General features: G+C 34.1%; 4 protein-coding genes across 16 annotated transcripts; 2 read left to right on the plus strand and 2 right to left on the minus strand.

Moving 5' to 3' along the window:
- Positions 1-43704: 43704 nt before the first annotated feature.
- On the plus strand, positions 43705-924897 carry Kair1d (Kainate-type ionotropic glutamate receptor subunit 1D). Of its 6 annotated transcripts, XM_076774729.1 has the most exons (20): positions 125423-125454; positions 160525-160585; positions 263112-263174; positions 364219-364396; positions 381869-382024; positions 591030-591214; positions 680753-680910; positions 804988-805129; positions 820824-820991; positions 844860-844880; positions 850203-850355; positions 860271-860492; positions 871440-871731; positions 873337-873475; positions 884712-884849; positions 894044-894242; positions 898551-898782; positions 901750-901865; positions 904392-904547; positions 919978-924897. In XM_076774729.1, the coding sequence occupies exons 4-20, from the start codon at positions 364324-364326 to the stop codon at positions 920170-920172; spliced, it is 2745 nt and encodes a 914-aa protein (XP_076630844.1). In that variant the 5' UTR covers positions 125423-125454; positions 160525-160585; positions 263112-263174; positions 364219-364323; the 3' UTR covers positions 920173-924897. The 6 variants fall into 6 exon arrangements, with proteins under 6 accessions (XP_076630843.1, XP_076630845.1, XP_076630840.1 ...); XM_076774730.1 differs by lacking the exons at positions 160525-160585; positions 263112-263174 and adding an exon at positions 363832-363927 and having other exon boundaries at positions 125012-125454; XM_076774728.1 differs by lacking the exons at positions 125423-125454; positions 160525-160585; positions 263112-263174 and adding an exon at positions 43705-43975.
- A 24408-nt stretch (positions 924898-949305) lies between these two features.
- LOC143346037 (glutathione synthetase-like) lies at positions 949306-952606 on the minus strand. Its single transcript, XM_076773765.1, has 11 exons — positions 952211-952606; positions 951947-952130; positions 951804-951879; positions 951405-951529; positions 951282-951324; positions 951137-951210; positions 950898-951062; positions 950217-950370; positions 950034-950138; positions 949587-949876; positions 949306-949513 (listed from the first exon to the last, which is right to left on the minus strand). The coding sequence occupies exons 1-11, from the start codon at positions 952308-952310 to the stop codon at positions 949387-949389; spliced, it is 1443 nt and encodes a 480-aa protein (XP_076629880.1). The 5' UTR covers positions 952311-952606; the 3' UTR covers positions 949306-949386.
- Positions 952607-953510: 904 nt separating this feature from the next.
- Positions 953511-963182, plus strand: Psi (P-element somatic inhibitor). Of its 7 annotated transcripts, none has more exons than XM_076773760.1 (14): positions 953511-953808; positions 954277-954355; positions 954564-954776; positions 955609-955738; positions 956889-957143; positions 957255-957426; positions 957549-957755; positions 957844-958027; positions 958104-958261; positions 958339-958453; positions 958550-958711; positions 958814-959019; positions 959097-959382; positions 963061-963182. In XM_076773760.1, the coding sequence occupies exons 1-13, from the start codon at positions 953725-953727 to the stop codon at positions 959355-959357; spliced, it is 2226 nt and encodes a 741-aa protein (XP_076629875.1). In that variant the 5' UTR covers positions 953511-953724; the 3' UTR covers positions 959358-959382; positions 963061-963182. The 7 variants fall into 7 exon arrangements, with proteins under 7 accessions (XP_076629875.1, XP_076629873.1, XP_076629874.1 ...); XM_076773758.1 differs by lacking the exon at positions 963061-963182 and adding an exon at positions 960467-961185; XM_076773759.1 differs by lacking the exon at positions 963061-963182 and adding an exon at positions 960471-961185.
- Positions 962696-969285, minus strand: LOC143346038 (GMP reductase 1). 2 transcript variants are annotated; one of them, XM_076773766.1, is made up of 7 exons: positions 969169-969285; positions 968645-969034; positions 968099-968218; positions 967742-967999; positions 967436-967624; positions 964183-964385; positions 962696-964081 (listed from the first exon to the last, which is right to left on the minus strand). In XM_076773766.1, the coding sequence occupies exons 2-7, from the start codon at positions 968729-968731 to the stop codon at positions 963886-963888; spliced, it is 1053 nt and encodes a 350-aa protein (XP_076629881.1). In that variant the 5' UTR covers positions 968732-969034; positions 969169-969285; the 3' UTR covers positions 962696-963885. The 2 variants fall into 2 exon arrangements, with proteins under 2 accessions (XP_076629881.1, XP_076629882.1); XM_076773767.1 differs by having other exon boundaries at positions 968645-968840; positions 969169-969192.
- Between the last annotated feature and the right edge of the window lie 3524 nt (positions 969286-972809).

The raw sequence follows: 972809 nt of genomic DNA on the forward strand, positions 1-972809 counted from the left end.
GAACCAAATATATTCTACGTATTATTAAGGTCAAATAGACGAAAAAAGTCAATATATATATATATATATTAACTAATTTTTTATTGTTCATTAAGTACTACACACTTTCCTCTTTCATAGAAGATTAGTTTTGTAACATGAAATTCCAAATTTAACATTTGGTTTCCATATTAGATGTTATGAATAAATCTATTATCTATTTTATATTTTATGAATACATCTGCAGCTTTTAGTACAACATGTTATACAATACATATGTATAATCTTAAATAAATTAGGTGTATAAGTATCATTTATATCTATTTCAATCTTATATACACAATATAGAATCTTTATTGAATAATTTTTAAATTAAACCTAGAAAATTTTATCCTACAAATCAATTTATATTTTGATTATTTATTAATTCATTTATTATTTTAATTTAATTAGCTAATTAATTGAATATCCTTATACAAATTTACGACAAATATTTTCAATATTATATTTTTCATTATTTTTTCATATAATATAATATATATATATATATATATATATATTATATTATTATATAATAATTTATATATATATATATATATATATATATAAATTACAAATTATATATTATACATATTCATATAAATAATAATACTAATGACAACAACAACAACAATAATATTATCCCAAATATAATTCTACAGTGGATTAATTACACAATATAAAAAATGTAATATTGGTCACTTCTATAACTTTCAAAGTATGCGTTGCTCAAAAAAATTTTGTATAAAAATGTTACATGATTTAAAAGGGTTCACTATGTAGAGCATTTTCCTTTTTGTATAGGTAAAGGCATTTCGGAGATTTAAAGGTTAACTTTGTCATTTTAAATGGAATACTATACTTTTTATATGTATTATAATTTTTAAAATTACATTCTGATGTATTTAAAAAGCTCATCTCGTTTAAATAAATATTGATTGATATTTTCGGGAGTTACGTTCGATGCTTCAAAGTTTATCGTTCACATCGTAGTACAAGCCGCGACTTTTTATTCTGCAGAGTTAACGTTTGCTTACAGATTATAGGTGGGTAAACAGGTGGCTTACAGGTGGGATAAAATTTTTATTGTTATGTGAAATAGCTGGTCATGTTCTGCCTCATAAAATTGCCTATGATTTATGGAAGTTATAAATGTTACACTGCCACAAATACATGGAAAGTGTATATGGTCCTATATATTCATTGGATTACCAAACTTAAAATTGTGTTCAATATTTTTAAATAAATATAGTAAGTTTAGAGAAGCATTTTCTATTTAATATTAATTTTATTCTTTGAAATTTATCTTTTTATTAGGTTATTGAGAATTTTGTTAAACACGATATATTTCTAACTCATGACTGATGTAGTGAATAGTGGTTGTAATGAAGAAATTTAAATTATAGTTTTCAATTAAAAATAGTCTAATAAAAAGCATTATAAATGATTTTCTCTCGTTTGTATTTTCATTACGCAATATTTAAAACACGAATAATTCTTGTATTCTCAAATATAAAAGAATTATTTTTCTGTATCGTCGCAATTAAAATAAATTGCATCTGTTTGTAACATTTCATATTTTTACGCACGAAAGCAGGTAAAAGGAATAACAGAAGTTTATTCTGACCATTTTGTTTAAAATGACTTTCTTTAATGTTGAACATGTTTCAGAAATAGTTGCATACTGGAATTCTTCATATGGTTGTATACTTTTTTTTAACGGTGGCAGAGGTTTCTAATTTTGTTTCAACTCTTCAATGAAACTTTCACCAAGCAAAAGATCGAAGTTATTCGGTATATCAAATTTTTCATCGTCATTACAGGTGTATAATAAATTACGTATATTGTAAAACTTGTGTTATTAACATATAAATAGCAATATGAAATTTTGTTGCATAGCTTGGTATTGTATGAAATATGTGTTTTAATTAATTTAATGACTTCATTCGCAAAGTAACAAAATTTACATACACAAAGTATACCGAACAGGTTGAAAAGGGAGGTTCTAATTTTGGATGCATAGTACACGTCAAAATAAGCTAATAGTGACCTTTGATCTAGGAATCTGCAATTTCCGCGTTGCAAGAAGAAATCTTATTTCATGACAACATGTGTTCAAAGTATCTTCTTCAGCCCATTTCAATTCGTGCCTCAACGCGTTTCCTCGTTGAGGTTCGCTCAAGGATTCCAGGTTTTTCCTGTATTTCTCGACAAGAGAAACAGAAAAGGGCACTCGAGGTAACTACCTTACAATATACGCCTGGTAACGTGAAACTATAGAATTCCAGATCAATATACTAACAGTCTTTTGCTTATTTTGGCGAATATTATACACACGGATTCTTGGTTTCATGCGAACAGAGTGACAAAATGTATTTCTAGCGAAATGGACGAAAGACAACTTCATTCTTCTTATCATTTCCCTTTTCCAGGTTTTTCCCTTACGTGAAACAAAACGAGTGATTTCTTTATTCGTCGACAAATGTTCGAAACTTCACTATTTCTATTTGTATTTTTAATTCATAGATGTGAAATTCTCAAATCCATAAAATCTTGAATTTTCTCTCGATTCTTTGGTGACTTGTTTCTGTTTAAGCTTTTCTAGATCTACCAACTCGCGGTAGTAATATTTTTTGCTGTTAAGTATTGGAACATGAAATAAACAGAGGTTACATGGAATTATATACTATGATGAAATAAAAATTTTTCTTACTACTCGGAAATTGGTAATCTGTTTAGATGCGTTCTGTATAACACTTCTTTGCTTATTCTAAAGTATTACACATGTATATAATTTGGACCATCAATTTTAGTACATTCAATACAAAATAATATGATCATAAAAAAAGAATCAATTATTTATATATATAAAAATCGAATGTTCTGACGGATTTTGTACTAATTCGTCATTAATATATTAGTAGTTTTGGTATTCATTCGTATACAAAATATTCTTATACAGGGTGTTCGGCCATCCCTGGGAAAAATTTTACTGAGAGATTCTGGAGGCCAAAATAAGACGAAAATCAAGAATACTAATTTGTTGATGGAGGCTTCGTTAAAACGTTATTAATGTTTAAAGTTCCGCCCGTTTTGAATTTTTTTTTCTAGAAAGTGGGTAGGATTTTGAGGGTATGTCTAATGACCAAAAATGATTGTAATTGACCCCTGCAACTAAAAATAATTTTTTTACAGCGATTTGAAATTTTTTAATTTCGTCGATAAATTTCAGCACCTACTCGAATTTTTTTCTCGAAAGTGCGTAGGATTTCGGTGGTACGTCTATCCACCAAAAATTATTGCAATTGCCCCCGCAACCGAAAATAATTTTTCTAGAATGATTTGAAATTTTTTAATTTAATTTTTTATTAACTTTTTAACGAGCATGAATCAAGAAATTGATATTCTTCTTGGTTTTCGTCTTATTTTAACTCCTAGAATCTCCCATTAAAATATTTTATGTGTATACGCTCCTCAACCAACCATCCCGGCGTCTAAGGCAGGGTCTGCTAGGATTGTCTTACTGACGAGCCTACAACTAGGCCCAAGACAAACTCCTTAATTCCTAGTATTTTGTTTACCCTTCTTCCGTATAGCAAGCCGCCACAATTCCATACTGTTATTATAGAGCTAATTTCTAATTGTCCTACTTTAATTATTTATATTTTAAAAAGTATTAAATATTTACACCTGATATTTTACATGCACCAAAAAAGATCAGTCTACTATCATTCTGTAAAAGCACATTAAAGTCGAAGTCAGACAGTTCGTGTTCTTTCCTCGTAAGTGTTCGATGCGTCATAGCATCTACTAATCGCGCCATCTGACGAGGAAGCAAGGTACCATGTGAAACAAAAAGGACCCCTGACTTCATTCTGCTTGCTATCTTTCCAACTTTGAATAGTACATAAATTACGTTGGCATTACAATGTTGTCAAACACACAAACCACGAACGACCGTTCATTCTCTATCAATCTAATATAATAGAATAACAAAAATATTTGATCTATGAATACTTTGCTGGCTCACCGTATGTACAATTTCTCCATCTGAACGAACTTGGAAATGAGACGTTCCATTAGTAGCAAAGAATTGGACTCGACGATTCATGATTGTACGTACGCTCCGACGGGTCGCGATGTCGACGACATGCAACGTTCGTATATTTCCTGAAACCTGGAAATTGCATCGAACGCGTACAGATCGTTACGATTCAAAGATGCACGCTTACTTCTTCGCCGCACGGCGTCGCCGTGTTTCCGCGCGCGTTTCGCCGTCGCGATCGAAATGGTAATTTTGCGCAGAAGCCCTTCTGGCAATTGTGGCCGAGACATTCGTTCGTCGGGCTCGTTACCGATAATACTCGTCGACAATATATATTCGGGGTCTGCAAATTGCGTGGAACCCATCCGTATAGTTGGCAGCTACACATTCCTCTTTCCCGTTCACCTATTTACCTCTTTATATTTTCGCAATCTCGTCGGCCGCGCGACTCGATATCGCCGTAACGACGCGGATTTACAGCTGGAGATAACTCGGCGCCGGTGCCTCGTATCCCGGAAGTTATTCGTGTCACCGGTGGAGTTCGTTAGAAATCAGCTGAACTTCGAGGCCAACGCAGTGCTCTGAGTTTACGCCACTCGAGAGCCTCGCATCGGTTCCACGCCCCTCGAAGATTTATGAAGCGTGATAACCCGGACAGCATCCAGCAGCGAAAAGAAGACTGGAACAGTGGATTCGCGCAATAAAATCCCTTTGTCGTCTCCGCTTGGGGACCACGATGCTTTCCGTCAACCGTTGAACTTGCAGCGCCGTTCTCTCGCGAGACCGTCTTCTTACGTTCGACAGCTTCGATACTTCCGCGCGTAGCAAAGGTGAACGACGAGCTCTTTTAAACGTCTAAGCTTTTCCTATTCGTTGCTTCTTGACGCGTTTTGTTGTGGTTTATGGGAATGAAATTCATTCAGGTATTACGAACACACTTTTATTGCGGTGGTTAATAACGATCTGCTAAAAGGATCTATTGGGTTGGCCAGTAAGTCATTGCGTTTTTTTTCTTCGTAAACGGAAGACAAATTTTCCATGAAAACAAAAATCTTAATCAATGAGGTATTTTCCATTTTGTTCGATTACATTGTGCCATCTTTCAGGCTGTTGAGGAGTTGAGCAAAATACTTTTAATTTGGTGAAAGAAACTTTCTGTTATGCTCAACATATATATTTGTGGGATACGGAAGGTAATACACTAATTACAATCAGTCGAATATAGTAACAACCAAGAATAACTTTAGCACCTTAAAAATTTTGTTTATCAAGTTCAGATTTTTACAGTTATAATAACATTATAAAAGAAAACTTTTATTTACTATTAAAAGTTATAATTTATACGAAAAAAATTTGCCCTTATATTTTGTTTCACCTCAGTTTTCATGCATTTTCTTAGACGAACTGGGGCCTTCCTTACATTTGTCAAAAGAATTGTCATCGCTGAAACAAGGCTAAATTATACGTCAGTTTCTTAGATACTAAATTTTATACTAGATTAAAGCACAAGATGTTATACATAGATATTATTTAACACTATACCTATCGGCACTTCATGTATACTCATTCCTACCATGACCGGTCAAATGATCAGTCTTCCTTTTTCTCTTTTACGAGGCAACGTACTTCTAATTTTTGCATTATATGCATAGAAAATTGTGTTTTGATGTTTATTCATAAAATATCCTTCTCTTCTATGTCGCATAGTTTTTGTTGTATAAGGATTAGGCATATTGTAAGAAATAGTGGATATGTGTGTGTGTGGATGTGTGGCTGGAGAGAGCGGAAACGTCCGAAGGCGGTCGAGAATAGCCGAACAGAGAAAAATGATGAGCGGGAAAAACAGAAGAAGGCGAGGAAAAAAAAGAAGAACGGGAAGAAAGAAATTGAGATCGTGCACGCGAGGAAAGAAAGATATAGTCGATAAGCATTATTAATAACGATATTAGGAAAGTGTTTGCGTTTTGTTGGTGCGCGCAACTTTATTGACCATCCTCGACAAGAATTACAATATTGAAACAACAACCATTGTAGACCAAACACAAATACATATATTACAGAAGTATACAAATGAAGGTTACAAAAATCTATCTTACATTCCACGTAACGTTCTTGGACGGACTGACGCCAAGCGTGCGACGCGTGCGCGCTCAACGCCTAACCGTCGTGCAGCCACACTTGCCAACTTATATCTGTAACAGTTTTCCGTAAAGCATTGAATTCTAAGAACCTGCACAAAAATATTCAATACTTTTACTCTAAACGTGCATTATTCCTTTAATAGTATTAGTAACTGAGTAATTTTCGTCGGATAGAACATAAAACGTTCTTGAAAACAAATTTTCTTTCAACTCGATACCGTAGTTAATTTCAGAGAAAACAATTATTTACGAAAAAATGGCATAATAATTATGCAAACACCCTGTATACAAATTTTAATTCATTATCAATTAAATAAACAATTTATGATCCAGTTTTATGGCACACCAGTCATATGATCCATAGGAAGTGCTGAAATTACTTTGGGTATGTAGCGTCAAAATAAATGTGAAAATAAACATAGAAGACAGCAAGAATTATAGTAGCTAGTAGAGTCATTGGATAGAAGATGAGATCCCCTTTAAAATGAGCGTTCGAACAAGTCGATAGCTCAATTAGTTCCGGAAATATGACGATTTTAGTTTCGCGTCGATGCGATGGCTAGTTCCGGAGATACGAGGGTCCGAAGCGTTTGTTTACATTCTTACTACGGCCTTGTCGAGGTCGTTGACCACACATGGTCGTAGTAACTAGGTCGCTCGGCTACTCGGTCACGTACGAGACAAAGAGGTACGACGCGAGGCGTTAGACGAAGACGGAGATAGTCAAATTAAGAAAAATACCAGTTTACATAAATTACGATATCTCGGAAACGGAAAATCGGATCGACAAAATCCAAAAGCCATTTTAAAAAGGAAGGGTTTCCGCTGCTAACGGTGGTTTAATTTGTAATAAAGCATTAGTAGTTTCGAAACAGTACACGTCTGAAGTTTTAGTATTTTTAATACGCGTTGCTATAGGCTTTTTTACGGCGGACCATGAGAGATAGTGAAAATTGAAAAATTATCCTTTTATATATATTGCAATATTTCCAAAACGGGAAATCGGATTGCCAAAAACTAAAAGCCATTTTAAAGGGGAAGGTTTACCGCTTCCAACGGTGGCTGAATTATGGAGAAAACTTCTGTCTAGTTTTTTACAAAAAAGTATAAATCATTCAGCCGGTCAAATGACCAATCGTAGTAGCCGAGAGAGACTACATATTTTTCTCAAAAAACGAACAATAAGAATAGAAGTTAATATTGTAAAATTCATTGTACGTATACTATAAGAAAAGTCGTGAAATTAAATGGCGCTAAAATAATATTGTGCGTTAGAAATTCTAAACGAAATTTTAAAAACGGTCATTTGACCGGTCGCGATAGATTTAATGTTAATAGAGAGACTTTGTTAAAAACTGTGCAATCTGTTAATATTCCAACGTATTAAGTATTTTTTACTTTCCATCCAAATATAAAAAACGACTAGTTGAACTGTCATGTTTGTATGATATGTACAGATTCATGTGTGTTGCTTGTCATGTTGAGATATTTTAGGTAAGGTAACAAATTGATAAAAAGTCTTTGTAATTTGTATAAATGTTTTCAGGTTATATCAAGTTGTTAGCAAAATTCCCCCGTAGCAAAACTGTAGGTATAGAAGTCATTGAAGCTTCTAAGAATTACAATCAAGTTATCATATTGCTTGAATGACTTTTATAATGTCACGTACTAATACACATGGACTGAAAAACAGTTAAAACGTAAAACTATACAACTTTAGTTTTACGCATATGTCAGAATTTAAAAAATGAAGACTTTTATTAATGTATATACGTTCAAACTGTTTATTGGTACGATACATTATGTGATTTTATTGTCAGTCTTCTAGTTCCACTATGGCATTCCACAGAATGTGTTCTTTCCAAGCGTGCAAATAAGGCAACAGCGAAAAGTTTAATATACTTATCGACTATTTCGTTCCACATACGCGGTGTAGGAGGCAGTATATCGGCCATAAATCCATCCAATGAAAAGCATTGGTAATATTTTTCAACGGTTCACAACACAAACTTCTCAATCATTGTGCACGATTGTATTCGCTGAATACAACCGTCGGAAAATATCACGAAATATATGTACATTATTATACTCTATTTTCTTAGTTCGTTTGACAAATGAAAATGTACATTAAAGTTGCAGACTGGTGTTATTAAATACCTTCCTCTACGCTTCGTAAAACTTTTCATAATTGTTTTGTTCTAACTTTAAAATATTTTTTCCAAAATTTGTAAACAAACAAAAATTACTTCGTCGTGAGATATTATAACTGTGTTTTCTAAATATCATTTATTGTAAAAGCTTAAAATCTGCAAAATAATTAAATATATGAAGAAGAACAGTTTTGAGATTCATTTTTAATGTTAACATTGTTAGTTTCGTCAGGTAAAAAAGACTGTTCTCTTTTATGTCTTTTACACGTGACTTATCACCTCGCGAAGCATTAACCTTATCGACTAACTGAATTGCACGTCGCACGCGACCTCTTTTCATCTGTTAAACGACTCGTATCGACGGAAAGTCGGGTGTCTTCAAACTGTTAAAACGTTTTGCTCTCTCGTGGCCGTCGAAGTGAAAGCGCAGATAAAGCAACCAAGTCTGAACGTTGACTGCAGGCGAGATCAACTTTGTAATAAAATAGGTTAATGGAAGGACTTCCTAAACCCTTAGCAAAATCCTACATGGCGTGACGGAATTTACGGCTTAATTCACTGACAAGGAATGACTTTTGATGAGCTACATACACTCCAGTTCCAAATAGTTTTGGAAATTGAATTAAGGGAGTATTGCTGCCTAGGCTGTCATTTCTGCGGCCTTTTTTTGTGATTTTTTTTTCAACGACAGGTAGATTGTTTTGTAGTGACATTTTGCAGATATATTTATTCGTCTTATAGGTATGTACAATATTTTTTTCATCAAAAAATATTAAAAATTGCAAGAGTTATAGCTTCTTGTTTAAAAAAAACGCATTTAAACTGGCTTACATGATATTTCAAGATCTAGCAGACCGATTGACTTCAAATTTGGAGAGAATATTCAGCAGTCACGCCTTTGTCGCTGGAACTAGAGATTTTAAAAAATATTGAGTTTTACTATTTTTTTTGATACGCTAAAGACAAAAGAACGATTAACAAATAGAAATTCGAAACTTGAAGCGTCGCCATTTCTTTATTTATCAGGATTTTGACTTCTTCCTAGTTCCTGCTATAACTACAACCTTTCTTATGAAGACACTTTAACCCCTTCTGTTTCAAATTAACGGCTCGGCTGGAATCCTGGAAGCCATTGGAGCACCTTTTCCAAAAGAGCCATTAAATAAGAAGTTATAATTCCCACGATTTTTAATATTTTTCCATGAAAAAAATATTGTACATGCTTATAACATGAATAAATATATCTACAAAGTCTCAGTACAAAACAGCCTATCTATCATTAAAACAAAATCACAAAGAGGGCCGTGAAATTGACAGTCTAGACAGCTCCTTAAACGAACTATGCCACCAAATGAATCCAACTATAATGAGACATAATCCTGTAATTTCAACTTTTATCTTAATATTGCAATTGAAATTCTGTTTGTACAGATTTTTCTTACGGATTCTCTCATTTTTGAGAGAATATTAGATAAAAGTAACATACGATGAAGTATCACGAGTAACAATATTATATACGATAATAATAAAATTTGAGCAATGATTTACAAAGTGAGTCATATAACTAGATTACCTCGAATAACTTTTAAAAAAATTATTAAAAATTACATGGTATCGGAGGGAATATATTATGATACTTACATTAATTTTAAACAACAATACATTATTTTTACAAAAAATGTAGTTGCTGAGATATCAAAATACCCCACGGTGCTAATTATGGATTAAAAGAACATTAACTACGTATGATATAAAGAGATGCTTAAAACTTTAAAGAATAATTATAATTCTACATGTCAAAATAAGTTGAAAATCATGAATAATGAAATCATCTTCCAGAGATCAAATCAAACAAAAAAATAAAAATAAAAATTTGTTATCACTTCTTCCACAGTGACTAATTGTTTTAATTATACAAATTTTTGAATATCAATGAATTCCAAATTAAGGAGAATCTTGTACTATGAATACCAATACGACTCACAATTTCTTCCAGAATCTCCTTTCTTTTCGTCCTATAATATATACATATACATATATTACGTCTTATAATAGGTGGCATTTGTGGGAGAAGCATAAATAATAGAAAGGTTTTATGTAACGATTATGTAACAAATATTTCAAATGAAGTAATAAGACAAATGTTTGTTTCCAAGTATATATACTACATAATATTTACCACTAATTGATTTCTTTATATTATAATATTAAGTTTTCTTTGTATTTATAATCTTTATATTTTCTCTATTTCTGAAACCTGTGACAGTTCCTTTTCGTTTTGAAAATTTTAGTTATTACCACTACTTAAGAATGTTTGTAAAAAATATTCTGTCAAATGGTATCAGTTATGATACAGAGTGACCCACGTAACTGTCGCTACGATTTTTCAAGTATTTTCAACGGTCTGACAAGAAAAGTGTACCAAATAAAAATTAATCAGTTTCTGATCAGCTAAAAATTGCAATATAAAAACTATCAACAAATTTTTGTATTGTAGAAAAGTAATTGAATTCGTCTAGACACCAGCTACAATAATATGAAATAAAAAATATGCCATTTAGAAAAATGATGGTGACACTGACTTTTTTGGAATAAAAATATTTTTTGATAATTTTTATATTACAGTTTGTAGCTGGCCAAAAACTGATTAATTTTTGTTTGGTATATTTTTCTGTCAGACCGTCAAAAGTGCTCGAAAAACCATAGCGACTGTTACGTAGGACACATTGTATATTTACCGTATATGAAAAATTTTCGTTTTGAACATTTTTACGACAAATACCACTTACAATGACAACGTATCATATACAAAATATTTGTATATTGTTATTTTTCCTGCAAAGATAATTCAAATAAAAAAATGTATAAAATCGAATCGATTAACAAGTTTTATTTTTTGTATAAATTCAGATTGTGAGGTAAAGAACAGTATACTCGAGGTGGATTGCACATCTGCAATTGTAACCAATATCATCTCATTTCATAGAGCAGATAAATCCACTTCAAACATCGAACGCTCACAATTCGCATTATTAAGTACGTCATAAGCTACTAAATGTTGGCGCAAACGATCGAATATGAATATTAACTTAATGACTTTAATCGAAACGATATACTCCTTGTTTGTTAAAGAATAGATTTGTTAATACAGTATATTGATTACTAGCGCACCGAATTTCAGCTTTAGTACTATTACATCAATGTAAAATGATCATTTTTAATCAAATTTATAGTTAGTAAAATATTCTAGAATTCTTATGACTCTTTGGCTGAGTGTAGCGTCGAATGAATAGGATATATGATAAAATGATAAATTTTTCCTGCTTCTAAATTCTATGATATTTTAGTTAGGCAAATTAGAAGATGAGTTATAATATTTCTTTGTCAATCTAGAACGTAGGTATTAGTGAAATGGGAGCAAAATCGTTGGCAGTTCCATCGGGAGGGAGTAAAGTGACTCGGGAAAGACAGGTGTTACGTTACGTTAATGGCTAATTTCCTCTGGTTTGTCCACGGTGTTGTGTTTGATTAGAAAATCCCCGCGGTCAATTAACCGGGTCCGTCTATTGCAGCCTCATTAATAGTTAAAGCGAAGCGGTTGGACCTCAGGTACAGACATCAAACGGAGTTTGAACTCCAGTTCCTTGTAACGGATTGGTTAAGCAGCTAGTCTGCTGACTGACAAACTACAACTCGCCTTCGAAATACGCATATTAAGTTCAACCGACCAGTGGAACTGTCCATTTCAGCCTGTGCATCCTTTATCTAGAAAGGGCGAGTGTGTACAGTAAGTGTATATCTGCCGTTAAAACCGTGAATCAATAAATGTATATCGCGACTACATCGGACGCTGTATATGTAGTGTTATTTAACACTAAACCTACCGCGACCGGTCAAATGACCGTTTTTAAAATTTCATTTAGAATTTCCAACGCACAATATTATTTTAGCGTCATTTATCTTTACGACTTTTCTTATAGTATACATACAATGAATTTTATAATATTCACTTCTATTCTCATTGTTTGTTTTCTGAGAAAAATAAGTTTTCTTGTAAAAAACTGGATAGAAGTTTTCCTCATAATTCAGCCACCGTTGGAAGCGGTAAACCTTCCCCTTTAAAATGGCTTTTGGTTTTTGGCAATCCGATTTCCCGTTTTGGAGATATCGCAATTTATATAAAAGGATAATTTTTCAATTTTCACTATCTCTCATGGTCCGCCGTACATAAGCCTATAGCAACGCGTATTAAAAATACTAAAACTTTAGACGTGTACTGTTTCGAAACTACTAGTGTATTATTACAAATTAAACCACCGTTAGCAGCGGTAAACCTTCCTTTTTGAAATGGTTTTTGAATTTTGTCGATCCGGCTTTCCGTTTTCGAGATATTGTAATTTATGTAAACTAGTATTTTTCTTAATTTGACTATCTCCGTCTTCGTCTAACGCCTCGCGTCGTACCTCTTTGTCTCGTACGTGACCGAGTAGCCGAGTGACCCAGTTACTACGAGCATGTGCGGTCAATGACCTCGACAAGGCCGTAGTAAGAATGTAAACAAACATTTCGAACCCTCGTATCTCCGGAACTAGCCATCGCATCGACGCGAAACTAAAATCGTCATATTTCCGGAACTAATTGAGCTATCGACTTGTTCGAACGCTCATTTTAAAGGGGATCTCATCCTCTATCCAATGACTCTACTAGCTACTATAATTCTTGCTGTCTTCTATGTTTATTTTCACATTTATTTTGACGCTACATACCCAAAGTAATTTCAGCACTTCCTATGGATCATACGACTGGTGTGCCATAAAACTGGATCATAAATTGTTTATTTAATTGATAATGAATTAAAATTTGTATACAGGGTGTTTGCATAATTATTATGCCATTTTTTCGTAAATAATTGTTTCCTCTGAAATTAACTACGGTATCGAGTTGAAAGAAAATTTGTTTTCAAGAGCGTTTTATGTTCTATCCGACGAAAATTACTCAGTTACTAATACTATTAAAGGAATAATGCACGTTTAGAGTAAAAGTATTGAATATTTTTGTGCAGGTTCTTAGAATTCAATGCTTTAAGAAAAACTATGCGACATAAAAGAGAAGGATATCTTACGAATAAACATCAAAACACAACTTTCTATGTATATAATGCAAAAATTAGAAGCACGTTGCTTCGTAAAAGAGAAAAAGGAAGACTGGTCATTTGACCGGTCATGGTAGGAATGGGTATACATGAAGTGCCGGTAGGTTTAATGTTAAAAGTACACTACAGAGCATAGCTATATCACCACTACAATTTTCGAAAGTTTCGGAGTATTAATGATTTCTAAATATTAATAGTATTATGTATAGTACAAAATATAACAATAACATAAATATTTTACACGTGCACAAATATAGCACCAATGCAATTATAACGTAATAACAATATTATATTACAATAAAATGATTAAGTTATAATTTTGATAAATAGAATGGAAAATTATAATAATGAGTAGGACCTTGTTTCTTCTCTATTAACTCAAAAATGCGACTGGTCATACTCGTGATTAGTTTTCTCAAAATTTCTTTATTAATTTCATTCCACGATTCAATTACAGCTTCTTTTAACTGTGAAATGATTTAAAACTGTCGATTGTGTACATAAATACATAGATTCTGTATCAGATTTTGATCTGGAAAGTCTGCTTTAATGTTAGATGTTTCAAACCACTTCATTGTTCTTTGACTTTTAAATATTACAGGATTATTTTGCTGGTACACCCAAGAAATGTGGTTCTTCTAGTGAATAAAGAGCAACAAATTGTTTTCCAGTATTTCGATATATTCTTATTCATTCTGAAGGAATTGTTAATTGCACCTTGCCACTCGAGTAAAACGCAGCACACAGCATTAGTATTTCCCCACCGAAATTGCATTTTGAAAAGTATTTTGGTTCCTTTCGTAGCTCCTTCCAGTAAGAATTAAACCGTTGAGGTTGAATTTTTTCTGGTTGGAAAATATTGCCTAATAAAAGACGTTAAACGGGAAACAATAACATAATTTATTAATTTTTAAGATTAACTTACACGATCCCAATTTTTCGTCATGTTTTCACGGATGAATTCTATTCGCGCTGTTTTGTGACGTTTAGAAAGTATGGGCGCAGAAATTAATTTCTGTGAAATCAAGTTCACATTCCTGTTCAATTTCTCTACAACTTTTTAAAGTATTGTATCTAATTTTACAATTTATTTCCCAGTACGCGGGGAAAATTTCTTTTTAAACCCTCCTTTCCTATTTTTGCCACATATCGACGAATCGAGTAAAAAGTTCAATGTAACTTTATGGGATCGATCAAGCTTCCGTGCGATTTCTCGAATTTCTACTTCGTGTTCGTTACATGCTAAAATTGCACCTTGCTCTTTTTCAGTAAGGTGTTTACCACGTGGAATTATGTAAATTAACTATAACAATCTGCGTCAAGCCAAAATTTTATGATAAACACCCTTGAAGTATAATTAAAATGAAAATGGTACTATGATTTTACACCGATTCCATAGCGTTTTTCGACTTTATCTCGATACATACACAAACCACTTTAGTCTGTTTCGACCGAAGTTCTTTATTTACAATGCTTCTTCATGTTATACAATCACTTTTTTTAAATTTTTCTTTTAAATTATAAAAATCTTAAAATTGTCAGTGATGCTATAGTTATGCTCTGCAGTGTAGAAGAATAACACTGTATCAGTCTGTCCTATTAAAAACTAAATTTCGATTACAGCGGTATCTTGCGTCGCAGTATCGCTCGTTTCATAGTAGCTCCGGGCAACTCGTTTTCTCTATTTACATCGAACTTTTAACGATATTTTCAGGAAAATGATGCGCGTTAACGAGCGTGAAACACGATATCGTGAAAGGTGTATCCTCAGAAATGCCCAAGCGAAACGGTGCTCTCACGATGCACTTTACGAAAAGTCTGACGGCGTGTATCAGTAAAGAAATGAAGATGAGGAGGAAAAAAGGAGAAAGGGAGAAAAAAAAAGAATAATTCGACGAGGAACGTTTCTCCCTTCGCTGAATCGGGAATTTCCGTGAGCGACTGGCAGGAGAATATATCGTTAGAAACGCGAAACGCCCCAGACGGGCATCTCAACCGCCATCGAGGAATCGATCCGTTCTTCATTATCAAGTAGACCGACCGCTTTCACGTATCTCGCCGACCCTCCGCAATTTCGCTGGAAACTTTTCAACGGCGGCGTCCGCGCTAAATACGCCTCGGCTTAGCTCAATCACGCTAATTGAAGACTTCTTCCAGCGTTCCTATGCACAAAACCGACCGACGATCCCTCCTTTTCCTCTGCTTTCCATTGCGTTAAATTGTCAACGCTGATTGCAAGGATGCTGGCACAAAGCTGCCGGGCGCATCGAGTTAAGTGAAAATTAAAACTCCGTCAGAGCGTCGATTAACTATCAGACAGCCCCACTGTCATTGCTGAAGCGAATAAGACACCTCTGTATTAACGCGAGGTAATTAAAGTTCCGCTCAAATAAGCATCCAGCTAAGATTGATCGTTTTAAGAGAAGATTCTATTTTGAAAATCGAAAAATTACGAAATTTTTTAGAGTTTATCCAACGCTAATCCAGGGGCTATCAATCTTTTTTTAAAATTATATTACATCTCGATGTCTCAAAGATTTTTATGGCATAAAAAGAAACGTAATTTTCTGATTGCTCTCAAAGTATTCAAAATTGCTTCTCCGTGGGAAGCATTGTTCTAATCATATTGGGATGTGATTTTGGATTACATATCGATGGTTTAAATCACACATGTTTGTGTTCAGTTTCAGCAATGTCGAGAAAAACAGGTTTAAAGGTTCAGTGGTATTTTGTAACTAGATTGCGGATCTTTATGCAAATTCATATTTTTATCGATAGAATTAATGAAATGGGAGCTTTGTAGACGATTGTCTCAACCTCTAATATAATAATTCGTATCTTATTTTAAATGTTTCTTGTATTTATGCGTATTAAGTTCATTCCGTAGTTTTTTGAGAATCAAAACATCCCATAAATGCATAAACATCCGCAGTCATTACTGAATAAATAGAGAAGGTAGGATTATGAGATAAGGTAGAAATCACAGACAAAATTTTGAGCTATATGCAATACTGATATATACAGAGTGTTCAGTCAACCCTGGAAAAAATTTTAATGGGGGATTCTAGTGGCCAAAATAAGACGAAAATGAAGAATACCAATTTGTTGATGGAGGCTTCGTTAAAAAGTTATTAACAATTAAATTCAAAAATTTCAAATCGTTCTGGAAAAATTATTTTTGGTTGCAGGGGTCAATTATAAGCATTTTTGGTGAATAGACATATCCCTGAAATCCTATCCACTTTCGAGAAAAAAAATCGGGTAGGTGTTGAAATTTTTTGGAAGAAAAAAAAATTTTTCAAATCGTTTTAAAAAAATCTTTTCCGTTTGCAAGAGACGATCGCAATCATTTTTGGTCATTACACATACCCCCGAAATCCTACGCATTTTCGAGAAAAAAATTCCTTATCGAAAATCTAATTTCAGGCCAGAAATCGTTCCTCGAAATTTCATGCGAATCTTTAAGACATCATAACTCCTGAACGGATTGGACGATTTTAATTTTCAAAAATGCAAACAACGTGTATTCAAATGAAGAATATGTAGAAATTGCAAAAATATTCGAAAAGTTGATCCTCGACCCCGTAAACTGAGAAAAACCCAATAAAAATGGTCCAATTTTCAAACAGCCATAACTCCTACAATAATGAATATATTTCAATGAAACTTTTTCCTGAAGTAGAGCTCATGAGTACCCACAAAAAAGTATTACACAACTTTTCTGTAGGGCGTTAAATAAAATTACTAAAAATCAAAAACGGATTTTTAAGAAAAATCGACGGGGGGGTAGTAGGTATCTAAATTCTTTGACGAAAAAAAAAAATTTCAAATCGTTTTAAAAAAAATATTTTTGGCTGTAGGGGCCAATTACAATCATTTTTGGCGAATAGACATACCCCCGAAATCCTACTCATTTCCTAGAAAAAAATTCGAGAAGATATTTTTCGACAAAATTAAAAAATTTCAAATCGTTCTGGAATAATTATTTTCGGTTGCAGGGATCAATTACAATAATTTTTTATGAATAGACCTACCCCCGAAATCCTACCCACTTTCTAGAAAAAAATTCAGTACGGGCGGAACTTTAAACGTTAATAACTTTTTAACGAAATCTCCATCAACAAATTAGTATTCTCGATTTTCATCTTATTTTGGCTTCTAGAATCTCCCATTAAAATTTTTCCCAGGGGTGGCCGAACACACTGTATATAACAATGAATGAAACCAAAGTATAAAAATTATAGAAACATTATACAGTACTCATTATAAAATAAATCTTTATGTAATACTAGAAGTAGAATATTTCTTTTTAAATATGCAAGAAATATTTTATGTTTAGCATGGATGAATATTTGTTCCAGAATATGATGCGAATTAAATTGTTTACTTGCAATTTACTTTGAATTCGTGTACGTCACTTAATTGACATGTATTTATATTATAAGAACATTAATGCAACAAAATTGTGTATGATAGATAATCGTGTAGCTCTTACGTCTTACGTAATATGATTGAACTGTAAGATTACAAATTTTTTTATTATTATTAATTTTTTTTTATATGTTAATAAAATAAATGAATTAACAAATAATTAAAATATCATTTTGTTAATTGGATAAAATTTATTATAATATTATAAAATAAATTTAAATTATTAGAAAATGGTGAACTTGGATCTTGAAAAGAAAATATATAGTTTCGAGAAAAACGCTTCTAAAGTTTTGTATCCCAATAACGATGACGTTGAAAATATTATCTTTTGAATCGTAGTTACATTTATCATGAATTTTAATATTTCCATCACGGTATTCGTGTCGTTTTATATCCGTACCTTGCGTCTCAGAATTTCGACTTATCTATCTCACACATTCTTACAGGTTTCAGAACTTCCAGGATCCCTGAGACCATCGAAAGTTTCAACATTTGAAGAACTTCTAAACTTTCAAGGTTTCGAAGGACACTCAACCCATTTGAAATTTCTGATCGTAAGTACGAAACGCTTACGCGGTACAAAGACAACTCTTGAAAAATTCTTGATATTTTCTACCTATAGAAATCCCTCCAAACGGTTCTTTCTTGCACCTTTATTGTCTGGTTATTCAAATCTTTTCTTAAATCAGATCAAGTATTCGTATCTCTTTCGATCTTTTCAATTTATCGTGTCGTTTGACAAACTTGGAAGATTAAAAACTCATGAAAGAAAGATTAAAGCGTCGACTTTTAGATTCCGATAACGGTGCACTTACTTTCTGCATTATCGATAAAGAAAAGGTTTGTTCCATTCAGTATCATGTGCCGCGATACTTTACTTTTCGAACTGATTCTTGAAAATCTCGCTTACGAACTTCACGGTGCGAGATTTAGGGCGAAAAACGAAAATCGTTTCTCTCGGATCTCTAAATCTACTTCGCTGATTTCTCGGAACTGAAACAAACGATCTTGCAATTACAGTTTTTGTTCGGTCCTTCGAATGCGATGTAGCGGTGGTTACTTTTTGACACTGAGCTACTCCAGAAGGCCATTTTACCACTTCTCGCGTGAAATATGTGAGATTTCAAAAACATTTATCTCCAAATTATATTATTCTTTAGAAAAGTTATTTAAATTTTAAATTCAAGTTAAATGGTTGTTGCTGCTTTAAATATCATAGGCACACTGTTATAAACGCACAAAACTTATTAGACTATCCAGAGCATAATAAACATCCACGTGCTGGTCTAATCCATAATTGATAGTCTTGGGAATAGAACGAATAAACGATTACACACACTTGCGAACAACACACTTGTACTTTATATGCACATACAGGGTGTTCGACCACTCGTGGGAAAAATTTTAATGGGGGATTTTAGAGGCCAAAATAAGACGAAAATCAAGAATATCAATTTGTTAATGAAGGCTTCGTTAAAAAGTTATTAACGTTTAAAGTTCCACCCGTTCTGAATTTTTTTCTTGAAAATGCGCAGGATTTCGGGGGTATGTCTATTCACCAAAAATGATTGTAATTGACCCCCACAGCTAACAATATTTTTTTCAGAACGATTTGAAATATTTTAATATTGTCGAAAAATTTCACACCTTCTCGAATTTTTTTCTAGAATGTGGGTAAGATTTCGAGGGTATGTGTAATGACCAAAATTGATTGTAATTGACCCCCACAGCTAACAATATTTTTTTCAGAACGATTTGAAATTACTTTTTTTTCGTCGAAAAATTTAGGCATCTAATTAGATTTTCGGTAAGGAATTTTTATCTCGAAAATGCGTACGATTTCGGGGGTATGTGTAATGATCAAACATGATTGTAATTGACCCCCGCATCCAAATATAATTTTTTTAAAACGATTTGAACAAATTTTTTTTCGTCAAAAAATTTCAGCACCTACCCGAATTTTTTTCTCAAAAATGCGTAGGAATTCGATGGTGCGTCTATTCACCAAAAATAATCGTAATTGCCCCTCGCAACCGAAAATAATTTTTCCAGAATGATTTGAAGTTTTTGAATTTAATTGTTAATAACTTTCTAACAAAGTCTCAGTCAACAAATTAGTCTTCTTGATTTTCGTCTTATACAGGATGTTCGGCCACCCCTGGGAAAAATTTTAATGGGAGATTCTATAGGCCAAAATAAGACGAAAATCAAGAAGACTAATTTGTTGATCGAGACTTCGTTAAAAAGTTATTAACGTTTAAAGTTCCGCTCGTACTGAATTTTTTTCTAGAAAGTGAGTAGGATTTCAGAGGTAGGTCTATTCACCAAAAATTATTGTAATTGACCCCCGCAATCGAAAATAATTTTTCCAGAAAGATTTGAAATTTTTTAATTTTGTCGAAAAATTTCACACATTCTCGAATTTTTTTTCGAACGTGAGTAGGATTTCGAGAGTATATCTATTCACCAAAAATGACTGTAATTAACTGCTGCAACTAAAAATAATTTTTTCAGGACGATTTGAAATTTTTTTTTGCTTAAAAATTTAGGCACCGATTATAGACATCGATTTTTCTTAAAAATTCGTTTTTGATTTTTGGTAATTTGGTTGTCGCCCTACAAAAAAGTTGTCTAATACTTTTTTCTAGGTACCCATGAGCTATACTGCAGAAAAAGTTTCATTGAAATATATTCACTATTCTAGGAGTTATGGTCGTTTGAAAATTGGATCATTATTATGGGGTTTTTCACATTTTGAGAGGTCAAGGATTCACTTTTCGTATATTTTTGCGATTCCTACATATTCTTCACATAAATACGCGTTGTTTGCTTTTTTAAACATTAAAATCATCCAATCCGTTCAGAAGTTATGACGTTTTAAAGGTTCGCATGAAAATTCGGGCAGACATTTCTGGCCAGAAATTATATTTTCGGTAAGGAATTTTTTTTCTTGAAACTGAGTAGGATTTCGAGGGTATGACTATTGATCAAACATGGTTGTAATTGGCCTTTGCATCCAAAAATAATTTTTTTAGAACGATTAGAAATTTCTTAATTTTGTCGAAAAATTTTACATCTATTCGAATTTTGTACTCAAAAATGCGCAAGATTTCGAGGGTGTACCTATTCACCAAAAATGATTCTGATTGACCCCTGCAACCAAAAATAATTTTTCCAGAACGATTTGAAATTTTTTACTTTTGTCTAAAAATTTGTTCATCTATTCGAATTTTTTTCTCGAAAATGCGTAGGATTTCGGGGGTATATGTATTCATTAAAGATGATTATAATTGATCCTAGCAATCAAAAATAATTTTTTTAGAACGATTTGAAATTTTTTAATTTTGTCGAAAAATTTCACACCTTCTCGAATTTTTTTCTAGGAAATGAGTAGGATTTCGGGGGTATGTCTATTCACCAAAAATGATTGCAATTGACCCGTGAAATCGAAAATAATTTTTCCAGAACGATTTGAAATTTTTGAATTTAATTGTTAATAACTTTTAAACGAAGCTTCCATCAACAAATTAGTATTCTTGATTTACGTCTTATTTTGGCCTCTAGAATCCCCTATTTAAATTTTTCCCAGGGGTGGCCGAGCACCCTATATAAGTTTATTAGTTTTTCCATTATATTATGCAGTTTTATTTGTTTTCTGCTGTAATTTAATGCAGCATTTCCTCTATAAGGTATTCAAATACTCCAATACCAGTTAGGAATTAATACAAATTATAAAAAAGCTTTATGTGTATAAAAATCGACGATGCTCCAAACTTTTGAGTGAACTAATATCCATGAAGAAGTTAAAACCGATAAGGTTGTGTGAGAATCAATTTTCCTGTACCTATTTCTTTCTGCTCCGACTTTGATACGGTAGAACGTGCGTGCCTGTGCATTTAGGCGGGATTTCTGGCGTGTAATCGCTTAATTAAGATTGGGTTTTGGCTAGTTAGCAGAGACACAAGGACAGATACAGGGAGGAAGTAGATGGAAGATAAGGTAACGCCTTTGGCAGAAAAGCAAAAGTTCTCTTCTAGGAGAGCCGGAGAGGAGCAGCAAGTGGTCGTATTCTCAGGGCTGGGGCAACTTCCAAAGGACCGACGAAGTTCTTCGATCCACCAAAACTCTGTAGGAGTTGCCGGAGTGTCCTCCGGGTCAGCCTGTTACCAGCTCGTGGACTTGGTCGCAACACAATTTTCCTCTGGAATTTTCGATTCGCATGATAACATCGGTGTTTACCGTGACTCCAGAAACTGCCGCCGAGTTCCAGCAATCCCCCAGCAGATACAAAAATCGTCGATTTCAGTTTCCTATTTAACTCTTGCCTGCGTTCTCATCTTTTCCGAACTCGTGATCCCGCAGTTTGACAAATTTAAGTAGGCTTTCCCCGTCCGAGTTAAAGTGTACTACACAAATAAATATCCGTAGATTCGAGCGAATCGTTATTAAATTCCTGAAACCCTGCTGTATCAGCCTGAGGACCACGTAATACGTGTAAGTACGTTTAAGGTTCCAATTAAAGTCGAGTGATCGTTAGCGATTCTGGTCGAGGGCGCATCATTAGAATCGCGTAAATCTTCAGATTAAATTGCGCAATAGAATCGCGCAATCGATGGATCGAAATTCGAATTATTATACGTTTTTCGTACGGGGATCAAGCTTCAAATATTATCGAAGATAGTACGAACGCGGTGAGAGATTATCGTCTCGAAAGGTCTCTCCGAGTTTCTAGCATATCCGATCAATTTTCGGCATTAAATAGTCGCTAGGCATCGACGTCAGATTCCCAGGGCGCCACGGTGCAATCACCCCGACATCGGAGTACTCCACGGAGAAGTGTCTAAGTGTCTCTTCCGGAATCAAATTGTCGAGAATAGGCCGAAGCTCTTGACGATCTTACGGTAGTTCTCGAGCCACGATCATCGAACTTTCCACCCTCGTGAAACTTCGACCCCTCCAATGACTCCTCCTTCCTCCCTTCCGCGTCACGCTCGTCAACCGTCGAACGTTTCCTTCTTCCTCTTTCTGGCCACGACTAGAATGTGTCCTACAACTTTCTTTCCTCGGAATCGAACTATTGCGAAATCGGTTACGTCGGAACACTGCGAAAGCGTCAAAAATGTTTGGAACCCAACGAACTTTTCATCGTTGAGAATGACCAATCAAGATTAAATTCAATTCAAAGAGTCGAATCTGTTTTCCATATGAACAAAATCTCGCGAAGAGAAAGAAAATAAAAAACTACTTTATTAATTTATTCATCACCATCGACTCACGAACGTGGAAAATAAATTTTGTTAAACTTGCTGTTAATTGCTGTTTGAATAAAATTATGAAGCGTAACAATAGTCGATATTAAATTTTAACGTTATAATGATTCCCTTTGTCTCGGAACACTGAAACGTAATAGTCTGGAGGTATAGTTTAGCAGTGGTTTAATTTTATAAATTCATTTTTGTAATTTATATTCCTGTAAGTACTAATACTCATTTAAATTTAGTCATAGAAACCAGTGAAGATTTTTTTAAATAAATATTATTTTGATCATTATATTGTGGGAATTTTGGGGATGCAAATGAGCAAAACTCGGCTTCCTTTCAGCAAAACACATTTAATTGGCACGAAGCTTCGTTACAGATAAAAGACACACGGTTACAAAAAAGTAGTAAGTCAGAATAACTCTGGGTGGCGCAGAAACAAATGGCGCTTTACGTCTAACATATATTAATCATCTTTAGATAAATATACAGGGTGTGCTGGAATTCGTAATGCAACTGAACAGTATAACATTTTTTTATTCGGGAGATCCGTTATTGAAAAAATCGACTTTGAAGTTCATTCATCTTTGAGAACGATTCGAGTAAAAGTAAATAAGAAGAATTTGTAAATATTATTTCGGACGAAGACAACCACATTAGAAGAATAGATGAGAAACTTTAAAGTCGACGTTATACCAAATTTTTTTCCCATTTTTTCACATTAAATCACACCCTGCTCGGTTGTACTACGAATTCCGTCTCACCCTGTGTAATATAAATCTATAGTAGTATCAAATAAATATTACACATTAAATAAACATAAACTGTGTTTCGTTGAGCTGAACCATTGCAGGTAAATTTACAAAGTTACCGTTTTAAGCAAAGGATTTTTGGATCTATGCACACTATACAGGGTGTTCGACCATCCCTGGAAAAAATTGTAATGGAAGATTCTAGAGGCCAAAATAAGACGAAAATCAAGAATATAAATTTCTTGACTGAGGCTTCGTTAAAAAGTTATTAAAAAATTAAATTATAAAATTTCAAATTATTCTGAAAAAATTATTTTTGATTGCGGGGCTCAATTACAATCATTTTTGGTGAATACACATACCCCTGACATCCTATCCACTATCGAGAAAAAATTCGGGTAGGTACTGAAATTTTTAGACGAAATTAAAAAATTTCAAATCATGCTACAAAAATTATATTTAGTTACAGGGGCCAATTACAAGCATTTTTGGTGAATAGGCATATCCTGGAGTACTATGCACTATCGAGAAAAAAAATTCCTTACCGAAAATCTAATGTGAGGCCAGAAATGCTACCCTAAAATGTCATCCGTATCTTTAAAACGTCATAACTTCTGAACAAACAACGCGTATTTTGGTGAAGAATATGTAGAAATTCTAACAATATTCGAAAAGTTGTTCCTTGACCCCATACAATTAGAAAAACCCCCTAAAACTGATCCAATTTTCAAACACCAATAACTACTGCAATAGTGAATATATTTAAATGAAACCTTTTTCTGAAGTATAGCTCATGGGTACCTACAAAATAGTATTAGGCAACTTTTCTGTAGAGCGTCAAACAAATCTATTACAAATGAAAAACAAATTTTTAAGAAAAATCGACAAGGGTGCCTAAATTTTTCGTCGACAGGAAAAAAAGATTTCAAATCGTTCTGGAAAATTATTTTCGGTTGCGGGGGTCAATTACAATAATTTTTGAAGAATAGAGCTACCCCCGAAATCCTACCCACTTTTTAGAAAAAAATTCAATACGGACGGAACTTTAAACGTTAATAACTTTTTAACGGAGCCTCCATCAACAAATTGGTATTCTTGATTTTGGTCTTATTTTGACCTCCAGAATCTCCCGTTAAAATTTTTCCCAAGGGTGGCCGAACACCCTGAATAGACTGGTTCACGCAACTTGTGCAGTTCTATAATTTCCAAGATACACATTGCACGAAAAAATTTTGTATACAAAAGTTGCATGGTTTAGAGGGATACATTACGTAGTGCATTTATTTTTTCTTTATAGGTGGAGGCGTTTCCGAGATTTGAGGATCAACTTCGTTTCTTTAAATAGAATACTATATTTTTTATATCAAAATATGGAAGAATATTGAATTCTGAGTAAAAAAGTATTGACCTTTATTAGCTCCAAACCTAATAGCTAACGAGTAATTTCACTTTATTTCTTGAAAATTTTCTTTACGTAATATCAAATTGGAGATTCAACCTTATCACAGATTTCTGTAGAACAGTAAAAATTATCAAGAAGTAAAGTGACATTACTCATTATTTGATATTACGTGTAGAAAATTGTTAAGAAATGAAGTGAAATTAGTCGTTAGCTATTAGGTTTAGGGTTAATAAAGGCCAATACTTTTTTTACTCAGAATTCGACATTCTTCCATATTTTGATATGAAAAGTATAGTATTCTGTTTAAAAAAACAAAATTGACCTTCAAATTTCCAAAACGCCTCCATCTATAAGAAAAGTAAATACACTACATAGTGTACCCCTTTAAACCATGCAACTTCTATATACAAAATTTTGTCGTACAACTCATATTTTGGAAGTTATAGAGCTGCACAAGTTGCGTGAGTCAGACTGTATAATCAAGACCTGAGCCATATGCATTAACCTATAAATTGTTTGGAAGTTTTTTTCTATGCTTATTTTCATTTACTGTACATTGTATGATATTGTACACCTTGACAGAGAATAAACATAGTTTCAAAAAAAGGACAGTGGAGAAGTGCATATATGTATAAGAATAAGTGATTGGTCGAGTACTTGCGAGAAAAGTACAGATTGAGCATAACCCTCTGTTGGCGTGTGCGGGAAGCGTCGCCGCACATGAGTATTTATAAATTATCCTTGTTGCAGTTTCAATAAATTCTATAGTCATCATTTCTGACCAAACTGCCTTAAAATGTTGTCGCTAACATGGATTTAACAAGAACAATAGATGACCACACTTTCACAATATACTCACATAAACAATTATCGAACTTTTATTCTTGTTTAACCCAATTTTGTATTTCCTGAATTATTACCGATGGAACCTGGCGAGGTCATACAGTGAACGAAATTTCGTAATTATTGTTTTTCTTAATAAACTCGTTAATAATAAAGTTAACGAGTTTCGTGTGTAGACAACCGCGAATGATCGGCCATAAATGGTCGAAATTCCGATTACGACGTCTCGTATTTACCAATCGACCAAGACTTGCTATTGAGCATAGGCTATAAATATACATACACAAACGAAACTCGCTTCGATTTCAGTATTTCAACCTCAATCCCAGTGAATTATGAAAATTCATTAATTAAATTCTATCAATAAAATCCAATTAATCATTTAATAACATATTTCTATATTTATAGACCCATCTGAGGGTTTATATCATTTAATAAATAATACCGAATATTTTATGAATAAATTTGTACACATTGATTGCTTGGAATGTCGTAATATTTATGTTGTTTCCCAAAAACTGATGCGAACGATCGCTCCGGCGGCAAAAATCGTCATAGGCCAAAGTTTCGACACGCTATCTTGTAGGACAAAAGCAGACGAACACAATACCGTCGTTAAAAGTATAGGTTGTCCTGCCCGTTTTCGAGAAAAAAAAAGTTTCAAAATTCGAGGTAAAGGAAAAGCGACTAGCCTACCAGGTATAGAATGTGAAAATGCACAAGTGTGTGTGAGTTATAACTGTTCGCAAATTATTCACGAGTTTCAATGTGGACACGTGGCTGTTTCTGTTGATGAACATCTCACAAACTACCTGCGAGAAGTTCGAGAGCTTCTTGCGAACTACTCACGAACTGTTGTTTCCAATGTGTATCCGGCGCAATACTTGGATGTCCGTAGTCGGAGGACTCCGAGACGAATTTGACGGTAGAGGAACGTGATTGACTAGTGGCGACGCTCCGCGTACGACTCGACGATCCCTAATAAGTTCACTGCCACAGGTAGCTCTCGTCAACTTGGACTAACCGCGCAGGAGTCGACACTGAGAGAGTTTCCCTTTGGTGGTCAATTCGTGACTGGTTTAAATTGTCCGGGGAGCCTATATTTATACCTGTCCGACGGAACGAGCCTAGCTTTTTCTACGACATATAGTTGTGCTGATTTTACTTAACATTTAACTTAAAACAACAAGGGGTGTGTTGTACTAGTAAATTTTATTTATTTATTAGTTTAAGAGTTTTGCAAGCATTTTCTATGGACAAAGACTTCCCTTTAATAATGAAAATAATTTATAAATTAATGAAAATAACAAAATTATTTTGTTTATTAATCTCAGGTGTAGAGATTCTGGTTTCAGAAATAAAGAAAATTATAATAATAAAAAGTAAAGATAAGATAAATAAAAATAATTGTTACGAGTGTTGAAGGTGACTTCTTACTGTTCTTATTTTTTATCTTTCTTTTTTAAATGTTTTGACATACGATTTCATGAAAATTTTATCGGATATAAAATGACCGATATTGTAGGAATATTTAAAAACAGCCTGTATGTACGTACGTAGTCATTCTTGGTTTTAATGCATCAATTTGGGAACAGTTGACCAAAGAAGGATTCCGAAGAATAGAATTTCAATTTTGCCTGGAAAATGTTCAATGCGCAACATATTTACCTTCTGTTGTTTGTCGCTACATACGACGTAAATAGGCACGGAACATGGGACAATTACATGCTGTCAATTTCGGCCTGATTCGGGGACAAAGGTCGAATGACCTCAATATCCTACCCTTTTTTCCGCTTTCAGCGAACGTTCACCTTCTCGACGAGCTATGTGTTTTTTCTGCACGTCACCGGACCTCTAAAAAAACCGATTGATAGTGAGGAGCCAGTTAATATAAGGGCAATAATTAGACCGTACATCCGCGTTGATTAATGATCTAATGTGACGTAAGAAAGGATATTTTGCGCGTACAAATAAAGCAAGCGAAAGACATACTCTAGCATTAAACGATCCATCAAAAATATTTTTCGTACCCAATTCCGATTCGAACGTTCCGATTACGTACACTACTGTGCATAAGTGCAAGTATTTCGACACTGGGCACGATACGATTAAAAATTTTATAACTTTATGTTATTGCTATACAGGATGTTTGGTCACCCCTGGGAAAAATTTTAATAGAAGATTCTAGAGGCCAAAATAAGTCGAAAATCAAGAATACCAATTTGTTGATGGAGGCTTCGTTAAGAAGTTATTCACGTTTAAAGTTCCGGCCGTACTGAATTGTTTACTCGAAAATGCGCAGAATTTTTGGGGTATATCTACTCACCAAAAATGCTTGTAATTGACCCCTGCAACCGAAAATATTTTTTCCTAAACGATTTGAAATTTTTTAATTTTATTGAAAAATTTCAACGCCTACACGAATTTTTTTTCTTGAAACTGAGTAGGATTTCGGGGATATGTCTATTTACCAAAAATGCTTGCAATTGTCCTCTGCAACTAAAACTAATTTTTCCAAAACGATTCGAAATTCTTTTTTTCTTTTTCTTTTTTAACCCAAAACTTTCAGCATCTACTCGAATTTTTTTCTCAAAAGTGCGTAGGATATGGGGGGGGGGGGGGTATGTCTGATGACCAAAAATATTTGTAATTAACCCCCGCAGCCGAAAATAATATTTTCAGAATGATTTAAAAATTTCTTTTTCGCATTTTTTTATGAATTCTTTCCATTTATTTTGATCAAATGTCGTTTACTACACTGTATATTACTTCTATTTGTGTAATTTTGTTGCTTGTGAATTTTTTCCATTTATTTTTACCAAATATTGTTTATTACACTGTGTTACTTTTATACGGGATGTTCAGTTACTCCTATTAAAATTTTTCCTAGGAGATTCTAGAGGCCACAATAAGACCAAAATCAAGAATACTAATTTGCTGGTGGAGGCTTGTTTAAAAAGTTATTAACGTTTAAAGTTCCGCCCGTGCTGAATTTTTTTCTAGAAAGTGGGTAGAATTTCGGGGGTAGGTCTATTCATCAAAAATTATTGTAATTGACCCTTGCAACCGAAAATAATTTTTCCAGAACGATTTGGAAATTTTTTTTCACCGAAAAATTTAGGCAGCTACTCCCTGTCGATTCTTTTTTAAAATTCGTTTGTCATGTTTAGTAATTTTGTTTGACGCCCTATAGAAAAGTTGTCTAATACTTTTTTATATGTATCCATGAACTCTACTTCAGAGAAAAGTTTCATTGAAATATATTCACTATCGTAGCAGTTATGGCTGTTTGAAAGTTGAACCATTTCTATCGCGTTTTTCTCATTTTGCGGGGTCAAGGAACAATTTTTCGAACATTCTTGGAATTTCTACATATTCTTCATTAAAATACGAGTAGTTTGATTTTTGAAACATTAAAATCCTCCAATCCGTTCAGAAATTATGATGTTTCAAACATACGCATGACATTTCAGGGCAACATTTCAAGCCACATATTATAATTTCGGAATTTTTTTTTTCGAAAATGAGTAGGATTTCGGGGACATATGTATTGACCAAAAATGATTGTAATTGACTCCTACAACTAAAACTAATTTTTCCAGAATAATTTGAAATTTTTTAATTTTGCCGAAAAATTTTCCGGTCGATATGGAACTTTAAATGTTAATAACTTTTTAACGAAACCTCAGTCAAGAAATTGATATTCTTGTTTTTCGTCTTATTTTGGCCTTTAGGATCTCTCATTAAAATTTTTACCAGGGATGGCCGAACACCCGGTATATTCATATAACATTTATGAATTGTAGTAAAATGTTGAGAATGTACGACATAGATTGAACAATTTAGTAACAAATTAATTATAATTATTAAATATTGTGTTGATCTATGTGTCCACCTCTTTGAGCAATACAGAAATGATTCTTAATTTGAATATCTAGCTGCTCTCTTTGTAAAGAATATCTAGCTGCATCGTTTGATGCATAAAAAAGTCACTCATTCCATTTAAAAAAAAACAAAGTAGACCTTCATATATCCTTGACGCGTCCACCTACGAAAAAACTAACACAAGAATATACCCAACTCGATATCATTTAAGTTCTCTACATTTTTCGCTACGTGCCACAATACCGAGGAAATCAAGATGTCAAAATCGACTGAGACACCCTGTATATTCACATAACATTTATGAATTATATTAAAGTGTTGATAGTGTGTAACGCAGATTGAAAAATTTTATACTAAATTAATGAAAATTATTAAATATTGCGTTCATCTATATGCCCGCCTCTTTGAGCAATACAATAATGATGCTTGTGTTAAACATCGCTTCGGGATTAGTGTGTTCATCTTTCGTAGAACAGAGGTGGAATTCAACACCAACAGATATTTATACAGATCGTGTCGTTTCTTTAATCTCGTCTTTCACGCTTCGCTGCCTTCAAGTAGAATCCCCTCAGTTAGGAGGGATAGAAATGTTCAATTTACGAATCATGTTTGGAGTTCATTTTTAAAATCACTTCTGTAGATGACGACATGTTAACCTATATAATACAAATGTATTCACAACTCAATACAAATACAAAATGTATCTGTGGTGTAAAGCGTGATGTAAAGAATAAACAGAAAAGAATTTAATTATATTTATTAAAATAGCTTTTTATATTTATTAACCCTTTGCACTCCATTGGTGACAAACATAATACATACCATAATTCGATTCAAGTTTCATTTATGATAACGCAAATTGAATTTAAGAAATATTTGAACACAATTTTAATTGTAGGTATTTATATATTTTTGTGAGAAAAGGAATATTCTTTTTATTTTTAGAAGTCACATAAAAAAAATTGCATTTGTTATTGCTAGTTGTTCATACTAATAAAGCCTCTCGGAATGCAAAGGGTTAAAATAGCTCGTGTAAGATAAAATCTTGAACTAAATTTGTGACAGAAGGTTGCACTAGTGTTATATTTTACATTTTTAGTGTTGGCAGTGTATATTTATAAATTTTACGGAATACGTAGAACGGAACTGCCGAGAACTCGATTTTCGAGCTTCCATGCAGGCGTTGCTAAGTTTTTTCTTTCACTTTTCTCGACACGTTCAATCGATCTTTTCCCCCGAAATACCACAAAACTGTTGAATTTCTTCGAGATCGTTGCTTACCGAAGCATTCGATCCCGTTTCAGAGGAAACAGATCCTCGGCTTTTTTCTAAATCGCTTTCCTTCGATATATCGTTTCTCCCCTTTCCGTTTTTATGACGCGCGATCTTCGAAATATTCAAACAATTGTTCTCCGACTTTGCTGCGATTTTTCCGAAGATTCAGTGGAAGCCAACCGAAAAGCTCCCCTTATTTAACAAATCGATTTTTGCATTCTTCGGCCTCCATTTTACAAAGTCTTACAAAATAATTTTTTAAATCTCTCTACTAACGCAGCATTGAAATTTATTTTCTTTATTTAGAGTTTGAGTTCAGGCTAAGTTTACATTAACCCTTAAATTTTGGAATGTAAATATTTTGTGATCAATGCAAAAGAACGAAAACAACAAATTTGAAAATTCACATAAAAATCTGTTTCTTCTTGATAATTTACAGAATTCTTTATTAAAATAAATATAAAATTGTAAACTTTCATAGACGAAGAGTTTTTTTAAAAATTCAATAACATTCATCTAATATTGTCTAATATTAAAGAAAGTGAATGGGATTTTCTTTGAGCCCAAAGATCAAGAACTATAAATAATTATTTCTATGCAATGCTTACATGCCAAGGAACTAGAATAATTATACGGAATATCATCTTATATCTTTTGCAATAAATTTTTTTCCAGACTGGGAAGCTGTTTTTACAATGTGATAATTATAAACAAATTCTTATATGGCGAATTTCATACCGAAAGCGAACTTTTAAAACTTCGGAAAAATACGACCTAGAAGCTTCCTCTATAAAATAACACATTAACTAATAAGACGACTTCAATATTAATAAGCTGTTAGTGTTTAACAGCACTACGATGCTTATTATAAAATGATCATGTTAAAATTAATCTTATTTTTCAGAGGAAACTTTAAATATGATTATATTTTTTCCAATTTTATAGACCCCTATCTTCGTCAACTTTTCAAACTAAAAATTTCTTTCCAACTTTCATAATGCATCATCGAATTTTTAATCTAAACAAAAATTTTTGTCCAAAGGCCGACTCTTCCTGATGATAGGAAAAATTTGTTTTCATGAAAACAGACATTGTAAAATTCAATGTCTTATAATGTTTAAATAAATTCAAAACCAGCTTACATAAATTGGTCCAGGATTTTTGTGCGCCATTTTACATAATTTTGGCATGAAATACATCAAAAACAATATCTCTAAGAATTAGGCAAAAATGCCATAAGAGACGTGTTATTTAAGGACTCGGAATATTTGAATTAAAAATACCATATTTATTTATGTTACCAACAAAATGTGCACATTTTGCATGAAACGTGTAATAATTGCACATTCTTATTCAACTACGCTTGATATTGGAATATTTATTGTCATAAAAGTTAATATCACTCACATAATATTTAGAAAATTGTTTCCATTCATTTTTCATGTCTCATAACATGAAATTTTGTTTCTACTTTCGATATGTAAATAAAAAAATTCTGTAACTGTAATATTAAACTCAATTTCATTACGAGTCACAGTTTCTATACAAAAGTTAATGCAAATTTCAAAATATATATGATTGATGAAATCAATTAATTTCTTTTTCATTTGATATTGTGCTAATTCTACTTTAATTTAATTAAATAGAAATTAAAAATTAAAAAAAATTTTTTAATAACAGTACTTTCACCTTTATAGAAGAATAATTTAATTCTTACATTATAGATCAATTGTTTTAACATTTTATTAATATATCGACATTTTTAAATTCGTCAACGTCACCGACAAACAATGGTATAACTTTTTTAGTGAACACAAATTACTCCTATTATGAATTCAAAAGTTATAATTATTTATTAATGAAAGACACCTAGAAGTTTAATTGGACGTAAAACTTAAAGCATGGTATACATAATCAATTACAACTCTCGCCAGATGTTTCGTTTGTTTCCTTTTCAATTTGCATTTACTTTCCGTCTTGTTGTAACGAAATATACAATTCATACAAATAACAATAATCTTAACGCGTTTAGAACGATAAAATAATTTTATTTTGTGTGACATTACTATCGATCAAATATAATTCGAAAACGTTTTATATAGATATAAAGATGTACTTTGAGAAATAGAGATTCAAATTTAAAAGAATCAAATTAAAAAAAAGTAAGAATAATACAAAGTATTTATGGTATCAAAATTAGAAAAATAGGCAAAGAAATGTATTCTAAATTGATGAAAATGGATAAGAAATGATTGCGTATTGTCAGACGCCCATTTTTACGAAAATTTTTCCAAATCTTTATCGATCCAACCTATACATTATGACTTATTTCATCGATACTACTTTCCGACTTTAATTTCTCTATAATTTACTGTGACTTCAGTTGGTGCAAAAATATTGTTTCATTATCATTATAATTTGGGAGTTGCGAACATTTCACTGCAATTAAATATTTACTAAATGAAATTTACAGGTTAAATTTTCAAAAATTTAAATTACATGTGGGGTAAAAAAGAAATCATCCCTCGTATCAGAGTCATTTATTGTATTCATCTCTATATAACTTTTAAATTATAAAATATATTGAGAATTATTTGCAACAAGTATTTTCTTTCTTTTTGAATGGAAATTAAAAATTTCTAAAAAATGTGAGGAGCAAAAATAAAATTTTCAGGAAAGAAATTCTTTCCTACTAATTTACAAATTCCTAGAAAGAGTAAAAGTTTTATTTCAAATTCTTTTCGAAATATTTTGTAATTTGAAGGTTATGTCAGTATGAATAAAATGGTTGGCTTTGATATAAAGAGTAATTTCTCCCTTGGAATTTAATTCGTACAAAGTTTCACCGAAATAAGTAACTAACAGGTTTCGGTATTGTGCATTACCAAAGCCTTTGAAAAGGTACCATTTACATTATTTAGGTTAATAACTAGAGTAATTAAACCACTAGTAAGAAACGTTCGAAACACTCGAGTAAGATACGGGTTTGTGAATTTTGGGCAGTCACATGCGAGGCACGGGATTGCACGTTATCCCCTTGACGCAGGGCTTCGTATTTCGTATGAAATCTGTATGTTACACTCGTCCCTGACGTCAGTAAGAGACATGAACCAATGAAACTGGATGCTTACGCTGTCTCTGTGTCTAAATAAACAGCCATATTGTAATACGGTTTGCATACTTCATTAATTTGAGAACATCACTACCTACGGTATACACGATGTTCTATATATTGGATTTTATTTATTTACAATAACACAGGTAGGGTGAGCTTTATTGCTTTCATTCGCATACTCATGACTTTAAGAAGCAATGATATATGTACATATGTCGTGAAAGATTTATTTCTTGGATGAGAGTTATTAGCAATTTATTTTAAATTTAATTAAACAATATTTTAAATACGTGAACAGTCGTTGAGATGATTCCGTAAAACCCATGCAATAATTTTGGCGATGTTGAGCTTAGGTAAGTATTTTTTCTGACTGTGAAAAAATTCAAAGTCTTCTCGATATTAGGGAATCTATTAACACCTACTTTACTGACAGAAAGAGATTATTTTTATATTGGATTCCTGCACATTACGGTATTTTGACCAACAAAAAAGTAGACTCCCTGACAAAAGAGGCTGCTCACTTTGCACCGTAACCATCAAAACGGACGATTCTATTTTAAAAAATGAAGGTGACCTTGATTTCTTAAAAAAAAAATGACATAAAAACAAAAATATTTTTGGCATCATGTGAACACCATTGTACCATTAAATTTTGTCCTCAAGACATTTGACGTATCTTTAAAAACAACAAAGATATTTCAGGTGCAAGTGTTAGATGACGCACCCTGTATATGAAACAGATAACGAAGTATAAAACAGATGAAACACGTGTACACGTAGTGTGGCCAGCATCACAGTTCAGTTTTCGTCGCTGGCGCGCCATCGTGAAAGGTTTAATGGCTTAATCGTTTCATGAAACCTGAAAGAACAATTGGATACTGACATCGAGTGTATCGGATAGAAGCTAAAGGTAACTTCTTCATCGAAATAACTTTTCTCCTTTCCGTTCACGCGATGATGCGTGGCACTCGAGAGAATAGAGGCGCACAAAGTGCATTGCGTTACGGGCCCGGCCACTCCTTTCGGCTTTGTGCACCGGTGCCAAAGCAATTCGCAGCCCCTGTTCATCCACGTGGATTATTTTTCTCATTTTCGCACGGGCAGTGGAATGCTTCAAATCTTTAGTCTATTTTCACTCTCTGTCGAAGCCCCGACTGTACACGTAAGAACAGATTCATTCGGTACACTCAAATTTCTGCTCGAAACCCTTTCATTCATCCGTAGAGCATCGCGCGAGCAACGTGACTCGACGATCGTGAAAAAATCTCATCCTCCAATCAGGTTACGAAGCAGTTTTCTTCTCAAAAATAATCTGCTGATATAGATGATGATAATCGTACGGCGAACGTACCGTAAAATTAGTACTGTAGGCTCCCACATGATGGATCCGAGTTATTTAGTAATAGATGAGTCCAATACCTAATTACAAATATTTCAAATTTATTAACTAATATATATATACAGGTGTTAACAATTAACGTATGTAAATGTTTCGTACATTTCTGACATCTAATCCATACTAATTATGTTCTAACTAACTGTTCAATGTTCTGATCGTAACTCTTAAGTGTTCTGTTCGTAACTTGGTTCTGTTCTGGGTGTCACTTGTAAAGATTCTTGTATAACTTGTAACTGTTAAGTGTTCGTGTTGTAACTTGAAGTGTTAGATGTTCTTGTGGAACTTGAAGTGTTCTATAAAATGTTGGAATTCCCAACAAGTACATTGTCTGTTAAAGTAGCTGTAGATTTGATGTTCCACGTTTTTTTAGAGCAACATCGATTTTTAATTCCATAGAAATAATTTTTTATTTATTTTGTATTTGTTGTGTGGGCTCATGGACCCTGTGATATAAATTACTGTATTGTTTGTGGGATTACTTAGCCAGTTGCAAAATATTAGGTCGTCTCATATGTTCGTGCCGAGTTTAGTACAACTTAAAGCAATATTTTAAATCTATAACGGAATTTTATGAAAAGCAGTAAACCTCTTCTCGTTGGACATCTCCCTCCTCTTCCTTTGGCAAAGCCATTGTATCGTTGCTACAAAATTTGTTTGATTTTTTACTAAAATGTAATTCAATGCTTTTTATTAAACCATTTACATTTTCAAATTGTTTGCCCAATAATAAACATAGAGACTGTTGTATTTTATTTCTTATAAAGTTCGATTTTCTTATATGCTAACAAAAATATTTATGCAATCAGGCTCAAGTACGATCAAGAAAATTTTGTTCCGTAAGCCAGTGTGGATTTCAAACTTCGAGCTTTGATACAATATATATTTGTTTTGAATTTGTACGATTCGTTAATGTTAATACCTTTAAAATTTTAGAAACCCCCTGAGCTGAGAAATTTTGTTTGTTTTAAATTATACATTTTATCCTTGTCAAGTTCAGAATATCGAACGGTACGAACTTATGCGACGACCTAATAGTAATTTGTATAAAATCAGTGGCATGCTTTTTAACTCTTTGACGTACGATTTAATTTTAAATAATTCGTCAAACGTATGCTATTTAATTTCGTTGAAATTTGTTCGTACAAGTAATGACTACGAAAAACAAGAGATTTGTTTTATAAATACCTCGCAAATATAAAAATGTTGTGATTTTAATATACCGGGTGTTTGGCCACCCCTGGGAAAAATTTTAATGAGAAATTCTAGAGGCCAAAATAAGCTGAAAATCAAAAATATCAATTTCATGACTGATGTTTCGTTAAAAAGTTATTAACGTTTAAAGTTTCATACCGACCGGACAATTTTTCAGCCAAATAATAAATTTCAAATTATTCTGAAAAAATTATTTTTGGTTGTAGGAGTCAATTACAATCATTTTCGGTGAATACACATGTCCCCGAAATCTAACTTATTTTCGAGAAAAAAATTCATAACCGAAATTATAATATGTGGCCTGAAATGTTGTCCTGAAAAATTTTAATGGGAGATTCTAAAGGCGACAATAAGATGAAAATCAAGAATATCAATTTCTTGAGTGAGGCTTTATTAAAAAGCTATTAAAAAATGAAATTAAAAATTTTTAAATCATTCTGAAAAAATTATGTTTAGTTGCAGGGTTCAATTACAATCATTTTTGGTGAATATAATATACCCCCGAAATTCTACGTTCTTTCGAGAAAAAAATTTGAGGTGTGTAACTTTTCGGCAAAATTAAAAAATTTCAAACCGTTCTGGAAAAATTATTTTCGGTTGCAGGGGTTAATTACAATAATTTTTTGTCAATAGACATAACCCCGAAATTCTACTCAGTTTCGAGAAAAAAATTCCTTACCGAAAATATAATTTCTGGCCAGAAATATCTGCCCAAATTTTTATGCGAATCTTTAAAACATCGTAACTTCTGAATGGATTGGAGGATTTTAATGTTTCAAACGGTAAACAACACGTATTTTGGTGAAGAATATGTAGAAATTCTAACAATATTGAAAAAGTTGTTCCTTGACCCAGTAAAATGAGAAAAACCCCATAAAACTGGTCTAATATTCAAACAGCCATAACTCCTACGATAGTGAATATATTTCCATGAAACTTTTTTCTGAAGTAGAGCCCATGGATACCTACAAAAAGATATTTAACTACTTTTCTGTGCAGCGTCAAACAAATTTATTAAGAATGAAAAACGAATTTTTAAGAAAAATCGACAGGGGGTGGCTGCTGAAATTTTTCGGCGAAAAAAAAATTTTTAAATCATTCTGAAAAAATTATTCTCGGTTGCGGGGGTCATTTATAAGCATTTTTGGTGAATAGACGCACCCTAAAAATCCTGCGCACTTTCGAGAAAAAAATTCAATGCGGGCGGAACCTTAAACGTTAATAACTTTTTAACGAAATTGATATTCTTGATCTTCGTCTTATTTTGGCCTCTAGAATCTCCCATTAAAATTTTTCCCATGGGTGGTTGAATACCCTGTATAAGACTTTGATTGTGAAATTTGACATCAAGAATTTGTAACGAGTCAGACTCGTCATTGTACGGCAAAGGGTTAAATGAGTAAATTAAGTCGCTGAAGAACTTAAGAAAATGGCTAAACAGGTTAATTTGTTTAAGAATCCAATTAACACAATTATTACATGTAAGTATTATATATAGTTCCAGCTGCAGTATTAAATAGCTGTTGATGATTTTATAGAGAATTAAGTATGTTTTTGTCATAATAATGTAAGATTGTATAATTCTGTATAAACTTATCTTTATATTCGTAATTCGAACATTGTGTGTACATTCGATAGATTATTAACGAAAACATGTTTTGTTAATGCATCATTTGTCATTGTATAAGGATATTCTAAAATGCTAAACGTACGAATACTTGAGGTCAACGTTTCCAGGGCCTCCAGTCTTGAAGATGCAATCATCCGGAAACCTTAATCTTGAGTATAAACTCAGGCCGCGAAAACCTCAAATCTCGTACGAATACTTGTTTTATCAACTATGATTAAACAATCCCATTTGGAAGGTGCGTCTAGGTGTAATGCCATTTGAACCTATGTGAATAGACCTACAGCATCACGAATATGACTGGACTGGACATATATGAATCTGCTTGAACAGACGCGAATTAGTTCCGTCGATCTCGATTAGCGCAGAAATTACATTCACCAGAAACTATTGGTCATTGACAAGCCAATCATCCCCCACAACTGAGTTTAAACCACGGTTTCTCTTGTAGGAGTTTGTTTCCAATTAACCCTCGAATGGTGAACCGTCTTAACGACCGGACTGCGGACTCCAAATCCATTTTTACCTAAATTTGAATTTTATTATTTCGCATTCCATATCATTGACACAATACAAATACGATTTAGACAAATTATTATCTTGCAACTGGTTAACTCATTCCACAAACGATACAGTGATTTATATCACAAGGCACGTGTCTGCATAATAAATACAAAAGTAAATAAAAAATTATTTCTGGAAAATCAGATCTGTAGTTTAACATCGTTTTGTGTCGGTTTGAAAAAATGTGCGAGAAAACGTCGAGATCAATCAAGAGCTATTTTAACCCTTTGCATTCCGAGAGGCTTTATTAGTATGAATAACTAGCAATACCAAATGCAATTTTTTTTATGTGACTTCTATAAATAAAAAGAATATTCCTTTTCTCACAAAAATGTATAAATACCTATAATTAAAATTGTGTTCACATATTTCTTAAATTCAATTTGTGTTATCATAAATAAAACTTGAATCGAATTCTGGTATGCATTATGTTTATCACCAATGGAGTGCAAAGGGTTAATAAATATAAAAAGCTATTTTAATAAATATAATTAAATTCTTTTCTGTTTATTCTTTACACCACACTTTACACCACAGATACATTTTGTATTTGTATTGGGTTGTGAATACATTTGTATTATATAGGTTAACGTGTCGTCATCTACAGAAGTGATTTTAAAAATGAACTCCAAACATGATTCGTAAATTGAACATTTCTATCCCTCCTAACTGAGGGGATTCTACTTGAAGGCAGCGAAGCGTGAAAGACGAGATTAAAGAAACGACACGATCTGTATAAATATCTGTTGGTGTTGAATTCCACCTCTGTTCTACGAAAGATGAACACACTAATCCCGAAGCGATGTTTAACACAAGCATCATTATTGTATTGCTCAAAGAGGCGGGCATATAGATGAACGCAATATTTAATAATTTTCATTAATTTATTATAAAATTTTTCAATCTGCGTTACACACTATCAACACTTTAATATAATTCATAAATGTTATGTGAATATACAGGGTGTCTCAGTCGATTTTGACATCTTGATTTCCTCGGTATTGTGGCACGTAGCGAAAAATGTAGAGAATTTAAATGATATCGAGTTGGGTATATTCTTGTGTTAGTTTTTTCGTAGGTGGACGCATCAAGGATATATGAAGGACAACTTTGTTTTTTTTTAAATGGAATGAGTGACTTTTTTATGCATCAAACGATGCAGCTAGATATTCTTTAAAAAAAAGTACTGACCTATTTATGTGGAAAAGCAAGTAGTTTAGGAGATATTTCAATTTAAATAATTCTAAAATTCGTACTGACATTAGCGTTAATTTACAGGTATGGTTCAATATAACAACCATTTGCATCAAGGCATTTTTTAAATCGATAAAGTAAGAACTGACCTACGTTATTTAATGTATCGGCTGATATTTTGCAACATTCATTAATAATAGATGTCAAAATCGACTGATAAACCTTGTATAATATACAGGGTGTTCGGCCACCCCTGGAAAAAATTTTAATGAGAAATTCTAGGGGCTAAAATAAGACGAAAATCAAGAATATCAATTTCTTGACTGAGACTTCATTAAAAAGTCATTAAAAACTTACATTATAAAATTTCAAATCATTCTGAAAAAATTATTTTTGGTTGCGGGGTTCAATTACAATCATTTTTGGTGAATAGACATATCCCTGAAATTCTACTCAGTTTCGAGAAAGAAATTCGAGTAGGTATTGAAATCTTTCGACAAAATTAAAAAATTTCAAATCGTTCTAAAAAAATTCTTTTTGGTTGCTGGGGTCAATTATAATTATGTTTGGTGAATAGACATACCCCCGAAATCATATCCATATTCGAGAAAAGAAATTCCTTACCGAAAATATAATTTCAGCCCAGAAATGTCACTCCAAAATTTATTACGTATCTTTAAATCGTCATAACTCCTGAGGGGATTGGAGGATTTTAATGTTTCAGAAGGCAAACAACGCGTATTTTAGTGAGGAATACGTGGAAATTCTAACAATGTTGAAAAAGTTGTTCCTTAACCCCGTAGAGTGAGAAAAACCCCATAAAAATGGTCAAATCTTCAAACGACCGTAACTCCTACAATAGTGAATGCATCTCATTGAAATTTAGTCTCGAAGCAGAGCCCATGAGTACCTACAAAAAAGTGTTATACAACTTTTCTGTAGAGCGTCAAACAAATTTATTAAAAATGAAAATCAAATTTTTCAGAAAAGTCGACAGAGGGTTGGTAGGTGGCCAAATTTTTCGGCGAAATTAAAAAGTTTCAAATCTTTCTAAAAAAATTCTTTTTGGTTGCTGGGGTCAATTATAATTATGTTTGGTGACTAGACATACCCCCGAAATCTTGCGCACTTTCGAGAAAAAATTTCAGTAGGGGCGGAACTTTAAATGTTAATAACTTTTTAACGAAGCCTCCATTAACAAATTAGTATCGTTGATTTTCGTCTTATTTTGGCCTCTAGAATCTCCCATTAAGATTTTTCCCAGGGGTGGCCGAACACCCTGTATAACAATAAAATAAAGTTATAAAATGTTTAATCGTATCTTGCCTAGTGTTGCAATACTTATGTACGGTAGTGTAATAAAAACTTTTATCTACTGGCAAACAAAACTTACTCTGTAGCAGAGTACATTTTCAAAAATCTGCTCACACGTCAAAAAGTTAAAACGATTTGGGACTCGAATTTCTTTCGACCATGTGTCTTATCACGAGTACTCGAAGGACCGCGCATTTTTCGGCTTTAAACATCGGAATATTATTTCTGGATTTTTGCATCTTTCGTGCCGCTTTTCCAAACAATCTTTCGACACCTTCCGCGACACAATATTCCGCCGGGCGATTGCGAGGAAACGACTACTTGTAAGGATTGTCGAGGATAGTTATATAAACTATACTATTTGATATTACTAAAAGATCTATTTCACATAACGAACATGAAAAAAGAACATAAAATGTAAACGTAAAAAACCATGAGTAACTACTCTCGACCAGAGATATATACATACGACATATTACATATACGTTGTATACTAAATAATATACAACGGTATTGGTTGTTACTATTGTAAGGATTGTCGAGGATGGTCAGAGGCGTATGGTCGGATTCAAACACGCGGACACTAAACGTAAACTATATAAACTATACTATTTGATATTACTAAAAGATCTATTTCACATAACGAACATGAAAAAAGAATACAAAACGTAAACGTAAAAACCATAAGTGTAAAACCATAACTGCTCTCGACCAGCGTTCAACGAAGAGTGAGTTCCTGCAGTCAAAGTCGAAACTTCCCTATTCCTATCTTCATAATAATCTAAACAAACGCATTTCAGCCTAAACCTAAACACCTCACTAGATACGTACTGGACACCATCGACGCCAACCATAACGGTCCCACGGTCCACACACATATACATACACTTCTGACATACTCGAGTTGTCGTACAATCCTCGTTCCTTCGATTAAGATTCAGACATCGATCTGGCGGGAGTAGTTTTGCGGCCAACCGGGAGAAGAAGAGAGCTAAGAACTAGCCAAAACTGGGTCTTATCTGGAATTAATGTAATCCAATCCCTCCGTGGATCTCTCTTGACAGCAATTTTTGAAAGAGCGTCGCGTTTCCGTTACGATCGCGATCTCCGGGTTCGCTTCCAGCGCGTGGAAATCCACGCTGGGTTGCGAGGGTGGTGAAATTGTTGTTCACCGTGTCGTCAAATCCCACGGGAACACCTCTCTCGTCGCATCGTTCCGACTGTGTTGGAACAAACCATCCCCGGCCGGCCACGCGCGGAACAAAACGTGCAAAGAGCAGGATCCCAGCGTCGGCGGCGAAGAGGCTGGCCGGGGGGCGGTCGAATTAAAATTCACCCTACGATCTAGACCCGGTAGCGTCTCGGTTGGTCACCGGGGAACTATACATGGCATTGAAACGGGCATCGTCCGACTCCTTTCGCCGACAAATAGTAGGAACTGTACGAGAACGATTCCGTAGCCTCGGCTCTCGGCCGAAGCAAATGGAACGCACCGGAGGGCCTTTCCCGTAGGATCGATATGGTAGTGGGGAGTCAACGATAGGCGCGACAGAGAAGGTCTGTTAGGCTGGGAAGGGAGGGAGCGAGATAGACTGGAAGGGAAAACGGGAACGGTGGCTGAAGAGGGCCAAAAGTGGGAAAGAACGATCGAGAGGAAGAGGGACGAAGCGCGGTGTGAAACGAGAGGAAAAGAGGATCGGGTCGTGAGGGAATATTGGTGCAGAATCGGAGGAGACGGGGGCGCTTCGGCCGGCGCGGCGGTTTCTACGTCGCGCCATCGTTGCTACGAGCGGCGACGGCGTCGGCGTCGGCGTCGGCGTCGTCGTGGCCGTCCTCGTTGCCGGCAAAAGCGGCATCAGACCGAACACGCAGCTGCCAAAGGCAGACTCCGCCGCTCGGTCCAGTTTGCCTTCCGCTCTCGTCTGGCACAGTACCCCGACGAGGTGTTGCGTTTCGTGCTCCTCGACGTCGCGTTTTGTCCGTTTCGTTCCGTTCCGTTCTCGCGACGCGATTCATGGATATTACGCGCGGAACGTCCGCGGTCGGGTAACGGTCTCGCGTTTGTGGATAATCGTGTGACAGAAACTTCGACTTTCGGTTCAGTGACAATTCGAATCGCTTCCGAGGGAAGTTCGAGCATCTTGCGGGATCCGTGAAATTTGTACGTCGGTGGTTCCTGGTCAACGTGGTCCAGAAAGGTAGAGGGCTTAATCATTAAACTACCTGTCTTGTCGTGGTGTGAAATCTTTTCTTCCGCTGAAACTTGCTGGCGGATCAAACTTTTCTTTGAACGCATCGAGGTCGCGAATCGGCGGAACTCGCTGACCGATTTCGCTGGCGACGAATTGTTTTTGTCCCCGCGAACAGCGTGCGTTTTATTTATTTTTGTTCAACGGAACTTCGCCGGAAGCACACCGGGAACAAATGGTTCAAGTTTTTCGTCGCAGCGTCTGCTTTTCGGATGTTCCTCGACACGTTGACTGTCGTGTGCCATGCATGTACTTTGGACCTCGAAAGCTACGAGCACACTTTGGTCTTCGAGATAAACGAACCTTCTTTCCTGCACACGCAAACTTTTCATTGAAAATATTAGTTCTGGATAGTAATTTGGTCAAGTGTAACTTCGTACGAAAGTTACAATTGGATTTGAATTTAGATATTTCATCGATGTGAATTCTTAACAAGAATTTATATAATTTTTGTATAAATTTGTATCAAAATCAAAGCAAATCGATAATTGATCGCTAGAAGGTTCAGAAAAATAATACTTTGGGTTTCTTAGAGAAAGTACTGTTTGTAAACATTTCGTATTTCAGTAGACAATATTTACGATTTTTATCTTATGTCATGTCATGACAATGTTTCTCCAACAAGTAAAATTTTTAATGGAAAAAGTACCTGTACGTAAAGAAGCTTCCCTTCTGCGAAAATCGTAGAGTGCTCCAAATTTTAGGGCACTGGTATGTACATGGCATCAATGTGTTGATTATTGTGACGTCAATTTTCAAGACATGTTATTGAAATACAAATAGTGCTGTATACAAATCCTTGGAGCGTTTCAAAGTGTGTGTTTTTATAAATTTTCAGCGAAAATCAACAAAATAATAGGTCAGATATATAAATTATGAAAGCTAAAGCATTATTCAGAAGGTTTATGAAATCATAACAATCAGCGTGTTAAAATAAGTGTAATCTTTGAGTGCATCGAATCAATTTTTTCAAAAGATAGGAATCCACAAAAATGTTGAACGATTAAATCGTTTGTTGTGAGTTTTTTGGATTACCTTACGACGTGCTTGAAAATGTAAAATGAAATTTTAGTAAAACAGAAAATCATTCTAAAGGACATAAAAATATAGTGAAATTTCGATGAATTCATAAGTTATAAACAAATATGAAGCCTTCACCAGAAAAACTTTTATGACATCAGCAGTCAGCGCGTCAAGTTATGTGTAACCTTTGAGTGCACAGGATTACTTGTTTCGAAAGACAAGAAACAACTGTGAAAAGTATATTTATTAAGGTATAAATCATTGGACCGTCCATTGTGTATTTTCTTTATATTTATTGGAGAAAGATAGGCAAACACGAGGTTTAAATTATCTCTTAACCTATTTAAAAGAATCTTACGATCATATTTATCAAAATAAAGGCTAAAAGTGCATGCTACGAAAGAATTTGAAGCATTAACTAGAAAAAGCTTTATGAAATCGTTTTGGCAATCAATGTGTTTATTAAGTGCCTGTTTGAATGTGTACTCGATACGTGAATATTTAAATAGTCATCGATTCTTTCGTTGAGTATTCTCTTTTTACTTACTGCAATGTATTAGGCAAACTTCAGATTCGAATAATCTTTCAACATGTTCGAGAGTGTAGTTCTCTTATAAAATTGGTCAAAATAAATGCATTGGATAAAAATGATAAATTATGAGAAACTCGAAGCAGTATTCGTTCAAGTATCGCTCTTTGGTGCATTCGATAAACTCCTTCAACAGACGAAGAATAACAAAAATGTGAGCGATATGAAACGGATACAAATCGTCCGGGGTTCAGGTTGTTTATTCTGTTCTGTCTCTCATCTATTTGAAAAAAAGCTAGGCAAATATTGGATTCGAATGAACTTGCAACACGCTTGGAAGCTTCCGTAGAAACTTCAGGTGGAAAAACTTGAAACGCAAACCCCGGAAAAGTTTTATATTGTTTTGATAGCAAACCAAAGTAGTGGATCATTTGTTGTACGTTTACGTGCCATCTTCAGTAAAATGTTAAGCAAACATTAGGTTCAATTCGTTCGAAAGGTTAGTCTGTTCTGAAACTGTTGATAAAATTGAACAAAATAATGGTGTTGTGAACTATGAATCATGAAAGAACTTACTCTGGTGCCCAAATAAAAATTTTAAGAAATCGGGTTAGCAGTCAACGTGTCATACGAAAAACAATAGTGCAACACTGATCTAACAACCAACTGCTCTAAGAAGAAAACTAGATATTTCTACGGATCCGAAAACCGCTTTAAATAATAAAAACATCTGAGAACAATATCTAAACAACCACTCTAGTTGCTAATAACCTAAGCTGTTGAAAAAAAAGAATGCAGTTAAGATATAAACCATCTATTCGTTTATTTTTTTTCGTTTGCTTATCTGTTATGTATTATCAAAATACGAGATTGAAACGCATTGTATAATCCATTCGAGTTCGATGTTCGGAAGAAAAATCAGAGATCGAGGTTATCGTTATACTGGGAATCGACGTCTTCCTGACGGTTCCTCGATGCGCCGCTATGAATAAATTACACGAAGTATATCCCGATGGTCGAAATCCATTAGTCTTCGCGCAAAAAGTAGCGGAAATGGAAAGAGATAGGATATATTATCCATTCTTGAGCAACGACTCCAAACTGGACGATAAAAAGCGCGGTTTAGGAGCAAAGTTCGACGTAGGTGCACAGACGTTCGGATATAGTTGTACGCGTACAGCGCTCACCGCGCAGCTGGCTCTACCGTTTTACAAGACCGTTTTGCATTCCAATGAATATTAATCGAATGCAATTATTAAACGCAAATTGGAACTCAAACAACTGCCGTTTCTGAGCCCCGCTGCTTCTCTCCTCGTACCTTTCGCGAAATTGCCAGACTGCCAGGCTTCCGGTTTCATTCGCCCACGTACATTTCCGTTCGCAAACTCGCTTCGGATATCTGTCTGCGCTTTGCGCTTTACAGGGCGATTTTCATAACCACCGTTGGAATTTTCCAAATCAAATGGCAATGTTTCCTGCGAGAAATACTGTCCTCGATGTTGTTTTTCGCTACGGAACTTTTGTATGCGCCAGTCGACCACAATTACCAATTTTTCGACGTCGAAGTGGAATCACTGACCATTGTTTCTCAACGATGGTCAATCAGAGACAGTGGAGTGGCACTTCGTCTACTTTATCGAATCGAAGAACGATCAACGTCTTTTACAATTCTCGACCAAATTGTTATTGAAAGTTAAGGGGCCTTTCTACTTTTTGGGATTTAACAAATCGAATTTTTTTTTGCGTTTTCTTTTAGTATGCAGTCTTGAAAATATATCTACCAAATATTAAATTGAAATTCCGTAAACTAACGAAGTTATAGCCTGCCGAAATGTCCACGCACAGGTATAACAACTGGGCGTGAAAGTTTAAAGCTGTTTTTTTCGAAACTACATTTTTCGGCACTGCCTAGACGATAACATGAAAACTATTCAAGATATCAACATCAAATTTATACAGTATCTTTAGAACTGGTCTCCCTATAGCATGAACTAGGATAATTGCGATATATGCAATACTTTTTCTTTTATTAACAAAAAAGCAACCGAATATATGAAAATATTCAGTATTTTTTCGTAAAATAGCTGCCATTTTGCCATTCTTCGTTTTTTTGAAAAGATCCTAGTTCATGCTATAACCAAACTTATCTATATTCTTTCTATCTTTGGTTTTTGGATTTCGGATAACTTGTTCGCAAGATATCACATACGCAGTCGGGCCCCGTTCATAAAAACTGTTGTTTGTTGATTAACAAAAACAGCGTAATTAATAGACATTATGCGTTGCAAAAATTCGTAAATATAGATAAATATATAATAAATGTATCCACGAAACTCGGAATTAATCGCTCTTTAATAGCCCGCAAAAAAAAATCACAAAGAAACATGTATTTTTCGTGCCTACAAAGTAGAATGGCCTTAATGTGGAAGATTCGAAGGATTACTGAATCCTAAATGGGAAAGCTTGAATTTATTTAGAAATTTAATTAATACTACTCTAATATGTTTATTAAATTGTAGACCTTCCAGAATTGTTGATTTATATATCATCTCAGAATATTATAGTCGTAAGCTTAAAGAACAAATCACATGTTAGAATATTGCATGTAATTAAGCGTGAGTCATGTGTAATATTCTAGAACGTGGTTTATTTTTTAAGTTTATGACTGTTTGAGTAATTTTATGTACGATACATCACAGAGAATAAGATACGTTGATAATTTTTCGTAATTAATACTAGACGAACAAATATTTAATTTAATTTCTTTGTTTTTAAATTGTAAACAATTTAATTACAAACACTACAAATTACGTAAGGCTGTAGCAGATTAATCCTGAAATACTGTTTGGACCTTTTCTGATTTATTTACAGTTTCGAAAAAGTGTATTTATGGTCTGATTATCAATAGACAGTGAAGTAAAGAACTGTTTACATTACTTAGTACACAAGTGATAATAATTTCACGTTAATAAAATAATCTTTTTCAACCATTTAAACTTTACTTTTACTTATTTTTATGGTCGATGTGTACGGTTCCTGAATAAAGACGAGATTATCTATAAACGTTATATTACACGTTTAATTAATATTAGCCTATACCATAATTATTTGTTAGATTTCAATTACAAGCTTATTATCAATAACAATTCACAAAATTCAATAATCAACACCACTTATTTCTTTCAAGGCAATCCTTGTACATTGGAAGATTAAAATGAATTAGTTAGTAAGTACTAGTAGATTATTATTCATAATAAACGTTTCGTTTTTCGGTTTTAGGTCATCGTTAGCTTTTTTTTATATTTTCTTTTTTTCGATTGAACTGCTTGTGTAAAAGTAATATTACGCTATTTTTACTTAGAGATATTTACAAGATTACAATTTTTATTAGGTAAACGGAATGAAGATACCTTTATAGAGACTGCAAGCATTTTATAATACACGAAACAACATGGTAAAGGAAATAATTTTAATACAATCTATTAACGTATAAATTGTGTATGTACGTTTCTTCTTTCGGCCAGAATAACTATATTGATTACACTAGGTATCATTTGAATCAAATTTCGAAATTTGTAACGCTAATTAGATAACCAATTGTGTTGTTGAATTCATTACGCTCAGAAAATGCATGCTTTGTCGATTTGAAATTGTTTACATTAAAATATAATAATTAATAAGATACAGGTCTATCGAGTACACTGAATGGGACAAAATTTTGTATTTTCGATAATTAAAATAATTATAGGGAAATTGGAGCTTCTTCGTTTACGAATGTCAATTATTTTCGTACTCATTACTTACAGTAAACATTTAAGTGTTTACAGTAGGATTCATATTAATTCTCTTCTTTGTAAAAAACCAGAATGTTCACGCAACAATCATTGTACTGTCATCATTGTGTATTAGGATGCAAATTTGATTTTTTGAACTATTTTGGTGGCTCGTTAAGCAGATCTTTGTCGATAATGGCAAGAATCCATATTTTTATTTTATTTAATAGCTAATATTCTGCGAAGAAATGGTTTATTAGAATAAACCTGATTTTTCTGATCCTCGTTCAATTTACGAAGTATCCATTTCTCGAGCTTCTTAATTTTGCCAATTTCTTTCAAATGACTAGAAATTGTGCACTTATGCTGAAATTTTCTGCAAGTTCCCTGATAAATTGGCGCGAATCTGTGTCAATTAAGGTCCCCGAACCTTCTTTTCCCACTTTCGTCGCAAGTCTATCCAGTTCCTCATTTTCGAGACTGGTATCATCGAAAAAAGATTTTAAAAACCTGATATTTACTATTATTGTTATAAATCATCCATATCATTTGTGTTCGGTGTTAATAGAATAATTTAGTAACTAATTCTTCAGATATGGATTATTGTATTATATTCAATACTTCAAAATTTATAAAATACGTATTTAAGTATACCTTAAAATAAAGATAAACCTGTTGTAAAGATTAATACCGAACAAATTCTAACACCTTTCTGATCAAAGACACGCTAAATAAAAAAATGAGACACACTTTCACTTTGATGTACTTCCATTCTTGATACAGTACATTTAATTTTTTCGATTCTGAATTTTTTTCATTAGGCAAAGAAAATATTTTTTGCGTGTCTCAAATTTTTTGGAATTTAATAAATGAAATTTAATTTAAAAATTAGAATATGCACGTGAATTTTAACAATCACAATGACTTTTATTGACAATGTACAATTACATTTATTGATTTATTTCTAATCCAAAAATTCATTTAACATTAACACATTTTTAGCTATAAATTAAATTTTTGTATATAAAATAAATATATCTCATATAAAACATGACATGTTTTATAATAGAAATATCATTTTTGTTTATAATATTTTTTTATTCAAAGAGCTAAGGAAAATTAATTCTAAATGTAAAACGATAAAAAATAAAAATCTGGACATGATTCGTAAATTTTGATTAGGTTACAAAAAATAAATATTATCTTATTTTTTAATTTTCAATTTTCAAACAAAACGTTGCTCTAGTAGAAAGTTTTACGAGCATGGTTTGGCAGTTAAATATTTGTGGGCGTGCGATGTCAATTACTCCGTATTAAAAAATAATCTTGATACACACGTACGCTAAATATGCCACCCTAAAATCGCGTGCACATTTTCTGGACGCTGCACGTGTATATAAAATACATACATTCAGTTTAATTAACGAATGGATTTCTTATGTTTGTTGGTACTATTGCGCGTGTGTTGATGCCTGAACAGTAATCTAATCTTAATTCAAATTGCAAAAGCATTGACTACGAAGAAAAACATAACGCATTGTGATCACACATTTATTATTTATTGCTCAGCCTGAAAACTGTGAGAAACTCTCGATTTAATATTTCATCAAATTTTAGACGAGTATTTCATGTTTGAAAAAAAAATGTCAAGAAGACTGTAACTCAATGTTCAGCATGCTTTGTTTCTTTCCAAAGCTATCATATAAAATACTTACTGGTTCATTTGAAGATGTCAAAGGTGCGTTAAAATGAAAGCAGAAAATACACAATATTTGTTGTAAGTATAAAGATAAATAATTATTAAGAAACGTTCCAGTGGTTAATGATAATATTGCACTTGCGTTTGAAGAATAAATTTGTTTGAATCCACGTTTATAAAACTTTTATACTATAGATTCTGTGAGACGATACTTAAACGTTTCTTTCTGGCGCTCCATACACGACTTACAAAGTTTATCAGATAAAGTTAGTCATAATTGCTGTAACGCATCTGTCGATAAATGGACACAGACTTTAAGGAATTACTTAAAAGTATCAGGATATATTTTCAATTTATCGAACATCAGTTTCCACTCTCGACTTTACCTAATACTTTAAGAATACCGATCAATTATCGGCACCTGTCGACTCCTATCGGAATCGACATCGGAAAGCTGGCAACTTATAATTTACATGGATTTTAACGAAGTAACCAGTAAACGCGCAATTGGATTATGCGGTTGATATTATTAGGTAAACATTATCTGTAAATCATGATTAATAACATTAAAGAACGAAATAATATAGTCAGCGATTATGTTATGTAAACAAGCCATTTTGTATGAACCTTGCTCGTTTCAAAATGTTTCAGTTCTGTTTTTCTTTACTAATATTTTACTAACAAATTTAAAACTTTTCTGTTAATGTAAAAGCACGTACCTTGTATTTGAGCATCTAGATGTTACATACAAATATAGAAAAAAATACATAAACATTTGACCGAAAAAATTAGCTAAAAACTTTAGTTTTCTAATATATTATTTAACTAAATAAATTTTTTGAAAATCCGTTTATACAGTCAAATTTCCTATCAAAGAATATAAAATTATTCCATTTACGTAATTTCGTTATCTCTAACAGTTTACGAGATATTCGATCAAACATATCTTACCACCCCTACTTTATGGGTGGTTTCACCCTTTCGTCATGGATGATAATAAAAATACGTGTACTGTACAATTGTACCAAATTTCATCGAAATCGGTGATTGACGCTGTGGACTGCTCCCCCGAGAGATGTTTCCATCATATTGGAAACAATATTAAAAATGGCACATGTGTCTTTTATACAGGGCGTTCCAGATTAAAGGTGCAAAACTTTATCAGTAGATTCTACGGGTGCAGACAAAAAAATCTTATACAAACATGGGTTGTTTAATGCTTCATTAGGAAGTTATAAACAAATATGTAAAATTCTAATATTCCATTTCGAAATGGCCACCATCGTTAATAATGCAATATTCACACGATTGGAAATAAAATTTATCAGTTTTATGTCTGTAAATGCATCCTCAATTTATTGTATTATTTCATAAATATATGAAGTATATATCTCTGTATTTTTCGTTTTTGTGAATAATCCTAGTATTTTGATTCGGAGTCTAAATACATACTAATAGTTCTAGTAGAAATTATTATCGATCAATAACTTCAAAGAGTAAATATGATTCGCGAATAGAAAACAAACATAAATATTACTGATCTATTCCAATACTGTATCGCGTCTCTTACTGTTTCCATTGAATTTCGTATTTTTGTTTACAACTTTGTAATTAAGCGTTAGACAACCCATGTTTATATAACACTTTTTTCTTGTTTACACACGTAGAATTTACTAACAAAGTATTGCACCTTAAATCTGGGATACCTTGTATATTTCATCTATCCACTGTTAAAATAGGTATCACATTACGAAACATACTGCATACAGTAATGATTCTCTTTAACTTTGTATTTTTCGTGGCACTGATTTTCTGACGTTGAGACAGAACTGGGTTTCTCAGACCCACTTTTAAGGTTGCGATCTTAGTATTTCAGCAGCTTGACAAGGACTAGGCTTGTAGGTATATCGCGCATTTTCCGAAGGTCTCGGGTCTCACAGACTCAGTTGAGTGCTCGAGGGTTAAAGCCGCGACAACCAATCGTTTTGGACGATCGCGCGAATTGAAGGGGAGCGTTCGGTCGATGTTCGAATCGAGCGGCGCTCGATTATCAATTTCGGAGCTCGTGCGAAGGGAACCGCAACAATTTCGATGGACACCGCACCCGTACGGATCAAACGCAATTCTGAATGGCCGCCAATAAATTTCGCGCGTTGCCGTCACGTTTGGTAGTTTCGGTTGATTTCGAGAAGCTCGCAGATCGGCGACTTGTCGTGCAACTTCGCGTCGGAATGGAAATTGCCGTGTTTGCGCGGACAGGGGGAAAAAAGCGGACCAGCATGTCGCTCGGTGGCAATTGAGTGGCGTGCTAGTCTCGCCCAACCCCCGGAAATTGCAGGTGCGCATCGGTGAAATTAGTATTCCATCGAGGTGTTTAATTCAGCGACCCTCGTGAGCCACCCTCGCGAATAGCGTAACCGTGTCTCTCCACGTTGACTGTTTTATTCCGCGTCGCTGGCGATAGATTACACGTACTAATAATCGACAGTGACCCAGCGATTTTAGTCAAATATTAAACTATGGAGTCACTTTCGCTATTCCAAATACGTTAGTCGCCGAAAATGCGGTATTTAGCTCGCTAGAAATTCGCCTAACCCTCTTCCACTACGGTAGACCGCTTTAGTGGTCGTCCGTGGAACTATTCCTGTGTATGACCAGCCACAAACCATAATAGTCGTCCGCTGAGATCGCCGTTACGTTCGAAGCAGTCAGTTTAATTGACATGCCTTATGCTATGAATCACGTACTGGTAAGGAGACAACAAACAACGGTATACGAACGTTTGCATTGGTGTTTTACCGCCAATCTCCTCGGTAACGTTTTTAATAGTCGGATGGTGTACAGTGGAGACAAATTGATTAGTATAAAAATTGTAAAACTCCTGATAGAAACGAGAAAAAGAGATGATGCTTTGTTCAAATTAAGTCTCTTATGTGACAAAATAAGGGGAAAATAAACAGAATGTAATCCATGAAATTTGTAACTTTGTAATTATATGCTAAACTTACATTTTTCACTTAACTGCCACTTCAGCCATATATGGATGACAGAATTTGCCATTATGAAATTAAAAAAATTAATTCTCAATTTGAGATGTTGAGGGAAATAAATTTGGACGGGATTTCTGAATTTTAGCAAGATTGTAAAAATAAATACTGAAACAAATTTTAGGTTATGTAGTTTACAATGGTCTTGCAAAAAATTATACGATTTTCATCTGGCAGTGAACGTGCTGAATTGGAATTATTTAATAAACTGTAATTTACAAATGAATTTGCAAATAAAACGTAAAGGAAAGTTAGTTTCTGAATGAATCTATAATTTTTGTTCATTATTTATGAATAAAATTTGTTCAACCCTGTCTCGAGTCTTGTGTCTGAAAGAGTCGTGCAAATAATAGAAGCTCTTCTCAGAAAAAAGACCCAAAAGAAAACGTCGTTACAATCAAATATATTTCAAGTCCAGAAGAGTCCTCGAGTACTTGATCCTCCATAGCCTAATCTATCATGATCTTACTGTACTTCTGAACATTAGAGGTCTGGTCGGGACGAGAATTTTTCTCGAGATTGAATAGGGTTCCCGACAATTTTGAACGTTTCCTCTTGGATCTTTCTTTCTGACTTAGAGTCTATTGTTTGCTCGATTTTTCCAGGAACGAGATCCTTACAATCGGCAAACAAATAATTTCTACAAAAAGTTTAGGCTTTATACGGGACTCTCTAGTGGTTTTAAAAGGTACCGCTGAAAATGCTCGACCGAAAACGCCAAAAATAACGCTCGTCTGACAGTAGCCTACGGGCCATGGAACACCGGCATTTACGTTGGCATTTTGCTACTGAGCGTGTCAGTGGTGCCTTCAAAAGACGAGGGTTCCGAACTGTGGGTGTCAAATGGAGCATCCCTATGGTTCGTTTTCCCATCGTTTACCAACGAACCGTCAAGATCTTTCTATTTGAAATGATCATTGTAAGTTGAGTCTTCGTCTGTACGAGACTCACTATCGATTTTCACGGTTGTCTGCCACGGCTCTTAGTTTTAAATGGAGGATTTTGATAGTTCACTGAAAAGTGACGCATAAAAGAAATATCTCTATCTCTATCTCTATAAAAAAACTATCGAAACTATCCTTTGTTTTGACTAAAAAAATTGTTTGTTTAACTTGTGAAGAAAGATTAATAACTTTATACACAATATACCAATTAAATAAGACAGACGTTAAACGAGCGTAAAGTATAAAAGGTCTAAGATCTTTGAGCTTTTTATTATTTTTTTAAATTAAGTTTCTTATAAGTTGAGGAATCGAGGCAACAATGGAAGAATTAGTTGTGGTTAGTCAGAGGATTGGCTATTTAGTAAAATTGTAATAAGAAATCGTAACAAAATGGAGATGTACGTAAGCCAGACCAAAGAAAGGAAAATGCAAATTGGAAGACACGTAGAAAAGGAAAAAAGTGTTTGAGAAAAAACAGGCGAAGTTTCAGGATGGTCGAGCGGAACCTCTTAATTCGTGGCTCTTTTCGCCAGTTAACTAGCGTCGAATATGAAAAATTGTGTGAAACGTAGTCATTTAATTTTTCAAAATGCATTCCCATGAGTCAAATGTGTTCATTCAACTACGGATTTGCGACGCAACATGTTCTGAGCGTCGCCAAAACACCAACGCAAACGCTCGTGTGCCACGACCCTATAATACTAAGCTCTGGCAAGTTCCAATCGACTTGGAAGACTTTTCGCCAGTTGCACCGTCGAGGGAACTCTTCCACCTCGTACTGTTTCGACCAAGCAGCTCGAATGCTTAAAGTGCGGCAGCATTCAATGAAAGCAACCACCGAGTCGCGAGAATGAATATATTCCTGAAATCTTTTCCCCTAGCTAAGTCAATTCTTTCACTTAAGGAATTGCGTGATGGAACACAGCAGGGGGCCTAAATTTTGTATACGGTAAAACGTCGACAAACGACATGGTCTACCATATAATAGCAGTAGCTTTACGTCAAGTAATATTGAATTTCTGCTCGTTTAAGCGTTGACTGCTCATAAAAGTTAACAATTTTTCTCGAGTAAAAATTTGTACAGTACTGGATTACCTTAATAGTGCATCAACTAATGTAAAGAAAATTGGAAAACAGAATTTGGGAATGTTTTATTATTAATTATGCTTAATTACCCGCCTTTCTGTTCACGACTAACGCCAATGTACACATACTTACTACTTGTACCAGTTTATGATCATTAATTATATAAACGTTTGCTACAACAAATTTTACATGTAATATAAATATTAAAAATATGAAACTTAATAATTGAAACTAATTTATATTTTTTTTAATTTTGATTGTTTCCAGAAAATTGTTTAAGACGGTTTTTTTTTGTTCTTTCAAAAAGTTTTACAAATTTTTCCCCTCACGTATTTGTTGTATCTTTGATTAGAAGCAAGCTACAATTTGAGAATCACTGTGTATATTAATAAACAATAATATTCTAAATAATGTGGAAAACATACAGAAATAACGTGGGTAATCGTTTTACCTTCAATCGGAATCTTTGCTGAAATCTCGTTCTTCTTTCAGACTAGTACGATTGCTTTGAGAATTATCTGAGTTACTCGTATCCATTGTTGGAGATAACAGCAAACTAAAATCTTTCAAACTTCGTTTTAGTAGTTTATCGAAACTGGAAATACGCGTAGCAGAGGATAACAGAAATCTGTCAAAACCACATACTTCCAGTAGTATCTTGCGCGGACACTTCCCTTATTCAATAACCTGAATTTCTGTATTTCTAAATTCAGTAAAAACCCTTTGCTTCATCTTTTCTTTGTTTTACTTTCCTTGTATATGATATAAATTATTCTACAAACCCATGCCTAATGCGGTGACTCTGTTTAGTTTATACAAAAAGCGATGTCGACATTTTAGATAAGTCACTTACGGAATATTCGTGATGCTAGACATTATCACTTTCTTTGAATGTTATTGATATTGCCATGTAATAACAATTCTGTAATATGGCTCGAAAGAAAAACACCATATCTCTATGAAGAAAGAACGGGACTCATTTCTTGATAAAATAAGGAATGACTCGTATTTTAAGAATATGTATACAGGGTGTTCAGCCACCCATGGGAAAAATTTTAATGAGAAATTCTAGAAGCCAAAATAAGACGAAAATCAAGAATACCAATTTGTTGACGGAGGCTTTGTTGAAAAGTTCTTAAAAAATTAAATTAAAAAATTTTTAAATCATTCTGAAAAAATTATTTTCGGTTGCGGGGGTTAATTACAATCATTTTTAGTGAATAGACATACCCCCGAAATCCTACGCACTTTCGAGAAAAAATTCGAGTAAGTGCTGAAATTTTTTAGCGAAATTAAAAAATTTCAAATTTTTCTAAAAAGTTATTGTTGGTTGCAAGGGTCAATTACAATCATTTTTGGTGAATAGACATACTCTCGATATCCTATGCACTTTCGAGAAAAAATTCCTTACCGAAAATATAATTTCTGCCCAGAAATGCATCCTCGAAATTTCATGCAAGTGATTAAAATACCATAACTTCTGACAAGATTGGAGGATTTTAATTTTCCAAATGCAAACAACGCGTATTTTAGTGAAGCATATGTAGAAATTCCAAGAATATTCGAAAAGTTCTTCTTTAATAACGTGAAGTGCGAAAAATCCCATAAAAATGGTACAATTTTCAAACATCCATAACTTCTAAAATAGTGAACGTATCGCAATGAAATTTAGTATGGAAGTAGAGCTCATCGATACCTACAAAAAAGTACTAGACAAAATTTCCGTAGAATGTCAGACAAAATTAAAAGTGAAAAACGAATTTTTAAGAGAAATGGACAGGAGGTATGAGGTGCAACTGTAATCACAAATTTATTATCTGCATTACCATATATTGGTTAATATAATATTGAATGAATTTCAGGAGGATTCTCAATTAATAATGCTACATTAAATCGATTTTATTCTTTATTTTAGGTAGGTGCCCAAATTTTTCAGCGAAATTGTATGTACTGTATGTACTGTAGATAGGCAAATTGGAGATTTTAAAATTGTTCTATACAAACATATGGTAACAATATCTAAGAATACAGGTAAAAAAATAAAAATGCAACTAAGACCGTCTTCATGCTTGCAAAAGCTTAGAAGATGGAAATGACAATAAGTATTCTATTAAGTGGCAAAACTGGTGTCAGTATGTTAACTAATAGGATAAAAATAGTTACTTAATATCAAGCGATAGATTTTAATTACAATAACGAGAGAAGGAAATCAAATGTAAAAATTTGTTTTGCAACACGTATATACAAACTTTACTAAGGGTCAGAAATGACCCAATGTCTACCTGTCGGGGGTTAATAATTAAATGGTATAAATAACATATATCGTTATCAATGCGCCAATAAGATATTTTTCCGGTTACAAAGCGACAATAGGGCGACGACGTCGTTGGACAGCGATGTGTTAACAAGCCATTTGCGGCCCTCCTCCATTCCATCAGTCTGCCTGGCGATTTCTGGCAAGCTGACGTTCGTGCGTCCATCGTTCGCTCGATGTCGTTGACGGAAATTGTTTTTGCACGCGAAAACGTGACGAACCGAGCGTCCCGAGCTGTCGTTGTGGCTGGATACACGGGATGTTTTTTACCCCTCGGTATCTATCGCTTCCTTGCCCGGTCGCGATCGGCCATCGATCTTTCCGATATAATTGAAAACAGTAACCGTACCTGTTGGTACCTCGTACCGCGACAAATTGCAAAATTTCATCATCGAATTTGACCGCTTTCCGGAAGTGGCGCAACGTTGCAATTTTAATGCTGGCTCGCCTCCTCGGAACCCGCATCACGTCGACGTTTATATCGACCGGTCGAACAAATGTCTTGGAGCTAAATCCTTCGATAATTAAACGTTCGGCCATAGAACGAGTGGGTTAAACGTTGGCCAATCCCATAACTCGACCAAACATATCGATTTTACGTCTTGAGGCCCTTGTTCTACCCGGGATCCACAATCCTTTCTTTCTCGTTTCTTCAAATTATCGCACGACGCGTTGTTACGTGGCTCGCAAGCAAACAGTTTCAATTACGTAAAGTTTTGCTGGTTTCCGAGGATTGCACGAAAGTATTTCGGTTCTAAGCACTCGTAATGAACGCGCGCAGGAGGAATTTACGTCAGGATTTTTGACCGTTAGCCGTCCCGATTGTTCTCGCTCAGACAAAGTACCGGTCGAAGGCTAGGAATGTCGAGTGGAAGGGTGAGCCTCTATTCGACACGAATTCTGAGAATGTGATTTTGATGCATGGATTAGTATTTTATACTTTGTTGTGAAAATGTGTATGATTTATTTATTTCGATCAAGTAGCAACATTGATCTAAATCGTCTCCAGGATATAATCACCAAAATTTTACATTCCTCTAACCAGAATTTTCGGGTTCTACTGTTTTGCGAATATACAGGGAGATAGGCCACCCCTGGGAAAAATTTTAATGAGAGATTCTAGAGGCCAAAATAAGTCGACAATCAAGAATATCAATTTCTTGATTGACGCTTCGTTAAAAAGTTATTAAAAATTAAATTCAAAAATTTCGAACAGTTCTGGAAAAATTATTTTCGTTTGTGGGGGACAATTACAATCATTTTTGGTGAATAGACATACCCCCGAAATCCTACCCTCTTTTTAGAAAAAAATTCGTGAAGGTGTCAAATTTTTCGAAAAAATAAAAAAATCTCAAATCGTTCTGGAAAAATTATTTTCAGTTTCGGGGGTCAGTTACAATCAATTTTGGTCATCAGACATGCCCACGAAATCCTGTACATTTTCAAGAAAAAAATTTAGTACTGGCGGAACTTTAAACATTAATAACTTTTTAAGAAAGCCTCCATCAACAAATTGGTATTCTTGATTTCGATTTATTTTGGGCTCTAAAATCTCTGATTCAAATTTTTTCCAGGGGTGGCTGAACACCCTGTATGGGGGAGGAGGGTGTCATTCCATGCAAAATCGAACAGCTTTTGGAGTAAGGTCTCAATTATGTCCAACTTTGGGTTAGTTGTAGTATTTAGCGATATTCAAACGCATCTCAAAGAATTTTTTAAAATTATGGAAAAAGTAAACTAAGAAACTGTAAATAAAAATATAAGTGTTCCATTTAAAAAAACAAGATTACCCTTCAAATAACCTTGAAAGCATTTAAAAAGTAAAAACTAAAACAAATAGTTGTGTTTCACCCTTGGAACCGAGTAATATCTGTATTTAACATTTTTTTTTTAAATGCGTTGTTTTCGAGATATTTGGATTTAAAGTTTTCAAATGGATATGCTGTATGTAATTAGTTTTATACATTTTAAATGTATATGTTAAATACACATTTTAGTTTATGGCCACTCAGTCTCAAGGGATAGTAAGAATTCTTTGACTTACTTGTTAGGCAGTGATTTAAATCTTAGAGTCAAGATTTTTTGAATATTTTAATGCGAATATTAATATCCAAAAATTAATAGTCGTATACTTCTATTTGATACAAGTATTCAGATAGTACGACTCAAATATTATTACGTGTTAGAATATCACTGATCGATTATGATTATTTCAATATTATTTGAGACAATACATAAGGGGTCGTTTGAAGAAATACAGGGTGTTCGGCCACCCCTAGGAAAAATTTTAATGGGGGATTCTAGAGGCCAAAATAAGACGAAAATCAAGAATACCAATTTGTTGATGGAGGCTTCGTTAAAAAGTTATTAACAATTAAATTCAAAAATTTCAAGTCGTCCTGGAAAAATTATTTTCGGATGCGGGGGTCAATTATAATCAGTTTTCGTCATGAGTCATACCATCGAAATCCTACCCACTTTCGAGAAAAAAATTCGAGTAAGTGCTGAAAGTTTTGAGTGAAAAAAAAGACTTTCGAATCGTCTTGGAAAAATTATTTTTAGTTGCAGGGGTCAATTGCAAGCATTTTTGGTCAACAGATATACCCCCGAAATCCTACTCAGTTTCGAGAAAAAAATTCCTTACCGAAAATATAATTCCTGGCCAGAAATGTTTGCCCGAATTTTCATGCGAATCTTTAAAACGTCATAACTTCTGAACGGATTGGACGATTTTAATGTTTAAAAAAGCAAACTACGTGTATTTTGATGGAGAATATGTACAAATCGCAAAAATATTTGAAAAGTTGGTCCTTGACCCCGTAAAATGAGGAAAACCCCACAAAAATGGTCCAATTTTCAAACAGCCATAACTCCTACAATAGCGAATATATTTCAGTGAAACTTTTTTCTGAAGTAGAGTTCATGAGTACCTACAAAAAAGTATTAGACAACTTTTCTGTAGGGCGTCAAACAAAATTACTAAAAATGAAAAAGGAGTTTTTAAGAAAAATCGACAGGGGGTAGCTGCTAAAATTTTTCGACGGAAAAAAAAATTTCAAATCGTTTTGAAAAAATTATTTTCGTTTGTGGGGGTCATTTACAATTATTTTTGGTGAATAGATATACCCCCGAAAACTTGCGCATTTTCGAGAAAAAAATTCAGTACGAGCGAAACTTTAAACGTTAACAACTTTTTAATGAAGCCTCCATCAACAAATTGGTATTCTTGATTTTCGTCTTATTTTGGCCTCTGGAATCCCCCATTAAAATTTTTCCCAGGGGTGACCGTGCACCCTGTATATTCTGAAATTGTTAATATTTACGGAATTGAAAAAATCATCAATATTCATTCCACACCTATTAAACACTTATATTCAATTTATTCCGAGTATTTTTCATTTATTTTATAAATCTGAACAGTATTTAATTCTTCTTTTTCTATTAATAATAATTACAAATTACTTAAAAATGAGAAGTTTCGTCATGTATATTGTTAAATTAAATTTCAGGTAATATTACTTTTTTCAAGCTATTGCAATAATACGTTTAATTCATTAAGAAATGTCTGTAGTGTCTGTACAGTGCATAGATGAGTGTTGTCTAGCATGTCTGACCAGTTATGGTATAATCTCCTTCCTATAAACCCAGGCAGGTCGATAGAAAGGAGATTATACTGTAAATAATTATACTCACTATTGTCAAATTCTATTTTTACATAGTAAATAAGTATAGATTCTATTCAATATTATTTTGTAATTAATATAAAAGTTGACATTTTTTAAAAAATTAAAACTCTTGACTAAAGTTATTGAAATCCGTGTTTGTATAAAATACAAAATAACCAAATATAGGATTTTCTAATTGAATCTTTGGACACAATTATCTACTGAACTTTAAGGTATTTTATGAAATGTTTCAAGTATTACTTACTTTATATCAATGGGACACATTTTATAATACTTACAAATTTTCTTTAGTTAAACATATTTCCGAAAGTTTGAAGGAACTTTTGTTTTCCTAAATGATATTATATGTTTTCATTGAATTAGATATTTAGTTTATTCCAAGACCAATTAAATAAGCTCAACAGTTTGGTCTTTTAAGGTCGATTATTGCTGTTCAAAATTTATTTTTGTTAATAGTCTCCAAGATTTCTTTCCCCAGAGTATTTCGTTGATCTGAACTATCTTATTTATCGTTTTTACTTATGTTTATAAACAAACAACCTCTGCCGCAAGAGGGATCCTGTAGCTGTGGAAGAACTCAGTATGATTATAATTAGCATTACGCATTTATAATTTGGGAGGTGTTTTAGATTACAATGACTTACGATACACCCAACAAAATTATTTTCGAAGTGTGGAATTATCATTTGGGAATAAAATAAATCAATACTTGATGACTAAGGCCATTTCGAATACAGAATAGAAGGAACAATATGTGTAAGTACAACAAAAGAAAATTTTAAAAAAGAATAAATGATAAATGACTTTGGAAGAAAACAGTTTTATTAAAAAAAAAAAAACAAAATCTATTTACAAATTTGTTAAACATTTCTATTTAGAGAAAATTTACGACCCATCACTTTCCGAGAAAATAAGTTGTATAAATGTACACTGGACAAAACACGATTAAAAATTGTATAACTTTATTTTATCGTTATACAATGAATATACAATGAACATTTATGAATTCTATTAAATTGTTGATAGTGTGTGACGTAGATTGAAAAATTTTATAATAGATTAATGAAAATTATTAAGTATTGTGTTCATCTATGTGTTCTTCTTTGAGCATTACAGTAATGATTCTCAACCTCTTGCGCTGGAAAGATTCTATATGCTTCTAAAGTGGAAATAACAATTAATTTCCAGCGCGAGAGGTTAAATTGAATATCGCTTCGGAGTTGGCGTGTTCATTTTTCGCACAGCAGAAACGAAATTCAACACCAGCAGATATTTATACAGCTCGTATTGTTTTCAAAATTCCGTTTATCACGCTTCACTAGCTTCAAAGGGAGTCTCCCAAGTTGGGAAGGATAGAAAAGTTCAACTTACGAATCGCGTCTGGGGCTTATTTTAAGAATCGTTACTGCAGATAGTGAGGCATTAACCTATACAATACAAATGTATGCATTATCCAATACAAATGTACATATGTTAAATATTTTCTGGTGTTTATAGGCATTATAAGATTAGAAGACTGTGTAAGATGAAATCTTGAACCTTTATGATAGAGAGTTGTACTAATATTATAATTCACATTTTTACAATAATGTGCAACCATCCAAATACTTATTACCTTTTAATTTTTAAATTAGGTTTTAAAAAGTTGAAAATTTATTTTAATATTAACAAGCAGTGGCGAAACAGTTGTAAAAATAAATAAACTTAAATTTTCGTCCCAACGTACGTCATAGCGTTTGAGAACCTGAGGCAAAAGCCTATAATCTCGTTGGTTCGAAGACCACGAACATGTTCTACCCTCCGGCGCACCAATACCAGAGGATTTTGGATTTGGAATAATTAGCTCTTTCTTCGTTATCCGAGCCATAAAAGAAGGGTAACGGGAGACCCGCCATAGTTGACGTAAGAAAGTTTTTACTGGGAACCTTTTTGTTGTCAGAATCTAATACAACTCTTCCAGAGATTGGACCTTTTATCCAGAGGGATAGAATTAATTTTATCGATTGGAAAAATGACTCGGTGCGTGCAACGCGACTTCAGTTGCCCTTTACGGCCACGAAACGCAGCGCACGCCGAAAGAGCTTAATTGAATTTCTCTTAATTAACTGCCTTCGTTGCGATAATTGCAACGCACGAACTCTCCCATTACCGTAATTGTGAATCTAATTAATGTAGTTCCGGTGTTCTACGCGAACCTAACCGTTCAACAGCCAAGCGGATTAAATTTTTGACGAAACGTTCAGGGAACGCTAGCCTTCGCTTTCGCAGAGGCCTTCAAACTTAAGTTGCCTAACTCTAAGCTCTTCCAACGATGGCTCAAACATTGCGTACGCTGAACGTCCTAGAGCAACAATTGTCAATCTTTTTTCCCTTGCTTACCATCCAATCGACATAACATCAGGTCAGATATCGCTTTATTTTTTAGAAAATTTGCGTGTAAAATACAAAAAAAAGTATTCATCCTTTTCTCTTTCGACTCCATGACCAATTCTACGATATATTTTTCTTTATTGAAAGTTTCTAGTCGCCTAAACTGCAAAGGTTATTAGCGACTGCATTAAGAATTGCAGGATGTTAGAGTTAAGTGACTGGGTGTTGTGCTGCCAAAAGAGTCTTCATAGTTTGTCTAGTAATCCGATGGTGTTGCAAAAATTTATCACTGCGTCTAGGTGTGACGACGATGCAAGTAGTTCCGTGAGATTAGCCGTGATGTTCAGTTTTCTCCTTGTTTGTGCATATTTTCTGCATTCGATGATGATGTGGTCGATAGTTAGGTGTGTGTTGCATATTTCGCAGGTACTAGGAGGACTATTGTTCAAAAGGTGTGCATGTGATAATTTGCTGTGGCCGGTTCTGATTCGCGTTAGTGCTACTTACTAATTTCTAAGCTGTGACTTTTATAGCAATAGTTCGATTCAAAATTTGTACTTAAATTACGCATGAACATGATACATCGAGTGCAATTATTGTTGGAACTATTGAATCACTATTCTTTTTTTATGTGTATTATTCTAAAATACTTTAGTTTTTCTCGACAATTTATTATTGGTCGATGTTAAATTAATGGTGACGTTCTATCATATTTTTTGCTGCATTGCGATGTAGGAGAATTATAGAATGAACCTGGTATAATAGTGTCGGTTTCTTAAATGTAGAATTAACCTTTTCGTTAAGTTTTATAATTTGATTTTTATTATAACATCTATTTACAATAAATGAAACGAATTCAATTTTCATAAGCTAAAGTTTAGAAGGTACTCTCTGTTACTTAATGTGTAGGGTGTACAAAATTGTTTTGTCTTTGGTATTATAAGTATATTCTAAATTTTCGAATCGATGGAAATCTGTAAAAAAACGTTTCTGAAAAATTGACCTCGAGCATGATTTTCAAGGACAAATTTTTCCTTTCATTGCATCGTATTCTACTTATCTTGAAAAGAAAATGTCTCAAAGAAACTACAGACAGAAAATGATACGAATAGAATGAATTAATAATGAATAAATGAGTAAAATGAACTTTTTTGTGAATAGAGCTTCGCTAGTAGATGTTATTTCATTTCATAGCACACGTTTCGGTGCAAAATTTTGTAGAATGTAGGGAACGTATATGAACAAACTGATGAAGTGTGTTATACGAAATACGAGCATAAATCTAGCAATTGTGCCTGCCTTTGAAATAACCGTGAGCACGTTGAAGTTAACACGCAATCACAAATGCTTCGAAATATCAATCAAGACGGGTTTGTTCCCTCTATTAGGAGTACAAGAAATGTGACATGAGATTTACTAACATTTCATAAGGTAGGATTATTACTAAATATGACTGATTGTATACAGGGTGTTCGGCCACCCCTAGGAAAAATTTTAATGGGAGTTTCTAGAGGCCAAAGTAAATCGAAAATCAAAAATATCAATTTCTTGACTGAGGCTTCGTTAAAAACATTTTAAATCATCCTGAAAAAATTATTTTTGACTGCGGGGGTCAATTACAATCATTTTTGGTGAATACACATACCCTCGAAATCCTACCTGCTATCGAGAAAAAAATTCGGGTAGGTGCTGAAATTTTCAAATCGTTCTAAAAAAATTATTTTCCATTGCAGGGGTCAATTACAAGCATTTTTGGTCAATACACATGCCCTCGAAATCCTACTTAGTTTCAAGAAAAAAAATTCTCACCGAAAATATAATTTCTGGTCAGAAATGTCTGCCTGAATTTTCATGCGAATCTTTAAAACATCATAACTTCTGAACGGATTGAAGGATTTTAATGTTTCAAAATACAAACAACGCGTATTTTGGTGAAGAATATCTGGAAATTCCAAAAATATTTGAAAAGTTATTCCTTGATCCCGCAAAATGAGAAATACCCAATAAAAATGGTCCAACTTTCAAACAGCCATAACTCCTACAATAGTGAATATATTTCAATGAAACTTTTTTTTGAAGTAGAGCTCATGGGTACCTACAAAAAAGTGCTAGACAACATTTCTGTAGAGTATCAAACAAAATTACTAAAAATTAAAAACGAATTTTTAAGAAAAATCGACAGGGGGTAGGTAGCTGCTAAAATTTTTCGGGGGAAAAAAAATTATTTTCTGTTGCAGGTGTCAATTACAATCGTTTTTGGTGAATAAACACACCCCCGAAAACCTGCGCAATTTCTTTAAACGTAAATAACATTTTAACGAAGCCTCCATCAACAAATTAGTCCATATTCTTGATTTTCGTCTTATTTTGGCCTCTTGAATCTTCCATTAAAATTTTTCCCAGGGTAGGCCGAACACCCTGTATATTTCTAAAACTATATCCTTTAAGAAAATGCAAAAAAAAAATCGAATTTTTTGGTGGTTTACAGTAGAAAACCCCTTAAGTAAAAATTAGAATATAAATTATAGTTTTGCAGTGAATAAATAAAAATGTACCTGGTCGATCAAATATACATATAGCTTGCTATAGATTAGGTTTGTTCGTTATCTATATTTCGAATAAACTTTGGCTGGTCTCTGGCTGAGGGTAATAGTAAACTGAGAACTTCCGAACTAACTGATTTTGAACTTCGTCTTGGTAGTTTACCGAAATTTGGAGTATGTGGAGAAGAAGATAACAGAAATCAGTTAAAACTACATATATCTTATAATGTCTTCTCACGTGCACGTTCTCCTTACTTGTTGACCCGAATTTCTGCATTTCTGACTTCAGTAAAACGCCGTCTTTTTCGTTTCTTTCATTTTACTTTTCTCTTCCGTGACATAAATTATTCAACAAAGACACGCATTATGGAATCCATACTAAATCAAGAAAAAGATATAAAAGTCCGACGATCTACTGTGCACCCATAATCTTAAGTATTAATAACCGGATTCCTTTAACTCGCCAAAAATAATTAATAACTTCTACAAAATACATGTTAAAACAAATTTTCTATTCATGGAAGGTTATATGTATTTTTAGTGTATAAATATTTGAGTATAGAATTGTTTTGGTTGTAAGAACAATATTACTTTATTATAATTATGATAATCACTGGTATAATTATTATAATAAAATTATATTGTTTTTACAACGAAGGAAAACAACTCCATAGTAAATTATTTACGTATTATTCATGAAGACTTCCAAGAAGATAAATGTATCAACATTACATTTCATATAATATCTTTTAGGGGAAAGAATACTGTACCAAGTCTAAAACAAAAACTTGCTTCTTCTGAATGTACACAACATTGGTTTTAAGAATGTACTTTCAAAATTTTATGAAAAAAGTCCCAATACTGACTTTTTATAAATAATCTCATGACGAAATTACCATTCATAAATTGTTTCTGCAGTAGTATATTGTCATGGACAGTAGGGGAAAATGGCACGAAAGTAGAGAAAACTCAAGTAGAAGAGCCAAGTAGTGGAACCACTAGGATCCGTCTAATCGATATTAATTAGAGGAAAAAGATTCAAGTACCGGTACTTCTGAGAAAAAATTGAGCAATGGTGGTGAAAGCAATGTGACAATGAATTTAAGTGTCAGGTACAGATTAATCAAGCCAATGCAAGATATCTTCCTTGAACAAACTTTAGGCGCTTCCAATCAAAACAATAATCTAAATATTGTTATTTGCAAATTTACACCACAGTTACCGATTAGTGGCATTTTCATTTTCACATCATCACTAATTGTGATTCGATGGTAATGTAAAATGTAATATATTCAGGTCTAATAAACCATACAGCGAAATTACAAAGGTAGCGAATTCGATAGTAATACACAAGCACGGGAATTCCCCGCGACCGACTGGCGAACTTTATATGGGGGTTCCTCTACGGTCGACTAGTACTCCAACGTAAAGCGCCATCGTGCGGCCGTAAGTGTGACACACTAATATTGCCACCATGATTTTCGACAATGGTCGTACGGATCTCCCGAATGACTCAGAGGTATTAGTCGTCAATATTGACGAAATATTATATCAACACTGTCAAGCAATAGATGAGTGCAACAAAGCCTGCACGAGGGTTGTTTGGGAACAAAATAATACATTTTTATGGATACTGACTGGTCCTGGAACAGTTGGCCAGGATTGAATTAAGAAATAATATTTTTATCCGACATGTAGCTAAGATCTTAACGCAAGGTTTACGAACATTAATTACATACAAATACAGGGTGTTAGGCCACCCCTGGGAAAAATTTTAATGGGGGATTCTAGAGGCCAACATAAGACGAAAATCAAGAATACCAATTTGTTGATGGTAGCTTCGTTAAGAAGTTATTAACGTTTAAAGTTTCGTCAATACTGAATTTTTTTCTCGAAAGTGGATAAGATTTCGGGAGTATGTCTATTCACCAAAAATGATTATAATTGACCCCCGCAATCGAAAATAATTTTTCCAGAACGATTTGAAACTTTTCAATTTCGCCGAAAAATTTAGGCATTCACCCTCTGTCGATTTTCCTTAAAAATTACTTTTTCGTTTTTAGTAATTTTGTTTGACATCCTACAGAAAAGTTGTCTAATACTTTTCTGTAGGTACTCATCAGCTCTACTCCAGAAAAAAGTTTCATTGAAATATATCCACAATTGTAGGAGTTATGACTGTTTGAAAATTGGACCATTTTTATGGGGTTTTTCTCATTTTGCGGGGTCAAGGACCAACTTTTCGAATATTTTTCCAATTTGTTCATATTCTCCACCAAAATACGCGTAATTTGCTTTTTTAAACATTAAAATCGTCCAATCCGTTCAGAAGTTATGACGTTTTAAAGATTCGCATGAAAATTCAGGCAGACATTTCTGGCCAGAAATTATATTTTCGGTAAGGAATTTTTTTCTCGAAACTGAGTAGGATTTCGGGGGTATGTCTGTTGACCAAAAATGCTTGCAATTGACCCCTGCAATTAAAAATAATTTTTCCAAGACGATTCGAAAGTCTTTTTTTTTCACCTAAAACTTTCAGCACTTACTTCAATTTTTTTCTCGAAAGTGGTTAGGATTTCGGAAGTATGTGTATTCACCAAAAATGATTGCAATTGACCCCCGAAACCAAAAATAATTTTTCCAGGACAATTTGAAATTTTTGAATTTAATTGTTAATAACTTTTTAACGAAGCCTCCATCAACAAATTGGTATTCTTGATTTTCGTCTTATTTTGGCCTCTAGAATTCCCTATTAAAATTTTTCCCAGGGGTGGCCGAAGACCCTGTATATGTATAAATATTAGGTTGACCCATATGTTCGTGACGAGTTTAGTACTACAACTTAAAGCAATATTTTAAATCTATAATGGAATTTTATGAAAAACGGAAAACTTCTCGTTCGACAGCTCCCTCCCCTTTCTTTGGCAAAGCCATTGCATCGTTGCTACAAAATTTGTTTGATTTTTTATTAAAATGTAGTTCAACGCTTTTCATTAAAATGTTGATATTTTCAAATTATTTACCTACTAATAAGTCTAGAGATTTAATTTTTTTTAAAGTTCAGTTTTATTATATGCTAACAAAAATATTTGTGCAATCAGGCTCAAGCACAATCAAGAAAATTTCGTTGTATAAATCAGGGTGGATTCCAAACTTCAATCTTTGCCATAATATCTATTTTAAAATTTAAAAAACTCTCTAAACTGACAAATTTGTTTGTTTTCTATCAAATTACAAATTTTATCCTCGTAAATTTCAGAATATCGAACAACACAAACTTATAGAATGACCTAACAAATACCAGTGAACCTTTAAACCCGTTTTTTTCGAAATCATTTATGTTAGTACGTATTTCTGGCGCCCCCTGCATATTAGTATAAATTAGTTTTAACAAGACCGAGAAGATCCATTCATGTGATCAATGTCAAAAATTTATAAAAACTCAAAATGTTGTTGGTTACATTACAATGTCATTTTTCTCTTAAGTAGGATACGTATTCATATCGTTACATTAAAAAAATTTAACATAAATTTTGTAGCTGTATGGAATCTGAATATTTCTTGTTTATTATCAATCTACCAAACAGATATTTATATTTATTTTGACATAAAATAAAAGACTACAATAAAGATAATTCGAGACAGTACAAATCTTTTATGAAAAATTAATTTAATACATTCCACATTGTATTATAAGATCAACAATAAAGTTTCTATTTGAGGAGATACATTTTAGAAACTCGGCCTGTATAACATAATAAAGTATTCATCCACTAATTGCTACTGCTACTAAACACTCTGTTAATTATTTACTTTTATGTACGTACGCTTCATATTATTCATATAAGTAGGCTAATTATTCACACTCTTAATTTGCTTTCAGAAATTAACAACAAGAACGAACGTGGCGTGCTGGTGCTATACAAGCATTGAAATGAATTCGTAAACCTAGTCGTTTCAAGTAACTAATTATACATATAGCGTTTTCAAATATGTTTCGACAATAAGCTAAATGTTCCTGTTCTCACTACTGTAATGTGATCTTAATTTTGCTATGAAAGAAAACTGTTTTCAAAATTTTTATTATTATAGTCTGGTGTACAGACGATAAAAGAATAAATAAATAAATTTTTGTCCAAAGTATAATATCAAAAATAATTTTACAATGAAATTAAAATCGAACGATGGTGAATGAAAATACTTAGAATCTTAATCTCGCTAATATATTTCATTGAAATCGGTGAGGTGAGCCATTTTTTGCATAATTACCAAAGATTCATGTAAAAAAGTTTTAGCCTTCCTAAAAGATATTAAACTTTATTTAACTATGAAAAATAATACTTCCCGAGTTCTTCACATTTAATTCGATCGTCCGAGTTGCCTAGGAATCCTAATTGCTAATTACTTTGAGCAACCGTGATGTCAGAAGAAGCTCGAGAGGTTGGTAAAGTAGGGAAAAAGCCAGTTAATTAATGACTGGATCTTTTATTCGGGGAAAAAGTCGGGCAAGAAGATGAAATACGTCGCGACGTGTAAACAGCTTTATCACCGACACACAGTGACTGCTATTTTGACGGCGTGAAAAAAGTTCGATCATATACATCACGGACCGAATGAAATACCAAAAGGAAGAACTGTCTAGCTGCACGCTATACTCGATATACTTTCACGAGAGAACGAATAGAGGAACCATCGTTCGACGGGAGTCTAGTACGAAATGGACGATTACACCGAGCACTGTACAGTCGACGCGGAACGAGAGATTTATGGAACCGCAGGACTCGTGTGGCACGTAACATGAGCGAAAAAAAATACGAAACTATTCTCTCCCAGTGGCTTTGGCCGTTTCTAGAAACTATGGTAGAATGGATGTATACGCCACGTTCGCTGGCTGCCAGTTAAACGTTGCTCGAAGTTTGGCGGTCGGTTGTACCGCATAACCAATTGTGCAATGTGCCAAGGAAATCGTCGTATCTGCATATTTTGAGTCGAGCGAGTGATACTCTAAACCTCGGAGTATTCTTTGAACTTTATACGATGCGATTCAAATAAAAAACCGTTTTCTCGGAAACCAATGAAAATATCAAATTCATTTTCTTTCGTAAATTAAGAGGTGTAGGAAAGAGGGTAATGAAATTACCGTAACATCTAAAATATTGAATATTTTTGTATGAACAAATTTGCGGATATTCTTCAAACGTAGATGTAAATACAGAGTGTTCGGCCACCCCTGAGATAAATTTTAATGCGAGATTCTGGAGGCTAAAATAAGACGAAAATCAAGAAGACCAATTTGTTGATTGAGGCTTCGTTAAATAGTTATTAATGTTTATAGTTGCGCATGTAGATAGGCGACCTGCGTACAGCTGCGTGAGCACGATAGTGGCTCTCACTCAACATGAGAAACTCCAGTTAGTGACGTGTCGGCAGCCTTACAGTTTTATGAGTGAGAATCACTATCACGTGTACGCAGCTGTTTGCAGATGGCCGTTCTACAGGCGGAACTTTAAACGTTAATAACTTTTTAATGAAGCCTCAATCATGAAATTGGTATTCTTGATTTTAGTCTTATTTTGGCCTCTAGAATATCCCATTAAAATTTTTCCCAGGGCTGGCCGAACACCCTGTGTATTCAAACTGGATACAAAGATATTTTACCTTTTTCCACCAAAAAGAAAAGAATATCCCTAACACTAAACCTATTACGACTGCTCAAATGACCATTTTTAAAATTTCGTTTAGAATTTCTAACATACAATGTTATTTTATCGCCATTTAACTTCACGACTTTTCTTATACTATACGTACAATGAATTTATCAATATTCACTTCTAGTCTTGTTTTTTTTGGGGGGGAAAAATATGTAGTCTGTCTTGTATACCACGACCGATTGGCCTGTTGAACGATTTTTTTGTCTTCATTTTTTTGTAAAAAAGCGGATAAAATTTAGTATTAATTTTTTGTTAGCTTCCGATGTATATAGCAAATATATAACAAAGATGAAAGGAGAGAATCTTCAGTTTCCACTGTCGTAGAACAGTCTAACAACGCGTATTGAAAATAGTTAAACTTTACACGCGTGCAGTTCTGAAACTACTAGCGTTTTCCACATGATTGAGCCACTGTTAGAAACAGCAGCGCTTCCTCTTTGAAATGGTTTTTGGTTTATATCGATCTTATTTCCCGTTTTGGAGATATCGTAATTTATGTGAAGGGATAATTTTTTTAATTTAACTATCTCTGTCTCCGTCTAATGCATCGGACCTCTCTCTTGCATGTGAGTCGTGACAGTCGTGACCGAGTGACGTAGTATTTTCAAGAATTTACCATTTCTTGTTTACTATTTACATGCTCGACCAATGACCTCGCGACCTCAACAATGAAAAGTAAACAAAAGCTTCAAACCCTTATATCTCCGGAACTAGCCACGTTATCGATTTTAAACAAAAATCGTTATATCTCCGAAACTAATTACTAGACTGCGGATCTTTATACAAATTCATATTTTTATTAATAGAAATAATGAATTGGAAGCTTTACAGGGGGTGGTCTCAACCCCTAAATACAATAATTCGTATCTTACTTGAAGTATTTCTTATATCTTTGCATATTAAGTGCATTTTGTAGTTTTTTGAGAATTAAAATTTCCTATAAATGGATAAACATCCGCAGTCTATTAATTACGCTATCGATTTGAAACAAGTTTCATTTTAAAGGGCTCTTCATTCTCTATCCGATGAACATAACTACTTTTATAATTTATGTTGTCTTCTTTATTTATTTTGATATTTAAATTTTAAAAATGAATTTAAATTTTTATAGAGGAAGTTTGCATAATTATTATCCTAGCATTTTTCCGTAGATAATTATTTTCTTTGGAATTAACTATGGTATCGAATTGAAACAAAATTCGTTTTTAAGGGCGTTTTATCCCCTATCCGATGAAAATTAAGAAATTTCGACATACATAGTTTGTAAATTTTCTGTATGAAGTTAAAGTACTAAGTGTGTATATTTTGAGTAAAAGTATTGGATATTTTTATACAGATTTTTAAAACATGCGACGTAAACGAGAAAGATATCTTACCAATAAACTTCAAAACACAACTTTCTATACATATAATGAAAAAATTAGAAGTACGTTGCCTCGTAAAAGAGAAAAGGGAAGACTGGTCATTTGACCGGTCATCGTAGGAATGGGTATACATGAAGTGCCGGTAGGTTTAGTGTTAAATAACATTTATTTGAACCCTCTTTTACCATAGAAAAGTGCATACGTGATATTTGAATGTATTTGTAAAATTGATTCTAATTTTTCGTCTTAATACTGTAACTATGCGCAATAGAAAACATGGTTCTAGTAAGTGTTATCCAGTTTGATAAAAGCTATTCAAATAACGAAAGCACAGTAACATCTTCCATTAAAAAAAATGTAGAATGTCTTCCTTTTCCCTTTTATTAGTCTCCCCAAATGAATTTGTTGCATATAAAAGGATTAACTCCTCTAGACATTTAATTAAAGACAAGGAAGAATGAAATCGATATCTTTATTGGTTTCTGAGAAAACAGCTTGCAATACTTTATTTGAACCATTTGATAGAAATGAAGCTTCATTGTACGCGAATACTTCATGTGTAATTATTTCGATAATTTATGGGTCGATTGTTTAGAACTCGAAAACTGATATAGGATTTATGCTCATTTGAGTGTGTCTATCCATTGCCTGAAGTATCGTTATGTATTTATTAATCACTTTGAATATTTTTATTATTTGTTTAGTTATAACATTTGTTATAAAACTAATTGATCAATAACATTAATTCTAAAAACTATAAATTTTATTAATAAATAATAAATGTAATTTGATAGATATTAAATCGATCGTATTCTAGACTTTCAATTTTTAAGAAATTCCATAAAAAGTTGGGAGAAGAAAATGGTGGATAAAACTAACGGTAATAAAAATAACAAGTCAATGTTATCGCTACAAATGCAATCTCTGGCAACGCCGTACAAAACATAACACAAGCGAGTTTTTTCATGGCAGTTTCATTTTTCTTAGTTGCTGTGCTTCATGTCGATGCAGATCGTTGGCCGAAGAGTATTGAAAGAGTTAAGCGAATGAGGGAATATGCTCTGATAAGGTCAACTATTCGATGCCGGGAGTCATCAACGACGCAATTGCAGCGGAACACGGATTCGACGAGGCGCGCAAAAACCGAGCTTCGGAGCTACGGATAATGTTCACTCATTGGCCGGATTCCCCTTTTCATTTACGTCAATGAAGCTAGTCGATCACCGAAACTGCCGTTAAAACGTGTCGTTGGCGATTATTCCGCGTTGCATTGGGTGTACAACGCGAGCTTACTGATGAATTGCACTCCTCGAAACCGTTCTACGCGCGCCCAACTTTTACGGTTTATTCCAAAATATAGTCGTTTTCAACTATTTCGGTCGATGGGAGCTATGGAGAGTTTCCCTTCGACATATCTCTGCGTTTGCTCCTAGTTTTCTCGCATGTTCGATTTACGATTGTTTAATTTCAAGCCGGGTTTTGATTTAGAGAGTAAAACATTTTTTTATTTTTCCCCATGTGTTTAATATTCGAGCGAATGGATTTTCTGAAATTCAACAAATTGACAACGTTATGGACCTTTAAATGGAACGCTCAGTAGAGCAAAAACGGAGTCTGCCTGACACGCAACCCAGATTCATAACCCTGCAGCCAGTACTATACAATATCTATATCTTTTTTATATTTTAGTACCATGCAGTTCGTGAATTTTTATCTGCCTGTGAGAATATAATGTACGTAGGTTTCTAGAATGTTGTACTATGGAAAATAAGCAAAATATAAAAGTTTTAATATATACTGTACATAAGTATTTGAATACGGGGTAAGATACGACCAAAAATTGTATAATTCTATTGTATTGCTATACAGGGTGTTTGGTCAGCCCTGGAAAAAGTTTTAATAAGAGATTCTAGAGGCCAAAATAAGACGTAAATCAAGAATACCAATTTGTTTATTGAGGCTTCTTTGAAAAGTTATTAACAAAATTACTGTTAAAAATTATTAATCAAATTTGACCACCTACACGAATTTTGTTCTCTCTTAGAATTTCTACATATTCTTGACTAAAATACGCGTTGTTTGCATTTCGTACATTAAAATCCTCCAATCCGTTCAGAAGTTATGATGTTTTAAACATACGCATGAAATTTAAGGGGATTAGGCATGAAATTGTATTTATGGTCAGACATTGTATTTTCGGTAAGGAATTTTTTTCTCGAAACTGAGTAGGATTTCGGGAGTATGTCTGTCGTCTAAACATGCTTGGAGTTAACCCCTGCAACTAAAAATAACTTTTTCAAAACGATTCGAAATTCTTTTTTTCGCTCAAAACCTTCAGCACTTACTCGAATTTTTTTCTCGAAAATGGTTAGGATTACAAGAGTATATCTAGTGACTAAAAATCATTATAATTGAACCCCGCAACCAAAAATAATTTTTTTAGAATGATTTGAAATTTTTTAATTTAATTTGTTAATAACTTTTTAACGAAGCCACATCCAACAAATTGATATTCTTGATTTTCGCCTTATTTTGGCCTCTAGAATCTTCCATTAAAATTTTTCCCAGGTGTAGCCGAAAACCCTGTATATCTAAAAAAATCCTCCACCTCACTGCATTCCAATTCTCACCCTCAGAAGTTAGTACCAATTGGGAAATTATTTTTCGAATCATTATAATAATTTTAGATGCATCGATAAACTAATTTCTGTTTACGTTTCGTGCGTAAATTGAAATCTTTCGATGTATTTTTATATCAACATCTTGGACTAAATCTCCTTTGCGAACGAATTTAAAATTTTAATTCATTCTTCGTGAATACAATCTGCCCAATTTCAGTCGATGCGCGTATAGAATGTATCGACGAACAAGTTGTGAGCGCGAAACGCGTACAACCAAGCGTGGGTGGCGTTGTTACAAATGAGGGGAGATAATCAACGGGTCGGCTGATCGTAAAAGCGTTGTTAAATGTGCTTCCGCGCCGCCTCGAAAATAATCAGCGGCAAACAAATGGGTTCGTTTGATTGTCTAAACCGGACAAAGACCCGTAAACTCTGTCTGACCAGTGCACGCGGTGCACCGAGCACGTTGGCTAATTAAGAGCAGAGTCCCACCAATCTACTCCCCCTCGATGCAACCAAGCCAATGGTCGGCGAACTCGTCGTTGAATTTTTGCGAACGCGAAGTAGTAGACGCGCGAAATAAATCAGGCAATCGTTTTAATTGGGTGGAGGCAAAACGATCAAACGATTAGTCGCGTCCCGACCATTTCCACCTCCCTTTTTTTTCTCGCTCGGGATTTATTTTGATTGTTCGTTTCAAACAGTTCGAGCATGGTGGATGGTCGGGTTTATTTTTTCAGCGAACCATCGACGCGATTGTGCGAGAAACGCGTTTCGAGGTGGCTCTTTTGTTCCGTGGCGCTTGATTCTACAGCGGTGTTGTTGAAATGCGATTTTTCTACTTGACAGCTACTTCGTGTTTATATTTTCGGATGTTTATATTCGGCGTACGGTGTTTCAATTAAAGGCCGGATCGTTACATGCTGGGAAACAATATTGATATTGTCGAAAAGGTGGGATTTGTCAGGTAAGGGCTCGCGAAATAACAGTAGTAGAATGGGGTTGAAACGCATTATATTTCACGGGAGAAGAAATATTTTGTATAACTCCTAGAATTGACACATTGTACTAGAAAACAACACCATTGCACTCATTTATAACTATATCGTTGGAGTTTTAATAGTACAATTCCAATCACTCTGATCTACGTTTTAATGAGGTCATTATGCCATTATGTTCCTGCCCTAATTTGTAAAATTAATTTTCTTTAATTGATTGTAGGGACAACAAATTTTGTACTTAACTCTCGGTTGGCGTTGTTGGGTCACATATGACCAACAATTATTGCAATCATTTCATTTCTGATTTCTAGGTAACTTCTTCCACATTCTCTCCATATAATTTACAATTTTTAGAATTTCCTGAACTAATTAATTTTACTTTGATCTTTGACGATAATTATCGTAACGGTGCTGTGCACTTGTTCTCGTTTCCATCATTATTACCTTCACACTTTTTACTTTGGCCCAAAATTGTTCATTCCATTGAAAAACGTTTAGTTTATCATTTTTTCTATTATTTTTATATATTATTTTACTCGTTTATTTTCAATTCTTCTTCATGATTAAGATATACTTAATTTTTTCTACTTTCTATTTGTTTTTAAAGGGAAATGTTTAGAGTAGGTTAAATAGAATATAGGTACTGTAAAATAACTATCGCTTAATTATAAACAGTGCGAAAGCTATCTTTTATATATCTGATACGATTTGCATTTTGTTATATTACCAATTTTAGTTTTTCTTCATAGAATATACAGAGTGGTTCACGCAACATGTATACCTCTATAACTTTCAAAGTATGCGTTGCTCAATAAAATTTTGTATAAACAAGTTGCATGGTTTGAAGAGGTACACAATCTAGTATATTTGTTTTCTTTATAGGTGAAGGCTTTTCGGAGATTTGAAGGTCAACTTTGTTTTTTTAAATGAATTACTATACTTTTTATACAAAAATATAGAAAAATATAAAATTCTAAATAAAGAAGTGTTGATCTGTATTAGTGCTTAGCCAATTTTCACTGTTCTGCTGAAATCTGTGATAAGGTTGAGTCTCCAATTTGATATTACGCGAAGAAAATTTTTCAAAAACTAAAGCGAAATTACTCATTAGCTATTTGGTTTAAAGCTAATACAGATTAACACATTTTTACTTGAGAATTTGATATTTTTTCATATTTTGATATAAAAAATATAGAATTCTATTTAAAAAAACAAAGTTGACCTTCAAATCTCCGAAACGCCTTCACCTATAAAGAAAACAAATATACTAGATTGTGTACCCCTTCAAACCATGCAACTTTTTTATATAAAATTTTTTTAAGTAACACATATTTTGAAACTTATAGGGGTGCCCAAGTTGCATGGACCACCCTGTATATAGGGATAAACTAAAGTGGAATGAAATTTCTTCAAATGGTGCTTCGTTCCGAAGGAATTTGCATTTGAGTCGTATGCACATGCGATTAAAGACTAATATGTCTGACCATTTCCCGATATTTCTACTTGTGATTCTGTTTGCCACAGTTAACAAAGGTATGATACTATCAGGTTTTCATTGACCATATCATGTATCATCTAAATAATATAGTTGCAACGAGATAAAACAAAGATACCATGCCATTAATGTCAGCAATCAACAATGTAAGTAGAAATAATCAATATTGGTCTGACGCTTTATTTTCATAAATAACACTGACATCTATTTCTATACCATTCTTTCTTATACGCTATACATTACTTTGTTTTCCTGCAGTCACATACGTTAGCGCATATTTGAAAAAGATTCTCTCAGAAAATTAATTTCAATGGACGATACATTCATTGAGAAATTGTGTCGAGCGCAAATGCTCAATATTTGTTATCAGTAACTTGAATTGACTTGCTGTAGGTATGATATTATCAGGTTTTCATTGATCATACCATGTATCATCTAAATAATATAGTTACAACAAGATAAAGCAAAGATACCATGTCATTCATGTCAACAATCAACAATGTAAGTAGAAATAATCAATATTGGTCTGACGCTTTATTTTCATAAATAACACTGACATCTATTTCAATACCATTCTTTTTTATACTCTATATATCACTGCTTTGTTTTCCTATAGCCACATTCGTTCAAGCATATGTGAAAAAGATTCTCTTAGAAAATTAATTTCAATGGGCGATACATTCATTGGGAAATTGTATCGAGCGCAAATGATCAATATATGTTTTCAGTAGCTTGAATTGACTTGCTCTAAAACACGGTCAATTGAAATTAACACTATTACAAACAAGAACCGATAGTAATTATACTAATGCAAGAAACTGTGCTACATTTAATACGATCAAGACGTTTACTTACTAGTGCGAGATATATTAGAAAATGTACTCTACACGCAACAAAGAATGGATATGGAATTCGTAAGCAACCCACCAAGGAAGATAAACGTTCGCATCCGAAAGTGTGCTGTTACAGGTTGCAATTTCAATTTGTCATCCACTGTCATCGACGTCTTCTTGGCGCTGCAACGACCAAATTTTTCATAAGCTAATCCGCCAAATGCATGACATTCGTTTCATACGTTTTTTAGAGACGCTGCATGTTTTCTCTAAATATTTATTCCGAACGGGCCGCATAAAAAATTGTACGAAAACGTGAAAATGTTTTTCGTACATTCTATTCTGCTTGCAAAGTATATTTCATATTCGTGCGACGTGTATTTCACGCATTGTAACCTTATTTATATATTGTTTGAAAATAAATCAATCCTCGCGTAAACAATTATCGCAATAATTCATTTTTTATTTGTTTTCGTAAAAAATGTTGTAATTGTGTATTTTTGCTATTTCATATATGACGAATTTTTCGAAGAATAATTTCTTTTGTTTAATACAACAAGGAATATTTGGTCAATAAAAGAACGATTAGGATAATTGACAGTATGTAATTCATACATTCGGATAGTAAATCAATTGCGTAAATTGGTGCACTGATATTGAATTATCGAGAAATTAGTGAAACTTGACGAAATTTTGATGCCACTCGCACGTAACGACCAACCGTTTGCGTTTTGCGATGCCAAATATTTACGGATGTTACTGCCGACCGTTATTATTGATAATTATGCCGCAGTCGCGTATTTCTGGCTCAGATTCGCGATCTAATGATGGATGAAAAACGTTCACTGCCGGTACACATATGTACATTTCACTGTCCCAATCGATGTTATCAAAGTAATGATCCGAACGCCAATGTTCTAATGAATCGGTTTAGATCGAATTGTATTTGTTCGGTCGCCCATGAATTTCATGTTACAGATTGCACGTCTGCTCGTTTAGTACAGTAAGTGTAAAAGCTATTCATACAGTGACTAATTAAAATGCTGAATGATAATGTTTATTAACACTAGATTTACGGAAGCCGTCAATTTGGCGGATGTCAGATTTCATATTTAAAATTGCAGAACGCGTAAATATTATTTTTTAACAACTTATGTTGAATTTGATTGATGCAATGGCTTGAATACATATTCTAATAAAAAGAAAAATCGTATTTTAAGGTAATCGCCAACACGAAAGGTATCAATAAATATATGTGCGATCAATGCCCGTAAATTTAGTGTCAAACAATATTTTTTAAACAAACATGTTACATACAGGGTGTTCGGCCACATCTGGGAAAAATTTTAATGGTGGATTCTAGAGGTCAAAATAAGACGAAAATCAAGAATACCAATTTGTTGATGGAGGCTTCGTTAAAAAGTTATTAACGTTTAAAGCTCCGCCCGTACTGAATTTTTTCCCCGAAAATGCGCAGGATTTCGGGGGTATGTCTGTTCACCAAAAATGATTGTAATTGACCCCCGCAACCGAAAATAATTTTTCCAGCACAATGTGAAATGTTTGAATTTAATTGTTAATAACTTTTTAACGAAGCCTCCATCAACAAATTGGTATTCTTGATTTTTGTCTTATTTTGGCTTCTAGAATCCACCATTAAAATTTTTCCCATGGGTGGCCGAACACCCTGTATATTCTCCAAAGTCTATGGAACAACAATATCAAATAAACGAAAAAAATATTTATATTGTTTATATAAATATCAAGAAAAATGAACGAATTATCAAGTGTACAAGTAATTTAAGCATTTGTAATAAAAACAAAAAATAATTGTAAAATTAGTATTTATAATTAGTATTTAGTAGGGTTTCTTCCTTTTGATTTTATTAATATAATAATTATATATTTTATTAATATAACAATTATTTATTGTTTAGATTGATTTTATTAGTAATATTATTCAATTCGTTGATTAAATCATTTTTTAAATCTGTTTTAGACGAAATTGTAGTTGCTGGCGTATTATATAAAATCCATATTTTTGTATTGCAATTCGTATGCTTAGAATCATTATCTTGCATGAACACAAAATTATTTTCCATACCCATTTTTTCAGCACTTGAATGAAAATGAGTTTTTAAAATATAAATGTACATCTGTGATCCATTATTCCGTCAATAAATTTTTCCGTTCTACAAACTTTGGAGAATACATGTAACATGTTTGTTTAAAAAATATTCTTAAATAAACATTATCATTTTTACACCCACTGTATTATTTATTCAACTCTTACCAACATTTGTAAGAAAGGAAAATATTGCCATCTTTGTTTAAATATTTCAAGTTCTACGAATTACTCAGTACATTATATCAAATAGAAGGATTTTATTTCATTGAGATATTTTGGAACGATAACATTTTATCAATTCTTCCAAGCAAAGTTTTGCTATGTTACATTTGATAGTATATTATAATCTATATTTATTGAAAAATAGGTGAAAATAAATACTGTTCAAAATAATTATAGTTTTGGAGAATGAGTCAAACTCAGGAGTGATAGAAATAGAGGAGACTGGAGTAAATTGGAAAACTTTAATTTTTTACAGTAGATTTCATGTAATTTTGTTTACTGATGTACTAATTAGATTTTGGAAATTTCGACCGTCAAAAGCACGCACATACGTTATTGTTTACTAATTTGAATACTTCCACAACTCACCTCGCAATTAAGTATAACAAAAGGAAACTTCATACTCGGATACAACACAACGAAATATATTGAAAATAAAAAAAATTAAAAATTCGTACCAGTAGTTCATTTTTTATTTTTGTTCAATTGACCCCAATCTCTTGTACTGTATACATATACAGGGTGTCCCGCATTGGTGGTACAACCGAGGTGAGGGTAATTCTATATAAAAGAAGAAATCGAAAATAAAGAATAAAATTTTTTCATTTGAGGTTTCGTTCTCGAGAAAATCGGTTTCGATTCCTTTCAGCGACATATTTTTTAAGGATACATCATCGTATTTTGTACAAAATCTGAATACTTCTTAACACTAGGTTTACGAACACTCGTTGCGCATATTTTTATTATAATTCGCTACGTTGACAGTTGCATTAAAATGCAGTTTTCCTTTTAATTAGAGGATACATCCATATCATTACATCAATTCGAATCAACATAAATTGCTAACAAATAATATTTATGAGTCCTATAACGTTAAGTTTAGAATCTGAATGCGTCAAATTGACGCGTAACGTAAACCTAGTGTTAAAAAGAAACTTCACTTCACGTCATCCAGAATGCAAATAACGCGACCATAAAAGAAGCTTCGAATGTGTATATTTAGCTACAGAGTTGTCCATAATTTCAATGTGAATTTCGTAATGCGTTATTGATTTTGCTTTGTATCCTATATATTCTCCATTGAGCTGAACATATCTGCGAATTCAAAGCGCTAGTTGTGCGAAATATATTAAATAACGCCATACTCAAACGCACAGCAATAATTATGAAGCGGAATAACTTCAATATCAATCTTAAGGTACTATTACGTTGAAATTAATTTAAACATGGTACACTTCTAAGGGATGAGTGCCAGAGACAAATTTTGCTGCAAATTTAACGAGACCATAATACAATTCGGAATGTGAATAAATTGTTACCGATGTTATTTTAAAGTGTAGAACATGGACCATTATAAACAGAATAGATTATGTTCACTATATTATCGTTTCACAATCATTTCGAAATAAAATTTCATTTACGAATTTCGATGAACACGTTTCATTGAGAAAAACGGACAAAATTCGTGGTTCTTATGGGAAATTATTAAAATCTCTTTAGTACTACGTTTCGTAAGAGGATTCGACCATATTGCTATTTGAGTGAGCATTTAAACAATACTGTGCTTCACTTTTTAGTTAAGAAACATCGATATATCCGTAAGGTAGCCAGCAGAGTTATAATACTTCAAAGAAATATATAATTAATAATTAAAGACGTCTGTTAATTATGAGGATATTGTCTTGAGTAAATTATGCGTTTCATTTTGTTTACGCTGCACTTTGAAGGAACGCGTCTCGTTTTCCTACGAATTACAATTTAATTTAGTTTCCTTTGACCGGATGGACAAGTATAGTAGGTACTTTTGTTTTAAGATTCCCAGCGCGATCAAAATTAATTATAAGCTATCCTGGTAATTTACCTTTGACGTTCGTCACGAGCCGTCGTCTCATTTATTTCTGTTATTACCCGTAAAATATGCAAACTTGATTTGAAATTCCATTTCTGTTAGGTAATCTTGATAAAGCGATACTTCTTTGGCCCGAAACGACGCTGATGCTTTAAAATGTTTATTGCGCGGATTAATTAAAAAGTGTTTTATACGTCAAATTAACTGAAACGAGACAGAACATTGTGCTTTTTATCTAGCAACTTTAATAAAGGCGATCGGCTTCTTTGAAAAGGCAGCTTTTTATTCAAATTCTCTTTTCCTTTATCAGTATCGCCCGCCGCTATTCACAAATGCCCTTCTGCCTTTTTGAGCTACCACTTTATCGTGCTTGGCTTTTCCATTTGATACGATCTATTTCTTCTTTTCACGATCGATTTCTATTCATGATTGCATACTTTTGATCCTATTTTAAACTCGAACGTTTCTGTTCTCCTTTTAATTCGGGAAGGTGTACAGAAATCATAAATACTTCGCATTTGCGGTACCTGTCTGATCCGTAGAAAAGCATGTTTCCGAACTATCTTAGATACATATTTAAGAAATGAAGATTATATTATATAATTATTTATTGAATAGCTAGATCAATTTTTGTAATGTTCGTGAATACATATCTCTAATCGTAACCTTGATAGTGGGTTTATATGTAAAAAATAACGATTCACAAATATGTGATTTTTTCCAACGTATGTCAATAATGTTTCATTTTAAAACTGTGCACAGGGTGGTCGCCACCTCTGGGAAAAATTTTAATGGGCGATTTTAGAGGCCAAAATAAGACGAAAATCAAACATATAAATTTCTTGACAGAGGCTTCATTAAAAAGTTATTAAAAAATTAAATTAAAAAATTTCAAATCATTCTGAAAAAATTATTTTTGGTGGCGGGGCCCAATTGCAATCATTTTTGGTGAATACACATATCCCTGAAATCCTACCCACTTTCTAGAAAAAAATTCATTACCGAAAATCTAATGTGAGGCCTGAAAATGGTTTCTCGAAAGTTCATGCGTATGTTTAAAACATCATAACTTCTGAAAGGATTGGAGGATTTTAAAGTTTCAAAATGCAAACAATGTGTATTCTAACGAAGAATATGTAGGAATTCAAAAAATATTCAAAAAGCTGTACCTTAACTCCGTAAAATGAGAAAGACACCATAAAAATGGTCCAATTTTCAGACAGCCATAACTCCTACAATAGTGAATATATTTCAATAAAACTTTTTTCTAAAGTAGGGCTTATGGGTAGCTACATTAAAGTATTAGACAACTTTTCTGTACAGCGCCAACCAAATTTATTAAAAATGAAAAAGAAATTTTTAAGAATTATCGACAGGGTGTAGCTGCCTAAATTTTTCGGTGAAAACAAAATTCCAAATCGTTCTGGAAAAATTATTTTCGGTTGCAAGGGTCAATTACAATAATTTTTGGTGAATAGACCTACTCCAGAAAACCTACCCGCTTTCTAGAAAAAAATTTAGTAAGGGCGGAACTTTAAATGTTAATAACTTTTTAACGAAGTCTCCGTCAATAAATTAGTATTCTTGATTTTCGTCTTATTTTAGCCTCTAGAATCTCCCATTAAAATGTTTCCTAGGAGTGGCTGAACATCCCGTATAAAAGTAACACAGTGTTATAAACAATATTTGGTAAAAATAAATGGAAAAAATTCACATGCAACAAAATTAAACAAATAGAAGTAATATACAGTGTAGTAAACGACATTTGATCAAAATAAATGGAAAGAATTCATAAAAAACAAGTTTCTTTTCATTTATAGTATATTATGACCATAGTGTACGAATAAGAGTGGGAATAAACTGTATGTCCCATTTAGTAGTCTTACAAAGATTATAACAAAATTTATTCAGGTTCGATATATATGTAGTGTATCATATGTAATAACAAAAAAAAGATATTTTTAAAAAAGGAAAAGAAATTTTAGTAGATTGATAGCATCTACGTTTAAACTTGACTGGGGCATACATATGTGTCCCAACGGTCTCAAAGGAGTTAAGTAAAAAAACTTATACCTTTTACAGAGCATAAATCTATGTAAATATTCGAGTAGTTGAATCTGCATGCTAAAATAACTGCAGTATGTCCTATAAAAAAATGTCTTACTTTTCGAGTAATGGATGAAATAAGAAAATGGTTTAGAATTGTAAGAGACAGTCTTTCTCTCAACTAGACTAAATGGGACTGTTTATATTTGTTACAATACAGTAGCATCGTTGACTCGTGAACGTATTTGAGCTTACGGAGCTAGTTCATGCTCTTGGATACACGTACGTCACGCGCGTAGGGGGTTAATGGTCATGAAATTTATGTCAGTGATAAGGAGCGACGATATTCGTTCCGAAAAATTGTAATTTGTTTTTCCAAACGTCGCCGACGGTTTCAACGTTTTCGAAACGCTTGCACTGTCGTTGCTTATTAACCGTACCTGGCTAACACATGTAACAGTTGTATCCATTTTTTCTGCTGATCATCCGCATGCGTTTTCCATCGAAACAAGCCCCTGGCGTCGATGGGCGAAAGACCAGTGGTCGTGGTCCAAGTGGAAATTCAATATATCGAGTGCTTCGCTTCTGTTCGATCCCTCGCCCCTCCCGTGCTCATCCACCCTTTTCCCCGTCCACTTCTATTGGGATGAGTGCCCTGTGTACGTTGTGTACAGTATCTACGCACCGGCATTGTGCAGAAGTCACGCTTCGCTTTATTGAAAAGCCGCCTTCTCTTTCGCGAATGGACCGCGCCACAACGGAAATTGCAGGTGAATTCTTTGTGAACAGTTACCGGGAACTACGATTCAGTATTCGGGCGAGAACTTTTTCAGAGACACGTGAAAGGATAAATGAATGGACTTCGAGGCGTGTACGTTGATTGAAACGGGCATATATCGCACTAGAAACGTTCTATACACATCTACGCTCTCGTGGACGTTACAGGAACATGAACCGACAACTAAAGAAATATCAAAGGGAATCCCGTGGCGATTCGAAATTTGGTAGTCTAATGCAATCCCGTTGACAGCCATTGTTCGTTTTAGAACAACCAAATAACTTATTTCCTAAATGTCGTTTAAATTCGACACGATCCTCAGAGAATCACAATTATCTAATAATTACTCAAAATATATCTTTTGTACGACATATATTAATATTATCAAACGATATAACTAGTGAGTCATCATACTTAATTAGAAATATGTTTTAACGTGTTATAATCGTACATAACATGTAGTGAAAATATTGAACACTCATATGATTAAAACATAATATTTCGTATTAAATTTTAACTTTTTAATGGAGAATAATTCTTGCAACTATTAGATAATTATTTGAAAATTATTATTTAATACTTTAATACTTTAATACTTGATAAGGATTACTCTGTACAGAAACCAATATTTGCATATGTAGACATGTTCATATGCATAATTAAAAATATATTTTTTTTTTAATAAAAAAACCGCACTCAGAGATTTCGAAAATATTTTTCCGTAAAATAGATTTTTTGTCATTTTTCTCCATTCAAATATTTTCTATCCTTATAGACCAAAAGGTATGTACATTTAGAACCTTTTTTTGTAATTTCAAATATATAACAGTTTATGATTTGTATCATTATTAACATAGTTTTCTGTAAATATCTTGCATTGATAATTGTATACAAGACTACAGATATAGTATATGTAGTTTTATTTCTCCTGAATTCTTTCCATTTATATTTTCACCAAATGTTGATTATTGCACTGGTATTTCTATTTATGAAGTAGTTTTATTTTTTTATATTAACAAGACAAGTAATGTCCAATTATAAAATCGTTAGAGAGTTATAATAATATACACAGTATAGAAATCAACAATATGTGTAGTGTTTTCTCAAGGGGTCACCCTCATCCTTGTACTGGATGGATCACAATCATACTAATCAGGAATCATTCTGATTTTTTCATTTCAGATAAGCAGAATGATCGGAATTGTGTTAGCCAGTAGGACACTTTTTTTTAAAGGAACCATTATAATGACATATAATTCAGTCAGTTTTTATCATTTTCGCTTGAAAAACATTCTGAGCATTCATAAAATGTAAATAAATATGTATGCAAAATATCGAAATTAGAAAACTTATATTTTTTTTGTAAATAATTTCCAAAGAAACAAAATAAATAAAACTCCAAACTGGAATACCCTCTTAAATTCGTAACAATTGTTTTGAAACACCCTCTATCAAAGCGTCCTTAAACCAATTATTAAAACTGTTTCAACAATTTGTAACAGCAAATTACCCTTTATTCAAAGATAAAGGGAAATTATTTGTTGAACGGAACGTTTCGTTTAAGAACATACATTTTACTTTCAGATATTACCTTCTAGCATCGCAAGATGACTATTTAATATTCGTACCATTATTAGGATCGCCACTTTCGTTGCTACTTATCGAAGTTCCTTCCTTTACATCTGTTCCATTAGCCTCCAGTTTCTGTTATCAAGCATAGAATCGGAAATTGAAATGAAAGGCGATAGGACTGAGAGTCTGCTAAACGCAGAAACGAATTGAAATCTCGATCAGTTACAATAGACTCAAATTTCTCTTGTTCTCCGTGCCTTCCCAATGTCCGTAAAATTTTATCGAACATTGTTTACGGATATTCTTATTTCGACGCACCGTATGGAAGCTATTCGTCAGTCCAAAGCGTGCAGGTACAATTCGGTGTTTCGCCCCTTGGTTCTTTCTCCCCCAGCACTGAGAGTTTTCTATGTCCTCTCATTAACGTAATGTATCGATACCTTCGCTAACTCGGTCAAGTTTCACTGCATATTCATTGTTCGTAACGACAACGAGCGCAAATAATTACGCGAAGACCCTCCCCCCTTCTGTCTATGCATATTACATTATTCACCGCTTTCGCGTTTGACTAACCACCGGGGAGAATCTCAAAATTTTTACAGCACGTATCTAACCGTGACCCCGGGCATTCGTGGGGGGTTAAACAACAATGCCGATCTACCTGGCCGTTGTTTCGGGCAATAAGAAAATAACGCATCCAGAGGTGTGTGACTCAACAGAAAACTCCACCGTTCTGCCAGAGTGCTTTCGTTTCTTCCTTTTTTCCCACGGCTGCTCATTATTTTATTTCAAGTGACTGGCTCGAATAAAAAGTCACCCCTCCGCGGCCATTCTTCGTGGCTGCCGTTTCTTTTCCGTCCGTTTCTCCTTTCACCGGGCGAACTTCTTACGTCTCTATTACATTTTTGACCCGAGACAACATCCAATGTCTATATTAATGCCTCGGTCATAAATTTTTATCTCGTCCCCTGTCTCCGGTCTTTTGAGACGATTCCATATTTCCGACTTCCACCTTTGAATTTCCGACCACTTCGTTCCAGCGGTATTCTTATTTCTGGACGTTATCGTGTTCACCAGGATAACACATACAGGGTGTTTGGCCACACCTGGGAAGAATTTTAATGGGAGATTCTAGAGGCAACAATAAGATGAAAATCAAGAATATAAATTTCTTGGCTGAGGCTTCATTAAAAAGTTAAAAAATTAAATTTAAAAATTTCAAATCATTCTGAAAAAATTATTTTTGGTTGCGGGGTCCAATTACAATCATTTTTGGCGAATATACATACCCCTCAAATCCTACCCACTTTCGAGAAAAAAATTCCAGTAGGTAATGAAAGTTTTAGACGAATTTAAAATATTTCAAATCATACTAAAAAAATTATATTTAGTTACAGGGGTCAATTACAAGCATTTTCTGTGAATAGACATACTCCGAATTCCTAAGCACTTTAGAGAAATAAATTCTTTACCGAAAATCCAGAGGCCAGAAATGCTTTCCTGAAATTTCATACGAATCTTTAAAATGTCATAACTCCTGAACGGATTAAAGGATTTTAATGTTTCAAACGGCAATCAACGCGTATTTTAGTGAAGAATATGCGGAAATTTAAAGAATATTCGAAAAGTTGTTCCTTAACTCCGTAAACTGAGAAAAACTTCATAAAAATGTTCCAATTTTCAAACGACCATAACTCCTACAATAGTGAATGTATTTCAATGAAACTTTTTTCTGAAGTAGGACTTGTGGGTAGCTACATTAAAGTATCACACATCTTTTCTGTATAACGTCAGACAAATTTATTAAAAATGAAAACCGAATTTTTAAGAAAAATCGACATGAGGTAGGTGCCTAAATTTTTCGGCGAAATTGAAATGTTCGAAATATTTTGGAAAAATTATTTTCGATTGCAGGGGTCAATTACAATCATTTTTTATGAATAGACATACGCCCGAAATCCTATCCACTTGCGAGAGTGTAAAATAATTAAAAAATTAAAAAATTTCAAATCATTGTAAAAATATTATTTTCGGTTTCGGGGGTCAATTACAATAATTTTTGGTAAATAGATCTATTCCAGAAATCCTACCCGCTTTCGAGAAAAAAAATTCAGAACAGACGGAACTTTAAATGTTAATAACTTTTTAACAAAGCCTCCATCAACAAATTAGTATTCTTGATTTTCGTTCTATTTTGGCTTCCAGAATCTCACATTAAAATTTTCCCTAGGGGTACCCGAACACCCTGTATATTGTCTATGTTGGTATATTTCTAACAAACAGACCGTTCATCGATCGGGATGGGTTATACGTCATTCGATTCACCTAATTCAATACATTATTAATATGCTTTTCATTATTTGTGGAAATTCGTTATTTTTGTTTAAACTTGTCGAAAAGTTGCAATAAAAAAGTAAGGTTAAGTATATTTTGACAGGTTCACAGGTAGAAATTTCTGCTATTTCTGCTAATGTTTCATTGAATAAATCATTATTTTCCTGTTAGGTACATTTACTAAATTCATAATGGCTCAGGTATCCAATGAAGTTACCCTTCTTGAAAATATAAATTATTGATAGTATTATATGTTATAAAAAAGATTAAAGAATGTGTGGCATGCCTCCAAGTGGTCTCAATTTAATTTGTCTAAGCATCAGTAATGGGATCTTCAAAATTCACGCTATGATTAATTTTCAAATGGCCTCTGTGATAGTTTCTATGACAAAATGTTGATTCATCCATCTCGACAATCTTTTCTACCCTTCCAATTGCTGTGCAGAAATTACATAGCCAATTAACCATTATTTGTCCTATAAAATAAGACCATTGCAAAGCAGTATTTTTATTTAATTTTAGTTATATTATAATGTGACATTGCTCATAATTGTATGTTAGCATATATGTTAATTTTAGGACATCTGTAGCTGAGTTAGGTTTGGGTTAGGTTATTAATATTTTGTACTCTTGCTACACATACTGTCTACTTGACCTACTCCTGCATAGTATGTGCATAAAAAAATGACTTTTATGCATACATGTTTAAAAAATTAGCATTTAACTACCTGGCATCTATAATATACACCATGAACACAGTAACGACTGTCACTCGTTTATACCTGTGAAACTGTCAAAATATACTTAACCTTACGTTTTTACTGCAACTTTACGACAAGTTTAAACAAAAATAACGAATTTTTGCAAATAAAGAAATGCATATTAATAATGTACTGAATTAGACGAATTGAATGACGTATAACTCACCCCGATCGGTAAACGGTCCGTTTGCTAGGAATGTTCCTTCATCTTAAACGCGTTTGTCTACAAAATTCGCTTCCTCGAACAATTTTGCTTATTGCGAGTTATTTCAATTTTATACGAGCGTTATAAAATGTATATTAAAGTAGTAACTTAAAATGGTTAAACGTAAGAAAGCAATATAATAAAGTCGATTCGAAAAATTGTATCTGTACCTTAATTTGCATTTTCCAAGGCGGACGAGCAAAATGCCTGGTGACTTATGAACGGTAGTGTATGTTATCCAGGGCACAGTGTATCCTATACCACATGTTAAAACTATGGATTAGGATTACAAATTAATTTTTTCAACAAGATTTATTCAGGCCAATTACTAATACACAGTTGTAAACCGAAAACTATTGAACAATATATATTAAACAAATAACAAAGTACAAAACGAATGAAACACGTGCACACACGGCGCGGCCATATTTGATTCAGCTGGAAGGATCGTTCATATTGTACACGCGCATGCGCACACTATCAGGGCTGTACTCAAAATTAGTAGGGTCCGACGATATTGATCGAATATTGATCATGCGAAATCATTATATTTCTCAGAGATTTTAATATACAGAGTGTTTGGTAACTGGTGGTACAAGCGGAAAGGGGATGATTCTACATGAAAAAATTAATTTAAAATGTAGAATAAAAATTTTTCATGTGAGGCTTTGTTTTCGAGAAGATCACCTTTGAATTTTCGCCAGGTGTGCGTGCACTTGACCATGCCTTATTATAGCGGATCTCGTTATAGATGATTGTTTCGATGAGTATTATTGCAGTTTAAGTTTAAGTTTAAGTTTATAAACAATTTCATGATACTGGAAGTGTTTATCAACATAAACTTCAATCGAGACAATGATCTATAGCGAGATATATTATAACAAGGCATGATCAAATGCACACACACCTGGTGAAAATTCAAAGCCGATTTTCTCGAAAACAAAGTCTCACATGGAAAATTTTTATTCTATATTTTAGACTTATTTTTTCATGTAAAATCATCCCCTTTTCGCTTGTACCACCAGTTACCAAACACCCTGTATATTTATTAATAGACAAATTAAATTTTACGTGTAGAAATTATCTCAATTAGCGTCTATATATTTCTGCAAATTCTTAAACAGTTGTCTGATTCTTCTCTAAAAAGAGATGGCGATTTTGCGCCAATAGAGTTAACTATGTTTTTTCCAATTTCTTCGGACGATTGAAAGAGTGAATCGAATAGGTGGCGCTGTAAGGACCGAAACAATTAATAATCCGAAGAGATAAGGTAAATAATTTGAAAATGTCAACGTTTTAAGGAACAGCGTTAAACTATATTTTTACAAAAATCAAAAATATTTTCTAGTGATGATATGACGACTTTGCCGAAGGAAGGGAAGAGACTTGTCAAACAAAATGGGTTGTTTTTCATAAAATTCTATATGATTGAAATATTGCTTTAAGCTGTAGTATAAAATTCGACATGAACATATGGAACGCCCTAATACATTAAAATTACCATAAGATAGACAAAAATGAATTTGTAGGCTTAACAAAAAATTAGAATGTATCAAACAACGCGTAACACGTGGAATCGAAGCCATTCAGCGAAACGAGAAACACTGCAAGAGATGAATCGACGAAGAGCGTGACGCGATACCAAAAAGAGCGAGTCGACGCGCCGTAGGTGGACAAATTTTATTAATACTTTTATTAATAACTTTTTAACCAAGCTTCCATCAATAATTTGGTATTCTTGATTTTCGTCCTATTTTGGCCTCTAGTATCTCGCATTACAATTTTTCCCAGGGGTGGCCGAATACCCTGTATAATGAAAATTCGGTTTAGAATAAAGTTGGCTGGTTAAAAATACAATTAACTTCTCTGTTGGTAAGAAAACGAAACTATTTTCTGGACAACCCAATATAATAAATAAAATAAAAAAATGTTAAACAAAATGCACCTTTATATTATAAAACTACAGTATATCTGATGTTAATAACATGAACCTATCATTATTTCGGCCACTGTATAGCCAAGTGATCGTAGATTCGTAAGTAGAAAAATTTAAACGCATCGAAGAAATCGTTAATTAATGTCTGTGGCTGAGATTGAATTTGTATATTCATGGCCAGCCACGCAATATTCACCTTATTCGTTCCTTCCTTCGACATTGACGCAACTTTTTCATTCGACGCGGTCATGAGGCCTGATTGTCCTCATCTACTTACAGCCTCGTGCCCTCGTTCCGTCGGATATAAGAATAATAAACGCCACATCGCGGCATCGGCGCGGATTAACCGCCCGCGACAAAAGTTCCTGCCTTTTTCGTTTCTTCTTTTCTTTCTCGAAGCCAAATCAGTGCTCTAGGAAAAGATGAAGGCTCCGACGGTGAAATAAACGGCAGGAACACCTGTACCGTAGAGAACGGGGCGACGCTCACGAAGCTCGGATGGGAAAATTGCATTTTAACTTAATCGCCAGACGGAACTTGAAACTTTCACGACAAAAACGGCGGAAAAGTCTCGACGCCCAGTAATTGAATGATCGAGCATTAAGTCAACTATTGGCTAATGGACTGGGAGTGCTCAGTAAGAAAAGGGCGCGCAATTTTCCGACGAAGTCTTGTTCCCGTTTATTGTCGGGTCTGCTTTCAGCGGAAATTACCTTGGATCAAACGGTAGCAACGAAATGAAAATATAACGCATTAGCCGTCTGAATCGCTCGCTGTCTAACAACGGAATTAATTAGGCTACATAATATCGATAAAGTGTTTTTAAATGAACCGGTAATAAATTTCCATTATTCGAATGTCCTGTTATGCCTACAGTGGATCGAATATTATTACTCGACTCGGAGAAGTTTTGTCCGATATTCGTTTACTGAAAGGAGAAGAGTAACCGTGCTTCGAGAAGAAGTTATTCTACGTTAGTAAGTCAATCTTCGTATCTGAGTTCTAATAGCCTCTGAAAGATAATCTTATTATACGTCGAGAATAGGATTATTCTTTCCGGAAAGATAGAGAAAGATCGTGAATAACGATGTTAAATCTGCGTATTTATACATGGAATATTTTGAATATCAAAATTTCAGTGATTTTTCAAATTCACCTACCTATTTATTCTCTATTTAATTTTTAATATTTGTTGGCTCTCATAAGATTGGTGGAGCCGAGTTATGTAGTAAATAGATAAATGCAACAACTATTTACAAACATCTTAAATTTATTAACAAATATATATATATATATATATATATATATTTGTTAACAATTATACATATATAAATGGTTCGTAAATTTCTTGACATCTAATCCGTACAAAGTTTGTTCTATTATATTCTTGTATACTATGTATCTGTAAATGTTCTCTGTTCTATTGGAATTTTCCAATGTTCCTGTGTAACTTTCAATGTTCTGACTGTAACTTGTGAATGTTCATGTGTAACTTGTAAATTTTGTGATTGTAACTGAGTTCTATTCTAATTATAATCTTTCAATATTCTTGTGCAACTAACGGTTCTGTAACTTAGTTCTGTTCTACCTTTCAATGTTCTGTTCTAATCTCGACCGTTTCTGTTCCGTAATTATACAGGGTTTCGGCCACCCCTGGGAAAAATTTTAATGGAAAATTCTAGATGCCAAAATAAGACGAAAATCAAGAATACCAATTTGTTAATGGAGGTTTCGTTAAGAAGTTGTTAACGTTTCAAGTTCCGTCCGTACTGAATTTTTTTCTCGAAAATGCACAAGATTTCGGGAATATGCCTATTCACCAAAAATGATTATAATTGACCCCCGCAAACAAAAATAATTTTTTCAGAACGATTTGTATTCTTTTTTCGCTGAAAAATTTAGGCACCTACCCCTTGTCAATTTTTCCTATAAATTCGTTTTTCATTTCTAGTAATTTTGTTTGACGCCCTATAGAAAAGTTGTCTAACATTTTTTTTGTAGGTACCCATGAGCTCTACTTCAGAAAAAAGTTTCATTGAAATATATTCGCTATTGTGGGAGTTGTGGCTGTTTGAAAATTGAACCATTTTTATGGGGGTTTTCTCATTTTGCAGGGTCAAGGAATAACTTTTCGAATATTTTTGGAATTTCTGCATATTCCGCACTGAAATACACGTTGTTTGCCTTTTTAAAAATTGAAATCGTCCAATTCGTTCAGAAGTTATGATGTTTTAAAGATACGCATAAAATTTCAAGGAAGCATTTCTGGCCTGAAATTATATTTTCGGTAAGGAATTTTTTTCTCAAAAATGCGTAGGAATTCAGGAGTATGTGTAATGACCAAAAAGGATTGTAATTGAATCCCGCAACTAAAAATAATTTTTTCAGAACGATTTGAAATTTTTTTATCGCCAAAAAATTTAACGAAGCCTCAATCAAGAAATTGATATCCTTGATTTTCGTCTCATTTTAGCCTCTAGAATTCCCCATTAAAATTTTTTCCAAGGGTGGCCAAACACCCTGTATACTCATTGCAAAAATAGGAGATTCTATTAACAAATCCGAAGTTTGCCCATCCCTCGTGGACCAGTCCTCCCGACACTCGAAATCTCACCCACTGAGGGTTGTAGGGGGGTGAGCGTTCGCGGTCCCAAGGGGACAAATAAATGGGCCCAAAGTACGGTGAAACTAATTAGGTGTGCTGAATGGCTTTAGAGTACGGAAATTCCTATTGTCAAAACAGATACGATTGCTAGATGACCAAATTAAGTGATTTAAATAATATGGGAAATAAATGAAGTGTCCGATATATAAAATGTTGGAATTCCCAACAATATTGTTATCCTGAGACAGATCAACGACCGAAACGTCGAATTAATAATAATTGCATAGAGACGCTAATAAGGAATACAATTCATTTGCGATCCCCTTTTTATCGTAGAAATTATAATTTTGGAATATAGTAGAAATCCACGAGAGTTCTATCGTTTTGTCTCGGCACGTTGCTTTGCCTGCGACGATATAGACAAATATTTGTAGACGGGATCCATCAATCGTGGGAACGTGAGATTTTGATTCGATTTAGAGATCCGGGCTGACATTGTACGGTTGGCATAATTTACAGCGCGAACACCTCGTGCACGCGTGACGAATAATGGGTACAGATAGGAACGTGTCCAATAACACGGTACGTTGTGCCTGTTTGTAAATCGAATGCATCGGTTGTTAGCTCGGAACCGCTGTAAGGGACGTTACAGAGAAGCACCAGCGTTGATGGCGTGCTAAGTTAGCCGACCAAGACCGTAAAAGAGAATCCCGTAACTTCTGTTTGCGTACCACCGGCGTTCTCGAAGGGATTGCCGCGGTTCTGATACTTAGCTTGCGCCGAAACTTGGCCGAATTTGAAAGGCCAATAGTATGCTGATAAAGTGCAGGCTTAAGGTAATCACCACGGAACAGTTAAGCGTGGGCAATTAAAAGACAATTAACGTGGCGTTTGTTATGGAAATAGGAAACACTGTCAGAACAAGAACAACCGTAACATTCTATGTTGTAACTTGTATTTTCTTCAAATTGAAACTTTATATTTTCACAACTGCATTGTTACGAGTCTTCGCTAATACTTATTTACCACAAGCATTATTCGCTAGAGACTTAATAGTGAACCATTAGACGTTAAAACTAAACGCAAAATTTAGAAACGAATATTGATAATATGATCGTGACTCTGAAATTATTGTTCAGAATTTTTGAAGCACTTACAATGTATTAAGTTGGGTTTGGAAAATCAAATGCAAAGATTACGAAAGTAAAATTGGTGTTTTACACGATTATTTGAATTATTACATTGTGACCCATCGTCTGAATACATTTGTCCAATATTATAATTCTTTTCTTTAATGCCACAAATACTTGTAATTTGATTCATATTTTGTTTCTGCAGCTAACATTATACAGTTTTGCTTTGATGCAGAATGTTGTTAGATGTGAAACAAAAACATTTTATAGTTAATAGAACACTTGGAAAATAAAGTGTTTCGATGACAGAGCATTTGAAAAAAGAAACCTCTACTTTACTTTAATAAAAACTTTAGCAATAAATTCAGTTAATGAAAGTATGTGTTTGTTATTAGAATTTGGAAAATATAATGATGTTACTAATTGACAATAGAAGCTTAAGGTTCTGCATCCTCCATTGACAAAAGTTATTTCTTAATTAAATTTCGGCAAATATAAGCGACATTATTATATACAGGATGTTCGGCCATCTCTGGGAAAAATTTTAATGGGAGATTCTAGAGGCCAAAATAAGACGAAAATCAAGAATATCAATTTCTTGACTGAGGCTTCGTTAAAAAGTTATTAAAAAATTAAATTAAAAAATTTCAAATCGTTCTAAAAAAATTATTTTCGGTTGCGAGGATCAATTACAATCATTTTTGGTGAATAGACATACCCCTGAAATCCTACCCATTTTCTAAAAAAAAATTCGAGAAGGTGTGATATTTTTCGACAAAATTAAAAAATTTCAAATCGTTCTAAAAAAATTATTTTCGATTGCGGGGATCAATTATAATCATTTTTGATCAACACACATACCCTCGAAATCCTATTCAGTTTCGAGAAAAAAATTCCCTACCGAAAATATAATTTCTGGCCAGAAATGTTTGTCCGAATTTTCATGCGAATCTTTAAAACGTCATAACTCCTGAACGGATTGGACGATTTTAATGTTCAAAAAGGCAAACGACGCGTATTTTAGTGTAGAATATGTATAAATTATAAAAATATTCAAAAAGTTGTTCCTTAACCCTGTAATGTTAGAGAAACCCCATAAAAATGGTCCAATTTTCAAACAGCCATAACTTCTGCAATATTGAATATATTTCAATGAAACTTTTTTCTAAAGTAGAGCTCATGGATACCTACAAAAAAGTATTAGACAACTTTTTTGTAGGGTGTCAAATAAAATTACTAGAAATCAAAAACGAATTTTTAAGAAAAATCGACAGGGGTTGTGTCTAAATTTCTTGGCGAAAAAAAAATTTTTTCAAATCGTTCTGAAAAAATTATTTTCGGTTGCGGGGGTCAATTACAATTATTTTTGGTGAATAGACATACCTCCGAAATCTTACACACTTTCGAGAAAAAAATTCCGATAGGTGTGAAATTTTCGATAAAATTAAAAAATTTAAAATCATTCTGGAAAAATTATTTTCGGTTTTGGGGATTAATTACAGTCATTTTTGGTGAATAGACATATCCCCGAAATCCTGCGCATTTTCGAGAAAAAAATTCAGTACGGGCGGAAGTTTAAATGTTAATAACTTTTTAACGAAGCTTCCATCAACAAATTTGTATTCTTGATTTTCGTTCTATTTTGATCTCCAGAGTCCCCCATTAAAATTTTTCCCAGGGGTGGCCGAACACCCTGTATATAAAATCGTATTTATTCAAATTATCGAAACCTCAAATTTTCACGCATTTTTCGTCTCCTCCTTTTGACCTCTTCCAGATCATCCACTACCAACATACAAATGTTATAAGAGCCATTACTTTCTTAGTTTTCAGATTCATTAATACATTTTCTTTAATACCGAAAACGACATTGTCAGCGTTCTCAATAATGATAGATAATATAATCATGCGACGATGGAGCACGTTCCATTTTCTGCTAAAGGTTCTGCCAAAGCAATGCCGTGAAATATCCTAGTAATCGAATTTCTAGCTGATCCAAACTATTCAGTTTGACTTTAGTTGTTCCTGCATTTGCATGTTCCCAACTGGCCGTGTATTATTGATTCATGCGACACATGCAAAGTACTATAAGGCACTTTTGCCCCAAATTTTGCGTCTTCGAATGTTCTATCGAGCGTTCGGTTACATTTAAATACACCACGTTACGGTATGGTCTTTCTACGTGAGAAAATGAATAAAAAATATGTAGGGTGTTCGGCCAACCCTGGGAAAAATTTTAATGGGGGATCCTAGAGGCCAAAATAAGACAAAAATCAAACATAACAATTTGTTGATGAAGGCTTCGTTAAACAGTTATTAACGTTTAAAGTTCCGATTCTACTGAATTTTTTTCTCGAAAATGCACAAGATTTCGGGGGTATGTCTATTGACCAAAAATGATTGTCATTGACCCCCACAACCGAAAATAATTTTTCCAGAATTAATTAAAAATTTTTTTTTTCCTCGAAAAATTTAAGCACCTACCCCCCCCCCGACGATTTTTCTTAAAAATTCGTTTTTGATGTTTAAAAATTTTCTTTGACATCCTAGAGAAAAGTTGTCTAATACTTTCTTGTAGGTACCTATGAGCTCTACTTCAGAAAAAAGTTTCATTGAAATATATTCACAATTGTAGGAGTTATAGCTGTTTGAAAATTGGACCATTTTTATGGGGTTTTTCTCATTTTGCGGGGTCAAGGACCAACTATTCGAATATTTTTCCAATTTGTTCATATTCTCCACCAAAATACGCGTAATTTGCTTTTTTAAACATTAAAATCGTCCAATCCGTTCAGAAGTTATGACATTTTAAAGATTCGCATGAAAATTCAGGCAGACATTTCTGGCCAGAAATTATATTTTCGGTAAGGAATTTTTTTCTCGAAACTGAGTAGGATTTCGGGGGTATGTCTATTCACCAAAAATACTTGCAATTGACTGCTGCAACTAAAAATAATTTTTCCAAGACGATTCGAAAGTCTTTTTTGTCACCCAAAACTGTCAGCAATTACTCCAATTTTTTTCTCGAAAGTGGGTAGAGATTTCGAAAGTATGTGTATTCACCAAAAATGATTGTAATTGACCCCGCAACCGAAAATAATTTTTCCAGAACGATTTGAAATTTTTGAATTTAATTGTTAATAACTTTTTAACGAAGCCTCCATCAACAAATTGGTATTCTTGATTTTTGTCTTATTTTGGCCTCTAGAATCTTCTATTAAAATTTTTCCCAGGGGTGGCCGAATACCCTGTATAATAAAATTTTAACATGCAAGGCCATGTTTTGAAAGAAAACTAACTTCAAATACTTATTAGATTTATGTATACATAGCTGTCTCACCTCGACAAATTTCACTGTACATTATTTATGTTTGTTTTTATATTAATTTAATTGATTTGAATAATTTATCTTATTAGCTCACTTTTCATATCATCGGCTTGAAATTCGTTGAAATTTTGTCGATTTTGCTGTATGAGAAAAAAAGAATTAAGCCAAAGCATGTTTACCATTAGTATATTTCCTCTTTTCTGGGAAGCGAGTTCTTTCTCGACTCGTATCATTGTCACTCGATTTTTGATTTTAAAAGTGATTTTTATTCTCTTTTTGATATATCCTCTTACAAATGCTATAGAACAATGTTTTTTTCTAGAATGCTCCTAACTTTAGCAGTATGTCTATTATAAATCCAACCATCTATAAATTCATTCAATTTATCATCTTCATATTGTATTATATTATTCTCTGTTAGCTCACACAGTGTTTGTATTATCGTTTTTATTTTTTACTCGAAACGTTGTCATGACATACGAATAAACAATTCATTCACTTTTAAAAATCTGCGTTTGAGTAATTTCATTTCTCTAATATTAGGTTGGGGAGATCGAAATCCATTATTTTCATGTTCAAATATGTACCGTTTTGTTTTATAATTTGTTGCCATTCGATTTCATTCCGTTTGATCAAAGCTTCGCAAATGGAAATTCGATTCATCATGTTTTTTTGCGTTAATTCGTGTGGCATCCAAACACCAAGCTTCTTTCTGAATCCAGCTTTATGCAAATGGTTTAAAACCGTTTTGTGGTCGATCTTTAGCTCCTGATCAATGCTACGACGGCTAATATGTCGGTCTACTTCGATCATTTCCATGATTTTGTCTAACATTTTCAACGACGGGCCTACCCGTGCGAGGTGCATTTTTAACATCGAAAATACTGGAACAGAATCGACGAAATCAAAATTGTGCGCAATTGGCTGTGACAGTATCGGGACCATAAACACCATTTACAATTTCAGCCGCCAGGTTTGCATTTTCGATTTTATCAAAGCAAAATTGTAAAATATACCGAATTTTCTCTTTGTTAGCTTCTATCTTTTACATCCTATAACTCACAATTGAATCGACCAACCAGAAAACTGTAAAAGAATTTTTATTACTGCGGAATGTCACTTTTCTAACAACTACAAGTCTTCTCAATTTGTTTGGTCAATACTTTACGAAATATACAGGGTGTTCGGCCACCCCTGGGAAAATTTTAATGGGAGATCCTAGAGGCCAAAATAAGACAAAAATAAAGAATATCAATTTCTTGATTAAGGCTTCGTTCAAAAGTTATTAAAAAATTAAATTAAAAATTTCTAATCATTTTGAAAAAATTATTTTCGGTTGCGAGGGTCAATTACAATAATTTTTGGTGAATAGACATACCCCCGAAATCCTATTCAGTTTCGAGAAAAAAATTCTTACAGAAAATATAATGTCTGACCATACATTGACATGTTTCCCTAGAATTTCATGCATATGTTTAAAACATCATAACTTTTGAACGCATGGGAGGATTTCAATGTTTCAAAAGGCAGACGACGCGTATTTTGGTCATGAATATGTTGAAATTTCAAACATATTCGAAAAATTGTTTCTTAACCCTGTAAAGTGAGAAACCCCCCATAAACGTGGTCGAAATTTCAAAGGACCATAACTCCTACAATAGTGAATATATTTCAATGAAATTTAGTCTAGAAATAGAGCTCATGCGCACCTACGAAAAAATATTAGACAACATTTCCGTACAAATTTTATCGAAAATATACTGTGTGGCCAAATATACTGTAGTATATCTTAGTAGAATAATGGATTATTATTCTACTTAAAAATAATGGATTTCTTTTCCCCCAATCTAATATATCGATAAAGAAAGGAAAAGAGTTGCCTCCCAAAATTATCTATTCTGATCAGTTTTATTTTAAGAGTAGTCACAATTACTTTAATTAATTAATTCCCTGCAATATCTGACCGCGCGAAACTTTCGACATCTGATTACGACTTCTTTTGTTTAACCTACGCGCAACGTAGTTCATTGCATAATTTTGCTTTGACTTACGGTGGAATCGATACTGCTGTTGGCGGTCCCAAGACCAATAAATCGGAACGGTACGCGAGTGTTGACAACGCTTTCTTTCTCAGTAATAAAACGATATCGTTATTTCTCGACGACGTCGCACCATATTCTACACAGGTTACATATTTTCCAGACAGGAACTGCAAATATGTAGTCAGTTGCAATATAGGAGTATGTTAGCTTGTCTTTTTCCCCGGATCGTTTCTCAGCGTTGTAAACGATTGTAGCTTCGAGCATCCTAATAGAAGCAGAGACGTTTCAGCGCCCCTATTTTCCCGTCTAAGAAAAGAATTCTAGTTTTCAGACAGATTTTTTTGGCGAGACATCATTTAGACGGAGTTGAAAAATAACCTTATTTGCTGAACTGTACTCTTTCATTCTGCTGGAATAATAATAATGACGTCTTTAACACGTTGCCTGCAAGACCAAACCCCTCAAATTGGTCACGAAAATGATACTTTGTTTTTATACAGTTGGAAATTATCATACTCACAATTTGTCATAGAACGAATTTTTACACCTTCATTAAGATTCGATAGCACTATCTAGATTTCTTTTTTTTAATATCTAATCTTGACAATTCATTTTTTTACCTCCGTAGTAAAAAAAATTCTTTTTTTTGTGTATTAATAAAGTTTCTAGTTGTGTGCTACGTTATATTTCTGGTGATATTATGAGTTTATTGAGAAACGCCTTGCCCCGGCGCAACATTATACAGGGTGTTCGACCACTCATGGGAAAAATTTTAATGGGAGATTCTAGAGGCCAAAATAAGATGAAAATCAAGAATATAAATTTCTTGACTGAGGCTTCGTTAAAAAGTTATTAACAATTAAATTAAAAAATTTCAAATCGTTCTGGAAAAATTATTTTCGGTTGCGGGGGTCAATTACAATCATTTTTGGTCATTACCATACACTCGAAATCCTACCCATTTTCTTGAAAAAAATTCGAGAAGGTGTAAAATTTTTCGACGGAAGAAAAAAATTTCAAATTGTTTTGAAAAAATTATTTTCGGCTGCAAGGGTCAATTACAATAATTTTTAATGAATAGACCTACCTCTGAAATCCTACTCACTTTCTAGAAAAAAATTCAGTACGAGCGGAACTTTGAACTTTAATAACTTTTTAACGAAGCCTCCATCAACAAATTGGTATTCTTGGAATCTCCCATTAAAATTTTTCCCAGGGATGGCCGAACACCCTGTATATGGGTAACATGGCAGTCAATATGTGAATACGCTACACGAAACAATGTACGTACACAGCATGGCGTAAGAAACAAACCTTAGCTGTGTATTTATTAGATTTAATGCAAAACGAAAACAGGAGAGAGAGAAACAAGGTTGAAAATTCACGAGTATATCATGCGTGAGAAAGCTAGGTTAGTAATAAGGAAAGATTATTTAGGATAAATGTTTTAGCTACCCGTTTAAAACAAAGAATTAGAGTGTGCATATATTCGTCCATGTAAAAAATTCTAATAGAATGTCAGTAGTAAAAGACATACAATAAAGCTCACTTCTTACTCTTTTTGTTTTTGTTTCTAACATAGGGTATAAACCCGTTAATTAAATAAATACGTGCAATTTGTAGTTTCATTTTAACAAAGAAGAATAGTGAAGTTGAAAATATAGGCATTTTTCAAGCATAATGCCCAAACAGTAGTTCATATTCAACAGGAAATTATTTCTTGTTCATGTCATACTATAGTTTGCAAGGATGTAATCGTCTTCTTAAAAAATGTAGATTTTTTGTACAACGGTGAAAGGCATAGAACTAAAGTTTTTCTTATATTTATAGAATTAATAAATTCTATAAAGGTTACGTTTGAATTTTTGCACTGTATAAATGTATGCAAAAGTACTTCACCATAAACTGTTTTCATCATTACAATTAATTGATGTCTTCTATTCCTTCATACTTAACTATAAGGGTTGGTGTCGGTTATAACTTGAAAAGCATGGGTTTTTTGATAACTATTTGCACAGTGTTTTGTGAATATAACAAAAATATGCCACTTTTGTTTAACTTTTTTCGAAAACTCCCATCGTTCAACAGCTTTTCGCGGTTAAAAGGCAAAAATTTTTCCCTCTTAAACCTCATTACAGCATCAACGAAAAATGATTTCACATTACAGGTGAGCTACTTTACTTGCACACTATGTTTCGAAATTTTCTGAGTTTCTGTGTTACGGTAAAATCCCTTGTAAAAAAATATATTTCTGTGATACAGGGGTGGAAAATATTTTGATACTGAAAGACCGCGTATCACATTACATTCATAAGGCTGCAGACATTATTTATAAAAAATTTGGTCCAAATTATGAAATTGTTTTTACCTAAATAATGTTTCAGATATCAATGAAATTTATAAATACATAAACGAGGATCATATAAGTACCTATGTAGTGATACAGATAACTTGAACATTGTGTAACAAAATTAAATTAAAGTGAAGATTAAAATTGTAGTTTTCGAATCTTTACAAAAATATACATGTTTATATGATTGTTATTTAAGTATTGTATTTTTTAATTTTACAGTGTAAATTTAAATCGTAATATTGATCAAATTTGTAGCTTTAATTTGAAATCAAGAGTCAATACTACTACTGTTTATGTTTCTTCAAGTCGAAGGAAACAGATCCAGGTTCGCACTTAACCTTTACCAATACAACGTTAATACTCGAAATGACTTGGAGAATATGTAAGTGTACAATGCTTACAAATTGTAAACTAAAAACACAGGTACAAGTTTAGAGCCCTATTTTGCTACGATTACAGTTTAATAAAACTTAGCTGCTATGGGATGTGAATTATAATATTTATAACGTTGTAATTTGTAATCTGAATTATAATTTCCGAGTTATACTAACACTGTTTCCTCCGCAAATATCACTAACGACAATAGTAAGGGGCATAAAAGCACCCTGTAGAATTGTAATTAAGATTTTTACATGAGAATTTACTTCCCTGTGCGACGAGATATGCATGAGAGCATGTAAAGATCATAATTAAAGGAAACCGTCTCATTAATGCTGACACAGCTACGGTCGTTCTTAAAGGTGAGATTATGACACGTTAATTGCTAATGAGCAGAAGAAGACAAATTCTAGAATATCCCGACCCAGGTTTCCTAGGTCTTCTTCATTTCATTCTCTATAACCTTTGTCATGTAAGGGTTGCGTGATGAAGTATTATAGAAGAATTACAATGTGTTCGTGTAGCATACGTGCGATAAACAGATTACCGAAAGCCATCATAACCTACCAAAGATCGCGAAGGTAAATATTTGCAATTTAGAAGTTTAACCAAGTATTAAGTGCGTATGTGTCCTTAATACTTGAGTGCTCTTTACTATCGTTTTTGCAAAGTTTCGGACGGACGAGTTTCAGAAAACAGTAGATGTTGGTGGAAGCTTTCGGATTCCTCTGGCCCGTGAATATAATGCTATATGTATAAGATATATTCATCCAATACTGTAACACTATTTCCCAAATATCTTCTGCCCCCAAATCAACTCGATAAAAGAAAACTTTTAATGGATTCCTAAGAGTAGAATTAAATTACTAACAGTTTTGCTATAATTGTTTAATTATTCAATTTAAGTGGTTTACTTTCTTCGTTAATTTAAGTTCTTGACGGACTTGAGATGATTCTTTCACCGTTTAATTAATTTACTAGGCAGTACTATAGTAGAAAGTTGTTATTACTATTGTTGAGCGTGGTTGTGCAATGTGTTGCACCGCTGAGAAGCTCTTATCGCACGTCTGCTGATATGCAAGTTGTTGAGTGTGTTGTGGACTATAGATCCGTGGAATGTGTGCCGTTGTTGATTGTTGTATGGTCGTCCCTCTCTTCCGTTCGTTGGTAGCTCGTGCGATGTGCCGTTGTCTAAAGGCTCGTTCCAGGTTTGTATTTGTATGTATATTGTATGTACAATGTCGCGTCTTATACAGGGTGTTCGGCCTCCCCTGGGAAAAATTCTAATGGAAGATTTCAGAGGTCAAAATAAGACGAAAATCAAGAATATCAATTTCTCGATTGAGGCTTCGTTAAAAAGTTATTAAAAAATTAAATTAAAAAATTTCAAATCATTCTGAAAAAATTAGTTTTAGTTGCAGGGGTCGATTACAATTCTTTTTGGTCATTACACATACTCCCAAATTTTTACGCATTTTTGAACAAAAATTCCTTACCGAAAATATATCAGGCCAGAAATGCTTCCTTCAAATTTCATGCGTATCTTTAAAACATCATAACTTCTGAACGGATTGGACGATTTCAATTTTTAAAAAGGCAAACAACGCGTATTTTAGTGCGGAATATGCAGAAATTCCAAAAATATTCGAAACATTATTCCTTGACCCCACAAAAAGAGAAATCCACCATAAAAATGGTTCAATTTTCTAACAGCCATAACGCCTACAATAGTGAATATATTTCAATGAAATTTTTTCTGATGTAGAGCTCGTGGGTACCTACAAAAAAATGTTAGACAACTTTTCTATAGGGCGTCATACAAAATTACTAGAAACGAAAAACGAATTTATAAGAAAAATCGACAGGGAGTAGCTGCTGAAATTTTTTGAAGAAAAAAAAATTTCAAATCGTTCTAGAAAAATTATTTTCGGTTGCGGGGGTTAATTGCGATTATTTTTGGTTAATAGACATACCCCCGAAATCTTACGCATTTTCGAGAAAAAAATTCCTTACCGAAAATCTAATTTGAGCCTAGAAATGCTTCCTTGAAATTCCATGCGAATCTTTGAAATGTCATAACTCCCGAATGGATTGGGGAATGTTAATGTTTCAAGAGGCGAACAACGCGTACTTTGGTGAAAAATATGTAGAAATTCTAAGAATATTGGAAAATGTATTCCTAAAAATGGCCCATTTTTCAAACGTCCATAACTTCTACAATAGTGAACGTATCTCATTAAAATTGAGTAGAGAAGTAGAGCTCATAAATACCTACAAAAAAGTATTAAACAACTTTTCTGTACAGCGTCAATCAATTGTACTAAAAATGAAAAACGAATTTTTAAGAAAAATCGACAAGGAGGGTAAATTTTTAAGGAGCCTAAATTTTTCGGCGAAAAAAAAAATTTTAAACCATTGTGAAAAAATTATTTTTGGTTTGCGGGAGTCAATTACAATCATTTTTGGTGAACAGGCATACCCCCGAAATCCTACCCATTTTCTAGATACAAATTCGAGAATGGGTGAAATTGTTCGACAAAGTTAAAAAATTTCAAATCGTTCTGGAAAAATTACAGCGTTAATGTAAACGCCGAATTGCTATTGTAAAAATGGAAGAGCATGTTTCGCGACGCAACAACTTTACTTTCAGAGAAACCTATGTTACCACAAAAAATAAACATGTTCTGTGTGTCCTCATATCCTTCGTACTATATAAGTATAAACGATGATGAATCTGTTAAAAAAATTATATAAACCTCAATTCAACGAGACGAATATTTACCAAGAAAAATGAAATTCTACCGAATGTACTATTTTTGTTCTACTACGTAATTGCTTCCTTTTTTTTTCTGAGAACGAATTACACGAATTACAGATCAAGAAACATTATAGCATTATTTCTATGACTCATTTGTGTTCGTAATAGTAAATAAATTAATTGTTGATATCAGACTCGCAGAAATTAAGGGAAAGCAAATTCATAAACCCTCAAAGATCTCGTGTTAATTGATTCTAATATCGGAAACCAATAGACCTTGTGCCTTCAGGTTGATTGTTGACCTATGATTTACAGAGGTAGTGTAAATATATGTTAACGCGATTTGTTTGAAGCTCGAACGAGTAGACGATAAAGTGGTTCGGCGATAAAGCTGGAAGTAAGGATTAGTACGATTAACCGCTCATATTATTCGACACATGGTAGAATGACGAAGAAAGGGATCAATAATCGAACTAACCCGATCTTCGCGAGTACTTTGCTCAAGAAGGCATAACGTAATGCGTATAATGATAGGCCATACAAAGTTAACAAAACCATCGATTGAATTTTCCGTCCGCGTACACGTACTCGTCGTCGGTATAACGTAAAAGGTAGTAAAGTTTCAGTCACGTTAAGTCGATTCGCGCTTAGATTCCTTCGCTCCGTACTCTTGACTCAACTTAGAATTTATTTACACTGAGCCGCGCGCTCAGGATGTCATTAAATCCCGGAAGTGTTTGAGCAGGGACTTCAATCCCCCTTTTCAAGTAATAAACCATGAGGGGTTTCCATCGCTTAAAGGGGCTTATCACGCGCGGTTAAAGTAACCGGCTTACTTTCCTTCCCAGGACCTCTCGCTGTCGAAGAATAAAACGTAATTTGTTCCGCGCAATAATATTTATCCCTCCGCGGGCCACGTCACGTAATAAAACGTTCGCATTGAAAATTAATTTAGGAGAGGGCGCAGCGGCAATAAGGCGCTTGATTAATGAAATGCTCGTTAGTCAGAAATTCCGGAAGGCGTGCTTCGGTAGCTTAGAGGGCGCAGACCCCTGAAGGCAGAGGTCCATGAACATAATGTACTCAAGCTCGCCGGTAGGCTATGCTTATAAACGGCTTAAACAGGATTATGTCCCTATTGGGAGGCGAACCGACGATCGTACGGAGAAGACAGGTATGGACAGAGAGTACCGAACAGGAAGTAGCGTGATTACGTATTGAATCGAGCAATTATTCAGTGGATTGCAAGGGTTCGAGATGTATACAGGGTGCGTCAAAATAACACTGGAAAGTTAACTAGCCCAGAAGAGGATTATTTTCTCTCGACGAACCCTCCATCGAGGGATCCTACTTACGCTGCTACTTGAATCTTACAATTAGTTTGACTACAAATGAAATTGGTAATGGTTTCGAGACTTTTCCTAATTGATAAAAAAAATAAAGTATCTGAAATTTATATAAGTAGTGAACCATCATTAAGGCTAGAGCACACGAGCGGTGCGATGTCGTTGTGTTTCTACGTTTTTCCTTTCTTGCAATTCAAAACAACTGTCTGTCTTCGTTGTTTTAATTGCAAAACAAGGAAAAATGTAGAATCGCTGCGATATAGCAACGGGAAAAGTTGTTTGTCTGTTTCAAGTCTAAAACTTTGATGTTTTTGTTTCTATATACAGGGTGTTCGGCCACCCCTGGGAAAAATTTTAATGGGAGCTTTTAGAGACCAAAATAAGACGAAAATCAAGAATACCAATTTGTTGATGGAGGCTTCGTTAAGAAGTTATTAACGTTTAAAGTTCCTTCCGTACTGAATATTTTTTTAGAAAATGCACAGGATTTCGGGGGTATGTTTATTGACCAAAAATGATTGTAATTGACCCCTGCAACTAAAAATAATTTTTCCAGCACGATTTGAAACTTTTTTTTTCGCTAAAAAATTTAGGCACATATCCGAATTTTTTGCTCGAAAGTGCGTAGAATTTCGGGATATGTCTATTCACCAAAAATGGTTATAATTGACCCCCGCAACCAAAAATAATTTTTTCAGAACGATTTGAAATTTTTTAATTTAATTTTTTAATAATTTTTGAACGAAGCCTCAATCAAGAAATTGATATTATTGATTTTCGTCTTATTTTGGCCTGGGGAACCTTAATGTAAACTCTATTGATCGATTATACAATGCACAACTAAGTTATAAATGTAATTCTCTTAATAAACAATTTTATTGTATACGTTAAAATTTAAGACATACCTTAGCTTAAATAATAAAACTTATTTTTAAAATATTGATAATTGTATTGCAGTAAGTGAGAAATCAACAAAATTGACAAATGCATACAGGGTTGGGCGATAACTGTGTCCACTTTGAATATCACCGTTATTTGTAATAACATGAAAAAATGTTACATACAAAACTTGCACGGTACAGAGGGGGACCATTATGATACAAACATTTTTCGTGTGGGTGGAGGCATAGAGGAAATTTCAAGGTCATCTTCATTTTTTTAAATGGAATGCTATATTTTTTTATTGCGATGTGATAGCGAGTGTTGAGACGACTTTATCAAGCTATCCTTGAAGGTCATGCAAGGTCAAATATGGTAGTAAAATAAACTTTCTTACATTACAGAAGATGTTCGAAATGGTGACCGTTTGCGTCAATGCAAAGTTGCAGTCTTGCAGTCTTCGTATCGCTGCATCACGTGTCTGTTTTATCATCTCTGAACTTATTTTAGCACCTGCTGCAATTATCCGTTGTTTCATATTTTCTGGTGTAGTGGGTACTTCTTGATAAACAACATTTTTCAATGCTCTCCAGAGAAAAAAATCTAATGGACTTAAGTCTGGAGAGCGAGATGGCCAAGAAACTAATTCTCCACGTCCTATCCATCGATTTGGGTAAAGTGTGTTAAGGGACGTTTCTTCTTTGTGGGATTTAAAAAATCGAATTTTTTTTTCATTTTCTTCTAGTATGTAATTTCGAAAATATATCTACCAAATATTAAATTGAAATTCGGAGAACTAACGAAATTATAGCCTGCTGAAATGTACCACGCGCAGGTATAACAACTGAACGTGAAACTTTAAAGCTGTTTTTCTCGAACCTACATTTTTCGGCACTGTGTAGACGATAACATGAAAACTATTCAAGATATCAACATCAAAATAAAGTATTTTTAGAACTGGTCTTCCTATAGCATGAACTAGGATAATTGCCGATATATGCAATACTTTTTCTTTTATTAACAAAAGAGCAACCGAATATATAAAAATATTCAGTATTTTTTCGTAAAGTAGCTGCCATTTTGCCATTTTTCGTTTTTTTGAAAATATCCTAGTACATGCTACAACCACACTCATCTGTATTAAGAATAATGTTGGTTTTTGGATTTCGGATAACTTGTTCGCAAGATATCACCTACGCAGTCGGGCGCCGTTCGTAAAAACTGTTGTTTGTTGATCAACGAAAACAACATAATCAATAGATATTATGCGTTGCACAAATTCGTAAATATAGTTAAATATATAATAAACGTATCCACAGAACCCGGAATTAATCGCTCTTTAATAGCCCGCAAAAAAAGAACATAAAGAAACATGTATTTTTCTTGCCTACAAAGTACAATGATCCCTTAAGTGAATCTCTTACTCTCCGAGCATAATGTGCTGGGCATCCGTCGTGCTGTAACCACATCAATTGGCGAATGTTTAATGGTACATTTTCTAATAAAATCCCTAATGTATTTCGTATAAAGTGTTTATATCGTTCGCCAGTAAGATATCCATTTACATAATGCGATCAACAATTTCGCACCACACATTAACTGACCACTGTCGTTGATGCTCAACTTGTAACCAGTATGGATTATCGGGATTTCAATAATGCATATTATACAAATTGAGATTTCCATGGTTAGTAAAGGTAGCTTCATCGGTGAACAGTATTAAAGAAATAAATGTTTCATTCATTTGTATTTTCTGTAGAGCCCACTGACAAAATGTGACACGATTCATAAAATCCGCACCGTATAACTGTTGATGGAGTCTAATATGGTATGGATGAAATTTATGTCGTGCAAGGATTCGTAGTACGTTCCTTCTACTGATAGCCGACTCACGTTCAATCGGTCGGGAACCAATCTGCGGGTTTCGAGCTACAGTTGCAAGAACAGAAACTTCATTTCTTTCGTCAGTTGCTCTGTTACGACGACTGCTCTTACGGGTACCCAAACTTCCGGTTCCCTTTATCTTTATTTTTATTTCCAATCTTTGAAATGTTCGGTTCGAAGGATGTGTACGATTTGGATATCGTTCAGCATACAAGGCTGCAGCTCTTATCGAATTTTGTCGCATTTCTCCATAAATGAGGATCATATCCACTTGCTCTTCGAAAGAAAACTTCATTTTGATAATCACACTGTTGCTTGAATTAACAATCCACTGAAACTGACTACCGATATTTCATGTCAATATTACGAACTGCCGTAATGTTTACATTTCTAGCTACACGCGATGTATTACCATAACATAAACAATGTTACAAGACCATTCGTTTACATGAAAGTAAGGGTTTATGAAGTACAGCATGTGCTAGAATAAGTTCAAAGACGATAAGACAGACACGTGATGCAGCGATACGAAGACTGTAACTTTGCATTGACGCAAACGGTCACCATTTCGAACATCTTCTGTAATGTATGAAAGTTTATTTTATTACCACATTTGACCTTATATGACCTTCAAGGATAGCTTGATGAAGTCGTCTCAACACCTGCTATCACATCGCAATAAAAAAAATATAGCATTCCATTTAAAAAAAATGAAGAGGACCTTGAGATCTCCTCTATGCCTCCACCCACACGAAAAATATTTATATAACAATGTGTCCCCCTCTGTACCGTACAAGTTTTATATGTAACATTTTTTCATATTATTACAAATAATGGAGATATTCAAGGTGGACATAGTTATCGCCCCACCCTATATATGCGTTTATAGTCCACAGGGATAGCTTTCGCAGAACGCATATGTGTATTCATAGCACTCAAAGGGTTAAGGAAAACAAAATTGTAAGGTCCCCTAGAAATTAATTATAACGATAATTTTTATTATCGACCTGTTTAAATTGTTTCTGCAACATTTACAAAAAATTATTATAATTAGAAAATATTAAAACGTCCTAGTAATCCTAGTACTGAAATTTGGTCTTTATCGATGATTGTACCAAAACCGACCTAATTATGGGACGCAGTAAAATTAAACAAAAAGATTCAAAGTAAACATTTTTTGCATTTCATCCAAAGAAATAAATAAAACTAAAGAGCAAATAGTATTAGAAGTTGTATAATTTTTAAAAGTTCGTTCATTTTAGTAATAAATGAGGAAATCATGAAATCAAAAAAAAAATTATATCATGCTTCTGATTATTCGAACAGCTACCTTAATTCATAAATGTGGAATTCTCGAATTTATTATAAATGCAATTTCGCGTTGAGTTTTCCCAGAGTTTTTAAAATTCATGTTTTTTTCTAAATCACCGTGTTCTAGTTCACTCGGTTTAATGTAAAGAAAGAAATGATACATCGTTCAGAATTAATAAATTAATATGTCCACTAGTGTCATCTTACCAAATGAAGGTAATGAAAGCACAGAATTATTTTCAATTAGCTAGAAGGTGACTAATAGGGTACTGACAAATTGCAATTGTTACCTCAGGCTAGAATTACGTACGGTCTCTATTTTTAAGAATTTACCAGAAGCAGCTTTGATGTTTTTTTCTTACATCACTTACAATTAATTGTGCTTTATTTTAACCAGAAAAATGTTGCAATATCCGACAGATGTAACAGTCTTTCTCATTGAAAAATCCATAAAATGTAATTCTTCATAACAGTACAACGACAGTGGAGGATGAAATATAATATGAAAAATGCACCTGACAAACCTTTGTATCCAGGAACAGTGCCTACATGACGTGCATTTTGTTCAAAAGAAATGGATCGATTTTTATCGATGAGGCACTCAATGCTGTTAATTACAACAATCTTTTAATGGGACGTTCTTTACTATAGAGAGGGAACAAAATGTTCACACAATTTGGTTAATTCAAGATAGTGCAAACATTAGGTTTCTCTGCTGTAAAAATTCTACCAAGTAAGATTAGAGTTAACAATGTGTACATGATATTAAGTACTCAACTTGTCATCCCAGACTTGAGAGCAATTTTTATCCCACTTTTTTACGAATATAAAAACATTTAATGACAATTTGACTATATAAATAAATTGAATGTTCAAACCAACCCAAATCCTATGTGTTGAGAAAAATTCATTTTAAATTCATTTTCAATAAAAAATTTATTCAAAATTAAATATTTTCAACTGAAATATTTATTCGATAATTCAATGTACAAAAGTGCCCAGTACTCAACTACAAACAAAGGTTGAAGAAAGGGACCAGACAAAGTATTTGAGTTAAATAATTATTTACAGCACTATACTTTCTCTGCTCCTCTAACATCATTGTTGACGTTATTACCGAAGCACCCTATATGTAATCGTTTAAGCAGCTAACCGTACGATTAGGGCTGAACGCGACCTACATACCTCTGTGCATCTCGGTACAGCCGTTTAAATGTCTCCAACGGGCAGTGATTCACGGCTAGCGTCACCATGAAATTAGTCTACCAGTAGTATCACGATTATTTGGCCAAATGGTCAGGAATCGCGCCTTCTCTTTGCTTGATCCGCTGCTTACGTCCCCCCCCCCCCCCAACATCTTGGTGTTTCGCGTGTATCGTTTAATCTTTTGCCGGCAGGCACGGAATTAAATTTAATACGTTCAGACACTTCACCGGCTGGATTACACCGTTCGTCGCGGAGTATATTGCTAGACGATTAATTGTGGAGCCCTGGAAGGATATTCCCCGGAGAGAGGGTAGAGGTTACGTTGTTTATAGCGATGAAAGTGGTCGGAAGGGTTTGAGGTGGGTTAAGAGCCGGGAGACTATTCGTAGAAGGAACTCGATCTACCCGATCCACGTCTTTACGTTCGAAGGCTTCCTGTGTGTGCTCAAACGGAGGTAGCTGCCGATGCTTTCGAGCCACCGAGAAATCGATGAGTCGAGCTTCTCGGCCACTACATATACCTATATATACATTTCGATTGTTCCGGTCATCTAAGTCTAGTTGCGATTTACTTAAGAGCTGACATTTATTTTCAGGAAACTTGTTCCTGGAGATTTTCTGATCTCTACAACGGAAGTCCTAGAACCGGTTCTCCAATCGTGCGTAATATTTACTAAGTAACATCAGAAATGTTTGCACAAATTTGTTGACCTTACGACATTCTTCAGCGAAAGAGCAAACATAACGTCCAACGACAAGTCAATGACGATGAAAAATATTAAGACACGTGGAAAGTGGAATGAAAATTTACCACCCATGAATAAAATTCTAAATCAAATCTGTTTATGAATAATAGAATATTGTTTATGGGCCCGAATGTTTAATTGCTACATTGATATTGCTAATATTTTAATGGAAGATTCTAGGGGCTAAAATAAGACAAAAATCAAGAATATCAATTTGTTAATCGAGGCTTCGTTAAAAAGTTATTAACGTTTAAAATGATTGTAATTGACCCCCGGAACCGAAAATAATTTTTTCAGAACGATTTGAGATTTTTTACTTTTGTCGAAAAATTTTACACCTTCATGAATTTCTTTCTAGGAAGTGGGTAGGATTTCGGGGGTATGTTTATTGATCAAAAACGATTGTAATTGACCCCCGCAACCGAAAATAATTTTTCCAGAACGACTTTAAATTTTTTAATTTAATTTTTTAATAACTTTTTTAACGAAGCATCAATCAAAAAATTGTTATTCTTGATTTTCGTCTTATTTTGGCTCCTAGAATCTTCCGTTAAAATTTTTCTCAGGGGTGGCCGAACACCCTGTATACTGTTCACTGCTGGTAAGTTGGCAGTCAGAAAGAATGCGAATCCAATTGATCGAAACAAAGTAATTCGGCCCATTCGAACGCAAACATAAAATCGCATCACACGCTTTTTCGCTATTGGCTACATGTATAAATAGGTGGTGTCTATTACTATGTCACTGTGTTCTTTAAGTATAAGCAGCTTACATCCTTGACCCCTGTATCGTCTCGACTGTCAACTTACCAGCGGTGATCACTACACGTCGCGAGGGTGGAGCAAAGATCCAGAATTTGTATTTATATTATGTCGAAGCGCTAATATCCAACACCGTACAATAACTGTCTAGTTGTAAACTTCAAGATAAAATCCCTAAAATTGTGGTGTACTAAACTGTTTCTTATATGGAAAAATGGAAACAAAAATCGTATGGTCTCGAAGAGGACGTAAAGTACAATAAATATATGCTGATTATTTTATTTTTTTCCGAGGTATGAACACTAACTTGGGATGATTGGACGTGAGAAACAAATTTCGTAGCCACATCCTTCTCCAGATTTGATTCCATTTGTTTACTGTTCTTGCAGACATCCAAACGAAGTTTATCGTGAGCCATCAACAACACTTAAACATATAAAAGATCCTATCATTAGAACGCATAATTCCAGAAACATTTAGTATTGTATTACTACTTGTATTATTCACGATGACAATAATTTACTTGTATTGAAACTGACCTCTGCAACACTACATACACTAGAAATCATTTAATGGATCACATTTCTTATTATGTTTTACTGAACGTGTCATACTGTTTCAAATTGCACTGTCAAGTACTAAATTATCTATTTGAGCTGATTTAGTTAGGTGACTATTCCTGTATATCAATCTCAAACATCGTCTCATCGATTTTAATTCCTCGTCAATGTGCGTAATAAACCAATGACATAAAAAGTGTTGTTCTTTACCAAAAATAAAACACTGATAAAAGTCGCTGAGCGATTTCCCAGCCATCGAGTGTGTTCTTACTGTGGATACAGTGGCGGGAGGCGCGGAAATAGGTCACCTAGGACTTAGATTTACGTCGGGAAATAATTTATTCAAATCCTTTCTCCTGCCAGCTCGTCCTCTCAGTCCCTCGACTCTGTGTTCGAATAGGAAGTCAGGAAAACTCGAAACCGTATCGCATCGGTCGCTCGTTCCGAGAGAGCGGTAAAGCTGCAAACAAGTGGACGAACGTGCTAGGCATAGAAAGAGGATTTTCGCAGAGGTGTTCATCGTTTTGTTGTAGCTATCTGTATCCATGGATTGGACTTCCGCTGCTCTCCGTGGACAAGGGCACAGCTGAACCGCCACTGCTTTAAATATTTATCGATTCCCACTTGTGACAGGCGCATTGAATTTCTGACGAATTAAGCTCGCGTTTCACGCCTCTTACAACTATTTGGTCGTTGATTTTGAAATACTCACTTGTTATTCCTCTGCTCACCGTTGACAATGCGTGAACTATCTTGCCACGTTCACTGTTGGAATTTGCTCAAGCCTGACAAACTTCTCCGCCACGTGCCACACGACTAACATAAAGAAAAATCAGCTGAATCCATTTTTGAGGAGTGGGGGAAAGGCAGCATAACGTGGGGACCATAACGTGGCAGAGAAGTTCATCAAGCTTGTTTTAAAGGAATAAAGTCCGATAGTAATCGTAGCAAGATAGTTCACACGTTGTCGAAAGTGGTTAGGTGACACAAATGAGTATTTAAAAGTGACCAATTCGTCAAGCCTGCTCTAATTGTAAATGAATTTGCTTTAGATCTTTCAACGTAACCACATAATTGTGAATTCCTAGCAGTAAGTTTTGTCTAGTGATTGAAACTTGCATGAATATTGATGTGCGTTTCCTGAATGACTATTTACAATAGCTTTAAACGATCAGCTAATTAGATAGATAATTAAGAGAAGGATATTTCAGGCGAAATTTAGATGAACTGATTGTTTATTGACACAATTGCAGTCTGCTAGTTAACATATTAGTTAAGAAAAAGTTTCGAGAGTAAAAACGATCTAAAAATTCATCTAAAATTATAAACTTTAGAAAACACACTAATGTACTATGAAAATTGACCCTTTCTCTGTACCTAGGAGTAGTTTAAGATTACATGCCCAACCTATTGAGTACTTAAGAAGGTTGAGGTAATATGCCATCACATAAACAGTATTCAAATAATTAAACATCTTGAACAGAGAAATACGAAAACATAAGTTGCAAAAATTATGCAGTGCAGCCAGGCTAACAAAAAGTTTGTGAAATCGAAAGTGTAGTATACCACAAAAGTTCTAGACGTCCCTGTTCAACAAAAGAAAAGAATGACATAAAATTGTGTTAAATAATAGAAAATATAAGATGTATATTAACATAGAATATTTCTGATTGTATTGCAAGAAACCGATTCAATGAAGTAGGTTTTTTTATTTTGAATACTTAAGACTAAACAACACTTTTTTAAGTGGGATTATAAGAGGAAATGCTTGCAATGATCTGGATAATGTAAAATTGAAATAAAATGATTTTTACTTACACGTATAGGAGCAGGAAACTTCCATAAAGACTTTAAAGTTTAAAAAAGATATTCTTAGTCATACATGATTTAAAGTTACACGATAAATAAAAGACCAAGAACTAGGAAGTTATGTATAATTTTAGTGAAGACTGCTTTTACGATTCTAAAGATTTCAACTTTCAATGCGATAATGTCAGATACAGCGATATCAAAACAGTGAAATTAACAATTGTTAATGGCAATCATTTTTGGTCAATAGACATACCCCCGAAATGTGCATTTTCGAGAAAAAAATTCAGTACGGGCGGAAGTTTAAACGTTAATAACTTCTTAACGAAGCCTCCATCAACAAATTGGTACTCTTGATTTTCGTCTTATTTTGGCCTTTAGAATCTCCCATTAAAATTTTTCCCAGGGATGGCCGAACACCCTGTATATATTTGTTAATAAATTTAAGGTGTTTGTAAATAGTTATTGTAATAATCTATTTGCTACATAAATCGGCACCACAAACTTTGTGGAAGTCAACAATTTCCCTCTCGAACAATCCACAACTGGAGCAAACGATAAATAGAGGTTCAGAAAACGCGGATTCTGGTGGCTCCGGACGAAGTTAGCTCCAGTTTCTGCAGAACGCAGCGAACCAGACGGCGATTAGAATTTATCGAACGGTTCTTGGAAGAGGGAGGGCATTTGTCTCGTTTTTGGCCACATTATTCACAAGTCGATTCGGCGGTAATCATGGCAAACGATTCGGGCACAACTGCGCAATTTTCCGACTGCAGGTGCGATTCGCGGCGATCAGTCGTAGGAGGCAGTCAGAGGTGCACGGGTAATCGTTAAGCGCGTTTAAGCGTTCCCACGAGGATTTGCAACCGATGCCGCGCACACAATTCCACCGATGTTCCGCGCGTAACCGAAACGGATCGGCCGATCGGTCTTTCATGTCTATAGGCGTGCAGCGCAGCGCGTGCACTTACTGCTCGGCACCTGTGCAGTGTATTCACTCGGTTTACCCAGTATCCGCGTATGTATCCGGAAGCGCATCCTTGTGTACGTTTCATCGAGTAGAGGCATAGTAGTTCTGTAACCGTTAGGCAACGTCTGTGTTGTGGATCAGGAAGGAGAGCTTGATACACAGCAACCTTGCATCGCCCGGTATATGCTGCATGTACAGCTTCCTCGTGTGATTCTCCGTGACATTGATGCACAAGGTGTGTTTGACTAATCTACGGATCCTTTGCACGAAACGAAGCATTAGACTCCGATTGAGCCCCATTTCTTAAATGTTTTCTTCGAAATAATGCTGTTTTCAAAGTTGAACGTCACTTCGCCGCTTTGATTGTTGCGGAAAGGAGTCTTATTATTCTCAAACCTCGCTGCTTGCCTCGCGTATACCTGCTCTTTCGTCAGGATTACGTCTCATTCCGTTTTCGTTTCCTGGATTGTTTTATATGTACTTTGAACGCAAGGGCGTGCAATATTTGAATCGAAACAAGAAATCTCGTGTCCTTTGTAGAAGCGACAGTCTAGCTATAAGAAATTGCAGTCGCCTTATGCCACGGAACAATAAATCTTAGAAATTGAATAGTAATAACTTTATTCGAAGATCTTTGTTTTCTTTGCTTCAACCTCTTTAAGCAAATTCAGTACATCCACGACTTGTAGGGTATTTAAGTAGAAGCAAAGTGTACACGTAAATTGCCACCTATTGTCTACGGAAAACGAATCGAATGAAAATACTGCAATATGTGGAAATTTGTCTCATATTTTGAAGTTTTCGGTAAATATTGGTTAGTGTATAACTTTATTGAAAATTCAACGGAATAGCTGACAATTTCCCAGAATTCGCAGTGTTATTCGGCAAAGTATAAGTTTTGCAGTAAAAATCCTATTCATTGCAATGGATAAATCTCCCTTCGACGAAAGAGAAACAGAAATAGTCAATGCATAATATTGCAGAAGACAATATCACCAGAATTTGAAAACGTTTATTAAATTCATGACGATTGTCTTTAGTTTATGCATTCGTGCTTTCACAATTTACAAATACTCCTGACGAAGTTAGTGAAGTTTACTATGCGAGTCTGCTTTCAGTTTCAATTTCAAAATCATTAGTAGTTAAGGAACAACGACTACTCGGTTGTATTGATTGGCAATATCACAGTGTTTCGTAGGTATATGTGGTTTCTCTATTAACATCGCGATGACGCCGTTTCATCCATGCCAATGTACACATAAATTGTGTGTACACTTGTCGAGAAATGTATATTACTCGTGGCGGATGGAGACATCGATTCCTCCAGAGACCACAACAGTCTCGCTATTAGAATTCCTTCGGCGTATTCAGCGATAACAATCGATAACCTGATTGCGAGACGATAACAAGGTGAACGAGGAAGAGCAGTAAATGTGTTCTACTGTACTGTATTTCTTATTCTGGTTTCTTTTAATCGTAGTAGTGTTGGTATCATCATATCGTGATTATTCTAGCATCTAATGCTCTTACCAGTGACATGAATAAGCTATGTAAATGCTCTGCATGGGAATGCATATCTATGGTTATGCATATGCCTGTCTTCACGCATATGATAGTGTACACGTTCCGATGTGCGCGAACGCACTTACACATATGCATATGTATGCGTATGTTCGAGGATTAAATGTATTCGTTAAAATCAATACCTTTTCGGCGACGCAAATCAAAACGTTTTACCAAAGTTTCCTTGGGTTCAAAGGAAATTTTTAAACGTTCATATATAAACTTTAATAGAGTCCCACTTTGAAAATTCGAATCGGAAGCGTTCACTTGCTATGGCAATATTTTCATCAATGGGACCGAAAGACTCAGTGTTATCTTACATCGAGTTCGGTATTAAATATTTAATTTTTCAGTAGATTGAGAATCAGATTTTAATTTGATGAGAACACCAAGAACCTTATTCGAATTAGATAATATCGTCTACATGAAAATCCGAATTATGGAAATAATTTAAATACGACTGTATATATTGATGATTATAATTTCAATTGATATAGATATGATTCCGTGGAATTAATAAACGGGATGTAATAAGAGAAGTATGTATAAAGTTACGCTTACGAGGGATATCATCTTCGATTACGTATAAAGTGATTATGAAACTTAATATAGAAGCAAGTTATTAAAAATATTAATGTAATTTTTCGACTTTGATATTTATATTCGAGGAATGGAAAGTATCAGATTGAAGTACTTAGAAGGAGCGACCAAAAGTAAAACGGTTGGTAAGCGTTTAGCAAAAGCATATCACCAACTCGACTATGAAAACTTAGCTTTTAGACCAAATTATTACATTTTTCAAATTCATTCGTGTAATTACACGCAGAATTTTACAACTCGAAAATTAAGAAAGTATGTATGTTTATCGAAATGCATTAATGGGGAGCAATAATATATATTATCTTTCTTAGTTTAATGCAAAATCAGTGAAATTTAACTTCCGACGTTTGCACCTGGTGAAGGTGACGACAAGTCACCTTCTTTAGGAAAATGAACATGAATTTGCAGAACTAGTACTGAAGTATGAAGTAAATATAAAAATATATGATTAATACAATATAAGTTGTTTGATCGATTATGCTGTTATATGAATATGTTATAGAAAGAATATTTATCCAAATCGTGAAATGTTGAACAAAATGAATAAATATTCAGATTAAAGTACTGCTATTTTTGTAATTTTTTAAATTTAATTTCGTGATGGTTCATTTAATAGATGAACTAATTTAGGTAAGTAATTCCCTTGATCTTTGTTTGTCAGATTAATAGTTTATCTGAAATCACACTCACCATTGAGACAGATTTTTATTTAGAACAAAAATTTATACTCTGTTTAATAACCCTTTTGAAACTACATATGTACGTATGTATTGTTTAAATTCTTCACTCAACAGGTAATTTAGGAACTGTATAATGTAATATGTTAGAACCTTCACCTTGTATATTTTATCAAATACCTTACACAAAGTATACATATGTATATACAGGGTGTTCGGCCGCCCCTAGGAAAAATTTGAGTGGGAGATTCCCGAGGACAAAATAAGACGAAAATCAAGAATACTAATTTGTTGATGGAGGCTCCGTTAAAAAGTTATTAACGTTTAAAGTTCCGCCAGTACTGAATCTTTTTCTTGAAAGTGGGTAAGATTTCGGCAGTATGTCTATTCACCAAAAATGATTATAATTGACCTCCACAATCGAAAATAATGTTTCCAGAACGATTTGAAATTTTTTTTTCGCCGAAAGGCACCTACTCCCCTTGTCAAATTTTCTCAAAAATTTGTTTTTCATTTTTAATAAATTTGTTCGATTCTCTACAGAAAAGTTGCCTAATACTTTTTTATATGTGCCCATGGGCTCTGCTTCAGAAAAAAGTTTCATTGGAATATATTCACTATTGCAGGAGTTAGGGCTGTTTGAAAATTGGACCATTTTTATGGGGGTTTTCTCATTTTGCGGTGTCAAGGAACAACTTTTTCAATATTGTTAGAATTTCTACATATTCTCCACTAAAATACGCATTGTTTGCATTTTGAAAAATTAAAATCCTCACATTTTAAAAATTCGCATTTCTGGCCTCACATTAGATTTTCGGTAAAGAATTTATTTCTCGAAAGTGCGTAGGATTTCGGGGTATGTCTATTAACCACAAATGCTTGTAATTGACCCCTGTAACTAAATATAATTTTTTTAGTATGATTTCAGATTTTTTAATTTAATTTTTTAATAACTTTTTAATGAAGCCTCAGTCAAGAAATTGATATTCTTAATTTTCGTCTTATTTTGGCCTCTAGAATTTCCCATTAAAATTTTTCCCCGGGATGACTGAACACCCTGTATATGACCATTAATTTAATAAAAAACATTTAATAAAATGTTGAAAAAATTGTAAATTTTTAAGAGGATCGTTTAAAACCTAAATCATCTTAATATTTTTACTCGCTTCTTAGTTTCAAAGAATCTTCGACAAAATTTAACTAAGAATTGTAAAACTAAAAGACACAAACGTTTAAAATGATCCCTTCTTTTCACGAATTTAGAATAGTCTAAATATTAACGATGTTTAATAACAATTTTATTACATTAACTTACATTACATGGACTTTAGAAGTCCACTTCGTTAACATTTTCTTTGTTTGTTGATATTAAGCGTGGGATTACTTTAATATTGTTTTTTATTTATAAAATCGTGTAATTATTATTGAAAAACCATTGAAAATAAGGAAATCAATGAGATAAGAATAAAATTATATAGAAATTCTATCGGATTTCGTGGATTAGTAATTCGCTTAGAGAAATTAAAAATAACAACTTTTCTATAGCTCAAACTCTTCTCTCAAATGCGTTCAAAAGTCTAACCTTTATTATCTCATAAATCTTTTACTAAATTTTCTATTCCTGGTTCTATACACTATACTTTCGTCATTGTTAAACAATAATGAAATATAACATGGTTTTACGTTGTTCAATATCAAATAATTACCAACTCTTGTTTTAGTTTATCTTAGGCGAGCGTTGCGGACTAGCCTTAATAAATTGTAAGAGCGCGTGAGTCGGGAGTACGAGCCGAGAAGACACAGTGTGAAGATGGGATTCGCGTGTGAATAAAGACATATTAGTTGAGTGCAACGAAGAGACCTCTTCTTACCTCTACAATACAATAGTTTACATTCAAGTAACTGTGCTGCCTTTCATTATCTTCAAATAATTCTTGTATAGTCTTATGACAAAACAATCGATGTTTCCTAACCTCATTCTGTTACTTAATCTGTTGTTACAGAAATTCATCATTTGCAAAACATTATGAACAAGTCGCTATAGTTTTATCCGGTACTGTATATGATTCAAGTAAAAAAATGTTTCCTTACCGCGTTTTCAATGTAAACATCCCACGACGCGATGCATATGCTTGTCGGTAGCGGCGAAACTATTGATAACTTTCGATGATCGACGCGAACGTCCGCCAGGTGTCGCAAACGTCGCTCGTTTCAACTCGTTGATTCCACGTTCGTACGAGTTTCCGAATTCTTGGGTCTGTGTAATCACAAGGATTCGTTTGTTGCGCATCTCGACGATTCAATCGTTTCGAAACGGGGGACGAATCGGATTCCGTCGTGCGAATCGAACGGGGTCGGTAGTTATTCACTTTCACCTTCCGTAATCACCGTCTCGGGGTGACGCCGTCAGTATGTCGTTGCGTGGCTGCTCGCGCGTTGCTAAAATTCTCTCGCACGAATCGTGGCGCGCAATGCTAGCGAATTCGTATGAGTGCCGTACTCGGGACGTGATCGTTTTCGCGTGACACCCAGCGCCGCCATTTTACACGCGTGTGTTCCGTGTTGGCTGTCGAGATGTATTGGAAACGCGACGGGGTGGCGGTATTGTCGTACGAGGTTACATTCCCGCGAATTTTCCAACGACAATCGGTAAGAGGATTGTTTTGTTTCACGTTAAAATGTTGTCGCGACTGTTTCACGATGGTCGTTAACCCTTTTAGTGTCAGACGATTTACCTATACATATACAAAAATTACTAGACGTTTTCATATCGAAATACATTACTAGATAAAAAATATGCGGTACTTAACACAGTGTACTCCTCCCCTACAATTTAACTGATAATAACATTTTGAACAAAACAAATTTTGTCATTAACCCTTAACTGGTAATGTGAGGCATTTTGACACCACAATGATTAAGTACATTTATTTTATTGACAATTAATATTGCGCTCTATTATTTTGTATAATGAACTCCACAAAATAAAAACTTGTCACTTTTTATTTTTTTACAATACTAATATTTACGTTTTAAAAATACACGATATCATTTAAATTGTCACTAAATGTTAATTTATGTTGTAATAGAGATTTCATTTTTGTTATAATTAGGTATCTTAATATTATTTCCATTTATCGGTTGTTTCCGTATTATTAAATGTTTGTTTGTACTATAGAAGATGTTTAATTTCTTTTCTGATTACATATTTTATTAAGTTAAAGCAGTAAAATAATCTCTAATCAACGATTCAAAAAAGTTACACAATTTTGATTGTTAATTTTGATCGGAAAATATGGCTAGGGAAGGGGTAGTAAACTGTACAAATACCAAATATATATCTCAGTTAATTTACAATGACTCTTTGTTAAATTTTGTGACTGTATTGGTAGTGTACTGAATTATATTTACTGCCTGTAGGAGTAAAATAAATGTTCAATTTTTTGAATGGAAAAATGAAATGTAAATGCCATATTATATTATACAAACAAACGGAACTCTGACCTCTAATTTAAAAGAATTACAATTATTCTCTTTCCTGACGAATTATTTGCAGAATTTTCATTATTCGAAAGTATGAATGTGCGAAAGAAAAAACAAATGCAATTATTTTTCATTATCAGTTATGCTATTTTATATCTAATCTCTAAAGTCCTCTCTTAGATTTGGAACACTTAATACACTTATAATACACTTAACACACATTATTATTTAATAACATTTGATAGTACCAATGGTAGCAATAATTAGTTAATAATGAAGATCGTTATAGCAAAAAGTCATATGAAGGAGGGTCATATAATAAGGTATGAGTGTATTGAATTTTTTCATCTGCCCTCCTAAAAGTTTTTTTAACTCAAGATTTTCATTTTAATTTTACCAGGCTGTTTCTTTTTCCATTAGCCATTGTTCTTCGACCACAGTTATAATAGACGACGAACGTTGTAAACAGGACAATTTTTTCTGTATTTTCTTGCTTATAAATAGTAATTGCATTTAGAAAATGTTAAACACAGCTTTCTTCCAATATTTAAGTATAAAAACCATCAATACCTCTAATTGGGCAACATTCTTATTTAGATAAAAATTTCAAATAACGAATAAAAGATAAATAAGTGCCCATCCCTTTACCCCCTCAATACAAATCAAAATTTCGATTACATAATAAAATATTTCACGATGAACAGGTATAAATTTAAATGTTCGATCGGATAAACACACCAAGTAAATTGTTATACGTTGGTTTTATTGGTAATTTATTATGTGAATAAAATTTTGCCCCTCTGCTTCCCGTGGAAACAAAGGAGGAAGCCGAGCTGAAATATGATTGTTTCCTTGAGTTTCGGCGTATTCGGGAAGTTTATTTGAATTTTCAGCATAACTTTAGCTTATCGCAAACAGCTATTACCAATTAATTCGTAAGTGTCGTTACCATTGTCATTTACTTTATCGTCGCTATTGCCGCGATTATTTTCATTTCTATGATGTTTATCATTGTTATTTCTATTTGCTTCAACACTATTCACGAATTCCATTGTATTCGTAACTACATTCATTGCTTTTACTTCTGACCATTTTAACATTTCATAATGCAAAAAAGCTTTAAACTCTCAATTTGTAAACTAAAACTGCATAGTTCATTCATACAATAAACATTAAAATGAACAAAATGTATTTTTCAATCTATTAACATAAGACACCGCGTCCATGTATGATAATTTTTTAATTATACAACGCAAATGAGTGCGTGACTACGCTATTTAACTCTGAATTTGTTAATGTATTTACATCGAATGGTTTTATATGTACAGGGAGCTCGGCCACCCCTGGGAAAAATTTTAATGGGAAATTCTAGAGGCCAAAATAAGACGAAAATCAAGAATATCAATTTCTTGACTGAGGCTTCGTTAAAAAGTTGTTAACAATTAAATTCAAAAATTTCAAATCATTCTGAAAAAATTATGTTTGGTTGCGGGGGTCAATTATAAGCATTTTTGGTGAATAGACATATCCCCGAAATCCTACGCACTTTCGAGAAAAAAATTTGGATAGCTGTCCAAATTTTACGGCGAAAAAAAAAAATTTCAAATCGTTCTGAAAAAAATATTTTTAGTTGCAGGAGTCGATTATAAGCATTTTTAGTGAATAGACATACCCCCGAAATCCAGCGCATTTTCGAAAAAAAAGTTCCTAAATAAAAATCTAATGTGAGGCCAGAAATGCTTCCCTAAAATTTCATGCAAATCTTTAAAATGTCATAACTTCTGAACGGATTGGTCGATTTTAATGTTTAAAAAGGCAAACGACGCGTATTTTAGTGTAAAATATGTAGAAATTCTAAAAATATTCGAAAAGTTGTTCCTTGACCCCGTTAGAAAACCCCCAGTTAGAAAAACCCCATAAGAATGGTCCAATTTTCAAACAGCCATAACTACTACAATAGTGAATATATTTCAATGAAACTTTTTTCTGAAGTAGTGCTCATAGGTGCTTACAAAAAAGTATTAGACAACTTTTCTATAGGGCGTCAAACAAAATTACTAGAAATGAAAAACGAATTTATAAGAAAAATCGACAGGGGGTAGCTGCTGAAATTTTTTGACGAAAAAAAAAATTTGAAATCGTTCTAGAAAAATTATTTTCGGTTGTGGGGGTAAATTACAATTATTTTTGGTGAATAGACATACCCCCGAAATCTTGCGCATTTTCGAGAAAAAAATTCAATACGGTTGGAACTTTAAACGTTAATAACTGTTTAACGAAGCCTCTATCAACAAATTGGTTTTCTTGATTTTCGTCTTATTTTGGCCTCTAAAATCTCCCATTAAAATTTTTCCCAGGGGTGGCCGAACACCCTGTACATACATATGTTACTATTGAAGTTTCGTGAGTATTAAAATGGAGGACAAAATGAAAAGTGCAGTTTTAATGAAGTTTAGAATAGTAAAATGTGATACGTATAAATTTCTATTTGAAATTTGATTTATTTCTTTTCAGTAGTGTATATACAAGAATCTTAACAATATTCAAACAACTTTTCACAATTTTCTATTATACAAGTATGTTGTAATTCATTTACTTACATCAAAACTTGAATTTAAACACTGTTTCCTCCAGTTATTGTTACCGGTTCGTGTTCCCGTTCATTTTAGAAATATCTCCGTCTATAAACCATTGATTTAGACTCACGTGATCTTGAAAATTCATCGCACATCATCCACCCAAATTAGAGAACTGAAAACTTGCATTTTTACATTTTTTCTTATGTTATTCGATTATGATATAAAAAATCAAATTAATTTGCTTATAGTGTGAAAATTTAATTCGATTCTAGAAGAAGTAATATTTAACAAACTCTAGTTAAAATCATGCTATTTATTACAAAATTATATACAATTAAATTTTCTTTATCACAATACTTGAAACGCAAAGCTCTTATCGACCAGCCACTCTTCCAGATACGTCGTTTTCCCTTTTGCCATTAATTTTTTAAAATACGATATAAATTCTGTGCAACTATAACGCGAATAATCGATAAACGTGTAAAATAACAATGACCAGCACTTAGTCCGGGATGTCGTAACGGCAAAAAAAACTCGAATCTTGAAAGCTGCTTGCAACGTAAACGGATCAAAGAAACCATTTCACTTGCGGAACTAAAGTGTAATTGTTTTAACTGGTTGCGTGACGGTTCGTTTCGTAACTGTATTCGAAAATGGCTGGCGAGTGTAGCTACGATCGACCACGGAACGGCGCCTTGCGATCCTACTCGAGCTTCGTGATAGCAGACGAAAGTCTTTTGGCTTCTCTCGTGTCGTACTGTTACGCCATGCCCCAGTAACCTGGACTGCTGTCCACCGACACTAGATTGGCAACGAGTCTCGTCATCGATTGGCTCTCCTTCGAACACCTATTCCGCTGAATGTGAACACGCGTGCAGGTCAATGCACGTATAACTATCTAACAAGGGGTGAACACCCCTGTGGAAATCGCTTTCGAAACAACACTGGCTACAAGTTGTGATGCAGATCTAGCATTAAGAAACCCTGATGGGTTTTATCACAATGGGCTTCCTTTTTCGAGATATTTTAATTTGAAGTTTCGTGTTGCGTTAACATGCTTATCGGTAAACAATCATTAGTTATTATCTATGATAAAAGTTCAATTGATAATGTTGCGTCTCAAGGCGAAAATCATGCATTTTTGTAACTCAGCAAAAAATTCCGTCGTAGTGTGACGGTTACAACGTTGGGTTCCGTGCGGGCCCAGACAAGGCCATAAACGCTGTTTTGTGCTCATATATAGGGTATTCGGCCACACCTAGGAAAAATTTTAATGGGAGATTTTAAAGGCCAAAATAAGATGAAAATCAAGAATACCAATTTGTTGATTGAGGCTTCGTTAAAAAGTTATTAACGTTTAAAGTTCCGCCCGTACTGAATTCTTTTTCTAGAAAGTAGGTAGGATTTCGGAAGTGGGTTTATTCATCAAAAATTATTGTAATTGAGCCCCGCAACCAAAAATAATTTTTTCAGAATGATTTGAAATTTTTGAATTTAATTTTTTAATAACTTTTTAACGAATCATCAGTCAAGAAATTGATATTCTTGATTTTTTTCTTATTTTGGTCTTTAGAATTTTCCATTAAAATATGTCCCAGGGATGGTTGAACACCCTGTATACAATTTATTTTTGAAATTTCTACGCCTCTAAATAAAGCTTTCGTTAGCATTTGAATTATTTTCTCATAAAATAATATAAAGTGACAAAACAATCAAACTTAGTACTATCCAGACTGACGGTTAGTGTTCGAAGAGTTGAAACGTCGTAAAGTAATCTGGAGGAATATAAAAAAAAACTATTCGTTACTAATATCCCATTCTATATGAAAATTATGAAAAAGAATCCGGTTGAATATCCTTGTGTTTTGTCATATTTTATGTTATATGTAATCCTACCATAAGATCCTGCGAGTAAAATGAAAAACGTACAAGATGTTTCTCAATTTCACTCTTTTCCCTTTACTACCACCTTCTCTTTCCCCACTCGGTGCGAAAGGAACCCAATTTCAGGTACTGTGCGGAACTGAGAAATTGATCTCTAGAAGAAATTGCATACCGTATTGGGTCAGACATTTTATTCCGTCTTCGAAGGCTTGCAACTATGCAAACGTTGTTTAGCATTTTTCGTAATTCAGATTTCGTAAAACTGTCCGTGGACAACGCGCTCGTTTTTCCATAATTTATACTTTTAACCGTAGATCTTTATATTAACAAATTTGACCAAAAGTTTGTGCAAGAATCACATTTTCCAATACTTTTTGGATTTGTACGTACTGTAATTCGTGTTCAAATGTTATGCCTTAAAAAATAACACCATGGTGATTTAAATACAAATATCAGTCATACGCATATGTTTTACCGTGGAAGTATAAAATCTGTCATTATACACAGTCACTGCTGAATGCACATAGTCGTCGAATTATCTAACCTTATCTTCAAATTATGAGTACACATCACTGGTTGCGTACAGTTAGCACGAACATGAACACGAAATGAACACAATATTTAATAATTTTCATTAATTTATTACGGAATTTTCCAATCTATGTCACACACTATCAACACTTTAATATAATTCATAAATATTCATTATATATGAATATATAGCAATAAAATAAAGTTATACAATTTTCAATCGTATCTTACCCAGTGTTCAAATACTTGTGCACAGTAGTCTATATATACATTCATCTACAGATACAGAATTTTCTACGTAGTTTTTTTTACATTTTCAGACTCAGAGTACTTTGAAACTTGAAAAAATGTAAAAAGTGGCAGTGAAAGTCTAATATCTAAATTCAAATACAATTATAATTTTCTTTTTAAATTATATTCAAGCAATACACAATTAATATACAGCAACAATATTTTTAGTAAATTGTTTGTGTATGTACCAGAAATAAGATGTTTTATTTACAATTGATTTAAAATTCAACATGCGTATCCACGGACGAACAATGAATAGAAAAAAGAATTAAAAAGAAAGAAAAATTGGCTGTATGATGTGCTACATTTTCGTGAACAGAATGGCTAGTTCTATTGCAATTGTTAAGGTTTGTAGCTTAATCAACATCTAGTTAAAAAATTCAGGCACCTAGTTGTTTTAGCTAACTATCTTGTATAACATCGGGAAAATTATATGTTTATGCATAAATGAAACTATACTATTTACAATATGTGCATAATTAACAGTTTATACCAATTATTCATAGAACGTTTAAGGTGTTGAATGCACATTTGTTCACTGTCTAATGTTCTTACAGCTGCAATGAATAATTACAGCTTCTGTGAGGCGCAATGGTACTTCTTTAAGGAATGTACATACATACTTTACAACTAGTAATGGATCTAAGACAAAAGAGTATTGCACAGTATCTTAATGGTAATGGATACTTAATACTATACTTTGGACTTACCATGAATCTTCGCCAGAATAAGGAACTAATAATAAAAACACGATATATTGTATGACTTGCAAGGGTATAAATATAATTTTGAGGTTAAGTCACACGTAACTTTTTGATGATTTATTTCTAGGTACATCGGTACTAAGTATCGGATTGTTCGTTTTTTCATATATAAGTCATTGAGGGGGATATTCAATTTCTTACCTCTTTTTGTGTGATATATGTAAATAGATTTAAATTGCTTTAAATGTATCCATTTGTGTTAAGTCTTTTGGTTTAGCTATGTCAGAGTATTCAAAACTTGGGAAAGTCACCTCTAATATCAACACTACATATTTTATTTCATAAACATAGAATAAGTATTGTCTGATTAGATGAATGTACGTGGTTATTTTATCTGTTAAGCGTCGTTGAGGTGACGGGTTGTAAAGTTATCGATGCTTGCTTAGTGGAGTCGCGTTGAAATGAAGTATTATAGACGAGGTTTAGTACTATTGGAAAAACTGTTTATTGAAATGCGAGTATGTAACGTTAAGAGAGTGGCTGAGATGTGATGTGCGTTAACTGAAGCTACTGGAATAATTGACTTATTCGGCAAGCGCAGGGGAGGAGCTTTCGTGGGGGTCGTAGAAAATTCCGTTGTAGAAAGTTCCTCGACTATGCCTATATGTATATTATATAAAATACGTGTCTATATCAATAAACAGAAAAGGTCGTATTCTCTTTCGATACAGACAAAAGATTAGATAATTGATTGTACATCACTCTTTTCTCGAAGATAAAAAATGTGAGAACTGCATCATTCAAAATCACAGAAATTACAGAAGATTGCGAAAGAAGAACTATCTATTATTGTTTGACGTGAGAGCATAGTATAACATTTTTTGCTCCATTAAGTATAATTTGATACGTGGTAGAAATCTAATAATTTATTTGAGCTTTCGAAAATAATGTAATACCTGTTCTATTTATGATGTTTTAACCTATTTTTTCAGATCCTCTTCGGGTACTCTGAATCTAAAATGTTTATATTTTACATATTGAACGATAGTAAACAACACACAAAATGAAATGCAAGCTTACTTCGTTTTCCATTCTATCAATGCTTATTCATGTCTACTTTACATTAAATTTTACACTGAATTTAAAATTGTTTTTTACCATAAAATAATCAATTCCATGACAAAATAAATTTATATATCCATAATTAATCTCTATTTAAACATTTATGACATCGATCAAAGAACATTGGAAATAGTTTTGTAGTAATGCAACATTGCTGATCATAATTGAGATGTTCCTGATAAAAAATATTTATTGTTTACATAAAATTTTAATTCATAATCTGAAAAGTGTTAAATTATATTTACAGAAACTTTTAAGTTAGATATAAATCAATATATATTGTATTTATTAAAATTCATGCCTTTGTTGTAAGTTTTAAATTCTGTGGCATTTATTGAACACTAAATAATTTGAAGTATACTAAGAGTAGATATTTACTTTATCCAAAAACAGAAATGTATAACTTAGGAGATTATGTGTTACTCGACACACTGCCAACCGTATAATTCTCGTAAACCATTCAATAGCATGACTGAACTTGAATTTCTATAACTTCTCTAACACGTAGATTAATACCATAAATTATTTTAATAATATTTATCGTGTCTTTATGAAACTATTCAAGGCCGAAGTTTCTCGAAATTTCAAAAGTATGTGTTCATTAGCACTTAACAGATTATAAATACATAAAACTGTTAAATACCGCTATTTTGTGTATAATTCTATCAATGTTACTAGAAAATATTTTCCCTGATTAAACACTTTATATATAACTATTTTCCTTGAATAAAATAAAATAAAGGGACTGAAAGAATCCATGTGAGACTAGCAACATAAGTGATTTCAAATATGTATATCCTTCAAAAATTGACTTTTACTTACTTAGTGTTTGTTATGTTATCTTTGATTTTAAGTTACATACAGTTAAGAAAAATACGCTTATTGTGCATTTTTAAAGCTCACAAAAGTAGCGTAAATTCCCAATTAGTTGACAATATGTTAATATTGTTCAATATGTAAAATGTAATAATCATTTTAGATTTATTATTGCTAACGAAGGTAAAAAACTCAAATCGAAACATCGAAAGTAAAACATTTCAAGTAATTTCAAGTAATGACAATAGAATAGCAAATAATAGAATAATAAATAATGATATAATCCAGTAAATAATAATAGTAGTGTCTTTATGCTATGAAACACGTGATTGCTCAATCAACATCTTTCAGCCATGTATTTCAGCTTCACTTTTCTCTATGTGACTTTGTTAGCATATCAGCTGATATTTCGTCTATAATCCGTGATTTCATGATCCTTTAATACTAAACCTACTGGCACTTCATGTATACCCATTCTTACCATGATCGGTCAAATGACCAGTCTTCCTTTTTCTCCTTTACGAGGCAACGTACTTCTAATTTTTGCATTATACGTATAGAAAATTGTGTTTTGATATTTATTCGTAAGATATCCTTCTCTTTTATGTCGCATAGTTTTTCTTAAAGTATTGAATTCTAAAAACCTGAACAAAAATATTCAATACTTTTACTCTAAACGTGCATTATTCTCTTAATAGTATTAGTAAATTAGTAATTTTCATCGGATAGAAGATAAAACGCTCTTGAAAACAAATTTTGTTCCAAGTCGATACCGTAGTTAATTTTAGAGAAAACAATTAGTTACAAAAAAATGGCATAGTACTTATGCAAACACCTTGTATACAAATTTAAATTCATTTTCAATTAAATAAACAATGTATGATCTAGTTTTAAGGCACGCCAGTCGTATGATCAATGGGAAGTGCTGAAACTACTTTGGGTATGTAGCGTTAAAGTAAATGTGAAAATAAATATAGAAGACAGCAAGAGTTATAGTAGCTAGGATAGTCATTGGATAGAGGATGAAATCCCCTTTAAAATGAGCGTTCGAACAAGTCGATAGCTCAATTAGTTCCGGAGATATGACGATTTTAGTTTCGCGTCGATGCGGTGGCTAATTCCGGAGATACGAGGGTCCGAAGCGTTTGTTTAGATTCTTACTACGGTCTTGTCGAGGTCGTTGACCGCACATCCTCGTAGTAACTAAGTCACTCGGCTACTCGTTCACGTACGAGACAAAGAGATACGACGCGATGCGTTAGACGAAGACGGAGATTGTCGAATTAAGAAAAATACCAGTTTACATAAATTACGATATCTCCAAAACGGGAAATAAGATCGATATAAACCAAAAACCATTTCAAAGAGGAAGCGCTGCCGTTTCTAACAGTGGCTCAATCATTTACATAAATTACGATATCTCGAAAACGGAAAATCAGATCAACAAAATTCAAAAGCCATTTTAAAAAGAAAGGTTTTCCGCTGCTAACGGTGGTTTAATTTGTAATAAAATATTAGTAGTTTCGTAACTGTATACGTCTAAAGTTTTAGCATTTTTAATACGCGTTGGTATAGGCTTTTGTACGGCGGACCATGAGAGGTAGTAAAAATTGAAAAATTACCCTTTTATATAAATTACGATATCTCCAAAACGGGAAATCAAATTGCCAAAAACCAAAAGCCATTTTAAAGGGGAAGGTTTACCGCTTCCAACGGTGGTACAATTATGGAGAAAATTTCTGTCCAGTTTTTTACAAAAAAATATAAATCATTCAACCGGTCAAATGACCGGCCGTGGTAGGCAAGAGAGACTACATATTTTTCTCAGAAAACAAACAATAAAAATAGAAGTGAATATTATAAAATATTGTGCGTTTGAAATTCTAAACGAAATTTAAAAAATGGTCATTTGACCGGTCGCGGTAGGTTTAGTGTTAAATTTCTAATGAAGTAAGATCTCACATCTGAATATTTCGTTCTATTGCTGAATTTGTTATTCCTGATGAGATTCAAACAATTTTACTTGTCCTCGTACATAATGATTTTCTTTGGGGTCCTTTCTCAAAAAACCTTTTAATAAACGACGTATCGATTAGCCTTCCTGCGTCATTTCCGCTAGAGTAATATATCCCGCTTCTGTTACTAACAGCCCAATGCTTGTTCGTTTTTTGCAACTTCGACTTACTGTTACTCCAAAAAATTGGAATACAAAATTATTACTCGATTTCCTATCGATCGTATTTTATGGCCAGTCCCGTATCTGCAAAGCCGATTAGCTTTCGTTTACTGTATGTTCAAATTTTGACAGCTCATTAAACTGGTTTAATTGAAATCGTGTTAGTGTTGTTAAATAGAGACTAATAGACTATCGAAACAAATGAAATTTCATGAAATAATTATTGTCGATAACGTCAAAAACATTTGATAGAATTGTTATGAATAAAATTATCCAAATAATTTACATATTGGTTGTAATATTTTAATAAATAGTCTACTAACGCGTATTGAAAGTACTCAAAGATTACGCGCGTTTCATTGCAAATTAATTTAAAAGTTTAAACAATGCGTTTTTGGCCATTGTTATTTCACTATGAAAATGTGGGAGTACGATAATGAAATTTTAATAAAATTTTGTCGCCATCATCTTTAGGAAGCTCTCCAAATTTTATCCAAATCGAAAGTACAGTTTCTGGAAAAATGTTTTTGTTGTTCCCAAAACTGCTTGCTTTGGTAGCAAATTGTGCTGCTCTCAGAGGCCATACAGTAAATGTTAGGGGTATTTGTAAAACTACAATATTATCGAGTACAGTTAGAATGAAAAACTTTTATTTGATGAGTTCGACATTAAACGGCTCCAATAATTGCATACGAGTTTTTTTATAAGCAAAAAAAATAACTCGGTCGAATTGTATCCCATTGATTTCGCGTTTAACGTTAAATAGCTTACATCTTTTCACACATTTTCGAAATAAAAACTTTGTTCTAGCTCAATTTTAGCCAAAAAATTTCAATAACTTACCAAAAATATTGCTACCAAACCGTACATGGAAAAAATCTGAAAAAATTAGTATGTATAGAACAAGGCTCGAAGTATCTTGAAAAAATGTTATTATTATTTACATATCGTATGATATGTGGATTATTTAAACTTTTAAAAATTGTAGAAACAGTAGCATATAAAAGAATACATGCTGTTTTCATCGGCTATTTTTTATTATATTTTACAGCGCAAAACGCATGCTTTCGCACGCGTCAGATTTTTGCATTATTGATCGTTTAATTGGAACCTGTTCTATATTATTTTTAATTGTACAGGTACAAACAGATAAAAACATAAAATATGAAATCGAAGTAGAAAGATCATTATGAAATATATTTCATAATAATTTCATGAAATACATTTCGTGAACTTGTCTACCCTGACGTTACGTCATACATCAACCCCAGCAATTCGTTCTTTATTTTTCCCGTCATCGTTTCCACCCTGAGCGGCTTTCCTTCTCAGTTTCCCTGCGGTACAACTACAAAACGGTTCTATTAAGGTACAACCCCTAGGGCGGTTTTACGTCTGCTTTGCAATTCTTGTAAAAAAAAGGTGAGGACGTCCACGAAAAATATTGACAGCAGTTTGCGGAAATTACGAATGGGACGCTCGAGGTCAATAGTTTATCGTGAATTTATCGAAATAGCTTCTTATTTTTCGCGCTTCTTGTCCTTTCGTTCGAATCTTTACATTTTTGTCTCCCCTTTCAGAGCCTCGTAAACGCGTTTCCCTACGACAGCAAAGTTCCCCCGTTTGTTTCTGAAGGGAAAATCTAGTTCTCTATGCCTACGACGACGTACTATTATGGCCGCAATAACGCGGAGACCGTCGCGTCGTTTCGAAACGGAACAGGCACGCATGAAAATGTGATTTCTAACGTGGGTTTCCCAGAGCCTGGTTGGAAAAAGGGAGAGGCGTGCGTTGTTAAATAACACGCGACGGGTGAAAACTGTGAAGAGGTTCTCGTTTGTTATGCTCTTTTGAATTGCGTATTTCAATGAAGTTGGAAGGTTAAAAGCGAAGGGAGAAAGGTCCGTTGAAAATCTCGCTGCGGAAACGGACGGTAGTTTCTCCGGCGGCTTCGTTAATATTGCTTTCGCTACGTTCGCGAACGAAATATAAACGGTCATGACGTTCGTTATTTAATGGTATATCGTGTTTTCGAGAGATGTTTGCGATGAAATAATTTCGAGAATGTTACTTTAATATTTCGCTCTTCGCAAAAATGTACGTTTTACGAATTTCAGGAATTTTATTCGCTCCGCGTCATCATAGATACGATGTTCAATATGAAGGAATTGAAATTTCCAAAACACCTTTGTAAGAAGGCTTTTTTTGTACATAATCACTCCTTTTTTTTGTACATATTACTTCACAAACGTTTCAAAATCACCAAATTCTATGAAGACTACCTAATGTTTTCCAATGTAAGATCGAAATGTAAAAGTCTTTCGATATACTGCTGGAATAAACACGTTACGCGCGCCGAATCATATATTCCCCTAAATTTAAAATCGTTTTGGAATTTTATCAATTCGTTAAAGAAATCTAAGTCACCTGCCTCTTGTTATACTTATAAGGATAATATATTGAAGGACAATTTATCGATGGCGAATGCCCTCGCTGAATTTTTTGAATCAGTATACAGGGTGTTCGGCCACTCCTGGGAAAAATTTTAATAGAGGATTCTAGAGGCCAAACTAAGACGAAAATCAAGAATACCAATTTGTTGATGGAGGCTTTGTTAAAAAGTTATTAACAATTAAATTCAAAAATTTCAAATCGTTCTGAAAAAATTATTGTCGGTTGCGGGAGTCAATTACAATCATTTTAAATCATTAGACATACCCCCGAAATCCTACTCAGTTTCGAGAAAAAAATTCCTTACCGAAAATATAATTTCTGACCAGAAATTTCGAATTTTCTGCCCGAATTTTCATGCAAATCTTTAAAACATCATAACTTCTGAACGGATTGGACGATTTTAATGTTTAAAAAAGCAAACTACGCGTATTTTGGTGGAGAATATGTACAAATCGCAAAAATTCTCGAAAAGTTGGTCCTTGTCCCCGCAAAATGAGAAAAACCCCATATAAATGGTCCAATTTTCAAACAGCCATAACTCCTACAATTGTGAATATAGTTCAATGAAACTTTTTTCTGAAGTAGAGCTCGTGGGTACCTACAAAAAAGTATTAGACAACTTTTCTGTAGGGTGTCAAACAAAATTACTAAAAATGGAAAAGTAATTTTTAAGAAAAATCGACAGGGGGTAGGTGCCTAAATTTTTCGACAAAAAAAAAATTTTTAATTAATTCTGAAAAAATTATTTTCGGTTGCAGGGGTCAATTACCATCATTTTTGGTGAATAGACATACCGCCGACATCGTGCGCATTTTCGAGAAAAAAATTCAGTAGGATCGAAACTTTAAACGTTAATAACTGTTTAACAGAGCCTTCATCAACAAATTGGTATTCTTGATTTTCGTCTTATTTTGGCCTCTAGAATCCCTCATTAAAATTTTTCCCAGGGGTGGCCGAACACTCTGTACACAGAGGATACTGTTCATAGTAATTCTATTGATTTCGAATACCCCTCTAATATAAATATTTCTAACCTTTCTCTTGATATTGGTGAAATATTTACATGTATTAACGAACTCAAAAATAATTATGGTCCAGGATATGACAAGATTCCTCCAATATTTTTTAAATCATGTGATTTTATTATGCCCAGAGTCTTATGGTTAATATTTGATAAATCTTTATCTGCCGGCATCTCCCCTAAATTATGGAAGTTATATTTAATTAAGCCGATTCCTAAATCTACTAACCTGACGTCAATTTCAAACTTTAGTCCTATTAATACTCAAAATATCATGCTTAAGATTATGGAAACCTTAATTAGTCGTAAACTATCATTTCTTTGCAAAGGCATCATCATTGATGGGCAGCATGGATTTGTTATCGGTAGATCGACTGTGAATAACCTTGTGGAGTATCATTATTATTTGACTAACAAATAATAAAAGACGAAATATGAAGACACACGTATGTTTGAATTATAATACATAGAAAAATTATATAAGAAAAAGCTGATGAGATAAAACAAGTATTGTGTAATCTGGATGTTACTAAAACTATAAAAGAGAATTAAATTAACTAAAATGTATAAAAATATTATAAGTCAAATTTGTCATGCATGATCCAAGATTACTATAAAATTGCTAACGTTGAAGGAAATCTTAATCATGAAAACATTGAATTAAAAATATGAAAGTACAGAAATGTTCTGATTGTTTCAATTTCAACATACTGAACAATGCACGTTTTAAATTGAATTCGAGTAATAATTTGTACAGAATATTTTTTTACACTTATTTCAATTTCCTTGAAGTTTAAAACTCTTTTACGATCGCAGAATTTCTAGTAGTATGAAAAATTTATATAATTGGAAAGAGTCAAGAAAAAAGGTTCGCAGATCAGTGTATTTGTTATTCTTTCTCAATAATGAAGCTTGTTAAATGGTTCTCTCTTTAGAATGGTTAGACATAGATATGAAATGAAATATCTTGTTAAGTGTTGCGTTTGCAATAGTCGTAGCTTAATACTTCTGTCTGCACCATAAAGAGAGGGATCGATTTACATGAAAAAATGCACAATTCAATTTATAAAACATATACAACTATATCATTGAACGCTCCTTTATGCATTTGTTGTATATTCGTTTAAAAAATAGCTACAGTTTGACCCAGTTGCTAGAATTGCTCTAAATACGATCTAGGTTTATATCATACTTTGTGCCTGTCCTAATACATAAATGTAGTCCTCGAAGTATTAAGATGCATTTATAAATCACTTTGTGTATATTTCTGGATTAAATACGTCGCTTGTTTCGAATTAAATTAAACAGACATTATGACAGTAAACGGATAAAACTTTGTTTACACATGCCTACTGTAATATTTGGGACAATGAGCATCCCGGAGAACGTTTCGCACTAATTTTACTACAGGATTATTTTGTGTTCGAACGCGTCGTAAAGTTATAATGACCCAGTCTCTCGTATGGCAATGAGGGGATTACCAGAGAGCACAAATCGAACTCTCTGTTTAATTTATGGACGCAACAAACCATGCAGATATCGGCTTATCGAAGGTTGTACAAAATCGCGCGGGAAACTGTTCAAGTTCGCGTGATCAAATTGCATCGTGTAACCGCAAAACCGTTATCATAGTCCTTTCAGTGCTCTCTGGTTCCTTTGAAATATTCCTTGACAACGTGGCGAATCTTAGCTTCCCGTTGGGTAATAAAATGACTGTATTTTGGAAACAAATTTTTTTTTATTGAAGTTTGAAGTCGTATTAACAACTCAGGTCATGAGCGACTTGGTACATTTACATTCTTATTCTTCTAGCATTTTTCAATCGCGTTGTACAGTGGGAATACAATGTGTTTGTGTATGAGTAGAAACTTGCTTCTTTTTTTACAGTTTGGTGCAGATTTTGATTTCTTTGAGGAAGTCAATTGTGTTATTAATATTTTCACGTGAGTTTATTATTTTATTTATATTGTTTTGGATTTTGTGTTTTCGCCTAATCTCGTTGAGTTGATGAATTTTTCCCCCCTTTTAAAGATTTTCTAAGTATATCTTTTGGATATGTTAAATTATTTCGTCAGATTTATTAGGGTCTTGTATCGACTGTAAAAAACTTTTAGAATCTGAACAGATAGCAAATTTTTTGTGGGTTGAGATTTTAATGAGTTGAAAAGTTTGTTTAATAGCAATTGCTTCACATGAGAAAATTGACAGGATTTCAGGGAGTTTTAAACTTATTTCAACATCCGATGTAATTATTGAGCAGCCATTTCCCTCTGTAGATTTAGAGCCATCTGTGTATATGTACGTGTGGTTAGGAATGGTTGAGCTTTGAAAGTCATGGGGGAAATTTCATCCTTCCTATTAAATGCTAAGTCAAAATTTACTGCTAATATGTTGGTCATCCGTGGTGGATTTGATGGGTATTTCTTTTTACCAATGATGAATGTGTTTAAATTGAGACCAGTTTCTTCAAGCAAATTGTTGATTCATATGTAAAACGGAGTAGGTAATCTGGTTTTCTTTTCATATATGTTTTTATACCTAGTGGTGAATATGTTTTGGTATACGGCGTTGTTACAGGATGCCGCGATATTTAATGCATAGTTTACTGAAAGGTACTTACGCCTCTCACTTAGAGGAGGTTCATCCGTTATAGCAAGTATACTGTTTAGGGCTAGTACGAAAGGCTCCAGCTGCCATTCTAACATAAGTGCAGAAATATGCATTGTGTCAAGAGTTTTAAGATTTGATTTTTATCCCCGAATTGTATAGAAGGTGTTCCGATCAGACGAAAATCAAGAATATCAATTTTTCGATTGAGGCTTTGTTAAAAAATTATTCAAATATTAAATTAAAAAATTTCAAATCATTCTGAAAAAATTATTTTTGTTTGGGAGATCAATTACAATCATTTTTTGTGAATAGACATACCCTCGACATCTTACGCATTTTCGAGAAAAAAATTCATTAATGAAAATATAATGTCTGATCATAACTGTCTGTTACCCTGAAAATTGAAGAGTTTTAAATCATTCTGGAAAAATTATTTTCGGTTGCGGGGGGCAATTACAATCATTTTTGGTGAATAGACATACCCCGGAAATCCTGCACATTTTCGAGAGAAAAATTCAGTACGGGCGAAACTTTAAACGTTAATAATTTTTTAACGAAGCCTCCATCAACAAATTGGTATTCTTGATTTTCGTCTTATTATAGAATCTTCCATTAAAATTTTTTCCAGGGGTGGCCGAACATCCTGTATAATGCTACCGTAATCAATTCTGGATCTAACTATAGCTTTGTAGGTCGTTATAAGAATTGTTTAATCTGGTCCCCAAACGATTAATGATAGTGATTTGATTAGATTTAGGCGTCTTTTACAGTCGTCTGTGATCTCTTTAATATGTTGTATCCATGTAACTTTTCTATCGAATATCATACCTAGGATTTTCAGTGTCTCCACTGGGTTGATATTACTGTTATCTAAATATAGTTTGGGGTTGTGTATTTGCTGCTTATGTCTTGCGAATGAAATGCACTTTGTTTGTCGAACTGAAAACTTAAATCCCGTTTTTTCTGCCCATAATTGAAGTTAGTCTAATGTCTGATGGAGTAGTCTTTCCGCGGTTTCTCTTTCTTTACCTCCACAAAAAATGTTTAAAACGTCGGCAAATAGAACACATTTTACAGGTGCTGTTAAGTTTTTAGGAGCTTCATTAATTGCAATAAGGAATAACGTTACGCTCACTTCCTTGTGGAACACCGTTTTGAATCTCTAAGCTCTCTGAAAGTATTCCATTAACTCTTACTTTTATTCGTCTGTTCTTTGAAAAATTTTATATGAGTGCTAGAGTTCTCTCTGTTATTTGATGTTTAATGAACGTATCAATAATTCTGGGACGCCATACCATATCGTACGCCTTTTCAATATCCAGTGTTACTGCAGTTAAATGGTGGTTATTTGCAAAGGAGTCACATATAGCTGGCTCAAGGTTTATAAGGTGATCGGTTGTGGATCTGAATTTTCTGAATCTATTTTGTTCTTGAGCGAAGAAGCCGATGTTTTCGAGGTGCCATCTAAGCCTTCTGTTAACTACTTTTTCTAGGAGTTTGCACATCGTGTATGTTAAGACGATAGGCCGATAGTTGCTAGCTATTGTCATGTTTTAGTTTGGTTTTAATACCGTTACAACTGTTGCTTCCCTCCATTTGTCAGAAAAGACCATGTTTATCCAAATGAAATTTAATATATCAGTAAAATATAATAGGGACTTATCCGAGAAGTGTTTTAAGAATTCGTTAGGGATTTGGTCTGGACCTGGACTGGAGTTCTTACATTTTTTAAGTACGCACTTAATTTCTGAATTGAAGGACTGTTGAATGTTTACAAAAATTATTTCTTTTCCTAATTGTTGGTAGTTCTTGATGTACTGAAGAAATTTTTCGTCATAATTGTTGTCACTGGAATTGTTGGAAAATGACCTAGCTAGTTCATTAGCAATGCCCTGTGGGTGATTAATTATTTGATTTGCGTGATTTAGGAGTGTAGGGATGGAGAAGTTTCGTGATGTTCCCCTGATTTTGTCCCAGCAGTCGCTACAAGGAGTGTTGTTGTTTATGGAATTTACATACTCCATCCAAGATTTTCTTTTGCTTTCGTTGACAGTTCTTCGGGATACGGCTCGTAGTTTTTATACTGGATTTTATTTTCTATGGACGGATGCTTTTATTGCCTTTTTATAACTTTCATTCCACCATGGGACTGTACGTTTTCTAGGTTTGTTAAATAGAGGTGTAGCTTTATTCGCAACTTCGTGGATTATGTTAGTGAAATTCTAATAATAATTTCTTTAGATTCAAAGTAGAAGAATCTGTCATTTTAATGAATTCGATCCTTCTAACGTTGATGTTTCGCAAAAATGCGTAACTGTTTTATTCGAAGAGCAACGGTGAAACGACGAGAATTCATCGTAGCGTGAAGATACATTTTCCAAGCGTTAGTTTGACAGCTTGTTTTCGAAATTACGGCTTCCGGCTCCTCTTTCCGTGTATTCCTCGTCCGTTGTATATATTTTTTTACCGCGGGAAAAGTAGCAAGAATCTAAAGCGTGAAGAAAAATCCGTGTAATCGGTGATATAAACCGGAAATATGAACGAGCGCGGAAAAATGGTACTACGGAAGTTCGTTTCTGGATTAATCTCGAGATTAACCTCAGCTAGGATACTGGCACCGTTACGTGCCAAAGAGGAGAGCGATATAGGAGATTGAACGTCCAGGCTAATCTTGTTCGAAATTAAGCAGCTTATCTTTCGTTGATGTAGTGCCCGTTTCCAACCACTTAGTGGATTCTTCGTGGGAAAAAGTTTTCGCGTCACCGACGTTGCCGAAAAATTTACACGTGCTTGTTTCACGGGAATATTTTGTTCAAAATACGGTACTTTGAGTATAACACGATGAATGGTCTCTCGCAAATAATTAGATAATGGCTATCTACGAAGATATTATTATTATTTGTCCACATTGTTTCACGTTAATCAGTATTCTTTTGCTGGCACGGAAACAATGGGAATTTACGGGACTATCCATGGTTTGGGTCGGTATTATGCACAATCGTTAACAAACAATGAGATCATATATTTTTGTAAAAATAATCATATTGGATATTCATTGTTTACGTATAATGAATTTTTTTCACAATGATAATAGAGAAAATGTAAGGCAGCAATTTGGTAGCCACAGCTAATCTTCGATAGAACTAAATCAACAGTGTTCCTTTATTTTTATGGCGATAGTCGACCATGTTTTACACTAATCTAACGCTAAATTATATATGACTTTCGCGTATTATATTTTTCTTGGTCGCTTAAATCTACTTTTTCTGAACAGGATGCTTCAAAAAATGTTTTTTTTAAATATAACTTGGTATAAAACCAGCGGTTTACAAACTTTTTCAAGGCTATTTCTTCTAAAAAATATGAAATGTCTGATTCTGAAATTTATGGACAGATTTAACTGATTTTGATAGATTGAATTTATTATTTATTATTTGAAGATTGTTGTAAACTTCAAGGAAATTGAAATAAGTGTAAATAACATTCTGTACAAATTATTACTCGAATTCAATTTAAAACGTGTATTGTTTAATATGTTGAAATTGAAACAATCAGAATATTTCTGTACTTTCATGTTTTTAATTCAATGTTTTCACGATTAAGATTTCCTTCAACGTTAGCAATTTTATAGTAATCTTGGATCGTACATGACAAATTTGACTTATAATATTTTTATACATCTTAGTTAATTTAATTCTCTTTTATAGTTTTAGTAACATCCAGATTACACAATACTTGTTTTATCTCATCAGCTTTTTTTTATATAATTTTTCCATGTATTATAATTCAAGCATACGTGTGTCTTCATATTACATCTTTTATTATTTGAGAAGGGTGAAATAAATTGAGGAGGTAGTCATTTTTCTGTCTGATAAGTAAATATTTTAGAGGAATTTATTCCAAATAAACAATACAATCGACCAGTTTGACATTTTTACCATTTATTAAGTATGTGCTTGTACAATGAAGATTTTTCTTCTGTTGTTGATGCTTGCGTATCGAATTGAGCTAATTTTAGAAATCAAAGTTCTCAAAAACCAACTGATAGCTGTTTCTAATAAGAACTAGAATAATGTAAATATTATTTCTTTGGGGAAAAATCATTCCTTGCTCAAGTATAAAAATACTGGTTTTTTAAAGACAAAAATAGAATAGTAACATATTCTGTAAACTTTAAACTATCGAATATAAAAGATTATTTAAAGAAAGCTTCTGGTAAAATTAAATACTTACTAAATACTCGAACTCACAAATAAGGTATGTTTACTCTGTATAATGTAAATAATGTGTTTTGAAACAGGAAACCACAAAAATCCAAGTAATATACTTGTGTAATATTTTTAAACTAAAATTTAGGAATATAACTTTTTATACAGTAAACATACAGTTTTTGTAAAAAATTGATTAATCTTACTATTAGAAATTCGAAAATTAGCTAATTCCATTTCCAAATAGTACTGAAGCTACTGCCACATGGAACAAGCTATAAGTTACTCTTTTTGTTGTTAAAATGTACTTTCGTTAGTTTGCCTCTAAAGATAACGAGTACATATTTAAATCCACTTTTACTTCAATCAACTAAATTTATTAACATTCTAAACAAAGAAGAATAATCTCAGTTTAGAAAAGTAGTTTTAAATTACAAAATTGTAATGTTTGAGAAGGATACATGAAAATGGTTACATAGTGAATAATAGAATAATAGTTTATATCAGAATTCTAATAAACTTGAAATAAACTAGTTTATTGCGATCATTATAACAATTATTGAAATTAATAAGAATACAATAATATTGAAAACGTAACATAGTAATATTAAAGAAATAACAATAGAAATTGCCATTATAAGATAGTCAACATTTTCGGGTTTGTCTTGTATTCTTCTGTTGTAAATCCTAAATCTTTGAATCAGTATACCGAAAGTATTTTCTACAATTCGTCATCTTAAAGATAAGCAGAAATAAAAATTTTAGTTAACTAACTGGTTTGGTTGGCTACCAAGGAAAGGTTTCAACAAATATCTTTTTAGAAGAAATTCCTCATCGATATAATTTGATAAACAATTTCATTTTTTTTAAAGTGAATGTAGTATTTTTTAAACGCCATATTAGGGTCGAACAAAATCAACGACATTAAATCGAAAGTATTTTATCGAATAACACGTTCACGAGATATCGGTTTCCAATAATTCAATTGAATTATAGAACATTTAATATCGCGATATTTTTTTGTAAGACGTGATTTCTCCTATTATGAACCTTTGTCTTCTCGAAATAACCGATGTTTTCTCAAAACGTGCCGTGCGTTTACCCATGTGTGAATTAAAGCAATAGATTTTCTCTGTGAATTCCTGTAATAATCGAAGTTCTATTTTATCGGGTACAGGAGATTCCGTTAGGGTAGGAAAAATAACGCCTCGTTAGGAAAAATTTGATCCCGTCGAGCCAAATAATAAGGGATATTTTATGCATTAAATCTTCCGTTATTTGATTACATATAATTTTATTGGGAACACCCGAAAAATACAAACTTCTTACTGCATTTATGCAACTAACATATTGTTGAGCCCCCCCCCCCCCCCCATTTATATGTATAGGAGTCCATAGAGGATTATCGGAGATTTACCCATGGATTTGATCGACCTACTTTTTAGTTACTTGATAAACCTGCGGGTAAACTTTCGGTAAACCTCTAGCGTGTCTGGACCACGCAGTAAATTAGAACATGACTGTGTCAAAAATACAGCCAGAACTATTAGAATTCACCTACTTTTGGGGGTTTGCTTGATCTTTTTATTATCAGCTTCATTATCTACTCAGAACTCTAATCTTTCAATAATATAGGGTATAACGAAAATTAAAATGAAGAACAACAAAACAATTCAAAAGTCAAGATCAATCCATCTTCTTCCAATCGATGTCGGAAAGGTCGTTTTAATTACTATGTTTGAAAGCAATGATGCTTAGCCTAAGCAATGGCTCGATCTAATGTGATATTTTTTCATAGACATCATAAAACTTCACATAAAAGTTTCTAATGAATAAATATTAATTTACCTTGCTTCAATTTTGAAAATAATATCGCTTTAAGATTTTGTATTAAATTTTGATGTTTTGAATAAAATATTAAAGGAAGCATTTGTTTTATTTCTGGATATACAATGCTTTTTTCTTTTAAAAAATCGTCACAGTTTAAGATATACTGGCACATATAAAGCAAATAATAAATATTGTGTTATCAAGCATTGTATATATTTATATAAACTTTTTTCATTGTTTTGATGTTCCCAATTTTACGTCGAAATGTTTTAACATTATTTACGTTTGAAATAAAGAATATTAAAGTGACAGAAGAGAAAATTAATATTGCACGCGTTTCATTTTCTCGAAATATTATAAAATTTCTGAAACGCGTTCGTATAAAGATAAACAGATTTTCATTAACTAATGTAATCCACCAAACAGTGTTACGCTTTTACTGGAGCTTTTATTTACAAGATTACCAATTAATTTCGCGTAGCTTTTAGCATCACATGTATATTTGAATAAGTTTTATTCCGATAATTACTTTTAATTTGACAATTTTTTATACAGACAGCGTGATTTCTGTCTCTGAATATTGTTAATATAAATAGCATGGAAAGATTTTTAATTGTCAATTCTAATAATAGGTATCATTTTACACAGTTTGGTGAAATTTTTTTTAATTCTGAGTTCTAGAAGTGCAAACACTTTTGGTTCAAAAATTGTGTGTCGTTGCTGAAGTAAGTATTAATAAATTTCTTTTATTTACTTACGAAATAAAGTAAATTTCTTTTACTTACATCGAAGTAAATAAACTAGTGTTACCAAATTGGAATACCCAAGTAATTCGAAAAATTAATATAATAAATAAATAAATATTTTAATACTAATTATAGCTGTTTCTCAGAAAAATAGCTCTTCGGTATAATTGCACTTTTCATTCACTTCGATCGAGTTTCTCAAAATCTAAAAACATAAATTTTATGATATTTTACGAGGTTTTTGAATATATCGAATTAAATCATTTTTTGAAAGATTTAATAAGTTAATTGATAATTAACTTCTTTTCTAGGAGGTTTATAAAAAAATTGTGTGTTCAATTTATGTAGCGCTATTCTTAGAGTATTCAAACAAAGTTTGTTTGAAATCCTTTCAATAGTTTGGGTCATGAATTTTGATAGTTTTCCATGTGGATAGATCTCGATTATGAACTTCCTTAAAATTATTTATGTCGATTCTCTGTGCTGCGGTAACCATTTCTCTATTTTAATTGACCTAATAAAACTTGTTTAACTATTATGAGACATTTCTAAAGTTAAATTAGGTAATGTAATATTGATAGGTCTTGGTTATAGCCCATCCATAAGTTTGTGATGAATTTCGTACTAAAACTTAAAGCTATATTTTAAACATACCATTGACTTTTATGAAGAACCATTTCTTCGGTAAAACTAACACTTCAAAACTTTTTTGTGATTTGATTGAAATGTTGTTTAATACTATTTTTCAATACGATGATATTTACAAATTGGTTTATTCTCTAAAAAGTGTTTTAATATACGAAACACGTAGTAACTATTGTAGGGTTATTTTTATTGGTTGTATGACTGGTGAGTGAATATTTTATAAAGTAGGCTTAATGTTGGCAGCACTGGCACGCGAGGGGATCTACACGTCAGTTCCATTGTCTTGCGAGCGTTGTGTACAGCAGAAAATTATGATACCTATACAGGGTGTTCGGCCACCCCCGCGAAAAATTTTAATGGGAGACTCTAGAGACCAAAATAAGACGAAAATCAAGAATACCAATTTGTCGATGAAGGCTTCGTTAAAAAGTTATTAACAATTAAATTAAAAAATTTCAAATCGTTTTAGAAAAATTATTTTCGGATGTGGGGGTCAATTACAACCATTTTTGGTGAATACACATATCCCCGAAATCCTACCCTCATTTGAGGAACAAAATTCGGATAGGTGGTGAAATTTCTCGGCGAAAAAAAAAATTTTTCAAATCGTTCTAAAAAAATTATTTCCGATTGCAAGGATCTATTATAATCATTTTTGATGAATAGATATACCCCGGAAATCCTACTCAGTTTGGAGAAAAAAATTCGAGAAGGTGTGAAATTTTTCAACAAAATTAAAAAATTTTAAATCGTTCTAAAAAAATTATTTTTGATTGCGGGGACCAATTATAATAATTTTTGGTCAATAGACGTACCTTCGAAATCCTAACCATTTTCGAGAAAAAAATTCCTTACCGAAAATATAATTTCAGGACAGAAATGCCTCCCTAAAATTCATGCGAAATTTTAAAACACCATAACTTCTGAACGGATTGGACGATTTTAATGTTCAAAAAGCCAAACGCCGCGTATTTTAGTGTAGAATATGTAACAATTATAAAAATATTGGAAAGGTTGTTCCTTGGCCCCGTAATGTTAGAAAAACCCCATAAAAATGGTCCAATTTTCAAACAGCCATAACTCCTATAATAGTGAATATATTTCAATGAAACTTTTTTCTGATGTAGAGCTCATAGGTACCTACAAAAAAGTATTAAACAACTTTTCTGTAGGACGTCAAGCGAAATTATTAAAAATCAAAAACGAATTTTTAAGGAAAATCGACAGCGGGGTAGGTGCCTAAATTTTTCGGCGAAATTGAAAAGTTTTAAATCGTTCTGAAAAAATTATTTTCAGTTGCGGGAGTCAATTATAATCATTTTCGGTGAACAGACATACTCCCGAAATCTTACCCACTTTCGAGAAAAAAATTCAGTATTGGCGGAACTTTAAACGTTAATAACTTCTTAACGAAGCCACCATCAACAAATTGGTATTCTTGATTTTCGTCTTATTTTGACCTCTAGAATCTCCTATTAAAATTTTTCCCAGGGGTGGCCAAACACCCTGTATATTAAATATATCTTTCATTACTATCCAAAACAACATTGAATTACACATAATTGGCCTCATTCCTTCCATAACTACAACGGTCAATAATTGCAAATATTTCGACCGCAAAGCAATTTGCCCTCGTGATATACTATGCGATCCATGCGTATGACACAGCTCCGTATGCTGTGTTTCATTCTGTAGTTCTCGAAGGACCACCCAAAATACTTTGGAAAAAAACCAATGATGTTGGAAGTCCGTTGCTCTTCGAATTACGCTTAAATCCTGTTTTTCTCGCGGAGACTGTGCTCGATTGTAAGTTGGTTCCAACAAACCTAATCTAAGTTTTTAATTTTACTCTTAAAGTAAGCTTGGTTGCCCCTACCAAGATGACGAAGATGAACATCGATCACCGGTGGGAGGATTGGTTAAGCCAACCTTCAAAGTCGTCATCTTGGCAGGGCGTTTCTTACTTTTTCCAACATTCCCGCCCACCCTGTTGTTCAGTGTCTAGGTAGACAATGCAAGGGTGAGCGAGAACGTTGCATTACTATTAATAATTTGGGAAAAGCCAAAAGACCCCAAGACTCCGGTGGTCCGCAGCTGTGCGCCAACGCGTGTTTACAATAAATCAATCGCTATTGAGTCAAGGAAGAGCTCCAAGGATTCCAAGTCCCGTGTGAAGTTCGGAGATTCGTAAAACGACTGTAATGTAATTGACCAACGAAATGTTTCTAAATTCTGATCCTCGAAAATAGCCGTAAGTCACGTCCAGATTGTAAACCCCATGATGTTAATGTTCGTTAAGAATCCTTAACAGCAAATTAAGTTACATATTTCCCAATCAAGTTTACATTACTTTCTTGTATCATATTTTGTTACGTGTAATCTGAAGTTGTCAAAATGAAATATCACGTTGTTTTTATTCAATATTCATGGACGTTTTGCACTAATTGATTCCTGTAACTTTTCTAATTGACGATAATATATGCCAGTCGTAGAAATTGAATTATTTGGTCATAATTCAAAATATAAAATATCTCGATAATTCCATCATACTTATAAAAGAACTTCACGAGGATATAAACTTGGCTGAGACCTCATTATGGTTCTCCTTTATCATACCAGCAACGTTTCCGTAGAGAATTGTCGTAAAAAAATTCATTTCTCATTTCCAGTTACTAAATTCCGGAGGCCAAAATAAGACGAAAATCAAGAATATCAATTTTCGATTGAGGCTTCGTTAAAAAGTTATTAAAACATTAAATTAAAAAATTTCAAATCATTCTGGAAAAATTATTTTCGGTTGCGGGGGTTAGTTATAATCATTTTTGGTCAATAGATATACCCCTGAATTCCTACGCATATTCGAGAAAAAAATTCATTACTGAAAATATAATGTCTGACCATAACTGTCTGTTACCCTGAAAACTGAAAACTTCCAAATCAATCTGGAAAAATTATTTCCGGTTGCAGGGGGCAATTACAATCATTTTTTGTGAACAGACATACCCCTGAAATCCTAACCATTTTCGAGAAAAAAATTCAGTAGGTTGACAAATTTTTGGGCGACAAAAAAAATTTCATGTCGTTCTGAAAAAAATATTCTTAGTTGCGGGGGTCGATTACAATCATTTTTGGTGAATAGACATACCCTCAAAATCCTAACCATTTTCGAGAAAAAAATTCCTTACCAAAAATATAATTTCAGGCCAGAAATGTCACTCCAAAATTTCGTGCGAATCTTTAAAACATTATAACTCCTGAACGGATAGAACGATTTTAATATTTCAAAATGCAAACAACGCGTATTTCTGTGGAGAATATGTAGAAGTTCCAAGAATATTCAAAAAGTTGTTCCTTAACCACGTAATGTGAATCAAACCCCATAAAAATAGTTCAATTTTCAAACGACCATACATCCTACAGTAATTAATATATTTTAATGAAATTTTGGGAGGAAGTAGAATTCATGGACACCTACAAAAAAGTATTAGACAACTTTTCTATAGGGCGTCAAACAAATTTTTAAAAATGAAAAACAAATTTTTAAGAAAAATCGACAGGGGGTGTCTACATTTTTCGTCGAAAAAAAAAATTTCGAATCGTTCTGAAAAAATTATTTTCGGTTGTGGGAGTCAATTATAATCATTTTTGGTAAATAGACATATCCCGAGTGCTGGAGGTCACGCGTACTACGACGGTCGACTAGGCCGTACAACTCCAAGAGAATTAAGGGGACATTCTACCTTGTAGGCACGAAAAATACATGTTTCTTTGTGATTTTTTTTATGGGCTATTAAAGAGCGATTAATTCCGGGTTTTGTACATACATTTATTATATATTTAGCTATACTTACGAATTTTTGCAACGCATAATATCTATTGATTACACTGTTTTTGTTGATCAACAAACAACAGTTTTTACGAATGGCGCCCGACTGCGTATGTGATATCTTGCGAACAAGTTATCCGAAATCCAAAAACCAACGTTATTCTTAATACCGATGAGTGTGGTTATAGCATGAATTAGGATCTTTTTAAAAAAACAAAAAATGAAAAAATGGCAGCTATTTTACGAAAAAATACTGAATATTTTCATATATTCGGTTGCTTTTTTGTTAAAAAAAGAAAAAGTATAGCATATATCGCAATTATCCTAGTTCATGCCATAGAGAGACCAGTTCTAAAGATACTATATAAATTTGATGTTGATATCTTGAATAGTTTTCATGTTATCGTCTACGCAGTGCCGAAAAATGTAGTTTCGAGAAAAACAGCTTTAAAGTTTCACGTCCAGTTGTTATACCTGCGCGTGGTACATTTCAGCAGACTATAACTTCGTTAGCTTTCTGAATTTTAATTTAATATTTGGTAGACATATTTTCAAGACTACATACTAAAGAAAAATGCAAAAAAAAATCGATTTTTTTAATCCCCCAAGGTAGAAAGACCCCTTAAAAAGATAGTTCGCGCGGATAATTTAGCCAGTACCCGACGCGACGATACATTTATTCTTGTTATCTCTTCTAGTCTACAAATATCAAGATTAAGTAATGCTCACCATCTGTCATTGTCAATCACATAACCGGACACAACGAATGGAGGGGAAGGAGTGTCTGATGATATCATTTTCGTGTCCTAGAATGGATGTGAGAATAATACTATTGGGTTTTGACGCGCCCCATATCGACTGAAGACCCGTTCTACATACGACAACGGCTCCTCCAACTTTTGTAACTGATAGGCGTCTGATCGATGACTCGAACAATGGCCATTACCCACCTTAATTCCTCGTAGTCGAAAGTTTTTATTCGAACGGGGCCGGTCGTGAACAATGGATGCCCAGCGACGATCAGATTTTCTTAGTTTTTGCATATCGATCTCTTATTAATAAGTCTAACATAATTTTATCACAACATCCACTGGAAAGTAAATGTCAGGAATGCCCTACTTTGTGGGAGTCAACAAAATTTTTGGATCAATATTTTACTTAATTATAAGATTCCATGGAATTCATGTAATTATTGGAATTATTTTTTTATTAACATGTCTATTGCGTATAATTTCTAATCATTTTTCTAAAATTCATCATTTTCATTTTGAAGCATCATCATGATATTAACATTTTGTAGATATAATTTGATTATTTGTTTATATATTTATTTATTGCTGATATTAAAAATTTGATTTATTTGAAATAATCTATATACATAGATGTACATATAATTTTTAATTCGTAACTAAATGTAATTTTTACTTTATATAAAAATGTAATGAAATAAATATTAGTTTATTTATACGTTCAAAGTTGAATTTGGTTTGGCGGTACTTTTATAATGCTTATTCGGCCATACTCTTTAAAGAAAATACAAATTTATCCTTGAAGTTTCTCTATAAAATAAGGCTGGTTCTAGGAAGGCTGTTTTATAAATGACATTATAGCGAGCTATTAGTGACTTCGATGCACCTTATTTCAAACGAAGCTATACAAACAGCGATGTTTGAAACTAGAACAGGTTGTAGTTCCTTTTTAAATGAAAATATAACAAAAATATACTGTAAATAGTTTGAATTCACTATATGGAGCCATCTGTTGACAACATAATTTTTTTATTTGATACAGTGGTGCAAGTGCAATCAGCACCCACTGATTTTTAAATTGAACTATGCATTTTTTTACATAATTGGATTCTTTTCATCACTCTGCATATAGAAGTGTCCTATTCGTATCCTCCTTCCTCGATTTATTTCTTGTATTGCTACAATGTTCGACAAATGAAAGTACAATACAAACGGAAAAACAATTTGTAGTACCATTCGAAATCGGCAAAATACAGCTATTTTTGTAATTTGAAAGGAATAGTTTTAACTCGTTTCTTAGTAAATAAAAATTCCAAATTGATTTGTTATTTATCAGACATTAAGAACGCGTAACTTAACGATTTTGACATAATAGTAGAGGAAGTGGTAGGAATATGAGATATTCTTTTTATTTTTTAACCTGAAGACTCTCAGAATAGTGAAAATTAAAAAATTGGCGACATGAGTATAAATGCTGTAGACCTGTAGATTACATAACCTTTGAGTTTTTGGGTTTTTCTGAATTAATGCAAAATCGAACATTTTGAAAATGTTGTAGTAATTTTAGACAGCATTACTGTTGTGGGAAATTATTTCTGAAACTACGTTAAAGGATTTATAGAAAAGTTTTAATAATATACAAGCCTAAAATATGTCAATGCATATAGTTCATGTAGTTCTACAATAATCGCATATATGTATTTCTGAATTTACACAATCGTCATGAGCCCACAATTGAAAGGACAAACATTGAATCCATAACTTACTCTCTGTGTCTTCAGAAAATTTAGTATTGCAAAATATGCCGACTGCATCATTTGATTGTATCGATGTACAGGTTAACTAATGTCAAATGTCTTATATTACTACCATCTCTCCATTCTACTTATTTCTCATTATATTATGATTAAATGCACAATAATTTAAAAGCTCCATTTATATTTAATAAGACTGCGATTATTATAGAATAACATACCTTCCTGCTTTTCTTTAAAATCACAAAATATTAAGTTCGTGCAATTCGATATTCTGAAATTGACAAGGACATTTGTAATTTAATAGGAAATAAACAAAAGTCAGTTCAAAGGATTTCTAAAATTTTAAATACACTAACATCAACAATTTATTTAATTTGAAACACATAGATATTGTGTTAAAGCTCGAAGTTTGAAATCTACACTGGTTCACGGAACGAAATTTTCTTCATTGCACGAATATTTTTGTTAGCATATAATAAAACCGAACCGTTTAAGAAATAAAATACAAAAATCTCCAGGTTTATTATTAGTGGATAAACAATTTGAAATTGTTAACGTTTTAATGAAAAACGTTGAACTACATTTTAATAAAAAAATGAAAGAAGTTTTGTAGCGACGATACAATGGTTTTGCCAAAGGAAAGGGGTGGAGTTGTCGAATGAGAAGTTTACTGTTTTCCATAAAATTCCATCATATCTTTACTATATTGCTTTAAATTGCAGTACAAAACTCAGTACGAAGACATAGGACGACCTAATGAATAACAGAGAATTGCACTGAAACACCTATGCGTACAAATTTTCTGTTGCATTAGAAACAAGAAGCGTCTGTTAACACCAAACCTGCCGCGACTGGTCAAATGACCGTTTTTAAAATTTCGTTTAGAGTTTCTAACACACAATATTATTTTAGCGTCATTTAATTTCACAACTTTTCTCATAGTATACGTAGAATGAATTTTACAATATTCACATCTATTCTTATTATTTGTTTTCTGAGAAAAATATGTAGTCTGTCTTGTCTACCACGACCGGTGAAATTGGACAAAATTCGGTACCAAATTCTGGTTAACTTCTGATATAAATAGGAAATATATGTATAGCAAAGACAAAAGGAGAGAATCTTCAGCTTCCATTGTCTTAAAACAGTCTAACAACGCGTATTAAAAATATTAAAACTTTAGACGCGTGCAGTTCCGAAACTATTAATGTCTTATTAATTGTTGAGTCATTGTTAGAAGCGACAAAGCCTCTCCTTTAAAATGGCTTTTGATTTTTGACGATCCGACTTTCCGTTTTCGAGATATCGCATTTTATGTAAAAGGTAATTTTTCTTAATTCGACTATCTCTGTCTTCGTCTAACGCGTCGCATCGTACCTCTTTGTATCGCACGTGACCGAGTGGTTGAGTGACCTAGTTACTACGAGCACGTGCGGTCAACGACCTTGGCAAGACCGTAGTAAGAATGTAAACAAACACTTCGAACCCTTATATCTCCGGAACTAGCCACCACATTGACTTGAAACTAAAATCGTCATATCTCCGGAACTAATTGAGCTATCGACTTGTTCGAACGCTCATTTTAAAGGTGATTTCATCCTCTATCCAATGACTCTACTAGCTATTATAATTTTTGCTGTCTTCTATGTTTATTTTCACATTTACTTTGACGCTACATACCCAAAGTAGTTCCAGCACTTTCTATTGATCATACGACTGGTGTGCCATAAAACTAGATCATAAATTGTTTATTCAATTGAAAATTAATTTTAATTTAAATAGAGGATGTTTGTATAATTACTAGCCAGCACTTTTTCTTAAATAGTTGCTTTCTCTAGAACTAACTACAGTATTGACTTGGAACAAATTTTGTTTTCAAGGACGTTTTATCTTCTATCCGATGAAAATTAAAAAATTGTTTGACATAAAATGGAAGGAAGTCTTACGAATAAACATTAAAACACAAGTTTCTATACATATAATGCAAAAATTAGAAGTACGTTGCCTCGTAAAAGAGAAAAAGAAAGTTTGGTCGTTTGACCGGTCATAGTAGGAATGGGTATACCTAAAGTGCCAGTAGGTTTAGTATTAAAGGATCATGAAATCACGGATTATATACAAAGTGTCAGCTGATATGCTAACAAAGCCACATAGAGAAAAGTGAAGCTGAAATACATGGCTGAAAGATGTTGATTGAGCAATCACGTCCATTTATTTTCGAATCGTGATATTAAAAGGTTTGCGTTGGATTAAATTTAAAAATATGGGTAACAGACGATATAGTAGAATAATGTTTTTGGGTTTATAAGGGTATCAAATTTATCATCCTAATTAGCATAATTAACATTATTTAAGAAGTATATGTTTTTGATAGCTATGATTGGACTTGCGCCACTTTCAAAATTAATGAAATGACGTTTCCAATTCTTAAAAAAGCAAAAGTCCATAGGAAAAGTAAATTTCGCTTGAAATAAAAATAAATGTATACACTTTTATGTTATAGAATCAAAAAAATATTCAACTTTTATTCTTTGTTAAATAATTTTTACATTAAAATTAATATTCTTTTATAAATTATTACTCAGGCTTCTCCAGTTTGTGTATGCGGGAGGGATTTAAAATAACTATGATGTGCAGGTGGTATATAATATAATAAATCCATTAAGTCCTTGTATTTTAGGTTTGTGAGTTATTGAAGTTTTTTCCTTTCTTCTGCATGAAAGTATTTTACACGTATACAACTCTTTGCACAGTGGCAATTTTTGTTTTGGAATACCTTAGCAGGGATAATTTTTCCATTTTGGGTATAATATTTTTTTCCTGCATTCCGTTGGACTTTTCGTAGTTTTTGAATAGTATAAGGGTTATCATTCTTGTTTCTTAGTATTTTTGTAGTTGAATCATCTGCATCATTAGATTCACTCTCTGTTGATGAATATGTTTCTACAATTTTTTTTCTTTTTTGAATATTTCCAAAATTAAAATGAGTAATTTTTAGATCATCTTCACTTTCTGATTCCAAAAATTCTGTTTTGGTAATAATTCGCATGGGTATAATTTCTGTACATAACAAAAAAAAAAAAACAAATTTCCTTCAAATTTTTAATAATAATTACTATGTGAACATGTGTAGGGCAGTTATTTTAATTACCTGCGTCACTGTCGGACGTATCTTGAAGGTGAGCATTTTCCAACATGTTGAAATTTATAATATTACTAGTAAAGCACAAATTAAGCAATCCCAATTTAAGAAAACTGTAGAAACAAGTAAAAATACTCAGCAAATGAAATAACACTGTTCATCACTCTGGTTTTCAACACAGAATGCGCTTCTTTCTGTGGACAGGCGCTGTTCTGTGTTTATAACAAATTCACTGCACATTGATAATTCAACTGCTACTTTGATAACACTATGCAACAAAATAAAAAAGCTGGGATCTCATAAAATTTTATTGCATAATATTTTCCATATCCATTTGAAACTGTCACAATGGGACTTATGCCACTTTCAAAACTCACATGTCAGTATGGCTGAAAACTTTAGTGTCTCATATTTCTACCTTATCCTATAATGCTACCTTCTTCTCTATAATGTCGAAATTACGTCCATTAGCAAGTTCGCAACTTTCGAAATCAGTGGTTTCTCGGCAGCGTCAATTCCGTAGAAGTATCCTCGAGAAAAAGACTTCCTCGCCGACGTAACAAAATAACATAAAAAGCACATCTTTAACTTCTTTCCGCCTCGAACTTGCCAACTCGAAGTGAAAGTATGTCGCGAAACCTCTCGGACGTGATGAAATTATGAAACTACAGCGTATTCTAGACGCGATGGCAGCGTCGAGTCTTTTCATCTCCACGATTCCTTGCTCTTTCATCTTTCTTAAATCAACTCTTTCTCTCCTCGCGTTGTTTCGTCTATCTGGAAAAAGTCTGGCGAAATGTCATTGTCATGCTTCACGGGCTTCCTTTCCCGTACCTCGAGCCGTGCTCTTTACACCGTCTGTTCATATACAAATGGATGGAACGTGAGAACGGGACTGGTACGTTTCGAAGCTCTTTTATTTGGATCGTCCTGCTCCACTGTTGGAAAATATTTTCTCGAGTATGGTCCTCTCTTCTTTATTTTCGTTCCTCGTACGTTTAAGCAATAAGTCGTTTCGCATGATAAATAAGTTATTAAGAAAAACGTCGCGTTCAAACGGCGTCGGTGTGTGTGTATATTTTACAAAGTTCACGTAATCGTGAAAAAGGGGCTGACCTCACGCAGCCATTATTTTTCCTGAATTGCAGAACAAACTCATACCGCTTATACGTCGTATTGTGGGACCGAAAGTTTCTTGAGTATGATGATGTAAGTAAGATGTACGTGAAATCAAGATTTAAGGGACTATGAATGTACGTGTGTTCCGGTCAGTACGCGGAAAAGCAGAATTTAGAACGAAAGTCGAGAGAATGCAGAGCAAGCTGAAAGCGAGCTTTTAAAGAGAGAGTAATGACATAGAGTATCGTACCTAAATTATTACTTTTAATACTGGTAAATGACGCCTGCACTCGGCAAAAAATGTTTCCGTGCACCATGTGTTTTTGTTCCTTGCTCTAATGGATTACAATTTTCATTCGGTTGTTCTTAAGGGGGTTATTTTCTACGCCTTTTTTGAAAATTTTTTTCTTTAAATCAGTAGATTATACAGTTTAAGGTTTTTATATACAGGGTGTTCGGTCACCTTTGGGAAAAATTTTAATGGGAGATTCTAGAGACCGAAATAAAACGAAAATTAAGAATATCAATTTATTGACTGAGACTTCGTTAGTAAGTTAGTAAGTTAATAAAAAATTAAATTAAAAAATTTCAAATCATTCTGAAAAAATTATTTTTGGTTGCGGGAGTCGATTACAATAATTTTTGGTCAATAGACATACCCCTGAAATCCTACCCAGTTTCGAGAAAAAAATTCCTCACCGAAAACATAATTTCAGGCCAGAAATGTCTGCCCGAATTTTCATGCGAATCTTTAAAACGTCATAACTTCTGAACGGATTGGACGATTTTAATGTTTAAAAAAGCAAACGACGCGTATTTTGGTCAAGAATATGTAGAAATTCTAATGATATTGAAAAAGTTGTTCCTTGACCCCGTAAAGTTAGAAAACCCCCATAAAAATGGTTCAATCTTCGAACAGCCATAACCCCTACAATAGTGAATATATTTCAATGAAACTTTTTTCTGAAGTAGACCTCATGGGTACCTACAAAAAAGTATTAGACAACTTTTTTATAGGGCGTCAAATAAAATTATCAAAAATGAAAAACTAATTTTTAAAAAAAATCGACAGGGGTGCCTACATTTTTCGGCGAAAAAAAATTTTTTCAAATCGTTTAAAAAAAATTATTTTCGGTTGCAGGAGTCGATTACAATAATTTTTGGTCATTACACATACCCGCGAAATCCTACGCATTTTCAAGAAAAAAATTCAGTACGGGCGGAACTTTAAATATTAGTAACTGTTTAACGAAGCCTCTATCAACAAATTAGTATTCTTGATTTTCGCCCTATTTTGACCTCTAGAATCTCCCATTAAAATTTTTCCCAGGGGTGGCCGAACACCCTGTATATATTTGATAATGTTTCATAAGTGCAAAGTAATTTTTTCATACGAAAGTAATGTTTATTATAGGAGCTACGTGTGCTTATGTAACATCCTTTCAAAAAAATGTAGCTTTATGGCTGCCATGATTTCGGTCATTCTGCTATCTGTTACAAGTGAATTGGAAAGAAATGGATACGTATGAATAATAGTTTTAGAGTAGTAAATCCCCTTAAGTAAACTTTCTTTTAAATGTGCTTAGAATTGTATTATTTATTATTGTACGGAAATAAATATCTTACAATTGTTATTCAACAAATAGATTGAGCACATACCAAAATTTAACAAAAATCATATGAAATAAGCCTTTGTAGATAGCCACAGAAGAACTTAAGATCAGAGCCTTAAGTAGCACCGACATTTGTTTTTAGATACCATTAATTAATTTTGCAGTCAAACTAGGTATCACTTTAACTTATAGTAGTATAACTTATTTTTCTTGTTTTACTGTTTATAGTAAATAGATGATTACATTTTCGTACAGATTTGACATATGAAACGATGTTATAGAACTGATTAATTCTAATATCGGTGATGCATTTTAAATTGTCATATCCTGACGTAGCCGTAGTGACGTTCGAGACACGTGTTTGGAAACATGAGTCTAAAACTGCAATTTTGTCTGATATGTTATTAATGTGTAATGTGTATACTTATAATTCTTTTCTTTGTGTCTTTAACACTTATCTGTGTGCAATAAAAACCTATTATTATTATTGGCTATGTTGGTGCCTTCTTCAGTGATTAGGGAGTTAAGTATCATTTGATTAAAAAAAATAGTAATATAAGTGCTTGAAGAATCAACGAATGTCTATTATGTGACATTTATTGTTTAAAATTTTTAAAAACTATGAAAATGCTCGAAGAGGGGTCAAATTTTATTCAGTTGATCTGTCTACAAAATCTCGTTAAAATCAACGCGTATTAGTCAATATTTCAGTATAAATATTTCATTTAGTCAAGAACCGTCTACGCGGCAGATACCAGAAATACCACTTACAATGTATCGTCGTTCCGTGAAACGACACTTTAGTCATTTTATCATAGTGCAAACGAAGCCACCCTTTATAAATGTCTTTTAAGACAGACGGTATAAATTCCTACACAGCGACAGTTGTTATTTTCCGGATGTGTACGACCGTGGAAAAGCTCCAATGCTGGCTAACGTTGAGTCGTATCTCGCGCGAGCGTCGACGGCGACAAATATGTCGAGGTTTTTTCAGCGAAGTATATCATCATTTTGCTAGCCATCCGCAGCTCCGTTCATACATATATATCCTTCGAAAACTATGAACAGCTTCGTTCGTCCTCGAAATATCGGTCACATTCGTTCTTGGCAAGAACCCTATGGTCGCGTTTCCAGGATGAATCATCTAATTGACCAGAATGTCTTTTCCAACAGAGTGACCTATTTCGTTTCACTTTTTATATATATATTTTATTACCTCATCTTTCAATCCCGACCAGATTGACAAATCGACACTGTACCGAAAATTGGTAATAATTGTTCAATTGGAATATGGACAGGAGTTATTCGCGAGCACACGAAGTGTCATCCGAGTGTCGTAAATCACTGTCATCGATAACATTGATCTTTGTCATCGATTCTCTGACCAGACACAATGGTATCTGCTCGCTTCGATGGAAATTTGGGCCGACCTGTCTGTTCCTGAGGTGAGACTCTCTATTTATCTGGACAGAACAAAGCGACTGAATCCATTCAAGTACATCGCGCATGCTTTCGCTATTAGCGCGACTTCGTCTATAAGCCATTTGTCAAACTCAAATTTCGCGCGTTTGTTCGCCGAATTCCAGCAAAGCGACGTCTCTATAAACAATACCTCAAAGATCTCCCGTCGCGTACTTACCGGTAATATTTACTCCTAGCAATGGAGAGCGTCGGATTCAGGTGGCTGTCTTGCGCTTATCAACGATTAAAGCGACGGCAGACATTGTCTCGGGTTTCATTTATCTTCAACTCGAATCACGGGGCTATTTCTCACCTTGGGATCATCCAATACGCGAACACAACTTAACATACAGGGTGTTCGGCCACTACTGGAAAAAATTTTAATAGGCGATTCTAGAGGCCAAACTAAGGCGAAAATCAAGTGTATCAATTTGTTGATGGAGGTTTCGTTAAAAAGTTATTAACAATTAAATTCGAAAATTTCAAATCATTCTGAAAAAATTATTTTTGGTTGCCGGGCTGAATTACAATCATTTTTGGTCAATACACATATCCCTGAAATCCTACCCACTTTCGAGAAAAAAATTCGAGTAGGTACTGAAATTTTTAGACGAAATTAAAAAATTTCAAATCATACTAAAAAAATTATATTTAGTTACAGGGGGTAATTACAATAATTTTTGGTGAATAGACATATTCCTGAAATCCTACCCACTTTCGAGAAAAAAATTGGAGTAGGTACTGAAATTTTTAGACGAAATTAAAAAATTTCAAATCATACTAAAAAAATTATATTTAGTTACAGGGGGCAATTACAATCATTTTTGGTCATTATACATACCCCCGAAATCCTAACCATTTTCGAGAAAAAAATTCCTTACCGAAAATCTAATGTGAGGTCAGAAATGCTTCCCTGATTTAAAATATCATAACTTCTGAACGGATTGGACGATTTTAATGTTTAAAAAAGCAAACTACGCGTATTTTGATGGAGAATATGTAGATATTGTAGAAATATTCGAAAAGTTGGTCCTCGAACCGGCAAAATGAGAAAAACCGCATAAAAATGGTCCAATTTTCAAACGTCCATAACTCCTACAATAGCGAATATATTTCAATGAAACTTTTTTCTGAAGTAGTGCTCATAGGTACCTAGAGAAAAGTATTAGATAACTTTTCTGTAGGGCGTCAAACAAAATTATTAAAAGTGAAAAAGGAATTTTTAAGAAAAATCGACAGGGGGTAGGGTGCTGAAATTTTTCGGCGAAAAGAAAAAATTTCAAATCGTTCTGAAAAAATTATTTTCGCTTGCGGAGGTCAATTACAATCATTTTTGGTGAATAGACATACCCCCGAAATCCTACCCAGTTTCGAGAAAAAAATTCGAGAATGTGTGAAATTTTTCGGCAAAATTAAAAAATTTCAAATCGTTCTGGAAAAATTATTTTCGGTTGCGGGAGTCAATTACAATCATTTTTGGTGAATAGACATGCCCCCGAAATCCTACTCACTTTCTAGAAAAAACTCAGTACGGACGGAACTTTAAACATTAATAACTTTTTAACAAAGCTTCCATCAACAAAGTAGTATTCTTGATTTTCGTCTTATTTTGGCCTGTAGAATCTCCCATTAAAATTTTTCCCAGGGGTGGCCGAATACCCTGTATAGTAAAGACGAAAGAAAAGAATCTTCAGTTTCCCTTGAAGAGTTTGTTACTTTGAAATTAATAGGAACGTATACAGATCGTGAAAGAATAAAAATACGTATGTGGAACATGTGTAATCGAAAAATCTATACATAATAACAAATACAGTGACAAGGAATAAAATATACATTATTTATTTCTAAACAAAAGAAACTACATTTTGTTCACTATCACTCAACCTGTATTTCTCTCACAACTACTCGAAAAATTCTACTATCTTTCTATTCGTCTTAGAACAGTCTAACAACACATATTCCAAGAGTTAAAATGTACAGGCGTGTAGTTTTGTAATTACTTATGTTTTCTCTAGAATTGAACCACTATTAGAAGTGGCAAAGCTTCCCCATTGAAATGATTTTTGTTTTATGTCGATTCGGCTTTTCATCTTAGAAATATCTTAGTTTAAATGAAGTAGTAATTTTTTAATTTTCACTCTCTCCGTCTCCATCTTACGCATCGGACCTCTCTATCGCACATGCATTGTGCTGACCTACCCCAGCATCGTGACAACCGTGACGTAGCATTTCCAAGAATTTACTATTTATTACGAGCTCGTGTGGTCAACGACCTTCAGAAGGCCGTAGTATTTCCAAGAAGTTCAACGACCCTGTGACGTCATCAGTGGAAAGTAAATAAATGCTTTGAAGTCTTATATCTCCAGAATTGACCACCCTATCGATTTGAAACAAAATTTGTTTTGGAGAGCGTTTTACCTTCTATCCGGTGAAAATTATAAAATTACGACGTAGTTTCTAAATGTTCTCTTTAAAGTTAAAGTACTAAGTACGCATATTTAGAGTGAAATTATTGAATATTTTTCTGCAGATTTTCAAAATGTACACTTTAAGAAAAGATACGTGATATAAAAGAGAAAAATATCTTACGAATAAATTTTAAACTGGTTATTTGACCGGTCATGCTTTAATGTTAATGTGGTACTTTTTGTAGTTTGCTTTGCACCAGGTGTGTGCATACTATGTGAAATCAAAATAGACTTAAATTAAAATTATAACATAATTTTACGATACAGTGGCTTTATACATGAATAAATTTGTAAGGGTATATATCTGTAATTTAGTTTTTTTCCAAATATTTCGATATTTTTTGGTTCGTTTAATAACACCAATGGCAAAAAATGTGTTTCCAGAATTTTCATTTGTGTATCTGTTTATACGAATGTTTGTTTCGTTATAAATCGAAAATTATTCAATGCATTTCAATAAAATTCTAGTTTAGTTTTTAATAAAAAAAAGTGGTGATACAATAAACATTATAAACAATATATAATAAAGAATAAGCGAAATGAAGACAGTTTAATAATTCTAAATCAAACTTACATTATTTCTACCTTTTATTAGTAACATTGATTTAACATTATTAAACTGCCTCTTATTGTGTCTGCTTTATTCACATATTAACTTATGTCATAATGTCAGTTCGTTCTCTATAGAAAAAACCAGAAAATGGCTCATACATTACTTACGAAGGACTGTCCTTTTAAAATTAAAAAATGAGTTACCTTTATGCCTACTGACAGATGTTCTAGACTATTTGAAATTAAGATTTTTGAGAGCCGTGTGAAAGTCATGTTAATTCCGATTGTTGTCTAGACTCACCATTCTAAAAACGTTTGTTCTGACTACGTTAAGACTAAAACATTTCGTGTCTACTAAACAAAAGTTATCAGAAAATACTTCAAGACGATATTCTCGAGTGTTTTCATTTTGTCCTACAATGTCACATCAAGGAGGTAGTATATAACGAATCATGCTGAAAATGATTAAAATGGGCACTCTTTCAAAATGTTCCAACTTCCGCCCACCTTGTTATGTTCGGAAGTGTTGGGTCGCGATGTAATGGGACATAGAAAAATTGATCCTGGAGGGTTGCGTATCTGTCAAGGCCACTGACAAGGACCATTCACGAAGTGTCCGCCCTCAATTTTGATAAACATTCGTAGGTTTATACACAGTAACTCAAATTCAGAGTCAAACCATTTTCTAACGTTAACTAGAAAACTATCGAAGACACGAGGAATTTTTCTATATAAATTTTTAATGTTTTTTTTTAACGGAAAATAACATGTATACATATAGTAGAAAAAAAGATTAATAATAATGTCTAAAAATTAGTATTATCTTCATTCTGTTACTACCTTCGTTTTCAATACTTTTAATAAGATGATACGTTAAATTATTTTTATTTCAAATTTACGATTATCCTATAAGTATTGTTATTTTCTTCTGATTGACACAAAACAAATCATATTGACAGTTGAAGATTTCCGGAGTCTCTATTTGATTAATTTCTGTCATAACACTAATGTTGTACAGATACTGATAATTAAAAATATAAAATGAATATTTATAGAAATTTCTATTATTAATTTATAAATATATAAAACTTTGATGACTAGGTACACTCCTTAAACTTGAGTTACCGAAACTAAAAAAATGTCTTGCTTGTAAGCACTGTAAAAATCTGCAAAGTTTTATCGAAGTCGGAGGAGAGGTAGCTTTGCAGATAAACATATTTAATAATTAACACAAAACCTAAAGGGAGTCCTTAATGGATGTAATTGATTTTCCTATCAAACATGCCCACTCACTTTAATTTTAATATATTATTAAAAGTAAAACTAGATATCTGGGAAACTTTTCCCCTCCAATATTTTTTGATAGTCGCATTGAATCTGTCGAAGACTATTGCATCGCAACTGGGCAAAGAAACCCCTGTAACCGGTACGTGCCGGTACAAGACTACGAACAATAGCGACATTTGGTCGCCAGAAACCTTTACAAGTTTAGAAATAGTTTTACAACCTAGGCCTGTCATCCCTTGCAACGACCTCGACTTTCCTTTTCCAAAACCACCCTTCGTCCCGATCGTCTTTCCACTTTCCTCCCACTTTCTTCTCCAAAATAACCATCCCACGACTTCTCCAACATCCAAATACAAAATTGTATCCTCCCACGTCTTTCCATCGCTCAAAATTTCCTACATCAACCAGAACTCCTCCGACCTGTAACATTAAGGAAAAATAATCATCCAGCTGAATTCCATTCCAACCATCGACTACCGGAGCTGCATCATATAATTTCAATGTGATTCGGTTATAGTGTGTAATCGAACAGTATATGCGTAACACACTGACTGAAATTCACTACAATTCTGGAATTAAACGCGATCGACAGAAACGGAGAAAATTCGAGACAATGACGCAATTTTAAACACCCGAATCCCCCTCTAAATTAGTCGAATGATGCCTAAATAATTTCGGTAAACAATCCTGAAAAATCACGTGCTTCGACCGTGCTCGTCGCGAACCTAACCTTCCTTGCAATTTCTAACAACCGCTTCCTCTGCTTTAATGAACGTTTGTGGCGAACAATCTAGCTCATGGTAATTTGGACATCTCAAAAGTGATTAAAAAGTCCGGTTGAACGAGAAATAGTAAAACCCACGAATCTCGACTTAGTCGGTTAACTAAGGTTCCCTCAATTATGGACAACATCAGCGGGGATTGCGGGCGAAATGAAACGCGGCTGCGTAATATAGCACCGTTAGCTTGCCTGGCCGATTTATTTTAGGATCGTGGGGAGCCGAAAATGGTTTATTTGCGTTACAGGGCTAGAATCCCGACCCAACGAAAGCTTAACTCGTAGTGTTCATATATCATCCCTTGGCCAGAGAAGCTTTCCTCCCGCTAGTCGTAACTTTCGTTCTGCTTGTTTTATAAAAAAAGGAGCTTTATGAGTCTGGATATTAGATATCCGGCTGACCCTTTTCTCCCTGGAGACGCGATTATGGTACGCCTTGTGCTTTCATAGGATACCAGCGATCAGGGGTTTTCAGTTATAATCCACGTGACTCGTGGCTTTGCTTAAGACCCAGTTATAATTTTCCTAGCGTCAAATGTTGCGAACTGTTGCCGTGTTCACATATAAGAGGAGTCCAGCTAGCAATTCTAGTGTTGCGGGTGTTGTGTAACGGAAACCTAATGCTTCCGACGTTATGCCTTCAGGTAATGAATTTCGAGACTCGGGGTATCGACGTTAACATTAATTGATTGGTATCGCTGTCTACGGCGAACAATGGACTGGAATTAAGGAATAATGATATCACGTGACATTTTACAGGTAAACTAATATTGTTTCATAATAAAATGTTATTGAAACGAGAGAGAATTATTCATAATGGTGGAGAAATGATGGCAGCCAAAACTGGCTGTGAGGGTACTTGACTGGAATTAAAGAAATCTAGTCAAATCTCCCGATTTCACGTGACATTTTATAGGTACATTAGTATTGTTTCATAATGAAATGTTATTGAAACGAGAGAGAATTATTCAAAATGGTGGAGGAATGATAGCAGCCAAAACTGACTGCGAGGGTACTTGACTGGAATTAAGGAAATCTAGTCAAACCTCCTGATTTCACGTGACATTTTATAGGTCCATTAGTATTGTTTCATAATGAAATGGTATTGAAACGAGAGAGAATTATTCATAATGGTGGAGGAATGATGGCAGCCAAAACTGGCTGTGAGGGTACTTGACTGAAATTAAAGAAATCTAGTCAAATCTCCCGATTTCACGTGACATTTTATAGGTACATTAATATTGTTTCATAATGAAATGTTATTGAAACGGAAGAGAATTATTTATAGTGATGGAGGAATGATGGCAGCCAAAACTGTCTGTTTCGGCCGCAAAGCACTATGCCCATATGCTATGTACTGCGCGGACCGTGCGTATTACAACAGCCCCTTGCTGTATTTGGGAAAATATCGATAACTGAAGCCCGTTGCTTCTGATAGAGAGCCCGCTGCTCTTCGTGTTACACAAGAGCATAAAAACGTCTTGCGGAGAGTCTAATCGAGTTCGTAAGGCTCGATCAAAAACGAATCTAATCCGAAAACTTAATGCTATCCTTAACCTAAGCTCGGCTTCCCCTACCGAGTTGATGAAAACGCGTAGCGTTAACTGATGGGTGGATTGGTCAAGCCAATCCTCAAAGTCGTCACCTTGGCAGGGCGTTTCTTACCTTTTGCAACATTCCCGCCAACCCTGCTGTCCAGTGTCCAGCTACACCATGCAAGGGTGAGCGAGAACGTTGCCCCTTTTTAAATAAACAATCTTTGGGGAAAGCGAAGACCCCCAGACCCCGATGGTCTGCAGCTGTGCGCTACCGCGGGTTTATGATACGTCAAATGCTATTGAGGCAAGGAAGAGTTCCAAGGATTCCAGTCCCGTGTGGTGTTTGGAGTTTCCTTAATGCCCGTAACGTAATTTATCCAGTAAAAATGTCTCGAAGGCCTAATTCTTAAAAATAGCGGAGAAGTCATGTCCGTATCATAAACCCCGCGATGTGGAGGTTCCTTAAAAATCCTTAACACTGGCTGTGAAAATATTTACATAATAAATAAATAAATATGTACAATAACTTTTGAATAAAATAATGGTTACTCTCTTTATTTTTTTTATAACGTCATCGATCTCCTCTATCAGCTGTCCCCCTTTCATATCATTTGTTCGTACATATCGATTACAATAACATTTTTAAACATATATATACATATCGACAGACATTACCTTGCATCAAGAAAGGGTAAAAAGACAGTAAGAAAATTACATCTAAGGATATGTAATTATAGCACTCAATCTTTAGTATAGCCCTATAAAACTTATACGGCTATGTTTGATGAAATTGCAACAGTTCATAAATTGTGAAAATCTATTTCGGTGCCCTCATACTTACGATTGGTAGTGTATACAGCTTCAAGCCTAACATATTAAAGAAATGTATTCGGAACTACTAATTAGTCTTATAGAACAAAGCTATATGGGATGAATCATGGAATTTATACAGGGTGTCCCGTGGCATGTTGGACCCACTTCAGAGATAGACGAGTACTAGGTGTTAGATTATTGAAATACGTCGTGTGTAAAAATGGGAAGTTTGTCTAGCCAACAAATGGCAGATATGAACCTTGAGTATGGGCTTATTATTATAAATAATACCTTGACAAATAGAGAGGGTAAAATAGCCAATGGTCGAACATCTTCAGGCTCATATTTACATGCAAGGTTATTTTGAACACCTATTGTGGCAACATTTTTAGATTTTGACCAGGTTTAGGTAAATAGCATATCAAAAGTGGCTTATCTGCACGTTACATAAGAATCAATCGAAAAACACTGACAGTCATTAAGTTAATATTTGAATATTTTGAAGGCATCAGAAGGTTATGCATTTACTTGGAATATTTTTTTATTCAAATACTGATATAGAAATTAGAACGTATACATGTATTTGCATTAGTTGAATAGTGCAGATATTGGCAATGTATTCAAATATTACATCATGTCATTTATCATCAAGCCTGTCACGTACATATTATGTAGGTGAACATGCGGTGAGTGAGGTCGATGACTTTCAAAAGATGAGAGATAATTCACCAGTCATTCGATCATTTTCGAAGCGAACCGACGATTATACACGGCGCGAAATCCCTAAAATATTGGAAATAAAATCAAAATGAAAATGAAACGTAACATCATATTGCCGATGTCTCTTGTGACAGGTGGCACTGTCTGTAATTACGTGAGAGACCGTTGCAGTAATTAAATTAACTGTTACATCACGTAAATATTTTATTTCGTACTTTACAATATTATAATAATTAATTTCTTTATTTTTACTTTATTACTTTAACACGCGTATATGTTGTTATTGCCAACTAGCTTTGTATAGATTTAAGAACATATGACAATCATAACATAGACGAATTTGCATGTTTCTGTTTCATTTTTATGTTTTGTATAATTATTAAATAATTATTTCTAGGTTTCTAGGAAGGTTTGCACATAGAATATATATACATATTCCTTATACAATATGTTGTTATATAATACAGAATTAACCTCAATTCGCAGACACTGTATAAAGGAATTAATTAAAAATTTTAGTAGTTCCATTATTCGTAAGATTTTGGTATATTTAATATGTATAAATTACCTCTTTGTGAACGGACATTTTGGAGTATAAAAATAACGTTATCTAATGTGTACATTGTATTGTAATTTAACGAAGTCTTACATACATATCTAAGGAATCAATTTGTTAATCGATGACAATGAGTTCATCAAAAATTTTCTAATGTACATTTAAAATGGTAAAACTATATTATCGAGTATGAAGTACGAAAACGCTGTTCATGACGTTTTAATGAATGTGCTTTAATAAAATATGATTTATACACGATAATCGTCTTTTTTTTATCGATTTACTATCTCACGTATTTGGAAAAAATTCTGGATGATTCGCGCGTCTCTCGGAGCCAGATTGTTCGATAAAAACACCTTTGGGGAAACGAGAATTTATATAGCCGATAGTTAAACGATTGAATATGATAGCAGATCCAGGACGAAGTAGAAAAGTTGACTTTCCACCGCGTTTCCCGAGTCCTATCGCGCGCCATCGACTATTCCCAATACATTCCGAAAAAATATTACACGACGAAACGAGTAACGCTGCTAAACAAAACGAACAATGCCAAAATTTTCAAGTAGCTGCAAACGTTCTCTATGACTGAACAAAATACGAGTTCCTGTATGTCAAATCGATAATGGTCGCCGAAAACTGGCGCATCCGGTGTCGGTGTCGTACGGGAGCTTCAAAAAAGAGCAGAAATTACGATACTGGGTGCAGGGTTTCGAGGAGCACGTTTATTTTGCAATAATCGTAGATAAATATTCAGGGCACGGTTTATCCTCACGGTCGGTTATAACGCACTACTGAAGCCGTATTCACGTTACACGCGAGATAATGGAGCTGAGCGTATAACCACCTATGCCGTTGGCTACGTGCAATGCGATTTATATGAATCATAAATAGGCGCGTCGTGTTCGTTGACCATAATTTCGACCTTTTGGCGCGCGGATGGAGGTGTTTTTTCTCCGACAAGGGGAAAAAGCGAACGAAAGAGGCAGAGAGCGAGAAATTCGTGTTTTATGCTGCTTTCAGCTTCGGCCCGCGCGAGACGATCATTAAGGGAGTAAGTGGGAAAAATAGCTGAGAACAAATAGAAGCATTCGTAAATCTTCTTACACTAGAGCATGGCTAACGGTCCCGAAGTAGTATTAAAATCATGTACAATGTTCTTTTCGACATATAAAGTCCACTTCAGTGACCAGTTGTATAGCGTAACTTCGGCTGAGATAGCCCACTTTCATTAAAAGTGCTGGTACGTAATAAATATAACCATTAGTCAAACTAAAACAATATATTTGTAAAGGTAAATACACGTAAAGTCAGAATGTAAAATGTTGACGCGTGTGTTGTTGGCCACTGCCAGCTGTCAATTCTCGTCCTAGAATTATTGGCTGGCTAATTCGATGGATTACTTACGCGGTCTGCGTCGCGAGATTTTAACTTTATTATTAATTTACACGAGTGCAGCTCGATACGTTGTTATCGGATACACGCTTTCCCTCGAACGTTAGGGACAGTTGTGTTCGTCTTCTCGTCGCAGAAGACGATTGAAATACAAATATTATCTCCTCGCGCGGTTAGAAAATAGATACTTTTCGTTAGTCGTTACGTTACGTTTGTTCTGTTCCCTCGAACGTTGGTGTTTCGGCTGCGAAGCACTAAGCCCATTTGCTGTACTTTGCAGACCGTGCTTATCACACAGCTTCTTGCTGTGTTCCCTTTCCGAGTGTTCGAAGGACCACCCAAACGTTTGTTTGGGAAAAATCGATATCTTGAAGCCCGTTGCTTTTTAGGAAGAGCTTGTTGCTCTTCTAGTTACACAAGAATATGAAACCTTGTGGAGAGTCGACTCGAGGTTGTAAGGCTCGATGAAACGAATCTAATTCCAAATCTCAATACTACCCTTAAACTAACCTCGGATTCCTCTACCAAGGTGAATTGGAAACCAAACCTCCAAGTCGTCACCTTGGCAGGGTGTTTCTCAACCTTTGCAACATTCCCGCCTACCCTGCTGTCCAGTGTCCAGGTACATAATGTAAGAGTGAGCGAGCACGTTGCCTTTTTTATAAACATTTTGGGAAAAGCCAAAGCCCCCAAGATCTCGGTGGTCTGCAGAAGTGCGTTCTCGCGGGTTTACGATACGTCAATCCCTATTGAGGCAAGGAAGAGCTCCAAAGATTCCAAGTCCCGTGTGGAGTTTGGAGTTTCCTTAATGCCCGTAACGTAATTTATCCAGTAAAAATGTCTCGAAGGCCCAATTCTTAAAAATAGCGGAGAAGTCATGTCCGTATCATAAACCCCGCGATGTGAAGGTTCCTTAAGAACCCTTAACACTGACTGTGAGAATATTTACATAATAAATAAATAAATATGTAACTTCTGAATAAAATAATGGTTACTCTCTTTATTTATACAACGTTATCGATCTCCTCTATCAGCTGTCCCCCTTTCATATCATTTGTTCGTACATATACCGTTACCTTGGCAAGGTGTTTCTTACCCTTTGCAACATTCTCGCCCACCCGGCTGTCTAGTATCCAGGTAGACCATGCAAGGGTGAACGAGAACGTTATCTTTTTAGCAATAATTTGGGGAAAGCCGCCGACAGCTCCCCAAGATCCCAGTGTATCGCAGCTGTGCGCTAACGTGGGTTTACGATACGCCAATCCCTATTGAGGCAAGGAAGACCTCCAAGGATTCCAAGTCCCGTGTGGAGTTTGGAGTTTCCTTAATGACCGTAACGTAATTTACCCAAAGAAGTATCTGTAAATTCTGATCCTCAAAAATAGCCGTAAGTCACATCCGCATCGTAAACCCCGCGATATTAAGGTTCCTTAAGAATCTTTAACAGTTGGGAACAAAAAGTTGACCGAAGTCCCGAACGAAGTGCTCGTCAAAAGGAAGTATCGTGACAGACTTAAGGAGGTATTGCTGTCTGGACTGTCAATTTCACGGCCCTTTTTGTGATTTTTTTTCTAATGACAGGTAGGCTGTTTTGTATGGAGACTTTGTAGATACATTTATTCATCTTCTAAGCATGTACCATATTTTTTTCATGGAAAAGTATTAAAAATCGTAGAAATTGTAACTTCTTATTTAATGGCTCTTTTGGAAAAGGTGCTCCAATGGCTTCCAGGATTCCAGATAATTTGAAACAGAGGGGGTTAAAGTATCTTCATAAGGAAGGTTGTAGTTATAGCAGGAACCAAGGAGAAGTCAAAATCCTGATAAATAAAGAAATGGCGACGCTTCAAGTTTCGAATTTCTATTTGTTAATCGTTCGTTTGTCTTTAGCGTATCGAAAAAAATAGTAAAACTCAATATTTTTTTAAATTTCTAGTTCCAACTATAAAGGCGTGTTTGCTGAACATTCTCTCCTAATTTGAAGTCGATCGGTCTGCTAGATCTTGAAATATCATGTAAACCAGTTTAAATGCGTTTTTTTAAACACGAAGCTATAACTCTCGCAATTTTTAATATTTTTTGATGAAAAAAAATACTGTACATACCTATAAGACGAATAAATATATCTGCAAAATGTCACTACAAAACAACCTACCTATCGTTAAAAAAAAATCACAAAAGAAGGCCGAAGATATGACAGCCTAGACAGCAATACTCCCTTAAAATGGCTTTCTAAAAATGGCGACACTGAATAAAACATTTTTTCGTACAGCCCTGACTATGGTCTAAGGCCCTTAGCTGCTCGTATTTCTGTCAATTCACTTGTTTCGAGTGCTGAAACGTGTAAATTTTGACACCTACTCGAGTTTACGACCTCGCTATATCGTGGCTCGGACTGTAACGGTACTTACTTTTTAATAATATTTATGTGACTGGGGTTTTCCGTGAAGCGGTTACGGGCCCAAGTCAGTGCTTGGTGCCCAGATGTCATAAAACATCTGGCACTGGTTGTCGATGTTCTTACAGGTAGCAAAGTTATAGAGCGATTGGATTTGGAGGGCCATGCGGATTTAAGTGAAGTTACTAATTAAATAACGGCCTTAGGGACACTAGGTTGTAAGCAAAAAATCTTAACTGTTTATGAATGTTTGCAGGGTACGATTCCACATCCGCTGGTTTTATAAGTTTACTGTTACGCTGCAACAAAACCTAAACCCACTGCTAAAACAAAAATGTATCATTTCGACTTCGTTGAAATTTCGGGATTACAATCCGAACATACATAATAAAATATCCACGTATTCAAACAAAAATTTGATGTTCTATGAAATCTTATAAAACTCGACATTCTAAACAAATTTTTCTTATATATACAACCTCCGATTGGTTTTAGTTTTCGAGATATTTGCAAAACTCCGTCGATACTACTGCGTTGAATTCAGCTTATACAGTGTGTTCGGTCAAACCTGGGAAAAATTTTAATGGGAGATTCTAGAGACTAAAATAAGACGAAAATCAAAAATATAAATTTCTTGACTGAGGCTTCATTAAAAAGTTATTAAAAAATTAAATTAAAAAATTTCAAATCATTCTGAAAAAGTTATTTTTGGTTGCGAGGATCAGTTACAATCATTTTTGGTCATTACACATACCCCCGAAATCCTACTCAGTTTCGAGAAAAAAATTTCTTACCGAAAATATAATTTCTGGCTAGAAATGTCTGCCTGAATTTTCATACGAATCTTTAAAACATCATAACTTCTGAACGGAATGGACGATTTTAATTTTCAAAAACGCAAACGACGCGTATTTAGATGAAGAATAAGTGGAAATTCTAAAAATATTCGGAAAGTTAATCCTTCACCTCGAAATTTGACAAAAACTTCATAAAAATGGTCCAATTTTCAAACAGCCATAACTCCTACAATTGTGAATATATTTCAATGAAACTTTTTTCTGAAGTAGAACTCATGGGTACCTACAGAAAAGTGTTAGACAACTTTTCTGTAAGGCGTCAAACAAAATTACTAAAAATCAGAAACGAATTTTTAGGAAAAATCGACAGGGGGTTGGCCTAAATTTTTCGGCGAAAAAAACAATTTCAAATCGTTCTGGAAAAATTGTTTTCGGTTGCGGGGGTCAATTACAATTATTTTTGATTATTAAACATACCATCGAAATCCTACCCACTTTCTAGAAAAAAATTCGAGAATGTGTAAAATTTTTCGACAAAATTAAAAAATTTCAAATCGTTCTAAAAAAATTATTTTTGGTTGCGGGAGCCAATTATAATCATGTTTGGTCAATAGACATACCATCGGAATCCTGCGCATTTTCAAGAAAAAAATTCAATTTCTTACTGCAAAGTGCAGGAAAAACATTTGCCATATTTTTGTCTTGATTTATTTTAATTTCAACAAAGTCGAAATGATACATTGTTGTTTTAGCAATGGGTTTAAGTCTACACTTCTCATAATTTTAGAAAATAAAGTGACGATACAACGTCGAATGAGTTATTCGCTTAGATCCATCACTAGTATCTATAGTGTATAGTACAGTGTATAGTTCAGTTTATAGTATACTGCTTTTACGGTCTGCTGACAGCTTAAGCTCATTGCTTGTATCGAAATTTGTATCGCAACAAGTATAAGCGTCAGTAGTTCGCTTTATTAGATGCCCTGAAAATTCTTTCCCCCGATTCTCTAAATAGCCAAGGCAAACGTTTTGTTGTCGAAATTTCAGGTCGTTCGACACCGTATAAGCAGAAATTAGCATTAAGAAATTTTTGAGATCATTGATCACGAATATAGAATTGAAAATACTAAGTCAAAATTGGCGGATATAATATTACGGAGAGAATATTAAAATTAATCGGACTTGCCTGAAATTTGCTATTTGAGGGGGTACCTAATCGAGTATAAGGTGTTGAAAGTAGCAGAATTGAAATCATATTTTGTGGATATTTCCGTATTTAAAAATTACAATAGCCTCGCTCTATATATCGGGGAAAGTATTTTTCAGTCAGAATATTACATTTTTTAAGGAGTATTTCAATTTCTACTATAAATAGGTTCTTAATTATAATATCACTGTGTCAATTAATTCTTCTTTCGAGATTGAAGCGTTGAGATAGTGATTTTGAAATTTATTCGTCGAGAATTGTTTCATGTCATCGTTTTTCTGGACATTGTCTGAAGGTTTGAATGTAATCTAAAAAGAATTATTTAAGAACTCGATAGGACTTAATCGTTTTTACTTCGCAAACTTCTATACGAACCCAGCAATCTGATTTCTTAGATCAAACGCTCGACCGCGTCAGTTGTTGCGTGACAGGAATGTTTTTGCCTGCCAAAAATTTCAAGATTGAATGCGACATATGGCCAGGATTCTGTCTGTGATGAAGCAGCTGTTAGTTTTCCGCTATTTTCCAGCTGGCTGTACCTCTCGAGCGGTCGAAAACTTTTTAATAAAGGGTCAAATTGACGACAACACTTCCTGAAGAAATATCTGAAGAGCAATTCCTTTTCTTTTCATCGTAGCTCTCCATTCTTTTCGTTCCTTAATTTATTTTCCCAGAAACTGGTTCGCGTTATTGAAACATTTCCTCTTAAATATTGTTTCTGTCGACTTTCAATGGAGCTTGATCTTAAGTTTGCAATTGCTTTAAACAAGACGCAGCGTGTCTATACGTTAGTATTCATATTTCACCTAACACAAACTGGTCAACCGTTCAATTGCTTTTAAATACAGGCTACCCCTGAGAAAAATTGTAATGGGAGACTATAGAGGCCAAAATAGGACGAAAGTCAAGAATACCAATTTGTTGATAGAGGCTTCGTTAAAAAGTTATTAAAGTCTAAATTTCCGCCCGTACTGAATTTTTTTCTCGAAAATGAGCAGGATTTCGGGAGTATGTCTTTTCACCACAAATGATTGGAATCGACCCCTGCAAATGAAAATAATTTTTTTAGAACAATTCGAAATGTTTTAATTTTGTCAAAAAGTTTCACACCTTCTCGAATTTTCTTCTCGAAAGTGAGTAGGATTTTGAGAGTATGTCTAATAATCAAAAATGATTGTAATTGACCCCCGCAACCGAAAATAATTTTTCCAGAACGATTTGAAATTGTTTTTTTTCGCCGAAAAATTTAAGCACAACCCACTGTCGATTTTTCTTAAAAATTCGTTTTTGATTTTTAGTAATTTTGTTTGTCGCCCTACAAAAAAGTTGTCTAATACTTTTTTCTAGGTATCCATGAACTCTACTTCCACCAAAAATTTCATTGAAATATATTCACTATTGTAGGAGTTGTGGCTCTTTAAAAATTGGATCATTTTTATGAGGTTTTTGTTAGTTTTCAGGGTGAAGGAGCAACTTTTCGAATATTTTTGGAATTTTCGCATATTCTTCTCTAAAACACGCATTGTTTGCATTTCGAAACATTAAAATCATCCAATCCGTTCAGCAGTTATGATGTTTCAAAGATTCATATGAAATTTCGGGGAACCATTTCAGGCCTCAGATTATATTTTCGGTAAGGAATTTTTTTCTTGAAAGTAGGTAGGATTTCGGGCATATATCTATTCACCAAAAATGATTGTAATTGACCTCCGCAACGAAAAATGATTTTTTCAGAATGATTTGAAATTTTTTAATTTAATTTTTTAATAATTTTTTAACTAAGCCTCAGCCAAGAAATTACTATTTTTAATTTTCGTTTTATTTTGGCCTCTAAAATTTCCCATTAAAATTTTTCCCAAGGGTAACCGAACACCCTGTATAACAATTTATTTACTTACCGTCTTCTCTAAGGGATTATAAATTTTATGTTCAGTCTTTGAAATTTGTCTGTAGGAAACTGTAAATAAGTGTATATACTATGAATAATAGTATAATGGAAGAAGAATGTGGAATTCTGAATTGTATATTCCGGATGGTCGATGTTGTTGTATAGGTAATTAAAACGTGATATACGGTTTAATAATATAACTGTATTTAGACACTTGCACAGGATATATATTAATACATGTGATCGATATGACTGCTGGCACAGAAGTGAGCGAGAAACTAAGACAATAAACCTTAAACGATATAGGTTCACTAGGACAATACGTATATGAACATGATAGATGTCGCGATTAGTACTTAAATTTCTGTGTTCCAACAATCCACTTGGAAATAGTCAACTGAATAATATTTGACGTATGCAATTTTTATGGAATAAAAAGACAAATACAATGTAAAAGATACTTTTGTACGAGATTATTTTTTCCAATGTATTTCTCTTTTGATACTAAAAAAATTGCGTACAAAATATTTTTTCTATCATCACGACTGTGAGAAATATTTAGATGACTACCTTTACATTGGTCATCCTGTATAATGCATGTAAATATATACTGGATATATATTCAGTATACGGTCTTCGACTATGGCATTGACAAACTCAACGTTATAGAGTGGCCGTGCTTCGATACAACAGTAAAAGCAACTCATGGCTCGTAAAATCCGATGCCCTTACGGTCGTGAAGGACGGAAATGAAAGTTCAGGTGATCTTCAATTTATAGAAGGAACTATAAGGCAATCTCCGACTTCTACGTTGCTTCTTGTGTAAACGTTTATTAAAACAGTTAGAATAATGATACCGAAACAATATCACGTTTCAATCTATAGATTCGAAATCCATAAACTTTAAAATTCAAAACAGGGTACGTGCTATTATAATTGCAATTGAAGTTTTATACAACGTTTTACTTGGTGTTTGAAAACACGTGGTAGTAATGTTCGATATTTTTTTTCTCGAAAAACGCGGAAATATTAGTTAAAAACAATATTCATCAACTGCTTTTGCAATCTTCACATTATAATATTTTCTATCTACAACACGTGCTTTTTTCGAAATTAAATTTCATTTTTCATGGATCGAAGGATTTACAATAAAGAAGGCTCTTATACGTCTTCTCGTGCGGTCCTTTTATCCCTGAAGGTAAATTAAAAATTTTTAATCCTTACATGAATTTCATTTTTCGATGAATTATAAAAATATATTCTAAAAAAGCTTAATTTTTTGAAATTTTGCTCGTTAAACTATTAGATTTTATTTTTAAATCCATTTACATTATAGGAAAGTACATTTCATAAGCAAATCAAAGAAATAAGATTATAAAAAAGTATTGGAAAATGATAAGACTGAAATGGACACGAGGTTGATCAAATGACGCATCTAGAGAGAAGAAATCAAATAAATTTGTGAAGTATATTAATGTAATTAGTATGCGGCGATCACAAAAATTAAAATTTATCTCAACTTTTTCTTTTAATTAGGAATGTAATTCAAAAAAAGTGTAAAAAACAATCTTTTTGATTTGAAATTTATTTCATTGATTTTTTCCAGATGTGTTGTCTTTGGAAACTACCTAGTAAAGTCATGATTGTAGCTTAATCATTACTCAATATTTTTTGATAATCTCTTTTTTAAAGTCTTTATAAACTGTACGTAACACTAATCTATTTTTTGATTAAATTAATAGCTCAACGAAAAATATTTATCTGTCAGTATGTAATAAATTATTTTTGTCTAAAATTTACTCTATAGCGATTATTAAATAATACACCGTTTACTTACGAAACATACATAATTATCTTCGTCGAGTTTTCTAAACTAATGGAACATTTTTATGTATGAAATTAAAATATGCGCTTCATAGGGAAACTAAATAAAATTGTTTGTATTGTAATGAACAAGAATTTAATAGATTTTTCGATCTTCAAACTTTAATTTTTTTGTAACTAATATGTAATAGTTGCTTTGTTCTACTTATCACTGCTTTATCTTTGACACTAAATCGGAATGAAAATTAATACGAACGGTTAAACATTACACTACTTGAGTAATTTGTCATAATATTTATACGACGAGAAGATAGCAATGAGGAGATGGGAAATATAAAAATGCAATTTATTGTTCGAGTATTTTGTGCGCACTGATTCGAGTCTCACAGTACGTTCGTTTCCACTTCGCTTTGTCTGACCATACATTTATCGACGCCACTCGTAGCTTTATTTCAAGATACTGCGGGTACCGGCATCGTTGTTCGGTCGTCCACACACGCAAGCCACAAACACGTATACAGGAAACAACATGGTTGCTGATGATAATTTATGTGGAGATGTCGGAGGAAGTTTCGGAAGATTTATCTTTCCAGAAATATCTTTTCGATGTTTCGTTTTTTTGTTTATTTTATGTTTATTTTATTCTAAATATAATTATTTGGAACATTTTCGCGACCTCCATTTTCGAATAATTCATAATTTAATGGATTAAGCAACTTTCTAGAAGTTAACTTTTATAGAAGAGACTGTGTAAAAAGACATAAATAGACGTTAACATAACAACACATGTGCCAATATACACAAGAATAATATTTCAATTTTTTTAGAAACAATAAAAATTTTTAGAAAAACTGATAATAATATTACTTCTGTGTTTGATAATAACTGTGCCACTTAAAAATCGAGATATAATGATTCTAACGCAATTTATATCGAACAAATAAAAAGGCAATTAATCATACTCTGGAAAAAGTATCAACGTTATAATAACGTTTCAAATCGTAAATTCACGAGTCCAGTTTTAAAAACTACTACCATAAAATGTTAATGCCTTAGGAATTGATGTTCAACTCTGGAAACAATTTTAATTTTAATAATGTCCATAAATATATAGGATGTTCGGTCACCTCGGGGAAACATTTTAATGGGCGATTCTAGAGATCAAAATAAGACGAAAATCAAGAATACTAATTTGTTAATTGAGGCTTCGTTAAACAGTTAATAACCTTTGAAGTTCCGCTTGTAGAACGACAAAATGCGAACAGCCTGCGTGCACACGATAGGTCGCGACAAGTCGGTTGTAGTGGTCAATAACTTTTTAACGAAGCCTCAATTAACAAATTAGTATTTTTGATTTTCGTTTTATTTTGGCCTCTAGAATCTCCCATTAAACTTTTCTGAACGGATACCGAATGCTTTATACAAAGTGTTTGGCCACCCTTGGGAAAAATTTTAATGGGGGATTCTAGAGGTCAAAACTAGACGAAAATCAAGAAAACCAATTTCTTGATTGAGGCTTCGTATAAATTGATTAAAAAATTAAATTAGAAAAATTTCAAATCGTTCTAAAAAATTATTTTCGGTTCCAGAGATCAATTACAATCATTTTTGGTCAATAGACATACCCCCAAAATCCTACGCACTTTCGAGAAAACAATTCGAGAATGTGTGAAATTTTTCGACAAAATGGGGTGGCCGAACACCCTGTATAATCAAAAAGAAAACTTCAACTGAAACGATTATTATACAGGGTGTTCGGCCACCCCTGGGAAAAATTTTAATACAGGATTCTAGAGGCCAAAATAAGACAAAAATCAAGGATACCAATTTGTTGATGGAGGCTTCGTTAAAAAGTTATTAACAATTAAATTCAAAAATTTCAAATCGTTCTGGAAAAATTATTTTCGGTTGCAAGGATCAATTACAATCATTTTTGGTGAATACACATACTTCCGAATTCCTACCCACTTTCGAGAAAAAAATTCGAGTAAGTGCTGAAAGTTTTGGGTGAAAAAAAAGACTTTCGAATTGTCTTGGAAAAATTATTTTTAGTTGCAGGGGTCAATTGAAAGCATTTTTGGTCAACAGACATACCCCCGAAATCCTACTCAGTTTCGAGAAAAAAATTCCTTACCGAAAATATAATTTCTGGCCAGAAATGTCTGCCCGAATTTTGATGCGAATTTTCAAAACGTCATAACTCCTGAACGGATTGGACGATTTTAATGTTTAAAAAAGCAAACTACGCGTATTTTGGTGCAGAATATGTACAAATCGCAAAAATATTCGAAAAGTTGGTCCCTGACCTCCCAAAATGAGAAAAACCCCATAAAAATGGTCCAATTTTCAAACAGCTATAATTCCCACAATTGTGAAAACATTTCAATGAAACTTTTTTCTGAAGTAGAGCTTATGGTTACCTACAAAAAAGTGCTAAACAACTTTTCTGTAGGGCGTCAAATGAAATTACTAAAAATCAAAAACGAATTTTGAAGAAAAATCGACAGGGGGTAGGTGTCTAAATTTTTCGACGAAAAAAAAAATTTTTAATTAATTCTGAAAAAATTATTTTCAGTTGCGGGAGTCAATTACAATCATTTTTGGCAAATAGACATACCCCCGAAATCTTGCGCATTTTCGAGAAAAAAATTCAGTACGATCGTAACTTTAAACGTTAATAACTGTTTAACGAAGCCTCCATCAATAAATTGGTATTCTTGATTTTCGTCTTATTTTGACCTTTAGAATCCCCCATTAAAATTTTTCCCAGGGGTGACCGAACACCCTGTATAATCACATTGCTGATTTTATTAAGAAAGTATAATACGTATCCAAAACAACCAATATCGATGCGTTTAATTATTATTACAATTTCATAATATTTATATGTATACTCTTTCCAACGCATGTATTTGAATTTGATTACCGTTGTACAATATATGCCATGTTTATTTCGTTGCTGTTGATACTCTGTACGTTCTTCATTGAAAAGTTAATTGAGATTCGATATTGTTTTTAAGTTAATAGAATATATTAAATAATTGCATGTAAATGTAGTTTTTCTTAGGTAAATTTTTTGCACTATCAATTTATTCAAGCGACACTTATGTTTATTGTATTTTGTATTTTATTCTTTTTTTTAAAGTTAATTAAAATGACAGAATTTTTATAACTATCGATCAAATGTTTCCATCGCGTGTATGTGAATGGTTTTGTTATAATGCACACTGGCCTTTTTCTAACTCTCTCATTATACGTTTAAAATAATTTAGGTACTCCTTTTATATTATTAAGCGTGATGAAAAAATGAAAGGATAAAACGTCTCGATAAAATATGTTTAAAATCAAAGGATTGTTCCATCAGCTAAAACTGTATTATGGGAGATGTTTATTCGAATGAATAACGATGTGTGTTTTTATTAATATACTATTGGTTTTGTATCGCAACTGAAAACCAGCAGACAATTGTAGACTGTGTCGTAAATTGAACGATAAATATAAATTCATAATTTCTCCGCAGTGATAATTTTCGTATAACTATGTGTATTTTTGTTTATAATGTTCCACGACCAGTATTTTCGCTCAACCCTCGGTTTTTCGCATAGAAATGAAGAAAATTACCGGACTGCTGTCCTCGTCGCTTACACACGCATATCCACGCGATTAATGTAAACAATGTAATCAACTCGTAATTTATATTTCTACCGCAATAGTACGAAATATGTATGTGAAATGTTTCAACGTTCCTCGTTTCTGGACCACGATTGTTTATCTGGAATGTGTATTTCTGCATAAAAACTTCCACCACGACGACATTTAATTTCTCCCTCCGCCTTCCCACCCATAACCACTTTGTATAAACGTTCAGAAATTACTTTCGTGTTTCTATTAACCAAATATCTTCACATTTGTCTCTCCTTATAAATGAAATTCGTCTCCTGTGTTATTTACACAAGAACGCCTATGCTTAATTCTAGCAATACGAATTTCAGTAATTAAAAAGAACGCTTTTCTTTTCTTTTTCTGATTTAATCTACCGAGTTAAAAGCGTAGATATAAGCCAAAGAAACTTCGTTCCGTTCTTTGTAGGAACTGTTTGTAAAGCTAATTATTAAATACTATCAATTTTGTATAGAACTTATATAACGAATGACACGCATGTTAATTTTTTCTATGATTTTTTACCATCGTTTGACTAATTTAAATATTCCTTTACTATAAAACTCCATCTTCTTATTAAAAAAATTCATGTACGTGTGTATTTATCTTTTCGATGTTCCTGAATGATTTACTATAGAAAGAATTTTGCAACATACGAAGTAAGAAAAATCACCACTAATTAAATAGTGGTAAATTCATTTCTGTTATAGTTATCCAATTATGGATTGTTTCTTTCATTATTCATAGTCTGATCACGTGGAAAGAATTTATAGTAAAATATAATGGGATGTAGCCTTTTCTTAGGTGAAGATATAAAGAAGTTCATAGGGGAGAAAGTTAAGTACTCATACTTAAGTGACATAATTTTCTTATCTGATGTAACTCGTCTTTAAGTTTGAATATGCACTTTTTCTCACATTAATTGATTCTTATCATCATTTTTCATACAAAAGTATTAAGACATAATTATTGAAAATGCATTACTTCCCGAGACATTTAATATTTTTTGTTACAATATAAACTCTTAAATTACCCGCTTGCTTATAATTTTCATTATATTCTTACAAATATGCTCATTTTTCTTGTTAAACGTTCCATTATTTGTAAAACTACATTCGTCTGTCTATAAAATTTTTGGTATTTTTTATTTATTAAAAAAAAATTGATAAAATTGGAAAAGTGTTCATAGACACAAAATACAAAATATACTGTTGTACCAGACAAAAAAATTATTATGAAAAGATGGTCCCGCATGGGAAATTCAATTGTTTCTTTTACAAATTTTTTGTATATCTAATATTCTTCGTGACAATTAGTTTATCTACGATGGCTTAATATGCACGCACATACAGTACGACTTACGAACGTTCGTTGGGTAGAGTGGGGTAAATTGTTAAAAAACGTTTTACAATTTTCCTATTTGATGGATCAGCTTAAAGTGATATATATAACATATCAACAAAAGGTTACTACATATGAGTTTTGTTTATCGAAGCGTTCCTTGGTTATCCAATTTTCTAATTTCAATAAAAAAAAGTAATTTTTATACATTTATTTTAATTTATTCTGACAAAAAATACAATAAAGATACGTAAATTAAAATTATCATACTTGAATTGACACTTCTTTAGCTATAAATCCTCAACAATTAATTCAGAATATTCTAAGCTGGCATGAATTTGCAACAATTTATAAGTTATGGTGTCAATTGGGGTTTGTTGTTACATATAAATAGAGGCAGATTGTTACGTAAAGAAAAAGATATTTTCTATCACTTAATAATTCATTAACGCAATATATTGGTTACTCTAACATAATGTTTAACATAACTTTTCGATAAGAAAAGTTAAAAGTCCTATTTATGTCTCCATTAATTGTATCGATGAGTAAAATAAACAACTCATTATATTTCTTCAATTTATGTGTGACTTGTAGCAATTACTAAATAGTTGTTTTAAAAGATAAGCTGTTAACAACTTGTCCCTTAGTGTGTAACAACTTACTTCACACCTTCTCGAATTTTCTTCTCGAAAGTGGGTAGGATTTCGAGAGTATGTCTAATAACCAAAAATGATTGCAATTGACCCCCGCAACCGAAAATAATTTTTCCAGAACGATTTGAAATTGTTTTTCTCGCCGAAAAATTTAGGCACAACCTCCTGTCGATTTTTCTTAAAAATTCGTTTTTGATTTTTCGTAATTTTGTTTGACGCTCTACAGAAAAGTTGTCTAACACTTTTTTCTAGGTATCCATGAACTCTACTTCCACCCAAAATTTCATTGAAATATATTCAATATTGTAGGAGTTGTGGCTCTTTAAAAATTGGACCATTTTTATGAGGTTTTTGTTAGTTTTCAGGGTGAAGGAGCAACTTTTCGAACATTTTCGGAATTTTCACATATTCTTCACCAAAATACGCTTTGTTTGCATTTTAAAACATTAAAATCGTCCAATCCGTTCAGGAGTTATGACATTTTAAAGATTCGCATAAAATGTCGGGGGACCATTTCAGGCCTTAGATTATATTTTCAGTAAAGAAATTTTTTCTAGAAAATGGATAGGAGTTCGGGGGTATGTCTATTGACCAAAAATGGTTGTAATTGACCCCCGCAACCAAAACTAATTTATTTAGAATGATTTGAAATTTTTTAATTTAATTTTGTTGGTTTGTCTCTTCCAAAAGAAAAAGTTCTCAATTCTTAAGAAAAACCATCGACGCGTGTGTTGTGTTTCGCGTTTCGAGATACAAGTCAAAAGGATGCTGCTGTGTCCCTTCCTTGGCTTGTTTAGACAAAGTATAGGACCGATTGGGTCTGAGGGTACGGGATAAATTTTTCATCACTGACCTTTTTATTCTGGATGTTTCTTTCAAACTGTGAAGACGTGCCTTCCAAGTGTTTCAAACAATACTAAAGCTTAGTTAAAAGTAATATCGATCAAATTGTTTTTTATTACACTACCCATTTCCAATAAATTTTTTAATAACTTTTTAACGAAGCCTCAGTCAAGAAATTGATATTTTTAATTTTCACTTTATTTCAACCTGTAGAATCTCCCATTAAAATTGTTCCCAGAGGTGGCTGAACACCCCGTATAATTATGGTCATTAATAGTAAAAAGTATATACTTCAAATGAGTGTCATTACCAATATTGATAATAGACTACAAAATAAATAAAAAATGAAAAACTACCAATTATAACAATTTACCTTACTCCGCTACGTGTTGTTTCGTTAATGAAAAGTTCGTACGTTTCGAAGCGAGGTTAGAAACACCTAGGACCAATGACGATTGCGGATGGAGGTATAAATTACTCGAGAGGTCTTGTTTTTCTCAGTAACGTTTACGTACATACACGCAGTTTGGCGCGGATAGCGTGAACGTACACAGCAGCTGCCCTATCTCGTCGAAATAAAGCACGAGCTAGATTCAGTGAGAACCTGCCAGAGGGGAAGGTAGAATGGAGATAAAGAGTAGGGTAGGACTGCGCAGAGTAGACGGACAAGCACGCGCGGCCACGAATTAACTGCTGAAGTCCGGTTATAAATAAAACGTCGCAGCTCCAACACATATCGCGCCCGTTCTTTATTCTGGCATGTCGTAATTCCCGTCATCCAAATCGCACGAATATTCGTAAATATTTCATGACAGTATTTCAGTGAGTGGAATATTCTTTCCCTGCCGATAGTGTCCCTCAATTATAAGGCCAACTTGGTAAAATGTCCATTACCAAGAATGACGGCTGTAGTATCGACGATGACATTTTCCTGAGGAGGCAAATCTCTTTCATTCCGTTTCTCAGTGATTGGACAAGCTCAATGGCACGTTCGTTGTTTCGTCTAGAATTCAATATTCCATAACTAATTATGCGTAGCTGGATCATTAAACGAGCGTGGATTTAAGAATTGTGATAATCGTTATTTTATTTGTAACAAGACTAAATTCGTACAGAGGCAACAAAGTTTATGTATTCAAATTATGTATCCGTGTTTACTCTCTTCTATAAAGGTTCGTTTTCATATAATATAAATTTACAATTTTCAGACCATTACCACTTTAACACCATGACATTGATAAATCTATAATATGTCACATTTATCATCCTAAAAACTATGATGTTACGTTTTCAATATATTTTGATGACAAATGTTGCGTTATGTTCTGTCACTATTTAATTCCAATTTTTTATTTATTCTCTCATAAACGATAGTTTTCGAAACGTTGCGAAAGGCCATAATCTCATTACTTCATGACGTTTGTTACTGACATCAGGCTTAATTTCACTTACTGATATATGTACGTACCTTATAAATATAAAATCGTCGAACGAAGGATAAGCTGGACTTATCCTACAATTTACACTCTCCTATTAAGTCCTATACATAATTATGTAATACTTTTTGGGTACGGAAACACTTAAAATTGTTTTTTTTTGTTTTGAGGCCCTAAATTTGCACTTCAAGTTTGGTCAACCTGTGTATTCAATGCATAATAAAAAGTCAAGGTATGAAACGAAATATTTATCAAACGGGTGTTGTCGTTAGAAAATCATAACACAGTAATGATTCTTAAATTGAACATCGCGCCGGGATTGGCACGTTCATCGTTCGTACAGTGAAGACAAAAATCGACACCAGAAAATATTTACAAACAACGATGTCGTTAAGCCTCAGTGCCATTTTTATCATTTACCGACGACCCTAGAAAAGTACAGCGAGTGAGAGTGAACCAGAAAAAAAGCATTGCTGTTTATAGAAACCGTCAGCGACATTCCAGCTCGTGTCGTTTTGTAAATGTCGGTTTTCACACTTTACTGATTCCAAAGGGCAGTTCTTCAGGAAGAGATAGACAGGTTCAATTTATAAACCGCATCTAGTGTTCATTTTACGAATCATTAGTGTGTTGAAGAAACAACTTCATCAACCATTGCTCTTGGGCTACTTCTATCAAGTATTCTCGGATGTCCAAGCCTTTGTCTTGTCACTCTTTTCATTTTGTTTGAAACTTTTAACTAAATAAACGATCGACTAATAACTGGAACACGCTCTCTACTAACAAGCAAGAATACTCAGCGAAAACTTGCCAAAGTTCACAAATTTTATCTAGATTTATTTGTCTCAATATCTCAACTTAGGAATTAATTCTTCTAGTTTCATAGTGGAAAATCCTGTCACTCACATATGAAAGACGTAACAGTCCAAATGGCTAACGCGTCCGACATCGATTTTAATGTGCTTTTGCAGAATGATGGTACAGAGGCCTTTTTTGATGTACGGAGAATATTAGGAATATTATAAAGAAATGAATTTTTGAAATCTTAAACCTAACCTGTCACTAACTGTAAATACCACAGTAATAGGACGTTTCGATGAATCTATACAGAGTGGTACACCGTAGAATTAACAAATGTTAAAAATTTTATTACAATCACGCTTAGACACAAGAATTGTTGATAAACGAAAGGAACGATTACAAATTAAAAAATTATAGTGATAATATGTATGCAAAATGTTAAGTGTAAATACTACTTTTTAAGATGTAAATAATTATTAAAGTGAGACAATAATAAGTTTGTATAACCCCATCGATTATTCATAGGGTGTTTCCTAAAATTTAATATTATTTCAGTTCATATGTTTTTGTGAATTTTTGTATTTGGGAGAAAATATGTATCAAGCAAGAGTTTATTATTGTTTCAATACTGTAGGAATTATGACCTATAAACGTACTGTACTGAAATCACCAGTCACTAAAAATCATACAAGTTTGTATGACTGTAATTATTCGGGGAATACCCCATGTTTTTGAAATCTAGTGTTGGTAGCCATTTGTTTACTTCATCATTCAAATGTTTTACTAAGCAAATTCCACAAATTAGTGTATACTGGGCGTAAAATAATAAAAATGAAACAAACTTCTATCGACGAACGAAACTTAATTATTCATCACTATAAAAATAAAAGAAGTTACAGTGAAATTTCTGAAATTATGAACAGAGGCAGAAGTACAATCCAATATATAATTAAGAGATACATAGAGAACACACTCTCTACTAACAACCAAGAATACGCACGTCCTTTCCGTCCGGAAACCCTTTGTGTTCTCATTTTTTCTTTTGGTACATTTCTTCTCTTTTAAACGTTCCGGCATCCAGACAACCAACTTGACTGCCTCTCAAAGGCCACATCCAAACCTCACGCCAACCAGACGCACGTTTGCGTTTTCGATGACATTCTTCGCATCGATTAGGGCCAACATAATTTTATTTATTCAACGTGAAGTAACATTAAACAGTGAACTCTGTAATGAATTACCACAATTGCATATATCGCGGCACCAAAAGTCGTGGTTTAAGACAACACGAAAACACATTAACAGCGTTTTTGTCATCATCGGTTTCCGAATAATTTAAATGCCCTATCTGTGGTCGCGTTTCATTTTCCTCCGCTTAATTCGCTAAGCTTGCTACCTCGTCTACGCTCTTCCCGTCTGGAAACATTGTGCTTCGCTATTTTCTCCAGGGTCGCGTGCATTCGTCCTGGGCGTACCCAACTATGTAAACCAGAACAAAAGACGAAAGCACGAGAGGTTCACGCAGCGTAGAAAGAACCCACTCGAATTAATCCGAAGGACAAACAGTCGGCGAAAATGGCGGAGCTTTGTCTCGGTGGACTTGGTCGACGGCTGGCTCGCAGTTACTTCCTTCCTTTCAGCGTCGCTGATTACATGCCTACCAAGAAAGCCAACAAGGTGGCGCGGCCGTCCGGCAGGATTAATCTTAGGAGACCCGTTTCGCCCAAGAGCTTCATCGGCTGGAGATTTACTTGCCCGCCGCTCTTGTTGTTCTTTTTCTTTTTTTATTTACCGACCATCCGAGCACTAACGCTCAAGATGGAGATAGATGAAGACATAGGGGCGTGTATATGTAGGCAGCTGGGCCATGAAACGCGGTTTCGGTGGGTGGAGAAAGAACAGCAACTCGAGGAGCAGCTTACTCGCGGGGTAGGTGGTTGATGCTCGAAAGAGAAGCTAAACCAGCACGGATTCCCTGCGGCGAGTGCCAAAACAACAAAGCCATTGTTCGTTAATCGCTCGGTTCGCGAGCAACGACTGCACCGATTTTGGGAGGAGTTTGTAACCATTGTGCGTTCAGGACTCTCAGCGACTTTATTTCTGAATGCTGTTTTTTTCTCCCCTTTTGTAACAGCCCGCCGCGATTCTGTCGTTCGCGCGAACAAAGCGCGTCTCCGTGCGATCGTGTGCACACCGACGCTTGGTCGCCAACATAGCGCATACGTTTAAGCCAGCGATAGAAGCACTTTTCTACTGGCGCGAGAAAATACATTTCGTGGGAAGATAGGTGTGATGTACCGCGGTCGCGTGATACAGCCGAGATTTACATTGTCCCGCCGTATTTACTCGATGGAGCGCGACGCCCGCGGGATTGTTGACCGAAACCGGCCGATCCGCGCCAATTCTGTGGCCCAAATTGACCCTGCCGATTCAAAGACACAGATGATACACGGATACTTTGGAATTTAACCAAAATTTCGACGGAGGACGCACTAAACTCGTTAGTTTCTGGCTTTCGTCCCTTGCACTGTAACGTATGGTATGTTTGGCAAACGTGAGAAGTCACCGATTATTACACTAAACAACATTGTCGTACAAATAAAATAAATACAGTGTGTTACGGTGCGAAATAACAATTAGGATTTATCCTGTGTTGCAGCGTAACAGTGAATTCATAAAGTCAGCGGATGTAGAGACACACCTTTCATACAAGCAAGTTTTTGCCTATAACCAAGTGCCACTAAGGCGGCTATTTAATTATTAAATTGATTCAAATCTGCATGACACTCCAAATCCAGTCGTTCTATGATTTTACTACCTGCAATAATATCAAAAACCGGTGCCAGATGTTTTATGGCGAGTCAGGCATCGCAGGAAACATCTGGGCACCAAGCGCTGACCTGGGATTGTAGCTGCCTTGCAGAAAACCCCAGATGGGGGAAAATTATTAAAAATAACAGATACGTGCCGTCTCCAATCTACCAACTTCGCCTCCAAACTGATTGGCCGGCATATTTGCAATTTCTAACCAATCTAAGAGCGAAGCTTCCTCCCATGGCCTTGGGTACGCCCATGGCGAGGTTAGCTTCTTGGGCAACCTTGACCCAGACAGTAAATCAAATTTGACACTTAGACACAACTCTTCAATATTGTATCCTAGACTTTGTACATTTCGGTTATCCGACGAAGAATAAATAGTTATTGGTTATTATAATATGCGACTGATTGTGATTAACGTATATTATCTTCCGTATCCAACAAATATTCACTTGTCATGGGAGTTGAGCATGTCAGAAAGTTTCTTTCACAAAATTAAAATCAGTTTGCTCAACCCCTCAACACAGTGTTACTTAAAATCGTACGCTGTGATACTTACTAGATATCTACTTGAAAAACATTGTTATTATGCATTTAGGATGAAGAAAATTATCATATAATTACATTAATGTGTCTTTATTCAATACGTAGTAATTATAACTAAAAAGCTTTATTTATTTTTAACAAATTATACATATTTGAAAATGATGAAATGAAAAAAACTGAAATCATCTGTCACTAAAAATCGTATATATGAAACAACTTATTATTACTGCTAACAAAGCGTATTAATAAAATGATATAAACTGCATTTTAATATTTCGTAGGATAACCGCTACTGATTTCAACAACTCGTAATCATTTTGGAACTGATTCAACTAAATTTTTGCAAAACTCAAGCGAAATACTGTTCCATTCCTCTTATAATGCGGCCTTAAGATCTTGCTTATTAGAAATATTACGTAATCGAATTTTCTTTTTAAATTCATACCATTAGTGTTCGATGACATTAACATCCGGCGATTGTGGCGATATTTGTATCACTTTTGGGCAGTTATACAGGGTGTTCGGCCACCCTTGGGAAAAATTTTAATGGGAGATTCTAGAGACCAAAATAAAACGAAAATCAAGAATATCAACTTCTTGACTGAGGCTTCATTAAAAAGTTTCCATGTTTCTTACTTTTCGGGCCTGCCGTTCCGAGTTAGACCCTTGCTATCGGTTTCAACAGGTAGAGTCCAACAGCGCAACAATACGACCGCCTTTATGACTTACCACTCAAGTCGAGCTGTCTCCGCTGAAAATCAGTAAATTTCTAAGCGTTATATCTTAAAAACTAATAAAAATCGGGTGAATACATTGCAGCTTAATGAATTCGTCTTGAAAAGCACTATCGCATGATCCAAAAAAAAATATATAGTTCCATTTAAAAAACGAAACTTCATCATCATATCTTTTAAATTAATAACATAAACAAAATATTCGTTTACGCCAAAATAGGGATCCCATTTTATCCTGCAATGTACATATAAACAATTTTTTCGTATCATCAATAGTTATTGAAATATCGCGACTGTCACACTTTAGCGTGGACATCCTGTATGACGTATGTTTAGGATCATTGTTCGCATAAAACTTAAAAGTGTTAAATTCCCATTTTTTCTGCACTTTCCTTCAGATTAGTTTTCAGTATATTTAAGTAGTTCCACTTGTCCATTGTTTCATCAATGAAAACTAAATTTCTAACACCTGTAGTAGACATGCATCCTCAAATCATTTGAAACTCCCCTCCGAACTTTACTATCGGCCGAAGGTTTTATATTTTCATTTCTTCATTAGGTCTTCTCCAGACCGTTATTTTCCCATCGCACGAAAATATATTGAAATTTGATTCATCTGTAAAGACGGCATCTTTCCAAAAGCCGAAATCTTCTTTTAAATATTCCCTAGCAAATTCTCTTCTCTACTTTCTGTTCTGATGACTAATGTATGGTTTGTTTCGGGCAACTCATTCGTGATATTTATTATGTCTAAGTACTCTACGAATATTAGAATCAATTACCTTTTTCCCTAAATATTTTTCGACTTCAATAGCCAACTTCGGACCACTAATTCGTGGATTATTTTTAACAATTTTAATAATCCAACGTCCATTCCGCGTACTTAATTATTTATCTGACTTTATTTTCAACTTATTTGATACACGATCGTACTCTCCCTATCTCTTAATTATATATTGGATTGTACTTCTGCCTCTGTTCATAATTTCAGAAATGGCTACCAACACTAGATTTCAAAAACATGGGGTATTCCCCGAATAATTACAGTCATACAAACTTGTATGATTTTTAGTGACTGGTGATTTCAGTACAGTACGTTTATAATTCATAATTCCTACAGTATTGAAACAATAATAAACTCTTGCTTGATACATATTTTCTCCCAAATACAAAAATTCACAAAAACATATGAACTGAAATAATATTAAATTTTAGGAAACACCCTATGAATAATCGATGGGGTTATACAAACTTATTATTGTCTCACTTTAATAATTATTTACATCTTAAAAAGTAGTATTTACACTTAACATTTTGCATACATATTATCACTATAATTTTTTAATTTGTAATCGTTCCTTTCGTTTATCAACAATTCTTGTGTCTAAGCGTGATTGTAATAAAATTTTTAACATTGGTTAATTCTACGGTGTAGCACTCTGTATAGATTCATCGAAACGTCCTATTACTGTGGTATTTACAGTTAGTGACAGGTTAGGTTTAAGATTTCAAAAATTCATTTCTTTATAATATTCCTAATATTCTCCGTACATCAAAAAAGGCCTCTGTACCATCATTCTGCAAAGCACATTAAAATCGATGTCGGACGCGTTAGCCATTTGGACTGTTACGTCTTTCATATGTGAGTGACAGGATTTTCCACTATGAAACTAGAAGAATTAATTCTTAAGTTGAGATATTGAGACAAATAAATCTGGATAAAATTTGTGAACTTTGGCAAGCTTACAAAAATAACTATTGAACAAGTTTTACGTTATGTAGTTGACGATTATTTAAAATTAACATTTTAATTTTGCAGAATATTGTACAATTTTGATCTGATAGTGAATGCGTTAAAGCTGTAATGGATAATATAAAAATAAAGAAAAGGCAGATATACTGGCTGATTATAGCAAGTAATCGAAGCTCTACGTAGAAAATAAATTATAAATTTGCGAGACAACTTTAAACCCTGTGTGGACCAACGGAATTCCTCTTTGGGAAAAGGTAGTAAAGAACCATAATATTGAAATTAGAATCATTGCAATGGAAAATACTGAGACTAATCGTTAATCTTTGTGATATCTTTGAAGATATACGCAACGACTTAAAAATCCCAAAAAGATGATAATCAGGTGACGCAATATCTGAAGGATATGTTGTCATAATAGTATTATAGTATGTAATACTTTTTCATCTATTGGACCATGCATTATGAAAATATTTTCCGATCATCGTTAATACATGACTTTAAATTTTGGTTAAAAAGACAATACTTGAGGCTTTTATCTTGACAGTATTTGGTCAGCTGACAGCATTTCGTGAAATTTTAGAAATGATAGTAATATCTTCCAAAACATACTTCTTAAATTAAAAAATAGATGTTCTGATAATTTCATTATTTTTTCTGGAATTAAAAGTATTCAAAGTAAAAACTGATTAATTAAATTTTTCGCACTATTTTGAAGAAATAATGGTAATAATTTGAAATAAGGGATACAGTATGAATTTCAATAATATAGAAAAATTTTATCCAGGATATTGTTTTAAAAAACTTTTAACTATGCATATAACCAACCGGATTTTTAAAATTTCCAAGAATAATGCCGAAAAACTATCGATTACTATTCAATTCAATTCTGTCTGTACGTGTTCGTCTGTTGCAATGTATGCGTTAGTATAGTTTTTATTCTGTTCCTTTAAACACTTCACGGAAGCTAGTAACCAGTATGCACCATAGATAAATTTAAAGATCATATGAAACCGATTCTATGATTTTGAATTTCGATTTGCACGATCAACAGTCTCACAACGGCTTATGTGTATTGATCTAACCTAATCGAACATAATCTGACATAATTGTGGATTAAGTTTGGTTAGGTCGGATTAATATCTCAGCCGCCGTGAAGCTGCTGATCACACAAATCGAAATTCAAAACCAGTATAGGGAAAAATTATTAATTATCTCCCTGAGTATTCAGACCACTATTTAAAGATACCCAATTAGAGAATTAAAGAATATTTATAAAATTATTTGGTATTTATTACTAAATTTATACATATACTATTAGAAGGTACATATTATTAAGAACTATTTTAGCTATTATGTCAAAAAATGCTGTTATATAATTATCAAAATATACATACGTAATAATTATTCATAGTACGATTACAAATTATTCATTAATGATTACTGATTCTAAATTGTTGTTCAACATAATTAGATTATTCTCTATGACGATTACTTAATCAATGATTATAATTACTTCAATTACTTTTTGTTAGAATATTCAGTTTCAATTTCACGCCTTTTTTTGTTATTAAGTGATGCCGCTATGTGGTGCTATAATAGGTTAAGTCTTTTTTTCCTTTTTTCGTTTTCTGATATGTGTGTGGGTTTTTTTCCTGATTGATGGGGTTTGCTGTTCGGCTGAGTTGAAGGTTTTGCTATCTGTAGGAAATAAAGTTTAATTATCAAACACTTTCGGTAATCGATTGCAATAGTCATCAAAATTTAATTGACTACTGTTCAACTCTTTGGTGCTGTAAGATTAATCAGCATATCTTCGGACCTGTTTCATAATTACTCATCGAACGTTGAATTCCTACGATGAATATTCAGATTTATTTCCGCAGCTGTGAAACCTTGTAATAAAGTGTTTAGATTTATTTTGTTGCACCTTGTCGCGTTGAAGGAACGATACCGCCGTGGTCGGCGCAACGAGAATGACAAATGGCCGAGCAGGGAGTATTTCAATCGACCAGAAACAAATCCAACGAATATTGCGCAGAAACTCGAAAGGCATAAAACATTTCTTCGCGGAAGTCTTTTTTCAGCGTGTCTGTTGGGACTCCCGCCTGGATGAAGTGAGTTACACAAAGTTACCCCGAGCCGATTTTCCGTGTACTCCATTCCTCTCGTTCGGTTCCGCTCGTTTGCATTCGCGACATCGTATTGGTGTTCGCGAACACCGTTCCGACATGTTCATGCCAGAATCAACGTGCAAGAATATTGTGAGAGGAACAAGAGGTGACGGAGCGTTGTTGTCCTATGCGAGTAGGTTTTACAACATCTTGTTTCGCATTGCACCCATCGGTCGAATCACGTTTTCTTTTGTTCACTTAATTAGATACTCGTAGATTACACCACGAACCGATGAAATACATCGTTAGAAAACGTCTTGTTCAATTTTTATATTGTAATGTATTTTTTTTTAATTCAGTGTTTAAAATTGCAACACGGTGTGCGTTATTAGAGAATCAGGCTCGGGTTTACAGATTGATATACGATTTAGTTAATTTTGGATATTGCAGGTACAGTCTGTTTATTAAGGGTGTGGACGCGATAAATCAGAAAAAAATATTTTTCTTCATAAAAAAATTGAGCCGTTCATAATCTCGCGGCAATAAGCACACGGCCAAGTAGCGACACCTATAATAAGGTTGAAGATCGCGCGGGGATTCCCGTGGCTTTTGTTCGAGTCGACTCGTTTATTCGACCCGCATGGTCGGCATCGCATACTGTAATTTATTTAACTATGTAATATATAAAGAATAATGAAAATGGTCGTGTCTAATATTTAAATATTGTCTATACAGGGTGTTCGGCCACCCCTGGGAAAAATTTTAATGGGAGATTCTAGAGGCCAAAATAACACGAAAATCAAGAATATCAATTTGTTGATGGTGGCTTCGTTAAAAAGTTATTAACGTTTGAAATTCCGCTAGTACTGAATTTTTTTCTCGAAAGTGGGTAGGATTTCGGGGGTATATCTACTCACCAAAAATGATTATAATTGACCCCCGCAACCGAAAATAATTTTTCCAGAACGATTTGAAACTGTTTAATTTCGCCGAAAAATTTAGGCATCTGTCGATTTTCCTTAAAAATTCGTTTTTGATTTTTAATAATTTCGCTTAACGTCCTACAGAAAAGTTGTTTAATACTTTTTTGTGGGTATCCATGAGCACTACTTCAGAAAAAAGTTGCATTAAAATATATTCGCTATAGTAGGAGTTATGGACGTTTGAAAATTGGACCATTTTTATGCGGTTTTTCTCATTTTGCCGGTTCGAGGACCAACTTTTCGAATATTTTTACAATTTCTACATATTCTCCATCAAAATACGCGTAGTTTGCTTTTTCAAACATTAAAATCGTCCAATCCGTTCAGAAGTTATGATGTTTTAAAGATTTGCATGAATTTTAGGGAAGCATTTCTGACCTGAAATTATATTTTCGGTAAGGAATTTTTTTCTCGAAAATGGTTAGGATATCGAGAGTATGTCGATTGACCAAAAATGATTATAATTGATCACTGCAAACAAAAATAATTTTTTTAGGACGATTTGAAATTTTTTAATTTTGACGAAAAATTTCACACCTCGAACTTTTTTCTCATAACTGGGTAGGATTTCGGGAGTATATTTATTCATCAAAAATGATTATAATCGACCCTTGCAATCGAAAATAATTTTTTTAGAACGACTACAAAAATTTCTTTTCCGCCGAAAAATTTCACCACTTACCCGAATTTTTTTCTCGAAGGAGGGTAGGATTTCGGAGATATGTGTATTCATAAAAAATGATTGTAATTGACCCCCGCAAACGAAAATAATTTTTCCAGAACGATTTAAAATTTTGTAATTTAATTGTTAATAACTTTTTAACGAAGCCTGAATCAACAAATTGGTATTCTTGATTTTCGTCTTATTTTGGCCTCTAGAATCTCCCATTGAAATTTTTCCCAAGTGTGGCGGAACACCCTGTATATTTTGCTGCACTTCTAGTACTCATTTTTAACTCTTTTGGATAACAGCACAAGAAGATCGCTTCAAATCGTTTAGCATATACGGCACTCATATCGAAAACGACTGTATTTCGCATTGATACGATTGAAACTTAAGGAACAGAGTGAACGCGCATCAAAAGCAGCTGCAAGTGACTATACTAACACAACCTCCCTCTCATTGGTTATCAAGTTTCGAAAATATCGCATCCACGCAGAACAGACTGCATATGGGAAAATAAAAGATAAACACTGTATTCTCATAATTTTTAAGTGTAACGCTGATTCCAACAGCTGTATCTACCATAAATAATGTGTTTAAAATATTCAGTCCGTATTCGTTCATATTATTTCAATCTTATATGAAATGTATGATTTTATAATATGAATTCTCCGAAGCGTTTTCACTTGCAAATGTCTTTATGTCTGTAGATGTATGAGATTTATTTTAAAGCTTGTCATTTGTATAACAACGTGTTCTTCCTTGTCTTCTTTCATGTTATGGAAGCATTATCCCATGTGCCTTTATTTAAAGTCCTGAGATTCCCAGCTTAATTGAAGTGTCTGAGCTTACATCCAACAGTGCAGAAGCTTTCCACATTAAAATATAAAACTTTGTCTCACTCTCCATATTTGCCAGATTTAGGAAATTTAAAACACGTTGAGAAAAATGTATAGAATCTAATGGGAATTACTTTGTTTAATAAAGTTTAGTATTAAAAAAGATATATCTTCTTAAATTTTGTTTTAAAAATCGAACGTTTTATATGTAACAACCTAACAGATAAAAAATGGTTTATAAACACATTAACTACCAAATCATTTCTTCTTTATGTTTATTTTTATACAGGGTGTTCGCCCACCCCTGGGAAAAATATTAGTGGGGAATTCTAGAGGCGAAAATAAGACGAAAATCAAAAATACCAATTTGTTAAAGAAGGCTTCGTTAAACAGTTATTAACGTTCAAAGTTCGGACCGTACTGAATTTCTTTCTCGAAAATGCGCAGGATTTCGGGAGTATGTCTTTTCACCAAAAATGATTGTAATTGACCCCTGCAATCGAAAATAATTTTTCCAGAACGATTTGAAATTCTTTTTTTTCGTCGAAAAATTTAGGCACCGACCCCCTTCGATTTTTCTTAAAAATTCCTTTTTCATTTTTGATAATTTTATTTCACGCCCTACAGAAAAGTTGTCTAATACTTTTTTGTAGGTGCCCATGAGTTCTACTTCACAAAAAAGTTTCATTGAAATATATTCACTATTGTAGGAGTTATGGCTCTTTAAAAATTGGACCATTTTTATGGGGGTTTTCTCATTTTAGGGAGTCAAGGAATAACTTTTCGAATATTTTTGGAATTTCTACATATTCTCCACCAAAATACGCATAGTTTGCGTTTTTAAACATTAAAATCGTGCAATCCGTTCAGAAGTTATGACGTTTTAAAGATTCGCATGAAATTTCGAGCAGACATTTCTAGCCAGAAATTATATTTTCGGTAAGAAATTTTTTTCTTGAAACTGAATAGGATTTCGGGGGTATGTCTGTTGACCAAAAATGCTCGCAATTGACCCCTGCAACTAAAAATAATTTTTCTAGGACGATTCGAAAGTCTTTTTTTTCACCCAAAACTTTCAGCACTTACTCGAATTTTTTTGTGGAAAGTGGGTAGAATTTCGGGGGTATATATAATGACCAAAGATAATTGTAATTGACCCCCGCAACCGAAAATACTTTTTCCAGAACGATTTGAAATTTTTGAATTTAATTGTTAATAACTTTTTAACGGAGCCTCCATCAACAAATTTGTATTCTTGATTTTCGTCTTATTGTGGCCTCCAGAATCCTCTATTAAAAGTTTTCCCAGAGGTGGCCGAACACTCTGTATATGATATTCCACGATACTGTATTAAAAAAATAAACTTTAATTAACTAACAATGTCGAGACACTCATACAATATAAGACAAACAACAATAGTATTGTAAGCTTTCAAATATGAAAAATGGTAATAATGTATGAATTTAGTATTCTTCTATTCCCAACATACAAAGTGAACCATGTAACTTGATCAGCTTAATTTTTTCTGTCACTCTTGGTCCGTTAAAAATATTTTTTGCCTAGTATAACATGGTTTAGGAGAAGCTTTAAGATGTGTATACTAAATTTTTTGCTAATTGTTTTGTTTCTATTTCTTGTTAATAACGTATGAAATTCTTACAACTAAGAATTCTTCTTAACGTTTTGTTTTTGCTTAAATAGAAAAGATATTATGATGTTTGTTGGTAAGTGTAAATAAATAGGTCCTTTTATATAAAACTATAGGGTACTTTGTAAACTTTGAAAAATAATTTAGTATACTCATCTCAAAGCTCTCTCTATACCATATTATACTAGAGAAAAAAATTTTGAACAGGCCACCAGTAATGGAATAAATTAAGCTAATAAAGATGATTACAAAAGAATTACATTGTTCAGTTTTAATCATATATCCTAAAAGTAATACTAAAGAAATACTTTTCTGAATGTTCTGTAAATAGTATACAATTGATAATTAATATAATTACGAATCGTTTATTTTAATCATGTTCCTTTAATTTTATGAAAATCTTAAACATAGGTGTGCTAATTTTTGAGAACCCCAGAAAAGAAATAAGATCATCACGTTTCATAGAGCTATTAAAGGCTCGCAACTCACATTAAAGAAACATGAAATTTTATTATTATTATAGATATTCTATCTTTTTTCTTCATGGTTCATTTTAAATTGCCTGCACAAAGCAACGATCTCGACCGTTTCGCCGATTCCACCCCACTTGCAACTTAACAGACATTTTTATTGCATCTCGGTATTCTCCGGAGTATTCCGAGAAAATAGCGGAAGCGTCTGAAAATTCTATAATAAATTTTTACGCCAATGATCGCTGTACTTAGAGTGGAGGCGTGTGGTGGTTAACGCGGATACTTGCCAGGTTCTGAGTTTGGCAGTAGATAATACCAGTACTGACACCGGCGCGGCGTGTCTGCGTTTCACCGCGCGTTTCTACTCCATTTCTAACGAGAAGACTCACAGGAATAGAGGCAGAGAGAAAAGGAGGATACGGTCGATTTCGCGCGATGCCGCAGAGCTTAATCAATTTACATATTTAGCGAAATTTAGCTTCGATACGTTAATAAATTAGTGGCATTATATCGACGTTTCGTGGATACTGAATTTGGAATTTACCCTTAAACTAAATTTTCAGCGAACACGGCCGACCCCATTAATTGCCGAAGGTGATATATTTCGTTGCTCGATAAACGCACGCTTGAGAGCAAGCTCATAAAAGGGGACTTACTCACACGAAAACGTGTACAAATCGTGCGATAAATCAGCGTCGCGCGACCGCCTGCGAATTCATAATTGGATCAATTAATGTGTTTATATAATTGCGTCATATTTATAAGTAGCAACGTTGTTAAATTAACGGCGCGCGATTAAACGAAAATATTGTCCCTTTCGCGGCGCGTTCTGCTGTACGATTATTCGGGTCACGCCTCGAGTACGAACCACGAAATAATAAATATTCCGGAAACGTTAGAAATAATTTTTTAACATTTTTCAGATACACGCACGATTATTTTAAACAACATCTTAAACATCTATTTGTATGAATGATCACAATTTAACGAATATACAAGGTGTTAAATTCTCCTCTGGGAAAAATTTTAATCAAAGATTCTATAAGCCAAAATAAAACGAAAGTCAAGAATATCAATTTCTTGAATGCGGCTTCGTTAAAAAGTTAATAAAAAATTTCAAATCATTCTGAAAAAATTACTTTCGGTTGCGGGGGTCAATTACAATCATTTTTGGTGAATATACATACCCCCGAAATCCTGCCCAATTTCGTGAAAAAAATTCGTTACCGAAAATATAAAGTCTGATCATGAATGAATGTTTCCCCAGAAATTTCAAGTGTTTCAAATCGTTCTAAAAAAATTATTTTTGGTTGCAGGGGTCAATTATAATCATTTTTGGTCAATAGACATACCCCCGAAATCCTACCAACTTTCGAGAAAAAATTCAGTACGGGCGAAATTTTAAACGTTAATAACTTTTTAACGAAGCCTCCATCAACAAATTGGTATTCTTGATTTTCGTCCTATTTTGGCTTCTAGAATTTCCCATTACAATTTTTCCCTAGGGTGGCCAAACACCCTGTATTTATATTCTATTTGTACCATTTTAATCTCTTCAAGAACCTCCACATTGTAGCCTTCTATATACGTTATAAACTAAACGCATGCGCAAAAGAAGGAAATTATGCTAACTTTATTATCCCGATACTAATATTTTATTTTATTTTTTTAATTTCTTCGTTTTTAAAGTTGACCTTTACCATCGTGTATCTACGATAGGTTTTGGAAATGCACAAACTATGAAAGCTCAAACGGAGAAAATAACAAAAATTTTATGAGATTACAATCTTCGGTCAAATTTGCAGAGTAAAAATATGTTCTTTTTTTTGCATTTTTACACTCCAAACAAAATTTTCAGATCTTTAATAAATAAAAATTCATTTGTGAAAACAGTTTTTGTAAAAATTTGTAAAGACTACAATCATTAAGGTCTTGTACTTAGCAAATAATTATGAAAATAGATAAATATAGAGTTCAGTCAAAATATAAAAAGTATATCATTGTCGTGATTTTTTCATACAATATTTTATATCTGAGTGTAAAATATTATATAAGAAAGTGTGTTATAAAATTAAATACTTGCAGGACGCTCATTAAAAAGGTTTATTATCGAGACATGATTTAAGCAAATAGTGCATGTTATTATTATATGCTGTAGGTGTTGTTTAATGTCGACAGTTCCACGTTTCTGTAGCTCGTTATTCTTGCATTGATGGTCGAATTAATTCAACAACATGATACACGTGCTAAACCTTTGTACGCGATGTTACCAAACTCTCGTGGTTACAGACTGGTAGAGAACTTCCGTAGAACGTACAAAGTGTATTACTGCTCCCTCAAAGCTATCTGTTACCGATGTTTTGTCAATATCCCGGCTCCTCAAGATGTATAATATATCCTTGTGAAGCGATGCAGATACCTAGACAGGTAGAAGAAAGTTTAATGAGATTTATAACAGTAGACAAAATTTGTACGACCTTTGAAACCTCTAAGAAGTTTCCAAGCATCTTCAGTCATCGTTAGTCTCTTGAAATATAATAAGTTATGTTTTGGGAGAGTCTGGTCTTAGTGTACTTACGATACGCTGGTACCGAAATAATTACGAACATCGTTAACAAGGTAAAAATTAATCATTTATACAGGTTCGGCCACCCCTGGTAAAAATTTTAATGGAAGATTCTAGAGGCCGAAATAGGACGAAAATCAAGAATACCAATTTATTGATGGAGGCTTCGTTAAAAAGTTATTAATGTTTAAAATTCCGCCCGTACAGAATTTTTTCCTCGAAAATACGCAGGATTTCGGGGGTATATCTATTGACCAAAAATAATTATGATTGACTCCTGCAATCAAAATTAATTTCTTTAGAACAATTAGACATTTTCTAATTTTGTCGAAAAATTTCACACATTCCAAAAATAATTTTTTTAGTACGATTTGAAAAATTTTTTTTTCGCCGAAAAATTTCAGCACCTATCTGAATTTTTTCTCGAAAATGCGTAGGAATTCAGGGTTATGTCTATTCACTAAAAATGCTTACAATTGACACCCGTTTCCAAAAATAATTTTTTCAGAATGATTTAAAATTTTTTAATTTAATTTTGTTAATAACTTTTTAACGAAGTCTCAATCAAGAAATTGATATTCTTGATTTTCGTCTGATTTTGGCCTCTAGAATCTCCCATTAAAATTTTTCGCACGGTTGGCCAAACACCCTGTATATTAGATGCCCCGTTCTGTTGGAAAATGGTACATTGTTCGCGATCTGTTCAGATTATCGTGCCAGGGTTAGGTTATTAAACGCAGTAGTGTTACAGAGGAGCATATTTTGACCAGGTGGAGCGAAGACGTTGGAAGATAACGAACTATTATGTACCTAGAACAGATCGGATCTACCTATTGTCCTTTCCAGTGTTACGTGTACAGTGTGCAAGCGTGTAGGATAACAGTTACTCGCTTCAAATATATTGGAGCTTGTGGACACAGTACCTTTGAGGCTTATGAAAAGTACACGATGGAAATAGAAACAGGAGGTATGTAAGCAGCGTACAGGATTAAGTCGGAGCGTGCAAGATATCAGGAAATACGTGACCCGACAAACGACGCGGAAAATGATAAAGCAAAAAGCTCGCTTGGAAGAGGAAAAGCATGATACCATGAAACGATAGAGAAAATACGTGAATTTTGGTAAATAAGGAATTGGGAATACAAATTTCTATCTGCCTCTTTTTCATTGATATCTTTGAGCAGTAAGTTTCTTCGAAGAACGCATAATAAAAAAATAGTCTTTTTTGGATGACGTGCCGTCTTTTTCTGTAGAAAATTTATAGATAAACTAAAAGAAAATTCAATGTAATAGCCTGGGAATATAAAATAGACGCTTCAAACAGTAATAAGTCGGACATAAAAGAACATTGTTATAGTAATTGAGGGGCTAGGGGGTGAAATAACCACTCAACCAGGCTACCTCACAATTATTATTATTTATTATCAACGCGCGAGTGATGGTGGTGTGGGGCATACGCAACCACACGTAGGTCAAGTTAATACTGACTTTGAATGTGAATCGCGACGACGTCTTTACCAGATTGTTATATTACGACGTCCTCAACGGACTGGGTCTAACCGACCGAGCATTGACAACGTCTCTGACGGACTGTGTATTCTTTCTTAGAATCTACTCCCTATAAGACAAAGGGAGAGAAAAAGAGATATGACAGAAAGATGGAAAAACGAAACTGAAAAATATCTAGTGTAGGAAAAGTTTAGCTAGTGAAAGAGAGTCATAAAAGTCAAGAGTCTCGCCGGGCCCGGATTGGGGTGGTCCGAGGCCCAGGTGAAACCTTAAAGGAAAACAGGCGCCTCGTACGGCTCTGGTCGCCAAGTGTTTAACAGGACAATCAGGCTCGCACGAGACTCTGAGAAAATGGAAAAATAGAAAGCTTAAAACTAGCCTTGCATTCCATTCCCCTTCATACTCTGGCAAGGGCGTAGTGGCTATACAATGGCCGCTACAGTAATAAATATGGCATGGATTGGAAGGGCGTAATAATTCTCCATAGAAGAGGCGAATATAATTGAAAGGTTATTTCATAAACCATTCACATTCAAATGGTATAAATCTAGCCCCTAATTTACTGTCAAATATACATACTCTCAATGAAGTTTATTTAGCATAATTAACAGATTTAAGGTAAATTTGAATCTGTTAATTGTGTCCAAATAAGCTTTGTTGAGATTTTCTGTATGCACCTGTAAATTAAGGGCCAGACTTTTATGTGTTGTAACCCTCTGCACTTCGGAAGTCTATTACTGTGAACAATTAGCAATACAAAATGTAATTTTGTAATGTGACGTTTAAAAATAAAAAAATATTCTTCTTCCATAAAAATGTATAAATACCTATAATTTAAATTTTATTCATATATTTCCTACATTAAATTTATGTTATCATAAATGAAACTTGAATCGAACTATGGTACGTATTATGTTTGTCACCAGTAGAGTGTAAAGAGTCAATACATGTTTCTAAAAAAATCCTTTAATTGTATTAACCTTCTCTAATTATTTTTTGAAGAACCTCCATTATGTTCCTGGATCCTTGTATTAAATTTTATTTCAAGTTTTTACACGTTCCTTAACTTTTCTCTATAACCTTTTACAACTTCATTTTAATCCGCTTTTTCTGTTTGTTCTTAATTTCGTATTGTAGTTCGATGTATTAGGCTCAAACGGGGGCTCAGGAATAAAGAATATATTTTTACTTACATATTCTTCATTGTGGCACGCTTATGGCCGCACGATGGCGCTTTACGTTGGAGTACTGGTAATCCCCAGTTGGTCGCGGGGAATTCCCGTGCTTGTGTATTACTATTGAAACAGTTTTATAAAACATCTCTTCTTCGCTACCTTTATAATTTCGCTATATGGTTTATTAGACCTGAATAAATTACGAATTGAATTTAAATATTTTATGGTTTTGAGCACAGGAATAGGAAAAGTTACCGATTCCTATTCGACAAATAAAATTTACGAGAGAAAATAACGTATCGATGGAATGAAATTCCCTAGACGGTAGAAAACTAAAAAGATGCGAAATTACGAAACTGGAATAAAAAAGTTGCGCTCAATATTTTGAAAAGACTTCTTTGATTGTAGCAGGCAGAATATTCCTTGGCAAATATTGATCTGCTCTACGATATCTCGCTTCAACGAATTTACTCATGGCGTTCTATCATCTTGTCGGTCGCGTTCTCATTGGCTTTCATCAACTTTGAAATCGTGTCACCGGCATCGGGGATCCTCTTTTCATTCTCCCGTCTAGCTGGGCTACCTGTCATTTACGCCGGTACTTCTAATTAATCAGGAGACACTTTACCTACTTCTTCCTGCGGATATCGTTATCCACTTTGATTCCGTTATGTTTCCGCGTGCTGGCGTGTCGTATAATCCGCACTTGAATTGCTCCAGCTACCGCATGCGAGATCCACGTAATTATTAGTTACATTTTGAAGGACGGACACTTGTTTCAGATTGAATTCCAGAATTTCCGTTTTCGCTATTCGTAAATTAATTCCGACAAATAATTAGTAACCCATCTGTTTAACTTCGCGCGAATCGCTGTACTGTGCTCGGCCCTCGAAACGATACGCTCGGTCCATGATGCGAAAATTGAATACCGAATTGTTTGGCCGTTCAACTCTGTTGGACGCTTAATTCACCGATCTTTGTTGAAGCAATTCGAAGTTGCGAGCTTTTAATTAATAGGACGCGATCGTGTTTCGTTTCGACGGAAATTAGTTTTCGTTTTATTATTTTAAACGTTTAACCTTGTCGCGCGCACTTGGGATTAATTGTCCCAATTGCGGGCATTGAAAACAAATTTTGATATTATTGAACAATACGTTGTTTCATTTCTCAATCGATTTTCTGCTATGTCATTATTAAAGATATTTTTTTATATTTAAGAGCCATTTTTTTTTTTTTTTTTGTACATTGATGGGAAATAGTTGAACCAGTAAACAGAAATGTGTGTTGGCCAATGAAAACGGTTAATAATTGTTGTAATATCAAGTAAAACTGTATTTTCAGTATACTGAATAGTATACATTATTTAATCTTTTCGATTATTTGTTTCATGAATAATTAGTTATTTTAGTTGCCTATATACAATATCATTTCGGATGAATTACTATTTCGTACGAAAAATAATATTCTATTTTGAATAATTTATTATTCGATGTATTACGACTCGAAATGGAACATGCTTCGATTATCGAACAGTTAGTTCTTTTTTAATTTGCTCAATCCTGAATTTTTTGTCTCAAGTTATGTGGAATTTAATAAATGTAATTGAAGGAAAGAATTACAATATACAGAGTGTTCGGTCACCTCCGGGAAAAATTGTAATGGGAGATTCTAGAGGCCAAAATAGGACGAAAATCAAGAATACCAATTTGTTGATGGAGGCTTCGTTAAAAAGTTATTAACGTTTAAATTTCCGCCCGTACTGAATTTTTTTCTCGAAAGTTGGTAGGATTTCGGGAGTATGTCTATTGACCAAAAATGATTATAATTGACCCCTGCAACCAAAAATAATTGTTTTAGAACGATTTGAAACACGTGAAATTTCATGGGAATCATTCATTCATGATCAGACTTTATATTTTCGGTAATGAATTTTTTTCTCGAAACTGGGTAGGATTTCGGGGGTATGTGTATTCGCCAAAAATGATTGTAATTGACCCCTGCAACCGAAAATAATTTTTTCAGAACGATTTCAAACACGTAAAATTTCAAGGGAATTATTCATTCATGATCAGACGTTATATTTTCAATAACAAATTTTTTTCTCGAAACTGGGTAGGATTTGGGGGGTTTGTGTATTCACCAAAAATGATTGTAATTGACCCCCGCGGCCAAAAATAATTTTTTCAGAATGATTTGAAATATTTTAATTTAATTTTTTTAATAACTTTTTAACGAATCCTTAGTCAAGAAATTGATATTTTTGATTTTCGTCTTATTTTGGTCTCTAGAACTTCCCATTAAAAGTTTTCCCAGGTGTGGCCGAACACCCTGTATTATACATTTAATAATTACATTTATTGGCAATGTACAGTAATTCTTACTAACTTATTTCTAGTCCAAAAATTTATCTAAATATAAATTAAGATACGTCAAGTTATGAATTAATATTTTGTGGATAGAATATAATATTTTATATGAAACGTGACATTTCTGTTACGATGAGCACTGTTGCATTATTACCAGGATAATTTGAAACTTTGTTGGCAGTTATCACTAATTGTCACAAAAAAACTTAAAGTATTTCAAAAAATGAATTATTTTTCTATTCAAAAATAATATCAATATTTATTTACAGTAAAAATTCTTTATATGCAAAATATTCCAAAGTATTCAAAAGAAAAGTATAATCTTCCTTTAGACATAGAAAATTTCTCAACTGTTAAAGCTGAAAACCTGTCAAAACTGGAAATAGCAAACGTTACACATGTCCCTGAAAAATAAACTACTTCTGTGAATATTGTAATAAATATATGAACTGCGTAGAAAACAGAAAATTGATCAGAAAAACAATTATTTTAATTAGACATTTTATTCATTCCTGATACAAGGAAGTATGAAAAATTTAAAAAATTTTAATTCTATCCAAAAATGCTTTGTTTCCTATTCGAGATAAAATCGTTGTTCGTAGTTGTGATATTTTTTTAAGTTAAATAATGAATAACAGAATCAAGTTTACCTGGTATCTACTCGATTTATACCAAATTCTGTTTTTATATCCCTGCTAATTTATACGTTATAATACATTCTATTCAATTTTCATTTTATTTTAAATTATAAACGCCTCGAATAGCAGTGTTTACTTTAGTCGCATTTTATAGACTGAAGCGTTACTTTTATTTAAAAAAAAATTAGCTGCCAAGGCGCGTCGTAGCCTGAACGATCATGCATCTCTGTTAGTTCGGATAACGAAGGTTTCACTGTATTTTGAAAATCGACGACGATCGATTTGAATTTCTATCGAATCGTTGCACGTGTTCAGCAGGGTTGCTCGACGTTGGGATCTAATTGTGGTAACCAGAACAGTACCAAAGTGGAGGCTGTTCGTGAAACGCTCGAACGGGTTGCGCGGAATTTTCGCGCGATAAGCGCAGAACGTTAACTGCTGCGGGCAGATGGTCAATTTTCCTTTTGTTATTCGACCAGATCAGTTTTTGTCTGCTTAGTGAATTACCCAACAACGCCGAAATTAACTGCCAGCGGTAAAGCATTGCGGCGATTTAGTAATTTCAATTTCAGAACACTGAAAATCGGCGTGCATAAATTCACGCTGTATTGCTTTAAATTAAAGAGAACGCGCGCACACACCGGATCGCGGCGATAAATCGAGCGCCGTTTCGCGTGGGTGAAAGTCGAATACAACAATTTTCAAATGCTATTACATCGTGCAAATACAAAGAAAAGAGTTGTTTAACACACACCAGTCGTTTAAATGGTACTTTTTCAATTTCATCGGTATTACTGAGTGTACGCACAATCTACCAATAAATATAGGAAATGATCGAGCGACGAAAAATATGATGGAATTGTGTTTGGTGCATTCTAAACAATTCTAAACAACTCATTATTATTTCAACACATTTATTTTTATTTTAACAATGAACGTACATACGTATTTCTACACGTGTTTCCGCACAACGCCATTACATACTACTGGGCACTCTACCACGGGATTCCCCCGCGTATGTCCGTTTCAACGCTACCAACCACAATCAGTAAAAATGACTACACAAAATATACACAAAATGTTAACAGATAATATTTTGTTTTTTGCGTGTTGTAAATACTTTAAATAATCAAATTAATTTATTCTACATGGTTATGTTTTTTCTAAAAAGTGCTCCATTGCAGTATAATTTGTGGTTGTTTTATGGTCATGTAATTATAATGCAGTCGATGGTAGTTTTGTACTTGGCAATATTTTTATAAAATAATGAATTCGAATGCATTAACAATTATTTTTGTATATCTTATGACTATACTAAAACAAAAATTGTTTGTATACATGTAAATAATTTTTATCCAGGAAAAAAGATAATAATAATAATTTATCCAAATATAATTTGTCCAAAACGTTTATCACGTAACATAATTATGTTTACGAATATGAAATATTCATTGCAAGATCAATACTCATATTACTTTTTGCAATTATTGTACCGGTTAAATCGATATTATTTTTGAAATTATCGTGATTCTTAAATCGTACGAGTACATTCATAAACTATTATACTTTCTCGATAAAGAATGGTTTTGCTTCCTTTGCAATGAAATACCTATAAAAAACATGAGCCAATACATAAAATGTGCATTACGAGTTCATGAAAGTTTTGAAGAAATTCTAAAGTGATGTAAAATCTATTATTGTCATAACTTTGACTTGTAAAATGAAGTGGAATATGTTATTCACTAACTATTATTATACATTGAATATTATCATTTCGATTATTGTTAGAATGTGTATTAGTAAAACAATTTCTCCTCTTAATTATAATTTTTATTATTTTGTTTCATGGGTATGATTTAGGAAATTGGTTACTTTAATTGCATCTTTCACACTATATTATAATAATGCTTAATTAATCTGTTTCTGGTTAACAGTAAATATTTTAACGATTAAGCTACAGTTTTCAATAATAGTTTGCAATAAAAATCTCAAATTGGAAATATCAGATAAAATATCTTAAGTGGTACGATTTTAGTAACTCCTAATGTTTTCATTATCGTAGTATTTAAAATTGAAAACGAATATCATTTATTTTTTTCGTTGCACGACGTATAATCAGACGATTTGTTGTTAAAAAATAATTCATTGATCAGTCAAATGACAGATAGTGTGTTAAAATTTTTAGCTATACATAGTGCTAAAGAAAAAGCATGACATTTCCACTACTTAGAAGCGTGTCTAATTTCAGACAATTAAAATATTACCTTAAATTAGGATAAACCGGCACTAGTGGAAACATTTATAAAATAAAATACATGTGTAAATTTTACATGTTAGATCACAAAAACGATAACATTCAAACATCAAGTTCACAAAACATGTGAATAATGAAATGCATCTTTAGGGGAGCGAAATATTATATATTTTATATTATATATTATACATATACAGGGTGGGGCAGTAACTATTAGCACCTCAGATATCTTCGAAACTATAAGTTTCACAGAAATGTTTGCTAAAGTAAATTGCACAGTACGAAGGGCGCTATTGGGTGGCGATAATAGTTTTTTTGCAGGTGGAGGTACTTCGGACATTTGAAGGTCACATCCATTTCTTTAAATGGATCGGTATGTTTTTGCTTCCGTATCACGATAGAGGATCTTAAAACGAGTTCAACGACCTATTACACAAGGTCATTGAAGGTCATAGAAAGTAGAGAAAGGCGATAATACTTACGGTTTTGGTAGTAAATGAAACATGTTTATAGTAGGTGTTCGAAATGATGACCATCACTGTCAATGCACCGTTGGATTCTTTTTACGATTGATTGACTTGCAAGTCTTACAGCGTCAGAACTTATTGATGCACAGGCTGCAATAATTCGCTGTTGCATATCGTGAGATGTAGTTGGTACTTCTTTGTACACTTTCTCTTTCAGTGTTCCCCACAGAAAGAAATCTAAAGGTGTTATGTCTGGTGAACGAGCTGGCCACGATATTGGACCGTCGCGTCCAATCCAACGATTTCGAAATTTTTCATCGAGTTCCCTTCGCGCAATCGATGAATAATGTGCTGGACATTCATCATGTTGATACCATATGGTTTGTCGTGTAAATAAAGGTAACTCTTCTAGCAAAAGACCCAATGTATCCTTAATAAAATTAGCATAGACGTTGCCATTCAAATTTCCATTGATAAAATAAGGTCCAATAATTTTATCACCTATGATACCGCACCATACATTCACAGACCATTGTTTTTGATGTTCAACCTGTCGCAGCCAATGTGGATTTTCCACTGCCCATAAATGCACGTTATGCAAATTAACATTCCCGTGATTTGTGAATGTTGCCTCATCAGTAAATAAGACGGTATTAAAAAAAAGCTCATTGTTTTGAATCTGACGTATAGCCCATCGACAAAACTCAACGCGATTCATGAAGTCGTTCCCATGCAATTCTTGGTGAAGACTAACGTGATACGGATGAAATTTGTGACGGTGCAAAATGCGAAGTACGCTCCTCCTACTAATGCCAGATTCGCGTTCAATTTGTCGCGAACTAATATGAGAATTTCTAGACACACTAGCGAGCACACCGATTTCCATTTCTTCGTTAATTACTCCTTTCTGGCGTTCACTTTTACGAACACTTTAACTACCGGTTTGCCTAAGTTTATCATACACATTTTTAAATGTTTGACGCGAAGGCTGAGACCGATGTGGATATCGTTCAGCATACAAGTTTTTCGCCCTTGCAGAATTTTGTTGGCATTCGCCATAAATAAGAAGCATATCAACCTGCTCTTCAAACGGATACATCGCGCCGGATTGACCGATTTATCGATACTAATCTTATGATGTTTATCTTACTCTGCAAACTATTAAAGTGTCCTTCAAGCAGTGTTTATTCTCAGTGAAGTAAACGGTAAGCATTACGCATTCCTCTACTGTTGACAATACGTATGTTTCATTTACTACCAAAACCGTAAGTATTATCGCCTTTCTCTACTTTCTATGACCTTCAATGACCTTGTGTAATAGGTCGTTGAACTCGTTTTAAGATCCTCTACCGTGATACGGGAGTAAAATCATACCGATCCATTTAAAAAAATGGATGTGACCTTCAAATGTCCGAAGTACCTCCACCTGCAAAAAAACTATTATCGCCACCCAATAGCGCCTTTCGTACTGTGCAATTTACTTTAGCAAACATTTCTGTGAAACTTATAGTTTCCAAGATATCTGAGGTGCTAATAGTTACTGCCCCACCCTGTATATACAGGGTGGAGCGATAATTATGCCCACCTTGAATATCTGCGTTATTTGTAACAACATGAAAAAATGTTACATACAAAACTTGCACGGTACAGAGGGGGACACATTGCTATAGAAATATTTTTGGTGTGGGTGGCGGCATAGAGGAGATTTCAAGGTCATCTTCATTTTTTTAAGTGGAATGCTATATTTTTTTTATTGCGATGTGATAGCGGGTGTTGAAACGACTTCATCAAGCTATCCTTGAAGGTCATGCAAGGTCAAATGTGGTAGTAAAATAAACTTTCTTACATTACAGAAGATGTTCGAAATGATGACCGTTTACGTTAATGCAAGGTTGCAGTCTTCGTATCACTGCATCACGTGTCTGTCTTATCATCTCTGAACTTATTCTAGCACATGCTGCACTTCATAAACTCTTACTTTCATGTAAACGAATGGTCTTGTAACATTGTTTATGTTGTGGCAATACATCGCGTGTAGCTAGAAATGTAAACATTATGGCAGTTCGTAGCATTGACATGAAATATCGGTAGTCAGTCTCAGTGGATTGTTAAATCAAGAAACAGTGTGATTATCAAAATGAAGTTTTCTTTCGAAGAGTAAGTGGATATGATCCTTATTTATGGAGAAATGTGACAAAATTCGATAAGAGCTGCAGCTTTGTGTGCTGAACGATATCCAAACCGTACACATCCTTCGCACCGAACATTTCAAAGATTGTGCAAAAAATTAAAGGAAAACGGAAGTTTGGGTTTCAAAATAAGATTGAATTTTGCTCGTGATTATGATTTTATTAATTTGAATACAATAAACTGATTCAGATATCATCACCACATTGTATAATTGCATATGCATGCTGACAATGCAATTGGAAGACAAAATAACTTTTAAACGATGTGAGTAGATAATCACGTATCAACTATAAATCTTATGTACTGTATGTTACTATAAGTATTAATATTCTTATATTAACTATTTATAAAGTTCTCTAAAATCCCGACGCCACACATTGATAAAAATTGATTCGGTTAATAAATATACAGAAATTCATTACATTAAATTACAATTTATCAAAGTAACTTTTAGGTACACTTTATTTTTCTGCATTTCTTTAGCATTCGTGCCTCACAAAGTCCAACCATAGAAGATTAATTATATAGGATGTTTGGCCACCCCTGGGGAAAATTTTAATGAGAGATTCTAGAGGCCAAAATAAGGCGAAAATGAAGAATACAAATTTGTTGATCGAGGCTTCGTTAAAACGTTGTTAACGTTTAGTTGCGCCTGTAGATAGGCAACCTGCATACAGCTGCATGCGCGTGATAGTGGTTCTTATTCAGCATGAGAAACTCTACTTATTGACGTATCGACAGCCTCACAGTTTTCTCAGTGAGAACCACTATCACGCGTACGCAGCTGTTCGCAGATTGCCGTTCTACAGGCGGAACTTTAAGCGTTAATAACTTTATAACGAAGCCTCGATCAACAAATTGGTATTCTTCATTTTCGTCTTATTTTGGCCTTTAGAATCTCCCATTACAATTTTTCTTTGGGGCGGCCGAACACCTTGTATAATTATTTGCATTTTTCTTGGCATTGGGACTTCCATATATTTACCGATATTCTTTGAGGCAAAAAGTTAGTGTTTTAGCCGATGTAGGTGTAAATAAATCTAATAAATGTTTTCTTTTACGTTTTCTGGGGAGGTCAGAGATTCCAATGAGTATGCTACGCAGTATTTTATCGTGTTTCACATTCGAAATTTGCAATATAGATCTCGTATTATGGTTTCTTAGGTTCCAGGATTTAATGCTGTTCTTAAGTGGGGTTTTCTTTGGAAATTATTTTCTTTAAATCGGTGGATTGTATAATTCTAGAATTTTGTATATTTGGTAATGTTTCACAAGTACGAGGCAATTTTTTCATACAAAAGTAATGACTATGAGTCTATAAAACCTGCGTACAGCTAGGTGCGCGCGATAGTGGTTCTTACTCAACATGAGAAACTCTACTTGGTGACGTATCGACAGCCTCACAGTTTTCTGAGTGAGAACCATTATCACGCGTACGCAGCTGTTTGCAAATTGCCGTTCTACAGGCGGAACTTTAAGCGTTAATAACTTTATAACGAAGCCTCGACCAACAAATTGGTATTCTTGGTTTTCGTCTTATTTTGGTCTCTAGAATCTCCCATTACAATTTTTCCCAGGGGCAGCCGAACACCCTGTATTCTGTGTACGTTACGTATACCTTTTCCATGTTAGTATACGCCACAAACGCATGAAATCCACGGTCTAATCGTAATACTTCCAGAAAATTACAGAACCAGTAATCCGAGGGGAACTGCAATTTCGCTTGGCGCTTTTGCGTAACATCAATTAAAAACAAGTTTTTCTTATTTCGATGGAAAATAATTGCTTCGCCACAGTCGCGCGCGAAATTCGAGAAATTCAAGTCCAACGAAACACGGGGGGGTGGGTTCCAAAATGGGCGCCGTGGGATTCGTAGTAATGAAAAGTTTGCGATAACAGAGCAGAATGAACTGTTCTAATTGAAGTAGCCGAAACAGCACGGAGGTCGCTTAAAAGTTTACGAATTGTGCACGGCGCGACAAAAATCCTGCCGTCGGCGTTTCCGATGGCTGTGCACTCGAGCATCGTGCAAAAGTTTGTGTAATGATTTCCATCAGTACTCGAAGATCGCGAGGGCTCAAACGATGTTCGCGTTCAACAGAAAAACTATAATCTTGTTCTAGATGCAAGTGTTCGCGCCAACGGGGACGCTCCCTCGTTCGACGTCTTTATTTCCATCACATTTTCTGCACTATGAATGGGAAAAAGGGTATCCCTGCGCTGGATGAATAAGTTCTATAATACATTTAGTGGGTCAGAGTTACGTTGCGACTTTAGAAAAAAATTCTCTGTCGGTAAATTTTGCACAAACACGTTCAAAATATATAAAAAATCTTCTTAATTTGCGGACTGAACTTTTCGTGAAATAAATTAGATGAGGTACTACGGTCTTTTAAATGTAATTGGACTTGGATTTATTTTTAAATTAACTTCACCGTTTGGAAGAGCAGGAAAATTTATTTATTCAAAATTGTAGGAAATAGAATTTGGCAATTAACGATTCCATTTCGAATTTAATAGCAACTTACTAAAACACGTGTTTTACAGATAAATATTGATATAACTTTCAGGCAAATCGAAATGTGTAGTAAAGATTATATTTTTAATCAACCAATATTTCCTTATTTAAATAAATTATGAATATTATCTTGTTAAACGTACAGCTGTGTAACTCGAAATTACTCAATTATTTTAGTTAAATATCTCTCTTCCCACTAATTTTATATTGTTGAATTTTAGTATTCAAATAGTATTTTTTAATGACATAAAAAATGTATGTTTTTTTCTTGAGTATCAGTTTTCGAATTCAACGTTTTAGATAGTAATTTTTGTTCCTGAAGTTGCAACAAAAATATTATTGTTTTTAAATTACTTGTCGACGCTTAGTGAGTATGATTTCTTTGTATCTTTTAACGAAACATAACACAGAAATTACAGTCATGGTTACAACGCGCAAAGTTTATCTATATACAAACATGTGTAGTATTACAAGAAAAATCTGAAAAAACTTGTAAATATTTAAATCTAGTTGCTGATGATTTTATCTTTAGTCTTTCAAATTATTCATTTAACAAAAAATACAATGTATATAATTATGAATGTACAAATTTTAAAAACATGTCAGTATTACAAAATAGAATTAGATTCGTAAATATTATAGCTGCATCAATGATATACATTTAGAAGCATGTAGAACAATATTTAGGGTATAGTCTGACGGATCATCTGAATACTATGTGCAAATAGATATACTTTGCAAATCTTTGGAAAGTTTATTCTTCTTCAGATACAAAGATCTAGAGATTAAATGATCATCATGATATAACCACTAAAATCGTTGAATTTGTTTTGCTATGCTCTATAAGAATATTATAGCTATTAATCTTTCAAACACGTAATGGCACTATTACTTCTTCTACCGAGAATTTTCAAGCTCTCTTGGCTAAGCCGTCTTTGGAAACTTTCAAATCTTAGTGGAAGTTCTGCCAAGTGTTGGTAAAGTTATTAAGACGCAGTTGAGATTCAACATTCACTATCGATTTCTTTGGAAAACGAAATTTGCAAATACCTGAAAATACTACAGGACTAAGGTTTCAAAACGTCATTCTGACAGAAGAGTCTATGAGCTTTATCCGACTATGAAGAGGGATCTATAGAAATAGAAGATTAAGAACCAATGATTTAGACCAAGGTTGGCGAATTTCTTTTTCATCTGGAGAACGTAGCCATCACAGTTAATACAAAAATAATCTGTCTCCCAACTTGCTTGCGCGTTTTACTTGTCAGTACGTTAAACTGGAAGGTATGAAAGAGACAGTTTTCTACTATTATTATTACCAAGTACCACGCTAATATTTATGAAACTCACGTGTACCACCGTTGGTACACCTTAAATTTCTCATCCAGGCCACTTGAACCAGTTGTGGTATACGCTGACATATTTATTTAACATATTTTATGACAAATTTGAGATTTCAAGGAATATTTCTACGAAAAGAATGAGGCATTATAAAAAATGCAGTATAGAACAAAGCACATAGGTTTATTTAATTGTTACATACAGGGTGTGCGCCCACCCCTGGAAAATATTTCAATGGGAGATTCTAGAGGCCAGAATAAAACGAAAATCAAGAATACGAATTTATTGATAGAGAATTTATTGAAATTCGTTTTTGATTTTTAGTAATTTTGTTTGACGTCCGACAGAAAAGTTGTCTAATACGTTTTTGTATGTACCCACGAGCTCTACTTCAAAAAAAGTTTCATTGAAATATATTCACTATTGAAGGAGTTATAGCTGTTTCAAAATTGGACCATTTTTATGGAGTTTTTCTAACTTGACGGAGTCAAGGAACAACTTTTTCAATATTGTTAGAATTCCTACATATTCTTCACCAAAATACACGTTGTTTGCCGTTTGAAACATCAAAATCCCCCAATCCGTTCAGAAGTTATGACATTTTAAAGATTCGCATGAAAATTCAGGCAGACAATTCTGACCAGAAATTATATTTTCGGTAAGGAATTTTTTTCTCGAAACTGAGTAGGATTTCTGGGGTATGTCTATTCACCAAAAATGATTGTAATTGACCCCCGCAACCAAAAATAATTTTTTTAGAATTAATTAAAAATTTTTTTTTTCGTCGAATTTAGGCACCTACCCCCTGTCGATTTTTCTTAAAAACTCGTTTTTGATGTTTAGTAATTTCGTTTGACGCCCTATAGAAAAGTTGTCTAATACTTTTCTGTAGGTACCCATGAGCTCTACTTCAGAAAAAAGTTTCATTGAAATATATTTACTATTGTAGGAGTATTGGCTGTTTGAAAATTGGACCATTTTTATGAGGTTTTTCTAATTTTGCGGGATCAAGGACCAACTTTTCGAATATTTTTGTGATTTGTACATATTCTCCACCAAAATACGCGTAATTTGCTTTTTTAAACATTAAAATCCTTCAATCCGTTCAGAAGTTATGACATTTTAAAGATTCGCATGAAATTTTCGGGCAACATTTCTGGCCAGAAATTATATTTTCGATAAGGAATTTTTTTCTCGAAACTGAGTAGGATTTCGTGGGTATGTCTGTTGACCAAAAATGCTTGCAATTGACCCCTGCAACTAAAAATAATTTTTCCAAGACGATTCGAAAGTTTTTTTTTTCACCCAAAACTTTCAGCACTTACTCGAATTTTTTTCTCGAAAGTGGGTAGGATTACGGGGATATGTCTATTCGCCAAAAATAATTGTAATTGACCCCCGCAACCAACAACAATTTTTTTAGAACGATTTGAAATTTTTTAATTAAATTGTTTAATAACTTTTTAACGAAGCCTCAATCAACAAATTAGTATCCTTGATTTTCGTCTTATTTTGACCTCTAGAATCTCTCATTAAAATTCTTCCCAGGGGTGGCTGAACTCCCTGTATATCAATTTTTAGTCAAAACATTATTTGACCTGAATGAAAAATCAAGCAAAAACAGCTCGACACGGATCGCATCAAATATAAGCTTTCTTACTGTTTATAGTTCGCCTTCATTGCCGTTAGCAATGGTAAACAAACATTTTTACGAAACTGTTTTCACGAATACCACGAATTAACGCAGGGCGATATCGGCCATCGGCGGAAAGTGAACTTTCAGAGAGCGTTTTTCGCGGAATTGCGGTTTGATAAAAAGAGGAAAATTTCGTTTGGAAAAGTACGAACGTCTGTGTACGATAGACGGTCAGTTTATCCTGGAAACGTCTTATACTCGTATCTCATTTCAGTTTTTCCCGCGATGGCCGCGACAGCGTTCGAGTGGCTCCGGTAAAACCAAGACGGATCGGCGGTCTTTGATCTCGCGACTTTAATGGCAAGCTCTTAGCGAGCAGCGGATACAGAAACGCGGTTTCTATTATCCGATCGCGTCGAGATCTTCGTTCCATCGTGGGCGATGTCGTTCGGAAATTGGAAAATATATCTTTCCGACAAAAAGACCGACTCTCGACGTAGCCAGTGCAGCGTTGCAGCAAGATTTTTCCAGGAAGCTGCTTACGACCGTTACGTTTGATTTATTGCAGACGTACGCTTTACCACGTCCCACTCGTCGGGCGCGCGGAATTAAGTATCCTGTAATAACTTACCTGGCTCGTATCTAACTCGCTGTGAAATATTTATCACGATATTTCTGAGAACTCGATTAATTGTTGAAATATGACGTTCCGGCGTGGTCCCGCTCCCCTCTTCCGCGCGTTGGTCCGGAATCGAAGTGTGGCAGCTCGTATACTTAAATGGATCTGCGATCGATAATTTTCAAACTTACGGTTTTATTTTGACAAGAATAAGTAATGGAAAAATAATTTACCGATACCGTTCATCTTCTTCAGCAACATCAAGTTTTGCAATGTAGGAAATTTATTTTTTGATCTTTAATTTAAATTGATAAAATCGACAAGTTTAAGACAAACAGTAATGTACGAAATAAATCTGTTAACGAGAAGTTTCAGTTCGCGAAAATTTTTTCATACTACGTTCTTTTAACTTTATTCGTGTTTTTAAACATTTTTTAAAAATAGATTTTGATCAGTGATATAACGTAATTTATTGCATCAGATCCATTGATTGAAATTCTGTATAAAAATGACCTATCGAGCAAAAAATAATATTTCAAAACGGAGTTGAAGGTAATTTTGTATTTTTGGGACACCGAAGAGATTCCAAGCTCTCCAAATAAAGATTTTTATTGCAAAATTTTATAATTTGTTACTGGTTGATGTGAAACCACGAAAGTATTATGTCTACGTAAAACTAAGTCTTATACAGGATGGGTGAAAAATAAATAAATCGCATTGCGTAGTTAATAAACTCCAAATTCGATTTTCTTGATAAAAAGCCTTGAAAGAAGAAATTGTACAGCACATTTTTTCCTTATTTTTTTACGTAGAATTACTCCCTAGTCGGTTGTACTACGATTTTCCACTCACCTTGTATGAATGTCAGTATCTAAAGTTATAGTCAAAGAAATACATAATTTCACCAAAAAGTTAGCAACATGATTAAAGAATTAGTTGCAAGCATGTCTTCACTATAGTTATTTTCTCACGTTCTAATTTTGATATATTTTATCACACGCAGCATGCAAATTTTCAAAATTTGTTGTCGAATTGCATATCTAATCATAAGTATCGCGATTATTAACTGACATTTTCGTGTCGTTCTAATTAAAATTACACAATCGACGAAAATGTTTATTTCACAGGAAATAGAGAAGATAACTTTTAAAAAGTGATATATAAAAGTGAAGTAACTTTTATAACCCTGTAAAACCCGTTCAATTATAGAAATATAAAAACTCAGGAATCGTATTTAAAGGAAAAACTTACACCTGGAGGTAGCCTATTTTCAATTTTTATTCTTCCGGTAGTTTCAGAGTTTGCTCTGCTCTGGTCCCTCCTGGTTTTCGTTTACTTTTCTAACCGGCCGCTATTTTCTATGTCGTTCCTGTTTTGTTGCTCACCCAATCCTGCTGGATAACCGCGCGCAGAAGGCTGGAAGTGTTCTCTGTTTTACAACGGGAAGGGAAACATCTTCGTACGCGAATTTTATTTAGTTTGTCATCCGAGCGAACGTAACGCTACAACAGGGGATTCGTAGTTTACGGGAAAAACCGGAAAGTGCAAAACCAAATAGCTTCCTTATTTGTCAGGGCTACGTCAGACTCCATTTAGTAGTTAAAATATTGGGAAAATGTTGTAGAGAGGTTCGTAACATGATAGGAGAATACACTTACTACACAAGTAAACGTAGAGTAGCAAATCAGTTTTTCAAAGCCACTACTTTATTTATTCTTTCAAAACTAATACAAGACCTTGTTCTAGTTCAAATCTTTGAAGGACTAAATATAATATGACCGACAAGCATCGTTTCTTTTTACGTCTCTTCGCTATTCAAGACTATCTCTAATCAGTTACTAATAGAAGAAATTAAAAATGGATAGAATCCACTTACAAGAATTCCAATATATTTTGTCCTAGATAAAAAATTCTATAAATGAATCTGTGCTTCATCTATGGACTCTTTAGCATTACAATTGTCCCTCGTTAAAGTTCGCTACTTTCTACCTCGATATAGTTCACGAAGTCATTCCCGCCAATTCCTGGAACTGCATGGACGAGATCAACGTTGCAAGCCTAGTCAGTAAATGTTTATACAGAAAACTATAGTATTCGAAAACGTAAAAAACGAAATTTAAAAATAAGGAAGAAGAAATACGTAAGAACTAGATATTGAACTCGCTAAAAAGATTCGAAGCAATTAAAAATGTGATACAAAAGAATAGATTGATGAATGACTGGTATGATAAAACCGTAACGTTATTAACAAATCAACGTTCAGTATTTTTAAGTTGAGTTCTTTGATTTTTGAACGATTTTAGAATTTTTAGAATAAGAAAACGTTAAACATTGTTCTCTATTTCACTTATTCTCAATGCCTTTCGCTTTTGCCTGCAATTTGACTAAGCCTAACGCAGATAACAACAATTCCCAGTAACCTCCCTCGATAACGTTCACGGCATGGACTCGAGCTAGTGAACATTAACGAGGGAACACTGTATACAGGGTGTCCAGCCATCCCTGGGAAAAATTTTAATGGGAGATTCTAGAGGCCAAAATAAGACGAAAATTAAGAATACTAATTTGTTGATCGAGGCTTTGTTAAAAAGTTATTAACGTTTAAATTTCCGCCTGTAGAACGGCAATCTGCGCATAGACATTACATCCAATGTATTTATTTGGCCCATTTTTCTGGAGTTCTAGAGCTCCATTAATACGCATTGTTTGAATTCTGAATCACCAAAATCCTTCAATCCGTCCAGAAGTTATGATTTTTTAAACATGCGTATGAAATTTCGGGGAAACATTTCTGGCCACACAGTATATTTTCGGTAAAGAATTTTTTTCTCGAAAGTGCGTAGGATTTCGGGGGTGTGTCTATTGACCAAAAGTGATTGTAATTGATCCCCGCAACCAAAAACAATTTTTCCAGAACTATTTGAAATTTTTTTTTTTTCGTCGAGCAGCACCTATCGATTTTTCTTAAAAATTCGTTTTTGATTTTTAGTACTTTTGTTTGACGCCCTACAGAAAAGTTGTCTAATACTTTTTTCTAGCTACTCATGAGTTCTACTTCCAGCTTAAATTTCAACGAGATACACTCACTATTGTAGGAGTTATAGTCGTTTGAATATTGGACAATTTTTATAGGGTTTTTCTTATTTTACGGAGTTAAGGAACAACTTTTGAATAGTTTTGGTATTTCTACATATATCTTCGCCAGAATACGCGTCGATTGCATTTGGAAACATTGAAATCCTCCAATCCGTTCAGGAGTTATGATGTTTTAAAGATTCGCATGAAATTTCGGGGAACCATTGCAGGCCTCAAATTATATTTCTTGATAATGAATTTTTTTTCTAAAAAACGCGTTGGAATTCGAGGGTATATCTATTCACCAAAAATTCATCACCCCTGCAACTAAAAATAATTTTTCCAGAATAATTTAAAATTTTTTAATTTAATTTTTTAATAACTTTTTAACGTAGCCTCAATCAAGAAATTGATATTCTTGATTTTCGTCTTATTTTGGTCTCTAGAATCTCCCATTAAAATTTTTCCCAGGGTTGGCTGAACACCCTGTATATTGTATATTCAACTCTAACAATTTTTCTATGTTTACAGAAAATTAAATTTCTTCTTCATAAAGAAAAAAGAATTAATCAGAAAATAGCTTTCATTTCCTGCAATACTAAAAACAATCGTGTTTCATGAATAAGTATTCTCCGCGTCCCAAAGTAAAAATATACAGGAAAATGACTTCCTCTCCGACATCAATAAATCTCCTAGAACAATGTTTTGCCCATTCATTAAGACCTAGTTTCATACTTTTCGACCGGTAGTGTATATAGCGACCTAATAATAATTCCAAGGTACCGTAGCGTGGCATGGCATTCCAAGTAGTCATCTAGAGACATTTTTCTCTCGACTCCTGACTGCTTCTCCCGTCGTGCATTATTCTCTTTCGTTTTTAGACTATTTTATTTTCCACTAGCTTATTCGTCTGTTTATCCGTTTTTCTCGCACCCCTTGATTCGTTTCTCCGTCTACACCTTTTTCGCAGGCCTCTGTCGTCTGCAGTTGCGTCAAAAGAAACGGTTTAAGATCGGACTGAATGTTATCCGCGACGTACGACTATCATCGGAAATACAACACAGTCGAGACTTCATCTTCTCAAGTATCTTCCTTGAAATTTGTTCGCGTTTAAAGCAGTCGCTGAAGATTTCGTGCAAATACCCTGCTTCCGTATCTACTGATTTACATATACTCCCGGAGGAATTATTTATTTTATAGACATCGATCATTTTCCATTTCGAACTGAAGCTCAGACTTATACATATATGGAGCATTAAACGTTGAACCAATCAATTTCTTGAACTATGTTGTTGTCTATGCGAAATTAGAAGAGGTTTAAATCATGACTTTTCTGATCTCAAATTTGTTTAAAAATGATAAACGTCAGAGGTTTCTACTTTTATTTGTTTTTGCGGAAATGAAATGTTGAATTTTTTTTTCTTTTATGTTCATTGAAAATGTCATTTTCTTGTGAGAAACAAATTCTTTGCAAATTTCGATGCTGAGGATAGCTTTCGAAAATTCTGAAGAAATAGTTCATATATTGAAGTATCTGTACAAGATTTATATTAAATCATTCAATCGGTGTGTTATATAAAGTTCACGATTCCTAATTCTTTTAGAAATTGTAATGTTCTTTTGCGCGATTCAACATCATTTGATTGTTGTTTCATAGTTTTTGGTAACATGAGTTTTTTCCTTCTTTATTCGTATGTTTGACACTTTGTCAATATGCAATCGATTATTAGGTGCAAGTTGCAGATTTCGCAATTTGAGTTTTCTTCTTTCGACATCAAATACGAATGTGTTAATTCGGAGTATCCAAGTCTGAGTTGGTTTATTATTGTTTGACATTTTTTATTGAAACTGACTACTGGGTTTTATTCATCAACTTCCGTCTTGATTGCTAAATTCACCAAACAGCAGAATTATTAACAATTTTTTGAAAATCCTTCTGCAAAAAACAGCAATCATGGTGAACCAACGAAGGAATCGACTCGGTTTATTGGCAAATTCTTTTGCCGCGGGAGATAACGCGGTTTGACCGTAGTATCGGATGCAGACTCGTTTTTTCGATGTCGCATACTTCGCGGCTAGTCGGTCCGGGAAACGGAGAGCTTTGGCGAGAATGCTATGTCGTAGAGGCGATAGGTCGGGCAATAAATTTCTTCAAATTGTGACGCCCGCCTCCTACTTTCAAGACGCCATTGTGGAAAAGAATAGATAAAAGACCGTTTCAGCAGTAGGCCGTGACACATACAACGCCTATGTATGTACTCGCGGCCGTAGGTGAGCTTTAAGGCGTGATAAAACAGTGAGCACAGCAAAGGTGAGCACCGGCAGAATTATTGTTCGAGGTCAATGAAGCGTGACTGCAAAGATATCGTGCATTTTGACAATAGAAACTTGGCCAATTAGTCTCTAAAGTGTGCGGTACTCCGAGTCGCGTTTATATCTAGCAAAAGTAGTCTTTAAGTACTGTTTTAGACGAGTTCAGCACTCAATTGTGACGGGGACATTTGTCTGTGAAGATAGCACAAGAACCTGCACGACGTAAAATTATTTCTCAAAGTGTTCGGAACATCTTTGTTTCGGGAAGTGATATTATACTTCGTTTCGTTGGATATTGGTTAGTCAGGCAAAGTTTATCGACACGAAACAACGCGATATTACAACATGATACGCAGCAGAAAATTTTGCTTATAAATAAGGAACTTTGATGGAGATCTTATTATGTATCCTTGATTGGTTATAGTGTATTTAGGGCGCTCGGCCACCTCTGAGAAAAATTTTAATGAAACATTCTAGAAGCCAAAATAAGATGCAAATCAAGGATACTAATTTGTTGATTGAAGCTTCGTTAAAAAGTTACAGAAACATTTCCGGCCACACAGTATATTTTCGGTAAAGAATTTTTTTCTTGAAAGTACGTAGGATTTCGGGGGTATGTGTATTCACCAAAAATTATTGTAATGGACCCCGCCCCCAAACAAAAATGATTTTTCCAACACGATTTGAAATTTTTTAATTTTGTCGACAAATTTAAGCACTGTCGATTTTTCTTAAAAATTTGTTTTTCATTTTTAATAAATTTGTTTGGCGCTGTACGGAAATATTGTCTAATACTTTTTTGTAGGTATCCATGAGCACTACTGCCTCCAAAAATTTCATTGGAATGTAATCAATATTGTAGGAGTTATGGTTGTTTAAAAATTGGACCATCTTTATGGTTTTTTTTTCACTTTACGGGGTTAAGAAGCAATTTTTCGAATATTTCTCTAATTTCTACACATTCTTGATTAAAATACGCGTTGTTTGCCTTTTAAAACATTAAAATCCTCCAATCCGTTCAGTAGTTATGATGTTTTAAACATACGCATGAAATTTCAGTGAAACATGTCAATGGTATGGTCAGGCATGAAATTTTCGGTAATGAATTTTTTTCTTAAGACTGTGTAGAATTTCGGGGGTATGTGTATTGACCAAAAATGGTTGTAATTGACCCCTGCAACCAAAAGTAATTTTTTTAGAACGATTTTGAAATTTTTAAATTTCGCTGACAAAATTGCAGCACTTACTCCAATTTTTTTTTCGAAAATGCGTAGGATTTCGGGAGTATGCCTATTCACCAGAAATGGTTACAATTAACCCCCGTAACCAAAAATAATTTTTTCAGAATATTTTGAAATTTTTTAATTTAATTTTTTAATAACTTTTTAATGATGCCTCAATCAAGTAATTGATATTCCTGATTTTCGTCTTATTTTGGCCTCTAGAATCTCCCATTAAAATTTTTCCCAACGATGGCCGAACACCCTGTATAGAGTAATTGTTCCAGTAATCGAACGGTTAAAGAAAAGTTAATTATTCTAACCCCCAAACATGAATTAAAACAACTGTTTTCATTAATGATTCTTTTCTATTTATTCTGCGATATAAATATTTCTATATTTAACTAATTAAAACAAACATAAATAATATCATTACATTAAAAATAATGAGTTTAGTTAGAAAATACCAAGATATTCCCAATAATCGAACACCATCAATTCACAGTGTACCACTAATTTTACGCAAATTGTAGTTACCATGATAATTGTCTATTTTTGTAGTAAGTTCAACAATAGCAACTTTTATCTAGTTTCTATTGTATAAATTTATCTAATATTATTCAATTCTGATAATTAGAACCAACAAAATCCACCTCTTGTGACTAGAAAATTTCGATTACGTTGTACGAGGATGTTTATATTTTGTATATATATTTTTCTCTGCAAACTAAAACAAATAGTGTTTAATATGTATGAAAAATTCATAATAGACATTGTGTATCGCCAGAAAAATACCAAATGTCAGAATTTTTGTGATACGAAAGATACTGTTCCATCTCGAGGCACAAATTTTAAAGAAAAAAAATTAAAATATATACAGTAGTCCCTCGTTAATGTTCGCTCTTCCCCTCGATATTGTTCGCGTTATCCCCGCCAATTCTTGATACTGCGTCGACGAGATGAACGTAACAAGCATGGCCATTAAATTTTCATACACAAGACCAACAATACCTCTTCAAATACATGAAAAACGAAGTTCAAAAGTTAGGAAGATGAAATACACAAGGATCTGATGTTGAAGCAATTAAAAAAGCAATACAAAATGTGGTATCAGGAAAACTGTAGATAGACATCGGAAATGCGAGGAACTTGCGCAGAGTAAGAACTATACCCTAAAAGAGAAAGCCCATGCAGGTCGAAAGGGACGGGAAAACCCCTGATTCAGCGGGCCCAGTGACGCGTTCGAGGTCCTCTCGAACAAGGGGGTGCGAAGTACGAGGTGAAAGTTAACATGACCATATTTGGTCATGTACGCTCCCGTAGGAAACTTGAGTGGTGGGGTGGGAGAAAGTATTAAAAAGGGATGTTTCGGGCGGAAGGTGAGATTCAGTTGACAAGACGTTGCCGTAATAAGTTGTTTTAAGTTGTATTAATTTAGCCGTAGTTATCGTAGAAATAATCTGAGTAGTTTTTAATTAGTTCTTAGCCATTATATCAATATCAAATAAAAACCTTTTTAAAGAATACCACAAAAATAACAGACTGATGTTCCCTGGTGAATGTATTATACAGGGTGTTCGGCCACCACTGGAAAAATTTTAATGGCGGATTCTAGAGGCCAAAATAAGACGAAAATCAAGAATATCAATTTGTTGATGGAGGCTTCGTTATAAAGTTATTAACAATTAAATTCAAAAATTTCAAATCGTCCTGGAAAAATTATTTTCGGTTGCGGGGGTTAATTACAATCATTTTTGGTGAATAGACATACCCCCCAAAATCCTGCGCATTTTCGAGAAAAAAATTCGAGTAAGAGCTGAAAGTTTTGGGTGAAAAAAAAGACTTTCGAATCGTCTTGGAAAAATTATTTTTAGCTGCAGGGGTTAATTGCAAGCATTTTTGGTCAATAGACATACCCCCGAAATCCTACTCAGTTTCGAGAAAAAAATTCCTTACCGAAAATATAATTTCTGGCCAGAAATGTCTGCCCGAATTTTCATGCGAATCTTTAAAACGTCATAACTTCTGAACGGATTGGACGATTTTAATGTTTAAAAAAGCAAACTACGCGTATTTTGATGGAGAATATGTACAAATCGCAAAAATATTCGAAAAGTTGGTCCTTGACCCCGCAAAATGAGAAAAACCTCATAAAAAATGGTCCAATTTTCAAACAGCCATAACTCCTACAATTGTGAATATATTTCAATGAAACTTTTTTCTGAAGTAGAGCTCATGGATACCTACAAAAAAGTATTAGACACCTTTTCTGTAGGGCATCAAATAAAATTACTAAAAATGAAAAAGGAATTTTTATGAAAAATCGACGTGCCTAAATTTTTCGACGAAAAAAAAAATTTTTAATTAATTCTGAAAAAATTATTTTCGGTTGTGAGTGCCAATTACAATCATTTTTGGTCATTACACATACCCCCGAAATCCTACGCAAAATCCTTTCGAGAAAAAAATTCGAGAAGGTGTGAAATTTTTCGACGGAAAAAAAAAATTTCAAATCGTTTTGGAAAAATTATTTTTGATTGCAGGGGTCAATTACAATTACTTTTGGTCATTACACATACCCGCGAAATCCTACGCATTTTCGAGAAAAAAAAATCGAGAAGGTGTGAAATTTTAAACGTTAATAACTTTTTAACGAAGCCTCCATCAACAAATTGGTATTCTTGATTTTCGACTTATTTTGGCCTCTAGAATCCCCCATTAAAATTTTTCCCAGTGGTATCCGAACACCATGTATAACGTTATTAATAAATCAACCTTCGCTATTTTAAAGTTGGGCTACTATACGAGAATCATGTAATTTAATTTCTAAAGGATTTTAAGATCTATGGAATGAACAAACGTTGAACGTTTCTCTCTATTTCACTCATTCTGAGTGTTTTTTTACTTTCGTCTGCGATGCATTCAAGCCTAATAGAGATAAGAGAGAACACTGTATCTAGTTAACCATTAATACAATTTTCCCAAAAATTTCTCGCTGTTCCCAATGATGGCAAAAAGGAAAAAACGTGAAATTTCATTTACGAAAATGAAGCTTAGTTTTGAATTTATGAAATCCTTCTAGACATATAAAAAATACGTAGACTATAGTTCTTGGGACACTATGAATTTCTTGTTTACGACAATTTTTCACGCAACACGAAATCCACGAATTAATTATGGCGAGTATGTTAGGTATCCTTACTTTATACATTCTGATTGCAAATTAAATCCAGTTTCAAGTGTAGTTCTCTTTGCACAATGGACTGCCGAAACGTTTCATGTAGATATTGCTTGTCGAATAAAGCGCCACTGGGTACTATTCGATCAGACGCAATTGGTGTCTATGCGAGGAATTGTTTCGAGTTTGTATCAGGCGACAATAGTCAGCTAGCACTTTGATTTTAACATGTATTTAATCGACAAACAGATTCGGAGATGTCGAATAGTGGCCAATAATCTTCGAGTTTGAGCTAGATCATAGGATTTTGTACGAATAATACAATGAGACAGTTCTTGCCTAGGTCGATTCAATTATCTAGCTGACAAAACAGAATTATATAGTCGCATAAATGGTTCGAGTAATTATTGTCGAAGAGGCAAATGCAATTTCGAAACAGGGCACAAGATAGCAAAGCTCGCGTAGTACTGCTTTTGCCTTTTGACCCACTCCCTTTTCTCTGTGCGACGTTCCTCCATCTCGTTTGATCATCTAATAAACAGTGGCCCTTCCCTCATCCTTTCGTTCGTCTCACTGCCTCAAAGTCATTTAAAAAGAATTTTACCACGGTGTCAGTTTATTTTCACGACTTTTTTCCAGCTTCATTCGTTATCGCTCTTAAACCAGTGCTTGGCTGATACTGTTAGTCGAGCGTACAGAACGAAAATTCAATACATTTAAAAAGAAACAAAGGTTGTTGTGTACACAAATCGTTAAGCAGTGTAAAGGCGATCGCACACATAGCAACATTGCTAATGCTACTGACGCTGATACTTGTTGCGGTACAAGTTTCGATACAAACAATTGTTTTAAGCTGTCGGCAAACCATGCAGGCAATGAAACTAGTGATGCATTGAAACGAATAACTTATTCGATGTTGAATCGTCACTCTATTGTTAAAACAACAATGTATCATTTCGACTTCGTCGAAATTTCGGGATCACAATCCGAACATACATAAAATATCTGCGTATTCGAATAAAAATATGCGAAATTCCATATTCCAAGGACTGGACACGGTAATTATTCGATTTCGATGATTTTCAAATATGTTATAGAGCTCGACATTCTAAACAAGTTTTCCTTATACATAGAAGCCCCACTCGGTTTTAGTTTCCGACGTAATCGCAAAACCATGTCGATACTATTACGTTAAATTATGACTGTACACGCATGTCAGCATCAGCGGCAGTGTATTCTCTTGTTTTAGAAATATATCAGTGTTTCCCAATAGTCGAAATGCTACCAAAACAGTATTAGTTTTTACGAATTAGGTTAACGTTGGACTATATTTGTTCTCATTGTGCGACATAGAATTTTACAAATATTTCCAAAATTAAATCAATTGTGAACTATTGATGTGTTTATAGAAACAGTAGATAAGCGAGTACCAGAAACTCGTACAAACTCAACGAAATAGTATTTTGTATAATCTATATTTTGAAAACTAAAGCTATGCGACGGTTAAATACATTAAAAAAATTTGTTTAAAATGTCGGGCCCTATAATATATTTGAAAATCATCGAAATAGGTGAGGTGTCTCCTAATGATCGATAATAGAAAAATTGTAATGGGAGATTCTAGAGGCCAAAATAAGACGAAAATCAAGAATATCAATTTGTTGATTGAGGCTTCGTTAAAAAGTTATAGAAACATTTCCGGCCACACAGTACATTTTCAGTAAAAAATTTTTTTCTCGAAAGTAAGTAAAATTTCAAGGATATATCTCTTGACCAAAAATGATTATAATTGACCCTTGCATCCGAAAGTAATTTTTTTAGAACGATTTGAAATTTTTTAATTTTGTCCTCAAATTTAGGCACCTACTCCAGTCGATTTTTCTTAAAAATTTGTTTTTCATTTTTAATAAATTTGTTTGACGCTTTACAGAAAAGTTGTCCAATACTTTTTTGTAGGTACCCGTGGGCTCTGCTTCAAAAAAAAATTTCAATGAGATACCTTTACTATTGTGGGTGTTATGGCTGTTTGAAAATTGGACCAGTTTTAGGGGGGTTTTCTCACTTTACGATGTCAAGGAATAACGTTTTCAATATTGTTAAAATTTCTACATATTCTTCACTAAAATTCGCGTTATTTGCATTTTGAAACATTAAAATCCTTCAATCTATTCAGAAGTTATGACGTTTTAAAGATACACATCAAATTTTGAAGTGACATTTCTGGCTCGAAATTATATTTTCGGTAAGGAATTTTTGTCTCGAAAATAGTTAGAATTTCAGGGATATGTTCATTCACAAAAAATGATTGTAAGTGATCCCCGTAACCGAAAACAAGTTTTTTAGATCAATTTGAAAAAATTTTTTTTCGACGAATAGTGTCAGTAGAATGTTCCTGGTCAGACATATTTTCGGTAATGAATTTTTTTTCGAAAATGCGTAGGAATTCGGAGGTATGTCTATTCACGAAAAATGATTGTAATTGACCCCTGCAACCGAAAATAATTTTTCCGCGAGTGATTTGAAATTTTTTAATTTAATTTAATAACTTTTTAACGAAGCTTCAATCAACCAATTGATATCCTCGATTTTCGTCTTATTTTGGTCTCTACAATCTCCCATTAAAATTTTTTCCCAGGGGTGGCCGAACACCCTTTATAGAGTGTATCCGATAACTGATTGTGAGCTAACTATAACTGTATTCTAAACGAGGTTGCAACAAAATGATGTGTATTTCTGTAATGATTTTTTCACAGATGTATCAGTGGTACATTTGCAAAGTGCATTGACACTTTCTCTTAACGAAGCTTTTTAATTTTTGTACATATACCAATTCCTTGAACTATATTGTGTATAAAAAGGTTTGTTGTATAATATTATAACATTACTTAAGACCTTGTAACTTTAGAAATTGGTTAAATTTTGAAATTTACTTTTAACTACATATTCCTTCAATTTAAAAAAAAAAATCGTGAAATGATGAAGAACTTTTTAATTTTGATTCCATGGAAACTTTTAAAAAAATTACCTTTTTTTAAATTTTAAGAATTCTAAGAAATTTTATTTTAAAGAAGTTTCCAATAGTAATTTTTATACCCAGACTGATTCAAAGACCGATGTATGCAAAGAAAGTCAATAAATGAATTAGTGAGTATTTTCCATTCTGTTTTTGTGACTCTATATGTTCAATCTGAAATATACAATTGAGAATTTAATACATTTATGTACAGTAACTTTAAGAAATGAATAATAGAAAAAGCTTATGAAAATTTAAATTGCTTTTTGTTGACCTGAGTAAAAGTTCAAATTATTCTGATCGCCTCAAAATTATCACAAATTTGGTGATTGAATAAGAATGGATTTACAAATACACTCAAAATGAAAGTCTTTTTACCTGAAAATATATTAATATATTTTTAATATTATATAACAAGGGTTTTTAAATTTATTCAAATTATTAAAAATTTTCAAATGCATATTAATATTTTGTCATGCTACCCTTATTATTTTTTCTATAATGTTCTTTTACTCCTTCATCATAATGTCATACTGATATAAATGTATCACATCCACCAGTTTTTGTTTATTGATATGATTACCAGTTTATATTTATTGATGACGTGATTTGTGCGTAAACGATTATTTAACAATACATAATACGCCAAGATTAAAATAGGAGAATACATACTAAACTAGAGAAACATATGTGAACAAAAACATGCTCGTAAATCATCAATATTAAATCACGCTGCTGCAAATGGACAACCGCAGCAGAAATTGACAGCTTGTCATAAATATACGTCATACTAACATTGGTGATATAGAACAACGTTGTCGATATATCAAAATATAATCAATTCGTCTATCTTTAAAAATCTTCTACAATATTGCGATATATTTATATGTTTTCTCGAAATTACTTTCTTATCACTTATTTTTTAAGAAACTTTCCAAATATTTTGAAAGCAAAGCTAATTTATCTTTAACATATTTCTTAATTTCTGCTTGTTATTCGCAAAATGTTGCAAAATTAACTGTTGAGAAAGCGAATACGCAGATTAAGAATAAATGGCATAAACCTGTCGTTACCCAGTTTGCACCTAATCAAACGTCGCGTCTTGAAAAGTATGACAATTTCTGACTGCAGTTTCAATTTTCCTTCCGGAACATTGATTACGGTCTGGTTCATTTTACTGGGTCCCTCGTGCGATGTCGTGTTTCTAACTTTTTTCATTCGAACAGGATTTCTAGTTCGAACGAGAAGGAGCACGGACCAATCTTTATTGGAAGGAAATTCCACGGGTTGGAACAAAGGGAAGTCGAGTCGCTCCAATATGTTGGCGATTCTAAGCCACCGTCGAGGTACAATAAGAACGACGACTCGCAAACCGTTGGTATGTTTGCGTGTGTGTGCACTATCCTTAACGTTGCACTATGACTTTTTTATTGTGTTCGACGCTAGTGCCTTGGCTATTCGTCTTCGGTGCTAAAGTTGTTTTTCGAGCGTACCGCGTTTGCATTCGAATTTTCTGTTTAAGAGTTCGGAAGGAATGCAAACTGCAATCCGACGAACAGTAATTACCATATTTCTTCCACGTTCGTGAAAATACGAGACATCCGTAATGTTTCATTTCCGTTCGGCGCTGAAAGAAAATAGTACATCTTCCAGCAGGAAGAAGAATTAACTTCTTCTCGCGGCGATAACTTCGCCGTTATTCTAAAAATTCTACGAACTCGATTTTCTTACGGGTTTGATATATTTCGTACGATGCGGTTGTTCGTTAAGGATACTTTAATTGCGTTACATAGTTGGACGCTATTAGCGAGCATTTTTTCGTTGAGTAGGAAAGGAGCACAAAGTTGGAGAAACTGATTTGTGTTCCAACGTCCAACAAACAGTGTAGGGACATCTGACAAGGGAACATCGCGAACTGATACACTTCGATTTTGATGAAACTTTGCATAAACATTTATTAGACCTATCTAAGAGGACAGGTGTAATTCGTTCGTACCCGTTTTGCACTTTGAGGGAGATATCAACCCTTTTATCCCAACCGCCCTTTCTATGTACGTGCTTATAAGTCGTAAAGAACAAAAGATATAAAAAAATAGTTGAAATAGAAGTTATACCGTTTCTTGAGGTCTATAAAGCCGTGTGTAAATTTTTTTGAAAAAATCATTTTTTTCCAAAATTGAATTCCCCCTCTCTCTATTTTTCGAAAAACTTTCGCTTTTTCTAATCGATAAAAGCGTCCATTCAGGGTAAATTCAGCGATGTATTATAATATATAATTATTTATATAGATAGAAGAGATAAGTTACTGTATATTTCGGATTTTATTCTTTCGATGTTTCGTGATGCCCTTGAAAGAGGACTCATAGTCCATGACATTGATATTCGAAAATGGACATTAGAAGCAAAAGAAAACATTGATTTGCCAACATTTGCAGCAGGAAAGTCGTGGATATTTAAATTTAAAAAACTGCATGGAATAATGTCACGTAAAATAACAAAATTTGTAACATACCGAGAACGTGAAAATTCTCAAGAAATAGATACGGTTATCGATAATTTTATTGAACTTGTGAAACCTAAAATTAATACTTATGGCGCAGAAAATGTATTTAATTCGGACGAAAGTGGTTTTAATTTTGAAGTTCATTCTGATCGAACGCCAACTGTAAAGGGATCAAAACCCATTGAAACTGTCGTACAGTCCACATCATCAACTACTCATAGTTACACCATACAACCTACTGTATTTGCAAATGGAAAATTGCTTTCACCGCTTTACATAATTTTAAAGGAATCAAGCGGACAATTCGGACTAAGAGTGAAGGAAACTATTCAATGTTCCAAATGTTCATGTTTCTGCTTCGAAATCTGGCAAATTAACTTCCGAGCACTTTAAAACTTGGTTTACTGAAATATTTTTAACAAACGTAGGACCCCAAAGCGTTCTCCTACTAGATGCATGGAGCGAACCCTGCCCAAATGTTTTGCAACACCTTATTCCTGAAGGAAAAGAAGTACTTTTTCTGACGATACCGAACAAGACGACAGGAAGATTACGACCTCTTGATATTTTTGGTTTCCGAATATGGAAAAACTTTGTGAAAACTTTTTCGGATCAGGTCATTTTATTGGATCATGATGTTATTTTGCATCAACAAAATAATATCATAAAATTCCAATCTGTTGTACATGATCAGCTGTCCTCACCTAGATTTCAAAATTTGTTTAAACATTTGTGATACAAAAGTGGATATATGGAAGAATGTCCGACACGTTTCGAATTATTCGGATTATTGTTTTTCAAAACAGATTAAAGAAATTCATCGGTGCCATATATGCGGTGAATTAGCTATAGTTCGTTACGCTTGGTGTAATAAATATTTATGTTTCAAACACTTTTTTGAAGAATTCAATTACTGTACAAGCTACGTTGAGTAATATTCAGTATTATACACAGTGTTGGGCCAACCTTGGGAAAAATTTTAATGGGAGATTCTAGAGGCCAAAATAAAACGAAAATCAGGAATATCAATTTGTTGATTGAGGCTTCGTTAAAAAGTTATTAAAAAATTAATTAAAAAATTTCAAATCATTCTGAAAAAATTATTTTTGGTTGTGGGGTTCAATTACAATCATTTTTGATGAATATACATACCCCCGAAATCTTACCTATGTTCAAGAAAAAAATTCGGTTGGGTGCCTAAATTTTTCGGCGAAAAATTTCATATCGATCTGAAAAAATTATTTTCGGTAGCAGGAGTTGACTACAATCATTTTTGGTCATTACACATACTCCCGAAATCCTACGCATTTTTGAGAAAAAAATTCCTTACCGAGAATCTAATATGAGGCCAGAAATGCTTTCCTGAAAATGCGTATCTTTAAAACATCATAACTTCTGAACAGACTGGACGATTTTAATGTTTCAAAATGCACACTACGCGTATTTTGGTGAAGTATATGTGGAGACCCAAAAATAATCGAAAAGTTGTTCCTTAATCCCGTAAAGTGAGAAACCCCCCATAAAAATGGGCCAATATTCAAACGGCCATAACTTCTACTATAGCGAATATATTTCAATGAAACTTTTTTCTGAAATAGAGCTCGTAGGTACCTATAACAAAGTATTAGACAACTTTTCTGTAGAACGTCAAACAGATTTATTAAAAATGAAATACGAATTTTTAAGAAAAATCGATAGGGGGTAGGTGCTTAAATTTTTTGGCGAAAAAAAAAATTAGAAATCTTTCTGGAAAAATTATATTCGGTTACGGGGGTCAATTGCAGTCATTTTTGGTCAATAAACATTTCCTGTGGTTTTCGAGAAAAAAATTTAGTACGGGCGTAATTTTAAACGTTAATAGCTTTTTAATGAAGCCTCCATCAACAAATTGGAATTCTTGATTTTCGTCCTATTCTGGCCTCAAGAATCTCCCATTACAATTTTTCTCAAGGGTGGCTGAACACCCTGTATGTATGTAATATTATATTACAATAACAATTTAAGTCAGAATAAGCAATGTATAGGTGTTGATTTGATGAGCACAGTATGGATGAATGAGAGTGTAACTATGTCAAAAACTATTATTCTATATTTTCAGCTTATTTTTATATGTACATTAACCGCCTTTTCAATTGTACTAGATAGGAAATACTTTATATATTGTAGAAATTCTACAAAATAAATGAACTTCATCGTATGATGACGGAATTGATCTTACAATTATATAAATGACATGTAAAACGAGCGGAGAAATGGTTCTTATCAAAGGTCGTATCAACGCCGCAAGTATTGGTCAAATCAACAGTCATTAGATAGAGATAATTAAATTGCGAATTCCAATGGAATAATTAAAATAATTATATATTATAATACAAATTTTTTCAAAAAAATTTGTGCGCAGCTTTATAGACCTCAAGAAACGGTATAACTTCTATTTCAACTATTTTTTGATATCTTTTGTTCTTTACGACTTATAAGCACGTACGTAGAAAGGGCAGTTGGGATAAAAGGGTTGATATCTTCTTCAAAGTGCAAAACGAGCACGAACGAATTACACCTGTCTTCTTAGATAGGTCTAATAAATATTTATGCCAAGTTTCATCAAAATCGAAGTGTATCAGTTCGCGATGTTCCCTTGTGAGCCCTATGAATTTGCATTTTACACTTTAAAATGCTAATGTTTATAAAATGTTCTTTGAAAAATATCGTGTACGTATTATAGTAAGTAATTAAAAGGTGCATACCCGATCTGTAGTTCGGTTGTGATATGCTTCAAATAATTCCTGAATTAATATATTATTTGTCGGTCGATCCAAAAGTCTTTTGCGACAGTAGAGTACGAATGAAAACAATAAATAAAGACTTTACAATTTTTCACGTTTTTATTCTGACGTGGAAAAATTGTTAAAACACAAATACATTTGCTCTCCGAGAGTCTTTATTAATAATAACAATAAGCAATACCAATTGCAACTTTTACAAATTAAAAGATATTCTTTTTTTATAAAAATGTATAAACACCTATTATTTAAGTTGTATTCATATATTTCCTAAATACAATTTGTGTTATCATAAATAAAACTTAGATCGAGCTATGGTACGCATTATGTTTGTCGTCATAGTGGTGCCAGTGGAGTGCAAAGTGTTGAAAAATATAAATTTATGTTCTATGTAAAGAAGTATGCCAAAAATTTTGTATTGCGAGAATTTATATCCGTATTAGTGAAGATTAAGGACACCTTCTGTACAGTTTTGCATTTTTGTAATAATATCATTCACGTATCCTTTGCAAAAAGATATTTGAAAAGCTTTCTAAAGAAAGATTCTTCCAGATTTTGTATAACAAGATTATGTAATACCAGGGCTAATGGAAAACGCGCGAATCGTTACTACAGTAGCATAGAATTATTTGTCAAATATTAGGAAGTTAAATTGGAAGAAGAAAGTTTGTCAGTATTTGATTACGTAATTGAATCCAGGAGTTCGGAATAGGTCGGACTTTAATAATTTTAACAGATTCAAACGAACGCCGAGGGAAACATAATTCCTCGTGTACTCCGTGCTGTTTGTCCATCTTGGAAACACAAAATCGCGGATAACAACCGATGAGAATTACTGGAGCAGAACTATGTTAAATGATGCATTACCCAACATCTGATCTGATTTAGTACCCTCAATCTCCACTGTTTACGTTAATTGCTCGTGCTTTGATTAGAGAACCTCGATCGAACTAACCTCCGCTGCCTAAAATTAATGTCAGTGATTCGCGTTTACGCACGATAATGTCAGGAAATGATGGCGTGGCTTGGCCAGACGCGCGAAACTAAAGCGGATCGTTTCGTAATTTCGAAATCGGTGGTCGTCGCGGGTGAGTGCTCGAGCCTTCCGTCGAAGCGTTTCTGGGATTTAACGAAGAAGAACCGACTGTAAAAATAAATCAAGCCCAGCAGACTGCTGGAAGTGATTGGTGTACGGTAAATGCATCGATTGATTACCCATGCGGATGTTAATTTGATCCCGATTAGAACTGTTTAACTTTTAATTGGAATCCGTCGCGGCGGGAGCAATCTGTATTCTCTATCGAGATTCAATGAGATTATCTGGCTGAGGGCAAACGCTCGGAATACGTCGGCCTGTAGGATTAACTTTCCCGGAAGTTTATCAGTTAACGCCGAGACGAGTTACGTGAAATCAACACGAGACAAATAGCCGTAATACGAACGGCACTCTATCGTTTTCCGGGACGATAATTGGGACCGAGGTCCGTACCGTTGTGTCCATCAAGGGCGGTTATTAATCCTTGTATGGACAGGGAACGGAGTTATTAATTACCAGAGCTTCGCGCGCCGCCATATTTTGCACTGGCCTGTCAGCAAGTAATTCTTCCATTCCACCGAGTCAACCCTTTCAACGGACCAATGAACCGCGCTAGAGCGGATATAATTAACCCTAGTAGTCTGGCAGGCACTGACAGACCCAAGTCAACAAACGAGACTCTTCATCGACCGCTAATATTAATCTAAAATTACGAAAGACGAGTTTATAATTAAAGTTAAAATTATATTTGGTTCGCGCCACATCGATCACTTTTTGCGCTTGAAGCCAGGGATTTTGATGAAATTTAAATACACAGGGTGATCGGCCTTCCCTGGGAAAAATTTTAATGGGAGATTCTAAAGACCAAAACAAGACGAAAATCAAAAATATCAATTTGTTGATTGAGGCTTCGTTAAAAAGTTATTAACAAAATTAAAATAAAAAATTTCAAGTCATTCACGGAAAAACTATTTTTGGTTGCGGGGTTCAATTACAAACATTTTTGGTAAATACACATACCCCTGAAATCCTACCCACTTTCGAGACAAAAGTTCGAGTAGGTGCTGCAATTTTGTTAGCGAAACTGAAAAATTTCAAAATCGTTCTAAAAAAATTATTTTTGATTGCAGGGATCAATTACAATCATTTTTGATGAATACACATACCCCCGAAATCCTACGCAGTTTTGAGAAAAAAATTCATTACCGAAAATTTCATGTCTGACCATACCATTGACATGTTTCACTGAAATTTCATGCGTATGTTTAAAACATCATAACTTCTGAACGGATTGGAGGATTTTAATGTTTCAAAAGGCAAACAACGCGTATTTTAAGCAAGAATATGTAGAAATTAGAAAAATATTCAAAAAGTTGCTTTTTAACCCCGTGAAGTGAAAAAACCATAAAGATGATCTAATTTTGAAACAGCCATAACTCCTACAATAGTGACTATATCCCAATGAAATTTTTGAAGGAAGTAGAGTTCATGGATACCTACAAAAAAGTATTAGACAATATTTCCGTACAGCGCTAAACAAATTTATTAAAAATGAAAAACGAATTTTTAAGAAAAATCGACATGGAGTAGGTGCCTAAATTTTACGGCAAAAAAAAAATTTCATATCGGTCTAGGAAAATTATTTTCGGTTGAGGGGGTCAATTATAATAATTTTTATACGATTTTGAAATCCAGAAATATATTAAAACATACCAGGAAACCAGTTATAAAAAATAAGTTCGATATTATTAAAATATAATTTAGATCTTTCTTTGGGAAATTGATTTATTTTGCGAATAACATTGTTGGATCATTCAATTTCCATTTTACTCTATTCTTACATATTCGCTTAGTTTTTATATACTTTCTGGTAATTACTTTGCACTTGTTAATATCAATTAGAAGGTTATTATAAGTATATAAATTGAGTGCTTGTTTCGCCAACTTTACCGTCTAAAAAGAGAAACTCGTTCTTACAAACAACTATGCACAGATATAATGTCGAATAGACCTGTATCACATTCTAGTATAAAATATGAAAAATATGAAAACTTACTAAATATGCATAAATGTATTTTTCCCGTTAAACATACGTTTGTAAAAGTTACATATCTTTTAACTATGCGATAGTCTAGTTGAAACTGGTAACATTGTTATTCTGATGAGATCTGTCAGACCAAAGTAACAATGTCATAAGTTTCAATTATACTACTGGAAAGTTGGCAGTCCTGATTGAGGAAGAATGCAGTAGGTATAAGAGATAATTTGTATAAATAATTATCGTGCGATGTTACGAAGGAATGAAAATATATCCATAATTCGTTATTTCTGCTGTAAACATACGTTTCAAAAAGTGAAATAAATGTACATATTCCCTTTGGACAAAATGATTTCTAATTAGAAGGTCGTAGTAGTCAATTGAAAATGTTTGCGTCGATCCTGGATAAAAATAGGGAAAATTGTAGGACAAGGAGAAATTATTACCGATCGACATTCATTCGAAATGAAATGGGGAAAACAAATGTTGTATAGAGATATAGATCGTATGCTTGTACGGTTCGCTGCGCATCTTGATTCGATTCCACTTGAATATTTATATGCGATTCCATGTATGTAAATCCATGATTCCCGGGAATCCAAGCCACTAACGTGGCTTTTCAAAAGGATGCAACTGTTGGTTACGTTGAATCATTAGCAAATTGTGGTTGAAATGGAAGCAATTATAGCTATGAATAAGCCGATTATAAATGTGCAAGAAATAAAGGACCTACTGTTACATTTGATTGCAAATTTAAGATCACTCCTCTCATATGTAGTTTCCAAATTGTGAAATAAATTGAAGCATCGTTTATATTCAATATATGGTATTTCAAGTGTTCTTGTGTAAAACGGAATAGTAAAATCTATTCATTTTATTGTATTTATTTCATAAACATCTTACAGAAAGAGTATATTTAATAAGAGTGTATTTCATTTTTTATTCTTGTAATTTTTTTAGCTACAATTAACACAGTTTTAAAATAGCGAGAAATTTATATTTAAAGATCAACGAGAATGAAATTGTGTTGAGTCAGATGTGATTAGAAATGAATAGCAAGAATTACTGAACTAATGCAATAGTATAAAAGTATATTGTGGTTATTGGAAATGTTAATAGTGCACTACAGAAAATCCGTAATCAGAGAAATAATGGTTTTTTTCTGAATATGAATAAAACAGTTTAATAGGAAAGTTTCAAAACATTGGTACGAATTACACAATTTCGTTAAAAACTTTTTTTAATAAAAAGAAATACGCGTTCAAATTTTATAGACATATTTATTGTCTTTTAGATGTACTTTCTTTTATCGTGCTGTAATAAAAACCTTAGGCATTTCGAGCTATGCATCGGCTGTCTAAACAAAAGTGTTTTTATCGTCGACATGATCGATGTAGTTTTATACATAGGGAACTAGTAAAACAAATAAATTATTAAACTATATGAATGTGGCTATAGCTTTTAACAACATAAAAAATAAAAAATGTAATATAAAAAAATTACGGTATTTTAGAGAAGAATTTCGATACCATTCTAATTCTTCTTTTTATATCTTGGAAAGCGTTAATAAATATCAGGATTTGAAAATATCAGCGCAAATTTGGTAGGGACTATAAACTGAATATCTATATAAAATTTTAGACACATCGATTCTGAAATTTCCTAGATATCCTGTCGACAATCCTGAGAAATAAGATTTTGAGAGAAACGTGTTGAAACTGAAATGAAATTTTGAAAATGTTTTATAACATTGCTATTCTTCCACATTTCAAAATAAAAGTTTAAGGATATGTTTTTAAATTGTTAAACTTTTTCAATTCTAATTTCAAGATCTAATAAAAAAAAGTTAATATTTTCAACGTTCTTAATGGGAATCCTTTTTTAAAGGTATTTGTTTATGATCCACTAAATTTGTTATTTTTGTTTAACCTATTAAATTTTATAGATTTGAATTGTTCTTTGACGAATTTAATCCAAATATATTTTTTAAATAATTGCATATAATATATACATATTACATCCAAAGAGTGATCCCCAAACGAGGATCATGACAACTAATCGGTTAATAAAGTTGTTGAAAAATATCAGATCCCCTTGCATAGGAACTGATTAAATAAATATATATAGACAATGTTAAAATGTTAAACACAACCACTTTAATTATTCTTTAAGTATTACATAGTTTAATGTAAGAAATTACAGTAATAACGACCATGCGACTCGAACAAAACGTCACGACTCGACACGAACAAAAGACACGGGAATCCCCGGCACGATCTTCAACCCTATAGATGCCGCCACTTTGGCCGCGTGCTTATTATCGCGAGATTATAAATGGTTCAACAAAAGTTTTAATTGTACACGAATAGTTCTAATCATGTAACAGTCAATGCAGTAGTTTTTCATTGACAAGCAGTAATATATAAAGTACCACGTTAATAATTTTAAGATTGATACGATCAGATTATTTGCTTCCTTATTTCTCCCCCTGAAGTCACGATCGACAGTGTACAATTATTGAAAAAGGATTACTCACCGGTTGGAAAGTCATCGGGGCATTGATCGAGTAAATCTTGTTTTATGAAGGAGCACAAGCCACGGGCGCCTTGGTATGTCGGCACAATATCTCGAAGCTGTCACGAACACTCGAAGTAATACTTACACTCTGTTCGTGTCTGGGCTTCTATCGGACACCAGTTAAAGAGTGTTCGCGTATGATGCACGATCCTTCTTCGTTCGTGTCACGATAATTCTTCGGCGAAGACATTTCTCAGAAATGGAAAAGAATCAGGTCGCGAGAAAGAAAGTCAAAAGAAGAATAAACCCGATATTTCTGAGTATTCGTGAAATACAGTTTTACCTAATTTGTGTGACTATTCTGGGATCATTCATGCTCAACATGCTCGCGAATGTATTCTATTTTTACTTCCTCATGCAGTGCAGCGGTTGTGTGATATCGGGGTTTGTTTAATATTATGCGGGGCTACTTATTTTGGATTACCTGGATTTTGGAAATGTGTATTTTTACTGCTGTGCACCAGATTTCGGCTCCGTATGTGATGATCAAGCGGACGCAGGTTTTGTATATGCGGAGTTTGAGAGAGGTGGAGAGTGGACTATTTCTGGAGATGATGGGGTCGTTCTTGGATGTTATGCTGCCATTTTAATTTTGTGTCAAATCAGATTCCCAGGTATTTCACCTTTTTGGACCAGGGGATGGGGTGGTTGTCTATCGTGAGTGTGTCGGGGTTGTGGAATCTTTTGGGAATGAAGATAGTTGCTTCTGTTTTGGTGGGATTTATTGTTAATTTCCACGTGGAGGTGAATCGAAGGTTGTGATCAAGGTGGTTTTAGGTGTATTTGATTGTCTGGTTGATTTGCCACGAGGAAGAGTAGATTGCGGTGTCGTCGGCGTAGAGGGTTAGTTTGGTATTGGGATTTTTGGGAATGTCATTGATGAAGATATTGAATAGGATGAATCCCAGAACTGATCCCTGTGGTACCCCAGTATGTAGGAGTCTGGGAGAAGAGTAGGAGCCGTTGTATGAGACTGTTATGTGACTGTCGGTGAGGTAGCTGTGAACTATTTTGATTAGGTGGGTGTGGAGGTTGATTTGGTGGAGTTTAAAGAGGAGGCCATTGTACCAGACGGTGTCGAAGGCCTTTTGGAGATCTAGCAGAATTAGGACTACCAAACGGTTCTTGTTCACCTCCAGAGCAATGGCCTCTTGGAGCCTTAGTGTTTGATGGATGGTGGAGTGTTTGGCTCTGGAAGCCAAATTGTTCATGTATGATGGTGTTGTTGGAGTAGAGGTGTGTGTTGACTTATGAGAGTATTATTTTTTCCAGGATTTTGCCAACTATGCTCAGTAAGCTGATGGGTCTGTAGTTATTTGGGTTCAGGTGGGATTTCTTGGGTTTGGGAAAGGGTATGGTGCCTGCTGTTTTCCAGGTAGTGAGGAAATAGGCTAGGAGATAGAAATGCATGTGGATATAGTAAAGGTGTAGGATCATTCTAAGTGGAAGGTGTTTGAGTTGGCTGGCCGTGATTTTGTCAGGACCCGGAGATTTTTTGTTTTTTAGATTTCTGATGTGACTGTGGATAAGTTGGGGAGTAATGAACGATGGGTTTGGTGTTTGTGCTGGTAAACATGCTGACAAGCTGTTCAGCATCGCGTTCTGTGGGGGAGTTGTTGTGGGGGATAAGAGAGAGGTGGAATGCGCTGGCAAGGAGTTCGGTTTTGTCAATGTTGGTGTATGCTGTGATGTTGCCATCGGTAAGTGGTGGGATGGTGTTTTTGGTTTGTTTGAGGGTTTTGTAGGTATCCCCGAGCGGCGGGTCGGCCCCGATTAGAGACTCGCTCGTCGCTGATTGGCGCCGGCAAGCTAATTTCGCCGTACGCGTTATTCAGTTTCGTAGAACTGGCGTCGATTTTAGCGTAGGCCGCGTCGTTTTAGTTATTCTAAATGTTAACTATAGTTGTCTTTAGTTTCTTCGTATACGTACCTTTGATTCTTCCTTTCCATTGTTTTCTTTCCCTACTATTTTTGGTAATTTATATGTTGTATTTCTGCACTTCGCATTAGGATGTCTTATTAACGGTATTAACAGTATTTAGTTACTATTTTTTCGTTTTCATAAAAAAATATTGGCCTTTATAACAAGTTTCTCTTTCTAGTCATTGCTGCAATATAAACTTTATAAACATACTTTGTATTAATTTATCAAATTCAAGCAGAAATGGTTTTAAAGGTTCGGAAAGTACGGGAGTATTTCGCTAAGCTTCGCCAGCAAAATAAGGTTAGTTCTAGAGAGGGCGTTTCATAATTGACACCATAATGAGTTTTTAACAAACGCGGTGCGCCCTGTTTCAGGTAACCGACCGACACGCTTGGCTGACCATACAGCTCTCAAGCTAATAATTTGAATGAAGTTTGCAAACAAAATCAGTAGGTCTCATAGCAGTTTCAATTCTACCATTTGTGCCACTAAAGAAGTTGCGCCAACCGAGTCTGTATTAATTTAACCTTTTGTGCACGAATTTTTCTCTTGAATATACTGCGGTGAAATTTACTCGAGGGCTTTTGAGGTCGCTGATTACGAATCCAGATATGACAGTGTGGTCCGATAGTAATATAAAATATAATTTATTCAGGTCTAATAAACCATACAACGAAATTACAAAGGTAACGAAGAAGAGATGTTTTATAAAACTGTTTCTATAGTAATACACAAGCACGGGAATTCCCCGCGACCAACTGGACAGCCTTACTTGGGGGTTCCCCTACCAGTACTTCAACGTAAAGCGCTATCGTGCGGCCATAAGCATGCCACAGAAAGTAATACACTCGAAACGACAAATCGAATATGAAAGGTACATTTCTAAAAATACATGTAAAATTATTTACTAAGTTTTAATAAGATGTGTCGTGAAGAAATGCTTTTACACAAATTTGCAGAGTATACATATATTTACTATACGATAAATAACACAACAAATAACGTATGCAATATATTTTTACATATGTCCTTAAACATAAATATGTAAAGTATAAACAAAAAGGAACACATTTTTATAATTTTCTAATTACATTATAAACTTCCATTTAGATTTCATTTCTTTATTTACATTTTATCGAAATATGCATTTGTACGAACATCTGCAATGTTCTTACGACTTCCCTAATTTTATGTAGGCTATATCATGTTTTAATCGTACCAAAATTTCTGATATCGAACTGAAGAAGCGATCGGTTAAACGTATAACCTTTCTCTTAGCTGTTTAATTCCTTTAATTTCAGTTTACAGATTTAGTACGTTCTGCTTTTAATTTCGCTCACTGTCTCGCCATTGCGTGTTCGCCGTAAAAACCAAATGCTCGGCCATTTCCGTCCTGAACTGTGCCATTAGACCCCGATGGTACGCTTCGAATTGTTTCACCGTAGTGTACATACATGTTTTTATGTTGGAAGAAAAATACTGCAGCGACATGGATAGTCTGACGTTTCTAGAATTTTTCCATGTTTATAAACTCCCGCGACAACGTTCTCTTTCTTAATTGCTTTATTAAATTTCCCTAATCGCAGCATACAAGGTGTTCGGCCACCCCTGGGAAAAATTTTAATGGGAGATTCTGGAGGTCAAAATAAGACGATAATCAAGAATACCAATTTGTTGATCGAGGCTTCGTTAAAAAGTTATTAACGTTTAAAATTCCGCCCGTAGAACGGCAATCTGCGAACAGCTGCGTACGTGTGACAGTGGTTCTCATTCACAAAACTGTAAGACTGTCGATACGTCAGTAAGTAGAGTTTCTCATGCTGAATAAGAATCACTGTCACGCGCACGCAGCTGTTCGCAGATTGCCGTTCTACAGGCGGAACTTGAAAGGTTAATAACTTTTTAACAAAGCCACCATCAACAAATTGGTATTCTTGATTTTCGTCTTATTTTGGCCTCTAGAATTTTCCATTAAAATTTTTCCCAGGGGTGGCCAAACACCCTGTATAATTATTTGCATTTTTCTTAGCATTGGGACTTCCATATATTTACCAATATTCTTTGAGGCAAAAAGTTAGTGTTTTAGCCGGTGTAGGTGTAAATAAATCTAATAAATGTTTCCTTTTACGTTTTCTAGGAAGGCCAGAGATTCCAATGAGTTTGCTATGCAGTATTTTATCCTGTTCCACATTCGAAATTTGCAGTATAGATCTCGTATTATTGTTTCTTAGGTTGCAGGATTTAATGCTGTTCTTAAGTGGGTTTTTCTTTGGAAATTGTCTTCTTTAAATCGGTGGATTGTATAATTCTAGAATTTTGTATATTTGGTAATGTTTCACAAGTACAAGGCAATTTTTTCATACAAAAGTAATGATTATTATAGGAACTACATGCCCTTATATAACGTCCTTCCAAAAGAATGTAACTTTATGGCTGGCATGATATCGGCGATTCTGTTTATCTGAAACGAATGAATCGGAAGGCATTTTAATTACAGTGGATTTATTTATGATCTGAATTGGGGAGAAGTAAACAAAGGAATGGCGGCACTTTAAAGTTGAATTTACGATTTTTTACCTTATTTTCGTTTTTAGTATAAAAAAAATAGTAAACATCATTGTTTTTTAAACTTTTTCTACATTTAAAGTCAATCGGATAACTAAATCTTGAGATATCAGGCAAGCCAGTTCGAAAAATAAAACTCAAACTCAACTTTTCTTAAGAAGTAATATTATTTCTGTCCTTTAAACATTTGAAAATTTTTATTAAATCTGAATTTATACGCCCTTCAATTCTTTTTACTATGTTGGTGAGTAAATTCCAGCTTATCTGAATTGTAGATTCTTTAAGTTTTTCCGGCATAAAATTCAAAGCAAGATCAGCAAAAACTAGAGTTGCATCTTTACGACTAATTGCCTCGGCTGTTTTATTGGTTTTAAAGTTATATTAAGTTCATTAAGCAATGTAAAAGTTATATTAATCAACAAATTCTCGGAATTTAACTCGCAAAGAACTTCTATGATATAAAGTTTTACTCTTAAAAAATCTTCAATCTTATTTTGCATAGAATTCAATCGTATTTTAACATGTAATGTTAATTGTAATTCGTGTCTCAAATCGGTTTTAATTTTTTCTTGCAAAATTCTATCTTTAATTGCAGATTTAAAAAAAAATTTTATAATTTTTCGTACGTTTATAATACTTTCATGAATATCATATGAGTTTAAAGATAATTCCTTTGAATCGCTTTCATTTGAACATATTATATCGTTGTCACTTTCAAAATTTTCATCATCTGAATCTGTACCATTATCACCCATTAATATTTCGCTATTAATAATGGCTGTAACAATTTGATTTTTATAAACAGTATCACAAATAACTAGATGCAGGCCATGATTAGGACACAACTGACATATAGCACGACATTCTCATCCATATTTGATCATGTTAGTAGATGAAACTACATCTATTTCCGAAATTAATACTGAAAGTATTTAGATGATTTGTTACCAATTTAACTAAAGCGGAGAAAGAACATGATCCATATATTCTAACTAAGCCAAAATTAAGAGTTTTACCTTCATTATCATGTTAGTTAATATTTAGAAATTGTTTCATACCAATACTCGTCCATTCATCTAAAGTTATGATGAATCTTTTATTTTTGTTTATTTTATCTTGAGGTTCATTTATCATTATTTGTTTTTTCTTTTCAAAATCTTTGTAAATAAGTTTTATCATATCAGACTCATTTTTCGGCAAAACAACCACATTTCACAGTTGATACACGAATAGATTCAGTTCTGATAATCATTCTTAATAGTTCTAATTGATATGCCATCGACTATTGCTAACCTAGACACAATTTCTTCTAAAATTCTCTTAGTAACGATAGCATAATATAAAATTGTTTTAGTTGTTTTCTTGCTAAGTTCATTTTCTAACATTTCAAGACGGTTTTTTTTAATATTAATTTCATGTTGCACATTTAAGTGTTTTGACATTGTTGTGGTCCATCCATCAATATTTAATAAAACTGCTTTACATTTATTGCAAATAGCTTTTCCTTTTTTGGAGTCTTATAGAGTATAATAATATTTTTGACGTTCTGATTTTCAACTATAATTTTTATTTACTTCACCAAGGATTTGAAAATTGACACAATTTAAAAAAAAATTTGATATGTTATATTTTAAAAAAACAGCGCAATTTCAAAAAACAAAATCAAAAAATTTGAAATATTTTGTTACGTAAAGTGCAACGCCTACTATGAAAAAAAAATTTTTAAATCGGCAACATTTTAATTGAAATCAGGTGTGATAAGTACAGTAAATTAAGGTAATAATTTTGTCATAACGAAAATATGTATCTAGAGATTCGAAAATTTTTATAAAAAATCAATCTCCGAACATTCAACCCGATTATTTCAACCCAAATAACGAATCGAATATTTTACCAAAGATTCGTTCCTATCCAAATCCGCACGATTCATTTCAGAAACACTAATGGCGGAAGTTTAATAGTCTGGGAAGCAGTTTGGCTTTGAATATTGTATTTTGCCATCGTGGCTTTCCACGAGAATAGACAGTACAGAATACACGACAATTTTGCAAGTCAATTTACTACCATTCCTTGTACATGACACACCTGAGTGGACATTTCAACAGGACAACGCAACTGTGCACACAAGTCGAAGAACGAAAAGATGGTTTGAAGAAAATAACATTAATGTTATGCAATGACCAGCATGCTCGCTTGATCAGAATTCAATGGAGAATATTTGGGGTCTTATTGTTAGGAAAGTTTATGCCAAAAATCGTCAATTTTAGAACATATTTGAATTAAAATGTTCAATAACTCGTTTGTTTAACCAATTCTGCAAAAAAATTTTACAAACTGATCGACAGCATGCCAAATCGCATTTTTCAATTAGTATCAAATAAAAACGAGCTTAGTGATTACTAAAAAATAAAAAAACATCTCAATTTATATCATTATTATATTTGATATCTATCGTTTGGTGTTATAGTTATACACCGCACTGTACTTTCAGGAAATGAAATTTAAAAATGTAGATTAAATTTAATTAAATTGAAGATTTTATTAATCTAACGCAGAAGACTCCTTTAAGGTAATAGATTAAAGATTTTCTATTTTATTAACAACGTGTCCCGAATTCCCTATAAGAGAGCTAGCTTCTTCCAGGGAACGAAAGAAATTCGGAATTACGTAGATACAGACGTAGGGATAAAATTCTTGGAAGTAGAAGGAACTTTTTAGTGCAAGATCGTAGAGAATGTTACTGAAAGAATATAAAGATTCCGGGAGGACGGCTGCTCCCAGAGATTGGCCTCGCTTCTTTTTTTCCCCTCTTCCTATTTCCGATCGAACCAGTGGGCTGTTTGCCATGACTTTTGGGCTCGAAGCGATCCTTCGACCTTCCCCCGTCGAAGTGGACCGACGCGGCTCGTTCCTTTGCAAGCTCCACGCAAAACCGGTGGGAAAAAGGAGACCGATGATATTAATGGGGTCGCAGCGGAGTGGAATGCAGGAAGACATTTATATGAACGGCGTAGAGTGGAACAGCAAACAATGCAGGGCAATAAACTTGGCGTAGGAAAGGTTTAGGTAAAATTGCACAGTATAAAAACTCGTCTGTTAGTGATTTGTTACCGTGTCGTGAATTAAGTACTTTCGTGTCGTCAAATTGTGGTCCGATAGTAATATAAAATATAATTTATTCAGATCTAATAAACCATACAACGAAATTACAAAGGTAGCGAAGAAGAGATGTTTTATAAAACTGTTTCGATAGTAATACACAAGCCCGGGAATTCCCCGCGACCGGCTGGCCAGCCTTACTTGGGGGTTCCCCTACGGTTGACCAGTACTCCAACGTAAGGCGCCATCGTGCGGCCATAAGCGTGCCACACAAATGGACGAAAGTCAGTGAAACTAGCGATGATGACTCAAATGCGTAGAGTTTCAATTACTGCCCTTATGTATTCGAAAAACACGGGCGCGAAGATAGAATTACTTGGTAATGTAAGTGTTCTGTCTTGAAGGGTTACATACACACCCCTCCATAAGTTATTTATTTAACGAACGTAAAATAAAAACGAATTAACACTGAAGCGATGTACATAAAATGAAACTGATACTTATGTATTCGTTATATTATAAAGGAAACGTAATTCATATTGTATGTTTTAAATTTGTCAAAATGTTAGTTAACAATTTAAAACTCTCGTTTTATGACGATCGTTTAAAATAATTGTAGAATTTTATTCAAAATTATTTTTAGAATTTGTTCCATTAATACAATTCCAATCTTTCTGTAATATTCTTTCCTCAATTTTAAACGTGTTTATCTGCAAAATTTGCTTTCTCATACAATTTTGCTTATGTTGCATATTTATTTTAATTTCATACGAATGCCATAAAATTTATACTAAATAATAATTTAAATGACTAAATGTAAGAAAGCTAGATAATAAAGTCGCTTCAAAAAATTGTAGCTGTACCTTAATTTGCATTTTTGAAGTCAGTACCCTTAAAGGGTAAAGATAGGTCGAAATTAAGAAATTTTCATTACGGTTTAAATTATGTTTTTTTTTTTAAATAGAAGTCATTGCATGTACAACATGGGTTTAACAATATTTACACAAAATTTCCGAAGAAAATGTCTGGAAATAAGTGTCTCGGCCGCAAAACACTATGCCCTTGTGCTATGGTGCGCGATCCGTGAATATGATACAGCTGTGTATGCTCTGTTCCGTACCACACTTCTTAAAGGACCATTTGTTACCAAAATACTTTGGGAAAAAACTAATGATGTTGGAAGCCCGTTGCTTGCCAGTAAGAGCCCGCTGCTCTTTGAATTACGCTTGAATCCTGGCATTCTCGCGGAGACTGTGTTGGAATTGTAAGCTCGTTCCAGCAATCTAATCTAGATTCTTAATTTTACCCTTAAAGTAAGCTCGTTTGCCCCTACCAAGGTGATGAAGATGAACATCGATCACCGGTGTGATGAAGATGAACATCGATCACCGGTGTGATGAAGATGAACATCGATCACCGGTGAGAGGATTGTTTAAGCCAATCTTCAAAGTCGTCACCTTGGCAAGGCGTTTTTTACTTTTTGCAACATTCTCGTCCACCCTGCTATCCAGTGTCTAGGTAGACCATGAAAGGGTGAGCGAGAATGTTGTCTTTTTAGCAACAATTTGGGGAAAGCCGCCGACAGCTCCCCAAGATCCCAGTGTATTGCAGCTATGCGCCAACTTGGGTTTACAATAAGCCAATCGCTATTGAGTCGAGGAAGAGTTCCAAGGATTCCAAGTCCCGTGTGAAGTTTGGAGATTTCTCAAACGACCGTAACGTAATTTGCCAAAGAAATGTCTCTAAATTCCGATCCTCAAAAATAACCGTAAGGCACGTCCGCATCGTAAACCCCATGATGTTAAAGTTCGTTAAGAATCCTTAATACTTCACTTTCTTGAATGTATATTTTAATCGTTTCAGTTCACGTTTGCAAGTGAAAATGTATATTCACTGCTTATTATTAGTTAGTGTTGTTCAATTTAAACATTCATTTACGTATATATTCAAGATTGATATTTAATTATCGCTGCATGTATGAATTAAAATAATTAATCGTCGTTAGTAATTATTTTATTGCTTTTGAAATAGAACCAAATCAACTCAAACCATTCGTACAAAAAGTAAACAAATATCCATTAGTAAAGTAGAACAAGCACCAAAGTGTGTATACAATAGTAAATATGAATGTTTTCCAAACAAGAATTTAAACCAACATACACTGATTGGATAAGCGAAGGTACACAATCACTAAAGCTTCTATACATCACAATTGCAGATAAACAGAAGTAGAATTGCTATAATTGAAATCATTTCTCACGGAAAGAAATTACAAATTGTTCACTGATATTTTTCTTCTGAAATTATCTGTCATACGACTTATCTGACTGTTCATTACAGGTTATTTTTACTCGTGTTAAATTTTCAAATAGAATTTTAAAATAATTAGGAAATAGAAAGAATCTATGAACAACAGGTGATATCATTCCACAATATATATTTAAGATCTTCAACGTAAGTAGAAATAACGTGTAATAGGCAATCACGGTTACCAAGTCATTTCTATCACAATTTATATTTTTAGAAAAATTTCTAATATACTGTATTAATGTATATCGTATATAATATATACATATAATGTATATAATGTATATTATCGATTCATTTTCTCACGTATAATTACATCAGAATTAAAACATTAACTAACTGCATGTCTAAGGTAAGATTTGCAAGAAATGTTTTTAACAAATACAATAGAAAACCTTGCTCTAAACGCGCTATTACATAATACAATAGAAATTTCAGTATGCAAAAATTAATTATTCATGTGTGCTACTATCTGAACATTCTAATATATTTATGAAACAACTGCTGATCGACAACTTGTAGGAAACAACAATCGGTTTGATTTCTAACAATTTGGGAATTGTTTTGGCAAATTAACACGTATGATCGATATTATGTATTTCCTCCCTAGTGATAGCGACATATCCATACAAAAACCGAGTTTTCTGTGTAATATTACTTATCCGGAACAAAATCTCTGTCTCTCCTGTTTACTCGTTGAATATTTTCTACAATTGTTTTTTAATTCAAACATCTCAAATCTCACTACATTGCTGTTCTGTCAGAACTTTTGTCGGATTGGTTTCTTTTTTATTCCAGGATGCGCATTTCTTTGTCCTTCCCTTCGTCAATTGGCACTGGTGATTTTCTTTGCTTTTTCTCTGATTTCACGAATAGCGTCTTTTTCCTCTCTTTGAGACTGAATGCTTTTGCGATCACCAATTGCAGGGTCACCCCATTGCCAATCTATCAAACCGATATCCGGAACTGAAGATCGATTGTTGTTTTCTACAAGCTAATAGAGGAAGAGGTAGAAATGTGAAATTAGAATTATATTTTTTTTATCTAGAGAGTCTCGGAATAGCTGAAAACAAACGGGTTTCAAGAATATTTTTAGGACAACTTGTAACAAATATACTGTAAACACAACATATAAATGTTTCCTAAATTTATGCAAAATCAAATATCTAAAAAATGGGATAGTAATATGAGACAGTACTGTTTTTGTGAGAAAGAACGTATGATACTGTTTTAATGCATCAGTAATGGTTTTAGTACCGCAAATGATCGCAATTATACATTTTTATACATTCGAAGACTGTTATTTTTATCTAATTTCCTTCGTGACATCTAAGGCATTTATTTAATTTATACATATGCATATGTATGCCTTATAAATTTTGGAAAAGTATAATAACTTAAAATAAGCAAATATAACAAGAAACATTAATAAGATTGCTTCAAAAAATCTCATATGTATTTTAATTTGCATTTACCAAATCGGACAAGAATTTGGAGGGCTGTGCAGCTCACGTGACAGAACACATTTAGATGCCACTAAGAACACGTTCAGGATACATTCAAATGAGGAATATATCATTTGCATACATTTATATCTCAACATTAGTCTTTTAAAGTTGAGAACATTCTTCCATTATCAGTATAAACAACTTTTACTATTCTTGTATATTTATCATTATGTTTATATAGTTATATTATTTATTACTCATTTTTAATACGATCTAAAGAAGTACAGGCCATTCAGAAATTCACATACATTTCGTACATAAACGTTTTCAACCAAATATTGGTTATTTCAGATGTAAAAGAACTATGATTTTATACACATAGAATTTCATGTTGAATATACACAACTTATGAAATGACGTGAATTTTGTATAACGTAGAAGTATATAACATAAGTTAAAATTATGAAGCAATTATTCTTTATTTTCTTTATTCCAGGGAAAAGTGGACAAAATTGATTTTTCCTAAATTAATCACAATTGAGTAATAATTATTAATATATAAATACAAAAAATTAGACCTGTTATTCGGATATAATGGTATTTGATACATTTTGTGTGTAATTTAAAAAAAAGTAACTTTAAGCGGTGCAAATACCTTGTTTGAAACAATTTAAATAGCTAAGGTATTTGAACAGAGAATAAAAATATGTTTGTATAATTTCCTGTAATTTAATGCTAACTGTGTAGTTTCGACTGCGTGTTGCTATGAGCCAACATAAAATTTTATAAATAATCATTACATAATTACATTATGTTGTAAAATAAGTATTTATGATTGCCGCCATATTTTAGGAAAAGACATGTGGCGCCGCCAATGATGAGAGTGGGTAATTGGGCCTAAGGTGTTACGTGTAACTTGAAAGTCCGTTCAACGTAGAATGTGCAGCGAGAAGTAATCGGATAGTTTTCTTTTATTTAATAAATTAAATTTACATGTGTCACGATAGTAATGTAATACGCGTATGAGTTCTGTGAGATTTCTCTGTTTTCCATTTAATTCAACGTGATTCCTTCCTGCCACGTTAATAGGTTATGGGTCTAGAAGGCACGTGCACAGCTGAGTGCGCAATTCCCGAAAACAACAAACATGCTTTCTTTCAGTGCATTCGGTAAATAATTACTCAATAATATAATGATTATTTTTTGAATAAATTGTTTTCATTCTCTTTACTATTCTCTTTCGTACTATCGATATTTTCCCTAACTTTTCCTAGCACGAATATTTTAAACTCTTCCTTGATGAACAATGGCATAAATCATCAGGTCATATATTTATTTGTAATGTATACATTCTTAATAGTTATGTTTTATGGTTAAAAGAATTAGAAGACTTAATTAGTCAACTCTCAAAACCTTTTATAGTATTAGGTGATCTAAATAGTCATCATTATATATGGGGCTCACATAAAATTGACCAGAGAGAACATATGATTGAAAAACTCCTAGAGGACCACAACATATCCCTTTTAAATAATAATCAACCAATTCATTTCAATAGCAGCTACAACTCTTTCAGTGCCATTGACCTTTCTATCTGCAGCTCTTCAATGGCACTTTCCTATTCTTGGAGTGCTAGTTGGGAGTTGTATGGTAGCGACCATTTTCCTATTATGATACAAAATCTTTATTCGAATCTCCCAGAACACCCCAAGTCCACACATTGGCTGCTTAAAAAAGTTGATTGGGACAAATATATGGTAAAGAAGTTATTCTGCAAAAATTAGAAAGTCTAAAAGCCCAAACTTTTTCATGGCTACTCCCTAATATAAATGACAAAGTGAATGTATTTAGAAATATTATTATAGAATCCACTAATGAATCTATCCCAAAAACTACAAATAGATTTCATAGAAAGCAAGCCCCATGGTGGAATGATAAATTATGAAAGCCTTACAAGCCTACAAACAAGCGTTTAGTCATTTCAAATGGCATCCAACACTTGACAATAAAATTCAATACAAAAAACTCAGGTCTACTGCTCGTAGAATCCTGAAAGAAAGTAAAAAGTGATCTTAGGAAAGTTTTATTAGCACTATGAATGCATCCACCCCTATTTCCTCCATATGGAATAAAGAAAGGAAAATAAATGGACTTAAAAAGCATTCTAAAATCTCGCCACTTATCACGTCAGATAATACAGTAACAACTCTTCCAAATGAGATTACTAACCATTTTGCCTCAACATTTGCCACTAATTCAAGTGATGCAAACTACACTGATACCTTCTGTATGTTTAAAGATACATCTCAAATTAAAATGAAAAATATCCTCTCTTTAAACACTACTTCAAACACAGTACTTAATTATCCTATTCAGCTTAAGGAAATTAAAGCATCCTTATGGCATTCCTGACCTGATGGCATTCTAAATACCTTCCTAAGATGCCTCCCAGATAACGCGTTCGTCTACTTAATTAATTTATACAATGAGATATGGGTATCTAAATCTTTTCCTGACAACTGGAGGGAATCCATGGTTATCCCTGTTCTTAAACCTAACAAAGATCCTAGCAAACCTGAGAACTATAGACCTATAGCTCTTACCTCCACTGTATGTAAATTCATGGAAAAAGTAATAAATAAACGACTTCTTTGGCTGTTGGATGACAAATGTTTCTTAACTCCACATCAGTATGGCTTCAGGAAATATAGAAATACAACAGATCACCTTGTAAATATGGAAGCATTAATATGTGATGCTTTTATTACTAAGCAACACTTAATAGCTATTAATTTAGACATTGAAAAGGCATATGACATGGTTTGGAAAGATAGAGTTATCAAAATCCTGGCCGACAACGGGGTGGATAGAGAAATGTTACATTTTATAGCTAATTTTCTAAGCAATAGATTAATTTAAGTTAAGGTGAATGGTGCATTATCTGAAAAAATGGAAATGCAGAATGGTATACCGTAAGGTTCTGTTTTAAGTGTAACTCTTTTTCTTATCGCGATTAATGAAGTTTCTTCAGTCATTCCACGGCCAGTTAAATTTTGCATTTTCGCCGTCGACATTTCAGTTCTATGCAGTGGTACAAATATGACCACTATTCAATATATCCCCCAAGACACACTTAACAAAATACAGAAATGGTCTAATAATGCAGATTTCAAATTTTCAGGTAGTAAATCGGAATTTATTATTCTCTCTAGGTCTAGCAAAAGCTACCCTAATACTAAGCCAAAGTTAGGCGCACAATACATCAAAAGATCAAATCAGATCAAAATACTTGGCCTTTTATTTGACCACAAGCTATTTTGGGAAGCTCATATTCAATATCTAAAAACTGAAAAAAAATATAAAGCGTAGAGCTTAGAGCTTATTATATAAATACAATATGATCTAAGTTAGACTATGGTTGTATAGTCTTCTCTTCTGCAAATAAATACACCTTGAACTCTCTAAACGCTATTCAATCTGATTGTATGAGACTAGCCTTAGGCGCTTTTCGAACAAGTCCTATTCTGAGTCTCCTAGCTGAAGTCGAAGAAAAACCCTTGGAATTTAGAAGGGAACTTAGCTTGACATATGCTATGAAGCTTTCAAGTACACCTATAAATCCTACTTATAATGTTTTCTGGACCCGATATAATAGAAATTATAATACTAAACGTTTCCATCCCAAACCCTTTTCCCAAAGACTTAAAATATGTTTAAATAATATAATTCAAGAAGTTCCACCAACAATACCTATTTCTATGTTGAGCGTTCCTTTCTGGCTAACACCCTATTCTACAGTTGATTTATCGTTATCTGACTATTGTAAAGAACAAACCATCGATGTCACTTATAAAAATTTCTTTTATGAAATTATCCGGAAATATCCGGATCACATTCAAATCTATACTGATGATTCTAAGTCCGACGAAGGGACAGGATGCGCTATGATATTTCCGAATGACTATAAATTACATAGGATGCTATAAAATCAATATCCCAAAACCTTCCTATCTCCCACAACGAGCTAATCAGGGAACTGAACATAAGAATTAAAACTGTTGGAACCATTTTTAGCGTAACTCACCACCATCCAAATTATTTAAAATAAGGAAAGATATTTATAGTAACAAATGTCCAGATATTATTGGCAGGAAGGATCAGGTTGTAGCCACGCGACTTAGAATCGGCCACACAAATATGACGTACATCTAGAAAATTACTAAGAAACCACCAACGATCTGTAACTCCTGTAACGTTAGACTATCTGTTGAACATGTTTTGCTTAACTGCCCAATGTTCCATCTTGTACGATTGGGTTATAAGTTTCCGACAAATCTCAATGACTGCCTCAGCAATCTGGAAGGTATTACTGTCACTCTTTCATTTCTGAAAAGAGTGGGTTTATATAATAAGATTTAACTATTATACATGTGTGATTAATTTGTATCTACATATGTTATATATCGTGAAATTTAACTATTATACATACACGATTAATTTGTAATTACATATGTTATATATCGTGGCCGCTAATGACCTTGCTGTTCATGCGACCATTATAAATAAATAAATAATAATAATGGCATAAGTCGAATGCTACGCGTGAGAAGTAATAACTCTCAATAATTTTCGTTGCTTTTTCAATGATACTACGGAAACGTTCTTCGACATAGGCAACGAGGAGACTCAAAAAGTTCCGTATTCAACATTTAATCTCATTGAACTTCCAAAGGAAGCTTAATAGAAGAGGCAATCCGAAGCGAAGCGGGATCAGTATAGGAAAAAGCGTGGATTTTGTACACGGTGTGCGGCTCACCATGCAGTCAAGAGATTGCACGGGTAACAAGTGACTCCTTATTCGAGCAAATTCATTAAAAGTTTGATTCCGTTCCCGCTTCGGATGTACCCAACATCGTCTCCCCCCTTTTTCTTTTTATTCCGTTTGTACGGATAACGACGTCGGGCTCATTCCGATCCTTTCGCCATTATTCGATAAACTTTTAATTGCCGTCATATACAACGCATGAATGGAGTTCCCGGAAGTAAATACAAACCGTAGGCCGCCAGCGATTATAACGGACATTTATCGACGCGCTCGTCTACTTGAGCCTCTTCACGGCAGACATGAATGCCACTCGAAATCGTATTGTCCACGTAACATTAAGTTCTATTCGAAATTATGGCTCTGTGTTTCGAGCGATTAATAGCAGCGACAGTTCGTGAACTTTCTTTCATTTACACAAAAATCGTAGAATAACATTTTCCATTGAATTGATATGAATATCGTTATTTTTTATAATTAGCAAGGCATATTGTGCTCTATATGCACATTCGCCAAACTTCACCACTTTTGCAGAATTGTTAATATATTATTTTCCATGTTTAAATAAGACAAATGCTTATTTTTTATATCACGTATTGTTAGTTTAGTAATGAGAATATATATTAACCAGTATTTAAAGAATAGAAGAATGATTTCTTTTAAACAAAATCGACGTCAAAGCACAACAAAATTTATAGAAACTTATATGTAAAATATGTACAGTTTTATGAAGAACCTGTGAAGTAATACGGAATCTTCCAATGACAAGATTTCCCACTCCTGACTTAATTAAACCTAAGATTATTATTTTTTGTTGCTAACTCAATTTTTCCTCTTTGTTTTAGGTGAGTCATGAAAACTGAACATAGACGAATACATGGCTAGTTCTAGCAGAAATTTTTTATCAGGTATTTATCGTATTTTCTCATTGTTAGTTTTCTCACGTCATTTTCTCAAGTATTCGGTTACCTCATAAGTATACAGCATTCTCGATACTTATTTAAGATGGGCGCAAACTATAATTTTTGTTAATAATTAATCAAACATATAATTTTTTTTTTTACAATGGTTTTGTACAACTTGCGTCCAATTCTGCTATTGTTTGCATTATAAGGGTTTCTCTCTTAATTTTTTTCATTTTGTTCATATAATTCATGAACAGAGTATCTGCAAATTTTTACATGCCTTGTCTGATATGTATCTTTTTTGTTTATAAATTATGCAATCTCATATAACGTATATTTTAATTAATTAAATCTAGAATTTCAGTATTTTAAAACACAATGTTAAAAAGTTAGACTCTCTTATCAATGCATCCGTTGTTGTATGTTTAGGGGTTCGCCCAGTTTTCTTATTTGATTCGTGAACAGGTGGAAAAGAAAATGAAAATAAAAAATTATTCGATAGTTTATAAATTGCCGAGATTATATTAATTCATATTTAGACAACTATGTTTTTATAATATAGGCAAGTCGGAAAATATTCGTGAAGTGTTATACTGCCTTTTAATGTTAAAATGTTCTTCACTCCTGACCTAAACAATAATATAATTGCTTTGTTTTATCACTTATGTATATTTTTTGTTGCATATTATATTAGTTTTGTTTCTATTTAAATGAATATGAATGAGACTTATATCATGACAATTGTTGCTGTTATTCTTTACTAATAACATTGTTGGCTCCCATAAAATTCGTGAAGCAGATTCTTAGAATAGGGAGAGCTCAAATGTTTATTTGAGTACCTCATCTAACGGGGGTCCGGATCACGAGGGAAAGGACGTTGGAAAAGTAATTACTGCACGTTAAATTTATTTTCGCTTCATCGATGGTTCTATGTGCGTGTCGCGTCGAAGAAAAACTCTAGGCGTAAATATTCAGTAACGTTAGTCACATTGTCCGTCTCGTTTTAATGTTCACGTGCTCCTGGTTGTGTTTGTCGCACTCAGAAGTGGAGAACTCAGCCGCCGCGTTACGCAACTGAGCTAGTGGGCTGTATGTGTGAACGTTTCCTTTTAAACCAGGAAGCGTTTGATTGCAGTTCGGGAAGGCGAGATTTCAATCTCGATACTTCCACGACTGCAAGTCTCAACTGTTGTAGGAGAGGTTAACAAATGGAGGTTGTAAGGCTCCAAATGTTGCTTAATCCTCTGCTTCTCATCGTTCTCGTTATGCGTACGGGCACGGTGTGGTACAATACTTTAACGGCGCATGCAGAGACTGACAGTTAAGGCACGTTTACCATGGCGCTATTTAAGCGGTGTTCTACGACCAGTGTCCGTGCACACTGGCGATGAGTGAACAGCGCTCTAGCTGATCGCCGGATGCTGGGAATGCAAGGATTATCCTAGCCACCGACTCGAAGACGACAAGTCCACTCAAGGAATTCGCCAATAAGGCCTTTATAGATGGGAGTTTAACCGTTCGACAGTCAAGGGAGGTTCGAGCGTCGAACTCGAAACTTCGGACACGACCTCTGATTGCAGCGATACGTGTCTATATTCAGGCTGAGGTGGATCGTAGCCACTGCTGAAATGGAAATCTCGTATAATAATCCACGAGATTTTTACAGTCTTGTTGATCTGGTCGTAGAACGAGCTGATCTGTTTAAATTGTAAACGGGTTGCGGAAGTATTCACGATAAGGGATTGTTTCACAATCCGTTCTCGTATGACTTCCTTTCCTCGTTTACGATGTCTTTGATTTAAATTGTAAACGGGTTACAGAAGTATTCACGGTAAAGGATTGTTTCACAATCCGTTCTCGTATTCCTTCTTTTCCACGTTTACGATTTCTTCGGTTTAAATTGTAAACGGGTTGCGGAAGTGTTCACGGTAAGGGATTGTTTTACAATCCGTTCTCGTATTACTGCCTTTCCACGTTTACAATTTCTTCGAAAGTTCGAATAACTGGTATAATCCGGGCCACAATATAGCGAAGTTGAAACTCGAGTGGGTGTCAAAGTTTACAAGTTTCAGCTCCCGAAACAAATGAATTGACAGAAATACGAGCAGCTAAGGGCCTTAGCCCATAGTCAGGGCCGTACGAAGAAATATTTTCCTAGTGTCGCCACTTTTAGAGGTATCGTAACAGGTAAAGGTCTTACTCAAGTCTTTAATATCTTAATTTACCTGCTTATCATACAGGGTGTTCGGCCACCCCTGGGAAAAATTTTAATAGAGGATTCTAGAGGCCAAAATAAGACGAAAATCAAGAATACCAATTTGTTGATGGAGGCTTCGTTAAAAAGTTATTAACAATTAAATTCAAAAATTTCAAATCGTTCTGGAAAAATTATTTTCGGTTGCGGGGATCAATTACAATCATTTTTGGTGAATACACATACTTCCGAAATCCTACCCACTTTCGAGAAAAAAATTCGAGTAAGTGCTGAAAGTTTTGGGCGAAAAAAAAGACTTTCGAATCGTCCTGGAAAAATTATTTTTAGTTGCAGGGGTCAATTGCGAGCATTTTTGGTCAACAGACATACTCCCGAAATCCTACTCAGTTTCGAGAAAAAAATTCCTTACCGAAAATATAATTTCTAGCCGGAAATGTCTGCCCGAATTTTCATGCGAATCTTTAAAACGTCATAACTTCTGAACGGATTGGACGATTTTAATGTTTAAAAAAGCAAACTACGCGTATTTTAGTGGAGAATATGTACAAATCGCAAAAATATTCGAAAAGTTGGTCCTTAACCCTGCAAAATGAGAAAAACCCCATAAAAATGGTCCAATTTTCAAATAGCCATAACTCCTACAATTGTGAATATATTTCAATGAAACTGTTTTTTGAAGTAGAGCTTATGGGTACCTACAAAAAAGTATTAGACAACTTTTCTGTAGGGCGTCAAACAAAATTACTAAAAATGAAAAAGGAATTTTTAAGAAAAATCGACAGGGGGTAGGTGCCTAAATTTTTCGATGAAAAAAGAAGTTTCCGTATCGTTCTAAAAAAATTATTTTCAGTTGCGGGGGTCAAATATAATAATTTTTGGTGAATACATATACCCCTGAAATCCTACCCACTTTCGAGAAAAAAATTCAGTTCTGGCGGAACTTTAAACGTTAATAACTCCTTAACGAATCCACCATCAACAAATTGGTATTCTTGATTTTCGTTTTATTTTGGCCTCTAGAATCTCCCATTAAAATTTTTCTCAGGGATGGGAACACCCTGTATATCAATTTCTATTGTCCGGCGAGATAGTAGGACAATAAAGTTGGACGTGATCGCCAGATGACCAAATTGCGTACAGGTAAATAATTTGGAGAGTTTTAAGCCCCCGTAGTATTAACATTCGAAAAATAAAGAAATGTGTATTAAATAAGACATACAATAAACCATGTTTGGAATTTCAAACAAACATAAAAGTTGACTAATATCGTTATAAAACTATATCATAGACAAAAGGTATTGTCTTTTTTCGTTTCTTGTATTTTATTATCTTTTGCACTGATCATCTATTTCTATAGCATATTTCATAGACATAATTTAAAATAAATATTCAAAGACATATATGTTTAAAAAATTTCCTGATTTGGCTGTATACTTGATAATAAAACACTACACTAGGAAACTTTTCAAACATTAAAATAAACTAAAGTAGAGTTCAAAAATTTATTATCATTTTATTAACATGAAATTATTGTGAACTAAGTAATAAATAAAGAGAAACATTATTTCAGTTTACTGTTTGTCGATAGGGCATAAATACATTATGTGGAAACTTCAAATAAATCAGCGGCAAAAATTAGTGGGGAATACAGTACTCCATTATCATATTTCAGAATTAATAGTATATCGAAACTTTTGTTTATTCCAAATAATGAAATTCTGTACTTCCATAAAATATTTGTATTTAAACATTCTCTCGTTTGGTACATTCGGTATATTTAACGAGATCGAAAGGATGTAATTCGCGATCATGTATGTATTCCGTTCGTGGAATATCACGAGGATGAAATCACCGTTCGAAGGCGCTTACCCGAAGCACACGAAATCGGCTCGACGTTTATGATAGTTTGTGCTCCATGCTGGTAAGCCGATAACCTCGAAAGCGACGTAAAGTATTCGAATAAATTTACCTAGATTTCCAAACTACAGACTTGGTTCGGTTCGAAAATCCAGCGAGGCGAATTATTCGCGGCAAATCCATGTTATTCCTTGTATTACAGATTCAAAGTTAAAACGAGTACCTGTTGGATGTGTGGAAGGAATGAGGTCAGTTGTATGTAATCCAATGTTGTTTTAGATAATAATGAAATATATATATTTAATATATTAGTAACATAATTCTCAACTCTCGCAAGACAATGGAACTGACGCGCCGATCCCCTCGCGTGCCAGTGTTGCCAACATTAAGCCTACTTCACACTACATTTACTCGTCAGACATACAACTATTAGAAATAATCCTACAGGATGAGACTGCGTTGAGATGATCAAATGTACACAACTTGAAAATAATATGGCGTTTTGATACTACACAAAAGTTGTGAAACTTTAAAATTTCCTGACTTTATTAAAATTCGTCCAAAATTGTTGCGATAGAAACTATATTACAGCCTGAATTGTCTATTTGTCATGAATTCGATGATTTGAAAACATATTTCGAAGAATAAAATTGTATGAGAACGTATTTGAACTACGATTGGTTTTATCTTTTTTGTTTAAAATTTCTATTGTTAATGTGTTGCTTGATTGGCATAGATCATTATTATACATATTTCACAAAACTTATACGCTACTGCAAAAATGTAATGCATTGTTTAAATACTTTAAAAACTAGTTGAGTTTTAAGGTTCCATATCATTAATAAAATCCTAAATAATTATGAAAGTAGTCTAAGTTATATATTTCTTGTTTCGAGATATTTAAAGGATTACATTTGAATAAATTTCAAAATATTTCTATATTATGTAACATTTTAATTTAGAATTTTATTGGTCTTAAATTGGAATTTCATACGAAAATGTTGTTATTAAAGTTCAAATTGACTGAAAATTAACTGAATGCCCTATAAGTGACTTAAATCTATAATAAAATACGAGTTTTATTAAAAATCAAAATTTTAATGAAATAATTCATTTACATTTATTAATTATTTTTAAAAAGTTATCCATTTTTATCACTTTAGACTTCTATTATTATGAGTTCTGAAATTTTTAAAATGTTCTCGAAAAACTGAAGGGTATTTAATACATCATATAGTTATGTTTTTCTTCCATTACTAGTCTATTGGTGGTGTATAATAGAAGTAAGTTAATATTTCCATATATTTTTGGTCTTCAACTTTTTCACATCCGAATAATTAACGTATTCAAATAGTAAGTATGCTGTCATTAACTTACCTGAATCGCTATCTGTTGACATAGTTTAGTTAAAGAATGTGTTGTCATCGTTATCATTATTGTCGTCGGTTGATTTGTAATAATTGATAAACTCATTGTTTTACATTTTTTACTTAGACCACTTTCATAATTAACGCTAAATCTATTCCATATAGTGTTAAAATAACAAGCACTGGTTCATTTTTGACAATATCGTAAAAATTACATTGAATTAATTTAGTTTAAAATAACGTAATATAAGATAATTGATGAACTCATTTTTTAAAAATGTTGACTTAGACTCAATATTTTATTTATTCTTTAATATAGACGTAACATTAATTGAATGTTAAAACTGAACAAATTACATGTATTCCACGGTCAGAAACAAATCGAAAAACAAAAACCAATCGTATTTATGCGATCTAGCCTTACTCTACCATATTAATTTTTTGAGTGCTATAAACGTACATGTACGTATATTAGAGATCTTTATTTCACATATGTATATTTAAATACACGTGTATTTCATATACAAGGTGTTCGGCCACCCTTGGGAAAAATTTTAATGGAAGATTCTATTCCAAAATAAGACGAAAATCAAGAATACTAATTTGTTGATGGAGGCTTCGTTAAAAAATTATTAACATTTAAAGTTCCGCCCGTACTGAATTTTTTTCTAGAAAGTGGGCAGGATTTCGAGAGTATATCTAATGACCAAAAATGCTTGTAATTGACCCTTGTAACTAAATGTAATTTTTTTAGTTTCGTCTAAAGATTTCATTACCTACTCAAATTTTTTCTCGAAAATGCATAGGATTTCAGGTATATGTGTATTCACCAAAACTGTTTGTAATTGATCTCCTCAACCAAAAATAATTTTTTTAGAATGATTTGAAATTTTTTAATTTAATTTTTTAATAACTTTTTAACGAAGCTTCAGTCAAGAAATTGATATTCTTGATTTTCGTCTCATTTTGGCCAATAGAATTTTCCATTAAAATTTTTCTCAGGGATGGCCGAACACCCTGTATAATCCATCAACAGAGTTTGCACTAACGTTCAGTGTTCTGTCTTCAACCAGCACTTCGACTAGGAATATTCAGCACCCAAGGTTTAACATGACGAATTATATTTCTTTCTTTATCATGTCGCCTATAAGACACGTAACTGCAAAGGGGTTGAAACATCAAATCGATCCAAATGTTTTTTCCGAGATTGCGTCTCAGAAACGGTTCGACGACCCCTGTATCGGGCGAATCGTTCGCAATAGTTTTGAAATATCGTTTCGTCGGTCTCCTAAAGTACTATGTCCCGTTACCCGATCGCAATATCCACGGTTTATTAATAGTCGAGGCTCGCGGTCAAAATACAGAATCGATTGCGAGAAAGTCACGTATCAAATCAACGTCCACAGAATCGAAAAAAGCCATCGCGAAATAAACTCGGGGAGTTGTGGACGATTTTTCACTGTCCGGGATAAATATCGGTCGAGAATTATGTATTTACTCGGCCGCGGCGCAATTTGTACGCGCGGCCGTATCGAATATCGATATCGGATCTCGCGGTAGGGGACGCAAAGGAGCAGGAGAAGTCTACGGGAACACTAAAAGTCAAGGGGGTTCGTTTCAACGTTCGACGCGGCACGTGTTCGAGACGTTGAAGCAGCGAAAAAGAACGTGCCGCTGCCCTATAACGTCGCAGCTTTTATTACCGCGACTTTCATGGCCCGTGACAAAATGTTATCTGCAATTGAATCGCTAATATTTCAGCCGTGAATCGCAACCGTTTCTTATTCTCTCGTGCGCGAAGAACATCCCAGATATTCCGTGACTCGTGAAATCCATTGTTTTCCAGCAATTAAAATCTCGCTTTGTCACGAACGTGTCGTACGTGTACGATGTCTCGTGCGCCTATCCGACGCCGTACCTTTTTGTTTCACATTTTTATTTTCTCTATTTTGTCGCTATATAAGTTGTTAATTAACAATCGGATGCCGGAATTGTGTGACTTCCGACTCAGGTTTACTACATGCAAGCTTGTTGGACGTGGGAGAATTAACTTTAGTAGATTTTTTCATCTTTATATTAAAATACACGTATTTCTTTGTTTACATTTGTGTAGTTCAGTTTTACTGCAGAGAATGTGTAATATATAGTGAAATACCTATACTAGTGCCTTAAGAGTTACATTGAATTATTGAATCGGTGGGTTATAATAATATAAGATTCGCGATTTCTACAGTACGTTACATAACTATAGCGCCAATCAAATTTTTTTCTGCATTGAACTTTTGAGATGAAATACAAGAAAATTAATTATATACAGGGTGTCTCAGTCGATTTTGACATCTTGATTTCCTCGGTATTGTGACACGTAGCGAAAAGTGTTTCGTAGGAAACTTAAATGGTATCAAGTTGGGTATATTCTTATGTTATTAGTTTTTTCGTAGGCGGACGCGTCAAGGACGAGTTTACAAAGGTCAACTTTGTTTATTTAAATGGTATAAGGTACTTTTTTATGTATCAAACGATGCAGCTAAACATTCTTTATAAAAATGTACTATTTATGTCGAAAAGCAAGTAGTTTAGGAGATATTTCAATTTAGAAATCAGTTTCATTACTTTTTAGACACACCACGTATAGGAACGGAAGAGTCAGTCGAGCGCTTGCGAGAGAGCAACCCCTCTGGTGGCGAATACGACTGGTGTCGCCATAGGTTTATTATTGTTTGGCCTTTTTTGTTGAAACTGATTGCTGGGGTTTCTTCATTAAATTCTCTCTTAATTGTTTGCTGTTTAAGATTGTACTTGGTTCTCCACTGACGGTTCTACTGTTGATTTACTTTCTTAATTAAGTATTTTTTGTGCTCAACGTGACGACTCGGTACTATTTGATTATTTTCCTATAGTGAACTTGTTGTTTCTGCAGCTGAATAGTAGTAGTAGCAGTATTTATTTATTGTATGAGGTGTACGCCCCTTACAGTCCTATATATAAATATTTATAAACAATGTGTCCGTATGTGCAATTCTGTTCTGTTTTTCATCGGTTTGTTTTTGTTGTAAACCTTGGTGTGTTCATTTCTTTAGTAATTTAAATATAAGAATTTTTTTAACCTCAGCCATGATTTTACACGTACGTATGTGTCTTTTATCTCTTTTCCTTCTTGGGAAAATGAAATACGTATAAGATCTCTATTTCTTTTAATGATGTTGGTCTGTATTGTTCGCATTTGGGGCGTTTTACTAGGATATGTTCTGGTGTCTCCGCTTCCTTCCTGTTATACATTTTGCAGAGTAGGTTATTGTCAATAGGATGCGTACAACTCTTGTTGTTTACTATCCATCGTAATTTTCCTGATAACGTTAATTGGGCCTGGGTTCTTTTGTATGCTAGTGGTATGTTTAAACCTCTATATTTCGTCCGCTGCCTTTTATCTATATCCTTAATGAACGTGTACAAGGTGCTATAAATAGAAACTCTTGCTCTCACTATGTCTTCCTTGAAGGAATTTTCGTGTATTTTCTCTAGAATCTCAATCTGTCTCTTTTTCAATATTTCTTGAGTAACGTTATTATGCCTCATAAAATTATAATATTTCTTTGTGAAAAGTGTACGATAGAAATAAAACTGCGCTATTTTTACGATATTTAGGCGAGATGTTTGGCAGGTTGATTGCTTGGATTTTACTATTTCTGTTATTTTTACCATTTTTAGCGAGACAACTTGTTGATATCGAAGGCTCACCGTTTATCGAATTCATAGCGTACTGGACATTTATTTCCAGTACATTCAGGTTTATTATAACGTCTATCGTTTCTTCTACGTCTGGACACTAGACACTGACTTGTTCAGGGTGTATAAAAATTTCTTGTCCTGATTATTATACACGTATTCTTAACCATCAGATCCATGGACATCTGCCATAACAAAGTTTTTAGATTTATTTTTGTATTCGAAATACCTGGTTTTTTTACTGTAATACTCACAAGAAGAACGTTAGATTTGATCCTTATCAATTTTAATAATATTTTGTTGGCTTATAGGTTCACGCGTACGATAATTGTAACTGGAGTTACAGCCACAGATGGTCAATTAGTCATGAGAAAATAAATGTAAAGTATATAAAAATTGCTTAGTTAGATATATTCTAATGATAGATCATTTAAGTTCAAAATGACTGTGGCGCAGTGGCCAGCATAAAAAACTAGTAATATTTTGTCCTATGTTCCAATTCCATCACGCGTAGAATTTTTTTTATTTTTTCTTTTATTTTCTTTTTTATTTTTTTCTAACTTATTTTTTTCAATTATTACTCAATTACAAGCACCTGCCTATAACAAAATGATTAGATTCGCATTGTATGCAGTTACTTATACAGTCTATTCGGCCACCTCTGGAAAAAATTTTAATGGGAGTTTCTAGAAGCCAAAATAAGACGAACATCAAGAATACCAATTTGTTGATTGAGGTTTTGTTAAAAAGTTATTAACATTTAAAGTTCCATACTGTCTGGAAAATTTTTCGGCGAAAAAAAAAATTTCATATCGTTCTAGAAAAAATATTTTTGGCTGTAGAAGGCAATTACAACCATTTTTGGTGAATAGACATACCCCCGAAATCCTACGCACCTTCGAGAAAAAAATTCATTACCGAAAATATACTATGTGGTCAGAAATGTCTACCCTAAATTTCATGCGCATCTTTAAAACACCATAACTCCTGAACGGATTGAAGGATTTTAATGTTTCAAAATGCAATCAACGCGTATTTTGGCGAAGAATATGTAGAAATACCAAAACTATTCGAAAAGTTGTTCCTTAAACCCGTAAAGTAAGAAAAACCCCATAAAAATAGTCCAATTTTCAAACAGCCATAACTCCTACAATAGTGAATATATTCCAATGAAATTTTTTTTTGAAGTAGAACCCATGGGTACCTATAAAAAAATATTAGACAACTTTTCTGTAGAGCGTCAAACAAATTTACTAAAAATGAATAACGAATTTTTAAGAAAAAACGATAGTGGGTGGGTGTCTAAATTTTTTTGCGAAAAAAAAATTTCAAATCATTCCAGAAAAATTATTTTCGGTTGCGGGGGTCAACTACAATCATTTTTGGTCATTACACATGCCCCCGAAATCTTAAACACTTTCGAGAAAAAAATTTAGTCAGTGCAGAAATTAAAAACTTTCAAATCATTCTGAAAAAATTATTTTTAGTTGCAGGGGTCAATTACACTCACTTTTGGTGAATAGACATACCCTCGAAATCTTAACCATTTTCGTGAAAAAAATTCCTTACCGAAATTGTAATTTCAGGCCAGAAATGTTTCTCCAAAATTTCATGCGTATCTTTAAAATGCCATAACTTCTGAACGGATTGGACGATTTTAATGTTTCAAAAGGCAAACAACGCGTATTTTAGTGGAAAATATGTAGAAATTTCAAAAATATTCGAGAACTTGTTCCTTGACTCCGTAAAGTGAGAAAATCCCCATAAGAATGGTCCAATTTTCAAACATCCGTAACTCCCACAATAGTCAATTGGATCTCAATGAAATTTAGTATGGAAGTAGAGTTCATGGACAACTATAAAAAAAGTATTAGACAATACTTCCGTACAGCGTCAAACAAATTTATTAAAAATCAAAAACGAATTTTTAAGAAAAATTGACGGAAGGTAGATGTCTAAATCTTTCGGCGAAAAAAAAAAATATTTCAGATCGTTGTGAAAAAATTATTTTTGGTTGCAAGGGTCAATTACAATCATTTTTTATCCATAGATATACCCCATACCTACTCACTTTCGAGAAAAAAATTCGTGTAGGTGGACAAATTTTATTAATAATTTTGTTAATAACTTTTTAACGAAGCTTCAATCAACAAATTGGTATTCTTGATTTTCGTCTTATTTTGGCCTCTAGAACCTATCATTAAAATTTTTCCCAAGAGTGGTCGAACACCTTGTATACATTTAAATGTTCTTATAAGCAGGTGAGTTTCACGACGTGTTTGTGGTGTTATATGGATGTATTTATGTTTTCATCGTTTGTATGATGAATTTTATCCAAATTTGTGTATAAATGAAAAATAAAATTAATTTGCTTATACCTCAAACTATGTACATTGTTTTACTTTCCCTTGTTTATTGTTAGTTCGTTATACGATTGTTGTATATGCCTCTACAAACTTGCAGAATGTTGTTAAAGTCGGTGACGATCAAATCTGATATTTTCGTCGTCAATGTAGTACATTTTACATTATTTTAACTCAGTGTCTGCTCAACCAGTCAGTCGAAAGTGTTTTTTGATCCAATCCCAACAAAAAAATAATTACAATTGTATTTTAATTGTAAAACAGTCAGATATCTAGTGCATCGTACGTATTTTGGTGTTTCTTCCTGATAACAGAAGTTTGAAAACATTTAGAAGTATATGAAAAATGAATATACAATTGTGCAAATATGGACCATATAATTATGTCTTGCTTTGGTTCTACATATTGGATACAATTAGCATTTTCAAATATAAAAAATGAAAAGTTCTTTTCTTTTCGATATAAATAGACAAAAGTATATTTATTCCATGGATTCTCAAAATTAAATATTTTCTTATTTACGTAGTGAACTTCTTTATTAAATTTATAATTTTATTTTTAACATTTAGTTTACTTTCTATATTTGTAGTTTGACTGAATAAAATAACTCGATGTTACGAATTACGTAAAGGTTGAGCAGCGATGGTACACACTATACTAAATGTACTCATTGTCAGTAAAAAAAAATTAAGAAAAGACAGTTACGGCGCAACATATTGCATACTTCGTTCAATTAATTCTCGAGTGTTCAGAATTCTACGAACAGAACAATAAGTAAATTAATGTTGAGTTGCCGTGGAATGTGCAGTAACCAAAACAAGAATTATTAGAAATTCACATGGTTGAGCGCAGGATTTGTAAACTAATTTACAAAATATAATGCATAATACATAAATGTTGTTGCTATGACAGGAGATTACTCTGGAAACATTTGTTTGGTACATCTAAGGAGTTATGACTACTCAACCGGTGGGTGTGCTCTGTGAAGTATGATAAGTTTACAGCGGAATAACCACAAGCGCGTTTATGTTGGAATGGATGATTTCGTTAGTGACGTACCGACGAGCATCAGAATTGAATCTCAGGTTTCTGGATGGAAATCTAAATACAGAGTGAATCCGAAATTTCCTCGTTGCAAGGAATCAGAAACAGTGAAGATTCTTCATCTTTTGCTCGACGTTTTCTAATTTAATACAACGCTTACAATTATTTAACATCACTACAAGTTGTCGTTAATTTACCACGATTATTGTTGAGTATTTTCAACGTTTCTTATTATTTGGGGTGAAACATAATAGGATTTTCTTAATTTGTCCGGCATTTGTTTTCTTAATTTTAGTCCGGCAATATTCTTTATAAGATGATATTCTTTGTATGATAGATTGGAGCGTCCAAAGTGTGATACGCTTATGGCTGCACGATGGCGCTTTACGTTGGAATACTGGTCGACCGTAGGGGAACCCCCAAGTAAAGCGGGCAGTCGGTCGCAGGGAATTCCTGTGCTTGTGTATTACTATCGAAACAGTTTTATAAAACATCTCTGCTTCGCTACCTTTGTAATTTCGCTGTATGGTTTACTAGACCTGAATAAATTACATTTTATATTACTATCGTACCACACAAAGAAACTTTTTGTCATAAGATTTTAGAACTTTAGACTTTAGAACAATAATTGACTAACAATAAGACGAGAAACTAATGTGCAGCCATTTTTTTTGCTTTAAAATATTGCCTTTCGTTTGTATTTTAATATTGCAAATTTTAATTCTCTATTAATGGAAACTCAATTAAAATAGACTGTTGTAAAATTTTCTGAGGAAGCTTTACAAATGTTGTGTTACCTATGCAAGAAAAATTATACGTATCGTGTATCGTTTTATCCATAAACTAACGTATGGCAATCCTTCAAGTATTCACGTTCAGTGACGTTCATTGATACTCACCAGTGATTCCAAATGGATTTTGCATCGATACTTAGGTGTTATTATCCATGATCCGCAAACAGCACGTTCCCGTACACGTTTCTGCGTGGGATATACAGCCGACCATATTTCTCCGACAACCCCGACATTTCACACTCAGTTTTATTTATAAACTGACTTGGAATCCCGGTCTCGCGTAGGTAAAGTATACACTTGACTCGCATGGTAGGACCAGAGAAAATCTAGAATGAACAGGTCCTCGAAATTCGACAACACTCGAGCCTCGAGGATCAGAGATGTGAATTATTTTCTGACGAAATAACATTGGAGACGCGACTGTATCATTAAGGGGATATTGTAGTATAAATCTTTTAAAAAATCGATTTTTTTTATATTTACTTAAAGAATATAGTTTTGAAAATGTAGGGTGTCCTAGAATCGATGGTACACGCGGGAAGGATTTTTTTTACATGAAAAAACAAATCGAAAATAAAGAATAACATTTGTTCATTTGAGTTTCATTGTCGAGAAAATCAATTGTGAATATTCTCGATCCAAATAGCATCAATACCATTAATATCAACATGATGTGCTGTGTTACCTCTGTTTATGGTTTTGGAGTTACTTTAAATGAAAATGAGGCATGTAAATCACTTATTAAATTAACTTAATTCATAAAAAAATTCCCAACTATACTCTCCGAATTAGATTTGTATAAGCGCATTCTAATGTATTTTGTATCTTTAATTCTTCAAATGATTCTCGCTTTTGATTCAGGAATGCATAATAATTATTTGTTTTAACACAACCTCACAGATAAAATTCAAGGGATGCCAAATCTTGTGACCATGGTTAGTCAAAATCAAAGATAATAACATACTAAGATAACAAATAAAATCGTATTCGTGTTCAGGAAATCATGTCAATATAAGTCTACAGAAGTGCAAAAAACATATAATAATAAAAGTCTATATTGAAATCCATTTTTCTAAGTCATAGTGAATATTCACAGTTGATTTTCTATCGTTCTACTTATATTTGATGACAGAATTTGGTGACAGAAATTATGTCGATATCTTCAATTTTTGTTAAAGAACGAAAATTACACTTTACATGACCAATTATCTACATTAAAAATTTGTTTTTATATATAATATTCCTAAAGATGACCTAAAGATTAACTTGAAAAACGAAAACACATCTTTAAAAGTTTTCAATAAGATGAGGATTATAAAAAATCCTTCGATTAAAGCTATTCAAGTATGTACTTGAAATTCAAACCAAGTCAAGTATTTGATTATTCAAGCAGCTTACATATGTGATCGATTTTGAGAAAATTCAATCTGTCCAAATGTTTAATCAATTTGATTGTTTATACAAAATGTGATTTTTCCTCTTGTTCCAAAATCATCTTAGTATAAACTCAAAGAAATTAAAAATTTTTAATCATTTTTCAACTTTTACTCATTTGTCCAACCCAAGTTATTTAAAGGAACAGATATTTTTTTTTAATTTCTAGAGTTATCATGATTATTCTTGACTATATGTAAACTTATCTAAATCTTCTTCAAGCGAACTTTATTATTGAAATATAATACTGTAATTAAATAAGAATACATAATCATGTTTGTTTTAATAATCAAATTTTATTGGATAATCAAGATTGCTTAAACAATTCAAGCTAAGTTTGACCCAACTTATATGTTCAAGTATTTGGACACCTCAACCTTTAATAAATTCCAATTTATAAATGAATTTACGAATAAAATATGACGGAATGTTAGTTTGAATCTGAACTAATAAAACAAAATTTTTATTCGTTATTCGTGAATAAAATTTGCCCAACTTTGTCATATCGGTTACTTTTGCCGTGGTTAGGATAGCTCGGTTCCTTGGGGACGATTCCACGGTTGTGATCAACTCTACTTCAGTGTTTTTCTCATCCCTGGTGGCCTATAATGTATGTGACCACTTATTCCTTTGTGTTTTGAGTCACAACGCGGTTAAATAGAAACTTCGAGTTGTTATTGGATTCGTCGCTCGATTAAACGTTGCTTGTTTTAGCTCCGTGAAAATAATTCTATTTACCTTGCATTAAATTTGATCGACCTTACAGAGAATTGTTTAGGATACTCGTCATTGTAGACTTAACGCATTGTCGATTAATAGAAGAGATTTCTCTCTTTGTGTCATACCGCTTTGTATGCTTACAAATATGTATATGGAATCAGTGAGCTTATATTAACTGTAGGCAACCTAAAATTAAATACAGGATGTTCGGCCACCCTTGGGAAAAATTTTAATGGGAGATTCTAGAGGCCAAAATAAGACGAAAATCAAGAATATCAATTTCTTGACAGAGGCTTCATTAAAAAGTTATTAAAAAATTAAATTAAAAAATTTCAAATCATTCTGAAAAAATTATGTCTGGTTGCGGGGCTCAATTACAACCATTTTTGGTGAATACACATATCCCTGAAATCCTACCCACTTTCGAGAAACAAATTCGAGTAGTTACTGAAATTAAAAATTTTAAATCATACTAAAAAAATTATATTTAGTTACAGGGGTCAATTACAAGCATTTTTGGTGAATAGACATACCCCGAAATCTTACGCACTTTCAAGAAAAAAATTCTTTACCGAAAATCTAATGAGGCCAGAAATGCTTCCCTGAAATTTCATGCGAATCTTTAAAATGTCACAACTCCTGAACGGATTGGAGAATTTTAATTTTTTGAAATGCAAACAACGCGTATTTTAGTGGAGAATATGTAGAAATCCTAACAATATTGAAAAAATCGTTCCTTGGTACCGTAAAGTGAGAAAACCCCCCCAAAACTGGTCCAATTTTCAAACTGCCATAACTCCTACAATAGTAAAGGTATCTCATTGTAATGTTTGTCTGAAACAGAACACATGGATACCTACAAAAAAGTATTAGACAACTTTTCTGTAGGACGTCAAACAAACTTATTAAAATTGAAAATTAAATTTTTAAGAAAAATCGACTGGGGTAAGTGCCTAGAATTAGATTTTCGGTAAGGAATTTCTTTCTCAAAAGTAAAAGAATTTCGGAGGTATGTGTAATGACCAAAAAGGATTGTGATTGACCCACGCAACCGAAAATAATTTTTCCAAAACGATTTGAAATTTTGTTTTTCCGAAAATTTCACACCTTTTCGAATTTTTTTTCTCGAAAGTGGGTAGGATTTCGAGAGTATGTTTAATGACCAAAAATGATTGTAATTGACCCCCGCAACCGAAAATAATTTTTCCAGGACGATTTGAAATTTTTGAATTTAATTGTTAACAACTTTTTAACGAAGCCTCAATCAAAAAATTGATATTCTTGATTTTCGTCTTGTTTTGGCCCCTAGAATCTCCCATTGAAATTTTTCCCAGGGGTGGCCGAACACCCTGTATACATTAAAAGGGTCTGATTGTAAGAGTTTATCTTCGAAGAATATTCGAGCGCCCTGTTAATTATTAAAATAATAGCTTGGGGGCGTATCGTGTCGTGTTTGAAAATTTTTGTACGAAGGTTCATTGAAAATATGCCTTTTTATGATCTAATCCATCAATTTTATTGAATTCTATAAGGAATGGCAGTCGCTACGAAAACGTTAAGAAGTGGCAAAAACCTGTACAAAAAATGTAATCTGCATTTTCTAAATTACTACCAAAAAAGTACATATAGCTGTACCTCGCCTTTATATGTATAATTTCTTTTACTCGCTTAATTTCTGTGAGGTTATGCGTGGATGATAGCACATATACTTTAATACTTCACACGTGTCGACACGAAGAGTGTCACGGCAGAACAGAAGCGATTGCACACCAGGTACACACGCATGGGTCCGTCGGAGGGCGCAGCGATCAGGTGTTAAGGCCGATTTCCATCAATTTCATTTTCTTAATGTTTACAAATTTGGTTGAATGATGTTAAGGAAAGATAGAATGTTATGTCGTCTAGAAATTAAGTAAAAGAATTGTTTTTATCATTAATCTTCTTATATTCGTTTCTGCAATACCTCAGCCGACGGAAATGATAAAATTAAAGAAAAAAATTAAATAAAATTAAAGAGTAAGCAGTATTAAAATGATCTTATAACATTCACCCATTTTAGTAATAAGTAAAAAGATCCCTCTCTGCTTAAGATAACACATTTTAAACTGAGACACTGTCATCAACGTGGAAAATGCTCATAAACAAAGGTCATGTATAGAATGAATAAATATTACATTATCCTATAAAACTCACAGATATTTATAAAATGAACCTTGTTTACTTGATATTAAAAATTATTATGTCAAATATCAATAATATAACAAATAAAACTTTCTCGGCAAACGTCACAAGAGACTGCATTTATCGGGTATTCAATCGGTTACGTTATGCAATGGAGTGTGAAAATTAGCAATTTTAACATTCAAACGAATGGAAATTTACTTAAAGCGGTAAACTGAAAGCAGATTGATTTTTCATCTTACACATAAATATTCGAATACTTGAATGCACTGAATATTCAGCAGGTATTCCCATTATTATTTGATTGATCTTGTCTCCTAGAAAATTGTACGCGCTATAATGAAAGCGTAATCGATTCATATCCGTAATTTGAATTTCAGATCATTCAATCAAAGAATATTAAACATCGTTAACACTTTTTATTGGAGTGTCAGTCTCTTGACGTTTATTACCTACACGATTGAGGCACTGCACGTTCGGAAACTGTTTTTACGCTAAAAAAAATCTACTCGCAACAGCACTTCCAGGCCATAAAATTCTAATTTCGAACCGTGTCTCTGATTCGCGTAGTTTTCTTGTTGGAAATGCGAATTTTCACGAAGGATGCAGGCCGTTTTTGTACCACGTCAACATTTTTCTTCATCGCCTCTCTTTGCCGCTGTGCGCCTGTTCACCCGACCGTCAATCAATTTATTTGACACCTATCGTCCATAGAACAAACGAGGGTCATTGCTACGACGGGAGAGCTTACCTTTAGAAATTACGCGTTTCCGCATGAACAGGTTTAATATATCGATCGAGCAGCTACATAATCGGTAATTTCAGTTTTCCAAGCTATTCCTATGTACAATTGAAATTTAAGTATCAAGTATGAGTATAGAGTGTTCCTATATTTATGGTCTCCAAAATCACCGCGTTCGCTCGCTACATTACCCCTAGCTGATCCAGCGGATCAGGGTTAGTATGCATATTGGATAGCCTTCAATATTTGATATATTTTACATATTAATTCGCGAACTTTGGGTACACGAACAAAAGGGGGGAGACATATGAATTTCTTCGAAGAAGCAAAATTTTCTTTTCTACCTGTTTGCACTATGTAGGATTATTGAATTAAATATTGTTGCCGTTTAAATTTTCAAATCTGAGAAAACGTATTAAATCCTTCTAGTTCTTTACAAGTATTATTTTAAATAGGACATATGTGACGGGGAAACTATAATATCCTTGAACTATTTTCAGTAGATTCACAAATCGAAAACGAGAGAAAAAGTTTTTGTCGTATACATAAGAAATTTCAATTGAAATTGTCATACAGAGTGTTCGGTCACCTTTGGGAAAAATTTTAATGGGGGGTTCTAGAGGCCAAAATAAGACGAAAATCAAGAATATCAATTTGTTGATGGAGGCTTTGTTAAAAAGTTATTAACGTTTAAAGTTCTGCCCGTACTGAATTTTTTTCTCGAAAATGCGCAGGATTTCGAGGGTATGTTTATCCACCAAAAATGATTGTAATTGACCCCCGCAACCGAAAATAATTTTTCCAGAACGATTTGAAATTTTTGAATTTAATTGTTAATAACTTTTTAACAAAGCCTCCATCAACAAATTGGTATTCTTGATTTTCGTCTTATTTTGGTCTCTAGAATCCCCCATTAAAATTTTTCCCAGGGGTGGCCGAACACCCTGTATATACTTGCAATAGAAAACTATGAGAAGCATTTTTAGACGTTTCCAAAATGTGAAATTATTGTATTTTTGTGAATCGTATTTCAGTAATTAAATTCAGTATTTGTTTCAAAATATCTTACCTTTAATAACATTTTGGGAATTGTATGAAAACTAACGCACGGATCTTCGGTCTTCATCAGTGTCGTCATTAATTAAAGGATTCACTTGTACACCATCGAAAATTCTACTGAATATCTCTGCGGGACTCATAATTTTTGCGAGATATCGAGCGTGCGACAGGTAATAAATTATCGCAACTGTCAGTGAATAACACCAAGCAATACGACTACTATTTGCACAGAAATAGTGGTTGACTTGAGAGTTGTCAATTAAAGATTGAAGACTTTTTGTTCTTACATTCTATAGATATAGTGTAAATATTAAATGAGTATTTTAAAGTTTGTTTATTGAACAATTAATAGCTACGGTATTTTTGCATGCACACATAACATATCATAACTGCAACACACACGGAGCTAGTTATTTCATAACTTTCGGCGTTGGTTGACTAATCAATCGATCCCGATGATGTTAATTTATACTTTTTGTTCACTAGATGAGTTAGTTAATAACTCATAACATTTTTTATACAATAACGAAGACATACCAAAGAAAGTTGAATAGAGCATCAATTTCGAAAGAAATTATTGAAATAGTGTATCGTGAAGTCTAGCCTCAAGTTTCTAGGAAAAATGTGCGTTCATATACTATAATTTATATACTGGGTGTTCGGACACACCTAGGAAAAATTTTAATGGGAGATTCTAGAGGCCAAAATAAGACGAAAATCAAGAATATCAGTTTCTTGACTGAGGCTTCGTTAAAAAGTTATTAAAAAATTAAATTACAAAATTTCAAATCGTTCTGGAAAAATTATTTTTGATTGCGGGGTTCAAGTACAATCATTTTTGGTGAATATAACATACCCTCGAAATTCTACCCATTTTCGAGAAAAAAATTGGAGTAAATGCTGAAAGTTTTGGGTGAAAAAAATTCGGATCGTCTTGGAAAAATTAGTTTTAGTTGCAGGGGCTAATTACAAGCATTTTTGGTCAATAAACATACCGCCGAAATCTTACTCAGTTTCGAGAAAAAAATTCCTTACCGAAACTATAATTTCTAGCCAGAAATATCTGCCCGAATTTTCATGCGAATCTTTAAAGCATCATAACTTCTGAATGGATTGGACGATTTTAATGTTTCGAACGGCAAACAACGCGTATTTTGGTGATGAATATGTAGCAATTCTAACAATATTGAAAACGTTGTTCCTTGACCCCGTAAAGTTAGAAAAACCACATAAAAATGGTCTAATTTTCAAACAGCCATAACTCTTACAACAGTGAATATATTTCAATGAAACTTTTATCTGAAGTGGAGCTCATAGGTACCTACAAATAAGTACTAGACAACTTTTCTGTACAGCGTGAAACAAATTTATTAAAAATGAAAAACGAATTTTTAAGAAAAATGGTAGGGGTAGATGCCTAAAGCGAAAAAAAAATTTCAAATTGTTCTGAAAAAATTATTTTTCGTTGCAAGGGTTCAATTACAATCATTGTTGGTGAATAGACATACCCCGAAATCTTACCCACTTGCGAGAAAAAAATTCGAGAAAGTATGAAATTTTCGACAAAATTAACAAATTTGAAGTCGTTTCGGAAAAATTATCTGCGGTTGCGGGGGTCAATTATAATCGTTTTTGGTCAATAAACATACCCCCGAAATCCTACCCATTTTCTAGAAAATAATTCTGTACGGGCGGAACTTTAAACGTTAATAACTTTTTAACGAAGCCTCCATCAACAAATTGATATTCTTGACTTTCGTCTTATTTTGGCCTCTAGAATCTCCCATTAAAATTTTTCCCAAGGTGGCCGAACACCCTGGATACCGAGTTCAAAAATAGGTGCTTCTATTTGCAAATCGAGAGTTTGCCCATCCCTCGTGGGCCAGTCCTTCCGAGACTCCAAATCTTACCCGCTGATTGTATGGGATAGGTGTCCGTAGTCCCAAGGTACATGGTTCCAAATTACCCCTTGTAACTAATTAAGTATGTTGAATGGCTTAATGGCTTTTGGGTATGGCAATCCCTATTGTCAAAAAAGGTACATTTGCTAGATGAGCAAATTGAGTAATTTAAGTAATATTGAAAATAAATTACGCGTCCTATAATATAAAATGTTTAGAATTCCAAACAATCACATAAACAGGTTTGTCTTATAAACTTTATTAGGGTATATTCTTTCTGAATGTGTCGAAATTAGAATCGAGTAAACTATTGTTAAGAAGTAGAGCACGCGCTTGAACGATGTCCTTAAGTTTGTAGTCACTTTACCAACCCCTTAGATGATCATAGTGTGTCCCTCAGGAGGGACGCCGATCGTCCACGTTGCAAAATGTCGCGTTACGCTCATGAACGAACGAGTAAACCTAGTGCATCATCGCGCCTCGTTCCCTATCCGTTCCGCTTACACGCTGTTTGTTCACCGCTACGTTTACTCGCATCTGGCTGGTCATCTATTATATGGTAGATACCTATCGACCACAAGTCTGGTCAAACAAACAACAACGATTCCCCGTTAGGCGCGTAGAATGTGACGTATTCGTATTAGAATCACGTATCGCGAATCAGCAAATATCTGTCGGCGAGTTTTATTATCGTTAGCGGTGGCGCCAATTATCGCCAGATCGGACTCGATTCACGCAGTTACGAGAAATTGTTTGCTGTCGCGAGAATTTGGCACGGAATCAGGGGCTATCGTTACACTTTTTTTTTTTTTTTAACACCGACCACCAAAAATTTGGCCAAAATGTCCGATCTCGTTACTTTTCGTTAATCTGTATATGGGCCGTCTAACATAAAGCAGAACATTTAATTATCTCCATTTGTTGCAATAATATTTTTGTTATTCTATAATATTGCAGGTGGAGTTGAAGGAAAGCTTTGTAATTTGAAAAATTTCTAATTACTTAAGTAGCGTTAAAATATTAAAAACAAAATAAATATTTGATGTATTAGGTTCTCGATGACCTCAGCTTACACCCTTAACACGTAAAATAATTCACAGAATTGATTTATTTAAAACAAATTAGAAAGACCACGTAGTACAGTGCAAAATATGCCAATACAATTTTTCTCTATCCCCAAGAGGTACAGAGTTATAATCCAGTTCAGTTCTTGCACTTTATTTACTATTTCTTTCTCATTGGAATATGCCTACTATGTACAGAAGGATTGACTATACGATGAACATGAAATGTATATGTTTAGTAATTAGACTTAATTTCGTACAGAATCAAAGTTATAACTCAGAATCAGTAGAACAGTAACCTTTATTAATAAGGAAAAGAAGCACACACCAAGGAAAACGGAAAGGCTTAACCTATTATAGCGCCACATTGCGGCATCACTTAATAACAGAAAGCGGGAAATTAAAACTGAATATTCTAACAGTATAAACTTATACACTATATGAATATTAGTTTATGAATTTATTATCTGCACGAGTTTAGTAGTTTTATATTTGTCGTACACTCAATTCTCTTTTACGCGATAGATACGTTTAAAAGGATGTTATGTATGTGCGAAAAAGTCTGCCCGCAAAATTGTTCTTAACCAACTTTTCCAAAGTTAAATTTTTTTATAAAATTTATAAATACTTTGCACGTTTTGAAGAAAAAACTGGATCACTAAGATCGAGCTTGTAATAGTATCCACTGAACTGGTTTTGTTTATATTGCAAAATCAGTTTAATTTGAGATTGAAAGTAGTGTAACTGTTATCATTTGAACTAACTAATTTATCATGGTCCGTCTACAATATAAGAATGTGCGTGAAATGCTTCGTGTCATTCATGAAGCAGGAAGAAATTCTGTCTTAGTTCATAAAATATACCGTATACGTGCAAGGATTTAATTTAATTTATAAATTATAAGACTTTAATATTATATTTCAAGAAAACGATCGAGTTGCGGCATATCGTTCCTTTAAGATTTTTGTTCTTTATAATTAGAAGAATACGATACAATCATACAAAAATTGGACTTTGAAAAAGTCGGCCAATACTAATTTTACGGGCAGAATTTTTGTTATACCTTCACCGAACCAGAGGAGTCAAGTCACTGTGATGATCGTGATATACAGGGTGTCCGGTCACCACTGGAAAAAATTTTAATGGGAGATTCAACAGGCCAAAATAAGACGAAAATCAAGAATATCAATTTCTTGATTGAGTTTTGCTAAAAAATTATTAAAAAATTAAATTAAAAAATTTCATTTTTGGTCAACAGACACACTCCCGAAATCCTAACCATTTTCAAGAACAAAAATTCCATACCGAAAATATAATGTCTGACCATGAATGAATGATTCTCCTGAAATTTCATGTGTTTCAAATCATTCTGAAAAAATTATTTTTGGTTGCGGGGGTCAATTACAATCATTTTTTATGGATATACATACCCCCGCAATCCTACGCATTTTCGAGAAAAATATTCGAGTAGGTGTCTAAATTTTACGGCGAAAAAAAAATTTTCAAATCGTTCTGGAAAAATTATTTTCGGTTGCGGAGGTCAATTGCAATCATTTTTGGTCAGTAGACATATCCCCGAAATCCTATCCAGTTTCGAGAAAAAAATTCATTACCGAAAATATGGTGCGACGCCAGAAATGTCTGCCCGAATTTTCATGCGAATCTTTAAAACGTCGTAACTTCTGAACGGATTGGACGATTTTAATGTTTAAAAAAGCAAACGACGCGTATTTTCGTGTAGAATATGTAGAACTTCCAAAAATATTCGAGAAGTTGTTCCTTGACCCCCTACAATGAGAAAAACCCCATAAAAACGGTCCAATTTTCAAACATCCATAACTCCTACAATAGTGAATATATTTTAATGAAACTTTTTTTTTAAGTAGACCTCATGGGTAGTTACAAAAAAGTATTAGACAAGTTTTCTGTAGGAGGTCAAACAAAATTTTTAAAAATCAAAAACGAATTTTTAAGAAAAATTGACAAGGGGGTAGGTGCCTAAATTTTTCAACGAAAACAAAATTTTTCAAATCGTTCTGAAAAAATTATTTTCGATTGCGGGGGTTAATTACAATAATTTTTGGTCATTAGACATACCCTCGAAATCCTACCCACTTTCGAGAAAAAAATTCGAGAAGGTGTGAAATTTTTCTGCAAAATTAAAAAATTTCAACTCGTTCTGGAAAAATTATTTTCGATAGCGGGGCTTAGTTACAATCATTTTTGGTGAATAGACATACCCCCGTAATCCTACGCACTTCCGAGAAAAAAATTTGAGTAAATGCTGAAATTTTTGGCGAAATTAAAATGTTTCAAATCATTCTGGAAAAATTATTTTCTGTTGCAGGGGTTAATTACAATCATTTTTGGTGCATTACACCTACTCCCGAAATCCTGTGTACTTTCGAGAAAAATATTCATTATCGGAAATATACTGTGTGGCCGGAAATGTTTCTATAACTTTTTAACGAAGCCTCAATCAACAAATTAGTATTCTTGATTTTCGTCTTATTTTGACCTCTAGAATCTCTCATTAAAATTTTTCCCAGGGGTCGCCGAACATCCTGTAAACCACCTATTCTACGAATGCTGAAGATGTAAAATCCAAAAACGCAAATATAAAGCACTTCAAAATACGGCCCTGATGTTGCAAAAACATCGAAAATACCTTTCATTGCTTGAAGGAGACTTAACTGAACTATAAAATCTGAAAACTCAACGAACAATAAGTCTATTGTTAATGACTATGCTGTTGATACTAAATCCAGAAATAATAAAAGGAAAGCGTCGTACGAATAGAAATGGTTTATAAAATGTTCGAGTTGACAGCGAGTAACGAGATATCTCGTCTACGTTCACGAAGGGATTAAAAGTGCTAATAACTGTATCGTTTGTTATACACCGTGACTTCGATTCTTATCGATAAATTCTCACTGCTTTAAATATCGGATTCCGAATTTCAAAAAAATCATTTATTGCCAGACTTATGAGATTATCGATTACCGTGTACCGTCTGTTCGCGTTTATTTCGGGCGTCGACAGACCGTCTAATGCTCTGTCGAACATGTAACTTCATAGAGTTCACCCTGTTCCGCGAAGTTTCGACGTGCGCGGAGCGTTTTCCTGGAAACTGTACTTTTAACCGGCCGTGATGGATGCGAAACGGAACAACAAGATTACAGAGGGATCCGTTCCGGCTGCCATCGCATTTACGTCACTCCATCATTCGGAAACTCGTACCTGGAAAAGGTGATGGAACAGTCTCGGTGAGTCACGCGGGTAGATTCGTTATTAATGCTGCTGGAAAATACGCGATTCGGAACTAACAATGGTTGTCTGAAAACAACGCAAGTCCGATTCAATGTTGTGTAGCATCCATAGGCCACGAAGCCTAACAACCCTTTGAGCTCCAACTGCACCCTCCGCTCGCCATCGGTTTTGTTCCATCAGCTCCAAAAACACACCCTGTTCATCGTATAGCTTCGTGACAATTGTGTCCACATAACAGTAACGACAAATTCACTTACTTTCACACAATTTTCAGTGCATCTATGACAAATTTTGTTATTTTCTTGTGTCTTTACGTTACAACTTTAACACTTTGACTGCCACATCACTCACATCAGTGAGAAACACTATCGCCCGCACGCAGTTGTATGCAGGTTGCCTATCTACAGGCGGAACTTTAAACGTTAATAACTTTTTAACGAAATCTCAATCAACAAATTGGTTTTTCGTCTTGTTTTGGCTTCTAGAATCTCCCAACAAAATTTTTCCCAGAGGTGGTCGAACACCCTGTATAGCAACCGAGGGATCGGTTGGGCGCTTGTGAGAGCGCGACCCCTCTGGTGGCGAGCATGGGAGGCGACGCCACAGTAGCACAGGGAACCATTCGGCGTGGCACGATAAAACAAGCCTATTTCATCGGCATTATAGATATCATCTGCACAAAATTTCTAAAGTAAATTGGGCAGCTTTCCAGATTTCTATTCTTGGTACACTTACAGCATCAGCATTATCTTTCTTGCCGTGTGTTTCCTTCAATTTAACCTCATGCCTACTTTTCCATCGAGACAACCAAGCATCAGTTATTACAAAATCGTCATGACCCAGCTTCTTAGCTAGCTCTTCTGACTTCTTTTTTAACAGTGGACCACTAAAATGCACTCCTCGTTCAGTTACAATGGAGAACCATTAATCGAGGACCTCATCAACGTCTGGTTCTTTACCTTCACGCTTCTGTTTTTGAAAAGTTCCCTGTTGTCCTGCCCATTTTTCTCGTAGTTTATCTTGCTTTTGTATCAAGTGTACAATTGTAGATTTTGGTACTTCTGTTATCTACGCCAGACAACAATGTCTGGCATTACCGTGGATGACCTTTGATTTGGTCCAGCAAGGCAATTTTCTCAGCTAGGCATAACCCATTGCTTATATCAAAACTTGTATCGCGACAAATATCAGTGTCAGTAGGCTTGAAGCAGACTTTGGTGCAACGTACTTACGTAATATTGTACGTTGGCGCGTTTCTGAAAAGCTCGCCGAGTTGTCCCAGATGCACAGATTGCAACAACATTCTCAAGACAGTGTCACGCGAAGTTCAATTAACGAAATTCGAAATTTCGTACTGTTGTTCATTTCGCGCCTCGCGAAACAAATGCGGTATTACGGTGACAGTTTCAATTTTGCGTTATACTACAGTTGCGTAATTAACGAATCACTTCCGTTACACGTTAATTATGATACTGCGATTACTTTGCTCTCTACGGTCGAAATAATTCGAGAATGAAAAAGTGCCGTGGGGATAGTCTTTATTCTCGTGGAAGCTGTTCGGCATATCAGTCTAGATATATTAATTAACGTTTCGTCCCTTTGTCGCGTTTCGCTTTTTGTGTGAAAGAGATATTTGTGAATCCTTTTGGATTTGACAGCTATACAGGGTGTTCGGTCACCTCTGGGAAAAATTTAAATGGGAGATTCTAGAGGCAAAAATAAGACGAAAATCAAGAATATCAATTTTTTGACAGAGGCTTCATTAAAAAGTTATTAAAAAATTAAATTAAAAAATTTCAAATCGTTCTGAAAAAATTATTTTTGGTTGCGGGGCTCAATTAAAATCATTTTTGGTGAATACACATACCTCCGAAATTCTGCCCATTTTCGAGAAAAAAATTCGGGTAGGTGCTGAAAGTTTTCAGCGAAGAAATATTTTTCAAACCATTTAAAAAAAATTATTTTCAGTTACAGGGGTCGATTACAATCCTTTTGGTGAATAGACATAACCCCGAATTCCTACGCACTTTCGAGAAAAAAATTTCTTACCGAAAATTTAATGTGAAGCCAGAGGAAATGCACCCCCGAAATTTCATGCGAATATTTAAAATGTCATAACTTCTGAACGGATTGGGGTATGTTCATATTTCAAACGGTAAATAACGCGTATTTTGGTGAAGAAGATGTAGAAATTCTAAAAATATTCGAAACGTTGTTCCTTAACCCCGTAAAGTGACAAAAAGCCCATAAAAATGGTTCAATTTTCAAATGGCCATAACTCCTACAATAGTGAATGGATTTGATTAAAATTTTTTTCTGAACTAGAGTTCGTGGATACCTACAAAAAAATATAAAACAACTTTTCTGTACAGCGCTAACCAAGTTTACTAAAAATGAATAACGAATTTTTAAGAAAAATCGACAGGGGGTAGGTGCCTAAATTTTTCGGCGAAAAAAAACAGTGTTTAATCATTCTGAAAAAATTATTTTCGGTTACGGGGGTCAATTACAATCATTTTTGGTGAATACACATACCCCCAAAATCCTACGCATTTTCGAGAAAGAAATTCGAGTAGATGTGGAATTTATCGACAAAATTAAAAAATTTCAAATCGTTTTGGAAAAATTATTTTCGATTGCGAAGGTCAATTACAATAATTTTTTGTGAATAGACCTACCCTCGAAATCCTACCGACTTTCTAGAAAAAAAATCCCTACTGGCGGAACTTTAAACGTTAATAACTTTTTAATGAAGCCTCCATCAACAAATTAGTATTCTGGATTTTCGTCTTATTTTGGCCTCTAGAATCTCCCATTAAAATTTTTTCCAAGGGAAGCCGAACACCCTGTATAGCGATGCGGCATACTTATTTATCAGTCGCCTGATTTGACTTTTCTATCTGTTGATTCCAAAGTGTGGTTAAATATATCTTTAAGAAGATTTATTAAGCATAGAATATTTTATATACTGTTCACAAATTGGTTTTGTCGCATGTTTACTATATGACGTCTTCTCGCGGTATACTCACGTACATACCCATACATATGATAAGAACATTCCATAAAAGGATGAATATGATTTACAGAAATAGTGAACGTGTGCAATCAGTGATGTCGTAAATAGTGTCGTGGATAACTTCTGACACTATCAAATTACAAATATTATTATTGTCATTGTAATAGAAATACCCCGAAAACAAAACAAAACCAAATATAAAAGAATGAACAAATAATTACTATAAAAATATGGTTAATAGATTGTTAGATTGTTACGTTAGGAATAACACAGTTGATGACAAAGGAAATTATAATAATATAGATATATTTTACTATACTATTTGCCACGTATAATTGCTACCATGCAATTGTTACTGTACGTATAGTTCATAGTTTCCGTTATTTCAAAACACAACGTTTTTGACAATATCTTCAGGATTCTTATGCAGTCGAAGAATCGCTGAATTTATTTTAACTGAGCGACGAAAATTTTATAGGTATGTGTTCATTATTTTATTTTGGATCGTGTAACTAGTTGACTTATTATACTAATCCAGACAATATTGTCCAAGATCAAGATCAAGTCTGGGTTAGCTTTTCATAGAAGTAGTGAATTAAATTTCTTTCATGCTGAAATGATGTTTCCTCTATACAAGTAATGTCTCTGAGAAAACTGATTTACAGTCAACAAACATATACGGTAAAAATATTTTACTTTCCCGAATTAATAAAAGTATCTACTTGCAAGGATTCCCACTTCTATTATTTCATTGATTGAAAGAAATTTCATTTCCATTAACCGGACAGCATCGAAAATTTCTAGACATCAAAGCGTGCACGAAGGGATATAAAGTCCAATTAAGGATAGTTTGATTAGTTCAATTTAGAGAGAGAGCTGACAACCGAATTGATGGACAATTTTTGCTTCACTATGTCTGATAATATTGGTTGGTTCTAACAGTACAAAATATCATTTTCATTAAACAATCATCGTAAACAGAATTAACGGAATTAGTCTCTCTCATAGAACAATTAATTAACAAACAAATAAATAAAGTATATTTATTGGTTTCTGAGAAAACAGCTTCTAAGCTAGTTCTAGGTAAAACTTCAATTTTCGAAGATCAAGGTCATTTCAAGGTCATGTTATTATACATATCTGAAAGTATTTTTCCGTCGGTTACACAATGCAATAAAAAAAAAATATAGTTTGTATCAAAAAATATCGATGACCTTGATAACTCCGAAAAAATTACCTTCGGTAAAAAATATTGTTTGCAATATAATGGTTCCTTCAAACTATTCAAATAGTACACAAAATATTTTTTGTACCCCCACAATTGGAGGAGATATTTAGGTGACCTTATTTAAACGGACCACCCTGTATAAGTGTCACACGAATACGACCCCTATGAATATTATGCGTCAGCCATATTCTAGTGATATGGTTGTCAATGTGATAAAAAATATACTCGCGGAAATTTTCCCCAAATTTGCTGCTCCGACTTCTAATACTGTGAATAGTAAACTTTTTTTTTCTCATATCCATAATAAAATTTGTGCATTGAACGCGCGAAGTACGAACGGCAAAAGTCGATTCTCGAGCAGTTACGTACGTTTTGATTTAATTACGGCAGTGGATTTGAATCGTTTTGAAACCAGCGTTCCGATGCTTTTCAATTTTTCGAATCGAGCTTTTCATTTAAACTTCGCGAAGCAAAGTAGAGGCGACCGAACATTCCGACGCGTAGCAGGGGACACGAATTTAATTGTTTCGGTAGTGTGACATCTACAGCGTCGTTGTTAAATTCAAATTTTTAATATTCGCTAGCGTGCAAACTGCGTTTCTTTTCGCACCGGCACGCAAATTGCATGGATTGAGAAGACACACGCCGGAACATGGACCACCGTAAATCCCACCGGGTGTGGTTAACGAATGCAAAAGTTTTCAACGTTTGAACACGCATTTGCTACGCGGGGACATTTTTATGCACGTGTACCTTACGTGTTAATTCTCGGACACGTTAGATTAGCGCGATGTAACCAACTGCGGCACAGAGGGAGATTATCCATGCAATCTTTTCCCATCGTCCTTTTTCTCGTCAGCTGAATATTACTCGGAAGGTTCTTGCTTTCGTTCAACTCTGCGCAAAGTTTTTGTAAATGACAAGTCCAGCGCTTTAAAAGCGTTCATGCGACAAGTTCGTGAAAACTTTAACGCCCCGTGATACACCTGGCTTCATTTTCCTTCAAAAATGTGAAGTTAATTATTTTGCCAGGTCTCTCATATTATTTGCATGCTTAAATTAACGATCGGGGGGAGAGAAGGGGGGATTTCAGGATTGATGGGACGTAGAAATTCCTTGATCTCGACCCAATATGTCTTCAAGAATTTTATGACTCTATCTAGTAGCACAAAATATTGTATACACATTCATATAATATTAGAAGAGATCCAATTTTTTTTTAATATTCAAATATGAATACAATATTTATTTTATATTACGTAACAAATATTTTTTTTTAAATATGCAGGAAATATCTATTTCATGTTACGAGAAAAATATGTTTTTCAAAATATTAAATGAATCTTTATGTAATATTAGAAATAGAATATTCCCTCAAGCAGTGCATAGAAAATAGTTGATATATACAGGGTGTTCGACCATCACTGGGAAAAATTTTAATGGAGGGTTATAGAGGCCAAAATAAGAGAAAAATCAAAAATACAAATTTGTTGATGGAGATTTCGTTAAAAAGTTATTAACGTTTAAAGTTCCGCCCGTACCGAATTTTTTTCTAGAATGTGGGTAGGTTTTGGGGGATAGGTCTATTCACCAAAAATTATTGTAATTGACCCCCCCAAACGAAAATAATTTTTTCAGAATTAATTAAAAATTTTTTTTTTCGTCGAAAAATTTAGACACCTACCCCCTGTCGATTTTTCTTAAACATTCGTTTTTCATTTTTGATAATTTTATTTGACGCCCTGCAGAAAAGTTCTCTAATACTTTTCTGTAGATATCCATGAGCTCTATTTCAGAAAAAGTTTCATTGAAATATATTCACTATTGTAGGAGTTATGGCTGTTTGAAAATTGAACCGTTTTTATGGGGTTTTTCTCATATTAGGAGGTCAAGGAAAAACTCTTCGAATATTTTTAGAATTTCTACATATTCTACATTAAAATACGCGTCGTTTGCTTTTTTAAACATTCAAATCGTCCAATCCGGTCAGAAGTTATGACGTTTTAAAGATTCGCATGAAAATTCGGGCAGACATTTCTGGCCAGAAATTATATTTTCGGTAAGGAACTTTTTTCTCGAAAATGCGTAGGATTTCGGGGGTATGTGTAATAACCAAAAATGATTGTAATCGACTCTTGCAACCGACAATAATTTTTCCAGAACGATTTGAAATTTTTTAATTTAATTGTTAATAACTTTTTAACGAAGCCTCCATCAACAAATTGGTATTCTTGATTATTCGCCTTATTTTGGCCTTTAGAATCCCCCATTAAAATTTTTCCCAGGGGTGGCCGAACACCCTGTATATGGAAAAATATTTATCAAGCCACATTTTTTCATATGAAAAAAATTTGGATCTGAATATTGTATACATCTGCAAAAAATATAAATTGAATGGTTAAAAAATATAAGCTAAATATTCAGAGAATATAAACGAGATATTTAAAAAATGTAAAGTAAATATTCAGGGGATATAAACTAGATATTTAAAAAATGTGAATCCAATATTTGATAAATGTAAATTCAATATTTAAATAACATTGAATAAAATCTTCAAAAAGAAGAAGTTATACAAAAAATTAATCTCTCTGTCTCTCTATATATATGTATATGTATATTAATATAAATTAATTTTTTGATTAATTTTTTAAATATCTCGTTTATATTCTCTGAATATTTAGCTTATATTTTTTAAACATTCAATTTATATTTTTTGCACATGTATACAATATTCACATCCAAACTTTTCTCATATGAAAAAATGAGGCTTAAAAAATATTTTTCCTCTATTTGAAAAAAATATTTGTCCAATATTTTTGTGCTACTAGGGTAGTTGCGTGCAAGAAGTATACAAAATCTTTTTAATATCGTCGTCTTATATAGGGTATCCCATAGCACGTGGGCCCTATTTCACCCCATTTTCAAGTTATAGTGAGTTTCTTCTATTTATCTCCACAATAGGTGGCAAAAATGACCTCCTTGCATCTAAACTTAATCCTGGAAACGTTCTATGATTGGTTGTCTTACCATCACTGTTTATCAGGATATTATTTATAATAATAATCCCATACTCAAGGTTCATATCTATTATTTCTTGACGAGACTTACTTCCCATTTTGACACGCGACATATTTCAATAATCTGACATCTAGTACTCTAATGTTCATAGAAAGTATTTACAAAATTAAAACATAAGATTGAACGTCAAATACTGAGCACTATTCATAAATAGTTGAGTGAAATTATTTCAACTGTAGCTTGAAAATAGGGTCAAATGGGACACAAGTTTATATGAACTTTTATTATTTATTTATTTTATTTTACGTTGCATGACTGCATGATTACATTTGTGTAGTTCATTTATACTGCATATAATGTGTAATATATATTAAAATATATTATTTCGTTTCGTACAATTTTTTTTTCGTGTAGTCAGTTTTGCACTGCAACTAATTTTGAGTAATCATTTCAGATTTTGGTGCATTTAATATTTCGCCTATAAATCTTTAACCTTGATAATTGCTTTAATACGTTTAGACATACTTAATACTACATTTTCGAAATACTCTGGTGTAATAGAATACCATTGTTCTTGCACTCCTTATCAGAAATTAGTTATCGGCATGGTTGACGGTTAATCATTTATATCTCTAAAACTAAAAAATATAGGATATACGGGGTGTTCGGCCATCCCTGGGGAAATTTTAATGGGAGATTCTTGGGGCCAAAATAAGACGAAAATCAAGAATATTAATTTGTTGATTGAGGTTTCGTTTAAAAGCTATTAACGTTTAAATTTGCGCCTGTAGAACGGCAATCCGCGAACAGCTGCGTGCGCGTGATGGTGGTTCTCATTCAGCATGAGAAACTCTACTTACTGACGTATCGACAGTCTTATAGTTTTGTGAATGAGAACCACTATCACGCGTACGCAGCTGTTCGCAGATTGTCGTTTTACAGGCGGAACTTTAAACGTTAATAACTTTTTAACGAAACCTCAATCAACAAATTGGTATTCTTAATTTTCGTCTTATCGAACACCCTGTATATTTGTACGTTGTTTTTAGTTCTTTTAGTGTATAGATTCAATCGTTAAAGTATACATTTATGAATTACTCCGAATACATCACGATTTTTCACGTGACCTTTAGTACCGTGATTTCCTCGGGGTTAAGAATTTCTTACCGATCGGTTCGAAAATTTTCCTCCGTGTCTTTCCAGGATTATAAGCGAATCACTCTACAAGAGTAACATAGCGAAAAATGCTTCCGAACGACGAAATGTTTTTACGACCGAGGAGTGCGGGTTTGATCGGCGCGGTGCGTGGGCGTCTATGCTTTTGCTGACCCACATCAGCAACGAGCTACACTCGTAACCAACCGGCGCGGCCGTGGCCCCTTGGCGATTTCCCCGAAATTGCATTTCCCTCTCGGTTCGTTGTGTTACTGCTGCACACACCCTCTCGCCGCCCGTAAAATCGTAAAATTGGGCTACTACGCTAAAATGGAATACAATAAGGGGATGAGACACGGTCGTTTAATACCCGTTCCCTTCGCCATTGTGGCCTGTATAGTATTCTAATTGCAGGCTTTTCAGGAATGGAATACACGCCCTTTTCCTCTATTTTCTTTTTTCATTTCTCCTTTTTGTTAAACATTACGGTTAGTTTATAGAAGGCTTCGCCGGTCTGCAATTCTCGTTGAGGTTTAGGGCACAAGCAACCGTGCGAAAAAGAATCGAAAAGTATAATTATGTCTCGTAACTTTCTCCTAGCGTACAATCGGCAATTACGTTTGTGCGCGACGCGCTTACCAGCATGAGATGCGTTCGTTCGTCGAATTGTGATCCACCAAGTTTTGTTCTACGGTACACATTTACTACAGTTTATTTAACATGTCGAATGCCATCGTGACGCATGTTGAGCATGGTTGTGTAATGTGCTGCACCGCTGTGAAGCTCTTCTCGCACGTCAGCTGATATGCGAGTTGTTGAGTGTGTTGTGAACTGTGTGTCGTTGTTGATTGTTGTATGGTCGTCCCTCTCTCTCGTTCGTTGGTAGCTCGTACGATGTGCCATGGTGTTGCTCATTCAAGATTTTGTATTTTATATATTTCTTTTTATTATTATTACTATTCTCCTGAGTTGTTGCAGTACCTTGAGCAGGGGCCCTATACCCTGCATTTAAAGTGAAACTTAGTATCTAGTAATGTTTATGTTGGTGATTAATTGTGGTTTTCCTTGTGTTAGAGCTCGAGGGAAAATTTTCAAAAACCTCGTTTACATGCATCATGCGATGAGTATGGTGTTGGGGTTGATTAATTCATGATTAATCTAGGGGTTTTAATCCGTATCCTTCACGGAATGTTGTCAAGATCGAAGTTCCCTAGAGTGGTTACCAGGGAATTTAGGTGTTGCGCGTTAGAAAGTTGAGCTGCGGCGGCAAGCTTCATGACATGCTCGCGAATGTATTCTATTTTTGTTTCTTCATGCAGTGAAGCGGTTGTGTGATATCGGGGTTTGTTTAATATTATGTCGGGGTACTTATTTTGGATTACCTGAATTTTGGAAATGTGTATTTTTGCTACTGTGCACCAGATTTCGGCTCCGTGTGTGATGATCGAGCGGATGCAGGTTTTGTGTAGACGGAGTTTGAGAGAGGTGGAGGGTGGACTGTTTCTGGAGATGAGGAGATAAAGTGTACGCAGGACACTAATTCCTTTGCTGGCTCGGTTTTGGATGTTATGCTGCCATTTTAATGCTGTGTCAAACCAGATTCCCAAGTATTTCACCTTTCTGGACCAGGGGATGGGGTGGTTTTCTATCGTGATGTTTATGGGATTAGGTTTTAGTTTGTGGGTGAAGAAGATTGCCTCAGTTTTTGTTGGGTTTATGGTTAGTTTCCAGGTCTGTGTGAATTGGAGGATGTGATTTAAGTGAGCTTGTGCATACTTGACTGCTTGGTTGTGAGCCCATGAGGAGTAGATTGCAGTATCATCGGCATAGAGGCTTAGTATTGGGATTTTTGGGAATGTCGTTGATGTAGATGTTGAAGAGTATGAGACACAGGACTGACCCCTGGGAGATCCCGATGTGAAGTGTTCTGGAAGAGGATTGTGTGCTGTTGTAGGTTACTGATGTAGTTCTGTTTGACAGGAAGCTGTGTGTTATTTTGATTAGGTATTTAGGTAGGTTGATATCATGTAGTTTGAGCAGGAGTCTGATCTGTTTTTGTTCACTTCTAGTGCAATGTCTTCCTGCAGTCTGAGGGCTTGGTGGATAGTGGAGTGATTGCCCCGAAAGCCGAATTGTTCCGAGATTAGGGTGTTGTTCTCTATAAGGTAAATTGTGATTTGGGTGAAGATGATTTTTTCCAGAATATTACCGAGGAGGCTTAGGAGACTGATAGGTCTGTAGTTGTTTGGGTTAATGCGAGCTTTTCTTGGTTTGGGGAAAGGTATGATTTTTGTGATTGTCCATGCTTTGGGGAAATAGGCCAGGTTATAGGTTTGTCTGAGGATGCAGTATAGTTGTAGGATCATTCTATTAGGTAGGTTTTTGAGTTGAATTGCGATGATTTTATCGTATCCTGGGTTAGTGGGTGATGAGCTATGGTGTTCGTTCAAGGTTTTGTATTTTATATGTACAATGTCACGACTTATATGCTACTGCAAGAAGCCAGTCACAGCCAATCAGAACCTTCACCGTTTAGGATTGGGCGTTGGTACTTCTTGCATTTCGCGATGGAGCGAGTGGACCACGCGTCCCAGGTATTAAGAAAAAACCTTGCCCTGACGGTCAAGACTAGGGATGACGTACAAAATCACTAATAGTGTTCACAAAATCACGATCACTCTCTCGTAATTAAACTCCATTCACGACCGTGATCCGAAAGATGACGTTCTAGTAGCGATTTACGTTAATTGTGATCGTTAGTGTTCCGCTAACTCCCCTCAGTCGAAATTCAAAAAATTACAAATGCGCCTTTAAATTGTATAGTAACGTAGTCTAAGCAATGAAAAAGGCTGGGTTGGGTCTGGGTTATTATTTAAAAATAACAACATATGTAATTTTGATGGTTTTAAATTAGTCCAGCTTTTGAAAATATCCTTTCGCCAATTCATGTAATATTTCCTACTTTGCATATTAAAATATATGGTAGATTTTTACTCATAATAGCTGCTCTAGATATGCTATTTGATATACTCATACGTAATCACAATGATTTTAACTAAATTTTTTTTATATTCTGTTATTCTTACGTTATTATAAATATATTTATTATATGCTTTATCAAAGCTTGCTGAACTCCTTCTATAATAAATATTAATCATAAAGTTATAACATAAATGACATGTATATAAATTTAATTTTTCACATTATTCATAGTAAGTTTTTATACATTAATATGACATTTTGTATTTATTTATATTATGAAGAAATAAGTTAGAATTAAAAATTATAAACAGGTTAGTTTTGCATATACATTACCTTGTTAAACAATTTTGTAAAAATGGAAAAGACATGTTTTGCGACACAACAACGCATATAATAATAATAGCATTACTTTATTGCACCAAAATTGTGTACAAAGAAGAAACGAATTATTTAGCGAGAAAAGTAATCACGAAAAAAATGTAAATTTTCTCAAACAAGATACTCGCGGGTTAAATAGCCAAACTTAAAATATGAATTTAACATCTTAGAATAAAAATTTCCTCTGGAAGTATGCTTGCAAATGCTCCGTTTAAAATGTATTAATTTCTGAAATTATAAGACTATATGAATTTCTATTTAGAAGTATCTTTCACTGCTCTATGTAAAATTTTGCAACTTTTCTTAGAGGTGTTGTCAGTTATTGCAATATTTTTCTAAATTTGCAATACAACCCACATATATAAGTCGCTCATACTAAACCACATACTTGTTTCGAAACAATAGAAATCAAAATATCAAAACTGTCAAAATAGAATACTTTTTCTCTAACGATGCATTTTTGACGTACAAATGTAAATATATTTATTCGACTAAAGAATATTTTTGAATGAAAGAAACTATATGTGTTTTCGAAACATGTGTGAATAAATATACAAACATGTGTTTGAATAAAAATTTAGAACGGTACGCTTACTTTTACTGTTCTAAAATAGGAGCACCCCCTAAATGACGAACTAATTGATTCGATAAGATAAATAGTTTCAAGAAAAAGGCTATCGAAGCGCTGAGAAAATAATACATTACCTATTTCAGCCGAACAGGTGTGGACGAGAGGTTTAAACGATTCCGGCATGGAGCATTTTATTAGGAAACTTTGATGCGTTTAAAATTAAATTCCTCTCATACCCGCCGCTTAACTTTCGTCTTACTTACTTTCTTAATTGCAGTTAATCACGAAACGTTACTTAGTTTCAGGCGTTCCCTGCGTTCGCGCGAGAAATTTCATGACTGCTTCGATTAATGTATTAGGTGATTTATATCTGTGTTTCGTCCTTGGAACAGCGACAAAAACTTTATACTTCCAAGGAATCTTCGCGAACGGTCCGGCTTCGATTTTGATGAAACTTCGTACACTTATAAAGCAACCAAAAATAATCGACACGTATTTTTTTTAGCTACGGTAACTCGAGTTTAAGGGGTGAAACCACCCCTTGAAGTTTTGGCTTGAAACAGCTATCTTGAAAATGGAAAGACATACGAAAAAATTGTTAATGGGTGAGGTTAATGGTTTCTTATGTACAATAACATGGTGTTAAAAAATTTAATAAAATACAATTTGTTTATAACAAAAAAAATTTATTAACTTAATTTTTCATTTTATTGAAATTTTCATAATGACAAAAAATGACGAGCATTTTACTCCAAATCCATTGGTATGTAACATTTTAAAATTGCCTCTTACAGTTTTGCAGATTTTTATGATTTACATCTTGCACGTACATCCACTATGGTAGTAGCCGTTCTAACTTTGATTTTAATGAAGCACTGTAGGCTTGCACTGAATTATACAGTAACAAGTAACAAGTTTCTTAACAGCAATGAAAAGATTAATTGTTTTTATTATCTACCTATGACATCGTGGCAAAGGTGGAGCGATTTATAAATTATAAATACATACAATATGTATAGCAATTACTCTATGTAGTTTCGATAATAGTGGTACTCGTCGAAAAAATGTTTGAAACATAAAGATTTCTTACACCATGCGCATTTAATTATTGCCACGACACCACAAATATGGCATCTTGGTTCATTTTTAACAGAATAGCAGTACTCAACAGGATTCTGGAATGCATTTGGTTATTCATCTATACAGGGTAGTCAGCCACCCCTGCGGAAAATTTTAATGGGAGATTTTAGAGGCCAAAGTAAGATGGAAATCAAGAATACTAATTTGTAGATGGAGGCTTCAATAAAAAGTTAAGAAAATTAATATTAAAAAATTTCAAATAATTCTGAAAAAATTATTTTTGATTGCGGGGCTCAATTACAATCATTTTTGGTGGGTACATATACCCCTGAAATCCTACCCACTTTGGAGATAAAAATTCGTGTAGGTTCTGAAATTTTTAGATGAAATTAAAAACTTTCAAATCATACTAAAAAATTATATGTCGTTGCAGGGGTCAATTACAAGCATTTTTGGTGAATAAACATACCCCGAAATCCTACGCACTTTCAAGAAACAAATTCTTTACCGAAAATCTATTATGAGGTTAGAAATGCTTCCCTGAAATTTCATGCATATCTTTAAAACGTCATAACTTTTGAACGGATTGAAGGATTTTAATATTTAAAAAAACAATCAACGCGTATTTTAGTAGAGAATATGTAGAAATTCTAAAAATATTGTAAAAGTTGCTCCTTGATCCCGTAAAATGTGAAAAACGCCATAAAAATGATCCAATTTTCAAACAGCCATAACTCCTACAATTTTGAATATATTTCAATGAAACTTTTTTCTGAAGTAGAAGTCATAGGTACCTTCAAAAAAGTATTAGACAACTTTTCTGTAGGGGGTCAAACAAATTTATTAAAAACTAAAAACGAATATTTAAGAAAAATCGACAGGGGGTAGGTGCCTAAATTTTTCGGCGGAAAAAAAATTTCAAATCGTTCTGAAAAAATTATTTTCGGTTGCGGGAGTCAATTATAATCATTTATGGTCATTAGACATACCCTCGAAATTCTATCCACTTTCGAGAAAAAAATTCGTGAAGGTGTGAAATTTTTCGACAAAATTAAAAAATTTCAAATCGTTCTGGAAAAATTATGTTCGGTTGCGGGGGTTAATTACAATCATTTTTGGTGAAGTGACATACTCCCGAAATCCTGCGCATTTTCGAGAAAAAAATTCAGTACGGGCGAAACTTTAAACGTTAATAACTTTTTAACGAAACCTCCATCAACAAATTGGTATTCTTAATTTTTGTCCTATTTTAACCTCTAGAATCTTCCATTAAAATTTTTCCCAGGGTTGGCCGAACATCCTGTATAGCAATCGAGGGGGGGGGGGGGGGCGGTTTGTGCACTTGTGAGACCGCAACCCCTCTGGTGGCAAGCATGGAAGGCTACGCCATAAATGTACTTAAATCTTATAAATATAAATCATACAAACAACGTTCAATAATGAAATAATAATGTATTCAATAATTTCGTTACACTTTGACTGCCATGTCACCCATATTTTCTATTGTGCAACTAGAAAAATTAATTCTCAAATTATGATGTTGAAGGAAATAAATTTGGATAAGATTTATAAATTTTAGCAAGGTTACAAAAATAAACACTGAAACAAATTTTAGGTTATGTAGTTTCCAATGGTCTAAAATCAAAATTTTTGTCATGAAAGTGGAAACGTTCGAAACAAACAAGTTCGTGGAATGGAACTCCACAAAATTCGCAAACATATCGTGTATACTCATTCCCATGGCGGCAAAGCATGCTGTATATTCTCGATGAGGATATTTTTTTTATACAGATCACGGTCGACACAAGTTCGGGTTTCCAAAGTTTTTGAAAGCTTTTCTAGCGAACTATATAAAAATAGTTGAACGTTCTTTCGTTACGTTTGAATTTTGAACATTGTCAAGCCGCACCTGAGCTTTATTGAGATCGCACGTGGACTACAAAAGTGACACGATTCACAAATGTACATTTTTTAGGAAAAGCTGAAAACTGTTAGTGAACTGATAAATACATTATTCGTTAAACTTAGATTATTAGAAGAGAGAATTGATTCTAGGGACTATTTCTGAAAAGCTATTTTCTAAAGTCATTAGTAATTTAAAATGTGCCATTTTTTTAGATGGCAATATACTCTTTGTGATTTTGAATTGCAATTCATAAAGTTTGTACGATGAGTAGAGATGTCTATATCCTGTTGCTTTTTTAGTGGCAACTCAAAAATAGATATTCTTCTAACAATAGCTCCATATCGACAGCGTCATTTGCACTTTAGAACAATTTTAGTGGTTCTGTTTATATTACTTTAAAAAGGTACATATGAGTAAAGTGATACATTCTAGATGCGACTTCGATGCTGAGTAGATGTAAAACTATACATGAAAGTGAAATGGATTCTTTTTAATTCCCAAGGAACACCCTTCCTCTACAGTTGTACAAAAAATAAAAAGAACCAACTAATCAATAAGGAAAATATGACGTCTTGTGTGAAACAAAGTTTCTGCAATGGTGAACAATAGAGATTCTATCATTTAATCACATAAAGATTTAGAAAGTAACTTGTCAATTTCATACTTAGACGGAATGCAATATTTATTACTATATTTATGTATCTAGACTTCTCACGTATAATAACATCAAATATTTGTTTCACTCACTTATTAAAAAACCGAATAAAATACAAGCAATCACAAAGTTCATAAGGAATACCAGTAATCTTAACATCATAAAAAATAAAGGAACAAAATGAATAAAAAATAATTGATATGTCTATTCTAACCTTTCGATTCACTAATTCAATCTGCAAGTTGCTTCTTATTCAAATAATCATTCTTCTGCTTTTTAAAATACGATGAAATACAACTATTCTACGAGCCTGATTCAATACAACGTGAGGGGGCTAGGGGGTAAAATAACTCACCACCAGGCTACCACCCACAATTATTACCATTTATTATAAACGCGAGCGAGTAATGTGGGGCACACGCAGCCACACGTAGGTTAAGCTAAATGACTCTGAATATGAATCGCGACTATACGTCTTTATCAGACAACGTCGCTAACGGACTGTCTATCGACGACGTCTTTACAAGACTGCGTAACGGACTGAGCATTCTTTCTTACAATCTACTCCCTATATACATGCCTTACCCTAATAGACAAAGGGAGAGAAAAAGAGATAGGATAGAAAGACGGAAAAACGAAATTGGAAAATATCTAGCGTAGGAAAAGTTTAGCTAGTGAAAGAGAGTCATAAAAGTCAAGAGTCTCGCCGGGCCCGGATTGGGGTGGTCCGAGGCCCAGGTGAAACCTTAAAGGAAAACAGGCGCCTCGTACAGCTCTGGTCGCCAAGTGTTTAACAGGACAATCAGGCTCGCACGAGACTCTGAGAAAATGGAAAAATTGAAAGCTTAAAACTAGCCTTGCATTCCATTCCCATTCATACTCTGACAAGGGCGTAGTGGCTATACAATGGCCGCTACACAACGTATTTCATATAAAATAGACATCCTTTATAATTGTTTAAGTTATAATTCTATAGATCATTGTTGCGCGTTACTAATGTTCGATGTAACAAGCAAAGTTTGTTTGTGTATTATTGAAATATTTATGGAATAGCTGGATTGTCTGAACTTTTCTTCCTGATATTTGCAATTTTTTTTTCGTTAAAATTGAAACAATGCAGAGGGAACAAGAAAAGTGCAAGATAATTAATTGGCATCAAACCGTTGAGTCTTTTGGTATGTGAACAGCGGAAAATTCGGCCGCGAAATATATAAAACTGCGGAATTTAATGCACGTCACGTGAGCGCATGAACAATAAAGTGCGCCCATCGTCGCTGCCGGAGAAATTCCGCAGATGTACGCACTACGTGCATTGTACTTGTGCTTTTCATCGTATACATTGTTTTTACTCGCGGAATATTCCTGGCGTTATAATTCGTTACTAAAACAGCGACTCATTGGGTTTCGGGATGGAAACGAGGCCAAAACACGAACCATTAGACGCGCGCGTGCATTAAAAGTTAAATAACATTTGCCGAGAAATCGATATTTCACGAAACAAAAAGTATATTAAACTTAATACAATGATAAACGTCCGTGGACAACGTGTTTTAACCCTACACAAATATATCAAACAACTGTGTGTATTTTAACGAATGGAAACAAATCGTTTCTGCTGGAAATTAATGTATACTCTTTGTAGGCTCTCATTATGTTCATGGAGCCGTTTTATTTATTAAATAGAAGGTTCGATACTATTTACAACACTTGAATTTATTTACAATATTTACATATGTGTTAACGGTTTAATTTTCAATGTTCTTGGTTGATTCTAGTTCTTGGTTCGACTCTAATTTGTAGCGGTTCTTGTGGTGTTATAACTTGTTCTCGCTTGTAAAATCTTATGCCTCGCGATTTTATACCTATTCCAAAATAGGTGGAGATTCGGTGTCGCCAATCAAACCCCTGCCCATCCTTCGTAGGCTAGTCCTCAGACATTCGAAATCCCACCCACTGAGCGTGGTGCAGGGGTAGGTGTCAGCGGTCCCAAGGGGCAGGTATGATCCCAAAGTACAGTGCCATAACGGCTTTATAGTACGGCAATTTGCATTGTACCATAAGGTACTTGCCAAATTGCTGATTAAATAATTTAAACTACTATTAAACTAAATAAGGTGTACGCTAATAACATGTTGGAATTCCCAACATTCTTTAAATAATCTCTTTATACAGGGTGTTCGGTCACCCCTGAGAAAAATTTGATTGGGAGATTTTAGACTCCAAAATAAGACGAAAATCAAGGATACTAATTTGTTGATTGAGGCTTCGTTAAAAAGTTACAGAAACATTTCCGGCCACACAGTATATCTTCGGTGAAGAATTTTTTTCTCGAAACTATGTAGGATTTCGGGAGTATGTGTATCCACCAAAAATGATTGTAATTGCCCCTCCCCCCCCTCCCCCAACCAAAAATAATTTTTCCAGAACAATTTGAAATTTTTTAATTTTGTCGAATTTGTTCACATACTCCAATTTTTTTTCGAAAGTGCGTAGGATTTCGTAGGTAGGTCTATTCACAAAAAATGATTGTAATTGACCCCTGCAACCGAAAATAATTTTTCCAGAATGATTTAAAACTTTTCAATTTCGCTGAAAATTTTCAGTATCTATCCCCCGTCGAGTTTTCTTACAAATTTGTTTTTGATTTTTAATAAATTTGTTTGACGTTGTACGAAAATGTTGTCTAATACTTTTTTGTAGATATCCATGAGCACTCCTTCAGAAAAAAATTTCAATCATATCCATTCACTATTGTGGGAATTATGGTTGTTTGAAAATTGAACCATTTTTATGGAATTTTTCCTACTTTACGGTGTTAAGGAAAACTTTTCGGAATTTTTTTAAAATTTCTACATATTTTGAAACTTTAAAATCGTCCAATACGTTCAGAAATTATGATGTTTTAAACATACACACATTTCTGGTGACAGATTATATTTTCAATAATGAATTTTTTTCTCGAAAGTGCGTTGGATTTCGGGTGTATGTCTATTCACCAAAAATGATTGTAACTAATCCTCGCAACTAAAAATAATTTTTTCAGAATGATTTGAAATTTTTGAATTTAATTTTTCAATAACTTTTTAACAAAGCCTCAATCAAGAAATTGATATTCTTGATTTTCGTCTTATTTTGGCTCCTAGAATCTTCCACTAAATTTTTTCCCAGGGGTGGCCGATCACCCTATCTAGTATTAATTGAAAAAAGATATTTAAGCTGAGTCCAAATCGTGCGTTTAATATAAATATTTGAACAATGATTTTTATTTTCGCGATACGAGTATCTCGCAAAATTTGAATTATTGTATGATAATAATAGTACATATACGAATGGTAATTTCTCTAATTCTAGCATGCCACCGTATCGGACAAAAATGTATGAAAATTTCGGGCGAAAACGGACAATGCAAGGAGTGGGAATTAAATAATTTGTGAATGTGTAATGCATTAAGACATTCTGCGTGCGTGGAATTCGTGAAATTCAGCAGGTATCTCGCGACACGGACCGGGGCGACGTTATTGCAAAACGAATTTCACAAAATTCGCGCTGCAAATGCGACGCGCCAAAAGTATTGCACTTTAGGAGCCAGGTAGAATTTTCGCTTAATGCGCGCGACACATTTCCAGAGGATGCTTGGAGCGGTACAGTAATTGGATGGTGTTATGTAACAAGGAGTCGGTCTGTAATATTGGTCAGTACCCATGATTCAATAAAATGGCTGTTTCGACGTACCAGCGAACGAAATCACTATTCAGCTTGATAATCTATCGGCGAAACGCACGTGGGACAACTTTCGTCCATTTCTGCCGCAGTTCTATTGAATTATACCAATTGTTCGATATTGTGGGTTGTTGCGTAATGCCTCGCAATTCGATGGCATTGAGTACAGAGGTAGCATGTATCTGCCATTTTACGAGTGTGGGGAAAAATATGTTACTCTGCTCGTTATGCTCTGTTATTTTCACGTAGGTATAGCTTTTTTCACATTTGTCAAATTTATTCTGCGTTCAACTATTACAAATACGCTGTTTGACACTTTGTGAAAGAGATTTTTTTTTAATGCAGTTCAGAGTCACATCGTCATCGAGATCATTAGTTTGGTTTCTTTATTTATTGGTAGGGTAGACCAATGACAGTTGTAACACTTGAACTTTAGAATAAGATTACATAAAAACTATTGCACTTACACGGCAGTGCTTGTACGAATATGTTACCTACTTATCTGGGTTTATTGAACTATAACTATTTTATTATATGTTAATGAATATCTAAGTTATTAAATAAAAATGGCAAGCGGAGAAAATGTTGCAACCGTCCTGGACCCTGAGTCAGTTGTAACACACCACTGAGACGATAGTAACACAAGCATAATTTAGAAAATGAAAATATTTATTAGAAGAAACTATAATGAAAAAAGACAAAGTTAATGTTTTGATAATGAAAATTATATTATTCTTTCTCCATTATTAGGCTAATGTGACAAACATATAAATCATTTTGGTCATGTACTCAATTTTGACAATTACAACATTGTACCCATTTTTCATTAAGTTTACTTGTGCTGTAGGATTCCTTACACACAATGCAATAATATTCTTTATCTCCTTCCTCTTCTTTTTGACATTTTGATATTTTTATAACCCGACTGTCGAGGTTACAATTGAGGCATTGGTGCAAAAACATCTTAACCCGAATTCAGTTGTTTTTGCGGCGTCCATCACAATCGTATTCTTCGATCTTCTGTGCGTAAGTATATGGTGTTCTAGAATACATACGTGTTCACGATTTGATTGTCACTTACTCAATGTTTTTTCAACAAATTTTTCATGACAACTAAATACAAAGTTTTTCTACTTTAATTTTGATTCATTTCTCTTAACTTAAATCTGTTTATGCATTCTCTGATATTTGACGATTGCGACTGTTTCAAATGATTGATTAACATTAGAAAACTTCGTTCGTCTTAATTATGTCATATAAAATCAACGAACAACCACTTTATTTGTCTTTTTTCGCTTCCGAACGTAAATTGGGTTAAGTTATTTTTGCACCCCAGTGCCTCAATTGTTCCCGAATGTATTTATAAACTTTAATTAAAAGTTTTAATTGATAGTGCACTTATGAATACTCTGTAATGATCAGTTCTTTGTGAAACACCAAATTGAAGATTAAAAAGGAGAAAGAAGGATTAAATTTGCTAAAAGAGCATTTAATTATGATTTTAAAGTAGTAAGAAAAATTAACTTCCGGGCGTCGAAAAGTTATTTCCTTCATTATACAGCTGTTTATTTGTCAAATGTCATTTTACATTATATACCTGAAACTTGTGTTAATATTTATTATACAGGGTGTTCGGTCACTCGTGGGAAAAATTTTATTGGCAGATTGTAGAGGGCAAAATAAGACGAAAATCAAGAATATCAATTTCTTGAATGAGGCTTCGTTAAAAAGTTATTAAAAAATTAAATTGATAAGTTTCAAATCATTCTGAAAAAATTATTTTTGGTTACGCAGGTCAATTACAATCATTTTTGGTGAATTCATATACTCTCGAAATCCTACTCTCTCTCAAGAAAAAAATTCGAGTAGATACTGTAATTTTTAGACGAAATTAAAAAATTTCAAATCATACTAAAAAAATTACATTTAGTTATAGGGGTCAATTACAAGCATTTTTGGTGAATAGACATATCCCGATATCCTACACACTTTCGAGAAAAAAATTCCTTACAGAAAATCTAATGTAAGGCAAAAATGCTTCCCTGAAATTTCATGCGTATCTTTAAAATGTCATAACTTCTGAACGGATTGAGGGATCTTAATGTTTCAAAATGCAAACAACGTGTATTTTGGTGAAGAATATATGGAAATTCTAAAAATAGTCGAAAAGTTGTTCCTTAACCCCGTAAAGTGAGAAAACCCTCATAAAAATGGTCCAATTTTCAAACAGCCATAACTCCTACCATAGTGAACGTATCTCAATGAAATTTAGTATGGAAGTAGAGCTCATAAATACTTGCAATAAAGTATTAAACAACTTTTCTGCACAGCGCCAACCAAATTTATTAAAAATGAAAAACGAATTTTTAAGAAAAATCGACAGGGGGTAGCTTCTGAAAATTTCCGGAGATATTGAAAAGTTTCAAATCGTCCTGGGAAAATTATTTTCGGTTACGGGTGTCAATCACAATCATTTTTGGTCAATAGACATACCCTCAAAATTCTAACTACTTTCGAGAAAAAAATTCGAGAAGATGTGAAATTTTTAACAAAATTAAAAAATTTCAAATCATTCTGGAAAAATTATTTTGGGTTGCGGGAATCAATTACAATCATTTTTTATGAATAAACATATCCCCGAAATCCCGCGCATTTTCGAGAAAAAAATTCAGTATAGGCGGAACTTTAAATGTTAATAACTTTTTAACGAAGCCTCGATCAGCAAATTGGTATTCTTGATTTTCGTTTTATTTTGGCCTCTAGAATATCCCATTAAAATTTTTCCCCGGGTGGTCGAACATCCTGTATATTTCGTGATATTTACAATGTTACAACTGTCCTCGTGTTAGAATCGTTATTGGTCTTCCCTACTTCGTTTGCCTCGTTCATTTGTCAATCTTATTATCAAAATTTTACTTGAAATTCCTTCTTCACCTAACTGTTCCTGACCACCCCTCTTATTGCAATACGATTAGCAAAAATTCATGATTTTACTCCATTCTAATAAACACGCTGCATAAATATTCTTTGGAGAATCCATTATGACCAACGTATTGATAATTGATCAATAATAACTTCAAAGTCCCGTAAATCGTTTTATCGATAACTTACGTGAAATTGCTACCGTTATCGGTACTATTCATTTTTCGGGGCAGTATAAGCAAACCACACACTCGGCGATCGTTAACGACAAATTCCTTCCTCGTTAATGTATTTTCGACCGCTGCGTTATTTCATCGGCCTCTACTAATTACAGTAAAGTGCATAACTGAATCAATAACCACAAGTTCTGTATAAATCATCACTTATTGCTAAGAATATAAGAGAATATTAAAAAATAAACATTATAGCTAGTTTTACGTCAGTTAAAGGTAACATACGAAATTTTTTCAATTAATGTCTTCTTGTTTGGCAATGGAAACAAGAATAAATTGACTCGCTTTTGCACCACGTCCAATACTTGGCAATATTTAATATTAATTTTTAATACTTTGTCTACAATGCTTTCGCTTGCAAAGCTGCACTAATTTGCTTCAGCATACTTTCTATTAATTTTTTGCAATGTGTGGAAAATGCATAGGTAGAACATTTCGCGTTTCTTTATTTTTGGCAACACCGCTGCGTCCATTAAGACGTGGCATTGTGGGGCCCTTCTCGGCCGTTGCGATGGGGAGTTGAGAGTTCATAGCGTTATATGCACGCATAAAAAGTATTCTTTTTTTTCCAATAAACGGTGGTTTTTACCCCTTTAATATCTACATATCTCCGACCCGTTCCTATTTCAAACACAATGATCCGGAGATACATATGTATTTGTTCCCACTGTTCTTGATTTCTAAAATGGCTGATTGGGAATCATACAAATCTTGCATTCATCCTTTTAGTAGATTTAATAGCTTCTCTATGTCAATCCAAAGCAGAAAATTTTTTAGCACTAAACGAATTTTTCACATTTTTAACACCGTATTTGGAAGTTCGATCATGCATGAAAATTACGTTTCCTTCTTCGAAAGGCATATTTTCAAAAACATCCAAAGAATGATTTCATAAAATATCCTTGTAGATATACTGATTAATGATACCATTAATTCGGTGCAACGATTCAACAACAAATGCTATTAAACACCCCTAAAACATTATAAATTCATTTTTATGTTTTACAGTTTGCTTTACATGTGGTAATTTGAGAATTTCATTTTTACAAATCTGAACAAATTCTGTTAATTTTGGCCTCATCCGACCAAATGACGCGTTCCCATACAGCAATTGACCAGTTTTGATATTTTTTGACAAATTCTAAACGAATATTCTTCAATGACATTGACTTCTTTGCTTTCTTAACACTTCTATAATCAGCTGTTTTTAAGGGTCTTTCGTGCTATTTACATACTTACTTATCTATATATTTGTGGTTTGAAGCTTCATTAGATGTGATAAGACATATAATTCTTCGTTCATTTTACAGTGATAATTTTGTTGGTCTTCCTCCAACTTGTAATAATGCCTACAGTTTTACAATATTAGTATCTTATTCTCTGAACTGTCGATTGATCAACGTTATATTTTTCCGGGACTCGACGCGTTGACAAACCATCATTCAAAAAAGAAATGATTTTTTTCAAACAGTTCTGAAAAATTAACTTCAAATTTATTTTTACTCTATTTCCGTAGTTTTCTGTTCGACTGATTGTGAGAAACTAAGTGCTATAACGTAGAATAGCCTGTCCTAACCGTACGAAACTGCTAGATGTAAACATATTTCTGAACTATACTACGTAAACATTGTTTTCACTGGTGCAAAACCGAGTCAATCTATTCTTTTATTTCATTACTAAACGAGAAGACATTATTTACTGACAAGATTCCTTATGTTATCTTTAACTGGGATGAAAATAACTATAATGGTCTTAGTCTGAACTTTTTTAATAGTTTCCTATATTCTTAGCAATAAATAATGATTTATTTTGCGTATGAAGGCGAGAATCAGTAATTTTTGCAACTCATCGGAATTTGGCTATTGCGATGGTTACAAGCTGGGCTCCGCGTTGGCACCCCTGGGAAAAATTTTAATGGGAGATTCTAGAGACCAAAATAAGACGAAAATCAAGAATACTAATTTGTTGATGGAGGCTGTGTTAAAAAGTTATTAACGTTTAAAGTTTCGTCCGTACTGAATTTTTTTCTAAAAAGAGGGTAGGATTTCGGGGGTAGGTCTATTCACCAAAACTTATTGTAATTGACTCCCGCAACCGAAAATAATTTTTCCAGAATGATTTGAAATTTTTTTTTCGCCGAAAAATTTAGGTACCCTACCACCTTGTCGATTTTTCTTAAAAATTTGTTTTTCAATTTTAATAAATTTGTTTCACACTCGACAGAAAAGTTGTCTAATATTTTTTTGTAGACACCCATGTGCTCTGCTTCAGAAAAAATTCAATGAGATATCTTTACTATTGTAGGAGTTACGATCGTTTGAAAATTGGGCCATTTTTATGGGGGTTTTCACATTTTGCGGAGTTAAGGAATAACTTTTTCAATATTGTTAGAATTTCTATATATTTTCCACTAAAATATGCGTCGTTTGCCGTTTGAAACACTAAAATCGTCCAATCCGTTCAGGAGTTATGACATTTTAAATATTCGCTATTTCAGGGAAGCATTTCTGGTCTCACATTAGATTTTCGGTAAAGAATTTTTTTCTCGAAAGTGGGTAGGATTTCAGGGGTATGTGTATTCACCAAAAATGATTGTAATGGATCCCTGTAACTAAATATAATTTTTTTAGTATAATTTGGAATTTTTTAATTTCGTCTAAAACTTTCAGTATCTGCTCGAATTTTTGTCTCGAATGTGCGTAGGATTTCAGGGGTATGTGTATTCATCAAAAATGATTGTAATTCAGCCCCGCAACCGAAAATAATTTTTCCAGAACGATTTGAAATTTTTGAATTTAATTGTTAATAACTTGTTAACGAAGCCTCCATCAACAAATTGGTGTTCTTGATTTTCGTCTTATTTTTACTTCTAGAATCTCCCATTAAAATTTTTCCCAGGGATGGCCGTACACCCTGTATATGAGCATAGTCGAAAGACCCATACGATAGCTCATAATCACAATTAAACCTCGTATATTAATCATCGTTTCCACGCGACTCCACAACATTTATTTGGTCGTGTAGATAGTGCATCTGCGACCAATTTCGCGGATTCGCCACGAGACTATCGTCGGCCTTACAACCCGACACGCGAACGGCGCCCAACAATTTATGCAAAACTTGTGTGACAATTTATACAAAACTCGGTAATTAACGAGAAATTTGATGCTCTTTGGCGATGGTTATAATACTTGCAAGTAAAATAAGTCGACAAACGTAATCAGATACGCGACGCTGTTGTCGCTAATTAACTCGCTGGAAATTTGTTTAATTTCCTGGCAAGGTTTTTTGCAGCGACGGATTCGAGGGTCGAGTGATCGATTCGCTGCTGTACATTGCGCATACTTAACGACTCTCGATTATTCGCTCCAGCAAGTTACCTACTTGTAACTAAAAAATTGGAAACATTCTTGGTGCCTAGATTTATAAACAATATCTGTTTTAATGAAATGATTTATTGAAAATTTTAATTTTATTTTTTATACGCCTAGTTAGAAGCTTAATCGCATGTCAGGAAAGGACATCAACAGGTGGAGGATTAATTTTCACGTTTTAATTCTTCGTGATTGGTGGCGCTACATTGACGTGTAAAATTAGTCTTTAAAATCAGTGTCGTCACTACGAGGACATAATCTATTTATCCCTTTCTAAGAATTGCTAAGAAATCTTGAAATTTAATTTTAAAAAATAATTTAATTTCAGTTTCCTATGATAGCTTTTAGATATCTTGTACATTTGTGTATATTGCAAAAACTGTGATTAAAATTGTTACAACTGTTAAGAAATAAATACACTTTATTTGCTTTATATTTGCAATATATTTATATAATGCTTCTTTGGTTTATTCAAATTTGTACTTTTCTCGATTGCACATGGTACTTATGTACAAGAACTTTTCTTTCTAATTGACACTAAAACTCGACTGGAACACATACATATGTAGCTACCAAAACGTAAGTAAAGAAAAATATGGAATAGATCTAAATCCAAATATATCTAGATGCTCTGTAATTCACAGTGACTATCACAATTATTATTGCAATCGTTATTAATGACTCAACACTTTTGACTCTCTTTTTCTGTGATCACAAAATATTTTATGCTTCCTTTTCTTTTGCAATTCTCTTAATATTGGTATTTCGTCTATAATAAGAATTACATTGTACTGGGTGTTCGGTCACCCCTGGGAAAAATTTTAATGGGAGATTCTAGAGGCCAAAATAAGACGAAAATCAAGAATACCAATTTGTTGATGGAAGCTTCGTTAAAAAGTTATTAACATTTAAGTTAAAAAATTGCAAATCGTTTTGGAAAAATTATTTTCGGTTGCGGGGATCAATTACAATCATTTTTGTTGAATACACATATCCCCGAAATCCTACCCTCCTTCGAGAAAAAAATTCGGGTAGGTGGTGAAATTTCTTGGCGAAAAAAAAATTTTTCAAATTGTTCTAAAAAAATTATTTCCGATTGCAAGGGTCGATTATAATCATTTTTGATGAATAGATATACCCCGGAAATCCTACCCAGTTTGGAGAAAAAAATTCGAGAAAGTGTGAAATTTTTCGACAAAATTAAAAAATTTTAAATCGTTCTAAAAAAATTATTTTTGATTGTAGGGACCAGTTACAATAATTTTTGGTCAATAGACATACCCTCAAAATCCTAACCATTTTCGAGAAAAAAATTCCTTACCGAAAATATAATTTCAGGCCAAAAATGCTTCCCGTAAATTTTATGTAAATCTTTAAAACACCATAACTTCTGAACGGATTGGACAATTTTAATGTTCAAAAAGCCAAACGCCGCGTATTTTAGTGTAGAATATGTAACAATTATAAAAATATTGGAAAGGTTGTTCCTTGGCCCCGTAGTGTTAGAAAAACCCCATAAAAATGGTCCAATTTTCAAACTGACATAACTCCTATAATAGTGAATATATTTCAATGAAACTTTTTTCTGAAGTAGAGCCCATAGGTACCTACAAAAAAGTATTAAACAACTTTTCTGTAGGACGTCAAGCGAAATTATTAAAAATCAAAAACGAATTTTTAAGGAAAATCGACAGGGGGTAGTGCCTAAATTTTTCGGCGAAATTGAAAAGTTTCAAATCGTTCTGGAAAAATTATTTTCGGTTGTGGGGGTCAATTGTAATCATTTTCGGTGAATAGACATACTCCCGAAATCTTACCCACTTTCGAGAAAAAAATTCAGTATTGGCGGAACTTTAAACGTTAATAACTTCTTAAGGAAGCCACCATCAACAAATTGGTATTCTTGATTTTCGTCTTATTTTGGCCTCTAGAATCTCCCATTAAAATTTTTCCCAGGAGTGGCCGAACACCCTCTATGTAAGATGTATGTATTTAATAGCTAGGTTGGGCTAAAACTCTATTCCATACAGAGTTAGTGAGAAATGGCTCTGTAAAATTTTTGCAGTATTAAATATGTTATGTCATATTACTTTCAAGTTTTTTTCACAGATGAAACTTGTTTTAAATGGGCTTATTGATTTATTTTACATGTATCGATTCTTTAATAAGATATAGTCATTAACAACTGAATAGTTCAGATTCTAAAGTTTAGAAAATATTTTATACCTAACTTTAATATTACGACGTTACCTGACCCTTTCTTACTTAAGCGCTTATAACTTGAGAAAACCAAATTTCAAAAGTTACTTTTAACAACATATTCTTTCAATTATGTCGAAAAATAACAAAAAAAATGTTCGTATGATTGTATAATTTTAGACGATATAAATAAATTGGAAATGTATATTATAAATATTAATAAAATACAATATAGTAAAAATATACAGAAAAAATTTAATTTTATTAAAAAATAGTTATTTATTTGTCTATTTTTTGCTTACAAAGCATTGTTATGATGTATGTATTAGTATTGTTATAGATGTATGTATTAGTAAGCTTTTACAAAAATAATATATAGTTCCGTATTCGTGCATATACCTATTTACTTTGGCAAACTTTTTACAAATAATTATTGTTACCGTACAAAATGGAAGTGGAAAGATTTGAAACTTTGATGTGGCACAGCTGTAAGTTAGGATTTTACTAATGATGTCTAACTTATCTATTTTAAGGCACATTTTTCGGTTAATAGCGCTGTCACATAATTTGTCTTTAATAAATATAGTGAAAAATGAAATGAAGAAAGATAGAAAAATAGAGTTGAAAAATAATAAAAAGATTAAAAGATAGAAATATAGAATGACGGAGAGATGGAAAAATAAACAGATATATTGGGGTTAATGAAAAATTGGAAAGATATATTTGTCATAAACCGCAGTAAATATTGCTTCGTCTCGAATCCATTTTCCTTCATCGTTCCAACCTTTTTGTCAACAGTCTTTTGCCCGCAAATTGTACACTCGGTGTTTAACTATTTTTCCAAAGAAATTGCGAGCAAGCCTTCGAACGCACTGTGCAAACACGTAGACGTAAAAGGGAAGCATCTAATGCAATCACGATGTAAATAGCTGCAAAAAGAGATTACCTTCTCGGCTGTATTTTCATGTTGCATTAAAATTCACTGTCAAAGACCGCTGCGGTGCACGTCACGATGATGTTATAATATTCTCGAGCGACGTGCCACCACTCCAGCAAAAAATTCACACCACAGAAGCACTTTGTCTTTAAGGTGTCCTCAATATGTAAATGAATTACACTTCAATGGAATCGAAAGTATAACGTAAACCCAAATTGCACAAGTACTGGAGTTGATACGTGTTTTTCCTATCAATGTTTATATGAATTTAATCAGTGATAGATATTGAATCAGCACGATGAAGAATATACACATTTGTCAGTTTAAAGAGTGATAACTATTAAAAAAATGGTCTCAAAAGTGATCCTTAAAAAAAATGTACTTTGTAAAGAGTTGTATAAAAATAATTTCAAGTTTTAAAATCTTGTTACATTTAAGTGAATTTAACACAAATTATATTTTATTGATATTAATATTTATTGTCTGAATTTAGAATAAAATATTGTATTTTATAGTTGCTTGAACACGCTCTTATTATTTTGAAAATGTTATTTCTCTTGCAACATATAGGTACCTTCAATATGATAAACATACAAGTAAACATTGAAATTAATCAGAATCGAGGTAAAAACCTTTTCATTTTAAAATCGAGTTAGAACTTAATTAAAAATTAATAATTTCGTACTAAATATACTTGTATGCAAAATACTATTTAATTTTGGCGGTATTCAACGCTAAAAGCAAATTTTTAAAATTTAGACATTTTGATGTTTCTTTTACTATTAAGGTTATGCTTTCGATTGTACTCTAAAAGAAATGTTTGCTCTTTCACGGCAAGCATAAACTCGCGCTCTTCAAATTAAAGATTACGTTTATTGTTTTCTTCGTAAGAACAAATAAATAAAGAATTCGAAGGTACGAGGGTCGTTCAATAAGTCCTTAGAAAAAGATGGAAAAACAAATTATTTTAGGTAGATTTTTTCCATTTTTACGGCCACGTTTAAACTCATTTACCCAATTGTAAATGGTTGCAAACACAAGAGCAGATGTGCCATGAACTTCATTCAACTCAGCTTTGATCTCTTTCGGTGTTAAGCCTTTTAAATACAAGTTAATCACCGCTCGAAACTCACTTTTTTTCATTTTTCTAAATAAGGAAAAGTTTCTTGCTTCAGTGGGCAATAAAAATTAAACTTGTGGTAGATATAACTGAGATTTTGACAGCTGTCTAGTGAGTCATGATGCTTACTGTGGTGCGCATATGGCCGCACGATGGCGCTTTCCGTTGGAGTACTGGTCGACCGTAGGGGAACCCCCAAGTAGAGCTCACCAGTCGGACGCGGGGAATTCCCGTGCGTGTGTATTACTATCGAAACAGTTTTATCAATTTCACACTTACTAAAAACAAAAATTTTCGATGTTACAAGCGTCAGCTCCTGGATTTTCTAAGGTCTTATTGAACGACCCTCGTATACTGTGTTATTGTATGAAAAATAATAAAGGACACTTTGAGCAGTTGCTCTACTTCGTAAAAATAAATATAGCTTCTGTATTTCGAGCATTGGAGAAGTAAATAGTGTATAGTAATTGTTACGTTACGGTCAGAACAAGTAGATGCCGGTTTCTTGGATAGAATATTAGGCAGATAGTTGAGAAAAATAACAGTGGGATCTGAAAAGCATATTTGGTGATGTTTCATTTTAGAATTTTGGCTGAGTTTCAGCCCGCTGGGCGGTGTAATAAAATGCTTGATATTCGCGTTTTCGGGATGAACTCTGCGAAAGAAAGATGAGACGTCTGGCGTGTGAGCATCGATGCACGGATGCCGCGACGATTAACATCAATCTGCACCGTAAATTGTACATCCCCAGCATTTATGAACCGTCGCTCGACTTTGCAAGGGTTGGCTCGCACGACTGGTGGATTCAACGCGCAAGATGCCGAGTCGCATTGGCGTAGCGGTGTTTCACGGACATAAAAATTCCTCGGTGTTCCTCGTGCATCATTCCTGGTATGTCGGAGGCAGCTTAACGCGGAACGTTCGACTAGCAGTCTGCCAAGTCAATATATTCGTCCCGCTGGCCGTGGCTCGTTTCTTTTCTACTCGTCCCCACGGTCGTTTGCCTTTCTGTTACCGCAACCCTCTCGCCAATACTTTTTCAGGAAATTTGTAACAGTTCCAGCTGTGTCTGTAATTTATTGGTGTACACTCGAACATTGAAATTTACGTATGTAGATTTTGAATACAAGTACGTGAAAAAACGGATTAAGGATCTCCATACAGCTGCATGAAACCAATTTCTGAAGAACTCGATTTACGGTAGCGTTGATACTGTTTAACAAACAATATTATAAAGCTGGGTAAAGACTAAAGAGAAAGACAAATACAACATAGCTCACAAAGTCAATTGTTTAAATTGCAATAGCCTCTTCATCCGTCAATCGAAAAGAAAGCTACATAAAGGAATACACGAGTATATTTAATAATGTAAAAATTTTATTAATACTCGAATGGCGGTTGGTGGGTCTTTTTGGACCCAGATAACACTTATTTTTCATTCATTCTCTTCCTCTATTTTCTAAAACGTTAATGTTTGTGGAATTCATTATGCACTTTGTGACTGTTTATTGTTAGGACAAATGATTGCGATAAATTAGAGTCAGGTGTCGCAAGCATGCAGGACATGCGACGAGAGCGACAGAGCGTACGAATTATAAAAACCATCATTATTATAGAGAGAACACTTGAAATTGCAGCACGTGGAGTGAATAAAATAATCGTAGAAAGTCGAGAATAAATTGAATGTGTGTAAATTGTAAAATTGTAATAGTGTCAAACTGAATAGTGATAGTGTATAATTAGTGCAAATCCCTGTAAATAAATATTTGTGTACAAAAACATTAAGTAATCCCAATTATTGCCACATTTATATTTCATTGATATTTTAAGAGCAAGGGTCTAATAAAATATGTATTTTTTTAATGAAAATCAAAAATAGAATCATTATATCGTCTAACAGGTGGGTAAGACAAATATTCTACAATACTATAGGTTGGAAGTCTAAATATACAGGGTGTCCGTCCACCCCTGGGAAAAATTTTAATGGGGGATTCTAGAGGCCAAAATAAGATGAAAAAATACTAATTTGTTGATGGAGGCTTCGTTAAAAAGTTATTAACGTTTAAAGTTCCACCCATACTGAATTTTTTTCTCGAAAATCAGTAGGATTTCAGGGTATATCTATTCACGAAAAATGCTTATAATTGATCCCTATAATTAAATATAATTCTTTTGTATGATTTGAAATTTTTTAATTTCGTCTAAAAATTTCAGTACCTATTCGAATTTTTTTCTCGAAAGTGGGTAGCATCTCAGTGTATGTGTATTCACCAAAAATGATTGTAATGGACCCCTGCAATCGAAAATAATTTTATCAGTGTGATTTGAAAGTTTTTTATTTCGCCGGAAAGGTACCCTGTCGATTTTTCTTAACAATTTGTTTTTCATTTTTAATAAATTTGTTTGGCGCTCTACAGAAAAGTTGTCTAATACTCTTTTGTAGGTACCCATGATCTCTGCTTCAGAAAAAAGTTTCATTGAAATATGTTCACTTTTGTGGGAGTTATGGCCATTTGAAAATTGGACCATTTTTATGGGAATTTTCCCACTTTACGGTATCAAGGAACAACTTTTTCAATATTGTTAGAATTTCTACATATTTTCCACTAAAATACGCGTTGTTTGCATTTTTGAAGATTAAAATCCTTCAATCCGTTCAGAAGTTGTGACATTTTAAAGATTCGAATGAAATTTCGGGGAAGCATTTCTGGTCTCACATTAGATATTCGGTAAAAATGTTTTTCTCGAAAGTGCGTAGGATTTCGGGGCATATCTATTCACCAAAAATGCTTATAATTGACTCCTATAACTAAATAGAATTTTTTTTGTATGATTTGAAATTTTTTAATTTCGTCTAAAAATTTCAGTACCTACTCGAATTTGTTTCTCGAAAGTGGGTAGAATTTCAGGGGTATGTGTATTCATCAAAAATTATTCTAATTGAGCCCCGCAACCAAAACTAATTTTTTCAGAATGATTTAAAATTTTTTAATTTAATTTTTTAATAACTTTTTAATAAAGCCTCGGTCAAGAAATTGATATTCTTGATTTTCGTCTTATTTTTGCTTCTGGAATCTCTCATTAAAATTTTTCCCAGGGGTGGCTGTGTAAGTATTGCAAAATATAAGATATGGGTCTAAAAAGATCCAACAATCGCCGTTCGGGTAACTGTTTTAACGACAGTCATGCGAGAATTCGTATATTATACATTTGGATCACGTAATATTATATGTTAAGACAAATTATAAAAAAGACTTGTTTGTATTTACAAATTTGAATAGATTCATTCAAATGCATATTTTCAAAACTTTTCCAGGATGTAAGGAAATTTCAATAAAATCTCCCAGGAGGATATCTTTAAGGTTCCAAGAAAAGAGATAATCCTTTCCCAAGATCTATTTTTCGAAAGTGTAATACTCGAGTATTCTCTGAAGACTTTCATTTCCCAAAACGCTAAGCGAAAGTGATGCTATAACTGTGCGAAATTTGATAATGGAGTTGATGCCGAAACAATCAAATTACGATAAAATTTGTGCCAGTAGAGCGTTATCGGCTTTCCCAAATGCACTTTATTGGCGAAAGTTCCCGCGAAATCCCTGGGAGAATACGTTAAAGGAGAATCGACGCAAGACGCGAATCATGAATTCGTTTTACACGACGCGCCGTTCCAAACGCTTAATAGACTTACCCAGCTGTCGTCGAGACGGGTTTACAGTTCGGTCGAGTGGTAGATTCATGGTACGCGCAAGTAATTTTTCAATTCATACATATTCAGACGGTCGTGAATTACCCGAGCTACGGTTCAATGTTTGTTTCTTTCTGCTCTTCATTGCCGTGGACGTGTGCGACTATTACGTAAATTATAGCGGCGAGGCACTTCCATTTCGTGGCTCGCTCGTGTCGTCCAAGATAATCTTATTCGATTTACGTAAGCGGTTAATCTGAATAACGGAGGGCGTAACCGAAAATCGAGCAGAATTTACTGCAGTCACAAATTCGACGTTCGCATCTATGCTTGTTGTGCGTTAGGCATGGAAATTTTTAGTCACGATGGAAATATACCAAGACGATTACGAGTAAATAACTTGCGTGTAGGCAGCGGTCATCAATTGTTTGGTGTTTCTTAAATTTTTGATAATCATACTATTGTTATAGTAATGATTCTTAAAATGAACATCACTCCGTGATTGACACCAGAAAATATTTACAAACAGCGTTATCGTTGAGTCTCGGAGTTGCCTTTATTTTTTGCCGACGTAGTCGACAAACGAAGACAAAGACAGCGAATAAGAGCGAATGAGAAAATGCACCAGCTCGTATCGTGTTTCATGTCGTCTTTTACGCTTCACTGGCTCCAAGAGTGATCCTCCCTTTGGGAGGAATGGAAATGTTCAATTTACGAATCACGTCTGGAGTTTATTTTAGGAATCATTACTGTACTCACAAAATTGAATATATGTATGTTGGTAGTGAAAATCAGCAGGAAAATGAATTAAATCATGTATATTTGAGAGTGAGAACACAGTATACATATACAGGGTGCGGTCGAATAACATGTACTAGCAGACACGAGGTGGTTCCTTATGAAAAAATAAGGACAAAATATGAAATAAAATTTTTTCATTTAAAGCTTAGTTTTCGAGAAAATCGAGTTTGAAAATCCTATTCGTACGTATGCTGTTACGGCTAAGTTACGGTTCGTCGAGCATTGTATAACGCGCATCGTGTTTATAAACAATAATCTGAGACCTATTCTAATAGTTATTTGCATAAGCAGTATACGCGTTATACGATGCTCGACGAACCGTAACTTAGCCGTATCAGCATACGTACGAATAGGATTTTCAAACTCGATTTTCTCGAAAACTGAGCTTTAAATGAAAAAATTTTATTTCAGTTTTAGTTTGTCCTTATTTTTTCATAAGGAACCACCTCGTGTCTGCTAGTACATGTTATTCGGCCGCACCCTGTATTTATTAATACACTTTAATAGACAGTTAATGAAAAAGAAATAAAGTAACGTTAAGTATTTGTTTATATTTAACTAAAAATGTCAAAGTACTGGAATCTTACCAACGCAAAATTGAGGATACACATAGCGAATTTTTAAAATTCCAAGAGTCTACATGTAGGAAGTTTCACTAAATATAAATTGTATATTTTGATATACGGTTGCTAAGGAATTGACAACAAATGACTACCTGAAGCTATTGCAGAACTTTATGTAAAAGAGGGTACAACGGGTTAGTAGCTAGGAAGAAACTTTACATCTCAAAAGGAAATAGGGAAAAGCGTTTACAATTCGCTAAAATCTTCCTCCCTAAATCAAGAAAAATCACCTCCTGCCCGCTTATACATACATGTTGTTCGGAAATACCCTATACAGGGTATTCGGCCACCCCTGAAAAAAAATTGTAATGGGAGATTCTAGAGGCCAAAATAAAACGAAAATCAAGACTATCAATTTGTTGATGGAGACTTCGAAAGAAAGAAGTTAAAAAGTTATTAACGTTTAAATTTCCGCCCGTACTGAATTTTTTTCTCAAAAGTGCATAGAATTTCGGGGGTATGTATATTGACCAAAAATGATTGTAATTGACCACCGCAACCGAAAATAATTTTTCCAGGACGATTTGAAATTGTTTTTTTTTTTGTCGATAAATTTAAGCACCTTTTTGAATTTTTCTCTCGAAAATGCGTAGGATTTCGGGTGTATGTCTATCCACCAAACATGATCGTAATCGACCCACGCAACTAAAAACAATTTTTCCAGAACGATTTAAAATATTTCAATTTTGTCGAAAAATTGTTCGATCTACTCGAATTTTTTTCTCGAAAGTGCGTAGGATTTCGGAGGTACGTGTATTCATAAAAAATGATTGTAACTGATCCTCGAAACCAAAAATAATTTTTCCAGGACGATTTGAAATTTCTTTTTTTGACGAAAAATTTAAGCACATCTAACCCAGACCTACCTCCTTGTCGATTTTTCTTAAAAATTCGTTTTTGATTTTTATTAAATTTGTTTCACGCTCTACAGAAAAGTTGTCTTATACTTTTTTGTAGATATCCATGATTTCTACTTCAGAAAAAAGTTTCAATCAAATCCATTCACTATGGTAGGAGTTATGTCTGTTTGAAAATTGGACCATTTTTAATGGGGCTTTTGTCACTTTACGGGATTAAGAAACAACTTTTCTATTATTTTTAGAATTTCTACATATTCTTTGCCAAAATATGCATTGTTTGCTGTTCGATTAAAATCCCCGAATCCGTTCAGAAGTTATGACAATTTAAACATTCGCATGAAATTTCAGGAATGCATTTCTGGCCTCAGGTTAGATTTTTGGTAAGGAATTTTTTTCTCGAAAGTGCGTAGGATTTCGAAGGTATATCTAGTGACCAAAAATGACTGTAATCGACCCCTGCAAGTAAAAATAATTTTTTTAGAACGATTTGAAACACATGAAATTTCAGGGGAATCATTCATTCATGATCAGACATTATATTTTCGGTTATGAATTTTTTTCTCGAAACTGGATAGGATTTCAGGGGTATGTGTATTCACCAAAAATGATTGTAATCGACCCCCGCAACCAAAAGTAAATTTTTCAGAATGTTTAGAAATTTTTTAATTTAATTTTTTAACTTTTTAACAAAGCTTCAGTCAAGAAATTGATATTCTTGATTTTCGTCTTATTTTTCCTTCTGGAATCTCTCATTAAAATTTTTCCCAGGGGTGGACGAACACCCTGTATACTGTATTCTCACTCCTAAATATACATGATTTAATTCATTTTCCCTGTATTCTTACCATCACGTCCTACACATATCTTCACCAGCATTATTCATACACGAGCATTATTTTAATGTAAAAAAACCATAAATATATATAAGATAGATTTTTCATAACGGTCCTGATGTTGATACTATTTTTCACATATTTTTGAAATTTTGTAAAATCATAAATTTTGTGAACAATCTTCAACGTGTAATACCTTTATAGATATGTGTATTTAAATTAATAGATTCGAGCTTTACCAATACAGGTTGACGGTTATGGATCTTTAAACTATGGAAATAATAATACTAATGTAGCTCAAGTAGATTTACAAGTAGGAAAGTATTTTTGTAGAGCGAATAGAGATGCTATATTGTCAAACACCTATTTTGGTTGAACTCGATTTGAATCCCTGGCACAACAACTTTTTCTCTCGTGTGTCTCCTTTATAAACAGATGTTTTCAAATATTTTACATTTACGTATGTCTCCCTTTCATTCATCTTTTATCCGTCGATCCATTCTTGAGTTATTGGCATGCCTGGGGTTTCCCGTCATTTTATTGTGACAGTTGTATGCCTCGTGCTGGATATTTTTTTTCTGTAAAAGCTATTCCACTCCAAATCCACCATCTTTCTACCTCTTGCGACATGGCCGCAAGAATAAAGACGAGAAAAATTAAAAAACAAAAAGTACCAAATAAAAGGTGAAGTAGTAAATGGCGAGTAAAGCGACAAAGGAGGTGAAAAAACGTAGAAAATAAAGGTGCATAGTTATTTACTCTAACTGTATAAAGCTATTTATACCTAACCCAGATTCTTTTTTTTGAGGTCGATGCAGCATACTGTTTTAGTATTTTGTCGGATTATTACGAGGTATACCATAATAAAACGGAATACTTGAAACTGTAAATAGTTTTTACTGGTGCGAAAGATTAAAATATATTTTAGAATGTTTGCTTTTGCAACAGAAAGAAAGAAGAATTTCATAAAGTACCTAATGCGTTTGTCTTAAAAGCTGAGATAAAGAAATGAAAATAGTAAATAAATAGAAATAAAAATAAATCGCATTAAGTATAATCCAAGACTCTTTTTCACAAAGAATTGTTTCCCTGGATCCTTTGGATAGTGTTTTATTGTTTCTTCCCACTATTTTGAAGCAGTACACAATACAACATATTTCTTAAAACGATAAGCAAATTGTGGTGTCAAGGATTGAATTCTATTTAAGAAAATTTTATTTGTCATCAAAAAGAAAAAGAAGAGGCGTATGTATCAAGATACACAATTATTACTTGAAATTGTGAAATCAAACGTTTGTTCGCAAAAAACGTTTGTGAAATGTGACAGAAACGTTTGATGGATCTCTTATTAAGGGAGTATTCTAATCTAGGGTTTTCATTTTTTTGTTATGTTTAAGGGTTTTTTTTAACAAAAACATATGAGTTTCTTAACTTTGACATTTTATATACACATTTATTTATGTTGTACGAATATACACAATTCTTTTTCAAGTAAAAATAGTCATAATTGACTGAATTTTATGTCATCGAACAAGGTTCCTTTAGAAGAAAGTGTTCTACTGGCTGATACGATTTCGATCATTCTGCTTATCTGAAATGAAAGAATCGAAAGTATTCTTAATTAATATGATTGTGATTATAATATGAATCAAAATGAGAAAAAATAGTGTTAATTTACAAAATGGCAGCACTTTGAATTTTGAACACCGATTTTCTTGACTTTTTCATGTTTAGTGAAATAAAAAAACAATAAGGAAAATCCCTTTTTTTATAATTTTGGTTCGCACCAAGACATAACTTTGCAAAAAATTGTGAACATTCGTAAAACATAAATAGATATGTATGTAAAATGTCAAAATTAGGAAACTTTTGTAAAGAAAGTCCCTGAAAAGACCAAAAAAATGAAGCTCTAGACTAGAATGCTACTTCAATCGATTAAAAAACAATGTTGACAAGACTAAAGCGTCGTTCGTAATGTTTCTCTCACGAGAGATGAGAAAACAAGCCACGTTCGCTTCTGCAACTCGATTTACGTTGTTGCCTTTAATAATAGACGTTCTTTCTGGCCATTAGGCTGACCAGTGGCGAGCTTACGAGTCACTCAAGGTTATTATCAGCGTGCTTTCCGCACAGACAGTAAATGCGATCCGATTCGAATGCGAGACCGCGACGTTCGCGCGCCTTTGTCCTCGTCCGTAAGCAAAGGGATGGAGTATCCGACGGGTAAGGATTACGCAAATGCGCGGCTGCGAATCCTGCAAATCCTTGCACCATTTGCGGTTGATGCGCAAACTGGAAATCTCTCGGCGGCACAAATGGCCGGCGGACTCGTTGATCCGCGTAATTGTTTCCCACGAACGGGTTAAGTGAACGAAAGCATGAAATTTGAAGGATTGTTGCGCAACGGGAAAGTGGAGACCGCCTGGACGGAACCAACCACCGCGTCGTTGCCATCTGCCGGAAAGCGAACGCGCGCCACATTCTCAGAGTATTTTTCATCCCGGACAGGAAGCTCCCGATCCCTCTTGTTCTCAGTTTAATTGCATCTGACGGTCGCGGGTTACAATTTCCCTGTTTTGAATTAGCTGGCATCTGTTTCAAAGGGTGATGAACAGTCTCTCGTATCATAAACCCAGTAAGTATTGCAACGTACACCGAGTCAACGAGTTACGCGACTGTGCTCCCATGTATGCCTTTGTATTACCATATTTTGTATGCGTTTACACAGGGTGTTCGGCCACCCCCGGTAAAAATTTTAATGGGATATTCTAAAGGCCAAAATAAAACGAAAATCAAGAATATCAATTTGTTGATTAAGGCTTCGTTAAGAAGTTATTAAAAAATTAAATTGAAAAGTTTCAAATCACTCTGGTAAAATTATTTTCGGTTGCGGGGGTCAATTACAATAATTTTTGGAGAATACACATCCACACGAAATCCTACCCACTTTCTAGAAAAAAATTCAGTACGGGCGGAATTTTAAACGTTAATAACTTTTTAACGAAAGCTCAATGAAGAAATTGATATTCTTGATTTTTGTCTTATTTTGGCCTATAGAATCTCCCATTAAAATTTTTCCCAGGAGTGGACAAACACCCTGTATAATTTAATAAATGTATATCAAAATTTATGTGTGATGCCTTTGAATTCTGCTTAAAAATCGACACAATCTTTCCGGGCAACTCAATACAATCGACAAATTTGTTGTTTCAAATTCATTTACTGTACGAAATAACAATATTAAAAGAGGGTGTGAAGTCGAAAGGATTTCGAAAATCTACCATGACTTTTCTTAATATAACTAGCGTTGGACCTAGAATTCAAGGATTCCAACCCTAGAAAAATTATAAATAAAAATTCAAAATTCATTAAAAGTTCGATCGAATAAAGAAATCGCTCAAGGTACTTTTGCTGACATTTTATCGTATGTACGTTTTTATTTCACACATCTTTAAACGTATGAGTATACAGGATGTTCGGCCAACCCTGGGAAAAATTTTAATGGTAAATTCTAGAGGCCAAAATAAGACTAAAATCAAGAATATCAATTTCTTCATTGAGGCTTCGTTACCGAGTTATTAAAAAATATTCAGAAATTATATTAAAAAATTTTAAATCGTTCTAGAAAAATTATTTTTGGTTGCAGGAGTCAATTATAATTATTTTTAGTCAATCCATATACCCTCGAAATCCTATGCAGTTTCGAGATAAAAATTCTTTACCGAAAATATAATGTGTGGCCAGAAATGCTTCTTCGAAACATGCAAATGTTTAAAATATCATAACTTCTGAACGGATTGGAGGATTTGAATGTTTCAAAAGGCAAACAACGCGTATTTTTAGTGAAGAATATGTAGAAATTCAAGAATATTCGAAAAGTTGTTCCTTAACACCGTGAAGTGAGAAAAACACCATGAAAATGGTCCAATCTTCAAACGTCCATAACTTCTACAATAGTGAACGTATCTCAATGAAATTTAGTATGAAAGTAGAACTTATGGATACCTACAAAAAAGTACTAAACAAAATTTCCGTAGGACGTCAAACAAATTTATTAAAAATGAAGAATTAATTTAAAAAAAAAAATCGATAAAGGGGTACCTAAACTTTTCGGTGAAACTGAAAAGTTTCAAATCATTTTGGAAAAATTATTTTCGGTTGGGGGGGGGGGAAATTACAATCATTTTTGGTCATTAGACATACCCTTGAAATCCTACCCACTTTTGAGAAAAAAAATTCAGGAAGGTGGACAAATTTTTAAACGAAATTAAAAAATCTCAAATCGTTCTGGAAAAATTATTTTCGGTTGCAGGGATTAATTACAATAATTTTTGGTGAATAGACCTATCCTCGAAATCCTACCCACTTTCTAGGAAAAAATTCAGTATGGGTGAGACTTTAAACGTTAATCACTTTTTAAGGAAGCCTCAATCAACAATTTGGTATTCTTGATTTTCGTCTTATTTTGGCCTCTAGAATCCCTCATTATAGTTTTTCCCAGGGGTGGCCGAACACCCTGTATATTGAAGGAAGGTCTTAAGAAAGACTCTCTATCCGTAAGAGACGTTGTAAAAGCTCAGTCTGGTAAAGACGTCGTTCAGTGTCACTCTGTTAAAGACGTGTTCTTAATTCAATACCATTGTAACATTAACCTACGTGTGGCTACATGTTACCCACACCACTCGCGAATAAAAACATTTAATAATTGTGGGGTAGCTTGTCGGGTTTGTTATTTGATCCCCCAGCCCCCTCAGTTCTATCTAGGACGAAAAATAGCTGTAGGAGTGTTGACCTCGCTTAGAAATAGAAAAGGTCGTTCTCGAAACAAGAACGCTATACTACGCAGAAATACGGGAAAACGGGCAGATCCGATTCGGTTTCTTATAACCGGCTACACTCGCGCGAATGTAACTTGGGTACAGGTGGTTCCTCGAAAGGCTTAGCCTTTTCTGCAAGGCGAAAGAAAAGCTTCCGGGGATAGAGGGTGGCGTTCGGAGGGGGTAATTCCGACGTCGAGGTCGTTCGGTGGTGCGGACTGAATTTTAATGAATTTCCTGTGCCTTTGTGTACTAAGCTCCTCGTAGATCCGATCCCGCGGCGCGCGGGAGCGTGAAATTTTTATGAAAACACGGATCATTCGTCTCTCTATTTCTTCCTCGAGCTTTCTCCCCTTCTAGCTGTAATGCTGGGCAGCCATCTGTCTCGAATCACGTCGATGTCGCTTCAACGTGTCAAGATTCGCGCATCAACGCCTTCTTCCGAAGCACCGAATTAGCAACGAAAATTTGATTACAAAGCTGTGCGAGCAATTAATCGACTTGGTCGACGGAAGTTAATATGGTTGAAAAAATTGAATTTTACCGAAGAATACTGTTTATAGTTTCGTTTTGTATTTTTGTTTATAATTTTTCTTATCGTTCTTCTTTTTCCATTTAGTTGGATGTTTTGCCGTTCGCGGGAAAGTCGATTTTACAGGTAAAGAACAAAGGTTTTTTCTCGCGTAAGTGCCTCCTCCGGGGGAAAGACATTTGTGCCCAGGTCGTAGACTTTCCACCGTGCGAAAGCGTATTGCCCTTCGTACGAGTTTCCTCGCGCTTCCTTTATCGTTCCATTACCCCTGCATCCCACTTGCTCGACAATGACGATGAAATCACTTTTTCCTTCCACGATCTTCCTTCCGTACACAATGGATTACGAGTCGGTGGAGGGGGGGACGAAGTAACGCGTAATATCTTCCCCGATAACGTCAGGATGCTGTGAGACAGTAGTTTCAAAACATTTTAAAAGACACCCCTTCAGTCAGGGATGGCAAATAATCTGCTTTCAGTCTTCCACGTTGCGTTTACTATTATAATCTTTTTGCTTCAAATAAAATTTTCGTTGTTGAAGGTAATCCACAATTGAACGATCGAAACGTAGATATCATAGACGCTTAATTAAAAGTGATTAATATTTTTTATTATATAATACAAGTGGACTAAGTATAATAATTTAACGTTCAAGTTAAATCAAGTTAAAGAGCATAAATTCATGCATAGTTGAAAGGAGAAGGTAAAAGTGCGCGATTAATTCGATATTTTGCAAGTTAGCAATTAGTTTATTAGATGTTTAAAATAATTTTTATTTGCTTCTGAATATTTACTAATTCTTGTTCAATGTCATTTTGAGCAGCAATTAATGTTTATGCAGTTACGTCATGATATGCTTTTCAAATCTTTTATTTTATAGTTTTCACCATTGTTGGAATATTAATCGTAACTTTATGTTTAATAAATTCCTAGAAGAAGAAATCTACAGGCGCAATATCTGCTGAACGCGGATGCCGCGTAATATATCCACCACATCCTATCTACCTGTTATTAAATTCACTATTCAGAAATGAACGTGTATCTCGAGCAAAATGTGGCGGTGCGCCATTTCGTAGAAACCACATTATTATTCTTTTATCAAGGTGTACGTTTTCCAATAGTTCCGGAAAAGAGTTTCCGAAAACTCTGGAATAAATTGTGTATGTTAAGACCTTTCCTTTTACACAATTTTATCGTTCAAGGCAACGAAACAAAAGTTACTCTACGTGTAAAACTTTATTAAAAAAAATTAATTTATATTGAAATTCTCAATTAAAATTATATGTACGAATAATGACATATGTATAAGATGATACAAACAACAGCTATTTCATAAATCTGTGTAAAGATTCTTTAGAAACTGAATTGATTATAGTCCAAACACAAAGTTTAATGAAAAAGTAGATGCGTGTTAAATAAGAAATAGATTAAAAGTCAGCGATAAGTACAATAAATAAGACAAAAGGTCTGAAGTAATAATATCGACATCAATCTGTGATTACACATGGGGAATGAAAGAAATAAAATAGAATAATCTCTTCTGTCTTTCTAAAGAGTAAATCATAAACGTGTGTTTCTTTTTTATTAATTTTAATTGCAACCACGTGGTTAGACGTGATTGGTTATTTCAACATAAAATTCTTATCATCTAATCCTCATGATAATTTGTTAGTTGTTAAATTATTATTAAATGGTTCTATTTGCGTAAAGAAATTTCTAAATAATAGAAAAAATTTACCTTTAATTAATCTAGTCTAGTTTGTCCTGTGAAACTTTATTTCCTATACGAATATACAGGGTGTTCGGCCACCCCTGGGAAAAATTTTAATGGGAGATTCTAGAGACCAAAATAAGACGAAAATCAAGAATACTAATTTGTTGATTGAGGCTTCGTTAAAAAGTTATCAACGTTTAAAGTTCCGCCTGCACTGAATTTTTTTCTCGAAAATGCGCAAGATTTCGGGGGTATGTCTGTTCACCAAAAATGATTGTAATTGACCCTCGCAACCGAAAATAATTTTTGTAAAACGATTTGAAATTTTTTTTCCGTCGAAAATTTCGCACCTTACCGAATTTTTTTCTCGAAAGTGAGTAGGATTTCGTTGGTATGACTTATGACCAAAAATGATTGTAATTTACCCCTGCAACCGAAAATAATTTTTCCAGAACGATTTGAAATTTTTTGTTTTCGTCGAAAAATTTAGGCATCTAATTAGATTTTCGGTAAGGAATTTTTTTTTCAAAAGTGGGGAGGATTTCTGGGTTATGTATATTCACCAGAAATGATTGTAATTGAGCCCCACAACAAAAATATTTTTTTTTAGAATTATTTGAAATTTTTTAAATTAATTTTTTAATTACTTTTTAATGAAGCATCAGTCAAGAAATTTACATTCTTAATTTTCGTCATATTTTGGTCTCTAGAATCTCCCATTAAAATTTTTCCCAGGGGTGGCCGAACACCCTGTATACATATCGATGGTGGCCATCTTATGGAGGCGTCAACGAAGGACGGACCAAAGTAATATAGAATAAAGGAATAGTATCGATATTTCGAAATTCTTTGTAAAAATGGACTACGAATTCGAACCTTTTCAATGCAGAATTGACAATAATTGATACTTGTTTCAAAAAGTCTAGCGTAGCAGTAAAGTGAAATCCAAGATCACGCACTTTATGGATACAGGATAAGATATTTGTGGTGCCTGTTAGAATAATAATTGTGAAGGCATCTATACAAATTCGCGGGAATTGAGATTTTGCAAGTTATTGTTGGTGAAGAAGATTCATAAATATATTTCACTTGTTTTTATTTGATATTTATTTATTTTTATTAATTAAAACAAAAGTTTTAATTCAGTCTGTCACAAGTTCTCAATGTATAAGCTTATATACATTTGTTGTTAATAAAATGTTTAATGTTTAATGTTTAATTAACGTTTCTATTTAATTTGGTACAAAGCCTGCCATATGTTCACGTTGAACTCGTAATGATATACTATCAAGTCGGAGATCTAAGATGACCTTATGACATGATATTTTGCAACATCCAAGCTCATAACATTTTCATTACACCAGATATTGAATCTATCGAAATCCAATTGTAAATTAGGATTATCATCAGGATGAGAAATATTTTGAGATCGTCAACGTATTTGTTTTCGTATCCTTATAACAGTGAGATAAAGACGAGTGAAAGTGAGAGAAAAGAAAAACGAAAAATTATACACTTACATCAGTGGTTATTTGATTGTCTGTATCTTTTGTGTAGTGTGGTTGTTTTTTGTTAACAAATATATTCTCGTTCATATAACTCACAAATTGGTAGCAGAGGTCTGTGGTTCCTAAAAAAATGGCGGATACATGGAACACGGTGAACATTGAACCACTCGACGATTCAAATTATTTTCTTTGGAGTGAGAAAGTGGAAGGTATTTTGAGATCGAAAAGACTCTGGAAAAGAGTAATCAGTGTCAAACCAATTGAGAAACCAGTTGAAGGGAGCAATCAATATGAAAATAAATGGAAAGAATGGGACGAATGGGATGATAATAATTATGCTGCAAGAACGATAATGATTAATACTATGAGTAAGGCACAATTACTTAAATATAGCCATGAAAAGAGTGCAGACAAATTATGGACAATGATCAAACTGGATATGGCTGCAGGAACTGAGGAACTAAAAACTAGAGTTCTTAACGAACTGACAAATTTAAAAATGGGTAAAGACGAAACCGTTGACGCGTTCATAAACGGAGCGGAGGCATTGAGGAATCAATGTAAACAGCTCGGGAAAGACATTGAAGAATACGAATTAAAGATGTATATATTAAGAGGGCTCCGTCCCGAATTTGATCCAAACGTACGAGTTTTGGAAACGCAAAGAAATTTATCCATATTCGACATAAGATTTGCTCTAAACCAAGAGATACAGAGGAGAGAAAGAAGAAAAGAAGAACGGACATCCAGAGATCACGAAACGGTGCGAAAAGTAAAAGAAGGCCCTAAGAGTGACATTTATTGTTACAATTGCGGAGTAAAAGGACATATGGCGGCAGAATGCTATAAGAAGAAACGATGCTTTAATTGCCAACGCTTCGATCATATTGCGGCGGAGTGTCGCGAACCGAGGAGGAATTTACCACCTGCGAAGAAGGAACAAGGAAAAAATTTTCAAAGAGGAACTTACGGAAGATACACAAAACACCACTCTGGAAGAAATGAAGTAGTGCTAAGAACCGGTAATGAAGCAGTGATGAGAGTGAAAGAAATTTCGAACATGGACAAACTGTGTGAGGTGAGTGAATGCACCGAGCGAGAAATGAGTGAGAATGAGAATGATTCCTGTTGTACATGGTTGTTAGACTCTGGAGCGACGAGTCACATGACTCATAATGAATGTATTTGTAAGAATTCAATTCAAGAAAAAAGACAGATTAGTTTAGCGGACAAAGATGGTAAGATATTAACATCAAAGAGTGTTGGCGACGTGATTGTACGACAAATTTCGAGTGAAAATTCTTTGCGATTTAAAAATGTATTATGTGTGCCTGAACTCAATTCTAATCTTCTTTCAGTTGCCAAAATAACCGATAGAGAATACAATGTTAATTTCAATAGACTCGGAGCGATCGTGTACAAACAGCCAAATAAAATTGAAATGACAGCGGTAAGAGTTGAAGATTCATATTATGTAAGAACTTTTTTAGAGCACGAGAGAACTGCAGCGGTAACAGAGGAAAATGATGTGTGGCACAAGAGGCTAGGTCATGCGAATAAAACAATTATCGAAGAAATGAAGAAAGAAAACTTAGTGTTGGGGATGACAAATAACTGGAAAAATGAATGTGAGCCGTGCATCGAAGGAAAGACTTCACAAAAGTCTCATCGAAGACTTGAAGGAAGAAGAACAAATCGAATAATGGAGCTATGGCATACCGATTTGATAGGTCCCATTAAACCAACTACATTTGGTAATAAAAATTACATATTGACAGTAGTAGATGATTATTCCAGGATGATTTTTATACAATTATTAAGAGAAAAAGGTGAAGTCGCAGAAGAATTAAAAAAATTGATCACCTTAAAAGAAAACCAAACTGAATTGAAATTAAAAAGGATTAGATCAGATAATGGTGGAGAGTATTTGGGTAAAAATTTAAAAAATTGGTTTGAAGCTAAAGGTATAGTACATGAGTTAAGTCCTCCTATAACCCCACAGTGTAATGGAATTGCAGAAAGAGCAAATCGAACTGTAATTGAGACAACAAGGACAATGTTAGCAGATTCTAAACTCGATTTAAAATTTTGGGGAGAAGCAGCATGTACAGCCGCCTATATAAGAAACAGGGTGAAGTCACGGGTCCATGGAAAAACTCCGTATGAAATTTGGCACAATAAACCTCCGAACATACAACATATGAGAAGATTCGGTTGTGCAGCGTACGCACTAAGGAAAGGAGGGATTAAAAAGAAATTTGAATCGAAAACAATAAGAGGAATCTTCATGGGATACAATAACGGTGGTACTTATCGTGTGTACATTATTGAAACAGGAAATATCAAAAGCGACTACGATGTAAAATTTGACGAAGAGAAGAATGGTTCGGATCTATTGCATTGTAAAGAAAAAGAAAATAATGAAGATGAAGAAAATAGGAACTTGATTGTTGTTGGATTAGAGTTGGAGGACGAAGAAGCTACAAATGAAGAGTCGAGAACAGAAGAAAGGGAAGAGAATGAAGTAGAGTTGAGAGAAGAAGAAAGAATGAGTGGCGAAGATAGTAGTGACTATGATGATGCGAGGGTGGATATTCTAAGCAATGAAAACAATGAAGACGAAATATATGATGATAATCAAGTAAATGATATATTGCTGGAAGAGCCAACGACAAGAGGAAGAGGAGGAAGAAAAAAGGGTACGACAAAAGAAGCGATTCAAGTGAGAGAATATTTACGAAGACAAGAGCAAGAAACACTAGATAAAGAAAAAGATCTGAGAAGGTCAACAAGAATAAAAGGAAAAAAGGTGATGAAATGTACGGATAGAAAAATTCCAAAATCCGTCAAGGAAGCGAAACTGTTGCCGGAATGGGCCCAATGGAAACAAGCAATGGAAGACGAAATAACATCGCTGAAACGGCATAAAGTTTGGGATATGGTTGCATGTCCGAAAAAAAGGGTGATAAAATGCAAGTGGATTTTTTCTACCAAAGAGGACTTTACTGCTGTGTCAGGAATAAGATTTAAGGCAAGGTTAGTGGCTATGGGATGCACGCAAAGGCCAGGCTTTGACTATGAGGAGACTTTTTCACCGACTATTCGGATGGAAGCCATAAGATTGCTATTCAGTATATGTGCCGAGTTTGGGAGAAAGTTAAAAATTTATGATGTGAAGACAGCTTTTTTACATGGGCAATTGACTGAGGAAATCTATATGGAACAACCTGAGGGCTTTCAAAACAACAAAGGACAAGTGTGTAAATTAAAAAAGAGTATTTACGGATTGAAACAGGCAAGTAGATGCTGGAACGAATACCTGACGAACATTCTCAAAAAAATTGGATTGAAACAATGCACCCACGATCCTTGTTTATTTTATATCAAACGGAAGAATGATTTTTTGTATTGTGGTATACATGTGGACGATATGACAGTGGTGAGCAGTACGGATTCGTTCGAAGCAAAGTATATGAATGAGTTGAATAAATATGTAGAATTAAAAAATTTGGGAGCAGCGAAACAGGTACTCGGAATGCAGATAATTCAAGAAAAAGGAAAGATATTTGTCAATCAGAGGAATTATGTCGAGAAACTATTGGATGACTATGGAATGAATGAGAGCAATGGAGTCAATTCTCCGATTGTTTCGGCCACGAAGCACTATGCCCAGTTGCTCTGTGCTGCGCGGACCGTGCGTATTACAACAGCTCCGATGCTGTGTTCCCTTAACCGTGGCGCGAAGGACCACCCAACTGATGTTGGGAAATTGCTGATACTCTTGAATCCCGTTGATTCAAGGAGAGCCCGTTGCTACTTTATTTCGCGATAACGACTTATTCGCCCAAACGACTCTCAAAACGAATCCAAACCGAATCACCAACGAATCCCAACCGAGTCTCCAACGAACCTCCAACGAATCTAAACCGAATCTTAAAGTTACCCTTAACCTAAGCTCGGTATCCCCTACCAAGGTGACGAAAACGCGTAGCGTTTACCGGTGGGAGGATTGGTTAAACCAATCCTCAAAGTCGTCACCTTGGCAGGGCGTTTCTTAACCTTTTGCAACATTCCCGCCCACCCTGCCGACCAGTGTCCTGGTACACCATGCAAGAGTGAGCGAGAACGTTGCCTTTTTTATAAATAATTTAGGGAAAACCAGAGCCCCAAGACCCCGGTGGTCTGCAGATGTGCGCTACCGCGGGTTTACGATACGTCAATCGCTATTGAGGCAAGGAAGAGCTCCAAGGATTCCAAGTCCCGTGTGGAGTTTGGAGTTTCCTTAATGACCGTAACGTACTTTATCAAGCAAAAATGTCTCGAAGGCCTAATCCTCAAAAATAGCGGAGAAGTCACGTCCGTATCATAAACCCCGCGATGTCAAGGTTCCTTAAGAATCCTTAACACCGATGGACATTAACCAAAAACTGAGTGAAGATGATGAAAGTCCACAGTGCAATGAAAGGGTATATCAGGAATTGTTGGGACGACTAATGTATCTCGGTGTTGCTACGAGACCTGATATATCATATTCATTGAGTAACCTGTCACAATTTAGCAAATGCCCAAAAATGATACATTGGAGTGCATTAAAGCGCGTTTTAAGATACTTGAAGAATACAATTAATTATAGGATAGAATATGGGAAAGTGAATTTGATAAAAGGAGTGCTATGCGAAACCGATGCGTCATGGGACAGTACAAGGGATGCAAAATCATTTAGTGGTCTACTTTTGTATAGAAACGGTGATCTTATTCATTGGAAATGCAAAAAACAAGGAACAGTCGCTCTGTCAACGACAGAAAGTGAGTTGGATTCGATGCCAGACGGAGTGAAAGAATTAATCTGGGTAAGCGAGACGTTGATTGAAATAGGTATGTGTGATAATATGAGAAAAGAATTGAGATGTGATAATTTGAATGCAGTGAAATTAGCTAATGGTGGTAGTTTTAAAACGAGAACAAAGTTGTTAAACAGGAAATGTCATTTTGTTAAAGAACATGTAAAAGATTATTCGATAAAAGTGATACACGTTCCGAAGGAAAGTATGATGGCCGATTGCATGACCAAATCCTTAAATGGACCTGCGTTGTTGAATAATATAAAGAATTTTATGTGCGTATGAATCTGTGAAATCAAGGAGGGAGATTGTGGTAATATGATTATCACAGATAAGGATGTGAATTTCGTTTGTAAGTGTGGTCGAGTGTTTGTATTTGTAAGAGAGCGCGAGCGACCGCACGTTAGGTCGAAGGAACAGTTCGAATTGAGGATTGACAGAGAGAGGATGGAAACATATGTGAGATAAAGACGAGTGAAAGTGAGAGAAAAGAAAAAGGAAAAATTATACACTTACATCAGTGGTTATTTGATTGTCTATATCTTTTGTGTAGTGTGGTTGTTTTTTGTTAACAAATATATTCTCGTTCATATAACTCACACATACAGGCACCCCTAACAGCAGGATTCAAAAAGTGTAGTAAACATAGTTCGAGGAATTTTTCACTCAAACAAAAAACGTTATTAGAAACTAATTTTGAATGTCCAATTACTGTGAGTTAGTGTTTATAAATCAGGGAAATCTCAACAGAAGTAAGTTATCGGCTACTGTTTCATTTAAAAGGATTGTGTTGTTCTTAATATGACCTGGACCTTTCCATTTAAGGTAAATTGAACACAGTCATCTAGCAGAACTGTTAAACCCCTACAACTTCTGTTTAAAACATTTTTCTCTAAAATCCTTTTTCAAGATGTTTGACTGAATATAAGTGGTTTTTCTCTTGAAGGATGGAATTGGAGCCACTGTAAAAAGATTGTTAAATAAGTCTCTCTAGCTACCTAACAAACCTGCACAGTTTAAAAAATATCGATATTTTAGAATTACCAAGTGCTCCTTGCACCATATATTGAATCTATGGAGATCCAATTGTAAGTTAGTAGTATCATCAGGATGAGAAATATTTTGCGATCGTCAGTATATTTACCTTCGTATCCTTATGACAGCATTTTTAATCAGTTTATGGTCGACACGATCGTATTTTTTATTAGCGCAGCCGTACGCAATGAATATTTAAAGCTGATTGTCACCGAAGACTGAATTAAAAAAATGTAACTTTTTATTGTTTATTTGTTTTATCGATCGAAATAAACTGAGAGTCCGATAATCTCAAATTGCCTGCATCCGGCGGATTACAACAGACAGCGAAATGTCCGTGAAACAACTTGGACGTTAATGAAAATTAAAATTTTTTATATTTTTTCATTGTATATTCATGAGAATATTACAAAAGGATTGGAGGGATTTGCGTAATGAATATGAGTTTGGACGCGGCCTATTCTATCTAGACTCTTTTCAGGGATATAACCTGACGTAGCAAGAATAGTGATGGATTGAAAGACGAGCCAATTTACGTTTTCCTACCTTGATAAATTAATATCGTCGGATCTAGTTAAACCAGGAAGATGGATATACTGACCGTGCAACATGTCTATGGGTATTTAACAATAAAATGTAACGTTAGATTGTACAGTGTCAGTGGAACAAAATACAGTAACAGATGTTTGTTGTATAATTCGTAACATTAGCAAGCAAAAGTTGCCTTTTATAATGATCTCTCTACTGTGTGGTAGCTGCCACAATTTGAATTTGATCTCATTAATCATCAATTGATCAATCTTGAGTTTTATTATTTTCTGAAATTTTTATACCAATTGAAACATTAAACAAGGAATATTTTATTAGGAACTGTTTACTTTAAACTGTTTCTTGATTTGAACATTCTACCGCTTCTTACATTAATTCTATTTTACAAGAATATATGAAAAATTATCTTTTACCTTAAAGCTATAAAAAAATTGACGAATTAAACATTTTTAATATGTATCTAAAAGAGCAAAAAATTGAAACTTAAATGTTCCTGCGCCACTTCAAAAATTATTTTGACAAAAACTAGCTTTTACAGACCTAATCTGAAAGAATAAAAGCAAGGTTTGTTCACTATTAGGAAACAATCACACAATTTTGATTTTTTCGTTTCATTCTATGTATACGTTTGTATTGTCACGAGCGCTGAATGTGCCTAAGTTTGCTTAAACATACCTCACGAGTGAAGTTCGGCAATTGATACACTCTAAAACATTTGAAATTTTTGCACAAATCAAGTACATGTGAACCTAATCACATTGCTGTTTCTCATTTTTGCCCAAATTCGGTTCTAGGGATGTTTTCACTCCTTCAAAGAAATTCTGGTTTGTCATATTTGCTAATATTTCTAAAATTACGGAAGATATTGAAAAAAAGGTAATTACAAAACGTTATAATTTGTAATGCTCTCCTTGAGCATTAAAGATTCTGAAAAAATTTTTGTTCAAAAAGTCTCCCTGATCACACACTTAATTTCGAAAAATTCTTTATTTAATAATAATCAGATAGTAAAAGCTTCTCAAACTCTTTAGAATCGTGTGTATGAATTGATCGTTATAATTTTTTCGAAGAATAAAATGAAATCTTAATATCTTAATATTCGAAAATACAGTAAAGTAAATTATAAGTTATAAATTATTACAATATCTCTTATTCTATACATGGAAGTAAAATGAAAATGAATAAAAAGAATTTATAAATACACAATGTATTGTTAAAATTTATTTGCTTTTATTTTATTGTATATATATGAAACCTAATTGATTTCTACTTACGAGTACCTCATACATCTACTTAAGTTTGCGCGAATAGTTGTTAAATAGATAAATCGTAATTACAAAGAGCATTCGACTCGATAATTGTTTCGAAGTTTGAAGTAATGTGCTCCAATCACGGTCGAAAATTGTTCTGTTCGTTAATATGAAAACCTTCATCTTCAAAGAATATTCCCTCTACTGAGAATTACTATAGTGTGGATATAAAAGTACCAGATCAGAAAATATATCTTTAAAAATAAAGGGAGCCGCTCAGAGTCAGTGTACACTTTCAAAAAAAACTCGAATCCACGCGACTTCGAGTTGATTGGCGAAAAACGAGTAACTATTCTGTCATAAATCTGTTTGAATGGACCTTAAAACTATTAAAATAATTAGTGACGCTAAGTATAATCATTTGTAATGTGTTCAAACGAAAATATCAGATTAGACTCTTTGTTTTTAACTCTTTCTCTTGCATCTTCTGCTAGCGTTTAGATTCTATAATTACTGGATTTCGGATTGTGATGGTATGTAATTATGATCGTATATAGTTAGTTATTCATTTCGTAAATGTTAGCAGTTTAGGTATTGCATATCTCTATAGAGGGAAATAGTATTCCCTTCTATTAAGGAAGTATGGTCCTGGTATTCCTGGAAATTAACCTACAAAATAACAATTAAACCGTCGCATAGACAGGATCCTAGTGCATGCGGTGTACTGTTATCCAAGAATCTCAGATTACAATGGTTCGCAGACAGTAAAACAGAAACCGAATCGCGATGGTCGTTGAGGTCCTTCATTTGCGCTGTATCATGTTACTACAATAAAATCAGGTTTGAGAATTTTCCAATTAGTATCAAAACTAATTCAAACGGAGTCGCCTTTGGACTCGTTTCTATTAGTGAAATCTCGTCAGTCCATTGATAATATTCTCACGAAAATATAAAGAAAAATATAGAAACTTAAACTGTAATTGTTAAACATGTAATAATCATGATTGACTTAGCTGCTAACAAGGGGCACTTGGTAATTCTAAAATATCGATATTTTTTTAACTGTGCAGGTTTATTAGGTAGCTAGAGAGACTTATTTAACAATCTTTTTACAGTAGCTCCAATTCCATCCTTCAAGAGAAAAACCACTTATATTCAGTCAAACATCTTGAAAAAGGATTTTAGAGAAAAATGTTTTAAACAAAAGTTGTAGGGGTTTAACAGTTCTGCTAGGTGACTGTGTTCAATTAACCTTGAATGGAAGGGTCCAGGTCATATTAAGAACAACACAATCCTTTTAAATGGAACAGAAGCTGATAACTTACTTCTGTTGAGATTTCCCTGACTTATAAACACCAACTCACAGTAATTGGACATTCAAAATTAGTTTCTAATAACGGTTTTTGTTTGAGTGAAAAATTCCTCAAACTATTTTTACTACACTTTTTTAATCCTTCCGTTAGAGGTGCCTGTACGTACAGGTACAGACTATAGTGGACATCTATGCGACGACCTGCATAATCATAAAATATACTCATTTTCATGTTTCTCATATAATACGACGAACCAGTTGTTACGTAGCTGTTAAAGAAGTGTACATACAAGAGAATCCCAACGTGGCGTTGAAAGACGTAAGTACGAACACCGATGTTCCGTTTCGAGGTTGGTTTCGTACCTCGCGTCGCGATATTGTGCACGGTGGAGCCCGTCTTCGAAATTGTAAGTTTCGAAGATACCTTCGATCGTGGTAAACGGTCCGTCGCGACGTGTTGTTTCATGGACTTAGCCCAGAAACAATGTTTCTAAATGGTTAAACAGCATGAACGTTAATGCTGACTAGTCGTACGTTAAGCCTTCGGTCTGAATGTTGACTCGAAGGGGAAAAATCGAACCGTTGAACGAATGAAAAAATAGACTCGAAGTAAAACTGTGAGTATCGAATCGCAGTTGAAATGCAAGTGTCGACTCGACGTCATCGTTAGGAACTTGGCGACGTTTACGATACGGTCGCTTGTAAATACCGCTATTTTTGAGGATAGCTAATTTCAATTCGCTTGTTAATAGTTACAACTAAACGAAGAGTCAGGGCCCTAAAGAATCATTACAAAATTGAAGCAATTAGGAACTCGTACCAGGGCCCTGCACCATCGTTCTCAATAGAGATTGACGTGTCATAAACCTTCCAACTAATCGCGCGATCGATTAACAGCCTTGGTACCTGGACACGGTTCCCGGTCAGGTATTGGGAAATTTCCATTTTCGGGGAGGTCCAGTTTGTACCCCGACTGGTGAGCGGCAACCTGGACTAGGCGGATTTCGGAAATCCAACCCCCGATCAGGGACGTCGGCCAATTGGTCAGTTTCGTTACGCCTCATCGGCAAGAGAAGAGCATCGGAAGAACTTATCAGATTAGCAACAAAATTATAGTTGGAAACGTCATTGTATCACTTGTTGAAATCAATAAACACCGAATACGAAACATTAGTTTCCTTCAGAGAAGGTGGTCCTTCGAATTGTATCTAGTCGGCACACCACGTACAAACTTACAATTTCCGAACGAGCAACACTCGTCCACGGATTGCACAGGAAGTGTGGGGAGACACGCTGATTGATGATTTCCAGAAAATTAAAAAACTCAATCAGCGTGCTCCCTTAGGCAGCGTCACCACCCTCTGTTCGCCCTTGGCGCGCCTTCTTCTAGGAAAGTGTGGGGTGATACCTGGTTGTACGCGAATGTTCCGAAGTCCGACAATGTCGCGGCCTTCCTCTGGGGTTTTCTGCTCGAGGGTCGAAGTCCCGTTTTCGACGTACCCTTCGGAAGACCGAGTTTATGACCGACTGAGCTATTGAGAACGAAACGAAAAAGTGAAATTCTAAATCTATCATACGAAAAGTTAAATGATTATTGCCAGCAATTGAAAAAATATCTCTTCTCAAAAATAGCTTTACGTCGCGGACCTATCAAAAACTGACAACGAAATATTCTCGTATTGTGTTTCTTCGGACGGAACAACCGAAGACTACCGACATTCATTGTGCACACTTTGCAGCGTAACGAAAGGGTTAAATGTCACCACTTTGTCATTGTTCTGTGCTTCTAAATTAATTTAATCCGATCTACTTATTATCTTCTATTATTTCTACTTCGATCTATAATTTCCTGCATTCAATAGTAACATGCAATCTATAATGTCTTATTAAAAATATTGTAAATAGTTCTTCTCTATTGATAAAATTTAGTTTTTAATTAAATTTCAATAACAATAATTTCAGCTACAACCTGTCTCTTACACACTTGTGTACTACTTGTATAAAATTTAAATAACAATAACAGTATATACATGATATTTATTTATATGTGAAACATTATTCGAACTGTTATAATATTTTATTAAACTTTTAAAAACCCTCTATTCAATTCAGTGTAATTCAGTACCGTAACGTAAATTCATAATTATAATCAACAGAACTAAATAAAATAAATGTAGTACGAAAAGAATATTTAATAATATTTTCAAAATTACTAATTGATTCTCAATAAGCAATGCAATATTCATACTCATAGATAGATCACTGTCCAAAATAAATAAGACTACAAAGTTGTAATTGAATGAATTATAATTATACTCATATTCTTGCATTTGGCCTCAAAACCTCATAACCTGATTAACACTGCTGTCATAAGGATACGAAAACAAATACGTTGACGATCTCAAAATATTTCTCATTCTGATGATACTACTAATTTACAATTGGATCTCGATAGATTCAATATCTGGTGCAATGAAAATGTTATGAGCTGGGATGTTGCAAATTATCATGTCATAAGGTCATCTCAGATCTTCGACTTGATAGTACATCATTACGAGGTGAACATGAATATCTTATCCTGTATCCATAAAGTGCGTGATCTTGGATTTCACTTTACTGCTACGCTAGACTTTTTGAAACAAGTATCAATTATTGTCAATTCTGCATTGAAAAGGTTCGAATTCGTAGTCCATTTCTACAAAGAATTTCGAAATATCGATACTATTCCTTTATTCTATATTACTTTGGTCCGTCCTTCGTTGACGCCTCCATGAGATGGCCCCCATCGATATGTGAATAATGACTTTAAAAAATAAAATGACTGTGCATATAAGTTACAACGTCTGTTGAGATGAGGTGATCATAATTATGCACCTTTGCTGGAGATGCTTCGTCTGGGTATGCTTAAAAACCAAACAGTAATTCTCGATATTAGATTTTTGTTTAAATTAGTAAATAATAACATAGATTGTTCATCATTATTGATATCTGCTAATTTCTGCGCACCATCTAGACAGTTAAGAAGTAGTACGATTTTCTATATTTCTACATACAAATCGAAATACTGAATATGAGTCGGGAATTCCAACATTTGATATTATCGGACACTTCATTTATTTCCCATATTACTAAAATCACTTAGTTTCGTCATCTAGCAATAGTATAGTCTGGCCCAAAATATAGCGAGGTGGTAAACTAAACTCTTGAGGGTTGGGACCGACTACTGCTGCGGCACTTAGGGCCGTACATGACATCTTGCTTGAGGGTGCCTTTCTGAATGTTTTTCTGTGTCCGTAACTGCACTACCTTTTTTCATTTTCTAGATGCATATACAGGGTGTTCGACCACCCCTGGGAAAAATTTTAATGGGGAATTCTGGAGGCTAAAATAAGATGAAAATCAAGAATACCAATTTGTTGATGGTGGATTCGTTAAGAAGTTATTAACGTTTAAAGTTCCGCCAGTACTGAATTTTCTTCTCGAAAGTGCGCAGGATTTCGAGAGTATGTGTATTCAACAAAAATGGTTGTATTTGACCCCAGAATCTAGAAATAATTTTTTTAGAACGATTTGAAATTTTTTTTTTCGTCGAGAAATATAGGCACCTACCCCCTGTCGATTTTTCTTAAAAATTCCTTTTCCATTTGTAGTAATTTTGTTTGACACCTTACAGAAAAATTGTCTAATACTTTTTTATAAGTACCCATAAGCTCAAGTTCAGAAAAAAGTTTCATTGGAATATATTCACAATTGTAGGAGTTATGGCTGTTTGAAAATTGGACCATTTTTATGGGGTTTTTCTCATTTTGCGGGGTCAAGGACAAACTTTTCGAATATTTTTGCGATTTGTACATATTCTCCACCAAAATACGCGTAGTTTGCTTTTTTAAACATTAAAATCGTCCAATCCGTTCAGAAGTTATGGTGTTTTAAAGATTCGCATGAAATTTATGGGAAGCATTTCTGGCCTAAAATTATATTTTCCGTAAGGAATTTTTTTCTCGTAAATGGTTAGGATTTCGAGGGTATGTCTATTGACCAAAAATCATCGTAATTGACCCCCGCGACCGAAAATAATTTTTCCAGAACGATTTGAAACTTTTTAATTTAATTGTTAATAACTTTTTAACAAAGCCTCTATCAACAAATTAGTATTCTTGATTTTCGTCTTATTTTAGCCTCTAGAATTCTACGTTAAAATTTTTCCCAGGTGTGGCCAAACACCCTGTATATAAGCAGGTAAATTAAGATATTAAAGACTTGAGTAAGACCTTTACCTGTTACGATACCTCTAAAAATGGCTTTCTAAAAATGGCGACACTAGATAAAATATTTCTTCGTACGGCCCTGACTATGGTCTAAGGCCCTTAGCTGCTCGTATTTCTGTCAAATCATTTGTTTCGGGAGCTGAAACGTGTAAACTTTGACACCCACTGGAGTTTACAACCTCGCTATATTGTGGCTCGGACTATACCTTTTTTGTCAATAGGAATTTCTGTATCCTAAAGCCATTCAGCACACCTAATTAGTTTCACCGTAATTTGGGCCCATTTACGTGCCCCTTGGGACTGTGGACGTCCACGCCCGTACAGCCTCAGGAGGCGGGATTTCGAGTGTCGAGAGGACTGGCCCACGAGGGAGGGGCAAATTTCGGATTTGTTACTAGAATCTCCTTCTATTTTTGAAATAAGTATATGAACGCGAAACAGAAACGGGCCAGAACTCACAGTTACACAAGAACACGTAAGAGTTACGCAAGAACATTGAAAGGTTACAGAACAGAACTCAAGTTACTATTAGAACATTGAACAGGTACAAGTTACACAAGCGTAAGTTACAAGTTACAGCCAGAACATTGAACAGTTACAAGTTACACATAGAACATTGAAAAGGTTTGCAGAAGGTACTATATTACTGTACATAACTTGAAAAAATCAGATTAAAAACACAAACTTTCGGTAAATGGCACATGTGTAAAAAAATCCACCGAAAATTGCAATTTTGGTATCGTTTTCAACAACAAATTGGTAAATTCAGTAAAAGTTATAGATAGAGTTAAAGTCTACATTTTAAATTAACATTTCGGGGTATAAGAATTTGTGAAGCATAGACTCTAGTTTTTTTATTTTTGTCCATTGCTGGACACACTGTGCATCGATTTAACGATATCGAATCGAAAATGTGTGCACGTGATAGTAACTGGCCTATGCGGCAACTCGTTGAAACGACGAAAATCAATGGGCAATGCGTGTCAGAGGGATCACAGTTGCAGGTGTCCGTCCGCTGGAGAACGATATCGCGGGATCTCGGATGTTTCGGTGTATATCGGAAATTTCACGAATGCGCACTGACGCGACCTTCGATCCGATTGCGTCCGTTACGAAGAACACGAGCTTCGCCAGGGAAATCGATAAATTCATGCGGAAAGAGATGGGTCACCAGACACGGGGGAAACTGGCTGATAATTGGGCCATTTGTTACGCGTGGATTAGTCTGGCCCCGTTTCGACTGATTCTGTCTGGGCCGCAGTAGCCGTGATTTCGTCGGGAAATCGTTCTTCCACTTAAACGACGCCACCGCGACGCTATCTTCGAAAAATTCATTTGATTCGTATTAATGGTAGGGGAAGTGCAGCATATTTCATGTACCGTTTTGTTTAAAACGAGTAAAAAGTTCTAGCAGAGAACAGGAAAATGAATGTTTATATTTCAAATTTTAGAGTTAAATAAATATTATATATATTAATCCAAATTCCATATATTACAAATCATGTGAATCATGCCAACAAGAATAATAACAGACAATCAGTAACACTTTGGTTACTAATGAAATTACTTCACTTAATACAATTACGCGGCACGGATTATAAATTCATTTCCTAACATCAAACACTCGGTGATAATGAGAAACGAAAAGCTTGATTAGTTTTGATCTAATTAAAATGGCAGTATTCCTTCACTTTATGGAATTGAAAAAACAAGTAGATAACGTTGGTGGATTTTTAAATATTAGGTCGTCCAATATGATCATGTTTTGTAATACAACCTAAAGTAATATTTTAAACATATAATGGAATTTTATGAAAAATAGTAAACCTCTTCTTATTCGATAATTTCCTTCCCTTTGTTTAGCAAAGTCATTGTATCGTCGCTACAAAACTTCTTCGATTTTTTATTAAAATGTAGCTTAACACTGTTCCTTAAAACGTTCACATTTTCAAATTGTTTTTCCATTAATTAGCCTGGAGATTGTTGTATACACTTTATTTCTTATCTCCAGTTATTAAATGGTTTAGGGAAGGTTTGATTTTATTATATATTAACAAACTAACATAAGAACAAGAAAGTTCCATTCTGTAGGCCAATGTGGACCCCGTACTTTGAGCTTTGACACAATATTTATTAGTTTCAAATTTCCATGAAATGTTTAAAATTGAACTGATAGATTTTGTTTGTTTTCAACTAAATTACTAACCACGTCAATTTGAGGATGTCGAACGGCACGAATTTATGGAACGACCTAATATGTACATACTTCGATATTCCAAATTACCAATAATATTCCAAATATTCTGCACTTCTACTAATTACTTTAATCTTTTGGCAAATGAACTTTGTTTGGTAGTGTCCACAAGTTTTTATTACATATTTATGTTCGATTGCGTTCTATGATAGTTATATCGGTAAATAATACTGTCGTGTACGTCGCGACAACGTTGAAATAGTTGGCTCACGACGAAGTAAAAAATGCTGGTTGGTTTAATAACTTATTTATTTGTGAAGCGCGATTGAAATTAGTCCACGGCGAGGACCTTTACAATAATCTCGTTCGGAGTTTTTAGAGTAAATTCTCTGTCGGATTTTTGGAATAATCTCTCGTCTCGTTGTTCGCAGTTACTTTATATATCTAATTTTAGTGGGTGGAGACGCCGAAATTGGAATGGAAAATTGGGAGTGGTTTATCAGGCATTGGCTAGTTGGGAAAAATGTAGGCTGGGACCTAGGGAAAGGAGTGGAGGTATGCATAAGGCTGTTTTGGAAAAGGAAAGTCGGTTAAGAGGACACCAGGGTGAATCTAAACATATTGGAAATACGGGTGGTCGAGCAGCGCCTCCAACCACCTAGCAGACGTCTGGTCTTAAGGGTACCACTTGCCCAGGCGACGAAAAATTCGTAATAAAGAGGCGAGCAAGTGGTTGGGCCTACTCTAACACTTGGGCCTTTCCTAAGTGTTATATTGCGTCGCGACGGGACGCTCGAGGGTCTGCGACGCAACAAATACTGTGTGTATAACAATATATTATAATATAATTATAAATAATATAATATAAAGAGATATAGATAAATATGGTAATAATTATGTTATTTATTTTGCTTCGTATCTTGGGAGTCGTTTATTAGACATTCATAAAACTTGATGTGATATCTTCTATACATGGGTCATGTGCTATTACATTTTCAAAAAATAAATAACTTGTTCGTTAGATATTTTGATATTAAAAGAGAAAAATTTAAAAAGGTCTGAACTAATACCTGACAAATTTGTTAACAACATTAATATCCTTTTAATGAATGTTCTCTTTAGACAGGATAACATAACGATAAACTTACAAAGGGGCTATATAACTTTTGTAAAAATGCCTATTGTAATGAAACATTCGCTCGACTTCCAGATTTGCTTCATTAAATGTCATTAAAATTCCTGGTAGCATAGCTGTAAGGTCTTTTTGTTTGGAAATCACGATTCCCCTAACTCATTCCGTAGGTCCTTGCATATTCTGCTGGACGAAATTTTCATTCGATGCAAATGTACACGAACTTTACTGGGTCACATTAAAACATTGACACGAATTTGTCCAAGATAGGAATACCTTTCATTTAAAAATTATCATCATTTGTATGTCACGTAATAAAAGAGAATTATTGAAAATTGTATAAAAGATTTTAATATATGACTAAACTATAGTTAAATAAACTATAAAATAGAATCACAACGTCAGACGTAACCTTTATTTTAAAAAAAACATGAAAATTGTTAAATTTCGCAACATCCACAGAGAAATAACCCGTTAAGAAATGAATTACAAATCTCACAATCGTCAGGTTATTCGATACGTTTGAAAATGTTGAGACTGGAAACAGACGAAAACAAACGACTTTTGTCGTTGCGACACTATAGCGATTCTATGTTTTTCCTTGTCTCGCAATTGGAAACAATCAAGACAGACATGAAAACGTCGATATTGTCGGTCTTCCTTCCTTCCTTGTTTTGCAAAACAATTTTTGTTAAAACGACGAAGACAGACAATAACTTTTGCCGTTGCTGAATCGCAGCGGTAACGATGCGATTTCATTGCGACATCGCTATGTAAACAAATGACATCCGTGCAATACCGCATCAGACCGGAATAATTGTTGCGTATTTAGTTCATAAATATTTGTTAACAAAGAATGATAGGAAGTACTGGGTTCATCCTTTCGTGAGTGCTCGTATTTCCAAAGGTGCATTTTCTACAATGTTGATAGAACTAAGGGAGGACGAAAATAAGTTTGTTAATTACTTTCGAGTGTCAATAAAATCATTTGATGAATTAGCAGCAAGGTTAAGTGATAAAATCCGAAAACAGGATATTTCTCCTTGAAATTATTTACAAATGTTTGGCATATATTCTGCCGTGCTCCATATTTTTTATTTTTATTCGAATATTCGTTACATGTAATGTCCCATATTTCAGAATGCCTTCTCATTTTCTCTATAAATAATTCAACGTCCAAAGTATTGAACCATGGTTGCACAATATTGACAAGACGTTTGGTTTCAATTTCGTGATATATCGTCGCGCGACAGTCGTGCGACTCGGCATTAAGCAGAATCGCACATTGCTATACATTTCTGTTCTATTTGTGAACGTACAATACCACAATTTCATAGATAGAAATATAAATTTTTCTATAAATTTTTTGCGGTAGTTTACTCTGCAACGATAAAAGTTATTGACTATCTTCGTTGTTTTAATTACAAAACAAGGAAAAACATAGAGTCGATGCAATGTCGCAACGGCAAAAATCGCTCGTCTGTTTTCAGCCTAAAAATGTAAATTTTCTTTCAACCACAATCTGATTGAAAAAGAAAAACGTTGCTATGTTATAGCCGCGAACATACTTTCTGAATATGCCTCGTCTATTAATCATATTTCAATCTAGGGAAAAGAAGCAACATTATTACTTGTTATCTGTAGATAAACTTTCGTATTCCATATCGTGTGTTTAAAAACTCTTCGAGATAAGTCTGCAGAATATTCCATAAAATTGCGGTGGGGAATTGAGCGAGTTGTAATGTTGAAATTTATGATAACGATTCATCGCATCCCTCAATGCGCGATTGGTGCGCGCACGTGCATATATCATTGACTGTTCAATGCCCGTCTGTGCATTGAAAATTTACGAGTGTGTTTCGGTGAACGAGCCACGCCATTCACGGCAACGGTGCTCCAGGAGTGGAAGAATCAGAGGGTGGAATGATAAATTATGCAGAAAGAAAATTGGCCGTCGAGATGGGAAAATTGGTCGACGATAAGGGGTTTGGAGTACTCATTGTTGAATACCTGATTCTGCACAAACGAGTCCGTGTCGATGTTCGACTTAAAATTTTCACTTCTTAATTCCGCGTGTTCGTTTCATGTTCAAAGTGTATCACACTGAACAGCGTTTCTAGTGCACGATGTTACTTTTTCATAAACGTGATATAATTTCGAAGACTCGTTGATTTCACTGCATAACAGTGTTATTATTTTTACTTGTACACTACGGTTCAAAACCACACTTTTATATTAATAAATTATTCTTAATTAAACTCAACAAGTTCAATGTTTTTTATACATATGTTTTCGGATTACCTTTATGTCAATGATCGAAGGAATAAAATAAAACGAAGCTTCGTTGATCAATCTATTCCTAATTAACGAAATAAAATTATTAGAGAGATGTAGAGAGACCAGAATGTAAATCTTGAAGTATTAAATAATTAATTGATAATATTCAATTTTTAATATTTTATACCTCCATTACACTTAATACTAAACGTACCGCGACCGGTCAAATGACCGTTTTTAAAATTTCGTTTAGAATTTCTAACACACAATATTATTTAGCGCCATTTAACTTCACGACTTTTCTTATAGTATACGTACAATGAATTTTACAATATTCACTTCTAATCTTATTGATTATTTTCTGAGAAAAATATGTAGTCTGTTTTGCCTACCATGATCGGTCATCTGACCGGTTGAACGATTTATGTTTTTTTCTAAAAGACTGGACATTTGGTACCAAATTCTGGTTAGCTTCCGATGTAAATAGGAAATGTATGTATAGCAAAGACGAAAAGAGAGAATCTACAGTTTCCACTGCCTTAGAACAATCTAACAACGCGAATTAAAACTAGTTAAACTTTAGACGCGTGCAGTTCCGAAACTACTAGTGTTTTATTAATTATTGAGACATTGTTAGAAGCGGCAAAGCCTCCACTTTAAAATGATTTTTGGATTTTGTCGATCCGACTTTCCGTTTTCGAGATATCGTAATTTATGTAAAAGGTAATTTTTAAAATTCCGATCTCAGCCTTAGAAAAGGCTATTAACGCGCATTAAAAATACTAAAAACTTTAGACGCGTGCAGTTCCAAAACTACTAGTATTTTATTAATAATTGAACCACTGTTAGAAGCGGTAAAGCCTCCCCTTCAAAATGGCTTTTGGTTTTTGTCGATCCGACTTTCCGTTTTGAAGATATCATCGTGTAAAGACAATCGTAATTTTTAAAATTCCGCTACGTCTGACTCTCCGCCTTACGAAAGCCTATTAACGCGCATTAAAAATACTAAAAACTTTAGACGCGTGCAGTTCCGAAACTACTAGTATTTTATTAATAATTGAACCACTGTTAGAAGCGGCAAAGCCTCCCCTTTAAAATGGCTTTTGGTTTTTGTCGATCCGACTTTCCGTTTTCGAGATATCGTAATTTATATAAATAGGTAATTTTTAAAAAATTCTCTTATGGCGCTTTCCGTGTTACGGCAGACTACTAACGTGCATTAAATTACTACAAACTTTAATTACCTGCAGTTTCGAAATTATTAGTATCTTTTCCATGATCGAGCCACTGTTAGCAGCAGCAATGCCTCCCCTTTAAAATGGTTTTTGGTTTTTGTCGATCCGACTTTCTGTTTCCGAGATATCGCAATTTATGTAAAAGGGTATTTTTCTTAATTTGACTATCTCTGTCTCAGTCTGTCGCGTCGCGTAGGATCTCTTTGTCGCACGTGCGTGGTGCTGACCTACCTCGCGTACGTGACTGTCGTGACCTAGTTTCAGCGTAGTATTTCCAAGAATTTACTACGCACTGTTTACTATCTACGCGCGCGCAAGATCAATGAAATCACGAGCGCACAATGAAACATAAACAAACCCTATCTCCGAAACTAGCCATCGCATCGACTTGAAATTAAAATCGCTATATCTCCGGAACTAATGAAGCTATCGACTCGTACAAACGCTCATTTGAAAGGGCTTTTCATCCTCTACCTAATGATCATATCACCTACTATAATTTTTGCTATCTTCTATGTTTATTTTAAAATTTACTTTGATGCTACATACTCAAAGAAGTTTCAGCAATTTCTACTGATCGTACGATTAGTGTACGATAAAACTGGATCATAAATTGTTTATTTAATACAGGTTGTTTGCGTAATTACTAGCCATTACTTTTTTTTAAATAGTTCTTTTCTTTAGAATTAACTACGGTATCGACTTGGAATAAAATTATCTTCTATCCGATGAAAATTAAAAAATTTTTTAACATAAAAGAAAAGAACATCTTACGAATAAACATCAAAACACATCTTCCTATGTCACATCTTCCTCGTAAAATAGAAAAAGAAAGACTGGTCATTTGACCGATCATGGTAGGTTTAGTGTTAATAACTTCAATCGTTATTTTTAATAAAGATTTATACAAGTGTTTAATACTTTTTTTACTTACATTCCCTCACACATCTAGATTACATTGTTTTAAATCATTGATGTCATCAAACTGTCTGCATCCTTGGTACACTGTTCTGGCAAAGTAGTTCTAACAATTTTCGATAATATTGAGATCGGGAGATCTTGCTGACCGATCCAAAACACATTTTTTAAGAAAAAATACTCCTTCATCGCTTTCGTCATGTGAAAAATATATTTATCTCCAGCAATTCCTAGAACATACATACAGGGTGTTCGGCCACCCCTGGGGAAAATTTTAATGGGAGATTCTAGAGGCAAAAATAAAACGAAAATGAAGAATACTAATTTGTTGATGGAGGTTTCGTTAAAAAGTTATTAACGTTTAAAGTTCCGCCCGTACTGAATTTTTTTCTAGAAAGTGGGTAAGATTTTGGGGGTAAATAATTTTTTCAAAACGATTTGAAACTTTTTAATTTCGCCGAAAAATTTCAGCAGCTGCCCACTTGTCGATTTTTTAAAAATATTCGTTGTTGATTTTTAGTAATGTTGTTTAACGCCCTACAGAAAAGTTGTTTAATACTTTTTTGTAGCTATCTATGAGCTCTACTTCAAAAAACAGATTCATTGAAATATGTTCACTATTCTAGGAGTTATGGCCATTTGAAAATTGGACCATTTTTATGGGGGTTTTCCCACTTTAGGGGGTTAAGGAACAACTTTTTCAATATTGTTAGAATTTCTACATATTCTGCATCAAAATACGCGTTGTTTGCATTTTGAAACTTTAAAATCGTCCAATCCGTTCAGAAGTAATGACATTTTAAAGATACGCATGAAATTTCGGGGAACCATTTCAGGCCTCAGATTAGATTTTCGGTAAGGAATTTTTTTCTCGAAAATGGGTAGGATTTTCGGGGTATGTCTATTGACTAAAAATGATTATAATTGAGCCCCGCAACCAAAAATAATTTTTTCAGAATAATTTGAAATTTTTTAATTTAATATTTTAATAACTTTTTAACAAAGCTTCAGTCAAGAAATTGATATTCTTAATTTTCGTCTTATTTTGACTTCCAGAATCTCCCATTAAAAATTTTCCCAGTGTATATGATATATGAAATATATTCTAATGAGAAAATTGAATACCAAATTTTTTCCTTATTCTTAAAATTACCTCTTTGTCGGTTGTACTACGTTTTTCCACGCACCCAGTATTTTTATTTATTGGAATAGGTAGGGTTGTGGGACGTATGATTGACTGGTAAATTTATTAATGCTTTTATTAAATACGCTAAGGTATATCTTAGAGTTTTGAACCGTTCTCTATGAGATCTGTTTCGAGACTGTGACTTCACCCGCAGAAGAAAGGCGAGAGTGAAGCGCAGTTCGCCCTAGCGACGAACTCTTATCTTCGTATAATAAACACCATGAGTTTGTAGAACCCATGGCCAAAACTGAAGGAAACTCCAGACATATACAATTGTCACTGGAGATGATTTTTGTAACATAACAAGACGGTTAGGAAATCCAACAATATTTAAGAAAATTGTACGTTCAATTTATAGGTATTACTATTGATTTTCATTGAGGAAGACCAGAATAAGATTGTCTTGTATCGATTAATAATATGTATTAACACACGGAAATTTATACAAACTTCTTCCAACTGGTCTTACAATTCAAGTAAGGTGAATTTACACGAGAAAAATATTGACAATGTAAAACGATATTCTTTCGTAAGAATCTTCATTTCCAGTATCTTCATTCGTGATTGCGATATCAAGATTGTACCGAACGGTAGAAACAAACGTTCGATTGCACAGTTTAAAGTCAATTTCTATACTGTCAGCATTTTCAAGCTTCGTGTAGTTTTAAAATCCTCTGAATGTTCTATTACGCAGTTGTATAAACCCCCATTTATGTAATAACGCAAGTATATTCCTTAGCAAAATTCAATAAATTGCTTATCATCGTATATTTGTAACAAATTAAAGCAGATTAACTTGAAACTTTCATTATTTCTACTATTATGTACTTAAAAAAAACCTGAAATTCTCAAAATTGAAAACTTAAATACTTCTAACCAGGCATAGCCCTTCAATATGATGGACATTTAATACATTTAATTAAGTATAATCTACATTTTCCCATCAGAATTTTAACACAGAGTCTTTTGTATTTTTCGTACAAAGTACAATTTGTAAGATTCATATTCATCCGTCTCAGCTACATACAGCTCAATTCGAATTTATAGCCGGTGCAAAAATATAAAAATTGTCGTTTTTAACGCGCCTAACTGAGATTTTCCCAAAATATCGACGTTTTAAATAAATTCCGCGGACGAGTTTAAATCTACAAAAAATGGTAGGTGCGTCACAAATATTTTCGTATTCCTTTGTTTATGAAATAGAAGCTCTTGGTGCAAAAAAAAAGTTCAATTTCGCATTTAAACTTATTTTTATTCGTTTTACAATGAGTCGTTCTGTTTCATATCATACCGCGATTTCAATCGCGCGGTGTACATCGGATATTCCGCGAATACGCATCGACCGAGATTAAACATCGCTTTTTAGGCAAACGCCAGCAAGAGATGGCTGGGAAATTGAAGCTTGTCTGCAGGTCGAATTAATGAAAATTTTTTCCTCGGCGTTCGTGGCTGTATAAAATTCCCGTGGCGTGAATTCCGGTTGTATTCATTGATTTTATTCTCTTCGGTTCCTGCGATCACCAAGTTACCAATACCCGCTACCACAGTTCTCTTTCTTGTTGTAGCCAGCAATTATACAAAATGAGACGCGTAAACAGTTATTACGTGCCGCATAAAGAAATACAAACTTTACTTTTCATTTTGCAAGAGTCGATACGCTCATATTTGTACATATCATTCAATCAGTCCCATAAGTATTCGTAACCTCGTTCCTTGTAAGAGAAATTTGTTGAAATCAAGGGATGCATTTAATGTTGTGCAATAAATTTTGTATTATAAATGAACACATGTATAAAGTTTATTTGTACCAAATTATAACAAAATTGATTAACTAATAACAAAAATATATTGATTTTACTCTGCATAGTACATAATAACAGTCCACAAAAGTATTCGTAGTGTAGATTTTGTCAAAAAATCGCATATTATGGTAACTTTTTTACTTTGTATTAATGTTCTAGTATTTCGTGGGTCTACCTTTACGCTATATTACATTGTTCTTGTGAACTGTGGAAATTATTTTCAATGTGAAATGACATTCGAAACAAAAGAAAATTGACTTTACTAACAATGGTACAAATACTTTTGTGGACTGTTATTACGTACAATATAGAATGAAATCAACATATTTTTGTTATTAGTTAATCAATTTTGTTATAATTTGGTATAAATAAATTTTATATATGTGTTCATTTACAGCAAAAAGTTTGTTACAAAATCTTACATCCATCATTTGATTTCAACAAGTTTCTCCCATAAGCAATGTGGGGATACATTTCGTTTTTTAAAAACAAATTGTTCGAATTCTGTATCATTGACGAAATACGATGAAAAGGGCATTGATAATTTTGGAAGCATTTTAGTTCTAAACGTGCTCTTTAAGTCAGTCTCAGTAAAGTATACATATGAATTTAATTTATTGCCCCAGAAACATACAGGGTGTTCGGATATCCCTGGGGAAAATTTTAATGGGAGATTCTAGGGGCCAAAATAAGTCGAAAATCAAAGATACTAATTTGTTGATTGAGGCTTCGTTAAAAAGTTATAGAAACATTTCCGGTCACACAGTATATTTTCAGTAAAGAATTTTTTTCTTGAAAGTACGTAGGATTTCGGGGGTATATCCATTCACCAAAAATGATTTTAATTGATTCCTCTAGCTAAAAATAATTTTTTCAGATGATATGAAATTTTTTTTTCGCCGAAAAATTTAGACACCTACCCCCAGTCGATTTTTCTTAAACATTCATTCTTCATTTTTAGTAATTTTGTTTGACACCCTACAGAAAAGTTGTCTAATACTTTTTTGTAGGTACCCATGAGCTCTACTTCAGAAAAAAGTTTCATTGAAATATATTCACAATTGTAGGAGTTATGGCTGTTTGAAAATTGGACCATTTCTATGGGGTTTTTCTCATTTCGCGGGGTCAAGGACCAACTTTTCGAATATTTTTGCGATTTGTACATATTCTTCACCAAAATACGCGTGATTTGCCATTTGCAGAGCCAATCCGTTCAGAAGTTATGATAATTTAAACATTCGCATGAAATATCGGGGGTGCATTTCTGGCCTCACATTATATTTTCGTTTAGGAATTTTTTTCTCGAAAGTGCGTAGGATTTCGAAGGTATATCTATTGACCAAAAATGACTGTAATCGACCCCTGCAAGTAAAAATAATTTTTTTAGAACGATTTGAAACACATGAAATTTCAGGGGAATCATTCATTCATAATCAGACATTATATTTTCGGTAACGAATTTTTTTCTCGAAACTGGATAGGATTTGGGGGGTATGTGTATTCATAAAAAATGATTATAATTGACCCTCGCAACCAAAAATAAGTTTTCTAGAATGATTTGAAATTTTTTAATTTAATTTTTTAATAACTTTTTAACGAAGCCTCAATCAACATATTGATATTCTTGATTTTCGTCTTATTTTGGCCTCTTGAATCTCCCAGTAAAATTTTTCTCAGTGTTGGCCGAACACCCTGTATATACAGGAGAACATAAAAGAATGTTGAAAAGAATGCACTTGTTCAGTTTTGGATTATTCTCCAAAAATATGTAGAATTCTCAAAAGTGAAATATTTTATTTATTATTATTCGATTACCAAGTAAAAAAATAACGTAGGAATTGCTTAGTTTCATGTGTGCCACGTCAAATTGCATTCTTGTAAACAGCAATATAAAACAATTCTGCAAGATTCCATTTGTTTTAGTTCAAAAATAATGCAAAATTAATTATTTTACTTTTACGAAATTTTACATAGTGTCGAGGGTTTAAGCCAAACGTTGACAGTCATTTATTTTTGAAATCGTGTTTACGAAACGAAATACATACGTTGAATTTATATTTGTGTAAACCTAGTAATATAATAAAACATCCATTTCTAATTGTTGTATTATTCAAATTACTGGGAATTGGCTTACCTGTAGATAATGACCTCGTTATGCCATCTGGAAAATAAGATAGCGACTATTACTTCCACAAGGAAAAAAGGTATTAAAAAAAGAATCCATGATGTTTGTACGTACATAAGTGTGACAATAAACGTTGTGAGATGCTTAACAAAATTTTGAACATTCAATAAAATGACTTCCACCTTGTAACATAGTAATTTTAATTGAAGATCTTCTTACAATTAATACTTTTCGTCATATTTCGTCGGCTATGCAGAATACAAACGAATTTTTCATATAAACACTTGTCAAAAACGCCATCTAAATCTGTCAAAATTTGAATGACATTCACTGACTTTAATCTGATTTTCATTGTAAAAATAATTATTATTATGGTCGAAATTGTATATTCATAAAATATAAAAGCAATCTACTTAAAATGCAAATATTGAAACAATCAATCTATAACTTGAAAATTAAAATTATTCTATTATAACGTTAACATTGTTTCGTTAAATTTGAAAAAAGCTGTTTAGTCATATAACGAATGGCGAATTGATTTAATAATGTAACTTTTTACTGTTTACGAAAGTTTAATTGTTATTAAATTACTAAAAGTTATTTATAATCATGTGTTCGCTATTTGTATCCCACATTCAAGTTCTAGTAACTCGAAACGTAATTTAAAATTTTGGTTTTATATCACGTTTAATGCTCTAATAAATATTCTGCTCCCCAGAAAAGTTAAATAAATGTATGCGGTTATTGATTATTTCATGAATACTGTGTTCATTTATTTCATAATATGAATAAATGTAATATTTTTAATTCTTTTTAACATTACAGGCCTTATGTAATTGTCTGTTTCGTTTTTGGTGTAATCCGTCATTGATCACCAATAGTTTTCCGAACAAGGCAGATTGTAATAGTTTGCGTGACTCATCCAGTACACGCTCCTACAATGTATCCGTGTGTTTGCAGTTTGCACGTGAAAGCGCCCTCGAGCTCCAACTCAGAAAAAACGCGCGTCCGTTGCTTTTATTCCTGCCGGTTTTATTTTGCGTTGTCTTACTTATTCCAGAGCATCGTCGCGTGTGGCTGCTGCTACGTGATAGCTTTTTCTAACCAGAGTCTATCATACAGTACGATGAAGACACGCTTTTCCGCGTTGAAACTCCCTGAAAACTTTCAACCTTCCGTCGCTATACACAGTTTAATAGTTTGAGAAGCGTGTTGAAAAGAAAATATCAGGATACATGCCGCGGACTTCATTTGATGCAATGATAACAATTTTCACAAATATTTGGAGCGCCAAATTGTCGGGTACAAGTGTCGAGAGTCGGTGGATAGGATCGTTGGAAATATTCTGTGCACTTTTTCTGTTTACGTTGTATTCTTCTTCCTTTTTACGAGTCTACGTGCAGCGAAACCATCCACAGAATTACATTTTAAATGCCTTGTTTGGACCGAAGCATTTTATTTTCGTACCGTGTAATAGTTTTATTTGAAACGAACAAACGAGAAGATGAAACCGAACGAAGAAGATGAAAGTTCATTATATAGCTTTAGAGTTAACGTTACTCGAAACCATGGTGGATTTAATTACATTTTTACTTAATTTTTGTAGGACAGTATTCATTTAGTAACAACTTTGCCTTCTTATATTTTTTGAAATTCAAAAAGGAGTTAGTTTTCGTCTATAAACATTTTCGACCAAGTATTGATCACAATTTGACAAGGGTAGGTATTTAATATCCACTATTCTATTTAAACTATATTACTTAGACATGCCTAGAAAGATCCATAGTCTAAAAAAAGACATTTTTACCAACATTCGGTGCTGCTTAGAGATGACATCATTTTTTAAGTGAATGTTAAATTTTTCGAGGGGCATAACTACGAATTAAAATTTTGTCAAAATTAATTGGACATTTGAGAAACCTCCTTTGTGGGAGTTGAAACTACACTCACAGATGAATTTTCTTTTTTCCCTTTATGTCGAGTTATGGCTTAACTGTTGGGATTGTGTTTGGTTCATTCTAAACGATTCTAAACAACTCATTATTATTTCAACACATTTAGTGTTCCCTCGCAACGCCATTACACACTACCGGGCATTCTACCACGGGATTCCCCCTCATATCTTCGTTCTAACGCTACCAACTACAATCAGTAAAAATAACTAGATTAACAAAGTGTATAGTTGTATAGAATGAAAGTAATAAAATGAAAACAGTCAAATATCTCAGAAACGACAATTATACTTTAGTACCTTTATACTCAAAATACGCCAATTTGTTGAAATTGAGCATAACAAATTGAACATTCCATTTAAGAAAACAAATTTGACTTTATACCTCTTCTACGCCTCCACTTGCAAGAATACCATTTATACCATGTTATGTACTTTCTTAAACCCTACAATTTCTGTAAGTACATAACAGTTTCTCAAGATATTTAATTGGGCAGGGTTTGTGAGACACTCTGCATTTCAGAGATTATTGATGAACAGGAAGATGGGCATGAAACAAACTGAACTGATATTATAAATATAATACTTTATTAGGGAGCACATGAACGTACATAGCGTGGTTACAACGTATCTATCTAAAACGGAAGGAAACAATCGAGAAGAACAAAAACTTGCCACGCATGCGCGCATTGACTACATATTCAAATCATATCCTTAACAATTATAATCAATAGAGTTGGTAAACAAATTTTGATTATAGTGGTCTGAATCAGCGAGAAATGGAAAAGAACGAAGCTCACGTTGAAATTGCAATATCCTCCTCAACTTTTCAAATTTAAAGAACTAAAAGTTTCATAAATATTCTTCAAAGTTCAAATTACGAATATATTAAAGAAAAACCGACTTTCCCAAATACTCGGTTCAAACATCGCGTTCCATCGGCAGAATAGCGAAATCGTCGTTCATATTTTTTTTTGCACAGTTCGTTGGCGGTAAAACTACCAGCCAATAATAGCATGCACGTCGACAAAGCAATCTCGACACAACAGCAGCAGCTTTTGACGTTAACACTCAATCAGTGAGTGACTTGAACGGATTTAAAACGAACTCTGAACGGGATAGAACAGTCCCTGAAAAATCTCCTCCCGTACCACGGGATAGTCTCACCGTTACCTCATTATCTTTTGCCCTCCTTTCCGTCCGATGACGCACCGAACCCCGTCGACTTCTAATCCGTCACAAGCCCGTAGTTACGGTGTCAACGTCAGAAACGCGAGCCCCTTGCTTTCGACGGCGGTTATATTCAGGCGAGACGCGACGGTTTACGCGGTGCATTTTAATGAACTCACCGTTTCATCTTGTTTTCCAGCGGTGTGAGTCCCTACGGCAGAAGGGTGGCACAAGCTCCCACGGGGGGCGGCAGTGGCGGCGGTGGCGAAGGGGGGAGAGACGGTGGGGCGGACCGGAACCGGAAATGGCTGCGAGGTGGCTCCTGCTGGCGCTCCTCGCCGCCCGCGCCACAGCTCTTCCTGATGTCATTAGGATAGGTGAGTATCTTTCCAGTATCTTTTCTACGGTTTAAAGGGCTTCCTTTTCGCCCTTTGAACCCGTTTCTTCTTACGCCTGCTGTGCCAGTTGGCCGCTAAATGACGCCCGTTCCAACGAAATTGTAATTGATAAGTCTTCCGACGATCGATGAATCTAGAGCAAGCGTGAAACGAGCAATAGGCTGCCCGAAATTTTTAATATTGAACCCTCTACGACCGGTTAAACGACAGTTTTTTAAATTTCATTTAGAATTTCCTTACGTACAATGCTATTTCAGCGTTATTTTTGGTTTGTTTTCTGACAAGGAGATGCTAAGGCCTACGGGTTACCGATTTTGTTGAAACTTTGCTCATTTGTACATTTAGTTATCCGGTTTAAAAATACACAGGGTGTTCAGCCACTCCAGGGAAAAATTTTAATGGAAGATTCTAGAGGCCAAAATAAGACGAAAGTCAAGAATACCAATTTGTTGATTGAGGCTTCATTAAAAAGTTATTAACGTTTAGAGTTCCGTCTGTAGAACGGCAATCTTGCGAACAGCTGCGTGCAAGCGATAATAATTTCATCACAGATGAGGTATACCAGTAGACCTTACATCCAATATATTTTCTCGGCCCATTTTTTTGGAGCTCTAGTTTGAATTTTGAATCGTTAAAATCCTCCAATCCGTTCAGAAGTTATGATGTTTTAATCATACGTATGAAATTTCAGGGAAACATATCAATGGTATGATCAGACATTATATTTTCAGTAAGGAATTTTTTTCTCAAAATTGCGCAAGATTTCGAGGGTATATTTAATAATCAAAAATGATTGTAATTGATCTCTGCAACTAAAAATAATTTTTTTAGACCGATTTGAAATGTTTTAATTTTGTTGAAAAATTTAGCCACTTCTCGAATTTTTTTCTCGAAAGTACGTAGGATTTCGGGGGTATATCCATTCACCAAAAATGATTGTAATTGATCCCTCTAGCTAAAAATAATTTTTTCAGAACGATTTGAAATTTTTTTTTCGCCGAAAAATTTCAGCAGCTACCCCCTGCCGATTTTTCTTAAAACTTCGTTTTTGATTTTTAATAATGTTCTTTGACGCCCTACAGAAAAGTTGTCTAATACTCTTTTGCGGGTACCTATGAGCTCTGCTTCAAAAAACAGTTTCATTGAAATATGTTCACTATTCTAGGAGTTATGGCCATTTGAAAATTGGACCGTTTTTATGGGGGTTTTCCCAGTTTACGGGGTAAAGGAACAACATTTTCAATATTGTTAGAATTTCTACATATTCTGCATCAAAATACGCGTTGTTTGCATTTTGAAACATTAAAATTGTCCAATCCGTTCAGTAGTTATGATTTTTCAAATATTCATATGAAATTTCGGAGAACTATTTCAGGCCTCAGATTATATTTTTGGTAAGGAATTTTTTTCTCGAAAATGGGTAGGATTTTCGGTGTATGTTGATTGACTAAAAATGATTGTAATTGGTCCCCGCAATCGAAATTAATTTTTCCAGAACGATTTGAAATTTTTTATATTCGTCTAAAAACTTCAGTACCTACTCGAATTTTTTTTTCGAAAGTGGATAGGAATTCAGGGGTATGTGTATTCACCAAAAATGATTATAATTGAACCCCGCAGCCAAAAATAATTTTTTCAGAATTTTTTGAAATTTTTTAATTTATTTTATAATAACTTTTTAACGAAGCCTCAGTCAAGAAATTGATATTCTTGATTTTGGTCTCTGGAATCTCCCATTAAAATTAAGTATATGAAAATGTACCTTTTGCAGCCTTCGTGTCTCGGTTGTTTTTATGGAATATTCAGCGGTTACTCTATACTTGAAACGTCAGACGATACCAGATAAATTCCTATATTAAATATTACACAATGTGTATTATTATACAATGTTCTACTTGACATCAACGTAGTTATTTTTGCCATCGGCTAACTGCTTCCAATCTCTCGTTATTTATTTGTTGGCCTGGATATTTCAATGCAGAGTAAGGTATAAATACAAGAATAAAACGATTTTATCTTTTCTTGTTGATTTTTCATGTAACGAATACTTTGTAATTTCACCCTCTCTTGCACCTTATACATAAATATAAAATTTCATTAATTTCAAATACAGCTAGTTAAAGAAATTAATTTTGTTTGAGAACTGGTTAAGAGCAGTTACATTCATCGTTCGAGAAATTTGTATTATCGTATTTAGTAGATTTTCCTACAACTGGTATTTTTCCAGATATTAGAGAAAATATCTTTTTCGTCCTAATGTTGAGGGTTATTTTCATATCATCAATATTGGACGTCTGCCGATAAAGAAATACACGTCAAATATTTTTGGACGAACTATTTGCAGCAACAGTTCCATTAGAATTGATGATCGATACTTCTCCACTAAAAATAATCCTGTTTGAATTATAAATAATTTTAATCAACGTTCTTACTAAATCGCTAGAACTGTAATTGCTGCCTTGTACCACTGATTATAAAGGGTGGTGGAAATTATAATGGCAATTGCGTAATCCCGCGAATACGGCATGATTTGATAAGCACTGATAATGGAATAATATGATTTAAACGGAATTAAGTCGATAGGCGGCTCATTGAATATTATTGAAACTGAGCGTGGCTTTTCATGAACTGAATAGAGTTGGTTTCTCTCTGAGTTTTGATTGTTCGCGATATCTCCGTTTCTACTACTCTGTGCTTTCAAAATCTAATAGAATTTATACGGTTCATCGTTCAACCACAAGTTCTTCTTTTACACTTAAATATGTATTATAAATCGCGAGATAATTTTGCGAGAGCAAAGCAGAATTCATTATTAATAACAATGTCGATTAACCTTTACTCGTAAGAAAACATAAGTGAATCATAATTTTCAACGATACGTGGCAAGTGTAATATCTGATAATAAAAAACTTTACTAGGTTACTTCTTGGTCGGATACACCTTATTGCAAATTTGTTGGAAAACGATGTGGAAAATAATTAAAACAAGTACGTAAGTTGGGAAAACTTTGGCTCAACCGCAATTTCTAACTTTCTTGGTTCTTCTATCGTTACTATGCAAATAAGCTAATACGATTTTATGGAAAAAGGAGTAAAACGTTCTAGATGGCCTGAAAAGATGAATTATGTTTTGTACGAGTGAAACGATGTTCCTTATGAAACAAATCTTCCAAAATGTTTTTCATAACGAAATCAATTTTTCGTTTTCGAAATTGGCAATCAGATACAATTGTATTAAAATTAAGATTAATTAATTAATTATTAAATACTTATTTAATTAAGTATTAAGTATTAAAATATTATACAGGGTGTTCGACCACCTTTGGAAAAAATTGTAATGGGAGATTCTAGAGGCCAAAATAGGACGAAAATCAAGAATACTAATTTGTTGATGGAGGCTTCGTTAAAGAAGTTATTGACGTTTAAAGTTTGGCCCGTACTGAATTTTTTTCTCAAAAGTGGGTAGGATTTCGGAAGTATGTCTATTGACCAAAAATGATTATAATTGACCCCTGTAACTAAAAATAATTTTTTTAGAACGATTCGAAATTTTTTTTTTTGCCGAAAAATTTAAACACCTACCCTATGTAGATTTTTCTTAAAAATTCGTTTTTCATGTGTACCTCATTTGTTTGACGTCATATAAAAAAGTTGTCTAATACTTTCTTGTAGGTATCCACGAGCTCTACTTCCATACTAAATTTCATTGAGATACGTTCACTATTGTAGGAGTAATCGCAGTTTGAAAATTGGACCAGTTTTATGGGGGTTTTCTCACATTACGGGGTCAAGGAACAACTTTTTTAATATTGTTAGAATTTCTACATATTCTTCACCAAAATACGCGTTGATTGCATTTTGAGACATTAAAATCGTCCAATCCGTTCAGAAGTTATGATGTTTTAAAGATTCGCATGAAATTTCCGGGTTACATTTCTGGCCATACATTATATTTTCGTTTAGGAATTTTTTTCTCGAAAGTGCGTAGGATTTCAAAGGTATATTTATTGACCAAAAGTGACTGTAGTCGACCCCTGCAACTAAGAATAATTTTTTTAGAACGATTTGAAACACATGAAATTTCAGGGGAATCATTCATTCATGATCAGACATTATATTTTCGGTAACAAATTTTTTTCTCGAAATTGAATAAGATTTTGAGGGTGTGTATTCACCAAAAATGATTGTAATTAAATCCCGTAACAAAAATAATTTTTTCAGAATGATTTAAAATTTTGTAATTTAATTTTTTAATAACTTTTTGACGAAGCTTTAGTCAAATAATTAATATTCTTGATTTTCGTCTTATTTTGGCCTTTAGAATCTCCCATTAAAATTTCTCTCAGGGGTGGCCGAACAGCCTATATACGTACATAGCTATCTATACGATGATGTTTACAAAACATGTTTTAAAGTTAATAACTGAGTGAATTGCTTTATTTCGGAATATACTGTATTTTGTATGATTTTTGACTAATATCTCTATCGTTGCGATCACATAAAATTCATAACTTGAATTTTTGAAGTCAGAATCTGTCTGCTATATTTTTTCCAAATAATCTGATATGTATAATAAGCACATATATTTGTAATTCTTAAGTAAACGAATGTTTGCAAATATATTGTCCATTAAAAAAAAAGTTCTATTTGGAATATTTCGTCTTTTATTATTTCGATAAAGAAACATTTCATAGAAAATGTACGTTTTATTCAAGGGAGCTCATTGGACGAATGTCATTTTTAAATTTCGTATGTCTTATATTTTTAGAGATAGTGAGGTCACACATTCTTTTCAGTCGAGTGCCATACTTCCGTTACCGTGTAGTAATATTTGAGGACAAGCTATACAATGTGTAAGAACATGATCTTTTAATGACCTCGTTTATGAAGAGTAATCGAGGTTATATGAAGGACACTGTTATCATACATCACTGTAAATATATCGACTTTGGCTATTACGCCATGATGACAGAAATAGTTAAAAGTATATAAATTTCAACATATTTCAAAATTAAATAATTTGACCGGGGCCGCTTTTTAATAAAAGTGTCTCTGAGTGCTTTGTTTTCATTTTAAACCACTGTTGTCGAAGAATTTTGATCTACAGCAGTTACAGATTATAATAAACGATGCACGTTTTATAGTTTTTGTTAGGCTATAATTGAAACAAAAATATATTATGTCAAAATTAATGGAATATCACGTTTGAAGCAAAAGTTCCCCGAGCCATTCTGTCCTACATGTTTAGTGGGACTTTTTTCTAGTAGATCTTCTTGTGGATAAGAGAACTTAAATTACCACACAAATGTATGATTTTTCTATAAAAAAAGAATATTGCTGCAATAATAATCAAATAGTTTCTTTAAAAATCTCTTCTAAATGTATGGAACGACTCAATTTTTAACCAAAATTAGCTGCCAAAGAGGATCTAATAAAACGAAATGGAGGCGACGAACGTTTCATAGCAATATGTCAGGCTTTAGCAGCGCTTAAAATTAGTTAAAATGTCACCGTGTAATTACGTAGTCGTCATGCAAGTAGTAACGAACGCGCGTAGTCAGACATGCTGGGTCACAAAGCAGAATGTCCGTTCTTGGAATTCCGAGTATGCAGGCGACGCAGTGTATGCTTAAATATCGCGTCAAAGCAGTGTGTCACGGTCGCCATGCTGGTAAACAATAACGTCTATTTGTAGTCCAACATCGCAAAGCAGCACATGTGTTCCCACGAACCATCATCGTACGATTTCGGATCATCGATTAGGTACCTTACAATTAGTTTCAAATCAACGGTTTAACGAAGGAAATCTTTATGTAGATTTCATTAAAGTAGATCAATGATGACGACAGCGCAGATCTGTTTTAAACTCGCAGTGGAATTGATTTCTGCATTAATACATATGTATATTAAATCTGAATTCAATGAACCGTATATATCCCGAAATACAATCGCTTTAAATTCCCGATATTTAAAATTGCATTCATAGTTACAATATTAGTCTACCGTTTATTATTTATATTGCATTGGTCTTGTTTGAAATTCTAAAAAATAATCCTCGAACAAAATTGATTTGTTTAGTCCGAAATTATTAATTATTAATAATATTCTTCTTACGTCGTAATAGTACCTTTTTCATTTCACACTTCTCATCATTTCTGGAATTTTGATTTTTTCACAATAGAGAAAGATTTTATATTTGTAATTTTTTTCGTATTTCGTGTTGTACGAAGTACCAGATCGCATACAGGGTGTTCGGCCACCCCTGGGAAAAATTTTAATGGGAGATTCTAGAGACCAAAATAAGACGAAAATCAAGAATACCAATTTGTTGGTGGAGGCTTCGTTAAAAAGTTATTAACAATTAAATTAAAAAATTTCAAATCGTTTTGAAAAAATTATTTTCGGTTGCGTGGATCAATTACAATCATTTTTGATGAATACACATAACCCCGAAATTCTACCCTCCTTCGAGAAAAAAATTCGGGTAGGTGGTGAAACTCGGCAAAAAAAAAATTTCTCAAATTGTTCTAAAAAAATTATTTTCGATTGCAAGGGTCGATTATAATCATTTTTGATGAATAGATAAACCCCGGAAATCCTACCTAGTTTGGAGAAAAAAATTCAAGAAGGTGTGAAATTTTTTAACAAAATTAAAAAATTTTAAATCGTTCTAAAAAAATTATTTTTGATTCGGGATCCAATTATAATAATTTTTGGTCAATGGACATACCCTCGAAATCCTAACCATTTTTGAGAAAAAAATTCCTTACCGAAAATATAATTTCAGGCCAAAAATGCTTCCCATAAAGGGTCTAGCCGAATAAGCATGGTAAAAGTGCCCCCAAACCAAATTGAACGGGGTTAATACCACTCGATAGGTAGTTCGAAGAAACCCCTTTTCCCAAAGTTTCAACCCGGTATCTCTACTACAGGGGTGATTACGGGGTGAAAATCATTTTTTGGTTTATCCTCAATATCTCCCGCTCTACTCAATTAAAGATTATGAAAAAAATCATGGTTATTCTATCGATTGATGTACATGTTTGAGAATTTTTTCAGAATTTTTGGATGCAAATTCGATTTTTAAAAAATTCGAAAATATTTCAACCGTCTTTTTTTTGTCGAAGTTATCAAGTGATCACATTTGTTTTTATACAGTATAAAGCTCTCAAAAGAATTAGTAATCCCTAATTTTTTCAGATTTTTCGAAGGGGTGGAACGTAGTCAAAAAAATAAAAAATGATTAAAAAATAGTGAAAAAGCTTTATATTGTCTTAATTACTTACGTGACCATGCTCATATTTGGCAGCGATGAAGATTGAAGAACAAACCGAGTTATTAATGCTGGCAATAAAAATAATAGCAGGTAAACCTTGTTTAGATCATTTATTTTAATTAAAGCAAAAATATTTAAGGAATATTTAAAAAACTTCATGTATATAATATACACACAATATATATTATATACATTATAATATTAATTTTATATATTATATACACAAGGATGCTGTACCAAAATGATCAACGCATCGCGATGCACGGCGCCGCGTCCTGCCGCGCCGCGCCGTAGTGGTTCTAATCAACAGGAGTTCAGTATCACACGTATATACGAATTTGCATCCAAAAATTCTGAAAAAATTCTCAAACATGTACATCAATCGATAGAATAACCATGATTTTTTTCATAATCTTTAATTGAGTAGAGCGGGAGATATTGAGGATAAACCAAAAAATGATTTTCACCCCGTAATCACCCCTGTAGTAGAGATACCGGGTTGAAACTTTGGGAAAAGGGGTTTCTTCGAACTACCTATCGAGTGGTATTAACCCCGTTCAATTTGGTTTGGGGGCACTTTTACCATGCTTATTCGGCTAGACCCTTTATGGGAAGCATTTTTGGCCTGAAATTATATTTTCGGTAAGGAATTTTTTTCTCAAAAATGGTTAGGATTTCGAGGGTATGTCCATTGACCAAAAATTATTATAATTGGACCCCGAATCAAAAATAATTTTTTTAGAACGATTTAAAATTTTTTAATTTTGTTGAAAAATTTCACACCTTCTTGAATTTTTTTCTCCAAACTAGGTAGGATTTCCGGGGTTTATCTATTCATCAAAAATGATTATAATCGACCCTTGCAATCGAAAATAATTTTTTTAGAACAATTTGAGAAATTTTTTTTTTGCCGAGTTTCACCACCTACCCGAATTTTTTTCTCGAAGGAGGGTAGGATTTCGGGGTTATGTGTATTCATCAAAAATGATTGTAATTGATCCACGCAACCGAAAATAATTTTTTCAAAACGATTTGAAATTTTTTAATTTAATTGTTAATAACTTTTTAACGAAGCCTCCACCAACAAATTGGTATTCTTGATTTTCGTCTTATTTTGGCCTCTAGAATCTCCCATTAAAATTTTTCCCAGGGGTGGCCGAACACTCTGTATGCGATCTGGTACTTCGTACAACACGAAATACGAAAAAAATTACAAATATAAAATCTTTCTCTATTGTGAAAAAATCAAAATTCCAATTTATCCGTATTTTATACATCGATGAGTAGTTTCTCTGTACAAATGGAGAAAGAAAGATCATTAATATCCAACGAGAAAAATAAAAAAATGTGCACTTCCTGCGTCTGCCAACTTAAAATGCGTTTAAGTTATCTAAATATTCACCATTTTACGAGGAATATAAAAGTAGAAATGACTTTGAATTCTCTGAAAACTCTTTACTTACTAAAAAATTATTATTGACTTCCTCGACACAATTTGTGTGAATAAAATTTCTTCGTATTTTTATACCATGAGCTGCAGACTCGTCTAAGTAATTGCAGCGTCACAATGTTAGGATTTCTATTTGGAAAAGGTTCAAACACTCAAAGATGTCAGGATATATTTTAAAGTTTTATTCGAGATTTGTCGCTCAATTATAAATACGTACGACTACTAGTTAGGTTATAGTACACAACTAAGAATCCAAAATGAAAATGAACCTAGAGAGCCGGGAACGGTCCGCTTTTATAATTTTCTTAGTCTAAGGAGCGTGGAGTTGTCTGGGGCATATGACTCGTTTGTTTTTGCACTCAAGGGTGTCAACAGATTCATCATGTGGCACGCTTATAGCCGCACGATGGCGCTTTACGTTGGAGTACTGGTAGACCGTAAGAGAACCCCCAAGTAGAGCTCGTCAGTTAGTCGTGAGGAATTCCCGTGCTTGTGTATTAGTATCGAAACGGTTTTAATAAAACATCTCTTCTTCGCTACCTTTGTAATTTCGCTGTATGGTTTATTAGACCTAAATAAATTACATTTTACATTTGTTGCCGCCACGTGAAGGGTTTCCGCTGCAGTCGACATTGAACAGTGCCGTTTTTGAGGAACTCACAATTTTTCACGGACCGCATGCAATTTCTAAAGGACTAGGTCTGGCCGGATGCCGGTTTCAGATTTCTCTGGAAACGGTCCCCGGTTAGACCACCCTCGACGGCAATTGATGTATCGCAAACCCTCACGTGTTGACCACCAGTACTAGGACTGTAAAAACAAGAAGGGTAATAAATAACCCAGGGATTGTGCAACGTCCTGCAGACCTTGATTTGCAGGATGAAACAAACCAGGCTGTGGGCGTTGCACAATCCAAAAACTGTCCAAAATTCGGATTGGGCAGGACAAGGCCCAATCCGAACATCGACGCCTCCAAGGAGGCATTAAGAGGGAGATACCGAGTCTTCCTCCAGGACTGGACATTGGGAAAAATCAGAATCCGCTGTATTCTCAACGAACGTGGACCTTTGAACTTGGTTTCGCACTGGACGCGAACAAGTGAACTGTACTCTTTTAAACTTGGACATTGTAAAGGATATCACCTTACAAGTGATATCACTTTTAACTTTGGATTTACTAGATCACCTTACAAGTGATCGACATAGTTATTGTTATTGTTTGAATAAATTGTTTTTGCAAATTGATTAAATATTGATTACTACATATTTAACTCCCCGAATCATCTACGGAGTTAACAACATTACTACCGGACCACACATCGTATTCTTCGAATTAGAGTCAAAACAATCTTATATCGCTATGGAGCCTATGGCATGATAGTACCTCTGAAAACAACGGAGACATTCAAGATGGCAAACGCCTATTGGACCACCACGTATGGAAAGCAATTGAACAGAAAAGGATCATGGATCTACTAATCGTGCAACGCTTTATCGAAGCCATGTGTTCGTGTTCGTTCGTAGCGTGATTCTTTTTTGAAAGTATTTCGCTCAACGAAGTCTCGAAAGTGGAGCACCGGATCTGTATCAATTGTCAATAATCTCGCAATAGTTCAGCCGGCTTCGCCGCTGAAATTAAAGCGAGGCGTCGCTCGGGCAGCCTTGTTCCGCGTTATTCAGTACAATTTCCCGGAAATTTCTCACACCAGTAATTAAAACGGCGTTTTGTGCACAACGATAGCCGGATATACGGTCGACGTATCGAAACAGTATCAATTCGCCGTTTTTGTTTAGCCGTCGAGAATCGTCGAGCGAGCTGGTCGGTACGAAATAATTCATTAACAACAATGAATATTCAAGCCCTGTTAATTCGGAAAAACGACGAAGGGATATAGAAAAAAAGTGTGGATGGGCGGGGCAGGGACGAGCGTTTGCGCCCTCGAGAGCCGATCGACCGTCGAAATAAAGTTACGGATCACAAACTATCCGTGTAAACGACGTTTTTACGCATCCGACGCGATAATATCCACGTCGATTTATAACGGGACGTAATTTCATAGTGCCGCGATTAATCGTTTTTCACGACGAAGTTTTTTTGATGATGGTTCATTGAATCTACTATCCCTGGAAACGATAATTGCAGGAGGCCATCTCGAAGTCTTACGTCGCACAGTGGGGGTATTTGCTCGGAAAAGTCGAACAAAAATCGATTATAATACCTAAATTGTAATGTTCTTATTTCTTGCATTAACTAATAAGGGAACACCACGAACTGATGCACTCCGATTTTGATGAAACTATGTATAAACATTTATTAGACCTATCTAAGAAGGCAGGTGTAATTCGTTCGTGTCCACTTTGCACTTTGAGGGAGATATCAACCCTTTTATCTTAACTGCCCTTTCTATGTACATACGTGCTTATAAGTCGTAAAGAACAAAAGATATAAAAAAATAGTTGACATAGAAGTTATACCGTTTCTTGAGATCTATAAAGCTGCGTGTAAATTTTTTTTATAAAATTGAATTCTTCTCTAAATTCAGATTTTATGTAGGATATACAGTGTTTAAACGCTACACGCTCTTTTTCCAAACACTTGCTTTGATTTAACTAATTATTTTCCAGATATTCTAGTTTTTCATTGATCTTTTTGTCCTGTTGCTCGGATGCAATGTTGTTGCACGGCTGGAAGTACTTTCCTCGCAAGTCTTCGTGATATGCGAGTGATTGAAATGGTGGATTGGATTCGTGGACTTGTGCTCCGACTTCTTGTTGTTCTTCTTTGCTTGATGTGAAGTCCCTTTATGCGTTGCTGCTGGTTGATGTGAAAATCGTCTCTCCTTCGTTCGAGTTGAAATTATATGTGTATCTCTTCTTCTTCTTCTTCACTTCGTACGAAGTGAAAATTGTTGTATGCCTGTCTCCGTACAATATCGCATCTTATACAGGGTGTTTGGCCACCCCTGGGAAAAATTTTAATGGGAGATTCTGGAGGCCAAAATAAGACCAAAATCAAGACTATCAATTTTTTAACTGAAGCTTCATTAAAGTTATTAAAAAATCAAATTAAAAAATTTCAAATCATTCTGAAAAAATTATTTTCGACGGCGGCGGTCAATTATAATAATTTTTGGTGAATACACATACCCCTGAAATCCTACCCACTTTCAAGAAACAAATTCGAATAGGTACTGAAATTTTTAGACGAAATTACAAAATTTCAAATTATACTAAAAAAATTATATTTAGTTACAGGGGTTAATTACAATCATTTTTGGTCAATAGACATACCTCCGAAATCCTACCCAACTTTCGAGAAAAAATTCGAATAGGTGTAAAATTTTTCGACAAAATTAAAAAATTTCAAATCGTCCTAAAAAAATTATTTTTATTTGCAGGGGTCGATTATAAACATTTTGTGTCATTACATATACCCACGAATTCCTACGCACTTTCAAGAGTAAAATTCCTAACCGAAAATATAATTTTTAGCCAGAAATATCACCTCGAAATTTCATGCGTATCTTTAAAACATCATAACTTGTGAACGGATTGGACGATTTTAAAGTTTCAAAATGCTAACGACGCGTATTTTAATCGAGAGTATGTAGAAATTTCAAAAATATTTGAAAAGTTGATGCTTGACCCTGCAAAATGAGGAAAACCTTCCAAAAATGGTCCCATTTTCAAACAGCTATAACTCTTAGAGTAGTGAATATATTTAAATGAAACTTTTTTCTGAGAAGGAGCTCATGATTACCTACAAAAAAGTATTAGACAAAATTTCCGTAGCACATTAAACAAATTTATTAAAAATCAGAAACGTATTTTTAAGAAAAATCGACAGGCGGTTGGTGACTACATTTTTCAACGGGAAAAAAAGTTTGAAATTATTCTGGAAAAATTATTTTCAGTTGCGGAGATCAATTACAATCATTTTTGGTGAAAAAAACCGAAATATTGTGTTACAATATAGAGATTACTCTTGTTACAAATTATTTTAATTAAAGGATAAACCATCATTAGCAGATGAACTGTTATTACGATTCAATTTAAATTCAGGAATTTGCATTTTTACGTTTCAAGTTCCATTTTACGTAATAAAAATGGTAACATTGAATTGCGATACGTGTTTAAAAATAATATTACTCTGGGGGAACGTACGTATACTAAACGATGATTCTGTTATGCGTAATAATTACTATTGTAGTTTTGGTATAATTAGCAATATTACTGGGTTTCGCCACTGCTTTGCTAGTTGAACGCATCAATAAGGCTTATCTAGCAGTCCTACATTAGACGTAGCGCTACTAATCGATTGTTGAACAATCTCCAATTACCCGACAGTTTATTAGTACGTGATTAGCTCAATAGATTGTTGTAACGATTAATAGCGTCATGCCTAAGGCTGGATTTGCTAGATAAGGTTTACTGGTGACACTAAGTAGTAGCCTCTGGACGAATTGTATTAATATTCTTCCTAGTAATAAAAATGCAAATAATATCATATCGCGAACTAGTTATGAGACACTACAAATTTCTTAACTATTCTTTTAACACTTAGAATACCACGTCACGTATATACAGGGTGCTCGGCCATCCGTGGGAAAAATTTTAATAGGCGATTCTACAGGCTAAAATAAGACGAAAATCAAATGTATCAATTTGTTGATGGAGGCTTCGTTAAAAAGTTATTAACAATTAAATTCGAAAATTTCAAATCATTCTGAAAAAATTATTTTTGGTTGCGGGGCTGAATTACAATCATTTTTGGTGAATATACATACACCTGAAATCCTACCCACTTTCGAGAAAAAAATTCGAGTAAGTACTGAAATTTTTAAACGAAATTAAAAAATTTCAAATCATACTAAAAAAATTATATTTAGTTACAGGGGGCAAATACAATCATTTTTGGTCATTATACATACCCCCAAAATCCTACTCACTTTCGAGAAAAAAATTCAGTACGGGCGGAACTTTAAACGTTAATAATTTTTTAACGAAGCCTCCATCAACTAATTGGTATTCTTGATTTTCGTCTTATTTTGGCCTCTAGAATCTCCCATTAAAATTTTTCTCGGGGGTGGCCGAACACTCTGTATAGGGAGGATACAATCTTACCATTTGGTTTTTGAATTTATGAACTGAGTTCTGCTGTCGTTATTTGAGTAATTGTATAGCTTTAGGATCTAATAATTTTTTTCTCCTTTTGTATGATTTTAATCTTATTATTGATATGTGTGAATCAGATGTTAATAGTAGTCTGTGAAACGTATTTTCATTTGTTGCTGTTCTTGAAATTACCCTGTTCTTGTAATTCCAAAACTTTTTAAAGTGTTTATGCTTTGTTTCCTGGGTTTCTTCCGACAATTGTCCAACTTTGAACATTAATAATTCAAAAAGGTGGACGAAGGTAGTTATGATTTTTATATATTATCTAAAAGAAAGCATCCTGAAAACATTGAGATCTGTTCGAACGTGGGACAATTTGGGACTCAAAAGATATTCCTTGTTAATTGCAAAAATATTGGCAACTTTCTGTAGTACATTAAATACAATAACTTCAGCTGCTAATTAATATGTTTTAATGGAAAATAATGCCGTTTATTGTAGAAGAGGAACGAAGAAAAAAAATTAAACGTAATCGTCAAAATATCGTGAAAAAGGAAGTACATTTTCCAAGCGCCAAACGTACATTTGAGAATGTTAAACTCTAACAGTTTGATATAGCTATAATTTATAATTAATTGTATCAATTCTTTCAATTTTAAGCTCATTAGATATTTTAAAGGTAATACCAATTGATTAAAAATCGATATGTGAAAGTTCGTTTTTTGGTAAAACGTCACTATAATCTTCGATCCAGCCCACTGTGCGGTGGTCTACAGCTATGTGCTACCGTGGGTTTACGATACATCAATCGCTATTGAAGGAAGAGCTCCAAGGATTCCAAGTCCCGTGCGGAGATTGGAGTTTCCATTAATACCGTAACGTAATTTACCCAAAGAAATATCTCTAAATTCTGATCCTCAAAAATAGCCGTAAGTCACGCCCGCATCGTAAACTCCGCGATGTTAAAGTTTATTAAGAATTCTTAACACAAAAGTCTAAACGAAAAAATTGTATTACTCAGTTTCGATTTGTTTTTTCACGTAGAATGACCCCCTGCTCGTTTGTAGGTATTATCCGTGACGGCACACCCTGTATAAACTGCTTGTTCCCCGTCGGGTTCGTACAAATGAAGTTCTACCGTATTTAGAACATTGATTAGCTCTTACGGCGCCAATTTATCGCGATAGCCACAGCGTAACATGAGAAAGATCGAGCAGCAACCGATAGCGAATCCGGGCCGTGACACGCCGATCGGCAAATCGGTCAAGATTTATCGTCGCTGGGATTAATCGTTCCTTCCGCGTTGTTTCGCCGCCCTCCCCTCTTACGGACACGTTTCCTTTACCCGTAACGCGGATTTGTACCGGTTGCCGCGGTCCTTTTTTAATCGTCGTTCGATGCATTACGACGTCGCGCGTCGCTTCTCAGAGTTAATCGATGTCCGACCCTTAACGAGAAACGTAAATCTATCGGCGTAAATTCTACAAATTGTGAACCGAAGCTGGGGCACAGCTGTTCGACCAGTTACTTTATGACGCGCGCGAGATTAAAATCAATTTATGGTGCCAATTCCTTCCGGCGTCGGATTCGAGAAGCGTCGAATTCTAATCGATACCTCCCCACGGACGATCGAGCATCTTCGACGTTTAAGCGGCTACTGGCGTTTCTGTTTGCTTGGATATTTAGCGCGCTGTGAATTATTCATCGGAAAATTCTTGCTCTCGGCATACGTAAATATCTAGTGTCATTAAATAACCGACGCCAACCAGCCCCTTCGTCGAGTTCTAAACCAAATCATAATTTTAAAACGACGTATCAGCGAGTTCGTAAATTCTTAACTTCCACCGCGTGGTCGTTTTATTGCGTTTACCTAGTATTACCTTGTTCGAATTTTAACTTTATCGCGATCGTTACTTTTATTCTATCTTTTGCATTCGTTGCATATTAATTACGTCGATACCATTTATGCATTGTTTCAGTAGCGAATCGAATTTACTATAGTTTTCGTGGATATATTTTTCATCGATGGAAGATGATTTTAGAGGTTCTGAAGAATCTGGAAATCTCAATACACGCGTGTTGGAAATTTATTATAATTCGTTAAACTTTCACTCGATTCTTTTATACGAGTCGAATTCTGTCATGATACGAATACAGAAAAATATCTGTTTAGCTGACTAATGGAAATTCGAAATATTAGCTGCATAAAATAGCATCTATACCGGGTGTTCGGCCACCCCAAGGAAATATTTTAATGGGAGATTCTAGGGGCCAAAATAAGACGAAAATCAAGACTACCAATTTCTTGATGCAGGCTTCGTTAAAAAGTTACTAACAATTAAATTAAAAAATTTCAAATCGTTTTGGAAAAATTATTTTCGGTTGCGGGGGTCAATTACAATCATTTTTGATGAATACCCATATCCCCGAAATCCTACTCTCCTTTGAGAAGAAAATTCGGGTAGGTGGTGAAATTTCTCGGCGAAAAAAAAAATTTTTCAAATCGTTTTAAAAAAATTATTTCCGATTGCAAGGGTCGATTATAATAATTTTTGATCCATAGATATACCCTCCAAATCCTAACCATTTTCGAGAAAAAAATTCCTTACCGAAAATATAATTTCAGGCCAAAAATACTTCCCGTAAATTTCATACGAATCTTTAAAACACTATAACTTCTGAACGGATTGGACGATTTTAATGTTCAAAAAGCCAAACGCCGCGTATTTTAGTGTAGAATATGTAACAATTATAAAAATATTGGAAAGATTGTTCCTTGGCCCCGTAATGTTAGAAAAACCCCCTAAAAATGGTCCAATCTTCAAACAGCCATAACTACTATAATAGTGAATATATTACAATGAAACTTTTTCTGAAGTAGAGCTCATGGGTACCTACAAAAAAGTATTAGACAACTTTTCTGTAGGGTGTCAAACAAAATTACTAAAAATGAAAAAGGAATTTTTAAGAAAAATCGACAGGGGGTAGGTACCTAATTTTTACGGCGAAAAAAAAATTTCAAATCATTTTGAAAAAATTAGTTTGCATAGAATAGACCTACCCCCGAAATTCTATCCACTTTCTAGAAAAAAATTCAGTACAGGCTGAACTTCAGACGTTAATAACTTTTTAACGAAGCCTCCATCAACAAATTAGTATTCTAGAATCTTTCATTAAAATTTTCCCCAGAGGTGGCCGAACACCCTGTATATGGTAAATATACACTGCAGATATCGACTTCAATTTGTTTTATTTAACACGTTGACAGCGAACGAATGAACTTTAGTATGTGTAAAATTTTGAATAACGTTACTGTCATTGGAAATGCTACGAATATCAAGTTGAAGATTGAACTTATAAATATTTCTATTCTTCATGATGCGATTTGCACAAATGTTGAGAAGGAAATAAAGTATATAATATTTAATAGGGTGTAGTCCGTGAGGTATACAGTTCAAAACTTGTTTGCTTTCCAAAAGCAGTAGAACTGGGCGTAATGTGGATAGATAAATAAGCAAGAGCTGGCAAGTGGTCGGTTCAGGGCAAATAAGAAATGTGGTACGCGTTGTACTCGTCGAAGTAGTGCTTTAATATGGGTGTGTGATTTCCCAGGTGGGCTGTTTCATCCGTCGGACGACAAGCAGGAAGTGGCCTTTCGTTATGCAGCGGAAAAGATCAACGCCAACCGGGACATCCTGCCTAAGTCGCATCTTAGCGCCCAGATTGAACAGATAAAACCGCAGGACAGCTTCCACGCTTCGAAGAGGGGTAAGTGCTCTACCATTCATGTTCGTTCATTTCGCAATTAAATTCTCCACTTTTGCACATTTAACGGGACACTTCCCATTTTGCCGTGAATATCTGCAAGGAAAAACTGTTTTCAAGTTTCGTCCGCGTAAACAACGCATAAACAACGACGACCGCCATTGCGATCATTGCGGTCACATTCTACTTGCAGTGAATGCTTTGCCAATGTTCCAGTATCGCGTTTATGCATTCCTAAGAACGTTACACGAACGATTTAATTATTAGAAGTATGTGCAAATGTCCAAATTTTATAACATTGTAATTATTATCTTTACTTTATTTCATAAAAATCAATTTAACAAGTTACAGACATATCAAACAATACGTTCACGTATCTTAAATTATTATGCCTTCCGAGGCGAGAAATAGTTTCACGGTAATATTATTTTCTATTGAAAGTTTATCGTCTGTCGTTAGATTGTCTGATCAAAACACCCACATTCTACTCAATAAAAACGTTTTACTTTTCAGTTTCACAACGTTTATGCAATTCAAAGAACATTACGCGAACGATTTAATTATTAGAAGTATGTGCAAATGTCCAAATTTTATAACATTGTAATTATTATCTTTACTTTATTTCATAAAAATCAATTTAACAAGTTACAGACATATCAAACAATACGTTCACGTATTTTAAATTATTATGCCTTCCGAGGCGAAAAATAGTTTCACGGTAATATTATTTTCTATTGAAAGTTTATCGTCTGTCGTTAGATTGTTTGACCAAGACACCCACATTCTACTCAATAAAAATGTTTTACTTTTCAGTTTCACAACGTTTATGCAATTCAAAGAACATTACGCGAACAATTTAATTATTAGAAGTATATGCAGATATTCAAATTTTATAATATTGTAATTGTATTATTTTTACTTTATTTTATAAAAATTGATTTAAAATATTAGAGATATAACGAACAATACGTTCACATATCCACGCGATACAATTCACATTCATATATCCACATGAGGTGGAAAGGAGTTGAGAGTAATATTATTTTTAACTGAAATTTAGTCGCCTGTCAGACTGTCTGACCAAACCAGTCATATTCTACTTCTTTCAAATGGTTCGCCAAAGTTTCCAGTATTATGCTCTTTAGAAAATTATAACGCACTTGTAGGAACAATTTGTTCATACATAACACATATAAATGATCAAATTCTTGTAATATAAGTATACAAATATTTCGATTATTTTTTTATATCATTTCGAAAAAGTAATGTACTAAATGTGGAACCATTTGAAAAACTTTTAGTAGTTTACAAATTTAGAGGTCTATAATCTTATGATGACTTATCGTAAAACATATAACTCTACAAATATTTGTACTTAGCTCTCAACTAACAGGATGATATGTCAATTCCGTAACTGATATCGTTGGGTCATTTGCGACCCGTTGGCGTTTTATAGAGTATAGAATAGGATACGAATAAAAGAAACAAACAATGGATTTCTTTAAAAAACAGAATATTATTGTGAATGCAATATCGTGAAACTATAATTGTACATGCGTGAGTGTCTGTAGAACGGTGGCGTTCTGCTTTCTGCATACATTTTGCTTAAATTTTTGTCACATAATTTTGTTACATAATTTTAAGACAGTCACTCAATCATTTCTTCTTCCATATTTTTCAAAAAAATAGTTTAAAAAGTATCTTATTTCCTATACGCTTGATTTAATTATCATATGCGTAAAACCTCGACGAAAAAGAGTTATAAAATCTTTTCATAAAAAGTCAAAATAATTTATAAGTTGAATTAGAAGAATAATCACACTTGTATCCAACGACGAATCGCTTGGACATTTGTTGCAATTAAGTTGTGCCGTATCTTTGCGTCGCTCGAAATTATTTATCATGGACGTTGGAAGGTTTTTTTCACTTGAAATCCCTATGCAGGTAATTCAACTTTCGCAGAATTTTCTTTCCTTCTGGTCTGTTTTAGATATTCCCAAGGCCTGCGCCTTGAACGAACTATTTTCAAAGTTTACGCGACATGGAAAATAGACATGCATTTCCGTGTTGTAGAAGTCTGTTTGCTCGTTGTCTTACTTTCGTCAATGTTGCGTGTTCGCTGCGAACAAACTTTCTTAACGTTGCCATCTCGTGCACAGTTGTTTTCAACAGTTGATGCATCCGTTGCGTTTGCAACATTTCCCTTCTACTTTCACGTTCGGGAACAAGAGACTGTCGGTAAACGAAACTTTAATCCTTCGACGACCGTGCAGAGACCATCAGGGACGCCAGTCTCAAAATTTCATTACCAACTCGTGAATTAAATTGAATTAATACCCGAAATTCTAGATAATTCTCTTCACTGACTCCTGTAAACCAACACAGTGTATACGTCAATCGAAATTACCTTGAAATTACATAATTCAAGTTTGGGATCGGTGAAAGTTTCCATATGATATTTTACGTATTTAATATACAGGGTCTTCGGTCACACCTGGAAAAAATTTGAATGGCAGATTCTAGACGCCAAAATCAGACAAAAATCAAGAATACCAATTTGTTGATGGAGACTTCATTAAGAAGTTATTAACGTTTAAAGTTCCGCCCGTACTGAATGTTTTTCTCGAAAATGTGCAGGATTTTGGGGGTATGTCTATTATCCAAAAATGATTGTAATTGATCCCTGCAATTGAAAATAATTTTTCCAGAAGGATCTGAAATTTTTTTTTTCGCCAAAAAATTTCAGCATCTACTCGATTTTTTTTTTCGAAAGTGGATAGGATTTCGGAGGTATGTGTATTCACCAATAATTATTGTAATTATCCTCCACAACTGAAAATAATTTTTCCAAAACGATTTGAAATTTTTTAATTTAATTGTTAATAACTTTTTAACGAAGTCTCCATCAACAAATTGGTATTCTTGATTTTCGTCTTATTTTGGCATCTAGAATCCCCCATTAAAATTTTTCCCAAAGGTGGCCGAACACCCTGTATGTGTTAAACATTTCATACGTAAAAAAAATAATATTGTGCGTGAATTAATGTAAATTTGAAACAGCTCACAAATTGGCATATAGAGAAATAAACTAATAGACGTATATACGGATAGACGAATAGATATTTTTCAGAAAGATTTTTAATGCGTCACTTTTTCATTAGTACTATAATCTATTTTGATAATTGCTTAAGGTAGAAAATTATCGCAGGGGTTTGGTTTTCGTTAAAATCATTTCGCAAATTGTCGATTCTTTTTAACCAACCGATGTACAGAAAACGCAGTAATGACTAATTAAAACCAAAAGATTGTTAATTTCCTTTGACGGGAGTAATTGATTTCGCGTCACTCGGCACGATGCAAAACCACTACGAAACGAAAGTAATTGCGCGATTAAATAGCTGAGGAATAATTGTTGCCAAAGTGATGCTACGTGTCCACGTCGAAACGCTAATCATCGATCGATTAATAATCGCTTGGTTAGGGCAGCGCCGCCGGACACGATAATTATTTTCGCGTGGCATAATCAGTGGTGGACTAATTAACGAATCAAGAGTGCAGTTTATCGGGCAGAATTATAGAAGCTGCATTGTTAACGAATAAAAAAATAATTCTTATGAGGTAACAGGAGTAAAACAGTTTAATTTTTGCCACTATATGTGGCACACAAAAAATTTCTTATTTGGAAAATAATTTGCAGAATAAATAGTAAACAGTCCTTGATCCGTTACTTGACGAATAAAAATTATAATTTTAATGATAAAACGAAATTATATTTCACACTCAACGAATGAAGACTTATATGAATAACTGTTTTATAGAATAAACGTTACAAATAAATTACTATATGGAGTTTTTATTGGCTATCTGTTCTTTGAATAAAATTTTATCTCTGACTGCAACGCATAAATGTCCATGTATTTTAGTTTAGTACTGTAGTCATCTCAGGAGAATGGTCTGGATGTTATGCATAAGTGACACGAGCACATTATTGTACGGATTAAGTGGCACAATACTTTTATAATTTAACAGTAATGAATGATAAAATTGTTCGTACATATTTTATCTTTTTCCAAAAATTCAACGTATTTTTTTTTCTTTCCGCAATTTAATTAGATACACATTGGTTATTCCCAATTTCTATCTCCTGTCACTACCACAGATACACTATTAATTATTATTATTTTGTTAAAAATTGCCAGGAACCTATACATATACAAGGTGTTTGGCCACCCCTGGGAAAAACTTTAATGGGAGATCAAAATAAGACGAAAATCAAGAATATTAATGTTTTGACTAAGGCCCCATTAAAAAGTTATTAAAAAATTAAATTAAAAAATTTGAAATCATTCTGAAAAAATTATTTTTGGTTGCGGGGAGAATTACAATCATTTATGGTGAATACACATACCCCCCGAAATTCTACCCACTTTCGAGAAAAAATTCAGTACGGGCGGAACTTTAAACGTTAATAACTTTTTAACGAAGTCTGCATCAACAAATTGGTATTCTTGATTTTCGTCCGATTTTGGCCTCTAGAATCTCCCATTAAAATTTTTCCCACGGGTGGCCGAACACCCTGTATAAAAAAAGAAAATATATACAATTCAAAATTAAAATAATTAAAACTGATTTACTGTGGTATATGTCGTATCTATAGGCACTATTGGTATTGCTATTATCTACAGAGTTGGCATATGTTAAAAGTAATGAATTAGAATTATTGTAAGTTTTGAGTTTTACATTTTTATTTCTTTTATATTTCGAGTTGCTCAAAGAAAAGAACATTGAATCTGTTTTTTTCAATACAAATATCATCGTTAGAAAATCACTATTTTTATTCATACCAAAAGATTTTGAACACTGCGACTATAAAGAATTCTTTATGGTTATAAGTTGTAAATATTAAGATTAATTTTGAACTAGTTTAAAATGGATTGTGAATGTAACGATTTATTATATTTGTTAATGATAATGGCTGATCATTTTTATTTTATAGACAATCATCGTGTCTAAATTACATGTATCACTCATATTGCAATGAAATATGTATAATAAATAATGAATTTAATTTTTACATGAACAAACTATTTTAAATTTGAAATATCTCGATACTATTAACAGAGTACAGTTCATACATTTTCATTGACGCGAAGTAAAAGTTAGCTGTAGAATCATTTTAGCTTTAGTTAAAATTTCACTGTATAAAATCTTTTAATCACGATAGTCACATTTTACTCGCTGCAAAAATTTAGCTGAAATTTTAATACCTCATCGTTCATGAAATTTTACAGTAAATATGTTCATGTAGAATATTTTTAAATGTCCAAATCCTTATGTGTACAAATGTAATAAAATTGTGAGAAATAGTGGAGGTAACATATTTCGTCATATTTCCCTAATAAAAGAAGCACTTAACATGTCTCCTTCCAGTTTTAATCTGCTCCTGCAGTATAGTAGACTGCAAAACCCTATTGCTGTCGAAAACATTAGGTGTTACGCTCTGATAGTTTTAGATATATGAATAATTAAAGCAATATCCATTTACTATATGAACATCAATCAATGTCGTCGAAGTGATCATGGCGAAGATGTTATTGGGGATTCACAAGTTTCAAGTTTTGCAATTTTTTATCAGTTTCCATTCACAACTACATTAGCAATATACATAATATAATTATATATTCATTGGAAATACAAAAACGTGTGGTACTACGATTAAACAATTTCTTGCTACAACCACCCCTTTCACTTTTTATTTCTTTCGGGCTAATAGTTTGATTTATTTTATGGACTATTCCCTTGATCATAATTAATTTTACTACAAACACAACAAATAAATAAGTGTCATTTAAACGGAAATATAAAATTAAGCAATAAGGTGTAATAAAATATAGAAATTGTATAGCATTTTATGATATGATCAAAGTAGAACTATTATTTTAGAAGAAATCAGTATAGAATATAAAAAATGATGTCAAAGCTATTGATATTAACAAGGAGAAGATCAACTGCCAATTACTAAGTAATTGACCCCCGCAACCGAAAATAATTTTTCCACAACGTTTCGAAATTATTTTAATTTTGCCGAAAAATTTCATACCTTCCCGAATTTTTTTCTCGAAAGTAGGTAGAATTTCCGGGGTATGTGTATCCACCAAAAATGATTGTAATTGATCCCCACATTCAAGAATAATTTTTTCAGAATGATTTCACATTTTTTAATTTAATTTTTTAATAACGTTTTAATGAAGCCTCAGTCAGGAAATTGATATTCTTGATTTTCGTCTTATTTTGGCTTCTAGAATCTCCCATTAAAATTTTTCCCAGGATTGGCTGAACACCTTATGTATTTTTCTTAAAGAACAAACAATATGAAAAGAAGTGAATATTGAAAAATGTCAAATGGCGATGAAATAACATTGTATGTTAAAAATTTAAAAAACGGTCAATTCACTGATCGTGATAGGTTTAGTGTAAAAGTCTAATAGCAACAGCAACGAAATATATTATAATTCTTGGATAAATATAATCCTTAAGCCAATGAACATTCATAGAAAGTTTTACGAATTTCGGTATTTGACAGTTTGCGATCAAAAATAGAGTTACTGGATAATGTTCTCGTTCAGCTTGCTCATAGTACCATATTCACTTTATTCGTAGTTGATGTTCTTTTTTCGTTGCAATACTGCCGTTGGCAGTGTTGGCGTTTGCACTACTAATCTCACGCATCGGTCGTCGTTCGATGGACCGAGATTTGGCGGCGTTCCACAAACACACCCGTCCGACCGATCTAGTTGAGGAATCCGCGTTAGTTGGCGATCCGAGATATTCGCGTGGCCGTAAAAACGGAATGATCGTATCTAATGCGCCTGCCCACTAAGCTGCTTTAATTTACATCGGTACTTTCTACGAGTTAATCCATTCCGCGGACAATATATGTATTGTAATGACATCACTGAGGAACAACGAATACGATCCCTTAAGAACAGAGCAACGAGGAATTTAATTTTCTTCCGCGCAAATGATCTATATTTTGGCGTCTTAATTGGATAATCGGTTCGGTGAACCTGATATTTTGACACTGTAAATACAGGATTATCGAATACTGATGTAGAATTTATGAGTAATAATGGTGTGTAATTACCCTGCAAATGACAGTATTCGACAGTAAAATACCCCCTCGGACAAAATTAAGTGTACTTTACAAGTTTTGAGATACTAAATTTAAATCACTAAAATTCCTCTCTAACACAGGTTTTTGAAAAATAAAAAGTTAAATTTAAGAAAAATTTATTTTAGAACAATATTATTGTAGACGGCAATTTGGCAAGAAATGCCATCTTTCAGCAAAATTTGATGCATTTTATAGATTTTAATGTTGAAATTAAAATCTGTCTGACGTATTTTTATAAAAAATTTCGTGTTTTCCAGATATTACTGTGTACGATAAAATAAATATTTCACTGGAGCAACATCTCTATGAATAAACTTGATATGTCAGTTATTTTGTAAAATAAAGCATTCGGAAACGAAATTCAAATAATAAGACTCTTCTCTTTTTAAATGTATAGAATTATTTATGCTTAGAAATAAACACTTTTCATATTCATAAGAAAAGAATATGTTTCGTACAGTACGGTATTATTGTACATATATTTTCATAATTGTCAGTATGTTATTGTACATCAGATAGTAAAATTTTATTATTTGAAATGTATTTTATTTTATGTAGAATAATTAGATTATTAAATGCAGAACAAATATCTCGCATTCAAGGAAAAAATTGATCAAGAATCCGTTTGCGCTTAAAAATGTATTCGTTCATGAACCGAAATCCGATTTAACTCTGCTCTGGTTTTAATGGTTGACGTTGTAAATTTTATTGGCGTTTTAAATATTGTTTCCCGGTAGCTTCATTATACTCAACTGCTTTATTATCCATTTCCATTATATATGTATGATACTTATTATTAGAAATGCAAAAACGATAAGTAGATTGAAATTCAACGTGAAATGTTTTATATAAATAGGTGATGAATTTTTATTATGTTCTTGATAAAAGCTATGCATTTATCAGACAAAATATATGGAAATTCATTACTACTCTACTAGAGAAAGAATGCAATTTACTAATTACATAAAATAATGTAGGTTCAAAGGACGTTAGTTTGAAAGATTTGTGTGAAAAAATTTGAACATAAGCATACGTTTTATATTTTTATTGGAACAAGAACAATATACAGGGCAACCCCTGGGAAAAATTTGAATGGGAGATTCTAGAGGCCAAAATAAGACGACCATCAAGAACACCAATTTTTTGATTGAGGCTTTCTTAAAAACTTATTAACGTTTAAAGTTCTATACCGACCAGAAATTTTTTCGGCGAAATTAAAAAATATCAAATAATTCTGAAAAAATTATTTCCAGTTGCGTGGGTTAATTACGATCATTTTTGGTGAATAGACATACCCCCGAAATCCTACTCAGTTTCGAGAAAAAAATTCCTTACCGAAAATATAATTTCTGGCCAGAAATGTCTGCTTGAATTTTCATGCGAATCTTTAAAACGTCATAACTTCTGAACAGATTGACGGATTTTAGTATTTCGAAAGGCAAACGACGCGTATTCTAACGGAGAATATGTAGAACTTCTAACAATACTGAAAAAGTTAATTCCTTGACCCCGTAAAATGAGAAAAACCCCATAAAAATGGTCCAATTTTCAAACAGCCATAACTCCTACAATAGTGAATATATTTCAATGAAACTTTTTCCTGAAGTAGAGCTCATGGGTACCTACAAAACAGTATTAGACAACTTTTCTGTAGAGTGTCAAACAAAATTACTAAAAATGAAAAAGGAATTTTTAAGAAAAATCAACAGGGGGTGCCTAAACTTTTCGGTGAAATTGAAAAGTTCCAAATCATTTTGGAAAAATTATTTTCAGTTGCAGGGGCCAATTACAATCATTTTTGGTCAATACACATACCCTCGAAATCCTACCCACTTCCAAGAAAAAAAATTCTGGTATGTGCCTAAATTTTTCGGCGCAAAAAAAAATTTTAAATCATTCTAAAAAAATTATTTTCGGTTGCGGGACTCAATTACAAACATTTTTCGTGAATACACATACCCCCGGAATCCTACTCAGTTTCGAGAAAAAAATTCGAGTATGTGCTGAAAGTTTTGGGTGAAAAAAAAGAATTTCGAATTGTCTTCGAAAAATTATTTTTAGTTGCTGGGGTCAATTACTAGCATTTTTGATAAATACACATACCCCCAAAATCCTACGCACTTGTGAGAAAAAAATTCTTGTAGGTGGACAAATATTAATAATTTTGTTAATAACTTTTTAACGATGCCTCAATCAACAAATTGGTATTCTTTATTTTCGTCTTATTTTGGTCCCTAGAATCGCTCATTAAAATTTTTCCTAGGGGTAGCCGAACACGCTGTATAGTTCACTAGATACTCCTAACATATACAATGACCAAAATATTGTATTGTAATTGTGCTCTATATTTTTATTGTAACGTAACATGTACTCATACAAAGCAGAACACACAAAAAGGGAATAATGTCACTTTAAAAATAACTATTTCACTTTCTTTTCAATTTTATTTTGAACTATTTAGACTTAAGAGACTTTTCAATGAATTTGTATTAAATATTGTCACGTTAATTACCGTGTATATTTTAAGTACATTTTAGAAAAACCCAGTAGTAGCTGTACTGTCAAATAGAATAACACAAGTTCAGAAGACTTGCCTTATTGCGCCTAAAGTTGCTAAAAATTATTTAATATGTTGTTTAACTGTTACGTTAAAGAAATTAATATAAAATATTATGCAATTGAAAGAAAAGATACACCTACATTGTAAGAAGGAAGCAAAGAATCATTGGCAAGAAGAAGAATCAGTGTTCAAAACTTTAGACGATAATATCTCGAAAGTGAAAACATGATTTATATCGTTTTGCTTCCAACCACACACATACTACAAAGATTGGAAAGTTGGCTAGAACAGTGAGCAACTCAATTCCCAAAACGGCGAACTTGGAATTTTGGGAATAGAATTGTTTACCACACCAAGAACTTCCTATTTTGCAAGAAATTTTCGTATACAGGAGTAAAGAAAAGATTTGACCAGACACGAATTCGTTAATGTCTAATGTTAAAAATCCGTCTAAATTTTTAAGCAGGTACGTTGTTAGTAGTGTCTGCGATTTTGAACATGTATTGGGTCCATACGTGAATTATTTAATTACACATGAATTAATACATTTTTATCTTAATTCATGTATTTTTCAGAATATCGATATTAATTTACGGATCTAGAATACGATTCTACAAATATCGAAGTTTAAGTACAAAAATGAAATAAAAAATTATTTTTATGAACAAAATTCATTGAATTAGTTCTCTATTTTCATATAAAAAAAGCTAATGTGTTAACATTTTTTATACCATTACAGTATTTATAATTAATATGTAATACAAACCATTTGCAATTTCGTGATGTGACTTTTAAAAATAAAAACATATTCTTTTCTCTGCAAAAATGTATAAATACCTATAATTTCAATTTTACTCATATATTTTTTAAAATCAATTTGTGTTATAATGAATGAAACTTGAATCGAGCTATGGTACGTATTATGTTTGCCGCTATAGTAGTGCCAGTGAAATGCAAAGGATTAATCCACGTGTAATTAAATATACGTGTATTTAAATATACATGAAATAAGAATTTCTAGTTAGAATAGAAAATTTGTTGGTACAATGAACAACGCGATCCCTAAACGCGAGAACTTGGGAATTTTGGGAATCGAGTTTATCGCTGTCCTAACAAACTTCCCGTTCTTCGAACAAATTTTACACTTGCGTAGAGATCTAGGTGGATTTTCAATGTAAAAATTAAACGAATCTACGCCTGGAAGAATCTTTTCATCGACCCGGTCGATCCAAAAAATTTCTCCACATCGCTTTTTTTAATCCAACGGTATAATTATCCTCCGAGGAACCGTAACGACCCGTTGATCTACTTTTCGGAAAGTTTGTCGCGGCGACAAAAAGTAGACGATAATCTCGTTTCGACGGGACGGCCTGGTAATTCCCACTGACGGTTAAACGTGAGTAAACTCCCCATAGATTAGCAGCGGGGGTTGGTTGGCGCGAGCGACACGACAAGAGTTCCATTTCGTCTCGGTTTCTTTTGACTATGAGCGACCTAGTCTCTTTCGTTTCGACGAGCAGAAAGCTCGGAAGGCCGTTACGATGTTTTCTCTTTACTGTATTTTTACGACACGACGAAGAAACACGAGGTATAGCGTTTGGTTGCCTTTGTTCGACTCGATACGCTCGTGGTTTCTCGTAATACAATTTTACGGTCACGGTCTCTCGTCTCATCTCTCGGAATTTCTTCGAGGTATTCATTTGTTTTTCTATTGAGAAACAGAAGCAGGGAGATCAACATATACAAAAATCTATACCGATGCATCAAAACCAGACAAAAGAACAGGTTTCGCCATTATTAAGGCATCTCCCGAAATCAACGTCAATTTTCTCACAAGGGAACATCGCGAACTGATACACTCCGATTTTGATGAAACTTTGCATAAATATTTATTAGACCTATTTAACGCTAGATTGCCTAAGGAAGTCATTTTGACTGCTTTTCAATTTCAATTAGAAAAACAATTATGTATATAATGACACAGTTTCTTAGAATTTTGTGACTTTTTATACAACATATAAATGCGTTTATTAATAATTGTAGTTGCTTCCCCTCTCCATCATTTCCGATGTATATATATATGTGTTATACCTATATTGCCCAAAAGCAGTCATTTTGACTACTTGGGAAATTTTAAATAATCAAATGACTTTTATTATTGAATTGAGTAAATTTCTTATATGATCAGATCGGCTCTAGATTGGAATAACAGTTTATATTTTTTTTTTATTACCGTCACATAACATACAAGTTCATGATAAATTGTCGTTCCCCTTCAACGCGCTGTAACGTAGTTCAGAGGGGAAGGAGGATCACTGACTGCTTGATACCACAGCCCAGCATACTGTAACTATTATACAGGGTGGGGCAGTAACTATTAGCACCTCAGATATTTTCGAAACTATAAGTTTCACAGAAATATTTGCTAAAGTAAATTGCACAGTACGAAGGACGCTATTGGGTGGCGATAATAGTTTTTTTGCAGGTGGAGGTACTTCGGACATTTCAAGGTCACATCCATTTCTTTTAATGGATCGGTATGTTTTTGCTTCCGTATCACGATAGAGGATCTTAAAACGAGTTCAACGACCTATTACACAAGGTCATTGAAGGTCATAGAAAGTAGAGAAAGGCGATAATACTTACGGTTTTGGTAGTAAATGAAACATACGTATTGTCAACAGTAGAGGAATGCGTAATGCTTACCGTTTACTTCACTGAGAATAAACACTGCTTGAAGGACACTTTAATAGTTTGCAGAGTAAGATAAACATCATAAGATTAGTATCGATAAATCGGTCAATCCGGCACGATGTATCCGTTTGAAGAGCAGGTTGATATGCTTCTTATTTATGGCGAATGCCAACAAAATTCTGTAAGGGCGAAAAACTTGTATGCTGAACGATATCCACATCGGGGTCAGCCTTCGCGTCAAACATTTAAAAATGTGTATGATAAACTTAGGCAAACCGGTAGTTTAAGTGTTCGTAAAAGTGAACGCCAGAAACGAGTAATTAACGAAGAAATGGAAATCGGTGTGCTCGCTAGTGTGTCTAGAAATTCTCATATTAGTTCGCGACAAATTGAACGCGAATCTGGCATTAGTAGGAGGAGCGTACTTCGCATTTTGCACCGTCACAAATTTCATCCGTATCACGTTAGTCTTCACCAAGAATTGCATGGGAACGACTTCATGAATCGCGTTGAGTTTTGTCGATGGGCTATACGTCAGATTCAAAACAATGAGCTTTTTTTTAATACCGTCTTATTTACTGATCAAGCAACATTCACAAATCACGGGAATGTTAATTTGCATAACGTGCATTTATGGGCAGCGGAAAATCCACATTGGCTGCGACAGGTTGAACATCAAAAACAATGGTCTGTGAATGTATGGTGCGGTATCATAGGTGATCAAATTATTGGACCTTATTTTATCAATGGAAATTTCAATGGCAACGTCTATGCTAATTTTATTAAGGATACATTGGGTCTTTTGCTAGAAGAGTTACCTTTATTTACACGACAAACCATGTGGTATCAACATGATGGATGCCCAGCACATTATTCATCGATTGCGCGAAGGGAACTCGATGAAAAATTTCGAATCCAATATCGTGGCCAGCTCGTTCACCAGACATAACACCTTTAGATTTCTTTTTGTGGGGAACAGTGAAAGAGAAAGTGTACAAAGAAGTACCAAGTACATCTCACGATATGCAACAGCGAATTATTGCAGCCTGTGCATCAATAAGTTCTGACGCTGTAAGACTTGCAAGTCAATCAATCGTAAAAAGAATTCAACGGTGCATTGACAGTGATGGTCATCATTTCGAACACCTACTATAAACATGTTTCATTTACTACCAAAACCGTAAGTATTATCGCCTTTCTCTACTTTCTATGACCTTCAATGACCTTGTGTAATAGGTCGTTGAACTCGTTTTAAGATCCTCTATCGTGATACGGAAGCAAAAACATACCGATCCATTAAAAAAAATGGATGTGACCTTGAAATGTCCGAAGTACCTCCACCTGCAAAAAAACTATTATCGCCACCCAATAGCGTCCTTCGTACTGTGCAATTTACTTTAGCAAACATTTCTGTGAAACTTATAGTTTCCAAAATATCTGAGGTGCTAATAGTTACTGTCCCACCCTGTATATCAATTGTGAAAATTGTTAAAAGTAATAAAAAAATGTTACCGGACTCTATTTAATTTTATAACAAAACAGGAGTTGATATGACGGATCAAATGGCCAGAAAATATACAGTAAAATCGAGTTCTCGTAGATGGTCCCCCCAAATATTTTTCAATATTTTAGATTTGGCTGCTATAAATGCTTGGATCCTTTACAAAGAAACGACAGGAATACAAATACAATGAAAACAGTTCTTGTTTCAATTAGTAGAACAGTTTTCTACCGATTACAGAGTTGCAAGACAGAAAAATTCATCAGAACATGAAGACCCACAAAGATCAACTGCAACATCATCAAATACAGCATATTCTAACAAACGAAAAATTTGTCAAGTATGACTTTGCTACAATAACAAAACAAATAATATATATGAAAAATGTCAAAAGTATGTTTGCGGAAGATGTACACATAAAAAGATTTCCACTTTCATTTGCTTAAAATGTACAAATAATAATGCATAAATTATTTTTTTTTCCAAATGAAGTAAATTTCTTTTATTTTTAATACTTACTAATAACTTGTTGTATGACTGTAAATAATATAAAAAATATTAAAAATTAATTTTAAACAAATTTCTTTACATATTAATTATTCTTTCACAATGCAGTCATTTTGACTGCTTTTGGGCAATATAGGTATATACTAAGTTTCAGTCTTTCTAGTGTTAAGAAGACAGGTGTAATTCGTTCGTGTCCACTTTGCACTTTAAAGGAGATATCAACCCTTTTATCTCAACCGCCCTTTCTATGTACGTGCTTATAAGTCGTTAAAAACAAAAGACATCAAAAAATAGTTGAAGTAGAAGTTATACTGTTTCTTGAGATCTATAAAGCTGCGTGTAAATTTTGTTGAAAAAATCATTTTTTTTGCAAAATTGAATTCGCCCTCCCTCTATTTTTCGAAAAACTTTCGCTTTTTCTAATCGATAAAAGTGTCCATTTATAGTGGATTCAGCGATGTATTATAATATATAATTATTTTAATTATTCCGTTGGAATTTGCAGTTTAAATATTGTTATCTTTCTGAATTGACTGTTGATTCGACCTATACTTGCGACGTTGATACGACCTTTGATAAGTACAATTTTTCTGTTCGTTTTACATGTCATTTACATAATTGTAAGATCAATTTCGTCATCTTACGATGAAGTTCATTTATTTTGTAGAATTTCTACAATGTATACAGTATTTCTGATCCAGTAGTACAATTGTAAAGGCGGTTAATGTACATAAAGAAGAAGCTGAAAATATAGAATAATACTTTTTGACATAGTTACACTCCCATTCATCCATACTGTGTTCATCAAATCAACACCTACATTGGTTATTGTAATATAATATTACATACATACAGGTTGTTCGATCACCCCTGGGAAAAATTTTAATGGGAGATTCTAGAGGCGAAAATAAGAAGAAAATCAAGAATACCAATTTGTTGATTGAGACATTGTTAAAAAGTTGTTCCGTCCCGCCAGAGCATAGTTGGTAACGAATTAGCAAAAACACACTCCAACAAACTCCAAATACCTTAATCTCCATCCAAGATCTTATAAATCGCATAAAGTACTCGATAAAAGAAGAAGGGAATACAAAATGGAAAGCAATCAGTATACACTACATCACAGAAGACATTTTCATGTCAGTAAACATCAGTCCCATTACCAACAAAGAAAAGACTATAACGTCCAGACTAAGAAGTGGCCATACAAAAATCACGCACGACTATCGTTCTTCCACGAGAAGAAGGCACAGCGTGTTTACATCCCCACTCTTGCTGTAGTCCGCTGATTGGCTGTTGTCACCGATCTTCGTCACCGTTGTCGACCAATACCTGTGAGTCAGCGGACTGCAACAGGAGTAGGGATGTAAACACGCTGTGCCTTCTTTTCGTGGAAGAACAGTACATCCTTGACAAAAGAGACCCATAAAACTGCAACTTGTATGGAAACATACCACTAACGACAACTCCCATTCTATACAAATGCGGAGAATTCGATTAGCAACAACAAACTTATTGGGAGAGATTATGATTTTCGTGGCCCCTAATGTTTAGCGGTTAAATTTGTGTTCTTGGGGTCATTTTAAGAAAAAAATGTATATGTCACAGGTATCAAATGGGCTTGGTTTAGTCACTAAACTAGATTTCCTGTTTTTTATAAATCTGCAAATACCTCGGTAACTATGCGAAATATGGCAAAATATCAAGAGACCTGTTTTGTAGAAAATTAAATTTCCAACAATTTATGTCAACTGCCAAGTTTCTTAATATATTTATATTTTGATGAAGTTGCAGAACAACTGCCTCCACGCCGAAATGGTGGTCGGGGAACATAAGGCTCCGTTTGCAACTGCTTATACGAGACTCAAGAAATGTTTATGTATTAAAACTCAATTAGCAGTGAATATTATTGACAAATTAGGTTAGATTTAGTTATATATTTATAGCGAAATAATAATATTATTTAAATAATTTGTTATTATTTCACAAAAGCGGTTGCCGGATACACGCATATGTAAGATCCCGATACAGTAGAAGTATTTAAACTATACAAGATACTAGAAATTTTGATTAAATTCCAGTGAATATTTTTCGTGAAAAACGGAATTTTAACATCATTTTAATGTTTTTTATAGGAAATTCAATTTCCTACAAAAAGGTCTATATATATTTTGCCATATCTCGCATAGTTCCGAGATATTTACAGGTTTATAAAAAACAGGGATCTACATACTTTCTCGGCTAAACTAGGCCGATTTGATACCTATAACATTTACAGTTTTTTTCTTAAAATGACCACAAGAATACAAATTTAACCTTCAAAGTAGGGGCCACAGAAATCGTAATCGTACTACTTATTGCATCAGGTCAGAACGCCCTAACGTCCAAGGACCATATTATAAGGAACACTTTAAAATTCATCAAAGATTCCAATTTATGGCACAAAATTTAACGACAATAATGTAAAGAAGTAGCACCGTTAAACGTAGCTAATGGCCCAAATGTCGATGCGACGTAAAAAGAAACCAGAACAAAAAGAAGAAGAAGCAAGGAGCGAAGACACAGACTCAACAGGGACACATGATTCGGTATTTTCCGGGTCGACTTTCGTGTGTCCGATCATGATGCATAATGCAATAACGCGAAACGTTGAGGATCCGACGGTATAATGAGTTCTCTACGAAAGAGGGCACCGTAGCTGAACTGCTTACCCAAAGCCGAGCTCCTTCGCTAAGTTTTAATCCCGTTCGTTTTCAGAAATTCATAAGAAAATTCTATCGGGTGACCCGTTTTAATCCGCAAATGGACGTACTTTTGAGAATAACTCGAATTAAGGGGTCACGCTATCTTTTCTATGCTAACGAATTGAAATTTTACTTACTAAAATTACTTACTAAATAATGATAAGATTAAAATTTTGTTCATTTTTTCATCTTTCGTGAATCTTGGAATATTAACATCCAACTCCATAATAGCAAATTGGAAATGAACTCGATAATGAAATGTCCTTTAACCTACTACTGTGAGTCGATTTCATTAATTTCATGGCAAAATAACTACTTCTATATAAATATAATTTCCGTAATTCTTTATATTATCCTGATGGAAACAATTTAAAAACTTTTCAAATATACTTTTTCTCGACAAAAGAAACTGTAAAACTATTTCTTTTACAATCGAAACGTGCATTGTATAACAATTCTTAGATAACTGCGAGTCATTTTCGATTGGATAAGTGAACGGTAGTCGTTACTGCTATTGTGGGGAGACTCTCCTTGACACACCAAATAACGTCGTAATAATCAACGTCGATTTGCTGTACTTTATTTGTAATTTATGGATATTGTGTTATATTTGGGATCTTATTTCAGTATTGCATTTATCTCTGATGTCTTATTCATAGGCAAGGCCATAACGAAATACGAATTATACTCACAAAGTAAATGATGATTTATTAGGAACTATGTACAAATATAGTGGTCTTATTGAGTCGGTTTCAGGACTGTAATGCGAAATCCTTATTGGGTGCGAACCACTAAATGGGTTTCTCTCAGCAAGGTAGCGGTCTGTTGGCCACTGGGCCACGGTTTTATTGCTTGCTGTACTCAATGCACTCAATCTACCCGTTTCGGACCGCTCACCAGAGGTGGATCTTAACAGTACCACTTTCATTCTAACGATCGTTAGAAGCATAATAAAGTACATTCTTTTAACGATATCTGTGAAATATCAGTCGTAGGTATATGACAGTCTTAAAAATATAATTAATTAAAGTTGCACACTTAGCGATGTACTTTAAATATAGCTGTCTGGCACCCGGATACTTAAGGAGTCGTTTCTCTGTAACGCCGTCAAAAAAATGGATTTTTTTCTTTTTATATTTCGAAAGTACATATATTTAAGAATGCTCTGTTAAATTTATTCTTTAAATTTCAAGTATTGTTTGAGTAATGTTTTCAAAAATTTAGCAATTAATTTTAGTATAAAACTTTAAACACGTTTTTCTCGAAACGTACTTTTTTTTACCTGACGCAGATAAAATCTTAAAAACTACATTGCCGATTGCTATGAAATTTATCCAGATTATTTTACATCTTACTAGCTCTCGTCGATGCCACAGTCGTATTTTTATGTTAACTATATTATAGTTTTTTATTAAAAAATTTTTAAAATAGATACGAAATTCTGGAATTTTCTCGTTAATAATATTAATTATTTATTTTGGCATGGACAGCAATGATAAACGTACTAATTAAGAATTTTTCAAACTTTTTCGTTTTAGACCATCCTGAGAATTCTAATTATCTACGGCAGCGAGACGTGATTTTTAAATAAATATTTATTGTGAGCGAGATAACAGTAAAAAACAATTACTTAAAACTGTATAAAAAATATAAATGTATGATTAAAATGTAGTTAAATAAACTACAAGAAAGAATTATAACGTTAGACTTGGCATTCGCATTAAAAAAAATTCATGAAAATTGCTTTCCGCAACTTCCCCACAGGACTGATCCCTTAAGGGGTGGTTCCGGTTTAAAAAGCTTAAAAAAGGTAATTTTTAAGTTTTCTTTTTATAACAAACTAACAAGATAACAATCTGTGGTTTGGGCATTTTGTTGTATATTCTTTAAACATATAAAAAGTTGTATAATTTGTTATTTTATACAAATCTTTATAGTGAAACAGCCGCGTTTCGTAGTAGTTCTCGAGAAATTGTCTTTAAACGGTGGGACTTAGCTTCTCAACTGTGAATCTAAAACAAAAAATCAGAAATGGAAATAATTTTCTTTTATTATTTTCTGACACATTAAAGTCAAAAATCGTTTTTTATCATTTTCTTCACAATTTTACATTCTGTAAAAGTAAATAAATTTGAAAAAACTCGAAATATCCCCACTGCCTGGGGAAAAGTATAATTAATAATTTAAAAAAAATTCATTCAATTTGATCAATTAGTTTTTGAGATATTTGTCTCACCAGTTTGAAAAATGATGTTTCGAAAAAAACGCGTTAAAGTTTTATGTGATGAAAAACCCAATTAGAACGTATTAGCCTCTAATTTTTTTAATATTTAAAATTTTGAAATTTCCTATCAAACATTAGTGAAGTAAAGAATGTAAAGGAACAAATAGAATTTTTGAATGTTTTAGACTTACAAAGTCACGCAACTTCGCCGTGACAGTTTCTATAACCAGACATTTATATTATTAGTATATCACTAGGTATATGACTTTAATTAATTATATCTTGTGACAACGATTAATATTTCAGATACGTCATTAGAAATATTTATTCTATCATCCTATAAAAGGACATTGAAATGAAAGTGGTGCAGTTGTGAGGTTCTCTTCAGGAGAATACCAAAAAATTTTTGAATGAAAAAAGAATTATGCAGGTTTCTTGTGACTAAAGCCTCTAGTGCAGGGTTCCCCAAACTTTTTTTCTTGTGGAACCCTTAAGAAATTTTTTACGGATCATGGAACCCTTGCCATACGTAAACTTCTAAGCAGAGATATTAGCGTTGACATCAGTGTTGACATGTGAGTGATTTTCGTGTACATAGCGTTTCCTGTTTCCAGTGTCTAGAATACTACCATAGATATTAAATAAAACAAAAATCATGATGTCATTTTATTTATTCGTATAAAACGTTGTAACTATATTAAATGTTGTAATGAATTGCAAAGAAATGTTTTTAATTAAAAAACACAAGTTCACTGCGAAGGATGTAATTGTTTTTAATAATAATAGTTCATTAATATTTGAATGCGTTTCTATGAAAATATTGTAGCTAATCTTATTTTAATGTTATATCACAACTTGTCTCGCGAAACCCCAAAATTATTTCATGAAACCCACTTTGGGAAACACTGCTCTAGTGTGTTCACATTCTGTAATTTCACCGCAATCACTATGTTCATACTGTTGAAGATGTGAACATATCGGTAGGCAGACAAAGCATAACACTTGAAACCTTCACGCCATTACTGTATCGAAATTGAAAGAAGAAGAGATGCTCCGATTTCTAAAGCGTTAGAGAACAGTTTTAAGCTCCAAAATATTACACGTATAAAAGAAATAAATATTATATGCACCATTAGGGGTTTTATATTTTTCTCCGTATTTACTATACTACTTTTGAATATAATAGGCTTTATATTCAATACTAATCTTCCTTTGTTGTTATTATAATCATGTTTGTATTATGAAAAAAAAATTTCAGTATATTTTTTAAGGAGATATTTTAGCGTGAACCTTTGAAAAAATCGATTTTTTTTTTCGTTTTCTCGAAGAATATAATTTGAGAAATATATCAGCAAAATTTTATGCCTGAACTACTAAAATTAACGAAGTTATGATCGTTTGAAGAACAACTTCGTGGTGGTCAACGTCATTGTTATAGGGATACAAAACTTTAAAAGCGTTTCTCTCGAAACTATGTTTACTAATACGATGGCCACGATATCTCAAAACCTACTTAACCAATTGGCATAAAATTTTAGGTGCACATTTAGTACATGTATGATTATAGTTCGTACTAGAATCAACCCAAAATTTTTATTTTTTATCTTTCTTTAGACTCCAAAAATTAAAAAAGAATATGAAAAATCGATAATCAAACTTTAAAATGTTGCCATTTCTTTAATTATCGACTTTTTTCTTTTTTTCTACTACCAGCTATGGACAACCTTATACTAATTAAGAATCTTTCACGTTCTTTCATTTCAAACAAACAAAATGGCCGGAATCATGGACACTGTAAAACGGCTGTTTCTTAAAGCAACTATGTTTGAGAGTATGCACTACTACAAATTTTAACTTCCTTTCGCCCAAAAAATTTTAAAATGCCACTAAAATATGTATAAATAAATCTTGTAAGTTTGACTGCAAAAGGTGTTATAGCTTATTTGCAAAAAATTCCTCAAGAAAGTTTAGAAAAACGCACTTTACACTAGAATATTTCCTTAAGGAATAATTGTAAAGTAAACAGAGAAACCAGTGCGATGTGTAGACTAAAGAATTACAGAAAAATATATTTTTTATACGTTTTTTTTTTTTTAAGGCGAGGCATATTGTCTAGTTTTATCTGATATAACGAACAACGCCGGTAAGGAGGTTCACCGAAACTCGACTAGTCGCTGGTATCTTATCCCGTGAAAAAATAGTTCGCCAGGTTGAAAACCAACGAAGGAAAGGAGTTTCGCGGAAGAGGTACCATTCTGCGAGACGCTATCGCGTCGAAGTTAGAAGACTAGCGTTATCGTCCTCGCGGGTTCTTGCGTTACGGCACGGCCGTACCTGAGAACGATGTTTTCCTTCCATTATGCTTAATTGGACGGTACACAGTTCCCGCGGAAAGTCCCAGGATCTCCTAACCGAAATCGCCGTGGGCGTCGGGAACTTCTCGACAGTCCGATACGTCGGCCCGAAGTTCGGAAACTATGCAGCGGAAGAAACCTTAAAAGTTACGGCGAAATTAGAGCCGCGGGTTCTATTTGCCAGCGCCAGCGGTCGCAGCCCGTTGTTCCCACGGACCACAGTTCCGAACTTTACGTCACTGTGTGGTTTTAGAAAATTGGCTTAGCGAAAGTGAAACGAACAGTGTCAGCGGAAGAGCCGTTTCTCTTTTTGAACGGCGGACATCGGGTTCCAACAAGTCATTCGAACCTCAACGACACTTTGCGACGCGCACTGAGTTGTTCTTTTGTATCCACGTCAAACAAATAAATTTTTGTCGAGCTATTAATAATCTCGCGGCAATAAGCACACGGCCAAGTAGCGACACATACAGGGTGTTCGGCCACCTCTGGAAAAACTGTAATGAGGGATTCTAGAGGCCAAAATAAGACGAAAATCAAGAATACCAATTTGTTGATGGAGGCTTCGTTAAAAAGTTATTAACGTTTAAAGTTCCGCCCGTTTGTGTTTGTGTTTGTGTGTTGTTTGACGCTCTACATTAAAGTTGTCTAATACTTTTTTGTAGGTATTCATAAACTCTACTTCTTCCCAAATTTTTAATGAGATACATTCATTATTATAGAAGTGATGGCTGTTTGAAAATTGCACCATTTTTTTGGAGGTTTTCTCACTTTACAGGGTTAAGGAGCAACTTTTCGAATATTTTTGGAATTTCTACATATTCTTGATTAAAATACGCGTCGTTTGCAATTTGAAACATTAAAATACCCCAATCTGTTCAGGAGTTATACAATTTAAAGATTGGCATGAAATTTCGGGGAAACATTTCTGGCCTCAAATGAGATTTTCGGTAAGGAATTTTTTTCTCGTAAATGCAGAGGACTTCAAGGGTATGTCTATTCGCTAAAAATGATTGTAATTGACCCCCGCATTCACAAATAATTTTTCCAGAACGATTTGAAATATTTTAATTTAATTTTTTAGTAACTTTTTAACAAAGCCTCAATAAACAAATTGATATTCTTGATTTTCATCTTATTTTGGCCTGTAGTATCTCCGATTGAGATTTTTCCGTGGGTTGGCCGTACATCCTGTGTGTGTAAGTGCCAGTTTTTCCTTTCGCGAGACGATTTTAGATTCATAAATTACGATAGGGGATTGATTGTAAGCTGTTGCGTTCGTACTAAAGTGCTTGTTAAATCCGCTTATTTGCGACAAACTCTATAATATACTACGTTGTCGTGTTTTCTGGAAACTGGTGCGTGACAGGAGCTTAATGATAAAAATTATACACGCGCAACCGTCGCGTTTCGACGAACGCGTGCGTATAAATCGAGCAAAAGTCTATAACGCGTTCGCGCAAACGCAATTTCGACAATCAGCTTTATCGAAACCATCGCTGAATTAACCGAGTTTCGTCGTAGTTTAATTAAAACATAACAGTGCTCGATCAAATTTCCTCTCCGCAAATCAGAGTTTAGCGCGTTGTTGATCCGTGAACGGAGCACGGCGAATTACAATTCATTTTACCTGGCTGTGAAAAAAAGAGCAACCATGAGGGAAACAATGATCAAAAAGAAAAAAAAATTCGAGGTAAAATAACTACCGTAGAAAATCGAAATCACAACGCGATTAACTTTTTCCTCCAATTTAAACGCTGTGACGCACGATGTATCGATCAGCAAACAAAAATAAAAAATTTCATGTGTACGATTTATCTTGTATTTTAATGTTACTTATGAAAGTTTGTAGTATTTCCTATTTTTTTTATCAAATATTTCAATTTGTTATCGAAATTGGGGCATGAAGTTTGCCTAAAAAATTAGTACAATTTTCCTAACACATACTATTTTTTGGATCATCTATTTATTTAATTTTTATAAATTTCATACTTAAATACATTTAAAACATGTGATAATCTTAAATTCAGTACTCAGTTTTTCGTATTTCGAAAAACAAAAACGAATTTCAAAACTGGAAAATACGCTCGCGCGTTCATGAATCTCAAAAGTAAAAAGCGATTTATCATCGTTTTTCCTATACGGTTGAAACATTTTTGGTTGGAAGTTTTCACTGTTGAAAGCTAGAAAATTGGATTACGTTCTAAACCAACAGCAGAAAACTTTTGCAACAACGTTGCCGGATTTGTTTTTTAATTGAACCGTAGTCAGTGGCTGCGATCGTAGCTTCGTAATCATGCAACCTTCTTTTCGAATTTGTACAAAAAATAAAATTTTATAGCTTATTGTGATTAATTTATTAATTAAAATTTTCTCTGAAAGAAAAATAATATTTAATTATTTCATGTACAATTTTTGTTATATAAATCCCTACTTTTGAAGTTCTTTTAGCCACCACAGACTTGATTTTGAGAGATGTCCAAAACTTTCTTGGAATCAGGGTTGTCGTCAGTCTCCAAGCTAATATTTAAAACAGACGACTTAAATTATTTATATACTTTTAACAATAGAAAGATATGCATCAGAATAGTCTTGTTTGAGAAGATCTCAACTTTGTATTTTAAATGGAATGATACGTGTTTTAAGACGCGCACAAATACCTTCATTAATATTGAAAATGATTCAAAATTGTTAAAGGTCCAGTGCAATGGAAAATAATTTATTTCATGACACCGATCGAATACTTTAATGTCGTGAAACAAACACCTAGTACAAAAAATAGGGATTAGTTTAGAAAATATGTAAAACTCTTCTACATATATCTACAGCTATAAAGCGCTATTGACATCGACAAAGAAATTACCTGGTTTTTTAAACACATGCACATAAAAAGAGTACATGTTACGTAATCTCCCATTCTCCTCCACCTCCGGCGTTAGATCTGTCCCAATCGTCAATAGAGACATTTTTACTAGAGAACAGTTTTACGATAGACATTCCAGAGACGTTCGTAGTCCATTTCACACGTCTTTGGAACGTTTATCGTACGACTTCAAACGTCAATAGAGCGCCTATCGTACGACTTCAAATGTCTCTGGAACGTCTATTATGCTACTACGAACGTCTGTGGAACGTGTATTGTACTACTTCGAACATCTCTAAGATACCTAACATACCATTTTGAACGTCTTTGGAACATGAATCTCACTACTTCGAATGTCTCTGAAGTATCTAAAGCGCTATTTCGAGTATTTTTATAGCATCCACCAAACATCTTTTCGAACGTCTATTGAACCACTCTAAACATCCATATAATGTCTACTATACCATTTTGTGGGTCTAACGTGTCATTTGTATATATTTGTGAAACGTCTGCCTTACCATTTCGAATGTCTATAGAACTTGTATCATACTCTTCGAACTTCTACGTCAATCGCCTCTAAAATATTTAACGTATCAGTTTGGAATTCCAAACATTTTATATTATAGGACACGTCATTTATTTTCAATACTACTTAATTACTTAATTTGTTCATCTGGTAAATGTACCTTTTTTGACAATAGGAATTGCCATACCCTAAAGCCATTAAGCCATTCAGCATACGTAATTAGCTTCAAGGGGTAATTTGGGCCCATTTATCTGCCCCTTGGGACCGCGGACAACTACCCCCGTACAAGCCCTCAGGAGGTGGAATTTGCAGTTTCGGGAGAATTGGGATGGACAACTTCTGATTTGTTAATAGAATCTCCTATTTTTGAACTCCGTAAACAGGGTGTTCGGCCACCTCTTAGAAAAGTTTTAATGGAAGATTCTAGAGGCCAAAATAAGACGAAAATCAAGAATACCAATTTGTTTTCTTTTTTTTTTTTTTAATAAATTTGTTTGATGCTGTACGCAAATTTTGTCTAATACCTTTTTGTAGGTGTCCATGAGCTCTTCTTCAGAAAAAAATTCTATTGAAATATATTCACTATTGTAGGAGTTATGGCCATTTGAAAATTGGACCATTTTTATGGGGGTTTTCCCTCTTTAGGAGGTTAAGGAACAACTTTTTCAATATTGTTAGAATTTCTACATACTCTGCTTCAAAATACGCGTTGTTTGCATTTTGAAACTTTAAAATCCTCCAATCCGTTCAGAAGTTACGACATTTTAAAAATACGCATGAAATTTCGGGGAACCATTTCAGGCTTCAGATTATATTTTCGGTAAGGAATTTTTTTTTCGAAAATCACAATTGTAATCGAACCCTGCAACCGAAAATAATTTTTCCAAAACGATTTGAATAATTTTGTTTTCGCTAAAAAATTTCAGCACCTGTTCGAATTTTTTTCTCGAAAGTGGGTACGATTCCGGGGGTATGTGTAATAACCAAAAATGATTGTAATCGAACCCTCGCAACCGAAAATAATTTTTCCAGGACGATTTGAAATTGTTGAATTTATTTTTTTAATAACTTTTTAACGAAGCCTGTATAATCACCACAGAACTGGACGAACACTCAGTGACAGTCGGAGCAAGTTACAAGTTACAAGTTACAAGTTACAAGAACATGAGTTACAAAATCAGAACAGTTACAGATACATAGATCACAAGAGTTACAGTTACGAAGGACTAGATTTGCCAGAACCCTTACGAACCATTGTTACAATTCCTGTTAACGCGTTATTTTTGTATATATATTTGTTAATAAATAAACGTGATTGTAAATAGTTATTGTAAGTATCTATTTGCTACATAAATCGGCTCCACGAATTTTGTGGAAGCCAATAACATCCATAGAAAGTACAGTGGGGGACTAAAGTATTCGTACACTTGGAATATATGCAGAAGTAAAAGCAACAATACTTTGTATATTACTAATTATATTCAAACATATGTTACTGTATATCATACATAACACTTATAACAACAAATGAGTAAAAAACTAAAGACAATAACATCATTTAGTAACTTGAAATGAATTGAAATTCACACGACGCGCGATGGTTAGAAATCGCTGGGACAAAAGTATTCATACATTATCATTTATGTTGATAAATACGATAGTAACGATGAAATCAGGACATTACGATTAATGTAAATATTACATTAGTAGATTTCACGTTGGTTTGAGTTAGTACTAGTCGTGACGAGTAAACGTTAATATCAGATATTTGCAATATGTGGAGAAAAGGTAGTGAAACAACGTTAGAAGAAAGAAAACTTGTTATTCGGTTATACCAAGAAGGAAAATCATATAGAAATATATCAGAAATATTGAAAAGAAGTCGATCCACCGTACAAAGTATAATAAATAAATATAAAGAAGAAGGAACATTACGGAATAAAGAAAGAACTGGAAGACCCCGAAAACTAAATACTAGAAAAGAGCATAAAATTGTTCGAATTATTAAACAAAATCCGAATACCAGTACATCGGAAATTGCATCAAACCTTCAGCAATATATGCACAAGGAAGTACATCCGAAAACAGTACGAAGAGTGCTGCATCGAGCAGGATACAACAGCAGAGTTGCGAGGAGGAAACCCCTTATTAATAAAGTAAATAAAAAAAAGAGATTAGAATTTGCAAAAGAATATATAAACGCTAGTGACGACTTCTGGAAGAATATAATATTTTCCGACGAGTCAAAATTTAATATTTTTGAGTCGGATGGTAATAAAAAAATGTGGCGGAGAACTAATACGGAATTGGATCCCAAAAATATGCAACCGACGACGAAACACGGAGGTGGAAGTGCGATGGTGTGGGGATGTATTGCTGCTTCTGGGGTCGGTAAATTAGTGGTAATAGATAAGATAATGGATAAACATTTATATTTAAACATTTTAAAAGAAAATTTACAAGAAAGTGCAGATAAATTAGGTATTGGCAGAACATTTTACTTTCAGCAAGACTGTGACCTGAAACATACAGCGTATATAGTGCGTCAGTGGTTGTTATATAATACTCTCCACATGTTAACTCCTCCACAATCGCGTGATTTAAATCCCATTGAGCACGTATGATCGAAACTTGAAATAAATGTACGCAAACGTGATATAACAAGTAAAGAACACTTAAAAAAAATATTAAAAAAGGAATGGTATAATATAGAATCAGACTTCGTAAAAAGTTTAGTGTTGTCAGTGCCTAATAGATTACAAGAAGTAATTCGCCAGAAGAACTATCCTACAAAATATTAATTTAGAAAATTAAATGTATGAATACTTTTGTTCCAGCGATTTCTGACCGTCGCGTCGTATGAATTTCAATTCATATTAAGTTACTAAATGATGTTATTGCCTTTATTTTTTTACTCATTTGTTGTTATAAGTATTATGTATGATATACAGCAACATACGTTTCAATATAATTAATAATATAGAAAATATTGTCGCTTTTATTTCTATATTCCAAGTGTATGAATACTTTTGTCCCCCACTGTATATCAAACCGCATCAAACATCTCTGGAACATCGATTGTACCACATCGCACATTTTTATTCGCGAGAGCTTCTCTCTACCAACGTCAGATTATGTCCGCCCTGAAACCGAACAAAGTTGGACCCATAAATTTGTTTACCATCGCCAAAAGTAAACAAGTTATTCATGCATTCTCTTCAGAAGCGTTTCATCAGTTATATTTGCGTGGACGTCAGTTGGATGTGGAAAATTGCGTGTTGTTGCATACGTCTGAATCCGGTCAAACAGAACCGAATCGGAATAATCGAGCGTTTCGGATCAGCTTTTCACGTCGAGCGGGTAACCGTTCGCGAAAATTAATCACGATCTTCCGTAATCAGCTGAAACGATAAATCGCGCCGTTGAAACCGGTCGTCGGGAAAGAATTATCGTTCGTCGACAAACGATAATCCCGATGTTTCGAGCGTGTCCGTCGCAACGCGCTCGCGAACAACCCGATGTAATTCCGGTTCATACGAAATATCGTTCAACATTTACTCCGCCGTTTATACTATTCTCCATTAACAGCTCGTCGATTTGTGGGCGACGATTAATCGCGGCCACGACTAATCCCGTGAGTAATTATACCCCAGCGAGGTGACAGACGTCGTACTCATTAGTAGCCGCGCAAATAGCGCGAACACTGGCCAATGAGTGCGGCTTAAACGCAACGATTTGTTTTCGTGGGTCTTTTCAATCCGTTCACTGAATACAGAAGTCGCGAACAGCGGCTAGAAAGAGGTAAGGCGGCGAGGGAGTTTCAACTTATTCGGGAGATTATATTAAAAGTTTAGTTGGAAAGGTCGTTAATAGCAAACCGGAGAAGAGATTAACTTGATTTAATCTACTTTTATCCGAATATTTCGGTCATGATGTTTGGCACTCCACAGGAAACTAAACTTACCAGTTGTTATCCCTAATCGCATTGCTGTGTGTTTTTGGATACGTGCCAAGTTTTAATAACTGTTGGATAAATTTATATGGTAATGAAATATTTTTGCACTTTATACACTTCTCGTCAAAAAGATAGTCCAGGTGTGCTACCTTCAATTTCTCAATGACGCATGTAAAGTTTTACGTTTGTGACGTATAGTAACAAAACATTGTAAGCTCAGAATATGTGGTTCGTTGAAAATAATTAAAAATATTATGAGGTTTAGTGTGTAACAAAAAAATTGTTTTATTTTAAGGTCGAAATGATAGCACATGTACAATAAGAAAATAATAATCAACATAAATTCTAACTAACAATAATTACTTATCGAACATATACAGGGTGTTCGGTCACCCCTGGGAAAAATTTTAATGGGGGATTCTAGAGGAGAAAATAAGACGAAAATCAAGAATACCAATTTGTTGATTGAGGCTTCATTAAAAAGTTATTAAAAAATTAAATTGAAAAATCCCATATCGTCCTAAAAAAATTATTTTCAGTTGCGGGGGTCAATTACAATCATTTTTGGTCACTAGACCCACTTTCAAGAAAAAACTTCGAGTAGGTACTGAAATTTTTAGACGAAATTAAAAAATTTCAAATCATGCTAAAAAAATTATATTTAATTACAGGGGTCAATTACAAGCATTTTTGGTCAATAGACATACCCTCGAAATACAAACCATTTTCGAGAAAAAAATTCCTTACCGAAAATCTAATCTGAGGCCAGAAATGCTACCCTGAAATTTCATGCGAATCTTTAAAATGTCATAACTTCTGAACGAATTGGACGATTTTAATGTTTAAAAAAGCAAACTACGTGTATTTTGATGGAGAATATGCAGGAATTGCAAAAATATTCGAAAAATTGATCCTTGACCCCGCAAAATGAGAAAAACCCCATAAAAATGGTCCAATTTTCAAACAGTCATAACTTCTACAATAGTGAATATATTTTAATGAAACTTTTTTCTGAAGTAGGGTTCCTGAGTCCTACAAAAAAGTATAATATTATTATATTAAAATTTTAAATATAATAAATATAAAATTTTAAGTTTATGAGCTTGAATTAAGCATATATTTTGAAAATATAAGATAGAATATTATAATCTATAAACTTAAATTTTAATAATAATAATATATTTATTAAAAATTATTTATATAAATTTATTAAATTATAAATTTAATTATTATTTTTTTTTTTCGATGAAAAAAAAAAATTTCAAATCGTTCTGGAAAAATTATTTTCGATAGCGGGGGTCAATTACAAGCATTTTTAGTAGACAGACATACCCCCGAAATCCTACTCAGTTTCGAGAAAAAAATTCGAGTAGTTGTTGAAATTTTTCGGTGAAATTAAAAAATTTCAAATCGTTCTGGAAAAAATATTTTCCGTTGCAGGGGTCAATTACAATCATTTTTGGTCAATACACATACCCCTGAAATCCTACTTAGTTTCAAGAAAAAAAATTCATTCCTGAAAATATAATGTCTGACCATAACTGTCTGTTACCCTGAAAATTGAAAAGCTTCAAATCATTCTGAAAAAATTATATTTAGTTACGGGGGTCAATTACAAGCATTTTTGGTGAATAGACATACCTCTGAAATTCTACGCACTTTCGAGACAAAAATTCCTTACCGAAAACCTAATATGAGGTTAAAAATACTTCCCTCATGCGAATCTTTAAAATGCAATAACTTCTAAACGGATTAGAGAATTGTAATTTTTCAAAATGCAAACTACGTTTATTTTAGTAGGAAATATGTAGAAACTCTAACAATATTAAAAAGTTGTTCCTTGATACCGTAAAATGAGAAAATCCCCCTAAATCTGGTCCAGTTTTCAAACGGTCATAACTCCTACAATAGTGAGTATATTTCATTGAAATTTGGGGGGGGGGGAAGTAGCATTCATGGATACCTACAAAAAAGTATTAAACAACTTTTTTGTACGGCACCAACCAAATTTATTAAAAATAAAAAACGAAGTTTTAAGAAAAATCGACAGGAGGTAGATGCCTAAAGCGAAATTAAAAGATTTCAAATCGTTCTGGAAAAATTATTTTCGGTTGCGGGTGTCAATTACAATAATTTTTGGTGAAGATACCTACCTCGAAATCTTACCCACTTTCTAGAAAAAAATTCAGTACGGGCGGAACTTTAAACGTTAATAACTTTTTAACGAAGTCTCCATCAACAAATTAGTATTTTTAATTTTAGTCTTATTTTGGCCTCTAGAATCTTCCATTAAAATTTTTCCCAGGGGTGGCCGAACACCCTGTATACTTATTTAATAATGGGTACATCCCCCTTTATTTTCTATTACTTCTATTATACGATTTGGTATCGATTTATATAGTTTTTTAATATAATTCTGACTTAGCTTATCCCTTTCGCGTACAATTGCATTTTTTAATTCTTATACGTGTTGATGCTGCTTTCCATTCGCGTATACGCAGCGAACAAGTTCTGCCCAGCAATTTTTAATAATATTAAGGTCCGGGGAGCGTGCAGGTCACAGCAAAACACGTATATTGTTTTCATTAAAATATAATTGGACCAATCTTGATGCGTGTACGGATGCATTATCTTGTTGAAAGATGCAATCAGGTTCAGAAATGCGTTCTGCATGATTATTTATTTGTTCTTTGATTAAATTTATGTATGGGACACTATTCATTCTCCCATTGATGAACTTGATATTTGTCTTGCCGAAATAACCTATGGCGGCCCAAGCCATCACGCTGCCTCCTCCCGTTTATCGTCGAATTGCTGACATTGTCTCTTTTCTTATGTCATTGATGTAGTATTGGAACCCATCAGGACCATCCAAGTTGAATCTTTTTTCGTCTGAAAATAGTAACCTTCTCCATTTCTTTTTCCAATGCATTCTTTCTTTTGCAAAGCGTAAACGTTCTACTTTGTGTTCCATTGTTAACGGAGATTTCTTTTTCAATTGTAGCCTCTTAATATTTTTACAGGATTGTAAAACTCGACGAACACTTGAAACACTGGCAGTAACACTAGATTTTTCCATTATTTGCTTCGTTGTTAACTGCGAGTTATAAGCTACACGCAAAATTGCTCGCTTATTACGATCTGATAACGATGACGGCCGACCTGTACTTTTCTTTTTGTCATAATCTTCAACATTTTTTAAGATATTGTGTATTACTTTACGACTCCTTCTTATTACTTTCGATATTTTTGCTACTGACAACTGTTGCTGTTTTAGTTCAAGAATTTGCTTTTTTTCAGACTCGTTCAATTTTTTTCCGCACCTCATACTTAAAAATTTGTATAATATTCTACTGTAATCTTTACTCGTTGATAGATCATGAACTACCGAGTAATTTCTAAACATATTAATAGAGTGTGCTATCATTTCGACCTTAGTATGGAACAGTTTTTCTTTGTTGTATACAAACATCTACGATATTGTGACTTATTTCCAGCAAGCCCCATATTCTGAGCTCATAATGTTTTGATATTATACGTTACAAAGTAAAAACTTTACATGCATTATTGAGAAATTAAAGATAGCAAACCTGGGTTATCTTTTTAACGAGAAGTCTATGTACAGGGTTATCCAAATTGAGTATCACATCTTTAAATTGAAATGAAACACAAACTATATGTGAGATATTTCAGGTTTCTTTATTTTAATATAAAGTCCACTTCATCAACCATCTCGGCGTTTTTTCACGAGCCCGACTCGTTTTACCCAATTTTCTATTGCACTATTACATAATTGGGGTTCTATTTCATTAATGGCAATTAAAATATTGTTTTTAATCGTTTGTGGTTTATTGATATAAAACTTACTTTTTAAAGAACCCCATAGGAAAAAGTCTAACGGAGTTAGATCGCATGATCTTGGGGGCCAGTTGATATCTCCTCCTCGAGAAATCACACAACGGAACTTGAACGTTTATAATAATTTTCAACAATTTGTACACGTTGTTGCACAGTGTAGCGTTCCATGACGATGTGATCATGTTTAGTGAATGAAACCGTTTAGCAGTCCCATCTGTTGAAAGATGTGACACTCAATTTGGATAACCTTATACAGGGTGTTCGGCCACCCCTGGTAAAAATTTTAATGGGGGATTCTAGAGGCCAAAATAAGACGAAAATCAAGAATACCAATTTGTTGATGAAGGCTTCGTTAAACAGTTATTAACGTTTAATGTTCCGACCGTACTGAATTTTTTTCTCGAAAATGCGCAAGATTTCGGGGGTATGTCTATTCACCAAAAATGATTGTAATTGACTCCCGCAACCGAAAATAATTTTTCCACAACGATATGAAATTTTTTTTTTCCGTCGAAAAATTTCACACCTTCTCGAATTTTTTTCTCGAAAATGCGTGGAATTACGAGTGTATGTGTATTGACCAAAAATGACTGTAATTGACCCCCGGAACCGAAAATAATTTTTTTAGAATTAATTAAAAATTTTTTTTTTCGTCGAAAAATTTAGGCACCTACCCCCTGTCGATTTTCCTTAAAAATTCATTTTTCATTTTTAGTAATTTTGCTTGACACCCTACAGAAAAGTTGTCTAATACTTTTTTGTAGGTAGACATGAGTTTTACTTGAGAAAAAAGTTTCATTGAAATATATTCACAATTGTAGGAGTTATGGCTGTTTAAAAATTGGACCATTTTTATGGGATTTTTCTCATTTTGCGGGGTCAAGAACCAACTTTTCGAATATTTTTGTGATTTATATATATTCTCCACCAAAATACGCGTAGTTTGCTTTTTTAAACATTAAAATCGTCCAATCCGTTCAGGAGTTATGATGTTTTAAAGATACGCATGAAATTTCAGTGAACCATATCAACGCTATGGTCAGACATGAAATTTTCGGTAATGAATTTTTCTCTCGAAACTGAGTAGGATTTCGGGGGTATGTCTATTGACCGAAAATGCTTGCAATTGACCCCTGCAACTAAAAATAATTTTTTCAAGACGATTGGAAAGTCTTTTTTTTTCACCCAAAACTTTCAGCACTTCCTCGAATTTTTTTCTCGAAAATGGGTAGGATTTCGGAAGTATGTGTATTCACCAAAAATGATTGCAATTGACCACCGTAACCGAAAATAATTTTTCCAGAACGATTTGAAATTTTTGAATTTAATTGTTAAAACCTTTTTTACGAAGCCCCCATCAACAAATTGGTATTCTCGATTTTCGTCTTATTTTGGCCTCTAAAATCCTCTATTATAATTTTTCCTAGTGGTGGCCGAACACCCTGTATATTAATCCTACATAAAATGTCATTAGCATATATGTAAGGTTGTAGACAGTTACTCAAAAACAATTGCTTGTGTTGACGATCGAATTTAATGGCATCGTAACTTTTTATTTTGAACTTTTTCAAAAAAGTTGGTAATTATGATTCCTGCTTTGTTCTGATTCAATGGATTATGAAACTTAACGTACCTCGATTATTCAACAACCATAGACTGACTACTTATTAACAGAAGGGTTAATGTAATGTATGCGTTTGTCGAATATTCAAACGTTTTTACTCCCACTAAGAAGAGATCGGATATTGGTGTGCACGCGATGGGAAAAAATGAAGAGCAGCCAGCGAAGGAGTAAGATGCGCGTAACAGGAAGTCCGTGGTTGCCGGAAATTGTCGGAGATGCTTTCAGTTGCAGGCACGCGGAATAACCAAGCTTCCGGCAGATATTCGATTTTCTCATAGAACAATGTTTTGGACTAGCTGCTTTACTATGCACGACGATCATGTCGGACGATTCCAGCCACGTTTAATAAGCGAAGTTCGAGCAGACTCTGTTCGGACACGCTGAGAACTTGCTGAACGTCGTTCCGCAAAGTTCGGCGAACGAAATATGAGTGAATGTTAAAAATTTTCACAGAAATATTACGACGAAGTGAATTGAAACAAAATGAAGAATTTTCGAGCGACGCAGTACTTGGGAACGTTACGTCGATTGCTACGTTTTTTTAAAAAATAGTCATGTTTTATTGAAGGATTGTGACAGATTGATTTTTTCCCCTTTGTGCAGTTATGAATGCGTATCTTATAAATAGATAGTTTTTATACAGGACAACAATAGTAGTATTTCTCCTTTATTGTTAAATGTCTGTTATTGTTATTGTTTGTTATTAAACAAAATTGTTATCGTAAACCAAAAATAATTAATTTGCTGCATAATCAACTCCGCGAACTAAATATGAAGTTAACATTAAGGAAACGATTTGTATTTTAAGATAGTTGTGAATTTCGTAGAATAATGTAATATTATTAATTCCATATTCGAGCTCTTTTTCCAAACTAATTATTGAAATGTTGTAAGGTGATACGACATTTAATATTATTTCTTCAATAATTTTATTTATTTCTTAACACAAATAAATGATTATAGCGATAGTTTTCGTTTAATATTACAGCGTTCGAGGACTAGGTTGACTTTGGTTCGATCATCGGTAAAAGAGTGAATTTCAGGAATTCAGATTATTGGAACGACGTGGTACTTTTTAATTAAAATAATTTGTTTAAATAGAAGGATATTCATTTTATTTATCCTAATAGAATGTAGGAAATGGATGTTGCAGAAAGTAATTTGAAAAGATCAATGCTAAAATCGATTATTTCAATTAATATCTAGGAGACGCAACATTTTATTTTTTCTTAGTTTGTATAATTGTTTTTCATTTGTCTTCTAGTAGAATAGGAAGTATACTCAGGAATATCAAATATTACTTCAAAATTTTCAATCTAGAATTGACAAAATTTGTTGAACTACTTATTATTAATCAATTACAGTGAAATGTCTTTGTCTGTAACCACAATTGAATTGTAGAATCCTTTAAATATTATATTTTATATATGTTACTAAAACTACTCGTTTCTTTTTATATCTGATCTGCAACTACGAGATTTATGATATTTGTCTCTGGAGATGCACCATAAAAATAGAGAACACCTCCATCTAATAGAAAATCATCGATAATAAGGAACTAATGTTGACATTCGAAACCATATTAGCCAGTCATTACTCATCGAACAGTTAAAACATGGCGCGTTAAAACATCACTATAAATACCGAGCGACTTTTAGTTTGGATGCATCCCGGAACTTACATCTCTAGCCTGCCATAACTCGCTTTTCATGTGATTACGTGACGTGTGAAAGCGAGTTACGGTTACGAGCCGCGGTAATTACAGTTTTAAGCTTTTCAAACAGGCTGTCGGCGCAGCTTGAGTGAAAACGTCGTGCCGCTGTGTAATTCAAGAAATAATTAAACGGCTTCTCTTCTTGTAATCCGGAAATCATTCTTCCGCTCGGCTTTTCAATTGCACAGAATTGCGAGTACGTTGGGATCCTTAATCATGAATTTGCCATAGTATATAGGGTGTTCGGCCACTCCTGGGAAAAATTTTAATGGGAGATTCTAGGGGCCAAAATAAGACGAAAATCAAGAATACAAATCTGTTGATTGAGGCTTCGTTAAAAAGTTATTAACGTTTAAAGTTGTGCTTGTGGAACGGCAATCTGCGAACAGCTGCGTGCGCATTATAGTAGTTCTCATTCAGCATGAGAAACTGTACTTACTGATGTATCGACAGTCGTACAGTTTTGTAAATGAGAACCACTATCACGCGTACGCAACTATTCGCAGATTGCCGTTTTACAGGCGGAACATTAAACGTTAATAACTTTTTGACGAAGCCTCAATCAGCAAATTGGTATTCTTGATTTTCGTCTTATTTTGGTCTCTAGAATCTCCCATTAAAATTTTCCCCGGGGGTAGCCGAACACTTTGTATATTTTCACTGATACTTCACGAGATATTTCATATTTTATGTTACGCTATAAACACTTAAATTACTCTCTTATTCATAATTTTCATTATATTCCTACAAACATGCCCATTTTCCCTACTAAACCAATTATTTGTAAAAGTACATTCGTCTATCTGTAACATTTTTGCCATTTTTTATTTGCCGAAGAAAAAATTGGCAAGATTTTCTTTATATTTCAAACGTACATAAACGTGTAAAATATGAAATATCTTATAAGTAATAACGTTTTCAATGATCACACTATAATATTTTTATATCTAAAATTATAAAAAAATATCGATTTATGTAAAAAAGTATAGAGCTCAGGTTAAGGTAACAAATGCAAATTACAATAGTGTCGTTGCACCAGAAAGAAAAAATTATCATGAAAATATGGCCCCGCATGGGAAATTCAATTTTTTCCTCTACGAATGTTTTGTATATTTGGTTAGAAATACAGCTTGCCCCAGTTTCTAGAATCGCACTGTATATTATTTGAAACACAGTGGCAGAAATTCTAATATTCTTCGTTGCAATTAGTTTATCTACAATGGCGTAAGTTGTTACAGGTGCAGGTTGTTACAAAGCATTTTAACATTGCCGTGTTTGATGGATACAGAGAAAATGATTAATATATATTAAATAAAAGCTAGTGGGTATGCATTTTTGCATTTATGCAAGTTTTGTACAGTTATTTTAACTTATTCTAACGAAAAATCCAAAAAACGTAAATTAAAGTTATCATACTCAGATTAACACTTCTATAAATATAAATAACAATTAATTGTGATTATCCTAAGCTAACATGAACTTACAACAATTTATAAGTACGGTGTCAATTGAAGTTAGTTTTTACATATAAGTAGGGACAAATTATTACATAAGAAAAAGGACGTGTTCTATTATCATTATCTCAATAATTCATTAATGCAGTATATTGGTAATTGCAACATAATGTTTTACATAAATTTTTTGCAATAAGACAAATTAAAAGTCCGTTTTATGTCTGCATTAATTGTATCAATGAGTAAAATAAACAACTTGTTATATTTCTTTAATTTATGTGTGACTTTTAGCAATTACTAAACATTTGTTTTAAAAATTAAGGTTCTAACAACTTGCCCCTTAGTGTGTAAAAATTTACCCTATTATGGAGTACATTGATATAATATGTCCCGCTTTACAAAATTAAATTTTTTTTAATCATGCTTCTTACTTACATAAATGTAATTGTAATCATTAATAGTAGAAAGTATATACTTCAAATGAGTATCATTATCGATATTTTAAATCGAAAAATTTTAATAGGTGATTCTAGGAGGCAAAATAAGACGAAAATCAAGAACACCAATGTGTTGATCGAAGGCTTCGTTAAAAAGTTATTAACGTTTAAAGTTGTGGTTGTAGAACGGCAATCTGCGAACAGCTGCGTGCGCATTATAGTAGTTCTCATTCATCATGAGAAACTGTACTTACTGACGTATCGACAGTCTTACAGTTTTGTGAATGAGAACCACTATCACGCGTACGCAGCTATTCGCAGATTGCCGTTCTACAGGCGGAACTTTAAACGTTAGTAATTTTTTAACGAAGCCTCGATCAACAAATTGGTATTCCTGATTTTCGTCTTATTTTGGTCCCTAGAATTTCCCATTAAAATTTTTCACAGGGGTGGCCGAACACCCTGTATAGAGTGGTCCAGGTTTTAGCCGTCACACTTTATCGGAACATTCTGGGATTACAAATAAGGAACAAATGATCTACGGGGTGGTTTTAAAAACTGGGTCAAGTTCTTCTCTATACGAAGATACAAAAAATTAAAAAAATTGAAAACATAAAATGTGGAACATATCGTAAAGTATTGTAATGATATATTTGAATGGGAATCTTTTTATAAATGTTTTGATCTTTTTCCGAAACATTGTTCAAAAATTCCTAGAAGAAGTTAATTCAACAACAGGATAGTGTATACGACGAAAATAATATTGTAAAATTTAAAAACAATGGTTGATAGGAGGATTATAACTCGTCAAGAATATGGTGATGTTTTCAGAATTTTTGCTCCGGAAGCCCATGTTTCTTCTTCGACAAACTTCGAAACAATTTGTTACAGGAATTGAATATCGATTCCTTCAACTATGCAATAATTTGTTTCACAATTCCAGGACCTTGTAATTGTTCAAATTTATCGGAGACACGGTTGTGTTTCCGGAATCCTATTAATCATTACTTTTAAAATTTAAGGTATTAGTTTAACTTCATAAGAATACTAATTCTATTAATACCATACAATGTCAGATAGATCGAACTTATCGAATATACATTTATACACTATTTTATTGTCAAATTACCTTTTCAGAAACATTTTTGAAGATATTCTCGATAGCAAATCGAAATGCTAATAGAAAGATTACAATTCAAATTTATTACTTATTCTAAATGAGAAATCATTAGCTTTCCTTATCTTCAATGTTAATATTTTTTATTTCTACCAAGACTTGAATTGAAAGCATATTTAAACTTTGTCCCTCGCAATTGTTATCAGAATTTAGTCGAAACCAGTGTTTCATACATTTCACCACCAGATAATCTCTCTCTAACATCTTCAGCTTGTTGCTGAGGTAATACTACTCCGAACCTAGTGTCGGTTAAGTTTAATCTCATCTAAGCCAAGTGTCCTGGAATCCAGCAAAGCCTGGATCAAACTCACTTTAAGATCTTTTTATTCGATTTTATTTGATTAAATTATGTGTTTTATGCAAGCCTTCATCTTCAACCGCTTAATTTTTAATTTATAAGACAAACTTTCTGAGGAATGATATTTATATTGCTTTACTCGATGTTGAATTTCATACTCAATCTAAAAAACAATTAATTTGATGAACTCAGTATTTTATCGAATATCGAAAAATAATTGATCATTAATCCAAATTTTTTCGCAACGAAAACAAGTTGCTTGTAATTTGCAAGTATAATCTGTTTCACTATTTCGCGATTCCAGAGTACTTTATGCTAAGTTTAGAGTTGGACAAATATTTGTCCCTACTTATATGTAACAACTAACTTCAATTGACACCATACTTATAAATTGTTGTAAGTTTATGCCAGCTTAGGGTAATCACAATTAATTGTTATTTATATTTATAGAAGTGTTAATTTGAGTGTGATAACTTTAGTTTATGTACCTTTTTTGGATTTTTCGTTGGAATAAGTTAAAATAACTGTACAAAACTTACTTTTTCTTATTGAAATCGGAAAATGATAGATAACTATGAAACACTTCGATTAATAATAAACAAAATGCATACGCACTAGCTTTTAATTAATATATATTAATCATTTTCTCTTTATACATCAAACACGGCAATGTTATACTTTGTAACAACCTGCCCAATTTTTTTTCGGCAAATAAAAAATGGCAAAAATGTTACAGATAGACGAATGTACTTTTATAAATAATTGGTTTAGTAAGGAAAATGGGCATGTTTGTAGGAATGTAATGAAAATTATGAATAAGAGAGTAAGTTAAGTGTTTATAGCGTAACATAAAATATGAAATATCTCGTGAAGTATCAGTGAAAATATACAGAGTGTTCGGCTACCCCCGGGGAAAATTTTAATGGGAGATTCATGAGGCAAAAATAAGACGAAAATGAAGAATACTAATTTGTTGATGGAGGCTTCGTTAAAAAGTTATTAACGTTTAAAGTTCCGCCTCTACTGAATTTTTTTCTCGAAAGTGGGTAGGATTTCAAGGTATGTATAATAACCAAAAATGATTGTAATTGACCCCCGCAATTGAAAATAACTTTTCTAAAACGATTTGAAATTTTTTTTTTCCGTCGAAAAATTTCACACTTTCTCGAATTTTTTTCTAGAAAGTGGGTAGGATTTCGGAGGTATGTGTATTCACCAAAAATGATTGTAATTGACCTCCGCTAACGAAAATAATTTTTTTAGAATTAATTCAAAATTTTTTTTTTCGTCGAAAAATTTAGGCACCCACCTCCTGTCGATTTTTCTTAAAAATTACTTTTTCTTTTTTAGTAATTTTGTTTGACACCCTACAGAAAAGTTGTCTAATACTTTTTTGTAGGTACCCATGAGCTCTACTTCAGAAAAAGGTTTCATTGAAATATATTCACTATTGTAGGAGTTATGGCTGTTTGAAAATTGGACCATTTTTATGGGGTTTTTCCCATTTTACAGGGACAAGGACCAACTTTTCGAATATTTTTGCGATTTGTACATATTCTCCAACAAAATACGGGTAGTTTGCTTTTTTAAACATTAAAATCGTCCAATCCGTTCAGAAGTTATGACGTTTTAAAGATTCGCATGAAAATTCGGGCAGACATTTCTGGCCAGAAGTTATATTTTCGGTAAGGAATTTTTTTCTCGGAACTGAGTAGGAATTCGGGGCTATGTCTGTTGACCAAAAATGCTTGCAATTGACCCCTGCAACTAAAAATAATTTTTCCAAGACGATTCGAAAGTCTTTTTTCACCCAAAACTTTCAGCACTTACTCGAACTTTTTTCTCGAAAGTGGGTAGGATTTCGGAAGTATGTATACTATGTATGTAGGTATATTCACCAAAAGTGATTGTAATTGACCCCCGCAACCGGAAATAATTTTTCTATGACGATTTGAAATTTTTGAATTTAATTGTTAATAACTTTTTAACGGAGCCTCCATCAACAAATTGGTATTCTTGATTTTCGTCTTATTTTGGCCTCTAGAATCCTCTATTAAAATTTTTCCCAGGGGTGGCCGAACACCTTGTATAAGAATCGAAATATAAAAAAGGAATTACATCACATAAGAAAGTTATGTACCTTTTATTACATTATTCGTTAGAATAAGTTAAAATAGCTATGCATACAAAAATTACTTTCCCTTATTCAGATCACAAAATGTTTGATAACTAAAGAACGCTTCAATTAAGGGTGGAAGCAGACAAGCGACTTTTCTCGTTGCGATATCGTATCGATTTTATGTTTTTCCTTGTTCTGCTATTAAGTCAAAGAACGTTTTTATGTCTGGCTTGGTAGTTTTCAATTACAAAACACGGAAAAACATAGAATCCCTGCGACATCGAAACGCCATCGCACCTGCTCGTCTGTTTCCAACCTAATGATAAAGAAAACGCATATGCGATAACCTTTAGTTGAAACACATTAATCATTTCTATTTCAAGCTGATACATTAAGTAGAGAAATTAAAAAATTCTTTGTAACAACGTACCTCACACTCCCCTATTCCCCTTTGATGTCCGATGTATTTTATATCGCAGAACGGGGTGCATTTTTCTGACGATCGGTAGTATGGTTGGTGCGCCACGTTGAATTGAATCGTCGACGTTTAAATATTTGCTCGATCCTGATATCCGTGATTCAGGGGATTGCACTTTCTGTCAATGCGTCGTGTATGACTCACAAAACATGTCTCATACAACGTGTTGTCGAGGATATGTAAACGTTTAGCGTGTCCCGGAAACGGTTTGGAGCTGTACACACCGATCCTTGGGTCGACGCGATTTCGCGCTAGAATAAATTCGAATTGAGTTCTTCCAGGGCCCGTGTGTACGACCACACGTGCCTGGAAAACCTGAGGGTAGAGAAGAAAAGAATGCCCCTTAAAATCCGAGCGAAAAGGACACAATTGTCTGAGCGCTGCTACCAAATGAAATGGACGCATGGCTTAGCGCTGTATCCTTTTTTCGGGAATTCATTTCCGACAAGAGGTCATGTCACTATGAAAGTAAAAAAAAAAAAAATAAAGTTACCGGTTTTCTTTTTGCCAGAAAAGTTATGAGTCGTACTTAAATCGAGACCATTCCTCGAAAAAGGGCAGAAAGTCTTGTATCACGAATTTGATAAATTCTTCGTAACGTCAAGAACAAGTACTAAAATGAAATAAAATTTTTATATGTTCTCGCTCTACAAATCCTCCGAAGAACTGCTATTGTCAGGAGTTCCTGGCGAGTCTGTATCTTGTATATTTAGTGTTACATTTTCCAGTACAGTTTCTAGTAGATTATCTGTAATTCAATAGTTTCGTACGAGATAGCAGTTTTTCTTTGTTTCTTTCACATGTGCCCAAACTAATTCTATCGGATTCAATACATAACAAATATAACCATAAAATTTTATTATTTGATTTATTTTACACGGTTTCCTTTTAGCAATTTTGTGTTGCTTTTCTAGGTGAATAAATAATTCGAAGAAAATTCGTAGTATGAATTCTCTTACAAGGGAACGACACGAATTATCCGCCTTGGATTTTAATGTGCTTTTGGAGAATGATAGTAGTGTGATCCGTTTTGATGTCTGTAAAGTATTATTGACTATTTACAGGATGTCTTGTAATATTAATTCAGTTCATAAGTTTTTTTGTATTTTTGTATTAAAAGAATAATAGTACCAAGTAGGAGTTTATTGATGCTGCAATACTGTAGCAATTAGAAGAACTGCCTTCACCAAGGTTTAATGACGTTCACATGCTACAATCACATACTGAATCGTCTGTAGGTGTCACGACCTGATGTTGATTGCGCAACACTTACAAACGATTCAATTTGTCGCAATTTAGACCGAATCGTGACACATATCGACGATTCACTGTAATATACGAGTTTCAGACCCTGGCGAAGGCAATTCTCTTAATTGCAGCAATATTGCAATATCAATAAACTCCTACTTGGTATGTATGTGAGGGTATTTACCCAGTAAATAAATAAATATGTAACTCTTGAGTAAGTGTAATGGTCACTCTTTATTTCGTTAACGTTATTACCGATCTCCCGTCTCAGCTATTTTCCTTTTACATATCATTTGTTCTACAGATCGATTACAACAACATTAGTAAACATATACAGGATGTTCGGCCACCCCTGGGAAAAATTTTAATGGGAGATTCTAGAAGCCAAAATAAGACGAAAATGAAGAATAGTAATTTGTTGATGGAGGCTTCGTTAAAAAGTTATAAACGTTTAAAGTTCCGCCTCTACTGAATTTTTTTCTCGAAAGTGGGTAGGATTTCGAGGGTATGTGTAATGACCAAAAATGATTGTAATTGATCCCCGCAACTGAAAATAACTTTTCTAAAACGATTTGAAATTTTTTTTTTCCGTCGAAAAATTTCACACTTTCTCGAATTTTTTTCTAGAAAGTGGATAGGATTTCGGAGGTATGTGTATTCACCAAAAATGATTGCAATTGACCTGCGCAAACGAAAATAATTTATTCAGAATTAATTCAAAATATTTTTTTTCGTCGAAAAATTTAGGCAGCTTACCCCCTGTTGACTTTTCTTCAAAATTCCTTTTTCATTTTTAGTAATTTTGTTTGACGCCCTACAGAAAAGTTATTTAGTACATTTTTGTAGGTACCCATGAGCTCTACTTCAGAAAAAAGTTTCATTGAAATATATTCACAATTGTAGGAGTTACGGTTGTTTGAAGATTGGTCCATTTTTATGGGGTTTTTCTCATTTTGCGGGATCAAGGACCAACATTTCGAATAGTTTTGCGATTTTTACATATTCTCCACCAAAATACGCGTAGTTTGCTTTTTTAAACATTAAAATCGTCCAATCCGTTCAGAAGTTATGACATTTTAAAGATTCGCATGAAATTCCAGGGAAGCATCTAGCCTCACATTAGATTTTCGGTAAGGAATTTTTTTCTCGAAAATGGTTAGGATTTCGAGGGTATGTCTATTGACCAAAAATGCTTGTAATTGACCTCTGTAATTAAATATAATTTTTTTAGCATGATTTGAAATTTTTCAATTTCGTTTAAAAATTTCAGTATCTACTCGAATTTTTTTCTTGAAAGTGGGTAGAAATTTGAAGGTATATCTAATGACCAAAAATGATTGTAATTGACCCCCACAACCGAAAACAATTTTTTCAGAATGATTGGAAATTTTTTAATATCTTCTTAACGAAGCCTCACTCAAGAAATTGATATTCTTGATTTTCGTCTTATTTTGGCCTCTAGAATCTGCTATTAAAATTTCCCCCAGGAGTGGTCGAACACCCTGTATATCGTGGTCTCTAATAACCTTGCTGTTCATACGACCATTCTAAATAAATAAATAAATAATTATAAAATTGCAAGGAAACACTTATTCCTTTTCATCGAGTCGATACAAATAACGCGTCGAAATATTTCTAAGCCAAAAAGCGAAGCATTGCTTTAAAAAATATCCTGCGTCAACGTGCTTCGAATCGCAACGTTTTGCAGTGTTATAAATCCAACGAGTTGGCTGAACTTTCGACAACAGTTTAGCACGGGTTTAATTAGTTTCAGGAAAGATACAACTTGTACGACGATAATTAGTTTTTGCGCCCCGATAGACCGTCCAGAGGGCGTCGGTTTCAACGAAATTTCCACGGAAAGATGACGTACCGAAAGCGTTCCTATGATACGAATAGCAATTAAGACCGAATGGGAGAACAAAAGGAGTCAATATTTTCAGAATAGCACGGCCTTTAAGTAATGGGAGGCGTTTCATTAACTACGGAATTTCGAGTCGTTTATCCGCTCCGCTTGTACCTTTCTTTCGTTGAAATCTGACGACGGCTGGTGTCTCATCCCCCACTCTAGACTCGTAGCTTCTTCTATTTTCATTCCGCACAAAGCGCGCGCTTTGGTCCCTCGTACTTCCCTAAGAAATTAAAATAAATTTACGACGTTGGAAAGTTCGCTGGGCCAGGAGGAGCTCTCGTTATTTAGTAAATCTACTTGAAATTCTTGGATGTGGCTCCTCGCAGGCGGACCCTGGACCCGGGCAAGATAGGAGTTCACCCATTTGCGGTATAAAATGACCCGGGCTGATCCTGCATTATGAAGCCGTATCGCTTTGTAATGGAAATAACAGTGTAAATGTAGTTGTAGTTCGGCAATTAACAACTTTAACGGTCGTGCAAAATGCGCACGTCGACCGACATGAATTCACTATTTATGTGGTAACCGTAGAATATGTAAACCCATGCGGATGCTATTTATTAGATTCATGGGACAGGCGAAATATAAATGTTTCATTTGCATTTTTTCCGTACACGGTCGCGAAGCTTTTGCAATTTTTGTTTATTAGCGACCTCCTGGGAGACGTTTGCAATTTTTCAAATAAATTCCTGGATTACTTTTAATTGTCCGATTCGCGCGTACCGCGACATTCGAGTTTTCGTCGTTGTCGCACTGGTTAGATTTTGTTTTCAAATAAAAATATTACAGTGTTCGTACTTCGGTTCCACTGTATTTTAATTATAATTATGGATCATATTTCGTAGAACTTAGTTTAAATGTTAGAGGTAGCGATAGAATCGTGCACAATGGTCGAAATAATGATAGATCCACCTTATTAACATCAGATTTATTGTATTTTTACAATATAAAGGTGAATTTTATTCAACAGTTTTTATTTTATTTATTATAATTATACGTTTTTGAGATAAGTAATAGTGTAATATAGTTTAGTTTAACGTATAAACTTCTATTAATATTAATACTAAACTTTGTGTTATAAATAACTGATATTTTTGTATGAAATAAACATAGATTCACTGTATATATTTTTAATAAATAATGAACAAATATTTGAGAAGGTAGCAAAAGAATAACAGTAATTTGCTATACAAGTTTAACCCAACCTAAAATTCAATAGAAAGTATTTGGAAATTATAGTTCTACATGAACTACAAAAAAAAGCTCCACAATTTACAGCATTCTTTACAAGTTTTTTAAAGAAATTGTGTTTTAACGTTCAGGCTGCTCCAAGTCAATTAAGTGGTGGAGCATTGTTAGGACATATGTTTACAGAAATATATGTCAAGTACCGTCGTATGTCTTCAGGAATGAAAATAGGAGCAGAAAATATACGGCTACGAATAGTGAATCTATGTATAATTATTTCGGTCACTGTATATTGCAAGTATTTTCGAATCTCTACGAAGTAGATTCGAACCCTCTGTAAGTATTTTTGCAGAAAAGAAACTGTACTTTGAAATATAGTCAAATCTTAATTGAATAGGATCGAAACTTTCATTAATATTATAAATAGACTTCGGATGTTTATGCAAATGCATATTTTTACAAAAATCAGATAGAATAATACAACCTTGATAGAAATATGTTTTATGACCAGAGAGTTCTAAAAATGCGTATATTTTTTATTTTGCATTCTTTGCATAATGCTTATAATTCTTTTCATAAAAGCAAGCAGAATAAATACAAAGTCTCCATACTTTTATTATTGTAATATAATTATAAAGGTAGAGGAATTTTTTGTTGAATTTCCGCTTACGAAAAATGTTTTACACATTTAATTTGAGTTAATACTATTAATAACATTTTCCGTGTCAGTGGGTTTTATGAAATTTATTTTCACCGTTATTTCACGTTGTACGTTCACTATATTTGTTAAATAAATTGCGTTCCATACTGACTACAAAATTTTAATTCGCAATTATGCTTACAAAAATTGTAAGTAATATTATAATCACAATGAGAAAGGTCTAATGTACAAATTAAAATGCGGAACGAAGCAAACAGTTTTATTCAAAATTTATTTCATATAAAGCTATTTATTAATTGTGGTGTTTCCGCAAAGGCGCTTTATGTGCTCAACAACTCGAACGAACTATTTATTGCTATTATAACTTACAATCTTACAATAACGCTTCACTCGTGGTGTCGACCCATGAGCACTTTCCTCGTGTCGCAGTCTCTGTTCTTTTGTTTAACATCGGCTACACGATGCTGAATAATTTCATGGTGCTTTGTATTGAAAAAAAACAAAGATTACAGTAGACCCACTATATTAATATTTTAATATATTGAAATGCTTTTTTCCCCCTCCTTCATTAAAAATAATATGAGAAGTTAATCAATTCGAGGTAAAACACCTGAAATTCAAATAATAAATAAAATATCAATATCATTACATCTAAATAATTATATCATGCATTGCAACCTAGTATTTTAACTACACATTCATTTCTGGAAAAGTACAATATCACAACCTGTAATCAAAAATAAAAGTATTAAATGTTTTAATTTTGTATTCCATTTCATCGAATTGATAGTGTGGCGTCGCCTCCCATGCTCGCCACCAGAGGGGTCGTGCTCTCACAAGCGCTCGATCGACCCCTTGGTTGCTATATGCACTCCAAACCAAAAATAATTTTTTCAGAATAATTTGAAATTTTTTAATTTAATTTTTTAATAACTTCTTAATGAAGCCTCAGTCAAGAAATTGATATTCTTGATTTTCGTCTTATTTTGGCCTCTGGAATCTCCCATTAAGATTTTTCCCAATAGTGGCCGAACACCCTGTATGTACGGATCAGATGTAAAGAGAAGTCTGTGAAACAGATCTTCGTTTGTTACTAATTTTGAAAATTTTCTTGTATTTTTATCTCTAAATTTCTTAAAATCGTAAAACTTAACAGCAATTTTTAATGTAATATATGCATTTTCTTGTATTTTTATCTCTAAATTTCTTAAAATCTTAAAACTTAACAGTAATTTTTAATGTAATATATGCATTTAAAAGTCGTTCTTTGAATATTTCACTGATACAGCTCGAATGGTTCTATTTCAACTGACTGCAGTAAGAAGATCAAAGTTGTTGATCAAATTTGTGTACTGAAAATATTCCAAAAATTACATCTTGTCAATTGTAAAACATTTTGAAAATTTTCTTTATTCCATTGAACATTACTTTTCAAATATATTATGTACAGAAATTATAAATTGAAGGCATGATTTCTTATCTTGAAAGAATGTTCTTTATTACACAAAAAAAATTAAAGCAAAATATCAAACGGTGTCCTTAGGACATCTCGAAAAAAGAAAAGAGTTTTACGAATTAAAAATGCTACCTTTAAAATGTCCAACCTTAAGTGTTTATATAACTTAAAGGTATTATATTTTAATCATTTTTTCACTTCCGAGATCCATGGATATTCAGAGAGCAATAAACATTAACTAGATATTGATATGACAAAATTGATTTTTTGCCAAAATGTCACAGAATTCTTCAATTCCACATAAATCACGACGTGACACTTTGTCGATTTTGTTTAAAACATTTAGAAACCCCCAATGGCTGCACTTTCCTCCACCGCGTCAACCAAGAGAGTGTGACGGAACTTGACGCGTCACTTGGAAAAAATACGAACTCGCGAAACTTAAGGTAATGTTGCGTACAACTGTTAGCTCTGTCGTGACATATGTCGTAGCTGAAGATAAGGAACGAACAGAGTGATGTTACGCGAGTCTTGACTTTCGAAATACAGAAGTGTTCTTTATTTTTGCGAAGGGTTTATAAAGGTCGGTATTGCTGTAGAGTGGGAAGGGCTTGGTTTGAAGCCTGATGTCTGGCTCAGATGTTGTTGCTGCTAGGTGGTGATGTAGATGGTGATTCAAATGTTTTGGTGAAGAATGCTGACTCGGTTGTTTGTAGTGCCGATGGTATCACAAGAGCAAGGACATCTTCTTGGAAAAAATTCTGCGACGAGAAGGCAAACACGTCTTTCCCTAACGTTCAAGGGAAAACGTGTATTCGATAACAACGTATCGAGCTGCACTCATGTAAAATAACAGTGAAGTTAAAATCTCGCGACACAGTCCGCGCAGGAATCCGTGAATTAGCCAGCCAATAATTCTACGACGAGAATTAGCTGACATTTGCCATCAACACACGCGTCAACATTGGGAGTTAATAATTACGTTCAAAGACATAAAAGCCATGCAAGCCTGAATAGTTAATGCATAGTATACATTTATCTACTATATTTTTGTTGTATTTACAAGTTATTATTTTTTTCTTCTTTTTGAAAATAAGTTTAAAGTGTTCTGTTTTAGTTTTAAGAATTAAAAATTCTCTCATTTAAAGACATGGGTAAGTTTTCTTTCATTTTTGGATCAAAATTAGTTCGTTTTATGTACTTTGAATTGGTATAAATTTCATCTGCTCCTAAGTTCCTGGAAACAATAACGAATAATAATAAAGTTATCGCTATAAGTTATTTGAACAATAAATTTTATTCGTTCGTAATTGTTTTATCTGTTATTTGTTTATATTTAAAAGTATTTGAAAATATATATGGTTTGTTTCGTCTTTATTATACGCACAGAAAAATATTTGTTTTAATTAATTATGTTAAAAATTAAATTTGCAATGTATAACATTGACGAACGTATCAATGATATGTAAGTAAGACTATTTTAATGGAAAATTGATTCTTCTTCTGTATATACTCATTACACTGTGACGTTCGAGGCAAAGTGACGATTCAGAAAGTTTTTAATTAGAGCGGTAATGGTTCTCTGGCCGATCAGAATTATCCTAACCATCCTTCTCTCGATGAATTCAGCCCGGTAAGCGTTTAACGGACGAAAAATTGATCACTGTACCGCGTTTATCCGCCGAAGTTTCTCTTCAAGTTTCGCCAGAGTTGTAACAAAGCCGCTTCCGAGAATTCGCCTAAGACGAAACACAGACTTGTTGTGATCTACGGATAGTTGCCTGGCTACCTACTGGGTGCACTTTACACGATCGCGTCGCATTATATCGTACTTAAGCGCCCATTTAACGCTTCGCGTCATGCGATCGTTCGTGACGACGACGATGCGCTGCTGAAACGCAATGCTCTGGATAAGGCGGAGACGTAAATTTTAACGAGATAAACCGATATTCCGGCTTACGTACTCTCTGCGCTTCCGGCGTCACGAGTAGGATGGAAAATTTCCAGTGAATAAGGGATTTCATAATGTTTCGCTTAAGTGCAGTCCTGGGGAATCCTCCTTGTAAATTCTATGTCCTAGAAAGCTGTCTGTTAATTAACAGAGCAGTGAAATATGCAAGGATGCTTTACAGCTTTCGGCGAGTTTCAAGACTTTCCTCGGACCTACTTTCGCACTCTTTTGTATTAATTTAACCGGACGGCGAACTTTCCACGTCCACGGGACGCGGTCCTTTCTCTTCTCTGTGGTACTGTCGCTTTTTTTCCGCCAACTACACAGGGTGTTCGGCCACCCCTGGGAAAAATTTTAATGGGAGACTCTAGAGGCAAAAATAAGATGAAAATCAAGAATATCAATTCCTTGACTAAGGCTTCGTTAAAAAGTTATTAAAAAATTAAATTAAAAAATTTCAAATCATTATGAAAAAATTATTTTTTGTTGTGGAGGTCAATTACAGGCATTTTTGGTGAATAGACATACCTCCGAAATCCTACCCACTTTCGAGAAAAAAATTCAAGAAAATAAGAAATTCTTCGACAAAATTAAAAAATTTTAAATCGTTCTAACAAAAATTACTTTTATTAGCAGGGCTCAATTACAATCATCTTTGGTGAACAGACATACCTCCGAAATCCTACCCACTTTCGAGAAAAAAATTCGAGAATATATGAAATTCTTCCAGAAAATTATAAAATTTTAAATCGTTCTAAAAAAAATTACTTTTGGTTGGAGGTATCAATTACAATCATTTTTGGTGAATACACATACCCCCGAATTCCCACGCACTTTCGAGAAAAAAATTTCTCATCGAAAATGTAATGTGTGGCCGGAAATATTTCTCTAACTTTTTAACGAAGCCTCAATCAACAAATTAGTATCCTTGATTTTCGTCTTATTTTCGCCTTTAGAATATTCCATTAAAATTTTTCCAAGGTGTAGCCGAACACCCTGTATACAGTGAATCACAAAAATATTCGGACACCAAGGAACGCCTGACTTTAACGGTCTATCTTTGTTTTACCTTTGTTGATTATGAAAGAAACGAACTCAAACTGGTTTTCTTCGATAGATGTACAGTGAAAACTCGATAAATGTCCTCAAGAGCTGTTCCGTAAACGATACATTTTTTATCCCCACCATTAGGGGGATCCCCCTTGAATCAGTGAGACGAAGTGTAACCGAAAACGTGGCAGTTTTCTTTAAAAATCTTTATTGCCTTGGCAACCTTCGTTTCAATGCCATTATGGATCCACCCCCATGCTTCACGGTTGGGTGTACATTTTTAGGATCCATATCTCTATTTACTAATCTCCAAACCTTATGACATCCGTCAGAACCAAATACATTAAATTAAGAAAATAACGCGTTTCCAAAAATCCTTATCTTTGTTGACATACTTTTGGGCGAAAGTTAGTCTCTTCTGCTTATTCACTTTGCTAATGAATAGCTTCTTTCGAGGAATTGGACCATGAAAATTATTTTTACGAAGAATTCTTCGACAAAGTTTAGGATGAACTTGTTTTTTAAAACTATCAGCAACTAGCACTGCAAGTTGTGGTCTAGTAATTCTTGTATTCGCCTTGAGTTCACGTACAATTGTATTCCCCTCCCTCTTCGTTGACGTTGTGGGTCGGCCAGAACGGACTTTATTTTGAAGGATTCTAGTAGTTTTTAACTTTTTTACTATGTAGTAAACGGTAAATTTATTTCTTTCTAACAATTTTGTTATTTTGCCATAAAGCTCTTGCCTTCATTATGCCACTTAATTATCAATTTCCTGTCAGTCATGCTTGTTTCGGATTCTTGTGGGCACATTATTACTAAAACTTCTGCAATCTTATTAATACTTACAGTGCTGAACACGGGAAGTGTGGATTACTAACTGGGGCCACCAATGTTTATATTTTGTTATATTTCAAGTTTGTTTTGTTTTGCGAGGTTCGTCGTTCGAATACTTTTGTAACGTTCATTTAGTCGATGTTACCAAGAAATGTTTCGTAACTAGTGTTGATATTGTTGGGATTGTGTTTGGTTCATTCTAAACAATTCTAAACAACTCATTCTTATTTCAACACATTTATTTCTATTTTAACAATCAACGTACATAGGTATTTCTACACGTGTTTCCGCACAACGCCATTACACACTACACGGGCGCTCTACTCTGGTACTCCCCCTCATATCCCCGTTCCAGCGCTACCAACTCCAATTAGTAAAAATAACTACACAGATATTATCAAAGACACTTGAAATTTAATACATATAATCATAATTCTTATATGTTATTATAGAAATAAAAGTATTTCGTAATTCATAATCTGACTCGTATTTTTATTTTAAGTTGATTGTTTCTTGTAATAATATGTTAACTATATGTAGAAAAGATTATAATGTTTTCAATTTTTTTTTGTTACAGGTAAGGAACTTTTCTAGTTAACAGTTTATCTTCTTTTTCGAAAACTGATACGTCAAAGGTATTAAATTCTCTTTATAGGTAAGTAAATTCGATGAAATCTATTATCTAAGACATCCACTCTGTGAGTTTTCTTTTTACTACACTGTAAAGCAAGTTGAAATAATATTTAACTGAGACGCGCCAATGAGTTTTAAAATACAATTCATTCAATTAATTAAATAATTAATATTGCAAACGTCAGATGAAAAGAAGAGTCGAAAATCTAACTCCGGAAAATAAAGCAGGCAAGTCGTACATACGTGATAAATAGAGTCAGTGCTGCGATCCTTAACGCTTTGCGATCTTCGGGTTCCGAACTTTATCGACGAAGTTCGAATCCCAATAGTGAAGTTTGAGATTACAGTCGCGATTATGGGCGGAACGAGCTATCTTCGTAGGTCGAAGTTCGAGATCAGAAACTTCCCCAAGCAGCCAGCAAACATTTTACGCATTTAGCGCGTGGTTTCCCTCCCAGTGTTACCTGAAACCTCAATAGAAAGATAATTTCCCGTGAACCCTTCCAAGAATGTTTTTTTTATTTCTGGCACGTTGTATGTCGCTGCAGCGGGTCCGATGAATCAAACGAACGTTGGTGGTTGTTCTATCAGCCATGTGCAAATCGCCATCCTAACCGCAATTAATTAACGCGTAATATCGCGATTCATTGTCCCCTCGTCGCAACCGCGTTTCACGACCTGTAACTATTTATTCGCGATTCACTGGGTAGCATTATGCAAGTTATACATCCAGGGCAGCCGTGATTTCGTTAACTTGTTTAAGCATGTAAATGAGTTTAATGCGCGCGTATGACCGTAACACGTGACAGTCGGACGCGCTATGGACCGAACTTTCTTTCAATTATTAATTATTCAAAATAAAGAGGGCATGGATGGGCACAATCGAATGATTTTGTAATTGAAATACCGTCAAATTAGATAACTTGCAACACTTGTTTCAAACCTGCAGAATATATAATAGGTACGCGAAATATTAAAATACCATCAGTTTCGATCTGAAAATGAGAAATTAGATTGTAAGTGAAACAAAAAAAATTTCTTACAGTGGCTTATACAGGGTGTTCGGCCACCCCTGGGAAAAATTTTAATGGGAGACTCTAGAGGCAAAAATAAGATGAAAATCAAGAATATCAATTTCTTGACTGAGGCTTCGTTAAAACGTTATTAAAAAATTAAATTAAAAAATTTCAAATCATTCTGAAAAAATTATTTTTAGTTGTAGAGGTCACTTACAATCATTTTTGGTGAATAAACATACCTCCGAAATCCTATCCACTTTCGAGAAAAAAATTACTTAACGAAAATATAATCTGAGGCCTCAAATGGATCTCTGAAATTTCATATGAACCTTTGAATCATCATAACTTCTCAACGAATTGAACGATTTTAATGTTTCTTTTAGAATTAAAGCGATAAGATATATTAATTGCAGAACAGTTTATGAGTGAACAAATTACATGTAATGCAAGCCGTGTTAATCAGGAAGAATCCAATAAAATCTGACAATCTCCTATCATCGTTACAGGAGACAAGAGAACATTTCGGTTACTAACGAAATTACATCACTCGACACAATTAGGCGGCACGGATTATAAATTCGATTCCGTTTATAAACAGTTTCAAAATACAAACAACGTGTATTTTGGTGTAGAATATGTAGAGATTCTAAGAATTTCCGAGAAGTTGTTCCTTAACCCCGTAAAGTGAGAAAAACTCCATAAAAATGGTCCAATATTCAAACAGCCATAACTCCTACAATAGTGAATATATTTAAATGAAACTTTTTTCTGAAGTAGAGTTTATGAGCATCTACAAAATAGTCTTAGTCAACTTTTTTGTCGGACGACAAACAACATTATTAAAAATCAAAAACGAATTTTTAAGAAAAATCGACAGGGGTAGGTGCTAAATTTCTCGAGGAAAGAAAAAGAATTTCAAATCGTTCTAAAAAAATTATTTTCGGTTGCAACGGTCGACTATAATCATTTTTGGTCAATACACACACCCCCGAAATCCTACTTACTTTCCAGAAAAAATTCGGGTAGGTGTCGAAATTTTTTGGCAGAAAAAAAATTTTTCAAATCGTTCTAAAAAAATTATTTTCGGCTGCAAAAGTCGATTGCAATCATTTTTGGGGCATTACATATATCCTCGAAATCCTATGCATTTAAAAAAAAAAAATTCATTACCGAAAATCTAATGTGAGGCCAGAAATGCTTCCCCAAATTTTCATGGGAATTTTTAAAATGTCATAACTCCTGAACGGATTGGCAGATTTTAAAGCTTCAAAATGCAAACAACGCGTATTTTGGTGTAGAATATGTAGAAATTCTAAGAAATTCCGACAAGTTGTTCAAAAACTCCTCAAAAATAGTCCAATTTTCAAACAGCCATAACTCCTACAATAGTGAATATATTTCAATGAAACTTTTTTCTGAAGTAAAACTCACGTGTACCTACAAAAAAGTATTAGACAACTTTTCTGTAGAGCGTCAAACAAATTTATTAATAATGAAAAACGAATTTTGAAGAAAAATCGACTGGGTGCCTAAATTTTTTGGCGAAAAAAGAAAATATCAAATCGTTCTAAAAAAAATATTTTCAGCTAAGGGCGTCAATTACAATAATTTTTGGTGAATAGACATACTCCGAAATCCTACCCACTTTCGAGAAAAAAATTCTAGGAGATGTGAAATTTTTCTACAAAATTAAAAAATTTCAAATCGTCCTAAAAAAATTATTTTCGGTTGCAGAGGTCAATTACAATCATTTTTGGTGAATAGACATACCCCCGAAATCCTACGCATTTTCGAGGAAAAGTTCAGTACGGGTGGAACTTTAAACTTTAAGAGTTGACCTCTAGAATCTTGTATTAAAATTTTTTTCAGAAGTGACCGAATACCCTGTATATCTTCAATTTTTAGTAATTCCTTATTCACTTTCTCCTTTTGTTTTTCATATTTTTCGTTCAAGACTTTTTTTAAAGTGTATGTATAAGGTGAAACGTATTTGGGGTCGTGGTACTTCGTTAATTGTCTGAAACCCTTATCTTCAACTATCGAAAACAGCTGAAAATCTGTTATGATTAAAGGGTATAACCGAATAAGGGGGTCAAATGTGCCCTTAAACCAAATTGAATGTGCAATGGGTCATTTGATAGCTTATCGAAAGAAAATCCTTTATGCCAATTTTTAACCCAGATTCTCGATGGTGGGGGGTGGTAATGGGGTAATAAGGAAAATCATGTTTTTGCGCAATTTTCTGTGTTTTATTGAATAAAAGAATGTAAACAAATTCGGAGACATGTCGAGTATCGGGGCACATATTTTAGAGATTTTTCAGATTTTTAGATTGAAGAACCAGGTAGTACAAAATAAAAATGCGTACAAAATTCTGAAAAATGCCGATTACGCATTGAAGCAGTTGCAGAACTACTTTTATATTTTTACAGTAAACAGGTATTGTTATTACTATTATTCTCAATTTTTTTCAGATTTTTCATTTTGATGCAAAGTTTTTTGACCGTACACTAGTTTAATATTATTGCTTTTATCACTTTAATGACTTTTAATATCAAATAAATGTAGATATTTTAATGGAATGTCAAATAGATATTGAATATTTCGAAAGATGTGAAACAGATATTGGAATTCTCATAGAAGTCTCAAACGGTTATTTACATTACGGATATTTACATAGAGATATCAAACGTGTGTCGATTCCTGAAGTATCATTATCAAAAATTGATAGCAAGTACTTAAAATTGTGGGAATAAATGCACCCACTTCTTACTGTTAATATATTTATTATAACAATAGTAAGGATAATATATAAAAGTTTTCGAATGTACATGTGCTTTCTCGCATGGGAGTCCCTCGCAACTGTTTGCTACGCCACATCGGCAAAGGCTTTTTCGCGACAGAAGTTCAATTGTTTATCGGTCGTCCACGAAACGATGCCAACCTATGCGAGTCACTCGTCAACATATGGTTATCACCATCAAAAATCTTGATACACATCAATCTTTCCTATTGAGTACTTTGGTATCGAATTGATTGAATATCATCAATGGTGTCGGTATCGATCCGGTCGCTACTTTTTCGATTCATTTTTTCCATTCCTGGTGGATGAAATTATAAATAATGAAATCCAACAGAATTTACATTTAACTAAATACAAAAGAAAAGTGTACATCGACGAGATAAGATTCCTTTCATCTGTCTCCAAACAGAGACACTGAAAATGGATTTCTTAGGTACGCAGACAGCTGCAAATAAATATGTCCACTCCGATGATTTATTCCACGGCACGAACTCCGACGAATTCAAAAGGACGAAAGGAATATCTAAACGGTGCCCGAATAGAGCGTGACCAGCCATGTAATGAATCTAATCAATTCCGCCAATGGGAAAGATCAAGGAGAACTCGCGCCACTTGCATCTTGATCGTCAAGATCGCGATATCGTCCGAGTCGAACGTTCAATTTGTCTTTGTCAGAGTATGGAGGATGATTCCACCAACTTAAATCAACCAGCATATTCTAAACAAAGATAGAAAAAAATCAATAAGAATAATTTTATATGGTTTTATGACTCCTATTAGTGCAAAGTACGATTGCACTTTTTAATCTTTGACTTCTAGAACAAATATTGTAATTTAAACAAAAAGAAAAATTCTTTTTTACGGGAAAGGACGTTTTAACAGCACATGGTCATCTTCCGACCATAGAAAAAAATTTTCATTTTAGTGTATGGAAATTTATAATTAAATTTTACATTTTCATATTAATGTTTGATTTGGTTTTGAATCAAAATGAGTCCATAGATAATTATAGTTAACTCATCTAGATTTATTATTATTGTGGTATATATTCATTATGTTTTAAAATTCTAATAAATGTTTTAATTAAATCGTAAAAGATGAAGTCTTATACAAAATAAATTAAATTAAACTACATTAATATTGTAATATTTCAATTAATATATTTATGAAAGTATTGTCTTGCGCAATGTTTATTATTTTCAATTAAAATTGTATCAAAGTGATATGTTAAAATATATACTGGTGTACTTGTCACTGTTAACGTTTCGAGGAAAACTCTGATGGTTTTTATATCAATCGTTACTTTGTCATACTGCATATAAAATGCATAAGTTTTAGTATTCAAATATTTCTCAGTTACATTTTAAATATTTTCTTACACGTTTTTTGATACTCCTCATTACGTTGTTTACTTATTCAGTACCCAAATTTGAATATAACTTTTATAGAACTACTTAAAAAAAATCATGAAACGATAAAGAAAAATATGAATATACCACTAAATATTTTCCACTTTCGTTTTTCCATCTTTCTGTTCTGTCTCTTTTTCTCACCCCTTTCTGTTAGGGTAAGGACATGTATACAGAGTGTTTGGTCACCCATAGGAAAAATTTCAATGGAAGATTCTTGAGGCCAAAATAAGACGAAAATCAAGAATACCAATTTGTTGATGGAGACTTCGCCAAAAAGTTATTAACGTTTAAAGTTCCGCCCGTACTGAATTTTTTTCTCGAAAATACGTAGGATTTCGGGGGTATGTATATTCACCAAAAATGATTGTAATTGACCCCCGCAACCGAAAATACTTTTTTCAGAACGATTCGAAATTTTTTTTTTGTCGAAAAATTTAGGCACCTACCTACCTACCTACCCCCTGTTGATTTTCCTTAAAAATTCGTTTTTGATTTTTAATAATTTCGCTTGACGTCCTACAGAAAAGTTGTTTAATACTTTTTTGTAGGTACCTATGGGCTCTACTTCAGAAAAAAGTTTCATTGAAATATATTCACTATTATAGGAGTTAGGCACCTACACCCTTGTCGATTTTTCTTAAAAATTCGTTTTTGATTTTTAATAAATTTGTTTGCCCCTGTACGGAAATGTTGTCTAATACTTTATTGTAGGTGCCCATGAACCCTATTCCAGGAAAAAGTTTGATTGAAATATGTTCACTATTGTAGGAGGTATGTTCGTTTGAAAATTGAACCATTTTTATGGGGGTTCTTTCACTTTACAGGGTTAAGGAACAACTTCTCGGAAATTCTTACAATTTCTACATATTCTACAGCAAAATATACGTTCTTTGCATTTTGAATCTTTAAAATCGGCCAATCCGTTCAGAAGTTATGACATTTTAATGATTTGCATAAAATTTCAAGGAAGCATTTCCGGCCTCACAATAGATTTTCGATAATGAATTTTTTTCTTGAAAATGTGTAAGATTTCGGGGATATATGTAATAACCAAAAATGATTGCAATCGACCCTTGCAGTCGAGAATAATTTTTTTCGAACGATTTGATAAATTTTTTTTCTGTCGAAAAATTTCAGCACCTACCTAAATTTTTTTTTTTAAAGTGAGTAGGATTTCGGGGGTGTATGTGTTGACCAAAGATGATTATAATCGACCGTTGCAACCGAGAATAATTTTTTTAGAACGATTTGAGTAATTTTTTTTCTGTCAAAAAATTTCAGCACCTACCCAAATTTTTTTCTGAAAAGTGAGTAGGATTTCGGGGGTATGTGTAATGACAACAAATGATTGTAATTGATCCCCGCGACCAGAAATAATTTTTTCAAAATAATTTGAAATTTTTTAATTTAATTTTTTAATAACTTTTTAACGAAGCCTCAGTCAAGAAATTGATATTCTTGATTTTCATCTTATTTTTGCCTTTAGAATCTCTCATTAAAATTTTCCCCAGGGGTGGCCGAACACCTTGTATATTCCTCGGTGTCGTGGTTGCGAACAGTTCGTCAGACACTCTTGGGTAGAGACGGGTGGAGTCTATTGCACGCCATCAGTACTTATACAGTTCAGTTTTACAGTCGGGTAAACTGTGAAGTTAATACACTAATAAAATCTACTAGTACGTAAACCCACTAAATGAATATATTCTTATTGAGGATAGCTGTGGGTTGTCGTTATTTCACCACCAGCCCCCCAAAGTACTGAATTTTCGATGACCTATCTCTGTTATACGCATAACAACCCAAGGAATCACTTTATGTCAAAAAATGTTAGCATAGAATAAAAACAATTTTCTTTCACGTTTTTGTTTTTTACTTTCACTTAAAACCGAACTTTAGCTGACCAAGTTATTAAAAGCACTCTGTATACTGCAACGAAGTATCGAAAATGGCCCTGAACGATGATGAGTCTATAATTTCATCCGTGAATTGCATTTCACATGGTAACAGTCCTCTTATTAATCATTAGTTTATGCGACACGAAATCCTCGCCAATAGTGAAATAACTTTTCTTTGAAACGTTGATTATTAAATCTGAATTTCATCTCCGGGCATTGTGCGGTTCTCCAGTGTAGGTTGTTGCTTCATTAAAATTATATCAACGAGTTTTCATGTCGATCGAACGTGTATAGACACGATACGAAACACCATTGAACAAAACTGGGACCATACAGAACATCAGTACACGATGAAAACTGCGTTCGTAACAAAAAGCCGTGCTGCACATACGTTGTTTAATCACGATGATTTGTTAACGAAAATTTTCTCGGCTACGCAACGAATGAAATATTCCTTGAAATATGCATCCCAATTGAGCACGTTGGATTACATCGTTATTCGAAGCTGGTTTGCATTCAAAAGTCAACAAATTCGCTGTCGATCATCCAGCACAAATACACCTCTTCGCGTTTATTCAACAGTGAATACCACGAAATCACTAAAACCGTATTTTTTCATATAATGCAGTCAGTATGAATTCTTTTATATGTATGAATTAATCCTATTTCAGCGTCCGAATGAAAATATTTCACAGAAATTTTTCAAATCCGCGCGTTACGATTTATTAGAAATGGACACGATAGTTACACGTGAAATTTTGGTTTATGATCATACGAGGAGTTAGAGTCCATTAATATTCTTTTTAATTTTGAAATTTAATTCCATGAATTATTTCATAACAATTATTCTAATCGAAAATATTGAAAATATGGAAAAAAAATATCATTTATCTGCATTAATTAAAAATTCAAGAATTTGGGTTCCTGCTGAAATGGAATTAGCGTTATAAATATGACTGTCACTGACTATGATATCAGAATATTTGTCTACGCCCAGATATATGTGAAAATCCATCGAATTCATAAAATGGTAGAATTTTAAGCAGGAGATATGGAATGAATCTCGAATAAAATATTTTAAATATTCTTTGGTAATATAATGCTGGGACGAATCTAGGAAAAGGGCAATGAAACAATCATCCACTACTCCCCCCCCCCCCCCCTCTCACCAAAAAAATGATAAAATTGTTTAAAAATATATTTATTATTCATTTTATATTACATTCTATAAATATACAAATTTTCTATAATTATAAAAAAATTTCCAGTTGTACAAAAGCAAGTTTAAAAATATACTTTTACGTACTTCGTCTCCCCCCTCTCTAGCCAATATATTTATATACTTTGACCAATCTATACCCTGAACTCTATAACTATACTATAATCTATACTCTGAACTAAACAAAAACGAATAAAGAGCTTTAATGCTGAATAATTTTACGGTAAAATATTTGAAAATTTTTTGTAAAATTACAAGTAAGTCATGTAGTCTGTCGGAAATACTCCTGTGAGTTCGTTCAGAGTTCTTCAAATTATTCATATTTCAGAAATTCGTTGTAAATTAGTACATGCCCTCATGGACCAAACTTTGTTACTGTTTGGTAATAATAATGATTAAATATCAATTTAATATACAGGGTATTCGGCCACTCCTGGGAAAAATTTTAATAGGGGATTCTTGAGGCCAAAATAAGACGAAAATCAAGAATATCAATTTGTTGATGGAGGCTTCGTAAAAAAGTTATTAACGTTTAAAATTCCGAACGTACTGAATTTTTTTCTCGAAAATGCGCAAGATTTCGGGGGTATGTCTATTCACCAAAAATGATTGTAATTGACTCCCGCAACCGAAAATAATTTTTCCACAACGATATGAAATTTTTTTTTTCCGTCGAAAAATTTCACACCTTCTCGAATTTTTTTCTCAAAAATGCGTGGAATTACGAGTGTATGTGTATTGACCAAAAATGACTGTAATTGACCCCCGGAACCGAAAATAATTTTTTTAGAATTAATTAAAAATTTTTTTTTTCGTCGAAAAATTTACCCCCTTGTCGATTTTTCTTAAAAATTCGTTTTTCATTTTTAATAATTTTGCTTGACACCCTACAGAAAAGTTGTCTAATACTTTTTTGTAGGTAGACATGAGTTTTACTTGAGAAAAAAGTTTCATTGAAATATATTCACAATTGTAGGAGTTATGGCTGTTTGAAAATTGGACCATCTTTATGGGGTTTTTCTCATTTTGCGGGGTCAAAGACCAACTTTTCGAATATTTTTGCGATTTGTACATATTCTCCACCAAAATACGCGTAGTTTGCTTTTTTAAACATTAAAATCGTCCAATCCGTTCAGAAGTTATGACGTTGTAAAAATTCACATGAAAATTCGGGCAGACATTTCTGGCCAGAAATTATATTTTCGGTAAGGAATTTTTTTCTCGAAACTGAGTAGGATTTCGGGGGTGTGTGTGTTAACCAAAAATGCTTGCAATTGATCTCTGCAACTAAAAATAATTTTTCCAAGACGTTTCGAAAGTCTTTTTTTTCACCCAAAACTTTCAGCACTTACTCGAATTTTTTTCTCGAAAATGGGTAGAATTTCGGAAGTATGTGTATTCACCAAAAATGATTGTAATTGATCCTTGGAACCGAAAATAATTTTTCCGGAACGATTTGAAATTTTTGAATTTAATAGTTAATAACTTTTTAACGAAGCTTCCATCAACAAATTGGTATTCTTTATTTTCGTCTTATTTTGGCCTCTAGAATCCTCTATTAAAATTTTTCCCAGGGGTGGCCGAACACCCTGTATACATATAGTTTTCCGTAAATACCTGATTGAATTTATTTAAAAAAATTCTTTTCGATTGTTTTCTTACAAAGCTAATTTGGCACATATGATTACGATTTTTATGTTTTTATTTATGGGAAATAAATAAAATTGCGCTGAAATAAGATAACTGCAAATAAATAAATTGCGCTGCAATAAGATAACCATTTTTTCCTTGTTAGGAAAAAATAATATAACAAATAATATTATTAAATCATTTGTTCAATGAATCATTTATAATGTAATATAAAAATAAAAATTTAATACAATATAAGAAAATATATAAAGGTAAGAAATTAAATATTTATGCGAAAGTGAAAAAAATAATAAAAGAAATTTAAGCTCTTAAATTTAACTAAAAAAATATTATATTAGATGTAATAGCTTTATAGATACAGTCACAAATTTTTTAACTCAAACATTAATTAATTAATTTATGTATACATAAAAAGTCTAATAATAAGTGATTTGTCGAAAGATAAAATTATCTCAGCGTAAATAAATGTTAACTACTAAAATATTTAAGGAAAAAAGACAAAATCTCTATATCCATTTGATTAGTAATAGAGAAAAATTAAACAAAAAATAAAAATGAAAGGAGGAAGAAAAAAATGGATAGAAAAGCAAAGAAAGAAGAAAAAAAGAAAAAAATTCCGGCATCCATTCGTGGTTTATTTGGGGTATATTTTAGTACTAGGAGCAGGGTGAATGGGGTTCAATATTTTCTGCTCGAAACAAAATTACGCGTCAGTCTACACGAAACTCGTTGAGATGTACAATCACCAACGTGTAGTTGCGGTAGTATACGAAGTTAACAACGTTACATAGTAAAGAATTACATAAGTCTTTCCGTTTACACAGTGTTTTCGACGAAGTGCCTTTCGGGAAGATGCGTGAGATCGATAGAATGATCATGCATCCCTTAAGATGCATGAACAGTGTAAAAAAATAGAGAAGAAATTGCTAAAAGTGGTTCAGAAGGAAACTAAATTAGTCATTATAGTATATGTCTTCGAGTAATATAATTCAGTAAGTAATGAGTATCATATAATAATGTATAAAATTATACAAATAAATAAATAGTGTTCTAGTTTCGCAATAATGAACAAAATATTCAACTTTTTGTTCTTCCTTAGATCCTCGAGTTCCAATTTAAATTAACTATAAAATTCCTAAAGAATTTTGTTTTATGTTTGTTTGTGTTACTATTATGATATTATTGGATAAACACAGATTGTGGTCTAAATGAGGCAACTTTAACAAATAACTGATAACAAGTTGTTTATCTTTAATACAGCACTAGAATTAAAAAAATGAATTTTCTATAGAGACAAAGAAACGCTTTATTTGGAACAGAATGACTATGAATTGTTGTTTAAACATTTTAAAGTTTATTGATTCAACTCTAACACTAATTTCAAACCATGAATAATGACTGTCTGAGCGAACTTCATTATTTACTTACTAAAATAGGCAAACTGTGTTATTAATCAAACTAATTTCTCCCAGGTCGTAATTTACAACACTAGACCCATGTAGGCAACGGTTCAATCAAGGAAACTCTTCTCTATGTCATTACTAATTTAACCTTCCATTTACTGTAATATTCATAATGTTGATATATTTATTATAATATCCAAATTGTATGCTGATTAAATAACCATTACCTCTTGATTCCCTAGAATTTATAGATGTCGATTACGTAACAATTTCTCCTTTCTGACGAATACCAGAATTAACCATTTTTGCGATTTTCAGTCTATGTAATTTGATGTATTTTTTTAATTCAAGAAAACTAGTTTAAGATCCAAACATTATATCGTGCAACGTGTAAAAATACACGCTTGAACTTTTAGTCAGTTGCACCTACTGGATTATGAACGTTGCACCGAATATCTCAATAAATAAATTTATTTCTAATACCATCTACAATGGAGAAATAAAATATTGTTATTGTGCTGCAGAAATTCATTCGAACTTTCCAGCATAGAAAAGGCATTGCACGTTCTTTTACTTTTTTTGAATTGCATTCCAAGCAGACGCTGTTCTTTTCGGTTCAGTTATCCGATTTGCATCAGCGAACATGCCGCTTTATTTAAAACGGCCGACTATTTCGGAACACAGCGCTTCCAAAACATAGAGTTCCGCCAGTTCATCGTTAGAATTGTTAATGGTAACAGTTGAACGTCAGCGCGGACTAAAAGCAACCTTTGAAATTAATATCGAACGGTATATAACACGAAACGTCAGAATGGGTACATGGGTGAGAGATATTCGTATCGTCTGTCACCTGCACACCTAATTATCACGATCCTATTATCCATGGGAAATGTTTACAAGAAACAAAGTACTCCTCGTTGAACTGCCTATGAAAAGGAAACGATTAATTGCTCACTGGACAGAACACAATGGTTATAAGCATCCCGCCATCTCTTGTCCAACTTGCCTCTATTTTCTAGGGCCGAAGACTTTTGTTCTTAAAACTGCTGAAAGAAACTTTCGCCGCGGTCGCCCTCCAGCTGCTTCCGTAAGGAGAATAATAAATTACAATTGCAACGCTGACGACGGGAAAAGAGGCGGAGACAAAAAGATAGATAAGGAAGAGGTAGGACAGGCAGAATGGAAGGGACGTTAATTGGATTGCTAGTGGCGAGCGTAGAAAGTTCAGCAGTTAGATTCCTCGGGTAAATATGTTCAGAGTTCGTTGAGGAGACGTCGAGTCAGAGCTTACCGAACAAGCACTATCGTGAAAGGTATTGATTTCACTGTCAATAATTTGTTACTTCTTGCAACAAAGAACCTAACAGAAGGATCGAACAATTTCGCGAGAATATCGAGACATCGTTTGTAAATTGGGACTCTAGTGGTCCTTACAATTTTTAGGAAATTAAATCACCATTCTATATCATATCACCATTCTAACAAATTCGTTCATTGATTAAAATGTAAATAATTGCCTACTGCTGTTAAAAGGCATACTTGATTTGATCACATCGATTTATCTCTTGCTAATTTTAATGTTTCATGTTTGTAGAGTGCACACTTCGCGACAAAAAGATGGCAAAATGTATAAATGTAAAGATTTTTAATTTTCGTAAAAATATATTCTATTGAATTCAGAGTTGATACTGCATATCTGCGAGAAGACGGCTACCGGGTCGGCACAGGGGAGAGAGGACTACTGTGCTTACTCCACCTATTCCCACTTTCGTCGTACGACATATTGTCATTTCGACCAATAGGGCGCGCCAAACTTCAAAGTGGGGAACCAATCAGACCCGCATTCCTTTCGCTAGCCAACTTCTCGCAGACGCACAGTACTGTCTTGCAATTATAAGAAATAATATAAACATGTTTCCGAATATTTATTATATAAAAAAAAAATTTTATTTAATAATATTGAAAAATAACGAATAATGGACATGACAAAAAGTAATAACATTTCTTTAAAAAACGTATTATTTCTAATAATATATTACTTTAATTCTTTGTTGATCATCCTCTTACTTCTATAACTCCTGATTTGAATAATTTTTAAATAAAATTGCTGTATCGACAAAGTGTCGAGGGCTGGAACTACCCTGCTGAAAAATATATTTTATACGGGCAATTTTGACAGCATGTTTCTTCAACTATGCATCAATTAGATTAATGTAACTTGAACTGTTTAGTTTGCTACTTGTAAACTTAATATCAATTCTAGCTCTCATCCTAACTCTTTCACCACTTGATTATCGATGACTTAAAATGTATTGTTTTTTCCGCAAATCCTGAAAATAGAATCGATACCCATCCGGTCAATTCATATATTTTTTAGCAAACTGTAACTATGTTTCTTTATGCTGTTTTATAAGCGATGATTTACGCACCAATTTTTGGTATTTTATGTATCTACAGTTTTCTATTACGCGTTGTAAATTACGTAAATTAGTATTTACACTACCTTCTACTTCAACTTCTCTAGCAGTAGTCGCAGAATATGACGCAGTTCTTAAACTTGTTCGTCGCTGGCGATCAGATATCACTTTTAGGCATCCAGTACTTTCCTTTTTGCTATATTAGTCGAGTTTGAAGATATATATGACTTTGAAACTATAATTTAAACGTTTTGTAATTTATCCAATAGAAAAATGTTCTCGGCGATAATTCTTCAGTGATGCTTTTTCACAGTCATTAAACTTCTTATCGCGACCTATTTTTATTCAATCTTCAAATTATTTGAATTAGAAATCGCACAGCGTTAAATGTTTCCTTGTGTAAATGGTTTCATAACTTTATTTTGACTAAACACGCAAAATTTTAAATACGTGCTATGATTATGTTGCAGCAACCAGTAGTAATGTTTACATTTTTCACTTAATCTAACTCAATAAATGAAAACATTGTATTTTTTTAGAATTCGTGGAATGTACTGCTGACTACAAATTAATACAGAATACGAGGAATTTCATTATTCAATTATATGTATAAAAATTAACAAAATTACGTAGCATGCTATTTTTTGTCGTGGATTGTAAATCTGATGGCACATTTCCAAAAAGTTGACTGAGATACAGGCCATGACCGTGAAAGTGCAAATGAAATCCGCGCGGATGCAGAAGGCAAACTAGTAGAATTCGTTCGTTCTCTTCCTCTTGACCTTCGAATAATAGAAATCATTTACCCCATTTATAAGGATTTATCTTCCAGAGATTCATTAAACTGATGTTACGATATCTAGGCGTAAATTACCAATGACATTTATAACAATATCGTATGATAGTTTACATCCAAATATGTTTTCAGTACTTTTATAGTATCAAAGAGGATATAATATCGATTTGAACAGAAAAGATAACAGTCTAAAAAGTTCGTTATTATGTTATTACGTAATGAAGCGAAAATGTTAACAGTTTCGTTAAATCCCCGATTTTGAGTGCTTCGTGCAAGCATTATCACAGTAGAAAGTTAGCTAAAATTCTGGAACATGGTAAAATAGAGCACCATGTTTACCTGAACTTTTCCTATTGTTTATGTTTTCTCAATCGATCGCTGAAGTAAGTTAAAATACATCTTGTACAATCGATATGCATCTTGCTTCATGGTTATCTTAGTAGGATTATTTAGAAATCATCAAATATTCTTATCGTCGCTGTTTCATTGACACCGATTTTCATCTACACATAAACGACAAACATACATTGTTGATTTTGTGTACTGGAAATACAGAAAGCGTTAATTCCTACAATCCTTCAAAATATGATCAAGCATCTGAAGCATGGCTGTCTGAAATTATTAAATGTTATGAAATACAATCATTAATTAAGCCTATTGATGAGAGTTCATAAAACGATTCTATGTACTTTCATCATCCGGTGGAAAAGCCATTATCGCGAAACAATTAGTATATTTAAGAGGACTCCAGTGGAACGTTGGATGGAAATAAACAGTATCTAACTAATTCATATCCAACACATTCTATAAAAAGTATCCTACAAAGAAGGGATTAGAAGGCCATACTAATTGTAAGAATTAAATTCTGTGTATAAAACATCAAAGAAACATTTTCTGTGTGGTTTCTAGTAAAGAAACTCTTCGTCACGCTACTTTTATACTATTTTTAGAATGTAATTAAGAATACAATAACTGAGTAAGACAATGTTTTCATAAATTCATTAATTCGAAATGCCTAGGTATGACATATAAATTTTGTTTAATATTTTTTGTCCACTTTTTTAATTTTGCTGAGTAATATTTCACACGATTTATCAGAATTTATTGTAGCTTATTTGATTCTGTTCATTTTTTGAGTGGATTATACAAAAAATAGAAGTAAACATAACTCAATTTCACCAGCTATGTCCTTGTAACCGACAAATAGTTTGATAGTTGAGAAAAATCCATTGTTGCTGTTTAACTAACAAAAATATTGCATGTTATTCGAATAGTGAGGATGAGGCTCGAGAAAGTCACTATATTTATTCCATCTAATACTGTAAATTAGAAATCAAGGGAACTCATTGTGATTAACTTAAAATATTGAATTTGTAGTAACTTTGTTTAAATTGGTTAGATAAATCTATTCCACTTTCTTGGTTTTTCAATAATAATATTACTTCCTAGTTTAAAGAACTTGGTCGAAAGTTTTTACGTAGTATGATAGTACACCTGAAATCCCTTTCATATTCTACTAGACCTCATGTTTTTTTTTACCGAGGCTTTTTACTGATACAACTTTCTTCTATTCTCTCGGCTTTTTATCCAAAAACTTGCAAAAGTTCCTTACATTCCTTAATAATAGAAAATTTATTTTAGGAAACGTTTATGCTAATTAAATTATAATTTATTATATCTAGTGTATGTAAACAGTATTGGTAAAATAATATAATTGCATAGAATGTCCATGCAATGTTTGTTGGTGATTTCATTGTATTAATATATAGATATTGTCGATGAAAATATTGTCAGGGATTTCAAGCTGATTTATTATCAAAACGTGTTCGACAGTGTCGTTTCGGCCCTCTTCAATAACAGTACAAAAAGAACAGCTTTTTCAGAATGTAAGAGGAACCTACATAAAGTATATCTACTATAATTGTATGAAAGGGCGAGAAAGATATAAAGGAAGAAAACATTAAGTTGCGCGAATAAATGTATATTGTAGCCTCGCTATGAAGTAAAACATAAATTGTCGCGTCTAATGAAGAAGAATATAAATTATCCTGTTCACTCGCCCCGTCGGGTGGTACGTGCGACACTCAGCCTTAGAATTAGATAAAATAAAGTCGATTTCAGACTTCAGCTTGAACGTTTTAAGGAAGGATCATTATAATGAGCAAATAACAGCATCAATAAACTGTCGTTATTGTCAACCCTTGTGACAGACACAAATCGTTGATGAAACATATGTCATCGCAATAATTAAAAGGGTTTAACCTCCATCAGGTGGGTTTTATAATCCACAACTACCAACTGCTCGACTCGACCTAAGTTCATACATACATGGTTGACGATCTATGTTTTATCGAAACGTTACTATAATAAAACGTTAACAAATAAAATCGTAATGGAACGTTACATTATGTCACATCATTAATCAATTATATTTTGAAGTGGACTTACAAAGAGTTCGAAGCATTGATTAGAAAATGTTTCTGTAGTTATTATTTTAGGCGTCGTTCAAGTGACGGGTTGTAAGGCCGTCGACACTCGTAGTGAATCTGCGAAATTGTTGTCCACGAACAAATTATTGTTGTGGAGTCACGTGGAAACAATGATTGATATACGAGGTTTTGTTATGATTAGAAGAATGTTTATTGTGATATGATGTGATGTTATCTACTCTTAACAGAGTGAGTGAGATTTGAAGTTCATTAACTGGTGATGTTAGAGTAACTGACTTGTTAACACTAAACCTACCGACACTTCATGTATACCCATTCTTACCATGACCGGTCAAATGACCAGACTTCCTTTTTCTCTTTTACGAGGCAACGCACTTCTAATTTTTGCATTATATGTATAGAAAGTTGTGTTTTGATGTTTATTCGTAAGATATCCTTCTCTTTTATGTCGCATAGTTTTTCTTAAAGCATTTAATTCTAAGAACTTGTACAAAAATATTTAATACTTTACTCGAAACGTACATTAGTACTTTAACAGTATTAGTGAATTAGTAATTTTCATCGGATAGAAGATAAAACGCTTTTGAAAACAAATTTTCTTTCAAGTCGATACCGTAGTTAATTTCAGAGAAAACAATTGTTTACGAAAAAATGGCATAATAATTATGCTAATACTCTGTATACAAATTTAAACTCATTTTCAATTAAATAAACAATTTATGATCCAGTTTTATGGCACATCAGTCGTATGATCAATAGGAAGTGCTGAAACTACTTTGGGTATGTAGCGTCAAAGTAAATGTGAAAATAAACATAGAAGACAGCAAGAATTATAGTAGCTGGTACAGTCATTGGATAGAGGATGAGATCCCCTTTAAAATGAGCGTTCGAACAAGTCGATAGCTCAATTAGTTCCGGAGATATGACGATTTTAGTTTCAAGTCGATGTGGTGGCTAGTTTCGGAGATATAAGGGTTCGAAGCGTTTGTTTACATTCTTACTACGGCCTTGTCGAGGTCGTTGACCACACGTGCTCGTAGTAACTAGGTCACTCGGCCACTCGGTCACGTACGAGACAAAGAGGTACGACGCGACGCGTTAGACGAAGACGGAGATAGTCAAATTAAGAAAAATACCAGTTTACATAAATTACGATATCTCGAACACGGAAAATCAGATCGACAAAATCCAAAAGCCATTTTAAAAAGGAAGGTTTACCGCTGCTAACGGTGATTTAATTTGTAATAAAACACTAGTAGTTTCGGAACAGTACACGTCTAAAGTTTTAGTATTTTTAATACGCGTTGCTATAGGCATTGTACGGCGGACCATGAGAGATAGTAAAGATTGAAAAATTACCCTTTTATATAAATTACGATATCTCCAAAACAGGAAATCGGATCGCCAAAAACCAAAAGCCATTTTAAAGGGGAAGGTTTACAGCTTCCAACGATGGCTCAATTATGGAGAAAACGTCTGTCCAGTTCTTTACAAAAAAATATAAATCATTCAACCGGTTAAATGACTGGTCATGGTAGGTAAGAGAGACTACATATTTTTCTCAGAAAACAAACAATAAGAATAGAAATGAATATTGTAAAATTCATTGTACGTATTCTACAAGAAAAGTCGTGAAGTTAAATGGCGCTGAAATAATATTATGTGTTAAAAATTCTAAAGGAAATTTTAAAAACGGTCATTTGACCGGTCGCGGTAGGTTTAGCGTTAAGCAAGCGCAGAGAATGAGCTATCGTGGAAACCGTGGAAAATTCCATTCTAGAAAGTCTTTCGACTATGCCCATATATGGGCACAAAACGACGCTTTATAGCCCTGCAAGGGGCCAATGGGGAACCTAGCTTTGTAGTCATCACACTCCAATGGATAAATTCTGATGAGTTACAAAAATTACTGATCTTCGCTTTGAGATACAACATATTACAAAAAATTAATTTTGAAAAATATCGATATAATAAAAGTGCATCTTCCCTATAATCGAGAATGATAATTTGATATACTATAACAATAGTTTTGACCGGAAGCTTAGGACTTCATCCTTCAAAGAGTCTCATTTTATCAAGTACCAAATAAATTATTACATGTACTTAACGAAAAAATTATTTTCAATTTTCTGTTGTTTTTAATTAATTTAAATCATTAAAAAAATCCAAGTACATTAAATATTGTAGAAACTATGTTTTTATTTCAATGTGACGTTTTATATTTCAATTTCAAAATAAATATGTCTGGTCTGATAGTAATTTTAAAGCATTCCTTTTTTTTTAACGACAGAAATGTCTAATATTTGATTGACAAATGATATACAGGGTGTTCGGCCACCCCTGGGAAAAATTGTAATGGGGGATTCTAGAGGCCAAAATAAGACAAAAATCAAGAATATCAATTTGTTGATGGAGGCTTCGTTAAAAAGTTATTAACGTTTAAAGTTCCGCCACTGATGAATTTTTTTCTCGAAAATGCGCAAAATTTCGGGGGTATGTCCATTCACCAAAAATGATTGCAAATGACCACCACAGTTAACAATATTTTTTTCAGAACGATTTGAAATATTTTAATTTTGTTGAAAAATTTCACACCTTCTCGAATTTCTTTCTAGAAAGTGGGTAGGATTTCGGGGGTATGTCTATTCACCAAAAATGATCGTAATTGACCCCCGCAACCGAAAATAATTTTTCCAGAACGATTTGAAATTTTTTTTCTTTTGTCAGTCACCTAATTAGATTTTCGGTAAGGAATTTTTTTCTCGAAAGTGCGTAGGATTTCGGGAGTATGTGTAATGACCAAAAGTGATTGTAATTGACCCTCGAAACCGAAAATAATTTTTGCAGAAGGATTTACAATTTTTCTTTTTCGTCGAAAAATTTCACATGTTCTTGAATTTTTTTCTAGAAACTGGGTAGGATTTCAGGGGTATGTCTATTCACCAAAAATGATCGTAATTGACCCCCGCAACCGAAAATAATTTTTTCAGAACGTTTTGAAATTTTTGAATTTAATTGTTAATAACTTTTTAACGAAGCCTCCATCAAGAAATTGGTATTCTTGATTTTCGTCTTATTTTGGCCTCTAGAATCCTCCATTAAAATTTTTCCCAGTGGTGGCCAAACACCCTGTATTGTAAAATAGATTTTAAAGTGTCAGAAAGATTGTTTGTTAAGAAATTGTAAGCGACGATTTTTTTACGAAAATTATTTTTATAGAGAACCTTAACAGTTTTAAAACCTTTGTTGAAAATATTGTCATTGACATTTTATTTTTTTTATTAAATTTTCTAATGTATTTACAATTATTGTATTTAAATATTTTGGCAGGTATAGGTCGATTAAAGTTAAGTCTGCACAGTCAAGTTATGGTGTAACTTGTTTCAACTCAAAGGGTTAAGAAGATAGAGTTGTTGCAGAGCTCCACGGAGCACACTTTGGGAAACGTTACCATACAATAACGGTGCCCATATTACCCCGAAAATTCCATTATCCATCCAGGACCTCGTACGACGCAATTCGTTGGTCCAGCATGACAAAAAATTTCGCCAAAATTGTGTCGTTTCCATTTTCATCGCGCGCACATATTTGCGCCAAAGTCTGGACTTCGCGAGAATGCGTAACGCGTTTAGTGTAAACGTCAGCGTGACAGGTGTGAACAAGCGAAAAGAAGATTCGTTAAACCGTTTCAGCATGCTGGAGGGAACGAAAGAAAGCTGGTTCGTCGTTGCGGTTCGGTCAGCGACGCTGCCCGTCGGAAATGGGGACGGTTGCAACGCACGCAGCGTTAATCCGCAATTTTCCGATGCAAATGTTAGCCGGAGCGACCATAACCCGGGGGCGTTTTCCCCCGAGAGACGCGGGAAGAATAGAGGCGCCGTTTTCCAGCGTTTTCGTATAAATCAATGTCGGGCAGAACTGCGAACGGATGACGCGCGACTTATAAAGATGCGAAACGGGGCGAGGTCGAATAAAACCGAACGCGGGGAGAGAAAGAATTAAGTGGAACGTGTAGGTACGCGGAAACGTTTAATCCTTTTTGGCTACGACGTCAAAGATTTACCTCGTCGTCAGCATTTTAGCGTCGAGTTTGGAACGAAAGTTTCCATTGGGCCAATGGGAACAAAACGCGTGATTAATTAAGTTTATCGGATGAATTTGTTCAATGACAAGAAATTACTTGTAAAACTAACTAGCGAGGCAAATTGTAATTTTAGAAATCGTAAAACGTTGTTTGTGTTTGCAAGGAGAATGTTAGACGTGATTCTCAACGAGTTTAATTATATTTTGCAGACTTGCAAATTCGTACCCACGATAATCATAATCGGACTTATAGCTGTAGATGGCTAGTTAGTTATGAATGAAAGAAGTGTGAAATTTAGAAAAATCGCTTAGTTAGATATTTTCTAGTAATAGGTAACACCATTCAAGGATGAATGTGGGAAACTAGTCCCTGTTTATACAGGGTGTTCGGTCACCTCTGGGGAAAAATTTAATGGGAGATTCTAGAGGCAAAAATAAGACAGAAATCAAGAATACTAATTTGTTGATGGAGGCTTCGTTACGAAGTTATTAACGTTTCAAGTTCCGCCTGAATTGAATTTTTTCTCGAAAGTGCGTAGGAATTCGGGGGTATGTCTATTCACCAAAAATGATTGTAATTACCCCCCACAATCGATAATAATTTTTCTAGAATGATTTATACTTTTCAATTTTCAGGGTAACGGACAGTTATGGTCAGACATTATATTTTCATTAATGAATTATTTTTCTCGAAAATGCACAGGCTTTTGGGGGTATGTCTATTCACCAAAAATGATTGTAATTGATCCCCACAATCCAAAATAATTTTTCCAGAACGATTTGAAATTTTTTTTTCTCCGAAAAATTTAGGCACCTTACCCCCTTGGCGATTTTCCTTAAAATTTTGTTTTTCCTTTTTAGTAATTTTGTTTGACGCTCTAGAGAAAAGTTATCTGATACTTTTTGTGTAGGTACCCATGAGCTCTATCTAAGAAAAACGTTTCATTGAAATATATTCACTACTGTAGGAGTTATGGTCGTTTGAAAATTGAACCGTTTTTATGGGGGTTTTCTCACTTTACGGTGTCAAGGAATAACTTTTCGAATATTTTTGGAATTTCCACATATTCTTCACTAAAATACGTGTTGTTTGTATTTTGAAACATTAAAATCGTCCAATCTCTTCTGGAATTATGACATTTTAAAAATTCGCATGAAATTTCAGGGAAGCATTTCTGGCCTCAGCACTTACTCAAATTTTTTTCTCGAAAGTGGGTAGGATTTCGGGCGTATGCGTATTCATAAAAAATGATTGTAATTGACCTCCGTAACCAAAAATAATTTTTCCAGAATGACTTGAAATTTTTTAATTTAATTTTCTAATAACTTTTTAACGAAGTCACAACCGTCGGTTGAATTTCAATATGAATTGTGTTCTCTATCACAGATTAATGCGATAGATCCACGTTTAGGAACAATTAAATCACATTCACAAGGATGAGTTATAATGCCTATGTAGGTTTATTGAAACTATTGCAAATTGTGGTGTACTGATAATTTTAACGTATTAAGTGTTAGACTCAAATAAGACGTAATATTTTACGTTACTTCTCGAACGTCAACTAGACACGTTGTGGATTTAGATTTTGAAGATTTCTGGTTTACAAGTACTGTGAAGCCCCTTATTAGTTTCAAAAGAAAAATTGAGCTTGTTTCTGAAAGACTAACAACAATTTAAATTCAGACATCTTTATATTATTCTTATAACCTTACCAAAATTGTATTAATTGTAATTGTAAATTGTATTATGTCTACCGGGAGGTTCTGGTTATTTACCATACAATTATTTAAAGCTCGCGGAAGTGTTTTTCACGCAACGTGTTTTAACACGTTGACTGCCAGATCAAAACCGTACAAATTGTTACGAGACCAAAACTTTGATCTTGGACAATTCTAGATACAACTTAAAATTTGTCTCTGTACTTATCTTCGACTCTTCACTTAGATTCATCAATCTTATCCAAATTTATTTCCTTTGACATTTCAACAGAATTAATTTTTTTAATTCCACAGTCAGAAGTCGTGTTTCCCATATACGATACAGAAATTATGTTGTTAATTAAATACTAACCAACAGTATACAAATTTATTATTTTTTTTTTACTTAAAAAGCATCCTGAACTTATAGGTAAAGATAATAAGTTATCGAAAACAATTAGTGGCCCAATGAAAATTAAAGAAATAAATATGCAATATAAATCCCAGACCAGACGCTTGCTTTTAGAATACGTACAGAATTAATTTCGTGATGGCTCAAATTGACCAAGCATCTGCCTTTGACGCGAGTATTAGAGTCTATAGCCTGCAGGATAATTTCTAGAGGCCCTCCAGTTGGCAAAGGTTCGTCGGCTTGTAGCCCCTACCAATGCCATAATCTGACCCTGTGGGTAGAGCGGAGTTTACAGTGGCGCGATAGCCAATTAATCGCAATTCGACCGGAAACAAATAATTTTATCATTCATCCGTTTGATAGATATTCCACTCATTTCTGTAATAAATCGTAGTAATACATTACAAAGAATAAAGATAATTTTTGTTTGCTGAAGTACGGTTCAGTTCAATCAATTGAACTTAAAAATGACGATTTTGTTGGGAATTCCCAACATTTATTAGTGGACCGCAGTTAGCGAACAAGAAATCAATTTAGCGTACACCTCAGTACAATACAAATTGCCGTACCATAAACCATCCTTCGGGACCATACCTGTCCTTGGGACCGCGGACACCTACCCCTGCACCACCCTCAGTGGGTGGGAATTTGAATATTTAAGGACTGGCCCACGAGGGATGGGCAGGCGTTTGATTGGCGCTGGCAAATCTCCACCTATTTTGGAATAGGTTTAAAAACGCGGAACATAAATTTTTAGAGGCTAGAATAAGAACGAACACCATACGGACTGTACAATTTAAAGTTAAACTGCTAACATCAATGTAAATATTGTAAATAAATTCAAGAGTGTACATAGTAGTGAGCTTTCTATTTTACTAAATAAAACGGCTCCACGAACTTAGTGGGAGCCAACAGATTTATTGATTTTAAGAGACACTTTACTATTTATTGTACAATCTGAAACCACGTTTCAGTCTATAAATTCAAAACTCCGGTCAGGTTTATTAAAATTCGTAATTCACAATCTGTCTTGCAATAAATTCTGTGAAAGTGTAATTTGATATAATGTCAGTGTTCGATAATCCACTGTTTACTCATGGAGACGTTTGCAATAGTATAATGAAACACGATAATATTAAATTTTCGCATATTGGTACATACGGGCATGTTGCTCGCATGGAATATAACGACGTAGTACCTAGGAAATACTTCGACAAGGTAAAAACGTATGTGAAATGGTAACGAAAAGTATAAATTTTTTCATTGAAGTTTTACTATCGTAATGTAACGTTATACAGAGTGTTCGGCTACCTCTGGGAAAAATTTTAATGGGAGATTCTAGACACAAAAATAAGACGGAAATCAAGAATATTAATTTGTTGATGGAAGCTTCGTTAAAAAGTTATTAACGTTTAAAGTTTCGCCCGTACTGAGTTCTTTTCTCGAAAATGTGCAGTATTCCGGGGGTATGTCTATTCACCAAAAACGATTGTAACTAACCCCCGCAACCAAAAATAATTTTTCCAGAACGATTTAAAATTTTTAATTTTATCGAAAAATTTCACACCTTCTCGAATTTTTTTCTAGAAAATGGGTAGGATTTCGGGGGTATGTGTATTCACAAAAAATGATTGTAATTGACCCCTGCAACCGAAAATAATTTTTTCAGAATGATTTGAAATTTTTTAATTTAATTTTTTAATAACTTTTTAACGAAACCTCAGTCAAAAAATTGATATTGTTGATTTTCGTCTTATTTTGGCCTCTAGAATCTCCCGTTAAAATGTTTCCCAGGAGTGGCGAAACACCTTGTATATAATTATTTTATCTGTATAAAATGTAATAAATTAAAAACTATGTAATTATGAATTGATATTATGTACATAGAATATTTTTAACTTATGTACACTAAAAAGTATTGCATGAAAATTGTGCGCAGCTACATGTTTCGTCTGATTGGTACAGTAAAAGACTAAACAACGTGTCTGCTTGTGAACTAGGAAAAGTCAAATATTTAGAAAAGTTTAATTTATACTGTAGGAATTATTTGTAATAAATTCCTCATAGATTTTTAAACAACAATGTTTATTAAAGAACAAAAACAATTTAAATCTAATTCACAAATGCAAATACTCATAAACTTAATGTTGCTTCTATACGACTTCAGAAATGCTTATGAAATGATTAAATAACTGAAATATAAATATTCACATACTCACAAACATAATACAAATTTGCCTTCTTATATTTCATAACAAGACATTAATATAATTAACTTTAATTTCAATGTTACGATTTTGTCTTTGCAATGCCAGAACTGATTATAAAGTTTTTGGAAGACTTAATATTTTGGATTTCGAAGTCTTAGAAAGTTGTTACTTAATTGGGGGAAAAATTTGTAATAAATATGAAAGTTGAAAGTTGAAAAATTATGATTCTACAATGTTCTTTTAGAACATTCCAGATTACAGTAGTAGCAGTAATTGTGTAAATGTCGCATAATTAGAGTAATCTGGTTTAATTAAGTACTATTAATTGAAGTAGATTTTCAATTAATAGTACTACTTTAAATTGATATTATTTTTTTCATTTTATTCTTCCTTTAATAATTTTATTTTTAGTCATTCTTCGTCTATTTTATTTACATCTTAATGGATCAAATAATCCTTTAGGATTTAACAGAAATCTTTATAAAATTTCATTTTATCCTTATTTTATAATTAAAAATTTATTAGGATTTTTTATAATTTTATAAAATTATATATAATTTAAGAGATTCAGACAATTTTATTATAGCAAATCCAATAATTACACCTGAACATATTGTAATCATTAAACATAAATGATATTTTTATTTGTTTATTCCATTCTTCGAGCAATTCCAAACAAATTAGGAGATGTATTAATATTATTTATATGTATTTTAATTTTATCTACAATACCTATACTAAATTATTTTAAAATTAAAATTTGAAAATTGTATACTGTACAGAATGTTCGGTCACTTCTGATTGTGAGAAAAATGTTCAGAAAGTGCTCATTGGAGACGAAATACTGTTGATTGATTATACAAGCCGCAACTAAGTTATAAATATAATTATTTTAGTGGAGACATCCAAATTTTAAACATACGGTAACTTAACTAATAAAAGTTATTTTTAAAATACTGATAATTGTATTGCAGTAAGTAAGAGATCGAAGAAATACACAAACACATATACGTATCCATAGTTTACACGGAGCTTTCGTGGCCCGCATAAACGCATTCATAGTACTCAAAGGGTTAAACCGAAGAAAAGTCGGTGGAGTTCGAAAGGATCGAAGTTCGATCGACCGACTATGCTCGAAGATTGACACCAAAGCGGTATACGTCCCTCGTGGTACGATGCTAAGGGATGAAGGAGTAGAAACTCCCTGCGAAGGAAGGAAGGAAGAACGAAACGAGAAGCGGAATTGCGGCAGCGAACGAGCGCCGCGAATAAGCATGCATGCAAAGCAGACGACGGTTCGCGCGGGGCGAAGCTTAATGAAAAATCGATGCTTCGTGGCTGTGCTTCCGACCGCGTGGAAGTCGGCCACGGAACGAAGAGGAAGAGAGGGGAATCACGCGGTTGTGTTCCTCGGGAACGTCGACGGCTGCGGACGCCAAGCGAGAACTCAATCAAAAGGAGGACGCGCGATACCAAAGCGGAGGGCGGATGGCCTTTTGAGCGATAAAAATCCCACGGCTATGCAAATTCCGCGGCGTTGAAATCCCGCGGAAGATTAACAGAGCCGACGCAGCATACGACCGAGACCTCCGTTTTTCGTTTCGCCTGATTCTCTTTCCGTTGCTTTCGTTCTCCTCGCGTGACATTCTGTGCGGTCGCCGCGCCGCGTTAAGAACGTCGAGAAAGCAAAATGAAACTTTCCTGGACCGAAGAGGGGGACGCAGTTTGTGCGAATGTGTGATTATTATTTCACAAGCATCGAATTATTCCTACGTCGCTTTCTACATTTGTTTCGTTCGGCCACCCCTGGGAAAAATTTACACGAGCGATTTCAGAGGCCAAAATAAGACGAAAATCAAGAATACCAATTTGTTGATTGAGGCTTCGTTAGAAAGTTATTAACGTTTAAATTTTCGTCTGTAGAGAACCACTATCACGCGTACGCAGCTGTTCGCAGATTGCCGCTTTACAGGCGGAACTTTAAACGTTAATAACTTTTTAACGAAGCGTCGATCAACAAGTTGGCATTGTTGATTTTCGTCTTATTTTGACCTCCAGAATCTCCCATTAAAATTTTTCCCATATTCTTCTATTTTCTGCTTTTTATTCAAAAATGCGTGCAAAGTTCCTTACATTCCTTAATAATAGAAAATATAGGAAACATTGAGTGTTCGAAATATTTACATCTCAATCGTATTGAGGTAAAGCGATACAGTAAAAGTGGGAAAAAGTTTTGAGAACACGTTTTTAATAAATACTGTTGAAGGACAAATAACTCGTAGTAAACTGTTGTCGAAGAGACAAATTTTGTGCCTGTTATTTTAGAATATACGGAAGATGAATGTGAATGTTCCACAGGTGTTACTTTCGGTTTCAATTGAAATTGAAATTTGTGATAGAAGGATGCGAATTCCAATAATGAAAACTGCAGATAGTGTCGAAAAGTTAGAAATTATTATACCTGAAACGAAGAATCCTATTTTATGTAAAAGTGCAAACCGTCAAAGTTTGATCGAAATACAATGGAAACAGTTTGTTACAAGATTTTCTCGATATCGCCCATGCATACTTAATGTCTAGTCTTTAAGGTAGTATTTCTATTCGTGTGATCTTTTTCAAAATTACTAGCACTTTCTGTTGTGTTAAGTGAATGGCCAAGGTTATCATAGCGCGTGGTGCAAGTTGGGTCAAGTAGGTTCCATTGCGAGAACTTAGAAGAAAATAAGAAATTACAAAATTGTGCGGGAGGCTTCGTTTTCGAGAAAATTGCATTTAAATATCAGTGTACGTGTACTTAATTAATAACCAATATAACTTTGACCTACCAATATTTTATCTGTAAGGAAAGGCGAAGAGAATAGTTCATTTTGAAAATTTCACAAGCCTGGAACATTTAAAACAACGTATTATATCGAGAAGTAAAGTGAAATAAACGTGTAGAGTTTTTGATTATAGAGCAAAAGTTGAATACATTAAAATCGAACGTTATGAAAAATTATACAATATATTACAATATTAAGGACCTTAGAATATTTACTAGAGTTTAGTATATATTGTAAAATTTATTTTAACGCTTTGAAGAGGATCCAATATTGAAGTTGAAGTGTTAGAAAATAGGCGTCGGATCATAGAGTGTTATTTCTCCTTGAAATAATATTTGTAAATATCGACGATGGTGCGGTATTATCTGCTTTAGTTATATCTAACTAGTTAACAGATAGTAAGAGGTGGTGAAAAACAGATAATAATATTATACCACTCTTCAAGCTTAGAAACATCAATAGAAGTAGAAATAACTAATAATGGTCAGCCGCATAGGGCAAGTCGTATTCGTAAGTTGCACCCGTACTCTAATATTTCTCAGAATTGATATTCTCGATTAAGAAACCTTGTATCGACCTTTTTTGTTTTATATTCTTTATTTATTATTGTACTGATAATTACTGTATTTCCAGTTGTGCCACAAATTTTATCACCCTTGTGTTACAATTAAAAGAAAATATAACTTGTGAAGTTTTATTTTACAAATTTCATTATAAAATTTTATTTTCAAAATATTATTTTACATTTCTAAATATATTTTTTATAAGCATTCTTAGGATATGCTTCAAGAAAGTGTTTATAATACCGTTTTAGCAATCGATGTGTTAAGTTTACAGGTACTTTGAATTGACTAATTATAAGGGAAGTTTAAATATCTTATTTCTTCACATTCATTAAATTTTCTGTTTTAATATGCTAACAAGGAATTATTTTCTTGTTTCTACGTTGTATACTTCAAACGTTGTTGATAAAACTATACGCGCAAAGAATTTCTAGAAGGAATGGCAAAAGCATCGTTTTAAGAGTCGCATCAAATAAATGCATGTTTATTTCTGCTCGCTTCCTCGTTTCATTTCTCGATTTTATGTTTGAACTTTCAGGGAAATCGCTACTTCCGATATTGGGTTTACCAGCAGTGAATCGAGTTCCAAAAGATTTTGGGTTTCAATTCGAAAGCAGTTTTGCCAAGAATTCGTGTTCCAAACCCGAAACGAAATTGCTATGTTTTCCATAATTCAACAATTCGACTCGTTGTTTCATTTAATCGACCCGGTTTTGGTGCAAAGTTCGAATACTCAATGAATTTGTAATCGAGCCTCAACGTTATAACGTGAAACGAAGCACCGTAAACCATACTGTGGGCATAACTAATAACATTTCTAATGCCTGTCGACAATCGAGCAACAAAACTTACTATCTTGTTTTTGTATTAAAATGCACGTGCTGCGTGTAGACATAAAAATCATGGCAAAGAATATGGTAGTTCCTCTTCATACTTCTCTATAATATGTTGTGAAACTTTTCGCGTAAATTGAATGGCCTGTATATAAATCGAATTTTATGAATATTGCAGGGAGAAAGAAAGATAATTACAATTCAGTACCAAATTCCATGAAAAAACTAAAACTTGTTTTTCTACAAATGTATAATATTGTGACGTTTATTTTTCTCAATTTAACGAATATGTTAAAACAATTGTTTATATTTTGTTCATTTTTTATTCCAACGGTCATAAGTATTAGAACTCATATTTGTACAAAATAAGACACTTATTTCAGATAAAACATTTCATTTTATGATTTTGATTAAAGTATATAATCACCTTTTGTGTATCTTAAATCATGCGTGTCTTGTAATATGAAATACTCGATAAAATAAAATTGATTAGAGATTCAGATTATGTTAGAAATAAAGCGCCATTTGCTTCTGCGCCACCTAGAGTTTTTCTGACTTCCTACTTTTGTACCGTGTGTCTCTTGCCTGTAACGAAGCCTCATGCTCATTAAATGTGTGTTGCTGAGAGGAAGTAGAGTTTTGCTTATATGAATTCCCAAATTCCCACAGATTAAAGTTGCAACATGTTTTACTATTGTTCTTCATTCAAAATGGAATGAAACGGCAGAAAAACCCAAACATCATCTTTTAAGGCGGTCGTTGTAAAATAGAGATTTTAAACTTTCAATGTGTGGTAGCTTCAGGTGTGTAAAAAATCTTTTAAACTTTTGTGCAATCGTTTGAATTCGAAAAATTTTGTAGTCTGAAATCACCTATACGTTCTCATTAGCTACCTCGTGTAAAAAGATCATCAAGGAAATCCAACTTAGGGGTGTGAAAGTAGGTGGTCCAACCTATAAAATTACCACAAGAATATTGTTGTACTTCTTACCACACTGTTACAATAGTTTTTCTTTTTTATTTTAACGCAGTTTCAACCTCCAATGGAGATTGTTCTGCGACTTAATTTACAGTAGTGTATTCGTTATATGACACAGAAATGTCCTACATTGATACATTACATTCTTTTAGGAAGAAATATACGCTATTATAAACAATTGCTGTAGGTTTTTGAAAGAGAACATTAATTAATAATAGAAGGAAAAAGACCTGTTTCCTCAAGTTGTCAATTAGTTTGATGCTTGATTTCAATTTTTTTTTCGCCGAAAAATTTCAGCAGCTGCCTCATATCAATTTTTCTTAAAAATTCGTTTTTAATAAATTTGTTTGACATCCTACGGAAATTTTGTTTAGTACTTCTTTGTAGGTATCCATGAGGTCTACTTCCATACTAAATTTCATTGAGATACGTTCATTATTGTAGAAGTTGTGGACGTTTGAAGATTGGGCTATTTTAATGAGGTTTTTCTCATTTCACGGTGTTAAGGAACAACTTTTCGAATATTCTTGGAATTTCTACATATTCTTCACTAAAATACGCGTTGTTTGCCTTTTGAAACATTCAAATCCTCCAATCCGTTCAGAAATTATGATATTTTAAACATTTGCATGTTTCGAAGAAGCATTTCTGACCACACATTATATTTTCGGTAAAGAATTTTTATCTCGAAACTGCGTAGGATTTCAAGGGTATGTGTTTTGACCAAAAATGATTGTAATTGACCCCTGCAACCGAAACTAATTTTTTACAATGATTTACACTCACAAAACTGTATGGCTGTCGATACGTCACCAAGTAGAGTTTCTCATGCTGAGTGAGAACCATTATCGCGCGCACCCAGTTGTACGCAGGTTTTATAGGCGCAGCTTTAAACGTTAATAACTTTTTAACGAAGCCTCAATCAACAAATTAGTATTCTTGATTTTCGTCTTATTTTGGCCTTTAGAATTTCCCATTAAAATATTACCCAAGGGTGACCGAACACCCTGTATATCGCTACATTAAACCTTGTACTCCAGACTCTGCTCACTAACTGGGACGATATACCGAATCATTGCCGAAACTAATGTCTGTGGGATAATACATGCATTGTATTTGGGCTGTAATCCCGATATTTCAACAAAGTTCAAATGCTACATTGTTGTTTTAGCAATGAGTTTACAGTCTACAGCTCACATAATGTTGGAAAATAGAGGAACGATTCAACGTCGAATGAGTTATTCGCTTAGATTCATTGATAGTGTCAGTACATGTATGATTTGCCGATAGCTTAAACTCATTACTTGTATCGAAATTTCAACCGCAACAAATATCAGCGTCAGTAGGCTACGTAATGCATGATTTGCACCCTAATTTTTGTTTCTGGAAGTGCAACTGAAATCCTCTACTACGTTAATTAAGTAGCCTAATAGGTACTTATAACCGGGCATATTTGTGTATTAACATCACGTTAAATAATATGGCTTACTGATTCATATAGGTGCGTATGACAGTCTTAAGCTTTTAGTTTCCTTTATTCTGTGCAATGCCGCGAAAGCATCGAAATTTCCCGGAAATTTACGAGTGGGAGCGTATCGGGAGACGTCTATCGAACCGGCGGATACACCGTTATCCTCAAAGGATTCGCGTTGCAGGAGGAAATCGAGGTAAGGATCGAGGAAATTTTCGAGGGAAGAAATTCCATTACCTCGACGGTACGCCGTGTCCCCGCAGTTTCGAGTTCTGGGTTTGATCTGCGGCCGACGCGACGAAAAGTCGTTCGTGAATCTGGCGACGGATGGATCATAACGAGCACCGGCGGCAAGTTATAAAAACTTTCCCCTTTCCTCTGGTTTAATACCATCGGCCGTTGCGGTACAACTGGTCGGAGTTCGGCTCTACGAACTTCTCAGTGCCGCCATGATAAAAACTCCGACTGAAACGTGATCCACGGATTGAACCAAACCTCCACTAGCGACCTCTTGCTTATTATGTTTTGTTCAAAGTACTAACAGGAAGAATATGCCCTACAAAAGCTGCGAATATCATACTTATGGGTATATTATTTGTTACTCCTTTTGCTAGTACATTTATTTCTAAGCAAATGAACATATAGGTTGGGACTTATGAAACAGTCATTTGCATAAAAGTTGATGGATTCTAATTGTTGAAGATTTTAATACGCAGTGTATTTATAATGATAGTTCATCATTACGTGTTAGTAACTGAAACGCGTGTTTTATACTTGGACTGACTACCAGACAGAAGATTGCAGTTAAAACCAATCCTATGTAGCGTTACTCTTCTGCTACTATATACATAATATTTAATATATGTAAACACAATTGAACAATAACTAATAAATTTTATTAAACTCAACAAAATAATATACGTGTTAACGGTATATTACCAAGAAACTAGATTTACTATTATACGATGGGACACTATTATACGAGGGATACGCTCTCTCGCAAGTACTTGAACGATCACCTATTCCTAAAATTTCCCGACCAACCATTAAATGCAAGCTTATCAATAAAGGGAATATGAAATCGAATATAATTTTTATTATAATTTTCCTATAAATACTCAGATTTTTAAAACTAATTTAGTTATAACACTAGAGATTTCAATGAGTACAAGATTACATACTTTATACAATAATTGGGATATACAGGGTGTTCGGCCACCCCTGGGAAAAATTTTAATGGGGAATTCTAGAGGCCAAAATAAGATAAAAATCAAGAATATCAATTTGTTGAACGAGGCATCGTTAAAAAATTATTAACGTTTAAAGTAAGCAAACAGCTACATACGCGCGATAGTAGTTCACACTCAGAAGTTTCTCATGCTGAGTGAGAACCACTATCGTGCGTACGCAGCTGTTCGCAGATTGCCGTTCTACAGGCGGAACTTTAAGCATTAATATCTTTTTAATGAAGCTTTAATTGAGAAATTGGTATTCTTGATCTTCGTCTCATTTTGGCCTCTAAAATCTCCCATTAAAATTTTTCCCAGAGGTGGCCGAACACACTGTATATCCAACATTTACAATATTAGTACAAATTTTCAAGTTATGGTACTCCAACCTGAGAAATAAAACGCATGTGTTATCTTTTTGTTTCGGAGTGTACCTCGCGTAAGAAACGACAATACATTAGTTTCCACGCAAGTTGTTCCCATTTTAATGCTATAGTAATGGTGTAGAGTGGCAAATGGTGTCTAACTGTAAGCTTCGGGCTTAGCTTGGTCGTGTTTGGCATAACTTCAACACTTGCTGTATACATGTTTTTAATGTATGTATATATGTTTGTAATATTTGAAAGTAACCACACAGATGTACACCCAACTTCGGTGTAGGACCAATTTTAATATACATATATCTAAGTAACTTGTGAAACAATAATCGGAAAATATGAATGACTTAAAAAAGACAAAGTTTGTTTTATTCGTTTCATTAATATAGATGTTACAAATAGTACGAAAATAGAAAGAATAATAGAGATATTATAAAGTTAACAAGATTACTATGTGAAATAAAATTGACAGATACGATATGCAGTTATATAAACAAGCAGCATTAATTCTCGTTTTGAAATAAAGCCATCATACTATAAACAATACTATGTATGAATTTTAATTATATAAATTCTGATATATTTTTCTATTATATCTACGATAACATTGTGATACATTGTTAATTTCTTTTTGTAATATACGTAATAATAATATTAATAATTTTCATTCTTAACTACAATTTTCATCTATGTTAAAAATATGTGTTTGAGTAATCAAAATTTATGAATGTACACTTAAGTATATCGAATAAAGTATACACTTAAATTTGAAATTTGATTGTATTACTTGGCAAATTGGAAATTTTTAAATTCTGAAAATTGCAAATTACAAATGGATTATGTTCTGATATTCAATCGCTCGCGAGTCGACGTTTCATTTAACTTAGCGAAATCTGATTATAAAATATAGTACGCCATTCGTCGAAGCCGAAAGTTCTTTCATTTCGGTCGATGAGTGGAACTGTATAAAAATTTAATGCAGTTTAGTGCTTCTCTATTTCTGAAGGCGAATGTTGTTTAACTATGCTCTATCGCAAAAATGCGTCAATTCTTGGACCTCGATAATTCAGAAATGCATTCTTCGATATTTATATTAGACTGAAACTAATAAAACAATGTATAGCTATGACTAACTGCAATAATTCGTCGATCCTTGTGTGACAGCACTGGTCAACATTTATATTCCAATAAATTGACAGAAACTTAGAATTATTGTACTAGTCGCGAATATTATTTGTAAATTTTTATTTTTTTACTTTACGTTTTCATACCTACGATTTATAATTTAAACAAGACACTAAATTTAAAATTCTTTACATGCAAACGAAAAGCTTTTACAAATTGATGGACACAAATATTTCGCGAAGAATAATTATACAATTCAAGTAAAATACTAGAAATACAATTGTTGCAAGATTTATTCGACATTACCGTGTGATAAAACCGTATCTTATTATTAATAAGCAAGTAGAACGAGAAGTGATGAGAATAAAAAAAGAATGTTGAAAACTTTGTGACTAACGATATTTTAAAGAAAAATGGTGAAACTTTATAGAAGCTGTGTTAGGTCTGGGTTATTATTTAAAAATAACAACATAGATAATTTGGATGGTTTTAAATTAGCCCAGCTTTTGAAAATATTCTTTCGCCAATTCATCTAATATTTCCTACTTTGCATATTAAAATATAAAGTAGGTTTTTACTCATAATAGCTGCTTTAGCTATAATTGGCACTTCTAATAATTTAAATCTATCATGTGATATACTCATACGCAAATACAATGATTTTAACTAAATTTTTTTATATTCTGTCATTCTCATATTATTATAAATATATTTATTATATGCTTAATCAAATCTTGCTAAACTGTTTTAATAATAATATTAATCATAAAGTTATAACATAAGTGACGTGTATATAAAAATTTTTAACATTATTCATAGTAAGTTTTTATACATTAATATGACATTTTGTATATATTTATATTATAAAGAAATAAATTAGAATTAAAAATTATATTAATTAAAAAATTTAATTAAAAAATTAAAAAAGTTAGTTTTGCGTACACATTACTTTCTTGAAAAATTTTTACGAACATTTATGAAACGAATGTTGAAACAATGGGAAATAAAACTTATAATCTTTTAATTTATCACTTTAATTTTTCCTTTTCTTTCTCCTAATAAGAAAATTATGTTAACATTGCTTTTAGACCATATTATAATATAATACATATACAGTCCAAGCACATAATTCGTGAAAAGTGGAAAGAACACTCCCCACCAATTAAAAGCGAACACGAAGAATCACGAATCACTATAAAAAATCACCGTGATTTGAAATGTACGTGATCGAATCACGAGAGATTCAAAAGTAGCAGTTCACGCCATCTTTAATCAGGAGTGTACAGTTGAAATAAACTTGACGCCCAACAGTATAATCATGTCTCGGGAGTGCACGGTTGAAATAAAGCGGGCACCTAATGGTGCAGTCTTGCATTGGGAGTGTAGAGTTGAAAGAAACCGGACGCCTGATGGCAAATTCTTGTCTCAGGAGTGTACGGTTGAAATAACGTCTTGTAACGTCTTGGGTTAGAGGTATAAAATCTAGCAGAGCAATTGTACGATTTCTTGTATCCTTTATTCTATTATCCGCGTGAGTTCAATTAATTCGTTGCTAGCCGGTCGGAGTTAACAAGGAAAATTGAAACATGCCTGTTCTTCTGCATAAATATATCTAGCAAAATATATGTCCATTTGCATTCCTAGAATCCTTGTCTAAATTATATTTTGCAATTTTCCCGAAATCCTGTTCCTACATATGTTTTTAAATAGAATATAATGATTGTAATTTTTTCTTTAAAGCATTTTCATGTTCGTATTTCATTTCTTATCTGCGACTGTTCAAATATATATTTCGAAACAATATAGGAAACTTTCACACTTCTAGAAATATTAAATAAAAAATATTAGCAGTAATTATTGATAATAAAGTTTGTAGAAATAATTCGTGGTCATCGTTAAAAATATAAGCAGCTAGATAAGATGTAAGTTACACAATGTTGATTTTTATAAAACGAATCGTCATACGATAGCGATCGTCATAGTCTGAACTTTCGTTGAAATTCTGTGTACAGTCACCGAATACCACTCGAACGTTTATATTTTCAAATTCAAGTTTGCGCCACTCCAGTCTTGGAGGACAATTCATATACTGTGATTTTCATTTGTTGAACACACGTAGAAGTATGTAACCTGTTCGAAAATAATACTAAAATAGTCTTTGCAAAAATAAAATAATTCAAGTATCTGTTTTACAAAAAATAGCAACTTAACTCTGTAGCTTAATTCAGGCCTACCACATGAACTACTAAGGAAAATATTTGACAACAGTTAACTATACAGTTATACAGGGTGTTCGGCCGCCCCTGGGAAAAATTTTAATGGCAGATTCTAGAGGCCAAAATAAGACGAAAATCAAGAATACCAATTTCTTGATGGAGGCTTGCTTAAAATGTTTTAAGTTCCGACTGTACTGAATTTTTTTCTCAAAAATGCGCAAGATTTCGGGGGTATGTCTATTCACCAAAAATAATTGTAATTGACCCCCGCAACCGAAAATAATTTTTTCAGAATTAATTAAAAATTTTTTTTTCATCGAAAAATTTAGGCACCTACTCCTTGTCGATTTTTCTTAAAAATTCCTTTTTCATTTTTAGTAATTTTGTTTGATGCCCTACAGAAAAGTTGTCTAATATTTTTTTGTAGGTACCTATGAGCTCTACTTCAAAAAAAAGATTCATTGAAATATATTTAAAATTGTAGGAGTTATGGCTGTTTGAAAATTGGACCATTTTTATAGCGTTTTTCTCATTTTACAGCGTCAAGGATCAACTTTTCAAATATTTTTGCGATTTCTACATATTTTCCACCAAAATACGGGTAGTTTGCTTTTTTAAACATTAAAATCGTCCAATCCGTTCAGAAGTTATGATGTTTCAAAGATACGCTTGAAATTTCAGTGCAACATATCAACGGTATGGTCAGACATGAAATTTTCGGTAATGAATTTTTTTTTCGAAAGTGAGTAGGATTTCGGGGATATGTCTGTTGACCAAAAATGCTTGCAATTGACCCCTGCAACTAAAAATAATTTTTCCAAGACGATTCGAAAGTCTTTTTTTCACCCAAAACTTTCAGCACTTACTCGAATTTATTTCTCGAAAGTGAATAGGATTTCGGAATTATGTGTATTCACCAAAAATGATTGTAATTGACCCCTGCAACCGAAAATAATTTTTCCAGAACGATTTGAAATTTTTGAATTTAATTGTTAATAACTTTTTAACGAAGCCTCTATCAACATATTGGTATTCTTGATTTTCGTCTTATTTTGGCTTCTAGAATCCTCTATTAAAATTTTTCCCTGGGATGGCCGAACACTCTATATGTTTTTTACAAAAATTCGTGAAGGGTGGAAGACAGTATTATCGCTTAAAACAAATGTATTATTATCACTTAATCACTCATAACTACGTTTTTAAAAGTAATGCTAACTAAATGTGATATAAAAATTCCTCGGAATTTTTCTGAATTTTTTGACTGAAAAATACGTACTTTTATATTTTTAATGTGTCGTAGTTGACCTCGTAACAAATTCAACGATCTCTAATAGTTACAATATGATTTTCAATTAACATTACCTGCCAAAATTAAAAAACTTTAGCTCTTGTGTTTGTGTCGTTTTATTACATAAATCACAGAGCTGTTCAATCGCCTTATGTTTGACGTTCTTAAACAGCAGTTTGAAAATTTAGTTATTAAACAAATGGAAATTATATAATCTAAAATTTGTTGTATATACTACTTTTGTTACTCATCGAAATTCATCTTCGATTTAAATACAGGCTTCCTATTATAATGTTTCTCAAATTTTAAATATTTCAGTTATTTTGACAAACGTGGTGAAAATTTATAAATTATGAACCTTACGATGTATGCAATTTCCTTTTTTGTTTCTATTGATATCTACGATCGTTCCTGTTCTCTTAGAATTTAATGCATTTTCTTATTCTTTTTATGCCACAATCTTCTATTGTATTTGTTTATAGACTGTGTTTATTTCCTGAGTATGACTTACATCAAAATTTCTTTTCCACCACATCAATTGATTCTCCAATTATACCAATATCAAGTATCTAGAGAGCAAAATAAAAATTCCATTTTGATGTATTAAGAGAATATATTTTTACACGACTAAAATATTAAGTGTCTCTAAGCTATGCAAATCCTATAATGTCCTGCGACAAAGCAATTTTACACGTGATTAATCTTATAAATTCAGTTTAGTTTTACGATTAATTTCCGAAGCAATACTCCTATCGTTCCAAACTGTTTTCTGTGACCAATAGAACGTTTCCACACGGAAACTTTATCGACGTGTTTACATGCCGAGCGACCGACACACAAGTTCCGTTTTACAGCGATTTTCCTCCTGTGGCCAACCAAGACAAAGACGCCATTGACATTAATAATTTCAATCCAATTCGTTTCATTGAAATTTCTCAGCTAGTTCCGACGCAATTTTCCAGCAATTGAATGCACGTGGTTGTCCTCAATCGGGCGGCATGTTCCTTGTAACTATACGCATTTACCAAATGTAATACAAGTTACATTGTCGCAAAATTGTAAATAGTCTTTGGACATTGGATTGAAATTGCAGCAGTGATTTGAGAATTAAGAAAGGGATGTTTCGTAATCGAGAAAAATTTGTTTACAAAAAGACACGTTTTAAAATACCCTCATTAATGTTTTCACTATGTAAAAAGAGGTTTTACTTATGTAGGTTAAGGTCTATGACTATACAGGGTGTTCGGCTACCCCTGGGAAAAATTTTAATGGAAGATTCTAGAGGCCAAAATAAAACGAAAATCAAGAATATCAATTTCTTGACTAAGGCTTCGTTAAAAAGTTATTAAAAAATTTCTAATTATACTGAAAAAATTATTGTCGATTGTGGGGGTCAATTACAATCATTTTTGGTGGATACACATACCTCCGAATTCCTAACTATTTTCGAGAAAAAAATTCGTTACCGAAAATATAATGTCTGATCATGAATGAATGAGTCCCCTGAAATTTCATGTTTTTCAAATCGTTCTGAAAAAATTATTTTCGATTGCAGGGATCAATAATAATCATTTTTGGCGAATAGACATACCCCCGAAATCCTACGCACTTCTGAGGAAAAATTTCAGGAAGGTTGACTTTTTCAGCGAAATTGAAAAATTTCAAATCGTTCTACAAAAATTAGTTTTAGTTGCAGGGGTCAATTATAATCATTTTTGGTCAATAGACATACTTCCGAAATCCTATCCACTTTTGAGAAAAAAATTCCGTACGCGTGGAACTTTAAACGTTAATAACTTTTTAATGAAATCGTAAAAGCGGTCCTATTGTTCGGTATTTGACTCTGCCTGTTGAAACTGATAGCAAGGGTCTACGCTCGGAACTATAGGCCCGAAGAGTAAGAAATATGGAAAGTGTTAACCATCCAAATTATTAATGACACCATCCTTGATGCGGCAAACTTGGACCGTGATGGACAATACTTTCCATGTTTCTTACTTTTCAGGCCTGCCGTTCCGATCTAGACCCTTGCTATCGGTTTCAACAAGCAGAGTCAAACAGCGCAACAATAGGACCGCTTTTATGACTTACCACTCAAGTCGAGACGTCTCCGCTGAAGATCAGTAAATTTCTAAGCGTTATATCTTGAAAACTAATAAAAATCGGGTAAATAAATTGCAGCTTAATGAATTCGTCTTGAAAAGCACTATCGTATGATCTAAAAAAAAAATATATAGTTCCATTTAAAAAACGAAACTTCACCATCATATCTTTTAAATTAATAACATAAACAAAATTTTCGTTTACGCCAAAATAAGGATCGCATTTTATCCTGCAATTTACATATAAACAATTTTTTCATATCATCAATAGTTATTGAAATATCGCGACTGTCACACTTTAGCGTGAACACCCTGTATACCATAAAGAAAATTTACTATCATGTGGTTTTATATTTCCTGTTTATGTAAATAGTTTAATTTCATTTTGTTTAGTAATTATATTTTCAAAAAATTTCGTTCTGTATACAATTTTGTTGTATCATATTTCTGAAGGGAGCACAGATACGTGATCGAAACGTCAGACTTTATCGCATTAAACAAAGTTCGCTTTACTAGGAAGCCAAAAGACGAACTTTTCCTTTGTTAATTAAAATCCTGTATCACTGCCAGATTCGTAAATCCACGCGGCCGAAACTATAGTAGACTCACGAAGTATTGTCCGCGGTAGAATGTCACAGAGTGTCTGGAACGGTCGTCTCGACGAAGGAATTTACCTTGGTGATGCTCGAGCAGTGTTCAGTCTGGAAGACAGGGAAAGAAAGAAATGAAATTTTCAGGGCACTAGTAGGGTGACAGATGTAACGCAGTAAGTAAAGACAGTCTCGCGTTTACCCGACGCCTTGCGTCGCAAGCCCAAAGGGCACGAAATTCTTGACGAAGTTCTCCAGGGGTTTCGTCAGTTGCTTTGAACATACGATATGCCCAGTGACGCAGTTCCTTGAGACACGCCCCACGGTATAATAGTACTTGCGCCAGCGAAATCGGAGTCGGGTTCCTGCACCGTCGTCTCAATTGCGACGCCGACACTTCAGATACACGAGACGTCGTAGATTGTTGCCGCTGCTCGCCTGAGCGCTGCTGAAAGTAAGACGCGCATGTAAGTGGGTTCTCGTACGTCGTGAAGCTCGACATCCGGCATTCGAGAGGTTGATGCTCCATTTTCCGAGGACGACTGAACGGGCGCAGTCGTCGCTCGCAGACGCAAATACCCTGGACATTAATGCAGATCGGTGAATGGTCGTTACTCGATGGAAGAGTCAACGAAAAATATCGTTGCTCATAGAAGCATTCAAACGATTGCAGTCTATTGAGAGGTTGCATTAAAATTCGCTGTTTTTTTGTGATCTTTGAACATCTATTTTAGTAATAAAATATATGTTTACCTTAATCAAAGTATTTGCGTTCGAAAGCTATTATTAAGGATTCTGAAGGAACCTTACCATCGCGGGGTTTATGATACGGACGCGACTTCTCCGCTATTTTTGAGGATTAGGACTTCGGGACATTTTTACTTGACAAATTACGTTACGGTCATTAAGGAACTTCCAAACTCCACACGGGACTTGGAATCCTCGGAGCTCTTCCTTGCCTCAATAGCGATTGATGTATCGTAAACCCGCGGTAGCGTACAGCTGCAGACCACCGGGGTCTCGCGGTCGTTGAGCATTTTCCAAATAGTTAATAACAACGCAACGTTCACGCTCACTCTTGCATGGTGTACCTAGACACTGGACAGCAGGATGAGCGGGAATGTTGAAAAAGGCAAGAAACGCCCTGCCAAGGTGACGACTTTGAGGATTGACTTGACCAATCCTCCCACCGGTTAGCGCTACGTGTTTTCGTCACCTTGGTAGGGAGAGCCGAGGTTAGGTTAAGGATAGCATGAAGTTTTTGATTTCGATTCATTTGATCGAGCCTTACAACCTCGACTAGACTCTCCACAAGACGTATCTTACTCTTGTGTAACGTAAAAGAGCAACGGGCTCTTCCTTAAAGCAACGGGCTTCAAGGTCATCGGTTTTTTCCCAAACACCAGTTTGGGTGGTCCTTTGAGCCTACGGAAAGGGAACACAGCAAGGCGCTGTGTGATAAGCACGGTCCGCGCAGTATAGCAAGTGGGCATAATTCATGGCCGAAACAGCTATGACTTTCTCCCATTTTTCTGGCAACAGTTGTATCCCGCGACGAAAGAATACTCTATCTTTTGAGTCAAACCATTCAGTGACCCAATTTTTTACTTCTTCCTAATTATGAAAATGTGTATCTTCCAAAGCGTGTTGCATCAATCGAAAAAGATGAAAATCACTTGGGGCCAAATCCGGAGAGTACGTTGGGTGCGGGAGAACCTCCCATTCCAGCTTCATCAATGTTTGCTTCACAGCTATAGCAACATGGGGTCGAGCGTTATCATGGAGGAGAATCATTTTTCGGCAATTTGATGCAATTGATGGCCGTTTTTGCATCAAGTTCTGTTTTAAACGTTTCAGTTGTTGTCGGTAACGTTTGCAGTAATTGTTTCGTTCGGTTTCAGCACCTCATAGTAAACAACACCCTCCATATCCCACCAAACAGAGAGCATTGCTTTGTGACCGTGGATGTTTCGCTTTGGTGTCGGCATTGATGGTTAGCCAGGGTCAACCCATGATTTCTTGCGTTTTGGATTGTCAAAATAAATTCATTTTCCATCGTCAGTCATGATACGCCACAAGAAACTCTTCTTTCTGTGCCTTGCAAGTAAAGAAATCGAGATGTTTAGACGATTAGTAATGGCATTTTCGGTCAGTTCATGTTGCAGCCATTTTCCTTCTTTCTGGATCTTTCCCATGGAATATAAACGTCGTGAAATAGTCGATTTATCGACTTCGAGTTGTTGAGCCAATACTTTGAGTGTTTGAACAGGGTTTTCTTCCAATAGAGCTTCCAGTTGTTCATTTTCAAACTTTTTCGATTCACCTGGCCGTTATTTGTCGTGAACATCACAATTACCACTTTTGAATCGTTTCCGATGCAGCAGATTCACCATAAGTTTTCACAAGCAAACGATGAGCTTCGGCTGCACTTCTTTTTAAATCAAAGTAGTGCAAAAGTACACATCGATAGAACAACTTATCGCGTTCCATTTTAATTCAGCGATACAAAAGCATTTGTGTAAACAAGCAATGGTGTCTGATGACTGGATTTTAGTGGGAAATGTTTACACTTTAAAATGACGTAAGAGACATCTATCACTTTCGGCGGCTTTCAATGCAACCACCTAATACTATTGGAAGACGAAATACTGAGGCGCTACTTACAAATTAAACGACGTACAGTGGAGTCATTACTAGATTGCGGATGTGTATGTAAATAAATATCCTTATAGGTAATAGGTAGAGTTATACCTGGAGAGAAACATGTTATGTCATACTTTTCATATTTGCATGTTGCATATTGTGGTCCGATAGTAATATAAAATGTAATTTATTCAGGTCTAATAAACCATGCAGCGAAATTACAAAGATAGCAAAGAAGAGATGTTTTATAAAACTGTTTCGATAGTAATACAGAAGCACGGGAATTCCCCGCGACTGACTGGTGAGCTTCACTTGGGGGTTTCCCTACGGTCGACCAGTACTCCAGCGTAAAACGCCATCGTGCGGCCATAAGCGTGCTACACATGTGTTTTATAAGCATGTATATTCTACATAAATGCATAAATTTTGTATAATCGTGCATATTCGACTGAAAATCAGTAATTTACTTCTTAATCTATCAAGAAAGAATAAGCAAGATAGATCGAACAGCGTAATTTCGAATTAATCCTTTATTTACATATGACGAGAGTCAAAACAAAGACAACAACATTGTAGATAGACAGTTATATTTTCGTAATTTCATTAAATTGGCAGTATCATTACTACTTCGTATCGTTTACATTGATGAACGTTAAATATACACAGTATTCATTACTTAGAAAAAGTAAAATTCTTGCATTTGAAAGTATTTTATCCAAATATGCTACATGTTACTTGTATGGTATATGGATTCCACAGACTAGCTGAGGAAGTTCGACTGCAATTTCTTGCTGTTAATAAATTAATGTTCAGTGTAAAAAAAAAAAGTAAACACAAATTAAAAGATATTCCTTTGTCAGAACCCATAATCACAAGATGGAGAAGTTGACTGAAAACGACCATTTTTTATGCAACTCACTTGCAGAAGATAAAAGACGTGATGAACAATTTTAAGAATATACCAGGTGATTGTGGGTAAAAAATAGCACAGACGATTAAACCTATTCCACAAGAAATTGGTGCAATTGAGCATATCAATAGATAGGCCTCACAAACAACACTTTTTCTATCAAATATTAACTTACTATCCCTACTATTAGAGTAGTTACATAATTTACACTTTAAGGTACATTTCATTTGTTGTATCGAATAAAAAATTATGAAAAATATCGTGGGCATTCTACCTGATGGCGTACTCGTTTTTGAATTTTTTCAAAATATTTAGTTGCAAAACGAAATTGTAAACAATTAAACAATTTTAAAATTGCCAATTTTATATTGCAATTATTAAGTGACCACATTTATATTTTTACAATTTTTGAACCTTGTTATGGTTATTAGTGTGTCATTTTTTCAGATTTTTCAAAGTGGTGGAACATAGTTCAAAAAATTAAAATTCGACACTTGTTTAGATTATTGCCTGAAATATTCTGTTGACCATGTTTATATTATTATAGTTTTACCAAACTTTTATGATTAGTAATGTACAATTTCTTCAAATTTTATGAAAATCCAACTTTTTGGAACAAGCAAATTTTTTGAACTCAATGTTTTTTTAAATCCCTAGTTTTCGCAATAAAGGCGTGCCAAATTCTCCAAATTTTAAGTCAATCGGTGTGCTAGATCTCGAAATATCGTGGAAGCCAGTTTAAAAAATAAAGTTTCGGGAAAGTTGGATTTAAAGTTTCTTTTATCAATTTCATAAAAAAGTATACAGGGTATTCGGCTACCCTGATTACAGGGTATGAGTGGTCACAAGGTGATAGGACATTTTATATGCATTTTCTCGAGTCTCTTCAACAATAAAGGTCGAAAAAGGAGGAGAACAATGCATATTTAAACATTTATAACATTGGTATTTTTACGAATTAAAGCAAATGGTTTTGCACACACATTTTTAAGGTCATATACTTTAAGAAAATAAAATAAAAAACAGTTTGAGTTTTTCGAAATTCTAGACCGCAATACCCCCTCCAGTATTTTCTTGATGACGGCAAAAAATGTTGGAGGTAAATGTTACATGTTTCATAACAAAGTGACGCACCAGACGCTCATGTCTCGTACAACGATTAATTTACATAAGGGGCAGTGTTAGGCGTCTGATAAACGCGAGGTTGCTGACTCTCGTGTGCGAACGTGAGTTTGAAGACAGGGTCAGGGTTAATGTAGCCTGTACGTGTCAACAATGATGAAACATTCCCTAAACAGAGGACGCATCAGGTAAGAGCGCGTTGCTATAAAAGCAACAGTTGCTCGGTACAAGCTGTCGTCACGAGGTCGAAGAGATTCGCCTAGTAACGATAAACGTTAATTAATGTTGAATGGAATGGTCGAGAAGATACGTGTTACTGCCGTCGATAATTATGAACGACGAATGTCGTCGACGCGTTTGGAAATCGTAAACATTGTAGAATTCGCGTCATCAGTAATGAGATCAATCCAGTAACGTATTTATTAATACTGACACGTAGGAATTTCCAATCATTGCGATGAGGTGTATACGTATTGTATTTGTTGACATTTTTTCTGGTATCGAAATAACTCAAACATCAAATACTGATGAATAGAATTTAAATTGGATTGTTTAAATCAAATCTTGTTTTTGATCGTTTAAGCAATCTTGATTATCCAAGGAAACTTGATTATTTAAACAAACTTGATTTTGTATTATTACTTAATTATAATATTATATATGAATAATAAAATTTATTTAGATAAGATTTGGGTAAGCTTAGATAAAGTAATTCTTGATAACTCTAGAAATCTAAACAAAATCTATTGATATAAATATCTTGGAGTAATTAGATATTTGTATAGCTTTCTCGCTGGCAAGTTAGTAAAAGTTAAAGAATGTTTTAAAGTTTTAATATATGATATTAAAAGGAAATAAAGGTTAAGAACCTTAATACACGATATAAGTATGACTCTTAAAATTAACATATAAGTTTTTAACTTATTATATTATAGTCATTCTCACATTTTGTATAAATATACTAATCGATGTACATAACTAGTATATAGGGTGTTCAGCTACCCCTGAGAAAAATTGTAATGGGAGATTCTAGAGGTCAAAATAGAACGAAAATCAAGAATACTAATTTGTTGATGGAGGCTTGCTTAAAAAGTTTTAAGTTCCGCCCGTACTGAATTTTTTTCTCGAAAATAGTTCGGATTTCAGGGGTATATTTATTTAGCAAAAATAATTGTAATTGACCCCCGCAATCGAAAATAATTTTTCCAAAACGATTTGAAATTTTTTAATTTAATTTTTTAATAACTTTTTAACGAAGCCTCAGTCAAGAAATTGATATCCTTGATTTTCGTTTTATTTTGGCCTCTAGAATCTCCCATTAAAATTTTTCCCAGGTGTAGCCGAACACCCTGTATACTCTATCTTAAGCCAAACTTTATCGATAATCCAGGGTTCCAATTATAACCCGACAATATTTAGTTATTGATAATATTGACACGTTTAAGTGCCACCATTGAACGCAACGAGCATAGTGTCTGTTAAACATTGATCGATTTTACGGGGCTAGAATCGACGGTTTGCATCGGGGTCGTTATTGCGACCAACGCCGTTCTAAATTAATCTCATTGAAAGCTCCGTGGGCGACTGTCCGCAAAAAGTTCGAGTCCTCCTCGGGATAACTTTTCAGGAGATCGAGGATGAAGACACGAATCCGTGAGAAAGGAGGAAAGGAAGATGGAGGCGACGAGCCGATAATTAAAATGTTACTTTCGTAACGATATGACGCTACCGCGACGCGCTCGGTTTTTTGCGAGAAAGTTCGATAATTAATACAATTTATACGTCGCGGCCGGCGTTTCGACAAACGTAATCCTTTTATCCCTGCTCGCGAAACTTCACCTTTTTCGCCAGAAACTATCCCTTGGATCCAATTTGCTCCCGTCCTTAAGACCCCAATCTCCAAAATGACGGTACAAACGGGATTTACTACACGAAACATCCTCTTTGGTGGTTCCCAAAATGTGACAAAATAGCGGATAAATATTATCCGTTGCTGTTATGAACTTCGACGCTTTCACACGATTCTTCGTTGCACAACCGAGACTCTCCTTTTTAATGTTTTTCTTTCTATTTTAGCAGTTTCATCCTCCACAGTGAGATTATTCTACAGAACATTTAACATCTACGGTGGATCATTTAACTTGAGCGACTCAATTATGTTCGTAAGAATGGTCTCAATGGTCCCTCGCTTATGTTCACTACTTTTTCCCTCGATAATGTTCGCGGAGTCATCCCCACCAATTCCTAGAACTACTTTGACAAGGCGATTACAGTATTTTCTCTATAGAAGCGAAACTCTCGGGGCTCAATGCTCGTTTGTAGCGTAGACGAGAAACGATTCTAGATACTTTGTTGACACCTACTGGACACGATGAGCGTAGAAAATAACAGCGAGTATATGACAAAGAGGGACTGAGTGCCCGAGCATTGCCGAATTCGCTTTCGTTTGCTTCGCTTTGGCTCGGCTGTAGCGAAACTGTTGTATTGGCCACAATGTGGACTAACTTTGAGGCGCATGCGTACAGTCCTAAGTGTGAATGGGCCTTTGGCGGGAGAAGGCACAAGGGGAATCGCGCGCGTGGCCGGGGTATTATAACTGTGAATATTTTAATATTGTAGTAGTGAGGGGTTGAAATAAATAATAAATATATCTATTAGAAGAAGGCTTCTATTCGATTCACAACATTTGATAGCGGAATGTGGTTTTATTGGTGGATACGCAGTTTTGAGGTTATAGAAAGCATGTAACCGTAACAAAGGAAGAAAATGGAAGATAACAGTTCGATTAGAAGAATAGAGCCTCTAACAGGGAGAAATTATTACGTGTGGGCATTAAAAGTGCGTTCGATATTAAAAACAAATCAAAAGCTTATATCAAGAAGTAAAAGAAAATGAAGAACCACTGTGAGCGGAATACCCTAACAGCGTAGAAGCAAAATGACATGCAATGGGAAGTAAAAAACGACGAAGCGTTTGGAATTATTATAACTATGTTGTTGGATGGACAAGCGGGTCAATTTCTGGTAGAGGATAACGCTAAACGGGTATGGAATCAATTGAAGAGAATGCACAAGGATGATGTACAGAACAAAAGAATAAATACAGGCTTGGAATTGAAAAACATAAAAATGAGTGGAACAGAGTTTGTAATGAATTCTGTCACAAGAGCAAGGAGGATTGTGTTAAGGAGTGCAGCTCTTGGGTATGTTACTGAAGAAAGAGAGATATGCTACCAAGTGATAAGATGACTACATCCAAAGATGGAGAAGGTAGCAGCAGTCTTGGGAACGCAAAGAAATTTGATTATAGAGGAAATAAAACAGGCGTAAGAAGAGGAAGAAAATAGAATGAAAAGCACGATTACAAAATCAGAGCAAAGTACTGAGAATACTTACAAAGCTACTCATTACATGAAGAAACAAATACATTATAGTGAGTAATATGACATGATTTTAAAACTATTCCATAACTTCCTTACATTTTCGATATTTCAAAATAAACCTTTAGGAATCTATTCTTATATAGTTAAAACTTTTAAATATTTATATAAAGATTTTACGTTTTCTTCAATCTTGATCCGTAAATATTTCCTTTAAAGTTTAAGAACACAAATTTATATTGGCTTTTACGTCCATGCAGTTTTCCCTTCAAAGTATTGAAACTCCACCAATGTTTCATGTATCAGTATAAAATTCACAGGCCAAAATTTCAAAGATACAGATTTTTACCTAATGGGAATTTAATTTTAATGTAATTAACTCTGAAATTGGAATTACTAGCATCTTGCTATACAGGGTATCCGGCCACTCCTGGGAATAAATTTTAATGGTATATTTTTGAAATTTTCTACTATCATACTTACTAAATTAGTAGATTCTGTTAGAAGTGAGCTCACAGATTTCAATTTTGTTATGACTTACAGTAGCATATAGAAACGACTTTTAATAAACATTAAATCTTACTGCAAATGTACACATTGCAATACTTCTTTCACTGATTTTATTGTTCATACTTTCGTTTTCATAGAATGACTCTACCACATTTTTTATCTTCTACAAATGAGTTGCATACAAAATGGCTACTTTCAGTCAGCTTCCCCATCTTGTTATTATAAGCCTATTTATAAGCCTTCATGCATAATTGAGCTTTTAAAAGTACATGAAAATTGCAACCAAACTTCCTCAGCTATTCTGTGGAATCCATTTATTACACAAGTAATATGCAGCATATTTGGATAAAATACTATCAAATGCAAAAATTTCACTTTTTGCAAGTAATTTATACTATGTATATTTAACGTAAATTGATGTGAGAGATACGAAGTCGTAATGATATTGCCAATCTAATAAAATTACAAAAATATAACTGTCTATCTATAACGTTATTGTCTTTGCTTTGTCTCTCGTCGTATGTAAATAAAGGATTAATTCTAAATCAGATCACGCTGTTGAAGATCGTTGCTGCTCGATCTAATAAATTTTAGTCGAATATGCACGAATATGCAAAATGAATGCATTTGTGCAGAATATACAGGGTGTTCGGCCACCTCCTGTAAAAATTTTAATGGGAGTTTCTAGAAGCCAAAATAAAACGACAATCAAGAATATCAATTTCTTGATTGACGCTTCGTTAAAAAGTTATTAAAATATTAAATTCAAAAATCTCAAACTTATTCTGAAAAAATTATTTTTAGTTGCGGGGATCAATTACAATCACTTTTTGATAAATAGACATACCCCCGAAATCCTACGCACTTTCGAGAAAAAAATTCAGTAGGTGCCTAAATTTTTTGGCGAAAAAAAAATTTAAAATCGTTCCAAAAAAAATATTTTTTATATTACTGGTGGAATTTTAAACGTTAATAACTGTAAGCTCCCACTATGCTCGTGGAGCCGTTTTATTTAATAAATAGAAATCCAATACTATTTACAATAACTGAATTTATTTACAATATGTACATGTGTTAACAGTTTAAATTTTAATGTTCGTGGTTCGATTCTAATGATGTTCTTACAGTGTTCAATGTTCTTACTTATTCTTATCGAGTTCTGATAGTGTTCTAATTTCTAAAATCTCATGCCCCGCGATTTTATACCTATTCAAAAATAGGTGGAGATTCGGTGTCGCCAATCAAACCCCTGCCCATCCCTTGTGGGCGAGTCCTCAGACATTCGAAATCCCACCCACTGAGAGTGGTGCAGGGATAGGTGTCCGCGGTCCCAAGAGGCAGGTATGGTCCCAAAGTATGGTTCTTTAACGGCTTTATAGTACGGCGATTTGCATCGTACCATAAGGTACAAAAAGTTATCAAATTGCTGATTAAGTAATTTAAATTACTATTAAACTAAATAAGGTGTACGCTAAATTGATAATTAAGTAATTTAACTAATATTAACTAAATGAGGTCCGTGAATAAGCGTTGGAATTCCCAACAATAACTTTTAACAAAGCCTCGATCAAGAAATTAGCATTCTTGATTTTCGTCTTATTGTAGCCTCTAGAATCTCCCATTAAAATTTTTCCCAGGAGTGGCCGAACTCCCTGTATATTTGTAAATGGGGTAATAAGATCTATCAGTGATCAAAATCTCAATGAAATCGGTGACCCGAAGGACCTATATTCTCCTTGTAAGTCACCTTTAATTGTAATTTAAAATTATTTTTTATTTTCAAAGTAGAGTAATATTATTCCATTTATAATGATACTTGAAAATTGCAGTCATAGTTGGACGGTGTAATATGCAAAATGGAATTATAATTAAATGGTACCAATTCGTTAACCCTACAATATCTGATACGGTAGTCTTTGAGCATGTTCGTCGGTTGGTATTAAACTTGAGGTTACGATATGTCAATTGTGTCTGTACAAGGCAAGCCAAATTCTCAAAAATAGGAATTGCAGTGTACACCGTGTTCTACGGATCGTAATCTACTAACTTCCTTGAAATACACAAAGCTTGTAGACAGAGAATTCGAACGATCAAACTTGATCGTCTTGATGTTGACTCATTCTTGTTTCAACATAGTAAAACGTAAACTCCATATTTCTGCTGGAACGTAAAAGGATGTTTAACCATTGGATACTGTAAATTTGACAAATTTCATGTGTAAACGACAGAGTAACGAGAATTGCCGAGTAATATTATATGTTAGTATGCATTCTGACAAATGTTATTTGAGTATTAAGTTTAAACGTTTACGTTTTGAAATCCCAACAAGAACCTAGCTTCTAATTCTTTATGATTAAGTAAAAAATAATAAAATTAAAAAATTCCAATATGATAAAAAGTTCATACTCAACTGAATATTTAAGTTGAGTATAGCACGTTTAATAAATTTTTCATATACATTTTTCAACTATAGAATAACGAAAGTGATTTTACGATTATAAAAGTTATTTTAAATGTTAATATTTCGAAATATGTTTTTGGAGTACGAATTAAAAACTCACTAAGATTTAAATATTTAAATTTTGAGATCCAAATGGTGACTGAGCTTGTTTGAAGAATAAATTCTAATATTATGTTAAAATTATAAAAAATTAGTAATAGATTTAACAAATATTGTTTTAATTAGAGAAGGATGGAAGTTATTTAAACTTCAAAATTTGGCCATTTAAGTTTTCATTAAGTTAAGACCAGCTTCAAATTCAATTTTTGCAAAACTTAATGAGTTTCACCGAAGAATTTAATTCAATGATGAAATCTCAGCGATGCGATGCTAAAATTATTGAGTATGCTAAGAAGTTTATTTTAACAAATTTCATGTTTATGCTACAAAATGGCGAGAGTTGTTTTCTAACTAATTGAGAACTGTTGAAGATCCTAATGAAAACCTGCTTCTAATTGAACTGAACATTACGAAAATTAATGAGCTTCTCCAAAGGATTTGATTAAAAGAAGGCAATCCAGCGACGGAATTATTTCTTGGTAACATCGACTAAATGAACGTCACAAAAGTTCTCGAACGATTAAATTCAAAATAGAGATTTTAAATAAATGTAGTGTTTTAATATTTTGTTGGGCCACCACAAGCACTTGTCCCAACTCGCAAACGCCGTTGCATGCTGTCAATTAAATCTCCAGTAATATCTTTTGTTATATTACTCCAAATTTCCAAAATTGTGGTTTTTAATGTTTCTTTTGAACTAATATTATATTTACTGAGTTGTCTGCCAATGTCTGCCCATAAGTGTTCTATGGGATTAATGCCTGGACTTTGTGGGGGTGTTTCTAAAATGTGGGGAACGTTGTATATGATCCATTGTTTTATAATATGTGCGGTATGTTTCGGATCATTGTCTTGTTGAAACAGAAAATTTTCTCCTACCCCTAATTTTTCCGCACTTTGCATCAAATTATCTTTTAATATTTGCATATATTTATATTTATCTAATATACCTTCGATAATGACGAGATTTCCGACACCATAGGTTCCCATACACCACCATACCATTATGGATCCATTTCTCTGCTTGCTAATCTCCAAACCTTATAACATCCGTCAGAATCGTATACATTAAATTTGCTCTCGTCCGAGAAAATAACGCGTTTCCAAAAATCCTTATCTTTGTTGATATACTTTTGGACGAAAGTTAGTCTCTTCTGCTTATTCACTTTGCTAATGAATGGCTTCTTTCGAGGAATGCGACCATGAAAATTATTGTTTCGGCTGCGAAGTACTACGCTCACTTGCTATATACTGCGCGGACCGTGCGTATTACAACTCCTTGCTGTGTTCCCTTAACCTTGTGCTCGAAGGACCACCCAAACTGGTGTTTAGGAAAATATCGATAACTGAAGCCCGTTGCTCTTCGTGTTACACAAGAGTATGAAACGTCTTACGGAGAGTCTAGTCGAGTTCGTAAGGTTCGATCAAAAACGAATCTGAATCCAAATCTTAATGCTATCCTTAACCTAAGCTTGGTTTCCCCTACCAAGGTGACGAAAACGCGTAGCGTTAACCGGTGGTAGGATTGGTCCTTTTAGGCTCCTTTAGAATCCTTAACAATTATTTTTACGAAGAATTCTTTGACAAAGTTCAGGATGTACTTGTTTTTTAAAACTATCAGCAACTAGTACTGCAAGTTGTGAACCAGAAATTCTTGGATCCTTCTTGATTTTACGTACAATTGTAATCTCCTTCCTCTTTGTAACGTTTTGGGTCGGCCAGAACGGACTTTATTTTGAAGGATTCCAGTAGTTTTTAACTTTTTTACTATGCAGTAAACGGTAGAATTACTTCTTCCTAACAATTTTGCTATTTCGCGATAATTCTTGCCTTCATTATTATTATTATTATTCATTTATTAACGGGATTAAACCCTTCAGTACAAAGATGTAATGTGTAAGAAACTACAGATGTGGATTTTACAAAGTCAAACATTATCGCTTAGTGAATTTAATAAAAATAAATTAATTTACAATATGTTGCAAGGATAATTTTAGACTTTCTAATGATTGTTCAATTATATCTGTTTTAGTGTGTACAAAATTTGCATTACTAATCATTCTATTTACACAATTCTGAGATTCAAACATTGCGCGGTAACTATCAGAGTAAAATAGAAAGTGATTTCTTAAATATCTAGATGGTACATACAAAGGAAACAATTGAGTAATAGTTGAATACGATGTATGACCTTTGATTAGCTTACTTACAAACATAATATCTGCAATTCTTCTACTATGCCCTGTTTGAAGATTAGTATTAATAAATAAGTCATCATAATTATATGATTCAAGAGGCATGGGACTCAAATTATAACTTTTTAATGAAGCCTCCCATTAAAATTTTTCCCAAGGGTGGCCGAACACCCTGTATACAAAGATGTGTTAACAGAAATTGTAACAATGGTTCGTAAAGGTTCTTGAAATCTACTTCTTTCAAATTTGCATTCTCTTGTATACTCTGGTAATTGTTCGCTTGTAACTGATGTAACTTGTAACTTGTAACTGTAACTGTAGTGGTCTACTATGTATCTGTAACTTGTAAACGCTATGACCAAGTCCGTTGCTATTCCGTGATTGTATACCGAGTTCAAAAATAGGTGGTGATTCTATTTGCAAATTTAAATTTTGCCCATCGCTCGTGGGCCACTCCTCTCGAGACTCTAAATCTCATCCACTGAGGATTGTACGGGGGTAGGTGTCCGTGGTTCTAAGGGGCAGGTAGATGGGCCCAAATTACCCCTTGAAACTAATTAAATATGCTGAATGGCTTAATGGTTTTAGGGTGCGGTAATTCCTATTATCAAAAAAGGTACATTTGCCAGATGACCAAATTAACTAATTTAAGTAATATTGAAATACATGATGCGTCCTGTAATATAAAATGTTTGGAATTCCAAACAAAATAAAAACTCAAAAACGATGGACTTCATTTGCAACAACTTAATATGTCGACGATTGGGGTAATACTTACTATATTTTTCCTAAACACTATTGCCACTATTCTTGAAATTCAATAACGCAATAAACAGGTTTCACTGAACCATGTCTCGGAATAGAACGAAAAAAAACTGCCATATCGCGATCGTCGTACGTTCCATAATCGTGCACGGATGGTCAGTTTCGACCATCGATTCCCATCTCGAATGCCGCAGATCTCTGTGTTTCCGCGGAGCAGCATTTTATACGAATCGCGAAATGTGGTTGTCGCCGGCTGTAATGCGATTCTACATCAAGACGGGAGACCAGCGCTCGGCTATACGCATTCTTCCCTGCCTTCCATTCCTACGTGGAACGGGAACACGCGCAGAGGGTTGGGTCTTGATACTCGGATAAAGTCGCACAAGGACCATCTCCTTCGAGAACGTAATATAACTGAGACATTGGGCGAGAGGAGGAAGAAAGCTGCGGATTTAATATGAATACTTGAGCTAGACCGAGAATGAATAGGTATGGGAAGACTCGAACCCTATCATATTTTTCAACTTAACCCCCCCCCCCCCCCCCCCCACATACACACATACACACACGTACATGTGCCTTCGAATATTTGTATTTGCTGGGTTCGAAGTTACCATAAACAGCGCGCAAACAATTTTCAGACCGTTCAACTCCGAATGGAAGTTTCCCCGATGTTATTCTGCCAATCGAAATTGCAGAAATGCGCGACACGGTTTATTAAAAATGTTTTCCTCGTCGGGCCGCGAGGTAGCAAAATTTCCAGACACAAATGTACGAATGCCCCCCCCCCCCCCCCCCCGGCCGAATAATTTATTTGAGTTTATACGTGCCTACAGATCTCTAAATGAAATTTCATTTGCTTATGACAAATATACGGAATGCCCACACAGGTTAGGACAAAAGTGTACGAAACAAAACTAACTTTACTGTTGATATTAACAGTACGAAGAACAAATTATACAGAGTGTTTGGCCACCACTGGAAAAAATTTGAATGAAAGATTCTAGAGACCAAAATAAGACGAAAATCAAGTATACTAATTTGTTGATTGAGACTTCGTTAAAAAGCACAGTATATTTTCGGCAAAAAATTTTTTTCTCGAAAGTACGTAGGATTTCGGGGGTATGTTTATTCACCAAAAACGATTGCAATTGCGCCCTACAACCGAAAATAATTTTTTCAGAATGATTTAAAACTTTGCAATTTCATTTTTTAATAACTTTAACGAAGCCTCAGTCAAGAAATTGATATTTTTGATTTTCGTCTTATTTTGGCTTTTAGAAACTCCCATTAAAATTTTTCCAGGTGTGGCCGAACGTCTTGTATAATTAGTGAGGAATACAATAAATCAAAACTCGATAGAATAGAAAAAATATAATATAACAAGAATATATAATGAAAATATAAATAACATAATTATATAATACAAAGTAGGTTGAATCAACTCTACACTTGACTCTTAAAAATCGATATAGAAATATCAATAAAATTTAAGTACAAACAATAATAGTTTCGCGATATTACAAATCCTGTTTACAAGGTCAGATGTGAATTGATACGTGTAAAGTCTAGGTAAAAATATACGATGCAGTCTATTAACTCTCAACGATGCATAAATAAATACTGTGCTAAGTTGATCCGAACACCAAATCTTACAATTAATAATCTCAAAAAGAAAGATTAAACGAAAGTCTTTTAAATCCGTGCAAAGATTAAAGTTGTTAAAAATATGTTCATAATTATGATCTCAAAGATTCGTATATTTTCCCATATTACATATAAGACTGAAATCTGGGAAATTTATCTTTAACAGTGTCATTGTGGCGACATTTCTCGTACTCGCCACCAGAGAAGCTCTCTCGCAAGCGCTCGACCCTTTCGTGCCTGTATAAGTACATGCTCCTCGACCGACCATCTAATATCACGATGTCTAAGCCTAGAGTTACATGAGCGGAACGTTTCTATATTTTTCCTTGTTTTGCAATTGAAAACAATCAAAGCAGACACAGGAACGTCGATCTTGTCTGTTTTCGTTGTTTTAATTGCAAAACAAGGAAAAACATGGAAATGCAACAACAATGCATCGCTCGTGTGAGCCTAGTCTAGGATTGATGCTTAAGGATTGGTTTTAGTTCAAACGAAGTTTCAAAGCATTTTTGCGATTGAAGTCAACTTTTACTGGAAAATGTCCGAGCTCGTTCTATTATACTTGAAGCTGCTCCAAAATAATTGTGCGCGTTAAATTGGACGGAAACGTCACGCGTTTCTTCCAGACTCCTGGCTTTCCTTAGTATCCGTTTTAAAGGATTGTGTTTTATAAATTGTGCAATCTAATCTCCTGAAAGGAAAATTAGATTTATTCCTGTATAAATTTTTTTTCGTTATTGTGAAGACTGACAACGTTTTTATTCATTTATTCGTTGTGTTGGTTCTCGTAAAAAGAGTTTTAAAAGTATTGCATTCTGTATACAGGGTGTTCGGCCAACCCCGGGAAAAATTTTAATAGAGGATTCTAGAGGCCAAAATAAGACGAAAATCAAGAATACCAATTTGTTGATGGAGGCTTCGTTAAGAAGTTATTAACAATTAAATTCAAAAATTTCAAATCGTTCTGGAAAAATTATTTTCGGTTGCGAGGGTTAATTACAATCATTTTCGGTCAATAGACATACCCCTGAAATCCTATCCACTTTTGAGGAAAAAATTCGAGAAGGTGTGAAATTTTTCGATAGAAAAAAAAAATTTCAAATCGTTTTGGAAAAATCATTTTCGGTTGCAGGAGTCAATTACAATCATTTTTGGTCAATAGACATACCTCCGAAATCCTACCCACTTTCTAGAAAAAAATTCGAGAAGGTGTAAAATTTTTCGACGGAAAAAAAAATCTGAAATCGTTTTGGAAAAATTATTTTCGGTTGCGGGAGTCAATTACAATCATTTTTGGTCAATAGACATACCTCCGAAATCTTGCGCATTTTCGAGAAAAAAATTCATTACGGTCAGAACTTTAAACGTTAATAACTGGTTAAGGAAGCCTTCATCAACAAATTGGTATTCTTGATTTTCGTTTTATTTTGGTCTCTAGAATCTCCCATTATTATTTTTCCCAGGGATGGCCGAACACCCTGTATGTAATGTTTTTGATGAAGTATTTTAGGGACTGTTTAAAACTTGTTGAAATTGATGAAAACGATTTCCTTAAAAATTCGAGGTCTGTTGAAATGACTAATGTTGTCACACGCAAACATTAGGAAATGTAGAAATTGCAAAGACTGTTATATTCAACCGCTATTGCTTTCAACTGCGATCTCCCCTACTTGTTTGAACCTTTGAACGCGGTATTCTAATATCGCAGCAGTGCACGGTATTCAGTGACGCGATTCAGAAGGCGATCATACTATTCGATCCATATCGCCCGAATTTCCTGTCGTTTGACAGTCGACGATATTGCTTTTTCCTAGACTGGCAATGTCACTGCAAATTTCTGCGCAAATATTATCACGAACGTCGCGGTATATCGTTTCCGATAACCGTGCGAGAATTGCGCTCGACGGAGACTCGTAGGGGATGTACATAGCACGAACGTTGTCTTACAATACGCCTAGAATGGTCCCAGAACCATTATGTAACCGGTATATAATAACCCACGGTGTATGCAGTGGACCACGTTTGCCAGAAGTCCACTTTACCCACGCCATACCTGTGCCAAGCTTGTAGAGTCGAGTTTAACTACAACACGAGTTAACAAGTACGTAGGCCGGTGCTCTAGGCTCTCCAAAATTGTCGATAACTGATGACCTCTTCATTCGGTTGTCGAGTTAGAAGCTCAAAACAGTTCGAAAACTAAACGTTTAGTCATAGCGCAGCGCAAACGAGCCCCTTCACGATAAAAGCAATTATCTTCTCCAATTTAGCATTTTAGTGCCTACAGTGTTCGTGGAGTTGATTATTTTGTAATTCGATGATCTTAGTTTCCAAAAAATTAAGAAAATGAGACACATCTCCACCAATTCCTAGAGCTAATCGCATTACTGACCTTTCTCCATTGAAAATGATACCAAACACGGCCATAATTGCTCACTTGGGGAAGAATTAATAAAGGAATGCAAAATAAATTATATAGGGTGTTCGGCCATCTCTGGGAAAAATTTTAATGGGAGATTCTAGGGGCCAAAATAAGACGAAAATCAAGAATACCAATTTGTTGGTTGAAACTTCGTTAAGAAGTTATTAATGTTTAAAGTTCTGCTCGCACTGAATTTTTTTTTCGAAAATACGCAGGATTTTGGGGGTACGTCCATTCACCAAAAATGATTGTAATTGATCCCCGTAACCGAAAATAATTTTTTCAGAATGATTTGAAATTTTTTAATTTAATTTTTTAATAACTTTTTAGTGAAGTCTCAGTCTAGAAATTGATATTCTTGTTTTTCGTCTTATTTTGGCATTTAGAATCTCCCATTAAAATTTTTCCCAGGGGTGGCCAAACACCCTGTATACTTTTTACAATAGTAACGTAGATAAGGTGAGAGATATCAATAAAAGTAATAAAAAATCTGTACTATAATATAAATATAACAAAATGATTACTTATACAAAATACATAACGTTTTTTATAATAATAATCTATTAAAACCTTGAGAGAAACTCTTGAAAACAAGGAATATAGGAAATGAAATGAAAAAATTTACAAAATAATGTAGGAAACCGGACAGAGGAGAATCTAGCAGCCCTGGTCATTAAATGTTCATATATAAGGCTAATTAAATTTCCTCGGAAACGTTGAAGACGAAGTTTAAAAATGAGAAAATAGAAATGCTTGGGAATGTTGAATGCGCCAAAAAGATGCGAAGTGATTAAAAATAAATATATTAAAAGGTATATTATTACAAAATCAGCATTCCTTTTTTAATATTTGCTTAACAAATTTAAAAATCTAGTAGTATGAACAAACGTTGAATATTTTTCTTTGTTTTACTCAACTTCAGTGTTTCTCACTTTCGCCTCCAATACGATCGAGCCTAACAGAGATAATAGTCGGCAATTCCCGAAACAGTACCTCCATTATCATTATAAATAAGTAAGTACCGTGCTAAATATAAATCATAAATATCTTTTAAATCTTATATCTTTTCAGCAAAGCATTTTCAGTCCTAAGTTTATATGAATTCTTTGTATTATAAGTTTGGTCCCAACCTTTCTGAACATCTGTATAGTAATCCCTCGATAACGTTCATTGTTTTGGTTTCGCGACGCGAACATTATTGAGTGATTACTGTGTAGGTGTTCAGAAAAGTTGGGACCAAACTAAATAATAGGTGTTACGAAGATCAAATAGGTAAAAGGTGTGGCACTCTTATGGCCGTACGATGGCACTTTACGTTGGAGTACTGGTCGACCGTAGGGGAACCCCCAAGTAAAGCTGGCCAATTGGTCGCGGGGAATTCCCGTGCTTGTGTATTACTATCGAAACAGTTTTATAAAACATCTCTGCTTCGCTACCTTTGTAATTTCGCTGTATGGTTTACTAGACCTGAATAAATTACATTTTATATTACTATCGGACCACAAAAAGAATTCATGTAAACTTAGGTCCGAAAATTGCTGAAAAGATATAAGTAAATATTTATGATTTATAATACTTAGCACGGTACTTACTTAGTTATACATCGTTGAGAGTTCATATACTGCATCGTATAATTTTACCTAGACTTTACACGTCTCGGTTCATTACATCTGACCCTGTAAATAGCATCTGGAATATCGCGAAACTATTATTGTTTATACTTAAATTTCTTTGACATTTCTATATCGAATTTTAAGAGCCAAGTGTAAAGTTGATCTAACCTACTTTGTATTATATAATTATGTTATTTCTATTTTTGTTGTATATTCTTATTATGTTATATTTTTTTTATTCTATCGAGTTTTGATTTATTGTATCTTTCACTAATTATATAATTTGTTCCTCGTACTGTTAATATCAATAGTGAAGCTTATATTGCTTGTAGGAGTGATTCCCATGTACTGAATAAAATTAAAAATTAAACGATATCAAATGATATATCGGCACAAACTGTGTAGTAATTTTATGCATTTCTATAGATCGATGTATTTAAAAAATATAACAATGTTCAAACGGTTTTCCACTGCAGTCTAAACAGTTTTACATTTCTTTCTTCACATTACTTAACATTTAACATAGAAATGACTTAAGAACTACTTAAAATGGTGCATTTAAGAATACAAATGAAAGAAGAAGATTAAGAAAGTAAGTAGTAAGAAGCAGAGAATTTAAAGAAAATCGTAGAACATACTTTATATTATTCTGAAATAATTTAAAGGAATATTTTGAATCGATTTGAGATTCAGTATTATTAAAAAAAATAATTTTCCTCGCTCGTTTATCTTTAATTTGACTTTACCTTTAAACGACTTTTACCTTTCTAAACGAAACAGAACCAAGCTACTGATTTTCTATAAAATAACATTGTTCTTATCGATCGTGATCTAAACTTAGCCACGTGTTTTTAAAGCTAGCCTTATCAGAGTCAATCAACGTTAAGCTTTATAGATTCTTTTACAGCTCGTTTAGAACGATTCAGCTCATTTCTACAGAGAAACGAGTATAAAGATTCACTGAAACTTTTATAGGAAAGCAACGACTATTTTCTCCCATTACCCTTTATTTACAGTGAGTTTAAATGTGCCATATATTTTAATACCTTTCGCCCCACGTGACAGCAACACGTTTATTAAACGTTTGAAACCTGTGCAGACGCTGCCTTTCACATTCTACGTTATAAGCGCTTTCATTTAAAATGTTAAGGCTTTTCATTTGCTTAAACAACATTGCCCATTTGTTTATGCTTGTTAACCTGTATATGTTTAAAAACGAAACATAAAGGACTCGAGTTATCAAAGTAAAATTGTATCAAGCTTTATGAATTTAACTTTCCTGCTATTTATTGTCATTAAAGCCATATTTATTAATTGTACTCGGAAACCGTCATCACATATACAGTCTGCTTGTTAAGAGTCTGTCCTGGTAGTCAAAATATTCCGCATTTATCTTATAACATTACCATTATTATAATAAATCAATATGTACTGTAAATAAAAGATCGAGTTATTCAGTTTGAAAGTATCATTGACTATGAGTTACGTTTACGTTTCATTAACGCGTAGGGAACTTATTTTTTTAATTACTGTGTTACGACGCAGGTTGACGATCTATTACTTGTTCAACGAATCGTTTGCGTTCGCTAATTTTCCGTACAAATTAATGTGCGAAGAGTTACTATGTTTTAGGATGTGATTTGAAGGGTGATGGATTTTGACACATTTACACAGTTCTTTAACACTATTTAAACTTTAATGAAAATAATAAACTGATTGTACAAAGATTGGACTCGCTGATGGTTTCTACTCTATGCTGTTAAGTGATTTTCGTGTGCTGGTTGAATGAGTTCTGTTTGATGGATGTGTGTTTGCGCACTTGTCGATTCGGTTAAGGTTATTTTGTGGAATGGTGGAATGTATGAATTCTGGTTAGTTGGTTGTGTTACGAGGGTGGATCTGAGATGGTAATGAAGTGGGATTTGGTTGTTTAAACAAAACAAAATAGCAGGTAATGGTTATTGAGGTGATTTACACGTAATGTGCAGCTGTCGAGGAGGTCGAGTTTTATAGGGACGATTCTAGTCGCGAAAATTTCTTAATTGTTCAGCCTAAAACTGCGACGGTCATTGAGACCCTTCTATGGCTACCTGTGTTGAATCCCGACATACTGTGAATTTCTGAGCTGAAGGTCATCCAAAGGCCATTGTGTCGCAGGTCGTCCAATTCGTTTTTTCATCAGCTATAACAACATTAAGTGAAAAATGCACAGTACTACTTAAAAAAGTCAAGGTGACCTCAGTTTTTTATCGAATATAACTTCTCGAAATTGTTATTATTGCACTTTATTCTCATCAAAGCATTGAATAACTTTTATTCGAAATATTTTTTTGCCAAATTGGCGTAAATGTCTCAAAAATCGTGGCGACCCTTAGGATGTATACCCTATATACAGGGTGTTCGGCCATCCCTGGAAAAAATTTTAATGGAGGATTCTAGAGGCCAAAATGAGACGAAAATCAAGAATACCAATTTGTTGATGGAGGCTTCGTTAAAAAGTTATTAACAATTAAATTAAAAAATTCTAAATCGTTATGGAAAAATTATTTTCGGTTGCGGGGATCAATTACAATCATTTTTGGTGAATACATATTCCTTCGAATTCCTTCACACTTTCGAGAAAAAAATTTAGGAAGGTGGACAAATTTTTCAACAAAATTAAAAAATTTCAAATCGTTCTGAAAAAATTATTTTCGGTTGCGGGGGTCAATTGCAATCATTTTTGGTGAATAGACATACCCCTAAAATCTTACGCATTTCCGAGAAAAAAATTCATTACTGAAAATCTAATTAGGTGCCTCAATTTTTCGATGAAAAAAAAAATTTCAAATCGTTCTGGAAAAATTATTTTCGGTTGCGGGGGTCAATTACAATCATTTTTGGTGAATAGACATACCTCCGAAATTTTGCGCATTTTCGAGAAAAAAATTCAGTACGGGCGGAACTTTAAACGTTAATAACTTTTTAACAAAGCCTCCATCAACAAATTGGTATTCTTGATTTTCGTCTTATTTTGGCCTCTAGAATTCCCCATTAAAATTTTTCCCAGGGGTGACCGAACACTCTGTATGTATGTTCCTAATAATATGTGAAAAATATTAAATGTAGGTACTCAGTAACAACGAACTAACTTCGATAACAATTTTTACTCAAAATTACAAGTCGAAGGATTCTTAAATAGAGCATTATATTTTCCTACTACCGTAAAACATTGAACTTCTACCGAATAAAAGAATTGCAATTTGTCAACTGCTAGAGGAATTTTGATACTTGAGAATATAGGAAGATTCTTCGTTAACCAAACTTGCGTACGATTGATCTAGCCAAAGCCAATTAATGGTTTCAGTCGCCTAGGTTGATTCAAGTTTCAGTGCAGTTCCTCCGCGAGATTCGCTTGAAATTTCGGCGACCAGGTGGCTTAACGTCAGATTAATGTTCGGTCATATTAAATCGTAATTTATTGTGTAACGCAGTCGATGTTACATTCGATTTAATGCCGTCCGTCGACTCCCAACGTTGAATGTGATTCATGCTTCATTGCTTGCTCGTCACCAGTGATGTTTATTGAACATATAATTAGCTTCGAGAAACTCTGTTTCCATGTAGAAGAATTTAATCTTTTGAAATATTCAATCAAATATCATCTGAACTTAGTTTCTCCAAATAAAATTGATAAATTAAAATATCATAAATAATAATTAGTGTACAAAAATGTAATTTCAAGCATTTTCTTTGAATTTATTTCAATGTATCAATAAGTTTTACAATCTACTACAATCTGAAAAGCAAAATTATTTTCGAGAATATTTCATAGGAATATTAGAAACAACATTTTCCTTAAGTAATCGTAAATGTGACCACGAATTGTCATGCTGGTTTATTTATTTGCAACCGATTTTTCCTTTTCACACAGTCTTTTGTTTCCTAGAATCCTTGTAATTCGAGTCTCTGGTTCTCCAATTAATCTTCATTACTGTTGCACGGTTTATATTCACAGCTTTGGTCACTTTATATTATACCCCACTTTATTTACCGATATTAATGGCCTGCTGCTGTTCCTTTATTAAAGAAAATACTAATTTAAACCATGTTCCAGTTCTTGCAACGAAGTCCTTAACGTAACTACTGCTTTCTCAATGGTGCTTACGAATTTTCGACTGGTGTCAAATTTAATTTAACGATGCAATTTTTCGCATCGACGACAACCACGAAACAATTTTTTATTTATTTTAATATTTTATGAATAAATATTCATTTCTGTATTATACACTGATTTTTGTTTATATTTTAAATTCTTATTATATATTATTTACGTATAAACAACGTGGAAGTTATCAAAAAATTAGAGGGAAGGTGAAACTAAGATACTTAATTATATCGCCTGAAGTGATGAACTTCCAAAAACAATTATAATATCGAACTTACAAAAAATTCCGTGTTATAAATGTAACGTTGTTATATCCATATTGCAAATACGACGATAATTTTATGTGAGACTCCAGCGTTTAATTTCCATTATTGCTGTTGGAATTGCAATCGTGATTCTCAATTTTCAAGTCAACCGCCATGTTATCGCTTTACTTGAGCCACAAGTAAATTGATGGCGCTACATATGCTTCCCAATTAAAATAGTCTTTTAAGCTAAAAAATATTTTGTGCAATCATATATTTCGTTATGCCTTTAAGTTTAATAAACAAATTTAGTTCGTGTTTAAAACATAAAGTTTGTTATTCTTAATTCAACAGTCGCATGCTCAACGTTTACTCTCGTTTAAGATCGAAGTTGTCCGAATTTTGTTTGTTACGCTTCAAAATAAAGCTTTAATTTACACCTAGTGTGTAAAATCAATATCCTTTCTTTGCTAGGAACACAAGATTATGGCGACTCGTGACGCGAGTAGAATATTACATTCTTTCACGGAACAATCGGTCCATGCAATACATCGTCGAATCGCGGTACAACGCAGAACAAAGGAGCCGAACGAGGCGTAGCCGCCGCTTACACATTTGCTGCAAGAAAATGGATCGTTTGTCCCTTCCATTTTCCGAGGGCAACGTTCGATTCGCCTTTCACTGGCTCTCAAAGCTCAGGCGACGCTGCAAAGTGACCCTTTTTCCTTTCTTCGTTCGTGGAAGCTAATAAACGAGAAATTGCAGCCAGACTCGCATTAAAGTGGAAACGCGTGGTAACTCCTTTAAAAGGCACTGTAATTAAAACGGCGAAACTGCTCTTGATTAATTTAACCGACCATTCTTTGACGTTCTACAGACTGGGACGCAATTTGTTCTCATTAAAAGAACGCAGCCGACCATTAGAACTGTCTTATGATCCCACAGCCGATTGCGCGGAAGTGCTTCGTTCACATTGTTTTGAAAACTTGTCTACGGATTTTGGCGTTGGCTGTTAGAAAACAAACGCTTGGCAGCTTTGCTCGATAAAAGAAAGTTTATTCCATTTAAAACATCGAAACAAAGAAATTAAAATGCGCGATACATGGTAGATCGTTCCGGTCAAAGGCTAATACGATTATGACCTTACAGAAGTTCTGACTTCCCTATTTATTTTAGTAATGTTCAAGGAAAAGGAAAGAAACTTCGAATTAAAGAGGGCAGCAGAAGTAAAATGGAGTTGTAGAGATGAATTTTGATGTGTAAAGATCGAGCATTTTTGAATTCGAATTTTAAGGTTATTAAAAGGTAAAGCAATGCTATTGCCTAGATAGTAAATAAGATGAATTATGTAAGGTTAATATTTCGTATTGCAGAGATTTTCTCATGCTGATTGAGAACCACGATTACAGGCAGAACTTTAAAGGTTAATAACTTTTTAACGGTGCCTCGATCAACAAATTGGTATTCTCGATTTTCGTCTTATTTTGGCCTCTAAAATCTCCCATTAAAATTTTATATGTTGGATAATTGGACAATATCTGCACATGAAGTGAAAAAAATAAGGAATATAAGTGCAAATCTCTGGTTACACGTTACATTTTCAGTAAAGAATTTTTTTCTTGAAAATGTGTAGGATTTCAGGGCTATCTCTATTCACCAAAAATGATTGTAATCAACTCCTGCAGCTAAAAATAATTTTTTTAGAACGAATTGAAATTTTTTAATTCTGTCGAAAAATTTGTCTACCTACTCGAATTTTTTTCTCGAAAGTGCATAAGATTTCGGGAGTATGTCTATTTACTAAACATGATTGTAATTGGATCCCGCAACCGGAAATAATTTTTTTTAGAACGATTTGAAATTTTTTAATTTCACCGAAAAATTTGTCCTCTTTCCTGAATTTTTTTTTCAATACTGTATAGGATTTCGAGTATATGTGTATTCACCAAAAATAATTGTACTTGACCTCCGCAACCGAAAATAATTTTTCCAGAACGATTTGAAATTTTTTTTTCGTCGAAAAATTTGTCTAGTTTCTATTATATTGTAGTTATTCGGATTACCGGATGCGCGTAATAGTGGTTATCATTCAGCATGGAAAACTCTACAGCCTTACAGATTTGTGAGTGAGAACCACTATTGCAGTTGTTCGCAGATTGCCATTCTACAGGCGGAACTTTAAACGTTGCAAGGAATTGAAATATGAAATTCGTATATGGACGACAGGATTTTTCATTTACAGAAATTAATTTTCACGGTGAAATATTAAAGAACATAATTCTAAATAGAATTTCAATAAATTTTAATGAGGTTTCAAAAATAAACATTAAGACAAAATGGAAGTTGTGCAATTTTGAATTGTGAAAAAAAATTTGATATCATAGAAAATTTTAAAGGTTTGATGAAAACGAAGAATTTCGGATCATTACATGCGAACAATTTAGTAAAGTCAGCTGGACTAATTGAATTTGCAATTTAGAATTGTCGCAGTAAAAAAGCAGACTTTAAATAGAAAACAAAGGCATATATTTGTAGAAATTTCCTGCATCCTTTTTGCTGCTTAAGATATTATGCATAGTGATTTTAGAAAAGGTCATACAACGAATGAAGCAAAGGTTACGGTTACAATAGATTGAATATAAGTACAACTGGTCTGGAACAGTTAATATAAATGGTATTTGCTTTATAATGTTTGTGTCAATATTTACATCGATCGTTGATAGTTCAAAGATTAAACTACTCACGGGGAGAGCTACCTCGTTGATTACAGTAATAAGTTTATAGAACGATACAGGTATATTTCGACATGGTATCAGCGTTGAAAACAAACTTTACCGCGATACCTGTTTTCCCCATTTAGGATTATCATACATTGAATATTCCATGAGGTGAACAGTGTACGTAGGATAATATTTTTGTGCCGCCCCAACCACGGCTATTATAAGAAACAATGTATAAATATTTAACAGCAGTGAGCTTAATCGTGGTCCCAATTAACTTAATTTCAAGTTGTAATTAATATGGACCTCTAATACAGAGAATTAATTAGAATTGCCTATAGGTGGAGGGTTGATTAACTGAATATCGATTACGTGATTACACCTGGCCACCTCGTTCTCGATTATCTGAACAAATATGTGTTAGTACAAATATTTCTATATTCGTAAGATGAAAACAGTGATTAAGTCTATTTGTAATACTCATGAAAATATCTGGTAAATGATTAATCGAAAGTACTTAAGTGTACCTTCAAATGCGTTTTGAAACATACAGTAAAAAAGGGTTTCGTGAGAGTATACAATTTTGTAAAAAAAATGAAGGCGATATTAAAGTTTCTACAATTAATAATCCCCTAAAAAAGTTCAATATTGTATTTCAGCAATTGATACACTCTAAAACATCTGAAATTTTTGCACAAATTAAGTACATGCGAACGGTTCTAGGGGAATTTTTACCCCTTCAAAGGAATTCCTATTTTTCAAATATTTGCTAATATCTTTGAAACTATAAGAGATATTGAAAAAAGGTTAAATCCAAAACGTTATAGTCTCTAATGCCCTACATGAGTGATAAAAGATTCCAAAATACAGATGTAGCTTTAATAGTACTAGAAATCATATAAAACATTGTACACAATAAAATGAAAGAAAATAAATTGTAATATTACTCACATTGCATAGTTATAATTTGTTCTTATTCATTTTTATTTTACTTTCAGGTATACAATAGGAGATATTGTAATAATAAAATAAATTATAAAATATTTATGAAACATTTATAATTTATCTTACTGTATTTTCGGATGTTAAGATATGAAAGGATTAATTTTATTCATCGAAAAAATTATAACAGTCAATTCATACACACGATTGTAAAGAGTTTAAGAAGATCTTTTTGTCTTATTATTATTAAGCATACAATTTTTCGAAATTAAGTGTGTATTAGAAGAGATTTTTTGAAACAAATGTTGTCTTTCATCAAAATCATATAGAGTATTAGAGATTATAACGTTTTGTATTTAACTTTTTTTCAATATCTCTCATAGTTTCAGAGGTATTAGTAAACATATGAAAAATCAAAATTCCTTTGAAGGGGTAAAAACATCCCTATAACCGTTTTTGTGCAAAATTTCAGATTTTTGTAAGTATATTAATTACTAAACTAACTTTATTAGTAAAATGATTGTACGAATATACTTGTGGTGTTTGTCTAGTTATCGGTATTACATTTTTACTGTATCATATTCTACTTTATACATGTTTACAGATTTTCAAATTATAATAATAAATAAATAAATAGTTTACACGTGCGTGTAAACGAGTATGCAGAATTTTTAATTTTATATTTACTTGTTTTCATTATAATCATCATTATAAACCTATATTTTACTTTACAAATTTTCTATTTTTCTTACAATATAAAAATTTGTTTTAATTTGCATTGCTTTTAATATCTGTAGTATAATTAATTACTTGTTCTTACTAAGCAATCAAGTATTATAAATGTAAGACTAAAATGTTCTCCGAATCGACAAGTACATTTTGGAAAGTAAAAGAAATTTTATTCCCTCTTCTCTTTCCATTTCATTTTGCAATTTTTCGTTTTAAATAAAGTTGCTTTACCTTGCGCCTTGATAGATTCTCCCGCCAGCTACTCTTTGCAGTTGAATAACAGCAATGCATTACCGTAGTGTAACATGAAAAATGTAATGAATGAATTCAAATGTTTGAACAGTCGATGAAATATAGTAATTTCCCGACGTACAGGATGAAATTTCTTGTAAAGTATTACTTTTCCAACGATTATAGCTTAGTATTTCTACATGAAGAATGATACGCAGACTTAATTCTCTGCAAGTTACACACAGACGAATGTACTCATAAATATCTAATAACATCATGTATTTTAAAGTTGAATGAATGCGTTATACGAATTGAATCTACTGTAATATACTCTTGTTTGATACAATTGAGTCGACACGTATTACACAGCAACATTATTTTATTTATGTAGCTACCTAACAGTAACTACATACGTACAGTCACTCCCACTTGTATAGGTATACTATAATGCTGATTTACTAAAAATGAAAAACTCTTATTATTATTTATTTACTTATTTATTTATAAAGGTCGCATGAACAGCAAGGCCATTAGTGACCACAATATATAACATATGTAGTTACAAATTAATCACGCCTGTATAATAGTTAAATCTTATTATACAGGGTGTTCGGCCACCCCTGGGAAAAATTTTAATGGGGGATTCTAGAGGCTAAAATAAGACGAAAATCAAGAATACCAATTTGTTGATGGAGGCTTCATTAAAAAGTTATTAACAATTAAATTCAAAAATTTCAAATCGTTCTGGAAAAATTATTTTCGGTTGTGGGGGTCAATCACAATCATTTTTGGCCATTAGATATACCCTCGAAATCCTATCCACTTTCAAGAAAAAAATTCGAAAAGATGTGATATTTTTCGACGGGGGAAAAAAATTTCAAATCGTTTTGGAAAAATTATTTTCGGTTGCGGGAGTCAGTTACAATCATTTTTGGTGAATAGACATACCCCCGGAATCCTGCGCATTTTCGAGAAAAAAATTCAGTACGGGTGAAACTTTAAACATTAATAACTTTTTAACAAAGCCTCAATCAACAAATTAGTATTCTTGATTTTCGTCTTATTTTGGCTTCTAGAATCTCCCATTACAATTTTTCCCAGGGGTGGCCGAACACCCTGTATAAACCCACTCTTTTCAGAAATGAAAGAGTTACATAATGCCTTCAAGATTGCCGAGGCAGTCATTGAGATTTGTTGGAAATTGGCAACGAAATCGTACAAAATGGAACATTGGGCATTTAAGCAAAACATCTTCAACAGATAGTCTAATGTTACAGGAGTTACAGATCGTTGGTGGATTCTTTGTAATTTTCTAGATGTGAGTCATATTTGTGGTAATTTGAGCGATTTTTGTATATTTGATAAACAAAAAACAAGCAAAAGAAAACCTTTATTCAGCGTTAAAAGCTTTAAAGGAATGTCCATTTTAGGTCGGGTAACTGTTTCTTTACCAAATAAAATGCTGTTTGATTTATTCAGCATACAGCCTGGTATCATTAAATAGCTTCTACAATCTTGATTATTTGATATGAACAAAATTTGTGCATATTTTCGAAGGACAAATAAAAGAATGAGCGCTATTATATACAATCTATATTTTTACTTCTCCATCGGGTTTGTAATTGTGCATTACTTACCCGTTAATATTTATAAAAAAACTACTTTGTAAATAGAAGTAATACAGTTGTAATAAACAACGTTTGGTAAAAATAAATGGAAAGAATTCATACGAAACAAAATTCTTTTCATTTACAATGAATCGTCGTTATAGTGTTCGAATATGAATTGGAGTAACCGTATCTCTTTCAAAACGGAAGTTATATTAGTACCCAGTCCAAGCTCAGTATTTAATCTCTATATATTTTCTAATATTTTTCTGTATAAATCGTTCACAGTAGGCTTACTCAGTCATCGATAAATAGGTTTTCTGCATATGTAGTGGAAACGAGACATTGGCATTCGCTGAGTCAAGCGTGAAAAAATCGTCTCGTTCAGGTATGCGATTGCGCCAACGTCACGGGATTCTTTTTTGACCAGCGATGCATGTTTGCCTCGGTGATCGCGGAATCTGATGAGGAAATACGTGCATATATATTCATCCAGAAAAGTCTGTGTGTTCGAACGAGAGCTCACCCCGGGCATACCTTTCAACGTATGCAAATATAACCGCGCGCCGAGCTATTTGCATACCGCGGACTCCGCTGGAAAACTATTCCTCGATCGGTCACCGATCAAAAATCGCCCGTGCATTTTGAATATGTAATTCCCGGTAAATCTTTTACACTCACATGGACGAGCGACGTCCAACTAGCATTTCATTTTTCTTCTATTTTTCATAACTATACAGGGTGTTCGGCCACCCGTGGGAAAAATTTTAATGGGAGATTCTAGAGGCCAGAATAAGATGAAAATCAAGAATATCAATTTCTTGATTGAGGCTTCGTTAAAAAGTTATTAAAAAATTAAATTAAAAAATTTTAAATCATTCTGAAAAAATTACTTTTGCTTGCTGGGGTCAATTATAAGCATTTTTGGTGAATAGACATACCCCCGAAATCCTACGCACCTTCGAGAAAAAAATTCGGATAGGTGCCTAAAGGCGAAAATAAAAAATTTCAAATCGTTCTGGAAAAAATATTTTTAGTTGCGGGGGAGGATTACAATCAATTTTGGTGAATAGACATACCTCGAATTTCTACGCACCTTCGAGAAAAAAATTCCTTACCGAAAATCTAATGTAAGGCCCAGCTAATGCTTCCTTAAAATTTCATGCAAATCTTTAAAATGTTATAACTTCTGAACGGATTGGAGGAATTTAATTTTTTAAAGTACAAAGAACGTGTATTTTGATGAAGAATATGTAGAAATTCCAAAAATATTCGAAAAGTTGTTCCTTGACCCCGTAAAATGAGAGAAACCCTATAAAAATGGTCTAGTTTTCAAACAGTCAGAACTCTTACAATAGTAAATATATTTCAATGAGACTTTTTTCTGAAGTAGAGCTCATGGGTACCTACAAAAAAGTATTAGACAATTTTTCTGTAGAGTGTCGAACAAATTTGTTAAAAATGAGAAACGAATTTTTAAAAAAAATTGACAGGGCTATAATTTTTCGACGGAAAAAAAAATTCAAATCGTTCTGAAAAAATTATTTTTGGTTGTGGTATTTAATTACAATTATTTTTGGTTAATATACATGCCCTCGAAATCCTGCGTATTTTCGAGAAAAAAAATTCAGTGTAGGCGAACTTTAAACTTTAATAACTTTTTTACGAAGCCTCCATCAACAAATTGATATTCTTGATTTTCGTGTTATTTTGGCCTCTAGAGTCCCCCATTAAAATTTTTCCCTGGGGTAGTCGAACACCCTGTATAACATTCCGTAATCATCGAATATTAAATGTGGCGATGGTGCTTGTTAACTGTGTAAACTTGCTTTTATACAATTGGTGAATGTACTTTCATCGCGATACAAAGGGAGAAATAACGTTTGCAACGTAGGGTAAATTTATTTAATACTGTGAAAATTTATGTATACGTTTCATTTAGGTATTCTGCAACGTACAGGACGTTTATTATTGGATTATTATATGTTGTAAACCATTAGAAAATTTTCATTACCGACATTCATAGCACTTCACGCTGTATAGATAACATTATGTTCTCTTTAATTGATATTTAAAGTTAATTGATGTGAAGAATGTCATCGAAAATGCCTGACCAGGCCTGAGACTGGTTGGCGTTGACGTTTGGATGTGGCCTTTGAGAGGTAGTCGAAATGGTTGTCTCGATATTATACTAGAACGTTTGAAAGAAGAAATATACGAAAAAAAAGAACAGATTAAAAAGGGTTTCCAGACGATAAAAACGTGTGATATAAAAGTTAAATGATTCTTACAAAGGACTCATCAGTTTTCGTTGATTATTCTTTCTTTTAAATAATGTTTATTTGAATTAATAGTTAATTATTAATTAGTTGACAATTCTAAATAATATGAAACGAATTATGAGACAAAGAATTGGTCGCCCAAGAAGACCCGAAAGAAATAACCCACGAATTATTTTCAATTAAGTTGTTTCTCCGACGTTGGAGAATGAACCTTACTTTGATTATTTTTCAATTTCTTATAATTTCTTCGATAATTTAACAATTTATAATTACTTTAAACGACATACTTTGACTATGTAAATATACTCGATCTATATTAAACCGATTGATGTGTATGAAATTTTGCAAATGCTATACTTTCCTAATTTGTGTTTAACACTTTTCGACGATGCATTATTTCATTTTTTTTTAAAGAAATGAACTAAAATGTTGAATAACAGGGTTTCGCTTTTGTGTCTACTTTCAAGAGAGTATCTACAAACAGAAATCGTAAAAATGCAAAATAGACTGTCATAGTTTCGTTCAACCGAAGTCAGCTTGTATATTTCTTTCCCTAACTTCTGCGTTGTATTTCCTTCGATCTAAACATTTCGTGTACTCGTTTTGTAGAGGATATGGAAAGTATAGGATGTATTAGGAGTATGCAGAAATTTTAGTCTTTTTTTCAAAATGTTCTTTTACTTATACACAGTACATATAACTATGTATTGCACATTAATCTTTGAAATATTTTCTCCCGCTTTGTACAACTTTCTGCCATCTTTCGGCCAAGTATGAGATTCCGTTACGAGAAAATGATAATGGTTTGAAGATAATGAAATTGTCAAACCATTTTCGTATTTCTGCAACATCTCGAAAGGGTGAACCGATTAAAGAGTTCGAAATTCTTCTACGGGATTCATTTTTCATCAACAATATTCTATAGAAAATCTTTCTTATGTAGCCTTGAAAACATTTCCCGCCTTCGCTGCTATTTTTTAAATTCATTGTTACAAATCAATCGTAAAATGGGCGTTTCAAATAGATGAATACCAACTACACAAATACACAAACAGGGGTGAAACTGTATTTGTTTTTTAAATAATTATACTTGATCTCTTGATAAATGGACTAAAACTTTGTATACACCTATTGTAAAATGTACATTTTCGTTGAGATGTCTTATACACGGTGTTCGGCCACCACAGGGAAAAATTATAATGGGAGATTCTAGAGGCCAAAGTAAGACGAAAATCAAGAATACCAATTTGTTGATGGAGGCTTCATTAGAAAGTTATTAACGTTTAAAGTTCCGCCCATACTGACTTTTTTTCTTGAAAATTCGCAGGATTTCGGGAGTATGTATATTCACCAAAAATGATTGTAATTCACCCCCGCAACCGAAAATAATTTTTCCAGAACAATTTGAAATTTTTTTTTTCGCCGAAAAATTTAGATACCCTATATCGATTTTTCTTAAAAATTCGTTTTTCATGTGTATCTAATTTGGTTGACGCTGTACGGAAAAGTTGTCTAATACTTTTTTGTAGGTATCCGTGAACTCTACTTCCATACTAAATTTCATTGAGATACGTTTACTATTGTAGGAGTTATGGCAGTTTGAAAATTGGACCAATTTCATGGGGTTTTTCTCACTTTACGGGATCAAGGAACAACTTCTTCAATATTGTTAGTATTTCTACATATTCTTTGCCAAAATACGCGTTGATTTCATTTTGAAACATTAAAATCCTCCAATCCGTTCAGGAGTTATGATGTTTTAAAGATACGCGGGGTATATTTCTGGCTATATATTACATTTTCGTTGAAGAATTTTTGTCTCGAAAGTGCGTCGGATTTCAAGAGTATGTCTATTCATAAAAAAAGTGATTGTAATCGACCCCTGCAACCAAAAATAATTTTTTCAGAACGATTTGAAACACATGAAATTTCAGTGGAATCATTCATTCATGATCAGACAATATATTTTCGGTAACGAATGGTTTTCTCAAAACAAGGTAGGATTTCAAGGGTATGTGTTTTCACCAACAATGATTGTAATTGAATACCACAACCAAATATAATTTTTCAGTACGATTTGAAATTTTTTTTCCCGCCGAAAAATTTAGATACCCAACCTATGTCGATTTTTCTTAAAAATTCGTTTTTCATTTTTAGTAATTTTGTATGACGCCCTATAGAAAAGTTGTCTAATTCTTTTTTGCAGCTACTCGTGTGCTCTACTTCCGAAAAAAGTTTCATCGAAATATATTCACTATCGTAGGAGTTATGGCGGTTTGAAATTCGTACCATTTTTATGGAGTTTTTCTCATTTTACGGGGCCAAGGAACGACTTTTTTAATATTGTTAGAATTTCTACATATTCTCCACCAAAATACGTGTTGTTTGCCGGTCGAAACATTAAAATCCTCGAATCCGTTCAGAAGTTATGATGTTTTAAGGATTCGCATGAAAATTTGGGCCGACATTTTTGTGGCCAGAAATTATATTTTCGGTGAGGAATTTTTTCCTCGAAAGTTGATAGGAATTCATGGGTACGTCTATTGACCGAAAATGATTGCAATTGACCCCTGCAACTTAAAGTAATTTTTCCAAAACGATTCGAAATTCTTTTTTTTCACTCAAAACTTTCACCTACTCGAATTTTTTTCTCGAAACTGCGTATGATTTCGGGGGTATGTCTTTTGACCAAAAGTGCTTGTAATTGACCCCTGCAACTGAAAATATTTTTTCCAGAATTATTCGAAATTTTTTAATTTCCCCGAAAAAGTTTCAACACCTACTCGAATTTTTTTCTCGAAACTGAGTAGGATTTCGGGGGTATGTTTATTCACCAAAAATGATTATAATTTATATATAAAAATAAATTTTTCAGAATGAATTGAAATTGTTTAATTTAATTTAATTTAATTGTATTTGGTTACAGGGGTCAAATACAAGCATTTTTGGTGAATAAACATACCCTCGAAATCATACGTACTTTCGAGAAAAAAATTCTTTACCGAAAATATATTGTGTCGCCAAAAATGTTTCTACAACTTTTTATCGAAGCCTCAATCAAGAAATGTAGATATTCTTGATTTTCATTTTATTTTGGACTCTAGAATCTTCCATTAAAACATTTTCCAGGGATGGCCAAACACCCTGTATATTAATTCAGAACTGCGGGCACGTTATTTTCCTGGGTTATCCTAAGGTTCGTGGTGCAATATGTCCGCCGACAAAGGGTTCGCCGCCCAGCGTGTTTGCTTTTTCGCTCATGTCGCAAGTCATCACCCTCGAAAAAGATACTTCGTTTTCCCAGTGTTATCGCGTGGGCGAAGACCGACGTGGCGGGTCGGGGAATTGAAATCCGACGAGTAAATTGGTTTCGCGCGATCCGTTTTAATTCCGGCGGTTATTCGGGCCGCGATGTCGCTTGAGGTTTGGCATCAATAATCGAGAGGTGAGTTAATGCGAATAAAGCGCTTTCACGGCGGACGGATTTGGATCGCACGGGAGAACGGGCTTGGTCTGTAACGGAAACTCCAAGCAAACGCGATAAATCGCGCTCTGATTCGGTGAACGAGTATCGTTCTGCGTCACGGCTGAACCGAGTGTCTGCGCTCAACGTGGTTTATATGAATTCATTACGACAAAAGTGCTCTCATACACTTCAGAACGCAACACCGCGTCACCAAAGGCAAACAATCAATTAAAAAACAGCTCTTTTTAAGGATGCATTCCAGTGTGAAATACATTTTTTTAAACTTTCTTGAGGAAATTATTTATTAATTATTATATACTTTTTTGCAAGTAAACTACATATAACACCTTTTGCAGTCTAATTTAAGAGACTTATTTATAAATGTTTCAGTGACATTTGATATTTTTTGGGGTGAAAGAAAGTTAAAATTGGCGGTAGTGCATACTCTGAAATATAATCATAGTCGCTTTAAAAAAAAATCATTTTACAGTGTCCATGATTCCGGCCATTCTGTTTCTTTGAAATGAAAAAACGTGAAAGATTAATTAGTATGAATTTGACTATAGCTGATAGTGGAACAAAAGAAAAAAAGCCGATAATTAAAAACATGGTAAAGTTTTGAAGCTTGTTTATGAATTTTTTCATGTTCTTTTTTTTTAAATTTCGGGAGTCCAAAGAAAGATAAAAAATAAAAATTTTGAGTTTATTCTGGTACGGATTATAGCTGTACATGTAATGAATGTGCGCTTAAAATTTTTGGCAGATTGGTCAAGTGACCATTCACGTTTGTGAAAAATAATTTAAACGATCGATGATATACTCGGAGTTAATAATTATTTCCTCTTCTATACATAAATATCCTTTCTGAATACTTAATTTCTGTGTATAATGCATTCTTCGTGGAATAAAAAGTGTTATTATTATGGTTACAAATAACTTTCGCTAATGTAATGCGTCATAGTCTTATAACAAAACAGTTTTTATTATGCGATGAGTAAAACGAACTAAAATATTATACGTTACTTGAAACTGAACAAACAAGCTTTATATTTCTGAAAATGTATCAAAGGAAACTAAGAATATTCTGTATAGACGCTCGCCAACAGATTACGCAGGTACGTAATCTTCGTTATACCAAACACAACGCTAAACCGATTGCCCCGAGCTGATTAACGATCATTTGACAAACGCCTTCAATTTATTCTTTGACTCTCTCCGATGCATATTTCTCTGCAATATTTTAATCTCTTTAAACCTGAAATTGAAGCGACACGAGTTATTCATCTCTATTAATAACTTCCTAAATAATTAGCAAATGTCTTTAATAATTTTTAATAAGAAAATTTTAAATTGAAGTATTCCACTCTTGAAAGCGTAAAAAACTTGGCGAAAATTATCCCAGTTTTAGAAACAAAATTACAGAAATGAAAATTCTTCGGCTTTAAAAAAAGGGCAGTAAAAAATATTTCAATTATTCAACATCTTAATTACGTACTGTACTCAAGATTTAAATCAAAATTTTAACTCGAACTACTTCATACAAACCTTATTTATTCACAAAATAATACAATATTTTCAAATTAAAATTTTTCGTTCAATTTAGAAATTTATTAACTAGCAGACAATTCTTAAACTATATATACAACATTCTGTATCAATTACCTAATTTATTTTGCCATACAATAATTGCGCAATTCGATAATTCAAAATTCAAAATTGTTGAATGCTGTCGTTTCTTGCGAGGAATTGCTTTTTTTTGCTTTAAAAAATTGTATTCAAAGAAATACATATACAGATACACCAAATTTGTGTAACTATTCCTGATCATCACTAAATTAATTTATCAATAGTTATTTTATTTTTTTCCTTAAAATTTACCTAATGTCAACTTCAGTGTGTCTCGATCATTAATGATTTTGATTGCCAAAAAATTGTTAAAACATCTGAATGAATGTTATTTTAAATTATGTCGATAGATATAATCCTATAAAGATTGTATGTACTATAAAAGAGTATGCTCGTTGATATAACGATTGTTAATCGGAGAGTAATTGATAAGCAAAAACAGTGATCTGCAAATATGAAATTCCGTACAACGATTCATTCTCGAAATGAGGTGGGCAAATATCTCTCATAAGCATTAATAATGTATGCTACCGAAATAAGTCAGCGATTTATTTATTCCATATTTATAAACCTGTACTCGTATTTATTATTCTCGATATTTGGAAACTCGGAATAATATATTTCTTGGTGTACGTAATTTGATGTCTTCTGTTTAATATTCCCGATATTTATGTGTTACTGGCCGCTTTTATATTTTACAATTACCTACGCTGTGAAATAATTTATAAGCGAACCAAATATTTATCACGAGTGTTCTATTCATTTTACTCTTTTACTCTCTTTTATTACACAGGAAATAATTATATCAAATTTTAAAGAAGAAAGGTTTTCGAAAACAATACATATTTCGATTTATATGACATTTTAAATAAAGATTTATTCGAATAATGTTTAACACTGCTACGTATACAAAAATGTCTTTTTTTTAAAACTCAATGTTAAAAATGTAAATACAATTATTGATTTATTAGTTATCTTGTGACTAATATAAACGAAACGCAAAAATAAACGTAAACAAAAAGTCGTTCACTCATTTATAAGTTCCTATAAAGAAATTAATTTATAGTTGCTTAGGAATCTCTTTACAATTTTTGAAAAATTAATTTTACAAAAAATGTGCTAATCCACGAATTGACGTACGGTCTTCCTATACTAACATGTTCTTTTTCCTTTATTTATAATTATTAAAGTCACAATTTATATTCTTTGTTACTAAATCAATGTTTCCTTTTTGTTTCAGGTAAGTCAGAAAAGTTTAACGTAGATGAATCCACAGCTAATGATCAAAAAAATGTCTCATCCCAGGTATTTATCATAATTATTCACTGTTTACACAGAAATTATCTCATTAGTATGTACTACTTGTTGAAACATATTTAATTTAATGCGAAGGATGTGTTTGCTTGTTGGTCTAAATTTAATCAAATCTATAATTTCATAAAAATGAATATTTATTTATTTATTTTCATTTTATTTAAGGTCACATTAACAACTACGGTCATAGGCGATTATCAATAACTTACATATTTTTATTTTAGATCATATTATATAAATTAATGTCTTTTAACACTAAACCTACCGTGACCGGTCATATGACCGTTTTTAAAATTTCGTTTAGAATTTCTAACACATGATATTATTTCAGCGCCATTTAACTTCACGACTTTTCTTATAGAATACGTACAATGAATTTTGCAATATTCACTTCTATTCTTATTGTTCGTTTTCTGAGAAAAATATGTAGTCTCTCTTGCCTATCATGACCGGTCATATAACCGGTTGAATGATTTATATTTTTTTGTAAAAAACTGGACAGAAGTTTTCTCCATAATTGAGCCACCGTTGGAAGCGATAAACCTTTCTTTTTAAAATGGCTTTCGGATTTTATTGATCCGATTTCCCGTTATAGAGATATCGTAATTTATATGAAAGGGTAATTTTTCAATTTTCACTATCTCTCATGGTCCGCCGTACAAAAGCCTATAGCAACGCCTATTAAAAATACTAAAACTTTAAATATGTACAGTTCTGAAACCACTAGTGTTTTATTACAAATTAAACCACCGTTAGCAACGGTAAACCTTCCTTTTTAAAATGGCTTTCGGATTTTATCGATCCGATTTTCCGTTTTCGAGATATCGTAATTTATGTAAACTGGTATTTTTCTTAATTTGACTACCTCCGTCTTCGTCTAACGCGTCGCGTCGTACCTCTTTGTCTTGTACGTGACCGAGTGGCCGAGTGGCCGAGTGACCTAGTTACTACGAGCACGTGCGGTCAACGACCTTGACAAGGCCGTAGTAAGAATGTAAACAAACACTTCGAACCCTTATATCTCCGTCATAAAATTATAAAATCGTCATATCACCGGAACTAATTGAGCTATCGACTTGTTCGAACGCTCATTTTAAAGGAGATCTCATCCTCTATCCAATGACTATACCAGCTACTATATTTCTTGCTGTCTTCTATGTTTATTTTCACATTTACTTTGACGCTACATACCCAAAGTAGTTTCAGCACTTTTTATTGATCATATGATTGATGTGCCATAAAACTGGAGCATAAATTGTTTATTTAATTGAAAATGAGTTTAAATTTGTATACAGGGTGTTTGCATAATTACTATGCCATTTTTTCGTAAATATTATAATTTTTTTCTCTGAAATTAACTACGGTATCGACTTGAAAGAAAATTTGTTTTCAAGAGCGTTTTATCTTCTATTCGATGAAAATTACTAATTTACTAATACTATTAAAGGAATAATGCACGTTTAGAGTAAAGTATTGGATATTTTTGTACAGGTTCTTAGAATTAAATGCTTTAAGAAAAACTATGCGACATAAAGGAGAAGGATATCTTACGAATAAACATAAAAATTAGAAGTACGTTGCCTCGCAAAAGAGAGAAAGGAAGACTGGTCATTTGACCAGTCATGGTAGGATTAAGTATACATGAAGTGTCGATAGGTTTAGTGTTAAAAATTCGATAAGTTTTATGATGTTCTCAATTGAGTTCATTACCTCTCTCGTAGCAGTTTTAATTTTGTGTTGTCCTCTACTATAATGAAAATTGTTACATTCAAACGCAGTATGTTTCGTATTGAGATTTGCGTTGCAGTTTGGACATGTTGGAGTGGACACATGGACAATTTTTCTGTGTTATTAGATGAGAATAAGTTAATTTAGTATGCCCAATCAAATTGGATGTTGCATTATAAAATACAATTAAAACTTTAAACCAATTCTTCTCGAAACCATGTTTTTAAAAACTCTGTATACGATTCCAAGAGAAATACGCAACCAATTTACTTTTGATACATACATGTAAAATATTAATATCTATCTCGTATTGAGAGTTTTTTTTAACAAATATTGAATAACTTTCACAAAAATCAAAGTCCACAGAGCGATCTCCATGATAAAATCAGTTTTTCATGAATTTTTGTTTCAAGTTTCTTTACGATACATATTCAGGATATATTCAATAATGAAATATGTAATATGGTAAAATCCACAAATATCTTCATCTTGGTTCTGTAGACAATTAAATTTCAATATAATAAAGAAAATATACAAGTCATAAATGCTGAAATAAATGAAAGTCATGAAATGGACAATTTAGAACAATTAACTAAGAATAAATTAAGATAAACATAACTGGGATTCATCAAATGACGGGACCACATCCCGTCAGTTTTTTCTAATCCACAGCTTTCAGCAGAAATCACTGTCATCGGAAATTACTGTCATCGACGAAACATTAATTACGAAATTTCATATTATTCTCAAGATAATGGGTGAATAAATATTAAAAATTTATAGGATAATTATTGGATACTTATGCGATACATGTGTACCTTGTACCAAATTGATTTAACAAGCCAGAATTATTACAATACTACATAATCGAAAAATCTTATCCCTTATTACAGGTTACTTCTTCTGCCTATAAGATAAATGTTGACAAATTTTACTAATATTTACAAGAGACAGCAAAATATTACGTAAAATATTATGGCTGGTATTACATGTCAGCCTCAGTTCACAAATTATTAATGCACGGAGAAGACATAATACAGAACGTATGTCCAAATCAAAAAAGCTCAAGAAAGCAGACACAATGATTTTAAAGGTGTTAACCCTTAAGTGGACTCTCAATCTCAACTGAATTATTTTACTTAATGTTGATTCTTATCAAATTGGTAAATGGAAATCAACATTCTTGTGGTCCGATAATAATATAAAATATAATCTATTCGGGTCTAATAAACCATATAGCGAAATTACAGAGATGTTTTATAACATTGTTTCGATAGTAATACAACAAACACGAGAAATCCCTGCGACCGGGTGGCGAGCTTCACTTGTGGGGTTCCCCTACGGTCTTTCAGTGCTCCAACGTAAAACGCCATCGTGCGGTCATATGCGTACCACAATTCTTTTAAAGCATTTGAAAACAATGAATTAATGAAGGATTACATAAATTTTTAAACAATTACAATGATATATATTAAACAATTATTATTTTAAACTTGCGGAGGGCCGTAGCGGCCTCAATAATCCACTTAAGGGTTAAATGTAACAAGACATGAAAGTATTCAAGGATAATAACAAATCAAGATATATTAAATAAATAGCTCCTAACATCGGATCCTTACATATAAAATATACGTATTAAATCATACGTTAAAAAGCATAAAGATTTAGATAGCGAAGCTAGAAAATTAATAATTGAATAATGTAAAATATGTAATAATAATAATTATGTTAACATAATATTTTTATCATTTCTCCTTTAATCTATTTATAACTTAAAGGAGTTTGCTCTTCCCTCTATATTGTATGCGTGTGTGCGTTCGCAATCCGCGTGTTTTGACGAACATGCAACTTTATAGTTTTGATTCTTCAATTACATTTATATAATAATTATATTGTTGTGCAATAAACCTAAGTGCATTCCACCCCGTACGCCTAATTTCCTTTTCATAACTTAATGCCAGTAGATTAGTCCAAATTTTGTGATAATATCTCTTATGGTTTAAAATTTATATAAAAATGTTACTAAATTTTCGGATCCGGACCACTGTGCGTCGCTGCCGTTGCCGCCGGTAGACGTACGGTGGCCGACTGTATTTTACTTGAACGAGGATTAACGAGCCGTGGAGTAAATAAGCACTTTGCTTACGATGCGCGGGCTCAGTGTTATACGAGTCTCGGCTCATAAAATCCATAAACCATGGTCCATGCGGCAGCCGCAACCGTGAAAATTCTGCGAGCACAAAATGCGCTCAGTTTCTCTACGAAACACGCTTCTTCCGTAATACACGTGTACGCAATCCTTATATTTTTGCGTACAGAAAATACTGAGTGTCTTTTTTACCCGCAGCAAACTGTCACGTGCACGTTATATACGATGATATAAAGGCTCATGAGTAGTGCTTGATTAGCAACGCACTATACTATACAGAATTGATTAGAAAGTTGGATACCACTGAACAAAACGAAAGCTTAAGGGGTAAGACCACTGTAAAAACCTGAAATAAAGCGTTTCTTTGCGATTTTTTTTTTTGGATAGATGGAAAAGTAAGAGGATAATAATATTCAAGAATGTTATTAACCACGTCGTTAAATATTAAAAAAAAAAATATTTATTCAAAAATACTGCAAAATGACGACACTGGAGCCATTCTCGCGAGGCGTGTTTTGAATTTATAACTGACGCGTAACTGGAAAAAAACAGAAAATTTTCTCTTAATCTACATGAGTATAGCTAGAGAAATACGTTGTACAAAATTGAATTTTTTACTTCAAATGCTCTCAAATCACGTAAAAATTAATGTTTCAAAACTCCCCTACGTACTTCTGTAGTTATACTCATGTAGATTAAGAGAAAATTTTTTGTTTTTTTCAATATTCTGCACTATTTTTGAATAAATATTTTTTTTTTTAACACTTAACGACATGGTTAATAACAATCTTGAATATTATTATCTTTTTACTTTTCCATCCATCCAAAAAAAAGGTCGCAAAAAAACGCTTTATTTTAGGTTTCTACAGTGGTCTTACCTCTTATGTATAAGAATTTTTTTTCGGTCGAACTATTTATTTTTTTAAGTCACTTTATTCTAGAGGAAGGTACAGATTATGAGCGAGAAAAAAATAATAAAAAATAATTAAGGTACGACCTTGTCGCCTACAAAGTGTAACGTTTATCGCTTACGATCCACACCACACGACGCATTTAAAAAGAAAAAATGGAAAGTTGTTGAGCATATTAGCGAAATTTAATATGCAACGATGGTGAAAATAAAATTTATTTCAATTTTGTTGTAAATTAAGAATACAGGTGGATAGAATGTCTAAATGTTGTTCTTCCGGATTTCAGAGGCTATAAGTTTATTTTGAAGTAATATATTTACATACTAACTGCATTAGTATACTGTAGCAATTTGTTTGATTACTTTCCCCCAGATATATATCTTACATACTTTTGTTTAGGACTAAATACGCATAACAATATTCACTTTCATTAAAATTATACAGGGTGTTCGGTCACCACTGAGAAAAATTTTAATAGGAGATTCTAGAGGCCAAAATAAGACGAGAATCAAGGATACTAATTTGTTGATTGAGGCTTTTTTAAAAAGTTGTAGAACATTTTTGGCGACACAATATATTTTCGGTAAAGAATTTTTGTCTCGAAAGTACGTATGATTTCGGGGGTATGTTTATTTGCCAAAAATGCTTGTATTTGACCCCTGTAACTAAATACAATTTTTTTAGTATGATTTGAAATTTTTTAATTTCGTCTAAAAATTTCAGTATCTATTCGAATTTTTTCCTTGAAAGCGTGTAGAAATTCGAGCATATGTCTATTCACCAAAAATGATTGTAATTCACCCCTGCAACTAAAAATAATTTTTTTAGAACGTTTTGAAATGTTTTAATTTTGTCGAATTTATCCACTTATTGAATTTTTTTCTCGAAACTAGTTAGGATTTCAAGAGTATGTCTATTTACCAAAAATGATTGTAATTGACTCTTTCAACCAAAAATAACTTTTTTAGAACGATTTGAAATTTTTTTTTCGCCAAAAAATTTAGGCACCTACCCCCTGTCGATTTTTCTTAAAAGTTCGTTTTTGATTTTTAGTAATTTTGATTGACGTCCTACGTAAATTTTGTTTAGTACTTTTTTGTAGGTATCCATGAACTCTACTTCGATACAAAATTTCATTAAGATATGTTGACTATTGGAGAAATTATGGACGTTTACAGATTGGGCCATTTTTATGGGGTTTTTCTCACTTTACGGGATCAAGGAACAGCTTTTCAATTATTCTTAAAATTTCTATATATTTTTCACTAAAATACGCGTTGGTTGCCGTTTGAAACATGAAAATCCTTCAATCCGTTCAGTAGTTATAATACTTTAAATATTTGTATGAAATTTCGGGGTAGCATTTCTGACCAGAAATTATATTTTCGGTAATGAATTTTTTTCTTGAAAATGCATAGGATTTCGTAGTATGTTCATTCGCCAGAAATGCTTATAATTGATCCCTGCAACCAAAAATAATTTTTTCAGAATGATTTGAAATTTTTTATTTAAATTTTTAATAACTTTAACGAAGCCTCAATCAATAAATTGATATTCTTGATTTTCGTCTTATTTTGGTCTCTAGAATCTCGCATTAAAATTTTTCCCAAGGGTGGCCAAACAACCTGAATACTAAAAATAAACTCACTTAATTATTATTATCAATTTATTTACATGTCAAGAATGATATATTTTACTGTAATAAATGAGGTAGGCTCGTTTTCAGAACGTCTGCATAACGGGTTAATCGGGTTTCCAATATTGTATATACAATAAATTTGGGGGAATTTAATTTAAATGTTTTACGCAATTTTGAAGAAATAACAACAATTTTGAAACACGTAACCAGTGTATTTGTGCAAAAGAACACAAATTGTTTTAAAAACATAATATTAAAAACGTTCACTGTTGATAGACTAAACCTCGCCAGTATTTCTGTATTTTAGAGAAGAGTTTACGCTTTGCAACGTAAAATTATGTAATTTACAATTTGATATTTAATACACTGAAACTCCGTTAGACTCCTGATGTTTCTCGCGAAACAAATTTAAACTTCCCCACCTTCTTCGTGAACAATAATTAATGTTTATTTAATTTATAGATCGAATACTCTTTGATTAAGGAAAATATTGTGAAAAGTCCAAGAATTGAACTGCAACTGGAACACTAATAATAATAATAATAATAATTTTTCATACAATGCCTAGTTTTTGAGATAACTGATTTCAAAAATTTTTTCCATTCGCGTACGAGTGAATATTATATTTTTAGGGCATCTAGTCATTATTGACTATTTCTGTTTAAAGTTGTATTTAATTGCATGTTTACTCGATGAGCATTCGGAACAGATTTTTTCGAAAATGATGACTCGTATGAAAAAATTTTATTCCACATTTTCGATTTACTTTATTATATTTATATTATATTTTTTATTTTTTCATGTAGAAGTAATATTGATTATTAACTTATATTAAGGAACCTTGCCTTCCATCGGTTTCTTGAGGCTGAAGAAGTATACAAAAACTGACTTTCAAACATCAGTTCAAGCAATGGAACTAGATCTGTCTTTGTCCATTTTTACAATTAAAAAACCTTGTTTGTAAATGTAAATACTGCATGATACTCGAAATAGTACAATATACAAAACATTTGAATAAAAGTAAAATTTCATTTTATAAAAGTATTCTTTTACCATTTGTTGGAAAGCTGACACAACAGATTACAGTGCAGTTACATTTACATTATAATATTTTGTATACCTTTCTAAAATTGTTCTTAATATTATATTGCAAATCGAGTAATAGGTTCGGTCAAACTATGATTTTGACATAATTTTCTGTTATCCGTGACATCATTTTTTTTACTTTCGATACACATTTAACGAACTAGCCATAGATAAAATATTTCAACAAATAGAGTCTTCATCGTGAATTTTATTTAATTCCTTTTCTAAATATTATATCATTTGTATCGGACACGTTGATTAAATCCAGTCATAAATGTTATCAAAGAATAATATATTTATAATTTCTGTTTGCTATGACTTTGAACACCAAACAAGAAATATTATACGAAATATTGGGCTACATCGCGTTACAAATTAAACGATATGACTTTTAAAACTCGTTCATTAGTATACCAGTGCTACTGACATTTTTGCCATCGTTGATTTCCATGTTTTTTTGTTTGCCTTGTCTACCGAATCACCGTTATTTTCTACCCATTCGCGCCACCGATCAGCGCGCAGAAATATTAAACAAATTCTACCATCGCGAACGCTTCAGTTTTGACTTTAAAGCAAATATTTGAAGCCAGCACACATCACGTTTCGAATATCGCACAAATATGAACGCATTTTCATCGCAACTGTGATTCTGCGTACAAAAATAAATCTCAAATTATAGAATAACTTCGTTTTCGCTAAAAAGGATTCCGAATATTCACCGAGCACGCGAATAATTCTCCACTGAAGATTCTTTTTGAGGGTAGTAAGTTTTAATATGTAATTATTTGTCGTTCTTTCTGAAGTGTTTAAAAGTTTTTACTTCCGTGATAAAGGCTTTCCAATAATGTTATTGACGTTTAACAACTAGAAATTATAATCGCGTCGGTAATTATTTCGATGGCCGCAAATTTCAATGATGCGTTGTGTTTTTCTGATATGTTAACATTTTTGCATGTTCCAAGTTATTGGACATTTACAAAATGTTTGCTAAATACTTGTCAGATGGAATGTAAGGGAATACAATAAAACTTTTCCTTTATAAATAAAATACATAAAACATCTTTTAATTATATTGGTAGACTAATAATTTGTAGGATATTTTCACACATTTTTTTCGTGACTACAAGTACTATAGTATGCCGAAAATTAGAGAGCTCTAAGTATCCAAGAGAGTAGGCATTTACGAAAGAAAAGTAGAAGGAAAAAGTTTACAACAAATTGCACATGAGTTTGGAATATCTGAAGAAACTGTTAAAATATGAGCCAATGTGTGTCTAACAAGGGAACATCGCGAACTGATACAGGATTGGGATAAAAGGGTTGATATCTCCCTCAAAATGCAAAACGGGCACGAACGAATTACACCTGTCTTTTTAGATAGGTCTAATAAATATTTATGCAAAGTTTCATCAAAATCGGAGTGTATCAGTTCGCGATGTTCTCTTGTAAGAGATATTACGTGTCACACTTGTTGCGAGACAGCGTGTCGCTTGTGATATCAATAACCATATTCTGTTATCATATTTAGTATCATTGTTTTATGTGCAAATTATGTAGTTGTAGCGAGGTGCAATTTCTCACGAAATGTTTCATTGCAGTTACATGGAGTGTATTAATCTAACCACTCAGATCCAACAAAATGTGTTGGGAAAATATACCAAAAATTACAAAAGACAAATAAATCATGAAAACTCGGACAGATCGATAAAGAACTACTCGTAAAGATCAGTTAATCACTAAAGAAATAAAATAAAGTGTTTCAATTACTGCACAACGAAACTAAGAAGATCTTTGTCTACTAATATCGATCCTGCAAATCAAACCTCGCATTCATGAAAGTAACATTCATGGACGTATATCTATAAAAAGACTATACATTTCAGAAGTGAATGTATGGAAACGTCTAAATTTTACTAAAGAACATTGCAGTATACCGATTTGATTTTGATAATTAATAATTTGAAGCGGCGACGCTAATAACACACACTATTAAACACTGTTAAAACTGAACTAATGGTAGTAATGATCCAACAAAATTTCTATTTTTTACAATGTTTTGATTATAGATTTTAATTCTTATTACAAAGTATTTATTTCTTGCCTTTTAACGAACGAAATATCCATGTGATACATTGAAAGAAGGGATACTATATCTGTTAATTTTTAAATACCTATTGTGTGGAAAAACAGGTTTAACACTAGATTTACGGACTGAGCCAATTTGACTCATTTAGAATTTTGTTGCTATATATATAAAAAACTTGAATATTATTTTTTAATAACATATGTTGGTTTTTAATTCCGTAATGAATTATATACATAAATATGAATTCCTCCCCTCGACTTACCCCCTCATCTCGTATTGTCGAATGTGGTATAGCTATTTTTACGATTATGAATCAATTTGACTCATAAAATGATTTAACAGTTAATTGCTTTGCAAATGAAATTTCTGGCTTACATAAAGAATCAGAATTCTAACACTAATTACTCGTAAACATTCATGTTCAATCTTGTCAATTTATTAGTCAGCTGGGGTCAAAAAGTGTCTTATTTACCCACCTTTTTCATCATTCCGTTTTATACATCGCGTGTGAACAGAGCGTTTTTAGTGAAATAATATAATTTTATAAAATCAATTTTTTGCAACAAAAATTTTGTCCACTAAGGTAATTTCGATATTTATTTATAAAAGGTATTTCAAATTACTAACGCACTGAAGAATTGTCAAGTACAAGTATCATGCAGGAGAAATAGAAGTAAGGGTGTTAGTGCTAAATGTAATAAAAAAATCTGCGGAAAATGTATTTTAAAAACAGAATATACAGGGTGTTCGGCCACCTCTGGGAAAAATTTTAATCGGGGATTCCGGAGGTCAAAATAAGACGAAAATCAAGAATACCAATTTGTTGATTGAGGCTTCGTTAAAAAGTTATTAACAATTAAATTCACACATTTTCAAATCATTCTAAAAAAATTATTTTCGGCTGCGGGGGTCAATTACAATGATTTTTGGTAAATAGACATACCCCCGAAATCCTACTCATTTTCGAGAAAAAAAATCGGGTAGGTCGTGAAATTTTTCGACGAAAAAAAAAATTTTCAAATCCTTCTAAAAAAATTATTTTCGGTTGCGGGGCTCAGCTACAATCATTTTTGGTCATTACACATACCCCCGAAATCCTACGCACTTTCGAGAAAAAAATTATTTTCCGAAAATATAATGTCTGACCATACCATCGATATGCTTCACTGGATTTTCATGTGAATCTTTAAAACATCATAACTTCTGAACGGATTGGACGATTTTAATGTTTAAAAAAGCAAACTACGCGTATTTTGATAGAGAATATGTAGAAGTCGCAAAAATATTCGAAAAGTTGGTCTTTGACCCCGCAAAATGAGAAAAACTCCATAAAAATGGTCCAATTTTCAAACAGCTATAACTCCTACAATTGTGAATATATTTCAATGAAACTTTTTTCTGAAGTAGAGCTCTTGGGTACCTACAAAAAAGTATTAGACAACTTTTCTGTAGGACGTCAAACAAAATTACTAAAAATGAAAAAGGAATTTTTAAGAAAAATCGACAGGTGGTAGGTGCCTAAATTTTTCGACGAAAAAAAAAATTTTTAATTAATTCTGAAAAAATTATTTTCGGTTGCGGGAGTCAATTAGCATCAGTTTTGGTGAATAGACATACCCCCGAAATCCTATCCACTTTCTAGAAAAAAATTCGAGAAAGTGTGAAATTTTTCGACGAAATTAAAATATTTCAAATTGTTCTGAAAAAAATATTGTTAGCTGTGGGGGTCAATTGCAAACATTTTTGGTGAATAGACATACCCTCGAAATCTTGCGCATTTTCGAGAAAAAAATTCAGTACGGTCGGAACTTTAAACGTTAATAACTGTTTAACGAAGCTTTCATCAACAAATTGGTATTCTTGATTTTCGTCTTATTTTGGCCTCTAGAATCCCCCATTAAAATTTTTCCCAGGGGTGGCCGAACACCCCGTATATGCAAAAAGTGTTTCGAATAAAGTTTTTTTATAATAGAATTTTATTTGTTTAAAAAAGCTTCATTTTTTATGTTTGAGTCAAATTTACTCATTTCAGGCAAAATAGGTATATAACCAACATCCGGCAATCTAGTGTTAAAAATTCCCATTTTTCGTGTTCGAAAAATGAAGAATACATTTTGCATAAAGAGAATGCAAGAGACAAAAAATACCACTCTCAGATGAACGTCTAAAGAAATGGTATTTCTGGTGACTGTATCCAAGGAGATCATAAATCATCGATCTATCGACACATAATAGTAAATCACGATTGCGTTAGCTTTGTATGCCGCTCGTATCTGAACGGAACGAATTTTCTGAAAATAAGGTTCGATCGGTTGCAATTCCCTTCGTTGTTGTGTAGAGCTCTTTGCTATCGAGAGCTCTATATTCCGTCGACTATAGTACCTTGATTTATCGAACGCTTAACCGCACAATGAACGATACGTTATTAACCGTTGACGAGCTCCGAATATGAGCCACAATATTTCAGGGACCATTGCCAAATCGTTCGTATCGAAAAAATACTTCATAGTGACCTTTCTTATTGCCAGATTTAGAGTCGCATTATTTTATTGTAGATGCTCTATTGTCAGTATTAACCCAGTTGAGATGCACTTTTCTTATATTTATTATTTTCATTCTTACGAGATAAAATATTACATTAAACGTTATTTAATAATTGTCGAATGCAAGTAACATTGATATACAGGATGTTCGGCCAACTCTGGGAAAAATTTTAATAGGAGATTGTAGAGGCCAAAATAAGACAAAAATCAAGAACACCCATTTTTTGATTGAGGCATCCTTAAAAACTTATTAACGTTTAAAGTTCCATGCCTACCAGAAATTTTTTCGGCGAAATTAAAAAATTTCAAATCATTCTGGAAAAAATATTTTCAGTCGTGGAAGTCAATTATAATCTTTTTTGGTGAATAGACATACCTACGAATTCCTACGCACTTTCGAGAAAAAAATTCCTTATCGAAAATCTAATGTGAGGCCTGAAAATGGTTCCTCGAAATTTCATAACTCCTGAACGGATTGGAGGATTTTAATGTTTCAAAAGGCAAACGACGCGTATTTTGGTGGAGAATATGTAGAAAATCTAACAATATTGAAAAAGGTGTTTCTTGACCCCGTAAAATGAGAAAACCCCCATAAAAATGGTCCAATTTTCAAACAACCATAACTCCTACAATAGTGAATATATTTCAATGAAGTTTTTTTCTAAAGTACAACTCATGGGTATTTACAAAAAAGTATTAGACAAAATTTCCGTACATTGCCAAACAAAATTACTAAAAATCAAAAACGAATTTTTAAGGAAAATCTACAGGGGGTAGGTGTCTAAATTTTTCGACGGAAAAAAAAATTTCAAATCGTTTTGAAAAAATTATTTTCAATTTCGGGGGTCAATTACAATCATTTTTGGTAAATAGACATACCTCCAAAATCCTGCGCACTTGTGAGAAAAAAATTCGTGTAGGTGGACGAATTTTATTAATAATTTTATTAATAACTTTTCAACGAAGCCTCAATCAACAAATTGGTATTCTTGATTTTCGTCTTTTTTGGGCCTCTAGAATCGCTCATTAAAGTTTCTTCATAAAGTTTCTGTTCCTTAACCCAACAAAAACTATTAATTTATATTATTTTACATATACTACGAAGTACAATCCAAGATATTTGTGATTTTACAAACAGTTTCGTCATAACATATTTTAATAATAATAAGGTCTTTATTATACACTGCAGAAAAGAATGTACAGTAAAACCTTGATTATTGTATTAGAATCTTATTTATTGCTCAACGAGTGGAAGGGATGTATGGTTAGAAACACTACACACGAGCCATAAGTTGCAATATAGAACTATTTATTACTGGCTTGGTTATTTCGATTTATACAACAATTGTACGTAAACATATACAGTGTGGTGCTTGAAGCGAGGTTCAGCTGGACAAATCAGTATTAAGCCTAACTTGAGACGAATTTAACAGGAAGGGAAACACTCTGGAAAGATTCATGAACAAATTACATATGCGAAAGTTGGGTCAAGAATAAAATTGGATTAATCAGGATAAATGTTTCTATCGTCCGCGTAAAAAAGAGGACTCGAGAAGCGGCAAGAAAAAGTTTTAACCATGTATCATGAACAGAATACCTAAAGCGACCCTTCCTTCTAGAAGGATGTCAGCATAATATAGTTAAGATCAAAACAGAATATCTATATTCATATGTATTTACTTAATCTTCCTGGAAGAACGTAAGCGTCATCTTGATGAATAGGGAGACAAGTTATTTGGGTTAGATGATTTTTCGAATAACAAAACACCTCTCTTTGTGTGATAAATCACTCCTATATCAATTAAATTAATATAAACATCGATTATAGAACTAAAAGAATAAAATAAAGTAAGAATGATTTATTCCTGTTGTTTAGATCACGTATGTTATTTCATACATTTAACTGCCTCGTATTAAACTTGAATTGTTAGGTAATGTAATTATTTTTTAATTGCAAATCACTCGCCAGTTAAAAGTTAATAAATATCAAATAAAATATTCAAGTACTCCGCCTCTGGTAACAATCTGTCATTGTTGGGGCTTGTGGTAATCGTAGGATCTTCGAAAGCCTTTGGAGAGCTTGCACGTCAAGTGTCAACTTACTCGAAGGATCAGTGCGCACGTTATGTGATGCCAAAGTTCAAATGATGAAACCAGAGTTGTTTAAAATGTGTTTATTTGTGTTGCGATGCACGTAGAGTGCTGCCGATGACGCGTTGATGCGTTGCACGAGTATTGTTGACCCACCAACATTGCTTTTACAACTTGCGTTGAACATGATAATTATATTGATAATAAGTCTGTGGCGCTGCTTTGCTGCGGTGTGGGCCTGCTCGTGAGAATCTTGTAGGAGGTCGGAAAAGGAAAGGAGGGGACGCGTTTCGTCCGGGCCTGCTAGTGGACTCATCAGTAAGGCTTTCTAGCAGGCCCTGCCTTAGACGACTGGGATATTGGGAAGTCGTTCGAGGAATGTATATACAGGGTGTTCGGCCACCCTTGGGGAAAATTTTAATAGAGGATTCTAGAGGTCAAAATAAGACGAAAATCAAGACTACCAATTTGTTGATGGAGGCTTCGTTAAGAAATTATTAACAATTAAATTCACACATTTTCAAATCATTCTAAAAAAATTATTTTCGGCTGCGGGGGTCAATTACAATGATTTTTGGTGAATACACATACTTCTGAAATCCTACCCACTTTCGAGAAAAAAATTCGAGTAAGTGCTGAAAGTTTTGGGTGAAAAAAAAGACTTTCGAATCGTCTTGGAAAAATTATTTTTAGTTGCAGGGGTCAATTGCAAGCATTTTTGGTCAACAGACATACCCCCGAAATCTTACTCAGTTTCGAGAAAAAAATTCCTTACCGACAATATAATCTCTGGCCAGAAATGTCTGCCCGAATTTTCATGCGAATCTTTAAAACGTCATAACTTCTGAACGGATTGGACGATTTTAATGTTTAAAAAAGCAAACTACGCGTATTTTGGTGGAGAATATGTACAAATCGCAAAAATATACAAAAAGTTAGTTCTTGATTCCGCAAAATGAGAAAAACTCCATAAAAATGGTCCAATTTTCAAACAGCTATAACTCCTACAATTGTGAATATATTTCAATGAAACTTTTTTCTGAAGTAGAGCTCTTGGGTACCTACAAAAAAGTATTAGACAACTTTTCTGTAGGACGTCAAACAAAATTACTAAAAATGAAAAAGGAATTTTTAAGAAAAATCGACAGGGGGTAGGTGCTTAAATTTTTCGACGAAAAAAAAAATTTTTAATTAATTCTAAAAAAATTATTTTCGGTTGCGGAGGTGAATTGCAATAATTTTTGGTGAATAGACATACCCTCGAAATCCTACCTACTTTCTAGAAAAAAATTCGAGCACGATGATGTGCTGCTGGTGTTCAAGATACGTGTCCTCAAAACTTACAAATGTGGTTCCTTAAATGTTACTTGAGAAGTTAGCCGCCAGTCAATCAGAAAATTTCTCTTTTCTGTTTGGAGCGCTGTTACTTCTCCATTTTCGCATCCAAGACGGTGGTCGGCACGTCTCAGGTACTGGCGGCAAAATCTTGATCCAACGGTGGTGTCAGACCCCGCGGTAACTCATTTCATTAGCGAATGGTGTTAATGGCTTTAGGGCCCCATTGCCTTAAGGACACTTGCTAAATGGTTTTATAATATGGCAATTTGTATTATAAGCTAAACAGTCATAGTAAAACATTTGTCTATATTTTTAATTAATAACTGTCTAGAAGCTGGTCTGGTCTACATTTCCTCGATTTATAGTTTTCGCTTGTCACGGTAAACACGGTGGTAGTAGACAGGCAGATTAAACCGCGATGCATCTCGCATGGAAAATGAAATCCAGCTATGTAACTTGACCCAGAGAAACTTGTACCGCGGATAAAATTTCTTCTTCCCGCATGGAAATTAATTTCGTATATTCATCGGGGTAGTACGTTTCGCGAATAAATTTACTATTCCTGCCGTTTCAGTGAGACACAGTGTTCTAGTTACTGTCGCTTTCCAATCTCGATGCTTCGTCGCCTTAAAGTTAACGTCGTAGTTCATCCGTGCGATGCACGTCTCTTGTATAAAATAACAATTCCAGACATTGTATCTCGTCGCTCCGTTTGCTCCTAAAATTTGCCACGTACCTCGCCTTGCTGGATTTACGTTCATAAAGCACGATTCATTGCGTGGCTGAAGAATCAACCATCCATGTATTGCCCGCTTGCAGTACTAAAATAGCTCCGAGGGAAACATTTCGCACCGAAACTGTTTACGACAGCATTTAAGCATTAATTCACGACAAGTATTATGCTGCACGCTAGTTTCTTATCCCAATGTTTCTGCCTAACCATAATCGTCAATTTATGATTATTTTCACTTCAGTGTTTCGTACGTCGTTTCAACATCGCCGCTTCTCTAATCTTCCAGTTTGTTGCATTGTTGGAATACGGAATTCCCGAAAGACCCACGATCTTTCTGTCTAGATTTACTTGCTATTCTCATGATGATTTAATTAATATTTTAATCTCTACTGCTCGTGCAAATTTAATTTACATCGATCACTGATTTTTTAAGAGGAATATTACCTTCTTGACAGCCGATGATTTTTAACAAATATTTCTATTTTTTTTTAATGTTTATAAATTTGGTATAATTAAGATGGATTATGTCATATAGATATTCCTTTATCAGTTGAAGTTTGCTCCACGTCACTCTCCATAACTCCACGTGATTCTAAACTTACATACCCCTTATCTATACTTTTGAAACTTGATTTAATACTATATACTATACAAATTAGAAGTTTATGGATACAGTTGAAAGTTTGTGTTTATTCAAATTTATCTTTTAAGTTATATCTTATATTAATTTTTATGTATGACTCTATCGTATACATTTTCCTAAAGCTAATGTAAATAGAACGGAATATTAAATGTATAAAAATTTCGTTTACGACGCGCATTAATTTGGTCTGAATAAATATTTCACTAAATTATACGAGTTAATGAAATTTGTATTCTGATTCGTCGAAAACCAAACTGTTTAAATAGGTTAATTATTCATTAATTTTAGAATAAATATGCATGAAGTATTTTTTAACGTTCTATCTGTGTGCCAAGTTTCACAAAAATGATTGCAAGCTGAATCATGTTTCTTGCTAGACAATATTTATTATTTTTTACAACAATCTGTACTATACTGATATCCATCTAAAAATTAATTGTTTCTAATACAGCTTAATTTAAGTGATCGATGACTAGAGAGATTTCTGAGCGATAAACATTATCAAATTAAAATTTACAATTTTAGTTTATGCTAGAAAATGTCAGTTTGCTTTCATAACTGGGGTACAAAGTATTTATTTGTAAACGATATGGTACGAATAAGCCCACAGAGACCTCCAGCAATCAATTGAATTTGACTTATTGTCAGACTAGTTATATAGAACGTGTATTTAATCTTTTGAACGATACTGGCGTATGAATATACAATTTCACGTTATTTTAATTATCGTTACATAGAAACAACTGCAAAAATTGTGAATATATATTCATCAATAAATTTTACACTTAAATAACACAGCATTTTATTTACATTTCATTACAGGATTGGTAGATATCATGAAGCAATTTCAATTTGAATTTTGTATTTTTGTTCAAACAAAATATTTGCATTTAAATACAGAATTCCAAATACATTTTTACCCAACTGCAATCGGGTATGCCATGTCTGACGCTTTCACCAAACGTTCCTGCGGCTAACTATGGTCCTTTTCACAATATTTTAACTTTGAAAGCGGTTATCCTAAAATCGTAAAAAATTAAGGGATATACCTCGTTGACAAAAAATATGGGTTATATTTACTAATTGTTTTCATTTAACGTACGCAGTAGATCATTTTCATATTTTTCATGTCTATTAATTCGTTTTTTCGTCTACTACATGTAACTTTGTAACCAAAAGTATTGAAGATGATCTCTGTGAAGTATCTCTGTAAAAGTATTTTATCCAAATATGCTGCATATTACATATGTAGCACATGGATTCTACAGAATAGCTGAGGAAGTTTGGTTGCAATTTCCTGCTATTAATAAATTAATATCCAGTGCAAGAAAAGCATGTGTTCTTAAAAGCTCCATCATGCGTGAAGGCTTATAAATAGGCTTACAATAACAAGATGGGGAAGCTGACTGAAAGTAGCCATTTTGTATGCGTCTCATTTATAGAAGATAAAAGACGTGGAAAAGTCATTCTATAAAAACAAAAGCATGAACAATAAAATCAGTGAAAGAAGTATTGCAATGTATATATTTGCAACAAGATTTAATATTTATTAAAAGTCGTTTCCACATGCTACCAAAAGTCATAAAAAAATTGGAATTTGCGGGCTTACCTCTAACAGAGTCTATCAATTTAGTAAGTAGAATAATGGAAAATTTTTAAAATATACCAGGTGATTCTGAGCAAAAAATTGCACACAATGTTCAAGCTATATTAGACAGAAATGTAAGTTTTAAGGCAATATTAAACATTAGTATGGCTTTAATGAGTTAACATGTTGAAGAGTCACAAGAAATTCCAGCAAACAGTTGGTGCAAACACGCAACGATAATGTCGTGTGATGTAGTACGCTCTGTTTCAGCATACAAATTAATTTTTACAGAAAGGTGGCATCAATTCACAACAAACAATAACGAAGAAACAATTGTAGTATATTGTAATTTAAATTATAATAAATAAAATAATAATATATTTAATATTTTATAAATATGTAACATTATGCTCTACTTATTTCTTCTATTTATTTTGCATATACAGTGGGTAAAATAAGTATTTGCACACCCGGTTTTTATTAAGTAACTCTACACAAAGAACGGAAATACTGTTACAAAATACTTTATTCGATAACTTATTACAAATGAAGAAAACGTATGTTAATAAGAATCTCAAAAAATTATCAACGAAAAAATAAATTAACGAAAACAGAAATTTCGTAGTCAAATAAGTATTTGTACATCAGCGTTACTATTATTAATGTTTATAAAATGACATTGGTAAATTCTTAGCTAAACGGAAACAGTACAATGTATACAAGGCATTCACGGGAATGGTCTAATAAACATTCTTGGTTTAGTTAAGGATTACAATCCACAGAGAAATCATGTCGCCGAAAATATCTGAACTTTCAATATCCACACGGGAAAAAATCGTTTTATTACGTAATGAAGGTCAAAGTTATCATCAAATTGGTGAAAAAGTAAATGTAAACTTTTCGACCTTTCCATACGTAATTAAAAAGCAAGAGGACACCGATCAGGCCTGCCAAAAATACTATCTAGTAGAGAAAGGCGGCAGATTATAAAGCTTGTAACGCTAGTTCCGCGACACGCCGGTTAAACTAAACAAAAACTAATTGAATCAATGCCAAGAACATTGCAGGCGATTACAGACGCTAACGGCGTGCACACAAAATATTAAAACTTTTGTTACACAATTTATCCCTAACTTCTTAACGGAAGTGTTGATGTGCAAATACTTATTTGACTACGAATGTTGCGTCATAAACCCTCGAGCGTCGCAACGCAATATAAGATTTAGGGTAGGCCCAAGTGTTCAGGCCCAATCCTCATGAATAGTGTCGGACTCTTACCGATTAAAACCCCACGGTGACCATCCTCAGGCGTCTGGCGGGGGATCGGGGACTCTAGTGAGCATTCCTTTCAACCGCAGGCGCCTGGTCACTAGCGCTCGCGGCCCTGCGACATGGGACTCAGCCGCAGTCAACTGGCCAACCTGTGGCCTTACATAAAACCCGCAGCAAATATCCCATGCCCCAGTCCACTCACATACACATTCATACCGATGTTTGGTCCGCGGGAGAATTTCGCTCCGACCTCCGGGATGCCATGGGAGGGTGCAGCTAACAGCCTTCTCAGGTTGATGACCTCATCCTCGCATCCCTTTCCAGCGGCTGCCCCTATCCGTCACGTAGGGGTTCAACTCCCCTGCAGCCTGGACAACCAAACGGATGCGTGGCCCTAGGTCCCAGCTTACATTTTTACCAACAAGCCAATAACTGATAAAACCACTCCCAATTTTCCTTTTCGATTAAGGCGTCTCCGCCCGCTAAAATTAGCTATACAAGGTGTTCGGCCACCCCTGGGAAAAATTTGAATGGGAGATTCTAGAGGTCAAAATAGGACGAAAATCAAGAATACCAATTTGTTGATTGAGGCTTCGTTGAATAGTTATTAACAAAATTATTAATAAAAATTTGTCCACCTATGCGAATTTTTTTCTCACAAGTGCGCAGGATTTTGGAGGTATGTCTATTTACCAAAAATGATTATAATTGACTCACGAAACTGAAAATAATTTTTTCAGAACGATTTGAAATTTTTTTTTCCGTTGAAAAATTTAGGCACTACCCCCCTGTAGATTTTCCTTAAAAATTCGTTTTTGATTTTTAGTAATTTTGTTTGGCGATGTACGGAAATTTTGTCTAATACCTTTTTGTAGATACCCATGAGTTCTACTTCAGAAAAAAGCTTCATTGAAATAGATTCACTATTGTAGGAGTTATGGCTGTTCGAAGATTGGACCATTTTTATGGGGTTTTTATAACTTTACGGGGCTAAGGAACAACTTTTTCACTATTATTAGAATTTCTACATATTCTCGACCAAAATATGCGTCGTTTGCTTTTTTAAACATTAAAATCGTCCAATCCGTTCAAAAGTTATGATGGTTTAAAGATTCGCTTGAAAATTCGGGCAGAGATTTCTGGCCTGAAATTATGTTTTCGGTGAGGAATTTTTTTCTCGAAATTGGGTAGGATTTTGGGGATATGTCTATTGACTAAAAATTATTATAATCGACTGCTGCAACCGAAAATAATTTTTTTAAAACGATTTGAAAAATTTTTTTTTCGTCAAAAAATTTCAGCAGCTACCTAAATTTTTTTCTCGAAAATGGGTAGGATTGCGGGGGTATCTGTATTCACAAAAAATGATTGTAATTGACCTCCGTAACCGAAAATAATTTTTTCAGAATGATTTGAAATTTTTTAATTTAATTTTTTAATAACTTACTATCTTACTAACGAAGCCTCAGTCAAGAAATTGATATTCTTGATTTTCGTCTTATTTTGGTCTCCAGAATTTCCCATTAAAATTTTTCCCAAAGGTGGCCGAACACCCTATATAACGTAGACTGCAAGCAACGACGAGAGAATATTGTACAAATCCGAACCAGAAGATTGTAAAGGTCCTCGCCGTGGACTAGACCAACGTGTTTCTCTAATAAATTATTTTTTTAATACAACCAGCAATTTATATTTCGTCGTGAGCCAACAATTCCATTCCGCGACGTACACGACAACGAAATTTCTATTTTCGTTAATTTATTTTTTCGTTGATAATTTTTTGAGATTCTTATTAACATACATTTTCTTCATTTGTAATAAGCTATCGAATAAAGTATTAATAGTGAGGGGAGCTAGGAGGTAAAATAACCACTCGACTAGACTACCCCACAATTATTATTATTTATTGTTAACACGCGAGTGATGGTGGTGTGGGGCAAACGCTACCACACGTAGGTTAAGCTAACATTGACTGTGGATGCGAGCGACGACGTCTTAACCAGACTGCCTCGCGGAGTCTAACGGACTGCGTCTTCTTTCTTAAAACCTACTCCCTATATACATCCCTTACCCTAATAGACAAAGGGAGAGAAAAAGAGATAGGACAGAAAGATGGAAAAACGAAACTGAAAAATATTTAGTGTAGGAAAAGTTTAGCGAGTGAAAGAGGGTAATAAAAGTCAAGAGGCTCGCCGGGCCCGGATCGGGGTGGTCCGAGGCCCAGGCGAAACCTTGAAGGAAAACAGGCGCCTCGTACGGCTCTGGTCGCCAAGTGTTTACAGGACGACCAGGCTCGCACGAGACCCTGGGAAAATGGAAAAATAGAAAGCTTAAAACTAGCCTTGCATTCCATTACCATTCATACTCTGGCAAGGGCGTAGTGGCTATACAATGGCCGCTACAATAGTATTCCCCTTCTTTGTATAGAGTTATTAAACAAAAACCGGGTGTGCAAATACTTATTTTGCCCACTGTATCTTGCACATACTCTAGATGTTATAGTTACATAAAGATCCGCAGTCTACTTATAAGGAGAGTCTCATTTCAACTAGTAGAGGGCTCCGAAAAAGTTTGGAGACCACTGTTCCACTGCATCCCTTTAACTCCTCGTCCGAAACCAAGTATCTAACCACAGACTCCAAAGCATCAGCATCCTTTCCACCTTTTCGACGCCAGACCAGCACGTAAGGTGCTTCTCCGAGCTGAAACTGTTTACGACAGTCGTACGCGCGTTTAAGCGTCTATTTGCAGAGAGCGCTGCTCGGGCGCGGCGAAGCGATAATAAACTCTATCCGCGACAGCCAGCAGCCGAGCGGAAATAAAGAGGCGGTCGGAGGCGAACTTTATCCTAAGAATAACACCGTGGCAGGAGTGCTCGTTACTCCTGCTTCCTACGCGCAGCGCCCCTCTACTTCCAACCGTGGTTTCTCCATTTCTCAGACGCGGTTGATACCTTTTGGCCACGTTGTAGTCTTTAGTGTTCGAGAGGATCTCGAGAACCAGTACTCTCGCACATCAACCCACCTGCGATCCCGCCACGCGGTCGGAAAAAACGGTTCGACGTAACGACGCGGCATTCTTTTGAAAGTGGATGACCGCATTGGTCGAAAGCACCCACTTTTGAAACCATCGAGGAACTTTAGTCCGCGGCATCTACCAAGATCGATGTTATCGTTCCGCATTGTATTGGAAATCAACGGGCACGTTTATTGAATCCCCATCCGCCAGATAGGGGCTTTAACGGGAATTTTATTCTAATCACATTGGTCGTGCAAGCCTCAACGACTATATGCCCTTAGTTATGCCCTTAGTATTCCTCACGGAATACGTTCGATGCGTTACGAGTACAGAAAGTCGTTCGACGGGACGGTTCGCCGCTCTTTCAGCTAATAAAATCTTATCATTCCCGGCTATTGTGTGGCTTCGATCGCAGTTACAGGACACGTGTGCCAATGGCCGGATTCGGTGACCCCACATCTTTATTTTCAGGAGAAGCTGCAACCCTGTCGCGGTGCCGATTACCAACGAGTAAGATTATTCGTGATCTGTGCGGCTAGATACACGTACGTTGTCTGTCGAATCAAGAACCGAACGAAACGATAAACTTTTATAAATAAAATTTGTACACTAAACTATTTGGGGCCTTTCCCATTTATATTATATAGGGTGTTCGGCCACCCCTGGGAAAAATTTTAGTGGGAGATTCTAAAGGTCAAAATAAGACGAAAATCAAGAATACTAATTTGTTGATGGAGATTTCGTTAAAAAGTTCTTAACGTTTAAAGTTCCGTCCGTATTGAATTTTTTTCTAGAAAGTGGGTAGGATTTCGGGGGTAGCTCTATTCACCAAAAATTATTGTAATTGAACCTCGCAACTGAAAATAATTTTTTTAGAACGATTTGAAAAATTTAGGTCACCCCCACCCACCCCGCTTGTTGATTTTTCTTAAAACTTCGTTTTTGATTTTTAGTAATTTCATTTGACGCCCTACAGAAAAGTTGTGTAACACTTTTTTGTAGGTACCCATGAGCTTTACTTCAGAAAAAAGTTTCATTGAAATAGATTCACTATTGTAGGAGCATTGGCTGTTTGAAATGTGGACCATTTTTATGTGGTTTTTCTCATTTTACGGGGGCAAAGAACAACTTTTTCACTATTGTTAGAATTTCTACATATTCTACACCAAAATACGCGTTGTTTGCTTTTTTAAACATTAAAATCGTCCAATCCGTTCAGGAGTTATGGTGTTTTAAACATACGCATGAAATTTCAGTGAAACATATCGATGCTATGGTCAGACATTACATTTTCGGTAAGGAATTTTTTTTCTCGAAAATGCGTAGGATTTCGGGGGTATGTGTAATGACCAAAAATGATTATAATCGACTCTTGCAACCGAAAGTAATTTTTTCAGAATGATTTGAAAAATTTTTTTTTTGCCACAAAATTTCACCACCTATCTGAATTTTTTTTCTCGAAAGTGGGTAGGATTTCAGGGATATGTGTATTCACCAAAAATGCTTATAATTGGCCCTTGCAACCAAAAATAATTTTTTCAGAACTATTTGAAATTTTTTAATTTAATTTGTTAATAACTTTTTAATGAAGCCTCAGTCAAGAAATTGATATTCTTGATTTTCGCCTTATTTTGGCCTCTAGAATCTCCCATTAAAAGTTTTCCCAGGGGTGGCCGAACACCCTGTATATTACTGGTATCTCTAAAGTATTCCAACACACTATGTGGTTTGCTTTGGCTTTGGAGATTTCGTTTGGATCTGTGGTGAGTGAATTATCTTCTTTGACTAAAGCTGGTTTTGTTAATTGTGTGGTGGACGCTTTTATTGCTTTTATCTTTTTTCAGATGGATAAGACTGGCATGGCTGAATTTAGAGGTGCGACATTATTCATCCATGCGGGTCTTCGCTTTTGTTTAAGGTTTTTCGGACTACAGCTCTGAGTTTTTTAAAGTTCACGAGGTTTTCTATAGTTTTATGTTTTGTATACCTATTGAAAGCGTGTGTAGTGTTTTTCAACGCTTGGGAGCATTGCTCGTTCCACCATAGAATGAATTTGTATTTGGAGTTATTAGTTTTTTTTGTTCTCGGTATAACTATGTTAGCTGCATTTATTATATTGGGTTGTTCGGAAAGTTATTTCGTTTTTCTCCTTCGTGAAAAGAAACAATTTTCTTATAATATACAAGGTGTTCTGCCACCCCTGGGAAAAATTTTAATGGGAGATACCAGAGGCCAAAATAAGACGAAAATCAAGAATATCAGTTTATTGATGGTGGCTTCGTTAAAAAGTTATTAACAATTAAATTCAAAAATTTTTAATTCTTCTGGAAAAATTATTTTCGGTTGCGGGGGCCAATTACAATCATTTTTTATGAATATACATATCCCCGAAATCCTACTCTCTTTCGAGAAAAAAATTCGGGTAGGTCGTGAAATTTTTCGGCGAAAAAAAAATTTTTCAAATCGTTCTAAACAAATTATTTCCGATTGCAAGGGTCGATTATAATTATTTTTGATGAGTAGATATAACCCCGAAATCCTACCCAGTTTCGAGAAAAAAATTTGAGGTGTGAAATTTTTCGACAAAATTAAAAAATTTCAAATCGTTCTGGAAAAATTATTTTTGATTGCAGGGATCAATTATAATCATTTTTGGTCAATAGACATACCCTCGAAATCCTAACCATTTTCGAGAAAAAAATTTCTTACCGAAAATATAATTTCAGACCAAAAATGCTTCACATAAATTTCATGCGAATCTTTAAAACACCATAACTTCTGAACGGATTGGACGATTTTGATATTCAAAAAGCCAAACGCCGCGTATTTTAGAGTAGAATATGTAGCAATTATAAAAATATTCGAAAGGTTGTTCCTTGACCCTGTAATGTTAGAAAAACCCCATAAAAATGGTCCAATTTTCAAATAGCCATAACTCTTATAATAGTGAATATATTTCAATGAAATTTTTTTCTTTAGTAGAGCCCATAGGTGCCTACAAAAAAGTATTAGACAACTTTTCTATAGGGCGTCAAACGAAATTACTAAAAATCAAGAACGAGTTTTTAAGAAAATTCGACAGGGAGTAGGTGCCTAAATTTTTCGACGAAATTGAAAAGTTTCAAATTGTTCTGGAAAAATTATTTTCGGTTGCGGGGGTCAATTATAATCATTTTTGGTGAATAGACATACTCCCGAAATCTTACCCACTTTCTAGAAAAAATTCAGTATTGGTGGAACTTTAAACGTTAATAACTTCTTAACGAAGCCACCATCAACAAATTAGTATTCTTGATTTTCGTCATATTTTGGTCTCTAGAATCTCCCATTAAAATTTTTCCCAGGGGTGGCCGAACAACCTGTATAAATATTTTAATGAATTGTGTACTGAATTGGTCCAATATCTTTTACCATCTTTCTGGTAGTAGGATGATTCCATGCTCATAAAATTTCTGACCTTGATTTATGAAAAACTGATACAAATGATTTTTGACATCGTTGTTTTAAATAAATGTTTTATCATTTAAGAAATTTTTTAACGACCGGAACAAGTAATAATCCGATGGTGCCGGATCTGGGGAGTATGGTGGGTGTGGTAGTACATCCCATCCAAACTGCAATAGCTTCTGACGAGTTACTAAATTTGCGTGAGGTCTGACCTGATCATGGTGGAACCCAAATGTCGAGCTTTGAAACGAAACCAAATCGTTTCATATAATCACAAACGGTCGAATTCGACAAATTTAACCTCTTAATAATTTCTCGTGTTGTTATTCGTCGGATTGCTTCTACCAATACCTTCATTTCGCTTTTGTCAGCTTTAACTGACTTTTCCAACCGTGGACCATCTTCGATATCAAAATTGCAGGAACGAAATTTCGCGAACGAGTTTTGGCACTGCCATTCTGTTAAAACATCTTCTCCATACGTGTCATGCAATTTTATTCTTGCTTAAACAGCATTCTTACCTTTTCGATAATAAAAAAGCAAAATATGCTGAAAATGCAGCTTCTGATTTTCCATATTTGATGAGACACCAAAGGAACACAATTGCACAGAAACAAACAAAATTTTGTACAACCAAACCTTGAAGTGTCAGCTGTGAAAATACAGTTCAGAATAAAGTTGGCTGGTTAAAAATACCATTAACGTCTCTGTTGGTAAGATAATTGTTCGTGAAACTAAGTACGCACACTCCGCTGACCAACTCGGGTTGTTTCCGGCCCTTTATGTTGCCAGATGTGAGATTCGAGTCACTCGCATCTGGCAAATTTCAGAGTAAAAGAAAGGAATTTGTTAAATGAAAGAAACGCTACACTCGAGTTGACGAGCGAAGGGCTATATTGGTCCGCGGGTGGTATGGTTGTCGAAGCCAAATGTAGGCACCGACGACAACGGCCATCGCCGACACGCGGAACAATATAGCCAAAAAATTAATTTTCCTCGGTAAATTAACGTGGCCTTCGACTTGGAGAGAAAACCTCGGCCACGCTTGCCAGCGTGTCCTGGGACTTTCCTCCACAACCGAGGTGAAGGAGGAGTTTCCTGCCGAAATGGGGCAGGAAAATGGGTCCTCCTCTCCCAAGTCGATGGCCAGTCAATCGAGTCACAATTCCACAGAGGAATTTGCAAACACCCCTAAGTGTACCTCTTGGAGGGGATCTACGCTTAGGAGGAAACAGACTCCAGACACCAAAGTCACTCTTAACCGATCTTTTCGTAAAAGAAGTCACACTCTCGATCTGTCTCTTCGAAGAAGAACACTCTTGATCTGTCTCTTCGGAGAAGAACACTCTTGATCTGTCTCTTCGGAGAAGAACACTCTTGATCTGTCTTTTCAGAGAAGAAGTCACACTCTTGATCTGTCTTTTCGGAGAAGAAGTCACACTCTCGATCTGTCTCTTCGGAGAAGAACACTCTTGATCTGTCATTTCGGAGAAGAAATCATACTCTTGATCTGTCTTTTCGGAGAAGAAATCACACTCTTGATCTGTCTTTTCGGAGAAGAAGTCACACTCTCGATCTGTCTCTTCGGAGAAGAACACTCTTGATCTGTCATTTCGGAGAAGAAATCACACTCTTGATCTGTCTTTTCGGAGAAGAAATCACACTCTTGATCTGTCTTTTCGGAGAAGAAGTCACACTCTTAACTTATCTCTTTGGAGAAGAACACTCTCTGAAAAGATACACCACAACTCGTAGGTAGTGAAGAGTCAGTCATTTGAACGCATATTTGAACGTAGAACGGGGGAACAGTTCCTCACATATTACAATCGCGCTATTAAATACATATATACAGTCCACTTATTATTGTTGTAAAATAAACGTTTTCAAAAATCACAACCACATCAATTTCAATCTCGACCAAACACATCCGAGCGCGAACAAAAATGAAACTACTTTCCGAACAACCCAATAGCTTCTGTTGGTCTTTTCAGGGCTATGTTTATGGTGTTGAAATTGATAGAATTTAGTTCTATAAATTGGGGATATGAGTTAGTTAGTGATCATGTTACAGTTTCCAATTAGCTTCTTGGAGTTTTCATTTTGGTGGTTTGTAGAACTCGTGGCTTCGGTTCAGATTACATGTTACCTTTATTTGGAAATGATCGCTATTATATAAATTATTGGTTGTGCTTCATATGATGTTTTGAATTATAGATGAACTGCAGAGAGTTAGATTTATTACACTGAACTAGTGGGATGCCGAGCAAAATAGGTAGATGCGGTTGTATATAATAATACAAGATTGGTTACGTTTATTATTTGCTCTTCCTCGTCTATCAGTTTTGTATAATCCCCAGAACGAATTGTTAAATAATTATTTTATATTAATATAAATATTTGTTTATCATATTCATTTATAAGATAAATATTCCAATTTCTATTCATTGAAACACTACGTGACATAAAAGATGTAAAAATATTTTTTTTGTGAAAATTTATAAAATAAAAGTTAATCTTTTGCGGATTAAATTTGCGGGCAAAACTCGTCTTAAATGAAATGAGAGTTCTTCAAAAATTTAACGATTTTATAACGTCTATACGAGTAATGAATATACAAAGTGTTACACGCAATTTTTACACCTCTATAACTTGCAACATATGCGTTGCTCGAAAATATTTTATATAAAGTAGTTGCATGGTTTAAGGGTGCACATTATGTAGTTACATTTAATGTTCTACAGAAGGTTCAGTCTCCAATTTGATATTACGTGAAGAAACTTTAATGAATATCTGCATTAGTTTAGAAAATTTTAAAAAGAATAAATCATTCTTTTTAATACAAATCTAATCCAACACAAAGTTATTGAATTAAACAATCTGCAATCTCTGAAACTATATGAAACAAAACTTCGTCGTATTCCTAGAGTTATTCCCTGGAGGAAGCGTCATTTAGAGAGAACTAGTGGTGCTAAATGAAAGCTAACTTAACCTAGATTTGTGATGCAAATTGTTCAGTTTAATAAAAGCGTGTACTTACTACTTAGCTTTAACTGTTTAAATCGAAACGCATTCTTCATTTTAATATTACGTTTCTTATAAGGCCGGGCCACTCGCTTCTTGTTCGCTTGATTACCGATAGTAAATGAGTGTTATCGACAGCAGCGTGACTCCGGGGTTTCTTTTGTTTCAGGCCAGCGCTATTCAATCTTTTTGTGCTACTTTCTTTAGTCGAGTGATCTTTCAATTTACCCGTGTATTTAAAAAAAAATATGAAATTAGAATCTGATTCCATCGTTGATTAAACCCATGAATAGCAGCATAGTAATCACAAAAATATAAACACATTAATAGGAATGAAATAAATGCAAGTATTAACAATTCCAATTTGATAATTAAATTTAGAGAAAGTAAATATTCAAATGTAAAAATGTATATTCAAGTAGAAAAAAGATAATATTACTGAGACTTTTGACATTGTGACTTAGAAATTTTGCCAAATCGGGATTTCAAGAGGGGTTCAAATAAATTTAAACATTGAGCTAAGTTTTTATCAAATAAAAAATATCCAATTTCTGATATTATGAAATTTTTGTCAATCGTTATGCCTATCTCATTTGTATCAACTGAATATTTATCTTTAATGTCTTTTTAAACATAGTTGAACACCTGTTATCAGATAGGCAACTAAAAATTTATACCAGTCAATGAAGCAGATATTTGTCTCTTTTATGCCTAAAACACGATTGATATCACTTTCTCAATTCACTTAAATATTACTTTAAGGATGGGATAAAGTTAAACATTATTTAATCGACTGAAAACTCAAATGCATACCAAAAATCATATCAAGATCGATCGTACAATTGAACAGACCTGATTTAAATATTTATTTCTTAGCCACGCGTTTATAATTATGTTCTTCCACCTATTGTGCAGTAATATTTTGTGATAGCGCAGCAGGGTTAGAGTGAAATATACTTTTAACGTTCATAGTTTATTCACGCGATATAAAGATATACATACACACTAAATAACAAGTAATTAACAATACATTAACTAGTAAATCGCGGTTATATTTTTCAACGAACATTTTTCTAAGAATCAGCAACTCACCGTGTATTTTTGGTGTATTTCATAGCTTTTTTTAAAGCAGGACACTTCCCACCACCTCCGATCGTTATCTTCACATTCATAGGAAACTTCTTAGAGTCAATGCGCGAAATAAAGAGGGCGATTCGTGCGAAATTGCTCGCAATTAGACAGCAGAATGATGGACAATTTGACGTCGATAAAATTGTTCTAAGGCTGGAAGAGACTTCGCAATATCGTGATTCTCACAATAGGCTCGACTTCTGTTTTGCCAACAGAAAGACTGCATTCCAACAGAGGACTGCGGAAAACTGAAGACGTTCTCGCGTTAAGGGAGTATTGCTGTCTAGGCTGTCATATCTTCGGTCTTTTTTTATGATTTTTTTTTTAACGATAGGTAGATTGTTTTGTAATGACATTTTGCAGATATATTTATTCGTCTTATAGGTATGTATAGTATTTTTTTCATAAAAAAATATTAAAAATTGCGAGAGTTATAGCTTCTTGTTTAAAAAAACGCATTTAAACTGGCTTATATGATATTTCAAGATCTAGCAAACCGATTGACTTTAAATTTGGAGAGAATATTCAGCAGACACGCCTTTATAGCTGGAACTAGAAATTTAAAAAAATATTGAGTTTTACCATTTTTTTTGATACGCTAAAGACAAAAGAACGATTAACAAATAGAAATTCGAAACTTGAAGCGTTGCCATTTCTTTATTTATCAAGATTTTGACTTCTCCCTAATTCCTGCTATAACTATAACCTTCCTTATGAAGATACTTTAACCCCCTCTGTTTCAAATTATCTGGAATCCTGGAAGCCATTGGAGCACCTTTTCCAAAAGAGCCATTAAATAAGAAGTTATAATTCCTACGATTTTTAATATTTTTCCATGAAAAAAATATTGTACATGCTTATAAGATGAATAAATATATCTACAAAAACAGCCTATCTATCATTAAAAAAAAAATCACAAAAAGGGCCGTGAAATTGACAGTCTAGACAGCAATACCTCCTTAATGTGTTAAGCTAATTTTCGAAGTTTCCCAGGGAAAACTACGGCCAGCCTACGAGCTGAAACTCGAAAGTAGGGTTAGTAGCTAATTTGTCCAATGTCTCGTATTACAAATATATTCTGTAACAAAAGCTTCTTAAACTGTATCTGATTTCCATTAATTTGCCTTTAATCTTATAGCTATTGGAGTGACGTTTTTGGCATCTTATATCAAAGCTCCTGCCACAAATTGATAATCGATTAATTAGGAACCAGTTTATTTTCTTACGGCGAGTAAAAATGGAGCCGTTTATATGGTTTTGAGCCAGAATATGTGTTTGTGAATCCTACGAAAGGTGTCATTTGACATTATTTGCAAAAATATTTCATATATCTACTCAATCACACTTTCTGAGTTCAATTTTATTAATTCTGAGTTCTATAATTGTATATTAAAAATAGGTTATTGAAAATGTTACTCGGGCCGTTTTGGGGTCAAAATCGTATCATATTATCCCGACTTTGTTTTTATAAAAACTAGTTTTTATCGATTTTTCATTAATTTGTAGTAAAAACACATAAAAAATTGTTTTGCCGATTACGAATTCTCTAATGATTCGATAAATTTCTCCTGCATTTTTTTAACAGTTTTAACATTTTTTCTATTTTATTGTTCTCATTAACATTTCTGTTCATAGTACTGAAGAATACAAGATTAGAATAGTTAGACAAAACGGGGTATCTAGGATTTGACTGCTTGCTCTGAACTACATCGACATACTAGATTTAATTTTTTCGTGTAATCATATAAAATAACACGTGTAGTATAATGTTCAATAATTTTCATATACAGGGTGTTCGGCCACCCCTGAAAAAAATTTTAATAGGCGATTCTAGAGGCCAAAATAAGACGAAAATCAAGAATACTAATTTGTTGATGGGGGCTTCGTTAAAAAGTTATTAACAATTAAATTCAAAAATTTCAAATCGTTCTGGAAAAATTATTTTCGGATACGGGGGTCAATTACAATCATTTTTGGTGAATAGACATACCCCCGAAATCCGACGCACTTTCGAGAAAAAAAGTCGAGTAAGTGCTGAAAGTTTTAGGTGAAAAAAAAGACTTTCGAATCGTCTTGGAAAAATTATTTTTAGTTACAGGGGTCAATCGCAAGCATTTTTGGTCAACAGACATACCCCCGAAATCCTACTCAGTTTCGAGAAAAAAATTCCTTACCAAAAATATAATTTCTGGCTAGAAATGTCTGCCCGAATTTTCATGCGAATCTTTAAAATGTCATAACTTCTGAACGGATTGGATGATTTCAATGTTTAAAAAAGCAAACTACGCGTATTTTGATGGAGGATATGTACAAATCGCAAAAATATTCGAGAAGTTGGTTCTTGACCCCGCAAAATGAGAAAGACCTCATAAAAATGGTCCACTTTTCAAACAGCTATAACTCCTACAATTATGAATATATTTCGAGGAAACTTTTTTCTGAAGTAGAGCTCATGGGTACCTACAAAAAAGTATTAGACAACTTTTCTGTAGGGCGTCAAACAAAATTACTAAAAATGAAAAAGTAATTTTTAAGAAAAATCGACAGGGGGTAGGTGCCTAAATTTTTCGACGAAAAAAAAAATTTTTAATTAATTCTGAAAAAATTATTTTCGGTTGCGGGGGTCAATTACAATCATTTTTAGTGAATACACATACCTCCGAAATCCTATCCACTTTCGAGAAAAAAATTCAATACAGGCGGAACTTTAAACGTTAATAACTTTTTAACGAGGCCTCCATCAACAAATTGGTATTCTTGATTTTCGTCTTATTTTGACCCCTAGAATCTCCCATTAAAATTTTTCCCAGGGATGGCCGAATATCCTGTATAATAATTACTAGCTGTTTTTCGCGAAACAGCAATTATTTAAACATAATCAACATTCCTCGTTTTATTCTACCAGTCGGTAAAAACGAAGTACTAATTTTAATAATTACTAATGACGCTCACGTATGTACTACAATTACATATTGAATCGTCTATAAGTGTCGCGGCTTGGTAGAGACTACACGACATTTACAAACTATTGTTAATGTGACAATATTCTCACCTCTGGGGAAAATTGTAATGGCAGATTCTAGAGGCTAAAATAAGAGGAAAATCAAAAATATCAATTTGTTGATTGAAGCTTCGTTAAGAAGTTATTAAAAAATTCAATTAAAAATTTCAAATTATTTTGGAAAAATTATTTTCGGTTACGGGGGACAATTACAATCATTTTTGGTGAATAGACATACCACCGAAATCCTACGCATTTTTGAGAAAAAAATTCATTACTGAAACTATAATGTCTGACCATAACTGTCTGTCATCTTGAGAATTGAAAAGTTTTAAATCATTCTGGAAAAATTATTTTCGGTTGCGGGAGGCAATTACAATCGTTTTTGATGAATAGACATACTCCCGAAATCCGCCGCATTTTCGAGAAAGAAATTCAGTACGAGCGGAACTTTAAACGTTACTAACTTTTTAACGAAACCTCCATCAACAGATTGGTATTTTTCATTTTCGTCTTATTTTGGTCTTTAAAATATCCCATTAATATTTTTCCCAGGGGTGGTCGAACACCCTGTATAAAGCTTAATTTATACGGAAGTGGTCATTTAATTTATAAATGCTCGCTCCTTTTACTACGCTAATTGATTCATGACTCGTCGGCTTCGTGTCTTCACCAAAGCCTCAGACCATATACGATATATTCTCCTCAGCCTGCCTGCGTCGTTCATTATCTGCTTTCTCAAATTGATTTCTAATCTTCACAAACAATTCGATCTATTACAATTCAAACCGACTCGCGACATTTATCGACGATTCACTGTAGTATGTGAGCGTCGGTAATCTCTAGTGAAGGCAATTCACTTAATTGCTATAGTATTGAATATTAATAGACTCCTACTTGGTACATACTTTCTTTCAATACAAAAATACATAAAAACTTACGAACTGAATTAATATTAAATTTTATGAGACATCCTGTGAATAGTCGATGGAGTTACACAAAGCTGATTTATAATTGTCCTACTTTAATTATTTATATCTTAAAAAGTGTTGAGTATCTATACCTAATATTTTACACACACTAAAAGGAATCACTCTAGGAGAAGACACTCATGCTAGTATCATGCTGCAGAAGCGCATTAAAATCGATGTCGAAGAGTTCGTGTCTTTGTAAGAACGATTGGTCTTTGCTGATTTGCTGGCATTGAAAAATATTATAAATCCTATTTTATCGACAGCAAAATCTCCCATTCCGATCTCGCTGACCACGTTCGGTATTAGCGTTTCTAAAATCCGTTGACTCTGATCGAAAGCCGCGCGGATGAAAAAGAAAGGGTTGCGCGAAGGAGTCGAATGGCGCTCGAGGAAACTCGACACGAGTCGATCGAGCAGAAGTGGCTGCCGCGAGTGGCTCGTCCACTCGCTGAATTATGTACTCTCATATGTGGGTCGAGCTGATATACGTACACTATTCTGAAACGCTATTCTCTTTCCATTACGGGACGCGCGCATGCGCTCGCAAAAGGCGGAGAAAATAGTACCGTTCTTACTGGCCGAGTGATTTTAAAGTGGACGTTGAATGGTACCGTGAATCACCGTGCTCAAGAGCATTTTGATCGCATACTATAATGGTTGCTGTCTAAATACGGATTACAAAGGTCCTTGCGCATCGATTTACAAGAGAATTCAATCGTCGATGTAGTCCTAGATGTGTCCGATTTCGGAACAAAGAATCGTAATCGCGGATGGTCACCGACCGATAAATAGTCCGTTTCTGCAACTTTTCAACACGCTGCACGAATCTCTTAAGTGGCATAGTAACGATGATAGTTATTGCGATACAAGTTTCGATATAAGCAATGGATTTAAGCTGTCGGCGAACCACGCAGGTGTGATACCACCCGCATTCGTCGCTACAAACATCCGAGTCAGCATTCTTCACCAAAAACATCTGAGTCACTATCCACATCATCACCTCGTAGCAATAACATCTGAGTCAATATCCACATCACCACCTCGTAGCAACAACATCAGAGTCAGACATCAGGCCTCAAACCAAGACATCCCCACTCTACAGCCATACCCAAAACGACCTTTATAAACCCTTCGCCCAAATAAAGAATAGTTCTATATTTCAAAAGTCAAGGTTCGCGTAACGTCACTCTGTCCGTTCCTTATTTTAGCTACGGCATAAGTACATCAGAGGTAATAGTTGTACGCAACGTTACATTAAGTTTCGCGAGTTTGTATCTTTCAAATGGCGCGTAAAGTCCCGTCACACAGGCAATGATACTGGTGATGGATCTAAACGAATAACTCATTCGACTCTCATCGCTCTATTTTCCAACATTATGAAAGCAGTAGAGTTAAATCCATTGTTAAAACAACAATGGATCATTTTGAGTTTGTCGAAATTCCGGGATTACAGCCCAAATACAATGCACATATTAGCTTATCAGCATTTGTTTCGGCTACGACTCGATATACCAGTTAGTGAGCAGAGTCTGAAATGCAAGGTTCAACGTAGCGATATACAGGGTGTTCGATCACCCTTGGAAAAATTTTAATGAAAGATTCTAGAGACTAAAATAAGACGAAAATCAAGAATACTAATTTGTTGATTGAGGCTTCGTTAAAAAGTTATAGAAACATTTCCGGCCACAGAGTATATTTTCGGTAAAGAATTTTTTTCTCGAAAGTACATAAGATTTCGGGAGTATGTATATTCATCAAAAATGATTGCAATTGACCCCCTCAACCAAAAATAATTTCTCCAGAACGATTTGAAATTTGTTAATTTTGTCGAAAAATTTCGAACCTTCTGGAATTTTTTTCTCGAAAGTGCTTAGGATTTCCGGGGTATGTCTATTCACCAAAAATGATTGTAATTGATCTATGCAACCAAAAATATTTTTTCCAGAATGATTTGAAACACATGAAATTTTAGGGGAATCATTCATTCATGGCCAGACATTGTATTTTCAGTATGGAATTTTTTTTCTTGAAAACGGTTAGGATTTCGAGAGTATGTCTATTGACCAAATATGATTGTAAGTAATCCCCGCAACCAAAAATAATTTTTTCAGAATGATTTGAAATTTTTTAATTTAATTCTTTAATAACTTTTTAATGAAGCCTCAGTCAAGAAATTGAGATTCTTGATTTTCGTCTTATTATGGCCTCTAGAATCGCTCACTAAAATTTTTCCCTGGGATGGCCGAACACTGTATATGTATACATGTATTATATTATTTCTAATGATGTTTACGTCGAACAATTATCTTTATTTTTGTTGTGATTATATTTATGTTTGAATTTTCAAAAAAAAAAAAAAGAAATGGAAATAATATAATAATAATGAAAGGGTACTTTAGCAACCAACTATCGAAATCGTGGACGGCGTAACGAAGAGTGATGCTGACTCTAAACGTAACTGTACGATTCTGATCCCCTGAGTAAGGAAATCGCGTGGTTTATATACCCAAAAATCTATGGGGGACGATTCAAATGTACGTTAGAAGTTACCACATTTGGTATTCTCTGAATTGCCTTAATTATCGAGCTACTGCATCTCGACGGAAGTTGTAGGGTTATTTTTATTAGCTGTATGTCTGGTAAGTGAATGCAGTGTGAAGTAGGCTTAATGTTGGCAGCACTGGCACGCGACGGGATCTACGCGTTGGTTCTATTGTCTTGTGAGAGTTGTGTACAGCAGAAAATTTATGTTACCTACATATTAAATATATATTTCATTATTATCCAAAATAACGACATTGGATTAGATATAATTGACCTTATTCCTTACACAGATGTGATCCCCATTCTAAAGGTTAGATAAGTAGCAGGGCGATTTCCTAATGCATTTAATTGGAAACGGAAAATTGGGAAACGGATCCTGTTATTTCTTTTCATAATTTGCTAGATGATAGCAATATTTTAGATACACATGGGTAGTATTCCATACAATTTAATATCAATAATAACTATTAGATTACTGTATATGAAATGACTGATTTTACAAACGCGAAATATTTTTCATAGTTTAATGACTAAAATGTGCGGCTAAATGGTGGTTTATATGAACTGGTCATACATCAATTTAAAGTTTGAAACTAGCTAGAAACGACACAATAGATACTTCGTCCTTTGTTTTAATATGAATTGGTAAATTGTGAAGCAAAGTCGACAATGGATCAAAGTCAATTTCGAAAACGTACGTTCTCCTTAAAAATTTAAATAGAGTTGCGGCAGTCCGTTAAAAGTTTTACGTAAAATTCGGCCGTTTCATCTAATTCTCTCTTGTCCGCCTATTATGAATTGTTACAGTTGATTACAATCTTTTCTAGAACCTGCATATTACTTTAAATTAGAAAGAATTTCGAAACCAAAATAAAGTTTAAAACACAACGTCTCTACATACATGTTTCTTCGAAGTTGGTACGATTTTATGATTAAAGTAAACAGCGTCGTTTATTTTGTACTGCATTCTCAGAAAAATGCACACGAATTTATAGACTTACTTGATAAATAATTTCCCATTGCGCGCAAAGCTTTGTTTCACAGAAAAACTATCTTAAAAGTCAGTTTGAAATCAACGGAAGGAATCTCGCTAAGGACCACTATTATCTTTTATGTTTGTGTTGGAGGAAAGTTTTACCGACTTTTAAAACAGACAAAGTAAGCTACTTACTTCCTTAAAGTTTCGACCATTCTGATTTCTGGAAACTACGTCGTTTCGCTGCAATGCTTCAACCATTGTCGGTTCGTACCGATCTTGAAGCACACTTCCGTGGCATTACGCAGTAAACAATTCATCGCTTTAACTTTTATTTCAAAGACCAATTCATTTTTTTTAGCATGGTGCTTTGGTGCTTTTTATCAGACATGTATCCATAAAGTAATAAATCGAAATCGTTTTATATAAACATACTGTTAAACAAATGAGTTGTTAGAATTTTTATAGACACATCTACACCGTTATCCATGCATCAGCAGATGAATATTTAGCTTAGAAAATTAAGAAACAGTTTCCTAATTCTATCGTATTACTTTATTTTGTTATATTTGTTTAATTTAAATAATTATATTTCTGTACAATGTTCAAATGGCATCTATATATACGATTACACGATAAACGTATTTAAAATCAAAGAACTTATATAAAATGTTATAGGAAAATTGAAAAGAAATCCTGAAATATTTAAAAAATTAGTTGATAAAATGTTTAAATCATGAATTCAAAAGATAATTCGAAACGAAAATAACAATTTTTCGATATATTTGTGTTACCATCATTGAAAGTATAACATAATTTATATTTCTACTATAATGTTGAGAATTGATTAGAATTTCATAATGAATAATCCATAATGACAATTCATATTTAGTTTGCATTTATTAAGTGTATGACGACTCATAGTTTAATAAAACTTGTCGTCTATTTTTAACTCCTTTAAAGGTACAGCTTCATTGAATTGCGTGAAATACCCTGTACATATTTCGTTATTTGTTTATGAAGATAACAATTTACATACATTTTTTTTAATAAATGTTTTTATTCCGAAGTGTTTGTAATATTATTTTGTTATACTAAAAAATATTGATTAATTTTTCGTCTCACTAATAAACGTATTGATATTAATATTTTCCAAAAAGAGCTTTTATAAACTCTATTGCAAATTTTTAATGAAAATAAGTAGCGTCGTCATTTATGGTCAACATAAAGTTGTTAAAATCAACGTGGTCGTTAATAATTACCAAATCGATATTTGAAAACTGTTAGAAAAGCATGTTCCCTTAAAGTAACCACGTAAAGTGGCTCGTTAAGGCTAAGTAGAATTAGGAGTAAGCCAGAACTGGCGACGTCGCAGCGTAGTTTTGGGGTTAATATCGGTTTATAACTGAGACATCACAGAGTCCCCCGCCGCGCCTTTTCAGGCCCCTTCCGGTGGGAGGCACTCCACTCACCGCATTTCCCTTCAACCGCAGGCGCCTGGTCACCAGCGCCTGCGGCCCCGTGACATGGGACTAAGCCGCCGGCCACGTGACCATGTTGGGCGCAGCCAACTGGCCTACCTGCGGCCTTAGGTAAAACCCGCGGCTAATATCCCATGCCTCAGTCCACTCACACACCGATTCACAAACGCAACACGTTCATACCAGTGTAGCGGCCATTGTATAGCCACTACGTCCTTGCCAGAGTATGAATGGTAATGGAATGCAAGGCTAGTTTTAAGCTTTCTATTTTTCCATTTTCCCAGGGTCTCGCGCGAGCCTGGTCGTCCTGTAAACACTTGGCGACCAGAGCCGTACGAGGCGCCTGTTTTCCTTCAAGGTTTCGCCTGGGCCTCGGACCACCCCGATCCGGGCCCGGCGAGCCTCTTGACTTTTATTACCCTCTTTCACTCGCTAAACTTTTCCTACACTAAATATTTTTCAGTTTCGTTTTTCCATCTTTCTGTCCTATCTCTTTTTCTCTCCCTTTGTCTATTAGGGTAAGGGATGTATATAGGGAGTAGGTTTTAAGAAAGAATAGGCAGTCCGTTAGAGACGTTGTCGAGAGGCAGTCCGTTAGACTCCGCGAGGCAGTCTGGTTAAGACGTCGTCGCTCGCATCCACAGTCACTGTTAGCTTAACCTACGTGTGGTAGCGTTTGCCCCACACCCACCATCACTCGCGTGTTAACAATAAATAATAATAATTGTGGGGTAGTCTAGTCGAGTGGTTATTTTACCTCCTAGCTCCCCTCACCAGTGTTTGGTCCGCGGAAGCTTTCGTTTCGACCTCCGGGATGTCACGGAAAGATGCGGCCACCAGTCTTCTCCGGTTGATGACCTCATTCCCGCATCCCATCCCAGCGGCTGCCCCTATCCGCCACCTGGGGACGCGCCACGTAGGGGTTCACCTCCCCTACCGCCTGGACAACCAAACGGGTGCGTGGAGCGCCTGCGGCCCCGTGGCATGGGACTAACAACACACGCACATGCATACACACAACACGTTCATACTGTTAGAAGTTTTGCCTTTGACGGTTCTGTCAAAGTTCTTCCTCATTCCGTGGCCAGATCCTTTAGGACAAAGTCTTTATTTTTTCCAGCAGTACGACGTCAGGTCGTCTGCCTCTTTTAACTACACTCTCTCCATACATAAACAATCAATGCCTCGACACGCGCTAGTTGGAGACTCAACGCGGTCGTCTGCTATCGCGTCGCCTGCCGCCAGGGCTGTTAATCTCATTCGCTCTTTAGGCTACATGTACCCTAAAACTCTGTCATAAATCTATCATAGACTGAGCGTCCTTCGGTGGTCCTTACCTCCGACTCTCTTGGAGAATACATTGCCGCTAACATACCTCTGGGATGCCATGCGAGGATGCAGCCACCAGCCCCCACAGGTTGATTCCCCCGTCCCCGCATCCCATCCTAGCGGCTGTAGGGGTTCACCTCCCCTGTCGCCTGGTCAACTAAACGGGTTCGTGGAATATCGGTTTATCTAAAGTCGAGCTAACTGATTCCTGAGGCCGAACGAAAAGATATCAGGAGCGTCAGAAAACGCTCCTAGAATAACTTCCAACCTTTGTAGTACGACGGCAGATAAGAATTAAATTGTTTCAGCGATAAGGTAGCAAGGAAACGGCAGAAACTTGTCCTCGAGGCAATTTTGTCGAAGGAAGCGATATGGAAACGAAACGAAGTTTAGCCGTCGTGACATTATTTAGTCCGTGACCCGTATTTACTTTCCGATCTGTATAAGAAAAAATATTGTGATCGAGGGAAACTTTGAACATATTCTTTTCACGGAAATAGGTTTCAAATCCCCTTCATAACCGTTTAAAAGCATTAATGTATATATGCATTGCCGATAAAATTATTACATTACCAAAATACTAGTGAAAAATTGACTTTCAAACTTTCATACCTTTATTAACTCATTGAGTAAAAATAACGATCTCATAATTTGCCCATGCAAATTTAACTTTGACAGCCACTAAAATATTTAAAATATTTAAATACCATATTTTAAAATAGATTTAGAATCATTTAAAAGAAACAATATAATTTTTCTTAATGTAATTCCTTTCTGTTTTCTACTGTTTTAACATGAAGAAATATTAAACACCAGGTATGTACATTAACGAAGTAAATATAATGCGAAAAAGTATATTTTTTTTCCATAATAAATTTTTGAAATTTGAGAATCACGACTTATAAAAACGAGAAATTCAAGATTTTGTTTCTATATCCTTATAAAGCGTAAAAAAACGAAAAATTTGAAAATCGGAAAATAAGGTCCACCCTAATGTACATGCTATAAATAAAAATATCTTTCTATCTTCTATAATAAGGAGGAAATTAAATGAAATTTAAATCCATGCATATTTGACGTTAATAAAGTTTATCATAAATATTTGAACTCATTCACTTATGAAAATATTGTTTTATGTAAATAATTATTATCTACAATTAAATTAATGTTAAAGCAATGTTGTGAACATTAATGTGGAATATCCATTTGTATTAATTTTATCGTACGAGCATCACGGCTCTTTTCGCGCGTGTCTTCTCCCATTGTCGAATAAATTACAATAGAAGTCTAATTAGTCAAGCTCAACAAAAGTACGTTCTGCGTTAAAATCATGGTTCGTCACTTTATGGAAAACATCCAGAGGAAAACAATATTTATTAAAGGGCATAGAATGGCACATTATGTTACACACCACACATGTTAAACATGTTAATTTACATTTTAACGTACAATTATTTTACAACAGAGTATACTCGTCTATATAATAAATAAATAACGTTTAATTATCAATCTTAAATAAATTGTTTCCATTACGACTTTTCGACTTTTATATTTATATAATCTATAGGAGGAAATGGTAAGAATAAAAATAATAATATTGAAACAGGAATCACGATAAAACATACGATACCAATACAAATATATTAATAATCTAAATAATATAAAAGAAGTATTTGATAATATTCAAATATTAATTATAATTAATTAAATACAGTACTTTAAATGTCCAAACTTTAACAATTAAACAAAGTATAAGGAATCTGAATATAGGGAACAAAATATGTGTTCTTATTATTAAAACAGAATAAAAACAAGCTTCTTGCTTTTAAATTCTTTCGTTGCTTATACAGTAGAACCTCGATTATTGCATGAGAGCCTAGTTCGTTACTTGGTGCCAACAAACGGAAGAGATAACCGCTAAGTAACAAGCATGGTTGGAGTAATATTGGAGATAAGATGTGTAGGGTTCATTGAATTAGTTACCTCGATAATTACAGGAATTTTCAGTCCCAGTTTTCTGTAATAGTCGAGGTTCTACTATACTGTCTTCTACTTATCATCAGTTCGTGTAGCATTCGTATAAGTAAATATTAAATTATTTTAAATTACTTCTTACTTATCTCATTTGACAAATCATAGATACGTTCTTTCCTTGCGGAAATGTCTCTCTGCTTCCATTTCGAGATAAATAAGTAAATCTACGTCAAATGTCTAACCTGCCCTAATTCATTGTCAGCGTAAAATGTGGATATTTCTTACCGGAAAAGGGAAAATTTAAACTGTCCAACAATATTTGACAAACATGGAAAGCTCTTGAAAGGTATTTCGAAGAATAATTAGATTCCTTTAAAATTATAATCAAAGAACAATAATGTGATTGTAATTTGTGTTGCTAATCATTAATTTGTGTAAAAAGATTGCGTGCTTGGTGTGTTTCAAATTCGTTTATATTATATAATTATATCATTTGTACATTTGTTCCAAATACAATTCTCTTCGTTAAATCCTACAAAAATTTATGCCAAATTACATAATCGACTTTACTTTTAATTAATATTTTCAATAGTTCATGATTTACTAAAGATTCTCCTTCTGCTTCTGTATATTATATTCTATTTGACATTTTGCACACTAATCTTGATTATACAACAGGGTGTTCGGCCACCCCTGGGAAAAATTTTAATGGAGGATTCTAGAGGCCAAAATAAGACGAAAATCAAGAATACCAATTTGTTGATAGAGGCTTCGTTAAAAAGTTATTTTTATATTTTACAAATCTTGTTGGTGACCTTAAACTTTTTTTGTAACTAAAATACTAGAAGTCTGAAGAAATTTTATAAATCAATTAGCAAAATATAAATAATTTATTAAAAGTTGCTGTACAATTTATACTTCATTATCGATATTTATCAATGTCATATTATATAATTTTTTCCACGAACCAAAAATAATTCGTATTATTGAGGGTTAAGGAAATGTTTTATATTATATTTTGAGATATATCGTACAACTTAATGCATCTATAATTGACTAACTCATATATACGAAAACGTTAATTTTTTCTACAAGTTTTGTAAGGGTATTTACCTAATAAATAAATAAATATCGAACTCTTGAATAAAATAATGGTTACTCTCTTTATTTCTACAACGTTATCGATTTCAGCTGTCTCCCTTTTCATATCATTTATTTATACATATCATATACAGTAATATTTTTCATATTTTGTATCTCCTCCTTTACTATCTATCACATCTTGTTCTCTTTTTGATATACTACTGATTAAATTTTCTAACGTGTTTACTGGGAAAGAATACCATTTTTCTTTGTAGAGCTTCTCAAAACGTTTCTGTGTTAATTCGAGTATTGGAAGAAATATGCTCGTCTAAAATATTCCAAAGATTTTCAATTAGATTGTGTTGAATATAAGTTTAAAGACTTCAATTGACTTAGAAATTTCAGGTTTTTACATAAGAGCACACGTGACAATACTTCTATGATATAAAAGAAGACAAGGAAGAACATGTATATTATCGAAACAAGTGAATACATAATACATATATTGATTTACATGCTCTTCGCATAAGCCTTCCGATTGCTATTTGAACGGTGAACACACTAATTGGCCTAGAAATCCCCAATATACTAAAATCTGGTAATTGTTGTGTCCATTTGAATTTTTGAATCCTTTTCTCAACAAAAAATGTAGACGCCACTCTAGAAGTGTGCTTGAAGTCGTTATCCTATTGGAAAATGAATGTTTCCAAGCACATCATTTTTGCTGGTTGTGGTAAATTGCAAAATGTTGACGTAGTCAACACTAGTCTTTCATAATGTGTGGTGATTCACCCTATAGATGACTGACTGAACTTTTCTTGAAAAAGTTGAAAAATTAATTCTCAAGATGTGGTGTTGAAGACACAAAATCAGTGAGATATTCTTCGAGTTTGACAATATGTACAAATTGACACTTCATGATACTGATTAGACTTATGCAGTGGTTTGTAAGACATTAACTGGCTTGTTATTCATATATGGCTGGTAGAACTTTTCACCGAAGAGCTAAAAATTAATTCATTTTCAAAGCGTAATGTTGAAAAACTAAATCTAAAAAATATGTGCTACGAGAAATTTTAGGTAATGCAGTCTCCAATTTTGTGAAAGCAAAAGTTTGGCTTCATGGAAAATTTCATTGCTCTTGGTCCAGCAGTTATCGTGTTAAAAATCATCATTCTGTGTTACAGAAGTTTGCCAATGCATTAAAAAAAACATAATTTTGAAGAAAATTTTCAACACTTTTAGATTTAGAGTAAAGTTCAGAGGAAATTAACTTTTGAATATGCTTAACGTCAATTTTAGCTGCCCGAATTTGTCCGAAACAGAGATAATGATCAAAATCATTATTGCAAGTACTGATACCTGCTCTGAATCAGAATCGCAATTAAGCTAATAAAAAATGTTCTTTTATTTATTTACAAGATAAGAAATTGTTTCTGTAACTATTTTATATTTTAATTAAAAAGAAATAAAAGAAAAACATTACACGGATGCAAAGTTATGATTTTCTTCCCGAACACCCACATGCTCGAAATGATCGCTATGATATTTCAGGCACTTTCTCTAAACCAATGAAAAAACTTTTCGAACAAAAGTTACACAAAAATCACTTGACAAGAAATTGCAATAGTAGAAATTAGCAAAACAATTTTTATTCAACAAAAAATCAAGGTCGCTTGAATTGTTTTAATAAAAATGTATAATTTTTGTGCATCAATTGCATCTTTGTATTCTCTTTAACACTAGATTTACGGAAGCCGTCAATTTGACGGATGTCAGATTCCATATTTAAAATTGCAGAGCGCGTAAATATTATTTTTTAACAACTTATGTTGAATTTGTTTGATGCAATGACATGAATACATATTCTAATTAAAAGAAAAATCGTATTTTAAGGTAATCGTCAACATGAAAAGTATCAATAAATATACGTGCGATCAATGCCCGTAAATCTAGTGTTAAAAAAGTGTAAGAGGTCTTAGATCGAAAATTGACTAGTTTAGTAGCCATGATTTTTGTTCCGAATTCTCATTTACGCTACACACTGTGCGTTTTCGAGAAGGTATGGTTAGTTTTATGCATAAATGTTAAATAATCAGGCTTGCAACGCCCACCTCATCGATGAAGTTCCAGGAATTGGTGAGAATGACTCCGCGAACAATATCGAGGGAAAAAGTAGTAAACATTAGCGAGGGACTACTGTATTAGATGTTTCACTTTGGTCGACTATCCAACTGCGAGAACGTTATCGCTTCCGGCCACTGGATCTCACCGCGTTTAATAGGCTGCTCTATTTTACGAGGGAAGAAGGCGAGGAGAAACGAAAAAGAAGCGAACGGGAAAGAACGACAGCTCGAGACATTTATAGCTTCTGCGCTGTTGAGTCCTGATCGCTGTCTCGAACGTGAAGTGAAAAAATGCAACTACCGTGGAACGGAGAAAGCGCGGATGTATGTAGGTATCGCTCCTTCAGATTCGATTCGTTGTTGATTTGGAACAATGACTGTCGTTGTCGAAAAGCCGATCAACCGTACTTGTTCCCTCGACAACGCAGACTACCGTCTCTCACCGTTGTTTACCTTCTAGTATTTCCTCTATTCCTTTTTCCCACGCGTTTTATTGGACGACCGCGCAGCGATTCGTCGTCGGAAACACGGCCTCGGTTCCCCGACGCAGTTAGAACTTTGGATCGCTGCAGTGTTCGCGGTCAAAAGGAGGGAGGTGTGGAAAATGTGACACGCGCGATGCGGTTTATGTAAATTTACACGTGAAACCGCGATAATTTCGCTACGATCCGTGCGACTGCGTTGTCGAGTACCAGTAGCATACAGGATAATTCAGCAACTGGTGTACGATTAAAAATTAACACAGACAAAGTAAATCGCGTTATTTTTTGGTATTTTAGAAAACTTTATTAACCCCTCCGACCCGACCTTTTATTTATTTCTATGCGGCTGACGCGCGATAGGTTATTTGCAACTAAAGTGCGGAAAAAAAGTCATGTGAAAGCACTCCTACGATGACAAATTTTTTTACCAATAGCTAACCGAACATATGAACTGATTTATTATGGTTTTTGCTATTGTGTAAATTTTAACATAGTTATAGGCGTTTAAAGTGGTCCACCTAAAAATCGAGGAAAGTAAAGTATGATTGTTTGAAGTTAAGCTCTGAGAGTTAGGCAGTGATGGTCGTTTTAACGGTTTAGAAAAGAATAGTAACACGCGTAGCAAAGGATGGAACATAGCACGAATCAGTGCTCGAATAAGATAGACTAAAAGGTAACTGAGCAATGGCAACGTGGCCGCTGCAATTGCCTACCCTCAGAGCTCAATTTAAAATAATTCTGGGATAAAATTATCATTTACATTATTGTTCTTTTTTTAGTATTAGATTATATGTCATGACTTAAGGATAGTTACTATTGGGTTGAGATAGACATGTAACGGCCATTGTATAGCCACTATGCCCTTACTAGAGTATGAATGGGAATGGAATGCAAGGCTAGTTTCAAGCTTTCTATTTTTCCATTTTCCCAGGGTCTCGTGCGAGCCTGGTCGTCCTGTTAAACACTTGGCGACCAGAGCCGTACGAGGCGCCTGTTTTCCTTCAAGGTTTCGCCTGGGCCTCTTGACTTTTATGACTCTCTTTCACTAGCTAAACTTTTCCTACGCTAGATATTTTCCAATTTCGTTTTTCCGTCTTTCTGTCCTATCTCTTTTTCTCTCCCTTTGTCTATTAGGGTAAGGCGTGTATACTATAGGGAGTAAATGGTAAGAAAGAACACAGTCTGATGGAGACGCGTTCATACACAGTCTGTTGAGGACTAGACTGGTAAAGACGTCGTTGCGATTCATATTCAGAGTCATTTAGCTTAACCTACGTGTGGCTGCGTGTGCCCCACATTACTCGCTCGCGTTTATAATAAATGGTAATAAATGTGGGGTAGCTTATTGGGTTACTATTTTACCCCCTAGCCCCTCAGACATCAACCACACTGTGCCTTTCTTGTCTCTTGCAAACAACCTGCGCCATGATACTGTTAAGGATTTGTGGCTCTGCTTCGCTGCGGGGGTGGTCTGCTCGTAAAAATCATAGGAGAACAGAAAAGGAAAGGAGGGGGCGCGTTTCGTCCGGGCCTGCTAGTGGATTCATCAGTAAGGCTTCCTAGCAGGTCCTGCCTTAGACAACTGAATATTCAGAAGACGGTCGAGGAGTGTATACAGGGTGTTTACCCCCGGAAAAAATTTTAATGGGAGATTCTAGAGGCCAAAATAAAACGAAAATCAGGAATACCAATTTGTTGATGACGGCTTCGTTAAACAGTTATTAACGTTCAAAGTCCCGACAGTACTGAATTTTTTTCTCGAAAATGCGCAAGATTTCGGGGGTATGTTTATTCACCAAAAATGATTGTAATTAACCCCCGCAACCGAAAATAATTTTTTCAGAATTAATTAAAAATTCTTTTTTTCGTCGAAAAATTTAGGCACCTACCCCCTGTCGATTTTTCTTAAAAATTCGTTTTTCATTTTTAGTAATTTTGTTTGACGCCCTACAGAAAAGTTGTCTAATACTTTTTTGTAGGTACCCATGAGCTCTACTTCAGAGAAAAGTTTCCTTGAAATATATTCGCAATTGTAGGAGTTATAGCTGTTTGAATATTGGACCATTTTTATGGGGTTTTTCTCATTTTGCGGGGTCAAGGACCAACTTTTTGTATATTTTTGCGACTTATACATATTCTCCACCAAAATACGCGTAGTTTGCTTTTTTAAACATGAAAATCGTTCAATCCATTCAGAAGTTATGATGTTTTAAAGACACACATGAAATTTCAGTGAAACATATCTACGCTATGGTCAGACATGCAATTTTCGGTAATGAATTTTTTTCTCGAAACTGAGTAGGATTTCGGGGTATGTCTGTTGACCAAAAATGCTTGCAATTGACCCTTGCAACTAAAAATAATTTTTCCAAGACGATTCGAAAGTCTTTTTTTTTCATCCAAAACTTTCAGCACTTACTCGAATTTTTTTCTCGAAAGTGGATAGGATTTCGGAAGAATATGTGTATTCACCAAAAATGATTGTAATTGCCCCCCGCAACCGAAAATAATTTTTTCAGAACGATTTGAAATTTTTGAATTTAATTGTTAATAACTTTTTTACGAAGCCTCCATCAACATATTGGTATTCTTGATTTTCGTCTTATTTTGGCCTCTAGAATCCTCTATTAAAATTTTTCCCAGGGGTGGCCGAACACCCTGTATAGCAACTGAGTGGCGAGCGCTTGTGAGAGCGCGACCCCTCTGGTGGCGAGCATGGGAGGCGATGCCACAGATTCTTAACGAATCTTAACATTACGGGGTATACGAGGCGGAGGTGACTTACGGCTATTTTTGAAGATCAGAATTTAGAGACATTTCTTTGGCAAATTACGTTACGGTCGTTTAAGGAATCTCGAAACTTCACACGAGACTTGGAATCCTTGGAGCACTTTCTCGCCTCACTAGCGATTTACATATCGTAAACCCACGTTGGCGCACAGCTGCGATGCACCGGTATCTTGGAAACACGTCGGCGGCTTTTACCAAACTGTTGTTAAAAAAGCAACGTTCTCACTCATCTTTGCATGGTTTATCTGGACACTAGACAGCAGGGTGGGTGGGGATATTGCAAAAAGTAAGAAACGCCCTGCCAAAGTAACGATTTTTGAAGATTGACTTAATCAGTCCTCCCACCGGTGATCGATGTTCATCTTCGTTACCTTGGCAGGGGCAACCAAACCTACTTTAAGGGTAAAATTAAAAACTTTATTCAACAATTCTATTAATCTATAGAATCTCTTTAGAAGTCCGAAAGTCGTTTCGTATCGAGCAATGCTTGTCAGAGAATTAATACAGTCTTGACATCTTTACAGTTTCAAAATGGTAACATCACCAGCGAAGTTTAGTGCACCCATCAAGTCCTGTTTTCGTCACCGTCACTAATAATGCTTGAACGAGCCTACAACTCGAGCGCAGTCTCCGCGAAAATACGAGGATTCAAGCCTAACACAAGAACACACGTGCTTTTAGTTGGAAGCACACGAGCCTCCATCATTGGTTTTCCCCCATGTTTTTTGGGTGGTCCTTTGAGAAGCACAGAACCGAACACAACATCACGGGGCTATGTCATACGCACGGATCGCGCAATAAAGCACGAGGGCATATTGCTTTGCAGCCGAAACAATACGATCGCTTGCAAACACCGCTATTTTTTAGAATAGTTGATTTGAATTCGCTTGGTAATAATTGTAGCTAAACGAGAAGTCAGGGTCCTAAAATATAATTAAGAACTTGAAGCCAAATTAGGGGCTTGTACCGGGGCCCTGCTCCATCGTTTTCAATATCGATTGACGTGTCATAAATCTTCCAAACTATTCGCGCGATCAGTTGATTGCCTTCATACCTGGTCATGGTACCGGTCGGGTGTTGGAAAACTTTCCATTTACGGGCCTTCAAACTGTAACCTAGATTTCGCGTATTTTGGAACCCCAAATCCCGAGAAAGCACATCAATTGATTCCCCAATTTCGTTACGTCAATCGGCAAATATCAATATTTAAAAGCAGGAAAGCTCGTAGAATTTTTAGAATCGTACAGAACCGCAAAAACTTGCATCTAGAATCGACAAGACTTGTATAGATTCGTATAGACTCGAGACAGATTCGATACAGACTCGAGAAATTGCATTGAAAGGATCACCGTAGTTATTAAGTGTTGAATTTAAATAAACCTCATTTTTAACATCAGTGTTCCTTTTAAGAAGGTGGTCCTTTGAAATTTATTACTCGATACACCACATGCAACCCATCAAAGCCTGAAAGAGGAAAGTCATCTACAAGCAAAAACCATTAATGTACTTACACTGTACCACGTCTGCATCCCTATGTTACATTTTTCTCGCTCCTAGACATGCTAGATGCGCCCTCCTCCTCTCTAGTCATCCTGAGTTCACTCTCTCGAGTTGTGACTGATCTATCTTTGAACGGTGGTGCGAACATTTACTATGTATATAAATAATGTCAAATTACATAATTTTCACTGCGTGGCGCTGCTTCCACAGCGGGTAGGATCTCAGAGAATTATCGTAGGAGGGTAGAAATGAAAAGGAGAGGAGAGCGTTTCGTCGGGTGTCCTCGCTAGTGGACTCATCAATAAAGCTTTCTAGCAGGCCCTGCCTTTGACGACTGAATATTGAGAAGTCGGTCGAGGAGTGTATACAGGGTGTTTGGCCACCACTGGGAAAAATTTTAATGGGAGATTCTAGAGGCCAAAATGAAACAAAAATCAAGAATATCAATTTATTAACCGAGGCTTCGTTAAAAAGTTAATAAAAAATTAAATTAAAAAATTTCAAATCATTCTGAAGAAATTATTTTTGGTTGCGGGTCCCAATTACAATTATTTTTGGTCATTAGACATACCCTCGAGATCCTACGCATTTTCGAAAAACCAATTCTGGAAAGTGAACAAATTTTTCGGCGAAAAAAAAAATTTCGAGACATTCTGAAAAAATTATTTCTATGTGTTGGAGTCAGATACAACCATCTTTGGTAAATACACATACCTTCGAAATCCTACCCACTTTCGAGAAAAAAATTCCTTACGAAAATCTAATGTGAGGCCAGAAATGGTTCCCCGAAATTTCTTGCATATCTTTAAAACGTCATAACTTCTGAACGGATGGAAGGATTTTAAAGATGTAAAAGTTCCAAAAATATTCGAAATGTTGTTTCTTGATCCCGTAAAATGAGAAAAACCCCATAAAAATCGTCTAATTTTCAAACGGAAAAGTTATTCCTTGAGCCCGGAAAGTGAGAAAAACCCCATAAAAATGGTCTAATTTTCAAACGGCCATAACTCCTACAATAGTGAATATATTTCATCGAAAATTTTTTCTGAAGTAGAGCCCATAGATACCTACAAAAAAGTATTAGACAACTTTTCCGTACAGCGTCAAACAAATTTATCAAAAATGAAAAATGAATTTTTACTCTCCTTCGAAAGAAAAATTCGGGTAGGTGGTGAAATTTCTAGGCGAAAAAAAAATTTTTCAAATCGTTCTAAAAAAATTATTTCCGATTGCAAGGTTCGATTATAATCATTTTTGGTGAATAGACATACTTCCGAAATATTACCCCCTTTCTAGAAAAAAATTCAAGAATGTGTGAAATTTTTCGACGAAATTAAAAAATTTCAAATCGTTCTAAAAAAATTATTTTTGATTGCAGGGACCAATTATAATAATTTTTGGTCAATAGACATACCCCCGAAATCCTAACCATTTTCGAGAAAAAAATTCCTTACCGAAAATGTAATTTCAGGCCAAAAATGCTTCCCGTAAATTTCATGCGAATTTTTAAAATACCATAACTTCTGAACGGATTGGACGATTTTAATGTTTTAAAAAGCAAACTACGCGTATTTTGGTGGAGAATGTGTACAAATCGCAAAAATATTCGAAAAGTTGGTCCTTGACGCCGCAAAATGAGAAAAACCCCCAAAAAATGGTCCAACTTTCAAACAGCTATAATTTCTACAATAGTGAATATATTTCAATGAAACTTTTTTCTGAAGTAGAGCTCATGGATACCTATAAAAAAGTATTGGACAATTTTTCTGTAGGGCGTCGAACAAAATTATTAAAAATCAAAAATGAATTTATAAGAAAAATTGACAGGGGGTAGGTGCCTAAATTTTTCGGCGAAATGGAAAAGTTTCAAATCGCTCTGGAAAAATTATTTTCGGTTGCGGGGGCCAAGTATAATCATTTTAGGTGAATAGATATACTCCCGAAATCTCACCCACTTTCTAGAAAAAAATTCAGTACTGGCGGAACTTTAAACGCTAATAACTTCTTAACGAAGCCACTATCAACAAATTGGTATTCTTGATTTTCGTCTTATTTTGACCTCTAAAATCTCCTATTGAAATTTTTCCCAGGGGTGGCCGAACACCCTGTATAGCAACGGAGGGGTCGGTCGTGCACTTGTGAGTGGGCGAGCCCCCTGGTGGTGAGCATAGGAGGTGACGCCACAACCGTTTTTGAGTTTAATACATTTCATTTTTTTATTATGAGACCAGTAGAGTTCTATTTTACAAACTTTTACATTGCAGCAATGTAAAAATCTTGAGACCTTTTTGCGAAAAATGAGATAAAGTCTGTTTTGACTTCATTGTTTATTAAATATTTATTGGCTAGACCATTATATACAAAAACAGGTGGTAGTCGTAAAAAGAGAAATATGAATCATATCGTATAAAGGATGTGGTAAAATTTTTCATCAAACATTCTTCATATGTTGAGCATTTCTCAAATCTTGTAATCTAAGGTTAAACACGATGAAGAATGTGTTCTCGTTTAGGGCTGGATCTTTATTTCATAACGATGAACAAATATTTATCATTAAAATGAATAATTGTAGCACTATTTCCGTCGACCATTTATTGCTCGATGAGTAAATTCTGATTAAATAATGGTAATTAACAGCAACGGATTGACGATTAGAACATTTTAGATTTAATACACCATGCAATTAATTGTGGTGCAACACCGCGAAGCAAAATTGAATAACACATCAGTTTCAGCGTTGCACGTGCACCGTTGTCCACTCTCAGTGATGAAATAACGGGAAATAGTTTTCAAACTCTTCGTTTTTATTTTCAAAACAAAGAGGAAAACTATTGTAATCGTAAATAGTTTGGAAAAAATTTCGTCTATGGAGAAACACGTTTTAAGAAAACTTCTTTTTTTATACATATGTACATTAGGGTTGTCTGCCTTAGCTACAGGGATCAAAATTTTGTGTTTAGTTTTTCTTAACGCACCCCCATAGATTGTGACACTTGATGAAGAAATCATTTACGCCAAATTTTAGCCTGATTGAATAACTAGTATACGTGCCGCATTTGAATTGAAATTTTTAAATTATAACTATTTCGCAATAGAGTCGAATGTACTTGTATCGTCTTATTCGAAATTATAATTCCTTTAGTGTATAATAATAACATTACGTGTGATCTCCAATACTATCATTCAATTTATTATTAAACATTGCATATAACATAGGGAGTGACTCATAATTCGTCGCTTTTCCTTATATGTATATAGAAACTAAAACCGAATGTAGGTGTACTATATTTTGCCATACGATTATTTTCAATTGAAAAGTCAAGGAGACACATACGATCATGTGTCAAAAAATTACGTTTCCTTGCATCGTGCTAGGAAAAAGTTCTTTTCTTTTTTTCACGAGAATTAATAAAAGTCGTTTGATTTTTGGATTAGTAAATGAGGAGACCATTTTTCAAGTACACAGTCATAGTCTTCTGTTCTTCTTGTACGCCAAGTTTCATGCAATGCTAATATTTTTTGAACTTTGATCACGATCAAGGCACTTGTCTTGAGATCCAATGTTATTTTCTGTATGTTGTCAAATAACGCACACAATACTTATCTGTTACTAGAAAGCTTGGTTCCAATAATTTGACTTTCGTCATTTCCCAACAAATATATTTCAGCAGAATTTTTAGTCTCCATTTTTGTACACATTCACTTTCTCTATGAATAATATTTTGCGAACTGCACACGTCGAACTTTTAACGATGATTAAATAAGAAACGCTTCTTGTTCCCATGGCCTTATTGTTGAAAGTAATATACAAATATTATTATTAACAATTATTATTAATAATATTATTAATATATATATAATTTGAAATAAGAAATTGTACTTCTATTTAAAAATATTCGTTAATACTTCCAAAATAGCACGATACAATTATGTCCTAAATTGACGTGAAATCACCTATAATTTAAAAATTGTAACCCAAATGTGGCACAGGTTCCCGTTTTCCAATCACTTTAAAATTTTGCACATGTTATTTTCTCTTCAAATGTCATAATTTAAGAGGGTAAGACCGAATTCGAATTTTTTTCTCGAAAGTGCGTAGGATTTCGAGGGTACGTGTATTGGCCAAAAATGACTGTAATCGACCCCCGCAACCGAAAACAATTTTTCTAGAAAGATTAAAAATTTTTTTTTCGCCGAAAAATTTAGACACCTACCCCCTGTCGATTTTCCGTAAAAATTCCTTTTTCATTTTTAATAATTTTGTTTGACGCCGTACAGAAGAGTGTGTAATACTTTTTTTGTAGGTACCCATGAGTTCTACTTTAGAAAAAAGTTTCATTGACATATATTTGCTATTGTAACAGTTATGGCTGTTTGAAAATTGAACCATTTTTATGAGGTGTTTCTCAGTTTTCGGGGTCAAAGAACAACTTTTTCACTATTGTTAGAATTTCTACATATTCTACACCAAAATACGCGTTGTTTGCTTTTTTAAACATTAAAATCGTCCAGTCCGTTCAGGAGTTATGGTATTCTAAACATACGCATGAAATTTCAGTGAAACATATCTATGGTATGGTCAGACATTACATTTTCGGTAAGTAATTTTTTTTCTCGAAAATGCGTAGGATTTCGGGGGTATGTGTAATGACCAAAAATGATTGTAATCGACTCTTGCAACCAAAAATAATTTTTCCAGAACTTTTTTAAATTTTTTAATTTAATTTGTTAATAACTTTTTAATGAAGTCTCAGTCAAGAAATTGATATTCTTGATTTTCGTCTTTTTTTGGCGTCTAGAATCTCTCATTAAAATGTTTCCCAGGGGTGGCTGATCACCCTCTATAATCTTCGTCATAGAAGCAAATTAAAATTAAATAAATCTATACGTGCATTTGTATAGAAAGTAAAATTGAAGAGATCTTCATTTAATATGCAAATAAAATATGTACAGGGGCACAACCATTGTATTTACGAATCGACGTGACATGAAGATTTACTTATATAAAATAAAGTGTTTTAATAGGTTCGAATTTGACAATTTTTCCATGACACTTATTTAGTCGATTTCTAAATACATTTATTCCTAAATTCATCGACCTTCCTTATTTTTTTCAAACCACGTTTTCTGACATCATGAAAAATGACCTCAGCAAAATTCTTGCAAGTAACTGTATTTAGAATCAAATATTTGTTCGAATCGGCAGAAAGAATTGTCAAGTTTGTTACTCGAAATAAAATCATTTAACTCGATCGTCCAAATACATAGAGAAAGAAACAGCTCACTGTGAGTCATAAATCAGACCTCGTTTTCGTCTCATTTCCTGCGGACTCGTCAACCCTTCGTTGCTTAAACGTCAATTGTCGCCGCCGCGCCAACAGAAATGTATTTTCGATTTTCGTAAACATCGAACCGGCCTGCATGCCAGATAAGCGAATATCGATATTTCATCGAGCGGTGTTCGAGAAATTACACCCGAAACACGAACAGTTGAACCCGCCCTGCGGAGACGATATCTTTCCGCACGCTCGAATAAATACAGTAACCGGAATAAATTCAATTCTTTTCCATTTTGCCGTTTTCTGTGTTTGGGTCCATCCAATCCCCGACATCTCCGTATCTAAGACCTATTTACGTTGAAAAGGCTAGCTTGTTCACCCCTAGCTATCCTTTCTCGCGGCCTCGAATCGAACGTGGAATCGATCACCCGGCTCCGCGCTAGGGGTGATCCCACCCGGTGAGACGCTTTCGTTTATTCGCAAACGCGGGATTATGCTAATTCCGATGGTACAATGAACGACAGCCAGGATGATATCCGCGTATAAGAGAAGATGGCGGAAAGCAGAATGGGAACGAAGAGTGACTGCAAAGGATGCTAGATGCTAAGCAGACTCGAGAGTGATTTTAATCCCTTCGCGATGAAGACCGAATTGTCCTCTAATCTTCCTTATACCGTGCACTTCCAGCAACTGACTACTATATTCTCTGACTGAGACGAGCCGTTTTCTTACGCAGGTGGGCTTATGTCGGCTCCAACGTTTCTTTGGCGGGAAGAATTTTAGCTCCCAAGTCTGCATCTAATTCCCTGAAACTCCGAACGCTGAACAGCTGAAAATAATTTAGTTCGGTTCCCAAATTACATACAGGGTGTTCGGCCATCCCTGGGAAAAATTTTAATGGGGGATTCTAGGGGCCAAAATAAAACGAAAATCAAGGATACCAATTTGTTGATGGAGGCTTCGTTAAAAAATTATTAACAATTAAATTCAAAAATTTCAAATCGTTCTGGAAAAATTATTTTCAGTTGCAAGGATCAATTACAATCATTTTTGGTCATTACACATACCCTCGAAATCGTACGCACTTTCGAGAAAAAAATTCCTTACCGAAAATCTAATTAGGTGCCTAAATTATTCGACGGAAAAAAAAATTTCAAATCGTTTTGAAAAAATTATTTTCGGTTGCGGGGGGCAATTATAATCATTTTTGGTGAATAGACGTACCCCCCAAATCGTACCCACTTTCTAGAAAAAAATTCGAGAAGGTGTGAAATTTTTCGACGGAAAAAAAAAATTTCAAATCGTTTTGAAAAAATTATTTTCGGTTGCGGAGGTTAATTACAATCATTTTTGGTGAATAGACATACCCCCGAAATCTTGCGCACTTGCGAGAAAAAAATTCAGTACGAGCGGAACTTTAAACGTTAACTTTTTAACGAAGTCTTCATCAACAAATTAGTATTCTTGATTTTCGTCTTATTTTGACCTCTAGAATCCTCCATTAAAATTTTTCCCAGGAGTGGCCGAACACCCTGTATATTATTCAAGCAGTTGAAAAAACTAATCTTCAAGACCGTCTAAGAAGCACGTATAGTGATAAACTTTAAGTTATCCGACATAGTCGCAGTATTCTTTTGAACGAAATTTCAAGGACGTTTCTCTACTATTCATTTTTCTTTACAAGTATGATTTTCAGGTCTAGCGAACTTATGATTTTATTGTCTATGTTCGAATCCCTGAGTAGAGCTGTCCGAGTACTTGGTATTCAAATTAAGTCAAGTAGTCGGTTATCCAACTAGCTTGAATATTTGATCAAACTTGAGAAAATTCGATCTATTCAAACTGACAGAATTTACCACACAGTATTTGTTTAAATAAGTAATATATTTAACATAACAGGAAATTATTTGATAAATATGAATGAACGCAAGCAGGCTGTTGCAGCTCGTAAAGCAAATCAAAACGAAACATACGAGAAGCGTCGCGAGAAGGCGTCTCCAAGACGAAAGAAACAAAACCGTCAACGATGTGAATGACGCGCATCTCAACGACCTATTTTATATCAAACACATATAGATCGCTTTCTCACACAAACATTGATACAACTTGATTATTTATACAGAATGTGAGAATATTTATAATGTAATAAGTTAAAAACTCATATGTAAATTATAAGAGTTACACTTACATTATGTATTAAGGTTTTTAGTCTTCCTTTCTTTAATGCAAACTATAGAAGACTATTCAAATATCAAATCACCCCAAGTTATTTAAATGAATAAATATTTTTTTTAAACTTCTAGAATCATTATAATTATTCTTGATTTTATCTAAGCCCATCCAAATGTTACCCAAATGAACTTTGTTATTCAAATATAATATTATAATTAAGGGTATATTCTAGTTTAGTGTTTCATTTTTTTTCAATGTTCACAATTTTTTCAAACGAAAATAATCGATACTAACTGGTTTCAAACACTGAAAGATACGATGAAAGACACACACCCACGACTGACAATACAAGCCCAACAAACTATAGCGATCATGCAAACAACCACGACATAGTATCCACCCTACATTCGAGCATAACTTTAGATGAGCTAAAAAGTACTCTTCAAAACACAAAAAACTCCGCCCCAAACATAAAATTCCGTATATTTGCTTCTAAAACCAACGACGAATAATAATATGAATAATATTATATATTATATAATATTATTGTAGGGATATGGTTTCGGAATATCGGTTACGAGAATTATCCCTCGTAATCTCGGTGCACACAGGTTTGTATTCCGCAATTTCCCTCTCTATGTCTCGCTCGCATAATACACTCTGACCTCTCTTTTATCGTTCGCTTGCTTATATGTATACAGGTTCTCGCACACATTCGTTATCACACTGATTTCGGCGTCTATTTCCTTTTACACTTCCTCTCTCTCACGCGTACGCTCTTTCTCTCTCTCTCTCTCTCACTCACTCTCGCGGTCGCTCGCCTTTCGGCAGTGTTTATTACTTATGCCGTTGACACCTGTGGATGACTTTCGCACTCGTCTTAACGGCTAGTCTATGTGTACTGTTTTTGGCTATCGATATGTCGATGCTCCGAAGCAGTGTTTCTCTTCGCGATTTTTCCGTCACCCACATTATACAGGGTGTTCGGCCACCCCAGGGAAAAATTTTAATGGGCGATTCTAGAGGCCAAAATAAGACGAAAATCAAGAATATCAATTTGTTGATGGAGGCTTCGCTAAAAAGTTATTAACAATTAAATTCAAAAATTTCAAATCGTTTTGGAAAAATTATTTTCGGTTGCGGGGGTCAATTACAATCAGTTTTGGTGAATAGACATACCCCCGAAATCCTACCCATTTTCGAGAAAAGAATTCGAGTAAGTGCTAAAAGTTTTGGGTGAAAAAAAAAACTTTCGAATCACCTTGGAAAAATTATTTTTAGTTGCAGGGGTCAATTGTAAGCATTTTTGGTCAACAGACATACCCCCGAAATCCTACTCAGTTTCGAGAAAAAAATTCCTTATCAAAAATATAATTTCTGGGCAGAAATGTCTGCCCGAATTTTCATGCGAATCTTTAAAACGTCATAACTTCTGAACGGATTGAACGATTTTAATGTTTAAAAAAGCAAACTACGCGTATTTTGGTGGAGAATATGTACAAATCGCAAAAATATACAAAAAGTTGGTCCTTGACCCCGCAAAATGAGAAAAACCCCATAAAAATGGTCCAATTTTCAAACAGCTATAACTTCTACAATTGCGAATATATTTCAAGGAAACTTTTCTCTGAAGTAGAGCTCATGGGTACCTACAAAAAAGTATTAGACAACTTTTCTGTAGGGCGTCAAACAAAATTACTGAAAATGAAAATGGAATTTTTAAGAAAAATCGTCAGGTGGTAGGTAGGTGCCTAAATTTTTCGACGAAAAAAAAAATTTTTAATTAATTTTGAAAAATTATTTTCGGTTGCGGAAACCAATTAGAATCATTTTTGGTGAATAGACATACCACCGAGATCCTATCCATTATCGAGAAAAAAATTCGAGAAGGTGTGAAATTTTTCGATAAAATTAAAAAATTTCAAATCGTTCTGGAAAAATTATTTTCGATTGCGGGGGTCAATTACAATCATTTTTGTTGAATAGACCTACCCTCGAAATCCTGCGCATTTTCGAGAAAAAAATTCAGTACGGTTGGAACTTTAAACGTTAATAACTGTTTAACGAAGCCTGATTCAACAAATTGGTATTCTTGATTTTCGTCTTATTTAGGTCTCTAGAATCCTCTATTAAAATTTTTCCCAGGGATGGCCGAACACCCTGTATAATATTGTTTTGATTATGAATATTATATAATATTGTTTTGATTCATGTTTTCCCCCTTAATTCAACTTCCACGTAATATCTGGCTCAATAAAATTCGATGTTTTTTCATATCCTTGAAGAGAACTTAATATGGGTATTGAAAGAATGAAAGTTGCATTTGTAAACAATTACTCAGAGTATTTAAGATATTAGATTAAAAAGTAAATGATTTGATAATATTATTGACCACAGACAAAAATGATGATTTATTCAAACGAATAATATTGCTAAACGAGGTTTCTATTTAAATGTCGATCCGTCGAATGATTAAGCGTACTTTGGTCCCTTGTCAGTACCACCAGGATCGATACTCGCGCGAATAGTGCGTCCTTTCTTAAACGAAGCGGATATTATCGCGCAAAGACGTGTTTTATCTATCGTCGTGCGATTCTCTTGGATAAGCTGGCAGTGTCGATGAAAAATCGAAAACTCGAGCGAGCCTTGGAGATGAAACTAATTCTCTCGCGAACGTTGCGACAAGTTGATACTTGGCGAAACAAGAACAAGAAAGTTACGAAAGTAAATTATAATTCTTGAACTGTTACAGTAGAAGGACAGGCAATTCTCATCCCAATTTGTAACTCTGCATTTAATATAATCTCGTTTATTTATTTGACGACTGAACACCTTGTCGAATAAATATTTAACAAGAAATGCAGGGTGTTCGGCCACTCCTGGGAAAAATTTTAATGGGGGATTCTAGAGGCCAAAATGAGACGAAAATCAAGTAATACCCCATCATTGTACAGAGCAAGTTCGAGTATATAAGAGCCGAGGATTCTGACTCGGTGTGCTCAGTGTTTCTAAAACACTCGACACAACGTTACTTTGACACTCGAGGCAAGATCGGGCTATAATCCCCATCAAGCAACGTACCTACCTTAGCGGTTTTATTAGTGAGTGCCCTTTAGACTAATCGAGAAGTAGCTCCGCGTAAAAGCCGACATAGAACTTTCGCCGTCAAGGTAACCTAGCAATAGTACTAGTTCTGTTAATTAACCATTGTATTTGAGAGTTATCCTCACTTGCATTATTCACTTAATACAACCCTGAACCCTATTAACAGTAAGACTAGGGGTATCTTACGAACCCGGTACACCTTTACCGCTCGAGGTGTACCATTACGACAGAGCCAGATCCTAAAACTTCTAAAAAACTTACGTGGCTCCCAGGGTTTAAAGCCCCTGGTTCGTCCACTCCTACTAGCGGCTCCCAGGGCATAGAGCCCCTGGTTCGTCCGTGAAACCATACATTTTCCTTTATAAATCTAACCCCGTGGCTCCCAGGGTATAGAGCCCCTGGTTCGTCCACATAACCTCCTCCTACAGCTCCCAGGGTATACAGCCTCTGGTTCGTCCAGAACTCCTTTCTCTTTCCTAACCATACCTAAAACCACCGGTCGAGCACTGCCGTCGACCGAATCCAGGATCTCGTAGGATCGCGCTCGTTACATTATATATAAATTATGTTTAAAAAACGAAAGTAATTATTTTGAAAAGTGTAAGATAATGTCTGTCGGCATGTATACATAGTACGCGTGTAAATATAGAAAATATAATCAGAGAAATATTTAATTAACCCATAATTAAACTTACCTTGGTCCATGTAGATTTATCATTGACTTCATTATTTTCAACAAAACACACGTGTTTTCATTCCTCTGTATAATCCCTTCTTACCATTTCATATGGTGTCTATAACGTATGGAAAATTGATTACTATTACAAAATATAGTTCCTTCTTGTAAAATGATGATGTCTTTGTGTACCGTTTCATATTTAAACTTTCTTTGGTCCGCCACTGTATATTAACACTAAACCTACTAGCATTTCATGTATACCCATTCCTACCATGACCGGTCAAATGACCATTTTTCTATTTTACGAGGCAACGTACTTCTAATTTTTGCATTATATGTATAGAAAGTTGTATTTTGATGTTTATTCGTAAGATATCTTTCTCTTTTATGTCGCATAGTTTTTCTTAAAGTATTGAATTCTAAGAACCTGCATAAAAATATTCAATACTTTTACTCTAAACGTGCATTATTCCTTTAATAGTATTAGTAAATTAGTAATTTTCATCAGATAAAAGATAAAATGCTCTTGAAAACAAATTTTCTTTCAAGTCGATACCGTAGTTAATTTCAGGGGAAACAATTATTTACGAAAAAATGGCATAGTAATTATGCAAACACCCTGTATACAAATTTAAATTCATCTTCAATTAAATAAACAATTTATGGTCCATTTTTATGGCACGCCAGTCTATGATCAATAAGAAGTGCTGAAACTACTTTGGGTATGTAGCGTCAAAGTAAATGTGAAAATAAACATACAAGACAGCAAGAATTATAGTAGCTGGTATAGTCATTGGATAGAGGATGAGATCTCTTTTAAAATGAGCGTTCGAACAAGTCGATAGCTCAATTAGTTCCGGAGATATGACGATTTTAGTTTCGCGTCAATGCGGTGGCTAGTTCTGGAGATATAAGGTTCGAAGTGTTTGTTTACATTCTTACTACGGCCTTGTCAAGGTCATTGACCGCACGTGCTCGTAGTAACTAGGTCACTCGGCCACTCGGTCACGTACGAGACAAAGAGGTACATAAATTACGATATCTCGAAAACGGAAAATCGGATCGACAAAATCCGAAAGCCATTTTAAAAAGGAAGGTTTACCGTTGCTAATGGTGGTTTAATTTGTAATAAAACACTAGTAGTTTCGGAACTGTACACGTCTAAAGTTTTAGTATTTTTAATAGGCGTTGCTATAGTCTTTTGTACGGCGGACCATGAGAGATAGTGAAACTTGTAAAATTACCCATTTATATAAATTACGATATCATCAAAATAGGAAATCAGATCGCCAAAACCCAAAAGCCATTTTAAAGGGGAAGGTTTGCCGCTTGCAACGGTGGCTCAATTATGGAGAAAACTTCTGTCTAGTTTTTTACAAAAAAATATAAATCATTCAACTGGTGAAATGACCGGTCGTGATAGGCAACAGAGACTACATATTTTTCTCAGAAAACAAACAATAAGAATAGAAGTGAATATTGTAAAATTCATTGTACGTGTACTATAAGAAAAGTCGTGAAGTTAAATGGCGCTAAAATAATATTGTGTGTTAGAAATTCTAAACGAAATTTTAAAAACGGTCATTTGACCGGTCGCGGTAGGTTTAGTGTTAAATAGGTAACAAAGTACAAACCGAATAAAAACATGTGTACGCGTAGCGTGGCCATGTTTAACTCAGCGAGAGGTTTCCGCATGCACACACCATCGGTACTGTTCTCAGGGCTAGTAGGGCCTGACGATATCGATTATGTGGAATCACTGGATTTTTTACAATTATATTAATCGTTAAAAATAAAAATATATAGAGTGTAAACGAAAAATAAAGAACCATCAGTCAGGTCTAAGTTAAGGTAAATCAAATTTTTGTTGCAACATCAATTGCACATGTATTTTCCTTTCGTGAATTAATTTATCAAATGTTTAATTTGGATTCCTTTTTGCAATCTCGTACAATCCATTGTTCGCTGGACGAAAAGAAATAATATTTATTGTATCTGGATGCACGCAGGCAGTGGTTAAACTAACTTACAGAAACGTTATTCGAACGAATTTCTGTTTCAACGATGAATAAAGGAGCTCTCTTTCCCAACATCTTTTGCCTTCGAGCATAAAGATGTCAATGTTTTCACGAGAAGTAACAGGAAATGCAAATCTTTTTACTGTTACAAAATATAATTCCTTCTTGTAAAATTATGATGTTTTTGTATACCGCCTCATATTTTAACTTTCTTTCATCCGCTATTATAAATCTATAAAAGTGACATAACAGTGAATGCGTTTAAAACCGTTGCATACAAAGTCTCATCGGTGCCACAAAGTATCGATTTGTAGATACCGTCGAGCTCGAAGGATATCTCGCAGCCAGGGAACGGAGCGTGTCGTATCTTAGCCGGTCTGGCAGTCTGAAAACGATTCTGGCCAGGTACGATGAAATTCCGGCGAACAAACTGCGAGAGTCGACGGCGAGATTTGCAAATCGTGCCCGTCACACGGGGAATAAGAATTAAGGGGACGTGCGGTTAAAACCGGAAGAGAGAGACAGAGGACGAAGATCCACCGTCGAGACAAAAATCCTGCGGATAAAGGAGAGAGCTCGAGAGCTCGAGGACGAGTAGGTATTAGCTATACGCGGACTGTTCGCCCTAATCTTGAATAGAGAACGAATATGGAGAAGAAGTAGTCCACGTCGCGCTGAAAAACAGAAGGCATTGCGGCTGGACCAGTGAACATACTGAAATGCTCGAATAGTTCTGACAGGGAAAAGCCTCTGGAGAATAAAGACGCATCACTGACCGTGAGGAGAACTTTGTCTCTATTGCCCACGTACTCGAACAGTATGAAAAAGAATAATTTCTTGGAAATCTCGACGGTTTTAGCGACACTATACTTGCATAAACGAGTTATTCGTTATGAATCACGTTTTTAACTAGCAACTGATTCAGTAATCAGACAATTAAAAGAAGAATTAAATTTTCTGAAGCGAAGCAAAACGATCGCTTCCATCGTTGATTCTTTATTTTTATTTCTGTATCCTGTTGATTAATATGAGTAGGTGTAATATGTACATTAATATGTACATTTGAAAAAGATTATTTCAATTTAAAAATACTAAAATATTTCAGTAACCATTTATATTTTCTTTTTATTCCATCGAATGAATAAAATTAAAGGGCAAATAACGTTGCAAATAATGTAAACTTAACATATTAATTTATTATATTAATAAGAAACTTAAATACTATATCTAATATTTGTTTATTTTCTAACAATATTTGTATGATTCTAAACGATCTAATAAAGTAGATTGATGAATACATCACAATGCTTTCCGACACATCATTTTATACTATCTTAATTCAAGATTACTAATGTAATTTTAATATACGTGGAATAAGATCTTATTTAATTTCTTCCTTACTAGAGACAATAGGGAAAACGTTCAATTAACTCTTGTATGTAAAACTGAATTTTCTTTAAGATTTCTTTATAACCATTTTTAGAATTTTTACAAATAAGAAATACATATTAGAAGAAGTAAAATCTTCCATGAGATAACTATCATTATCCGAGGACTGATATACAGGGTGTTCGGACACCACTGGGAAAAATTTTAATGGGGGATTCTAGAAGCCAAAATAAAACGAAAATCAAGAATACCAATTTGTTGATAAAGGCTTCGTTAAAAAGTTATTAACATTTCAAGTTCCGCTCGTACTGAATTTTTTTCTCGAAAATGCGCAAGATTTCGGGGGTATGTCTATTCACCAAAAATGATTGTAATTGACCCCCACAATCAAAAATAATTTTTTCAGAACGATTTGAAATTTTTTAATTTAATATTTTAATAACTTTTTAACGAAGCCTCAATCTAAAAATTGATATTCTTGATTTTCGTCTTATTTTGGTTTTTAGAATCTCTCATTAAAATTTTTTCCAGGGATGAGCAAACACTGCGTATATGCTACATAACCTTAGAACCAACGGCTATTGCTACTGTTTTGAAAACCAAACGAATATTAACAAAATTTTGAATTCGCGTACATTATTAATGGTTTATCTCATGTGAAAGAAATGGATACGGAAACAAAAATGCAAAAGCGTGGTGGCAGTATCATAATATCTATAATTGCATTCATAAATTTCTACTTTAACATGTTTGCATCTTGTAGATGTTTTTAAAAATACTATTTGAGTTAACAAAGCAATATGGGCCATAAGTTACACAGAAAACTTGCAACTACTAGCTCCGTGGTAAAGTTCTAGCGTTTTTCTTATTTATCGCTTACGACTCTGTAACAGAGACAAATAACAACATTAATGGTCACCCATATTTTCTCCATTTGCTCTGCTCATGGTCGTTTACGTATTTGCATTGCAACCTGTGTTTTTTAAAGGGGGGCGATTTTCATAATTACAAAGTACTTCATTTGGAAAACCTTGTAATCGGAACGGATAGCTAATTATTAAAAAATTAACTCTAGACTGATGGAGATTAATGTTATCGATATGAATTTTGTTATTAAGTTTACCTCTGTTGCAATGGTTTAACTTTTAACTGTAATTATTCAGAAATTAACTCTAGACTGATGGAGATTAATGTTATCGATATGAATTTTGTTATTAAGTTTACCTCTGTTTCAATGGTTTAACTTTTAACTGTAATTTTTAAAATTAGTAATTTTAAAAATGGTTAGATAATATTGTACCGCGACCTTTCAGACTCTCACTTATATGTATAACACAGATTTTGCAATACATACGTGAATTCTAGGTTGGTATATACAATAATTTTCTACATTCGGATTTAGAATACAAATTAATATTAACAGAAAAATGGCAATAACTGACTCTTTTACATTTAAAAAAATTACTTTTTTAGTATAGAATGGATTATATTTTACCCAGACCTTAGATCCTTTACTGTGAGTAAGATGACAGTGACAAAAATAATATTAATTATAATTTTGTATTTATTTGACGTGTGTTAAATTTTAGTAAAACGTATAAAGTATTTTTCATAGTTTAATAAAATGTGACAATATTTTATTCATCGATCTAAAATTATTTCAATCGATACTAAAGATTACCGCGTTGTTCCTTCTAGAAAGAGGGGACAGTTTAGTTTTTGACAGTTTTAAGTCTTTTGTGAAATGATTAGCTTCATTTTATCAGGACTTAGACTTCCATAATTTGACAATCATGCTACTAGTTTCGAATGATATGCTTCATTGTATAATACATTTGTCTATCATTACACATAGTTCCTTGACTCATTAAGAAGGCCCCTAAAGGGGGTCTAAAAATATATGGGACGAAAGAAATATTACACTGAAAAGTTGAATAATCATATATTTCCAAATTCTGTTATTGATAAATAAACTGATCAAAAACAAATTTATTTTTCAAAAAGACGTTACAATAGTTTGAATTACATCCTACACAGTAAATGTATATTCTACGTACTATTTACATAATTAGCATATTTTTTCTGCATACGTTACGTACATAAATTTCCTCTGTTCTTTGCATATTTTACATGCATAAACATCCGCAGTCGAATAATTACCAACGAACGTAAAAAACATTAAAGTACAAATTTTCTAGTCAAAGTAGAAAAGGTAGTTGCAAAAGTGTAATTGAAAATTATTGTGATGACTCGACGCGAAATATTTTTGCCTGTGTCGCGTGATAATGTGCACCACGATATTTTTGTACGTGATAACTTTGTCGTGCGATGATACAGAGTTTAAAGGAAATCCGAGGCCATTAGACACAGTTGAACTGCTGTTTGTGCAAGACAAAAGGATCAGCTGGTGTTTCTCAAGCTGCAGAAAGCTCGACAGTTGGCTTTTATACATTAGTAAACGATAATCCTGTCTGCTTGAAAATCCAGGATGATGCCAGCCAGGTACGAGCGACTGCGCATACCGCGTCTCCCAACAGAGATCTTTGCAAAATATCACTGAGTGTTGCATTTGTTCTGCAGCGTATGTGCGCTCGAGATGAGGAGGGGAGGGGGAGGAGGAGGAGGAATAAGCAGTGCGGTGATGTCGAAAATGCTGAAACACATTTTCCTCCCTTTTATCTTCCGAATATTTTCTCCCGCCGCAAATGTCTACCGTTATTGAACAAAGAGAATATTCCAAGAACGAGAGAAACTTTTTGCCACAGACTTCCTTTTCCTGTTACTTCTCGTGAAGACGTTGAATTTTTTATACCCGAATGCAGATGATTTCGAGAACGAGACCAGCTCCTTCGTTCGTCGTCGAACCAGAAATTCATTCGAATAACATTTCTATAAGTTAGTTTAACCACCGGCTGTGTGCATCCTGAAACAATAAACATTATTTCTTTTTCTCTAGCGAATAATAGATTGTATGAGATTTTAAAAAGGAATCTGATGGTAAAAATAATGCAGTATACTTTTTCGTTTACACTCTATATATTTTTATTTTTAACGATTAATATAATTGTAAGAAATCCAGTGATTCCATATGATCAATATTCGATTGATATCGTCAGGCCCTACTAGCCCTGAGAACAGTACTGAGATACTAGTATGCAGATACTTCTCGCTGAGTTTAACATGGCCGCGCTACGTGTACACCTGTTTTTATTCGGTTTGTACTTTGTTGCCTATTTAATATACAGTGGCGGACCAACGAAAATATGAAACGGTACACAAAGACATCATCATTTTACAAGAATCAATTTTTCATACATTATGGACACCATATGAAATGGTAAGAAGGGATTATACAGAGGATTATAGCTCGCTAAACACTTGACAATAATAATAGAATGTCTTTCGATAATACAATTTTCGTTCTGATTGATGTGAACAAACAACGTCAAGTTTCATCGTTTATTAGACAATGAGAATATTGTAACACTCGAGACCACAATTCGTTTAACGAATAAATAAAAACTACAGTAAAAAAATTGTTCTTAAGCCTATTTTTGCACAAACATTTAACAAAATCGCCCCCTCCCCAAATAAAGTACACAAACAACGCAGACTGTCTGAATCTGATGAGCGCTGCAAACGATATTGTTTAGTAATTAGACTTAATTTCGTACAGAAATCAAACTTATAACTCAGTAGATAACCTTTATTAATAAGGAAAAAGAACCACACACCAAGGAAACACGGAAAGCTTAACCTGTTATAACGCCACATGGCGGCATCACTTAATAACAGAAGGCGCGAAATTAAAACTGAATATTCTAACAGATATGATGTATATAAAGAAGATAATCGGTAAAAATACTCGCGTGGTGTACTCTTTCATTAGTTTCGTTTCACACGTGTTTTACAGCAACGTAAACTTTCATCCCTGACGAATTTCTTTTTTTTATTTCCTTTCATTTTTACGCGGGAAGGACTACGTTTCGATATGTTTCCCTGGACGGCCACACTCGCCTGCGGCCGTCGAGTGAAATTGCATTTGGAATTTCAATATAGCGCATATCATACTTCAACCTTAAAACGCCGCCAGCGTTGTCCGGTATTACTTTGAGGTTTCAGCTTCTCCCAGGAGCTGACATTGCGGGTCGATTATAGAGATTTCATCAATTGGGAGGATGCACGCGGGTACCATGGGGAGCCCCGATCGTTGATCGATCCTTTTTTGACAGAATATTTCAGCCTATAAGAACCATTAGATGGGTTTTCCTCGGAATAAATGATCAAAAGGTACCGGTCGAATAAAACTCTTCCTATTGGTGATGAGCTTCCACGCTTCGCTGTGTTTCCGTGCGATTCGAATGCACGGTTGCGGTGAAATTGCTTCAAAGATTCTTGCTGTGACTATATGTCTGAATGATTTATGAAGATATTGTCGAGAATACCGTTTAAAAAATCTTTCCTCTGATATGGCGAATGCATGTGTATAAATGCAATACTACTTGTAAAATTATTTTATATGTGTTGGGTTTTGTAATAAGCTGACACATTCGATATAAATATTCAAAATAAATGTGTATTTAGGAGTAGGTTAAAGAGAAACGTGTGTATACATAGGCGACGCGTACTCACCGGGAGACATATTCGAACTGAACAAAAGAAAAACAAAACAATGTACACTGCATCGCGACCATCATGGATCCCCTAACAATATGGTATATATTTCTAACCACTGTTTATCTTTTAAAATGTATTATATGATTATATATGATTTAATATATGATTTAAACGAGAGACAAATAACATTTTATTTAAATAATACGATCAATATACAGGGTGTTCAGCCACCCGTGGGAAAAATTTTAATGGGAGATTCTAGAGGCCAAAATAAGACGAAAATCAAGAATATTAATTTGTTGATCGAGGCTTCGTTAAAAAGTTATTAATGTTTAAAGGTCCACGTGTAGAACGGTAATCTGCGAACACAGACGAATTTCTTTCTCAAAAGTGCGTAACATTTCGGAGGTATGTCTATTCACCAAAAATGATTGTAATTGATCTCCGCAACTGAAAATAATTTTTCCAGAACGATTTGAAATTGTTTGTTTCGTTGAAAAAGGCACCTACTCCCTGACGATTTTGTTTAAAAATTTGTTCTTGATTTTTAGTAATTTTGTTTGACACCCCACAGAAAAGTTGTTTAATACTTTTTTGTAGATACCCATGAGATCTACCTCAAAAAAACGTTTCATTGAAATATATTCATAATTGTAGTAGTTATGGCTGTTTGAAAATTGGACAATTTTCATGGGATTTTACTCATTTTGCGGGGTGAAGGATTAACTTTTCGAATATTTTTGCGACTTCTACATATTCTTCACCAAAATACGCGTTGTTTGCCTTTTGAAACATTAAAATCGTCCAATCCGTTCAGGAGTTATGACATTTTAAAGATACGCATGAAATTTCGGGCTAACATTTTTAGCCACTCATATTTTCGGTAAGGAATTTTTTTCTCGAAAATGCATAGAAATTCAAAGGTATGTCTAATCACTAAAACTGATTGTACTTGACCTCTGCAATCAAAGATAATTGTTGTAGGACGGTTTGGAATTTTTTAATTTTGTCGAAAAATTTGTCTCCCTACGCGAATTTTTTTCTCGAAAGTGCGTAGGATTTCGGGGGTGTGTCTACTCACCAAAAATAATTGTAATTGACCCCCGTAATCAAAAATAATTTTTTCAGAATGATTTGAAATTTTTTAATTTAATTTTTTAATAACTTTTTAACGAAATCTCAATCAAGAAATTGCTATTCTTGATTTTCGTCTTATTTTGGCCTCTAGAATCTCCCATTAAAATTTGCCCCTGGGTTGGCCGAACACTCTGTATATTAGACTAGACAGTTATTCAAATAAAGTGTAATTCTTTCTAATTCGTTATAATACGATTTGTAATTTTTATTCAAGGAATAATGGATGAAGAGGAATAATGAGCGATATAGATATTATCTTCTCCTAATTTAAACACTAAAGCAGAAATTACATTGTAATAAATCCTCTTTTCATAAGTAGACATTAAGTATGATGGAACAAATTAATAGAAAAGTAAAATTTCCATACCTATAAGTAAATTTATTTATACGAAGAAGGGAATAGGAGTTCGATAAAATTAACTTTATTTTACATTTTTCCCATTAAATAAAATATTTTAAAAGAAATGACAAAAGATGTTCTTAATTGTAATTTATGCAATGTTATTTTATACTTTTGTTTAGAAGAAGGTCAATTTATTTAATGAAATCATAAATTACTTCTACATTACGAATGTTTAAAAGAAAGTCGTTTACACGGAAAATAGTTATTTGTATCAAGAAGGAAGTTAATGTCATTAACAATGTAAAATATTTCTTTATTTTTACTTAATTTCCAAGCAAATCACGTAGAATTATAGTTTATGTAATTTTAGTATAGTTTATATAATACTTCAAAATATAAATTGGCTTTCTACTGTGCATATGATAGATTTTATTCGATTACTTGCAAAAGTGTGAAATAAAATTACATCACTTACAATTGAAAACATGTTTTTACACTTTTAACATTCGTATATTTTAATAATAATAAGTGAATAATATATTGAAAGCTAAAACGAAAACGAAAGTTTGTACCAGTGGTAATACTAGTAATCTCGTGGCAATTATAGCACAGTGACTTCTATCTATGGTGTTCTAATAATTGCGGAGTAATCAGGGGTGGATCCAACGTAAAAGAATAAGACGAAAATGTATGTAGAATAAAACAAATTTTCAAATCCAATTAAATCGAAAATGAAGTTTATTGTGCAAAAAAAAATTTTATTGTACATCCTTGATTTATTTTTCCAACTTAAAAAAGACACAAGACTCTAATCCTGTATATCGAGCGATAGAAATTGTTCGAGTATTGATTTAATTATTTATTACAAATTTATGATCAAATTCGTCTAAAATTTTATGCAAATTTTCCATATGTATAGGCCATCAATCCCATAACAAATTCATTAAAATCTAACCTCTTCGAGGCCTTCTGTTATAGAACTGTGAACTTGTCTGACGTTATATTTTTCTTTCAAAATAAATTTCTTTCAGTGCGACGTAATTACTTAATATTTTCCCGACTAAAGCATCAAGGAAAGATATTTGAAATACGGATATTTCTCGAGATATTTCTGCCAGTTTCAACCGGTAACTCTTTTATCACCAGTAAAACTTATTTATCATTGATCATAAAGTACGATAGCTTTACCGAGTTTCTTTGCGTCCCTTTCAATGGCCTCAGCGAATAAAACACGAAGCTACTAGTGAAATGAATGCACCGTTCATTCTAATAATTAATCAGAACGCGACCGAACACGGTAGCTTGTAAGACTGTTAAATCTACAAGCTCAAAAAACTCGCGAAATCCGTAAAGATACGCAAACTCGGATAAAAATTAATGTCGTTTCGTGGTACCTCATAGCCTTGTTATATACGTTAATTGTACAGAAAAAAGGGAAAGCAATGGCATACTCGGACCAAAGTCTTTAATGAGGAACGAATCCAATTGCAAAATATATATAATGTAGGAGATTTGTATTGAATATTTGTGCCACGCTGTAGTTTTGTTGAATGTTAATTTATGTGCAAAAGGGTTGAGTGATTGTGAAAGACAGACGTGATTCTAATTTGGTTATATAATTATATGTATGTTCAATTCATTTTCCTCAAATAAATTCTCTTCGTTAAATCCTACAATAATATTATCTGTCACGACTAATTACTGCATTCAATAAGTCATTACCTCGTAGATAGGAGCAACACGGCCGTGTTATGAAATGAATTATTAAATGCATTAACGTGATTACCTTAATATATCGAGTCCTGTGAAACAGATGAAAGGAAAAGGATTGGGAGAGGAGTTTCGTTCCGAATCTGCTAGCGGACACGTCGGTAAGCCATCCTAGCAGACACTGCCTTAAATACCGGGATATTGGCAGTCGATTGAAGAGCGTATACGAGGTGTTTGGCCACCTCCGGGAAAAATTCCTAGAACAGTCTAACAACGCATATTAAAAATAGTTAAACTTTAGACGCGTGCAGTTCCGAAACTACTAGTGTTTTTTAATAATTGAGCCACTGTTGGCAGCGGCAAAGCTTCTCCTTTAAAATGGTTTTTGGTTTTTGTCGATCCGACTTTCCGTTTTCGAGATATCGTAATTTATGTAAAAGGTAATTTTCAAAATTCCGCTCTTCGCCTTAGAAAAGGCTATTGACGTGCATTAAAAATACTAAAACTTTAATTACGTGCAGTTTCGAAACTATTAATATTTTCTTCATAATTGAGCCACCGTTGGCAGCGACAAAGCTTCCTCTTTGAAATGGTTTTTGGTTTTTGTCGATCCGACTTTCCGTTTTCGAGATATCGTAATTTATGTAAAAGGTAATTTTCAAAATTCCGCTCTCCGCCTTAGAAAAGGCTATTGATGCGCATTAAAAATACTAAAACTTTAATTACGTGCAGTTTCGAAACTATTAATATTTTCTTCATAATTGAGCCACCGTTGGCAGCGACAAAGCTTCCTCTTTGAAATGGTTTTTGGTTTTTGTCGATCCGACTTTTCGTTTTCGAGATATCGTAATTTATGTAAAGGGGTATTTTTCTTAATTTAACTATCTCTGTCTCCGTTTGACGCGTTGCGTCGTACCTCTTTCTCGCGCGTGAGTCGAGACAGTCACGTGACAAGGAAGTCGTAGTATTTCTAAGAATTTACTACGCACTGTCTACTATGGTCACGCGCGGGAGTTCATTGATTAGAATGAAACGTAAACAAACGCTTTGAACCCTCGTATCTCCGAAACTAGCCACCGTATCGACTTGAAACTAAAATCGCTATATCTCCGGAACTAATAACGCTATCGGCTTGTACAAACGCTCATTTTAAAGGGCATTTCATCCTCTATTCTGTGAGTCTAACAATTATTATAATTTATGCTATCTTCCATATTTATTTTGACATTTACTTTGATGCTATATATCCAAAGAAGTTTCAGCAATTCCTACTGATCGTACGACTAGTGTACGATAAAACTGGATTAGAAATTGTTTATTTAATTGAAAATTAATTTAAACTTAAATAAAAGATGTTTGCGTAATTACTAGCCAGTACTTTTTCTTAAATAAGTGTTTTCTCTAGAACTAACTACGGTATCGACTTGGAACGAAATTCGTTTTCAAGGGCGTTTTATCTTCTATCCGATGAAAATTAAAAATTTTTTTAACATAAATGAGAAGGATATCTTACGAATAAATATCAAAACACAAGTTTCTATACATATAATGCACAAATTATAAGTACGTTGCCTCGTAAAAGAGAGAAAGAAAGACTGGTCATTTGGCCGGTCATGGTAGGAATGGGTATACATGAAGTGCCGGTAGGTTTAGTGTTAATTAGTACTTTTTCATTTTTAGTTTTGTTTTGTTAATATCTATTTCTCATCTTCAGCTCGATTATTAGATTAGTAGATGATATTGTGAATAATAAACAAGATACAGAAATTATATGCAACTATTTAACATAGTTCGCGACATTTGTTTAATGCTGAACATATAAATTAAATACACTTATGCAATAGTAGTTATAATGAGTCTGCAACGCGATAAATACGATACAAGGCGTATCTCGTCTATGATATGACACTGTTCACATGAACGCTTAAAAGGCCCCTAACAGTTCATTACATAGTAAGAAAGAAAGAATATGTTAGTAGTTAAGAAAATAAAGAATGTGTAATATAAACTGAAAGTCATCCTGTGGCACATTTATGGCCGCACGATGGCGCTCTACGTTGGAGTACTGGTCGAAACTTTACTATCGAAACAGTTTTATAAAACATCTCTGTTTCGATACCTTTGTAATGTCGCTGTATGGTTTATTAGACCTGAATAAATTACATTTTATATTACTATCGAACTACACATCCTAATCCTATTAGACAAGTATTAAAATAAATAATAATAATATCGAGGTTAATTAATTTTTCAAATGTTTCAATAGACGAAGTTTACACAAAACGATCTGGGACATAGATTAGTTTTACCTAAAGTTTGAGTTTCGCGTTGTCTCTTCGTCTTTGATCAAACTACCTCAATTTTCTACGTACGATTTGAACTATATTAAGCAGTCCGAATTTAGCAATTGCTACCCAACATGTCTTTGCGGTCTATGAGCAAAGTCACATAGGACCGTTTGCCCACGCCTGAAATTGCTATACCGAATTAAATGAGCAAATAGTCTATGAATTAGTGTACCTAACGTGGCATGTTTGATTTCAGTATGCCACTTGCTGCGCAGCGGAGTCGCGGCGATTTTTGGCCCGCAGAGCGCTCACACCGCCTCGCACGTGCAAAGCATTTGCGACACCATGGAGATTCCACATCTGGAAACGCGTTGGGACTATCGGCTTAGACGACAGAGCTGCCTCGTCAACCTTTATCCGCATCCCACCACACTCTCCAAGGTACGTAGACATTTTGGGTAGTATACTACGTAGACACTAGGAATAATCCCCTCGTTGAGGTGTCATCGGCTGCCGAAAATCGGCTTCCGCGTTCTCCGGCATCCTCTCCGCGTTTCTATTCTCTAATCGAGTTCCTTCCGCGACTATAGAAAATAGGGACGAATTCGAGCAAGTCCTCGAGAACAATTCTCGACTCCGACGCGACAGTTTATTCACACGATTAGCACACTTGCTCTTTCTTCGTTGCTATGCTGCTCCGCAAACGATGAATTTGAACCCGTGGATCGAGCGCCATTCTACCTATGTGAATTGGGTATATGAACATTTCTCTTTATGTTTGAAATATTCATTCTCAATTTATTTAATAATAATTTGAAACACTACATTTTTAACACTTTCATTACCACGACGCTCATATGTGAGCAACAGTATTTTTTGTAATTTTAATTGTGGATGGTTAAGAGAAGAAGAAAAATTTTGGAAAAACAAAGAGTTTGTTCCTATAATAAAATACTTCCTTTCCTATGCTTTTTATAGTAAAAAACTTAGTTTTTTTAGAATTTCTTAATTCAGAAATCCATATAAACAGGAGGAGAATAGAAAATCAGCATTTCGAATTTACATATACAAAATAAAATTTTAGATATTTATCCATATTTTAAAATATACTAAATAAGATTAAAAAGATAAAAAGTAATATGTAGTATATTCGACCACCCATAGGAAAAGTTTTAATGGGAGAATCTAGAGGCCAAAATAAGACAAAAATAAAAAATAACAACTTCTTGATTGAGGCTTCGTTAAAAAGTTATTAACGTTTAAAGTTCCGCCTGTACTGAATTTTTTTCTAGAAAGTGGGTAGGATTTCGGGAGTATGTCTAATGACCAAAAATGATTGTAATTGACCCCCGCAACAGAAAATAATTTTTTCAGAACGATTTGAAATTTTTTTTTGTCGCAAAATTTAGACACCTGCACCTTCTTCTCGATTTTTCTTAAAAATTCGTTTTTCATGTTTAATAAATTTGTTTGACGCTGTACGGAAATGTTGTCTAATACTTTATTGTAGGTACCCATGGGTTTTGCTTCAGAAAAAAATTTCAATGAGGTACCTTTACTATTGTAGGAGCTATGGTCGTTTGAAAATGGGACCAGTTTTAGGGGGCTTTTCTCACTTTACGGTATCAAGGAACAACTTTTTTAATATTGTTAGAATTTCTACATATTCTCCACTAAAATACGCGTTGATTGCTGTTCGAAACATTAAAATCCTCCAATCCATTCAGGAGTTATGACATTTTAAAGATTCGCATGGAATTTCAGGAAAGCATTTCTGGCTTCACAATAGATTTTCGGTAAAGAATTTTTTTCTCGAAAGTGCGTAGGACTTTGGGGGTATGTCTATTCATAATAAATGCTTGTAATTGACCCCTGTAACTAAATATAATTTTTTTAGTATGATTTGAAATTTTTTAATTTCGTCTAAATATTTCAGTACCTACTCGAATTTTTTTCTCGAAAGTGGATAGGATTTTAGGGGTATGTATATTCATCAAAAATGATTGTAATTGACCCCCGCAACCAAAAATAATTTTTTCAGAATGATTTGAAATTTTTTAATTTCATTTTTTAATAACTTTTTAACGAACCCTCAGTCAAGAAATTGATATTCTTGATTTTCGTCTTATTCTGGCTTTTAGAATCTCCTGTTAAGAGTTTTCTCAGGGGTAGCCGAACATCCTGTATGTTGTATTTTCTTATGTTACGTCGAAAGATTCGGGAATCCTACTTGTGATCTCAGAATGTACGTATAATTGTGTCCGAAGCTTAGTATGTGTGTATAATCTGGTTCGAGGATACGGACTCTCAAAAAGGTTATTTTGGATATGGTTCTAATTTTGTTATGTTTAAAAACTTGTTCAATCGTATCACGAATCATTGGCTAGACATTAGAGAGTACCATCCGCTGAGATGGAGTAATTAGTCGTTTCACTTTCACAGTGTTGTTATTTATTGTCATATAGCTGTAACTGTTTTCTATCTTGGTGATGGTGTCTGGAATCTAGATAAATGTAAACTCTAGCATTCGAAATTCTTGGAATGATGCAGATAGAAGCAGGACTGATAATTTTTTTAAGTGCATTTGAGTAATCATTAACTGAAGTTCCCTCTATTGAATCCATTGTTATTGCTTGGCCCTTTTTTGGAAAGTTTTCATTGGTTGCCGTTAAGGCGTATGTGTTTCGATTTGATCGAACTGGTGCAGTTGAGTTTTCTGGTTCTATATTCATTTGCGGACCTTTTGTGACGTCGTGACCATTGTACTCAAAAGACATTGGTTGTTTTAAAACTTGAGTGCTCGTGAGAGTGCACAAGTTAACGCTGGTTTGCATCTGTCACTCTCCCACTTTCAGTTTCACTCAGGCACCCGCGACAACTTGTAAATACGTCTTGTCTCTATGACGGTTAGCACGACTGTTCTTATACAAATTTTGTCATTTTTCTCTGCTTTAAATTATAATACTTTGTTTATAACAAAAATAGAATGACTTTTTAAAATTCTATACTGACTACCCTAGATATCTAAATCAACGGTCTTTGTCAAATTGTTTGGGATGTCATTCAGAGCAACAAATATTATATTCACTAGGTATGTGTCAATGATCTTTGGTTTTGTTATCAGAAATACATTCGTATATGAAATGTACTTCGCCCTGAATTCTTGTTTTCAACTTTTTATTTTTAAGTTAATAACATTTAATTCTTTAATAATATTATTGCGACGGATTGGAGATGCATCGTTGCGGCAACGTGAAGGCTGTTCCGCAACGATGTGAAGCTGCTCCTTCGAACGAACGGAAGCGAGATCCCGAGTTTTCCGGTTGCTACAGGAACTGGCAATGATTTGAAAGAGAGTATCGCGAGAGTCCTCGAAGTGGATGGTCGTTCTATTTGTGTAAAAATTAAGTCTATAAGTTGTGTGTTACGCTATATTTCGTGGTGTTATTATGAGTTATTTGAAAAACGCCTCGCCCCGGCGCAACAATATTATCAAAATGTTCGCCATTTTTATTCAAAATAGTAGTATGCTTATAGAAATTGTGCCCACTGTATGTGTCTACCCAACGTCCCAACGAGACCCAACCGTCCATCGTCCACGCAGTCGACCCATGCGTCTTTCAAGGCTCAAATGAAGTTGCGTAGTTATTAATTGAATGGTTACCGTACCATAACATACCATATTTATAATCTTCAAACTTTCATTAAGAAAAAATTCCAATAATTACCTAAATGATCATCTTCTTAATGAAAATTTCCTCTTGAAGGTTCGCGAATGAGGGTGGAATCTTTATGGCGGAACCGGAGAATCGTGGTTTCCGGGCGAGGGGAACTTTTTCGCCTTCTCGGTTACGCGTTCTGAATGCTGCCGGGCTTGCTCGTAAGTCAGAAGTTACAACAAATGAACGAGGAAGTTTCCGAATATCTCTTAATAAACGGAAAGTTCTCGAGCACAAAGTGGCTGAAAGCGACACAACGGCCACGGTTCTCGGTTTAACGAGAGTTCTGTCTCGTAGACACGCGAAATCTCCTCGAGCACGTCGCCTAATATTTGCTCGAGCGTACACGCGTGTTGCCGATGACCTCTCCTTCCCCCGACTTCTCCATTAGCATTCGCCACTCAAGGACGCACTCGTTTCTACTAGAATATCCGTCCGTGTCCTCGGAAATCCATGAACTTCGAGACGAGACCCAGAGGGTGTATTGGGCAGAGCATGTCTTCTGCCCGGCAAAGTTGTAAGAGGTAATTAGAGATATTAGAGGAAATTTCCAACCTCGGTGAAGGAAGCGTTCGGCAGCGTCGCAGCTTCCACAACTTCGACGTGTTCCCGCGTAAACGGGCGTGGAGAGCGACGTGAACGAAATTAATACTGCGGGCTTGAACACGCTGTGCGTTTTAATACTAGGGATACGGCGGGTAAACTAACACATGTCGAGCAACAGCTGTCGAGTGAAAGCCAGAAATCCTTCTCAAGTGTCGATACAAGTTACTCGGATACACAGATCGCTATCGCGCTATATCAATCACTTTTTGCGCTGAATAATAGTGTAGCGTTTATTCTCAGCGATCTGGAAAATCAGTCGCCGCTCAAGGTAACGTTATGTTTAACACTAGGTTTACGGACACTCGTTGCGCATATTTTTATTGCAATTCGCTCTGTTAATAGTTACATTAAAATGCAATTTTTCTTTTAATTAGAATGTATATTCGTATCATTACATCAATTAAATCCAATATAAATTGCTAACAAATAATATTTATGGGTTCTGTAACGTTAGGTTTAGAATCTTAATGCGTCAAATTGGCGTATTCCGTAAACCTAGTGTTAATAAAGGGGAATCAAAGGTTTGCCAAGGACAATAATTTGAAATGTGTTCAGCTTTACTATCATAATGTGAAGTTATTTGGACCAAAATGTGGAGCACATGGGTATAATGTTGAATGTACGGCTGCAAGCTGTCTTCACGCACGTCGTCGTTCAATATGCAAATTTTTGAAATATTAGACTGTATACGTGGACTTAGACTCAGCTTTATAGTTGATCGTTACTCGGTGTAAAATTTGTATGTACACTCCCGGACAAACTGATAACATAAGCGTGCTATTTTTAATTTCTCGAGTTAGGATTATGCTAGCGTGGAAACTCTCAGTTATATGTATAACGTACCTTTTACGAATATCTAAACATAACATAGACTGACCTTACTTCAATTGGTTCCCTTACAAGGGAACATCGCCAACTCATACACTCCGATTTTGATGAAAATTTTTACATAAATATTTATTGGACCTATCTAAGAAGAAAGGTGTAATTCGTTAGTGCCTGTTTTGCACTTTGAGAGAGATATCAACCCTTTTATCACAACCGCCCTTTCTATGTACGTGCTTATAAGTCGTAAACAACAAAAGATATCAAAAAATAGTTGAAATAGAAGTCATACCGTTTCTTGAGGTCTATAAAGCTGAGTGTAAATTTTGTTGAAGAAATCATTTTTTTGCAAAATTGAATTCCCCCCTCCCCCTATTTTTCGAAAAACTATCACTTTTTCTAATCGATAAAAGCGTCTATTTATGATGGATTCAGCAGTGTATTCTAATATATAATTATTTTAATTATTCCGTTGGAATTCGCAATTTAAATATTGTTATTTTTCCGTATTGACTGTTGATTCGATCTATACTTGCGATGTTGATACGACCTTTCATAAGTACCCATTTCTCCATTTGTTTTACATGTCACTTACATAATTTTAAGATCAATTTCGTCATCATTCGATGAAGTTCTTTTATTTTGTAGAATTTCTACAGTACACAGAGTATTTCCGATCCAGTTGTACAATTGAGAAGGCGGTTAATGTACATAAAAAAATAAGCTGAAAATATAGAATAATAGTTTTTAACATAGTTACACTCTCATTCATCCATACTGTGTTCATCAAATCAACACCTATACATCGCTTATTCTAACTTTAATTGTTATTGTAATATAATATTACATATATACAGGGTGTTCGACCAACCTTAGGAAAACTTTTAATAGGAGATTCTAGAGGCCAAAATAAGACGAAAATCAAGAATATCAATTTCTTGACTGAGGGTTCGTTAAAAAGTTATTAAAAAATCAAATTAAAGAATTTCAAATCATTCTGAAAAAATTATTTTTGGTTGCGGGGGTCGATTGCAATCATTTTTGGTGAATACACATACCCCTAAAATCTTATCCACTTTCGAGAAAAAAATTCGAGTAGGTACTGAAATATTTAGACGAAATTAAAAAATTTTAATTCATACTAAAAAAATTATATTTAGTTACAGGGATCAATTATTAGCATTTATTGTGAATAGACATATCCCTAAATTCCTGCGCACTTTCGAGAAAAAAATTCTTTACAGAAAATCTAATGTGAGGCCGGAAATGCTTCCCTGAAATTTCATGCGAATCTTTAAAACGTCATAACTTCTGAACGTATTGAAGGATTTTAATGTTTAAAAAATCAGTCAACGTGTATTTTAGTAGAGAATATGTAGAAATTAAAAAAATATTGGGAAACTTGCTCCTTGATTCCCTAAAATGTGAAAAACCCCATAAAAGTGGTCCAATTTTTAAACGGCCATAACTTCTACAATAGTAAAGGTATCTCATTGAAATTTTTTTCTGAAGCAGAACCCATGGGTGCCTACAAAAAAGTATTAGATACCATTTTCATACAGCGTCAAACAAATTTATGAGAAATGAGAAACGAATTTTTAAGAAAAATCGACAGGTGATAGGTGCCTAAATTTTTCGGCGAAATTAAAAAATTTCAAATCATTCTAAAAAAATTATTTTCTGTTGCGGGAGTCAATTACAATAATTTTTGATGAATAGACCTACCCCCGAAATCCTACCCACTTTCTAGAAAAAAATTCAGTACGGACGGAACTTTAAACGTTAATAACCATCAACAAATTAGTATTCTTGCTTTTCGTCTTATTTTGGCTTCTAGAATCTCCTATTAAAATTTTTCCCAGGGGTGGCTGAACACCCTGTATAATTTTTTACCTAAAATGATGGTGGAAGTCATAGAAATCAAAGGAGGTTGTACACATTATTAGAAAAGTATAGTTTAGTATATATATATATATTTATATAAAGTATGTATACCTTTGTTATATGAAAGATGTAATTGTGTTATATGAAATGTATATCTTTATCTTTGAAGAGTGCTATCATTTTGTCTGCATCGGATTATGTCTTTCTCTTCTAACTAAGAAACCTTATTGAAGTAATATCAATCTATGTTATGTCTACATGTTTATGGAAAATACGTTTTACATTTTACTACAAATTTTCACGCTAACATAACCCGATTACAAGGAAACGAAGACAGCTCGCGTGCATTATTATTTTGTCTGGGAGTGTATCTTCGCTCGTTGTGAAATTGCGTCTATCTCGCTAGTCGTGAAATTGTATCTAGCTCGCTCGATGTGAAATCGTATTTATCTCTTTTTTGTACAAGTTGTTGATCTTGTATGCTATTGGCTAATATGCTAGTAGCTTTTTATCAGATTCAATTATTTCTCGATGAGACATCAAAATACAACAGTCATCATCCAGAATATTCATCTTATTAATTCCGTGTGTAGTTTCAACCACACATAAGTTGCTGTATCCTTTCAGCGAGGTTGGAGATGTGTAATTCCTCTCTTTTCGAGAACATCCCCCATAAGGTTCTGACTTTCTTCGCACATGACAGTAAGCGTAGTTGGTTCATGAAGAACATAGATCCATTGATTTTTTGCTATATAGTTCCAAGTTTTTATCAATGCTTTAATAGTTTTTGTTGTACACGAGGTTGGAATTTTATTGATGTGAGGAGATAATAGATCGATCTCACAAATCGATTCGTTAGTCGAGGCTGTAGCGTGTGGATGGTAACAGATGTATTCCCCTTCTCGATACTTGTTGCAGATAGACAATTCATTAAGGAAAGTGAATTGAGATTTGCTTTTGGATAGGAGAAGAAAACGACTTTGAGGACTAATATAGTAGAAGAGTTTCAGATCATTGTGTTAAATTGGAAGAGGAACGTATGTAGTATTACTTTCGAAAACAAAAAAAAGAAAATCGATTTTCTGACTGTCTGGTCACCTTAAGGGGTTAGGTAACTCTAGCGGTATGGAAAACAAGGCAATTTTTTAAGTTACAATGAAGAAAAAGTAAGCAGTCAATTATCCTGAGACTTTGCACTGTATTTAGGTATAACAAATATTGAAAAAAGCCGTTGGCAATGTTTAAAAAATATTTATAATTAAGCCTACACAGCGCCATGTTCCCGAGTCACTTCATTTTTTGATGCCTAACTGGTGTGCAGGATTATGGTAAAATGGTTGTTGTCTACAATAAAAACCGAAATATTCCATTAACTATGATAAAAGTCCTTAACATTGACGATGAGACATTTCAATTTGTATAAAAATGAACAATATGGCAGATATTTGAAACCTAAAATCGAATTTTATCAAAAATCGAGTTTTATTATTAATATTTTGCAGAATTATTAGACAATTTTTAAAAAAACGGATCGTCAATGCTTAATAAATATAATAGTAAAGATAACTGTAAATTTTCAAAGCAATTGATTAATTAGAACTGGAGTAATTCTGCACACCGTTTTGTGAAACATAGTTCCGAGGCTCTAAATTTTCAGCAAAAACATTGTTTCGGCACTGGGACCTTTCGCATAATTTAAGGCTTCAAACTATTATTTAAGCCAAAAAACAAATTATCGAATTTTTCAAAATTTTAGACCTAACCCCTTAATTAGGCGTCGCGATTGCTCAATGGCGCGCAATCATTATTTTTGGCCGATAGCAATACGGCCCTTTATCGACGACAGCGCAAGTTGAAGCATTTCGGCGGTCGGAATTCGAGGAATTCGGCACTATCGTTGCCGTGATATGGAAGCTCGTGACGTCTAACGCATGACTAGGATTCAATTTCCCCGTGTGCGTTTAAACTATAATTGAAATTCTTACTCTGACGCGGTAATTTTTACGCTCTTTGTAGTGCCATGTCGTTCATCCCTCTTTGATCGACGTTCTTCAAAGTCGGCTCACGCAACTGGAAATCATCATTTATTGGCTCCCGACAGTTTGTTGGAAACTCAACAGAGATTAGAAACTTTTATCCGCAAATTTCTGAGTGCTTTGTAAATCAAGTGATTGCAGCAGTTGCGCGATCGATGCTTTTCAAATAGAAACTTTTTCATTAGGAATTTATTTGACAAATTCAACGTGAAGGATACTCGTTATCGCGTAAATTTAATTTCGACCAGAAATTTGGTCATCTTCAGTAATAAATAATATAGAACGATTCTGTAAACACTATACAGAAAGAAATTGTTTGGTTACGAAGGACAGGATAATCATAAAAATCTTAATATTTATTTATTTATTCAATAAACGGGAAGATCCATTTGTGTACAAAGAAGTAGAACATAATAATCAATATAAGGTGATAAAGTTAATTTTAATGCGAATCAGGTAAACAACGTAAGGATAAAATGTTAAAAAAGTTTAAATACATAGTTTTTGAGTGATACAGTACTGCCCGTAAAAAAATGCAAAGTGGTACAATGAGAGTTTGCGATCAGACAAAGACAATTGAGTGGATCTACCATTCCAAATCTGTATCTGTTAACGTCAGGGAGAAATGTGCTTGAGAATCTAGATGTCCTTGTGGGGGCATCAAAATTGATTAAATTCAAGAATTGAGGGTAGTAAATATTGCCGTTAATCAAGTTGTATAAAAATTACATATCTGCAACAATTGTCCTAGATTCAAGTGTCAATAAATTGAGTCTAGTTGAAACTGAGGTGTAATCGTGATCCGTGATATTCATTCTTCGCTCGAGTTTATAAGATGCAAACTTAAGAAATCTGTGTTGAAATATTATGAACATGACAGTAAGCCTAAACTTACTTGTATAACTATTTCCTCAGCATTCATATCACTTCGTTCTATTATAAACTTATTACAAAGTAATTGATTGCTATACAAAATTCGTATCACATGGAAAAGTCGGAATACGAAACTACAAGAATTTTTCAAAAATATATATTTTAAAGTACTTCGAGGAACATATTAAACATATTAATTACTGAAACTACCAAATAAATTTCGCAGAATATTACTATTATATGGTACAAATATTGTACGAAGAATTCGCTAAATTTCAATTGTAGAGACACATATTATTGGGAGACAAGGTGATGGCACACTATCTACAAACTAAACGATGCAAGGTGCAAGGGGAGTCGTTCACACGATCCACATAATCTCCTCCACTTCCTAGGTTCTTGGTTATTATTGAGTAAGTCGATCACGAACCAAGCCCCTAAACAAGCCAAGAGCCTAAACAGTGGAGGGGATTAGGAGGCACATATGGATGATTCCCTTTGCCCCTTGCGTCGTTTAGTTTGTGGGTAGTGTGCTAATATCTCGTCTCCCAATAGTAGATATTTTAACGACTGTAGGACGAAGAACTTGTCGTGTTCTCCTATTAGGCATTTCTAGTGTGACTAGAGAACTGTAAATATTGTTAAAATTGGTTAAAATCGTTATATGCGTAAATTAAAAGTGTATTTAAGACTCTAGTAAATTATTATTATAGTAAAATTGAGGAAATGTAACCTTTAAGATGATGTGCCTAATAAGAGTAAATAATTATAGCAAAATGGTATAAGAAGATTAAGAATATCTCTATTTGTGTTTATTTTTTTAGAATGATAATATGTCACAAAATAATATTTTAATCCCTTTACATACAATTTCAACAAATATCCTTTTTACTAAATATATAAGAATTGTTACAAAGGAACGTATTAAAAAGTCATCCATCGGTCCACTTGCTTTTGCGAGCGATTTCAATGTTGTCGGAACTACTATTAAGCCCGAAATAAAGAAACAACGATTGATCAAAGACTTTATCTCTATACCGTGGATTTTTCTTATGACACCAATGCCGTTGGCTGCTCGATTGCCCACTCACAAAAGCATGACGAGCGATTAATGACGCGATTTCGATTTCTGTCGCTTTCCTTTCATCGCTTTAACGATCTATGGTCACGCGTTCAATCGACAGATGCTCATTAAACTTTTATCGTACGACCGAGATCACTTTCTTGAACAAGAGCCTTCAGTCTTCAAAGTTCTAATCGAGTCAGGCCGAAGACGGGTTATCGTTGAAGACGAACGATCCTGAGCAGTAATCGAGCGGAATAATATAGAAGAGAGAGCGTTGAAAAGAGTTTCTTTCATCCTTCTCCTGTGTTCCTATACTTGAAACACGTGGTTTCCATAAAAACTTATCAGTTACCCAACGCTCGTAATCTAAAGGGGTTTCAAATTCAATTTTCTCGATCAAAATAATCGAATTTTATATACATTATAGCAGTAAACAAAATGTAATTTTATTAATAACAAAAGAGTACGATTACTGTGTAATCAACTTAGTAAAGGAGTATTTTTGTTTTCCAGAATGAAAGAATTTATTTTTATTTTTTTTTGTTTATTTTTTATTGGAAATAGGTGGTGGAATAAAAAAAAAACAATTATAAAAGGAATGACTTTTAACTAAGCTTTTATTGGAAACACTAGGAAGCGCGTCTTAACGCTTTGAAAGGAACATACAGAATGAATAGGTCAGTGACGAAAAATTCGTCCCGTACCCTCAGACCCAATCGGTCCTATACTTTGTCTAAACAAGCCAAGCTAGGGACACAGTTGCACCCTCTTGACTTGTATTTCAAGACGCGAGATGCAACATGCGCGTCGATGGTTTTTGTCACATAAAGGAAACTTTCTCTTTTAGAAGAGAAAAATCAACATTTTTAATATTGAGAGATTTAAGAATATCTTAGTAAAGTTAAGACAGTGGTTCAAAAAATGTTTTAACCATGAAGGCTTGAAGAATACATATCTGTCTGCATGCAACTATGTAAGACTCCTGCTTTTTTTCCTCATGGACCCCTCGAGGCCCCCCCTCCCCTCTACAGGGGCCTCGGGGTAGTATCGATCTCTTACCGGCTAAAACACCGCGGTGACCGTTCTCTGGCGTTGCAGCGGGGGACCGAGAACTCTAGTGAGACATCACAGAGTCTCCCGCCGCGAACGCCAGGTCACCCGACGTCCGCGGCCCCGGGGCCCCTTGCACCGAGCATCTGTAGCCCCATGTCTTGAAGGTCAATCATATTCGGGAAGGGGGGAAGGGAAGGAGTAAAGAGTAGGGAAGAGGAAAGGTGAGAAACACATGGACCTTAAGGCTGTTAGAGGAGATGGCCCTTCCGAGCCCTCCTTCTTCGAGCGGGATGCATAGCGGCCTCCATCTGCGACATGACTACTTCGCAGAAGAAGGCCACCACTTGCCACCATCTTGTGGCGTCCTACGTGGGGCTGGAACACCTGTAGCCTCGGGTCGACGACTCGTCGATCCGGCTCTTGTGTCCGCACGATCAAACCGTGGCCTAGGGGAAGAGCGTCAGGAAATGCAGGGTGCTGTGCCACCCCAATGAGAGGCGGTACTCTACGACAGTAGGTTAACAAGCTCTAATGTTTTAACAAATACAATGATTATCACGCGCAACGCAGTCTTTGTTCAATATGGCGACCACGCCACGAGGTTGCACACACAGTTAAAAACTGAACACTGAAACTAGCGGTCTACCACAAATGGCCAATGACGATTCACTAACTAACTGCCTGCACGCGGTATAGATCAGCGAAAAGCGCGCAGTGTCGCGATTACCAACTTACGCGTGAAATAGGAACAGTAGCGCCTTTTGTTCCCTATGGCAAGTATCACCAAAAAGCGAACGGTGCTGCCGCCTGTGGCTAGAGCGGCAGTTCAACCGCCACAATCTTACCAACCACCTGCTCCAGGACACGACGCTCATCTGCCCACGCTCGGCAGGCTTCCAGCGTGTGCTGCGCCGTGTTCTGGGCATCACCACAATGGTGGCACATCGTCGTCGCCTTCTTCCTGCTTCGACACAGGTACTCACCGAAGCAACCATGCCCGGTAAGTACCTGTGTCATTCTGTAGGGCATCTTACCCGGTTTATCCTGCCAATGTTGCCAATGTGGCAGGCCTGCACCTGTTTCGTCCGCGAAGCACTATGCCCACGTGCTATGTACTGCGCGGACCGTGCGTAAGCTCGAAGGACCACCCAAGCTAATATTTGGAAAAATACCGATAACCTTGAAGCCCGTTGCTTCAAGGAAGAGCCCGTTGCTCGTTTTAGTTGCACAAGAATATCTCTAAACTTGCGGAGAGTCGACTCGAGGTTGTAAGGCTCGATCAAACGAATCTAAACTAAAAACTTAGTGCTATCCTTAACCTAAGCCCGGCTTTCCCTACCAAGGTGACGAAAACGCGTAGCGTTAACCGGTGGGAGGATTGTTCAAGCCAATCCTCAAAGTCGTCACCTTGGCAGGGCGTTTCTTACTCTTTGTAACATTCCCGCCCACACTGTTGTCCAGTGTCCAGGTACACCATGCAAGAGTGAGCGAGAACGTTGCCTTTTTTATAAATAATTTGGGGAAAGCCAGAGCCCCCGAGACCCCGGTGGCCTGCAGCTGTGCGCTACCGCGGGTTTACGATACGTCAATCGCTATTGAGGCAAGAAAGAGCTCCAAGGATTCCAAGTCCCGTATGGAGTTTGGAGTTTCCTTAATGACCGTAACGTAATTTATCCAGTAAAAATGTCTCGAAGGCCTAATCCTCAAAAATAGCCGAGAAGTCACGCCCGTATCATAAATCCCGCGATAGGAAGGTTCCTTAAGAATCTTTAACAGCACCAACGGACCGTTGTGCGGCTCCGTCAGTCTGAGTTAGTTGGCGGAGCCACACGAACGAAATAGTTCGTTGGGCATGATGTCTCGTCGCTTCGACCGCTTACCTCCTCTCCTCTGGAGGCCACCCAGCCTCCTGGAGCTCCCTGGAGTGCCGGTAGATCAACTGGTTCCTGCAAGCTAGGAATTCCAAGGGCGGGAGACAAGCCAGGATAGTCGCCGCCTCGTGGGAGATGGTGCGATACCCTCTAATCATCCGGATAGCCAGCCGACGGTTGACGCAACGCAGCACTTCCGTGCTGCGCTGGCTGGCCTCCAATTTCGAGGCCCAAACGGGGGCCCCGTAGAGGGGAATTGAACGCACTACCTCCACATAAAAACGGCGGACTTCATTGTGATAATAAACATGTTTATTTACTCTTACAGATTCCCGAATGACGTCTTGGTCTCTAAAGTCTCGATAGACAAAAGTTTGCATTTAATTTTCGATCTCAAAGGTCATTTCAAGGTCATGTAATGTACATATCTGAACGTATTTTTACATCAGCTACACAATGTAATAAAAAAAATTATACAATTACACCCAAAAAAACATCGATAACCTTGTAAACTCCGAAAAAAATTACCTTAGAAAAAAAAATTTGTTTGCAAAAGAAAGGTCTTTTCAAACCATTCAAATAGCATACAAAATATTTTTTGTACTCCCACAATTAGAGGAGATATTTAGGTGGACCACCCTGTACATTAATTAGAAATCTTCCATTCCATCACCGTAAAAAACACAAACACCAATCACAGATTTAGTTGAATCACAAGTGTACAAACACAGACCTTTGTGTCCAACGTACATTGTTAGAGTTTTTAGTATAGTTTTATCTAGTGTTGAATCATAGTGTGGATTTATTTCAAATTAATCTATCACAGTTTATAAGATATAAAAACATTCTCCTCTTCGGATATTAATTCATACAAAGATAACATCCGAACATATATATTTAAAAATTTGTGTACTTAATTGTGTCATAATATTTATATTAATAAAAATTACATTATGCTTGTATGAATTTTAAACCTAGTCCATACATTGCCAACTTGAAATTTGTGTCTCTATAATTGAGGAATTATTCAACCTATATTTGAAATATATAAAAATACCAATAATCAGTATTAAAACAAGCTTTTATTTATTAATGTTTCGATCCTTTAGGATCAGCTTTGATTGTGGAGAAACTTTTGTTGCTCGGAAGATAATACTAAGTAAGAAATCGAAACGTTAATAAATAGTTTCTTAGTTAATAAATAGTTCATAAACATTATTTATTTAAAATATATCTTTTGAATGGAATTCTTTTTCTACTACACTAATCAGTAAACACCGTAAAATAAAAGTTTAATGAAATTTTAAACATAAGTTTACGTAACGCACGGAGTTTACGTCATTACAAGAATCTAGAATTAATGTCAGTGTTTTCTTGTAATTCGCAAGCCAAGTGTTGTACAAGCTTTCTACCAGCTACGAGTATGGTCCTCGAGTCAAGAATACTCTTCAGAGTTCTTCAACTAGTTACAACGAAACTCTTTGGAACTGCAATGGTTAAGTTCTAGTTTTAAAAGTATTCAACTTCATAATGAGTTAATTTAGCGTTAACATAAATACCACTATATATTTAATAAACAACGTAACTTTTTCGTTCAAAATAAAATGAACAAACGGATTCTACTATTTATGGGAGAAAAACAATATTATTTGTAGTAAATATCAGCATACGTTTGTTTATGATGAATAGAAATATAGAAAATATATCTATGATCATTTATTCAAATCTAAACATACATATATTCGTAATCTATTAAAGTTTTATTATTAATTATAATGCAAAGATTCTTTAAAATATCTAAAATAATTAAATAGAAAAGGTACATTTTTTATATGCTATTGTTAACCAATGAATGCTACAAAATGGTATGTGTAGTTAGTATAATTAATTCAAATATATTACGTTAGATTTTGAATTTACAAATATTATGTGTGGTAAAATTATATATTCACATACATACAGAATGAATTAATTATTTTCATAGATCAACCTCAAAACCACATAGTTGAAACATTGATATAAATTTTGAGTGTTTACACCCATCTATAATAGTATTAAATTATTAATTATGATTAATCGTGTATAAGTACATGGATATTTACATATTCTACAACAGATGAAAGTGTTTTCCTTTTACAGCAGTTCATTTACTGATCCATCTTTATGCAATAATTTTAGAATTCTTTTATCAAGATGATTATAATTAATGATAGCTGTTTAAGAAATTATAAACATTTTTGTCTCTCCTGTCTCGCTAAATGATTGAGGTAGAAACGACGAAAGTAAATTTATTGATCAAATTAAAGATAGTTTCTTTTATTTTTAATGGTTTTGGTAACCGTAATCATATGAAACGCGAAAGAGGAATTTCTTGAGGTATGTATAAAACCTGTCTGTTTTTCGTATACTTTCGAACGTAATCCTCTTAGATTATCTAGTTTTCTGCGAAAGCTTTTGGTATCGTGAGTTATTACACCATTCTTCTGTGTGAAAATGCAAACATATAATTCGGAACAGAATATTTCATTTTTGGTGCTTACTTATTGTTAGTATTACAGTGCATCAAAAGCAAAAGTTGCTCTCACTGACTAAGCCTTAACTTTAGACGTTTAAAACTAAACTGTTGCATTTGCTTTCAGCAACAATTGTTTATAATATATTGATAGTCACTAACATCATTTTGTGACACTTTTTAGATAGTTGCATTTGGCGTAATTTTATGTAATTTTATATTTACAGAAAGCAAGATGACTTTATAATTCGTATTCATGAATACAAGTGTTTAACGATAAATTCATTCGAAATACACGGAAGTGAACGAATGTTAAGAATCCATCGTTCTTTTTTATTAAACGAAACAATAAACAATACCATAATATTCCACATACTGTGAAATAATATTAAATTCAAACGTGATCCTAGCTCTCGCAACTCGTTGAGGCAAAAGAACAGTTTAAAAATTATTTTCTTGTCCATTTTTTTGTTATAAAAATAATGTTACTTCGCAGGATATGATTGTTCGGTGTTTTGTTTAACATAAAACAAAGATCGATGTATCGTTTAAAGCGTCTGTCGCAATGCGAAGCTCGTTTTGGTCATACTCTGTGGGTCAAATTCATGTTTAATTGTACGGGCTAGTAATTAATCAAAATGGTTTTTACCTTGAAAGAACTAACATGACTTGTGAAAACTTTCAAACACAAACACAGGATCTCCTCGTAATTTGACATCATATTCGTCCCCCATTTTCTCTCTATAATGATTTTAATAACTTCTTGTGCCACGTTCATGAAACCAATCTACATAACTAGCAAGTATATAAAAGAGAGTTTCGAATTAAAAATTATTATAAATGTATGAGTTAATATAAAAATAGTGTTATGAAAAGAACGAAAAGAATTTTTCTGGTTTAAGTTTACCTTGAAAGAATTAATATGCATCGTGAGAAATTTCGAACTCAAATGAAGGATAGTATTTTTTCTTATCTATTAATTGTTATTTAACACTAAACCAACCGCAATCGGTCAAATGACCGTTTTTTAAATTTCGTTTAGAATTTCTAACACACAAATTATTTTAGCGTCATTTAATTTCACGACTTTTCTTATAGTATACGTACAATGAATTTTACAATATTCACTTCTATTCTTATTGTTTGTTTTCTGAGAAAAATATGTAGTCTCTCTTGCCTACTATGACCGGTCATTTCACTAGTTGAATGATTTATATTTTTTTGTAAAAAACTGGACAGAAGTTTTCTCCATAATTGAGCTACAGTTGGAAGTGGTAAACCTTCCCCTTTAAAATGGCTTTTGGGTTTTGACGATCCAATTTCCCGTTTTGGAGATATCGTAATTTATATAAAAGGGTAATTTTTCAATCTTCACTATCTCTTATGGTCCGCTGTACAAAAGCCTATAGCATCGCGTATTAAAAATACTAAAACTTTACACATGTACAGTTCTGAAACTACTAGTGTTTTATTACAAATTAAACCACCGTTAGCAACGGTAAACCTTCCTTTTTAAAATGGCTTTTAGATTTTGTCGATCCGAATTTCCGTTTTCGAGGTATCGTAATTTATGTAAACTGGTATTTTTCTTAATTTGATTATCTCCGTCTTCGTCTAACGCGTCGCGTTGTACCTCTTTGTCTCGTACGTGATCGAGTGACTTAGTTACTACGAGCACGTGCGGTCAATGACCTCGACAAGGCCGTAGTAAGAATGTAAACAAACGCTTCGAACCTTATATCTCCAGAACTAGCCACCGCATCGACGCGAAACTAAAATCGTCATATCTCCGGAACTAATTGAGCTATCGACTTGTTCGAACGCTCATTTTAAAGGGGATCTCATCCTCTATCCAATGACTATACCAGCTACTATAATTCTTGCTGTCTTCTATGTTTATTTTCACATTTACTTTGACGCTACATACCCAAAGTAGTTTCAGCACTTCCTAGTGATCATGCGACTGATGTGTCATAAAACTGGATCATAAATTGTTTATTTAATTGAAGGTGAATTTAAATTTGTATACAGAGTGTTTGGATAATAACTATGCCATTTTTTCGTAAATAATTGTTTTCTCTGAAATTAACTACGGTATCGACTTGAAAGAAAATTTGTTTTCAAGAACGTTTTATCTTCTATCCGATGAAAATTACTAATTTACTAATACTATTAAAGTAATAATGCACATTTAGAGTAAAAGTATTATTTTACACTATTTTTGTGCATGTTCTTAGAATTCAATGCTTTGAGAAAAACTATGCGACATAAAAGAGAAGGATATCTTACGAATAAACATCAAAACACAACTTTCTATACATATAATGCAAAAATTAGAAGTACGTTGCCTCGTAAAAGAGAGAAAGGAAGACTGGTCATTTGACTGGTCATGGTAGAAATGGGTATACATGAAGTGCCGGTTAAAAATTTGATAAGTTTTATGATGTTCTCAATTGAGTTCATTACCTCTCTCATAGCAGTTTTAATTTTGTGTTGTCCTCTACTTGGATGAAAATTGTTACATTCAAACGTAGTATGTTTCGTACTGAGATTTACGTTGCAGTTTGGACATGTTGGAGCATTTTTCTTTGTTATTAGATGTGAATGAGTTAATTTATTATGTGCAATCAAATTGAATGGTTTGAAGGAACCATTATATTGCAAACAATATTTTTTTCCGAAGGCCATTTTTTTCGGAGTTATCAAAGTTATCGATGTTTTTTGATACATAACTACATTTTTTTTTTATTGCATCGTGTAACTGATGGAAAAATACATCCAGACATGTATAATAACATGACCTTGAAATGATCTTGATCTTCAAAAATTAACTCCTGAACCTATGAATGCGAAGAAAATATTTTTTATCACACTATGAATATCGATCAACAGATGTATGTGTGAGATGTTAAAACAACACTCACATTCTTTTAAGTTATCATCAGAGATGTCCGAAATGGTATCCTTCTACGTTGATACATTTTCTGAAACGTGCAATGCCAATTGTACAGATCTTTCAATTGTTTCGGAATTAATGTCAGCACAAGCTCTCACAATTCGGTTTTTTATATCCTCTGATGTAGTTGGTCGTTCATTATAAACTGTCTGTTCCAATTTTCCCCACAAAAAAAAGTCCATTGGTGTGAGGTCTGGTGAACGCGGTGGCCACCCTACAACTCCGGTACGACCAATCCATCAATTTGGAAATTTTTAATCCAAAATTTGTTTGACAAGGCGTGTAGAATGAGCCGGACAACCGTCATGCTGATACCACATTCCTAAACGGATATCTAGTGGTACATCATGAACAAGCATTGGTAGCTCATTTTGCAAGAATGTTGCATACTTTTCTCCATTTAAAGTCCCGTTTATGAAATAAGGACCAATTATTTGATTATTTAATATGCCACACCAGACATTTACACTCCACAGTTTTTGTTTATCCACTAATTTTAGCCAGTGTGGATTGTCCAATTGTTGACCAATAATGCATGTTTCTTAGATTTAGCTGTCCATGGTTGATGAAAGACGCTTCATCAGTAAATAGTATTCTTTTAAAAAAAAATTCGTCATTTTCGTATTGCTGCAAACCCCATTAATTTTCGAAGATCAAGGTCATTACAAGGTCATGTTATTATACATATCTGAATGTATTTTTCCATCAGTTACACGATGCAATAAAAAAAAATATAGTTATGTATCAAAAAACATCGATGACCTTGATAATTCCGAAAAAATGACCTTCGGAAAAAAATATTGTTTGCAATATAATGATTTTTTCAAATCATTCAAATAGTACACAAAATATTTTTTGTACCCCCATAATTGGAGGAGATATTCAGGTGGCGTTATTTAAACGGACCACCCTATATGTTATCCACATTGATTTCTGCAATTTCTTGCATCATTTTCCCGAAACCAATCCAAATACAGATCAATGAAATAAGGAAGACTCTTAAATTATAAATTATTATAAAATGTACAATTTAATATAATAATGATTTCATTAGAAGAGCGAGAAAGATTTATCTTCGTCAAGTTTATTTTGAAAGGACTAATAAGCATCGCGACAATTTTTCAACGCAAATGAAGAATTCTCTCGTGGTTCTTCACTGTGTTCTTTTTACATCGATTTCTCCAATTTCTTGTGCCACTTTTACGTAACACGGACCAAGTAATTCCTTACCTGGCCCATCGCGAAAGATATTATTCAAATTACTTCGCTTCCCTGGCTGCTGCGTTATAGTCGATCATTTCAATCCTGAAACACGCTGAGGGAAAATATTGGCGTCGTTGCGTCGCAACGAGACCGATATTCCTGCAAAAATCGACGCCTCGTTCCTCTCTGACGTAATCACGAAGCCACTTTCCCCTGCTGAATTTTGTATTTCCGTTGCAAGTAGTACGCTAGCGGAAGAATACATCGGCTGAGAGAACTCAGTCAAAGGAATCACCCTTGCTCGAACGTTGAAAAGACCGCACGACGTCCTACAAAGTACTTTTCTTTTCCCTGTGGCAAACTTACGAGACGCAGACCAACGCGCGAAAAATCCATCTCCGTGCGTGCGAACGCGAGGATACAAATCAACTTTCGGATTCGGTTTTTCTTCCTTTCAAAGTACCGTTCCCCAAATTTTTCTAGTCTTAGACATCATCACGAAATCTTTTTTCCCCTGTAGCAATGCATAAGTAAATAATTGTTTATGTTTGATTTGTTAAAGAATGAAAGTGTTGAATGACCAACACGACCATACAAAAACCACTCAGTCACATCACAAACATTACTCATCCAAACATCCTAGTCACGATTTCTAATCCTTACTCATCCTGAACCTCGTACTCTTCCTAAGAAACACTGTCCCTCGATCATCGTCCCTACCTCTACCTATCTCGAGCAATAGTATATAAAAGCTTGCAGTATTGAAGAACCAGCAGAAAGAGTCTAGTACTTAGTCGACCTAATAGTTGTACGAGTTTCTTAAGAAAATAAAGTGTTGTCAATTCTACTAGAATCCAATAAAAGGAAATTAAGGAGCATTTCATCCTAGATTTGCTGGTGAATTAGCTCTTACAATTCTTGATCAGACGATAGAAATTTTTAATATTGAATCTTCGTATTTATTATGACTAATTTTAAATGTAAAATTAAAAAAAAAATATTCTTTTAATAAAATACATATTAAAATAGATTTTTTGGATATTTATTTTTCATCTTTTTTGTATTCCATTTCCAGTTTCGTCGAAGACACCTACTTAAAGTACAATACATATGTTTACAACAAATTTCAAAAATATTCTTTTAACCATTTGCACTCGTATGTCGCCGTTCATGCGACATTATATGTTTGACCGTTGTGCTCGTATGTTGCCATATAGTCGCCATCCTACATTTTGTTATTATACATATATTTACATTAGTATTTAATTCTAGGGGCCCTTTTACAATGTTTTCTTTTAGTTTCTGCTTAAATGTGTGCGTATACAGGGTATTTGGCCACACCTGGAGAAAATTTTAATGGGAGATTCTAGAGGGCAAGTTAAAGTTATTAAAAAATTAAATTAAAAAATTTCAAATCGTTTTAAAAAAATTATTTTCGGTTACAAGGGTCGATTACAATCATTTTTGGTGAATAGACATACACCCGAAATCCTGCGCATTTTCGAGAAAAAAATTCAGTTTGGGCGGAACTTTAAACGTTAATAACATTCTTAACGAAGCCTCCATAAACAAATTGGTACTCTTGATTTTTGTCTTATTTTAGCCTCTAGAATCTCCCATTAAAATTTTTTCCAGAGCTGGCCGAACACCCTGTATATCATAAGTCTATGATCATAATATACAGGGTGTTCGGCCACACCTGGGAAAAATTTTAATAGGAGATTCTAGAGGCCAAAATAAGACGAAAATCAAGAATACCAATGTGTTGATTGAGGCTTCATTAAAAAGTTATTAAAAAATTAAATTGAAAAATCTCAAATCATTCTGGAAAAATTATTTTCGGTTGTGGGGGTCAATTTCAATCATTTTTGGTCATTAGATATACCTTCGAAATTCTACCCACTTTCAAGAAAAAAATTCGAGTAGGTATTGAAATTTTTAGACGAAATTAAAAAATTTCAAATTATGCTAAAAAAATTATATTTAATTACAAGAGTCAATTACAAGCATTTTTGATCAATAGACATACTCTCGAAATCCTAACCATTTTCGAGAAAAAAATTCCTTACCGAAAATCTAATGTGAGGCCAGAAATGCTTCCCTGAAATTTCATGCGAATCTTTAAAATGTCATAACTTCTGAACGGATTGGACGATTTTAATGTTTAAAAAAGGAAACTACGTGTATTTTGATGGAGAATATGTAGAAATTGGAAAAATATTTGAAAAGTTGGTCCTCAAACCCGCAAAATGAGAAAAACCACATAAAAGTGGTCCAATTTTCAGACGTCCATAACTCCTACTATAGCGAATATATTTTAATAAAACTTTTTTCTGAAATAGTGCTCATGGATACCTACAAAAAAGTATTAGACAACTTTTCTGTAGGGCGCCAAACAAAATTATTAAAAATAAAAAAGGAATTTTTAAGAATAATCGACAGGGGTAGGTGCCTAAATTTTGCGACGAAAAAAAAAATTTCAAATCATTCTGGAAAAATTATTTTCGATTGCGGGGGTCAATTGCAATCATTTTTGGTCATTAGATATACCCTCGAAATCCTACCCACTTTCAAGAAAAAAATTCGTGAAGGTGTGAAATCATTCGACAAAATTAAAAAATTTCAAATCGTTCTGAAAAAATTATTTTCGATTGCGGGGGTCAATTACAATAATTTTTGGTGAATAGATCTACCCCCGAAATCTTACGCATTTTCGAGAAAAAATTTCAGTACAGGCGGAACTTTAAACGTTAATAACTTTTTAATAAAGCCTCCATCAACAAATTGGTACTCTTGATTTTCGTCTTATTTTGGCCTCTAGAATTCCCCATTAAAATTTTTCCCAAGGGTGGCCGAACACCCTGTATGTAGTGGTGTGTAACTTTAATTAATTATATCCTTAAAACTACCAGATAACTACGGCTGATGTTTGGTAGACATACTTAACAATATGTACACTATCATCCTACAATCACTATAATCGGTGCGTCACAGTTGGGGTCCTTCCCTTGTGAGAGTTAGGCAGTAGCCAGTAGCAAAATCGAATAAGGAGCCGACCATGCTGCAGAACTAACAAGTTGTGTCTCTTTTTATTCATAAGTGTTCTTTCGTCAGTAGCTTCGGTAAATGCAATTTCTTACCAAGCATATTTATCCTCCGATTTATTCCGCTATATATTTCTAAAGCTATTAAAATTATGCTACATTCCTCATCTTATTTTAATCAAGAAGAATATTCTTTGAAAAACTGTTTTCTAAATCTGATAGTTATATTCATGACGTATAAATAATAAATACATTTCTATTTTACCAATTTTATTTCAAAATAGGAACTTTTTAAGGAAGTTACAATCAATTTCCGTGACACTAGAACTACCGAGAATTATGGAGTATTTATTTGTACCAAAGAGATTGAAACGATAGATACTTGAATAAATGTACAATTCAATGAAAATAAATGTTTATTCATTCTCGTATAGGAAACTACGGTAAATTTTCAAAAATTCAGTCGAGTAAATTTTTAAAAATTTTTATTAGAAATTACGGATAGATCATTTTGACCACTTCGGTAGTTTTAGTGTTAAAGAATCGTTAGTAAAATATAAGGATATAAAGGTATCAATACTTTCGTCAAAATGTCGATGCTGCAGAGACAACCACGCGTTACTAATAGCTACGTAGTAGCCCCGTCTTAAAATCTTTGCCCGACTCGTTCGCTGCAGGCAAAGCTATTTGCGTTTCGGACATGCGGGTTATTAGACTTCCGCTTTGCTGTCGGCGTTATACCTGCCGAGAGCCGTCTTCTATGAACCTTGTCTGCAGTTTGCAATCAGTTTTGCAGGCTCGATCGAGGAAGCCGGCGACCGTGGGCTTCTTACAAAAGATTTTCGATCAGGAAAACTCCTTTGATATGGCTGACTGCCTATCCAGCTGTGGCGCACCACGTCATATCCTCGAGTATTACATGGTTGCGTGCACTGTGTTTACAGACGATAGTCTGCCGCATACGTTAAGAAGAGCCAATTCATGCAGATCCCGCTTGAGAGCAAAAGCCAGATGGTATACTAACGAACCGTTTTAAATTCTCGGCCCGAAATTTCATCATCGCCGGAATTTCTCGACTATGTCCCAAGCTGCTTTGACCTGTTCCAATGAAATTCTGCACGGTTGCGCGGATGTGGTTTGGATTATAAACATCGCGGTCACGGAGAACTTCGACTCGCTCTGATTTCAATTATTCCAATCGTTACTTCCATTTTTAAAAAATATTTTACATATATTTGAAATAGACTTTAAGTTTCATTTTTTTGTGATCGATAAACGTTTGATAACCGGTAGTAAGTATATTTTTGGCTTTATAAGAATAGTTTTGAAGGCGAGATTCATATTTATTTAATTAGTGCAATTTAATCGGGCGTTTGAATTTCTTATTTTGAAATCTCTTTCAAGTAAAGATTAAGCTTAAACGATTAAATGTGTGTAAATAGTAGAAATTATAAATAAGTAGCAAAAGGTAAAGATGCTGAAAAATTGAAATATGCAAAGTAAACTTAAATTATACATGATAATATATTAATATAAAATGATAATAATGTAGGTATACAAGGTGTTCAGCCATCTCTAGGAAAAATTTTAATGGGAGATTCTAGAGGCCAAAATAAGACCAAAATCAAGAATACCAATTTGTTGACTAAGGCTTCGTTAAAAAGTTATTAACGTTTAAAGTTCCATACTAACCGGAAAATTTTTCGGCGAAATTAAAAAATTTCAAATCATTTTGACAAAATTATTTTCGGTTGCGAGTGTCACTTACAATCAGTTTTGGTGAATAGACATACCCCCGAAATCTTACCCACTTTCGAGAAAAAATTCGAGTAAGTGCTGAAAATTTTGGGTGAAAAAAAAGCCTCTCGAATCATCTTGGGAAAATTATTTGTAGTAGCAGGGGTCAATTGTAAGCATTTTTGATCAACAAATATACCCCCGAAATCCTACTCAGTTTCGAGAAAAAAATTCCTTACCGAAAATATAATTTCTGGCCAGAAATGTCTGCCCGAATTTTCATGCGAATCTTTAAAACGTCATAACTTCTGAAGGGATTGAACGATTTTAATGTTTAAAAAAGCAAACTACGCGTATTTTGGTGGAGAATATGTACAAATCGCAAAAATTCTCGAAAAGTTGGTCCTTGACCGCGCAAAATGAGAAAAACCCCATAAAAATGGTCCAATTTTCGAACAGCTATAACTTCTACAATTGTGAATATATTTCAATGAAACTTTTTTTTGAAGTAGAGCTCATGGGTACCTACAAAAAAGTATTAGACAACTTTTCTGTAGGGCGTTAAACAAAATTACTAAAAATGAAAAAGGAATTTTTAAGGAAAATCGACAGGGGTAGGTGCCTAAATTCTTCGGTGAAAAAAAAAAATTTCAAATAGTTCTGAAAAAATTATTTTCGGCTGCGGGGGTCAATTACAATCATTTTTGGTGAATAAACATACCCCGAAATCCTACCCACTTTCTAGAAAAAAATTCAAGAACGTGTGAAATCTTTCCACAAAATTAAAAAATTTCAAATCGTTCTGGAAAAATTATTTTCGATTGCGGGGATCAATTACAATCATTTTTGGTGAATAGACCTACCCCCGAAATCCTGCGCATTTTCGAGAAAAAAATTCAGTACGGTTGGAACTTTAAACGTTAATAACTGTTTAACGAAGCTTTCATCAACAAATTGGTATTCTTGATTTTCGTCTTATTTTGGCTTCTAGAATCCCCCATTAAAATTGTTCCCAGGGGTGGCCGAACATCCTGTATATGTATTATATTAAAGTTATAATTATATAAATATTTTGGCAGTAGCAGCTAGTAGCAGCTAATCTTTGTAGTATATTAAAGGTAATGCTTTGTTGTTTATAATGCCATCAAAAGGAATACTGACTTCCACTAAATTTATAATGTGAAAATGCAACAAAAATTAATCATATTAAATTAGGTATAACTCAAAAAATATGATCTGGCATAATCTAAATACATACTAGATACATCAAATTCCGTCACTCATATAATTTAAAAAAACAAAATAATTATAAACAACAATATATATTTCGGATGGTTCGGAGATAAGCGATTTTAAAGCTGTGTATTCATAACCACAATGAGTAAATAGTAGAAAAAAAAACATAGAAAACCATGACCTATATGTTTAATTAACTATTAGTATAAAAATTTTTCATTTTGGAAGTATTTTGAAAAATTGACTTTTTGCCGCTTTTTAAGTGCAAATTCCTGACTGAAGAACTTTCCCTACGTCAAAACCTAAAGTTTTGGTAATATATGACCTCCTAAAAATATTTTAATATTTAATCCCTATGATATTAAATTATTGATTTCAATTATTTTAGTTTTTTCAGGATTTGTTCTTACATGAAGACATAATTTATTATTAAATAATAAATTAAAATATAGTAAATTTAGATTATTAATTACAATTATTTTAGGAATTTATTTTTCAATAATACAATATTTAGAATATAATGAAGCTAAATTTTGTATTAATGATAGAATTAACCTAACCTATTAGACTTTTAATACCTAACCTAGGTATTAAGAAACCTAAAGTTTTGACGTTTACTAATAAACGTTAAGTTTTTTCGTATCAATTTATTTGTTGCGAAACACTTCATCGTCGCGCTACTCTCTCAACGGGCAATAATCTTGGTCCAAACATTTACATGTGAAAATATGGTTTGTATCTCTCGAACCGAGGAATTTCAATAGAACCTTAAAAGCTGTCAACTTCGACACACGACCTGGTAGAATTTACAGTACATTGAGTTCCCTCCATTTCGCAAGCAAATGCGAGCAATTTCTCTTTCCGCGGACGATAAGAAAAAGGGGGCACCCCCGGACGGAACAAATAGACCGGAGAAGCCGAGAATCTTCCCGCCCGTCGACATTACGGTAATCTGATTTCCGCGTAACGATGCTGGTAACGAACCGCCATCGCGCAGACTGGCCGATACATCGTGCAGTTCTAATGAACCGCGAGATTCGGAATTGCCGCTACAGTGCCAATGATTTAACGATCCTCCTTTTGACCGATAATGGACCGCCGTGCCGTCTCCACTCCGCCTTTCCTGGATACCGCTACGTCTGAACTCCGTTACGCGATCACTTGAATCAGCTGGTACGTTGCTGTTGAAATTCAATTTGTACCGTTTCGTAGTCGAGCCTTTGCTCATTACGGTTTCCCCCGTCTGTGTACCCTCTCCCCTCGCCCTTCTCAAACGCCCTCGGCATTCACACGTACAACGTGTACGCGCACGAGTTACACCGGTCTATCGATAAGCACTTTCGGGTCGATCCTAGTTACGTTTCCCCCAAGAAAAAGGGTGGATGTACCTCAACAAAGTGCATCTTCCACTTTCCTTTCCTCTTTTCCGTTTTCTTTTTTTAACGCCGTCCACTTTCCCGTTTCCGTCTGCTTTTCAGACGTACCACGATACACACCGACGGAACCAACTCTCGTTTACATATTTCCGAATGTAGTCGCTAATAGACGCTACTCGGCGAACCACCGTTGCCCTCTCTCGGCTTGATCGAAAGCCGATTGCACTGGCTAGTCTTCAGGAATGTTTGTTAGAAACAGTTACACTTCGGGACAAAAAGATAGCACAGATTAAGGCTTCCATAATTTTAATTTATTTTCACATTGCAACCGAAATTTATCCCTGCATATTATTTCAGAATAGATTTATTAACAGATATAAGTAAAATCAAATTGAACTTTATCTACCCATCTAATTTTATTTAAAGGAAATTGTACTTTTGCTAAAATGTAGTGGGACAAAATGATAGCACATATACATAAAAACTTAAAATATCAACAAATTTATTAACGATATTTTGTATTTACATTGCAACCGGAATTTATCCCTGCACATTATTTCAGAATAGATTTATTAACAGATATAAGTAAAATCAAATTGAACTTTATCTACCCATCTAATTCTATTTCAAGGAAATTGTACTTTTGCCAAAATGTAGTGGGACAAAATGATAGCACATATACATCAAAACTTAAAATATCAACAAATTTATTGACAATGTTTTGTATTTAGTATTTTGTTGCACCTCCTTTAGAGTTAATGACGGCAAGCATTCTATTGGGTAAAGATTTATAGTTTTTTTATACTTTTCTGTGTTAAGTTTTCCCACTCCTCCTGAATACACTGTTTTAACCAGTTAAGTGTGTTTGACGACTATATCCGTCATGGAGATGTGGCAGAATTTTGTGCCATGACGATTACATCAGTCATGCGTAAAATTTTGTTACAATTTGATATTTAAATTGTAATTTTGGTGCAAAGTAAATTGTATTCGTAAATTTTAATATGTTTAAAATGTTTAGAAGTCAATACGAAATGAAACAAACAAATGAAAATTATAAATAATTTGAGTTGGATTCATAACTCGTAAGCAGTACAGTAACATTGGTTCTTTGATTATCTCGATTTTCATCTTGATGTATCAAAACCAAAAAAAATCGTCTTTAATAAAGTCGTATTTTTCACCCAATATTTCAACAGCGCCACTTACTCTGTGTTTGACGACTATACCCGTCATCGCTTAATTATCGCGACACACACTGGTGGGCGCTTTGCAAACAGATCGCCTCAGTTAACTGGTTAAATCCATAACAGTTTTAAATTGCCTACCATTCTTATATCAGGGTGTTTGGCCACCCCTGGGAAAAATTTAAATGGGAGATTCTAGAGGTCAAAATAAGACGAAAATCAAGAATACTAATTTGATGATGGAGGCTTCGTTAAAAAGTTATTAACGTTTAAAGTTCCAACCGTACTGATTTTTTTTCTAGAAAGTGGGTAGGATTTCGGGGGTAGGTCTATTCACCAAAAATGATTGTAATTGACACTCACAACCGAAAATAATTTTTCCAGAACGTTTTGAAATCTTTTATTTCGCTGAAAAATTTAGGCACCCATCCCCTCGTCGATTTTTCTTAAAAATTCGTTTTTAATTTTTAATAATTTTGTTTAACACTCTACAGAAAAATTGTCTAATACTTTTTTGTAGGTGCCCATGGGCTCTGCTTCAGAAAAAAATTTCAATGAGTTATCTTTACTATTGTAGAAGTTATGGCCGTTCAAAAATTGAACCATTTTTATGGGGGTTTTCACATTTTACGGAATCAAGGAGCAGGTATTCCAATATTTTTAGAATCTCTACATATTCTCTACTAAAATACGCGTTGATTGATTTTTTAAACATTAAAACCCTTCAATCCGTTCAGAAGTTATGACGTTTTAAAGATATGCATGTAATTTCAGGGAAGCATTTCTGGCCTGAAATTAGATTTTCGGTAAAGAATTATTTTCTCGAAAGTGCGTAGGATTTCGGGAGTATGTCCATTTGCCAAAAATACTTGTAATTGGCCTCTATAACTAAATATAATTTTTTTTAGTACGATTTGAAATTTTTTTGATTCGTCTAAAAATTTCAGTACCTACTCGAATTTTTCTCTCGAAAATGGGTAAGATTTCAGGGGTATGTGTATTCACCAAAAATGATTGTAATTGAGCTCCGCAATCAAAAATAATTTTTTCAGAATGATTTCAAATTTTTTAATTTAATTTTTCAATTACTTTTGAATGAAGCCTCAGTGAAGAAATTGATATTTTTGATTTTCGTCTTATTTTGCTCTCTAGAATCTCCCATTAAAATTTTTGCTAGGAGTGAACGAACACCTTGTATAGGGAGGATACAATTTTACCATTTGATTTTTAGAGTTATGGGCTGACAATGAGTTCTGCTTTCCTTATTTGAGTAATTGCATAGCTTCAGGATCTAATAATTTTCTGCTCCTTTTGTATGATTTTAATCTTATTGTTGATATGAGTGGATCAGATGTTATCAATAGTAGTCTGTGAAAGATGTTGCTGTTCTTGAAATTTTCCTGCTCTTGTAATTTCGAAACTTTTTAAAAGTTTTATGCTTTGTTTCCTGGTCTTCTCCCGACAATTTTCCAACTTTGAACATTAATAATTCAAGAAGGTGGACGAAGGTCATTATGATTTGTATATATTATCTAAAAGAAAGTATCCTGAAAACATTGAGATATGTTTGAACGTGGAACAACTTGGGACTCAAAAGATATTCCTTGTCAATTTTGTATAGTACATTCAACGTTACGTTCCTAGTACATTAAATACAATAACTTCAGCTGTAATCAATATGTTTTAATGGAAAATAATGCCGTTTATTGTAGAAAAGGAACGAAGAAAAAATATTAAACGAGATCGTCAAAATATCGTGAAAAAGAAAGTGCATTTTTCCAGCGTCAAACGTACAGTTGAAAATGTTAAACTTTAATAGTTCGATACAGCTATAATTTATAATTAATTTTATCAATTCTTTTATTTTTAAGCTCAGTAGATATTTGAAAGGTAATAACAATTGATACAAAATCGATATGTGAAAGTTCATTTTTTGGTAAAACGTCACTAAAATCTTCGATCGCGAAATGCGACGATTATGTTCCTTTTATATCGTTTTCTCACTTTATTAAATAGTTTTTTAAAGTCACAAACTAACAACTAGATCACACATGTATGATTAGAGCCCGTACCAGAATGAACCCAAAATTTTTATTATTTATATTTCTTCAGACCCTTGAAATTTAAAGAAAATATTGCAAACGTCAACGTGTTGCAATTTTTTAAATTATCAACCTATTTCTTTCGTTCTGAAACCAGCTATAGCCATTCTCTTAATTAAAAATCTTTCACATTTTTTAAATCTCAAACAAACAAAATATCCAAAATCATGGACACCATGAGACGACCTTTTTTAAAAGCGACTATGTTTGGGAGTATGCAGTGGCGCTTATTTTAGCTTTTTTCGTTCAAAAAATCTAACAACGTCACTGAAACATGTATAAATAAACCTTGTAAATCTGACTCCAAAAGGTGTTATAATTTATTCGCAAAAAATTCCCCAAGAAAGACTAAAAAAATGTATTTCATATTAGAAGACCCCTTAAACTGTTCTTCCCGCTTAACGTTTGCGTAATAGGAAAAATAAAATAAATGGTCGTTAAGAGTCCACCTATATTCCGTAGCATTTTTTATCTGAAATCTTACGCGGATTGTGCCAGCTATCCTTCGGGCATGTTTGTTAGAACCAGTAATTTGCTATTGACCACCTGCCCACCCGCTGCCCGTTTTCACGTTTCTTTCGATTCGTACCGTTCGGATGCAATATTTGTTGCTTGTTTGTTGAGCAACGCGTGTATTGTGTCCCTTGTGTCGAACAATTCGTCGAATGCAGGTCGGTGTTGTTGAAACAACCTTCGAGGCCACGTTTAACCCCTCACCGAATAATACCGTGACACGCAGAGGGTGTTTCCATTTGTTGGCGGGCATGACTTCCGAGGTGAATTCGGTACACCGAAATAATGAAAAGGTTCGTATAAACATAGATCCCTGTTGGGACAACAATCGTGATTGGCTGACCGAATTCTTCGCAATTGCTGTTGCTGTTCCAATGAATTAATGTTGTCGGAAGTCGTTAGAATTGTAGAGTCGGTCAGAGGTATTTTTGAATGAAAATCGAGGGTTCCTTTTAATCTTTTTACTTTCGGACCTATGTATATTATAGGATTTCAAATTTGAGATTATATTGAATCAATTTTTTGTACTCCACTGGCGCTGTTACGACATACATAATGTGAACACAATTTAGTTCAAATTTAATTTCAAATAACACAAACTGAATTAACGAAATAAATGAATAAAATATAAATGTTGAGAATAGTCGTGTTCCGTAAATTATAAAATACAATGTAAAGCAGTATGCGCAGGAGACGAGTGCGCATACAACTCGGAAACTGGGTGTATGAGTGGGAGACCGAGGAATCCCCGAGCGAAGCGCGCATTTGCAAAGCGTAGTAGAAGAAACGTGGTATAAGAAGTTACTTTGGGGGGCCGTTAAAATGTAAAACGTTTATGAATATCAATATAAATAAATATAATATTTAAACACCAGAGAACATCGATTTAATTATCATAAATTATAATCATTTTTAAATGTTTGTGAGAAAAAAGGAACACTTTTAATTCTCAGAAGTAACATTACAGAATTACTTTGAAGTTGTTAGACGTTCATATTGAACAAAATTTTTGGAGTACAAAGGTTTAAAGCTTTACAGCACAAGGTGTCGTGCAATAAAGAATTCATCACTTATTTGAAGCCTTGTAACCTACTCCATACCTAATATTCCCCCAAATTAAGTGACCTAATAATACTTTCTGTCGAAACATAAGGACTAACTAAATAAAATTTCATCAAGAAGCAAGCATCGGAGTTATAGTGAAATAGAAACATACAAATTTTGAACAGTAACTTGTAAAATCAACGTGCAAAGAATTGTAAACGTCAGGCGAGTATATTTTTCGTCGCCAACATCAAAACTTGTTCTCATTTCTAGATATGATTCGTTACGATTACAAATGAAAGTACCCATGAAAAATAGATACCTATGAGTTAGTTGCGTACGCGAAAAATATTAGACATACTTCACTGGTGAACCTAGAGTAAAATGTTTTTCAAAAATCCCAACTCCTTCATCAATTACAGTAGCTGTTTGATTGATAGAAAGCTGTACAACTCCTCATTGGCGCTCTCCTATTCTTGGAGCGCTAGTTGGGAGTTGTATGATAGCGACCATTTTCCTATTTTGATACAAAATCTTTACTCGAACCCCTCAAAACACCCCAAGTCCACACATTGGCTACTTAAAAAAGCTGATTGGAACAAATATAAAGAAGCTATTTCGTAAAAATTAGAAAGTTTAAAAGTCCAAACTTTTTCACGGCTACCCCCCGATATAAATGACAAAGTGAACGCATTTACAAATATTATTATAGAATCCGCTAATGAATCTATCCCAAAAACTACAAACAGATTTCACAGAAAGCAAGTCCCATGGCGGAATGATAAATGTCTGAAAGCCTTACAGGTCTACAAACAAACATTTAGTCATTTCAAACGTCATCCAACACTTGACAATAAAATTCAGTACAAAAAATTCAGGTCTACTGCTCGTAGAATCTTGAATGAAAGTAAAAAAGCGATCTTGGGATAGTTTTATTAGCACTATGAACGTGCTCACCCCTATTTCCTCCGTATGGAATAAAGTAAGGAAAATAAATGGACTTAAAAAACATTCTGCAATCTCGCCACTTATCACGTCAGATTATAAAGTAACAACTCTTCCAAATGAGATTACTAACCATTTTGCCTCAACATTTGCTAATAATTCAAGTGATGCAAACTACACTGATATCTTCCGTATGTTTAAAGATACATCTCAAATTAAAATGGAAAATATCCTCTCTTCAAATACTACTTCAGACACGGCACTTAATTATCCTATTCAGCTTAAGGAAGTTAAAGCATCCTTATGGCATTCCTGACCTAATATCATTCTAAATACCTTCCTAAGATATCTTCCAGATAACGCGTTGGTCTACTTAACTAATTTACACAATGAGATATGGGTATCTAAATATTTTCCTGACAAATGGAGAGAATCCATGGTTATCCCTGTTCTCAAATCTAACAAAGATTCTAGCAAAGCTGAGAACTATAGATCTATAACCCTTACCTCCATTCTATGTAAACTCATGGAAAAAGTAATAAATAAACAACTTCTTTGACTGTTGGATAACAAAGGTTTCTTAACTTTACATCAGTATGGTTTTAGGAAATATAGAAATACAACAGATCACCTTGTAAACATGGAAACATTAATGCTTTTATTGCTAAGCAACACTTAATAGCTATTAGTTTAGATATCGAAAAGGCACATGACATGGTTTGGAAAGATAGAGTTATCAAAATCCTGGCCGACAACGGAGTGGATGGAGAAATGTTACATTTTATAGCTAATTTTCTAAGCAATAGCTTAATTCAAGATAAGGCAAACGGTGCATTATCTGGAAAATTGGAAATGTTCTGTTCTAAGTGTAACTCTTTTTCTTATTGCGATTAATGAAGTTTCATCAGTTATTCCACGGCCAGTTAAATTTTGCATTTTCGCCGACGACATTTCAGTTCTATGCAGTGGTAAAAATATGACCACTATTCAATATATCCCCCAAGACACACTTAACAAAATATAGAAATGGTCTAATAATGCAGATTTCAAATTTTCAGGTAGTAAATTGGAATGTATTATTTTCTCTAGGTCTAGCAAAATCTACCCAAATACTAAGCTAAAGTTAGGAACACAATACATCAAAAGATCAAATCAGATCAAAATACTTGACCTTTTATTTGACCACAAGCTTTCTTGGAAAGCTCATATTAAATATCTAAAAACTGACTCTTTCATTTCTGAAAAGAGTGGGTTTATATAATAAGATTTAACTATTATACATGTGCGATTAATTTGCAACTACATATGTTATATATCGTGGTCGCTAATGACCTTGCTGTTCATGCGACCTTCATAAATAATTAAATAAATAATAATAAGAAAGCTGTACAGTTTATTCTCAGGCATACCGAGTGCTATTCTCCAAATAGTAAACGACGTACATTTCCTAATCAAATGACTGTTCTCTGCGCCGTTTATTTTCATACAGCTTGGTCAGAAGTAAGCGTATCCTCGCAAACAGGATTAGTTCTAAGTAAGACGAGAAGCGGGTTGGCTTCACTCAGGTAAACGTATTTAGCGGAAGAACTACTCGCGCGTAAAGTGGTTAAAAGGATGCGTATTTTTGCACCCCTGATTCGAACGGTGTAAGCTTCTTTCTGTGAAACGATTAGTTCTCAAACGTAAATTATTTGGAGTGTTGTATTTGTATTACCGGCAAGATATAATAGTGAAAACAATTCCGATGTATATCGATTTCTGTAACGATTATTATCTCTGCTACTTATCGCTCACACTCGTTGTACATCCGTTTCTTACTCCGCGTTCGTACTCATGCGCACATACAATAATCACGTTTCACCTAGGCCCGCTCCAATTGTTCGTATTTGTGTCGCTGCCGTTGGCTTATTATTCGCAGGCCTAATTTGAACGTGCTGTACACAGTACAATACCATATAGAGGAAATTTAAAAACCTCAAAATTTTCTATTATCCACTTAATAATGAATAATGATTTATTAGAAATTACAATCGAACAATTATAATTGTTCATAATTGCTTATAACAGCTCATCATTTCTTATAGAAAAGTATTTAGTCACTTATGACGAAAAACCATCATTTTAAAAGATATTTAAATGTAAATATTTCTACTCTATCATTAAAATATTGTTATTTTAAAATAATGCTTTCCTTTATATGATATTCAATATTTTTTAATGCGTTAATCGATTCGTCTGTTCATTCTTAACAGAGAAGTAGGTACTGCATTATTTATGACAAAACGTCATTGGTTTAACAAATATTTCAACTTAATAATTTAAAAGCTTCAATATTTACGTTGAAATATCTTCTAATTATTTTTCACCATAAATGGCTTAATAATTTTCCAGAGAAAATGACTAGTTATATCGAATGATGTATTAAAAAATGTATGGTTGAATGTGCTGAATAATACTGGAAAAGAATTAGTATGTTTAAAAAACTGGAATAATAAATTTTGTACTTACGTACATTCCGTAGTAACTTAATATATTATGTAGTCATAAATACATAAACCGCAGTATTTTTATGGATAAAAAAATGAATTAAATATATAATAAAATGAAATTCATTGGAAATGATGAATATCTATAACGTGTATCGTGTTTTTTTTTTAATTTTAATCTTTCAAAAAAATGCAATTGATAAAAAATTCGATGTTTCATCTGAATAAACCAAAACCCATACTTAAGAAGGCATTAAAATGAAAGGGTTTCTTTATAATCTCAGAGTAAATACACAAACACTTAAGGATTAAATGATGACACATATGGTATAGAAGATTCATTGAATGTATATTCCTTGAAGATCAAAGCTAATACAATAAAAGTGTGAAAGTTGCGAAGGTAAATGAAAGAATATCGATTGAGTCGAAATCGCAGTCGACCGTGCGTTTAAAACAAAAAGGAGAGTTTGGTTTGATGTGTACTTATATATTTTCATTGTTTGTTAATAAATATACATACTTCACTACTACAAAAGTAAACTATCAGTTCGGTGAAATAATATACTTCATATTATCGAAATGAATATTGAGGAATGCTCACTAAACCTGCAAAGTATCAAGGTCAATGAAGAAAAAAGTAGTAAACATGTTCTTTATGATAGTATGGAATATGTTATTTTGTCGTAACGACGGTTTGTTTTTTTCTATCAATTTTAACCTTCAATAAAAATACATTCAAACAAATTTCTATACTATGCATGTCATCTACATATGTGTTTTAAATATTTCAGAACTTTTATTTTATTATAATTTTTAAGTCTTTATATGTATTTACTTCGAGCTATTATACAGTAAATGTATATTTTTCTTTAGAGAATATAGTGTCCTGAAGAAAACCTAATACAAGAATTAAATAATTTCCACGACTTTCCAATTAATTTCATCAGACATGTCGAACAAAAACAAATGACGAAAGCATTTTTTATTAAATTAATATCAATAATCTTGAAATTGTATTGCACATCCTTATTTCTCATTTATCTTACTTATAAGAAAACCTAGAAAAAAATATGAAATAATATTAGTAATTCTTATAATGCAGCCTATGTAAAACAAAAAATAATTTTCATCACAGCAATTTTCAAGATACCATTTTGAGAAAATCGCATCTTATGATTTAAGTGTAATTATTTGATAAGTAACTTCATTGTCTATGAAATTTACTTACTCAACTATTTAAGGATTTTATGATAAACCTCCAGTTGCCTCAAGAAGATTATTTTCTTGTGATCTTGCTTCACGGTGAGCAGTTCTTGTGTCTACGGTCTTTGTACTGTGCAAAATTGTTTGCTTTTTTTGCCAGAAATTGCAGTTTTCGGCAGAGACGTTTGTCGAAATTAAGGTTCCCGTGTAAGAAATTGTTTTATAGTCGACGAAAGGGCTTTCATCGGTCATAGTAAAGGAGGAAGGTTGATTATCAGACATAAACGAGGTACGCTTGAGAACGAAGGAAATTAATTAATACGCCGTAAGAATACTGTGTCTCGTAGTCTTGCGGGGTTTGCCGAAACTCTCTATAAACGTGTCAGAGTCGGTTGAATTTTATTAACACTAAAGTCATATGAATACAGGCCGACGGGAAATATAAGCGCTATACGTTGTATGTTGCGACGAGCACGATGAAAAATCACGCGATACCATAAAACGATTTATATTCTCTCCAGACTGAATCACCTTATCGTAAAATTGTTGGCTTCGCGTCGTACGGTTTTCCCAAAGCACAGATCGCAATGAAAGTAGCCAACGACGACGGAGGGTTGGTCTACAATCGAAACATCAAAGACATGACGGCGGGGGGATAATCTTGCGTACGCGATAAACAATCATCGTTAGTCATTACGTGGGTTTCATCGTAATCATCGTTTTCTTCGCGCATTTAGTGTTTAACGCGACACAGACAAGGGAACATCGCGAACTGATACACACCGATTTTGATGAAATTTGGCATAAATATTTATTAGACCTATCTAAGAAGAAAGATGTAATTCGTCCGTGCCCGTTTTACACTTTAAAGGAGATATCAACCCTTTTATCCCAACCGCCCTTTCTATGTAGGTGCTTATAAGTCGTAAACAACAAAAGATATCAAAAAATATTGGATCGTTCGGGAAGTTCCCGCCGATTTTTAGGGTAAATTAAAATCGAAAAAAATTGGACTTATTTAGTTTATTCAATTATGTATGCGCCATTTTGTTCGATGACCTTTTGCTATCTACTGGATAGTTTCATTATTCCCCTCTCGTAAGATGTTCTTGGTTTATCATTAAAAAACTTCTCTAGGTGCTATTTGCAGTCCTCCAACGAATTGAAATTTTTTCCGTCAAGCGAATTTTACAAGGAGCAGAACAAATAGTAGTCCAAAGGTGCTATGCCAAACTCCAAAAACTTTTGCCGGGTAGCCAAAAACACATGTGATCTAGCGTTATCTTGGTGGAAGACCACACCTTTACGATTCACTAGTTCTGGGCGCTTTTGACCAATTTCTTTCTTTAAATTCTCCAGCTGACCACAATACTTTCCGGAATTGATAGTTTGGTTGTGTGGTAACAGCTCGTAGTACACAATTCCCTTTCAATCCCACTAGCAACAGAGCATCACTTTCTTTGCATGGATGTTAGCCTTTGGAGTGATTGTTGATGGCTCACTCGAATGACCCCATGACCGTTTTCGCTCAACATTACTGTAGAAGATCCACTTCTCATCGTTTTCGTGGCGTTTAAACAACAAATCGCACGTTGAAACCCGGTCCATTAAATTTTTCTCTGTCAATTTGTGCGGCACCCAAACATCGAGGCGGCTAACGAATGTATAATATGTAATAACGATGTTTCCTTGTAAGTCACGCATTCTATCCTTGTCGGCTCTGCGAAGTTCGAATGATACAAACTAACGTGATAGTTTAATAGATCCAATCCATAAAGGCGTTGAGGCCATTTCCGTAGTTCTAACTCGCTTTGTTTTCATTGCCCTTCTCGTTTCCAATGTTCACATTGTGAGTCGTAATGCAACGACAACATGTAAAATCGCTGCTCGCAGACAAGAAACGGGAAAATGCAGTATTTACTATAGCATCGGGCGGAAGAGAAATCGTGTTAGTAACGGAATTAAAGGCGCTCCGGCGTTGACTTCGCTCGCTTCGGCCGTGAATGTGATTCGAAGTCTTCGAATCGTCGAATCGTGAGCGGAACTGGCGAGAGATGCATCGTCGAGCAGGAAACTCGGAGTGCATTTTTCCCGACAGCATTACGGAATCCGACTAAAAGGACATTACTCGGAGAGCATTGTTTCAGAATACGACTTTTGCATCTGACGGCCGTAAAGGATTTGATTTACGCCGAATAACTTCTAGGTCGTGCGCGTTCGGGCTGCGCAGTTCGCCAATAAATTTAAATTAATGCGATAAACTCCGCGAGCCGTGAAGGGCGCGCGAACGGCAATTATCCTTTTTCTTGAAAAATAAATCGCCCGCGTAACGCGATATAAATTTACGCTCTTTTTACGCCCGTTGTTTCCTGGAAAAGGGGACGAAAGAAGTAAATGGTATTTCCACGGATTCGTCGAGATATACTGTAACGACGTCCTCTTCCAACGCGTCATTTTTTCTTACGGCCGTAATCTAGTCTGCTATCGGAAAAGTAAGGTATATTTGGACTTTTTTAAAAAAAAAGCTATTTATGTGTTTTATGTAGTGCACTCTAGCCCAGAAACGAGAACGCCATTCAAATATGAATTTAGTACCAATATGTTTTCTTTTGTTCTAGTCATGCCAACGATTAGTAGCTTTTATGAGTTAATTTTCGTTGATTCAAACTTATTACTTTTCTCCATTGTTTTCTACGTTACTCTTTCCATAGATTATTAATGGAATGCTTCGTCGAAACCTTCACTTTAAATCCTATTTTCTGCAAATTTTAAGTTCTCGACATTTTCTTGTTATTGTATATCTCTGGCAATAGACTATTACCAATAGTATATTTTCATACGAACCTTCAAGCTTAGTTTCTTCTTTATCTATGTTAGTATTTACATTTTCATTGGTGGCATCCACTGCATCATTTTCAATAATTTGTGTGGCCATGACTTCTATTGAAATATTTGAAAATATTAAATTTACACTATCAATAAACTTCTTTCCTACATCGATCAAATTACCTTCCAATATTGCAAAATTTGACCCTGTATTGTTACTACTATAATCTGAAACAAAAGTATACACATCAATTGAAATACAGGGTTTGTAGTACTAAATAATAAAAAACTTTTAACGTCAATAACTTTTTAACGAAGCCTCCATCAACAAATTGGTATTCTTGATTTTCGTCTTATTTTGGCCTCTAGAATCCCCGATTAAAATTTTTCCCAGGGGTGGCCGAACATCCTGTATAGCAACCGAGGGGTCGGTCGAGCGCTTGTGAGAGCGCGACCCCTCTGGTGGCGAGCATGCGAGGCGACGCCACAGTATCATGAGGAATTGTTGGCGAGACACTAGAAAGTATTCGTAGTGTTGTTATTTATTGTTATATGGCTGTGATTGCTTACTATCTTGGTGACGGTGTCTTTGGAATCTAGATAAATGCAGACTCTGTTATTCGAAATTCTTGGAATGAAGCGGATAGAAGTGGGACTGATATTTTTTCTAATTGCGTTTACGTAATCGTTAATCGAAGTTCCCTCTATTGAATCTATCGTTATTGCTTGGTCCTTTTTCAGAAAGTTTCCATTGATTACCGTTGAGGCGTATGTGTTTCAGGTTTATTTAACTGGTGCAGTTGAGTTTTCTAGTTCTGTATTCATTTGCAGATCTTTTGTGATGTTATGACCCCTGTATTCAGAAGTCATTTCCTATTTGTATTTTCTTTGTTTTGTCCGAGGGAAGTGTTTTATTATATATTTTTCCCTTATTCTACGTCAAAGTAAGACGCAAAATATTCACAATTATCCAAGACTGCAAGAAGACTCGTTTTACACTGTTTTCCAGTTATTTTCTTCCTTCTGAGTTGGACAGCATAAATAAACCTTGTTCCTTTATTAAACATTTAAGTAGGAAGTAAGTTTTGACGTCATTTATGAAGGGAATTTTCGTGTAAGAACGTTCAGAATGCCGTTGTTATTTAAAATAAAATCGCTTAGACAATGTTCCGCTTCCTTGCTTAAATTGTAGTAAATTGAAGTTAGTGCATTTTTAACAAACAACATAATCGTAAAGATACTAAACTTCATTGCAGCGATTTACGATACACATTGCACTCAGAACATTATATTTTTTTTTAAATTTTAATTTTCGCCCATAATTCTTCACTAGATCATATAATAAATCTTAAGTTTAAAAAAACATATAAAACTAATTTTTAGTCACTGTTAGATCTTAAAATTAAAATTGACGCATATTGACGGCCTATCTCTTAAACACTTTAATACTAATTCTATCCAGCTTTTTTATTGACGTAGCGTACCATGTTGCAATTTTGGGACGAGTTTGTATTCGTGATAACACTCAACAAGTTGAAATCGAGAGATAGAAACTATAACCAATTTCGTAGTCTTGCGCGCTAATCGAATTTCATGCATCCCTTGTTTACAGTTGCAATATTACGAATACAAAAAAAAAAAGTTGCACGCGAGGCAAAATGGTGAGTTGATTTTGCGTGGTTTTCCATTCCTATGATTGCAATGCAGTAATATACTTCGCGTATATTTACATTCACCATGATTTTGAAAGCGGTGTATTGAATAAAAAATACAGTTGGTTGGTACGGGATATATTTCCATCAACGATAATATTTTCGTCGTCACGGTTTCACCGATTCCGGATTTCGTTAACATTGTTTATTTGCCGGCAGGTTCAAATCACCGACGAATATTTTTGTCAACAATGTAAATATATAAGTATATATATACAGGGTGTTCGGCCACTCCTGGGAAAAATTTTAATGGGGGATTTTAAAGACCAAAATAAGACGAAAATCAAGAATACCAATTTGTTGATGGAGACTTCGTTAAAACGTTATTAACAATTAAATTAAAAAATTTCAAATCGTTCTAAAAAAATTGGTTTCGGTTGCGGTGGTCAATTGCAATCATTTTTGGTCATTACACATACCCCCGAAATCCTACTCAGTTTCGAGAAAAAAGTTCCTTACCGAAAATATTATACTAATTTGACTATCTATTTCTAAGAAATTTGTTTATCTTTTGCAATCCGATGAATGTGACAGGTCGAAGAATTTAACAAGATTTTACATTAATTAATAAATAATAAAAATATTCGATATCAAAAAATTCTTGTCCAAATTAAAGATGCCTCATATACTCAAAAAGTGTCAATTCGCTAATTATTTAAAATATGGAGCACTTCACCAATTTTGATGATCTTCAAATATGTTATAGAACTCGACGTTTTTAACAAATTCCATTCATATATTGTATATGATATATGATATTATACAGAGTGTTCGGCCACCCCTGGGAAAAATTTGAATGAGGGATTCTAGAGGCCAAAATAAGACGAAAATCAAGAATACCAATTTGTTGATGGAGACTTCGTTAAAAAGTTATTAACGTTTAAAGTCCCGCCCGTACTGGATTTTTTTCTCGAAAATGCGCAGGATTTCAGGGGTATGTCTATTCATCAAAAATTATTGTAATTGACCCCCACAGCTAACAATATTTTTTTCAGAACAATTTGAAATATTTTAATTTCGTCGAAAAATTTTACACCTTCTCGAATTTTTTTTTAGAAAGTGGGTAGGATTTTGAGGGTATGTCTATTCACCAAAAATGATTGTAATTGAGCACCGCAACCGAAAATAATTTTTCCAGAACGATTTGAATTTTTTTTTTTTCACCGAAAAATTTAGGCACCTACCCCCCGTCGATTTTTCTTAAAAATTCCTTTTTCATTTTTAGTAATTTTGTTTGACGCCCTACGGAAAAGTTGTCTAATACTTTTTTGTAGGTACCCATGAGCTCTACGTCAGAAAAAAGTTTCATTGAAATATATTCACAATTGTCGGAGTTATGTCTGTTTGAAAATTGGACCATTTTTATGAGGTTTTTGTGATTTTGCGGGGTCAAGGACCAACTTTTCGAACATTTTTGCGATTTCTACATATTCTTCACCTAAATACGCGTTGTTTGCCTTTTGAAACATTAAAATCTTCCAATCCGTTCATGAGTTATGACATTTTAAAGATTCCAATGAAATTTCAGGGAAACATATCAATGTATGGCCAGACATTACATTTTCGGTAAAGAATTTTTTTCTTGAAAGTGCGTAGGATTGCGGGGGTATGTCTATTCACCGAAATTGATTGTAATTGAGCACTGCAATCAAAAATAATTTTTTCAGAATCATTTGAAATTTTTTAATTTAGTTTTTTAATAACTGTTTAACGAAGCCTCAGTCAAGAAATTGGTATTCTTGATTTTCGTTTTATTTTGGACTCTAGAATATTCCATTAAAATTTTTCCCTGGGGTGGCCTAACACTCTGTATAGTCCAATTCGGATTCTAATTTTAAAAAAGCTAATACTGTTTTAGTAGTACAAATATTCGATCAAAATTAAACTTTTGCGAACCATTGATGTGTTTCTAAAACAACCGAGAAACGGTTAGCTGCGAAGCTCACACATACATTGCCACTGACGTGCATGTATAAGACTAATACCGAGCGGGGGTTATATGTACATATAAGTAAAACTTATTTAGAATGTCAAGTTCTATAACATATTTGAAAACCATCGAAATTAGTAAGAAGCCGCCTATTCCGAATAATCACCGTCAATTCTTATGAATAGCTGTTTGACCGACAAAAATTCGTAAATATTAGTTTTAGACCTTTTAGACCATTTACACCAGAATTCTCTCTTACTGGATATGCTGTTATTATGCTATGCCTTGTATATCCAAAACATGAAAGAAAGAAAATCTTTTAGGAGCGTCGAGATGATGTTTGCTCATAATCAAGTTTCACGAAATTCTATGGAGTAGAAGAGAAGGAGAGGGAGATGCGTTATCAAAGTTTCGACAAACTTGCCGAAACTGTCAGGACGGACAATGCTTAGGTAACTCAAGGACGAACCGGCAAAATTATAATCGACAACCTCTGGCGACAGTAACTCGTTATTTCCGGAAACGTCGGGAAACTCGCTCGTGTGCCCGCACAGGAAGAGACGATAAGGGCCTTGAACTTTCGCCACCGTTCTGTCTAACAACTTCAACGGCATGCGCAACTTTGTTTGTTCGGGAAACTTTGATTTCGGCGCACAATAGCCAACAAATTTCGCTTTGAACACGACAAAACGTATAGAGGTGCATTAATTTTCTAATTAACTCTAAACCTACTGTGACCGGTCAAATGACCATTTACAAAATTTCGTTTAGAATTTCTAACATTCACTTCTATTCGTATTGTTTGTTTTCTGAGAAAAATATGTAGTCTTTCTTGCCTACCATGACCGGTCATTTGACCAGTTGAATGATTTATATTTTTTTGTAAAAAACTGGACAGAAGTTTTCTGAATAATTGAGCCACCGCTGGAAGCGGCAAACCTTCCCCTTTAAAATGGCTTTTGGTTTTTGGCGATCCGATTTTATCGTAATTTATATAAAAGGGTAATTTTTCAATTTCCACTATCTCAACGCGTATTAAAAATACTAAAACTTTAGACGTGTACAGTTCCGAAACTACTAGTGTTTTATTACAAATTAAACCACCGTTAGCAGTGGTGAACCTTCCTTTTTAAAATGGCTTTTGGATTTTGTCGATCTGATTTTTCGTTTTCTAGATATCGTAATTTATGTAAACTGGTATTTTTCTTAATTTGACTATCTCCGTCTGCGTCTAACGCGTCGCGTTGTATCTCTTTGTCTCGTACGTGACCGAGTGGCCGAGTGACCTAGTTACTACGAGCAAGTGCGGTCAACGACCTTGACAAGGCCGTAGTACGAATGTAAACAAACGCTTCGAATCTTATATCTCCAGAACTAGCCACCGCATCGACGCGAAACTAAAATCGTCATATCTCCGGAACTAATTGAGCTATCGACTTATTCGAACGCTCATTTTAAAGGGGATCTCATCCTCTATCCAATGACTATACCAGCTACTATAATTCTTGCTCTCTTCTATGTTTATTTTCACATTTACTTTGACGCTACATACCCAAAGTAGTTTCAGCACTTCCTATTGATCATACGACTGATGTGTCATAAAACTGGATCATAATTTGTTTATTTAATTGAAGGTGAATTTAAATTTGTATACAGAGTGTTTGGATAATAACTATGCCATTTTTTCGTAAATAATTGTTTTCTCTGAAATTAACTACGGTATCGACTTGAAAGAAAATTTGTTTTCAAGAACGTTTTATCTTCTATCCGATGAAAATTACTAATTTACTAATACTATTAAAGTAATAATAGACATTTAGAGTAAAAGTATTATTTTACACTATTTTTGTGCATGTTCTTAGAATTCAATGCTTTGAGAAAAACTATGCGACATAAAAGAGAAGGATATCTTACGAATAAACATCAAAACACAACTTTCTATACATATAATGCAAAAATTAGAAGTACGTTGCCTCGTAAAAGAGAGAAAGGAAGACTGGTCATTTGACCGGTCATGGTAGGAATAGGCATACATGAAGTGCCGGTAGGTTTAGTGTTAAGTACCGAAGGATAGCATTTTCGATGGATTAGAAACAATTCATAGTCGTCAGGCAAGATACTCTGTTTCTTTAACGCGTTAGCTGCCAGCCCAACCTCCTAAAATTGTCAACGAAACCGTAATTTTGTTTTTAAACAATTGGAAACTAACATGCCCACAATTTAGCATAGAATTTATTTTTTGCAGCCTCGTTAAAATTCAAGAGTCTTATCTAGATTTGTTTTCTTTAACATCTAATTTTGAGAATTAATTTTGTTATATCCTTAGTGAAAAGTCCCCCATAATTTAAAATATTCTATTTATCCCATGTAAACTATTTTCAATGAATTATTTATCGTTGCTTGTGTATCTAGAATAGATGTTTGAAAACCAGTTTTGGTTATGCGAAAATACTAATAAAGAGGAAAGATAAAAAACAACAAATAACGATGGCTACGTACTCACTTATGTTGATTTTCTAGTACACTCGAAGTTTTTGTGCTGTAATAAATATCCTGTTGAAACAGAAACAATGTAACTATCGATACTGATATAAGTTAGATAGGTTTTTTTCAATCAATTTATTAATGGGATTTAATTCATGCTATCGCGTATCGGCCCGTAAACAAAAATTACTATGTCCTTCATTGTTCATATTACCTACTTTTTAACATTCGCAAAATAAAAATATAATAATCTATTCAATTTGCTGAGATCTATAATTTAGAATTAAAACGAAGTTGATCCAATATCTTTCAAATTTTAACGTTTAACTGAATTTGTTAAAAAAACAACTAATGTTCTAGAATCCAAACTAGATTTATCCAAAAAGCACTTATCTTATCTGTATCCTTTTCTTACAAATGTAAAATTCACCATCAGCAAGATACATCTTTCGAAGTAACTTCAGTCTACAACCTAGATGCTCAAAAGTCACGTTAAAAAAGAAAGAATACAAATTTTAACTTTAATATTGTAAAGCACAGATGCAAGGTGCATCGAAATTCTCACGTGCGCGCGCGAAGACAAAGTGCCCACGATTCTCGTTAAAATTCAAAGGCTGCGAAACAAGCAAAGGGGGCGAAATATCGATAGACGAAGTCGAGAAAACGTGCCTCGAGGGCGCGTAGAACATCCCTTCTGCATGTAGAAGTTTTCATCTTTCGATACGCTTTCCGCACATAAATAAACGTTCCAGTTGTGTCGTTAATCGTCTCGTCGCGACCTTACGGGTTATTCTAATCCGAACATAGAAAAATTAATCCATCTTTGGTATTTCATGCAATAAAAACTATTTACTATATTAATTTTAAATATTCTGTCATCGTTTGCACATATCTTATCAAATTACATAAACTTTTTCATGTAAAAGTAAATTACACATGCAATAAATAAAATCTAAATCAGAAGAGACTTACATTTTAGATAAATAAGACAACGCAAAATTTCATTTTTATTCTAATCTCAGACATTTTTATTGTGAACAGACAAGAGGATTACTTAAATAATGTTCATTATTAGGAGTCTTTACTTAAGGATTACTTAAGTAATGTTACTACCTCCATTTATGAATTATAAACATTCATACATTTTTGTGGAAAAAGGAATACATTTCATTTTTAAAAGCAACACTCCAAAATTGCTTTGCTGATTGAGGGTTAAACGTTTTATAAATTCGATAAAATTAAAAACATTTAAGATTTTGGTTTGTAAAGATGTACTGTTGTCGATACATATCTTTCAAAATTACTTAAATGTTTTGTTATTAGAATAATAGTAACGATGTAGGCTATTTCAATATTCTCAGTCAACTTAATAAAAAGAACATATGAAGTGACGTACATGAGTATAGCTTGGTGTAGAAAAATTGAAAAATCTCAAAAATGAACACAGTTACAGCATTTTAAAGACAAAGTATGGTTTTCTTCGTAAAAATTTCACAGGGAGGAGTACCCTATAACAAATTAATTCGTTTTAAACCCTCGTTCGTTATTTATTCATTCATTATAGAATACATTAACGATAATAAGACGAAAATTAGTGTCCACGCATGTGAACGCGAACACCTTACGTTGAATGAGATTCAATCTGTCTTATGAAAATCCGAAAGGGTATATCAAAACTTGCCCGACAAGATTCTCATAGAGAAAATGTGAATGCCACTCTTAATATATGTATATTAAATTTCAAGTGTCTTTGATAATATCAACACTAGTTATGAATCATTTCTTGGTAACATCGACTAAATGAACGTCGCAAAAGTATTCGAACGACGAACTTCGAAAAACAAAACAAACCTTAAATACGACAAAATGTAAACATTGGCGGCCCCAGTTAGTATTCCACACTTCCCGTGTTCAATACTGTAAATATTAATAAGGTCGCAGAAGTTTTAGTAATAATGTGCCCAAAAAAATCCGAAACAAACATCACTGAGAGGAAATTGATAATTAAGTGGCATAATGAAGACAAGAGCTATGGCGAAATAGCAAAATTGTTAGGAAGAAGTAAATCTACCGTTTACTGCATAGTAAAAAAGTGAAAAGCTACTGGAGTCCTTTAAAATAAAGTCCGTTCTATAACGGACGTTATCGACTAACAATAAGTATTGTATAGCACTTCTTTGGATTTGTCTCAGTACCTGCTGTTACGTTCTGAAGAAAAGAATATAGCATGCCGTTTAAGAAAATTAGATTAACCTTCAAATCTCCTCCACCACTCCACCCCCAAGAAAACAATTAGTACTACATGATGTAGTCCGCCCTACCAAACAACTTTTGCACGAACATTGTTTTAATAACTACAACTTTTTCCGAAATATCCTGCTGGACCCACTTAAACAAGACACCGTGTATATCATCGAATATTATTACCAAATATACAGCACAATTATTACGAAATACAATGATTTCACATAAAATAGAATAAATTTAATATGAAGTAAAAACATCTAAGAAGATGCAAATATACGTACTTTAAATTTAATTTATTGCATTTAAATTTTATAAATCGAACACATGTGTAAAAAATTATGAAGAAGAAGAAGGAGAAAAGTAATCAATTCTACTTAGAGAACTGTCCTGCGGTAGGTTCATCTGCTGAAGGCCGCTTGAAAAGTATGTCCAAATATGTCTGCTTCAGCTTGGTCTTTTGAACTTTCCAGAAATGGACAATCAAGGTACCATCAAAATGGTTGAGACCTATTTCAACAGCAGCAATATCTGGATGACATTTTTTCATATGATCAAATAGTCTATCCTATCAAGAAATTAACTCTTTAAGGTTCTTATTTGGAATACTATAACCTTCCTCTCAATTCTCGCTCTCATCCTTATTGTAGGAAGCTTTCTCTTCTAGTTCTTCAATTGTCAGTTCCTCTCTGTAGGTTTCTACCGATTCTTCCACATCGTCTTCATTCATTTCCAAGCTCATAGAACTGTCCAAACACATAATTTTCTGTATAACAGGCTGTTCATCTAGCTGTTGGAAACCTTCAAAATCTCTTGAAGCTCTTCAGGAAACAATGACTTCCAAGCCGATTGCAAACACCTAACCAGACATCCTTCCAAGCAGCTACAATTAATGAAATAGCATCTGCTATATTGTAATGATTTTCCATTGAAAATCGAAAGAAAAATTGAAAGAAGTAGTAGTCTTAAAACACTTCCTAAATAAATACACTTCCGATTGTATTCCCCCACGTTTGTTGTAGCATTTTGATGCAATGGGAAAAACTGTTCGCTGTAGCATTCATTCGTTGTAAGGTCCTTCATTATAGGATACGTCACAGTAGTTTAAAAAAGCTAATAAACATCTTCATACCTAATGTATATATTCGGTTTTGTAAAATCATCTTAATCGTCTCACAGAATATAGATTCGAGAAAACGTGTTGAAACTTTTAAAAACTTGCTCTTAAATAAGTCAACCGAAGATGTAAAGGTTTGAGGCATTACGTTATTATGACTATTTACTTACTTATGTTGTTTTGAAGTTCATTAAGACCGTTAATCGAACAACAAATAACTAGGATTTGCACCAAGAAAATCGTAATTTCTTGTAATGCATGTACAGGAAAACTTCGTTCTTGTTTAAAATGTTTCAATACACTCAAAAATGTCTAAACATAATTTTTAATACTGAACAGATTATAGAGTATTATTTTGTAAATTTGATTCTGTTTAACTGTCGGTTCCTGTGGCTCTATTCCATCTAAACTTTAACACTAAATATACCGGCACTTCATGTATACCCATTTCTACCATGAACGGTCAAATGACCAGTCTTTCTTTTTTTCTTTTTCAAGGCAACGTACTTGTAATTTTTGCATTATATGTATAGAAAGTTGTGTTTTGATGTTTATTCGTAAGATATTTTTCCCTTATATGTTAAAAAAGTTTGTAATTTTCATCGGATAGATGATAAAACGTCCTTGAAAACGAATTTTGTTCCATGTTTATACCGTAGTTAATTTTATAGAAAACTACTATTTAAGAAAAAGTGTTAGCTAGTAATTACGCAAACATCCCGTATTTAAATTCATTTTCATTTAAATAAACAATTTATGATCTAGTTTTATCGTACACTAGTCGTACGATCAATAGGAATGGCTGAAACTTCTTTGGATATATAGCGTCAAAGTAAATGTCAAAATAAACATAGAAGATAGCATAAATTATAATAATTGTTAGGCTCACAGGATAGAGGATGAAATGCCCTTTAAAATGAGCGTTTGTACAAGCCGATAGCGTTATTAGTTCCGAAGATATAGCGATTTTAATTTCAAGTCGATGCGGTGGCTAGTTTCGGAGATACGAGGGTTCGAAGCGTTTGTTTACGTTTCATTCCATCAATGAATTCCCTCGCGTGACCATAGTAAACAGTGCGTAGTAAATTCTTGGAAATGCTACGACTTCCTGGTCACGTGACTGTCTCGACTCACGCGCGACAAAGAGGTACGACGCGACGCGTCAAACGGAGACAGAGATAGTCAAATTAGGAAAAATACCCTATTACATAAATTACGATATCTCGAAAACGGAAAGTCGGATCGACAAAAACCAAAAACCATTTTAAAGAGGAAGCTTTGCCGCCGCTAACAACGCCTTAATAATTAATAAAACACGAATAGTTTCGAAACTGCACGCGTGTAAACTTTTAGTATTTTTAATACGCGTTAATAGGCTATTATACGCGAGGCGGTCAGTGAGACAGTCGAATTAAAACAATTACCTTCTACATAAATTACGATATCTCCAAAACGGAAAGTCGGATCGAGAAAAACCAAAAGCCATTTTAAAGGGGAGGCCTTGCCGCGTCTAACATTGGATAAATAATTAATAAAATATTAGTGGTTTCGGAACTGCACGCATCTAAAGTTTTAGTTTTTTAATACGCGTTTCTACACTTTTGTAAGACGCAGAGTGGAATTAAAAAAATTATCCCTTCACATAAATTACGATATCTCCGAAACGGAAAATCGGATCGCCAAAAACCAAAAGCCATTTTAAAGGGGAGACTTTGCCGCTTCTGACGGTGGCTGAATTATAGATAAAACACTAGTAGTTTCGGAACTACACGCGTTTAAAGTTTAACTATTTTTAATACGCGTTGTTAGATTGTTCTTTGACAATGGAAATTGAAGATTCCCTTCTTTCGTCTTTGCTATACATATAGTTCCTATTGACATCGAAAGCTAACCAGAATTTGATATCAAATTTTGTCTAATTTTTTTCACAAGAAAATATAAATCATTCAACCGGTCAGATGACCGGTCGTGGTAGGCAAGACAGACTATTTCTCTTAGAAAACAAACAATAAGAATAGAAGTGAATATTGTAAAATTCATTGCACGTATACTAGAAGAAAAGTCGTGAAGTTAAATGGCGTTAAAATAATATTGTGTATTAGAAATTCTAAACGAAATTTTAAAAATGGTCATTTGACCGGTCGCGGTAGGCTTAGTGTTAATATCAATCTCGATAAAATCAAACAACACGTAATAGTTTAATCTAGATTATCTTGCATACTTACAAACAGAGAAAGAAAAGATACGTTCAGGTTGAAATGAAAATGTGTATCTGCATAATACATCAAGAAATGAACAACGCAAGAATCAATATTACGCGCATCTAAGACGACACGACAAGCAGTTTCCGACATGAAATTGCAGACGACAGGATAACGAACGGCGCAGAGTGTATTCGAGGAACATTCACTGTCGCGCTAACTTCGCTGTTAGATACATCCACTTTCTGCGACAAGGATGCTCCATCGCCGAGTGTATTACATTATTCGTTGGCGATGCACGTTCTCGTTCCCGACATTTAGTTTTCATTCCGCACGTAACACCACCACCGGCAGTTTCGAATATGTCTCGACTGTCGCACGTCCTGGCTCCATCCAGGACAATTCTGGCTGTCATTGCACGGAAACGAGGCGTTTAGTTCAAATAAACGTTCATGAAATTGATTGTTTAGATGGCAAATTTGCCCGAGGAACGCACGTGTTCGTTGACGTCCACCACGTCATCGAAAACGTGTCCTAAGTTTGTGAAGTGGATATTCTAGCCTAGGACCTATGAAAATCTTTAAGCGGTATAACAATTTTGAATAAGTATTATTAATATTTTTGGATTGCACTAATTAACAGCATTCATGTTTCAAGGGAACACGAGCATAATAGGGCTTTCATGATTGGATGATCCCACGTCTTGGAGGTCCACCAAGAATAGGGAAGGGGGGAGAGGAAGGAATAAGGAAGGAGGAAGGTTGGAGAGACATGGACCTCAAGGCTACGGGAGGGGGCCAAGAGGCGAAGGTCGCCTCGCCCTGGGCCCCCTCCGGGCCCTCCCTCTACGAGATGACTACCTCGCAGAAGGAGGCCACCAGTTACCATACCCTCTCGCTAACCGCCATTTTACCCACTATCGTGGCCAGCGAGAGGTTCCGCCCAACTTCCTGATCCAGGTCACGGCGCTTCAAGCGTGTGCTGCACCGTGTCCTGGACATCACCATAATCGTGGCACGCCGTCGTCGCCTCCTTCCCGATTCGACACAGGTACCACCAAAGCAACCATGCCCGGTGAGCACCGGTGTCATCCTGTAGGACAGTATGACAGCTGACGAGCACCAGCGTGTCATCAGCATAACACGCCAGGGCTACGTCAGCGGGTAGTGGGGCCCGCAGTACCGAGTCGTACCCGATGTTCCACAGCAAGGGTCCCAGAACTGACCCCTGCGGAACACCACGTACGACAACTATCTTTCACTCTGCGACACAGATGACCGTCTATTTTCCTAACCTATGCGCGAAGAGGACATCCTCCTCAGTGCCTAACAGAGCCTGTTGTGCCCTGTTGTATATGGATATTCTAGTCTAAACCTTTTCTTGTCTAATTAATCCGTGTATATGCAAAGATATAAAATATTATTTTTCAGTTTTATGGCCGAGACATTTATGTAATCATACAATAAATGCTTTAACTGTCGGGCCAAACCCCAAAAATTGTCCATGAAAACCGAAACTTTGTTTTTAGACAATTGGAAACTAGTATCCCTACAATTTGTCATAGAATTTGTTTACTACAACCTCGTTAAAATTCAAAAGTCTTATTTAGGTTTATTTTTTTAACATCTAATCTTGAGAATTAATTGTTTTAGCTTCTTAGTGAAAAGTCATGTCACGTATAAATGGGTCAATACTGACAAAATGTATCACCATTTACGTTTTTCTAAATTATAAAAGATTTTTTATCTACAAATTTTAATCACTTAGAATCTTAGTTTACTGGTAGGATGTTGTTACAATTTGTAAAAATAACAGAGTTATAGGTATTTTAATGCTCAGGTTTCAAGCATAATACAGTAGTACCTCGATTATTGCAGCCATTTATACCTTGTTCATTTCTTGGCGTTGAGAATTGGAGAGGAAAGATCGCTCAGCAATATGTTAGATTGGGCAAACTACGAGTGGGCCACAAGTAATGAGAATAAGCTGTGTGGGAATACTACTTGCTGGATTGGTTACCTTAAATATCATAGGAATTTTCAGCCCCAATTTCTTGCAATAATTTAATTCCGACTTCATCAAATTGGTATTCTTGATTTTCGTCTTATTTTGACCTCTAGAATCTCCCACTACAATTTTTCCCAGTGGTGGTCGAACACCCTGTAGAGTTTTCTCGAATCACACCTTTCACTTGTCACTGATTTCTTCAACGTCACATTAAGTGTTCAGTTTTGTCGGTAATTGGTCACTATAGCCAATGAAACAGAAATGACTCACATCGATTATGAAAGGAGGATCGATCACCAGACGAATCATCAGAAGATCCCGTAAACAGAAGAACAGGAGCCCATTATTCGCCGATGCACATCTTCAAAGAGTTTGCGAGCTAACGAACGAATCTTACGAGTTCTCGCAAACGTTTCTACTCTTGCACTCTAGTGTAATGGGGTAATCCCGAAGACAAACATCATTGATTTTTCATCGTGAAAGCTCAACGATTTCTTGGGCGCCCGTTGCTCGCGTGTTCTTTTCAAAACGAGCCGCTAACCCCGACTGTATTTTGTTCTTACGCTCATGCATAAAACGTACGTAACAGTGCACAGCGCATCATCGTGTCTCGCAGCTAACGAACCCCTTGGCAACGTGCTCGTGACGAGGGCCGCAAAAAGAAAGTGCTCGTTTGCTCGCGACTCGTACGATTCTCCTGTTTCCACGCACCGGCCCAAATTCGCCAGCCTTTTATTTGTCCCATAATTTCCCAACGCACTCTGGTTATCGTTTTCTTTCATGACAGCCATTCTATAGCGACACAAAATTCGAGAAAGTGATACAGTTTCGCAATTATGAATTCGCAAGTTTATGCCGCTCGATGTGAGAGTTAGTTCGCTTGAAAAGAGTAGGGTGAACGCACTAGTAAGTGACCAGTTAAGAGTCAAATTGCATTAAAATTATCTGTAATTTGTTGTTCTTTAATATAATTAAGTAAATAAAAATACTTTGACTTACTTTACAATGTCTTTTCTCATTTTGTCATTTTATACTTATTGTCAAATGGAAGTTAATAAAGTGCTAAAATTGTAATCGAAGCAGACGTACCAATAAGTGATCATAGTTGTTCCAGTATGTCATTGAAGAAAATGAAATATGCTTCGTAAAGCTAAATATTGTTGTTACATTGTTATAGGTTTAATTTATGTCCTTTATAACAAGATGAAGTAAATGAATTAGAGTTATGTATAAAGTTAGAACAATATATTGTTTTAAAAAAGTTACAACACGGTTGAAAATATTTTTAAATATTTATTTTTCGTAAAAAACAGTAATGGAAAAGAAAAATGATGATAATTCTTCCGCATAATATCGAAATTAAACAACATTCAATGACATTGTATGAAATGAAATGTTTTTAGTTTAAAATTAATACTTTTTGATTCAAGAGAAAGGAAGCACTTTTTAGACTATTCTTACCCTGTTTTCTTATTTTCTTTGCAGCATTCTCGCTTTAAATGTAAAATTTCTTAATTTGTCAAATGCTTTTTCAATTTTTAGTTTGTCTTTCTTAATTTTTCTTTTCTCTATTCTTTTGTTTGTTATTTTTTGTTTTTCAATCATTTGGTTGTCTCTTTTCTTTTCTTTGTGTTAGGATCGTGAGGGTTTAAAAATTTATTCAAACAAATCCCTCACGATACACGATAAAATTTCTTTCGCTTAGTCGCCTTTTCTCGACCAAGCCATTTATTTAATAGCGAAAAGAAATGTGAAAAATATTCAATATACTTCAGAGGAGACGACACACAGTGGGCCAAATCAAAAATTTTAGTATAACTTTTGAACCATTAAAGATATCAAAAAAAATTATCATTTTAATAATGTATAGAACATTTTATAATTACTTTTACTATGTCTAATTAATTTTATATTTATGTTCACTCAATTGGTTTGTGCAATGTTTTAAATGTAATTTTCTCACACAAATGTAGCAAAATAAACCAGAAGTGTATTCCTTACTTGATATATATTATTTTCTTAGACAATTTATATTGAAAAACATTTAGTTTTTGGATTATATAGAAATATATAATTCAATATTATTCCAGATAATATTATTAAACACTGTAACAGAATGTCTATTATATGGGGAGAATACAATCTTATCATTTGGTTTTTGGAAGTATGAGCTGAGTTCTGCTGTCCTGATTTGAGTAATTGCATAGCTTCAGGATCTAATCATTTTCTTCTCCTTTTGTATGATTTTAATCTTATTGCTGATATGAGTGGATCAGATGTTATTAATAGTAGTCTGTGAAAGATGTCTTCATTTGTTGCTGTTCTTGAAATTGACCTGCTTTTTTAATTCCAAAACGTTTTAAAACTTTTATGCTTTGTTTTCTGGGCTTCTTCCGACAATTGTCCAACTTTGAACATTAATAATTCAAAAAGGTGGACGAAGGTGGTTATGATTTTTATATATTATCTAAAAGAAAGCATCCTGAAAACATTGAGATCTGTTCGAACGTGGGTCAACTTGGGACTCAAAAGATATTCCTTGTTAATTGTAAAAATATTGGCAACTTTCTGTAGTACATTCAACGTTACGTTCCTAGTACATTAAATATAATAACTTCAATTGTAATAAATATTTTTTAATGGAAAATAATGCTGTTTATTGTAGAAAAGAAGCAAAAAAAAAAATTAAACGAAATCGTCAAAATATTGTGAAAAAGAAAGTACATTTTTCGAGCGCCAAACGTATATTTGAAAATGTTAAACATTAACAGTGTGATATAACTATAATTTATAATTAATTTTATCAATTCTTTCATTTTTAAGGTCAGTAGATATTTGAAAGGTAATACCAATTGCTTAAAAATCGATATGTGAAAGTTCGATACGTGAAAGTGAGCTGACCGAAAGGAACATACATCATACCTTAGTATGATGACCTCATTTAGTTAATATTAGTTAAATTACTTAATTATCAATTTAGCGTACACCTTATTTAAGGTACAGTGCAAATTACCGTACTATAAAGCCGTTAAGGCATCGTACTTTGGGACCGCGGACACCTACCCCTGCACCACCCTCAGTGGGTGGGATTTCGAATGTCTCAGGACTAGCCCACGAGGGATGGGCAGGGGTTTGATTGGCGACACCGAATCTCCATCTATTTTTGAATAGGTATAAAATCGCGGGGCATGAGATTTTAGAAGTTAGAACACTATCAGAACTCGATAAGAACAAGTTATAACACCACAAGAACCGCTACAAATTAGAATCGAACCAAGAACTAGAACCAACCAAGAACATTGAAAATTAAACTGTTAACACATATGTAAATATTGTAAATAAATTCAAGTGTTGTAAATAGTATCGAACCTTATATTTACTAAATAAAACGGCTCCACGAACATAGTGGAAGCCTACAATCACACTGCACCAGAAATACGTTGTTTGGACTCCCAAACAGTGTTATTGTCGAACAGCTTAGGACATTCTTTATTCTGTATTCCTTTCAAATATTAATAGCACAGAATTTACTGGACTTATTTAAATTTAAAGAATCTGTAACATTACCATCATACTGCCTCACTCGACAATAGGAAATTGATGTATACTAGAGCCATATACGTGACACACACTCTAATTAGTTTTCAAAAGATATTTTCATAGTGGATGGGACTTAAAGTTTCGGAAGGACTCACCCATACGGGATGGGCCAGCTCTGACTTGTCAATCAAGACACCTTCCATAATTGAATTTTGTATTTAAACAACGATCGAACAGAACGAGCTCAGAATGCAAGCAGAATGCAAGATTTAAAGGATTAGATTCAGATTTCAAGAACTTATAGAAATTGAACTGTTTATACATCCGCACAGAACATTTTCTGTTACGTTTTATCTTTATACATATATTCAAATTGTTAATAAATTATTCTGTTGGCAAATAAGTGTTGTTTCTTTTCTATTTGCTAAATAATCGATTTCACGAACTTTGTGAGAGCCAACACACGTGTTGGAACAGATTTTCCATATTAAGTATGACGCTACGTTTCTCAAACACAAAATAGAAGAATCTTCAGGCTCTCTCTACGTACCGACAGCTATTAAAAGTTAGTAATTTCTTATTCTGAATGTATTTATCGAACCTGGTCGTCTTATCGAAGCCTTAAGAATGTTACAATCAGAATTTTTGCAATTAAAATTCCTTCGAACACCACGAGTATTCTCTAGAAGTGCTCCAGACATTCTTCATCTCGCATCAGGAATTGCAGGGCAGAAAAAAAGGCATCGATGAAAATCGGAGTAATTTTCACTACGAAAAGTCGTGTCGAAAGATAAAAGTGCATGCATTTTTCTGTTGGAGAATCTCTGAGGTGTAGGTACAGTTACTTCCAAAAGTATACGGATATTACCTAAGTTTGACTTTAAAGTGATGTACGTAGATGAATTACAAAAGAATTGCATAAACTAATCTTTTTTATGAAATGTCATTTATCGCCCTTTAAAATTACGTATTATCATTTTAATGTTCATTACTGTAACATAAATGTGTTATTTAATCGCTTAACACTTTCGAGATATTGCAGAAACACGAAAATGGCTTGACAATTTCATTGTCTTTGAATCATTGCCATTTTCTCGTAACTTGAATCCAAAAGTTGATCGAAAGGTGGCAGAAGTTCGTATAAAGTGGGGGGAAATATTTTGAAAATTTACAATACGTAAATATACAATGTGTGACTAACAGAACATTTTGAGAAAAGACTAAAACTTTTGCACGCGTCTAATAACATCGTCCTTTAGACAGTGTCTGAATATTTTTGGGAGAAACTATATACAGGGTGTTCGGCCACCCTTGGGAAAAATTTTAATGGGAGAACGTCTAAAGTTTCACCCCTACTGATTTTTTTTCTCGACAATGCGCAGGATTTCGGGGGTATGTCTATTCACCAAAAATGATTGTAATTGACCTCTGTAACCAAAAATATTTTTTTTAGAATCATTTGAAATTTTTTGATTTTGTCGAAAAATTTCACACATTCTCGAATTTTTTTCTCGAAAGTGGGTAGGATTTCGAGGGCATGTCTAATGACCGAAAATGATTGTAATTGGCCCCAGAACCTAGAAATAATTTTTTTAGAACGATTACAGAAATTTTTTTTTGTCGAAAAAATTAGGCACCTACCCCCTGTCGATTTTTCTTGAAAATTCGTTTTTCATTTTTAGTATTTTTGTTTGACGCCCTACAGAAAAGTTTTCTAATACTTTTTTGTAGGTACCTATGAGATTTGCTTCAAAAAAAAGTTTCTTTGAAATATATTTACTATTGTAGCAGTTATGGCTGTTTGAAAATTGGACCATTTTTATGGGGGTTTTCTCATTTTGCGGGGTGTAGGACCAACTTTTCAAATATTTTTGCGATTTGTACATATTCTGCACTAAAATACGCGTAGTTTGCTTTTTTAAACATTAAAATTGTCCAATCCGTTCAGAAGTTATGACGTTTTAAAGATTCGCATGAAAATTCGGGCAGACATTTCTGGCCAGAAATTAGATTTTCGGTAAGGAACTTTTTTCTCGAAACTGAGTAGGATTTCGGGGGTATGTGTAATGACCAAAAATGATTGCAATTGACCACCGCAACCGAAACCAATTTTTTTAGAACGATTTGAAATTTTTTAATTTAATTGTTAATAACGTTTTAACGAAGTCTCCATCAACAAATTGGTATTCTTGATTTTCGTCTTATTTTGGCCTCTAGAATCTCCTATTAAAATTTTTCCCAGGGGTGGCCGAACACCCTGTATGTATAGTTCATCTAGGAAGGTAACCGAGAGCAATAGTTCCAAAGTATAAGGTATTCGGTCACAAACGTGCCTGAAATGATAACGTAATAGCGATGATAAATTTAGCGTCTACCACGCTTGGCCCTGGACTTGAATTTCACCGATACCGTGATAAAGATACCCGCCGCGGCGTGTTCTGTGGAGCGGCAGTAAAATATTTCCACGCAATTTACATCGTCTGCGAAAGTCCACAGGTCGTCTGCACGGCCGCGGGCTACGCAGAGAATACGTAATATCCGAGCAGTTCCACGCTTCAGCCGTCTATTTTACAAATTACCCGACCGATCATATCGCGAAACTCGCGAACAGGAGTCTTTGCTGTTGTTGCTGGCGCGTCGGATCGACTATATCCGCTTTTTCATGACCGAACGCAATTCCGCCTGCGACAAATGCGACGAGAAGTAATCGTATCTCTTGCGGGAACGAATTATGCGTCTCAGCCGATTTTGACATCCTGATTTTCTCGATATTCTGGCACGCGACGAAAAATGTTTCATAGGGAACTTAAGGGGCCATTCTACTTTGTAGGCAAGAAAAATACATGTTTCTATATGATTTTTTTTGCAAGGTATTAAAGAACGATTAATTCCGGGTTCTGTAGATATATTTATTATATATTTAACTATATTTACGAATGTTTGCAACGCATAATATCTATTGATTACGCTGTTTTTGTTGATCAACGAACAACAGTTTTTTCGAACGGCGCCCGACTGCGTAGGTGATATCTTGCGAACAAGTTATTCGAAATCCAAAAACCGAGGATATTCTTAATATAGATAAATTTGGTTATAGCATGAACTAGGATATTTTCAAAAAACCGAAAAATAGCAAAATGGTAGCTATTTTACGAAGAAATACTGAATATTTTCATATATTCGGTTGCTTTTTTCTTAATAAAAAAAGAAGTATTGCATATATCGCAATTATCCTAGTTCGTGCCAAAGAGAGATCATTTCTAAAGATACTATATAAATTTGATATTGATATCTTAAATAGTTTTCATGTTATCGTCTACGCCAGTGTTTCCCAAAGTGGGTTCCGTGAAATAATTTTAGAGTTCCGCGGGACAAGTTGTGATATAACGTTAAAATAGGATTAGCTGTAATATTTTCATAGAAATGCATTAAAATATTGACAAACTATTATTATTAAAAACAATTACATCCTTCGCACTGAATTTGTGTTTTTTAATTAAAAACATTTCTTTGCAATTTATTACAACATTTAATATAGGCACAACGTTTTATACGAATAAATAAAATGACATCATGTTTTTGATGAATAAAATTTTTGGTGAATAAACATATTTCCGAAATCCAGAGCATTTTCGAGAAAAAAATTCAGTACGGGCGAAATTTTAAACGTTAATAACTTTTTAACAAAGCCTCCATCAACAAATTCGTATTCTTGATTTTCGTCCTATTTTTGCCTCTAGAATTTCCCATTACAATTTTTCTCAAGGCCGAACACCCTGGGATCTGGGAACAGGGTGTCCCATGTAACACTTTTCGTGATTTTTCAAATACTTGCGATAATCTGACAAAAAAATATGTTAGACAAAAGCTGATCAGTTTAATGTATACATTGCAATAAAAAAAAGTTCGAATTTTTTTTTATTATTGTCGGGTTATTATTGTTATTTTTATTATTTTTTATTATTAATGCCACCTTTATTTCTTTTGAATGTCACTTTGTATTTTTGACTTAACAGTATTGTAGCCCATATCTAGACGAATTCAACGACCTATATCATGACCTTCGGATGACCTTGAAGGCAAAGAAATGAAAAGTTTAGCAAAAGATGACAATCTGAAGGAGTGATAATAACTTGTGTTTATTATTAAGACTCGGAATTACATTCAATTCAGAAACCTTGACTAAATTAACACAAACGATTTCGTGAGAAAGTCACATCAAATGTTCGAATTGAAGTCCATATTGTTGTAGGCACAATTCCGCTCTACGGAACGTGTTAAAAAATAATTTCGAATAATCATGCCTCTGTGACCTTCCCAATTCCAATAAAGTCTAATGAAAGTCTCATACTTCATAGGATCGCTAATTCCAGTGAGCACAATTTCTTCTCGGTAGAGGATCTTATAATTTTCTTCCTCTTATGATTTAAAAAATAGAGGAGATAGAGTCGTGAAATGTTTAAATATTTAAACATCAACTACTGATTTTTGACTCACTTTATTTCGAAAGAAATTTTTATTGAAATCAAAATAAAATGTAACACACAGTTTCGAATCGAATCATTGAGTTTTCGCATCGAAAGAGACAAATCACGTTTTAATAACTTTCGGAACTGATAAGCTCCATTGCTTCGATTCATTCGCGGAAGTTTCAATAGTTGGTTCATTTCTCCTGTCAGAAACAATTAAACTTTTTAAAGCATCGCGGTTTCAGTTGATCTTCACGGAATTGTGAAATGAACACAATCCAAAAGAACGACGCGAGAGTAAGTGTATGGAACTTTAAATTGATTTCAAGGACGAAACTCTTTCGTTTCATTTTATGCACTTTAATTAAGTTGTTCTTTCCCTCACGGTAGGATACTCCTTGTAGATTCATTTTATCTTAAAACGAGTTTCTATGTTACGGTTAACCTTGCGTTTCAACGCAATTGTAATCGTACCGAGCTTGGGAAGATTAGTGGTCAACGTGGATGACGATTCGCGCCCAAATGTTGCACAGTGTCCAAATCAACAAATTTAACATTTTACCATAAACTTGGCTTCCTTGTACCGATTTGTATTGCTGCCTAAACGTTCATCAACCTCGAGAATGAAATAGTTAATAACATGTAATACAAATCTGAATTGGAATTAACACTCAAAGTTGAACAATTTATAAATAACATTTTTTATTAGAAAAAGAAACTATTTCTTTTCTTCGAGATATCATGACGAGTTTAACATTTTCCTTCCTTTCGCTTTTAAACGAAGTACACGTTAAAAAATATTATTCGTATTTCACGTTAAAAACTATTACTCGCTGTTCATAATATTTTAGAAAATTAATCTTGTGTGAAATGAAAAAAATTGTCAATAGTTTTAACAATTGATAATATATTTTGAGTCAGAAATAGTACTTCATTTTTAAAATTGGAATATGTGGCACGCTTGTGGCCGCACAATGGCGCTTTACGTTGGAGTATTGGTCGACCGTAGGGGAACCCCCAAGTAAAGCTCGTGTATTACTACCGAAACAGTTTTATAAAACATCTCTTTTTCGCTACCTTTGTAATTTCGCTGTATGGTCTATTAGACCTGAATAAATTACATTTTATATCACTATCGGACCACAGAATATCTTCACCACACACTGAAATTTAATTTCGACACCTTTTATGTTGCAAAAGTTGCACAAAAATGTCATTAAAATCTTCGTTTTATCGAAATTTGAAGATCCCTTAATTGGAATTGCACTTGCAACGATAATTTACGGTCGTAATTAAACGAAACGACCGTAACTGTTGGTAGCAGAATATTTTCGAAAGAATGAGCAAAGAGAAAATATAGAAACGGAATGAGAATGCGCGTTGCAGGGATTACCAAAATTGCGTGGCGAAAGGATTATTCAGATTACCCGGTGAAATACTCCCAGCGAAAGATTTGCTCCCGAGGACCAGTCAGATTTATGCATCTACTCAAATAACTTAAGCATTGAGTTAGAAAAGATGACCACGAAGTCCAAGCGTGGTAGAGTATACATTTTTTAAACTATCCATGAAATAAGCATAAATCACAGTTGAGGTGCCAGTTAAAAAAGATGAAACTTGTTTCTCAAGTATTTGTTTCGATGAATATTATTTTAACAAGCAAACACCTTTAAAAGTAAGTCTCCAACTAATTATTACTGGACGTTATCGCTGTCATTAATGACAAATCGAAGTCACTGGTTTGACATAACGCATTACAAACTATTTCCCTGGTCACTTAGGGATAATGAGAAGCACTGTCGCACTAAGATAGTGTAATTGGTACTGGTAATTCGACATTGGGTATTAGGATATTAGGGTACCGAGATAATAGGATATTTAGTACTATAGGGGTGTCGAAATATTATAGTATCGTAAGATTGGGTATATTTGGGTATTGGCAATTGGGGACATCGAAACATAAAGGAACATTGAAAAAATTGAATAACAATTGAATAACAATGGAATAAAATTGAACATAATGAAACATTAGGTTTCAATTATTTAATATATTCTTATTACTTGAAGTCTATGTTGGACTTTTCACATAGACATTGATCTCTTCCCAGCTATTCTAATTTCACTTAATTTTCAGTGACCGTATTCGTTCATCGTGAAATATTTTATTCTGCAATTTAAACTCTGATTTTTACTTTACCACATATCGTAATAAATAGATGAAATAAATTTAATATTGCACGTCTGGTCTGTCAATCTCAGCTCTTACATTCACGTTCTTCCAATTCTTGCGTTACAGCACGCAACCGATATAGCGCAATTTTGCCAGTCTCCGTGTGCTATATTTGAATATTATACTTATGAATAAGAAGTTGTTTATCTTTTGCTCGTTATTAGAAACTTTTAACTCAATAAAAATAATGTATATTAAACAGTAATATACATATTCAAATAATCATATCTCATGAGAATTAATAATGTAAATTGCAGATTATAAATGATTGTAAAATTGTTTATAAGGAAGAATTTTATATATAGTTTGTAGTTTATAATATTATTAATTCTTAAAAGATATGATTGTTTAAAAATGCATATTATTTTAGAATATATATTAATTTAATTTTACCCGACGTGTATAATCGAAACGTTCGAAGAAATTTAATTAATGACGATTTGCTGGAAATGAATGCTGCAAAAACATTAATAAAATTCACTCCAACATCGAAATTATATATTCAGAAGATAAAATGGAAAAATACGCAAATCAATATTTAATGAATTAAATGAAAGGATAAGAGATTTATCACGAAGCACTCGTCAAAATTATTCGTTCTCGGTTTGAAACTGAAATTTAACAATTTTTCGTTCGTACATATAAAAAATATTTCACGTTAATGTAGAATTTACAAGCAAAATATAGAAACGTTTATCAGCGAATGTTCAGCTCTCTTCAATAATATGTGGAATGTTAATGAGACACGATAAATAAAAATGTACAAACAGCAGAAGAAGTATAATCGTCGTTTTCATTAAATTAATGTAGGTTTGTATTGTAAATATTTGAACAGTCTATTATTATTGCTCCTGACCAAATATAATGATTAATTTCCACTTCAAATTTCCATTCATTATACAGATTTTTCGGCCACTCTTGGGAAAAATTTTAATGGAAGATTCTAGAGGCCAAAATAAGACGAAAATTAAGAATACGAATTTGTTGATGGAGGCTTCGTTAAAAAGTTATTAACGTTTAAAGTTCCGCCCGTACTGAATTTTTTTCTCGAAAATGCGCGGGATTTCGAGGGTATGTATAATGACCAAAAATGATTGTAATTGACTCCCGCAACCGAAAATAATTTTTCCAGAACGATTTGTAACTTTTGTTTCGTTAAAAAATTTGGGCACCAAATTAGATTTTCGATAAGGAATTTTTTTCTCGAAAGTGGGTAGGATTTCAGGGATATGTGTATTCACAAAAAATGATTGTAATTGAGCCCTGCAACCAAAAATAATTGTTTCAGAATGATCAAATTTTTTAATTTAATTTTTTAATAACTTTTTAATGAAGCCTCAGTGAAGAAATTGATGTTTTTGATTTTCATCTTATTTTGGCCTCTGGAATGTCCCATTAAAATTTTTCTCAGGGGTGGCCGAACACTCTGTATACATATGTATACTCTTTCTCTTACGTATAAATTAGTGTAGAGTACAAAAAACAGGTGATGCGAAATGACACACGATACGAATAGATGCAAAGCAATAAAATAGATTAGCTATATTTCTTTCACATTATACATATCACTGGCTCAGTCCAAAAAATGATTAAAATCGTTTGTGCTTGTAGAAACATTTATTTCAAATACATTTTGGCACGGCTGTTGTGATATATTCTGCTTGGATATTTGGTTTTGCCGTCGAAGTTGACATATTAATGGGGTCAATCTATGAATATATATGTGTTTAGGATTGTTGTACATAGGACGTCCTAGTAATAGTAGTACAATCAGGATATGAGTGATTTTACGTTGAAAATAAATTGAAAATGTAGCGTAAAATTGTATAGTAAAAATTATTTCAATTAAAAGGATACCTTAGAGAATTACGCGCTGGATCACTATATTGATGAAATCGTATTTGATTATTAGTTGGTTCTAATTTTTAAATTAGTAGTTTTAGTCCCTCAATATGTACTTTCTTGTAGAAGAGAAAAAAATGTATCGATTTGGGCATTTAAAAGAGTGAAGTTCGATACAAACAATAGATGCAGTTGATTTTTTTAGTTCCAGAAATGCAAAGAAATGCATAAAACTGGTATCAAAAACATATTCCATTTTAAATCATTTACTATTGCCCAATGACATTTTTCTCTTTTTATAAATATTTTAAGGATATAAATATATAGGGTGTCCCATTTAAGTTAAGATTGTAAAAAACCTCGTAGACATGTTATTTAAAAAAAAAATAAGCTGGCACATATCTTTTAGTATTTTGAGTGGGTATTCAAATGATACTACTAGTTTTTCAATGTGTATGCGTTTTTAAGGTATGACGAATTCAGTTACAAACTTATTCTGTTTTTTATGAGACATTTTGGGTACATTTATAAACACAATCATAGTAGCTATGTTTATCTCTATCACACTTCATAGAAAGAGCTTCAATTCTGAATTTGAAGCTGTCAATATTATTTAAAGATGTAAGCCTAGTAGATAGACAAAATATGTGATATGAGCATAAATTTGAAAATATGTCTCTATAAGTATCTTAAAAAATATTGAATTTACAGAAAATTGTTTAAAATAAAACTTGTGTATTTTGTATACAACATATGATTTTAAAATAAAAAATATAGGTTTACGATAAAAAAAAAAACAAAATGACCCTGAAATAACCTTGAAAATGTCAACACATTAAATAATTAGTAGTCCTATTTGAATCTCCACTCAAAATATTTGAAGATATGAAAATCACGTGTCTATGAAATGTTTTACCTCATCTTAAATGAGCCACGCTGCATATTACATTTCTGATTCTACATCTCTCAAAATTTATAGAGGTAGCTATTACTCTTTTTAAATAATATTTTTGCATTTTATGTTGGGATAAACAACTCATTATTAGTTGTCTCTTTCATACGTTTCATTAAAATCTTCCTCATTCAATTCAAAGTTTTCACGCTTGTCATCTTCGTTCAATCCCATTATTATTAACACACTGTCTTCCTTGTGTTTTCTTTTGTCTGTTATTTTTTAACAGTTCCATCCCGTTCTTACTTTCATCAAATTTTACGTCGCAATCGTTTCGTACCTTTCCTATTTCTGGAATGTACACTCTATAAGTATTATTTTTTGCATATCCTATGAAGATTCCTTTCAGTGTTTTTGGTGCAAATTTATTTTTCATACCACCCTCGTTCAAGGCATATGCAACAAATCCAAATCTTTTCATATACTTCACATTTGGCTACCTCTCATTCCATATTTATTCTATTTCGTATGTGCATACGTAGATGTACATACTGCTTCAACCCAAAAATTCATAGGCAGCTGGGAGTCCGACATCATTGATCTCGTCATTTCAATTAATCATCTGTTTCCCCTCTCAGCCACTCCATTACACTGGGGAGTTCTTGCCGGATTTAGTTCATACTTAATTCCCTTGTTTTCTAATCAAGTTTTTAAATCAGTTCCAATAAACTCTCCTCCATTGTTTGATCTTATTGCCTTCCGTTTCTTGCCAGATTGATTTTCTTCCATTGTTATTAAATGTTTTAATTCCTCTGCTGCATCTGCCTTTTTTTCGACGTGCAACACATTGTACGAGCTCTCAATATCCGTAATCGAGAATTGGCAGTATTTTGTGTCGTGACGACTATTATACAGGGTGTTCAGCCACCCCTGGAAAAAATTTTATAGCGGATTCTAGAGGCCAAAATAAGACGAAAATCAAGAATACCAATTTGTTGACGGAGGCTCCGTTAAAAAGTTATTAACAGTTAAATTCAAAAATTTCAAATCGTTCTGGAAAAATTATTTTCGGTTGCGGGGGTCAATTCCAATCATTTTTGGTGAATACACATACTTCCGAAATCCTATCCACTTTCGAGAAAAAAATTCGAGTAAGTGCTGAAAATTTTGGGTGAAAAAAAAGACTTTCGAATCGTCTTGGAAAAATTATTTTTAGTTACAGGGATCAATTGCAAGCATTTTTGGTCAACAGACATACCCCCGAAATCCTACTCAGTTACGAGAAAAAAATTCCTTACCGAAAATATCATTTCTGGCCAGAAATGTCTACCCGAATTTTCATGCGAATCTTTCAAACGTCACAACTTCTGAACGGATTGGACGATTTTAATGTTTAAAAAAGCAAACTACGCGTATTTTGGTGGAGAATATATACAAGTCGCAAAAATATTCGAAAAGTTGGTCCTTGACCCCGCAAAATGAGAAAACCCCCATAAAAATGGTCCAATTTTCAAACAGCCATAACTCCTACAATTGTGAATATATTTCAATGAAACTTTTTTCTGAAGTAGAGCTCATGAGTACCTACAAAAAAGTATTAGACAACTTTTCTGTAGGGCGTCAAATAAAATTACTAAAAATTAAAAACGAATTTTTAAGAAAAATCGACAGGGGTAGGTGCCTAAATTTTTCAGTGAAAAAAAAAAATTTCAAATCGTTCTGGAAAAATTATTTTTGGATGCAGAGGTCAATTACAAGCATTTTTTGTGAATAGACATATCCCTAAAATCCTACCCACTTTAGAGAAAAAAATTCGAGAGGGTGTGAAATTTTTCGACAAAATTGAAAAATTTCAAATCGTTCTAGAAAAATTATTTCCGGTTGTGGGGGTCAAGTACAATCATTTTTGGTGAGTAGAACTACCCCGGAAATCCTATCCACTTTCTAGAAAAAAATTCTGTACGGTCGGAACTTTAAACGTTAATAACTTTTTAACGAAATTTCCATCAACAAATTAGTATTCTTGATTTTCATCTTTTCATCCCCATTAAAATTTTTCCCAGGTGTGGCCGAACACCCTGTATATCCGTCATGCGTAAAATTTAGTTACGATTTGCTATTTTAGTGAAAACTAAAATATATTCTTAAATTTCAATATGTTTAGAATCTTTGGAGATCAGAACGAAATAAAACAAACAAGTGCGCGCTCTGAAAAGAGGTCGCCACAGCTGACTGGTTAAAGGAGTAGAGGGTTAAGTTAACCTATGACGCTGGTTTACCCAGTTACCACCGTGAAAATATAATACTGCGAGAGTGGACCACGCGGTAACGTGACTTCCGCAGATCACCATTCGTGCGTTCCGGCGCACAAACACAAAAGCGCCGCGAGTACGTTAGCCAAAAGTGCCAGGCATAGTTGTCGCGGTCAGATTTACAGCGTATTTTCTACGATTATGGGAGACGCATGGTATGCCCGGCCTTGGACAATCGCGATGCACGCCGATTTATTCCCACATCCCCGTTCCTTTTTCCTCTCGCTCGACCAAGCCAGATGAGATTCACTACACGCCACGAGCCCGCTGCTGTGCGCATTTGCATACGCTACCGAAGGGTGCACAGTCACATTTGTCATTCCGTATCGCCATCATGCACCATGGTCGCGCACGATTTTCATGCTGCGCCCGATATTAATCCCGCGGACGAACGCCCAGGAAAGCGCGAGCAAAGTCGCTGGTAGACGCGAAACGCGCTCGCGAGTTGCGAAAATTGCTCGTTGTACGGTTTTCCGGATCGAACGATTTCAACGACATTTTGCTGGAAACTACTGGTATCTACTGAATTTGTATTGCTTCCTAAGTGTCCATAGATTTCAAGACATTAACGAAATCTAATAAAAATCATGGTAAATATCCGTTAAAGGGATCTCATCTTCGATTTGCATTTTTTCTTCAAGACGTCTCGACACCCATAATAATATATTTATCCCGTTTTTCTTTTTCTTTTTTGTAACGAAGAGAGATTTAATTTAAAAAAATAGCTTTATTCCTAACCTTGTGGTGACAATAATAATTAATGCTAACCTGATTGTCAGAATTGCAATTCTTAATTTTCAAATCAGACGCCATGTTATCAGTTTATCTTGGGTCTCAAGAGATGGCGCTAAATATGCGTTCTAATTACAATATTCATACAGACATGTTTGTGTGTACCATTTTTGGGTTGCATTCCTCTTAACAATACTTTATTAAATGTCGGTATTCTAAGTTATGAGAACTAGCGGCGTACAGTGCAATAGACTATTGGTACACTAAACTTTGTGTGTTCGCGTAACTTCCAAAATCAGAATCTGTCCCCGTAAGGACAACACGCGGGATATACAGGGTGTTCGGCCACCCCTGAGAAAACTTTTAATGCGATATTCTAGAGGCCAAAATAAAACGAAAGTCAAGAATATCAATTTCATGACTGAAGCTTCATTAAAAAGTTATTAAAAAATTTAATCAAAACATTTCAAATCATTCTGAAAAAATTATTTTTGGTTGCGGGGCTCAATTACAATCATTTTTGGTCAATAGACATACTCTCGAAATCCTAGCCAGTTTTGAGAAAACAATTTGTTACCGAAAATATAATGTCTGACCATGAATGAATGATTCCCCTGAAATTTTATGTGTTTCAAATCATTCTGGAAAAAATATTTTTGGTTGCACAGGTCAATTACAATAATTGTTGGTGAATATACATACCCCTAAAATCCAACCCAATTTCGAGAAAAAAATTCGAGTAGTTACTGAAATGTTTAGACAAAATCAAAAAATTTCAAATCATACGAAAAAAATTATATTTAGTTACAGGGGTCAATTACAAGTATCTTTGGTGAATAGATACACCGCGAAATTCTATGCACTTTCGAGAAAGAAGAAAAATCTAATGTGAGGCCAGAAAGAAATGCTTCCCTGAAATTTCATGCGAATCTTTAAAATGTCATAACTCCTGAACGGATTGGAGGATTATAATTTTTCAAAATGCAAACAAAGCGTATTTTAGTGAAGAATATGTAGAAATTCTAATAATATTGAAAAAGTTGTTCCTTGAGACTGTGAGAAAAATTCCCCGAAATTGGTGCAATTTTCAAACGACCATAACTCCTACAATAATAAAGGTATCTCATTGAAATTTTTATCTGAAGTAAAGCGCATGGGTTCTTACAACAAAGTATTAAACAACTTTTCCGTACATCGTCAAACAAATTTATTAAAAATGAAAAATGAATGTTTAAGAAAAATCGACAAGTGCCTAAATTTTTCGGCAAAAAAAAATTTCAAATTGTTCTGGAAAAATTATTTTTGGTTGCGGGAGTCAGTTACAATCATTTTTGGTCATTAGACATACCCCCAAAATCCTACCCACTTTCTAGAAAAAAATTCAGTACAGGCGGATCTTTAAACATTAATAACTTTTTAACGAAGCCTCCATCAACAAATTAGTATTCTCGATTTTCGTCTTATTTTGGCCTCTAGAATCTCCCATTAAAATTTTTTCCAGAGGTGGCTGAACACCCTGTATATTATGTTCATGTTTCAATGCGATATATTCGATAGTTCATCTTCAATCATTTTTGCAAGATTGAAAAATGTACTCTTGAGAAAAACGTATTTAAAGTTGTAACTTTCATTACTTTATTGTTTATGGAAGAACCAGTTTGCATACACTTAATCAACTATTTCGAGACTATACAATCCTTCAAACTCAAATAATATGGGTTTATGCAACTTTTCATAACGTTTTTGCCATTATTGTCTATCGAAACCAGATTGTCACCCTACATTTATTGTTCTTCGTCACGATTTTTCGCCAATGTTTTTGCACATAATCAAGTCTCGATCGTAATTATTTCCAACTAGTATATCTTTCATGAAATACAATGGACGGCTAAGGCCTGTAGAAATTATTTATGCACTTCTATTTATTTTTTATTTATTTTTTTCATTAGAACTTTATAACACATAGGATCCACCAGCACAAATGTTATTTAAAACAGAATACTAAACTTGTTTAAAGTTTTGAGGCCTGCATCACGGAACCATGACGCGAACAATACAAGAAGTAAAACCGGTAGCAACCTTCTGTTGGTTAGCACTTTGTATCTCGTAAAAGTGTTTCAATTAAGAATAAACTTTACGAGATTCAGACTTCTCCTTCCCTTAACTTTGTTCTGTATCGACTTGCACGATACACAATGTGTTTTGCTATTACTCAGAACCAGCGTAATAAAGAAGTAGTGAACCATTGGTACAAAACTCCGAAACAGAGTAATAATTATTGCTCATAGACTTCACTGTACTTCATTCTTTTATAGAGGTGGTCAAATGGAAAAATAGAGTATTTCGAAAAAGTAAACATTGACGTCGTCATCTAAGAAATATTTCTATAAATTGGAGAAAATAATAGGAGTTATGGGTATCATGAATTCACAGATTTTGAATTTCATCTTAATAATAATTCTTCAAATAATGAAGCATTTTGAAAAATTTCTTTCCCCCATTTTCGTAAAATATAAAAAGATCTAATCGATGACAATATATGATATTACGTTCTTCTAAAAATTTTGCAGTTGTTTCGTTATTAAGTTTTTGAAGTGTCGTAGTAGCCGCATCTTTCGTTATTCTTCGTTTAATAACGTCAAAACACTCCTCAACATTTTTCGATACGCGTCCTTATTTCATTTATACTCGATGTTCTTTACGAGATACTTTAAAGGTACTTAACGGTTACTCGTAGGAATTCTATTTTTTCCTGAGAGTCATTCAATACATTTACTTAAAAATTTTTAATTTCATCTGTCACATGAATTCCAGTGCTTGGCATAATTAGAAAAAAACTTTTCTCGTTGAATTAAGAGGTTAATTACCTTAAATCTTACATTTCGCGTTACTGTTCCTTTATTAAAGTTCTAAATTTTTGTCCGGCAGGCAAAGAGTGGAATAATATTATTATTTATAACTTCAATTAAATTATCTCAGTATCGTAGGCAAGCTATGTACGAATGATTTTATTCATTTAATAAATAATAATCAAGATATTCGTAAATACGGTAACATATTAATTATTATACCAATAAAAAGATTAATTATAATTTTAAGTTTAATTATATTAATAGGATTTCCTTTTTTATCAGGATTTTATTCAAAAGATTTAATTATTGACATATTTATAAACAAAAAATTAAATTATATTTATTATTTAATTTTTATTATTTCAATAATATTAACAATTAGATATAGAATTCGAATAATTTGATGATCAATATTTTATAGTAATTTTATTTCTTTATTATATTTTGAAGAAAATAAATTTTTTTTTTTAGATGTAATATATTTAAATTCATTTATAATATATATTTATTTAAGATATTCTGTTAACTTTATTGTTTTAATATTTGTGTTCTCCATATACTTTAATGTAAGTTATATTTGATTTTATTGTTTATTGTTGATTTTATTGTTGTCTTAAGCTCTGTATCTTCTTGCCTGTCACTAACAAATTAGTCTATTTTTTATCTTCTTTTACTTATTGAATTATTTATTGACGAAAACTGAAATAACAAACAAAATAAAACTTTGAAATGTTATATCTTTGATCTTCTTTATCGTAGTGTTGTGCAAGGTCTAATTTTTTTTAGTAAAAGATAATTAAATATAAATTATGGTGCTTCATTTGCAAAGTTCTTCATATTTTTGGAGACACATACCAAAAATTAAAAAAATGTACACTTTTCAGCTGTTTTTATGTTCCCTTCTGAATTTATTTTTGCAAAATAAAACATTTACGTTTATATGTATTGTAAATACAGCCAGTAATGCAAAAAAAGGTCTCAACTGTTGCAGTTTAAACAAGATTAGGGATTGGCCTATGAAGGTATTCGTTGTTCGAGGTCGTAGACTCATATAATTCTTCCGTCGAAGTCTGTTATCGGCGCAGCGGAAAAAAAAGCCATTACTGCACTGAATCGGTGAACAGGTTGAACGAGTTTAGGAAACCTGAAGCCAATATTGTATGCATGAGTTCGCAAAAGAAATCTCGAGATTTAGAGGCACATAGTACTTAAAATGAATGAAAAATATTATATAATTTGCTATAAAAAGTTAGCATACCTCGTAATAGTTTAAAACTAACAGAAACGAATACGCCACATATTTTAGTATTTGTTATTTTAAGTGCAAGTAATAATTATTTCAAGAAAGAAATATTTGTTTATAAATATATTAATATAAATATTTATGGCGATCTTTATCAAAGGTAACACAAAAAACATATATTTAATTTTTTCATATAAAATATAATTCTTTCCAAGATTTACTTGAAACATTTTTTAAAATTTTTATATCAGAAAAACTAGAAGGAGTAAAGGCCATTATTCGTTGATCGATTCAGATCTGAAGCTAATCAGATCTTGAGACGAGAATATGATACTTAATGTATAGTAGAAAGATCGAGAGTAATTCCAATGACGTCACAGATATTCTGACAATACAAAACGATAATTCTACAAATTTCATTAAATAAAATATTGGGTTAAAGTATAATATTTTACTTACTGAATTTTCGAATTTTATAGTTAGGGTTATAGAGTTAAGTTATAAAGTTAACAAATTGATAGTTTATTGCCAAATATTTCCGAATGCAAAATAATTGAATGAAACTATACAAAATGGTTAGACTTATTCTTATGTAGTTACAAATTACACTTTCACTAACAAAAGTAGTTAAATAAAACATTAGCATAATACCTATCCGAGTTAAAGTTTGTTTCTTTCGTTCTGAAGTAACAGATTATATTATAATATTATGTACACAGGGTATTCGGCCACCTCTGGGAAAAATTTTAATGGGAGATTCTAGAGGTCAAAATAACACGAAAATGAAGAATACTAATTTGTTGATGAAGGCTTCGTTAAAAAGTTATTGACGTTTAAAGTTTCGCCCGTACTGAATTTTTTTCGAGAAAGTGGGTAGGATTTTGAGGGTAGGTCTATTCACCAAAAATGCTTGTAATTAACCCCTGTAACTAAATATAATTTTTTTAGTATAATTTGAAATTTTTTAATTTCGTCTAAAAATTTCAGTACCTATTGGGTTGGCCAAAAAGTATATGCAGATTTTGGCAATGCTTGTCTTCAGACATTCTGAAACATAATTTCAGATCAAATCTTAAAAGTACATGGTTATTCGATAGCTAACATTTAACCATAAATATTAACAAAAAAGTTTAAAGATTAGATTTGTTTTATAATTTTGGCATAATTTTACAAATAAAATAAAGAAAGAAACAACAAGGTGTAAACCTGTAAAAATTTAAGTGAAATGGTCAGAGAGAATGTGATCAAAGAATGCAAGTACCAAAAGTGGTCTTTTTATATAAAATAAAAATTATCATCTGTTTCCCTCTCTAAAATTACTTTGATTTCTAAGAGCCTATTAAATAGATCTTGATTAGTTTTTTGAGGGAAACAGAAGGCTTTTCATAGATGAGAATAAATTATAAATTAGAATAGAAAATTCATTAATGAATAAAGATATTTCGTATTATAAAAGAATTACTTTATGTTATATTTACATGTTGAGAACCGTACGAACTTCTTGGTCAACCTAATACTTGAATTTTTTTCTAGAAAGTGGATAGGATTTCAGGGGTATGTGTATTCGCCAAAAACGATTGTAATTTGATTTCTAGAGTCTACCATAAAAATTTTTCTCAGGGGTAGTCGAATGCTCTGTATTTATTTTAAAAAGGTCATAGTTGTTTCCAAGGTGAAATTATAATAAAATTAGATATATCTTCACCAAATTATACTAACGTTATCACGAAATTAGATGCATTGTCGTAGGATTATATATACATACCGTGACTGGTTTATTTGACTAAGGGACACTATCTGACAAGGGAACGGATAATTACAACGACCTAAACGCTGATTTAGTAGATTTACAGTACCTTGTTCATACATCTAATCAAGCCTACCTATATGTTACAATAAATTTTTATATCAAAAAATAATACTATACACTTAAGCTGTTAGTTTATTTTAATAATGTAATCATTCTTTAGAGTAATCAAGTGAAGAATATAACAAATTCTTTGCAAGACTCATTCACTTTCAAAAACTCATTATGAGCAATCCATTTTTTCCATCAACCAAAATGTTCTATTACCTGAATTTTATTTGATCTTTAGAATGGAGAATTGTTTTTCAATTATTTATATATTCATAATTTAGTCAATGCTTCGCTATTCTAACAAGGAACTTTTGCGAACGGTCCGGCTTCGATTTTGATGAAACTTCGTACACTTATAAAGCAGTCAAAAATAATCCACACGTATTTTATTTTAGCTGCGATAACTCGAGTTTAGGGGGTGAAACCACCCCTTGAAGTTTTGGCACAAGACGGCTATCTCGAAAACGGAAAGACATACGAAAAAATTATTAATGGGCATCCATATTTTGGTTTCATCGCCAAGGATCCAAAATTTTATTATATACTCCTGGTATAAATCCGTATATACAGGGTCTTCGGCCACTCCTGGGAAAAATTTTAATGGGGGATTCTAGAGGCCAAAATAAAACGAAAATCAAGAATACCAATTTGTTGATGGAGGCTTCGTTAAAAAGTTATTAACAATTAAATCCAAAAATTTTAAATCGTTCTAGAAAAATTATTTTCGGTTGCGAGGCTGAATTACAATCATTTATTGTGAATACACATACCCCTGAAATCTTACTCACTTTCGAGAAAAAAATTCGTGTAGGTACTGAAATTTTTAGACGAAATTAAAAAATTTCAAATCATACTAAAAAAATTATATTTAGTTACAGTAGGTAATTACAATCATTTTTGGTCATTATACATACCCCCGAAATCCTACGCATTTTCGAGAAAAAAATTGTTTACCGATAATATAATTTCTGGCTAGAAATATCTGCCCGAATTTTCATGTGAATCTTTAAAACGTCATAACTTCTGAACGGATTGGACAATTTTAATGTTTAAAAAAGCAAACTACGCGTATTTTGATGGAAAATATGTACAAATCGTAAAAATATTCGAAAAGTTGGTCCTTGACCCCGCAAAATGAGAAAAACCCCATAAAAATGGTCCAATTTTCAAACAGCCATAACTCCTACAATTGTGAATATATTTCAATGAAACTTTTTTCTGAAGTAGAGCTCGTGGGTACCAAGAAAAAAGTATTAGACAACTTTTCTGTAGGGCGTCAAACAAAATTACTAAAAATGAAAAAGGAATTTTTAAGAAAAATCGACAAGGGGGTAGGTGCCTAAATTTTTCGACGAAAAAAAAAATTTTTAATTAACTCTGAAAAAATTATTTTCGGTTGGAGGGGTCAATTACAATAATTTTTGGTGAATAGACCTACCCCCAATATCCTACTCCCTTTTCAAAAAAAAATTCAGCACGGGTGGAAATTTAAACTTTAATAACTTTTTAACGAAGCCTCCATCAACAAATTAGTATTCTTGATTTTCGTGTTATTTTGACCTCTAGAATCTCCCATTAAAATTTTTCCCAGGGGTGGCCGAACACCCTGTATAGTTCAAAAACCAAACGCATTCCAAAATCTTGTTGTGTATTGCTGTTCTATTGACAACGAACGAAGATGCAATATTTGCGGTGACGTGGCAATAATTAAATGCACATGGTGTAAGAAATGTTTATGTTTCAAACATTTTTTCGATGAGTATCACTATTGTCGAAACTACATGGAATAATTGTTATACACACTGTATGTAGTTATAATTTATAAATCGCTCCACCTTTGCCACGATGTCATAGGTGGGTAATAAGAACAATTAATCTTTTCATCGCTGTTAAGAAACTTGTTACTGTTATTGTTACTTGTTACTTGTTACTGTATAATTTAGTGCAAGCCTACAGTGGTTCATTAAAATCAAAGTTAGAACGGCTACTACTATAGTGGATGTGCGCGCAAAATGTAAATCATAAAAATCTGCAAAACTATAAGAGGCAATTTCAAAATGTTACATACCAATGGATTTGGAATAAAATGCTCGTCATTTTTTGTCATTGTGAAAATTTCAATAAAATGAAAAATTAAGTTAATAAATTTGTTTTGTTATAAACAAATTGTATTTTGTTAAATTTTTTAACACCATGTTATTGTACATAAGAAACCATTAACCTTGCCTATTAATAATTTTTTCGTATGTCTTTCCGTTTTCGAGATAGCCGTCTCGAGCCAAAACTTCAAGGGGTGGTTTCACCCCTTAAACTCGAGTTACCGCTGCTAAAAAAAAAATACGTGTGGATTATTTTTGACTGCTTTATAAGTGTACGAAGTTTCATCAAAATCGAAGCCGGACCGTTCGCGAAGGTTCCTTATAAGTAATAAGTAGCTGACTTTATAAAATTATTAGACGCCCGATGAAAGAATATCGTACGTGAAACCTCTGCAATATTCTCAATGAACTTAGCAGAAATTCCTTTTGTGATATTCCAAATTGAGCATAATTATGATATACAAGGTTAATTTCAACGTTCATAGGATTCTTCAGTGTTCATTGTTTCCGTAGTCAACCGAACGTTTCATATAATTTGAAGTATTAGTCGCTCTCGACCGCAGCAGTTTGACAATGCAAGAACCTGCCAATAATAGCTATTTCTTGCTAATCTAATAAGTGTTAGTTAGAGTTCATTATTACAATTGAAGCAGTATCGTATGAATCCACATCCTAGTTATTGCTTTTGAAGCGGCGGTAATTCAAATAAATGATGTTCCGTTCATTAAACGGTCAAATATCATGAACTATGCTCTTTGCCATGAATTCGTCGACGCGCGTTTTTCCCATCAAACGCTGAATAATCAAAATACCATTCATTTTTCAAAATTATAGTTCTCCCGAGCAATAGTAATATCATTATATTAATTTATCATCTAATTATTGGTTTTCAAATTGGGCATATTAGCTAGATGATCAATAACGTACGAATATTATTTGCATGCATTTAGGTTATCGATTTTACATGACTTTAATTGAATTTGCATCGTGTCGTATTGCCACGAGCTAAATGTAGTCTGGTATTTCGCATTAAAAATTATATGTTGAACGACTGAAAATTCGGACAGAAATTGAAACGAGGGAACTGTTTCTCTTTGTTAGTGAGTGTGGATCGATAACGGCATGGTTGAGACAACGGCATAACGCGGCGTGTGGATTGTCGTTTGTTCTGGCATGGAGTCGTATGTGAGAGTCGCGTCGTGTCTTTGCGAAACCGCGTCCATGCGGCGGCATTCTGTTATCGTGGTTATTATATATTAATAAATAGAACTTATTATTCGATGTGTTCGGTGGTGATAATATAAGGCATTTATATCCCGATCTACGGGAAATCTGACACTCTTGAAAGAAAGTCAAACGTCGCAAATAATAAACAAATATACAGTTACCGAGAAAAGTATCCATACACTGCAATACATTCAGTTTAAACAATAATAACTCTGATTATAGAAGGCTATTTAGCTATGAAAGGCTCATAATTGGGAAATTAATTCAGCTTTCAGATAGTACGAATTTCATTATGATTTAAATAAAAATACAACAGACAACTCTCAAATACCGAATGAAGTAAGAAAATCAGCGAGAAAAAAGTATTCATACGTGATATCTATTGGCGAAATATAGCAATAAAACTCAAAATCTTGGGAGAATCTCGTCTTTCTTTTATTTCTGTTTCTTTTGTTTCATAGCATTTCGTCAATTGTTAGCGTGGTTTGTTAAAGAATCATAGTTTGTATCGTAATGAGTGCTAAAAATAAGGAAACTATAATAGAGGAAAGAAAAATTGTAATTGAATTATGGAAAAGTGGGAAATCACTTCGCGAGATTGGTGAAATGGTAAAAAGGAGCCATGCTAGTGTACAATATATAGTTAATAAGTACAAAAGTATAGGATTAATTGAAAATATGCGTCGTTTCGGGAGACCGAGTAAGTTACCTGAAAGGGATGAAAGATTTATTACAAAGAAAATAAAAGAAAATCCATTTGAAAGTTTTTTTTGTAATTTTTATCAGTTATTGTAAAATTTATTTTTACAATATTTTCGAAGACTGTGTTATACTTTTAGAGAATGAATTTTAGAGAATATTTAAAATAAAGAATTATTATACAGTTATACAACAAGGAGTTTGGAGATTCCTTTACTAATAATGATTATAAAGCGACTGCTTGCTGCAAATGTATAAAACATCGAAATCCAGAATCGAAAACCCCGCCATGTTAAGATTCCATTTGAATTCTTAACATTTTCTGTGGTCTACTGTTTCGTATGGCTGCTATGATATCTAAAAAATCGTTATTGCTTTATCGTGTGAATCAAAATTATGTTCTAATAATTTTATAACTTTTAACTTTATACGACTGCCATTTTGTCAACGAAATTTTTCATTACTTCATTTTATTTCAAACGATGTATAAATTAATATCATTTTTAACTTGTTTTTTCTCGGATAAATACAACGACCCCAATCGTGGCAGCCATTTAAAATACCATACTGCAGGAAACATGAGATTTTGTAAATAATTATTAAAAGAGACGGATGTAAATCTGTGGCATCGATTAGTAAAAGAGAGTTGCGACATATGCGCGTACGTTTTGCGAATACATATCGCTAGGTTAAGATATCGTCATTTAGATGACTAGGTTTTACCAGGCGTCTTTTCCCGGTTGTTATTGTTTTATGGTTGATTTTGTAAAATATAGTTTTTATTTACTTCAAAGAGTAGTTTATTCGCTTTTTTCTGGATTGAACGCTCTAATTATTAACGTTGGAATCAAAAATTAAGCAATGCACGTTACGACGAACGCCACAAATCTCAGATACGTGGCGCACTCTGTTCATTTGATCACATGATCACATGACGAAGTCAACCGGTGATGAACAGCCTATGCGCTTGACAAGGTCGTAATGTACGCATTATTTTAAATATATCAGTTATTTTTGTAATTGTTACGAGCCAGGGCCGTGCAGCGCGCGTGGCCTGCGAGTGCGAGAGAGAGTATGGAATATGGTATCAATTTGTTAGTTAGGTGCACGGACGAACCCAATGCGAAATTGGGGAGCCGCTAGGATAGTTGATAACGAGGACGAACCTGATGCGAAATCAGGGAGCCTCTGGGATGGAGTCACGTACGGACGAACCTGGTGCGAAACCAGGGAGCCGTAGGAGGGTGAAACGTCGTGAACGAACCCGATGCAAAATCGGGGAGTCACTAGGATTGTTGATAACGACGCAGACGAACCCAATGCGAAATCGGGGAGCTGCTAGGAGGTTGGAAGAAACGCAGACGAACTCGATGCGTAATCGAGGACCTGCTGGGAGGTTGGATAAATCACAGACGAACCTGATGCGAAATCAGGGAGCTGTAGGATGCGGACGAACCTGATGCGTAATCAGGGAGCCGCTAGGATGGTAATAGATTGCGTGGACGAACTCGATGCGTAATCGAGGAGCCACTAGGTTGTAAGAGGTTGTATTTGGATTTGGGGATGTGTTAATTGAACTCGTAACTATGAATTATTAAATATAATATAACCCGAGCGGTAAGGTTATATTATTATGGGAACGTTTAACTAATAATAATCGCTTTATATAATTATGGGTTAAAGAAGTTGGGTAACTCTGATTTGATAATAAAAGTAGATATATTCTTAAATCAACAAATAAAATACAATTGTTTCGTGTATCTTGTGTCGCGATCAAAGAATGAGTATATTTACCTAAAAAGATCTTGCGCGGTGTTGACGCACTGGCGATGCGGGGGTATGTCAGTTGAAAGTAATGGCCGTAATAGAATTTATGCCGGTTCACGGATTCTATATGGTATAATATTGATACGACAGGGAACTGTAGCCCGATCTCACAAATACAACTGACTAACAAAAATCGTATACGCGTAACGAGAGTCGTGGAGTTGACACTAAGCGTGACGGTACGATTATGATCCCCCGAGTAATGAAATCACGGGGTTTATATACCAAAAAATCTGAGTGGGGCGGATTCAAAAGTACGTTAGAAATCACCGTGTGCACTATTCTCCGAATTGTATTAATTAACGAGCTGCTCTATTCTCCGAATTGTATTAATTAACGGGCTGCTGCATCGCGACGGAAGTGACCCCCATTTCAAAGGTTAGATAAGTAGCAGGGCGATTTCATAATGCACGCAAGTGGCAAGAAAGATTTGAGGAACGAAACGTTCGACATACGTAACATAATCAACCAATGAACAACCAATATTCTGAGAATAATAATAAGGATAATAGTATAAAAATTGATCTGTGTTATCTCTAAACACAAAAATTATTCAAAATTATTCATATATAATCATAATAAATATTTAACATCAAAAATTGATCTAAAAACGAAGGCTCCTAATGGGAATATCCCCTTAAGAGATTATCGCTTATACAAATATAACAGGATCGAGAAAGCCGCGAAACTACCCACATTGAGTGTAGTTTCACGTAGCAACGTTGAGAGTATCGAGGCAAATTACACCTATAATTTCTAAAGTCTGAAGACCACTAAGCTTAATCCATCCCCTGGCTTCACCAAACTATCAGGAGTGCAATCAACAATTATTAGCCCACTCAATTTCCATATCATTGAGGATAGGTACTCGTCGACCCATCATGTGACTCCTAGTCACATTTTGTTTGCAAGGATCTTTGCTCTCCAGTCTTGCTTGTTACGTTGGGTCTGATTTGCAACACTGATCTAATTTCGAATTTCAGCACTTATCCTCTACTCAGTTTGCCACTTACTCTTCCGTACTCTTGTACCATGCACAACGCAAACCTCCAGCAGACATAACGTGGAGATAAGATGAATGGTCTTTAGTCAGAATGAGCCAATAAACTTCATCAAAATTGACTGCACTGTGATCACTATCGAAGTAGTCGTCCGTCTGTTGAAGAACATCAACTAAATCGGGGTTTTCGACCTGTCTAATGACAGGAAGACCCATTCCACCCTTCTACCTACAGTGAGTGTCGCTTTGTACCGAATGCGTAGTAGAGTACCTAGGTCGGAGACCTATATACCTGAAACAAGCAGATATCTACCCTCTGGCTTCACTAACTGCCAGGAGTTACGGCTGGAATTACTAACCCCCTCAACAATACCACATCATTTGGGTAGGATGTTCGACTACCCATCTTAACTCCCAGTCATTGTTTGCATTATAAGGACTTTCTCTTTTGGGCCGGATGTTAAGTTGAATCTGTAAACAATGATCCAACACCGCCTGCCCAGGACCTCCTACCTACAGTGTCAAACTTACTGGAGAACACATTTCATTAACTAACAAACTGGAACGCGTAAAAAGATTGATTTAACTCTGGGGAAAGTATCGCAAATCGATATGTTAAGAAACTGCCTCTCTTTAAATGACTCGTCGGCGAGTAACGGTTTGAGACGATACGGCTGCATGTTCCATTCGTTTAAAACGGTCGAGTAAAATCTGAAAATGAACTTGCGCCAACGTTGGTATAAAACCAGCAAAAGCATAATCTCGGTGGGGCGGAGAAAGGTAAGAAGTGGAAAGCAGGGCGAATGTGGTCGGCGAGGGGGAGGGGGAGGAGAGAGGGGGCGTAAGGCGGAGTATGGCGAAAGTTACTCGCCGGAAAATATACACCGGCGCTTTTACGAAGTTCGGATTATCGGAAAAGCGGCTTCGAAACGCGAGTTACTGCCAAGGCGGATCCTCGTGAAAACTCAGCCGCGAAGTTGCTTCTCGGGTCGATTCGGCCATTGGAGAGCGGGCGGCCGTGATAGTCGTTTTCCGCGTAAAAGCCTGGCTCTGTAGAAAAGCTATACCCGTCGCTGAGCACACCGTGTGCCCTTGGAAACGCACTTGGCAAGTTTCGAATTTCAAGAGCACCGTCGGTTGGATAGTGATTCGGATTCTTGCTTTCCCATCCTCGTTAGCCGCTGATGAAACCTAATGCCCGACGTTGGTTTCGCTGATTGATCGCGAAAACGGTGGTCGCCCTTTCAATGGAAACTCTGTAAATGCACAACTATAAGTCTCCCTAGAAAATTATTTGACTCTTTGGTACTTGAACTAAAAATTGAAATTAGAATGGCTCTAAGTAAGTAAAGTAATTTTTTGTGAAATAGAAAGTTTATTATTTTTGTTATATTTGTCGGAGAAAGATTATCGTTGACCATCTCTCTAGGGCGACTTGCATTAGGTCCTCTCGGGCGATCAAGCCTTTGTCTCGTCGCTCTATGCATATCTTATTTTTTAAAACTCTTTTAACTAAATAAACTTATAATTGATAACTATAACACGAACACAAACACTTAAACAACACGAAAGAATGTGCAACGATAACTGATGAGTCCTTTGCAGGGATTCTTTATCTAATTTTTCCCGCACGTCTTTACAGTCTGGAAACCTTTTTAAATCTGTTCGTTTCTTTTTCGAATCCTTCTTTTTTCAAACGTTCCGGTAACCAGACAATCAACTCGACTACTTTCAAAGGTCACATCCAAACGTCAACACCAACCAGACGCACGTTTGCGTTTCCGGTGACATTCTTTGCATCGATTACATTTAAATATCGATTAGAGCCAATATAACTTTATTTGCACAACGTGAAGTAATATTCAATTTGAGAACAACAAAACAAAAACTTTTTAATGGATTCCGACATATTCATTTATAACTTGTATACAAAATAGAATAGTACATGGAGTGCCACGAAATCTGGATATTTAATTAACATCTGTCAAAAATTAGATGGTGTTTCGCTTAAATGAATAGACTATCATAGTAACAATTGAGTGTTAGTTGTGCATCCAATAGCGAAAACGAAATCTTTTTTTCATAATATGAAAATACTTTTCAAAAGCTTCTTATACAGGGTGTTCGGCCACCCCTGGGAAAAATTTTAATAGAGGATTCTAGGGGCCAAAATAAGACGTAAATTAAGAATACCAATTTGTTGATAGAGGCTTCGTTAAAAAGTTATTAACAATTAAATTCAAAAATTTCAAATCGTTCTGGAAAAATTATTTTCGGTTGCGAGGGTCAATTACAATCATTTTTGGTGAATACACATACTTTTGAAATCCTATCCACTTTCGAGAAAAAAATTCGAGTAAGTGCTGAAAGTTTTGGGTGAAAAAAAAGACTTTCGAATCGTCTTGGAAAAATTATTTTTAGTTGCAGGGATAAATTGCAAGCATTTTTGGTCAACAGACATACCCTCGAAATCCTACTCAGTTTCGAGAAAAAAATTCATTACCGAAAAGTTCATGTCTGACCATAGCGTCGATATGTTTCACTGAAATTTTATGCGTATCTTTAAAACATCATAACTTCTGAACGGATTGGACAATTTTAATGTTTAAAAAAGCAAACTACGCGTATTTTGGTGGGGAATATGTACAAATCGCAAAAATATTCGAAAAGTTGGTCCTTGACCCCGCAAAATGAGAAAAACCCTATAAAAATGGTCCAATTTTCAAACAGCCATAACTCCTACAATTGTGAATATATTTCAATGAAACTTTTTTCTGAAGTAGAGCTCATAGGTGCCTACAAAAAAGTATTAGACAACTTTTCTGTAGGGCGTCAAACAAAATTACTAAAAATGAAAAAGGAATTTTTAAGAAAAATCGACAGGGGGTAGGTGCCTAATTTTTTCGACGAAAAAAAAAATTTTTAATTCATTCTGAAAAAATTATTTTCAGTTGGAGGGGTCAATTACAATCATTTTTGGTGAATAGACACCCCCGAAATCCTACCTGCTTTCTAGAAAAAAATTCGAGATGGTGTGAAATTTTTTGACGGAAAAAAACAATTTCAAATCGTTTTAGAAAAATTATTTTCGTTTGCAGGGGTCAATTACAATCATTTTTGGTGAATAGACATACCCCCGAAATCTTGCGCATTTTCAAGGAAAAAATTCAGTACGGGCGAAACTTTAAACGTTAATTACTTTTTAACAAAGCCTTCATCAACAAATTGGTATTCTTGAATTTCGTCTAATTTTGGCCTCTAGAATCCACCATTGCAATTTTTCCCAGGCGTGACCGAACACCCTGTATATGTAAAAGAAGTTACGTTGACAAATATTTTGTATGTACATATAACTTAGTCAAATTTGTTTTATTCAAACGTTCTATTATTCGTACGCAAAACATTCTCGTGGAATATGTTTCTCTTTATTAAAATATTTCTCTTTCATGTAATCTTTTGTAAACCTCTATAACTCTAAATACACATATACATTCTACTATTAATACGGATGAATTGTAGCTTTCAACTAATACTATGACAGTCTGTTAACAAGAATTATTTTGCAATTTTTTACGATAGTATACAGTTGTACAAATTACAGTATTACAGAAGTTTGTTTATAGTTTCTCTATATAGAATTCATATTTACTCACATAAATATAGAACTTATACAAAAATGCACAATATATGTAATAACGTTTGTCAGCATATAGTAATTGACAATTTTTAATTGCTATGTGCAAATACATTGCAAATAGTCGTCAAATTCTGAATTGTATATATTATTATTCAACATTAAGGTCATTTGTTTAAAAAAAGAGAATATATTTTTCTGTTTGAATAATGCAATTTCTATATGAATTGCAAATATATATTTTATTTTCTAATTTTTCTTTTTCTCTTCATTGGTACGTAATGTTCGAAAAATATTTGTTTGCTATATGATGAATATATAACGCATTATCAATATCGATATAAATAAAAAAAGAGCAATAGCGATATATTCTATATTTTCAGTTGAATTGTAATATGATATAATTTCTGTCTTTTTATTCTCATATAATAACAGTGGGGATTAAAATTCAAATAATTCCACCAATTTATACTATTCAACCCAGACCTAGGATACCTGTTGCTAAATTATTATACTCTATTCTCATTAACCTTTTCAACTTAGTTATGCATTGTAATATCTGTAGATTTTATGACGAGCCTTTATTAAAAATTATCTAACTAGCTCTTATTACAACACATCATTAGTCTCAGTTCAAACAGTTTTCGTGACAATTAGTGACGTTTATTAAGAAATATTACAAATATTTTGCCACTATCGCAACGTATCAAACGATGAAACGTACGTGGTAGTTAAGAGCCCTAAAAATAATATCTTAAATAAATATTCATACCAGAAATAAATTAATAAATATTATTATACATTATCAATAAGTATCACTATGATTATCAAAAGTTATACAGGGTGTTCGGCCACCCCTGGGAAAAATTGTAATGGGAGATTCTAGAGGCCAAAATAAGACGAAAATCAAGAATGCCAATTTGTTGATGAAGGCTTCGTTGAAAAGTTATTAACGTTTAAACTTCCGCCCGTTCTGAATTTTTTCCTCGAAAATGTGCAGAAATTCGGAGGTATGTCTATTACCAAAAATGATTGTAATTGACCCCCTTAACTAGAAATAATTTTTTTAGAACAATATGAAATTTTTTTTTCGCCGAATTTAGGCACCCTACACCCGTCGATTTTTCTTAAGAATTCGTTTTTGATTGTTAATAAATTTGTTTGACGCGCTACGGAAATTTTGTCTAATACTTTTTTATAGATATCCATAAGCTCTAGTTCAGAAAAAAGTTTCATTGAAATATATTCACTATTGTAGGAGTTGTGGCTGTTTGAAAATTGGACCATTTTTATGGGGATTTTTTCACTTTACGGGGTTAATAAACAACTTTTCGAACATTTTGGAATTTATACATATTTTTCACCAGAGTACACGTTGTTTGCATTTTGAAACATTAAAATCGACCAATCCGTTCAGGAGTTATGATATTTCAAAGATTCGCATGTCGGGGAACCATTTCAGGCCTCAGATTATATTTTCGGTAAGGAATTTTTTTCTCGAAAGTGATATAATTTATTTATTAAGAAAATATAATTTCCTAATGGATAGAATGCGCCACTGATTTCGAATCGTAGAATTTTCACCATTAAGCTTCACCTTGGAAAGATTGAAAAATCAAGAAAAATAGATGGCCATTATCAGCGTTATCAGCACCTCTGTAATGGAGTGCATGAAGCTTACGTGGAAATATGGCTAGAAATATCAGTATCACGACGATAGAACGTATGACCACGATATTTTATGGGATTTCATGACCGCGATATGGTGCTTATAGACCTTTTGCGACACTTTCGATTTATAGGCAATGTCAACCGATATTCCGTAGGGACAGATTGCAATCTAACATTTTAATGGAATACGAATCGAAAATTGTTAACCGAGCCGCTTTCAGAGCGCTTCGACGGTATTGAAATTAATTATAATAATTAATTTATGTTTGCTGAAGAACACTATGAAAACAAATTTTAATTGACGCGTATACAATATTCACTGTCCAGTTATGAACTATTCATTGTTTAATTTTCGGTCGGAGTATGATTTTAATACGAAATTAATGAATTAATGAATTCCATTGAATTCTAATTAGATACTAATAACAAATATGTTGTAATTATTATTTATAGTAGAATCGAAAAATCTGTTTCTATATATCGAAACACGCATACAGGATGTAATAAATAATTATGTATAATATTATTTACGTTGAAATTACATATTAAAAATCGTTGAAAATAAATTACGAGTTATTAAAAAATATTATCCAGTCGCTTGATCTCGACAAAATTTGATTTTTCAGGAAACTATATACGTACTTAAAAATTAATTGAAATCGCAAGCATTTAAAGTGAATATACTGAACGAAGAAAGTTACGAATTCATTGGATTTATAAGAATAAGCAGTATACTTAGTTTAGTAGGCACACTTTGTGCAATAATTACAAATTTTTTTCAATCGAAATTAATGAAAATTTACTGAATTATGGTACAAAGTTCCTTTAAAAAAAGATGTCCTACTGACTGGCATGATTCCGATCATTCTGCTTATTCGAAATGAAAAAATCAGAATGATTCTTGATTAGCACGATCGTGATTATGATGTGAACCAAGATGAAAAAGCTTAGTCAAGATTTACAAAATGGCGGCACTTTGAATTTTGAATATGGATTTTTTTGACTTTGTTCGTGTTTTGCGAGCTAAAATACCAATAAGGAAAATTTCTTTCTTTTTAAATTGAACATTTTTTTTTAAAGGAATCTTCTAAAATGACATATAATTCAGGCCGTTTTTATTAGTTTTGCTTGAAAAAAATTGTGAACGTTCGTAAGACATAAATAAATATGTATACAAAATGTCCAAATTTAAAGACCTATACATTTTTGTAAAAAAAATCCTTAGAGAACCCAAAAAAATGAAACTCTAGACTAGAATATGCCTTTAAGATCACAGTGTTACGATGAAGGAATTATGCTATGAAATCGTGTTTCCCATCCTCCATATTGTTCAGATCTGGCATCCTCGAAATGCTGTTTGTTCTCAAACATAAATTCCTTGCGGAGAAGATTTCACACCAAATTCACAAGTAATACACGAAAGAAATATTTTACAAAGATAGATTATATTATATGCACAAAATAAAAGAACATGAAAATTGTTGATCTTAAAGTCCAACTATTAAGAACGACTTTTAGCAACAAATTATTTATCATTAGTGTTGCACAAAATATCGAACAGAAAAAGTCTATTGTAGATTTCTAGTAAGGAATTAACTATTGTAATTAAAAAATCGTAATTTTCTTAAATATCGATTAATCGACTATGATGGAGCTATGCGTCGTTTTATATATGCTGACTCGTGTTCTTCCGCGCGGTCCATTACACCATTATAGTTCGAGTCAAGTTAGAATTCCGTATGCAAACTACTTGAGAGAATCTGGTATTAGAGGACGAAGTAAAGTAACCTCCTAAAACACTGTGGCATTGTATGGGTAACGATCACGGCCAATGAATGACTACCTGTGTTGCAGGCGTACGTTGATTTGGTGAAAGCCTGGGGCTGGAAGAGCTTTACCATCATCTACGAGAACAACGAAGGGTTGGTGCGGTTACAGGAGCTTTTGAAGGCACACGGACCCAGTGAATTCCCTATTACGGTCAGGCAACTCAGCGAGGGCTCTGAGTATCGGTAAGTTTTCTCTACCTCAAAGAGATATACCGTTCGTTCGGTCCAATGATATGTTCTGATCCTAATCAAAGGTTTGCTTAATTAATTGCGTCCTCGGTCGTCACTTACATATTCCAATGAAAAGTGAGCTGATACAATTTTACAAGATTTTTCAGTATAATCATATATAATCTTTTCATATAGTCTTGCTGGTACAGTTATTTATTCTTCGATTCGAACATCAATTTATTTATGAACGTATAAATTACCGAGAAATAATTCTTCGACGGATAAAAATAATGTTCGTGCAACAGAGGCATACAATACATCCGATCAGTAAAACTAGTGAAGCAAGTTTCATTTTTTTAATTGTAAATTATTTGTAATAATTATTTTTCATTGATATTATTCTTTGATGTTCAACATAAATATTTCAGGAAGTAACGTTACAGGACAAAATAGAACGAAAGTCGAGAATTCCTCTTTGTCTATAACTTTGTATGCAGTTACAAAATATTTAAGCGATTTCGACTTAGATATTTATTTTTAGAACTTTTGTTCGTTTTGAATTGTGGTCCGATAGTGATATAAAATGTAATTTATTCAGGTCTAATAAACCATACAGCGAAATTACAAAGGTAGCGAAGAAGAGATGTTTCGTAAAACTGTTTCGATAGTAATGCACAAGCACGGGAATTTCCCGCGATTGACTGGCGAGCTTTACTTGGGGGTTCCCCTACGGTCGACCAGTACTTCAACGTAAAGCGCCATCGTGCGGCCATAAGCGTGCCACATGAATGAACAAAATCCACTGAATTTTGATTAAACCACCACTATTCTATGTATATCAACGAATAGGATAGGTTATTTACAATTATATTAGCACTCAATTGGGATAAATAGAAAGTCGAAAAGCGAAAACTGTCAGCAGAGTTGACCTACACGCAGACAAAATCTCGAGTAACAGCTAGTTAAGTAATATGCCACTATGTTTCTCACCGTATCGACACTAGTGGAGTGCAACGAATTAAATAACAATGGTGTCATTAACGCGAAACTGCGTACTGAAATTTTTGTTTGTGTCAAAGCAGCCCATAAACAATGGAATTTCTGTCCAAATTTAGCTATCTCCGCTGATAAGAGATTCGGGTGTCTCTTTCGTTATAGGTAATCCACTTAAATTATGAGTGCAATTCGCTCGAAGCAAAGTACACGCATTCTCTATTTCATGATTCAAGAACGCCGTGGTGTAATAAGCGATCTATATGTGTTTGATTTAAATAGGTCGTTGAGATGCGCGTCATTCACATCGTTGACGGTTTTGTTTCTTTCGTCTTGGAGACGTCTTCTCGCGACTTTTCTCTTATGTTATGTTCTGATTTGCATTACGAGCTGCAACAACCAGCATGCGCTCATTCATATTTATTTATTTATTTCCTGTTGTATTAAATATATTACTTATTTAAACAAATACTGTGTGATAAATTCTGTCAATAAGATTTAAATTGTTCACTGATATGGATATTCGAATCGGTGATGTGTAACCACGGTCAGGCAAAGACCGGATTAAGGCATTGAAGACGGCCATTTAAGCATAATAGGTTCCCACAAACACTCGAGGCAAATGGTGTGCTTTGGCTAAATCGTATTGCAGTTAATGCTTCTAGGAACTGCGCAGTGAAGCGCAAAATTGAACCAATAACAGCGTTTTTCCTGGAAAGTGATCATTTGTTTGCATATCAGCGTATGGTTTATTAATCATTTACGGTCCAAGACATTTTTTATATTTTGTTCCAGCAGGTGAACAATTCAATTTACAGTAGTATACAGGGTGGTTCACTTAAATAAGACTACCTAAATATCTCCTCCAATTGTGGAGGCGCAGAAAATATTTTGTATACTATTTGAATACTTTGGAATCTCCATCGTATTGCAAAAAATATTTCTTCTGGAGTTTGCAAGATTATTAATGTTTTTTTTTTGCGTTGTATAATTCTTTTTATTACATCGTGCAGTTAATGTAAACATACGTTTAGATATACAGAGTGTTTGGCCACCCGTGGGAAAAATTTTAATGGGAGATTCTAGAGGCCAAAATAAGACAAAAATCAAGAATATCAATTTCTTGACTGAGGCTACATTAAAAAGTTATTACAAAATTAAATTTAAAAATTTCAAATCATCCTGAAAAAATTATTTTTGGTTGTGGGGCTCAATTACAATCATTTTTGGTCAATAGACATACTCTCGAAATCCTAACCGTTTTCAAGAAAAAAATTCCATACCAAAAATATAATGTCTGACCATGAATGAATGATTCCCCTGAAATTTCATGTGTTTCAAATCATTCTGGAAAAAATATTTTTGGTTGCACGGGTCAATTACAATCATTTTTAGTAAATAGATATACCCCGAAAATCCTAAACACTTTCGAGAAAAAAATTCGAGATGGTTTGAAATTTTTCGACAAAATTAAAAAATTTCAAATCGTTCTGGAAAAATTATTTCCAGTTGTGGAGGTCAATTACAATAATTTTTGGTGAATAGATATACCCCCGAAATCCTACCCACTTTCTAGAAAAAATTCAGGACGGGCGGAACTTTAAACGTTAATAACTTGTTAACGAAGCCTGCATCAACAAATTAGTATTCTTGATTTTCGTCTTATTTTGGCCTCTAGAATCTCCCATTAAAATTTTTCCCATGGATGGCCGAACACTGTGTGTAAATAACTACTAAATACACCAAAAATTTGAGTTCGATCGATTACATCCACCCCCGATTGTGGTTCATAACCGACTATACAATTTGGCAGCTTCTCCTTAGATTCCCTTAATAAAGTTTCCGCTACCACTACGAGACGTCGAAGACGCCTGTTTGTTTTCGCGTCATCGTCCCGGTTCTTTATGCTTCGCGGCGAATCCATTATTGCCGATTACTTTGGCCACTTTAAATCCCGCCGGCCGTGATAAACGAGAACGATTCGAACGCCGTTTCCGTCCCGTGAATTTAATCGAATTACCCTTCGATTTCGATTGCACTCTATTCGCCGCGTTGATGCGCGTGTCCGCTGCAATTTCGTTCAGCCGTTTGATCGAGATTCTGGCTCCTGAAAGCCGTGCCTGAGATTTGTCGACGCGTTCTCGCGGTTTTAAAACGCCGACTGTTTGATGTACATTTGCGATTCGTGCTTTATCGTAATATTCCAAACTCTGCAAAGACTTCGAACACTTCGATTTAGTTTTTTCTATCGTTTGCGAACGAAATGATGTCCGTATAAGGTGGATATTCTTTATATAGCTTTCATCGAATTTATATTAACGTAGATATAATTCCTTCTCTATTTAAAATACTTCGTGTATGCAATATAATTGATTATGCTGCATAATTTAATAGTAAACGATTTTCTTAAGTATTTTTTATTAATGCAATTTAAATCTCAAGAGATTATTTTGCAGTGCTGTACAAACGTTTCAATACATTATAATACTTCACATAGTACAATAAAAATTATAAACATTCGTATGCTTGCTGAACAACCAGTTTAAAGATGAACTCTTTTCTTAAATCTTTAACTCACAGTAATTCAGAAACGAGTAGATCAGTAGCGGAAATTGATGTTCTTTGCAAAGTCTCTAAAATCGTCTTTCTTCTTTTTTTTTTAAGTTTCTCTAGCCATACCCGAAAATTTCTTAAACTCTATGTAGACATTTCACCATTTTTTAAAAGCTGCTTTTCTAAGCTTTTGACCTTATCATGCTCCGGATCCCACCATGATATCGGATTTTGATGAATTCTGTCATTAACGATTCTTTTTTTTGGCGTGTTAGCTATTACAGCATTTGTTAATATGTTAGTAAAAATGGAATATTTATCAGTGGCGGTTAGAAGGTCATAGTCTATTGCCAAAAATCGATCGTAATTTTCTTCTAAGTTAATAATTACTTCTTCCCGATTGGTTCTTAATGATTTTAATCTAAAGGATTTCTTGTGATATATACTTTTTTTGTGGATATTGTTATAAATATGGGGTAATGATCGGAGCCCCAAGTTTCATCGTTTACTTCTACATTGATCTTTGTTGATGAGATCGCGATACGAAATAATAAACTTAGACACGATTAACGAACAAGATAGAAATTTATATAAAAGCAAATATGGCTGTACAGAACTGTTCTGTTTGACATGTAACGATGTAATGCGACGATCTCTTGTCGCAACGAAACATTTGCGACGTGCTCAAACATTTACTGCTTCTCAGCAGGCGATGACTGGACATCTATCCAGTGCCTGAAAAGTAAGCTAGTCCATTTTTCTAACAATCTTGTAAGCTATATTTCCTCATGAGAATATAAGATCTAAATTGGACCTAACATCGTTATGATATTGAACATAGGTAGTAGATTTTGAATTATGAAAAAATAAATCTGATTTGATATAACTATTGAGAAGTCTTTCGCCGTTAGTATCATTGGTGTTGCAATTCCAACTTGTATTATGGGCGTTGAAGTCGCCCATCAGTATTGCATATTGACTTTTATCGACCTGGCTGAAGATTTCGTCCCACTGAGATTGTGAGTGCTAAATGGGGAGCTCTATAACATACGAATATATCGTTTGGAGGGTTTACGTTAGTAATTTTTATGCCTAGCTAGTTCTACAGATTGATCAGGGCACTTTAGATTTTAAAGTTCCATGTAGGCTAAGTTGTTGCGAATTAGAATAAGAATACCACCACTTCTGGAGTACAGACGATCTTTCCTGAAGGTCTTGAAGCCAGCGAAGTGAAATTCCTTATCCGTTCGTGTTTCTTCCGGGAGCCAAGATTTTACGCATACCAGGATGTCTAGATTCATGAGGATGTTGGAAAGTTCTTCTTATCTTCTTGTTTTCTTCTTGTGATGCTTCTTGGGTTCCAAAACAGTACACCTCAAATCCTTGTGATGATAGGTGGATATGATCGAGTTGAACCTCTAATGAGTTGTACTGATTGTTTGCTTTGCTCCTATCTTTTAAGTACACTCATCAATACTGCCATCGGAGGAGTCTCCTATATCCTCTGATAGTTTCGTAAAAATCGATTTTTAGCAATTCACAATCATTCCTTGTAAGTTAAAGTAAGAAAAATTTATACAGGTTCAGCCAACCCTGGCAAAAATTATAATGGAAAATTCTAGACGCCAAAATAGAATGAAAATCAAGTATACCAATTTGCTGATGGAGGCTTCGTTAAAAAGTTATTAACGTTAAAAATTCCTCCTGCACTGAATTTTTTTCTCGAAAATGCGTAAGATTTCGGGGGTATGTCTATTGACCAAAAATGATTATAATTGACCCCAGCAATAAAAAATAATTTTTTTAGAACGGTTTGAAATTTTTTAATTTTGTAGAAAAATTTCATACCTTTTCGAATTTTTTTCTCAAAAATGCTCAGATTTCGGGGGTATGTCTACTCACCAAAAATGATTGTAATTGACTCCTGCATCCAAAAATAATTTTTCCAGAACGATTTGAAATTTTTTTTTTCGTCGAAAGGCACCCAGCCCCTGTCGATTTATCTTAAAAATTCGTTTTTGATTTTTAATAATTTTGTTTGACGTCCCACAGAAAAGTTGTCTAATACTTTTTTCTAGGTACCCACGAGCTCTACTTCAGAAAAAAGTTTCATTTAAATATATTCTCTATTGCAGGAGTTATGGCTTTTTGAATATTGGGCCATCTTTATGGAGTTTAATCTCATTTTACGAGGTCAAGGAACAACTTTTTCAATATTGTTAAAATTTCTATATATTCTTCGCTAAAATACGCGTTGATTGCATTTTGAAAAATTAAAATCCTCCAATCTGTTCAGAAGTTATGACGTTTTAAAGATACGCGCGAAATTTCGGAGAAATATTTCTGTCCTCACATTAGATTTTCGATAAGGAATTTTTTTCTCGAAGATGCGTAGGATTTCGGAGATATGTGCAATGACCAAAAATAATTTTAATCGACCCCTGCAATCAAGAATAATTTTTTCAGAATGATTTGAAATTTTTTAATTTAATTTTTTAATAACTTTTTAACAAAACCTCAGTCAAGAAATTGATATTCTTGATTTTCGTTTTATTTTGGCCTCTAGAATCTCCCATTACAATTTTCCCCAGGCCGAACACCCTGTATATTTAATATTGTGTAATTTTTATTGAATGCCTAATAGATATAACAAGTAAAAGATTTAAAGTATTGACACCTAACCGATAACGACGTCATTGTTGAAACTTTATAGTCCCCCAAGTTTCCTCCGACGCTATTTGAAAAATTATTAAAAACACGTGGCAGTTTTTGAAGCAAATTGTGTGTCGTTCATCGTAAAATATCACGAGATCTATGCATCGATAAAATAAAATAATGAAAACCGTCAGAAGATCAACTTGTCACTATTATTTTGAACATTTTTATAAAAACGACAATGCGTCATTTTGTTTTGAATCCAAAATTAAATAATAAAATGTAAATAACAATAGGAATATTCTTCGTAGACTGGACATATATAACTAGACTTTCATGTAATAATATTTATAGAAATACCGTATATTTAATCATCTTCAAATTACAGGAAGTTTCCATCTATTTAAAATTGATGCGCTTCGTGAATACATGAATACTTGAGACATTCCTTGATGCAGACATCAAAACGCTCCGCAACCGGTTAAATGACGTACATTTCTGTCGTCTGCAAACCACCAGGGGCGACCACGTTCTTGTAAATTTGATTTTATCTATTATTCACGCGGGAAACTTTCGAGAAGTCCTATTAACTTAACTGTATCTACCTAAGAGCTCTGTTAACTTTAAGGCTCGAATTCTAAGTTACGAAACATCCTCGTTTTCAGTTGCTCCGATGTAAAATTTTGGCTGTAGCTTCAGTATGAGAGAATCGGGCAATAAAACCGATTGCATGTGGACGATCCATCAAGATCACTTGCAAAATGCAGTCAATCTATCATACGTCATGGAGCATAAATGCCTTCGAAAATACGGACTCTAACAAGCACGACCGTACATCGTTCTGCTCTTCGTTCATGGTAACACGCAACTGAATCGCATCCCTACTTTATCGCACTTCATTTTTGGCGAGACATTCGATAATTCCACACACGGTGTTGAAAGAAATGTTTTATAAACTTTGTATGCTCTATACACCTAGTTAAGTAAAAAAAAAGTGTTGTCAACGTAGGTCGTAAATTTAAATTCGTCTAAATTAGTAGTAATTTTCGATTTTGGTGTTTAGGAGTAAAACTAATATCCTTTTCGAGATCTGTATTAACCAAACGAAAACTTTTCAAAACAGTAATGTCCAGAACAGGAGATGGTGATTCAATTTTATATCAACATTTATTTTGATTTGTTGGTCATTCAGAAGTTTATATTTTAATTTTACTAGAACATTTGGAAATGTTGGTATAATTTATGCAATATTAGGATTTCTATGTTTTATTGTATGAGCTCGTGATATACACATATTTACTGTTGGATTAGATGTTAATACTCGAGCTTGTTTTATTTTAGCAGTAATAATTATTTCTGTTTGTATAGGAATTAAAGTTTTTAGATGAATAGCAATATATTATGGATTGATACTAATTATAAATCCTTCAATTTTGTGACCATTAGGAGTAATTTTTCTATTACTGGTTGACTACTGGTGGACTAACTGGAATTATATTATCTAATTCATCAATTAATATTATTTTACATGATATATATTATGTAGTAGCTCATTTTCATTATACATTATCTATAGATGCAGTCTTTTTAATCATTGCTAGATTTATTTATTGATATCCAATTTTTACAGGTTTTGTTAGGACAAATAATTGCGATAAATTACAGTTAGCTTTCATATTTTACATCTTATACCATTTTTCCGACTGTGACTTTAAATGACCTTGAATAATTGTAGTCACTGAATTCCTAATGAAAGGGACTATCATTGTAGGTGTTTCAAAAAGGGCGATTCTATTTAAAAAAATGAAAGTGACCTTAATTTCTTTAAAAAAAATGACATAGAAACAAAAATATTTTTGGCATCGTGTGAGGCCCATTGTACCATTAAATTTTGTCCTCAAGACATTTGACGTATCTTTAAAAAACAAAGATATTTGAGGTGCAAATGTTAGGTGACTTACCCTGTATATAAACTTTTACAATTAACATATAAGTTTTTAACTTATTACATTATAGTCATTCCCACATTTTGTATGAACAATCAGGTTGTTCGAACGTTTGAACAGATTAAATTTTCTCAAGTTTTATCAAATATTCAAGCTATTTAGATAATTAAATACGTAACTTGGTTTGGAAAAATGAGTTTTATCTCGATTTGAATATCAAGTAACTTCTGTATTTCAAACTAGTTTACTTACTTACAGTTTAGTAGGCTTTTGTACGTCAGGGACAGAGAGATAGCGAAAATTGAAAAATTGCCCCTGTACATAAATTACGATTTCTCGAAAATGAAAAATCGGATCGACATGAACCAAAAGCCATTTTAAAGAGGAAGGTTTGCCGCTTCCAACCATGGCCCAGTTATGCAGAAAGCATGACTATTTTCGAAACTGCACGTGTCTAAAGTTTTGGTATTTTTAATACGCGTTGTTAGACTGTTTTAAGACAGTAAAAACTAAAGATTCTCCCCTTTCGTTTTTGCTAAACATATATTTTCTATTTACATCAGAAACTAATCAGAATTTGGTACCAAATTTTGTCCAGTTTTTTACAAAATAATATAAATCATTCAACCGGTTAGGTGACCGGTCGTGGTAGGTAAAATAGACTACATATTTTTCTCAGAAAACAAACAATAAGAATAGAAGTGAATATTGTAAAATTCATTGTACGTATACTATAAGAAAAGTTGTGAAGTTAAATGGCGCTAAAATAATGTTGTGCGTTAGAAACTTTAAACGAAATTTAAAAAACGGCCATTTGACCGATCACGGTAGGTTTAGTGTTAAATTACTCAGCGAGTATTCGGAGCTATGGAAATTGTGATCGAAGGTTACACGGAGAAATAGGAAGCACTAGGAATCGCTTCGAAAATTCAGCGGTTCGAATGATCGACATTGTCGTTGCATTAACCATCGTGGAAATGCAACATCGTCCGTGCGGCGATCGATGGCGTTCCGCTTTCAGAGAATACACCATTGCGAATTAAACGGCGCTGTTTCGTCAGCAGCCAAAGCCACAATGATCGTCTTAGACTTCCATGGTGTGAGTAACGTATCGATCGTGGCGGAAAGTGTGTCAACTGCGTTTCACGCGTCTTCGTCTCCAATTTGTCACAGGTACGGAAATCGAGTCTCTTCTCAACACTTTGATGGGCGCATCTATGGCGCAGAATGTTGCCTGCCACCAGTGACATTTGCGACAGTATCAATTTAACGAGACTTCCCAAATCGTCTTTGTATTCCAGTCCTAACCCAGACCATGCCACACGTATTTTGGAGTCGAAAGTAACAATCGGAAACGACACCCATTATTCAAAGAATATTGATCTGAATTATTTGAAAAAAATTTAATGTGGTAATAACTTGTTACGAAAAGGATAACAAATAATGAGTTTGTACAGTATTGGCAGTGATAATATTTGTCTATAAATTGACGTCTGTTTTTTCGTAATTATTTTTTGCGGAAAAGATAAAGGATACATATACAGGGTGTTCGGCCACCCCTGGGAAAAATTTTAATGGGAGATTCTAGAGGCCAAAATAAGACGAAAATCAAAAATATCAATTTCTTGACCCGAGGCTTTGTTAAAAAGTTATTAAAAAATTATGTTAAAAGATTTCAAAGCATTCTGAAAAAATTATTTCTGGTTGTGGGGGTCAATAACAATCATTTTTCGTGAATACATATACCCCCGAAATCTTACCCGCTTTCGAGAATAAAATTCATTACCGAAAATATAATTTCAGGCCAGAAATCTCTCCAAAATTTTATGCGTGTCTTTAAAACGTCATAACTTCTGAACAGATTGGACGATTTTAAAGTTTCAAAATGCAAACAACGCGTATTTTAGTGAAGAATATGTAGAAATACCAAAAATATTCGAAAACTTGTTCCTTAACCCCGTAAAGTGAGAAGTACCCCATAAGAATTATCCAATTTTAAAACAGCCATAACTCCTACAATAGTGAATATATTTAATTGAAATTTTAGAGAGAACTAGAGCTCATGGGTATCTACAAAAAAGTATTAGACAAAATTTACGTATCGCGTCAAACAAATTTATTAAAAATCAAAAACGAATTTTTAAGAGAAATCGACCAGAGGTGCCTAAATTTTTCGGCGAAAAAAAAAATTTTAAGTCGTTCTAAAAAAATTATTTTCAGTTGCAGGGGTCAATTACAATCACTTTTGGTGAATAGATATACCCCCGAAATCCTACCCACTTTCGTTTGAAGAAAAGATAAAAATACTTTATATAGTAGAATAAAAAGAAACATGTTTTTTATAGTAAGGATTTAAAATTTTGTTTGCTATTTTGTACCAAATATTTGTTGGGTCGAGTCGTTTCTTCATAAGTATGATTAAAGTCTGGGTATAAGACAGGCAATCTATGGAACAGCACGTAATACTACTACGTTCCAGAGTTACGACTAACATCCCCGATTTAATTTCTGTGAAGTATCATGTATCTCGTTAAATTTAGGTTTTACAATTTATTAGGATATATAGGTTTATCAATATATAGCTCTATCAGTATTATCAAAATACCGAATTTTATTTTGATAAATTTTTCGTTTACAATACGATAATGACAATGATGTTTTATATCCGCGGTCGAGAAAATCTTGTTCGGATTTTGGTAAATTTGTTATTTTTTATTAAAACGCAAAATTTAGCACACTAACCGAGTGATTAAATATTTGACTCGTATTTTCTTATCGTCCATGTGGAAGGGATGAAATCCGCCCTCAGAGTAAGGTAAATAAAACGTATTTACTCGAATATCTCGTTGACGTTGAAAAGTGTAAACGGATGAATTTTGTATTTTTTTTTTTTTATGGTGAATTTTACTGTACAGATGAATTGGTAGAAACTGTATTTGTTTAAATAACATGCTCAAACGGAGCAGCAAACAATTATATCGCTTTACGTTAAATTGTAGAGGTGATATAAGTCAAGTGGGCGTTAACATAGCAAGGTCAGATATACGTGATAAAAGCCGTCGGTTAAGAGTATCCACCTATACTGGTCTACGTGGTACCTTTGTACCGGCCTCTCGCTATCTTGTCCGTATTCCCGCGAAAATAAGTTTCCCCCTCTCCACGTATTGCATTATTCATACAGCCGAACAGCGACAGTGACTTATTGCGGCTACCCCGTGACACGAGGGGCAAAACGAGAGGCAGTTGAATAAATTCAGTTAGATTTTCTGGTTGACGCCGCGCAACGTATCCCTTCCAGCTTAAAATTCATTGCTCCGTGGGTATGACTCCGCGCCAGCGCGTTATAATATTGAAGCATTGCGAGGAAGTTGTTTATGCGTGTCTTTTCATTTCGTATTCTAACGTCGACGGTACCCTGAGTTGACCCCTTGACCGACAGTTTTCGGGCTCCCTTGGTGAATACATACTTCTTCTTCTTCTTCTTCTTCTTATAAATATCGTATTTCGGGTCTCACACGTTCATCCTGTCTCGTTTTCGCTGAGGATCCAAATAATTCGCGAGGCAAACTGTGGTGTTAGTATTCACGGGCGCTCGTTACGAAAACTAGCCTTCTGATTTAATTCTCCGTTTATGTATTACGTTTCTATTATTTATTTATTTGTCGGAGCAACCATTTCATTGGCCATTTCTCTAGGGCGACTTGTATCAGGTCCTCTCGGGCGACCGAGCCTTTGTCTCGTCATTCTATGCATTTTTGGTTTCCTTAAATCTTTGAACTAGATAAACTAACTGTTAACTATCACACAAACAATTTAACAACACGAAAGAATGTTCAACGTAAACCGATGAGTCCCTTGCAGGGATTCTTTTTCTAATTTTCCCGCACGTTTTTTCCGTCTGGAAATCCTTTTAATTCTGTTCTTTTCTTTTTTCAAACGTTCCGGTAGCCAGACAACCAACTCGACTACCTTCAAAAGCCACATCCAAACAGACGCACGTTTGCGTTTCCGATGGCACTCTTTGCATCGATTAAAGTTTAGTATCAATTAGAGCCAACATAACTTTATTTACACAACGTGAAGTAATATTCAATTTGAGAACAAAAACTTTTTAATGGAATCCGACATATTTATTTATTTATAAAGGTCGCATGAACAGCAAGGTCATTAGCGACAACGATACATAACATATGTAATTACAAATTAATCACACATGTATAATAGTTTAATCTTATTATATAAACCCACACTTTACAGAAATGAAAGAATTACAGTAATGCCTTCCAGACTGCCGAGGCAGTCATTGAGATTTGTCGGAAATTAGTAACGCAATCGTACAAAATGGAACATTAGGCAGTTAAGCAAAACATGTTCAACAGATAGTCTAACGTTGCAGGAGTTACAGATCGTTGGTGGACTCTTAGTAATTTTGTAAATGTGAGTCATATTTCCTTATTTTAAATAAGATATTTTTAAATATCTTTCCTTATTTGAAATAATTTGGATGGTGGTGAACTAAGCCAAGAATGGTTCCAACAGTTTTTAATTCTTATGTTCAGTTCCCTGATTAGGTCGTTGTGGGAGATACGGAGGTTTTGGGATATTAATTTTATAGCATCCTTAGCCGCTAAATCGGCTTTTTCATTTCCTATAATTCTCACATGTGAAGGAATCCATGCAAATACAATTTCTTTATTGCTATTTTGAATAGTTGAAATTAGCTGAAATATATGCTGGATTATCGGTTCTTTATTTTCAAAATTTTTTAAACAGGTGATGACATGTTTAGAGTCTGCAAAAAAAGTATAAATTTGGAGTCGTTGGAGTTGATAATTAATTTTAAAGCTGTTAGAATAGCAAAGGCTTCAGCATAAAAAATAGAGCAGAAATCATGGAGTCTATGTAATTTATAGTCATTCGGAAATATGATGGCGCATCCTGTCCCTTCGTCGGACTTAGAACCATCAGTATAGATTTGAATGTGATCCGAATATTTCCGGATAATTTTATAAAAGAGATTTTTCTAAGTAACATCGTTGGTTTGTTCTTTACAATAGTCAAATAACGATGAATCAACTGTAGGATAAGGTGTTAGCCAGGAAGGAACGCTCAACATAGAAATAGGTATTGTTGGTGGAACTTCTTGAATTATATCATTTAAATATATTTTAAGTCTTCGGGAGAAGGGTTTGGGATGGAAGCGTTTAGCATCATAATTTCTATTATATCGGGTCCAGAAAACATTATTATAAGTAGCATTTGTAGGTGTAGTTGAAAGCTTCATAGCGTATGTCAAGCTAAGTTCCCTTCTTCTAAATTCCAAGAGTTTTTCTTCGGCTTCAGCTAGGAGACTCAGAATAGGATTTGTTCGAAAAGCGCCTAAGGCTAGTCTTATACAATTCGATTGAATGGCGTTTAGAGAGTTCAAGGTGTATTTATTTGCAGAAGAGAAGACTATAGAACCATAGTCTAACTTAGATCTTATTAGCGTTTTATAGGTGTTGTGTTAGGAGCACAATACATCTATTGTGCTCCTAACCTTAGCTTAGTATTTGGGTAGATTTTGCTCGACCTAGAGAAAATAATAAATTCCGATTAACTACCTGAAAATTTGAAACCTGCATTATTAGATCATTTCTGTATTTTGTTAAGTGTGTCTTGGGGGATATATTGAATAGTGGTGATATTTTTACTACTGCATAGAACTGAAATGTCGTCGGCGAAAATGCAAAATTTAACTGGCCGTGGAATAACTGATGAAACTTCATTAATCGCAATAAGAAAAAGCGTTACACTTAGAACAGAACATTTCCAATTTTCCAGATAATGCATCGTTTGCCTTATCTTGAATTAATCTATTGCTTAGAAAATTAGCTATAAAATGTAACATTTCTCCATTCACTCCGTTGTTGGCCAGGATTTTGATAACTATCTTTCCAAACCATATCATGTGCCTTTTCGATATCTAAACTAATAGCTATTAAGTGTTGCTTAGCAATAAAAGCATTAATGTTTCCATGTTTACAAGGTGATCTGTTGTATTTCTATATTTCTTAAAACCATACTGTTGTGGAGTTAAGAAACCTTTGTTATCCAACAGCCAAAGAAGTCGTTTATTTATTACTTTTTCCATGAGTTTACATAGCGTGAAGGTAAGGGCTATAGGTATATAGTTCTCAGCTTTGCTAGGATCTTCGTTAGGTTTGAAAACAGGGATAACCATGGATTCTCTTCATTTGTCAGGAAAAGATTTTTGTATAAATTAGTTAAGTAGGCCAACGCGTTATCTGGAAGATATCTTACGAAGGTATTTAGAATGCCATCAGGTTAGGAATGCTATAAGGATGCTTTACCTTCCTTAAGCTGAATAGGATAATTAAGTGTCGTGTCTGAAGTAGTGTTTGAAGAGAGGATGTTTTCCATTTCAATTTGAGATGTATCTTTAAACATACGGAAGATATCAGTGTAGTTTGCATCACTTGAATTATTAGCAAATGTTGAGGCAAAATGGTTAGTAATCTCATTTGGAAGAGTTGTTACTTTATAATCTGACGTGATAAGTGGCGAGATTGCAGAATGTTTTTTAAGTCCATTTATTTTCCTTACTTTATTCCATACGGAGGAAATAGGGGTGAGCATGTTCATAGTGCTAATAAAACTATCCCAAGATCACTTTTTTACTTTCATTCAAGATTCTACGAGCAGTAGGCCTGAGTGTTTTTGTATTGAATTTTACTGTCAAGTGTTGGGTGCCGTTTGAAATGACTAAATGCTTGTTTGTAGGCCTGTAAGGCTTTCAGACATTTATCATTTCACCATGGGACTTGCTTTCTGTGAAATCTATTTGTAGTTTTTGGGATAGATTCATTAGCGAATTTTATAATAAAATTTGTAAATGCGTTATTTATATCAGGGAGTAGCCGTGAGAAAGTTTGGGCTTTTAGACTTTCTAATTTTTGCAAAATAGCTTCTTTATATTTATTCCAATCAGCTTTTTTAAGTAGCCAATGCGTGGACTTGGGATGTTTTGGGGGATTCGAGTAATGATTTTGTATCATAATAGGAAAATGGTCGCTACCATACAACTCCCAACTAGCGCTCTAAGAATAGGAGAGCGCCACCGAGGAACTGCAGATAGAAAGGTCAATGGCACTGAAAGAGTTGTAGCTGCTATTGAAATGAGTTGGTTGATTATTATTTAAAAGGGATATGTTGTGGTCCTCTAGGAGTTTTTCAATCATATGTCCTCTCTGGTTAATTTTATGTGAGCCCCATATATAGTGATGACTATTTAGATCACCTAATAGTATAAAAGGTTTCGGGAGTTGACTAATTAAGTCTTCTAATTCTTTTATCGATAAAACATAACTATTAGGAATGTATACATTACACATAGATATACGACCTAATGCAAGTACAACACTAATAGCTACAGCTTCTAGATCTGTGTTAAGAGAAATTTTCTGAGAGGCTAAGTTCTTTTTGATGAAGGTAGCAACACCACCACTGGCATGGTGAGCTTGAATGCGATTTTTATAGGAGTTGTACTGACGCAACGTAGGACAGGTATTACGTTTCTGTATACTTCTAGTTTTCTTTTTAAACCTCTTGTTAAGTATGCTAATTTATACATATAGTACAACACCCTTAGTCGCTGTTTGGTATAGACATCTGCATAAATAAAATTGTAATTTTACCGGTATATAATTTTTTAAATTGTTCATAGAGTATCTATATCGAATTACAGAATTTTAAAAGGTGTTTTTTGTCTGTCTGTTTGTTTCTACGTTCCGAGTAAACTTAAAATCTACTAAACTTGATTAAATTTTGGTTGATATTTTGAGTATGTTATTACAAATTTAGAATATCTTCAATGACATACAACAATAACAACAACAAATCGGACTGGTTTGGGATTTACAAGAACCTCAAGTATACAAAAAGAAGAAAGATCAGACATTTTATAGCTATCATAATAATTCACAATTTAACTTATGGTTTTAATACAAACAGTAATATTACTGCATTTTGCTTTGGATCTTCAAGTTGGATTCGTCAGTAAATCTTGTCTAGCAGATCTTGTCTCAAATGTGATGTCTCTAGTGGTTTGAATAATCTGTTCAAATTAATAAAATATATGTAATAATAAATCGAGAAATTAGAGACTATTCTACCTGCTTACTAAGCTTTATCATCGAGCTTATCTAGCAGGTTTGAAACAGAACTTAATAATATTGTCCTTTATATTAAAAATATTACTTGTTATACAAAGAAAATTTTGTTTAATATTGTAGAATCTTCTGAAAGGTGAATAACCTAGTCCTAAACGCATTAGTTAAAGTTTTATATTATGGAATAAAATAATCATTTGATAAACGTTGTGACTATCGTTAAAGTAATTCTCGAGTTAAATATGGTATGACTTTTCGTAGAGCTTTGTACGACTATTAGTTTTTTGATTTTCTTTAGTTTGGTATTTACAGAAAGAGGAATTTTTCGAGAGGGGCCTAGTTTGAGTTCATTGTTTAAACTTTCCACGGCGTTTTGAAGGAATTGTTTGCAGTTTTGAATGGACGAGGAAGTTTAATTAAAACGAGATACTTTCTCCCCTGTAATCCTTTTGCGCTGTAGTTTGCTTTCAAAGAAACGTTGAAAACATTTTTCTGCCCTTTCGCGGCTGGTATTCTGGAAGTCGTAAGAAAAAAGAATTGCTATTTAACGATGTTATAAAAATGCAGAACGTGGTTGTAGTTATTTTGTATATTAAATGCAGACGAAAATATAAGTCAATAGTTTTTATAATGATTATTCCGAGCAGTTTCAAATATTTGTCGATAGTAGCAGTTCATTTGGTTGCAAATTGATTCCTTATTCACCGTTTTTGCGTATTTCCCCAAGCATAATAGACGTCTGAAGTTTAAAGAAACATTTTTGTACGTCTATCCATAATACAACTTTATTCATAAAATTTCCTTATAAATTACAGTTTACGTAAAACTTCGTTTTACCGTGCATACTGCCTTCTGTGCATAAGACTTCTTTGCTCTCTTCTCTTAGCAATGTAAATTCTAATATTGTTTTGGTGTCTAGAACGGGATAAAAAAACATGAGTTGATAAAATAAAATACCAACTCGTAAAGAACGACGACCATACGATTGTATATGTATATGTTCCTAAGATTTATTGATAGTCACAGCAAAAGCTAGAATATAAAGAACAATTAGACAAAATATTAGGTTGGGGGAAAAGAAATCCATTATTTTCACGTTTATTTCAAGACTTTATTTAACATGGTTCGGATTGTCCGACTTGGATCAAATATACAGGATGTTCGGCCACCTCTGTGAAAACTTTTAATGGGATATTCTAGAGGCCAAAATAAGACGAAAATCAAGAATAGCAATTTGTTGATGGAGGCTTCGTTAAAAAGTTATTAACGTTTAAAGTTCCGTCCTGAATTTTTTTCTAGAAAGTGGGTAGGATTTCGGGAGTATGTCTATTCACTAAAAATTATTGTAATTGACCGCTGGAACTGAAAATATTTTTTCCAAAACGATTTACAATTTTAATAATTTCACCGAAAAATTTCACACCTACTCGAATTTTTTTCTCGAAACTCAGTAGGATTTTGGAGATATGTCTATTCACCGAAAATAATTGTAATTGACCCTCACAACCAAAAATAATTTTTCCAGAATGATTTGAGACTTTTCAATTTCGCCGAAAAATTTAGGCACCTACCTTCGTCGATTTTTTTTAAAAATTCGTTTTTCACGTTTAGTAATTTTGTTTGACGTTTCACCGAAATGTTGTCTAATACTTTTCTGTAGGTACCCATGAGCTCTACTTTAGAAAAAAATTTCATCGAAATTAATTCATTATTGTAGGAGTTATGGCTGTTTGAAAATTGGATTATTTTTATGGGGTTTTTCTCACTTTACTGGGTTAAAGAGCAACTTGTCGAATATTTTTAGAAATTCTACATATTCCTCATCAAGAGACGCGTTGTTTGCGTTTTGAAACATTAAAATCCTCCAATCTGTTCAGGAGTTATGACATTTTAAAGATTCGCATTTCAGGGAAGCATTTCTGGGCCTCAAATTAGATTTTCGGTAAGGAATTTTTTTTTCGAAAGTGCGTAGGATTTCGGCGTTTATGTCGATTCACCAAAAATGATTGTAATCGATCCCCGCAACCAAAAATAATTTTCTTAGAATGATTTGAAATTTTTTAATTTAATTTTGTGAATAACTTTTTAACGAAGCCTCAGTGAAGAAATTGATATTCTTAATTTTCGTTTTATTTTGGCCTCTAGAATCTCCCATTAAAATTTTCCCCAGGGTTGGCCAAACACCCTGTATTTTGTTTTTGTTACTACATATGAAATCGTTGAATAGAGTTTTCTAAGAACTATTTAGAGGGTGGCGTTGACCTAGTTGGCAGCTGTGTCGACACGTGAATTCGTGGTTGCCTCTTGCGTGCAAACGGCAATTCATGGAACGTTTGTGGTATCAAGGTGAATGGACAATCGAAAGTCCTCCAGCTGCGCGGTATTCGGTGAGCAATTGCCGTCATTGCATTGACAACATCATCTATCAAATTGAAGCACCCTGACCAGACTGGGGCGAGACACGGATATTCCTGACGGCAGCTTGCGGTACGAGATATGTTTTACCGTAAACCGATATCTGTGTTTCACAAAGTATCGTCGACAAGCGTCATTGCTGGGAGGCTTCATTTCGAAAATGGATCCATTGGGAATCGCATAAGCCAGCTTTCCACGATCGTCAGACTGTTTTGCGAAATCGATTGTTCGCAAGAGATACAAGGGGTTGAATAAAATTTCTTGCACGTGATTTTGTGATATTTTATGATACTGTTGACAGGAAGCAAACGTTTGTTCGTCAGACATTCGCTTCATTCTTCATTTCCTAAAACTCGCTCTCAGGAAGGGAAATCGCCCTAAAAGGTCACCAATGGCCAACCCTTACCATGATCACCTTAACCCTTTGTTCCTATCGGATTTATTTCCTCCTTTTGTATTCCATGAACTTCATTTTTCCAGTAAAATCTTTCAGAAAACCCCCACTTTATATTTTTTAGTCCTACATAAACTCTTCCAAATAATTCTCAAGGGATCGAAGCAGTTTTATTTTAACATGCGTTACTTTGTTAGTTAGTCGAAGTGCCGATTGTTAGACTCCGTACACTGAATAAGTTGGTTTATCATGGTAATATCATTGGTTTATTATAATAATCCTGCATTGTCAGTACGTAACCATCAAACAATCCCTTTTTATTCAACTCTTTATAAACTACTCCTGTAACAGAAATACGACCACACCAGTTGTATGGATAGGTTACTATAATTGAAACAAATATCCAATATTTTGAAAAAATAACTCATGCGAAATCTGAAATTGATTGGACAACGAGAAGGCGTAGCACATCGAATTTGAAAATTGTTTATTCTTCTAATTCGTTTTTCTCCGTTTTAATCCACAGTTTTGTATATCGTAGAATTCGTCTTTTTACGCTCTATAAGAATATAGACAAAAAATATATCATATATATGAATATATCAAAATATATGAAATTTCAAAAATTGATCATTTTTTTTGTGAATGTTTTAAACAACAAGATAAAAATATTCTTTTTTTTTTTTTTTTTTTTAAATTAAATTTTGTTTTAAATATATTAATTATTTTTAATTTACAAAATTAATGTTTTTAAATAAACTATAAAACTTAAATTTAATTATGAATCATCATTTATTAGAAAATAATACAATTATAAAATATAATTTTATTGGTAATATTTTATTTAATTATTACTTTTTTTATACTTTTTTTTAGATATAATTTTAATTTTTAAATTTAAAAATTCATTTTTAATCATTTTAATTAGAATTGAATTTGTAATTATATTAAATATTTCAATAACTCTCTATTTTAAAATTGAAAATTTTGTTAAATAATTATTTATATTTTATATTGTATTTTCTGTTTGTGACCTAAACTCAGACATCAGAGCACTCATTATAAATTAACATAGTATCACTCTAATAAAGAACTGAGCAATAAATCGTTGCTTCAAACACAGACTTCTTAAAATTACAGATTGGTACATTGACACTCACGAGAAGTGTAAAGGTGCCTATTTGTGTGTGGGACTGTGAGTTTGAATGTTTCTCTGTGAGTGATTGTATGAAAATATTCGAGTTGGAGAATATCAGATTCGAGAAAGAGTCGTATCTGTATGTACTAAAATTGTAATTGGTCGCAGAATGCACTGAAATAGGAAAGTTGAAGGATGTTTGAAGGAAAAGTAGAGGAATGAAAGGTACTAAAGGGGGATGGTCAAGTTCTTGGAAATGAGAGTGACGATTCAGAGACATCTGATTGGGTTTAGGGAAATTTCGATGGCTAATGTAGGTGATTCGGCGAGACAGCTTATTGATGCAATAAAGCCATGAAACAGTCGATGTTTGACGCACGGTTTAAGACGGAGATGATCGGTCGCTTCAGATCATCGTTACTCGCTATGACACAGATAGTAAGGAGTCAGAAATATCCCATTACTTGTTGATCTTCTCTCATAGACAATAAAGGGAAATGTTTGCAAAGAACAATATAAATAATTCTCTATTACATTTCAGTTGCTTGCAACCACTGTGCAACAACGTACCCTTTGCATTGCTTATCGCGCGACGGAAACACGAAAATCTATCAATGCGTTCGTAACGCTGATTGGAATCAGCGTGACCGTCTAGCCAGCAATTGTACGCTCATTTAATATTCAACATCCGCCCACGAAGGTACACGTTCCGTGCGGATAGAGCTTTCCCAGCGATTTTTCAATAATTCGTCGGGCCAATGGTTGGCGGAAAAGGAGAAACGAAACCAACGCCGTGATTTTACGGTACAGCAACTGCAAAAGGGGAAGGGAGGTGATCGCTAATGGAGAGAAACGGAAGGAAGAGCTCGGGCACGGCATAAGTAATTGAAACGTTTCGAAACAGGGGTTTACAGCGAAGGTGTTCCGTCCGTACGGGCTGGGGGATCAGTATGCTGGGAGCACCGGTAAGAAACCGAAGGAAAGAACTTCAAACGCAACCGGGGCAACTTCGATGCTGTGAACTACGAAACGAGGAATGGCCGTTGCTCGTTCCTTTCCTGCTAGGGCCCACCGCAGATGTTACGTCACGTTCGTGAAACGATGGTCTGATTGATCAAAGGGAACTCTCCTCAAATGAGTATCCCCAACCTGGGATGCCTCACTTTTTCTCCCTTATCCCGCACCTGTTTTTCCAACGTCGATTACGCTCATCGACGGTTCGAAATGAAGGCACAACTCAGTCAAGTTTTTTTTTCTCCGAGGAACGTTCGTACTGTGGTGGAAAGGGTAGCGGCAAATTGGATTTTCTACCTCCGAGACGTTTATTTCGTCTTCGTTCCAAGCGGGACACGCTTCGACTCGAGCTTGAACGCGACGTGAAAATCACGGACGAAAAATTCGAAGTACACTGACTGAAACGCGTCTTGGTTCGTTTAATACTCTGAAAGCCTTCATTGATTTAACAAAGGAACCATCAGACATGGCTTACACCGATTTCTATGCCAGCACCCTATTTATAATTTTAGCTATAAAATATATTCCTTCTATTAATCATGGTTAACAACTTAAGAACAAATCAATATGACAGAATTTTTAATACGACTGATAAATAGAAGAGTATTTATATTGATAATAATAATATTGACGAAATAATACAAACCTTTAACACTTTAGTTAGAAGGCATTGGTACTATTCCACAAGACATCTGAAAGATATTTACATATTTTTAAAAAAGTGATTGACGGGTACAAACTGCAAGAAATTTAAATTCAGTGTAAATACATTTGCAATCATTTTTTCTTGTTGGAAAAGAAACGTGATATATCGATACATGGTGTATCACATCTATTATATGTATACAGGGTGTTCGGCCACCCTTGGGGAAAATTTTAATGGGAGATTCTAGAAACCAAAATAAGACGAAAATCAAGAATATCAATTTCTTCATTGAGGCTTCGTTAAAAAGTAATTAAAAAATTAAATTAAAAAATTTCAAATCATTCTGAAAAAATTATTTTCGGCTGTGGGGGTCAATTACAAACATTTTTTGTTATTACACATATCCCCGAAATCCTACGCATTTTCGAGAAAAAAATTCTTTAGCAAAAATCTAATGTCAAATCAAAATGCTTCCCTCAAATTTTATGCGAATCTTTAAAAAGTCATAACTCCTGAACGGATTGGGGTATTTTAAAGTTTCAAAATGCGAACAACGCGTATTTTAGTGGAGAATGTGTAGAAATTGTAACAATTCTGGAAAAGTTGTTCCTTGACCCCGTAAAGTTAGAAAAACACCATAAAAATGGTCCAATTTTCAAACGACCATAACTTCTACAATAGTGAATATGTTTCAGTGAAACTTTTTTTTTGAAGTAGAGCTCATGGGCACCTACAAAAAAGTATTAGACAACTTTTTTGTAGGACGTCAAACAAAATGATTAAAAATGAAAAACGAATATTTAAGAAAAATTGACGGGTGCCTAAATTCGGCGAAAAGAAAAAATTTCAATTCGTTCTAATAAAAATATTTTTTATTTCGGGGGTCAATTACAATCATTTTTGGTGAATAGACGTAACCCCGAAATTCTACGCATTTTCGAGAAAAAAATTCATTACTGGCGGTACTTTAAACGTTAATAACTTTTTAACAAAACCTCTATTAACAAATTGGTATTCTTGATTTTCGTCCTATTTTGGCCTCTAGAATCTTTCATTAAAATTTTTCCCATGGGTGGTCCGTATATCCTGTAGATATTTACATGAACTGAACTAAACTCTGAATAATTTGAATATTAGACAATCTTTTATTAACTTATTTGTATATTTATATTATAGACTTTCTTGAATAAATTGTTGTGTTTACAAATAAGTTTTTTTCTATTTGTTAAATAATCGGCTTCACGAACTTTGCGGGAGCCAACAACCAGTTCCATAATTTCAATTCACTCAATCTAAAATTTTTTTCAGGTAATAGATATGCAACTCCATGTTATTTAAATATACGCAACGATAAGAAATTCATTTTAAATACGAATAATTATTATTTCTCGATTTCTCTTTCCTTACGAGTACCAAGAATAGTCGTTTTCAAACATTGTCGTTTCATCAAGCATTCAAAACAATTTCCTGTAGAATCGTATCTGTGGAAAAATACTGAAATGTCTAGATCAGTATGATTACAATTCTATTCACGTATGAGGTTCGATCAGATTACGAATTCAGGGCAAAGCTGAAGAAGGAAAAATCACCGTTGATATAACATGATGACACTTTAGGCACTCCAAATTTCGGTTGTAGCGTTGCCACGTGGTCCCTTGAAATTGCAAATGACGGTTCTCCGAGTTACTTACGACCATGATAGGTTCCCGAATAATTTCTCCCTACGGTAATAAAAGTGCCATCGAAGAAAACAAAAGTATTTATGCCCTTGTGCAAACGTATCTTCGAGCACTTCGATACCGTGGTGAAATTTCACCGCCCAGAAGGGGACGACTTGGGAGTTGAACGTTCTCGGGTTCTCTCAAACTTTGGCAATATATCTTTTTATCAAGCCAGGATAAAGTATCGAAGAGAAAAGACTTACTAATATTGTGGCTTATCGCTATCGAAGTTCCGAAACGAAGAAGTAAGTTTGCCGTATACGCGTCATGATTAACACTCGAATTGCAAAAGTTTATCTAATATAATACAGACAGCTTGACTTGCAATCTGATGTATACTAATTTAGATCTTTTTAGCAATAGACGGCGGTTACCGTTGAAAATTACGATACAAATAAAAATTGATATTGCTACTTGAGAAACAGTAAAAAAATAAATTCATTGATTACAAATATAATCACACGCATACGCCCCACGCGACCTGAACGGAAAGTCTTCAAAAAACGGTCTGGCACGGAACGTGTTAACACTAAGTCATAGTCGGCCATAGTCATAAGCAGTCAGCCCATATCGTCCATATGTGAGTGACAAAACGTTTCATTTTGGAACTAAAACAATTAATTCCCAAGTTGAAATGTTAAAGGAAATAAATTTGAGTAGAATTCATGAACTTTAGTGGGGTTTAGAATTGTCTAAACTCAAAGTTTTGGTCTCATAACAAGTTTTACAGTTTTGATTTGACAGTCAACGCTTATATTTTTTCTATTGTATCTTGTAGTGGCCGAAAAAATACATTTGAATATGATTAAATCATGATCTTCAGATGACCTTCAGTATGTGGCGTCGCCTCCCATGATCACCACCAGAGGGGTCGCGCTCTCACAAGCGCTCGACCGACCCCTCGGTTGCTATATATTAGGTTGTCCGGAAAGTTCTTTTCGCGTTCGTCGCTCAAGGCCTTGTCTCGCTGTGCTTAAGTAAACAAACAACCAGAGCACTCTACCGTCAACTGTATGGTTATTAGTCATCCTCTGGCAGTACAAGAGAACAGTTCTCGACGTCAGTAGAAAGTTTGTCGAGTGTTCTTCGCCTTGTGAAAGATGGAAAACCAAAAGATGCATTTGCATCATGTAATGTTTTACTGCTTTAAAAAAGTCAGTATGTCTGAAAATACTGCAAAGGAGATTTGTAACGTTTATGGGGACCGGTCTATAACTGTTCAAACAGTCCGTAATTGGTTTAAAAGGTTTAGAGCCGGAAATTTTAACCTTAAAGATAAAGATCGCAGCGGCCGTCCATCCACCACTGATACCGATCTTATCAAGGCCTACCTCAATGAAAACCCAAGATCTAGTGTTCGTGAGATAGCAAATGCTTCAAACATCCCGCGAACAACAGTTTATGAACATTTGACAAAGCTTGGATACGTTAATCGCTACGAAGTGTGGGTCCCTCATCAACTGACGGAAAACAATCTTCTGAACCGAATCTCAACATGCGATTTACTCATCCAACGTGACAAAAGAGGGCCGTTTTTGAAAAGGTTGGTTACTAGGGATGAAACTTGGATCCTCTACGACAACACTGCACGCAAACGATCTTGGTCGAGTCGAAATAAGAGTCCTTTAACGGTAGCAAATGCTGGACTTCACGTGTTCTTTACTACGAGTTACTTCGGCAAGGGCAAACGATTAACAGGGAGAAATATTGCACCCAACTCGAAAAACTGAAAGAGGCTATCATTGCAAAACGTCCAGAATTGGTGAATAGACGTGGCGTCGTGTTCCACCACGACAATGCAAGGCTACACATTTCTTTACCCGTGCGAACGAAACTTTTAGAGCTTGATTGGGATGTTCTACCGCATCCTCCATACTCTCCAGACCTTGCACCATCGGACTATTATTTGTTCCTTTCCTTCAAAAATTTTCTTCGCAATAAAAAATTCACATCAGTTAATGAAATAAAAAACGGCCTCGAAGAATATTTTAACAGTAAGCCAAGGGAATTTTGGAAAAGCGGCATTATGAGGCTTCTGGAGCGATGGCAAAAGGTGGTAGAACAGAACGGATCATATATTATTCAAGAATAGTACACAGAACGTAAAATATTTTATACTTAATACCTGTTAAAAAAACGAAAAGAATTTTCCGAACAACCTAATACAAGGTGTTCGGCCACACCTGGGAAAAATTTTAATGGAAGATTGTAGAAGCCAAAACAAGACGAAAATCAAGAATATCAATTTTTTTAATGGAGACTTCGTTAAAAAGTTATTAACGTTTAAAGTTCTGCCCGTTCTGAATTTTTTTCTAGAAAATGCGCAAGATTTCGAGGGTATGTCTATTCACCAAAAATGATTGTAATTGACCCCCGCAACCGAAAATAATTTTTTTAGAACGATTTGACAAATTTTTTTTCACCGAAAAGTTTCAGCACCTATGCGATTTTTTTTCTCGAAAGTGGATAGGATTTCAGAGGTATGTGTATTCACCAAAAATGATTGCAATTGATCCTCGCAACCGAAAATAATTTTTTTAGAACGATTTGAAATTTTTTAATTTAATTGTTAATAACTTTTTAACGAAGCCTCAGTCAAGAAATTGGTATTCTTGATTTTCGTCTTATTTTGGCCTCTAGAATATCCCATTAAAATTTTTCCCAGGGGTGGCCGAACACCCTGTATACACTTCTCAACCAAGTTCCCAATATCCCAGTTGTTTAAGGCAGGGCCTTCTAGGAAGCCTTACTGATGAGTCCACTAGCAGGCCCAAACGAAACCCCTCCTTTCCTTTTCTGCCCTCCAATTTTCACGAGTTCCCACACCGCAGCGACGCTGCATCACAAGTACCAAAAATATAATAATATTCTAGGATAATATTAGGATTACATTTGAACTTACTGTTGATGTTATGTAATGCTCAAAATCATATCTATCGGTAACGATACAGACGACGGCAATGAATAATATGTTTGCCATTCAGTTATGAACAAGGTCTGTTTCTTAGTTGATTGCGAAGAGTTCATTAGTAATACGTAAACGGGTCAGAATGGTTTATTATTCGAAGCAAGAGAAAACTGAACTGACCTATATTTATAGAGGAGCTAAACGGTGCATAAGAGAAGCTATACACAGAATAAATTAAACTAATATATTTAAAACAATTCGAACAGAGTAGTACTGTAACAAACAGTAAGTTTAAACATAATCTTAATATTATCCTCCAATTTTATCACATTTTTAGTACTCAAGGTCACCTGAAGGTCATGACTTAGGATTTATGGGGCTTCACAAATAATACACTGTACTTAACAGTTTACAGCAAATAAAAGTTTATTCATATTACAAGCCATGCAGGCATTCCACGTGTGCATTTAGCGACCATCGACAAAAGACTACTCTTTTCTTTTTTTTTTTTTTTTTTTTTTTGTACATGGGGAAATCCTCATGGACACTTACCGGACACAGCCGGACTCTTACCGGCTAAAACCCCACGGTGACCATCCTCAGGCGCCTGACAGGGGACTGGGAACTCTAGTGAGCCATCTCGGAGTCCTCCGCCGCGCCGTGCCTTTTTAGGCCCCTCCCGGTGGGAGGCACTCTTCCCACCGCATTCCCACTCAACCACAGGCGCCTAATTATCAGCGCCCACGGCCCCGTGACATGGGACTAAGTCGCCGGCCGCGAGGCCACGTTAGCCTTAGGATTCACCCGCAGCCAATTGGCCAACCTGCGGCCTTAGGTAAAATCCGCGGTAAATATCCCATGCCCCGTTCACTCACACACACATTCACACCGGTGTTTGGTCCGTGGGAGCTTTCGCTCCGATCTCGGGAATGCCATGCGAGGTTGCGGCCACCAGCCTTTTCAGGTTGATGACCTCATCTCCGCATCCCATCACCAGCGGCTGCCTCTATTCGCCACCTGGGGACGTGCCACATAGGGGATCACCCCTTCCCCCTGCCGCCTGGACAACCAAACGGGTGAATGGCGACAAAAGACTACTCTGTCCTCGCGCCAACGCTCGCGACCCCCGCAACCGATTCGCACCGAAGATTCCCGGGCTTCCCCGACCCGCGCACGGAAGACGTGCAGTTGTATGGTGTTTTCCATTCCAACACAGCCATTACAGGATGGAATAAACAAAAATATATGTGTAGGGTGTGAACGATTGGTGGTGCGTATGGTCGGTGTCATCCCGCGACGGGATGGCACCAGTATGTTTGTGGATTCGAGTATTAGAAACTTTCGTGAGGTATAAATGGATCATTGTTGCGCGCGTGCGGTCGGTGTCGTTTTGCGCTTGGACGGCGCCGGGATGTTTGGAAAATAGGGTGACTACGGTTGGAAAATGTCGAGTGGTTGAAAGAATGCGAGGAAGAGTGTTTGGAACTGAGCGACTGGACCGTGAGAATGGAACGATTAGCAAGGCGTGTACGTGACTGTGTGAGTCTGGACTATGGATGCGAGGATTTTGGGTGTGAGTGAAAAGGGATGATTGCGTGAGAAAGATAGAGCAACTGAGGATGAATCCTATAAGTGCGTGAATGTTCAGCGACGCGGCAGTTGATAGGCGACAGTGGCTAGTCGAAAGTCACAGGCGAGATTACAGCGAATTAGCAACTTGTGTTTTTATTATCAGTTGTGTTATTATTATTGTTATCTTTTCTATTATTTTTGTTAATAAACTGTTGTTGTTCGTTAATCGAGTCCTCGTCTCATCTTTGTTGTGAACGATCTCTCCCAGCCGACACACTCCTTTCCTACATATATTTCCTGATAAAAAATAACGATGAAAAAATAACCGGACAAAAAACATTTTTCTTCTATGGTATTTCTCTTTCGATACCATTTAATTTATGCCATTAATATCTTTTGTGCCATTAAAAGTGAAGGAAATATTTAGGTGGCCTCCTTTAGCTGAGGCATTCTGTGTAACGCTTAAACGATTTTTTATGTCTTGTTAATAACATTTTATACCAAAAATATGTATAAGTCTATATTTGTGGTTTACGCAAACACGTATCGATCATCCGCAAGGGTTAACAATTTCATTGTGAAAAATGGAACACCTCGGAGCTCGATAAAAATTCATGGAAACAGGAACATCGTGAACAGGAGCGTTAACGTGTACGATATTCGGAACAATATCCCCTTCGTTGAAGCGGAACTGAAAATCACTCGCTGTTTGACCACTTAAAAGCAATCAGCCTCCATGTTTTCGTATGCTCAATAAACATTTTTGCTTGACGTCGCTTCGGCCGAACCACGATGTCCGATCGAAAGTTTGGTCAAACATGCATACCGGAGTGCCACAATAGCTGCTTCCGATTAAAGTACGGACGAGGAACAAAGTACGAAGTAGTTTACTTTGTCTAGGTCGAGCCATGAATCAAATGGTGACAACCTTGCCGCGAATAATTTGTCGAGTGCGCGGTTATTAAATTACACGGTACCAAACGAGCCACGCGATTCCAAATAAAACGCGACGATGCGTTTTACCCTGCGAAAACGCAAAGGAAGCTTCTTCGAATAAACTCGTCAACTCGAGCGTAACAACGAGGTCGATTAATCTTTCGGTTTTATCGTCGCTGCGGGTCCTTGACTTCTCTTCTTCTTCTCCTTTCTCGCTCATGACGCGTCGCCGGCATCAAAACGCCACAGATGCCTGACATTTTTCGCGCCTCGAATGTCTTTTATATCTAAGTCGCGATTTCCATAAAAAAGATTTAGATCCCAGATCCGCAGCACTCCGGCCTCATAATTATTCATAACATGCAAATCCACGCGAAACGTTGGCCTTTACGCTTTCTAATAAAAACCAGTCTCGTCAACGTGCAAGCGCCATTTTCTTTTTTCCTCAGTCGCTCTCGTTTTAAAGGTATTCGAGTTCAGTTTCATTTTTTTGTTCTTTTTAGTGATTTTTGTTATAAAAAAATTATAAGTTTTTTAATTTTGACATTTTGCATACATATTCATTTATGTTTTACGAATGTTTACAATTTTTTGAAAATTGACTGAATTATATGTCATTGAACAAGGTTCCTTTAGAAAAAGTGTCTTACTGGCTTGCACGATTCGGATCATTCTGCTGATTTGAAATAAAAGAATTAATAGGATTTTTTACTAGTATGACTGTGATTATGGTGTGAACCAAAATTATAAAAGAAAAATTTTCTTTATTTTTTTTCTAGCTCATTAAACATGAGGAAACCAAGAAAATCGATATTCAAACTTCAAAGTGCCGTCATTTTGTAAATTATCACTATTTTTTTCCATTTTGGTTCACACTATAATCATACTGATCAATAATCTTTTTGATTTTTTCATTTTAAACAAGCAGAATGGTCAAAATCATGTTAGTAGGACACATTTTTTTAAAGTAACCTTGTATAATGACATATAATTCAGTGAGTTGTGAAGATTCGTAAAATACAAATAAATATGTATGCAAAATGTCAAAATTGAGAAACTTATATTTTTGTTGTAAAAGAATAAAAAGGTCAAAAAAATAAAACTCCTGACTAGAATACCCCCTTAAGGAAAATTCCTAAATTGAAACACAAATTGATATAGTCCGGGCCACAATATAGCGAGGTCGTAAACTCGAGTGGGTATCAAAGTTTACACGTTTCAGCTCCCGAAACAAATGAATTGACAGAAATACGAGCAGCTAAGGGCCTTAGACCATAGTCAGGGCCGTACGAAGAAATATTTTATCTAGTGTCGCCATTTTTAGAAAGCCATTTTTAGAGGTATCGTAACAGATAAAGGTCTTACTCAAGTCTTTAATATCTTAATTTACCTGCTTATAATACAGGGTGATCGGCCACCCCTGAGAAAAATTTGAATGGGAAATTCTAGAGGCCAAAATAAGACGAAAATCAAGAATACCAATTTCTTGGTAGAGGCTTCGTTAAAAAGTTATTAACAATTAAATTAAAAAATTTCAAATCGTTCTGGAAAAATTATTTTCGGTTACGGGGGTCAATTACAATCATTTTTGGTCATTATACATACCTCCGAAATCCTACCCACTTTCGAGAAAAAAATTCGACAAGGTGTGAAATTTTTCGACAAAATTAAAATTTTTCAAATCGTTTTAGAAAAATTATTTTCGGTTGCAAGAGTCGATTGCAATCATTTTTAGTTATTACACATACCCCCGAAATCCTAACCACTTTCGAGAAAAAAATTCTTTACCGAAAATCTAATATGAGGCCAGAAATGCTTCCTTGAAATTTCGTGCAAATCTTTAAAATGTCATAACTCATGAACGGATTGGACGATTTTAATGTTTAAAAAAGCAAACTACGCGTATTTTGATGGAGAATATGTACAAATTGCAAAAATATTCGAAAAGTTGGTCCTTGTCCCCGCAAAATGAGAAAAACCCTATAAAAATGGTCCAATTTTCAAATGGCCATAACTCCTACAATTGTGAATATATTTCAATGAAACTTTTTTCTGAAGTAGAGCTTATGAGTATCTATAAAAAAGTATTACACAACTTTTCTGTAGGGCGTCAAATAAAATTACTAAAAATTAAAATCTAATTTTTAAGAGAAATCGAAAGGGGGTAGGTGCCTAAATTTTTCGGCGACAAAAAAATGTTTCAAATCGTCCTGGAAAAATTATTTTCAGTTGCAGGGGTCAATTACAATCATTTTTCGTGAATGGACATACCCCCGAAATCCTGCCCACTTTTGAGAACAAAATTCGAGAAGGTGTGAAATTTTTCGACAAAATTAAAATTTTTCAAATCGTTTTAGAAAAATTATTTTCGGTTGCAAGAGTCGATTGCAATCATTTTTAGTTATTACACATACCCCCGAAATCCTACCCACTTTCTAGAAAAAAATTTAGTACTGGCGGAACTTTAAACGTTAATAACTTCTTAACGAATCCACCATCAACAAATTGGTATTCTTGATTTTCGTCTTATTTTGTCCTCTAGAATCTCTCATTAAGATTTTTGCCAGGGATGGGTGAACATCCTGTATATGCATGTAGAAAATGAAAAAAGAGTGCAGTTACGGACACAGAAAAACATTCAGAAAGGCACCCTGAAGCAAGATGTCATGTACAGCCCTAAGTGCCGCAGCAGTAGTCGATCCCAACCCTCAAGAGTTTAGTTTACGATCTCGCTATATTTTGGCCCGGACTATACTCTTTCTTTGTTGGTTTTCTTCGAGTCTCGGACATTGAAATGAAACACGAAACATCGAAAGAGTAAAATCCGAAATATACAATAACTTATCTCTTCTATCTATATAAATAATTATATATTATAATACGTCTCTGAATTCACCATAAATAGATACTTTTATCAATTAGAAAAAGCGAAAGTTTTTCGAAAGATATTGGAAAGGGGGAATTCAATTTTGCAAAAAAGAATGATTTTTTCAAAAAAATTAACACTGAGTTTTATAGATCTCAAGAAACGGTATAACTTCTATTTCAACTATTTTTTAATATCTTTGGTTGTTTACGACTTATAAGCACGTACATAAACAGGGCGGTTGGGATAAAAGGGTTGATATCTCCTTCAAAGTGCAAAATGGGCACGAACGAATTAGACCTGTCTTCTTAGATAGGTCTAATAAATATTTATGCCAAGTTTCATCAAAATCGAAGTGTATCAGTTCGCGATGTTCCCTTGTCAGTATAAGGTATTGTTTCTGTGCATAGATATCAATAGCTAGAGCGAACAACCTACCAAATTGGAGGTTTCAACGAGCCCGTGTATATGCAAAACACGTAGGATACATCGTCGAAGCAACTAAAGTCACCGATGTTGACCACTGTGCTCGAATAAGCATATTTTAGGCGATCGATCGAGCTAGCCTCCGTGCAGCAAAGTGTTAAAACGGACTATGCTGTACGCCGCTAGAAAAAAGAATATCACCGATCGCGAGGAACACAGACCAAAAAGGACGCGCCGAAAAAACGCGATTTCGATTGCATCGGTGAATTTTTATTACTCTCCCACGATTTTCTTCCGATGCAGTTTCACCTGACCCAGTTCGCGCAGCAATATAACTGTTTCTCCTGTCTCGCTCCACGCCAACCCCGTTTACTCCGACGGAGTTCCTTCGTGATAGGGTGGCGCGCGACTACCCAGCCAGCGGCAAAACAAAGAGGCGATTAAACGGAACAGCGAATCCGTCAGGGTGTTCTCCAGACCCTCTTTCTTTGTTTGTATTAGCCTCTCCGAGGCTTCGAGGACGTAGTCGCGGGATAACCCGAAAATCCTGTCGCGGCGAATAATTTTGTCGCAAGGGAGCGTCTCGCTGCGCCTTGAAATCTCTCCGTTAGGGCTGGGATTTACTTAGACGATCTCCAGGCGGTAAGCAGCGCGGCAATTTCGAATACGTGTGACGCGATATACGTGAACACGTGTGATCGCGTCGTGCGAAGAAAATTCGCAGCAGGAATTTGCGACTCTCGGAGAACGCAATTATGGTGCAAACGCACAGGAGGAACGGCGCGCAGTATCTCAAGAAGCTATTCTAGCGTGAAGTACCTTTTTTTAAACTTTCTTCTTTGAATTCTTTTCAAATAAACTATAACATCTTTTGCAATCAAATTTACAAGATTTATTTATACACGTTTTGGTGACATGTTAAAATTTAAATTGGTGGCATTGCATACTCTCAAACATAGTCAATCATGGTATGAGTTTGGCTATAACTGGTAATAAAACAAAAGAAAAAAGTCGACAGTTAAAAAAATGGCAACGCTTTAAAGTTTGATTATCGATTTTTTCATGCTTTTGTTTAAATTTCAGAGGCCTAAAGAAACATGGAAAATAAAAATTTCGTGTTCATTCTAGTACGAGCTATAGTCGTACATGTACTAAATGCGCACTTAAAATTTGAAGCCAATTGGTCAGGTAGATTTTGAAACATCATGGACACCGTTCTGGTAAACAATATTTCGAGAAAAACGCTTTTAAAAGTTTTGTATCCCTATAGCAATAACGTTGACCATAACTTTGTTCATTTTAAGAATTCAGGCCTAAAGTTTTGCATATATATTGTTTAAATTGTATTCTTTAAAAAAATCCATAAAAAGAGAAATCAATTATTTCAAAGGTTCGCACTAGAATACCCTCCTAACACAACTGTTCGACTGAGGAAAAAGACTTTAAATATACAGGGTGTTCGGCCACCCCTGGGAAAAATTTTAATGGGAGATTCTAGAGGCTAAAATAAGACGAAAATCAAGAATACCAATTTGTTGATGAAGGCTTCGTTAAACAGTTATTAACGTCTAAAGTTCCACCCGTACTGAATTTTTTTCTCGAAAATGCGCAAGATTGGGGGGGGGGTATGTCTGTTCACCAAAAATGATTGTAATTGACACCCGCAACCGAAAATAATTTTTTCAGGATGAGTTGAAAAATTTTTTTATGTCGAAAAATTTCAGCACCTACCCGATTTGTTTTCTCGAAAGTGGATAGAATTTCGGAGGTGTGTGTATTCACCAAAAATGATTGTAATTGACCCCCGCAGACGAAAATAATTTTTCCAGAACGATTTGAAATTTTTGAATTTAATTGTTAATAACTTTTTAACGAAGCCTCCATCAACAAATTGGTATTCTTGATTTTCGTCTTATTTTGGCCTCTAGAATCTCCTATTAAAATTTTTTCCAGGGGTGGCCGAACACCCTGTATAGACCGTTGAAAGTAAATTAGATTATTGATAATTATGTAGAATTAACGAAGAGAATTATATTTAAAAAAAATAATAAATAATATAATTACAAAAATTAACCTTTTTAATTGCATTCAACACAAATTTTTTAACATAAATTATCAATTTATCAATATATAATTGACAACACAAATTGTTAATATATAATAATCATGTGTATTCTTTACTACTTATTCTCTAATTAAATTGTTTCACTGTTCCCAATTACCCATTACACACCGAAAAAAACATAGTGAATCCTTTTGCAGATGAATTAACATTGAATAAAATTACAGCGCGGCATAAATTTCCAATACAAGTTACCTACAGTTACAACTATTTGACACATTGACTGTCAGACCAAAACTATACAATTTATTAAACAAGACTGTTTTGTGTATAATTTTATTATTATCGTTTATCACAGAAGTGATCTTAAATACGTATATTCTTTGAAAATTAACTCTTACCTAGGTCTTTTTAACGTTATATTTAATTTTAGATTGTATACAACTAGTATAACCACAGTGTCTAGGTACATATGTTTGTAAACATAAAATACGGTACGGCTCAAAGAGGGATATTTCCCCGATTACTTGATAATGTGTTAAGGAAAGAAACCGTTTTATAGAGAAGAATAGCGCCTCGTTATGTTCACGGCACAGCAGACATACAGTGTCTCACGGAAGTATTCGAACGCTTATAGATGCAAACTTGAATGGCCGAAATAATGTACATTAAAGTAATTTGCTGAAACAAGTAGATGCCAATAGGAAGATGGAAGTCTTAAGATTATGCCAGTAAAATCTGAAAAGGATTCAACAACGTAAAGAGGAGTTATAAGACATTTATTAGAAACACGCATGGTAAGCGACTCACAAAAGTAATCGCACACTACATATATTATTAAATTATTTAATATTAATATTTTGTTGGACCACCTTTAGGAGCTATAATATCTCTTAACCGACGTTCCATACTATAAACCATTGATTTTGTAAAACTACACTCAATGGAGTTCCATATTTCTATAATTTTATTTTTCAGTGTTTGCTTTGATGTTATTTTAAATTTATTTAATCTTTTCCCGATTTCAGCCCATAAATTTTCTATTGGATTAACGTCTGGACTTTGCGGTAGAGTAATTAACATTTGTGGTGTGTTATAGACGATCCATTCTTTTACAATTCTAGCAGTATGCTTCGGATCATTATCTTGTTGGAAGTGGAAATCTTCCAATAATCCCAGTTTACTGGCACTTTCTTTAAGATTATTCTTTAAAATATTTAAATACTTATATTTATCAAGTATTCCGTGAATGAATATTAAATTTCCGGTGCCACTGGCAGCCATACACCTCCATACCATGACCGATCCACCTCCGTGTTTCATTGTTTCATGCAAATGTCGAATTTCCAATTCTGTATTTGGTTTTCTCTACACATAATGTTGACCATCTGAGCCGAAAATGTTAAACTTTGTCTCGTCCGAAAAGATGACTTTATCCCAAAAAGAATTATCTTTATTAATGTAGGTTTTCGCAAATGTCAATCTTTTTTTACGATTTACTGCATTAATATATGGCTTCTTTCGCGGTACTCTGCCATGAAAATCATTGTTTCGTAAGATTCGTCGACATAATTCCGGGTGAACTTCTTTCTGAAACATATCAGCTACCATATTAACGAGTTGAAGAGCAGATATAGTAGGATTCTTTTTTATTTCGCGAATGATAACTTTCTCCTCTCTTTCAGTAAATTTCTTTGGTCGACCTGATCGAGCTTTGTTTGCAAGTGTTCCCTCATTCTTTGACTTTTTTTTGATATAATGTATTGCAGACTTACTTCTGTTCATAATCCCGGCAATCTCGTTATACGATTTGCCATCCTCATGCAATCGTAATATTATTTCTCTTTCACACTTTTTGGTTTCAGACGTTTTGGTGTTCATTTTAAATACTATTGTGCACACTTTTACGTCACTGTTACTGAAACGATATCCTAACATCAAGTGAACGTACCAATATTTTCATTTAGCAATGATGTTTACATTCGGTGCAAAGGAAGATGAAAAACTATCAACAGTGTTACAGCGTTCGAATACTTTTGTAAATCGCTTACCATGCGTGTTTCTAATAAATGTCTCATAACTCCTCTTTACGTTGTTGAATCCTTTTCAGATTTTACTGGCATAATCTTAAGACTTCCATCTTCCTATTGGCATCTACTTGTTTCAGCAAATTACTTTAATGTACATTATTTCGGCCATTCAAGTTTGCATCTATAAGCGTTCGAATACTTTCGTGAGCCACTGTAGCTATAAGTCTTCATCATAGAATCGTCAATCGCAGAACAATGTAGCCGTGCATCGAGTTGGCTTTAATCAAGTCGAATCGCGAGATTGAAATTAGTAAGAATAGATTTGAGGGTGGAAGCGTGCCATTTCAATAATTAAATTTGATTTTACTTAATTATTGGAATTAGTTTGCTGATGAATGGGTACGTCTTCCCTGCACCTACGCTGCAACAACGAAGGCTGTGTGTCTCGATGGATTTTCAAACTTCGGAGTCAAAGTTTCGGAATAATTATCTCACGACAAACAAATCACCGAATAATCAACTTCCTCTCTTCTACGAAAGTTATACAACAAACGCGGGACAAATTTGGTTTCCTGTCATCTAGGATTGGGAAGATGAGTGATTTAAAATAATATTGACCGTGTCCTTCTCGATGAAATCTAGTTAATTACAGTGTGTTGGTTTAATTCTACTTTGGAACGCGTTGGAAACAGTCAACACCCAAGTTTTCTAATTTTCGAGAGTGACGTTGGCTATGCATTCTGCTTGGGACATTCGATGGAATTGAGTTTCTCATACGGGACGAATTTGTACCATTTACGACAATGTCAAACTGTTGAGAAAGCATTATTAGTTCATGACCCGGACAAACTCAAACTTCGATCAAAAGTTTTTAGAGGTTGACTTCTTCTGAATAACGATCATAGTCCCCCATTTTCGAGACTAACGAATAGACGTGCGAGAATGGGTATATCGATTTCAGGATCAGGGACCTGGTTTCCTATAATTGGAATTCTTCGATCCTTTCATGCATATTTGACTTGCTAGAAATGCAAAAATCCTAATTGCAATCCTAATTAACTTTGCCACTTGAGTGTAACACATATTTCAAGTTGTTTGATATTAAGGATGACGTGTAATGTAGTTCATAATATTTCATTTTTTTGTCAAAATATGAAGGTCTTATATTTTGTATCCATATTTGATTCAAAAGAATATTGATCATAAAGACTTTATAAACTGAATTATTAGATGTGTTTTTCGTCGAATATTTTACATTAAAAATTAAAAAATACTGTGATCTGTCATAAAAAATGATTTTTTGTCCTTAACTGACGATCAGTCATAGCATGCAGCATGACAAATCAACTTCATTCTTCGCCTTGATCATCAGTTATAAATTCTATTGAGAAAATATTAATTACAGAGTGAAATCATATAGAACCAGATACAGCAACAAATATAATGGATTACATACCTTTTATAAATAATCTGCTTTAACATCAAAAGTTGGCCCCAACAAATATCACCTATAAGAATTCTCCAAAAACTTTTCTACTTCTTGAAACTATTTATTTATTCTTGGTGTTTGATTTTAGAAAACTTGACAACTTTAAGGTATTTTCTATCAGACTTGGGCATTATTATATCGATTGTTATTTCATTAACTTTTCAAATAAGTTTTTCTCACTTTACTATCAATGACATCTTAAGCTAGGTTTTATAGGTCAAATCTGTCAATGTGTTTTTCATCACTTTCCAATACTACCTTAAATGATTCCCCGAGGGTCACCAGAAATGATTATTGACTAGCTATATTGGCTGTCCGTCCCACTGAGCGGTGAGGTGTAATTCACATGCAGCAACCACCCAAAACCATTTCTCATTCCGGCTGCCTAACGGTGCGGGCGAAGCCATCCCAGACTTCCGGCGGCAAGGGTGGCTGACGGTGGCACGCGATGTCGGAACACACCGGGGAACTGGCAACCAGAAGAATTCATTCGACGCGGATAACGGATGGAGGCGAGAAAGTTCGTGCGGCGATAACTCATCGTTCACACCTTATTTACCTAGTCCCCGTTCTGGCGGAGTCGATCGTTCTCCGTTCACCGCCTCGTCGAATCCTGCCGGATTGAATTTTAACGCAAGCCTGCCTCGACAGGGGAATCCCCGAAACGTAACTTTCCCCGACGTAATGTTACGACGAAAGGCAACGAACCGATTATGGTTCGAAAAGGGGCGCGAAAGTGAGCAGGAAATAAACGACTTCACAGTTCGCTGACTCTGTTTCCAAGCAAATCGGTGAACACTTGATTGTTACTTACCCCCGTGAAGTTGAGAAGAAACCCTTCAAAAGACGTCCTGAAAACGTTGTTTCGTATAGAATTTAGTATTCTGCGAGGCATCATTTGTCAAACTAATCTCACGTGATTAGTGAAGCGAAGAAATGTGGGCAATGACGTGGCTAGTGTTTGTGTTGATCGGGGTGAACTTTGTTACTTCCGCGAACATAATATAATACACATCAAGAGTTTGCTTCGAGACGGCGGACAGTGCGGACGTTTATGTTTACATGAGTACGCAAGTGTCCTTCTATTATGCGTAATAAGTTTCCTGTGTTCAAGTTAAACATATAGTGACTCGTTAGTGGTGTGCTTCTGATATAAAACCATCATTTTAGTGTTCGTAGAAGCACTCAAATAATAGTTTGATGGCTTCTGACTACGAGAGTCGTCAAAATACTCAAGACTCAACGATTGTTCCAACAATGAATCGCCCAAACCAACAAGCATTTACCTATGAGTCTGCTGTTCAAGCTGCTACCTTTCCAACCAAAGATCAAGTAATTGTTATTGATGCTGTGGAAGGTATCACTATAAAAGAATACGTTACAGCAATAGGATCACTGATAAATCCACCGAATATCAGATTTGTTTCCATAATTTCTAAAAATAAAGTTTGTATGTATTTGGCAAGTCAAGAAATAGCAAATAAGCTCACAGAGAATAATGAAACAATCCAAATTGGTAACATGCTCCTAAAAATTCGACCATTAATCACAAAATTTAAAAGAATTATTTTATCAAATGTCTACCCTGTCATTACACATCACATTCTGGAGCAACAACTAACAAACCTCAATATTAGACTAGGATCATCTATCACCTTCTTGCGAGCAGGACTATCTGATGTGGGTTTCGCTCATACTATGAGTTTCCGCCGTCAAAAATATACGTGCACCCCGACGATGCAAATAAACTTCCTGAGTCCATGAAAATAGTATATGAGGACACTACTTTCTGGATTTACGTATCTACCGATGTTGTCACCTGCTTCAACTGCAAGCAATCTGGACATCTTGTTAAGGACTGATCAGAGAGTAATACAGTTATAAATAACAACTTAAACCCTATTGAACTAAGTCAAAATGATGTTCAAACCCAATGCTTGGTACCTCTATCACAGCCACCAGGCAATATTAATAACGACTTTAAATTCCCTGACAAAGATCCTCGAAATTATGAAAGACCATTATCAGCATCGAGTTCCAGTGTAAATATAACTTCACAAATATCAAATAATAAAACAGATTGTAACCCTACCTCGGATGATTCCGCCAATAAGTAAAACGAAAAAGAAGCTAAAATGAAACCTCTCAAGAAGAAGAAACCTAGAATAGATAATCCTGGAAATGCTGACAACCTTGAACATGACTCTATTGATGAATTTCTGTCTCCGCTAAAGGAACACCTTACCGAAAATAACAATCCGCAACAATTAAGTTACTTACAACTAAAGAGCTTTATAGAAAAGACGAAAGGATGCAGTGACATTAAAGAAATATGTCATAAATTCTCTGATAATACTGATACAATCATCTCCACTCTTCGTGACACCCACCCTCTCCTTACGGATCGAAGCATCAAGAATAGATATACCAGACTCATTAAAAAACTGACACTACTATCAAAGGATATACAAGACTCCTCCGATGGCAGTATTGATGAGTGTACTTAGAAGATAGAAGCAAAGAACAATGAATGAGCTTACATTACAGTGGAATATAAACGGTTACTTCCCACAAAAAGAACACCTTGACATTCTAATCAAAAAACATAACCCTACTATTATTTGCCTGCAAGAAACTAATTTTAAGAATGATTACTGCCCTACGTTGCGCCTAACCCAAACGAGTCCGATTTGTTGTTGTTGTTGGATGTCATTGAAGATATTCTACATTTGTAATAATATACTGGTATTGGGAGAATATCAACCAAAATTTAATCAAGTTTAGTAGATTTTAAGTTTACTCGGAACGCAGAAACAAACAGACAGACGAAAAACACCTTTTAAAATTCTGTAATTCGATATAGATACTCTATGAACAATTTAAAAAATTATATACCGGTAAAATTACAATTTTATTTATGCAGATGTCTATACCAAACAGCGACTAAGGATGTTGTACTATATGTATAAATTAGCATACTTAATAAGAGGTTTAAAAAGAAAACTAGAAGTAAACAGAAACGTAATACCTGTCCTACGTTGCGTCAGTACAACTCCTATAAAAATCGCATTCAAGCTCACCATGCCAGTGGTGGTGTTGCTACCTTCATCAAAAAGAACTTAGCCTCTCAGAAAATTTCTCTTAACACAAACCTAGAAGCTGTAGCTATTAGTGTTGTACTTGCATTAGGTCGTATATCTATGTGTAATGTATACATTCCTAATAGTTATGTTTTATCGATAAAAGAATTAGAAGACTTAATTAGTCAACTCCCGAAACCTTTTATACTATTAGGTGATCTAAATAGTCATCACTATATATGGGGCTCACATAAAATTGACCAGAGAGGACATATGATTGAAAAACTCCTAGAGGACCACAACATATCCCTTTTAAATAATAATCAACCAACTCATTTCAATAGCAGCTACAACTCTTTCAGTGCCATTGACCTTTCTATCTGCAGTTCCTCGGTGGCGCTCTCCTATTCTTAGAGCGCTAGTTGGGAGTTGTATGGTAGCGACCATTTTCCTATTATGATACAAAATCATTACTCGAATCCCCCAAAACATCCCAAGTCCACGCATTGGCTACTTAAAAAAGCTGATTGGAATAAATATAAAGAAGCTATTTTGCAAAAATTAGAAAGTCTAAAAGCCCAAACTTTCTCACGGCTACTCCCTGATATAAATAACGCATTTACAAATTTTATTATAAAATTCGCTAATGAATCTATCCCAAAAACTACAAATAGATTTCACAGAAAGCAAGTCCCATGGTGAAATGATAAATGTCTGAAAGCTTTACAGGCCTACAAACAAGCATTTAGTCATTTCAAACGGCACCCAACACTTGACAGTAAAATTCAATACAAAAACACTCAGGCCTACTGCTCGTAGAATCTTGAATGAAAGTAAAAAGCGATCTTGGGATAGTTTTATTAGCACTATGAACGTATCCACCCCTATTTCCTCCGTATGGAATAAAGTAAGGAAAATAAATGGACTTAAAAAACATTCTAAAATCACGCCACTTATTACGTCAGATAACAAAATAAAAACTCTTCCAAATAAGATTGCTAACCATTTTACTTCAACGTTTGCTAATAATTCACGTGATGCAAACTACACTGATACCTTCCGTATGTTTAAAGATACATCTCGAATTAAAATGGAAAACATCCTCTCTTCAAACACTACTTCAGACACGGCACTTAGCTTGTATAAAAAATACATATCCAGGACCTGATAGCATTCTAAATACCTTCCTAAGATATCTTCGGTGCATTATCTGAACGGTGCATTATCTGAAAAATTGGAAGTGTTCTGTTCTAAGTGTAACTCTTTTTCTTATTGCGATTAATGAAGTTTCATCAGTCATTCCACGGTCAGTTAAATTTTGCATTTTCGCCGACGACATTTCAGTTCTATGCAGTAGTAAAAATATGACCACTATTCAATATATCCCCCAAGACACACTTAACAAAATACAGAAATGGTCTAATAATGCAGGTTTCAAATTTTCAGATAGTAAATCCGAATTTATTATTTTCTCTAGGTCTAGCAAAATCTACCCAAATACTAAGCTAAAGTTAGGAGCACAATACATCAAAAGATCAAATCAGATAAAAATACTTGGCCTTTTCATTTGACCATAACCTTTCTTGGAAAGCTCAAATTAAATATCTAAAAACTGAATGTGTGCGTAGAATGAATATTATCAAAGTAATATCGTTCCGTAATTGGGGAGCTGATAAAACAGTTATCTTAACACTAAACCTACCGCGACCGGTCATATGACCGTTTTTAAAATTTCGTTTAAAATTTCTAACACACAATATTATTTTAGCGCCATTTAACTTCACAACTTTTCTTCTAATATACGTACAATGAATTTTACAGTATTCAATTCTATTCTTGTTGTTTGTTTTGTGAGAAAAATATATAGTCTGTCTTGCCTACCGCGATTGGTCATCTGACCAATTGAATGATTTATATTTTTATGTAAAAAACTAGACAAAATTTGTTATCAAATTCTGGTTAGCTTCCGATGTAAATAGGAAATATATGTATAACAAAGACGAAAGAAGAGAATCTACAGTTTCCACTGTCTTAGAACAGTCGAACTACACGTATTAAAAATACTAAAACTTTAGATGCGTGCAGTTCCGAAAGTACTAGTGTTTTATTAATTATTGAGCCACCGTTGGAAGCGGCAAAGCCTCCCCTTTAAAATGGCTTTTGGTTTTTGTCGATCCGACTTTCCATTTTCGAGATATCGTAATTTATGTAAATAGATAATATTTAGGAAATTCTCTTATGGCGCTTTCCGTGTTACGGCAGACTACTAACGCGCATTAAATTACTAAAAACTTTAATTACCTGCAGTTTTGAAATTGTTAGTATTTTCTCCATGATCGAGCCACCGTTAGCAGCGGCAAAGCCTCCTCTTTGAAATGGTTTTTGGTTTATGTCGATCCGACTTTCCGTTTTCGAGATATCGTAATTAATGTAAAGGGGTAATTTTTTAATTTCTACTATCTCTGTCTCCGTCTGACGCGTCGCGTCGTACCTCTTTGTCGCACGTAAGTCGTGACTGTCGTGACCTAGTTTCGGCGTAGTATTTCCAAGAATTTACTACGCACTGTTTACTACTGTCGCGCGCGCGAAATCAATGAACTCGCGAGTGCAACAACGAAACGTAAACAAACCCTATCTTCGAAACTAGCCATCCGATCGACGCGAAATTAAAATCGCTATATCTCCGGAACTAATAAAGCTATCGACAAGTTCGAGCGCTCGTTTTAAAGGGCATTTCATCCCCTATTTGATGACAATATCACCTACTATAATTTTTGCTATCTTCTATGTTTATTTTGAAATTTACTTTGTCGCTACATACCCAAAGAAGTTTCAGTAATTCCTACTGATCGTACAACTAGTGTAGGATAAAACTGGACCATAAATTGTTTATTTAATTGAAAATTAATTTAAATACAGGATGTTTGCGTAATTACTAGGCAGCACTTTTTCTTAAATAGTTGTTTTCTCTAGAACTAACTACCGTATCGATTTGGAGCAAAATTCGTTTTCAAGGAGGTTCTATCTTCTATCCGATGAAAATTAAACGATTTTTTAACATGAAAAAGAAGGATATCTTATGAAGAAACATCAAAACACAACTTTCTATACATATAATGCAAAAAGTAGAAATACGTTGCCTCGTAAAAGAGAAAAAGAATGACTAGTCATTTGACCGGTCATGGTAGGAATGGGTACACACGAAGTGCCGGTAGGTTTAGTGTTAAACACCTATAAAGCGCTAATAAAATCTAATTTAGACTATGGTTCTGTAGTCTTCCCTTTTGCAAATAAATACACCTTGAACTCTCTAAACGCTATTCAATCTAATTATATAAGACTACAGTTACAAAATCTTTGATGACACAATTATTGTTAATTGTTATTTTGAGCAACACGGTACTCATAGATTTTAGACAATCTTTTAACTGGAAGTATAACGAGTAACTGAAAAAATCGTAAAGTGTAAAACACCAAAGCGTTACACCACGATGAATAGCAATTTTTAATAAGCGATAATATTTTCTCTTGTATTTTATTAAGTATAGCGAAGGTATTTTACTCGCAGTAGATTTTTACTAGTTTTGGTAAAACTTACGTTACAGTTTTTACAAACTTATCGTTCTTCTGAAACATTCTAGATTACAGTGGTCACGATAATTATGTAGATGTTGCATATACAAAATAATTTGGTTATGCGGAACATCGGTATTTTGCTTATCAACAATTGTAACGTTATTTTTATTATTTTTTCTTACATATTTCTTCTTTTTGTACTAAAAGGTTTTTTCCGTAAATAAATAAATGAATGATAATAATATTTTAACAATCCGAAAAATCGGTATGCGACCCCTAATTTTTATCTCGATAAGTTACGTGAATCAAATTGCCCGTCGCAGAAGTCGACACAGCAGCTGTCGTCGACAGATAGACTCTTCTCCTTTCGATTTGCCCCTATCTTTGTCTAATTCTCGTTTCTCCTTGCCGAAAGAACAGGGTAAGGATCCCGTTTTCGTCCCCTTCGTTCACGTATAGCCGTCTTAATTTATATAGGTCTTCCGTTTCATTCTAAGGCGCCAACCCTCTTTTCCAACGGATGGCCGCGAACTTTCAAGATCCTGGAGGTATCGATTCCGGGGCAATTTCTTTTTAACGAGCTTCCGATAGCTTCTCAAAAAGGTGCTAGTTGTGGCGGAGGGATCTGATTTAGCGCGAGGATCGTACGATTTAGAGGGAAACGATCCCTTCTGTACCTCCCTCGCCTTGTCTGACCGTATAGCCTGTAATCCCGATCAACATCTTTGGATTTATCCTGGAAGCGGGTCCGGGGTCGCGATAGAATTTTTCATCGAACCTCGTCGTTATCTGGCGGGTTCGTTCGATCAATTAGAAAACTTTTCTTCATCGATACTCTTGAGTTTTTTTCGTTCGAGCAAACTTTAAATTACCGTCAACAATTGTTCTCTCTGGCGCGAAGTTACTAATTTTGTGCGTGGGAACCGTCGCGTTTCGCGTCTCAAAAAGTACTAAAAGTAAAAAACTCGGGAGAAACACGCACGCCTGCGTTTATCTTTCTGGATGCGTGCGAAATTGTGACAGAATTTATACCCGGTTAATTGACACGAGAATGAAAAGAAACGCTAGGAGATTGCACCATTAACTTGATCAAACCTCGCCTAGCGTGAACATGAAAGGTATGAAAATGATCATTATGCCATTGCAATGGTGGCGATTCCTCGTGTATATAGAAATAAATCGATGGTATTGAATAAAATTTATTTAAAAATATCCATTTTGAATATTCGTTGAGTACGTTCAACGTGTGTGTCATTTATTTACTTCCACTTGCATTAGAGTTTGTAAACATTGAGTATTTGTTTTCCACTGTACTAGTTGTTAACTATCAATTTGTCGTAAGTTATCGGAATGGTAAAATGGCGTGAATCAAATAATACAACAAATTTTTACGTATATTTATTTTATATAATTGTGAAAAGATGTTAATAAATTTAGCCTTTAATAAGTAGAATAGAAAACGTTTCCAATTTAATTTTTGTAGCCATCTTACGTATATTTACAAAAATAAAGAAATGATACATAAATAAATATGTATAATTAATTTATTTATATGCATAAATATTTTAGTGTTGTTATGATTTCAACGACTGGATCGTCAACCACAATACAGTTTTATTTAATACTGTGCAAAGTGTACCTTGTTGTCACTTTTTGGTCTTCGATGTTTCACCGCCATGTTTTAAAGGCATGCCTCTTAACGATCGAGTGCATGGTTTATTCATGGTGGCGTCCTCCTGTTTTATCGTATAGTCAAGCAGCTATTAAACAACGTATTTGCGAAGAATTTGGTAGAGTAGTACACGTTAATTTATCGTTAAGATTTCTACTTACGAAAGACGTTTGAACACGAATTCAAATTAATTAAGGAAATAATTTGTTTTTTGTATAGGAATCAGAAAATGATTTTGATACTTTAAACGAAGGTAAGTAGCGAATTCTACTTCGAACCGAGATCGAGCATTTCCTGATTTAAAGATTAAACTTTCTCCAGGTAAAAAATTCTTATCTGGATACAAATGTTGAATAACAAATAAAAGGTAAATAATCATTTGTCCGTTACTCGTTAAACAAGAATAAAATGTTTCATTGTAGAATTAAATATTTCATAACGAATAAATACTTTAACTGTTCGATCGAATAAGGCTGGAAATAGACGAGCGACTTTTGCCGTTGCGATATCGCAGCGACTTTATGGGTTTCCTTGTTTTGCAATTAAAACAACGAAACAGGCAATAATTTTTGCTGTTGCTGAGTCGCAGCTGTAATGATACAATTTCATTGTGACATCGCTACGTAAGCAAATGACATCCGTGCAATACCGCATTTGTATTTTGGGTACGAACCGAAATGGATATCTATGCTAAGAAAAGAAAAATTTTTTTTCTTTCTTATGTTAACTTTTAACGTCGCATCGACCTTACGGTCATTAACGACGGTTAGATCTAGCGTTCTCTTGTAGGGGCGGTTAGATTTCTTTGTACGTGTTAATTTCTTTTAGGTAATTCAGGGTAGCATCGGTGTATTCTGGAGCCATCAAGGCTGTTGGTTTTTCTATATTGTACTTTTGTCTTGAGGTCTGGAATTTCTTACATTCATACAGCATGTGGTTGGTCGATAACGGTTGGTCGCATACATTGCAGGATGGTGGGTCCGTCTTCTTGATCAAATACTCGTGCGTCAGTCTGCAGTGTCCTGTGCGTAGTCGTGCCATGATTATTCTTTCTCTTCTGGTCATGGCGGAAGGCATTGGCTGGTAGAAATCTTGCACTGTATCGTGTGTTTTTGTTTTTTTGGAGGTGGTCCATATGATGTTCCATTCTTGTTTTTCAGCGTGTTTCAGCGAAGTGGCGAGGTCTTGGTATGGTATTCTTCCCTCCACTTCATTGGGTGGGTGGGATGCTGCTTCTTTGGCTGCTGTGTCAGCTTTTTCATTACCTATTATCCCTTGGTGGGAAGGGACCCATATAAGAATTATTTGTTTGCCATTGTGAATAAGGTCTGTGTATATCTCTTGGATGTTCAATATGGTATCATGTTTGTTCTTATTGCCGGTGTTTTCTATTGCATTAATTACGCTTATAGAGTCAGTATAGATGACAGCGTGTTGGAAATTTTGGCTTTGAATAGAGTGTAGTGCTATAAGGACTGCGTATGCTTCAGCTGAGAAAATGGATGAGGCATTAGGGAGACGAAGTTTTCTGGTCATGTTGTCACATATAATGGCAATTCCTACACCCTGGTCGGTTTTGGATGCATCGGTGTATAGCTTTACACAGTTCGGGTATTTTTTATCTAGTTGTAAAAAATCAACTCTGTGTTCTAGGCTACTTTTTTGGTCTTTGACAACATTCGCAAGAGTCACGTTTATTTTGGGGGTGAAAAGAAAAATTGTTGCGTATTTAATTCAGAAATATTTGTTAACAAACGTCGATTTTAACATTCAGAGGTCCTTTACAAGTACAAAAACTGAGATATTGAGAAACTTTTGACATGCATTTCTAGCTTTTACGTCATGAAACATGTGCAGACATTTAGCATTTGAACATTTAGTTAGTATTGGGTTCATCCTTTCGTGAGTGCTCGTATTCACAAAGGTGCATATTCTACAATGTTCGTAGAACTAAGGGAGGACGAAAATAAATTTTTTAATTACTTTCGCATGTTAATAAAATCATTTGATTAACGAAGCCTCCATCAACACATTGGTATTCTTGACTTTCGTCTTATTTTGGCCTCTAGAATCCCTCATCAAAATTTTTCCCAGGGGTGGCCGAACACCCTGTATAATTTGTTATCTATTATTTGAATACAATTCATCCCGTCTCTAGTCAGGGTTTACATTTTTTAGGGTTACCTGTTAGTAATACTAAAATTTCAAGGTAGCTAACAAAGATATCAGGAGCTAAGTATTATGTTCCATTCACAGTTCTGAAAAATAACGATTAAAAGTTGAACAGCGTTTAATCTTTTATTTACTTAATACAAATTACAATTTGAATTATACAACCGTATCGTGTTTCACGTTGTATGAATGAAAGCTTGTCCAAGAAATTATTTACTCGAATAAAGCTTGAAAATAAATTGCTACGTGGAGGTTTTATTCGCCATATATTATTCGAATAAAATTCTGCCCATCGCGCAACTGTCCATTTTAAGCTTTTCATTCGAGTTCGACCTTCGGTTGATGATAACTGACACTCCCGATTTTTTAACTCGAATTGAGACATCACCGTAGACACTGACTGTGTTTTGCAGTAGTCAACAACGCGGCAATAATTTTCGGTTTCGATTCGACTGCTTCACGGTCCGGTTGCTCGTCGAACGAGATTCTCTGTGTAAAATTACAGCGAAATATATAAATTTACACGCGCGTGGCTACCCGTAATAAATACCACCACGGTTGGTGGATCATACTATGCGCAATTATAACGCGCAGTGTCGGTTCTGCGACAGAATGAAATCGTTTATTTCGCGAGTGGTAACAATATTTGCCGATATAAATAGAATTTATTAAACAATAACGATTCGTTGATGTCGCCAGCTTGGGTGGTAATAAGTACAATAACGATTATAGGATTATTACGGTGGAGCTCCGAATATTGTACGAGTCCGAAAATTACGAAGTTCATTAAACCGAAGCACTGGGCAAACTTGAAAATTCGTTAAATTTAATATTCCTGGAAGCGTCACTGCAGATAAAAGCCCGATTTGAACGGTTCGAATCTTATAATACCTTCACGATTAGTTTGAATATCATTCTATTATGCCACTTCCGATTATTCTATTTGAGACCTTTAGGTGTAAATTAGTTTATACACAAAATATCCTAAGTAATACTTCGTGTTTCGGGAACCGTTTCATTCGCGAAGAAATTCTTTCCATCGTACGATAATTTACTCTTGATTTAATTCCTCTTACTATACAATATTAACACCATTTATTAAATTTCTTCTACTGAATTTTCATGCGATTTAGTTTGTTCTCCTTCCTTTACTATAATTATGTTTCCAAGTGTCCTTTTAGAGAAGTTTTCTTCGACCGGAATTTGCAACTTTCTTGTAGATGATTCATTTCCATAACTTGTATTCTGGTTTTTAAAATGCAAATATATATTTAGGAAAAAGAATAGTGATTGCAAGGAAACTGTTGACCTATTTACACAGATCGTCTCATGTTCAGATTGGTTTGTTTGTTGCTATAACTCTGCCAATATTGAAGATAATAATATAAAAGTAGATAAGAATACAGATACAAAGGTGAAACAAAATTTATATGAGATTTTTATCATTAAAATACACAATATCTTCCCTGATTATTTTCAAGACCTTATAATATGTGCATTGAATAGATAGAATGTATTTTAGCAAATCATCGTACTATATCTTTTTTATATTATTGTTGCTCGACTTGAAAAATACAACAGTAGGTGTTCATTATTAATGAATATATATACTCTGATGACCAACTTGTTTCCTTTTAATATTCATGGTTTGAAAAGCATATTCTGTGAATAAATTTTTAAAAAAGAGTAAAAAATAGTGTAGGTTTCTTAAGTTTCGTCCATTGCATATTCTAGTTGTCTTCTTTCTATTTATTATAGATTTTTGCAAAGATTTTGTAAATATAAACTCCTCATGGCTCACTTCAAAAACATGAATAGGTTTTTCTTTGTTGCTGCTTCTAGCTATGTTTAGTCAATCATATAGTGAATATATACATATATTAAATGTTTTCAAAATATGAAACATTGCCCATTAACCAAAAAATGTATTTCTAATTGAATAAGCTTTAATTTTTGGACAACATAGAGGTTTCATTAAGTACAAAAAAATTGTACTATTTTTACTTTTTCTATTATTTTCCGTTTCCCATAATACTATATTTTAGACTTCTTAATCTATATAACATCTTTTTGTTAGTCTTATGTATAAGTTAAATTAAAACTTTATATTCTAATTTATCTATAGAAGATATTCTAGAAATTCTAACAATATTAAAAAAGGTGTTCCTTGACCCCGTAAAGTGAGGAAGACCCCATAAAAATGGTCTAATATTCAAACAATCATAACTCCTACAATAGTGAATATATTTCAATGAAACTTTTTTCTGAAGTAGAGCTCATGGGTACCTACAATTCCATTTTTACATATTCCATGAGCGTAATCAACGGAATGGGAAATACCAACAGCACGACCAAACATGGAATCATATCAAACATTCAACACCTCTACACTGACCTTACTAACAACAGCAAACGCATAACAATTACCTGGGTCCCATTCCACCAGGGAATTAAGGGCAACGAGGAAGCTGACATTGCAACCAAAGAAGCAACGCTCCTTCAATCAGATAGAACCCCAAGACGAATCCCATATCAAGAGCTTGCTGTTGCACCACAAAACAAGAATGGAGCACATTATGGATCTCGTCCAAAAAAACAAAAACGCACGAAATAACACAAGATTTTTATCAAGCATTACCACCAATAACGTGAAGAGGAAAGATCGAATAATGGCTACGAGCAGGAGACGTGTAAACTCACACACGAGTATCTAATGTAAAACCTCGAATCACCAACCGGTAACCTAAGCAACAAAGTCATAACGACCAACCATCTACTATATGAATGTAGAAGATACAACATCCAAAGACAAAGACAATCAGGGGCAACGAGGAAGCTGACATTGCAGCCAAAGAAGCCACGCTCCTCCCATCAGATAGAACCCCAAGACGAATCCCATATCAAGAGCTTGCTGTTGCACCACAAAACAAGAATGGAGCACATTATGGATCTCGTCCAAAAAAACAAAAACGCACAAAATAACACAAGATTATTATCGAGCATTACCCACCAATAACGTGAAGAGGAAAGATCAAATAATGGCTACGAGCAGGACATTGTAAACTTACACACGAGTATCTCATGTAAAACCTCGGATCATCAACCTGTAACCTAAGCAACAAAGTCATAACGACCAACCATCTACTATATGAATGTAGAAGATACAACATCCAAAGACAAGGACAATCAGGGGCAATGAGGAAGCTGACATTGCAGCCAAAGAAGCAACGCTCCTCCTATCAGATAGAACCCCAAGACGAATCCCATATCAAGAGCTTGCTGTTGCACCACAAAACAAGAATGGAACACATTATGGATCTCGTCCAAAAAAACAAAAACGCACGAAATAACACAAGATTTTTATCAAGCATTACCCACCAATAACGTGAAGTGGAAAGATCGAATAATAGCTACGAGCAGGACACTGTAAACTCACACACGAGTATCTAATGAAAAAACCCGGATCACTAACCTGTAACCTAAGCAACAAAGTCATAACGATCAACCATCTACTATATGAATGTAGAAGATACAACGTCCAAACACAAAGGCAATCAGGAGCAACGAGGAAGCTGACATTGCAGCCAAAGAAGCCACGCTCCTCCCATCAGATAGAACCCCAAGACGAATCCCATATCAAGAGCTTGCTGTTGCACCACAAAACAAGAATGGAGCACATTATGGATCTCGTCCAAAAAAACAAAAACGCACAAAATAACACAAGATTTTTATCAAGCATTACCCACCAATAACGTGAAGTGGAAAGATCAAATAATGGCTACGAGCAGGACACTGTAAACTCACACACGAGTATCTCATGTAAAACCTCGGATCATCAACCTGTAACCTAAGCAACAAAGTCATAACGACCAACCATCTACTATATGAATGTAGAAGATACAACATCCAAAGACAAGGACAATCAGGGGCAATGAGGAAGCTGACATTGCAGCCAAAGAAGCAACGCTCCTGCTATCAGATAGAACCCCAAGACGAATCCCATATCAAGAGCTTGCTGTTGCACCACAAAACAAGAATGGAACACATTATGGATCTCGTCCAAAAAAACAAAAACGCACGAAATAACACAAGATTTTTATCAAGCATTACCCACCAATAACGTGAAGTGGAAAGATCGAATAATAGCTACGAGCAGGACACTGTAAACTCACACACGAGTATCTAATGAAAAAACCCGGATCACTAACCTGTAACCTAAGCAACAAAGTCATAACGATCAACCATCTACTATATGAATGTAGAAGATACAACGTCCAAACACAAAGGCAATCAGGAGCAACGAGGAAGCTGACATTGCAGCCAAAGAAGCCACGCTCCTCCCATCAGATAGAACCCCAAGACGAATCCCATATCAAGAGCTTGCTGTTGCACCACAAAACAAGAATGGAGCACATTATGGATCTCGTCCAAAAAAACAAAAACGCACAAAATAACACAAGATTTTTATCAAGCATTACCCACCAATAACGTGAAGTGGAAAGATCGAATAATAGCTACGAGCAGGACACTGTAAACTCACACACGAGTATCTAATGAAAAAACCCGGATCACTAACCTGTAACCTAAGCAACAAAGTCATAACGATCAACCATCTACTATATGAATGTAGAAGATACAACGTCCAAACACAAAGGCAATCAGGAGCAACGAGGAAGCTGACATTGCAGCCAAAGAAGCCACGCTCCTCCCATCAGATAGAACCCCAAGACGAATCCCATATCAAGAGCTTGCTGTTGCACCACAAAACAAGAATGGAACACATTATGGATCTCGTCCAAAAAAACAAAAACGCACGAAATAACACAAGATTTTTATCGAGCATTACCCACCAATAACGTGAAGTGGAAAGATCGAATAATGGCTACGAGCAGGACACTGTAAACTCACACACGAGTATCTAATGAAAAAACCCAGATCACTAACCCGTAACTTAAGTAACAAAATCTTAACGACCAACCATCTACTATATGAATGTAAAAGAGAAGCCCAAAGACAAAAATATAAGATAACATCGCCTATAGCCTTGATGTCACAGAAACATATGGAAAATACCCTGAAATATCTAAAAGAAACCAACATCTACCACAAAATATAACCACACCAAAAGAAGAGAACCCAGCACCAAGTCGTCGCTAATGATCCGAAGGTCTGTGCGACGTAAAACATGAATTAAAGAAAGAAAAAGAAAATGAATTAAGAAACGACGGGCAACTATTTTCAGACAAATTTCCCTCCGCCTCCTGTGGTTTCGGAGCAGTTACTGAACCGTTCCGTATTTAAACCGGAAATACTGCAGAGGTGGGAAGAATAATGTGTTCCTAGTCTGCGCTAAACCAGAGTTTGTTCGCGCGTTAACGACCATCGAAACGTGGCGACTACATGACTTATCGGAAAAAGCTGTCTACGTGACATTCGCGTCGGACGTTGTTCCCGGAATGAAATACCGCGGACACGATATTCTCACATCCGCACGAATCCAAAAATTCCACGGCCACGTTCAGTTTACCACCTGGATATTACTAACATTCATCACTCGCCAGGAGAACTTCTCTCACTGATTCTCGCCCTGCGACAATACATCATTCCTTATTCCTTTTGTAATCGTTTGAGCGGTTGTTCCTACTCGATAAGCGACCGTGTATCGTAGCTTTCGTACGAAAGCCGGCTTTTGTTTATTTGAAGTGGTTCCAAAAATTAATTTTTCCTCCTTTTTTCTTACATTACTTTAAGGGAATATTCTAGTGTGAAGTGCGGTTTTTTAAACTTTCTTGAAGAATTTTTTGCAAATATAACACCTTTTGCAGTCAAATTTAAAAGGTGTATTTATACATATTTCAGTGATATTTTTAAATTAATTATTTATTATTCATGATTCCATTCTGTTTGTTTGAAATGAAAAAACGTGAAAGATTCTTAATTAGTATAAGTTTGGCTATAGCTGGTAGCAAAACAAAAGAAGAAGGTCGATAGTTAACAAAATGACAACGCTTTGAAGTTTGATTATTGATTCTTTCATATTTTTTTTTTTAATTTTGAGGACCTAAAGAAAGATAAAAAATGAAAATTTTTTCACACTAGCATACCCCCTTAACCCTTTCAACCCGAGTTTTTGCTATTCGCAGTTTAGTTATTTTGCAAATACACCCTCACTAAAGATCAAGCCATAATACTTAAAACTATAAATGGTATTAGTATCAAAGAGTATGCCTATGAAATCGGAAAATTAATCGCCCCTAAAGCAATAAGATTCATTTCGCGAATATCAAACGGTAGAATATGCATATACCTGGATAAAAAAGAAACAGTGGCTCTCTTAACCTCGAACTATAAATCTATAGAAATAAAAAATAATAAAATAGGAATAAAGCCTATACTGCAACCAGCACAACGCATCATTCTATCAAATGTTCTTCCAATAATCCCCAACTCCAAAACAGAAAATATGTGTAAACAAACAGGGTCAAAGTATATTCAAAAATAACGTACCTAAAAATTGATATGATTGACCCCAGAATACTTGCATATATTAAGCTTCGGAAGACAAGTGTACGTAAAGCCGGACCGTATCCAAAAAATACCTGATCCCTTTCTAATTATCTTAGATGATATTCAATGTCAAATTTTAGCTACGTCAGACAAATTAAACTATTACATATATGTGGCGCTGCTTTGCCGCGAATAGGTACTCGGGAAAACGTAGGAGGACAGAAAAGGAAAGTAGAGGGTGTGTTTCACCCGAGTCTGCTAGTGGACTCATCAGTAAGGCTTTTTAGCAGGCCCTGCTTTAGACGACTATAATATTGGGAAGCCAGTCGAGGAATGTATACAGGGTGTTCAGCCACCCCTGGAAAAAATTTTAATGAGAGATTCTAGAGGCCAAAATAAGACGAAAATCAAGAATACCAATTTGTTGATGGAGGCTTTGTTAAGAAGTTATTAACGTTTAAAGTTCCGGCAATACTGAATTATTTTCTCGAAAGTTGGTAAGATTTCGGGAGTATGTCTATTCACCGAAAATGATTATAATTGACACCCGCAACCGAAAATAATTTTTCTAGAACGATTTGAAACTTTTCAATTTTGCCGAAAAATTTAGGCACCTAGCCCCCGTCGATTTTTCTTAAAAATTCCTTTTTCATTTTTAGTAATTTTGTTTGACGCCCTACAGAAAAGTTGTCTAATACTTTTCTATAGGTACCCATGAGCTCTACTTCAGAAAAAAGTTTCATTGAAATATATTCACCATTATAGGAGTTATGGCTATTTGAAAATTGGACCATTTTTATGGGGTTTTTCTAACATTACGGGTCCAAGGAACAACCTTTCCAATATTTTTATAATTGTTACATATTCTACACTAAAATACGCGGCGTTTGGCTTTCTGAACATTAAAATCGTCCAATCCGTTCAGAAGTTATGGTGTTTTAAAGATTCGCATGAAATTTATGGGAAGCATTTTTGGCCTGAAATTATATTTTCGGTAAGGAATTTTTTTCTCGAAAATGGTTAGGATTTCGAGGGTATGTCTATTGACCAAAAATTATTATAATTGGTCTCTGCAATCAAAAATAATTTTTTTAGAACGATTTAAAATTTTATAATTTTGTTGAAAAATTTCACACCTTCTCGAATTTTTTTTCTCCAAACTGGGTAGGATTTCCGGGGTATATCTATTCATCAAAAATAATTATAATCGACCTTTGCAATCGGAAATAATTTTTTTAGAACGATTTAAAAAAATTTTTTTTTCGCCGAGAAATTTCACCACCTACCCGAATTTTTTTCTCGAAGGAGGGTAGGATTTCGAGGATATGTGTATTCATAAAAAAATGATTGTAATTGACCCTCGCAATCGAAAATAATTTTTTCGAAACGATTTAAAATTTTTTAATTTAATTGTTAATAACTTCTTGACGAAGCCTCCATCAACAAATTGGTATTGTTGATTTTCGTCTTATTTTGGCCTCTAGAATCTCCCATTAAAATTTTTCCCACGGGTGGACGAACACCTTGTATATAGCAACCGAGGGGTCGGTCGAGCGCTTGTGAGAGCGCGACTCCTCTGGTGGCGAGCATGGGAGGCGATGCCAGATATGTAAACAAGAGGGCCATGCAGCAAACCACTGCTCCTACAATACAGACACAACGCAAACTCACGCTACACAAACACACAACGATGGGATCAACACAACCACATCTACCAATATAGAGACTCCTCATACGATCGAAGGAAAATCGTCGATAAATAAGGACACAATGGAAATCGAACGAGCAAACTTACCAGCAGAGACATTAATTAACTGAATTACCTATCACCAAAACTGGCATGAAACGACTTCTATCGCAAACATCGCAAACATCGCTGGAATGGACATGGAATTCAAACCACCATTGCCCACTATATACAAAAAAAAAAGTATCACCGCTAAAAAAAAGACAAGGCCCATATCTCCGATTTATAATCATGGAAAAATAGGAGAAATGTTAAATCCAGCCAAACAAGAAATTGAACGCTCAGAAGCAAATTACATTTTAAATTATAATCAATTGAAGAGTTTTATAGAAAACACAATAGGAGCAACTGACTCAATTAAAACAGCTAAAGAATTTATAGAGGACACACTCGCCCTAATAAAAATGCTGTCAAAAATCTATCCTTTCCTAAGAGAATGTAGTATTAAAGATAGAATCCATAGATTACAGAGAAAAGTAACTCTCAATCCACCATACGACTCTACAGATACTACAGACTTGTCATCAGACTCCGATATTATATAAAAAAATGAAAGGAAAGTAAAGACTACAATTATACAATAATGGAAAAAATAATACAATGGAATATTAATGGTTTCTATAACAAGTTATCCTTGAATAATACCCACCAGACATAATATGCCTACAGGGAACAAACTTTAAAACACAACACCACCCATCAAAGAGAGCTTCCAAACTGCAGCTCTTGTGGAAACACGCTACTGATAACAAACCACATTCTGTACGAATGCAGAGAATTCGACTAGCAAAGACAGGCTTGTGGCATCAGGCCAGATACGGCCCTAACATCCAATGACCATATAAGGGATACCTTGAAATTCCTGAGCGACTCAAATCTATGGCACAAAATGTAACGATACAAATGTGAGAAACAACACCATTAATCATCGCTAGTGACCCAAATGTCGATGCGACGTAAAAGGAGACCAGAAAAAGAAGAAGAAGAATTTAAGTAGACCCGAATTTATGAGATGTTGTAGTTGCCGACTATATGACTTTGTAGCTATTTGTATTTATTACGGAATGTTCAAAAATTTTTTTAAATTGCATCGTCGGTTTGTGTTAAAAGCCTGCCTAATTCGCTCAAGACATAAGTTGACAGTTACAACTACTATATATTTCTACTTTATATTTTGAGACATGATCAGTCAAAGATATATTCTAGAAATAGATATAGGTATCATGCTACAAACGTTTTAATTTTCACATAGAGCCCCATATTTCCTGTTAAAAATATTGTTGAAAGTCTTAGACAATTTCTAGAATGCACGACCACTTAAATATTGGACAACTTAATGAAGTATAATGAATAACAAACTCTTTCGCTCTACGAAAACACTTGTAAGCAGAATTAAACATCAACGTTTTTACATGCTACACGGTACGAATATGACAAAAATTAACTATCAATAAATAATAATAGGACTTTGTTCGATCTGTATTAAATGGATTCAATGGTAGATTTTTTGAGAATGAAGGCTACAAATTCAACATCATTTTCTATTAAACATACATACATTTTAAAAATTAAAATGTATAGAAGCGATAAAGACAATTCACCAATAATTCGAAACAGGACAAATTGTAATAAATTATCGAAACAGCTTGACATACGTTAAAGTTGTCGTACCTTCATTAATTGCTTAAATTTTAATGTCCACGAGGTCTTCGATTATTTTTTAAACAAATTTTTAAGATTTATGAAAACAAGAAATCAACTTTTTGAAACGGTTAAGATAGATAAATCCCTTCAGTGCAACATTCTCTGAACGCCTCAATTTTGTTAGCTCTCACAATTGCAAAACAAGATTATGCATGAATGCATTCAGCATCCCTTCCAGGGATCTCAACTAGCAGACACGATTATTCAGGAACAAGATACCCAAAGTAAAACCGTGAAAGGCCCTTTTGAAGTTTTCGATTTCAATGCATCAGAATGTAGTTACTTCCAAGCCGGGGAAATTAAGTTGGACATCATGGTGATGACATTGGCGACCTTTCAAAAATAGTTTCCCGTCTCCTTTGACGATTTACGTATAAAGTAAAGGTATAAAGATATAGACACAGTAATAAGTGGATAAATATAGTAATGTTCAAGATGGTTACACGCTTCTCACTACCAAATTAGTAAAAAGTCACAGAAAAAATATATGTATATTCGTATATAGGGTGAGTCGCCTAAGACTGGAAGTTGAAATACAGGGTGTTCGGCCACCCCTGGAAAAAATTTTAATGGGAGATTCTAGAGGCCAAAATAAGATGGAAATCAAGAATACCAATTTGTTGATGGAGGTTTCGTTAAAAAGTTATTAACAATTAAATTCAAAATTTTCAATTAATTCTGAAAAAATTATTTTCGATTGCGGATGTCAATTACAATCATTTTTGGTGAATAGACATACCCCCGAAATCTTGCGCATTTTCGAGAAAAAAATTCAGTACGGTCAGAACTTTGAACGTTAATAACTGTTTAACGAAGCCTCCATCAACAAATTGGTATTCTTGATTTTCGTCTTATTTTGGCCTCTAGAATCCACCATTAAAATTTTTCCCCAGGGTGGCCGAACACCCTGCATTTTCGAAACTGCTGATTGTATCGAAAAAGGCTTGTAATTTAGTATTTTTGTATGTGGACGCGAGACTGATATTTTAAGGTCAAGTTGGTTTTTTAAAGAAAGTTATATATGTCGGAAAAACAACGGAACCTTGTTCAGTGACATATAATTCAGTCAGTTTTGATTATTTTCACTTGAAAAAAAATTGTAAACGTTCATAAAACAAATAAATGTGAAAAAACATATTTTATTTGTAACAAAAATTCCTGAAAAGACCGAAAAAATGAAACTTTAAATTAGAATACCCCCTTAAGAAAGGTATTTAAATTTCGACTCTAAGTACATTTGATTACAAAAACGTTTTCTCTAGTGTCTTTCATCCCGAATCGAGTCTATTTTTCATTAGACAGCTCGTCCAAGAACGAAATCCGTGTTGACGCGATGGAAGACATTCCTCGCAATAAGTGAACATGTTTTTCCGAATTAAGATTTAACAATATCATTGTGAAACTACGAAACACATTGCTGTTGCCAACTTTAGTTCAAAGAGCGACGTCTTCGCCGAATCAAACTCTGAATGCAGAGATCGACAATGAACGCGCGAAAGCAAAAAGAGCAAACAGTCGCTGGGCTTTCAGGAGACGTTGCCTCGAAATGCAGCGACAATAACGGGACACCTACGGAATACACATGTAAGACTGTACACGGTTTCCGTGTTGCAAAAACAGGCACGTGTGTTCGTTCTAGAACCGGGCAACTAAGGAAGAATTCCTTTCAGCTGTTCCCGCCCAAGAATGTCTTTGCCGTGCTATCTCAAAGATGAGAGCAACTACGGCGGAAAAGTTTATCCCCGTTTTACCCCGATCGCGCTAATGCGAGTTCGAGCGCGACTCCGTCATCCGGCCGGGACGAAACTCGGGCGGAAATAACTTTCGGAAATTTGCAAACTAACTGACGGAAACGTTGTTCGTGCAGGTGCCACAGTGCCAGGAACTGGACCATGAACGACTCGAAAACATGAAGTTGATGGGATACAATGCTAACCAACTTATTCTTTCGAGGCTGTTCTGCCAGTAGCGATCATTTTGTTCTCAAACGTTTTAATTATCGAATGTTTCGTAAAATGATGCATATTTATTCTGATAAATCAGCACTTTCTGAACATCATATTCCTACAAATTTATGCAGTGTCGCAAAGAGTTTTCGTTTGCGTTGGTTCTACTTATCTCGATGATTATCGTATTAGAATTTACAAGGAATGTTCGCGAAAGGTCCGGCTTCGATTTTGATGAAACTTTGTACACTTATAAAGCAGCCAAAAATAATCGACACGTATTTTTTTTTAGCTGCGGTAACTCGAGTTCAAGGGGTGAAACCACCCTTAGAAGTTTTGGTTCGAAACGGCTATTTTGAAAACGGAAAGACATACGAAAAAATTGTAAATGGGCGAGGTTAATGGTTTTTTATGTACAATAACATGGTGTTAAAAAATTTAACAAAATACAATTTGTTTATAACAAAAAAAATTTATTAACTTAATTTTTCATTTTATTGAAATTTTCATAATGACAAAAAATGACGAGCATTTTATTCCAAATCCATTGGTATGTAACATTTTGAAATTGCCTCTTATAGTTTTGCAGATTTTTATGATTTACATTTTGCGCGCACATCCACTATAGTAGTAGCCGTTCTAACTTTGATTTTAATGAAGCACTGTAGACTTGCACTAAATTATACAGTAACAAGTAACAAGTAACAATAATAGTAACAAGTTTCTTAACAGCGATGAAAAGATTAATTGTTTTTATTGCCTACCTATGACATCGTGGCAAAGTACAAATACATACAGTTTATATAGCAATTATTCTATGTAGTTCCGACAATAGTGGTACTCGTCGAAAAAATGTTTGAATTATAAAGATTTCTTACACCATGCACATTTAATTATTGCCACGTCACCGCAAATATGGCATCTTGGTTCATTTTCAACAGAATACCAGTACTCACCAGGATTCTGGAATGTATTTGGTTTTTCATTTATACAGGGTATTCGACCACCCCTGGAAAAAATTTTAATGGGAGATTCTAGAGGCCAAAATATGACGGAAATCAAGAATACTAATTTATTGATGGAGGCTTCGTTAAAAAGTTAACAAAATTAAATTAAAAAATTTCAAATTATTCTGAAAAAATTATTTTTGGTTGCGGGGCTCAATTACAATCATTTTTGGTGGATACACATACCCTTGAAATCCTACCCACTTTCGAAATAAAAATTCGAGTAGGTACTGACATTTTTAAACGAAATTAAAAAATTTCAAATCATGCTAAAAAAATTATATGTAGTTACAGGGATCAATTACAAGCATTTTTGGTGCATAGACATACCCCCGAAATCCTACGCACTTTCAAGAAAAAAATTCTTAACCGAAAATATGTGAGGCCAGAAATGCTTCCTTGAAATTTCATGCATATCTTTAAAACGTCGTAACTTCTGAACGGATTGAAGGATTTTAATGTTTAAAAATGCAAGCAACGCGTATTTTAGCAGAAAATATGTAGAAATTCTAAAAATATTGGAAAAGTTGCTCGTTGATCCCGTAAAATGTGAAAAACCCCATAAAAGTGGTCCAATTTTTAAACGGCCATAACTCCTACAATAGTGAAGGTATCTTATTGAAATTTTTTTCTGAAACAGAGCCCGTGGGTACCTATAAAAAAGTATTAGACAACTTTTCTGTAGAACACCAAACAAATTTATTAAAACTGAAAAACAAATTTTTAAGAAAAATCGACAATTGACATTTGTATCAATTTGTTTTTGATTTGTGTGATGTCCATATATTTTTTCGTCGCAACTGGCATCCCGAAATCCAGAAGCGCTAATGAGTTCTCTACATCGTATTGACGAACTGTAGAATTTGATTTCAAAAGTCAACGCAAAAACGTGATTTGCTGCGAAAAATTCTCTTCGTACGGCCAGAAGGGTTCATACAAACGAAACGTACGTGAAACATGAAAGGGCATCGTGTAAATTTTGAAAAATGAATTACTGTTTTTATGCCGTTGAAATAAAATCACTTCCATTATACTTCGTTACACAGTTACTTATTAAATATGTAGCTCGATTCGTTAATCCACTCTACATTGTTAAATTGAGAATTCGTATAAAATGATATGAAACGTGATACAGTACAAGGATTTTCAAATTTGATATGCATACTTTGTTACTGTAAAATGTAGGAAAGCTATAATTAACGCTACGGTTGTTTAATACAATTTTCCTCTGACAAATGGCTTGTGAGTTGCTTTATGCAACTTTAGAAGAAATCTCTTGTGCTGAATTTTTCTGAGAGATTTCTGTTGAAAAGTGAAATTGTTTATTATTACACAATACATAGGTGTGTCATTACTTCATTAAAAATCTTTTATTAATGATTTTTTGTAAATTTAAATTTCATAGAGAATGTGATAATGGAAAATAATTTTCTTTCAGATTTTTTTTGTATATTGTAATTCCTGACTTCTAATAATAGCCAAAAGTTACCTTTTATAATGCCATTTAAGCTGCTACAATCTAAATTTGATCAACAAATTTTTTGGAGTGCAAGTCATTCAAATATTATTTCCATAATTTTTATAATTTTATTATTTTCTGAAATTGTAGAACCAATTGAAATATTTTATTAAGAACTGATTACATTAAACGGTTTCTTTGTCTCAAAAGCAAATATCAATTTTTGTGATTCGATTTTAACTATTATAAATCCATGGAGGCCATAGCAGATAAAGTTTTACGATCGTTTCTATTACTTGAGTATGGCAGGCTCCTTACATTAATTCTATTTTACAAAGAAACTTAGAGGATTATTTTTTATCTTAAGACTATAACAAAATTGACCCTTAACACATGTGTAAAAAGAAGTTTAAAAAAGCAAAAAATTAAGACTTTAATGTTCCTGCGTCACCTAAAAAATTGTTATGACAGAAACTAATAATTGCAGGCCTAATCTAAAAGAATAAAGACAAATTTTGTTTACTATTTGAAAAGAGTTACACAATTGCGATTTTTTCATTTTATTCTAGTATTGTATTAACATGTGTATACATCATGTATATAATATGTCATTCCATATAATGAGTCATTCTACGGAATTATATGTATTTAGATAAAGGCCAGTCTTGTACATATTAAGCATCCTAAAATATTAAGTTTCGTAGGATTGTTTTAAAATGACGAACATTTTCTTCAGCAGAACGACACTTTTGTTTTGTCTAATCCTTATTATTTTGTCATTACAGTTCCAAAATTCAGCTTTTAATAGTTTAAAACTATAATTAATCTTTTACTCAACAAGTGACATTAGGATACCAATAATGAATATTATTTTAATGAATGAATTATGCAGAGTTTATACGTTTATCTCGTAGCCAACTCCTCTTTAGTTGATGCTAAAATATACGCAAATTTAAAAAAGGATCTATGGAATTTCGTCTATTCCAGAACTCTAATCGAGAGTAAGTATATTAAGTTTCGTGTATACTTCACGTATCGAATTGATAACATTTCAGAAATTGGAAAGGTTTTCGCTATCGTGAGATGAATTGAACAGAGGAGCATGGAAAAGTGTTCAAAATCGAAGGACACATAAAAGAAATTAGATGAAAATTGGAAAGAAATAACTTTTGGAATATTAAAACAAAAAGTAATAGTATGCTATTACTATTCTAGGCCAAGCGTTAATAATCGAATAAGGTGATGTATTGATGAATAGAAAATTAAATTTAATGTACAATTAAACTATGAAAAAATGTTCCCATAGGACCAAATATAATAATAAACAATTACGAATAATGGATTATTCGTAATTGTTGGGATAAGTAAAAGAAACTTTATTAAACTTTTAAACTTTAATAAAGCGAGCCCTCTGGTGGTGAGTACAGAAGGTGACTCTACATAATTATCATATTTAGCGCCATCCCTTGAGGCCCAAAGTAAAGTAATAACATGGTGGCTGATATGAAAATTGAGGATCGCAATAGCAATTCCAACAGTAATTGTATTTTGTATTTATATCATAAAACAAATAGCAAATATCAATTACGAATAACTAAAAAATTTCGATAACAAAATGAATTTTGTTCAAAATATAAATCGTAATAGTTACTACGGATTACTACTCGTCTTCTTTCCAAGTATTAACATTTTTAATTACATATTCTCTACGTTATAAACAATTAATACGTATTGATTTTATTTTATAGCGTGAAATAGCCCACATCCTAACTTTATTAACACTAAACCTACCGGTACTGCATGTATACCCATTCCTGCCATGACCGGTCAAATGACTAATCTTTCTTTTTCTCTTTTACGAGGCAACATACTTCTAATTTTTACATTATATGTATAGAAACTTGTGTTTTGATGTTTATTCATAAGATGTTATTTTCTTTTATGTGAAAAAATTTTTTAATATTCATCGAAAAGAAGATAAAACACCCTTGAAAACGAATTTTGTTCCAAGTCGATACCGTAGTTAGTTCTAGAAAAAAGTACTATTTAAGAAAAAGTGCTGGCTAGTAATTAAGCAAACATCCTGTATTTAAATTAATTTTCAATTAAATAAACAATTTATGGTCCAGTTTTATCGTACACTAGTCGTATGATCAGTAGAAATTGCTGAAACTTTTTTGGGTATGTAGTGTCAAAGTAAATATCAAAATAAACATAGAAGATAGCAAAAATTGTAGTAGGTGATATGATCATTAGGTAAAGGATGAAAAGCTCTTTAAAATGAGCGTCTGTACGAGTCGATAGCGTAATTAGTTCCGGAGATACAGCGATTTTAATTTCAAGTCGATGCGGTGGCTAGTTTCGGAGATAGGGTTTGTTTACGTTTTTGTTGCGCTCGCGCGAGTTCATTCGTCCCCCGCGCGCGTAGATAGTAAACAGTGCGTAGTAAATTCTTGGAAATACTACTCCCGGAACTAGGTCACGACAGTCACGTACGCGGGGTAGGTCAGTACCAAGCACGTGCGACAAAGAGGTCCGACTTCGTTAAACGAAGACAGAGATAGTCGAATTAAAAGAACTACCATTTACATAAATTACGATATCTCCGAAACGGAAAGCCGGATCGACAAAAACCAAAAGCCATTTTAAAAGGGAGGCTTTGCCGCTTCTAACAGTGCCTCGATAATTAATAAAACACTAATAGTTTCGAAACTGCACGCATCTAAAGTTTTTAATATTTTTAATACGCGTTAATAGGCTTTCGTAAGGCGGAGAGTCAGACGTAGCGGAATTTTAAAAATTACGATTGTCTTTACACGATGATACCTCCGAAACGGGAAGTCGGATTGAGAAAAACCAAAAGCCATTTTAAAGGGGAGGCTTTGCCGCTTCTAACAGTGGTTCAATCATTAATAAAACACTAGTAGTTTCGGAACTGCACGCGTCTAAAGTTTTTAGTATTTTTAATGTGCGTTAATAGCCTTTTCTAAGGCCGAGAGCGGAATTTAAAAAATTACCTTTTACATAAATTACGATATCTCAAAAACGGAAAGTCTGATCGACAAAAACAAAAAACCATTTTAAAGAGGAGGTTTTGCCGCTTCTAATAATGCCTCAATAATTAATAAAACACTAGTAGTTTCGGAACTAAATGCGTCTAAAGTTTAACTATTTTTAATACGCGTTGTTAGACTGTTCTAAGACAGTGGGAACTGTAAATTCTCTCCTTTCGACTTTACTATACATATATTTCCTATTTACATCAGAAGCTAACCAGAATTTGGTGCCAAATGTCCAGTTTTTTACAAAAAAACAAATCGTTCAACCGGTCAGATGGCCGGTCGTGGTCGGCAAGACAGACTACATATTTTTCTCAGAAAATAAACAATAAGATTAGAAGTGAATATTGTAAAATTCATTGTACGTATACTATAAAAAAAGTCGTCAAGTTAAATGGCGCTAAAATAATATTTTGTGTTAGAAATTCTAAACGAAATTTTAAAAACGATCATTTGACCGGTCGCGGTAGGTTTAGTATGTTAAGTATCTAGTGACTTATGAATAGAGGTATAAAAATATATAATTCCCCCGGACGTAACTTCACACGGAACGGAGCTCGAACATAATTCTACCAACGACCATAAACTTTGGCAACTAATTCGTTAGTCCATTTCGCCTTCATTAAATTTCCGATCGGAGAAATATTTCCATCGAGGTGCTTTCGATTCATTAAATCTGCCAGTAGGAACGATCGAAATTCGCGTTATCGGAAAGTCGTTAAAACCAGGGACCGCGTCGACGCGGAACTTGCATCAATTTTTTGTCACTTTCGTCGCGATGTCCGATATTTATTGTGCAATAGCTGGCTCGCCAACATGCGCGATTGTATATTCGACGGAACGTTCGGTAAACTGCAACTAGTTATCCTCTCCGGTAGCTTCAGTTCCTATGCTCTGTTGGAAGCTGTTCGGTTATTCCAAACCAGACGCTCCTATGGAGCATATGCCACACGAATAACGTTGTTGGGTTAGTATCAAAACTTACGAAAACATCGAGCGGGAAGAACGGTATTCGGCGTTTATCATACTTTTTGCGACACGATCCTTTTGGAAATACATAGATCTTTCAGTTGAATAAGGACCGAATAACTCGATATATGGTTTATAGCTTGATAGAAATTAGAGAAACTGACTTACAGCTGTCGAAGACTAAGAAAGCCGCCTTTCTACAGTTTCTGCAAATCAATATTAAGAAGTTTCATGAGTTTACTATGGCTTAATATTAACACTCACAAGGAATGTTTTTTAGGTGTCCGCCTCTGATTGTTCTGAATTTTGGATACGTTTTAAAGGAGCAAAAAATAAGCTATATTTTCATATTCAGGAGGTAAAACAACCCCCTAAAGTTTCAACTACAATAGACTATCTCAAAAACTATCATAGATAGAAGAAAACTTCTTGAGGAAAAGTTTCATGATTTTTTATGTACATATAAATACTGGTCATAAATTTTGTAAAAAATAATTTTTTTATAACAAAAAATTTGTTTATAAGATTATTTTAAAAGCAATTACAATTTACATAATAACAAAAAAGAACACAATTTTTTTCTGAATTTATTGATATATCACATAGTATGTTTGCCTCTTACAGTTTTGCGTATTTCAATATTATACAGGGTGTTCGGCCACCCCTGGGAAAAAATTTTAATGGGGAATTCTAGAGGCCAAAATAAGACGAAAATCAAGAATACCAATTTGTTGATGGAGGCTTCGTTAAAAAGTTATTAACAATTAAGTTCAAAAATTACAAATCGTTCTGAAAAAATTATTTTCGGTTGCGGGGGTCAAGTACAATCATTTTTGGTCAACAGACACACCCTCGAAATCCTACTCAGTTTCGAGAAAAAAATTCATCACCGAAAAGTTCATGTCTGACCATAGCGTCGATATGTTTCACTGAAATTTCATGCATATCTTTAAAACATCATAACTCCTGAACGGAGTGGACGATTTTAATGTTTAAAAAAGCAAACTACGCGTATTTTGGTGGAGAATATGAACAAATCGCAAAAATATTCGAAAAGTTGGTCCTTGACCTCGCAAAATGAGTAAAACCCCATAAAAATGGTCCAATTTTCAAACAGCCATAACTCCTACAATTGTGAATATATTTCAATGAAACTTTTTTCTGGAGTAGAGCTCATGGGTACCTACTAGAAAGTATTAGACAACTTTTCTGTAGGGCGTCAAATAAAATTACTAGAAACGAAAAAGGAATTTTTAAGAAAAATCGACAGGGTGTAGTGCTTAAATTTTTCGACGAAAAAAAAAATTTCAAATCATTCTGGAAAAATTATTTTCGGGCGCGGAGGTCAATTACAATCATTTTTGGTCATTACATATACCCCCGAAATCCTACGCATTTTAGAGAAAAAGAATTCCTTACCGAAAATCTAATTAGGTGTCTAATTTTTTCGAATGTATTGTTTTCAAAAGAACACCCTATATATCTAATTGTAGAAGTGACCTAAGTTAATAATTTTTAATATTCTTTTTATTCCATCTCAGTATGCTCCAATAAGTAGTGAATTAAATTTCTTTTTATTTTACACATGCCGATTTCTTTGTTCTACACGTACGCTTCATAGAGTTGAAAATCCGAAGAAAACACGAAAGAAATTGTTACTAGTAGAACGGAATAGATCTCTTGCAGGCTGAAAACTGGGAAACAGTTTCTTTGTAATAAATCGTCCTACCAAGTCTCATGCATGCATTTCCCTCGCAACGTGGATTTCGTATTCAAAGGCCTTATCCTCAAAAAAATAACCGCACGCATTCGCACTGTGTATTTATACGATGCACTTTATCATCAGCTCAGCAACCTAGTAGTTATGCCATAGTTAAGCGGAGGCACGTGCACGCGCATAAAGACAACGCGGAGTCCGGGCTGTCCCGTTTATCATGCGACGCAAGGGACAGAAGGAGGTCTGACAAATATCAGATGCTGCATTACCGTAGAGCACTAACACCGCATGGAATCAATTGTAAGGAAGTTATTGCGACCAACAACCGCGAGTCAAACTTTGGAATAATTTATGAACGTGCGTTACCCGTTCGAAGCTACTTTAAACTTTAAGGTACGCGAGCTAGGAATGTTGGAGTACGATGGTGCAAAGGATATTGAAAATAACTCTACATGAAAAAATGAATCGAAAATATGAAATAAAAGTTTTGTGTATGAGACCTTATTTTCGAGAAAATTATTTTAAAAAATTAGCGATCTACGTGATTAAATACGACTGATTTAACGTGTCCGTTCATTACTCGTTGTTTCTTCTAATGTTTGGTGCTTTCAAGCATCAATGTTTATACAATATTATTTTTTTCAACTAGCTTAAATTAGTTTGGATAAGATTAGCAAAAAACAGATAATAAAGTATCATAAGAAATAAATTAACTCTCATCTGCTATTGTGGAGCATTTTTATACACCAACGACTATATTTATTTTGTTTGTAATTAGTATTATATTTTATTAGTTTGTGTAACAAACTGCGGAAAATGAAGATGATCGTACAAGGTAGTTGGCGCCTTTTATTTTTTGTTAATAAATGTATCACATTGCACGCCAGTGTTTCATTTCACACAACCTTTTATTATTAATAACAAGTTAAAGTATGTAATACAATTTACAGGCACATGGGAACATCTAGCTTGTTCCATCACACTTGTTAGATCACACGAAGAAGAGCGGGCCAACCTCATACGAAACCATATACAGGGTGTTCGGCCAGCCCTGAGAAAAATTTTAATGGAGGATTCTAGAGGCCAAAATAAGACGAAAATCAAGAATAACAATTTGTTGATGGAGGCTTAAAACGATATTAACAATTAAATTAAAACATTTCAAATCGTTCTGGAAAAATTATTTTCGGTTGCAAGAATCGATTACAATCATTTTTGGTCATTACACATACTCCCGAAATCCTAACCACTTTCGAGAAAAAAATTCCTTACCGAAAATCTAATTTCTGGTCAGAAATGTCTGCCTGAATTTTCATGCGAATCTTTAAAACATCATAACATCTGAACGGATTGAAGGATTTTAATGTTTAAAAAGTCAAACAACGCGTATTTTGGTGTAGAATATGTAGAAATATTAACAATATTGAAAAAGTTGTTCCTTAACACCGTAAAGTGAAAAAAGCACCCTAAAATTGGCCCAATTTTCAAACGGCCGTAACTCCTACAATAGTAAAGGTATCTTATTGAAATTTTTTTCTGAAGTAGAGCTCATGGATATCTACAAAAAAGTATTACCCAACTTTTCTGTAAGGCGTCAAATAAAATTACTAAAAATGAAAACGAATGTTTAAGAAAAATCGACAGAGTAAGATGCTAAAATTTTCCGGCAAAAATAAAAAATTGCAAATCGTTCTGAAAAAATTATTTTCGATTGTGGGGGTCAATTACGATTATTTTTTATCATTAGACATACCCTCTAAATCCTACACACTTTGTAGAAAAAAATTCAGTACGGGCGGAACTTTCAACATTAATAACTTTTTAACGAAAACATCAACAAATTAGTATTCTTGATTTTCGTCCTATTTTGACCTCTAGAATCTCCCATTACAATTTTTCCCAGGGGTGACCGAACACCCTGTATATGTTTAGGTGTTCTCGCCAAGAAATGGCGCTGTGTGGCGGAATTATCTCCATTTTTTAGTAGTATTGTATATTTGGAGTGTTAAATGTTTGAGATTATTTTTGTTGTAAGAAGTTGTAAGTTGGTACAACTGAAGTAAGGTTTCCATTCTGGAAAAATTATTTTCGGTCGGGGGGATCAATTACAATCAATTTTGATGAACAGACATAACCCCGAAATCCTACGCACTTTCGAGAAAAAAATTCAGTACGGGCGGAACTTTACCAACAAGCAGCGATCGGAATAGGCACGTGCTACGAAGACAAATAAAACTTGAAAAATACCGATGATTTGAAGAAAGTTGAGAAACACTGTTTGAGTCGACAGGGTAACGTTGGTCCGCAACTATGTTCGCGGCACCGAGGACACGATGAAGATGAACAATCCAGTTAAAGCGACTCGTAACTGTGCGTCTTGGTCGCAGGACCACTAGTAAGAATTACACTTCATCCTTACCCCTTGGAATTATCGTGAGTGATTATCGTCCTTGTTATCTTTGCGGAAGGTATTCCGAGATAACGAGTTCCAAATAATAACGTTACTCTCGTGCAAATGACTCGTGTCTTAGGCTAGTCGGCAACCCGAGCGGCTCATATTTTTCTTGCGCGATTACGAATGGTAATCCGCTTTCGTGGAGGCGCTCAGAAACTGCTCGCGCAGCTAGGTATTGTAATTTCAAACCCGACGCTGGTCTTAAGAAAACAGCTTCCTCACGCTCGAAATGGGTTTAATTTGCGCGCCATGCCCTTTAAATCCCATTACGCGGATTTAACTTTCAAATCATTCCCTGTCTTTCACGAATTTTTCGGTACCATTGGAATTCCGTGTCGTATCGAACTTTCTCCGTGTCGAATACAGTTACGATCGTTCTCTGGGATTTTGACAATTGTGCATTAAAGTAGAATTACACAAAAGACGCTTAATTTTTGCAGTAACTAAAAAAAGTATTATTTATGTTGAAATGAGTGAATATTTTACAACTGCGGAGATTTTAAAAATTTTGCTGAGAATATTAACAGTACGGGGCTTTCTAGGTCACTGATATTGAGTTCTATGTAACAATTTCAAAATTCGAAATTGCAGTTTCAATGTGGACGATTAAATGATCCAAATATTTTAATACTCCTCAGCTGATAAAAGTTTCTTTATATACAATTGGTCACATAAATATTCGGATACCAATATAATCTTACTAAATTTTAAGAAAAATATTGTAGGTTATGTTTGGTATAGCTTATAGATAATAAATATACATAAATGTTTCTTTATTATGCAAAGTTGTTTACAGAATGAACCAAAAAGAGGAATACAGCTCATTCGTATGTCACAAAAGTATTCGGATATCTGATACCATACCTGTATAAGCTATTTTCTGATTTTAACAGACAAATGAAAACAATGTTTGTAGACTTAACGCTAAAGTTAGTGTTCGAGATCGTGGACTGTATAACTTGAAAATGCCGGTTAGATGGAAGGTTCGCGAAAAATGAAACTGGTGCAAATAATTTTAACAAGGTCTTAGAGTCACTTTATTAACAAGCCGCATGCACAGTGAGAGTCAATTATAACAATGAGACGATCATGAATTTCTTAAGGAAATGACGATATTTTTGATCGCCATTTCCAGCAGAGATTGATATTTGAGAAACAACCGTTGTTATGCATTATTCAAACACATGATACCTTTGCAATTATACTATATTAATTGCAAAGGGTTTATGAGTTTGAGTCTTGTGTAAATGAGAGTGAGGGAATTACATAAAACAAGAACAAGGAACTTTGAGCAAAGAAATAACGAGTACACTTGAACACACTAGAACGATGGTGGTTAGAACAAGACTGTGCTAATGGCTGGGCTGCCACGAGGTTTCGACCGGCATGCAGAAAGATCGATGTGTGCGCATGTCAATCATGTGCAAATCAGAGATACCAGAAGTGCACCGAAAACACTTTCTCACACTATGCCAGATCACGCGTACGTGAGCTTGTAAAGTTTCGGAGAGTCGACAAAGGCAAACTGACACACGACCTCTTTCTCGATTCTCCGAAGCTATCCGAAGTGATTTCGGACCGTTTAGTGGGAGTCAAGAGAGAAAGGCTCATATTTGCCTTCTCGCTCTTGAACAACTGAAATCCGACCTCACGTCAACGGCATACGATTTGGAATCTCGACTGCCCAGGCATTTTTACTTTCCGACCTATGTAGGCGCACATAAGCAGTGTTGGGAATTCCTAACATTTATTAACGGACCACAGTTAGTGAATAATATACCAATTTAGCGTACACCTCATTCGTTAAATCACTTAATAAGCACTTTGGCAACTTTTTGATATAATACAAATTGCCGTACCATAACGCCGTAAAGGAACCATCCTTCGGGACCATACCTGTCCTTGGGACCGCGGACACCTACCCCTGCACCACCCTGAGTGGGTGGGATTTTGAATATCTGAGGACTAGCTCACGAGGGATGGGCAGGCGTTTGATTGGCGATTCCAAATCTCACCAACTCCATTTTGGAATGGGTTTAAAAACGCGGGACATGAATTTTTAGGGTTAGAATAAAAAAGAACACCATCAAGGAACACTTAAGAACACCATACGAACTGTACCATTAGAATTAAACCAAGGACATTGAAATTAAACTGTTAGCACCAATGTAAATATTGTAAATAAATTCAAGTGTGTAAATAGTACCGAACTTTCTATTTACTAAATAAAACGGCTTCACGAACTTAGTGGGAGCCTACACAAAGTATGTACCCGGAATGAAAAAAAAATTTTGTGACATTTTTTTTACGGAAATACACGCTTCTAAGACCCCGTGATCAGATTTTAATTATTGAAAAAAATGAAATTTTTTTTTATTCCTATGTATGAACGTACATATGTACGATTGTGTATAAATGGCTGAATGAATTTAAATGAAACTTTACATTTAAGTTTTATGTTCTCATTTAAAAGTTCGGTTAGACTTTGACTATAGTCAGGCTATGGGTAATAATGATTATACCTCTTGTTTTATAGTTGTTCCGATACATAGGCGTTATTTATAAAAAATCTTTTAAATGTTTCATGTAAATCTCAGGAAGAATTCAATTTTGTGTAAAAAGAATTAAATAAACTTTTTCTCTATCTTCTCTAGAAAAGAAAAAATTATATGAAATCTGATAGATTATATGCTTACTTAAACTACGTCGAGATTCCAAATCGTATATCGTATGCCGTTGACAGGAGGTCGGATTTTAATTGTTGAAGAGCGATAAGGCAAATATGAGCCTTTCTCTCTCGACTTTCACGAGGCGATCCGAAATTACTTCGGACAGCTTCGGAAATTCGAGAAAGAAGGCATATGTCAGTTTGCCTTTGTCGACTCTCCGAAACTTGACGAGCTCACGTACGCGTGATCTGGCATAGTGTGAGTAGTGCACCCGGTGCTCAATCTGGCATCTCTGGTGCAAATGCCTAAAATCGGTTTTGACGCATCACGCAGTGGGCGCGGCTAGCGTTTCTCTCGAGCACAAAGCATGCCCGAGAAGTACTGCTAATGAGACTCGTAGCGGCCAAAAAATGAGCTAATTCGTGAACAGTTAGTTATAGTCCGGGCCACAATATAGCGAGGTCGTAAACTCGAGGTATCAAAGTTTACACATTTCAGCTCTCGAAACAAGTGAATTGACAGAAATACAAGTAGCTAAGGGCTTTAGATCATAATTAGGGCCGTACGAAAAAATATTTTATCTAGTGTCGCCATTTTTAAAAACCTATTTTCAGAGATATCGTAATAGGTAAAGGTCTTACTCAAGTCTTTAATATCTTAATTTACCTGCTTATAATATATGCATCTAGAAAATGAAAAAAGGTAATGCAGTTACGGACACAGAAAAACATACAGAAAGGCACCCTCAAGCAAGTTGTCATGTACGGCCCTGAGTGCCGCAACAGAAGTCGGTCCCAACCCTCAAGAGTTTAGTTTACGACCTCGCTACATTTTGGCCCGGACTATACAGAGAATGCGAACAATCGAATATACGACACTAGTATTTCGAATTCGTAAAAGATGGGTCGTAAAGGTAAAAATACATATTTTAATATGATACAATTGGTAATTTTTCGCCAAGAAAAGGCGAAAACCGTTCGTAGAATTTCAAGTATTTTAAAAATAAACAAGGGCACAGTATCGGATATTATACAAAGTTATAAGCACGAAGATAGAATTAGATCCCTCCCTCAAACCTGGTGTCCACGTATTCAAATTAGTTGTGACAGTCACGATATAATTAGAAAAATTAAGAAAAGTTCAAGAATAAGTGCTCCAAAATATGTGTCAATGTTAAATGATGAACATGGAATCAATGTGTATTCGGAGAATGTAAGAAGGGTGTTACGATCAGAAGGATATGAAATTCGAATAGTTAAAAGAAAACCGTATATTAACGAAACAAAGAGAACAAAACATCTCATTTCACAAGGAAATACATTAGAAAAGAAAATGAATGATGGAATAATGTGATCTTTGCTGATGAAAGCAAGTTTAGATAATAACTACGGTAGTGAGGGACGAATAAGAGTATGTAGAAAGCGAAAAGAAAAACTGAATCTAAAACATTTAAAGCCAACGATAAAATACTTCGACAGTGATGCAATAGTGGGTCTGCATTTCTACACATGGAGTTGACAAATTGGTATTTATCGATGGTGTTCTTGACAAAATCATGTATTTTAGAATTTTCAAGAATAATTTAAAAAAGAATAAAATTAATAAAATTTAAATTTTATCAGGATAACAATCCAAAATCTGTTTCGTATTATACACGAATTTTTATTATACAATTGTAGTAATATTATACATCCATCTCCACATTCTCCAGCATGAATTCTATCGAGAATTTATGGGATAAATTGGATGGATAAATTCAAAAAAATGTTATAACTTCAAAAGAAGAATTGGAAATATATCTTTAAAAAAAATGGCGACCTATTAATAGGGATTATCTAAAAAAAATTATTTTTGGCATGCCAACACATTTAAGACACGTTATACATCACAGGAGATATCTTCCGAAATATAAACTATTTACAAATAATTTTTATCTTAATTTTATAAGTTTATCTTTTGTACCATCCGAGTATTTTTGTGACATAAAAATGTGTAGCTTTTTTTTTTGCTTTATTATTTAATAAATCGAATGATTGTAAATAAGAAGCTTTTGTGTTTTTGTTGGCTATAAACTATATTGTAACGTAAAATAACCTTTTCATTTTAACCATACCGTAGGACTTGTCTCTTGAAGCCAAATAATGTTCTCCTTTACACTTCTTCCTTAGTTAAATATTTAAAATATGACAAACCTACAATATTGTGCGAATTAATACGTAATTGCATTAGAAATGTGCAAATTTGTCATAGAAGTAATTTGATGACAAAATACAATATGCCATGTTGATTTTTTAATAACAAATATGTCCTTCCACATCAGTGAATTTTCACACCCGTTTCAGTATAAAGTCAATTAACTTTTGACAATTTTCTAATATTTGCTAGTCGTGGAATCACGCCTGGCTTCTGTCATTTTTTTCTTGGTGATACAATTTATTTTAAGTACTTTGACTTTACATATATTACTTTATAGGTTTTATTTCCCAAATTAAACTAAATAACTTAGCCTTTTCTCTTGAAACTACCGCTGTATAAACTTTGATGCGTGAAACGTACCTGAGCCCAGTTGGAAAGTCGTTTTTCCATTGGAATAAATATTTTCCAATTTTTGACCTAAATATTGTTCCTACAACTGTTTATATTTTGCACTATTCATCATCCTTTCCAGTATCGAAAATATTGCTAATGACGAACATGCGGTTATACGTAAAAATTTCAAATTATCATTGCGTACGCGTTAATTCACACAATACTGTAGACAGTAAATAGGTTCACCCTGTATAAAGGAGTCAATCGTAATAATTTTATTAGATGTATTTATAATAACACAAATTTACATTTTTTCTTTGATGAATTGACATTTTGTTTCATTAAGCATTTGGAACTTCATTGAAGATTTATTTCAGCTTGAATTAAAAAAAATTTTCGAGTTAAACTGTGTAATATAAATGTTTTAAAGACTTGTGAATGATTATCAAAATGTTACTATTGACTCCAATCAGGAGACGTATAAAATACACACGAACGTAAGTAAATAAATTTATTACAACAAACAATACAGAAATGGAATTCTTCTAACTTCACAATTTGAAATCTGCGTATTACAGTATTGTGATCAGGAAAAGTAAAATGTATAATAATGTTAAACCAGGGAAAATAAAACGAAGATATTAAAAATTTGTACATGGAACCTCACTAATTACAGTTCAGCACGTTTCCCACTTAATATTGCGTGTGTTGGAAGTCTTACCGATTTTAGCGCAGCTAAGGAGGGGACGTTTCCTGTAATTCATCCGTACCGTAAAAGAAGGAAAAGGCAGCTATCAAACAACCGAGATACGTTTTTCCCCAGGGAGAAGCACTTCCGTAGGTCCCTAGCTAAACATTCGGTAAAACCGCAAGTTTCACGTAGAAGCAGTAATCAAGCGGACAGGCACTTGTCTTGCTTTCGCTTACTACTCGACGTTCCGAGCTTTCCCGGGAAACTTGAAGTTCTTACCGCGAATAAAACTTCACGATTTGAGCGAATGGAATCCCCAACGAGCGTTACTTGCGCCGGAAGAAGGATATTTATATTGGTTGAACGTAGCCTCTCCGTTAAAGTTATGGCCGACGCGAGAAAATTCATTCCCGAGCCGGTTACGAGTATTCGCGCGAAGAAATATCGAGAAACTGGAATTTTATTATGTATTATTTATTTGTAAAGGTCGCATGAACAGCAAGATCATTAGCGACCATGATATATAACATATGTAGTTACAAATTAATAATAATAATAATAGTTAAATCGTATTATATAAACATTAATATAAACTTAATAATCGTTAAATCTTATTATATAAACCCATTCTTTTCAGAAATGAAAGCGTTTCAGTAATGTCGACTTCAGCTAAGGGACTCAGAATAAGACTTCTTTGAAAAGCGCCTAAGGCTAGTCTTATACAATTAGATTGAATGGCGTTTAGAGAGTTCAAGGTGTATTTATTTGCAGAAGAGAAGACTATAGAACCATAGTCTAACTTAGATTTTATTAGCGCTTTATAGGTGTTTAACACTAAACCTACCTGCACTTTGTGTATACCCATTCCTACCATGACCGGTCAAATGACCAGTCATTCTTTTTCTCTTTTACGAGGCAACGTATTTCTACTTTTTGCATTATATGTATAGAAAGTTGCGTTTTGATGTTTATTCATAAGATATCCTTCTTTTTCATGTTAAAAAATCGTTTAATTTTCATTGGATAGAAGATAGAACATCCTTGAAAACGAATTTTTCTCCAAGTCGATATGGTAATTAGTTCTAGAGAAAAAAACTATTTAAGAAAAAGTGCTGCCTAGTAATTACGCAAACATCCTGTATTTAAATTAATTTTCAATTAAATAAACAATTTATGGTCCAGTTTTATCCTACACTAGTTGTACGATCAGTAGGAATTACTGAAACTTCTTTGGGTATGTAGCGACAAAGTAAATTTCAAAATAAACATAGAAGATAGCAAAAATTATAGTAGGTGATATTGTCATCAAATAGGGGATGAAATGCCCTTTAAAACGAGCGCTCGAACTTGTCGATAGCTTTATTAGTTCCGGAGATATAGCGATTTTAATTTCGCGTCGATCGGATGGCTAGTTTCGAAGATAGGGTTTGTTTACGTTTCGTTGTTGCACTCGCGAGTTCATTGATTTCGCGCGCGCGACAGTAGTAAACAGTGCGTAGTAAATTCTTGGAAATACTACGCCGAAACTAGGTCACGACAGTCACGACTTACGTGCGACAAAGAGGTACGACGCGACGCGTCAGACGGAGACAGAGATAGTAGAAATTAAAAAATTACCCCTTTACATTAATTACGATATCTCGAAAACGGAAAGTCGGATCGGCATAAACCAAAAACCATTTCAAAGAGGAGGCTTTGCCGCTGCTAACGGTGGCTCGATCATGGAGAAAATACTAACAATTTCAAAACTGCAGGTAATTAAAGTTTTTAGTAATTTAATGCGCGTTAGTAGTCTGCCGTAACACGGAAAGCGCCATAAGAGAATTTCCTAAATATTATCTATTTACATAAATTACGATATCTCGAAAATGGAAAGTCGGATCGACAAAAACCAAACGCCATTTTAAAGGGGAGGCTTTGCCGCTTCCAACAGTGGCTCAATAATTAATAAAACACTAGTACTTTCGGAACTGCACGCATCTAAAGTTTTAGTATTTTTAATACGCGTTGTTCGATTGTTCTAAGACAGTGGAAACTGTAGATTCTCTCCTTTCGTCTTTGCTATACATATATTTCCTATTTACATCGGAAGCTAACCAGAATCTGGTAACAAATTTTGTCTAGTTTTTTACATAAAAATATAAATCATTCAATATTGTCATATACTGAACCACAATTATTTTTGAGTTCGTTAATACATGTAAATATTTCACCAATATAAAGAGAAAGGTTACAAATATTTATATTAGGGAAGTATTCTAAATCAATAGAATTATGTATTTTTATTATTATTTCAGAATATTCAGCTTATTAGTACATTTTATGCGCGTATAATTAAAAGGCATGCACTACACTAAACAAAATTACTGTATATTGCTCCATAGTAAACGGTTTTTCAACTAATAATGAAAAAATTGTTTTCTTTTTGTTAATCAAATATATGTATTGTAGTGTTATAATCTATACAAAATATCTTATGTATATTCTCAAGCACGTATTTCTTGTATCGATTCATTATATTACAATTTATTACCGTAAAGTGTATGAAATATGTCAGCTCGTAAAGTTATGAAGCCTAAATTGCATAGTCTACGACGATTATTCGTCAAAGAATGTGGAGACGTATTGCAAATTAAATGAGGTATTACTTGTTCCGGTTCACGATATTCTGGTGAAACGGCAAATGATATCTAAGTGTATTTGTTGTTGAACGAGTACTGATTAGCTGTGCGAACGTGACCAGAATTCACGAAGCAGATCATAGGGTCCCTGTAGAGGATACCTAAGCAATTCCAAGAATTAATCTCACTAGACGGTTCTAGGGAATGTCCTTGCTTTAATTGTAGGTATGGTCAGATTACTGCTATTACGTCTTAGATATCTCGAATATTGGAGGCATCCGTTTCACGTCTGAACTCAATTCAGATGTAAGCTAATTCCAATGGTTTGTTAGAAGACAAAGTAGAACTTTATATCTTCATGCCCAAAGATCGATGACTTTAGCTTTTCAACTTGAAAGTTCCGAGAATTCTAACTCGAAATTTTACAAATAATTTGAACATTCATCGTATCGACAGAAATTCAACTTATCTAGATCGAAGAAGCTCATTAAATTGCAAAAACCGTTAAATGTTAACTGTTTTATCCAAATGATCTACTTAAATTGAACCCATGTTCAGCAATTCATCGTAAATTAACATTGTGTCGTTACACTAAAGGAACGTTTGTCTGACTGTTATATTTTCTAATGTAGATTAATTATTCAATCGTGCTATAAAAAGGACCTATGCTAAGGTCGAAGACGTCAATTCCTTCCAACAATAGATCATTAATACAAGTGTATAACAATATTATATAGTCATCAATCCTACTTCAACTGACTTCAACGATATTAGAAGTAAACAAGAATTTATGAGGATGATGCGTCTTTTCATTTTATATTCTCTTCAAACAAAATAAAATAAAAGGATTGGTTGGTGTAACCAAATAACTCAATTCCAAACAATTGATATTGGCAGTTCCAAAGAAAAATTAATATCGGTATACAACTATCATAGACAATATCGAGTTAAATTCTAAAGATTTTATTCAGAATTTTACTGGTTATTTCTCTGTTATAACGCTTAAAATAACTTTAAAACTAAACGCGTTCGTATGTACTCGTCTTCTCGAAGAGGTTAAAAGTCCATTTGAAGTACTTAATTTTTCACGATCCCGTCTATTACAATTCCGAGAATATCGTCGACGGTACGCGCGCGTGCATGTGGCTGCTCTTCCGGAAACATCTCCAGTAAAATATACAGTTCTTCTGGGCGCGTGGGCTTAGAAAAATTCCACCGATTTACCGTCACAGTGCTCCAGGGGGATTTGCGAAAAGAAAGGCACAGCGTGCGCGACTTTGCTGTAACTGACGCAGTGATTCTCCCTCGAGGCGAGCCAGGGGTGAATAACGCGAGAACGAAGACATGGTTACTGTCTCTCCCTAACCCTCTATTCCACCGCTTCTATGATTTACCTTTTTTGGTTGGCGCCAACGTCCTAGGTTGTCCACTGAACAGACACGGTGTGAAAAGGCGAGATCACCCAAACGAACTAACAGATAATTAATGCTAGCCCGCGTACATGTACGCATGTTCCGCAAAAACAACCACGTTTGTTGCTATTTGCTAACGTTTAGGTAAACATGAGCCGTTAAAGTTGCCAGTTGTCGACTACGTGTTTACCACGCCAATTTCGTTCGCATTTACATCTATACACTATTACTATACTGTAAATGCACTTTAACGATTAGGGAATTAGTTACAACAAGGGGGTGAATTATCGATTTGTTAAGTCATCGATTTTAATGGGTTTGTTTGAAATATGTTGTAAACGGCATTAGTTCGAGCAATATTTTATTTTGCATGTATGTGGTGGTCGGCTTTTGTCGTGTACGTGGCGTCAATACTAAAATGATTGAGTCACGAAGGGAAAAAATATCAAAAATACTATTCCCTGCTTACAGTAAGTGTTCAGATAACAACTCCAACTAGCTACCCCCAATTATAAATGTTTAGTCGCGGTGTGAGGCTGTAGCCACACGTAGGTTAATATAAATTAATATAAATTACATCTTTACCAGACTGACAAAGGAACATCGCGAACTAATACACTCCGATTTTGATGAAACTTTGTATAAATATTTATTAGACCTATCTAAGAAGACAGATGTAATTCGTTCGTGCCCATTTTGCACTTTGAGGAAGATATCAACCCTTTTATCTCAACCGCCCTTTCTATGTACGTGCTTATAAGTCGCAAACAACAAAAGATATCAAAAAATAGTTGAAATAGAAGTTATACGATTTCATTAGGTCTATTCATCATTTTTCGAAAAACTTTCGCCTTTTGTAATCGATAAAAGCGTCTATTTATAGTGGATTCAGCGATGTACTATGATATATAATTATTTTAATTATTCCATTGGAATTCGCAATTTAAATATTGTTATCTTTCTACATTGATTGATGATTCGACCTATACTTGCAACTTTGATACGATCTTTGATAAGTACCATTTCTCATATTTACATAATTGTAAGATCAATTTCGTCATCATACGATGAAGTTCATTTATTTTGTAGAATTTCTACAATATACAGAGTATTTTCGATCCAATAATACAATTGAAAAGGCGGTTAATGTACATACAAAAATAAGCTGAAAATATAATAGTTTTTGACATAGTTACACTCTCATTCATTCATACTGTGTTCATTAAATCGACACCTATACACCGCTTATTCTAACTTTAATTGTTATTGTAATATAATATTACATACACACAAAATGTGTTCAGCCATCCCTCGGAAAAATTTTAATGGGAGATTCTAGAGCCCAAAATAAGACGAAAATCAGGAATATCAATTTGTGGATCAAGGCTTGGTTAAGAAGTTATTAAAAAATTAAATTGAAAAGTTTCAAATCATTCTGGAATAATTATTTTTGGTTGTGGGGGTCAGTTATAATCATTTTTGGTGATTACACATATCCCTGAAATCCTACCCACTTTCGAGAAAAAAATTCGAGTAGGTACTGAAATTTTTAAACGAAATTAAAAAATTTCAAATCATACTAAAAAATTATATTTAGTTACAGAAGTCAATTACAAGCATTTTTGGTGAATAGATATACCCCGAAATTCTACGCACTTACGAAAAAAAAATTGTTTACCGAAAATCTAATGTGAAGCCAGAAATGGCTTCCCATGCGAATCTTTAAAATGTCATAACTCCTGAACGGATCGGAGGATTTTAATTTTTCAAAATTTAGTAGAGAATATGTAGAAATTCTAAAAATATTGGAAAAGTTGCTTGTTGATCCCGTAAAATGTGAAAAAACCCATAAAAGTGGTCCAATTTTTAAACGGCCATAACTCCTACAATAGTGAAGGTATCTCATTGAAGTTTTTTTCTGAAGCAGAGCCCATGGGCACCTATAAAAAAGTATTAGACAATTTTTCTGTAGGGTGTCAAACAAATTTATTAAAAATGAAAAACCATTTTTAAGAAAAATCGACAGTTTACGATGAAAATTCGAGTAGGTACTAAAATTTTTCGGCGACAAAAAAAATTTCAAATCGTTCTGAAAAATTGTTTTCGGTTGCAGGAGTCAATTACAATAATTTTTGGTGAGTAGACCTATCCCCGAAATCCTACCAACTTTCTAGAAAAAAAATTAGTACGGGCGGAACTTTAAACGTTAATAACTTTTTAACGAAGCCTCCATCAACAAATTCCATCATCAATTAGTATTCTTGATTTTCGTTTTATTTTGGCTTCTAGAATCTCGTTAAAATTTTTCCCAGGGGTGGCCGAACACTCTGTATACACATATAAGCGTGTCACTCTACGTCCGTTCTCGTTGAAAACTCAAAACGAACTGTCTTTGTTTAAATGCACGGGTCGACTGCGATTTTTGACCCTCTCGATATTCTTTTCTTTTTTGTTACTTTCACATATAAATATTCAAAGTTGGATTTCCTAAAAATAAACCCTCGTACAGATAAAAATGTATCCTCGAGTGTATCAGAAGTTTTGGCTCAAACTGTGCAATCGAATTCTGATGTTTCCTTTTTTAAATTTCAATTTCAGTCTCGTTCATCGCAAGAAAGAATTTTGTTCCAGTTTCGTGAAAATTTCCTTCATTCAATATTCAGGTCCATTTCGCTGTATAGTTCAGCGCAGTTCCGAAACTTATTCTCAGCAATTTACTTTGAAATCCATTTACGTCAAGCGAAACGAAGTTGTTTAAGCGTTACGATTCCGGAAATATGAGTCATGAATCGGCTAGAATAATTATTTAAAAGGCAAATCCGTAGCCTCGGAAGCAATTTAACGGGTTTCGAGATCGACACGTCCTTGTTCCGTCTGATTAATTCCTCGTGATAGTTTTCGCGCTGTGTCGCTTCCGGTCAATGCGAATCGATATTCAATCGTTCGGCGAAAATCAAGTCTGCGCTCTAGAATCTACAGCAGTAATTTCTAAACTTTTTGGAAGGGACCTCCTCTCACAGAAGAGAGAGAATTGCCACATTCTAGTTTTATAGACATCAATGTTAATTAATATTGAATTAAGTTTTTCCTGTTGATGTCAATTGATTCACATTTTCATTACATAAGTACAAAAAGCTATTTGTGTAAATGTACCTTTGTCCATATTAAAATTTTAAAAAACTTACGTACTGATGAATGAATTATATTTCATACCGTACATATTAGAAATAATCTGACACAAAACAAGTTTTCAGCCATTCCCTTGTACTCTCTTTATTCTATTTCTCTTCTTCATTATTAATTTTTATTGCCATTCTCATTTATTCTACACATGCATGTATGTATGTACGTATGAATAATAATACATATAAAAATAGATCATTGACTTTCTTTCCCTACTTAGTTCAGTTTATCATTATTGCACTCTTATTTATACCATTTCTTTGACAGAGAAGTTCACAAAATTTGTTTTATATACTGAAATTCATAATACAAGGTGTGTATATACTTTTGATTTAGAACTTTTATTCAGGCCTAAATTTTGTTATTTTTCTTGCCAGATTGATGTTAATGTGGCGCTGCTTTGCTGTGGGTAGGAACTCGAGAAATTCGTAGGACAGAAAAGGGAAAAGAGGGGGCGCGTTTCGTCCGGACCTGCTAACGGACTCATATGAGTAAGGCCTTCTAGCAGGCCCTGCCTTAGACGACTGGAAGATATTGACAAGTCGTTCAAGGAGTGTATATGTATATAGCAACCGAGGGGTCGGTCGAGCGCTTGTGAGAACGCGACCCCTCTAGTGGCGAGCATGAGAGGTGACGCCAACATTACCCCCCTGCCAGTGCTAACGATACTGGATTAAGTCTACTATTTACAGGACTTATCGAATACTATGTACATTTCATTTACAGTTTGTTCCGCTCCTCTGGGACTTTGTCGTCGTCGTCGTGTCTTCGTATAAGCGGCCTCTATCTCGATTGACGATCTCTGGAGATTTTTGATCCTGGCTAAAACTTCGATTCTATTGCGCCGCAGGATATGCGGTGCTTCTGCTGTCGCGTGGTCGTTCTCTGATCTCTGGTGTTATTAAGCCGCGGGGCGAGTCTTCCTCGGTGCCTTGTGATGCTGAAAGCCCATTCGAGCGTATATGCTGCTGCGCTGTGGCCCCACTATGCGTGCTATTTGCTGTTGCTCCGAATCTTGCGAATCTATGTTCTCCTGGAAACGACGGCCTCGACAGGTAGATTTTACTCAGAACGAGCGATTAAGTGAACGAAAAGGCCACCTTAGGAGAGGGATTACGAAAGCGCTATTTTTGCTAGTACGATTTTAGACAACGTTGTTGTCCTAGGCGCTGCCTCCTTCGTCCTACGCTGCGTGAGGTCTGCGATTCCTGAAAATTCTCGAGCTGTTCCTAGTTGTCCCATTCACTGTCCGGGTCACCAATTGTGGCGCTGCGTCGCTGCGGTGTGGGTCTCGTGGGAATCTCGTCGGAGGCAGAAAAGGAAAGGAGGGGGGCGCGTTTCGTCCGGACCTGCTAGCGGACTCATAAGTAAGGCCTTCTAGCAGGCCCTGCCTTAGACGGCTGGGATATTGAGAAGTCCGTCGAGAATGTATACAGGGTGTCCCGTGAATAGTGTAAGAACCGGAAATGTGGGATACCTGAGACGATTCTGAACAACAATTTCCTTTGCAAAAATGTCGGATGGAGCTTCGTTTTTGAATTATTAACGAAAAACACTGACGAATCACGGCGCGCGCCTGCCGCGCGCTCAGGGCCGTCCGAACTAAGAGAGCCACCGTGTTGGGTAGGTAGTAAGATCTGCATCGGAGATACTTTGAGGAACGAATACAAATAATTAAAAATACTACCACTGCAACTATTACCTCTGCGGATTGGATAAATCAGCCAACTAAATCGAATTTATTAATTATTTTTATTCGCTGTTTCCAAGGAAGAAAGAATAAAATGTGGGAAGATGCTCTCGGAATGTATAGGAAATTAATCCTTCGCACTCGAGTGACGCTTCTCGCCAGAGTGTTTTAAAATTAAAATAAGAATTATTTTCAGAAAATTAAAATAAATACGGTAAGAACCATTTGTAACCGTTTGTTATTAAAAACTGTACTGGAAAAGCAGACTGGATTTGTGCGTACCGAAACATTCTTCGAATGCAAGGGGTTAATAGAGAAATAATTGAAATTCGCCTTACCCATTTACTTGCAAGTTGCAATAGGGCCGGTTAGTGCACCCCTGTCGATCATGGAAAGGTCGAAGACCCCAATAAAAATCAGCTGATGGGACGGCCCGATCACTGCACCCGCTTCTTACCCCGAAAACACTTCACAGCACGGTTACTAGCACTTTTCACTTTCACATTTTCGGGGTAAGAAGCGGGTGCAGTGACCGGGCCGTCCCATCATCTGTTTTTTATTGGGGTCTTCGACCTTTCCGTGATCGTCAGGAGTGCACTAACCGGGCCTTATTGTCAGCGCAGCAAAGCAACTTGCAAGTAAATGGGTAAGTCGAATTTCAATTATTTCTCTATTAAGCCTTTGCATTCGAAAAATGTTTCGGTACGCACAAATCCAGTCTGCTTTTCCAGCACAGTTTTTAATAACAAACGGTTACAAATGATTCTTACTGAATTTATTTTAATTTTCTGAAAATAATTCTTATTTTAATTTTAAAACACTCTGGCGAGAAGCGTCACTCGGGTGCGAAGGATTAATTTCCTAAACATTCCGAGAGCATCTTCCCATATTTTATTCCTTCTGATTGGAAACAGCGAATACAAATAATTAATAAATTCGATTTAGCTGGCTGATTTATCCAATCCGCAGAGGTAACAGTTGCAGTGGTAGTATTTTTAATTATTTGTATTCGTTCCTCGACGTATCCCCGATGCACATCTTGCTACCTACCCGACACGGTGACTCTCTTAGTTCGGACGGCCCTGAGCGCGCGGCAGGCGCGCGCCGTGATTCGTTAGTGTTTTTCGTTAATAATTCAAAAACGAAGCTCGATCCGACATTTTTGCAAAGGAAATTGTTGTTCAGAATCGTCTCAACTACCCCACATTTCCGGTTCTTACACCATTTACGGGATACCCTGTATAGCAACTGAAGGGTCGGTCGAGCGCTTGTGAGAGCGCGACCCCTCTGGTGGCGAGCATGGGAGGCAACGCCACGTTACCGTTTGCATAATTCTTTCTTCTAGAATACGTTATTACTGAAATAAAACTTAATTCAAGGTAGAAATGTTAATTATAAATAAACATTTACTTATACATATGTTCGAACCGATTAATTTCGAATTTATTTTGATCTTCAAACTCAGAAGCTTTCACTCCTGTTTTATCTTTGTAACAAAAGAAGAATTGATACAGATTCAAATAATATTGTTGGGGGGGATTGTGGTGGTCGTAGGATCTTCAAACCTTTGGAAAGTTTGCACGTTAAGCGCTGCACGTGGTGTGCTGCCAAAGTTCAATTGATAAAACCAAAGTTGTTTAAAGTGTGTTTTTATTTTTGTTGCGTTGCACGTAGAGTGCTGCCGATAATGCTGATGATGCGTTGATGCGTTGATGCGTTGCACGTGGTGTCCTGCCAAACTTTCAGGATGTGTGTCTGCAAAAATCACAAATGTGGATCCTTAAGTGCTACTTGGAGAGGTCAACCGCCAGCTAATCAGAAAATTTCTCTTTCCTGATTGATGCGCCGTTACTTCTCCAAGGCATTTATAAAGGAGAAATTTGTTCGTGTTCGAAGAATGACTTGAACTGGTATTAGAAAATGAAGAATTTTCAAATGTTGGTAACAAATATAAAAATAATGTAAAAACACGCGTCTTATCTACAAAACAAAAACATAAAACCATAAAAATGTAGAAGCATTTTTTTATAATTGCAATTTCGTTAAATAACACCGATTTCCAATGCAGTGTGGCTTTTTTCGAAAGAAAATGATCAAATATTTTGGTCATTGTAAATTTTGCAAAATTGCAAAAATTGTTACCCGCCTACTGTAGAGTAGTACTTATCAAACATTACAAAATTAAAAGTGATAAATAGATGTAAGTATAAGTTTTATTTCTTATTGTTTCAACATTCATTTCATAAATGTTCGTAAAATTTTTCAACAAATTAATGTATACGCAAAACTAACCTGTTTGTAATTTTTAATTCTAACTTATTTCTTTATAATATAAATATATACAAAATATCATAATAATGTATAAAAACTTACTATGAATAATGTTAAAAATTAAATTTATAAACATGTCATATATGTTATGACTTTATGATTAGTATTACATATTATAAAGCAGTTCAGCAAGGTTTGATTAAGCATATAATAAATATATTAATAATAATGTAAGAATAACAGAGTATAAAAAAAATTTAGTTAAAATCATTGTGTTTGCCTATGAGTATATCACATGATAGATTTATATTATTAGAAGAGCCAATTAAAACTAAAGCAGCTATTATGAGTAAAAACCTACCATATGTTTTAATATGCAAAGTAGGAAATATTAGATGAATTGGCGAAAGGATATTTTCAAAACCTGGACTAATTTAAAACCAACAAAATTATCTGTGTTGTTGTTTTTAAATAATAACCCAGATTTAACTCCAGCCTTTTTCATTGCTTAGACTACATTAGTTAGCGAAATACTAACAATTACAGTTAACGTGAACCGCTACTAAAACGCCATCTTTCGGATCACGGTCGTGAATGGAGTTTAATCACGAGCGTGGTCGTGATTTTGCGATCACTGTGATAGATCACTGTTAGTGATTTTGCACGCCATCCCTAGTCGCGACGCAATAGATAATTTAGGGTAGGCCCACGTGTTCAGGCCTAAGAGATCCTCGATCTTCGCGAGGCGAGTCCTGGTGAACAAACCACTTGCGAGCCTTTTTATTTTCGTCGTACTCGAAAGGAGGGTCGGCGGATAGTGTCGGACTCTTACCGGCTAAAACCCCACGATGACCATCCTCAGGCGCCTGACGAGGGACGGAGAACTCTGGTGAGCCATCACAGAGTCCCCCACCGCACCGTGCCTTCTCAGGCCCATCCCGATGGGAGGCACTCCTCCCACCACATTCCCATTCAACCGCAGGCGCCTGGTCAGCAACGCCCGCGGCCCGATGACATGGGACTAAGCCGCCGGCTGCGTGGCCACGTTGGTCGCAGCCAACTGGCCAAGCTGCAGCCTCAGGTAAAACCCGCAGCAAATATCCCATGCCTCAGCCCACTTACACACACATTCGCACACGCAACATATTCATACCGGTGTTTGGTCCGCAGGAGCTTTCGCTCCGACCTCCGGGTTGCCATACGAGGACGCGGCCACCAGGCTTATTAGATTAATGACCTCATCCCCGCATTCCATACCAGCGGCTATCCCTATCCACCACCTGGGGATGCGCCACGTAGGGGTTCACCTCTCATGCCACCTGGACAACCAAACGGATGCGTGGCGCATCAGGTTTGTTTGTGATTTATCCAGTTTCCCAGCAGCTCCTCGATTTCGCATCGGATTCGTCTGCGCCATCTTGTTCTAGTGAGTCCCCGATTTCGCATCGGGTTCGTTCACGATGTTTCACCCTCCTAGCGGCTCCCTGGTTTCGCACCAGGTTCATCCGTACATGACTCCATCCTAGAAGCTCCCTGATTTCGCATCGGTTTCGTCGGTGCACCTCATTAATACACTGATACCATATTCCATACTCGCTCCCGCACTCACAGCCCACGCGCGCTATACAGCCTTGGCTCATAACATAGACATTTTCCTAATTTCTGAAACTCACTCTACTAACAGAAACTATTTTAATATTGTAATTATTAACGAAAAGAAATCGCACTCTGAATCAACAAAATTTGATGAAGCTTGTTTACAGTCAACTAGTGTCGAAATCAAAGATGCATACAGTGCAATCGTCATTACTGCGATCTTCTGTCCACCTAGACATGCAATAAGCAAAGATAAATTTGATCAATTCTTTAGCACGCTAGGTGTGAGATTTATGTCAGGTGGAGACTACAATGCTAAGCACCCCCAATGGGGTGCAAGGCTTAGCAACTTAAAAGGCAAAGAACTCCAGAAAACAATGACATCAAGAGGATAGAACCACATCAGCACAGGTGAACCGACTTACTGATCAACCGACCCCAGAATAATACCAGACTTACTTGACTTTTTGTATAGCCAAAGATATCTCGTTAAGCCAGGCTAAGGTAAATACAAGCTTTGACTTCTTATCTGATCATTCGCCAATTATACTCACACTGAGCTCTACGTTTGTAGAAAACGAAAAACGGCCGTACTGGACAAACTCGAAAATAGACTGGTCTCTCTACAAAACACTTATAAATAATAATATAGATCTGAAAATCCCATTAAAAATTGCAAACAACTTAGATGCAGCATATCAATTGACGCCTGAAACCAAAGCTGAAAATAAACCCGCAATGAACCATCCATTATCCGAGAGAACTAAAATTGCAAAAAAGAGGAAAGCTAGGAAGAAATGGCAATTATCTAGACACCCTGATGATAAGAGGATGATAAAACCTGCTGCACAATAGGCTTGTTATATAAAATTAAACAAATCCTTCGATATAACTATTATGACCTACTAAAATCATACTTAAGTGATAGGTTCTTTCAGGTCAATCAAAACAGCAAATACTTGAAGATCTACCCTATACTCGCGGTTGTTCCTCAAATTAGCGGCTTAGGTACCATGTTATATTAAATCTATACAGCAGACCTTCCTGAAGACGAAAATGTATTCGTGGCCACATTTGCGGACGACACTGCGTTCTTGGCTTCCCACGAAAACCCTGCGGAGACATCACGATTCTTGCAGGGAGCTCTCGATAAGACTACAGAATGGGCCAGAAAATGGAAAATTAAAATCAACGCAAACATAATTAGCACACATTACATTTACTACCAGATATGTTACGTCTCCTGTCAAACTGAACAGCGAACATCTTGAGACAAAGGGCTGTGTTAGATACCTTGGTCTGCATATGAATAAAAGACTCACATGGAAAGACCACATAAAAAAGAAAAGAATGCAACTTAAAACGAAAATCGAAACTTACACTATACAATAAACTACTCCTGTATAAGGTCGCCATTATTCCGATTTGGACATATGGGATACAACTCTGGGGATGTGACAAGAGAAGTAACATAGATATCATCCAAAGGTTCCAGAACAAAGCACTGAGAACTACTGCTGCCGCCCCATAAGACATCACCTCAGATTCTCTACAGAAGGATTTGGGTATACATAATATCAAACAGATAGAAAAATTCGCTGCAACACACAAGAAACAAATATTAAATCAACCCAACGATCTCGTCAAGGATCTAAATCATACACTACAACACGGAAGACTGAACAGGAACAAACTGACTAATTTGCAAAATTAAGTGAAAAAAGGAATATCACATGTAATGGAAGGAGCAACGCTACGGAGCGTTTACCGCATGCAAGCCATGTCTTTAGTTCATTTTGCTGATTAGTTCAATGAAGCTAGTTGTAGATGTAATTTATAATAGCATTTATAAAAAAAAATGTTGTTTATTTGCTATAATATATTGAATAAATAAGCAAATTTAGTAAAGTTGTAACGCGTATATCCCTACCCGGGTCACGAACCGAACACCGTCACGACCGAGTCTCCGCGACTGGTGGTTCACCGTGCGGCCGCTAGGCGTCCGTGCCTTCTCGCAACTAATTAAACGCCGCGCGGATATTAAAACCGGGCCATTGGATGGATTCGGGGACACGTGTTTTGATCACTGAAGCGAGATCTGGTGGCGAGGAGCTCCTTATCACCATACGGGATACAACACGATATCCACTTTTGCTAACACGAGAGTACGAAAGGCACTCTCGCGACCGATCCGCTATACTTACCGCAAAGTGATCGTGGATGCTGGGTCGAGAGACTTCTCTTACTAATTACTATTCGGGGCCTATCACCAACACTAGCCTTGTGGAAGCGTCAGTAGAGCATTGCCTCAACCTGCTCCCGCCATGACCACCGACCGACGTCCCACCTCCCAGAGTAATCCTGGATAGTGGATCGACCTTCGCTGCTGCTAATTCCTAGCTGGGCCCTACCATCAACGCCAACCCCGTGGGAAGTGTCGGTAGGATATATTGCATTTCCGCCCCCTCCCCGAACCGCTGAGTGACCAACCGCCCGCCGCGCCGCCTCCGCCGGAACGATTCGACTGTTACCTGCGTTAGCCTGTAAGTTTTCTGAAACGTCCAATAAATACACTTTGCAACAGCCGACCTCAACGGCCTCTGTCACTCACCGCACCGAACCCTGGCTAGCCGACTGGGTCGGTAAGCGCGACCTTTCTCGCAGTCCCCCCGCAACCGAGCCGTCCACGGTAATAATTAAATGGCTGAGTAACGATAAAGTAAATTATATAAATGATAGAACAAACTGAAGAACAAGTTAATGAATCGAAGAAACGTAATGAAAACGAAGAACAATTCGGAAGAAAAATTCTATCCCTACACATTTAGATTTACTAGTCTCTTAAGAAACAGGTTTGAGATGGTTTTAGCTACAGACAGAAATAACAATATTTTAAGAAGTCACAAAAGAAAAATTCTATTCTTGCACATTCAGAAGTATTAGTTGCTTAAGAAACAGGTTTGAGATAGTTTGAACTACAGACAGAAATAATAATATTAAAAAAAATCACTGAATCGGCAATTAAGAAGAATTGGAAGACTAAACTGGATACTGAAAAAAATTGTTAAATTTTTGTTTGAAAGTTTGATCTGTTTAATGTTAATATCTATATAATATATTTCAGAATAAGCGATCTTCTTTGATAGAAAAGTAGAATGAATCGATTGTCCGATCGTGCCGCGTTTTGGTTCGAATAATTAACGTTCTACTGTATTTAAATGATGCAATAAACATTTTCAGTAGTATAGTTTATACCCTCGATATTAAATGCCTGTGTCAATCAGCGTGCGTTACTCGCCATATAGTCTTGTATAAATCGGTGCACACACATCCACGAACGATGATCATATTTAGCAAACGTCTGAGACCGGAAATTAAGTTTCTGCCGACATGTATGCGGGAGGACAACCGATATTAGGGATACTCTACTTCAGTCAGCGTTTCACGGTAGCCGATAATCTTATATCGTGCTTCTCATTTAGCGTGCACCGAGTTCTGCATAAATTTACCTAAAAGATAGCAGTGTCATCAACGGAACTAAAAGATGGGATTGATCATTGTTGAAATAACTATATACATATGTCGGAGCAACCATTTCATTGGCCATTTCTCTAGAACGACTTGTATCAGGTCCTCTCGGGCGATCAAGCTTCTGTCTCCTCATTTAATGCATTTTTTTTGCTTAAATCTTTGAACTATATAAATTATTAACTGATAACTAGTACACAAACACTTTGACAACACGAAAGAATGTTCAACGTAAACGGATGAGTCCTTTGCAGGGCTTTTTTTAACTTCTTCCCGCACGTCCTTTCCGTCTGGAAACCCTTTTTATTCTGTTCTTTTCCCCGTAACCAGACAACCAACTCTACTACCTTCAAAGACCACATTCAAACGTCAATGCCAACCAGACGCACGTTTGCGTTTCCGATGACATTCCTCGGATCGATTAAATTTAGGTATCGAGTAGGGCCAATATAATTTTATTTACACAACATCAAGTAACCAAATATTTTAATGGATTCCGACATATACAGGGTGTTTGGCCACCCCTGGGAAAAATTTTAATGACAGATTCTAGAGGCCAAAATAAGACGAAAATCAAGAATACCAATTTGTTGATGATGGCTTCGTTAAGAAGTTATTAACGTTTAAAGTTCCGCCAATACTGAATTTTTTTCTCGAAAGTGGGTAAGATTTCGGGAGTATGTCTATTCAGCGAAAATGATTAGAATTAATCCCCGCAACCAAAAATAATTTTTTCAGAACAATTTGAAACTTTTCAATTTCGCCGAAAAATTTAGGCACCTACCCCTGTCGATTTTCCTTAAAAATTCGTTTTTGATTTTTAATAATTTCGCTTGACGTCCTACAGAAAAGTTGTTTAATACTTTTTTGAAGATACATATGGGCTCTACTTCAGAAAAAAGTTTCATTGAAATATATTCACTATTATAGGAGTTATGGCTGTTTGAAAATTGGACCATTTTTATAGGGTTTTTTTAACATTACGGACCAAGGAACAACCTTTCCAATATTTTTATAATTGTTACATATTCTACACTAAAATACGCGGCGTTTGGCTGTTTGAACATTAAAATCGTCCAATCCGTTCAGAAGTTATGGTGTTTTAAAGATTCGCATGAAAGGGTATAGCCGAATAAGGGGGTCAAATGTGCCCCCAAACCGAATTGAATGAATGATGGGTCATTCGATAGCTTATCCAAAAAAAACCATGTATGCAAATTTTTAACTTGAAATCTCGACCGTGGGGGTAGTAATGGGGTGAAAACGAAAATCATGTTTTTGAACAATTTCTCTTAACCTATTGAGTAAAAAAATGTAAAAAAATTCGGAGACACTTCGGGTACTGGGATACATGTTTTGGGAGATTTTCAGATTTTTTGATCGAAGAACCAGGTAGTAAAAAATAAAAAACCGCAAAAAATGCCGAAAAATGCCAATTACGTATCGAAGGAGGCCCGGAACTACTTTTATACTTTTACAGTAAACACGTATTGCTATTACTATTATTCTCAATTTTTTTCAGATTTTTCATTTTGGTGCGCCGCAGTGAAAAAAAATAAAAACCGATTTTTTCCTCATTTTCTGCGTATTAGAGTAACTTACACGTTGAATTTTTATGCATTCTTCAATATACGAGTGTTTTGTACACTGTTTAATGTTTCTACACTAAGCAGAATTACATAACAATTGAAAGAAATAAAATGAACCAACCGTTGAGCGAAACATATCCTAAAAAATCAACGATATTTTCAACAGCGTCGTTGGCGCAACGTTAGAGTGTTCGACTGTGGAACCGCTGGAAGTTTTTTTACCGTAGGTTCGAGTCTCTCTTTGGGACTTAGAATTTTTTTTTATTCGTTATTTTTTTTTCCAAATTCTAACTATATAACAATGGTTTATATTTATTTATAAATATTCTAAAGGCATTTTACAAATATTTTAACCTGAAATATGTATAAATATAATTTTGGAGCGATTTTTGCGTAGGATGATTTTCTTATCTCCACATCATTTAAAAATAACTTCAAAAAAATTAAGGATACATATTGTTAAACTATTACAATATTTAATATACTGTTAAAATCCAAAGTGATTTGAGAATTCGGTTTGTGACAGTTTTCTGGTACATTGTAGTTATTAGGAATCGTTTTTTTCGTAAGATTATTTTTCGTTATTAGTCACTCTTTAGCAAGTTACTCTGTAGCAAACATTCATATTTATCAAAGAAAGAGAAAAAAAAGGAAAGATCTGCTTGATCGAAGGGGGAGAAGAAGTAATAGTAAGCCAGTATAGAATCTTCTGTTCTAATCCATTCACAATAGTCAAAGGTAAGAGATTTGAAAACTAACATTTCACATTAAGTTCAGTTTAAGAGATGTTAAACAATAATCGTGGTTGACAAAAAAAATAAGGACGCAAAGACGCTCCAAAATTATATTTATACATATTTCAGGTTAAAATATTTGTAAAATGCCTTTAGAATATTTATAAATAAATATAAACCATTGTTATATAGTTAGAATTTGGAAAAAAAAATAACGAATAAAAAAAAATTCTAAGTCCCAAAGAGAGACTCGAACCTACGGTAAAAAAACTACCAGCGATTCCACAGTCGGACACTCTAACGCTGCGCCAACGACCTTGTTGAAAACATCGTTGATTTTTTAGGATATGTTGCGCTCAACGGTTGGTTTATTTTATTTCTTTCAATTTTTATGTAATTTTGCTTAGTGTAGAAACATTAAACAGTGTACAAAACACTCGCATATTGAAGAATGCATAAAAATTCAACGTGTAAGTTACTCTAATACGCAGAAAATGAGGAAAAAATCGGTTTTTATTTTTTTTCACTGCGGCGCACCAAAATGAAAAATCTGAAAAAAATTGAGAATAATAGTAATAGCAATACGTGTTTACTGTAAAAGTATAAAAGTAGTTCCGGGCTTCCTTCGATACATAATTGGCATTTTTCGGCATTTTTTGCGGTTTTTTATTTTTTACTACCTGGTTCTTCGATTAAAAAATCTGAAAATCTCCCAAAATATGTATCCCAGTACCCGAAGTGTCTCTGAATTTTTTTACATTTTTTTACTCAATAGGTTAAGAGAAATTGTTCAAAAACATGATTTTCGTTTTCACCCCATTACTACCCCCACGGTCGAGATTTCAAGTTAAAAATTTGCACACATGGTTTTTTTTGGATAAGCTATCGAATGACCCATCGTTCGTTCAATTCGGTTTGGGGGCACATTTGACCCCCTTATTCGGCTATACCCTTTACGGGAAGTATTCTTGGCCTGAAATTATATTTTCGGTAAGGAATTTTTTTCTCGAAAATAGTTAAGATTTCGGGGGTATGTCTATTGACCAAAAATTATTATAATTGGTCCCTGCAATCAAAAATAATTTTTTTAGAACGATTTAAAATTTTTTAATTTTGTTGAAAAATTTCACACCTTCTCGAATTTTTTTCTTCAAACTGGGTAGGATTTCCGGGGTATATCTATGCATCAAAAATGATTATAATCGACTCTTGCAATCGGAAATAATTTTTTTAGAACGACTTGAAAAATTTTTTTTTTCGCCGAGAAATGTCACCACCTACCCGAATTTTTTTCTCGAAGGAGGGTAGGATTTCAGGGATATGTGTATTCATTAAAAATGATTATAATTGGCCCCCGCAACCGAAAATAATTTTTCCAAAACGATTTGAAATTTTTTAATTTAATTGTTAATAACTTTTTAACGAAGCCTCCATCAACAAATTGGTATCCTTGATTTTCGTCTTATTTTGGCATCTAAAATCCTCCATTAAAATTTTTCCTAGGGGTGGCCGAACAACCTGTATATTACACGATGCTGTATGGTTGACGAGATTGCGACTAATAAGGGACCATCGCGAACTGATACACTTCCATTTTGATGAAACTTTGCACAAATATTTATTAGACCTATCTAAGAAGACAGATGTAATTCGTTCGTGCCCGTTTTGCACTTTGAGGAAGATATCAACCCTTTTATCTCGACCGCCCTTTCTATGTACGTGCTTATAAGTCGTAAACAACAAAAGATATAAAAAAATAGTTAAAATAGAAGTTATACGATTTCTTGAGGTCTATAAAGCTGCGTATAAATTTTGTTGAAAAAATCATTTTTTTAGACGTTTTCAAAAAAATCCGTTCTCTTTGAGAATAGAAATAAGGTATATGTAGAATAACAGTATTTTGAATTTGCATATTTTGATTATTGCATTTAATTGTTGTATTCGATACACTCGAGATCAAAATCTAATTGAAAGATAAATTTTTCACCATTCAGCGTCGGTCAACCTAAAGGCATCGAGTTAACAAAGTAATTTCTACGGTGTCACGAACCTAATCTGTGTCGCTGTGTTAAACTGGAAACAAAGTTCTTTAAAACAACTCTAGAACGTTTGAAAAGGGAAACGGAGGAATTGATTTTCAAAGCGGTCGACGCCGTTTGTTCCGTGTTTTAGCTCGTTTCAAAGTCCTCCATTTTTTTGAGGAGTCTCGAGTTCCCGAGTAGAATCCGCTAAATATAAAAGTGCTCCTTCACGAGGCTCCATCTTCAGTAATTAAAGTTGCTTATTTTACGTGGATTCTTTTTCTCGCCGTAAAGACTAGCTCCCGACGATCGTTTCTCGTTTCAAGAGGATGTCAGAACTCGTCAGGTTGATGTTATATCGCGAAACTGTTGGACGGCTGATCGATTGGAATTAAATACTTCGAGTAGAGACCGACTAACGACTGGGACAATTTGTCGAATTTTTCTGTACTCGAATATTCGAATAGTTCTATACTTCTGTGACTGAAATATTCGGCGAATGTAAGCGAAAATTACTGAAGTGTCTCTAAAAACGAGACGATTTGAACATTGTTAGATACTGAATGTAAGCTAGCTAAATTTAAAAAGTGGATGGCACAGAGAACATGTTTTGCTAAAACATTTTATGAAAACATAGAAACAACGATGTAAAATTGTTCTTTTGAACTAAGGCTACATATATACATATGCCCGGGAACGTATTGATCGCGAATATCTCGGTATTGGTCTTGTAACGAAATTGACATGAAACGCTGCACGTTGATAACTCAACCCCTTGCTTTAACAAAGTGAATCATTATATGTAATTATTAATTATTGTGTATGTAACAATTAAAGAAATTTATGCTGTTTGTTCTATAATGCATTTTTTATAATGACTCATTCTTTTCGTGGAAATATATTCTAAAGTCTTAAGCTTGTTATAAAATATATGTTTTTAGCGCATTAAATAAATGTGTTAGCGTGTACCAACAGTGGTACACGCGGCCTAAATGGAAAGTTTGACGTGTACCATCGGTGGTACATAATGACTCATTCTTTTCGCGAAAATATATTCTAAAGTCTTAAGCTTGTTATAAAATATATGTTTTTAGCGCATTAAATAAATGTGTTAGCGTGTACCAACAGTGGTACACGCGGCCTAAATGGAAAGTTTGACGTGTACCGTCGGTGGTACATAATGACTCATTCTTTTCGCGAAAATATATTCTAAAGTCTTAAGCTTGTTATAAAATATATGTTTTTAGCGCATTAAATAAATGTGTTAGCGTGTACCAACAGTGGTACACGCGGCCTAAATGGAAAGTTTAACGTGTACCATCGGTGACACGGAACGTATTATGGGATAGACCTTGATATATTTGCAACATGTAAAATGTTCAAGACAATTTCGTTTGCTAAAAGATCATTCTGAAACAATGCATGCTTTTTATGAAATTGTACTCCACTAGTAAGAATTACTAAACACTTACATCGGTGCTCGTGAGAAATACTTATGGCTAAGATCCAATCTTCCAGTCGGAAATGGTAGAAAAAAGAAAAGAAAGACCCTTAAATATCATCGCAACGACCGTGCATCACGGATGGTCGACGGTTGAAAACGATTAAACGTTGTTCAAGCTCCGGCGTCTTCCATTACGTAAAATTGCAATATCCATTTCCCTGGAAATGCGATATTTTCACAGAATTTTGCATTATATTAATGAATATCGGTTCGTATTCCGAGTCTTGAACAAGTGCAATCAATTCGCATGTTCTTTTGGTATAAGAACGTGCCTTTTCCATGGAACGCGACGAAAATGGAAATTCGTACGTTATAGCGAACGATTGTTTTTTAAACGAGAGAAATTTCTGGCGCGTTGCCGTGCCGAATGTAACTTTCCATCGTAACGACAGAAGTTTACTGCCGGAACAAAATGAATTTCAAATTGCTTGACGAGTTGTCTGGCCGAGTTTCCACGGTTAAAGTATACATATAACGGCGCAGTTCGTCTAACGTTGCCTATGTTAACCCTCTGGTGTAAATGATTCGTAATGTCTGAATAATATCTAGCCCATTATTTGAATCGAAGTAGAAATCATAAGTATGCTTAGTGGAAGGTAAGTGCATCTAATTCTAATATTAACCTAGGCATCGAAACTTTCAATTTATTCATTATTATAATTATTAACATAATACTTGTGTTTGTGGAATCTGTTTGATAAGAGCCTGAACGTGATAAATCAGAAAAATATAATTTTCTTCATAAAAAATTGTGTACAAATTGCAAGTATATTTAAAAATCTAATGCGCATTTGTTTAATAATGAGTCCAATTTTCCTCATTAACGATTATCACAACGTTTAGGTATGCTTTCTACCAACTTTTTCGCATATTATGTAGGCAAAGATCTCCATATCTTACGAATTTCTCTGCTTAATAATTTGAGTCTCAGACAGCATTCTATTGTAGTAAAAACAAATATAAGGTAAAAATGTCAAAAGAAAATAACTTTTGTCGAAAAAATGTTTACTTGTAGACAAACAATAACATTAAAATATTTACGGACGTCTTGTTCCCCGATATGTAAGTAAATAACGTAATATTATGTTCTGATCATGAAACTGCTGATCAACTTCCTAAAAAACCTCGTTGATCTACCACTTTTGCTGAACGTAATAGTCTTTCTGAATTACAATATATTTCTTGAACTAAAGAGTAATTTTCCGATGCTTTATCAAAACATATTACTCGTGTAAACTATAAAAATATTACAATGAAGTGAGTTTAAAATTGATCGAAACTTTAACATTATTTTTTGAGAGAACGATTGAGTCCCGACCTATGATTCCTTTGACACTTTGTATCCTCTCGATGAGTAGAACACGATGCAACCATAACAAAAATTTGATCTTTAAAACCTTGAAAAAGTCAGTCAAGGACAGTTTCGCGGGTAGTTTTTTTTACCAGATCTTCATCGATCATGAGGTGTAGAATCACGCTATATGGTTGTGACATATAATTTGTACACACCTTGTACACATTGTAGTAATAGTATACATAAATAATAGTAGATATGCAATTTTGGTACTTTATGAATTTCATAAATGCTTCTTTTTGAATTTATTCGAAATATAACCCAAACTTACCCTTAATCCAAATCTCTGCATTTTTATTTATGATCAGAGACTCACTTGATCAATGATTCATTATTTTATAAACAATACATTATTTTATGAACAATACATTTAATCACTTTTTATCAAAACTGAAAACACGAAAATATTCAATAAATGGTTAAAACTTGATGGTCTGTGTTTAGCTTTGGTGCATATTTTGAATAATAAACTTAAATAAATCGCTATACGCTGGTTTTTCGTGTCATATTATTCGAATAAAATTTTACCCATCTCTGTTAATGACATTTCATACAAACCACAAAAATTGTTAAATGAAAAAATATATTTACAATTTTGTGTCATGCAATCTATTACTTTCTATTACTAATATATTACTTACTCTATTACTTCAGTGTATTTATATTTTAACTGATGAAATTAGTAAATGTATATGTACATTCACTAAGCTTACACTGGAACGAAATATAACTCTAATCCATGTCAAATTAGAATAACATGATATAGGAAATTTTTATATTGTTTAGCACGCTTTATTATATTTTTCTAAAGTTTTTTCTTCGAATACACTGATGCAAGTACAAAGTGCATTTGCACTTAACAAAAATATAAACTTACTTTTTTTTACATAAGTCGATTCCTTGGATTATTTTACACAAAAAATACATTGTAATTTTTTAGTATTACGACGCTACTTAAGTGCTTATAACTTCAGAAAATTTCAAAATTTATCTTTGACCAGACATTCTCTCAATTTTAAAGAATCAAAAAATAGCAAAAACATTCTGAATTTTAATCTAATAAAAGAATTAAAATGCCTAAATTAAAAAAATTAATTTTTACAAATGTAACAATTCTTTAATCTTTTACAAATATGTAGTTAAAAGGAAAGTTTGAAAAGTTTCTAAAAGTATAAGCGCCTAAGCAAGGTTTGTAATAACAAGAAACAAAATGAAATATTGAGTTGGCAATGACTTTACCTAATACCTTTAATGCACAGAATGACTCAAGGAATCGATTTGTGTCAAACAAATCAATAAGTCGTATTACGAAAAATGCAATTGCAATTTGCAAGCGCATCGACTTTACAGTACAAAATTCTTCTATTATATTTTTCTAACTTCGCTTGTGTTACGTATGCCGAACGTTTCGTTCCCCAATTCTTCCTTGCCACTTGCGTGCATTAGCGGAACTTTAAACGTTAATAACTTTTTAACGAAGCCTCAATCAACAATTGGCATTCTTGATTTTCGTCTTATTTTGGCCTCTAGAGTCTCCCATTAAAATTTTTCCGCGATGTAGCCGAACACCCTGTATAAACAACTTTCGTTACAATGATTCCTTAAAATCTTTCTAATTTTTAAGTTCCATATACTAAGGAATCAATAGAACGTATGCAGCAATCTAATATCTTTTCATGTACGGTGATCAATCTCTATACATAACCGAGGATCTCGTTATTTACATTGTAGCGGACACATTGATTACCGGACGTGACCATTACTCTGGTTCCCATCAATCTTTTATCTCGCTCTTTACGCGAGCAACGGAAGTTCGTTGAACGATACGCGTACTTCGATCCTTCTTACGTTTGCTCATTCTCTTCCAACCTTTCTTATCTCACAGGATTAAAAAAATTCTGTGAGACTGGAGTTGTCGTCAGCGATTCTACGCGCGGTATCTTGAGGCTTGAGCAGCCTGTCCTCTTGGGAGGACGACAATCTCTGAATGTATCTGGAAAGCTATCTGATACGGTGACGAGCCAAGTAAAGTGTCACCAGAGGAAGCCGTGCGAAGGAGAAGAAATAAGGGACGTTGCTCGGCTCACGTTGGACCGTACGAGCCTTTTGAGAACGGAGCTCCAACGATGGCATTAAATTAAGGTAGACCAAGACGAAGACGGTAGGGACTCCAGGTAGTAAGAAGAAAGGCAAAGAGAAGAAGGGAAACGCGCGCCATAGAACTGGCTCATTCTCCCGTAAAGTCGTATCGATTCCTTATCATTCTCAATGCAAACTTTATACTCCTTGTTCCCAGGTATCGCGCGAAATAAGCTCAGCTGTCAGTGCCCGTGACGTTCGATCACCAGCCCTCGCCACTTACGAGTTTAAAATTTCATGGATGTGACATCTTCGGCCACCTCTCGGTACTTTCAGAGTCACGAGTTCTTCTGCTGTAACTTCTTTTCAATTTCGTCTAGATCTTGAAGATGGTTGTCTTTCTGCTATGTCACGAAGGACATTGTCATCAGCTATTGTAGACCTTCTTGAGGATCACCTTCGATAACCAAATCACTGCTCTTGAATTTATCAAATTTAGGACCCACTCTACGTGGAAGCAAACCATTTATTTCCAGGGATACTTTGATGAGATGGAATGAAAATTTTTATAAAATTTTACTTTCGAATATGCATATGGGTTCGTTTGTTTGAGTAAATATAATAGATAAGTGGGATTGTCAGAACCACCGAATTATGTATCGTTTTTATCGCGAAATGGTTTTCTCTCTAATTGATAATTACGAATCATTAATTGCTGTAAATATGTGTGGGAAATTGAGGGAACAATAACGAAACTCGCCACTTTCAACAATCAAAATGTTTTTATTCTTCTGGTAATCCGCTCTTTTCGACGTCTCGATCTCTAATGATCCTTTCTCGGCCTGCCAGGTTTCCAACATCCTCACACACACACACACACACACACACAACATTCCAAGCGATAACGCATCGATCATTCATATCTCAGGCCAGGCCCGGCATCCCACATATGTGAAAAAATTAAATTTCATTTCAGGTGCAATATATTTCTCGTACACCGTTAAGAATTTTTATATTTATGAAAAATTTAATTATTTATCCCATGTTATTAATACAAAAATTGTAAAAGTTCTATCTTTAATGTCATATGTACAAGTAAGTATACAGGGTGTTTGTCCACCTCTGGGAACAATTTTAATGAGGCCAAAATAAGACGAAAATCAAGAATACCAATTTGTTGATGGAGGCTTCGTTAAAAAGTTATTAACAATTAAATTCAAAAATTTCGAATCGTTCTAAAAAAATTATTTTCGGTTGCGGGGGTCAATTACAATCATTTTTGGTGAATAGACATACCTCTGAAATCCTATCCACTTTCGAGAAAAAAATTCGAGGTGTAAAATTTTTCGACGGAAAAAAAAAATTTGAAATCGTTCTGAAAAAATTATTTTCGGTTGCGGGGGTCAATTACAATCATTTTTGATGAATAGACATACCCCCGAAATCTTACTCACTTTCTAGAAAAAAATTCGAGAAGGTGTAAAATTTTTCGACGGAAAAAAAAGATTTGAAATCGTTCTGAACAAATTATTTTCGGTTGCGGGGGTCAATTACAATCATTTTTGGTGAATAGACATACTCCCGAATTCCTGCACATATTCGAGAAAAAAATTCAGTACCGGCAGAACTTTAAACGTTAATAACTTTTTAACAAAGCCTCCATCAACAAACTGGTATTCTTGATTTTCATCTTATTTTGGTCTCTAGAATCTCCTATTAAAATTTTTCCCAGGGGTGGCCGAACACCCTGTATAAGATAATTTTCTCGATATTGCTTCTTAACGTGTAAAGCCCAGAATATTCATTTTCAATTCAGACGCTATTCTTTTCATTATTTGTTGTAAATTCTCTTCGATAATATTCCTTACACATTATAGTGGACGACATTTTGCGTCTTCATTTTCCGTGTAATTTCATTTTCTGTCTCACTTCCTTTTGTGTTCATTTGTGTAACCTGTTGGTAATGTTGCAAGTGACACGAAAATGGTAAGGGGGCTCTAGAGACCCAGAAAAATGGACCGAAAAAATATATTGGGTGAAAGGTCTACTCGTATACCTCGTCTGTGCAGACACAACGCTGCGCTTAACAATATGGCAACGTCACGCCCAATTCTACAATGTGGTTGGGTCGCTGAGTCGAAAGAACAGTCGAGACAATGGAATGTAAGAGGAGAACCAGCTCCAAAGAAGGCGAAGACAGTTCCATCTACTGGCAAGGTCATGGCGTCAGTTTTTTGGGATGCATGTGGAATAATTTTCATTGATTATCTTGAAAAAGGAAAAACAATCAACGGCGAGTATTATGCGAATTTATTGCAGCATTTGAGTGACAAAATCAAGGAAGAACGGTCGCATTTGGCGAAAGAAAAAGTGTTGTTTCACCAAGACAATGCACCAGTTCACACATCCGTTATTGCGATGGCCAAAATCCAGGAGTTACAGTTCGAATTGCTCCCTCACACACCCTATTCGACAGATTTAGCCTCCTCGGATTCTTTTCTCTTTCCAAACTTGAGAAAATGGCTCGATGGTAAAAAATTTTCCAATAATGAAGAGGTGGAATCTGCGGTTCGATGGTTCTCACTATAAATAGGATACCGAGGCTATTGAACATCGTTGGGAAAAGTGTACTTAACTGAAAGGAGATTATGTTTAAAAATAAAGATATTTGTTCCCAAATTTCTTGAGTTTTTTTTGTTAGGTCGGATACTTCTGGGACCACCATCATAATCCTAGGACAGTAAAAACATGTACTGTAGATCAGGGAAGCAACAAGATTAAAAAACTACGATGTTCGATCACAACCCCAATCGTCTGAAGAATCTATAAAAATTCTCAGGCGCGAAATGTTGAACCAGTTCTTGGAATCTTGGGAACTAACAATAAGTCGCACGGTGCTTTCAGAAACGTGTCGGTTTACGAGACGTCGTAAAGCGAAACGATCCGTTTGTACATTGTCTAGTCTGACCGACTGTTTGTTAACTTCCAGGAATCGTTCGACCCGTCGTAAAAACGCAATTTAAACGTCACCAGCTTTTTAGACGCCGTTGACCCCGAGTTTGAGAGGATTCGTCGACTCGGAAGTCACCGCGAAACTGCTTTTGAATAAAGAAGGTACGAACCGCGCCGCTGGACATATGTACGCGCGTGGAACCGCGTCACAAAGTGGACATGCATTTTTAAAGGCACCACTTCGTTGTTGCGTCGTAACGCCAACGAACGGCAGACGACTCAAAGAGAATTCCTCCGGCCACGTTCTGTCACACCGTCCTGCTACTAAGTTCGTGAAATAAGAGACTCGATCTGATAACAGTGCTAAACGAACCATCGAATCCTCTTAATGCTTGGCAAAATCTGTGTGAAAACTTTTTCAAACGTGATGAAAATTCGAACACTCGGTTTATCAATTTCCTGATCACGATCATACATTTTAGCCTGTTCTTTGTAACTAATTTTATAACTGTTTTTTTAAATAGTACTTACATAAAGAGATGCTACTTTAATTCCAGCACGAACAATGAGTATTTCATTAAAATATAAGAAAATAATATTGCAAATTAGTTTTTAACGTTAACATTTTGTAGTAAGATATATTGGTCACACGAGATTTTTAATTTGGCTACAAATAACAGAAAATATTTTACTTAAAACGCAGAATAACAACTTGTTTGTTATTTCTAGCATTGCATAGCAGATTGGTATACACGGCCAAACTATTTTAGAAAAGAAAAACGTTTCTCGAAGTTTATTCGCGTTTAAGGTCAAGAAAAATGAATGAGTGAGGTGAAAAGTCGATAACATTGATTTCTAAGCACTCTTTGGGTGGTTAGAAATTTTTAAAAATGTGAATAATAATTTATTGAATAACTGAAATGTCACGAATAAGAATTAGTAGCATGTGAAAGATATGTGGTGTACGAAGTCATGTTTGATACTCAAAAAAACTAGATCCCCATTAATATTGAAATGATTTTAATAAATGTCTCTTATTATGGGTGGATATTTATGTGTTCGTTTTTCTGTGAGAGATTCAATTCTTTGCTTTTCGTGCTATGGAGGGGGTGGAATGCTCGTGTCGTTTCACACTGCGGCTCCCTTTCTTATTCACTTTTGTACAATCTAGTCTGTGATCTATAATCTAGATTCATTCAAATCGACAAACCTAATGGATGTAAATTTTGATTCAATGAACCTCACAGTGTAGAAGAATGTTTAATAATCGTGCTACCGTAACAATGAAGTCGTATCACGAACGTCTACGCTGTCCAACAAATTACAATAATTAAATCACGAAGAGGCCGCAGTTACCCAACTGTTCCCGAATTACTTAACCTTCGAAGAAAGGAATGCGCCGTTTGATTTATAATTCCCATTCAAACTTCTTAATAGCCATATTAATAGCTCTGGAATTCTACAAAAGAGTCGGCTTCGCGTAATCCGTAAAACTAGACGCAGCTACATTCCGCAGCTATAAATCTTGCTTATTGCTCGCAGCTTCCATGATACGCCTCCATGAATCCGGTCAATCATGAAGATTTCTCCGACAGATACTTTCTACGCTATGAAAGTCAAAGCGGCAGTGTTATACAGGGTGTTCGGCTACCTTTGGGAAAAATTTTAATGGGAGATTCTAGAAGTCAAAATAAGACGAAAATCATGAATGCCAAATTGTTGATTGAGACTTTGTTAAAAAGTTATTAACGTTTAAAGTTCCGTCTGTAGAACGGCAATCTGCGAACAGCTGCGTACACGCAATAGTGGTTCTCACTCAGAAAACGGTAAGGCTGCCGATGAGTCAGTAAGTAGAGTTTCTCATGCTGAGTGAGAACCACTATCGCATGCACGCAGCTGTACGCAGATTGCCGTCCCACAGGCGGAATTTTAAACGTTAATAATTTTTTAACGAAGTCTCAATCAACAAATTGACATTCTTGATTTTTGTCTTATTTTGACCTTCAGAATCCAAAGATGCCAGATTCAGCACCCGGTGCCCTACTCACACATACCGGATCACGTGTACGTGAGCTCGTAGAGTTTCGGAAAGTCGACAAAGGCAAACTGACACATGCCCTCTTTCTCGATTATTCCGAAGCTGCCCGAAGTAATTTCGGACCGCCTCGTGGGAGTCGAGAGAGAAAGGCTCACATTTACCTTCTCGCTCTTAACAACTGAAATCCGATCTCCCGTTTACAGCATACGATTTGGAATCTCGAGCCGAGATTCTCGACTGCCCAGGCATTTTTACTTTCCGACCTATGTAGGCGCACATAAGCAACGTACCCATAATGGAACAAAAATTTTGTAAAATTTAATTTACGGAAATACACGTTTTAAGACCCCCTGATCATATTTTAATTATTGAAAAAAAAGAAATTTTTTTTTATTATTCCTATGTATGAGTGTACATATGTATATTATTAATACGATTGAGTATAAATGGCTGAATGAATTTAAATGGAACTTTACATTTAAGTTTTATGTTCTCATTTCAAAGTCCGGTTAGACTTTGACTATAATCAGACCATGGATAATAATGAATATACCTCTTGTTTTATAGTTGTTCCGATGCATAGGCGTAATTTACAAAAGATCTTTTAAATGTTTCATATAAATCTTGGGAAGAATTCAATTTTATGTAAAAAAAATTAAATAAACTTTTTCTCTATCTTCTCTAGATAAGAAAGACTTAAATGAAATCTTATACATTATATGCTTACTTAAATCGCATTGAAAACGAATACCACAAATGTTTTAGAATAATGTGCAAAATGGTTTAAAATTTTTATGTTTTGACTGTTTTTACGAAAAATACCATCCAGATTCATGTACTTCATATATTGAAAATAACACATGTTAAATGTAATTGGTAAATTCAACTTTAAAAAAAAATATTCGAAGATCAGACAAAAATATAATGTCACATTTAGTGTACGATTAAAATATAATTAAAAAAAAAGATTTCTTTTAGCAGAGTTCGAACCTGCAGAGCAAAAGAAGCTCGAACTGGCAGCCAAACACCTCATCATTCACGCCACGCTGGTTATTGGTGAATTTGGTTCTATTTTTGAAGATAAGTAGCTGTAATAACTTTAATAATGTCTTGCAGTAAAACTTAACCCAAAACCGGGTACCATTCCAACTTTCCCTTGTTAGAACCGACTTTTCAATTTGTTTTAGCGAAAATCCCAGCCGGTTAAGCTGCTTACTGCTGTTTTTAATTACCAAGCACTTATTTCTCAATTAACCCTTTGCGAGTAAAACCATTTTACACATTATTCTAAAACATTTGTAGTATTCATTTTCAATGCGATTTAAGTAAGCATGTAATGTATAAGATTTCATTTAAGTTTTTCTTTCCTAGAGAAGATAAAGAAAAAGTTTATTTAATTTTTTTTACATAAAATTGAATTCTTCCCAAGATTTATATGAAACATTTAAAAGATCTTTTATAAATTACGCCTATGTATCGGAACAACTACGAAACAAGAGATATAATCATTATTATCCATGGGCTGATTATAATCAAAGACTAATCGGACTTTAAAATGAGAACATAAAACTTAAATGTAAAGTTCCATTTAAATTCATTCAGCCATTTATACTCAATCGTATTAATAATATACATATGTACGCTCATACATAGGAATAATAAAAAAAAATTTCTTTTTTTTCAATAATTAAAATATGATCAGGGGGTCTTAAAACGTGTATTTCCGTAAAATAAATTTTATAAAAATTTTTTTCCATTCTGGGTACTTTGCTTATGTGTGCCTACATAGGTGGGAAAGTAAAAATGCCTGGGCAGTCGAGAATCTCGGCTCGAGATTCCAAATCGTATGCCGTAGACGGGAGGTCGGATTTCAGTTGTTAAGAGCGAGAGGGCAAATGTGAGCCTTTCTCTCTCGACTCTCACGAGGCGGTCCGAAATTACTTCGGGAAACTTCGGAGAATCGAGAAAGAGGGCATGTGTCAGTTTGCCTTTGTCGACTTTCCGAAACTCCACGAGCTCGCGTACGCGTGATCTGACATAGTGTGAGAGAGCACCTTCAGTGCCTTTCTGGCATCTCTGAGAGACTCTTGAAGGAGAGCAGTCAGTTTACCTTTGTCGACTTTCCGAAACACTACAAGCTCACGTACATACGCATGATCTGTCATTTCTGGTATAAACCAGAGATGCTAGACGAAGCGCCGAGTGCACCGTAGGCACGTCTCATGGGAGTTAAGAGAGGCAGGCTCACATTTGCCTTCTCGCTCTTGAACAAATGAAATCCGACCTCACGTTAATGGCATACGATTCGGAATCTCGACTGCCCAGGTATTTTTATTTGGCTTTCCTAGAGTTCATTACTGGACTCTGCAAATTACTCCTGGTTTCTATTTGCCTCTGATGACTTCTGATGACCAGTGCTGACAAAAGTACAGAACTCCCGACAACTTTTGACACCATACAGCGACTGTTACTGACTGCTCCTGCTTACTACTTGCCTCTGCTGGACTCTGCTGACCATCGCTTATATTTCTGACAACCTATAACGATTACTTCTACTAATCTCTGTTGGTCTTTGCTGATCTCTGTCAGTGTGTGCTTGTCTCTGCTGAACTTTCCTGGCCTCTGCCGAACGCTACTGAACACTGCAGGTATTTCTGATAATGTATAACGATTAATACTTACTACTGCATGCCCCTACAAGTCTCTGCTTGCCTTTGCAGGTTTTTGCTTGCCTGTGCATGCCTTTGCTGGCCTCTGCTGAACACTGCTGACCATCCCCGATGCTTCTGACATTGTATAACAATTACTACATGCTACTGTTCGCTCCTGCTAATCTCTGCTTGCCACTGCTGGTCTCTGCTGACCACCGCTTATATTTCTGGCAACATACAACGTTTACTACGACTCCAACCTTCCTCTGTTAACCTCTGCCAGCGTCTCCTGGCCTAAGCTGGCCTCTGCTGACTGCTGCTGACCACTGCTGACCATCGTTTATATTTCTGGCAATGTACAATGATTACTACTGGCTACTGCCACCCTCTGCTGACCTCTGCTAACATCTCCCGACGTCAGCTGACCATCGCCGACCATCACCGACCATCGCTGACCATCGCTGACCATCGCTGACCACTGCTGACCGTTGCTGACAAATTGTGACACGATGTAATATAATATAATATGTTTATATGTATTAAAGTGTTGTATAATGTAAATCTATGGCAATAAATGATATAATTTGAAAGAATTCTATGTGTTATCATTTTTACCCTTCTTTTCCTATCGAAATCATTACCTTAGTTATAAGACACTCCGAATCTTTTAAAATTTTCTAAGTTCCCCGGAAAGATTTCAAATTTCCCGCCGCCAGAAATTTTTGCGAATTCCTGGAAATGACGTCATTTCTAAGAATTCCTAGAAATTCTTGGAATCCCTGGAACTTACCGGCATCCCTGAAACTTCTCGGAATCCCTGAAATTTCCAAGAAGCTTCAGGCAACGGCAAAAATTCCGGCCTGAATTTTTCGGCAAAAATTTTAAAGATCTATTACGTAATATTACCTAATATTACATAATGTTACGTAATATTACCTAATATTACATAATGTTACGTAATATTACCTAATATTACATAATGTTACGTAATATTACGTAATTTTTGCCGAAAAATTCCGGTCGCGAAAAATTCAGGCCGGAATTTTAGCCGCTGCCTGAAACTTCTTGGAAATTTCAGGGATTCCGAGAAGTTTCAGGGACACCGGTAAGATTCAGGGATCCGAGAATTTTCAGGAATTCTTAGAAATGGCCTCATTTCCTGGAATTCGCAGAAATTCCTGGCGGCGGGAAATTTGGAGTGGGAAAGAGTGATAAAAAATGATGAAAATACACAGAATTCTTTGAAATTGTATCATTTATTGCCATAGATTTACATTATACAAAACTTTAATTTTGGAGTGGGAAGGAGTGGTAAAAAATGATGAGAATACATAGAATTCTTTGAAATTATATCATTTATTGTCATAGATTTACATTATACAAAACTTTAATACATATAAACATATTATATTATATTACATCATGTCACAAGTTGTCAGCAACGGTCAGCAGTGGTCAGCGATGGTCAGCTGACGTCGGAAGATGTTGGCAGAGGCCAGCTTAGGTCGGGAAATGCTGGCAGAGGTCAGCAGAGGGTGGCAGTAGCCAGTAGTAATCGTTGTACGTTGTCAGAAATATAAGCGGTGGTCAGCAGTGGTCAGCAGCGGTCAGCAGAGGCCAACGGAGACCAGCAGAGGCATGCAGAGGCATGTAGAGTCCAGCAGGGGCAAGCAGTAACAAGTAGTAATCGTTATACGTTGTCGGAAGCATCAGGGGTGGTCAGCTGTGGTCAGCAGAGGCTAGCAGTGACAAGCAGTGGCAAGCATAGTCCAGCAGGGGCAGGCAGTAGCAAGTTGTAATCGTTATACGTTGTCAGAAGTATCAAGGGTGGTTAGTAGCGGTCAGCAGAGTCCAGCGGAGGCAGGCAGAAGTCAATAGTAATAGTTATACGTTGTCAGAAATATAAGCGGTAGTCAGCAGAGGCTAGTAGAGGCTGGGAGAGGCTAACAGTAGCCAGTCGTAATCGTTATACGTTGTCAGAAATTCCAGGAGTGGTGAGCAGCGGTCAGCAGAGACCAGTGGAGACCTGTTGACGGGAGGTCAGATATTAGCTGTTCAAGAGCGAGAAGGCAAATGTGAGCCTTTCTCTCTCGACTCTCACGAGGCGGTCCGAAATTACTTCGGGAAACTTCGGAGAATCGAGAAAGAGGGCATGTGTCAGTTTGCCTTTGTCGACTTTCCGAAACTCCACGAGCTCGCGTACGCGTGATCTGACATAGTGTGAGAGAGCACCTTCAGTGCGTTTCTGGCATCTCTGCTAGAATCTCCCATTAAAATTTTTTCCAGAGGTGGCCGAACACCCTGTATACGCTCCGGTGATATGGCCCAGGAAAATGCGCTAATGTTGCAAATGGGTTAACCTTTATGTTAATAACTAAAATGTTACGGTTATTCAATAAACGAGGTCCCTGGATACCCAGAAGCAGATCTGCGTTGATTGCCATACAATTTTGCCATGTCACGAAATTAATTCTGAACAATGCAAGAACACTCTAGAATATGAGCTTAGAAGAACACAAACTGTCATTAATGCAGGCATTTTCCACGTGTTTAATTATTTGTCTATTTTCTTTATTAATATAACAATTAAAATTATACTTCAACTATACTTCCAAAGATTTATAATTTCTCTGGCTTATTCTTAAAATTCTATACATTTCGTTTGCGAGAAAAACGAAAAATCGATGCTTGATCCGATTACACGAGAATCCCTATATTTATTCGACGTTCTAGTTTGATTTTTCAAAACTATGGACTTTAATTTCGTGATCTTTACCATGAATACGCGAATTTTCCCCATTGTTTGCCGTGACTTTAAAATACCACGACTATAATGTCACGCGAACACGCGTCTTAAAGAACCCGTCGTGCGCTGGAACGACGCGCATAAAAGAGAGTTTCCGGTAAATTATGCACGTCGTATGAAAAATTCCCGCAATGAACGGCGGTCCAAGTTCCAGAGGGCGCATAAGGAGATTCGCATTATCGTGCATGTTGGATGAGAGGAAGAACGAAGGTCGAGCGAGCACAGGCCCAGATAGAAGCCGCCGCAGTTGCTGCTGCTGCTTACGTTATGAAATTTTGATCAGGGAAGTATACTCGACAACTAAGTACCTCCGGAATCGGAAGTTTCTCATCCCGCGAAGACGCAGCAAACGAATGCGTGCGAACAGCCTCGTGAAAAGGTCATCGCCATGTCTGACTTTTAATAGTACGGAACGCAGTTAACATTTTTCTACGTGATAAAAAGTAGGGATGGGATTACGTATATTAACACTAGATTTACGGACTGAGCCAATTTGACTCATTTAGAATTTTGTTGCTATGTATATAAAAAACTTGAATATTATTTTTTAATAACATATGTTGGTTTTTAATTCCGTAATGAATTATACATAAATATGAATTCCTCCCCTCGACTTACCCCCTCATTTCGTATTGTCGAATGTGGTATTTTTACGGTTGTGAGCCAATTTGACTCATAAAATGATTTAACAGTTAATTGCTTTGCAAATGAAATTTCTGGCTTACATTAAGAATCAGAATTCTAACACCAATTACGCGTAAACATTCATGTTCAATCTTGTCAATTTATTAGTTAGCTGGGATCAAAAAGTGTCTTATTTACCCACCTCTTTTATCATTCCGTTTTATACATCGTGTGTGAACGGAGCGTTTTTAGTGAAATAATATAATTTTATAAGATCAATTTTTTGTCAAATAATTTATTCCACAAAGTTAATTTCGATATTTATTTGTAAAAGGGATTTCAATTGATATTTATTTTACATCTAATTACGTAGGGTTGCCATCGTTGGAAAAAATCAGAAAAAATTTCTTTTGCTAAAGGTATTTTAAAAGCACAGTGTATACGTAAAAAATGTTTTCCATGAAATTTGTAATAATAAATCTTTCGTTTAAATTGATTTGGAACTATTCTTTTTGCAAACAACTTGAATTTTGTTGTATGAGTCAAATTGGCTCATTCCAGTAAAAATAGGTATATAATCAACATCCGTTAATCTAGTGTTAAAAGTACACTCGAATCCTCAAAAAGTACTTTGGCAAAAAAAAAAACAGTACTTTCAAACACAGTGGTTCATTTATTTTGTAGAATTTCTACAATATACAAAGTATTTCCGATCCAGTAGTACAATTGAAAAGGCGGTTAATGTACATACAAAAATAAGCTGAAAACGTAGAATAATAGTTTTTAACATGGTTACACTCTCATTCATCAATGCTGTGTTCATCAAATCAACATCTATACATACTTCGCTTATTCTAATTTTAAGTTTTATTCTAATATACTATTACATACATACAGGGTGTTCGGCCATCCCTAGGAAAAATTTTAATGGGAGATTCTAGAGGTCAAAATAAGACGAAAATTGAGAATACTAATTTGTTGATGGAGGCTTCGTTAAAAAGTTATTAACGTTTAAAGTTCCGTCCATACTGAATTTTTTTCTAGAAAGTGAGTAGGATTTCGGGGATAGGTCTATTCACCAAAAATTATTGCAATTGACCCCCGTAACCGAAAATAATTTTCCCAGAACGATTTGAAATTTTTGAATTTTTAATACTGTCGATTTTTCTTAAAAATTCGTTTTTGATTTTTAGTAATTTTATTTGACGCCCTACAGAGAAGTTGTCTAATACTTTTTTATAGGTACCCATGAGCTCTACTCTGGAAAAAAAGGGAATTAGCTATAGTCTATTACGCTTGATGTAAAAAATATTTATGTTTCAAACACTTTTTTGAAGAATTTCATTACTGTACAAGCTATATCGAGTAATATCGGGTATTATACAGGGTGTTCGGCCACTCCTGGGAAAAATTTTAATAAAGGATTCTAGAGGCCAAAATAAGACGAAAATCAAGAATACCAATTTGTTGATGGAGGCTTCGTTAAAAAGTTATTAACAATTAAATTCAGAAATTTCAAATCGTTCTGGAAAAATTATTTTCTGTTGCGGGGGTCAATTACAATCATTTTTGGTGAATACACATACTTCCGAAATCCTACCCACTTTCGAGAAAAAAATTCGAGTAAGTGCTGAAAGTTTTGGGTGAAAAAAAAGACTTTCGAATCGTCTTGGAAAAATTATTTTTAGTTGCAGGGGTCAATTGCAAGCATTTTTGGTCAACAGACATAACCCCGAAATCCTACTCAGTTTCGAGAAAAAAATTCATCACCGAAAAGTTCATGTCTGACCATAGCATCGATATGTTTCACTGAAATTTCATGCATATCTTTAAAACATCATAACTTCTGAACGAATTGGACGATTTTAATGTTTAAAAAAACAAACTACGCGTATTTTGGTGGGCAATATGTACAAATCGCAAAAATATTCGAAAAGTTGGTCCTTGACTCCGTAAAATGAGAAAAACCCCCTAAAACTGGTCCAATTTTCAAACAGCCATAACTCCTACAATTGTGAATATATTTCAATGAAACTTTTTTCTGAAGTAGAGCTCATGGGTACCTACAAAAAAGTATTAGACAACTTTTCTGTAAGGCGTCAAACAAAATTACTAAAAATGAAAAAGGATTTTTTTAGAAAAATCGACAAAGCTAGGTGCCTAAATTTTTCGACGAAAAAAAAATTTTTAATTAATTCTAAAAAAATTATTTTCGGTTGCGGGGGTCAATTGCAATCATTTTTGGTGAATAGACATACCCCCGAAATCTTGCGCAATTTCGAGAAAAAAATTCAGTACGGTCGGAACTTTAAACGTTAATAACTTTTTAACAAAGCCTCCATCAACAAATTGGTATTCTTGATTTTCGTCTTATTTTGGCCTCTAAAATTCCCTATTAAAATTTTTCCCAGGGGTGGCCGAACACCCTGTATATGACTTCAATCCAGCGCTACTATTAAATAGAAAAGATCAAGTGAAAACAACCCGATTAAGAATAGGACACTCAAGCTGGGCACACTCATACCTTACCACAAAAACCGAACCAAATTCCTGCGACACCTGTAACGTGCGAAATACTATTGAACACATCTTGACAATTTGCCCTAAATACAATATGAAGAAGATTCAACATAAGCTACTCAATTCACTAACGATCTTACGAGAAATAGACTCCTGCAAAAAAGTTTTAAACTTCTTAAAAGACATCAAAGTATACCAACTACTCTAAATATGAGCAGTTCCACTAGGTAAACCAAGTCTCATAATGTTAAAAAATAAAGTGACGATTCAACGTCGAATAAGTTATTCGCTTAGATCCATTGCTAATTTCATTTTCTGCATGGTTTGCCGACAACTTAAACCCATTGCTTGTATCGAAACTTGTATCGCAACAAGTATCAGCGTCACTGAGTCGCTTAAGTTGTGACGTGCAGAGGACAGTGTCTGTTCCCTTGTGGAACTTTCTTGAGTGACGTCTATATCACACGATATCAGTCCTGGTTCACACATCAAGAAATGTAAAACGTGCAAAGCACGGTATGTATCTCATGAGTGAAAAGTGTGACATGTACAAGTGTGTATGTATAGCACAATATCATTCCCCGTGAGCAACTCTGAATTGCATTTGCGATCAGTTTTCCCACAGCGTAATCGGGAATTAGTTAGTTAATTCAGTTTTCAGTGTTAGTTTTGTTAGTTTAGTGTAAAATTTAAACGGATTTTAGTGTCCTTAATTTAGTAATAAGAATAAATATTAACCAGTAGTTAAATATCGTTATACCTTAAAATAAGATTAAAATTAACATTTTATTCATTATTTTGCGTCTGTTGAAATTCCCCTGTCTGTCCCTATTTTATACATTTACTGTCTTCCTGACTATAGTCAACGGGTCTGATTCCGTTTCGCGCGGTCCTTCGGAGGAAATTCTGAAAATGAGAACGTTTGGCTCGCCGATTCTAACGTTTCGACGTTGTGTTGTTCGCAGCGTAACGGAACGTTCCTGGTAATTGGATTTTGATAGTGGTGAATTCCGATGAACCTCGCGGGTTCGATGCTACCGTTGAGGATATGGACAATGTAGAAAATTATTGAAACAACGGCTACTGAATAATTTAACCCAGCGATCGGTTTATCGCTGCTTCAATACCGGCAGTTGAATGTTACATGAAATGCAAGAAGTAGTAGCATTTTCCGTGTAATTCTGCTTCACGACCTTAATCCTTTCTCTAGACGTATCTTTACCAGGATGGAGTAAGAACAATAATGGTAGATTCTGGATCTGATATTTTACGGTGACTCGAGTTGTTTTCTTTTTGTCGATCTACGAAGCAGATCTTTCAATGTAGGATAAACTGGGGCGAGAGTACCAATTTGATTTTGGAATACGATTTTGCAAGAACCTGTACAGTTATATAAAAATTGTTTATATCCCAAGTTAACATATGTATTTAATCTTGTAAGACATACACAGAAACTTATCAATTATAAATGGAAGCAAAGATAAAATTATATTAGTGTTTACCTCAGAGCAATTCTAACCATGAGATCAATAGTAATTAATACTTTAATTTAAAAAGTCAGAAGTATTTATTCAACTTAATTATAATAAATTCAATTAATACAAGGAAACTAAAATATTTGTATTTATCAACAAGAAAAAAATTTTAACATTCCATTCAAAATGTCGATGCATATTTTTCATAAATTTCATATCTATTATTTATATATAATGTTGTTAATAGCGTACAGCAGGGATGTGGCAATTATTTTATTTCTTTTTTAGTCTCCACATGTATCTGAAGATGCAAACAAATATCTAAAGCAGATATGTCTGGCAAATATTTATAACATAATGCAATTTCTGATGGACTCCTGCCTCCGTTACATTCATCCTAAAGAAAGCAACGGCTTTCAACATCATACAATTCATATATGTATTGCAAAACTATAGATAGATCATTTTGGTATGGAATATATTTGTAACAATCGAAAGATACTCATTCGTTATTGCACGATTGTAAGAAAATATTCTTGTAAAACTATCGCTTACGATGTACTGAAAATCAAAGTTCGCGTTACAGTAAATCCTCGATTATTGCACGAGAGGCACGTTCAATTTATGCTATTGACAAGTGGAAGGGATGATTGCTAAACAAGAAGTACGGTTAGAGACGCTGGGCATGAGCCATATGGGAATAAGTAAGGGGCATACACTGTATGGGGCTACTTCTCGTTGGATAGGTTACCTATGTTATTACAGGAATTTTCAGCCCAGATTTCCTGCACCAATCAAGGTTCTAGGTTATGTCTGGGTTAGCAAATAACAAAATCTTAAGCTTGACTGACCTAGAAATACTCACAAGTCAACTTCCGACATCATTTACCTTAATGGGTGATTTTAACATCCATTCTTTGTGGAAAGTGATTGAAAAGCTAATAGACAGCCCAGAAATCACACTACTAAACTCAGGTAGCCCAACCCATTTCACTGTAAGCACTGGTAAATTAAGTGCAATCGATCTAACGATCTGTAGCATTAAACTGATCCAGCACGTAGAATGAGAATCCCTTCAAAACCTTCATGACAGTGATCATTTCCCAATTAAAGTATTCTACACACATTCCTCCTCAACAATACAAGGAAGTCACTCTCTACCCTCAAAATGGAACTTCAAAAAAATAAACTGGCATAAGTAGAAAACAACAATAATCAACAGTCTCAAATAAACTCCAAACCGAGAAATCAATCAAAAAATAGACTTACTGGAAACAATTATCAAGACAGCAGCACAGAAATCCTCTGAGCCAACAAAGCAAATAAGTACTAAGAAATGAAATAGACCTTGGTGGAACGGAGACTGTCAGGTGGCCATGGACAGAAGCCATAAAGCTTTCAATAAAGCAAAAAAACAACTCACGACAGAAAACTTGGCCAACTTTAAAAAACTTCGTTTTAAATTTCGCAAGATAATAAAAGAAAGCAAAAGACAATCTTGGAAATCATACATAGCTGTCAGATTTATTCGTTTAGGCGGACCACGTGCACGACCTAAAGCCCAACCACGCATCTCGCACCAGACCCATAACCTCTACAGGGTGTTCGGCCACCCCTGGGAAAAATTTTAATGGGGGATTCTAGAGACCAAAATAAGACGAAAATCAAGAATACTAATTTATTGATGGAGGCTTTGATACAAAGTTATTAACGTTTAAAGTTTTGCCTGTACTGAATTTTTTTCTCGAAAATCCGCAAGATTTCGAGGGTAGGTCTATTCACCAAAAATGATTGTAATTGACCCCCGCAACCGAAAATAATTTTTCCAGAATGATTTGAAATTTTTTAATTATATCGAAAAATTTCACGCCTTCTCGAATTTTTTTCTAGAAAGTGGGTAGGATTTCGGGGGTATGTTTATTCACCAAAAATGATTGTTATTGGCCCCCCAACCGAAAATAATTTTTTTAGAAATAATTAAAAATTTTTTCTTTCGCTGAAAAATTTAGGCACCTACCCCCTTGTCGATTTTTCTTAAAAATTCCTTTTTCATTTTTAGTAATTTTTTTTGACGCCCTACAGAAAAGTTGTCTAATACTTTTTTGTAGATACCCATGAGCTCTACTTCAGAAAAAAGTTTCATTGAAATATATTCAGAATTGTAGGAGTTATGGCTGTTTGAAAATTGGACCATTTTCATAGGGTTTTTCTCATTTTGCGGGGTCAAGGACCAACTTTTCGAATATTTTTGCGATTTGTACATATTCTCCATCAAAATACGCGGAGTTTGCTTTTTTAAACATTAGAATCGTTCAATCCGTTCAGAAGTTATGACGTTTTAAAGATTCGTATGAAAATTCGGACAGACATCTCTGGCCAGAAATGATATTTTCGGTAAGGAATTTTTTTCTTGAAAGTGGTTAGGATTTCGAGGGTATGTCTATTGACCAAAAACGATTGTAATTGCCCTCTGTAACTAAATATAATTTTTTTAGTATGATTTGAAATTTTTTAATTTCGTCTAAAAATTTTAGTACCTACTCGAATTTTTTTCTCGAAAGTGAGTAAGATTTCGAAGTTATGTCTAATAACCAAACATGATTATAATTGACCCCCGTAACCGAAAATAATTTTTCCAGAACGATTTGAAATTTTTGAATTTAATTGTTAATAACTATTTAACGAAGCCTCGATTAACAAATCGGTATTCTTGATTTTCGTCTTATTTTGGCCTCTAGAATCCCCCGTTAAAATTTTTCCCAGGAGTGGCCGAACACCCTGTATGCCACACCACATTCTACGACACACCGCTGTTTCTTCTTACAAGGAACCTTCGCGAACGGTCCGGCTTCGATTTTGATGAAACTTCGTACACTTAGAAAGCAGCCAAAAATAATCCACACATATTTTTTTTTAGCTGCGATAACTCGAGTTTAAGGGGTGAATCCACCCCTTGAAGTTTTGGCTCGAAACGGCTATCTCGAAAACGGAAAGACATACAAAAAAATTATTAATGAGCGAGGTTAATGGTTTCTTATGTACAGTAACATGGCGTTAAAAAATTTAACAAAATACAATTTATTTATAACAAAAAAAAATTTATTAACTTAATTTTTCATTTTATTGAAATTTTCATAATGACAAAAAATGACGAGCATTTTATTCCAAATCCATTGGTATGTAACATTTAAAAATTGCCTCTTACAGTTTCGCAGATTTTGATGATTAACATTTTGCGCGTACATCCACTGTGGTAGAAGCCGTACTAACTTTGATTTTAATGAAGCACTGTAGGCTTGCACTTGCAAAGGAGATAACATCACCTATAGCCTTGATTTCACAGAAACATATGGAAAATACCCTGAAATATCTAAAAGAAACCAACATCTACCACAAAATATAACCATGCCAAAATAAGAGAACCCAGCACTAAGTCGTCGCTAATGACCCGAAGGTCGATGCGTCGTAAAACATGAATGGAAGATAATTTGATATAATTTCGTACTACGGTATACAATCCATTGTGATTTACCGCTCTTCTCCATCTCTGGAAGCCTCATGATGCTCTATTCGCATTTCTGTGGTCTGTTACCAAAATATTATTCAAGACAATTTTTTATTACATTTAAAAAACCGAATTTTTTTATTTCAAAGAAAATATTTTAATGTAAGATACAAATACTAATACGGAAAATATTCCAATCAAATTTCAGCAATATGTTTCAAATATCTAATAATATATCTAACATTTTACGACGAGTACTGCCTTATGTTTCTCCAGCTGAGAACGGTATGGGACTAAGCCGCCGGACGCGGGGCCACGTTAGCCGCAGAACTCACCCGCAGCCAACTGGTCAATTTGCGGCCTTAGGTAAAACCCGCGGCAAATATCCCATGCCCCAGCCCACTCACACACACATTCACACTGGCAATACATTCATACCGATGTTTGGTCCGCGGGAGCTTTCGCTCCAGGCTCCGGGTTGCCATGCGAGGACGCGGTCATCAGCCTTCTTAGGTTGATGACCACATCCACGCATCCCATCCTAGCGGCTGCCCCTATTCGCCACCTGGGGACGCGCCACGTAGGGGTCAACCTGGACAACCGAACGGGTGCGTGGAGGGGTTCACCTCCTTTGCCACCTGGACAACCAAACGAATGTGTCAGGGTATAGAACCCCTGGTTCGTCTGGAACAATCTTTTTTCTAACCATATCTAAACCACTGATCAAGCACTGCCCTCGGCCGAATCCAGGAGCTCGCGCTCGCACTCTAACACACGTTATCGTAGATATTAGCGAACGTGTTGGGCGGATATAAATGACGTACACGTGAATACTTATGCAAATCAATATATTCAAAGTAATCAGCAAAATATAAACAATAATGAACAAATTAAACTGTATAACTATGGCACTGAAATGTATAACTTTGTAATGGACTTTTGTAATCGGCGTACTTTTTGCCACGATGGCACGAATCTTAGAAGCGCTTCCAGAACTTGCTTTTTCTTTGTCTCGGTGAACTGTGGTGGGGATGGGCCGTTGCAACGCCATCTTGCACTGCCCAAATCTATTAATTTATTATCCTATACATATGCATGTTCACATACATACATTCTTACAGTAGACAATTCAACTGTCATTCCTGGTGACCAACTTTTTTAACAAAGAGTCTTTCTCGTCGATAGTAGAAATTCAGATCAGAAATCGATTCACATAGTCGAGATTTATTAGTGGCTTATGAACTGTTGGTCATATTTAAAATATTTACAGAATAGCTGTAATCTCTAATAAAAAATATTCTGAATATCTGCTACTTACGAATAGAGATCGTGGATCCTCGCGCCATTGTTTAAAAATAGATCAGTTACTATTCGAAAGAGTGCGCTCGGGATGGCTAGAAAGAAGGAGGGCGCGTGTAACATGGCTGAACGAAATAAAATATAAAATAGAGGAAGGTACAGAGGCGGTACAGTGTACATAAAAGGTTTTTGCAAATGAATAAAATAAAAGGTGAATAACTAATAGGTTTTAAAAAACCAAACTTTGGATAAAATGCGCCATTTAAACCAATTCTGAACAGTTTGGACAGTGACAATGTAATTCCCATATTCAATACTTTTGTCTTTTTTAATTCTTAACAATCCTATTCAAGGGGACATCATAACATCTAATAAACGACTCAAATGTTCCTAATTGAATTGTAAAGTATACGAAAACAAAAATTAAACATAAAGTGGGCATGCAACATGTTATATTCATGATATACTATAGTTGTGGGATTTACAATTAAACGGATGCGGTGATACAAAAATTTTATTCCGTCGGAAAACGATATAATCAAAACTCTTTATTACGCTCGGTGTTTCACTCTTGAAAAGACTGTGTCTCGTCAGCTGTTTTAGCTTCTTATATATCCTATTGTCGCACCTTCCGCTATCTCACTCACTCATTCACTCACTCTCTCTCTCTCACTCTTATCCTCGCGGTTGTTCACTCGTCATATGACCAGTATTTTTGAAAACGCGACGCTCGCCTTTATTATTATTACCGGGTCATCGCGCAACCGTCTCGCACAAACGTGTAGCGTGCAAAAACGTTTGTCGACCTTAGGAGAGTTCAAGCGCCGATCAGCCGCGGTGATTATTTAACGATTATTTTACTCCTACATAGTTACTCACAAAAGTATCCGCCCACCTTACGAGTTTAACATATTTTGCTTATTTAATTAATGTTACATTTATAATTATCTATTGTAATTTATACTATTATAAACCTTGATTTGTACTTCAATTTAAAAATGTGTTATTTTTTGTAGAAGTAACAAGACAACATACAAAAGTATCCGCTCAAAATCAATATTTATTCCATCAAAACTTATTTACAATACATTAATACTTTATGGGATATCCACGTGATCTTATTATATATACCGATTCTTTATACATTGTTTGTAGTAGTCGTTTTTGTAAAATTGCATTTATTTTGGTTGGTCTATGTTTTTGTATTGTAGAGTAGTTTCTCTCATTGTCATCATTTTTCATGTAAAAAGTATGTCCTAATGAACAAATTTCGATCAACTAACTTGGAATACGTTATATAAAACAAGGGAGCACTAGAAAAACAAAACCAAGCAAAAACAATAACGATCCACTCTTCATCTTCTATGGTGGATGAATACTTTTATGTGTACATTTTTGTCATATACGCAACTAACAATATTTTGTTATACATAATGTTTCGGTTTAGTAAACTGTGATGTAAAGTATGATAATCAAGAATTATACAAGTATAGGTTATAATGGATAATTTTGAATATAACATTAGCCAAATAAGTAAAATATGTTACACTTATAAGGTGAGCAGATACTTTTGTGAGTAACTGTATCTTCATGAAATTTGATACATTTTTTATAAATTGTCTGCCTCTATTGAAACGATTTTGGTATTCCACGGCCAAATTTCTACGTCCTGCGGGGTCATTACTTTGCATTGTACTGAAGCGACGCGCGTACAAGCTTATGATCCGTCTCTTTCCGTTTCAGGCCGTTGCTGAAGCAAATAAAGAACTCTGCTGAGTCTCATATTGTACTGGATTGCTCCACGGAGAGGATTTACGACGTGTTGAAGCAGGCGCAGCAAATAGGAATGATGAGCGACTACCACAGCTACCTCATCACCTCATTGGTGAGTCTTTTCATTAAATGAAAATGCAATTAATGATCCGTTTCTCGCGTCCTGACTTCGTTCTAAGCCGTCCTTACTCGTCGAATCGCCTGGCAATTAAAGCTGTCGTGTCCGACTCGATTGATGTCTGTATAAACTAATTTTCACAAGGTTGTCGCATTTTCTCGATCTTCCTTGGACATTTTTCCGGGTGCCCATGATCGGAATTGACGAGCATTCCCGACCGTGGAGTCGGGATAAATTATCAATAAGAACGCGAGGAACATTCGATAACCGTGCGAGATTGGCTGCCGCTGTCGTGCGTCTCTGGCCTTCGTCGTTCGAATCAACGTTAACGAGGGAAACGTGAGGCTCCCGGTTGTCTGGTCTCAACTTTAATGGAACTTTTAGCGAGCATGGTGCCGGGTTTCGCTAACGTCGACGAAGGCACTCGTCTAACGCGTTGAACTCGCCCGCATTTTATTAAACTTGAATTACGCGGCTTGTTCGTTCCAGTGATGCCCGGTGGAGAGAATACGGGATTGCAAGGCAAAACATTCATTCTCGAGTACGCTCCCCCGTGAAATTGTTTTCCTGCGCTGAGAAATGATCCTACGGAATTCGCAGGAAATAATAATAAACTATCAAGGAAAAATAAACTCCTGTATTGTTCGCGCTGCTCGGTCGATGAATGATACAAATATTGTTTAGTCCCTTGCACTGTTGGAGAAATCTAACACTAAACCTACCGACACTTCATGTATACCCATTCCTACCATAACCGGTCTAATGACCAGTCTTTTTTTTATCTCTTACGAGGCAACGTATTTCTAATTTTTGCATCATATGTATAGAAAATTGTATTTTGAAGTTTGTTTGTAAGATACCTTTCTCTTTTATGACGCATATATTTTTTTAAAACATACATTTTAAAAATCTGTATAAAAATATTCAATACTTTTACTTTAACTGTGCATACTTAGTGCTTTAACTTTATACAGAAAATTTACAAACTACTTCAAAATTTTGTAATTTTCAAAGAATAGAAGATAAAACGCCCTTGGAAACAAATTTCGTTTCAAGTCGATACCATAGTTTATTCCGGAGAAAACCATTATTTACGAAAAAATGCTTGCTAGTAATTACGCAAACATCCTGTATACAAATTTAAATTCATTCATAATTAAATAAAAAATTTATAATTCAATTTTATCGCACACCAGTTGTATAATCAGTAGGAATTGCTAAAACTTCTTTAGGTATATAGCGTCAAAGTAAATATCAAAATAAATATAGAAGACAGCATAAATTATAACAGTAGTTATATTCATTGGATAGAGGATGAAGAACCCTTTAAAATGAAACTCGTTTCAAGACGATAGCGTAATTAGTTCCAGAGATATAAAAGTTTGAAGTATCTGTTTACTTTTCATTGTTGGCGTCGCGAGGTCAATGAACTTTCATTACGGCCTTTGCAGGGTTGTTGACCGCACGTGCTTGTAGTAAATAGTAAATATTACGTTACTTGGTTTCAATTATCACGGTGCACGTGCGAGAGAAAGGGGTTCGATGCGTAAGTTGAAGACAGAGATAGTCGAATTAAAAAAATTACCCTTTCATTAAAATTAAGATATCTCCAAAACGGAAAGTCGGATCGACATATGTAAAACAAAAACTATTTAAAGGAGAGGCCATGCCGCTTCTAACAGTGGCTCAATTATGGAAAAAATACTAGTAGTTTCAGACCTGTACTTGTATAAAATTGTACTATTTTTAAGATGTTGTTAGACTGTTCCAAGAGAGTGGAAACTGAAGATTCTTTCCTTTCATCTTTGCTATATATTTCCTATTTCCATCGAAAGCTAACCAGAATTTGAAACCTATTATCCGGTTTTTTACAAAAAAATATAAATCGTTCCACTACATATTTTTCTCAGAGAACAAACAGTAAGTGAATATTGAAAAATTCGTTGTGCGCATATTATAAGAAAAGTAGTGAAGTTAAATGATGCTAATATAATATTGTAGGTTGGAAATTCTAGACGAAATTTCCAAAACGGTCATTTGACCGGTCGTGGTAGGTTTAATGCTAAAGTAATTTCGGAAAGTATGCAGAATTTAGCAAAACCTGATCTGTTTCGTAGAGAATAGAATTTTCCAACAGTTATTTGCTGTTCTTGGTGAAAATTTACGCGCAGTTAAAGTCGTCGAATATTTTTGATGGGTATTTTTTTAAAAATGGTGATTTTTTTACTAGCAATCTGATGAAGCGAATGACTCGAAAATGCTCAAATACATATTTTTATCGAGAATGCTATTGATAGAAATCAAGTCGCAATATTTTATTGTTCGCTGTAAGTGTTTTGGATTCAGCTCTTCTTTTCGTTTTCTTCACACACTTATCCGTTCAAAACAAAGATCACATTATTCCGTTATTCATTTTCTTTTCTTATGTATTTCCTTGTGGAATGAAATTTTTCTTTCTGTTTGTTTTGTTAATATGCAGCTTTCTCCTAATTATTCGATCTTTATAGCCCTCTGATTTTAACACTCTTCTTATATTTTCCGAGTGCACAATGATTTCGTGTTTATCATTTAACATTGACACCCATTTTGAAGCCCTTATTCTTGAACCTTTCTTAATTTTTCTAATTATATCATGTTTGTCACAACCAATTAGAAAACGTGGATACCTGGTTTGAGAGATGGATTTTCTATCTTCGTGTTTATATCTTTTTATAATATCCGTATTTAGTTCCCGGAGTTGAATTATAGAGCAACTCGATTATTTTTGATTTTCTATAACAATTTTATTCAATAACAAGCAATGACAACAATAACAATAATAGACGTTTAATAATAAATGAGAAATATTTCTCTTGTTGTCCGATCACTTGTAAGGTGATATGTTAATAAAGTCCAAATTTAATGGGAGAACGAGTTCTGCTCTGAAATTGTCCGTGAGAAAACAAGTTCTTCTGATGAAGGTACAATAAATTTTGTTCAATGTCCATTGTCCTGTCCTAGAGGAAGGCTCTGGATTTCTCTCTTGGTGCCTTCTTGAAGGCATCGATGTTCGGATTGGGCAGGACAAGGTCCAATTCTAATTTTGGACAGTTTTTGGATTGTGCAACGCCCACAGCCTGGTTTGTTTCATCCTGTAAATCAAGGTCTACAGAACGTTGCATAATACCTGGGTTTATTTATGACCCGGTATTGTCCTATGGCCCTGGTGACTGTTCTGATGCCTTGGTGGTCAACACGTGAGGGTTTGCGTTACGTTAATTGCCGGTGAGGTTGGTCTAACCGGGGACCATTCCCAGAGAAAAGTGAAACCGGCATTCAGCCAAACCTAGTCTTTTAGAAATTACATGCAGTCGGATACAAAAGGCAACAGATACAAAACTTTAACTTCCTTGACTAATTGGCTTCAAATTTTAGGTGCACATTCAGTACATGTATGATTTTATTTTTCTTTAGGCTCCCAGAAGTAAAAAGAAAGATACATGAAAATATTAATAATCAAACTTCAGTGTTGCCATTTTTTGAATTATCGACTTATATTTTTGTTCTGCTACCAGCTACAGCCAAACAGAATGGCCGGAATCGTGAACACTGTGAGACGACCTTTTTTAAAAGCGACTATATTTGAGCGACATTGTCACCTATTCCAACTTTCTTTCGCCCCAACAATTTTAAAATATCACTAAAACATGTATAAATAAATCTTGTAAATCTGACTGCAAAAGGTGCCATAGTTTATTTACAAAAAATTCTTCAGGAAAGAAACATTCCATAGGAATAGCCTCACAAATAATCCATTTAAGTAACTGATGTGACTATAAGCAATTAATTCAATAAAAAAAAAATAATTGTACAACGTTAAAGGTATTTTCACAACGATGCAAATTAGAAGTTCGAAACAAGCAGATATTCTTGCACGTGAAATGTATGTGTGCATATGTTAACTCATAAGAGGATTTCCCGTTTCTCCATCGATTTTCTCGATCACGTTTCTGCATTAATGTTCGTAAGAGACCACTCTGTTATGTAGTTGTTCGCGCAAAGAGAATATCCTAGAGGATCGAACAGTCTGCACGGATTTCTGTGATTCGAATTCTGTCGAGCGAGATCGGTGGAGCAGCGCGGTAAAATCTTTGTACGTGTTGTTCCAGAATGGCTGGGGGCACGATCGTTGCAATATCGCCTATCGTCTATCGATATTCTTTCTTTTTCAACTTTTCCCTTCACGGCGCGTAGGAGTGTCAGAGACACAGAAATAAAGTTCTTGAAGGATGGATGCATCGAATGGACATATCGTGTCGCACCGTCGCGTTCTTCGTGACGGGGAAATTGTACAACGATGTTGTTCCCGATAAAACTTTTCATATTGTTTCCATTTTGTGTGTTACGCTACGGAATTTTACTTTTAACCTCGTGGAACGATACTGATATACGGATTACTCACATATAGTGAGTTGCAGAAGCATTTGGGCATCTTGCGAAATATGTTTAACAGTTTGTTGGGTTAATGAAAAGAAGCTTTATGTTTTAAACTAGAACTAAACTTGCTTATTAAACTTAAAATTAATAATCTATTTTTCCGTAGTATTCTACGAATATTTCCTGGGTGCACCTTTTTATTTAAGGAGGTATTGCTGTCTAGACTGTCAATTTCACGGCCCTTTTTGTGATTTTTTTTTTAATGATAGATAGGCTGTTTTGTACTTAGACTTTGTAAATATATTTATTCATCTTATAAGTGTGTACAATATTTTTTTCATGGAAAAATATTAAAAATCGTGGGAATTATAACTTCTTATTTAATGGCTCTTTTGGAAAAGGTGCTACAATGGCTTCCAGGATTCCAGATAATTTGAAACAGAGGAGGTTAAAGTATCTTCATAAGGAAGGTTGTAGTTATAGCAGGAACTAGGGAGAAGTTAAAATCCTGATAAAATAAGGAAATGGCAACGCTTCAAGTTTCGAATTTCTATTTGTTAATCGTTCTTTTGTTTTTAGCGTATCAAATAAAATAGTAAAACTCAATATTTTTTTAAATCTCTAGTTCCAGCTATAAAGGCGTGTCTGCTGAATATTCTCTCCAAATTTGAAGTCAATCTGTTTGCTAGATCTTAAAATATCACGTAAGCCAGTTTAAATGCGTTTTTTTAAACAAGAAGCTATAACTCTCGCAATTTTTAATATTTTTTTATGAAAAAAATACTGTACATGCCTATAAGCCAAATAAATATATCTGCAAAATGTCACTACAAAACAATCTACCTATCGTTAAAAAAAAAATCACAAAGAAAGGCCGAAGAAATGACAGTCTAGACAGCAATACTCCCTTAAATGTATTTCACCGTCTGCCGCTATTTCTAGGGCACTTTTCCTGAGATTTTTCTTAATTTGTCGTAAAACATATCGCTTATCATGATCGTTTAAAATCTTCTTCTTATTTTCTTTTAATTTGTTTGATATGCGGTTTTCACTTTTATATCTTTTAAGAATGTATTCCACTGTAGTACGACTTCTATTTATAATTCGTACAATTTCACGTTGAGATTTACCTTCATTATAATGAAAAATTACTAATTTTCGTATCTCCATTATTGTTTGTTTTCATTGAGATTCCATTTCTCCAAATCGATAAATTAATGAAATAGTGTGATAAAACTACGCTCATCTAATGCTTACTAAGCGAAAAAATGTGAGAAACAGTTGAACACACATATATTAGTTAGGGGAATCCCCGAATATTATAGATGGACGATTTTTAGTGTGAGTCAAATTTCATAGATGTCACTACATATATTCATTTTGCTTTATATACTTGCTAATAGTTGGGTTTCTTTTTATATGGAAATTAGTAACAATAGAGATGAAACATTATCACGTTAATTACAAAAATCTCATGTTCATATAGTGCATATTTTGGCCAAAATTAAGAAATTGAATGTGGTGGACGATTTTCACTGTGAGCCACTGTATGCAGCTTAAGGACATATTCTTGAAAAGTGAAAAGAACGCTCCCCACCAATCAAAAGTGATCACGAAGAATCACAAATCACTCTGAAAAATCACCATAATTGGGAATGAACGTGATCGAATCACAAGTGATTCAAAAGTAGCAGTTCACGCCATCTCCAGTCAGGACCATGTCGCCCAGTCGCTCAACCGGGCCCTTTATGATGGTCATTATAATATTCCGTTTACATTAACGGAACACTAAAGCCATTAGCGTAATGATGGATTAATTCAATATTTATCTTCAAATTAAAAAAAAAAAACTCTACGACATATTCGTAAGTTTAAATAGAAGTTATTGTCTATGCATTGATGCTTATTTAAAAACACCCTCAAATATAGTATCTTATTCTGAAAATTAACGTAAAAGGATAACTCCTGAACTAACTTGATATTTGTTTTGGACTTTCAAAAACACAATATAATCTCAGCGTTTCTGTGGCGTGAATTAATATTCGCCCAATATCTGTGAAAATATTTTGCCGACCGAGTAGAAATTTTTTATATTTTCCCTGCATTCCATGAAGCAGTTTGAAGGTAATTAGGAATTTATAGTTATTCAAACTGATAAACAGGTTATTTAAACAACTAGCTTCTTCGAAGTCTCGTTGACCCGAAAAGGTAATTGCGATGTAAGTCTCGACGCTCGTAACGTCGGAGAAGTAATAATTGGAAAGTTGTGTTTACTCAAGCTTGTTGCCGAGTTTTACGGTTTTAATTGCAATTAACGTCGCGCAAATATCGTGCTCATTTAATTCTCTTCGTCGCTGGTAATTTTAAGTGGCATTAATTGCAGGCGACTTCGTTTTCACAGACGAACACGGCAACCACGGTTCGAAGCTAATTTCATATGACCGGAAGATTGCACTACTGTCGCGCCATATTTTGAACAACGTCAACCTGAACGTGATTCGTGTTGATACTCCTAAACGCGAATAACAAAGAGTAATTATAATACAGCTGGAATCCTTTGTCACGTTTGAGACTAACGTTTGAATAACGAGTGCACATGTTAGATTCGTTTGTTTAACATCCGTTTACGTTTCATTCGTAAATTCGCTGGTAAATAAAAATTCATTAACTGAATTTTTAAACCATTTTAAACCATTCATTAGACATTCAAACAAGCAATGCCGTGGGCAAAAGTTGACATACGAATGAATTAAACATTTGTATTTGTTATTCGTGAATGAAATTTGCTCGACTTTACTGTAAAATATGGTATATTTGTAGGATGTGCACAAATTGTGAATTACAAAGAATACTTGATAAGCATTTCTACGTACTGAACGTATTAGAAATTGATTATACAGGGTGTTCGGCCACCCCTGGGAAAAATTTTAATAGGAGATTCTAGAGGCCAAAATAAGACGAAAATCAAGAATACTAATTTGTTGCTAGAGGCTCCGTTAAAAAGTCATTAACGTTTAAAGTTCCGCTAGTACAGAATTTTTTTCTAGAAAATGGGTAGAATTTCGGGGTTAGGTATATTCACCAAAAATTATTGTAATTGACCCCCGCAACTGAAAATAATTTTTCCAGAACGATTTGAAATTTTTTAATTTTGTCGAAACATTTCACACCTTTTCGAATTTTTTTCTAGAAAGTGGGTAGGATTTCGGGGGTATGTTTATTCACCAAAAATGGTTGTAATTGGTCCCCGCAACCGAAAATAATTTTTTTAGAAATAATTAAAAATTTTTTCTTTCGCTGACCCTTACCCCCTTACCCCCTTGTCGATTTTTCTTAAAAATTCCTTTTTCATTTTTAGTAATTTTTTTTGACGCCCTACAGAAAAGTTGTCTAATACTTTTTTGTAGGTACCTATGAGCTCTACTTCAGAAAAAAGTTTCATTGAAATATATTGAGAATTGTAGGAGTTATGGCTGTTTGAAAATTGGACCATTTTCATGGGGTTTTTCTCATTTTGCGGGGTCAAGGACCAACTTTTCGAATATTTTTGCGATTTGTACATATTCTACATCAAAATACGCGTAGTTTGCTTTTTTAAACATTAAAATCGTCCAATCCGTTCAGAAGTTATGATGTTTTAAAGATTCACATGAAAATTCGGGCAGACATTTCAGGCCAGAAATTATAATTTCGGTAAGGAATTTTTTTCTCGAAACTGACTAGGATTTCGGGGTTATGTGTTTTGACCAAAACTGATTGTAATTGACCCCCGCAACTGAAAATAATTTTTTCAGAATGATTTGAAATTTTTTTTTTCGTCGAAAAATCTAGACACCACCTCATTGTCGATTTTTCTTAAAAATACGTTTTTGATTTTTAGTAATTTCATTTGACGCCCTACAGAAAAGTTGTGTAATACTTTTTTGTAAGTACCCACGTACTCTATTTCAGAAAAAAGTTTCATTGAAATATATTCACTATTGTAGGAATATTGGCTGTTTGAAAATTGGACCATTTTTATGTGGGTTTTTTCATTTTGTGGGGTCAAGGACCAACTTTTCGAATATTTTTGCGATTTGTACATATTACCCACCAAAATACGCGTAGTTTACTTTTTTAAACATTAAAATCGTCCAATCCGTTCAGAAGTTATGATGTTTTAAAGATACACATAAAATTTCAGTGAAACATATCAACGCTATGGTCAGACATGAAATTTTCGGTAATAAATTTTTTTCTCGCAACTGAGTAGAATTTCGAGGGTATGTGTGTTGACCAAAAATGCTTGGAATTGACCCTTGCAACTAAAAATAATTTTTCCAAGACGATTCGAATGTCTTTTTTTCACCTAAAACTTTCAGCACTTACTCAAATTTTTTTCTCTAAAGTGGATAGGATTTCAGAGGTATGTGTATTCACCAAAAATGATTGTAATTGTCCCCCGCAACAGAAAATAATTTTTCCAGAACGATTTGAAATTGTTGAATTTAATTGTTAATAACTTTTTAACTAAGCCTCTATCAACAAATTGATATTCTTAATTTTCGTCTTATTTTGGCCTCTAGAATCTTCCATTAAAATTTTTCCCAGGGGTGGCCGAACACCCTGTATACTAAGTTTCAATCTTTCTAGTGTTGAGAAACCGCCAATTGTAACAATCTACCTCACTTATTTACCTAAGTTACACGTGATGGTAGTCAAACCTCATCGAATCAGCTTCATTAGATATTAGATTAACTATATGACAGAGAATACACTTCACTATCTCTGAATTTTCTCAATCATTACCCAAGCACACGCGATTCGCATTCAAATCGCGTATGCGGCATTTTTCTACGACTCGCTAGAATGTTCCTCGCGATAAGACAAATGGAGGTTTTGTATGTGGAACGCGTCGAGCAACGTAAATCACAGAGAATGATAGCTATCGATCGACAGTTGACTCAAGTCACATCCCACCAGGTACCTTTCGTACGCGACGCGTTGGGAAAATTCTCCCGAAGATTTGGAAAGTTCCCGAAGGATTCTCCTTTCATTTCCAAAGGTTGCCGATATTGTCAAGGATCTAATTCCTGATCGCTTAAGTACGTATAAAATATATTCCAAAAGATAATTAAATACTTATTGGTCATTTTGTAAGGATAAAAATAAGCTAGGTAAAAATGTTCTCAAATCAAATTCAAGTTTGGACGTATCATTAGATGATCCCACAATAAAACTTTTTCTGTCGAATATTACACTGTATATTAATTGAATTGACTCATTCCTACGTGAAAGTATTTGGAATCATATATAATGTCCATTAATGAACTAAATATTTCTATTATATGAACATGCTACTCTTTTCCGTAGGGAAAGATAGGAAATATGTATCGTTTTTTGATTGTTTTGACAAAACTTTTCAAAAAATCTGACGAAATTGTACATTACTAATCGTAAGAGTTCGGTAGAACTGTAATAATATATACATGGTGAATCGAATATTTCAGACAATAATCTAAATAAATAAGGATTTAAAATTTGTTTAATTATATTCCACCACTTGGAAAAATTTGAAAAAGTTACACACTAATAATCATAAGAAGACCCAAGATTAACAAAAATATAAACGTGGTCACTTAATAACTTCAATATAAATTAATATTTCTAAATTTGTTTAATCGTTTAAAATGTTTTGTAATTGAAAATTCTGAAAAATTTCAGAAATGTATACACCTTCAGGTAAAATATCCATGATATTTTTTCATCATTTTTTATTCGATATTACAAAAGAAATAAAGTATTAAATTATTATACATATATTAATCCTGTAAAAAAAGTTTTCTTTACAGGGTCTATCTATTGATACGTCCATAATTGAATTCTATACAGTGAGACGTATTTCGCTAAAAATTAACAGAGGTAAATACGTCACAATATTTTTCGACGCATAGCTTTAATACTATTTTCATTAAAGATAATAATTACTCAAAGAAAACAAACCTTTCGTGAACATATTAATTAACCTCCTTAGAGCCAAATTCTTTTCTATCTTTCTCTGTCATTATGTCGCCAATATTTGACATCTTAGCTATAGAAAGCTATCACTCTAAAACTATTTCTATACTATTTATTCACACTTAATCTAACTATTAATATAAAGTTACGTACCTACTATTTACCGCTCAAAATTTTTAGATTTTGTTGAGTATACAATAAAATTTGCCACTCTAGGATATTTTTCTCCCGTAATTGGCTATAGAGTTTATTAGCAATGTACTTGCAATTCCTCTCTGAATATACTGCACAAGCACCACTCTTCCTTTGCAATAGATACGTTGATGTGTTATTGAAAATTGGTCAGAGCAAAATGTATTTCAAGCGAGAAAAATAAACGTGAATCCGTGAGAGAATTCTATGCGAGATATCCAATATGCTCGTTTGCTGTTTCTGTCACCAACATGTTAGTTGTATGATTTTCCCAGGAAACTGTATACAGTGATATATTTATATATTTTCTGTATACAATAAAAGCGTCGTTAAAAAGCAGTGAAAATAGAGGTCGTCAATGCGACTAGTCATATCAGGCAACGGTGAAACGATACGATAAAAAGTATAATGGATTAATAATCACAACCCCACAGCGTGGAGGTATATAATTTGTGTATAAGGAAGTGTAATCGCTCTTTGATATACTACCAGTTAAATGTGCGTATATTATGTGGCGCTGCTTCATTGCGGGTAGGAACTCGGAAATTCGTAGAAGAACAAAAAAGGAAAGAAAGGGGCGCGTATCATCCCGGGCCTGCTACCGGACTCAGTGAAGCTTTCTAGCAGGCCCTGCCTTAGACGACTGGGATATTGGGACTTTTTTTTTGGGTTTCTCACTGTGTGAGCGCAGTACCTCGGGGATTTTTCCCCTATGACCTGCAATTAGTTTAATTGGTTAGTTCTTGTTTGGGTTTATGTTGTGTGGGGTTTTATCATGTTAGATTACCTGACTGGAGTTAGAGATAAAACTTTCAAAAACCTCCATGACTTGCATCCTTGCGATGAGAGTGGTAGTATTAGGGTTAGTTAGGAATGATTAATGTAGGGGTTTTATGCACATTGTAAGAGGGATGTCTTCCGGTCTGTAGTTCCCTAGTGAGGCTACTAGGAAGTTTGGGTGGTTGAAATTGGATTTGAGTGTTTTGGTGGTTATCCTATTTATGTAATCCGAGATGTATTCTATATTAACGTCGATGTGCAGGGAAACTGTGGTGTGGTATCTGGGTCTGTTAAGTATAATCCGGAGGTATTTGTTCTGTACTGAGATCTTAGGAAGTCGTTCGAAGAATTTATTACGTCGAATTTCAATTATTTCTCTATTAAAGCCTTTACATTCGAGGAATGTTTCGGTACGCACAAATCCAGTCTGCTTTTCCAGTACAGTTTTTAATAACAAACGATTACAAATGGTTCTTACCGTATTTATTTTAATTTTCTGAAAATAATTCTTATTTTAATTTTAACACACTCTGGCGAGAAGCGTTACTCAGGTGCGAAGAATTAATTTCCTAAAAATTCCGAGAGCATCTTCCCACATTTTATTCCTTCTTCCTTGGAAACAGCGAATACAAATAATTAATAAATTCGATTTAGCTGGCTGATTTATCCAATCCGCAGAGGTAACAGTAGCGGTGGTAGTATTTTTAATTATTTGTATTCGTTCCTCGACGTATCTCCGATGCACATCTTGCTACCTACCCGACACGGTGGCTCTCTTAGTTCGGACGGCCCTGAGCGCGCGGCAGGCAAGCGCCGTGATTCGTCAGTGTTTTTCGTTAATAATTCAAAAACGAAGCTCCATCCGACATTTTTGCAAAGGAAATTGTTGTTCAGAATCGTCTCAGCTACCCCACATTTCCGGTTCTTACACTATTTACGGGACACCCTGTATAGGGTGTTCAGCCACCCTTGGGAAAAATTTTAATAGAGGATTCTAGAGGCCAAAATAAGACGAAAATTAAGAATATCAATTTGTTGATAGAGGCTTTGTTAAAAAGTTATTAACAATTAAATTCAACAATTTCAAATCGTTCTGGAAAAATTATTTTCGGTTACGGAGGTCAATTACAATCATTTTTGGTGAATACACATACCTCTGAAATCCTATCCACTTTAGAGAAAAAAATTTGAGTAAGTGCTGAAAGTTTTAGGTGAAAAAAAGACATTCGAATCGTCTTGGAAAAATTATTTTTAGTTGCAGAGGTCAATTGCAAGCATTTTTGGTCAACAGACACACCCTCGAAATCCTACTCAGTTTCGAGAAAAAAATTCATCACCGAAAAGTTCATGTCTGACCATAGCGTCGATATGTTTTACTGAAATTTCATGTGTATCTTTAAAACATCATAACTTCTGAACGGATTGGACGATTTTAATGTTTAAAAAAACAAACTACGCGTATTTTGGTGAAGAATATGTACAAATCGCAATAATATTCGAAAAGTTGGTTCTTGACTCCACAAAGTGAGAAAAACCCCATAGAAATGGTCCAATTTTCAAAGAGCCATAACTTCTATAATTGTGAATATATTTCAATGAAACTTTTTTCTGAAGTAGAGCTCATGGGTACCTACAAAAAATTATTGGACAACTTTTCTGTAGGGCGTCAAAGAAAAATACTAAAAATGAAAAACAAATTTTTAAGAAAAATCGACTGGGGTAGGTGCCGAAATTTTTCGGCGAAAAAAAAAATTTTAAATCGTTCTGGAAAAATTATTTTCGGTTGCGGGGGTCTATTACAATCATTTTTGGTCATTACACATACCCCCGAAATCCTACGGATTTTCGAGAAAAAAATTCAGTACTGTCGGAACTTTGAACGTTAATAACTATTTAACGAAGCCTTCATCAACAAATTGGTATTCTTGATTTTCGTCTTATTTTGGCCTCTAGAATCTCCCATTAAAATTTTTCCCAAAGGTGGCTGACACCTTGTATAGCAATTGAGGGGTCGGTCGAGCGCTTGTGAGAGCGCAACCCCTCTGGTGGCGAGCATAGGAGATGACGAATCAATTATTATTGAATAAAATTGTCAAACTTACAAGGATAATTATTAAAGTATCTTCCTCTGTGGTCCTGTATTCTTGTCTTTTTGCGGTTAGTATCCATTGTAAAAATGTTTTTACTCATAGACCTCTAGACTCAAATAGAGAAAGCTATGCGCTGAGAATCTTCTTAACAAATATTAATAATGATATGTATCATTAATTGATCTAATTTAAATTAGAGGTATTTTTAAAAACAATAAACGGGTAGATTCTAATGTGTTTCATACGTAAGTAAAATTTAAAAGTATAATTCATAATTTTGCTTGTTCTTTAACAAACCTCAGACGTTAAATTTCAGTCAAAACAAGATAATTTCGAAATATCTAACCACGGAATAGAGTTCAAGAAGTTAAAAAAATTAGAGAAGGTTTTACTTTCTTACGAATTTAATTATTAGGTTAGACAATTATTATTTATTTTCACATAAAGTATCACCTTCTGTGTGATTGTTCAACATTTTTATATGCATACTGTCCTTTAACGTTGACATAAGTCTAACAGAAAATGGTTGATAATTTTCACACTCAATTTTCTAAAACATTTCAAAAACTAATTGACTCATTTATGTTTAGGCACGTGCTTAGGCGATGTAAGCTTTCACAAAGTATTCCTTTTAATCACTTTAACATATAAATAAATAATGCGTGTTTCATAATTTTTACAATTTCTGAATCGTCAAAATTAATAGGTTTAAAATAGAGTAGAAGGTTCTTTATTCTTTTCAGCCGTTAAGAACCTAACGTCTGTCGGGCAAACCTCTTGTGGGGAAAGAATGTCCACGAGTCGTGCTCGAACAGCTCGGTACATCGACGAATTAGCTTTTATCGTATTAACCTCACTCCATGAAACACAGATTTCGGGACGCAGAATTATGGTCGGTCGCAGACTCTCTCGCATTTCGAGGCTACAAATTTCGGCGTGTCTCCCCCGAATTCAGCAACGCCGACGTATTATCGCGTCCCGCTGGTCATTACGGTTATTATGCCCCATTACGGTTATGATGATTGTTATCGTCGTTATAGCCGCCGTTGCCATTAAGCTTCTTATTACGAGCGTTTAGTAGGCGTAACGTCGTACTACGGAGCTCCAGCTCCTTATTACGCCCGAGTTATTTAACTGCCCCGTTCGCCGTGACACCATCGTTTCCTTCCGTTTCGCTGTTTTTTCGCAAACCGACGTTGTTTAATTATCCTGCGTCGATCGGCCGTCGTTATCGATAATAAGATCGCTCCTCTCGGCCGATACGCATTTAACGAACGCAATTGTCAGCATTGTTGGTTCGATTTTGCGTGTTTGTTTGAGGCAGTATTCTAGTGTGAAGTGTTTTTTTTAAAACTTTCTTCTAGAATTTTGTTCAAATAAACTATGACACCGTCTCAAGGGGTTCACAACTAAACGCGTGCGTGGAATACCACATTTCTCTTTTTCTCATTCCACCGGTCATTTTGACTCACAAAACTAGATGTTACTTTTTTATCAAATATAAAAAGGCGTAACTAATTTTTGAAAAAAATAGAAACTGTTGAAGTAAAGTAGTCGTTTTGAATCGCCCGCCTCAGTGAGTGTGGTGTGGTAGGATGAATAAGGAGTGGGGCGCGACAGCAGCGCGCAGTGTGGCTTGAGCGAGCGAGTACGAGCAAGTAAAAAAGGGCCAGTAATAATATCCTAAAAGTTTTAAAGACAAACTCTGAATTAGTATAGTTCAGATTAGACAATAAGTAAAGCAGATGTAGTAAATAATAAAACAGTGCAATACGGAATTTTAGTTCCCGACCACGTGTTCAGATTAACAAAAACCACTTAAAAAGTCATTTAAATTAAATAAGAACTTGTAGTCACGTTTCAGTAACAGTATACTCCTTGTTATGTACAAGTGAGTATGTAATTCAAGGCGATTGTATATTAGATCTCACGTTCATAAGAATCTTCATTTTAATTTAAAAACGTGGAATGGGGCAATCAATTTTACATCATTGTATTTGCATCATACAATTTTTCAATAACTACCTCGCGAGTATTGCTGCCTGCAATACTCGTCTGCAAATAATACGGAATATTGGCAGTGTGACAATTTCTTCCAGTCGTAATGTAGAACGTTCTATAAATGTTTTTCTATAAATATATCCGTTTATAGTGTATGCAAAAAGGCAGGTAACTATTGGAGAGATTCATAAAGTGATTCGATTTTCTTGCAGGACCTGCACAGCGTCGACCTAGAAGAATTTAAACACGGCGGGACCAATATCACTGCCTTTCGATTAGTGGACCCGGAGAAGCCAGAAATTCAGAAGGTTGTGCAAGATTGGATCTTTGGTGAGAAGCGTTTTAATCGAGAGCTCGATATGGGACAAAGCTCCAACAAGGTACGACAAAATTCACTGTTTAATACACTGTTAGGACAATCTATATCAATATTAACGCAGTTACGCATCTTACTATATTTTCTACGAACATCTTATTCCGAGGAAATGAAATTAATATTTTCTCTTCCGGTGTCACGCATAAAATTTTGTATTCGATTCTGAGTCGTAGGAAAATTTTATCTCATTTACTAACTTGTATGATTACTGTTTTCATGGACAAAATTATCGAGGAGATTAGTTTGCGACATGTTATGTGTGACACAATGGCGATATGGCGAAAAATAATGGTTCATGATACTTCATTTGTCGTTCGCCTTGATAGAACGGTTCGTAGAATCGTCTTCTAGGACATATATGACAATAATGAATCACTGCAGTTGTGAATAAAAATTCATAATTACATTTTCCAATAATAGAACGTAGCAATAATTACAGAATTGACAGATAACACAAGTTAATATTAGTTTCAGTTTTTGTTTATCTTTAACACTAAACCTACCGGCACTGCATGTATACCCATTCCTACCATGACCGGTCAAATGACCAATCTTTCTTTTTCTCTTTTACGAGGCAACATACTTTTAATTTTTACATTATATGTATAGAAACTTATGTTTTGATGTTTATTCAAAAGATGTTCTTTTCTTTTATGTGAAAAAATTTTTTAATATTCATCGGAAAGAAGATAAAACACCCTTGAAAACGAATTTTGTTTCAAGTCGATACCGTAGTTAGTTCTAGAGAAAATAACTATTTAAGAAAAAGTGCTGCCTAGTAATTACGCAAACATCCTGTATTTAAATTCATTTTTAATTAAATAAACAATTTATGGTCCAGTTTTATCCTACACTAGTTGTACGATCAGTAGGAATTGCTCAAACTTCTTTGGGTATGTAGCGTCAAAGTAAATATCAAAATAAACATAGAAGATAGCAAAAATTGTAGTAGATGATATGATCGTTAGGTAAAGGACGAAAAGCCCTTTAAAATGAGCGTTTGTACGAGTCGATAGCTTCATTAGTTCCAGAGATACAGCGATTTTAATTTCAAGTCGATGCAGTGGCTAGTTTCGGAGATAGGGTTTGTTTACGTTTTTGTTGCGCTCGCGCGAGTTCATTCGTCCCCCGCGCGCGTAGATAGTAAACAGTGCGTAGTAAATTCTTGGAAATACTACGCTTCCGCGTCACGTGACTGTCTCGATTCACGCGCGACAAGGAGGTACGACGCGACGCATCAGACGGAGACAGCGATAGTCAAATTAAGAAAAATACCCTTTTACATAAATTACGATATCTCGAAAACGGAAAGTCGGTTCGACAAAATCAAAAAGCCATTTTAAAGAGGAAGGTTTGCCGCTGCTAACGGCGGCTCGATCATGGAAGAAGTACTAATAATTTCGAAACTGCAGGTAATTAAAGTTTTTAGTAATTTAATGCGCGTTAGTAGTCTGCCGTAACACGGAAAGCGCCATAAGAGAATTTTTAAAAAATTACCCACTTACATAAATTACGATATCTCGAAAACGAAAAGTCGGATCGACAAAAATCAAAAGCCATTTTAAAGGGGAGGCTTTGCCGTTTCTAACAGTGGTTCAATTAGTAATAAAACACTAGTAGTTTCGGAACTGCACGCGTCTAAAGTTTTTAGTATTTTTAATGCGCGTTAATAGCCTTTTCTAAGGCCGAGAGCGGAGTTTAAAAAATTACCTTTTACATAAATTACGATATCTCGAAAACGGAAAGTCGGATCGAGAAAAACCAAAATTCATTTTAAAGAGGAGGTTTTGCCACTTCTAATAATGCCTCAATAATTAATAAAACACTAATAGTTTCGAAACTAAACGCATATTCAGGTGTTTCCCAAGGTACACACCTCGGACCCTTACTTTTTATTCTGTTCATTAATAACATATCTGAAGCCTTTCATCTCTGTAAATTTATTGTATATAGATGACTTAAAAACGTATCATCTTGTTAATCATCAAAATGATTAACAGAATCAGAATGACCTTACATTAGAATGGTGGTGCAAATCTAATAAATTATACTTTAATCTCAATAAATGCAAAGTTATCAGATTCGGTCGTAGTGCTAATTTAAAAATTTCCAATTACTCTCTTGGAGGCACGATCCTTCATAATCCTGACTCGATTCGTGATCCCGGAATTCTTTTCTCACATGATCTGTCATTCGCGGAACATCTCAAAAGCAGAATCTCTTGTGCCTTTAGGTATTTAGGTCTTATTCATAGAATTACTAGACTTTTCAATGATACGTATACACTAAGATCACTTTACTGCAGCCTCTTCAGACGAATTTTGGAATATGGCTTGCTAATTTGGTCCCCTTATTACAATACCTACATTCATGCTCTTGAAGGACCACAACACTTTTCACGCTTGGCTGCTTATCATAGTGGTGATTCTATGCCTAGATATTCTAATAATTACGATTACGTTTTAACCGAATCAAATTTGACCACACTTAAACACCGTAGAAATGTAGCTGATTTACACAAGGTATTTAATGGTCTGATCTCGTGTTCGAATATCGTTGAAATGTTTAAATTTAATGTTCCTTCCAGAATACTACGTCGTTCTGAATTAGTTCACATAGGATACCATCGTACACGTTATGGTTTCTATAACCCTTATAATCGTTTGTTCATTCATGCGAATACTGCACATGATTTGATCGATGTATATAACCATTCAATTTTATTATTTAAACGTTCTTTATTTAGCATCTCCTTCTAATTATTCAGTCAGTCTCATACTTCATATCATTTAATTTTGCATTCCTGTTTATTTTCCTTATGTAACTATCTTCTATACTTGTGTCTCTTGCTGTATTAATGGCTATTTAAACCCGTGAATAAATAAATAAATAAATAAATATAGTCCTCACATATAGGTTCTGTAGCGACACTTCCCGCACTCGCCAACAAAGGGATAAGCTTGACCTGTATCTCTCTCACAAGTACTCGACTGGCCATGTATTCCTATATACAGGGCGTTCGGCCACCCCTGGGAAAAATTTTAATGGGGAATTCTAGAGGCCAAAATAAGACGAAAATCAAGATTTCCAATTTGTTGATGAAGACCTCGTTAAACAGTTATTAACGTTTAAAGTTCCGACCGTACTGAATTTTTTTCTCGAAAATGCGTAGGATTTCAGGGCTATGTTTATTCACCAAAAATGATTATAATTGACCCCTAAAACCAAAAAGAATTTTTTTAGAACGATTTGTAATTTCTTAATTTTGTCGAAAAATTTCACACCTTCTCGAATTTTTTTCTAGAAAATGGGTAGGATTTCGGAGGTATATCTACTCACCAAAAATGATTGCAATTGACCCCCGCAATCGAAAATAATTTTTTCAGAATTAATTAAAAATTTTTTTTTCGTCGAAAAATTTAAGCACCTAACCCCCGTCGATTTTTCTTAAAAATTCATTTTTCATTTTTAGTAATTTTGTTTAACGCCCTACAGAAAAGTTGTGTAATACTTTTTTGTAAGTATCCATGAACTCTACTTCAGAAAAAAGTTTCATTGAAATATATTCACTATTGTAGGAGTATTGGCTGTTTGAAAATTGGACCATTTTTATGAGGTTTTTCTCATTTTACGGGATCAAGGACCAACTTTTCGAATATTTTTACGATTTGTACGTATTCTCCATCAAAATACGCGTAGTTTGCTTTTTTAAACATTAAAATCGTCCAATCCGTTCAAAAGTTATGACGTTTTGAAGATTCGCATGAAAATTCGGGCAGACATTTCTGGCCAGAAATTAGATTTTCGATAAGGAATTTTTTTCTCGAAACTGAGTAGGATTTCGGGGGTATGTATAATGACGAAAAATGATTGTAATCGCCCCCTGTAACTAAATATAGTTTTTTTTGAATGATTTGAAATTTTTTAATTTCGTCTAAAAATTTCAGTACCTACTGGCCCCCACAACCGAAAATTATTTTTCCAGAACGATTTGAAATTTTTGAATTTAATTGTTATTAACTTTTTAACGAAGCCTCCATCTACAAATTGGTATACTTGATTTTCGTCTTATTTTGGCCTCTAGAATCTCCTATTAAAATTTTCCCCAAGGGTGGCCAAACACCCTTTATATTTTCAGTAAAGCATTTTCGGACACAAGTTATCTGAACTTTTTTCATTTATTTCACTCCAGTAACACGTAATATAAGTTGGTCCCAACATTTTTGGATATTCTGCATGAATAGGACCGTAGTGACACGAGTCGAAAGAAGACACGGAGTGGTGGATGCGATTCGCGTGCTAGTTAGTGGGGGAACTAGCTGACTATCTGGGAAGATGTTCGACAGCCCCGGCGTACTGCATTGCCACTTTAATTAGTCCCAGTTCCCTGACACTTAAACATCCATCGAAATCCCCGAGTGCACCCTTGCTTCTATACCGCGTGTACGCCGCACGATTGTTTTCGCACTGGCGTCGCAGAAGGAGGGCATTACGTCGGCAACGAGCGAATTTCACCGTACATGCGCGCTAACTTAATTAGCAGCGGGGCTCTACGCGACGAGGTATTGTAACAGTTACAGGTTTACGGTGTCGATGTAATTTTCTCGCTGAACGAGCGTACGAACTCATCAAGCCGACCCGTATGCATGCAAATGCGAAGATTGTCCCGTAACGTGCAACGAAATACGCCAGTCGCTTAAAAGCGCATCGCCTACCGTAATAACATTCTAATTTCACATTCTTCGCACGAGTCCCGCTCAGCAGGTTCATCGATCATCTTTGTCTTCGGCTCGAAACGTTACTGCAGAGGATACCACAAGACGTCCCCTTATCGAGAATAAGCCGGCGAATGTAATAATTGGGCATTGCCTACTTTTTAGAATACTAAGGGATTCTAACGTGGGTGCGGATGAGGGAATAGACGGGTAGAGAAATTGTTACAAGTTTTGATTATATTTTTTATTACAAAACGTGTTACGGCGCGCAATAACCATGTCGATTTCTTCTGTATTGCAGCGTAGCAGTAAATTCATAAAGCCATCGGATGTAGAGTCAGACTTTTCATACAATCAAGTTTTGCCTATACTCAAGTGCCATTAAGGCGGCTAGTTAAATATTAAATTCATTCAAATCTGCATGGCCTTCCAAATCCAGGCGTTCTATGATTTTACTATATTCAATATCATCGAAAACCGGTGCCAAATGTTTTATGGCGAGTCAGGTATCGCAGGAAACATCTGGGCACCAAGCGTTGACCTGGGCCCGTAGCCGCTACGTGGAAAAACCCAGACGAGGGAAAATTATTAAAAATACCCGTTACATGCCGCCTCCCACCGACCAACGTCGCCTCCAAACTGATTGATCTGTATTATTAACAATTTTGACCAATCGAAGACCTATGCTGCCTCCCATGGCCTTGGGTACGCCCATGGCGAGGTTAGCATCTTGGAGAACCTTGGCCGAGACGGCAGACAAAAATTGACACGCAAACATCACAGATCAATAGTATATTCAAGACTTTGTACATTTCGGCTATCCGACTTATAATAAACAGTTATTGGTTGTTATAATTTCCACTGATTGTGATTTAAACGTTTACCTTCCGTATCCTACAAACATTCACTCGTCATTAACGTTAACATGTGAAGTTGAGCATAGTAGAAAGTTCCTTTCACCACATTAAAATCAGTTTGCTCAACTCCTCAACAAAACGTATTCACGTAAATATACAATTTGTAAGAATGCAAAACTAAACAAAAAACCAAAAACTAAAAGAATTATTATTTTCGACCAAGCGTTTCCTCTTTCTCGTCCCCTGTTTATTCTGGAGACTTTCTGTAACAAAAGTTTACAGAAAGTATAACTATTTTGCGGACAAGTCACGTTTACGCGCTCGTCAACTTTGAGCATAGAAATATATGAACAACTGAAACATTCTTTTGTATCAATACATTGGTCACCAAAGTTTGATAACTTTCGGATTATATTTTTCTAATCTCCTTTAAAAGTTTACGAATTATCTTTATGGTGGTTTGTCTTCCGGAAAGTATAAAAATCACTATTTTTAATTTTCGCTAAACGTGGCATATTTCATTATAATGTGCACAAGTCTAAAGATGTACCCTTTCCAGTCTCTTCACACTAAACCTACCGCGACCGGTCAAATGACCGTTTTTAAAATTTCGTTTAGAATTTCTAACACATAATATTATTTCAGCGCCATTTAACTTCACGACTTTTCTTATAGAATATGTACAATGAATTTTACAATATTCACTTCTATTCTTATTGTTTGTTTTCTGAGAAAAATATGTAGTCTCTCTTGCCTATTATGACTGGTCATTTGACCGGTTGAATGGTTTATATTTTTTTTTGTAAAAAATTGGACAGAAGTTTTCTCCATAATTGAGCCACCGTTAGCAACGGTAAACCTTCCTTTTTAAAATGGCTTTTGGATTTTGTCGATCCGATTTCCCGTTATGGAGATATCGTAATTTATATAAAAGGGTAATTTTTCAATCTTCACTATCTCTTATGGTCCGCCGTACAAAAGCCTATAGCAACGCGTATTAAAAATACTAAAACTTTAGACATGTACAGTCTTGAAACTACTAGTGTTTTATTACAAATTAAACCACCGTTAGCAACGGTAAACCTTCTTTTTTAAAATGGCTTTTGGATTTTGACGATCCGATTTTCCGTTTTCGAGATATCGTAATTTATGTAAACTGGTATTTTTCTTAATGTGACTATCTCCGTCTTCGTCTAACGCGTCGCATCGTACCTCTTTGTCTCGTATGTGACCGAGTAGCCGAGTGACCTAGTTACTACGAGCACGTGTGGTCAACGACCTTGACAAGACCGTAGTAAGAATGTAAACAAACGCTTCGAACCCTTATATCTCCGAAACTAGCCACTGCATCGACTTGAAATTAAAATCGCTGTATCTCTGGAACTAATGAAGCTATCGACTCGTACAAACGCTCATTTTAAAGGGCTTTTCATCCTTTACCTAATGATCATATCACCTACTACAATTTTTGCTGTCTTCTATGTTTATTTTCACATTTACTTTGACGCTACATACCCAAAGTAGTTTCAGCACTTCCCATTGATCATACGACTGATGTGCAATAAAACTGGATAATAAATTGTTTATTTAATTGAAAATGAATTTAGATTTGTATACAGGGTGTTTGCATAATTACTATGCCATTTTTTCGTAAATAATTATTTTCTTTGAAATTAACTACGGTATCGACTTGAAAGAAAATTTGTTTTCAAGAGCGTTTTATTTCTATCCGATGAAAATTACTAATTTACTAATACTATTAAAGGAATAATGCACGTTTAGAGTAAAAGTAGTGAATATTTTTGTGCAGGTTCTAGGAATTCAATGCTTTAAGAAAAACTATGCGACATAAAAGAGAAGGATATCTTACGAATAAACATCAAAACACAACTTTCTATACATATAATGCAAAAATTAGAAGTACATTGCCTCGTAAAAGAGAAAAAGGAAGACTGGTTATTTGACCAGTCATGATGGTAATGGGTATACATGAAGTGCAAGTAGGTTCAGTGTTAATTTAATTTGGTTTCTTAAATAGATTGTTCGCTAATTCGTTGTGATATATTTTATAGGGTGTAGCGATACAAAATTAAATTGTACACTTATCTCTCGCTAGCCTCTTCTAGCTTAGAATTCAGGAAAATTGCAGCACGTGTTTCACGATCGCAATTTTTCCTCGCTTGTTCGTCTTCGTCGATCAAATTTTCGTTACACCGAGTTTCTCCACGATGATCGCCGACGTTTTATCTCACCCCGAAGAAGTTTGTAAGTGAAGTTACGCTTGAAGGAAAACGGACCGTCTAATTGGTAGTTTTCGAACACTCCGCGTGCTTGGATCATCACAAAAGCATATTATATCATTGCGCGCATCTGGCACGGTATTAACCGCGAAAAAGTTGGACAGCAAATTTGAACGTTCGTCCATCTCGAAAGAAGCAACATCTGCTGCGCCACGACATTTACCCGACTCTTCTACCCTGAAAGAAAAATACCGAATACCGAAATACTGCCCATTCCATATTCTCGATATAAGATAAATAATAATAGTAGCAACAATAATTATTCGGAATAGGGGGCACCTGACTAATTTCGATGATTTTCAAATATATTATAGAACTCGACATTCTAAACAAGTTTTTCTTATACATAGAACCTCCACTCAACTTTAGCTTCCAAGATATTTGCAAAATTCTGTCGGTACTACACGTTGAATTATGATTATAACCGTTAGCCGCAGTGTATACGCGAGTTTACCAACCAAAGCCTAACGAACCACTTCTCTCTTGTTTTAAAAACACATCAGTGGTACGCAGTGATTTGGTTAATTTTACAAATATCTCGGAAATAAAGTCGATTGTGAATCGCTGATGTGTTTGTAGAAACACTAGATAAGCGGTCGCTTATACACATTGTCGTGACCGCGTACGTATACACATACACGTATATCCAAAAATATAATAGTACCGATAGAATTTCGTAAATATCTCGAAAACTAAAGTCGAACGGTGATTATATGTATAAGAAAAACTTGTTCAAAATGCTAAGTTGTATAACATACTTGAAAATTATCGAAATCGATAAGATGCCCTTTATTCCGAATAACTACGTTTTATGGACCTTCATGTACTTCATGGGCCTTTTCTATTCACTATTCCTCAGAATAACATACTTAAATATTAGTTAAATCAATGTTTTCCATTCAAATAAGACGAAAACTTTAATCGTTTACCGACCGTTGTGCTGGCGAGACGTGTTCAGTATTGTATCGTGAGTGTTTATAAATACAGAGGCCTATAGTGAGTGAACGAATAATAGTCGTCAAATAGTGATAGTTAAAACGAAGAGTTAAGCTAAGTGTTAAGTGTTAAAATACCGTAGGTACAAACAAGTACCTACATATGGCAGCTCCTGACTACAGGAGATTACACAATACCCCACTGATAGTTTCCCACAATATCAATTCCAGTATACCACTAAACAAAGCTACGCGGCAGCCACTCAGAATTCTCTTTTCCCCCAGAAAAACCAAGCAATCGTTCTTGATTCAATCGATGGCATCCCATTAAAGGAATATGTTAATGGTATAGGGAAAATCACTGATCCAGCAAATATCAGATTCGTATCAAAAATTTCAAATTCACGTATATGTATATTCTTGTCAAGTAAACAAATAGTTGAGAACATCACCGGCAGTTACTCGAAGATCACAATAGGAAATAATTCTATTTCACTACGTCCTCTAATAAGTAATTATAAGAGGATTATACTGTCAAATATCTGCCCGGTAATACCATATGAAGTCATTGAGAAAGAATTGATGAGGTTAAATGTCAAACCTGTGTCTCAAATATCATTTCTCAGAGCAGGATTATCTGAACCAAGCTTCTCACACATCGTAAGCTTCCGACGTCAGATGTTTATAAAACCGGAAGATGTCAAACTTCCACCGTCGCTGATCATTTTTTATAAAAATACCAGTTATTGGATCTACTTGTCAGGAGATAATATCAATTGCTATTTATGTAGAAACGAAGGGCACCTAGCAAAAAACTGTCCAGACTCAAGAAACAAAGAAACGAACATCCCAACTGATACCAAAACCCGTTCAATGGCAATCCAACGAACTACATCTCACGACCAAAGTATTGAAACCAACTCAAGAGTTGGAATGACACGATTATCACAAATTCTGGAAAATGACTTGCCTACTGAAAAGATGTTATATTAAATAATGTCAAAAGACCAATATACGAATCAAGCTCATAAAGCACCCAAAAAATAGTTCCCGAAGAAGAGGCTACAGATTCGTCTTTGATGGATGTGGAAGACTCCTCAGACGAAATGAATTCAACATTACCAAAAGTACGAAAACCAATAAAAATGAAAATTAAAATTAAATCAGGTGAGAAGACTGATTCAAAAACTGTTGAAGAAATGATGGCTCCTTTAAAGGAATTGCTTGATGGCTTCCCTAACGAATATGTTATCAATTATACCCAATTTAGGAGTTTCATGGAAAATGCTAAAGGTAATCCAAACGTGAGTGAATTAGCATTGTCATGTACTAAGGACATTCAAGCACCCAGCAATATGATCAAGCAAATGTATCCACATCCCACCGACTGTAAAATTAAAAATAGATGCACACGAATAACAAAGAAACTGGACGTCTACAATTCCATAAGAGAAAGAGAATCCCTGGTTGTCCCTCATAACTTATTAACACAAGACATTTCCAAAACTTTATTTCCCCCTAAATTCAATTGAAACCACCCATGAAAATCCTTCAGTGGAATATTAATGGATACAATTCACATAGAGAAAGATTACAAATACTTATAAACAACACTAATCCTGAAATCATCTGCCTCCAGGAGACAAATTTTAAGAAAACATCGGTCGCCAACATAAAAAACTACTCACTACTTTTCATGCCTAACCCAGACCTAATTCAGACCAAAACAGCTACACGATATGATACTCTGGACGAATCGAAGGAAACTCCATTCCAGGATTGCAGAAGGGAAATAAATAACAGGTTAAAGGATAATTGGAACCAAAGATTAACAAGTCTAGTCTCGTCAAAGCTACCATCCTACAAACCGGGAAGCCACAAACCAGTCATTGATAAACTTAGCAGACACGTCCAAGTAATTATCACCCGTATGTTAATTGGTCGCACCAGGTTAACTCATACTTATCTGCTCCTAAAAGAGGGTGCATCCAAATGCACCTTATACAACGAAAATCTCAGCATTAAGCACATACTATGACTGCCATTATCTCAAAGAAATTAGAAGAAAACGCAAAATCCAAAATAATATAAATGAATTAATAAAATCACGTGAAAATATCAATAATACAATTGCCTTCTTTAAAGAAATCAAAATCTACATCAAACTGTAAAAAAAAAAGCAAGGTTGTGCACACACACAAACACATTGTATTCCCACTGTTCAACGCGATTGCAAAATGCTAAAAGAATGAGAATGTAAATATACCAAGTCGCTCATAACCCGAGCTGTTAATGCAACTTTAAATTTCAATAAAAAAAAAAAAAGATGAAAACGCATAGATCGCTCTATAAGATGCATGTATACAGGGTGTTCGGCCACCCCTGAGAAAAATTTTAATGGGAGATTCTAGAGGCCAAAATAAGACGAAAATCAAGAATACTAATTTGTTGATGGAGGCTTCGTTGATATGTCATTAACGTTTAAAATTCCAGCCGTACTGAATTTTTTTCTCGAAAATGCGCAAGATTTCGGGGGTATGTCTATTCACCAAAAATGATTGTAATTAACCCCCGCAACCGAAAATAATTTTTTCAGAACGATTTGAAATTTTTTTTTTTTCGTCGAATTTAGGCACCTACCCCCTATCGATTTTTCTTTTAAAATTCGTTTTTCATTTTTAGTAATTTTATTTGACACCCTACAGAAAAGTTGTCTAATACTTTTTTGTAGGTACCCATGAGTTCTACTTCAGAAAAAAGTTTCATTGAAATATATTCACTGTTGTAGGAGTTATGGCAGTTTGAAAATTGGGCCATTTTTATGGGGTTTTTCTCATTTCGCGGGGTCAAGGATCAACTTTTCGGATATTTTTGCAATTTGTACATATTCTCCACCAAAATACGCGTAGTTTGCTTTTTTAAACATTAAAATTCTTCAATCCGTTCAGAAGTTATGACGTTTTAAAGATACGCACGAAATTTCAGGGAAACATATCAATGATATGGTCAGGCATTATTATATTTTCGGTAAGGAATTTTTTTCTCAAAAACGCCTAGGATTTCGGGGGTGTGTGTAATGACCAAAACTGATTGTAATCGACTCTTGCAGCCGAAAATAATTTTTTTTAGAACGATTAGAAAATTTTTTTTTTTGTCCAAAAATTTCACCACCTACTCGAATTTTTTTCTCGAAAGTGGGTAGGATTTCGGGGGTATGTGTATTCACCAAAAATGATTGTAGTTGATCTCCGCAGCCAAAAATAATTTTTTTAGAATGATTTCAAATTTTTTAATTTAATTTTTTAATAACTTTTTAACGAAGCCTCCATCAACAAATTAGTTTTCTTAATTTTCCTCTTATTTTGGCCTCTATAACCCCCCATTAAAATTTTTCCCAGGGGTGGCCGAACACCCTATACATATAATGGATTAATGAGATTCTTTATTTGATGCAATACATTCCTCAAATGTGAAATTCCCGTGCAATTCCTGGGATCCAGGTTGTATAAATTTCACCAAATACTTTTGGTTTATTAGCCGATCTTCTCATCGATGAATAATCATGAGTCAATTTTTTCAGTAATTACTCATTCCGTGCATGACAAGATATTTTTTCTCACGATCAGAGTTAAATTTAATACCAGCTTATCGCTGAATCACGCATTTTACATTGCAGTTAAAAATTATATACCTGTTAAAGTTACCGTTAAAATAGTAAAGAAAAACATAAATGTTACCTCATATCTGCATTTAATTAATAAATATATCCTATTATTATTGGTATTGAATATTTCAGAACAAGTAATCTAAAATTGTGAATTCCAATTTATTATACAGACATAAGTCGGTCAATGTGTAAGATGTACACCCATAGTAACTTCTGTTTTAAAAGAAATATGTATATAGTTGTCACTCGATAGCTAAATAAATGTAATATGATTATTGTATTGTATAGTAAGTATCAACTGAATTGCGTCAGTCAATAGTATATTATGCTGTATCAAACATGGAGCATTGTATAATAAATGTTCTGCAGTTAAATATACGTGCCATTATAAGATTCTTCCGAGCAAAAAATTATTCCCGTTATGCAATTCATAGAAAATTGGTTTCTGTACATGCTGCACATGTACGGTTCCGAGTTCTCAATCTTTCAGTAAAGAAAGGACCAAAAAGCGAAAGAAGAGGGTGTGGTACTTCTCTGCAACAATGGCCGTCTACATTCTGCGGTTGCAATACAGACGCTGTCGCGTAAATTTTAATGGAAGTAATGGAAATACCTTGTTGTTCAAACCTATCACCGTGTGATTTTCATGTCTGTTTCCAAATGAAAAAATGTTATAGCAGGGAATTCTTCATTAAAATGGCGTCAAGAATAGGATATAAATTAATTCCATTCCATGTTCAATGCTTCCAAAAGGATGTTGACGAAATATGTCGAGAAATATTGCTTTAATATAACATTCCATTAGGAATAGAAAGTATTCACTCTACTCGTCTATATTCTTTTTTAGAAAATTACTTATTTATTGACTAACTTACGTAGCAAATGTATCTTCTAGGCAACGATGATATTAAGACGAAGACAATTGAGGAGTGTTTGTAGAAACCAACATAAATGCAAAAAATAAAAAACGCTGTTTCTTCTTAAAATATTCAGTGTCAATGAGAATACAATAGTATTCCACTCAAGTACCATATTTCTTTGTAAATAGTTACAAATAATGCTAATAAACTCTTGCAATATCTCCTAACAAAAAATGAAAAGATAGTATTGAAGAAATATACTTTTGATATTCTTAAGCAATTTGCAAACAAACACGTTTGGCAGATTTCACAATGCTTGCAAATTTAAATGAACGGTACTTTCATTATTTTTCAAAACAATTTATTATTTTTCTTTCTCATTAACTTATTCATGTAAGAGATATAAAACTTTAAAACGTATTTAATTTATTGCAGTTTAGCGACATGAAACGATAAAAATAAATCAATCGTTTTTTTCTTTCTCCTAAAAAATTAGATTTTTAACACTTACATTGTTTTCTATAGAGACTCTTCGATTTTTCCTAGAGAAACATGAATTTAGAAAACTCTATACACCGAGTTTATAATCGAGCAGCAATATAGCCAGTGCAAATGATCGCAGAGGTTTCATGAAGAGATTTCTGAAGGTATCTCGAGTTGCGGGGGTTTCCTTTGGATAAATTCCAGCCTCGCGAGGAGCCGATAGAAACGCGAAAAATAAGATCAGCTTCATCTGTGAAAACGCAAACAATTGAACGGGATCAGCGTTGAGGAGTTAAATAATGGATACTTGGACTGGTGGAAGACACCCCGGGGCGTTCGAAGATTGCCGAGCTTTATATCTTTTTACCTTCGCCCTTTCTAGCTTTCCTATACCTCCATTCGTTTCTTTCCCCGAGGAGGCACGCTTGTTTGATCCATGACCCGTTCATAACGCGGAGGAAACGACTCCGTGAAACCCACCCTGTGCTCGATGGATGGACTTTTTGCCGAGACTTCGTTGGATACAGTTTTTCTTGGACGTTTATTAAAAACCAGAATTTTTAGGAAGTCGCCGACTTTCTATCCGTAGCAACATGCAATTTCGAATCAATTTGACAAATAAAATGTCACGGGTGTCACCTTAATACTTTGATCAATCTTTTGTTTAGACATTTAGAAGATAATCCTCGATGAAGTTACCAACGCAGTGCGCAACACGTTCCACGATAGTTTTAAATTAGTACAGCAAGACTTGGACAACTGACAAGAGAACATCGCGAACTGAAACACTCCGATTTTTATGAAACTTTGCATAAATATTTGTTAGAGCTATCTAAGAAGACAGGTGTAATTCGTTCGTGCCCATTTTGCAGTTTGGAGGAGATATCAACCCTTTTATCCCAACCGCCCTTTCTATGTATGTGTTTATAAGTCGTAAGCAACAAAAGACATCAAAAAGTAGTTGAAATAGAAATTATACCGTTTCTTGAGGTCTATAAAGATGCGTGTGAATTTTCTTCAAAATTGAATTCCCCCTTCCCCATATTTTTCGGAAAACTTTCGCTTTTTTTAATCGATAAAAGCGTCTATTTATGGTGAATTCAGCGATGCATTATAATATATAATTATTTATATAGGTGGTCCACGCAATTGTTTCAAGTCATAACTCCGTTATTATTGCATTTACGAAAAAATGCCAAAGGAGAAAGATAAATGGTTCGAAGAGCACTACATCTGTAGGCCTTCAAATTTTTTTTAGATGCAACAGTGCATATGCAATTAACAATTGCATCATTTCTTTAAATAGAAATGCATATTTTTTGCACAGATCGATTCTTCTGTTCATTCTACGTAAAAAATGATTAGGGTACCATGGCAAAAAAATTATTAGATCTCGAGATATTTTCAAAAAATGTCTTTATTGAAGAAGATACTCAAACACTTCATGACTATGTTGTAAAGGTAAACACCTTTTCGACATTGTTATCATAACAGCAACTGATTTGTACGAGTAAGCATTTCATCATTCAGTAGCAATTCACGTATCGTAACTCGAGTACGAAAACTAAGAATTTGAAAAAGTGTAACTGTATTTTACTAAATACAAGAAAAAGTATTTTACTAACAGTGAGAGACAAGATATGTACGACACTTTTGTGTTGTGTGACAAAAATACGAATCTCGCCGCAAGACTGTACCAGGAAAAATATCCAAATCGTCGACAACCATCGCGACAATTGTTTTTCGAATTGAATAACAGTTTGCAACACTATGGTGCATTTACCAAACCCAAAAAAGAAGTTCCAAAACCAGTAGTAGGAAATGAAAACAACAGAGTGAACATACCCGCTTATTTACAGTGGAAACCACAAGCATCTACACGAGAAATATCGAGAGAATGCAATGTGGGGTTATTTGAAAGATAAAATTTACTCAAATCCCATAGATTCTGTAGAGAATCTGAGAGAAAGAGTCATACTGGAATGTGCAGCAATAACTGCAGATAATTTAAACGCAGTTATGCGAACAGTAAAAAAACGTTATCAGAAATGTTTAGAATGTAATGGAGAAGCGTTTGAGCATCTTCTTCAATAAAGACATTTTTTGAAAATATTTCGAGATCTAATAATTTTTTTGCCATGGTACCCTAATCATTTTTTACGTAGAATGAACAGAAGAATCGATCTGTGTAAAAAAAAATATGCATTTCTATTTAAAGAAATGATGCAATTGTTAATTGCACATGCACTGCTGCATCTAAAAAAAATTTAAAGGCCTACAGATGTAGTGCTCTTCGAACCATTTATCTTTTTCCTTTGGCATTTTTTCGTAAATGCAATAATAACGGAGTTATGATTTGAAACAATTGCGTGGACCACTCTGTATTTCGAATTTTACTCTTTCGATATGTCGTGATGCCCTTGAAAGAAGATTCATAGTCCATGACATTGATATTCAAAAATAGACATTAGAAGCAAAAGAAAACATTGATTTGCCAACATTTGCAGCAGGAAAGTCATGAATATTTAAATTTAAAAAACTGCATGGAATAGTGTCACGTAAAATAACAAAATTTGTAACATACCGAGAACGTGAAAAGATTTTTCATTTTTAAGGCCCATAGTTTAAACCAAATTGCAAAGTTACAGACTAAGAATAATTGTAATTTTACAGAAGCAGATTTTGTTGATGTACTCATTCTCATAATCTGTAATTTAGTTCTTGCTAGTGGTATCGATTTTTTTACTAGTTTACTCATTAATAATAAATTTTTCACTTTGCAAAGAATATTACACAGTCTGTTTCATGATATCACTGGCTAATAGTGTTTACATCTGCAAATCTATGTATACAGAGTGTTCGGCCAACCCTGGGAAAAATTTTAATGGAAGATTCTAGAGGCCAAAATAAGACGAAAGTGTAGTAATACTGAGTGTTTTAGAAATACACAATTTAGTTTAAATATATGGACTTTTTTTTCTTGGGAGATTAATAGTAAAATCTTATGTTAATTTCTTACGTACAGAATTGTTACACTATTAACAGATGCCCTACTTGATAGTATTATACGTCGCATATGATTTATGTAAAATAATGCTCCACGATATTTTATAATAATTGTTGAATAAAAGATTTGATTATTAAAGAATTATGAACGAATATTAAAAGAATGGATTATTATCTTGGAAATTATTTAAAAACCATTCTACACAAAATAAAACTTCATATATTGCACTTTTTCATTATTTTAAATCTAATTTTCATGTAAAAACCTCTAACATTTTAAAGTATTTACAACGTTTTTAGGTTTCCGTGGCCGCCATTTTTATTTGTCAATTTTAATTATTCTTTACAAATTTCGTTCATACTTAAAAGATGCATTGCATTAAACGCCAGAAGCAATATCTTGCACTTTTTCTTATTAAAAATATCATTTTTACATGCCAAAACAGTCATAACGTAAACATAAAAATTCATTTACTTCCATTCTACAAAGTAATTATAGTTTTTGCAACGAGTCGTTTCAGCATATTTTTCTTCATGAAGTACAACTCATGACCTTTTCACTTTCATGTTGTAAAACGCTTTTATCTTTTATTAATAAAAACATATGATTTTTTGAAGAAAATTAAATTTCTGCTAAAATATTTCATTTTATCTTTTATCTTTTGATAAATATCTTTACTGTACAAACTTATCCGACAATTTAACTTGCACAGTGTTATTTTTAAATCTTTGACGTATCGATTAAAAAAAAAGACACTTGGATCAGTTGTGTCTCTAGTAAGTATTTGAGCGTGTGTGCTTGAGGGTTAAGTCTTCGTAGTTAAAATATGTAATCTTCCGTGTCCTCCCGTATAAGTTATTAGCTCCCTCATGCAGATTAATTTTCCGATACACGGATACCCTCGTAAATTCTGCGCAGCGACTCTCTTCGCTTTTCTTCTCGCGGGTCTCCCGAGAAAGACGCCCCTTTACGTTCGACGCGACTGCAGCATCGAGGACAATCGATTCCTGGCACGCACAGGAAGCCGCGATAAAAAGTTCCTCGTCGCGGTGGCTGGAAAACCGACGCTTTTCAATGAGCATCGGGTGCCGTTGGTGCGAATTGAAAGGAGGAAAGCGAAGAGTGAATTCGTCGCCTTCTTGTTTGAGAAAATTTACTTGACACCGTACTCGGAAACGGGGAACAAGAAGCATTCGAGGCGAATGAAAAAGGGAAGCAATGAATATTAATTGGTGTATTAAAAATTACATAAAAGGTTCAATTCATGTATTATTGCAATTAAGAAATCAGCTGTGGATTCTGAGAATTGGTTGTTCGATACCAAGTTTCCCGATAATTCGCGAAAGTTTATGAAAAGCCGCGACTGCAGCGATTTTTCTCGATAACATCAGGTACAAATTGTAAAGACTAATGAATGTATTTGGATAAGAATGTTTATAAGAAAATAATTAATGAATTGAAATTTTAATATTACCGTGTTTGGTTAATTTTTTAGAAATAGAGAAAAGATGAAGTAGATAAAGCTATAAAGTAACGTACAATGATCAAGTACGCTTAATAGTATTGATATTGTAAAATACAGATGAACGTGTGAGAATTTTTCTTTTACGCTGTAACTTACAAGGAAAATACTCTAATTAAAAATTAAATTTTGAGAAAATTATCTTTACAAATTTTTATTGATCTTTGAGATTTCAAACTCATAATTTTTTTTTAAGGCAATCATATATTTTTGTTTTTATATTGTTATAAACTGTATAAAAACTGTGAATTAAAACGAAAAAAAAGAATTACAAGAACAAAAAAATGTCAAATTTGATGTAGCAGCATTTCCCGTTGTCAGATTTCACTACATATTCCTTTCTTACAATTAGTTTTAAGGCTATTCATTTTATACGGTATATTCCCTTGCATTGATTCTACATTTTACAATGATTGAAATAGAAATATCTAAATATCTTCGTTATTTAAAAATATAGAAAAAAATGTAGGAGTAAAACTGTACTATTTAACGAAGTAAATATAATGTGAAAAAGTATACTTTTCCCCCGCAATAAATTTTAAAAAACAAAAAATTCAAAATTTTGTTTCTATATCCTTACAAAGCGTAAAAAGACGAATTCAAAGAGGTGCTAAAATGTATGATAGCGATACACTTTAATGGAGAAAAACGAGTTAGAAAACTACCAAATTTTCAACTGCGATGTGCCACTTTTTCCCATTGTCCGATCAATTTCAAATTTTGCATAAGTTATTTTTTCATCCAGTGTCACAATTTCAGGGGGTGTCCCAAAAAAGAATTCGTAAATCAAAAAACAAGGTCCACCCTAATGTACATAAGTACGTGTGTGTATACTTTAACACTATTACATTTAAACTACAAAATAATTAAAATGAAACTTTATATTAAAGTATATATTCTGATCTGAAGATTGGTTTAAATTTTCATTATAATGGGTTCATCGATAACGATGATTAACCGGAACAAAATGGCCGGCAGAGTAGAGAAAACGCTTCTCTCTCTCTCGGCGCTAACGACACAATACCTGGAATCTGTTCTAAGAATCGAGAATTCCTGCGAAGTTAGCTAGCATAAACACATAAATGGCCGCGGTTTAATAAGCTGCACGCTGAAAAAATTCGGCGCCAGCCCAACCTACTAAAATAACGCGAATGCAACATAGAAACGGGAATCGCGGCCGAGTTTCTTCGACTCGGACAAACGCGATATTTAAACAACTTATACAGGGTGGGGCAGTAACTATTAGCACCTCAGATATCTTCGAAACTATAAGTTTCACAGAAATATTTGCTAAAGTAAATTGCACAGTACGAAGGGCGCTATTGGGTGGCGATAATAGTTTTTTTGCAGGTGGAGGTACTTCGGACATTTGAAGGTCACATCCATTTTTTTAAATGGATCGGTATGTTTTTGCTTCCGTATCACGATAGAGGATCTTAAAACGAGTTCAACGACCTATTACACAAGGTCATTGAAGGTCATAGAAAGTAGAGAAAGGCGATAATACTTACGGTTTTGGTAGTAAATGAAACATGTTTATAGTAGGTGTTCGAAATGATGACCATCACTGTCAATGCACCGTTGGATTCTTTTTACGATTGACTGACTTGCAAGTCTTACAGCGTCAGAACTTATTGATGCACAGGCTGCAATAATTCGCTGTTGCATATCGTGAGATGTAGTTGGTACTTCTTTGTACACTTTCTCTTTCAGTGTTCCCCACAGAAAGAAATCTAAAAGTGTTATGTCTGGTGAACGAGCTGGCCACGATATTGGACCGCCGCGTCCAATCCAACGATTTCGAAATTTTTCATCGAGTTCCCTTCGCGCAATCGATGAATAATGTGCTGGGCATCCATCATGTTGATACCACATGGTTTGTCGTGTAAATAAAGGTAACTCTTCTAGCAAAAGACCCAATGTATCCTTCATAAAATTAGCATAGACGTTGCCATTCAAATTTCCATTGATAAAATAAGGTCCAATAATTTGATCACCTATGATACCGCACCATACATTCACAGACCATTGTTTTTGATGTTCAACCTGACGCAGCCAATATGGATTTTCCGCTGCCCATAAATGCATGTTATGCAAATTAACATTCCCGTGATTTGTGAATATTGCTTCATCAGTAAATAAGACGGTATTAAAAAAAAGCTCATTGTTTTGAATCTGACGTATAGCCCATCGACAAAACTCAACGCGATTCATGAAGTCGTTCCCATGCAATTCTTGGTGAAGACTAACGTGATACGGATGAAATTTGTGACGGTGCAAAATGCGAAGTACGCTCCTCCTACTAATGCCAGATTCGCGTTCAATTTGTCGCGAACTAATATGAGAATTTCTAGACACACTAGCGAGCACACCGATTTCCATTTCTTCGTTAATTACTCGTTTCTGGTGTTCACTTTTACGAACACTTAAACTACCGGTTTGCCTAAGTTTATCATACACATTTTTAAATGTTTGACGCGAAGGCTGAGACCGATGTGGATATCGTTCAGCATACAAGTTTTTCGCCCTTAAAGAATTTTGTTGGCATTCGCCATAAATAAGAAGCATATCAACCTGCTCTTCAAACGGATACATCGTGCCGGATTGACCGATTTATCGATACTAATCTTATGATGTTTATCTTACTCTGCAAACTATTAAAGTGTCCTTCAAGCAGTGTTTATTCTCAGTGAAGTAAACGGTAAGCATTACGCATTCCTCTACTGTTGGCAATACGTATGTTTCATTTACTACCAAAACCGTAAGTATTATCGCCTTTCTCTACTTTCTATGACCTTCAATGACCTTGTGTAATAGGTCGTTGAACTCGTTTTAAGATCCTCTATCGTGATACGGAAGCAAAAACATACCGATCCATTTAAAAAAATGGATGTGACCTTCAAATGTCCGAAGTACCTCCACCTGCAAAAAAACTATTATCGCCACTCAATAGCGCCCTTCGTACTGTGCAATTTACTTTAGCAAACATTTCTGTGAAACTTATAGTTTCGAAGATATCTGAGGTGCTAATAGTTACTGCCCCACCCTGTATATCATTTTGTAAGACTTTTCGACAATATTATGCAATTAAAGTTGGATATTTCCCCCAGTAAAAGGCCTAATTCAACTAGGCTACTATATCAGAGAATAGATTGTTGGGACAAAGCGAATTTCAATAGAGGCGAAACGAAAGTTAAGCTTGCGAGCGTCGCACGGTTACGCGCGGAATATTTCCCCGAATGGAATTCAATAATAACCGCGCAAAGTTTATCGTTGTTTTCGACGCTGGTTCGAGAAGTCGAGCAAAACTTGGACAAGTTAATTCCGTCGTCCCTTTCATGGGGGCGATTCAAACTTTCATCGAGAATTTGATGGGGCCTATACAACTTGTCGTTGATATCGAGCACTGTATTTCGTGAAATTGAATTTGTTTTAGGCGAGTCCTACGAATTTCTCCTACGACAAGGATCGTACTTTTTGGATCCCATTTGTATCATTGTTGCAAAGGAATCCGTAGTGTTCAACATTCAAATCGAATCATCGTGACGTAAAGGCAATGTGCTAATTACTAAAATTAGACATTTGTGAATTAGACACTCGAATATGTGTTAGGAATCTGGCAATCAGGTTTATCATACCAGTCGCTTAAAGACATCGCTATTTTTTAGAAAAGCTGGTTTGAATTCGCGTGGTAATAGTTACAGCTAAATGAGAAGTCTCTAAAGAATAATTAAGAACTTAAAACCAAATTAGGAGCTCGTACTGGGGCCCTGGTTCATCGTTCTCAGCAACAATCGACGGATTATTAACCTTGGACCGGGTATAAAATCCCGGTAGGAGAGAGGACGAGAGGCATCACAGACTTTTAACTTTCGACGCGTACTTCGAGAGTTGCTAGCGCGTTACTGCGCGTAATATATTTATACACACGTATTATAAGCAAACGTTCAAATAAACTTTTGTGCTCCCGCAGTTAAACAATGGCGTGGATTGAGTTCATTATTACGATCAGCTCCTATACCGATCCCCCACAAAATAATTGGGGAATGAAAATAAATTATATTAGAAAACATTTCTTTCGTTATTGGAGTACAAATTTTACTAAATATAATTGATTTTCTTGGTTTCCTGAAAAATCAGACTTTGGCAGTTGCATCATTCTTATACCGTACTGGCGATATGTTTTAAATAAATTCGACATTATTTTACATTGAAATCTATCGCTTGGCCTGTGGAAAATATTACTTTATTCCATTGAGCGTAATAATAAAAATTGGTGCTATCTGTCAATTTTGATTTCTACTTTATAAATTACTTATGGGTGGTGAAATTGTAAACACTGACCTATATTTAAGAACCTATTTAATACTATATATTATTATAACTATAATTATACAGGGTGTTTGGCCACCCCTGGGAAACATTTTAATGGGAGATTCTAGAGGCCAAAATAAGACGAAAATCAATAATATCAATTTCTTGACTGAGCCTTCATTAAAAAGTTATTAAAAAATTAAATTAAAAAATTTCAAATTATTCTGAAAAAATTATTTTTGGTTTCGGGGCTCAATTACAATCATTTTTGGTGAATACACACCCCTGAAATCTTACCTACTTTCGAGAAAAAAATTCGAATAGATACTGAAATTTTTAGACGAAATTAAAAAATTTTAAATCATACTATCAGAATTATATTTAGTTGCAGGCGTCAATTACAAATATTTTTGGTGAATAGACATACCCCGAAATCCTACGCACTTTCGAGAAAAAAATTCTTTACCGAAAATCTAATGAGAGGCCAGAAATGCTTCCCTGAAAGATGCGAATTATTAAAATGTTATAACTCCTGAACGGATTGGACGATTTTAATGTTTCAAAATGCAAACTACGCGTATTTTGGTCAAGAATATGTAGAAATTCCAGAAATGTTCGAAAAGTTATTCCTTTACTCCGCAAAATGAAAAAACCCCCATAAAAATGGTGCAATTTTCAAATGTTCATAACTCCTACAATTGTGAATATATTTCATTGAAATTTTTTTCTGAAGCAGAACCCCTGGGTACTTATAATAAAGTATTAGACAACTTTTCTGTAGAGCGTTAAACAAATTTATTAAAAATGAAAAACAAATTTTTAAGAAAAATCCGTGAAGTGCTGAATTTTTTCGGCGAAAAATTTCAAATCGTTTTGGAAAAACTATTTTTGGTTGCGGAGGTCAATTGCAATAATTTTTGGTGAATAGACCTACCCCCGAAATCCTACTCACTTTATAGAAAAAAATTCAGTACGGGCGGAACTTTAAACGTTAATTACTTTTTAACGAAGTCCCCATCAACAAGTTAGTATTCTTGATTTTCTTCTTATTTTGGTCTCTAGAAGCTCCTACTAAAATTTTTCCCAGGGGTGGCCAAACACCCTGTATATTACACATATTTTTTAAAATATTGGCAGTAGTTACTGTGTAACAGTAAAAATCGACTTCTAAAAATAATCAAATAATGTTTGTTTCATGCACACGTGGAGCAGAACAATCTCACCTGCATAAAGGTAAGATTTTGCGAATTTTCATTTAAAAATGCATGCGGCACTTAACTTCGTCCGGCGAGCGCGGAAGTATTAAAATCGAGCTATTTCCACGGAGACGATCGATTATTTATTCATTCGACGGACCGTGGGATCAGCACATTTACAATGCATCGGAAAAAGCCTCTCTGTAGTTCAGGCAACGAACGATATAAAACTAAACTTCATTTTGCTTATTTTGAACAAAAGATCGACATACTTGAATAAAATTTAACAAAGTAATTTCAACGCGGAAATAACGTCATGATGTGAAACATCAGTTTTGAAAATCTATTTGCTTGGTAAAACAAATTTAATTGAAATCATTTTATCCTCTATCATTAATCTCGGAAATCATAATTTATGTGCAACAATTGTAAAAAATATAGTTTACAGTTGGTTGTTTGTCTCTTTCAAAAAGAGAAAGTTTTTCTTTCATTTACAAAAACGATCGACGTGCGTGTTGCGTTTCATTTTTCGAGACATAAGTTAAGAGCGTGCAGACGTGTTTCTTCCTTGGCTGATTTAGACAGTGAATAGGATCTGTGGTTATACATACGTGACGAACATTTCGTCACTGATCTTTCTTCATTCTGGCATATTCTTCCAAAATGAATACACGTGCCCTTCCAAGTGCTTCAAATAAAGACGAAGTTTAGTTTAAAAAATATTTATTTTTTTATTCCACCACCTATTTCCAATAATAGTTAACTCAAATTGAAGGAAAAGATGTAGTTTACAATTAACCCAAGTTGAAAACTAAATGCTGGGGAGGGGGTGATCAGTCGAACACACTTATGTTTTCCTTTTTTCGAACATACATGACATATACAAAAGCATAGCAAACCTCATTTCTATTCCTTTTTGTATTGTTTCATAACAAGTACAATAAATGCAATAAATAATGAGATAACAAAATTCATCAATCCATATGCATAACCAAATTGAAACGAGTATATTTTCATTAAATGTTAACTGAAGATTAAATTGCAAATACTTCATCGTTCATCGACTAATGCACACTAAAGAACGAATGTTGCATCAAATGAACATCAGAATAGGAGCAAACAAACAATTGTCACTACACTTTACATAGTTTTTATTTCGTTGATTTATTTTAATATGATATACATGCAGGGTGCAGCCGAATAACATGTACTAACGGGCACGAGGTGGTTCCTTATGAAAAAATAAGAACAAAATATGGAATAAAATTTTTTCATTTAACACTAAACGTACCGGTACACATACCTATTCTTACCATAAGGAGTCATTTGATTTTTAGAAAGAAATTCTTAATTTATTAAAGGAAATAATTCGCAACATAACTTATGATTTCTAATGAAGTAATCAAACATACTCTAAAAGAATATATTTAAAATTATGAAAAGGGATGCGGCGTTGTAGGAAAATATAATAATTATAGGAGAACTGATTTTACAAATAAAAGGTAACTTCTGCGGTCTATAAGCGTTTATTGTTTAAAGTTTTCAAAAAAGTATTAGACAACTTTTCTGTAGAACGTCAATCAAATGTATTAAAAATGAAATATGAATTTTTAAGAAAAATCGACAGGGGGTAAGTGCCAAAATTTTTCAACGAAAAAAAAAATTTCGAATCATTCTGAAAAAATTATTTTCGGTTGCGGGGGTCAATTACAATCATTTTTGGTGAATAGACATACCCCCGAAATCCTACGCACTTTCGAGAAAAAAATTCAAGAAGTGAACAAATTTTTTGATAAAATTGAAAACTTTCGAATCGTTCTGAAAAAATTATTTTCGGTTGCAGGGGTCAATTACAATCATTTTTGGTGAATAGACATACCCCCGAAATCCTGCGCACTTTCGAGAAAAAAATTCAGTATGGGCGAAGTCAAGTGCTTTGTCCCAAACACTCTTCTTTCGCACTTTGGCCAACCTTTCCAAAACACACCGCGTTCGTTCTGCAATAGATTCACTCGAAACATTCCTCAAGCATACGAATCAATGAACATTCACACGGCACATCCATTTCCACAATATTAACCACCATCAGTTTATGCTGCCTTAAAATTTACTCGATAATTTCTACATGAATCTTTTACTATTGTATTGCTGCAGGTTCAGTATAATGTAACAGTCATTCACTTTATAGGAGAGTTTGTTGAATAATATTTGACATAGACCCTCTGGTTGCGAACCCGCATGAATTCACTGCCCAGTAGATTGTAACGTCAACCAATGAAACAAATTTTGAACCAAATTCCGCAGGTGTTTTACGTGCCGTGCACATATGCCAGATCTATTGCCACGTATTGTATGCGCTGGATTTAAAAAAACGCGAATATTTATTTTGAATGTTACAAAGATATTGAAAAGTACACATCATTCACTAAAGGATTAAACGTGTAACAAAATCAAAGAAAGACATTTTTTATATTATTTTACCTATTTAATTATTCTGAAAAACCAAGAGTCGATTTTTTTTTTAATTTACTAACTCAGTAAACCCAACTCGCTTTCTTATTCCTACAGTTGTGTACGTGTCATAGTATTAGCGATTGCCGCTTTTTAATCGTAAAAACAGTTTTAGTTAATTGATAACTTATAAATTAAACTTTCAAGTTATCGTAATATCGTAGTATTTCAGATTGTAGATCTGTGATTCGATTTGTATTCATAAAGTAATAGAGAACGAAAGTTGTTTGATCTGACTTTCTTACTCGCGATATGCTCCGTCCCATTGCTAGTCGTCACCAGTCTAATTTCAAGTCGGTCTTTCCTTGTGCTGCAATATAGAACCCTCATAGCTTCTCATAAAGATAAGTAATCCCGTCGTATTTGAGACGAGGTACGCAATTAATCCAGATCTCCAAAGTTCTCATCCTTCAAAGTATAAAGAAAATGGAATCATTCGAATACGAACAAAGTTGAAGTTTAAAATCAAAGCGTTTTCATTATTTTGCTATTTATTTATCGTTTCAACGAATTGAGTGAAGAAATTGTAAATTATTCAATCTTAGAAGCAATATCGATTCACTATATTATTAATGAGAAGACGACGGCATTTCATCTGGTATAAATGTAAAATTAATTTGAGATTGGAAACAGATATTTTTACAAAACGAGGGACCAAATATAAATAATATAATGTTATAAACAGCAAAATAATAAATCGTAATACAATGACATTGAATATAATCGTAACAAGCCACTTATTATTCATGTTTCATGTTTTTGACCAAATCCCGTATGATCATTTTCAAAATTATCAATGTAGATAATCTATATTAAATAGAAATATAGGTACATAAATTATACAGGATTGTTGAGTATGAATATTAAACTGCTCGTTACGACTACGTCCAATATCATTGAATTTAACATTACAATCAGTATTTATAATAATTCCAAATAAATAAGAATAGTTAATTTTAGAAAAAGAAATAACTTTTCTGAAACATGGATTAACTGCATTAAAACTTTGGAGCATATGTCAAATATGTAGATACAAGTTTCTTCGACGAATATATTTGAAATATGTCGTTTTATTTCCAGTGAATGTGTTTCATAAATTTATTGATAATAGAATATGACTTATATGCATATTAATTGTCTTACATATCTGATATATTTGTTGAAGACATATATTTAGATCATCGATATACTCTATGCTCTTGGTTTCAATGCAGTTCATTCGTCTAATACGTATATGAAACACGTTTCAATTGTTACACACCAATTTTAGCCAAACTTAGCACACGAGCAAAGTTATTAACAATGTTCGATATAATTTTTGTTTAATACCAGGAATTAATTTTAGAGATTGAAATCATCATTCAAATTTAGAAACTGCAAAAGATAATTACTCGGTCTTGTATAAAGAACAAAATGTAAATGAAGTTTTTAGAAAATTACAAACGGTGAGATTATAACTACAAAAATCACGTACTTAATCATTATTTCTTAAATAGTATAATTATTCTTGTCGAAAATTTGTAAGTACAAACAAGAAAAGACTCAAGCCTGTATTTTTTCGAATTTTCTCTAATGACTGAGAAATAAGTTTTAATTTTAGCGATAGTGTCACTATTTATAATTTTGCAAACTGGCCCTCGAAATAAATTAAGTTTAACATGCCTGATATGTACAGAGTATGATCATAATTCAACCAAGAAACGGGGAATTCTACGTGATTAAATAAGTTGAAAGTATGGTAATATGGTTGTCATAGATTGTATGTGTTGAAAAGATATGAAAGTGAACGTTATTTGTACGGAAAGATGAGTGTGTCGCGAGTGAATGGAAAAACAATGTGTGTCGTGGCCTAGTGTTCATGTTTGAAAGTAAGCGTGACAAAGTGTGTCTAGGTAATATGTGTCATGGTTTATAGGCAGTGCGCGACCGAACAATGTATGTAACAGTCAGTACGAATTAAGAAACGAGAAAGTACTGAAATGAGTGAGAGACAGAGAGAGAAACTTTAGGAAAGAAACCGACTCGTATACAGGGTATTCAGCCACCCCTAGGAAAAATTTTAATGGGAGATTCTGGAGGTCAAAATAAGACGAAAATCAAAAATGCCAATTTGTTGATTGAGGCTTCGTTAAAAACTTATTAGCGTTTAAAGTTCCGCCTGTAGAACGACAACTTGAGAACGCGCGATAGTGGTTCTCACTCAGAAAACTGTAAGGCTGTCGATGAGTCAGTAAGTAGAGTTTCTCATGCTGAGTGAGAACCACTATCGCATGCACGCAGCTGTACACAGATTGACGTTCTACAGACGAAACTTTAAACGTTAATAACTTTTTAACGAAGTCTCAACCAACAAATTGGCATTCTTGATTTTCGTCTTATTTTGCCCTCTAGAATCTCCCATTAAAATTTTTCCCAGACGTGGCCGAACACTCTGTATATTGTATTTTGTAATCATAGCGAGTACGCTATTATGTGACAAACTGTATGCTGTCTTGGTAACAGGAAGTGTCAATTTGCCATGAAACTGTGGAAGGACGCGCGTGCAACGCTTTGCTCCTTTCGACGGTCGAAATTCGTTTGGTGGGAGGAAAAGAAATCGTTCGATCAGACCGTGCGATACGATTCCCTTTTACGAGTTGGTAGTCCGTCTGGTCGACCCCCTCATAAATAGCGATTCCGCGCGTGGTAAAAAGGCGAGTTTTCTCCAGAATTGATTCGTTTAAACGCGGATCGTGATCTGATTTACATCGCCGCGAATCGTTGGCACGAATTTGTCACAAATTTGTATCGGACATGTTTTTGCATATCGTTGGAAACTGTTTCGATTCTTTATTTCGTATCGTTTCAGACTGAAACCTCGCTGATGTACGACGCCGTGCACCTATTCGCGAAAGCTCTGCACGATCTGGACACGTCGCAACAGATCGACATCAAGCCGCTTTCCTGCGAATCCACCGATACTTGGCCTCATGGATACTCCCTCATAAACTATATGAAAATCGTGAGTATTCAAATTCTATACACAACAAATTCTGGATAACTGCGAAAGCATAGATAATTTTCATACGTATAGTTATACGTGGCAAATCTTTTTAAGCCCCTTCTTATTCGCTACTAATACTCTAGCATAAATAAAATATTTATTTGATCCACAATCCGATGAATTTGATCATTTACATAATAGTAATAGATTAATTGTAATATACATACATATACATAATAATGTACGTATTTAATAATAATTCATATAGACATGGACAATTTGTTCGTGGTCCTAATTCGATAGCCAGAAGTTGTAGAATAAACCAATTATAATCATGCCTCGAACGTATTCTGTTAGCAATTATGTTAATATGGTATATACATGTGAATGTCGACCGTCAGTCATTAAAGTAGAGAATAGCACAGGCGTGCAAGGAATTTACAAACATATAATGTCGATCATCCATTTGTTCCCTCGTGAATAAGTGTAATACTTGTCTCTGAGTTGAATGACATTATTTTGAACAAAATATTTAATAATCACATTTTCATCTTTCTAAACTAATACAGAGAATAAGCCTATTTCCTATAGTCTTGTAACATTGGAAGTCAATATCTCTTGAACGAAGCATTTGCGAACATACAAACATTCTTTCATTAAGTATGTACTTTATAGATATTAAACTCTACATATTCTTATATCTAATTACAATTAAATTAATATTAATTGTCAGTCGTCTATCGACCGTTGTGCTGGCGAGACGTGTTCAGTATTGTATCGTGAGTGTTTATAAATACAGAGGCCTATAGTGAGTGAACGAATAATAGTCGTCAAATAGTGATAGTTAAAACGAAGAGTTAAGCTAAGTGTTAAGTGTTAAAATACCGTAGGTACAAACAAGTACCTACATATGGCAGCTCCTGACTACAGGAGATTACACAATACCCCACTGATAGTTTCCCAAAATATCAATTCCAGTATACCACTAAACAAAGCTACGCGGCAACCATTCAGAATTCCCTTTTCCTCCAGAAAAACCAAGCAATCGTTCTTGATTCAATCAATGGCATCCCATTAAAGGAATATGTTAATGGTATAGGGAAAACCACTGATCCAGCAAATATCAGATTCGTATCAAGAATTTCAAATTCACGTATATGTATATTCTTGTCAAGTAAACAAATAGTTGAGAACATCACCGGCAGTTACTCGAAGATCACAATAGGAAATAATTCTATTTGACTACGTCCTCTAATAAGTAATTATAAGAGGATTATACTGTCAAATATCTGCCTGGTAATACCATATGAAGTCATTGAGAAAGAATTGATAAGGTTAAATGTCAAACCTATGTCCCAAATATCATTTCTCAGAGCAGGATTATCTGAGCCAGGCTTCTCACAGATCTTAAGCTTCCGACGTCAGATGTTTACAAAACCGGAAGATGTCAAATTTCCACCGTCGCTGATCATTTTTTGTGAAAATACCAGTTATTGGATCTACTTGTCAGGGGATAATATCAATTGCTATTTATGTAGAAACGAAGGGCACCTAGCAAAAAACTGTCCAGACTCAAGCAACAAAGAAACGAACATCCCAACTGATACCAAAACCCTTTGAATGGCAATCCAACGAACTACATCTCACGACCAAAGTATTGAAACCAACTCAAGAGTTGGAATGACACGATTATCACAAATTCTGGAAAATGACTTGCCTACTGAAAAGATGTTATATTAAATAATGCCAAAAGACCAATATACGAATCAAGCTCATAAAGCACCCAAAAAATAGTTCCCGAAGAAGAGGCTACAGATTCGTCTTTGATGGATGTGGAAGACTCCTCAGACGAAATGAATTCGACATTACCAAAAGTACGAAAACCAATAAAAATGAAAATTAAAATTAAATCAGGTGAGAAGACTGATTCAAAAACTGTTAAAGAAATGATGGCTCCTTTAAAGGAATTGCTTGATGGCTTCCCTAACGAATATGTTATCAATTATACCCAATTTAAGAGTTTCATGGAAAATGCTAAAGGTAATCCAAACGTGACCGAATTAGCATTGTCATGTACTAAGGACATTCAAGCACCCAGCAATATGATCAAGCAAATGTATCCACATCTCACCGACTGTAAAATTAAAAATAGATGCACACGAACAACAAAGAAACTGGACGTCTACAGTTCCATAAGAGAAAGAGAATCCCTGGTTCGCCCTCATAACTTATTAACACAAGACATTTCCAAAACTTTATTTCCCCCTAAACTCAATTGAAACCACCCATGAAAATCCTTCAGTGGAATATTAATGGATACAGTTCACATAGAGGAAGATTACAAATACTCATAAACAACACTAATCCGGAAATCATCTGCCTCCAGGAGATAAATTTTAAGAAATCATCGATCGCCAACATAAAAAACTATTCACCATTTTTCACGAATAGAATAAATACTCGTCATGCCAGCGGCGAGGTTGCCATGTATATTAAAAATAATACATTTTGTAAAGAAATTCCACTCAACACAACGCTAGGGGCAGTAGCTACATCAATATTGACTCTATCCATGGAAATTCGTATACATATATAGTATATCTACATACCAAACAGTTACGACTTCTCAATTTCCGAATTATCAAGCTTAAATGATAATCTCCCCAAACCTTTCATTTTGCTAGGAGTCTTCAACAGTCATACTACGCTGTGGGAATACAACAAAAACGATCATAGGAGAGAAGTTATCTCTTGGATGACCCAGAATCAGATCTCTTTTTACTAAATTCTACATGTCCCATCCATGTGAACATTTCTAATGGGACGCTAAATTCTATTGACTTAACCATATGCTCCACAAAAGTAGCACATTTATTCGATTGGGAGGTAGCCTCAAACCCACACGATCGTGATCATTTTCCAACAACATTATCTGGAGCAACACTGCAAGAATTTGATTCTCACTCGACGTTCAAATGGAATACTAAGAAAGCGAATTGCGACCTTTTTCGATTACTTATGGATCAATGCGTAACAACACTACCTTCAGTCAACAGCAATGATAAGGGAAACATTGATTCAATAGTTGAAAATTGCATTGCAATTGATCTTACACCCTTAGCGCGTTTTCTTTGAACGGTTAGATGACGAGGTGTGAAGGTACGAAGTTTGACAATGTAGCGGAATTTCCATCAGGCCCATTACTCACGCTCTGTCGTGCGGAGGCCGTTGGGTCTCGTACGGTTGCTGTCCAGAAATTCATGACGCTCGCAATTAACTATGGAGGTTGCCGACGAACAAGCTACCTGAACATTCTTTCTCTTCACGCGGAAAACATTTCCTCAAAAATAGTTTTCGTTATTAATTCGTTCTTTCGTTATTAGTTCGTAAAATATTTCTTTTTACCTGTACGGCCAACCGCTACATTTTAATATTTTTGGGACGAAAGAAAGTTAAAATTGGTGGCGCTGCTTACTTTCAAACATAGTCGCTTTTAAAGAAGGTCGTCTCACAGTGCCCATGATTTCGACCATTTTGTTTGCTTCAAATGAAAAAACTTGAAAGATTCTTAATAAGAATGAGTTTGGTTATAGCTAGTAGTAGAATAAAAAAAAAAGTCGATAAAAAGAAAAATGACAACACTTTGAAGTTTGATTATCGATTTTTCATGTTTTTCTTATTTTCGGGGGTTTAAAGAAGTATAAAAAATAACAATTTTTGGTTGATTCTAGTACAGCCTATAGTCGCATATGTATTGAATATGTACCAAAAATATTAAGCCAATTTGTCAAATAGATTTTGTGATATTATGGACACCATTCGAGAAAAACGCTTTTAAAGTTTTTATCCATATAATAATGATGTTGACCATCATGTCCTTTAAACAGCCATAACTTCGGTAATTTTAGGAGTTCAGGCATAAGATTTTGCAGATATATTTTTCAAATTATATTCTTTAAGAAAATACAAAAAAAGAAATGGATTTTTTCAAAGTTTCACACTAGAATACCCCCTTAAATTGCACTATTCTGTATAAGTATCCTCGAGCAGAATTCAGTATTTACACACGATGATAATGTGAAACCCCGTCGCTGATCCTGTCCGAAACAACGCATGGTTGCAATATGAACTGCGTATTTGCGACACAGCGCAGTGTGTTCGACGTAATTATACTGGATACTCTCGACGACTAGTTCTAATCAATGAGTCGCAAACAACGAGCGATTAAACGTCCAGCCGGATTCAACGAGTGGAATGATCGGATGCATTTATATTTTTTATTTTTTTCTTCCGTCACGCAATCGCGAATGGAAATTTCACAGTCGTCAAGCGTAAAAATATTTTCATCGTCGCCCGTTTCGCTGATCCCGGGTGTGAATTGTGTAACCGGACACCGATCATGCTGTGACCCGAGACCGCGATAAATTCGTACTGCTGCGCGTCGTGCAGCCGTAGGAAAATTGGCAAGTGGAACCATTACCGGCATAATTACCAGGTCAGCTTTGATACGTTGACCGAGTTTTCGGGGACAAATTACGCGGGCTATGTTCTCCGCTCAGAAACGTTCCTGTTCTCGATTACGCGTCGCAATTAGCGAAATTGAAGATAACGTTGGTCCCCACGGCTTCTGATTAGACCGAAATTGTTCTCGTGCTATAAAAAATATCATTGTACCATTGCACACCGAGCATTCGAAATCCGCATCCGATTTTTCTGTTCCATCAATAATAATGTTAGGGGCATACAGGGTGTTCGGCCACCCATGGGAAAAATTTTGATGGGAGATTCTAGAGGCCAAAATAAGACAAAAGCCAAGAATATCAAATTCTTGACTGAGGCTTCATTAAAGAGTTATTAAAAAAATAAATTAAAAAATTTCAAACCATTCTGAAAAAATTATTTTCGGTTGCAGAGATCGATTATAATCATTTTTGGTCATTATATATTTACCCGAAATCCTACGCATTTTCGAGAAAAAAATTCCTCACCGAAAATCTAATGTGAGGCCAGAAATGGTTCGCCGAAATTTCATGCGTATCTTTAAAACTTCGTAACTTCTGAACGGATTGGAGAATTTTAATGTTTCAAACGGTAAACAACGCGTATTTTAGTAGAGAATACGTAGAAATTCCAAAAATATTCGGAAAGTTGTTCCATAATCCCGTAAAATGAGAAAAACTCCATAAAAATCGTCCAATTTTCAAACGTCCATAACTCCTACAATAGTGAATGTATTTCAATGAAACTTTTTTCTGAAGTAGAGCTCATGGGTACCTACAAAAAAGTATTAGTCAGCTTTTCGATAGGGCGTCAAACAAAATTACTAAAACTCAAAAACGAATTTTTAATCAAAATCGACAGGAGGTAGGTGCCTAAATTTTTCGACAAAAAAAAAATTTCAAATCGTTCTAAAAAATTGTTTTCGGTTACGGGAATCAATTACAATCATTTTTTTGCGAATAGACATATCCCCGAAATTCTGCGCATTTTCGAGAAAAAAATTCAGTTCGGGCGGAACTTTAAACGTTAATAACTTTTTAACGAAGCCTCCATCAACAAATGGGTATTCTTGATTTTCTCCCTATTTTGGCATGTAGAATCTGCCATTAAAATTTTTCCCAGGGTTGGTCGAACATCCTGTATAGATGAATAACCAGATGCATTCCGGAATCCTGTTGAGTCCTGCTATTTTGTTGAAAATGAACCAAGATGCTATATTTGCGGTGACGTGGCAATAATTAAATACGCATGGTGTAAGAAATCTTTATGTTTCAAACATTTCTTCGACGAGTACCACTATTGTCGAAACTACATAGAATAATTGCTATACACACTGTATGTATTTATATGTATGTAAAATAATTAATTTTTTCATTGCTGTTAAGAAACTTGTTACTGTTACTGTATAATTTAGTGCAATCCTACAATGCTTCATTAAAATCAAAGTTAGAACGGCTACTACCATAGTGGATGTGCGCGCAAGATGTAAATCATCAAAATCTGCAAAATTATAAGAGGCAATTTTAAAATATTACCTACCAATGGATTTGGTATAAAATGCTTGTCATTCTTTGTCATTATGAAAATTTCAATAAAATGAAAAATTAAGTTAATAAATTTTTTTTTGTTATAAATAAATTGTATTTTGTTAAATTTTTTAACACGATGTTATTGTACATAAGAAACCATTAACCTCGCCCATTAACAATTTTTTCGTATGTCTTTCCGTTTTCGAGATAGACGTTTCGAATCAAAACTTCAAGGGGTAGTTTCACCCCTTAAACTTGAGTTACCTCAGCTAAAAGAAATACCTGTCGATTATGTTTGGCTACTTTATAAGTGCACAAAGTTTCATTAAAATCGAAGCCGGACCGTTCGTGAAGGTTCCTTGTAAGTATAGGGATTATGTACTGTAACTCGAATTCATTCTCCCCCGAGCGGAGTTCCGTAATTGAACTGTGCAGGTTGCATCGTCGTACGGTCGATTTCGGTCTCATCCGGTTGTTCCCCGACGACGGCAGGCGTCAGCCAGGATTCACGGTCGCAAAACCGCGAGCTATAATTTGTCAACGGGACCGACGGCTTCGTTTAACCCGGGAGTAACTTTCCATTGTTTGGCAGAACAATCGCGAAACGTAGGTAGGACTTAACCACCTTCTGTGCCGATTCAGGCCACAGTTTACTGCGTTGTTCGTCTCTGTTTCTGGTGATGTGCACGACGCAGTTGCACATGGCAGTGTTCGTGGTGTCAGATTAAGCATATCGTTATAATGGCATATTACGTTGCCGCGACGACTGATCGATGTCCGTAATTCCGCAAAATTAATTCCCCTGCCCCCTTCCTCGCACGATGCGTCCCCCGATAAACCGTGGCACCGGCTTCTGTTCGCAGAGATACGAGCGCCATAATCAAGTAGAAGATAGCTATCTGTAGGATGTTCTCGGGTTAAGTCTAAAACTTTAGATATGAATGTAGAACGGTAAAACAAACAAATTTTTCTTCTAAAATTAATAAGAGTTAGGAATAAATAACATTGAAATATCTGTTTCCCAGAACGAAGGTTACTAATTTGTGGCTGTTTGCACTGTAAGCAAAATTAATAGCTAAAGCTCTTTTCATTCATTCTGAGTAACTGAGTAACTTGAATCTGTGAATTGCTAAAGAAAATACTTCTTTATCTGGTAGTCTTCTCTTTGGAAATCGCACAGCGTATTCACGACGAGCAGCGTTAGCATTTCCATCGCAAAATCCATACACCATATCGGCATATTCACTAGCAATATACGTACGAGGCATAATTTGACTACTAGTTTATTCTACCGAAGTATTTAGTGAACTAACAGTTACTCAGAACGAATGAAAAAAGCTTTGTGTACAGCGCAAACAGTAACAAATTAGTAACCTTTGTTCTGGAAAACACAGGTATTTCAATGTTAGCCATTCCTAATTCTTATTAATTTTAGTGGTAAATATCTATTGAAGGAAACATTTGTGGGCATACTTCCAGAGGAAAAATTTGTTTATTTTAGGGTGCTAAATTCATATGTAAATTTTTTGAGTTTAACCCGGAAACAACCTGCATAATGAGCCCAGGAACATTGTCGAATCGGTTACGTAGCGCTTTTACCGTATAACGCGAGCTTTTGTTGTCATTCGCGCCGTGGAGACACCCAATTACAAACCAGTACAATTAGGGTTGTTGTACACGCTGACGTCCTGATGCAGCACTGATTGGCCTATTTTACATATTTCATTGTTGTAATTCTGGAATTTTTCTTCGCCTGCTAGGATTTCACAACTCTACCGCTGCTTTTGGTAAAATTTTTTTTATCTTTAAATGGTTTCAATAACATAGAAGCTGAAAAAACGTCGAGATGGTACCAATTAACATTGAGATTCTATAACATACTAAAAATAAGGGAGCCTGTGTGTTCGTATTAGGTTGTAATTGCATTGAACACTTTATCGCGCGCCATAACTGCTGCGTAATGGAGTTATTCTACGCTGAATCGATCAATTTTGTTGTTAACCAAGCGTCAAAGGGTAGGGGGGCTTAATTCACCATTTTACAATTTTTGAAATTGTTTTAAAAATAAAAGCTCTTAAACTTAGTGTTCGTCATGTGCCTTCGAAAAAGAATTTTTTATTATTTCCGCAACCGTTAAATAACTTCAATTCTTTTGTGTCTTAATCGCATATGTTTTTTTAACATTCCTAGTAATTTTCTCAATACAATGACATTAAAAATACATTTATTTTGCAAATTCGACTTGTAGGTCAAGTCTCGAATATTTTATAAAGTATTCTGTTCACAATAGTCATAATACTTTTATACATATGCGGAATGAGTAAAAGAATTTAATTATACAATAAAAAATGCATAGTACAATTTAAAAAACTTGTAAAAGTACAGATTCTTTAAACTCTACTGCGCGTTTAAGATGTCTTGAATATACTACTGTCAAAGAAAAAAATAATTGTTACTAAGAAACAACTCTGTAGCTTAGATAAACTAAATTGTTATAGTGAGAATTTGTGTTTGTATTTTGTGAACGAAGTTACTAAATAAAAACAATTGTTTCTGATGATAAAACGAAATGTAAATAAAACTGAATTTGTACGGGTTTTGAATATCATCGATATCGATCTTAAACACGACTATACAGGGTGTTTGGCCACCCCTGGGAAAAATTTTAATAGGGGATTCTAGAGACGAAAATAAGACGAAAATCAAGAATACTAATTTATTGATGGAGACTTCGTTAAAAAGTTATTAACGTTTAAAGTTCTGCTCGTACTGAATTTTTTTCTCGAAAGTGAATAGGATTTCGGGGATAGGTCTATTCACCAAAAATTATTGTAATTGACTCCCGCAACCGGAAATAATTTTTTCAGAACGATTTGAAATTTTTTAATTTTGTCGAAAAATTTTACACCGTCTCGAATTTTTTTCTCGAAAGTGAGTAGGATTTCTAGGGTATGTCTAATAACCAAAAATGATTGTAATTGACCCCCGGAACCGAAAATAATTTTTTTAGAATTAATTAAAAATTTTTTTTTTCGTCGAAAAATTTAGGCACCTACCCCCTTGTCGATTTTCCTTAAAAATTCCTTTTTCATTTTTAGTATTTTTGTTTGACGCCCTACAGAAAAATTGTCTAATACTTTTTTGTAAGTACCTATGAGCTCTGCTTAAGAAAAAAGTTTCATTGAAATATATTCACAATTGTAGGAGTTATGGCAGTTTGAAAATTGGGCCATTTTTATGGGGTTTTTCTCATTTTGCGGGGTCAAGAACCAACTTTTCGAATATTTTTGCGATTTGTACATATTCTACACTAAAATACGCGGCCTTTGGCTTTTTGAACATTAAAATCGTCCAATCCGTTCAGAAGTTATGACGTTTTAAAGATTCGCACGAAATTTCGGGGTAACATTTCTGGGCAGAAATGATATTTTTGGTAAGGAATTTTTTTCTCAAAAGTGGTTAGGATTTCGAGGGTATGTCTATTGACCAAAAACGATTGCAATGGACCCCCGTAACTAAAAATAATGTTTTTAGAACGATTTGAAATTTTTTAATTTTGTCGAATAATTTCACACATACTCAAATTTTTTTCTCGAAAAGGAGTAGGATTTTGGGGATATGTCTAATGACTAAAAATGATTGCAATTGACCCCCGCAACCGAAAATAATTTTTCCAGAACGATTTTAAATTTTCGAATTTAATTGTTAATAACTTTTTAACGAAGCCTCCATCAACAAATTGATACACTTAATATTTGTCTTATTTTGGCCTCTAGAATCTCCTATTAAAATTTTTCCCTGGGGTGGCCGAACACCCTGTATAGATGTCTATAGACGATATTCTTGTGACGTTATTGATTTAAAAAATTCCAATAAGTGAACGCCATTCAATGTTTGTTCTCAGGTCGAGATGACGGGGTTGACCGGAATCATTAAGTTCGATCATCAAGGATTCCGTTCGGATTTCATTTTGGATATCATCGAACTTAATAACAAAGACGGTTTGAAAAAAATAGGAACCTGGAACAGCACAAAGGGTATAAACTTCACTAGAAGTTACAAAGAGGAGTATATTCAGATCGTCGAGAATCTTCAGAATAAGACTTTCATCGTGACGACCATTCTGGTGAGTTATTGTAGAAGTAATTAGAACAAAGATCAAGCTCGTGTAATTATCGATAAAGTATATTACAAATTATTTGAATTCATAAAGAATATAAATGTATCATTATCACTTAAACACAAAATTAAATTGGTTCAAGGTCACTAAGTTAATACCTACACTATATTACTTTGGCTGATTTTATATCAGTTATCTAGATTTTATGCATTTCTGAAAGAGAAAAATTCAATTTACACGTATTTACTGTATTATAATATTTCTGTAATTATATGCAAGCAACGTTTACATTTATTTTCATTTCTGTACCAGGTATTTTATATTTCTAAGATCAATTTCAATTTCTAGTTTATATATTAATTTTTTAATCTATCTTTTAAATATTAACGTATTTGTAAATGAGTAACTTATAAACTTTAACATCTAGGCTTTACAAAATTTAGTTCATCCAATATTTGTGATCTTTATGATATACATACACTATATCATCCGAAATAGTAAATCTGGACTTAGACGATGATAACGCAGTCCCTAAATTAAATAGTATAATAACCGCAGAGGAATTCGACAATACACTGCTAGTTATCAAAGTAAAACTTCTGAAAAGTGCGTAAATATTCACTGGCGAAGCATACGTTGTTTTACATACATTAAAAGCGACCAGCACAAATAGTTCACCCAACGTAGCCATCTTCTCAGATTATATGAGTGTAATGAAGGCCCTTCCAGCTACATTAAAAAACAACAAGCACGAAATTATTTAGAGAATTCAGGAAAAGTACACCGAATTGATTAACAATAGCAAAAATATAATATTCATTGGGATCCCATCCCATTAAGGAAACCCTGAAAATGAGTTAGCAAGCATCGCTGATAAAAAAAGACGCTAACTCTTCAGCGGTTCCATCCGATCCACTGGTATTGATCCCTCATCGAGACTTGATAAACCACTTCAAGGTAACAATAAAAGAAGACTGGAACACAATTTGGAATCTAACAAAGAGGTCTAATCCACTCAATCCATTTGAGAATTTCTACAACCCAGTTTCCGACAGCACAAAAATAGGGGAGAAAGAATCGTAATGATTAGATTAAGTCATTAGGCTTTCCCATAATTTCATCCTCGACAAATCAGAACCACCTTATTGCACCTCATGTAACAAATTTCTAACAGCTAAACATCTCTTACACGAATGCAGAAAATTTAAGCACACCAGACTAATTGTAAATTGCAACATAAAACCAGAAATATCCCTCACTTGTAAAAACCATATAAAAAACACAACCGCATTTCTGAAAAACTCGAATCTCTTCTAGAAAATCTAAAACAATCGATCCGTCCGGCGCTAATGTCGATGTGACGTTAAATAAAAATACAAAATAAAATAAATCTGAACCAATTTACTGGTAACAAAAATAATATTATCGCGAATTTTATAAAGACCATACGCAACATAGCTTCCTCGATGCCGTAAATTATTACTAATTTTACGATAATCTTTATTATTTCCCAAATTAAAAATCAATATTTACTAAAAAAGTTTATTCGTCTAAAATTGACACTTTCCAAAATCGTCTAAAAATTGAACTACTCGCAAATAAATTTATGAAGCTGTGCAAGGTTTTGGTTGAAAAAAGAGGCTAGTGAGATCATTTGTGTTCGTCAAGCCTCTTTAAAATCTGCTTCGATCGACCTACTCGGCTCCAGCAGTAACTTCGATCGTATCGAAATGTTATTTGAATCCAGGTTCAAACTCGTGGACCACTTGATTGTCTAAATTAAAAAAAATTTTTCGCTTCTCCTACGGCAGGTACGTAAATCATTCGCGTATCGTTAAAACCCCGACTGTTTGGTTTGCCGGAATGAAAAGGAAATAGAAACGGAGTTGAACGAACGCGCTGCGGAAGCAGAGAGGAAGCTTCCTTTTCCTTTTTCTTTCGCCGTCCTCGGCCAGCTCGTTAGTTTTTATTCTCCGCCCCCAAACGCCCCGCCTGTTCCCTTCGCCCGTTACCCCCAGTGGCGAAGAAAACCGACGAAGGGAGCCCGGAAACGCGGAAGATACGCGATTTAATTGAAGTTTTCACGGCGAGGCCAGGCGGCGTTACTTATTCTCCCGCTAATTGCGGCGACAAGTAATACACTTAGCGAATGTATTAACTGGCTCGAAAGTTCACGAGCAGAAGTGTCGGCGAGAACGTCGAGCCTACCGTTGCGCAGCCACGAGATAAGGGTCCTCGGCGCGCCCAAGGAGACGACGCCGGGAACTTGAACAATCTAATGCCGGTCCTTCAAACGTCTAAACGTCTGTATTTACGACAATATTAATCGGATTTTCTCTTGAATGTCTCCTCGCCCATGGAACCGAATTCGTTCACTTGCTGCTTGAAAGTCGCCGGATCTGCGCGCGCTGATAGTTTACTCGTTAACTCTAATATTGGATGGCTGCGTGATCGCCACATCCAAACGGTGTTGCGGTATTTTACATCTTCCTCGAGTCACGAGTTTCTAGAACCACTTAGGAAAGATTGTCTAGTACTTAGCTAGATAATATTAGGTCGTCCCATAAGGTTCTTCCTTTTTTTTTGATGCGAAATGAATACGCGATATTTGTTGTTTAAGGTTGATTTATTGTGTTATACAGAGTGTTCGGCCACCCCTGGGAAAAATTTTAATGGGGAATTCCAGAGGCCAAAATAAGACGAAAATCAAGAATACCAATTTGTTGATGGAGGCTTTGTTAAAAAGTTATTAACAATTACATTCAAAAATTTCAAATCGTTCTGGAAAAATTATTTTCGGTTGTGGGGGTCAATTGCAATTATTTTTGGTCATTAGACATATCCCCAAAATCCTACTCCTTTTCGAGGAAAAAATTCGAGTAAGTGTGAAATTATTCGACAAAATTAAAAAATTTCAAATCGTTCTAAAAAAATTATTTTTAGTTATGGGGGTCCATTACAATCGTTTTTGGTCAATAGACATACCCTCGAAATCCTAACCACTTTTAAGAAAAAAATTCCTTACCAAAAATATCATTTCTGCCCAGAAATGTTACCCCGAAATTTCGTGCGAATCTTTAAAACGTCATAACTTCTGAACGGATAGGACGATTTTAATGTTTAAAAAAGCAAACTACGCGTATTTTGATGGGGAATATGTACAAATCGCAAAAATATTCGAAAAGTTGGTTTTTGACACCGCAAAATGAGAAAAACCCCCTAAAAATGGTCCAATTTTCAAACAGTCATAACTCCTACAATTGTGAATATATTTCAATGAAACTTTTTTCTGAAGTAGAGCTCATGGGTACCTACAAAAAAGTATTAGACAACTTCTCTGTAGGGCGTCAAACAAAAATACTAAAAATGAAAAAGGAATTTTTAAGGAAAATCGACAGGGGGGGGTAGGTGCCTAAATTTTTCGACGAAAAAAAAAATTTTTAATTAATTCTGAAAAAATTATTTTCGGTTGCGGGGGTCAGTTGCAATCATTTTTGGTGAATAGACATACCCTAGAAATCCTACTCACTTCCGAGAAAAAAATTCAAGAAAGTATGAAATTTTTCGACGGAAAAAAAAAATTTTAAATCGTTCTGGAAAAATTATTTTCGGTTGCGGGGGTCAATTATAATAATTTTTGGTGAATAGACCTACCCCCGAAATCCTACTCACTTTCTAGAAAAAAATTCAGTACGGGCGGAACTTTAAACGTTAATAACTTTTTAACGAAGCCTCCATCAACAAATTAGTATTCTTGATTTTCGTCTTATTGTGACCTCTAGAATCTCCCATTAGAATTTTTCCCAGGGGTGGCCGAACACCCTGTATATGAATCGATCTGTTCTATAACCTTCTTCCATCTCTCAGGAAGCCTCATTATGCCCTCTTTCCGAAATTGTTGAGGCTTACTTGCAAAATATTCATCTAGCTGCGTTTTTATTTCGCATATGGATTTGAGAGATTTACCACGGAGAGAATTTTTTAAGGAGAAGAACAAGTAATAATCGGATGGAGCAAGGTCTGGGGAGTACGGAAGATGAGGTAGAACACCCCAATCAAACTGTAATAATTTTTGTCTTACGGCCAACGCAACATGCGGTCTTGCGTTGTCGCGATGGAAAACGAGGCCACGTCGGTTCGCCAATTCTGGCAGTTTTTCTGCTATGGCGGCTTTCAATTGATCGAGTTGATTGCAATATTTGTCAGCATTGATCGTTCCACCTTGAGGAAGGAGCTCGTAGTACACTGCACCTTTCCAATCCCACCAAATGCACAAAAGAACCTTCTTCGGATGAAGTCCAAGCTTCGCAACAGTTGAGGGTCTATTTTCCTTAGACCAAGTGCGTGTTCGATGCACATTTTGATACAAAATCCAAGTCTCGTCTCCCGTGACAAGACTCTTTAGGAAAGGATTTCTTTCATGTCGCTGAAGAAGCAAATCGCACGTAGAGACGCGATTCATAAGGCTGGTCTCCGTCAATAGGTATGGAACCCAAACTTCATATCGATACGCATATCCCATCTTGATTAAATACTTATGTACCGTTGTCTTGGGAATGTTAGTTGCATCCACTATCTTACGCACATTATATCGCGGATTTTCAGCGAGCATAGTCTTGATAAGGACCGTATCCGTCGTTTCTGGGCGGCCGCTGCGGTTTTCATCTTTCAACTCGAAATTGCCAGCTCTAAATATCTTAAACCAATTGCGGACGGTCGTAATAGTCATAGTACCACTCCCGTAAACGGTGCAAATCTCGTCTGCAGTGTCCTTTGCACTATTGCCTTTTTTAAAGCAATGAAGCATAACATGCCGCAAATGCTTCTTTTGGCTCTCCATATTGAACGGTGCAGAAAACATTTTAAAAAAGACTTTGTCACCAACGAAACGTACTTTGAAAGAGGTCTGGGACGACTGAAACCGATGCCATAAACGGCTAAGAGATAAGCCTGCATGTTTATATAAACATAGCCAGCTAGAGTCATTCATAGCGTGACGCGGAAGAAACTTATGGGACACCCTAATATATAGCTAAAGCTCATCTTTGTGTAATTATCTATACATTTAAGGTGTTCATTTAAAAACTTGGTATCTAAATATCTTGAAAACAACACATTTTTGGGAAAAATGTTAAATACAAAGTTACCTGGTTTCAAGGGGGAAATACAATTATTTTATTTATTTGTTATTTGTTGAACGCTTTCAAGGTTATTTAAAGGATAACCTTGTTTTTTCAATGTTCATCGACCATCTTGAAAAAGGTAAAACAATAATGGGAGCGTATTACGCGTCATTACTTGATAAGTTGAAGGCAGAAATTGCAAAAAAAACGGCCGCATTTGAAGAAAGTGCTGTTCCATCGAGCCAACGCACCAGCTCACACATCGGCGGTCGCCGTGGCCAAAATTCACGAATTATGCGACATTTTCCTCTTTCCTAAGCTTAAAATATCGCTTGGAGGACACAGATTTCCATCGAACGAGGAGGTTATCTCATACGTAAATGCTTATTTTGCGGGGCAAGACACCAACTACTATTTGGAAGGGTTAAAAGGGTTTACAGCATCGCTGGGAAAAGTGTATTGACTTAAAAGGACACTATGTTGAAAAATGAAGCTATATTTGACCAGAGAAATACTTGTTTCTATATTAGGCTCAAAACTTTTCAGACGACCCTCGTACATCACGCTTTCTATAGATTTGTAAATGCGAAACATGTGTCAAGGTACTCACGCGCCGCAATTTCGTGGCCCTCAAATTTTTTGCACCCCCCGGTATACGTAACTCCCGCCTCCGTCTGTTCGAAAACTTCCACGTGAAATTTCTCGCGCGGTCAGCGAAATTCCTCGTTAGCCAGGAAATTTGGCATAACCGCGTTGTTTCGCGATATAACACGCGGAATGTCAAATTCGTACAGTGTCGCAATGAGCGTTCGCCGCCATTTTACCATTCTCAAACGATAACACGTTTCTCGCGTGTTCGCAAGTTTTTTCACCCTCGTTCAGCCATGAAGAATGTTCGCCCGGGACGAGGGCTGGTCTTTTTAATCACCGAGTACGTACACCTCGATGCATAATTTCATTCCCCCCTCTCACGTCGTAGTTCGCTCAAATCATGGTTGCGTTAATTAAGCAGCGTCGGAGCCCGAAAGGAGTCTCAGGTTCTGAGTTTTCATATTTGCCGAAACAGCTTGGCATTCAGCAATGAATATGTAGTGTTTAATTTATCGCGTTAGCTACATAACATGTAGCTTCATACGCGGACTACGAGAGGTTCTATTGGGTTCAAACGTTGACCTAGCTATTCAGTTCGTTCGCACTGTACTGGTTTCGTGCGTGCTGGATAGATACGTACATACAAGATGGCGCGCTGCAGACGGGTTACAGTAGTGTCTTCAGTCGAAAATTCCAGCTAACCGTATAGACTTCATGGTCGAGCACCTGGATCACTGTCATAATCGTTGCCGTATCGGATGGTGGATCTGGCTCGTCATCACAGTGTCACGACCCGTGATCAAAAATAAAAATACTAAATGGTCTAGTTATGTATTTCATCTCATGGAATTGATAGTAACCACTAACACAGGGTGGGGCAGTAACTATTAGCACCTCAGATATCTTCGAAACTATAAGTTTCACAGAAATATTTGCTAAAGTAAATTGCACAGTACGAAGGGCGCTATTGGGTGGCGATAATAGTTTTTTTGCAGGTGGAGGTACTTCGGATATTTGAAGGTCGCATCCATTTTTTTAAATGGATCGGTATGTTTTTGCTTCCGTATCACGATAGAGGATCTTAAAACGAGTTCAACGACCTATTACACAAGGTCATTGAAGGTCATAGAAAGTAGAAAAAGGCGATAATACTTACGGTTTTGGTAGTAAATGAAACATGTTTATAGTAGGTGTTCGAAATGATGACCATCACTGTCGATGCACCGTTGGATTCTTTTTACGATTGATTGACTTGCAAGTCTTACAGCGTCAGAACTTATTGATGCACAGGCTACAATAATTCGCTGTTGCATATCGTGAGATGTAGTTGGTACTTCTTTGTACACTTTCTCTTTCAGTGTTCCCCACAGAAAGAAATCTAAAGGTGTTATGTCTGGTGAACGAGCTGGTCACGATATTGGACCGTCGCGTCCAATCCAACGATTTCGAAATTTTTCATTGAGTTCCCTTCGCGCAATCGATGAATAATGTGCTGGGCATCCATCATGTTGATACCACATGGTTTGTCGTGTAAATAAAGGTAACTCTTCTAGCAAAAGACCCAATGTATCCTTAATAAAATTAGCATAGACGTTGCCATTCAAATTTCCATTGATAAAATAAGGTCCAATAATTTGATCACCTATGATACCGCACCATACATTCACAGACCATTGTTTTTGATGTTCAACCTGTTGCAGCCAATGTGGATTTTCCACTGCCCATAAATGCATGTTATGCAAACTAACATTCCCGTGATTTGTGAATGTTGCTTTATCAGTAAATAAGACGGTATTAAAAAAAAGCTCATTGTTTTGAATCTGACGTATAGCCCATCGACAAAACTCAACGCGATTCATGAAGTCGTTCCCATGCAATTCTTGGTGAAGACTAACGTGATACGGATGAAATTTGTGACGGTGCAAAATGCGAAGTACGCTCCTCCTACTAATGCCAGATTCGCGTTCAATTTGTCGCGAACTAATATGAGAATTTCTAGACACACTAGCGAGCACACCGATTTCCATTTCTTCGTTAATTACTCGTTTCTGGCGTTCACTTTTACGAACACTTAAACTACCGGTTTGCCTAAGTTTATCATACACATTTTTAAATGTTTGACGCGAAGGCTGAGACCGATGTGGATATCGTTCAGCATACAAGTTTTTCGCCCTTACAGAATTTTGTTGGCATTCGCCATAAATAAGAAGCATATCAACCTGCTCTGTAAACGGATACATCGTGCCGGATTGACCGATTTATCGATACTAATCTTATGATGTTTATCTTACTCTGCAAACTATTAAAGTGTCCTTCAAGCAGTGTTTATTCTCAGTGAAGTAAACGGTAAGCATTACGCATTCCTCTACTGTTGGCAATACGTATGTTTCATTTACTACCAAAACCGTAAGTATTATCGCCTTTCTCTACTTTCTATGACCTTCAATGACCTTGTGTAATAGGTCGTTGAACTCGTTTTAAGATCCTCTATCGTGATACGGAAGCAAAAACATACCGATCCATTTAAAAAAATGGATGTGACCTTCAAATGTCCGAAGTACTTCCACCTGCAAACAAACTATTATCGCCACCCAATAGCGCCCTTCGTACTGTGCAATTTACTTTAGCAAACATTTCTGTGAAACTTATAGTTTCCAAGATATCTGAGGTGCTAATAGTTACTGCCCCACCCTGTATAATAAATGAGCCACTCAGATGACAAACTGATCAAGTCCATAAAATGATAACTAGAGAAAAGTGATGATGTTACAGAAGTAATATTATTTAATTATCCTAAGAATTTACGATTATCAATAATGTATGTATTAGGTAGCATGTAATAAATACAGTGATATAGACAATTAGTGAATCGTTATTAAATTTTTTTTTACATTTTTAAATTGAAGTGTATTTGAAAAATTAATAACAGTATTACTAATAACAGAATTAGTAAACGCTCACATCTCCAACAATATATTTTCTCATTTAAAGATATGGTTAGAGTCATTAGACTCTTTTTCACATTTTCTAAATTCCAGAGAGTATTTTTGTACAACAAAATGAAACATATCTAGTCTTTCATTTTCGGACTAAAATTAGTTTTTTTTATGTACCTTGAATTGATATTTTCAACTGCTTTTAAATGCTCTTTCTTGAGATAATTTGTTTTTAGAATCGGTAAGGAATAACGAATAACAACAAAGTTATCGCTACAAGTTATTTAAACAATGAATTTGATTTGTTCGTAATTGTTTTATCTGTTTGTTATTTATTTATATTTAGATGTATTTAAAAATATATATAGCTTGTTTTGTCTTTATTATATGCACAGAGAAATATTTGTCTTAATAAATTATTTTATGTTAACAATTAAATTTTAAATGTATAAATATGACTAACATATCAGTAATATGTAAATAAGACTATTTGAATTGAAAATTGACTTTCCACTTTGCGTCACTTAGGCCCACTGCAACAGCCTTAGAGCAGGCAAAGGTATTAAAACGTACAGGGTGTCCCAGTTATTGTGATGCAACCGCGAAGGTGATTTGCAAAGAAAAGTTAAATATGTAAAATTTAGAAATTGCTGGGTTACGCATACGATTCAGTACGAATTTTCTGACAATGAGTGAGTCTGGCCATAAGTTGTTATTTCTACTGTGCTGGATATTCGTGAGCATTTTCGTGTCAATTATACAAAGTGTTCGCAACTGGTGGTACGAGTGATAATATAGTCATTTTATTTAAGAAAATGAATCAGAAAATATAGAATAAAATTTTATCATACGACGCTTTATTTGCAAGAAAATTCGCTTAAAAATTCGTGAAGTACGTGTAGCAATGGAGTACAACTTGCCTAACGTGTTCGTCCATTATTTATTAATTCTACCGTGTTTGATGTTCACGTGTATTGGTGAACATACTGTACTATTTGATGGAATTAGTTATGACTAATTAAAAATCGATAACATGAACGGAATATAGATTATACTATTGTATATCTCATTCATTAACACCATTACAAGTAGAAATGACCAGTACTGGACAGATGCGCTAGCAAAATGATACTCATGCGCACCCATGCCTCAAGAATTTCTAGAAATAATTTTTTCAAAAGTGAAACATCCTATGAAAATATTTTTATTTTACAGTGTTTAAAAGCTATTGTAATTTCCGCATCTTTAGGTATTTATTTCTCAAAAATCGAATATAATTGCTACTTATTAATTTCTGGAATTACTTATTGCTGCTATTTAAACATTTACTTGTTTTTTAATTAATTAAGCTGTTTCTTATTCTTTGTGTAATAATAAAATTCATAATTTGTAAAAATTTTGTAATATCTTGGTGTCAGTAATCAATAAAACAGCTCAATTATTGAAAGTTTTCGATAAAATTGTAATTAGAAAAATCGAAAGTATCGGACAAAGTAAAAGTATTAAATATTCTATACTTTATACACAAATATCTAGTCTTCGAGTTTGTTAATATCTCCTAATATAATATAAGACAAAATAACGATTATAGCATAAGGTTTCATTTTTCAAAATTTCTCTTACAAATATATAATTAGGAACCTAAAATAACAGTTATCTCATAAAATTAACAAAAGCTAGTGTATTATTTACGTTGAATAATCGTAAAATGTAAAGAAAATTGTCATAAAACTACATGGTTAAAAAATATTGTTTCCTAAACATTTAGTTACTGATAATAATTATAAATGGCCGAACATTCTTTCTTTGGCAATAATTGATAAGGGAAATTTTATTTCGATTGCTCAAAATAATTATAAGAGAAATGTTTCTTATCTATGACTATTTTGAGCCGCCGAAATAAATTTCTCTGGTTAATAACTGTTATAAACGGTTCAAATAAAAAATGACTATTATTAGTAACCGAAATAAATTTTCCTCATTGACGATTATTATGAGCGAAATAATCGAAACAATAAAAATTGTTTGATCGTTTATAATCGTTATTTGTAACCGAAAAAATTTTAGTCAAAAAAGTGATGGATATACAACTATTGTTTCCATTTTGGATATAACAATCACGTTTCCCGTTTAGAACAGAACCAAGCTAACAGGTTTTCGATTTATGGGACCGTTCTGTTCCACCGTGTGTCGTCTCAGCAACAGATGTTAATATTACTGGTTTCCAGCATGTCATTCTGTATAAACACATATACAGAGGGGTCGCGGTATTAGATTTGTGACTTCAACTCATTACCCTGCAGAGTGCACCATACTGCATGCGGAAGGTCTCGAGCGAGAAGCTAACCGGAAACGCACAGTTCGAGGGCTACAGCGTCGATTTGATTTTCGAGATATCGAGAATCCTCGGCTTCAATTACACGTTCAGATTGGTGCCGGATGGACGGTACGGGTCCTATAACAAGCAGACGAAAGAGTGGGACGGTATGATGAAAGAACTGCTTGATCAGAAGGCCGATCTAGCGATCGCCGATCTCACCATCACGTACGAACGGGAACAGGCCGTAGACTTCACCATGCCCTTCATGAATCTAGGTAAGTCATTTGTATAACGCAATCACAGAATGTCTAGTGGTTTTTAACCTGGGGTCCACAGACCTGAAGGGGAAATAAAATTTTAGAGCCCCACGAATTTGCACATAAAAATATTATACAGAGAGATCGGCTATCCCTGAGACAAATTTTAATAGGAGATTCTAGAAGCCAAAATAAGATGAAAATCAAGAATATCAATTTCTTGACTGAGGCTTTGTTAAATAGTTATTAACGTTTAAAGTTCCAACCGTACTGAATTCTTTTCTCGAAATTGCGCAAGATTTCGGGGATATGTCTATTCACCAAAAATGATTGCAACTGACCCCCGCAACCGAAAATAATTTTTTCAGAATTAATTAAAAATTTTTTTTTCGTCGAAAAATTTAGGCAGCTGTCGATTTTTCTTCAAAATTCCTTTTTCATTTTTAGTAATTTTGTTTGACACCTTACAGGAAAGTTGTCTAATACTTTTTTGTAGGTACCTATGAGCTCTACTTCAGAAAAAAGTTTCATTGAAATATATTCACAATTGTAGGAGTTATGGGTGTTTGAAAATTGGACCATTTTTATGGGGTTTTTCACATTTTACAGGATCAAGGAAAAACTTTTCCAATATTTTTAGAATTTCTACATATTCTCTACTAAAATACGCGTTGATTGCTTTTTTAAATATTAAAATCGTCCAATCCGTTCAGAAGTTATGATGTTTTAAAGATACGCATGAAATTTCAGTGAAACATATCGACGCTATGGTCAGACATGAAATTTTCGGTGATGAATTTTTTTCACGAAACTGAGTAGGATTTCGGGGGTATGTCTGTTGACCAAAAATGCTTGCAATTGACCCCTGCAACTAAAAATAATTTTTCCAAGACAATTCGAAAGTCTTTTTTTTCACCCAAAACTTTCAGCACTTACTCGAATTTTTTTCTCGAAAGTGGATAGGACTTCGGAAGTATGTGTATTCACCAAAAATGATTGTAATTGGCCCCCACAACCAAAAATAATTTTTCCAGAACGATTTGAAATTTTTGAATTTAATTGTTGATAACTTTTTAACGAAGCCTCCATCAACAAATTGCTATTCTTGATTTTCGTCTTATTTTGGCCTCTAGAATCCTCTATTAAAATTTTTCCCAGGGGTGGCCGAACACCCTGTATGTGGAATTATATTTGAAATTAACTATCTATATTATAATTAATAAATATTTATTGAAAAACTATCGTTTTTATACAATAAATTCGTTTAATAAAAATATTAAATAACATAAATATAAATCAATATTTGGGTGGTTTTTTCGATTCCACAAATCTAGAATATAAATATTTCAAAGTTAAAATAGCGTATCCAATACGGTGGACAAAATAGTCAAAACCAACCTGGTTCGGCAATATATCCACCATATTAGGGCTGCCATTTTGAATTTGGTATTCAGTCATCAATTTGCTATTCGTAATCAGTAACATTAAACACTCTCGAGTAACAAGTTTCGCCAGAATATATTGAAAGGAAAAATTTGTGTAAAATGGTTAACATTACGCGAAAATATGTGTATTGGTTTGATAAGAATCGTACGATACATAATGGGAATTCTCAATTTTCAGGAATCAGCATACTGTACCGTAAGCCCATAAAGCAACCGCCGAATCTGTTTTCGTTTCTCAGCCCTCTGAGCCTCGACGTTTGGATTTACATGGCGACGGCTTATCTCGGAGTTTCCGTGCTGCTCTTCATACTCGCCAGGCAAGTGAATCCATTTTGCCAATTCTCGATAAAAAAAATCATACATGATCGGCGAAATTTTGTATCCGGACGATCCGATGGAAACAACTCTGCACACTATCCAATATGCTTCGCACAGTCGATCGAACGTCCATTGGGTTAGGAACTTGACAAACTATCAGTGTGAATTCTCTGCTATTACAGGATTTCAGAATTTAAGCATGGTATCGAAACAAATTAGCAAGGCGCAAAGTATATTACTTCCGTCAGAAGGGTTGCAGATTATTTTTTCGGAAAGTATCAGGGGTAGTAGAACTTGCATAAGAACTATTCAAAACAAATGCTACAAATTTCAAAGATCATTGCTTCTGCAATGAATAAATAAAACTTAAAAGGATGGCTAATAGGAACGTTATTATTTATCGGAATAACACAATCGTTTTTTCGATTGTTATTATATCTATACCATAAACGATTCGATGAAACTTAATCTTTCAATTTTGTATACAAAATGCATTACAAAGTTGTGCCGTTTTAACAGCTTCCACCATTTTTAACATTTATCTAAAACATTTTAAAAATGTTTCATATTTAAGAACTTACAAAGGAAACGATTACGCAATGTATTTGGTTTATTTTAATTTTTACTCTTTACGTCTACGTATATTTTGCTTTTGTTTTTACAACCCTTTTTGCTCAACTATAAATTTTCCTCCTTGTCGGGATTTCTTTTCAAATGAAATCTATTTAGCCACTTAATTATTGACACATCTTCCATCTAAAATTCTTTTCATATTATAATCTAATCCTTCCGTTTCGTCACATTCCATAAGAAACATTGTTTCACAATAAAAAATATAAGCTACTTTCTTTACTATTCTCCTCCGCACAATATGTATTCATTATTTTCCATATTTCCACATCTAGCTCAAGCTATTCATTTTCTGACTATTCTTTTTCTGTCTGTCAAAATACTCTGGAATCGGAAAGCACTTTATGTGTTTGTACCATTATATTATGGCTTTTCTGTCCATTTATATTGTACTTGCATATTATTTAAATGAATAATGCACCATCGGAAACCATTCTCGATCCCCAATGATAAATTCAAATTAAAAGAGTAATAACACTAGGAGTATCTGATATTAGGAACATAATTATACATATAAAACTATTATAAATTTTTAATCTAACAATAAAAATCTTTTTCTTGTGTTTTTTATTTTTTCGTTGGCTAAAAAAAGTATTTTTTTTAAGCATATTTATATTTTCTATATTCACCTTCTTATTTGTTGCTGCCATTTTTGAGTATCTATTATGAGTATCTATTATGAGCTACTTTTAACAAGTACGTATATTTTTACTATGATAATATAAAACAAAGTTTTAATAACTTGCATTTCAAATCTTTTTCGATGTAAAATTCTAATAATTGATCGCCTATAAAGAATATCGTTCAGTTTTTAATACAAAACCTTGCTAATAAATTACTTAATTTAAGATAATATTTGTTATTTTGGAAAATATCGATAGTGATTTTCAATTTTATAATATAAAATCTTCACAAGTTAGTTATCTAATATTCTTAATATATCCAATAAATTAACTAAACATGTATTGTTCAAAATTCTTCAGAAATATCACCTAAAAAAGCTAAACTACTCAAACTTAGATACTCTGCATCCATTAATTGTAAAATGGCGACAATTCGGACTCAACGAAAAATTTCTGACTTAAATATTTTTATTATCGAAATATGTCTAGATAAAAAATTAAATCCCTACATCTAATCATTATGTATTATAAAATTGTGCATATAAATTACAGAATCGCTAATAATTATTTAGTTATCTTTAGAATAAATTTTTATCATATATGATACACAAAAGTGATCAGAAATTGGATTCTGATAAAGAATTGAAACCATAATGATAGATTAAAAAGTAATGTCGTTTCTTTCAAACAACAAAAAAAACATTTAAAAGCCAATAACAATTTTACATAGATTGCGGTATACAGGGTGTTCGGCCACCCCTGGGAAAAATTTTAATGGGAGATTCTAGAGGCCAAAATAACATGAAAATCAAGAATATCAATTTCTTGACTGAGGCTACGTTATAAAGTTATTAAAAAGTTAAATTAAAAAATTTCAAATCATTTTGAAAAAATTATTTTTGGTTGTGGGTATCAATTACAATAATTTTTGGTCATTACACATACCCCCGAAATCCTACTCACTTTCGAGAAAAAAATTCATTACCGAAAATATAGTCTGAGGCCTAAAATGGTTCCCCGAAATTTCATGCGAATCTTTAAAACATCATAACTTCTGAACGGATTGGAGGAATTTAATGTTTCAAACGGTAAACAACGCGTATTTTAGTGGAGAATATGTAGAAATTCCAAAAATATTCCAAAAGTTATTTTTTGACTTTGCAAAATGAGAAAAACCTCTAATAGATGGTCCAATTTTCAAACAGTCATAACTCCTACAATAGTGAATGTATTTCATTGAAATTTTTGATAGAACTAGAATTCATAGATACCTACAAAAAAGTATTAAACAACTTTTCTGTACAGCGCGAACCAAATTTATTAAAAATGAAAAAAGTATTTTTAAGAAACATCGACAGGGAGTAGGTGCTTGAATTTTTCGATGAATAGAAAAATTTCAAATCGTTCTGGAAAAATTATTTTTATTTAGTGGGGTCAATTATAATTATTTTTGGTGAATAGACATACCTTCGAAATACTAACAAATTCAATAATTAGATAAATTTTTTTAGAAAATTAAGACATTTCAAACCGTTCTAAAAAAATTATTATTTGTTGCACGGGTCAATTACAATCATTTTTGGTGAATAGGTATACCCCCGAAATTCTGCGCATTTTTGAGAAAAAAATTCAATACGGGCGGAACTTTAAACGTTAATAACTTTTTAATGAAGCCTCAGTCAAGCAATTGATATTCTTGATTTTCGATTATTTTGGCCTCTAGAATCTACCATTAAAATTTTTCCTAGAGGTGGCCGAACACCCTATATAAGAGAATATAATAAATAAAGTTTTAATGTAAATATAAATACAAAAATATTTTTCCAAACGTTGGCTGCCCGTCATGTTTGAAAAGGTAATATACTGGTAACATTTATTTTCTATTTCCGGTACAGAAGCAGTAATGTACCGTCCAATATTTTTTCGCTTATCTTTTATATTTATTCGTGTGCATAGTTCACACCACAATGAAGTATGACATTTCAACAGTAAAGCCGACAAGATTTTATTCATATAATAGATAATCGATAAAACTAACGTGCAATAATTTATTCGTGGCAGCTATTTGATTGAAAAATTCAATTTTTATTTACTTATTATAGATATTTCACTCAATAATTAAAATTTTATTTCTTAATTTAACGAATAACGGATAAGCAGTTTATGTTTCATTTGTTATTCACCAATGTAAAATTTTGCCAATGTTGATTTAATAGCAGTTTATAAACAAAAGAAAATTGCAGAATATGTAATGAGAAAACCTATTATGTCGAATATTAAATAAAATCACGGTTTAATATATAAGCTATTGTTACATTGGAATTTAATTAATACAAATGTCGTCGATTTCTTTTTCAAATAAATTGAAGCCCTGCTTTAAAAGATTTTCATTTGCTGTGGATAAAACGAATTACCTCATCTGTATTAATTTTTCGTTCCACACATTAACAGCATTTATTGTTTAAATATTCCCCTGTTTACAAGTTAAATAATCTCATACGACTTTCATACATCTAAAACGACGGTATCGACGTACTGGCAGCGTACAGCGTTACACGATACTAAACAGAAGGAAATTCATAACAAATGAGGATAATGTGATTAATGTATTCACAGCAGTCATTGTAAATTCAAATTCTAGTATTTGCCATAATAACAAGAGATAACGGAATCGATCGCTGTTCAGTTCATCGAATATTGCAACTACGCCAATATCATTCGTACAACATATCACTGCATCGATAGCTGCTAGAATATGATTTTCAATATCGAATTTATTTTTGTACTTGGTCGGAGCAGCAAATTAATTAAAATGATTCCTTCCTGTACGTGATTTTTGCACATAAACTACTCAGTTTGTTCCTTTTATATTATATTTATTAATTATCTAGTACTCAAGTATACTTTCTTTATTTCACCGCAACACGTGCTCGATTTCTTCTAGAATACTACGCAGTAGAGAGTTGTTAAAACAAAAGAACGGGGGATACGACCGGGGGATGCGATCATCGCTAGATGTCGGCCTTCTTGTACAGGGTGTTCGGCCACCCCTGGGAAAAATTTTAATGGGGGATTCTAGAGGCCAAAATAAGACAAAAATCAAGAATATCAATTTCTTAACTGAAGCTTCGTTAAAAAGTTATTATCAATTAAATTAAAATTTCAAATCGTTCTGAAAAAATTATTTTCGGTTGCAGGAGTCAATTACAATTATTTTTGGTAAATACATATACCCCTGAAATCCTATCCACTTACGAGAAAAAAAATCGAGTGGGTGCTGACATTTTTCGGTGAAAAAAAAAATTTTTAAATCATTCTAAAAAAATTATATTTAATTGCAGGGGTCAATTACAATCATTTTTGGTCATTACATAAACCCTCGAAATCCTACGTACTTTCGAGAAAAAAATTCCTCACCGAAAATGTAATTAGGTGCCTAAATTTTTCGACGAAAAAAACAAAATTCAAATCGTTCTGGAAAAATTATTTTCGGTTGCGGGGGTCAATTATAATCATTTTTGGTGAATAGACATACCTCCGAAATCCTACCCACTTTCTAGAAAAAAATTCGAGAAGGTGTGAAATTTTTTGATAGAAAAGAAAAATTTCAAATCGTTTTGGAAAAATTATTTTCAGGTGCAGGGGTCAATTAGAATCATTTTTGGTGAGTAGACATACCCCCGAAATCTTGCGCATTTTTGAGAAAAAAATTCAGCACGAGCGAAACTTTAAACGTTAATAACTTTTTAACGAAGTCTCAATCAAGAAATTGGTATTCTTGATTTTCGTCTTATTTTGACCTCTAGAATCTCGCATTAAAATTTTTCCCAGCGGTGGCCGAACACCCTGTATATTAAAATACAAATATAATATCCAATAATTTTAATCTGAAAATGAAAAAAAAAAAAATTTAACCTGAAAATTTTCATCGAATACAAATAGTAGCGTTTCAGTATTCATTGTCATCAAATCTTTACTTTTAATGACATCATCGATAACGTAATTATTGATTATATTTCCTCGTTAGTTCGATACAAATTATTGAATTTTGATAAATAAACGTCGTATATATCCGCCTCTATTAATAGTAAAACAACGCTTATTATTTCTTGTAATTTCAACCTATTGTTGGTCCGAAAAGTTGGAATACAAAACCATTGTTTGATTTTCTATCGATTATATTTTGCGCCCAGTCCGCATCTGCAAAACCAATTATCTTTCGGTAATTGTATATCCAAATTTCGATAGCTCATTTATTAACCGACTTAATTGAAATCGTGTTAGTTTTCTTAAATAAAGACTAACAAACTATCAAGCGAACGAAATTTCACGAAATAATTGTTGTCAATAATTAATAAATAGATAGACAGACTGAAACAGTGCAAAATAATGCATCTATGACGCATTTGTGGTTCTACAGTTCGTTAAAAATCACTGGAACGTACATATACAGGGGGTTCGGCCACCCCTGGGAAAAATTTTAATAGAGGATTCTAGAGGCCAAAATAAGACGAAAATCAGGAATACCAATTTGTTGATGGAGGCTTTGTTATAAAGTTATTAACGTTTATAGTTCCCGCTGTTCCGAATTTTTTTCTCGAAAATGCACAGGATTTCAGGGGTATGTCTATTCACCAAAAATGATTATAATTGACCCCCGCAATCGGAAATAATTTTTTCAGAACGATTTGAAATCTTTTTTTTTCGCTAAAAAATTTAGGCACCTACGCCGTGTCGATTTTTCTTAAATATTCGTTTTTAGTTTTTAATAATTTTGTTTGACATCCTACAGAAAAATTGTCTAACACTTTTTTATAGATACTCATGGGCTCTGCTTCAGAAAAAAATTTCAATGAGATACCTTTACTATTGTAGCAGTTATGATCGTTTACAAATTGGACCACTTTTATGGGGTTTTTCACATTTCACGGGATCAAGGAAAAACTTTTCCAATATTTTTAGAATTTCTACATATTCTTTACTAAAATACACGTTGATTGCTTTTTTAAACATTAAAATCTTTCAATCTGTTCAGTAGTTACGACGTTTTAAAGATGTGCATGAAATTTCAGGGCAGCATTTCTGGCCTCATATTAGATTTTCAGTAAGGAATTTTTTTCTCGAAAGTGCGCAGGATTTCGGAAGTGTGTGTAATGGCCAAAAATGCTTGTAATTGACCCCTGTAATTAAATATAATTTTTTTAGAATGATTTGAAAATTTTTTTTTCCATCGAAAAATTTCACACCTTCTCGAATTTTTTTCATGAAAGTGGGTAGGATTTCGGGGGTATGTCTATTCACCAAAAATGATTGTAATTGACCTCCGCAACCGAAAATAATTTTTCCAGAACGATTTGAAACTTTTGAATTTAATTGTTAATAACTGTTTAACGAAGACTCCATCAACAAATTGGTATTCTTGATTTTCGTTTTATTTTGGCCTCTAGAGTTCCCCATTAAAATTGTTTCCAGGGATGGCCGAGCACCCTGTATATGTCCTGCTAGGGTACAAATGTTTAATCTGTACTCTAATTATGAAAAATCATTTAACTGTTTTTAATAATTCCCGATAAAATGATCTGTAACCCATCGAGACGAATTACCCTGTACATGTTACATAAATATTTTCGCTTCTTCGAAATCGGAACTTCCCACGTTGCGAGAACATTTATCTTCGAAACAGTATTTTAACCGCACGTTCACTTTTTACCAGTCTGCAATTAGTAGGTATTGAATTTACGGCGGCTCGTGAACAGATCTTTTTAACCGCTACGTCGAACGCACCAACTCTAATTTCATGATCGACCGTGACGTGCGCTCGGCTGTATCGGTTGATAAAAAGAAAATAAAAGCGACGTGGAATGGAATAAACAGACGAATGTTGGCTATGTCGCATTCCGTTCGACTTCTTTCTCTTGACGTGGACGCGGTCAATCTTTATACGTAAATGGCGATCGATCCACGGGAAAGACAGACTGAAAAGGATCAGACGTTGTCTAGAGTTGATCAGTTTAGATTCACACCGTACGAGTGGTTCAATCCTCATCCGTGCAACAAAAACCCGGACCATCTGGAGAATCGCTTCAAGCTGCTCAACTGTATGTGGTTCACCATCGGGTCCTTAATGCGGCAGGGCTGTGACATTCTGCCCAAGTAAGCCGTTAGATTGGCATCACGGTCACTTAAACGTCTTTTGTCTGTTTTTATTTTTCTACGTTCTACCTTTTCTTTTCTTTACCTTTCTTTCTTTTTCGCAAATCTTCCGCTAGCTCGTTTCGTTGTTTTTCCGTCCCACGTACCACCGTTGTGTTTCCGCCATCGAACGCCCCGTGTCGCCGACTGCAACGCATGCAAATCGAGATCCACGACATAACTAATGATCCACTCTCGTAACGATTTACTTGTTCACGTCCCATGAACGCACAACCCAAGATCCGTGTTCGCCTGGTACGCGAACGAATAATCGATAAATTATTCAGTAGAACGAATTCACGAAACCGCCATTAGCCGCATCATCGGGGTCGGGCGTTTCGTAATTTCGTGTTGTAGTTTCCGTTTGACGAAGGCCGCCTGTTCTAGGAATCGCGCGCGAAATGAAAAAATATTTCATTAAGAAGAGACTATCTAGCGTGTAAGGCAAGGTGATTGAATCACCGTTTGCTTGAAATTGCACGTTCGGTTTGTACTAGGAAAAATCTTGGATCCTGGTTTCGAGAAATCCGAGTCGAGACACGTAAAAGAGGACGTTTGAGATTTTATGGTGACAAGAAAGAAGAACGAATTTGGTGAACTAACGTGATCAAAAGTAATAACGATGAAGTGTACGAAACAATTGTCATGAAAGGTTATACATTTTTCAAATTTATTTACCTTCGATACTGCGAGTAAATAGATTACAATCGCTGAAAAAGCTCAAGATAGCATTTAAATATTTATACTCGGTAAAAGAAAAACAGGAATAGAATATAAATACTTAAAAAAAAAGACGAAGGAAGAGTTCGGTTCTATTTCTTTGCAAAGTTTTTTATTTCTCCTTATGAATTATAACGATGTACGAATAGACGAAAAAATTGTCACGAAAGGTTATACAAGGCGTTCGGCATCAATATGTCAAAAATTTAAAGGGTGTTTCTAGAGGCCAAAAATAAGACGAAAATCAAGAATAGTAATTTGTTAATTGAGCATTCGTTTAAAAGTTGTTAACATTTAAAGATCCGCCTGTAGGATGGCAATCTGCGAACAGCGGCAGGTTGGTCCTAGTGGTTCTCACACAGCATGAGAAACTCTACTTATCGACGTATAGACAGCCTTACATTTCTGTGTCGACTCATAGGGACGCAAACACATTACGTTGAATGAGATTCAACCTGTCTTATGAAAATCTAGAAGGACATATCAAAACTCACTCGACGAGATTTTCACAAAGAGAAAGTGAATGCCACTTCCAATACACAATGTTGTGCGCAAGAATCACCCCCGCGCGAGCATACACGCACCAGGATGGTTCACAAATAATCCTTTAAGGCACAAACCACTAAGCGTTTATACACACCTGCATTGCGATTGTTATTCGCGAGTGTCCATGTTCATGTGTATGCACACCGCGATTCTTCCGTCGGGGATGGTTAGTTCCACATTCTGTGAGTAAATAAATACAAATGGAACTGTTATCAAAGGGTATAGCCGAATAAGGGGGTCAAATGTGCCCCTAATCCAAATTGAAGGTGCGATGGGTCATTCGATAGCTTATCGAAAGAAAACCGTATGTGCCAATTTTTGATTTGAAATCTCGACGGTGGGGGTAGTAATGGGGTGAAAACGAAAATCACTACACAAATTTTCATCGATTTTCTTGAAAATGAAACTTAGCATGAAAAAATGTTATTGTTAGTATCACCTAAATGTTAAATTTTATTCCACATTTTTTAATTATTATCACACGTAAAATTGCTCTGTATTTGGTCCTGCCATTTGTTTCGAAACACCCAATACTCGTCTTCGAATTAAGTTTATTTTTATTCGGTTACGAATTATATTAGTACGCATTTCTATTAAAGACGATAGGGATTAATAAAATTAAAACAATTATGAAAACGATAAATATTTATTATTAAAGATATTTTAACACGTTAACTGTCGCGTCATTTATTTCTGGATGCTGATTTTACTTATCCGATTAAAATAGAAGCAATAAAATGTTTCGAAAATAATTTTTATCATAATAAACCAATTATTTATGAACAACAAAATTATTTTACCTACATGACATTCTTGAAAACATTCTAAACAAACGGTAATCAATTTTTTGTTTTGTTAATACCTCCCATTGCTTTTTTGATATTTTGTAATAAACAAGAAAAAAAAACGGTGAAGTCTAAACTCAAAATTTCCTTACAATTCCACTCCAATAAAAAAATGTTTTTAGATATGAAATATCAACTTTAAATTAGGTCGTAATACAAGTTTGTAGTATTTTTCCTAATGTTTCAAACAACTTATTTTAAACAGAAACGTAAACTAATCAATCTACAAAATATTCTCTTTCAATATTTACAACTTCTTTCCAATGTTTCACCAATTTTTCAGTTAAATTACACTACAAATATTTAGAGATAAAAAAGTCGACAAGTCAATTTTGCACTTCATTGTAATTTTTGAGATATATTATAATTATCTTCTACATAGAATTCCATTCCTTTTAACTTGAAAATCAGCAATTTTCAATTAAAATAAAAAATTTGGAATAGAGATCTTGTAAAGGAAGAATAATCAGTGATAAATAACAATGGTGACTAAACGCATTTAAATCTTTACTAGAGCTTCTATACATGTTCTTGCACTGTTTTAGTAGGTTTTTCCTAATTGAACGCGATCATTCATAGTTCATTAATCATCAGTTTTAACATGAACTGTATATTTAAGTTTTTATTTTACTAACGATTCTTTAAGGAAACTGATTGTGATTTTCTTATAAGATTAAAGCTGTTATTTGAAAATAAAATAAATAAAGTAAAAATTTATTTATTATTTTTATGCCATGAATGTAATTATCAGATTTAGAAAACAGTTTTTCAAATATCGATCCTTCTTGTTTAAAGTAAGATAAGAGATATTGTGTACGGTTGATAGCTTTGAGAATGATATGCAAACTTTTCATCGTGAAAGTGTCAAATTACTATGAAGTAAGTAAATATCTTCAGTAAGCAATCTACTTTACCGAGCCATTGGCGCAGTATTAGTTACGCTTATGAAAAGAAAGAGACGCAATGCTACGCGTCACAACATGACAACGTCGCACTCTGTTCTGCAACGTGGTTGGCGCCTTATCTGATTTCGTCGCTGCCTCTAGCCATACCCACAGAGCTCTTCTCTCGTAAATCAGATCATACATACAGGACGTTCCTGAATAATATGTACAAGCAGGTGGGGAGTGATTCCCCATGAAAATATAAGATGAATAAAAAGAATACAATTTTTTTCATTTCGGCTTCGTTTTCGAGATAATCATGTTTGAAAATTCGTTTCGTGTTACCCGCACTTACGATTAAAATACGATTCACCCACTAACCTATAATGTCTATCATGCTTGTAAACAACGTTTACGGGATATTTATGAGTTACTGTATCGCTCTTCGATCGGGAACCCTACGATTACTGTAGCGGATTTTCCGTTACAAATACCCAAAGTTCAAATCAAATCAACGTATTTTCGATTCGTTTAAGTCATCGCGGTGGTCGGGATCGAACGCTCATAGGGATAAGACGTTCCGCGTGTTTCTTCCCTCGAGTTACGTAGATTATGGTTCTGTTGTGAATAAAATTTGCCTCAATCTGCTGATAGTTAACGTGTTACTAACCAATCGAGATGAAAGAATCCGGAGATGCAATGTCGACAGCACCAGGATCCAAAAAACGGGAGTGAGTCATGCACGTTGCAACTCTGAGGTCTAATCCTCCCCCTTCTCCTTTCACGTGTCTGCAGGTTCAGCCCCTACGAGTGGGAGAATCCCCATCCGTGCAACGGACAGTCCGAGGTCCTCGAGAACGAGTTCACCCTGATGAACTCGCTTTGGTTCACCATAGGCTCGCTCATGCAGCAAGGCTCTGATATAGCGCCGAAGTAAGTCACCGAAGAAACACAGCAACATGTACAGATCCATGTGTACAATGTATCGGGCATATACGACGGCCCTATGCCGAGATTAGTTTCGATACGAACCGGACTATGTCATAGTTTAACCCATTTGGCCGGTATTTTTTTTCGCACCCATGGTGAGCAAGGTGCTCTATTTTTGCGTGAAATTGAAATGTTGAACTATCGATAACGATATAAGATATAAGGTGAAAACAATATTATTGCTTCTAATACGTGATAATAAAAAATTCTTTAATATATGCGTCATAGAATAATACATTCAATTTATTAGCTAAATATGCACTCGCAGTTCATGTTTAATCATTTATTTCTATATGGTAGTTTTTAAAATCATCAAGAATGTGTTGGATACCCGAGAATATTCGCATTACTTCATGGTTTCGTTTCCCTTTTTGCATTTCGAGTACATATTGCAAAGTTTTCTAAGATATGGTTTCCCTTCTGTTGCTAGAAGAATGCAACCAATTTCTCGCGCGCAAATGTAATAGCACATTTCGCAGTTGCGGTTTTCTACAAATGTCATACTTCTTATACGAAAGAGTTGGTGGAATTTTTGTACGAAGTCTAATCAAAATCGATTAAAGTCAAGTTTTTTAGATCTCGTAATTGTATGGTACAACGTGCAAATTTGAAAAAATGCTATGCCTTTTAAGTAAAGAATTATTTAGCCTTTTGAAAAGCTTTTTGTATTCAAAAAGTACGAAAACATTTAATCATGACTGATGATCCTATCCTTTCATACGTTTGTTGTAATTAATTAAGCATTCCGGTGTTATTTTATTATATATATGTGTTATTGATTATACTTTTTTTTATTTGTTTTTCTTCTGTCAATATTGGCCATATTGACATTTCCACACTCTGCGGATAACATATACGTATAACGTATATGTATAACGTGTGCCAAAATTGATAGTCCCAACTTTAAGTATGTATAATATATATTGTTAGTGAAATCAACAAAAATGATTTTGTAAACATTGATCAAAATTTGAAACTTACAGAACAAAAGCTGATAAGAAATTTTGTGTATACATTGTATCGACAGTTATACTATCTTCAAGATTTCGGGATCTATATAGTATTCTTATAGTATATGTAAGTTAATTATCTCAAATAGTTTATTTAGTGGCGATTGCTACATCAGTTTATCTTACCGAGAAATAAAGGAAATGGGCGAGAAATACTCCAAGTATCTATTGTGATTAAATAAGATTTTTCTTCAAAACTTGAAAACTTTCGACTTTTAGATCCATAAGCCCTAGCACTTTTTTGTTTACTTTAACGAATATTATATGTACCAAAAATTTGGACCTTCAATCTTAGTACATCGTGCATGTACAGAGTGTTCGGTCACCCCTGGGAAAAATTTTAATGGCAGGTTCTAGAGGCCAAAATAGGAGGAAAATAAAAAATACCAATTTGTTGATTGAGGCTTCGTTAAAAAGTTATTAACATTTAATGTTCCGCCTGTAGAACGGCAATCTGCAAACAGCTGCATGCATGCGATAGTGGTTTTCACTCAGCATGAGAAACTCTACTTACTGACATATCGATAGCCTTACAGTTTTGTGAATGAGAATCACTAGGACCTACGTGCTTCAACCTATCGTGAGCACGCAGCTGTTCGCAGATTGCTGTTCTACAGGTGAAACTTTAAATGTTAATAACTTTTTAACGAAGCCTCCATAAATAAATTGGTATTCTTAATTTTCGTTCTATTTTGGCCTGTAGAATCTCCCATTAAAATTTTTCCCAGGGGTGGTCGAACACCCTGTATAGATGAAGAACCAAATGCATTCCAGAATCCTGTTGAGTCCTGCTATTTTGTTGAAAATGAACCAAGATGCTATATTTGCGGTGACGTGGCAATAATTAAATGCGCATGGTGTAAGAAATCTTTATGTTTCAAACATTTTTTCGACGAGTACCATTATTGTCGAAACTAAATAGAATAATTGCTATACACACTGTATGTATTTATAATTTATAAATCGCTCCTCCTTTGTCACGATGTCATAGGTGGGCAATAAAAACAATTAATCTTTTCATTGCTATTAAGAAACTTGTTACTGTTATTGTTACTTGTTACTTGTTACTGTATAATTTAGTGCAAGCCCTACAATGCTTCATTAAAATCAAAGTTAGAACGGCTACTACCATAGTGAATGTGCGCGCAAGATGTAAATCATCAAAATCTGCAAAACTGTAAGAGGCAGTTTTAAAATATTACATACCAATGAATTTGGAACAAAATGCTCGTCATTTTTTGTCATTATGAAAATTTCAATAAACTGAAAAAGTAAGTTAATAAATTTTTTTTTTTTACAAAACAAATTGTATTTTGTTAAATTTTTTAGCACGATGTTATTGTACATAAGAAACCATTAACCTCGCCCATTAACAATTTTTTCGTATATCTTTCCGTTTTCGAGATAGCCGTTTCGAGCCAAAACTTCAAGGGATGGTTTCATCCCTTAAACTCGAATTATCGCAGCTAAAAAAATATACCTGTCGATTATTTTTGGCTGCTTTATAAGTGTACAAAGTTTCATCAAAATCGAAGCCGGACAGTTCGCGATGGTTCCTTGTAAGTCGTAATCGCTTAACACTAGATTTACGGACTGAGCCAATTTGACTCATTTAGAATTTTGTTGCTAATAATAACATATGTTGGTTTTTAATTCCGTAATGAATTATACATAAATATGAATTCCTCCTCTCGACTTACCCCCTCATTTCGTATTATCGAATGTGGTATACCTATTTTTACGGTTGTAAGTCAATTTGACTCACAAAATGATTTAACAGTTAATTGCTTTGCAAATGAAATTTCTGGCTTACATAAAGAATCAGAATTCTAACACCAATTACGCGTAAACATTCATGTTCAAACTTGTCAATTTATTAGTTAGCTGGGATCAAAAAATGTCTTATTTACCCACCTTTTTCATCATTTCGTTTTATACATCACGTGTGATCAGAGCGTTTTTAGTGAAATAATATAATTTTATGAAATCAATTTTTTGTCAAATAATTTGGTCCACAAAGTTAATTTCGATATTTATTTGTAAAAGGTATTTCAATTGATATTTATTTTACATCTAATTACGTAGGGTTGCCATCGTTGGAAACAATCAGAAAAAATTTCTTTTGCTAAATGTATTTTAAAAACACAGTGTATACGTAAAAAATGTTTTCAATGAAATTTTTAATAATAAATCTTTCATTTAAATTGAATTAGAACTATTTTTTTTGCAAACAACTTGAATTTTGTTGTATGAGTCAAATTAGCTCATTCCAGTAAAAATAGGTATATAATCAACATCCGTAAATCTAGTGTTAAAAATGATATAATTTTTTAGTACAAACTAAGTTGCAATTTTACTTGTATAGATTATAAACGTGACTGAGCAAATATGGTTAGTATTTTACGGTTTATTTCTATGATTCGAGCTCGATCTCGTTCGAGAAACGCTCGTATGGATCGTGAATTTCTCTTGTAAGTGTCACAGACCAGGAGTCTAGCTCGTTATGCCGGCTGAATGGGTTAACCGGCAGTGAACGGTTCACCTGAGTATACAAAGTGATAGGAGTTTAGTGAGATCTGGGGTGTCGGGGTGGGATCGGAGGGAAGACGAGATTCGGGGTCCGTAGGTGCTACTCTCATATAACGATAGCCTGGATATGCTATATCGTAGGCTTGCTGCAACCGATCACGTACCGTGCGTGTCGAAACTTGTCAACGTGCTTCGCTATCGCTAGCGCCGCCGCTCTGTCTCGTCGCCCAGTCACAGCGACGACATTTCGTTTAATGGAAGTTGTTGCTGCTCCCCGGGGATATCGTAAGACGTCGATATCGAGCCGAAGTTCCGATAACTTTCGTCGTCAGTGAAATTTGACGAGGCTACGCACGAATCGGGAAACACGAGATCGTTGACGTTTTTGCTGTTCCTTCGTTTAAAACTTCCTAGAACAGCTTAGAAAATATTTGGTCATTTTATAAGTCTGCGTTATCTAAATGCGCGAACTTTTAGCTCCCGGCAAGCACACTTAAACACAGAGTTTTACCAGAACAAATTATGAGACGTCCATCGATGTTTTATAATTAGTCGCTCGCCAGTAGTCGAAGCAAACTCGTGCAAGAATACTTTCCAGTTAAAAAGAAACTTAATGGAAATTGATAAGAAGCATACTTTGTGTTTTGAATACGGTAGACGAGAATGTAGGATAGATTTATGTTTTGAAAACTAAGACACAGACATAATAACTAATTAAAACTCGTGGTTTTTGTTCCTTTGCACTAATGAGTTATCAATCGAGAAGTTGACGTAATATGTGCTTTATTCGGATATTATAACACTATAAAATTAATCGTTACACATTACTAGATATAATAAATAAAAACGATAGTGTCTTAGGCACATTGGAATTGATATTAGAGGAGATTTTGAAAATAACTTGACTAATTTGTGTGAAAGAAATACTGATAAATGAAGTTAGAGAGTAATGTAATTAGTTAATAGAGATTTATGAAATAGTTTGATACATGGGATAGTTTAGTAGAAATAGGACACTTTAAAATCTTCAATTGCTGTCAAAATTAGTTCGAATTTAAGGGAGACATGATATGACGGCAACAGAGATTCTCTCTGGATAAAAATGAATTGTATCCTTGCAATCATAGTTTAAACGTGCATTAAACATCTTTTTTTTATTATTATTTGATATCTCTTCCAATTCTATAATAATATAACATTGAAAATACAGTGAAAGTATATACTTGAAGATAAAAGATCAAGATTGTAATATAAAATGAATTCTCAAAGAAAGATATAAATTCATTTATATAATGAAATTCTTGATTGTTAAATTAAATCAAATAGTCCTTATGAAAGCATCTAAATTATCTATCTTAATACGTAGTAATAATAAAAGCTTTAAATTCTATTGTACGTACAAGTTTCGTGAACCATTTAAAAAATCAATCTTTTAAATCATTATTGTTATTAATTATTTTTCTATATGCAAATTATCTATATGAAACTGTAAATATTCAATGTAAGAGAAAAGGAGAAATATAAAATAACTAGTAATCTCTATCGTTTTAAATACAGTGACTAGTTTCTTATGGCAAAATTTAATAAAATAATCAATTTTAAGAATAAAAGTATAAATACAGTACTTTTTAATATTCGATAATATAAATCGTATATAAATCGTGCCCACATAATAGTTCAAAAATTTTTGTTTATTTCAAAGTTGACTATCTCTCACACTATTAATTTTATAATATATAAAATCTCATACTTCTATTCTCAGAATTCATTACTGTAGCAAGTTTTGTCATATGAAACTAATTATTCTGTTTAAAAAAATGTGGTTCACTTCCAAATCTTCTCTATGTCGTCACCTATAAAAAGGTATTGTTACTATATTAGTTGCCACTCAAAACCATACACTTTTTGTTGGCAATTCCGTGTTTAATGAACCACCATGATGAAACGTAAAATTTAATTTTAACGTACATACATGGCATTTTTATGAGATCAATAAAAAGAAATTTATATAATGTATAACTTAAAGAATTTAACAGATGATGTTGAAAAATATAAGAAACCATTCTGGGAAGCAAAATTTTTAACGACTTATATATATTTAAACTTGAGATTGAATTTGTGTAAGTAAACTGGATTGATTTCTATGAAAAAGATATCGATAAATGAATTTAATCAGTGTTATGCATAATTCAATACAGTAATGAATTTTAAGAATAATAGTATCATTCTCGTCTCATTATTCGCTCATAAATTTAATTTGTCAAATCATGGAGGGAGCAAAGAAAAATACACATCATTTTTATAATAATAACAGTAAAGTGTACTTATCCTAAAACCAATATAATCCGAGATATAGAGCTACAGAAAATCGTACAAGAAGATGACCACTCTGTGAGTGATTAATATTTAATGTGTCCCAATTCATATTTTCCTCGAATACAATTTTCTTAAACAAAAACTAAGCAGACTTATAAAATGATTTGATACGATAGTAGAATCGTGAAATTGTGAATTTTTACCATGCGGTCGTTGAAAAAATTTCAATTACGGCCGTGTTTTTATTTAGTGGAAGCAGAATTTAACGTAAATGTTTCGAAAGAGGCAGCAGCAATTTCTTCGCGTTAGACATCGTGCATTTTCGCTACTCATCGGACGGAAGTTCGGGAAGACGACCGAAACTTAGCTTCAGCCTTCCGAAACTTTCCGTGAAGCAGCTCCTATCCCCGAGTCGTTATCGTCATTCCTCTTTTATTACAAGTGACGTTTAGTTGTTGTAGTTACGTGTTGATACGTTAGAAGAATGATTATCATACACGTAGAACACGCGAGATGCATGGAACGCGGTGAAACGTAGAAGCTTGGAATATTGTATTATTCGGTTATCAACTTTCTTTTAATGTATTTAGATGAAGTAGATAAGCAGTAGTGTAGTTCGTATATTAAGAGTAACATTGTCCTCAACATTTTTTAGACATGAAAATATATTCGTCTTAGATTGAGATAATTCTAAAGTAGAAATGGACAACAATTGAAAGAAAAATTATATACAGTTAGAGTGGTTCTTACTTAAAGAGGTTAAAACATTTTATGAAGTTTTTTTTTATTCGTACTCCAAACTTATAATACTTGGTAAGAAACTAATTGCTACCAAACTTTCGAATGAATCGATGAAGAATAAAGTTTTAAAATTTTAGTGATTTCGCTTTACTCGAACGTATTAACAAATACAGTGATCTCTCAATAAATATAGAAACCTTGGGGCCGATCTTTGCATTAATGGTAGGTATACGAGATACGAAATTCTATACTGTCAGCACTTCGGCGTAGAAAATAAATGAAAGGGGCAGTTGTCTAAATTTGAAAGCTACCTCATTGCGTATAATATTGTAGGATTTGCAAGAAAACAACTATTAACCTTAATATGAATGTATTTCAAATACTCTCCTCGCGATGTTTTTTCTGCAACTGCTGCTTGACTTAAACTAAACTCTCGTCCAAAAGAACACGCACGCATCCACCAGAAAACATAAACCATTCACGCATCTACGCAGAACACTGCCCTAGGATTCACTCTAACGTAAACACTTGTCATTCACACCCTAGCACGGCTCACTCTTATCACTCTTACTCTACTCCCTCTTTTTGTACGTGGAGAAATCCTCATGAACACTCACGGACCCGGCGGGTCCAGCGGGTAGTGCCTCTTATCGGCTAAAACCCCACGATGACCATCCTCAGGCGCCTGGCGGGGGACCGGTAACTCTACTGAGACATCACAGAGTCCCCCGCCGCGTCGTGTCTTTTCAGGCCCCTCCCGGTGGGAGGCACACCTCCCGCATTCCCCTTCAACCACAAGCACCTGGATCACCAGCGCCCGCTCGGGACTCACCCGCGGCCAACTGGGCAACCTACGGCCTTAAGTATAACCCGCGACAAACAACCCCTGTCCCCAGCCCACTCACACACATATTCATACCAGTGTTTGGTCCGCGGGACCTTTCGCTCTGACCTTCGAGATACCATGCGAGGATCCCGCCAACTTTCTTAGATTGATGACCTCATCCCCGCATGGTCCACGTAGTCACCCAAGATGCACCCAAATGCAGTTCGCGCAACATATTTAACAAATCATTCGTTTCCATTTATTCATGTACAGATATATACCATTCACACACTTATTCCGTAATAATGCCCTACAATATTGATTCAATTACTTTTATTAATATTTGACACTTTTACTACCGTATTTTCATTCAATTAAAATAAGACTAAACGTGACATAATTTGGATAATATTACACTAGTGTTCTCTTATATAACATTGTGTCAGGATCGTGCTATGCCATATATCCGGAGAAGTGAAAAGAAAAGATAATATACATAGATAACTTAACAAAGATGGATAATTTTGAGGCTCATCTCGAGCGAGCAGTTCTGGAAAATGGTAAGGATAACGCAATGCCATATAAATTGACACCACTACTGCACTTATACAGAATGTCCCAGGTGTGGATTAGGTTCAAACTTTGTCAGTATATTCTATGTTACTAAATAAGACAAAAATTTTTATAAACATAGAATATTTAAAGCTTTATTAAAAAGTTATAACACAAAAAATAAATAATGCGTTAAATAATGTGAAATAGAATAGAAAGGAAATTTACACATTTATAAATTCGATCTTTGATCGCTGCCAATCATATATTACGAACGATAGACATTTTGAAATAGAGTATTAATTAATTCTAGAAGTAATGATGACAGGTAGTAAATACATTAATCTATTTGAGCCGATGCTCGCAGTAACGACAAATCGATTATTATTCCACTTGTATTTCCGTATTTGTGTTATAATTTTTTAGTAAAGCTTTAAATGACCTATATTTATGAACATGTTTTTCTTATTCTGTGCCATATGATGTTCTGACAAAGTTTGAGCATTAAAACCTGAAACACTCTGTATAGCTGTATATTCTCTATTGTATATTATAAGTGATAAGAATTTACCATATATCATTTATTAAAGAAGTAAATATAATCCAAATTATGTCGTGTTTAGTCTCATTTTATTCAAAAAATCCCACAAATAAGAAATAATCAAATTTTCCTATATAGAAAAAGTATTTTAATCTGACTTCAACAACTGTAGTACCTTGAGTATGTATATTGTTGAAAATCATATACAAGTGCTACTATTATACTAAGAAATTCTACATTTATATAAATAGTTGTTAATAATTCAATAATAGTTATTATGTCCGAAATTCATGTGAAATCACAGAAATTTCAAAATTTTAACTCAAATAAATCTTTTTCCGTTGTTCGGATATTTTAATATTTGGTAAAAATTATTTTTTTACCAAGTGTAATAATAATTTCAGGGACAGTGTAACAAAAATCAAAAATTGGAAAATAAAGACCATCCTGTTATCTTATATATTTGCGATGCATCGAATTCTGTTAGATTTACCTTTGAAAAGTTGATTTAGACTTCCAACGAGTGCAACGTACGCTGGTTCTACATTCATTTCGATGAAACGCATTTTCAATTTTTGATCGTTGCGGAAATTTCTCTGCACCCTTTGAATTCTTATCGCAGGGCCGTGTCAACTCGCATCGTGGCTGGGATGTGGTGGTTCTTCACTTTGATCATGATTTCATCGTACACTGCCAACTTGGCCGCGTTCCTTACCGTGGAAAGGATGGATTCGCCGATCGAGGGAGCCGAGGATCTTGCAAAGCAGACGAAAATCAAATACGGAGCTCTCAAAGGAGGCAGCACCGCAGCCTTTTTCAGGGTAAGATCGCATGAATATCTTATGAATTCTGCACAAACATTGGCGTAATCGCTTTATAGAGTTTCATATGCTACCTTCAAAGTAGTATAAATTACGCATCGATGAAAGCCAAATAGTAGCATAGTACAGTAAACCATTTGTGGAGTAAATAAAATATAATATAACAAAATAGTTGCGATTTCTTGACACCAATGTCTGACTAATAATACTATTATAAAATTTCGTCGATGTTCCAAAATTTTAAAAATTGCACAAGGTTACAAGTTTTTAAGCCAATAAGAGGAGTTGAAAGTTGTACTCCTTTTGATTGTAAAAGCAATTCAAAATGAATACTTATTTTAGACATCTCTTCAGAACAACAAATAATATCGAAATTGAACAATATGAGAATAAACATAAATTGGGAAATAAAAAATCACTTTTTCTCATTCTGATTTATTAATTATACTCTCTAGTAATTTCAAATTGTGTATATAGATATAACAATAACTATATACACAATTTGAAACTATTTGAAATATAATATTGGTTTAACCAATGTAAGAAAGTTTATTTTACTATCACATTTGACCTTGCATGACCTTCAAGGATAGCTTGATGAAGTCTACTCAACACCCGCTATCACATCGCAATAAAAAAAATATAGCATTCCATTTAAAAAAATGAAGATGACTTTGAAATCTCCTCTATGCCTTCACCCACACGAAAAATGTTTCTATCACAATGTGCCCCCCTCTGTACCGTGCAAGTTTTGTATGTAACATTTTTTCATATTATTACAAATAACGGAGATATTCAAGGTGGACATAGGTATCGCTCCACCTTGTACACAGGGTGTATAAGCAAAAATAAGAAAAAAATATATGAACATATTCCCTTAAATAATAAGCATATGAATTGGCATTTCGTCAACACAACGTAAGAACGTATTATGAATATCTATTTGTGTTTACATAAACTGTTATGTTTACTTGCTGAAGTAGTTGATATCGTTATTGATTTCTGCTGAGCTAATAATGTTTAGTACACTGTACGCTGTGCGATTAAGATGCCGCGATAATTAACTTCATTTCGTTTATTTTATGTTATTAGTTATAACTTCTTAATAAAACATTTAAGAGCATATGTTTATATGTCATTTTTGTCTTACTTTTGCTTGTAGAATATGTTGGCAAAGTTATACAAAAAAAAAACTGGGACACCCTGTATACTATACTAATTGTTTGTGAAGCACGCTACAGTAGAGTTCCGATTATCCGGCACCCGGCTAATAGGAATGTCCGAATAACTGACATATTTACTCCGACTATTCTTCGGTAAATGTTGTTCAACGCGCACAGTTAAACATAATTCGAAATATGAATTATATTATATATGCGCTTCAAGCGGTAAATTAATAGCGCTTGAATATTTGGGGTGGTGCAATAATGGATAACAGTTAAACTTCTATCGAATTTAATAATCTATCTAAATAAGCACAGTATGGTTTAAACTTGATTTAATCTAACCTTGATTTTAACTTGTATGTTTTACTTGTTGTTTGTATTCTTATGTTTCCCGTCAGAAATTCTACCCTTAAATACTTATCGGTCTAGAGGTCTGGCGAGGATGAGTCACGCGGATTGGTTGTCGTTCACATTTTTAAATTTGTCAGGGAAGGCGGTCATTTTCCCTGATTGGAGGAATATTTTGGTAGAAAAATTTAACCGAGTGACCGCTCCAAGCCATCGGTCACCCTCAGGTACTGAGGGTACCATCGAGTGACGTCAGGGAAATTCCGCGTGCCTCGACCGTAGCAGGTAGTAAGTTTATGAAGCGCCTTGACCTTACTAAGTCATGCAAGACGAAATAAAACTGAAAAATGTTTAAGCTTAAAATAAAGCATCATATTGCTGATTGTAAAACGTCGCAGAAGGCAACCGATGGTCGATGGCTTCATAAGCGTATTGTTGCTACGAGTCAATTCAGGGTTTCTTTAGACCCTTTTTTAGGCGTACATGGGTCGCGCACATGTAACAAATATTATGAATTATATTTCACCCAAATGAAGAAGTCACAGCTGCATGCATCCAGTAGTGATGTTAATACTAAACAGTTGACAAATAAGGCGAAGTTTAACTGTTTGATTTCAATGTAACTGTAGCTTTATTCCTGTGCTATGTATAGTCAGTCTGAATTCCGATTTAAGAGAGTCCATTGCATTTTGTAATTCCGTAATTTGTAAGTCCAATTATCCGGTATATTTAATTTTTCGGCATTATCCCAGCCTCGAGTATGCCGGGTAATCGGAATTCTACTGTATTGACCTTAAAAATGTAGATAGTAGTATGCAAGTACGATCAGTCAGAGCCACGCTGGATTATAGAGGGTTAAATAATTTTTTTCAATAACTTCTACTGTTTTTATCCAATTTATATGAGATGTTAGTTAATTGCACTGTTCGTTCATATGAAAAATGTAGACCTCCCAATTTACATAAATATTAATAACTGTAAAACAGATTATGATGCTTTAAATGAATGAAAAGTTTTTCGTAACTAAATATTAAATTTATAAATATTTAAAATTAAAAAGAATCGATAATTTATCTAAGAAAACTCCGTCATGCAAACTTTAGTCCTTCGTTATGCTTGGCTACTAGTATAACGCAAGCTCTCTGATCACAATTCGAGGTGATGGTGCAAAAACGTCCGAAACGCGAACAAAATATAAAAGCGTAATTTTATTTGTATGAAAATTAGTATATTTGGGTTTTTGAAGTTGCTGATTCTGAATTTGAAACCAGATCAAAGATTCAATTAACCGTTCATTAATAAATAAATGATTTTATTCATAAAATAGTAAAGTTTTGAATATGCTATTAGCATATTAACATCTAATCAAACATAAATTATATTAAAAATTCAATTGTTTTTATTGTATCTTTATGGAATTACCAGAAATAGGTAAAAGGTATGTTTATATATGTATATATAATAGATATAGTTTTAATTTCTATGTATTAAAAATGACAGGAGTATATATTAAAAATATATAAAAATATAATAAAAAATAGAACTAGGGTAAGTGTTTCTATTATTGCCTCTTATCGTACAACATAATTTAATTAGTTGAAGATTTTATAGTTAAAGAAATCGTACAATTTAGAACATAATATTGTTAATAAAAGTTCTACGAACGTTTGAAAACAAACTTTTAATTGGCGATTGAAAAACTCTATCGTGATAACTAATAATATTGCAATATTATTGGAAAGAATGATAATATATTAATGGTATACAATGCATTTCCTTGTTTGTTAAGTTCAGAGTAATCTTTGGTGGCATCAATTTTCAGAAAATACATGAAAACATATAATCATTTATTAAGGGAAGCATTTTATCTAAATGCATGGATCAAATCAGGACTACGAGGATACGTTTCTTATTGGATATAAAATACATTTTTCTTTGTTTTGTACAAACATGTACAAGATTTTCTTGTTAAATACTATTATAGACATATTCAGAAACACATTTTATGTGAAACTAACATGCGATCTTGTGTAACATTTTTCGTCGAAATGATTTTTCTTTTTACAATTGTTTAAAAAAAAAAAACGCTATTATCTTATCATCTAATCATAGAAGTATCATTTTCACTAAAAAAAAATGTTTAAAAATGTAAAAATTAACGAAAATATCAACAAATTTTCTTGATACTTTAGACCATTTGAATCAATAAAAATTTAACTAAAACTATGATTCAACATTTTATTATAGTTTGAAGTATTATCAAATGATATTAGACTCATATAAGCAGTTTTCGTTCCTTAAAAAAATTCGATTGGGCTGCATTTTGTCCGAGTTTAGGACGTTTTTGCGCACTGTACGACGTCACGTGGATAAAAACAGATCAATTAAAATAATCATCGACAACTTTGAAATCCGTGAACGAATAAAACTTGTTCGTACCATCAAAAAGCGAGCGGAACATTTAACTAGCTTACGCTAAGTGGGATATACTGTACACGTGCACGTGCAGTGAGCCACGTGCAAAGGGTTAATCTTTGAGGATCAGCGTTCAAAGCGAAAACAAAAAGACCTTTAACAGCTTCTCGCGGACAAATTTGATCGATCCGTCTGCGTAAACAAGACAAAAATAAAATTGTCAAGCACGGTAGTGTTCGTTGATCGCCTCGAAGGCAGCTTGGGATTTCCATGAAACCGCAGACGAGGGGCATTGCGTAATAGGCCTCCTTGAAGGTTAACCAATTTCAATCAACGTTCCATTGTTTAACGGCACCATGAAATTCCTCGCGTGATCTAGGATTCCAATTTCTCGACGTACCAGCGCATGTGGTCCTTCATGGATTCGGCAAAGCCGACGGTATTTACAACCAGCAACGTCGAGGGCGTGGAGCGAGTGATCAAGGGTAAAGGCAGCTACGCGTTCCTAATGGAATCCACTTCTATCGAATACGTAATCGAGAGGAACTGCGACCTGACTCAAGTTGGCGGTCTCTTGGACTCGAAAGGATATGGCATCGCCATGCCACCAAGTAAGTACTTACACATATCGAATAAACACTGGCGTTCAAAAGTTTCGGATCTCAGCCTTAGATAGCCCAATGAAAAATAGATTCAATGTAGAATGCAAAGGATCTCAGAGGAAACGTCTTTACGATCAATTTATACTTGGGGTACAAGTTCTCACCAGTTTTAAAACTTAAAGCAATATTGAAAATATACCGTGGAATTTTATGAAAAATAATAAACCCTTTCAAGTTTGACAATATTGTCCGCTGTCTTAAGAACGCCATTATATGGTCGCTATTAGACTTCTCTGATTTCGTATTAAAATATTATTCAACGTTTTTTTTAGCACATTTACATTTTCGAATTCTTTACTCACTAAAAAGCCTGAAGATTGCGGTATAAAATCAATTCCTCATCTTCAGTTATTAAGTATCTCTATTATATACAAACAAAAATGTCACAAGAATAAGAAATATTTGTTTCAAAAACCAGTGTGGAATCCATACCTCAACCTTTGACACAACCTCCACTATATTTCGAGGGGTAAAGCCGAATACGGGGGTCAAATGTGCCCTCAAACCAAATTGAACGTGCGTTGTGTCATTCGATAGGTTATCGAAAGAAAACCCTATGTGCCAATTTTTAACCTGAAATCTCGACTCTGGGGGTAGTAATAGGGTGATAAAGAAAATCATGTTTTTGTACAATTTCTCTTGTCCTATTAAGTAAAAAGATGTAAAAAAATTCAGAGACATTTCGGGTACCGAGGCACATATTTTGGAAGCTTTCCAGAGTTTTTGATTGAAGAACCAAGTAGTAAAAAATAAAAAACCGCAAAAAATGGCGAAAAATACTGACTACGTTTGAAGAAGTTGTAGAACTACTTTTATATTTACACAGTAAACAAGTATTGTTACTACTATTATTCTCAATTTTTTTCAGATTTTTCATTCTGGTGCGCCGCAGTGAAAAAAAAATAAAAACCGATTTTTTCCTCCTTTTCTGCATGTAGAGTAACTTACAAGTCAAATTTTTATGTATTCTTTAACATATGAGTGTTTCGTGCACTGTACAATATTTCTACACTAAACAGAATTACAGAAGAATTGAAAAAATAAAATAGAGCCAACCGTTGAGCGCAATATATCCCAAAGAATCGACAATATTTACAACGGTGCCATTGGCGCAGCAGTAAAGTGTATAAAAATAATTTTGGAACGATTTTTGCGTTGGAGTATTTTCTTATCTTATACATACATACAGGGTGTTTGGCCACACCTGAGAACAATTTTAATGGAGTATTCTAGAAGCCAAAATAAAACGAAAATCAAGAATACTAATTTATTGATGAAGGCTTCGTTATAAAGTTATTAATGTTTAAAGTTCCGCCCGTACTGAATTTTTTTCTCGAAAATGCGCAGGATTTCGGGAGTATGTCTATTCACCAAAAATGATTGTAATTGACCCCCGCAACCGAAAATAATTTTTCCAGAACGGTTTAAAATTTTTTCTTTTCGCCAAAAAATTTAGGCACTGTCGATTTTTCTTACAAATTCGTTTTTTATTTTTAGTAATTTTCTTTGACGCCCTATAGAAAAGTTGTCTAACACTTTTTTGTAGGTGCCCATGAGCACTAGTTCAGAAAAAAGTTTCAATTAAATACACTCACTATTATAGAAGTTATGGTCATTTGAAAATTGGACCATTTTTATGGGGTTTTTCTCATTTTGCGGAGTCAAGGCTCAATTTTTCGAATATTTTTGGAATTTCCATACATTCTCCATCAAAATACGCGTAGTTTGCTTTTTGAAACATCAAAATCGTCCAATCCGTTCAGGAGTTATGACATTTTAAAGATTCGCATGAAATTTCAGGGAAGCCTTTGGCCTCACATTAGATTTTCGGTCACGAATTTTTTTCTCGAAAGTGCGTAGGATTTCCGGGTATGCCTAATCACCAAAAATGCTTGTAATTGACCCCTGTAACTAAATAAAATTTTTTTAGTACGATTTGAAATTTTTTAATTTCGTCTAAAAATTTCAGTACCTACTCGAATTTTTTTCTCGAAAGTGAGTTGGATTTCAGGGGTATGTGTATTTACAAAAAATGATTGTAATTGACGCTCGCACCCGAAAATAATTTTTCCAGAACGATTTGAAATTGTTGAATTTAATTGTTAATAACTTTTTAACGAAGCCTCCACCAACAAATTGATATTCTTGATTTTCGTCTTATTTTGGCCTCTAGAGTTCCCCATTAAAATTTTTCCCAGGGGTGGCCGAACACCCTGTATATACAGATACATATTGTTAAACTATTGCAATACATAATAAACAGTTAAAATCCAAAGAGATTTGAGAATTCGGTTTATGATATAGTCATCTGGTACATTGCTGTTTTTAAAGAGCGTTTTTTTCGTAAGATTATTTTAATAAATTGTAGTTGGTAAGAAATTGGAATTCTGTAGACCAATACAGGACATTTAAATTCTTCACTTCTGTTCTACATTTGTACTTCAATATCCTCAATAGTGATTGTCCTATCATAAACATACGAATATCGATTCTGTATGAATGTGTACATATAGATCTCGGAAAAATTAATCGACCATTTTGATTTTGTTTATTACAAATGACTTCCAGTACACTGGTGGATGAAAATCAGATTTCAATAAAGCTTATAACATCATCAAATGCTGATTTATTTTTGGTATCGACGCGTGTCCTTGCTTTCGACGAATATCCCCGAACTTTTGCAACAAGTCATCGTTCCCATATGCTTTTCTTTTAGCTCGTCCTATGGGCGGCACGTTTCGGCGGAAAACTGAAAGCAAGTGCACGAATCCGACGTCGCGTCGGTCGATCGGTCCCGTGAGAACGCCGGCACGTAGAAACGATAACCCGGATGACACTTTTCCGAAAGTTTCATGCACAATAAAAGTCGGTTGGAAAATGGACCGGGGGTTTCTCAAAACGACCTTGGATTTTCAGATTCGCCGTACAGAACGGCCATAAGCGGAGCAATTCTGAAGCTACAGGAAGAGGGGAAGCTGCACTTACTGAAGACGCGCTGGTGGAAAGAGAAACGCGGCGGTGGATCCTGCAGGGTAAGCATACCGAGTTTTTCTTATTTTCGCCGAGTTTGTTCCGTAGTAACAGTATAATTCAGTGATTCTTAATCATGTTCCCGAGTTAACTCGAACATCACAGATCTCAAATCGAACAAACTAAACCATGCTCAGTGGGCTACAATAAGGAGAACAACGAAAGCCGAATTATAAAATTTGGAATAGGTATTTCCAACATGTAATAGAAACTGTGTGTCAAGAATTTTAACTAAAACAGTTGCGCAAATAGTCCTGACATTTTTCAGAATATTTTATGTAAATGTAGACGCTTTAACCTTAAAATTAGTGAAACGAGACGAACACCAAACAAAAGCAAACGTCCAAGCGATGGAACAGATGGAACGTTAATATTAGCAGTCGATGAATAAAAACAGAACTATTCGTCTGCTGCCTCGACATTTTGTTAAATATCCATGCACTTTGATGGCTTGTGAATATTCTAAAAGAAATCAAGCTAGATTCAATTTTGTGCTAAAACCATAAGTATAAACTAAAATTCATTGATGAACATTGTACAATTAAGAAATCAAATAAAAAAGATTATATTAGATGGTGAAACGTATTTATATAGGTAACGAATCATTTTTGTTAATATCACAATTATATTATGTATTTTTTGATTAATATATGAACAGAAACACATAATAATAATTAGTAACAAGATCAATGATTTCTAATATTTTCAAGTTCACGGCACAGTTTAGAGGAATATTTTTAACTTTGTTAGACTTATGGCACAATTTACAGCTTTGATGACCTTGACCTTGATATGTATATAAAAATTAGAAATATTCCTCTAAACTGTGCCGTGAACTTGAAAATATTAGGAACTATTGATGTAGTCGATAAATGAACGCTTAAAATTTTTATCTTTTCCACTATACATACCGGGTGTTCGGCCACCCCTGGGAAAAATTTTAATGGGAGATTCTAGAGGCCAAAATAAGGCGAAAATCATCAATACTAATTTGTTAATGGAGGCTCCGTTAAAAAGTTATTAACGTTCAAAGTTCCGCCCAGACTGAATTTTTTTCTAGAAAGTAGGTAGGATTTCGGGGGTAGGTCTATTCACCAAAAATTATTGTAATTGACCCCCGCAACCGAAAATAATTTCTCCAGAACGATTAGAAATTTTTTAATTTTGTCGAAAAATTTAGGCACCTACCCTTTGTCGATTTTTCTTAAAAATTTGTTTTTCATTTTTAATAAATTTGTTTGACGCTCTATAGAAAAGTTGTCTAATAGTTTTTTGTAGGTGCCCACGAACTCTACTTCCTCTCAAAATTTCAATGAGATATCTTTACTATTGTAAGAGTTATGGCTGTTTGAAAATTGGACCAGTTTTGAGGGGTTTTTCTCACTTTACGGTGTCAAAAAACAACTTTTTCAATATTGTTAGAATTTCTATATATTCTCCACTGAAATACGCGTTATTTACATTTTGAAAAATTAAAATCCTCCAATCCGTTCAGGAGTTATGACATTTTAAAGATTCGCATGAAATTTCAGTGAAACATATCGATGTATGGTCAGACATTACATTTTCGGTAAAGAATTTTTTTCTCGAAAGTGCATAAGATTTCGGGGGTATGTCTAATCACCAAATATGCTTGTAATTAACCCCTGCAACTAAATATAATTTTTTCAGAATGATTTGAAGTTTTTTAATTTAATTTTTTAATAACTTTTTAATAAAGCCTCAGCCAAGAAATTGATATTCTTGATTTTCGTCTTATTTTGACCTCTAGAATCTCCCATTAAATTTTTCCCCAGGGATGGTCCAACACCGTGTATAGTAATGATTCTTAAATTGAACCCCAAACGTGATTCGTAAATTGAACATGGCTATCCCTCCCAAGTGGGGGATCCCCCTTGAAGCAAGTAAAACGTAAGAAATGAAAATGCAAATTAGGGTACAGATACAATTTTCTGAAGCGATTTTATTATTTCGCTTTCTTACATTTAGTCATTTTAAATTACCTCTTTAATATAAGCTTTATAATGCTCTTATGAAATTAAAATAAATATGCAATAATCAAAATTGATAAACGCATTAGAATCGAAGAAGGACTCGTGGACAATATTACAAAGAAGTTGGAATGGTATTAATGAAAAAAATTTTTTTAAATAATTATTGATAAAATTCTACCATTAATTAGAATGATCGCCGTAAAACAAAAATTTCGAATTGTTAGCTAACATTTTGGTAAATAGTTGCATTTTATAATTTACATCGCTTCAATGTTAATTCATTTTTATTCTACGTACGTTAAGTGTCTGGTGACTTATGGACGGGTATTTATATACTCTCAACAAACTTCAAAAAACAATATGTTTTAGCATATAACCAACAGTTTCCAAGCTATTTTAATAAGTCGATTTGAATGGATCAATCTGTATATTCAAAGTGAAGCGAACTTATAATATTTCGCGACTCAAATAATTTCTTTCTTATTTTTCCCGAAAAACAAGAATCAATTTTAAAATTCTTTTTTCTCTTGTCAGGACGAAACATTGAAGAGCAGCTCGACGGCGAACGAGCTTGGCCTCGCCAATGTCGGTGGTGTGTTCGTGGTTCTGATGGGCGGGATGGGCATCGCTTGCGTGATAGCAGTATGCGAGTTCGTCTGGAAAAGCCGAAAAGTCGCCATCGAGGAACGGGTGAGTGAGGTCAGATAGCACGTCGAAGAAGGCGTAATCGCGCCTGAAGTAACGTCGCCCAACACGCACCTCGATCCCGACGCGATTTATCCCGACATACCGCGCGAATACATCAGTTGATGTTCGCGCGATGGTGGAGTTCCTCTTTAATGGTCACGGTGCAAATACAAAACCACTCGGGTCTGATCGTTCTACTGTCCAATCGATGAGTCATGTACCACGAAAGACTCGCGAAAAGAAAACTTATCAAAGCGTGGAGTATCCTTATTCTTAGATGAGTTTTTAGAAGTCGTTTAGTCGTTAGAAGACGCTTCGGATGGAAGAGATCGCCAGGTTTGTGCTAAGTTTGCTATCTACGTTGATTTGTATACAGAGTGTTTCATAGCATGTAGCATCTGTAATATTGTGGTTAGTTAAATTATTGGTGACACATGCTAGAAGTACATTCTCATCCATTAATAGCTACTTAACTATTTTATAAACTGTTACGCGTATTCTTAGATAAAGAAGACGTTGTTTTGTAATTAAAAAGAAAATTTCGTGTATTAAACAAAATTTATTTAGGAAGAAACAGAATTATATAGTTTTAGAGAAGTATATTAGTATTTATAAGAACTTCCCTTGGCGTGGTTTTCAATTTTTTAAATCTTAGTTATGGCTTCTATAAGATTTGTTTTGTTTATGATGGTTTTATTAACGATTTTACGTTTTAGAAGCTTAAGGATTCCATCCCATCGAGAGTGTCAACTTTATCAACTTTAAAATGTACTTTTAATATATGTAACTAGTAATTTTCTACCAATTGTAGCTTTTTACCGTTATATATAGGGAATTCTCGAATTGGCTGCCTTTAATCTTCATAGAAACATACAAGCAATTGTTTTTACGTGGTACTACAAAACAAAAAATCATGGATTTAAATTTCGGTGCAAACTGCCAAAGCAATAGATTCTGTTCGACCTCTATATCTGTTAAAAAATCATTCATATAAAAGGGTGTCCTTTTTTGACACTTTGAAAAAATGTATTTTTCTATTTTTTATTTCCTTACAGCCTGACCTTACAAATTTTATTTAAATTCATAAACATAACGTAGCTACGAGCGTCCTACCTCATGTTTATTGAAAATGGTAACAGGGAAATTTTCAAACTTTGTTCAAAGTAAAACTACCTATATGGTGAAGAAATTAGTATTACGGACAATAATATAAAATTAGTATTACGAACAAATAATGAAAAATGACAAAATAGAAATTCTGTTACATCTACTTCTTACTTTAACACGTTCACTGCCAAATCAAACCCGTCCAATATTCTGCAAAAGTAAAATTTTGATTGTAGACCATTGTAAGCTACATAACTTAGAATTTTTTTCCGTACTTATTTTTGCAACCTTATTATAATTTATAAATTCTATCCAAATTTATTTCCCCCAACGTCTTAACTTGAGAATTAATTTTTCTAATCTCATAGTGATAAATCCTATCACCCATATGTGGGTGACGTGACAGTCATAAAACGCGTTTATCTTTAAACTATAATTTTTGATAAGGTTGACATGATTTAGCAAAATCTAATAAACGGATCGACATGAAACTTGATTTACATATAAAATAGTTGTCCCTTTATTGCTGAAACTTCGAAAAATTTGATACACATTCGAAACAAGTTATTTTCTAAAGTATTAAAATTGCGAATTTGTATAAAAAGATCGATACATTGAAAACTCATTAAGATGTTTGATCATAATCGGTTTAACACGTTGCACCATTATTATACAGGGTGTTCAGCCACCCCTGAGAAAAATTTTAATGGAAGATTCTAGAAGCCAAAATAAGACGAAAATCGAGAATAGCAATTTGTTGATCAAGGCTTTATTAAAAAGTTATTAACGTTTATCGTTCCGCTCGTACTGAATTTTTTTGTAGAAAGTAGGTAGGATTTCGGGGGTAGGTCTATTCACCAAAAATTATTGTAATTGACCCCCGCAACCGAAAATAATTTTTCCAGAACAATTTGAAAATTTTTTTTTCGTCGAAAAATTTAGGCACCTACTCCTTGTCGATATTTCTTAAAAATTTCTTTTTCATTTTTAGTAATTTTGTTTGATGCCCTACAGAAAAGTTGTCTAATACTTTTTTGTAGGTACCCATGAGCACTAGTTCAGAAAAAAGATTCAATAAAATACACTCACTATTATAGAAGTTATGGTCATTTGAAAATTGGACCATTTTTATGGGGTTTTCCTCATTTTGCGAGGTCAAGAACTAACTTTTCGAATATTTTTAGAATTTCTACATATTCTACACTAAAATACGCGGCCTTTGGCTTTTTGAACATTAAAATCGTCCAATCCGTTCAGAAGTTATGACATTTTAAAAATTCGCATGAAATTTTAGGGAAGCATTTTTGGCCTCATATTAAATTTTCGGTCAAAAATTTTTTTCTTGAAAGTGCGTAGAATTTCGGGATATGTCTATTCATCAAAAATGCTTGTAACTGACCCCTGTAACCAAAAATAATTTTTTCAGAATGATTTGAAATTTTTTAATTAAATTTTTTAATAACTTTTTAATGAAGCCTCAGTCAAGAAATTGACATTCTCGATTTTCGTCTTATTTTGGCCTTTAGAATCTCCCATTAAAATTTTTCCCATGAGTGGCCGAACACCCTGTATGTTTTACAAGACATAATAAAATTATTCTTATTATATTATCTTAATTTAATAACAAGAAAAAGTGCTGTAGAATTCTAGACGTTTAACATACAAATCTCCTTTAAGGTAGGTTTGCAAATACTTCAAACGGTAACAAATTTATTACTTTATTAATATCATTATAATAGCTTTTCAAACTATTTTTCCTAAAGTATTGGAATTATAAATTTTCTGAATTTTGTTGGCCTCACAATCCTCCTACACCCACATCTCAGCCAGAATATTTCCAATACATAAAAAGATAATTCCTGTAAAATATTAACTGGATCGAATAACGCGAAAAAGATTTATCTAAGAAACAAAAATTATATTCATTTGACAACAAAATTTCGACTGTCTATAGATATAGATTAACCTAATATATGTAATTAAATACAGCTAACCCTCGTACAACACAGGAAGTATCTTGTACTTCTGCAATACGATTTTATTCTAATAGTTTAATTACTATAATTGTCAAACAAAATAATAGTTTTATTATTCGTTGGAATCTACTTTTGCTTCTTACAATGTTAGAGAAACTTCTTAGTAATTTTGAATTCTGTATAACACAGCATTTTTTAAAAACGGAATTAACGTGTTGCATATGTAAAGGTTGATTGCAACATATTTCTATTTAATGTAATACCAAATTTATTTAAATATGTGTATATGCATATTTTAAATACATTTAGGATTCTATTAAATAGAAATAAATTAGTTGACTTCCATTCTAACTCGAAACGTGGCTTGCAGAAAATATTATTTTATTTTATTCAGTCCACAGGCGAAAAACTACTGGTAGTTTTATTTCATTTCGAAAGCATTGAATATCGAAGATCAAAGAAACACTTGTGACCAGTTTTTCGACCATGGCGGGATAATTTTGTACGACACGTTGCACATGTTGGAATGCGATCTAACGGTACATAGCTGCCGGTGGTGTAAACTGTACGAAACGAACAAGAAACGTTTAATTACAAAAAGAGAAGGCGAAAAGCGAAACGTTCGTGAACGAAAATTCCTTGGCGAAATGAAATTAAGGCACGGTGGATGGCGAAACGCAGCCCTCGGTTAGCCTCGCGTGGGGACTCGCGTGTCTACAATATGTGTTCGGGCTACCGTTTGCGTACATTCGAGGGGTAAGCAAACAGGCAAGTATTTGTAAAGGACTCGCCCCCATATACGGATATGCGGCTTTGCGACGGCGACCTCGTGTACTCGAGAGCAAACAATTCCGCGAGCCAACAAACGTCAGTATCGCTGCTCCCCTTCAGACCGCAACAGAATAGCCACGACGCTACCTCGAATCTCAAACTGCAAATCGTTCTAGTTCCATAAAGGGTGGATTGAAAATCATGATACAGGCAAGAACAGTCCGACTTTTCAAGGACAGGTATTATAAAATTCAAATCAATAACCCTCTGCACTCGAGATGTTTCGTTTGAGGGGACATATAGAGATTATTGTTGATTATAGAACAAAATTATGTAATCGGAAAATTAAAAGAAAGTATATGTTTCATTCACGTAGCACTAAAGAACAAATAAAGAAATGAGAAATGTTCTTAAATACAAGGTGTTCAGCCATCCCTGGGAAAAATTTTAATGGGAGATTCTAGAGGCCAACATAAGACGAAAATCAAGAATACCAATTAGTTGATGGAGGTTTCGTTACAAAGTTATGAACGTTTAAAGTTCCGCCTGCAGAATGGCAATCCACGTACAGCTGCGTTCGCGCGGAAGGTTGCGGCAGGTCAGTGATAGTGGTTCTCACGCAGCATGAAAAATTCTACTTACCGACGTTATCGACAGCCTTAGATTTTTGTCCACTTATGGAAATGCGAACACCTTACGTTGAATAAGATTCAACCTGTCTTATGAAAATCCAGAAGGGCATATCAAAACTCGCTCGACGAGATTTTCATAAACAATCAGCGAATACTTATTAAATTCCTTTTTACATTTTTAAATTAAAGTGTATTTGAAAAATTAATAACAGTTCTGTTCGTAAGTAATTTGGGAAAATCGTGGTGCACGTACACATAGCCACTCACGACTAACATAATCGCGGTTCACGTTTATTTAATTGCATAATGGTTAGTGCCTGAAAGGATTATTTGTGGATACTTGCGGACAGTGTGGACAATCATAGGGCGTGTATGATCGCGTGTGGGTGATTTTTGTGCAGAACGTTGTGTTCTGGGTTTTCATAAGACAGGTTGAATCTTATTCAATGTAAGGTGTTCGCATTTCCATAAGTGGACAAAAATCTAAAGCTGTCGATAACGTCGGTAAGTAGAATTTTTCATGCTGCGTGAGAACCACTAGCACTGGCCTGCCACAACCTTCCGCGCGAACGCAGCTGTACGCGGATTGCCATTCTACAGGCGGAACTTTAAACGTTAATAACTTTGTAACGAAGCCTCCATCAACTAATTGGTATTCTTGATTTTCGTTTTATTTTGGTCTCTAGAATCGCTCATGTAAATTTTTCCCAGGGATGGCCGAACACCTTTATATGTGTTCGTTCAATGGTATTGAACTTCGGTTTGCGTGCCAGGCCGCCTAATGGCGATCTGAATAATAAATCTACCCTAATCCTAACCCAATCCATCGATTTGTGGCCAGCCACGCACATTGATATTCAAAATTGTTCAAGTCGAATAGATTTGATCTTAACATCACATACGTATCACTCAGTGAGGATAGGTTAGGTCTGGGTTAGATTGAGGTAGCCGGTCATGCAATCATAATTCAAAATCATTGAAATCGGTTAAGTTCAATTTTTAGATTCACCCGTTATATTATTCTGGTCGCCGGATGCTGCTGATGTTTATAGGCAGAATTCGATGTATGTAGCAGAACGGAAGGAATTTTGCAAATATCTTGGAAACTAAGGCTGTGTGGCGGTTATATGAATAGGAAACAATTGTTCAGAATCTTATTTTCTATAACATATTTCAAAATCATCAAAATTGGAGTTCAGGTGCCCTGAAGTAAACAATTATTGAATTTAGTTTGACTTTTCATGGGAAGGTGAAACAGAAATTGAAATAAAATTCTATTTAAAAAACCTTGAAATAAAAATTTTGTTAGTGATAGTAATATTTATTTGAATATCATATAGTTTGTGAAGTACAATGTTAAAACATTTCTTTTTTGTAACCCCTTTTGTGATATATCATGAATAAAAACAATATTATATGTAATAATAACTAACTCGACTTTTTTAGTTTAGAATATTTTCGAATTTTGGTTAATAAAACTAACTTTTTATGATTGTTCACTAAAAAAAATATTTGTAGTGTCTCATATTGTTGTTGCATATTATTTTATACTGTATTCCGTACAAGTGTCTCAGTATTATTATATCTCGTAACTTCAGGAGAACTTCTATCTTTCCTATTAAAGAAAATATTTTCAAACACAAAATTTTGAGAAAAGAACAATAATTTTGTACTTGATGGATTAAAACGAAACGATTGGAGGATTAACTAATTCTTAATGCAGAATATACTGGAAAAAGTAGTGCTAGTAAAAGATAATCTTTTATGAATAAGTAAATCCAAAATGTAGAAAAAGCTTTATTGCGAGAAGCTTCGTTTGCAGAGAAAAGTGATCATGGAAATTATTTAGATACGCTTAAAATTCCGGATTACGCATTGTCCATTACTTATTGTTTCTACTTGTGTTAGTATTTGTAAACACTTTAGATCACATCACTTCAGGCTACAGTAAAATAGCCATGATACTATCTCAAATGTCGAACTGTTCATTGTTCCAGTCCTATCAAGGATGGATTTGGTCTAATTGAGGAGTGATTAAATGAAAATTAGAATAAAATTGAAATTAAGTACTTTCGTGAAAAAGTAAATCAAAAATATAAAATAAAAATTATATTATCCTCGATTTATAGAAAATTAATTTCTAAATTTCGTCCAACCATAATTTATTATTTCTATTTATATTCATGTTGGTTAATGGTTATATGGTATTAGACTTATTTCGTTGATTTCACTATTTTTCAACTAATTACAATTGGAATGTTTACAAACGCCAACACAAATAAAAATAATAATTAATTGACAAATGTATTACTCAAGTCGAAAATGATTTTCTCAAAAAGGAAGCCTCAAACTACAAAAGTTTACTCTACACATTAGCTTTACTTTTTTATGAAGAGTTGTCCTCTAGCCGTCAGTATATTTTTGCGGGATATCATGTATATTTTATTATGTACTCAAATTTTAAGAGCTAGAGTGGAATATAAGGGACAAAAGTATTTTTTTCTGCATGCAAAACTAATTTCATTTTGTCGAAAAAAAATTGTTAATACTAGTCCAAAAGTGTTTTAGAGGTAACATGTCGAACTAATAGTATTTCGTTATTGATCAACATGACCGAATTCGACACTATAGTAGACCAGTACCAAACTATCTATCTTTTATCTTTTAGTTTTTAGTGTCTTTCAAGCATTTTGTCTTTGGTTCACAGTAATTTTTATCAATCCTATATACGTCACTAATTTTTGTGAACTCGAATATTAAAAATTCTTTACAATATCTTTTACTATGGTTTTACTAATCTTATTCCGACCGTTAGATTTTATTCTTTGTTTCAAAGGACCATTTAGTTTCATCTTTCAATCTATATAGGAACGGACCACTTGTTATTTAGAATTTAATTAAAAAATTGTTGCAACTTTTGTAGATTTAAGGGACCCCTACAGTTTCTTTCGTCGTGTCCTTCTATTTTACATCGATCCGACTCATCGATTTGATTCATTTGACGCAATCTCACCCGAGAATTTTGGTGTTCTGTTTTAGAAGCAGAAATCCTCGGGGAAACCGATCTGCGAAGCTTTTACCGATCTACACTAGCGGGCGTTATAGCGATCCGGTTCGAAAAAAGTACAGATTCCTAAGACCGAAAACCCCGTATTTGATCCGATGGACCTAAAGAAGAACTCTACCATGAGTGATCGAGAACTGTATGAAACACTGACAGACACAAACTGTAGAAAGTTGAAACGAAACGTATAATCAAAACAAGGAGCAACGATCCTCGACCTTTCCAATTTTTCGAGCCCTTCGAGAATCCCGCACGCAAACATGTCAGAAAATTTAAAAAAAGAAACTAATTATGATCAAGTAAATTTCTATATCGTTGAAGTATTCACATAAATAGAAAAAATTTGAAGGAACATTTAATAATTTCTAAAGAATTTCACTTTTCTTTCAACCTCCCAGTGTTCTCGGCCCGTAAAAATACTTAAATTGGAAAGGTTAATGCGTTTGCCAAATTGCTCATATCAAAATCTTAGATTAATTGAGGATGACTTCGAGCCTCGCAGCGAGAAGAAAACAGTTTCCCGGGCAATTGTTAATAATAAGCACGTCGCGACCGCGACTGAATCAAGTGCTACAGATTAACGGAATATTTACAAACAATCACGATTTTATACCGATTAGATAACTAATGTATAGCGTCAGGTTGCAAACGTTTTATCGTGTATGTACATACTGTGTAGATCGATGGGTGGGTTCGCTGCCCTGAATGGAGTCTGTATGTTTCTGCTAAAAAAAAACAAACGAAATGATAAAAACGAAAAGAAAACGAGCACCGTTGCGAGCATTGCGCGAGAATATTTCAGGTCCACGAAAAGAAGCCCACGGATTCTCTAGTAAGAAACGAAGGACCTTACTCAGATAGACGATTCTGTGTTTCGGCTCGTAAACTTGTATCATACAAATCAACCTAATGGCGGTGCCTCGGTCGTTTCTGACCACGTTCTTGTCTTTAGCGTGCTCCGGACTAGAACTATGCCGCCAGATTCTTATTCTATTGTATTTGTAAACGTTTCTCTTCTACAGAAATTAGTAAATATATGGATATTTACTTAATCTTCTGACAACGTAGAAGAAGGATGCTGCTTATACATATTAATTATATGCTATTCAAGATACTGAAAAATTCATGGTACAAACTTTGAAAAACAAGCTATTTCCAAGTTATTAAATATTTCTTTTATATAGTTGGTACGAGTAATAAATGATCTACCTGACAAATATCCATTGCTCTTGTTTCTGGCCATTCTAATCACTTAAGGTCATTTCAAGGTCATGATGTCTTTCATCTTTGAAGTAATTTCAATACTGATTACGAAGTCACGTATTTACAAATATATGTAATTATATAAAAGAAATATATTTAAGGCTTTGAAATGATTGGCATTATTTTATTAGCTATCGTCTCAATTTGAGTCATTTTTTTCATATCTTCAATAGCAGCGGAGATATTCAAGGTACTTAATATAAATGGAACTACACGTTTTTAACAGTTAATGCACTCTTCATTCAATGAATATCGTTAATAACTATCTCCATCTTTCATTGGATATTCGTTTCCACACTTGTCAGTGTGAAACGATATTCCTTCACCAATATTTATAGAAATTAACATAATAATAAAATAACATCGTACGAATTTTGTGTATTTTAGATAAAGGCGAATATGTCCTTCTGAATACTTCTCAACACACTGAATACTGCCAGAAAATGCGTTCCTTCGGTACACGATCGTCTTCTTATCGTTTTCACGCGAACAAACTTCAAGTGTCGGATTCCGACTCAACGATTAAACTCAAGACTGAGTCAGAAATGACCCAGGCACCGCCAAACCAGGGTTAAAAGCGGTTGCATTGAAACGTAGACGTTAAGTGAATCACGTACGATTTGAAAGGACACGCGCACGATGTGTGACAGTTTAATATGACATTGTTAGTTGTGTCGCAATGTTTCTTGCCTCCCTCTCTCTCTCGCCACGGATACGCAGGAGGTGAGCAAAATTTTCTACTCTGTGTTTGCTGCTCGTTCTGTCGTTGCACTCATTTGACAAGCAAATCATAGTGCATGGGTATTTAGGCAGAATTTCTGTTTGCGTCGTTGGCCTGTTTCATTTACTTTAAAAGATTTTCGCGCTTTTCTTTGTGCAATGATGACAATGGAATTCCTAAATTATTGGAAACAAATTCATGGAGTATATTTAAGTTGGGTATATTCCTAGCAAACGGGCCTTCCACTGATCGGGGTGAGTTATACGTCATTCGATTCGACTAATTCAGTACATTATTAATATGCATTTCATTATTTGCGGAAATTCGTTATTTTTGTTTAAACTTGTCGGAAAGTTGCAATAAAAAAATAAAGTTAAGTATATTTTGCTAGATTCGTACAGCCAATCGACCATTACTTGTCCTATTAAATAAGACCATTGCAAAATAGTATTTTTATTTAATTTTAGTTATATAATAATATGACATTGCTCATAATTGTATGTTAGCATATATGTTAATTTTAAGACCTCTGTAGCTGAGTTAGGTCTGAGTTAGGTTAGAATCCCGGGCCACGCACCCGTTTGGTTGTCCAGGCGGCAGGAGAGTTGAACCCCTACGTGGCGCGTCCTCAGGTGGCGGATAGGGATCCTCAGCCTCTGGGATGGGATGCGGGGATGTGGTCATCGACCTGAGAAGACTGATGGCCGCATCCTCGCATGGCAATGTCATATTATTATATAACTAAAATTAAATAAAAATACTATTTTGCAATGGTGTTATTTAATAGAACAAGTAATGGTCGATTGGCTGTACGAATCTAGCTAAATATACTTAACTTTACTTTTTTATTGCAACTTTCCGACAAGTTTAAACAAAAATAACGAATTTCCGCAAATAATGAAATGCATATTAATAATGTACTGAATTAGACGAATCGAATGACGAATAACTCACCCAGATCGATGAACAGTTCGTTTACTAGGAATGTTCCTTAATTTGTAATTTTGTATGGTTATGTATTTATAAAAGAGAATTATTTAACAAAAGGGGCTTGTTTACAATTATGCTCATTATAAAATTTGAATCTATGAATAATTGCGCACATAGGGTGATTTATAAATGCATGTTAATATTTCAGGAAATATAACTGAATAATAGACAAAAGAAAAATGTTTATATTCAAAAGTTATGCACACGGCAGTTTCAGACTTATCGAAGGTTAAAGGAAAAGTTTGAAATGCTTATGTTTTGGTTTATTATAGAATTATATACAGAATTTTGTAACCAAGAAACTATAGTATGAATTATCTACATTTTGTTTTATACTCTGATGTGCAAATTCATTCTATAAAGCGGGGTTTGGCAAATTACGATCAAGGAGGTAAGAACGTTTTTTAAATGTTTTTCATGCTAGGTTTGCGAAATTGTTTTATTATGCATTGTGGTGTTCAGTACACATGTATGTGAATTGATTTAATATTTGACATTACTTATACAGGGTGTTCGGCCACCCCTGGGAAAAATTTTAATGGGAGATTCTAGAGGCCAAAATAAAACGAAAATCATGAATATCAATTTCTTAACTGAGTCTTCGTTAAAAAGTTATGAAAAGATTGAATTAAAAAATTTCAAATCATTCTGAAAAAATTAGTTTTAGTTGCGGGGGTCAATTACAATCATTTTTGGTGAATAAACATACCCCCAAAATCCTGCGCATTTTCGAGAAAAAAATTCTGTACAGGCGGAACTTTAAACGTTAATAACTTTTTAACGAAGCCTCGATCAACAAATTGGTATTCTTGATTTTCGTCTTATTTTGGCCTCTAGAATCTCCCTGTATGTGTAAAAGTGATGCCTCGTTACAAATCAGCCTTCTCCGATGTACCGTGAATCTCGATTTTTAAAAGCTCTTTTAACATCTCTTCAAATAAAAATTACGCAACTTTTGTTTTAAAGCATCAATATATGCCAGATAAAAAATTTATGAGTGATAGAGGAGGGGGCATAGAGTGAGAAAATATATATTTCTCTTTATATTTTTCCATTTGCATCATTGTACTATTTAACAACAACTAACACCAAAAATAGAAATGCAAATATATCTAAGCATATTGTATGGTATGATGTTTATTATTTTAATGACTGTTACGATTGAGTGAGTTTAAGTCTTCGTGAATGGAATATTCTAAAGCCTGTCTGAAGAAACGTAATATCAACTCGAACATTTTTCTTGTAACAATTCATAGAAATAAACTTCATAAACTTCATAAACCCGAGTTCGATTGAAAATTGCACGAATATGTAATTATTATTAGAATGCAAGCGCTTATGTCCGACTCCTGCCTGAGTTTTCCTCTTATTCTTTGCGTTTGTTCACAGTTAATGCAAATTATAGTTCATTTTCAATATGTGCACGAATATAAATAAACCGAAAAACCATCGAAAAGTCAGCTTGATGTTATGACGCGTCGTATCAGAAAATAAAAAACTTAAAATACAGATTATTTGCATCAGTTAATTTTACTAAATGATTCAAAAACGTTTGATCAAATCTCGAACTTCTTCCTTAAAGAAGAGTAACAACATTATTTTTATTAGATACTAAAAACAAAATCATTGTAATAGTCTTCAACGCATCATAGATTCTTTAATCAGTGTTTCTTTGTTTTTTAAGGGCGTACAACAAAAGTCGAAAGTTGTTAATATATTCTTTTATGAATCTCGTATATATAAAATTAATTTTTCTTACCAGCCATGAATCCAAATCGCTACTTTATTGTATTTTTTTAGTCATTTTGACCGTATAGTAGCAGGACTGAGGTTTAAAATTATACTTGTCGTGTTATAATCAATCTGTTATATATATATTTTGTGCCTTTTTTTCATATTTTCTTTATATCCAGTTTTCTTACGGCGTAATAACAGTGGTAAATAAATAAAAAGAATAAGAAATGCAGAGGCGAGTGATTTAATAGAATGAACAATCACAATAAATGTTGTTCTTGGAATGTTGGCCAGGAAAAAAGTTTTATTCTTAAAATGACCAAAGTGGAAAGGCTTATCGAGCCCAGTAGCTTGAAATTCTTATAAATATGCTGTTTATTTTGTGTAAAATATTTTCGTATTGACGTTTAAGAATTGGTTTTGGTTTAATCAGAATAATAATACACTAAAAAAAATGAAAATCGACGAGGTAAAATGATTGCGTTTGCATAAAAGTTGATTTTCCAGAAACTTTCTGTAATAAATATCTTTTTGAGACAATATAACGATCAAAACTAATACATTTTATCATGCTTTCTAATTTAATTGAAATCAAGGGATATTTTGATACCCCAACGACTACATTTTTTCGCGATTATTATTTTGCGTATTTTTCTAACTTCAGACCACTTTAGGGTAGTGACAAAAGTTGTTGTGGAAAAATAACTATTTGTAAAGAAAACAGTAACTGAAATGTGTAAGTACACTCCCAAAACAATTACGGAGTCCAATTTTATTTTTAATTAAAAATGTGGCAATGACAGTTGACTTAAAATCAACTAGAAAAACTTAGTGAAAACTGCTACAAAAGCATTAATGACAAAGTTCCGAAAAATGTATTTTTCATAGAAAAAAATAATAATCTGAATTTGGATTGACAAAATGGATAAAAATATGATATTGTTGTTATTATTAATTGTATGAGTATTATGCTATTGGCTTAAATTTAATAGTATGCAAAACAAACACATATAGTATCAAGATGATAGACAATTTTTATAAAAATAATTATGGATAATAATACTCCCGTCAACCTTTCGTTAATAATTTGTTTTCGCAAAATTGCTAAGAATGAACTGTGGTGATTAGCCTCATACAAAAAATATTCCTCAAATATTCCTAATTATTCGATTTCATGTATTATTTCAAAACACATACTTTTATTAAGTACGTAAGGATAAAATACATAGTTGCCTTAACTTCCTCAAGGAAACGACAATCATAAAAGTATGGAAGAAACAATGTAATGCCGGGTCCACATTGAAGAGAATAGTGCGCGAGTAGCTTGGGTGCAGCTCACGTTGCACATCAACCGAATGTTACGTATAAAATATTAGTCGTAGTTACTTGATAGTTTTAAAAATATAAACAATTAAAATTACGTTGAATTCTGAGAAGTAACCATGCCCACATAAATGATCCCGGCCGATCCCGAGCGTGGTCATTTAAGTGGGCACTACTGTAGTTATTTATTACGGATTTGCAATTCATGAACCACGTCACTTCGCCTGCGTGGCTTTAGTAACGGGGATTTATAGTCATATTATACCATTAGGTACATAACTTTAATTCTTTATACCTTTAAAACTATCCAGTAACTACGGTTAATATTTCATACGTAACATTCGGAGCCTGCATACTGTCGCTTCTCAAAAGCTCGTTAAAATCGAAGTCGAACAATTGGAGTCCTTCCCTTGTGAGAGAACAGCCTGCGAACAGCTCGCGGCTGTGCGAATACTTTTATGGAGCGGTACATCAAAGGTGCTATTCGCGAACTCAAAGTGCGTGTGGGTTATAACTGCTCACAAGTTGTTCGGAAGCTCCACTGTGAACACTTGTCTGTTTCCGCCGACGAACAGCCTGCGAACTGTTTTCTTCAGTGGAGTCCCGGCATTTGATGTACCGCTTTCCGAGTAAAGAGTGTCCACACTGTTGGTGAGCACAGCTCGCAAGCTGTTCGCAAACTGTTCGCGAATAGCAGTGTGAACCCGACATAAGAAAACCATTCCCGTCGTTAATAACCACATAGTTGATACTAATCCTCATATAAAAAAAAACAATTTAAAAAGTGTCACTACTCTTTATTTTTCAATAGTATATTTGGGGGCGTTAAAATACTTCACCATATTGAATAGTTACCAATATTTCCAAATGTTCCTTTTCTTCCTCTTTCATTAAAAATAATATGGAAAATTAATCCAAATCCTGGTAGAGTTAAAATATAAACTTCTGGATCTCGTGAATACATGATATCAGTTAGGAATTAAGCTGCAAAGACTTCTCGGATGATCTAATGTTTAATGTGTCTCAGCACAAGCCAGTCAGTACGGTTCTAACGTACCAAAATTAGCTACAACTGTTATTATGTCTTTTACTCTTTGTATGATACATTTCCTGATTTTTACTATTAAACCACTTGCATTTTTCAAATGGGCTCGATAACCTGAGATAGCTGGGGGCTTTTTTATGATTAATGATGTCCACTTTCCACGAAATTTGACCAAACGTTATCACGGACGAATTTTTTTATCTGAAACTGGGAAACATAAGTCGACAAACTCTTTCTCTCTATAAAGAGTGTTTCAGCCAAGGGAGGCCATCTAAATATCTTTTTATTTTTAATGGCACAAAAAATATTTATGATATAATTGAAATGGTGTCGAAGGAGAAGTAGTTTAGTAGAAAAATTTTTTTCTCCGTGGCCATCATTATTTTTTTATTTCATTCTGTAGCGGCTGACAGAATACATTTGAATATGCTTGAACCATGACCTTCAGCTGATCTTAAGGAACAAAAATGTGATTTAGGTGGCCTCCTTTAGCTGAAACACCCGGTACACCGCGCGCGAAATGCGTTTATTTCGGTAAGTCTTATGGTTCGGTCCCAGGCAAATTGTCAGTTTCTCCGGTGTCGTTTCGGGACCCTGGCCACCGCATTACGCGGCACTAAAAAGTTATTGCTGTGATAAAACTTCGTATCTCGAAAGAGAAAGAATTGTGTTGGGTTCGATTTGAACGTAGAAGTTCCATCGCGATACACGTCGTCGCATCTGGCTGACGAAGCTTCTATTAGCGTGTCTATAAAGGCCATACGATCGAGACTCTCTTTGCAGCGGTCGTTTCATCCAACTTTGCAGAAGTCCGTGTGCTCCGAGATGGCGAGCGAGCTTCGTTACGCCTTGGACTGCGGGAACGGGACGAAAAAACCAGTAAAGAAGAAGTTGTGTCGTCGCGAAGGAGAACAGTCTAATCTGTCGATCGTCTCCGAGGAGGGCAGATACCCGGAATGCAACAAGTACAGGCACTTCGTCGGGAAAGCGCCTCTCACTTGAACAACGCGATGATCATGCGACACGGCGGCCAGAGGTTGATCCAACTCGCGATCGAACGAACTAAGACGCGATCGATTGCGAAACAAGGTGTGCAACGAATTGTGAACAACTCGACCGGTCTAGGCGAACGAAACTCACCTCCGCATGTGTTTGTACGCGTGCGCGCGCGTGTATGTGTGTGTGTGTGTGTACGTCTGTTTTCATTCCTGTTCCGTTGCTCCCTTTTTATTACCAAGTGACGCAAACCGTCGGGCAAGGTAGTTCTTACACTTTGTAGGATGTACACGTTCCGCCGTTAATCGAAGCTCGCTAGAATGGTATCGTACTCGCGCGGAAGACAACGACGCGTGGCCGTCCGTGCGGAAGAATTAACGAGAATGAGGCAACAACCTGAAAGCCTTTCTTTTTTATCCTACTGGTCGCGGTGAAAACAGATGTCTCTGGCAAAAAGTAAAGCGTAGCTTAAAGATTGTCGAGGTCAGATCGAACATTGATTAGAATTTCTGTCGTGCTGCTGAAAATGCAATGTTGGTGACTCGTTGCCATTCTAACGAGGAGTTATTGGTAGCTTAGGCAACTGGGCTTATTTACTTGATTGGTATAATGTTATGTCAGGTGTACCTAGACGCAATGTTGTTTCCTTGTAAGTACACTGCCGCTTAAAGGTTTGGAGTAGAGTGAATTTAAAATTGCACGCGGTCTATCACGTTGTAATATCTGTCACGTGAACACAGAAATACGTGCGCAATGAGAATTCGACAAGCTATCGTAAGGTATCATGTATTCCGATTGGTGGAATGTGACTAATGCCGTTTGTCTGTTTCACGTTTACGGATTTACTATTATATTATTAATATAATATGAAATTTTTAAATAATACTCGCTGTGTCTGTATAAAATCATTCAAGAACGAAGTTTCCTGAAAGTTGACAATAAAATCAACTTTTGAGAGGTGTAAAAATGTTTATTAACATGACTTTGATTATGGTTATATGAAATTGTTGAGTAAAATTATAATGTGTTCAATTTTATCAATGTTACTAAATCATTGATTTTCCTAATGAAATCATTTATAATTGTTTTAAATTGAAAACATCCACATAAGACTAACATCGTATGGGATATTATCCAAATATGTTGTTCGAAAGTTACTTTTTATCTGGTGATTCTTAATGTTATCTTCAATTTTAGGTTGCATATAGTTAATATTAATATAAACATTTTTATTATACATATTTGTAAGAGCACGATACGATTAGTTGGCATGTATTAATTATTTTATTACTAAAAGGCAGAGGCATTATTCAACACCTTCGAACGTATCTTTATCTGCATAGTTACATGGATAAAATTATGTTATCCGAATAACACATCTTGATCATCATTAGTGTTCGTCTTTAACAAATAAAACTTTCTTCGAATATTTTAGATGGAAAAATTAGTATTTGATGCAATTTTAATAAAATAAAATAACAAATAACGAATAAATGTTTATCCAAATAAAATACTAATCGAATGACGCAAATGAACAAGTAAATTTTATTGGTTAAGCAATTAATAACAATAAATTATTTAATAATCAATAATAAGTGAAGAGATGTCTCCAAACTTTGGAGTACGTTCGATCTTTACAAATTTAATGCTTTTCATATGTACTTGTTTCATTGAAAATATTGTTTTTGTATTAATCTATTTGTATTAATACATTGCATCATTTTAATCATTTAAGGGACGAAGATTTCTTTATATAAATTAAATTAAATTTCTAATGTCGCTGCCTTATATTATTGAAAAATTTAGTTATGAATATTTATATACGATTAAAGTGGTTATCTCCATCTTACGATATTTGAAATAACTTAAGACCTTTATTTTGTATCACATCATTGGAATTGCATGAATTAAAGCATTTAATTTTCCTATAGTCTCAGTTTAATTAATCTCCCACATTCAGTGGGTAAGAACTTCGATCAATCAAAATTATTTCAAACAATTTAATTTTTCATTAAATCAATTACACGTAACAACGATTCTTTGTTTATAAATTTTAAGCACAGAAATTCTTTTTACAATACGTTTCGAAATTGCTTCTTTCAAAAAATATGAAACAATTATAATTTGTTCTTTCTTGAAGAAACAAGAAATATTAACTTAGATCATTTTTATGAATACGTCTCTTCTTATAATAAATTATTTATTGTAGTTATTTGCTTATCCCGTTTATAGACAAGCGACAACATCGTTTTGATATTAAACAACAGTCCTTATTCTAATTTTCTCTTCATCGAAAGACTTCATGAAAAGATATTATTAGGAATCCACAATGATAAAATGCTAAAGGCAAATTCAAATACAATTTTTATTTTAAATTATATTAAAATTTTACTAGTTCCTAACTCATGTGTAAGAATAATATTTTCAGTAAAATGTTTTAATGTTATAATGTAAACTTTTAAATGACAGTGTAAATTCGAGACAGTGTTTTGCTATATTTAAAATGATTCACTTACTTTCCTCTTGAAATATCGTCATTAAAAATTAATTTCAGTTCAAGAAAGTCGAAGTTTCAGAAAGTATCATGTTATTGTTCTGTTACTTATTGTTTTAGACACATATTATTCTAATTTTAATCTTACGTCAAAGGTACACTATTTCGATGTTTTCTCTTAAATTTTTCATTCAAATGTAAAAAACGAGCTATGTATGTTTCATCACAGAGAATTAGACTATTAATTGATCTTTTTATACTTCCACATGCTTGTAATGTTCTCATTGTATATCTTCTTAAAGTACTTACAGCTACGCCAGACGTTTAAATTATGTATTCCTCGCATCTTTGGAGATCATGTGTAGACGAACGAATGTAGGTACAAATATCGACCACGCGTCGATGTCTCTTGCAAGATACTTAACGAGCACACGCGAACGTTTTGACGAGTAGGTATGTGCGTTGAAGACGATCAAGAAGAAAGAATGAATTTAACGAGTGTATGTACGCAAACGCTACTCGAACAGCGAACGAAAATGTCGTTGAACAAAGAATTAAAATTGTTCAAACACCGACCACGTTCTTAATTTTAAATAAAAGTACATCGATATTAATCAAAATGAAAGGAATATACTCTGCAAACGTCTCTGTCTCTGTTCGATGGCGTTCCAATACATTTAGTGTAAATAATTGTACTAACCGTTAAGATTACGAATTATACGATCGTGTCTATGCAACGGCATTGTATTATAGAACGTTCATGGGAAATCGATCGAAACGCGAGAAATATGTTCGATTAATTAATAACAGTGCGTCTTAATTTGACCGTTTTTACAATCCTGTAAAATGAAGAGTCACCGCGTGCGAGTGTCGTAGAAATGTTACTGTATCAACGTTTCGTCGATACTTCTCCGGATCTAGGTAGGACGAGCGATTTTATATTTTTTTTTTTCGTATTGAAAGTAGCGAATGTTCGCACTTTTATCCGAGTTCGAAGCTTTCAGCGTCACTATTATTACCATCGTATTTCACTGATCTATCTGACAGGGCACCTATTTTCGTTCCTTCAACAGTGACTGAATTAATTCTTTGAATATCAATGTTTGATGGGTGGAAACCTTTCCCTACGATTTATAAGGAATTTAAATGGAGTTGTTTGTGCGAAGTAAATTTTGCTCACGATTCGTGATATACAGAGATTAAAATTGGATTCTTTGTGAAAAAGTGAGTGATTAAAGAAAAGAACTTGATTTACAACATTATTCTTGCGTTGGATTTCTGCTTAACCAAGAGAATTCATTAGCTTTGAAGATCAAAGTTTTTAAATTCTTCAAGTTTTTGTGCAATATTATTCCACTCTTTTCAGACGACTGAATATCCAAATAAATATTAAACGACATCAGATTTACGTAAGTTTATTTAAAAATTCTTAGCACAAGATCGATCGATTACCCTTATTTCAAAGAACTTTATTAAATATGGACGAACACGAACCGTCAACTTTCATCTGCAAAATACTCTGATACGTAATCTCTTTAAAGTTAGTTTTATTTTTCGGTTCAATTACGAAAACCTGTAATTATCTGAAATCATGAGCATAGTCTTCCAATTTCCTTTTCTGAATCATTCCACGGTCGAAGAATTAAACCAACTAACAAATCGCCAGAAATGCTGCTTGCAGTTGGCACGTTGCTATTCACGAACGCCATGAACTGAGCAGTATTAATTTCCGTCTTCCTTCTCTTAAGGCGTAAATACGCGTGAATATCGTAATCGTGCACAGGTGTCCAACTAGTCTCAGGAGCAATCAATTTCCGGACGCAGATAGATCAGCGAAATGCAATTAGTGTCAGAATTCGAGTGTTCGATATTGCAGGCTGCCTGGCGCAACTGTCGTGCACAATTTTGAGTACGCGTGCGACCTGCGTCATTGACGTACATCGTTTTACGAAGTTTATGCCGTTTTTTACTCTCGACTACAACTACCTTGTCGAAGTCTCTGTACACCGAATCGAACCGTAAATGTACAAGCGCGAGACCCGTATTAACGGTACACCGCATATTATACACGTACTACTGTAAATATTGTCTGTATCGCGTTACACTGCGTTCACATCGTAACAAGTTTGTTAAGAGCCTATTGATTATACTTCTTACATAAAGTATACTACGAGCATCATATTATAAACGTGAATAAACTCATCGTCTGTAAATTCTAACTGGACCTATCTTCTGTTCTAACAACCGTTTACGATAACTGTCCTCAATGATCGGCCACTTGGTATTTCTTAATAAAATTAAGTGACGTTAGAAAGTTAGACCAGAATGACCCTGAATGACCCTCAGAAGGTTTTAGCCGTCGTTCGTTTTTTATTAAAAAATTATTAATAAAAATGTATTATTAATATTACACTAGAATGTGCGTATACGTATATTCAATGTGACCTTGACGTTCACACAGTTTATGGAAGTCACACTCTTGAGCATCCCCTAAAAAGTTATAGTTTCCTCTCGTTTTTTATTAAAAAGTTATTAGTATATAAAAATTACCAGAAACAAAAAACAAGAATATGGAATTTCGTTCCATGAGCCCTGCAGAGCATAAAATAAAACATCCCCCACGAGTTGAACAGTATCATATTAAATTCGTTTTGCTGATAATCGCGTGGTGTCACAAGCACACTGACATGCATTCTCACACATAAAGACTTTAAATGCTTATATCTCGAAAACCAAGCCTTAAATTGCAAAGTGCTAAACTTTGACTTCTCGATTTCTTTTCAGATGAAGAATTGGCATGTTTCGGTTTGTCTCATCGTCTTAAAACATCATATAATATGTATTGCAAAAAACTAGATGACTGCAATAATTAAACTCTATATCTATTTTGCTCAAGATTGAATCTAATTTTAAGATTAGAATATTGAACTTAAATATAAAGTTCCATTGTTTTCAAATTAAGTTAAATTTAAGTCCGTTAAAATTAAGGTCCGTTCATTAGTTCAGCAGCTATAATTTTTTGAAAAAATGATTGCACTCAATTTTACACGTCTGTAACTTCAACAATTTACAAAATTTTGATAAAGAGAGCGTCGCTTCTATAGAGAAAATACTGTAATTTGATAATTTATTCCAAAAGGTATCCGATCTCGCGCGGAATGACCCATACATACATTGTAGGCATTATTCGTTATTAAAATATACTTTTAATTTACGTTTGAATTGCTAGGGAAACCCGTTTTTGATCAACTCACGAATTAAGAAAAAATAAAATAGCTATACGTAAATGATACTTCATAGAATACATTTTCCGAAATATGAATTATTTCTTTCATCGGTTAATATAATTACTCAATAGCTTTGAAATTCAGTTCATAACTTAATTACTGCAACCTTTGTCACTCGTTCAAGTGCGTTGAACCAAAATCCCTAAGGATTCTTCCGTAGCACCTTCTCGGATGCTTACTTTGCATACGTTGCATGATTAATTGCAGAACGTCGTGTTCTTTCGTTTAAACGGAAAATTATTCCATGCGTAATATACATACTTAACGCGCAGCCGTAATCCCCTCGTTGATTACGATAGAGAAGTTCTACCTTTACCGTGGTCGGGTAATTGGTCCCCGGGAAGTTCTACCTTTACATCAATTGCCGCAGCCTTCACTCTTCGTTCTCTTGATTAGAGAACTAAATCCCAAACCGCTAACGTAACTAATTCATTAATGTATCCAAGTTCCACGGCTCTTACCTTCTCTTTGGCCCTAGAACGCTAACGTCGTCGTTTAATTTACTTTGTCAGCTCCCTGCGTGCTTCCTGATGCTTTCTCCTTGCGTCGTCTTATCTCTGCGCATTCATTTACATATCTTGATCTTTTAGGCGGGCAACTGTCTATCGCCTTTTTCATTTCGAGAATTCTTTTCTTAAACGAGTTGATTAAGTGACCGTGTAGGGTGCATCTTTTATTAAAAAAAAAAACAGACTGAGAATTGAAACTGAGAATATGTAATGTCGAATGTATTTATACATTAAAAAGATAAATTGCTACGAAGAAATAAATTCTCGCATTTACTAAAATTACTCTAAAGAATTATTTAATTTAATAATTCGTTTTGTAGTAAAGCATTGCATCACCGCATGAAGAATACAGAGTTGACAGTGTGGAACGTTCAGTTTTTTAATATAGTGCGTTTTCGAACTGAAATCTAAATCAGAAAATAAAAGAAATTTTAATTGTTTATATAGATTATCTAGATTTAATTTTCTGAGTAATAGAAAATTAAATAAATTTCATGAACATCATTATCTGTAGCGGATTAATCTTCAATAGGATCCGAGATTATACTATTTTTCATGCCCTCATCATTTGAATTTAAAAATAACCATTACTTTTCGTTAACTAAAATGTTTAAAATGTTATGCTTATATAATACAAGAATAATTGAAACCTAATAAAATAAATGGAATTAATCTATTATGACATTAAAATTGTTATTTCATATTTAAAGAATATTTGGAACTTTTGTAGAGTATGATAAAAGTTCATTTAGCTTAATATGATATCGCGCTTTTATGGGAAAAGCAATTACGCTTTATACGTATCTTTGAATATAGTGTCGTTTCCGCATTTTTGTTGAATTATATTTCTGTAAGCAAAATGACTGTAGCGAAGAAGAAAGGCTGATGGGAAGATCGTCAAAGAACGATTAATGTAACGTAAGTACAACAATAATTGTAATCACTAAATAATGTTGGAAATAGTTCTTGATAATTTTACCAACTGATTCTTCAAGTGTATGAAATATTGCACACATATATAACACACATTAATAATATAGAAATTTATCGAATACTGTTTTGAAGGATACAAATTTTAACGAAGGAATTAGGACTAAGTTACTGTCTATTTTAAAAGTGATTATCCTTTTAAAACTCGCAACATAGTTTAGAAATAGATTTTTAATAATAAGTCTTCGTACTTGTTTTGTATAAACATTAAATATTTTAGTAGCCTTTAATAAACTCCATATTTTAACGTTTTCGACTCTTTGTTTTAATTTTCCTTTGGAAATAAGTAAAATTATAAAATTAGAATAGAATTCGAAGAACGTGATGGAACATTATGTTGCTTCTATACATACGCATACCTTAATAAGTTATGTAACCTTGTGGTCGTCAGTTATTTCAAACATAAATTTTATATTCATTGGCCTTAAAGTTTGTATTATTGTAATCAATTTTTCGAGTGCACAAATTCTACTTATTTTCCATTTAGAACAGACCTTCTTTCTTAATAATTTATAATATGAAGTAAAGGTATCAACATTTTGAACAACTTTTTCCTATACATATAACCGCCGCTCGGCCTTAATTTTCGAGATTTTTCTTCAAAAAGATTGCTGCTACTACAATGAATTCTGTCTACATACAATATGTACATACATGTCTGTGCCTCTGCATGCGTCAGTCCACGATTGCCGATTTTTTCTCTTGTTTGTATTAATCGGCATGACAATCGACGACAAATAATGTATAATGTGTCAAGCTAAATCTAGTTCTGCATTGATATCGTTATTAAACGCATTGCTGTCAAAGATTCGAATATTCCGAAGTATGGAACTCGCCAAATACATTATATAGGCTATTTACCTGAATTCTTCTTCCGTCGACAATATGATTTTAATGACCGAATAATGAAATTTTTCGAAATAATGGCTAAAATTTTTCCCACTTCTGATGATATCAATAAAAAAAATTGAAATAGAAAATGAATGCGTGGCCGACCGCCTTACTGCGGCCAGTATAAGAAAATCTAACCCAGACCTAATCCATTATATTAGTTACTAGGTAGAATAGTCAGGTTTAAATAAAGTTTGAGTTAGATTCTCTATGCCGGCTGCCGTAGCAGCAATCTTTTTGAAGAAAAATCTTGAAAACTAAGGTCGAGCGGCGGTTATATGTATGGGGAAAAGTTGTTCAAAATGTTGATTTCTACAACATATTAAAAAACCATCGAAATCGGTGAAACCCCCTCTTTTCTAAATAATTACCGACCTTTCACCTTATGGACTTTCGCGGCCCATCTGACTGCCATACCGACCTGAAAATTCGGAGCTGATTTTAGCGGCCTCTTCTTATGAATGGCGGTCAGTTGAGAAACTATTCACTAAATTAATATTGATAGGCAAACAGCTGTAGTGTTGCGTAAATACATGTGACTTGACCATGGAAGAGATTAAAATTCATTTCTGAATCTGTTGGTAACGTTGCAAATGACACGAAAATGGTAATGGGGTTTCGAGACCTCATAAAATGGGGCGAAAAAATACATTGGGTGAAAGATCTACTCATATACCTCGTCTTTGACAATACTCTAGAATCTTTGATGAATCAATGAGAATCAAAACTAATCTAGTGAAGAAACTCTATATTTATGATGACTTATGCAAGGCGGATCGCAGCCAATTTGCTAATATTATTTAGTTTTTAATTAATAATTGCATTACCCGGCTAAGAGTGATACGATTATTAATTAAACGCTATATAATATTACCCAGGTCTCACCACGAGGAGGTTGCTGTGAGTGTAGACCTGAAGGGAGATAGATGAAATCAAAGTTCCATCGATCTCCCTTTTACATTCTTACAAGCTAGATTACTAAACTAGAGAGATAGAAGGAAGCAATATTCCTTCGATCTTCTAGTTTAGTTGTACCAAGTAATTATTTCGTTTAAAAAGGGGTGAAGTTAAATTATGGGAGACGCGACGCGACGTCACAGCAAAAGCAGAGACGAGGTATACAAGTAGACCTTTCACCCAATGTATTTTTTCGGACCATTTTTCTGGCTTTCTAGAGCCCCATTACCATTTTCGTGTCACTCGCAACGTTACCAACAGATTTAGAAATAAACACAAGTGGAAGTGAGACAGAAAATGAAATTACAGAAATTTTAGTATTTTTTAACGAAATGAAAACTGTACAGCCCAGAATTGAGCATCAATCGATTAATTTCATTGGAGTAACCAATCGATTAAGATCATTTAAAGATATCAAGATTATTAAAATACGTAAGAATGTACCTCATTGATAAGTACACCGCAAATCCTCTATTTTTTATTTTAAATTGTAATGTATCGTTTATTTAAAAAATAACTCGGTAAAAATGTATTTGCGAATCGAAATCGGTGTTACCAGACCGCACACCGGGGCGAAGAAGGTATGTAAAACTATAAGAAGAACGCAGCCATTAGCTCATATTATTTGCTATGTAATTAATAATTATATTAATTACATAGCAAATAATATGACCCAGGTCTCACCGCGTGAAGGTTGCTGCGAATGGAGACCCACCCTAGCCTCGCCCCAACCACCCTTCCTTTGGCGAGGAATTCGAATACCTATCTAACAATGAGAGAGAAGCTATCAGAAAGTTAGAAATGAGCTACAAAGGGAGAATTCTTAAAAGAACTGCCCAACGAAGAGATCGAAAACCTAACAAAATATTGATACATGTAAGATAAACCACCACATGTTTTTTAGAAACGAAATTGGAATGAGCAACTGTACGTACGAACTCTGACTAATGAAGAGATAAAAAATCTAACAAAATGTTGATACATGTGAGATAAACCACCACATGTTTTTTAGAAACAAAATTGGAATGTGCAACTGCACATACGAATCCTGATTATTAAAGTACCAATATGTACTTTATTATTAATTGTTTCTTCTTAAATGGGTGCTTTTATTATGATAGTGCCTAATAAGACACTGAAGATCCAACCAGAAATGTGCAACTCTACGTATGGATCTTGCATATTAGAATACTAATATGTATCTTAATATTAATCATTCGTACTTAAATGTGCGCACACGCTTTGGTAGTATTTATTAAAACGCTAGAGAACGCTTCTTTACCTTATAATCTATATACATTTGTACTTATATTCTAACGCAATCTGTGGAAACGAAGAAATATGAGGAAATATTTTCTTCTTGGTGTCTTCATAAATCCCACGATGTTTTTCTAAAACATACACTCATATGCAATAAATATAACCGATATAAAACGAAGATATGACAAGATATTTTCTTCTTGGTGTCTTCGACAATCCCACGATGCAGTCCTGAAACAAAAACTCATATCCAATAAATATAACTTATACAAAACAAAGAAATCTGAGGAAATATTTTCTTCTTGGTGTCTTTGTTAATCCCACGATGTTTCCCTGAAACAAAAATTCATATCCAATAAATAGAATTGTATGAAATATTTCTCTAAGAACGATCAAGATGAAATCCGTGTACCATTCCCAATTTCATTCTTCAATAATTATATGTATATTCTGTAACAAGAACTTGTTCAAAGGATTAATAGCTGAAATGAAAGTGTATTAATAGACACAAAAAAAAATAATTATATACCGTCAAGATAGACTAATGGTAACCGATCATAGTAAAAATGATATTATGAAATTAATATTTGAACTAAAGCTTCCACGAGTAAAAATTTATATTAAAATGTTTAAAAACATAAATATTACGCAATTGAAATTGAATGAAATGTTAAATTCGTCTCAGTGTTAAGATAAATACCAAATTGATCGAAAATTGTATTCATTTGTTACCGTAGATTTTATTTTTCGTTTCTTTTATGAAATGAAAAATTTTTCGAGACGTATACATTGCAATAATTATATTTTACTGTATTGAAAACTAAGGTTCGTACAGAAAAAGCAGTAACGAACGAAAATGTCGATTCTACATTTCTACAATTCTCAACATGAAATGTCGAATTGCAATTTGCATACCCTTTCAATGCAAGCATTCTATTTTCCATCAATTAAAACAATGATCACGAACAAACTTTGATTTATGTAAAGAATACAGAATATTTATAAAAAGTTCACTATTTATAAATAACAATTCGGTTGCAAAGGTTATTATATCTCGTAAAAATTACCAACTCTAATAATGAATAAGTAGTGATATATATATATATTGGAATCATAAATTCAATCTACAATAAATTTAATCATAATATTGCATTTTTAAATACATCACAAATCTGTAATAAAAATACATTCACATAAATTACAGATTTTAACACGTTATAAAGAATAAAACAATTGGTCTATTTACAACAGTACTTTCAAGCAGTATTTCTTTTGGGAAATATACATATAAAGGAAAGGTATATGTATTTCAGATAGTTGGAATAAACGTCCACTCGTCTTAAATTCAAACAACCCGTGAGTGGACCATTCTTTCTTTCGCAACGCTAATTTATAAAATAAAAAACTATACACGAGTGGTGCTTGTTATTCGTTAAATGAACCACACGGAGTTCCTTTATTAATTAAATCGCGTGCCCCCATATTCAATCACACGCAACACTAATTTTAATAATGACGTTGAGCCATTTGAGGCTTTGCAGAATCCCAGCTTGCTTCTTGATGATCCTGGTGCAGTGGCCAGCGTTTTGGCCAGCTTTTGGGCATCGAATCGCAACTCTAATTAATAAAAAACGCGACAAGTCAAGATCGCAACGCTAATTTATAATATAAAAATTCTAAACGCGATTTATAACAATAAAAGCAACCGTGAATGGTGATTATTCGCAACACTACCCTGAAAAGTAAACGCAAAAAATAGTAATTCGCAATGTTATTCTTAAATAACAATAAAAGCAATCGCGTATGGAATTCGCAACACTAACCTGAAAGGGAAATGCGAAAAATAGGAATTCGCAACTCTACAAGCAAACGCGATTATTGTATATTCGCAACTCTATCTTTAATGGAAATATATTTATGTTTCGCAACGCTAATGCAAATCGCGTTTTGCCCAAAAATGCTGGATCGTGGTGTTGGCGGCGTCCACCGTTGATGCAAATACACATGCAATAAATAAACTAACTACTTCAAGCTACTTCAAACTACAATAGAGTGGCACATATGGGGATGAAGTTAGACGTTTTAAATATCGCAACACTACAGGGCAACAACGCGAGAAATCAACAATCGCAACGCTAATTTATAATAGAAAAAATTCCAAACGCGACTTGTAACAATAAAAGCAATCGCGAATGGTATGTATTCGCAACACTACCCTGAAAAGCAAACGCGAAAAATAGTATTTCGCAACTCTACAAGCAATCGCGTTTATCAATAATTCGCAACGCTATTTTTAAGCAAACGTTCAGTACCTAAGTTTGCAAAAAACCAATCGCGTATCGTGTCAAGGCGCAGCACTACCCTGAAAAGGAAACGCGAAAAACAGTGATTCGCAACTCTACAAGCAAACGCGATTATTCAATATTCGCAACTCTATGTAGATCATAACCGCGAGTTGTCCTGATGGCTGACATGTATGGTGCAATCATGTACCAGGTACATGCATACGTGAGCCAGCCAACAGAATACAGGGGAGGGATGGCTGACATGTATGGTGCAATCATGTACCAAGTACATGCATACGTGAGCCAGCCAGAAAAATAAACTAACTACAACTACAGACGAGTTAAGTGACAAAGTAGTAACAGAAATGACTTTCCATCCTCATCCAAAGATGAAGATGAAAAGCCATTTGTTGTAGCCCACTCTTGAAACAATTTGTTAGGGCCTCTTCAGCTCATATAGAGCCTTTTCTTTCTTCGGCGGTCCTGCCGAAGCCTGAAACTTACTTAAGACTTGCCTCGAGATTTTGTGCAATACATAGTCTTCCAACAATATACGAATTGTTGGTCGAGCATATGTGGTGAATCTCGAGAGGGACGAGCGTTTCGTAAGGGACCTAATCGCGACCGCGAGCGCGAGAGAGCGACTTTAAAAGTCGCGCGATTCGAGAAGTCGAAACTAAAGCCGAAACAAATAGCATACACTATTTGAATCAGCAAGATTTCTACTCTCGAAATCGTAACTACAGGAACAGAACTGCCACGCGAGAAACGCGCCTACCCGAATTACTAATGTGGACAATCCTGCCCTGACCCTACCTACTTAGATTAAGCACACACACCAGAAAGTTACCTACCTACCTAACCCTATATTTAAAAAATTGCAAAACTCAATCAAGCAAACAAACACTCCACGGTTCTCATTCTCAATGTCCGGGCGCGACCTAAACTAGAGAGGAATCCCCGGGGTTCCTCCGACACCCGGACATAACTGACTTCAATCACACTCTAATTGTACGTACCATTTCCTGAAATCGACTGACAAAGACTAGTGACCATTGCGTATTTATATTATAGATAACATTTTAGTATAATATAAAATCTTTATATAATTTAATATAATACAAAGTCATTAATCAAGTATATTGTATTTATTACTTTATTGTAGTATGAATTACTAGAACTATCGTGTATGGAAATGAATACATAAACAGTAAAATCAATAATTAATTTAATAAATTGGTAAATAAAAATTGAATGTTGCAATTAATACAAGTATAGAGAATTATAATAAATTGTTTAAACGACGTACTTCCACAACCTAACCACAACACACACATGTGGACAGTACGTCGCGCACGATTCACTAACCAATGTCAGTCGTCAATACATTATTAGAAATTGTTACAATCATCGTGCCCGTTGCCTTTGCTCATGCAAATAGCACCTGGGCATGTGCATGAATTTGGGCAACGAACACGGAAAGATTAGTCTGAAAATCCTGACTAAAACAAGTTGTTAATTAAATATAGCTAAACGGTAGTTTTTATTTAATTTTTAACCAAAAAGACTCGACTTGCTATATGAAATATATCAACAAGAAAATACATTAATATTGAAAAATATTATTATCTAAGCAAACTATTATAATTGAAATTTAATTATATGAAACGAAAGACTTTATTTAAGATTTTATGATAATTTACTTTAAAATTGAATTAATTTATTTGAAAATTGAAATAATTGAAATTTAATAAATAACATTATTTAAAAAATTCAACAATTCATAATCGATTCTATCGTCAAAGTAAATTTCTAAAAAGATGAAAGTAGTATACAATACATGTTACTTTGACTCAAAAATCGATCAGTCGCGAAATGTCTTCTTGCACATAAAATACATTAAATATGATCAATATTTAAGAATTATATTAATGTTATTAAAATTACTATATAATGTTATAGTAATTAATATTTATATTCTACTCCATCATACAGTATAATGTTTATCAATTCATATTCTATTCAATCTATAATTCATGTAAAGTTAATAAAAACATTCTATACATTTTATAAAAATTGTTTTATATATTTTCATAACAATTTTATAATAATCATATTAGGTACTATTTATTTATAACATTAAAAAACGCGAGTGCAAGAAGACCCTAGCCTACACTAAGAAAATATGACAATTTGTGTTACTACTCACGGGTATTTTTCATACCCGTGGTCACTTGACTCGTCAAAAATAGCAAGTATACAACTGGTCACCCGTGTTGATTTGGATCTTTCATCCTACAACATGGTTGGGAACCAGAGGAACATAAATGCATGCGACTAACTCAATCGTAGAATGTAAACGCTCGGATGACGATGTTGACCACTTGAAGTCATCAGCGAAGTCAGCATAGTCCTGCTGGTTTCCAGGATGAGACTGTAAGAAGAATGCAAGAAAACAATTAGAATCTGTTGTTAAAATTATAGAGATTTTTAATTAAAAATTTCAAAATATAAATTTATATTTACGTTGTTCGCTCGTAGTTCACCACCCGATACTCTCCGGGTACTTCTGCTGGTTTTCAGGATCAGATTCACAGACTGTAAGAAAACTGTAAGAAAACAATTTAAATCTATTGTTAAAACTGTAAAAATTTTTAATTAAAAATTTGAAAATATAAATTTATACTTACAATATTCGCTCGTAGAGCACTGCCCAATAGTCCTCTTCAGTGATGCACTGACTCTAGTACCGTCAACGAGAAGTTTTAATTTCAAATTAAAAAAATAATCTATTAGATATTAAATTGCATTACCGCGACCGAAGATTCAAATCGGCGAACAAATGATTCTATTATCGCGATTCAGAAAACAAGGAGAGCCACGATGCTCTGGAAGTAATTTAAAATTACGTAGGAAACACTGCTTCTATCCTCGCGTTTGCCTAACACCGTAAACGACAACGTGCTTGGGGTCACTTTACCCCGAGAAACAAACTTGTTGCTACGCACAATCACTGAATCTACCGGCCGCATTGCGCGCAGCCAACAAATTTCCTGGAAAAAGAGAGCTGAAAAGAAAGGGACAGAAGACAAGAAATACAACAAGCACACGTGTGCTTTTCCTATCGGTTTTCTTTTTTCTTCTTCTTATTAGAGTTCGTCAACAGAAATACTGCTTTACTTAGTACTGCTGTATACATAGTTTGCCACGTAAAAGTTTAATGTCACGAAGGCGAAATATTCTGAATCAATGAGAATTTCAACGATAAAATATTATCAATGAAAATAATTACGTTCAAGTAATTACTCAATTTCTAAATATTATATCACTAAGTTTCATAATTAGAGTTGTAAGCATGATTATGTTTACTTTATCGAACGTTAGAATATCCCGTAATTTTTATAAATATACCGAAATTTGCAACAATTAAAGTTCGTTGGTTATTTATGCTTGAATAGCATATTCCAACTCCGCAGTTACTACGTTTACTGAAACTTGTATCGAAATATATATGGAAATTGCAATTACAAAAATTCAAAAAGAAAGAAATATAAATAATCAATTAAATAAATATCACTCAGAAATATTCAATCGCGATCAGAATACAGTTAAATATAAATTATTCCAATTTATCGTTGATATCTATCAACGCCATTTCTGTATACTTCGATATATATCGAAATGGATAAAAAGTTTGTTAACGATATTCATATTTTATCTTAACAATGACCGATTAGAAAATTATGATCATGCTTGCAACGAATGATTTAATAATGAAATAAAAATATATAAATATTAATATGCCCGTTAATTTTTGTTATAATTGTTTAAGCGTTACCAATATTCCCTCCAAAATTTGTCGAGTTGCCTGCCATCTGTTATGGTGTCGAAAGTTTCCATGGCGTCGAATTTTAATTAGGGACTGCAACAGAAATAAAATACAAATTAAATGATAATTAAACAATAACTGATAATAATGAGGAAATATCAAAAGGTTAGAAATACGTACTTCGTTGTCGCGATACACCGACATGTTTCAACACGTCTTGTATTTCGAAAAGGAATTTCTTGATTTCAAATTTCAATAAGAGACTGTAACAGAAACGAAATAAAGATCCACTAAAGAACATAAACGATTATTATAATTAAGTAATGATTAAATCGAAACCGTATTGCAAGAGATCGTAATGAAAACGCGAGTAGTAATAATGGAAGAATAAACAGGTTAGAATTACGTACCTCGGTCGCGAAACGCCGATATGTCTTGACGCGTATTGCTAGGTTAATTTTCAAAGTACGACTGATGGCTCCTCGTGCTCGGTAACGCTCGTGAATTAGTTGGCGAGGTGGGGGAAGAACCGATGTCTCGCGAAGCTTGTTATTCGAAAAGGAATAGAGATGCCTCAGGTAGAAACCGCGGATACGTGACTTCCTAGAATAATGTAAATACCTTGACTTTAGAATTATACATATTGATGGATGGCGGTATAATGTTGTACAAATTAAATATAACTCACACTTTTGTCGATTTATAATAGCAGATGACAAGATTCTTGAATTTGTTAACATTATTCACTTCGATGATTACATGCAAATTACTTACAACTTTAACTAATCAAAGAATCGCGGAATAATTCATACTTCTCAACTCATATACATTTACACACACCTAGCCTGTTTGCCTATCACACTAATTCAGTGAGTTTCTCAATTGACCACCATCCATGAGAAGAGGCCGCTAAAATCACCTCCGAATTTTCAGGTCGGTATGGCAGATAGATTGGGCTACGAAAGTTCATAAGGTGAAAGGTCTACTCGTATACCTGGTCTGTGGTGAAAGGTCTACTCCTATACCTCGTCTGTGCTTTCACCACAGACGATGTATACGAATAGATCTTACACCTTATGGACTTTCGTGGCCCAATCTGACTGCCATACCGACCTGAAAATTCTGAGCTGATTTTAGCGGCCTCTTCTCATGGATGGTGGTCAGTTGACAAACTATTCACTGAATTAGTTTAGATGGACTGACAGCTGTAGTGTGTGCATAAATACATGTGAGTTGACTATGCAGGGATTGAAATTCATTTCTAAATCTGTTGGTAATATTACAAATAGCACGAAAATGATAATGGGGGTTCGAGACTCCATAAAAATGGGTCGAAAAAATACATTGGGTGAAAGATTTACTGGTATACCTCGTCTGTGACAATACTCTAGAATCTTTGATGAATCAATGAGAATCAAAACTAATCTAGTGAAGAAACTCTATATTTATGATGACTTATGCAAGGCGGATCGCAGCCAATTTGCTAATATTATTTAGTTTTTAATTAATAATTGCATTACCCGGCTAAGAGTAATAAGAATTATTAATTAAATGCTAAATAATATTACCCAGGTCTCACCACGTGGAGGTTGCTGCGAGTGGAGACCCAAAGGGAGATAGATGGAATCCAAGTTCCATCGATCTCCCTTTCGCAATTTTACAATCTGAATGACTAAACTAAGAAGATAGAAGGAACCCAAGTCCCTCCGATCTTCTAGTTTAGTTATGCCAAGTAATTGTTTGGTTTAAAGAAGAGTGAAGCTAAATCGTGAGAGACGCGACGCGGCGCGATGCTGAACCGTACAGCGGATCTTTGGGATCGAACGTACTGCACTTGCTAACTCGATCTCTATAGAAAAATGGATGCTGCATCCCTGAATCGAGGTCTCCATTTCTCCAACGCAACCCGCCGGGAGCCCGAAAGACCCGACTTGGGCTGTCTGACAAAGAGAGAGTACCTGAGACAGGAACGACTTCCGCTGGAAGGTGTGCGTTTCCGCAGAATACGGAAACTCCACACCTTCCAGCGAAGAAACATTTTCCTTCAATCGAGCTACCAAGAGAAGGCGGTAAGATCTTTCGGACCAACTGGACGGCCGATCACATGTTTCGTTCGTCGAAACAGCGGTGATCGAAGCGAGAAACGAGAGGACGAATCGAGTGAAGCTACTTGTTAAATAATTACTTGGCATACGGAGACGCGTACAATGGTCGTCGATGCTTAAGTCTAGTTTAATTATACCAAGTAATTATTTGGTTTAAAGAGGAGTGAAGCTAAATCGTGAGAGACGCGACGCGACGCGATGCTGAACCGTACAGCGGATCTTTGGGATCGAACCTACTGCACTTGCTAACTCGACCTCTATAGAAAAATGGATGCTGCATACCTGAATCGAGGTCTCCATTTCTCCAACGCAACACGCCGGGAGCCCGAAGGACCCGACTTGGGTTGTCTGACAAAGAGAGAGTACCTGAGACAGGAACGACTTCCGCTGGAAGGTGTGCGTTTCCGCAGAATACGGAAACTCCACACCTTCCAGCGAAGAAACATTTTCCTTCAATCGAGCTACCAAGAGAAGGCGGTAAGATCTTTCGGACCAACTGGACGGCCGATCACATGTTTCGTTCGTCGAAACAGCGGTGATCGAAGCGAGAAACGAGAGGACGAATCGAGTGAAGCTACTTGTTAAATAATTACTTGGCATACGGAGACGCGTACAATGGTCGTCGATGCTTAAGTCTAGTTTAATTATACCAAGTAATTATTTGGTTTAAAGAGGAGTGAAGCTGAATCGTGAGAGACGCGACGCGACGCGATGCTGAACCGTACAGCGGATCTTTGGGATCGAACGTACTGCAGTTGCTAACTCGATCTCTATAGAAAAATGGATGCTGCATCCCTGAATCGAGGTCTCCATTTCTCCAACGCAACCCGCCGGGAGCCCGAAAGACCCGACTTGGGCTGCCTGACAAAGAGAGAGTACCTGAGACAGGAACGACTTCCGCAGAATACGGAAACTCCACACCTTCCAGCGAAGAAACATTTTCCTTCAATCGAGCTACCAAGAGAAGGCGGTAAGATCTTTCGGACCAACTGGACGGCCGATCACATGTTTCGTTCGTCGAAACAGCGGTGATCGAAGCGAGAAACGAGAGGACGAATCGAGTGAAGCTACTTGTTAAATAATTACTTGACATACGGAGACGCGTACAATGGTCGTCGATGCTTAAGTCTAGTTTAATTATACCAAGTAATTATTTGGTTTAAAGAGGAGTGAAGCTAAATCGTGAGAGGCGCGACGCGACGCGATGCTGAACCGTACAGCGGATCTTTGGGATCGAACCTACTGCACTTGCTAACTCGACCTCTATAGAAAAATGGATGCTGCATACCTGAATCGAGGTCTCCATTTCTCCAACGCAACACGCCGGGAGCCCGAAGGACCCGACTTGGGTTGTCTGACAAAGAGAGAGTACCTGAGACAGGAACGACTTCCGCAGAATACGGAAACTCCACACCTTCCAGCGAAGAAACATTTTCCTTCAATCGAGCTACCAAGAGAAGGCGGTAAGATCTTTCGGACCAACTGGACGGCCGATCACATGTTTCGTTCGTCGAAACAGCGGTGATCGAAGCGAGAAACGAGAGGACGAATCGAGTGAAGCTACTTGTTAAATAATTACTTGGCATACGCAGACGCGTACAATGGTCGTCGATGCTTAAGTCTAGTTTAATTATACCAAGTAATTATTTGGTTTAAAGAGGAGTGAAGCTGAATCGTGAGAGACGCGACGCGACGCGATGCTGAATCGTACAGCGGATCTTTGGGATCGAACGTACTGCAGTTGCTAACTCGATCTCTATAGAAAAATGGATGCTGCATCCCTGAATTGAGGTCTCCATTTCTCCAACGCAACCCGCCGGGAGCCCGAAAGACCCGACTTGGGCTGTCTGACAAAGAGAGAGTACCTGAGACAGGAACGACTTCCGCAGAATACGGAAACTCCACACCTTCCAGCGAAGAAACATTTTCCTTCAATCGAGCTACCAAGAGAAGGCGGTAAGATCTTTCGGACCAACTGGACGGCCGATCACATGTTTCGTTCGTCGAAACAGCGGTGATCGAAGCGAGAAACGAGAGGACGAATCGAGTGAAGCTACTTGTTAAATAATTACTTGACATACGGAGACGCGTACAATGGTCGTCGATGCTTACGTCTAGTTTAATTGTACCAAGCAATTGTTTTGTTTAAAAAGAGGGGTGAAGCTAAATTCTGGGGGACGCGACGCGACGCGATGCTGAACCGTGCAGCAGATCTTCGGATCGAACCAACACTATCCTTGGTAGATTGATTTCTATTTCTAGAAATCGATCCATCATGGACAGGCGACTAGATTTTTCGGACGAACTGGACGGCCGATCACATGATTCGTTCTACGAAACAGCGGTGATCGAAGCGAGAAACGAGGGAACGAATGAACGAGAAGCTAGTTGGTAAACAATTGCGTGGCACATACGCGGATACACTAGAGACTTAAAATTAACGTCGAAATTTGAGCTAGCAGATTCGGAACTAAAATTCAGAAGATAGGAGAAAACGAGACTCCTTCTATTTTCTAAATTAGTGGTACCAAGCAATTATCTTTTTTAAGAAGGGATGAAGCTGAATCGTGGGATACGCGACGCGACGCGATGCTAAACCATGCAGCAGATCTTAGGATCGAATCTACTGCCCTTGATATCTCGAGCTACCAAGGGAAGGCGATTATATCCTTTGGACCAACTACACGGCCGATCACTTGCTTTCTACATTAAAGCAGTGGTGATCGAAACGGGAAACGAGAGGACGAGAGAAAGTAAAGCTACTTGGTCAATAATTACTTGGTAGGGCGCGGCAACACGGACAATAGAGAAATCTTCGACGTTAATTTTAATATCCGCGACGAAGCTTAAGACTAATGTACTTGGAATTAAAGGTCCTTCGGCGGATGAATCCCTCGCTGGGTGAATCCCTTGGTAGTTGAATCCCTCGATGATTGAATCCCTCGGCGGTTGTAGCGTCCTCCCTCGATGTCCTTGGAATTGATCTACAATAGATCTGACCTGAAACAAAAACTACTACTTGTGTTAGTATCATATTAAGGAAAATTTAATAAACCCTAACCAATCCATCTGTGACTCGACAAATGGAGAAATAATTTGTACAGCTGATGTATCGAACAAGTTAAGAAATTCTGAAATATTCCTACACAGAATAAATGTTACTCGATGGGTAGACCTACCTAAAGAAATGTACAAAATTAACACTTGATAAGGAAGTGAAAATATTAATAAATTAAACAATGTCAGTCAAAATATATTAAATACGCTCAGTCCAAACGACAGAACAATTTCACAAATAAAGTCAAAATAAAAATTCGGATTAATTGATAGACGATGCTTGTGAACTTAGCTGACCAGTAAAAATATTCTACGAAATTAGGAATATCTTGCCAAGTCAGTTTCAACTAATACCACAAGTAATGAAATCGACAAAGCAATTTCGCAAACAAAATCGAGATAAAAATTCAGATTAATCGACAAAGACAGATACCAGTTCAGGAAAGAATTGGAAACAGAAACAGTAAACGATCGAAGGAAATACCCCATAGAGAATCATTTTCTTTCAGAGTCCTATATGGTCAACGTAACGCAATAATTGCCGAAATAATAGAAGAACCAGTTAATAGAATATCTCATTGTATGTTGAAATGGTGGAAATATTCATAGTAACGAAACGAAAACCGATAAATTCAACAAACCCAAGTTTTCATCAAACGGTAGTCAAAAATAAACGAGCAAGCTTCAAATCAGAAAAATAAGAGAAAGAGAGGGGATATTTAAACAAGACTCACCGCTGGTCAACAACAGATCAGTATCGGTCATCATATGCTCACCACTAGTCAGCTGGTCAGCCCTGGTCCCCCTGGTCCCTCCTGGTCGCCACTGGTCAGCCTAGGATGTTCCCGGGATACCCACCGAGCCAGGAAGTCCGCCACCCTTGGACCCCCCCGCGAGAGTGAGGCATGTGAGTCTCCACACGAGCCTTTAATGTAGTGACGGAGGAGTGGGGAGAGCACAGCGCGTGTCAGCCATCTCAACCCGTCCGGTGGACAAATAATTTCGTGAAAAATTATTATTTACACATACTGATGGGCCCTTTCATTATTCATATACCACATATTGTTAAGAATTGTTTAAACTATAGCGTTGGAATGTTAAACAATGCTAAGGTTTATTTATAATTGTTTAATTCGCATCATCGTCGAGTACGTACTCTGTATGGAGTTTACATGCAGCGATTGGTATTCTTGTAAAAAATTATTTTAATATTTGTTAAGATTTCGTATCGCACGAATCAATGATTAATACCATTACCATCGCGACATCGCGTTTCACGGACAAAAAGACAGATTTCTCTTGCATCGCGAACGTCACTAAGGGGCAATCTTTCTAGTTCCTCGAGGTACGTGGACCTCCGCAAGATCGAGTTCAACCTATCGGAAGGTAGCATCCTCTCGAACGAAAGTGCATATCGCTTTCAGCATGTATTATGACGTGATGCATGACGCAGGCCACGATAACAATCGAACGTAGGACCACAGACCAGGTATACGAGTATTTGTTGATGGAGGCTTCATTAGAAAGTTATTAACAATTACATTCAAAAATTTCAAATCGTTCTGGAAAAATTATTTTCGGTTGCGGGGGTCAATTACAATCATTTTTAGTCAATATACATACCTCCGAAATCCTACCCAATTTCGAGAAAAAAATTCGAGTAAGTGTGAAATTATTCGACAAAATTAAAAAATTTCAAATCGTTCTAAAAAAATTATTTTTAGTTATGGGGGTCCATTACAATCGTTTTTGGTCAATAGACATACCCTCGAAATCCTAACCACTTTTAAGAAAAAAATTCCTTACCAAAAATATCATTTCTGCCCAGAAATGTTACCCCGCAACTTTCGTGCGAATCTCTAAAACGTCATAACTTCTGAACGGATTGGACCATTTTAATGTTTAAAAAAGCAAACTACGCGTATTTTGATGGGGAATATGTACAAATCGCAAAAATATTCGAAAAGTTGGTCCTTGACCCCGCAAAATGAGCAAAACTCCATAAAAATGGTCCAATATTCAAACAGCCATAACTCCCATAATTGTGAATATATTTCAATGAAACTTTTTTCTGAAGTAGAGCTTATGGGTACCTACAAAAAAGTATTAGACAACTTTTCTGTAGGGCGTCAATCAAAATTACTAAAAATGAAAAACGAATTTTTAAGAAAAATCGACAGGGGGTAGGTGCCTAAATTTTTCGACGAAAAAAAAATTTTTTAATTAATTTTGAAAAAATTATTTTCGGTTGCGGGGGTCAATTACAATCATTTTTGGTGAATACACATACTTCCGAAATCCTAACCACTTTCGAGAAAAAATTCAAATTTTCTTGAAATTTTTAAATAACCTTAATCGATTGATTACTCCAATGAAATTAATCGATTAATGTCCAATTATGGACCGTACAACTTTCATTTCGTTAAAATATAATAAAATTTCTGAAATTTCATTTTCTATCTCACTTCCTCTTGTGTTCATTTCTAAATCTGTTGGTAACGTTGCGAGTGACACGGAAATGGTAATGGGGCTCTAGAGCCCCAGAGAATCGGGCCGAAAAAATACATTAGGTGATAGGTCTACCGAAATACCTCGTCTGTGCTATCGTCGATTAATTTCATAGTAATGGTATTAATCATTGATTCGTGCGATACGAAATCTTAACAAATATTAAAATAATTTTTTACAAGAATACCAATCGCTGCATGTAAACTCCATACAGAGTACGTACTCGACGATGATGCGAATTAAACAATTATAAATAAACCTTAGCATTGTTTAACATTCCAACGCTATAGTTTAAACAATTCTTAACAATATGTGGTATATGAATAATGAAAGGGCCCATCAGTATGTGTAAATAATAATTTTTCACGAAATTATTTGTCCACCGGACGGGTTGAGATGGCTGACACGCGCTGTGCTCTCCCCACTCCTCCGTCACTACATTAAAGGCTCGTGTGGAGACTCACATGCCTCACTCTCGCGGGGGGGTCCAAGGGTGGCGGACTTCCTGGCTCGGTGGGTATCCCGGGAACATCCTAGGCTGACCAGTGGCGACCAGGAGGGACCAGGGGGACCAGGGCTGACCAGCTGACTAGTGGTGAGCATATGATGACCGATACTGATCTGTTGTTGACCAGCGGTGAGTCTTGTTTAAATATCCCCTCTCTTTCTCTTATTTTTCTGATTTGAAGCTTGCTCGTTTATTTTTGACTACCGTTTGATGAAAACTTGGGTTTGTTGAATTTATCGGTTTTCGTTTCGTTACTATGAATATTTCCACCATTTCAACATACAATGAGATATTCTATTAACTGGTTCTTCTATTATTTCGGCAATTATTGCGTTACGTTGACCATATAGGACTCTGAAAGAAAATGATTCTCTATGGGGTATTTCCTTCGATCGTTTACTGTTTCTGTTTCCAATTCTTTCCTGAACTGGTATCTGTCTTTGTCGATTAATCTGAATTTTTATCTCGATTTTGTTTGCGAAATTGCTTTGTCGATTTCATTACTTGTGGTATTAGTTGAAACTGACTTGGCAAGATATTCCTAATTTCGTAGAATATTTTTACTGGTCAGCTAAGTTCACAAGCATCGTCTATCAATTAATCCGAATTTTTATTTTGACTTTATTTGTGAAATTGTTCTGTCGTTTGGACTGAGCGTATTTAATATATTTTGACTGACATTGTTTAATTTATTAATATTTTCACTTCCTTATCAAGTGTTAATTTTGTACATTTCTTTAGGTAGGTCTACCCATCGAGTAACATTTATTCTGTGTAGGAATATTTCAGAATTTCTTAACTTGTTCGATACATCAGCTGTACAAATTATTTCTCCATTTGTCGAGTCACAGATGGATTGGTTAGGGTTTATTAAATTTTCCTTAATATGATACTAACACAAGTAGTAGTTTTTGTTTCAGGTCAGATCTATTGTAGATCAATTCCAAGGACATCGAGGGAGGACGCTACAACCGCCGAGGGATTCAATCATCGGGGGATTCAACTACCAAGGGATTCACCCAGCGAGGGATTCATCCGCCGAAGGACCTTTAATTCCAAGTACATTAGTCTTAAGCTTCGTCGCGGATATTAAAATTAACGTCGAAGATTTCTCTATTGTCCGTGTTGCCGCGCCCTACCAAGTAATTATTGACCAAGTAGCTTTACTTTCTCTCGTCCTCTCGTTTCCCGTTTCGATCACCACTGCTTTAATGTAGAAAGCAAGTGATCGGCCGTGTAGTTGGTCCAAAGGATATAATCGCCTTCCCTTGGTAGCTTGAGATATCAAGGGCAGTAGATTCGATCCTAAGATCTGCTGCATGGTTTAGCATCGCGTCGCGTCGCGTATCCCACGATTCAGCTTCATCCCTTCTTAAAAAAGATAATTGCTTGGTACCACTAATTTAGAAAATAGAAGGAGTCTCGTTTTCTCCTATCTTCTGAATTTTAGTTCCGAATCTGCTAGCTCAAATTTCGACGTTAATTTTAAGTCTCTAGTGTATCCGCGTATGTGCCACGCAATTGTTTACCAACTAGCTTCTCGTTCATTCGTTCCCTCGTTTCTCGCTTCGATCACCGCTGTTTCGTAGAACGAATCATGTGATCGGCCGTCCAGTTCGTCCGAAAAATCTAGTCGCCTGTCCATGATGGATCGATTTCTAGAAATAGAAATCAATCTACCAAGGATAGTGTTGGTTCGATCCGAAGATCTGCTGCACGGTTCAGCATCGCGTCGCGTCGCGTCCCCCAGAATTTAGCTTCACCCCTCTTTTTAAACAAAACAATTGCTTGGTACAATTAAACTAGACGTAAGCATCGACGACCATTGTACGCGTCTCCGTATGTCAAGTAATTATTTAACAAGTAGCTTCACTCGATTCGTCCTCTCGTTTCTCGCTTCGATCACCGCTGTTTCGACGAACGAAACATGTGATCGGCCGTCCAGTTGGTCCGAAAGATCTTACCGCCTTCTCTTGGTAGCTCGATTGAAGGAAAATGTTTCTTCGCTGGAAGGTGTGGAGTTTCCGTATTCTGCGGAAGTCGTTCCTGTCTCAGGTACTCTCTCTTTGTCAGACAGCCCAAGTCGGGTCTTTCGGGCTCCCGGCGGGTTGCGTTGGAGAAATGGAGACCTCGATTCAGGGATGCAGCATCCATTTTTCTATAGAGATCGAGTTAGCAACTGCAGTACGTTCGATCCCAAAGATCCGCTGTACGGTTCAGCATCGCGTCGCGTCGCGTCTCTCACGATTCAGCTTCACTCCTCTTTAAACCAAATAATTACTTGGTATAATTAAACTAGACTTAAGCATCGACGACCATTGTACGCGTCTGCGTATGCCAAGTAATTATTTAACAAGTAGCTTCACTCGATTCGTCCTCTCGTTTCTCGCTTCGATCACCGCTGTTTCGACGAACGAAACATGTGATCGGCCGTCCAGTTGGTCCGAAAGATCTTACCGCCTTCTCTTGGTAGCTCGATTGAAGGAAAATGTTTCTTCGCTGGAAGGTGTGGAGTTTCCGTATTCTGCGGAAGTCGTTCCTGTCTCAGGTACTCTCTCTTTGTCAGACAGCCCAAGTCGGGTCTTTCGGGCTCCCGGCGGGTTGCGTTGGAGAAATGGAGACCTCCATTCAGGGATGCAGCATCCATTTTTCTATAGAGATCGAGTTAGCAACTGCAGTACGTTCGATCCCAAAGATCCGCTGTACGGTTCAGCATCGCGCCGCGTCGCGTCTCTCACGATTTAGCTTCACTCTTCTTTAAACCAAACAATTACTTGGCATAACTAAACTAGAAGATCGGAGGGACTTGGGTTCCTTCTATCTTCTTAGTTTAGTCATTCAGATTGTAAAATTGCGAAAGGGAGATCGATGGAACTTGGATTCCATCTATCTCCCTTTGGGTCTCCACTCGCAGCAACCTCCACGTGGTGAGACCTGGGTAATATTATTTAGCATTTAATTAATAATTCTTATTACTCTTAGCCGGGTAATGCAATTATTAATTAAAAACTAAATAATATTAGCAAATTGGCTGCGATCCGCCTTGCATAAGTCATCATAAATATAGAGTTTCTTCACTAGATTAGTTTTGATTCTCATTGATTCATCAAAGATTCTAGAGTATTGTCACAGACGAGGTATACCAGTAGATCTTTCACCCAATGTATTTTTTCGACCCATTTTTATGGAGTCTCAAACCCCCATTATCATTTTCGTGCTATTTGTAAATATTACCAACAGATTTAGAAATGAATTTCAATCCCTGCATAGTCAACTCACATGTATTTATGCACACACTACAGCTGTCAGTCCATCAATACTAATTCAGTGCATAGTTTGTCATCGGACCACCATCCATGAGAAGAGGCCGCTAAAATCAGCTCCGAATTTTCAGGTCGGTTTGGCAGTCAGATTGGGCCACGAAAGTCCATAAGGTGTAAGGTCTATTCGTATACATCGTCTGTGATGATAGGTCTACTCGTATACCTCGTTTGTGCTTTCACTATATGGACTTTCGCGGCCGAATCTGACTGCCATACCGACCTGAAAATTCGGAGCTGATTTTAACGGCCTCTTCTCATGAATGGCGGTCAATTGAGAAACTATTCACTTGAGAGGCAACAGCTGTAGTGTTGCGTAATACATGTGAGTGATTATGGAAGAGATTAAAATTCATTTTTGAATCTGTTGGTAACGTTGCGAATGACACGAAAATGATAATGGGGTTTCGAGACCCCATAAAAATGGGCCGAAGATGACTAGAAGACAGGTCCAAGGTATCCTCTTCCCTTGGAGGCCTATGCTAGAATGAACATTTTTGACCGTGAGGGTGTCTCATAAGACAGAACGAGTGAAGACTGGGGACAATGAAAGTAGGTCAACTGTTAAATCCTCTATACACCGAGCAACAATTTCACGAAATATTAATATTTACCACAATTATTTGCTAGGTCGATAATGTTAATAATTACTTCGACTACTGTCTAATGAAAATTATTAAAAATTACAATCGATAGAAATCATGATACGACGATATTTGTAAAGATCGAAAGTTTCGATAATTTTTATTCTGAATCATGATTGTAATTAATATTTATATATTTTGTAAATGTTGTTGGAACAATATGCATTATAATTTATCGATTGCTCCTCATAAATAACTTTTTATCGAATTACATAGTAAAAGATGGTTCCTTAAGTATTTCTTAATTACGTAGGTAAAGTTTTAGAACAAGGAGAGTAATAATTATTCATCGGATATATTAATATAACATTTGTTTAATTTTAATCATTGGTCATAATTTTCTCATATAGTTCCACTTTATTCGTAAGAATATCATCACTTTTCAAGGTGGATACACTTTATTTATCCACTTTGGACTGTGAAATGACTCAATGCGTGATCGACCTTGCTGTTGACTATAATTTGCAACATCGAAATTTAAATTATAGGGCAAGATTAACAATAAGTTATTCAAAATATATTTGTTCATAATATTAAATTACATCATTTGTAATAATTATTTAAATATTTGTTATGTTAACTAACAAGGTAGGGTCCATCGATAGCACCAAATCCTGCTGCTATTCCAACTTCATTTTCATTCGATAGTTTGGTTCTCAAAATATGACCTACTTCTTCGTTATACATGATATTTTCATGATCTCTATAAAGGAGAAAATTCTTTATCATAGAATATAATTTGGAATGTTCAAATGAAATAAAAACTGTTCATTTACCCTATAATAACACCGTAAATACCCAGCTCTGATACAACATCAGTAAAACACAAACTATGATTTTCAAATGGCTCCTTTTCAGCGCGTACAATATAATTCTTTTGAACTGGAGGATACAAACGATCCATAAGTATCCAAGCAGTTCTTTCATCCGAAGATTTCATAGATTCTAAACGTTTTTTCACATTTTCATCATATACATTGTTTCCACCACCTTCTCTTTGCGGTTTGAGAACGTATTTTGCTGGATCTAACATAACTTTCTTAATTATCGCCTCTGCCTCTTCGTTCTGTTTTCCCGAAATAATAATAACCAATTAAAACCATATTTTTAAGCTCTTGTATAATACATTGAAAGCTAAGATTAAAAATATTGTTATAATCGCATTTTATTTCATATAAATTAATATTTATAATATTGACACTATCGTTATTTTTTATACTTACAAATTCTAATGAATAAAGCCCAGTAAATATTTCTTCTACTCGTTTGATATCATTTTCTTTTAAAAACGTTTTCAGAGCATTAGGGTATGCTAAAGATTGTTGTATCTAAAACAAGAGTGTATTTTTTAAAAATATTATTTAATAAAAAATATATTTCAACCAATACATATATTTGAAGAGTACCTTTTTAGTACCAGCTAAATGATATTGTATTGATGGACATTTTATTGCACGGGAACGTTCTATCAACAATCTAACAGACCATTCTTGTTCTGTAGGATAAGCTTCAATTTCATAACCAGAACGGAAGTAGACTACAGAAACTATTTGATCTCCACTAACAAAAATTACATTTAAAATAATTACTCAATAATTTTTTATTTAAATATGAACAATGTATTTAAAAATACTATAGGAAACTTCCAATTACTTGTTTATACTTAATATAACTCACTTATGATTAACAGAAGTGAATCCAGGGAAGATCCACAAGAGTTATAAAATTTTAAAAAAATATATTTTATCATTTATTTTACATTACAGTCTAAAAATGTTTTTTTAGTATACAAATGTACAAATAAATAATTAATGCGAACTTGATTATTTAGGCTATCGATTAAAAATATTAATAAATACATTATAAACAAATTTTAAAACATGGAAAAGGAGGTTCAAAAATATACTTTTTACATATTTTACCCCCTCCCTTCTCCAAAAAACCCTTCTGGATTCACCCCTGATAATTAAAATGTTTACTGTTTCAAATCCAAAATTTAAAATAATTTAAAAAAAAACAAAATAAAAAATACAATAAACATATATTACAAATAAAATCAAGTATATTGTTAAATTACATATACATACATTATTAACTCTTTATTAGATCCCAGTTTTGCTTCTGATACTAAATCTTTCAAACTCCTTCTAATTACTTTAATATCAGGATTGTTTTTACGAATTTCGAATTCATGAAACCTCTGATCACATATATTATAAGTGATATTTTCAACAACAAATAATATTATAGCCCTAAAATTGAAATTATTAATTACATAACAATTAATGATGTACTTACTTTTGACTGTACAACCAGGACTACATACTGCATATTATCATATAATTTCCATGCATATGTTAATCCCTTGCAAAGACCTGTAATGGGATTATTATCTGGTATCTAAAAATCAATACATTATTGAGAACATATTCCTTCATAGAATACAAACATAAAAGGATAAATATACTAACGTTTTTTATTTTATCCCCATGTCCCAATTCTGATAAAATATACCTAACAAATATTGATACCATGAGAAAAAGATTCAAATATACTTAGATTCAAATATACAATTTTGATGATAAAAAATTTACTTATGATATTCAGTAGTAACTGTTGCTATTCCTCCAAAACTACTTGAAATAGTATTCAATTCAACTTGCTTGATCTGATTCTCATGTAACATATAATCAGATCGAAGCAAACCAACACTTATGGTCTGTGAAAGGAACATATTTTTATTGATATAAAATACATCATATAATTTAGATGGTTTATATCTTGAATTTAATAAAAAATAGAAAAAAACTATAAATGAAACAGTTGAATGGTATGGCAGTCTACATTTTTACAATTTAGCTTTAACTCAAATATAAATGTATTTTTTAGGAATATAATTAACATAATGAAAAAATACAACCTTCCTTCTTTATAGTTTTTTTCTGTTTCTCATCAAATTTGATTAAATTTATATTAAATATATGTTAGTTTACTTGACTATATCCTTCTCTATATACAGTTTCATAAATATCAAATAATTTAGCTGTAAATGGATCAGCATCAATTGTACTAGAAATAAGAAAATAATTAAAATAGCTGTAATAATGTAAGTAGAATCTTTTTTAATTTCGTATACCTTTTTAAGCTTTTTGTAATAAAACTATTACTATGTGCAACCTTATGAATAAGTTCATTTAATAATACTTGAATGCATTTTGCTTTCTCAAAATCCTTTCTAGGAAAACTTGATGGTAATAAAGCAAATGGCAAAACCTGTACATGATTTTTGTTAAAGGATTCTTTCGATCGGAAACTAATACCTACGAAAAATATTTTTAATAATGGCTAAAAAATCAATGAACAGTTGTTGATTTTTTTAAAAAGGTCTATAAGTATTTACCATGCATAAGTGCCCAATCCTTAGCCTTATCTACTATATTTTGCAATTCTTCGTTTGAAAGTTGTAATTGAATGCAAGGTTGCAATCGTGAAACCTCCATAATTGCAGAATACAGATATTATCACAATAATACGAAATGTCAAAGAAGAAATAATCTATCGCTTAAAATGATGATTTTAGATGATAACGATAAATTCAGACGAGTCATTGCTTTATCTTATGCAATATCCATATGTAAGCATACTAGATTGTAACCCAACTTTTCTGAAATTATTCACTTCACTTTTATACAATCATACGCAAAGAGCCTAGCTGGATAAACACGGAGAAGCGGCCTTCACCACCAATACTATTATTTATGTATTCGGAATATTAGCCTAATATTCGATATATATATATATAATACCGTTCTTTATTAATTTTTCAAAAATTTTTATATAATTTTCAGGAACAACAAAACAAGGGTTCATATAATACCCCGTTTTATTTAATCAAATCACTTTACTGGCGTCATTTTTTACAAATGATAGAAAAGATGGTTGCTTGTGTAATATGATCGCTGATTCGTTCATACGTTTAGATTGAACGAGTTAACTGATATTTTGAATTGGAAAAACAGTACAGTTTTTTCTACACGAAAGAATGTTTGGAATTAACAAGTAATCGTAAAGTAAAGACAGCGCATTTTTTCAAATATTTGAGGGTTTAAGTTCAAAGGGTCTAAACGTATAATCAAGATCTGTTTCGTGATAATCAGTAAATTAATATTACAGTTGTTTCTATCAATTGTTTATTGTTTTGTAATACGTTACAAATATTTTCCAATGTTGTTTTCAAAAGGCAAAATCCAAAGATTTAACGAATTTAAAAGTGTAGGCGCGAATCGATAAACGTGAAGTTAACGACGAGCGGCCATTGTCGAATTCAGATTTCGCAAATGGAAAATCTCCTATAGTATAGCTATGGAATAGCGATATGCATAGATCAGTTTATAGTAAGATGGGCAACTTCAAGAAATCAAAAGAGTGATTATTTTCATCGTAAGTGGTGGTACACATGTGTAGATCAATGAAAGTCAGACAAAATGTTTATTTTTAATATTTTTCTCGAGAATAGTCAATAACCATAACTGAATTATTTATATAATTAATGTGAATTAAGTTTGATGACGATTACTAAATCATCTATTTCATTTTTTTCTGCTTTTAATTTTCAATTTAACTGCTCAAACGTTTTGAAATACGTATATATCAAGTCTTCAAAATCGTATGTTTCATGACCGACGCTTGCGCTGTTCTGTTCCTTCTGTGAAAGCACAGTTCTTTCACTCATAAACCTCTGCTTTGTACTATTGTGTACTTTTAAAGCAGAACACCGAAATATTTATATTTTGTGTGAAATACGTTCGAAACACTACATATTAGAGCGAATTTACATAAAAACAATCATTAATTGTAATCTACTAAAAGAAATATTGTAATAGTCTAACTCGTATTGCTGCTTCATGTTCCATCATGAGTGACTATTCAGCGGTTGCTCCGCCTCAAAATTTTAGTCAAAGCTCCGCGTTTGCGGCGGCTTTGCAACGTGCAAAACAAGTAAGTGAGTACGTCAAACTAATATAGCATAGGTTATGATTGACTTAAGATCTCGTAAGTAGGCCATAAAATATTTTATACCATCGTTAATGCCATGGGTAGATTTAGATTATTAATAAACAAATAATTCGTAAGCGTGTTAGTATCATTCGTTCCCGGCAGGGAACTCGTATTTTATTATTTTCTTAATTTCATTAGAACGATTTTGAAAAAAACAACCCTTACATTGATGTTTATTACTGTATTTATGATGTTAACAAATTTTGATTCATCATGTTATTTACTTTAGCTGAATCAGTTACATTCACACTAAATCATTTATGTTTACGTAAATCTATAAATTACTGTTTAATTGTTAAAATATTGTCTAATGGATAGTTATATTATTCGGATAATTCATTACCAGTACAATAATGTTATAGGTAACAGACTATCAATAATTACTAAGTAAATGTGATTAATTTTTAGATAGCTGCTAAGATTAATCCTGCTGGTGCTCAAAATAATCAAGATGCCAAGTTAAAGCGTCCTCTTGAAGACGGCTCAGGTAAGAATATCATATGTATATGTAAAAGTAATATTTGACTGATTATAACAAGGAATTAATAATGTGATTTATAGAAAAATCATAATATTTGAATTGCCTTAGAAATTCTTTTTATGGAAACGAATAAATCTGTTGAATTCAAACGTAACTTAGCATAACATTTCTTACAAGTAAAAGATCCATCTTTATTTATTGGATAACAATCAAGTTATCCTTCCAGAACCTGAAGCAAAGAAAATGGCATCATTAGTAGCAGATCCATTGATTGGACTTCGTGGTCCACCAGGAAGTAATTCGTTAGGAGATTCAAGCAATCAAAGTGGGAGAACAGGACCAACAGGATCGTCCTCAGGACCAATTGGGAATGTAGGAGGTATTTGTAATGAAGATATCAGAGTTCCAGATAAAATGGTTGGTCTAAGTAAGTAACAGTGAAATTATAAGTATTTCTTTCTACAAAAAATTAAACGATTAAATATAATTTAATGCATTGAATATTGTGTTAAATGTTACTAATAATTACATGCTTTCTTTGAGGAAGAATTAGTTATGCTTTCCTTTTTCATTTAGCATTATATAGTGGCATGAAAAAGTTTTCCGTCTAATGGTTTTTCACATTTTTGTTTACAAAAACAAAACTTAAAGACGTTTGTATTAATACTGGGTATACAACCATATTATGTTTTTATGTAAGATATTAGAAAAAAGATAAATGCTATTCATTCTTCCATGTGCAAAGAATTATTGAATTAGTATGTTCAAAAGTTTTATAGCCAGCTTGTTTTTCAAAACAATTCTAATAATTCGTACTATAACAATTTTAATTAATATTTTATCATCAATATTTAATAGCCACTCCTGTTGGAGCAATAATAGTGGTACAGTAAGAATGTAATGTAATCAAGTGGCTCGATTTTGTCTCGAAGAATCATTTTAGAACTTTTATATTTGAAAACAACTACCTTTTTTATCGTATTTTCTTTAAATAATATGCCCTTGTACTCAATAATAATAAAAATTTTCTTAAGTTTTACTTTTGATAGAAAATGCGAAAAAAGACTGTAAACTTGTGCACATCACTGTATATTGTATATGTAAATTACTATGTCCACACATTTTAATAATTAAGTAAATATTATGATGAAACAGTTGAATAGTATTCAAAATTATTATGTTCACTGTAGTTTTTAGAAATTGTAATATGTAATAGTATTTTCTAGTCTATGCATTATTAATTAATAATATGTTTGCAGTAATTGGCAGAGGCGGGGAACAAATAACAAGATTACAAAGTGAAACAGGATGTAAAATACAGATGGCACCAGAAAGTGGTGGGCTACTTGAACGTGTTTGCACATTAACTGGCTCGCGAGAAGCTGTCAAGTAACTTGTTTTTCCCTTCTTACTTCGTTAATTTTAACTACTTTGTATGCAATGCAATTATCCACTTTACAAACTCTTGCCTAGACGAAAGGATTACTTTGTTGCGCTACGTCAAGTGGCATTTATTAATTACACTACATAATACAAAATATATATTTTATATTTGTACATATACTTGTGTGCAATACATGTATATACGTATACACGTGTTGTATGCATTGTACATGTATAGAGTTATTGTGCATACATATAAATATGTATTTACATATATGTGTGTACATGTTCACATATAAACACATGTACAGAAAAAACGAACCTGCTATCCTCCTTGTATTTGATAAATAGGAAATTTTTTAGATTCTAATTTACATAAGTAACAAATTGTCCACCTAGTCTTGTTGTTGAATCTCCTAGAAACACCTGAAAGTATCAACTATTTATTTCAACAAAATGGTTTTGAAAATTATATTGCAGTGTTGTTATAATCTAATATTACAGTGCTTCGTACACACTAAGTGTATTTGTTAGAAAATGTGTTTCGAGCACGAATAGTACTGGCGAAATATAGTTTGCGTGTGTCTAGTATACTTCATATGCTATCACTTCATGTTAACATGCATTTCTTAAATGTAGGTTACATGCTTTCGCATACTGAAATTGTCAAATGTTTTACAGAGTCTTTATTTAGCTCCTGGATGTGAATAGCGGGCTCATACTTGACTTTACATATGCTTCAAAATATTATTATATTGAAAATTTATCGATATGTTGTGGCTTTTAATTTAATAATTTTGTACTTACTAATAGTTTTTTGCTTTCAATAGGATATGGAGAAAGAAGGATGGAAGGAGGATAGGATATGCATGGAGACGTGTTATTCGCAACAGGAAGAAAATTGAATTTTTATTTATTTAAATCTGCTTATAATTAAGCCTATGACATTTTAACATGAAATTTGATTTTATTATATACACTTATGAAATAACTCTCTGTCAAACAAAAATTAATGTGACATTCGTAACTTATACTTTGGCACACGGTAGACATCACATGTGTTGCAAACAAATTATATTATTGTATATTAATAGATTATATTTGTACTAAAAATTGTTCAAAATTATATCGCACACTTAAATTACGTGTGTTTCAGTCGAGCTAAAGAATTAGTACTATCGATTGTAAATCAAAGAAGTAGAACCGAAGGAATTGGTGATATGAATATGAGTGGGAATAACAGTGGAATGATGGGGCACCCTGGATTCGTCGAAATAATGATTCCTGGACCGAAAGTTGGCTTAATCATTGGAAAGGGAGGGGAAACGATAAAACAGCTTCAAGAAAAATCTGGAGCTAAGATGGTTGTTATTCAAGAGGGACCTTCTCAGGAACAAGAAAAACCTTTAAGGTAAGAATTTAAATTTTCATTTCATTGTGTTGATCAATATTCCAAATTAATTTTGAAAGTCAGAACGTCTTTCGACGGCAATAAAAGTTACACGTGTCTTTCTTCGTGTAGGATAACTGGTGATCCACAAAAAGTTGAATATGCCAAACAATTAGTATATGAATTAATAGCTGAAAAAGAAATGCAAATGTTTCATAGAGGCACAAGAACTAGCGATAGGAGTGGAAGTTATTCGAATGATAGTAATTTCAATCATGGTTCTGGAACCACTGATGGAGTGGAGGTATAATATACCTTGCACAGATAATCAACTTGTCAATGTTATCTATATGCAGGAAAATATTTAAAAATTAGCTTATTTTTTTGTATACATTCGTGTTAATGAGTAATGTGTTTACTCATTAGGTACTTGTTCCAAGAGCAGCAGTGGGTGTTGTTATTGGTAAAGGAGGAGATATGATAAAAAAAATACAGGCAGAAACTGGTGCAAGAGTTCAGTTTCAACAGGGAAGAGAGGACGGTCCCGGAGATAGGAAATGTATATTGTCTGGAAAACATCAAGCTGTAGAACAAGTTCGTCAACGTATTCAAGAACTAATTGATAGTGTAATGGTAAATAATATACTTAACGTTAGCTTGTGTTATCGTGTTTCATTCGAGTATAGGATAAGCTATTGTTCCTTCAAATATTTTTTCCTAGAGAAGAGATGATGGCAGAGGTAATATGGGAACAAGAAGTGGTCCACGAGGTAACGGATTCGGCGGTAATCGCAATCCGAACGAATATGGAGGATGGGATAGACGTCAAGGAGGACCTATGCAAGATAAAATAGAAACAACATTTACTGTTCCGTCGTCAAAGTGTGGTATTATTATTGGAAAAGGTGAAATCATATTAATTTACAAATATAAAGATAATCTCTCAAAGTTTACAACAAATATATTTCAATTATTTCACAGGTGGTGAAACTATTAAGCAAATAAATCAACAAACTGGAGCACACTGTGAATTAGATAGAAGAAATCAAAGTAATGAAAATGAAAAAATTTTCATAATTCGAGGCAATCCTGAACAAGTTGAACATGCAAAAAGAATATTCAGTGAAAAACTAGGCATGGTAAATATCTGATAATACAAAAATAAAGATAGCTATTACGTGTTACTAATTTATTACATATTCATTAATTAAAACAGGCGCCAGCTAATCCGTCGTTTACTGGTGCACAAGGAGCGATTGGATATAATCCAACCTGGAATACTGGAACGGCTTATCAGGCATGGCCAAATCAACCTCAAACAACTGATACAAGTATGTTTATTTTTTATTTTTATTTTTTTAATTTTATTTTTTATTAAAACGGTAGAAATACTTAAAAATTAAATATACGATTATTTATTGTTACAGATGCACCTAATCAAGCACCTGTTCAAGTGAATCCACAAACTGGACAGCCAGATTATAGTGCGCAATGGGCAGAATATTATAGATCGCTTGGTATGCATCGAGAAGCAGATATGATCGAGCAACAAGCGAAGCAAGGAAAACAAGATCATAATCCACCATCAGGTAAAAAATACTCAAATCTCATTAATAAAGATAAAATTTGAATACATTTCTTTTGAAATTTCGGTAGTTAATTCTCCGATTTATGATCATCCACTATTCTAGGAAATCCACCGAATCAAGCTAACCCCTCGTCAACTGGTACTGCTGGACCAACTCAACAACAGCAACAACAATCACAACCACAGCAAACAGGAGCTACTCAAAATGGAGGTCAAGCTGACTACAGTGCACAATGGGCAGAATACTATAGAAGTATTGGTAAAATAAAAGAAGCTGAAGCTATAGAAGCTCAAATGAAAGCAGGAAAGGTACGTTAACAGTTATAAATAATAAACAGTAGGAAATTGAATTATAAATACGAAGATCAATACGTTCAATATCTTAGTTGGGAATGCAGAACAATCAAATGGCTCAACAACAAATGCAACAAGGCATGCAAGGTCAATCAGGTCCAGCGGGTGGAGCTCCCAATGTCTTTCCACAAGCTTATGGTAGTTATCCAACGATAAATCCTGGTTCAACTCCGACGGGGTATTATGCAGCTGGGGCTGGATCTACTACACAACCACAAGCTGGTCAACAAAATCCATCTTTCCCCACGGGCTATCAGAACTATCCTTATTCGCAAACGAATACAGAAAGTTAAGCTTCCATCAAGGAAAACATAAACTGTAAGTATTAATTTTTGTCCGTTATAAAAATACATATATACCTAATTACAAAATTGTATGATATGATATTTCATTTAATAATGTAACATGAGTATTGGCACTCGTGTATACTTTTATTTCTACTTCGTGATTAATGATATAATATAAAATATTCGTGAACTATATGGTACTAACGGTTAAATATATTAACCCATTTGTGCTTTTTTATGTCATACAATTTCGCCCAAACCTTCACTTATATTAAGTCAATGTAAAATTGAGTGCAGCAAAACGTGCAATTTTTAAATGCTTTGAAGTATTTTTCGTGGAACATGTATTATATAACAAAAATTTATTAATCATTCGAAGATGTAACACTGATAAAAGGATTTTTAATTTATTGCATTATAACACATATGAAATTCAAATGCAGTTTCTTAATATATAAATTAATTGGAATTATTTGGAATAATTTCGAAAACAAAAATTAAAACCAATCACTTAATTTGCATGTTTATAATTATCTCTAAAGAGAAACATTGTATTTGAAGTTCCTAATGATGTAATCTTCATATAAAGCAAACGTAAACAAAACAAATACATTTATTCATATTTCATGAATATTATATATATTATCATTATACTTTTTACATATATATTTATATAATTATTTCGGTGTAAAGTAAATTACAATTAAACGAAATATACTTTTGTTTACACATGACACAATTTCTATAATATATCATGGTATACATAAAATAATTTGATATTAATATGATATACTTACTTACATATATATTTTCAATGTTGATTTATTAATTATATAATTGACCATATACCATTATGTTCGGTCACTAATATTTATATTGGCTTGATATTTATTATTTATTATGAAAATCAATGGTGTAAGAAGAAGGGAATGCCATATGCGCAATGGTAACTATTGTTGATACTTTCAGGGAGTGAAATGTCTATAAAAGTTATAAATTCGTAATATTTTAATGTTTTATCTGGTTTTTTGAAATAATATATTTTACACCTTTGAAAGTATATTGATATTTATATACGTTTCATATGTTTTATTATAATTGTTTGTTTATTTCAGATAGTTTTCAGATAGTTTCCCAACGGGATGTGGTTAATGCCTGCTGTAACTTCATACACTGTTTACGATAAATTACGATAGTTGATCGCTTCGCAAAACTCATAAACTTTGAAAAATGCCACTAGTACCGACTATGGTCTATTTATACTATAATATTTTGTGTTTTTTTTTTTATATACAAAGATATATATACATATTGTAGGATATTCATGGTTTTAATTTTAAGTAATGAAAAATGCCCGAAATTTATCATTATAATATAATATCGACATGATGTCTACTTTGTGTTCTACTTATACTATTGTATGTATTTTTGTTCCATAACACCTGATTGTAATATAAATTCAAACTGGCAGGTGAAGCAGCAGGTCAGAAACAGGAACGAGGAATCCACAACAATACCCATATTATTATGCTTCCCATTTGTCATAAAAGATACTAAAAAATTATCCTTACAAATGTATTGATAAGAGATACATCTAGAACTTATTTCAATATGTCATTATTTATGTTTCACTGTCTCATTCATGAAACATTCGTCTTTAGAAAATTAGAAAAACCTTTATAGTGTAAATGGTTGTAAAGTCAGCCAAAATTCGTTTCTATTGTCTATGAATTGTTTTATCTATTATGTATGCAAGAGAATATGATACACGTATGATGGTCTACGTACACGCATATACTATTATAACAATACTAAATACAATTTTACCTTGGTTCCTTTGCTTTTTCTTGTCAAGTACCACTACTATTTTTAGATTTTTGGAGCTGCCAATTGTAGGGACGTTTACCCGTTCTTCGATAAATTTCAAGCGGATCCACTATTTTAAATCTTTCATTCAGCATTCTGTGTGTTTACATTCAAAGGAATCAGGACCTGCAAAACTGGAGAGTTACGGATGGCATAACAAATCACTGTTTGTTACATATAACTTGTATAATCATATATATTGTTTACTAATTTAACAAATGATTATTTACATGAATGTGTTAATTATAGTAGATAATTGTCAACAGATTTTACTAGTCATATGTTAAACTTCAACTTCCAAATTATTTAAGTTTTATTGAAAATTGAATATTTACAATATTTAGTTATGTTTATTATTTTATTGGAATTATGACGTTAAAGAACGAAAATTGAAAATATTGTCTCTATCGAGTATGAGAATCGGAACTTTTACTTTAAACACGTGTATCGTATATACAATTTAAATATTTTTTTATATATTTAAATTGTATTGTTCGAAAACATGTTTATAAGAATAACAATTTTTTCTTATAATTTTATTGTTCTTTCTTATATAATATTTTACTTATGTATATATATTATACACTATAGTCGAGCCAAATTTGATTTTTTATGTAACATAATTTTAAATAAGAATTGAAAGTAAAAAGGAAATGTTCTTTTCATCATTAGTAAAAATTCTTTTTTTTCGATCATAAATTTGTTAAATGAAATTTTGAATATCGTACATCGGATTTATAGTAAATAACAATAAAAAAAACTAATTGTAATCTTGTTATCCATACTTAAAAGTATAGACACTACAATAAAAAAAAATGATATTTTATTTAAAGTTAAATAATAACTACCTACATATGAAATATATATACACATATATATATTAGCGCATATATGATAGCTATTATTTACTTTGTATACATATGTATATATAATAAAATTATTTTTTTTACTTCCAAAATATTTTTATGTATATTCAACAAACGTTATTTTGTTCAGGATTGAATAGGTTTAATTTTCAGGATAAACATTTTATTTATATTATGTAATATAATTATTTATTTTCCTTATATTATTAAAATATAATTTTATATTTGAATACCTATATGTGTATACATGTATGTTTTAATACAGCATAAACCAGTATGCTCTCCTTTGCAAAATTCTATGCAAATAGTGTCTTCTTAAACTACAATTTAATTTGTACTTAATGTACACATGCGATTAATAATGAAATTACAAAATTACTATTGCCTCGTCACTTTTACAAAATTGCATATAAATGATACAATTGGAAGGTATTCAAATTTTGATTTATCTTTTTTGTTTCAGTCGTGAGTTAAAACGGCAGTGGTTTGGTATAACTTTAAATAACGGGTGATTCGTTACTAGTTTATAACCAATTTTTTTTATTGTGCCTGGAGTTCTTATGTATCATTTTTCAAGATTTGAATAGGCATAACTAAAAGATTAATGATGTGAATAATATTTTGAACACGACTCTGGATATTTAAATTAAAGAAAAATAGTTCCTTTTTTTAATGTTACATTACAGCATGTACGTAAGACAATTCATATTTACATCTATGTGTTTCAAGAGTATGTTTTCTATGTATCAATTGCAATTCATAATTGAAGTAAGTAGAAATAAATAATATTTTGTTTTCTTTTCAATTATTATCAAAGGTTGTTTGTAAGTAACCAAATCATTTTATTTTATATATTAATAACAAAATTCAAATACAATTGTAAAGAACTAAATTTTGTACAGAATGTTTTTAAAAATAACATACACTTTATTTTTTTGATTTATAGCAATCAATAAAGAGTAATGATAATGTTTCAGGAACAACGGTGATTTCCATTGCTTCTAATGAAGAAAGTCAATTAAGTAGTAGGTATAAAAAGGTTTTTACTATTGTATATAAAAAATTATCATCAGGATTCGTAGAAGGAACAATGCGGGTTTGTAACAAAAAATTGTAAAACTGTTACTTTCTAACAGGAAGGTATGAATACTTCTTGACAAATCATTTGATCAAATATTTTTATTAGATGTCAAATAATGATCAATTAATTTCAAGGTTCTCGTTTTTTAATTATTTTGATATTTTTAATATTTTGCTTGGCATATATATTTTAGTATGTTTAATTTAGTTTGAAATATTTTATAATACTAAATGCATTATAAATAAATTTGCTTTATACATATGTACATACAACTTACTAAAAGTTAAATATTTTATGTCAGGCTTGTATTATGTATATCGATTAGAAAATTTATTTTAGTTTTATAGGATTGTTTCTCGAAGTACATTTATGGGTATTTTATTATATGTAAGTAAAGTTTGTTTGTTAAATACATATAATAATACATGTGTACGTATATATGTATGTACAGTTAAGCGTAGTATTTGTAGAAAGAATGCAAATACAAATTACAGAATACATATTTGTGCCTTAAGCATTTATTGCTTCCTTTGAACTAACTATATATTCAAACGCAAATCAAAATTATTATCAAAATGTATATACACCTATGTTAATTAAAGCCTTGTAAATGTGTGTGTAAATATTATTTGCCAACAAATAACGTACTATTCGTTACTCTATCCAGTAGGTAAAACTTTTCTAAATTTGTACTACAGTAAATTCAATTATTGGGATAAATTTAAACTTCAGGTGGTGGGCCATACATAGGATTTAACTGTTGTGTACAACGTATAAACGTAGCACGACGCGGCAATTCGCGTAATCTTTCAGCTCCTGTATATGTGCACGCAGAACGTAAACCACCTAGTATGTCTAAAATAGTGTTTTCTACTAGACCTTTATAAGGCACTTCCACGGTTTTACCTTCTGAAGATCTAAGCAAATTAAAAATGTATTAAAACATTTTTTTTTTTTTGGAAATATTTTCATAGTCTAGGATGCGAATTACTTTTGTATCTATTCACTATTTACAAACCTATATTCAGCAACACCTCCAACATGCTTCTTCATCGCCGTGTTCGAAGCCATGCCATAGAATAATTTTAATTTTCTCCCATTCTTTTCTATAATATCTCCTCCACATTCATCATGCCCAGCAAACATACCACCTGCCATCACAAAATCTGCTCCGGCACCAAAAGCCTTCGCCAAATCGCCTGCACAAGTGCAGCCTCCATCCTAAAATAAAAATGCATATCCGATTATTTCGCAACAAAGGTCAGTATAACAATATACAGTAAAATATTTACAATACAAAATTTTAATAACGAAAACATTTTATTTGACTCTTGATAGTTTTTAAAATAAAAGAAACGTTAATTTTTAGGGCAACAAACAGTTAAATAATCTATTAATATAAGCAATAACGACGTTTCGACCACGAGTAGTTTAGCTTTCTTCGGGTCAACTTTAACTCTTTGGGGCATGCTGGGATTAAAAGTGTCCCACCTTTTTGATGCACCATAATGCATGGTGGGACATTTTTAGTCCCACCTCGAAATATTGCAATAGCTACATGTGCATAGGTTTATATTTCGTCTTATTTACGTAAAGCAGTTGGTAATATCTTCAACAAATGTTACAAATGTATTCACTTGTGTTGGCAACGTTCAATATGCCAATACAGGTTCATCAATTGTTGCAAGCGGAAGGTTTATTGCAGCAATCTTTGTATTTTATTACTATTTTTTTATGTTTTTACATTATGTGATACCTTTATTAATAAAAATATATCAATATAAAGGGTGTTCGGCCACCCCTGGGAAAAATTTTAACGGGGGGTTCTAGAGGCCAAAATAAGACGAAAATCAAGAATACCAATTTGTTGATGGAGGCTTCGTTAAAAAGTTATTAACGTTTAAAGTTCCGCCCGTACTGAATTTTTTTCTCGAAAATGCGCAAGATTTCGGGGGTATGTGTATTCACCAAAAATGATTGTAATTGACCCCGCAACCGAAAATAATTTTTCCAAGGCGATTTGAAATTTTTTTTTTCGTCGAAAAATTTCACATCGTCTCGAATTTTTTTCTAGAAAGTGGGTAGGATTTCGGGGGTATGTCTATTCACCAAAAATGATTGTAATTAACCCTCGCAACCGAAAATAATTTTTCCAGAACGATTTGAAATTCTTTTTGTTCGTCGAAAATATTTAGGCACCTAATTAGATTTTCGGTAAGGAATTTTTTTCTTGAAAGTGCGTAGGATTTCGGGGTTATGTGTAATGACCAAAAATTATTGTAATCAACTCCTGCAACGAAAAATAATTTTTTTAGAACGATTTGAAAAATTTTTTTTTTCGCCGAAAAATTTCAGCATCTACTCGATTTTTTTTCTAGAAAGTGGCTAGGATTTCGGGGGTATGTCTATTCACCAAAAATGATTGTAATTGACCCCTGCAACCGAAAATAATTTTTCCAGAACAATTTGAAATTTTTGAATTTAATTGTTAACTTTTTAACGAAGCCTCCATCAACAAATTGGTATTCTTGATTTTCATCTTATTTTGGCCTCTAGAACCCCCCATTAAAATTTTTCCCAAGGGTGGCCGAACACCTTGTATATCAATTTTGTTTAATTTAAAACGCAATAAAATTTCTATGCAACATGGGTCTATTTTATTATCTGAAATCCTGTGCCGCAAAGAGTTAACAGATAAAAGAAAATTTAGAAAATAGAGCAGAAAATTACTTACATATACGCAATTTGTGTATTATATTGCAAAAGCATTTGAACTGTTAACATATAGCAGAATACATTTGATGCGATTTACGCATCAGTTACATTGAAAATATTTTCTGAATCAAAAAGACAGGATATAGTTGCTTTAACGAAAAAAATGTGTTTCACGTGGGTCATTTTATCGAATCGCTAATAGTCAAAAGCAGCGTTCACATCTTTTTGCCTTTTCGTCACATGTTTAGTATATGAATTAACTGATTCATTATGGTGTATCGAAGTTTTTATATTCACGCCATGACAAATCGGTCATTTGCTAAATCAATTGTTTTACCGTCTTGCGTGATACCACATACATTTTATATGCGTGTGTACACGATAAAATTACCGATTCGATCATTTTGAACATTCGGCTGGGTCAATGATCGGAATAGAAACCGTATTATGTACAGTACGAAGTACAATTAAATTCGGTGATAAGAAAATTATACCGTTATCTAATAGGGGTGTAACTTTGTAACGACTGACCTGTAAAACTACTGCTATTTTGTTCTGTACATATCAGAGAACAGGATAGGCTATTTATCATTACACCTCTCCTCAATGGGTATAAGTACTAAATAATTATAAATAAAACTTACTTGCATCTGTCTGTAGACAAATCCATACAACACGTGATTTTCTCCTTCAAAACAAGTACACTATTCTATATTTCCAACTGAGAAAATAATAGAAAGTAATAAATTTTCAATGTAATTAACATGTAAATCATGTTGAACTACTATATGCAAACAATTGAAATTTTGTGTAATATGATAAGTAAATTATACAGGGTGTCCGGCCACACCTGGGAAAAATTTTAATGGGGGATTTTAGAGGCCAAAATAAGACGAAAATCAAGAATATCAATTTCTTGACTGAGGCTTCGTTAAAAAGTTATTAACAATTAAATTCAAAAATTTCAAATTGCTCTAAAAAAATTATTTTCGGTTGCGGGGGTCAATTACAATCATTTTTGGTGAATAGACATACCCCCGAAATCCTACTCATTTTTTAGAAAAAAATTCGAGAAGGTGTGAAATTTTACAACGAAAAAGAAAAATTATTTTCGGTTACAGGGGTCAATTACAATCACTTTTGGTGAATAGGCATACCCCCGAAATCCTGCGCATTTTCGAGAAAAAAATTCAGTACGGGCGGAACTTTAAACGTTAATAACTTTTTAACAAAGCCTCCATCAACAAATTGGTATTCTTGATTTCCGTCTTATTTTGACCTCTAGAATCGCCCATTAAAATTTTTCCCAAGGGTGACCGAGCACCCTGTATACGTATAAGTAATATTCTTTTGTTTGCTCTTCTTCTCAATTTTCTTTTTTACATTTAAGTTAGTATGTTAAATTTTATTGTTTAAGCTTAACCCAAATATGTCTAAAATACTTGCAGTTAAAAATAATTATTATTATTTATATTAATAAATTGTTTAACCGTTTATATTGCATTCAAAACCAACATTTTTGTTATTTTGTAAAATTGTAATATGTAAATATTTACCGAAATTATATGCCCTTTCAAACCATGAGCAGCATCCGCACATTCAATTACAGCACTTAATTGTGGATATCCTACACCAGTTTTCATTCTTGTTGTACATACTGATCCAGGACCGATTCCAACTTTTATCACATCTGCCCCAGATAATATTAGTTCTTCTACCATTTCTCCAGTTACCACATTCCCAGCCTATAGTGACAATAATTAATCTTTACTTTCAAATATAAATTGTAATTTAATATCGGATAACAACAATATTTCTTTTTTTATCTTTTTAGAAATAATAAAGATTACAGAATTACTTACAATTATTGTATGATTGGGATATTCGGATCTAACTTTCCTAACATATTCAACAAAATGTTGCGAATATCCGTTAGCAACATCTAAACAAATAAAAGACAATTTGGGTACAGCAGCTAAAATATTTGACAGCCGTTCAAAGTCTTCTTTCCCTGTACCAGAACTAGCAGCTACATTTTTAAGATATTCAGGATTTTGGTTAGCAAAATCTATCCACTCTTCAGTTGTGTAATACTTATGGATAGTTGTGAAAAGTCCATGCTAACATATAATGAAACCAATACGATATCGATTAAAATTTATAAGTAATAATACATTTAATGCATAATAAAACAAAGAATAAGAAGAATTATAATATACCTTTGATAGAGCTCTAGCCATTTCAAACGTTCCTATTGTATCCATGTTTGAAGCCATTACAGGTATTCCCTTATAAGTTTGTTTTGAATTACGAAATGTAATTTCTCTATATAGATCAACCTAAAATTATAAAAGATATTCTTTATTATTTACATATCTGTAATTAAGTTCTTTAATGATAGTCCTTTAAATAAACATATGTGATTAATATATATATAATTAATCATTCTATAAATTACAAAGATTTTCAAATATTATAAGTATGATAATACATTATCGAAACGCGATTGTGATATGGTAATATAAATTTCAAAAATAAGAAGTCACAATATTTCTGTCACTAATTTTCAATAGCTAGAAAAATTATTTCCAAGGACATTTTTGTTGTACTAGATTCCATAGAAAAACATTGGGTGTGTAACTTCATTAGAATTTTAGATTAACATTCACTGCACATTCCGCTTAAGAGTGGGTTTCATAAAAAAAAAGTAAGGCAAAGAATGTAGACATTTGCAAATCCTTATAAATCTTGACAATATTACTTACATCGGATCTACTTTTCAGCGTGCTCCTCTTTGGACGTAATAAAACGTCTTTAAAATCTAATTTTATATCGTTTATAATATTAGGCATTTTTACGAGCGGCTATTTTTCTTATTTATTCCACTTTTAACAGACCACTACGAGCGAACTTCAACGAAGAATAAAGATCATATGAGACTCGTAGTTTCGCGGCGATCCTCTTAAAGGCGTGCATACGTTATACATAAATGCATACTCAACCGCCGTACAATTATGTTAATAAGAACACAATAAAATGTATCACTAGTTTAACTGTGTCGAATAAGAACGCCAATAAGATTGCAAGACAGCTTTGGTAGTTACCAAGCAATGTAAATAAATCAATAACGAAAATATCAAGTAAATTAACTGAAACTAAATATGAAAATTATTTAACAAAATGTAGTATGTAGTTTTGTACTTTTAAGGAATTCGTTTAAATAATCACATGACATTGACAATTTCTAACTTTTCGTACAATTTTACTTTATATACATTTATTCACTCACGATTTCTAGTTTCAAATTAGAAAATGCACTCAGTGTGGCCAGATTTGGCGTAATTAAATGCATCGACGTCGATATTAGAAACGGTGAACTTCCTTACAGAGATGCCAGATTCAGCACACGGTGCCCTACTCACACATACCAGATCACGCGTACGTGAGCTCGTAGAGTTTCGGAAAGTCGACAAAGGCAAACTGACACATGCCCTCTTTCTCGATTATTCCGAAGCTGCCCGAAGTAATTTCGGATCGCCTCGTGGGAGTCGAGAGAGAAAGGCTCACATTTGCCTTCTCGCTCTTAACAACTGAAATCCGACCTGCCGTCTACGGCATACGATTTGTAGTCTCTGAGACTCTTGAAGGAGAGCAGTCAGTTTATCTTTGTTGACTTTCCGAAACACTATAAGCTCACGTATGTACATACGCGTGATCTGTCATCTCTGGTATAAACCAGAGATGCCAGACGAAGTGCCAAGTGCACTGTGGATACGTCTCATGGGAGTTAAGAGAAGCACGCTCACATTTACCTTCTTGCTCTTGAACAACTGAAATCCGACCTCACGTCAACGGCATACGATTCGGAATCTTCATTGCCCAGGTATTTTTACTTGCCTTTCCTAGAGTTCATTACTGAACTCTGCAAATTACTCCAGGTTTCTATTTGCCTCTGATGACCTCTGATGATCAGTGCTGACAAAAGTACAGAACTCCCGACAACTTTTGACACCATACAGCGACTGTTACTAACTGCTCCTGATTACTGCTTGCCTCTGCTGGACTCTGCTGACCATCGCTTATATTTCTGACAACCTATAACGATTACTACTGACTTCTGCTAACCTCTGTTGGTCTTTGTTGATCTCTGTCAGCGTGTGCATGCCTCTGCTGAACTTTCCTGGCCTCTGCCGAACGCTACTGACCACTGCAGGTATTTCTGATAATGTATAACGATTAATACTTACTACTGCATGCCCCTACAAGTCTCTGCTTGCCTTTACAGGTTTCTGCTTGCCTGTGCATGCCTTTGCTGACCTCTGCTGAACACTGCTGACCACCCCTGATGTTTCTGACATCGTATAACAATTACTACATGCTACTGTTCGCCCCTGCTGATCTCTGCTTGCCACTGCATGCCTCTGCTCGTCTCTGCTGACCGCTGCTAACCACCTCTGATGCTTCTGACAACATATAACGCTTACTACTTGCTACTATTCGCCCCTGGTGATCTCTGCTTGCCACTACTGGCCTCTGCTGACCACCGCTTATATTTCTGGCAACGTACAACGATTACTACTGGCTACTGCCACCCTCTGCTGACTTCTGCCAACATCTCCCGACGTCAGCTGACCATCGCTGACCATCGCTGACCATTGCTGACCATCGCTGACCACTGCTGATCGTTGCTGACAAATTGTGACACGATGTAATATAATATAATATGTTTATATATACTAAAGTGTTGTATAATGTAAATCTATGACAATAAATGATATAATTTCAAAGAATTCTATGAGTTTTCATCATTTTTACCCTTCTTTTCCTATCGAAATCATTCCCTTAGTTATAAGACACTCCGAATCTTTTAAAATTTTCTAAGTTCCCCGGAAAGATTTCAAATTTCCCGCCGCCAGGAATTTTTGCGAATTCCTGGAAATGACGTCATTTCTAAGAATTCCTGAAAATTCTCGGAATCCCTGGAACTTACCGGCGTCCCTGAAACTTCTCGGGATTCAGGCAACGGCAAAAATTCCGGACTGAATTTTTCGGCAAAAATTTTAAAGAACTATTACGTAATATTACGTAATATTACATAATGTGACGTAATATTACGTAATTTTTGCCGAAAAATTTCGACCGCGAAAATTTTTAAAGAGCTATTACGTAATGTTACGTAGTATTACGTAATATTACGTAATAGCTCTTTAAATATTTTGCCGAAAAATTCAGGCTAGAATTTTTGCCGCCGCCTGAAACTTCTTGGTAATTTCAGAGATTCCGAGAAGTTTCAGGGACGCCGGTAAGTTCCAGGGATTCCGAGAATTTTCAGAAATTCTTAGAAATGACGTCATTTCCAGGAATTCGCAAAAATTTCTGGCGGCGGGAAATTTGGAGTGGGAAAGTGGGGTAAAAAATGATGAGAATACATAGAATTCTTTGAAATTATATCATTTATTGCCATAGATTTACATTATACAAAACTTTAATACATATAAACATATTATATTATATTATATTACATCATGTCACAAGTTGTCAGCAACGGTCAGCAGTGGTCAGCGATGGTCAGCGATGGTCAGCTGACGTCGAGAGATGTTGGCAGAGGCCAGCTGAAGTCGGGAGATGCTGGCAGAGGTCAGCAGAGGCTGGCAGTAGCCAGTAGTAATCGTTGTACGTTGCCAGAAATATAAGCGGTGGTCAGCAGTGGTCAGCAGCGGTCAGCAGAGGCCAACGGAGGCCAGCAGAGGCATGCAGAGGCAAGTAGAGTCCAGCAGGGGCAAGCAGTTACAAGTAGTAATCGTTATACGTTTTCGGAAGCATCAGGGGTGGTCAGCAGCGGTCAGCAGAGGCCAGCGGAGGCTGGCAGACGTCAGTAGTAATCGTTATACGTTGTCAGAAATTCCAGGAGTGGTCAGCAGCGGTCAGCAGAGGCCAGTGGAGACCTGTTGATGGGAGGTCGAATATTAGTTATTCAACAGCGAGAAGGAAAGTGTGAGCCTTTCTCTCTCGACTCCCACGAAACGGTCCGAAATTACTTCGGGCAATTTCGGAGAATCGAGAAAGAGGGCATGCGTCATTTTGCCTTTGTCGGGTTTCCGAAACTCCACGAGCTCACGTACGCGTGATCTGACATAGTGTGAGAGAGCACCTTCGGTGCCTTTCTGGCATCTCTGCTTCCTTAGCGTCTAGAGACGGCGTTCAAAATCACTAACAGTGATTTATCACAGTGATCACAAAATCACGATCACGAAATTAGCGATCATTCTTAGCTGGATAATGCAATTATTAATTAAAAACTAAATAATATTAGCAAATTGGTTGCGATCCGCCTTGCATAGGTCATCATGAATATAGAGCTTCTTCGCTATGTTAGTTTTGATTCTCATTGATTCATTAAAGATTCTAGAGTATTGTTACAGACGAGGTATACAAGGTAGACCTTTCACCCAATGTATTGTTTCGGCCCATTTTTATGGGGTCTCGAGATCCCATTACCATTTTCGTGTCACTTGCAACGTTACCAACAGATTTAGAAATGGATTTCAATCCCTCCCATAGTCAACTCACATGTATTTACGCACACACTACAGCTGGCTGCCCACCAATACTAATTCAGTGAACAGTTTCTTAACTGACCTAGGACTTAAAAATTACCTCGAACTTTCATGTCGGTATGGCAGTCGAGATTGGGCTACCACAAATAAGGTATACGAGTAGACCTTACACCTTATGAACTTCCGTGGCCCAAAACCCTAACTATGTGAAATATATCTTTTCTTTATATATTTGCCAATGAAAATACTGCTTGAAAGTACTGTTGCAAATAGACCAATTATTTCCTTTTTCATAACGTGTTAAAACCTGTAATTTTTATGAATATATTTTTATCACAGATTTGTGATGCACTTAAAAATGCTATATTATGAT

Source organism: Colletes latitarsis, chromosome 10, assembly GCF_051014445.1.
Source record: "Colletes latitarsis isolate SP2378_abdomen chromosome 10, iyColLati1, whole genome shotgun sequence".
Classification (NCBI taxonomy): Eukaryota; Metazoa; Arthropoda; class Insecta; order Hymenoptera; family Colletidae; genus Colletes; species Colletes latitarsis.

Excerpts from the sequence above, each read along its gene's own strand:
- Kair1d (XM_076774725.1), top strand. The coding sequence starts at position 125,380 with ATGTATTGGAAACGCGACGGGGTGGCGGTATTGTCGTACGAGGTTACA. Across the intron at positions 591,215-680,752 it reads ATCCCACCACACTCTCCAAG|GCGTACGTTGATTTGGTGAA; the intron begins GTACGTAGACAT and ends CCTGTGTTGCAG. Across the intron at positions 850,356-860,270 it reads TCATAAACTATATGAAAATC|GTCGAGATGACGGGGTTGAC; the intron begins GTGAGTATTCAA and ends GTTTGTTCTCAG.
- LOC143346037 (XM_076773765.1), bottom strand. The coding sequence starts at position 952,310 with ATGGAGGTTTCACGATTGCAACCTTGCATTCAATTACAACTTTCAAAC. Across the intron at positions 951,880-951,946 it reads ATTACAAAAAGCTTAAAAAG|TACAATTGATGCTGATCCAT; the intron begins GTATACGAAATT and ends TCTTATTTCTAG. Across the intron at positions 951,325-951,404 it reads GTTACTACTGAATATCATAA|GTATATTTTATCAGAATTGG; the intron begins GTAAATTTTTTA and ends AATATTTGTTAG.
- Psi (XM_076773760.1), top strand. The coding sequence starts at position 953,725 with ATGAGTGACTATTCAGCGGTTGCTCCGCCTCAAAATTTTAGTCAAAGC. Across the intron at positions 958,454-958,549 it reads ACCTCAAACAACTGATACAA|ATGCACCTAATCAAGCACCT; the intron begins GTATGTTTATTT and ends TTATTGTTACAG. Across the intron at positions 959,020-959,096 it reads CTCAAATGAAAGCAGGAAAG|TTGGGAATGCAGAACAATCA; the intron begins GTACGTTAACAG and ends TCAATATCTTAG.
- LOC143346038 (XM_076773766.1), bottom strand. The coding sequence starts at position 968,731 with ATGCCTAATATTATAAACGATATAAAATTAGATTTTAAAGACGTTTTA. Across the intron at positions 967,625-967,741 it reads ATCCCAATCATACAATAATT|GCTGGGAATGTGGTAACTGG; the intron begins GTAAGTAATTCT and ends TTGTCACTATAG. Across the intron at positions 964,082-964,182 it reads GGAGGTGTTGCTGAATATAG|ATCTTCAGAAGGTAAAACCG; the intron begins GTTTGTAAATAG and ends TAATTTGCTTAG.